The 1153433-nt window shown below is 38.6% G+C and overlaps 5 protein-coding genes and 9 long non-coding RNA genes across 64 annotated transcripts in view; 7 read left to right on the forward strand and 7 right to left on the reverse strand.

The window, feature by feature from the left end:
• Nucleotides 1-22132: 22132 nt before the first annotated feature.
• LOC121069108 lies at nucleotides 22133-119801 on the reverse strand. 6 transcript variants are annotated; one of them, XR_005819268.1, is made up of 12 exons: nucleotides 119644-119801; nucleotides 118499-118564; nucleotides 118317-118405; nucleotides 113832-113948; nucleotides 112920-113056; nucleotides 102010-102050; nucleotides 96991-97069; nucleotides 89915-90096; nucleotides 75336-75619; nucleotides 62208-62289; nucleotides 51597-51669; nucleotides 22133-22227 (listed from the first exon to the last, which is right to left on the reverse strand). It is a non-coding gene; the product is annotated as an uncharacterized LOC121069108 (long non-coding RNA). The 6 variants fall into 6 exon arrangements; XR_005819269.1 differs by lacking the exon at nucleotides 75336-75619 and adding an exon at nucleotides 106107-106376; XR_005819265.1 differs by lacking the exon at nucleotides 75336-75619 and having other exon boundaries at nucleotides 22137-22227.
• A 5318-nt stretch (nucleotides 119802-125119) lies between these two features.
• Nucleotides 125120-140553, reverse strand: LOC121069109. Its single transcript, XR_005819271.1, has 5 exons — nucleotides 140410-140553; nucleotides 137875-138026; nucleotides 135323-135392; nucleotides 132709-132765; nucleotides 125120-132289 (listed from the first exon to the last, which is right to left on the reverse strand). It is a non-coding gene; the product is annotated as an uncharacterized LOC121069109 (long non-coding RNA).
• Nucleotides 140554-147318: 6765 nt separating this feature from the next.
• On the reverse strand, nucleotides 147319-419741 carry LOC121069112. 6 transcript variants are annotated; one of them, XR_005819277.1, is made up of 15 exons: nucleotides 417000-419741; nucleotides 237307-237374; nucleotides 186379-186484; nucleotides 185423-185469; nucleotides 169458-169700; nucleotides 164393-164489; nucleotides 161823-161964; nucleotides 160329-160414; nucleotides 159395-159577; nucleotides 158783-158865; nucleotides 158061-158191; nucleotides 157408-157517; nucleotides 151213-151349; nucleotides 150807-150976; nucleotides 147319-147386 (listed from the first exon to the last, which is right to left on the reverse strand). It is a non-coding gene; the product is annotated as an uncharacterized LOC121069112 (long non-coding RNA). The 6 variants fall into 6 exon arrangements; XR_005819273.1 differs by having other exon boundaries at nucleotides 160329-160428; XR_005819274.1 differs by lacking the exon at nucleotides 417000-419741 and adding an exon at nucleotides 351522-353179 and having other exon boundaries at nucleotides 160329-160428.
• NDST4 (N-deacetylase and N-sulfotransferase 4) lies at nucleotides 342019-497915 on the forward strand. Of its 4 annotated transcripts, none has more exons than XM_040554868.1 (16): nucleotides 342183-342272; nucleotides 387373-387435; nucleotides 395315-396075; nucleotides 412668-413911; nucleotides 442350-442437; nucleotides 447553-447707; nucleotides 457249-457434; nucleotides 459196-459324; nucleotides 484079-484261; nucleotides 486042-486138; nucleotides 487542-487665; nucleotides 489280-489454; nucleotides 490628-490798; nucleotides 492960-493069; nucleotides 497310-497412; nucleotides 497672-497915. In XM_040554868.1, the coding sequence occupies exons 4-16, from the start codon at nucleotides 412931-412933 to the stop codon at nucleotides 497789-497791; spliced, it is 2622 nt and encodes an 873-aa protein (XP_040410802.1). In that variant the 5' UTR covers nucleotides 342183-342272; nucleotides 387373-387435; nucleotides 395315-396075; nucleotides 412668-412930; the 3' UTR covers nucleotides 497792-497915. The 4 variants fall into 4 exon arrangements, with proteins under 4 accessions (XP_040410803.1, XP_040410802.1, XP_040410804.1 ...); XM_040554870.1 differs by having other exon boundaries at nucleotides 412738-413911; XM_040554869.1 differs by lacking the exon at nucleotides 387373-387435 and having other exon boundaries at nucleotides 342019-342272.
• A 5033-nt stretch (nucleotides 497916-502948) lies between these two features.
• On the reverse strand, nucleotides 502949-521894 carry LOC121069111. The gene is made up of 3 exons (XR_005819272.1): nucleotides 521799-521894; nucleotides 507986-508112; nucleotides 502949-507077 (listed from the first exon to the last, which is right to left on the reverse strand). It is a non-coding gene; the product is annotated as an uncharacterized LOC121069111 (long non-coding RNA).
• Nucleotides 521895-561076: 39182 nt separating this feature from the next.
• Nucleotides 561077-608247, reverse strand: UGT8 (UDP glycosyltransferase 8). 7 transcript variants are annotated; one of them, XM_040555865.1, is made up of 7 exons: nucleotides 608189-608247; nucleotides 603439-603934; nucleotides 585109-585932; nucleotides 567577-567719; nucleotides 565347-565423; nucleotides 563635-563854; nucleotides 561077-562024 (listed from the first exon to the last, which is right to left on the reverse strand). In XM_040555865.1, the coding sequence occupies exons 1-7, from the start codon at nucleotides 608225-608227 to the stop codon at nucleotides 561661-561663; spliced, it is 2163 nt and encodes a 720-aa protein (XP_040411799.1). In that variant the 5' UTR covers nucleotides 608228-608247; the 3' UTR covers nucleotides 561077-561660. The 7 variants fall into 7 exon arrangements, with proteins under 7 accessions (XP_040411799.1, XP_040411803.1, XP_040411800.1 ...); XM_040555869.1 differs by lacking the exons at nucleotides 603439-603934; nucleotides 608189-608247 and adding exons at nucleotides 595431-595552; nucleotides 595843-595922; XM_040555866.1 differs by lacking the exons at nucleotides 603439-603934; nucleotides 608189-608247 and adding exons at nucleotides 589210-589278; nucleotides 595843-595905.
• A 140009-nt stretch (nucleotides 608248-748256) lies between these two features.
• Nucleotides 748257-779048, reverse strand: LOC121069027. 2 transcript variants are annotated; one of them, XR_005819208.1, is made up of 3 exons: nucleotides 770834-779048; nucleotides 767808-767880; nucleotides 748257-748438 (listed from the first exon to the last, which is right to left on the reverse strand). It is a non-coding gene; the product is annotated as an uncharacterized LOC121069027 (long non-coding RNA). The 2 variants fall into 2 exon arrangements; XR_005819207.1 differs by lacking the exon at nucleotides 748257-748438 and adding an exon at nucleotides 760367-760763.
• On the forward strand, nucleotides 766220-823092 carry ARSJ (arylsulfatase family member J). Of its 3 annotated transcripts, XR_005819197.1 has the most exons (5): nucleotides 769880-770524; nucleotides 806883-812222; nucleotides 816565-817404; nucleotides 819481-819604; nucleotides 822584-823092. XR_005819197.1 is itself a non-coding variant. In XM_040554655.1 (3 exons), the coding sequence occupies exons 2-3, from the start codon at nucleotides 770148-770150 to the stop codon at nucleotides 808282-808284; spliced, it is 1779 nt and encodes a 592-aa protein (XP_040410589.1). In that variant the 5' UTR covers nucleotides 766220-766294; nucleotides 770139-770147; the 3' UTR covers nucleotides 808285-810898. The 3 variants fall into 3 exon arrangements, 2 of the variants coding, with proteins under 2 accessions (XP_040410589.1, XP_040410588.1); XM_040554655.1 differs by lacking the exons at nucleotides 816565-817404; nucleotides 819481-819604; nucleotides 822584-823092 and adding an exon at nucleotides 766220-766294 and having other exon boundaries at nucleotides 770139-770524; nucleotides 806883-810898; XM_040554654.1 differs by lacking the exons at nucleotides 816565-817404; nucleotides 819481-819604; nucleotides 822584-823092 and adding an exon at nucleotides 769435-769551 and having other exon boundaries at nucleotides 770139-770524; nucleotides 806883-810898.
• Nucleotides 823093-832421: 9329 nt separating this feature from the next.
• LOC121069023 lies at nucleotides 832422-860617 on the forward strand. Its single transcript, XR_005819198.1, has 9 exons — nucleotides 832422-832451; nucleotides 832569-832632; nucleotides 833592-833671; nucleotides 835160-835299; nucleotides 844760-844857; nucleotides 846633-846718; nucleotides 851002-851154; nucleotides 856786-856882; nucleotides 858661-860617. It is a non-coding gene; the product is annotated as an uncharacterized LOC121069023 (long non-coding RNA).
• A 1152-nt stretch (nucleotides 860618-861769) lies between these two features.
• Nucleotides 861770-1029509, forward strand: CAMK2D (calcium/calmodulin dependent protein kinase II delta). 28 transcript variants are annotated; one of them, XM_040554666.1, is made up of 21 exons: nucleotides 861770-862309; nucleotides 862828-862922; nucleotides 926993-927052; nucleotides 959045-959099; nucleotides 968109-968174; nucleotides 971909-971981; nucleotides 976722-976824; nucleotides 982484-982567; nucleotides 983540-983634; nucleotides 985221-985343; nucleotides 986425-986508; nucleotides 987369-987411; nucleotides 991374-991408; nucleotides 992950-992982; nucleotides 997286-997345; nucleotides 998943-998984; nucleotides 1001515-1001563; nucleotides 1019745-1019820; nucleotides 1021003-1021097; nucleotides 1022282-1022510; nucleotides 1026887-1026942. In XM_040554666.1, the coding sequence occupies exons 1-21, from the start codon at nucleotides 862242-862244 to the stop codon at nucleotides 1026891-1026893; spliced, it is 1575 nt and encodes a 524-aa protein (XP_040410600.1). In that variant the 5' UTR covers nucleotides 861770-862241; the 3' UTR covers nucleotides 1026894-1026942. The 28 variants fall into 28 exon arrangements, with proteins under 28 accessions (XP_040410600.1, XP_040410597.1, XP_040410603.1 ...); XM_040554663.1 differs by having other exon boundaries at nucleotides 861771-862309; nucleotides 991371-991408; XM_040554667.1 differs by lacking the exons at nucleotides 971909-971981; nucleotides 1026887-1026942 and adding exons at nucleotides 970802-970874; nucleotides 1027456-1029509 and having other exon boundaries at nucleotides 861775-862309; nucleotides 991371-991408.
• LOC121069030 lies at nucleotides 862930-864800 on the forward strand. Its single transcript, XR_005819210.1, has 2 exons — nucleotides 862930-864531; nucleotides 864562-864800. It is a non-coding gene; the product is annotated as an uncharacterized LOC121069030 (long non-coding RNA).
• An 860-nt stretch (nucleotides 1029510-1030369) lies between the features above and the next one.
• LOC121069024 lies at nucleotides 1030370-1094734 on the forward strand. 2 transcript variants are annotated; one of them, XR_005819200.1, is made up of 5 exons: nucleotides 1030370-1030516; nucleotides 1030704-1030768; nucleotides 1032385-1032508; nucleotides 1091913-1092035; nucleotides 1094173-1094734. It is a non-coding gene; the product is annotated as an uncharacterized LOC121069024 (long non-coding RNA). The 2 variants fall into 2 exon arrangements; XR_005819199.1 differs by lacking the exon at nucleotides 1094173-1094734 and having other exon boundaries at nucleotides 1030371-1030516; nucleotides 1091913-1094031.
• Nucleotides 1054424-1153433, reverse strand: part of ANK2 (ankyrin 2) — a 166016-nt gene continuing 67006 nt past the window's right edge. Inside the window, 37 exon segments of the mRNA XM_040554653.1 lie at nucleotides 1054424-1056697; nucleotides 1059581-1059763; nucleotides 1061188-1061352; nucleotides 1062530-1062613; nucleotides 1063049-1063141; nucleotides 1064904-1065189; nucleotides 1067205-1067487; nucleotides 1069775-1069921; nucleotides 1070383-1070514; nucleotides 1072644-1072718; nucleotides 1077887-1079872; nucleotides 1082278-1082299; nucleotides 1084299-1084331; nucleotides 1084992-1085114; nucleotides 1087442-1087483; nucleotides 1087485-1087568; nucleotides 1090076-1090304; nucleotides 1094792-1094888; nucleotides 1096682-1096886; nucleotides 1097787-1097998; nucleotides 1098916-1099070; nucleotides 1102087-1102311; nucleotides 1113357-1113460; nucleotides 1114077-1114179; nucleotides 1118870-1119014; nucleotides 1132413-1132485; nucleotides 1137914-1138012; nucleotides 1140577-1140675; nucleotides 1142805-1142903; nucleotides 1143010-1143108; nucleotides 1144562-1144759; nucleotides 1146139-1146237; nucleotides 1146749-1146847; nucleotides 1148822-1149019; nucleotides 1150128-1150226; nucleotides 1152751-1152849; nucleotides 1153021-1153119. Coding sequence (XP_040410587.1) covers nucleotides 1056683-1056697; nucleotides 1059581-1059763; nucleotides 1061188-1061352; nucleotides 1062530-1062613; nucleotides 1063049-1063141; nucleotides 1064904-1065189; nucleotides 1067205-1067487; nucleotides 1069775-1069921; nucleotides 1070383-1070514; nucleotides 1072644-1072718; nucleotides 1077887-1079872; nucleotides 1082278-1082299; nucleotides 1084299-1084331; nucleotides 1084992-1085114; nucleotides 1087442-1087483; nucleotides 1087485-1087568; nucleotides 1090076-1090304; nucleotides 1094792-1094888; nucleotides 1096682-1096886; nucleotides 1097787-1097998; nucleotides 1098916-1099070; nucleotides 1102087-1102311; nucleotides 1113357-1113460; nucleotides 1114077-1114179; nucleotides 1118870-1119014; nucleotides 1132413-1132485; nucleotides 1137914-1138012; nucleotides 1140577-1140675; nucleotides 1142805-1142903; nucleotides 1143010-1143108; nucleotides 1144562-1144759; nucleotides 1146139-1146237; nucleotides 1146749-1146847; nucleotides 1148822-1149019; nucleotides 1150128-1150226; nucleotides 1152751-1152849; nucleotides 1153021-1153119 — 6588 coding nt within the window. The 3' untranslated portion in view covers nucleotides 1054424-1056682.
• Nucleotides 1099078-1109087, forward strand: LOC121069028. Its single transcript, XR_005819209.1, has 3 exons — nucleotides 1099078-1100167; nucleotides 1103436-1103504; nucleotides 1104443-1109087. It is a non-coding gene; the product is annotated as an uncharacterized LOC121069028 (long non-coding RNA).

Consider the following 1153433-nt stretch of genomic DNA (forward strand, 5'->3'; position numbering starts at 1 on the left):
GAAAGCAGCAGTGTAGTGAGTTGGTAGAGAATGAGTGAAACTGCTATGAAATTATTATTTTTCTGAAGGATACATCTTGCCTTGTGTCCTGGTTTCAGTTAGGACAGAGTTAATTTTCCTTCTAGTAGAGCAAGGACCCAAGAGCACCGGGTGGGACCAAACTACATTTCATGGTTTCTGGAGTCTCACATCATGGTTTGTAGCAACATTGCTCTGAGCATCCTGGGTTGTTTCTACCTTAATCTTTGGGAGAAGTTCTTTAATCAGATGCTTACTTTTAAGAAATTTCACTAAAGAAATATTTTTCAGTTCTTTTTCTGGATGAAAGTGTTTCTGATTTTCCATTTTAAAGAAAGATTTGCCATTAAAGATAGCAAAACTGTACAGATAGTTGTATGAAAGAATAGTATATTTTGTTATAAGCTAAATTTGTTTTGCTGTGTGGCCTACTCACCTCACCCTTTATCTCCTTTGCAAATTTTGACAGAAATTCAGATATTCCAGACATGTATCATGATTACTTCAGTCTCTGGATGCATTGGGATTCTTGGTATCAGATACTGCACTTCTGTAACTCTATTTTTTAATGAAATATGAGGAGATATTCTTTCAAAATAACATCTATTTGTATTTTATATATATATAATTTATTTATAATCATATAATTTATTATATAATAAATGTGTTGGAGAGCTGTGCTTCTTATTCAACTGAAGAATTATATTACTCCTATGCCTATAACTTGTTTTTTAAATGAAGTTTTACTAGCATGCTCTGCAAGTAAACATTTCATAGCATAAGAAGGCTTCTTTTGTCCTTTTAGGTTACTATGGAACCGATGTTGCTTTAAGTCACATTTGTTATTAGCCATGTGATTTTCTTTTCAGTTGGAATCACCACAAACAGCTTGAACCTTTCAAACTACCTAAATTATTGGTTAATAATAACTAAATTTGACAATACCCAATAGGAAGAATCTATAACTTTGAATATATGTTTTATACAGGTATATTTAAAGAAATCTAACTTTATTTAGTTCATATTTTAGCTCCATAAACTAAGTATATCCAATAACCACTTTGTATGAATTTTGTGGTACTGCATAAACCATTCTTTCCTCATTGTCATTGTAGATGCACCAATATGAAAAAAACAAGACACAAATTAAGTGTTCTTTGAAACAAAATACAGCTCAAGCTCATATCCACATTTTGAGTTTAGAGCTCTTTTCTTTCTAAAATGTTCAGTATGCAAAGCTTAATATGGCTTTAAAATGCTGTGATCTCAGTAGTGGTGCTCAAGGGTCAAAAATGGATGAAGGTCTTTCAAAATGTGAAATGCTAAATTTCCAATCAATACATCCATCCAGTCTAGACCGGGAGTATGTTCCATTCTGAACTAACAGTCATATTCAGATTTCATCTGTGCATTTTGTTTTTGCTGATGGAGCTGCTGTGTGGCTCTTACTGGCAGGCTAATTGCAGGTGTTCATGCAGAGTTACTGTGCAGGATAAGCAAGTGCTCAACTTCACACATGTTTGTAAGGTCCCAGACAGCACAGTTTGCTGTCTGTCTGAATTACATTTAAGTAGATTAAAGATGCCTTTAGTTTATAACTATCACATTTTTAATAAATGTGCAGAGCTGAGGCAACAGAAAAAGTTGTGGCCAGTCTAGGGTCTTAGTTTGGGGGGCTTTTTGCTTTCTCTGCAAAACGATTCATAATGATTTATTATTATTATTAAAATCTTTTTCTTGTTTGGTTTGATGCAGACTAAAGGGAGTTTTAGAGATTTATTTTTCAGCATGTAAAAGAAATGGATTAAGTGGATCTAAGAGTTGAGTGACTGCCAGCAGTAGAAGTGGAAATGGTGTCATCACAAACCAAGTAGCAATGTTGTAAAGAGAGAAAAATGTGTATTTTTCATGTCAATTGGTCCATTTCAAGCTAATGTTAATGTACCCCCTTTTGTGAAAAAGAATTAGTTTTCTTTGTGTTTTTAGGCATTATTTGAGTTTGAGTTGACAACAATACAAATCTCTGGAACATTATCTTGAAGAGTAGATGTGTGTACTGGGAAGTGAGCAGGCTTCCCTAATGCTTCAGGACAGATGAAAGCAATGCTATTAAGCTCCTTACCATTCAGAGTGTCATTCATCCATCATCAGCAATTTTAAGGTGTAAGATAGATGTTGTCATTTCAGTAATTACATTAGCATAGTTATTCTTTTATACATTAGCCAAATTCATCATTTAGTTTACTTAGAAAAGTAGGTTAGGGATTAGCCTTTGGTATAAATACTCATGAACAAAACCAATGGTTGCTACATTTGATTTTGTTTATTAACTCAACTGACTGTGTACTTCCTGGTGCAATTTTTATTCTGTTAATTTCAAAATTCTTTACATTCTGCATGCTATGTGCCCTGTGTGCAACACCTCACCCTGTTTGGACCGCATCCGTTGTCCATCTTTAATTCTAAACTGTGCCGTCTTTCTTCTCTCCACCCGCAGTTTCCAAGCTAAGATGTTGTTGGCATATGGAAGGGCACAAGCATCAGATTTGCTGATTGTATTGTAATGGTAAACTGAATGTCCCATCCTTTTCACAACAGGTGCAGTTTTCCTCTCTCCTGTGTCCATCCCTCCCCTTGCCCATAAAAGAAGCAGGTGTCCAGATGAACAACTTAATTTCTGATACAATTTCAAAACAGACTTTCATAGTCCTCCTAAAACACAGCCCTGTCAGGTATGTTGAAACAGGGAAATAAAGTGAGCTTAAATTGAAAAGCAGACCTCAGAACAGGCCAGTCTCAAGAGCCAGGATACACGCCAGGGCAATGAGCCTCATCCATCCTCTTTATCAGGACCAATTTAAAATCTGTGGCAGGGAGGCCATAATAAAACATCTTGATGGTGTTTGGCTGGACCTGGCTTCAGTGGATTGTCCAGCCTGAATGACCCACTGATGCTCAGTGCCCTCGGTGTGAAGACAGAAAGAGGCGCTGCAGGGCAGAGCTCTGGAGGATAAAATCTTGTCCACTTCATCCATCAGTTGGATCCAGCTAGACCCAAGTCTAAAACTGCTTTGACACATTGAGTTTAACTTTCAAAGTCTTTGACTCACATTTGATTTTCTACATCTTTAGATGTGGCTATTAAAACAAAACAAACAAAAAAAACAACACAACTGCCTCACAAAGTGAGGCAACAGACAATATGTTAGATTATATGCATAGGGCAATTTGAAGATGAAAAGTACAGAAGAAATGCTAACCACTATTAATGTTAGTCCATATGGGAATGAAACAGTGATAAATACATGATAGATGTCCTAGACATCTGAAAGACACTTTGTGTAGAAAGTTTAATACCCCCTGAATGCTGCAGAAATCAGCTTTCAGTAGTTCAGAGAGCTCTGGCTCTTTGTTTCATTTTTATCCCCTCAGTAGTAAGTGACAACAAGCTGAAGTATTATTCTAATAATCTTATACTTCTTGTTTATCGTTGTTTATTAAAAGGGCTTCCGGATAAATGTTCAATACTTTTTTTTTTTTTTTAATGCCCCTACAAATATATATCATGAAATTATGGATGCACTAAAAAGATGGCCCATTTAAAAGTTTTGAAGACCATCTGAAATGGCATCATATGCTGGAAAATAGTATATATGCTGTATGCAACAAAAACAAATCTCATTTTTCGTTTGAAGGAGAATGGCAAAATAATAAATCATGACTGGTGACATTTCCCCATGCTACCACGTATTTGTAACACACTTATTTAAAGGCTGCGTTGGCCATATCCATTCATCTTTCCTCCTGGGTCAATTATGCTGTTTGCATTCAAATCAATCCCTTAATCAAGCCCGTTGATAATTGCAGCAGTGCAAGGGAGATATTTATCATAAAAATGTAATGAAGGCACTTTGTTCCAGTGCAGCAGAGTCTAATATTGTGCTGCCACAGTGGGCCATTTATGCATATGCCTGTAGTTTATTTTCCTAATCATCAGTCTCAGACACAGGAGTGCTTGGATCTCACTGATGGGGTTAGATGAGCATGGCATTTGCTTTAAAACCACTGTCTTTAGGGTTTGCTATGATGTCTCTTGGCATTGCTAACTAGGGGAAAATTCTACCATTGTGTAGAAGTCTCTACCCTTCCGAAGAGAAGCAATCAGAATGAGACTTTGTATGTGCTCTTTACCACATAGCATGGAAGTGAGAAAAAAGATGGTCTCATGAGTGCAATTCAGACCTGGGCAGAGAATTAGCCCATTAGGTCTGTGTGGGCTTTCTAAAATTTAAATTATGTCCTTGCTCGTGGAAGTTTGTTGTGCTCAGACAGGCAAAAGTATCATCTGATCAGTGTCCGTAAAACATGCTGGAACTGCTGATACTTGTTTTCTGTTATCACAGAAAAAATACCGATTGAAATTAAAAAACAGTATTGTTGAACAAAGGCTATATTGCCACTGACTTGAAGAACTGTCTCATTTTCAAAAACTTGCTTCTCAGTCCAAGGGATGCTCTGGGTAGAGTTACTAGTGAGAACATTGTTGTATGCATGATGGTGTGAGAATGTAGAGGCAGGGTTTGTGAAGAAAGATAATATCTCTTATTAGATTAAAATATATAGCCAGGAAAAGCCCAGGCATGTTATCTGGATCATTAATAGATTTCTAATCTGAAATGGAATCTTTCATCTGAAGATAGTACTTACCTATTTCCATTCATTTATATGAAAGATGAAGTGAACCCAGGTTTTTCCTTTTTGGTAAAACCATTGTTAAATCTTGCTGGTTTTGGTTTTAGTTTTTAACAAACATCTGCAATAGCTACTTCTTGGTTAACATGTTATGAAGTTCTAACAAAAATATGCTTATAATTGGTCTTGAACAACAAAAACTTGTTGCTTTAATAAAGCCCAGGTAATTTGGATTTAGTGAGCTGAAGCAGGCAGAATGACAAAGCCAACATGCCTTTGCCATTTTCTGACTCCTCCATTTTTTTCCCCAATGTGTGGTGCATCCAATGCAGACGGCTAGGTCCAAGGGGTTCAAAACAGAGCCTGTACTTTTGTGACAGCTCTCACCCAATTTGCTGACTACATGGTGCAATGCAAGAATAGAATGAGTTGGAGGGTGCCTTTCTCCCAGTCTCAGATGAATGACAGCAGTCACTCCTTCCTCCAGAAGAGATGACAGATGACATATAAAATATCTTCTAGTCTGTGGTGCTCACCTTTTCTTCTCTCTTTTGTAAGAAATCTAGTTAAACAGGGCTTGATTTGGTTGTATCCTCTTCCAGTTACCAAATTGTAAGTAAGTTCAGCCAGTAAATTTTGGTATCTTTTAAGGGAATCCAGCAATGTTCTTCAATATTTCAGCTGCTAGCTAATGGCATTATGCATTTAGATTCCTCAGTATACTTTCAAAATATTCCCCTGCAGCTTTAATACTAAACAATGTACATCTTTTGTATATAAATTGTACTCTCTAATTAAAAACTTTCATGTAGATAACTACAGTTCTGGGGAAAAAACATTTTCATTGGGGAAAAATGTTTTCATTGTAGAAGAACAAGTAGCCCAGTTCTACAAATACAATAAAGTTCCTCAAAATAATGTTATGTGTAACATCAGAACACATGTTTAAATGGATGTGATACATCTGAGTTTACAGAAATTAAATCAAAAGAAATGAACATAGAAACAATTTATTTCTGATGATTCAGTTTATTAGCAAGTATTTCTTTGTGCAGCCAAGCCTCTAATAGAGGTGTATTGAAGTTTTTGTACATCACTTAGTAAGGGTTCTTTGAACTGCCATTCAACTCAAAAATGCTCTGCAACTGCCTCAGTTCCAATTGCACATTTTATTTCAATTCATCAGGCTTCACACACACACACATCCTTCACAAGCCTTTTATTCTCTGGGGATCCTACACAATCTACAAAAATTCCCATTTTATTGCCCTGGTAATAGTGTTTTTGAGGCTTCAGATTGGTTAGAAACATCCCAAGTTAAATACTTGCCAAGCGCTTAAACTTCAATACAGTAGTTAAAACAGTACTGATGAAAGGATCCTTGCTTTTTTTCTGTTTCAGAGTAAAACTGAAATTCTGCTTAATTTAGAGTTTACTGGCACTTATCTAGGTTTACTCATTAGGTTTACATGAGTAGCCCAAATTTAAATACATTTCCAGATTAGATATACATGGAAGATCTCTGCTTGTATTAGGTCAAATAAAGGGAGTAGTTAACCTACTATCATGTATCTTTATGGGAAACAGAAGACAGACACGAATTCCCCTGACAACATTTTATGACAATTATTATATCAAGTAGAAAAACTGAAAGTTGATGGGACAACTGAGCCTGGCTTTTCTAATCAACTGGGACAACTCAGTGCTGTTTTTACGGCATTTTTCTGCTAGTTTTTATGCTATAAACCAAGTAATGAGTGATGATATATCACCAGCAAAGAACACTTGCACAAAAGCAAGAGCTGTGGATGGGACTGCAGTATCTAAGCTGCAACCTAGTGACCTAATATCAGCATGTTTGTTAAGTGGAACACAAGCCAACTCTAATAACAGGTTGGGACTGTGGTTGCCTTAAATTTAAATCTAGCTCTACATTTTAGAAAAGTACCAGGAAAAATAAATAAATAAAGAAAAAGATATATATATAGCTGCCTATAATAAATCTCCCTGTAGTGTCAAATACACTTAACAGATCTGCCATCAGGGTTGGAAAGCAGTGTGGTTTCCTTGGTTCAAGTGAGCAGAAGCACTGTGCTTTCCTTGCTCAAAGCTGCTCCTTCCTCTTCCTCCTCATCTTCCTCATGCATTTTCCAGACACTGCCTTGGCCCTGCAGCCCTTTCCTCCTAAGCAGCACTAGCAATGTGCTAATTAGCTGGGGCATTATGGGACATTCATGACTGCATTCCCTATAGAGATATAAAATGCTCTATGAGTTAATAAGAGATGACTCTTAACACAGCTCATTAATTCAGGGTCGGGTATTATGTGAGCACATCTCCAGTCTCACATCTCCCAGGCTGCTTAGACCTCGCTTCCACACTGCTGCAAAAGCCTTTGTAAGGTGCATCCTCTACTCTTGAAATTAACCCCAAGTTAGCTGAAAAAAAAACCAATGTGCATGTATGTCTCATGCTCGAATCTGTGGCATTTTTCTGGATGCTGTGAGATACACTAACCCCAAGGTATCTCATAGATTATTTGGCCAGGAGTTCGGTTATCCTACCAGAAATTACAAGTATTGAAGTCACTTGTGAATAATTGTGCATTTGACAACAGTTTTGGAGCTGTCATGGCACTACTACTTCGGGGAGAATAAAAGTTTGCTTTCAGCTGGATAATCGGTATCTTTCAAATATTAGTGAGTTGAATTGTTTGTTCTTTGGAATATCCATTTTTAAGATCGTTGAGCAGAGAAAATAACTGGGAGTCATGAATTCCTACCTTCAGGACTTTGTTATTGTCAACATGTAATGCATTAGTGGGTATTGGCCCAGAAGGCATTGGGAATAATAACGTTGTTTTGAGTCACTATTGACATCCCTTTTGTAGTGAAACTCCTAAAATAATTTGAGAATAATTTGAGCTACTTTGATTTCTGAAATACAGTCATGTGCTATTTACGCAAAATAAAAACCATACCAGCAAATGATGCTTGAGTGTGGAAAAGAAATCAAGACAAAAGACAATGGCATGTGGTTTGATTCACAGCAACCATAAGGCATATTATGCCAGGGGCTGGCTTTGTTGGACTCAAATATGAGAACCTTTGCTGCCTGAAGTGAGTGATAAGAAAAAGCCAGGTAAAAATGATAACCAGTGCTAGAATATTTTTTACATAAGGAAATATGCACTGGCTTTGATTTTTTGAGCCCCATGGCACTGAGCTGTATAAGGAGAATCGTTGTCACTGCTTTGTCACAGTCTGCTTCTCCACATAAAACTTTCCTGCAGATTTCAGCTTTTTGCACAGCAGTGTTCAAGGTGGTGCTTGCACACACGTGTGCCCTCACCATCAACAGGGTATGAGGTGTGGCTCTCTGAGCTGGATTTGCTGCATTTGGTTTAGGGTAGTGATCTTTCAAGGAGCCTAAAATGGTCTCAGTCGCAGATCTATGGCTGAGAGTCAAGCTGTGGTATTTGGTGCCTCTGAATGGAGCCTAGCACCATAAATAGGATGGATGGAGACAAAGGAGCTACCTGTGGAATAAAGCTCATTTTTTTATAATCTGCTACCAGTTCATAAGAAACCGATAGCTGTTGTGACTTTTTTTTTCTTTTAGTTTACTTGATTTGTTATGAATATTAGAATGGAATGCAAAGTATTATAAATGGTGGAGAAATGTGTATACTAATTTTACTTCATACTTCTCATCCAAGTAACGCAAGCAGGACTAATAATAATAGAATGCAGGAGCTTCGTGTTCTCCTATTATGTTAATCTCTCACATTTTTGTGGGCCACAAATCAAGCATTTTCAGTACCTTTCATAGAACAATGTACACAGCTGAACAAAACCACATGGACTGTAGGAATTTAAAAAGAGGTTATATGCTACCACTAATAGGCTACCCATTTCAAAATAATTTATTCTTTATAACCAGTCTATTGCTTTTTTTTTTTCCCCTTGTGTACCGTGAGAATTAACAATTTTGGTTTATTCTGTCTACCACCAATAGAATAAAGCAATTTTCGCAATACAATTTTTGAAATATGTTAAGAATGTGAGTAGGTTAAAGTTACTTAAGTTTAGGTAACTTATTGCGCACGTACTCAAATACTGCTAAACAAAAATGAAGGGTGTTTCTCAATTCAGGAAAGTGCAGTAAACAAAAGGGAGTTGTCTCTTTCAGGAACATCTCACTCCACTGTTCTCAGTTCATGTTTAATCCAGGAGAAACTGTGACTTTATACCTTAGTATGTACGTACTCATCAGTTATCCATTTCACACCTGGGATTAAAATCTGCCCATGCTATAAATAGCCTGTGCACTGTGCACTCCTACAAAGCCATGGTAGGTGTTTTGCAAAAACAAGCACTGAGCTACCGAGCAAAGGCAAGAGCTCCAGCTTCCTGGCCTGTCAGAGGAAGGCAGAGCTAAGGCCTTCATCTGCAGCATTTAAACTGGAAATTAATGCTTCCAAAATGATGCAGATACCCCACATTTTTTGTTAGAAGTTAGACAAAAGCTTGCAGAAAATACGCATTTCTTCATCTGAATTCAAAGGTCTTATGTTTGCTTTATGAAATCTCTCAGTTACACACTGTTAGAAAGTGGGCGAGCAGAAGAGGAATATGACTGCATGCTTGATCTAAGTTCCTACACTTCTGTATTATCTCTTACTGGGGACAGGATCCTGGACAGACTTTCCCTGTGATTTAGTACAAGCAGTCATTCTTAAATTCACAGGAGCAAGAGTGGAGCCTTTTACCTGTCCGAGCCCCTCTCAGATCTCCCAGATGCTCTTGGAGTCCCCAGAAAGCAAGCCTTCCCTTCACCTCCCCACTCACCAATATATGGTTTGAATATATAACTTGAAACAGGTTAACATCAGTAAGTTTTCAGTTAAGAAGTTTAATTGTACTTCTTTTTGGTGTTGCTGCTCTTAAGATATTTACGTACCTACATTTAGACAAAGTCTTCTATTTTAAGGTATTAGCAGGGCATTACTTTTAAAGCGAAGTCCTTCTCTCTATATTAGAAGAAACAATTTCGGTGATATTTTTCCAAAAAAAGAAATCAACAGTTACTTATAACTCTGTGGCTGACAGTGTAGGTCACGTTCCCCCATTTCAGTCAAAATCATAAGTCCTATTGTCTTAAAATTGCACAGTTTATAAAATAACAACCTTTGAGATTCAAGAGCAAGCAATCCCTACTGACATGAACAAAAGGAATGTAAGGGGACTGGGAAGGGTTTTTCTGAAAGAATGAGTAAATATAACAGATACAGAGAAAACAAAGAGTTGTACAATATCTTGATTTTTTATTTATTTATATGAAGGGACCTTTGTTATAGGTAGGCAAAGCGTGGCACTGAGATGTTTCTCAGCTATGCTCCCAGAAGTTAGACCTGACAGCAATTTTACTATTCAGATTTGTGATCCATTTAGCACCCTGAGGTTTACACGAGGAGTGGGTTACACAGGACGGGCAGCTGTCTGCTTTGCTGTGTTTTCCCATGTCAGATCACAGCCTGTCTGTGCAGGAGGTGATGGCTGGGTCTTCTTTCAGGTACTCACACGCAGTCTTCCCAGGGGTAGTGCTATTGCAGAGTGGCCAACTCGCTCTGAAATCAGTGTTTCACATACTGCATTGTTGTTTTTTCATGGGGGGAGCCTTGTTTTTTCTGTTTACCTGAGGTATTAGTTACTTCCCTGATGATTAGGAGGGTTATTAGAAAACTTTTCAGTAAATGTTAACTATCAGAAATAATTAATATCAAGCACAGTCGACAGCACCTGGGGGAAAATGAACTCAAAAATACTATGTAACACAATGGGTAAAGACCTTCCTTGGATAATGAACAGGGGACAAGCAATTCATGCTGCAGTAGCTGTGGGTCTTTGTTTTAAGAAAGTGGAAGATAAGGTTACCATGTCTTTTAGGTGACTTGGGTGGCTTTTGTGTTTCTCAGTATAATAGGTCAACCTTCCAAAAACGCTGACTAAGTAGTCTTTTGTCTATAGAAAATATAACCTAACATATTCAAATGGAATAACCCGATTTTTCCATGTTTCTTGTTTCCAAAGAATCTAGCAATAGGAATATTTATACTAAATGCCCACCAATACAAAGCAAAAAGTTAGATGGCCTTTAAAATAAAATCAATTCATGCTGGGTATGTTGTTAGTCAGTTCAGAGGATGGATTTCTGTATTTATGTGTGAGGAAATCACATGAGGCTGTGGCCAGACGTTGTGTTGTCTCCTTTAAGGATTTTCTATTTCACCATGGAAGACCTTGGTTTTGATTTAACAGGGACACTCTGCAGAGAAGGCATTTGGTGAGTTCATCTGCCCCCTGTTGCTTGATTCCTCCTGACATAGTGCATGTCAGAGATGAACGTGCACACATTTACAGCGACAATTTTGGCACCACCTTCTGAAGGGTGAAGGCACCGCCACCTGCCCACCTCTCACTCTAGCACTGGATCTCAAGCCCTGTTGTAACGTGTGGTAAGGCAAGGGGACTTGCTTCCGTTCCCAGAACCAGTGTGATGTGCTGTTGGTGCAACTGTGTAACCATGTATGCAACCAGTCAAGGAGTTTGTGTCGGCCTGTACTATGCAGATCCCTGTGCTGCATAGCTGTGATTCATTGGCATTGTATGAATAAGCTTCAGGGACTCCTCAGCCCAGAAGAGATCACATAGTTAATTTAATGGAAGTCTCACGTGCCCCATAAATGCGCATATTTGTAGGCACAGGCACTGGCACAGTTCTGAAGAGTTTTTTAATACACTCAGATGAAAGCGGAGTTAAATGACCGCACTGAGAGCTGCTCTCCCATACATAGTATTGTCCATTTGTTCTGCATTTTTGACTTGATATTGAAATTTACAAGAAGCCCAGGTGTGCCATTGCAGAACATGCACTAAAAACCAATGATTTTTATGCAGGATGTGATTCTCTTTGCATTAGCTCTGTACAGATGTCATCCAGGGAAATACCAGCTAAGATATTGATGTGTTGGAAAATAGGTTTATCTCCAATCATAGCAAGCATAGATCTGATTCATTCAGCAATACAGCAGAAATACTTTTAATGGAGGCCCTGTAATGTATAGGTATTTAGACCATCCCAATACAGCAGAGATGCAATCAGCATTATAAGGTACCTGACTAGAGAAAATGCATTGCTATTCATGGTTATTTCAATTTCTTAGCATTCCTTGTCAGTGCAGTAGCAAGGGATCACTTCCATAGCAAAAGATAGTGTGGCTGTAGCATGGGGGTAGTTGAATTCACAAAACTTGGCTTTTTTTCCCTTTTTTACTTTATTTTTTTATAGCAAACACATTATCTTGAAGGGAGTGATGGGTGGATAATAAAAAGCAATGCAGATGTGGATTATTTTGCTGAGACTGGATTAACAAGGAAGTTAAATCTCTCTGCTTTTCAGAATGTCACTTTCCTCATCAGTCCATGGGAAGCACAGTGCTCCTGAGGAGGAGTTAGTTCATTGCTCCTTTCAAACCACATGTGCTGCACTGATGGAGGTGGCCATGTAGCAGTGGTGCCAAGAAGTTTCAGTGGAGTCATCCTGCCAAACACACAGACAAGCCATTTATCTTCTCTCTTTTGGAGAAACTTCATTTACAGCATGGGGAAAATAAACTGGCAACTGTTTAGAGAAGCCTGATATTATGACACTGTGAGGATGTGTTTTTGCTTAGTTTGAATCCTTGCCTGTGCAAATGTTAGATTATTTGCAGTAGATGTGTTCTAAGCCCCTTTTTGGCTAAAACTGGGGATATGTAAGTTTGCATAAAGCCATTCATTCATATTCTGAAATTATATGTTCTGGTAGGTTTTGCTTCAATATTTATTTTTGCTGTAAATATTTCATTGAAAAAAAGCCAGACCCAAAGAAGTCCTTGGCTGTTGCTGAGTGCTGTGCTCAGCAGCGGAGTTGTGTTTCCTGCTAGCTTGTCTTCCTGGTTCAATGAGGCACCCAAAACTGGGGTCTGGGCTGCAGAGACCACCTGCCTTCACTTTACCAGCTTTGAAACAATAGCATAGGCCTAATTTTGTCTGATATGGAGCTCTTCCAAGAAGCAGTAGGACAATAAGCATAGAAGAAATGGCAGAAGACAGGAGGAACTGATAACCCTTGGGTAGGTGGTGCCACCATTGCTCCGTGCTGTTTTCTTTAGAGATGTGGGCACATGTAGTACTCAGGAAAGTAAAGAACAGTAATCAAAACTCCTGCTGATGTGAATGGGGTCAGGAGCTTGCCTGCATGCCCTCAAGTGGGGAGGGCAAGGTCCAGATGGGACCAGGGCCTGAGGATGGCCTGAGTGGTCCCACGGGACCTTCTTGCCCAAACAAACAAGGCCACATTTGAACCATGGCTCTGGAGGCCTGAAGCATGGGGATGTTTCCTGCTGCCCCTGTGGCAAGGTGTCCTGGTGCTCCCTGGCTGCCTGGTGTGGTGAAGCCAGAGAGCTGGCAGGTGCAGCAGCAGGGCTGTGAGATGGCAGCACTGCTCACACCTGCTCTGAGTGGGAGCCAAACCCTCCTCCCAGTCTCAATTTGTTCCCAGTAAAATCCCCTGACTGCTAAATTTCTCTGGAGCAACAGTGACATCTTGTGGGTTCGTTTTAAGTGAGCTTCATAGGGAAATGGTTTGTCTCCTCTGCCTCTGCTTGCGCGGAAACCCAGTGGTCTGAATTCAAGTGACATCCTCAGCCATCTGCTCAGTGCATCACTAGACCTGACAGCAAAGCAACTGATGGAAGGCAGAGCTGCTCATAAAGTATTATGCCAAGGGCTTGCTAGGATTCAGTTAGCAGGATCATATTATTTGGAAATAGCATTTTAATGGGAAACTAACTTGCAAGTAGATATTGCACATATTTCATTCAGAGGACACATAGAAAGCTTAGTTCTACATGGACAACAAGAGACTGAAGAATTTGTTAACGTTTTTGAAGATGATGGTATCCTGTATTTAATTTGCAAGAATGCAATTAGATTAATGTTGTTTCAGGTCTCCATCCCCATCGTGGTAATGCTTCTTCTTGTTTTGGCTTTCATAGCTGAGCATAACTTCTGCTACTGTGTTTGCCAATTTGCACCAGTCTGCTTGTAGGGCTTTATTTGATTCAGACCTTTTTTTTTTTTTTTTTTTTTTTTTCAATCCTGGCATATTGAATTTGTTGCTTTGGAGGATTTTTCATTCCAACAGGGCTTCAGTTATTCTCTGATTCCCACAGGGCTCCATTCTGAGTCCTACTGTGATTTGCATTTGTAGACTTCCAATGGGTAAACAATATAGTATCTCAAACTCTGTTCTGTCACATATTTCTGATGGCACTCAGCTCCTGCTGGTCTTGTGAAAAAGACTGATGCTTTGCATAATATTCTGTATGCCATTCAATTATGGACATCTTCACATTAAAAAACAAAACAAACAAACAAAAAAAAACCACTGTAATCGAAAGAAGAGTGATCAGCTATTAATTAGCTGTCCAGTGCACAGGACTCATGTTGATAGTAATGGTTCCCCTTGGTTATGGTTTTATTCATCCATAGAAAAACATGCCATAATAGATATTAAAATTTCATTTTAAAACGATACTGCCAGCTTAAAAAATTGAAATTATTTTTCTAATTCCTTATTTTTAATAGAATAGCTTTAAATAACAAGGTCTGTATTTGTTTAAACTATTTATTTCCAGCAAACCGAAAGGTAACATCTTTGTATGTGTGCCAGCACATATTAGTGCACATATGACTTGAACAACTGCCTAAGGAAGCTGTTATTGAACATACAACATACTTAGGCAACCTTTAGGAATGGACAAGGCATCTAAAGATGGACCTCCTGAGCTGATGTTGAGGTCCTTTCCACCTGTCTCCTCTCATTATGTGCCTACACATACCTGAACATGTCCACATGTTTCTGTACATGCATACAAACAACTTTTCTTTCTCTCTAATGAAGTTCTGAAAATGAATGTTAACAGTACACGTCTTCTTCCTCATCTCCTTGTACCCTCCTCTTTTTAAAATCTAGATCTGTAATTCCCTCATGGGATCCGTTCAGTCAGCCTTGTACAGGCCGGGAACCATACAGAAAATTATAAAAAGTAAGTGGATGACACAAAATAAACTAGAGGGGTGAAAACATAAGTTTTTGTTTGTTTGTTTGTTTGTTCGTTTGTTTTTTCTAAACTCTTTCCACAAGACTATTACATGAAAATGGCACAGGAGTAGCAGTTAGAATCATCTTTTCAACTGGAAATATGATTTTGAAGTTATGCTGTGTGTTGAAAATATACTCACAGGCAGTATTTTGGAACATATGAACTATCATCATAGGTCAAACAAAAAGTAACCCAGGTCAGATTCTTGTTCAAAACTGTCAGGTAATGGTAAAGCTGGAAGACACAGTTCAAATGCAGACTAATCCTTGCTTTTTCTGTACCTTCAGAGCTTCTTGTCAAGTTTAGGGAGCCTGGTATTGCATTTTAAACTAGTTAATGAAGTTAACCTGTATACAGCTACTTGCAAACACAGAAGGGTGCCAGCGTGAGGCCCCGGTGCTGTCAGGCTCTGACTTCACCTTATGCAGGTGTCTCAGGTGCAAGGTGGGGGTTCATTCATTGTAGGTGTTGTGCTTGGATCACTTTGCTTCCCAGCAGTGAGATTTCCTTAACAACTCCTCCCTTGTCATAAACACATCCTACTGGCCTGGACTGAGGGCTTTCCTGGTGCACCTACCTGAGGGAATGTAAACCTCATACTGAGAGCTTTCTGTGGAGGCTGACCAATATGCTGCTTTTTGCCCATGCCAGCAAAGAGCTAACCATGGTTTTCAATACTATCACACACCACCTTTTCTTGTAGAAGCAGCAACATCTACAAGGGTTCTCTTGTTGGAATCATAGCTTTAAAAGCGACTAATCATGAGAGAGAGCCCACAACCCAATAACCTACTAATCGTCTAAAACAGTAATTCATCACAATGCCATTTAGCTAGAAATGTTATAAATCATGTGCCTTCCCTGTACCTCTAACGATGTCTATAGCAGAAGGGTGGTTTTTAATCTATTAAAAAGAAATTAAGGGAGATAACAATCCAGCAATCCATCAGTTTCAGAACTACATTCTTCTGGACACTAAACATCAATTAATTAAATAATATATGTGCAGTTTGTCATTGCTATATTTTTTCAGTGCAATTGATGTTTCCCTTTTATAAATTCTAAGGATTGTGAGTTCTGTTCTTCTAGTGATATGTGCATGTTAACAGGGCAAAGAGATGCATACCAGAGCTAAATATACTGCTACATTATCGCTTCTCATTTATTCTACTTTCTTTGAAAGAAATTGATTTTCACCACGATTCATTTTGCAGTACAACTCAACTACTGTGTATTTTTTTCCCCCTCAGGTTCTTAAGGCCTTGTTATTTTTTTTATCCAACAGTTTTCCTATTTGTGCTTTTGCATACTTACTAAATCAGAAATATAATTGTATTGCTGGTGTTGGTTGTGGAAGTACCTTTAATATATTGGATATTCTCCATAGAAAAGTAGCTACAGACTGTATGGGTGATATCCAGGAGTTACCGATTTGCAGAAAAACAAACAAACAAACAAACAAACAAACAAAAAATCTTTGGTAGCTTTGTGCTCATTAACACTCGTATTTTGTGAGTTCCAAAGACAGAAACCATTTCTGAAAAGTCTTGAAGTATATTTAGATCTTGCGCTTTTTTTTCCTTCAATAGTTAAGTGTGCCATTTAGGAGAACATTTTTCCATAGGAGAGCAAAGGTGGTTTCTTCAGAAGTGCTGCCAGTGCCGGAGCTGTCTGGTGTGTAGCTCTGTCTATGCAGTAGGAGTTGATCATCTCCTCCACTCTGTGAAGTGATATTATCTGCCTTCATGGCTCGTCCTCCTTTTAAGATGTGATCTAAGAAATGTCTTTAATTAACATCCAACAAAATTATGAGGAAAAACTTTGCCCAATATATTTGCAGTTTGTTTTGCAGGTTGGTCCAGCTGGCAAGGGATATTTGTCACGTCAAACTTTACCTATGTTTGGGATGATTAACAGGCTTTGATTTTTTAGTGATTTCTTATGACTTGGAAGCCAACAGGAAAAATCAGATATAAACTTTTCTAAATTTGGGAGTTTGCAATTACAGCGTTGTGATTTAAGCTGGTTTCAAGTACATGTATCTTCAACCAGCATCACACTATTACTGGCCTTCCCAGTTTCAAACCATTTGAAATTTATTTTGCTGAGACACCTTTAACATATTTTGCTCTGGAATTCAACTAAGTTTGGGATTTTCCCTGTGTAGCTGAGAAAACAACACCTACATTGAAAATGCAATGCATTAAAATATCTCCTGGTATTTTAAAAAATGAGCATAGAGGCTGACAGTTATGTCCTGGAGACCTTCTTAGGGCTCCTTAATAATTTGCTGTATTTTCAAGAAATGCAAAGTGCTTGACAGCTTGTGAAGAATGACATTTAACAAAACAGTCTCTACTCACCAGTGGAGAACTGATGAGTTTCTGAAACGCAAATGGTGATTACTTCTAACTACAGACTTTGAGAAACTGGAAACAGTCACTCTTTTCATGTCATTTCCTAAAATATGACATTGATTTTAAACTTTAGATAAGTAACTGAGAGACAAAAATTTCCTATTATATACTTAAATATGTCTTACTGCCCTTTTTCGATTAAAGGCAGAACTAAGCTGCTTTTCTTCCCAAATGGCTGCTCTGCCAAGAGGGCAGTAGCAGCTATGTTTTATTTAACTGAAGCTCAGCTACTTAACTGAAGATGTGGGAAGTCCCTAAGCACAATAAGCAAAGATGGGCTAAAAAAGATGAAGATTACCTTCCTCCCAATAATTTCTGTAGACATAATATCTGGAAAATCAGAAATATTTTTCAACAATTATGGCCACAATATTTTCTCAGAGGCAAATGCCTGTAATTTTGCTGTGTTCAAAAGGAAAAGAGTGTGTCAAGTTGCTAGATTTTCTTGGGGCGTGGAGGGGTGAAGTTGAGGTTTTGGTGTTCTTTTCATTTTTAAATAATGATGTGCCATTTAAATAATGGGAAGTATGAGGTACTGCTCTGTATTTTTCCATGTGTGCCAGCTGGTATTTGTTTCTGAGAGTGGAGGGGGAAAGATGTTTCTTTAGTCTAGCATTGACTGCAGTGTTATAAATTGGGAGAAATACAGCCTCATTATAGCCATGAATGAAAGCAGACATTTACTGTACCTGCGAATGGTGGGTGTTCTCTCACTAACAGAAACAAGTGGCAATCTTTTTCACAGTTGTCTCATCTTCTCTTCTGAAAGTGCTTTCTTGGGAAATTAAAAGTGAAAAGTAGTCTAGATTGATGCATCTTTGGCATTTACAATAGAAAGACACTGAGTGGGACAAACCCTCTGCACCATCTCTGGTGATTTATTCCTCTGCATCTTGACCATACAAAAATTACGAGAAGTGTCCTACTGCAGGATCATCTGCCTCTGGCACCGTTTTCTTCACCTAACAAGTCATCAGGCACGGGTGCTCATAGTGTAGGCAGGGCCCCAGAGCTGGCTTCTGTTAGAAGACATGGCTGTCTGACCCCCTTAATGAGAACTATTTCTTTGTTTTCATTTAAATCAGAAAGAATAACAACAAAACATTTTTTTTCCTCATGGCCTGATGGTCTTTGAAGTTGAAAACGATTTCTCGTCTTTGTTTCCAGCAAGTAAAAAGTATTAAGATGCATTCAGACAGCTTATGGACATTATTTCCTATGTGATAAGTTGATATGTGTTTGCTGTGGGGATCGAGTTTTGCTTTTGGGAGAAGCAGAATCAGTTTAAAGACAAAGACATAAAGGAGATGACATCTCTTGTGTGCATGCTGAGTCTTTCCTGCTTAGGTGGTGGGACCACAGAGGTTAAGCATGGTGCTGGTTGGTGAGGATGGATGAAGATCACTGTCCTTAAGGTCTGCAAGCAGTCCTGTGGGTTTTGGTAGCACAGCTTGCAGAGCAGGGCAGAACTCAAGAAAAGCTTTGAAGATACAAGACAGTGAGGCCTAGAAGAAATAGCTGTTATTAGTTTATTCATATTTTGTGTAAGAGGCATTTGAATCAAGATGATAAGCTGGAAAGGGGGAAAAAAAAGTGTGAAAGAGTGAGATCAGAGAGATCAGAAGAGATTTAGGAGAGGGACATGAATTTTGGATTCTTTTAATTTTATTTTTTGTAAAAGAAAGAGCTGATCAGCTTTCAGGGAGAAAACATGAAATGCTTACCGAGAGGATGCTCTATGGCTTGCTAGCCATAGTACAAAACAGAAATTTGAAAAATGGTTTGCGTTTGTCAAACACATGATGCTTTTGGTGCTGTGTTACTGATTTAAAGACATAAAGGAAATGAGGTGAAGTACTAAGATTGCTGATTCTCGTTCACATGCAGTCTGATGCCCTGCAGTCAGTGACTTATAGATGAAAAACACTGCTGTGATTTATGCAGGTCTTTCATATGGAAATAATAAAGATCAGGCAATATTTCCAACACTTGCAATAACTTTGGGAGTTGTCCACAGAAGTGTTTTTTGTTTCTGGCATGTAATTAGTCCAGCAGTTCAGTGTATCTTCCACTGTGTGGTTTAGGAGTTGAATTCATCCTACAATTCCACGCAGACATTTCAGGGGCAGAAACACATATTTCATCGGACAGTTCAAGTTTCATCCACTGAGTTTTCTGCAATATTTGATTTGGTCTCTTTTCCAGTGATCACTTTTTATCATTTCCATTGCAGTACTGAATAAGTATTATGAAGATAGTAAATGTACCAGTGGCACAAAAGGGTTCAAAAGTAATTGAAATGAACTTTATGTACTTGTGAATATGACTGCATGATCAACTTTCTGGTTATTTTATTATTGTGGGTTTCTTATAGTGCAGTGCTAGTTAGCTGTGCTGGCTTCCTATTACCGCAGTGAGTTTAATGAGAGACCATGCAAAGTGTGCTTTTAATCTGAGTCACTCCTTTAAGTAAATTTTCTGTTAAAAATTTCCTAGATTTAAAAAAAAATGTTGAAGATTAAGTATGATGCCAAAGGTAACATTTTGCTGAGCTGTAATATGAGCTAAAGTCTTAAAAACTAAAATATCTATAGTGAAATTTATGTCTAATATAATTGCCTTTATAAGCTTCGCATAGAACATGAACTTAGATCAACATCTTTAAACTTCCATATCTTCAGAGAAGGCAGACAGAAATGATTATCTGCATAGTTTATTTGAAAAGGATGCAATAATTCTTATCAAATTTTCTCCCCCTTTCGTATCGCTCATTCTTCATTTAAGAAGCATTAAGAAAGCGAAAAATTTGTTCTCATCTTCATTCAGTGCATTAAAGTCCATTAAGTGGACCATAAGTCTACAACTTCCTCATGAGGGGGAGTGGAGGGACAGGGGACCTATTCTCCGTAAACACCAGTGATAGGACCCGCGGGAATGGTGTTAAGCTGAAGCAGGGGAAGTTTAGGCTGGACATCAGGAAGAGGTTCTTCACCGAGAGGGTGGTCGCAACTGGAACAGGCTCCCCAGTGAAGTAGTCACTGCACCAAGCCTGTCTGAATTTATGAAGCGATTGGACTGTGCACTTAGTCACATGGTCTAAAATTTTGGGTAGACCTGTGCGGCGCCAGGAGTTGGACTTGATGATCCTTATGGGTCCCTTCCAACTCGGGATATTCTATGATTCTATGATTCTATAAGTGCAGGCATGTCTTAGGCTGAAGTTCTAAAAACTGTTTGCCTTCATTTCTGAGTCCTTATGCTAACCATAACTGCAGGAAGTTTTTCTTTGACTCCTGCTCAAAGATTATCACATAATCGAGCTGCATTTGTTCATCTCACAGAATCTTGGTTTTTGTTACAATGACTTCAGAGTTCAAAACCTCCTCTAATTTGCTATGATTTGTATACGAGGTTCCCTTCAGAGGCTGAATTCTGCTATCAGGGGCCCTAAGCAGTGTCAAGCTGCATTAGCAGCAGAGTAAAGCAGCTGCTTTTGCAAATACTGGGTGATCACTAGTCATCACACTATACAGCAAAAAGGAAGAACCAGGAAAGCTGGAAGAACAGGAGCAGTTAAAAGCTCCAACCAGAAGTACCTCTGAAGCATGAAGAGCTCAGAGCAAGAGAAATGGGGCTTTGGGGCATGTGTGTTTTTGGGGGAGTTGAGAGTTTCAGAGAGCAAACTGAGCCACTGCGCTGTGGACTGGCTGTGTTTGTGGACCCCTCCCAGATATCCTAGACAGTGTTAGATCCATGGCTAAGCATCTAATAGCACACAGAAAGAGCTGCAGAAAATGTATTATGTGTATTATTTCATTAAAAGCATCAGTTTGTTTTACTCTTTAGAGAAAAACACAAGAAATAGAGCTCTATCTTCACTGAATCCAGCGGCAAAATATTCATTGGCCTCATCGTGAGCAGCTCCAACTCCTTTTTCTTCAGATACTGAATCACACCAGGAGAACATCTAGCAACTATGTGGCTGATATATGTTGCAGAGAAAGTTGTTTCAATTTCTGGGGTAAGCACCTAGCCCTCTCCTGCAAGAAGCTGAGTGATGCCGTCTGTCAGGAGCAGACCCTGGGTAAGCACACTCGGTGCTGGTAAGAGCCCGAAGTCTCTTTCGATGTCAGTAATTTGTGTAATGCATTGCCTCATGCTGCCACTTCGACTAAGTAATGCATTATGTATATCTTGAGGTATGGTGGTTAGTGTAATATTTATGCATATAGGTATCTGTGAGAGTCGCCTTGAGTACAGCACAGCATGCACAGAACAGATAAACACCGTCAGTGCCTGCAATGACTGCGGCACACTTACAGCTACTTTTCTGCAATCCAGCATCTAGACTTCATGTAGAAAAGGTATAAATGGTGTACGTTCACTCATAATTTGGTTTCCCAATGAATCCTCCAGTAAGGGAAAAAAAAAAAAAAAAAGAAAAAAAAAAGGTAATGGGGGATGTCATCTAAAATACATGCTTCTAGACTTCAGCAGCAATAAGTATGCTAATGACGACTGTGATCATTTGAACCACTCAAACTCTCCTCACCTGCTAGGAGGAAGCAAGAAGAATCATAAAGTAGCAGACAACACCAGTGCTGATAATGGTGCTCCCACATAATGAGCGCTGAGTGCAGTTCTGGTCTTCCAGCTTTACCATTCTGTGGGAATAAGGCATTGATAGGTGTGACAAGGGTACCAGAAGTGTGGTAAACATCCACATAAGCAAAGAGTAAATAGACTACAACTTTTTAACTCTGCAAAAGTGAGGAAGAGCATATGTGTAGGAATGGTAGAGGGAGGAGGGCTATAATGGACTTACACAGTTCTCCAAGTGTCACAGAAATTTAACATGGGCTCCTTTTCTTCACCTTTCATTACATGAACCTTGGAGGCAGCAAAATAAATGGTCAGATGAATCTTTCAAAACAAGCCAAAACATGCAATGCCTTTTCTCATATGTAACATAATGGTAAATTCTTTGCCACAGGAATTTCTGGATGCCAAAATTATATGTGGTTAAAAATTAGTTAGAGAGATGAACTTGTGAAAGCAAAGAATGCATCAAATAATAATAATAATAATAATAATAATAATAATAATAATAATAAAGGAAAGCAAAAAAAATACATAAAAAAAATACAAAAGACACCAAGTCCACCTCAAGCTTAAGATGTCCACCTCCAACTTGCAGGCTGGGACAGTATTTGGAAAAAAATACATGGCAACCTTCATACCTTCCTCCCTGAACGTGTTACCCACCATGGCTGGGACAGGACATACCCAAGGGGTATCCCAGCCTTGGTCTGGCCTGGTGCTGCTGCCTGCGTGCTCTTGCTTTACTTACTACATGTGGCCATAGAGCTGAGGGTCAGCTGAAGCCTATGGGCCTGGAGCGGGGTTGAACCCTTCTCTTGCCAGCAGCTGAGCTATCAGAGGGGTTCCCTTGGGCAGTGAGAGCCAGAGCTCGATGGGTCCTCATGTGGGCAGGGACAGGCACAGCAGCTTGGTCACTGTCTTCACTGGGGTGTTTAATTCCAGGAATCTTCTCTAAAATACACACTGATCATTAGTAGGATGCAGAGATGCTGTTGCTGCAGGGTTCGTAAGGAGGGTGAGCATTCAAGCCCTTCCGAAACTCACCTAGAGTGACAAAGCACACCAAGGCACTGAACGGCATGCCAGCGTATCGATTTCGAGCTGAAGTATCTCCATCGCTCCTTCAGCTCCTGAGGCTTTTTGTGAAGCCTTCCGTTCAGATAATAAAGAGGTCCAACCCTCTTGAGCTTATAAAACCTGATGATTTCATGGTACGAGTCAAATCTAGCTTAAGGCTCAGCGTTGCTCTTCCAACTTCATTATTGTTATATATTTTGGTGTGTGTGTAAACTATCCAATTTTCAGCTATGTTATTCTCCAGGTGGAATCAATACTGGCTTTATCTTGTTTAGCAGAACAAGGGTCCGCATTTCTGATGAGAATGAAGCAAACAGAGACTTGCCTTTTTCTTTTGGAAAATGAAAGCAAGGCAGGTTTGCCTTTAGAAGTGAGGGTTCTGAGTTTATAGCAACTCCCTGTCCTGAGGTTGCTGCCTTTTTTTTATTTTTATTTTTTTTTCACATAAAGCAGTATTGGTTCTTGCTGCATAGTAGAGGAAAGAGAAGAGGATCATTGGACAAAAGCTGGGTGGCTTCTTGCCTTGTTCTGCTGCCTGCCATCTATACCAATACCTTACCACAGCACCTCAACATGCTACTGATGGGAAGAATCCTACTGCCTCATCTGTAGTTTGTAAACACCTTGCTCCCATTTGGCAAGGCAGACATCATGAAAATTATCCCACACAGATCAACAGATTTACTCATGTAATTAATGACCCACAACAGGAAGAAGCAAATTCAGATAATTCTGGCCCCAAATAATTATTGCTATCTACTTGTTAAACATGTAATTTTCAATTTCATTTAGTTCTTTTCTTACTGCTGGCATTATCCTAGCAACCATCTTGCTGCAACAATTTTCCCTTACTTCTGCTGTCTGTGCTACAATCATTCACAGTCGGATGGGGCCCCGTTAGGCACTGACATTCACATCACATAATTTTCACTAACAAGGAACAGAGGTAGCTCCGTAGCCATCTATGCCATGCCAGTGGTGCATCTCTCATCGTCTTCCCTGCTCTTTCCTAAACCACAACAGCACTGTTATTAACTCTGACAAATAAAGAGGCAGGAGTATAATTGTTGATGATGGTGGGCAAGAAAAGGCTTTTCACTCTTTCAGAAGAGGTCATTTTCCACACAGAAGTACGAATTCCCACCAGTTCCCCAGGGACTATTGAAGGCAGATGCAATGACCACATTTTGTGGCTTAGGCCTGCAGGAATATGCTGCTCCTGACATGATTATTGCTTATCAGAGCACTATTAAAGATTCAGAGAGCTTGGGAAGCTTTAAAAGGGGGCCATTAAACACTGCCAGTCACCGGGCTTCCCAAGCCTGAACACCGTTATGCCAGCTGATGGTGGCGGGGCTCCAGCACGTACCTGCAGCAGCACTGGCAGCAGAGAGGGAGCAGTGCCGAAGTGGGCCACAGAGGTGGAACCCACCACGCACTGAGGTCAGTGGAGGTCTTCCTATGGATGTCATAGGATGGGGACTTAAGCAAGATAATTATTTATTTATTTATACCATGAAACACTATGCTGCTTTTTTCTTCCCCCTTTTCACATCTGCTTTTTCTTATTTTTCTCCGCGTTTTCAGGCTTGCTTCTGATGGCAGCACACGTGCAGTGTCCTCCTCCGGGCTGTGCAGGGCAGGACCCTGGCTCCTTGCTGCCCCAGGACCGCTGCTGCTCCCCAGCACCCTCAGTGCATCACGGGTAAACACGGGGGGATCTGGGCTCCTCAGTGACCCAAAATAAGCCACCAGGCAAGGGGCTGCACCAACCAGCACAGGGACTGACATCCTGAGCGCACTCCCAGCACACCAGTGGTGTAGTTTGCTTGGAAAATCTGTCAGGCAAAATTTGTTAGTTTTTTTGCAGCTCTGATTTCTCTATCCCCGAGAGTGTCTTTGCTAAGAGAAAGCATTGATTTTTGCCATCCAACACACACACACGTATGAATATGATTCATTCCTCCCCATTCCTCAAAATAACTTCTGTGAGTTGTTATCCCTGCTAAAATGAGCCTTTTCACAGGTCTGTATTTCCACCTAGTACACACACAGTAAAATTACCAGAAGTGAAATAAACTTTCTTTGACTTGGAGAAAATTTTATGCTGTTGTAGAGGACTCTTCTCAAAAAAATTAGCAGTTAGCTTTATATTACATTCATTTATATGTAAACTTAGCACCATATTTATTTGGTGTAAATAAGGGATCAACTAAATCAAGATAAACTGTTGAACCAAAGGTCCACTTCATAGCATTATACTATACTAAAGTAAAAAGTATCTATCAAAGGCTAGATTGTACCACACTGGCTAAAATTTGAGGGCTTATTCAGTGGTAAAACAGTTTCTTTGCCGTAAGGTTTTCCCATGTGGCTACTCATTCAACTTTGGTTAATAGATTAAAACAAGAAGAGCATTTTGGTAGATGTTTTTAAGATGCACAAATTTATTGAATGCAATTTATTGATGTACATATTAAATTGACAAACACAAGTGTATACTAAATAAGTAGGGATTCTATAAACGGAAACAAAATTATAGGTAAAATTAAACACAGCAAGACTTACTAAGGAAATACTTGTCTATTTGACTGGGTTAAAAACAGCAGGTATAATTAAGATTACATTGTCTCCACCTATCTGGAGCTATGTCAGGTTTATGACAATACACCATCCACATGCTATTCTCCCATTTTTCATCATTTTCACTACTTCACATTGAAGAAACTGCATAATCACATGAAATGACGAGTGGCTGGCCCTCAACAGGAGACCAAGCTTATTTTCTGAGGCTGGATCAACTGGTACTGTGTTGATTGTAGCAATTTTTTTTCCATGTGTATTTAAAGTATTTCTGTGAGAAAATTCTGCAGCCTCTTTATCTAGACCAAATGTCTCATCATCCTTACCATTACAGAATTTTCTCTACTATGTAACTTGCTGTATTTTGTCTTCGCTATCCAGATAATTAAAAATTGACATTTGCTGTCTTCTTTGCAGCTGTCCTTTATGTATTTTGAGATTTTTGCTGTTTTTCTCTAGACTACAAAAATGTGAATTCACAAGCTTCCTAGTAGGCTGTGTTTCTCAGATATTTGCTAATATTTCTTTGGGCATTCTCCATTCAGCTACAGATTTCCTTGAAGAAGGATGCCCAAAACAGAACGGACTTCCCTTCAGTTGATGCTAGAAATGTTGGATATAGTAGAATTATTCACTATAGATTACAAGCAACATTACAGAATAACTTGGCTTAACATTTGCTTTTGCACTAATAGAAAATATTCATCTTGACTACCTATTCTTTTCTGAAGATGCAGTCTACTTTCTTAATGTCTACCCTGCATTTATGCACTTCACCTCTGCTGCCTACTTTTCCAACTGAGCATTGTATCTATAGATTTGTATACAATATCATACAATATTAATTTTCCATACCATTTCTCCAAGGTGTGAAACTGTTCTTTGTATAGGTCAACAGGATCATTTGACATCTAATCTTGTAGCTAAGTGTTTTATATGAATTACCTTAATGCTTCTTTTCTCCCTTTCAGGCTCTGTGAATGACGTGTGAAATGGCTGAAAGAGCAAAGACACCTAACCACAGCTCAAAAATTTCACCAGCTTGTTTTCAGGGTTCATCAGGCAAACCAGCCAATACTTTCTAAAAACTTGGTAGTCAGATGATTTGAAATAATCAGCGCTAAGTACTCTTTGATCTATTTCTTCTGTGGTTGAGATCTTGTCTTGGAGATCTTTTGTCTTTTTCACTGTGTTAACAATTTGATTTGAAATGGCATTCTGATACAAAAACATTCAATAATTTGACCATCTGTTGATAAATTGTTGCCAGGTTTTCTTTATAACAAATTTCCTATTCCAACAAGCCCAGTGCTTGTGTGATTTTGACCATTCACAAAAAGCTTTCTATCTGCCATAACTACCTTCTATAGAACTCTGTTTTTGTTGGTGGTGGTTTGTTTTCTTTTTCTTTTCTGTTTTTTGTTTTTCTGTTTTTTCCTTTTTTAATGAATCCCCAGCTATGTTATGATTCAAAAGCTTTGGAAAGTTTGAATCATAGAGGAGGAAGTCTTTGTGATGTACATTTCTTATGCACATCATCCAAATATATATATATGTATATGTTTTACATGTATATATATATATATATTTATTTTATTTTTTGCATGGGTTGATGTCCTCTGCCAAAGCTTTTATATAAGCAACCCAAAATTTGCTTAGTTTTGGAATGTTTAATTTTTATTTATGTTTTCGCATTGTAAAACTCAGTGAAGAAAATACATAATTTCATACATAATCTTATACACCATTCATCAATCAAATGAAAGTGCACAACTTTTTAAAGGACTATTAAATTCCACAAAAGGTGAACAGATTAAAAGTACTGGATTTTTTAACTTGTACTTAAAGAAATTGTCATTATTCATGTGAAATTCAAAGTTATGTACGCAAAACAACTCATACATACATATACTTCCTCAACTTTGTTCAAATTTACAAATCTTCATCCGCTAGTAACTAATTACTTTGTCCATAATTGCGGATTGTTAGACACTTACTTAATTACCTTACTGGTAAATTAAGAGCTGACATTAGGATTACTATGCAAAAAGAAATGTTTAAGTAGGAAAAAAAAAACTTCAGACGAGAGACAGTATTTCTGTAGACATGACAATAAGATCCTGACATATCAGGAAATCCAACATTAGTCAGAAAAAAAAAAAAAGTGAAACACAAGGAGATAGGGAATGTGTCTGGGTAGGCTACAACTGTAGCTATATGGTACACTGGCTGCAATCTCTCACTCTCCTTTCTGTCTATAAGTAAAACTTATGATGTAACAGGAAAAATTGCAGAAGGTTGAGGAGCCTGAGTTCCACACAAAATAGGCGATGCACTCTTTTCTTTTTTTCATTGGGAAAACAGGTTGTTTTACAAAGTGAACTATCAATTGTTTAGACATGGGAATTGCAAGCAAAGGAATGAAACAGGGAGGTACCAGCTGAGAATCTGGCCAGCAGGACCACTGGAAGCCCTACACAAACATAATAGAAAATAAAGATAAATAAAAATCCAAAGCTTGCATTTTCTCCTAATGGAGAAATAAATAAAATCTGCTGTAAAGTATAATGAGCTTTTTCTGAACAATTAATGTATATTAAAGCTGTTCTGATAGAGCAAAAATTCAGTGGCAAAGATCATTATGGACATGGGCTACTGAAGAAAGCCTATAAAATTGTTTCTTATACTACACAGAGACTTGAGTTATCATTCTGTCTTATCACAATATGTCTTATTCTTTCAGTTGAGTTAAATCTGCAAATGAGTCAACCTATAGAGATTTAATATTTTTAAAGAGACACTCATGTATGGCAGATGCCTTAAGGTGTTTGTTCCGTTAGTCTGGGTTTACTATCCTTAAAAAAAATAAAAAAATAAAAATTAAAAAAAAAAAAAGAAAGAAAAAAAACTCACTTGATGAGGAAATCATTTTCAGAGAGAAGGATTTTTCTTCAGCTTAAAATCTGAAATGCTGAAATGCTAAAATGCTAAAATTGATTATACAAAAATGAAGAGGCAAGCAAGTCATGAGTAAGGGATGAAAACAATGTCTGCAAACATGCTCTACTCCAACTATTAGTTTATATTAGGAAAAAGTAAAGCTAAATATTCTGTTAGTCAGCTAATTAGAATTATTGATTATATTGTTGTGTTTTTTTTTTGTGAGAAATCTGAAGAAATAAGTTGAAGGAGGAAACATTTTGAAAGCTGCAATCGTAAGGGTATATCTTTTTTCACCAAGCAATGAAGAGGTAAAAAGCTTAAGAGTGTACAAAAGAAAAACAAATCATAGCACACAAGTTTTAATTGCTAAAAAGTTATGGTCAAAGTCTGGCCAACTCTGAGATGGGCTTGTCTGAGCAGGCACTGGTAGTAAAATATCCAGAGGGTGGACGATAAATACAGTGTGAATGAAAGGGAACGCAGTGGTGCTGCTTTTTGCAGTCTGCCGATTGGAAGCACTAGAAGTTATGGTGTGTGAAGACAGCTGGGAAGATGAGTAGGAAGCTGAAGATTTAGGCAGCATACACACTATTTTTTATATATGTGTCTATAAATTCAAAAAAAAGTGCAAATGAATGTAGCCAACAGTCCTCACTTTGCATCCTGAAATCCTGAAACCTGACGTCCTGCGACCTTCAATTTCTACTCATCGTTTCTGACCTATCCCGTGCTGACATTGTGGGAGGAGAGCCATCAGGCCCACCTGGCTGCCAGAGACCTTTGTGGTGCAAGCCAAAGAGCTACAGAGCCCTCCCCAGGACAGGCGCATGCCAGATGGCCTGGCGGCCATCCTGCGCCGCCAATGGGCAGCCCCGCATCTGGGGCCATGTATTCAAGTGACAGGACATATTTCATTTAGCTTCTCTAGTGGGCATTGGGAAGGGATGCAGTCATAAAGGATGAGTAATGTGTTCAGAAGAAAAGGCAAAGATCTTTGTTTGTCGTGACTTCTTCCTACAAAAGAAAAGTTTTCTGGCTACAGACATGGAGAAGAAAAAAAGAAAAAGACCCTATATTCTAATTTATTTTTAAAATGCTGCAATTATCACAAAATAGAAAAACATGGACCTAGGTTACTGCATTTACGGTGGCTCAGGATAGTAATCCAGGTAAATATGAAATAAGTAGGTTATTTCTCCAGCTATTATTCTGAACTCTGATGTCAGATTTTGATTGCAGGTACGTGAGTAATGACTGAAACAGTTTGAAAAGGCAAAAGCTGTGTATCACTGAATAAGCGGAATAGAGCTACAGTGATCTTCACCTCACCACTGCAATATAATGAGGGTGAATTCATTTTTCTGCTTGATAGACATTTTCTGATCAGGAAGCCACATCCTACATCTCCTATGCTTGGCACAGCTTAAGAGCAGTGGCAGATAGGCAAAGAAATTGGGAGCAGTTATATTATATTACTCTTGCAATATATTCTATATTACTCTTGCAGTATAACGTTCACTAAGGAAGCATAATCAATGGCAGAAGCTGAAATTATTTGTCAGTAGCTCAGACCCTCACAGGAGCCGTGAATTTGGGTACAGATGAAAATCAATTCCTATGTCCTTTGTATTCAATTACAGGAATAAATAACTATACCTGAGCTGAGGGTTGACCCCCTCCAGGACTGGGGATCATATTTTATTACTGGAGAGAGGTTTGTCTTTGGAGGACTAGTTGGTTAGATAAGGATCTTGCTGATAAAACATGATTGGTGCCTGCAAGACAGCCATTCAATTTTCAGATCTGTCATTGAATTTCAGTGTGGTTTTGAACCAGTTCTTTATAAGCCTCATCAATAAAATGCTTGTTCATCCAAAGTAGGAAACGGTAAATGATCTTTCAGCAAATTTGGAAGATGGACGCTGTTATCTAGATAGACCATGTCAGGCATCACATTGTTCCATTCAGTTGTGACTGGTGATGTTATGAAATAAAGCCTCATCACTGCTATTTCAATATCTTATCATCTTACTCGAGATATTTTAAAAATAATATTCTGTAAGATAGTTTTAAAAAGCATGTACTTATCAAATACCATCTAATACAGTAATATCAGATTATATTTGTTCCAGCCAGTTTCTCTAGGAGAACACTGTGAGAAACAGTGTCAAAAGCCTTACTGAAGTACAGGTAACCACATCCACAGCCTTCCCCCCATCCACTGAATGCATCACCTTGTCGTAGAAGGAGATGAGGTTCATCAAGCAGGACCTGTCTTTCATAAACCCATGCTGACTGGGCCTGATTGCCTGGTTGCCCTGTAGGTGCCGTGTGATGGCACTCAACCTGCTCCATGAGTTTCCCCAGCACCAAAGTCAGATTGACAGGCCTTCAGTTTCCCAGATCCTCCTTCTAGCCCTTCTTGTAGAGGTAAACTAAAAACTGAAATATAGGAGGTTCTGTCCAAACGTAGGAAAAATCTTTTTTCTGTGTGGGTGACTCACCACTGGCACAGGTTGCCCAGAGAAGTTGTAGAGACTCCATCCTTGGAGTTATTCAAAACCCAGGAGTTGGTCCCGTGCAACTGCTCTAGGTGGCCCTGCTTAAGCAGAGGGTTTGGACAAGATGAACTCCAGAGGCCTCTTCCAACCTTAGGTATTCTGTGATTCTGTGAATACATATCTGTAATCTATCAAAAGCTGAGACTGGGTCCATATCTTTGTAGATGGAACTCAAGAGCAAAGGAGTAAATCTGTTTATTTTAGTACTGATAACATGGAAGAAAAGGATAGCAAGATAATCTGGAAACTCTGTTTCATGTACTTACTTTATAAACTAAATGTATATGTAAACTCACAAAACAACCCTCAGTCCCAAAGCTGGAGACATCCAAGGTTAAAGCGAAAAACTGTAGAAAGTCAGACTTGCTCCCTACTGCCAGCTGAGTGATTTGTCTACACCAGTCACAGTTTTATTGTTAGCCCTTTCTTCACAAGAACATTAAAATCACCAAAATGTATTTAAGTAAAGCAGGTATTTGATGGTGTTCGTCACTGATGCTGCTAGGGGGAAGAGGTCTTCTAAGGGGCCATACAGATCAGTGAACTCTCACTCTACAGTCTTGGTAATGCTGTATTGCATCTATTTTCTGTGAGCTTCTGATCCATTTTGACAACTTCTTACATATTCCTGTCTTAAAGGTCAAACCTGTTTCTCACCAGCGATAACTGACAAATGAAAATATCGGTGTTTTAGAAAAATGACATCCATAATAGGTTAATCTCATCTTTATCAACTGAACTTGATAGGATGCTCTTGAAAAGTGATTGGGGATATTCACCATAAGCATTTCTGAGTCTGTGAAAAGCTCAGTTTAAGCTTTCTTTATAACAGACTGTAAAACCGATCAATGTGGTATCTGAAAAATAGTGGTGGATCAAGGCAGATGCCAAGTTTTAAGTCACTTAGGATTACTCTATCAATGGCCTTGACTGCATAATTGAATCAGCAGAGGTGCCCTCCAGAACAGAACAATTTTTAAAAGGTTTTACTGTCAAAATTGCTAAAAATAAATAAATAAATAAATAAATAAGAAATTGTATTTTTCTGATATGTGTTTCTAGATCTGAATAACAGACAAAAGAATTTTAAATTATCTTGGGAAAAAAAATAAACTCGTTATATTTCATCTATGTCTGTAGGAGTATTGCAGGTTTAGGTGGTGTGTCTGTGTAGTAAAATTAATATGGCTACAAAGACTGAGATCAAGGATGATCGGGATAAGGAACAAGACAACTAAATGGGCTAAGACTCTTGACCAGGAACATCTCTAAGAATAATACTTCACTGTTTCCCACAGTTTAAGAACTAAGCATCACTAAATGAAATAAGCTTTTGTGTATGAAAATGCATTTCTTTTATGCTGAGTAGGAAACAGTCCATCAGTAGGGTTTGTCCCTGTGAATGAGTACTGGAGTGGGAGGAGTGAAACCCAAATCAAACGGGATTTCTCTCCAAATTTGAATGTGCTTTTAGAGGTTCCAGAAATAGCAGTATTTCAGAGCTGTATCTACTCATGGTATAATCTTACCCACATTTGAAAAAATGACTAAACATGAGCTCAGTTAGAAATGTCCCCATGTCTTTTCAGCAAAGAGGAAAAGCTAGAAACACCACAAAACACAAAAGTAAATGCCTACACATACAATGATACAGTTCACCAATATCTATGTTGACTATGTCTCCATTGCTCTGTAGAAGTGATCTTGAAGGTAACTTCAAAAGGACAGGTAATATTTCTGTAACAAACCGGGTTTGGGCTGCCTGCATAGATAATACGGTGCTGAATCTTGGTAATGTTGTGCACTTTAGGCCGTTCAAATTCCAGGCCAGCATAGGAGTGATGTAACACATCATGCTGTGCTAAATATATTTGCTTTTGCTTTGAAATCTGAAAAAGAAAATACAGGATTAAAAACAAAACAAAACCAAACCAAACACCTCTGTAAAGGATCAAACTAAAAATGATATATAAAAAAGGTATGTCACTTCATAAATAGTATTCAAGAAAACAAATGGTAACCTGAAAATATTCTTTGTGAATGAAGTTCAAAAAGTGTTACTGTCAGAGATGCATCCTGCTGCTGCAAAAAGCTGCAAAAAGTCATTGTAAATGCTGTAAAAATGTTGAATACAATTTATAGATTCACTTTTTTATTATGTTAAGATGACACTAACATGGTGCCATGATTATTAATTATAACAGTGTAAAAACCATCTGTGACTTGGCTTCTCTTTATTGATAGAAAAGATGTGCTGAACATACGGATAGCCTTATTCACCACTATACTACTACAGCTTTAAATTGATATAATATTACAGCAGCATGAATATGAAGTACCACAGTTGGAAGTCAGTCCTCTGGTCTGCGTTATTCCAGGACAATAAGCAGATGACATATGGGTAACAGCATTATGTTCTCTAGGAGAGATGGTAAAATGTAAAATAAGAAACACCATCTTCCAAGCAGTTCCACAGAGATTAATCTAAAAGGTGTGATCCTTGCCCACTAAATATGACAAAAGCAAATGGTTGTACTTCAAGTCACCCTCCTGGTAACAAGGCAGTATTAACACTCTAAAGTGAATTCCTGTCCTTGTCTAAGTCAATTGCAAAATGTTTGTGTGTGTATTTTGACTTGGATGGGAAAATGAATTCAACCTCCAAGTACTATTCTGTGCCATCCATACCAATTGCTGATGGTACGCATTTCCACGTTGCTTAGAGAAGAGCCAAAGCTAAAAACTTGAGCAGCAGACCTTAATCTGACTTTTTAAATAGGCTTCATAATCTCTTCCTTCTTTATTTTTTAAGGTTTGGAGGAAATCCTAATTGTGTTTGGTTTTACATAAGCAGAACTAATCAAAAATAGGTTTGCATTATTCCAGATCTATTTAGGCCACTTTCAGTCCTTGTCTAGCTCATAAAAATCTCCAATGACTTTTTTTTTTTTTTTTCTCCTTGCTGGTAAAAATAATGAAAGGACAGAGAGAGATTTTGTGAGTAGACTTCATTGAAGGCCAATTGCAAAATGCCCTGCTATCACCCTGGAAAAATGAGGGAGAATATTGCCCAACAGATAGAAGACTGAACTGATGAAGATGACTTGTGAGGAATATATAATGAATTATTGTATATAGATACCAAGTGAATATTAAGGATTGAACTCAAAGATTCATTATACAGAATTTCCATAAACATAGGAAGAAGCATTTTCTAATATTAGAGATTGTTAGTATTGTTATTATTATTGCTGCTATCGTTATAGCTTTCACCTCAGGGCACAGGTCAGAAACAACAACAATTTCTACAAGGTTATCAGGTTGCTGAATGTTTCCTTTTCTCCTCAGTGATATACAGGAGTCCCACTTCTGGTCAAAATAGATTTATTGGAAACTACGAAGCATAAAAATAATGAGACTAATTTTCATAAGGACATCTTTCCCTTGTGAATGCAATGTGCAATCACAGCAGAGCAGTGGAGGCAACTCACCACTTGTGCTTCCAAATCAAAAAGTGTTGACCGAGCTAAACAACACCCTGGTTAGATTTGTGTCATCCTTGCTCAGGAAAGAGGAATTCAAACTAGGATACTTGTAGAGAAAGGATTTTACGTAGAAAAGAAAGTCTGTCATTCTGAAAGATGGCATGTTTGGTAGAGGAAGTCTAAAAACAGATATACATATTTTGGTGTGTTGTAGGAGGACGTATGTGAGATAAAAGAAAACCCTGGCAAATGAAATACAATTTGTCCAGAAAATTATGAAAATGGTTTGCTTTTGTCTCTGTCTTTCTTACACTCTGATTTCTGTGATGATGGAAAATATTTTAACTGGATCTTGAGAAGTTCCTGGTGGGTCTGGATTGACACTAGTGCACCAGGGTCCTAGTGCTTTGGTCACCCAGAAGCTGCTATCCTTTTCTATATGCTCAGAAACACAACTATTGGCAAAGGTTGTGTAGTTTAACTGGCCATGTACCTGCTCAGGTATGTGCACATGACTGACTTTTGTTCTAGAGGGAACCTGGGACATGGTCCCAATAAAAAGCTTTTTGTCTATTAGAAATTTCAGTACAATATAGTTCTGAAAGACTTTTAAAAGGAACCAATCTCTTCCTTTCTTTCTCTCGGGGACCTAAATGAGTCCCAGTTTTTAGCAAGAAAGGGATTACAACAAGCTACACGCTTTCTCCCTTTACTGGATTCCCAGCTGTAGAAAGAATTAATCAATGAGGTGAAATAATTGTTTAAAATTACTGCAAATGAATCTTGATCACAACCTCAAAACTGAGAATCATGATCATTATATTTGCATTCTCATGAATGTACATGAAGTTATTGTTGTGTACCAGAGTATATATTTGTGTATTAACTTTATCAAATGTAAGTGTTTGTGATATTTCAGTGAGCATGAAATGTAGTTACTTGGTTGCACCTGTTCATAATAATTGGATTCAATATTCATGAATGATTTTCCAGCAACCATGTGCATGAGCAACGATCATTAAGACAGGCTTCCAGCTCCCCAAATGTTGTACTGCAAGTGATCTGTGAGGTCTCTGAAAACAATGGTGTATAAAATATCATCTGACACTTTGAAATGTATGCACAGGTGATTGCTTGTCTTGGCCAGGATAATAAATCCGTGTTTGTTTACAGATGGGAATTCACCTTCATGTAGCAATTAGGAATGATGGTAAATGAAAAGGATGCTATTTAAAGTAAAAACATCATGCTAAATCTAACAACTGTTAAGTGAGCAGAACCAGGAACAGCCTAAAAAAGACTGAGGATTAAAACACAACATTAATTGTGGCAAGGCCAGAAAAAAGTTAAAAAAGCAAAAATCCAACTAAGCAGAAGAAAACATAAATTGGGATCATAAAAAGATTAATTAATTAATCCTGAAAATCAGTGTGACAAAGTCTTTTCTCTTGTCCTTCCACCTCTGATTAGGATAGCATCTTTCTAGTAGGGATCTTCTAGACTAAAGTATGCATCTAATACACCATATAACCAATGGGCAGTTAGCCCAGTGTTTAAAAGATACATTGGACTTGCTGCAAATGAACAGATGATGTCCAGAAAGGCTATTTCTGAAACAGTGTACAAACAACTTGCAGCAGATTTGTATGGGCAAGGCAACCAAGTCACACATTTCCAGACTGAGAGCTCATGTGGTTTCTCTGAGTAAAATGCCAGAACTCATTGCAGATAACATTTTGTGTCAGAAGTAAAAGAGGAAGCAATGAGGTGCCTCTAAAGGTAGGCTAGCTCTTGCAAGGTCAACGGCATGTTGTACAGGTACGCAAAACTTACGTTTTCACCTTGCACTGTTAACTGATTGTCTGGATATGTCTACATTTTTCCACCAACCTTTAAATGTCCTCTGAATCAGAAACGATCTGACATCAGATGGCAATTCCCAATGAGGTATACAGTTTGAAAGATCATATACACAGTTGTTTTTTGGCTCAGCTCTGCTTTACTCTAACTTCGCATTGCTGGGATTTCACTAAAATAAGCAGACATATCAGGAAGATCTACAATGACACACAAGTTCATCCAAGACCAGTGAAAAGGAGGAATAAGATGCTTTAAATCCCATCCCCTTCCTGACGGATTACTATTTCCTCTTGTGCTAAGGGCAAAGAAAGCTTAAGTGATGATTTCTATTTTGGTGGCATTTTACAGCGATATACATTTTCTACAGTTGAGGCCTTGAAAAAGAATAGCACCATTTTAAAATCTGATAAAGAACAAAGCAATTAGCAGTCAGCTCCTTGGATAAGCAATTGGTCAGTATAAGCCTGTACATCAAGGAAAGCCAGGGACTTTTACAGCTTCTTAGGACAGCTAAGAGCAACTCTGCTGGGATTATGCAAAATATCTGATGCAATAGCAATCAATTACTTGCGGATGGAGGACGCTCTAGAAATGGAAATAATATGTAATAAGCAAATAATCTTTACATTGGCAATTTTTTTTTTCTCATTCCCCTGCATTAATATGATTTTCCCTTAAAATGTGTAGTAAGACTACATAGAAATGAACCTCACAGAAACCAGACTAAATTTATGCTAGATAAGTAACTATGGAAAATTGTCAGTTTATCTGGAAAAAACAAATAGACCAAAAAAAAAAAAGTTATCAAGAAAAATATCCAAGTTTAGTTTTCTACTTAAGTGCCTATATACTGCCTCATGGAAAATATGCAGTCTATTTTTTGTCCCTCATTATCTATATTTTTTGCTCACAAATAGAAGTACTGACAAAATAGATTTTCTTAAAGAATACAGCTCTTTATTGATCCTGAATTCTGAAAACTCAGGAGTTTTGGAGCTATGACTTACCTCTGATTCGGTATTCATCATTTAGAAAGCTACTCATGAATTGTATCATCTTGTTTCACAGCCTCAGCTCTCAAAATTATGAACTTTAGATCATACTATTTATTGCAGAAAGAACAGAATGTAATTTATTTTGCCATTATCTATTTGATAAAAATGTTTCCTGGGATAATGTCATGAGAAAAGATTACAGCAAGCTTTAGCATGAAAAGCAGAACAGGTTAGAGCTAGGTTGCAGCAACGAGATTAGAGTGAGACAAAATAAAAGATGATAAAAATAGAAGACCATATAGATAAATACAGAGATTTTTGCAATGGAAAGCTAAATATACAAAGATCACATATTGTTTTTAATTTATCATTTTCATCTCCTTCTGCTTTTGAATATAGTTAGTAACATAATATTAGCCTAGAGTTTTAAGGAATAAAATGTCAGCAGGCACTATCAATCTTATTTTTATGTAATTGTATAAAAAAAATAATTAAATGAAAACAACATTTTTTATATTTGTTTTGAAGCCTGCAGATATTGTGGTAACTTTGCATAATACATATTGGTATTGGTTGTGGTGGTATTTAAACCTTAAATGAATATTAAACCCAGTGACTTACTATGGCTTAAGAGCACAGAATAAGTTCCCAGACTCACTGACAGCACTGCTGGCTGCCCGTGTGGCTCTGTACCATGAGACCAGCTCCAGCCTTCACGTGTTCTCTCACATCTGTCTCCTCCTCATCGCGAAGCCTGCTGCAGAGGAAAGCTGCCACCAGATGAATTTCACGTGTGAATACAAGCCAGCAACACTGAGCTTTGGCCCCTTGCCCAGCCATTCCTCTGACTTTGGCCAAAGGAAGAGAAACAAATTCTGCGGTGGGTGGTTGATTGCAGAGGTGGCAAGAGGACCAGACAAGAAGCTGTTTTGCTCCAGCTGATCCAGCAGCACACCCACATTTCTGCTGTTTCTTCTGTGTTTTCCATTTTAAACTAAGGGGACTCTTGAACGACTTGCAGAAGCAGAGGCTACAGAGTTTGAAGTAACCTTTAATGTTGACAGAAGGTTTTTCAGGCTGTCCTTCAGTCATGCACATGGTGGAGCTTACAGACCCATCATCGTGAACCTGCTTATCGTGAAAATTCAGCTCTGGAGTGTATCGGTGCTACCGGTACCAAGTAACAAGACAAGAGGAAATGGCCTTAAGTTGTGCCAGGGAAGGCTTAGGTTGGATATTAGGAAAAAATTCTTTACTGAAAGGGTTGTGAAGTATTGGAACAAGATGTCCAGGGAAGTAGTTCAGTCACCATCCCTGGAGGTCTTCAAAAAACACGTAGATGTGGTACTTAGCGACATGTTTTAATGGTGGACTTGACAGTGCTAAGTTAAAGATTGGGCTAGAGGACCCTAGAGGTCTTTTCCAACCTAAATGACTCTGTGATTCTATTGGATTGTGCTGTAAATGTACAGTCAGTATCAGGTGGGAGCACAATGCCAGGACAGTTAAAAGGAGGAGGTGCTAATTTGGGATTTGAGCTCTAGGGATCTGGTCTGAGATCACATACAGCACTGCCATATTTCTAGCCCACATTTCAAAGGCACAAACATACCATCATGCTATATAATAGAAAACAAAAGCTTTCCAGATACATGCAGCTGTCCTTGCACAGGTCATCATCTGTCTCACACAGATGTGTTAGGTCTGGTATTTCAGGAGATGACTTTATTGTGGTACAGGCAATCTGTGCATTTGCTTGAGAAGTGGCTGCATGAGTGGCTGGGCAGAAGCAAGCCCTGCCAGGCACCTGGAAACCTTGGAGGAGCCTAAAAACATCCCCCAGTTCCCCAAGACTGTCTCTGACTGAGAAATGAAGGCATGCCCACAGATGTTTGCCCAGAGATCAGTAGGTCAGGAGCTGCTACCATTGCCACCACCACCTCTACCATACTCACCGATGGCACCCAGACAAACAAAGTTTGTGAGTATCTTTTAGCGTCTTGCTTTCTGAAATAACGTGATGTAAGCATATGATCCTCCATGTTCCTGTTGCCTATGTCTATTTCACTATCTGTGTTGCCTGGAACAATCTATCTGTTACTCTTTGTCAAGAACTATCTGTAACTCTTTGTCAAGAAATATCAAGGAAACCCCAAGAGGTTGTTGTGGTTATGTTTACTATCATTGTCAGAACTGTTTGAGGGACAATGTGATGCTGTCAGCTGCCTTTTGAGCAAGTTTCCATAAATGGATGACTGGCTTTCTTTTTTCTCATCTGCACTCTAGTCGTGGCTAGCATATTTGCAGGTCTTTGTTTTAAAAAGGTTGCTGACATTTTCTGTGAAAAATGGAGCTACTGCACTCCATTTTATTTTCCTGGAAAGCTTGGAAGAAGGGAAGATTTTTTCTGAAAATAATCTGTTTATTTGTTTTTAGTTATGTAAACCTTGTTTGTATGAAGCATAGCTCCACACATTGTGTGTTTTTGCCTTTTTTTTTTTTTTTTTTTACAATAATATTCTAAGCAGCAGGGAAAATTGCTCTGCAGCTCTCTAAGAGCGGTGAAATATCACATTACTTTTGCTCATTGTTCCTTTTAATTTCTAGAGGTTTTGCTAAAAACATTAAAGATCAAAATTATTTTCCATAATTGATTGACAGCATATTTTTATCTGGAGGAGGCTATCAGGATCTATAAGTTATATGCACTTTGGCATTTGTTCAAGTTTCTTTAAATACCACTAGCACTTTTTGAATTTTCTTATCTGTAGGCATCAAGATAAATTAAATGCAACCCTTCCCACTACCTCATACAGAAATTCAAATGCTGATTTCAAGCAGTAAACATCTGATCTTTTTTAGATGTTGAAAATCACAGCCCCTCTTAAAACTGTTCCATCTGAGTTATTTTGAACTTCTTCTCTGGCACTTCATCTCACACTGGTTCACATAAGTCTCGCGCTTCTCAATGTATTGGAAACAATAAATTCAATGTGACTTTGTGAGAAAATTTGATAGAATGATTATAGCATGCCAGCTCAAAACTCAGGAATGAAACAATCAGTTTTCATCACACTAGCACTTGCTTAAGGAAGACATTCACACATAGGAAAACTTTAGCTACCATAATATAACATAGTGAATATTACTAAAAAAGCACAAGGGAGAATATTTAAAGTTTCTAACACAGCAATGTTTACATTAGAGGTGGGCTTGAGCTACAAACAACAGATTCAGATTTTGCTTTCATCTATAAACTTGCAAAAATTTAAAAACATGAACTTAAATCACAATTCCAAACAGCATATGTGGTGGAAAAATAAATCCCATTGAGAAAATATAGTTATTCTATAGTCTTTGTTGGGTGCAATTCTGGACTAACCAACATTTTAGTGAAATTGTAGGAATTATAATTTAACTTATCAATTTCAAATAATGTTTTATTGCATAGTTCCACTTATATGAAAACTATAAGCTCTGAATTTCTCCTTAGTTTTCTATGCATGCTGAATGTTTTGAAGATTCTAAAATTAAATGAAATGTAGGCTGCTAGCACTTGGCAGACCCTTAAGCTGGGAAAAACGTGGAAAGAACAGACTGGTTAACTCAAGCAGAAATTGCCCTAACGGGAAGACATCTGATTCTTCAAGGTTTTAAAAGCAGCTCTCTCAGTGGATAGCTCCAAGACAGACTCATTGCAAGTGCCACAGGACAATTCAGAGGAACAGAGTGATCTGAAAACCACTAAATGGGAGGGAAAGGTAAAAACATTGTGCAGGAAGGGACTCATGCATTACACAGGTTGAACCAATGCCAAGACTTCCTTCAAAGGAAGGCAGAAATAGAAATATACGGCTCATGTTCAAATGAAGAAAAACACGTTTTAGGTGGATGAAGATTAGTAGAAGTGAGACTGCCTTAAAACCAGTGAGAGTTGAGGAAAATAGGGAAATCTTACTGATTTTTTTTTAATCTGCAGAAAGGTGATTTGCTACATTGACAGCAACGGAGGAGAACTACAGCTCCTTCTCTGAGTTAGGCTATCCAGAGCACCAGTAAAACCTTGGCCTCTGTCATGCAGAGGGAGAAGTTTGTAGCATTCAGGGAGAAGAAATCTGCAGGGAAACGGCGTCCTCCATCCCCCGTATGTGTGGGGTGAAATAGAGATGCTGGTCGTTCACATCCAGCTCTGCTCTGCAGCAGTAAAAGGCAGCAGGGCATATGCTCTTTGGGTTTTTGATTCACATTCAATTCATCATTTGAGTCTCATTCAATGCTATCTCAGAAAACCACTACACAGAGGAGCGTTGTCACACTGCTTCTACGTTTGCACGTATTCTACAGAAGAGCTGTGACTCTGTGCCCCGCTGTGCCTTTTTGCCTCTTTTGAAAACCAATTGCAGAGGACACTATTCTCAGGTGAATAGCGTACTTTTGGAAACTTCAGTTTTAACTAGTGAAAAATGTTTTAGTACTTTTGTGGTCATCTTCAAGTGGATGAGTGGAATGGTGTGGCATTCCACTGCTTCTGCTGTGACAGGGCATGAAGACAGTGCTTTCAATTTTGACTATATTCTATACAGCTTACTTAATGGGTAGCCTTAAATGTGTTGTGGCCACATAAAATACCACTATCAGCTTTTCCTTCAATCCAGATTAATAATAGTCTAACACATGGAAGCATGCCAAGTTCATTTGCAGGAGACATTTTCAAACGTTGCTGAAAAAAATACATTAAAAAAAAATAATCCCATGATGGAAGATACACATACAAATTCTGTGGGAACAGTACTCTGAAAATGTGCACATGTATCTTTTCAGCTCATAAAGGAGATAAAAGAGCCAGCAATCTCTTGTGTTTACTCTGCCAATATTTAATATAGGTGATAGCTTCCATTCTTCTTCCCTTATTAAATGCTATCCTTAATCTCAATCTGAATTATTGGTGTACACTCTAAAACAGGATGAATTCAGGACTCCTGATAGTGATGGACGACTGTAGTGCTTCAGGTCTGGGTGCCTAGCATGACACTGCTGTAGAAAGATCCATTTTCCCATTTGTCAAGCACTTAAGCTTTGTAAATATTTTGCAAGTATATGTGATTTATTCTCCTAAAATATGTGCCAAATAACCACTGTTTTTGTTGTTGTTGTTTGTTTTTTTCTCTTTTAAAAGATAATGTTAAATAGGGTTAAAAAAATACCTTTCCAACTCCTCCCATGTTTTTTTGTCTTTTTTTTTTTTTCCCCTTTTATATTATTCTTAGGTGTGTGATATTTCCATCTCAATATCACAGTGACATAAGGATCTGCTTTGGCTGCTTGCTTTGTGCTGTTTTATTTAATGTGTTTAGAATGACCTTCTACCTCCATTAAATTATATATGATCTAGTTTCTTGGCAGGGCCATTTATGATCATTTGTCTTAGATTTTATGTATTGCTTTTCATTGTCCACCTCAGAAATTGTCTTACTTGCACTGAATAAAAACTGACAAGAAGTGATGGAGTATGTTGCTAGAAACCCTTTGGAGAGTCTAGAAATGTTAGTTTATGAGCCTTGAGCTCCTTCAGAATCAATAACTGCATTACAGCAGGGTCAGTCCTGCCCCAGGGGACCCAGGACAGCCCTCGTCCTGCCCCCTGCCCATGCCTGATCCCCATGAGACCCAGCTCGGCAGCCCTCAGCAGGGCGACTCCTCACTGCCCAGCCAAGCTGGCTTGATGGCAGCTTTGTGGTGCTGCAGCAGTTTCTAAAGAGCAGCTTGTGCAGGACTTTTGCTCTGCCAGTTACTGTAGAATTCCCTACAGGGAGCGCATGGGACATCTAGTTTATTTTCTTAACTTGTCTTTGGCTATTATGCTCTCATTAAAAGAAAGAAAACACCACTCCCATCCCCTCCCAAGCTTTACTAACCTGACTTTCCAAGGATGACAATGCTTCCAGAACTGGAAAGAGAGAGGAGGCCATGAAAACCAATGGAAGATGTCTCAGAAGTGAGAAGCTAGCATTTTAAAAGGCGCGATGAAGAAGAACGGGAGAGTGAGGTCTTCAGCAAATGCACCAGCTACTGAAAACTGGGGTAGCCTTGTGCCAAATCTCTGTAATCGCCCTCTGTCCACACCGGGGGAACATTTCCTGAGTGTATGAGGTGAGTGAGCGGCATGGAATAGGTAGCTGATAGTGACTCTTGCTATCCCCTTCTCTAAATGACAGAGACTCTTCATTACACAACTTATGTGTATTGCAAGTGTATTGCAAGGGCATAGCACAGCTAATGTTCGGACTCAAATGTTTGTAGGTCTATTTTGATGCTAGCTTACAAAAATCCAGCATATCAACAGGAGGTTTGCGTGTCCTGTAGCGGTATGACTGGGGAGCCCAGAGCCTTAACAGACACACGACACCTCTTTAAAACCTACAGGATAAGGAACAGCAGGCTCAGTGGGGTCCATTTCACATGTGTTAACAGCCTGAACGTGCCTCCCAATGACATAGGCTCTTTCTGGATGCCTGCAGAGTCATCTCTGTGCACACAGAGTAGTGTGCAACAAACACAGTGCAGTTTCTTAACTTGGGTGCATTTGGGAACCTCAACACCATTGTATTTTTTCTTGTCTTTTCTAGTATTACCCATCACATTCATTTATTGGATATATAGGGTTTTCAAAAATCTGTCTTTGCATTTTTGTAGTATCTTGAAAAACCTCACTGACTTTTGCTGCTTCACACTTATTTCACTGTGCATTTCTATGACTGACAGATCTTTGCATTATGTTCAATAGGGACCATTTGTAAAGCACACGTGAAAATGGGTAAGTGGTGCTTTTCGCTTTCAGTGTGTCGGCTTTAGCTTTTATTCTCAGCAGGCTGAGTGAGACCAAATACAATGCTTCTGCATAAACAGATGAAGTATGCACTGAGGCCATATTAAGTAAGCCTTGTTACTGCCACTCATTGCTCTTCAATGGGGCCATGCAAGACAAACACAAGTTTCAGTCAAAGGGCAAAAGTATTAAATAAATAAGTTCAGATTCGCTTTTTCTGCTTCAGGAGAGAGTTTGTAATAAATTGTATCAATAAGGGTTTTCATGGTTTTGGGAACACTTGGCTTCAGGGTGCGTGAGAGCTCTTTGATTTCTGTGTTAATTTAGTTGTCTTCAGAGATTAGAAAGACTGAAGGAACAACTGTTTTAAGATTACTGTGACTATCCAATTTCTGGCAGAGGCCACTAAGGTTTTGTTTGTTTGTTTGTTTTAAATCTTAATAATTTCATTTATGACAAATGATGCAGCAGAAAACATTTTTCTCCTACAGGTTTATCAGTTTATTAAGCAATTGAGTCTGATATTTCACTTTGTTCATCTTTGCCCCTACTGCAAATAGGAGACAAAATAAGGAATTTGTTCCTTTAGGGTACTTGGCGAATGTCCTAACACATTAGCACAACCATGTTAGATAAATCCAAAAGTAAGTCTGAGGCTCATCTAATTTTTCAAGGATCAATGAAAAATGTGTGAGTGTCATTTCTCATAGACAGTTATATTTGTTTGCTGCTGTCCTACCCTAGGCGTCCTTTTATTATTTTTAACTCATGTGAAAGCAAAAATGAGTATGTCCAGAAAATAAACACAATACAGTGAAGAGAAACTCAAAAGGTTGTGAACTGAGACAAAATCTGGAACACTGGCTGTTCAATTATATAGAATTAATGTAAACATGAATAACAGTTTACCTAAGTATTTTTTATGCCACATTAGCTTTTCTGTAGGACAAAAAAGTATTCTCTGGTGTTTGAAATGCAAATATTTCTAATGTACATCTATGTATATTCCCTGCTAACCATAATTAATGACAGGTTCGGTGTTGTTATTGTTGTTTTGTTTTGTTTTTCTCTCTTTGCCAGGAATGACTGTGCAGTCTTCATTTATATTATTTGGCCGTGTGGCCAAAGCCCAACTCGTGTGGCCAAAGCCCAACTAGAGTTGAAGCTGGCCAAGTCTGTGGGAGACAATAAAAACGGTTTTTATAGATATGTGAACAGAAAAAGGAGAACCAAAGAAAGCATAGGTCCGCTACTTGATGGGGAAGGTCTCCTCACAGGCAATTACATAGGCAAAGCAGAGACGTTTAATGCCTTCTTCGCCTCTGTCTTCAACACTGCTGATGGGCTTTGGGACCCAGGGTGCCCTGAGCTGGAGGACTGTGACGGTGAGAATGATAAACTCCCAACCGACCCTGAACGTGTGTGGGATTTGCTGCTCCACCTGGATCCATACAAGTCCATGGGTCCGGATGGGATTCATTCCAGGGTGCTTAAAGAGCTGGCTGATGTCATCGCGGGACCTCTCTCAATTATTTTTCAATGATCTTGGGAATCTGGAGAGGTCCCAATAGACTGGAAGCTGGCAAATGTTGTGCCAATTTTCAAGAAGCATAAGAAAGAAGACCCTAGCAATTACAGGCCTGTCAGTCTCACGTCAGTGCCTGGTAAAATTATGGAGAAGATGATTCTTGAAGTTATTGAGGCACACCTGGGGGACAATGCACTCATTTGTCCCAGCCAACATGGGTTCATGAGGGGTAGGTCCTGCCTAACAAATTTGATTTCCTTTTATGATAAGATCACCCATCTACTTGATCAAGGGAAACCAGCTGATGTGATCTTTTTGGACTTCAGCAAAGCTTTTGACATGGTTTCCAATAGGATCCTACTGGACAAAATGTCCAGCGTACAACTAAACAAAACATCATACGATGGGTGAGCAATTGGCTGACGGGCAGGCCTCAAAGGGTTATGGTAAATGGGGCCACATCAGGCTGGTGGATGGTCACTAGTGGGGTCCCTCAAGGCTCCATTTTAGGGCCAGTCCTCTTCAATGTCTTTATAAACAATTTGTATGTAGGACTAGAAGGTGTTTTGAGCAAATTTGCTGACACCAAACTTGGAGGAGTTGTAGACTCGGCTGAAGGTGGAAAGGCCTTGCAGAGAGATCTGGACAGATTGGAGAGCTGGGCGATCACCAACCACATGAACTTTAACAAAAGCAAGTGCTGGGTCCTGCACCTGGGACGGGGCAACCCTGGCTATACGTACAGACTGAGCGATGAGACGCTGGAGAGCAGCCCCGCAGAGAGGGATCTGGGGGTTGTGGTTGACAGCAAGTTGGATATGAGCCAGCAGTGTGCCCTGGCAGCCAGGAGGGCCAACCATATCCTGGGGTGCATCAAGCACAGCATTGCTAGTCGGTCGAGGGAAGTGATTGTCCCACTCTACTCTGCACTGGTGCGGCCTCACCTCGAGTACTATGTGCAGTTCTGGGCACCCACAGTACAAAAAGGATGTAAAACTGTTGGAGAGTGTCCAGAGGAGGGTAACGAAGATGGTGAAGGGCCTAGAGGGGAAGACATATGAGGAGCGGCTGAGGTCACTTGGCCTGTTCAGCCTGGAGATGAGGAGGCTAAGGGGGGACCTCATCGCAGTCTACAGCTTCCTCACGAGGGGGAGTGGAGGGGCAGGCGCTGACCTATTCTCCGTAATCACCAGTGACAGGACCCGTGGGAACAGTGTTAAGCTGAGGCAGGAGAGGTTTAGGCTGGACATCAGGAAGAGGTTCTTCACCGAGAGGGTGGTCGCACACTGGAACAGGCTCCCCAGTGAAGTAGTCACTGCACCAAGCCTGTCTGAATTTATGAAGCGATTGGACTGTGCACTTAGTCACATGGTCTAAAATTTTGGGTAGACCTGTGCGGCGCCAGGAGTTGGACTTGATGATCCTTATGGGTCCCTTCCAACTCGGGATATTCTATGATTCTATGATTATTTCTGAAAGAGCTTGACCCAGATAACGAGAACTGACTCTTCCTCTCCTTATTCAAAGCCAAATTGTCCTCACTTCACCACGGAAATTTCTGATTCAGCACAGAAATATGGGTAAGCATAAGAGGTGTCTGACATCCAGGAAATCTAGTCATATGCTTTATATTTATGCAGGGAAAGAGAAAGGGTATTTTTATATATCAACTATAAGAGACCCTCAGGTGGATTTGTTGTTGTTGTCATCCCAGTTGACATAACTGATCTGAGTAGGTTTAATGTAAATATCTCTGAATATCCCACTGTATGTACACATTAAAATATTTTCCCTTTAGAGCAATCTGGCCTTTTACCAACCTCCCAACAGCCATGAAAATAAACTGCAGTGCAAATTATGCTAAAAGAATCAAAGGGTGAGAGTAAAATTCCTATCTGCAGAACTCTTAATTTGTGCTTGCAGCCATCTGGCATTGTCCCTTGGGACAGTGACCTTCCTCTCTTCTCACTCTCTCCGTATTTAATTCATTTACCTCTTCGGTTGCCACACTGGCATATGAATGCTATCTTTCATCTTTCTTCCTTTCTTCCTTCCTTCCTCCCTTCCTTTTTCTTTCCTTCCTTCCTCCCTCCCTTCTTTTTCTTTTTTTCTCTCTCTCCTTCTGTAAGTGTATGGCTCCTTTTAGGAGACTGCAGCTCTACTAATGGAAACACAACATGGTCTTGTTTACTAAACACTCAGTGTGGACATGAACTTTGAGCTCCAAGGAACAGTAAGGGATAGGAGTGGAGAAAGAAACAGAGTTGCCCTCAGAAGCGTCTTCAAGCACCTTTATTCAGTATGTTCCCATGGTCACCTGTGCCCAAATCCCAGGTCTTCACACACTGCAGAAATAGTTTCCCTTCAGCTCAAATGGCCATAACATCTACAACGCATATTCTGTCTATGGTTGAAATCATAATTTTTGTAATCTGAATAGTGTCTCCCCAGTGAGCCTTATCTGAGAAAATGAAAAGTTATGTCTCCTTTTCCCCTTGGGTGAGGCAAACAAAACCAGAGCTTTACCAGCAGAGGCTGGAGCACAGGCAGCACAGTGCCCACCTGGAGGGCACGGATGTTAGACTAGAGCATACGTCTTTCCACCTCGCTGAGCAATACATCAAAGCTAACTGACGTACTGAAGTTACTCACGAAAAACTAAACTACCTTGTCCATTTCTAAATATACTTTGAATGGAAAAAGTCTATCTGACAACTGCATTCTAAACGTCACAGTAACAGAAGGAAAGTTGGCTCCCACTTTTTCTGCTTTTATTATTTGGCTCAACTGCTACATTTGTTCCAGTCCCTACCTTACTGTGGGGAACATGCATTTGGTCAATTATAAGCCATGGAGTCATCAGTCCCTGTATCAAGAAAATATTAGAAAAATGCTATTGTCAGTCCCAAGCATGAAGATTTAAATTGTGAAACCGATGTGACTAAATGCAGTCTCACATGCAACAGGGCTATAAATGTCCTTCAGGAGGTAGCTCATCAGTGGTTCACAAGCTACAAATAGCCCCGGTGCCCTCCACAAATATTTACCAACATCAGCAAATTAATCACCATTTGTCATTTTACACTTCAAGAAGACAAATGTCCTCTCTGGCAGCTCTAAAAATCCAGGACACACCTGCCCAAGTACTGGAGCTCCATAATTGTCCAGACTTTTTCTGCAGCTTTCACCTGACACTAAGCAAGGTGTGTCTTTGTCCTGTGTCACTAAGGGGAAGGGAGCAAGCAATCTCCCCACTCAACCATCCACACATAGGCACACCAGTGCGATTATTCAGTCCCTCGTGATCCTGCCCTTTCACATTTGAAGTAGCTTATTGATATTACTTTTGATGTTTCTTTGGCATAAGCATGTTTTTTTGTCCCCATTGTTCTTTCAGACCAACCACATATACATGCCTGGGATGATGCAAGCGCTGAATTGGTCAATAAACTAATAGTAAACAAAATAATATAACAAACATACGCTGTAAGTCAGGTGTCCGGGCAGTGAAAATCAGTATGGCTCCATTAAAGTTAAAGGGATTTCTGACTTCTGATAACTTGTTTATGCCAATTGGAAGTTAAATCTTTGCCCAAATAATGTAATAAATAAAAGTAAAAATCCTTCTTATACACTAAAACTGTAGACACCCTCCATATGCAGGTCATGATCTTGGACTGACAAGACTATACTAGGTGAAAGCGTGACCCTACTGAAGTCAGTAGGGTAGCTTGCTTTCTCTGGAATCATTATCTGAAATTCAGTTTTCTTCATTCTTAACTATGCAGACCTAGTATAACATGAAGATGTTACAGATGGCTTTAATGGAATCATGTGCTACATGACTGAATATTTTATATCATGAGTCAATCTCAAAGTAAGCACCCAGGAAACATTTTCCTTAAAATTTAGGGGTATTGCATGAAAACTAACCTAATGGATTCAACAGAAAAGCTCTAGCTGACTTGACTGGAGATCAGTTTTGCCCTATTTAATTTAATTCAATACTGCAGCTGTAATAGGAAAAGGTTAAAGTCTTTAGATGAACTTCATCCTGATTTTCACTCATTAAAAGCTGAAGTCTGCAAGCAAAACTCAGGACTTGCCACAAAGGTAGGAAACAAACCAGAAAATGTTTTGAGATGCTGCAAAGCCAACAGTGGTCCAAAGATGATGTTCCAAGGGCAGTAATGTTGGCTTGTATCCTTGGAAAAAAGGTATAAAGAAATTAACTTTGTGTCTTTGCATTCTCATTTACTCTACTGTTTGTTGATCCTTTGTGTCCTTCTGAACTTGGGTAGAGAATGATTAAAGGGACTTTAAAAAGAGTGCTGTAACTGTTATGATGCAATTAATTTACTTGTGTTACACATCCAGGCATTTTCAGTGTGAGAAAATATATGTCCAAAGGAATAAACTGTTTTGATCTGAAGAAGATACACATATAGTTAATCAAAATGTTTGTGCATACTTTGGCCAGTCTGCTTTCTGAGTGCTTGCTAAATCTAGACTAATTTAACAGCAATATACTCAGATCTGCTCAGGCATATTTATGTAAATATATAAAGTATATACACACGCATAAAATAATCTATAACAAAACCCACTGATTTGGATTTTCATATGGTTAGAAGACCAAATGGAGAGTGTATGAGAACGCAAATGTTTCTGTTAATGCTCTTATGCATCAATGCAGCATTTCAATGCATTTTAATTTATGGAAGACATTTATATGGAACTATCATTAATTCCTGTGAGTCATGGACTTGGTTGTTTTGCCTTTACCCAAGTAAACCCATTCCTAATATACACTACAGTTTTGTTTTGCCATAAACATACATGCCCACTAAGTGCTGCATAGGAAGATGTATCCCTGCTATGATTCTCAAGGCATAAACCCCAGGACAAATGAAACTGCATTAATTATAGGAGAGGAGTGTACATTAATTATTCCTCAGTAGGACTGCAGGCAGGGGGATATGTATGCAGCTGGCTGGTTCACCGTGCCCAGTGCAAGTAGTGTCCATTGGGGCACTGGCTGCAGGGCTGCACTGCAGCTGGTGGAAGGCTCCCCTTTGGACCCACAAAAGGAGGGTTGCCCCCTCAAACTGCAGCAAAGTACCAGGGGCTCAAACACATTCACATGCATGTTAACAGGATAAGTAATTTCCTTCCTAAGGAGACTCACGTATCCTTGTGAGTCAAAGCAAACAGACAATTTCTGTGTGCACAAAACAATTAAGTGGATAAGACACTGGTCACTACCACTGGAGTCCAGTTTTACATTTAATCAAAGTGCTAATTGAAATTGCTTTCGTAGTGGTCATGTAATCCTCATTAGGAGATATGCTGTATTACAAACCTGCCACATACAATCTGGCAAGTGACAAGATCTGTAAAATCAAGGCCCAACACACAGCTAATATACAAAAAGAATTACTTCTGACCACAAGAGTTTGGAGGTGACTTATCAGTCAAGCAGTGCTTGTAGTTTTGCATCAATAAACAAATTAATAGCCTCAAATCATAGATTATTACCCATGTTTCATTTTTTGATGGAAAATATTGCAGTATACTAGTTTTAAATGGTATAGTGTGCTTATCATTATGCAATGCAACTTGTAAGGCCCTAGATAAACAGAACTGACCTCAATATTATATTAGGGAAAAATAACTATATTTTGATGTCACATGCATCTTAGATACCTAACAGTGAAACTATTCACAAAAGAACCAGAGATAGTTGCCATTACTATCAATACATAACATAAAATATGAGAATATATGCACATACATCACCTCTGACAATATCTGAAGGTCAGATCTTGGAAGGACTCCCATGATGTGTCCCTTGAGGATTTATAGAAGCATGCTGAAAGAAAACACAAGCCAAAATACATTTTATGCAAAAGGAAAAAGGAATGCAACTCAAGTCATTATTCAAGCTGAACCCTGTCTACTATCTGTTTTAGATCTTAAGATTGGCAAAGCACCATTTCTGCAATAGTCCTCTTTCTGCATAATCTGACGTGGTGTTTTGGGGCTGGCTGGAAACTATTCATTCTGGGTTTTGATTAAATGACCATACAATGTGCAAGGCAGTAGAGAATTCATCCCAAGACCTCTGAGTTATTTCTGGTCTGCTAGAAGCTGACATTACACTGACAACCATCTCATATTTGCTTTACACTTACAGGCTTTCACAGTTTCTCATCTTAGGGACACAGCCCAGAGGAAGGCTTTTTTTTTTTTTTTTTTTTTTTTTTTCTAGTTTATGTACTTTGTTGATTTGTGAAAGCAGATCTTAGGATGCTTGATATCTTTTGGCTTTGTAGTACAGGCAGTTTTTCTACTAGTATCAGCTCTTCTAAAGCCTGAAAAATAGACTTTTCCTTCCTTACTTGCTAACTTAATGTAGGTTGCCTTGCTGCTACTCACCTGGACTGCATTTCTGTCAGATAGAAAGGGATAAGGAGGTAGGGAAGAAAAGAAGAAAAAAATCCCAAAGCTGCTACTGTTTCTCATTCTGGATACTTCTACCACCCAAATAAACTAACTAACTAAATACCCATGACTCTCATTATGGGAATATCTGAAATCTGAGGTTCATCTAAGCTCCACTGAAAGAATTAGGAATAAAGATTTTCATTTGATACAATTTCAGAAATGAGACAAAGGCTGAGACTATTTGAACCAAATTGCTTTGAGCTTCCTATGGTAAACAGATGCTAATTCATCAAATGACATGCAAAAATTTCACTCAGCTATACTTCTTTATTTTACCCTTTAGTCAATAAAGAACTGCATGCTTCAAATTCTTTTCTGAAGATTTTTTTTCCTTATTTTAAAGTCAACAGAAATATGCTGCAACCTACAACTGCTTAAGAGAAGTTATTACATCAAGTGAATGACATAAGTACAAGGGCAGAGTGAGAAAAAGGCAAATCAAAGCATTTAATCTACAACTTGTCACCTTTTACAAATTGTCTTGAAAAAATGCTAATCATCACACTGGCTTGTAATTCACTTGTCTCTCACTTTCTGCCCCATTAAACAGCATTATGTCCCTTAAAGTCTTTTCTAGTTTTTCACACTTTTCACTCTTTTTTTCCTTTTGCCTGTTATAATACCACTCCTCTTGCTCCATCATTCTCCCTGACAGATTCTTCTCCCTTTAGCTTTGGCAGAACACTGCTTTTTATTGTAGTTTCCGTGATCTGTTTTGGTGCTCAGTGTCAGCTTGTTTCTGAAAAGACATATCTGCTTGTAAGTGAGGATCTCCACTTGTCGCATTCCTAATGTACATGATTTAAACTCCTTCTGTGTAATGACTGGAATGCAGATCTTTCCTCTCCTGATGAAGTGCCTTAACCACTAGGCTACTGAATCTCCCTGGATGAATTCATTTTTATTTACTCCATTAAAAGGACAATAGTTTTGATAGAATAAATTGAGGACCCCATACTCTGTCCACCACTGAGTAGAAAATCTGCTGGTGTCCTCCGAGCTGAGGGGAATTGATCTTGCCATGTGCTGAAAAAGTTTTTCAGTGTTTAGATAAGTTAAAGAGGGACTTCTTCTTTCATAGGAAAGGGATACTAAGCACCCAGATTCAGGATGCGATTCAAAGTCCTGACCCCCAGGGACAGAAATCAGTTCAGATCAACCCATATGTCCTGGTTTCAGTTAGGACAGAGTTAATTTTCCTCCTAGTAGCTGGCAGGGTGCTATGTTTTGGATTAGGATGAGAAAAGCGCTGATAACATGCTGATGTTTTAATTGTTGTAGAGCAGTGCTTACACCAAGCCAAGGACTTTTCAGCCTCTCTCTGTCCTGCTAGCGAGCAGGCTAGGGATGCAGCAGAAGCTGGGAGGGGACAGACCCAGGACAGCTGACCCAAACTGGCCAAAGGGGTATTCCATACCATCTGATGTCATGCTGAACAATATATAGGGGTGGCTAGCCGGGGGGGGGGGGGTGGCCGGCTGCTCGGGGATAGGCTGGGCATCGGTCAACGGGTGGTGAGCAATTGCATTGTGCATCACTTATTTCGTACACATTATTACTATTAATACTATTATTATTATTATTATTGTTGTTATTCTTTTCCCTGTCTTAATAAACTGTCTTTATCTCAACTCACAGGCTTCACTTTCCCGTTTCTCTCCCCCATCCCGGAGAGGGAGGGGGGAGGGTGAGCGAACGGCTGTGTGGTGTTTGACTGCCAGCCGGGCTAAACCACAACAGCCCATTTGGCGCCCAACGTGGGGCACGAAGGGTTGAGATATCGACAGATTTGACCAGAGTGTGTTAAACTAAAATTGGTATAAGCATTCGACCTGCTTAATAGTTGCTAGTCACAATGTTGATTGCCTTAATCTCAAGTCTGCTGTGCCTGTTTCCCAAATTGAGTTTTATAGCAAGTTACTTTCTGTATGTGCTCCCTGTCGTGCTGTTTACCCTTTCCGGGCCCTGGTTTAAGATTGTTATGGTACTGTGTGGTGTAACGATGGCTTATGAAATGATGAAGTATCTGGTCATGACTCTAACCTGGTATTTGTACTCAGCACTGTCGTCGACTCTATACTTCGGAAACCATATCTCAGAAACTATTAGCAATTACACCTATTGCCTTTTTTCATCAGGGAGTCAGTCTCTGGAGGGGACAGGGGAAGATATTTTTTCCTACCTGTTCACTCTCCCTTCCTCCTTCACCACCCTCTTATCCCCCGAGCTAGTTACGGTAGCTCTCCAAGATGTTGAATATCCTTGGGATACTCAGACCAGCATGTTCTTGTTGTTATGTCTCCTGAATGCGCTTCAGGTTTTGTTTAAGGTTAAACAACTACTTAGGAATCTCATCCGGAGATCTGTCTTGAGGCGGGATATTTGCGAGTGGCAGGGAGTGTGGGAGGATATGGGCAGGTTTCTAGGGCAGTGGGCACCTCCAGTGTTTTGGACATTCACCCCTGAACAACTGCAAAATCCTAAAAAACTGGTAGAATGCTTGAAAAAAAGGTGTCATGACTCTGGCAGTTCCAAAGTGACACAAATCACTGTGGCGTGCTGGGGTCTGGCTTGTGCCTATCGAGCTGCAATTGATGCTACTATCAACCTAGTGACAGACCCTGCGGCCGTTCCAGTCCCGGCTCCTGCAGCCACTCCAGCTCCAGCTCCCGCAGCCGTCCCAGCTCCAGCTCCCGCAGCCGTTCCGGCTCCAGCTCCCGCAGCCGTTCCGGCTCCAGCTCCCGCAGCTGTCCCGGCTCCAGCTCCCGCAGCCGTTCCAGCTCCCGCAGCCGTTCCAGCTCCCGCAGCCGTCCCGGCTCCAGCTCCCGCAGCCGTTCCGGCTCCAGCTCCCGCAGCCGTTCCAGCTCCAGCTCCTGCAGCTGTCCCGGCTCCAGCTCCCGCAGCCGTTCCAGCTCCCGCAGCCGTTCCAGCTCCCGCAGCCGTCCCGGCTCCAGCTCCCGCAGCCGTTCCGGCTCCAGCTCCCGCAGCTGTCCCGGCTCCAGCTCCCGCAGCCATTCCAGCTCCCGCAGCCGTTCCAGCTCCCGCAGCCGTCCCGGCTCCAGCTCCCGCAGCCGTTCTGGCTCCAGCTCCCGCAGCTGTCCCGGCTCCAGCTCCCGCAGCCGTTCCAGCTCCCGCAGCCGTTCCGGCTCCAGCTCCCGCAGCCATTCCGGCTCCAGCTCCCGCAGCCATTCCCACTCCTGTGGCTGGGTCAGAGAAACGAACTGTAGCAGTGCAAGTTGCCCCTGCAGAGGGTACTCCAACCCCTGTAGCAGACCCTGTGGCTGGGTCAGAGAAACGAACTGTAGCAGTGCAAGTTGCCCCTGCAGAGGGTACTCCAACCCCTGTGGCAGACCCTGTGGCTGGGTCGGAGAAACGAACTGTAGCAGTGCAAGTTGACCCTGCAGAGGGTATTCCAATCCCTGTGGCAGACCCTGTGGCTGGGTCGGAGAGGCGAGCTGTAGCAGTGCAAGTTGCCCCTGTAGAAAAGGTGAAAAAGTGGTATAGAGACGCAGGTCGTTTAGAACGCAGAAAGTCTTCTGCTAAGTCTGGGTCTGGAGAAGACGAGGCTGGGCCATCAAGTGTGCAGGAGGATGAAGATGAGGATGAGGATGTCAGTAAGTCAACAGTAACTACCCGAACCCTATACCAGCGTGAGCTACGAGATGTGCGAAAAGATTTTGGTCGCTGTATAGGTGAACAGCTTGTCACCTGGCTGCTCCGGTGCTGGGACACTGGAGCCAATGGTGTGAAATTAGAGGGCAGGGAAGCCAAGCGGTTGGGATCCCTTGCTAGAGATGCAAGCATTGACAAAGCAATTGGAGATGGAGCACGATCTCACAGCCTCTGGAGGCGTCTCCTGTTAGCTGTGAAGGGAAGGTATCCCTACAAGGAAGAACTTGTATGTGTACCAGTCAAGTGGACCACCATGGAGAAGGGAATTCAGTACCTGAGGGAATTAGCCGTACGGGAAGTAATTTATAAGGACTTAAACGATGCACAAACATCCACAGATCCAGATGAAGTCCAGTGTACTCGACCCATATGGCGGAAGTTTGTACGGAATGCACCATCAACATGGGCCAGCACATTGGCAATAATAACCTGGAAAAACGGTGAAGATCCCACAGTGGGTGACATGGCTAAACAACTCCGGGAGTACGAAGGAAATCTCTCCTCTTCCCTACAGGCCTGCGTCTCGGCTGTGGAGAAACTCTCTGAAGAGTTCCACCAACTTAAAGAGAATTTATCTTCCCCCCCACCTGAACAAACCAGTGGCCACCAACTAAAAGAGAATACTTTGGAGAAACTTATTGAAGAGGTCCACCAACTTAAAGAGAGTGTATTTTCTTCCCCACCTGTACAAACCAGCGTCTCAGCTATTAGGGGTAAACGTGCATCCGTGCAAAGAAGACAATGTGGTGGGTACACACCCCGCACCACCCTGTGGTTTTACCTACGTGACCATGGAGAGGACATGAGAAAATGGGATGGAAAATCTACTGAGACCCTAGAGGCACGGGTACGTGAGTTGCAAAAGAAAACAATCGGGAGAAAGGGGTTCTCTGAAAAGTTTGCTGCTCCAACTTCTAGCAGGCAGTCTTTTAAACACAGAAATGAAGATTCTGACCAGGACTAGAGGGGCCCTGCCTCCAGCCAGGGGGAGGAAAGGGACAACCGAGTTTATTGGACTGTGTGGATTCGATGGCCTGGCACGTCTGACGCACAGAAGTATAAGGCTCTAGTAGACACCGGTGCACAATGTACTCTAATGCCATCCAGCTGTAAAGGGCCAGAGCCCATCTGTATTTATGGCGTGACAGGGGGATCCCAGCAGTTAACTGTATTGGAAGCTGAAGTGAGTCTAACCGGAAATGAGTGGCAAAAGCACCGTATTGTGACTGGCCCGGATGCTCCGTGCATCCTTGGCATAGACTATCTTAGAAGAGGATATTTCAAGGACCCAAAAGGGTTCCGCTGGGCTTTTGGCATAGCTGCCTTAGAGACAGAGGACATTAAACAGTTGTCTACCTTGCCCGGTCTCTCAGAGGACCCTTCTGTTGTGGGGTTGCTGAGGGTTGAAGAACAGCAAGTGCCAATCGCTACCACAACTGTGCACCGGCGGCAATATCGCACCAACCGAGACTCCCTGATTCCCATCCACGAGCTAATTCGTCAACTGGAGAGCCAAGGAGTGATCAGCAAGACCCATTCACCTTTTAATAGTCCCATATGGCCAGTGCGAAAGTCCAATGGTGAGTGGAGACTAACAGTGGACTATCGTGGCCTGAACGAAGTCACGCCACCACTGAGTGCTGCAGTGCCGGACATGCTAGAACTCCAGTACGAACTGGAATCAAAGGCAGCCAAGTGGTATGCCACAATTGATATTGCTAATGCATTTTTCTCCATCCCTCTAGCAGCAGAGTGCAGGCCACAGTTTGCTTTCACTTGGAGGGGAGTCCAATATACTTGGAATCGGCTGCCCCAGGGGTGGAAACATAGCCCTACCATTTGCCATGGTCTGATCCAGTCTGCGCTGGAGCAGGGGGAGGCTCCTGAACACCTGCAGTACATCGATGACATCATTGTGTGGGGTGACACTGCAGAGGAAGTTTTCGAGAAAGGGAAGAAAATAGTCCAAATCCTTCTGAAGGCCGGTTTTGCCATAAAACAAAATAAAGTTAAAGGACCTGCACGAGAGATCCAGTTTTTAGGAATAAAATGGCAAGATGGACGTCGTCAAATTCCAATGGATGTGATCAACAAAATAACAGCTATGTCTCCACCAACTAGCAAGAAGGAAACACAAACTTTCCTAGGTGTCGTGGGGTTTTGGAGAATGCATATTCCAAATTACAGTCTGATTGTAAACCCGCTCTACCAAGTAACTCGTAAGAAGAATGCTTTTGAATGGGGCCCTGAGCAACGACAAGCCTTTGAACAAATTAAACAAGAAATAGTTCATGCAGTAGCCCTTGGGCCAGTCCGAACAGGACCAGATGTAAAGAATGTGCTCTACACCGCAGCCGGGGAGAATGGCCCCACCTGGAGCCTCTGGCAGAAAGAACCTGGGGAAACTCGAGGTCGACCCCTGGGGTTTTGGAGTCGGGGATACAGAGGATCTGAGGCCCGCTATACTCCAACCGAAAAGGAGATATTGGCAGCATATGAGGGAGTTCGATCTGCTTCGGAAGTGGTCGGTACTGAAGCGCAGCTCCTCCTGGCACCCCGACTGCCGGTACTGGGTTGGATGTTCAGAGGAAGGGTCCCCTCTACACATCATGCAACTGATGCTACATGGAGCAAGTGGGTTGCACTGATTACTCAGCGGGCTCGAATAGGAAACCCCAGTCGCCCAGGAATCCTGGAAGTGATTATGGACTGGCCAGAAGGCAAGTACTTTGGGATATCGTCAGAGGAGGAGGTAGTCCGTGCTGAAGAAGCCCCACTGTACAACAAGCTACCAGAAAATGAGAAGAAATATGCCCTGTTCACTGATGGGTCCTGTCGTATTGTGGGAAAGCATCGGAGATGGAAAGCTGCTGTATGGAGTCCTACACGACGAGTTGCAGAAGCTGCTGAGGGAGAAGGTGAATCGAGTCAGTTTGCAGAAGTGAAAGCCGTTCAGCTGGCCTTAGATATTGCTGAACGAGAAAAGTGGCCAGTTCTCTATCTCTATACTGATTCATGGATGGTAGCAAATGCCCTGTGGGGGTGGCTACAACAATGGAAGCAGAACAACTGGGAACGCCGGGGCAAACCCATCTGGGCTGCTGCATTGTGGCAAGATATTGCTGCCCGGGTAGAGAACCTGGTTGTAAAGGTACGCCATGTAGATGCTCATGTGCCCAAGAATCGGGCTACTGAAGAACATCAAAACAACCAGCAGGTGGATCAGGCTGCTAAGATTGAAGTGGCTCAGGTGGACCTGGACTGGCAACATAAAGGTGAATTATTTATAGCCCGATGGGCCCATGACACCTCAGGCCATCAAGGTAGAGATGCAACATACAGATGGGCTCGTGACTGAGGGGTGGACCTGACCATGGACACTATAGCACAGGTTATTCATGATTGTGAAACATGTGCTGCAATTAAACAAGCCAAACGGTCAAAGCCTCTCTGGTATGGAGGACGATGGCTGAAATACAAATATGGAGAGGCCTGGCAGATTGATTACATCACACTCCCCCAAACCCGCAACGGCAAGCGCCACGTACTTACAATGGTGGAAGCAACCACCGGATGGCTGGAAACATATCCTGTGCCCCATGCCACCGCCCGGAACACTATCCTGGGCCTTGAAAAGCAAGTCCTATGGCGACATGGCACCCCAGAAAGAATTGAGTCAGACAATGGGACTCATTTCCGAAACAACCTTATAGACACTTGGGCCAAAGAACATGGTATTGAGTGGGTGTATCACATCCCTTATCATGCACCAGCCTCCGGGAAAGTTGAACGATACAATGGACTGTTAAAGACTACACTGAAAGCAATGGGTGCTGGGACATTCAAAAATTGGGAAACACATCTGGCAAAGGCCACCTGGTTAGTCAATACTAGAGGATCTGCCAACCGAGCTGGACCTGCCCAATCAAACCTGTTACGCACTGTAGAAGGGGATAAAGTTCCTGTAGTGCACGTAAGAAACATGCTGGGTAAGACAGTCTGGGCTACTCCCGCCTCAGGAAAAGGCAAGCCCATTCGTGGGATTGCTTTTGCTCGGGGACCTGGATGCACTTGGTGGGTAATGCAAGAGAATGGGGAGGTCCGGTGTGTACCTCAAGGGGACCTAATACTGGGTGAGAATAGCCCATGAGTTGAATTATAATATGTTAATTATCATATAACACTGTATGTCATCGCTACCATGGTTGCTATATATCATAGATGAAAATGGTGATTAATTAGAAAGTATTGGAAAGAGTGTAACCTGAGCATGACATAAATGGTATGGAATAAGGGGTGGATATCTGTCCTGGTTTCAGTTAGGACAGAGTTAATTTTCCTCCTAGTAGCTGGCAGGGTGCTATGTTTTGGATTAGAATGAGAAGAGCGCTGATAACATGCTGATGTTTTAATTGTTGTAGAGCAGTGCTTACACCAAGCCAAGGACTTTTCAGCCTCTCTCTGTCCTGCTAGCGAGCAGGCTAGGGATGCAGCAGAAGCTGGGAGGGGACAGACCCAGGACAGCTGACCCAAACTGGCCAAAGGGGTATTCCATACCATCTGATGTCATGCTGAACAATATATAGGGGTGGCTAGCCGGGGTGGAGGTGTGGCCGGCTGCTCGGGGATAGGCTGGGCATCGGTCAACGGGTGGTGAGCAATTGCATTGTGCATCACTTATTTCGTACACATTATTACTATTAATACTATTATTATTATTATTGTTGTTGTTATTCTTTTCCCTGTCTTAATAAACTGTCTTTATCTCAACTCACAGGCTTCACTTTCCCGTTTCTCTCCCCCATCCCGGAGAGGGAGGGGGGAGGGTGAGCGAACGGCTGTGTGGTGTTTGACTGCCAGCCGGGCTAAACCACAACAGAAATTCTGAAAATCTGGTGTGGAGATGCACTCTGGCAGCATTTTAGACATGGCTGAGGGCATTTCTGATTGGTTAAGTTAGGTGTTTCCCTAATTTATGTTGTATGAACATTTCCCTTTAAAATGCATGAAGAAACACAGGTGCTTAGCTCCCACAGATGTATCCTACTAAGCCAGGGGATGCAGTACCTAAAACTTGATGTCTGAATCTGAACTCATGTTTGCAGGCTGAGACCTGCATTTAAGCACTACCACACTTTGGAAGCCATCTATGCAGGGCACAAGCTGACAGGCACCATCTTTACCACCTTTCTGGTGGGGAGGGGAGTCTCCTGGTGGTCTGGATAGCAGATGGGAGGATAGCAGGATGTGGTTAGTGGACCAGCCCTAATGGATTGTGTCGCTGTCTTGGGAATACAGCTGTAAACCAAAGGAATAAGGACACATGCATCCACTTCCATAGTAATTTTAGATGTTGACAAAGTAAGGTGATGTGGAGGCAGGGGGAGGAAATGACACAAGGGGAGATTTCTATGGGGTAGGGACTGCTGACAATTGTTTCAATATGCAGATCTACTGTAGGGAAGTGCAGTTCCTTCATTCCGTTTCTAACAGCCTTCCCTTGCTTTTGCAGGTACATCAGAGAAAAAAAAAAAAAAAAAGATAGGAAAAGGCTATTCCTATTAAACCTTGTTTAGATCTGGTGGAGAACGCTTATTATCAAAACATTTTCTTCTTTGGAAAGTCTGAAAACATACAACACAAAAAGTGGCTGTTATTTACCTCTAAATGTGGCAAAACAGTTAAAATAAAGGGTAAAATCCTGTCTGCTCTTTTTATTGCATTAAAAAAAAAAAAAGTATGACAAGATAAAATGTTCAGGCACCAGATGAAAACAGACAGAACCAATAAAATCAGAACTAAAGATGGTGTTTTATTGTGCTCTGGTGGATGGGTGAATTATATCTCTGAAACATATTTCACCAGCTTACTGTGTAAAGGTTTGATGGTAAGTAACCCACTTTGCAATTGCTGCTTAGAGTTTGCTGAATAGTGCAAGATGGTGTAAGAGTAATAATAATCTGCTTAAAATTCTTCCAGTGACCATATAAAAGCCAATATTGAGGTCTTTAATAGTGCTTTAATGACTGAATAAAGAATTGTATCACATTAACGATGATACTAGGACACAGTATGCCATCAGTAAAATAAGCCACGTCAGCCTTTTCTAAGTGCAGATAAATGAGTGACAGAGGAAAAGGTCAAGAATATTATGTAGAATAAGAGATTTTGGGCATAAGATCATTGGATCATTTAGACTCACCACCTATATAACACAGTAAATAATCTCACCCAGTGGCCCTGGAATCCATCCAAGTATCTTGTGTTAAGTACAGGCATATCTAGCAAGGCACCAAGTCCTGATCTGAAGTCACTGGAAGACAGAAAATGTAAGCCCTTCTTTTGATATGGTGTTTCAGTGGTAAAATAAATATATTGTTGTCACATTCTGAACTAATTCAGAAATTTTTGAAGATCCCCATGCCTGTCTGTAGGTGATTAAATACTTCAGAGAATATACCAGAATAACTTTACATGTCTAGACCTTATTGAAAAGCAACAGCTATAGGAAACATGAATGCTAATGGTTAAAAAGAAGCAATTGGCTTGTCCTTTATGAGTTCACTCTTCAACTGGTAAAACAACATCTCTGGGAGGACAACCTGCCAAAAAAAAAGAGAGAGAGAGAGAAGGAAAACAAATTTTGAACTGATATGAATGTTTTAAGAAAATCATCATCTCATAGTCTTACAGGGAGTAATAATGAGAGACTAAGGAAAGTCAAAAAAAAAAAAAAAAAAGAGGAGAAGATCACGCTTTACAGACTGGAGACTAATAGAGCATACTTAGCTACAAAGTTTAGCTGCAACTTCCAGCAGTTTAATTTCCTTAATTTCCTTTCCCTTCCCATGCAGGAAAAAAAAAAAAAAAAAGAAAAAAAGAAAAGTGTAGGTGTTAGCCCAGCAAAAAGAGCTGTCTTGCAAGGTTAATATAGCCATGCAGAAATAGCCATGCACCATGGATTGAACCAAGGGCCAAGCAGTCTCTTCTCTCCTTACCCAAAGAGTGTTGAGGCCTGAAAGATATGGAGGACACATTGTCCAAAGCAGGCAATCAAGACCTTTGAGGTTTCTATGCTCCCACTTTTCTGGTCTTAGAACTAGAGGTTTCAAAATTTATGGCTTCCACAATATAGAAAGAAAATATATTGTTAAGTGCTACTGAATAGCTGCTTAACTAGCTCCTGCAAGCAATTGCAGGAGCACACAACAAATAAGCTGTCTCTTACATACATAGTATACAACAAACAAGCTGTTCCTTACAAGAATGCAGAGACTGGAAGCACAGATAATGCATTGTGCATGATTGAGGAACAAGATTCATAAAGTCCTCTCTAAATAGCCGCGAAGAAATCCTGACCTTCACTGGATTTTATGATAAAACCTAAATGTTTCATGAGTTAGGATTATTTTTCTGGATTTTTTTCATGCAGATCTTCTAACACAGGTGTTGGCAACCTCTCAGAGAAGCAGGAAGTTATCAATAAGGGGAAAAAATTGCTGTTTTGGATCCCTTGGCCACTGGGTGAGGCAAGGGGTACAAGTTCCCACTGAACTACAAACAACAGTGTAGCCTTGCAGCTGTGATCCACACTCTTCTTCAGCATCATCACATGAAGGTGCTTTCCATCCATTATACAGAGTTCTCCATTTCAAAATCCAAGATAAGTTCTTTGCAAGAAGAATTTGCAAAGGAAATAAAATGTGGTATTATTTGTATAAGTCACCAAATACCCTATACTTAAATACCTGAGTAAATGCATATTTACTTATTTACATATATATTACTTATTTACATAAATACATATTTACTTATAGCAACATACAAAACTGAAAATAATATGTTGAGAATTCAAGACAAAAATTAAGAACATTAGGAAGCCATTCAGCTTAGGAGTTCTGGAGACCTTTTGTATGTACAAACTGCAAGCATACACACACAACCAAAGTGAAGGCCACATTGAAATCTGTATCTTTCAAAGAACTAATATCACAGTATTTCCTTCTTTTTATAGCCCTTCAGGGCTCATCAAGCACACAGAGAGCAAACCAGGCACAGAAGAAAGGCCTGTGCATTGTTGCATCTTCTCCTTCCCAGTAAAAAAGAAAAAAAAAAAAAACAGTTGGAAAAATGGACTTGCTCAGTTCTGGACCTGTGGAGATTTGCAGGGAGAAAAAGGGAATTACAAATAGGCTGAGTGCCAGTAACAAATACCTTCCTGATGGAAAACATCCCGGATCCCAAGTTTTCACCCAGTATCGCTACTTCCTCACTTGCAGCTAATGAGGTTTCCCCTTGCACAAAGATCTCCCAGGGATACAGGATACGAAAAGGGCGGATGTAGTAAACTCTCAGCTCTGCCCACATTTGACAGGTTTCCAGGTGTGTTTTGCTCCCCTCTGCTTCCTCTAATATAGAGTAGCATATGTCCACTTGTTAAATCCCAACAGGATTTCCAATGACTGTGGTTACTAGAGTCATTTAATAACGATAGATGTCATGGGGAAAAGTGAGGTAGTTATGGTGTCTGTGTGTTTAATTTTCAGAGAACTAATTAAGAGTCCCTGGAAAATGGTTTTCTGAATTATTACTAAATTGAGAGAAAAAAAAAAAAGAAAAAAAAAAAACACAACTGGAAAACATAATGATTAGAATCACTCCTGTGATGCTTGGATCCATTCAGAACCAAAAAAAAAAAAAAAAGAAAACTATCACAAGAAGAAAGCCTGGGAGACTGGGATATGCTGTGACACATTTCTGAATTATGCATCAGAGAAATGCATATGACAAAAGACCATGAACCACATTGTTATATCACAGATTCTAAAATTAAAGTTTTTCCTTCTATTAATTTAAAAACATTTTTACTTAAAAAAAAAAAAAAGTTTTCAGTTTGGTTAATGACAACAGAAATACAAACTGCACACATCACTGCTCTCCCCTTACTGCAGATTTAGAGGTATGCACAGAAAAGAAGTCTGAGGGAAAAAGTCATCACACACACTTAAACTTTCAGCTTTTGTTCAGAAACATGCTACAGGACCACACCAAGGACATCAGTGGAAATATGCCTGTCTTTGCTTGAAGCCAAGAAGCTATCAAGTAGCTTCTTTCAATGTAAACATTAAGTGGCCTTTTGATGCAGCTTATATTTTGTTAAGGGGGGGAAAAAAAAAAAAAGGAACAGTAATATAAACTGCACATACACATACCTATTGTAAAGGCATTCCAGATCAACATGGAGGAAGGAAAAATTAGAAATACAAAATACCAGAAGAGAATTATCATGAAGGACAGCTGTGCTAAACTATGAAATTGTATAGCAGGAGGATGCCCTATCTACAAATGCCCAGACATTACTGAATGGCAGATTTTTTTATTTTTTTTTGTAAGAACAGAAACACAACCAACCACTTAGAAATTGCCCCGTGCACTGACTGTAGTCATTGGTCCTTCTCAAAAGAATATATGACCTTTAAATAGAGGTAAATGTTTATTATCACATTACCGTGTCCTATCCACTGTAATGCATCTGTTAATCACTTCAAACACTTCTAGATTATGACAACAATTTTTTGTTTTAAGGAAGCACTTGTTTCCTAATAGTTGTTTTATTAAAAAGTTTGATTTGGGGGGGCTTCTTTATACTTATGTCATCACACAATAACTTATCATCATAGATAAGACTTAAGGACATCAAAAGACATATATAAAAGATTTAAGAAGAATTAGAACAGTTCAGCATAATCCAGTAATCAAGTCTTCAAGTCCTACTTGAAGTTTATGTCTGTTGACATTTAATCTACATGATTTGATCTAACATGAAATCTTGGCTTCTCTACACCAGAAAAACAGCTTATAGGTATATGTTTTACCCGTGGTTCATGGGAAGGACTTAAATTTTGATTGTGTTTAATATCAATGTGTTAGAGCCACCTTTTAACTCAGGGACTGTATTTTATTGCTGAAAAAAAGATGCAACTAATGCAATTAGTTATTCATTGCCCACCCCAGATTTTTAGAGATATACATTTAAGTAAATTGTATTTCACTGCTTTTTTACTTATTTATAATCAAAGAGTAAAGGAAGGCTTATTATAAATATGGTTAAGTAGTAGATTTAAAAGAGATAATTAAAATGTTGATTTTTTGCATGTGTTTGCTCATAGATTGGAGGTAGTATATCATCAATAACTTCAATTCAGCATTCTGTTCATTGATTCTTTCCAAATATCCCACCTTCTGATGTTTATTATAGCAGTCAGAATGTCTCAGTCAATCTCTAAACCTGAGACAAGGAGTAAATATCCATTTTCACCATTGTAAGAAGTACCTGGCATCTTTCCTATTTGTCTGAGCACTGAAAACTTAGAAACTTTTGATAAATTTCCAATTCTTCTTGGGTATAATTGAAATTGAAATTAACTTCTTTGGTTTCACTAATTATTCACAGATGCAAGGCTCTCCATTTGCAGGACTCTCAAATAAGTGTGGAACTCAGGTTTGGTGGAAAATAGTTCATTCGATATATAAAACAATATTTAGGATTGAAACAGAACATTAATCTCCTTATGTATGTGGAACTATCAGACAAAAAAAAAATGACTGAGGTCTCCTGAAACAATAAATTTTGACCATTTGGAAACAGCTCTGATTCTTGATTTGAGAAATTTTGAAACAAAAATGTACATAGATGTTTTGGCAATTCTGAAGATAATATTCAGATGCTTTTCAAATAAATGTATGTGTAAAAAAGTCAAAGATTTTTTTTAGTACTTTAAGAGCATTTTTCATTAACACTCTTTTCAATTTCTTTTTTAAACTTCAGCTCAACTGAAGCAGTTATGAACACTACCAAGAGGGCAAAATGATATATTTTCTGTGTCTATAAATAACACTATATTCAATAATGCAATCCCTAGAAGTCTCAGAGTACAGACATTTTTTCCTCAAATATTCATATAAAAACATAAGAAAATATTTGACTACATATATTTGAACTATTGTCCAACTCCTGCATTTAACAGCCAGACACAATATTTTGAGACTTTATACCTCCATTTTTATCAGGAAAGCTCTTTTGACCTCTCTGCTGTCTTATATACTTGTGTCCAAATGGTGTCAAAATATGAAACACTGTTCAGAGAGGTTTGGGTGAGCAGACATTTTTGCAAATGTGCGGCCAGACCTTTTCTGGTGCAGATATGCAGGGAGAAAGGAGGATGCATGGACTTTCCAGCCCTGCTATGCTGGCAGTCCAGGTCAGCCACAAAGGGATATAAATGTACGAGAACGCAGCTGCGCTGAATGCTGGTCCCATGGAAGAAATCCACACTAACATTTTGGAAAGGAATTGCAGCACCTTGGGATGGAGCAAGGCATTAGTAACCAGGCACAAAGGACATACTTTGTCAGTGCTGATATTGGCTTGGCCGGTGCCAAAAATAAACTTTCATACATATTTTTAGTAGCTGTCATTAGGATATCTTAAACCTTGGTAGCTTGTTGTGATTAGATATATGAAGTCTTCTCTCTCATCTCTTTTATATGTATAACTATACTGACATTGCGATATTATTCCTGAGAAATACATGGAGAAGTGAGAAAAGAACCATGCCCCCTGAGTGAAATTCCAATTTAAGTGTAGGCTTGTGTATAGCCACTTATTCATATGAATTATATGGAAGTTGTGGATACTCCGGGTGTAAATCCAAGTGGAACTGCACTACTAATCTATTAATGTGTTGCACTCTTATGAGAAGAAAAAACAAACTCAGAGATCTTACAGCCTTATAAAAGTGTTCCCATTGTGGCATAATCTTTTAGAAAAAAAAATGAATCATACCCCATCTTTTTGTATATTGACCTGTAAGATACTGGCAGCAAATCAATAGGGTACAAATGAAAAATAATAATGCAATAACAATGCTGTGTATTATCTTGGACCCCAGATGAAAATTTGTAAAATAATCAATATGATAAAGATTCACTGTTGTTACTCTTTTACAAAGAAATGACAAAATAACATAGTAATTTCAAAAGGTGGCTGGAAAAAAAATCAAACTCATCTGACAAAAAAAGAAAAGATAAACCCAAATATAAAACATTTCCTCATTTGTCTGCTTCCTTTCCCCAGACTTCCATTAATTTGAACTGGATTAAAAGGGAGCAAATTTATTTTTGTTTGGAGAAAAAATGAATAAGATAAAGAGATATCCACATTAACTATCCCAACAAACTCACTCATCTACATGCAAGAAGGATATGAAAACTGGTGGTTTCCATGAATACTTATGTGAGCTTATTTTGTTTACAATTTAAGTGTTATCTGCTATTCTGCTGCAAACAAGCTTGATAGCTCCAAAAAATCCCAGCAGAACACTTGTTAATCAGAACAAGCTCAGGAACTGGTTATCATGATGGCATCAATGCCTTGCGTACCGAATGCTGTTTTGTCCAATATCTGCAAATCTTGTCTGGATCTCAATGTCAGGAAGGACTGTCCCCCTCCCTTGACAAAAACTAAGCAAATATGACCTACTGCAATATTTTATTTATTTATTTATTTATGGAGATTTGAAACTGTATACAAAGTCAGTCAAACTCCAAAAATAACTCATACCAAAAAGAGGTGGGCAGATTTTCAGACTTCAAGAAATCAAGCATTTCAGCATTTACTGCAATAATTTTGGGGTTTTGTTTGTTGTTTTTTTTCCTTTGTTTTTGTGGTTTTTGTGGTTGCATTTTTTCCCCTATTTTAACCATTGAATACTTGGCAACCATATTCATAACTTACAAGAAGATAAAGAATGCTACCATAAAATAGTTTTTACATGGGGAAATTAAAAAATAATTGCACTTTATTTTGAAATATCTGTACATTGAGATATCAGTCAGTGCAAATGAGAGATGAAATTGACCCTTTTGTCTATGAATTACTGAGATGTTTAGAAAAGAAATAAGATATAACTACAAATGATTGTTCAATATTAAATGTATTTTAGGGACACATTTATTGCTTATGTGTTTCACGCAATTGTTAAAGAACCAAATTTTAGAAAGCACAAGTGTTACAGACTAATAGCGTGAAATCCTACCTCTACTAAAGTGAAGAGAACTTGTAAGAAAACATTGAAACAAATAGGAACCTCCTAGTTATTAAGAAAAACAGGATCCAAGACCAGGTTCTGCCTCATCCTTTGGTTTAGCTACAGGTTGGTTCTTGGGCATTTGGGAAGGATCCCTTTTGGTGAACGTCCACTTCAGGTGGACTATATAATAGTTTAGTGCCGTTTCATCAGTCATAGATGCAATATTAACCTGTAAAGGTCTTATTGCTGACCAGTCAGAAGGAATGATGAGAGTGAGAATATGCAAAGCTTTTCATTGCTTTATTCCTTTCTCTACTCACCCAAAGCTTCAAGTGTCTTGCACAGTGCATATTCTGAAGTTATGTTTTCTTGTAATGAATTCTAAGATATTTCTGCCAGTGAGAAGATTTTTTTATTTTTTTTTTTTTTAGTAAATGAAGGTCTACCTCTTACCTCTGCAAGGAAGATTATTGTACATACTAAATTTTAAAATATTTAAGCATTATTTGGCTTAGAAAATTAAAATTAGTAAAATTAGTGCATAAAATTGGGATATGTAATTGCTAATGAAAACTTTGTTTGATCTTGGTATGTATTTTCAGTGATGTTAATATATAATTGTACATATTTATATTCTTTATGGTGAGAGATCTGTCTCATAGAATGTGTGTGGTGGTTGATACTTAGAAAATGAATGGAGAAGGTGCTTTCAGAAGAAGCTTGTCCTATAACCTTAAAAACTTCTCATTTACAGAGTGGTCATGGTGAAGGAGAGAGAAACTTATGAGTAGAAAAAGGTCTGCCTGATGTTGTTACCCCAGGCTGAGTGAGAGGCTGGGTAGCTCTGTCTTCAAGACTATAGTGTGACAGATGTGAATGGCACTGATAGCACAGCCTTGATGTTAAAATACAGTAAGTTCTTTACTGCACCAAGACTTTAAGGATTAAAATATTCAAAGGTTAATTTAAAAATATGTATACGTCTACATGACTGCAGTAAAAAATTATTCTAGGAAATGACTCTGAGATGTCTTGTGTTTTAACTGTCATGACTATTTCTTGCCCTGTGATGGACCTACAGAAATTGCTAAAAACTTTATATGAACTGAGTGAAACTTAGGAAGGCAGAGGCAGGATTACAGCAACACTTCATGATTAAAAAAGACTAGCCATAAGCTTCCCTAAATGAAAGCTAGAATTAGTAAATTCATTTTCTGTGCATTTCCACAGTTGTGGTACAGAATGGAAAATTCAGGGCAGGAAAAGGAAGGAAGTGGAAACCAGGAGAAGAGGGAGAAGAGCAGGCGTGCAGCCTGGCCGTGCCGAGGAAGCACAGGGCTTGTCATGGCAGGGCTGCAGCAGCATTCAGAGGTGGCAACACAGCCTGGCACTGCAGGCACTTAGCGAGAGCACTGGAGGACGATGGACACAAGGCACAGGGAGAGACAGTCAGGTTTAGGAGGGTTATCTGAACCTCTGAATTCATCCACTTGATCACCCTGTGGTACACACTGATATACACAGGAGTAAAGGACATTACTGCATCTGTAGTTCAAAACAAACATACCCACGCATTGTTATTTCACACATATCATGTGCGATACGACACTGAGGTCTAGGAGGAAGTAATTTTTAATGTCAGCTTCACAGCTGGTAGATGCACAAGTCAACAGTCAATACTAAGGCCATGAACTACAAGGCAACTGATTAAGTGTTAATCACTGATGTTAGGTATTTATCCCTATAGGTTTGCATGATGCTTTTTAGATGAGCAGAAACATAAAGACCGCACCTTTAGGATTTTAAAATTAACAAGAGACATAAAAATCGGGCAATGAAGGGAGAGGGAATGAAGACAAAACTGAAAGAGAAGTGTTAGCTTACATGAGGGCACCATGTATGTGAAACAGTCTTGGCTGTTCCAGCTTTTTTTCTTGCAAGTACAAGGCAAACAGTTGACTCAGGTGTTATTCATAGTATCTACCCCAGCTACCTAATTATGCAATATTTTTATAAATAAAAGCAGGAAAAAATTGTGGCTACTTGTACTAAGAACTATGTAAAATAACTTGCACAATCAATGCAACATGGCAAAAAGCAGTTACCCTTCGATCTCACTTCTATTTTCATTCTGGATTAGTAAGTGAAGAGCAAAACTAAAATGCCTTTCTTGAAAGGCAGCCAAAAGCTGCAGTTTTTAAATTTCAGTTCATGCTCAGAGCTTTAGCACAATTTCATATGAATAAGTTGTTAGCTTAGAGATTTACACAATTGCTTAAAGGTGCATTTAAAATCATTTATCTCCATATGGGTGCATTGCTGTAGGAATTTTAAAAGTTATTTCAATATTAATCCATAGTTCACGGTTCAGAGAACAGATCAGAGATCCTCATGCAGCTCCAGCCCCAAGACAGGCCACCACCTATGTGGTGACAAGTGACAGTACGCTGTTTCTCCCATTAAAATCCCATGCGTTTAATTTTCTATGACCTTGAAATAAAGGGTGAAATTCTCACCAGCTCTATAGATTTTTAATTCCAGTGGCAGATCATTCCATGGAGATGTTGAAAATTATTGCTAGAAGACTACATCTGTCAGGGTACAGTATGAGTCTCCCATCTTAATTCTGTTTTTTAGAAATCCATGTTTTCAATTTTTTAATACATATTTTTTTAAAGAACCTGCATCTCCAAATGTAAATGACATTTTTTGAAAACTAGAACCACCTCCAAGCTGCAAAATCTCATTTAGCCATTGGACATCTTGAAAAAAAAGTCAAAATTCTTCACGGAAATAAGGCGAGTTTTTTTTCTGACAGCTACAATTACCAACTGTTTGTAACATTTAAGGAAAGAAATATACAGGCCTATTTTATAGATGTGCCAAACTAATTTTTGCATTTATTCAGTCTTTCTGCCCCCTCTTTGTTGTTGTTGTTTCTGAAGGGATGATAAGCATGAAAAGGAAATACCTTATTTTGAGAATACCCTTGGCTATATTTCTGTGAAGTCAGAAGAACCAAACCCACACCACTATGAGGAAAACACTTTGACATCTAAGAGTAGTATACTGTTTCCATAGCCTGCTGTACAACAACCTGTTTAATAAAAGTAACCAGATGTCCATCTGGTTAACTTATGGTAGTATGGAAACAACTAACAGAATCTCTTGATCCACCTCTTGCATGGGATGCTGGTGCAAGTTCTGTGCCCTCCCACCGTCATGCTCTGCCTGAGCCTACCAGCTGCAAAAGTGAAACCTGGTGTCCAGCCCATAGTCCTGTCGGTTTGGACAAGTCTTTGGCAGAGCCCCCAGAGGGCTTCCCCACGTGGCCGTGGTGCTGCAGGTCTTCATCACCCTGTCTGGCACTGGTTGCCACAAAATATGAAAAAGGAAGCAGAATTAGTGTCCATTTCCCTTTCTGTTTGTATAAATCCCTCCTGGCAGTGAGAAAGATTCAGCATTGATGGGTTTTGCCTGAGGACTTGCAACTGTGCAAGAAAAAGGACAGGCTGCAGGCTAGATAAGGAAAAAGCTTATAGTAGAAATGAAACAGTTTTAATTTTAAAAAGCCCGGAAAATATGTCTCAAATATTTTTTTCTACAGTCATGCCAAGTTATTGCCTTGCTATGCCAAATCAGAGCCATATACATTCCAAGACCAAGAAACCAGCTCTCTTCATCTGCTATAAAACTAAACAATATTCTGTTTTCTGTTTCCAAGTAGCCTGCTATACCACACAAAATATTTTTTATTTCTTTTCTTTCTTTCTTCTTTTTTTTTTTTTTTTAGCCATTTAAATCTTCTTTATGACTCATGTCTGGTAAAAGGTAAGAACACCTAAGCTCACTGAAGCTGGAAGAACCAAACTGCCATAAGTGAAAAGAAATGCAATTAATATTGAAATCTTTCATATGATGCGCCTAATTTCTACAGCTGAGGTATCCCTGACTACTTCAACAGTCTGGCATAATGATTTAAGTCAAGTGGAACAGTATCTTAATTTTGATTTTTTGTGCTCAGTTGTTAATTTAGAAGCCTACTTAGACATAATGTGAAGCAAAACTGATAATTCAAAAAAAAAAAAAAGGCATAAAAACCAAGGAAAGTTAGAAAAAAATACATGTCAAAGTCAGCTTTGTATGAAAGATTTGGAAGTGGTCCTTAGCCTTCTCAATTTTTGGAGAAGTCTCAAGAACATAAGGGGAAATAAGTCATGCATAAACAAAAAATACTGTCTGCTCTAGTTCAGCAGTAGTGAAGGAAATGTTTCTTTGCTTCATGGTGTGCCTTCCTTTCCTTTTTGATTATTTACTGATAAAGTGATAAAGTCTGCAGATATGGAAAGACCACACAATGATCTGCTAGGCCAAATCACTTTGCAGCTAGAACTTAAACTACCATCTGTCCTAAAAGTAAATGCCTTTTTTTTTTTTTTTTTTTTTTACCTAATTATTCTGTGTCAGGATAAAATAAATTTAAAAAAAAAGAGAGAGAGAGAGTAAGAGAGTATTTTTAAACTGAATTTTCTGACTTCTATGCTTAGAAATAATGACTTATATCCTCTATGTAGAAGAGGAACTTTATTAATGTTTCAGACATTATAATTGTGGAGAGCTTGCAATGGTTATAGTTTATTTGGCATTGAAATCCAGTAACAATGGTGTTAAGCTGTATACCAGGGACACTGTCATAATAAGTCACATACAGCTTTGAAAATATTTTCCTAAGGTGGCAGGATATGCTTCTGCATTGCAAGAATCATTCATCAAATTTTGCATGCATCAATAACACACTGATCAGTATGAATGAGATTTAGAATTAGAATATGTGATGGATCTCCTATGGAGAACTGGAAGCTTCAAGTTGAGCCACAGAGTAGGCAAGTTCATCTGCAATAGTCCATCTGCCTCAAAATTCTGACATTATTAAGAAAAATGTCCTTATTTAGATAGGGAAACGGGAGAGGGAAGGAAAAATGTTTCCTGAAAAAAATTTACATTTTGTCCTCAGCCCTACTTAAGCACCACTACTGCAGCCTAGTGCTGGACAGATAAAAGTAGTATATAAAAATTATAGTCTGAAATTAAGACCCTGAAGAAAGAGCTAAAGGCTGTACCTCCTTTCATTTAATTTATTCACAGATTTATTCATAACAAAGACACTTGATCCCTAATGCAAACCAGCAGGGAACATTATTTATCTTTAAATCTTTAAGATGACTTCAAGGCTAGTGTACTGCAAATTGAAAATTTTGCCATTTGTGGAGTGGGTTGAGAACAGCTGGATTAAATTTCTTTCTTTAGATATCAACAGAAGTTTAGGGACGTGGTATACTTGCAATTCCTTTGAATGATTCCATGCTCATATTTCCTCTCTTTAATAAAAGAAAGCTCACAGTACACAATGAAGAATAACAGAAATCCGATCACACAGTATTGGGTCTATGATATTTCTGATTATGTTTGATGCACCTGAAGTCAGTACTGCATTACGGCAGACATGGATAAAACAATAGCTTATTACATGGATAAAGCAGCAGAAGTTGCTGTTTATGGGCAATTTTATTTCACAAATACATGTTCATCGCCAAAATAAAAAAGCCTCTGAATACCTCCATAGTTACTATATTACACATTTTACATTCTTCTAATAAACTGTAATTAATTACAATGAAAATTGCCTCTAAAGTGTTTGATCACTGCTTTCAGGAAAATTGGACAAGGGGTTGTTCTCACTATTTTGTTAAGCTCAGAAAAATGCACTTTAACAAAGTTATTTTATGCTTTAGACCTTTTGACCTTCTTCTAGTAGGCTTCTATCATTCCCTCTCATTGTATTTCTGGGCTGAGGTCACAGCTGATTTAGCAATGTTAAAACATACGATGTATATAGGCCTGAAACATAAGCAGTCTGTACTTAAAATAAGTTTACTTTTTAAAGCTGCAGGAATGCACAACCAAACTAGCTGTAACAGCCTTTTCAATAACCTTTCCACAGAAAAATTAAATTAAAAACACCAATTGGGAAGAATTCCAGCTTCAAAAAATTTGCTTCTAATCAAGGAGCTAGACATTGTTTGACTGGTTCTGGCACCTTGCCCTCTCCAGGGTAAGCCCTGGCAGTTTCTACAATAATGAGTCCACTGCCCTCTCACAAGATTTCATCAAACAGCCCACAGAAACACAAGTCCAGCTAATGGCTATATCATGCCCTCACCGTTTCACAAAGAGGCAAGTAACCACTCAGGACAAGAAGAAAACATACCTTTGGGTGCACAGCTCTCGACCACACCATCTTGCTACAGAGCTGTTTCCTCTGTTCATCTGGCAATGCTCTGGCACCAACCTGTGGATGCAAAGACCCAGAAAACCACATCCTGACCCACGACCTTCTTGCACCAATGCTGTGTTGCTCTGTCTGGCATTGTTGCTGATGGATGGCTTCACTGTGCTGCGTGCCACCTGGTTGTCATCTTCAGCATGAAGAGTTTGCTCCTCCAGCTTCTCTTAAGACTGGTAGTTATCCTTTTGATATCCCTAAACCACTGTCTTTCACAAACATAAAGAGAAAAGGTTTGTACCCTCCAGGCACAGTTATTGCTGGGCCCAGGTCTTGATACAAATTATCTTGCTCCCTTTGCTCATTATGAAGCTTCCCACCAGGATCATTTTCCATGCTATTTGCCTCCCTATTTTTCCCTTTGCTGACTCCAGCTTCTCTACTGCATTAAAAGTTATTTGTCTTTACTTTCAAGGTTCACTGTAATTTACACCCTACTTACAACCTCTGATTAGTGCACAGCACCAGTTCAAGCACCCGTGTACTACACTATTAAATGCAGCTGACTATTTATTTCCCATACTTTGGTTTTCCTCTGTGTCTTTGGCAGAGGGGACTAGACAGATGGTCGTAAAGTCCTGTGCTAAGGCAGTAAACCCCTTGGAGATGACACAATCTTTTGTCACAGGCCTGAGAAGTGATTTGTACAAAGTACCCCCAGTCCTTCCAAACTACTGTTGCACAAATAAATAACAGTGAAATAAAGGAGACTAATGAACATGAAATATGTAAATATATTCTTAATAGCACTATTATACATAAAATATTAACCCAGTGACATTATGCATTGACAAATGAAAGAAATATGGACCACAGGGATAAAAATGGAAGTTGACAGAGGTTGTAAAATGTGTCTCTAACCACAAGGGAGACTGCACTGTGAAAGCACCTAATCTCCATAGTATATTAAGCTATTAGTCTGTTTAAGGCAATCATGGTCTGACTCACAACTGCTTGAGCCAACAGGAGTCCTTCTATTAATTTCCAAGTGATTTGGAAGAGGTCACAATGATTTATGCATTCATTCCCCTTTAAGATTTTTGAAAATGACGGAAAAAAAGACAAACCAAGATGTTTTCTCCAAATGTTTGGTAGCTGTCAGTTTTATAGGACTATGAGAGTAGAATTCAAATTAACACACTTGATATAGTGTATCAAGCCGAGGCTTTCTGAGCTACTAATATAAAAGATAAATTCTCAAACACCAGACACAGGTGACAAGATAAGAAGCCCAGCACATCTTGTATAAGATATAAATAGATCCATCTGTCAGCGGTTACTTTATAAGTGAATTGCTCTCAATTATGTTAGGAACAGCGTTTAATGAAATATGATTTTAAAATACTACATAGAGAAAGAAATCCTGCAAAGTAAATTCCCGATATAATGAAAATTGAGAAGAGTGATAGATTCTGTTATTATAATTGCAAACAGAATGGATGATTTTGATAGAGGTGACAGTAGAACAGCTTTTGGGCTATCATTTGGCTAGGACAGCAATCTTCTAATCATATGTTCAGCCTGTCTTCAGAGGTCATTTTCAAGGTGCATGTTCAGATGAGAAATAGCAGTGTTATATGACAATTTCACCAATGGCTGCAAAGAAATGTTCATTACGTTGCCTTCTTGCCACTGGAGAAGGGACCAGTCATGTATCAAATGGTAGAACAGGTGTCAGTAAGAAACTGAAGTTTAGGTATTCTGAATTCAATCCTTCATTCAACCCACATTCGGCTCTTTCTCTTATGACAGGAAGTCAATGAACCCATATTAAGTGGCAGGCAAACATTTTTTCTCCAAATCTCTTTTGTGTTTTTTTTGTTGTTGGTGGTGGGTTTTTTTGTTTGTTTGTTTGTTTTTCCTTCAGCACTTTTTATTTCAGTCATCACAAGAGAACAGCTGGGAGAGAGCCCCAATTTAGAAGGGAAGCTGCAGATAAGCCTGGCTTTGAGAGCAGTACAGATCCCAAACAATCAAGAGCAATTATATTATTGTGGAAAATCTATCATGCCTTCACAAATCAAGAAGCTTAATCTGAGATTAGAAATGTCTAGTTCATCTAGACCGTATTGATGAACAATACCTATAGGTTGGAATTAAGGTTGCTTACATGCCTCATCCATGACCTTCCACATCATAGCAGGCATATTTGCAGATACATTTTAACTTATATTAATTAGGAACTTTCTAGGATTATTTCTGGGGAATAATTAGAACATGTATAATGTATTTGACCCCAAGGTAATTATACTCTCCAAGTTAGTTTAATTCCCATATCCTTTTTTGTCTTGGTGTAACAGAGCCACAGAATGAACAGGTAGCCCCATCCCAGCTGAATATATATCTGAGAGACTGTGATGTATTTTTGTAGGCTACCTTTTCAAATTTATCCCATTACCTGGCTGATGGAAGCATGCCACATTTTTCTGAAATGCAGGTGTCAGGCTTAGAGACAGAATTCAATAATGGTGAATTTAAAGTTACTAGAAATACCATGGCTTTCACAAGTACTCAAATATTGAATTAATTACTACATCAGTTTGAGATCAGCTGAATTATAAGTAGTATTTCATTGACGGATTTTTGTTGGAAATTCACATTTACATATTATATTCACCAGTAAATTAGGCTTCTAGACATAGAAGTTATTGCTGTTATTCAATGAAATGTTTTCTACTTTGTTTTTTGTTCTTGGGAATGCTGTACACCAAACGATATATTTCCCATATGAAATAGCTTTCCTGAAACATCTGCTGCCAGAAAGTTTGTCTGGAACTTGCAATGATGGATGAATTTTTGACAGGTAATTGCAATTCAGATCAGATGCAGACAGATTTAATACCTAGAAGCTCCCAGTTTATTAAAATCACCATTGATTTATTTAAGCACCCCCTCTCTTTTCACCACCATTCAGAAATTAATCACTTGGGTATGGTGTTCAGGGCCCATACAGCTGCTCATAATATGAAATACATCAGTTTAGCCTAACTTTATCTCTCTCTCAGCACTTCTGAAGAATCTATCACCACAGTATCTAGTCACCACCAAAACGGACACGTACAATTAGCGTAAGTCTTTCATGAAAGCTGAAAGAAATACTAGAATTCATATTAGTTACATGGCTTCAACTCTTCAGGCTTATTAAAGCAAATTCAGTATCACCACTATCCATTATCCCTATGAAGATGATGTTTATGTTTTTCTTACAGAAGCTGAAAGTATCAAAAGACATTACTGGTTAGGTTCCAGAAACTACTGCTTTTTACTGTTGGTAAAAAAAAATAATAAATAAATAAAAATCATTACTGAATAATATGTATGCCATATATATATATATACACACATATACATATTTACACACACACAGAGAGCTTATTTAGATTCTTCTAGATCATGAATGAATTTGTGCAACTGACATAATTATGGTAACAATGGCAAAATGAAAGAAGGACTGCATCCAATCATGAGCTATACAGGGCTCAAAAGCCACATTAATGCCCCTCTGTTAGATGAAGTGAGATGGTTTGTACTTGTTTTCCTAGACCACCATACTGAATCCTCCCCTGCCCCCCAATAATGGCTAATCAAAGATTTTCAAGCTGCATTAATACTTTCTTCTTTTTGAAATTCATGTCTAACTTCCAGCACTACAGTGTTTTAGCTTTTCTAAAGATGAGGTAAAAGACATCCGGCTACTCTCCCCTGTCCATTATTCCAGTCATTTTGTCATAGAAAAATCCAGGTCAGGCAAGGATTTACCCATGCTAAATCCATGCTGACTCGTCCCAGCCATCTCCTCCTTCATGTGCCCTTAAATGCATTCCCAGATGACTTGTTTCATAGTTCCCAGGGACTGAAGTGAGATTGACTAGATTATAGTTCCCCCAAGTTTGTCTTTTTTAGAGTGGCCTTTTCTGAAGATGGAAGACAGTTTGCCGGCCATTCTACCCTTTGGTGCTTACTTTACAGCTTTAGTAGTTGATCTATCCAGTCTCTCAAAGTAACTATACCTCCTTCATTTTAATTCCATGTGGAACCAAACAAGGATGAATCTTAGCTGTTTCATTTGAAGACAATATCAGTTCAGTGCACTCAGAAAGTACAGCATACAATGGCTGGACCCCATGGGGCATAGATGTCTGTATTATCTAGAGATGTACATCATAAAAACTGGTTCAGACTGCACCAGCTTTATAGAAAGAAAAGTTTCATTAATCTCAGATTCTAGATGGAAAGAAGAGATCACACCCAGATATTAGATTAAATTAAATTAACATTGATTTGAATAATGCTATTGGCATACAGTGCTTCCACTGGTTCAAAGTGAAGTAAGCAAAGAGACAGACTTCATTTCATTGCAGATATTTTACTCAGTTCTAGTTGTTCCCAGACAGACTACCATCAAGCCTTTGGTAAGGATGAGTTTTTAATTTTCCTTGCAATTCACACCTGTTCTGATAAAGGATTAGCCATGCATGAATATGCATGAATAGTAGCCATATGACCTTCAGCTATTTTACTCATACCTTTCCCAGACTAAACAGAATTAGGTAAGTGTGCGACATGTTTGGAAAAGAGCCACAGAAAGTTGAAGATGCTGGGGTAAAATAAGCATATCAATTTCAGGTAGTTAAAACATCTCTATTTGATTTTACCCAGAAGTGGCATTACAATTATTCCAGAATAGCTGCTGAAGTGACTCCAAGAGAGGAATGGTGGAAGGTAATGGGTGACATCCTCCCTTGAATGTAAGCTAAAAATACAAAAATGCCAGTCAGCATCTGGTCAGGTATCCCAAGAGTCTCCCTCCAGGAGTAGGCACAAATAGATGTTTGTCAAAGGACAAGTACGAACAGAGTAAATGCATGAAACTCCCGCCAAGTGCTATTCCCCTCTCCAGTTACTTCCAGCTCAGAGTGACGTCCCCAGTCATATGTAATTTTGTGCATTTACCGTCACGGGTAAGTATGGTTTGGCTCATTCTGGACATTAAGTGCCTTCACCAATTTGTTTGTAATTTAAAGACTATTTTGGATGCTGGTCTTGTCCTAAACCATTGAATATTTATTATTCCATATGCCAGTAACTGCGCTTCATGAGTAGACCTAAAGGCATGCCTACTTTTGTACAGATATAGGAATCTTTGGCTGAAAACAATAAAGAGGCTTGTTTTAACACTGACTTTTAAACTGGCTTAACTGTTTTGGTGAGGGGAATGTCCTCTGCACATATGTTCTTATTGTATATGCAATAAAAATTATCAAAACATTCATGCCTCTAGTCTACCCCATAGTCTTAAAAGAATAACCACTTTTAAATTTAAAAAAAAAAATGCATTCTGAAATTTAGGGTTAGTCTGTGTTTCTTCAATCACAATAATTTAGCCAGATTTTTAGTGCACTTATACAGTATATGATTTCTTCAATAGACTATTTGTTGTGCCCACCTTATGGAAAGAAGTGAGTTTAGGCACACCTCATCAGTCTTAGAGTTATGTTACCTTTTGCACCTTTTTTCTCAATCAGTGGTGACAATGTGTGTGTATGTTTTATATATTTCTTATGCAGAGAAAGAACAGTCTTTTTCTATATCACTCTTCACATCTAGGAAGCCATTACTTGTTTTATATGATGCCTTTCTCCTTCTACCCCTGTCTCTCCTGAAGACCTATTCTGTCTCATCAAATGTATATAACTGGCTGAGATTTCTCCATCTGAGCTCATAGGCTTTCATTAGCTAATTATTACTCTCATAGGAGTCCTTTCTTCTATATATAAATTTTCAACCTTTTTAGCTCTTTTCTAGTCTAAGCAAAATTAAACAAATGAGTTCAGTGTTTGGTAGTTTTTAGAGCTAAAATGGAATGGTAAGAGGCACAGAATAATCAGAGGTCTAGAAAATATGAATTATAAGGAATGACTGAAATAAACAAAGTCATTTAATTCAGATTAGCAAATAGTGAGAAAGACATATGACAGCATGCTCCCTGACATGCAAACGTATAAAGTAGCTCTACAGAAAGAGGAAAACAGTTACTTATGCCCATGGTGGACAGGAAAAATGCATTATAAGGGCTTAAATTCCAGTGAAGGAACTTTAGGCTAGACATTTTGAAAAATCCCATAGTAATGATGCAGATCATAATTAAGTAGACAAGGCACAATGTTACGTTTTAAGTGCTGGTACAGAATAAAGCACTTGTGAGTCGTGTGCTTCAGATTAGCTACTGCTATGTGGATAAATACATCTGACTGAAATGAAGTTTTGGTGGCACATGGCCAAAGGGAGAAATCCCTAGCACTTTTGGAAAAAGCACTTTCATTCTTCTCCAGGTATCTACATAAATTTTACCGGATGACTGACCCTGTCAGAAATGCAGAGGTACATACACCTGTACAAAACCAGTACTTGCCCCATGTGGTTACTTCTAATTCAGTCAATCTAGAGCAAAGAGGTGGCTAGAAAATATATATCTGCACCAGATCCTTTCTCCAAGTCCTCGGTTTAATAGTTTGAGCCTCATGGTTTGCAATTCCTTACAATTAACCCACTTGCACATGCCATTAGAGGAGAAGGAAATATAGTTTTGTAAGCTGTGATCAATCTCAAGTTACTGGAAGAAGTGAGTAAGGAGTAATGTTTTTACCAATATTCATTTACCCTTTAATTACTTAGGATGCTGCAAAGAAATTCTTTGTCTGCTAAGATTTTTCTGCTCATCCATCTTTTAATGATTTTAAATATAATATGCAGATTCTCTTTATGAAATTGATTCTTCAAAAAATTCTTCTTCAAAAAAATGATTCTTCTTTTATGATATACATAACATATAATGCATTTGTTGGTATGACAAATATGTATGTTGGCTGATTAAAGAAGATGTATGACCACCTGAAAAAAAAGGAAAATGAAATTATTCTGAGGAACAAAACAGCTAAGTATAAAAACAAAAGTAAATGAAATGTGTGTATTGAATAACTATCTATTTTTTTCTAAATGTGAAACCTTCATTATTAATTTCTAACATACTTCGTATGCAACCTCAATATCTAATGACACGTATATACTACTACATATATGAAATGTGCCTACATTTCATGTGAATTTAGTTAAGTTGTTCAGTTTTTTTTTTCTCCTTTTCTTTATGCTTTGCTTCTTACTTACCAGTACTTCCTCCTAAGAAAGATAAGAAATACCAGATCTGTTCAATTTTGCTTTAAACGGTGGATCTCCTGTCAACTTGGAATATGTTCAGTCATATAAATAAAATAAAATAAAATCAGCAAAAGAAAATGGAAGCTTGAACAGTCAGATCAGAAATCCTGGTCATCCTCTAGCACTCTGATGGCAATCCCGGGATTCACATATCCTTCTGTTTCTAGACAATTTTCAGACAGATCATATGAGGGATGTTAACCCACTGCCTGAAAGAATCAAAAGGAAGGAACATGGGTTGAAACGCAGGAGAAACTCCTTCTGATGAAAAACACCTCTACAGGTGGTAAAGAGCTGGGTTCTCCCCATGGGCAAATGGGATCATTTCAGGGCACCAGGATGCAACTACATGTTGGAGCTGGACCATGGCAATAACTGAATTGTGGTGATCAAATTTCCTATTAGAAAGGGAATAAAACAAAACTCAGCCAGGCCAGCTCCTACTGCACAGAATCAGTTATTGCAGCAGGGACATAACATAAGTTTGGCCATGATTAATACAATATTAAAAGCAAATTTTAATCTTTTGTCTTCCCTAAATGTTGTTTGTAATATAAGACAAAAGGTAAAGGTAGCAAATGGCCTGCAAAGAGTTAAAAATGGACAGTCAGCAAATCTAAGTCCATAAGCCAACTGATGAAAAGCTACATTTTCATCATAGGTTCAAAGCTTTCATACAGAAAATGTGTGGCTCCTTGCATAGCACGGTGTGTGAATTTTTAGCTTTTTTTTTTTTAGTTCACATAAGAATCTGTCAATCTAAGGAACACTTTTTGAGAAAAAGCAGTTTGGCTTCAAACATTCAACAAGTGATAAATGAGGCTTTTCAAAAATAGAAATGCCTACATGTGTTGATAAGACAATATGTGAATGCTGATGGATAAATATAATCTGCCCAAGAAGGCTAAATTTCAGCTTGTCCTCACATGTAAGTTATTTGCATTTCTACAATGTGTTGATTTTTATATGCCTTATGGACAAGAAAATGAAAATCTTAAAAAACAGCTTTTCCCTATTTATATTTTTTAAAATTACTCATTTGTTCTGTCAGGTTCAGAGACTCGCAGCAATTGACGCTGTATGAATAAAAAGATCAGGGACCAAATCATCAAGCATATAAATTTCTCTAGTCCTTTTGCAAAAATAAGAACAAATTATGCATTAGGTTCAGGGACACAACCCTACGAGATGAGGGCACTGAAAACTGCACATTTCCCTGGGACATGATGGTTCCAAACTCATTCTCATAAGTTTCAGCTTTGTTAAAATAAGAGATACATAAGGCTGGCACTTCTCAGTCTTTGTATTCATCCTTTTCAACAGTTAAGCACTGGCTGGCACCTTATCTTTAGTCATCATCCTTATCAAACCCCTCATGAATTATATTGTTTTCTACTGTGGTTCACACACAATATGGCTGGGCAATGGGCACACCACATCTGCATCCAACTTGTGGGTCCAAAGAACACCTCTGCCTGTGAGGTCCTGGTCTGCCATCAGTGACAGCCTGCCAGGACCTCCCACAAATGCCATAGGTCCCAGATCCAGCACTCACCCCCATACAAGAGCTAGAAATCACACTGTAGTCCCACAGATCAGAGTAGCTGAAGAAGAACCATTTTCAATGAATCTCAGGTAACACATTCACATGAAAATATTTTAAGATTGTGAGATGATTGATATGCTCTAAGAGAAATGCTTGTTTCTCTCATGTTTTGTCTCTGCTGATTTTCTCTAATGTTATACTCAAAGCACAAACTGTCTAAGGTGTTCACCATACTGTTGGTCCACATACACACAGTGCAAGGGAGGAGGAAAACCTCATTTGTTACGGGGATCAGTGGATACTAATGACATGGAAGTAACAGATGGCATTCTTTTGCTATTCTTTCCCTATTAGATTGCTTAGAGCTACTCTGAAAAACCACCTGAGGACTAAAGAACTTCCTGATGAGGCAGAGAGCAAGCTGTTAAGTTACCATTTCTCTCAAGAGCTGCACACAAGTCTCTACTATGAATATCCATGATCATATTAATTTTAACATACAATTACAAATTGAAATTATGTATTATTTTAACCTTTCTAATCTCCTGACTTTACATTTTCCCTACTTTGCTTACTTACTCTGGCTTTTCAGACGAGTAGTCTTTGTCCGACCTCTCCCCTGACCATGTGCAGAGGTCACCTTTTCTGCCTACGCTGCCCTTTGTAGCTGGAGATTACTTCCCCTTAATTTGATCCACCATGTCTATCTTGTAAAGTTCACATTCAGCAAACCTGTTTTAATTTAAAACCATGACAGATGGTTTTCCTGCACAGTTGTTTACTCATGACTTCATTCATATTTCGACCCTTTTCTCTCTGGCTCTCAGATGTGAGTGATCCTTAGGATCAAATCCACTTAGATATAGTTTAAAGCAGCTTCTAATGTCAACCAAACCAAACCAAACAAACAGAAAAAAAAAAACAACAAGAACCACCACGAAAAAACAGACAGGCAAAGAAAAAGGAAATTAAGTTCTTGCATGACTGTCCCTAAAACAATCAAGGACACACAGGAATAATAATTTCTCTCATATTGGGAATTTGTGGATCAACTGTAATTATTTTCTAGATATTTACATGCTCCTTAGCAGTGAGGACAAAGGATCTGTGGTTCCAGTTAAACAAAACTCTGTATGCTATACAAACTATTTTAGGTCCTTTATTTTATTTCATAAATTGGCTGTCTTAGCTCATCTACTCCAAGAATATTGTGTCTTTTCAATATGCCCTGTTGACAGTAATATAATTCATCAGCATCCGTTCCCTATGTCACAGTTATGGTCTCAGTTCAGTAAAACATTTAAGACATGCCTGAATCCTAGAGAAGCAGAGAATAAAAGTTCATATGATGCACAATTACAGACTTAAATTTAAGTGGCATGCTTTATTTTTTGCCACTAAAAATCAAAAGAGTTAAAAGAATGAAATACCAAGCTATAAGGCACTGAGAGAATGCTGTAGGTTTACATGTAACCCCAAGTATTCTTTGTAATCAGTGTGTAATGAATACTTACTTACCCATGCAGTTCAGAAGAAAAAGCACCGTTTGTCACTTACACTGGAACTGATCCTAAGTAGTGATCTAGTGTACAGGTGGAAGTTCAGCTAGAAGGTTCTTTAATTTTCTTTAAAAATCGACAATGTAAAGCATATAGCTTTAAAATTTGATGACTGATTGTATCACAGTGTTTTCTTATTAAAGTGTATATTATTATAATAAAAAGATCATGTACCTTTGATAAAACATGGCATTCTTTATGATTACATATATAAATATATCTATAAAGAGAAATATTTGGAGAACAGTAAAAATGATTTAAAAGCTGTAGGCTGAAAATAAATCCCTCTGATGTCATGCTCTCTCATGATGTCCTTTGCTCTGCTATTGTTTATGCTGTTATTTTGAACAGAATAGTTCACACCACCCCCTTGCTTCCCCACCCCCAAAATAAATGGGAAAACTAATGAACTTCAGATAAACCTCTTTAACATTATAGGAGATGAGAAGGCATAAGGTCTGTTTCTCTGGTATTGTGTGAATAACACAGGCCAGTTAGTCAGCCATTTATTCTTTACAATTTAAAGCTTTCAACTAAAAAGTTCTATCCTCTAAAAATACATCTATATTTAATATGAAGTGACAAGATTTTGTTGATAAAAACACAAGCAGGAAAAGGAATCACTTTTCAATGAAATCATCAGAGATAGATTCTAATCCATCAAAAGTAATAACTTTTGTCCTTTTCACAGGAAATCAGCTCTTTGATTCCATAAGAAACTTTGCTAAAGCTTTTAAGAAGGCGTAAAACTGAGGTTAAGGATTGTGCAAAGGTTTTTGGCAATACCTGCCTTCAAGGTAGAGGCATTTGTAAGGTCAGTGAGAAGAGTGACTGTGACGAAGAGACAGCAGAGTGTAAAATTACAGAACTGCAAGCTTTGGTATATTGATATATGAACACTGGAATGTTTCAGGATGAAATTCCTGAGCCTTCTGTCTTACAACAAGTATTTAAATAATTGATATAGCACTGCACTTGAACTCCATTGTGCACCAGTATGGCACAATCAGAGCATTACATTCTTTCACATAATTAACAACAGAAATCCAGAATCTGATAAGTTTTATTGTTTTGGGTTTTGGCTTCATATTTTCTAAAGGTTGCTGATCACCCAGCTGGTTCTGATGTACATTTTTGCATGAAGATGTTCAAGTATTTACTACATCACTAATGGCCTTTGGCATTAAGTCCTGAGAAAAATTTAAGCATATATTTAAGATGAATGCTTTGTCTGACAAAGGAGAAAACTAAAGCAAGGAAGGCAAATAATATTTTTATATCCCTAATTCTATTCTCAATATTACTTCTCTTACAATTCTGACTTAACTGCCAAGTGCTTTTTTTTTTCAAGTGGAATTAAATAGTTTAACAAGCCTTCTTACTGAGAAGATGCTTTGTTTTCTGTTAAGAAGTATGTTGTATGATATTACAGAAGATTTACAAAAAATAGGATAACTAATAAAAACTCATTACGAAAGTGACAGGATTGGAAGGGAGGAGGATGGGTCATTTCTCATAAGTGATACATTACTGATTCTAACAATGTTAAAAAAATCAATAGTTTCCTTATTTTTGCCTTCATCCTAGGCTGATAGATTAATATCACTGTCATTGTACCACCTGTGCTTCCATTTCAGAACCGATTCTGAAGAACACCCTGTTTCCCTTTTAATTTATTCCCACTTACATGCCATCACCCAGCAGAGATCAATACAGGGGTAACAAATGTACCTACATACATCTGTACCCTTCTGCTGAGATTCAGTGAAGAGATAGGCTGAACACATAAGATAATCATGAAAACAATTCAATGTATGTGTGATTTAGCAAAGTATATAGAAGCGGATAATTTGCTACTTGTACAGAGTTCTTTGGTTGCTCAAACGCCTAGTAATGCAACAGAAGTTAGGAGCTGGGTTAGCTCAGATGGAGGTACTGTTGGAGTGTAATAGAGGTTCAGTATCGTGACTTTTGGTTTAATATATGAAATGTACTGTAGATCACCACAATGTGAATACTAATACAGTATCTGGTGAAAAAACACTCTTATTTCTGTATTTCCTCAGTGCCAGGTCTCATTTTACACACTACAATAACAAATACCTACCCAGTTGTGAGTAACCCACAGTCTATGAACGAGATTCTGCTGACCATTCCCCTACTGCTACAGACTAAAGCCCTTTAAAAACTTAGACTACAAAATATCAGCAACTGTGGAAAATCTTTGATTACCTTGATACAGTTTATACATCTGTGTTTTCAACAAAGGTCTGACTTTCTCCCAACTCTCAATCCACTGGTAGCAAAGGAGGTGTTTTAAAGACCCTGTATACAGAAGTCCTAATCCTGGGATGGTATTGCCTATGTTCACAAGCCAGGTACTACAGGAATTAGTGAAGTAAGCAACCATGGAATAGTATTTATAATAAGAACAAAAAAAACCTAAAAAGGTAATATGGCTTGAAGTGTGATTTTAGGGGAAAAAAAATTAACAAGCAGGTAAATCTACTGCTATTAGAAAGATTAGAAACAGACTAGAAAAATGCCATAAAGTGGAACATACTACGTCATTTTAGCTCCCTCCCCCCAGATCTATCCCTGTCCTTTTAAGTTCAGCAGCATCTTAGATTTGGAAAACTAGGAGAAAAAACTATACCCAAAGTTTCTCCGAAACAGAGAAACTATACCTGAAGTACAGAGACGAATCTGAAAGAGGACCATATATTTCCTGTGACTATTTAAAGAAGAAGGGAATGAAGCAGAGAACTTTGGTTGATGGCATGTGGAGTACAAGTAAAGGGTTGAGGGCAAGCATGGATTCAGCACTACTTGATATGGAAAAGACACATATGTTTTCCCTTTTAAAAAAGATCCTGTAAACCCAGACATTAATTTTCCCTTCTCACTATAACCTTGTTCACCAGGCAAGTATTACTTCTCTAATAAAAATTTATACATGCTAAATCTCTAGTGAATGCAGTTAAATATCATGCATTGCAATTAATGCACCACCCCCCACTCAGTAATGTCACTGAAACCAAACTTCAGCATTTTATTAATGCAATTTAAATAAGCAATCAACAGCATATGGTAATGCTAAATCTAGGAGATGAGTCACCACATAAAAATACTTTTTTTCCCCACACAGAGGAAAAAGACTAAGCACATTTTAAAGGATCAAAATACGAGAATAACTTAACCATCAAGTTTAAACAAAGTCTAAATACATTTGAGATGCATAGCTAACAAGATAAGGCCAACAGCTGATTCACAGTACTGCATATGGGGAAACCCTCCAAAACAGGGATACTGTCAAAGAACTAACTAAAGGGATTGGATCTTTCCTTTATATACCAGTCTGACTGTAAGGCACTGCACAGTCATACCACTTGCAGAAGTTCGTGGAGACACTGAGGGTTAGAGGTATCCTTCAAAGCATATCCCCATTGAATCGAAAAGGGAAAAAATGGTATCAAGTTTGTGTTTGTTGTTGTTTTTTTTTTTTTTTTGAGATGTAGTTTAGTCTTTCCATTTTGTGCCCTCACACCCCAGGACAACCATCCTTCTTTCCCTGCTCTGCAAGCAGGAACCTTGGCAGAAACCCCTCTGTGACTGGAGCAGAGGGTCAGGCCGTGCTCATGGGGGACAAACTCTCACAGGCCACTGTTTCAACACCACATCTCTTCCCCCTACTCTCTGGGTCCTCAGTCACTTTTGTGTAGCAGAAAACTACTTACAATCTAACTCTAATAAATTAAAAGGAACGTTTTTAGCACAGTCCCAGATGTTTTCTGTTCCAATTAAATAGGATGAACAACTGAAGATCTCCAGCAAGTTGCTTAACTAAGCAGGGGGTCGAGAAAGGACCAAGGTGGTTTGACTGTGTGACTTTTTCCTCTTGCTATGTTACTTTTCACTTTGAGAAGGGCTGCTGCAGCTACCAAAAGGATGAAGAAAAGAAAGCATAATGGGCAAAATACTGGGAGCTTGTGAATTAGACAGAATTAACACTGACTTTCCCAGTCATTAGAGAATGATTATCAAACTGGGGTGGGGAGGAGCTCAAAGGAAACTCCCTGTTGCTATCAACCTGTCAAAGCAGTGAAGATAGCCGCAAAATGTTGTTAAATTTTGGTATTAAAAATTAATATTAGGACAAAAATAGCAAATAATGGACATTTTACCTCTTTCCAAGGTTTCTGTGCTGTGGGAGCAGATTCATGGTTTGGTCTTCTCCTGCAGGCTGTTTATGTGCACCAGTAACTCCCAGGTTTCCCCCACTGCCCTACTGGGATGCGAGGGGACTGTGCCCTCCTCATCAGGACTGCCTCCGTCTGATCTGTCAGCACTTGGCTGTGCCCTGGTGCTGGAGAAGGCAAATGGCTGTTAGGGCAATATAATAAGCCTGAGCATCCATCCCTTACATCCTTGAAATCCTTACATCAGCTCGGAACATAAAAGATTTAAACACAGAAATAATATGCCAGAGTTAGAAGCAAATGAGTAATAGGATACCCTTAATGAAAACAATCAGTAGTAAATCAGAGAGCTAGGTAGACATTTATATGATATGTATGCCAGAGAAAGATTTTTGTATAGGGGAATCTGAAATTAAAAAAAAAAAAAAATATATTCATCATCATTACTAAGTATTTTCACAGCAGTTTAAGGAGGAAAAAAAAAAAAAGCAAAAAGCCCCAGAAGAAAGTTCTTAATGAAGGATAAGGATTATCAGCTCCTAGACTTACTGATGGATTTGAGATGAAGCAAATATTGCTTTTCTCCCTTTCTTACATCACTCCATCACAGCTATGGTTTGCAATTTTATTTTTTTTTCTGTCATGGTATGATATCTCATCATAACCAGGCTTTGCTAATACAAAGGTATTGTATGATAATGAACAGGTATTCTACAGGCCTTATTTCTTCAGAAAATATTTTCTTTTCTCTTGTCAATTCTCAAATAGGGAGAATTCTAACTTGTCCAGGTTGGTCACTGAAGTCCTTTCCCCGACCATTTAACACAGATTCAGTTCCTGAGTAACAGCATAAATATGGTATTTTATGAGATAAATTACCATACATATTACATATATTTAATTTATGGTAAATTACCATACATACGGTAATTTATGAGTCTCCAGTAAGTTATTCTTCATCAGTTTTTTTTCCACATTTGTAAATAGAGAACCAGCAATAGTATCAAAAAAGACCAGAATAAAACCAAGTTCTACTAAGGACAAACTAGAAAACTTGCTGCTATTAAAACTCAACAGCAGCTCCTCAGCACTGAGCCAGGGGGCAGGGGATGGGAAGAATGAGGCAAGCTGCATATCTTTGCGCTTAACAACTACCAGAGTCGGTTTGTTGGTGAGAGTGAAAACAAAACCAGTGTATCTCCAATGCTGATCCTACAGGCGTGGAAAGCAGATCACAGTCCCATCCTAGAACGGTAAACTGTGATGTCTCCAGGTAAATCCCATCAATTTTTCTCTCAAAAAAAATAAAATACTGGTGGCTGAAGGTCTTGACTGAAGTCTAGAAGATGAAAACAAAAGCCTTTTCCTTGTCCTTGCTATTTTTAAATTGCACAATTTGTCTTCACTTTGTACAATAACTGCTACGCAGCCTGGGTAGACTAAACCAGTCACTTCAAACCGCCTATATATTGAATCAGTGTAACCTGCACGCAGGTAGGGCTGCTGCTTTTTCTCCCCTTTCCTTTCCAAAATGCTCAGATATCCAACAGCTGATGTTATTAAAAAAAAAAAAAGAAAAAAAAAGTGCCAAATCCTGGTGCATCTATAATCATTATAATCCTACAGAACTATTTCCAAAGCTTCTACAACAATGCCTGAGTTCAAGGTGGAGCAACCTAAGCAAAAACCCACCCTCTTCAGACGCTAAAACCTACACACATTTGATAAATAGGGATTTTGTTCCAATTTACAGGTTCAGAGCCTGGATGATTAAAGAAGAGAAAGCTCAGCGAATAATCAGCACTAATTATACTAATGCTGCTACTGTAATTAATCAGTTTTGCAATCTGCAAAATTGAGATAAAGAGCTATGAGATCTAGAGATGAAAAATTGCTATATAGGAACTGGGGACCATCATTATCCAAAATAGCACATTAGCACCAATTGCTCTTGGGGCTGGTTTGTCTTTTGACCTCTTTCTCCTGGTTGTTAGAGGGAAAAAGCAGCTCCACTCTCCTGTGCTTCTTGGCCTGTGGCCATGAGAACAGCCGGGGAAGCCTCTCCCTCCTTTTTTCCTCCTATTTAGACATGTCCATGACCCCATCTGATCTCAAAGCCATCATGCAAGGCTCTCATCCACACAACAAGTCTTGTCTCTCCATGCCTCCTTTTCTTTCTAATATATATGCCCATCTATCAACTATCTTAAGTGTTCCCTCTCCTGTTCTTTATGCTGTATGGGGTATATCACGCTCCAGGAAAGATATTTCTGTCCCCTGGTTTCGTGCTTCAGATAACCATGAAATGTCCTAGCAAGAGAAGGGATAAAACTGGAAAAGCAAAAAGATAGGTCAGTCTGTAATGAGAATATCCCTCCCAAAAAGAGACAACACCGTAAGGACAATTATAGCCAAGTCCATTGTGAAGTGACAATTACGGACATTACAACCAGAAGGTTCGACCCCACAAACACGTGCAGGCCTTTCATATGGCACCAAGTGGAACTACAGCAAGGAGAGATGCTTGTGTGTTTTACCTAAAGTTTGTACTGATTTTTATGTTAAAGTCTGTAAATTGCAGATTGGGGGAGATTTTTGATAGTGGGAAATAGGATAACACTGAAGTTCTCCAACCACTAAGACTGGCACTCAGAAGTTCATTCCAAATAAGTAATAATTTTGTTAAAATTTTATAAATCCGTATTACTCAATTACTGTTATTCCATGCTTGTGACAGTATTACCTGTGGACTGCAAACACTTCAAATGTCTGTAGTGACCTAAAACGACAAATAATAACAACCTAGTGCAGGCATTATTACCTGCACCTATGCACTCTAATAACTATGTGACAGACTGTAGTAGTTTATGAAGCCATTTTTCAAGAACATATAAAGTTTCCTTGCATTATACACTAGTAAAATAAACTTTAAAAATAATTTGACAGCAACATGAAAATGATAAATCATATGGACAGAAATTCACAGATGTAATTTCATCAAACATGTTGTCCTTGAGTCCCGCAGTTGTGCTTATAGAACAAATGCTTTCAAATAATCTGTGATTTTGCAGATCAGCTGTCAAGTGATGTTTGGCATAATGGATGAGTAAATAAAAAGTGTTCATCTTGATTGTGTTGCAGCATTAATTTGATGTTGTCCTGGCCCCGTGAGTTAAGGAGTATCCTTAGCACTAGTTCAAAGTAGTGTTTGTGATTTAATTTAATATTTACGTCTTTGCTAAGCTGCAAGAGATTTTTCCTATAAATAAAGACAGTGACAATGAATCTTATATTACAGCTGTAAATTTTTGTACCAGGCTACAACGTTAGTGATGCAAAGGCTGGTGCTTTTGGTTTTTGTCTTTTTTTGTGTGTGTATTTTTTTTCCCCCATGATAAATATATCAATGTCTGTCTGCAAACCCTGGCGGAAATATGGTTTCAATTTTTTTCTTAAAAGCATGGATCAATCATTGTTGCCCTTGCCTATTCTTTTCTGTCAAATGGTTCAAAGATATTGGAGTATCTGCAAAAAGTTTGAGAAGCACTTTGGCTACACATCTTACAATCCTACTGTACAACATTTAACTTCGGTGTAGATCTTCCTTGCTTTCTTTTAGGTATAAAAAGATCTGATTGACACTTAAAAATGAATGTGATTAATGATAATCCAACATATTCAACAGATAGTATTCAGCAATGTAACTGCCTTTCTCGCCTGCAGAATACCTTGTGATCAGGAGTTGACAGCTCTCTGTGCCTTTGGGCTCTAGGTTTTATATTCCACACCCCTAGAAGAAAGTACCAAATCTCCTACCGGTAGATCTCCTACTGGGGGGAAGGAGGGAACTATGGGTTTAAGTAATACATCAGCTTCTTTTTCCACTTAAATTGATGAAAATTTTGTGCTTGGGACTACAGTGCCAATAGGAACATTTTGCAAAAAAAACTCCAGAATCTTTCCATTTTACTGCACTGCCTAGAAGCAAATTTTCTGTGCTTAACAAATATATTTGGTCTTTTGTTAAATGGGTACCTCTCCCTTACGGAAGGGAGGAAGGGAGGGGAAAAAAGGAATTTGAGACAAAGGAGACCTGGAAAGTCATTAAGAATTAAATACTTAAATCTTTGATGCTGTAGTTGGTTTATGACCACCAGTAATGAAGGACAGCCAACATCTTTTCCGATATTGTATTCATAAATGTCTTATCAGAGTTATATTAACCCCTGCAGACAGATTCCAATGTGCTTTTCTTTAAACTCCAAAAGTTTGTGACTCACTGCAAGGAAATTGCAGAGGAGAGGAAGACAGGGGGAGTGAGCTTCCCCTGATGTGAAGTTTGCTACTTTAGCTTTTTTGTCAGTGACACATTCGCATCTAAAACATAATGTGTGGCTTTGATCCTTTTCTCTCTGATGATCTGTTCAGTTAGCAACGTAGTCACGAAAATGTGTCACTAGTGTCCTGTTAATGCTCACCTCATGGAAGAAGTATTCTTGGAATGAAAGCATCTAAGGTGTTCCTTAATCTACCTTGCAGGAAAGTCTTTATTTTATGGCCGACACCACATACACCAAAAAATTGCAATATTGCTGGTCACTGAATAAAAATCTTATGCTACAGTATTGCATAGCTAAAGCCAGCATAATATCACTGCATCAGCGATTACCTGAACTGTCTCAAAGATACCAGAAATAGATAAAACCTGCTTGCAAAGCAGTTATTTTCAATATTTGCTTGAACAAGTAAATATCACCTTTTTATCAAGCAAAAGCCAGACTGATATGTCAATGAAATTTCTTTGGGCTATTTTCTGGGTAGAAACTGAGTGCCTATGTCGCAAAATGATCTAAAAAGTGTATCTGTACTGCAAACGAAGCACATTCACCCCTAAGGAAAGAACCACATCGTGTGGAGCCTGGGTAAATCAATGTGCTGTCTGGCAGAGGAGAAACACACCCTCTGGGAGAAAGGACCCCCATGTGCCAGGCCCAGGACAGCAGACAGCCTCACGCACCATCTGCCTACTGGCCATCAGCTGAGGCAACTACTGCACCAGATTCGGCTGTACAGTCACACCAGAGACAAGCCTCTCAGTATGAGAAAAACAGCCTTAACAGTGACAAATTGCGGACTCTGAGCTTGAGCAGTTCTACAAAAATCAGTGGATTTCCATCTCAACGTAAGTGTGCATATGCATTATCCCTAACTGAAATTATGCTCACATATAATATCTTTCTTGATCACATCATGTGGAGTTTCATCAAGAGAAGCCTGTACGAGACTCAAGCTAATAAACAACAAGGCTTACAAAGAGAGGACACAGTGCTTCCTGCAAATAAGAAATTATTGTGGTTGCTTAAATGAGTTGTCTGTGATACACTACAGTGAAGAAATTCTTGTAAGGAAGATTATAATTCTCAAAACTAATTTGTTTAAATAGCCTTGTGATGCACAGAGACACAACAACAAAGAGCAAGCCTCACAGAAAGCACTGAGGGTTTCTGGCAGGGTTATACCACACAAGAGTCCAAAGGAGTAGGGGCCAAGGAAGAGCTGGGCAGTCATTTCCACTAGGAAACAGGACTCTTTGCTAACGCCTTCTCCAATATTGGACAGGAGAGGCTGACACAGAGCCAGGTGCCAGGCTCAAGTGGAGAGTGGTAGCTATTGTACCCCAACAGATCCTGATTTACCTTTCCTCTGTGCTCCCAAGCCACAGGCTCTAGCTATAGCTGAGGACTTACATCTAACAACACAAAACTACATATCATCTTTCTTAGCTGCATTGCAGGGTACCACAGCAGTCATTTACATTATTGCATGGGGACTTATTTTGGTTCCTTGTGCATCCTTGTCCCCACAGCAATTGTGAGTATTTCGGGCACCCCCAATCGCTTATTTTGGCTCAGCAAGCAGAGGGAAATGTTAATGTAAAACATTGTAAAACAACATCAGCAAGTTGCACAAGGCAAACACAAGCACCACAGCAAATGAAGTCTCTGCAGGAGTTTCAGCGTGCCAGCAGTGAAGAGGCTCTGGACAGGACAGGCTTTTGGTAGCCTACAGCTCTTGCACAGTCCAAGCTGCCTTGATTCATGCTGCAGGAGCAGCGACAGCTGCTAACATCTATCACAGGTGCTTGGATTTATTTTAAATATTAAAAAAAAAAAAAAGCCACAGGTGGCTGCAATCATCAGTTAATGGGACAGCAAGAGCCTCATCTGCAGTCCTTCATGGACCTCTATCCATAGGATTCCTGGCTGTGCAACATGAGAGGGGGCAGCTCCTGCTGCTTTGAGCAGCTGGTACAGCCATACACAAAAATGTTTGCATGGCCAAATCATAACTTTTTACTCTTCACTGAGGGTGCCACTGTTGGGACACTTGCTGCAATAAAACCAAAGTAAAGCTAGTAAAGCTAGGAAGAAGAAATTGCAAGGGTTTTAGAGGAATTCCTTAAGTTAATTTTGTTTTACTCAGCATCAGTCTCAAAATGGTAATATGCATTTGTTAAATGTAGCACAACTTGAAAAATGTAAGTATGGAAATTCTCAGACTACCAGCTCCAGGTTGTTCAGGGCATATTTCCAAAACAACATAGATTAGCAAATAACAAACTAAAAAATCATTGTCTATCTGTGGGTATTTCATGAATGATAAGATAAATTAATGGCACGAGTTTCTTATTGCGAATTGCTTGCCTGCTACTAGCTGCTGCATAGCAGATGTTCACACCTGAACCCACTGTTTTTCACATATTGCCTTCATCCAGTGGGCTAACAATATAAATGAGCAACAACAGTACAGTAAACCATAGCTGAAATATTAGTTAATTAGTGGTTAATTAGTGGTTACCGTAAAAGCATTATGTGGCACTGAATATAGCCAGAGAATTAAGACAGCTTTGGAAATCCACACAGATATATCTTATTCTGTGCAAAAGACAAAATGAATACTAAATGAATAAAATTTAAGATGCAATAATTTTCAGATTGCCTATATTTTTTGATACTATGAAAAATGGGAGATAATATTCCATATTAATACACATCATATACCTATTATTTTAGGCAGGGTGTTTTCCAAAGGAGTCTCCAAGTCTCTGCCCAGCCCATTTGCAGGAACTGAATTCCCCACCTGCAGGAGAGAAGCATTATATGAATGAAGTCCTTAGAATGGTTTTTACAAATAAACCCAATTTTGAATACTGAAAAAAGGAAAAGAAAGGTAATAGTTGCACATATATTTCCAAATGCTCTCAGAGAACAAATGCATATATGCAAGTAGAACATTATGTTAATGCATAAATATAAATGGCAGTACACAGATATAATGAAAATTACTGTTGATATCCCCAAGTGGCTATGATTCAGTGAGATGTCTGTATTGAGATGTGAGCCAGGGGAGATGACAGGCACTGGCAGACGAATCGCACAAGTATCAGGGGCTGGTTAATGGCCACAAGCCCGTACTGGTAAAGGTCCAGCATGAGGCCATCACAGTTACAGCCCATCCTCTCTCCTTGGGATGATTCGCTCTTTTCTGTGAGAGGTACAGCTACAGGAAACACACAGACAGGTTACCAAATGAGGAAGACTTGTGGGCGTCATTTATCATTTCTTCCCTAAATCCACGTCCTTGACTGCAAAGCAAAGCAAGTCTATGCAAACACCAAACAGTACTGATGCTTCCTGGACAGCGCTTGAGTAAAGCTCCTTTTAGCACTAAAACATCTTCATTCAAAAGATCAAGTCATGACAAGAAATTCATTATACATGTAATGCTTAAATAACTTGCATTCCCTCTGGAAATAGAATGGCTTGGGGGATAGTCACTTTGCACAGATTTTCAAAGGGTGTTTCACAGAATGTAAGACAAGTGATCATAATTTGAATACTGGCAACACTTGTTCTTACAAACAAGATCTTATAGACAAGTTAAAAAAAATCCCAGCAACAAACACATACTTTCAACATAAAAACTGATTTCTTACCAGACAAAACATAAATACATCTTAAAAGACTTTCAGTGATACACACAAAATAGAAAGTTTTAACTAGAAGAAATATGTCATAAAGAAAATAACTGCTAATTACATGACTACAACTATAAGGAATAGAGAAAAAAAAAAGTTATCAGTTTATATATTCATTGACTTAAAATCTGTCCTCAGTTAGACCTGAAAGAATCACAAATGCTATATGGGTCCAATGAGGGTAGATTTTAGATCACAAATTTCGTTGTTTTTTTTTTCTTCCTAGCAACTTAATAATCATGAAATTATATAACAAATCTGTAAACCAATTACCAAATGTCAGAAGGTGCCCTGATTAAAACACACACATCCCCTGGAATGTGCCATATTCACAGATTAGCCATGTGTTATTTATAGCTCTTCAAGACACAATAATGAAGAAAGTAGTAATGAAATCTGAAAGCCTGAATATCTCCCTTATGTTTGAAAGCAGACCCCATGAGACCCATCTGTAGTCCAAACTGGGAAAAATAAAATCCTTTCTGAAGCAAACAAAAAGGCCTACAAAGAACCACTATCATCTTCATAATTTCATATTTGGTGTTTCGACTTTAAAATGATTTAAGCTGCAAGTTAAAATCCTACTATCCTCCTTGCTCCCATATATTTCTTTTATCAAGATGATTCTTTGAAATTCTTAATTTTATTGGCCCTTAAAGTGATGACAAAGGACACCTTCATACCTACTTCTATCAATGCAAGACAGATCTTGTATGCATACCAATTCCTGCCTCAAGTTCCCCCAGTTACAACACTCAGAGTTTCGAGACAAAAATCCCATCACTCCCACTTCACCTCTCTCTCAGAAATCCCAGAAAAATCTCAGAAAACCTTCACGAAATCCCACTGTCACGCAGATCTGTTTCTACCTCCACTGGTGGGGTCTTATTGATCCCAGCCCAGGTCCTTATCAAGGCATATTTACACCTACCTTGTAAGATACTTGCTTCCTTCCTCAGGGAGATACACCTGATTCAACATGCCATTTTTAACATCCATATGTTGACATTTGTAAAGCCTTCGCAGTTTCATCTCTGCCTTCCTCACTTCCCACTCTCTCCAATACCGACCTTATATTTTTGTCCTATACTTATTTTGCTCATTACTGATCATAACTGTTGTTCAGCTTTGCATTTAAGTTTTTCTTCTGTCATACATCAGTATTTTTTCCTCTTATGATCATATATACACATACTATATCATATGCAGAAAAGACTTTTGGAAACATATGGTAGTTACTGCACTCAAATATTTTACATTCATCCAATTAGATTCAGTCGACCTGTAGTATTGCAAGATGTGATTAATTCATCATGTTGTAACATGAGTGCATAAGCACAAAACGAGGATAAATGAAGGAGACTGTCTCTATTTTGGCACATGAAACAAATCCACCAAGAACATATGGTGGTTTTGTCTTTTTCTTTTCATGATGGATGCAAACACCACAAAACTGCCAAAAACATTTGAATGTATATCAGAATATTTAAAATACATTTCTAATGCTTCAATGGTAAAATAATCAGCATCGCTATTTTTCAACCCCTCAACTCAACATCTGCGCCTCCCTCGGGGCCTTTCAAAAAGAGCCTCCCCCCATCCAAATTCCAACAAGAAAATGAACAGCAACACACGTCCCACCCAAAACTCAGCAAGAACACACTGGTTTTTGCTTTCCGTGTCCCTGTCCTCCTTCTCCTTTTGATTTTTTTTTTCCTCCCTCTCCCCTTGCATTTGTTAGTTATTTTTCTGTGTTGTTAGAGAAGTTATTTCAGGCAGTCAAAAAGCTCTCTGAGGTATCTGAAGGGGCGAAAATCATGCTGGAAGCCAGGAGTTGCATCTTTATATTACTTTTGCAGACCTGACTCTTAGCCAGAGGGTTAGCAGAGGGGCATGTGTTGCCAGAACATGTTTTGAATTTAAATAAAATTACATTGACTCTTTCTGGGCTGCTGCAGTAGCACAGCGACCTCAGGAACTGTTTCTACCTATACACTGTGCCCAATGATAAACTGTATTAAGGTTTGATTTACTTGATATGAAATTTATCTGTATGTAAAAGATATAGAAAATAGAATCAAGTCTATAAATAATAAAATAGCTCACATCTTCCTTAACCTCCCTTTACTGCAGTTCTTTTTACCTGTTCTTTATTATTCTGCCTTTTGAAGAGCTCTGAGAAGTACTGAAGTACTTTTGAAGTATTTGTGATTAATACAAGCTTCTGACCTTTGCTTTTGGAGACAAATGCGAAACTTTACCACACATGGCAAAATAACAAACAGCAACACCACCACACACACACCCCCCCCAATATTTATTTTTCAGTTTGCTTAAACCAGAAGAACCAATATAGGCACCTACTAGGTGACTTCCACGGGAAAAAGACTCCAAAATATGTTTCCCACTAGCTGAGCTCAAAGCCTTTGGGTGTTGGATTTTAGAGGCTCAGGAACTTTTTAAGCAAAAAGGAGACAAGCCACTGCTCCGTTTTGGTCCACATAGCACATAATTCATGGGTGCTTTCAGCTTGTAATTATTGTTCCTTACTGATGATCGTGTCCTAGCAAAAACAACCAGTCAGAGCTAGCTACTTGGCAGCTGCATTCATAGGCCCCTAAATGGGACAGAATTTGCTTGGATCAGGTATGGGTTGGCTACTTGGGGTTTTGGTCATGGGGGAGATCTGCTAGGGCTGTCACTTGATCCACTGCCAAATCCGGATTTTTCCTGCCATGCCTTATCCTTTCTAGTTTCAGAGCTGCCAGCTGGAGGGCTCCCAGTTCTCCCTTTCGGAGACCTTTGTGCAAGCTAATGCTGTCAAAAAGAGCTGTGTTTCCTGCATTTCCCTGCCTGCTCCCTGAGACTGATTTATTTTCACGCCTTAAGAGCTGACAGTGCAATCTGCACAGAAACCCAAGCCTGGCTCTGTCAGTTCTGCTACCTGGAAGAAACTTGTGTCAACTGCAAATGCACTGTCCTGCTGCAGAAAGCTTCCTGACCATCTCTGGGACTGAGGGGTTACATCCACTTTGTGGTTATGTCCTGGCCAAGCACTTCTGAAAATCCTTCATGTTGCAGAGTGCCACCTGATGCCCTGTTTATTTTAAAGCTTGATGTTATTTTCAGCAAGGGACAGAAGACTCATTCCAAGAGGGATCCCACTTTCCAGGAAATCCCCCTATGCCTTTTCTGGCCTGCGGTGCCACTGTGAAGACATACAGTAATTGCATCCTGATGGCCCGCTCTGTGCTGCGTGCAGTTGTGCCCTGAACAGCCCTGCCTGCATCAAAACAGCACAAATTTCTCCCCCTAGAATGCCAGTGAATTCATTGATGCAGGGATGATAAGAATTCAAAGTAATACAGCCGGGCACCTACTCTTGACTTGAGACTGCCTTTGGCATCATTCAACATCGTGGTGTCGACAGAGAAAGGAAGTCTATCTATTCGTTGAGAGGTCAAAGTTCAAGTATCTTAACTTTAAAATTTAAATTATCATTGTAAAACCATACTTTTACTATTTTGTTCATTTCAGAATGTAATTACCTTCTCTTTCCAAGACTGAACAGAGATGCTAGGTGGTAAAGATTGTGTTTTGTTAGCAGAAGCAGACTCTATAAGCTATTGTGTTGTTAATTTTGCAGTTATCTTGGCTTCCTTAATATCATTTAGCTATTTCTTTTCTTTACGGCTACCTTATTCTGCTTGATTCTGTTTCACTTTGAACCAACATTGATGCTGAGGATTTAATGCATTTTCTATCATACTGTGCAAAATGCTGATGGAATCTTTGTGCAGACTCTTTGGTGACATAAAAAGGTTATTATTATCCTCCCCTTTGTCCTGTATCTCTACAAAACTATGCACATGCTTTGTGGCCACTCACTTTGCACAGGAGCATGAAGAAATCATTTTGTTTTATTCACTATAAAAGAACATTTTTAAAGACGTGTCTTTATAATTGTCCTTTTTAAAATTTGTGCATGCATAATACATTGCTTTTAAATGGGACTTGAATGAATTGCACCAATTATACATACCTCAACACTCAGGTTGCTTCTTAGCTCAGAGGTGAAACCATCTATGGTGAAATCAAAAAGACTTTATTAGATTTCAATGTAGAAGGAAAAGAATTTCATTCACCGAGGGCTGTGATGAGAGAGCCCCATCTGCAGTCTGTACCAGTCATTCAGTTACCCAATTTCTAGCATTTTCAATAATGCTAAACCCACCCAGACTTTTTCTTGCCTCAATCCAACTAATCCTTGATCTACAAAAGGCAGAGAAGAGTGAGCTTCCTTCACTCCCCGCCTCCTGACAATTTTCATACTTCCATTAATTCAAACTGCTTTCTATCTGCTATCCTGACTTGTCAATGATCTATTGCAAGGATCAGCACCTATCTAAATTAAATGGTGATTGACTAAAAGTATTCAGAAATATTATTATGTAAGTACCAGGTTCACTGTGTATATTATTCCAGCCAGCCAGCTATTCAGCCATCCCCTGATTTACACACAAACAGCAGCTGGATATTAAGACAGTTGTGATACCCGTATATTGACCATATGCTCACTTTTAGGAGCAGAAGAGAAACTTGTCTTTGAAACAGGATTAAATGAAAATAATTAAATAAAACAGCAGAAGGCTAAAAATCCAGCCTAGTGAGTCTATTTACTTATTATGCTCTGTATTTCTACAAATTCACTTTGTAGTCAGGACACATAGGGTTTGAATAATTTTCTGCCATTACATTTTTCATGCTGCTAAAGGTAACATGGTGATGATTTTCAATAAACATAAATCTGCTCTTTTCTCCAAAGGTCTATGTACACTCTGAATGCATTTGTGTCATCAGGTTTCCACCGGGGAAATGAAAAAAGTAACAACCCACGTTCCTGAAAATCCATGGAGCCAAGCCTGCTATCTCTATGGAAAACTATATGACAGACTAAAAAAAAAAAAAAAAAAAGGAAAGAAAAAAGAAAGAAAGAAACAAAAATAACAACAACAACAAAAACACTAATGTGTTCTTAAGTACATCCGATACAAATTGGCAAGTACACAAAAGAGGACTTTCTGGGACTGGGGCTTTCTTCTGTCTCTAGTTACCATTCTTCTGAGCATGGTCATACCAGTTTTGCAGGGAACTCTTCTCAGAGAGCTTTTTGGACTTTCTCAGGCCAAAATTTAGAAGATGACTAATAATTCAAAATGAATCAAAACAACCACAAATAGGTCCTATTGAAGAAGTCAAATGTACATAAGAAGGACTCCTTAATTAGATTCTCTTTATGGATAATAATTTCTATTCCCCCTCTTTTGAATGTGAATTCTGTGTTTGGGTGTGAGTAGGCTGAGAAGTGTAAATGCATAATAGATCTGCTGAAGCTGGGAGGTACACTTGTAATGAGGAACAACACTTTTATAAGTTACATACAAATGTTACACTTAAAAATCTAATAAAAGGCCAAACAGATCACTCTCAGCACCAGCACTGCCCATTAATGTGTTAGGACTCCTTCAGAGAGCAAAGCCATGGCACAAAGTACACAGGATGACCATTTTTACATGAGGCCTTGATGGTACAGTCAGAAATATTTGTTATATTCACTATGAGTGTTTGAAAAAAAAAAAACTTTTTCTTGAGCCTTTAGATTATGTGTTTGGAAAGACCAACTTTTCCTTCCAGCTGCAACCCAAAAGAACAACAAAATCATTTCTGAAGAAAAATAACATCTATACAACCTCTTCACTGCCTTTTTATTTTGTATATTCTTTCAGGCACTGACAACACCTGCAAGTGAAGCAAGCAGAAATTACCTTTCTGAAGTAAAAATCTGCCTCATTGATCAAAACCGTATTTTCACTTGTTCATATATTGTACACTGTCAGCTTAATACTTTGGTAAATATTCCAATTTAAAAGCATCTGGATACTACAGAAAAGTATATTTAAAAAATGCACACAATGATGAAAGATATTAGTAACACTGAGACATGCTTTTAAGAGCACCCAGGCCCTTTAACGCTCCTGGCTTCAGGTGCCATTACTACCTTAGAAGAAATTCTCTCTGATATCAGTAAAAGAGGACTTGGCATCCCAATTCTTTAAATAAGATCACTGAACAGCACTGTCACTTTCACTTCACCGAGACTGAATCAGGAGAAAATCCCATATAGAAGAATCTCTTTGGAAAAAGTCAACCCAGAAGTTTGTAAAATATCAGCTGTAACAGCTACAGGCAATATTTATATCAAAGATGATCAATATGTCTATTAAAGATGAGCTGTAAACAAATCAGGATCTTACATTTAATTATATTTAGATCTGCATACCTACATATATAGGGGAAAATGCTTACTCAAAGGAATTTTTTCCTTAACTCCAGTGGAGGCAGGATTCCCCACTGAATGCTTTAATTTTCAGGATATCAAGTGAAAACAAATCACCAGAAATTACAATACTTATTTTCAGCGCAGTTTAAAAATAATTACAGGCAGACCAATAGTCCAAATGACATGCTCACACTAAGAAAAGGCTGAGAAAAATTATGCAAAGCTTTGTAACCCGAAGGGTGAAAAATTAAACATGCATAGGGTGAGGTCTATATCAAATATGAAGCAATCTACATTTTCTATTAAAGCCATTGTGCAATTGGCCATTTTACAAAGGTCTCAATTGAAAACCATGTGAAAATGAATGGTTTTCACTCAGATGATCCTCAGCACTCAAATAAGAAAGAAGGAGAAAGCACAAATAAGAAAGAAGGAGAACTTGAAAAAAAAAACACTAGCACGAAACCATAGGACATAAAAGAAACAAATTAAACAGCTCTAGAAAACACTGTCAATTGCTATGACTAGAGGGAGATTCAACAATGAAGATTTTCATTATAATTTCTGCACTATATTACTTTTTTATATAAACAGCATATCAGTTAGATTTGTCAACACTGGTTCAATATGCTGAAAGCCTTAATATTCTATTATGTGACATTTGGTATTTCTGTCATTCTTCAGTTTTAATAAAAAGTAATAGAGATGTTTAGTAAAGACTTCCTTTTTACATGGTTGATTTGAAAGCTGATTAGCACATTTACATCTGCGAAAAAAATCCAGTGTCTTTTGAATTCCTATTTCTGGGTTCCTTTGTGGTCGGTTTAATTAAATTTGTTGATACAATGCTTGATGAATAAAGGAGAAGAGGAAAAAAAAAATCTTTAATAGTTTAGGTTAGGTTTGTCAAAGGCAATTAATAGCTAGCATCCGTTAAACTAAGGAAGGAATCAGCTGAATCATTTTATAGGGTGTGGTTTTATTTTTATTTTTTTAATGTTATCTTTAAAATTGTAATGCTCCATTTAATAGGAATAGTCAGGGGAGAAAAAGGACCTGTCATTATGCAATATGGCTTCTCTTCTTCGCCCCCAAAGGAAGATTCAAAAAGTTGTTGAGAAGCTCAAAAACAGGAGTTCACAGTTTAAAAGGCTGCTGACAACCTCTTATGGTGCTCTGCTGCAGAAGCTATGATTTCAAGAGTGAGCAAAGTGGCTCATAAATGCTTCTGATAGCCGAAAATTAGGAGACGAAGAGAACACTTCAGAATATTTAAGCGTGGTAGGTATGATTACAGCAATCAAAACGCTATCCCATTTTGCTACAGTTTATCTTGAACAGCAAGGTTAAAAAAAAAAAAAAGTAAAAATTAAAAAATCCTGTATGATCCTAAAACGTGCAGTATACATAAGCATTAGAAAAAGTCCTGATAGAAGTGTAAATGGGCAATTGACCCAAAAGGCAACATGGTTTTTATCTTGTTTTGTACTATCAACCAAAGATTCCTGCTGCTTCTCCAGGAGGCGTCACCCCTATGGTATGGTCTGAAGTAATTCATTGTCAGATTGGTATTGTGGAATGACACGTTTCTGACAAAATACATATGCCCAAAAAAGTACCTCATCCTTAATTATAACACTGGGGCCACTGCAAAAATGTTTGCATATATAATTCATTGACCAACAACTTGGTATACATCATTACATAACCTACAAAAGAGCATGGCAACATTTGCAGTAAGATGTGAATTTGGTCTCACAACCGTGAATATAACCTCTGTTCCAAAGAATAAACATTACCATGCATTTACGTATACTATATAAGTAGTAGTTTTTCTCTTTTGACCACTTGGATGTTTTCTCCTCAACCTGCACTGACTTCCCATGTAGTTTCAGGGGAGATGTTTGTTCTCTTGATCCTTGACTGCCGATTGCTCCACAGTCTGTGACCAAGGTTCATACAGAGGGCTCCAGGGTGAAGTCAGCACTAAACACAGTGTTTTCTTGGCTCTCCTCCTCACTGCAGATGCAACATCTCCGAGGATCATCACATAAACCTTCCCATCTTCCCTATCAAGTGCAAAACAGCTCCATAAATACACAGTGACACACACATTTAAAACTCAAATCGAGCCATCCTACCACAAGAAGATCTACCCTTTCAGCGGAGTACAAGAGAATAAACAACAGATGATAAATGTTAGGTCATGCTCGCCTTTAGCCAACATAACTCCATGCTGCCGCTAAGCACGAATCCTCTCTTTCTTCCGTCAGCTGAATCAGCAAGCTCACCTCAATTCATCAGGAAGCTGCACTACTGCTAATGGACAAAGAAGGGGTTCAACAATATAAAAAGGGAGTGATATATTAAGAAAGAAGAGAAAACACACAAAAAAAATAGTACTAATAGTAGTACTAAGCACAGGTCAAAAATGCAAATAAACAAAATACATTCATATATCTTTAATCTTAACACTTAGGGAGAAGTTCAGCATGAGTATCCACATGCCTTGTTCGTTATTCTGTAAATTGAAAGGAAACAAAACTAAAATAAAGTCTTCCAGTAAATAATTAAAAAAAACCTGTGGACCCAGAAGTGAAATGAAAAAAATGAAATGCAAGTTAAATGAAAATCAGTCCTGTGAGGTTAAGAAGCAACTAAATGTTGTTCTCAACTTCTGCCGGGAACTGAAGGTAAATCAGCATAGGCATGTGAAGCTCTCAACTGAAGGTCTGTACTCCAAAGCACAGAAGTTAATTGGCAGCCAGCTTCTTTGCAATAGATTTAGAGATTTTAAAACCCAAAGGGATCGACAGATTTGACCTCCATTTAACAGAGGCCAGAAAATGTCATGCAGTAATTCTTGCATCAAATCCAAAAAGTTTTGGGCTAAAGTAGAATATATATTTGGCTAAGTATCCAGACCCAGCTTCCAAGATTTAAAGAGATTGAGTGTTCATTGACAACCTTTTCAAAACTGATCTACCTGCCCTTATTGCTAAGAAGGTTTGCCTAATATCCAGTTTCAATAGCTCTTTCTTCAACAGTGGTAGCCACAGCCATTCATCCCCAGCTTTTTATTACACTCTTCTTTTTAAAGAAGTAAAAAATAAATCATATTTTCAAAAGTATTTTCATAAATAATGCCATCAAATTAAACTAAAAAAAAAGAGAAAAAGAAAACAGGTACTCAACAGTGCCTATAATATGGTTTCAGGGTGCTTCTGATTACAACTGCCTGGGAGAATTGGTGGTAGATTTTACATTAAAATATCCATTAAGCACAGAGTGCATTAATAATTGCTTTAACCACCTTTCATAAAATAACCATCATTGCTATTCTTTGTCTTCTCCTCTGCTTAGACAGTATTCAGGAACATGCTGTTAGTTGTTATTTTGCACAGTAACCATCACAGTCAAAGGAAAAACATACATTAGGTAAGCAAGCAGCCCAGCAGGAGTTGCCAAACTCTTCAGATTTCCTGCATTCAGAATCACTCAAATCACTTACTGAACCTGTATTAGGAATAAAACTGCTTTCTTCCATCTTTGCCCTTACAGTGGACCTGCAAAGTTTCTAGCAGCTGCACTGAAGCCACTCAGCTGGAGCCTAAAGTGTACAGCATACAACAGCCCCAGGTGTTCGCTATGTCCATAGTATTGCCTGTGATACAAGAAAATTATTATTTTTTTCTTTTTTAGCTAGGCTTTCAAGGAAGTCCCTGCTGGCTTCTGCCTTGCATGCTGAGCTTCCCATTCCCTGCCAGGCTGATGAGCTCTTGGGCCCAGGTTCTCCCTTGCAATAATCTAATGTTATCAACAGCAGACAGGGAATCAAAATCCTGCACTTGTGTCATCATCAGGAAATCAAGATTCACCGATGCGAAAGTTTAGGAGCTTACATTTTCAAAAACATATATGTATGGTTTATTTATTTCATAGGACTGAATACAAACACAATGCAAAAACAGCGGGGCTTCTTTAATGCCTGAGCAAGTATTCCTACCCAATGAAGTACTCACCAAGCAAATAAAATAACTGCAGCAATTTCAGGAACAGCAGTAATGATTTGGGAACTAAGTGGAAATTTGTTTATGGCAATACCATAAGCAAGTATCAGCCCTACCACCCACTCCCATCCTTTCCAAAGAAAAAAAAAATGTCATGGTCATATATGGTTGTATTAGAGAGAGAGTTCTCTGCTGCCTTCTATTGATTAAAATGCACCCAGGTGCTGATATGTTGTGTGGAGCATAGAGACCAAATGCCTGCCTCTACAGCTGCGAAACTGAGCTTTTGAATTTTTTCTGAATTAAAAAATTTCCTTTTGTAACGACAAAAAAAGTCTGGACTAACATCAGTACAGGAAAAGAAAACAGAAGGAAAGAACCACTTCTTGCTACTTTACTTTTTCTCCTGTCAGAGGGAATATGGTTATTGTAGGAGTTCCTCCAGAGGGAATGGGATCCCCTGAGAGAGTGGTGCTCACCCAGAGGCCACGCAGACCCGTGCCCATGGCAGGAGAAGCCATCAGCCTGGATTTTATGGCACAGCTTTTTGTTTGCGGTTTGGTGACTTCGGCTGTTATAGCTGCCTATTGCAATTTCTGAAAGTAAGTGAAACGCTTACTTAACTGTAATTCATACAACTATTTAATTTGAAAGAAAACATAGTTGTGCAAGTACACCAAGTGCATGAATTCAACTATGTTTATTTACATTTAACATATGTTGTACTAAATTATCCATAGTGGACAGGAATAGTTGCTACATTCAGGCTACTTATTTACAGTCCATGAAGTAAATATAGCTCCTGAACTAATGGCTCAACATTCAAAAGCCACAGCTTATCATTACATAACTACAAACATAACTAACCAAATATACTGACTTAAAGTAGTGGGAAAAATTCCTGTTTTTCTCATCTATAGGAAGAAGCTCAACATACTAGTAATAGACACAATGAGGATCTAAGTCAGAGGTAGAAGGAAAACCCACTGTCCTGGGAGAGAAAGCAGTCTGCGCAGCGTAGTCCCAAAACGGGAGCTGCAGAGTGTCTTCTGCGCTCGATTTCATAGAAATGGGTCTTGGGATAGTGAATTGATGCATTGGACCACTCTGCTGGCTAGTCAGTGTGGGGTCTTAATGAGCAACCAGCAACTTTATTCCAAGAGTATCTTATAGAAAAATGCCATCGGCCAAGCACAGCAGTGGCTGGTCAGCAGCTACTTCCATGCTGCCATCGCAGCTGCACGTTGGAAACCCTGCCGACACAGTCATTATAGACCTATGCCTGAAGATCTGTTTTTCTCCAGGAGCAAAGGGAAATACCATTTAGTGAGACATAAGGAATGCCTGTTAACCTGAACTGTACGTTTGTGAACAGTGCCTACCGGGAATAACGGACTCATGATTTTCAACGATCTGGCAGCAATTCTGGGTTGCTGTGAAAAAACAAAACAAAACAAAAAAAAACTTCTGAAGTGAGTAGCAGGTAGCAGGATCAGGTCAAGGGGCAAATACCGCCCCTCATATGTCACTTTGGCTCCAGGAAGACAATGTAATGTATTTGTTTTGGAAGCACCCTGTCTGATGCAAAGGTCTCTGTATTGGCCAAGTCAGTAACAAAAGACTGAGAGAGAAAAAGATGCATGAAAGCAAGTGACTTTACCTCAAGCGAGGAAAAATGTATGTGTGTACTTTCCTACCATCACACAGCATCTATTTCTTACTTTAGGCTACTGCATCTCTAAATACTTCCTTCAGAGTCCTTCCTGATGTACTCCTCTAAGTGTCAGTGTGTCTTTGCTCATATACACTATGCCTATGACATGGTATTTCAAATCAATATAATATTCAGCTGTGTTGAACTCAAAATAATTTGAATGGTTTTTATTAATAAATAGAAAACAATAAACCACAAAACTTTCGTTTTACTTTTGCACTAGGATGATATTGACTGCAATAATCAGCCTCTTTACTTAAAGCCTGTAATGAACTTTGAGTCCTTGAAGCATAAGAATTGAAATATGTAAGAAAAAAACATCCAGGACTAGAGGCTTGTAAGAGGATGTATTTTTAAAAATCTGTTTGTTAAGAATAGATTTTCTTTTCCCTTTATATTCATTTTATAATATTCTGATATATTTTATAATATTTATATTATATATAGTTATATATATAATTATATATATAATTATATATATATGTTATATCTGTATATAGTACATATATATAGTTATATACTGATACAGTTTATAATATTCTGATATATTTTCTTCGCAAGTGGTCACAAATCAATCTAGACTACCAATACCACTACCAGGACCACTAAAGTACTTATTCTAACATCCCTCTCTTATTTCTCCAGTTTCCAGAGTTTTGCCCTATATCTGCAGAGAGATGTATTACTCCTGCATTATACAATGCAGATAAAATACAGAAAAGTAACTGATGTGTTTTAAGGTAGGCAGCCAATGAATCCTACAGTAACCTAAGGAGCTACACACCAATACCTGAAATTAAGTATAAACAATTTTTTTTTCCTTGCTGAAAGCTGATATGTTATGAGCAGTTGTTCCTCTCTGTTAGACATGACTCTTCCTACTCCCCAGTTCAGAAGAAAAAATATTTAAATGGCAATAGCAGTAAATGTCAAACAAATGAGGAATAATGAATATTTCTTACTGCCTGCATACTTACACAGGTAAAAACGCTTCATAAGTATTTGTGTAAATTGAAGCATATATGCTTGAAATTTTGCAATTAAAAAAAAAAAAAGAGAGAGAGAGAAGTGGCAACACTGTTGAACCAAACAGTTCTTAAAATAACTGCTTTCAAAAGACTCTTGGAAATGTCACTGAAAGTTTTACTGATATTTTCTGCCAATGGTACTGACACTACCAATTGAACACAAGGAGAAAAATAACCACTTCACACCTTTGACTGAGTCTAATATTTTCTATAGGAGAAACCAAAGCTGCATGAATATGGCTTATTTATGCAGCCATCCAATAAGACTCCTTTTGACAATTATTACTAATAACCCCACAAAAATTAGAATTATGCCTCACCAAAATTCCTCTGGGTATGTGGCAGCTGTATTGAGTCCAACAATTTCAGTAAGAGAGGAGCCTGGAGAAAGAAAAGGAAGGAAAAAAAAAAGCCTTTGTAACCTGGACAATTTTGTATTCCATCTTCTTTTCACCTGAGGTAGGCAGTAAAGGAGTACAGTTGTCTGAAACTCCTCCATGGCCCAAAGCAAAGCATTTGGGCCTTTGCACCTAAGGAGCGCTGTGACACTGGTGCCTGTCTTGCGGGGAGCTGCAGGTCTGGACTGTGCTGGCATGAGGAGTGACTGCAATCTCAGGCCTATTGGTGCTAGCAGTTCTCTTTTGCAAATAAATAACCTGAGCTGACCAAAACCCTTCAAAAATGAGGAAATAAAAAATAAGTATAAACCGTGTCTTCCCTCCTCCTGTTCCTTCTTTCAGTTAAAATAAACCACTGCTGAAGAAGTTTGAAGTTCTTATAAATAAAAAGTGTTATGAGGAAAACATAAACTCTATATAAGTGAACTTAAAACTTACTTTTTGGCAGGGTGAAGTTGCCCCCAAAATGTTAGTGTATTTGTCTGAACAGCTTTCCAGCACAGCTTGAAAAATCACACTTGAAAAAAATAAACACAACATATTATCCCCTCTGAAGATTTAAAGTTGACAAAAAATACTTTTTCCTCTGAAAGAAGCAAAGCAAACTGAAGGCCTATGCACAGAAAATTCTTGATCAACTCTGTTTAATAGAAAGTCTGGGAGATGTTAAACCATTGCTGTGTAGCTACAGAGATTGTACCCAGGACCTTTCACACAGACCTAACGACCCAAATATTCAAGTCTTTTCAGCATCATTCCTGGAATGACAGGAAAAAGATCACAGAACTCTTGGCACCTGTATCATGAGGAAATATTTCAAGACCATTGAACAATAATTAAATGAACATAGCAGTCACTCAGGGGATTGGGATCCCCTCTGTGCAGGCCACCAGCATACGGTCAAACCCCACTGCATGGGCTGTTATATAAAAGTATATAAAATCTACTTTTATGGTATGATCAATATTATTTTTCCTCTCTTGTATGCTCCTTTTCTTTGTAAGTGCTTTCCAGTACAGTTTTCTTACAAATATAACCATGTTACTGACTCTTTCTTTTATTCTAATAAAGCTGTCTTGGCCTAGTTCAGTTTATGCAAGACATCTATCTAGCTAAAGCTGTCTCTCTAATCCCAGCAAGTATTTTATCTCACTGATTATTTTCTCAATACACAATGTAATTTTCACAAGGCACAGAGACGCAGTAATACAAGATTCTATGTCTCCTTCCCTCAAAAACATTAAATTTGGTCCTTCCTTTTGATATTCTCTCAGTCGATAAAACGGGAATCAAAAATTCATTTAACTTCTCTCTTAACTTGCTCTCTCCCTCCTCCTTGAGGAAGCATACAGCATGTGGTATGCTTGCTAGCCTTTGGACTTTGTAAAGTCAAAAGCCTTCAGGCTCAACAGAAATCTGGATGAAGCAAGAAACCGCGGCTGCGATTCTCTGAGGCAGTTACCTGTGCGGCCACTTCTGCTGCAGGGACAAAGCATTTTTCCCATCCTGATTTTGCCTTCAAGGTCTCCCCCTGGTTTTCTTGTCCTTAGCAGTTCACCCTCTCAGGACACTAGGAGCTTTTGCTCATGCTTCTGTTCCCTGTTTAAAGAGAGTTTTCTGAATTTCTCTGCCAAAAACAAAAACAAAGCCAACTTTTCCGATGTGATAAGGAATAGAAGCATAGCTAGATGGGACAACCTTCTGGCTAGAACCATCCAAATCTCCTCTCGTTATATCCATCACAATTTCTAGCATTTTTCTGACTACCCTTACCCAGCACCTGCAGGCAGAAAAGTCCACATTTCCAACCCATTTTAACTGAAAACAGCTCAAACAGAATAAACAAGTGGGGAAGGAAGCTTTCAAAATACCGTCTTCTGTCATTTCCTCATTGGAAAACAGGGGCAGTGTGTGTGCAATTGCAAGAAAATCTTCATTTTAGAAATTACCATGCTCACTCAGTTCTGCAGAATACCAAGAGCTTCTCAGTTTGCACATTAAAAAGTAGCATTTGCTATATTGCCCTCTGGATTTTGAATTTCAGTTTTTTGGAGCAGCTCAGTTACAAGCTAACTTTGTGTCTGTCTATCACAAAAGTTTCTCTTGGCTGCAGATGAAGTACAGTGAGCAGCAGTGTTTTTCATTTTCTGCTTTAGCAACTTCTACAGTTTTAGTAGTTTTTAAAAAGTTGTTTTTGCATTTTTCTTTTTGTTTTAGCAGTGAAAATTACTTTTTATCTCCTGACTGTGTACCGTTTGACCTACTGACCTCATTAGTTTAACGGAGCAAGGCCTCAAATATGAAGTTAACAGGCATTTAGATGAAGTTTTTTGGTGTGTAGGCTACAAGCTGACAAATTCTAAGTAAAACATACCTTTTTAAAAAAATAATTACTTCTTTGATTCAGTTTTCTTCCAGGGCTCTCTGAAAGATCTCTTTCGAACCTCTTCATGGTTTTGTACAGCTCTTTAAGGTATGTCTGCAGAATGAGCTGTAGTTTATAGGTAATGAAATTATACGAAAAAATACATATATATACATAGATGATTCTGTGATAGTGCATGAACATTTCCTAAAAAGGACTTTTCAGAATATCAACATATTTTCACTGAAGTAGATCACCCAGCATCAGCAGTGGAAGAATTTTACTAGAGAAACTATATCGGAAGAATAACACCTAATCACCAACACTAAACAATTATATTCATTGCCAACCCATAGGACTGGTTTAAATAACAAGGCATATCGAGCAAATACGCAACTCCACGGAGCCAAATCAGAAATCATGACTCTACCTTTATGCAGTCTCACCTCTGAATATGCATTTTTTTTTTTTTTATTTTTTTATTTTTTTAATATAATTCTCAGAAATTCAGGGGATTTGTGTTTTATCCAGACTGATTAGCATTTAGTGTTTGACTGTCCTAAGAACTACCTCAGTCATATAACCATTCAATGTTGCTGCACCTTCTCATAGCTGTAGACCTGGAGGACATTGAGAAAATGTTTCTGTGCATATAATTTCATAGCAAATACACAACCTTCTACATTATCTCATCTTGAGGTGGAAATACCAGTGAGGCAGCATTTTCTTAATTAACTCTATTTTAATCCTGGTATCACACTGATCCTTGAGGAAGGGAAATCTTTTGCACTGACTTCAGCAGCAGCAGGAGAATTGGAGTACCTATGTGTGATTTTAATGAAATTGAGAGATACTGACTGCAATTTTTCAAGTAAAGAATTAGGGTCTCCTTTTAAAAACAAGTATTAGAGATTAGTATTCTTTTCTTTTCTTTTTTTCAAAATCATAAAGCTTTTTACAATGAAATTTAATGAAGTAGGCTCATTTCCTACCATTTCCTACTATTTCCTGTAATACATTTTAATAAAAGAAAATATAAGCTAGTAAAGTTGCTCATGTAAGCATTCAGGATTTAAGGAATTATTTAAACAATGAGTGCATGAAGTTATTAACTTTCTTGGGGAACTAAAAACATGATGAATCAAAACCAGCAGACATTTCAAGTTTGAAGGACTGATTCTGTACATGCAACTGAAACATAATGAAAACAACACACAATTGCAATGCATCTACAGAAAATTTGACCAGACTTCTAGGCAATTAAAACACCTTTTTAACAGCTCTTTTTTTTTTGGTAAAATCATACACCAGTTACATACTGGTAACAGCACTGACTCAGCAAGATTATATTCTACTACTTATCTTCAAGTAAAGGAACAGTCTAGTGAAATTTCAGATTTTTATGTTTTATTCCTTTGCAATATTCTGCTGAACTGGGGACATTAATAGGAATAGTATGGATAAAGTAAAATTTTGGTCATGCATGGCATATTCCATAAAAACAATAGCAAAAAGAAAAAAAAAAAAAGGAAAAAAAATGATACCAGACTAATCTGCATACCAGTTATCTGCCTATGTCAGGTATTTAACTGTAAATTTTATAATAGTAAAGGCTTAGAAGGTTTAGAACATGTTTTATCTGAGAAAGGTCAAAAGAAGGTTCTTTGTTTAAAGCAGCTGGAGTCCTGGTACCATGACATTAAATGTAACATTGAAAGGATAAAACAATTACCATATATTCTAAAAATAAAAATAATAAAAGAAAAAGAAACAGCAGAAATGAGAACAATGAGAGGTATTTTTTTGAAAACTCTGAAGTACCCTACTACTTAAGGTAGCCCTTCCTGGTGCCTTTTCATGTGTCATAGATTTTGTGTGTCCCTATCAACTCATTTTCCATCACTATCATGCTTATCTTATTACTGCCAATCCGTCATCATCAATTAGGAACTCAGGAGATCTTCAGATTCCTTCAAAGTGGTCACTTGACCATTAGGTATCAAAACATCATTACCAAACCACCTTTTCATTTTGTATACATCTATTCATTTATGTATATTACCACCTACCAGATTTAATTTAATTTTATTTTTTTAAGACTTTACTAATCTGTTCAACTACTGAGTCATCTAGACATTCATGAATATAACATGTTCATTATAGTGCTGGTGCTATCATAAGTTGTCTGTGTACTACTTATACAAGAACACACACAGGTACATCTGCATAGAGTTGACTAAAAGTTCCTATGCAACTGACTATTAAACAACATGGTAAAAACTGTGCAACTGCTCAATAGTATTGTATTTAACAACAGTTCATTTGCAACTGCTTAGTAACTGAAATGTAAATACTTGAGGTTTAAAATAAAGTTCATATCTACCTCAGAAGTGCTGGGCCCAATCGGGAAATCTGACTGGGCATGTTCTCTTTAAAAGTCTTATGAAGTTGCATCTTTTTTATTCTTATTTGCTATTGTAAATTTAAGATAAAGCAATAACTGTAGTGATTATTCATTGTTACCTTAAGTTTGGCAGGAGCAGAGAAAAGCAGATCAAAACTGCAGAGCTTTAGTCATAATTAATGTGCAGAAAATGGTTAGAAAATTGTCTTCACTTTTTCTGAACATTTTCACAAACATTTTCATACATTATTTTTTCTATTTTGCCTCTTGATGAAAGATCTTTCTGAATAACTAATTTCAAAAATTTTTCAACCCATTCTACTGAATAAAAGACAGATGTGCCCGAACAGCAGAAAACCTGGGCATCATCTAGAGTTTAATGAGTGCCTTTCTGTTCTTAATGCTTGTGAAAGCTCTATTAGGGACTGACAGAAATTATTATTTTGAATGAGCCCTAAGTTCCCACCACTGTTGTGCCCTCTCTCTGACAGCATCCTAGAATATATGCTTAAAAGGATGCAGGATTAGGGCTCAGTGAAGAAGTTACCTTCTTCATCCCAGCAGTGCTGCTGTCATTGTATTTCTCTGCTAGCAGCAGGAAGAGCTGCCACCACAAAGCACCTATGATTATAGTCACTTTCTAAAATGGTAATTTCCTTATCAAGAAATAACTCCCTCTCTCTGTATAAAAACCCTTTATTATTGCTCAGGAACAGAACTGTGTTCTGAAAAGATTACCCAAACACATTAGGAGACTGTTGTTAAAGGAACCTACGCACTACTTTTGGTCCACCTACTCTGCTAGCAGTAACTAATATTGTACTCTTCTGAAATAGGTCACCAAAATCAACCAAACAAACGACACAACAACAAGACAAGGAAAAAATTGTCACAAAGAAAAAAGAAAATTTCTCAGCTGATCATTGTATCCCTCACCTGCCTGCTGAGACTTTTTTGCCAGTTTTAATGCAGGCACAAAAGGCAGGCTTGAAGCAGAAATGTTTCTTTCAGAAGGAGATTTACACAGGAGACCTGAATGCAGTGGGGAAAGCCAAAATACATACAAAAATACAAGTCTGTTACATGCAGGTTGTATATTGACTCTCCTTTTTTTTTTTTTTTAACGTGTTTTCTTTCTGCTTCTCCTCTGTCCATAAAATAATTTGTTTCCTTAATTCTTCCTCTGTCTCACATAGCACTTTCCATCCTCTAAGACAACAGCTTTATTTGTTTTCATATGCTTTTACCTGGCTGTCTTCTCACTTTCTCCCCATCTCTATTCCTTTTCTCTACCCTTGCTGCAATTCACTTCTCTTCCTTGTCCCTCACCTCAGCATTATCTTCTGTCTGCTTATACCTCTGGTTCTAATTTTAAATACTTTTTTCCTGTCTAATCTTTGAAATCTTCCCTTTTACTTATTCTTTCCTCTATGTATATCTCCCTTAAATTATCATATATAAGACACCTTCACCTGCTGGGAAGCAAGAGCTTTAAATCAAGTAGTCACAGTACAGGAAAAGGCAGAAGGAGCAGGTGGAGCTGAACATTTACTTGCAGACCCTGAGACTGGTTTTATCTCAGATAAAAGGGAAGATATCATTCACTCTTGTGCCTCCTTCATCACTGTTGGCCTCATTACTGTCAGAAACATGATAAGATAGTTGTACACAAGACCTGAAATGAGCATACCAAATAATTTGCCCATTCCATGGGTCATTACATTTAGCAAATAATCTAATTTCCATATGCTTGTGTTTGTCTTGTACTGGCAACAGATTTTTTATGAATCGAACTTTTTTCATGTATTCTATTAAGACATTTTCCCATTTTTTTGTACAGCCCTGTGACAATGGTGATAGAGCAGTAAAGTGGTGCTTTTCTGTAGGAAAACCAGCATAGCTTATTTTCTAGTGATAGTTGCTAAGTGACTCTGCTTAATGGAAAATTGTCACCTCAAAATGTATAACGGTAGGAGGGCAAGTATTCGGATTGCTATTCCTTGAGCGAAGTGCAACAAGAAAGCACAAGGATCCAGACTGTTATCAAACACCTTAGTTAAATACAAGAAATATCATACACACGTACAAACCTGAGGCTTCGTTCATTTCATTACATCTCTGTTGCACAGAATTTGTCTTCCATTTGAATTCACGGGCATATCAGGACCTAACAAATCCTCTGATAAGAGTTCAAAAAAACAAGTTCAATAAACATAAGAGATACAACAGTAATCCTTCAGCACACCAAAAACTGGAAATGAAAAATGCATACCTTCATAAAGAGCATGAGATGCTGAGAGTACATGTTGCTAAGTTATGAAATAGAAACCACTGGTACCTGGAATGAAAATAAATATGTTGCTAGGAAAGTCTGATGTAAATAAAATAAAATATAAAATAAAAATAAAATAAATCCCTTTAATAATGAATCCAGAACTGTACATTTCAACACTAATAGTAACCATGTCCAGGTACCTCCCAGCAAATATTTCAAGCATAATTTACTTCTTAGCAGTAATTGAGCTCAGGGCAGTGCACCTTACCCATTGCCATTACTGAGATTCCCTGTGGTTTACAGCTAGCTAAAGGTAATCTTTTCTTTAGCTCATAAAACAACTGCTAACGGCCTGGGGTTAGGAAGCAACCTTCCTTATGGGTAAATTTTTCCAAGTTGTCCACTGTGAGCTTAATTAAAACAGAATGGTGACCGCCATGTTAACCACAAATAAGTCAGTCAAGTCCTAAAACAAAGCCATTTCATTCTTTCATTTCCTAATTTCATTTTTATTCTGATAAATCTGTCCAGCAGAGTGAATGATACATGTAGGCTTACACCAAATCTATAACTGGTACACCAAAGCTGTAATTCTCCTTGAGGAAGGTGACAGCATCACAAAACAACCTGCTGATGCAGACAGGCCTGGCAGGATATCACAGCCACAAAACGGAGCTGTTGCCTTAGTGCAAGCACCTGGAAACTTGGTTGTGGAAAGGAATCAGGATGCTGGACTTACAATAGGAATCAGACAGGAACATTTGTCTGCTAATTCACAGGGCAGTGTGCCTAAACACTCCAAACAGCCAGCCTCTTTTCACCTCTGCCTGCTTTTTCTAGTGCCTTTTTGCTTTACTATTTAGTACCTTGCTACTATTTCAGACCTTTTTTGCTTTTAATCTTTTACCCTGAAGCCTGATAGCTTGATTCTATCAAACATTTCCAGCCCAAACACTGTGAACTTTTCATGCTCTTTTTATCTTACCTTGATCTCTGATGTCTCTTCCAAAGCAAATGTAATGAGAGAATAACACAGAAATAAAGATAATCTTAAATAAATCAATAAAAGGCTTTCCTAGTAACCTCATCACAGAACTGCATGCACCTCAAAGCTCTGTAACCATCACCTTCCAGTCACTTACAAGTCACACCAATAGACAGCACCAGGATGTAGTCAGGATCTGGCACACAGGGAAATGTCAGGGACAGCCTTCCCAAAACTCTCATTTTCAGTCTGGACAGACCAAGCTTCAGAAGTGTTAATGTGCACCCGCATAGCATGGTGCTGCATTGCCTGTTAGCTGCTATAGAACAGGAACCCAAAAAAGTATGTTTCTGTTAGCACAGTTTTATATCCAATTTAAGTAGTTCTGCTTTTTAATGTATTACCTACCTCAAGCAGAAACTTTTGTACTAAATCCACCTCTAAGGCTCTTCCATTTTCTATTGGATGGAGAGAGGAAGAATTACAAATCAGAAATGTAAATCTGCAATAATATGAACACAGATCTATTGGTGAGATTATAATGTCGGCCTGTATATAAGGACAGGGGTTTTGTACATGACAGCTCAGGGAGGGTGACGGTGAACAGCGGGATAAAGGGTGATTTATACTTCTCTACTAAAAGTTTGGCTAGTGCCAGAGTGAAAAAGGACTGGTGAAACGAGTACTTAACTCTTAAACAGATATTCTGGGAATAGCTTGCTCTGAAGTACATGAGGAAAACTTCTGTCCCGTATTGAAAAGAACTAGGTTCTGTTGGGCCACTAAAAGGCACCCCACACCAGCATTCTGGCATTAGATATGATAAAAGAGGTTTCCCACAAAACTGGGAAAATAATGACTGAAAAGAAGTACAGAAATACAACTTTTTTTTTTTTTTTTAAGCATACTTCATTGAGTAATAATGGATGGTTTGCAAGCACACAATTATTTTTTTCTTAGCTTTCACTGGGCTACCTATACCTATAAACAAAATCCATGAGGAGGAAAAAGTATAAAGAGGAATAAATACAAATTAGTGTTTTGTTTTGTTTTTTTCTCCCCATATCACACACATTTGACTGGAAGGAAAGATTTTAGTTCATCTGCACAGAGCTAATAGAAAGCTCTTTTGCTGTCTGGTCTAGTGCCAACACAGTCACAAAGCACAAGCAGTTCATGCTCCCCCAAACCATCTCTACCTTACAGGGCGGGAATAGTATAAGGAAGCTACCTGTAAATCATACACTGAGATCACCTTCCATTCAGCATTTACCTTCACACTATATAAATCTACTCCTGACTATTCTAGAAAATGAAACAAAACAAAACCAAACAAAACAATAAATTACACCATCAACAAAAAAACCTTCTTCTTCCTGACTGAATATTAAGCATATTTTACCTCCTATATTCCTATTCTCTGTACAGCAATATGTCATTCCTTATATATGTCAGGGATTTGGGCCAACACATACTTCAGGCTTTTGCCTGCAGTAGCAGGTAATACACAGACTCAGCTCTTGGCCAAATCTTCCACACTGAACAAATTTGACAGGGGAACCACTGATGCAGAATGAATGTAAATCAAGATGCCAGTTTATTTTCCAGTCAGTTCTGTACATAACTAGAATCTAATCCAGTTATGGTAAATATTCAAAATCTAGATGCAACAGTGAAACATATGTAAATTGCTACTGTGATTACTTTTTTTAAATAAACGAGAATCCAGCAAATCCATCTCGTTTCATTATTCTCTGCAGCAGAGAAGAAAATTCAGTTGCCAAGAGCACATTAAAGATAATACCGGTAATACATAGCTTACAAAGGCATTCTGTTTCTTAAAAAATAAGGTCCCTGGATGCTATAGAAATCAATAAATTATTGCGCAGGCCATATGCAATGTACCTCCACTCAAAGTAGATTATCTGCTCACGTTAAAAAATAAATAAAAAATGAAACCATGCCACTTCAAATCTGAGTACACCACTGTTGGTGCATTTTATACTTTTAATGAAATTTTAGAAGCAATTACTGATGACTATGCAGAAGGCCTGTCTACTGCCAGAGATGTCGGTTTACATAAATGCCTAGTGGGGAAACCAATATTAATGGCTTAAGCTTCTCTGTACCCTGGAGCTACGTTTGGTTGTGAAGACAGGATAAGCGGTAATGCCAGGCTCGCTGCCCTGCTCTCCTGCCAGCTTGTGACGCAGCCTTCAGAAGAGCACCGTAAACAGACATGAGTGCCTGCCTGCCTCTGCTGTCAGGGCTTTTAAAAGCAAACTTGTTGACCAGAGAATGAAAGCTAAATGGTTGTCTAGCCAAAATTACACTATACTGCCAAAGGCATTTTTAATACAGGAAGTGCTGAGAGCTCACTTTTCTTTTTTATATGCCCTTGCAGATTGAGTCAAGTGTCAAAACAATTTATGCATTCAAATGGAAATATGGTACATGCACTAAATAAAGCCATATTAAGAATCACAGTCATTTTTGTGTATTATTTACTTACATTGGCTTTCATGCAAAAAATTATGCAGTTAGATTTAGGAGAAGACCAAAAGCAGAAGTTTGCTCTCAGAGAATTTAATAAAAACTGTAAAAAGTATTTTATGCTAACATAAGTTAGTAGCCTTTTCATTCCAGAAGAAAAATAAAATAGAATAAAATAGATGATTGTTTAACTGAGAGGCGTGAATTTAAAATTTTTCCAGCCTTTTTTTTTATTTGTAATTTTATGACACTTTATGAGCCACTCAGTATTGTGTTAGAGAAAGTGAGGGTAAGTCTAGAAATCTAAATGCTTCTGAAAGCAAAGCAAGGACAATACAGTGTAGCTCCTGAGCCTTTCTCACAGAAAAACCCTGTTACACTGAAAACAAAACCGGAATTGTGAAACCCTCATTAATATATACACATACAGAGCATTTGTCCAATGCATTTTTCTTTACCTTCCTCACTTAAATCTTCTTCAGTTCTTATTGAAAACCCATAGAAGCCGAAGAAAATATTCTCAGTAGCTCCACTGCCCTTCCGCAGGCTCCTAACATTCTAATTTCATTTAGGATCCTTACAGAGTGCATTGTTAAACAATGCAGATTACTAACAGTTGAGTTAACATTTAAGAAAATGAGAAATTACTCTGATGACAGACTGTTAAATATGTAGAGCAAATAACAACACTCACCTTTTTCAGTTGCATGTTTATCAGAAGCGGAATATACATCTTGGGAGAAAGGAGCCTCTTTGTTTTGAGAAGTGGTACCCAAATACAATATTTGTGACCATTGTTGTTTGGACTTCTGGTCAGCCTCCTTGTTTGTGTAGCAAACTTCATCTAATTTCAACAAGCATAAATTGAAAAGCTACGGGGTTTAAACCATTTCCCAGATATGATATGTCTACCAGGCAGCAACAGCTGGGCAATAAACTTATAGCCATAAATGTTTCTGAAAGCAACAAGTTCATGGCCAAAGCCATAACTACAGTTACATCAACTGATGTCCAAAATGCAATCTAGCTGCATGGTTCCTTTTAACACAAAACAATATCTTACATTGTGAGGTACTTACCAGCAGCCTGCAGGTTAAATAAGACAGGTTAAGGTCAGGTGGGATGACTCCAAAAGGATCCATCGAGTCAGTCTGAGATTTGTGGCCTTCTCTGAGCCTTCAGGGCTCTCTGATTTCATCCCCCTTCTATCAAACACTCTCAATATCGCTTTAGATTGGATATTGAAATCACTTAGCTGCAATAAAGAAGAGGAGTGCTGCAGAATTGAATCCCATTTTGCTCGGCACATATCTCTAAACTATTACCAGTGTGAAATGAAATCTAATGTCTCCCTTAGCAATCCCATCTTCTTTGTCCTCTTGTTTTTCTAGGAGTGTTATGATACACTAAATCCATTTGGACACCCAATAGTACACGGGTTGTACCACAGACTTCAAGAAGAGATTTCCAAATTTATGCAGTCACTGTGTCAGGTTGCTTTTCAGCCATTGTGCACTCAGAGAAATCCATTAATAAAGGTAGAAAGAGACAATGCAAACACCTTAGACAAACTCACATAAAATGATGAGAAGTGAGAGAATGGTAAAGTTTAGTAAAACAAGTTAATCTAATCTCCAGAACACTCATACTAGTCTGACTTTATGAGAAGACAGACATAACTCTCTGCTGTCATTTCACTGGGTTAATTTAGATTGCTATTTCACAGACTGTTAGAAGGAAGTAACCTCAGTTAAGCTGAATATATAAACCCAACACACTCTTTCCCTTTGTGTTGTTAGGAGTTACTTTCTCTCTCCCCATCAGATTCTTTTTTGCTGAAATCTGACTTACTAATAAAATGGTAAGAATGAAGCTATGGTTACCTGTGACCCACATCCTCTTCTTTTCCCTATTTAAATAATATGGTAGTAGAAAACTGAAAATGTGACTGTATCTCTGCAGTTTCATCTAATGCCCTCATTAAGGAAGCGAGCTGTACAACAGTACAAACATTACACAGAAAATACAACCAGTTGAAATTCAAACTCCTTGACTTTCATGGGGAAAACAAGGCAAATGCTATGGGTTGAGCTATCTGAGATGAATCTTTTTCTCAGTACTGCTAAACGCTCCCTGATTTTCATAGTCTTTCCTTTCTGTCATTCATAATATCCCTTCTTTCTCTCCAATCACATCTTCTATTCCACAGAACTGGAAGTTTTGCTGAAATAATGTACAAGGCAGGTGACTGATCTGCAGAACTGACTATCTAAATGATGAATTTGCAGTGCAAGTGAGCATATAACACGCCCCAAGAAGGAGTTTTTGGGGAGGATTACTGTGTTGTCAATTACCAAGAACAGATGTAGCTGGTGGAGCTTGGGCAGAAAGCTCATCTGATAGCTCTTGGCCAAGTTAAGATGATGGCTAGTCAACAAAATACGATGCCTAAGAGACTGTGAAACTAAACCCTCTGGAAACATGTCCAAAGAATAAACTAAGTGTAAGGCAATACTGTACTAATAAATCAGCTTAGCCTCTTAACAGTAACGGAGTCAGATATGCATATAACAATTCTGTTTAAAACATCTGAGGAGCTTGTCAAAGCTATTCTATTATTATTATATACATAATTACTTGTATTAAAAAATAGATTGTCAGCTTCCAGTTTTCCTCAAATTTAATAAATGCTATTACTCTTTGTATTAATGAAGAGAGCAGTCTCTTTAGATAGCTGCATGTCACAGTGTCTTCTTGGATAGCATTTTTAACTCCTCACAATTATTTCTGGAATATACTAGTTCCAATAATGTCATGAAGACAGAATCTAGCACAGTGAGTCTTTGATGCAGCTATCCAGAGTTACAGCTTGTTGTCCGTTATGATACCAGTCTGAGTGGTTATAAAGTAAAAGTGGCAAAATAAAAATTAAACAGTGTTGGAAGGGCAATTTGCTAAATATCTCTCCTGGCTATCTTGGGCAGTCAATAGGAATGATATATAAAATAAACTGGATACAAAAATAACAAAACGTGAGCTAAAGATATTTGCTATTTAAAATATGTATCTACTCCACTGAAAAAAAAAAGCAGAGTAAATTTATTGCCAATTACAACATAATTAACTAGTTCAGTAGCAGTAGGATTAATATGTGGGTTTTCTGTATGTGACTTTCAAATAAATCATGTCAATCAGTACTGGACCAGAATATGATGCTGTTGCTTGCATTAAGTAGCATCTTACAGTGTGAAGTAAAATACCATTCAGCATGAACAAAATTACCACAATTTATGTATTCATTCATGTTCCAAGTTCAGAAATTGTACTTCCAACATTTTTTTTCCTGATCTATAAAATATAATTGCAGTTTAAATGAAAGCAAATAACCTGGTTGAGCATAAATATTTTGGCTGTGGAAAATGAATAACTACACAACAGTGTATTCAATTTCCCCTACTTTTACCATCACCTGGCATAACAATTTAAGCAAAGACATACATTAATGTGGCAAGTTGAACGTACTGGCCAATATGACACTGAATATCCAGCATCATCAGCAGTCAGGAATAAAGCTGCAACCATACTGGAGAAATCCCAATTATAAACCTGAGAAAGTAACAGACTATAGTACCTCTTGTAGAGGCACCCATCTCAGACACAGGAGCCCTTACTCTGACATTTTTCAGCCTGGACTTCACATTCTGTTCTGCATATCCAGGATGACAACTGAGTTTTCCTCTTTCCTAAGATAGCTTACCTCTTTCCATAATCTCTAAACAAACAAGAAAATCAAGAAAATGAAAACGAGTGCCAACCACATATTAAAAAGAATTCTTGTTTTTTAGCCCCAATATAGATTGCAGGATATAAAGTGAATGTTTGTTCTTACTTTTCCTTGATTAGATTTGGATTACTAGTATTAATAATGACGGCAATTTGCAGTTATTTTCTTAAAAGAAAATTTCATACAAAAGCCATTCATCCCTCTTCAGTTCTTTTTCCAAACACACTGGAAACAAAGAAATAAAACCGCCTGGGCTTCCTCAGATGGATGAACAGATGGTTGGGAGGACAGGCAGAAGAGTGCCCTTTCGAAGTGTAGGGTTACACTGGTTCTGTCCCTTCTCCTGGGCCATATTTACCAGTGACATGTTCTAACAGCGTCTTTTTTTCCCCCTCTCTCTTTTATTCACATATGCATATTTGGGTGAAAATCCACTGCTGTCATCTATATGAACTGTAATATCCCCACTGCAAACAAAAGTGAAAAGCTTCTTAAATTCAAAAAATATTATATTGTTTCACCAGGTACAAAGGGTTATGCCAACACTAAAAGCAATGGCGATTTATGCTTCCCCAGTCAAGGCTCTTACTATTTGTGTTTCAAAGCCTAGGCTTGTGGTAGACAACCAATTTATATAATTTACAAGTTATGTCAGTTATAACAGCATCTTGATTTAAAATAAAATAAAATAAAATAAGATAATAAAATAAAATAAAATATCAGAAGGTATTGCCCCTTAAAGTAGCTTTTACATTTAAATATAAAACAAGACTATTAGCATGGCTATTAGACCATAATAAAGGATGTTCATAATTTATCTCCTAATTATTTTCCCACCGTCATACTGTGGCAGTGCAATTCCCTTTTCAACCGCAAACCATGTTCATGACATAATATAATGCAATAAAATTGACACAAATAAAAGCAATGGATCATATTATTCTGTGGGATTGCATCAGAAGACAATGCAACTGCAGAGAATGTGTAATTCAGTGAGTCCCTTTCATTTCTTTGGAAGATCACATTGCCAGAGATAAATTAGAAAACAAACAGCAATAAACTATAAAAATACAGAATACATGTTTTCTATAAAATGTCAAGTGAACTTCTCTTTACATATTAAACAAGTTATCACTGGCACTTGTTGCCTGGGTCAGTATCAACTGCAATTTAGTACAAGAGTCTTTTCATGCAATTAATCTAATATGGTAAAAAATCATCATTAACAATAATATTGGGTGGGCCATCATTAGCCACCTGCTGAAGACACAAATTGTAACAAAAGACACAGCAGGACACGTTACAGAAGAACTTTTGTAAATGCTAAGAAAATTTCTGTGACAGGCATCCCAAGTAGGGCCTGCCATTGCCTAGCAAAAAGAATTTTTTTTAGAGGTGGCCCCATATGAGTTGCAGTCTGGTTAGGTAACATGGAATGGGGCATCAAAGTTTCCAGAAAAGTTCGGCTTATTTTTATGTGTCACTTTTCCTGAATAAATTACTGATATAAAAAAAATATATAATAATAATAATAAAATCAAACAATTTAAAAATCCAGAACATATAAGCATTAAAAAATAGAAATTTAGGCAAACTATAACCATTAAGCAGCCATATACGCATTTAACCTACTCTCAGTGTACAATTTATATGTCAGAATGCATTTTCTTATAATGGAGAACTAACTGACAAATAGTTCATTATGACCCTACAATAACTACTCACGAATCCACAAAAAGAGTTTACTTAGTTCAGACCATTCTTTACACTGCATGCACGGTACTTTTTACTTAGTGCAATGCTTTTTCTACATAAAATTGCACTGACGTAAAGCTGTTGAATTGGAAATAACAATAAAGGTCTTAGTTTTGTTGGCTGTATTTTGTACTTATGTGACAGGCATTTGTCTGCTTAGGTAACAGAGAACTGTTGAGTGAATTCAGTAGCATAAATACTGTTTGTTAGGGAAAAAAAAGGTCTTCTGGTCCAGAGAAGGGACCAGAACTTCAATATTCTATTGAAGGTAAGAATGTGGAAGAAAAAAAAAAGAATTAAAATTTATGACGTTATTGAAATTTTCCTCATCCTACACATACAATTATGATGCAATACTTTGTTCTACGCTCACATGTTGACAACTTCACTTTGTTCTAATCTGAATACTTTCACATCTATCTGAGAAAGTAATATCCACATGGGAATTGGCTTAAAGCAATGAAGGAAACTTTTACCAAATGTTCTCCAAGAAAAGCTGGTGTTTTGAATATATCTGGGAGACAGACACAGCACTGATCCAGATATTTTATTTACTACATGGTGCAGTCTACAGAGACAATCCGGATGTTTAGCAGTACTTCGAAGGCTCTAGTATCCATGCGGAATTTTGTTATTTATTTGGAAAACATTGTATTAAAAAAAAAAAAACAAACACAAAACCAACACATCAGCAACATTTGTTCTATTATAGCAAAAGCACAACCTAGAGTTTTCAAGACAGAGGGTTTAAAAAGAACTCAGAGAGTTCATCTTTAAAAATCACAGTCTTTCTTAATGTAAAATGGGCTGGGCTGCTGTAGCCAGACTACTCCTGAATAACAGCAGGTCAAAATAGCAGCAAGAATAATATCACCAGGCCTATCACAAAAGAGGTTGTCAGATATGGACTAGGAATAAAGAGCATAATCTTGCATGTTCAAGAATAACTCACACATATTAAGATGAGGAATATGGGGTTGGATTTTATGTTTTTACAATTTTTTTTTAAGCGTGAAGAAAATCACTCTGGATATTAAAACTGTGGATTTATTTTTCAACAGGCTGAAGATACCTGCAGTTTTAAAAGGTCTGTGGGGTTGGTTGTTCATTAGTCTTCAGCCATGTTTTAAATAGACAAAAGCCCAATTATTGGCATTTTAAATTGGTCTAAGATGCCATCAGCATATAAAGATAAAAACTCCCAATATGTTACTGATTGGCCACTGTCCAGCAGTTACACTATTTGCAATGACGCTAGAAAAACAATCTTCTTTACACTTATACTATCTGCATTTTTTCGCCTTCAATCTAGAAACCGATTACTGTTTGCTATAAACCATTAGCCTAGGCTGTCTAGCATAAACACCAGGGTGAGAAGGAAGCTCACAGAATTACCAGTGTCTCTGGTGCACTGAATTGTCTGGAAAAATAAAAAATATATATATAAAAAAAATGAAAGTGACATCCAGGATCTCTTTAGTTTCTGTTATTTACGTCTAAAATATAGATCCCATTAGATAAAATAACATTTCTATTCCAGGCAGAATGAAATCTTAAAACTGATGACATGAAGCTAGGAAACAATAACTGAAATACAACTTCCAAGTGCCAGCCTGCAAATAAAGTCATAATATCTGCAGACGATACAGGGCTTTTGTGAATGCTGTAAAGGAATAGACAATTTGAGCTGCTGTTTGCAAATGAAACTGGCTGTAGTCTTCTCTTAAGAAGTCAAATAAAGCATGCTGACTGAGCCAGTCAAACCCACCCAACTGCATACACTTACAGCTAACTAGTAGTTCTTGCCGAACTCAAGCTGCAGCACTGGCCATCATTGCTGTTGCAACATCTCTGCTCTCTGTAGTGTTTATGATACAGCTTGCAGCATGGAAAACCTGAGAAAGGTTGGGTAGGTGTTGTGGAAGGGAGGAGGAACAGCTGCTTTGCTATTGGTTTATCATTACACTGTTATAACTACAGACCCATCTGTACTGGCTATCCAAACAGTGCTTTTCAGTCCCCTGAACTGACAGCTCAAGTTATGGATTTATGGCTAGCACCTCTCTCCATAGGGACTATATACCACACCACTCTATTTTAAGTGTGATATAATGGAAAATGGAGCAGGGATTTCAAATGGCCTTTAGCTATTAACCTCAAAAAGCAGCTTTACAAATATTGTGTTTATTACTCTAATTTCTAATAGTTTCCAAAAGGATAACTCCTGGGACTGCAAGAGCTCATTGGCTTCACATATGTACATCCTTCTCTGAGGTCAAACGGAAATCTTTCATAAGTGCACAGTTGAGAGAAGAATTACCTAATGAAGTGCTCTTGCCTGAGCATATCCAGCTCAGACAGCACTTCCTCACAAACATAAAAGCAGCTTTTAATGTGAAAACCTGTTTTTGTTTGAAACTAGGAGATGTTTATGGGAAATTCTGTCTCTAGGCTCTGAGACATGCACATGCATAAATGCACAGAGTATTGTTCACATTTACATCATCGTGATCCCAAGGGAGAAAAGGGCTGAAAAAGAGATCTGTTTTTACAAAGGGGCTGAAATGAAATTATCCAAGTTAGAATATTTTACTAACAGTGACAGCTAAAGGTACTTGCTGAGGTACACTTTGTTGAAATCCAGTCTGTTGATAGTCTCTTCAAGAATCAAGGCACAAATGTCAAAAGCACACATTTCATAGTGAGTATTGCAGAAGTGTCCACTGAACTTGGTTAACTGATGAGAAAAGGGGGCATTATATGATCATGTTTCCCTTGGGAACCAGAGAGAAAGGGTGATGGAGAAGTGACATAGCTAGTGCAATGTCCACAGTAAACAGTTTGGTGATAAGTTCAGTCACATGATAATTCTACTGCATATGAGAACATTAAGTAAGAATTCAACTTAAAATCTCAACTGAAATTTCAGGTTTGACTCATTCAACTTACAAAGTGATTTTCCAGACGATATCTTAGAGGTGGCAAGCAGTAAGAACTCACATAGAAAGGAGAACTGAGCAGGACAGGGGATCAGGGCAGTCAGGCTAGACTTGTTGGGTAAATAGGTTGGGACAAAGATAAGGAATTTAAAGTTTGGAAACCTGGACTGAGAGTAACAAGGGCCAGGGGAACAAAGAAACAAAATTAGAAACAAAGAGTGTTTCAAGGACAGGGCGTGATACGTGACTAAAATTTTTGCAATATTATCCATCTCATTCAGTGCTGGAATGGTCCTGCTCTGAAATTCCTGCCAGGTGGAAGGAAGTTTTCTATAAAACCCCAATTTCACATGTACAAGGGGTTGGAAGCTATGTAGGGCATAGGAGAGGAAACCTGCTCTGCCACAGATGACTCATGTGATGGTAAAATACATATTTAAAAAATAGAAATAAAAATAAAAGCACAAAGGACTACTACTTATATATTTCTCATCTTCTGGGAACCTGACATGATATTCTAAAGTCTGACTGACAGATCCTCAAAACCAAAATTTAATAGCATAGCAAACCACTAAGATCTGTTCTTCCACCTTCCTTCATACCATGAGGCACAGAATTCCATCCCTTCACTTCTGTATAAGCTTTGAACATCATCTGATTGTACGAACAAAATCCATAATTTCTGACTGTAAAACTGTCAGCCTTCACCTTCAGTGACCAGATTGGACTGCCTACAAATGTTCAGAAAATTATCTAGGAAAGATCCAGTTGAGAAATGCTTAAAAATGTGAAGTTGTATTTCTGGAAGCTTTTGTTTCTTATTGAGCTCCTGGGAATATGTGAGGTATAAATAGGCAAACACATTATCTTCTGTATCTTTTTCCTATTACAGAACAGGAAAAAAATAACAGTAGCAACACTCTCAGAAAATGTGACAAAATAGAAGATTCATACATGGTTGTCTATGCTTAAACCACTAGGGAGTGAGATATAAAGACAAAAAAAGACATCAAGTCACTATTATTTTTAGGAAAAAAAAAAAAAAAAAGCTCTTCAAAACTGTCTGTTAAGCAATGCTGTTTGGGAATGCTTCCCTTGCTTTTCTAATTGCTTCCCCATTGGGAGGAGGGTGGAATGCATGTGTTGATTTTACTTAAATCTCCTTTTAAAAGGGCTGTTTAACTTTTAAGTAACACTGAAACACAAATAACCTCACTCGATTTATATACAAACTTCTCTGACAAGCCAAATATCTCCCCTTGGCAATAGCTGAAGCAACAGAGCCTGTGTCTGAGGCATTTCAGCTGTTCTCCTGCTGGTTCAGCACCACTTGGACTCTTTACATTCTACGGTTACTGAGGATATGGTTACTATAATAAAGTCATGGAGAAAAATCACTACAGTGGTTCAGCCCTAACATCCTTCTTAATATTTTGCTTCTCAATAGTTTTTTTCACAGAAAACACTTAAAAAAAAATATGGACCCTAATTCTGCATTGAAGCATTACAACTCCCTGCACATAGGCTCACAATTTTTGTGAATTTATTTTATAGCCTTCTCTGTGGTTGCATAGTTGCCTCTTCAAACCACTAATTCTGTTTCTCTTCAGCTTTAAGTAGTGAGCACTGTACTAAGGGCTGCCTGTTCTCTGGGAATCCCATCTGCAGAGAGAACAAAATAACTTTACTCACTTCTAGAGCAGATCTATGCAACCTCCGAAGAGTTCCCGGCTTGATTTGAAGACAGAAGTGCCTTTCCATCGTTCTTCCCATTGCTCAGGAGCTGGAGTGTTTGCCAAGCAGGAGAGTCAAAGATGTATCAAGAGTTTTCCCTGAACAGCAAAAGTGGAGAGACAGCATATGAGAAAAAACTAGCACAACTCTCTGCTCTATTAGCTGCCACACTTACTTAGGAAACATTTAGTTCAATATTTAATCTATAGGTTCTTTTAGTAACTTGCTGAATAGGAAGGAAGGAAGGAAGGAAGGAAGGGAGGGAGGGAGGGAGGGAGGGAGGGAATCAGCAGTCTCTATATAGTTAACCAGCATTTCCCATCACCAATACCATTCATCATGAGCCTTGAGAAATCAAATTTTTTCATTCTCTCTCACTCATGTTTAGTATTTCTATGTAAAATACAGCGTATTGAAAAGGAGAGACTAGGATATACTTTTTTTGTCAAGTAGCTCAATGAGTAGAGTACTATTTTGAGTGACAGGAACTCTCTTTTTCCTTAGCTAAGCTACACACCAGTATTAAAGCTATTCAGTGAAGCAGGGGGAAAACTTCACCCTTTCTCTGCAGAGTCTGAAAAAAAGAAAGAAAACAAAAATGTATAAGGAAAAGGGCTTAGACAAGTACAACAGAAAAAGTCTGGAGAGAAGAGTCCTGTCTGTGCACTATTTTTCTTCTCTCCTTGCCCAAATTCTTAAGGGGCTTCTTAAGGCCCTGAGCATTCCTCTATGTTATATATAGGGCCTAGATACTATATATCTTTGAACATCAGGCTGTTGATCCCACTAAGGTGGAAGTACCAGGTGTTGGCTTTGGACAGACTAAATCCTTTTACTGTGGCCTGAGCCCCTAATCTCAAGCACGTTCCTTCAGGGATTTAGGGACCCATAGTTCATAATCTCTAACTCACAGCTATGATCAAGCCTACAGGTACTAAAAGGTTCTGTGGCACCATTCGTAAGCATAACACCTTCTTACCTCACTTTTCAATGGCCTGCCCTGCAGAAATGTAAAGGCTGTAGGTGTCACGGTCTCTCTGAGAGCAGCACAAGCAGGCCCCCCTCCCCGTGAAGTGCTTTGCTACTGCAGGCAACATTTCCTCAGCAGTGCTATCAAAAGAAGCAGCTGCCATTGTCATTGCCTATCATCAGCTTTAACAAATACTAGGGAACCACTGCCAGGACTAATCCCTCTTCTGACTGAAACAGATGTCGTAACACGTACAATGAGTCTTCTCCTTGAGCAGCTTTCTCTACGTATCTCTATTTTTTTGCTACAGAAGCCATGTCAACACAAGCAAGGGATCGTGCGGAAGAATGAATAGGCTCTGATTTATGCATATCATATCAGACAGCATTTCAGAGGTTCCTTCTGGGTCAGCATGCTCCATTATTCCCCAAATGTCACAAAAAGGTATTTAAATCAACAAGCTGGAGAGCATAGATTAACAAGCACAGGAACACTCGGATATCAGAGCAGTCACTGACATGATGATAAATACTGTACATCCGTGTCTCCACTGGCCCTCTCTGTGATAATGGTTGGGATGTGTACAAGCAAGCTTGTTCAGGGTAGGAGCTGTGGATGCCAGCAGGGTCTACCTTGCACACAAACATTTTGATGACCATTTCCATGTTGGTTCATGCTGCTGATACCAACCATCAGGCAATTTCCACCCAACAGCCCTCACATGCAACGGTGGTGAAGCCACTGGCAGCCACAGCAGGGCTCTGAGGTCTCTTCAGCTCCAAGGCTACCAGTGCAGCCCCTTCACCACTAGGCACAGTGTGACATCACATGAGCCCTGGTCCCTAGATGTCCCCTCCTTTGGGGCACCTCCTCTCCAACCCTGCTGGAGGCTGATTCAACTCACTGACTTGACAGAAAAGCCACCCAGCAGTAGAGAACAAACAAGCAAACAACTACAACAACAAAATAGTGAATATTTTTCCTCACTAATGAGCTCACCTTGGACAAATCACAGAAGAATTGTGATGCTCAGAAACTTCACCTCCTGCTTCCCCACCTCTCCCTTCCATTTTAAGCAGTGTAATTCCTCAAGCTCATCCTTCAGAGCTGTGCCCTGTGCACCTCTTGGCTCTCATACTGCACTGGCAATGGCCCTTGAGTCTGCGTGGGGCAGCTGTTGTTTTTAGTTGTTTCTGGTGGATACAGACTGCATTGAACTTCCTGCTGTCAAACAGCATCACTGCTCACTCACAGTCCTCCACAAATCCCTAGTACATGTAACTCTTGGCTCCATCATCACATTAACCCAGGGCTTTCTTTCAAGTCATGCAATATTTTAAAATGACAATAACAACAATAAAAGCACTTCCAGAGAACACAAAAGTTCAAAGCTCTGTTACAACAGAAGGCTGATAGCAATATTTATGAAGAAATTGGCTGTTGTGCCTCTAGCTTAAAATGCAGGATATCACTGACAGTTTGGGCTTCTGTGTGTTCCCACTATCCCATCCAAATTCTTGGTAGGGGTTGAATTTAATGAATAAAGGCACCTGTGGGGCAATCAGGAGCATATCAGAGCAGGTAAACCAGGAGGCTACTGAGCATCCACTGGGCACTGGCTCCAGCCAGCAGCCTCCTCCATACCTCATTGGGGCTGAGTCCCTCCCCATGCACTGTAGATCCCGTCACCTTCCAGCACCAACCTGCCAGCTGGCATCCATGCTGCCACAGCCATGGTAGGAGTGCTCACGTTTATTCTACTTCTACGCATCAGGCTTATCATTGTTAACTGCTGTCACTAACCGATTAGATGCTAAGCGTTTCCAAAAATACAAGTTTAGGGGGTGAAAATTCTCTGTCAGGTGAAATCTGGTATCTTGAAAAAAAAAAAAAATGATGCATGTGCACATGCAGGCATTTCAGAATTTTTAAATATTAGCACCAACGATTATTTCAGCTTCAATTCTTACATTTTTCAGTTTTAATTAATTATTTAGAGTTCAGACTGTTCAAAGACTTTATTTTTATATTTACTTTTTAACTGTCGCACTTTTTCTCACAGCTTTGAAGATAACTTAAAATTTACTAAGAATGTATCAAGGGAATCAGTGCTCGTACCAACTCGCATATTCACTCATCCAGCAGTAATTTAGTAACTTACAAATGCCATTGAGATGCCCTCATTAGAGTCTTCTCCTGAATCATTGCTCAGGTAACCCTTTTACATTTTTCTAAAGAAAAAAGAAAAAGGATTTTTTTTTTTTGCATGCTTTTCAGAACAAAGGGACTTTAAATGTACAGGTGATATCTTCACAGGATTATAGGCAGTCCTGGCATCTTGGATATTCAGCCAGGATAGGAGTGACTTGCTCTCTTTGTAAATAGGAGTGAGCTGCTCACCAAAATTAAAAGTCTTCCCTGGGTGCTTGTTCTGAATCCTCATACTGACACTTGTATGAAATCCTAAAGTGCTTGCTGATGTAAAAGGAAACACAGAATTAGACTTTACAACTGGTTGTAAGGCCTCAGCCAAAATCTACATTTTTCAACTGATTTGCTATCATTTAAAGGAAGAAAAAAAATCAAACCCTCAAGTGTCCATCCTTACTATTTTGAAAACATGATTTTTGATGTATATAGCTTCCTGATCAGGCTACCTTATATATATGTATTTTCATTTATTGAGAAGAAACCCCTACCATCTCTCTTACCTGTACGCAGACCATGTGGTCACGTCTACACGGCTGTGACGCAGTTCTTGAGCTCCCTTTCCATTTTCAGGCAAGCTAAATTTGCAGCCACATCAACAGCTTACGCCCTAGTAAACCTATCTACTAGTAGATAATATTCCAGTACTAACACAACAATTACACCTACTGATATATAGTATATTACAGTATACCTACATCAATACCTGCTATTCAGACCTGTCTCTGCTGAGAAGTCAGGAAGAAAGATCCCCACAACACCACCTTCTCAACTTTATTAAATACTTCAAGTTACCAGTCCTGAGAAAAATTTATTTGCATTGATAAAGATCATTCACAACACAGACATATTGGAGAGCTCAGTGTGCCTCCACAGGTGCTCTGGAAGATTTATGAGGACAATGAGCTTCCAGTTCTCAGGTTCCTCAAAAGATTTACAGGTCAGGATGGTTAGAAAGAACAGTGAACTGTGTGTCTTCAGAGATATGGTGTGTATGCCCGTAGAGAACAGATTTTGCAAGCAAATAAATTTTACATTTTTAAGCTTCATTCTCAATAGGTGGATTCTGAGAAAATAGTTGTCAGGAGTGCTCAATCAAAATACAGAAAGAGAAGTGCTGACAGTCCACTGGAAAGGTTTTGGAGGTAATTAGGGTGGTTTTCAGGGTGAGCAGCTGGGAGTTGACAGAATAGGTCCTCCTCCTCCTCCCAGGAAGGAGAGGCCCCCAAAGGCAAGAAGGTCAGGGTTGCAGCTTCACCACTTGTACATCCTCCTGGATATTAAAATAAGGAGTGCTGAGTCTTTGGCCTGAAGGTCTGGCTCACTCCTCCCAAAGGTCCATAAATCAACCTCTAGGACTGAGGCTCTTTGCCAGTGAGAAAATATTATTTATGGATTGGAGACATGTTTCATGTACACAGGGAGGCTGAGAGCAGATTAAGCTGTCCACATGGACATAGATATTCTGCAGAAGGAAGTTGCTTGCATAAAGCAAGTCTTTGGGTACTCAGTGACTTCACAGTCCAGCTTTTTGTTACGTGTCTGAACACAGACTGAAAAGTTTGGTTCAAGTGCTCACACTTTTGCAAATATTGTCTTTCTTCTAGGTTTCTTTACCATTGGATCATCCAAACACATTGCCCTTAACAAATCTACCAAAATTGCTGTTGAGGGTTGAAGCCACAAAGACGAGGTAGCCACAAACAGATTTTAATTAAAAATAGAAAATAACATGAAAGGTATATATAAAAATTTAATTCAGTACATATTTGATACTCTGTTTTTACTCTAATAAAAAGGCAAATGTAATTTTTCACGAATCATTGTTCACACACAAAAAAAAACCTCTCTATGCTATTATGCACTGACTGCAAATGGTGTATTTAAATATTCCCTACAGTAATACTGGGGGAGAATTGACAGAAAAATCCTCAGTTCTCTCCTCTTCCTCATTCAGCAAATCAGGTGGAATATTTTGAACAAAATTCAGAAAGTATTTTCACATGTAGAATAGTTCAGCAGTTAAGATTGTGGTTTTATGCAGTTCTGACTCTTCTCAAATTCTCTGCCTATGCCTTGGCACAAATAAATCAAACTCTTAAGCTGCTGCAATAATCTCTAAGAAACAAAACAGATGGAAAAAATAATGGGAGAGGGTACCTCAGTAGGATTTTGCCAACACAAACCTCATGTCTCTGTTCTCTACCTAATTTTTAGACTTGCAGCTGCCAAACCAAAATAAAAATAGTGGGGTTTTATTTGTTTGTTTTAAATATGTGGTATATTTTATAAATAGCACACATTATATATATATATATATACACATATATATATACATATATATATTTAAAAAGTGGTACCACTCTGCCCAGGGAAAAAGTACTTAAAGCAGCAAAATACTTAAATACTCTTCACTAGATTTTGGAAGAGACCTCAGGAAAGAAAGAAGGCAATATGTACAGACAGGTACACAGACAACCTGTCTTGAATACAGACATCACCGACGTTTATATCTGCAGCCACGGTATCCACCAGCTTGATGCAAAGGGAACGGCAGATGATGCTGAGCTGTCCCTGAGTTGTTCCTATCCATGGTCAGTGCTGGTATGATCTCCTGGGGATCCTCCCTCAGCTAGGGAAAACACATCATCTCCCTCCTGGGTGCGGAAGCAAGGTCTGATCTGATAATGATGGAAAGAACAGCACTGATCAGGCACGGAGCTGCTTGAAAGGAGTCCTGTAGCAGCACCAATCATAATTTTTTTATTTCCTTTTATTGTCTTTTTCCCCCCTCTCATTTTCATCCTCATTAAACCCCTTGCTACATCCCAGTTACACAATCTAACCTCTTTGGCCCTAGTTTTGCTCTCCTAATATCTTGTTGTTGTTATTTACTGTATGATTATCTTGCTAACCCTCCCATTGCAATTTTCTATCCCCCTGTGTTTATTATTTATAAAGACTTGGCCATTTCTCACACCATTATATTGTTGTTGCAGCTATAAAACAGTTAGCCTGGACAGCATGGAAACTGCTTTCTCTCTGATTTCAAGAAAGTTCAACAGCATTTTTTGTGTGTGTGTGTGTGTTCGCGCAACTACATGGCCAGGGTAGGCTACCCTCTTGGGCATTATTCGCTTTTGATATCAGGAATTTCTCATGCTGTTGTCCTGAACTACACGTTCTGGACAGGTTGCCTGTCTGTGCATCTCAACGCGGCTGTGGCTCATCCTTTTCTACTTATGTACTTATGGACCTTCTTGATTTTGTGCAAACAGCCAAGCAATTTTGCTAAGGATGGTATTTCACTGGCATTCACTCTGTTGTAGCATGAGTAAAGTTGGCTCTCAAAGCTGCCCCCAGCAGAACATTGCTAATTCCAACCAATTTTAGTTTTATGGGAGGCTCAATAATGTGTCTGCAAGGTGGTGGTTTTTGTGTTTGTTTTTTTTTTCAGTGAGAAACCTGAGAAGAAATAGTCACAATTATCAAATTTCACATTTAAATACATTTAAAATAACCTGCACACTACTGAGTTTTCTTGACTGATACTGAATGATAATCTCTTACAGGAAAACCACATCATTTTTAGGATTTTTTTTCCCCAAAATCAATTAATGAAACACAACTGAAAGCACATCTTAAAAATTGTTGAGAACAGGCTCTTTCTTCTTTATATAACTCTAATGTGTACTATGGACTTGCAGTGAAATCTATCTACTTTGATCATTGTCCATTCTCTGAATGAAATTTAAAAATATAAAACATACACAAGGATCCTCATGCAACCTTAGAGCTATAAACTTAAATTCCATCAAAAACATATAAATAAAGATGTGCACATACTACGTTGAAAGAAATACATTTTGAGGAATCTATCTTTACTAAGATGAAGAAAAAGCCCTAGAAAACTATACTACTAAATATGGCAGTATTTACGCATATGTTTGTGTGCACAGTCATGCAGCTTAAAAGCACACATAGCTTAGGGGCTTTTTGGTTACTTGCTTTTAATCTGTTCCAAAGTGTGGTCCTCAAATTGTGTTTTCTGTAATTGATTTTAGCTGAGCTATAATTCACTAAATTTGTAAACCTTAAATCTTCTTGATCTTTGGTTGATTTTTTGGAGACAGATATTAAAATAAACTTCAAATCATACTAGTAACCACTGCAAGAATTAAGCTAAATTTTTTAGTGTTAAGAAAAATGTAACAGTTTTCTTTTTTAAGTGGAACAGCTACAAAACCCCCTGTGTACATTTGTCATTTTTATTTCAATACCAATAACCAGGTTTTTATGACCTCATTCAAGAAACCCACAAGAATCTAACTGTTCTTTTTATATTGTGTTTGTGCCCTTTACATCATCTTCTACTTTTAATAACTAATGACAATAGGTAATTACTTAACAGATGGTAAAAGCATTTTAATTGCTTTTATGGACTACTGAGCTTTGCTGTATTTGGGGAGCATTAACTTCTGTGACTTTTCATCTTCCTCAGCTCATTCCAAGTTTGTTCAGCCATCATTAAATATTGAAGGATCTTGGCTTTTTTTTCTCGAGCACCACTGAACAGGAGGTTAGCAACATGAGGCTTCAGACTGCTGTTATTTCAGATACATGACTTTTGTGAGGCCACTCTTGACACTGAGGAAGCATCACCCTTCCCTTTTCTCTTTGGGTCTGATCACCACATCAGCCCATGCAGCCTAGGGCCCCTGACCTTTAGTTAAGAGATAACATCTCTCTCTCTTTCCTGTAGCAACATACTATCAGATCATTAAGAGGAGGCGAGGGGAAAAAAATGTCATACCTCAAAGCTAAATGGACTGAAGTCTCATTAACATCTTACATTGCATTAACACTATCTCCTGAGTAACACAGACAAGAGAAATTTCCAAATCAGAAGGGGATGAGGAGGGAAATTCATAGTAGAATAATAGAAAAAATGAAAAAATGAAAAAATAGAAAAAATAGAAAAAATGAGGAGGGAAATTCATAGTCAACACAAACACAGTCACTAACCCTCTTTAGACCTACCTTGCACTTTGAATAAATTGCACGTTAACCACAGTAAATGCTGGCCTAATTAGTCAAGCTACGCTATACACCACCACCAATTCCGCTGAATGCGTCTTCAGTTCCAATAGCTGTTTGTCTGGGATTGTATATGAATGTGTACGACAAGCTGTGGTAAAAGACAAAAAACTGACTCAAATTTACTGTGTCACAAATTAGCAAAGAGTATGTCTAGAAACAAATAATTCAATTTTATGATTTCAGCTGAAATAAACTATATGGCTTTTGCATTTTGCATGAGACTGTGATATCTGAAATGAATAAAAAAGGATGATTTCATCAAATATAGGATCAACAGCCATTCTGTTATATAACTAAGGTTACAACTGATTAAACTGTATATTTTTTATTGTATATAAAGAGTTGCACAGAGAATACTGGATAGACCATACATGAATTCTGGTTAAGTGTGCCCAGAAGTGTGATTCATTATTAAAAATAAAAGTTTATATCTGATTTGCTACTTGAAATAAAACAGGTACATAATATGAATAAAATAAATGGATTATAAGGTAGAGGTAGTGAAATTTTTATTTGAAGTGTAAAATGTAAAGGTTTGATTGCTCTTTGGGAAAAATTCATAGTCAGGCAAGCATAGAGAGAGGTTGCAGGCTCCCTCTCTCCTTTTGCTGAGGGATGACCATTTCTCTCCTTCGTACATTGGTGAGTATTTATGCTAAGGTAGCCATCAATGACTAAATGAGATTCAGTAGCATTGCCATCTCTGACAACATTTGGTCAGTGGTCCAATACTAAAGTAACAGCTCCTGGAGTTATAAAAGACATTTTGTCTCATAATAAAAAGTACATTTCCAACCCCACCAATCCTTGGAGAGAAGATGGAAAAAAATGTAGAATAAAAACACTCAAGAAGTGGAATGCAGAAGAAATCAATGTTAATGATTTTTTAATATATCAACATTTATCAAGACCCAAATTCTACTTTTGAAAGCCTACCTACCTGCCTGCCAGGAATACATTTCCTCAGATTTTTACAGCAACAGCATCTTTCCACAAACATTTATACCATTGACCTCCAAGACTCTGTGAGTGCACCTTGCAGTCAGCCTCATCCAGCGAGTCCTCAAACCAAACTGGCCTTGTCAGAGCAAGAGGCGTGACCTGCTTATTTTCGACTGTATACCTCTGAGCTGCTCAGAGCACAGATATAAACTACCCATTTGTATGCATTGAATCTGAAAACCTCCTGTAACTTTGCAATTTTATTTTTCATTGAGAAGAAAATGATAGTTATTTGCCCAATGAAAACCCAAACATGACCTGCAACTTGCATTTTTTTCAATAATCTCTAGTACATTTATTAAACTGCTGTTCTGAGTGTATTATGTTCAAACACAGAGCGAATACTTATAATTATCACCATAAAAAAGGACTCAGTAGGTATTAATTTCTGATATACTAAGCACTTTCTTTGCAATTCTGTTGTCATCTGGCATCATTGTCCCATAAATTTAGAGTGTTGCCTGGAACAGTTCTGCCTTGTTTTGTAACATGGCTCTTTATGATTTAGCAAGCTTAAACAGATATAGCTGATTGTATAGCCATTTGTGCTCACTACATTATGAAGATATGAAATACAATCTAAAAACTTTTAAAATACATCTCTGCACAGATTATTAAATTGTTTTGAACAAGCAAAATCCTAGATAAAGGATTTCTAAATTAGCCTAGGATTTACATGAGCTTGTAACAGGTGGGGGGAAAAACGCACAAAACACAGTAAGTCTTAGCAGGTGCTATATGAATAAAGCCAGAGAAAGGACAGAATGAGGAATAATCACACATTGGGGAGACACTAGTAATTACTACGCCTGACTTTGAGTAGTTTTTCTTTTCTACTACCTAACTTTGGATCTTCACATGCTGCACAGGATTCTGTCCTCAAAAGGATTCTGGGATTTGTTTTTTTTTGTTTGTTTGTTTGTTTATTTGCTTTTTTCTGAAGACAGATAAAATTCCACAGAATACAACAGACTGGTGTGCATGATTACTGCAAGATTTTCAAAACAGAATTCACTGCTCTTTAGAAACAGGTAAAAATAGATGCCAAAGAACCAGCTGTTTCTGCAGAGAGAGGAAAGCTGTGCTCGCAGACTCACAGCTAATGGCACCCAGTGTGTGTGTCTCTCTCCCTGGCCTGCCAAACCCTTCCTCCAATGTTGCCCATTTCACCATCTTCTTTCACTGTCACTCCACACCAAGTCACTCCAAAAAGCCTCCACATGTGGAGGATTGTGTGGTGAAGACAGCTAAACCCTCCTCCACACAGACCAGCATCCAAGCAGGGCTTTGGACAGATGAGCGAAGCCTACCTTTCACAGCTCCAGGAAGCACTCCTGCCCAAAAAATGAGGAGAAGTAGAGTATGTCCCTCAAAAACTCTTCTGGGCTGTTTTTCATTTCTCTTCCTCTTTTCTGTAAACAGTATCAGAAAGAAATACTTTTACATTTTAATATGTCAGTGAATTAAGTGAAATTATATCATGATACACTGCCTAAATGAAAGGTATATATAATATATAGCATTTCCTCTTGCAGTCTGACAAAAGAAATGGATTTCCTTTTAAATACCATTTTTTGAAAGCTGAAACAGAAAACAGATCCTCTGCCTGCCTGAAAAAGCACAAAAGGCACATTACTGGAAAACTGAGCTCTCTTCCTCAGCAATGAACTGTAACATGCTTGTACGTACTTAGAAAAGCTGACAGGAAACAACACATTTGCATTAGGCTTTACATATTTCTTTTCTTTTCTTCTTTTTTTTTTTTTTTTTTTTTCCTGCAAACCTATGTTCTTTGAAGTCCTCCAAGAGCCACTAAAAGCAAGCACTTTGCAGGAGGCTCCCTGAACCTTAGAGAATTAAAGCTGTGAATGGACTATCACCTTAGTTACACTACATGATTTCCAGTCCCGGCAAGTGCACTAAGCTCATTCAGAGCAAACCACAGATTTATTGTAATTCTGAGAGCCCCAGGTTGGAGCCATTTCTGAGACAAAGCACAGTCAACAATCCTGAAACATTTTAGGCTTTCCATCCTTGATAAAAGTAAAACATACCTAGGAAGGGGAAACAAAGAAGTACCTATGGTTTAATTAAGGGCTGAAAAGCCACAGGTATCTTCTGATATTTGAACTAATCACAGTACTAAATTTTAAGTTACTACAATTTTTTCTGTGTTGCACACGCCTCTGGCAGAAGGCACGTGGATGAATGCGTTTTCAAGGCTTGAGGCTAACATGTTCCTGTCTTTATCTTATTGATATCATTATCCATTATTGATGGAAACAATAATATTGAAACTACCTTTACAGCCTCTGGGTACTCCAGGACAAAACTACAGCAAAACTCCCTCAGTGTTAAAACAATCACATCAGCAGGATATTTGTACTTTTAATTACAAAGAATATTTATTTTCAGAAAGCAAACTAACTATATATGCTTTACTAAAGGTGATAGCAGGTCAGTCTGGGAAAAGTAAAAAAAAAAAATGCACTGAAAAAAAACATTTGTAGATCATATGCATTCGCATCACCTGTTCTGTTTAAACTATTTAAAGCACTACCATGAGTCATGTCTGGTAGAGAAAATGAGATGGACGCTGGCCATGCTTGTGCATCCTTTTCCCCATTAGGTGTCTGTTTTGTTGTTTTCCTTCCAGGGACGTCTGGGAAAGGAGAGAAAGGAGACCTCACCTGTCCAGCTTCAAAGAGAAGCTGATTTGCATCTGAGATCTCTGGGTCATGGGCACTCTGAAGTTTGCTAGTGCAGGAGTACTCACAGAGAGCAGAAATCGTCCCTGGGCATCATCTGTATCTTAAGGGAGAAGGAAAATTCAGTACTCCCATAGATCCTGGAGTATTTATTCTGAGGTTTCTAATGCTGAGCGCATTTCCCATTTGAATAGGGTACATGTGGGCCTGGTTTATCACCTCACCAGTTTAGCAGAAACTAGCTTAAGTGATTTAACAGTGATCATAGTACAAGAATGGCTATTCCCACCATCAGTAGAATAACTCACAAACTCAATAGATATTATTAAGACTTTGACCTGTTGGCCCTGCTTTAGCCAATGCAAGGAAACACAAGTTACCACAAAACAGATACTTGCAAAACCCATCTTGTGGTTCGTTCTTATGCTGCAAGGATATTTCTGGAGTGTGTCCTGACGCAGTTCAACTTTTTGGCTGGCTGAACAGGGGACAGAGCAACATACCTATTTGTACAGCTTGATGGGGGAAATAAAAGCAGGAGAGCAAAGGGGCACACAGTGATCAGCTGTCTATCAGGGACAGCAGCTGCTGAGTATTAGCTTTTGCTCAGAGCTGAGCTCAGAGCATCTGGCAGCTGAGGGGAGCAAGAGCACAGTCCAGCTCCCACGCCAGCCTGCTCTGTCCAGACATCCTGCAGGGAGGGGTTGGGGGAGATCTGGGCAGAGCCTCAAAACTCCCAGGTACTCCCAGGTGCAACACCTTGTTGCACAAGGGAGCTCATTCGCTACTAATAGCGTATCTGGGAATAATTTCTGTTCTACTGATCAGTTTGATCTATAACAAGCTCTACGTACATTTTCTTTAATCTAATAGGTTTGCTTGCCTAACTGATACTTCCATGGAGAAGTATTTATTCTGTAGAGAATACAGAATTCTCTAGAAAAGTACCAAGCAGTAATGCAGTAGTACTGCAAAAGTTTGCAAATCCAAAGCTCTAACAGAGGATCTGATAAGTCTGGGAAATAAACTTCATAGCATTTACTCATCATCCCAAAAATCATCACAAAATAGAGGCTGTGAATCTTCTGCAGACTAACAGGCTAGGGAGAAGGAAAAATGTTGGTAGTAATATCTATGTTTTTTCTATATTCTTATTTATTTGTTTACTATCTTGTCTCCAACCTAGTAGAAGGAAAAATAATTAGAAAGAGGAAAAAAATAGATTAAATCAAAATTTGGTCATTAGCTAGCAGCTGAGATTCCTACAGTCTGGTGCTTATACCTACATGATGCATTCAGGAGCTCTATCGTACATCCACCATCTGTAATTCCAAACATAAAAGAACAGCATGAGTTGAAATAGATGTTACTGAAATAAAGATAACTCAGGGTATTATGAGTTTACCCTCTTTTCTTCCTCTGTGTAATTTTATATGTGTATAATGACCAGTGAAAAAGTGTAGGAGCAGGTGGGTATTTCTTCTTATTTTTTAAAACTTTAAAAAGTACTTTTAAAAGGTACAAAAGCATTGTGACTGTGTCTATACCGACACCACCTTGATCCCTGAGTTACATACACTTGCATTTACACCTTAAGCAAGCAATCCTTTTTAATCTTGATGATGTGAAATAGCAAGCATTTTGGAATGAAATGATAGTTTTTACTTTTAAACATAGGCTTACATGTAATATTATACCCCATAGACTCAATCTGTACAATTAGAATTATCTATCTGATGAAAAGGCAATCAGTTTTCCACTGGCAGTATTCTGGTCTAAAATTATTTGCTGATGTAATACATATTTTGGAGAAATTGCTCAACTGGGGATGAGAAGTTCTTACCATAGGAAAAGGTACCTGTAACCCCGTTACTGAAAAAAACAGTGATCTCTGAAAAACAGATCAGACAATTTTCTTTAAAGCTCAGCTGTTATGCAGTTTGTTTGTTTTTAATCCTTGGAAATCCATCTTCTCCTCTAGCAGCTTGGCAATTCTTGCTCTCTACATTAAGTTAGAAGAGATTTTCTTATTCATACAAAGTGCCCGTGGGAAAAAATCCTGCTTAATTCTCCACAACATATCTTTGAGTACAAACTTTCAGAGTCACTCTGTGTTGCTTTGAAAAATGGAAATGATGTTCTGGTTACAGCTTACAGACGGGTGTTGCTTGAGAAAGAATTTATAAGAAGATAAAGATGAATCTTATTAAGCCAAATCTCTTCATTTCCGCCCTTACACTTCAGTATGTTTTGAATGTGATTTCAAGAAAGATCATAAATGAGTCTGGACTTTCAAAGCACTGAGAAAGACACATGTGCCCCTTAAAGCCTCTTCCATTACTAAAATGTTTTTAGATCTGGGAATACAAACTGTGGCTAGTTCTAGGGTGCAAGCAGAGGAAGGGGTACCTGGAAACAGCCAAAGGGATTTAGAAGTGCATGCTGCTGGTAATATGAGTATTATTTGCCCCATTAAACAATGGCTGCATTTTCTTTGAGCAACATTACTGTTACACAGCTGGCTATAATGTTCAGTTTAGGAAAATGAACTGCTGTGTGGCTGACAGATTTTTGACTCAAATAATGGATTATGATTTGGGGGAGGCAATGGATAACATTATTCACCCATTTGCTTAAGGTTCTTTTTCATCATAAAAATTGCAGCTCATGTAATGTAACCGCACTATATGATTTTGTAGATATGCAAGTAACACTCACTTTTGGATTAAAATTGCATCCTTTTAAATGGCATGCAGAAGCATGTAGACATCTATTTTAGTGGTTTTAGCTTGTAAAAGAAAGAGATCAGAATGGAAAGTGTAAAAATCATTAAATAAGTAGATATGTATGCGATACAGGTGCATTGTAGCTTACCTGGAAACTGGGGTGGACAAGATCATACAGTCCTAACTTTCCACTGCTTGGCTAAGACAAATGCTGTTTGTACTGCTTCTTAAACATACTATCAGTAAACCTAGCCAAAGTATCTTGAATTTTAATAACATTTCAAAGTCATTGTGTTGTTGCGATAACCATCAATCATACTGATCAACAGACCCTGTTTCCTTATATTCTTGTCTGTATCCATTTTTGGTCTCTTTCCATATAGTTGCATTAAACAGGGAAACCTGGGAGTTACCTTTTAGTTCCAGGTGTGTGTAAGCTGTAACACAATCAGGTCTGGCAGTGCTTCACACTTTTCAAAGCCTGCAATAGTAACAACAGTACATTAACAAATGACAGTTTTAAAATGATACAGCAACAAGCATGTCACTTAAAAATAGATTTTTTTTTATTATTTTTTAAAGTGCCAATTCCTATCCAGAAGAGCTTACCTAACAAAAATCTTCTGTTTTGGAGTGTGCAGCACAGCTTTGCTAATAAAAGGCTCTCAGAGCTTAGATAATACTGACTATAAACTTCCAGCATTTTACAGTCCTCTGACCTGAGCTAGCAATCTGAAAATACTGATTTGCAAATTACCAGGCAATGCATTTCCCCAACTGCTAACAGAAATGCATATCACAAAAATATATCTGTCAGAATGTTTCTTACTGTAGCACTACTTAAACACTAGCAGAAAGAGAGAAGAAAGAAAACTGCATTATACAAATAATAATAATAATTAAATAATCATGATTAAGATTAAAAAGGTGAGTTTGTAAAAAAGCACAGAATATTTCCATAGACCCAAGAATTCAGATGATACAGCGCTCAGAAATTTTCTGCCAGAGCTCTATATTCTTTACCTTTAAGAAATTTTGATACGTCAACAGCCATATGCTTTAGTTTACTGGACTGTGCTGATTTTAGTAACATTTTGCTTTTGATGAGAAAAATCTAGGAGATCTAAAAACCTACGTGATGTTTCAAAATGAGTTTTCACTTAAAATGTATACATTTTAATGTGTATATATATAATGTATATATATATATAATATATATAATATATATAATATACATTTAAATGTATATGCATACACCATTGGATTAAAAAAATCCCATTGGATTAAAAAAAATGATTTTATCAAATTTTCTCCAGCAATACCATGATGAATTGTAAATTCTGTACTACAGAAATATAAGTATGGGAGGAGAAAAATAAACTTGCAATGAAGATCAAGGCTTCACTACTGTTTGGCAAATATATTTTTTTCCACTGGCCACTCAGCATCATTGCAGAATTTTCTCTTTTTGTCAGGATATAGGAACCACATTAAATATATGAATATATAAGATACATTCATCTAAATATTCTTGATTCTGCTTCAATGAATAAGAAATGGTTAAATGACCTCTTGAGGTAATTTCTAACTACAAATATGCTTTCTAGAGTAAATGAATACTGCAGAGTCCCCCTTTATAACAAAAGGACATATCTTATAACAAAAGGACATATCTTCAAGTACGTTTGTGCCCTTTGAAAAGATGATAGCACCTAATAGAATGCTTAGTAGTATGTAGAGCATTGTTTCCTAATTCATATTCATCTTGATAAGAGTAAGTTACCTGATCCATGCAGGCATTTTTGAAAAATAGACTAAATACATGAGTATCTTGGAAATCTCCCCAAATTTTGGAGTTACTAGTTAAATGGGCAAGCTCTTTAGACATACTCCATTAAAACAACGGAGATTACAGAGTAATTTGGGATCTTGCTTCCATATTAACTAGAGTTAATAAAACAGCCATTTTCAAAAACAGTATGCTACTTTGTTATAAAGTTGTATTTACCGGGGGCAATATAATATATGGATTGACATTAGGAAAATATTTGGGAAAATTCCAAAAGAAGTAAATTATCTTGGAATGCAGAACTTCCTGACTCGGAATTATGGTGCAGGTATTGGTAATCTGTTTCTAGAGTGAATAATCATAACCATTCCATGAGTAACAAGTCTCCAAATAGGTTCCAGTGAAATATTCATAGAATTGAACTGATCCTTCCGATCCCTTGTTGAACCTGTAGATTCTTTTATTTTATGTCTTCCAGCATATTAGGTGCTGTTTTAAGCAACTTGGTATCTATACTTCTGAGAATGAAAGAAACGAGGGAAATCGCACTTTGACCCTGATTTATGAAAGAACTTGTCTTATTTTTAACCCGTAAAGAGTACATTCATCTTTTCTTATAGAAAAAGCCAGTTATGAAAATTTTCCAGGTAAGTTTTTTTTTAGATGAGAATTCAGCTACTGCCATCTATTGATACATTGTGAAGTGTCACTGGAAGGGCAGATCTTCACTGTATCTTTTCTAAGAGTACTGTAAAATATCAGGGGTGAGAAGAGGACACTGAAAGAATGTTTCTCTTTCACAGCAGTGGAACAGTGATTTGGGGAGGTAAGAAAATATCAGTAGTAATTTGAGGGCTAGGTAAAGGCATGAGCTGCTTTTATTTTAGAAGTAAATCTTCCAACATGAAGGACAACTTCCACATACATAAGGGAGGTATGTCACCAAATGACTTATCTAACAAACATGTCTGAGATGCATGGTTGCATTGTCCTCATTAGTTCATACTCAGGTGTGTTGGCCTATGTTCGGCTCTTTAATAACAGCCCCATCTCACTGAACATGTTCATTCCCAAAGCCTTTGGAAAACAGCCTGTGTTTCCAACCATCTGTGGGAGGAATGCACTGACCTCAATTAACTAACCGAAATCAAGCCAGTTTTATAAATGAACAAGACCAAAGACATAAATGCACTGAATCAGAAAAAGAAGTGAGTTCTGACTTTCAGCAAAGCCTGGAGTATATGATAGAGAGAGAACCACGAACTTCGTGAAACTGCCACAACAGCTGAGGAACGCAGTTCAGTCAGAGCAAGCGCATGGGAGTGAAGGGGAAAGCAGGGAAGGGTCTGAGGTGGAATCTAGTAATTTCGTGCTATTGCCTACCACAGCAAACCCTTCAACACTTATTTTTCTCTCTCTTGTGCTGAACAGCAATAGCACTCATTAACTCCTCTTTTCTAAGAAGCAAGGTCTGACATCTATATAATACACCTAAGGGCTTTTTGAATATTATTGCTCTCCCTTTCTCAAATGAATAACAAGGCCATTTGCAGGTTTTCATAAGCATTTCTTTTCTCACTGCCTCTTTCCTCTTCAGTTGATCACACACAAATAAGATTTTTGCCCTTCAGAAAACAAGCTTGGCTTATCTGTACAGAAATCTGCTTTGTTAATTTGTTTTCAGCTGAGTATACAAAATATCTGCTGCACACTTCCTGCATTTTGTCAACATCTTGCTAATTACTTAAACGACACAGTTTTCTTCATTTCTTTTTTTTTTTTTTTAATGAGACATGTTGGAAAGAGGGAGAGTCTGTCTTCAGTTACTCATTTCATTTATTCAAATTACAGCTTTCCAATCCAATACTGCAGAAAAAATACTCCAGGGTAAATTTGGAAGTCTGTTTCATTATGATCCCTTAAGTATAATGTAATTAGAACCATGCCATGAATAACAGTTTAGAAGCAATTATTTTATGACTAGGTGAATTTCTACCTCACAGCAAATATTTCTCACATTTCTGTCTGCTAGACATTTTAACTGGTGTTAAGAAGATTAGAGAGATCAAATAGACATTTATAATCATGAAAGGAAACCAATAGCAACCTTACTCTTTGTTTGAGGAAGCAGAACAGGGGGAGTTGAGGGCTTGGGCCAGCTGTAGGTTCTGCAACACAAGCTGCAACTTAACAGAGGCCTGATGCAAAGATTCTTTAAGACTTGCTGTATCCACTGGATCAGATCCTTCAAAAGTTGTGGATCCTCTATTTGTGACCAGTGTCTTGGAAGAAACAACACAGGCACAGGTTGAATGTAAGGTTGGGGGGCTAGTCAGAGAGAAGGGAATTAGAAAGGTGGAAATACACCAGCCCCATAGTGGTGTGGTTTAGCACAGAAATATGATAAACACTGAGAAAATGGAAGGCAATTAGCCCGCAAAACAGTTAATTGCTCTACTATCAAAAGGCAAGAATGGAGATTATAAAGCTGAGCCAGCTTCAAGCTCATTATCCTCACTCTCTGTCTGAGTTACAGCTCCCAAAGAGCCCAGGCTTTCTTGTGTGGATTCAGGGCAGTCCTGTTGCAAGAGACCAGATACAGTGGCAAGCTTCCAGGATTGCTATAGATTTCAGGACAGCTGATTTCCTGATGAACTGTTGGGAAAAAAAAAAAAAAAAAAAAAAGGACAATCAGAACTGTACTGTTTTTTTTAGAAATTATAGAAATTATATCATTTAAATATTATAGACTAAACACATATAAATAACCTCTTTAGCCACTGAGAGGGATTCTGCCCTTCCTAATTAGGATTGTGCAGTTTAACATCCATTCTTTACCATACCATGTGAAAAGTTACAAACAAAAAGTGCATTACTAGTTGCTTCTTCACTTCAACACTATACAAGAATAATAAACCTTTTAGTCTTCAACATGAAAATGTAGCTCCACACAACATCTGTGGTGGAATTGTCATTTTAAGGCCTTGAAGCTCACCAAGAATGTGTCCTTCCTTTCTTTACTATTATACTTATTTACCCTTAAAAATAAAAGTTACATTAATTATTATTGTAACAGTTTGCACATAATCTCCTAAAAATAAATACCCATGTAATGAGCCTGAAATGATATGGTAATTTCTTAATTCAAAATAATTACATGGCTATTTGTGCCCTCTAAAATAAGATATCACTTATTCAGCCCAAACAAATTGCTATTTGCCCAGGTTTTGAACTCTGGTAAACAGTAGCACAACAGTCAGCTGAATACAAATCCTGAAAAATTTTTTATGTTAGATGCTTACTTACACAGAAACAGAAACAAATATTTGTCAAGGCAACAAGCAGACTTTAGTACAACCAAGGGAAAAACAAAAGAAAGGCCTTGAAAACAGGACTGAAAACGCAGCCAAGTCAGAGTGCTACAAAGGCACCAGCTGGCACAAAGTCACCTAGGTGCCTGCTATAAAGGCTTACAAACTTGAAAAATGAAAGATAAAAGAGTGGAATTTGTTTGATTTATTTTGGCTTGTTTGCATCTAAGTTAACTGCATATCTTCCTATATCACCTGCAGACACAGATAGGAAAGCCACCAGAGAGGTGGAAACTGGAAGGAAAGAAGGTACAAGGGAAGAGAGACATTTAAGCTATTGATTCCTCTAAATCAATAAAAAGTCTTCCACTGGTTTTAATGGAGGCTGGAGAAGGCCTAGATTTTGGAGCACTAATAAAGGATTAAAAGTCACCTTGTTCTAAATGGCAATAGAATGCTTCTCATTTACTTTAATAACATATGCTACAGCCACAGGCACTCATGACTATTGACTGCTAAATGGTAATTCTCTGCTTTCTCAGTCTGGAAGAATAACAGATAATGAAGGACTTGCAAATGGATTGGTGCTGCTCCATATGAAGACAGAGCCCTTCAAAACCCAGAGTGGACATCAAGTACTTCCCAGACATGCATGAATGTGCTCCATGCATTTACTACGTGAGTAAATGAAATTGTGCACTACTTTTCATCTGTGATGATTAAATATTTGGGCCTGCAGTGAAAATTAAATCCACACTTGATTTTGTATTTCTATGCTGCACAGCTACTCTTATTTCTCTTTTTGTTTAAACACACTGGACTGAGTATTATACCTGTATTTGTTCTTGGAGTTACTGATTTCGCTCACAGAAGTGGTATGCAAGATATCACTTGATATGCAGTGATATGCAGAAGTATATGCAAGATCTGGCATGCTGTTTCCTGCTTCCAGAAAAATTTGAGAATCAGATGAAAACTGAACCATCCCAATTGCATACATCATGGGTGAGAAACAAAACTCAGTAATCAAAGTTTCTACTTAAAATCGTAGGCAACACAGAATAATCTAAAGAAACAATATTTTCAGAGAGTGATAGATTATAAAGAAGATATAATACAGGCTTTGTTTTTGCAAATGTTTTCAACTTAGAACAGGGCACTTCAGGCTACTTTGTACTCTTTCATGCAAGGTCAACTTAATTCAAACTTGATTTTTGCTAAGGTTGCCTTGATATTTTGCATACCAATATTGTTTTAGGTGCTCTTGATACTTGCATATTTTCATGAGAATATTGCTGAGTCCCTTAGCTAAAGCTCTCTACAGTTTTCTAGATGGATTCTTTCAAAACACCACAAGGAAAAGAGGAAAAGTAAAAATATAAAAAAAAAAAAAAGAAAACAAACCCAAAAAAAAAAAAAAAAGAGGTTTGGGTCCTTTCTTTAGCTGTCAATTAACATATTCCTTGTTGTTCAGGAGTAAATGGCATTGAATTTAGTAGCTTGTGATAGCACAGCACTAAATAGCCCCAGCATTGTTACTTGTAAACAGCAGCAAAAATTGCCCATGACTTCTTTGGTCAGTCCCACTTTTTTACGATACAAGATTTTTAACAACTTGGCTACATTTAACATGCTCTGACTGGTAGCTCTGATGGGAGTTACATCACTGGGTTTAGCATCCAACACCCCAGTACTAGCAGTACATGTGTCAGAACAAAACAGAATATCCCAAGTTGGAAGGCATCCACAAAGATCAAGTACAACTCCTGACTCTACATAGGACTATCTAAAAATTAAACCATATCTGAGAGCATTGTCTAAAGGATTCTTGAACTCCAGCAGGCTTAGAGCCATGACCAATTCTGAGGGGAGCCCAACCATACTCGTGGTGAAGAACCTTTTCCTAATACCCAGCCTGAACCTCCCATGACTCAGGTCCATGCAGTTCCCTCAGGTCTTGTCCCTATCAGCAGAGAAGGGCCTGCCCGTCTGCTCCCCTCGTGAGGGAGCTGCAGGCCGCCATGAGGCCTCCTCTCAGTCTCCTCTTCCCTGGTCTGAACAAACCAAGGGACCTCAGCTGTTCCTCATACAAATTGCCCTCTAGGTCCTTTACCATCTTTGTTGCCCTGCTTTGGACACACACTAATAATTTTATACCCTTCTTATATTGTGGCACCCAAAACTGCACACACTGCTTGAGGTGAATGCAGGTGCCTTTGCCTGTTTTGAGTGATGACATCCAAATTATCTTGAACATATCAGCTGAAACTTCAGCTTTTATTCTAATGTAAGTGTTGTTACATTGTCTTGAATAAATGTATTTTACCCATCTCAGTGATATTGCTTGTTTCAGCTTGTTTGGTTTTAATTCAGGCCTGAGCTGCTCCATAATCATTTGTTCATGTTTATGAGATTGCACATTGTTGACTAATAGCTTCATTTTGCTGAGTTTCCATTTATTACTGTCACAGTTACAGCTGGTTTTGAATTTTTGTAACTTGCCTATCCTAGCATGAATCTAATTTCATTGACGTTTAACACTGATCCTGAGGGCTCCTCTTTGACTGTTTGTCACCCAAAGATCAAATACTTTTGCTGCTGACTTTTAAAATCAATTACAATATCGCAGGATTTGGCTGAGAGGATAACCCAAAGTGAAAGGCAGTGAGTCTTAAGAGAGAGAGTTTCCCAATGCATTAAATAAGATTGATTTTCTATGTGCAGAAACAAAAAGAAAAAAAAAAAAGAAAAAAGAAAAAAAAAGAGCAAAGTCTTTTCTGTGATACATGGAAAACATGCATAAATCCATATTGCTGTTCCTGAATGTTAGGATCTGCTATAATAGAGGACAATCTGGCAAAGTGCTGGAGGGACACTGTTACAAAACACATTCATGTCTTCTTAAGGTAGCCTTTCCTCTTTCTTTAAACCCTTCAGTTTTTCCTGTGACACATTCTATCTTCGGTTAAATTAACAAAACAAAACAAAAAGTTAAATAAATCCTATTAAAAAATCCCTTTAACTTAATAGAAATTAAAAATCTAATTAAACTGCAATTTATCATTTCCACAACAACATTTCACAGAATCACGGAATGGCCAAGGTTGGAAGGGACCTCTGAATATCGTCTACTCCAACCCCTCTGCCGAGCAGGATCACCTACAGTACATTGTGCAAGATGACATCTGGGTGGGTTTTGAGTATCTCCAGAGAAGGATACTCCACAACTTCTCTGGGCAACCCATTCCAGTGTTCTGTCACCCAATATTTCCCTCTCTGTTTCCCAGATTTCACAGTTTCATTAATTGAATCTGAACTAAATCTCCAAGTTTAATAAAAAAAATTGAGGCAAACTGAAGTACTGCACTATGTATTTACTTATTTATTTATTTTGTGATTAGATAAATGCCTTCACTTTCCAAGTCATTTTCTTATCTATATAACTGACAAATACAGATTAATGGAATCCTTGAAAAAATATACAATAACTTAACGGAACTGGCAAACATTTTCTTGAAAATACCCTTTCACACTATGAACAATAATTCTACTTCAAATTCACAGAAAGAATGTACATTTGCTTCACACTTTGAATTAGGTTGAAAAACATTTTAAGGTACTGAATTTGAAAATTGTTAGAAAAATTATTCACCTATGGATAAGCAGAAGGGTCACTAAAAACACATTTAAAACTGACGTATTTTAAAAGCTTATTTCTGCAGCATACTGAATAATCACAGAAAATAGGCATAAAAAAGTAAGGCCTTTTGTCTAGCAATTCTTAGTAACGAGTTGCTCTTATGTGATCGATAATAGAGAAGAAGCTAGGGGAAAGACAGAGCCAGAAGGTAGAAAACAGTGATGGAGAAGCAACACACAGGAAGACAGAAGAGCTGCAAATAGAAATCTCATAGAAGTTAAGGAGAAGACCAGATGGGTTGGCAGAAAAAGCTACTCATAGAAGCCCAAGATAATATAATTGCTTAATTGGCTAGCATGTCTGAGCAAGGAACTGCAGGATTGCCCTTTACTTGTCTTTCCAGGCCACAGATCGCTTTAAGAAGCTTCTTTTTAGCCCTTCTGCTTTTCAGTTACTCCTTCCCCCAGTTGCGAACCTTCCCATAAATGAGAAATAGTCATTACAGAAGCAATCCAGCAGTCCTGAGACACAGAGGGTGACCTTTCCTGGTGCATAAATTGACATCAAATACAATTTCAGAACTTTAAGGAAATAATTTCACCTAAAAATTATGTTTGGAAATATTTTCCAAATGTCAGTTTTTTTTCTTCAGAAAACTGGGTCTTGCATTTGTTTTGTTGTTGTTGTTTTAAATCCGAATTGCAACAATTTATTGTATTAAACAGGACAATGTCTTTTGCTCAAAAATAAATGAAATTCAACTGCATTTTCTTAGAATATTGCCTGCTAGGAATTTGGACATTTCTGCACAAGCAAGCAAGAGTTTCAAGTTACAGCAGATGATTTAGTCATGAAGGTCATGATCTAGGTATATATATCTAGGTATTTCAGTCACTTCATCCTGGGAGGAGTATTTCTCAGCACCACAAAGAAAACTGGAGGCCAGGCAACAATGGCAATACAATATGTCTGCATGCTGATCAGCTCACAAACAAAAGAAAATGAACCACTTCAGTTCCAGGAATGCAATGCTTGATTTCAATCGAAAATGCCAAAACAAAATATGTCAACATCTCTAAATGAATGTTCTTTGAAATCTCCATATTCTGCAGGCAGGCTTTAAAACTCCACATTCTCTCAAATAAAAGCAAACACTGAAATATCCTTGGGAAGGAAAATATGCAATTTCTTCTAATCTACTTGTTTCTATTCCCCATTTTCAGAACTCATCCTAAATAATGGAGGCTCTTAGCAGGGAGGTCAGAGAACGTTACAAAATGTTTAAGAGATAATCTGAGCTCCACAGTAAGAGTAGGAAAGACATGAATCTAGGGAACCCTACCAGAGCAATGAAAATCAAAATTTTATTTGGGGTAGAATCTTTGTAACTGAAATCTAAACAGAAATAAACGCATATATAATGTAACTGTTCATGCACACACAAACACTAAAAGCAAATTCACAAAGATGTCCTGCTGTCAGAACTCAGCATTAATTTACTTTCCAATTCCAGTCAATTTGTTATCACAAATGCCCTCAATTAAAATGTTTTATCTGATACAGGGTGAACTAAAACAATCTTTTTATTCTGATGATAGAGATGCACTTAGCAGCATATAAAATAGTGATTTAATGGGTACTTAATGGCCTGAAGCTTTAAATGAATAAATCATAAATTAAAGCGTTTGTAGCCTTTTATGCTTTCCCATTTGGATCCTAAAAATACAATTTGCATTCATTATGTAGGACTGATATACAGTACCTTGCTTCCCAGTGACATTGAGCTGCATCACAATATTTGTTCCCACAGCATGCTTGATGCTGTTGCCTTCTGAAGAGCTTTTAATGTAAGGTCTAGGTCACAGCCCTTCCCTGTGGAAGATGGACAGAATGATTTCAAACTTCTCTGGGAAACTCTGAATTTGCTGAAGCACCTAGTTTCTGAGCAATCACTGACAATAAATCCATTTCTTCCCCTTCAGTGCACTTCATAATTTCAAACGAGGCAGTAGGGGGTGGATTTTCAAAACATCAAGTGAAATCTGAGCACAGAGCTTTGATAGGTAAATAATAGCCTTGCATGTGCCAGTTTCTTTCAGTGACCATTTTTCTTTTTTGTGACACTACCTGAAAGAAATACCTTACAAAAAATAAACCAAAAAAAAAAACAAAACTTTTCTTTCCTAAATATTTTGCCTGTGTTTTAAAGTGCTTTTCTATATGTTTTTCATATCTGAATACTCACTGTAGTAAACCAGGCAGTCTCAAACTACAACACCTTTGTCACAGAAAACAAACCAGGAAAAAAAATTAAAAAAAAATGAAAATTAAGCAGGAATCTATGTAAGTTCTTAAGCACAGCTATACCTGTATTCTAAACTGAATTCAACATGTCCTTAGACTCTACTTCAATACCTGACAGCTGTTAGTTTATGTCCTGGTCCTTCTTCCTGTGATAGGAAAGGTGACACCACGCTCCGCACCGTCCACAGCCACAGCTAGATAGAAAAGATCCATGGGAGGTAACCATGACAGTCTTTTACATGCTGTTTGGAAAGGGGAGGAAAAAAAGTCACAACAGATTTCCCTCTAAATTTTATTCAAGGTATTTATAAAATAAAAAGTGTCTTGCCAAAGCACATACACCTAACATTGCTCAGTAGTTGCTACCAGCTTTCAACACAGCACCTGCCTTAAAGGCAGCAAAACCAGGAGTTCACAGGTTCACACCACTTAATTTTCGACTTTGCCCTGGCAGATTTATGCTGTTTTGTGCAGAGAGGGTACACAGTGCTGCTCCACAGGCAACTTACATATGGGACTGTGAAAAAAACAGGGTAGAGGGAAGGAGGAAACTGACTGTCCTGTATCACTTTGCCCCTGCACGTGCAAAGCATGAAGCTTGCCTCTTGCTGGCCTTTCCTCAAAACCCCCAGTAACAAAGACTCTCTTCCCATCATTTCTGTCTATTAGATTGCTCTTAAATCTGTCTAAATAGGAAGACAGTTCTGGTAGTAACTAAGGAGTTTTTTTTTGTTTTGTTCTAACCAGTAATTATACCTCATGTAATGCTCATTTTATTATTTTTTTTTTTTGTTAAGAGTTCTCCCTGGACAGATGGAATCAGAGTCAATCACCTTGTTGAGGAGTCATTCTTATACACAAATACTGCTGCTGCTTGAATCCTGCACATTATTCAGTCTCCCTTCTTCCTGAGTCACTGTGGCTTTCAGTATATCAGTAATTTGGTGATTTAAAACAAACAAACAAAAAAACCCAAAGCACACACACATTCACGTATATATATTTAGAGATTCATTTTGTGTTAGAAATATTCTTTCTTATAAGAATATTTACCTAAATAAAAATAATTTCTAAACAGAAATGTTCCAGGCTAAAAATATCAAAATCAGAAGAACTTCATTGTTTACTCAATATGTTTTGAAGTTCCAAAATAGAATTTGTATTTTTTTCTAAAATAAGTAATGCAATTAATTTTAATACTACAGAAAGAATTTTAATACTACTACCAAAAACTTGTTCTAACAATTCAATCAATTTCCTATTTTTTCACTTCTGAATTACTTCCAAACATTCTGTTTTATCTTTCTGTTTATCACTGCTATCTGTTGACAAGGCATTTTCAGATGTTTTTGATGGTTACACATAAATGGGGATTAGGGGATTTGTTGACCCATAATGTGGTGTGCTTCCATTTTTTCCTCGTGTACTGTATTATTAGTATTTACCTCATTTTTATATACACTGTCATCTCTGGGTCATTTCAGTCATTACTGCTTTCTGTGCAGTTTCCTCCCTGTAAAAATCTAGGTTTGCAATAATTCTCCCGACTGATTAGTTTTGAAAGCACCATGTTGCATTTCCTCTTGTTCTCTCTCATGTCCATTTTCAGCTTCTTCTATACTGCAAGCCTAAGAGGATTATATAATAACAATGTTAGTATCTCAAATGATATCTGAGAGCTTACATCCTCGTATTTATTTATTATGATATCTATCATAGAATCATAAAGGTTGGAAAAAACCTACATCCAAGATCATCTGGTCCAACCATCCCCCTACCACCGATATTACCCACTAAACCATGTCCCTAAGTACCACATCCAACCTTTCCTTAAACACCCCCAGGGACACATTGACTATCATTAGCCAATGAACTTCTTTTTTCCCCCATAAGTAGCATGGGCTATTTTATTTTTTCCAAAACTTTATTGCTTTTTTTTTTTTTTTTTTTTTACAAAAATAACCTTTTAGTATCATATAAGTGAATATGTGAACTTTATCATAAAAAATGTGTTTAAGAAAAAAGACATAAAATTAAGAAAAGGGTAGAAAAATTTAAGTGATATTTCTAAGTGCACTGAGTCTTTCAAAAATAGATTTCCAGTTCTGTTCTTTAATGTGTATGATACAGTCAAATCTACACTGACTTTTTCATCTTCTTCAGGATTATATTCATTTTATAAATGTGATTTATTATTATTTTTAATTGCTGGAAGATGCCTACTCCTTGTCCAGCTGCCTTTGGGATTGCCAGTACAATTTGTAGTGTAAATAGTTAAAAAAGCAGAGCAGTATCATAGTCTGCATTCTACAAATCTTCCAAAATTGAAATTTGATTAAAACAAACAAACAAAAAACAACTTGTAAACCATTATCAGACCTTCAGAAATCAATCTGCTTACAGTCTTCATATTTTTGTCATCTTTCAGTGACTTTGGATGCTTTGAAGAATGGTTCTATGATTGCCTGCAAAGAAAGGACTTAAAAATATTGCATAAAAAATAAGTGCTCTCATCTTCCTTAATACAAATTCATTATAAATGGTTTATTAAATGCTCTGACTAGTCATTACATACTTTTGCTGAATTTATATATGACAAGTACAGGAACAGACCTAATTAGAATCATGACAGTCTGAACTATTATTGGGGTGCTATCATATGCCAGCTGTGTAATATATATATATTTTTATTAATAAAGGTTAATGTTTAACAAACTTTTTATAATTAGAAAAGCTAACTGCATCTTTTGTGATTTGCATCTCTATTGCCAGAGCAGTTTCCAGATGATATCCATAATGCATCCTTCTTTATGGATGGAGCCCTTTCTTCTTATTGTTATGTAGTCTACCAAAGCACCGAACACACCTTCTGGTAGCTACTAATATTAGAAGGTGCTTCCTATGTTAGCTCTTTACAAAGAGAGGAGTAGGACAAAAATTACAGGGAGTGGTCTCCAATCTCCCATCTGTAATGCTTGGAGATTCACACGATAGAGAAACAAACACTTCAAATCACTTGAGAGCAGATTTCCTACCTATCGCACCATTCTGAGGAATTTACAAAGATGATATAACCCAATAACATTTTTTTTCTCCTGCTATAGTGACACAAATATTTCTGAATTAAAATAATGTAGTAGCACCCTAATGCACAAGTTATGTTTCACTCAGAAGTGAATTATATAATTTATTTATAATTTATATAATTATATTTAATAAATATAAAATTTAGAATTTTATTATGATTTATATACTATACAATCTACAGCAATATTGTGAATTGTATAATGAGTGTTTTATGAGAAATCAAGATTACGAGGCACCTTGTCTAAATATTTTAGAACTGCTGTGTTATAACACAGAGGATTAGCTCTAACAGCCCCCAAAAGTTGCTTCAGCAATGTTTATGAGTTATCAGTGAGTTTTCCTCCAGAACTGCTACTTTCATTGTTACTTTCCTCTCCTTGTTTCTAACTATTCTGCCCTTATTCTATTCTACCTTTATTATCCCTTCTTGACTCTAAATTTGGATTATCTCAAGATCCATGTTATATAAGAACTTATTTTAGGCACTGACACATTTAAAAGGTGTTCAGCTTTTTTGATGCATGGCTTTTCTGCATGAAAGTATTGCTGTTATCACAGTAAATGATCCTTAGATTGAGTAGTGCCATAGTGACTGAAGAAAGTCAAAGTCCAGCTAACATGCAAACAGCCCCATTTATTGATTTACAAGAATATGACTTGAATAGTGTTTCTGAATGATTTATTTTGCACACTAAATATTAATATATTTAGAATAGTTTAAAAGGACTGTTTTTATCTCCCACATTACTCATGAGCTAACAGGAAACTAATTAAGTAAATTCTTACCTTAACTTTAGACCAGGATATTTCCAAAAAGAGAGTTCAGCCTGCTCTCAAGAGAATCTGACTTGTTAGACTTGACCTTGTTCCAGCATGGAGTCAGACCATGCCTGGGAAGTCCTCCCTGGTTCCACAAGGCAGACACAAGCTGCAAAATCCAGGCTTCAGTGGTATTTTGGCAACAAATCTAAAAACCAAGAAAGGTTTGTGTAAGAAGGCTATTCCATTTGAATCTTCAATATTGCTATTTAATTGATTTTTTTTCTGCCAAATGCTGTCTCTTCCATGCAAATCCTTTTGCAGTTTCTTCTAGATATTGACCCAAATAGGAAAAAGAATATTCTAGGAAGGCTTCAGACACATGAAGGTAGAAAGGCAATGAATACTTTCAAACCTTACCAGGAATAATTAATATAAACATAAGTAGGAAACAGCAATGTAAAATTTTAAGCAAGAGCCATAGCAACATTCTGGATTTGTGAAGAGGTATTGAAATGCAAAAGATACTAAACCATTTCAGCTTTTACCTAGTCACATGAAAAAAAAATCATCTTCTAATCATTTATTTCGTCAGTATTCTGTATTTTGGAAATGTAGAACTATACAATATAGTCCATCAAGATGTTGTTTTGATACTTACGGTAACATCAAACCTCCACTAGAGGAATGGAGAAAAAAAAGATTGGCAGTGATCAAAATACTCATCGTTCAATGTATCAAAGAGATATCACTGAGAACAGATTACAGTATGGTTGTACATACATTATAAATTTCTATAGTATAAGGAAAAATTATTGAATAGATTATAATTCTTAGAGTTGTTTTTTTTTTTTTTTTTACTTTAAATTTTATTTTAATCACTTATATTGTGCAATTTGGATAGGCAATTGAATACAATGCATCAAGAAGGTTGCACAGGTATTTGTGAGTAAAAATACATACATACCTATACATTTATCAATGGGTACAAGAGAGAACCATGACGACGTCTGCAACTTGCTCCCTTTCATTTTTTATTCCCTTATCTAACAGTGATGTAAATACACCTACAGCATCATCCATAAACATACACTACTTATATTGACAGAACACCACACATGGGTGGATTTCTTTCAGCTTGCCCTTGGACAACCAAAGACAAGTTTCTCTATCAAAGCAAAAATGTCCAACTTGGAAAGACTGCCTAATATAGAAAACTACAGAGCAAACACCCAGTCTCTTACCCTCACTACGAAAAGAAGATCCTAGTAGCTCTACATCAGAAGCTTTACATTTAGTTTAAAAGCTGATATGAAATTCTTATATTGTTCTGCTTTTAGTTCTGTTACACGTGATGTTATCATTATCTTTTTCCAAGGGAAAATATTTGTGCGTACACTAAGTAGTTCATTAAAAGCATATAGAAGTCATGAGTTATCCTGAATATCAGCAAGGATCAATCCAATAATTTACAAATGTCAGTCATATAAATTAACTTCCACTCAAAACAAAAAGCTAATGATATAACCTTTTAAAATCAGATATAAGTACTATCCAAAATATTTCGTGAATGCTTACGAATAATAACTACTGAAAAAGTGATCAGTATATATATTGTTCATATGCAGTGAAAAGTCAATAAATAAAATTCCTCCTCAAAATTCTGCACGTGTTTCAGTCTTCAGTAAGGTTTAGTATACTAACTTTTTTTTTAATACTTGAAAAAATTTTCTAAGGTATCTAAGGATTTTGACTGACAATTGCTGACACTGATATTAAGATGAACTTTTGGCCTTGATTTTTAATAATTGCTAATCCCATGGCTTCTGTAAAGGGGGTCCTCAGTTATTATGAATTAAGCGTACAGAAACTGAAGCATCTTTTAAGATTTATGTATAATCCATTAAAAAGGATCAATCACAGTGTGTTAGGTGTCTATGCTTTAACAACCCTTTAAAGGAGGCACATATTTATTTCAGTGCTTTCTGCTTTTCCCTTTAGTATTGTGAAATGAACAGAAAACTTAAGTAAAATCTTCATTTCAAAACGTATAGATTACCTTTTTAAACACAGAAAAAAGTATTTAATTCTGCTTCCATTTGTCTGTACAGAGTAACTAAGCTTAGAGATAGTGACAAAATAAATTCATGTCAGTGACAATTAAAATAGATCAGTAAGGAAAGACAATTGTGCCCTGGATCCTTCTGCTGGAGCAGAATGTATTAACTAAATGAATTTAAAATGTATTTATTTTTTCTGTGTATAGTAGCTGTACTGAATGACTCCGTGACTTTTTCTTCTTTTATACACATGAACAATTAGTCATCTGAATATAAAGTTGCCCCAAAGTTTTGTTACTGTTTTTGTTGGTGTATTATCAGAAAGACAACCATTTTAAGAGGCAGAATTCTTAAAAACAAAACAGACAAAAAAAACCTGCACTTAGAGCAAAAGTAAGAATAAGGAAAGAAACTAGCAAGAGATGCACTAAACAGAATTTGATTTATTTCATGAGTTAATACAATCAGATAAAGTATTTGGGATCAGACTAAGTACCTTCTTCGAGAAGCCTGCACAGTATGCACTTTCATTTATACCTGGTCATGTTATAAAATGGCATCCGACAACCATTAGGCTCCATTTTTCATAAATATTATTGATAGCTTCTTTCTTGAATGATTACCTCCCGTGAACCTGGAATGAATAAAAATGGTGAGACATGCAGATAAAGCATGACTGAAATTTTTCATGAGACTTACATAAAACAGGTGATTAGCAGTGAAAAGATGCATTTAATAGAAGTTATAGTAATGTTTCTTTATTCATGAGATGGTCCAAGTCCTTGAACTTCCACAGAAACCTCTGAAGCTCTGGCAGTCTGCACCAGCTATAGCTGTACTCTTTAGCACCAATTCAGCAAGCACTTTGCTGTTCAGTAACACACTGACTGGCATTGGTAAACTGGGAAAAGTGCTGTGCAGCTTCCTGACGTAATTTCAGTAACTGGCCAGAGTTCTCTTATGTTTATTCCTGTCAATCACAATTATCTGTTTTTAAATCTATTTTTTCTATGGATTCCTAAAATTAATGAGGATTCCATAACCAGATATCAATGTCTGACTCAGACATCTGTTTGTCCTAAAGGAAGGGGGGGAAAAATTTTTAAAAAATTCAGCATTGCAGTTTTCTTTCTTCTCTTTATACACTATGTTGAAAATAATTTTGCCATTCCTGTATCTGAAGACAGTCGCAAAACTCCACGCAAAATAATTATTTCAAAGTAAGTAGTAAAGCACTACTTCTAAAATAGTTCTAAAAAATGTTAGATGTTAACTTTTTTTTTTTCCTCAGAGAATGGTAACCTTATTTTTAAAACTTAAAAATGGGGAAAATAAATAATATGCATACCTTTATCCTTTCCCATTTTAGGGGCAGTTCTCCTGCTGCACTGCACTAATTACATAAACTTAGACAAATAAAAAATCTCAAATTTCATTACATATTTTTGCATGAATAACACTGCCAAAGAAATGTTTCCTTAACAGTGAGTTAATTGATGTGGCAATTTTGCTAGTGAATATCAAGTATGATCAAGTATGGATCAGGACATGGCAGTAAAAGAAACAAGTTAAAAATAGGAGAAAATTATTTCACTAATGTGTGTATATCCTTCTTTAGAAGTCATAATTAAACAAGGCATTATCCTTTTTTAAAATGTATTGATTATTTTTTAATGAGTGGTATGAGTTTTAATTAAATACTTAATTCAGGTCACAAAGGCCTAAACATTTTTTTTTTCAAGTTAATTTTTTGATCCAGCAACATAAGAATTTTGCGAGGCTAATAGATGGGCTTATGCCACTGAATTCCTTAACGAATTGAATCTAATCCACCTACAGCAAGTCATATGTTATTCATGACAAAACATACTTAGCACAGAGTTTTTAGACCTGAGAAATATATATTTTAAAATTAATCCTCCATAACTAAACACCAATACTAAAAAACAAAGCAAAACAAAAACAATACAATACAATACTTTACAATACAATACAAAGTTTTTCAAATGGACTTCTACCATTCTACCCTTTCGCAAATCAGTTGTTTGGCTGTTTTGTTCTATTTTGGCTCAAAATGCCTGCCATCTTGGTGAAATAGTTTACAATTCCATCATCAGGATAGAGCTGTTCACTTCACAGGCCTCAATCCCAAACCATTAATGTCAATGAAGGGTTTTTATTGATTGTAGTGGATGGCAGAACAAGCGGTACCCAGGATTTGTTCGAATTGCATTTGATGTGCTCTGTCTTTTTTCCTTTAGCTACTTGTGTAATCGCAGTCATATAAAGTTTAGCCTAATTTATTACTGATTTAGAAGTGGATTTTTCAAAGAATTGCCTAAAAAGTGTTCTTTCAGATACCTAACTATTTCTAAGAATCAAAAATTTCTCTGGTTTTGTTGCTTTTTCAGACCATCAGATCTCTCGTGCCTTCACAGAATGGCTCTAAGTAGAAGCTTGTGGCAATTTGAAGGTCTTATACTGCAGGGAGGTGAAGTTAAGATAAATTAAGGAGTGTATTTATGACTTCTGTTGTTCCAATTTACTAGGAAAAGTCAATGAATTAAAGTCAACTGATACATACAGATAATCTTACCCTAAAAGTTCAACCAACTACCTTTTGAACCAATATACACTCACACTGTATGAGCAATAACACTATGATCAGCAGCAGAGGATTTTAGTTCAACCTGTAAATAATACATTTCCTTGTTCAGGTGACATCAAGGCTTGTGTCATTCTTCCCTTCTTCTTGCCTTTGAATCACGTTACTAGTTAACATAAGGCAATTACAGTGCAGCAGCAGGTACGCTCACAGGTGAAGAGCAGCCAGAAGAACAAAGCAGACAAGTTTTCCTTCAGTTGGTCTCCTTATGTGAGCAATGTAGATACCAACGTTTTTCCTTGTCACCTACAAAACCAAAATGTTAGCAAGACATTGCACACAGAAAATGATTTTTAGCTTTCCCAGTGAGTAAATTAATTGCAATTGCACTTTAAAAATTAATGGGAAATGAATGAGATTATTTTGGATCCTGCTGTTGCCTGCATAAAGACAATACTGTCAGTGGTAGACATGGGCAACTGCATATTGTACCCCAGGGCGCCAAGGCTTTGCAGTAACAAACAATTATGCATTCCTGCCCACTCTGAACCTGTGATAATACCTCTTCCAAAGCTATTAAATATGCATGTGTCCAGAGTGAGTCCTGCATGCTTGGGTATGACAGATGAGAGCCAAAGGTTTTTTGCCTTTTTTTTGGTGGACAGGGTTATTCTAAGTAGCTATTTCCCTCACTCACACCTCATCATAAAGATTGGTTTTCTCAAGTTGGACTCAAGAAGGATTTATTGGCTTGAAAGTGCTCTCACCAGTGACACCAAAATGAATTTTTAAAGTACACATTCTCACAGGTACAAAGGGTGGATGAGAGTTGCTCATGAAAAAGTGGCACGCTTTTGGAGGTAGTCAACAGGAGGACTTTTCTGTATTTTTCCATTCTACTTGCATCCAAAACCAGATGTTTCTGCCTGTGGTCTGCTATCAGATCCTTTTCACCTGGATGCTTTAGGAAGGAAGAATTATGTTGACTTCGTAATTCACCTCAGATTTTTCAGTCCTAATCTTATCTTGTTTGATGTTGCCTTTACTGCCCTGAAACTTCATGGTATGATGCCTGAAAAAGCTCCTCCTGCATTGGTAACTTGCCAAATAGTCATACAGTCATAACATCCCACACACCTCCACACCTGTTTTTCTCTGTTATTTATTTCCAATTTATTCATCCAAGCTTTTTCTAGGCTTAAATTAAACTGGCTGCTCTACAACTTCATTGTGCTTCTTATTTATAACTTCCACCCACTAAGCAATATTCCCTGATAAGTCAGAAGACTATCAATCTGTTCTATTTTCTTTTCTTCCCATTTTTCACCTTTTGTTTCTCCCCTTTTCCTGATATTTGTAAGTATTGCAGCAATCTCTGTAGCTAGGTTTATACTTTGTCTGGTTCACATCACATAGAATATTTTGATTGTTTTACATGCAAAATAAATAGTTTCTACTTGAACTCGGTATTTCCAGAAGATGACATTGTTTTAATTATTATGAAAAACATTTTGCCTGGAAAATATGTTATCTATCGTTATAAGACTATCTGCTAATTCTAGCCACATTCATCAACACATTTGGTTCAGAAAAAAATTCAAATGAAAGGGAATAGACTAGAATGCTGTAACCCTCTCATACCCTACTGCTCTCTGGCTAAAGCACTTCATGCTGAACATCAGAAATCTGCATTGCAGGTTCCAGTCTGTGAGGATTTTTACCTACTGCGATCCACCTGCCAGTGACGTTTTCCGCTCATCAGACTGGTAGGCATGCTAAGGCATCATATTGGAGATCTTTTACTTTTTTTCAGTATTTAAATGTCCGCTAAACATAAACCATTTAAGAGGGATAGGAATATCAATTTGTTCCTACAAAAGTTTTGAAAGTTTGCCCCTTCAGTTGTATCTTCAACCATTTTTCTTTCAAACTTCTTAAAATACAATACTCCAGTTGGGCCAAAAATAATAATATTCTAAATAAAAAAATAATTGTAGTGAAGGTGTGTATTTTCTTTCAGCCAAACAAAAACATGCAGAAAAAAAAAATTAAGGCTTGTATTTTCCTTTGATGAAATGGCCAACAACAACAACCACCAAAACACTCTCTGAATCATGCTTAATAAAGATGCTTTAGGTTTTGTATTTAGTAGCCAAAGGAATAAATCACTTTTGAGCAGCAGTATACACTAGCAAAAGAAACATTGTTGTATCCTTAATTATCCCATGTCAACTATCCTCATTATTTTCTTTTTGCATGTGCATTAAAATTTAAATTTAGTTTTATGTTAAAATATAATTTTGTATTTAATTTTAAGAAAATCATAGCTGGAAGTTTTGTGAGAACAGATAAACTGAGCATTTTGATTAACAGAATATTTTGGCTTTGCTTTCATTCCATCTTTTGTGTCTTGCCATTTCTTTTTTCTTCCAGTGTTAACAAATGTATATGTGTGTGCCTGCATACACACAGAGCTGGGAGATTTTGTGTTGAAAAGTTCTACACACAACAGGGGGGCTTGCCAGAGGTTAAACCTCAGCTTCCAATTCTGATATTGATCTGGAGATTGAGTAAATTATGTTACCTTGAACTAGAACTCCTTGGATTTAAAATGTGAATTGGTTCATCCCTCCTACCTTTTTGTTTGTTTGTTTTTACTTAAACATATGTTATGACTTGTAAACACAAGAGTTTCCCTCTGTTTTATGGAGAGAAAAAAATGGAAGCAATGGTTAAAGCTGAAATCTTTCAGCATTTCCTGCTTTATATTTTGAGATGAGTCCTAGGCATTTTGGCATAAGTTTTTTTTAAAGCTTTCAGAATTCCTTTGGTTTCTTTGTATCCATTTAATTGCATATGGCAATACTGTATGACATAACTGTGGAAAAACCACAAAAATAGTGTTTGTTTTTAAGAGACTGGCTAACCCCAAAATCTCCGCCATAAATGCTTAACACTGCCAAAGTGCCCCAGAGCAGGACACTGCTGGTAGCTCACCTGTCCCTGATTTCAGTTGCAATGAAAGGAGATCATTTCATCTCACTGACATGGTATGGACTTGCCCAGGCACTTCCCCATCAGGTACTGAATGAAAGTCCCAGATCCATTTCCTATAGCATGCTGCAAAGCCTGCCAGGAGCAATAGCTTTCTGTGGAGCACCTGAATCAGGCGCTCAGGTGGAAAGCTTTCAACTGCTGCTTGGCCCCTTCAGCCATCCAATCCACCAGTCCAGAGTTTCTCTGAAACAGAAGAAAACACATGCACTATTAAAAATTGGAAGTGTCTGTCTGAAAAAAAATAAAAATGTATTATGCTGCATTCTCTACAAGGCTTGAAAATAAAGTGTTGCAATAATGAAATATTAATACTTAAAGCAGTGAACCAAAACCTCAGAACATAATACATCACACTACAATTTAATCACTAAAACTTACCATTCTGCGCTTTTGGACTAAATGTGCTAACATAGAAAAGGGAAATGGTAAGGACTACATTTTTACCTCCCAGTATCAAAAATAGAATTGTTTTTAATTAAACTTTGATTTATATATGATAAAGAGTGATTTTTTAATCATTATCGTTCACCTTTCATGCAAAATTTACTTATTGTGTAAGGCAAGCTTAACAGAAACTTGTAAAATAAAATTTAAAAATAGGTGCTATTTCTTCAGAAAGATCTTCAGGTACTATTGTAATTTTCTGTAGCATTCATAAGATTTCAAAAGACACCTCCTTGCCTGGATATGCTACCTCCAAACTTAGGACAACACAGCAAAAGCTGTGGAAGGAGTGACAGAGCAGGGCACTCTGGTTAGAGCCACCAAAGCTGGAGGCATTTCTCTTACTTTTCTGTGTAGACACCTGGACCTTTGCTCATGCAGACAGAGGAAATTAATCCAGCAGATCCTCAGAAGCAGTGTTGAAGTTTGGTTTACAAGTGTACACCGTAAGAGAGGATTATTGTCATTTCAAATCATGTTTCATTCTCATCTCAGCAGTATGATTCCTTGCTAGTTTCCACCTTCCAGAAATAGTGAACTAGAGGTAAGACATAGACAACAGCTGCAGCCACCCAAAACACAAAATACTAACAACAGCAAAGATGTGCTAAGTGGGAGAGACTGATGAAGAGAAGAGTAACTGAGGGAACAGGAGTTTCTGTCTTGATAAAGAATGTCTTACTCAGTACTAAATGGAAAAGAAAAAGTAACCTCAAATGACTGGCAGCCACCAGATTCAACAACAGCAAGTGCATGGGAATTTCACAGCAACTTGAGATAACGGTTAGCACCCACAGCATCTTGTGGCTCTCAGCAATGCCACGTAGATTAGACACTTCAAACATTCTTTCAAGGTGGAAGTTTTCATTTTTCTATTCCCTTTGGGAAACCCAAAAGAAAGAAGAAAATCTCATAGCACAAGTATACCAAACCAACAGATATGAAAACAAAGCAAAGTGAAGCTCTGAGGAAAGCATATGAGTAGAACATTAGCAGCAGCATGACATATTTGACAGTCTTGAGAGCATTGTTTATGATAGAAGCCAGAAAGTTCACAAGTAATGAGGAAGGTATGCCTGGCAAGATGAAATGGCAAAAGTGACAGAGGCAAATGGAGAACAGCAACAGGATTATGCAAAAGAGACCGTGATTAAGATTCAAAGAGATAGAGAGAGATTATGGTAGATGATGACCTGATTCAGCATAATAGGGATAAAATAATCATCATACATGAATAATCTGAATTTTAAAAAAAAAAAAAAAGAGAAATGTCAGCAATATGCACCCAAAAAAAAATAAAATAAAAGGGGTGGCAGAAATATAGAGAATACTTCAAATGCAGCCTTTTTGAAGGTAATAGCTGTTGTTAGAACTGTCATCTATAAACCAGTCAAAAGACAGATGTACTTGAAATGTCTTGCCCAATAAAGATCCCACATGTCACTCAAAACGATCTGACTATTTATTACAGAATTTGTAATGGTAACATGAAAGAAGGCATGGTACGATACAACAGACAGATGGACTGCTTGCTACATATGTCATTTAATACCAATCAGTGACTAGAATTTATTAACACACTTTCTGCTTTAATGGATTGAACAAGCTTAAAAACATTCAAAGCAGTAGATAGTAGGTGATGATTAAAATGCAAGGCACATGGTTTCAAAAAGTAAAATAATCTCCAGATAATAGGTAGTATAATCTACTAAAAAATAAACAAAAATTGAGTGAGGTCTACTTTGAAGAATAAAGGTTGTTTCACTGCCAGTGAAACATCTTCATAGGAAGATGAACTGAATACCAGCATTATATTTATATTACTGTTTGCTTTTTCTTCACCTGAGTCTGCTTGTTCCCTTAAATTTTAGGTATGCTTCTTGCAAAATACCTGATGCAAACAGGGAAGAATGAATCCACCCAGGAATGCCCTCACAGAGGGAACGCCCAGCTGCTGGAGATACCGCAGCTATCACAGTTTTTCCCAAGTACCAGCTAGCACATCTTTATCTTTCCATTGGTGCAGCCTGCAAATTATCTGCCAAAGCAACTCTAATTCAGCACCACTGCGTATTATATATAATGCTTGTAGGATGAATTCACCAAACAGTATTTATTATACTGAAAAAGACTAGAGACTTTTCCTCATTCCCTCTTTTATCATAGCCCTTCATCCAGTTTAGAGCAGCCAGCTCTGGTGAATACTTATTTTTGGCTTTTCCAGTGAGTTATCTGTAAGGCAAGTTATTTATGTAAAAGCAGAACAGAACTTCTCTAGAAAAAAAAGTTATTCATTCTTATTTAATCTCTTAACAGAGCAACATGTTAACAACTTCAGGATGGGAAAAATGCAGAAAAAAGAATACAATGACCTTGCTGTATAAATTTAATTCTAAAATAGGGAAATCCAAGTATAATGACTGTCAATTGTTATCATGAATGAAGAAATATACATAATACATTTTTATAACCGTTTAAACTATTTTGAGTTACTGTGAATAAGAATCCAGACTTCCCTGAAAATCTCATATTATCATAAATGTCCAGTGGCAGAAATTCTGAAGAATTTACTAGTGAAACTAAAGACTGTTTGGTGTCAAAAAGTATACTTGTATTTAATGGATTTTGGAAGACAATTGCCTTATGCTGCTTTGCAAAGTGCAACTCTGTTCTGTAGGTTGGTTCCATGATTTTAGATGAAATATATTCCTGGTTTGTTTTTATATTAGTGCTCTGTCTTCCCAGCTACAGCAATAGGAAAGATCACAATTATGCTATGAAATTAATCACATAACAAAACAAATATTGATCACTCTCTCACTCCGGGGGCAGACTAGCATTATCTTACCACTATCCTGAATACTGTTTTTTGACAATGGAGAGAATATTCTAAAAAAAAAAGAAAGAGGACTTTTTTCTCCTCTGCTTCTTTCCCTATTTTTTCATAGTTTTTTAATAAATCCTTTCAGCAACGTTTACATAACAATACTCTTAAAAACTAAAAAGATGAAAACAAATAGTTTCAACCACATTCCAGCAGGATGCTTGAGAATGAAAAACTTCAGACTTTTGTAATTTACCATGAGAAGATACTTTTCTTATTGTACTGACAATGTCAGAAGATGTAATTTTTGTCATCTCTGTAAAATTACTTATCCACTTACTTTTGTGCACACAAACAAATGTCCCTGAAAGAGACACCAACTTCATGCATATCCTCAACCCTTTGAAAAATGTGTGCACGTGTGTGTTTATTTATCTCCCTCCAGTTCACATAAGCTGAGGATCTGGCTTTTTTCTTCAAACCCAGTTGCTTAGCAACTCATGGAAAGATAGAGCATTTTTAGAAAATAAGTCCTAGTCGTTTAACAGAGTTTTAAGATTTTAAATTGTGTGTGTTTTTTTGTTTTGTTTTGTTTTGTTTTAATTCCTGAGACTTAGTTACACAAATTTTGAGAAAATCATACTCCCACTGAAATCAAGGGAAGATCTTTCACTTATTTTGAAAGGTAGAATTTTTTGTTTGTTGCTTTTCCTGTTTCTTTTTGTTTTAAAGCCAGCATTGATCATGATATAGTACTATTTCCCATAGCGTGAAAGGTGCTGAATGTGTTCACAGGCTTCAATTATGCCTTCTCTGAAAATGATTCTTTCATGAGTGCTTATGAGAAATGACAAATTACATTCATAATATGCCATGTCACTGGAGTACTAATCAAATTAGACTTACTACCTTTGCAATCACAGGTGGGTCTTCATGTTTTATATCTGAACACAATATGAGTCAAGTTCGCTTGCCAGAACACTGCTCCCATCCTCATAAAAGTATATGACAGATATAACAAGCATTTTGGGAGTAGGCAGGTGCAGTACAATACAGACACAGGAAGTCTAATGAAAATATAAACCAGACTGTTTTCCTCACTAAAAGCTGTATTTCTATTAGCAATTCAGAAAAATATCAACGGCAATCAATTAAGAGTGATTTGGAGAAGACATTCTGCAGGTGTATGAGATTAATTATAATCACATTAGTTTACCGATGTGCTAATTCTGTGTATTTATTTAGATGGCATAGCATGGCTTGCCTCTAACATTAATGTCTGGTTTTTATTTCCTACTGTGTGGAATGAGAAAGACAAAATGCTACAAAAATTTGTTTTGCCTAATGAAAAGGCTTGTGCTCTAGTGCTTACAAATTGTGATTCAAAAACCAGGATTGAAAGTAGTCTGAGAAATACATCATTTACCATTTGATTAAAACAGTTAAATAAGTCCCGAACTGTTAAGAATAATAAGTAGGTTCTCAGCACATGATTTCTAATCCAATTATTTTTAAGAACTCCTAGAAATATAGCTAAGCATTATCACCTTTGCCCCCAAATCATTGCAGTAACACAGCAAATGAATAATTCAGGCAAATAGTATTAGCAATTAAATTATAACTTTCCCAAGAGAATACACTATCATGCATCATTGAATAAAACGATATCCAAAAAATAAATTTCATAACCATCTCACCAGGTAAACACTTTGGAATAAGGTGTTACACATAGAGATAAATGTGATAATATAGGACTCAAATATTTGAAACTCATTGAATACAAAATACATTATGGCTTCTAACAGTGCCAGTTGAACTGTGCCACCTGAAATAATGTTTTATAAATTTTCAATGTTTTGCAAACATTAAAAAATTTTAGCCTCAATCTGTCAGTTTCATTTTCTTTTGCCTAATGGGTCTCACTTTTCACCTTTATGGTTACTGTTTTAGAGTAGTGCTAAGCAGAATCTAATACAAACCATCCTAGCAGATCCTCATTTACATATTTTGGTTAATTTAGCTATTTTTAGCTCAAGGAAATGTTTTTTGTTAAACTGAGACATTCACACACTGAATGTCATATCCGTTTTGCTAGGAATTTTCACCAAAGGATAAGGAGAAAAGGAAGAAAAAGCAATCTATATTCTATATAGATTATATATATATATATATATATATTCTATACATATTCTATATTCTGAGCAAAATACGTATTTTCAGAATCATGCAAATTTTATCATTTGTGTCCAGTGAACTATAGAACAGTTAAGTATCAGTTAACAGTAAGTTAAGATCATCTACATCCAACAGGATGGTGATAAAAGATACAAGAGAATTTGAGGGAAATTATGAAATGATGGATTTTCTTGGGGTTAATTCTGTTTTCCCTAGTGAACCTGATAGTTGCAAAGGGAAACTTTCTTCATGAGACAAGCATTTGAGAATGTTGTCAGAAGGATATTTCTACAAGGAAAGAGTTGTTTTTTTGAAGGCAAGAGTAGAGGCTACACCAATAGAATGACTCACAATTTCAATTTAAGATTAAGCCTGCATTGACAGTGTCCGGAATCTCTCTCTCTCTCTTTTTTTTTTTTTTTTTTTTTGTCTTTTGCACAAGGAACAGTAACCTGAAGAGAGAAGACCAATTTAGAATGGAAGTCAGCTATCGCAGATAGATGGAGCAGCCCCTTAGTCATAACTAGATCACATCTTGCAGATGGTTTAGTCACAGCTATAACTAATTAGGGACACGGGCCCTTGGAGCAGCAATAGCATATATGCTTATCTTAGAGGGCAGAAAAGAAGAAGACTTCGTGTGAAGAATCCCATAAAAATATGCTATCACTATACCATTTTGATCCATAAAAAATATCTTGCTCAACTCACAATTTTACTTATTTAATTTAAATTAGTTTCTGGGAAAAAAAAAAAAAAAAAAAAAAAAAAAAAAAGCTTTCACTATCTTTTTTAAAAACTTTCACTTTTTTTGCTCCTTGACAAATAATATGTATGTGGGTATTAGATCCATGTAGAAGAGATCAAAATGAGGCCTATTGTATTGATCCAAACTGACCTGGAAAAGTTGCATGACCTGGATACACACATGGCTCAACAAGTGTTGATGATGAAAAAAAAATTGACTATTCTTTGTATGATTATTAAAAATTACTGTTTTGCAATAATTTAAGAATAAAAGGGTCAGATCAGAGCAAGGACATCATCATTTAAAAATGTAATGTGATCTTCAATAGAATTAAAAACTGTAATTAAATAAAGTCACTCAGTGATATACACTCTGCCCCTCTGACCGCTTGGAAGTGTACCAAGTTGTGGCTCAATTTGTCAGTTGGAAACTCTGTTATACATTTACTTAGCTTACATCATTTAGAAAATAAATGTAATGAGCTATAGTAATTCACTAGTGGTTTCAAAACCTAGACTGCTTTCAAAATCTGAACAGAAACTTCTGTGATAGTCTACAAAGATTCCAACTGAACTACTGGATACTAGAAATCTAGCTGTTAACAGTCTTCAGCATGTCATTGAGATCATCATTTAGGCATTAGTTGGTTCATGCAGTCATGTCTCAGCATCATTCCCTGGTTTGCTGTTAAAATACACAGATCAGTTGGATCTCCAGAAATCATGCTTAGGGAGCCTAAATTTATTTCTTACTCCCCAAAACAATTCTGTCACTTCCAAGCCTTTCTCTGAATTCTCAAGAACTAAAATTTCCCATAAAATATCCACAAGGACCATAATGATTTTAACAGTTCCACCAATTTCGAGTTTGGTGAAAGAAATAGATGACCAGTTTATTCAGGCACCGTGAAAGGCTTGTCCTGTCTCCTTTCTAAGGCCATATCAGCTATGAGGCCAGAATGTGGCCCATGACTGTAGAGAATTGCTTTCCTCCAAGTCCCCCCAAATACTCTACTGTTCTAGATATCCATGAAAAGTCAAGTTGCCAGTCCCAAAATCTTCCAAGCCAAGTCTTTGTAAAATTCAGGTATGTCCAACTTTCAGGTTCTAAAATATGTCTTTTCAGTATCTAATGCTCTTATACTCTTCAGTATCTATGTCTCTTCATCAGGTTACACAAATGCACAAATTCGTATGTGAACAAATGCAGAATTTGGCTTTTCCTCAGGTACTAACCAAGAACATTTTTTGATATTTCTTGTTGTTTCAAATTATTAATACCATCTTTCTAACCCATCACAGATCAATATTACTGGTCAAGATTATGTACGTTTCTAATGGACTGAGAAAAAAACAAACCTCTCCATCTTACTCAACGCACCCCTAGTTGTTCATTCTTCGTAACGCTCCTGTTGTTTCCTGTTGGTATTTCTTCACCCAGACCCCTTTGAGAAAGATAGGCTGGGCCTTACAGTATTTCACTCGTTATCTAGCTATTATAAGCAAGCTATAACAAATTCAAAACTCATCAGGGAAGTTCTACAAGTGTGAGAAATTACTGATAACATGAGTTTAAACAAAAAGTTCCCATACACTAGACACTTTTAGAGTCAGGAAAATTTAATTTCTAATTTTTTGAAATCCCAAGGTTTTTAGAATATGTGCTGATTGGGGCATTTAATCAGATCAGAGTAACTACCTACTTTTCTCTGTTGTCTCTTCCCCATTTCATAGGTAAATAGTTCAGAGACTCTTTTCACCATATCTGATTCTGGCTTTTTTCTGCGTGTTGTGACACAATTTCCTTCTCTCTCCCTTCCTGTCACTTCCATCCTCCTTGATGTAACCATCCATCAAGCATCTACTCAACACTTTTTTGAGCATGAATGTTGCCTCTTTGTATTCCTTCAGAATGTGATCCTTCCTTGTGGCATAGCATCTGAATCCTATTTCAAGTACAAAATTATTACTTTCCTCATAGGGTTATTCTACAACAATCACTGTCACATCCACCTTCTCCAAGTACTTATCATTTTTATTACAATTGTGAGGAAAGGTTGCATAATTATCCCTTTCCAAGGCACGATGACTAATATGGGCTAGAGCAAGCTCTGTAACAAGCACTTCAACATCACGTGATTTTGAGACATATATTATTTGATCAGATGCAGATGAATTTTCTAGTAAGATACAAAACATGCCTAATATGAATAGATTTTCCAACTACTTCACATCCCTGCTCAAAAAAAAATGCAGAAACATTTAAAAATCTCCAATATATGTTCTCATTTCTCAGGTAGATGAATCATTACAAATTATCCTTTTCTCACTTTAAACCATCATTTCTTGGTAAAGATGGCCTATGTCAAACTGAAGTACCCCACATAGATGTTTTAAGTCCATTTAACACTGATGAAGTTAAACAACTGAAAATTTCAATGTTAAACCACCTGAATAGATGCTGTTCCCATTATTTCTTTTAACTACTTTATAGAAATAGTGCAGTGAACTGAAAAAATGTGTAGGTGACCCATTTTTTTTCAGGTAGCTGAAGAATTAAAAAGATTTTGAATAAATCCACAGTGATCTAACTAGGCAGAAGACATGAGAATATGAACAAAGAGTATGAGCACTGTATATGAGTCAATGCATATGAACAATCAATAGCAACTGTTAGAGTTTCCCCCTGAATTTATAGCAAATAAAAATATCAACTCAAAAAACAAAAACAAACTAAAAACCTTGAAAGTCTAGTAAAAAAACATTAGCCATTCTCTGCAGAGGAAAAAACAACTGTGCCCAGAAATTGTTTCATAAACCAGTGCATCAGCCATTAAGTTATTTTTCTCATTTCCATAATTCTTTACGCACTTTTAGGAGCGGTCATCTGAATTGGTACTGGCTGATCATGAATAATTTCTAATACCTGATTCCAGACAGGGATTAATTCTATAATCAGGTCAGTTTTTCTGAATTTGAATTCATGAATAGTTCTTTTTGTTGATGTGTTGTTGGTTGTTTTTGTTTGTTTGTTTTGTTTTAAAATAAACTAGAATGAAATTAATGGCTGTCAATTTACTCATATGCTATTCCTTGGCTTCATTTTCTTATTAAAGATGTCAACTACTATTTCAACACTTGTCAGAGAAATAGCAAGTTCTTGGGAAAATGTATGTAAATCTTTATATATTCCAGGCTGACGAAGCACCAGCAAGATGAAAAGTTGTAGAGACAATGCTGTTACCAGCCTTCTGGTGCTTCATCAGATGTGCCACTTAATAAATTAAAAATTAAAAAGTATTTTTTGCAAAAATACAGGTCTTCCATGTTATTACTTTCATAACAACAAAAGTCACAGTGTTTCTCAAAGAGCAGTGGTCTTTTTGAGTGTAGCTAAAAAGACAGCCACCTTTTCAGTTCACTTTTCAAGCAGAAAGGGATTAATCATGTTTGTATTAACATTTGACTTCCAGTGCCACGCGCTCTATCTCCTGCATGCTAAACACAGTGGTATATATTGTCTTAGCTGATCTGCTGTTAGAGAGGAACAGGGAGACCTGTTTCTGCACACCTTTACTTGCTTCCCTCCCTGTCTGAGGGGTGCACATTGTAATGGGCTGGGCTTGAAAAGACCTAAACTGGGCTTAAAAGACCCTCCCTGAACAGGAGGACGAGATGAATCAGTAAACCAGTTCCACATCCTACACCGTATGGAGGAGTTTCCTGCTCCATAGGAGAGTTTGTTGACTTTTATTTATTTAAAGAAAACAGAGCCCAGGGTTGCTAGAAAGCTGCAGCAGAGTGGCTGATATGCAGACACAGTTGTTGATCTATCATAGCCAAATTACTTCCATTAATAAGTGATTTCTATCAGCAGACAACCTACACAGTAGATATGGATATATTACTGAATGCAGAATAGAAAACTCCTGAGTTTTTAGCATCTGCATCATTTTCCACACTTGCATAACTTTCCGCTTATTTAAACAGTACTGCTAGAAATCCATTGTATAGTTGAAGATGAAATGCTTTGCTGATTTTTAAAAGATCCTCTTAATGCTTCATGGTGTTATACATACACACACACAAAAAAAAAAAAGAGGTCACAAGCTAAGTATTTTTTTTCCTATGTATGAAAAACTGTTCCCTAGCCTTTGTTAAAATTTCATTTGCATAACAGTTTGTAATCACCAACTGGACCGAAAACTCCTACCTCCGTTTTGGCCATTTTTGGATGTTTTCTGAACCTAAACTCTTCCTGCAGCCACTTAAGTTCAGGGGAAGTTTTGACTGCTCCCAGAGCACCCTTCTGGTCACATCCCAGGAGCTCTGGCTCCCAAGACAAACTCTCAGAGGACACTCCATCATTGTGTGTTGCTAAAAATACATACCCAACAAGGCATCCTTCCTACAACACATACCACAGGTCCCAAGTAACTCCTTTATATTTCTAGAGAAATTCAGAGATGAGACAAAGTGAAGTCTCTGAGAAATTTTGACATATGACTGATTCAACATACTATGATAAATTTACTGTTTAATACTTAATATTTTTCTAAGGTTTATGAGGTATTCCAGAAATGGGTAACTGCAAACTCCATGTCTTGTCATGGATCTTAGCAGTCATATGCTCAAGGCAGTGTATGCCAGCTTCTGTTACACTACCTAACCTGAAGAAATACAGCATGCTAATACAGAAGTTAAACCTCACGCTTTAAAGATAGTGAACCAAGAGGTAGCCAAGTACCCAGAAGACAAGGTCTGCTACGTTTCTAGACTTGAGTCCTCCTCAGAATGTCTTGAACTGAGAACAGTTGCCTTGTGAATCTAGTAAGGATAAAAGAAAGACAGACTTAGAAATAGTTGTCAGTTTTTTTTCTGGATGAAATTTCCGAGGTGGCTTCTTAGGAGAGTATTTGGACTGTTCCAATAGCTTATGGTAGTAATGTTGATCTTTTCTATAACTTAAGCAAACTAGGAACCAGCTATTACTTTTCCATCCTTGTTCTCCTCTTTTGCAGCACATGAAACTTACTGGGAGTTCACTGCCAGCACTATGTTAGATGCACCTGTGCTGGCGGGGAGAGGAACTGCAGCACAGTAGGTCAGTGAAGCTGAGACTGGCAGGAGACCTTTCTGCCCTACACTGTTGTGTTTGAACGCCAGAAGTAAATCTGGGCATACCTTCAGGATTGCTGTGCCTCTACACAGGGATTTCCTTTCACAGGGAAAAAAGAACAGCTGGAACTATTAAAAATAAGGCAATACATATAAAGTCTTCACCAGCAACCTGGGCTGAAGAACAAAAGAGCTGTATAATTTAGCAGATGTGATATTTTCTCCAGGCAAACGCAGCAGTTCCTTGGAGGGCAGGTATGTGCAGGCAGTTTTCCCTCCCTAGTGCCACAAAAGCAATGAAAGAATATCAGTATATCAAAGAAAGAACAGCTGAATAGTGTTTACTTTAAATCTCTTTCCTAGGTTTAACAACCACATCTTTGCACTGAAGCTTTATGGCACTAAATTTCCTGAATTTTTCTTTTCTTCTTTTTCTCTCTTTTTTTTTTCCCCTCCATTTCAGAGAAAATGAAATGTGCCCTGGAAGGTCTAACAAATTTACAATATTGTTAACATTTAAATTTGTAGTTGAAAAACTACTGGAATCCAGTAGAAAAGAAAAAAAAAAGTTACATGTCAGGTACTTCCTTCCTACTTTTTTGGCGGGTGTATATGAACAATTCCATTGAAATGAGTGGGGTGTGCAGTGGCTGACAGGATCAGCATGAGATCTCAGACGTGGTGTAAGACAGCATGCAACACTTTTTGGTGACTCGTAAGGAGGACTGAAGGAGACTCACGCTTCTCACTGACTGTTTCTTTCATATTCCATCTTTTTTTTTTTCAAAGCTGAGAAATTTCCCACTACCAATGTTTAGCTCTTCAGTCTCTGACCACTGTTTTCTGAAAAGTTCTGCTCCTTTTTTTCCATCACCCCTGCCTACACATCATAAACTACAAATGACTGCATTTCTGTTTCATGATCTTTCTTGTGTTTTGTCTTCAAGTGTGTAGACACGTTGCCAGGTTAGGTGAAGGGTGCAAGGAGAGAGATTTGTGTAAAGGGTGACTTTAGCAGTCCTAATAAGCAAAGAAGCCCACTAAGTGAGAAATCAAGCATAAAATCAGAAATGTTTTTCTTAAGTCTTAGGTATTGCTCACTTCAACGATTATAAATACTGATAAGCAGCTTTCCTAATCAATAACTATTTCATGTGCTCTTTTATGCCCCCTCCCCCTCCCCCCCCATTTTATTTGTTTTGTAGCACTGTGGTGAATTACTGACATTTTTATATTCACGTTATATTTTTCTCAGAAAGTATCTATAAGCAAAAATAAATAAAATTTAGAAAGATTTTAAAGTCTTCTATTGAGATGTCAAGAATGCAACTTCTACTTTCAGTCCTGCTGTATTAGCCATTCAGATGACATCATAACAGAAGTCTCATTAGGTACATGTGTCTAGCAAAAAGTAAATCAATATTATATCATACGGCAAATAGCTAATGTGAAAATACGATAAACTATTTTAAATTTTAAATAAACTATATTCCCAAGTTTAAAAGTTATTCTAAAATATAAATCTAAATTTGTTTATTTTTTAATTTAACTTGAAGTCTGCACACAGATCAATTGCTCACAGAACAATCTCCATTACAAAGACATTCTGCCCAAGTTCCCAGAAAGAGCTGATTTATGTCAAAGGCTTCTAACAGATGATGTCATTGAAGAAACAAATTTAAATTTATTTGAAAATGAAACAACCTTGCAAACATCTTTACATTTAATCATATAAGTCTTATTCTCCTGCCTAGGTTCCAAACACCCATGAGGATCAAGAGCATTATAAGAAACACTTTGCCCAAACAAATTATTCTGTTAAAAACATGGAAGAACACCAGATGTTCAAAAAGAACTGGGTAAAGATTTAAGAATAAGAAAGGATGATGAATATGGACCATGAAATAAAGCATTAACCAATGTGATGAGCATCTGCTGAGTAATAAATCTAGTCTTTGTATGGTTCTCTTCCCAAAGTTAGTTTAACAGGAAACTTTTCCAGCTTAATGAAAATATTGCCAAATAAGAAAATGTTGGTCATTTTAACAATGATATTTTATTTGTTAGCACAAATAATCACATTAATAAATATACATTATTTATCTGTGGAATAGAATCACTTTTACCAATTAATAAATAAGCCACAGTTTTTATTTATGTGTAATCCAGATGGGGAGCCATAATTGACTCACCTCACGAGAAAACTGGAAAGCTAAGGCTAACCATTATGTGTTAGTATTAATGTGTGTGTGGAAGCAACAGCTATAATTTAAGATTATGTACATCCCTTTCCTAAATTCTTTAAGTTTTTAACATTTGAAATGATGATATCAGGATTGGTTTCTGAGGGAAGATAAGTATTTGTTGAGAGAATGAGTAAAAATGGTATCATGCAATCTCCATGTGAAGAGTGAAACAGAGAAAGAAGATAAGGCTTTTTCTATATGCTGTAGAGATGGTGTTGTGAACTTCTTCCAAAGACAATTGCAACTGAAACAGCTGGGCTGGAGAGCACAAATTTGGCATGAAAGGGCTCCTTACTGAGTGCCTATTGCCTTTGAACAGTCTTCTGAACTTTTTATTGGTTTATGCAGAGACAAAACACTTGAAAAACTATATGCCACATGTGCATTCAGTACATTTTGTCACAGTTTTTTACACTATTTAATATGTGCAGCTAGGGAAGGGTATATTTGCACCATCTTGGCTTAGGCACAGAAAACTTTATGAATGACAAATGTAACCTGCTCAGCATTTTACAATATGTTTATTTCAGTATAATGCAAAGGAAGTTTGGATGGGGAAGAATTAAAATTTGATCATCTCATCTTGGAAAGGAAGCAAAGTCTGGGCTGCTTCTTCCTCAGTTCACCACATAACTTCTCACAAGGAAAGCAAAGCCATATGGCACATGCTCTTCTAGTTGTGTTGTATATTAAATAGGGAATAGTTAATACTTCCCTTTTGTTCTTGTTGTTTTTGTTTGTTTTGTTTTTAATGAAAAGCTATATTCTTCAAGTAACTTGGAAAGTATTTTCAAATAAATGGTGGATTAATTTTAGCTTAAATGCCCTCTTTTAGTATAATAGCAGCCAAGATTTGCCCTGTCAGTCTTTGCTGTATCAAAGCATGGCTTCATCAGGGAGGCCCAGCCAAAATGCCCCAACTGACCTGCCTGATTAGCCAGCTGAACTCTTCACATATGATTTCAGAGTAAGGGAGTAAAACTCCAGTTTGAAAAACCATATAACCATTCTTTAAGGTTCACAGCTGAGAGAAAGTAGTCACAACTACCTTTTGAAATAATGATTATTTTCTTGGTGTGTGTTTATCTGTGATCTGGTTTCTGGATTGAATAAGGGGAGGAGGGGGACTTACTTGCCACCTTGCTCTGACCAGCATCAGGTATATGTGGAAATAGGCTGGTCTGGGAAATTTCAGGTGGATTTCAGATGGACATTCCCTTTTGGATCTGTTTTCAATTGTTTGGGCTTTATTTCATTTCTGTCTGCCTAAATGAGTATGAGTTCGATTTGCTTTTGCAACACACAGTCTGTATTTCCATACTGTTATTTTAAAACAGCTTTTATCTGCAAATAGCTACACCCTGAAGTGAGTCTGTGAAGGATGATGCCTGAGAAGTGTACATGTTCAGTTCCTCTCCTATCATCTGTAGTCTAAGCACAGGTTTTACTAAATCTTTGCCCTGAGCAAACTCTTCCATCCTCGCCTTTTAATAACAGATCCAAAATTCTGACTTAATTAAACCAGAATACATGGCTGCACATCTTTCACCTTAATCCCTTTGTTCATTCATTATTTAATTTCCCCCTTTCTTATTAATTTTTATCTACGCTCTGTAGGTGAATAGACCTGTTTGTTCATCTCTCACTGAACTGTAGATCACCAGCTGTTACATTCCTTGTAACAGTTGCATTGGATTTGGAAAATCATTTTTCATTATTTCGTCTTAGCTTTTGGAAAACATCCACATCATGTAAATGTCTCAGTGTCTTGGGAAAAAAAAATAAAAAATAATCTCCACAAATACAGAATTAAGCTGCAGTATTGTTCTAGGTCAGGCTTCACATATTTTGTATCAATCAGCAACAACAAAACACATGTATCTGCTACACTCTGCACAGCTGCACAGTACTTATGGTGCAATACCGATCTTTTCAGCTCTACCAAAATTGATTTTACATTAAAAGGGAGGGGGGAAGATTCAACATACTCTTGCTAAAAAACACTCAGCTAGAAGTTGTGCAGTATACTGCAGGAAGGCAAAAAAAAAAAAAAAAAATCTGCTACCACTGGCACATAAAAAAAAAACTGTTACCCTTTCTTTTATCAGTATTAGTTACTCTTTCTTTTACCAGTACTAGTATGCTGATAACCAAGACTGTTGGTTATCAGGGTTTTATCTATCTGTGAGCAACACAGGAGTTCCCAGCTCCTGCTAAGAACATCTTTGCAGAGCCAACTCTGCAAGGCAATGGTCCTCAGGTCCTCATGAGATTGTACCCAAGTGAGAAAGAAACGTGTCTCACTATATGAAAGCCTAACACCACTTAAAAAACTATTCATTACACCTTACCCTTTAGGACACAGTGTCATTAGGCTTGAACGAATTCCTCACAGAACCTGCAATGAAATGAAAAAAGATATTTTGTTAGAAACATTCTCTGAAAGGAAAACTTATCAAAATACACCATATGCATAACACAGATATGGATTGTTTTCAGTCCTAGATGAAATCATATGTCCAAATTCATTAGAAGGTCCCTTTCTCCCCTTTACCATCTATTCTTCATATGCTTTATCTATTTCAGCCACAGTAATGACAGCAGAAGTATATTTCTAAAAGATGAAATATTTAAACTTCCATCTTCCTAGAAATGTTTTAGCTCAATTAAAAGTCTGCTGGTACAAATGACAAACTTGCCAAGCTGGAGTATTCTTTTAAACAGAGTGTTGCAAAGAATGCCCCCTTTAAAAATCAATTATATTTAAATGAAAAAGACCAACATATACATTAATATAGAAGTGTCCCATTGTTCTATATGCAACTACAACATTATAAGGCACTTCTGCTGTTATGCAATAATAGTAATAATAATAATAATAATAATAGTACCCTTATCAGAACAAAAAAATCATCTAAGGAGGTTTTACTAAAACAGTGGAGAGGTCACGTGCCAAAAACTCTTTGCTTAAATGTCAATATCTCCAGACGATTAAGAAAAGTTGTTTAGTGCTATATCCATCATCATTCTACACCATTAATATGTTCTCCCTTTATACCTACTACAATCACCTGAAGGGAGAGATTGTAAACTGTTTAGAACCAATTTTCTGTGACACAGTTAACAAAGAAAGCAAGTCCCTTCATTACCTACTCTCCAACAAAAAGTCTTAAATTAAGTAGAAAATCTAAAACATGATGTACCTGCATGATTTTAAAAGACTAAAAAAAAGGCCAGCCAAACAGCCTGAAACACAGCAGCATATAGGCAGAAATGGAGATTCAGTCCATAGCGGTGTCACAGTTACCTGTAGAAATTTTGTACAAGCAGGATGCAGAGGTCTAAGCAGAGCACCATGCAGTCAATATTCAAGGCAAATCTATGATGTTTAAGTAAAAGCTTCTGTTTCAGAACTGTATAGAAAAGATAAAAATGCAGTGAAAAATGACATTTGAATGCAGTCTCTTAGCTATTTCCTTTTCCTTCCTCTCCTAAAACCATTTCTGGCCCAGCTTTAGGTATTTTAGTCTTTTGAGAATACTTTCAAGCAAAATCATTTTTTTTTTTTTTCTTCTATGAAGTACTTTACAAGCAAAAGCAGAAAAACACTGGTTAATGAATACAATCTCTCTCCACATTTCCAAGAAGTACTAAATTATGTTTTAAAAAGCTAAAAAAAATTTACTTAAGTGATATTGCTCTTCACAATGTTCACCTGAGTGTCCCATCTCCTTTTAATATTTATTTTTCGAGTTCTATGAAACACATTTTATTGAAGTGATTTTAATTAAAGTTCTTCAAAGCATTGCTACTTCTTAAAAGAGTGTAAATACCACGTTATTTATAAATACATTCTATTATCCCTGTTAGACTTCAACAATGTAATCTTGCACAAAGATGGTAAATTGTTTGTGTGGGTACAGGCTGGGTCCATCTTCACTGCATAAAACTCCACAGGAGCTGAAATGTTTGGATGTTGGTATCACAAGATTTAAGACATTGTGTCATAAGGGCGCCCATGGAGAGGGGAAATGCTGTCTCTGCAGAGCTGTGCCATCAGGCTCCTCCAGATCTAGGAAGAGGGAGATTTGAAGGGATGCAGAAGAGCTTTGCAAAACAGGGGCAAACTTCCAGGTCCTGTTGAATTGTTAAATCTCCACTTTGACATTATCAGTTCTGAGTCTGTTGTATCCAGGTTAATAAAGTTGGTTCTTTTTGGTTTTGTAAAAAAAAAAATAATAAAAAAAATAAAAAAATGTGATTTTCACAATGAAAATAGATTCTTCTCACATGGGAACCTAAAAGATGTACTTCTATTTATTCATTCTAGCATAATTATGCAATTTAAAATGTCAGGTGCTATATATGTTAATTCTCAAATGACAGAAACAGAGCAGAGTAGCAGCTTAGGGTAGGCATCATCCACATTCACTAATTCTTTTCTCCCTTAATCTAGAGTTTCACCATAATTTCTGTTGTTAAAGTTTTATACAAATCAAACTAAGGAAAATGACAGTCTGTGTTGACAAAACCAGAGGAACAAAAACAATTAATGGTGACTTTTACAGCTGGAGCTCTGAATGTGCTTTTATAGTATTCATGAATAAACAGAAGAATCATCTTATTGAATATTAATATTCATAAGAGTGGGACTAAACAGCATCAACTTCTTCCTACTGACTATTGCCTTCATCTAGAAGATTAATTAAATTATGTTCTGTACGGGCAGTGATTTCGTTTCAGATGTCATTTGTAAAGGAACAGTCTCTTTATCCAAATGTTATCTTTAAGCAATAAATTCAGTAGCATTACTGCAGGCGACATTACTCATATTACTTTAATGGATTTGAGAGCCTGATAATTCTTAACAAGCTTAATACACAGGCAAATTATTTAAATCAAGATTTTTTTAATATTAAAATATGCTGATTTGTGTTGGAAAATGAAGCTGGTACAGATCATGAACCAGAAAAAAAAATGGATTCCCTACACTGTTTCAAAATGAGAAAAAAGCTGATAACTAATATTTCATCAGAAATATTAATTTATTAAATGAAATACTTCACATTTTGAGCAAGTTTCTGGACTGCAGTCTTACATCTTCAGGCTGATGGATGAATTGAAGCCAAGTTTCATATTTCTTAAACAAGCATTTGTATCAGTGCTGGCCTTACAGACAAAGTGCAGTGGCACTATCACCTTATTTCTGTTTGGTAAGCAAAAGCCTTTGCTTATGTGATTTAAAGAATGAATGTTTCAAACCATTCAGTAACTATTTTTCAACAACTTGAAAAAAAAAATACAACTTCATTTATGTTTTTTATCAAATGCTTTGTTTGAAGCATGTTCTCAAAGTAACCTTCTCCATACAGGTTTTCTTAAATTGAAGTGTAAATTTGCACATTCTTATGCCAAATGCTGAACTAATCCTTCCTAACCTCCTCCTCTTCCTTTCCTCCAATTATTCATACATCCCTACTAAGGACAGGGCAACTCTCAGGGTCCAGGAACCACTCTATGCAGAAACCAATCTTCAGATAAGTCAATGCCCCAAATTATTAGGCGATAAACACATACAAAAAAATCTTCATTTCATCCTTACGCAAAACAAGAAACTCTCAAAGCCTCTGAAAATGTTCGTTACCTGGGAAAATCATTTATTTTCTTCTTCTGGTATAAGCGCTGGGATGAAACCTTGCTGTTCTCCAAAGGTAAGAATTACCTTAGGACAACAACATCTCTGAGGTTTAGACCCCTTAGGAACACTGGAAAGGTAATTTAACCTTTCTAATGTGGAAAAAATCTTGCAGTGAAGAGTGGAAATTATTTCTATTTTGCTAGATTGACAAATTTACAAACCAAATATTTTGTTTTATGTCATTTGAAACTCATATCGCTTAAGTAGCTCATCTTTCCCCCTGTGAAGATCAAACAGGTATCAACCTGTTTGTTGATTTATCCTATTTGGGACTAAATGGAGACTCAAGTAGTATTTTAGATTGTGAGGCTGCTGCATCTTTAATCTTTGTATTAGTAAACGTGGTAAGACAATCTATAACATGTTCCATTTCAAGATTAAATACTTTCCAAAATCTTTAAATAACCCAGATACAGATGTATAAATCTAATAATTGCTTCTAGCTTACAATTCTAATTCTAACAAAGTAATAGCTGATATTTTTTCAGCTCTAACACAGAGAGATTCCAGGTCAGCAGGAAAATAGCAGAATACTAGATGGCACTTCCAATGTGATTTATTTAACCTCAGATTATCCCTCCTGTTCAGACTCCAGGGGAGGAGGACCTGCAGAGTAAGACTAAACACCCAAAGCTGTCACTTGTGCTATTGAAGCACTTTGGCCCATAAATATATTTTTATCTCTCTCCTCTTTATCTCATCTTAGTAAGCAAACCTCTCAAGGAATGCATTTCCTCTTACTAGACACGGTCAGAAAGTAAAATAAGGCCTTGACTTCAGCTTTGCATCTCTAGGCCATGTTGGAATTAGCCACTATCTCCCACTTCACATAGGCTTACAGTGGTTTTAAAGGTTTGTAAGCAAGCCAACTCATGTAACATTTCCTTCATTTGAACAGAGAATAAAACTTGGCAACTATTAACTTTATCTCACTGAAGCAAAATTCTAATTTATTTTGACCCCTGAACACTTTGCCTTATCTTTTTTTCCCCTTTTTTTTTTTTTTTTGAAAAGAGAGAGAGAGAGAATTAAAAAAATATCTAAGTTAGTACAGTGCCCCAGTGTTGGAGAAGCAATGAATTGTTGGTTGGTTTTATAGAATTCTACATTTTTTTATTGCTAACTTCATCTGGAATTTTATAAAGTAGCAATGATCCACAATGAGAGACAAAGGAAATGAAAAATAGTGCCAGATATATATAGATATAACAGCAATTATTTTGATTTTAGTATCAGCTTTCAGTATCTAACATTCACCCTACAAAATATTAATTTTTTCAGCACTGTATACAAATAAAGCTTTTTTATGCTTTTCTTAACCATGATGGTATTAAAGATTACAATATGAAACTACTTTTTTCAAGGATTATGTGTTCTTTTAGGTTAGTGGGGAAAAAAAAAGATGGATAGCTAAAGCTGAAATTCTACTTAATTCTTGGAAACTCCAGAATTTTTATTTATTTCTGTGACATAATGATTTGTCATTGGTAGCTGAAGTACGTTCCTTTTTTTAAATTTTATTCCGATTTATCTCTGTGTTTGCGAAACAGTGTATTGGACGCACACCTTGGTTGCATTTTTTTAAAATTTTTAAAATGTATTTTAATATATGCTTCACTGACTAAAAAGCAAGCTTTAAGTATGAAAGATGTCCATGAATATATGGACATATTTTTAATCCTTCAAAAATTGTTTATATAGAGAAAAAATACGCTACTTTTGCTTAGTACTTTGCAATATCCCCTGATGTGATTTTAGTGCTCAAACTTATTCTGAACTGATTTCTAGGCTTAAATATTCTTTTCAAGTCAAATCAACATAGCAAAGTTTATTAATATATCATATTTTTCCTCTGAGAATTTATCTCAGAATAATGTTGTGTTCTATTATGGATAATTAAAGTGGCTCTAAAATATTATTTATATTAAGGGAAAAGTTAATTTACTGTGAATTTTTAACTGAAAACCAATTGGCCTGAAAACCAATTTCTGTTTAAAAAATCTTCATCTTATTAGAATTCAAAGTCTAATTAAAAAATTGCTAACCCAAGACAATAATCCAAGATACAAGATTCATTGTGGAACTATGAAATTTGACTGGAATGTTTTGTTGAGCTGGAACATTTTGATGTGCTAGCTTTTTGGCATTGATTTTACTTTATATGCAAGTCATGTCTTTATTTCATAGTTTCTGTTATATCTTATCATTAATAAAAGCTTACCAGCCCTTTGAAACAATCCAAAACATGAAGATTTTGAATTAAAAAAAATATAAATAAATACAAAAATGGGGAAAAAAAAACATTTCTACAGCGCATCTTTCAGGAAAAAAAAAAAATACTTTTGACAGACACCATGTTAACATTATTATTGTAAATTTTAGCAAAAACAGTTTACTGAACTATTTTCTAGTTCTCACAGTCCTTAGTAGCAATGGTATTGAAGACTTGGTATCTGTTATATGTGAAAACAGCCTGGTTCCTGTTGTTTAAACCAAATCAGGATTGAAGTGGTTCATTGACTTAGTAACGACTTGCAATTAACCTGCATTCAGGATCAATATCAACAATACTACGTACAAACCCGAATTCCGGACACTTGCAAAAAGCAAACAAACACCATCCACACCCTCCTGAACCTCACTACAGCTCATCCCACAGCCGCATAGCCCAGCACCAGCACACGTGTGCCCCGTGCCTGCAGGCTGGTGGGACAGACCTGCACACCCCAGGTATGGGTCCCAACATACTCATGGTGTTCCTTTAGGGCAATGCCATGTCCAGCCCCCACTATGGTCACAGTATGGGTGGGGTGATGCCTCGTGGTGTCACATGGGGTTTGGGTCCCTGCCATTTCTGCTCCAAGGAAATTTGCCTTCTTCTTTTGACTTAAGAAATGATCCGAAGTGTAGGATGGCAAATACATCAGTATCAGAATGAATGGATGCATTTGAATCAACGTAAAATGAAAGTCTTGTTGATCGGGAATGCCATGGATTTCATTTTCATATCTCAAGAGAAAGAAACCTTGAAGTCCTGTGGCAGCAATGTGCTGAATTACAGACACGTTCCTAGTGATGCAGGATTGCAGGAACAATCTCCTCTAGGCATTCTGTGTAGGTCTATCATGTATGAGGCATTTGTAGTTTTCTGTACACAAATAAATTCCACTGATCTGGTTGCAGTGTCATAATAATTACTAATACAAAAAAAAAAGTGCACACTGTAGTATTGATCAGAAAATCTGTCAAGGGTGACAGAGGAAGAAGAAAAACTCAAATCAGAGTCCCTTTAACCTCTGGAAATGCTTTTCACTCTTTCTAAGAAGCTCATTAGATGTAAGAGTACTTGGTCTTTGCCTTAGACAGATTTAGTATTCGTTTCCACTGTTCATAACCTGTATGTGTTACATGGGAGATAACACAGCTTCAGTATTTGACATTCTTTGTTCTTTTAGCCTGCACAGAAATATGTTTATATATATGTAACTTTAGTTGGACTTGTGCATAGCACAGTCAAAATAAATTTCCCAAAATGTTCAGAACTGGACTGGTCAATCCATTAAATGGCTTTTCTCAATAATCCAAACAAATTTAAATTTCATAATGTTTTAAAAATAAGTTTTGTAATATTCCATATATGTATTCTGCCCGTTTCTCATTATGGTAAAATGATTTTTTTTTAAATCCAATATAGGCTAGAAGGAAACCTACTGCTTGAGTTTTCTGGATTTGGTGCAGAACACAGTTGCCAAAGTCCCTTGGAAAGTACAGCACATTTTCAACACATTAAAGATGATCTAAAAGTTGTCAGTTATTGAACACTAATGCTGATAAGTGGAAAAACAGTCTGATTAGCACTTGATACAAAATCACTCCCAGCACCCTATCAATTAGCATTTATGCGCTGTCACTGAGTTCTGCAGATATTTTGTTTGACAGGCTGAATATTGAATATGAAAAATCTAATTTTTTTACCATCTTAAAACTTATTAATACAACTTAGATTATCTGTACGGCTCTAACCATTTCTTGACTACTTTCTCATGAAATCTAATGATGCTTGAGACACTTTTAAAAATTATTTTGCATTAAAAAACAAATAATTTTCTAGTAGTACTTGGCAATGTCCTCATCAGTGTGGCATTTATTTGTATTTTGGAGGAAAAATCTTAAGCACAGCTTAAAAATAAAACAAAAAGATGAGCAAAAAGTGATTGAATGTCACATTTTCTCTTTTATTCCTTAGGAAAGCAATCGTATCAACCTGCACAAACTTGTGGTGTATTGGTGTGTTTCTCTACAGATTGCAAGATCCTACTTTTCCGTTTCAGAGGAAAACTAGAACTCAGACAATGTTGACTCTAAATTGTTTTGAAAAAATCAAAGTTCAAGAATAAATTCTGTGCATGACTTCAAATATAATTCATTAAACACAAGGCAGGATATCATACAATCACACAACGTTAATGACTTTGGTTCTGAGTTAATAATTCTTAGGTTAATTCAGAAAATTGCCAATGCCAGAGGATAAGCAAACAGTGGCCATAGAAGAGCACTGAGCCACAGGTGTCACAATTTCCACCCTTAAGATGACTGTAGCCCTCTGAATTCAAACTCTGGAGTCAACATCCAGGTTCACTCCAGTCAAGAAGAGGAAGAGATGAAAAAAAATCAATGCAAAATGAGCTCTCTGTCTAGTAAACTTCACAAGTTCTGACGATAGAAAAACAAACAAAAACAAACAAATAAACAAAACACAACACCTGAAATCCCTCCTGTCTCTGAATAAAGGCACATTGATCAGAAGCAGTCACCACCATAAGGCATATAAATAAAGAGGCATTCAGGTAGAAACACGCCTGAAACCTAGCTGGAGAAATCCCAGTTCTCTGCCACCCCTAAGGATGCCTGAATGCACCAGACCCTGCTCTCATCACTTCGCAGACACTAAGCAGCAAGAACACTTGATTGACCAGAGGAAAAATAAAGACTGTGATTGAATTTCCCAAAGGTAAAAGTACTTATACCTCTCCTGGTTAAATACTCACAGCACCCATTCTTCACCTTTCAAAGGCTTCCAAAACACAATATGTGAAGTGTTCTCAGGAGACTCTCTTACAGCACTGTCCTACTCAGCATGGGGTTTCTCAATGATTCTTCCACCAATGACTCTGGAAGCAGGTAGCTGAAAATTATGGATTTCCAAACTCAGATCCAGGAATTAAGGGTTAGGTGTTAAACCTCAAATCCTGGTTACAGGCCAAGCTTACAGAGGAGATGAGCCCTTCAGGTTGGCCACGTGAAGGTACAATGATAGGTGTCTCCAGGTGACCACTGTACCTCCAGCCCCTGCTGACCGGCTGCCACATTCACCTCACTGAATGTTTGGATGGATATTTGCAGCTAATCCAAAACAGAGATTGAAACAGATTTTCACTGTTTGGGTAAGGCCTACTTTCATCCCAGTATCTAAGATAACGCAGAAGTTTTCATTGGACTGATAAACTCTGAAATAGACAGCACTCATAACTAGAAACACTTTTTTCCTTACCTGCCCTTCTTTCAGGACATTTTTGCCCCAAACAGACATTCATTCAGACCACTACAGATAATGATAACCACCTGATATAGTAGCCAAGGCGTATAATAGAATAGCTCTGTACAGTATCGCAAAATTTGACAATAACCAGACACACCCCTGGAAACACAAGGGTCTACAAGCAAACATTTTCCTCACTCAAAAAGTCCAGGCCCCAACATTTCTTTTTTTATTTTTTTTTCCTGGGCTCCAGCTTTTTCTCAGCTTTACTCTTTCTTTGTACCCAGATTTAATTTAATTTGTCTTACCATTGTCAGTGCTGTTGTAGCTCTATTAGTTTATCGGTTTAGCCACTCCATCAAAGAAAGTAAATGAAAAAATTGTAATTAAATGGTTTCAGTATCTGGATTCTATTTCTTTTCCAACTAGTTCTGGGCAACGAGACCTCACACCTGTGCACGAGAGCTGTCATGATATGATCTAATAAATCATTGTGTTTTTTAAAATATTTTAAGGACCAAGATAATCATTCAATCAATTAAGCATTAAAAAAAAAAAAAGTACAAACATACAAATTTTAATTTTTACTTTGTACTTCTACAACTTAAGCCATTCGTACACAGTTGTGTTCAAAAATTTTTCATACCCATCAGTTGAAGAACAGGTTTCAATGTATCAGCATTTTTTTTGTTTGTTTTTAAGATTACAACTAGTAACAGCGATTTTTTACTATATTAAAAGGTAGCATTGTAAAGCATAATTGCACTGATATTTTAATCACTGTATCAACACATGACAACACCAAATTTTGGCTCAGGTTAAAAAGACAGAGAATGGATCGTCATTGTAATTTGCTTTTACAAATTGCTTTAATATCCTCTTAAACTAAATGAAAGCTGTAATTTTCTGTGTATTCCTCTTTAAAGCCCTGGAAATGCTCCTAACATCCTGAATGATGTACCATAGAATCATAGAATATCCCAAGTTGGAAGGGGCCCATAAGGATCATCAAGTCCAACTCCTGGCACCGCACAGGTCTACCCAAAAGTTTAGACCATGTGACTAAGTGCACAGTCCATTCGCTTCTTAAATTCAGACAGGCTTGGTGCAGTGACTACTCCACTGGGGAGCCTGTTCCAGTGTGCAACCAATAAGCACAGTGTAAGCCTATAAGCATCTGTGAGCCTATAAGCATCTGTCGCGTGTGATCTACAGAATCAGCAAATGGATGAATACGAGTCACATTATACTTTAAGTGAAAGCTGGAAATTTCTACTCTAAAACTATTGCTTCATGATGTTATAAATCATATCATTTCAATAACCATGTAACTGGATCTCAGAAGCTAACACAATTAAGGCATGGCCTACCGAAAATATCAAACAGGTAACAAAAAGGCACAATGGTCTTATTTTTGACTGAAATTTTTTCTGATGCATGCGGGGGGACAACTCCAGGAAAATATCTTGGTCTTGACATAGGTTGTAACTACCTGGATTTTCCATATTCGTACTAGTACAACATGGCATCTAATAACAAGGGAGAAACTTCAGTGGGCTCTTATTTTTCTGACGTACAAAGTTTGTACTTTAGATGTGTTGTTCAAAGCTGTAGTACCATTGTCTGCAATTTTAACATACTGTGAGCCAGTGCTCTTACCTTTGGTTCAGCAGCAATTGAGACATTCACAGTACATCAGACTTTCGCAGTATTTGGAGGATTGCTGTTTCTGTTCAGATTGGCAACTTCACCCATACTGTTTTCCACATACTGTAATCTGTGGATTTGCACCACATTTCTCACAGTATTTGAAGAATGATCAGGGTGCCCAGGTATTCCAAATAAATTAATCAAAAGATATTGGCTAGTAAATTAGTAGTAAAACTCATTGAAGTGGGCTCTGTTTCAATTCATCTACTGAGGCTGCCACCTATGGATAGCACAGCAGGTTTTAACCAATTTCCTTATTTAAAAGCTGATCTCTCTCTTTTGTTAGGGAACTGAAACAAGTATATTGTGGAGCAATCTAAAATTGCCTTAGAATTCAGCTCTAGCTGAAGGTGAAATTGATGTGGGTGAAGTTGAAAAGGATATTTTTGTTCATGTATTTGGTATGGAAGTCTCAAGCATTAGTCCAGCCCTTGAGACAACCAATGCAATATGGGATGTTATGGAGACATATATATGGCATTTGGCTTACGGAGAAAGTCTGCTGCATTTAGGACACTCACAAAGTGTGTTTTCTTTTGAGTAATGAGGAATTCTAGGATGATTTCTATGAGTCCTAATAGATTTTCTGTGAAAGTAGCATGAATGTGACAGATCTGCCATCATCAGTCTCAGTGACAAGGTAAAGGTTCCTAAAGTGATGGATGGTAAATTAGGTTGTTCTGCATTTCTTTGATCCTTTTAACAAGGGGTTTGATGCTATGGTTGAGTCATTTTTAAGACCATATGGAATCACTCAATTTACACCTGCCACAAACCTTGACACCTAAACTGTTTTCCCTAAGAAGCAAACATTTGTGCAGTACTGAAATTCTATCTTTCTTTTGAAGTTAATGAAAATAGAATGGCAGAAAAATACTTTAAAAGGCTATGCTCAATTGTTTACTATTGGCTTGTAAAAGAAAATTATCAAATATAACATTCAAGATTAGTACAAAAAAAAAACACAGTATAAATAAACATTCTCCATTCCTTTTCTTGCTGCAGTTCCAAGCTTAATATTGCGTGGATAATTATAGAAACAGATTGGGTTTCTTTCAGTAACACAGTCTATAGGCGTATTATGCTTATATAGGAGGCCACAATATGATCTTCTGCTACAAATTCTGGCTATTGGTTTTGAAAAATACAAAATAATATTCAGTTTATACAGCACACAGAATTATGTATTAAAACATAGTATAGCCTAACAAATGAATCAGATTCAGTTCAAGTAAGATTTAAAACAGGATCTACATTTATATCAAATACTGTAAAGGAGTTGTGTATTTGATAACTTAGACCAAGCTAAAAGATGAAATTATGTACCTAAATAGTAAAACAATTTTAACACAGAGTTGTATTTTGTGTTTTATACATCCATTTATTCTCCTTGTGCAAACTTACTTTTTTATTATGGACACTTTTACAACCTTTACATCCATACTTGCAAGTCAAACCTTTGTAATTTGCAAAGGGTCAAATCTTCATTTTGCAAGCTGACAGCAGGAAGGACGTGTGCATATGGCAAAGCAACTTTCACGTGAGAGCTTGTGAAGGCAGATGCCAAGTATCACTCCAGGATGAAGAGAAAACACACCAGTTTACAATTAGAGTGGATATTATGGTACTTTTCCCTTAATCTTATGAAGTGCAACTTTAAGATATACAAATATTGTCATTTCTTCTTCCAAGACAGATTTGTTCCTTAATATAAGTAATTATATCCCCAACCTTTAATAAAATCATGTGCTGTATTTTCCAGATTTCATATGGTAATACATTCTAGAGAATTTTTGCATACTTAAAATGAATAAAAGATGTGAAGGCAAATTAATGTCATATCTCACCAAAACAACGAAAAATAAAACTATAAAATGAACAGTGGGAACTCTGCTGTAAATGGATAAGGATAAATCACTTAAGGAGAGGAAAGGAGAGGAGAGGAGAGGAAAAGGGTAAATTGCTAAGATAACATGTTGAACATTTCCTGGAGATCTTAGCAGAAAAATTATTAAAATACCAAATTAATTTTCCTGGCACTTTCATTAATATCTTTAAGTTTCTTTAACCCTTCCACTTCCTTAATCTTTTGTTTCTGATGCATATCACTTTTTGTGTCAGTGCAGCAGAAAGGTGTCGATGCCTGTGGTGACCACCAACAAATTTGATATTTTTCAACAAATCTCAAAGGATGACAGAAGACAAAAATACAGAATGATATATTCACCTATTCTTTTTTCCAGGTCAGAATAGAGAGAGATAAGCCTGTATTTTTAGCCTCAGTAGTATCATTGGCTTTTCTTGTCTCTCCATCTTGATGCCACACATACTCAAAGAATGATTCAGAATGAGCCAAGACAACAAATATTAAATAGATTTTTCATTCATGACTATTTTACCTGTTCTATTGAAACAAGGATTACTCAGGAAGATGTTGGGTAAAGATCAGGAGTCTAGATATAACAAAATACAATACTTATTTGAAAACAAAAGGCACATGGAAAAATCTATTACAAGTTTACTTACAGAAACCTTAATCCTGAAAATATTTCATCAGGTCTTAGTGCATCTACGCTCATGGCACATCTATTCAATTCACTGAATGCAAAATCCTCCCAAACCCAAATGTTCATCCCAGTCATGGCAAAAGTTTCCAGGTGGGCTAGTTCAGTGGATAACCACGTATAGTCCAGTATCTTGGAAGCAGCAGAGCTGTGTGAGGGAGGAACCGTGCTTTAGCCATTCAGCCTTGCTGCCCACCACCCTCATCCACCCTTGCATGGCTGTACACTGCCAATTTAGGACTTGCAAAACATGCCCATCTAAGAAGGATTAGTCAAAGTGTTTAAAATATAGAATACGTTTAACTGGTTGTAAAGAAGGCAGTCTTAAATGCTGAGACAATAATCTTTTCAGTTGGTGGAACATTTTCAGTTAACTGGATATGCATTGAGCATATTTTTTATTATTATTTTTAACTGTAGAGTTAGGATTTTCATATATCAAAATTTACTTTTGAACCTTTTTATTCCATTTTTCTCAGATGTGTTTTGGTAGTGTCACATACTAGATACTCTAACTCTCAAGTTGGAACAAGCACCCTGGTTCATTACAGAGACTCTGGTACAGATGCCAAAGGATCAGACATCCAACTTCATAGAATTAAATGCTTAATCATTCAATCATTTGCTTTTGGATACATCAGTCTATCAAATAGCATCTATTACTGTTTAATTTATCTTCCCACCAAATCTGCACCTATCTATGCATTCTTTGTCTGACTATAAATAGAAAGTAACAGGAAATTGCTATATTCTATGGTCAGGCTCAAAAACTAGAATCATAGAATATCCCGAGTTGGAAGGGACCCATAAGGATCATCAAGTCCAACTCCTGGCACCGCACAGGTCTACCCAAAATTTTAGACCATGTGACTAAGTGCACAGTCCAATCGCTTCATAAATTCAGACAGGCTTGGTGCAGTGACTACTTCACTGGGGAGCCTGTTCCAGTGTGCGACCACCCTCTCAGTGAAGAACCTCTTCCTGATGTCCAGCCTAAACCTCTCCTGCCTCAGCTTAACACTGTTCCCACGGGTCCTGTCACTGGTGATTACGGAGAATAGGTCAGCGCCTGCCCCTCCACTCCCCCTCGCAAGGAAGTTGTAGACCACGATGAGGTCCCCCCTCAGCCTCCTCATCTCCAGGCTGAACAGGCCAAGTGACCTCAGCCGCTCCTCATATGTCTTCCCCTCTAGGCCCTTTACCATCTTCATTGCCCTCCTCTGGACACTCTCCAACAGTTTTACATCCTTTTTGTACTGTGGTGCCCAGAACTGCACATAGTACTCGAGGTGAGGCCGCACCAGTGCAGAGTAGAGCGGGACAATCACTTCCCTCGACCGACTAGCGATGCCGTGCTTGATACATCTCAGGATACAGTTGGCCCTCCTGGTTGCCAGGGCACACTGCTGGCTCACATTCAACTTGCTGTCAACCACAACCCCCAGATCCCTCTCTGCGGGGCTGCTCTCCAGCGTCTTGTAGCCCAGTCTGTACGTATAGCCAGGGTTGCCCCGTCCCAGGGGCAACTACTGGGCATAAGCAGGGCAACTACCAGGGCATAAGACAACTACTTGTCTTATTGGTGGCTGTTACTATGATATAGGCAATACAATATATTAAATACTTTTTTTTTTTAACCAAATGATTTGTAATAGGTTATTTTTCCATTTGTTACCTGAGATCTTAATCACTTAGCCCTCACAGCCAAGGTGACTTCTATTATATGGGACGCACTTCTATTTTGACAGAAGCATTTGTAATATTTGTAACTACGGTGACAGTGGGTTTTCTATACATTTTTTTGAAGAGAACAAATCTATATCCTAAAAATAGAATAAATTTTAAAACTTCTAATTGTGGCCATTGATAAAATAGAAGAATGATATTGATAATATGATTAGCCTCAAATGTTTTGTACAGCAAAGCAATTAAAATAGTTTATATCCATCTAAGAAATTCCTTGTCTGCTTCCTATATGTCAACTGGAGGCTGTTAATAGATACATGAAATGGAAACAGTGCACAAATTATAAAGCTTTATTACCAACTGAGGTAAAATCATGAACATTTTGTGAAGGCAACAACATTACATTTCATCTTAACCTCTTGAGTGTGTCTGTCACAAAAATATACCTTTAATCTTTGTGGACTGATTCATTTTAAATAATCAGTAACCAAAACCCCAAAGATATGCTGATAACATAGGGACTTTTATGAATATGCACTTTGGGACCTAAACACAGATATATGGGCAAGCTCATAAGATATCCAAAGTAGTTGGATGATCTGAATGACAATGTTCTTCTGGATAGCTTTGCAAACAACTAAATTTAAATTATTTTTTTCAAGAGCATATTCATTTAAATTCAGATTTGGTTTTAAATAAATTATTTCCTCTGCAAAAAAGAACAAAAATCCTCATCCTATTTGTGTTTTCCATGTGCCTTGGACTTTAGAAAGATAGAAGCCTAAAATTTAAATCCTCAGATCTTGAATGCCTCCCTTGAGTCAATAGGAAGTACTGTGGATGCTTATGGCCTTTCCAAGCTAAAACTGAAAATTTAGGAAATGTTTAAACAGAGCACAGGAACAAAATGTTAGGTTTTTAATTTTGTCAATTTAAAATTTAAAATTTTAATTTTAGTTTAACATTATTTTATTTTATTTTTGCTTGCTTGCTTTCCCTTGGCTTTAACAGGATGATGGATCTTCTGATCACCTATATTCATTAAATAATTAGATGTTAATATATTTATATTATATATACTATATGTATATTTATAATATATGTATATATATTAAATAAGTGGCTCTATCTTTGAGTTACTTCAGTGAGGTCACATTACTGATATTATTATTTGCTTTCTGTGTGTGTTACAGACACACAAGCAACTGGGTTTTCAGGAAGATGCTACACTTTCATCTGAATTTAAATGGAGCCTGAGTTGTGAAGACAAAATATTTCACCCAGAAACCTGCTACTAATTAGAAACAATTTTATCTTGGAAGAAAGAAAAATAAGAATTGGTCTGGATACAAGCTGAAAGTGTTTTTGTTGTTGTTGTTTGTTTTGTTTTGTTTTTCTACATTAGCTTTAATACATATTGGAAAAATGCACTGGAAACAACTGCACTGTTGCTGACCTCATGCATCCACATTCCATTATAAGAGTTTAACATATGGAAATCTGAAAAATCACAGCAATTTTTTGAAACTTTTTTTGAAAGAAAAGCTGTGCAGAAAGAAAAGAAAAACAATAGGAGATTACTATTTCTTCATAAACGTTTGAAGATACTTCCTGGCTGGGTCATCAATCATTTGACTAATAGTCTTGTGGTATGGTATATTGTTAATGAAATGCTAATAGTTTGCTGCTTTGCCCTGTGGGTATCCGTGCACTGGGACTAATATAATATTGATCTGAGGAGGTAGTAATGCAATTGGCTACACAGATTTCCTCTGAAAATCATTTCTGGGAAGTCCAGCAATTATAAGCAGTTCTTGTACAATTATAATAATTACTTAGAGCTCCTTTTACCCCTCGGACATTTGTAAACATTTCATATCCCTAATTGTAACGGGAACAGTTTTAATTACTATAGCAAAAATGTCTTTGGCACATCTTTGTTCCCCTAATTGAATTACTAGCCTTGCAGATATGCAAAAAGATGGAAAATCTAAGTTCCTAGGTAGAGTCTTGTCTATAGACTTAGCAAGAGGAGCGTCATCATAGATCCTCTTAAACACCAGTACCTTACATTCTCTGAGGACGTGGAAGTTATTTCTCTACATATACACTCTCAACCTTGGCAATGCCATGATCTTTGTTACCTGCCACATACTTCTTTCCTAATGAGTCACTCAGATTCAGCACATCCCAGCCGATATCACTTCTAGGACTGATTTGAATGTATTTATTCAGAGACTGCATTCTCACAAAACACACCACCATCTAGCCAATAATCTAGGATAACTCGCCTAAAACGTAGAAGACCCAAGCCATGTCTCATCACCGACTTTGGACTTGAAATCTGTCATTTCTTGAGGAAGTACTCTAATCAGTCTGGAGATGATTACTCTGATATGGACAGAACATGCCAACGTTCTTTGTTAATGACAGGAAACGTGGATTTAAATCCCCTGCAGACAAAAACTGCTATCAAGAGAAATGAAATCATTTCCATTTTCCACACTGGAATAGAAAATGCAGAACCATCTTTCCTACCAGTCTTTTAGTTCTCCCGTTTGCTATTCAGCTTTCTTGAAGATAACATTAACATGATTGCTTATAACTAACTCTCCAAATGTGAGAAACTCAGGGTCACTGGAGCAGGGAATCAAGACCATTAAAACAGGTCATATTACAAACATTATATGAAACAACTGAAACTCAGTGTCACAAATCTAGGAGTTACTAGGAGAGGGGACAGGGCTAATTTTCATAAAACCAGTCTTACATGAGTAAGAACGCTCAGTAACGTTTCCCACCCAAGATTGTACAAGTGCTACTGACCTCTTTCCAGGTAATGAGAGCTGATACAAAGGCAGTGCTCTGCCTTAATGTAATATCTTCTCAGAACTGCATCTTTCTGCACACTGTTTCTCAGACACCCGATATTACTTGGCTGTGACAAGGTTGGCTTACTTAATAAAATGCTATTGTTATTCAAATGACTCCCCTTTCTGTTCCATGCAAGTGCACACTAACGAGACCTCCTATAGCATTGTGCTATCAAATTGGAAGTTTACATGGGTGAGAAGACTCGGTTTGTGTCCATGTCAGTTGGTATTTGTCACCCATTTCCATTCTGCATATCGATCATTCCATTTTTACCACCCAGCTAAAGAGATACGAAGCCAGCAGGTTTTGAGAATGAATTGCAATGCTGCCATTTTTTTTTCTTTTGTCCTTCAGCCTCAGCTTTTGAGTAATCAGAAAGCTTTTGTATCTAAAGACCAATTTCAGAAGCAATATAAAATTTTATGTAACAATGTTCTCTGAAATCAGACATGGAAGATGCCATTGAATAACCGAGATGATGGCTGATCTAAGCAAAAGTGTTCAATACCAGCTGCCTTTACTATGTCTGACCTGTGGTTCATCTTTACATCATCTCATTCCTCCTGTATGTTAGGTGGGAAAACAACTTAGAAAGGAAAAGTGTTTGCTAAATATAGTCGTAAATAAGCTTTAGATCAAAGAGGAAACTCACTTTTAAAAATACATTAACATAAACTATTAATGATCTTAGAGGAGGAGAGCTCACAAAAGTAAGACTAAGAAAGAACTCTTTTGTCTCTTTACATCCATGAACAGACGACTGAAATACAAGATATTTTCACTGAATTGCCTCTGCAATTCAGAAAATTGAAAACTCAGACATTATCATTGTCATACTAAAAGGAAAAGGTTATTCAACTTTGAATAGGTTTCCTTAAGCTTGCTGTAAAGATATACTTCGGACCTTCTTGTGCTTTGGACTTCAGCTTCACATATTTTCCTAAATATTGTATCAATGACATACAAAATGCATTTTGTTGGTTTTAACACAGAGACCTAGGGATGCAACCTTCTAATCAACATATTTTATGATCTTTGTTGTTTTGCCAGTAAATAACCGTTAGGCTAAAACTGCTTAGCAGAATGTGTCTGACTTGTAACATGAATTTTACAGAGAAGTATGCTAGGGAAATCAGGGAGAATTAAAACAATTATCAGTCTTAGACATGGCTCCTCAAACTATATCACACCCATCTTATCAGTATTTCTTGCTCTGATTTAGTGAGGAACTTCTGCATGCACATAACTTGAAACACTACAGCAGTGCTATTGAAGCCAATGGAATTATTTCTACATTTAAAGCTAAGAAAATGCTGAAGTGTGTGAGGCAAGAAGTATCAATACCTACAACGTGATTTAGTTTATTTTATACATAAAAATAAAGATAAGGAGAAATACAGCACAATTACTATCTTGGTAGAAAAGAAAGGACTCCTTTCCCTTATCATTTCCATATGAAAATCCAAGCTGCCTAGTCATCTTCTATTTTCTGCATAAACAAGAGGCCATATGAATGCATTTACAGAACAGTGAATTACCTATCATCCATTTAACATGCAGAAATGTTTGTTCAAGTGTAGACATGCACAAGCACTGAATTTCTGCACACAGCAAAATGGAAGACATTACCATTGAAATGCCCAAAAGAGCAGAATCTTTTGAAAAGTCACTGTTAAAATGTCTCCCCTTCAATAACATCACTGAGTAATTTTACAAGATTTTTGAAATCTAATTTCACCATTCTTGAAAAACCTTAATTTCAAGCATTGGTTTCATTATGGGAAGAAAAACTGGCTTATACAAGAAACAACTGTAAATTTAGCAAATATATGTTTAAACAGTTCCACATAAATAAAAAATGTTCTGCTCCCACCAAATTGTGACTACTCTGAAGCTAGGTCTTCCACTATCATCCTCTTTTTGAGTGTATCTTTGGTGTTTGCACAAGAAACAGAAGGAAGGGGTATGATGCAAAGAAAAAATCCTAAGCAAAAGGTGTGTGTCAGTCACTAAAATATGGGTCTAAAAGACACCTAGAACATCAGCAATAATGCACTGAAAGAATCATATTCAACTTTTCCTAGCAGACCAAACACTTTCCATTCTCCAAAAGATTAAATATGTCTGGAGCTGCGGCCAGGCTAGGCTTTTTGCAATGGCATAAAACTGCAGTTGTCCTTATTTCTCTTTATACTTCATTTTATTACAGCTAAAATATTTATTTGCATGGAAAGGTGACTCTTGCCTTGTTTCTGCATTTGAAGGATACTAAAACTACTGCAGCATTATATTTTGTGGCAAGTAGTAGGACTGTGAATATTAAAAAGTACTATCTGCAGACACACTGCACTTCTTAAGATTAAATTATAAGGTCTATCAAATCTCATGGCTAAGGGCACTGACTATTATTATTATGCATTTATGTAGATCCATAAATGTACCCTATGCTTCAAGAGACTTGCAGATATTCTTGCCCGAAAAAGGTGACCATGCTAAAAGAACGATTGCAATCAGAGATAGGACACATTTCCCATGTGCCACAAATGCTTTTTGCATACATTATGAACTTACTTCACCTTGCTAAGAAGCATTGGGCTTTAATTCCTGTTGGAGTAAGGTTACAAGATTAGATGCCCCACTGGACTTTACTGGCATTTTAATCATTTATGAAGCAGAAAAAAAAAAATAGTAGAGAAGACACTGCAGTGCATGATTTTTTTGTTTCTACATCCAGGGAAGAGTGTTAACCCCTGCCTTATCAAACAACAGCTGAGTTCTCTATTGCATTCTCTTATGGGAAATCTTTTCTCCACTTTGCTTCACCTACGTTTTATAGTCTGCACACCGTGTCATTTCTTGTGGCCTGGGATTCTTTTAGAGTTCTGAAATCCTTCTGCAGCAATAACAGCTTTTTCATAATTGCTTTCAGAAATACACTTTCCAAACGTTAACTTTCTGCCTGGAAGCTCAAGGGCAGATGGCTACAAGATGGCCAAGAATTCATGGACAGCTGTGTCAGGTAGAGTACTCTCAGTCTGGAGAGTTTTCTCTGCCCGGCTATGTTGGTCCAGGGCCATTAATCATGCCATCATTCCTGAAATCCCTCAGGTACAACTTGAGCTCCAGCCCCCTACAGACTTCTCGGGCTTTCTAAACCCTAAGTACTTGGGGAGTACTGGCAGTCCAGATGTACCAAGAATCAACAATCTGGAAGTCCCAGACTTAATCTAGGTTTACCACTTTATCTCCAGCAAGAAGGCTGGAAGCACTAGGAAAATATGAAATCACACATTTGGAAACCATAGGACCTGAAGTTTTGACCCCATGACTGATCTCTGAGGCATTGGTGGTAGATGGTAACTGAACTGATCTTTTCAGTTCCATTAGATTCCAATGGATTATGAATGATTTGGCAAGTGAATGTGTTATTTATATTTAAAATATTTATGGGTTTGGGAAAACATGGAAAATGGTTTCTTGTAGCCTAAGACTAACACAAAAGTTGGCTTTGTGCACTTAAAATTATGTCCTTCAGATTCATAAGTTCCACAGATAGTCCTGTTTATATTCTAAATACTCTGAAAATTTTCCACCTGCTCCTTTCAAAGAGCATTTTAACCAGAAGAAAATGGAGTGCCTAGTCTTTTAGGCTATTCAGAATTGGTTCTATCCCTACAGAATTGTCAATAATAAACAACAAGTTTCACATTTGCAATAATAGCCAAAACTTACAAAACACTCAGTCTATAGTTAATTATAAGAATCCTACTTAGTTGCTTCAGCAACTCAGTGTTTGTAAAGTTGGTTACCTACCTTTTCAAACCATCTGGCACTGGCAATTCTTAGAGCTGCATATTTCTTGCTCTTTCAGAAAGCCTATGAACATTGTCCAGAGCAACTGCTTTAGTCAACCTGTCCCCTCTCTAGCCAAGATGGGAAAGGGACCCAGCACAGTCTCACAGCACCACACAAACAGTTGTGAACAGAAGGCAGTAGAATATCACATACAGAATATCACATACATTATTTTCTTCATTGCTCCTGTCAAAGCTACTTAATTTCTAACGATGTACATGCAGTTTGACCTCCACAATCTTTTTTTTGTTGTTGTTGTTTAGCATTCAGAAGACATACAAGGTGACTTTTTTTGTCATACAATTAGATGCTAATGGTACAGTCTTGCTACATTCACAATTACTAATTATTTTTTCCTTGAGCATCATTTGAAGAGGACACATAGTACACAAGATGGTGGAATACAGCATGGAGTGCCCAGACTAAGATATTCTCCTGATATGAAATGCAAGATTCAAGGAAACATTTTTGGAAACCTCTCCTTCCCTGCCCCACCTTTTCTCCCTTGTTTCTCTATTATACCATATCAGAGTATCTAAACAAAATTAGTTGCTTTTACAACAGCACGAAGCTGGCATGCCGTAATGGAGATTCAGATCCTCACTCTTTCCAATAAGTTGAAAAGGTTAAATGCACCTTTCAAGATCTAATTAGCTCAGCCATTTAGTGCAAGGCAAATTTTCACTTACCCAAGTGAATATTTTATAGGGTTCTGGCTGCAGGCCACTCAGAGGTTTTAGATCAGTGGAGGCATCTCACATTAACAAACTGGCATTATTCTTTAGAAGGAGTGCTTACATGGGATGCTCCACTTGCTGAGATTTACTCTAGAGATGACCTTTCAACAGAGGAGAATCCAAGTCACTCCTTTTCCTACTTCTTCATTTCATATCCAAAAAATCTTATGAGGTAGGTGCCTCATCCGGGAACAAAGAAACAGCCCCAGCTGGTGCTTTGTCACTTACCAGCGTCCTAAGCACGCTGACTCTGAGGAAAGTTTGGCTCTCCTGACAGCTCTATGCCCAACGACAACTTTCAGAACTAAAGGAATTTGTCTTAAATTTCACCTTCTGCAGGTGTTGATCCCTGTGTGCCACTGCAGGAGTCTGAAAAGATGCACCAGAACCCTGGGTCAGAGGCCAAACTTCTCTTGAGAAGTTGCCAACCGGCCAAGCAAGAGCAAGTTATGGGAGTCCTCCTTGGCAGTGCATGAGAATCAAAACACAGCCTACAAACTAACTTCATTAAACTGTTAGGCTTCTGTTCGCATGGCTGGGTGCAGCTGCAGGATAATGCTCTTGGGTTCCCCCCCCCAATATTTTCCTTTTTATAAAAACAATGCCATGGGGCTGTTTCTTATTTTATTCAGAGATGCACTAATGTGAAGCAAGCGCTCAGTCTGATCAAAAATTGCTTCTAGTTATCCATAGCTTAGCAATATACACTTAATCGCATATCTTCTTCCCCTGGCTGATAATTCCTTTATGATAGTTAAGGAATAGCTGCACCCACATCTCTGCTTTTTCTCTGTTTACTTTTGTATATATTTTGTTGTTGTTATATAATATATATATGTAAATATATAGTATAATATATATAAAACTCAAGCTGTCAGGAACAAACACGCATATCTGATGTCTGACAAAAAAAAATGTTCTGTTGTAGTTTTTTTGTTTTCATTTGCTTTTAAGAAAATATTTAAAGGAATGACTTCCTGAAATGAATTCCTCGTGATTCCGCAAAAATGTTCCCATTATCACAGGAAAATACTGCACCTTCTGGTACTAATGTTTCATTAACACATTTCCCTCACAAAAATCACTTCCTCAACATCTTTAGGACAAGAGTTGTAAGTGCAGCTTTTTGAATGCAGCATCTTGAAGACAGAGCAAGGAATCATATTGTAAGATTACTTGCCCTAAGGCCATCTATCACTGAAGTCAGTGATATAAGGTATTTATAAAATTACACTTCTAATACCCAAGACACTGTAAGAAGGAATCAAACTCACCCATATCATAAACTTGTTTGAAACTTTAAAAAAAATCACTCCATCCAAGCCTCATGGTTGCTTTAAACTTTGAAGATGACAGTTATTCTGTTAAGACATGACATTATTTCTACTACTTTCTTGATTTCCCATTACACTACACGAGCAAACAGGAACTGGGGCAAGACAACCATCACTGTCAATGTCCTATTAAAAGGCCAATAAACAATGAAGTAATTATGGCAAAGATCCTCTGCCTCCAGGGATTCATTCTTTCTCCCCTGCAGTCTCTCCTGATCTCAGATGTCAGTGTCAAAAAGTCCTTTCCAAACAGCTTCTCAAGTGCACTGTAACCAACCCAGCAAACATCTAGGCCTGTATAATTTTGTGGCTCTTTGGAGCCAGAACTAAATATATTTTCTTCCCATGACTGTGTGAATACCTACACAGAATTTACAGCTTGCCTCTCCCTCAAACCTAGAAGTCAACTAGCGGAAACCTTAAACCAGAGTTTCTAGCTCTGGTCTGCTTCACAGTCTGGGACTATTTCAACACCAAATGCAAGATCCAAGCTGCCTGTCTGATCCTCAGGAGCTAACCTTAAGGATTAGACATCCTTTAAGAAACACCACAGGTTCCAGGAGGAAGGCTGAGCTGCCAAGACCTAATTCTAAAATACATCTTCGTTTCTTATGCTCCACAGGCAGCTGAATTATAAACATTCTACTGCTAAGCTCAGGGCTAGAGCAAGAATTGAGAATGCATAATAAAAAAATATAAATAGGAGCAAGACAGAAACCTGCAGAGAAAAAACAAGCAAGCTTTGATGTCAGGGTTTCCTAGAGCTCAGAGAAGCTTATTTGTTAAAGTCACAGCAGTAACTGATAGCACATCTTGCAGCATGCAAGCAAAGAGTGTCCGCATGCCTGGGGACAGGGAGCTGGGGCAGGTTCTCATTACACCCCTTCTGTGTCTCTCTCCTTCAGTCACACCCGGGATGCATCTCAGCGAGACCATTCAACAGTAAAAGTAGCATCTATGCATGAAGATGACTGAATTTCCTGACAGCTTAGTGTTTTATTTCCAGCTGAATAAGGCTGTATACCTCAAAAGTACCAGTCAATTTCTCCCCGGTTTGCAAACTCTTACACTTGAATGCAATCTGCCCCCTCCCAGTTTTAAATGCAGAGCCATCACAGGCATTTTTCCTGCAGAAGCAAGTCAGAATATGCTTCTTCATTACTGAGACAGAGCACTAGACCATTAAGTGAGAAAAAAAAAAAAAAAAAAAAAAGATGCAAGGATTACTTTGCTGAACTTAAAGCCTTGCCAAATACTTCACCGCCATTCTGACATGTAAAGTTTGGTGAAAGATTTTTTTAAGCCTCAGAAAAAAAATTTTGTTTCAACAAACCGGTAGGGATAGCACACAAGTGTATTTTTTAGTTATTATTTTAAAAGTTTACCTCAAGTATGTATTTAAGCTTGTGACCTTTAAACTTTCTTGACATGCAAGTTCAGTAATTTATGGCATGGGGATATTTGGCATGAAATGAAAATGGCCACAGATTTAATTAAAATGTAAGTTATTGTTAGCAAGAAAGGTCATGCTAAGAAAATGTAATTTCAGGAGTATATTAGCAACAACACTCCAGTGTTATTTGCATCTAAAATATATATTTTGTACTTGACATTTAAAAAGGAAATTGGAACTGTTTATAATGGATGCTTGAACGCTTTTGTGTTCTTGTGCTGCTTTTGTTCACATTTTTGTATAATTGGTTGGATCTCACATACAACAGTAGTTACATTTTATGCTCTATGCCTGAATGACTAACTGATCTGGGAATCAGTTCACAAAAGCTGATATAGGTTGGAATCAAAAGCATACTGCAGCATATTCCTTACATGGCTACAGCTTCAAATGAGCACAGATCTTGATAAGAATTCCTCATTTGGGGATAGTTAATTGCCCACCTTACTTAGGATCATTTTTTTCTTGTTCTTCAAGCAGAGAAATTTTAATGGTGACGAAGACTCCTGGCTCCATTCTGTTTATATGGCACTTCAGAAGTGCCTGTGTGAAGGAGGCAGTTTTTCCTTCGAGAGAGTTAATGTTTTATGATCTGCTAATAAAAGTAATGGTGTGTCATACCAATCAGTCTAACTTCAGGGAAAGTGGGAGGTGAAGGAAAAATGCTTTGACTTAATTGAAAGCATTTGTTTCAAATAAATCAATACAGTGGGTTCTCATCTGAAAAAAAAAAAAAAAAAGACTAAATATAATGACACTGTTGTTGACTACAAAGGGGTGCCTTCATGCTCAAAGAGGTTTTCACTGATTTCTGTACTCAGTCTTGCAAAGCAACATCATTGTGGATGATCTTGTAGATGCATCTTCTACTTCATCAGAAGTCACTGCCCTTGAACATGCTACAGATGCATCCAGATATTGCTGCATACATAACTTAGAGACAGGAAAATGGCAAGCAGCTACTGAGATTCTGTTTTTGCCTCCATAACGCATGCAGCTAATAGTAGTCCTTTAAAGTCTTTGCAAACTCAGTGCTGAATGCTTGGCTGGAAATAACACATTGTTTTGGGGGCATTTACGTGTAAATTAAATAAACATAATAGTAAAGAAATCTTACCTGGCACTCTATAACTCCACTCCTAGGCAGTCTCAGCTCTTCACAGGAGGAATGACTTAGTCACAGAGATCTGAAGTATTAGGCATGCTGGGATGGGATACAAAGTTATCACAGCGGAAATACGCACAGAAGTTACACAAACTGCCTGTAAGAACAGCTGGTGAAGTTAAAAATGAAATTGTGCATTAGCGCTTACCTTTTCCACCACCACAGCACATGCTGCTGTTGTGAAGACTACGAAGAAAACCAGACAGCAGTTTGAAGCAAGCTTTGCAGCATCAGGTGAAAAGAGTCAGCTGACCAGGAAAATGGATACTGAGGTGCCCAGGGATCCCTGATCACAGCATTACAGAACAATTTGCTCTGCAGGCTTGGACCTCTCTTAATGCCTTGGAAGCTACTTGAGAAAACCACTCCAGACAGTTTGGAGATCCTTGCATTTGCTGAAGCCTTTACAGCTTTAAGAAGTACAGCAAGGTCATGTGCAGTATTTCACTGAATTTGGAGTTTCTATATCTAGATTAAGGTGATTTTTTTTGTATTTATTTATTAAATTTAACAAAATCACAGAAAATTTTTGTAGGAAAAAGAATAGATCGTATTCTCTACTGTATGACAAGCACCTCTAAATAGCTGCTAGCAGACTTTTTTTTTTTTTCTTAATTGCAAACCCCCTTGTATTCTTGCCAGCAGGTAAACTTTTATTTCAAACTTGTTTAACACCAACTAAGTAGTTTTGGAGACAGAAGAGGCATGTATGTGATTGAAACAGAAGAACAGGCTGTGTGGTTGTGCATGGTTCTGTAACACATGATGGTTTATAAACCTGAGCGAGCACTAGCTATTAATCCGATGATAAAATAGATACATAACAATCCCCCCATCAATGCCTGTCACCATTTGTCTAAAACAGTTCAGTAATACATGACAGTAATCAATACATAGGTTGTAGTCTGAGTTCATGCTGAGCAAGGGGATACTTAACACTTACTATGAATGTTCTTGGATAATTTTCTGTTGTTGATTGGGCAAAAGGATTTATTGGTATGCTGGGGCCCAACAGTTGGCATCTGCTTCAGGCTGTGATATTGTACCTGTACTCCCAGCTCCCTGTCAAACAATCACCACAGCAAGCTGGTCCCCAAAAAGGAGGAGACACATGACTTTAGCTTGCAACATCACTATTTGCAATCCAGTTGGCTCCAAAATTACTAAACAGAGCCTCACCATCCCTAAGGGGACCAGGATGCTCTCTTCCGTCAGCCACGGAGCTCTGTACATGCCCCGATCAGGTTTTCCAGAGGCAGTAAGACCAGCTCTTGTCTCTCCTGTAATCCCTCATTTGCACGTACAGTCCCAGACAGAGGTTTAACATGCTCTGACCAGGCACACACACACACAAAAGTAAGTGATTTGACAGGGTAGGGATCTATACTCTAATGATAGTGACACCTGTCATCAGGAAAGAGTGCATCTGCCAAAAGTTCAACTTGTAAAATCAGAAACTAAAGCAAAAGAACAAAGTTCATAGAAGCCCCAGCAGATCCAAAATGTCAATGCAGGGTGTTTTCTGTGTAATTTAAGCCAAGTTACCAAAATTGGCAGGCTGATTTGTGCTCTACAGCAACTATTAGTATAAAGGCACAGTAATTACTCTGAATGTTTTGCAAATACAGTTTTAGAGATCAATCTTTTTTTATGCATTGGTGCATTCTAAATAGACACACTTAAATGTCAGTCTATGAAAGGGAAGAAGTCATCAGCAGCCATAGAAAGAGAGCTGTTACCTATCCAGGTGGTCTCGCAGCCAGTCACAAAGACAGTGAATTATGGTGGCAAATCCTGGACAGATCTTTCCAGAACTGCATAAATTCCCCCCACTGGCTGGTGAATTGCCCTGGTAATTAATGGCACGATTTTCTTTTAATCTTGTTTAATCTATTCAGTATGTAGCTTGGTTAGCTTCTATTTTAAAAGAATTTATGGTAATACTAAGTCGAAGACTCGACAGAAATCTAAACATAGTGCACTGCAGTTACCAGCTATGTTGGTGATGGCCAAACCAAACTCCTTTGACAACCTGTATGTTCTACAATATGAAATTACTCATTAGCAGTCATGTTGCCTTTTAATTCTTTAGTAACTGATTCCAGTAATGTTGTGGTTTTTTTCCTATGATTGATTTTATATTCACTTGGATTATCATTACGCCAGCTATCCTGCCATTACCCATTTCATCCTATCTGTCTTCTTAAAATACTGACAGAACATTAGCTTCTAATATCCAGAGGATACACCTTCCATGGTCTATCCTCCCTGGGGTAAGGTCTTGAAAACATTTTCTGAATAAGCTGAGGGGAGGGGGGGATCTTTTCTATTTAGATCAATCACTGTAGCAATATAAAGTGGAAGTAACCCAATTCTGTTCCTAATAATGAAATTTCACTAACTGCTGTTCTCTTAGTCATCTTCTCTCACAGACAGTTTTCTGAAGTATGATTTTATTTTTCCCAAATAAATCTTTTTGGTCTAACATAAATAATCTCCTTTCCTAAATACATTTAATCTTGGGCAAAATGGGTAAAAGAAAAAGCTGGGAAGTACTAATTCCAGCTACAGATATGCCTGAATGTCAGATCAAGTCTGCTTTGAAACTGACTAGATGAGTATTACATAGCTAAGAAGAAAATAAGATAAACACAGTTCACAAAAAAGTACTTAATTTTACAGATGGGGCGGGGGGGGAGGGCGTACTTTTCATACACACTTTCATAAGCCAAAGTGCTTAAATTTCACAATAACAATAAGAAAATCTGAATTACTTTAAGTAGATATCAACATAAATATCAGAAAATTAGTGTTAATAGGATATTCTTATGCCATGGAAGATAAAGCCTTATACATTGAATATTCATTCTAAGGGAAGTGCATCCTGCTTACTGTAAAATATATCTTCTAAAGAGAAAAAATATAAACTGTGCATAATAGAGAAACAGAAAAATACCACATCAGTATTTTGTTTAGCACTAACTACTAAGTTATCAATGAAATAGAGGATTTTGTATGAAAGAAAAGACCTCTGAATTTTGTCAACAGTCCTAAGGGTATAATGATTTAGGAGTGATTGATGGTGCGTGACACTGGAACATGTAAGAAATTCATACTTAAACAAAGACAGAACTGTGTTGGAATAGTGTCCATGAACATGGAAATTACTTCCTGCCCTGGTATGTGCACATATAGTATTTCAGCTTCCTTTACAGGAAGAAAAAAGGGGGCTTAATAGACTTACTGTAGGCTATTTATACTGCTTGTTACGGGGATCAGTGCTGCAGGTGCATAATTGCCTAAAACAATCACTTCCGAATGAAATAAGGCAGTTTTATTGCTTACCTCCCTTCTTCCCTTGCCTCAACAGAAACCCTGCTTTACTTTTGTCCCAATAGGAGAAAAACTGCTGCCAGGAACTAAGATGGGACTGAACTGATTAACTGATTAGCATCCTAGAGAAGAAGGTTAGAAAGTGAATTTTTTATTATGGAGCAATTGCCATTGGAAAGTAATCTTATTTATTAACTGCACTTTTATCTTCCCTGGAGGGTTCCTTGACATAAGATAATGGAATTTGCTCACTTTATACTGTTTAAAACTATAATCATATCCAGAAAAGAAAGCATTTACTGTGTCATTAAGCCAAGGTAAGGAGGACTGACTTGAAGGGTTCTTGATGTCTTGCAAACCTTTTTTATCATTTCAATTAACATTGCCAAATGTTCTGCTTTATGTCGCAGACATAAATGTAGTTTTAAAGGCTTTCTAGGTGTGCTTATACCCTAATTAATTTTAGCAACCGAGATTAGTAGCAGGAGTGAGACTATGCATAGAAAGCAAAAGAATAGCTTTTAAAATGCAAGGCCATGACAACCAGTTGTTACCAGCTACCCAGGGAAAGCTGTGTGCAGTATGCTGCCTACACAATTTGTTTACTGTTACCAAACATCAGTTTAGAAGTTTTGTTGCCTCTCCTCCCTGTCCTTTAACAAAGAAAAAAAAAAGACCACCACCTTTAACAAAGAAAAAAAGAAGACCCCCCACAAAACGATGTTTCTGTTCCCTTATTCCATATGAAAAGTGAATGATGCTGTATCAAAGATTCCTCTACATAACAATGAATTGATAATCTTTTTCTATGTAGCAGAATCACTCTGAGCAGGATTTAGGGTGCTTGCTTGTTTGTTCATCATTCTGCCTCTGCGTGAGAAGATTTAGTACTGAGCTGAATCAACCGGAGTGCATACAGAGCACTCCCAATTTCCTTATCATAAAAAAGGATTGCCTCACTTGGATATTTCTGATCTTTAGGGCAGATTTTCTATCCTTTTGCCCTTCTGCATTCTTAGGAAATCCAGAAAACAATGTTGTATTCCATCCTGCCCTCGTATACCACCAGCAAACAGCAGAATGTTCTGCATATAGTACATTTGTGGTGGTTGGACTTGACGACCTTAAGGGTCTTTTCCAACCTAAATGACTCCATGTTTTACAGATTTGGTGATTTGGATGCAAGCTCAGTCTGAGGCGGGAAGATTGGTTGATCTTAATGTATTGGCAAGCCCTAGCTTCAGGCTAAGAATAAAAACAATATTTCTCAAGTCGTGCGTTATTACTTTTCGTTTGTTTCTTATTGATTAGCTGTCAAAAGTAAGAACTTGTTTTTTAAAACAAGGCAGCTGTGGTGGTCTGCCCCCACCCCCTTTTTTTTTTTTTTTTTAAACTTTATAAAACAGACTACATAACAACAAAGGCTAAGGTAAAACTAAACATCATGCACTATGGCATGCATAAAATCTGCGCTCACACTAATCTTGTAAAATACAGCACTAATTCATTTTTCCCAGTTCAACACTCAGTCCAGTCTCAGGAAGTATTTTCCAAAGCTCTTGTGAAAATTGCACAAAGTGAAAAGCTTATCTTTTAATTTTTTATTTTTTTTTTACAAAATAGGAAATGCATTACTTATTGAAAGAAAGGAAAGCATTGTTTAAAAAAAAAAGGGAATAAGCTTGTTTCTTCTATACTGTCTAATGAAGTTATCCAGACATTTGAAACACTCCTTGTATCTCAAAACAAAATCCCTGTCCATTTAGCTCTAACCCTAACGTCTAGGTAAAGTAGGAATTTCTGCAGCTAGCAATGAAAGACGACATGACTTTTGGCTGAAAGGGGGCTGAAATGATTCTCAGAGATGAGAGCAGTCTTCTGAGAGAGTTCTAGCCATGTAGCCAGGAATAAAGGAAAAAGTGAGAAGCAGATGAATAAAGCCTTATTTCACCAGGGCCATCACACTTGTAGTCTAGTACAGTATCTTTCCCAATTGCAAGTTTTCTAACCCAAAGCATCCTTCTGCTTCCCTCTTCCTCTCTGCTTCATGAGCCATGCATCATTCCCACACATCAGCCTTCTCCTCCACGTGCCAGAACAGATATATATTTTTTTCCTCTACATATGCTTTGCTGTAGTTAAACACAGTAAATTTGCAACAAAGAACAAATGTTTATAGTAGTTCTGAATTTTCCTGTACTGTTTCACGTAGTGTTCTATTTTCCCAACAACAGACAATATTACAGAATTGCTGTTTCCTGTCACCTCTTTCCCAGGCTGCAAAACGCGTCCTCTGGCTTGAATGTGGTAGGCACTGAGTCAAGAACATAATTTTGCTTATTTGTTTGTTTTTCTTTGTTTTTTTCTTGCTGAAGTAAATCTCCCCCTTTTTAATTGAAGTACAGTAGGTGGAAAGTTCTTTTTCAGAAGAGTAGATTTCTGATGAATCTATCTTTTTAGAGTAGTAAAACAATTTCTTGATCATTAAAAGCATAGTGATGTCCCTCAAAATGCAACCAGTAACAGATACAGGCCAATCAATTTCAAGAAGGTACTTCGTAGTATTGAAAAAGGGTCTTTGGCTTTTTCCACCTCTTTTCAATATCTAAGACAGCAATAAATATCACCATTGATTAACTACATAAAGTGTATTTGAAATATGAATATGGATGTAACAGTTAATAAAAGTAATAAAAGAGCAATAGCTTTCTATTTCATGTGGCAACCATGAAAGAACATAGAAAGATGCATCAGAAAATAATTGGAATATGACACTTTGCCAAAGAGAGCCTTTTTTTTTTTTATTATTACTGCAAGCTTCTGTAAGTTACTAGTTTTGTAGGGCCTTCAGAGATATAAAATATCAGAATTAGATTTATCAAGCTAAGATGACAGCTTAATACTACTTTCCATAAGAATTAATCAAGAAACTTCAGTATAAATCAACACAGAAAATGATCTTTTAATTATTAAAGCCACCTTAGACATAAACTGTTTCTGAAATGTTATTTTTCATCTCCTTTACCTCTGGAAATCAATAAATGAGTTGAGAAACAGCTGTAGGTTGTGAAATAAGCTCCCTATTTGACATAGGATTTTTTGTGGGGCAAACAGAAATAAGATGTTGGCACTGGGCCTAACTTATGATTGAACTGTAACAGAGAAAATGCTGATACTTTTTTCTTTTTTTTTTTTTTTTTAAAGGATACATAAATATCCCAGATTTCTCTGACACTAATACACAGTAGAGAAGATGCAGGCAGTTTGGTTGGTTTCCTTATTGTTTAAGTCAATGGCCATCACATAATTTTTTTTTCCCTTAACCTTTAAATAAATGTTGGAAAATTAGTGGGAAATAAATTGATTTGGAATCCTATTCCCAGGACAACAAGTGTCAAGCTGGGAGAATAGACTTTATGCAATTTATGTATAAAAGGAATGTGCTTTAGAAGTAACCTTGGGCTGACTCCAATGACTCTGCAGGAATTATGCAGTAACCTAACTGTTTATATTTTCATTTGCCATACCATGACGGGAAAAATAACATTAGTTTACCCATACATTTCTGGCAGATGCCACTATGTACAGTATGTTAAGTTTAACAGTAGAAGAAATCCCTGTCCTACACTTCTATAACACATGCTCCAGCAGCTGGCAATAGCAGGTATGTCACAAGAAGTCCTTCAGCTCAGCCAGCTAGCACTGACCACATTACCAACCACCCAGACCAGCCCAAGGAGGGACACAGCAGAGGTGACACTGTGGCTTTGCAGAGGACTTCAGTTGCTACTTCAGTGAAGGTTTAAATGGGCTTCCACAGCCTGTTAATATTATAAGCCATTTTACCTTCACAGAGCAAGATCAAAGGTGGTGACAATTGGTTCTAATTGTGTTATCGAGTAAAGAAATTTCTATACTAGTTCCATCCCTGAACGGCAGTTCTCCAGCCTTCCTACAGCTGCAATGGAAGTGCAAGCCGTGCCAAAAATGCCTAGTGTCTTGAGGCCTAAAGGAGGAAAATAGGTGAAATCAGCTGGGTGGTGAATAGTCTTCATGTAAAGCACACTGGGAAATTTATACATTAAACCAAGTCAGGAGAGCTTAAAACACAACAGAGACTGAATTAGAGAGGCAGCGGTAGTTTATTCTAGATTCTACTCTGTGTAGATTTTCTGACCATTCATTTTGTAACTTACCTTTCTATCCTAAGCATATCTCCTTTCTTAAATTGACTCAGCAAGGAAACGTCAGTTAATTGACACAAGACATTTTTTCACATTTGTCTACTGGTGACAGAGTTCACTATTTTGACTGCAGTAAAAGACAAACTAAGCTCATAACTTAAGACAGTTTTTAAACATTCAAGTTTTACCCAGTGCAAATTGTAGTTTAAGAACAGATTTCCTTCTCTTAAATTAACTTAGGATCTGTCAGATTTTTGAAAGACTGATATAATCAATACTATTTTTTTATACGCTTGAAAAAACGGTTAGATGAAAAAAAGAAAATCCTAACAAGAGAAGAAAAAAGCAAAAATAACCTTAGGTAAATTACAGGAATTCAAAGGGGAACAAGTACAAAAACGATTGGTGATTTAATTTGTAGGTAAGAGAAAGTCTAAAGTTAATTTTCAAAACGTATTTCAATGAATATTTCACTGAATATCATCCTGTTGTAAGCTGTGCATCAAGAATCATTTTATCAGTGTTGTAAATCCTGTGATGCATTCACAGCATACTCATATCTTCATAGTTTATCAAGGTTCAAACAACACATCTTGTACCCTAACTGGTAGGGACAGTTTTTCTGTATTCAGCAGAAAACACTAAAGTAGAAAAATGTTAGGGAAGTTAAAGAAAAGCTAGTTTTGCAGAGTTCAAGAGTATTAACTCTATTTAAAAAAAAAAAAAAAAAAAAAGGCAATATGATCGGTGAATTTATGAGAGCTCAGTAATCTCAGGTAAGGCTGCAGACTGCTGACTGCAGTAGTAAATGGGACTATTTCCTGCAAACTACATGGGAACCGATTTCATGAAGCCATCTGGTTCAAGAAAAGGAAAATGCATAGCTGCAAAATCAGTAGTGAGAGACAGAAAGCTCAGAGTGGCACTAGTTCTGTGGCTACCTTTTGGTCCCAGCTGAAGGTTAATCTATCCCATCTCCCAAAGTCCATTAAAACCAGCCATTTTCATTCCCTGGCAAAACAAATGCAAGCCCACAAAGATCCACCCATCTTTGCCCATACACGCATACAGAGACACATAATTTCTTCTGGTTCTGCTCTTCATCCAGTGCAGGTAGCCAGCAAAGTTACGGCTCCTATAACTGCACTTTCTGCACAGAGAATAATTCATTAACAAGGGTGCCTTACTTCAGCACGCAGAGAAATTTTTCAGAACACAACTGGTGTTTGTCATATGCTCCAACTGTGTGAAGTTTTCTGAAATAAACTTCTCTAGGCTCCAGTCCTGACAGTTAATAATTTAGAAACGTGTGCAGTGGATCAATTTTAGCAGGAGAGCTTGAGAAAGTCCCCTGCGACATACTGCATCTCACAGGGAAGCCCGATGGCAATAACAGGTTTCGGAGGCTGCCAGGACACAGGTACAAATGAGAACATCCCAAGCGTATGCCAAACCTCATCACAGTCTTTGATGTACAAACAACTTTCCCCTGGACTCACAGTGTGATCGGGGGTAAAAGCTGTCCTTAAAACTTGTCACGTTCCCCTGTAAGCATAGCTTAGCAAGTCTGAATACTTGAGCTGCATTATTATCTGCTGAAAAAGGTGAATTTTTTAAACAACTCACCCACCACATCCTGTGGTGATGCACACTTGTACAAGACTCAGGCTGGACTATTTTTGTGCTGGTTTACCAATCCTTTCCAACTCTGCAACACAAACATATTTGCAACAATGAACTTGACAGTGATGCAGTTATTCTTTGATTCTTCAAATGACTTTGGAAAGTTTTCAGTTGAGTGTATTTATTTATTTATTTATTTATTGTCCCACTACTTCACTCTGAAAAACCTACTGACCTCTCTACAGTTCTTTGGATTTTTTTTCTTTTTTTTTCCCCCCCCTCTGGTAGGTTACAGGTAATTCCTTTTGCTTTGCAATTTCAACTCTGTCTCCCCCTGAGTAAAAGAAAAGACTCCATCCTACCTGCAATCAAAGACAATGTTTTTCATACATACAAAGCATTTGCAAGCACTACATTGTAATGGACAATGAATGATGGACGGATACATAATACTCATTCTACCCTTTGTTCTCTATGTTCTGCAGGTTGTGCTATTAACTGTCATTTATCAAACACATAAAGAGTACGTTTTCTTTCTCTGCATGTACAAGAAACAGCAGTTACACTACTTAAGGCTTTTTTTTCCAGGTTAGAACATTTTACTGTACCTTTCCCACAATTTGTGCTTAGATATTTTTTTTAATAATAGTAACGTAATGACAATTAAAAAAAAAAAACCAACTGATCAGCCAAAATCTTGTCTATAAACCTAAATGCAATTCCCACCAGTTTGCCTTATGTTTCTCTCTGGCACCAGCTTGTTATTCATTACATACAGAATCTGACTCAAATCAAAGACTGGCTCTTGGTATCCTCCACCTCCTTTTAGGAAAAAAAATAAAAACTGGCCCAGTAATTTCCCCATAAAGGGCATTTTTGCTGTTTGTGCTTTCCTCACAAGGAAAATTCGAGATACTAGGAAGTTTGTAAAAACAGATTTGTAATTCATTTAAGAGCTATCAGGTTTGATCCTGCACACCCAGCAACAATTTTGACAGATAAATTTTGAAATCTGCCAGGGAGTTACAAGGATAGCCATTCTGCATAACACCACAAAACAGCTACTGTTTAATATATATATACATATACATCTGTCAGTCAAAGCAAATCATGCTTTGTTTCCATGAACTCAAGAAATTTTGTGAAGGTCAATGCTACTCTGTGTAATGAGGTTACCTGTTACACTGTTATATTGACTCCAGCCACTTCAGGAGTAATTCACTTCCTTTTTCTATTTCTGTAGAGCTGTTAAATTAAAAACCATGACCTGTTCATTGAAAGAAAATCAGTGAGAAGGATAGTGCTGCTCATCTTCCTACCTGAAGAGGTTCCCCATCCCACTGCACTGAGGGCAAGGTATTACGCACTCTTTTTTTTATTTCAGGTCCACACATGGATCAAGGCAACAAGTAACGACCAGCAGATTACAGACTTGACAAGAATGGTAAGAGCCTTTATAAATGAATTTAAGTATGTTCTGCAGACTGAGGGCAAAAGTTTTGTTCAATTTTCCAACTCTTAACAGCTAGCATGAAGAGAACTGTGTTTGTACAGGAAGGAACCAGTAACCATGCAAATGAAGCTGCTGCCAGGTGTTCAGTGCTCGGAGAAAAATCCCTTCCTTTGCAGCCCCTCTCTCACCAAGGATCTGCAAATGACAGTAATGCTGCATACTTGTTTTGGCTTTCCTTGGGGATAGAAACAGTCTTTGCTAATACTAAATCACTAGGTTTCTCTGTACTGACGGGAGGCAGGTTGGCCAGTTATAGTAATTACTGTGTGTGTTTTCCAGATGGGTAAACTGATTCATAGAGGTCCTTGACTTATCCAAGTCCTTACCATGATGCAGGCGCAAAGACTGGGGAAAATTCAAATGCTACTGTCACACAATGCTCTTCATTCTAACAAACAAACAAACAAAACAGCCTTACAAGGGATCTTTCTTCCACCCCCTCCTTGCAAATGAAAGTTAGATTAACCGTGGAGTGAAAACACTAACTGATCTTTCTCAAGAGCTTTTTTCTATCCATAGAAAGCAAAAGGTGGTGCACGTTAATATTGTGTCATTAACATGCTCCTTAGGTACAGTGGAAATACCATATGCATTTGGAAAAGAACCAGCAAAAAAGATGAGTGACATTTCTGAGAAGAGACAAAGAAGATGGCTCCTCTTCCTAACAGTAAAGAATTTTTGGGCAAATTCAGACTGAAATATAGAAGAGCAAAAGCCACAAGCCAGAGTGGAAAACGACAGCTATGCTACCATTCTCCCAAGCTTGCCTTGAACACCCAACTCAAGAAGTTAGACTAATATTAAACTAAAATTCCTGTTGTTGGAAATTGATTGTTATAATTACTATTTCAAGAGTTTAGCCTACCTAGGCTAAATGGTTAAGTAAACTGCAAACAAAACACCAAAATGAATTGCAAAATCAAATCCACCAGTATTCAGGACAGAAGCCTTACTAAGATGAAATCTATTACATCAACATTTGTCTCCGTTAATTGCCTTCAAACACATTGACTCCTACAGCCCAGATTTTGATTTCTTATGGAAATATTTCTACAGTGTATCTGTGACCCAGCAGGTAAAATCTGGTCACATCTCCTCTGATTCACTACAGTTAGTAATGTGATGTTGGATTTCATTGCAGGTCATACTGACAAAAAGACAATTTTTATCTTTATTTCCCATTCACCTTTCCCTTATTTTGTTTCAGCAGTCATAAAAAAAACAAGCGTGAGGGTTACAAAAAGACCAGAAGGGTTTTCTGACTAGAAACTGATGTGCCATGTACTAAGAGCACACGATCTGCAGGCTCTCAGGTAAAGACACTCAGCCAGAAATAAAAGAGAAACTAATTAGAAAGTGAATCGGGGACCCTTTCATGCAATTAGCATTTTTCTTCTGCTGTACAGAGCAAACTTAAAGACCTGTCTGAACACTGCACAGCGTCCACGCTGCAGTTCTGCACACAAAGCTTCCCATTGGACAAAATATTTTTGTCTTGTTTCCTGCTGAGAAATTCATTCATCTTCTGACCATATTAATCATTTTAAAGTATATTTTTCTTGTATCCTGCTCAAAACAATTACAGATACAAGACTATCTTAAAGAAACGTGTTTCAATTGACACGTGGGAAAAAATACATATTGGATCTTGCTCATCAAATGGGTAACCCAACACACCAGGCCACAAATACAATGAATGGAAGTTATCTAATCAAAGCTTCCAACCTGTCAAGAACAAATTATTTGGCCACGATTAATTTAATTCATGAAAAAAATATATTTTGCTCAACAGTGTTATTCGTGAACTTACAGCTTGGCCTTAACTACCTCACCTGGAATATGCCTTAAAATCCATTCCCTGCATAGGCAGGCCTAGGAGTTTAATTCAGGTGGTAATATAACCTCTGATCTGCTGTTATTTGATTATTCAGACAGAAGAGGAAAATACAAGACAAAGAAATGAAAACTATTGTCCCTTTCCTTTTCACTCCTCCCCAAGGTATATTTTTGTCAAGTTTATCATTGCAATAAAAATATTACATCTGCAGTTTAGCACTCTCAAGTAACTAAATTATGCTATCTCAATAAATGAAAAATCCAGAATCAGTATTTCTGGGGTTAACAACAGAGACATTAACTTTAAACAGTTTCTGAGAATATTCTTCATTGCCTCCATCTTTGCTGTAGTCCATCATCTGATTTGCTGCAGAGAAGATCAGTGCAGAAGGAAAACAAGGTGGAGCACAGAGCTAGCCAAAAGAAACTGTTTTAAAAAAAAAAAAAAATCATTCATGGTGTTTTCTCTTTAACTTTCCCTCATCATGTTTTCCCTAAAGTTTGCCCACCTGGATTTGGGTAGAGTAAGTGAAGCACGCAACACCTAACACCAACAAAACGATGCTAATTTTTGATTAATGTCAGAGACATTATTTGAAAAGGCACATTAAACCTTGAAGGCAATTGAAAGAAGCAAAGGCTTTTTAGCTGGTTTTAAAACGTGGTTTTTAGTTTACCTGTTGTTCTTTGTTTGAGAGGAGCTGTTTCTGTGCACCACAGTATGGATGCTAGGTACCAGTTTTCCCTACCCCCTCACACTTTTGAATCCTCCTCCTCACCCACTCCACGGCCGCTCCTCAGAAGTGCAGGAGTTGAGATCGCACCATAACAGCATCGGTGTCATTCCTTTTGCACTGTCACTTTCAGCCATCAGGTTCTTCCTGATCCGTTGTCGCAATCTGTAAGCATTACTGTATTTGAAATTACTCTTCTGTCTATAGCTTTATAGCTTTAAGCGCTTATTAATATGCTAAATCTAAAATCAGATATTACCTTGCTTGCGATCCCAAGTACTAAAAACTGAAATATGCCTCTACCACCATAAAGCTGCTTCTGAACAATGCGAGCTTTTTTTCCCAGCCACTGCAATCTGGCATCCAATGATCTCTGCAAGTTGCACATTTAATTAGAGTGAGAAACTCGTTAAGGTATCTGGAATATTAAGATGATAGCATTGTTCTAAATAGCACTGTGCACAATCGAATATGGCAGATGGCACAGACTGCTGACACCTGTGCTGGTTTTGCTATCTTGCTGACAGATACAAACAGTCAGCAGTATAACTGTAAGATACATAATCATTAAAAAGGATCTGAAAAGAAAATGCCCATCAAATCTTCAGTTTTTGGATGACTGTTCATAAAGAAGCATTTTGTATTCAGTCACAGAATTTGAGACAAGAGATGCACAGGTTGTGGTTTTGCTTTTTATTTCTTTAAATGCCACTTCGATTTTTATGCATCAGTTCTACCTAGGAACCAAACATTTTCTTACTTCTTCGGAAGTGACAATGTAGTGCTATTGGGGTCATGGGAAACTTCATTCCTCTTCACCTGCATGCTCAGGTGACATATTCACTTTTGCTCCTCATTAGTCCAGACTCAGGGAGTATATTCAATGCTCTGAGGAATCTGATTAAAAATGGACATGCTTTAAGGTGCCTCGGCTTGCAACTACTTTACTGATAATGCTGATGTGATGGGAGTTCTTATTTCTCCCCAGAAAATTGTGAGATTTTAGTTTTTAAAAAGTTATGCAATACCCAAAAAACTCAACAACAGTTAATTGGTAAATCTCACGGTGAAATGGCATACCTTAAATCATACCAAGGATAGAGAAAAATGACTTAAGATGTAAGATTTCTTATTTGCTTTGGCTTGAGACTGATGGTGGCAGGTAAGAGATGACTCAGCAGTCACTAGATCTCGCAAAGTGAGTGGTCTGTTTTTTTGGTATGCTTTTTGGAAGAAAAAAAAAAGGTATCTTGTTTGCACACATCAGTACTACTAACAGACAATGACAGAAAAAGAGATAGAGAGAAGAAAGGTTATATTTCATGTTCTAGTCAGCTTCTAAGAAGCACTACCAACAAGCATTACTCCAAACACCTAGCCCCAAAAACTTGTCTTCAAGTCTCAGTTTCGAAAAATACCACACTTCCTTTTGGTTTGCTTTTATTTAATGCCATAGAAAAGCAACAGTTGGTACTACACCTACTTGCAAAGACTTGGTACAATTCAGAATTGACTGCTTCCATGACTGTGCTAGATTTCACATGTTGGTGTGCTGTTTATCAAGGTACCTGAAGAGCTACCATTCGAAAGAGTGAGGCAAGTCTAATCTCTGATTCCTGCAGTACATTTTCTATCATCCTGTTCATTATTGCAGAAAAGAAATAGAACACTAATGTTATGGTCATGGAGAACTTTGTTTATTGAAGAGTTTCTTCCCTGAAGCACTCGTCTTATCAAAATTACAATCTATGTTCTAGCTTTTAAAACCTACGCACATATTTTGACCCAGAATTTTTCAACAAGCTTGGGTTGTTGCAGGTAGCTTTGTCAGAAAGCAAACTGCTAGTTTTAATACTAAAGTGTATACGGTTTCATTTTTCATTATTGAAATAGGCTTGGATGCATTCCACTGATCAATGCTGAAAATTAATTTCTTGTAGTTCCTGGCATAAATATGTCTCATCAGCACTGACTTTTTGTACCATAACCCCAAAAGGGCAAAGCATGCCAACCGATGCATGCTGACAGATTTGCAATTATTGGCAACTAATGTAATACCATCATGTTTTGTGAATGCCTACATTTTCAGAAAACCATTAATATATATATATATCTGAACAGGCCATTACCTCTTGTGGTGTTAATGCCACATTATCCACTTCTTTAGCTTGATCTTTCAACTTCAGGTCAGAGTTTAGGCTTACCAGACAACAACCTTTCTGTTATTAAGTATTCTTTCACACCAAGAAAGAAACCTTCTCTGCCCTATTTTTCAGAGAAACTGTCCTTTAGTGAAGAATACTCTTACAGAGGACACAGCAACATACTTATGAGAAAATTAAAGGTATCTTTTTCTTCCAGGAGAAGAAATGAAACAGCCCACAGTACAGCAAAACATTAGACTTAAGAAAAATAAAATGCTATAAAAATATAAAATTACCTTTCTTATACTGGTTTTAATTTTTTGTAACTGCAATACCTATTTATTAATAGCCAATAGAGATTGTCCAGTTATCTTAATATATACGTAATGTTAATCTTGCAACTCAGTTTGCATGATACTCTGTTAGTGAAGCATGAGTATCCATTCCCTATCTGAAGACTTGTTAAATAGATAAGAATTAATTCGATTTTATTGGAGGTGTACAAAAAATGTTAAATATAACACATGAAATGCTTATGAGTTCCAGGAAGATTTTCCTAAATTTAATGAAAAAAAATAGATGAGCTTAAGGTTTGGTCTCTTACAACAACTCTCTCGCTCCTCTTATTTAAGCAAAACAGACAAAAGACAAGTCTAATTACACTTTGGCTCAAGCTTTTCTCACAAACTTTCCTGAACATAAAGTATTATTTATTTTGATCAGTTGCACAGGGGGAAGTTGCCAAGAAGCTTAGTGAAATCAGGAAATCCTAAGCTCTTCCCAAAGTTTCACATTAACTTTTATACCTGAAGAAAAAGTGGAGAGTCTCAAAGATTGCCAAAGAGTAAATACATGAAGAGAAGAAACTTTCTTCTTCAGAACCAACAGCACTGAGGATAGCAGTTCACAATTAGTGTTCTTCTGAAAATAGTTTCAATGCATATGCTCCACTTAGATTAGGCAGTTCTTAGCATGAACTTGTGCTGATCTATCTGATACAACCAAACACCGATGAGATTTTTCCTGCTGGAGTAGATTTGTCAGTTTTGCAAAATGCATGTCTCCTAAGGAAGTAAGGTCCTTATATCAATGTTGTGAAAACACAGATCAAGGAGGAAAAGCAAGCCTAAGAAAGGTGGTTCTTCAAATATTAACAGGTTTGGTTTCAATCTGCACCTTAGCACCTGGGTGCATCATAATTATATATTTCTTCCATTTTCTTATCAATTTGATGTTACGCACTTTATTTAGGGACGTTGAGTCTCACGGCACAAAACAATTTCATTCTTAGGAATAGTAGATGAATGAGTTGTCTCTTCTGCTACAGTCTACCCTCCAATCTCAGTTCCTTAATCCTGGATAGATTACTTTTGGTGGTTTTACCTGCATGGCGCTGCATTTATCATTGTTACAGAGAGCCTTTTGCAGCTGATTACGTTTAAAGAGCAGAATGAATCAGGGAAGATTTTTTTTCCCCATTTTGCAAGCAGTTCCATCAAACTACTAAAACAAATCCAGACAAGCAACTGTCTAATATCAGTGTTTCTCAGTTGTAGATACACACATTGGAGAAAAATCACTGGTGATTAAAGAGACTGTGATGAAATGGGCAGAAAAACCTGCCCTACAAGAGAGAATAAAAAAAAAAAACATTGTTTCGATATACATTAAAGGAAGATAAAGGCATGAAACAACAGAATTCACTGTCATCAAGCACTAGATGTGCATTCTCCATCTCCATAACGTGCAGTTATTTTCTTTTTCACAAATAGATTCTATTCTGAATTAGGACTACTCTGGTAGCTTTCAATTTAAAGACTGCAGCCATATGCTTTAAAGAAGAATTTCAAGAACAAGAATGTCTAATTTAACCTGGCTTTATTTTGGAGTACCACTTGGTCCATTAAAGCCTCTTAAACTCATCCCATTTTTAAAAATAATAAAGTCAAACTGGCCAGAATAGTAACATGGAATCCCTTTTTATGAGAATTACGTTAATTATTAGCTAGCCTTCACATGGAGCTGATTGCTGAAAATGATGGTTTTTTGACATTTTTGAAGTGAGGGCAAAAAAGGACAGTATGCTATTAGCCTCCTCCTCTGTCATATTTCTCCTATATACATATTTCCATTATAAAACACATTTTTATTCCAGGTGGGTAGACTGGACAATTAATCCCCAGGCATCTGCAATGGATCTCAATTTGACAGCAGGACATATGTTTATGTTAGTTTTTGGAATATGAATGTTCTCTGGATAGCCAATTCCATTCTCACACCTTCAGCATGAGATTCAGCAAAAGATTATATTTAAGCTTAGCTTAACAGAAAGCTTCTAGCACTGTATTTTGGAGTTTCTACCTGGTCTTTCTAGTCTCTTGCCAACTACTCACATCACAACCGACAAAATTCTGAAGACTATGGAAATGTTTTGGTAAGAGTTATGAGCACAAGTCTTGAAATTCAGATGACCAGGAAGTATTGTGATTTCCTCCCCTCCTTGACTCCTTTTATCCTCCCCCCTTTTTTTTTTTTATTTTCTTTTTTTAATAATTTACCTTTTGCCAAGAGTGAGTAGAGGTACAAAATTGTTTTAGGAACGTACTATTTCAGATCAGATTTATTCAGATGGATACATCCCTCTCACTTCCTGTCAGAAGATGAAGGCTCTCCCATCAATGATTTCTTCATGGAAATATAATGGGGTAGATGTCATTATTTGTTGCACCACAAAGTCACTGCAGGACTTGACATACCTTCTCCTCCTGCCCTTAAAGCAAGTTTTGCTGTTTTAACATGTTTTTGCCAGGATGACAATGAGGTACAAAATGCAAACAGGTGAAGATAGGCAAACAATTAAGCTATTTTAATGTACTTGCTGATAAAGATGACTCCACTGCGTTAGGTATATGTTTACTGTCACATCAGCAAAATTCAAGCAAAGAAAGCCACAAGATTTACTTCAGCAGATATAATTTTCATTTCCAAAGATTTATGGTTTCATGAGTATAATGTCTTCAGTTTATGCTTTTAAAACTACCAGAGCTTTAAAAAGAACTTCGCAGATTACCTGCATCAACTTGAAAGCAGACTGGGATAGCTTACTTCAAAAATGAAACTCAAGAATACTTCCCTCTGCATTACCCCCATACCTGTACAATTCACCCTGCTATTAAAATAATTTGCTTCAATTTGGCATTTTTATGGCTTTTTTTTCTGTTTTTGTTGTTTTAATAGATAATTGATTTTTGTTGTCTTCTTTAATTTCTTAATTTCTCAAGGAATTATTTAATCTGCCCAACATGCAAGAGCTCTCCCCCTACAAATCTATGAAGCAAGCTGTATCTTCTCTTAAAAAATGAAGTAGAAGCAATATAGAATGCTGAGGGAGAAACACTTTCTCCCAGTTATGTAAAACATGTTTTCAGTAGTCTCATAGTATTGGTCGGCTTGGAATTTAAAATAATAATTTTTCAAGGGCACCTGTTTTGGGGAAAATTTAAGTTCCTTTCCTGTCACTGTTTCCAATATCATACTGGCTTTGGTATTAATAAAAGGCAACATTTACTTTGGTATAGCAAGTATATAGACCTCTTAGACCTGTATTTTTTACATCAGGTTATAGATTTTGATAGGTTACACATTCTTAGATTGGGCTATAATATTCTAAATCATACTTTCAAGGTTACCAATAGCAGTACTCAAGACACCATCCATTTTCATCAGTTTGTACTTTGATTTTCCGATTAGGAAAGCACTGACATGGCACTACAGTAGCAAAATACAAGGGAAATCGTTAATCAAGAATTAGAAGCAATGTCAGATCTGGCTTCTGTCTTACATCATTACATTCCTGACGTATTTCCTTTCCCACATCACCTGTCTCTGAATCTAGCAGTACCTACCATTACTGGAACACCACAACATATGCAGCTGATAAGGTGGTTTTTTTTTTTTTTTTTTTTTTTTATGGTAATGCATTTGAACCAAAGTAAATTACATGGTTCATTTACCATCTGTTCACTTGTTAAATAATTTAGTCCAAATCCTTTCACGTTTTAATTTTTGTCAGAGTGATGCAGTGGCTGGCTATTCTTTCCTTTTGGGAGATTTTAAACTGAGTCATAGAACTAAGTGGTGTGCAATGCTGAACTCCTACAGGCAAGGTTTCCTGCATGATGCACACACGCGTTGACACCCTTTATGTATCTGATTGTCACTGGTAAATTAGCATCTTTGCAAAATTATTTGTTTACTCCTGAGAAAGCAGAGGGGGGAAAGGTTGAAAATCTTTAATGCAGTTTCAGAGCACAAATTTATTTCCTGGATGATTTCAAATCGTCCAAGCCACCAGCCAAATACATAGTTTGTGTAGACTGAAAATATTTTGTGCATTTACAGACTGAGTGTATCACTGTAACTCACATACAGTACATATATGTACTGTGCATTTATTTTTTATAGCTAAAATAAATATATGTAGCTCCCCCTTTTTTTTTTTTTAAGTGCCTGCTCAACACAAAAATCAGCCTGAAACTGCTGAGACATTCTGTAGCTTTTGAAATTCATTTTCCATATTAAAAAAAAATTACTCCCTTTTCAGTTATTTCAGATTTAACTAATGAGTTATATCACCACATTTATTTCTGCTTTATTCTTAGATGCAGGATATTAATAGCTCAGTAACAAGCAGTAAACATCCATTGTGACAAAATTTAAGTAATTCATACAGGGATAGAGCACAAAGTGGGCTGTAACCAGATTTTGGGGAGGTGTGAGTGAGAGAAGCTTTTCCCAACCTGTAAAGAACAGATGAGTGTTTTGCATGTGAAATTAAATTGCATAACTTAGTGAGGTTTATTATTAGCAATAGGACTGCTTTAATTTTTCTGCCAAATAATTTTTTTGGGAGGGAGGGAGAATGACACAAACAAACAAAAAAAAGTAAAGGAATACAGCCTGAGATTCAGACACTGCAATGTATTTAAATTAAATTACTATGCAAACCTAAAAACCAAATCTAGCATCCTTTAATCTTTTGATATCAGACAAGTGCGTCAGAGACTTAAACCAGGATGTCCTCTAATCACTTCTTTGCCCAGCTTCCCATCCAACTGCCTTAAAAATCTGGTCCTGTCTCTGATATACCACGGAAATACACTTAAACTCCAAAAAGAAAATTGGTCTCTCACAGCATGTAAAAGAAGAGGCAAGAGACTACAGAAGCATTGGCTGGAGATGAAACGAAACCCAACTTACAGATAAAAGCTGTTTATAAGACTATCAAGGGAACGGCAGATGTGAGCATTGGGAAAGAATTACTCCTGTCCATTACTCCTTGTGAAAATGAGTGTAAAACTCTACCTTGCACAATTCCTTCAGTGTGCAGTGTCAGCTTTTCCCTTAAAATAAATAAATAAATAAATAAATAAAGGAAAATCACCCCCCCAAAGTTAGGTCAAATAAAGTGTAAGATACAACGGAAGAGTTCAAAGGTTGAGAAAATTCACTGATGTGCATTTTCACTGAAACGTTTCGTTAGGGAAAATGAGACAAAAGGAAAGTCTGACAGTAAAGTTGCTTCATCTAACAAAAATCACAAAATATTGTTTATAAGCATTATGGTTTAACCATCCTTGACCAGAAGGTGTACTATACCAACAGCATTTAGGATCTAACTAAAGTGAAAGTAGAAGTTGGTTTGCATTCATCAGTCAAACCAGTTTAGCTTGCACGTACAAAAATGCCTGTGCAATAACAAATGTGATACCTTATGAGCTGTTACTTTCATATATCCTATGGATGTAGTTTAGAAGCCTAGACCAAAATTCAAGATTAAGAGGTAAGGGACCTATTCCTATTCCTGCCCTCTGGTCTGCCTCAAGAGTCTGAGGGAAGAACAGCATGTCCAGAGACTTCAGCTGTAGCCTCACCTCCCGGTTACCACTTCCCTCTGTCACGCCACCAAAGACCACAGCTGGCAATTTAAAATAACCAGAAACCGGTGTCCATGCACCTTAAAAAAATGCGGTACAAAGTGAAGTGGTCCAAAGCTGCTGCAGATGAAGTGAATCGCTCCTGTAGGAAAGGGGAACATTTGTGGAGGCAGCTTGGTAAGCAGCCAAAGGTTGGGGAGGGGCACGGCAAGGGAAAAGGCAGCCCAGCACTGCTTCCCAGCCAGAAACCCTGGCATTCAGAGCACTGCATTTATTTTGTATCTCTGCTCCCCTTTTTCATCTTTTGTCTTACCCATTGTAATGTGCTGCTACAGAGGTTTGTGTGTTGATGTTTGTTTGTTTTTCTTTTTACAATTATTTTTTATTGCAGGTGCCAGATGTATTGGAAGTCTGATTTTAATCAGACCTTCAAGGCATAGTTATACAAATAATTGCATCCTCCCAGATATCGGGAACATATTTGAAATCAAGGCATCACACTGTGCTTGAAAGCAGGTCTGCAATTCACTAATTCTCCTCTGAAACATCAAGCATCAGAACTTCACCGAATCAGCTAACGCGATTAAAATCCCTTGTGTGCAAAGAGAAGCAAGAGTTCTTCTGACAAGTTTTTCTTTCATTCTTTGTATCATTTTCCTTTCTATGGCTCCTTGGCAATTTTCCTTTAGCCAAGAAAGGTCCTGTCACTCAGATATGCCCATGGGACTTGATACAACTTGCACCGATTAAAAAGAAAAAAAATGGCGTTCCTGGAATTTCAAAGGTTAGATAAGACACCTAATACGAATCAGTAGATCCAAGTTGAAGTGATTTCTTTTTATTAAGAGACAGGTGACCCCTCCAGGACGTTAAAAAGTCACAAATAACAAAGCTCTATTGGATGGATTTCTAGAAATTTTCATATTGAAAGATTTTATAGTTAAATCAACTTCTGTATGTAGACATTTAGGTGAAAATACTTATACCTAAGCTATTTGGAATACAGTTTCAATGTCTTTAAAAATAATTTAAAAACAAAACAAAGAAAAACAAATCTCTGGCACTACGATACATTCACACAAGTTAATTTCCTCCCAGATTTTAACATTCATTCCACACCAACTATTTATTTCTTGAACTGAAAGCAGAAACAAATGGATAAAACTATTAGATATTTCCTATAGAAAAAACAAAGGGCCTAGAACCCTCTTGCTAGAAATATATAGTACAAAGTTTGCCCTTTCCCCATTATTGTGCACTGATGGAACCAATTCAGGTTTTCAAGTTTTTGTCCAAATGTCACCTAGTATTTTGTTGACTATACAGCTATTTTCTTAACACTATAAAAACAAACAAATAATAACAACAAAAACAGCTTTGTTCACATGAGCTCAGAAAGATGCTTCAGAGCATCCCACCAGGCTGTGCACTGAGAGCTCCAGGGGAATGTGCCTGTGGGACACATCATCTCTCAGACAGGAGAGGGAGAAGACTGGGAACTCAAGAGCTAAATTAAATCTGCTCATTAGCAAACGACATGGATCTCACATAATACTGGAAGTAAAAATTTGCCAAACTCTGATCCAGTAAGGTGTTGCAATACAGTTTTAGAAATTCGTGTTTCCATTGATGTTTGCAAGATTATTTGCATTGTATCAGGGTCATAAATCCAGCTCTACCTATCAACGGGTAAACTTGTACTGCATCTGATACCAAGAATAAAGAGTTTAAATGGACAACCCAAGGCCACAGCAACAGTTTGGACTTCTCCAAGGACACCTGCTAAATTTTATCCAAGCAGCTTACCCATTTCACTCACATTACAATTTCTCTGCTCTCTCCTCCATTTTAGTGTCCTCCTTCTCTTTCACATGTGGTGCACAGGGCCACCCAACCACAACCAAAACTCCATTTCTGAACCTGGAAATTCCCATTTTCCTTAATCCCTCAAGGAAGAAGCAATTTTCCTCCCTGTCCTCCCCGTCCTCCCCCTCCCCTGAATGTAAGGGAAGGACAGGAGATGGGCCAGCTTCCCCATGGTGGAGGCTGCATTTGAGCCAAACATCAGCTTCACTTCTGTGGATGGCACCCAGGGAAGCAGCAGCAGAGGGTGGTGCATGGAAGAAACCAGGTTATCCAGGTTATACCATTTGGAAACATGCCATATTAAGCAGCAGTCATCTTTGCCTTTTACTGAGCACAACTCTGCTCTACTTGATAATACAGATGGGAGCGCTAATTTGGACTGGCGTTATTGAAACAAAACCTTATGTCCATTATTTTGCACAATTAGTGCTACTCTCCTTTGCTCTAGCAGCTATGTTACTAGTCTCTTTTCCCAGAAGGTCCACCGCCCTTAGTAGGACCAACAAATTTTTAGTGTATTAAATGGAGTAAATGTACTAAAAATGAATAATTTAAGATCAGTTATTCTGGTTAAAACATAATGGACAATAAGTAGTGGCTTACTTCTGTTTACTTGATATTGATGTGGATGTCCCCAGAAATGAAATCACAGTCTAAGTAAATGTAGAAACAATAACAAATGCCTTCTACCACTCCCATCCTTCATTAGTTCCTGGGTGAAAGAACTGTCTGAGCATTTTAAGCTTATAAACTTGATGTACACAGAGGGACTTCAAAAGGAAGAATCCCTACTGACTGATGTACAAACACTGAAAAGTTCAGCAGTGCTAGAAGCCAACCATCAATTTCCCTCCCCTGCAGCACTTTCCTGGGTCTCCCCAAACATCCACAACAAAGGGGAAATTGCAAGACGCACAGCTTCAAATTTAGAGACTACCCTGTTATCTGGCAATGTATGCACAATTGGTCTGGACTAACAACTGACGAATTTAGTCCTGCTCCACTGAAGATCAATTATCCTCGCAAGAACATGCCCATCTAACAAAATCTTAAAAAATAAGAAAAACCTTTCTTGATAGGTACAGGGAGCCATTTCTGTGGAAAGAACACAGTGAAAGCAACTGAAGGCATCAAGCATCAGACAGATGACTGAAGTATGCATTTGAGATGTGGGAGAGTTATTTCAGCTTCCTGTTCTTCCTGAATCAAAACAGGCCATGGGGGAAAGAGCCCTGCACATACACTCCCCTTCTCTCCCCTAACTTTATTTTAACAAAAACGTTGCCAGAAACTTAAAAAAATAAGAATAAAAAAATGCATTGTTTAATCTCAAACACTTCTGCCTGCTTTTACTAACCACTATAGTAGTATCTTCCTGTGGAGCTTCATATTTATAAGCCTGGTTCACTTCCTTCTGATTTTTTTTGGTAAAATTTCCTTCCTTGCTATAGCCTACATCTCTTAAGAGAAGTGACATTTAACACACAGGCAGGACATTTTGGGTTGCCTTTGCCATAAAGGATTTTAGAAGTGGAACTCTCAATTGTTTTTATTTTAAAGGATGTTTATTCTTAAGTAAAAATCAATTATTTATGTATGAACCCTTAAAGGAACATTCACAATAGCTTAACTCCAGTACATGCAATCTGAGCACTTCAATATTTATATTAGCTATTAAGAACAGACAATATCTCCGCCATTTTATATTGGTGCACTTGCACAGTAGTCAAGATGCTTTAATAAACTGTTTTATCTAGTAATCTTGTAGGTTCAGAATTAGAATGAAAATTATGTACCTAGTAAAGTGTGTAATAAGACATTTATGTTTTAGTTTTTTTAAGGCATATATTCCACTGAGTTAAATATTCTATTTTTCCATGGAGATGGTGATTCATAGCTATCAAGAAAAATGTTTGTTATGAGCACTACAGTGTATGAAGTGTCATAGCATCTATGATTATTTTCAAGTCTAATCCTAATCCTTTTCCTGTACTTCCTAGTCATAACATTATTTGCAGACTTGAGGATGCTCCATTTTATAGCACACACCAGTCTCTCCATATCTTAGGTCTTTATTTTCCGGATAAATTTGCTCCCTCAATGCTTTCTCGTAATGAGGGAAAGGAATGTATTTCTTAGAAACAATGGAAATACATTCTGATTGAGCTGCAGTAACCACATGGACACATGAAGATAAAACGACAATCCAGTGACTCTTGAAATAGAACATATTTACCTCATATTTAATTATTAGCATCAAGCTTTTAAGAAGTAAAAGCATCTGCATATGGAGTATTGTGCGAACTACTCAGTTTCTTAGGTATTTGTAGGAAAATATTTTGTAGGAATACAAAATGCCTGTGTTTTTCACCAAGCTCTGTTTACTCATTGTGCTCAAGAAATCATGAGTTTGCAAAGTGGTTTACAAAAACAAAACAACTATATTTTTACCTTCTTTTATGTGTGTGCACGCAACTATCCTCCCTCCTTTCCATATCAGAAGTTCCCTCTTACATTACCTGAAAAACATGCAAGAACCAGCAGGATTAAAAACCTCAGCAGAAGCTTCACATAGGCACTACCTCAGGAGTTCCAGAGAATTTCAATGAAAACAGCTAAAATTAGAGGTCTAAGCCAATTATTAGGTAAAATTTTAGAGCATCTGAAGAGACCACCGTATTTGACCATGCATACACATACAAAAGGAAAATCTTGTTACATTGAGCAGAGAAAGAAACAAACAGGAAAGATTAATTAAATTACAATTACCAACACTGCAAAGATGGTATCTATTCCCAAAATGTTATTAGCTCCTTGCCGTTAGCTAGGATTGATACTGCTCTCAGGAAGCAGAAGAATGGATAGTATTTGAAGTCAGGGGTTATGAGAGGACAGTAGCTAAAGTCATTTCCCTAAACAGTCAGCAAAATAGATTTTTACCAGAGGTAAAAGATTTCAGAGTTTAAGAGATTTAGCAGAATTCATAAGCAAGTTCATGGTACAGATAAGGGACCTGCTAGGAGACAGAAAACAATTTTAGATAATTCCTTTTCACCTGCCAGGAAGAAAAAGCCTATAAAAAGAAAATATTGTACAGCTTTAAAAGGTATTGTTAGATTATATCGTGGTTAACCATCAGCCATTTTCACATCTTATTCTCAACAAAACATGCAATCAAACCAAATAGACTGTTCCATTTTCGCACAATTGCCAGCCCTTGATAACTCCATGCTTGCATATTTATTCAAATGACTGTATCATACCCCACATCTCCTTTTTGCCCAACTCCTAGCTATCTGCCAGTCTGGAACCACATACACCAGAAACCTTTCTTTCAGGTGGTCTGTTTAGCATAATTCATTTACAAGGCACTATCTATTTTTAATTCATGTTATTTGGTTGCTTTTGGGTAAACCAGATGGAAAGCTCTGAACCCCAAAATTTGTCTCCAATCTTACCTAATAAAAGCTTTTATCATTCTCCACAAAAGTTCCCTCTGCTACAAGTTTAGAAAACAAAACCCACAGCAACACTACTACTGCATCACTACATGTATTAACAGCACTTTCCCCGTAACTGTAGCTTCTCAATAAACAAAGTACATTTAAGTCAAATCAGGGTCTTCAGTATTCTTCTGTCAAAACCACAGTATTTTCTGTAGGTCAGATATGAGGGTAACTGCACACTGATCTTGCAACCTTTCTCAATTTCTGAACAGTAACAAATAGACTATTTCTAATCTTGTTATGAAGTGTAGGGTCATAAAACTCTTGATTGTATTGCTCTGAAAATTCACCTTAGGCCTGAGGCACTAATCCACTAAGTATATTAGATTAGGTTTCCCTTTTGCAATTGTTCATTTATAGTTTTAACACCACTCACAGAGCAGGACCCTGAAATTCATGTTTAATTGCTTATGTATAGGGTTTCTTTTTTGGTGTGACATGAATCAATTTTGCCATCGTAATGTCAGCAAAGAGAAAATTTCCATTACATTCATTTATAGGCAAACCTTATTTTCTGAGACTATAAACCACTGACATTTAAGTCTATTAAATAGCATTGATTTAGACAAGATAAAGTAATAGATGTACCATACTACATAGGTGACATTAGTTGAACTCTATTTAGGTAGAAAATTTAAAGAGGAAAAGACACAATGTCCTATTTTATCTTCCCATTTTAACTGTTTTAATTAGCTGGGTGGAACAACTTGCCTATCTACCTGGTATAAAACAGTTTATTTCAACTAAATCTCCCGAATAGGTTAGGTATTACACTGATGACATATTGGTCTTTCCAGAAGTCTCTGCTGATACAAATTATCTCGCTGCTTAATTGTGGGCCTCTTAACAAGAAGCAGAAGTATTGAAATCACAGGTCAACAAAAGAATAAGCAATCAGGCATGTATATGACATCTAAAAGACCTAGAGAGCAGTCCTATTGGATGTCATAACCACAGACCAACAATACAAACAATTTCAATTACGCAATCCTTACTCAATGCGTAAATATAATTTCTAATAGTTTAATTTTCTTTTTTCCCCCCAGAGAAGTTATTTTCTAGGGCCTGCCTCAATTACTTTCACGTACTCATGACAAAGAAACACCTATAACATTTTAGCTTTCAAAAGTTCACGTTTACTGAAAGCAGTTTATCTGTAATAGACTTTAAGACTATATGATTTGTACGTCTCCTACAAACTGTATTTAATGTCTTAAAATGCTAAAAAGATTAACAATGGAAGCCAATAAAGATATGTTATTAAAGCTCAAACATTTGATGACAAGAAACTTCATATATTAAATATTCTTTTGAATACAAAAATACTTTGTATTCAAACAAAATGTCAACTGAAAACAAACCTGCAGAAATGAACTGACACTTCTATCATATTGAATACATTCCCTTTAAATTATCTAGTGTTGCATAACCACTTGAAGTGCTGGACTTATCCAGATGCAAATCATGGGTAATTGAGCTATGTGCATGCATGTACTGGCAAAGTGGCTTCTCTGCATTTCTAGTTTCCACGAAAAATATCTGACAAGTTTCAATTAATATTTTCAACAGGAACAAAGTAAGAAAACAATCCCAACCAGCTTTAGTTACAAGACAGCAAAAGCAAAATTTTGGTCATAAATTGCAATTACGGGAAACTGATGATAAATGTTTAAAGGTACTTTGTAAAGACAGATATATCTCCACATGTTAACACCAAGGATGCTTCAGAATTTGCTTAGAAAACTCATAGAACAAAAGGTTAGGAAGACAAAATATGAAAGTGGTTACTTACCAAAAACAGGAAGGAAAGTAACAGTGAAAATTTATGATAGCGTAAATTTAGGAGTTTAATAGACTGCATTTTTATTTTCCCAAGGCTCAGTAAAAATCAGTATTAGGTCTCAAGGAGAGAAGAATAAAGCTTTTAATACCACATTTCTCTGGAGAAAAGAAAATTACACAGGTAGCTCAAACTTGGGCAGAAAGCACTCAAAACTAGATTAAAAGTTGTTTTTTTACAATTTAGTCTGAAGTCAAGTTACAGCATCTTAAATAGCACCAAAAAATGCCAAATTTAAATATTTCATTTTATTTGGGATTCAGGATGTGTTTCAATCACTGTAAATACAGAAATGCTAATTACTGTCAGACTTTTGAACGAGGATAGTATACAACAATATGCTCTCTCTGTGATGTAACTGTTGAGTTTTGAAACTCTGAGGCAACGCTGGTGAGGTTTTTTGAAATTTTATCCTTTGATTTTTATTTTAGTAAATCAAATTCCAGTTTGGAATTACTAAGCTCTGTGCCATTTCTAGAAAGTCTGGAAGAGTGCTGGGAGTGCCAAAATACTCTGTACAATAATAAAAAGGCCAGTTGGAATAGATTTTAAATTATTAGGCAGGTGAAGGAAGAACCTCTTCATGACAGGTTGATATTGATATTCTTTAAAATTATTAGTCTCTGGAAGTTCTAGTAAGCATAGGTATTAAAACTATTGTTACAAAAATGAAACTGAGAAAGTATGTCCTATCTACTGAGAAAGTATGCCCTATTTTCTACCCTTATCCCACTGTCTCCCAAGGGATGTGTAGTTGGTTTCAAGCTACTGGAATACCCAACTGGAAAGAGCAATGTTGTTAGTCAGATCTTAAGTACACACCCTTTTAAAAATCCTATGCTAAAAATACAAATGGATATTCAGAGATAACCATGATGCAAGTATGGGGATGATAGAGAAAGAAATAAAAACCAGAAATTAACCTAAATTATCAACACCAAAAATAAATAAATAAATAAAAAACACAACAATGTTTAAAGAGAGGTGTATTAAAAGCAAAGAAAGAAGTCATAGAATGCCAAATGAGTTTTCAATTTTGAGGTGTTGCTATTTCATATCAGAGGCACTTATAGGTAGATTGCCTCTCTACACGTTGTTCTCAACATCCCAGTCCTAGAAAGGTATCAGCTGGCTTGGAAGTCTTCAAACAATAACATATAAATAGCATGTTGGAGCTTTACGAGAGTTTATGAACTATACACAGGATTGATAAATGCAACAAACAGTGAGAATAATAATGATGTTCAGAAAGATTTAAAGTGTATAAAGAAAAAAATGAGACAAATTGTCAAGGAAATGATGGCCATGAACTACAGCAATGGCATGAAGATGGGTTAAAGGAAAAAATTAAACAGAGTATCAAGAGAAAAAAAAACACAGAAAACTGTTTTCTAAGAGAAAACATGGAAACTTCATCATTTCAATCACTTAAAAACAGTATGGGTAAAGCATATGAGCATATACGTCTGCAAGAATCACAGAGTGGCACCAAATCATAACTGCAACAGGTGACTTGATGGGCTCTTTTCCATTCAGGGTCCTCAGCCAATACAAAATCAACACAACAGATAAATTGAAAGGGCCCAACCTGGACTTTTTTGGAAAGTGAGGGTCAAGTTTGAGATCTTCCTTAGAAAAAGAACACGGAGAGAGAAGGTGAAGTTTAGTGCTTTGGTGACAGAGCTCCTGCAGCTTTAGATAAAATTGAATACAAATATAGAAATTCTCCATATAAACTTTTAAATGGAATCTCAAATTTGGGATTAAGACATACTAAGCTTTTACCCAATTTTCTGCTAAAGGAGATCTTTTTGAGCTCAGGCACGTTAAAATGGAGATATCTACTTCTATCACAAACTAATTTGAGCCAGCATTTTCAGCTCTGTCTAGCACAGAGCTTAGATAGCCCAGACAATTTTTATAACAGGTTCCAAGCTAGAGCAGTATGATTGCTCTTGGTGAGATTTATGGAAAGTCATTACTGATTAGTATTACTGATTGACAATGATTAGTACTCCTGTAACGATAAGTCTTATTCTACAGTATGTGGTTACAAAATATCAATTAGAGTGAGGGAATGGGTGGTTTTAAACATCTCCTTGTTCATTTCTGGAGGAAGAAGTAAAGCTATATCACTCACTACTAGCATCCTGAAAAGCTGAAAGGAACATTTTGTGAAACTTCATTGCTTCCATAAAATACCTTTTTTTTTTTTTAAACACACTTTTTCACTTTTAGGCATCTACATAAGCATGTAAACCGCTTACATGAGTTAACTGCTCTAGATTAAAATTGCTATGCTAACTGCAAATATTTTCTGAATTTAGAAATGCTGCACATTCACATCAAACGTGAAATTATACATCATGTTGGAAATCATACCAGTTATAGACAGAGGCTAGCTAACAGATCACCTCCAGTATTTCCTCACTCTTCAGTAAATGCCATTAACAACAAAACCATTTCTTCCCAGTCCCCCTCTGGTTCACTTAAGCACACCTTATGTACTCTATGTGACAGCTGTTTGGTAGGGATGTGCCCCCCAAGAACAGCTTGTGGATATGGCAAAATACACTTTATCTAGTTTTGGATCTCAGTGGAAGAAGTAACTTAAAATTCAAGTGATCCTGAGCAATCTCCACAGGCAAATACATAGTAATACAGGGACTTAGTTAAAAATACTGTGTGTTTAGGAACACTACATAGGTTGAAGATATCCAAGACATATTTTCCTGAGAAGTTCTAAATTTTTAATAAATGTATCATATCAGTTTTGGAACAATCCATGTTTTTTAAAACAACATGAAAGAACATTTGCAAATTTACTTTTTGTTGAGGACAGGAAAACAAAATGTTGTTTAGTAACAAGTCATTTCACCTACTACTTCCAAGGCAGAACACCTATGCATGTAAATAGAAAAGAGTAAGCTAATAGCCCAGGAACTTCTAAAATAAAGATCTAAACTTTTCTTCTAGACTTTTAATCTGCCAAAACTTTCCCTCAAAAAAAAAAAAAATTGTGGTAAATGTATGACTTCACAAGTTAAAACAAATGCAAAATTCTTCATTCTTCATCCTCTCAGAGCAGAACTACAGACCCACAGTCTGCATACTGTTATTCACGTTGTACATCCATTTGAGTTTGAAAAGTGCAATGCTAGCAAAAATAATCTAATCAGGATTTATTCTGCATTGATTTTATTTTTTGTAAGGTCATATGCCATGTTTTGTGAACACTGCTCTAATTCTATCATGCAGAGAAATAATTTTCTTGGTCCCCAAAAGAACTTCAGTGCAAGGACACCAACAGGGCAACTGCACCTACTTGCTGTCTTTCTTAAAGGAAGTTATTAGTCAAAAGAGCAGATTTTTTTCAAATACTACTCATATTATCCTAGTCACATTCCCAATGTATTTGCACTTTTCTAACTCCTTCACTTGTTCTGAAGCACATAATTTGCTTTTACAGCTGAAAGTTTACTTACAAGTACTTTGCATATCCTTACCCAGGCCTTGTTTATTGCTTTCTGTTCTCTCTAGGGCCACCTCTAAATTCCCATACACAAGAGCACCAGACAGGTGTTCAGATTCCGCTACAAGCAGTATGAGTAGAAGCCCCTTAAAAGTAGAGTATGGTAAAAGAACTTGTGTGTTTCTATATATAAAATCATGCACATTGGGATTGGGAGCATAACTGAATTATCACAGCTTTTAGCAAAATTTGTAACGGAAACAGCCTGGGTAATTCAGAAAGTCTGCTCATGATGCAGTCCATTTAAAGAAAAATCAAGATTAAAGAAAATGAGACTGACTGATTAAACAGAAAATTGAGTATATGTGTCCAAACGTCCAAAGGTGATAGAGTGATAGAATGGGTAAAAGAGACTGGATTTTATTTTTTCTAAGGCCTAGTGAAAAAATAATCTGAGAATGGTGCCCAAAGCACACTTTCTCTAAGACATAGGGAACCATTAAAATTACAAGGCAATGATGTACAAGAAAAAACATTAATATATATATTAGCTCAGTTAAACTAGATATGTGACAGAGATGTGCAAGTGTCCCAGCTGCTAGGATGTTTGTTCGGAGGCTAAAGCAGAACATACTCCAAATGCTTGTGAGCAGAGTAACATCTCTGGATGTTCAGATGTCAATTTTAGAAACTTGGGGTCCAAAACTGCAGTGAATGCACATGCTCCACTGAAACCATGAGCTGAGGCTCACATTTAATTCTTTCAATATTGTGTTCTTTTTTTTCCTCCCATGATGGCTCAGACATGCAAAAAGGTTAAATATATGTATATATATTTGATTATGCCCAAGCATTTACAATTTAACTGAAACTTCTGTATGGTTCAACAAAATTTGACTTAATGGCAACACCATCCATCTTTATTTTCCCATTTCAGCTGGTGCTGTCAAACATTTCACAACCTTTTCTGTATGTGTCATATGTCACTTTTTTCATCTGTATACCAAAATACATATTTAATTTTGTAAAGCATCATTATAATTCCTTTTGGTTTTAACCTAGTCACCACTGGTGACTAGTCACCACGTACGAATCTCAAAACATATTTCCCTGCTGCCCAATAAAGTAGGTCCCTAATCAAAAGATCCCTAAATAGAAATCTTCAAAACAGAAAAGGCAGACAATGTGAGCAGAAACACTATCTCATGGCTTGAAACAAAGAAATTTTAGACTGTGCTTTAAGTTGTTGACAACTCTGTCAAAGGACAGATTTCAAAAACTTTAGAGAAGAGTTAATGCCAGACCAGCAGTGCACATTCCTGTCCCTGTGTTCAGGAGTTCAAATATTACTTTCTTGTATGCTCATGATTGTGGTTCCATTAGCTTTTCTTAGAATTTTAACACTGTTAAGAATACAGTAAGTTCACTTTCAAAGGAATGTCCTTTATTTTTTCTTTTAATACCTCATGGTAGCACCTATTAAGTCTGTGCCTCACTTAACTGATGTAAGAAAAAGAAAAACCTTTACTCCTCTCGTGAGTTTGGTTTGCAACAACGGTTAGTCTTTTGTACTTATCCTTGCAATCTTCAGTATTACATGGATGCACATTTACTGTATAGTCTTTGTTATGATTTAACTGCCTGCACATATGCAACCTCAGAAATGCTACTTTCCAAAAACAAAACTTTCTCATTCTGAAAGCAGGGGAGAAAAAGCCTCTAATGGGCTCCCAAGATACTCATGTAATTGAATTAATACCTATACCTAAGCTACATGAGATATAGTAAGTGGGAGCCAATACCACCCAGACGGAGTGGTATTGAAACTAAACTGAGAGCCAGACACTTCCAGAAAACTCTGCAGCAACCTGCATCACATTTCTGGTGGCCAAAGGCTCACTGCTTGCAGAAAGCGATGTTTTAACACTTCCCTAACTTGCAAATCCTTTCAGAGTCTGATCCTGTACTAGAAAAGGCTTTCTCAACCCCAGGATTACAAATTAACGTCAAGGAAAGCTTTAAAAGAGAGTAGAAGAGACTTTTTTTGTGTGTGTTTTGCTTTGTTTTTTGTTTTTAATGATCTTTTTTTTAAGCCATAGTCATAATCCACAGGAACAGGATATATTGCTAGTAATGAATAAGCTCTCTAAAGAGTTAAGAAATCATTTTTCATGTAATAATAATATAATTTTGTTTTCAAATCATCTTTTCTCTTCAAGAAAGAAAATGTTTAAGATTGGGCCACGATTTCCAAATCTTTTTCATGATTATCCCCACCATGTATCCCCTTAGCACATGGTACCATCATAGTGGTTCATGATGATAAAATAAAAACCTTCAGCCTGCCTGCAGCAGATCCATTCACTGCCGTCCCCTTAAGAGCAGGTTTTTGAAAACATTCCCTTGCACTTTCATCATGGATCCTAACCTCAATTCTACTGGAATCACAAGAGACCAAATTAATTTAGAGTGCCCATAAGACAAGACCATTTGTGTCTAGATCCTACCTCTGGATGTGTGTTGGTTCTAAAAGCACAGTGGATTTCAAGCCGCCTCCTATTATTTTCCAGAGGGCAGACAGAGTTATTTCCCTCCTCTTCCAACTTGTCACAAACTTTTCTTCCATGTTATGGGAAGAAATGGCCTAGCTTACTATCATCAGATTCCAATAATGTTAAATGTGAACCCATTGTTCACATATCCCTGTTCATAAGCAAAGGAAAATATCAAGCAATGGCCATCAAAGGAGACTCAAGTAATTGTAAATAATGTCCAAGATATACTTTTCAAAATAAGAAAAGTGTTTGCATCTGCTTAAGTTTCCACCACCACCACCCCCCTCCCAGCAAACATCACATTTTCCAAAGTCAATTTTGACAGATAACTAATTTAATGATTTCCCTTGGCTGTAACATCCAGGTACTTAGTTTGATTGCTTTCTCATCTATCAGAAAAAAAATGTTACTTTGATTTTACGACATTCTATACCCAGAAATAAAAAATAATAAAAAACTACATTATTCTTAAATAACTTCTGTATTATTTTTCTGATCTGATTACATATTTGGGTGAATCAGTAAAGCTTTTTGCAAACAACTTACAGACTGCACACATATGGGATGTTTTTGTGGAAGTGATGCCAGGTATGTCCATACGCTGCACCGCAATAGCAAATATATCATGTACTCTGAGTATCTGGCTTCCAGGACCGTGAGATTATTGATTTTTTCATTCCATATTATAGATGCGGTAACAGATCTGGATTTCATTTTGTGTATGATGCTTTAGAAAACCTAGAACAGCTTCGTCCCATAGGCATTGACTGTGCCAAGCATTCAAGCAGCCCTTATCCTCATTTTGAGGAATCAGGACTTTAATGAAAGTCTTCCTTAAAAGCAATGTTATTTTAGAGCACAGAATATATTATTTCCTAATTTCCATTCATTCAATGTATCTTCTTCAAATAATTAGATGTATGCAGCTCGTTACCACCAAATGAAATCACCATTGTAACTCCTCAGATGCTGGTAGTTTGGACTCCAGCAAAGCTAGAGTCCTGCCCTGAACATCTTTATCTCAGGAATTTATGTAGCCCTTATCATCATACCATCCATAAACGATCAGATGGTTTCATCTTTACAACGTGCTGTGAAGCAGGGAAGTAAAACTTCTGCTTCATGGCTGGATTAGAACATGATAAATTCTGTTAAGTGATTTACCCCAGGTTACGAGAGACGAACAACCACAGTAGAAATCGATCCCCTGGCTCCCATTCTGGTGTGAGCTGCTATTAGAATCATATTTTGCCTTCTCAGCCAGTTTCAGCTCTATTTTCCTAGCCATGAATAGGTCATCGATCTGAAGAATAACCCACATACTGCAAGCTCTTATCACTTCTTCAGAGTACATCCACAGATCAAAGTCACTGACTGCTGAAATTCATAGGTCCTGCCAAGCCACTGATACCCTCATCTCTACCAGGCTTCAGATATTCTTCATTATCGTCTTCTGGACTGTCCTTTGCTCCCTGACGCCTACAAACATTTTCATGCTCTAAACTAGGCATGCTCCTTTCCAGTTGCTCCTTAATTACTGACTGCTTTAGCCCTTACCATTCTATCCTTATAAATACTAATACAACTCTAAATAGGTCTTTTTGACTATGTGTAAACAAAAGTCAAGGACCTCATCTGGCAGGGCTTCCGAGAATTACAATAAAATTCGTTAAGTTGTCATCAACAAATTTGCCCTCAGACATTTCAGCAATAGTCCGCAACAGAGACTTTTGTACCTACTGTTTTTTTTTGTTGTTGTTATTTTGTTTTGTTTTCATTTCTAGTTCAACTGGTAGGATCTTTTGTTACTGGTAGGTAACTTTTGTTCCTGGACCAACTGCTGAGTGGAATATCAGCCTGTGGACTGCATAACAAATTCATTGGCAACATCTTGATTTTCTATAGGATGCTGACAATTAAAAACAGTACCACTGAAATCTGTATACAAATATTTTGGAGGCCAGAAATCATACTTTAGGAACCCCAGATTGAAAACTGAAGAGACCCAGATGAAAAGTCCTGCTTATACATACTGATATGTGACTTTTTTCTCTAAAACTTGAGTGACAGATGCCTCTGTGTAGCAATTAAATGTTTCTTCTTCTCACGTACTACTGTTCAAACAAAATATTTAACTATAAAATATATTCCTAGCAGGGATGACATTAAGCAAGAAACAATAACTCTCTTGGTTACTCACTAAACTTGCAGCCTGGTAACCTCCAGTTCAATGGTTGTAACTAGATTAGTTATATCTAGTTCTCAAAAAAAACATGGATCTTACACAATTGCCTTCCAAAATACTTTTTCACTTTATTACACTGATATTTTAGTTATACTGCGATAGGCAAACAAAATTTGGAAACAAAAATACATCATAATAATCTGTAAATACACCATTCCAGTCAACAGACTGCTATTCACTTGATTCTGTAAACAGCACTAATTACCATCAGATAATTAAATAACGTAATATTCCTTTAGCAACTGTACTAAAATGGTCTTAGGAGACTGAGTATACACAAACGCAAGATGATGTATTTTAGACTGGTTTCCTGTCCTGGGATATTCTTGGAAGGATAAATGTCATGAGCCCTAGACATTCAAAACCAAGAGACTAAAAAATAAAAAGGCATAGAGTAGAAACTAAAAAGAGAGAATGTCTCTAAAATATTCAATTCTTCAGTTCAACTGATTTTTTTTTCTTATCCCTTGGTGAGAATTCCCCTTCCTGGGGGATTAGACAACTTTTATTCACCAAAAACTGAGTCATGAAATCAGTGGGGCTCACTTTGGAAAATGGGATTCCTTGTGTGAATATCACCTTCCTTAATATGCTCACTAAAGAAAATTTCTAGCTGTTTTCTTTCTTTCTTCCAAATACATTAATGCATCACCCTGATCTTCATTTATTTGCACTCTTTGCACCCTTTGCACACTTCCAGAACTTCAAGCTGTTCTATGCAAAGCAGATGCTTATTTTCTTAAGTACCTGTTTCTATTAACAAATGTTTATGAAAAATAATTTTCATTGTTTCTGTTTAAAAATACAAAATTTGTTATTTGGTGAGTAAGGTTACTCATTGCTTCTTATCTTAAATAAGGACAGAAAATGGACCTGGAGACATGAATTCATGAATTGTTCCTATGGGATGCTCAGAATTCTCTATAACCCAGCTCTGTCTATTAAAAAAAAAAAAGCAAAAAATATTTTTGTATTTATTATGTAAAGTGCACAAAGTTGTTATTTATTTCTACCACGCTCCTCAAAATGTAGGAGTTATTTAAACCTAAGTCTTTACTTTCTAAAAAATATCTTAAACTATTCTACAAATCAGAAATCTTATAAGCCAATACCATTATTGTTCTTATTCCAAAATTACTTAAATTTCAAAGTATGAAATGCTACCAATTGTAACAAATTATGTATTTCTTTTAAAGAACAAATTTCACTTGGTGAGAAGACTATTTTTATATATATGCCTACCTAGTAGGCATATATAGATGCCTACCTAGATATAATAGATATATATAGATATATATATAGATAGATAGATATAGATATATATATATTGATATATAGATGCCTACCTAGATATAATATGCCTACCTAGTTAAAATAAGACTTTAAGTTAAAATACATGGAATTTTCTCAAGTAGTTTATTTCTCAACTGAATTATTTTCATAATTAGCAGCAACAGTGAAAATGGAGGTAGCAGCAACAGTGAAAATGGAGGTAAAGAAAACCAAAGGAATGTACTTATTTGCTCTGGTTTTGTTTGTATTTTTTTGAATCACATAAGTTTTTAAGATGTATTCAAAACAATGAGAAAAATGACTTTAGCAAAGAAGCTACAGTATTCATTACCATCAAAGGAACAGCAAAAACATCGGTCTGAACTGTTTGATTCCTCACAGAGTTAGAGGTTATTTCCTGACTAGCTGCTAACACTGTAATGGAGGTCTTTGGGTCCACAGGGCTGGACAGAAGCAAACCGTTGCAACTATTTTTAGTGCTGGGCTCACAGTACTATTAATCACAGATCCAGCCAGGAGCATTTGCTGCTGCCAGTTCAAGTCTATTGGCAAGACACCTGGGCAGATCATCAACAGCAGTGCCTGGTCAAGTGCAGAGTGGTTCAAAACCGCAGCTCTGACAAAACTTCTCTCCAGTGCTTACACCGCACTTCTAAAAATGATTCTAACGTAGAGCTCTAATAATTACACCACTGAAAAAAAACAGGGAGTAATAGTATTTTTTTTTTTTCCCCTGTGTGTATAGTGTCTTTTATAAATGGCTCCAGTTTTCAATGTAGACAGCTGGATGTTATTATAATACAAATAATATCCCCAATAATTAATACAACTTGCTAAAGCATAAAACTTCATTTGAGACATCAATTGCATCATTGGATGCAACAATGAATAGGTTAAAATAACAGAAACATATGGGCAGATATTAGCTGCAGAAACTTATCAGTGACCTCATATACAATACAATGATCCAAACTATTCGCTATAATTGTGGTCTGGAAACTATTGGCACTTTTAACATTAAGTTGCATCCGGTTTTCCTACAATAAGCATTAACCATCAAGATAATGCAAGAACAGATCCTATTTCATCAGTGTCATTGAAACACAGTTGAAATGTAAAGATTAATTCCAGAATCATGGTACAGAAGCAAGATAAATTCTATTTTCCATGTTTGTCACACAAAGGGTGACAAAACACCAGCAAAGAAGAAATGAGACAGAACATCATTTCTTCGGTCAGATATGGTCATTACAAAGAAAACCAATCATGGTGCTAGGAAATGGAAGTACTCTACAGATTAAAGACATGCATTTAACAGACCTTCTGGCTACTTTTAACAACAACAAAAAATCCTCTGCAAAACAACATAAACTGGTTTTGGAATGTAAGATCAAAAGAAATACCAGATGATCTCCCACCATTTTTGTTGTTGCAATACTCTGAAGAAGCATAGAAACAACTTGTTTCCTTGCCAGAAACACACTTTTTTGCTTTGTTTTGTTTTTCCTGAAATAACACATTTCTCTGTTGAACATCTCAGGAACACCAAGCAGAACGTGCCTTTGGCAACACACAGGGGTTGGGGAAGGCTAGTATCTACATCCTGTATCAACACCTCGTCCTGTACTATCACCAGGATGCTGCAAACTTGCTCTCATTGCTGGGACAACCCACGATTAACATTAAAAAGCTGTTAATATACAGCTGTTGGCAAAAAGCTCTTCTCTGAACGCAGAAGTGACTCAATTAGACAGCCTTAAGAATCCTTACAAACTACTTAATCACACCAGTAGTAGACCAACAAGTGTTAGGCCTGAATTAAACCAAATTCTGGCCTGAAATACAAAGGTTTTCCCATGTGCATTCAAATTTGAAATTGCAGAAACTTAATTTATAAGTATTTCACCTATAGTCTTTAGTCCAAAGAGTTAAGAAATTTCTTTAATGAAAGATTTTCTCCAGAACAATGCACAGATACTACTTGATTTGGTCAGGCATTTGTGTACAAACAATCCTTTAAACAGATGTGATTTTCCTGATCAAAACCAAACAAAAAAACAGCCAAGTACTGCAGCTCCTGGAGAAAGCTGAACACGTAAGTTAGTGCCTATATAGATAATTTCTTTTTCTGAAGTACTGAAATTTATATAATACTAGGACAAAGTTATATTTTTTCCAAAACAATTTAGTACATCACCCCCCCCCCCCCCCCCATCATTCTCACAGAGCATGCCAAAAATCAACAGTCTTCACCTCTTCACAGTCCTCCTATCCCATCTAAAAGGTTGAGAGACAAAGACTCTTTTTATATGCTCTGGAAGACCACCTAAACTGCAAGCGGACACAAGCTTGTTCTGACTGTGCTCTGCATGCTCGCTGATTGCTCCTGCTCATACCAGCATTGATCAGAAACCACACCACAGCAGCCAGTGCCCCAGCAGCCCCAAACTGATCACTTCTCCTCATAGACAAAGTAAGTCTCCACTAGAAAGCAATAAAATACACTCATTGTATTTTCAAAGTTTTAAAAAATAATAATAATTAAAAAGCCAAATTCCAATCCAACATCAGATCTATCCCTGTGTGATAAGGTTTGACTTCATTTTCCCTCTGTAACGAAGGATTCAGAATTGAACTACCTGACCACCAAAACACAGACTTAATGTTTCTAAGCTTGAAGTCAACCAGTGACAAAGTAGCAACTAATAGACTATAAAATCATAAGGCAGAATGACAGATTTACATCTCAAATTTATACTATTTTTTCTTCCCAGAAACATTTGTTGAATAGATATGAATTTAAGTTTATATTTAAAGCCCTACTTGTAAGAAATGATGCCTTCAAAGATCTGTCCCCCATGATCCTTTAGTCCTACATTAGTGAGAATAATGAAAATTTTCATCCCAGTTCTTGTCTTTGAAAAAGTTAGCCCTGATATAGCAGGAACCCACAGACTGCTTCAAAGTCTATCCTAATGTCAGGCAATATTCTCTGCTGGTATAAATTAACGCAAGTCTCAGTGACAGTTTCTTAAATTACATCAGCCACTAATCTATTCTGCTGACTTCCTTACCTCAAAATGTGTGTTATACTTTTTTGGAGGGAATACCAGATCCACTGCACAACTAAATTAGATGCAGAAAGTGCAACTTGATGATTCAGAAAGTGATGGAGAGGGTAAGCACATCAAGGTGATACACCATCTGTTCCCCAGATTCAACTGGATATGGCACTCACTGCCATGTCTGCTTTACCCCGGCTGAGAACTTCAAGAGTCCACAGCCAACAAGCCAATTTGTTCATTCCCCCCTTGATATCAAAGAAATAGATCATCTCACAGGATACCAGTTGCCCGTGAACTTTCCATTTTGTTGTTTTAACAAATTCAAGAATAAACCAAGTGGCACGGCACCTAGGTGCTTCAGCAAGAAGTGGATATTTACTCCAGCCTAGAATAATTTTCACTTATGTAAAAGCTGCAGACAAAGCAACAACAACCACCCCCACTGAAGTCAATGGTAATTTACCAATAACCAATAATATCCATCAAGTTTCATCCATAATATTTTAATCGTGTCTGGAAGGGGGGGGGGGGGGGGACTGGCCATTTGAATGGATTGAAGCAGAGGGTAGAATTGTGTTAATGATGCTTATGAAGATTATAATAATTCAAACAACAAACTGCTGAAATAAGTGCATTTTTAATTTTATGATTACATGCCAGATATGTAAAAATTATACAAAGGCACTGGAAAAACCCAGTCTATAATAACATTTAACATAATTTTATTACATTCCATTTGTTTATAGCCATAAGTCAAAAAGAACCTTTTCCCGTCTGTTAGGTAACAAGGATTATTTGTTTAATCTAAGTACTTTTGCAATCATTTGCTATAATTCAACAACTTATCACCCCCATTCAACTGTGACCTAAGCCACTGCTGAAAACATGAGATGAAGACAGCCACCTAAACCGTCTATTAATAGAAACCTTTACTGCATTTTGTCCCTACCAAACAATTTATACCAGCAGGTGGCACCAAAAGACCCAACTTCAAAAACACGTTTTGATGCTTGAGATTAGTGTTCAATCTTTTAACACTCAACAATAAATCTGAGGATCATTATCTTGCATATAAATACACATGAAAAACGTGTTTTAGTGCAGATCATATAGCTGAAAACATCTGACATTGCAAATCCTGACCTGCTACACTGAAGAAGTTTTCATGTGCATGTTAATTGTTCACATAATGATAAAATAATGAAATACATATTTTTTATGTATAGATGTCTAAAAATCATTTTCAAAAATCATCCTAGAAAAATTCATCTGATACCTGAGGTTATAAAAGTGTTTTGATGACAGTTTTTAAGATTGAAGTTCTGCAAGTATCTTAACAACTGCTTCCAAGAAGTTTATGAATCTGTCCAGAGACTGTAGATACTTCCAGTCCCTCATCTTCTATATGTACGCTCCTCTATTTACTGTTCTCCCAGTGTACAGAAGACTTGGATTTAATTTCTTCCTTTAACAACATTTTATGCAAGAAGGTGTTATAACCAATAACTTAGATTAACTTATGTTTCATCAATTAAAGTGTCATCCTTTTTTTTTTTTTTTTTTTTTGTAAAAGGCTACAATTCACAAGAGGACAACTCAGAACAGAGAAACCTGAACAAAGAAACGAGACAGCAATGCCAAGTAACTAAACCTCAAGAAAGCACAATATTTGAGGCAAACAAATCTATCATCAGCATTTATGTTGCCTAATTTCATAGCTCCCTGTTCGCCTTTTTGACTTTCTTTGAATTCTATTTATAGGCATCCACTGTTTTCATCTTCTGGAAAGGAGCCCAGAAGACCAACACTGTCCAGTAACTTCTGTTATGAAGACCATGATAAAACTGAGTGAGATGCTACCTAAAACACTACGTGAATCTGACAAAGAACTCTATATGAACGTGCCAACCAAAACGCCGTCCTCTGGGATTACATTTAGGGTTGTCCTAAAGCTGCCTTACAAATAATGATTTTTAAGTCTAAGAACATAGATAAAAACTAAAGCAAAGCAAGGGAAAAAAAAAAGAGTAATTATTTTGATGAATGAAATCAAGAGAATAAAAAATTAAGGATTGGAAGACCCGTCCTGAAAGTTGTTTATCATTTATAATTCATATAATTCATATTGTTTAGCGTCAACAAATACGATTTAGTAATCGCAATTTTAGATGCTGATTCAGCACACAATTGGCAAAAAGTAGAAAGATATTTCCCATTTTTCCCCACAACCTGGTAAAAATGAGGTGTTATTAGACCACATTATTTTTAAGTAGTATTACTATTAGATAACCACCAAACATTTTTACATAGAGTATAAACCTAAAACACAAAAGGTCTATTAAAGGCTCTGAGAAAATCATCCAATTTATAAAATTTTCTAAAAACAATTGCTAAACAGACAATTACAGAAAATAAGACTACGTTCTCTGTGTTGTAGAATCACTAATTTCATTTTAAACAACAGCAGATAATCTCTCCAATATATGCTACATACACTGTTACATGTAGTAGTATACAAATATGCTGCTATTACTTAAAATCACATCTAGGAATAATGTGACTAAATGTGACTTTCCTCAGACGAGATTTTCCCTTTGGCTGTGTAATCTCACCAGTTTTCTGGTGAAAACATCTAATTCATACTGATTGATGTTTATTTTCCCCATTTTCTCCACTCAAAAATTACACTACTTTATTTTCAACTTTCCCCCCTCTCAGCTATTAGGTTTCCTGTACACATAACATATAACATACTCCTCTCAAAGAAAGAATAACCCGCACCAGCATTTCTGCTAACTACTTTTCTTAAATTAATCAAATCCACTTGGAATTTCCCTCAAATTTATTTCAGTACATGATCTAAGTCTTAACTAAATGGACTGTGTTGTTTCCAGTGTTTCCACGTGTAAGATTTTGCAACTTTGGCATTCTTCCAGCTGGGTCACCGTTCTGTTTCCATCTATCATCTATACCAAACTTTTATGCTAAGTGTCTATGGTTATCATGAAGACCAGTCATATTTATGGAATGTTTTTCTTCCTTTGTCATTAAAAAGAATGTCTCTTTTTTTTCTTTCTTTTTTTTTTCTTTTTTGTAGAAAAAGAAATTTACAATAAATGAAGTTTGTTACAATAGTTACAGAAGGAGAGAAAAAGAACACTGCCTTCAAAATATATTCAGAAAAGAAATAATCAAAAACCGTCAAACCCACAAAGGAAATACAAAACTTTATTCAAAGATGCTTTTGTTTTTTCAGACAAATGTAACTGCCACTTTGAATTTCCTCTAGCTCAAAGAGCTTCGGAGAGAAAAAAAAAATCTGAAAAAATATGTTTTGCAAGAATTTACATATTTTTATTGAATTAAAAATCAGTTCAATTTTAAATTGATCTTCCATGTCACCTTTTCATATAGTGCAGTGTTTCATAAGAAATTTGTTTCTCTTGCAAGAAAAAAAATAGAACTGACAGAGTGACTTAAACTGCAAAATCCATCAGTCAAAATGCCCTCTCCTGTCAGCGACTCAACTTTTCTATCACTGTAATATAAGTAACTGTCACACTGAGGAATAAATAACAAAAACTACATTCACAGAGTTATTTAGATACCTCAGAAATAAGATCCTTTGTAATATGATATGAACTTTTATATGGAACTGCATAGAGGTCACAAGTGAAAATAGACTTTCAGTCCCACATAAAGGTCATATTCCAATAACATAATAGTAACTAGAAAGAGGCCAGAATTCTGAAATTTGGATATGAACCATGCTTAAATGAACGGCTGTTGAAAGTTGAAACAGTTCAACCAGAGAAGGTTGCGACAACATACTCTAACTTCTATAACCCCAAAACTCCTCCAGTTGTCATACAACATATTCAGAATATGCATTTAGATATATCTATTGAAAAAATTGTAAAATGGCTTGCACTTGTATATTTTGACTTACTGTAGTAAAGCACAAAGCAGAACTGAAAAGCTGTATGAAAATGATTCCCAAATTCAAGTATTATGCAACACAGCCCTATACAAAAATAAATGATCTCATTGTGCATTATTTATTTTTTTCTCCATACAGTTAAACTGACAACAAAATTTGGTTTTGTATGCTCTCATTAGAAAAATCTCTTACACCATTGCAATCTGTCTTCACTTCCAGCAGCAGCATTTTCTCCATTTTTTTCTGATAGAGTTGCATTCTGCAGAATAACATATCAGTTTACTTGTTGCAATAGATGATTGTGAAGCATGATAGAATAGAACAGTGGCATCAATCAAAATGCTGTTGTCCTAACAATTCCTTACTCCTACACTTCTAGCCATTTCACTAATCGTGGAAGGCACTGTGGTCTAGTAATGAGGGGCTCTGGTTTGAAAACTGAAAGAACTAGGTCACAAGATCTAGTTCTGTCCCTAGCATACTATGTGATTCTGTGCAAGTCACTTTATCCTTTTCCTTTCCAACCCCTGTCTATTTAGATTGAAAGTGCTTTGCATCACTGTCTCTCAGTATTGATATATTCTTAACTCTGTTGAATCCCATAGCAAATATCTTAACATGGCCTTCAGCAGAGCCAAATTTTTCATACTGCATTGATACAGCGCTTAGCACAAAGAAATCCCTACAACACCACACCTGGGGTTAACATAAAATATGGCTGCTGCAGTTAAAAAAAAAACAGTACTGTATTTAAGAAATGACTTAGTTTGGAAAATGACTTAGTTTGGAAAAAAATAAGAACACAGCTTTTAGTAGCAGCTAAAGCACTGCTCTTTCAGTAAAGGCTGGTGACTGCATCAATGAAACATAGCTGCCAAGATTGTCAACTTCAGCAGTACTGCAAGTTTGGATTTAATGATGGCGTTTTGGCCAAAACTATTTTTCTGGAGGTGAAAGTGCTTATCTGCAGTTTTAGCAAAGGGACTTTTCACTGTAGGCGGGAAAAAAAAAAAAAAGTCAGGGAGCTGTATGGTAGATGTGACAGCAAACTACATCCAGTGACCAAAACCTAAATCACTGTTTTTGATCTAGGACATCTGCAAAACCAAACTCTTCCTTATGTCTTTCTACACCTTTGGTTGCAACAGCAGAACTCATAATTAAGGTCAGAACATTTCAATATATTAAGACTTTAAGCAACCAGAGCAATTCCATCATGTCAGTCTTCAATTCTAGAAAAAAAAATCAAAAATTGACATAAACCAACTCCACAGTAAATGGTACACACTGGTAGAAATGGCTTATTTGAATACTACTGGTTGTACTCTCATTTCTAAAGATGTGAAAAAGTTAATTCTGAAGCTGTTCCTCAGAAAGAAGATTTGTTTCCTCAGGAAAAGAAAATCCATCAGTCCTCTGAAGCTACTGAAACAAAGCTAGCTGAATAGGATTAAAATGTCTTTTTTTCTATTTTTTATTTTGAAGTGGATATTTCAAAGAAAATATTTTAATGAATTGTTCTAGTTTTGACAACATTTGCATTCCCCAAAAGAAAGTGCCTGTCAAAATTTTCCAGTTGCCACTATTTCATAGTTTTTGGTAAATTCTATGTATAGGTCAGGGTGTTCTCAGCAAAGTTATTTTAACTGAATGTCCTTCCCTGATTAGATAGGCAGAATCAAAATACAATGCTGTTGTTTGAAATTAGTATAATGCAATCAGCTGAAAACCAACCTAATCTATATTTTCAATTGGAATATCTATAGCACATATTTTGTGATGAGATACCTATACAGAAAAGACACTTAAAAAAAATACAAGGTTCTGTAAAACTTCTATTCTTATTTTTAATATTTACACCCCATAACACCTAAAAAGAGTCCTTTTGAGACTGGTGTCTGTAGGTATGTCAGAACTCAAAGCAAAGGTACAAGCAGGGAACAAGCAACCAAAAGGAAAAAAATTTTGAGAGCAAGAAGGATTCTTGGAAAAAGATGCAGCTGATGGGGAGGATTTCCCTTCTTTCACCCACCTCACATATTCTGGCAAGGCAAATTTGTGTTGAGAAAATCCTCTACTATACCTTGAAAACACTGTTCTTGGAAAGCACTGAGTGGATGGTAAAACTACTAGTCAACCACTGAAGTCACAGCCAGAGACATGTATGGTTTTCCCTGACAAGAAGCAAACCCCCAGACCACACCGAGCTATCGATAAGCCAAAAGGAGGAGATAGGAACATAAAAACTCTGGTGTGGAGATCAGTATCCTGAATTTTAATTTTCCTTCGCTATAGTGTGCTTTTGACTTCTGAAGCTGTTGTCACAGGCCTCCAGAGGTAAAGGGCATAGTTTTTTAGGTATATGTTTTGTTAATGAATATGTACAGAGAGAGGTATATTTTGACCTTCCCTTGCCAATCTACTTCTAGCATGCATATATACAGAGTGGTTTCTCTTCTCAGATCATCATGGAATAGACTGAAACCCTTGATCCAACTGTCATTTTACCTGTGCGGTCCTTCACTTATTGCCATTCTGCAGTACTTCAACCAATATGAAGAGTCTAGCAAGTATAGAAGATCTCTGATCCTGACTATAACAACAAGGAATATCAGTTAATGGTTAAAACTGTCCCCATCCTCATTTTTCTTTCAGAATGAAGCTGTAGAGGAAGAATCAAAGTCTCAGGGATGCTAGACTTGAAGGAAAGACATGGGATGTAATTTTTTATTTCCTACAAAGATGTGGAAGGAGTTTATTTTCAAAAAGCAGAAAATAATTGGTTTTCAGAATAAACAAACTTATGAAAGCATTCATTTTTTAAAATAAAACTATCTTTAAAGATTTTCAAAAGATGAGTTATGCATTGAAATGGCAATCTGAAATACTACTTTAAAAGAAATGATCAACATTACATACTTATATGACCAACAGCAGACATTAGCAAGGAGAATAAAATGTATTCTGAAATAACTCACAGAAATTAACCATACATTTTTTAATTTTCAGATTATAGTACTGGAGTTTTTTTCAACAATTCATGTTTCAATTTCAAAATTTGCATGTTTTAAAAATATTAATGCTTTTGCATAAATGGTGTTGTTTCCTCTTTTTTCCTAGCTTCAGAAAACTTCTCTAATCAAGCCTCTTTAGCATGCCCATACATTTTACAGGAAAATTAAACTTTTATCTAGAAGATCTTAGTTTTCTTGGACATAAAGGGAACAGGGCATTTAATTATTTTTAATGAACTATGCAGAACTAGAGACAGTTTTAAAATAGTGGAATGGTCTACTAACTAGAGTAGTTGAATCCTGTTTAAGCTATAGATTCTACATGAGCCAAATTATTTGCACTTGACTCAGCTTGCAGTTTATAGAGAACAAACTTTTGAGAAAAGCATTCTTTCCTTCAGCATGAACTAAATTTAAAAAGTTGAATTTAATTTGCAAGGATAGCAGATAAATTTATAGCAGGTTTAAAATTTGAGCTTAAATTCACATCCAATTTTATACAAATTCATAGAGCTGAAAGTGCTGTTTGACCATAGTCACAAACGAGAATGGAAACATCAAAATGTATTTATAGAATTAGTAGGTTGCTGCACAGAAGCATTATTGGCACACACATGTACTGCATATTAGAAATTTGCACTTTGTCATACAATTAAGGTACACCTTTGGTGAGGATTTCTAACTTCATAATCAGCTGTCATCTGTAAAAAGATGTATGCAGTATTTACTGAGATTAATGTTTCTCTGTCCTTAGTTTAGCCTGATGAATAGTGCTAGTCATACTTCAGAAATTTAAGCAATACCTTAAGCCCATGCACTTGGCACTAATTTAGAGCAGAGGCATCACGTGAGTTTAATTAAAGCCTCTCCCATCCAATTCGCTAATCAATGAGCTACAGCAGATGTGGACAATGGAGCAAGGATTTCAGTGCTTCTGCAATATTCATAGTAGCAGAGTTTATCATTAGTATATGAAATCATAGCTTCATACTCAGTGTATTCATTGAACTAAAATCATTTAGCACTTCCCTCCTCCCTCTGTCTGCTTTTACTCCTGCTTCCTAAAGAAAGACAGGACCAGGAGAGACAGAAGTAACTTCCTACAGTTCTTCTCAACAGCTGCTTCATTCATAAGGAAAATGTAATTTAGGTGGCTCCATATGAAAACTATTTAGCAGTTTTGAAAAAAATAGATGGAGATGGACATAGCTTAATTCAGCCTCAACTACTTGGCTTTAATCCATATACTATATCATAGAGTCAAAAAGGTCTAGCACATTGGTGATAAAAGTGTTGATACATGGAGATTGTCCGCACCTTATTAAACTCAGACATTTTGCCAGACTCAGTAAGAGTAGGCTCATAAACCACACATAGTAACAGAGCAGGTTTAATTTTTTTTTTTTTTTTTTTTTTTTTACAGACACTTCCTTGGCTGCAGATGTCAAAATCTTAAGCTTGTGCTTTCTTTTTTTTTTTTTTTTTTGCATTCGTTCATTACTGAAGTATGAATGAATGCTCATTACACTAAATTTCATGTCTGGTATTCCACTGATTTTTAAAAAATCTATCAATTTAATATTAGGCTATTAAAGCATTCCTGTGTCATAATATAATGGTTATGTTATATGCACAGTTTCAGGCTAGCCACTAAAAGCTCAAGATTGCAAGCCATCATAATTGCAAAGCAAATAAACAATTGCAAATAGGCAAGGCACTTTAAAATAGAATGATTGGAAAGAAGTTGACCCACTCACACTCATTCAAACAAATGTTAATTTTCTTTAGAAAATAAGAAATTTTCCTTTTCAAAGGTATAACTTTTCACTCCCTACACATACTATTTTGTCCTATGGAATTTTAAAAATACAAAGGATTTCAGAGTTTGTAAGATACTTGTAGTATAAGGAAAAATTTAGCTTGAGATTTAGATAGAAGTTTCAAGTTATCAGAAAGTTTAGGACTTGATGTCCTCTCTACCTCAGTTGTCTAACCACACATTATCTCTCACTGTGCTGCACTGAACTGTGTCAGAGTGTAACAGCATGAAACTAATGAAGCAGTCATCGGGGTATCCCTTTTGCTTTGCTCTGATTTAGGTAAGGTCTGAGACAGATAAGGAAAAGGGTGGCTATTAATATCTGAAGCACACAGAATTCCAGTGAATAGCCACGCCAAGGCACAGCTGAATGTGTCCTACGTCTCAGATCTTCCCAGATTTCACTGATCTGCCCACTGTCTCCCTCCATGAAACAGAACTAAGAACATTTGACATTTCAAATTCCCAAGCCAGAGGAATGTATTAAATTCTGGACAAAATTTCACCCTTTGGAGATTTACATCCCTTCCCTGTTGGAGAAGAAACGATGTAACGAAGAATAAGTTGGAGCGGTTTACATCAGGCATTTTCAATATATAAAAACTTTAACTACAGACTGCTAAAAGGAGGCTCCAGATAAACACAAGTACAGAAAACATCAAACTTCCATTTCAAATGTTTAAATTCAGTGTTGACTTTTTTTTTCTTATATTTAAGGTAGCCATTCACCATTTGGCTCTAATTCAACTACCTCCTAAATCAATAGAAAGACTTCCCCCTTTTAATGTGTTTTAGAGATAATCCTTATAAGAGCATTTGTTAGGATCACTTAGGCACTTAAATGCTGTTGGTTTCTCTGGCAGCTACATAATTGCACGCATATAAGAACCTGAGACATGACAACTAAGGAATAAGCACAAATTGCTTATTTATTTTATAGAAAATTAATGCCTTGATCCAAGCAAGCAGTCAACTTTCTGACAGAAGAGTACTCTCTTCAAATGAAACACTAACACACTCTTACAAATACAATTAGTTTCAGAGATCAATGACAGCCTGTGATTTTGCATTTTCTTCTTAAACCAAATGACTGCTGTACACGAACTGTGACCAAATGACGTTTCTCCACTCATCCAGGGCTGAGGATCAAGCCCATTTCTCAAACTCTTCCAACCCCCAGCAATCATCTCTAGAAGTAGAAAAAATAACTGCTGCAGCATACCATACCCCTGCTGAGCTGTACCACACAACAGGCAGACATGGGGTCACAATCCTTTACTCTAAGAAAGCTAACAGGTAAGATGAAGACCAGTCTGGCTGCTAGTCTCATCCAGTTCAATTTCAGAAGGTTGTGCAGCTATCAACAGAGAACAGAGCAAAATAATGAATCAGCATATTCCAACTCCTTAGCACAGTTTTGAAAACAAGTGACAACTATCGTAGCATGGAAAGATAGAGTTTGTACCTACTGAAACTACTGCTAGTAGTTTGTCACACAGATAGATAGATCAAGCAGTGTCCATTGTGCACCTGAAGTTAATAGGTGAGTGAAAGAGCACAACAACCACAACTTTTTACAGTTTCAGAGACTTTCAGAGATGGCAGCATCAGCTGTTGTCTGGTCACTTATATATCCCAGCATCTTGAATGTCACAAGTGAATTTAATTACAGCCAATAAGTTCCCTTTATTAAAAGTTAATGCTTCAGAAAGGAATCCAGTTGGAGGCCGGTTACTAGTGGAGTCCCCCAGGGCTCAGTACTGGGGCCAGTCCTCTTCAATATCTTTATCGATGACCTGGACGAGGGGATCGAGTGCACTCTCAGTAAGTTTGCAGATGACACCAAGTTAGGTGCATGTGTCGATCTGCTCGAGGGAAGGAAGGCTCTGCAGGAGGATCTGGATAGGCTGGACCGATGGGCTGAGGCCAACTGTATGAAGTTCAACAAGGCCAAGTGCCGGGTCCTGCACCTGGGGCGCAACAACCCCAAGCAGAGCTACAGGCTGGGAGATGAGTGGTTGGAAAGCTGCCTGGCAGAGAAGGACCTGGGAGTATTGGCTGATAGTCAGCTGAATATGAGCCAGCACTATGCTCAGGTGGCCAAGAAGGCCAACAGCATCCTGACTTGTATAAGCAGCAGTGTGGCCAGCAGGTCTAGGGAGGTGATTGTCCCCCTGTACTCGGCTCTGGTGAGGCCGCACCTCGAGTACTGTGTTCAGTTTTGGGCCCCTCGCTACAAGAAGGACATGGAGGTGCTCAAGAGAGTCCAGAGAAGGGCAAGGAAGCTGGTGAGGGGTCTGCAGAACAAGTCTTACGAGGAGCAGCTGAGGGAACTGGGATTGTTCAGCCTGGAGAAGAAGAGGCTCAGAGGCGACCTTATCTCACTCACAGGTACCTTAAAGGAGGCTGTAGCAAGGTGGGGGTTGGTCTATTCTCCCATGTACCTGGTGACAGGACAAGGGGGAATGGGCTAAAGTTGCGCCAGGGGAGGTTTAGGTTGGATATTAGGAAGAACTTCTTTATGAAAAGGGTTGTTAGGCATTGGAATAGGCTGCCCAGGGAAGTGGTTGAGTCACCATCCCTGGAGGTCTTTAAAAGATGTCTAGATGTACAGCTTAGTGATATGGTTTAGTGAAGGACTTGTTAGTGTTAGGTCAGAGGTTGGACTAGGTGATCTTGGAGATCTCTTCCAACCTAGATGATTCTGTGAATCCAAAGCTTGTCTAGAAAGCAAAGGCAGGTCCCTTCTACTTTCTCAGGTAGTTTTTCTTCCTCCCCACCCCCACCCCCCTTCCTGTGATTTCTGATGTTAACCACTAGCTATTTTTAGAAGTCGTTCAGTTTTAAAATGTTATGTTTCTCCAGCTGAAATAGGTGCACTGAATTTATAAATACTTAGGTCATAACTAAAGAGCTCTCTACAGCCTATTATTTCTCTTTTACACTGTAAGCAAGTAATCTCCCATTTACTAATTTTGCAATTAAAAAAATTAAGTTGCTTAGTCTGAGCCTTTTTTTTTTCCATCATGATGGCTTACTTCTGCATTGTCTGCAGTTTTTCAAAAAAAATTTTTTTTTAAAGTAGTCTCCTGATACTGGTAAAGTATTGCAGCATTAGTATAAGCTGTGCTGTACTCAGAGGTAGAATAACGTTATCGCCTGTCTCCAGCTACTTTCCTGCTTTCAACCTCGTGGTAACTTTGCCACAACACTGCATCAAGTGCTCACTACAAATTGGTGCCTTGTACCTCTTTTGGACCTAGTTTACTTTTCAAGACACTGTCCTTTGTGCTGTACATACAGCTTTCATACCTTTTAAGTTATCAGCATTTATTTATATGTACTTTGAGATGAATGATGAAACAGTTGACTAGCACCAGACATAATATCTGTTCCTTTGGAGCTCAGTGATGTTTCGTCATTGACTTTATGAAGGCTGTCAAATAGCTAATTCTTAATTCATTTAACATCAGCTGTAATTATATTGGTTTGTGCAATTTTATTAATGAAATGCCATGCGATACCACCAATAACTTTACAAAATCTAATTTTATTATTTCATGCACCTAACTTAATTAAGCAAATATAGAATCTTTTCAGATTTTTGGTATTACATTGCTATTCTTCAATCTTCTTCAACTGAATTCCTCATGAGCTTTTTTTATTTTGTTTAGGATAGACACAACATGACTGATCTATATATAGTTGCTTTGACCTCACTTATCCTCTTTCTTCAGATATTCCTGAGTTTTTAAGTTGTTATAACTCACACTAAAAGAATGTCAGCTGATGGAGTTTTCTCTCAACTTGGAGGGAAATTTTAAAATTTCAGCTCTTTTAAAAATCCTGGACCCACTATATTAATTTAAGAATGTGAAGCATACTCCTTTGGGGTGGAAAGTATCACAGCACATTGATGAAATGCAATGACATGCTCCTCCTCCTCCTTTTTGAATAAATTTGCATTCAACCCTTTGAAAATCTTTTTATTAACACTTTTCTCCCCCCAGCCGCAAGCCTGGGCAAGTTAGGAAAAGTAACCCTTTCTGAAACCACCATGCTAAGAGCCATTGAAAAATAGTGTATACAATGGTATTTTGTAAGGATTTTCTGTCTGCCTCCTGAAGTCATTTTCCTGCATTCTCACTGTGAAACAGAGGTGAGGGTGGCAGAGGGGAAGACTGCTTCAGTTTGTTTTTCTGCACATTGTTATTTTTTTGGATTTGATTCATTTTAAGGAGATCTACTTTGGTAGGTGAGATTGTTTTTATTTTATTTTTTTATGCTTAGTTGGTCAAAACATTTCAGAGTAAAGAAATAACATGAATAAGAATAAAACTTGTGCTGAACCTTAAAAAATATTTTCCCTTTCAAACAATTTCAAAACAAAAAAAAGCTAATGATATCCAAAACACTAAACACAAAAAGAGAAGCTTCAAACAGCAGCCATACTTTATAGCATTTTAATAGACTACTGTAGATGCAGTAACACTAAAATATTGTAATTCTTGAGCCAACCAATATTATGCCATTAAAGTTATTTATTCTTTTATCTGAAGTTGTTCTGCTGACTTATACCTTTGACATATAAGCCATTACAATGCCAATTGCAATGTCTCCATGTTATGATGTTATAGTAATTACAGTCTCGTACATTTCAATTTTTTTTATGCTAATCTTGGTTGTTTCACACAGCCCCTCTTACTGATGTTAACTGCACTGTCTCAGACATTTCCACTGGTAGTAACCATCCCAGCAATACATAACTGCAGTTTATTGGCAAGAACTTATACTTAGGCCTGCTATTTACATCAAAATTAATCCAAATCATGTTAGTTATATGAAGAAAATGATATTGTCAGTAATTGCACTCTAAATACAATTTAACATTTGAATTATTATTATTTGAGTGCATAGTAAATGGGGGGGAGTTGGTGAAAAAAATCACATTCCAAATTTTCGTCCTGCAACACATCTCCTCATCCAAACAAAATCATTTGAAGTATGACTTACTCTTCAGACTTTAAGTTTTCTAAAGCATTACATTAGAAATGTAACATTACATTACACGCGGTTAGGACTGCAACTACATGAGAAATATTCTCATCAGTTTTCCCTGCCTTTATGCTGCATGACAGACCTGAATGTTCATCTGTTTTTCAAAATGTTTAAAATAAAGTTTAGATCAAAGTAGCCTAGAATACCTTCAAAGATCATGAAAGCTCACAAGGAGCAGGCAAAACCCCAGACATTGTGTCCTCAGAAGATAGAGGGAAGAGATGTTTCACAGCTGAAAGAATGAGATCCTTCTTGACTCCCCGAGGGATCCCTGCATGGTACACATACAGCAGCACCCTACTTGTCTGGGCTAGTCAACAGACATACAGGGAACGTACCTTGCCCTGAAGTCTTCCACTCACTGCTCTCCTGCATCCTGGCTTCATTATTGAAGGAAGCAGATGCATGCTATGAGAGAGAAAAAAAATGCTTTTATTCCCTAAAGCCATATAATTTTCAAATATAAAAGGACAAATCCCACTGTCTGAAAAATCCAAAAACATCCACTTATGTCAATAAATGGCCACTCATGAGCATGAGAAGTCAAAATAAAATGCAGTGAAGTGAGTTAAGTATAGAATGAGAGCCTGTGATTCCCCTTCTGGTCTGAGTCAAACTCTTTGTGCCATTTTCACATACCAACTTTCAATATTTCAAAACGACACATCAATAAAAATTAGGGTTATTCATTTTGCCAGTTATCACCAATATTCAAATTATTGACCTACAAATACAATAAAATAAATGCAAGAAAATTAGTATGTCACTTTGGTTAACCAAAATGCTACTGCTATGCTCCTTCAAAGCCATTTATCTGAATTGTCAGCTAATTTTATAGAATGACAAAAAAACTGATTCATTTATAGGTTATCTGGAGTTTAAAAACATAGTTTCTTTTGGTGACAAAAAATGCAAGGTTAAAAAAAAAGTCAACTCTGTGAAAGAGCTATAATATCCCAATAGATGGTTTTATAGGATTTCTTAAAGTTCCTAATGAATATCCTCCTACCTTATCCTTTATAACTAGGAATCAAACTTTAAGAAGAGATTAGACAAAATTTAAAAATTAATTGGCTGTTTACTATGATTACTACCTAAGAAAGAAAGAAAGAAGTGTAGTTTTCTTTTATGTGCCTTCAACTCAAGGAATAAGCAAGGTATTGAGCGTTAGATCAGATGACTCCAGGACTCCTGTAAACTTTAGGACACCTCACTGAGACCAAATCTAAATTTAAGAAAGCTAATTTTCCTTTTTTTTTTTTGGAAAAAAAAAAGCACCCCTTATTGCCTTACACAAAAAAAAAAGAAAAAAACACCACATCCTTGGGCTCCTAACAGGTAGGACAACTTCTGGCGCAATATTAGTCTTGTCTTTTCAAGGAACAGGCACTTCTGACCTGTCTGCTTTTCCTTCATGCTGGCTCAGAGGAAACCCTAAAAAAATTGTAGAAGACACTACTATACTTTTAGTTGGTGAAATAAGATTACATCATCTTGTAAATGACTCTGCAGGTGCTTTTCTTCCTGCAGCTTTTTTTCCAGGAAATTTCATCCATATTCTCAATCCAATTTTATGGATGTTTTATTAAATACAAAACTAGATAAGAATCGAGCAAATTAGAAGTGTGCAATTCCAACCGTCCCTTAAGGAATTTTATAGGCTGGGTGTAATTTAGTATTTAAACCCAATAGAGAAGACATCTTGCAGCCCAGAGTTATCAAAATGTGCACAAAAGGAACAAAACAAACATTGTGGAGCCCAGCAGCAAGACAGTTATCTGTAGAAGATGTCTAACAAATTCAAAAAAATATGTAAGAGATAGAAATGTACTATTTAGGAGGGAGGTATTAATTATCTAAATCAAAAATTGTTTTCATAAAGAATTCAGTCCAGAGAGAGTTCCTAAATAATAGTATGACCAGACTATTGCCAGGGGACTTTACATTCACAGTAGTTAACCATCTGAAAACAAAAACACAGAACGCTGGCAGTTGTTCAAACCTATAACTACTTATAGTTCTTATATTTCTGTCTTTGAATTTGTACACCTGAGGTCTAGTTAAGAAGACAGCCCATTTAAATAGGGAAAACTCTTCACTCTTCCTGCAGACTGTCTACTTTAGACAACCACACTATTTTCCTATTCCTATTACCACATCCTTTTCCATCGAGGACAGGAAAATTACATCCTCCAGGTTTTTCTGCTGCAGTGATCTCTGGAGAATATCTGAAAATTGATACCCATTTCTGTTACATGCTGCACACAGAACTTTACCCACCTTGCTATTTTTCATGTCCCCATTATTCACTAATCCCGTAACTAGGAAAGGGGCTCCAGCATCACAAACTGCTCCAAGCCCCTTGAAACCACCAGTTTATCATGAACAGAAAGGTGCTCTGGGCAAGCTGCACTCTTCCTTTTTCTCCATTAGACAACTACAGGCAACTCCATTTCTCTTGACTTCTTTCCCTGTGAGGACAGATGAAGGCCTGGCATTCGTCAAATTTCTCAGCCCCCTGTGCTCTCAGGTGGCCCTACAATTTGACTGCCGGTATTCAGGGGCATCAGATCCCCTCCCCACCATCATCTCCTGCAAAACAACTTCACCTGAACTGAAATCCCACAAATTAAATTGTAAAGAATTTTAATTTTTAAGATGTTTCTGAAAATATCAATTTTAATTTCTTGTAACACAGACTGTAAGACTTTCACTAATTCCTCAATACAATTAATATAACTCATCACTAGTGCCCCAACTTTTTACCTCACACTTTCAACAACTCCTGATGTTTCATAAAAAAACTGTATCTTGTTTATTTTTCCTCAAATAGCAACAATAAAGATACAGAAACCATGGCAAGAAAAAAAGGAAAAAAAATGAAGAAAACCAGCACCACTGGGAGAAGTATCTTATAAATCATAAGTATATATAAGGAGTCCCATCAGGTCTGCAACCAACTATTCAAAAGATATTACAGATAAATTCTCTATGTCATAAGCATCATTCATTCCAAAATTCCGCACTTTTTCATTATTTTTTTTTTCTCTGAAAATGGACTGTTTTCTGTTTCAGGAGACAAATATTCTGTTCTTCATGATTCTAGTGGGAGATGAGAGAAGACTAAAACTTGTTATATTTCAGATATGTCAGCCTACATCTAGAAGGTACTGAATCCAAACTATTCAAAAGAGCTATAAAACAGTCAGGAATATTGTCTCAAATTAATCCTCAGCATTTTATTTTGTTCTATGGAAATGGTATAGCATTTTTATTTAATATTTTCTTCATTATTAGCTGTAAAGCATAGAAATAAATTAATTTCACACGCGTGATTTACTATTGGATGCTATACCAATTATTTTTCTTCAGGAAATGCATTATTTGAGTACCCTGACTGTGTTCATACCACTAATAACATCGCATATGTGCTCACATTCAGTATAGAACTAGTGCTATCACTGGGGGTAATGTAAAATCAACTGTTTAAACCTGAATGTGTGGCCTAAATTACCAACTTCATTACCATCTTCTAAAGGACGCTCATCTCTTTCATTTACAGTCTTGGAGGAGAGATTAGGAATGTAATTTTCACCTTATAAGCATGCAGTAAGATTAAAGTAATGTTAAACACGTTCCAAATGAGATGTATATGAATGGCAGTGAGCAAATCCATTGTTCTTCATTAATGATTAAACTGACAAAAAAATAATAATTCTATTGCATTTAAAGTAAACTCAAGCATATTGCTATTGGCCTACAAAAGAAGATGTCGCACAGTTTTATTCCCTCTTTTTAGTTTTGTACAACTTGGTTTAGAGACTGGTCCATAAAACACTGTGGGATAACCTGTAAGTACAGGGTTGGCTTTTTTTGCTTGCTTTTCACCTTCCCCACAAGTAGGAAAGAACTATTTTACAGACTTATTTTCCAGACTCAGGAAAAAGACAGATCTCAGATACATTCCTTACAGCCTATGTAGACCAAAACTGTTTTCTACTGTCTGCCTTTATCTAGTACTATTTTGTTTACTTTATGATTATTATTCAGAAAGTGTAAAATGAGCTTTTCTAAAAATCAGAGTATTTGCAGTGGCTGGAGTAATTTGTCCTTAAGTAAATTAGACTAATAAAGCAGTTTAGTAGTTCAGCAGGTTTATTATCTGTATATATTTAAGCCATGCTGAATATGAAAACAAGCTCAGACTTCTCCTTTCCTCTACTCTGCTTACAAAGTCATTTATATCCTTCTGACAAGCAACTAAGAATTTTTTCCCCACCCTAACAATGTAGCTATTTTCTGGCAGTTCTCTGAAATGGAGAAGTAATCAATTTCTGTTAATTTGATAAATATAATCAAATCAGTCAAGCATTAAAAAATGGGACAAAATGCATCACTCTAAATGCAAGGCCTTGAAAGCTCATTTAGTCTGGGCACTCTGCCCATAACCAAACTGCTGAAGGACTTAATTCCATGCCCTCGATAATGATATTTTCCTTCGAAATAGGACTTTATGAAAGTGCATATGTTGCAAAATAGTTGTAACTTTGTTCTGAATCATGCAATTAGAACCTTAGGACTATTTTTTCAAATGCTCAGTTTAGCATCATCTATATTTTCAGCTTGATTCAGAATCAAAAAAGCTAATATTGATTCTGAATGGTTTATATCATTAACATGACAGTCCTCTGTGTTAGGGATGTTTAAACTGGAGTAACAATAAAAAGGCTAAGTAATTATTTAATTGGAAGCACATGGTAAATAATGGGATAGACATTAAATGTCCTAATTATAGCTATTGCCAGAATCTTAAAGATAAAAACATACTGTAAAGAGTTTCTGATTATGGTTGTGCCTGATTTTAAGAGCTACTAATAATCTATGTGGGATTACCCTCATTTAGTGGTACACCAGACATGTTTACAAACATGCAAACCAAAACACTAAAGTTCAGCAGAAAAGAACCTGCTACCGAAAGATTCAGATTCCCACTGAGTCAAGTACAGCAAAGTAATTTTTTCTTCAAAGACAAGTGATGGCATCTAACCTGATCAAGAGACATTTGCATCCCCAGGGACAAGGAAAAAATAGTTCAAGACAAGACAATTGGCAAGACCGTCTCCTAAGAAAAATATAAATTTGGTAGAAAAACATGAAATCTGCTTCTACCTCCAGGAGAACTTCTAAAAAGAGATTAGCTATGAAAGGCATCATCTCTGTCGTGTGCAACTGCTGGTATGAGGCACACAGAAAGTGTCTGAGATGACATGTCAGGAAGCCACAGCACAGTGCAACCTCGCCAGCCTAATCTTAGTGTAAACTGATTATGTTCTTTCATCTCTTCATGGATCTTTTTCTACAAAAACTCTGAATAATGTTGAGTATTCTGGAAGCATCAAATAAACATCTTTTGCATTACAAACTGGCCTGAGTTAAAAGCAATTACAATGTGAGTTGATAGCTGAACTTATGACACTAAAAAGCATGGCTTATCTATAACTCAGGACACTGCAATACCATAACAAGTACTCACGTCTTCAGCAGTGCTGAAGGCAACAACCACTGGTCCTTTGAAGCTTCAAGTTCAGGTAGCAAGGTGATTATCCAAGACTTCAGGAGGGAAAGGAGCAACAAGCAGAAACCAAGATGACTTTGGCACTTAATGAAATAGTCACTGAGGACTCCCCATGAGTTTGTAGTGTTAATTCATGCCTTAAACACAAGCTTATAGTTCCTTCTTATGATTATAAACATTCACGCTTCCAAATGACATGAGAAAAAAAGTTTCTAACCTCCTCTGTGACATAACCTAATGGCTCTTCGGCATAGTGCAACGAATAACACTAATTCTAACCCAATGACTTGTCTACTGCTGGAAATACTAGAGACAAAAGTAAAGACTAGGTTTCCCTCATTTGGCCAAATAAAGACATATGAACCATTTCCTCCCTTGAACAGTTTACAGCACAAAAATAAACAAGAGAGACAGGTGTCTGCAAAAGCATACCAAATAGCATCACGTTGATAAATGCCACATTTCTCATGATTTAAATGTACACGTCTTCAGCGCATATTTCTGGGAAATGCACTCACAAATCAAGGAAGGAGATGCTCAGATGATCCCCTAGAGGGAAATGGAGGAGGGGAAAATGGAAAGGATAGCACTAGGGAATGTGAGGGAAAGTGAAAACAGGTGGCTCTAAGGACTGAAGCAGGAAGTCATTCCAAAGATCTTTCAGTTAGCATCACAAAAGTTGGTCTGAACTTTTTCTGCTTCAAACTCCATGCACAACTCCACTGATCTTCCACAACGGCAGTGATAAACCCAGTCTCATTTAGAGCCAGAATGCCGATTATGGAGTGTGGCAAATCAGGAGTTTATATAGCAAATTTAGAAAAAAAGATTCAATACCTTAAACTGGTGGTTGCCAGTAGTTAATTAGCTATCATGATTGATTTAGGTGGTTTCAAAAGAAAATACATCATCTGTGATGACTAACTCCACATTTCTAAGAGTATCCCCATTTAGCAGGAAAATGTCTTAAACGTACTTTATAACCAGATAACTGCAGTCTTTGAAGAATACATGACTATTCACTGTACCTCTATTGACTTACAATGAAGTTATCTGGAAGAGTGATATGTCCCCCCCAAAATGGACGGTGGAACCATAGCAAGAGCTGTAAGAAACTGATCAAATAAGATGTTGAGATATAAGCACTCAAATCTCAAGAATAATGTCTTCTGGAAATACACCATCTAGAAATATATAACACTTCACTGTTTGAATTTCAGCATAAAAACACAAATTCTCTGCTAAAAAATGAAATGTAAACCAGTGAAGACACAAACTGTTGCTGTACAAAATTATTCATCAAAACCAAAGAAAATTATGTTCTGTGGGAAAATTTTCTTGTAGCCTAGAAAGACAGAACCTAGAGTAGGTACAAAACTTTGGTACCAAGTTCTTTGAGGCAAAACTGAACAAGAAATCCTTTTGATATCCCTTTATGCTGCCTAGTGTATTGATGGGCTTCTGTTAACAGCTTCAAATAGTGATGCATCAATAATGGTCTTTTTATATGCATTAACATATTTGTAGAGGTCTTGTAATTATCTTTGACTGATCTGAGGGAAGCTGATTTTTCCAGAGGAAATCACATTCTTAAGGATACAACAGAATAATCTAAATATTAAAACTAGCATCTGGTATTAAGGAAGTACTAGTAGATTGGTACACTTACTGGCACAATATCCCTCCTTAGTTTACAAAATATTTTGTTCTTAGTCAAGAGGATAAATACAGGCAAAAGAAAAGTAACATATGGGAAAAACCTCCTCCAGTCCTGCTAAAGAAATGGGCTGTTTTGGACACTGTTTTGGACAATCTCAAGACAATACAAAGAGGGCAACCATAACACAAACAAATTCAATGTAAATATAAAATCATCTCTGTCAGGGGTATGCTATAAATTTAGTCAAAACAGCCTTGGAGAAATCAACTTTTTGTCAGTCAATACAGGACAGTTTTGGATTGCCATTTGATCATCGTACAGTTACAGAAACTAAAATCATCACCTATAGTCTAAACTGTCAGGGAAGCTGAGTTAATCATCTGCTTACTGCTGCCCAGGGTCCACGTCTTTGCTAGCAGTTACTCAGGCAGTGCTTTAAAAAAAAAAGATAGGAAGGCATTGCAGAAGGACCAAGCTTCAAGATTGACTTTGCAGGTCCCGCATATGATGAAAAAGAAATATCAAAATAGGAAGAGCAGCTTTCAAGTAAATGACATGTTAGTTTTGACTTTCAGATACTTACTTTGGAGACCCATTTTATGAATTGCATTACTTTACCATCTTCAAAGAATGGCATATTGAGTTCTCATGCAAGTCTTCCATAGCAATAACATACTGAACAAGTCAGTTTCCAGGAAAACTTAATTTTTTCTTACACATTTACAGCTGTAGTTACCCACTTAAAACTTAAGAATGAAAAACATCCTGGGAAGTTAAACGCGTATATTTGGTACAGAATAAGTACTACGAGCAAAAAAAATGAGAAACTAGGAGAAAAAAAAAGGAGCGTTCATACCTATGAAATGCAGTACATTTTCTATAGCAGAACAAAGTTGTCATTTTAGAAAGATTTCTCTGAGCTGTACATGGATAAACATAAGACAGAAAAAGCAAAATTAGGCAGCAAAGGTTCTCTTATATGCGGATGACATTACTTAAGGTACCATATATTAAGCTATGATAGCTTTGCCAGGAGTCAAGTACACAAAATGGAAAAGACTTAGTAGCAATTTACCAAAAGTCATGTTCCACACATTTTGAATAGTTTGTTTTGGTGTTTGTTTATATTATTATAGTATGTTTATTCTCCATATCTCCGGCATAACAATATACGACAAGCCAGGTCTTAAATGCCCAGGAACCACATATTTTAATATTGTGAAAGAGTTTGTGGGAAAGGTGCTTGTGTTACGCTATTGTACATAAACTTTGAAGCAAAGTGCATTTTGAGTGTTAACCGTAACACATTGATAGGACAGTACTCAACTCCTTTAAGGAACATACTTCAACTCCACACTAGTTCCTAAAGTTTTAGTGCATAGAGTAAAGGATTAATGAGAGCAAAGGTAATTCTTCTTGCAGTTTCTTCTCTCATAAAAGAGAGTTTCCCAATCGGCTAAAATATTTTGAACCCATTTCTGCCAGAATTCCTCCTGGACAGTCTTCTCTTCATTCTCAGCCTCTCAGAGCAGCTGTGCCCACACAGCAGATCTGAGCAAGGCATCAGGCATTTCCCAAGGGGAGCCAGGTTCCCCTCACCATCCTAGAAAAATTAAAAAAAAAAAACCACAATCACAGTAAAGCTAACCATCCTACTCCTCTTGAACACTGCTAAATCGAACCTTTCTTCCTCTACATCCCTTGCCATCATCTCTTCCAAGATTAAAACACGCTTCTCTTATTAATCAAACCATATAGCAAACATGGTTTAAACTCCTTCACTGAAAAAGTACAAAACATATATGTAACTTACAGTTCTCCACCTAGACTTTCACAATGCATGTACATAATATCTATACAGATTCTATTTTGAAGTCAAAACTACCAAACTCAAAAAAAAATCAAAATCCTCTTCCCAGCCTCATTATGTTCGATAAGCATTCTACAAACATTATTGTTAAGGAAAGCCATACGAAATAGCACTGATTTTGACCTCAGCTTGCTGTGTTGTAACCTAAGAATGATGTTCCAGGACTTCACAACTACTCTCTTTTCTCAGTCTTTCCTGTATAAAATAAGGACAAGGGAAGATTTTAGAGGATGCGTTTGGGGAAAAGTCTCAGCTACATTAATTCAAAGGTTGTCCAATTTTAATTACAGTATTTGAAATGAGATAACAGTACCGTAGAGAGAAACTCTACCCATGTGTCAAACATGTTTATAATTCACCACAATATCCTTCCATCCTGCTGTTCAGCTTACAGTAATTTTTCATTTGCCAGTCAGTAATACCACCTTAATCACCTACTATCTTTGAATGTTTCCCCTAAGAATTGTATGCTTCGTATTATTAGCTCTCATGTACAGAACCATAATAACAGTTTCATATCTTTAATTTTCTAGCAAGGTAAAAGTATTTGAAAGTGTAAAATTTTACAGTAAATTCAGGGAATTGGAAGTTTAGAAGTAAAGCCTCTAACACATCAAAAAATGAAAGAATTGAGATTTTTTTCTTAGTCAATGGTGTGCCCATATCTCTGCTGGTGCTGTTTGGAAGAGCACAAGCTGACTCCTTATAAACATGTTCAAGCAAGGCAGCTATTAGGAGCATCTGGCACTCTGACATATGCTCAGGGTAATATACAAGTTTGAGAGACAAAGGGCAAGAAAAATGTGAAAAGAAAGGAAAAGAAAGGCCCATTCAATCACATTATGCTTTTTTAACAGCTCTTGCAGATTAATTCAACCACTTTTAGGTGAACTTTTTAGGTGAACTTTTCTTAGAACAGAAAAGTTTGGTTGGAAGGGACCTAACAAGGATCATCTGCTTCAACAGCCTGACTTCTTCAGGACTAACCAAAAGTTAAAGCACATTATAGAGCACATTACCATCGTCCAAACATCTGTTGAACACTGACAGGCATGGGGCAACCACCACCTCTTTAGGAAGCCTGTTTCCAATAAAGTTTCCAACATATTACAATTTTCAAGCATTATCATTTTAAGCCTGTGAAATGACTCAGATTTACAGAACCTTTTCACTAACATTACCGTGACTGGACAGTCTCAAATGTATTATATTTGGAAAAAAAATTATATCTATATAAATTTCACTGATTTTTATGGAATGTCAAGTTTGTAAGTGTTGCATTGTTAAATGACTGCACTTTACTTATTAAGTGAAAGAATAAAGGTCACTCTAGTTCTTGTTTAAGAAGGAATGTTAGACAAAAGTTTCACGAGATATAAATCTGAAAAATATAAACCTATGGTATTTTTGTGTGATTCTAGTATTGCCCACTTTCCATTGCATTCTCCTGTTAAGTACTGCAGCACAACCACATTTTATTACTTTACCACTCACACTTCAGGCTACTGAATTCCCTCCTACCAAAAAGCACTTCAGTCTGCTTTATCATTTTGAATCACTGTTTGGAAATATTTTGTGATATATGATGCACTGCATATAATTTCTGAAATATGATACTTCTGTTTTTATGTTACTTGCTGGATTTTCTCTTTTCTTTAGTACTGCAGCTTGCTTCAGATTTCTAAAATTACTGCCTCAGTCCTGGAAACAGAACTGCTGATCTTTACTCCAACAATTGCAGTGTTTCTCTAAACCTTCAAAAATCAATGTAAAGATTCGATTTCAAAGGATGTTGCATTAATTCCTAACACTTACTAGGCTTGTTATGCTACTCATACATAAAGCGAAAATAATGAAAGGATTAGACCTTGTCTCTACTATTTTTTCCTTTATTAATAATCTTTATTATACAGACTTATGTAGTCTGAAGTACAGGTGGGAGAGACACATCCTATTTAATTCTTATTAAGTCTTTCTATTAACTTAACTTCTATTATTAACTTTGCCACTGAAGTCAGTGGCAGATTCACTTAACCACAATAAGCATTGGTTTGTTTGTCCCTGATTATCAAAGGCCATTAGTTCAATTGCATCATTTCATTCAAAAGGCTCTATTTGCTTTATTTGTGCTGCAAAATCTTGCTGGCCCCAGTTCTTTATTTAAAGGTTGTTTTTCCGAAGTGGACCTTGTTCCATTTATTATTTCTCAAGGTGTGAGAGTACAGTTTAAATATTTACTTTTAATAACATGAATCACTAACCATATTAAAATACTCTTGACAAGTTGTTCAAAGGGCAATTTTACTTGAAATGAGATATTGAAAATGTGTTTCTGCAGAAATACAGCAAGTACACATTTTTAAATTATTAGTTCCAAACACATTTAGCTACAACACCTGAAATTCACTAAGACACACAGTGAATGATGTACTATTTCCAGCTTAACCAAATACCCTGTAATGCATCTGTTCATATTTTTGAAATACTTGAGCAACCTTAGCATTTCAAAACACAGTGTTAATTCTCCTTCATAGGAAATGTAAACATATTTTTCATTAAACTAATGAAGGCAGTACTTAAGTTTGATGGATTGCCAAAATGCCAACACCAGCATCGAAATAAAATCGTTTGTCAGTGGCATGACACTATGGCATGTCTATTATTAGACGTGATAAATTGATAGGAAGTCCTGTGGTTACATCCAAAGTCCCCGTAAAGATTATAGAAACACCATATGGCCCTCTCCTTCAAGTCACGTTAGGGGTTGCATTGTTTGATTAATGTTTGCTTATTATAAATAGACCTTTATCAGGCAAAGTCAACTGAACCTGAGAATCGAAGCATACCTACTTCTTCCTTAAATGTCACTATGATCATTTGGCAAATTACAACTGCCTGGAATTATTCCAATGGTTACACCACAAGAAAAGGCCAGCATTTAACAAACGTTAGGAGAATCAGAACAGCATTGACAGATTTGATTTTCTGTACACAGAACAGGAAATAATTGACTTTTAAAGTAAATCAAAACCTTAGTGAAATATTGATTCTTTTTAATGTAAATTACCATCATTGGTTTTCAAAAGGATGCATGTTTCAGAAGGATCATCTGTGAAATTCTACGCACTCTCACTTTCTATAAGGAACTTTTTAAAAATACTTAAAGACCATTGCCTTGAACCTGCTCTGAAGTATCTGAGAAACTAAATTGCATTGCCTAACTACCCAACTCACAGCCAATCACAGTCACATTCTTAATCAAGCAAAATTTCACTGGAACCAGGAGAAAGAAAACGGTAACATTTCTGAAGTTGGAAGCCTCCCTGAAGAAATACGCTATCTTGCTATATGCACAGAAGTACACCAGCAAACATTCTTGCAGGTACCCCACTTCTTTCCAAGTTGCCACTACCAGGTTACTCAATACCTGGGTTTCCTGAGGCATCCCCACCCACAGCTGATCAGTTGATACTACTCAAAAGCTCATTTTACCATTAGCTACCTACAGGAACAGTATTTGTCTCCCCAGATTTGCAATAATTTAGTTAGAATAATTTTCTGTTAGAAATCGGTCTTAGCTGCTTCTAAAGAAGCACTCTTAATATTACCATGCACATGAGCAGATCAGCCATTTTACGCCCTCTTACTGGCCCTTCCCAGCAAAATTTCATTATTCTGTTGCAGATGACTTCACAGTTCCCACTCTCCCCCTGGAGCTCATGTGTCCTACACTTTAGACCACCAGATTTGCAACTGTATAAAATGGAAATTTAGCAACAGTGACTGTCCAAAAAAGGCTATCATGATGAGCAGTACCCACTCAAATGAAAGTTTTGGAGTTGCATAGCAAAAAAAAGTATTTGCCCTCCCAATTAAAAGCCAAAAATCCACTTTCTCACCAAAAAAAAAAAAAAAAACAAAAACAAACAAGGAAACATTTGGTTAGCGTTAACTAGTATTTCCATAAGTTTTTGATGAAAAACTTAGGGGCATTTTTAATCAGTTTCATTGATTTGATTTACTTGATTATGACTTTTTCCCCTTAAATTCTGTTGGTATATGTTTAGTCCTAAAACTGAATATTAGAGATAAAACATGTCTGGTACACAGTAAAAATGAATATCTCCTTTGTAAAAATCTGATCCCAAATCCACCAGGAAATAATTCTGGATGGTTTGGGATCATTTTCTAACATAGGTCATTGGAAATCCATCATCACTTAAAACCTTTGACATGTAGATGGCAAAGTACTGCATTACTGTCCTTCAGGCCACCTAAAGGAACTTGCTTTCACAGTGACAATAAATTTATTGTATTAGAAAATGAGAGTGTTAACGTATAAAATTTGAAAGTTTATAAGAACATGCTTCTACAGGAGCTTGGAATAACCATAGGACTTACTACTAAAGGAAATAAAAATGAGTACCACTCACACTTGGAAAGCTAAATGCCAAATCCAATTTTCAATTTCATTTCCTATTAACAGTTGATAACACAGTAATGATCATATTTTTGTGCACTGGGTGCAATTTCAACCCAAAGTCTGAAGTTTTCCTTTCACCACTTACATAATAAGTAAATCCCTATGGCAGAAGCTGAGCAAGAGGAAATACATTTCTTCTGCGATAGTAGATAAACTGCTGAAAGAGGAGGAGGAAGAGTTACCTAAATGGAATTCATCAACTATAGTAATTTTGAGTGCTCAAGCATACAGTTTGAGCCCCAGATCAAGAACACAAATTCTTGAAGATGTGAGTAGAAGATGAAAAAATCATTACTACAGTTTGTGCCTACAGTACATGGGTTTATTAATGAATAGATACCTTGTTATAAGTCGAAATATTGAGCTATTGATTGACCTAAGAAATTCATATCAAATTAAGAGTTCCCATTTGGACTGAATGGCACTGATTGCACTTCCCTGTGAATATACTTTATCCAGACACATACAAAGACATATAAAAGAAATCCTGTATAGTTTATGAGGAACCAGTTTGAGGAATAGTTCAACAAAAGCCAGGTCACAGTAACAATTTGTAACTGCAGAAATGTGTGGCATGCCAGTGCAAAAGATCCTAGCTTTGTACAAACATATAGCACCATGAAGAGAGACAAAATTATCTACATAATTTAAAAAACAAATTGCATTCTAACTTTTAAATCCTCCCTTAAGTGATTAAAATATATTAAGTGGAAAACAGACTGATCTGAACAGAAAAAAAAGTTAACAGAACTCTGCTGATTTACTCATAACATCCCAAATATTTTCACCTGCTTTATAACAACATACTTAGTATAAATATTTCTTGTTTTGTAGGATGATGTTATTAAATAAGATTGGTATTGATAGCTCTCTATATAGCAAGTTATTATAGGTGAGCTATAGTGACAGTTTTTGTTAAGATTGACTGTCATTATAAACTGTCTTTATTCAGTTGATTAAAACTGTCTGAATCTGACTTCTCTACATTTCTCCACATTTTTCTGTTTCAGGTTAATTTTTTTGAAAGAATTTAAGCACGACTCTTGAACATGTACACTTCCTTTTACCTGCTCCCAGAAAAGAAAAAAACTCATCTTTAAATGAGTCCATATAGGAGTTATGTTTTTTGATTTTGTCTTAATTATCATTTCTAAAACAAGGAACACTGATATCACCTCATTTACATGGATTTTGTGCAACTTAAACTATATCTGTAAGAACTTATAGGAATATACGGAGCTACATCATACAGTCAATGACAAAGGTGGGAACAAATTGAAAAAAAGACTTGTCAGCCACATTTACAAGTCCAACCATCTTTCTGAAAATTTGCGTTAACACCTTGTCAGAAATGTAACATTGAAATAACTTGAAAAAAAAAATAGTCTTCCCTGCAGAAAAGGCTGTTATTTACAGATATCAAAGGAAGTTAGAAAAGAAGACATCAAATCATAGAATTTAATTCATTTATAAGTGTGATTGTTTTTCATCTTTTTGCACACTATATGATTCAGTGTAATTCCATACAAATTTTTGCAATATGTTGACAGTCAAAATGTGCATAACAACATGCACCTGTACGAAACTCTACATGCAGAATTCACTTAAAATATGCAAAATTTGTAAGTGAAGCAAGAAGTATCAGACACTCTATGAATGTTATAGAACACAGATTCTGCTCACAGTTCTGCAACCTACCCTTTGGGCCAACTAAGGCTTTTATAATGCAAGTCTAAAAAATATAGGTATACGCTGCTCTTTAAAGTATTCGTTGGGAGTTCTTAGCTAAGATCCTTATGTGTAAACATTCTGAAGTAGTAAAATTTTCTGCGGCCAACAGTGTTAAATTTGTTTATTGCGATATCATTTGCTTGAATAATGAATATCTCCACTCTAAATAGGTCCCCACTGTCCGTTAGCAAACATCACAACTACACTTGGGAAGGAGATTGCAAGTGATGGAACCCTTAGAAGCCTTCATCTATCCTTGCATGCAAAAGACCCATAGAGTAATATTCCCTGGCTGCAGTGAGTAAAAAGGAAGATCTTGAATTAAATTCAAACGTAACTAATGATAAGAGATAAGTGAATTTTAGCCTATGGTATTTGCTTTTCCCCCTTTTAAGCTTTCCCAGGAAAGATTACATAGAGCTGCATAGCTAAACTCTCACAAGTCACCACTGAGCAAAAGATGTTATGCATTTGCAGTAAACAAACTCAGATTGGGTGGTAGGATTCCAGTTCACAGATAGACCTCTATTTGTCAATTACCCCGAGGATATCTATGCAAAACCCTGATGGTTTACACAAGTGGTACCAGTGAAAACAATGACTTTCTTGCATGAGTAATGGAGCAGGATTTAGCCTGTGTAGCCATATTACTAGTTTTTGGTTGTTTTTTTTTTTTTTTTTTTTTTTTTTAAGAGGAAGTAGAGGACCCCACAAGCAGTGCTCCAGTGACTTCACTCTGTGGATCAGTACATCAAAGGTTGATACTTTGTGGTTATTTAGACCATTTGGTTGGTGACAGAAATATTCTGTAGAACTCCAGGACAACGGCTCAAGTTTAGAATTAGATCCCACATTACACCTGTTTTTGCAAAGAATGATGGAAAACACATACGGAGCTGCACGCTCTGGTGACCAGAAAATGGGGCATTTACAGGGAAATAAAACAGTAACAAAACCTGAGCCCAAATGTACTGACATCTATTAAATAAAAAAAACAGAACCTATGACATTCCTAATGTGCTGAACATCCATTTAAACTGAATTATGCATATTCATGCTAGCAATAAAAGAAATCACTCAGAGGTTAATCATTTAAAAGCAGGCATCACTGGATTGCTGAGTCTTATGCCTCTGATAGTCCACATGGTAAAGGGTAAAAAGCCAACTTGTCTGCTACAAAAGTTAGTCAATTTTTCCCCATCTGTTTTCTATATAAAAAAGAAATAATATTGCTTTTTAAGCAGAACATTTGTGAACATTTTCTTGCATATAGCTCAAGGTCTGAAAGCAAAAGTATAGATAAGGAAGAGTCTAGCAGGTATATAACTTGCAGACCAGAGTCCAATTCCTTGAAAATCGGAAGTTAACTGAAAAATCAATGATGCTTTCATGTAGAGATTTTGGGAAATATCATCTGATATTCATTTGCCTCTTAAGCTACATTGAAAATTACTATCTGTCTCCCTTTATCTTGGCTTAAGGGCAGGGGGCAGATAAGTGGAAAAATCTGTATTTTGCTTTTCAAGTCCATGAAGAATTTAGGAGTCTGCTCATGTACCGTAGTTGTAGGGAAGAGATAGATAGAGAAATGAGAAGAGGATATTAATATTTCCTTCCACACCAGCAGAAACTTGCAACTCTTGAAAAACAGGAAACAGAGCCCTATCCTTAACGTAATAGCAACTTCAATAAAGCACATACTGGGCATTTACTGAAAACTTCTGATATGCATGAATACTCATGACAATTCAGCTCTCCTGCTGTCTGACATCCATTTTGCCTGAGGGAGACATTGCTAGATGCAAAACACATTTTTTCAGACCTTTATGGTAGAGAGAATGGTAAAGCCTGTTCAGACCTGTGCCCTTCTCCATCAGAATGTCTCTACAAACACCAATTGGACAGAAAAAATGAGAGCATATAATATATTGTTACTATTTGATAGATGTACACTGGTTTAAAACAAATGGATGTGTGGTCTCAGGAAATTTCCATTTGGCAAGAACCCAAGCTGTAGAAAGCCACGACCACAACAAGTGCTAAGTAGTAGCATTCTCAGCAAGAGACAAAAGGCTAGGGAGATTGCAAACCCTTCAGGCTATGGCAGATATGTAGTAGCTGAGCAGCACAGTCAAGAGCACACTCGTTATCAGTATATATACATTTTAATTACTTAAAAAGGGAGCTTTTATTTTTCTCATGCCTTATTTGCAGTTTTGTTTTCAGTGTTGTACATGCTACATACTTCCCATAAAACCCCTTGTAGGATTTTCAGGATACCCTACAGATGCAGTCCCGCTGGAGGTGGTTTCTAAAAAGCCACGTTAGCACGAACATTACTGTACAAAACCTCCCTAGGAGCTCAGTGTTCAGATGCAGTGAACTCATAAGAAAGGGAAGTGAAGATTAGAGAGAAGATCTAACCCCAAGTTCAAAATTAGAGCTGGAATGGTCTAATGCACAATATTAAGAAATTGCTATGACCCCAAGTTTTAGGAGTGGGAGGCTGATTCCACTACAAACAGAATGATAAAGGCAGAAAGAGGCAAATGAAATGACTGACCGCTGTGCATGAGGTGACCTTGTGCACCTGTAGCTGCAGTTGCTATTGTACAAGAAACTTTAGAAATATATAAAAGAGACAGATATGTTGGAAAGACATTAGAGTTTGCTGTTTGTCACAGAACAGGTATTAATTCTAACTGAATTACAGGTGTGGAGACAGCATTGCCAGTTACCTACCAGAGTCATTTAGACATTAATATGTCTTTATTTTTATGCTTGAAATAAGTTTTTAATAAAACTAAGGATAGTCTTGGTACTGAATAGCTCTTTCCATGAAAAAAATGCATTTTGGTTGCAAGGACTGTTTGCTAGCAATAATAAGTTTCGTCTTTGCAATAGAACATTTTGTGAGTAACGTGAACAAATAATGTGCACGTGCAAGTCCCTTCAACAAGAACTAACCCTAAATACAGATGGAACCCTAAATTCAGATGGACTGAAAATAAGGTGCATTAGTATCACTAAGTTTTCCACGCTGGCTGTTGACACTTGAAGAGAAGTTTCTACCCACTTAGTGATAGGTGCCCATAGCATAACAAATAGAGAAGTGTAAAAAGTCCAGTGTACTCCCATATTGGGCAGATTATGGTGAGGCAGATCAGCTAGATTGTAATTTCCTGTAACACTGAATACTTTATCATCCACATGGATCACACATCAGTCTGAAATTACCCTCTTTATAGGGTAGGAATTAAATCACCTAAATACTTTAAAACAAAAGGTGATAGTGACCTCACAAAATGCGTTGGAATTACAGCAAGTGTCTTTATAAATACATACTCAAAACAGATTTGCTACTTTACACCAGAGATGCATTTTGTCCAACTTTAATGAGAAATGTCTTGAATTGCATCCTACCTGAATAGAGCTATGACATGAAAACCTAGAACCACAGAAAAAGCCCATTCCTAAATAGGGGCAGACTGTAATAGATATGTTTTGATCTTTGTAAAACTAATATCTGAAATTAAAAAAAAAGTGAAGAAAAATTGTGGAATAATAATAATAACAAGAAATGAAAGATTGTACAAGCAATAACGACCAAGTTAAATGATTATTTTAAGAGAATTGTTAAGCAAGCCTCCTGAAGCTCAAAAAAAGCGTATTAAACTTATGTCATCAGGGTTTTTTGTTCTTTGTTTTTAAACATGGCACATCAAGTAAAAATAAAAGATGCTTTATCTTTGGTCATTGTCCCAGATGGAAAACAACTAGTCAGCAGACTGATTATATGAACGGTTCATATATGAAAAAAGATTTTATACATACATGAAAATCAGATTTTTATTTTCTTTTAAGTTCTTTACTACTGTTTTTAGATCTGAGCAATTCTACCCAAAACTAGTTCTGAATTTTGAAATGTAGGAAAAGATTGTTGTTCTTTTACAAATGAATCTATAACACATAAGCTGATTGACAACTACAAACAACAAAAGAACAGTTACATTACTATATCTGAGGTGAGAGGGATCAACGCAGAAGGATGGGAGTGAATGCTTGTGGTGGTTTTACTCTGAGCAGCTGAGCTCCACCACAGGTGCTCTCTCACTCCCCTTCCTCAAAGGGAAAGAGGGAGAAAATATGATGCAAAGGGCTCAAAGGTTAACATAAGCATGGGGGAATCACTCAACAATTATCATCGCAGTCAAAAGAGACTAAGCATAGGGAGATTAATATAATTTATTACATATTACTAACAAACTAGACCAGTGAGAAACTAAACACACCCCTGCTCCTGCGTGGGCTCCTCTCCATGGGCTGCAGCTCCAGCCCGGGGCCTGCTCTTGTGGGGGCTCCTCCACAGGCTGCAGCATGGAGATCTGCTCCATGTGGGACCCATGGGCTGCAGGGGGACAGCCTGCTCCACCAGGGGCCTCTCCACAGGCCGCAGGAGAACTACTGCTCTGGTGCCTGGCCTACTTCCTGCCCTTCTCCTTCACTGATTTTGGGGGTTGCAGGGCTGGTTCTCACTCCTTGCTCTCCCAGCTGCTGTTGCTCAGTTTTTTTTCCTCCCCTTTCTTCAATCTGCTCTCCCAGAGGCCCAACCAACATCACACACTGGCTCAGCTCTGGCCAGCAGCGGGTCCCTTTGGAGCCAGCTGAAACTGGCCCTTTTCTAACAAGGGGCAGCTGCTGGGCTCTGCTCACAGAGGCCACCACTGCAGTCCCCCACTACCAAAACCTTGCCATATAAACCCAATACAATGAAGTATTATGGAAGCTAGTCTGGATCTCAGATTTAATGAGGCAGCAATTGGAGTCTTGTGTCCTTCCCAAATAACTCATGTAGGTACCACAAGCATCTCATCACTTGGGCGCAAGTACCTAACAATCAACCCATCATTTAGAAACAAAAAATGTTTTCCAGGAGAGTTACGCTAAGGCCATGGGTAGCAACATTATCAAAAAAAACATCTAAAAAGATTTTTTATAGAATCATAAAACTGTTTGGTTTGGAAGGGACCTTAAAACCTATCTAGTTCCAACCCCCCTGCCATGAATAGGGACACCTCCCACTAGACCAGGTTGACTCAAAGCCCCATCCAACTTGGCCTTAAACACCTCCAGGGATGGGGCATCCACAGCTTCTCTGGACAACCTGTACCAGTGCCTCACCACCCTCTGAGTGAGGCATTTCTTCCTTACCTAATCTAACCTCACCCTCTTTTAGTTTAAAACCATTACTCATTGTCCTGTCACTCCACTCCCTGACAACAAGTCCCTCCCCAGCTTTCCTGTAGGCCCCCATTAGGTACTGGAAGGCTGCCATAAGGTCTCCCTGGAGCCTTCTCTTCTCCAGGCTGAACAACCCCAACTTCCTCAGGCTGTCCTCATAGGAGAGGTGCTCCATCTTCGTTGCCTTCCTCTGGGCTCACTCTAACTGGTATGTGTCCTTCTTGTGCTGGGAGTCCCAAAGCTGAATGCGGCACTTCAGGTAGGGTCTCATAGAGCAAAGTCAAGGGGAACAATCAGCTCTCAACTAGCTGTCCACACTTCCTTTGATGCAGTTTAGTAAGATTTTTAGTTTAGCAAGATTGCTGGTGTTATATTTACAAGCTGCAGTAGGGAATATTGAGATCTGAAGTATAGCCCCTACTTTAAAGAAGGGCAGCGAGAGAACACACTGGAAAAACGTGATAGCATAGTTTGTGCAATGAAAGTGGGAAAACTGCCTGCTTAGTAGCTAGACAACAACAAATAAAGTTTTAAGGTTTTTTGTTGTTGTTGTTTTTAACCCATGACACCACCACCACCCCCCACAAGCAAGTCTAGATGCATTTTCTAGGCTGCACAGTGTAGCTCATCCTAAAACACAACAAGCTGTATTTGTTTTAAGCTATGACAACTGTCATTGAAGCAGAGGCACAAGAATAGATACTGCAGCATTTCCCACCTTTGGAAGTTGATGGGCTACTACTTCAAATGGATTCAATTTATCTGTCAGAACAGGATATATATATTTAACATTATTTGGGAAATTGTAACCTGATATTTTATCACCTCTGCCAGATGTTGTCTGCCACAGATTCATCCTGTATTTTGGACTGATAAGAGAAAAATACTACAGCAGATTTGTAAAATCTCAATAACCTAATAATGACCTCAATAACCTAACTGCTACTCCTGTATTAGAAGAATATAGAGAGAATATAGGGAGAGGGGACTGTTGAAGTGGCAAACGCAGGAAAATAAAAGCTGAAAATTAGAATTCCTATCTTACAGTTTTTGATGAAAAAGTGTTCAATACTATTCTTTCAAAAAAAAAAACACTGAAATTTCCATAAAGATAACGCTATTTGTTGACAATGTATAAAATCACACTACATTTCTAAAACACTAGTTTCTTACAGCTTTGCACACTTATCCAGAAACCTCACACAGGAGGCTGAAAACAGTTTCAATATTATTATTTCTCAATACCTTGTATTTGTATACTTTTTTTTTAAAAAAAGTTCAAAACCTCCAAGTTTTGAGTTTACTATACATTAGCATTTCCATTTCAAAAAAGTGTGCAAATTACATTCCCGTGCTTAGTCCCCATGGTGATCTAAGTACCCACTTACAACTCAGCAGGCATCAGCTCTCCAGCTCCAGGTAACTGAGTTGGAAGAATTTTGCTTTAGGTGACTTAGTGATTCTCAGACTTCGGGTACGCAAGCCCAACTTCCAATACATTTATATTTATGGTGTATTTCCAATTTAGTTGTATTAAACCACTTACAGATAATCCTCAACACCTATGACATTTGTTTATACCCATAAATTAGCTTGAAGAAATATCATGTTACTAGGAGAGCTCTTATGATACCAAAAAAATATGGTCAAATGATTCTCCCGTATGCCATTACTCACAGGATTTTGTTTGCTTCCTTCTATCATATTGCCCACTCTGAAGAGCTGATTCTCAGCTAAATGAATAGCAACATCATCCTTTGTTGAGAACCTGGTGTATGAAGGTATATATCTATACAGATAACCAAGGCCTGAAGTATCGAAATGTCTCTTCCATAAGAGATTAACTACAATGGAGATTTTTTTCTTTGTTTTAAAGAGCATGCACTTGTTACATAAAGCAGTGATGCAGTTAAAGAAAGAAATCTTTAAAAAAAGGTAGATTTAAATTTGTGCTTTTATAATAGCAGACTGAAAGAAATAATACATAAATAGATTTGAGAACACCTATGCTCCTCACTTCCATCCAGTAATAGACCCTGTGTACTGGCTGAGACAGGCATCCCACGTATCTGTAATAGGTGATAAAACACATCTTCTAAAGCACAATGTTAAAGTTTCATACATGATCCTTAGAAACATGTCCTAATATCCTTTTTTTTTTTTTGAGAAGACCATTACCTTTACTTTGGTTAGCTTTAAAATTACTGTAAAAACAGTAATGTTTTTCAAAAGTAGAATAATCTTTGAATCAGCACTTGACCACTGACCCTGAATTTTGAGTGGCATTTGTCAAGCTGTTTTTTTGCTGCATATCACAAATGAGCAGTACAGATGTCAATGGGCATAATTACTAACAAGGGCAATTTCTGTCTCTGTTCCAGGACATATGTCTCTAAGTGGCTAGTTGCCAATATCATAGCACAGTTGAGGATCTTCTGTTGCCACTTACACTATGCAGCAATCAGCTGCATGACCAGCACACACAGCTGTAAATGGGTGAAGTGTGGATAGCATATGACAACAAGGAGAGAAGCATTAGGACTCTCAGTAGGATGCTGTACTCCCATCAGCCTCTCAAATCATCCTACTTTTATACTCTGAGGTTGTTACCCCCCTTCTCCTTCCATCCAGAAGAGGAACATTGCCTTGAATAAAATGATTGCTCCCAGTCACCAGTAAGATCTACATGGAAAGACATTAGCTGCATTCAACCATGTGCAAATGAGTATCATGCAAGGTCTAGTTGCAGGTGCACCTGGAAATAGTCCTTAAAGCTGGGGAGCCTATTTACAGAAATGCAGTAGGGTACAAAACCATTTACAGGGATTGTCTCTTCACATTTTTGTCTCTTTGCTGTTTAGCCACAAAGTGTTCCAGTTAAGGTGAGGCAACCCTGTCAAAGTGATGTATATATTACAGGAGAGTTCATCCATTAGAAAAAAATACATAAATGAGGCATCATGATTAGTGAGAGCAAAAAAATCAATGACTTCTATTTGTCTACTAGCTTTTAAGATGTGTGGGTTTTTTTGGCCTTTTTTAGAAGCATGCTAAATTCAACAAGATTTTCTGCCAGGAAACTGGACACAAAGCTGTAATGCTGATGTATGGCTGGGCTTTTTGTATGACAAGTCCAGCCAGCAACAGTAGGCAGACAAAGGGAACTGCAAGTTATTTCACTGAAGCTTTGAAGCAAAAGTAAAGTTATGGCTAAGAGGACATGGGGCACCATGACCCCGGTTATCCATTTGCCAGGACAAAACCAAGTAGGATGCAACTTTCTGAAAACACCTCATGATAGATTCACCTCCTGGTCACATTAATAGAGTTTTACTATTTATTTCTGTGGGAACTATTAGGTTAATACAGAGCATTTTGAATAATTCTTTCCTTCCTGGATAAAGGAACATTTATCTCAATAAGAACCTCTGAATCTAGTTTTTAAAAAAGACCTTTCAAAGGAACATACATCTGGAGTTCAAAAAACAATTCTCTACTTCTGTGCACAAGAGTTTAAAAGAAAGTGGAGTTTAAAAGAAAGTGTAAAGACTTTTATGAAGCTTTCTTCTGTTTTGTGCTTTTGTTTTATCTGTCTTTTCAGCAAATGAATTGTCCTCCTCACCCTATTTCCTTTTCAGACTGTTTTGAAGATTTTGATTACACCATGACATGATTTGTCAAATATAAAAAAACTACTTCAGAGCACAAATGAAACAAACTTAATATCTAATTTACACTCCCAACTATTTGATTGAAAAAATTTACTAAGTCATTTTATGTACCCCTTATTTTCTAACCTGAGAAATCAAACTGTTGAATCATAGGAATAGAGTTCTTAGGAACAGTTCTTAGGAAACTAACTAAATTTTTTAAAATAAATATTTTAAAAATAGAGCAAACCTTTACATGAGCTTATTACTGCTTTTTCTGAAGCTTTTGGTCAACTGTAACGTTCCAAGTCTTATTACAGTGAGATTTTACAACTTTGTTGAAAATAAGTAGTTCCTGTGGGTTTATTTTTTACACTCAATAGCCATAGGCCATAAGAGAGGGAAAAATATTTTCCAACTGCAAGATAACGTGGGAAAAAGTGAGATTCATATTTCAATTTAATCTTTTAAATGATTCCTCTTTAGTATTCATATTTTGTTCCTGCATAAATAATGGAGGTACTGTGCTCAGTATCCAAAGTTCTTTAGATGCAAAATTATAAGTTCTTTGTAAGTTCTGTACTTAATTAACAAGTGCTTTAAAAAGCTGAATTACTATTAGAAACTTGCACTGAAGATCAAAGGAAAGGATATACATAACCAACATCATTTAAATCAGCTCTGGATCCACTTAAGTCTAGGACTCAGAGCTGTGGATATGGAGAAAAATTCTCCTGAAACTGGTTATAAATCAGGTTGTGTTACTAGTGGTTGACTGTAGGTACGTCACACATTCTTATTTATTGGTCTGGTCTCATAACATCTCAAAACAAAGTCAGAATTACAGTAATGACTGACCATGCTGCCATGGCAGGTAGATATATTGCTGCACGGCCAGATATAATACGGCCTCAAACATCTTGCCAGCCTACATATTCTGCTTTAAGGCAGCCACTTTTTTTGTTTGTTTCCTAAACACACACATGAAGAGGGAAGGCAAATTATTAGAATATTCAGCAGAAAATATTGCAAAGAGGCAATTCATTTACATGGAAGCAGAGAGAACAGCAAAAGCTTTGGAGTGGGACAGCCATAACAAGTATGGAAAGATAATAACATGAGATGGAAAGAAGAGAGTTAGACTATAAAATACCTCATGCATATTGGAAGAGGAAAATCTTCTTTTGGTGTTTGGCTGTCAGTGAAATCAAAAACTCAGAGCTATATAACCTATAATAAGATGGGCCATTTTTTTTTTTATGGCTTTGCCGACAGGTATAGCAGATCCAAATCTTTCCTTACAAAAAAGTTAAGAGTTTTACAGCCATGCTCTCCTCATTCTCCCTCTTTTTGCTTTGTCACTTTTTTTCTTCCCTTTGTTCAGTTAGTGCAGAATAGTACCCATAACTCATATCCCTCCCCAACAGTCAGAAATCTCAAATGATGAAGCAACAAGTGTCAGATGCCAAAGTTTTCTACAGATTTATAGAGGAGTGATGTTCTTTCAAGAGGAGGTCATTCTGTCATATTCTGGACTAAACTAATTATCTGACTTCAATCCATCCTTGAGATTTCATGCTTTATTATAATGTTTATAGAAGAATTGTTTTTTTCATTTCCAAGGACAGACTGTGGGGTATGTAGTCAACGACCAGAACTGTCATACTTAGATTTCTCATCAGAACTTGCTTTTATTAGACTTTCTACATTAAGCAAGCAGGTCAAAACCTGCCTTCTAGAAAAGATGACTAGAGATAATCCTATGGAAGATTGTATTTAGTAAGAAGCCAACACTAAAAATGTACATTTCACTACAGATGTAGAAATCAGTTGTTCACCCTGCAAGTATTTTGTAAGTTAGGTTTTTAGACTTGAGTACTGTTTCTCAGGCTATGGAGCATGGTCACATGGAGTTTGTGGATGAGCGGCAGCCTGTGAAACAATGACAGTGTGTTTTTCTCAGTAGATGCATTCCCACAGGCTGGCAACACAACGTGAAAAATAAGACTAATAAGGATAGTTTAGGTTACATGTATTGTGTTACAGGTGAAACAAAAAAATGTGTAATCTGTAAATACAAGATTGAGGAACATGACTGAATAATGTTGAAAATTTTCTCAATTATTAATTTATGCAAAGTGAAGCAATACAGACACATTGTGAAATAAAAAAAAAGAGCAACCTAGTGACAACAATCACATGCAATGCATTGGAAGTACCTGACCCACATAGTGCACTTTGTTAATTCAAAATGAATCATCAGCAAGATAAACTAATGGGAATGTTGTTACAAGCTACTATCAGCCCTTGGGTCAAGGTTTCTGACTACATTACAGATATTTCAAACATTTGCAGCTAGAAGGTGAAAAATGCATTCCCATAGTCTGTATCAAGTCAACCGCTTTGTCCCTTTCTTGAATGCAGACCCCCCTACTTGTCTAACACAGCCCAGCAATTATTTGCCCAGTTCAGAGATCCATGAAAAGCTTCAGAACTATATATTTCTAGTGAAGACAATGTCTGTCAAAAAAATCAAAATCTACACGTGCTAATTAATCTATTATAGCATCTATAATAGCCCCTTTACCACAGTATTTGAACAATTTTGAATTAAACTAAAACTGTAACTTTAAGAGTATCACTCAATTCCCCCCAGGTAATAATATAGCTTCATAAAAGAAATTTTCATCTGTCTCAGACTTTTATAACATGCTTAAACCAAAGTGATAACTACAATACGAGCTAGATAAATGTATATAGAGCATATTTTGAAAACTTAGCAAGATGGTCATTACATTAGGGTGTAACCCAGGTAATTCCAAAAGTTACAGTTAAGTACTATGTAGTTTAACCAATGAATTAAATTGGAGAACAATTTGTTACGTCTAAGAACTCACTTGTAATCTGTCAAGTCTAGGAAGGAACTGATATTGATCACAATCTTAAAATCCATTTTATACTACTCCTACCCTTGTGTGGTGGGGCAGCATGTACATCATTCCTGATCTGTACAGCTATAAAACATTTGCTGCTGATAAGTAACTGATAATCTAAACTGTGATTTAGTTAATGAAAAATGCTGGGAAGGGGAGAGAAAAAGAGTGTGGTGGAACACTTACTTCCAGCTGCTAAAGAGATCAACTTCCATGTGATTTTGCCATATGTATAAGACTGCATAAGTAAGCATTATTGTGGGGCTTTTAAAAGGGTGACAAAAAAAAAGGTGGTTTTGAAAAGGAGAATTAGAAAGTTTTTATTTAGGGGATGGTTAATTTATGCAAGCATTTCAGACACCAATATCACTGAAAATAGAAAGTAAGCAGAGCAAAAAGAAAAATCGTTAGTATTTGAAGAAGGAACAGTCACTGTGTGAGAAATCTGAGCTTGGATACTGAAAAGTTCTCTTTAAATATGCAGAAGGAAATATTAGCTTACAAAAAAATGATTTAATAAACTTTGTCTTTACTACAGTCATCATTGTGATGTCTTAGAAAAACATATCTATTTTCAATAAGCTCTGAAACAATAGAAGTAGCTACGCACATGAAATAGGCTGATCAATAACTGATCAAAAGCTAGGAGCTCGAAGTGACTAACTTGAAAATGTACATGAATGAGAAAGGACAGAGCTAGATACAATTCCCCTGTCGGCCAGAACATGACTGTACAAGGTGCAAAAGTGTTGCTGAGTGCAACCTGGGCTCTGGGAGTAGCAACACTACTACTGACTTCAGTGGAGGATTTTTCTGATATGAACACAGTTGGTAAATAAAAATATTTTAAGACATTTTAATTATGCACAAATGGCATCATTAACAGTTACAGGTTAGTCTGTTTGTGCTATGACTCAAGTCAAATGTAAGTCATTTACTAGTAATAGGTATTCACAACTATATCTTTTACATGGTGCTTGTTTGTTATCTGAGGACCCCAGTATCTCAGGAACTACTATTTTAACTATGATGTTAAATATGAACAATATTCCTATCTTAAAAGGTATCTTGTAAGTAAAATATTACCCTGTTAGAAATGGCACACTTAGGAGCAGAGCTTTCATCACAGGAAACAAAGTACTTCACCCAGAAACCTGAAACAAATGCTTCTTATGTAGTCTCATAATACAAAAGATTGGTTGATCTGTTTTGTGAACTACGCCGTTTGTAACATGTAACAGTTTGACTCTTCGGAAGAAAACAGCAGCAAAATAAGCCTTTGATTTCTTTTAAGAATTGGATTGCAGTATATTTGCAGTTCTTCACTGTCCAATACATCTCAACTGCTTTAATGCTAAAAATGAGTAAATTCCAGTAGAAACAGAAATTAATCAGTTATAGGTGGGTGGCAGTCTATTAATACATCTAAAAGATGAATCCTCCAGTTGAGCTTCTGTATTTCCATACTATTGCTAAAGAGAGGGCTACACAGACTAAACTGTATAACTGCAATATTGTACCCTTAATTGCAACAGCAATGAGCAACAAGAACTACCTGCTAAATTGAAAAGATTGATAAATTTTTTTTCATGTATACAACAGTGACAAATGCAATTATTCAGATCTAAAATGGACTATCACTATTGTAACATTTGATCACAATGCTTCTTCCTTTTGCAAAGAGTTTGTAGTGATAGGATAGAAACCAGTTAACCATAAAATTTCTGTTTTTATTCAAATATTATGCCATTAGAATTTGTTATGATACATTCTAATGTAAGTTTACCTAACAAATATAAACGTGTATGAAAGCAAACAATGCAATGGAATGAATTAAATCACTGGAGGGTTATTCTATATTTTATATTGGTATGAAAAATATAGACAAGAAAAAAACACAGATGCTAAACAAAACTCAGAAAGAAATGATAAAGGCCATTGCACAGTGATGTAGGCTGTGAATCTGACTTCAAATTGGTAGGAGACTTATTCAATTATCATACTGTTCAAAGTGAAGCTAAGAATAGCTGTAGAAAGATAATTACATTCTCATGGTTTAGTGCTGCCATTTGATTATTTGAAATGTCCTTTAGACTTTCAAAACTGTTGCAATATAAGAACAAAAACACTTATCTCGTGTTCAAGTCAAAAGAGCTTTTCAAATATTACGTGCTGTATAGTTTAAAATTTATGTAACAGTTAAAGATCTTATTGAGCTGGAAAATAGACTTATTTTCCAATTTGTTCTTCAGTTATTTTCCAGTTGGGTAATAAAAACCTACTTTAAATCTGATAGTGAGTAAAAAGCAGTTGATTGTTCACAAGTTTCCAGTGGTACAAGTTGACAGTAATATTCAATATACAAAGCCCTGAAAGTTGATTTGAGATTTTAACTGTAAATTCACACACTTAATTGCAATATTTTCCTGTAGTTTATTTGACAACCATATTGTTATATATTTACATGTGTGCATAAATTAGAAGATGAAATAGGTTTAAGAAAAAGAAAAAAAGTGAAGTCCACATATTAGGATAATTAGATGCCTAAAGAAAAAGGAAGGAACTTCAGCTCCCTGTAAATAAGCATTAATTACTTCACTGATATATAGGCAGCATCACATTACAAAATAGGCAAATAGTTTGTCCTTTGCATGCAATTTTGATAAACTCAAAAATGTAACAGCTACAAGCAGTGCAAAATCTCTTGAAATATTTCATTTGAAAAGCAGGACATTTCAGAGAGGCATCAATTTTGACAAAGCAAAGAAGGTATCTGAGGTCCAAGGTGAACTGCCTGGTTACTCCTGACTAGAAAGACCCCAATTGAAAATCTGACCTTTCAGACTAGTAACAGATCTTTCAAGAACTCCATTTCAGAAAAAATATCTAAATGTTTTGATTTCGTTCATGCAGCACACTTTTGAAAGATAGTTGATGTTCAACATCAGCAGCAGTTTTAACAAGGACTTTAAAAAAAACTTTCCAAACAGCTACAAAATAATAAGATTGCATTTTTAAATATCTGCAAAGTTATCCTATATAGTTATCTTAAAAATAGGTTTAAAGAATAATTGTCCTCTAAATTGTAGAGACACTCAGTCCTATAAATAGAAAAAAATATATATTTTTCTAATCAGTTACCTAATTGGATAATTGATAAAAGCCATAAAAAGGTAAATAAAATTTAAAAGTCTAGCCATTGTTTTCATACAGTGGTCAAATCATTCTCAGTGTTATCTTATGTGAGCTTTTAACAACCTTCATTTTAGCTCTAGGAACAAGCAAATTGATAAGATGCACTGGAACTTGAAAAATATTGTTGAAAGTATTCCAGCCTTTCACTACCTATTCAATTCTTCAGACATTTCAAGCTTACCCTCCTGTAAGAAGTTAATTGCAATACAGTTTTGTATCTCTGCATATGGTCTATTCATAATCCAGCAATACAGTTGTGGTCACTGGCATGCTGCAGTTCTTTATACCCAGGAAGAGGCTTGCAAATATTCGTTGGAGGGATTCCATTATTGCAACAAAATGAGGTAAAGCCCACCTACCCACGATTAAAGCACCATACAAATCTATGCAGACCACCAGTGCACTATTGGAATTTCACCCCTTGTCAACCCTTGGGGGGGGGGGGGCGAGGGGGGGAGCATATTTCCAATATCAGTGAGTTTCTGAAAGTTTCTGAAACAATGAGGGTCTATTAAGTAATCCAGATTTGAGCTATACTTGGAAGCTTCCACAAGATAGCTATTCAAATAAAAGATGAACCAGGACTTGTATTTATTTTTGAAGTTTAAAAAGTCTGTACTGGTCTTTAAGCAGCTTTTAGACAGAAGAAAATAACACTACTACAATAGTAGGTCTTTACTATTAACCAGATGATGCCAGTATTTTACATAGTTCTAAACAATCTAGAAATTTTAATACAACTTCATTTCCTCAATGAGGATTTGAAGTATTATCAGCCGACAGAATGCATGGCCTTAAGCACACTTTCCGAGCACAGGGATTCAAGCAAAAAAGTTACTGCAAATACTTATAGAAATGGAGAACAGGCTACTAGGGGAGAAAAATATTTATGAATAGATGGAAGAGTTTGAAATTACTGTTACTTATCACATTTTTCTCAGGTGCCTTCACTATTTTCAAGATCAAATTTCAAGAGGCATTTTTTTCCCTGCTTCCTAAGTTTTAATTTGTTACATAAAATATTACTGGACACATAAGACGAGTTAGAGATATTAAGACAGATATTTGAATGCTAATGGTATTTCTGGATCCAATGCACTGGTCTCCTATAATAAGTGATGCAAATATATAGATGCAGGTATATGTGTATATTATGTGTACGCTAATGTACATATCTATTTGTGTAGAAACATACAAATATATCTTTAATATACTTATGTATATATGCAATTATATAAAAACTTCTCAGGAGGAACATCATTCCATCCATAGCTAATTTATTAAGAAAGAAATAACTGTGGGACATGAGTAAACAGCATAAATATTTATCCAATAATTACTATAGTCAAAGTGATACTACTCGATAAAGCACTGTCCCTTTGAAAGTAAGCTTTCATTGTTCTTCAAGTGAGCTCCCATACACTGGAATTAATTTGAAGCAAACATGAACCATTTTAGACTATCACAGTGGAAGAATAAGGTGATCACACATTGATCAGGAACCCACCTACAGCTCTAGCGCTATTGCTTAAATGTCATTGTGCAAATTAGCTGAGATTCATTAACAAGCATGTTTTCCACCTATATGGAACAATTAAATATGATACTATTAACAGCATCAGTTAAGGCAGAGAAAGTAATGATCTAATCGAATACTTGAGGAAGCTAATGGTTTTGCTTTCCCTTTATAATGGATTGTACTCTGTATTCATGTACTATAAAACCAGACATGGGATCAATATTTTCTTCTGCTTAGAAAGCCTCCTTGCCTAGGGCATAGCAGATATCTGATTTAACACTCATTGCTCAGGCTTTCTTCTCTTTATCAAGGAATAATAAATACATCATGGGAAAAAAAAAAAAGTACTTTTTAAAGAGGCATAATTTCCCCATCATTGCATTTTAAGAAAGTTTTAAGTAACTTCCTCAGCTTTTATTCCATAGAAGTCTATTTATCACATGTTCCAATTCTCAGTAAGTGAAGGAGAATCTCCTAATCAGCTCAGCTACAGAAACACATCCCATATTTGGAGCCTTGTGCTTTCAGAAGGGCATTTTAGAGACCGCTGAATCACTAATGTGGGAGTGTGGCCGTGGGGGTCGACAAGCCCCATGATTGGTGATAACATCGGGCTCTTAACGATGAGGCCATCAGGAATGTAAAGAGTTTAGAGGGAACAAAGAAGGGTGATTCAGGAGACGCCTTGCCGTCTCGGGTTGCTTGTTCTCCAGCCGTTAAGGCATGGAAGTTGCTGGGTGTTTGTGGTTGCCGGGCAAAGTTGTTGACCAATGAATAGTTAGTGGAAAAGGACTGCTGTGGGGGAATGGTATAAGAAGGGAGCCTGTCCTCAATATGGGGATGCAACATAGGATAAGGAAGTTATGTCATCAGTAAAGTAGCAGCAGTTACTGATCCTAAAAGAACCCTGGTGTCTGTGTGGTAATTACACCACAAATAACAGTTTGCATATTTACAATTAAATCAACAGTGAGAAAAAAATACTTTGGATTGTCTCATTGTTTTTCTTGGTTCAAGTGAAGCTCACTGTGGTGGAAAAAGTAAGCTTTATTTTGTATTATCAGTTACTACGATTGTGTTGCATATAGCATGTCACATTACAAAACACAGGAAAATGCCAGGCATCTTGTCATTTCCTATAAACTTGGCAGGAACAACTTCATAGAACAAGAGAAGCATATCCACAAAGATTATCCAAGTCTTTCAGGAAACTTTTTTTTTTGAGGAATACTGAAGGAATACTCCCATTTCTTTGTCATTTAAGTCCCGATTAGTATGATACATATGATACTGAACAGCTGAAGTCTAGAGAATCTAATATATGACAAAATATACATACATACACAAACACACAGTGGCACGCACTGACTATGAAACAAACTTACCTCTAAACTTGAACAGGAAACAAAACAAGACCTTCAGACTTTCAGGTTACTTGATAAAACAGGTCTCCTGGGATAGTTTACTTAGATGTGTATAGCCTTTGGATTTTTTCCTTTAAGTTCCATTTTTGCATATGATCATTTCTTTGTAACTGTACATTCTTAAAAGGTAAAATAGATTTTAAAACTCAGTATTTTCAATAGCGTTTTTTCCAAAACATCATAGAAATATTGACTTAACATCTCTAAGACTTTTTGAACATGAAAGTAATCAATCCCTATTTTTGATGCAAAGTGCAGAACAAATAAATCCTCAAAAGCATTCAGACCCCTACTATGCAATTTTTAAACCCTAGTTCAAAATGAGATGCCTTCAATGCGTTATCCAGCCACTTGGGCTATGTATTATCAATGTCCTAACACTGCTTTTTCCATACCTGCCCAAATCTGCCATCAATATGGGTCTGGCTTAAGCTGGTAACATTTCACAGAGCTCGTTCAGAAGGTAGAGACTGGATGTAAGCCGTAGTCATAAGCAATCTCCACAGGAGATTGCTCCCACTAGGTGGGAACTAGGTTTTCCTGGACACTCTGTACTGCTTTTTTTGAAACCAGGATGTCGTACAGTAAGGAATGAAAGACCAGGGCTCAGAGAACAAGAGAGGAACAACAAATGTATCCTCATTTTCAAAGGAAGACATCTGGGATTTGTTTTTGTTCCAACTGGTCGTAACTTTAATTTAGCAATTCTCTAATATAAATATGTGTAGATAGTGCTGGAAACATAACCAGTACCTTCCCTCCAGCTATGTGTATTCTTACTGCATTCTCCTTCGTATTTTTTTTCTAACATTCTGTCTAGTGGATCTTTTATTCTCCTGTGGCTTCAAGAACAGGAAAGAATAAATTAAAACATCCACTACTTAGCTTTCTGGTTGTAGTATTTTTTTTTTTAAGAAACACTGCATGAAAGTTTGTACCCCCTTAAAGTGCAGATGTGTGGAGAACTCATTTGTAGGCACCTTATTTTTCACAGGCAGTGAAGAAAACTACTTTAGATGTCTGAAAAAAATGAGGTTTCCATATCACTTCAGTTTATCACCTTTGCTCAACTGTTTTGAAGCGATGTGTTCACTGCTGTGTAGGAAGCATACACTTAATTAGAACAGAACTCCCACTTCTAAGGTAATGCCTCTAAATCTTTTCCTTTTCAAATCAGAAAGGGTAGTACTTATTCTAGGCCACCAGCCAGTCCTTTTAAAAATATACCTTACACTTGATTGGCAGACATCATATTGTTAGCAATGTTTGTGGTTCCTTTTTCTTTCAAAAAACAGATTTGCGATCAAGACTATGAACCTCTATTGGGGCAGAGAGATAAACCCATATTTTCAATTTATAGCGATATTAATTTTGTATATTACTGTTCATTACCCTGTTAATAAATGTTATATAGTTACGTGCTCCAAGACATAGGATAATATGAAAGCCTAGGAAATACCTATATTATGTTGTGTTTCCCTCCCTTCTGTTTTTTTTTTTTTTTTTAAATCTTGTCCATTAAGTTGGTCTTTTATCCTAGCCAGGATTCTACTAGTTTCAATAAGAGTTTTTCCTTCATAACAAAACATGGATAGGATACAATGAAATCTGAAATGCTTACACTTCTCTACTCCCACCTAGAAGCAATCTGACATGCAAAACTGAATAGCTTACTGAAAACAGGTATGTGCAGACTTGCGCTGATACATCATTGACCAAAAGCTGAAAGAAATATTAAGTTACTGCTCAAGGTATGCAACGGTAAATTATTTTCAACCATTGCTCACATCACAAAATGACTTCTCAGCAGCTAACAGCAATACATGAAGCTCAGCTGAGTTTTTCATTGCATATACACTGGTTTTGATAAAGTCTGTCCAGCAGTCAATGTGAAAACCCATGTTACACTATTAAGTCTTTGTGTCTTTATAAGACACCTCTCTTACAACAGTTCAGATGTGTCTTACAATACTGCCAGTACTCAGTGTTCTTACTCTCTTGAACTACAGGTTCTATTAAATGTTACTGTAAACCACTTTGCTCTTTCAGCTGTTTATTTCTTAATATTTCAAAATACACCAAGTGTCATTTTGTTGAATGTAGCTAGAAAAATATGCACTGAGCCTATTTCTTTTTTATATGAACCAAGTCCATATTTGACACTTAAACATGCTTGCTTCAACACATTCACTATCTTAGAGCATTCTAGACTAAATTCAGATCAAATTCAGATCAACATTTTGATACATTAAATTTGTGCCACTTCACTTCCTACTCCCCGTGACCTAATTTTCACCTTGCCCAAGGTGTACGTACAGCTTCAGCATAGGTGGTACTCCTTTTCCCCTCAGTTGAAGGTGCTACACATCACATTCAAAAATTCTACATCCCACGTGCTAGTTACATCTCCCATTTAATGCATTTGTTTTCCATTGTTTAAAAAGGTGCACTGCAAATTACACATTACCCAAAAAAGTATGTTTTCATTCTATTTTCTTTTAATCTTTAAACAATGAAAGAAATCTTTTTCTCCAATTGAAACTTGGGGAAAAAAAAGTTTTAAAAGGTTCATATCTTTGGAATCAACTATTTCTTGACACAATTGGGATAACTTCAGTGTCTCTCTTCACCTCCTCATATAAACATATTTCTGCTCTGATTGATATAAGCTATAAGAAAAGAGATTCCCTAGATATCTGTATTACCCAGAGTTAAAAAACATAAATGGCTATATAGTAAGCACTGAGTGCAAGAGAAAGCCTGGAAGCTTCAGTAAGGCTAGAGATGTGGAAGATGGAGGCTCTCCTTCAGCCCATTGTTCCTGTTAGGCATCTCATCCCAGAAACTGATATATCACCAAGCTTCCTCTGTATGGTGCTACTACTTTGTAGCTCCTCCAAAATTAACTAGCAGTAGTTTTAAATACTATCCCCCAATAAATCTATTCCCCTACGTCTAACCAGAGATCAAAGAGCATGCACCCTGGACACAGAGAAGTCTTGTTATGTTGCCCAGTGCCCAATGGGGAGCTTTTTCCGTATGAAAAAGTGCAAGAAGTAATCCGGCCTCACTGCACAGCCCAACAGAGATCAGAAGTTGTTTTTACCATTCACATTAAGGCTGCATACGCACCAAGTTACTCAATTTTAATAGAATTGAAAATTGATGAATCCTACAAGTGACCTAAAAATAGTGCATCTGAATATATGAAAGATACTTAAAAAATCAGAATACACACACAAAAAAAGTGGCTGTGCAGGAAGAGAGCCTATGAGGAGAATAAAACAGTGTGAGGAATGGGTATCTTTGAATAAGGACTAAATCAGATCTGGGATCAGAATTTAATCAAGCCTCAGATGATGATTACAAGAAGATCTGAAGTTCACTACTGACAAGGCAGCAGAATGCACCCAGCCCAGAACAAAGCTTAAGGGGCACGGCTGAGAATTCAAAACATGCAGACAGGGTGCTAGCTTCAGAGGTCAACAATGAGTGAAATAATAACAGAATTCATCTCTATGTGAACCATGACAACTGACAGAAGCCAAGACAAGGCTAGTATAAGGACAGAAGACAGGGAAAAAATGCTGTAGATTGTATCACTTTCCCAGTTATCTCAGGCATCACAATGAACATCTCTGGACAAAAAAGCGCTTCATCTCAAACAGAGTCCTAATCAAAGTAATGGGCAATATAGCCACAAGAGAAAAATGGACTCCATGCTAAGCTTATCTGCTAGAGAAATGTCCAGAGCTTAGAAACAGTACATAATTTTATAATTTTTAAATATACTGACTTAGCTCAGACAAAAGAATTCCATAGAGGATTACAAGGAACAAGAGGTAGCTAGAATAACATTTCCAACCCTGAAATCAATGCAAAGGGGAGCTCTCAAACCCAAAAAGCATCAGTATGCACCAGGATACTGAATGTATCGCAGAAAAATGTAACTGCTTCAGCGTCAAGTAGAAGTCACATTTCAGAAAGGGACAATAGATACCTCCTACTGATTACTGAAAAACAGATTATCAAGAAAGAATCCATATCTATAACAGAAAACCTAAGGTATGGTAGGAGTTGAACTTAGTTTTGAAAAAGTGAGTCAAAACGAAAGGAGTACTGGTCTCAGACAGCTACATTTAACAGAAAGGATACCTGCATTAGCAAAGGAAGTAGCTAAAGAAAATTAAGCAAATAATAGAAAACGTTATATTTAGCACTGAAGTTAGAGTAGCACTAATGAAGAAGAGCTTTTTAAAAACTGCTTATTCTGCATTTCACAGAGAAATCAGAGCAAGCATGCTTGCAATAGTCTAAACTGATGCTTAAAGTATGAAATTTGTTCCAAATGAGACAATCACTGAAGACAAATACAATTTGCTTTAACATACTGCTTGTTCCTCAGGGTGACAGCATCGTGGGTATCTGTAACATGAGTTTATTGCAAACATCTGCAGTACCCAGAAGGGACCGTTCACACTCCAGTGAGGTATAAGCATATGGAGGAGCAGAAAACAGCTTCTTTAGCTTCCAGGTGGGAGGCTCAAAGACACGCTAAGGAGGGCCCTCAGACAAGCCTTGTACAGTCACAGCTGGATCAAAACAGATGAGTCCCACAGCATGCATCTTGGATCTGGGAGGGATGTGGTGCCTCCCAGCAACACACTGATAACACAGGGGAGTCTGAGCTGTTTCAGGGTCTGAATGTTGTCAGTGAGCTCAGACAGTGGTTGTAAATATTCTAAAATGTGTTATACAATGCCATTTATTCACTGTTATGTTAAAAGTTTGACTGGAAAACTGTTCATTTGAGACTACCATTGTACAATTCAGAGACTTTTGGAGCAAACACTGAACAAAGCAGATCTCTCAAGTACATAGTCCCAGCATGATGCCTAAACTCTTCAGCCATACATCTTTTCCAGATATGCAATGCAATACACACTTGAAATGTATATTGTCAAAGCATCCCCTTCAAACGTCTCCCATTCCTACTCTCAGCTGAGAAGACCCTGCACTTCTGCACCACAGGATTTCTTCTGAGGAACTCCCAGCTGCAGAGAAGCACACCCTCTCCACCAGACTGAAAAGTATTCACCTCATTGTTATGTTAAACCAAGAGGTTTAGCAAGTGACTTATCAGCAATGCAAATATCTTCTATCACAGTAAGACATGAATCAAGAAACTTAACTGTGAAGGTATTTCCATGTATAGAAATTCCACAGGTATTACACGACCCGGAGATTCTATTTCTGTGGTGAAGAATGGCTAACAAAGTATTCGTCACTCTAGAGCAGGTTGGCAATACCTTTTCAAATATAAATGTCTATTTACTTACATTTCTATTACAAACATACAGTAATCACAGGAAAATGCATACTGCTTCAACTGTTGCTTTTTTAGTACATAGATACATATTACTTACTAAGATTGACTTGCATTGACTTGCTACTCTCTCCAGTCAGTAACAAAATATAAATTGTAATACTACTTCAAGAAGTGTCCTGGTTCATTGCTGAATGCTCATTACATTTGTTTCCCTCTCTCCAGAGAATTATTTTTTTTAGTTCTAATTAATCAAAGCAAACCTTTAGAGCTTCTCTCACTACAAATATTTGCAGAGATTTAGAGCTCCTCTGAGATCTGGACTCCCTAAGCTCTGTACAGTCTTTAGACAGGTGCATTACTTATGGATGATCCAAGAACTGTTTAAAAGTGACTGACTCTCTTACACTAGAAAACAAGGTGCCTGTTACTTCTGTAGGAAGCACAGGCATTCATGCACAAGGAAAAACATCAGATGAAAAGCCTGGCCCTGTGACCTCAGTTATCACATTTCTATTTTGCACATTCTAGGAATGGATACTTGCAACACTACATACAATTTTAAAGAACATGTTTCTGTGTCAGTGCAGTGAACTCTCCAGTATTTGAATGAGACAAGAGGTACAAGCAGAACTGTTTTACTGCCATCTAGGTCTTACCATAGCTGCCCAAGTTCAAACCTTAGACCTTCAAAGCCAGTCTCTGCCCAGCTACTTTCTGAAGTTCTTCAGCATGTAAGGTCTTTTCCAGTAGGTTCCCACAGCCTACCAGTTTCTGTAGCCTCTAAACTCAGGATTATCTTCCTTCCAGGGTTTGTATTCTCTGCCTATGCATTACCTGCAGACTAAACATCAGTCTTGGTCTCCAGACGTGTGCCATATTAAGTCACTAAGAACAAAGGAGTTTTTTTGGTTTTTTTTTTTGCTTCTTGCCTACAGCCTTCATTCTTTGCCTCCAGTACAACAGTATACAAACTACAAACACACCCAACCACATCACTGAAATGTCCATTTGTTTTTTCTGCTGAGGAAACCTTAGTTCACCTCTCACTCTGCAGACACAAGGTGAAACAAAAGTTTGGCCTGCTTTTCTGCTGACACTACCCGTTTAGCCGGAAACAATCTGACATTGACCGTGTCAGATAGAGTAAGACATCCAAGACAACATGCTAAGAAGCTAGGATGTTTGGTTGGGAGATGGTAGAGGACATTTCCTACCCCTGAAATGCCAGAGTGAAGCATTTGACCACAAAACTCCAGGACAACCATGGGCTGAGACAGTTTTCCCCTTCAGTGCTTGCTTGGATAAATGCTGATGATATAAAATTGCCTAACTCTAGAAGGGTTCTCAGTGTTATGAAGCCTGACAAGTGCTCAACTCAAGAGGTTTCAGAAGTTTGCTCAATATTTTCTATAGAGTGCTTCCTCCTCTGTACAGGAGTCTTTATGGTTGGTAGGGAGCTAGTAGAAATAGGTTTAGCTAACAGCAAGTGAACTGGAAAAGAACGTAGGTAAGTCTGCACACACACACACACAAAAGATGGCAACCCCAGTATAAACCAAACAGTTTCCACATTATATACTATAATAATTGCATCCTAGAGCTTCCTATTTTAGGTCTCACGCAAGAGAAAAAAATATTTAAAAGTAGAATCTTGAAAACCCTTTTCAAACACTGATAACCTCCAAAGAGAGTGTCTACTTCAAACTTTTGTTGAGGCCTTTGGAAATAATTTTGAGCACCTGTGAAGATAGGAACTAGCACACCAGACTACTACTAAAGTCAGTTGTATGACAGCATATAACTAACCGCTCACTTTGATCACTCATCTCTTGCTCAGCAATAGCCAGTGAACTAATATTAGCAAACCCCTTACATTAAGTTTATATTCTTCTAAATATGAACACATCAGATATTTCAAGGTAGAAGAATAACCAGAGTGAAGGCTACTCTGCTTCTCTGGATATCCTCCACCTGCGTTATGCTGATGTACACTTGGCACTGTTTGATAACTCAAACAGGACGCATACAAAGGCAGTGCCCAACACGAGCTGTTCCTAGTACACCATCACCTGTGTGGAATATGCAGCAGAATACTGTTTCTCCTAACATTGACATCATAATTCTTAAGAAGCCAAAAATGTGAACAAGCTGCATTCAAAATATACTCAACTACGAAAATATTTTGAAATAATTCTGGCTCTCTCTTTCTAAAGAGAGGATCATTTAAGTATTTGCAGCTGTTTTCAGATTTGCAAAAAAAATCTTTCCCTCAGAGCAATTAAACACTTAAATTACTTGCATCAAAGCTTATCCTTAGACTAGTAAAAGCCCTCAGACTCAATGTGCATTAAGAACACTTACTTGAGAAAGTTGTAGGTTAATCAGGTGTAATAATGAAACAGCCACTGGCAACACGGATGTCATTCCCATTTCAGAAATCACTTTTTTGTTTGTTTTAAAACCTAAAAGTATTACTAGTACAGAACTTGCCACAAAAGAAGTGGAAAGGCAAATAGAATACCTCTTAGATACAAAAGTAAATGTATATAAGAATATAAATAAATGCTGATTCTGCAATACATCACACTGGATTACTATTTTTGATAAAATCTTTGTGCATAAGAGCACATCATCTTTTGAGACAGAGCAGTGTTCTGTAACCATCATCCTCACTGTATCCCAGCATAATATAAATACATCAAAGTTTTATGAGCAAAAGATGCACCTGTATCCAGCACAATGCATTCCAGAATGTTATGCATTTTCAGGGAATAGCCAAAGCTACTTCAAATACTTCCTTCTGACTTGCTGACAAGGATAAGCACAAAGCATTTCCAGCTAAGATCACACTAAGCCTCTCGCAGCAAACGTCCTTAAGGGAGGTGAAGAGTATCGAGGCTACTGTCATTACACAGGACTGTGTAAATAACAAAATAGCCTACTTGAATTAAAAAAATTAAGTCACTACACTAGCAGAGACAGTAACACTAAGAGAGGACAAAGTAAACTGGAGGGAAAGCCAGGGAAATTCAAACATGAAGAGGGGAATTAAACTGAGAAATTATCACAGAATCATCTAGGTTGGAAGAGACCTCCAAGATCATCTAGTCCAACCTCTGTCCTAACACTAACAAGACCTCCACTAAACCATATCACTAAGGACTACATCTAAACGTCTCTTAAAGACCTCCAAGGATGGCGACTCAACCACTTGCCTGGGCAGTCCATTCCAATGCCTAACAACCCTTTCAGTAAAGAAGTTCTTCCTAATATCCAACCTAAACCTCCCCTGGCACAACTTTAGCCCATTCCCCCTCGTCCTGTCACCAGGTACATGGGAGAATAGACCAACACCCACCTCTCTACAGCCTCCTTTCAGGTACCTAGAGAGAGCGATGAGGTCTCCCCTGAGCCTCCTCTTCTCCAGGCTGAACAACCCCAGTTCCCTCAGCCGCTACTCGTAAGACTTGTTCTCCAGACCCCACACCAGCTTCCTTGCCCTTCTCTGGACTCTCTCAAGCACCTTCATGTCTCCTTCTTGTAGCGAGGGGCCCAAAACTGAACACAGTACTCGAGGTGCGGCCTCACCAGAGCCAAGTACAGGGGGACAATCACCTCCCTAGACCTGCTGGCCACACTGCTTCTTATACAAGCCAGGATGCTGTTGGCCTTCTTGGCCACCTGAGCATAGTGCTGGCTCATATTCAGCCGACTATCAACCAGTATTCCCAGGTCCTTCTCAGCCTGGCAGCTTTCCAACCACTCATCTCCCAGCCTGTAGCTCTGCTTGGGGTTGTTGCGCCCCAGGTGCAGGACCCGGCACTTGGCCTTGTTGAACTTCATACAGTTGACCTCAGCCCATCGGTCCAGCCTATCCAGATCCTCCTGCAGAGCCTTCCTTCCCTCGAGCAGATCGACACACGCACCTAACTTGGTGTCATCTGCAAACTTACTGAGGGTGCACTCGATCCCCTCGTCCAGGTCATCGATAAAGATATTAAAGAGGACCGGCCCCAGCACTGAGCCCTGGGGGACTCCACTAGTAACCGGCCTCCAAGTGGATGTGGCTCCATTCACCACAACTCTTTGGGCCTGGCCATCCAGCCAGTTTTTAACCCAACAAAGAGTACGCCAGTCCAAGCCACGAGCAGCCAGTTTCTTGAGGAGAATGCTGTGGGAAACGGTGTCAAAAGCCTTACTGAAGTCAAGGTAGACCACATCCACAGCCTTCCCCTCATCCACCAGGCGCGTCACTTGGTCATAGAAGGAGATCAGGTTCGTCAAGCAGGACCTACCTTTCATAAACCCATGCTGACTGGGCCTGATCGCCTATTATTGCACAAGGTCTTAAAATCTGAAGACAGTGAAATTCAGAAAAACATCTATAGAAGATTATAGCTATTCATTTAAATTTGCTTGCTGTAACAGAAGTCACAGCCAGGAGATTGTTCAAAAGGAGGGAAAAAAACTCAACATATGAAGTTGCTCACAGGTAAGTTAAGAGAAAAGAGCAATCTTATACAAGTGGTTCTCAGGTAACGCTACAGACGCAATTCAAGCAACATAGGGTTACCAGGAGGTTATATAAAGAACTTAATTTCTAAGTTGTCACAGAAGGCACATTTAAGTGCAGACTACTTGAAAGAGGAAAAAGTTTAGAAGGAAAAGAAGCCAGCTGGCGTTTGGGAGCCCAAGCAGCGTTTCCAGAGCATGAGAAACAAACATCCGTATTTAACATTTGAGGTTATTCCATACAGAATTCATTGAAGTATAATGGAAACAGAATAGAGCAGAGATTACAAATACATTTTTGCTTACAGATATAAATAACCACGCAAGACCCCTTCCCCTCAAATCCACTTTTTCCAAATGGAGCAAAACTTTCTTGGGTTAGTGTTCACTGTATCAAGACAATCCCCAGATTGGGTGTTCCTGACATACTAAGTCTACGCTGCAGGTGAATACTGTTAAGGTCCATTTAATTTTCAGCTTTCTAAAGTATATGATAGCTAATTCTAAGCAGAATAGTCTAGTTTAAGAAGTCCTGAAAAAATAAATTCTGTATTCCAATGGATTTTTGCTATGTCAGAGAATCAAGTCTACAGGTCAATGTCAGTAAAAATTTAGAAGTACTAGCAAACAATTTTTAAGATCTGATCACGTGTGTACACCCACATGAAATTTTTATTTCTCTTCCCCGTTTTCAAAATATTACTTTATGAAGAGGTCACTAATCACGAGTACTGCTACAACCAGCTTTTGCTGCATAGTACTGACATTGGGCCATTTGTAAAGAATTACATAAGCAGACTGCTGGTCTAAGCTTATCTATTTCTACCTACAACCAAAGAAGGTAAAATGCATGACATGCTTTGCTACATAATACTTGTTCACTAGTTTAAGGAGTCTTCAGAAGCTATAGAGAGATACAGATGGAATTGCTGTGTGACTCAGAGAAACCTGTAGTAGGCTGCCACACAAGCATAGTGTGCAATTTAAACTAGAAACAAGCCAAGGGGGAAGGAAAGAAGTAGAACTGCAGCCTGTACCTCCTCCCAAACCACATTTTCTAGCAACCAGTATAATCCCATCCAACCAGTGAGCTACTGCAGCAAGACTTCTTCAGGGCACACATGCAGCTAACAGAGCACTGAAACAGCCAAATGTTAAGATGGTTTCATGACAAAAATATTTGCTCCTTAACTCTAATGATATCTGCAAACATTTCATAATGATAGCGATTGTTTCATTTTTCCATTCTCTTAACGCTCCTACTCTTTAGAACCAAATATTTTACATCTCCTGAAGCTTATTCACCCTTCATCTGTCATACTGGGCAGAACTAACCAGGATTTTTAGTCATTTGGAGAAAAGCAAACCGAGAAATGGTCATAAAACCAAAGTAATCCTTACTTAGGTTCCCCAGCTTTTCCTCATCTTTAGCAACACACTGAACATTCAAGCAGTAAGTTATACAGCCTAATACCTAAAAAAGCAGCTTGCCCAGCAACACCAAGTCATCTTCTACCTATTACCCACCCTGGGAGTCCCTCTACACACTGCTGTCTTTTTCTTTTAGCTAGATAAACATCAAAAAGTAGAAAACAGAGGAGGACTGCTATCTGTCTCTATTTAGGACCCTTTAAGACAGGAAAGCAGAGATATTTGGATAAACCTTTTAAAAAGAGTTAGTTAATTATGAAAAAAGCTTTATCTACTGATAGGATAAAAATGAGTGTTAATAACAACAGAGCAGTAATGGTTTTTCCTCCTTCAAAATGACACAAGATCATTTATTCTCTAAATTCACGTTCACTAAATACGCGTGCTTAGGCACACCTATAGAATTTGTCCTAGCTTTCTAATGATTTTGCTGAAAAGCATGGGTCTGTCATGGTGAATGCGATCATAGTGCTGTCTTCCCCAGTCTGTCCTCCACCCTGTTTATTTTGGGTGAAGAACTGTTACTAACCTTGGAGAGCTGGTGAATCAGGAGCCATGTAGTGACAGCTGCCCTGAGAATAGGGGTCCTGCAGCAAAACCCTACCAGCAAGGACACAATAATCAACACATTGATTCCTAATGACAGGCCTTACTGCAAAGTACAGCTAAGTAATAATTACCAACAGGCATTAACTCTTTTCAAGTGTCCTCTTGGCATGCATCCACTTCACTGCCTCTAGGGTTTTCTTTATAATAGAGGATTTGGGGTGTTTTAAGTGTTAGGTTTAAACCTACCCTTGAACGCAAACAGAAACATACGGTCTAAAACTAAACAAAATCCCCTTTTTCCTATTACCTACTAGCCTTTTGTCCTCTTATTCTTTCTCCTTTATCCTCTGCTTCTGAAAGTTAAGGACATTATAGCATTCCCAATCAATACATCAATGTGACAGACACATCAGAAAGAGGATTTTGTAGTGAAATATTTCTTGACTGTCTTTAGGTCCACAGAGGCAGTCAGAATCTCTGGAAACCATGAAAATGGTTTTTAGACCATAGCACTAGAAAATCCTCCTTCTGTCCCATTCAGGGCATTTAGGGGACAGATGTTTTTTGTTCTGCTGCCATCATGTTACCATGAGCACACTAGCTATGGACAGTATGCTTTACTTGTATGTTAGCTTGTCCACAAATACTGCCATCGTTACTGAAAAATGAGAAACAGCCACGCTAGTATTTTGCGCTTCATTCTCAAAGGACAAATAAACACAAATTAAAAACAAAACATTCCAAGACAGTTCGCATTAATTATGAGATGTGTTGGAATTATTGTGAAGATATGTTATTTAAATACATATATATTGATGGTGCTTATGTTTATTCATTAGAGCACTGTTACCAAAACAAGCCACCTCTATTTGCTAAGGCTTCCAGTAAAGGATCAGCAAAAATGAGAAATGTCCCATGATTAAATATTCCATAAGTGAAAGTTTTGTATCCTCTTGGCTTTACTACCATCCCTCCCCTCAAAGTCACTCAGACTCCTTTTTAAACATCAGATGCCTCCAGATTGAGGAGCATCATATGTTCCACCAAACAACAATTACTTCGCTTGTCCTTAGCTGCGACAAGATGCCTTCTTGCTCTCTCACATTTGAGAAGGGCATAGTAGAGGAGTGAGATCAGATATATAACACGTGTTGGAGTTTCGCCCTCTGAAGACCTCCTGCTGTAGAGACGAGTCCATCACTCCACCTGCTACAAACCTGGGAAATAATGGAATTAATACCTCAGGCTGACTGGAGGGGAGGCAGAGGAAGTTTGCTGATTTTGTAAGTGCAGCAGAGGTGCAACGATATCAACACTTCCAGGTGTGCACTTGAACCAGCATACTGAATCCCATAGGAACCACAAGGCTGCACTATTAACTGCTTTATTGTGAATAAGAAACAAAAATGTCTTACCTACAGAAAGATTTTTTTGTAGGTGCGCCCAAATATATAATATATAGGTAGTGCTTCAAAGTTGTTTGCTTTTTCATGCAGTGAATGTAAATTCAGTGCGTCTGTATGCATTTCAAGGACTGCAGACTACACCCTTCAAGATGAAGGAAATTGAAGATAAATAGGTTCATCATCCTCCACAGACAATTATATTAAGTGAGTTACAGCTTCAATCCTGATGCAACTGAATGCGTTGCCCCTTATCGTAAACAAACTTTTTCCCCCAACGTATCTACCACAGATATAGAATCTAGTTTCAATAAACTGCTTGTTATTAACTGCTTTGTTAGGTTTCTTAGTAAGCTCACATTTACTTTCTGGTTGACAGCAATTTCTACTTAACTATTGTGTGCTCATGTTGCATGAGGGAAAGCCATTCTATAAATCCACGTATAAAATTATTATAAACATTTGAATTTTAATAGTGACCCATTAAAACTATAAATAGCTTCAAAAACTGTATATGGTTATAAAGAGTAGAGAAGTATTTGGGAACTTTTTTTTCCCCCTACAGTTTTTTCCTCCAGTTTCATTTCTGCCTCATCTTGTGACCATTTAACTTCAACAGGGAAAGAAAACAACCATTACCCACAGTGGCATCCGCCATCAGCAGCACCACATCACCCCCCAGCATGCTACAGGGCAGCTTGCACCAGTGACCTGCTGCACCAGGCAGGAGGACCTGAGGCCATTTCATCACCTCCCCAGATCCCTGGTGTCAACTTTTAGCAGTCTGTCCAGCCATTCCTCACAAAGATGTGGAAACCACTTTTTGCAGCACAGCATCCTTTCTGCACCAGCATCATTAGGAGCTCAGCATCAGCCTTTGGCAAGCTGCTGGCAGCCCATTGACTCGTGCCCGAGAGGAGCACATCTGTTCTTCTCACAGTTTGTCTACAGCTGTGCTGTTCCTTGCACAGCCACCTTCTGCTGCTTGGTTCAGACCACAATTACCCCTCAAATGCTACAGACTTTCCACATACACTACCTTTGAAAAGAGATGCTGCTGCTAAACTGTGAGTATGGTACAAAATAGAAGTGTATATATATGTTTAAAACTACTACCAGAAGTTACCAGTTTGCCTTATGCTAACAAGATAATCAGTTCCTTGAGCTACCTACATAAATGCCAATATTTAAAACAACCTTAGATTAGTAGAGAATGTTTCACAGTCAGCCATTCATCTCACATTCTCACCTTACAGACTGGGACATTTCTGTTTAACACAGAAAATAGACAGTGAAAATATGTAGGAAGCATTTATTTACTGCTGTGCAATGCCTTATATATTTTGAACCTCAAATTCAAAAAAGCTTTGGAACAGGACAAATGCAACAACAAAAATTAAACTGCTCACTGATCCTCTCCAGAGATGCTCTAGATAATTGGTAATAAAGATGAAATAGGACCTAGTAGATAGCTTTCTAAAAGGATGCTTAACAAGGTGTCAAGGTGTTTGTAGAAACTGCTATTTCTTTTGGTGACAAATGTAAATGACAGAATAAGAATATCTGAAGGAGAAAAAAATACTTGATTGAACTTCAGATTTTGCTCAAGCAAGTGCTATCAAGGATTTTCACATCACAAATTGTATTAGCTTAGCTGAATCAAAAGAAAGGTTTGAGACACTGGCATAAAATCTGAACAACACTTTCAGACTTGAAACCATTTCTTAGAAGTGATATATTTTGCTGCTGCTGAAGTGTCTTAACACCCAGGTCAGCTTTAACAGCAGTAACAACATTCAAAAATAAATGTGGAAGAGATATTGCGGATATATTGCGGAGATATTGTGGAAGAGCAATCAAAATGAGACACATCTGACCTCAGCCTGCTTTACAAGCTGTAGCAAAGAAGTAATTGTACAAAGCAATCAGTAGATTGCAGGATCTTTTCCAATCTTTCTAAAAATACAGTTTCTAAAGAGAAGGTTACCATTACCCTATCACAACTTCATTTCTTGCTGCTGGTTTGCATTGTAGGAGACAACAGGAAGCACAAGGTAGCACATGCTATTTCAGCACATTTTCACCACCTGCTTCTTTCTTTCCAAAAGATTCATCTTCAGCAGAGTACAGCGATATCTCATTCCCAGAAGAAACTGGGCTTCTGCTTAGATGTAGTCTTCAAGCCTGCCCTGTACTTATCTAATATGGAGGCGCACACAAAAGCAGGACAGGTATCTTACAAAACAGGGTACTAGATTTGGATTTAAAAAAAAACAACATGCAAGTTCATATGCTGACTCAGCTTTGGGTTTCTTCAAACCAAGAGCACAATGTGTCATAGCTTTGCCTGCAGAGCAGAGGCTGGGCCTCTCCTTGACCTCATTACTGCTGGTGTGAGAATGTAATAAATACCCCAGGGGCTATAAAATTATCAGGGGGGCAGGAGGGATAGGGGGACACCAGCAGCCACCTGGGAACAGTACCTCAAGTCAGTAATACTGTTATTTAAAGCACTTCAGGATTAGACATGTAACAACAGTTTTTTGAAGAGTAAGCCCACAACACCCAGGTTTAAGCTGTAGTTCTATTACTACTTATTTTGAGTCATTTACCTTTTGATATTCTCAGTTCTTTTAAAATGCTTTGACTAATAGAAGTTTTAAGCTTTTGTTTTCCTGAAGTAGAATGGGAAAATATTTGAAAACATGAAATTTAATAGAATGGGTAAGCTATTTCTTAGCACTGTATAATATGGCTGTTTTGAAGAACTTATATTTTAATGTTTTCAAAACAATCCATATATACTACTTCAATACATGTGACAAACGTTGGTGAGACATTTTAATCCTCTGTACCACAACTTAGTGGGGAAAAAAACTGTTCTTCCTCAATACTGCATTGTTGGAGCCTAGAACTCCCTATATGACTGTAGGAGGTCTTTAAACAATATTTCTTCATTTCATTTCTTCCGGTGTGAAACTCTAGAAAGATTTTATCCACTTGTGTTCACCTTCTGAATGTTGTATTTTCTGGTAGTTCCAGAAGCTTTTTGTGCACCTGGATCTTGATCCAGTGGGAAATCAGGTAATAGTTACACAGTTCTCTCACATATAAGCTTCAAGGTCAAAATTGTAGAGATTTATTGCATGCTACCTTTCTGCTACTGTTATCACACTTCTGTCATCAAAGATGAGGGATTTTTTTTTCTCCACTTGTTAAACTGTATAGTTTATTTATTCTGGCTATTTTCACTAATGGCATGTTGAATTAAAACATGAAAATCAGGCTTTACCTTATTTAAAGCTTCTGGTCAGAAGACCGTCTGCCCCCTTCTTTCTAGGCTGACTGCTCTGTACAAGTAGTAGTTTCCACAAAATGAGTGGTTTCCTCCTTAATTTTTAAGTGGCTAGAAAATATGGAAAGACCATTCCTCCACTGTAGCATACTGTCCTGGTTTCAGTTAGGACAGAGTTAATTTTCCTCCTAGTAGCTGGCAGGGTGCTATGTTTTGGATTAGAATGAGAAGAGCACTGATAACATGCTGATGTTTTAATTGTTGTAGAGCAGTGCTTACACCAAGCCAAGGACTTTTCAGCCTCTCTCTGTCCTGCTAGCGAGCAGGCTAGGGATGCAGCAGGAGCTGGGAGGGGACAGACCCAGGACAGCTGACCCAAACTGGCCAAAGGGGTATTCCATACCATCTGACGTCATGCTGAACAATATATAGGGGTGGCTAGCCGGGGTGGAGGGGGGGGCCGGCTGCTCAGGGATAGGCTGGGCATCTGTCAACGGGTGGTGAGCAATTGCATTGTGCATCACTTATTTCGTACACATTATTACTATTAATACTATTATTATTATTATTATTATTGTTGTTGTTGTTATTCTTTTCCCTGTCTTAATAAACTGTCTTTATCTCAACTCACAGACTTCACTTTCCCGTTTCTCTCCCCCATCCCGGAGAGGGAGGGGGGAGGGTGAGCGAACAGCTGTGTGGTGTTTGACTGCCAGCCGGGCTAAACCACAACACATACTTGCAAGCTTTATTTTGCTTTTATATCAGAGAAAATACCATGGTTTTCTGAGTATAGCCCACAGCTTGAGTATCCTGTACTTCTGTGAAAGCCCTTGAAAACTGAAGATCTCGAGGATGGGCTCTCAAAGACAGGAAGTCCAGACTGAAGAAAAAAGGAAGAACTAGTAAAACTAAGGAGGATGAATACAAGGTACTGGGGAAGAGGAATGAAGCTATGAAAGATCAGACATAGGAAGTGTAAAAGCAGGTCTCTTGAACTAAGACTTCATATATTTGTTGTATAAATAACCTTTACTACAGCTCTATTGCAATTTCTTTTCCCAGTGATACATGTAAAGATACATGAAAATGCACAATATTAGGCTACACAAAGTTATACAGGATGTGTCTGTGCTGGTTTTCCTTTCTGTTCAGCCTAATTAGCTCTGATACGCTATTGGAGTGCCCCAAAAAGCCTTGGCCATGGCTTATAACAGATGCGTAGTGTAGCCCTATCTTTTCTAACTTTTTTTTTATCCATTTGAGACTAAAGGTAATGCAGTTTGAAGACTTCCAAATTCACAAGGCTATAAAAAAACATTGCTGTAACCATACTGCAAGAATACCAAGAAGTTAGACAATGTTTAGCTTTATGAGGATTTGAAGAGAACATGTGAAAAAGAAGTTTCAGTTTTGGTAAGAAGTACCCAAGAGGTAAAATCTCACCTATGTTATGAGCGAAATATCTGATCTCACTGGCAACAGTAAGGAAAGAAGCTAATGCCATAGGCAGTTGAATGTTGGGGAAAATTAAGTCTTCCTTTGAGGTCTTGGTAAGTTTTGTGGCATAATTCTTATCCTGAAGTTTATTTGCATCTCAAACCTACAACCCAACTTCAATGGCTTCTTTCCAATAAGTATTCCATTTTCTACACAAACCTTTCAGCAACCATGTAGGGCACACCTGAGACCTATAGCTTCTGCAAATCACTTCCCGATTTCCAAAAAGGCTTTTTTTTTTTTTGCTCCTGCCATCTTCTGCACTGAGATCTGTAATTGAACCTCATGGCAAAATCCCGCAGAACTGTGTAATTCCTTAAAAGCACACCTTAAAATTTATTCTTTGTTGTGATGCTGCCCACTGATCCCTAAAACAATTAGATTAGTACAAACAGTACATCATTCCTCCTTCCCCCTTTCATGCTTGCACTGTAGCACCTTAGGTGTAGAAACCATGTTTTGTTCGCTGTAAAGAACACCAGAAGCTAACAAGAAAGGTACACATTTTTCCGTGGAAAAAGATTTGTCTGAGATGCTCACTAATTTTTCATTCCTCTTATTGGAAAGTAATGACTGTCAGTAACATGAAGACATATTTCATCTAAAAAAAACTGAAAGTGAAGGTTTTGTCGTAAAGGGTAAGATGATGAAACTAGAGTTTATGACCATAGGATTTGTTTTTGACCACGACTTTTTTTTTTAATTGGAATAGAGTTTATACCTGATTACAGCTGCTAAAAGACCCCGAGCAGAATTTGACATGAAGTGCAAGTCACCCTCTACTAATTGGAGTCAGTGAGAAATGCTCAAACACTCATGAACATGTCTGAGAATTAAAAACAGTTCAAAAGGTCCCCAGCACAGGAAGACAAGGCCTCAGTTCAGCCAACCCAGGAACAGCACGCACGCATACACACACACACCCCTTGCAGCAAGAGTGAACCAGATGTAACTCCTACCCACCAGAGATGACTTGCAGATGTTTAAAAAAAAGTGGTTTATGACAAAACAAGACCTCAGTGTAAAACCGAGGGAGCTGCCAATCCTTCAGGAAAAAAAATATTGTGCATCTTTGCCCTTATAACACTAAGACCATTTGTGAATATTGTTACGGTGACAGTCACAGCTCCACAGAACTGTCTCCCAAGCTGGCAGACATGGCGAAAGACAAGAAGTGACATCATCCCCAGCCTCCCAGGGGAATTGACAAAAGCATGAGGAGAAACAGAAATGCAGGGAGCACTGATTTAGAGCTCTGCCATGATCAAAACGAAGCTAATCATTGTATTGCTGCCTGACAGCAGTGATGCTGAAGTCTCAGGGGAGTGTGCACACCCTGCTGCTATGTACTAATAATCTAATCGCTTACTGCCCATGCATCGCAATGATACCTTGGAAATTTTACTCAAGTATTGTTATTCTGTACACTGCTCATATGTTTTTAAAACATTGAGGTGTTGATGTTTTTGTTGTTGTTTGGCCTTGGGAGGAAGATGTAGGGAACCATGTCTTTAGGAACCTCTCCAGTGTACAGCAGCATTGCATCGTATGGAAATTCGCTTTGTGTCATGCTGAGCATTTACATCAGGACACAAAGCCATTCTCATTTAGAGAAAAAAGAGCTGTGGGCAAAGGCCAAACAAAAGCTTGCTTTCTGAATTAGAGAAGAAAAGAAATTTGACATAGCAGTTCTCATTGGCCACATGGGCAGCATTAAAGTTGGCACTTCTATTCAAATGTACCTAACCCAGACAAGAGGTCACACTTCAGCATGGAGATGTGTAACTAGCTATCACCCAAAACAGAACCTCAAGATGCTGGCAAACAAGTACACTGGTGCACACAGTTTCATAGCCGCACTGAAAACTTGGAGCAATTACCTGGCCCCAAACCCGTATAAAATTGGCTAATAGAAACAAGTGCTTCTATGATATATCTGTTTTAAGCAAGGAAATTACATACAAAATTAACACAAGTGTTCACCTACTGAAAATCTTAGAACACACAACTAAAATTATGTAGAGCTTACCAAGTGTTCAAGTTTCAGTTCATTTAAGTCTTTGAGTACCTTGATATAAAAATAGCCTGGTATAAGTTTATAAATCATTTTTATTCCAGTGTTGAAAGCAGGAAATAGGTCATTAAAGCTTTTTTTTTTAAAAAAAGCTCATTATTTGTCTTTTCTTGGTTACAGCATTGGTATTATCCTCTGTGTCATGTCTCACAATAGTCCTATTGGTTCAGTATTCTGTGCCTCTAAACTGCTTCTGTTCCCTCCCTCAGTACCTTTACATCTAGTATACTGTCTCAGAACCACATTGTAGAAATGCAGATGTTTGAAGGATAATGCTTTGGATGTTCAGCAGAGGAAAAAAGTGACCAGAAATAGTCAGTGACCAGAAATAGAAATAAGACTAAACATGACAGGGAAAAAAAAGTGAAAAAAAAACTTGCAGTATAATTTTAAAACATCAACGTAATGGAAAGGAAAAACTATTTGAGAGAGAGTAGCAGAATGAGGAAAACAGGAGTATTCAGAGAGCTGAGGGCCAAGAGACATTTAAAAAAATACAAGCTCAATCTCACTTTTTCTCCTATTGTAAAGCTAACCACTCTTGCCTGTAGCACTGTGTAGGACTACTCTAGCAGAGAACTATCATCTTTTGGAGTCAAAAAAGGGTCAAACAGTACCATTTTAGTTCCTTCCAACACTAGGGAAAGATATACACACAGCTACTTTTTTGGTCAAAGTTCGGCAGAAAATCTGAGATGGCACCTGGAGCTATTCAGCTAGCAGTGATGCTAAATATTCGATGAACTTGGAAGAGAGAAAAGGCAGAGAATAGGAGGGGCTACTACACAGCCTACAAATTCCAGCACACAAAAAAAAGGAAAGGATGTGAGATTTTTGTCAGATCAAGCTGATAAATGGAGGTTATACATGTGCAAGTGGATTTTTGAGTCAGTGTCTGATGAGAAAATACTTAACAGGATGCTGGGCTTTTCCGCTTGAGGCAGGAGTGGTCCTTCCCTCAGTTCCCTTCTTCATCTTCAGTCTCTGTCCAGTGACTTCCCCTCCCTTCACCCATTGCTGTCTGCACACACATTTTTGTGCCCGACAGTGGTTGTTACAGGAGATGTAATTTATTCCCAGGACTGGGAGCATTTCCCAGTCCGTGGATTAAAGCACACACTTCTCATCACCCCCACTGCAGCAGAGAGCACCCAAGGCTCTTCCACTGCAGCCTGCTTTCCTCAGAGGGGAAGCAGGTTTTGGTGAAGGTAGGAGGTGTGGTACATCTCCTGCAGGAACCCACTTAACAGATATGACCAGAGCAGGCTGGAGCAGCAGTCACCCAGCCTCCCTTCCTCATTCTCAAGACGTAGTGTACAGAGTATTCCCCCACCCACCAAGAAATTAAAGCAAATATCCCACATTAAAAAGATCAATGCATCTTTTGTGGCTTAAAGAGTAACTTATTAATGGACTTACACTGGGCTTTGTGATAGTTTTGTTTTAATGTCTATTTTGTTTGGTATTAGTCACTGATGATCAACCATTATTTCCAAACATATTGAGCTGAGAATCAAATTCTACCTGCTCTAGTACATCTAAATTATTTCAGGTTTAATTTGTTCACAGGGACTTGTTGACTTATATGACTAGAGACTCCAGAATTCCAACCTGGCTTTTTGAAGAGCAACAAAAATATTTGATAGACATTCCTTGGAAAGGCCATGTTTCACTAAAGTCATTTCCATTTATGTTCTGTACAAGATGCTATCTCATGAGTATAACCAAGAAATTAACAGGTAAAATCCAGGCAGAATACGTGCATCCAGAACCATCCATATTTCACCAAACAGCAGAATTCACAGAGATGTGGATAAGCTGCTTATCTCTACTATGGTAGTTTCCAGGTAAAAACCTATGCAAGACCCCAACTTTTTGAGGAGCCATTTGCTTCTGCATGTGAACCAAACTTCTGATATGAATTGAGATTTGAGAGAAGGTGGTGTCTTAGGCTTATGAAAGTTGTGCAAACAGAAGTTAGTCTTAGAACCTCATTAGAGCATGATCTCAACTCATCTGCAAACATATCAACATACAGTATCCAACTGTTTTTGCATCATAAAACGTGCAGGGAAAGTCATTGCATTTTTGTTTGTACAGCAATTTTTTTTTTTCCTGAGAGTCCTAGTATATTAATCTACATAATAAATATAGCTTGGTGAATGGCAGATATCCAAAATACCTCTTCCACAGAGTAAAAAAGTCCAAGGAATTAAGTGAGAGTTGATTATGAAGAGAAAGTATTAAGATTACTTTTTTCCAGAGAAGATAGACACATTTATTGGTCAAGTCAGGTTTTTCTTTTAAGAAAGCGTGTACTCTCAGTAAAGTTCTTTTCTTCCTTCAACAGGAAAATATTTTCTTATACACACTTGGGAGTTACTTGTTTTATTTCTACATCTGCTGACTGCAGCTGAAAACAGAATTTAAAAATTTGGACTGAATTACTAAAGAGATTGTTGATTCTAATCATTGATAAATTAAGGTAAAATAAGAACCAACATTACTATAAAACCTGACTCCACAAATACTTCCTCATAAAAATGTCTTACAGGTAGGTCTGGCTAAATGCGTCGTTTGCCTATTTTGAATATTTATTCTCAACTAAGATGCACATCATCTGCTAAAGCATCTTGTAACTTGAAATTTTCATTTGATAGTTATTCCCACCTCCACTATTAAATCTAATAAAATTTTGAAGAACAAGGTTTGCAAAGCTTCTTATGTCTTTCTGCTACCAGCCAGAACAGTGCTGGAACACTTCACATTACGTAGATCATATTTGTCTGAAGTGATATCATACCTATAGTCTGCCACAGGCTCAAAAGTAGTCTGTGCCTCAGGTACTGTTTTATGCCTTTGCTTTTGTTACTACATCCTTTTAAGTCTTCAAAAGGGAAATGAAGTTATCCTATACAGAAGAAACTCCATACAGAAGAAACTTCAGTTGTTAGGGCCTGAATTTTCACTGAAACCAAAAGACAGGTATCTTACTGACTTGAAGGAAGAGGCTTTAATCTATCCTGGCTTGTTTACTAATGAAGGAGTGTGAAAGAGATGCGTGTCCTTGTAGCTGAAGAGGAGGTGAAGGAACAGCTAGTGCAAGGAACACAAAAATCAGTTGCGCCAGACTAATACGTGTTTGTATCTGAGCTTGGAGACTGCAACCATCTTCAAACTTCCAGATCTAGAGGAACGTTTTGGCTGCAGCCTAAAAGCCATGTGTATATAAGCTCCCCCAAGCCAGCCAATCTTCTTCCCATAACCTGCCAGAAAACAGCAATGTAGGCATGTAACCAAATTAAAGCCAAAACTTTCAGCCCAGTCCTTGACCTGAATAGCGAGTGAGGATCTGGATCCTGGCATTTATACGTGATAGCTTATATGCAGCCAAAGTAAGTAGGTCATGGGGCTAGATTTTGAAAAGTCCAGCATAAAGAAGAGATCTCAGAAAAGCAAATTTAATTAGCATTAATGTCAAGAAAAGAATATAGCAATCAGAATTACTTTATCTGTCATGACTAGACAGATGAAAATCTATGATAGCAATTTTGCCTTTAAGGTCATTTTCTTTTTTCTTTTATTTTATTTTTGTAAATAAATATAGTTATATTTCAGCTCAAGGCATATTTAAACAGTTATGTGGGAAGACCAATGAGCACTTTTATTTCTTAAAGGTTTGGACTGTCTCCTGTCAAAAGCACACACATTTTGTGATTTCATTTCTGTTAATAGAATGGACATCAGCTCGTGGCCTAAGTCACAGGAACAGGTAGAATTGGCAGCAAGCTGACTGGTGCCAAAGTCACAGCTCTGAGCGATACAACTGACAGCACAGGCTGAATATCCCGGAAAGAGTAAACAGTGGAATATGGCTGCATACTGAGAACAATAGAAATGCGTGAGATTCAGTAAATCATATGCTGCTAACAGCTTCAGTTTTTCATAGCAAAAAGCCAGGATACTAACTGGAGTCTTAAGCATATAAAATGGAGACTGATAGAGCAGCATATTTGAATAGCAAAGGCAAAAAAATCATCATACTTCCTATAACTAGTTATGATTACTCATTATACAAACGTGCCTTGAAGAGTCACATTACCACAGGGTTATTACACCCCATAACTACTGACCCCTGGGTCACAAATTAAAATCAACCAGATCTACAACTCTATTTAAATTATAATACACCTCTCATTTCATGGAGGAATCTCATCATAAAGATCATAATTGCAAATTGCCCACCACACACATTAGGCAGAAGTTGGATTTATTTTAATTTAAAAAGTAGCATTTTGTATACCCTACCAGCATACTATAAGGGTGATTACAACATTTTGGAAAGTTCTAGTTTTAGTTCATCATCAACATTTCTGTTATGGAATAACAAGCTACTCATCTGAATTAATATTCTTGATGCATTTTAAGATTATATTCTGAGAAAAGACAAAGCAAAACATACCAGAAGCAAAACTACATTTATCCTTGCTACCGTAGAACATCAGAGCACATTTAGGAGCCTACTGCTAAAAATGGATTTGACAAAAAAGATATCAGAAATCAGGTTAGGGGCTGTTAAAGTTTATACTGCAGGAGAAGTAACATGTGCAAGGTAAAGTGTTCCAAAGTACCTTACACATTTAAAGCACTACTCTAACTTCTTGTTTTACCTCTCCAGTGTATGCCACACAATATAGATGACAATAACTGTGTGCAAGCTGCAATCAGGATTGTTTTCCCTGCTGAGATTCATCATTTCCTTTCATAACCTGGTTTCTAGTGCAAAGAAAACCAGAGCACCCACTGGGTAACCAGAGCGTTGGGACTCCAGCAGAGAAAACAGAGAACACCTGCCTCTGAGGTTTAAATGGGATACTGTGGCCTAAAGTTGCCATTGTGATACTGACACATCCAAGTCAGATGATTCCGGTGGGGAATCCAGGAGTGAACTGTTATGTCAAGCAGATTTATGTACCGGCAATTTGTTTTATTACTGCTTTTCCTGGACTTTACTAGAGGAATATTTATTCAAGAAAGGATTCATTCAATAAAGATTCATTTGACTATTTATCTTAAGAGTTTGTTTGTTTTTTTAAATACAGCTTCTGAGTATCTCTGTATATTTAATAGCTCACAATGATTTGAACACTGCTGTCCACAAGACTTAGCAATAATACAGCATCCTTCTTTTTTTGTCCCACAGGAAATTAAAATGTTTTACTAACTTTATGTGCAAGTATCACTTAATCCACTGAAATGCAGTCCACGACCACTGAAAAGTATTAAAACTAAGGCTAGAATTGGAGACTAGGGATAAAAACAAGAGAATGCTGTCCTTGTTTAGAACCCATAGGATTTGTTAAAGGACAAAATCTAACTATGGACAAGCAACTCAAAAAAAGCATAAAAATAAGCAATAAAATTTAAACAGCGTAACCTAGACCCAGTCTCAAAACTTTTCAAGTGAATCAGTGCCTATCAACTTCTGTAGATTCTACATTTAATTTTTAAAGATCCTATGAGAGACTTTTTGCTAACGATGCCCATTAACATATCAAAGCACAAAAATATATATATTTTTAAAACATTTAAATATACAGGAAGCTTTTTCGTCATCTATATTCTACCAACAAAGAAAAATACTTATGCAATACAGCAGTTCTTCCCCTCAGTGTATTCTATTCATCTTATTTAAATCAATGATAATATCTCAAGGAAGAGTCACATCCTTGAGTAAATACCCATGATATAAAATCAGTGTGATGTATGATTTCAACATTCTGCAGAAGTCATAAAATGCTTGGCCTATGTTTCCATACGTAAGTTCAGTTCAATTATCTAGTCAAAGTTCTGTTCCCAAACTGTTGAAGTAATTCTGAATGAAACAATGAACCATTACTTAATCCTTTTTGGAACTTTTTATGAATTGCTCATGTATTGTCTTGGAAAAGTGTACAGAATAAGTCTGAGAGCAAAACTTCCTGATTTTGGAATGCTAGTAAATCACTGAGCAGTCACAGTATTTAAAATAAAAGAATGTCAAGAGAAACAGAATTCCCCAAATCTCAAACCATTTCTACACCTCCAAAAGCATTGTCCCTAATCAGACTGTAGTAACACCTTCCCCGAGATAAATAAATAAAAGATTATGAACTCTTTGCACGAGTGATCATTGAAAAGCAAAACCAGACAGAACTGATCAATAGGGACAAACTGAAAAATAAAGCAACACACTGTTCCTCATGATGGACAGCTGGTGTTTGTGGAAGAGACACTACCAGAATTTGTGGAACTTGAAGTAAGTGTTTGAAAGAATGAGACTTACAGATGTTTTTGGCAATTTGTCTCATCTAGCAATTTTGAGCAAGATGGGAAAAAAACATGCAGAAGTGGATATTTGCAGAGAATAGACCTAGGGCAGAGTTCAGCCTGAGTAGATGACAATATGAAAGGTGGAAAGGTCATCTCTGTGTGAAGTTAGAATATTTGATATGAAAGAAAACCTACAAAGGAATACAAAAAGAATGCAAAAATGGTCAAGACAACAACAGTAAACAATCTTCTGGCAGTATTTTCCAGTCATTCATAAATTTGTTACAAAAATAGGGACATTAAGTTTTGGATGCCTGGTCAGGGAGCAATGTAGCAGAGCACACATCTTAGAGACAGTCTGCAGAAAGAATCTGTAATGGTTAAAGGCACATACACAAGCTAAGTTAAAACAATATAAAAGTACTTGACAACTGATGTTATACATGCCTGAATCACAAACAGCTGAAGAGAAGAAAGCAAGTGGAGCTGTCCCTTAGACAAAGAGGGCAGAGGCAGAGTAATGTGTCATTTTGAGCTTGAGCTAACAACAAAGGTACAGCCAGTGGGATATATCAGGATCTTATAAGACAACAGTTCTGAAAGAGCTATATCTAATGTGTGTTTGCAAGAGGACAATTACACGTACAACAAATAATGCATGCTTTTCAAGCAAACGTTATTACCTAATACATTTCATGAGCACATTAGGGTGATTCACAAACACTTCTGAAATATTTGCAGTAAGATCCAGCCCTGCCTTAAGTGCTGGCAAAAGGCCAAAATGGCGACTGAGGTCAACCCCATGCTTGTAAAGAACACATTTACAGCAACTCTTCAAGGGTTTCCAGAGCCGTGGATTGCAACTCCTTCGATAGGCAGCTACACCTGTCTATGAAAACATCACATTTGAAGAGATCTAAAGGACCTGAGTTCTGCATTTCCCTTCCAGACAGTTCTCTCCCTCTTACCTCTGGCTAAGACAGAAATAAGGAAGCAAGGGCACAGATGTCTTATTTCTAGGCCCTCTGCATAAAGTACTCTCCCCAGAGATATAGTCCCCAAGACACCAGATCTTCTCTCACATTATGCAAATTCAGTAAATGCCAAACATTCTATGAGCTGTGGTAGACAATTTCATCTGAAAGAAATTTTACTCAGAAAGAGTAGTCAGGCACTGGAACAGGTTGCCCAGGGAAGTGGTGGTATCACCGTCATAGAATCACAGAATCGTCTAGGTTGGAAGAGACCTCCAAGATCATCTAGTCCAACCTCTGTCCTAACACTAACAAGACCTCCACTAAACCATATCACTAAGGACTACATCTAAACGTCTCTTAAAGACCTCCAAGGATGGCGACTCAACCACTTGCCTGGGCAGTCCATTCCAATGCCTAACAACCCTTTCAGTAAAGAAGTTCTTCCTAATATCCAACCTAAACCTCCCCTGGCACAACTTTAGCCCATTCCCCCTCGTCCTGTCACCAGGTACATGGGAGAATAGACCAACACCCACCTCTCTACAGCCTCCTTTCAGGTACCTAGAGAGAGCGATGAGGTCTCCCCTGAGCCTCCTCTTCTCCAGGCTGAACAACCCCAGTTCCCTCAGCCGCTACTCGTAAGACTTGTTCTCCAGACCCCACACCAGCTTCCTTGCCCTTCTCTGGACTCTCTCAAGCACCTTCATGTCTCCTTCTTGTAGCGAGGGGCCCAAAACTGAACACAGTACTCGAGGTGCGGCCTCACCAGAGCCAAGTACAGGGGGACAATCACCTCCCTAGACCTGCTGGCCACACTGCTTCTTATACAAGCCAGGATGCTGTTGGCCTTCTTGGCCACCTGAGCATAGTGCTGGCTCATATTCAGCCGACTATCAACCAGTATTCCCAGGTCCTTCTCAGCCTGGCAGCTTTCCAACCACTCATCTCCCAGCCTGTAGCTCTGCTTGGGGTTGTTGCGCCCCAGGTGCAGGACCCGGCACTTGGCCTTGTTGAACTTCATACAGTTGACCTCAGCCCATCGGTCCAGCCTATCCAGATCCTCCTGCAGAGCCTTCCTTCCCTCGAGCAGATCGACACACGCACCTAACTTGGTGTCATCTGCAAACTTACTGAGGGTGCACTCGATCCCCTCGTCCAGGTCATCGATAAAGATATTAAAGAGGACCGGCCCCAGCACTGAGCCCTGGGGGACTCCACTAGTAACCGGCCTCCAAGTGGATGTGGCTCCATTCACCACAACTCTTTGGGCCTGGCCATCCAGCCAGTTTTTAACCCAACAAAGAGTACGCCAGTCCAAGCCACGAGCAGCCAGTTTCTTGAGGAGAATGCTGTGGGAAACGGTGTCAAAAGCCTTACTGAAGTCAAGGTAGACCACATCCACAGCCTTCCCCTCATCCACCAGGCGCGTCACTTGGTCATAGAAGGAGATCAGGTTCGTCAAGCAGGACCTACCTTTCATAAACCCATGCTGACTGGGCCTGATCGCCTGGTTGCCCTTCAAGTGCCGCGTGACGACATACAAGATAATCTGCTCCATGAGCTTCCCTGGCACTGAGGTCAAACTAACAGGCCTATAGTTCCCTGGGTCTACCCTCCGTCCCTTCTTGAAGATGGGCGTCACATTTGCTAGCCGCCAGTCGACTGGGACCTCTCCTGATAGCCAGGACCGCCAATAAATGATGGAAAGAATGATGGAATGCCTGGGGGCATTCAAGAAAAGGTGTTCAAGGACATGGTTTAGTGGGTGACATTGGTGGCAGGGGGATGGTTCGACTAGATGATGTTGAATGTCTCTTCCAACCTTAACTATTCTATGATTCTATTCATTGACCTCAGAAGCTGTTTTCATGGGGACGTCAAAGCAGCACACTCTCCATGCAGCAAGTAACTAAAGATTCTCAAGGATGTATTTTCATAAGCTCAAAGCATCCTGATAACCAGTGTTGATTATGGTGATCTATGTTTTTTTTTGTTTCCTGCAGTCTGAAACCCTTCCACAAACTTTGCCTGTAAACTCGAATGTGTTCGGTTTCTAACTATGAAGACCTGTGAATGCTAGGCAAAACATGCAGCCAGTTGAATGTACTGTTTGTCTATTTCCATATTTATATAAAAGGCAAGTATCTCATTCGTCTTTGCTCTACAAAAGCACCAGAAAACCATACACTCCCATCAAAACAAGGCGCAGCAAACCATAGACAGAAACTATTGTAAACCACAATAACATTTCCTTCTAGTATTTATTGGGGTTGAACTTAAACACATACCTAACATACAAGTCTATTTTCTCCCTCATTAAGAGCACCCATAATTTCTTTCTCAGAAGATTTTGTTCCAATCTGAGATAAAATATGTTTCCCTTCTTATTTTCCTCCAGTGTATTGCTCAACAACAAGACTACACAAGACCCAGATCTCTTCAAAAGTATCGAGCAGACAAGTATTCAAGCTCTACAGCTGAAGGAATAATCAGGCAATTCTTAGAATGCTTAAAAGTTTGTGGTGTGTTTTTGTTTGTTTTTGTTTGTTTTCCAGTTCTTCAAATTCACATTTTCAAGGTAGTGATTCTAAGTAAATTTGATTAAGAGTTGTCAGAATTTTTCTAAGTCATTTAATTAGATACCAACACATGAATTTAGGTGTTTAAGTTAAATGCTTCAGCTGAACATGCAAACCAGATTTTCTAGGTGTTTTTTTATGCAAGTATTCAATATAAACAAGCCCATAAATATAGACTAAAGTTGGTTTTGTTCATAGATTTTATCCACATTGTATAATTGAGCTGTGGGATAACTGAGGTAGAGTTTCAAGAATAAAAGTTAAGAAACAGTTTTGTTTTGCCACATTTTTGCTTTCCCCTTTCTGCCCCCTACACACTATATCAACTTATAAAACAAATATAGCAACTTTAGAATTTAAGATATTTTGCTGTTTCTAACTCTAATGAGAAAAGTGAAACTTAACAGTATTCATGATAAAAAAAATCTCATCAGTAACAAGCAGGCCATCAAATTCAGTCTCATTTTCTCGAGAGAACTTGCAGTGAGCTGTTTCATTATAATGAAATTGTTTTGTCAGCACACTGCTTAAAAGAGCAATGGGCCTACACTGTACAAAAATACGGACATTGCTTACTCCAACTCATTAAAAAGGAATTCAGAGGAATCTTATAACTGATCCTCTCAAAGCGTTCAGTACCATAAAATGCATCAAAACTCCTGAAATCTCCTTAGTAAATGATTTCACAAGATAAAATGTGAGTACAAGGCATTCAGTCAGATCAAGTCAAGATGAAGAGCCTTTAAAACTACTTTTTAAAAATTTGTAATTCAATGAAAGCCTAATTAAAGGTATTTTATCTTTCTGTGAAATGTATATTATTCAATTTAATGATCTAAGCTTACCTAACACTACTGTAACAGAAATGTATTTTTAAAATGGTCACAGCTGTCTTTTGCTTTCAACCTCCTCCTCAAACCATCATGTGTTTTTGATTGAACACTAAACTGTAATTTCATCTATGAATAATGGAGAAGAGAGTATGCTCCCTTCACTATTACAAACAAGCAGGCTTCAACAAGTACAACTTGATCAGAGAAATATAATTGTTCAAACTTTGTTTAAATCAAGTAAAGTGCATCAAGTTTGGTGTCCTTAACACATTTTTCTGAGTTAAATATTGATTCATTGGTTCATTACTCAGATTCACCAAGTATGGCATAGTGGAGAATCTGAACAACTATATCAAAAATGGTGGTCAAGATCTATCCCTAACCTACACACACAGGTTCTCTAAGCTAAGAAAAAAAATAAGTATGCATCATTTTCTCTTAGTCCAAGATTTCTGCATTGTACATGTTTGAACTCAACTCACTGGTCAATACAAGGGAACTACTTCCTGAAGAGTCAGGGTTTCCCCCACACCTCCCTGCTGGTCCAGTTACAGCCCTTAGGTGTTTGGTTTTTTTTTTTGTTATCATATATAATAACCACAGAGAGTAACAGTAATATCACAGCTTGAGTGAGAAGCCAAGTAATCCAGAGAAATCCCAATCATATTCAGGAGTTGAAGCCCAGGTATTTATTAGTCCTCTTGTAAAACATGCAGATGTTCTTAACATCTTCCCCACTTATTCTGCTTGCAGTATTCTCCTTGATAATTGTCTGTTCTCCTGGATAATCGTCTGTCAGCTAGTACTTCTATTACCTATTCTGCAATGTCACTTAACCTATAAGATGTATAAAGGTCAGTGATATTATCTTTTTCTTCCTGAAAGACAAGCCAAGGTTATAGAAGAGCAATGTGCCTCCTCCAGAGCCACCTAGTACAAAATCAGGTCTCACAGGTCCCATGGACTGCTTTACCTGCAACCTATTTTATACATCAGATATACATAAAGTAGGTCTGTGGGTTTAGAGAGATAAAAAGAGTCATCTTTGACTCATGTAATTTTCAGATTAAATGGAGCGTATGAATTAAATGGAATACTTAAAAACGTTTTCAGCATGTAATATGGAGCAGTGATTTTAAACCCTTACAATTAGAAAAAAATACAGAAAATGCTGAGTTTGTACTCAGTTATACATAGATTCAGCTGAAGATTTGATCTATGTTTCAACAAGGCACAATAATGCATACACTTAAAAATTTCTTAAAAATATTTCACATCTTCATTTCAAATACCAACTTTTTTTTTTAAATTACTATAACTTGTCTTGAATATTCAGAAGCACATACCTTTTTGGTTCCCTCCACTTATCTTGATCTTCTTCAAATCTGACTGAAAATGCCACTTAAAGTATAAGCAGGCCATGTCCTTAGAGCATTCACTGTTCATTCACAGCTTGAATTTAAAACTAGCCTTCTCACTTGCAAAATTTTAATTCAATTAACACTTTTGCTTGCATATAGAACTGCTAATGAATTAACTTTTTATAAGCATCCTTTATAAAGTTAACAACTTGTGAATAAGAGAATAGAAAAACAAAAATAGAACAGGATCATCATAATTTCTTAAATTGAAATTTCTAAATATACACGTACTTTTCTCCCTTCAGATTCATGACTCATTTGTTTTGATGCATGGTTTAGGAATATTTTGAGGGGAATGTTTTAATTTGTTTTCAAGTCTTATGTCTGTAACAGGACTTCAACAGCATGAAAGTTGCACTGTACAAAACACATCTCTACAAGAAACTGAGCATGTTGGCCACTGACCAAGACTAAAGCATTTTCTGACTCCGAGCCTGGATAGCACTTCAGCTCCTGCAGTGAAATAACAGCTCACCCTGAGAACATCCACAGGGCTGCTGGTGTACCTGGGAGAAGGTCACCTCTCTCCAATACGCCAGCGCTGATGAACTTGATGGAACCACCAGGTTGGAACATATACAGGACCATTACATAAACTTTTCTCTACGGTACCAGTACCCATATAGAGCCCACCTCCATTATGAATTTCACTTTGTGCTGTTTCTCTCCCCAGATAACTGCTGCCTAAAGTGACAGGTGGGTCTAAAACGCGTTCACCTATGACTTGAAAATCTTTGAACTCTTCTCCTGGAACTGTTTTTAAAGAAGCAAGCAAAGGTGGATTGAGTAAGTCAAGTAAAGTCTGAAAATTGTTGCTATCAAGGAAAAGCAATAAAATTCAAGCAGGAAGTGATGTACTGCAAATACTTCAGCGCTGTGAGAATTTTTTCCAGCATATCTACGAAAACGCTGTTATATAAGTACCAAAATAGTTTTGGAATATGCTGGTTCCAACTAATCACTCAAATGAAAATTCAAGATGCAGAACTCTGATTTAAATATTTTCAGTTTTCCTATTTTCTCATTCCAATTTCCCTTGTTTCATTTATCTAATACTTTTTTATGCATTGATATGAATTATTTAATAGCAGTGAAAAATGTTTTCCAAAGCTCATTTTTATTACTTCAGCCTTTCCTTGAAATATTTTGAGATGTTGATTCCTCAGCATACTTCAGACTGAAAATACTAAATTGCTTGAAATTTTGCCTTTTATTTTTCCAGCTCACAAAACAAGAAAATTATCAACAAAAGCAACAGAAACATTTCCTCAACCTGCAAAGAGTAAAGAAAAATCAGTCTAGAAAGAACCAATTTCAAAACAGAACCCATATGCATTGTGAAAATACTGGATTAGGGATGTATAGACATCCAAGAGGTCACATTAGCTGAAACTAAAATGAAAGTCAATATCTTGCATTTATATTAGCTTTGATACCAAGTAGCCCCTTGTACTATATTAAGCTAAGAGACTCATCTATAAAGCACTTCTTGATGTAATATTATAGAATAGATATTATCCTGTAGAATCCAATGATTTGACCTTACATAGCTTACTGCTTTAATGAAGCACTATCACCATCTGCGGTGAAAACTCACCTCACTTCCTTTAACACACCAGCCTGATTTACATTTCTGTTGTTGTTGGTTTTGCTAGAGCTGTGCAAGAATGTCAGAATCTGACCTCCTCTGAACCTTCCCATTGAGGGACAACGTGGGATTTTTTTCTTACTGCCACTTTCATCTAAGAGTGGAAGAAATGACCACCAGGGATGCCAGTTTGATGGCAGGTCCTGGAATGATTTGAGATAGGAAGCTCCATTTCTGAGATGAAAAGGCAGTTTCTACTTAATGGCTCAGCCCAACTACAGGAAGAGCATTATTAGTACAATAAAAATCACAAATAGCTGACAGCTACATTCCTAAGTCTGAATGCTGTTTGTGGCTTTGGAGTTAAAAGTATTTGTGGAGCCAAAAGAAACCTAGCGTCTTTTGACTTTGTCACTGGTATACTACCTTCTGTTCTGGGAAAATGTATTAGTAAGAACATATTTGACTGTAAATGGGTACACAAAGGATGCATTTCCCTTTCTGTCATTTAAAAGGTTTTAAAAGACATCTACATCACGAGTGTCATCTTAAGAGTAACTAATATACCTGCTGCCATATCCTGGCAATTTACAACATCCCAAAGTTGTGCACACGTCTTTTTCCCAAAAAGGTCTTGAAAATAACACTTTCATTGTGCTAAGAAAGTAGCATATGCAGGCTTCCTTCCCTAGAACTTTAGCTCAAGTTGATCTGGGGCACCTGAAATTCCTGTTAGATCCCTCACTGATGAGAATTGCTGAATTAAGCTGTTCCCTTCAATTGTCACAGGAGTACCTTATTCCATCTCCAGCTTTGATTGTCCCCTTAAAGTACATGACAGAAATATTTGCTATGCACATCAAGCAAGATGATGAAAGTGTAAATCATAGATCTAGGGTGATTATCCAAAAATCAAAATGCTGAGAAATGAAGCATAATATCAGTTAAAGTGTCACTAAAACAGAGTTATGAGTATAGTCAGGTAAAATACTTGATAATTGCTTATAATTTTCCGTGTTTTGAAAACAATTTCCTGGCCAGATGTTTTCACACTGTATTAGATGTTTCACTCCCTGTCAAGTGTTGTACATTTTCTCTAGTTTATGATTCAAGGTGTTAATCATATTCAGTCTTTCAAGATGATTACCTGGTAACATTAACATACAAATGTACAGTGATTATCTCCACTTTTCAGAATTCTTTGCATTTTGCACAAGAAAAAAATAGTAAAAGAAATAAATCAGTCTCTTTCAACTTGCAGGATGCCTATTTCAAAAATGAAATTATCATGAATTCAGAGTCTATGAAAATTAAGTATTAATCAAAGTATAGAAAACTTTCACCTCAGCGTGAAAGTAGCAAGTGTCATCTTAAAATAGGCGAGAGTTTATAGGCATAACTATCTTATACACATTCCTCAGTCTCCAGTGTTTTCATAATATCATATTGAGAAGACCTGCAAAGTACTGAGTATCTGCAAGCATTTGAGGGATTCAAAGCAGCTTTCAGTATATTATCATAAAAAAATAGGACACTACTTCAGAACGGAGAAGAAATTGTTATCAAATCTGCAGTTAAAAAAATAGCAAAGTTGTGTCAAGTCCAACACCACCTGAATCAAAAAAAAATAAAAAAGAAGGATATTTACTGCTTTTATTAAATTCCTTTGTATAAGGAGAATACATCTACAGTTTACTGATTTAACAGAAGTACCGTAAGTCTAAATTTGTTCCTACCAGCACTAATACATAGTCATTTTTGTAGTCTGAATTGGTTACGTCCTACTGCAAAAAGAAAATGGGGGGCATTGTAGCAACAGTACTGTGCAGTGCTGTTGCTATGGACATGCTTATGCAAGATTTTCATAAAATTGATTGATATTTGGAGGGTGCTAGAGAGGACAGACAAGCCATCTGAACTATTTTCACTTCTAAAGATTTTCATACAGCAAAGAGCCCAGGTTGCAGATGCCCATGTCTCCTCTGTGCATGTTGATGCTGGGGTGCTATCTCAAAAGCACTCTCAGGCCAGGCATTCTAGCTATAGTACCTGTCATTGTCCCAGGACATGACATGGGTACCAAAGTGCCTCATTAACCACCTCCTGCCCCCTTCCTCTTAGTAAGGGGATATATAGACTATAACTCCCCTTTATTCTCAGCAAGAAAAGAATCAGTGGTGGACACAAAAGACCACAATCCTGTGCCAGGCACAAATACCTGACCTAGATTTATACAAGCCCCACTGAAAATAATGTGGACTAATGCCTGGGCTAACTTCTTGCTTTGTCCTTGCTTTGCTTTTCTTTTTTTTTTAATTTGTCAAATATTTCATCATATAGCTTTCAAGGTTGGACAACTTAAAATCTCTCTCAGATTAATTTTAATCACTTCATTTCAATTTGTTTTTATTTATTCATTCTCTGCTTTTATAGTTGATAATCCCCTGGCCATTTTGACCACTCTGCAGTTCTAGCACTGAAAATATTATTTTCATCGAATACAGGAGAAAAACCTGAAGGGAAACATCAATATGTTGACATTTTGCTTTGTTTTTCTGTCACTAAAATCATAAATATTTCTACTAAAGACCAATAAATAGATTCTCCTATCAGGCAGGAACCAGGATCATCTATTTCAGAGTTTGGTAAGTATTATCAGAACACCAGTATTAGAAAAAAGAATTGATAAATCATCAAAAGCAGCAAATGAAGGGAAATGTTTCTTTAGGTTTATAAGAAAATATATGTAGGAAATTTGTATTAATTTTGAGTTTCAGCATTTTGCCAGGATTTTATTACTTTTGTCCACATTTCATTATGAAGACTGTTCACGCGCTCTTCCTCATTTTTAGTTGTTCATAAGTAGTCTCAAATAGTGTCTTTCTTTGTAAACAATGCAAAGTTGATTGCTAAGTCAGACTTCAAGCTCCAATGTAGCTGATGACTCCAACATTCTCACAGAGCACCAACAGAATCACCAGTGCAGTTCAAGTCAAACCTGTGCCTAAATCACTGTTAATTCAATTCTTCAATTCCAGGTCGATTCCAATAAATACTAAGGGTAAAGTCCTAGCAGTTTTGAAGCCATACCTTTGGTATTATTTTGCTTGAGAACCAGGTTTCACAATAAATTTTGCAGTTCAGAACTCCATTAAATATGGAATATGCTACTGGAAAAAAAAACATCCCACGGAGATAGGAAAAAGCCAAAACAATGAATCCTACATTTTATGTAAGCTAGGGACTAAAGAATTACAAACTTCATCAGGGTGAGGTCTGTGCAGAATAGGAACAGCAGAGGATTTATGTTTAACACACACTGTGATGATTGTGTGTCATCTTCAACCCCATGCTTCTAAAACACTTTTTCATCATTCATATTAATGTATAGAATAAATATACACCAAAGTAAAATTATCTACTCAGATGTTTTAAGTGCAAAGCTCAATTTTTAAAAGTTCATCTAAGAAATACTCATTAAACTAGGCTAAGAAATATTCATTAAGTAAGTAACATTAAAAATTCCAAGATACTACAGAAAAAACCTACTGCTTACTGGAAATTCTTAAATAAAATTAATAAAATTTCTTATCATCATAGTTTGGTATTTTTTCCTCTCAGTGTTGTTGCCAGCATGAAGAATGGACAATGTTGGTCTCAGATATATTTCAATATATTAAAGCAGATCTTAATATGTCCTGTGAGCATCCCCAATGAGAATAAGTTTATCTGTACTTTTTCTGTAGTTGGACACAGGTGTTAGGATCTGCAATAAGCAGACTTCAGAGAAATACTTAAATAGCCACAGACAGTATTACTGCTTGGGAGAAAGATGTTCCACTGCCTCCAAGAGATGAACATTTGCAGACTAGTTTATGCAATAAATACACATGGCCATATGCAGAAGCAACACCAAGCTTTGCCCCACTGATTCACCAAAATCCCTCCACGCTTAAGCAAAGTTGTTTATTTCTGATGCCTTATCAGATCACAGCACAGTCCCTCTGCATAAGGCTTTTTAAACCATGTGCTGGCTAGTGGTGTAGTCGATATATTTATGATCTTAAAAGGCTGCATTTTCAAGGAAAGATACTAGCCTTTGCATGGATATAAGAATTACAATGCTTGTAAATAGAAAGAATTTAGCAGAACAAAATGTATTATTTTTAAACAAACAAGCCCGTTACTATCTTTAATAAAATTTGTTTGCTGGTCTTCAGTGAGATACTTCAACTGGCATTGAAGACAGAAAACTTTCAATGACTTTAAGTCATTATTCAAGATGTTTTTCCTGTTTGCTAGTTGCCAAAAGTTACTGATATAGGGAAAAAAAGTGAAGTAAGATGAGTGTTACTTATGGAGAAGTTAGCATTCTCATTCAGCATTAGCTAAGAAAAAACAAATGCAACTGTTCAAAAATAATGGATGAATTTTGTTTATTTTTATTATAGTACATGATTAATGAGCTGTCAGAGTTAAGGCATTCATTGACATGTTTCTGTAAGCTTGTTTAGGTAATAAGCCTTAAGAGATGAATGAAGCATGTCCTGCCAGATTTGCTGTGATGATTTCTTTGTTATATCTAGGGGACATAAAAGATCTCAGCTTGTTTAAAAAAATTCTTCTCATTAATCAAATCCTGCCTTATGCTGTGGAAGTGCCATTTTGAAGAGAAGCACAAGTGAACACCACAGAAGTGTTCAAATAAATTATGTAGGTTCAGTTATGTTGATTTCCCCAGGTGATAGGAATTTAGTTGCCAAAGATGTACCCCGAGAGACCAGTTCTCTGGGGATTAACAAAGCACATTATGCAATAACCTTTATACCAGGTTAATTGACCTAAAAACAGAAAGCATAGAAATACTTGCATTAGTCTGATTAGTTACTTTTCATGATCCTTGCAAACAGCAAGAGAACAGTCTACTCTGGACACAAGATATCCTACCGATCATGCTTTCGTGTGGTCTCACGTAGGAAAGAGTAGCTGAAGACAGTTTAGCATCACTCCTCAAGAACTTCCTGAGAGGGGAAAAAAACAGCTTTCTCAGGTGCAGTTTCTCCTTTGTAAAGAAGGATGATTGTGGTCAGCCATGAATTTATTTAGTTTGTGAGATTTCTGTAACAAGGAGTGAAAATCTAATGGTCACAAGAAAATATTTTTCAAAAGGTGTTCTGCAGTGTACTTCAAGTACTTTAAAAGAATCTTTTCTTTATATATATATATATATATATATATATATATATAAAAACATTCACTGAATTGAGCTCTGAACTGGACTCCTGAGTTTACTTGCATCTCACTGTATATAGCAAATTACTCTCTCCACACCTGAAGAAGCATCTAGGTTTGTTCAGATATTCAGTGCCTGAAAAAATCAGGTAAGACTTTTGAAAGCAATGGGCATGCATTTCAGACAGAAAACAGCAAGAACTGGATAAATATGGCAAGTATCCTGCTTCACCAAGCAGCCAAAAAATAAAAAGAGAAAGCAGTCTGTGCTAAGCGAGGGTCATCCCTCTGGTTTAAAAAAAAAAAAGGGCAAAATTGTGGCTTTCCTGACTCCTGAGATATTGCATCTAAAGCCACAGGGAAAGAAGACACTGCCTAATGCTGTTGTATATCCTGAGTTATTTGATGAACTCCCAAAACATGGTACCTGCTGATATTAGGAAATTATTTGGATGGCTTTAAACAATTGGGGAGCTTGACGGTGCTAAGAATTGTACCCTAATGGTTGCTCCAGCACTACTGAAAAAAAGTGAAAACAGTGCAGAAGAGAAGCTGTCACAGCTTCTTTAATGACAGCCTTGGGTTATTCATCACTAACACCAGTATCAAATGAAATCACTGATTAGAACTGAAGTCCTATCTCCTTCTAGGTTTCTTTTCAGTGCTGTCAGGAACAGAGGTTTCTATTGTCTGAAGAAAAAGGATAGCTTACAATACAAGCTGTAAGATTTCATATCACTGTCACATGGAATAAATTTATTGGGAGCCATTTCTGGACTGTCATATCAGTAGGAATTTGCCAGGAAACAGTTTTCCATCTTTGCTTCTGACAATTTTCCTTTCCATGCTCCTGTTCCTTAGATGAAATCATTTGTCCATCTTATTTTGTACTGTAATATTTTGACAGATCTAAAGGGTTTTGGCTAGTAACTAGATTTACTAGTTTTCAAATACAAAAATACACAGACTTGTCTCTTTGCATCTCCTCTCTCATTTGCAAAGCATTAAAAAAAGACCAACAATAATGAAGATAATTTTCAGTTCCCTATGAAGGAGCAACATGAAATAATGATTCTCTCACTGAGTTCTTAAACACCCAGATCACTTGATTCAGGTTTTTGTTTTGTTTTTGTTTTGGAGTTGTTTTTTTTTTGTTGGTGGTGGTGGTTGGTTGTTTAAAGCAAGGAATATAACCTGAATGATCCGTTTGCACAAATAGGCTTTCAAAACTGAAACAGTTATTGTAAGGTCATCTGCAGTGAATCCTGAAGAAAGATCACAAGGAATTGAAGTGTTTATAGGGCATAGGACCAACATAACTGGGTGCAAAGGCTACAGTTCTTTTCTTGACCGAAGTCTAGGCCAGGAATAGAAAATTTAAATCTAACTTAACTGCTATTTCTGCAACATAACCACCATATAATGATGCTTATTAAAAGCAAAGTCCATCTATATAAATTGAAGGAGAATATTTATAATTTATAAGGTAATAGAGGACAGTGGAATATCTTGTCTTTCATTTTTAAGCTAGTAATGCTCATCCTTGCCAATTAGAAGTGCTGCATAATAGGTACAGTACAGTTCATAATTTAGATATGTATTTACTTGCATTGTAATAAGTTTACTGCAAGAATTAAGTTCAATATTATTGGATAATTAATGTGACATTGACAAAATAGTCATTGTATGCTTGCATACCTTACTTAGCAAAAACATGATGTATGTCTCCTCCCAATGACCAGATGTGCAATAAATCACAGCAATGATTTAATTCTGTGAAAGAGGAGTTAAGAATTGACAGCACTAAGTCAGATAATGTCATGCAATTTTTCTGAACTGACCCTACACACATGCACAGTGGCAACACCTACACCAGACAAGGTGTCTTCAGTTCTGAAATTGAGAAACCAAGGACCTCTGAGAATAAAAGGCTGTAAAAAAAAATCAGCCTCTCCTTTACTCAGGCATTTTGGCTGAATCCTTATATGCAAATACACTCACTAATATCACCTGTATTTGCAATGGGTGACTTTCATTTTCTGGCAGGGGAGAAGTAATGCTTTGTAGTCTGTGGAAGAAAATATGACTTGGCACAGCTTTTTCTAAAAATGTTGCCTGTTATGTGAAAAATCTCATCAAATATAAAGGTCTTTTATTGAAGTCAGGCCTCTTAAAACACCTGTCATGCATGGACATGTACTCAAAGCCTCATAAAGGAAGACCAATTTTATTTTTACTATTTAGTTATTAAAGATGAGGAAAACTTGTACTGATTGGGTTAAATATTTGTACAAATGAAGCTGCTCCCAACTTAATAGCTTTGATAAAGTTAGTCTCAAGAACAAGACCAGATTTGTTCGCTGAAAGATTAGGTGAAAAGAAGCTGCAACAAAAAAGCCACCAGTATCAATTCTCAGCTTTTACAAATCTACTGTACATACAGTTCATGCATTAGACTATCAGAATTAGAATAAATGAAAGCTGCAGATAGACTACCACAATTTTTTCCTACATTCATATGTGCCAAATGATCAGAGACTCTCACTAAAAGGGAAGTTTTAGCCTGCTCCTTTGAGAACCATTTTGACTGATGAAGGGATGCTCAGGTCCAAAGACTTCTGAGAGGAGAAACCCAAGGGCCCCCTTCTGGCTGGGAGCCCCACTGAGCACACCAAGGCAGCAGTTGCTAGTCACAAGCAGCTCAGGCTAGTTTTGCATATCCTACTACATAATAAAAATTTGTAAATCATGTACTCGAGGGCTTACATTGCTGCATTATAGCTACATTAGGGTGCAGAAGCAGATAATAAGATGATATCAAACAGACTGGGATGTATTTACTTATGCCAGTAAACCATGTCTGGAATACCAGAGTGCTGTATCAAATTGACTGGAAGGATCACACTTTTTGCTTTGAGCAAGATCATTTGAAGTCTGTTCATAAGAAAGCAAAAGCCTTAGAGCACTTGTGGTTGCTGTGCTCCACTCAGCTTCAACTCTGCTGTACACAACCACATGCTATCCAGAAGGGCTGTGTGTATGTAACTTTTTTACCCTTTGGTATAACCTTTTTTTAAAGAAACAGTTTAGCTTATCACATGTTGTACTTCAACTAACAAAAAACCACCAAAACCTCAAGTTTTGTTTCTGGTCCTGTGTGCCTGGGTACAGGAAACCCACGTTTTGGAGCCAAACAGGAAGCAGTGTCATACAACACAATGAGCTGCGCAGCACCACACACCTTGGATAATTAAGTAGCTGACAGTAATTGAAAATAACCCTGCTTCTTGCACAGTAAGTACCTTGTATTACTGGTTGATGTATTGTAGCTACTGACACATGACAGAATAATTTGTCTTTTATTCAACTCCAACACTGAATTATTGGAACTTTGAGTTGTCTGTGGCCTAGAGGGAGACATTGTGCCTGAGTTTCATTTGCTGTTATTGAAGGCAAGAGGTTTATAAAAGTTAATGAAATACAGCTAGCTAAGAGACTGCAGTGGGTCTGAATCTCAGAAGAAACAGATGCCTATCATTATTACACAGGGCAGCAAAAATTCATCAGTCTTTCCAATCTATGATACAATAGATAATATTTAACATTTTTATTGCAACTTCTGCCTTTGAAGTCATCTGATTAACTGCATGAGTTGTTAAGTTTCTGCTCTTTATATTGTAAGGCATGCATAGCAATCTTACAGTATAAGCAGGTTCTCTGAAATGAAGATAATAGAACTGAGGTTTTCAACATCCTCATGCCTGAAGAGACTGTCCCAGCTACAATTAGGACAATTCATAATTCTCAGTTAGTTTAGAGATGTGTCCTACACCATACAGTTGGTAGGGAGATACAGTCTTTACCTGACTACACAAAGTGCAAAACGTTCCAGGGAAAAGAAAACTTTGACACTTAAAAATATAATCCTGTATAAAACAAGGAAACTTGTATAATCCTAGCATTGAATGAAAACCATTTTGACAGAAAAAACCAACATTACTTCATAGCTCTGTAAGTGTTGAGCCATCAGTAAAGGACTGAACACCTGTTTACATGGCTTGGTTGTGCAGTTTTAAAGTAAATCTCACTAATACTTTGAGAAAAATCAGGATGCTTTCTGGGATATACGAAGATTAAAACGTCACTGAAAGCATCAAATTTTTGAAGATGCACTATTACTGATAATGGCTAGATAACTTTCCCTTACTACTAAGGAAGATGATTCTGTAGCAAACTATCCGTGAATGTCTGCATAAACAAGTCTGATTATTTTTCTTTAAACAGTAAGATTTTCTACCAGCATAACTTTGTTGTTCAAGCTTTTTTCTTTTAAATGAAACAAAGAAAATCACTGACCTTGAAACATTCCCTCCCATTACAGCAGTTCCTCTAGCTTTAATGTAAGCCTCCAATGTTACTGCTGCTTTGGAAGCAGCTTACACTGCACATTGCAGCCACTGCTATTCAGGCTGCTCAACTGGTTGCTGAGCTGGGGATGGGAAGATCAGAAGGGCTCCAAGGTAGTTTTTTCTTCTCCCTGTCTTTCATAGGAAACCGTGAAACCTGTCTGTATGATATGTAAACTGCTGCTTGCACAACTCAGCACCGTCTGAAGTCTCAGGGAAGATCTTTTCCTATAGTGCACAACACCAAGCTGGTTTTCTTCTCCTGAACTTCATCTCCTTCAGTCTTCCTCATGCACTACCTCCTCTACACTCATCACAGGAGAGCTGCTGCTGCAACAAAACCCAATCCTTTCTCCATTCCCTGCAGACAGGCTACCAATTTTCTAGCATACAGGCAAGAAGTTGCATGTTACAGTAACTCTTGCTGCAGTTCCTTAACTTTGTGGAAGAGCGGATATACGCATCCCTGATGGGAAGATGGAGTGAACAATAAAAGAATAACTGAGTGTTAGAACTAAACGAAGGTGAGAGGAAGGGAGAGAGTGTGTGAGAGAGAGGGGAAGGAAGTGACTGTGCAACACCTCAGGTGAAGTTTTCCTGTTGCTTTTGATTTCTGTTAAGTTATGAGCAAAACTCCTCTACAGTTAAAGAGAGATCCCTTAAAACACTGCAGAGTAAAACCCATATAACCCTTTTCTCATTTATCCCCTGGTGAGCTCTTAATTCTTCTGCAGGCTGATACTACTGTCATAGCCAGTAAGAAAACTTTGGCTACCTTTCTACCCTTGTGTCCAATTGCAATAGTTTAAGATCCTCAGACGCATTTATGGCTCTGTTTCTACCTTCAACTTTTCTCCAGCATTCAAAGCAGCAAGATCTCAAGCACTGTGGGTTTTAATTTGGGGGCTACTGTTTGTCATAGCAGGCATACTCCCACCCTTAAAATTTGGAGGCTGCTCTCCACCTGACAGCATTAGGCCTTAAGTCAGTATGAAAATTTTCATTACAAAGAACATCCAAGGCAAAAGCTTTTTATAACTTGCAAGATTTCCAACAAGTTAACTGCACATTAAGTGCAGAAGTGATTTTAACTGAAAATTTACTTCACTTAGGAGCAAATAAATGAAGAATAACTTCACTTAGTATTTAATGTTCTATGAACTATTTTTTCATAGTTATGCTGCACTGCAGATTCCCTTGGTACACAGAAGCTACGCTTTCCTCTGTTAAAGTGAAATCTTATTCCCTCCAAGGGAATACAACTTTTCCCCAAAATAAGCAGGATTAGATATAATCCTGCAATCATACCACCAAGAGTTAATAATTCATATTAAGTACAGTTGTTGGAAAGTTTTGTCAGTGTCTATTTATAAAAGACTAAACACCATATAAATCCATGAAAATGATTGTATTAAACATTTAATACTCTATACTTCATACTCACAGTGCTGTATGCATATTTGCCTAAGAACAAGTGTTCTGCCTGAAGATACTTGCTGGTTCTGCACTGGTGGAGCAATGTGACTAGGGAGTCAAAGAGGTTTCTGAAATAATGCTTCTTCTCAGAGTTTATAGCTTTGTTCTCAGTTGCTCATCCTTCAATCCTTTGACAAACACGCCTATAAACTGTCTGTTTGCTGCCTTCTAATCTTGTCCAAGGGTTTTGTTAGATTTTGTTTTGCTTCTGCCATCTCAGTTTTGGCATACTTGTCCCAGGTGTCTAGGTTCTCCTTCATCACATTTCCCCTCCCACCCCAGTCTATGGAAAAAGATGGTCCTCATGCATTGTGAATACTAATAGCGAGCTCTGAAATCACCGAGACTCCTCCTGTATATTTCTTAGGTGTGGAAACCTTTCTGTAGTTGTACAGAGTTTTGTACACTCTTAATGCTTTCAAAAATTTTGTAGGTTAGAACATGCTCGAAGCTGATGTGATGTTCAAAATTATTTTTCTGCTAAGCCAAGCACAAAGAAACATTGAACAATGCTTTTATGCTTTTCACGTTATTGAAAAATGCTAGTAGTGTTCAATCAGCAAGATTTACCTCTCAGAACAATAACTTCAAAAAATCTTCCTGCAACGCAGGACACCCTCCCAACGCACACTGCAACTGCGGTATAGAAACGTGCTTTCTTCAATGATGAAGTAATCTGTTGATTTTCTTTGGAGGACAACTACTTCCAACAAAAAAGGGGGGGGTTAGAAAGTTTAGAATGAGACAAGCAGGTTTAAATTCAAACTCAGATGTTTAGTTTGGTGAACAAATTTTTGTAAAGCCAAAGTAGGGTAGTTTCTGAAGAAAATAAAATGCTTCAGGTGCTCCTAACAAATACACATGATTGTATCTTTAGCAATATGCTCAAAGAATTTCACTCATTCACCTCAGGGAAAGGGAACAGAGGTTTTTCTGTTCTGAAGGTTACATCAAAGTCATGACATACACATTTGAATCAACCAGACACTAAACACTGAATCAACTGTAGTTTCTGAGCTGTGCACAAGGAAATGTTAATCCTATTCTGATTTAATTTCAAATGCTACATTAGTATGCAGCGGTGGACATCAACAGCAAAACCAGAGCAAACCTTACAGGGCAAGATCACAAAAGGGGCAATAACAAAGATGCTTTTATTTGCCCACCCCTATGTTCGGAGCTGCCAAGAAATTTGCCTGTTTGCACCCCTTCCTGCTCCTCTCATCATGTGCTGTTTACCTCTCAGATATTTATTTCTGTATATAACAATGAATGTGTTCGGGTTTTAGCCTGAACCCTTGCTACCACCTGTGGCTAACGCTGACTGACACTTCTCAGTGCTTGCTGTTGATGATAGTTTTGCAAAAGCTAAGCTGGTTGGAGTGCAATAGTCCATGCCAGACAAATGCCTCAGGCCAGTATTTCTCCTAGAAGTTCCTGCTAGAACAGCCTGTCATTTTCAAGAAAGATTAACTACATTTTCCTCCTCACCTTCTTTCCCTCTTCTCCCCCTCCCTAGAAGGGCTTGTTTCTTCCATACAGAAAAGCAAATACCTATTTTTGTTCAGCTATAGTTGGATTTCCATACACATGCACTGGAGTCTGATAGTGTGTGATAAAGGCTACAGATGAAACTAGTTTTTATGTCTACAAACGTTCACCTAAATTCAGAAAAGCGGAGAGATTTTTCTGTTTCTTCCTTTAGAGGCTTTAAGCCTACTTCCATTAATTTCCCAGAACACTAAGCTTTTTCAAGAAAATCCATCTCCATAGAACATATGACATCAATATCATTTGCAATTGATCGTCCCAGAGAAAAGATGAGGATCTAGTAGAATAAAATTGTGTGATCAGCATTGTCAGACAGAGCTGCATTTAATTGAACAGGTTATATACCAGTTGATGCTTCCCAGCTAGATATGGGTTCCAGTTTTTCAGGATGTGATCAGTCCTGAAAGAAAATTTGTTGTGTGGAAAACAGTTGGAGTAAAGCTGCAAAACAATGGATACTGACAGTTCACTGCTCTTTTCTTCTCATTTCTGCTTTCTCCTCTCACCCTTTCCCTGCCCTCACACCCCCACTCATCCCACCCGAGTCAAGCACAGGCCAAGCCACACCTCTTAACTCTTGTTGAGGAATATGCTGGCTCCATATAGCACTTCAGTGTCTCCTTCCATTTTCAGAAAATGGAGAGGAACCAACATTTTAAAAAGCATAAGAACTCCCAAGAAAACATACCATCACCCTGAAGCCAAAACATCTTTTGCTACATTTGACTAAAGTTTTTCAAGGTAGAACACAGCCCTGGATAAACCAAATGTTTATTTCTTTCCCACGTAGGCAGATACCTCATCTTAACTTGCATTTTAGAACTGGAAAGTGTTCAGGAAAGAAACCATCTAGGCAAATAACTGAGAAACTTGAAGATTAGAACAATCTGTTTCCAGTTTCTTTAGAAACTCCCCACAATTGTTTACTGTAGATTTTCCTTCTGGTTCACGCTGAAGCTAGAGTAAGATAAAAGCTAACTGATCATAGCTACCTAAAGAAAAAAATAAATGAAGAACTTGGTGTTTGGAACAACATATAGGCAAAATCTCTGAACCTAATGGTCTCTAAAAGTAACAAAGGTGAAGCTAGGTCAGAAATCAAACTGCCAGTAACATTTTTCCTGGTTAGAACTTGCATGCAACCTCTGTAGAGGTTCTTATTGCACTGGTTTTTGAATGTTTCCACACCAGGTCTGTGAGGCAGACATTAGCCTTATAGCTTTTCTGTACTTTGCTCATCAATTATCTAAGAAATAGCTTTCCTACTTTCGTGATTAAGCTTTCTCAAAGCATCTGGCTTTTCAGTTTTCAGAAAGGCTAAAACCAATCCTTTTGCCTTCTTTATTGACTTTTTTTTTAAACACATCTCATGCATATACCGTAGTTTTACAGTTATCTTTGATAACCCCTTCTACCACTACACATTCATGCCTGGAACATCTTTTATTCATAATTTAATGCAGCCAGCCTCACTGGAAGCTGTTACCTCTTATCTAGCTGGTAACAAACAAGATACAAAGGTCCCCTTAAGACTAATGTAGGCTTATATATTCATTTGCACATGGGAGGGCTAGCAGGTGACTTCGCCTGAGGGCCAGCAATGCAGGAGTTAGCTGCTATCCTGCCACTGAGAAAAAGACAGCCAGGTTTGGTCCTACTGCAGACTCTACTACAGCTACAATAGCCAGTAGCAGTTCTGCAGGAGAAAATAAAGGGTTCAAGACCCGGTGGCTATCCTATACATACTTCAGATTGCTCAAAATGCATTTGGTCAGGCATTACCATAGACTTTCTATAGACATGACAAGCTGGAGGAATCTAGCTGGTAAGTTACGATACAAATTTCATCAAGAAGGCATTTTAGAATAATCTCTAGGCTATCCCTGTTTATTGCAAACACTGGAACAGATGCATTATCTGTTTAATCTGACTAACAAGTCCTCCACTACCTTCCTCCCAGCTCTCCTGTACCAGATGCATGGTTTGAAAGAGGAGCCCCCAGTTTCCTTCTGGAAGGGGCTGTGGGGGTTCCTCCAGCTCTGAGGCAGATAAGCATGGGAGGCGACAGAGCCGCACCATACAGCCCATCAGTGTCAGCATGCAGCAACAAACTGCTTGGTGTTCTTGGAAGCCTCTCCTGCTTCACTTCTGGCCTCAGGTAGGGCTCCTGAAGCTGGCCAGAACTGAGAAGGAGGCATACCAGGGACAAAAAACAACCTTTTATTCTCTGCTTGGTGTACAGGGCTTAGTATTTCCCCCTAGAAACACACTGCACAGCCCGACTCTGACCTTGCGGTACAGTACCGCCACAACTGAGGTCTTTATCCAATTGTTTAAGCACAGGTTCTGACACCAGCCCAGTATTATCAGGCAATACACTTCAGCCTGTCACAGCATATACTTGATTTTTCAGGCATTTTAGACATTTTTAAAAAAATGTGTTTGTCCTTTAATAGTTTATTATTTGCTTTTGTGTTAGCCACAACATTTAAAATACTATTTATTGGGCAAATATTAATGGAAACGAGGAACTCGTAGGAAATAGTTAACATAACAAAACAGGTAAAGGTGCAGACAGAGCTAACTAGCCCACCACTGACCAGAATTTGCTTTCTGAAGATGAAGCAACTTAAAAAAAATCATGCAGCAAACATGCTTGGAAATAGAAGACTTTAGATAAAGCAAACTTCTACTAGCTCCCAGACAGAGGAATACAAAGTAGCTCAGACACTTACAGAGAAGTCTTGAAGAATACAGTTCTCTTCAGCTGCTCAAGTCCTACACCTGATTTAACTGAAGGGGATTTTTCTACGCATTAAATTTTCAGTTACTATAGCTTTTAGACTGCATGTTACATGGGAGCTCTCTCATGAAAGACACTCTGTACAGCATCATGTACATTTATTTTTTATATTAAGCCATTGACAATCACTGATGCATGAGTTTCTAGCCAAATTCACTAGGTGCCAATGAAGCAAGCCTCCCTGCACACAGAAACAATAGGTGTTTTTTGTTCCTCAAGGGCAATCAAGGAAAATATCTTAGGTTCAACCTTACTTAAGATGGGAAGCACACGAAGTTGTATGACATGCCTTTCTCCATTACCGTTATCATTCAGGCAACGTGGTGAAAGAGCTGTCAGCTCCCATCAGTAGATTATTTCCTTTCCAGAGAGAAACAGCCTGCTGCAGTCCGCTCAAGTGGTCTCCTCTCACCAGGCTAAAGAAAGCAGGGGCCAGGAGGAGGCAGAAAAGTGTCTTCCAGCAGTTTTCCTGGGTAGGGATTCTGAACATTTTATCACTGCCTATAATTGGGTCAGTTCAGTCAATACTTTATATTCTGGCTCTCAAAATTGTATCCAAAAGGGAGAAATATGTTTTCTTTATCTAAAGATTCATTTTGCTGTATCAAACCTGAGGCCTTGTCCCAACTGTACATAAATCTTAGAGCACAACGCATGGTTTGTAATAGGATCTGACCAGGGGAAAGCAAAGCTGCTTTGAATGAGACCTGGTAAATTCAAGAGGCTGCAAGCAAGCCTGTGCAGCCCAAATCTTAAAGGGTTCTCCCCAGTGTCTTTTGAGCTGATTTAGAAGCCTGACTCCCCAACGCGTATGTACAAAGAAGGTTAGAAGCCTTTACATCACAGGAGATTGCATTACAAAATGCAGGGCACAAACACTTCAAGGCTCCCAGATAGGTTTTTTTGACATGAAAGTTTCTTGTACTAAAGTACATTAAAACCTCACTGTACATTCTTGCATTATTTTTTCCCCTACCATACACCCAGTGACTCAGCCTATTACATTTACACTGTAGTGTAATTATGTAACATTAGCTTTTCTCAGAAAAAGAAATAGTTATAGCCACCAAACAAAACAAAAAGTTCTTCCTCACTAGCAATACCAAAGCCTATTTTCGTCTCTGATTACAGAGATTAGTTCTCGTTTCCTTTTTCCCCCACTGGTTGTTGTTATGGCATTTGACCTAATTCTCAGAAGATAGACCTGAGGCAACAACAACAACAAAGTATTCATAAGCAGGAGTACTTAAGCAGACACATATATGCCCATATACAGAAAACACAAGCTCCTGTAAGTAAATTACAAAAATATTAGCCTTAAAGATAGACATGCACCAAACAGCAATGGACAGGCAGAAGCCAAATATGATGTTACTCAGTTGAGACAGGCGCAGTTTGATGTTCATATGCAGGTAACACACAAGCAGGCATTTTATACAGAGTAATTTAGAAGACACCACAGAAAAAAAATAAAGAATACAGCCCCAAGCAGCTTCAGAATTACCTAAAATCATAAAAGCTTAAAAGCGATGTAACTAAGGGTTCCTAAGTTATTTCTTATCACAAGCCTTATCCTTTTTCTAATGCATATTTGTTTTTGTTTGTATGAAAATCACTTTAAAAAAAAAATTTCAGTATAACCATTCAGGTTTACACGATAGCAAATGAGGTGACACTAATAAAGAAACCAGAATAAGGTAACCCTCAATCACTTCAGATAAACAAAAAACCCACAGAAGTCTTCTCAGACACCTCCTTCAAGCATACTCAAACACCTACTGGTTACACACTTCAGGGACCATAGTTATCTTGGAAAAAAGAAGGCCATTTGCCCCATTACTGGAGGTTATACAGGAAGCCTGTACTAACCAGGGGACAGAGGGAGAAGCAAGCAGTCTGCTCAAACATACAAATTAACCTCTCCCTCTCAATAAGATCAGTACCTCATACTCCTCCGTTAGATGCATTTCTAAGATAACCAAATACTCTGAAGAGACTCATTGAGAAAGGAGGAACCTGTGGCTTCAGCACAGCACCTGCTTTGGCTTACAGGGAAGCTCACAGACAGATGAGGCACTACCAGGGCAGACATCTCCAAGAGAAGCTGACTTGCTGTCCCCTCAGCCAGGCCCCTGGGTAGCTCTGAAAGCCCCTAAGCTGCAGCAGCACAGGGCTGCACCCAGCCAGCTCACGACCCCAGCACATGCAGCAGAGAGGGAACCCATAGCACCCTACAGCAATCCATAACATCTCTTTCAGGCAAATTATCAAAAATTCTAACCTACTAGACCAACAAAACACCCATACCTTTAGCACTGTGGAACAGGCTGCTTCACCCTTGCTTCTCCTCCAATCATCTCACACCTCATTCCCTCTAAGAAAGCTATTCCTACATAACACCTAGGTTTTTGTAAGAGCTGCTCCTAATTGTCTGATATCCTACAGTTGGGGCAGATAATGAGCTCCCACTGCTGGGACAAGTAGCAAGGCACCTCAGCAGCCCAGGTTGCTGCTACTGCTCCTCTACAGGGAGAAAAAAATCCCACCACCTATGTGTGATAAGGGCTGCACTACTGGCATTTCAAACAATACCTTAGGTTCCCCTCTTCCAAAATGATTTGATCTGGAACAGTCAATGTGCGAAGTCTTCTGTGAGTGTGTAGGTGGAACCTTGATCTTTACAACATCTTTTATGTCAATAAATGCTGCTCTGTGCCTGCCCTGAAGGACTATTTTGCAGGGACTAACAGCCCCGGTGCTGAATGCTGATGGTTGCATGAGGATTGCCAGGGCTGAGTTCATCTGGTCTCTGCACACCAGGCACTATCTTTGATAAGATTTGTGCAGACCACCCAGCTCACCTTTCAGCCTGTTTTTCTGTATAGCTCAGAGTGTGTGACTCTGTGCTGCAAAGCACCTAAGCCGTACGAGCAGAATACTCTGATAAAATATTAACAAGAATGAAATAGTCAAAACGCTTCTCACACTATCCTCTAGTTGAGGACTTGCATCTAAATGTTTGATGTCACAAGGGGATATTTCTCGCTCTGTAAATGTGTATAACTCTTGTAACACTAAATGAGAATACGCTCCATAGTGTCACGCTGACAAATTCATCAACTGTCCATCAGCACAAAAAGGAACTGACTCACAAGACCAAACCAGAATGCAAATATTAGAAATTTCTAGCTGCTAGGAAAGAATAAACATCACAGAGAGAATCCCTCTGCCACAACCTGTTCTTCTATGAGAGCTCACTCAGGATGTAGTGCAAAGTCACAAAACTTCCAGTTTTTGTAAGCAACTTGCCATTTTTGTGTGTGGCAAAATTCCACAGATTTATTCATTTATTTAGGTTAAAACAGGAAAGAAAGGGAGGATCAGATAAGTGCTCAAATGCCTGTCACACACACACACACAAAAAGGAGGGACTAGTAGCATGTAAGGATTTTAATTGGTCCCTGAAGTTAAAGGTTTACCAACATGAATCATGTTACAGACATAACAGATGCCAAAAAATTTTGAGCCTGTAAAGTTGCAAAAATTATTGGTAAATATACAGTAGTGTGGCCAGCTTTATAAAAATGTTTTAAAACTAAAAAGGGCAATAACATATGAAGAGAAGCAACATGGGGATAGGGAAAAAAAAGAAAGAAGAAAAAAAAAAAGAGCTATTTAAGACGATAGGAATACTGACTACCTTGAGGAACCGTTTATCTGATCTCTCACTTTCTGATACCCAAATCAAAATCCTGATGACCTGTACCTGTTTGCTGGTACCCATTTTTTTTTCTATATAATCTTTAAAGTTATTTGGTATCTATAGCCCTCTTTAATATGCTTTGTATTCTGAAAAACAGCATCAAAGTTTATATTTACTGTTGTCCTCAACTGAAGTGACTTTCATCATCCCCTAGATCCTTCCTGAAATGTTTAGATTTGTTTATTTTGTGAAGATTATATATAAGAAGTGCACTTTCTCCTCTAATGGGGCAGGTAGATTTTTAATCCAATTTTTCCACTGATACCTCTCTTTGAAATATTTAGTGCTAGAAACATCATTTCCTGGGTTATACTGATTATTTTTCTGTAGGTAAGTTTTCTGTCACTCCTAAAACTTTATCATAATTTCTTGCCAGCTCCTAAAAACAGGCATTTTTATACTGCCTTTGTTAGTCATGACAAACTTTAGTCTTGAATTTGTCAGAGTGGGGTACATATCTGGGTACCTGACTTTGTCCAGTCACCTGCGTCTCAAGCATCACAAGCATCATTATGGACTTGTGCAAAGACACCGACCCAAGCAGAACCTGGGAGCCAGATCCATTTTGACAAAACCCCCAAATGACCTGGCTGTCAGGGCCTGGCATCTCAATCTGAGGGAACAGCTTTGCCAGAAAGATGCCCCATGCTAGCCCACAGGTTCCCTTTACTTACAACAATGTTCCTCTTTTTCTGTGACTTCCCCCATATCGAGGGTGTTTACAAATTCACCCTGTCTGTAATACAAATTGTCTTTCAAGCACTCCATCTTTGTGAATTATCTGGCTTTGTGGGCACACTGACACTGGCTGAGTCTTTGAGAACTTAGTCTTGTATCTTAGGCAATACCATCTTTCAAACTGTTTCAGATTCATTAAATAAATTCCAGCCATAGATTTAAAATTATATTTCTTAGATCTTTATATCATAATGTCATTAGTAATAACAATATTTCAAATCTCACCTCTTACAACCTTATCTATATAAGCTCAAAATAACAATAATCTCTAATTAATGTGTAATAACTAGTAGCTGATTGCAAAAGGATTGATAATTCACTCTGAGAAACACTAAAAGCCTTTATGCAGCTAAAAGCATCATAGCTTTAATAAAGATTTGCAGTATTTGCACCCTGCAGAACTTGGCAAGTTGTGGCATGTTTTCTACTCTGTGTTTTGCAGTGCTTTGCACAAGGAGGAAAAAGGAAAATTATTGCCTCATTCTGTAAATTCCATCTTGAAAATCTATAATAGAAAGAATAAAAAGGATTAAATAGGAAAAAAAAAAATGAGAGAACTGTGTTGTGTGAAGGTAAGAAAAATTAGATCCAGTTTTACAGGAAAGATTTACCAAACTTTCAATCAATTCTTTTCACGGCAGTTACCAGCATAGTTTTTATGAACATTTTTAAGATTAGTTTTCATCACAAGGACTGGACCATTTCTTTAGAGATAAAGCTGATGGGATTAAGAATAAATCCACTACTTTGAATAATGCTTCATATAATGAATTATATGAGTTGAGACTGAGTAACCTCTGTTAGAGGTAAATTTAGCACAGGAAATACTGCCTACCCACTTTGCAGAATCAAGTTCAGTTACATTAATTTTAATGCGTTACAGCAGAAAACATCAGACTTGGCTTTTCCAGCAAAACATGAAAAGAAGATTGCACGTAATGAATGTAAGTCAAGTTAATTCTAGTGTTGAGAACTAGCTTTTTGTCGGTATGATGTGCAAGAGTTAGATTTCAGCCTGCACCGCATTGGGTATTCATGTATGCAAGGAAACACTCCATTAGTCAGCTCCCAGTAAGCCTCTTGTTTATTCCTGTGTTATAGTGTTTTTAACAGCAAATTTCTAAGTACAGTTTTCTTTTGGTCTTCAGAACACCACAGTCTGCAAGTGCAACAGGAGTTTAGGGGATAACAGTAATCGGTGGAAAAGGTCCACCAAATGTAAATCCACATTTGTCATATAGTTGGCATTGAAACCTCATTTAGGTGCCTCATTTATAGGATGTGACAATTTCAGCATCTTAAGAGTTCATTTACATTACCATTATGTACCTCAGAAATTTTTTAATTAGCCTTCATACTAAGGTAAATTGCTTAATCAACTTTGACTCAAATTATTTACAGTTTTAATAGATGGCAACATGTGGCTCCTCTGTCCTGAAATACAAGGAGAGGTCTAGCATACGTGAAAGTGATTTAAGTGATTTTGTTAAATTTATACAAGTCTATAGGTCTCAGGTATGGCTTTAAGATTTTCTTCATCTAATTTTATATTGCTTCTTCCCATTTTACTGTGTCACTGAGCTCAATGAAAGTGGTTCTGTTTTGCTCATGTCATTTCAGGCTGAGCACAAAATGTAGTGAAACGCGTGTAAATAGAGGATTTTGCCCCTTTTTCATGACTCGAAGCTTAACTCATAAACAGCAGTAAGAAAAAGCGTACTGAGTTCTTGCCTTATTTAATTCCCCAAGTGGCTCCTCTATTGTTCAATTAATTTTTTTTGTAATTGCAGAACCTGGTAAATGACTTAAATTTAGGCTCTTTGACCAGATTTTGTGCTCTTAAATTTAGATCACTGACTTGTTAAATACATTCCTTTCCATACATCCAGGAACTGACTAGCTGTTAATCTCTTTGACATGATAATTATGCCTGCCATTGAGTTTACAGCTTGTACTTTGAACAGAGCACGTCAGAGTGATACCTACTCAGAGACCTTTTTGTAAACCAAGGATATAGTTTAGGTCTATGATATTACCGGTATATGAACCACTGATTAAGTACTGCCATGTCTTGGCACACTGGAGGCCACTGACTTGTCTTTAGCAGTGGCAACAGAAGTATGCCAAGCTATAAGTCTGTGGCACGGCATAGCCACAAATCACTTCCATGTTCCTGAAGATGCTGAAGGATTTAGCATGAAGCTGCTTGATCAGACTGACTCTTTCCTCAGGTTTCTTTCAGTCAAATAATGCCTTGCACACTCAGCATACTATGCCTTTCAGTACATAACCCTTGTAAAAATATCCCTTTACCTTCATTTTCAACAAGTTAATGGAAAGTGGCATGGAAGAGATCAGGGTTTTAATTTTGTGCCAGTGTTGATCAATGTGGATATGCATATACATTTGCTGTTGAACTCAGCAAAACAGAGATGGAGTTTTCACCCTTAACACTGATAAATTGTATCATGGTGGTAAATAGGATGCACTGCATAAATTGACTCCCTCTTGCACATCTAGGAACCTAGGGGAATCCTCCACACAGAAGGTGCTCATAAATATTAGAGGAAGTATTCTCCATTAGAGTATCACGCTAAGTGGTACTCCTGCTGCTGAAACAATGGTGCTTTTAGCTTTTTTATTGATGTTTTGCTCAGAGGTTTCCCACTTTGTAACCCATGTCCTTTGTCATTCACCAATACTTTGTTGTATGAAATAACCACAAGATCCTGGGGGATATAAATCAATCGCACAGGTCTTTTTCCCTTCTATCTTGCTACTTTTCTAATGGGATTGTCTCATTTGGACTCCTGAGTCCAGGTAGGCACAAGAAACTTCAAGTAATTTCAAACCAGAAGCTGTAAAATCTTCCAACAAACCTACTTATTTAAGAATATGCATCAATTACTACCACCTAAGAGAAGATAAAGGAGGGAATAAAAGGAAAATATACAGGATGATCCTATTTCTTGGACAAATAGAATAGTAAGTGTATGTTTATTTTTCCCAAAGGAAAAAGATATCAGAAAAAAAAAAAAAAAAAACAGATTTTTTTACCTTTTCACTCAGAAGAACTACATAGGAGGAGATTTCAGTTTCAGAGGACTGCTACTGTTCTACTGAAAAAAAAAAAAAAGTTCAAGAGCCATCACTCTATGTCTCTGAGCAATGTATCCTAGTGCCAGGCTCTACTAAAAATAAATAAATAAATAAAACACAAATATGAGATAGTAAACTCTGAACTTCAGCTATAGAGGAAACAGAAATGGCTTCCACAACACAGCAATTCTGTTCTATGGGTATTAATGTAGATGACAAGCAAAAGCAACATTTAAAAGTTCAGAACTGAACTTTTCTTGCCAAAAGTATATTACCTGTGAGAGTAATTCAACACATTTTCAAAACATTATCCTGGTCTCCACAGTGGGGGGGGAGGGGGATGGGGGAACACGAAAACTAGCAGTATATTCTCAGCCCACGGGACAAAATTTACATTTTCAAATGTAAACTCCAGCCAGTACTGGGACTGTCTGGCATAAAAGCATATTATCTGGCTGTAATGCAAGGTGACTTCATCGTCATGCAAACCATTAATATTTAATTTAGGCATGTATGGTGAGCAAATATGTAAGTGTATTAATCCTTTGCAATCTTCTGATGTATACAGCAGCTGTGAGATTTGATTTGAATTGATTTTGCTGCTGACTCTGGTGACCTCCAATAAAAAAATTTGTTGCATTCACCGCAAAGTGATTTATGATGGCAGGACTCTCTATTACATAAATACTTTCCAATGCATTAGTCAGAAATCCACTATCTTACTTCATTAAACCAACAAAAATAATCAATTCTTATCTGATTTACAGTTTTCTTATACAAGGAAAAAAGATGCTACTTTTATGCCAAATGGAGTTAAAATGTAATATGAAATGTCTCTACCTCAGTGTGTAAGTGCCACTAATCAAAATCAGAGTCCACGTTCAAGATTTTAGCTCTGATCAAATTCTGGGTTGCACATTACAAGAATTAAATGCAGTACTTTAGCACTTACAACTAAACATGCATATGCATGTTTTGATAATAAATGGTGCTGAGCATTAACACTGTGCCATTTTGAAGTTAAATAGCCACCTAGTTTAAACTGAAGGCATTGCTTAAATACAAGCATTTTACAAATGTCATTAGGAGACAAAGTCATTACTAGCAATACATTAGTAACATACATTTTATGTCAAAACATCCTGAAGCACTTTACCGTCTGTATGCATATGCCTGTGAATGCTAATATGTGCATGCTAATATTATACACAGGAATTGCTTCAATCATTAGAGAAACCCAGATATAACATTTGGTTTCTATACATACAGAGACAGAAAAACACATCTGCAGAAACAATGCACTTTGTTATTTAAAATGATAGATTCACTACTGAATCTATGGCTGCTTATTACAATGCAGAGACAATAGTAAGGGTTCTCAACCAACTACTACATGGATAATTCATCGATAATTCTGCCAGAATGCCCAGTTCACAACAGACTACTATCTTCTCAGCCTAGTTTCAAAAGGCAGAAAGAGCAGGACACATGATATTGTTTCATCCTCAAATTCTAAAGGTTTTTGAAACTTCAAGTGAGACTGTGACACTGACAATCAAAACTATGATTCAGAAGCACCTCAGATTTTTGCTGTCTAAACCCAGAGGGATGTAAGCCACTCTTTGTTACCTCCAAGGCTCTAAAATACCTAAGTGCAATCCTTACAGTTCCTCTGGTCCTGACAAGACAGAACAGCTCTCTGTCTAACTCAGATCTAATCCAGAAGTTAAGCACTTGTCTCTACAAAGCAAACCTGATCTAACATGCAGCCTGAACTTCATTTTGCTGGAGAATTTTGAGAAGTCATTATTTAATCCATAATACCATTATTTAATCCATAACATACAATGTTCAGTTCTTGGTGCAAAAGGCAAGAAGCTATGATTTTCCTCTCCCACATATGTATTCCAGTCACTAAACAAAGAACACATTTTCTTTGCCTGTAGCCTCCCTCTGGTCCATTTACTTGGATAATAATTTTGAATTAAAACTTCAAGGGATCGTCTGGTCATTTTTTATGGTGACATGACTTCCACATTCACTCATGTTTAAAGTGTGGGGGAAAATGAAGGTCTTAAGAATCTCAAGCAGAAAATGAAAATGATTGTCTTCTGTGCCTGAGTGATTTATTTACTGGGCTATTGGAAAGAGGTGAGTAGGAAAGAGATAGATCCCTAAATTCTCCTCTTCCTTTGGCAGCTATGCCTTACAAAGAAAGGAGTGAAGTCATCTCAGTCCTTCAGTTTCATGAATGGAAGTGGCACTTTCTTGAGGAGTGCCTTGAATATGACAAAACTCACTATCTCTTGTACTTTGGATAGCTCTCAGTAGCTATGCGCTGGCCAGTCTTACCTCAGGGGACTTCTTCCTCGGCATGCTGGCTGTGCTAAATTCCTGCCTAAGGGAAGAACACCATGTTACTGCAGTACTGAGCTCATGCTCACATTGTTCTGAGATATAAAGCACAGGCCAGTCTTCACTGTAACCTTGCAGTGTCTAGGAAGCCTAGACAACCTGCATAGGCTCTGAATGCTAATGCAAGGGCCCACTACCCAAACATAAGGCATTGTGGAGTCCAAGCCCTTTTTAAGATTCAGTGCAAAGATGAATGATTAATAGCAAACCCAAGCCATGCTTGAGATTCTGCTGATACACATATGTCCCTGATCCTCCTGTACTGAGATGTAGTAACAGGTCTTGCCTGCTGCTGTAAGGATGTACATTTCTGTAACACTATCTGCATATATGCGGAGTACAGCTGGTAAAATCATGTCTAAGCCAAGGACAGTAGGCTGCTTCTGACTGTCTGCATACCTGTATCAGGCCCAGCAGGAATCACCTGCTTGACTTTCAGCAACAATGTTCAGCTATCAACATTTGAGCTAAGGGACCAGCTCACGTAACTATCAGTTTCTGGCATTCCTGTTCTTTGTTGGCACAGGTTATATACATCAGTGGGAGACTATTATCAACACACTGCTAGCATAACATAATTTGCTAGATGAGCTATTTTTGAGCAGTTGGGACTGGCAACACTTTGATTTCTGTGGTGTCTTTTTTCTGTAATGAACTGCAGGACTCTCTATAGATACCTGAAATATCATGGGACAGACACAGGAATGAATCTGTCCATCTTTCAGACCCTTGAGCTACATCAGTAACTCTACCAGCTGCCAGGAACTAACAAGCCCCCCCTCTCCCTCTGAAGCAAAACATCTGATCTTGATCACAAACTCTATGCCTCACACCACTAACAGAAAATTCAGGAAATATTAGACAGCTGGGGAAGGGGAAAGCACTCTGAGGTACCTGAGGTATTTAAGAACTCTGCCTTCAGTTTCTATTCTCCCTGTCGATGATGCAGCAACAGGAGGGAAAGGATAAAAATATTTGTATCAAAGGATTTTTCTTTTCAGAAAAATGTATATTATTGCTTTTACTAAAGGAATTGAAAGTGTTTTCAGTTCTTCTAGAGATTTCAAGCATATGCACACCTACTATACCTATGGACTTTTTCCATTTGGTATATTTTCACCAAATGGTGAAATGTTGATATACCTTTCAAGAGTTCCTAATATATTGATGTTTCTGGAATTAGAGTTTCTTTTATGCAGAGATAAAGTTCCTTTCTGATGTTCCCTAATTCCAAGGTACCTACAGAATTCCATTGGAATATGCTATGAAACCATCTTCATAAAGATAGTTACAAAAAACTACAGATGAATACAGGGAAAGAAAGGGAAAGAGAGGGAGAGCACAAAACCAGAGTCCCTTATAATAAAATCTCTCTCTTAGGCAAAGAGATTATTTAGCCTGATGCACTGTCAAAAGATTTTCCTGTAAGACTGGCTCATTATTTTTATGTTAACTTCATATATAATAGAAGGTATAATACATAGGCCAGAATTCCTCATTTACTCTCTTCTAATGTGTGTCTCTGTCATTTTGACTGACTTCGAGCCATACATACATACATACAGAGTATGCATTCCTCAATGCCATACAGCAGGTGTTAAGATGGGACAATAATACTCTCTTGATTACAAGGCATTTGAGGAGTGGACCAGGTAAAAGCACAGTTTGTAAGGGCTGGCATCTGCAGAAATATCAAGTCAGGACAGGAAATTAGTTTTACTTTAGCATCCCCAAATTTCCAATTTAAACCTAGTGCTGAATACTTAAAATGAAGAGCAATGACACAAATAGTCCCCAGGACTCTTTAGGCAAAGGCTGACCAGCTGTTTCAAACATAGCTGCTCAAGGGCCATTAAGATGGTAAAGAAAAAGGAAGTTTTTTAACTCCTGCAAAACGATTTGATTGTTGCTCATCTGGCTTTATTTTTCACTGATGATAATCTGTACTTGGGAGTAATAAGTGCTGCATGAGCTAAGTGCACTTGACTGCCTTTGTAATGGCAGTGTTGAGTGGGAATTGGATAGACTTGGGTTAGAAAAATCCCGATTTGACAGAGTCCATTTTTTTTCTATGCATGTGTTACAAAATGGGAGTTGCAAAATAATAATAATCTTCAAAATATCTTGTTGGCTATAGAAAGAGTAAGAGTTTGTGCATGTTTTAAGTAGGAGGAAGGCTCACTTTCAAAGGTCTCACCCATCTCACTACTGATAACTCAGGAATAGCTATCTTTAGGTATCTTTAACCCTGTCTAACCTATTCAGGGTAATTAAATGACTTAACATGTACTTAAAACACCCTAGCAAAACATTGCAATAAAAAGCATTGTAATGAAGTTTGACGTCATTTTCAAAAGAAGCAAGGATTCACTGTGGAACTATATGGGTAGCTTACACTAGCATGTGTAGTACTATTAGAGAGAAAGAAATGGTGTTTTGAAATCATAACCCACATGTCTTTTTCAAAGCAAATAGTCAGGTACAAAGCAAACTACGTTTCTAGGTACTGCCTGCAGATGTTACTTTCAAATGCCTTTTCCCCACCTTTTCTATTTTCCACAAATGATTTTGGTTTCAGAATGAAGTGAGCCCATTTATTTATTAGTTTCAGGCTTATCACATGAAATTAAACATGAGAATGCTCAGTAATTACAAATCACCTCGCCCTGGAAAATGGGATAATGACAGAGTCCTTGAAATCAATGAAGGTTAAATCTGTGTGCATATAACAACGTTTCTATAAACCCCAGATAAGATGCTGATTAGGATATAATATCAGCTACATAACAATTAAAAGTTATATTTAAACCTGAAGGAAGGGTTTATTTTGAGCATTGCATGACCTCACAAATGTATCCAGCAAACAACCCCCCTAACTTGATGCCAAAGATAACAAATACTTTGTTCAAACTTGTCTTATGTCCACAGTCCTCACAGCTAATCATTCAGGGACATTAACTACATGTGAGGTGTTACTGAAATAACAGTCTGTAGAAAACTGACAGGCCCAAAGTTTTTTTGTTGTTGTTGTTTTGTTTTGTTTTGTTTTGTTTTCTGATAGGAATGTGTAAAAGAACATTACATCAGCTAATACACAGACAAAAGTTTCCAATATAATAGCTGCGGATTGTACCTAGGTCAATTTTGAGACTACTGGTTATTATTATATACGTAGATTTTTTCTTCCCTTGTCCTGTCTGACGGATATGCTGCCTAACACCTTTTTAACAACCAAAGACCACTTCAAAATTTAGATGGGGAAACCCCATCTGGTACCAAAAAACCTGATTTACATTATCTCCAGTAGTGAAAAAGTATGGAGAAAGATTCCTATTCTCCAGAGAATCAGGTAATGCTTCTTTCCTACCAAAGCATAACTATCCACATCAGATTTAGACTGTTAACCTATATTCTATATAGAAGTAATTAGTAGGACTTCTATCTAGAGAATAACGTGATATAAAAAGTAGTCACAAGGACTACTTTTTCTCACAAAAGTCACAAAGCTCACAACAACAAAAGAGCCACCGATTTTACAGATTTTGCTTCCCAGCGTTAGGAATGGATTGTCTTTTTGCAATGAAGAAGCATGTGCTTTACTTTGAGCATATGGAAAGTCTCATGTGTTCCTTACCAAATATCATAAGGCTTCCCCAGACTATAACTAAGGATCACAGAATCACAGAATTGAAGAGGTTCGAAGGGACCTCGAAAGATCATCAGGTCCAACCCCCCTGCCAAAGCAGGCTCCTTAGAGCAGGCTGCCCAGGTAGGCGTCCAGACGTGCCTTGAATATCTCCAGAGAGGGAGACTCCACAACCTCTCTGGGCAGCCTGTTCCAGTGCTCTGTCACCCTCACCGTGAAGAAGTTCTTTCGCATGCTGGTGCGGAACTTCCCGTGCTCTACCTTGTGGCCATTGCCCCTTGTCCTGTCCCCACAAACCACTGAGGAGAGGTTGGCCAAATCCCTCTGTCTCCCACACCTCAGGTATTTATACACATTGATAAGATCCCCTCTCAGTCTTCTCTTCTCCAGGCTGAACAGACCCAGGTCTCGCAGCCTTTCCTCATAGGGAAGATGCTCCAGGCCCCGTATCATCTTTGTGGCCCTCCGCTGGACTCTTTCCAGGAGTTCCCTGTCTTTTTTGTACCGCGGAGCCCAGAACTGGACACAGTACTCTAGGTGAGGCCTGACCAGGGCAGAGTAGAGGGGGAGGATCACCTCCCTTGACCTGCTGGCCACGCTCCTTTTAATGCACGCCAGGATCCCATTGGCCCTCTCGGCCATGAGGGCACATTGCCGCTCATGGTCAACCTGTCGTCCACCAGGACCCCCAGGTCCTTCTCCTCAGAGCTCCTCTCCAGCAGGTCGTCCCCCAGCCTGTACTGATACATCCGGTTGTTCCTTTCCAGGTGCAGAACTCTACACTTGCTCTTATTAAACCTCATTTGGTTTCTTCCTGCCCATCTCTTCAGCCGGTCCAGGTCTCGCTGAATGGCAGCACAACCTTCTGGCGTGTCAGTCACTCCTCCCAGCTTCATGTCATCAGCATACTTACTGAGGGCAGACACTATTCCCTCATCAAGGTCGTCGACGAAGATGTTGAACAAAACCGGACCCAGCACCGACCCCTGGGGAACACCGCTAGTCACAGGTCTCCAGCTGGACTCTGCGCCACCAATCACCACCCTCTGAGCTCGGCCAGTCAGCCAGTTCTCAACCCACCTAACTGTCCACTCCTCTCTCCCACACTTTCTCAGCTTTGCTATCAGGATGTCATGGGAGACAGTATCGAAAGCCTTGCTAAAGTCAAGGTAGATGACATCCACTGATCTGCCCCCATCTACCCAACTGGTGATGTCATCATAGAAGGCAACGAGGTTGGTCGAGCACGACTTCCCCTTGGTAAATCCATGCTGACTACTCCTCATAACATTCTTCTCTTCCAATTGCTTGGAGATGACATTCGGAACGAGCTGTTCCAACACCTTTCCAGGGACAGAAGTGAGACTGACTGGCCTGTAGTTTCCCGGATCCTCCTTCTTGCCCTTCTTGAAGACTGGAGTGACATTGGCTAACCTCCAATCTTCAGGCACCTCTCCTGTTCTCCAGGACCTTTCAAAGATGATAGAGAGTGGTTCGGCTATCACTTCTGCCAACTCCCTTATGACACGTGGATGCATCCCATCAGGACCCATGGATTTGTGTGCGTTGAGCCCACTCAGGCGCTCCCCAACTACCCTCGGGTCAACCACGGGGGAGCCCTCCATTTCCCAGCCCCTTTCTCCCCGCACCAGGGTCGAGGAGTCCCGAGGGGGAGTCCTTGAAGCAAAGACTGAAGCAAAGAAAGCATTCAGTATCTCCGCCTTCTTGGCATCTCCCATTACCAGGACACCCCCCTCGTACAGCAAGGGACCTACATTATCCCTAGGTTTCCTTTTACTCTTTACATACTTAAAAAAAAAACCCTTCTTATTATCTTTTATCTCTTTTGCAAGCCTCATCTCTAGGTGGGCTTTAGCCTTCCTCGTTGTGTCCCTGCAGGCCCTGACAACACTTCTATACTCTTCCCAAGAGGACAGGCCCTTTTTCCACATTTCACAGACCTTCCTCTTCCTTTTGATCTTATCGATTAGCTCCTTGCTCATCCACGCAGGTTTCCTGCCCCCCTTCCCCGATTTCCTACACCGATCCTGAGCTTGGAAGAAGTGCTGTAAGCTCAGGTTATGCCTGATATGATATGCCTGAGACTTTCCCAAATACTCAGAAGAACGTTATTTTTCCCCACAAGTTTGTAGACAATTAGTAGCATACATGAGGACGGTAGCAGCTTTCTTGCACCTGTAGCGCCCGAGCTTTGCATGGCTATATTTTTGTCAGTGCATGAAAATAATACACTCCATGTAGCCTGCTTAACTTTAGCTTGACCAGTAGTAGTTTTATTCTAAATAATAGTTTTATTCTAAATTACTCTGGAAGTATGCAAAGTACCTGATGTCAGGCTGTTTTCATGAACAGTCCAAAATGTCCAAACTAAGAGAAAGTTAGTCAGTGACCTGCCAAATCATCTAAGTCCTTCACCTTCACACTGTTGAACACACTAGACTTTCCACATGCTTAAATTAAAGCACATGCTTTTCTGAATCAAAAGCTGACTTGAATTATGCCTGGCCTTTTTACTTTTGTTTTAAAACCGTCTATTTTCCCAGGGGCTTACTGAGGCAGTAAATTGTCCATATGAAGAATGCTGCTTTTAGTAATCACAGATTACTTCTCTTTTTGTTACTTTAAACAGCTCTAAAGACAACCTTCATCTGAAGTGCCTCTATTTTATTTTATTTGTTCAAGTCAGACCCAAAAGAGTTAATAGTTGTAGTTAAGAAAATCTGTTGTTCTTGCCAATTATAACAATATCAGTTCTACATTTTCCTGAACAACAGAATGTTTTTAGGAGTTTTCCACATCTGGAGCCAACCTATCTAGGTAAGAAAAACAAAAACCAATGAAGTTGAGCTCTTTGTGCTTTCCTGGAAAGTATTATATTATTTACCTGCCCTTCATCTGTTCCTTTCAATCAGTGGTCCCTTCTTTGTGTTTCCTTTTAGCATTAAGGACACAATTTCTGCACATAGAGTGTGAAGCTAGTACGTAGTGGTGGCAGCTTTTTGTTAGTCTGTGGGTATGATTCCACTGCAGTAGAGAGGTCACTTCAGATTCTCCTGCAAAGCTATACTTCTAAATATCCTATAAGATCTTCCCCTTTGGCATTAAGAAGGATCCAAGTTTTACATAACATGCATGGATAAGCAGAAACTATTCTTGACCCTTTCCTCATGAACTCCCATTACTAATAATCATGACACTTGGAAATATAGTGTTTAAAGTTCTGGTTTTAACAAAAGTTTTGTATTTATTCTATGATTTTGTTTTCATATAAGAAAGCATGTATCAGACCTTCTATGTTTTGATCTCTCAAGCAATAAGATTCTCCAAAATGATATGCACAACTTCCCATTTGCCACTGAGCAACAGTGTTCATACAGGCAGTACCTAAAACAATGTAAACCTAAACTCTAATTTCTCTGCTTGTATTCCTGCAATTAAACCTTAATTGTGCCTTTGAAATGTTCAGAAATATCAAATTTGTTTAAACGTAACTTATAATTGGCTAAAGATTTGCAGGGAGGTGGAGTTACTTTAGTGCACTTCAGGACCTTCTAGCAACAGGATTTTTTCCACAAGATCTGTTTTTCTGGTCAACAAATGGAATGTGAAATGTTGAGGAAAAAACTCTGGCATTCTCCAAACAATGAATTTTTAGACATTTAAAATCAGACCTACCTTCCATCACATCCACACAGCACTGTCAGCATGTAAATGAATAGGAAGAAGAGTTTTGAATCCTTCTGAGAAGTCAAAATCCACAGATTTGACTCGATGTTCCTTTATCTTAGTTCTCTTTAGTGTTTAAATTTACTTTCATGAAGAATCTGTTAACTATAGAATTTGATATATTATGTTTCACTTGCAGCTGCTTTCAACTTTCACAGTCAATGTCCCGATCTATATGATCTATTTTTGTGGTTGTGATTCATTTCTATGACTGAAAAGAAAATCACCAGAGAATTGTATCATATTGCTCCATCTCTTCATGAACAAAGATAGTGCTGTTCTAAAATGTTCAAAAGCTAAGAAGACCAATGTTTTCAGCTTAAATGGCCTATATTGGTCAGTCCAGGACTTCCACCTGGCAATGAGATGACACTGCCCAGTTATCAAGGCAATGAACGTTACCAACTCGCTCACTCCTCACCCTGTCAACCACACTACCCACAGCATGGAGCTGGCCCTGAGCCCCACAGCCACCCCCTGGCATGGAGGGAGGTGCCCAAGCCCTGAATCAGAAATAGGCAGGAGAAAAACATTCTAATGCCCAGGGAAAACTTTAAGTTTTGAGCAATAAATTCAGCAAACAGACAAGTATCCTGACAGAAAGACATCCTTTCAAAAGACATCCAATTGAGCAGAGTAAGCTGTGTATTCTGAGGTTTTATAAAGTTTTCCTGTAATTTTTATGGGTTTACATTTTCCTGAAACTTAAACATTCATTAATTACACAAATGAAGCATGATTCTGATTCAAATAAATGAAGAGATAATCAAGGAAGAATCCTCCACAAATAAAGATTTTAAACTGAGCAGCTGAATTTTAAGCTAAAATATCTACCTCGGGGTAAGTAAAATAGAGCTCCTGGAAGTCAGGCTGATGGGGCAGTGGGTCCAGGCAGTAAGGTTACAGTTCTGGTTGTTACAGGAATCAAAAAGACCATTGGGTTATTTAGAAGGTATTTCAACTGCTTTTGAGCTCACCTAAGAGTACCGAGCTATTTTCACAAATAAACTAAACCAGCATTAAACCTCTAAGAGAAAATACTTGACATTTCTCCATCCTAACAAAAAAGTCTCGGCATTACCTTTGCAAATTAGATAACATTTGCAAATTAAACAATATAGCAAGTGATTTCTATGTAAACTTGGCAGAACTTTTACTTCTGAGGGCAAGTCAGCAATAGAAACACCAACCAACAGAAAGGCTGAGTCAATAGCCTTCAACGTTACAGATGTATAAATTACCAAAGCTGTTAGCTGCACACATAGTATAGACTAATCTTTATGAAAAATGCTACATGATAATCTTTCCATCTCGGTGTAACTCTATTTTATGCCTTTTTTATGATGTCTAAGCCAGGGCTCATCTGTGCTTCTGAAGTGAATGTAACTCAACACTTGCATCTAAGCACAGGGAAACTTTCTACATTGTGCATGCTTCTACATCAGTGACTAAATAACCGAATTTTCATTTCTCAGACATACTGTATGGAAGGTTATGTTGTTTAAACAACAGCTTTAGACCCAGACAGATAAAATCAAAACAAAACACATTTGTTATTTTTTTCTGTTAACCTTAGTATCTGGGTAATAAAAAGATTCATTTTCTCAAATGAGTCAAAGCAGCAGGCTTGTTCCATGTGGGTAACTTTCTGCTTTTGTTGGGTGGTAAGTTGGCAGCATCAATTGTACTCATGTTTCTGTCAGCACCCACATTAAATATGTTTCTTTATGGAAGAAATCACATTCCAGCCTACTCTGGAAAACTAAATATACATCTTTCATCACATCCAGACTGAAATCCAGCTACCACCTGGATTCGTGTAGGGTTTACCTAGTTAAATGCTCAGAACATTTCTTCTCCAAATATCAAATTAAAAATTAACCAAAATATATATTTAGGCATAGCAGCCAGTAAACCACAGACACTTTCCCCTTTTGCTTCTATCTTTCTACTTTCTTGTAGTGTTAGAGCACATTCCCCTACTCCAAATTAGAATTTGGTATAGGCCATGCTCTTTTAGTATTGCTTTAAGCAGAGTTTACTTCCACTTGTTTTACGTGGTTACAATGCCCTAATGCTACTGCAGCCTCCTGCACTATTTTCAATGTTCTGCAATACTTAGAAATGGATACATGCATTTCAACAGGATCAGAATAGGATCTCCATGTCTACTGTCTGGAGAACTCGGGACTAGAGTTCTGGCTGAGGGTTAAATCACCAGGTGTCCATACAGCTCCTGTTCAGGCTTATGGCCTCATTCCAGGGACAAATGAAGTGGCTTTCTGGGCAGGGGACCTCAGGGAAGAGACTCTGGTTCATACTTGAACTCTGCCCCTCAAACCTTTGTGGATATACTTGGATACAGCCAGCTCTACAAACCTGAAACTAAACTTCAGCTGCCAGACCAGATTTAGATGCAGCCGCATGGTTTGTGCAGAAAGGTGTTCAAAAATTTAGATCTGCCTAAGATAATAAGTGGGCTTACTTTCTCCAGAAATCTAGACAGGAACCTTCCTTACCAAGAAATTTTCAGTACTGCCTTGTTCATTCCTTCCCTGGGTAGGAAATTGAAGGGGGAATCCATCTACCAGTGCCACATCCTTTCTCTTCTAGATATGAGTGATGTCAGTAATCACGCTTCCAGAAATACAGATTTTTTTTCATTTTTAATTATTCATATGCTTCAGAATGAGTCTCATTTCTAATTTTACTCAGAAGGTCTGACTGTTCTTATTTTTCATACTTTTCATTACTACAACTAGAACATAAACATCACAAAACTAACTCAAGCAGCATTTTGGGGAGGGTACTATTTTTTCGTCTGGTAAATAATGCAATTCTTCTAAAAACATGGTTTCTGCTGAAATAGAATGACATTGCAACTGTGTCACCTAATCACTTTGAAAAACACTGCATATCTTCCTTTAGAGTGCAGTCATGGGTCTATGGATCTTCAAGCAACAGGAACCATTATGACAAAATTGTATTAGCTCCTGTATAACATATTAATTTGGCACTGAGATCAATAGCTTCAGTAAAGTGCACCGTTGCAAATATCTGAATCAGACATTAAACAGTGGGGAAGTTACTTTATCCATCTGTGAGCGAGTCAAAAGAATGATTGTTTGGAATCTTACAAGTATATTCAATACTTTGCATTTGAATTTTGCAAGCCCCAGATTCCAGTCACAGTTCTTGTTATGGCTTTGTGTCTTTTATTGAAGAACACGGTGGGGTCAGATTTCTTCTTTTTCTATGGGTAACTAGTTACACTTGGGCTTTGCTTTGGGAGCTTTATGAAGAAAATGTCATGATGAAAGGAAATGCATTGTCTATTCAATTCACATTTTGGTTATCTGCATTTGTGTGAGGCAACTGGTGTTAACACAGTAGAATTCTCTAGCATTTGCTTGGGCCATACCATAAAAATCATGAAAACAGGAGTGGTGGACTAAAGAAAGGTGTCCTCATTCACTCTCTTTCAGTTTTCTCCTTTAGAAATTCAGACTACTAGCTCTTTTTCATTTAAGTGCTTGGAGAAATTCTTGACATCAGAAAATTTGAGCCAGTATTATCATATTAATTTACAGACTTTTAAAATCTCATGCTAAAAACAATTGAAGTGAGTGGCTTTCTTGCACTGCAATTAGTCTGCAATTAGCCATGACCCAAGGATGTCAGTGTTAGCTTTGCTCAGCTTGCTGGCAAAGGTCAGGCAACAGTGTTGCTAATGGAGATCTACCAACAGCACATAATGCTGGTGACTGTGGATAAAACATCATGGCAGGATTGTTTTCCTTATCTCTTTTTTTAGATTTCTGTAAGATTCCAGTGACATTCTTTCTTACCCTCAGTACTCTTCTGATGATGAGTTACAGAAGGAATCCATTTGACCCGACTACTCAAGGTACGCTAACGAAAGTAGCGTACCTTTCAACATAAATTACTGATCTGCCAAGTTGTATGTTTCAGCTTCAGTAAAATAACTCCAGGTACCATATATACCAATACAGCTTTCTGAGGTCTATTTTTTACATTTTGCAATAAGCTATTACTAATTTTTATTCGTCTGTATTCAAGATTTCTAGTTCATTGCAGATGCCATTCATTCTTCAGCTTGAGCAAAGTTATCTCCTTTATCTGATATAACCACAACTATTAACCACAGTTATGTGAAAACTCCCAAAGCAACTCCCAAAGCAAAATATTGCTACATATGGTTGTTGTTTTGCTGTTGTATTTTTCTTTTCTTTTATTTTTTTTTCTTTTTTCTTTTCTTTTCTTTTCTTTTCTTTTATTTTCTTTTCTTTTCTTCTTTTCTTTTCTTTTCTTTTCTTTTCTTTTCTTTTCTTTTCTTTTCTTTTCTTTTCTTTTCTTTTCTTTTCTTTTCTTTTCTTTTCTTTTCTTTTCTTTTTTCTTTTCCTTTCCTTCCTTTCTTTTCTTTCTTTTCTTTTCTTTTCTTTTCTTTTCTTTTCTTTTCTTTTCTTTTCTTTTCTTTTCTTTTCTTTTCTTTTCTTTTCTTTTCTTTTCTTTTCTTTTCTTTTCATTACTATTATTATTTTTTTTTAGAGATGACACTATCAAAATTATTTCATTCAGTCCAGGCAAAGCAATGACAGAATCGAAACTAAGGCATATATTCTGTTCTCATAAAGCCCTAAAACAGTATTAAAATTCTAGCTGAAGGGCAAAATTAAGCACATGCTTAACTTTAAATATTTAAGCAGACTTGTTTTGCTGAATTGAGGTCTAAAGCTCCCTAGTTATAATGGACAACAGAATTTAAACTCAAAAATACTGTGAATGAGCTAATGCAGAGATCAATGGTAAAACCTAATGGGAAGCAAGAACATTTGAAGTTTCATTTTTTCTTTTGTTTTCTTTGAATATAATTATGCCCCTTTAGTACGGTTTTTCTTCAGTCCTCTACACCTACTACATCATAATTGTAAATCTACATTTTTGAACACTAATTAAGAACATATTCACAACAAGAATAGTGGATGGGTAGACAGACCAAATGTGTTCAAGCACGAGAGTGTAAATTAATACCCAATAAAAAAAATAATGAAAAAGAGGGAGAAAAGGAAATGGAGAGGAAAAAATAGTTTGCTATGTGCCAATAAATAAAGTTGAGTGGAAAATGACACTCTCAGATGTATACCTATAGTCTTTCCTGTAAGCATTACACCAACTTTAATACCACATGATTGAATATTATATATATATTCCCTGACATTTTGAAAATTTTATATAAGCATCTAGGAAAAAAATTAACAAGTACTCTGCACTTCATCCATAAAAGTGCTGTAGCATTAGTTTTTGCAGAATAATAGGGTATTAAAGTATCCCTGGAAATGCCTGTTTACCTGCTAAATGGATGTGCACAATCCTAAGTGTAGATACAAATCCTCCAGGATCAGCTTTTCAGGTGTCATTTTAGGTGACTTTGATTTTATTCATGTCCACAGATCTTTGTATTCAGGTGCATTGATTTGTTAACATGGGATCAGACTGCTGGAACAGGTGTTTATTAATGTTTGGTAAAACAAAATATAAAATTATGAAGAAGAAATGTGCTATCACTTCTCAGAAAATAAAGAACAAACACATTTGATATTTGATTTCAAGTCTTTTCTTAGCCTGTTCAAAAGTACAACATACCATATTTTAGACATGCATGTAATCCAGAGGATTTCAGTTCAATCTTTGTATCACTTGAAATTTAGAGGTTAAAAAAAAAAAAAAAAGAAAAAAAAAAACACCATTTTGTTAAATTCTAAGTGCCTGAGAAAATACTTTAAAGAAACAATCACATATAATGTAGAAAAAGTGACTGCTCGTTTGAACTCAACCAGGGCAAGTGTCAGACACTGTAAAAACATTATTCTTACGTTAAATGTGTTTGAAGTCTCCAAAACAATTTTGTAGTGACTGTCACAAATTTATTTGCCATAACAAGATGAAATGGAAGGCCAATATTTAGTGGATTGTATTTGAGGCCAGAGGAGACAATCAATATGACCACAGAGTAATTTTTATCCATTTTTAGAGACCTTTATATAAGAGAGTAATTATGGAAGCTGAAAACACACATGCAAAGGAGACTATGCTGTAAAGGGTGTTAAAATGTGCCCTGCGAAAGCACTGAAGGTTTGGATTAACAGCTTGACTGAATGCTGGAGCTGTGAGCTATCATGGAACCCTTCCACCTCATTCTTTAAGTATAAGGTTGGTCAAAAATACCAGTACAGCTTAAATTACAAAATCAGCAGAGTTGCAGCTGTGTCCCTGCCTGGAATTAAAGCTAGAGTTGCCCTTATATAGAAGCAGTTTTATTTTGCTCCCATTATCTGCTAGAAAAATTTACAAGTAAATTCCCTCTAGGCCAATGATATCTATAGGTTGAGTGGGGTAATAGATCTTAACGTGTACTACTCTAAATAAACAGTCCAGTAATGAGTTTCCCAAGGAAAGCCAAATGTAACAGAAGAGACCCCTATAATGAAAACATAACCTTTCTCAGTGACACTCAGCATTATCCTCACTGCAAGGATACGTTCACATTCATTTTACAGAATCTGAGACAGTTTGCAGCAAGTGATGTTTCTGAGTTCCAGAAGTTGTGATTCCTAATTTGTGAAACGTTGTAGATGCCTTTCAAAATGCTGAGTGTCCGCTTCTACAAAACCTGTTACTTTGAAAGAGCTTTAAGTTGAGGAATCAAAACCGTAATTGTCTTGAAACTTGAGGCATCTCTATGTTACTTAACTTCTAATGGAGAATGACAAAGATGAGGTTTTGCAATCTTAACTAACAAGTACCTTTTTTCACAGATATATTGGGAGTAATTTTTTTTTTTTATATGCTCAGCCTGCCTGTGGGGAGCATGTGACTCATAAAAACTAGCAAAACTAACAAACAAATTTGACTTACTTCATATGTGAGCTGTACCAAGCACAGCTGCAAGTTACACAACTGATAAAACACATTATGGATCTTAGTATTTCCAGGCTCTTTGCAGAAGACAGTGGGGATCTCTATTTGAAGTTAGATAGTTGGTATTCAGCATTATTTGTGGATAAAATGTATAATTCCTTGGATTTCAGATTATTCATAAGCAACCAGTACTCAACATGAAGAACATTTTGATTAAACATTTGGTGCTCTCAATATGGGTTGCTTCCTGATTGTATGCAGAAAATCAGTGCCGATGCTCGCATTCACAATCCCAAATTTAATTGCTGTAACAGTTCTGCAATTGTTGCTTAAAATGGTTCTGTTTTGACTAATGTTCATTGCCTAGCTCGTACTCCCACAGGATGAACTAACTCATTTGGCCCAAATATGAAACAGCTCAGTGATGGAGGGCGAGGAAGATGAAATATCCTCCATCAATTTAGAAGACAGGTTTATACAGGAAAAGTGCAAGGGTCACATTCACCAGGGCTGGCACAGGAAATCACATCTGACAACTGCAAGGACAGGTTCATCCCAGAGAGGCAATTCACCTGTAACTGTAATCCTCTCCTTTCCCTTTCACACTGGTTTCCCACTTGTGAGCGCATGCTGTGCTCAGATGAAGGAACACACCAAATTGATGTGTCCTCTGGCAGCTTTCAGTGCGACTGCTCCCTCTGACATCTGGGACAGCAGCAGCTTCCCAGATTAATGTTTTTCAATGTTGTTTCTACTTTTTTCCTTTCTACCTTTCCTTCCATTTTGAAACTTTCAGGATGCATGCGATTGCAGGTAGCTGACAGAAAGGCGAAATATCCCACCAAATAGTGTTGTGGTATGGCAGTAAACCACCATTCTCTCATCCATAATTCTTCAACTATGCAAGTAAAGTAGAATAATTTAGAATCCTGATCTTTTCTTTTTCTTTTTCTCCTCTCCCTCCTTTGTGCTTTAGTGATAGGTGAAAGGCTAATTTATCCTCGAGAGTGGTCTGTGTCCACCCCAGCTATTCCATTTCAATAAATAACCTTGCTGTGAGTACGTTTTAATTAGTGATTTCATACATGGAATTGCACAGCTATAATACAGTAGGCATGAGGGCCTACTGAAATGGTAGAAAAAAGGCATAATTATTTTGAAAAGCTCTGTTGGAATAATGCAGGTAAAAAATTCCCCTGCTGGTGCCTGTTTTCTGTGCCCAATATATCATTAGTACTTCACACTCGCTCTGTGTTTATAAAAGGTTAGATGCTTGGGTCTCAGGTTGTACAGGATGCCCCACAGTCCTGGAGACTTGATCATTCCTTATTTGCTGCTCCTTGCTGAGACGATTGTAGTGAAGACAAGATTTTGACTTCATTCAAAATTAGACCGAGTTATCATAAAGAAAAATAGGAACAACACCGTGAGATTCAGAAGGATTTTCATAACTTGATGGGCCTGGCCTGGGCACATTTCCTGTGGTGTGGAGTAATGTAAAATAGGCCTAGGAACAAAAACTCAAACCCTTTCCATATGTGTTACTGTTGAAGGCAGGTTGACAGAGGAAGAAGTCTGAGGAGCAGTGAAAGAAAAACCTGTGAGGACTGTAAGCTCATTTCAGCACTGAGTCAGAACCAGCAAACAAGATGCTGTGCTTCATGCCTAGAGGGATGCAATACAGAATTAAGGGTGGGGGGGACGACACAATGTGTAACATGATTAAATCAGGCATTAGTTACATTTGCTAGGACTGCTGCTCCATAAATATGGCCGTTGTTCTCAGGACACGCACCATGGCACAGAACAAAAGGATGATAAAGGCCAAATGGATTTTTAAACACTGCATTAGGCTGCATTTGATGTGTGAGTTCCCTTGAAGGGCCTTTTTTTTTTTTTTTTTTGCAAAATTATCATGTTGAGAAAACTGCCAGAAATTCACTGGCACGTCTATGAAAACAAGAAAGTGTTCTTAAAATGTAGGCAATTTACACCTACTTGCAGAGACCACAGTTATGAAACACGCACATGTAAGCTGTCATATCTGCCCCCTTCAACTCCCTTGTCATGTCACTGTGGACATTTTGGCAAGTTTTCTGACCTGCACCGAGCCTGAATGAGTAAGCTGCGTTCAGCTGTCGTATGCGCTAGAATCTCAGCCAGGCTTTCAGCCCAGGGAAGAGCACTCTGGAAGCCGAGGCCAGTGGGCAGAGCAGCAGACTGCAGCCCAGTCCTCAGGCTCTGCTCAGCGATGGGCTTTGAGTGGCAGCTGCCACTTTATGTAGCGTGGTAGCATCGCGTATAATGCAGCTAACTGTGGTAATGTTTTAGCCGATGGCATGGTTGTTCTGTCACAGAGATGCTGTGTTGATAGCTTTAGCGAAGTACCTAACAATAGTCAATGACGAGAGAAAAGCTTATGGCCTCAAAACAAATTCAGAGGAAAAGTGGCGAAGTGGGAGAGATGATACTCCATTTGAAATTTTACTAGTTCAGAAAATAAGACTTTTAAAACCTTGTAAAATTAGAGATTACAAAGACAGTTTACCGAATCTGCCATGACTTTAAATGTTCATCTCCCCAAAAAGGCTTGACAATGTCTCTGCTTACGCATCCTGTTGCAATGCAGACTTGGCAGCTGCTCTATTTGTCCCTCATTTGTATTCCTTTGTTGCACGATTGACCATTTCTTCAATTTCTTAAATCTTAAGCATCAGCATCTCCAAAGGAGAGGAGTCTGCCTTCCAGGGAGAAGGAATTGACTTGTATGTAGCTTCCTCAGGCCAGCACACCAGCATCCCTCCCTGTGGCAACATTTCACTGCTAATTCATTACCTATACATTGCTCTTTCTTCAAGAGCAGCACACAAGTAGTAGTCTTGTTTCCAGGGAAACCTCAAGGTATAATTATAAAGAGAGGTTGTCATGAGATCACCTGCCCACATTCATTAACACTAAAGGTTTGGGGAGAGGGAGGATGTGGGAATGGAGAGGTCAGAAGACAGTTAGGTCACCTGGAAAACAGCAACCTTACAACCTGGGGTCGAGAACAGGGGAAAGGGCAAATGTGAAAAAGGAGTTCCAAGTATGGGTGTTTAGTTAGTTATGGAAGAAATTAAGTCTGAGATGTATTTGTCTGGGTTTTTCTACAGGACACTTGGGAAGAAATCTGAGAAAGCTGCATAAACTTGAAAGGAATGTATAACAGAGTAATAAGCCAGCACAGAGTTTAATGAGTACAGAGAAGTGGAAGAGAGAAGATACAAAGGCCACTATGTAAGGACCCCACAAATTTTGTGGTGTATGCATTCTTGACTATCTATGCTTTAAAGAGGGGAGAAATATTTTGGTGTTACAAAATGGAGCAGTGTGTCTGGTATGTGCTGTGCAGATAAAGCTTACAAAATGCTGTGTATCATTGAGGAAAACAAAGCACAAAAGAAAGTTCTTTTGGGAAAAATAAAGGCTGAAATCAAGAAATAAACAGAAAATAACATTTATCCACACCTGCTGCCTTGCAGTTGCTGGAAATTGAACATCTTGGATGTGTCTATCTGCACTGGACACATAATTGCTGTTCAGTGTTCTCAGGGAAAGTCTGGAAAGTGTGGAGTGATCAAAATCCCTGGGGCATACCCTCCCTTTTCATAAAGGACAGTCAATGAAGCAGTGACCACTTAGATCACCTGATGGTATGTCTCCCCTAGTAACCAAACCTCTACTTTTTCCAGATATGGCACTCTTAAAAGTAAAAAGGAGGAAAATCGTCCATTCCATTTATATTGCTGAAATCTGTCCATTCCACTTATTTTGCTAAAGTCTGGATTAGAACATATGCTTTTTAACCCCCGGGAAAAATTTTTCCTGTGAACATCTAGGTAAAGGATTCACCCTTGGGAAGTGTGTGTACTCCACAAAGCTGTGCAAGGAAGGGCTGAGGGACGCACTGCCCTTTTTTTCCACCTCCCACTCCCTTCCTCATTTGGCTCACTTATTGGGAGTAACAGAGAGAGGCCAGCTTTTATTTCTGCCTGACTTTTTCAAGGTTCTCCAGAGGTGACCAAATGACCAAGACTGCACACCAATCTTAGTTCAAAGCACACTCTGATCCTACATAAAATTACTCCTCTCCTCCTTGCACTGTATGAATGGAATAAGTAGATGATGGTCCTATGTGATTGAAGGCAAGAAAATCAGATTGGTGAGGCTACACTTTTTGGGTCTCCAGATCCGGATGCAGAAGATGAATGCAGCCTCTGCCTTAGCCAAATGCAACAGGAACTTTTTTGCATATTTTTGATGTGTAATCTTATCAGCAGACAGCTTTTTCTTTTCAGTACAATAAATCCTTGTAATTCTACCGTACAGAAATCTGACAGTACAGAAAGTAATCTTTATGATTGCTAAAAGTCTGTGCACAGCATATATTACAGCTTACAATAATTATTTATTACTGGTGCTACCATTACAGAGTGTTTAATGCGCTCATGGCCAGTGGGCAGAAAATAAGCAATCCCTAGTGACAACAGCAAGAACGCACTTCTTCAAGTAGCAAGTAACTTTTGAAAGTTCTTGTCAGGCTGTAATATTTTTCCCCTCCATGCAAGAGTATGAAATAAAAACTTTGGTTATATAAATCAGAGAAGGGTGAGCTCACTCCTGTGCCAAGAGTGAGCTGAATGAATCCTGTAGATGTTAAAGCTGAAAGGGACTCCTAGATCATCTTGTTCTGCCTCCCTTCCCATTGCTATTAAAAACCGCTGGTGTCACGGGAGCAGAATCTTAAATAGCAAGTATGGAAAAGAAATACTGGGCTCTCCCCTCTGGCTGCTCATCAGTGCATTATTGTTTTCTACAGAATATTTACTACAGCTTTCTTTTTCTATACCTTTCTACTTTGTCACGTAACATATCTAATATTCACATGACCACCTCTGCAGTTATGGTTCCACAACAACTTTCTCTAGATAAATTATTCCATTGTAGGACTGACCTTAACTTTTTTTCCTAATGTGTAAGATGAATTTTATTTTTTCTAGTTACAGTCCATTACACCTTTTAAGTACTCAATAATTCCTCGCTATCTTTACCATTAGTAGAGTTACATATTTATAGACAAGTACAACCTTTCCTTATTGCTTCAATAAGGGGGTATGGAATTGACAGCCATATGATAAATAGTAAATTCACTTGATAAAACAAGGAGTCGTGTGGGAGACAACCTGCAAAGGCACAAAGAGGAATCAGCGATCCCAAGTGCAAGCATGGGGGGTATACACACAGGTGTGTAAAAAAGGCAGAAAAAAGGGAAAGGATTTTCAGCATGACAATTTCCCCCTGAGGAATGGTTCTTTAAAGGCGGTTTGAGAGAAGCAAGATGTATTTGTCAGTATGCAATTTGCTTTATTTTCTCTTCACAGAAACAATCAATCCGGGGATGAAATAAGGTATATGAGGACTACCTCTTTGCTATTTGGCACTGCATAGTAATGCTTCATGTTTTCTCTATTTAGCTGCACAAGCATTAAACAATAAGGTTTCCTCTGCTCCCCTGTGTTAGGGCCTGAGCCCGCGGTTATGTCCTGGTGTGCTCTGAGAGCAGGTGGATGTGATCCATCAGAGTGCCACCAGCACTGGAGCTGCGCCATGCTTCATGACCCGGCTGAACTGGGCACAGAGATGCACCAGGGCTGGATATGAGCTTTGTCCCCTGCACTCTAAGTCCTTGCCAGCCCCAGCACCTCAGCCTGTTGCTATCCTCGCCCCCACATCTACAATTCATCATCTCATAAGCAATTCCCCCTCCTTCTGTTTTACTATTCGTTTTATTTTCCCTAAATGGGTTATTGGAATGTGTCCTTGAAAGGAATCTATCATTACAATTTCATGCTCATAGCTGACTCTATTTCCTGGTTTTCCAAAGGGTGCTCTTTCCTTTTCTTTCCCATATTTCTTATCTCACCAATATGCTTATTAAAGCTTTTGAATATCTTTAGACCATTTGCCTAGCATTGACTTCCCGCTTTCTGAATGCCAGAGTACTTGCCTAGCGCTCTTGTGATATATCATCTGAATGCAGGCTATTTTTTCCTATTATGCAAATTTTATTTTTACTGAGAGTTAAATCTGTTTTCATGTATATTAAAGTGCATGACAGCTATTATTGTTATCAGTAGCTGCAACTTGCTTATATCCTGAAACAAGTAATGCTAATACTGGTGGTATATGCTTAGTAAAAATATATATATATATATAAAATAATAATATAATACTTTAAAAGCATTGGAAAAATAGAAATGGTCCAGTGGGCTGGCAAGCGAATGGTGAGATGATTCCTCAAACTGACTAATGTAAATATTGCTGAATCTCAGGTTTTACATGCTATAAAAACTTTACAGGATGGTCTCACATTTGTTTTCAATTCAGGTCTGGTTTTCGTTTTTGGTTTTGTTTTTCAAAAAAAAGGCTTTTTTTTTTTTTTTGCTACAGTTCAAAGTGCCATAAAGTAGGTGCAGAGACAGTAGCATAGCAACCACAAAAAAAGTAAGTTTAAACACTGAGAAAATTAGCTTTTTGCTTTCTAACAGCAGGGCTTTCATGTTCATACCTTCTTGCTGGGTTTGAAACACCTGTTTTTATTTCAGCTGACTGTTTGCTCATTCTTTCAGCACAGGAAGCTGTGTGGCAGTTCTGAATTACAATTAAGTACGCCTGTTTTCTGGGGATATTCTTTGGTCATCTGCAAACAGTAGGCAGAATTTTGAACGATGAGGAAGTCATTTTGCTTTTAAAAGAAATCAGCATTTCCTTGAAATAGAAGTGTTTTTTGATATGATACAGAATTGATTACTGTGATGGGCACAGAAATAAGCTTATTTTTGGCTGCTGACTCGGGAAAATTTTAGTGATCACATTAAAGAAATCCAAGCAATAATCCCTGTGATTTTTTAAATCCCTTGTTAGGCTGTTTGTCCTGTCTGCATAAGAAAGTGGACCCTGTCGACAGCTGAGGTACTGAGAGAGTTCAATGTTTTGGCATGTTGCTGGCTTTGCCCGTTACCCCAAACTGAGTGCAATGCTGTGACTCACCTTGGATTTGCATCTTTGTTTACAAGTTCTTGGTGCCTGGAAAAGTGGATGTGAAATGCTGACTTTAATAGCATCCCCTTCTAGTAACATCTACTCTGTGCAAGCCTACATGGCCACATAACAAGAAAAGCAGTGTAGAACAAGTCAATGAAGATGACTTTTTACCATTTTCTTTTTTTGAATCTTAGTTTAGTAAATCTTAAATACTTTTGCATTCTCTATTACATTTTTAATTAGGGTAAGCTTTCCTGCTGATATATTAACTGTAACAGTCATGCAAGACCTTTGAATTGTAGAGTATACCACACCAGGTGCACCCTCTGACTGTGTTTTACCCTGAAACTAAACAATTTCTACCAAAGCAGAATCTCACTATGCCCACTCCAGTTAATGACAAGTGATCTTTTCACCCAATCTGCCTTCCAAGCTGTGAGCCTCCCAAACATACTCTAGAAGGCCCCTAAACATATACTGGAAAAAAACAGTTTCAAATATGCCTCTTCAGATTTTACAATTGTGTTGGCTTGTTTCCAATACATTTAAAGTATCTTGATGTTTCTGTTCTCAAATTGTGTGATTTTTGGCCTCCTCTATGCTCCTTGTTAATGAGGGCATGTGAAAGGCTGAAGGGACTTGTTCATGGAAGCTGGATCTCTGTCAGACATATTGCAGTGCCCATAAAAGACAAAGATCAGGATAAAAAGGAAGGAAATGACTGAATAGCCCTCCCGATCATTAACGTGATGGCTTCCTGTGTCTATGACCTGGATGTCTTCCAACCACCAGCATTTTGAATGAGTGGCTGAACAGCTGCCAGCTTGCTATGCTTGACCCCGTGCGATTTCCCCACCACCCGTGGAGCCCCATTTGGGGTGAGGGGTGCCCAGAGTTTCTCTCGGGCCGTCACACCCTAATGTCTCCCTCCACTGCTGCCTCTGCACAGCCCAGCTTACCGGTCCGGCAAAAGCTGTGGGGAACGAATGGTTTTCATCCTCTGGCAGGACAGAGAACTTTTGGAATGGCCCAAAATGAGCTTCTGACCTCAGACTCACATGGAATAAACATAATTCTCTACTTACACCATAAATACAAATATTAGGCTTTCCCTCCTTTTTTTTTTCCAGCCCTGATTTTCCATGAACAGCAAGTCAAAATGAGGAGAGAGGGAGAGGGGGAAACACCTTAAAACTTAAATGAATCTTTTGCATGACTAAGATTCTAGGACACATTTTGCCATATATTTTTCCCATTTCTAACTCAATCTCTCTTTCTTTTTGCCTCTTCCAACTCTAATTCTGTTGGCAGCATTTCAGTTGTTGTGGAAGTAGTGCTGTAATACCTCACACCAAGCTGTGCAAGATTATGGAGCTATAAAATGGACCTAAAATTCTTACGTCAATGTTATGGTGGGGATATCCAAAGCCCAGAAGTTACACAGATTGGTTGTAGTCAAGCAGAGCAGAGCTCTGAAGAAAATACTACTATCCTTACTCCATGCCTCACTCATGCCTAATGGAAGGTAGACCCACTGCCATAATTAGTGCTCTTCTTTATGACTTACTTACACAATTTTTCAAAACATGTTATTACACGTCTTTATTTTCCATGAAGAGTTTGTATTGGAATATCTTTACTAACGACTTATTTGCAGTAAAATAATGACAACAATTAAAACAACAGCATTGTTGAAGAATTATTGATTATTGAATAATGTGCTGCTAAATAGTGAAGTGTTAATTTTTTTTTCAAAAGTGTATTAGAGACAGTTCTATAGTTAAAGCTGGAGTTTCCTAATGTAAGATTTATTTTTTATTTATTTTTCAAATTAAATCTATCTTGGAAAGAACGTATGCTTTGTTTAGCTGGAATTTAGTAAAATCCAACTTCTGTCAGAAAGAGAACAATTTCATACATTTATTTAGCCTTTGGGATTTTCTCAGATCATCACATTTTCTAGATAACTCTTAGAAGAGGGAAAAAGGAAAGAGGTTCATAAAGTGACTACAGCACAACCCAAAGCAGGAAGGGAAAGATTGACTTGACTCCATTAAAGCAGAATCTGAAACCAAAAAACAGCTGACCCTTTTTGATCCATTTCACGTTTAGCCAGCCAGGAGTAAGGAAAGAAAGAAAATGGAAATTGAGAGATTTTGTACGTAAAGAAGTTGTTCTTTTTCTCCCACATGACGAGAGCTACCTTTTACTTCGTGGTAAGGTGTATTTCTGTCAATGTCATGTCCAAATCCATTGCAATTGGATGCAGTTCCATTATTGTGACTGTTTTTGAAATGACAGGCCTGAATTTAGCCCTAAATAGAATAGAAATCATACTTGCAAAGCAAATATTAAGCTTCCTTCTTTCTCATATCCCCCTTTCAGTAGTCTATGTGACCACAAAGACACATCATTCTAGAAAGCATCAACCATACTTACTGGAGTACATTTTTGAATTGTAATTTTTAATCTAAAGTATTCTTGTATTTCCCAATAGAGAAAGAAAGATTGGAAATACTAATTTTTTCTATTGCATCTATAAGAGTTGAAAACAAGGATGGTATTTAAACAGAGATTGACAATAGTTCTGCCAGGGACATATAAAATATTCATCTCCAAGATGTGATGCAACATTCATAGAATCATAGAATGGCTCGGGTTGGAAGGGACCATAAAGATCATTTAACTCCAATCCCCCTGCCATAGGCAGGGATGCCACCCACTAGGAAGGTTGGCCAAGGCCCCATCCAGCCTGGCCTTGAACACCTCCAGGGATGGGACATCCACAGCTTCTCTGGGCAACCTGTGCCAGTGCCTCACTACCCTTACAGTGAAGAATTTCCTCCTAATGTCTAGTCTAAATCTATCCTCTCTTAGTTTAAGGCCATTCCCCCTTGTCCTGTCATTCACTATCTGAGCAAAGAGTCCTTCTCCATCTTTTTTATAAGACCTCTTTAAGTACTGAAAGGCTGCAATGAGGTCTCCCTGGAGCCTTCTCTTCTTCAGACTGAACATTCCCAGCTCTCTCAGCCTTTCTTCATAGGAAAGGTGCTCCAGCCCTCCAGTCACCCTCTTTGCCCTCCTTTGGACTCACTCCACATCGTTCTTGTGCTGGAGGCCCCAAACGTGGTCCAGGTGGGGCCTCAAGAGGGCAGAATAGAGAAGGAACATACAGAAATATTTCACTGCTATACTACACTAAGCAAGGATAATATAGATGTATGGACACAAATGCCACCAGGTGTCATTAAGTCACTTTTAAATAAGCACTGAACATGCAAATTAATGAGACAGGAGTTGCACAGAAGTGCAGGAAAATGCTGTCTAAGAATGAATTAGCTAAGAGCTGAAAACTGTAATTTAGAGAACATGGAACCTTCTATTAACCGCAAGTTTCCTGTAACTCTTCTCCTTTGTTGAATCTACCTGCTCTCAGAGCCTGACTACTACAGAGAGCTACAGCCTGCTCCTTCCAACTCTTTCCAGATTCCTAAAGCAGTGGGGGGAGAGAAAATGAGCCACATGGCCCTGTGCAGGTGCTGGCTGCTGGCACAGGCTCCCATGGCAGCAGAGGGTAAGCCCCTATAGCTGCATCTTGACCCCCGGACAGAGATGTAGATGAAGAAGTTAACATACAGGAAAAAAGATTCTTGTATTCATATGCCAAAATATTTGATAACTTAGATTCAAGTTCTAGATAAACAGTTTTTGTCACTCCTGATAGCACCTCTGGGGTGTCTCCATGCCAGCTATTGGGAACAGGATTAATCTTCACATTTAACATTAGAGAAGAAAAGGATTCTTTGGAATTTAGAGCTGTTATATAAATACAAAGAAAGAATAAGAATATAGAAATAAGAAAAAAATAATACATTACCCTTTCATTATTTATAGAGTTCTACAGGAGACATTTTGTAAGCTGTTTTATTATTTGTTGCTAGCACTAAATACCATTAGTATTTACTGAACAGAGTCTCCCTTATAACTTTTCCTTGAACTAGTTATGAGATTTTGTCACTTTCTCTGGTGGAAGTTACCTCAGAGCTGCTGCCTTCCCTGCGTTTGACAGTAGACTGCTCTTGCACCTGGTAGTTCCTCTGTATCCCAATATCACTTGGCGTGCCCAACATGAGCCCACACCATCCCCAGCTCTGCCTCTGTACAGTCAATTCTAATGCTATAATTTGCATTCAGTCTGCACCCTCCATTCACTTTCTCCGCTGCCTCCTCCTCCTCACAGCCCAGTACTTGGCCATCAGGGGCCATTGCAACTCACGACAGGCATCAGGATTCCTGATTTTTTCTTTCCTATGCTCTCACAAAGAAGGTCAGATGCTTCACCTTGCTGACAAAGTCAGATAATTCTGGAGAAAAGTAGCAAATAGCTGTTTTCATAGCTGTAACGAGCTATCGTATCCAATGAGATCATAGCAGATATACCTAAAATACACTTTATGTTTTCCCTTGTTTTGTTGTGGTTCTTTGGCAGATGGAAAGAGCTTTTCACATCCCTGTAGGAGCACTGAAACATATGCAATGGGCCAAAGAACTACTTTTGTATCTGTCCCCACTGGTTGCTTTCCTTTCCTATTCCTTGAAGGTTTCTGAGATAGCAGCAGTGAGAAATGCTGCTGTAAGCCTCCTTGGACCACTTAGGATGGCAAACAGTTGCTGAAACAAGCAGTGCCACCAACTGAAGCCTCACTGAGTGAACTATGGCGTGAGAACATTTACAGTGATTGTTGTCAGTACCACTACTGGAATAGATAAAAAAAAAAAAAAAAAAAAAAAAGGTAAAAGAAATAACAACTACAAGCTAGGTGAGATAATCTGAGGAAAAACACACATTTTTCTCTAGAGCAATTTGAAGTAGCCCCAAATTCTGATACCTCTGTTACATCTGAGAAACATCTTTTCCTTGAAGTCCTTTTTGAGGGCATATCTGTGCTAGGACCGCAGGGTGTGTTTCCCCTGCAGCAGCTCAGCTGCATGGTACACTCATGCTGAGTCGAGACCCAAGGGTCCACCTTCCTCAGCACACACCCTGAGCTTAGCTGGAAGCAGCTCATGAGCAGGGGTGAGGAAGCAAGGTAGCAAAAAAAGAGGCTTTTCCATCTGGATGATCAAAGGACCTCCAGGTGAGGTATACTCACCTCAGGTATTCAACTCAGCCAGTGGCACTGCTCCTAGAAGGAGCTGCATGGTAATATTCAGAAAAATACAGAAACCTGGTCCTAAGTGACCTACGCACATTTCAAAGAAGACAGCTCATTCTCTAAGACCAGCCAAATGCAATGAATTGCAAGAATAGACTCCTAAGTCTTAAGCAAATATTTTTCATTAGGCAAGCTTCATTTTTAATGGAGGTGTGAAAGTAAACAGTGTACTATTCAGAAAAATAATTATTAGTGTTTAATTCAGGGGGCCTTCGCCAGTACTAATGTTGGTCAAAATCAGGGAATTTATGCTTCTTGAGATTTAATCACTGTCATCTCTAATCTGACTTAAATCTTTTAAGGACATTTGTAAAGGATTTTTCCCCAGATGAATTTTAGTGTCATTGTTTGAAACAGCATTACCCAAAACACTGGTGACACAGTTCTTTCCAACTGTAGAGATGTAGCTGCAAGGCTCCTGCTCCCCTGGAAGGGGTACTCACCTCCATCATTATCCGTGAACTCATACCCAGCATAGACAATGTGAACAACTTACAGGCAGCTTCTCAGTCATACTCAAACTCAGGTGAATAAGGGTAGGAAAGAAAGTTAATATATGCAGTTATTTTAAGGGGGCATGGATCTTTCCATGCTTCAACTTTTGAGGAAGCTGAGAAAGACTGCAAACGAGGGCCTCGTACTGAAACACATCAAAACCAGAAAACCACAAGAGAAAATTAAAACATGATGATGCATTCACAGGAAAAATGTACCAGATACAAGAGGAATGCAGACAATTTCATTGTACTCAAGTCACATCTATTTAAAACTCCTGTTCCCAGGACTGACAACACAAACCTGTGTGCATTTTCATATGGGTTTGCTCAACCAACTTGAAGAGAGTATTACTACAATTCAGTTACTGAAGAGAAAATTGTAAGCCAAAATGTGATGGTTTATACTTTCTAACCTACAATTAGGTAATCTACAAAATTAATTTCCTTCACCTTTAATGAGGTTCTGTTATGTGGTTTTGTATGCATTATTGTGTGCATTAGTCATAGCCTGACTGAAGGGAAATGCAGCATCAAATTTATTTTAATAGCATTTTCCTTAAAGTATATTAACACAGATGAATTGGCAGATCCCTAATACACCGCTTAAACCTATCTTTTATACAATATTGCCCTCTATGGGAGTATAATATGTAACAGATTTGAATGAAGCATGCTGCTGTTCTTTTGTCTTTTTACATTTTTAGTATAATATCTACTTTCTTTAAATGCTTTTCTTTTTACCATAAAAGCTTTATCTATCAGGAAAAACAATCTATTACCCTCTTATCATTTAATCTATTTCATTCAAGCCTACATACCATATGGTAATAAATATATCTATTAGTTTTGGTTTTTTTTATATATGGTAATTTCAGTTCAGTCTCACTGCTGAAAGTGTATATGCCTTTCTGCTATTAAAAACAAAAACAAACAAACAAAACACCAGAATGCACATAATGAAGTATTTGCATCAGTTGCATAAACAGGCAAACAACATTTTGGATATTATTTCTAGAGCACCCCGAAGTTTGCAGAGAGCAAAGATATAACTCCAGAACATCATTACAGAGAAAAGCAGGTAAGTTCAAATGTAACCCATTGAGCATGAGTGGTACAATAAGAGAAGGAATGAGGCATGAGAAAGAAGTATAATGGTTAAGTCAAGTATCAAGAGCTTATTCACTTGGAGTGCTCTCAGTTTTGATTACTCCATATGTGTTTTCCTTTGATCATTTTAATTAAGTCACCTTTATTTTCTTCCCATGAAAACAGAAATATTTTTAAAAGGAATCTGAATCGAAAAACAATTGTTTAAAGAACAATGATTATTGTGCACCGTTCTCACCACACTATACTTCATCTTCTCAAAAAAAAACATCCCTTCTGCTGCCCTCCTGATTTAGGAGAGCAGTGCTGAAAGTCTATAAATAATTCCTACCTCAAGAATAATGAATCTATAGCCATTAGACATTAAAAACATTTTTTTAACTTATTAACTCTGTTCTCCGTACAGACATTGCAGAGATTTCACATTTCTAAAGAAAGTCTGTGCAATATAAATATAAAATCATGATCTTGATTTCCTTTGTCAGATTAAAATTTCTTGATGTATGTTAGCCTTCCTTTTGTAGAAGTCAGCTTTGTATGTTGTATTAAATGTTAAGGCACAGCACAGTTGCACCAGTCTAAAAACAGACCTTAGAGGAAATACTTCCATCTTCCTGTTTTAGCACAGTTTCATGGTTTGGGGTGGCTTCTGTGATCTGACGCAGTTCGGTATATCATGTTGTGGCCCTCGAGGGAGATGAAGAGAGCACTCCCAGTGTACTGGCATAAGCCAGACTGGAGGTGCTAGGGAGCTCCTGTTTGATAAGGGCATGAGCCTGGCATGATCATTTGGCACCAAGATCCCTATACAGTTTTTAAAGTTATGATACTGAAACCCTCCTGTAATGCACAGCTAGCAGTTCCTGCGACACAAACACACTGGACCCAGATTACTTATTTTCCTTACTCAAGTAATACCAACAAAGTTAACAGTGGTACTCATCTAAGGGAGGCAAATATGCTTGAACACTTAAAGACCAGCACAATTTCCTCATATTTTTTTGCCAGCTTTAAAATATAAAGCTGCACAGCACATTCCGGAGACCTTTCAAGTACAGAACATCCATGCACCCAATAATCACCAGGAATAAATCAATTTACTTAAGAGAGGGAAGACCAAGACCCTTGGAATACCAGGGACTTGCCTCAGAGTGGTAATGATTTGCAGAGAAAGGCACAGAAGAGAACAGAAACTGATTTACAAAGGCTCTGGTCAATATCCCACACCAGCTGGGGCATTACCAGCAGTAGCTCGTAAGCATAAGGCTCCTCCTATAGGACTAGATGAAGCAGGAAACAAATGAACATGGGATTTCTAAAATAAAAGAAATTTCCTAAGAGGTGAAACAAAATACTCTGTACAACAGGATCCAGTTATTACAGTAATGCCAGAATACCAGTTCTAAAGTACTTTAGTAACAGATTTTTTCACTTTGAGTTTATTACTTTTAAATTAGGGTATATAAAAAAAAACTATGCTTGTGAGAGGTAACCTAGGAAAAAGTCATCCTTAGAATGTAATGGAAGCTTGATATCTAGATCACAAAGACAGAAGAGTAAAAAGAGAAAGATAAATGCCCTTTGTAGTTTTTCCTTTGAAAGTATCATTCCTAGTTTCACCTTTTATTCAGAAGTGGATTAGAGTATTTAAAGAGCCTCTGCAGACATGTTAAAGGGGACTCCCATTGGAGCTATGGTCTAATTAAGCTACTTTACGAACCCTTCCACAGTTTAAATAACTCCAAAAAAATCACTTAATACCTTAAGCCAAGAGTTCGAGCTTCTTAATTTTTAATAATCATGGAAGAAATGCTTAGTTTCAGGATTTGTATGCTGTCATTTAGTTTTCTGGATGATGTTCTTCTACGTGATAGTGGCTTTGACAACAGCTGTTTTGGATTTCTCTTTATTAGAAACCACGTGCCTCTAGGCAGCTTATGTGCTGTTTGTTCTCTTGCGTGAGCTGTTAGCCATTGGATCTTCAAAGAATTTATTTCAAGTATTGACTTGCTGATTTATCCAACAGAAAATAATGCACTTCAGTGATACAACCCCTTTCCCCTCTCTCTCTACTTAGAAATCTACCAAGGCTCAGATATGCAGCTGGCATATGACAACCAAATGATGATAGTATACAGGGATAACTGTTCTCATGGTCTCAAGGGCTGCAACAGTGCAGCAAGAATGAATTACTTCTTTCTTTCCCAAAATATTTCTGTAATTTCTTATATAATTGCTCCTTAAAATGAAAGGGGAGAGGAAAGAAGGATCCACATTACTCCCCAGTGGCTGAGCCACAGACCTTTCCTTCAAGCACATCATGGTTCCTTCACTTAATTTCATTATTTTCAAAAATAGCCTTGCTAAGTTTGGACTGGGATAAAGCAGAAGACCTTAAAGGACCTTAGCAAAAGAGTGGCCTAGCAGGGAAGAGTCCTTCCACACGAACAGCATTGCCCAATCTCTTGGCTTGGTTTCTTCCATCCCTGGACACATTCAAATTACACATTTTTCACCTGTTCCTCATTTGTGACATTTGCTCTGCAAGTCACGGTGGCTTGTTTCTCTTTTATAGAAATCCTAAATCAGTGCAAATCTTTGCGGTTTGTCCATGACAGAGGTAACCCTTTGAGTAGGGACTTCTGCTGTTAGACTCACTTCACTCCTTCCAGGAGGCTCCTCTCTTTGGAGACTATCAGAAAGCAGTAAATAAGTCTGCTGAAGTCTACACTGCAGAAGAGAACGCTACGCAGCCTTCTTGGGAGGAGTTCCTCGAGCTGCTGTAAAGTAATGCTGAACAGAATGTGTTACTCATTAAAATAAGCCACTTTATCAACCTGAACTTGTGTTGCCATTGGGTACTGGAGAACAGCAACGAGCTGACGCACACCAGGATGACAACACTTCTGCTGTCTGCATTTCCTCGGCTGCAGGACTGGGGAAGAGAGAAACTATGTGGTCACTTCTGGCCCACAGTTTCATGAAAGGCAACCCTCATCATTCACATAGGAGAAAGTAATACAGTAAATGATCCTTTGTACTTCCACAGAAAAGGGAAACAGGAGCGCTATCGCAGTTTCTAGATCAGCAAATGCCCACATTTGCTACAGTTTGCAGTGTGGTGGAGGCAGCTGCAGAAGCACTGAACTTTTCTGCGTGAGGCAGTCAGTGGGTGATGAACTGGCCCTGCTTTTAGTCTAGTGTTTGTGAAGATTTACAAACAGCAATTGGCTTGCTGATTAGTGGGGAGGTCACAAGCACAGTCTTCATTAAAGCACACCAAAGGAGAAAAGGCTGTGGTGTTACAGGTGCAAACACAAATCACGAGGGGACTGAGCAGAACAGAAACACTCTTTAGCCCTCCAGTCTCTGCCGCTGCATGAACACATGGTCTCCTTTCTTTCTGACTTCCAGGCCTACCCCATTCACTTCACTGGAGCTTTCTACCAACCTGAGGCCCAAGCTGAACCTAGGAAAGACCATGTACAGAAGGCAGTGGGAAAGAGCCCAAAAGATTTTAAGGATGTGCAAAGACATGCTTCTCTCTCACACGATGCGAGCGATTCTCTCAATGTCAAAGTGAGCTGATAACTCAGGGAGTGGTAATGCAGATCAGGCTTCGGGCAGAGCAGAACAAATTCATTTTTTTGCTTTGATAGTATCTTGATCACAGTACTTAAAAGACCAGAGTTTATATTTTTGTAGTTGAGTAAGACCTTACGACATAAAATAGCAATGTAATTAGGGAGATGCAGAACAGCTCTAATGCTACATGCTAATGAATGTATGTTAGTTTAACAGATATTTCAATATTAGTTTATATCAACACACACTCTGAAACTAATACACCCAAAGCCTTACAGGAACTAAACCACACTAGGATATTGACATTATTTCACAAAGATATGAAAGGTTAAAATAAAGGTCATTATAAAACTGGTATGTGCTGATTTACCTTTATCATTTGCAGAAGAAATGTGTCCAAACATCAACAGGGGAGGATAATAGAAGCTGTATTGCTGGAAAAAGCCAGCAGTCAGGGAACCCAGTTCGTATTTTTGCATATCTGCTTTATTTTGCTTGTAAGACTTAGCAGTACTTTTGCTGTAGATGTTGTTTCAAATCAGTGCTTCATGCTTAAGTGGACTACTTGCAGCATGATCTCCACTGCCATGCGGGAAATAAGAATAACCCACAACAAGGCAGGCACTTCCAGGAGAAGACAGGAATGCCTTAGCTGAGTTGTGATGCATGAAACTCAGCTCCAAGTGTATCTATATTTCATCCTTACATCGCTGAGTGTATAAAACCTCTAACACCTTTTGGGTGAGAGCCAAAATATTCAGATTTTTTTAAAAACAACAAATTACACATCAAAACCAACCAAACAAAAAATGACAGATTTTTCTTGATGAAATGTATGCTTGAATATTAAAAAAAATAAAATAAAAAATTCAGCTATGCCTTTATGTTTCTTGCACTTTTGATGTGAGTGTAATTAAGTTCTGCATATCTTGAGAAACTGCTGGAGAATTAGAGACTAATCTGTAACTCTCATAAGTTGTCATAGTTCCTCTGAAATCAACGGATGTTCTGACAGTTCACACCAGCTGAGGAACTGCTCTGTGTTTTTAATAAAAGCCACACTGTTGTTCAATTATAGGGAAGTTTAAGACATCTCCACAGCTCAAGGAAAAGCCGGTCCTTTGAGCCATAGTCAATTTTTGTTTCTTTAAACTCATTATGAACTCAAGTGTCAAAAGCCATCTTTCTTTCAATAAAGACTATACGGATGCCTTTAGCTGAAAGAGACATTCATATGTATTGCAGCCAACTTCATTCTGAAGTGAGGCCTTTGTGCTGCAAGGCAGTTTTGGAGAGGAGAAGTAGGGAATACCTATTAAAGTGGCACCAGAGCACGGTAATAACAGGTGAGAAAACTGGGGGCAATCAGAGAAAACAGAAGTTCTGCATAACAGCAACACAACACCAGCCCAAATAGTTCTGTGAACATTTTATATCACCCCAGAAAGGTGAACAAGAGAGATACCATATAGTATATACTAATTTGGAAAGTATTTGCATGCTCTGTATCACATTTCTAAGCACAGAAGTGAAAGAATCGTATTTTCTTCCTTATAATGCACTATGAAGGTAACTACCCTAAAAATAGGTACATAGCCATTGTAGTGATAGTCCAGTACTTCGGCTAGCTATGAACACCAGTCTGGATTTAGGCACCTAAACAGGAGAAGGATGCTGAATTTTCAGCAGTTGCCCTTACTGTAAATGCAGATGCCCCTTAAAAAAGAAAAAAAAAAAAAAAAAGATTCAAAGTCTTCTTGACATCCACAAAGCTATGCAGAAAGTCAGAAAGTCTATGTGAAATCACTAAGCTTAGAAAAGTAAAACATTTGTATGTCTTGTAATGTGTGCAAGGTCCAAAATTTTCGGACAGAACAAAGCCACACTTCCACTAGGAGCTGAAGTTAAAAAAAACTCATGCGTGCACACACACACACACAAAACACCACAGTTCTAAAAGCAAAAAGGCACGTTTCTGAAAGGTAATACTGGTTTGGGGCAAAATTCTAATAGGTTTCATCTACAACTTTTGAACTACTGAGATAGGAGGGCTAGGCAATTAAGTTAGCTACCTATACATGGGGGAAATAAATCACACAATAATTAACTAATACAGAATTTCCATCAGCTAATGCAGAATCTGTGCTGCAGGTAAGATACAGAGAAACGCATATCCTGTGGCAAAGATTTCAGCATAATACGGTATCTCATTGATATGGTACTTCATTAATAGAATTTACCTCATTTTGCTCTGTCTCCACCCATATTTCATTTCTGTTTCTTGCTGGCCTATTTTTTTTTTGGGGGGGGATATTTTTCCCTAAAGCAGAACTTGAAAATGATATCATGATTGGTAGGACATCCTAGGGAACAACACCGGAGCACATTTGTATCTGAGCAAGACAAGTTTGCCTCTCAGTACTACCCCAAGGAGAGAGAAGTGAAAATGCAAGTTGTACACTGCCTTTTTCCCAAGAGTTGGTGTGCTTTTCTGGCTGCACAAAGAGTGGGAGCAATTCTGCCAGCTGATTTCTGTACATTGCTAATAAGGGCAAACCCTGGCATGAAACTGCAGTAAGTCACCTGATGGTCCACTTAAAACAAATCTCTAACGAAGCAAATGGATACTGAGGCAGCGCAAATCACCAGCCACGCTTCTTCATGTAGAATTCATCTAGTGGTGCACCCTATTAAGCCAAGGCTTTAAGTTCAAAGAGTGACTTTAGCATCTGAATTAAAATACGCTGCCAACGGGATGCATAACCACTTGGCTGTTGGCCTGCCCTGGGAGCATCTGCGGCAGCAGCCCCGCTGGCACGCCATGGCTTCAAAGGGGCAGACCGCTGCTCCCGCCACACCTGGCAGCAGCTGGCAGCCATCCTGCCATGCATCTGTGCCCACAGCAAAGCCTGGCCACTCACGGAGATGCCTCTGATGCTCTGAGCACACCTGAGAGCCCAGCAGCAAGAGGAATAAACATCACCAGGCTTTCTTCTCATGCAACTGTGGCAGTGGGATTAGTAATAGGAATTTCCCACTTTTCTGTGGGTTTCACCCCATTGCACCACAACTCCTTATGCTGGCAAAAGAATCCCTAACTTGAATCGGAGATCTTGGTTTACTGCCTGGCTGAAGTTTCAGTGTTCACACAGGATACAAGAAGGCACCTGCTCACCAGCCAGGTCCCATAGGAACCCAACCCCTGACCTTCCCAACAATAATTTGGAAAATAAATCACAAATCCAGAGTCAGCCATAGGTGTGAGGAATTTTAAAAAGACCCCAGTGAGTGCTTTGTAATTAGAAATTGCAGGAAATGACTCAGACATACTTTGAATTTTAATTTTCCCTCAGTTTCTAGTTTAGCCATAAGGAATAAATTAGTCCACAGTCAGGAGTATCTACCATCTTTGAAACTTGGATATTCACACCGAGTAAATAGTTCTTCATGCAGAAGGTCCCAGCTGAAGGATGTAAATGGTAAAATTCATGGAACACCATTTATTTACACTATTTTGGAAACATGAAAGGTTGAGCTGACCCTCCTATGATTCAAATCTGAGTTTACAGCATCATTCATCATCTCAGAATGGGTTTGTTCCAGTCTCCTTGAACAAAACTATTTTCTCCTCACATTTGTCGCACAGAACTGGCTGAATTTCAATTCTGAGGTGTACCATACAAAGAACAGCTCTGGAGTGAAAGGTGTCAAGCTGGCAAAAATTGAAAATTAGGTTGGTATCAAATCTAATTTCTTTTAACATAGGAAGTGTTCAGGTTTTCCTCTATAATATAATTTCACCCTAGAAAGTTGCATAACAATCCTGTGTCTTGGCTGGGGGTGTAGGTTTAAGCTTTAGCTGGAAGAGATAAAGTATTTTAACAAGAAATTATGCAACAAACAGGTGGAATTTGCATTGCATACATTAGGAAAAAATGCTTTGCAGCTTCAAGTGCCACTAGTTTGCTGGAATCCACCCAAAGGTAGTATCAGTGAGATCATTTGTAACCAGCTTGCTGGGTGACCTTTCCTTGATTTTGGTCATGCTACACTGTTGCATGAAAAACAACCATTGTTGTGCCAGGTGATCTTATCAGTGACCCAGCGAGAGTATGAACCAAGAAGCCTTGTGGTACTGTGATTTTCTGGAGCCTCCTTTAGCATTTGGGGATGGGGTGGGGGTGCTGGGGGTTCCCTTCACACACTTGCCTGGAGCACTCCCTGTCCTTCCAGCAAAATGACTTTCAACTTTTCCTTTTTCCCAGGCTGTCAGCTGCAAGCTCCGGCTGTGAAATCGGAAGCGGCGAGCGGCATTTTCCTCCTGCATTTTGGGCGGGAGGAGAGGTGGTCCAACTGCACAATGACAGATTATGCAAATCCTCCCGGAGCATCTAATCAATCACGCCGGTGCGAGAGGGACGCAGCTCATCTCCGAATTAGCCTCCGTCGCGGCAGCCTTGCGTGAAGCCTCCCCCCCGCCGGCGTGACATCAGAGCAGCTCCGAGTCCTTGAAAGTCTCGGGGTTGATTAGCGGGAGGAATTGGCTGCTTCTGCCAATCACCGCCCTGCGAAGCCGCCTCGATACTCGTGTAGATATGAGGGCGAAGGAGGCTGACTACAGCAAACAGGAGGCGCGGCGGCAGCAGTGGCACCGGCAATAGTAACAGGAGCAGCTGGAATTCGGGTGATTAAAGAGTTCTCGCAGCCTTTTTGCTGTACTCCGGCTGCTCCCTGGTGTAATCCCCACGTCCGAGAAGGAAGCTGCGTTTTAACAGTGCGCTGAGCAGAGGTTTGAATCGTTCCAGCTGGCTGCTTGTTTGGAAGAGGACAGCCTGTGTATAAATGAGATGTGACTGTGCCGGCAGAGTTCAATTTCTGGGGCTGGAGCAAGAGGAGCCTTCCCGGGATGCTGCTCAGACAGCTGCTATCAATTGCAAACTCTCTCTAGCTTACCTGGAGCCATGGGAGGAGATTTGAATAGCAGATGTCTCTTTCCTGCACACTAGGAAAGGAAATTCTTCTCTAGGTAAGCTATTCTTCATCTTCTGCACGTATTGCTACGTTAGCCTGTACTTCTAGGTGCATGTTGGTGCTACTGTACAGACAGTACATGTACTCAGATTCAAGAGAACAGCTCTTGAACAGGTATGATACCTACAAAGTGTAAAATAGTCTTCCTAGAACCTATTTGTGTACAGCAAGTACTTCAGAAAGCTGCCTACAGCCTGGCATTCAAAGGATTTTTTCCAAAGTTTGAGATCTTTGCCCTGTTTGCATGCAAGTGCCCTGGATGTAAATAGATGGATGTACACTGAGGGGAAATAGTTGTCTGCCAAAATATGTGAAAGAGCACCAAAGTTAGTAGCACTGGAAGTCAGGTGACAGGGAAAAAGAAAAATAAGGTTGTAGTTCTTTAGTCTGCTCCATACAGTCTGCTTTTGTTTGCTACCATCTAGCAGTCAAAGTTAAGCAAAACAAGTGCATTAAAATGACAATGTGAAAGCTTACTATGGGTAGGTAGTAAACATGCACTATTTAAAGTAAGAGTAACTGTACTGTGAGGAAGCCAAGACATGGAGGTCTGCTCTGTTCCAGTAGTTTGGTTTCCAAACAACATCCATCAGCAATGTTTTTTAAAACAGCATGATCATTCGTGGCATGGAAGCAGGGAATATGTCAGGCAGAAAGAGGTAAAGCAAAGAAATCAGCATTTATTCCTGAGATTACTACAGTCAGACCACAGAGGCAACCCGGCGCTTTTATCTTACAGCTGACACACCGACTCCAAGTCATTGCTGCTGGGAATAAACATTAAAAGGAGAATTGTTTAGAGCTGGCTAAGTAAGTCTCTCTCTACAAGCACTACCCTAATGTAACCATACATACATACAGAAGCCATGATCCTTAATTCTCTTTTCCCTGGGGAATTTACCTTTTTTTTTTTTTTTAAGCCAACTTTTGCAGCTCCTAATCCCATTGATCAGACTCTCCCTCACCGTTTATAAACGTTTCAGAATTTGGCCTATCCTGTGTAGCAGCTTATTCTGCCTTTTCTACTTCATTAGTCCAAAGGTTATCAGAGCCAAAGAAAAATAGCATTCAGTAATTTTCATCCAGTTTCTTCAGCATTGTTTAAATGATGATTCTTCTGCTAAAAGATGTTCAACTTGGGGAAGAATATCAGAGTCTCCTTGATCATAAAGTTTACACAGTTGGCAATGCTGCCAGGTGCTTCCCTGTCTTGCCCTATCATGTCTGCATACTTTCATCATGCACATTTTACCATCAGCCAAGCTGCACTGTCTGATTTGCTTTCTGAAATGCTGCTCTAAAGAAGAGCGCAGGGGAAAACGCCAAGTCGCATTTAACTAAGGAAATTCTTGGCTTTCAGTTTTCTTCTGAACCTTATCAATCCAAATAATATGACGAGCTCAATTAGATTAGATGTGCCTAATGGCATTGCTCCATGCAGAAGTTTAAGACTGCATTTTAGTTTTTTTGTGCCATTTCCTCAGAGCAGGGCCATTTTTGATTCATAATAAATGCCTTGTATCTGAAAGCCTCAGAAATGAAAGCAGGAGTAGCTTGATTTCTTGTTGACACCACTGTTTTCTGTGAGGCTAGAGAGATGATGCTCTATCTTCCTCTTTATCGGAGTAGATCTTATCAGAAGTATTAGCTTTAAGCATAGAGCATTATGCTTGAGTCACTGGCCACTTGCGTGTATATATAAGTATATAGACACTTCTGCCTGAACACCTTGTTAACTCACACTATAAAGTTCTGAAAGTCATATTAAAACTTTATGGATGTCTAGAGGCTGTGATAGCTGTTACATTGCTCTTTGTAGTGGCACTGATCACACTTAGCTGTTTTGGCAGCATGCAGGAAATCATGAGCTCTGGAGTTCAACTATCATTCAGTATGAGTGGGGGGACAGGAAATATGCTAATAGTAAAGATTATTTTTTGAAGCCTTACCGTACAGGAATTCTTAGATAGCTTAAGGAAAACATGGCCACATATTACAAACTCTGGGCAATATTGATCAAAGAAAATGCTGATGAGTTACCAGCAAGTCATGAATGTTTTCAGATAAACAGAAAAAAAAGTGACATTTAACCTTATCCACCAGAAATAAATGTTTCTCATTTTATTTTTCCACAAGCAATAAAAGAGGAAATCTTTTAAGCAAAAAAATAATAAAATCATTCTGTTCCAAATCTGATTTAGCCCACAAACAATTTTGATTTGCAAGCCCTTATGTCTATAGGGCTGGCTGAGATTCAGCTGCACGTATACACAGATGTTTGCTTTGCAAAGCTTTAATAATGCTTCAGCATTTTAGGCACATCCGCTCTCCATACCTGTAAAGGGACCTTTCCAAGCAAAACACTAGACTATAAGCAGCAAAGCACGTCAGGCTGGGGTCTGGGTGACCGAAGGAAAAGGTAACTCTGCGTTGTGCAGAAAGATGTGATTTCCTCAGCCTGTGGAGTCATATCAGGAACAGAGCACGGAGCTAAAGATGAGCTGAGGGCTCTCCACACTTCCCAAGGTGAGGGGAGCCCTGTTGTGAAACAGCCTGCAAGGACCGAGGAGTAGAGTGTAAGGTGGCGGCCGAACAGATCCCTTCTTCTCAGGCCTGGGAGGAAGTTGAGGACCAGAGCAGATGGAGCAGAGCAAGGAGCCAGCACCCAGGGGCTGCACTACAGGAGGAGGAGGAGGAGGAGGAGGGTGGTCTCTGTGCTAGAGTTTGCTTGGAGCATTAAAGTGTCTTGTCTCACATTTCAAGAAAGGCAGAAGAATAGTCATATCACAGCAACAAGGCTCTTTTCTCCCTGTTGAGATGTTAAAGTTATGCCCTTCATGGAGTGGAAGCCAAGCAGAAGAACGCAAGATAAAAAATAAGGAACTTATTTTATCTATGTCAACATTTAAATTTAAAAAATTGTTTGAACTATAAAAAAATCAGCTGCTGGAAGAAAATGAAAGCTATGCACGTCAATCCAAAACATTTATTACAACTACTGTCAGTAATAATAATTACAATGAAATCACAGATTCTTCTGAAATTAACAGTTGCTATAGAAAATGAATAATATTTTACCTAAACAGTAATGCTACCGGAATCACATGGTAACAGCACAACAGTGTAGAAACCATGTCAGTACTGGATGAAGAAAACACATTGGCACCAGAAGTAATATATTGTGATAAGATGTTTTAAACTTGATCTGCAAGGAGCAAAGAAGTATTAAAACCCATTTCCTTCTCTCTGGCTACAGGAAGGGTCACAGCTGCTTTCCCCAAGTGCAGGCAATTGGAGGAAATTAATCCTCCCTCCAATGCTGCAGGGATGTCTTTTGGGGAACTAGAGCAAATAGAGAAGTCAGAGCAGGGTGGGCTTCTTTTATGAAAAAAAAAAATAGCAAGAAGAAAGGGGCTTCCTCTTCTTACTTGGGAGATGAAATAAAAGCTGTACTCAACTTACTTGCTTGACTAGGAGAAAGCCTGCTGAATTTCTGGTTTATTTCTCGTGACCTAAGTAAGTCTTCCTTTTACCTCCTTCACATCTCACGGTGTTTGTCATACAAGTTTCTTCCCTCCCTCAAAGCCTGCTACAACAAGGTATTCTGAAGTCTGAAGGGCAGCCCCAATACCGACAGTGTAATGTAGACAGCAGCTTAAAAATGTTTACATATAGCTGCTGAAGCATTTGTCCCAGACCACAGTATAGCCAAACTTAGTGAGCACATGCTTTTGCATCCAGCTGGGCCACCAGCAAGGTTAGTGTTAGAGAATTTCAGGCAGGACAATTGTGCGACTTTGGCCCTAAGTGGTCACAAGATGAGACGAGCATCAGCCACCCAGTTGCACCTGCAGCTATAGAGTTTTACTAATGGCTGGGTTTTAATCTCCCATGCTCATATATCATCAGAGAGACACAGCAGATAGCGAAGGGATTCTTCCCTGAGCGAAACTGCATGAGACATATCCTCCTGAAGGACTACCCACGGCTCCAGATTTCAACCTGCACTCCGCCAGGCTGTCACTGAAAGGACTGCATTTAGCTTTTAGTGTATAACTAAGTGTTCTGCTAAATAATTAATAGCAGCTGCTGGTCATAAAAGAGGCTACTGTTTGGAAAGTTAAAACAGTCTGTCATGAAATACGCACCCACCTATGTTCTAGTTTAGGGGATGCTTTATCCACCATCCTTTCCCTGTACGTGGGACCCATGTTTTGTGAAAAGGACAGAGCTTGAGCTCCAGAGCTTCAGGGTATTCTTTGAATTAATTTATTTTTCCTCATTCAGACATTTATCACCCCCTAAACCACAGAGGAGAAGGCAGGTGGTCAGTGTTTCATAGAATTTTTTAGACATAATAGGAAAATGTAGTAGTGTCTGGGTTTCTGGGTGAGATACAGGAATTAAACTTACTGGTTGCTTTTGATTTGAAAGCCCTCAGTTTTGTGGTTTTTTATTTTTTAATAAAAACATAGGACCATCTACCTTGATATTTGTGCCAGGCTACCTACATTCTGCTTACCTAAATCACTGGTATAATGAGCTAGGGCATTTTAATTCATTATTAGTTTGTTGTGATATTTTAAATGGTTTCACTGTTCTGCCCAATACGATTGCACTGTCAATGGTGGGACCAAAAGTGTGCACAGTTTGCAATCCCTTACTGCACAAGGCACTGTAAAAGCCAATAAATACCATCAGCAGCTAAGGGTCCAGGTGCATTTTGAGTTGATATAGCAACCTTTCCTCCATCCTAGGGTCTAACTTGTTGCTGACTAAAGCAGTGATTCCAGAACGTCTACTAACAATACCATCTGAGTCTTGTTTCCCCATATCTCACTGTTTCTAAATTACCTGTAGGGGTGCATGTAGTTCAATTTGTACCAGAAAAAAATCACAATTAAAGATCAGGGTATCTCCATGGTATGCGCTGTCTGCAAAGCAAGCATTGTGTGCATCAAAATACTGTGTCCAGGCCCCAGCTTAAACTCAGACACTAACAAGACTAACTCCTTATCAGGTCTGGAGATAGGGACATCTACATGCCAGCATGAGTCAGCAGCAGTCCTTCCACATATTCAGATTTTTAACTAAAAGCAGCTCAGAAAGCACTTTCTCCTTCATGGAAAATATTTTTTTTCATGCAAAACTTACGTTCAGGACATGATTTTGTTGGCTCAAAAGTCCCTTTCATAAGGGAAGTCCCTTTCAAAGTGCCAGGCTGGATTTCTTCTTTCAAGATGCATCCTGGATATACATACTGGAAAGCCCAATCCATAAAAGAAAATAGATAAAGAAACAGAACTGTAATCCTAGCCTGGTGCTGTGGCAGTATATTCAGGTAGAAAGATTTACATTACTGGATTTTCTGTTGTTGTTGAATTGTCTTTTTCTCCTCCAAAAATAAGTTAATGACTCAGTAGTTTGATAAGCAGAGATTTTTCACAAAACAGGTTAGTCAAAGCCTCTGTATTCTATCAAATAACTCTAATGGTATTAGTTCTAGTTCCAGTTTGTGAGCTTAGTGTGACTCAACAAAAAAATCCCTTGAATTCCCAAGTAGGACCCTTATCCTACCGGTGGCATTTCTAAATTCATCTTTATCTAGACAAAACAAAGAATAGCTTGTTTGAAAGAAGACATTTGTTTCTGTTTCAAACCAGAAGAAAAACAGTATCTATAGGTTACAGATGACAACAGAAATCTCAAAAGAGCTCTTCCACTTGACTGAAGGTGGCTTCTCTCAGAAGTACCACCAAACAATGAAAGAAACCGGGAAATTAAGTCAGGGTACAAATAATAATACGGTAAAGGAAGCAAGCACTGTAATTCATTGGCACTTACACATGAAAGTACAAATTCTGCCCTGGTTTTCCTAAATGAACTGTCTGTAATAATCACGCTATATACATTTGAAACAGACATGAATCATCTTAGAAAATTTTGCAAGCTAATAGGTGGGAAAGCTGAAGTACTGAAAAAGCCCCAGAGGGCAATACATGATACCGGTGGCAAAGACAGAATTCAACACTTCAGCTTCCAAGTCTTGTCCTCTCACCATGTTTTCCTTCTTCATATGCAAACACCACCTATGCAATCATTTCAAGGTTTTTTTTGAAGTTGAATCTGTATTAACATCTTCCATAAGACTTCCTTGGACTATCTTGTCTGCTTGGCAATGTCTGAATTACTTAAGTACATTGAAGCAAAAAATAGTCTGTTGGGCATTGTAATACTTTTAGTATGTGAAGTTTCTCTATCTAGATTAGTTTTACTGGCAACAGTAATAAGTGCAGCCATAACTGGTTCGCAAAAAAAGCTGATCTCTCAACTTCAAAAGAGTTTAAAAAGCTTAAAAGAACCAAAATCTTCTGACTCTTGGTTACCCACATTAGCCTGCACGCCAGTGCCAATGGCTTAGATGATGCTCTCATCCACACATTTGCTCTCAGAGGCTGCCGGGACCAGATCCAGACTTTCAGCCATCTGGGAGGTGCAAGGAGGGTCCCTGGCTACACATATCCTTGCACTACTACTTCAGTGATCTTCCAGGAAAGATTTGCTTTTGCTCTAGCTCACTGACCATGCTACCTATTTTCTACCAAATCCTCTCAATAATAACAAAACCCTTCAGCCAGCAAGGAGAAAGATGGGGAGAGGGAACTCCAATAGAATTTATGTAAAGAATAAATATAGGCAAGCTGTTATTAATGTAACTGGAGATTGAAAACTCCCTCTACCTGCCCGGAACCTGGCTTGAATAAACTTAGAATAAACCACTGTTTAAATTTCACATGGTAAACTTGCTGCTCTAAGGATTTATGTACAAAGTCTTTGTTATCTGGGTTTAAATAGACTTCCTTTGCAGTGAGTAACAGATCATTACTATGTGACAGCAGTAGTCTTCCTAAAATAAGTTAGCGGCCTCCCTGTACCTAGCACAGATGTGACCACATCAGACTTTCTCAAAACTAGTGCCTGTGACAGCATACAGGCACCACAAAACGTTTAGTGAAATCTTGTCATTGATACGAGGGTCAAGACATTTTAATTGTCTATATGAAAGACAATGTTTCTAGGTCCCATTACAGCAATAAGAAAACAGAAAACGTGGGAAAGCATTAAGTATGAAAAAAATATATAAAGGCTAAAAACTTCATATTCTAGTAAGCTAGTCAGAGCCTGTGACTACACCAAGTAGCCAAAGTGACTCTTTCTTTGTTAAGAAGGGAAATTTTGACCTATTTTGTGGAGGAAGCCTCCAAAAACTAAAGTTTCAATAGCTATACAGCAAATTTATAATCTTTGGCAAATTTTCAAAATACAGATCTGCAGTTACTTCGAATATTATAGAATTATAGAAAAATATTTTAAAAAATATTGTTTATGTCTTAACTTTCATAACTTATCAAACAAACTGTGCAGAGTTTGATTATTACATTGATTGACTTTAAGGAGTTCTAGTTAGGCAGCCATTATATTGCACAAATATTGTGTCTCGGCTGAATTCAAAGCACAAATCATTCTGTTGAAACTGCATTGCTAATTGACAGCCTTATAAAAGTAGACAACGGTAACAGAATAGATGGACCGTAATAAAACATCTGATACAATATCTCGCAAAAGTTTTATATGAAAACTTAAATGAATTCAAATTGGCTTTCATCGAGGCATTAAACTATGAATTGAAAAAGCGATGAAGAGCCGTTAACCAAGCGAGATCAGATTTGCTGCATCAGGTCAGGAGAAATGTTTTGCAGGCTGTCTTAGGGAAACACTTAAAGCCTGCTGTTATTCATCAGCTTCATTCAGAAGGTCCAGAGCAATCACAGGATGTTCATTACACCTGTATTCTCTATTAATCCCACTGGAAAGCAAAGAATCAACTCCCAGGACTTGATCCTCTAGGTCACACACAATTTTGGAGCATAGAAATATCAGCTCCATTTTCAACCACAACTTTCTGCCATGACATTTTGGCTCTGCCATCGTGGCTTAAGCAGTAAGCTTCTGACATTCAGTCTGTATCTCAAAATCTTCGTTTTCACCCTTGGCAGTACAGTTACTTTTCTACAGATCTCACATGGGTTGTTAAAGACAAACTATCAGTTGAAAGATAGCATTATGCAAGAGCAAGTGGCTATTGTTTCCAGCTCAGCCATGGGTCTGCCAAATGACCTTGGATAAGTCAGGCCTGTACCCAAGAATAATGATATTTTTGTTTTGAATTTTTGGTAAATTACTGGTGAGAAGGGATACACATTATTACCACTAATCAAGCAAGACCAATAGATGTCAGAGAAGTCAAGGAGAATTATTTTTCTTTTTTTTTTTTTTAAATGAGGTCTTACCACATATCTAAGGTTTTCAGATGGATAACATCAAAATACTATGTATATTTTGGTATATTATGATATAGTGATATATTATTATATCAATGTGACATTTTTAGAACTGAACAAAATGTGTACCTGGTCATTAAGACATACTTATTGCAATGGTGATCAGCGCTACTCTGTCAAGAAACAGGAAACATAGGTTCCCGCCCTTCATACCCTATGGTTCTCCAAAGACCATAATTATATCACTGATTTCTAGGAGCTTTCATACCAGACACTCATGAAAAATAGAGTTTAAAGAAACATTACAACCACATATGTTCTAAAACAGGTCACTGAAACATCACATATAGGATATTCATGTGCATTTCTGGGTGGTCCAAACTGTTAGACTGCTGGAAGTTAATGAGTCAGGGCCAAGGCTGAACACAGGGCAACATTTGCCAGAAGTGAGGTTGGGGTAAGTCTTGGAATAGCAATTCCTAGCAGGAGTTAAGCAACATGAGGTGTTACACATGGGCTGGAGAATCAAAGGAGACAAAAATTCTATGAGGGAAGATTTGCCAAAAGAACAATCCATCCTAGCATCCTTATAGTCTCACTAGTCCACATTTGTAAAAGTGTCCCACTGATTCACATAGAATATCTTTGTGGGGGTCTCATTAGCAGAGGTTATTGATAATTTTTAGACCGGTAGCTTTAAGAAAAAACACTTGGCAAGTCAGCAACTTCAGATCATACATTAATGAGAACAAAATATGTCTGTTTTTATGTTGTTATGACACTACAGCTACCGTATATGTTGAAGAAGGTGGAACTTGGGGCGAGTCAGCAGTGGCTATCTGCACAACTTCAAAAGCATAAAAGGAAGGAGTAGAGATGATGATTATTACCAGGCTCTCTCTAATCACAATTCGCCTACTTAGTAAAAAGATAAGTAAAGTACCAAAATAAATAAAATCTCTCAATTAATATGCTTCAAATCACACTCAACAACACTAAGCATGATAAAAATAAACCAACTTTGGTGGTCCTAGAGTGAGACCAAATGTTAGCTTTGTATGATTAGTTTGCATCTGTCAGATGTTATCTACTTTATCAAGACAAGAGTTTAGAGACTCCCTAAGCATTTCTTTATACCACATTTCCCAGCTACCATGTATATGTGGTAAGAGGTGTTTGCATATGTGCACACGTGAGAATATGTATGTGTAAAACTATCTTCAAATAGGCTTACAGCTGCCCTTCAGCCAGGGAGCATTTTTTTCTTCAAAGCTTCAAGTTCTGAATTCACCCAATAAAGTTTAAATAAAGTTTAAAGCCAAAGAACCTTGGGAGTCAGAAGGGTCAAATAGCTGCTTTCCAAGTATTCTTTCATGCATAAGATCATGCTAGCTTTCACTCAGTGCATATGCTGAGGTATTTCAAGATCTTTGCTTTGCGTTCACTGATTATCCACTTCAACCTCTGGCCGTCATTTTGCTTTCTGGAATCACACAATATTATAGGTGCGCTATAATTAGAATAGTTCAATTGGAAGGGACCTATGAAGATCATCAAGTCCAACTGGCTGACCACTTCAGGGCTACCCAAAAGTTAAAGTATATTACTAAGGAAGCCTGTTCCAGTGTTTGGCCACCCTCAGGGTAAAAACACTTTTCCTAAGTTTGGTGCAGCTTTGTGCCATTCCCATGCCTCCTACCATCGGTTACCAAGAAGAGATCAGCACCTCTGTCTCCATGTCCCCTCCTCAGGAAGTTGCAGAGAGCAGTGAGGTTGCCTCTCATCCTCCTTTTTTCCAGACTAGACAACCCAACTGTCCTCAGCCTCTCCTCACAGGACATGCCTTCCAGCTTTTTTTCTTTTTTTTTTTAAAACCAGCTTTGTTGCCCTCCTCTGGACACTTTCGAATATCTTAGCATCCTTTTTATGTTGTGAAGCCCAGAACTGCACAAAATACTCAAGGTGAGGCAACTTCAAAGCTATATATAGTGGGAAAACCACCTCTTTTGACCATCTGGCTATGCTGTGTTTAATGCACCCCCAAATTGTGATTTGCCCTCTTGGCTTCTAGGGTACACTGCTGATTCATAGAGCCTACTGTCAACTATCACCCTCAAGGAGAGCAGCTCTCCACACAGCTGCTCTCCAGCCACTCATCTCCCAGTCTTTAACTGTGTCCAGCATTACTCCCTCCCAGGTGCAGAACTTGGCATTTACACTTGTAAACTGGGAATATCATGAAATATTACATTCAACATCTTGGAAGTTGAAGTCTCCCTACAGGATGAAGGCAACTGATCCTCCTAAAATTATTATAAAACCCAAAATTCTGGCAGAGGCACAAGTCTCGGAGCCAGGCAGTAATTACCTGGGCTCACCTGGTTCTTTCCCTGTCTCTTCCCATTACAGTGAGAACTGAGGAAAATACTACCTGTGCTAGTGAATCCTTTAGCCATCTTCCCAGTGTTTTGAAATCTTTGACTAACCTCAGACTTCTTGTCATGACATCATTGTCTCACACATAAAAGATCAGGAGTAGGTAATAATCTAAAGGCTGTACTAAGCTCAAAATCTTACTTGTTGACTTCTCCAATCCAAGCCCTGGGGAGGTAGCAACGTTCTCTGTGAAGAGGGCCTGGTTTGCAGAAGGGACCCTCCATTCCCTTCAGGAGGGAGTCACCTGAGAATGTAATTTGCTGCTGTTTCTTCACAGTGCTGGTCTTGTTGCTTTACTTGCTATGAGGAGGGGAGGAGGGAGCCTGTTGATTTGGGCCTTGGTAGGAGAACTTGCATGGATACCTCTTCTTACACCTCTTCACACCCCTCATCTACCACACCCAGAGCCTCATATCTGTTCTGTAATGGAAGCTGAGTGAACAAACAGGGGCTCCTTTTACAGGTCTGTGTAGTACTAGTTTCCTTCCTCTCCTTGGTGCCCCTCCAGATGCTGCCTTTATCCTGATGCAGATCAGACACCAGACCTGCCTTAGTCAAGTCCACGTCAGGCCACCTTGTGCATATCAGCGAGGGCAGAGCACCACTGTGCACCAAGCACACTCTTGGACTCCCAGATACTTCACAGTCTCTCCACCTCTTCCTGAGATGGACCACCGTCTCAGGGACTACCACCAGGCACACCCCACAGTCCAAGGCCGCAGACCAAGCCTGCAGGCAAGCAGAGCAGACTGCAGCCAGCTGACTGGTAGAGCACGTGTCCCTTCTCACGTGCCAACCACCAAATCCTACCTAAGGCCTTCTTCCACACCACTTCTGCCATTTTAGCTGGCTCCGCCCAGCCCCTGCATGGCCCTCTCAGCAGACTAGCCACCAGAGGCCTACGCACGCAGCACATGCGGCCTGAGGGAACCTGGGCCCAGAAACATCCTGAGGTACCCCTGAGACCTTGAGAGCCTCACTGTCTTAATAGACTGATCAAATACTTCTGAAAATAATGAAAAAAACTTACAGATGATTTTGAATTGAAACCAAACAAAAGAGATGAAGGTGCTAGGTAGGGCAGCCTCTCTACTCAGAGATTATCAGAGTTAGAACAAAGTCAGAACTGCACCACCTTTTGCCACCTGAGCTGTCCCTACCTCAGGTGAAAACATTTTGTACAGACTTATGATAAGCCAAGAGCAGCCAGCATCAACTCATGTGTGAGCTAATAGGTCACAGAAAACATGTTGTAACTTGATTAAGCTTGAAAAATTATCTTTCAAGAACCCAAGTTTCATGAACTTAGCAAGAAGTCTCTTGGAAATCCAAGAAAAAAGTCTCTCTCCACAGTGAACAGAAACCCTACATTTTGCTAATGGTCAACAAGAGTCATTTTTCACTCAAATCAGTTTTCTTGTTTCTGTGTTGAATGAGCAGTCACATGTAAGGAGTAGTAAGTCGGTATCATGGATCATTAGGCTGCTAACAAATGGCAGCAGTCGTATAAGCTTGGAAAGGAAGGAAAGGAAGAAAGGGTTTACATTAATTTTTTAGCCTAAAGGGAAGTTTTATATATAGAAAATAAAAACATAATGACTTCTGATTTATACTGGAATACGATGAGAGGAGATCCCAGCCTGTTTCCAGATGAGTTATCCACAGAGCGTTGCACGCAGCATTGCACTGTCACAGAGAGGCAGCCAGAAATTACCATACTGCATTGAGTGCACTGCTCCTCTACATAGGCCTGTAGTCAGAAACACACTTTTAACCTGTTACAGATGTGAAGCCTATTCAATCGATCAACAGCATGGATAAAAACAACCGTTTATTTGGTGTTAACCAAGATTTCTGCTTTTCATAAGCCAACTAGATCCTTAGCCTAGCTACAAGGACAGGATACAAGCTGATAGCCCTGTGAGGCAGTGCTCTCCCTGCCCTTTGCCCAGGCTGACAGCCCGAGCATCAGATACCTGCTGCTGTCCTCATGCCTGCACCAGGCCACTCATGTATCGCATCTCTCTCCTGATGATGCAAGGCAGCAACCCTCATTCTTAATCCAGTTGTTTTTATTCATCCAAGCAATAACTTCATTACTACAGTGATCCCTCATTAGCAATTAATAGCTAACTGCTTTTGCAGTATGTAGCTGCATTCCGCAATGTCTGTGTTTCCCTATCGACTAGTTGCACCCAGTTTGGTCAAGATGCTTATTAAAAATCACGGTGCACTTTGAGAAGGTCCATATTCAGAAACTGGGCCATGAGAGAGTAAGCTTTAATTTCTGATGCAGTGCTAGCACGTGGTGTTAATAAGAGGTTGTTTCTTTTCACTACAGTGCTACCATTTTTCAGTTCTTGAGCCCTGATCTCTCAATCATCTTCAATATCAATATGCTTTAATCAAATGCATTTGTATGGGGAAGCAGCAAGTACTATTTAGAAAAGAGGAGGAGATTTTTTAAAAACTTCTGTTTTCCTTTGGCTGCCTTAATTTAAAAAAATTACTCTTCCTGCACATGGCTATGGCATCACAATAGAATTGTACCATTTCTGTACAACAGAAATGTCTAGGATGTCTGCGAAACACAAGCCAGAAATCCGCTAAAGGGCCAAGTCTGGATGATTGTAACCTGAATTCCGTGATCAAGTGTATCCGGCTCTAGACTTTGCCCCTGAAGAGCCAGTGAGTTCTGACCGGTGACCTCAAACACCAGTTTCTAGAATGAAACTACATTAGCAATGATAATTATGAAAGATGGCCTATTTTCATGTTTTCAAATTAATACAGCACAGATATACTCTAAAGAAGTTTGAATTTCTGAGTGAATATAAAGCTGTTGAACTTTATGGGGGAGAGTTTCAAAGGCACAAACAGCACTTAACTTCCAATTATGCCTTGGAAAATGTCCCACTAATGGCTAATATAGCTGATTTATTTTCATAAACTTTAATTACTTCACACTTTTTTTTTACTGAACAATATAATCACTTCAACTGAGCAGTTCAAACACAATGCACAATTTAAAAGGGGATCTGCTCCAATTCCAGGTTCCCATGTGCAAGTTCAAATTTCTTATCAATCTTAATATTGCACACCTAGATAATTGTGAATACTTGTTCTTGCTATAACATCGACATTGAACAGATGTACTCTTCTATATAACTAGATACTACTAACTATTCTAGTTAAGTAGGAGATATTTTTAGCAATGATATTTGTATTAACTAATGTAGGATAAACGTTTGTCTAGCATAAAGTCAGGGGCTTTTCATATTTTAGCAATAAAAGCAATAGTAACAGTGAAGAACTGGTTCAAATGACAGCTTGCCATGCTAGCACACAAGAGATCCAGCAAGACAGAACAGTGAGGAAAAATGTGCAATTTTAGGTCTCCTCGCATGCAATTCCTCTTGTGGTACAGCTGTTGACTGAGACATTCAATGCGATTTAGCAGAAGATTTCTTAGAACAGAAATCCTGTTTATTTTTACTATATTTATTAAACATAAGAACATAAGTGTCTTAATTACAATGTTTTATGTGCCTCAATGATTTCTGAGACCCTTCTGGAAATAGTATGAACACAGGGCTGTTTGCTCTGTGAGTTGAGGTGAAAGCAGGTGCTGTCTGGCAAAAAGCAAGAAAATATTGCCCTCTAGTGATGAAAGGAGAAGATGCAAAGTCCGGGGACAGGGAGGGGTTAATTATTGTTTCAAGATACCCGCATCTCTCATGCTAAGAAAACCAAAGCTTGTTGCAATTAGCTGTTTTGTGGGGAGATTACACACCCAGCAAGGCTGTCCTTCCCACAGAGAGCAGTTCTCCTGATCTGATAAACCCTCAGTCAGGCTGAGTGACTCATCAATGTCACTGAAACTGAAGCATGGCCTCACAGAGAATGCTTCACTTGATCTGGTTTTATCTTTTTATAAAATCTTAATTGGAGGTTTAATAAGAAGTGAGATCCTGACAAGTATACACAGACGGGCAGGATGAGGGAAGCACTAAAGGGATTGGGGGTGGGGGGGATATACGGCAATTCTCTTACAATTATCAGAATGGTTTTAACTTCCTAGTGATTGCTGCATTTCTTTTATGTTTTTCCCTTCACATATAAGATATTACTAAATACAGGGCCCTTTTCTTGCTTCTGCTCACTTCTTATTTCTCTCCATATATAAGCTATCCACCTTGCTCACCTTTTTTGCTAATTGCCACATGACACACACAGCAGTGTCACGGACAGAACAGAGATATGAATCTCCTAGCAAGCTTCTGACTGACAAAGGTAAAGCAGATAAAAACTGAATTCTGGCAAAGTCACAACTGGTCTCAGCAACAACTCCCTTTGCTTAAACAGCCAGAGAAGGAGCAAGTCTCTCACAAACAGTTCTTAATTCACAATTACTTCAGCAATTGTTCATTGCTCGATCAACTCTCCAAAGCAGTATAGTTCTAATACTAGGAGAGCAGTATATATATACACATTTAGAGCACCAGTAAAGCTTTTTGCTTTTATTTTTTAAATCCTGAACTGACACAACCAAGAGTTTCCTTAGATTTTATGACTCTGGCATAGAGTTCTAACTGGTAGACAAGTTTCCTCAATACCTTTCTTGCAAATTTTTTATAGTTTTTCATGTAAAGATTGAGTAGTTTTCAGAATAAAAGTTCAAAATTATAACTCAAGTTAATAGACAAGATGTCAACTGACAAGTGTATGCTGTGAAAAAGTTTCTTCCTCCTTGCAGTTCAAAAATCATCCATTGTTTACAGTCTCACATTCTTCCAATAGGTAAACAATATAAATAATTCAGACAGATGTTAATTCTTTTTAAAATCCACAGAGCAGCATGGGCTATTTGTTTAGTTAGCTTTAATTGCCTCTGAGTTGCGTGGTTCATTGTTAGCATTGGGAATTCTTTGTGAATTTAGGTAGGGCTACCAAGAAGCACACAAGTGCTTCTGAGCTGGCCAGGCAGTCCAGTTTGAGCCACACAGTAAAATACTTCAGCCACACAGTACAGCAGGGACAGGCCAAAGCCCCCATCCTTTAGTGAGAGTTGCCTTGATTCAGTGCACACGTTTATGTGCCCACCCAGCAGTCACAGAACAAATACCTCATGGCTCAGCAACTCCAACACTACTCATGCCCCATACAATCCTCCATTCATCCCTGGGAGAACAGAAAACGGAGCATGCACTGCTGCACCCTGCAGTTTTAGTAACCTACTCATTCTCTTGGAAAATCCATATGCAATTTTAATTATTGACAGTCTTTAAATGGGCAGTAAAATACTGGCCACCCCAGTTACAGAATAGAAACTGGGGAGAAAGAAGTCCTCTAAAGGTTTCTCATGTCTTTTTCTTTGCCTTGATTAGTTTCACAGTCAAAACCAGAATTTGATAGTCCTTTGCAAATACTTAGCCATAAAATTATGAGTTTGACATAGAACTTGGACCAATATTTAACCAACATTGTTTTGTCCTCATTTTGTCCTACAATCATTAGTCAACCCCACTTACAATAGCAATAACGCATTGTAGCCAAGAAATGGCCATAAATAAAAATACCCCTGTCCTCAAAAAGTTATGTTTAGACTTTATTTTATTTATTTATTTTCTCCCTAAGAAAATGGGAGAACTCTGATGTATTAAGATAAAACACATTAAGAAAGCACACAACACTTGAAGTGTTCATAAACCTCCCTCTCAACTCATATTACTGATATCACTGTTTATTAACATGCATTTTTAATTGCTTTATGGATTTTATTTACTTTTTTTTTAACTTGTTGTTGCAGATAATGTTGAGAGTCATCTTCGCTGATTATTGGCAACTGCTGTATTCTGAGAAAGCCTCTTTCAATTTAGCTTTACAGATCCTTTGACTTCCCACTCCAACAGCTTCATAACCTCCCCAACAGCTTCATAAATGTACTGCAATGGTCACATGAACATCTCAGGAGGGGAATCAGCACCTCTGCATCTCCTCATTATTATGGCACTTTAGGAAGAGAAAACCAAAAAGCGACAAGTCCAACAGAAGTTGAAAGTCCCACAAAAGATGAATCTAATAGTGAGGCTCCACAGAAGTTTCAGAACACTTGTTATTCTCCTGGCTACTTTCTGCTTAGCAAGTATCATCATTTCCGCCTATTACTTGTACACCAGCTACAAGCAGGAGATGGCCCTTGCAGAAACCACTGGAGAAGCAGACTGTGAAGATCTCAAGGTTCTACCATACAGATCCATTGAGCTGAAAACAGCTAAGCCAATTGATCCATCTAAAACTGATCCCACTGTCCTCCTGTTTGTGGAAAGCCAGTACTCCCAGCTGGGACAAGATATCATAGCCATCCTTGAGTCCAGCAGATTTCAATACCACATGGTCATCGCGCCTGCCAAGGGGGATATTCCCCCTCTCACAGAGGATGGAAGAGGAAAATACACAATTGTTGTATATGAGAATATATTAAAGTATGTATCCATGGACTCGTGGAACAGAGAGCTTCTGGAAAAATACTGTGTGGAGTACAGTGTTAGCATAATTGGTTTTCATAAAGCCAATGAAAACAGCTCCCCAAGTACAAAACTGAAAGGCTTGCCGTTACATCTTTACAATAACATAGCCCTCAAAGACTGTGTTGTAAACCCTCAGTCTCCCCTTCTGCGCATTACCAAAGCACCAAGGGTTGAGAAAGGCCCACTGCCTGGTGAAGACTGGACAGTTTTCCAGTTCAACCATTCCACCTACCAACCTGTGCTTTTAACTGAACTGCAGACCTCCCGACCACCTCCCATGGCATTGCCGAAGGCTGCTCTGTATGCAACCGTCATCCAGGACTTGGGGCTTCATGATGGGATTCAAAGAGTTCTTTTTGGAAACAACCTGACCTTCTGGTTACACAAGCTGATCTTTATTGATGCCATCTCTTTCCTGTCAGGGAAGAAGCTCACGCTGTCCTTGGATAGGTACATTCTGGTTGACATAGATGACATCTTTGTTGGGAAGGAGGGGACGAGGATGAACGTAAATGATGTGAAGGTAAGGCAAAAGCTGGGGGATACTATACCAGATGCAAGTATGTTCAATTGGGCATTCAAAAAGAGGCAAAGAGTGACAAACATGGGAGTCCCATTTTCTTTTAAAGGCTGAAAGTGCACAAATGTAGCCAGCAGAAACAGAAACCATAACCTGAGGTTACTTTAAAGGTCTGGTTACCCACATGCATACAGAGATGGATTCGAGTGTGTTGAATCCATAGAGGTGGCCTCATACAATAACATATGTAGTGAATATATTGGCTGCCTCTTCCTCGTCTAAATTCTGCTCAAGGACTTCGCCCTGAGCACCTGGATTCAAAAAAAAAAGCAACCTTCCAATACCTAACATAACAGATCTCTTTTTTTTTTTTCCTTAACCAAAATAAAAGGATCTCTGTTTCTGGAGCATATTTGCTGCTGAGAACTCTGAATTGTTAGATAACACCACATTTTACACCATGTTTTTATTTTTTCCCTTTGAACATACAGGCATATGCATCTATTTGTACATATGGTATATAATTCAATTTATAGGCATTTTCTGTATTCTGTAATTATTTCTAAAAATTAAACAGAACAATAGAAATGTGTTCATTTTTTGAACTCTCCTATAACTATGTTAAATAGAATTTAAAAACGAATGGAAAAGTTGGCCACAGTTTGACTTACAATCTTTAGCAGGGAAGTTTTCTTTAGCAGATAAATATTTCAAGTTACTAGTGACAGTATGAAAGTATGGCCTACACCTCAGCAAATGACCTAAATATCTGATAAGGTGGGTTGCTCACAGACTATTGTTTGGAGGTGCTTTTAAACTTCTTTTCATAGTCTGTGGTATCCAGGGACTCCATTATATATGTTCAGAGTAATTCTCAAATGTGTGTGCACTGTAGAAAGACACAGACTTAAAGTGGTAAATAGACAGAAGTCAATAGCATGAAAGTTACTTTCTTTCAGTTTTCCAGGTGGGGGAATCACACAGATTAACTGAGGCTCCTAAACATGCAATATTACATTCTCTAGCTTTTATTCTAGGGTTTTGCTGTAAATACCCTAATGCTTTCATGAGCAATAAGTAAGCCTTTTGGTTTTAAACCTAAATTTCTATTTTGTTTCTTAATTATTATTTCCATTGGTATGAGTTTTATATTTGTCTGCCTATTCATCTGAATCACTAAGAGATATTGAAATGCCCAACAAAAGAAATAGTCTCATATAGATGAAACGTTTTTGCACATCAGAAAAGTTCAGGTAATTCTGTTAGCCAAACCAGGTGTATGAGAGCTCATCAGGGTTGTTTCTAGCACCCAGACACTCCAAGTGTCTGCATTAGATATTCCTGGTGTCTTGAGATCTGAGCGCTATGCACAAGCTCTGTGACCAAGTGCCCTCTCAGCAGAAATATATGATAAAACACTCTGACAAAGGCGCTGTCTAAAAGAGGAAATTAACGGAAAAGGCAATTGTGGAACAAGTTTTTCAGCAGGAGCTTTCTGCACGCACATTTTTGAGAGCCTTTTTCTGATCTGGTTTGCTCCACTACAGAAGTCTATCATTCTACATTGGTTAAAGAGTCCCTATTACTAGAATAAAAGCGTCCACACAGTCACTTGAAAATTCAAATCATAACTTTGACTGGAATAATCTCCAAGCCCCAAAACATTTCCTTTTTTATCCAGCAATCAACAACATTAGACAAACCTCTCCACCTGTGCTTGGCAGAGGAGCCGTGCTCCATTGTTCGTTATAGGAGATACAAGAGAAAATATCCAGGAACTTGAGTAGGATCTGGACATCAGAACCCTGGCTGCTAAAAGCATTAGGCATCAATTTTGTATGCTGCACAGATTTTCCCATCTGAAAACTGGGCAGTTCACAGCACTGAATACCTTAACATGCGAAAGCATCTGCTAAGCTTCAGACTTTTCCTGAAAAAAATAATAATAATAAAAAAAAGCAGCAGTGTGGTGAGACCCCCTCTTCATCACAAAGAAGAAATCACGCAACAAACACCACCCATGGTGAGAACTCTACAGGCACACACTCAGAACCAACTTTCCCATCAGGCAGTCTTTTTGGGAAGCAGGATGGGGGATTGTCTGTCATAGATGATGTTCCCATGTAAAGCCATCCTGCAGCTTGACCATCCATTGGTCCATTCTGCACATAAAACTATGGTTTTCAGTTCCAATCAGTTACCAGGATTTGTTTCTCAGGGTGTTTCACAGGTACTTGCTATGCATTTTAGTCTGTACTTACAGACTGGTCATTCCCAGAATACATTAACATTCAAAGCAGGATGCTTGCTAATGAATGTAACACCAAAAAAAATCAGAGTGTACTTTGGTTAGTTTACAGTAAAAGATAATTACAGTGAGTTAGAGAACAATCACTCAAGTCACTTGGGAAAGGAGGCAATTAAGAACCAGAGGGCCTGGCTTCTCCCCTCAAGGCAGAGCAGCCTCCTTGGTTGAAAGGCAAAATAGCAGAGGGAGACAACATTTAGGAGGCTGATATTTAAGTGATGTCAAAGTATTGCCCTGCACTGTGAAGCAGCTGCTGTGACCAGCTGCTCAAAGGGGGTTGCGTTTTCACAGCAGGTTAGAGGCTGCCACGAAAGGCATGAGAGGTGACACATGGAGGCACCAAGGGATATAGGGGCGGGTTGTGCTTGACCTGCATGTGTATCACAGGGGCAAAGGCATGAATGGCTCTGATAGCTAAAGGATTAGTATAGACTCAGTATGTTGTTCAACAAGAACATAGCAAAATTTGAACCACTTCCTCTTTTTTTCTGAGCTGCATATTACAGGTAGATTTAGCACAAAAATCATAGCTGATATTAATATCATGCACATCAAAACTCATTTCAATCCCAGCCCCTGTAATGCATGTTTAAACTGTTAGCATCTCCAACACAGAATGGTTTTTATACAATGCTAAGAACAGAATAGAGAAAAAACATATGAAACAATGTTTACAACGAAACAACTTCTCAGCACAGTACAATTCGCTGAATTATGCCACATCACTACTTCTCCAGTTCCTTTATTTCTTAGGATTTGTCACTACAACTATCATAGATTCACCTTGTGCAGTCATATGGGACTCTCGTAGGCTTTTCTGAGGTGCCACACACACTTGTGTTGCTTTGGGAATGCTTTTATACATTCCACATTCCCAGGTGCATGCAAGAAAACCGCAAACAAACAGCAGCGCACTTCCCGAACTGTGTTAAAATTACAACTAAATAACATCTCTCTGTTCAAGCTCTTAGGCATTTCCTGCCAGTGGCCAACTGTATAATAACTGCCAGCCCGAAGAATACATGACTAGAAATGAGTTTTCCGATAACAGTATTCGTACGTAGCAATAAAAAGACAAGTAACACTGTTCCGGTGTAATTACTTCCTGCAACTCAAATGTTTTTATCCCCTCACAAAGCCTTTCCTCAATTAGGTGCTTCAAGGTTATATATAGTTTTATAAAGGGTGGCATCACTAGAGAAACAGAGATTAGAGAACAGAGTTATTATGGGCTCTGTTTACCACAAAAGATCTCCTAGTCCCTTGTATTATAGAAGTTGTGCAAGGTCATATCTAGCTAAGTAATTAAACATGAACTCAGCAGAGCCACAAAAAGCTATTTTCCCAAGCTTTGCAAAGATCTATCTTGAGACTAGTGAGCCCCCGCAAATGAATTCCTCCCTTTCCCTCCTGCCAGTATATTATCCCTCTGCTTGATTTTAGAAGGAAAAAAATCAAGAACTCCTCAGTTACCGTGAAGCATTACTGAATTCATGTACATGCAAATTATGCTGGTTCCTGGCCACACAAGCCCAAGACCATTGACATCAGCGATTTAGCAAAAACAACTAGAAATACCCATTTTTGCTGGGTCTGGGTTCTTTCAAAGAGAAAGAATACAGAACTTTTATCCTTAAAGTTCTCTTCTAACTGGGCACAAACCAGCAGCATACTTAAACAGGCAGTAAGAACTTGCTAAGGTATTTCCTTTGTTATTTTTCTAGTATGAGCTAGCATGGTATTTAGTCACCCAGAAGAGCCCAATGCAGTGACCAGGACTTTTCCAGTACCCTCCACGACTACACTTTCTTTTCTGGGAGCAATTATTAGCTCAAAACAAACAAAAAACAATCAAGCAAACATCCCTACATTTCAAAACAAAACAAACAAACAAACAAACAAAAAAAATAGCAATCCTCAGCCTTTTACTTTCTGTCCTCTCCTAACTCCAGGACTAGCAAGGCAGAACAGCCGCCCTTCTATAGCCTTCTTCCAGGTGGACCCTCTCAGGAGCCACCTGCTTCCCTCTCTTCTCCCACTCTCCCAGCTGGAGTCAGTAATCAAAGAGAAGTTGCTCGTCCCAGCACCATCGTGTCACAAAGCCCCTTTCTCTAAAGCCACGTTTCCTTTTTTTGTATTCCCTTTAATTGCTGCACAAGGATCATTCTTGTGCTGTCTGAGATATAATAAAGTGATGAAGCAATGCTTGGGAATGTGCTGTGTGTTACTACAGACTGCGGGCTCTCCTTTTCCTTGCAGCATCGGATAGCCCGTCTGCATTCTCCCCCATTCTCCTGCTCTAACCTTCAGTCCACTCACTGCAGTTGAGAAAAGAATTGCATTAGTCTCTGACACCTCCTCACTTTCACAAGTCTGCAGTTTGTCTTTGACCTTCATCATCATTAAAAAGCCTTGAACACTTAAAGGGTGTGATTTCTTGCTCATTTTGGTATTTTAAAGACAAGAATTCATGTTGGAGTCCCATCTTCTCTGATAATTCCAAATTAAAAGAGTATTGGCTCAGCAGGAGCCTGCACTCAGTAACTGAATCTCTCCAGCGTATGCTTTTTCTGATCTTTCTGCAAGGCAAATTGCTTTCAGGTAGAATAATTAGAAATAACTGGGCCACATCACCAGGCATGGCAGAACAATATTCAGTACAGAGACGCAGGTGGGCACAGGACGTGTAAAACTCTGTGCAGCACATCCGTGCAAGGTCTCAACACTCTTTGAAGGAAGGAATTTAATAAACCGTTGTGGACCAGTGCTTGGTTTCTGCTTCAGTTCTGCTGGGATCCCTTACTTCTCATGCCGTTTGGGGTTGGTAGCAAAGCCCCAGTCCAGGCACGTGGATAAGGAAGCTCTGCTTAACAAAGGGCAATAGCACAGTTCTGTGTCCCTTTGCAGAATATGGCATCTAGTGTTGCAGAATGCCCAAATTTTCATAGAAATTCTCCAGCAGTGGTTAAGACCAGACAAAAAAGGCAGAGGATTGCACCATATACCTGGATTTCTAACTCAGGTTTCTAAAGAGTTTCTCTGGATACCCTCCTCTGCTGCACCCTTCTGGTACTCACACACAACAGTGGAGAGATGATGATGGAAGTTACGGCAGCCCAACATCTCAGCCTCCCTCCATTTCATTCCAGATGTACTCGCTATCAATCCCCAGTGCTTCAGCAAAACTTGAAACTGATGTTGTAGATAGGAGCTGGAAACAAATTGTTTTTATTTTTATTATTGTTAATTTATCTGCTGCTTTTTCTTTCAGCAGAAGTCGAAGCATCACTTCCTTTCTGATACTGAGATACAATAGTCATCCTGTAGCCTTTTTATAATAGTAAACTCCTGCCAATAAAGTAACCACATCAATGGGCAATACAGGGAGAAACTGAAAACAGAGCATGTACGAGCATTGGAAGTTAGAGTAGACAGCCAAGCATTTGTCATTATAGTTTAAGTGTTACCATCATGTCACTTTAAAACACTTTTGAAAATGGCAGTGAAGAACATAATGAACAGAAATTCAGGAGTTTCCAGTTTGGGATGATTTTAAAGACTTTAAAAATGACTTTAAAATGCAGCTGAGAATGCATTATAAGAAAAATGTAATAATCAGACAATCTTTTTTTTAAAATGGGAGTGTCTACTCTATTCTACTTCAGGAGAGATGACAGATCATTCAATATTTTCCTTGTTTGTGTCTCTTGAATCACCCTGTTCTTTCTGCAATAATTTGAGTGTTGAATACCGCTGAAGTGCCTTGTCTAGATACATCACACAAAGCATTTTAGACTTCAACTCTTGTATTTTTTTTTGTTTCAGTAAAGCCTGCTCTTTCATTCACAATTTCAGCACTGATGTAGTGAAAAAACACGATTCCTTTGCCGTCAGCAAAACATTTATTTTTCTCCTTGGCAGCCTGGAGGACTGTCTGTCTGTCTGAGCACCTTACCTGAATTATAATAGACTTGGGGTTCTCTCATCTTACAGGTTTCCTACTGATGATATCGTAAGCCTTGAGTGCTTGATACAGTCTTGCCAGAAGACAAATTCTGGGGACTAATTTTCTAGTTTGTTCATTTTGTTAGTTTAGAAAATTACATTCCTTCCATGTGTCCCACACATTACCTTTATCGTGCAGTCTAAGAAATATTTTCCTAAACATTTCAAAAAACTCACTTTGTGTTCTCCTCTCCCAGTGAACAGACTGGTTTTTCTGCAGTGCAATTTAATATTATTTGTCAAAGGACCACAGAATTATTAAAAATCTGGGTGTCTGTTGTTTTTTTTCAAGTAAAAATTTAATATTTCACAAAGAAAGAAAACAAATTAAAAATCTAGAGAAAAATAATCCTTCATTTTTTCAGCTTTTAATCAACTCTAAGACCTAGATAGATCTTACGCTTCAAAAGACAAACAATTCTGAATTTAAAACAACAAACAAACCAACCAACACAGAATAATACCTTTTAAAATACAGAAAGGGCAGACGTTTTTTTTGAGTTGTTGGTCTAGTGCAATATCTAATGCTCACAGCCTGTGTCTAGCATTACTGCCTTGTGACATACTCTTTTTATCTACACTTCTGCTGATTTTCTGGGTTTACACTGATTTCCTGAATACCTCCACGAAAATAATTCTGAAGTCATAAGATGTGTTGTACTGGAATATATTTTAAAAATGTATGTGGTTATCTATATTTTATTTGGCTTCATTTAATTTCATTTAACTCCATTTCATAGCATTTAGGGAATTTGTAGGAGCCAAAAAGCACGTCTGCTTTATATCAACCTCTCAAGTCACCTACATTAACCTGTGTTTTAAAACTATGCATATTACTTTAAAAGGTGCACTAACAATTGTTCCTGTATAGCAAAATAACACTCTAAGAAATGATGGAATACCTTTCAAGAAAGGCTAGCCAACACAGACTTAAAGAGCAGTCATAATTATTGCCTTAAAAGCATTTGATGCAGCAAAAAGCATGTTACCATGAATGCCATATATATATATTGCAGTTACTTTAGTGGCAGTGTTACTTAAACTTTAAATGTGTTTTTGTCATCCGAATGGGAGCAGAAGAAATGACATTTAGAGCAAAAGCTCAGTTTAGTATCATTAGCATTATACAAATAATTTGAAAACAACAATGTTCAGTAAAAGAGTGAAGGGATGGGATGGAAGGATGGACAAACAGGTGAGAGAATAGAGAAAATCTCAAAGAGAAAATGAGAACTTTGAAACTAAAAATATTTAGCAATAACTAACTGGTCATTTTCTGACCACTTCTGTATCATAACATGGTATGAAAACAATTCTTCATCTATGCCTGGTTTCAAATTCTTAGGTAAGTATATATGTGTGTATATATATATATATATATATATATATATATGCACATATGCATACACCCACACAAATTAAATTTGTGGTCTTTTTCTGGTCTACGAATGTGGTCATAGGCCCCTTAAATTAATACTTTTACTTCTAATGCTGTAAGTCTCCACCTGTCCTCTTATCATACAGACAGAAGAGTGTAAGTGCTTTTAGATAAAAGATACCAAATTACAAAAGGCAGAATAAGAGACTAGCAAGAGCTGCACCTCTGAAGTCCAAAATTAAATTCTAGTAAGTGGAGACTTAATTATAACTCCTGAAGATATAGATCACATGCCAGCATGTGGAACTTCAAAACTGATAAGTCATAAGCAGATTCTGATAGCAGATAATAGGATAACCTTCAAACTAAATCTTCAGCTTCCTTTCAGAAAAAAAATGCCAGTGGTCAAAATTTAGGATACGAGCACTGCTTTCAGTGAGCTGCATCTATGAGAAGGCTGAGGCTTTCTCCAAAGGGCTGGACACTTTTCATAAGGGTTTCCTTTTCCTCTGGACATATGCAGAGTCCAAATAATTTCACAGAGACATGAGAACAAATGACCTGCTGGCTCCATTGTTCAACATGAGTCATGCATAGCCTGGAATCGTTAGAGTGAATCATATATTGCTTTCAGCAGAGTTTGTTGGAGAATAGTGCTTTGCATACAAATACATCGATTCATCTGGAAAAATTCACTTTGCAAGAAACCATTTCAGTTAGGAAATTTCATGAGGTCCATGTGTAGCTACTTTAGAAATAAACAAAAAATGAGCAATTTCACTGAACATTTGAAATAGTGACAATTTGGTATAGCTGTTTCACTGCTGAAGGGGATTTCTGTGCAACAGACAGTTTATTGTTTTTATTTGTTTTTTTGCAATGATCATAAGCATACACACATGCACAAATACTCAAATGTAATGAAAAATTCATCCTGCATTTTATGTTTATGTCACCAAATATTCTGTGTCCATGTGGTTTGGCCAAGCTAAAGAAGAGAAAGTCTTGCAAAGCATTCAGGGTTTGGCATGAAAGTATGAGCTATGATAAAACACTATGTGATGTGTTGTGATTTTCCATCAGATGCAGACTAGCTAGACCTGAGTGTCAGTTTTTGATCCATAAGCATTGGCGTGGCAACTCTCAGGCATCAAATTTCGTCTCTCAGTCTCTCTCTTTGTATCAGAACCTGGGGCAATGCAGTATCACTAGGGTTTTCAAAGGATGATGGTAAGAAGCTGCCGACGGTTTACTCTTCAGCTGCACATCTCCTGAATAAGGCTAATGCCTGTCTGCACCACATCGGCAGTACTGAACGGTGATCCATTCATCTCTATGCTCAGGTGCACAGTATGGTTTCAGCTGAATCTAGTCCTTTTTTTTTTTTTTTTTTTTGTCATTACCAAGATATACAGCAGGATGTACCAGAAATAGGTAGAAGATTGCCTTATTCTCCATCACCATGGCCAATGCCACAGGCACCTGGCACTGCCTGTGACTGTGCTAAGAGTGCAGACCAGTGCTCACAGCCCTAAATATAAAGCTCTTTTTCATGTGCCTCATTTGCTTTCATATTTCAATTGGGAATATTCCTACCAAGATTCAGGCCAGTGCTTATGTTATGTGGGGCTACAGATTTGCAGTACTCATGAAACTTTGTCCATGCACACAAGAAGTCATAACCTGGTGAAAATGCACTGTAGTGCTGGGAAGTTCCTGAAAAATCTTCCCCTTCCACAGCCCTCAGAGCCTCCATGCTTAGGAGTTTTGTACGATCATTTTGTTTCTTTGCTGTGTGATGCATGCATGCCTGGAAGGACCTGCTGGGGGCTGGATGTTAACACGTCTCAGAAGCAAACCCCCACTTTGATGTACAGGGCACCTCTGACTCCCTTTGTAGAGATCACTGTTTGTTGCATGGCTACTTTGAATCCCATCAGAGAGAGATTCTCATTTCTTTCATGTGGTTTTGCTGCCAGGGCAGATTACTCATTCGCCAGGTCTGGAGAGCTCCTGTTTTTATTTACTGCTGCACACATGCTAGAAGCAACAAGATTCTTCATCAAATCCCCCTGCTTCTTTATTGCCAGCCTATTCTCAGTTCAGTAGTAGGATGCCAATATCAGTTTTAACTTACCCTTCTTTTTCATTTTCTGGCCTTTATGTCTTATCCATACATTTATTAGTGCTGCTATCTACATGTCTCTTTTACAGCACCCGCTCCAAATGCACAGCGGTACCCTTCTGAAGTGATGCAGATGCATGTAGCATAGCTCTGTATCCAACTGTAATCATTTTCTGCAAGCAGCAAACACAATTACTGCAGCAATACAGACGGTGAGATGAATAAAACTCCTGGCCCAAATGCATGAAGCAATACTTTTCCAGAGATTTGCTTCCATATAAGAAGTAAAACTTAAAAATAAAAAAGTAAAGTTAAAAGTAAAGTTATTTGAGGTCTACTATCCATACAGCAGCAGCATCCAAAGAGGGTGGCAGCCTTTTCTTCTGGAAACATTGTCCTAATGAACTAATAGTTTCTTCATACATTTAGTCTTCTTGCTGTGCCAGAATACACGCAGTCCTAAATCAAGGTTTCTAAGTGTTTATGAGATTTATCAGCATATGATCTTACAGTATAAATGCCTTGTCAGATATTAAAATCATATTTCTTTCACATTCTTACTTTTTCTATTGAATATGACATTGTAAAAGAACCTCACTAGTTCTACAACATTTAGATAAAAATGATTTTTTCATTGCTATTAATACATTTATTCAAAAAAAAAATACAAAAGAATTTTTTGGTCTCATGGGGGATTTATTAAATCACTAAATAGCCTTACATATGGTATTATAAGGTGCCATTTCATGTGGACAAAAAGTCCTAGACTTATAGTGGATATATTAAATATGACAAGTGATAATTTAAATAGTTACAATGTTTTATACAGAATATTTTATAAAGGTTAAGACTTTCTCTCAAGAAACGCCAGGATGAAAAGAGAACAAAATATTTTTAACTTTTTTTTTCTTTAACTTAATTGAACTTCGTTTTCAAAATTAACAAGAAAATGAAACAATTTTCTCAAAACCAATATATCAGTAAAACACTCCAGATTTTCCTGAACAGTTATTTTGTTCACTAGGACTTGAATTATTGCAAACACACTGCATGGATTAACGTTTTCTGTTCTAACACTCCAGCATTTATCATTGATTATTATGGCATACAATAAAGGGTTCTTTCCCTTCCAGTTAAGGTTGGCACAGAAAGACAACCAAGGCAATGTGGTGTCCTTCCCACCTGGGAGCTTCTTTAACAGAGTGATGTTGCTTCTTCAGAAGCTGCAGTTTTTCTTACCCAGGTCTGCTGTTCAAGTCCAAGGAGCACCCAAGAGTTGTTCTGTGGATGTGTTTGGCCAGTTCAGTTTGGGAAGGAAAGCAGTATCAAGAAACTGAAATTCTTGAAGTTGAGAGGAACTTTTAGTCTTTTTGTTGATGCGATTTTTGTGAGACAGGATCTTCTGAATCCAGAAGTCCTTTAAAAATATAAAAATCTTCTTTTGGTTTAATTAGCAGTAAGATTTACCACAAACTAGCAAAGGTTGGAATATTCTGTGCATTGCTGTGGTCACCAAATTCGAGTGACAAGGGCATTAACCCACCTCTGGCTCATTTTAGGTTTAAAGATTAGAATTTTAGTTTTCCTTCTTTCCAATTTGATTACCCATTTATTCTTGGACTAAATGGGTGAAAAATCCTTCTGAAACTGTTGAGTGGCAAAGCAGAGGAAAACTAAGTTTTTATTCTTGTTACTTGTCTGTTTGAACTTCACCAGTGAAATGGCTTCCCATGGCAAAATATTGATTATTAAATGCAGAACGTTCCACAGGAATGTGATTTAAACAAAACAGCATTCTGCAAACTCATCCGCTCTGGCAGGCTGAAGGGAAAGTGGACAGTTTGAAGAATATTTTAAAAAATAAATAAATAATCCAAAAGATCATAATTAAATGTAGCTTTGGAATTGCTGTTCTTCCAGAAATTAAAAAATGAAAATAATCCACACCCTGTTGAGAGACCTTTTTTAATATGAGAATATCCCAGAAGATGGGTATTTCAGTTTTGTACTGCCCTCTTCATTTTATGTAAAAGCCAGAATTATTACTCTTTTACATAACATATTAAATGCAAAATGTCAACATTTAGGCAATTTTAAAAAGTTGTGTCAATATTATAGTTGAATTGCACTGATTGAATCAGATTGAATCAAAGTCATAGGCTTCAAGGACATATGTTTTCAACCCCAAAATATCAGACCTTCAAGTATGGGTTATATAAAGAATGTTTGAATTCACATTTTTGACAGCATACAGTATTTGCTTGCCTTCCCTGAAACTCTTGAAATATTGGCTCTTAAAACTGTCAGTGATTCTTGAAAGCACAAGTGCTTTTTTGGTTGAGGTCCAATTGTTTTAGAAGGGTAAATCTCAGTATAATTTTCCATTCCCTGGGTTTTTTAAACTCTGCAGAGGTCTGTAGGTCTGAACATTTCCCTGCTCATTAATAGTGTAGACATAAAGCTAGGCTTGGGATCATTTTAGTTAACAGAAATTTTGATATTGATACCAATATCAAGAGAGTTTGGCCTCAAACCTCTTCTGTGCAGAAGCAGCTCTGGCCACGATCCCAGGGCATGGAGGGGCCGGGTGGTCCCAGCTGGCCACCCCAGGGGTGCCCGAGTGCTCCACTCACGCCCTCTCCGCTAGCTGTAAGCAAGCGTCAAATAGCTCTACATCCAGAAGACAAGCCAGACGTACTGCCTCTGCCTGGTTTATTGCTGTGAATGTACAAGGATGAGAGAAATGCAGGAATCACAGATGAAAAAGGGGCTGTAGGATCATAAGGGGAGCAGGTTTTACCAGGGGAAAAGCAGCCTGGTAAAGAAAAGAAGAATATGGGAGAGAGGCTCAAGGGATGAGGATCAAAGCAGACCCTGGATCAGGGCTTCCTGTAGCATAGAATCCCTAGGGGAGACTGAAGATCTCCTTTGTAATAATCTTCACTGTAGATTTGTCAACAAATTATCACAAATATTTGGAAATGAATGGACTATGCATGAATCAATAAGAACTAATCTATATTTATCTATAATTAATATAGATTAAATACTCTATACAATTATTAATTTGGGATGTTTAATGAAGCTCCAGACATATGTGGTACTGAAGCTATACTCTACATGGTTAATAATAAAAGCAGATTTCTTTTTTCAAAAATAGGTTAGCCGCAGAATGTGAATTCTTTAATATAAAAGCTCTGCATGTGTCTTCCTAGTAACATAGCCCAAGATTTATGTGTATCATAAACAAATATGTCTGTGGTATTATAAAGTGTAATTCCACTGTATTTGTTATTAGGAAAGGGAATAAGGTTTCCCATATGCTTTCACTATTATTTCTCTTCTAACTGGGAACATGGTGCCAGTACATTATCAGGAAATAAAAGCTACCCATCACTGTTGTAAATATCATGAGGTAGGTTGTTACGGAGCTGGTCTGTTAGACTGGAGGGGCTTTACTCTCCACCTTCAGGCAGCAGGTCCATTTCTAAGCTGAGGAATAAGAGGCAAAGCCTTGGACTAGTGACACGTTGTGATTTGGTTTACCTAATATAAGGCAACATTTTGAGTCGACGATACACACATTGACTTCACAAATGTAATAAGATGCTGGAGGGAAGTTTAGAAATTTCCAGAGATCTTGGCTGAGTCGAGGTTGTAAAATTACCTACACACAAGCTACCCTTTTTCTCTTCTTCCGAGATGTTCCTAAAGGGTAAAGAGAAAATTCCCTTTTGCTCCCTTGTGTGTTGATAAGTTGATATTATACGCCACACTAAGCCATAGGGGAAAAAAAAAGAAACTGTCCTTTAGAAAGGGGAAGTTTATTTACTGTTTTACTGTTACTGTTATGGTTTACGTTTGCGGGGAGTGGGCACAGCCAACAAGCCCTGTATGTTGCAGAGGGCATTCCTTCAAAGTCAAATAAAAGTCAATCTGTGACATAAGGGTACAAGAGGACAGTGCAGTGCTGTTTTGAAACACCCTTTAGTGCTCAGCAGGCTGGAGTAAATCACTTGAAACCATTTAAGTGGATAAATGTGTTGGGGAACATTTGGGCTGAATCATGTACTTTCATAACTACTTGTCCTTTCTTTCCTCTACTGTTGTATTGGACAATATTCTGTGCAATGCCAGTGTCAAGCTTGTGAACATGAAAAAGCTACAGCTCACCATGATATATACAGACACTAATGCACACAAAAAGGCTAGAAAAGTCTCAGCCTTCTAATTAATTAAAACCAATCTTCTAATACTTTTCTGCCATTAAGCTGATGACAAAACAGCCAATACTCCTTACATAGATATAGTCTGGTTTTACTGATTTCACTGACTGTTTGCTGGACCTATGGCCTCAAAAAGCAAAGGCTTTGTCATGCTGAGCACCAGGAGAGGAGAAAGGGGGCAAAGAAGGGGAAGTGTAGAGCCCATAGAAGAGCTTAGAATAAGGAAGATATTACACAATGGAAAAATACCACCTATCTTTCAGCTATTTCTCATCTCACAGTTGTAAATCGTTTCAGTAGTTGAAAGTACACTTTGTCAAACAATCCCATTTGGGTAGCAGAGCATTAGCCAAATGAAACCTATCAGAACAATCCAGTATTTATGATTTTTAAGCAGCTATTCCCATATAAAATAAAATTATGGCACTCCCCCACAGCTAGGAGAGTAATAGAACCTCTCCAGAAATGAGTGGAAATTTAGTGTTAACACCTATAATTAAAAGGTATATACTTTACTGAACATATTTTTCTCAGTTTAACAAACCTAAGTTGCATGGATTCATATTTTACGTTGCAAGTAGCTATACAGTTTTCAATGCGAATATTTAGAGAGAAAAGTGCTACCTATAATGACTAAGATTAAAAGCAACAAGATTTAAAAGGTAACTGGCTCAGTAATGCCACTTTCATCCTACCGCCTAAGTGCATGAGAATGGCTTTGAAATAGGAATATTTTAAAACAAAAGACAAACAAACAAAAACCCTGTCCTTTCTGTGTATCTTTTGTTTTCTGAAATAATACTTACTATGCAAGTACTTAATATTCTGGTGAGCTTTCTTCACTGTTCCTAAGTGTTAGAAACTTATTCACCATGAAGACTGACAGCTGATGTTCTCACTTATGTGAAAATAGAAATATATATATATATATAGTAAGACTTATGAAAGGATAACAAACTCTAGCAACTGAGATGTTCACTATATTATCATTGTCATCAGACATTATTATGCTTGGAAGACATACTCTCCTTCTAGAGTATGGTCTGAATCTTTCACCAAAAATTATGACCTGTGGAAGAATATATATAACATGGGAATAAGTTCCCTTGCAAATGAAAAGTTGGGGAAAACAATAAGAAATTCAAAATTATTTTCCAATTCAAATATAGACCTCTTCCACAGCCAAGAAAACATATAGTAAAAGACATCAATAAACAACCTCTGATTAAAACATGCTTGCTAGAAATGTTTGCTCTTCCTTCCAAATAATTCACTTTGTGTACTTACGGCATAGCACGCTATTCTTCCTGTGTAATTTAGCAAAGCAAGGGCTGAAGAGCTCAAACAGAGAACAAGCATACCTTTCTAACAGGAAATATTTCAAAAATGCACAATGCTTGGGGAAATCCAATGCATTCCAACAGCAAAAAAGGTTGCTTGTCAGAAGCAGATTTAGGAGCCCTGGGGATAAATCATCCCTGTCAAGAATGATTTAGCAGTACCTAGAAAGGGATGAGCTCCATCAGACACTAGGAAATTCATCCAAATCCTCTTCTGCTCTCAGGTGGCTGAAATTCCCTGCCAGACCTACCCACCAACAGCCGCTGCCCTTGCTCAGGGTCACCTTCAGAGCCCCGTAAGCCAGACGGGATCTGTCCCTAGCTCAGGGAGCTTGGGATGGGCCAGCTTGCCACGAGCACCTACATGAGGTTAAACTGGGAAGGCCAGGGGGGCTGCTGGGATAATTTGGTGTGACGTCCTAAGTATCACAGGGCATAGGATCTCATCCAGGAGCTTGGGTATCCAACTTCATCTGCAAAAACCACCGGAAACCTGGACCTGTCTGCTGTCCCTGGATCTGCCTTTGGTTTTGCAGCCAGAGGGAAGGGCTTGCTGTTAGCAGAAGATTCCTTCCTCAGGGGTCACTAGAAGTGCTAAGAAAATTCTTCATACTCTGAGACAATTACCTGATACCACTTGAATTTCTCAATAAAATGAGGCTTTTTTCCAAATCTCCAATCAAGTCTGATCTGAAAAAGGGCAGTAGTACTTGAGTTTTTGCTCTGGGTACGATTTTTCTCCTTTTGGAAATGGCGTGATAATACTTTTTAACTATACATCTATGACCTGATGCATTTACTCTGGCTATTAGTTTATAGAGATTTGTTCTCCATTTTACCTAAAATTACTTGCTTTTATGATGAAGTAACCTACTGGAACCTCTGAAATGGCTCATTTCAAATTTGTCAGCCTCATTTGATGATCTGGCTTGATTTTATTGGAGAACATATTGCCCTTTGATGTAACCATTTGAGAGAAGTGAGTAGAATAACATTACCAGAATGTGAGAGGAAAAAAAGAAGATTAGCAAACTTATGATGGGCATTGCCATTTTGCATTGAATCTTTCAGCTTCCTTTGCTGGACAACCTACTGTGCTGTCTTCAAGTACTGGGAAAGATAATAAAGCAAAGTTAAGCTGGAGGATTTTATGGATTGGAGGGGTTTTGAAGCCATCTTCAAAGACAAAACAGGCTTAATTTCCCTCTACTCTAAGTTTGAAACCTGTAGGACATGGAGCGGGCAGCAAGAGTCTGACTTCTGGTTAAACAAATGACTGTGGTTTAAAGCAAAAACATTTGCCATGCAATTCCCTTTCCATTTTACAGAAACTTCCAGTTCCTGTTAAGAAACACAATCAAACACTGAAGTGAGCTCCCTTGATAATGCAAGATAGCATCATGAAGAAGGCAGAAGGGTCAAAAAAGTTAAGCTCTGCTAGAGAAGTAGGAAACATCTCAGAAGTATTAAGAAGCAACACTTAATCCTTGTGATTCTTAAAGCACATCCTTGCCTGTCAAGATTTTGTGAACTGCATTTCTCAGAATGACCAATGAAAGCACAGAAGTCTCCACAGCCCAGCCAGGGAAGGCTGGTTGAGAGGAATTTCCTAATGAGCCTTCTTTTTGTTAGATAATAAAGAAAATGTGGCATTAACACAGATTTATGTGAGCCTACTCCATTGCAGGGAGTCCGGTTCTAGCACAGCTACATTTTCTACATGCTGCATCCAGATGTTTAACTCCAAACCACTGAAGATAAAAGGGGACCTATAAAACTAGCATGATGATTAACTCTAATATGGGTTTCCTTAAAATAGAAGCTTTACTAGATCATTGGAAGAAAATGCAAAGGAGACTGTGTGGTACATGGATTTCACTTGTATCTCTGTCAAGAAATATTGCAAAATGTTTAGATACTACTTCCCCAATTTTAAGGCATTATTTCCTTTGTCCAAAAAGAATACCAGAAAACAATATTATCACTTTGCTGAAATATATGGTCTTACTTACAGTACAAGCAAGTATGACTTCTACATGTTCAGGTTCCATCTTCCTCTCCCCAAGAACAGCACAGTGAAATAGATGGACAAGGCTAGATTGGAAAGGGACAATGACTGCCATCTGTCGTCTTGCTCCCACCTATCTCCAAAGCTTCTGGGACCACCTCTGTGTTTATGGAGTCCACAGGGACTTCGGCATTTGTAGCTGCTGGCAAAAGTGCTGTGCCTGCCCGGCAGCTGCTCTGTGCTAAAATTGGTGCTCTTCAATATCCTATTGATTTAGACTCCCTGGTTTCTGATTTTTAGAGAGTGGGGTGGCAATGGAAAGGCTTGCAAAGGGGAAAAGATAGGAAGTGAGGGACACAGCTGGTGTATAGGTGCGAGAAGCAATGTGAAAGGACAGAGGAGCAAGTGGACAATTTGAAATTCCAGTTACCTACTTCAGAAGAGGTTATAGGGAAAAACAGCAACGAATGATGAGAAAGGCAATGAAATTGAAAAGTTCTGCATGCTGAGAATATGATTTTATAAATATCTTGTCACAGACAAAAGGTGCCCAAGAGAGCCATGATTCTGCTCCGTCCTTCTACATTTGGATATTTTGGACATTGCCATTTTTTACCACTGACAGCAGGAACAGAAAAATTAGTAGCTGCTGTGGTTTCCTTGTTACCCCTCCCAGACAGAAAGTTTTAGAAGCCTTGATTTAAACATATGAAGGCACCCCCTTGGAAGCCACTGATTATATCCATCATCACACAAACACACCCATTCTGAAAACTGAAGGACAGACCTGAATTTTGAATATATCACCTATGTTCCAATCTCTCTTATGACTGAATGTGTGTTAAAAATAATAATTCCACCACAAAGCATCTACATCAGTTTGGTTTTAAGCAGTAAATTTAAAGTATAAATTTGAGATAGGAGGTGGGAGTTCAGAATTTAGAGATAAATGTCCGTGATGAGAATTTGAAGGAATTTTTATTTTTACGACAAGGTTACCCCAGAAAATGATTTCCAATGGCAGTAAAAGAGCAAAAAAACACTCTGATTAAACCTCAGTACATCCAAATCCATAAATTAAAGAAGACAAATAAGGTGGCCTCCATTATTCCAGCTCTTAAATATTTTAAAACCAAGTGCCCACCAACAAGTTTTTGTTGTTGTTGTTGGTTTTGGTTGGGTTTTGTGTTGTTTTTGTTTTTGTTTTTTAATAAAGAAGCAATTCTGAACAACCAAGAAACAAGTGAAAGCTAACATAGAATTAAAAGTAAATGTAGTTGTTAATGTTACTTACCCATTATTATGTATTTGTATTGTGACAAAGATGGAGAGACTTTGGTTGTTGTTGTTGTTTTGGTTTGTTTTTTTGGCATGGCCTAACCATTACTTGAGATGAAATTGTAAATAACAATCTCTGTGTTTTGCTGTTAGTGATGTGTGGCACAATGACTGACACTGATACAGTTTGCTGCAATACAGATCACTGAACATGAATATTTTATTAACATACTATTTTAATTTTGATGTTGTCCCTTAAAGCTTTGAGATGGTTTCCCGTTCAATTTTTTTTTTTTTTTTTTGTGATCAATCAAAGCTAGATGGTAGATCCATCCACAAGACATGCAGACCCTTATGGCCGAGGGAAAAGGAACCAGCAGAGAAAGCCGCACACTCAGCCTATCCTTCTGACTACCGCATCTCATCTAAGAGCTGCCTTTACTGACTCTGCTTGGGGACAACCACACTATTGCAGCTGAAAAGATTAAAAAAAGAGTTATAATGGAGAAAGCAGTCGTTTTGCTGTATTTTACGGTGTGGCCTGCATCAACAGGAGGAGGTAATGTTGATGGATGTCACACAGATTCACCAGTTTCTTCAAAAAAAAAAAAAAAGAGCTATTGCTACAGCCATTAAATTCTGGTTCAAATGATAAACAAGCAGTTGCAATGTTGCTAGTGTTGATATTGCTGTCACATTACAAACACAGCAGAAGGGCCATGCCCTAGCAAGACAATTGTACCTGGCTGTTCAGAAATACCTACCACAGTTTTCCTTTTAATGGGCAGGTGGCCTGGGAGAGGATAGGAGAGCTATATAAATTAAAGTAAGCATTCCTATCGTGCTGTTTGTTTTAGAAACTGAGTCAAAAATCCTTCATCTACAGCTGGCAGATTACCTTCTCCTGATTCCAAGCCTGAACGGCCTTCCTCCAAGAGATTTCTTTTGATGAAATTGCTTAAGCTTTTGAAAAATTAGAACTGATAAGAAATAAGCTCTCAAGCCCTGTACTGCACAGCTGAAAGTGCCACAGGCTATTGCATGCAACCTGCAAGGAGGGATCTTTGTCTGCAGCAGGGCTATTGCCATGAGGCTGCCCCATCCCTATGACCACAGGGAATACCCACTCTTGGTTTGGGCACAGGCTGGATTTTCTCCTTCTAAGATTTGTCAGCAGGCCTGATTAGTATTGCTAAAAAGTCCTTCAGCATCAGTAATGATTTATGTTAGAAACCCTCAGTGATTTCCCAAATGGTCTGTAAATCTTTTCTGCAGATAACACCGACACAGGACAGTAATCACTGGCAATAGGTAATGCCTGCAGCCATGCCCTGCTCCTACAGCACCTGCAGCTGGTCCCCATGCCTAATCCCTTCGATCTTCCTCAACCAGGTCCTGCTGGAGAGCTAGAAGGAACTGCATTAACTCACCAATATGATCCTGGTTAAAATAAACCCCACTTTTCATTAATGCTCTTCATTTTGAATTGACACTTCCATGGCATCATCGTTTCTAGAGCACCTAACCAAAAGCTGCTTTCTGAATTCTCAAGCAATGTTATTAGGCAGATAGCCACAAGTAGCTGGTCAATTTGGTGCAATATCACCCCATTCATCTCATTCAGCTGAAACTAGCCGAACCTTTACTGGAACAGATGCAGTCCTCTGTGCTGAATGAAATGCAATTAGACTCCTGATTGTTTTCTGACTTTGGGACAGAGTAATGAAATAGTAGCAGAAGCAGATCAAATTGGGCATTGCACTCAAAAAGGAAAAATAAATTCTTCTGTTTGCAATAAACATATTACATATAAGTGCAAAATATGACTTTTTTCTTGCTTCAAATAAACCCACATATCCTCCCAGACCTCACACTAAGACAGCTACTCAAGGGAAATGCTGAACAGACTCAAGTAATAGCTCTATAATAAAAAATAGATCTGCAGACAGAGCTGGCTGTGTTCAGCATCATCAGAGCCCTTCCTATTAATTATTTATATAGCACTATAGATTAGCATAGTATTTCACAGAAATAAATATGAATAAAAAAGAAAGAAGTCCCATCTCACTAACACAGGGCAATGGCTGAAGCTTGGCTCACCTTGTTAGGAGTGGTGAGTGGTCTTCACCAGGTAGTTGGAATTACATAATTTGTATGTCACATTATATAAAAAATGTCATAAAAGAAAAGAAAGTCTTGGAGGAAATGGGAAAGGAAAGGAAAGACAGTCTGAGTCTTGGAGGAAATGGGAAAGGAAAGGAAAGACAGTCTGTGAGGGTTGAGAGTTGCCCATTGATCCAGGCCTGGTTAACATCTGTTCAAATCAGTTTTGGCACAGGGTAAATAGTATGAGTGATTTTAAAATCCCAGTAAGGATTTGACTAACTTTAACCCGTATACTCGTTTTAAGATCTGACAAGTCAATAATGTAAATTCTTTATAATCTCTACACTATAGCATTAATGAATTTTCTATTAAAATTCTGTTAAAAACCTGTGAAGTGGGCTGAAATCCTCAGCACACAAAAATCAATGAACACTTTACTGGGATTATAAATGCATCACTGTGTTGTGTTTTAATATTGTCCCCTTTACAGCAGAAATTTGTGCTTCAGACCAAAAAGATAAAATTGAAGAACCCAGAATCCTGCTCTTGCACTGATGCTGTCAGTGAAGTTAGGCTGCTCATCACCTCTTTTAAATTCAGTTTTTCTATCAGAAAAATAGTGACTAGCTACTTCCACTAGCCTTATGATGGTTACTGGGATTTACAATTTCATAGTAGTGCTATGAAGATTGCATTGGCTTTGAAGATTGCCAAGACTACCTCGGGCACTGTCAGATGTTTTCTTAGCATAGATTTCAGGGAGGAAACAAGAGCAGGAAGAGGCAATCAAACATCCCATCCTGAGAACATCTGCTTCCAGTGGAAAGAAATGCTGCTTTGCTTGCTTGCTTGCTTGCTTTTTTTTTTTTTTTTCTACACATCTACAGCTGGAAAGCAAAACTACTACTTTGTAGTCCTCCGACTTTCCACAGACCACCAGCAAATTGCTGCACAGAACAGCTTGGGAATGAACCTCAGAGCTGTATAACTGCAAAAGCATTAAAGACAGATGTTAGGAACAGAAATGTATAAATGCATTAAAAGACTTCTTGGTATTAACAAGTATCTACCAAAGAACCTTTAGAAAACTGTCTTGAAGTGAAAAATACAGGGGAAAGCTTCATCGAATCTTAAAATAATTTGGGACGGAAGCGATTTATGGAGATGATTTATTCTAAACCCCTGCTCAAAGCAGAGGTAACTTGACAGACAGATCAGTCCATGCAGGGTCTTGTCCATGCCTGATTTTTGTATCTCAAAGGACAGAAATTCCCCAGCCTCTCTGGGCAATCTGTCTCAGACAAAAACACTATTACTAAGCAGTGTATATAAACAACATACGTAGGAAGACTTACTCTAACATAATATCTACACTTAAATATTTGCATATATTTTGTATCTGCAGTATATACAAATAAATAATAATGTATATATAGGCAGCATATATATATCTTATGCCCACACACACGAAAGAGAGAAAAAAATGCAGCAGTGGCACTACTACCCAGCACTAGATTCCATTCCCAAATGAATGATGACTTTGAGTAATGGAAAGTTAGCCCATTTTTGACAAGATTCTCAGTCATATCCTTCAGATGGCGATGGGGCAATGCAACCTTGGCCGTGTAGTCCTGGGATGCCTGCCACTGGCACATCCTCCCACATCAGAAGTGCTTCCCAGAATGGTTCTGGGGAAATGAAACAATTCAGGATGACAGCAAATTATAGATACATTGAAAAGCAGAAATACCTAACTCTCCCTCCTTCATTTGATCTCCTTCCAAACTGTGGGAAGTACTACATCCTTTTTCACCCATCCTCCACATTGTGGAAAGACTTTGTAGTAATTTGGGATTAGACTCCTCCACAGCTCAAGTTAGTGGAGTGCCCCACAGGATGGGGACCCTGACCACAGAGGTCCCTGCCATAGAGGTGGGAACTCCAGTTTCTAAGATCTTGAGTTTTGCTGTTTTAAAAAAAAACATTCATTATACTGTCTCTGGAAGGCCACTTGCATGCCCAGGACCCTGAATGATATGTTGGGCTTCCTACTACCCAGTGGGCTAATGCAAGTCTTGGGCCCATCCTACGCTTCTCCTGACGTTCTCAGACACCTTCAGCAATTTCTGGGAGGGGCCCTGAAACATCTGCAAAAGTAAGGAATTTTGGTTCATTTTTGTGGAAAATATGTTTAGAGATGATATAAGGACATTTTGACTATTTTAGGTTTCATCCTAAACAATGTCTGTTTCACAAAATGTTAGGATTTTCCTCCAAAAACAAATTTTAGGTTTTCACCAGCTGTTCACACAGACACTAGTCTCTTCCTTAACAAATGCTCTTCATATCCCTAACACCACTAGCTGTGGGGTGAGCAACTTCACAAACAAGAGGTGCACCTGTAGGGTGGTGACTGGGTATAAAATGCTAGCCAAAGGTTAAGGGCTGCATCTTAATTCCTTTAATTAATCCATTATTTGGTTTCACTAAAATTTCCACCCTGTGTTTTCCAAGAAGGGGTTCACCTATCCCTTTACCTGCATATGCACACACATATGCAGAAGTTGCACATATCTGTCTCACTATAAACAGCCCTCAGCACTGACTACATTTGCCTCACTTTCCCCAATAAGTATGAGATTAGATTTTGTTGGCTCAATTAATATGGCATCTGTCCTCCGCACCCTATAAACCATCATACATGCAACAAGGGCTTATGTTCTCACAGTAGTATTGTTCCACAGATCTTTGGGTTAGGAGTAAAGCCTCTGTAATTACTTTGGACAACTTTTTTTTTTTTTTTTTTTTTTAACCATATCTTGGGAACACTCGCTACCATGCTTTAGTGTTGTTTTCACTTAGCTTAGTTAGATTTGGAGTTCTGGTCCCCCAAGAAACACCTTCTACCTCAGCCTGGCCTGCCCATGCTTGGCATCAAAATCAGAAAAAGTCATTCTTTTACCTTCTCTAAGGATTTGATAACCTCTTCACTTTCCTTAGCCAGAGGTGTTTTGACCTTTAATTAAAAGGAAAATTTGTTGTCTTCCATTCAGAAGGCAGCAAATAATGAACTCATTAAAATGAGGTTAGTGTTCAGGCCTTAGAGCAATAAGAGCTGAAGTCTCATTAGCAGCTAACAATCCAGAACATAGCACATAAATAAACCTAATATGGCAGAGCAAAATGCCTTGGTGCATTAAATTTGAGCAGAATCAAATGTTTACAGTCAATGATGTCTGGGGCATGAAGTTTTAATGTACTTAATAAAGGAAAGCAAATTGCTTCCTATTAGCCATGAAATGTTACTGCAGAAATCGCCCCAAAAAGTTTATTATGTAAATGAAGGATAGAGTTATAATTAACAAGGACATAGCAGGAAAATATCACTTCTGCTTAATAGATATACCAATTATGAAGAATAAAGACACGACAACTTCAAATCTACAAAAGGTAATTATATGGATTAATGTAAGATACTGCTGAATGTAAATGCAATATAAAGAAGAAACTGTATCTTATAGATGTCACAGAGAGAGGCCTTATTGACAAAACAAAGAATCAATTAATAAAATGAAAGCCACAAGTTTTGAGAGATTCCTGGCAATTAAGTTTTTGTATTTGAAAGAACAACTTGGAATACTTAAGAAGAAAAAAAAAAAGCTATTTGCTTAACCTGGGACTGAGACATACCAGCTTGTCCATGTGCAAACATGCTCTGTAGTTCTTTTCTTGGGAAATGGTAATTATTTACCATGGTTAATTTAACTGTTCAACAAAACAGCAATGGTGAGTTACAGCTATTGATTTACTGCAACTCTATGCATTCAATGGCAAAATGCTAATTGCATTTTCACAAGCAAATAGCCATCCTCTACTTACAACTCTTTTAAACCCCGGTACTTGGAGCAGAGGGAATAATCCCACTGACTCTGAGGAAAAGATGTATATTGGCAGATAAGAATTAAATACTGTGGGAAATGGAAATATCCAGGCAAAATCTTCTCTACAAGATAAGATTTGTCATGCTTTTTTTCCCACATTCCTCTCTATGAATCTCTCTTCTCCCCCCAGAAAATTGTCAGAGTCCCAAGATCACCACATGAGGGGACAGGGATGGGGACGGGTGAGCCTCTGGGGAAGGAGAGCTGCCAAGGCGAGCCGGGGGTGGCATGGCAGGACCCAGGCAGAGTGTGAATAGCTGTATTTGCACCTGGTCTTGGGTGTGATTTCCAGCTGTTAAAATTCAATAATCCTTCTACATCCTGCAAAACCCTTCTGTAAGTGCATTTAGAATACAATAAATACCCTCTACATCTCGAGTCCCGGAAAGGTTTCTAGCACCGGATGACAGGGACACACAGATCCTCCAGGCTGCACCATCCAGGAACCCCAGAGACGCCGTTCCTGCCCACGCAACAGCTATCCTTGCTTCAGCATTACAAACAAACAGGCAAACAAGCAGACAAACAAACAACCTATGAATGTGCAGGAAGGCTTATGAAAGAAAGTTGTCTGCTCTTTTCCAGCCACAGCACTTTTCTATGCTGTGTGCTGTTAAGGGCTGTACTCGCAGGAGACAAAGTTTTCATTATTTACTCTAGAAAATTACCAGTGAGAGTGGTGTGTCAGTAATTAGCAATATTGTTTGAAAATATATATTAATTAAAGTAGGCATGATAGACCCTAATTACCTAAATGGTTACTGGTTTTGATATTAAGGATATGGAAGAAATTTCCCCTTCTCTACAGACAGGCAAGCAGTGACAAGATGTTTGGACTCAGTTGACAATATCTTCTTAGAATTAAAATGGGGTGAGGTCATGAAAATGAAGTTTAGCCACATATCATCTAAGTTAATATGCGTATATGGAAATTGCAATAAAACCAAGACTTCAGGAGCAAGCCAAATCCAGTCTGAGTGACAGGTTTGCCCTTTAGACAAAGAAAAATTCTTGACACACTGCAGGTTACAGGATTTACATCTTAATCCTAACTCTGTGTTTTTAATGAGACCTCGCTGGGATGGAAGGCTTCTGCCTATCTTCCAGTTTTGTGATCTTATTGAGACGTGAGTGTGAGGGAAATTGGAGAGAAAAAATAAAGTGATATGATGTTTGTTTCACATACTTTCTTGTACTATATGTTAAGTGATAATAATTTCTCAAGGTGATCTTTCTTCAAAGGAAAATTGAATTGATTTTGCTTAGCCCATCAGTCTTTCTCAGCATATATAAAATGCTCTACATAGCTTGGAAAATTATGTTCTAAAATATAATGACTCAGATTCTATGCTTATGACCTTAATGTTGTCAGTTTAGTGCCAGTTTTTATCAGCTGGGGATTTTCCTCAATGTTTTAACTAGCAGTGGTGTAAATGTCCAAGGTTTTATGTTTTGGTGACTATTTAGTTGTTATGTAGCATGCAGATAGACTGACGTGAAATTGTCACAGGAGTGAAATAATCAATTTATTAAATACCTTGCAATACAAGCTGGAAACCATACCACTATCTTAATATGCAATGCTCAAGCATATAACTTACCACCGTTAGATTGCTTTATCCTTTCCTTTACCAATGTATGCAGCTATCACTGATAACCACTGTTGTTTTACATCTTCCTTAACACCCAACAAATGTTTCTATTTAAACAAACAAACAAGGAAGGAAGGAAGGCCACTTTCTGGCTATCTTTTATATTACACTCCTGAGCTGCCTGGCACCCAAATGATGCCATTACAGAAGGTAACTCTTAGCAAATGAAGATTTCTAGGAGACTTGTATTCCAACATGCATGGTGTCTAAGTGTACATTGTAATTAGCATGTGGTCAGTACTTTTAGGAAATTAATGGCCTACAATGAATGCTGACGTAGCTGCAGTGCAAAGGAAATATGAGAAATTGTGCCACCACAGACCTGTTTTGTTTAGCTCCAGTCTGGATTAACATTGCATAGGCCACCTATCTGCAGATCAGCCTCTTAACCCACTGATTTACATTTACAGTGGACTGATTATACTTTTGGTCACAAGTCACTCGTTTGTTCTTTTCTTTCTTTCTTCCTTTCTTTCCTTCCTTTCCTTCCTTTTCCTTCTTTCTTTTTCTTTCTCTTTTTCTTTTTCTTTCTTTCTCTTTCTTTCTCTTTCTTTCTTTTTTCTTTTTTCTCTTTCTTTCTTCTTTCTTTTTTTTTTTCTTTCTTTTTTTCTTTCTTTCTTTCTTTTTCTTTTTCTCTTTCTTTCTTCCTTTCTTTTCCTTTGTCTTTTGCTTTTCCCTTTTCTTTTCCCTTCTCTTTTCCCTTCTCTTTTCCTTTTCTTTTCTCTTTTCTTTTCTTTTTCCTTTCCTTTCCTTTCCTTTCCTTTCCTTTCCTTTCCTTTCCTTTCTTTCCTTCCTTTCCTTTCCTTTCCTTTCCTTCTTTCCTTTCCTTTCCTTCCTTTCCTTTTTTCTTCCTTTCTTTCTCTCCTTATACCAGTAGGTTGAGCAAAAAAATGATGCTATTTTCCTGTAATGTTAAGTGAAATTCCTAATGAACATATGAAATGTAATCTTTTCAAACGAAAGGAAACATTAGGTGGACTTGGACTGTGTGTAAACCACTGCGTTCACTTTGTCTTTGAACTGTGCAAGAACATGAACATTCAATCAATAGAAATATTATTAATAGATAATGGGAAAAGATCTCAAGAGCCACATAATGGAGACATGGAAAATTGATGAAAATAGAGCTTATAACCCATTCAACATTGGCAAGACCAATAGGGAGATAAATGCACTATCCATCTTGCATATGTAGCACGTCCAGATTATGTGGGCTGGTGATTCAAAGCAGACATCTGAGCAGCAAGGACTATCTTTAGAAGCAGTTCAGAGCTGACAACCTAACAATAGAGGTAGATAGCTCATGCAGACTGAACCACTATCTTCTTCTCTGTTGGTTGGAAATATGTCCATGAAAAACTGGGTAGGTGATGAAGACCTTTTCCTCTGTTTTGTTTAGACTAGTCTTATCTTTTTTGTGAAGAGAATAAAAATAATCAGGGATTTAATTTCAGACATGAGAAAAATGGACGTTACTTCTACCATAGGTTGAAATTGGAGTTTCACACTTAATCCTGAATTAGGTCTTAAGAAACAATCAAAAATATTTCTGCAGGTAAGTAAATCCTAATGCCTCCACATCTGGATGTCAAGCAGTATTCCTAATTTTACTTTGTAGTTTAAGCACATTTTATCAAGCCTCATTAATAATCCAAAATAAGTGTGACTTAGAGATTTAGTATATTGCAGACTCTCAATTGGCTGGATTCAAGTCCTGCCATAGATCATAGCAAATAACATGTAGTATCTTTGTCCATGTTATAAAACCATCATGTACTTCAGTACTTAGATACTATTACTAGCATTGCTAGATCATCAAACTCTGATGCAGAAAATTTTAGGCTAACTGTAACAGTCTAGGAGGGAAGGAAGGAAGGAAGGAAGGAAGGAAGGAAGGAAGGAAGGAAGGAAGGAAGGAAGGGAAAAAATAAGAATGACCCTAAAATAAAATGTGAAACATTTAATAAGATCTTCTTTGTTGTATCTCCTCAGCTGGACACAATTTTTAAAATGAGGCATACAAAAAATTAATATTCATTTTTCTAAATGCATGTTAATTTCTTATTTATTTCAGGCTTTACTAGAGACTCAAAATTTACTGCGCACTCAGGTTGCAAATTTTACCTTCAACCTTGGATTTTCAGGAAAATTTTACCACACAGGTAAGAAGGAACTTCATGCTCTCAGGTAGCTACAAATAAATAGGTGACAGGATTTTAAACCTAGCTTTAAACATGCCCTTTTTAAATAAAACAATAAGTCAGTGGTGCAGTTGGCAATCTGTGCTCCAGTATTTTAGCATCCAGGGTCTCATTCACTGCCCACTGGAACAATGGTAGGCTGTGGATGAGGTTCTTAGGAATATGTAGATGTCATTGGTGCTTTTCTGAAACACGTGTGGTAGTAAACCTTAGGGTTATAAAGGAAGCAAAGGAGCTGCTAAGATCTCCATAATTCTGCACAATGAAGGACAGCAGAGAAGACATACTAGGGTTTTACCACTATGGTAGGTATGATGAAATATAAAACACTGAAAAAAACATGTCTCATAACCTCTAAAGAGGCAGAAGTACTTTAATGGGATAAATATGATTTTGCTAAGACTAAAGGTAATCTAGCTCAGCAGTCTGCAATTGGGAGGGATGACAAAGGTAGAATCATTCGATTCAGAAATTCATTCTTATTGCAAGAAAAAGGAAAACAGGATGAAAAGAAATTTGTATTAAATGGATATTGAAACCCTGCTACCTTTGTACTGCACGCAATAAAAAGTTGCACACAAGCACCATGTCTCTGTGGAGATTAGGTGGTTTTACATCTCCTATTTATGACTCCTTTCTCTCTGTTGGTCCATTTCTCCACAGTGTAATGTCCTCCCTTTGGTTTTTTTCTCCTCTCTCCCTTCACCTTCTCCCTAGGACTTTGGTGCAGCTCCACTCAAGCTTCCTTCTGCTGTTGCTGAGCCACATTGCTCCCTAGTACTGCCAAGGCAAAAAAAAAAAAAAAAAAGACATTTTTTTTGCAGACTCACTGCAATGGAAACATCTACTGTCCTTCTCCTTTCCAAGCCTCGTACTGTACCCTTCCCACCTTTGAAGACCAACTCCAAAATTCTCAGCTGTCAACACATTCAGCCACATCTAATGACACTCCTTGCGTGAGTGATGCTAGGGAGGCCAAGAAGCTTATTTAAAGGAGAGGTGGAGGCACTGGAGCAGCAAGAAGATGAGAGAAGTTTAAAAGCTAAGAATGACACAGTCCAAGCTCTAACAGGTCACAAGGTAGCTGCAAAATAGGGCAGCCAGGTGAATGTCTCCCACTGCAGGGTAGGTACAGCAATACTCCTTTTTTTCACCAGTATTTGAATGCGATCCACGTGAGCCCATCCACCTCTTATGTCTCCATTTCACTACGAATTAGAAGAGTACAAAAGACCCTGGGAGAGGGGGAGATGAGTAATCTTTTGAAGGATAAGTAGAGAGAAGGAAACCAAAATTATTTATTAGTATCACTGTTGCTCTCAGGCACCACTGAAAGTCCAGGATGTTTTCCCCTCATGCAGACACATAATGCTAGGCAACTGCTGCCCAGGAAACCTTACAGACTAAAGATGTAGGTTGCAGAGTCTGAGAAAAATGAGAGGTAGAGAGAGATGGAATTACTTGCCCGGAGTCATATAACAAGCCAGTGGCAGACCTGTGATTAGAGAGCAACTTCGGAGACAGACCTTCAGTATTCTGCTCACTTCATCTTGACCTGCCTGTATAGTTATTCCTTCTGGAGATTAATTGGACATACACGTAATACAGCAAAATAAACAAAAATAGCCCAAGGCTCTGAGCCACTCTAAAGCAGGAAAGCAGGACGCTGCTCTATTGTGGCCATCTACAGAGTAAAGCTGGCATCAGTCTTTTCAGTGTCCACCACGGAGAAAGACAATTCAAGGAAGGGAGGAGGTGGGAAAGGAAATAATTTATTACAAATATTACAACATCCTGAGCAGTGGCTGGCACAAAATATGCAGCCTTCCTACCAAATCAACCCCCTGACCTTCCCATAGATTTTTTCTTTGTCAGTCCCAATGGCTTCCATATGCCATTACTGTTTCTTAGTGAAGCCTGTTCCTACCAGTCCACAGGTTTGCTTGCCCAGCTGATATAACACTGACCAATTTCAGATTTACTGCTGCTGTAGAGAGAGAAAATAGGCAAATGTGCAAGTGTGTGTGTGCTCCGAAGGATCTCAAGGCTTACCAAAATAGCACAAAACTACTTAATGAGTTGAAGCATGCCATTGCCTCCATTAAGGGACATGCTGCTCTCTGTACTCAGTGAAGCATCTGAGATTTTAAGTGAGCACTTCATTTACAAGTCAGTGGCAGCATTTTGTCATATCAGCTTAGCGTAACGATTCCAAAGTATTCTCCATGCAATATACACTTTATTGACTCATTATAAATAAAACATGTAAAGGTATTCTTTAATTACTGTAAATGTAGCTTGTTTACCCAGAGAGGCTTTTAGTATCAGGTATTCAACATGCTTTATTAGCGCACTGAGATTGCTGTGCCTTATTGACTTCCTTAATGTGTGATTTTGCTCTCCTTTCCAAAACTTGGATCATTTTAAAACTACAGGAGGGAGATGAGCATGGGAATGTGTTGGCAGATTAAACAGTTATACATTTTCATCAAAAGATGTTGCTGACATCTGTACTACAAATACCAATCCTAGTTGGTATGCCTTCATACCGGTACAACTGAAACATTAGCGTCACTGCTCCTCATCTTAATGCCACCAATGTTTTCTTCTGTAGCACAGGTAAACTAAGCACTGTAGACATGACACTGATAGCAAAAAAAGAAAAAGAAAAAAAAAAAAAGAATAGAACCTCTTGGTTATACTGTTTTAGCAAACATCTTCCTCTTGTTTATGCTGTGGCAATAGAAATTAAGATGTTCGCAGGATTTGCATTATTTGTATTTAAGATTTCTAATATTATTGATAGCAACTCCAAACTTAGTTTCAGTTTTGAGCTCAAGAGACCTCTAAGCTACAGTTGTAGCTTTAAAATGTAGTATTATTTATTATGTGCAATCAAACTTTGAATTATTACCTACCTCTGCAAAGTGCATACTGTCTCTCAAAGTAGATATATGTTCACCTCCTTGATTGTAGACCTGTTGCAATTTTCAGATTTCATATAAAAATTAAGACAGGAAGTCACACAGAGAATACTGATTATACAAGAAATTAAAACTTCACAATTCCTTGTTTTGCTTTCAATACTTTGAATAAAGGATTGGGAAAAAATATTCAAACAATATAAGCACTTAATAAATGTTCCATTAAACCCTTGAATTTTTTAAATACATCTACTTAAGAATTTATAAAAATTAAAAAACATTTTTTTAAAGGCTTGTGAAGAAAATTATCCTCCAAAAAGTGAAATCTCCATGAAGTGTTAAACTTCAAACCTTTCTGTTCCAGTTCTGCCATTACAGGGGGCTTTTGTTTGTATAAACCTGAAAGTGTTATGCTTTACTTTGTTTTACCTTTGCTATAATAATATAATAATAATAAAGAAAAACATAAATTGCAAATTTTGATGAATTGTATCTAAATTCACAAATAAATTAGTAGGGAAAAATGTGATATTAGAATAATTTATTTCAAAAACCAAACTCTACTTTAAACGATAAGATATTAAATTATCCATTGACCTAAATCCTATGTCAAATGATCATAGTTCTTTATATACTTGAAATATGCACATTTTTTTTCTCTTCATCCCTACCTTCAGTTTTCTAGCTTTGGGTTACCAAAGTGCTCTTCAATGGCTACACAGATTCTTACCCTTTTCTCTTCTTCCTGTTTTGAAACCCTACATTAAGTTTCTCCCCTCTGATCACATTTCCCCGGGTGGGTGCAAGTGAACCACATACCCCAAGAAACAAGAGAGCAGTCATTCAACAGATGCACCGTACAGAAGTTTTGCATGATGGAACAGACAGGGCAGCCATCGGTCCTTTCTTCTCAGTAAGGAATTACCTAGAAAACAAGGTTGTTTTCTCTTTTCCAGAAGCACTCCCATTCATGGGAGCAACTTTATGCATTCTTAGAACTTGCAGAGTACTACAGAGGGGAGTAAATTGATTCAGTGACACTGGGAGAAGTAATGCTCTCCTTGTGTAGCACCGTTCTTCAAAATGCATTTGCACATGTGAAAAAGAAAGAGCTGAAGTTCGTGCACATCTCTATGTGTTCCTGCTTCATACCACAGAAGTAAACAGTGACTTCTATGGAATATTTTCTTCCAGTGAGTTTTGCAAACATTGAAAGGCTTGTAAAAAGAAAGCTATGTTTGCCTCAGTAGACTGATGTTGACAATTATTTCTTTGGAGCTAAATAAAGGTATTTAAATTAAAATGATAAAGGAGCAAGACAGGAGGCTGCAATAAACTGAATATCGTTCAGTAATTTGAGGGTGAAGTTAGTGAAATGTAAATTTGCCTTCCCAATTTGAAAAAGCACTGGAGACATATGCTGCAGATGGTGGAAGTAGCACTGTATAATTTCTCAAATGGAAGGTTTGCTTTGTTATAACCACACATGTTTGCTTCTGCCTGAAGCAGATACTCTTCACTAACACAGGAATTTTTATTCTTTTTACTTAGAGATTAAATGTGGCAATAATGGAACACTGAACCATAGGAAGCAATGTATAGAACCCTTTTGCAATTAGTTACTTGTTTTTTACCTAATCGTATTTGAAACTATTGCAAACTTCTTTCACATTTTACCAGAAATGATCAGATTTCAGTTTGCTGAGGTTTACGGGGTAGCTGTTAGTGAAATTGGGTTTTAGCAGGACTCTGGTACACAGCACTCTGCAATGCCATCCCGGCCAGCTACAGCTGTGCAGTACCCACCAGGACCAAGGCAGGTGGGTACAAGTCCATCCAATCCTCCATCTTCATGGGAGCCTGAACTAAAAACTTGTGTATTACATAGAACAACAATCCGCCCTTAAAATTAAATTCCTGTTAGAATTACTATCAATTATCAGAGCATCAGGAATAGAGAGTCTGCTAGCACACATAGTATTTCTTATTCCTCCTGTGATATGCTATATCTTGTCCGTAGCATGGTGAGAAATCAGAGCCAAAGACATCAGGTTCTATAGCAGCTTCTGTCTTGAGGGGAAAAACAAATAATATTTATAATAGTATGGGCATTTTCTGCTGTTACTTTTCTATTCCTTTTTTTCTTTTGCAGGGACTGAAGAGGAAGATGAAGGCGATGACCTGCTGTTGAGATCTGTGGATGAGTTTTGGTGGTTTCCCCATATGTGGAGTCACATGCAGCCTCATCTTTTCCACAACGAGTCGTCACTGGTGGAGCAGATGATCCTCAACAAAGAATTTGCACTAGTGAGTAAAAGTTACCAGAAGTTTCACCTAGGATACCTTTATATATAACTTGGAAAGCATAGTTATAATGTTTATTTAGCATATATTAATGTTTATTAAGCTTATATTGTATGTATGCTTACATAGGTATAGAAATAAGGCTGCAAGATTGGAAAGCCAGCCCCAAAAAGCCTTCCATGACTCAAACTTGGGCTGAATTTTGCCATAGCCTTTTTCTCTGGCACAGGCTTTCTGGAGAGGAAGCAGCCCATCAACCAAGCAACCTTGCAAGAACATAGGGAAGAGAAGCAGTGAAATCTCAGCAGATGCCAGTGGCCTTTTGAGCTTTAGGAAGGGGATTATAGACAGGTTATCAGCTTCCTGAAGTCTGGTGCAAACATCTTCAGAGGTGAGGGAGAAAGTTCCAGTGAACTTTGTGAAACGTTATATATGGTTTGTGAGAAATCTTGAAGCTAATGAGGTAAATAAGTGAAGCTGCTGGATTTCAGAGTGCTTTTTTTAGATGATCTGTTTGAAATTACGCTTTTTACATAGCTAACCTGTTACTAATGTTTATAGATAATGATGTTTCATTTTTGCTTGTTTGTGTTGTTAACTTACAAGAGCCATCGTTCTAGCACTGCCCAGAGGTCAGAGTGCTTGTACTCAGAGGTCATGTGGAAACCATTTAGGGTCCATTCAGGGTAATTCTACTGGGTTATGCAGCATGACAAAGAAAGCTAAAGTCTGTAAATGCTCTCTTTGGAAAAGACACTGTGGTCCTTGACAAGGCACAGGAATGCCAAGTAACCAGTGCTACTCAAAAGAGCAGATCAACACGGTGTGGTTTTCTCTACTGCTTAGGGAACAGAGATCTCAGCCCTTCACAGCTCAGAAAGGCCAGCCAGCAGCTGCCCCTTACCCCCATCCCTCACATAAGCCAAGATGGATCAGGAAACCAAGCAAAGGCAGATGCCTAAACAAGCAGTTGGAAGAAATTTATTCCCTTGTTTATGAAAATATTTTCCTAACAACCTTTAAAGCACATTCATTAAAAATGGCTTAACTGTTTTCTCTTCTCTCCAGACTTCCCCCCTTCCCATCTCCTTCTTCGTAGGGTATTAGCACAGAGGTATTTTGGATGACTTTTCCTTTCCACAGGTCTGTGTTACTGTCAGTTTTCATTCCTGGCATGGCCTGTTCATTCTTTTTGTGTGACCTGGGCAAGCTGCTGCAAAGAGTCCTAAGGGAACTAAATATAGCTGAGATTTTAAATGCAAGAGTAATTTTTAAATAATCTGTATCTCAAATACACATCGTCCGTTCATCATTAAACCTATGGGGAAATACTACTATTTTCAGGCAATGCGATGCCTTTTAGGTCAAACCACCTTTAGGAGTAAAATCTATAGTGTAGTCTGAAAAGAGGGCTTGTAAGACAGTGTTTGCAATTTCAGCTACAGAAAGATAAAGCCCATCTCCCTATCATCACTGAAGGGTAGAGTCTCCTTAGGGTGCCTATAAATAAGGGGCTGATGTCAGAGAACGGCTGCTGTTATTACAGCTTTATTTCCTGCTAACATTTGGACAGGGGTTGTACCAACCTCTCAACCTTGAATCGATACGAGCTGTGCAATTTACTTATGAGAACAATTCTTTTCAAAAAGCTTCCTTTGAAGTCCACTCTGTGGGAGAAATTTGTCTTCCTGATAACATAGGTCCCAGCCATGACTCTGGAACAGTTTTGTACTCTCCCCTTCTTTCTCATCCTCATGTCTTATTTGGGAAAGGAGTTCCCTTTTCTACAGCTGCACTTCCATAAGTCTTCCAAAATCAGTGCAAGCTCCTTTTTATTATTCTTTTACTTCACAGCACAGATCCAAATTTAGATTACGGGTTCAGAACAGTACACAGAAAGTCTGCTTGGTGTTATACATCTTATTTGTGCTCTATTATCTTTATTTAGCATTATACTCAGGGGAACACAGCTTGATGTTCATACCATTTTCTCTTGCATTTCCTATTTATTGACTGTATCTCCCCACCTCCTGTTTTAGCTGCAAGTAGAGAAAACACTTTATCAGTTTGTGCAAGGAAAGTTGCAATAATTACTTGGAAGTATGATCACATTCATTCTTCACCTGATGTATTTATTTGTTCATTTTTTAAACACAGTAAGAAGGTAATGGGGTCTTCAAGATGGGAGAACAAATCATTATACCTGAAAAAGAACAGTCAAGATTGATTTAACATTAAAAAAACAAACAAAAAAAAAACCACCACAGAACAACAACAAAAAAATCTGTTCATTAAGACCTGTCAGCTCCTCCTGGCGTTTTCATTTTAGAAGAAACACATCACACTGACTGGAAACCTGGACTTTAAGGGCCTGGACTTTAAGATCCAAATCTCATCACAGTCAGCAGTTTCTCCGTGCAAGGGAGTATGAGGCTCGGGAGAGATGTTGTTCACCGGGAGAAAACATTTTATAAAAGGAATGTTCTTCTATGAGTGCTGGGGATTAAAGTAAGCTTAACAAACACAAGCCAGTTTATCTGAAACACAGTATTTCATGGATATTATCATATGGAGCTACAAATGTACATAAGCACAATTTTTACTGGCTCTTGCATTTACACTAGGCATAATCTTCAGGTTGCAGAAGCTTGAGTATACATACAGCCTGCTGAATACAGGCAAGAAATGTAGGTGTTAGAGCTGGCAACTGGGTAAAACACTCTTTTCCATTTTACACTGATATGTCTATTCCTCAAAGTGATGCTCTATAAATTGGGGGGTTATAACTGAAGCCTGCCTCAAACAGGTACATCACAAAACACATGTAGAAAGTCAGATATCTAAACAGTTTGTATACATCCAACTAGTTGCCAATTAGGTATCCAATTGCCTTGATTTGCCTTGATTTCAGTTATACCTCTGTGGAGCTAGGGCTTAATAAAATCAACAGTCTTTAAAGGATTCCCTTACTTGTGAACTGCTTGCTAATTAAAGGAGACCACCTCTAATAAAAGCACTCTGAATGTTATGTGTCACAGAGACATACACCATTCCTGCTGTTCCACACCTAGCTGGTGAGAGGAAGACATTTTCTGAGATCTTTTGTAAATGCTATTGCCCCACTGCTCTTCACCTGACAGGAAGCACGGGAAGTTTTGCTTACCTGGAACAGTGTCCTTGTAAAAAAATCCTTGTCCATGCGTGTCTGAGCAGTGGTCCTGCAGCTGCCACCACCCATAGCTGCGTCTCCACTGCCCTTGCTGCCACATCTCATCTCAAGCACTCGCAATATCCTCAGCCTCAGAGGAGCATGCAACACCAGCAGAACATGCTATAAGAACAGGGAATAATGACAGGAAACAAACGCCTGGTAGGCTTTCAGGCAACCTCCCAGGGTGCTGCTATTTCAGAGGACATTTCACTTGTGTGGGGAGGAAGGCAGCCTGAAGCCTTCGTACTCCCCTATTAATTCAGTATGTTCGTACCTTCATTCTTCTCTCACTTCTTCTAGACAAAGAGCAAAGTCGCTTTCTGTAGATTTCTGTCTTCATCTCTGTTACCCATCAGTGCAGATTTACAACAGAAAGCCTAAACCATTAGACACTTCAAAACACAAGAGCTTTAACTCTGGTAAAGTAATTTGCAAACTACCCAGAACTTTGCTATCCTAATGTGTTAATACTTCTGTAAATGTGGATGGTATATCCACAGCTAAAGGAAAATTACATTTATTTTGATTATAAGTTTGTTTTGACATAATTTTTGTTGTTGTTTTGTTGTTGTTGTTTCTTCTTCTATTAGAGGAACCCAAAAGCCTTTACAGATACTAATGGATTAAGCCCTGGATTAAGCTTTGCAAACTGATAGCATCTCAAGTACTATTATTCTTGTATTTTTATAGGCTATGCAATTGATACAGAGCTAAACAATTGTGCAAGCAGAAGTCTCTTGTAGCACATTCAGAAAATAAAACAAATCAAGTTCTGATTTTCACTGCCATCCTTTAATCACAAGATATTCTTCCTCCCCCTCTTCTGCATCTTTATCTTAGAAAAGGTAGAATATTTTTAATGCAAAGCCTGTAGCTCTTTATTTTGTCCCTTGATTTGTTTGCTCAGTAATTATCTTCTGTGCTCATTTGTGAGCACATACACCCAAAGCATGGTAGAGATACAGCAAAAATTATCATCAGCTGTAAAAACGGAGCTATGATCTGATATGAACAAGTGAGATACACATACACAAACAAATCAATTCAGAGAGATACATATACAAAACAAACAAATCCATTTAGACCCTCTCTAGTATCCCTCCTTGGATTCAATTTCCTGTTTCTAAACCAACCAGATTCACATTAGCACTTCCTCAGCCTAAAACTCTTGAACTGCCCAAACCACAAAGAAACCATGGGCTTTTAATATACCAATTAAATAACAAGAATAAAAACACCCGTGACCACATATGAAATGCAAAGCTCCTACATGTGATGAAAGAGTCTAATTTGTCCCATTATTAATATCTGTAGTTAATACTAGGAATTAGAGATGCTCACTAGAGATTGCCTCTAAAAATATTCTAAAAGTGTTCTGCATATATAGGATAATGTTTCCCTGTACAAACAGGATGAGATTTATTCTGCCTAAGGTTCTTCCTGAATTGTCGATCTTCATTAGTGTTTTTATCCATATCAGGAGCATGCTTTGGAACAAATCACTAGAGCTCCTCTCCTTTCTCAGCTTTTGTTAGTACCACACACAGACAAGGAGCAGGCTTGGAACAGGAGTTGTGGTGGTACCTGGCAGACTGCTGTGCTGTCCCTTCCCACGTGGCTGCCAGTTCTGTATCTGACAGCAACAGCAGAGATCCCGCTTTGCTTAGACCCGACAGACACCCTACAGCCACTTGCCAAGTGAGCACACAACAGAGATGCAAAACAAGTACCAACATACAGAGCTAGTAAGAGGTTTGTCACACTTTATTGCAAAAATACTGGGGTAGAACTAGGAGCCAGGATTCAGTTTGATAAATCCACAATTCTAAACTGACCTAATCCTGTGACAGTAATCCATGGCAAAATATGTTTGTCCACAGCATGCTCCTCCACCATGTAAAATAAAAACAAGCTCTGCGCTCTCACAGCTAGTGCTCCAGCAGGCCACTGACCCCAGACAGTTTTGTTATAGTTATAGTCACTCAAACCTGACATACCCTTCCATAAAACTAAGAAAAATATTTTAGCTTTGCACAACTTAAAACCCCGTCTCTTGATAATAATCACCTTTTGTTTGGTGAATCATTTTGTCTAGCTAGAGAGCTTTTAAACAAGATTTTAACAGTTTAGAATTGAACTGAAATTAAAAGATGAAATGTTTATTCAATAAAAAATTATCCACAAACATAAACAATGAGAACAGAAATCATGTGTCCATTAAGGCTAGAATACCACACATTTTTATGATTGCTGACAAGCACATAGTGAAATCATTTATCAAATAAAAGAAACTAAGTATTTTAAACCTACATAGTAACATATAATCTCTTACAGAGAATCTCACCCATCTGCAGCAATATTAGAAATATATCCCAGTGCTAGGAATATGCAAAGCTTATGTAAATCTTAACTTTGGAAGATAGCATCTTATGAAGTCCTACATTTATTCTATCATCTAGTGTTGAACAAAGTCAAAAATTTTAGCAAACTTGCCTGAGGTTATATTAACTTTTTCACCTAAGAATTCTTTACATCAAAGAGAATCCTGCAGTTCCATTTACTGTATGAAAAGATCTACAGTAGACATAAGATTTACTGAATTAAAAGGTTAGTGTGGGGGGCTTTTCTATTCTCTCCCCAGTAATGTCCAGTACCAGATGTTTCTGTAAAACAAATCAATGGTGGTCTTTAAAAAAATGAATGTCAGTTGTCTTATAGCACGTTTTTTGTTTTTGTTTAATTTTAGTTCTTATTGTGCTTCAACAAGGAAAAGTAATATTTGGCAGAATCAAAAACTGTGTCTCTTTCTCAAAAAAACATCCTGCTAATATAAATAGCCAATTTTCCTGGCACTGTTTTTTTGTGTGTGTTTTGCTTTGTTTTTTTAATTAAAATTTCCAACATCTACTCACAGAAAAAAGGCTATAGGAACTCAAACTTACATTTTGAAACTACACCTACCCCTGGAAAGCAGTGCTAATTCTGCATCACCTGTCATCCATTCTTCAGCAGAGACTTTTCCAAATGCAGAACAAGTACACGCAGCACATGCTGACGTGGCGAATACAGCTTATTTCTGTACAAATAGGAAGGTCAAAAGTCTTCACTTGCTTGAACAGAGATGATAATTGAGAGAGATAAGCAGCCTTGGCAGATTGCTTCAGCCTTTCAGATCACCTGTGGAAGTACCTGTCTTGCCAATGGGCTCTGGGTAAGGAAACTTTGAAGTGTGTGCATACAAGCCAGGCTGCACTGGCAGGACTGTGAATTTCCAATTCCCAGTGCTCTGGCTTGGGTGCATCAGCGTGAGTATGAGACGATGGCTCTCTGGGCTCTGCCACATGAATCAGCTGCTGCTGGGGATGGGCTGGCCACATGCAGGCATCAGAGGAAAAGTTGGGCTGGAATTAATCTAATCCATACACCATGTCCTCACTGGTGTCCAAAGGACATGAGGTGTGCTCCTGGAGAGCATCTTCTGGTCAGGTCTAGACCTTAAAACAAGGCAGGTCACGTGCTCTCAGAGCACTCTGTGATGCAAACCAAGACATGGGAAGAAGTAGAGACGACCGAGGGAATTTTTGCCAAAATTGCAGCAACTATTTTAATAATATTCTCCCCTATCTCCCAGGTTGTAACAGTGATTCTCCTTTAATATTGAACTCATCCAGGCATCACTGCATCTTCAGCTTACGCTGTCACTTAAATTACAGTTGGAACTCAATGCACAAGAGAAATAGGAAAGCAAATTTAACCTGTACAAAAATAATGGCTGTGGTCCCAGCTAAAGCATGCTCAAGAATGTGATACTGTTCTTCTCAGTGCCAGAAAGGTCCAGAAGTTTTCCAAACTATGCAAATAAATGCACAAGGTCTTGAATGTAAAAATAACCTGATGAAATCTTGTAGGAAATTGTTCCTTAGAATAGACAAAATAAATACTCACTAATGGCATCTCCCATTTTGTGTGACAGTTTGGATCAAGTCCTTCTTGGAGTCAAATGTATGTTCCCTTTTAACACATTAGTTCTCAATCCTAAACTAAATTCAATAACAAAATAAGCAAAAGGAAACAGAGCAACAGAAATCAGTAAAAGAGGATATATATTTAATTTACCCAAGTAAATCGAACATGGAACTGGTCAAAGAAAATCTGATTATGCCTTAGTTTTTCCTTCTTAAAGTTGTATTGGGTGTCTGAGTGACTGACAAGTATTTATGTGATGAACTAAGTAGTGCCCAGGTTTATTCAGAGGCTAATTAGCTTTTTATTTTGAGAACTTACAATATGCTGCCTTATTTTATTTGTGAATGGTAAATTACCATTTCACCATTCTGTTCCTATGGCAATACCAGCTGCAAATAGTAAGTAGATAAATAGGATTTTGCATGTATTCATCCAGACACCTACTGTCGGACATATTCACAGCAGTAGTCATTAGCTATATCTCAAGACAGTCTTGCTTTACATTTGTGTATACTCCCTAACAGGTTTTGGTGAAGGTTGGCAGATTCAAGTCAATACACTATATCCAACTGTAAGCATCATACACTCAGGCATCCTGTTAATAAATAGCCAGACTTTTCAAAATCCCTTAGATATAACTTATTCCTTTATACATGTTTAAAGAAAAGAGAAAAAAAGGAGTTGACACTTCTTGTACAGCTACTCATCATCTCACCCTTAAACTGACTAATGTCTTTCAGGTATGTAACACTAATAAGCAGAAATTATACTTTTCTCTCAGTAAATTACAGAAGAATGAGTTTGGGTTTCTTTTCACATGCCCCTCCTCTCCCCATCATCTGGTAACCTAAGATATTTACTAATAAGCAATGGATAATTTTAAGTGGTTGCATTATGTGGTGTATGAACAAGTGTTCCTCATAGGGTTAATTTAATTTTGTCAATGACCCAAAAGCCTTTCTTTGCAAAGTACTTGAAGATGCCCAGCAGAATCTGCCACTGCCAGAGTTAAAGTAATTAGATAAAGTTATTAGATAACATGGGCAAAAGGAAGGACAAACAGATTATCTCATTTTTAACCATTTTCAGCTGTATTAGTTATATATGAGCATAAAATGTCTGATGTAGCTGTTCTCCTGGAAGGAGAAGGGAGTGATTTTAGTGAGCCATAGGATAGCAAAAGAGAGGAAGTTTTGCAACATTGAGAGCTGAGGCCACGGACACTGTCCCACACCGTGTGGTACTGGGAGTAAAACAGATGCAGTAAACACCCAGAGCACAGAAAGTGATCCAGCAAGAGCCACAGCAGTGCGACAGCCTACAGATCTGGAGATCCCATGGGAGAGCTGAAAAGGGCTTGGAAGTTGAAGGGTCTGAAGGGGCAATGGAGAAGTGGCAGAACATATCCTTTCTTCCTGGCTGGTGACAAAATTCTGGGTGCACTTCTGAACATCACTCAGACCAACAAAGTTAATGACCTGATCAAATAATTTGATCTCTTAAAAACATCCTAGTCTTTAGAGGTGGTTAACTGACCCCATCAGATGGGGTTTTCAGACAGCCCGTGTGAATGGGAGAGATTAGGAGCAGAACAAAGGCAGGAGCTATTCGTGAGTGAAAGCACATGCCCAGCACACCAGTACACTCACATTCAAGTGACTTTCTTAATTCCTTCTGCCTGCATATAATCTCCTCACTGTTCCATCAGAATATACTTTCAAGATAGCCTATAGATTATATCCATGAAAATGCACATATTTCCTCATAGAAACTGAACTGAATAAATATGTATGAAACAAAAGATGTCTATCAGTCCAGCATTTTTGCTACTACCCTAATGCCATGGGAAAATATAAGCAGATTCAGAAGCTATAGGGGATATTTGTTTTTTGTTTGGTTGGTTAGTTGGTTTTGAATCAGCAAGGTATTTTGCTCTTACTCTGGTAATAGGAAACAAAAAATAAATGCCACAGCAACAAGTTTTTCTGCTTACTGCTCTAATGCCATTTGATCACTTACTAAATAACTAGCATCAGCTTCCTGGATTACCTTTAAAAAGAACCAAAATAATAGGACATCTTAAAATGCACGCAATATGTAATCAACAGATAGGCAAACCTATTCCATATAACAGTAACACAATGTAATCCAAAAGGATTATTTATCATTCTGCAGTTATCAAACTGTAATTCCAGTTCCCTCCATCTCTCCCCCGTTTTTAGCGTGTGCTACATACAAATAGATGCAAGGCTGTCCAAGGACAACAGCTTCTCTGATCCTGAGATCTGCAGGGGAAAAAAAGAACTTTGAATAATTGCGTGTTCTTTTTCTGCTCCTAAATATATCCCTCCCTCTGCTGTTTTGCAGGAGCATGGCATACCAACTGACATGGGGTACGCAGTGGCTCCGCATCACTCCGGGGTCTACCCAGTTCACATCCAGCTATATGAGGCCTGGAAGAAGGTCTGGCACATCCGAGTGACCAGCACAGAAGAATATCCACACCTGAAGCCTGCACGGTACAGACGGGGCTTCATCCACAATGGCATCATGGTACACTACATTTCCATGCTTCATAGCAATACTACTTTAAGTGACTCAAAAGTATGCTATTTTTACCAAATGCTTCAAGTTTTACAGCAATCATTAAAATTCTCTGTGATCGAGGACTTGTAAAGATGCCAAAAGAGTGCATTTGTTATGCAGCCAGTTTAAAAAAGTCACACAAACTCAGGCAACTGCATATGTAATCCTCAGAAACTAAGTGTATTTGTAGCCCAATCAACTATCAACCATCAACCGAAGTATAAACGCATATTTTGAAATTCATTAAACTGCTTAAGACCTATGTTTCAAGGTCTGGTTCATCTTTATGCATGAAAGGATTAGAAACCTACCACTTGGGAAGATGAACAGGTGGAAGTAATCTCCTCCAGCAAGCATGGCACTCCTCTGGGGCCAAGGTTTCTTTTAGGAGCTGCGCTCCTAAAGCTCCCAAGAACCAGCGACCAGACATGTGCCTGACTCTTCCACACCATGCATTGGGGTGAGAAGAGAGAGGGCTCCTCATCTGCATACTTCACCTGCTCAAAGGGCAGGAAAATGTGCAGAATTATTTAACCCATCCTACCAGCCAGCGGCTTGGAGGAAAAACGTTAGGATGGACCTGATCGTGTGACTGAAATAGGTGACAGGAAACTGCAAAATTATATATGCATAAACTAAGAAATATTTGAAAGCCAGGTTCTGGGACCAAACAAAAGCCCCAGCTGATGCAGATATTGCCTGTGCATATAAAGTCTCATTTAGGGGATCAACATTTTGACAAAAGAAATATGTCTTAATCAAAAACAACAAGTTACTGCACAGAGTCCAATTACGATCAGAATAGACTCAAATTCAGCAATACATTTACACTTATTAAAACGGTTTGCTGAATGCAGACTTTGTTGCTTTAACCGAATAGAAAAGAAAATCAAAAACAGTGACTGCAGGGAAACAAAAGGCCTTGCCCAGGTGAATTGTGTCTCTGCATATATTAGGCAGTATTTGTAAGCCTTAACATTTGTTGTCTACTTGCTGCACCAGAGCCTTTCAATTGTAACTGGCTAATAATGTAACTAAAACATCTAGTTTTCCAAGATCCGTTTATTTCCCCACATCTGCTAGCTTGCAGGTTTCTGACACACAGCCCCCTGATTGATGATGGGATGGAGACCTGACCTCAGGCTAGTCTCATATAAGCGCTCCACCAGTCCTGAACACGTTTCACAAGCAGGAATCAGGGCTTCACTCATTTTCACACAATATGTAGTATAGTATGTAATGTTGGACTGAGGAAAATGTAAAGCCACAGCTCATTTGGGGTCCATAGCCTTGAACAAATTCAGTTCAATGTGTCAAGAACTTTAAGATTAATTGCCTGCAATAGTGAAGATGGCCAGGAAGCACTATTTATCCTTTAATAAACTAACCTTGCTAAGGGAAGAAGAGAGGTTTAGCTCTTTCTTCCTCTTCCAAATGCCAGGAAACAAGCCCTTAATTATTACTGGATGAGCTGGCTAAAGCAGTCTGCATGAAAGCTCAGAGCATGTGATGCAGCTTTGCAGCTGTGATCTGGAAATCACATCTGCAGGACTGCCTTTGCTTACAGTGAGAGCATAGAAGGTGCACAAGAGGCCATAAACACGCCAGGTTACAGAGTGGGAAAGGCTGCAGCTTTGTTCGAGTTGCTGGAGGGATGACAGTGAACGTGCTGGGGTAAATTTGCAGAAATACATTAATATCACAATGGTGCTGTTGTTTTGTTCTCAGGTGCTCCCTCGACAGACCTGTGGCCTTTTCACTCATACTATTTTTTACAAGGAATATCCTGGGGGTCCTCAGGAGCTGGACAAAAGTATCCGAGGAGGTGAACTCTTTCTCACCATTCTCCTGAATCCAGTAGGTACCTTCTTTTGCAGTTTTTGGATGCATTGGGTAATAAGGAGGAGGGAGGGAGGAAGGGAAGGACACTAGTTTTCTTTGACCTTGTTTGGGAAATAAAAAAAAAAAAAACAAGACCATTTACTCAGAAGTAACAAGCAGTTTAAGAGGAAGTAAGCAAAAACCGTCTTTTGCAAATTTCTGACTGCATGCAACAAGTTGCTGGAAAATGTATTCGTTTCATTTTCAAACTGTTTCCCACCCTGAAGCTGACTCATTGTGAGAGGAAAGAGCACTGACATGTCTAACTGAGACTGAAAGAAAACAGTGATAGCAGAGAAAGCTGTGTCACCTTATTCTGCTTTCTTCCTCCCTGCTCCCCCAACTGTGGCTCTGCACACTCCTAATAGAGCTCGATGGAAACCCAAGGGCTCAGGGCTGATATCATTCCCTTACCACCAACTCTTAAAAATAGGTCTTGTGTAGCTAAATAATACCTCCAGGCAGTATATAGCCTTCTAATGCCTATTCATCACCTAACAGTTACAGAAAAAAATGAAATGGGTTGAACGTTACTAATGAGGCAAGTGCACACAGGTAAGAACGTCACAAAAAAGACTTGCAGAACAGCACCAGGAGCAGTGTTACCTAAGAACATTTGTTTTGTTCAGTGCTGCATTTCTTTTTCTCTGTCAAGAATACATGAACCATAACCTAATACATATGGATGTAAATGTATATGTGCACAAACAGTCTATATAAGTATACATATACACACACATATGGTTTGATCAAGAGTGCCACAGGCTTTCTTAAGGATGATTTGCATAGCTATTGCTCAATTTGTCTCTCAATAAAACAGCCTGAACCATACCACACAAATATACACATGCACACACAGGTAAAACAACACAATGCAGGTAGGTACACAGGTGTGACTGTGATCTAACCAAGGATCAAGGAGGAAAGCTGCATGTCTGCAAATGCTGTATTTTGAAACATCTCAGTCCCCTTGCCTATAAACAACAGCTGGTGCCATTTGAGACAGTAGCCTAGAGGTGAGAGGATGAAGGATGAGAACAAAAACCATACCAATTATTTTTTGTTATTGTCCTTCTTTCCTCCTGTTCCACTCAAGGTATACTACTCACAAGATAAATGTCTTGTGTCTTGGTAGGTGGCCTAATTTTCAGTGGTTTCAAATTGCAGTACTCATTAACTTCTTTGTAGAGTTAAAGAAACTTCAGTTGAAACTAACTCTCAAATCCAGGTCACTTATTTAGAGACCTAAATATAGATTTTGGTATTCTATAATTAGATGCTTGTGTGTGAAAATTTTGGCTGGGGAGCTAAGTTGGCTGAGTCAAAGCAATTCAGTGGTCATAAAGAAATGGGACACTGATATCAGGATTTTTCCTATACCATACATGTGACAGCTAATTGGGGAATAAAAAACTGTTCTTTGTCCTCTCTCCATTTACCTCTGACTGGCTTTTCTCCCCATAGTTTCCTGAAGTGTAATTTGACTGATCACTGTCTTGAGATGCTGCTGGGATTTATCCTGAGCTTTATCATACTTTGATCATCACCTGCGCATCTTTCATTTATCTGAAGATTTCCCCAGATTTAGGCAGTTGAGCCCTCAGCAGCAAAGTGCTTCCTCTCTCCAAGAACAGGGATGCTCAGAGAATCCCCATTTCCTCAGTCAATCGCCCATTCCACATCCAAGTTTTTGAGTATGCTCAGGCCACCCTGACTTCTACAAAATCACCTCTTCCTTAATTTCAGGTATTTCTTTTTTGCTGACAGCAAATAAGCAAGGAGCTACAAGCTCACAGTTGCTCATTACAAATTTCAGCCTTTGGATCTTTCAAAGCAATTGTTTCTAAATGTTCTTTCAAGAAACTGATTGAGGCTGTGGAGAAGAGTAGCTGTTCAATTAGTCTAAGAATTTTACTAAATATTTACCCTACCCCTCATTTTTCCTACAGTTTAGCCTTCATGAAGTATTATTGGACTGGATGAAACAGATAGGCCTATCCCACCATTTTATCATGCTCTCCTCAATTTGTTATTCTGGGGTCCTCCAGAGCATGACCAACCTCACAGGTGCTGGATCATCTCCTTCCTCCTGTCAGGTTTCCCCCAGTTGGTCTTCACCCAGAAAGGACCAAACCTATCCCTAGAGGGGTCCCTCAGGATGCATGGGCACACACATTTCCCCACTTGTTACACTGCACATAAAACACAGAAAACTTGAGAAAAGCAGTTCTACCCTCTGCCTATTACAGGTAGTGAAGTTTCAGAGGTGATGCAGCAGAGATGAGACTTTTCCTAGGAAGGCGGTATGCAATGGCAGGCAAAGCATCCCAGATTTAATCATGCATCAGTGACATTCATGACAGATTTAAATAGACTATCTTCCAAAGAAAAGGTGGGGGAAAAGGTTTTCTTCGATTTTCTTCAGTACATGAGCTTATTTTGACCAAGCTATGTTCCAATAACTTTAGAGTGCAATATATATTATTGGGTGACATTTGAAAAGAACAGCTTTATATCTATACTGTTAATGTTTGATTTTCCCCCCTATACTTTTATGATTTTCTATCTTTATCTCATCAAAACTGATATTTTACTGAGCTGAGCCACACAAGTGAAATACTGACATGCACTTCCCCAACTCTAAGGTAAGCATGAATCTGCTCCAATATAATGCTTTTTCAGACAGGAAGAAATATAATTTAATCATGTGTGAGCTGAAGTAAGATATACCACGAAACCCCACCATCATTCAAGTCAGGTTGGTACACTACCCTATGAAATATGTGCTGACAACAGTACAAAAAACAAATTTAATAAATAAAAAAATTAAAAAATCCAGTCCTATCTCAGAAAGCTACTAGTGTGAGTAGGAAAAAAATCACCTATGTTCATGCACCCATCTTTTTTTAAATACCAAATCTGGACAGCACACAAATGAACAAATGGGGAGGCCTGGCTTTTATTCAAAGTAAGAGAGAAAGAATACAGATCAGTATCATAAAATCTATAGCACCTTCTGAAAAGGATCAAGAGTGTCTATTCCAAACTCAGTTGAATAAAAAATACACTTTGAACGTGATGTGTTCTCCAAACCACTGACAGTACGTATTGGAGTAGCAGTGAGAGACTTCCCAGTGTATAGCCTTGAAGCTTTTCACACGCCTATGCTCATTAATAAGCTTTCTTAACGTTCGGATATCAAACTATGCATTTGTGGGGTTTACCAAGAGCAGTATGGTGTAAACCAACGAGTGCTATCCAAATGGGTTATAGAAAAAACAACTGTTTGAAATGCAAAGGCTTTATCAAAATCTTTTTTTTTTTTTTTTTTTACTTTATTTAATGATGTGCCTAATCTAGTTCATGAGTAGAAACCATTCCATAAAATAAAATTCATAACCAGAACACACTGCCCCCTAATGTAAGCTGCTTCACGTATTGCTGTAGTTACCCTTCTTCAAGTTTTGCAAGGAAAGGAATTGTCTGTAGCATTGTTTATTTTTGCACTAGTGATGTTGGTTAACATTTGCTTTACCCTTAAAACAACAGCCCAGACCTGGTGTGGAGGAGATTTGCAGAAACAGAGTAACTGCTGTAATTCTACTGCCACTTGGTTCCACAAGTCTCCTGCTCGCTGGGGCCTGGTCTCAACTGCATGTGCAACTGCCACTGGCAGCGTTGTGAATTATGGGCACACAGAAAGGGGAGAGGGGAACCCCTCCTCATGAAGAATGAGCTTTTCAGCAGAATGAGGATACAATAAAACTCCTTTTCTGCTTTCTGAAGTGAATGTGTGCATGTGCACTCTCATAGTATTGCCAGGCTACCGTGACAACTAAAGCTACATACCAGCAATAAGCATTATCACCATAAAATCATATTTCAATCCAAGAATGGTCCTGGGTTAGAAAAGTCTTAACGCAGCTAGTTATCTGCCCAGTTCCGTGTGGAGGTGTCCACCTCTGTGGCCCAGTTTGGCCCAGTTTGAAAAGGACAGGAGGGAAAAAAAAAAAAAAAAAAGACCTGGTTTCACAGAATCCTTTCTACAGTTACAGCAGACAATCCTTTTATTATTTTATGAGGTGTCTTCTTGATCAAGTAGGCTAGAAGTTACAAAAGGGTTTCTGAGCAAGTTTGCTTGTGGTTGTTGCATTTCTGTCTGGCTTTTGTTCCCTTCAGCAGTTTTTACATTATTATTTCTTGTAGATGAGCCTAACACAATAGTTGGGCAAAATTTCCAGGAGTTTTCCTCATAAAAACAAACAAATCCCGCTTATAAAAAACTGCTTATATACTTTTTAAACAAAGTTAAACTTGACCAGTGCAGTTCAATGACATTTTCCCAAAGCAGCTATTGTAGGGGCTCAAAGTGACAGAGCACACTTCTCTTCATGGTCAAAGCTCAGGTATCTGCTACTTTTTTCCAGAATTTTTGAGAGCTCCTATTTAAGGCCTAGCTTCTTTCTCGATGACCTATCTTTGAATATAAAGTATCAAGCATGCACTGAAATATAGAGGAGGGCTGTATGGATTTACAGCAAATTATAACAAAGAGGCAACAGGATTAAAAATCCTGGAAACCTAATGACTGCTTCAGTGCTTTCAGATAACCTTGCTACCAAGTTCACTTTTGAGTCGTGGTGTTGCACAAGGCCTCCTTGCTCCTGGCTTCTCTTTTGGAGAGCCATGAAACCTCTTTCATTTTGCCTCATTAGACAGACCTGCAGGTGAAACTGTTGCTTGTAAGCAGACTAATAACACCAATACATAAGAGCAAACAGCTGCAGTATGGTTTGACCCCTCTTTCCCTTCACAGCACCGATTCATCACCTTCCCTGCTCACCTTACTAACCCAACAGCTGCCCCTTTGCACCAAGCAGTACCACATATATTACCTGAGAGTAAGAGCACAGAGGGCAAGAGCACAGCTGAAAACACTTCGTTTCATGCCCACAGTCATTCTGAGGCAAGACTTCCAGAAGTGAAAAGCCATACTTTACTCTCCAGTTAACAGAATTATTACAGGTTTTCCCCACTCGCTTTTAGACAGTCTTTTTCAGACTGTTTCAAATTTCAGAAATAATTGCGGTGCCTTGATTAAAATGAGCACACCACTACCTTTTGCAGTGGCTTACAGTTATTTAGCTGTCTAAAAACAAACTAAGTCAGCTATTTCTGGCCTCCTAGCTTACCGTGTCAGGGGCAAAGAAACAGAAACCTGAATGTGTGCGAACAAGTAGTGGTATAAGCTATTCTGAAGAGAGACAGATGCACAATAAGGGGATGAATGAAGTTTAGCATGAATAGCAGCCCAGGCACAACAGAACCAAGTCAACATCAGCACCAGCTGCCAGGAGGACTGTCTGCTTTTCAGCTGCTGGACCATTGGCCTAAAGTCTTCTTTGTATTGACATCCATACAGACAGGATAACACAGGGAAATCTCTTTCCTTAGGCTATTATAACATCCACTTATAATCTCATTCCCCCTAACAAGTGCAAGTAAGAACACTACTTAAATAATCAAGTTTTGATTAAATACTTTTTCAATTACTTTGAATACTGGAGCACATTTCAAAAATAATTAAATGCAGGATAGCAAATTAACTAAATAGGAATAATGCATCAGATGGGAAGATTTTATTTATAACTAAGTTGGAGTTCCATTGCAACTCCTTTGATTATAATAGTGAACAATAGCCTATGTAGATTGCAGCATGACTTCTTCTTTGACTGTATGTTCCATATATATTTCATAGGAGATGTCACAAAGTGGCTTTGGAAGGGGGATGGTGGGAGATAATTTTTGTATGAGTTAAAGAACCTGCAACTAAATCTTGAAACGGGCAAGAAAGAACTTTATATCTGCTTCCCTTTCCCAACATTAAAGCACCACCAACGAAGGTTACTGCACATTCTCTTTATTTCACTCCTGAAGTTTGACAAGCATGGGAATTACAGAAACCCTATCCATTACTCCAGATCCATCTAGCAATTTCAGCAAATGTATAACAAACATATATTAAGCTCATATACCAAAAATGTTTGCACTTTTATAAAGAAATGCTACATAGATGGTTAAATTAGAAAATGCCCAAGTGACATTGCATTAGAATAGTTTGTTGAGAGATTGTCAAAGGGATCTTCTGATGGATTTTTTTAAATGGCTTCTACTGAATACTCTGTGGCTCAGAGATATATTTTCATTCTCTAATTTATGAATCCTAGAGATGAGTCACGTCTGGCAGAGATGATTTAGTGGTATGCAGAGGAGGGATAAATTCCACCAACACAGACAGAAATCAAACCAACTTTCCTTTGAGTTTTAATGAGGGTTACAAGAATCCCAGCTGGACCTTTCCAGGACCCAGCTAATGCGGAAGGCTGCTCGAGTCTAGAGTTTGGGGTATTTATTCTTTGCATAAACACTTCAAAGCAAGGCTCATTAAAGTTAGTGGAAAAAGTCTAAGTGAACAGACTGGGTTTGAAATAAACCTAAATAGGGCTACTTTTTCAAAAGGTTTCCATCTTGCTCCTCTCTGAACAGTTTCGTTCATTTGGAGGCTCAGAACAATAACAAGGAGCTTCAAATATATTTATAAATAAGAAACGCACATACAGTTTGGGATGGAAAATGAGACATTACTGTGGCTGTTGGAGTTTCCCTTTACCATTTCATACAAAAAAAAGCAATGAAATATTCAAATAGAATATTTTTTCTCCCTTGCCAGACCAAAGCTAGCAGTTCAATCAGTGTTATGTTATTATTTCCAATGTTATTTACTTTGTGGTTTGACAGCAACATCAAAAATCAGTTATTCACAAACTTTTAATTAGGACAGGAGTGCAGCATCAGCATTTCCATGCCAGTAGTGAAAAAACAGCAAAACCACCCCAATCAATAGAAATAAGCAAGGGAGAAGAAAAAGAAAGAGGCAATTAAAACATCAATTGGTCAAACAGAAATTTTACAAAACTGCTTTTGTACCTAATCTCATTTTGATAGCAAAATTAAAACATCTCAGTACTAAGAATTAAAATTATTGTCACTGTGCTGTGACAGCACACGTCTGTATTAACTGCAGACAAATCATGAAACAAAGAAGTACACTGCTACTCAGTCACAAAAGTGTTACCCACCCCAGCCCATTCCTGCACAGACTGGCAGTTTTCTTCCCAGAAATGAAAGCTCTGGCAGCTCATTTCTAGTCTCTTTCCCCTTGTCTCTTGCAAACTTTTCCAGTGGGAACCAAAGGCCTCAGGAGAGTGCATGACACACAGAGGATTTGCAGCCAGCGTTAAAGGGCAAAAAGCAAGCACAGCATCCCAAGTCAAAGAGCATCAGAACCATTAGGAAGTGTTTGTTTCAGCCCACTAATTCTGGGTTTTCTTTAAAGCACTATATGAGAGGAATACCATGGCTTTAACATCTGAATCTAACACTAACCAGCTACTTAAATATGACAGAAAATTATCTGGTCTCACGTTCTGAGCAGCATCGAAGCAACCTGATCCCTTGTGAAAAAAAATTAAGTTTACTGCAGGTGTACAGCATTCCACAGCTTCAACAGAAAAAAACAAAGTTAATTGGTTTTGTGGTGTATTTTTTGGTGGTAGTGGTTGTTTTTTTGGGGGGAGGGACATTTTTTAAACCATTTTGAACAAACTGTGACATTTCCTTTTCTCTCTTCCTAAATCTTGCCAGTTCCTTAGAACCATCTTGCGGTGCTTTGAGGTGCTTTCAAAGCACTTTTTTTTTAAATGTATGCTTCATTGCTTTATGTAATTATAAAAAAAAAAAAAAGAAAAGAAAATGTAAGGGAGATTTTATTTCCGAGTGTTCAATATTTCAGTCATTTTCAGACAGCATTTCTTTTTATTCTACTTCTCATTATTTACTGTTTAATTCCCCCTTAGAATAAGTTTCTCCCTTCCCAGTATATACTTGTAAAATCCCCCTCCCTCCTTTGTTACCAGCACTGCACCACACTGCTTTTCTGTCTTTTTTAAAATCACTTCCCTTCAAATGTTAACTGTGTGTGCACTTCTCTCTCTGACATCCTTGGTACAGAGAGAAGACAAGTTAACTGGTGTTAAATTCAACCTGCATTAGGGTACCTTGTTTGGAAAGAGAGCTTTACTATGAAATCTGTGATGTGCTAGTTGAAGCGATACATTTCTAAGGCACATTTACAGTCATTTCTATCATCTGCTAACATGAACAAACGCAGAGATGCAGCGAGCAAATGACATGAACAGCGCAAACCTGCTTTGCTCCAAAATGTAAACCACGAAAATATGTAATTAAAAAACTTCATAACATCCACTTCCCAAACCAGAATACTTTCAGCCCCAAAAAGCAGGTTTCTCACAAAACAGTTTAAGGAATTCCATTGGAGTTTAAATTTAAGCAGGTTTTTCCACATCCAAATGTCAGCCTCAAAACTAAGTGGGTTCAGTCCGTGTTCTCTGACCATTGCCTTTCATTCAGTCTCCTGAGAAATGCTCTGACATATTTAAAGCACGCTCTTACAAATTGTTCTATATATCACAGCTGCAGTATCCAGAAGGTCTTCCAGTATCTGTTTTCTAGTTCATCTCCTTTACTCCCCTGCTTCACAGACAATAAAGAACAGTCATAAACATTTAACAGCCAAGATAAGCTAATAAATACAGCCCTAAATATTATCACCATTACAAACAAGAGCAAGAGAGTCATTTCTCCTAAAAAATGTCTTTAAACCGGAGAGCTTTTTATTAAGCCAGCAAGAAGCAGCACAAAAGGCACCTCAGTCAAACACCAAAGCAAGAATAAGTGTATCGGGCTTTGAGAAGACCCAGCAAGACCCACTTGCTCAATTGAGTGGTCAGTTAATTGGATTTACTTGCCAGTCTGGTTCTCATTATTTGTTGACCTCAAAAATCTGATGGATAACCCCTAAGACTGCCACTCCCTTTACTGCAGCATCCTTCCTAATTTCTGCTTAGTTATAGCCCTGTTTCAGGTCCAAAGCCACTATCTCCATCTGAGAGGCGCCATCAATCTAACTCTGAAACAGAAGAAATAGTTGCAGATCTTGTTGTATGCAAGGACAAAGCTTCTCAAAAAGTATGAGTCAACATCTGCACATATGGCTACATTCAAGAAGCAGAAAAGCTTGCAGAAAACAAAACATAAAATGGGACCCCCACCATCTCAAGGCTTTCCTATCTCTGCCTGGTCATGGCTGAATGCAACGAAATAAGATTTTCTGTAGCCTGAACCAGGAATGTCAGATATCCCTTAGAGAGAGGTAGTTAAATCAAAGTTAAATCTGCACCAAGGAGCAGACTGTTCCTTATATCCAGTGTCTTAGTCCACAAGATACTTCTCTTTTTCTATTCTTCCTCACCTTTTTTCCCCTATTACAGAGGTGAACTTGGCTGGGCTAACCCTTCTTTTTGCTTGTTATTGCAAGGTATTTTAATTCAGTCTTTTGCCATCTCCTTTCCAAAGCTCCGCCATAAAAAATTTGCATAGGCCATTCCTGCATTCCCTATTTATATATATGTATAAACATTTAACATATGTATATACACACACACTTTGATCTAGATTTATATCTGTATCACCACAGAGTACCCAGAGACACAAGCATACCCTGCACAAAATGCTTTTGTCCTAAAAAAAAAAAATCAACCAAATAAGACATATCTGCAACTGACAGACTAAGCCATTTTTAAGGTTGAAAAAAATAAAAGTAGTAGAAAAAGGAAAATGTGAAAGTTTTAACACTTAAGATTCTCTTCCTATCTCAATCAAACATCCCTAAGAAGCTTCATTCTGAGATGAAATGTAGTCTTTCAAGAAGATTAGCTTCTTCCATGAAAATTTGGTTGTCAAGAGTGAAATCAGACCTGTGATTGAAAGGTAACTTTGAACTCAACTCAGGAGAAGCTGCAGACGCACCCTAGATAAGGTATATTATTATTCTAGCTTTGCCTCTTTGCAGTGTGCGATCTTGTTTTGTTCAAATTCTTTGTGTCATGGGATGCTTTTAATTTTGAAGGCCACTTAAATGCGTTTACATTTTTAAACTCATCGTAACTAAAGGGTTATTGTTCATTTCCAGTCTGTTAGATCTAGATTCTACATGTCCCACATGTACCATACTTAGAACATTTTGTTCTTGTTTCCTACTCTCATCACAAAACAGATGAGAATCACACGTTATTGTTTCAGAATATTAAAAGTAAATGCAGAGAGGGGTTCATTCATACCTTCCACAAGAGATCTGGGAATGTTATTATGAAACATCTTGAGTGTTAATATTATTTTCTTTTTATTTGCTTTGTTTCTTTGAGCATAGCTGCAGAAAGAGTAAAATAAAATAACCTTGGGCTTTGTAGGAAATGCACTGCAATCCAAAAGTAATTCGTAATGCAGTTCTAATAAGGGCCCTGTGAATAGAGGACCTCAGCATGTTTCAGGAACAGGAGAAAGAAAATCCCCACCACCACAAAAATGTCAATACTTACTGAGTCATTATTAGCAGGCTACTGCATATAGTGACAGGTGTGTCCCTCTCCAACATGAGAAGAGTTATGTTAATTCTACCAGAGCAAAAGGGAGCTTTATTATTAACCAGATATGCCAGAATTTCTTTTAATGGTCTCAATTGTATCAAACCAAATTAAAAAAAAATAGCTGGTCCTATTCTTCTTTGTATAGAGGCCCACTGTCCTGCTTGGGCAATGTAAGGAACCATTTTACCACATGTATGTGGTCGATAGAGTGAAGCACAAGAGTGACCAGACACTTGTCCTTGTACAGAGGACCACGAGGTTCCTGTCCCATGGGCATCTCAGCTGGAGCTGTCTGTACAGGCAGCGTAATTGCAGTCAGCAACTTTTGCCTGAGGAAGTGGGCAGTATCTCTTCTTTATTCACAAAAACGCTTGTTTCCTATGCACATTCGGCATCGTAAACATATCCTGTTTTCCTCCTGCCACAGCTTGTATTGAGGTTCAATACAACCAACATACATTTGTACTGAAAGAGAGCAAGCTACAAAAATGCCTGTATCTACCCTACAGTCACCCCTTCTCCAAAAGGATATTTTCTTCTGTAACTAGTAGCCCAGTAGGTACTAATAACACAATAGATATATAATAAACAAACATAAAAGTTTAAGCCACTTTTATCATCCAACTCTTGGTGTATGATTACATCCACTTCAACCTTGCTCAGGCCTTTAAATCTATTTTCCCCTTTATAAGTGTTTCTTTCTTCCTTCATCCCACACTGCCACACCAGCTGCAAAGAGCTGGTGTAGGAAAATATTATCCCATGGAAACTCAAGCCTTCAGCAGCATATTTAGAAACTAATTAGCTTAAAACTCAGAGCGCGAAGAAAATGTTTCTAGGATAACACATGATCTTTCTTTTTCTTCTTTCTTTCATGACATTTTCCTTCTCTATGGAAGTTGATACTCCACACCATACGTTTTGGTACTACTTTATCAGAATTACTTCCCAGCAAGCTAGGTGATGGCAGAAATAGTAATAAATGACTGTGTGTCAACAAGAGGGTTATTGGGCAAAAAGAAAAAGAATCTGTTGCCTTCAAGCACGCACCATATGATAATTTATTAAAGTGTCAGGAGCAAACCTTTAAGGTAAGAATGAGCTGACTCAGAATTCTCTGATTATTGAAAATGAATCCTTAATAGAAGTAAATGGACAAGAACAAAATTTCCTTGCTGTGTTTGCCATTCAAAATTAATTGGAAAGTGGCTGATTTGAGAATATTATATCCTCTAGTGAACTGAAAATGCTGTATTTTTTTCCTCTGAAACCAAGAGTGGAGAATTAAATTAACTCTGAGGTTTGTTTGCTCAGAGTAGGCCACCAAAATGGATTAATTAATCATCATTTATGAATACTCTGTAACACACAGCAGTCAGCTCTTCATAAAACTGCAAGAATAGCAACATGACAGCAGAAGAGTTATAAAAACAAATGATAAATTTCCTGCATCTCCCATCTATATCAACACGCCTGGCATTTCTCTCTTTGCTGTTTGAAAGAAAGTATCCTGGTGAAAACACTCAGTGTTTATAAGAGGCCTCAGTTTAAATGGGATGATTTATAGTTGCTCCACAACCGTGCACTACGCAGAGTCCTGGGTAGTAATTTTCTTTGCTCAGAGATTTTTTGCTTTCCTCTACCTGGAGACTATGGGGTGCCTCATTAATGATAATAGAGTAATTCCTTCATTCAAAACACAATTTGGAGAAAATCTTATTTAAACATCTACTAAAAGAACTGTCAGAGAAACAGTCATATTTATGGGCATTTAATCAAATTAATGATAAATTTGGCTGTTATTTGCCATTAGCAGATACACAAGCATATTCCTCCCAAAGTTCAGCTGGCTCAGAGGATTATGTTTTAACTTATTGGTTGGAAAGGTAAACAGAAAAACATCTGAAAATCCAGTTTAAAAAAAAAAAAGTACTGTCACTAGGTCAAGCTACTGAACTTACTGAAGTCCTGCTGTATCTAATAGGGCTAATTGCATCTTTGCCACTGTATTGAATTGTGATCTGGGAAATAGTGAGCTTCCTTCCTCAGGTTCTAAAACTGCCATGTGCCAAACATACAGGTAATGCATTACGTACCTGCAGTGCCCATGCACATGCCTTTTTTTTTTTTCTCACGGCAGTCCATCTGCCAACATTAAAAATATCCACAGTTACTCAAGATGTAGTTTCATTCTGCCTAGAAACATCCACCCCTAGAAACTGTCAGAGTAGTCGGGACATCTCCAGGGAACAGGATGACAAAATTTAACCACAGGTCATTGCGGATGAGATAAATTTGAAGGAGCATGCCCAGATGACACAAAGTGCATATGTGGAGAGATCAGAGTCAAGCATGTGCATTGGCCTGTGCACACCGCTTGGCTCAAATGCAACGTTCATAAATATTTATTACCACTTATTAGTTATTTGGCAGCCTGGCCACTGCTGGCTCCCCTCGCTGAATGGCATCCAGTTATTTACACAGATTCCTGAGTGGCAGAGTCTCCTCTTCTTATCCAGGAATCATAACCACGCAGGTGTTACATGGGTAGAGCAAACACGCTCAATTATATATCATATCCTTTGGGAACTACATAACTGAGGTTTCACATTGCTTAAAACATAAGCGTTGCATTTAGATTTCCTTGAAGTAATGAAAGAGATGTTTATTTCCATTAAAAAGTCAAACAGGAATAAATTTTCTGACTATTTTCTACTCACACAAGTAAGAGGCCCCCTAGGATATTTTGGAAATTCTAGAAAAATAATTAGTTTTGTTGCAAAGATATTAAATCTGCACTAAAACATGATCTCTCTTGGATTGTAATATCCACAAGCTACTAAAATATGTCATTATTTAATTAGGTATCAGACATTTAAGAACAACCATATGCAAATAGAGGGCAAAGCTGACCCTCTTCTAGAAATAAGGCTAAGCAGTGGGAAATATGGTAAGGTTAGAAGAAAAAGCCTAATGGCTGGTCCCTGGGCTAGGTGATGCTTATGGCTTCAGTCTGAGCACTGCAGTATCATCCGTATATATGGGTCACGCTATGCACAAGTGTTCAAAGTTGATCCAAGTATATGCATCCATATCAAACTCACCACTTAATGTGGGTTTTAATCTCTCTCAATAGACCTCACCTGGGTGTCCCTTGTACTCTATAGCTCTGCTTCATGTTGCAGAGCAGAATTTATGACATAAGGCTATGTGCAGTTCTTTCACCTAGGCTATGCAAGTTAGGAAACAAAAACACGGACTTCAGGTACACAAGGAGACCACAGTCCAGGATGAGGGACTGCCCACCCTACCTCCCTATTCCACAGGGTTAGGTAGGGCTGCCCCCACCATCTGCCTAACCAACTCTTTGCTGAGGCTTCTGAAGGCTAATCAAGGTACTATCAGTTGAGAGCAATCAGTTTCATCAGCTGAAACAGTCAACCTTCATACGCCAGGCTTTCCTCCATCCACAGCCCATGTCAGACTACTCTGCCCCACGAAAAACAGTATTGACCCATGGCCTCTTTCCCCTTCCCTTATAGCATAACTAATTACAATTATTCTGCATTTTTAACCATGTTGTGGTAAATACAAGGCTTATAAGAGCACTATGTAGGTATTGTGGAGGACCTTGGACTAGCCCAGTGTGGTCATTCACCTGCTGAATCAAACCAGACCTTCTATTGTGACAGCGGTAATATCAGGACAGTATATGTATCGTCAATAACAGTAAGGAAGAGCTATTATTACTCCAGTGCAGTAATAGGGAGAACTTCACAAGTTGCTGTAGATAAAGCCAGTCAGAGCAGAATATAGCTTGGTACCCTAAACTGTTGCCAAAGAATATTCAAATTAATTGGCACAAAATAATTGAACCTATACTGATTTTGATCTGCAAAGGATTATAGCTAAGAAGGTTGACAACCTCAACCAGCATTATGCAGTTGCTTGATAGAAGTTAACAAAGAACACGCACTGTACACAGTCAAGGAAATGCATTACTGAGAGCTACCTCCTTATACAAACTCTTTGATCATCGTTGAAATCTGGAGACTAAAACAATGTGAGCCTTCTCAGAGCTGCTTCTTTAATGATACTTTCATTTTCTTTCAGAAAGTTTGTGTACAGATCTGACTTGAGACAATAATACACAAATCCTTTTTCATCTGGTCTGTTTTTGTAATTTGAAGTTGTGTTTATTCTTGAGCCTAAACTGAATAGATTTTTTTTTTTTCTGAGAGGGAAAGTTTAAGTATTTTCAATGAGAACACAAATACCAACAAAACAAATCCCTATATCATGACTTTCACATAAAATGTGTTTTTTTTTGTTTGTTTGTTTTTGTTTTTTAATAACAGGATTGAATTGCTCTAGATTTTGCAAAGACCTCACAGGGCCCACAGGTGCAACTTATAGCATGGTGTTTGTGCAGAATCCATTGAGCTTTGCCCACAATTAGATGTACTGCTGATCTCTTATACAAGTGTGCTGAATGAACAGACATAAAAAATCCATTTAAGTTTTCCGCCCTAATGCAGCTTTACACTGATAGCATAAAGTCAAAAGCAACTTTTTTTTTTCCAGGCTGTGAGTGTACACCCTTAAAAGTAGTAAAAAGACAATTACAGGACTGACAAAAAATCTAATTAATGGAGTGGAACCACCTAGTTTTCTTCATCAAGGACCAGAGGCATCAGGCATATCAAAGATGTATATAACATGGGAAACTGTTGCTATATTGAAATGTGGTCATGATTAACCTTTAAGAAGTGAGACTTGGATAGATATTAGAAAAAAATAAGAAAGAATAATAGCAACTTTATTCACACAGTGAAAGGAACAACGCACAGGAGTTTTCTGTCAATAATAAAGAATTTATGTATAATCATACCCACTAAATAATAGAAAAGTAGAAAGCTTTCCCAGGTAAAAGACAATTTTGCTTTTTGAGTAAAGAATGTTAGAATAAGATACACACTACAGCATTGGTATCGTTCTCTCAAAGCCATGTAACACCACTGATCAACAATGGCTTCCCCTCCCAGCACTGGGAGCACTTTGGGTGGAATACAACCACTGTAAAGTGTATATATATAGGAAGTAATGCCATTCAACATTTTTGTTTCCCCTTCAATCAAAGTCAAAAATGTTTCTTCCCAAACATTGCTTTTGCTGCTTTCTTTAGAGATATCATATTTGGAAAATATTTGATTATCCTGTCAAAAATGCTAGAATATAAAAAGATGTGCAGAGTGGGAAGAGTAAAAGTAAAAAAGGTGATTTTCAGACATATAGATGACTTTACTTAGTAGCAGGAGGGTCATGAATATGAATACTGCTGAATTATAGAGAAACAATTTGTCATTATTAAAATCAGTGCTTTGTCAACACAAAAATCTCAGCTCTAGCTTCCTTTTTGTGCTACTGCACAAACAGCTGCATTAAGGGCCCAAGCATTCTGGGATTCATCATCAGTCAATGGGGCTCTGGCTCATAAGGTACAAGAAAAGTCTGCAATTCATAATAGGAGGCTGTCAGGATGTGAAATACATTGAACACTTGAAATTGAACGAGGTATTTCTGTGGTCAGCCTAGCATAGAGCTACTTGGTATTAGTAAATGGACACTTGACAGTTTTGCATTTCTCAGCCATGACATGCCATTTACACATTCAGAAATACAACATGCTGCCATCTAGATCCAATTATGAGAGTTTGCTCTTGGAGCAACTGTATAGCATTTTCCAAGCGCAATGAAAAAAGAATAGCAAAATTCATTTTTTCTGGGAAATATTCATGCAAGAGGAACAGAAGAGCAGTAAATATGCTACCAACTTTCTACAATAATGGGATGCTTGCACCATACATTTCCCAACATGTGCAACGTTGAACTATAACCCTCGTTTATTTTACATGAATTCACTCCTTCCTTCTCACTAAATTTCATTTAAGAGGTGCAGAAGCAAGAGAAAAGGCTGTTAAACTAAGAGCAAAACAAGTTCCTCTTAGAGGAGGGAGGATACATGTGTGAGACCTGCCTCTGTGCCTGGGCTTGCTAGCAAAGGGTCAGTGCAGGGGATGACCTGGAGGAAGGGACTAAGATTTCTTCTGCTTTTTTTCAAACAGATGAGATAGGATGAGGTAGAGCACATTATTTATAAATAACTTTTGTCATCGACTTTCCCTGCAAACAGGAGATTGATGGCTAGGCACAGTTTCAAATATCAATGTGAAGGTATCAGCCAGTATTTGATTCCCACTACGCTGTACCAGGGAGGTTGGTGGAGTACACTTCAGCTGGACGCTGGAGCACTAACAGCCCTTTTCCCAGGAATCTCTGTTCTAGTACACAGGCGCGTTATTTGCAAGCAGAAACCAGAAGCTTTGTGATAATTTCATAATTTTTAATTAGCTAAGATAGCAATGATATTGTCAGCTATGGAACACAAGGCTTCTGGGATACACACAGGAAGCAACCGTATTTAATATCAGTTCCTATACAAATAACATAGCTGCACATTTCAGTCATGCTGGAGGGATTTACACTAGCTGAGGGTGGAATTTACCCTCAGTCTCCTAAAGATGCAGCTTTGAAGTGAAGCACCAGACATTCCTGCACTCAAAGTTGCATGTGAACAAAATCCTGTAGTAAACAAATGCAAGCACACAGAGGATGAAGCTCCAAAAGCAACAGGGCCCTGTTTTAGGAAGTCAGTTCACTTTGATACTCAGTATATTTGTGTTCCTGATGTCACATGCGCAAAGGAATTGAAGCCCCTGAAAATGTAGCTAATGGGATTTTCATAGCTACCTGGCTGCTGGTAGCATGATGTGGATCAACCAGCCAGGCTAAAAATCCCACTAGAGTTCAGCTTGTTTTTTGCCAAATTTTCTTTAAAATTATGTCTACGCTTCAGGTTCTACAGTGGTCTACAGTTCTCTGGGATGATCCTCCCAAAAAGGCAAATATAAATTGCTGGTTTAGAGTAGACTAGCATCCTAGTGCCCTCTAGAGACAGAGAGGCAACCTTTGCCCAAAAAACTGCTGGCAGGAAAGCAGGACAAAGATGTGAGCTCTACAGTAGTTTCCCAATGAGATACTGATTTTTTTCTGGCATTGCAATAACACAGAGTCACAACCCAGGAGCTTGGAGACAAGTCTGAACACAAGCTGAGGTGACAGAATTGTGTAGTCAAAGCTGTACAGTTACCAATATACCTGAGGTCATATCTACAGTTGTAGAAACACAAATTCCCATGTCCAAGTACACTATAGTAAACAGACCTTCCTCTGATATTTTAGGAGATGGCACTTAGCTACACAGTGCTTAGCAAAAGCACATTGTTAATGGAGAGTTAAAAGGTACAATTTCTAGACCTAATCATCATTATACCCTGCGATATAAACTGGAAGATTTTACCCAGCAATTCAAATACATAACACAATATTACTGTGAGCATGCATATTGGTAAGACTTCATTAGCTTTACAAAGTGTTTCTATTGGGTTATTTGACAACTGTTCTCATTCTGCATATTACTAAACAAAGCAACTGTTAAAATTAACAAAAAAATCAGTCTATTCATGTTAATCAGGTATGTTATAACATAGTTGTGACTCCTTTTAGTTAAGACTGTGCTGAGTTTTGCACTTCCTGAAGGAAATAAACATCCATATTATTCTTGAATAGGTACATGGGGCTGTGCTTCTGGAGAAAGAGAGTTAACTGAGCAGAGAATGCAGTTTCTGGGTACTTCAAGTAGATAAAGCAAAGGTTGATATTCCAATAATTTTGGAAACAAGCCTTTTACCCTACTAGCAAATCCAGATATTATTTTACATTTACATGGATACATAAGGAAGCACCAGATTTTTACAGGTAGCAGGAGCCCCCTCCCACCCTGCTTGCTTATCCTCATTTCTTTAACATACCATGCCAGCACCTCCCATCAGCCAGACACCAAGGGGCCCCAGGATTATCCACTACACATTTCTAGACCTGACCCTGCCAGAGTGCCCTGGTGCAGCAGGAGAAGGCCCAGGGAAGCCTGCTGCAGGGAAGGATGCTTGGCATCACCCACCAGTGGCTGGTGTTGGGTGAGCCACTATGGAAAGCCTTGCCTGCCAAATCCAGCTGTGCATGAAGCCCCCAGCCCCCTTTCACTAGCCCCAGAAGTTTGCACCCTGCATTAATTACCCTCTGCTTGGGGGTGTTGTCTTTTTAATTAGCCTGGCAAGCTTTCAAAGGGAAGAAAAATGGGTCATCATCTGACTGTGCTTTGAAATACAACAGGAGCTGCCTGTTCCCTGCCGGAGCAGCCGCCCCAGCCCTGCTGCCTGGGGAGCTGCTGACAGCTTCTCTGCTCTGGAGGAGCTGTTTGCATACTCAGCTGTCTTGGGTCACAACAGTTCAGGTTTGTTAATAACACACTAACCAAATATTATGACTTACAAGCAGAGAAGCTGGTAAATATACAGATGTAGGATGTAGCTTCTGTTGGATCCTGTCAGATAGAGATGTAAAAAATCCTTTCCCCTCTGTCCATCCAACCTAATGGAAAAAAATATGATTTACCTACCAGAACGGCATATTACCGGAACAACTGGTCTGAGAAATTTATGACCACTGTTGTCCTCTCACCTCTTTCTTGTAGAGAAGATAAAAGTTACAGACAATTGTGCACCTACTTGAAATGTTAACAGAGTAGGCAAAAGAAACAAGGAGAAAGAAAGGCTGTTACAACAGTAAAATTGGAATTTCCAGCTGGTGGACTACACCTCTCCATTCATTCCCATTTTATATAGGTATAAATAAGATGCTCCCGGAAGTGCCGAATGGCTCACCCCACACAGGGTACCAACCCCGCTACAGTATCCTATGGCCACTGGTGCAACACATGCTGTGCCAGCTCCAGCCACTCTGATGGGGCCACCTGGTCCTGCACTGATTTGAACAGTTGCAGTGCTGAGCAACAAAAAGCAGGATTAAAGATCGAATATTTTGCATAAACACATTTACAGAAATATACATAGGGCAGTTCATGCCAATGACTTCAGCCCTTAAAGATCTGTTGCTCTTCGGGGAGAGGATTTCATGTTAACTCATCTCCCTAAATGAGGAACAGGCTTAAGAAGAGAAATCCCATTGACTTTACAATGCTGACTCCAGGTATTTGTCACTAGATGGGTAAAATCCCTTTATACAGAGAAGTCTACCCATTCAAATTGAACCTAACAGCAATTCTCTTCTTCAGAGGAGACAGTGCTTGCCTTTCTGTCCAGCAGATATGGAGGTGAATCAAAGGTTATCTGGTTTCCTTTTCCTAATCTTTCATTAGCACACTGATTAATTCTCTGCAAATGACACCATCCCTTCATGCCTCAGTTTTGTCACCACCAAAATGTAAGTCTCCAAATTCCCCTTTTCTATACAAGTCTTTGAAAACCATAGCTTTCAGCTAAAAAGCTGTAGATGTTTCTTATCTGCATACAATAAAATGGGGGATTAAGAAAATAAAATGAATGTTTCTGTAACAAAAGGGCCTGACAAAAGAGGAGGCAAAGTGATTTTGAGAAAAAATGTATTATAGAGTATGAGAGAGAAGCAGCAAGTGAGATCAGGATCAGAGGGTGAATGGCAGAAAGAAAAAAGCAAAAAGTTTCCTGCCTACACCTTTAGCATTCTCTCCCCTTTAGGCCTCAAAATATTATTGATCAGTTACAGAGGGAGAAGGGAATTGCCAAAGCTAATGAGATACTGCATCCGTACGAACTGCAGCATTGTCTGAACGCTGCTCTCCTACAAAGTGTCTGTGTTCTAGCTCCTTGGTAAGGCAACATAACCAGCAAAGTGATTCACAACCAACCCTGTTTCACATATCTCTTTGACTATAGACTGTATACTAATAGTAAGGGATTGTATTCAGCATCTCTGCACATTTATTAACACACATTGCTTATACTTGTTTAACCCTAAGAGCAACGCAGTGCAGCCAGGGCCCTTTCTGTAGCCTCAGGAATCTGAAGCCATTGATTGCCTTTGCACTGCTGCACAAGCAGCGTCCTGCCTCCCTCCTAAAAGCACTACCCCGCCTTGACAAAGTGCTGGCTGCTAGTTATTGTCAGGCTGTGTTGTATCTTGCTTTTTGTCACGGGAAGTATAGAAACATGGTCTTCTCTCTTTTATTCCCCAATTTTGCTTGCAGCGCTACAGGAAGGGACATTCATTGGTTTTCAGTGGTTTCCTCACTCCTGCCCATTAGGCTGATTCCCTTCTGTGTTGATCAAAACAGCACAGCAAAGCAGTGCAGCCGTGTTGTGCATCATAGTGCCAGCCCCAAGGCATGCAGCAACATTATGCTTGCTCAGCACATTTCTAGGCTATATATTGAAGCATCAGCAGGAAAACAGACTTGTGTCCATCCAAGCTCTAAACATGAACAGTTAAAACCCATCAAGTCTTTTCTCTCAAAAGATTTGGAGGCAGATGGCAAAGAATTAGATACAGTTTTATCAGTGTATAAAACATCACATTTGCTTTCTTCACTTTAAACAAGATCAAAGGAGCAAAAGAAGTTGAGAGCTAAGATCCTTTGACTCTATAAAGAGCGATCAACCGGGTCTTTTGGACTGGAGAGAAGCCTAATGAAACTCTTGAAATAAACTGATACCTATCCCCAATAAGTACATTTTTACATAAAAAGTCTTGCCCAAATTCAAGTGTAAATAAGCAAAAAGAGCAAGTAGATTTATTTATAACATAAATCTGCCTATGTTATTTGCTGCAATAATATTAAATTGCTACAATAATGTTGTCATTGACAGGTGCTTTGGTACTTAACAAAAAATGGAAAACACTTAGAGACAAGATGATCTTCTCTATCGACATTTCCTACAAGTGTTTTCCTTCTCATCATTTCTAAATAGTTTGTAGGAAGCACTTAACACATTTTTAGGAGCTGGGCTCTAGATCTGAAAGGGTTTGCATGCATTCTTGGAGGGGAGACATATTCAAAAAAGGACAGTAGACTGGAAACCCAAAGAAAAGAAGAAAACTACCTTGTTTATAGGTTTCTTGGGTACAACATATGGACATGCATAAAGTCTAAAACAATTTTAATGTTCAGTTTTGTTAAACTTTTTCACTCGTAAAATGCATAGGCACTGAAATCCACCAAGTAAGGCAGATGAAAAAAAATCTTGTACAGTTGCCAATCTTTGCTCAAAGGAGGCTCAGAACAGAATAAAAGTGAAGAATAAATTACCTTGTGTGGAATAAAATAGGCACAGCGCAAACATGCCGCAGATGGGCCATAAGGGACAATTTCTCCTAAGCTCCATCCATCTTCACCTTATAGAAGTACTAAAAGCCTCATAAATAATCTAACAAACTAATGGACATGTTTTTAAATATTGTGGGCTGATGCTTAAAGAAGCACCAGGGTGGCAGAACAAGATGGTGAATGAAAGTGGAAAGCTTGTGGCTTTTTGTTGTGTGGTTATTCTGAAAAGTAGAACAGCATGGTGAAGGGTGAGCTTAACTTTCAGGTGGTACCAGTGGTTTGTTTCAGAAAGCTCTTAGCAATCAGGAGGACCATCCACATGGATTACTGGTAACAGCCCTCCTGAGAGGCACCTGGGCACTTGGCAGCCATTTTAAGCAGGACAACCCTAGTTTTGAGGCCTACCACCTCCCAGCAGTTCAGCTGCTGGGGTGCCCAGCTGCCACCCTGCTGAGACACGCAATTCCAGGACAAACTCAGAGACCTGGGTGCCAATACAGCCCATACACTTCGGCATCTCCAGCATGCCTAGTTTGTGCTTCAGACCTCAAAAAAAAAAAAAAAAAAAAAACCAGCCTAAAAACCCTTGACCCTGCCTAGGTCATGTACAAGACGCTACTCAAACTACTCCCAGCTTCACTCCAGACAGAGACAAAAAGTTCACTGACCTGAGCACTCTGAATCTGCTGACAACCAAACACCCCCCACTGCCACCCTGGAAGATAGCTGGAACCTTCTCTCCTGCACTTTATAAGCTCACACCCGCTACCAACAGCCCTCAGCTGTGCTGTCAGTTCCCCTTCCTGATCATGCAAGAGGAGACTCACCTGGCCATAGATATCCAGCTGTAAAGCAAGCACTTTACTTGTGAAACAGGAGTCCTCACTGCTGATGACTAACCTCTTCATATTCAGGTGCTTCAGAACCTAAAAACTCCAAAAGATGCAACCCCCCCCCATCCCTGCCTGCAGACTTGCATCCTGACTAGGTTATGCAGGTAACCTAAGGGGTTTAGCAGGCTGGCTATTTCTCATGCTAGTCTTCAGCCGTTGAGCACTGAGCCTATGTTCCTCTTCTGAGTCAAGTCCAACCTGAAGTCAAATGGAGCCATGTCTGTCGTCTTGCAGAGTACACGTGAGCTGGCCATATAAAACGAGAACACAAAACCTGAACATGAGGGGAATCTGACCTTTCACAGGCTAACACCTGTTGTTCAGCGTTTTTACTTCTCATCATTAGGGGTCTGGCTCAGGCCACGTTTTGCTCTCAGGCTTCAGGAGTTCCATGAAAGGGCATTTCCATAAAAGTCATCCATAAATACATCCTATATGGAGATAGTTTAAACTTCATGTGAAGGAGGACTTCACGTGTAAGGACAGTGAAGACACTGCACTTGTATAGATTCGTCATCTGTCCTATGAAATTCGCAGCTGCAGCAGCTGCACAACACTTAGGGAAAAGTGAAACTCTTATGGACTCTGAATGCATTACCAAGAGTGATCACTGAATGCAGAAAGCCAGTATCAAAAGTGATCACTGAACGCACAAGGCTTTATTTCATTTATTTTTTATTTATTTATTTATTTATTTTCCCAAAATTCCTGCATTGAGGTACAATGGCAAAATCCTAAATTTCTCACCACTGTATTCTGGAGTTTGCTGTAATTGTCATTATAATTTGTTTTTTACTTCACATTAAAGACTCCTTGAAGCATGGTGTTGTTAAGAAGCTCACTGCCTGACATGCCTTTTTTTTAATTGCTGTAGTCACATTAGTTAGTACTTTCTGTGATCTTCTGGATATTATTGATTGTCAGCTTCAGAGCTGTTGCTGGAAATATATGTATATATATATATACTTTAGTTATCACTATGATGTAATATCTCCATAACAGTGTAACTAAATTCCACTTTCACTATGCATCCTATCTGAGGCCAATGCACTGATCAAAACAGACAAATAACAATGCCCTGTTTTACAGCATCTGCAGAAAGCTAAATAATGACAACCTACAGGTAAAACAGACCTTTGCAGTGCTGAAACTGAGTTTGATCACCTTGTCTAAAGAAAATACTGAGAAATATCTTCTGCACATTATTCTTACAAATTCTTCTCTTTATCCCTCAGAAATAAATGATGAGATCTACAAAGCAGCAGATATAAAGTTCTCCATGTAAAGGAGAACCATAATAAGACTGGTAAAAAGACAGAAGTTTTATTGCCTTTGAGGAGAAATCAGTGACACTGATATTCAGCTATCATCCTCCATAAAGGCTTGAAAGTTTTATATTCCAGATTTTTTTTATCTTCCATTTTAAACAAACTGGTCAGCCCTGAATTTGGAGGAGACAGCATATTAGTCAGATTTTTGTGTTAATCCTGTAAATAGCAGCTCTGGAATTAATCCTTGCCTGCCCATCTGAGGAAGAAGGCTGGTGCTCTGGGAAGCAACACAGTGCTGCCCGCCCCCCCCATCTGAGCTCGTGGCATAAACCCACACCCCATAGCGCAGGGATAAGGAAGCAAACAGGGCCATGCAAGAAACTATTTCTGTGTGGTTTGTCAAAAGAAATCAAACCAGAAGAATAAAGAATCTCCTAATGTATCTCCTGAATGCCAGTCAGTGGAGAGCCCATGAGTGAGTACCATCCGCTGAGATGAGAAGGGGTAATTTAAAGACATGGTGCACATATGGCAAAGTCTAGGCTTGAAGCTGGCAGACGGATTAGCAAGTAGGACCAGCTCAACCTTCTCCTCTTTTATTGTTTTGGGGTGGGGGAAATAGGGATTGGCCAAGATCCTGAGAGCCCCATGATTGCCCTTCCAGGCAGATGCTGCCATCCCCTGATGTCCTGTGACTAAAAGGTTTCTCTTCTCTCCTAGATCAGCATCTTCATGACCCATTTGTCTAATTATGGGAACGACCGCCTGGGGCTATACACCTTTGCGAACCTGGCCAGCTTTGTGAAGAGCTCGACAAACCTGAAACTGCAGACACTGCCCCCACTCCAGCTGGCACACAAGTACTTTGAGCTCTTCCCTGAGCAGACGGACCCTCTTTGGCAGGTAACGTCACAGCCTCCGATTGCACTGTTTGTTGGAATAAGGATCTTCTCCTGAAAAAAAAACTTAAATTAAGAAGCCTGCTTCACATTAAAATGTTTTATTTCTTCCAGTATGCCTGTTTAGGTTATTTAAATTCTCTTGAAAGACCACTTCTTTCGACTAGAAATGGGTTAGCTTCCACTCGCCCCAAATCAGGCACGTTTAAAAGCAACTAACTGCCATACACTTGAGAGAAAGCTTTCCTCCTCTCCTCTCTTCTCAACTCCCCTCCCTTCTGTAGGTTTGCTGATGCATCACGCTGTGTTAACTAATCATGGCACGCTACCAGCAAGATGAGCACAGGCAGCTCGTAGCAAGTGCTACCCCAGGGCAAACAGCACAGACCCCTTGTACCCATCGATGGGGAGTCACCAGTGTTGCATCACTGCCGCTTCAAGGATCTCACACCACCTGGACCCCCTTCACTAAAGCAGCAAGGAGAAGGGATGGTGGAGCGGTCAGTGCTGCAGAATAGGCTGCTATTTTAAGAAAGGAGAAGGGTTTCTGCACAGCCCACCAGTGGCCATTTTCTGTCTCTGTTGTAAATGCACAACAGTGCTGCTTGCAATCTTGGCACTGTAATTTCCTAATCATTGTTGTATATGTCTGGCTCTTCTCTTATTCAGAATATGATGTGCATGAAAAGCACTGTGCTTTTAGCTATGCAGGCTTGAATCCAGAGTGACACCATGGAGATCCATGCAGTTATTTCAGGCTTACACTGGTACAAAGGAGCAAAAAATTTCCCTAGTATTGTTGGCCCAGATGCAAAAGAAGTATAAATCGATAATATTCCCATTGAGTTTAGTGGAGCTGCAGCAATTCACATCACTTAATGATTGTCTCCATTATATTTTGCTAACTTTATTCACTAGTAAACTGTATCTTCTGTTACTAGGCAATACCATGCAAAAGCAGGATCCATACGCTAACTGCTTTAAAGAACCGTCAGTCCTAACCTTTCCTATGGGGTCTTTTGTTCACACATTTTTATTTTGCATTCACGGGTAGTAGAAAGATAAGGAGATCAGTAATATCCCACATTTCTATTTCATCCTTCTTTTTGGGTTTTTATGTAAATTAAAATTGGCACTAAAAGTACTATGTATCTGAAACCATTTTGTCACTTTGGAAAGTAATGCCTTCAAGGTATTCAAACAGAGGTTTCCATTCTAACGTCAAATGAAAACTTGATTAAATCAAAGTGTTAATCTTTTTTTTTTTCATTTTCTTATTTTTTTCACTTATGACTGAACTTAATCCTCAGTCATGCAAAACCATTATACTTTAGTCAAAGGGACCACATGCCTGCATACCTACATGCCTATAGACTCCAAGTTGATGAAGATGGCTGGACTAACAGAGAGAAGGAAATGCAGTAGTCACAGAGGGTGTGGATTTTGACATGGATCCTTCCCTTCCAGTATTTGCAAAGCTGTTTAGCTTTACTGACTTCTCTGAGACCCCTGTAAGGATCAGTCCTGGAAGATATTGAGGGGCTTGGTGTCTGAGTACCTGAACGCTCAAGTACCTGCCACAATGGGTGGCTTCTATGGATCCCTACCAGTGACCTCAATATTTGGCAGGAATAAACTCTTATGGGGAAATATGGGATTTTACTATTTTGTGTAAGACACTGGTGTTAGTGCATAAGGTATAGATCCTACAAAGTCTCACATGCATACAAAACATTTAGGACATCCCTGGCATGATGTACACAGATGTCTTTTTTCACCTTCAGAATCCATGTGACGATAAACGACACAGGGATATTTGGTCCAGGGACAAAACATGTGACCATCTACCCAAATTTCTTGTGATTGGACCCCAGAAAACAGGTAAGAAGTAATGAAAGCTGGGACCGTGCCGGCTTGCTGCTCCAATGCTTTCCAGGGCTGGCTCTTGCTGTCAGTGAAGGTGCTGAAATCCCGGAACCCCCAAGGATGCGACAATCGGCAATTCTGGCAGCCCCGTCCCGGCGATGAGCAGCCTGTGTGTACACCTGCCTTGCACACTGACTGCTGAAGGGCGGCCGTAGAAGAGAATAACACACAGAATTGCACCATGTGGTTGGTGGCTTCAATTAGAGTACTTTTGCACTTTCAAAGCCAGCTGACACAAGCCTTGGGGAGCGAAAGCTGGAAAGGCCCCAGCACTGGTACATGATAGCTATATACAGCTACTGTCACTTCTGGATTCAGCCCACCACAGGACAACACAGGAGAAAGCAATGCGAACTTCCACCATAAAGAAACATGCTGTCAGGGTGCCCTGAGTTAAGTTTGTTATTAAGTTATTTGACAAATTACGTCCCCACCGTTTGAGACCCTAATTGACAGTCAACACATTTACCACCTTTCAGGCCTCTGGGGGTCTCAGGGCATTATTTAAATTAAGCCACACATTCCCACTCCCAAGGTAGCTATTACTGTTGTTGACGTATTGCAGAAAGTGGATGTTGAGGCAGGGAAATAAATGACTAATCCAAGATTATATAGAAATTCTGTGACAGTGACAAAGAGACAGCAGGTCTTGATTCATAGTCCAATGATAGCTTGCGTAGCATAAAATCATTGAAGAGCAATTTGAAAGACACATTCTCCTGAAATTTCATTTAACAATATATAACATTTTCAGTTGTTTCTTAACAAACAAATAACAACAAAAAGTTATTGTTCCTGGAATTTTAAAGCACACTTATTACATGCAGGTTTTTTGGCAGATAGACGATATAGACAAAATACACAATGTCACTTGAAAGACTTGAACGAGTTTTTCTTCCTCAACAACCCCAGGAAACCCAGGAAAAATACACAGAGGATAGAAGTGTGGTTCTGGGAGCAACAGAAATATAATTCCACAATTAGTACTTTTGAAATATTTGTGCATGTAAATAATTTAAAAATAAACCAGCCCAAATTCCATCACTGGATAAATAAATAGGCAAGCATGCAAGCAATGTCAGCACCAGCAGTATCATGCCTGCCCCAGAAAGCAGAATTCAGAGTCTGGAAATGGGAAAAATTTAATGAGCACAGAAGAAATCTGCACATACTCCCCACTCCCTCTAAAAACACCTTGTGCCTTCCATCAATAGGAAATTTTCTTATAAAAAGGTAGTCTTTCTAATTTTCCTGTATATTTCAGTGTGAATTGATTTAGAAGTACTTTCTTAAATGAAAAAAAAAAAAAGTTAATGGTGTTTTTTTCTGTTTCTTAATGCTATTTCTTTGTGTTGTAGGAACAACAGCACTTTATTTATTTCTTCTGATGCATCCTTCCATCATCAGTAATCTCCCTAGTCCAAAAACTTTTGAAGAAGTTCAGTTCTTCAATGGAAACAACTATCACAAGGGTATTGACTGGTAAGAAGAATAACAAAAAAGAAGTGTCCATTATTAATGCACTTTAAAACACAATGAAACAATTACAGAAGCATGTGTGACATCTACATAATTATTGGATGAATTTGTTATGCTTGGCATTATCAGAGAGAATGAGAAACTAATTTGTAACGATGGGACATTTAATCAAGTCCTTAGATATTACAGTCACAAATTCTCTTTTTCTTTTTTTTTTCCACAAATGAATACAATAGCAAGCTCAGTTTCAATGTCTGTCTTAATAATGAACAGCATCTCTGTCTTTTCATAGCTGCATCAATTTTGAAGGGGCTGAATTACACTCCTTTTCTTCAAACGGTGCTTTTCATGAAATAAGGTTCAGCTTCTCATGAGAAAAAAAGGCCTCCATAAAAAATTCAGCTGATACTCCTATTACAATTTTTAAACATTGCTTTAACTATTTTTGCTTAAGAAAAACATTTTGTAAGGCTTTTGTTTCCCCAGGGAATGACACTCTTCATCTTTGTATGAAAACTGAAATACAAGACAAACATCACACTACGTAGAAACAGATTAATCTTTTTCAAGGTGTCATGAAAAAGGAGGAGAAAGAAATGCTTCTCATTTATTTTTCATACTGCTTAAGGAAAGAGCTTGCAGATAGCTACCATGGAGTATATGGTGTACTACACAAGGAGAAGGAGCAGGTGGAGCAGGGCTGGGAGAGCAGGGCTTGCCCCACCAGCGTGGCAGTGGCTGGGGCAGCAGGGAGCCTCATGAACCAGCCATTCTTCCCCAAAAATGCTGTGAGAGTGCAAGCTTCCATCAAGGTACTTCTCTCTTCCATGGTGGTGACGGGGGTTCTCCTCTGCAGCCCTGTGCACACAACACAGTGGAAGAGGCTGGCTTTGCTGAGACCCCTTCTGCCACATTTCGCTGAGACTGGCCTGTAGGCTCAGAGGTTAGTAGGGTTGTGTGCACAGGGTGAGGTCCCACATACTTTACTTCCATAGAAAGTACACAAAAACAGCTAGCCACACCAAAACTGGAAGCTCACAGAGTGCTCAGCCAAACTAAAGGGACCAAAAAATGCCTCCAAAACAATTTTATTTTACGCTTCATTTGAATTCTTCACACTTTTGATTGAACTTCCTATATTATACATTTTTACTTCCAATCAATTTTCAGTGGAAAAGACTATTCAAAGACAAAATTAAAATCTTGCTTCCTGAAAATGTCTAAGAGAAAAGACCTGTCAGTTCCAAGATGAAATATTCCAACAATGTTAAAATTAAATAGTTGACATTTTGAAGCTTTGCCCATTTTTTTTCTGCAGTTAAAACTGAACTCACTCCAAACTGGTGAGATCTCCCTCTGACACTGAACTTATTAGCAAAAATCCCATCCATCAAAGGAAAAACCTAATTACCTGACTTCATGGAGGCTTTAGCTATTACCAGTACTATCTGAGAGCCAAGTTCTCTTCCCCCTATTCCAGTTCTGGAGTGAGCTGAGAAATTTAATTTTGCTTCTTGTGAATTACGGCTGAAAATCCACCTTTTCACCTACAATGAAATGGGATGCGGACGATCATTTATGACACTGCTTGTTCTAATTAGTTTCTTTGCCTCCCAGGTACATGGATTTCTTCCCCACTCCTTCCAACATCACCACTAACATCCTCTTTGAGAAAAGTGCCAACTATTTCCATTCTGAGGAAGCGCCTAAACGAGCTGCTTCCCTCATTCCCAAGGCCAAGATCATCACCATCCTCATTGACCCATCTGATCGGGCGTACTCCTGGTACCAGGTACGGACCTTGCCTTAAAGAAACGAACAGTGAAATCAACAGCAGGGGATGATGCCCAGCATCAGTGGGAATTTGTGCCCTTGAGAAAGAACGGGATTTATTGCAAAGCGTTTGCACTGTGTAGAAGTGGAAGGATGCTGAATGCCATCTTTTGCAGTTGGCACCTGTGACACCAGTGTCATAAATGATGAAACTTCTCAGCACAGAGCTGCCACTAGCTGTAAACAAACAGTTTAATCTCAATTACAGTTGACACTGCGTGGAGGAAAAGTGATGCTCCCTACCCAGGGAGATGCACTGGGGAAAATAAGCATGGCCTAGCTAGAAAATCAGAGCTTTTTATGCTGAGAATCTGGTACCTCATCCAGTCCTCCAGTTTCCAGGCTAAGCAACATGCAGTAGTGTACAAATGTATGCAATGCCTTCTAAAGTTTCCAAGGAGTTAAAATGAGCTGTGTCTGTGGAGTAGGGTTTGTTATTGTTTTGTTTTTGTTTATGTTTTTCTCTCCTTGGAAACAAAAAAAAGTCTGTCAGTTTTCCTAGGAAACTCTAGGAGGCCCTTTCATGCCTTTTACTGAGTCCACACCTCTCCATAAGCAAGTCTGTATGCTGTTTTTTAAAGAGTCATTTAAGCATGCAAAATATGGTGTAGTTATACAAATGACAGAAATACTAAAAGCTGTGTTAAAAAGGACACAAATGAATAATCTTACCATAAGCATAAAGTACACCATTTCTGATATTGTTATCAAGAGTTCTACAAGAAATAAAACATGGCTTAGGACTGCAATTTGCTCCCTTTTAAATATCTCATTTGCACCTTTACGAATGCCAAAGCAAGATGCAGAGCAGAAAAACATTGCGTCTGCTTTGGCAGAGCTTGCCTCCTCAGCTCTCTTCGTGCCCAGGGCTCCAGCATGAGGCAGGCGGAGATGCAGAGCGGGGCAGCCGCAGCCTTCATCCCTCGGCGCGTTGCGAATTCTGGGCTAAGGACAGGCTGGTCGTGGCCACGTGAGAGGAGAGTTACAGGGTGTATTGGAAAGGAGGCCGTTAGGAGACATGTTTTCCCTCTTCATGGGAGTTAGAAGTACCAGAGCAATTTGTTATTTTTCTCTTTGATCATGGCTTAATCTTCAGGGTCACTGTGACATGTGTCTAAATATCTCCCATTAGCATCAGCGATCCCATGAGGACCCTGCTGCCCTGAAATTCAATTTTTATGAAGTCATAACGTCAGGCCACTGGGCACCCTCAGAGATAAGGACTCTCCAGAAGAGGTGCCTGACACCCGGATGGTATGCTGTCCACATCGAACGATGGCTAACTCACTACCCAGCTTCACAGGTAATTTCCAACCTGTTATTTCAACAAGCTCATCAGCCCTCAGAGGGTCCCAAAATGAGTACGGCCTCATCATTAGAGGTGACAGGATACTTCCCACTGGAACTCTTAGCCATTAGGAAGAACAGATTTGTCAAGATCAGAGCATTTACCAGAAATGCGTTGATTTTTTCTGTCTTCTGACAGATAAAATGCAACAGGAAAACTATGACCTGTGGCCACATGGGCTTGCTGGGGGGCTTAAGATCTTCCCTCCAGGATTTTCAAGGCTTCTGGGTCTCAAGAAACAAGCAGATGGATGCAGCATGAGATGATGTGGGAAGGTTTGACAAATTCATTTAGAAAATGCCAAGGCTTTTTCTAAAAAGAAATTTCATTCCCTCTCCCACTCACTCCCTTTCATAGAAAATTTCACATTTGTTTGATTCTGATAGGGGATTAGCCCTTCTCAGTGTTAGAGCAGAAATTCTTTCTCTTGCCCCATCTTCCTTCAGATGTTTTATCAAATTGTGTTTTATAATGTTTTCCATGAAATTTTTGAGTAAAGAGGCCTAAACAATATTCCTATTACTAAAAAAAAAAAATTGTTTCCAGATATAAACCTAAAACAAATGCTTTAGTACTACAAAATATATGCAGGGGCACTCTTTACCTGTGTATATGCCCCACTGCACAGATTATATGTCTGTCTGTTGTAAGAAAATTTGTAAAAGGGTTTTTAGTGAATAAGCACAATGCACAAGTATCCCCAAAGCTTGCTTCATGTGGGACAAGATTTTGCTGTATGGAGGTAGAACTGAGCATTGCTTATCTTTTCAGGGACTGAGGAAAAAAAAAAGGAAAAAACAAGAAATACAAGCTCTGTCTGTTTGTAATCCTCAGTTTTCCTTTTATACAGTCTCAGCTGTACTACAAAAAGGAGAAGCAGGTCAATCCCATTTCCAGTAACAAGCAGAAAGTCTCAGTCATTTACCTCCTTCTTTCATCTCTGGCCATCCTTCTCTTTCCTCAATGGGAAAGGAGTACTGCCCAAAGCAGCACAGCTTGCAGCAAGGGTGTCCCCAGGAGCTAACAGGGCACATCTCCTCCATCTCCTCTCCACGTCCCAGCTTGTTGCTCCGAGGAGAACAGGCTGTCCTGGGAAACTCAGAGCATGCAAAGGGTGCCTAGCATCCCATGCCCCACTACCTGCGCTCCTTATCCGCCCTCACACTGGGCTGCTGCAACCTCTCATGAAGATTTCTCTCAGTCTGCTGCAGCAGCGAAGAGCAAATGCATTCCTCTTATTAAACATGCAGGGGCACATTGACATATTTCTTGTAAAACCGGTAACCACTCATGTTTAATAGTTGTAGTGATTAATTTTACAAGATACACAACAAAATGCACTCATTCTTAATAAGGTGCGCAGAAAGTGCACTCACGGTGCTTACTAATGGGCACTCAGTAATGTGCATTCACTCGGCCTGTGCACTCAAAAACTTAATAATTCATAATAAGCCTTCACGATAAATATAAAACACATCCATCCAGAATAGTTATTAGCAATGCCGCCTGGTACTCCAGGAGACTTTTGATACAAACTCTTAACATTTGCTTGTGGAGGTCAATGTACCTTTACATCACATCAATCTTTAATTTAAAAAAAAAAAAAAGAAAAAAAAAAAGCCCTTTGCTAACAATTTTGCAAGTCTGTACAGTTGACAGGCTGGTGGTAATTCTGAATTAAATTGCCACAATATCACTTTTGAACCTTTAATTGTATAGCTTCTGAGCATTTAATTCGAAGACATACATGAGTTTTTTTATCATTTTCATATTCCATGCCAGATTTTCTGTGGACACACTGTAAATCTTTGCAATGTTTTTACATTCCTTCCTTATCTCTTTTACTCAGAATTCTCTGGGAATCAGGTTCGGCTTGTGAGATTTAACTCTTTCATCTGAACAACAGCACACACAGAGTTAGAGGGTGCCCACCTATACACATTGAACAGAATAAAGTACAAAAGCAAATCTAAAAAAAGTTCACCCATACGATTGTTATTAATGCTGTGCAAAATCAAATGTTAATGTCACAAGTAAGGTCACAAAAGGGAAATAATGTCATTATTTAGTTAACCTTAGTCCTGTTTCTAAATGGCTGGCATATTTGTTCCTACAGTTGCTAATTATTGATGGACAGCAGCTAAGAAGCGACCCAGCTACTGTGATGGATGAAGTGCAGAAGTTTCTTGGAGTCTCTCCTCATTACAATTACTCTGAAGCTCTAACGTGAGTCTGTTCCTTTAACATCTGCCCTATGGAAACACAGTGTACATCCCCTCCTACCAAGATCAGTTGATCATTAATTACAAACAAAACAAAAGACACAAGAAAAACAATTTTGCAAAGCCTGGGTTTTGTTTACAGTTATGTTTAATACACATCCAGTCTCCCCTTAACTTGCATGCATATAATACACTACAGAACTTAATTGCATGACTGTATGCATTTCCACATGCAAATTCTACATCACACAACATACAGAGCAAATGACTGCTCAATAGTTTGTATTAGACACAGAATAAGGCCCATGTTCATGTAAAAACATATCTGCTAAGTTTGGGTGTTCAACCAGAGATGCCCAAGACATGTTTTCTATGGGCACCTTGTTCTGCTCTCCTAGCTGCTGCACTGGTTAAAATGTGGGTTCAATCAACATGAATTGTTCATGTAAGAGCTCAGCATGCATTTGCAAATTTCACTGTTGAACCTTAGGACAGTCTCCAGAAGCAGAAGACCACCTAGTGCCAGCTGTGAAAAGATTAGTTTTAACATTTTTGTCACATTTATGGAGAAGCCTAACGACAGAGATTAAGAGAGAAGTATTCAGTACGATAGGATTAATTTGCTTGCACGGTTTCTCTGTTTGTTTGCTTTTAAGGGAGACCAAATATACCATTCCCTAATCCTATTTTCACGAGTGGTTGGGCCAGTTTTGCTGCCTTCTTACCTGGTAGCAGCCAGGCACATGGCATGGACAAGTTCAGTCTGTATGCTTACGGTTTGGTGCAATTACAAGCCAGCACTGGGAGATACATAGCCTGGAAGTGCCAGGCACAAGCAAAGCTCCTGGGGCATGGGGGGAAGCTCAGATTTACCTGTGAAGCTGGAAACCCTCAGACCGAGCAAGCAGCCTTGTTCATGGGCTGGGGTGCCAGTGCTGAGACTGTAGTGCTCTGCAGGAGCCCAAATCAAGGTCCCCAGCACAAAGTGAAAGCCTTTTGATTGACTTCCCACGGCCTCTGCTTCGGATCTAGCAAAGGCAGCTGTGATGAGCCCGGATCATATTTCTCATTCTTGCCACCAGGAGGATAAGGCTTTCCCCATGAAAGAGGATTAATGGTCTGTGTGGCACCCTCTTTGAGGTATTTCAATTCCCTGCAGGAAGACAGCCTCTGCAGAGGCAGGAGTGGGCTGAATTTATCTCTCCCCTCCTAGTCTGGCAGAAAATTGTAAGAAGCTTTTGCACGGACCCTCTTCGTATAAGAAGCATCTTGTCATCATGGCCAGAGCTGTGAGGAGCTGTGCTGGGGGTGGTGCTGGGACTCAGTGGGATGAGGAGCCTCGTGCCACAGTGGAGGCTGCTCCCAACCGGTGCACAAGCACAGAGCACCAGCCCAGCCTCCAGCCCACGGCAGAGCCCCACAGCCATGGCAGGGGGTGGTACATAGGAAAGGCTGTGCCTCGCCTTCCTGTAGGCTGATGTCAGGAAAACTGCTGGAAAACGAGGCCACTGAGCCTCCTCCTACCCCACATTGCCTCCTCTCCATCTACGTCTTCAATGTCTCCTCCACTGGGCAGGTTATACTTACATAGCAGGTATAAGCTGTGAGTTGAGTGCTTGCTATTGTCTGAGTCTCAAGAATGTTGCTGTGCCAAAGTCTTTTTCTAGAGGAGAAATTTTGGATTTCAGAGTGTTATTTTTTAAGTCATTGGTTTCTGAAGTGGAGGAAATACAGGAGGAATTCACAGCTGAACTACTGGTGTTTGAACAACTGCTGCTGCACATCTGCAGTGCCTTCTGCTATGCTTTTAAAAATACACACCCACATCCATATATCTTCCTTTCTTTAACTAAATTAAAGTCAGTGGAGTCACATAACAGGAAAAATTTGGCTTCTCGTATGTGTTTGGACAGAAAAAAAATGTATTGTAAACAGATCTATAAAATTATGCAGTCACTGTTTAGAGACATCGAGAATGCAAATGTGTTGTGGAAGCCTCCATATCTGTATGGATTTAGGATGGAAGAGAAAAATGCAATAATCAATGTAGTGGCTTATCCTAGGACTGTCAAAGTAAAAAGGACTGCGTGGGATCGTTCTTCATCATTACTGTCTAATAACTGCATACCACAGATTTTTGAAGTCATCACAAAGCAGCCTAAGGACCTAGTCCTGCAAATGCTAGTGAGCAATAAGTTCATCACCCCGAGTAATTAGGTGAACGTCTTACAGGAGAGTAACATTAACGCAGGCACAAGGAAGGGGCTGACCAGAGCACCAGCCACTTGTCAAGCCATGGAAAGAGCAGAGGTGGGAAGTGCACGTCATGCCAGGTTAGCAAGAGGGGCAGCAGAGACAAGCAATTAGATGACTTCCACACACTGCTAAGCAGGACCTGCACTTCTTGTTCGAATAGTAAAAAACAAGGGGGAAAATCAACTGATATTGAAAGGCTTTTACACATAACAGCATTGATATGAATACACTGGGATACCCAGACAAAGTGCTAGGAGAGGGAAACAAGCAAGCAGTGTTCACGTTCTTCTATTCTGCCCAATTATGTTTACAGGAGTCCTGAGACCTTGAAATACCTGAACACAATGGGTTGAATTCAGCCTGGGATGTTTTTTCCTTTATCCTGAAAAGCTTTCTCTCCTGCTCTCCGAATTTGCACCTTTTAATAATGTTCAATATGCTCATTCTGAGGCAGAAATATTGTTTGGGGCATAGTTTAGCAGTTTTCCTTTTACACGGCACACTACATTACTTCTCCTCTTGGGAAATCAGTGGAAGCCAGCTAAACTACTTCAGTATGCAATGAGCAGATGGAAAAGGCCAAAGTAGAAATGAGACTATCATCAATATATCCATTTAATCAATGATTTATTTATTTTTAATTGATACAGCTCCTGAAACAATTTAGGAAACAAGGGTCAGGCCTGCAATAGTAGGCTGGGCAAGAAAAAATAAATAAATATGAAGAAGGTTCACCCTTCTCCAGAAATTAGTTCAATTCTGCAGAGCAGCACATCACAGGTGCACCCATGTCATACAGACAGACCCAGGGCAGAAAGGTAGTCTGTAACTAATTAACTCCATGTTCCAGCCAATTATACTTCATCCTTTTCAAACATCTGCTGAGTAGCAGAAACACAGACCTTCTCAATGTTTTATGCGTGCTGCAAGTCCCACAGCAATAAATTCAAAACTTAACACTGCATGTTGTTCGTTCCTTAGTGAATGTGTTTTAATGCCTTAATCTAAAATCCCTATATCTTTGAATTTTAGACATCAAAATCAAATTGCATAATTCAGATAAGATTGCTAAGACAGAGTTTATGTTTTAATGTCTTCTTTGGAATGAAAATGATATCTAGATTTAATGATATGGCACAACCAGCTTCTCAGGTGCTGTTAAGCTATCAACAAACAACCAGCAGTTCTTTCAGAAGACCTAAGCACTGCTTATTTCACTCAGAAATCAACATAAAGCATTTCAATATTATATTTCTCATAGTATCTTTGTCCTGCAACAATCACACTCTATTTTCTATATAAATATACTTAAGGATTGAGTCTGTGTCTGTCAAAGCCAGCAAATAGATCAGATTGCCCCTTTTAACCTCTCTCCCATTAACAGTACTGACCTCCAATGTAATCAGCTTCTGCTGGCCATGTGGAGAGCTCTCCTTGAGCACAGTGATAATGTTCTTGAGGATACAGCGCGCATACTTCCAGGAAAAGGCCTGGCCAGTAATTTTCCAACAAAAGGTTCTTTGTTCAAGTGTCAATTGATCAAAACCTAAGCATCCTGCTTGGACACACAGAGCAGTCTGTCACGGATAAAATCTCTAATCAAAACCAGACGACAAAATGTGAGTGACGGTCTGGAAAGGAACCATGTAAGGTCCTTGAGGCTGTGGTTTAGGACCGTGACTGGCGTCCTATAGAGCAACACTTGAAACATGTACTCTATATGCTGGGTTATAGTAGAATAAAAAGTAGATAGCATAGGTAAAGTCCAGTGTGAAAAACTTGTTGCCTTGAGCCTCTCCTAAGGTGAATTTGTGGACAATATTAAATTCCCAGAGCTTTCCCAAGAGAGAAAAGCAGTTTCCCACCCTGTTCTCAGTATTTCCGTCATCCAGAGATGTGGCCAGCCATAGTTGTTGACTAACTCTGATGGTTTTGTAGCTAGGAGATTCTTCTGTAGTAAAATATTCATGCAATATAATCCTTTATAGGTTTGACCCTCAGAAGGGCTTTTGGTGCCAGTTATTGGAAGGAGGGAAAACAAAGTGCCTGGGAAAAAGCAAAGGTCGAAAATACCCACCCATGGACCAAGAGGTAAAGGCTTTGCAGAGATTTAAGTTAAGATTCTGTTTTAATATGCATGCTGTGTTTGACTCCTAAAATATAAATATTTTTATTATTTCACTGGCTTGCTATATTTAAAAACCAGAAGCTTTTAATGTGCTTTGAATGAGAGGAGACTGCCCCCTAGAAGAGCCTCTGCCTTGGAGCGGAGTGCAGCTGCCAGGCAGCAAAACCTGGGGTGGGGTGGGCTTCCTTGTTTGACTGTTTGTGTTGTTTTCACTCCTCCCAGTCCCGAGCTTTCCTGTCGAGCTACTACCGAGACCACAACGTGGAACTGTCCAAGCTGCTGCACAGGCTGGGACAACCCCTGCCCTCCTGGCTGAGACAGGAGCTGCAGAAAGTCAGATAGCACACAACGGCAGGGGACCAGCTAAGGACAATTTCCTTCACCGTGAAACCCCTTGCTTCTCCGACTCACCTGTGATCATCAGTAGAGGACCTCATGAATAACGCTATTTCTATTAAAAACAAAAACAAAAGAATAAAAAAACCCCGACAACTGTTTATATGCACGTGCTGACAGTTACTAGCATCGATCCCTTTTGTCAGCTTCCAGGAAATAATACGGAGCTACGTGGCATTACTCTTTATCCAGACCCGGATTCGTGCATAGTCTAGTTCCTCTGTTCACCGGAAAGTACCAGAAACTGTATGTAGGACAGATTGACTTCAGTGTATATGACAAATTGCAGTCTGTCAGGACACGAGCAAAGGATGGGAACATCTTGCTGGACTGTGAGGTTGGTCATCTGTTGGTGTTTTTCTCCTGTTTATTTCTCTGTTTTTTTCCCCCAGCCATGCAAGGTGTCCTATCATTTTATAGGGAAATTCAGCACTTTGCAGTCAGGGTCCCTAATGGTTATGATATATGCAATATTAACCTATTATCATTGTTTTCACCACAGAATCAGGTGGGCTAAGTTCTTGCCTAATCTACTCCCCTGGGATTCCTGTAATAACTGCCGATAGTCTGTGGTCTTTCTTTTGTTGCTTTTTTTCCCCTTCACAACAAGATGTATCCCAATTTACTGAAGTTGTGTGGGTGGTTGAGGTGCAACACGGTGAGGTGGCTCTCCTCCTAGATCTCAATGAAATCCATTCACTTTCATCTTGGCAGGACTACTTTGCCACCTAGTTGCGTTTTTCATCATACCTACTCAGTTCCTATAGCAGCTGTGACAGACCTCTGAGATGTGAAGTCATAGTACACATTTTCTTTTCAAAACACCATGGGACTCCTTAAAATACTATCAAAACCTTTTAAAAGCTGAACAGGCCATTAGAGCAGCATACTGACAATAACCTAATGTTGACAATTTTGTTTCTAACTGGAAAGCAATGTTTTTGCTCTGAAGCCTTCAAAAGAAGAGAATGGGTTAGTCATTTAGGGTCTGAAAGCTATTACAGAGAAAAAAAAAAAAAGTTTTAATGACCAAAGCTATTTATTAAGGCTTTGAAAAAAACTACAAAGCCTGCTGAAGAACAGACTCTTTCTATAGACTTTAACGGAGTTGAATGCACAAGCATATCCACTGTGTGTCTTATACACATATACGATGAATATGTTTTCATGCCTGTGTATCTACACATTGTGCATCTAGATCAAATATACACTTAGTTTTAAGTATCCAGTTTTTGTGCCCATAGATAAATGAAAGAGTTGGTTATCAAAAATATGATATTATGAACTGTATTTACTTCTCAGACCCGTGTGGGCAGGGTTGACAAGGCTGGGCAGAAATTCACCATGAAATTTAAGCTGGGTGAACAAATATCATTTAGGCATTTTAGCCCTGTAACACTTTTTGTCCAGAAAACAAAAGCTGTGCTACATGTTATTTATGCACCACAAAATGGCGTAAATTTCAGTTTTCAGACTTCCCTGTCTTAGTTCCTAGGTGCAGGCCATTTCAGGTGCTGCAGAGGCTTTGAGCTTTCTCTCTCCACAAATTTGATACTTATGTCTTAGCTCTGGAAACAGAACAGGACATCGAGGCTGCACTATGAATTCAGAGTCAGAGCTACCCCTTGGGGCAGCACAAATTAATGCACATCACGGACAATGGTATTAAAGGGCATTTTAATAAATTAATTTAGGCTTAAATCCAGTTGATACATGTAGATGTCTATCTTAGCACTGTCAAACTCCTAAGTCATGAGACTGTCCACCAAGGTCATGACACTAGCTCATTTTGGATTGACAACTCCAATGCTTCCTGGAGTTATCCTGGACCCACCCTGCTCTGGAAAGTGGTGGCACTTCCCCACAAGTGTCCTCTGGCACCACATGTCACCACAGTGTTTCTTCTCACCCGGCCTTCACCACTTTCCTCCACCACTGCCCATCAGTACGCGCCTAGTTCCTTCTTCCTCCCATGCCTTTTCAGCCCTCTTCTCACTAGCACTGCCCTCCATGGTCCCGCACACGCAGCCCATGGGGTTGCATAGAGAAGAGGCTGAGGTGCAACTAGCACTGAGTTCCCGTGCAGCCCCTTGTGCTCCTGCTCCCCATCTCAGCCCTCACTCTTTCTGCAGGAGGACTCACAGCAGGGGTGGGAGTGGCACAATGTCAGGTATCTCCTGCTGCTGCAGGAGCACGACACATCCAATGCCACCAGTCCAATGCCTACGTGCACAGGGACACGCATCAATCTATAGGAAAGCCTGAAAGACAAATGTTACCCAATCTCATATTTTCTTTTAAATACTGAAATGAGATTTATCTCATATAAATGAGTCATCTACTTTATTTTATAGGTGATGGAGGGAAATAGCACTTCTAGGACCCAATTCTTCTCATCTCAAAGTAGATTTCTTAAATGAATGAGATTATTCTTGGCTGTTCTTCTTTATTGATTAATAAAGGTCAGGAGACAACTTGTTCAGAGGTAGGGCCCACCTGAAAAGGAGGTGGCATTTTATCTCACAGCTACAGCTGCTGGACATTAGAAGCAGAGACTGGGAGGTTTGAGAGAAGGATATGATTTTGTTTTGTCTTGTTAAAGTTTTGGGTTTTTTTAGAAAAAGTACATTTTTTGTACATTATATTTTGTAGGGAGAACTCTTCAAAATGATCTAGGGTAATGTAGATGCCAAATAAAAGGAACCTTACATGTATCTTTTTTTTTATTAATAAAGTCAGTTACATACTCTGATGCAAATTCATGCTCTTTTAACTTTTAGCACTGATAATGCCAAAGACAACTAGTTTGATGAGAGCTTTGAATAAGTAAGGATCAGTTATACAAAAATAACTAAATCAACTCTTTGATAAATTTTAGCTGTTAAATGCATTAAAAGTGGCTCATCCTTAATTAAAAGATGAGTTCATAACTACTTGATTAAAAGCTAAAACTGTTTCAGGATTTCTTCAAGGAAATGAGGCAAATACCGTAAAATCTGGAAAAAAATCTTTCTTGTTTTTAGCTTTTCATTTGGAAAAAAAAAAATAAGTCTTCCCAACACTCAGCTCTGTAATAGCATCATGTCCTTAAAACACTCTGGACATTTTTATACCTCATTGTTACTTTTCAAGTTTGAATGGGCATCGCATTACCCAGAGATCTCATGTTCCATTGAAAACTGACATTTGAAGTGACTTCATTATGTGTCATATAAAGATGAAATAACAGTATTTCAAAGTTTCAATCCTTCCACTCGTAATAGGACCCATCAACACAGAATTTCTCCAGATCAGCATATTATAGAAGAGCCTTTGTGAGCTAGCTATAAATGATCTCGATTTCTTTTATGCTTTTGATATCGCTGACCATGTAATTGTTGGGATTCTTAAAGACCAGCAAAACAAATGCAATAAAAATGAAACATTTATTCACGGCAAGGGGGCTGTAGCTGTGAAAGATAATGACGGGGCTTCTTTCCTATTCATAAGCTACAGGATTCATCTCCACAATACTTCCACATGGTGCAGGCTGTAAATCAAGAGGGGTTTTACATACTGAGGGCCTACAGCTGCAGTTACCTCCCCTTCCCCTGCAAATACTGATTCCTGTGTAGATTTGAGGTAGTGTTGCAACACTAAAGGCCTGACCTCCTGCCCTGTGAGACCACTGGGAGTCTTCCCATTAACTCTAGTAGGCCCTTGCTGACCCCAGGGCCTGGTTTTGTAAAGCACAGTCTGTGTGGTTCAAGTTTCACCTAGCTTTATCACTGCTGGAAATCCATCAATAGCTTTATTTCTATTATTGATTGGCAATTTCTTCCCACCCCTCCATCTCAGTCAGTGCTGCACCATGGCTGGGGCTCTCGGGCCTACTGCCATGTGTGCCGGTCGGCAGCCATCAGCTGTGCTTTGTCCCCACCTCCAGCACTGCGTGGGGCTGCACTGTCTTCAATCTCATCATGCTGCGGGGGTCTCCACCTGCCCTGGTCTCCTGCACCTCTGGCCCCAAGAAATATGAAATTGCACAAGCTGACACAGGTGTCAGAGTCTACATACAGCAGCAGGCTTGATGATTAAAACAGGACTTCGGCCCTCAAAAAAAACAAGCCTGTGTAATCGAGGTTCTCTTTATGTATTGACCTCTCAAGGTCTAGAGGAAAAAAAAGAAAGAAAGTTGCCAGATTAACTGCTTATAGATGTTTTTTAATAAAAACAAATTTTCTTTCTGATATGGGATCAGACTGCCAAGCGTCCCCCAAACAAATTAAGATGGCAGCAATATAAATTCTTGGGGGAGGAAAACGTGGTGTAATGAAAGCACTGATGGGTCCAGGCTCTCTGATGTGATAATAAGGCAACAGGGACATGCCCTGAATACAAAGGCAAAGGCTGAATATTTTCCTTCCTCCTTCCCCCTCCTCCTCTTTCTTCTCATTTGCGTTAAATTTTGAGCCAGCACAGCGCATCTGAAGAGTATGTGACAGGCAGATCCTGTTAGGTGGTGGAACATTATTCATCTCCCGAACCATCCGCCAAGAATAAATAGGGCATGGGGTGCTGCTTTCGGAGCTTGGCCACCTTACACATCAACTCCCAACTAGTCATGTAGTTTCCATCAGTAGCAAATTATGTTTATAATGGGTTTAAAATTTATGTTTATAATAGGTGTGTAAGCATGTGACAGCTGTGCAAAACAGGTACAACACGGGTATATAAATCAGCAGAGGTTAAGTGTCCAATTTTATTGTATTTAAGTAAGATTAAGTTCACCACTGTTGTCAGGAGGAGGTATGTTTGCACACACAATTTAGAACTATAGTCCAAGAGCTAAAATGATGAAGCTCTCTTTCTCACCACTACTTTCTTTCTGAAAGAGCTAAAATCTCATAGTCACCTTGCTATACTTGTCCTCATCAGTATCAGATCATGAAAATTAGCTCTAAAAGTTAGCCTGTCCATCATTATATAGCACATCTCTCCATAAATATGCCAGGAACTGTTGCTTGAAGGGTTTTTGTTTGTTTGTTTTAAAGATGGGAATTTTCCTGCACAAAACCTTTTCTTATATTGCCCTTGTTTTCTCTTTTTTTTTTTTCCAGTTCATCCTTTAGTGTGACTGCAAAGGTGTGGACCTGTCTATGGATTTGACTCCTCCATCACTGTCCTATCTAGAAAAGCTACCAAAAATAAACAAGGATTTGCAAATGACAGATTCTGAAGTGTTCAGTGTTCCAATGACTCGATAACTTTTGTAAGATTTAGTATAACTTCTGTAGTATTTCAAAACAAAAGACATCTTCTTGATAGAGCTGAAGAAAAACTTCACTGTCTTGCCCAAGCTGTTTATTTTTTTCCTTTTTTTTTCCCCCCTCTTATCTGACGACAGCAAATCCAGTTGAACAAATTCTTGGTGTTGAAGAAAAATCAAAATACATTTTGATTACTCCAAGTATTTTTAGTTGGGGGGTGGTGAGGGAGGTCAAAGTCTGTATTTGCTGGAATTGTTTTAAATAATTGATGTGCATACACCTTATTATTGGTTCTTCTCACCTCTGCAGAATAAACACTTCTGATGGTGTATTACAAAGGGAGCATTTCTTTCCTTACATCCTGTCTCCCGTTTTCTGCGCCAAAATCTGCTCTTCGGTAACCTCTGCAGCATATTTCACATTGCACACTGACTCAGCATCCCCTGCCTCAGCAAGTCCTCTGCATGGCAGATCCTTTGGGACATACAGTGCCATCAGCCCCATCCTTTGCCTCCCTTCCTGTCCCCCAGCTCCCAGGCAGGCAACATTAATCCAAGCAAGCCTGCTGCACACACGTTTGTTACACTGCAGAGCACGCATCTATGGGCCTGCCCTCCATGAGAGGTGTGGATATTCAGCTCTGTAGGTAAAACAACCCCATGGAAGTTCTTCCCCTAATTATCACACCAGGCTTCTTCACTGCTTTGCTTGAGGAGTCTTAAAAGGGCCTGATTTCAGCTGATGTAAATTGCCTCCAAGGTGTCTCCAACTGTGCACTCAGAATTACAAGATACTGAAGGTTTTTTTTCCCTTAAAATATCATAATGCTTCTACTTTTTATTATAAAATATTCATTTGTTTTACAGATCTATGTCAGAAAGAGGTTTAATCATATCACAGGCAAGAATTCTTAGTGCAAACCTTACAGAATAGCAAACTACGCCTTGCTAGAGCTTTTACCGTTAAGCAAATTAGAAATGACATTACAGACATCTTAATACCAGTTTTGGCTTCTTTCCGGATCTGTTTGATGCTTTCAGACAAGGGAGACATGGTAGGCAAAATTTTCAAAATATTTTCAGGCTTCAAGTCTGCTTTTCAAAAACGACTTTTAGGCCCTCAGAAACCAAGAAGTGATTGGCTTTCTATCATAATTATTTGTTATCAATTGAGTCAGACAGCTAGGCTCTTTTAAAAGCTCTCACAGACATTTTGCCTGTCTGCTTCTTTAGATCCCAAATGCCTTTATACATCTAAATGAAGAGATTACTGAACAAATGTAGCCAGTTTTTCCTGTCACTCACAGATCCCTGTCCTTTCCTGGCCATGTTTCATTTTTCCTCTGTATTCCCAGGCTGGAAAAGGAAGCCATGTGGAAATAACCAATGAAACCCACCAATAAACCTGAACAACACTTAAATCTTCACCTAAAAGAGAAACCTTATTTAATATAAGGATAGCAGAGTTCTCCCCATCCCCAGCCCCCCTCAGAAAACAACCAACCAACCAACACAAAACAAAAAAACATTACTATATAGAGGAGTTCTTCATAAGAATTTACCATTTCTATTACATTCATTATGCCTTGCATTTTCCCTTCTAGCTTCTGGAATCAGATTATTCCCTCCCAGACAAACAGAAGCCTGGAAGCACTAAATAAAGTTCTGATGTCATCCATTTGTAGAAGGGACTCTTTCTGTATGCAGGTCGTGAGAAGAGAGGAAGACCACTTTTTCATGTATGTAAATATCCAAATTCCAGTTAGAAAATGATTTATAGAATTACAGAAATGAATTATACATGTAATTTATACTCAAGTTCCCATTCATGAAGAATTAACTATTTCCAAGGGAAACTGGATTGATATTTGCATTTCAGTCAGCTGCAGCTGTTCAGCGAGGAGAAAAAGAAAGACATTTAAAATATCTAAATAAACCCATAACTTCCACTTTTCATTTACAAAGCCATTTTTCCTGATACAGCTAAGTCTAATCAAACATGGGCTAGTTTTATAGTACTCCTATTTCTTCTGTAAGAGGACTGTGACATGTTAATATACAAATCTGTTTTCACCACAGAAGGTCAACTAGCTTTATGAGCTGGTAGTTAGAATTATCCTTGTGGGTTTTTTTAGAGGTTATTTTCAGCCAGAGGAAGGTCAGCAGTGGGTGGAGTGGGATTCCTTAATCTGTCTAACTTGCAATTCCATAAAAAATCTATGGGGGTTCAAAAACACACCCCATAATTTGGGAGATAATTGCACGCCATTCAATTGACTTTGTACTTACTACTTTTCTAACTCTGGCGTACGCTCTGCTGTCTTGCAGAACTTATCTGTAAGCCACATTCCCTGTTGAGTAATTTAACTTCCCTTCATAGTATGATCTGAATTACAAGAAAAAGCTGGATATCTGAGAAAATGAGTTCTTACAGAACTTACTGCGAGACAGACATTTATTTATAGAGATTTTCTTTAATATTTTTTGTTTCTGTGTTTGCCTAGGCCAGGGAATCATCTCAGTATTAATCTGCGTGCCGTCCAAAGACGCACAGTTCCCAGTAACATCAATGACAATTTGATGTTCTCATGAAGGAGAGAACAAACCCACCAATAGAAAGTGTTGTTTAATGACACCGTAGTTACAGCACATCTTCCTGCAGAGCTTTGTGTAATCACACCAAGTAAGCAAAGAAAAATTGTTCTGCGACGTGAAGTGCTTAAAATTTCATAAGCAATCCTGTTTAAATAAAAAGCAAAAATCACCTTTCAGTTACCCCATCTTGACTAAGGGCTGGAGTAACCTCATGATTTTATTGATATGAAATTCCCCCTGCAATACATAGCCGGAGAGAAGTTGAGTTCAAGATCCAGAGCCAAACTCACTACTGCTCACTGCTAGGTAGGGAACCCATGCCTACCAGTGGCTCGAGGCACATCTCAAACCACACACCACAAACTCAGGGGTTAGAGGTTCTACAGTTACTGCTGTGGATATATTCAGAAGTCTATGTCTGTTATCCCCCCTCACGGTACCCAGATGAAAAGTCACCAGAGCAGTTGCTTGCCACTCATCTAAATCCATGGACTGAACTTGGATTCCCTCCTGAGAGGCACTGGGACCTCTGATCTGCTCCACAGGACTGAGAAGGAGGTTGAAAGCCTCCAAAGTTACAACATCGACTGTTATGAGAGATTTCTATACTGCACCTGGCAGTAAAACTTGGCATGAACTGAAGCAAGGGCTTTTTATACGGAAAAATAAAAATGTGTATTGAAAGAGTCTGCTTATATTTGTTTACTGTGTGGATATACAGGCCTCATGAATATCATATTTAAGGAGAAAGTTTTCTGTCATAGCTATTTGCTGTTCTCTCTCCTCCTAAAAGTATGCCTTCCCTGCTGTACTGCAGCCTGCTTCCACTCCGGTTTTCTTCCCTACCCACTCTCCTCAGGGCTGCCTCTCACCACCAATATCTACTATTTTACCTGTAAATCCAATAGCAACTGAGTTCGTGTCTGTGCTAATGTCTTATGCTCCTGGCCTTCATAGAGGAAAAAGATCACAACTCACAAGTAGGCAACATCTTTCATTTAATAAACTATATACACTTTAATTACTTTTAAATATCCTAGTTAACTAAAATACCACACATCAGGAGCATGATGAGGCTTTCCATACTTTTGCTATTTCTCAGGTGCCCAGCCCTAATTCAGGGAAGCCACCTAGTTATAAAGCAAGACAGAGTTGGATGGCACCATGTGTAAATCTGCCATCATTAAGTTGGGAGTTGTAGTTAAATTTTAAATTGTCATCTTAAGCATGAAGAACATTTTTATGTATCCCGGTTCATCCTCTGCAGACTTCAGTTATTTCCAGTAACTGCCACACTGAACACACTAAAACTCGTCAGCTGCTTGGAAGAGAGAGTTGATCCTGGAGATTTAATTCCCTTCAATCTTCTTAAAAGATACTATCCAACACCTGAAGATAAAAACATTGCCAACTTAGGGAGATACAGGGAGGCAATCTGAAGCAGCTGAGATGCTCAGAATGGACAACACCTTTGCATAACACTAAAACTCATATTTCCAAAGGTTAGATGCATGGCCAGGAAGCCACCTCTTTTCTTTCCATTGGTGTTAGAAGATCTGGCTGAAGAAGAGGTATTTCACAGCTTTCCTAGACTGCTGTCAGAAGCTATACTGAAAGTGCTATAATATAGACCATGTTGTAGTGGTCTTTCTAAAGTCCATTTCGCAGGAAGCATTTTTTCCCCATGCACATATGGGACAAGCTGAGACGGAAAATTCTGACAGACACGTTTCATTGTGGTGACATCTTGCATCAGCGCTTTTGCTTTGGCAAGGAAAACATCTGTATAACGAAGAATTTTTATGACCAGGGGAGCCTGCTAGGAGCTGTAGTTTTTAGCACAGATCCTAAATCACCATTTCTGTAGTGCTGAAGATTTTTATCTTTTTTTCCAGCATGGCTCTATATTTTTCATAAACCCCAAGAACTTTTGTTAAGTCTCTGCACATCCACTTAATGGAGCCAACTACTAATCAGGCAACAAGGTGACTTGTCCAACAGGAGAAATCATCCAAAATGAACGAACCTCCCCAATAACAGACACAAAATCCTACTTTTGTGAAGCATTCAGCCCTTGGAGATTTCACCACAGGGCTGCCCTCGGCACAGAGAACACAGCCACCACTGCCTCTGCCTGACCATGAAGACAAGGCTGCAACCTCAGTCATGACATCCAGGCCGAGCCCATGGGAGAAGTGTAGGCAGCAGCCAAGCACCATCGCACAGGAAGAAAAGGATGGCGGCTGAGCTCACCCTCATGCTACACCCTGTGAACCCCAAAATGAACATCTTCACACCTCGGACTGGCTCAGATGGCAACAGTGATCCCCTGGGACCTCCCAATGCAGAGAGGTTGAAGAGTCATTTCAGTTGGTCTCCCACTACAATGTCACTGTTGAAACAACGTTGAGTCAAGAAGCGTGTCTAGAACAGAAATGTAAATCAGAAAAATCATCTGAAAAATATTTGGTGATTTGTGAAAAAGAAAAAAAGCATTTTCTAAAGGGAAATCCTCAAGGAATATAAATGTGTGTTCTCTCAGAGTCTGTGGCTATGTTAATAAAACTTGTCCAAACATCTCACTGGCGTTACACTTCTGACTTGTCTGAAAACTATAGCAATTAGAAATTGTCAGAAAACTACATGCTGTGAAATTTCTCACCCTTCTCTCTGCAGTCACATTGTCGATACACCTAAAGGCACTCAGGATTTGCAATCCATTTAAGACAGATATCGGCACCAGCCATGGATGGACATATCACAAGGGTCTTCATTTGTCTTAGACACCACAAAGACCCCCTCGCATGTGGACCTGTCCATGCCATTTCCACTCAGTCATTATTCATCCTTTTTAAATGAAAAAATGATTTTTGTCCCCTTCAGAAATACCACCCTGAGGAATAAAGCTCTAAGGAGAATGAAGCATTTACCCAAAGCCCACTCTTTACTCTGTATTTTCATGTCTTCCATAAGACATTGATCAAATACTGAGTACTAAAGTAGAAATATCCTTTGCAGACTTGTCTTTCCCATCGACCTATAACACTCGCACATTAAGCACATTTTTATTTTACTCATTAAAGAAGAATAATTCTGGACACTTAACAGTGACACAATGAAGACATAAAATTCTGTAGTGTGCAATAAAACCACTTTCATAAATGCTCAACCCTGAGTACATCCATTTTCTGGCTTTCTCCCAGCGATCAGTTTTGCACTCTTGCACTTTTGATTACCAAACTTAGAGCCAAATTAAAATTATTCATTTGTCCACAGATAATTCCACTTCATTTTGGCTGCCTTTTACATTTGCCACCTGTTGTTATCTTAATTATTCCTTTATAGCTTTCTTGTTTTACCAATAAAAGACAAGTTGAACTCGGGGGCAGACGCCAATCCTGTCTCTGTGTAATAAACAACACAAGGAAATGCTACTGTTTTGCATGTCTGGATTACAGAAATCTCTCCCACAGTGGCCAAATTCCTAGCAGACAGTCCTACCTGCAGAGGCCAAGCACTGCAGAACACCTTCTCACAGCTGAGTAAGAAAGCTAGGAGATTCAGTTTGAACTAGTCGCTTCCTTTGCCACATTGCTAATGATAATCATCATAGTTTAAGGTGTGTTAACAAAGAGACCGTAATGATAGCAAGAACTATTTGAAAAACATAATGAGAAGGAAATGACTAACATATCCTGGAACAGAAAGCCCTTATGTAGAGAAGATTCAGTCTATGGTAAAGAAAAAAAAGTCTTGAATCCCAGAAAAATCTCACACTAAAACGAACCCCCACAATTGCTATGTAAAAGCCCACTTACAGACCTGTTATGCGTGGTGTTTCCCAAATTAATTTAAAAAAAAATCAAAATCATATTCAAGTCCACCCTCACAGCAAGTCTATCCTTTGTGAACTTCATTAGAGGGTTAAGAGTGTGCCTCATTCAACAAAAGCAGAGGCAAGATATTATTTCAGCAGGTGAGAGCAGGAGACAATTCATGACAGTGGGAAGTACCAGCCTTTAAAGGGAATTTAGTGGCAGTCAAATTAGATGTCCTACCTTAAGAGGGACTCTTGCAGGGACTAGATCAGAGGAGCAATTGCCGTTTTAAATACTCGCTATTATTCAATAGCGGTGCTTAAGGAGGGAACTAATTTCAGACGCGAGACAGCCTGATGGAAGCAAAACCAGGTGGGCCCAATGTCACCCAGGATCTCCCTTGCTACGGGAGCTGCTGGGGACCACCAGCATACAATGCCCCACAAGGAGGGAGCAGCAGCCAGAACAGCCCTGGGGGTGTTGACCCAGCTAACAGCTCACAGCAGTTGATTTTGGAGATTCACTGGGAAAGACAAAGCTTGTTTTCTCCAGCAAGCTTCATCCTTTCTAGTGTGAAACCTGTGCTACGTATGCCACTCTTCAATTAGCTCAATGAATCGCACCATCACTCACCAGCTTCCAAAAATAAGCAAAGCCTGTGGGAATCCAAATCTGATTTCAGAAATGTTTCTCTGAAGCCGGAATCATTCTGAGTATAAAAGCATAATCCTATTAGAGTGGCAGAGTTTAAACTCTCTCTTTAGCCGCCAGAACAAATATTATGGCTGGTGTAATGATCAGATCCCTGCCATGCAGCGGTCAGACCTGGTTAAAAATGCCTTGCAGGAGCCTGCTGGATATAGCTGTGGATACAGCTGGGGTGGAAGAGGACCATGGTCAGATCTGCATTTGCAGAATGGAAGAAGAAAACAGGGATCAAAGGAAAAAGCTGTGGTAATCACAAAATACCAATTCACCACGTTCAGGAATAAGGAGTGTAATGCCCTAAAATCCGTTGGCTGATTCCAAGAAGCTGGGATGACTCACGGGTCTTGAGTCACAGGCCACGTAGAAAAATCCATTCAGCTGAATAAAGCTGAATAGAATAAAACTGAAAAATATGGTGATTAGAACTGAAAATAACTGCATGTACTTGGAAAACCAAGTTTCTCAACAGCATGAGCTAAAAGTTATCAGATAGTAAGTTAGAAATGAGTAACACAGATCTCAGAGAGCATTGTGTCCCAATGCAGCTGCAAACACAAAATGCAAAGATATATACAATGCCAAAAAGTACATTTTCTTTGCTTTGTTTCCTTGCAACATTTCTCAGTGGTGCACAATGCACAAACCACACTTTAATTGTGAAATTAGCATCCTAGAATGCTATAGCATACAGCTCTGACAACAATTGCTTGAAAATACTTGACCTGAACTACTTACTATGCTGTATTAGCTACCATTTTTCTCAAGACAGCAGTCTACACATTTTAGTATGGGTTTGTGATATAAATGCATACAACCTCTCTTAAATCTGCATGCTCTCTCTCATACGTTCACACACATTGAATATCAGGTGGACAAAACCACTGTAAACAGTGCATTTACGAGACATGCAAATGAGGTATCTTTACCAACCTCGTCTTCATTTAACGCCATGGATTTCAGAGCATTTCTGTGCAAAGTATTATTTTAAAAACAATAAACAATATTGTCCATAAAGCATTGAATCTATGTAGGCAGCAGGCAAGATTCTTCCCTGCTGTAACTCGACTGGACTGCAATGGAGTCACACAATACACAAATTTGAGCCAGTGTTTCCGAAAAGGTGATTTTCTTGTCCACTGAGGCATTCTGCATTCATCAGAAATAGAAAATACTGCATTTTTCCAACCCAAACCATTCTTTGATTTCCTCCACCCCAGCATGGAGAGCTCTCTGTAACATAAGGCTGGTTTGGACACAGCATTTCTTCCACTTGTCCAAAGATTTTTCTTCTCCCCATTCCTGCAGCATTCCTGCTTCACACAAAGCCCAGCAGCCAGCAGAGGGGCAGGGAGAGCAGATCCGCCCTCCTCTCTTGGGCACCCAGCTCTCAGAAAAGGGTCAAGTGCTGCTCCTTCTTCCATTTCTGCTAATGAAGCTACTCCCACAGCAAAAAGAGGGTCAAAAGCATAAACTCATCACTAATCATAAAATGCTACTATTAAAAGAAAAAGGAGAGTTGGGGGAAGCTTTGCCAAGACGTTAGAATTTAGCCAGATTTAGTTAGAAATTAGCACAGTATTCAAGTTTCTTTCTTTTTACCTCTAAATATCTCACAAATGTTTAACAGCAGATTTCCAGAATAACCTTTCACTTTTTTAGACTTGTTATGATTATTTCTTTACATAAGGGAAGAATGGAAACTAGTGTATATGCATGTATTTTTGCTCTCTGAAAACAAAAACAGGGAGCCAAAAAAACAAGATGGTCCTTTTGCATGTGAGAGAGCAGCTCCAGACTTCCTAAACTTTTGAAAAGCTGGTTACCCTTTAGGTACCTACAATACAACCATGCAAATTTGGGAATTTCAACCACTGGAATTTGAGAAAGACACTTCTGGAGCAGGTCATGGACTACTAAAAAGGTAAAATGAAAATCACCTGTGCCTCATGACATGGGCTCTGAGAAGACAGCTTTTGGGCTGTTTGATTGTGTCCAAATTATTGTATCATAGAATGGTTTGGGTTGGAAGAGACCTTAAAGACCATCTAATTTCAACCCCTTCCACACCTTCTACTAGACCAGGTTGCTCAGAGCCCTGTCCAACCTGTCCTTGAATGCTTCCAGGGACGGGGCATCCACAGCTTCTCTGGGCAACCTGTTCCAGTGCCTCACCACCCTCTGTGTGAGGAATTTCTTCCTTATCTAATCTAACCCCACCCTCTTTTAGCTTAAAACCATTACTCCTTGTCCTATCCCTACACTCCCTGAAGGACACCCTCCCCAGCTTTCCTGTAGGCCCCCTTTAGGTACTGGAGCACCTGAGGAGCACCACTCATTAGGGATCTCCACTTGGACATTCAGCCTTTGACCACAACTGTCTGAGTGCAACTGTACGGCCAACTCCTCACCCACCGACTGGTCCATCCATCAAATCCATGTGTCTCCAGTTTAGAGACAAGGATATCATGCAGGGCAGTGCCAAATGCTTTGCACGAGTCCAGGTAGCTGATGTCAGTTGCTTTTTCCCTATCCACCAATGCTATAACCCCATTGTAGAAGGCCACCAAATTTTTCAGGCACAATCTGCCCTTAGTGAAGCCATGTTGGCTGTCATCAGTTGCCTCCTTATCTTCCATGTGCCTTTGCATAGTTTCCAGGAGGATCTGCTCAGTGATCTTGCCAGGCACTGAGGTGAGACTAACTGGCCTGTAGTTCCCTAGATCTTCCTTTTTCCCTTTTTAAAAATGGAGGTTATGTTTCCTCTCTTCCAGTCAGTGGGAACTTCATTGGATTGCCACAACTTCACACATGTGATGTATATTGGCTTAGCAACTACATCCACCAGTTTCCTCAGGACAGATGTATCTCATTAGTCCCATAGACTAACATACCATGGACAGTATACCATTGCTGGCTGTTACTTTCATACTGAGCAATATGAAATAGATGAGGTTTATGGGGAGAAAATGAGGAAACAAGACTGCCTTGATTGATATTAGTTCAATGACAGTGTGCTGTATGTTAGGAGATCTGCCAGAGGAAACCCTGATTCCTTGGCCAACATGAGCCCATATGGAGATGGATATGGTCCCATGTTTGGAGAGCCATCAGCCATCCACCCCACAATGGGGACCATGACCAGCAAAGAACAGTGCATCACCATCAGCTTCCCTAGAAGGGATAACCAGGAGGACCAGGCTCTGCCATCCAAGCACCCTGCCTGTCTCTGGGTCTTGCTGGTTGGTGTCAACTCCCCCATATTTTCTGAGCCCTCAGGTATGTTCTCCAACCAAAAGTCAGAGTAAAAACAGGTCAAATGATGTACAGCACTGGATTTTAAACTACTTTGGACGGTGGCACCACCTGGCACAGGTCTCCTTTTCCAACCTTCTGGCAATGCAGATGGGACCACTCTCTTGGCAGATATCACAATATTAGAATATAAGTTCACCTGCCAGGAGCCCTGCAGGTGCTGAGTTTGAGAGGTTAAAAATAAGATTCCTCCAGATGCAAAGCTCCCTTGTGTGTCAGCCTTAATTTCCCTACCAGCCTAGTAGCAAAGGAGGCACCTTTAATTAAGTGCAAGACAAGTATGGAAGACTGAGTTCAAGAAACAAGGAGGAATAGGATTATTATAATCCAATGAGACATAATTAAATGCAGAAATAAAAGGCTCTTAGTGGCACAGAACTTGTTAGAGTCTTCAAGCAGATATTTGCACTTTAATCCGACACACTGCAGCTTCTTCAAAAAAAAGAAAGCTTTTTCAAGAAGGAATGAAACAATTACAAATTCATTTGTAAATCATTAAAAAAAAAAAAAGCAAAGTGAGCAAAAATCCATAAATTAACATTACAGCAAAAGCCTGTTCCTCACTGAAAAAAAAATAAAAATCTGACAGCTCTGATGAGATGATGATATTATTTCTAAATCTATATTCTTTAGTGGCTTAATATTAATCTCAACTTACCAGCATTAGAAAACAGAAGAAAAAGAGCACAACTTTGCCTAAATTCATTCATCTCTAGTTACTAATCACCCTGATTGGCCTACTGTACTCGGTGAAATGTAGGCTCCCAGATCTCATTCAGATCTTTCTTTAAGTCAAGAGTATCTCACTGACAGTGGATCAGACCCACCATGATACCTCCTCAGGCCAGCTCTACCTTCCCGCATCCAGAGTTCCAGGACTTCTGTGTGCAAGTGCTAACAGACCCCCATCCCAAAGGCTCCCATCCCACCCTGCTTCCGCAGCCTACACATACTTATAGGATTTGCAGTCAGTCTTAAAACACATTTAAACAGCGGAAAAGACGGGTTCTTGCATGTGTTTCTGTACCACCATGTTGTGCAATACCAGCTAGAGCACAACATAATTTTGTAGGTTTACAATACAATTGACTTCCCATCTTACTGACCACCCCTGCAATGGATTCCAAATTTTGTCTCCTTTTCTGCTTCCTGAAGGCTGCTGTTACCATCACAGTGAAAGTCAGAACAGGTCAGACTCAGAGTAAGAATGTCTTCAATAAGACATGCATGAAGCCATCTCACAGTCAGTCACAAAAATTCATCTCACGTACCTACAGATTTGTGATACAGTTATCAGCTAACAGAACCAGGTAGCCAAAATAAAAAAGGAATAGCTAATGCTGCATAGTACAGAGATAAGGTGAAGGTTATTGTATGGACTAGGGGGATTAAATTTAAATATTATTTCCTCACGTTCACATTTTATTGTCTACTATTACACTTTGAAGAAACACAGTTATGATCTTTTTCCTCAGACTACCCTGATTGTAAAGTTTAATTGTGGCTACTGCTAGAAAGAGATTAATGAATATATGGTCCAAAATGGATCATAACAAAAATATGAATGTCTTGAAAAAGGTAGTTTCTAACTTTATGCTTTTCCGGGCAGAAACAGCTCCCATGATACATCAGCTGCTTTTATTCCCTGATAACAGACAATTTATTTTTAGTAGCTGAAGTGGCTGGATTGGGGAATACAAAGATGCCATGAAAGAGCAACACTTTGCACTGGGAACAGTGATGATAAAGTTTCAGGGAGGCCTCTATGATGCAAGATAACGTTATTTCAAGTAGGCTGTGCTGCGGACCCAAGTTCTATTGGGATCTAACCATCCTGACAAAACAATACACATTTTTAAATCCTTTTTTGCAGGGGGTGAGGGAAGAAGTAAAGGTTGAAGCCAGACTGCTGTTCATTTATTGCCAAAAGCTGTCACTTGTACAGAGCACAAAGCAAATGAGAGCTTCTTCATTCAGATGTGCAAGGAAGATTCTCCAATGAAGGGGGGAAATGTTTGTCATTCCACAGAATTAAACAAAGCTTCAGTTTTAGCCATGCTGTCATTTAAAGTGCGATGGCTCAAATTCCCCCTGCTGTCATGGACATGATGTGGATGCCATTACCACACATATGTGCATATATGTGCTTTTTGATCATGCATCTAAAACTGCATGAAGCAGCCCAGTGTCCCCTGAGCCAGAAATCCCACCGCATTCATTCCACCAGCCTCGGATGAGGCCCTAGGCCAAGACAGTGCCACAAAGAGCTTTGCTTCTGCAAAGACAAATCGAGGGACCACCTGCAAAGGTGAGAATTTCGGGCATAAAACAATAGGAAATTCTACATTCATGAACTTGCAGGTACGTTTTGTGCCTAAGCTCCACCTTTTTTTTTTATTTTTTTTTTTTTGGCCCAACAGCCTCTCCCCTGCTCATGGTGGAGAGCAGAAGCGGCCATCTTATGGCAGCAGTGGAGCGTCTCAGCAGCGTCCCTGTCAGGGCACCAGCCTTCCCACTTCCCGCCCAGGCCCCAAAGGGACGGTCACCTCCACACCCCTCAGGTGGCCCCAGTACCCCTTGCTGCCCACAGGCCCCCCTGCCTCCTGCAGGAAGATCAGGCCCCTCAATACACAGACTTTTTTGCTTCAGAGCCACACCCGACCATCCCCAGCTGGTGCTCAGAGCTGTTGTACACAGGGCTAGAGAGGGCAATTTGACATGCGGTCACCATGTGCTTGTCTCCGTGTCCACAGGGAGAAGGGTTGAAATGAATATGAGAAGAGTAATCAACAGTAATTCTTCAGGAGTCTATCATTAAATTCATCGTTAAAGAGTCCGCAGCTACCTGCCTGCCCAGACACCAGCAGCGAGTTGTGCACACCGCATAATGGCATTTTGATAGACTGCCTTTCCTGCAGCCTTCCCAAGATTGGATTGCATAATTTACACCACCAGCACAGCATCGCCTCTCTGTTATTTGAGCAGCGAAACCCTTGTCCCTCTGTGATTAGACTGTGATTAATTGGATGCTTGCCTGCGGAGTCCAGGTATGCCGATGGGGCCGATTGCCAAGCGCCTGGGACATGGCACAGAGCTTGCTGTCCCCAGCTAGCCAGCCTGAGTGTCTGTGCTGATTCATCCTCCCTCACATACAGTGAGGAAAAAACAACCACCCTTTTTATGTTGCATTTAGGATATAAAGAAGGGGAGGTGATGTCCCTGAGGCAGCTGAGCCCCCTACCCAGGGACACCCTCTGTATCCTACACATCTCCCTCCCTCACCACACATATAGCCATTTACTTCAGAGCCAGACACCAACATCACTCAATATAAGACTGTCACATTTATGAGAGAAGAAAATAATACATATTTTAAAAGCAGAAAGGAGAACAACACACTATCTCCAGGCAGGCTGCACAGAACAGGTCTCAAGCCTGGTGCAGAGCACTTCCTTACCCCTGGCTGGTTCCAGCTTTTCCTTTTAATCCCACAGTTCAACTCTGCCAGACGAAGCGATGCATTCAGCCTCATCAGCAACAGTGCAGGTTTCTGGACCCCTCGTAACACTTTACAGTTTCCAGTGTACACATGTAGAAAAACAAAATAAGGCAATTTCACCAAGTATCAGAAAACCACACACTCAACAGACAGGTTTGTTGTTAGACACTCACAGAAAACACTACTGGCAGCAGCTATTCACCCTATGGAAACGTAGAACACCCCCCCCCCCCTTTTTTTTTTTCCCACTAGCAAACATCATTTTGCTTTCACCAATGCCTTTGCATTTTCTAGCCACATGCCACCCTTTTGGTGAGAATTCTCAGCCTCTTAGCTAGGCAAGGCTATTTTTTTCTTCTTCTTCAAGTCATAAGTCTAATCATTAACAAACATTTATGGTGCTGAGACACCAGGGATACGACAGGGGCATGAGAGCAGCTCTGTCCGCAGATCTTGCCTCAAGGTGGAGGTGCGAGGGCAGGGATGCTCTGGCTGAGTGCTCGCCACAAGCCCAGCCAGGATTGCAGGAGCATGAAGTGAAGCATAAGGACATTGCTGCTACACCTTTGGAAGGCACTGCGTGTGCTGTTACTTCCTTAGATGATGAATGTGGCTGACTTCAGCCAGAAGCACACACTGGCTCAGATCTCCCATTGCCACAGGATGATGCCCTGAAGTTCACTAACCCATCATAGACACGGTTATTTTTTCTGAGCCTAATTTTCACGATAGGGGCAAAAACTTTAGCAGATGCAGCTCAGCGAAAAGCCATGTAGCCATACACATGTCCATTGGGAACTTCTCAGTGACAGGCAATATTTTACAGAGAACCAGGAACCGGGGCACAAAGCTTCAGCTCTTCCCTTTGTAATGCCTTGCCAGGCAAGTCACCTGCTTCTCCACGCTTCACCTCCAGGCTAACCTGATTTACTATCTTTATTGCTGCAGAGCTACGATCACCGGACATGAATTCCTTTTTGACAAGCAAAGACCAAAAAGCACATCAAAGAGAGATGGCCTCTTTTCCAAAGAACACCTGGTTTCTAAGACTTGGCTTGTTAATCGGAAGGTGCACAAAACCAGCCGGCTCATGAACCCTGGGTAGTGCAGGTAATTCAAATGATGAAACAAAGTTTTCTTTCTTCTCCAGAAGCAATTATTTACACAAGAATAAAAAAATAACCTCATTCAGTTTAATGAAACAGCTAAGAAAATGTTAACAAAACAATCAAATCATGAGCTGTATATGCACAAGCATCACTGCACTGTTTTCACTCAGTTTCCAACATATGCACTGGAACAGCAGAAAAAGGAGGCAACGTTGACTGTAGTTTGTTTTATAAAAAGATGCTATGGCATGCTCTGAATCTTTAAAGATCATATGGGAATTCTTCCTGGACAAGCAAGGGAGCAAGAACAAGCTTTGTTTTATAGATGTGCCTTAGCAAGCCCACTCATTTTCTTTTCCTTCTCTAAAAATGCACAGAGGTGAAGGACTTGATGCTGTGCTCGCACTTTGCTCTGATGACTGCTTTCCTCTTTGGACATCTCACTCAACAGCAAGGGGAAGCAACTGGTATGTGGCTCAGCTACAAGTAACACTGAGACTCAAGGAGGTCTTGTTTGTGCAGAGCAATGCAACACTTCAGTGTCCACCTTGCCCCCTTGACAAAATGAACCATAATGAATATGTTTTGTTAAAGGTTATCAAGCTCAAAATATTCCACTTCTTTCATTTGTGCCCTGGTACCTCCTTTACTCATCACAGATCTTCTCCAAAATGCAAGAGGCACTTGCTGATGGAAACAATTCAAGCTTCTGCAGTGTAATTCAGGAGATAAACTGGAGACAAGTGTCCTTGAGCAGGTGGCCTCACTGCTCGCCTACTTCTGCAATATGCAGAGCACATCCGGCAAGCCAGTGCTCTTAGAGCCCCTGCATCTTGAGTGGGAAAAATTCTTCCAAATAGAGGTCTAGTGTTTGCAGAAATAAGGTTAGATAGCAGCACTACAGAAATCTGTGGTACACAGCTCCCATTTTCCATAGCAATGAGGGGGTAATTAAATTTGTTTTTTCTTTTTTCCCCAATATTTCAATACTGAAGCAAATATTGATGAGATTAGTCAAAAAAAGAATAAAAATAAAATCAGAAGTCATCTTTTCAAGATGTTTTTCCTCTTTTGGCATTCTTTCCCTTTTAGCTATCATTCTTGATTTCTCTCCTCCCAAGAGAGAAGAGAGGACAAAAGTAAAATAGGGCACATTAGACTCCCTGCCTCTCTAAACAAAACCCAACCAACATCCCCAAGCTCCTGCCACCTTTTCCCAGAGGAATAGAAAAGAGAAACAGGGCATTTCTTCCTCTCCCATGTCTCCCACGTGCTCCTGATGGAGCTGAGAGCAGCCGGAGGCACCAGCACCGTGTGTCCAGAGGCCAGCCAAGCATCCCGGGAGCTGCCCAGCAGCGTCACCCTTCACAGCCCGAAGGCTCACACCAAAAACTTGCAGCCTCAAAGCTGTTGCTGATTTTTTTTGGCAGGCAGAAGGGGTGAGCTCTTGGGGGCATGTGAAAACCCTGCTTTTGGTTTCACGCTGCCTGAATGTGAATGGCATGCGTCCGTGTCCCTGGGTGGTGCCACCACGGGCACAACCAGCCTGTCACAGCTCAGTTACGGGTTGAGGGTTTAACAGGCTCCCCGACAGAAAGGTAATCTGCAGGAATTTATCGTCATCCTTAGCAGCTGGCGATCAATATACCTGAAGAAGTGTTTTGTATTGATCTCTAAGCTCGTGTATCCTTGTGCTGGCATCAAGACTATATACAAGGATCCAGGGTGGTGTATAAACAGAAAATAAAAGGCAATATGTCTGTTGCGATGTATTGATTAACTCGCTATAAAACTGTTTTGGAAGAGTTATATCTAGGTGCCTGTCCCTTATTTATGTCAAAGGCGTGGTACTTGGGTTGGAAGCACCTTTGATACAGAGATTTTGTATTTATGGAAGACACAGCTTGGGAATAAATAGTATGGCTTGTTTCAGAAAAATCTGTTTGATATCCAGTCAGCTTTCTCTAGCTTTGTTTGGAGGGTGAGATATATTCTGTCTCTGACTGTAGGAAAAAAAAATCTCTTCTCCCCACAAAATAATACTGACGGTTTTGCACTGAAGTACTTGGTTCAACTGTGAATATATAGATGTTAACTGGATATTTTTCCTTCAAAATATGTGTAAGATGAAGCATACATCAGAGCCCTTGGAAATGGGTGCACTGGTCTGTGCTGGAGAAGACTCTACCACAAAAACAGCGCAGCATGCAAGCACCTAGTGCAAGAAAAAAAATCCATGCTGTTATGTTCATCATGAAGTATTGCTTTTACTGAGTGTTTTGCTCAGAAGATTTCACTACATGCCCGCGCTGCTGCCCAAGCACACTGTTTACCCCCATTATTTATGGGAAGCATCTGCTGCTGTTTTCCAAGGGCTTGCAAGCTTTCTGTACATGTTGTATCCCACTCCGCCTTCAGCCAACACATATATAAAAGCTTCCCTAGCCAGAGGCAACTGGAAGCGGATGTCATCTTCTTCCTCTGGGTGTCTTAATGATAAATATCTACCCATATGATACAAGTGATGCTAGTACGAATGTAAAGCCAACCAAAAAGCTTTGCTCCTTTTCAAATCTATGGGATGACAATTCAGTTAGCCAAGTCTTAATCATTTCAGAGGATGCCTGCAGCACACCACAGCAGTTACAGCTTTGTTGCAATAGACCAGAACAGCTGCTGGGGGTAACATGGTGGCAGAAGTGTCTTCCACTAAAATAAATCCATTAGTCTCCCCATTAAAATACCCCTGGAGACAGTCCCATGGCTTCACACAGCTGCTGGTGGTACGGACGCATAGATGTGGTCAGAAAGGAAAGCACCACTCTGGCCATCAAGGTATTTCAAAGCTGATCCTTCACCAGGCAGGCCCTTTCCTATTAGAGATGGAAAACCAGCAGGAATTCACCTGTAGCTATGTACTGTTACACAAAAGAGCATGAAAACAGCATCAGAAGAGTAGATGGATCTATTTGCCTTTCAGTGGTTTATGAAAAACAGAAGCCAAAAATACTCAGAAAAGAGGAATCTTATTTCATTCCACCTTCCTGGACTTAGGCCTTCAAAAGCTGGTTCAGCTTGCTAACAAGGCGGTCATCTTATCACATACAAACTGGCCTTGGCCTTTGCTCTACTCTCTCCACCTTTAAGAGCTTAAATATTCTCACAGTAGGCAAGAACTATGGCTTCTTTCCTCGTTTAATTTATTAAGGTTCAAATGCATTTTCCTCCCCCTCCCCCCTTCACTGCTTAGGCGTACTAGTGACAACTTTATCCTCTAGCAGCAGATTTTACCTCACGAAGGCCTTCAGCAGTTTTTGAGACTACCCGAGCACACCAGGAGCCATGTTCACATGCACATGGGTTCACACTAGCCTCACACTTAGCAGTATAGCTCCTAAATCCACATGAAGCTAATCCTCTTGATAATTGAGCCTCTTTGTTGTTGTTCAATCCTTGCTACACCTTCCACTAGTGCACCTGCCTCAGTTTCCACTATAAACACCCTTGAAACAGAGCTCCAGCCTCCTAATTCTATATAGCACTTGACCTTCCTAAACTAGCCACAGCAACCTTCAGAAACAGCCATCTCTTTCAAATAAAAACTGTATTCCCCCCCGCCACACACTCTCCATATTATATATACAAAAAATAACATAGCATTTACCTTTCTACTGCATACAGCAACCAGCCCTGGTGAAGACAACATGCTCTCCCCCTTCCAGCCCAGGGAATGAACCATCAGGGTGGTGTCACAGGATAATAAAAGCTTTCAGGTGCTATAGTCAGCTAACTTTCTCCTTGTTATAGGCACACATTGTTTTTTTTTAAGCTGTGTTCACCTGTGAGAGGTGGGGAAGAAGTACACAGGGGATCTCAGAGCACGGCATTTCTATACATTTTTTTTTTAATCTATATTAGAAGGGAGCAGGGCAGAGCAGTTATGTGCACAGTTTATGACCTAAAAGCTTGTCATGGGCAGGCTCCATGTGTGAGAGGTGGTGGTTCACAGACTTGTGCTACAGGTTCCTCCAGCCTCCAAAGCCTCCTCCACGTTCTCCCTGAAAGCCACTTCCCTACAGCTGTAGACTGTATGAAGATCTGGGAAGTGTAACTAATTTAACATTAAAACCCAGCAAAGTAACTCAATACACTGAAGCAATTACAGGTCAGTCTGTGTTATTCATTCTCATAAAGAATACAGAACATTTTCCAAAGTGCCACAGGAGAGTGGCACAGGATTTAGGTCCAGTCCATGTAGAAACGCAAAGCCATGCCAACAAGGTGCCACATCAGAGAGCAGCTCTGTGCAGGACACCTAACCAGTGATGTATAATTCAGCAGAGCTCCAAATAGCTATTCAGTGTGGCATTTATGGGTAGAAATATCACAGTGGAGCTTACTGGATTTATTGAGTGCAGCATTTATTGTATTCATTGAATTTCCTGGTTTTATATGGGACTCCTAGTAAAAATTTCATTCCAGCTCTTACATATTAACATATCCAGAATTACCTAGCGTGGGTTTTCAGCAATACAGGGGTGTGATGGACAACACCACTCACATTTAGAGCAACGCAATGGAAAACAATAATACGGATATTACAAATAGCTTAATGTGGGAGCAATATGCAGTGCAGAACAGAAAAAAGTACTAAAATGTCACTGAGCCTCCTCACAGGTGATCAGAGGAGCAGCAGCAGGACCACATGGGTTTATACTAGCAGAGATCGGTCCAGTCCCACTCTTTTAAGCCTCCTGCAGGGATGCTTAGCAGCATCCCTGGATGGTCTGTTCCCTGCCTTATTGCCCTTATTGCCCCATGGCTCTGACCTGGCCTGCTAGCCCCTGCTCCACCAGCTCCAGTTTCTCAATGGACTGAGCTCATGATTCCTTACTGCTGTCCAGCATCTGTGGAAAACAGCTGATTTTGTTTCAATTTTATTATAGTCTTTTGCATAGCACTATCCCTTCCAGCTTTTTTCTCTCTCCCTGCCCTTTGCTCCTTCCCTGACAAAATCAATTCATTTTCTCCAATCTTTCCCTCACCATCATTTCTAAATCTTTCTAAACTTGATTTCCAGCCACTCATGCTGAGGACAAACTGATGGGACAACCCGTGGACACCAGCTTTAAGTTTCAAGAGTATGGCTCCATGCTATCTCCTTCATACACGTGTTATCACTGGTCCGGGCACTTCCAATGTTTTTCACCAACACCCCTGTGACATCCCTCAGCAGCGATGTTGTTCGTAGCCATTCTTAATGTGATTCAGGGCTGATATCCAGCCAGGACATTGAATTAAAGCTGCAAAGGGTTTATCTCCAGACATCAGGTCAAAGAGAGCACAGCAGCCTGTAGAGGCAGTCCGTTCCAGTGAACAGGGGATGCAAAGAGGGAAAGAAAACCAGCCCCACCACCAATGTCCTGGGTGGCAGAGTGAGTCCCTTGGTGTTTTGCTCCTCTTTCCCCCCAGAACATCTATCTAGAATTTCTGGGGACAGGAACTCTCTGATGTGTGTTTTACAGGGCCTGAAGTAGCCAGGTCACAGTCCCAGTGCCCAGGGCAAACAACACTATTAATGACAGAATTGGATTCCTAAAATCCATCATATATTTGCAGCACTCATACCAAGCACCACGGGGAAGGGTGGAGTGAGGGTGTAACTTCAAGCTTAAGAAGAGTGGGCAACACCTGATCTGCCTTGTAGTTAACACTTGCTATCACATGGTTATTTTCATTTGTTCAAGGCCATGGCTTGGTGGCCTCAAGTCAGTGATGGAGATGGACTGAGGCTCTGCTGGAAGGAAGCACGGGTGCCACCGACAGCCAGACAAATGCCCAGCCCTTTCAGTATGATGGGTGCATAATGCATCCCTGTATGTTTTACAGGAAAACATAGGCACAAAGCACTGAGCAGTTCGCAGCTTTCTGCTTCCTGCGGCTGCTAGCTCCCGCAGCATCCCCCTTCACATCGATCCCACCTTGTTCCAGGTGCTGCCAGCAGAAAAACCACTATTTGAGGTTCAAATAAGCACATGGGTTCAAATAAGGCTTTGGTGCATGGCAGGGGATGATCATAGTACCTAAAGTTGACTTTGACAGCATTTGATCAAATGCTTTTTCCACGTGCACCGAGCACTGCAGTGATATATAGTAGGGATGCGTGCTTGTTTTCCAAATGTTTTCCTGTCTGTTCTTATCTCCTTGAATTTCTCGGAATCCTCCTTGAATACACAGTGCTGTTTCTCTGTATTTAAAGGTTTTTTCCACTCATCTTTCTGATGACTGATCTATCCCTGTGTGCAGCAGAGACCTGGAAACCCCCTTGGAGGCTGCCAGCTACTCCCATTGGGCTGGGTGGCAGCCCATTGCCATACCTCTAGCCTAGCCGGGAGGAGGAATCACCTCCGTATGGTCTGAGCTCCTATAAGCTGAGCAGCCAGCTCCACGTCCTGAGCTCCCTGCTCACCCCGCAGAGCAGCATGCCACCAGCAGCTCCGCTGGCTGCTCCCACAGCATCATCCAGCATCCACCAGTTACACCAGTAAAACCTTCTAGCACTTCCAATCACCTTGGGATCAACCTCCAGACACTCGACTTGGGTTAAGCCTTTACTTCAGGGTCTGGAACTGACACAAGAAAACATGAACTGCAGCAATGTTAATCATTTTGCTTGTTATTTTAAAACACAATAAAGTACACAGCAAATATAAAGCCATGGCATTGTTTTCATGGCTGTGAAAGAAGCCCCGGTCACAATGTTTGCATGTGTCTTGTCTGATATTTGAAATTTCCAGCCTTATTAATTTTAAATATCACATATGCATCACTTTCAGCAGATAGAGAGGAGAAGAAAGAATATTCTCAGCATAACCTGTGCATTAGAGGAATCTGAATGCTGAGACAAAGCTAATACCCTCATTTGGGTATTCAATCCTTAATAAAAAGGAGATCAACATAATAAACATAGCACTGTCACTTTCTGGGGTGCTAACAATTTATTTTCCATGTGGAATTTATCCACTAGCTTTCTTTAAAAGCTGGTGGTGTCACTTTGCAGTTTCACTATAAATATCAGCAAAGTTTGTTTTCCCTGCTTGCATAAGCTTTGTTACACTTCAGGAGAAAAAAAAAACTCAACCCATATAAAACATTTCTCTGTAAGGTAAGTCCATAACAAACTTTTTTGCATGTACATGTGTGTGAGTATAAAACTTAGATTAACGCACCACTTTACATCTTTAAAGCAGATTGTGAACCTGAACTTGAAGTCACACGATACTTTCAATATGAAATAAATGTGTCTTACTATCCCAACATTTCTAATTGCAGATTTGAGATACCAAGGGGCATACCTTTGAATCTGGAGTCACAAAACCCAAAACCAAAGTAAATGAATGAAAAAATATAGCTTCTAGAAGAGCCTTTGCAAAATGAGCCTTTACAAAATGAAGTATGCGGTGCTTTGGAAGTAAAACCTTTTGTCACTCGTGACAATGTGAATAGCAGCTTTACAGGGAGGGTATAATCACAGCAGAAATGCGCATTGCCTTCATCATTATTACTGAGAAGATATCCTTCCTAATCCAGCTAGCATAGCCATAGCCTTAGTTATATTCTTTTTTACTGCTGGAGCCAGTGGACTGGCACGTAGAGCCGGCACTTCTCTTTAGAAAATTGCTTGCAATCTTGCTGGGCTCTCACATTAGCACAGAAACTTTCCACGACAGGTGTTTTTCCAAAACTCCTTTGCAGATGGGAGGAAGGATATTTGAAATAAATGCTGTAGCCATCCTAACACCAAAACTATTAATTGCCTTTGCACATATCGACCCCTTAGTTAAATGAAAGGGCTGACGTCCCTGCTGCGGCACTTCAGTGCTGTCCCTCCGCCAGCATGAGAGCCAGGGCACCTTGCTTAAAGCTGCCCTTCTCATTCAAGGTCTGTCCACTCCCCATTTCCACTCCTAGCCCCATGTCCTACTCCTGAGCTCTGCCCAGAGCCTGTGCTTCTACAGCTCAACCACCCCGCAGCCCTGTTGTGCGCTACAGAGAGAGCTGCACAAAGCAAAACGCCTGAAAAATGAAATCCCTGCTTGATATTCAAAATGAATCAACCCATTTCGACTCTTGATTTCTTACCCATTCACAACGAATAATAATAGCCCTTGTCAAACAGAAGTTGTTAGTGTATAAAGGCAGAATTACTTGTGAGGGAACTCGCATACTGTTGTGATACTTCAGGTAGCGTGGTGCCGTGTCGTGTGTTCGAGTACACACACCACAGGGAAGCTGCTGGGGAAATGACTCCGCTGGCAGCAAATGCACACAGCCACCCACTTACGGGCCCCTGCTCCTTCAGAGCACTGAAGTTGTCAGGTCACAACCCATGCAACGAAATCCTACAACCGCATATACACGTCAGGAAACCACCCACAATTGCTCAATCACTCTTGATGCCAAACTTCTCCAGTTCTCATGCTGGACTTGCTAACTTCCGTTATTTTTTAACATGCAGTGCATCTATGCAGAATAAACACACATCACATATAGTTTGAATGCTTAGTGCACTGAAAACTAGAGTTTTGGAAACTTCTGGTTTTGCAAGATTTATAAGTATGGAGTATTTCCACCTTTCCTCTGACTGTAAACAGCACAGCATTTTGTGGCACGTCCAGCAGGAAGCTCCCAGTGCAAAAATAGGCCTGCGGATGAGCAAACGTAAACAGTGCCAACCTGGATTTGGGCAAAGACAAGAAGATGGGGCGGCAGTGCCATTACTCCTCATACCCAATTCGTGTCCAGCTGTTGCTCTAGCTGCTCTGGCTGACAAAAGCACTGAATGAATTCATACATTTTCAAATCATTCTGGAAAATTGCCCTCACACTGGTAGTTTGCATTGCAAATGGCGCTGAGAAATGTGGAGCATACATTATTATTAGGTGCCTGACACACCTCCGATTATCCAGAAGGTGCTAAACAGCTTCTGCCTTTCACACCTTCCGATTCATTTAAAAGAGACTTTGATAAATTGCAAGCAGGTGCAAACCCACAAACTAGTGTGTACTGGATGATGAAGCACAGGCCTTGATAAATCCAGTTCCTCTGGGCCAGGAAATGCATGCGGAGTTAAAAAAAATCACTGAAACCACACTGAGGACAGTTTCACAATAAATATCGGGACCAGGGGCCCCATGACTACCCAAGACAGCCACTCCATGCTAAACACAGGAAAAGGGCACCAAGTAATAACAACAGTTTTTTTAAAACTGGCCTTTCTAAAGCAATTGGCACTGCTGTTGTCCCCGAGCCTGAACAGCAGCATCCTCAGGTATTGCTTGGGCTCCCACAGCCCAACTTCTCCTGCTCTGGCTGCTGGTAAGTGCTCGCAGCAGCTTGCTCAGTTCCCAATTGCAGGGACAAGTGGTGATAACAAAACCAGAACAACACAGCGTCTGGTCCATATAGCAGGCTGGCCAGCCAAAACCGATCCCGGGAATATATGCTGCGGTATGCATGCACTCCAGGCTCCATAGCCACTGCAGGCTTCTAACATTTGTTAATCATTTATGTACTACTTACACACGCGTTAATATCAAGTTTCATCATGAGGTTAATAGCAACAATCTGTTCTTGCTTTGAGACTGCGGGGATGTGCTCAGCGAAATCAATTTGAAGGGCAGGAAAAACGTGCCCAAACATTTCCTGCTGAAAGACAGCTCTCTTTGTAGGAAGGTCAATTCTCCGGGGCAATGCTGGAGAAGATAGCTCTCTCTTTTATGCCCTTTAAAAAAATTCCACTAGTTGGAAGGCCATAAAATCTTGAAACTTATTTAACACAAGCCTCTTCCTGGATGATATGGCATTAAATTGGTGAACTTAGATAGTTAATGACTCTTAATACACATCCTGAGGACTACAAGTGTATCTATGTACTCATTATCTGTCCACAAATAGAGCAACAAAATCTTGCTTTGTTTTACTGGTGGTTTGCGGTTAATAAGTAAATATATAACTCAGAGAGCTTACGAGGGCAAAAGATGGCTCTGATCTAGAAACGTTTGCACAGGGAATTGCACATCATGAGCCCAATGTGCTCATTTTCTACAGCTTTCTATCAGAAAATTCCCAGTCATTTCCGGCAAGCCAAATCAGTACAATAGAGCATCTCCACTCGATCTAATATTGAGTTACCACACTTGTGCTTGGGTTAATTTGGAGTACCACACCTGGCCATACCAAAACCCAGCTATTAAAACACCCTTTGCATCAGGCTCATTTGTTTAACTGCTGCCTTTCCCCATGTCTCTGTGCAAACTGGCACCTGACTGTCGTGGCCAGAAGGAAGGGAAGCAGCACGGTCTTCTTGCTTGTCTCCACCACCAAGTGATGCTTCACAACTTCTGTAAGTTGCCTGTGCGGCAGCTTTCTCACCTGGAAAATGGATATATGGCTTCAAAGTGGCTGGAAAAATTCTCTATATGAAATTCAGGGAGTTGTTGTGGATAGGAGCTGCAATCTGAAAGAGATTCTTGTAGCTCACTTCTGCCTCTGGTTTTGCCAGGGTTACCAGCAGCATGGGAGTGGTCTGTGTTTGCCAAACAAGGTTTCCCAAATGTGCAAGCCCTCTTCTTTGCTCTCCTGTAAATTATTCACAGGTCAGTATCCAAACCTCCCGAGCTTGGAAATTTTGGGGACGTATACACGTACAATGGGACATGCTGAGACACTAACCTGTAGTGTGGGTTTGTAGCAAGAGAGACATAGTGAGGAGCTGATCACAGCCTCTCTCTCCCCTCTGTATGTGTGAGAGGCTCTCAGGTGCACACATCCTCAACCACCAGCACCAAAAGCTATCACCAAAAACCTCAGCTCTCAGGGGGGAGAGGCCAGGTAGTAAACAGTCAAGGGTAGGAGAGACAGGACGGTCCACACCTGCTCCAAATCTTCATCCAAATTACTGCTCAAAGGAGGTAAGGGTTAGTGTATAAAGGAAAAAAAAATGGACATTCACCGGTAAGGCACAAATACAAGCTCACATCTGCTGACTCACACCAGCCTCCCGCGTGTGCAGGCCCTGATAACTGGCCTGTGACCAGCGCTATAAGAACGGGCGACTAACAGACCATTTTCTCTGGCAAAATGATTGCACAGGGTCACTCTGGGGCTTCTCTTGGGAAGTTTCCAAAGGCAGTTCAGGAAGGCACTGAACTGGGAAATCTGCTGGTGTTGAGATCATTGCCACGAGGAGCATACTGATGAGCCCACTCATGGAGCCTGGCCTACTCTTCCTGCCGCGTTGCATAAAGCCGCAGAGCTTGGTCATCCTGGTCTTCCCCTGGCGTGCCTGTACTGATTTTGTAGAAGCTGCTTTGCATTTACACTGACTAAGCTGAAATCAGAATCGGGACCTGGATTTGGGGTGGTCATTTAACCCACAGGTTGGAAACACTGGGCAGGCAGAGACCGAGACCTGCTTCTTGTGGATTCTGTGCAAGGAGCACAGCAGCAGAAAATCTCACCCTGGGAGTTTATGATCTCTAAATACTTCAAATTAAATTCTTGAATATAGACTCTTTTTTTTCATTCCTTAAGATCAAAGCTGTCATAAAACGTGTAACATTGTGATGCCTGTATACTCATAAGCTGTCAAAGAGAGAGCCTGACTTTATTTTTTACATATTAATTGTATGCTGCCAGATAGGAGACTTTGCTCTTGTAGGGCCACCTACTAGTGTCATTATAAAATGTCTTGTACTGAGCCAAAAAATGCGATAAACTGTACAATGACTCTATAAAGCCATATAGAGGGTGTTTATGCAGAGTCAGGCTGTGGTGATCCTCCTTCTGCTCTGTTTACTCACCCCTACGATGGGATTTTTAGATGTATGGTATCCTCTGCAATACCAAAATGATCAGATGCCATTTCCAATATCTGCAATATTGGTGCCAGGCTGTCTGCTTTGGTTTGCTGTGTTTGCACCCCCGCAGGCTCCTCTGCTCTGCACTGGGGAAGGGCAAGGATGGACCTTCAGCACCCCTCTCTGGCTTCCTCCTCAGCAGGACTGAGCTACTGCCTGTGTGGCAAGGAGAGCAGCCTGGGGAGAAATAAATTCCTGCTCTACAGCTCTGCTGTGCTGCAGTCTTTGTGGTGGGGTGAGCCCCCCAGGCTCCGGGGGTAAGCCCATTTCCCCTTCCCTCCCCAGGCTGGCTGGGTATCCGTGAATGAAAGGAGAGGAAAGAGGACCCCTACGCACAGCCTCCTGAAACCCTGCAGTGCTTACCCAAAAATATCCATGAAGACTGCATTTCTTAGTGATACTGCAGTGCCTTTTGCCATCAGGGCTAGGGAGGGGGTGGATGGTGCCTTGTCTCTGGACTGCCTGTTTCTTGGTGTCCGGCCTCAGACAGCCTGCATGCACCCAGGTGCGGTGGGACAGAGCCTGACATGGCCCCAAGTCTCACCCTGGTAAGAAGTTTGATGTTGTTTGTCCAAAGAAGCATAAATAACAGTGGCTTTCAGCGGCGCTGGTTAAACAGACTGAATCTGTGAGTCATCTGTATGAAGCTGTCATCAGAACATCACCCGCTCCGCCTCAGCTTCTGGCTTCTGCGGGCTTAACATAAACACATAATCTGCTATTAAAGCACCTCTTTTGTCTTCCAGCAGAGTTGGCCAAAACTAAAATGAGCATTTACAACACTCCTCCTCTTCCTAAAATTGCTCAGTGAGAACTTCATGGGGTTTGTTTGCTCACTGATCGAGCCAAAATTTAAGAGGGGCTCTGGAAACAAAGTCACCTTTGTGGCACTTGTCAACGGAGTTTTAATACTGTTTCGATCCTGATGGCTGTCAAGATAAAAGGAGGAGTCCTTTCATATCATACAATGGATGTAACTTAGTAAGTGGTCAACAAAATTGCCATGAGCAAAGAAGAACTCTGTTGTTTCTTTTTTTTGCCTTTCCCCTGTGGTTGAATTATGAGTTTCACATCCTTCGCAATTCCCGGTATCAATCCTTGTCTGTGGCAAGGGTGCCTACAGAGCACACACGAGTGTGCTGGGGAGACACCATATCTCCCCCGTCCCCTGCAGCAGCCTGCAGGTGAAGTGAGCTGATTGTCCTCTGCCGCTGAGTCCTCGTCCAGACACCTTGTGGAAAGAAAATAGCAGGGACTGAACATGCATTTGCAGCATTGAACATGCATTACTCTTTTAAAAGAAAAAAGATAGCCCTCCAGTAAAGAGTTCATTTGGAAAACAGGTTTTGTGAGCAGAATTTTGCCTTTAATTTGGAGAGGAAACTGGGGGGTTGCAAGATAACCAGGTATTTAGTACTCCTTACATTTGCAGGGCCCATCCTCTTCTGTCGACGATGACTTCTAGGAAGAACCCTGCTGCCCACAGTTTTAGAGAGTCACACTTTCTTTTGAGGTCAGTGGGCCTTAAGCACGAGTAGTTTGACTTTGGCCATATATTTTCAAATCAATCTTTTTTCTATGCACAGTCAGCCATATAAGTTTTATCTCCATTTTGCAAAACTTAGGTTTTTAAGGACATGAGTAGCTTAAAGCAAGAGAATATGTGACAGTGGAATATTCCTGACCTTAAATTTTGGGCAGATGGTTAAATGTCTACCTGAATCATGCTCTCATGGAAAATAAAGATGACTTTCTGAAAAAAAAAAAAAAAAAAGAAAAAAAAAAGTTATGTGTTTTGCACTGTTATTTTCCTTGTAATTAATTCTCTTTCTTCTTTTATATATTTGTGTAATACAAAATTACAATGTCTGGTGTCCTCTGAGGAAAATGTCATGACCTGTTTTTTTAGCGTCATCTGCAATCTTCCACTCTTAAAAATGAAAAATAAAACCCTTCTTAGACTTATTATTAACAAGAAGAAATGTGCTGACAGTTTAGCAGTACACGTGAATTATAGGAGTGATAGGATGAAGACAAGCACTGGGAGATTTACAGCCGAAACAGAACCGTCCACACAGCCCTGGGGCTCCCTGCTTCGATCCTGATCCAAACACCATCTGCCTTTGCCATTCCCTGGGAGAACGGCTTAGCAGCAGCTATATTCATAAATATTCTGCCACCTCATAAAACACTCCCTAAAAAAAAAAATAAAAAAGAGAGAGAGAGAGAGAGAGGTTTCTTAATTCCTAACCGAGTTTCCTTAATTTTAGGGATTTCAGAATCCTGATTTAAATTACTGAAAGCTTATTTTAGCCAAAGTCTCTACCAACAGAGCCACCCACTGAAGAGTACCCTATACATTTCATAGTAACATTCCAGTAAGGGAAATTTATGCAGGTCTGAATCTAACTAAACCAAAAGCCTGAACTAATCAAGAGGAGCAAACGTACTTTATTTTGTGATGGGCAAAAGCTGGCCATTGCTATTTGAAGTTAAAGGACAAGACTCTCAGATCTATGCAGCACAGCTGCCCGGGTGGGTAGATATTAAGAGAGATGGGCACACTGTTCCCTGAATAAACCTAGTTACCTTGGCTTGTGGTAAACAGGCCTATTATCATCACTTCCACAGAGAAATGCTTTGTTTCTTATTTAGGTCATTGCATCCTGCTTGTCAAACAGCCACTGCCTGCATGGCAAACACCACACGGTGCCATCCAAACTAGGCACTTGGTGCCACAGCCAGCCCCAGGCACGCTGGTGCTCCAGCACACGCAGGAAGAAGCAAACACCACCCTTTAATGAAACTGGTTGTAAAGCCACTTGACAATCCCAGATCGGTGGCACTGAGGGAGAGGCTGAGCTGCACCCGTTCCCACACACTTTGGTTAATGCGCAGGATCTGCTGCAGCAGCCAAAGCAATTCGTGGCCATTAACAGGAACACCAGCTACAGGATTGCAAAAAGACCCCCAGCCCTGTGCTCACGCCCCAGAGCCCAGCAGACACTGGGAGAGAGGGAGCTGGCTTTCAGATGGCTGCTGCTGACAAACCACCTCCTCCTCCTCCTCCTCCTGCAGGGACCAGCTTCCTCCCCATCCCCAGCACTTCTTGCACCTTCACTCACTGCTCTGCTGACTTTGGCGTATGCTAATTGCATCCTGTTGGGATCACAGATGATCATCATTCAATGTAATTTGCAGCTAGGCCAATTTTTAAATTATTTTGGGAACTATATTACTTTGTTCTGTAAATGTTTACCCGTTAACTATCAGATGTGTGAGCTTCTCAGCATACTGCAAGAGAAATCTGCATATGAATGAAAGGGAAGTAGATATGGTCTCTGGTATACAGATACACATAGAATTGCAAAAGCTTTGGATCCAAACACTTGGAAGACATTATGTTGTTTTCTCTGATTTATCTTGTGTTGTTCTAGCTGCAGAGCCTAAAACCTCAAATAACTTCATAATTTTTGATGTCCAGCTTTTATGAATTCCAAGGAACATTTGTGGGAACATTTCCAACTCGGCCTCTAATTTGAAGATTACTCGAAACACATTGAGTATTTTCCTTCTACAGACAGAACAGCCCCTCCAGGAGGATGTGGAAATAAATAGCAGTGAGGGACCCAAACTCAAAAGCTTCAGTCATCAGGTAAAGACAGAGCCATGTTTTCTCCCCTTTACAGTATGTGTTGTGAAATGAAGACTTCTGCAACAGAGGTAAGTGCATGAGAGATATGAAAGTATTTATCATTTTATGTAAGGGGCTTCAGTGACTGCACTGGTAAAATTACTCTCCCAGCAGAAAATGGTCTCATACGGAGGCACATAAATAGTATCAGTGCAGGCTGCATGATCAGATGAGGTGTCAATCCTTGTTGGCACTCCTCCATTAATTTAAGATACATTTTTAAATTCTTCTCGAGGAGAAGCATGTAGTCCTTTGCCTCCTTTGTTCCCCTAGCTTTTGTTTTCCATCATTGTTAGAGTGATTCATAGTAAGGGATCAACCAAAACTAAACTGAGGCTATTCACAGGCTAACCAAAGGCTTTACGGAGCCATGCAATCCCAAGGAGAGCAGCAACAGGTGCTCAGAATTACAGGCCCACAGATTTAACATGCTTTGTTCCCTTGCTATGGTTTCAGAGGAAATCCTTGTGGGCTAGCAGTAAGGGGAACAAAACCCACAGCCATGCCAATTCCCAGTCATCCTCAGGATTTCACGAACAAAGCAGGAGAGTCCCCCAAGTAGTGCAAACAGTGCTCTCGTTGGCCATTAGTACAGAGGCAATTTCAGTCCCATCATCTCTGAAGGACAGGGCTTCTCTGGCGTCCATGGGAGCAGAGGTCCCACTCCAGAGGAGGAAGAAGTACTTGGGACTGTGTGGGGATGAGAATACATCTGACAAGCAGAATCTGGGCCATGTAGCAAGACAGAGTGTGGGGCTTGTTCCCCTTTATTGTTTTTCATAGCCACCCAGGAGAATTATCTGTTATTTTTTTTCAGGGGATTAATATCTGAAATGGGTTAATTCTACAGTACGTGCCCTGCCTATGAAGCATAACAGGAAATCCTCCTATATTTAGGTGATGCATATCATTTTTTTTCCTTCTTTTTATTCTTCTTCTAACTGTTAGGGTATTAAATCTATACAGATGATAATTTCCCAGAAACTCTAAAGAAATTATATCCATGCATTTTCCACAGACTGATAAAATAACCCCAAAGAAGAAATCCACTGAGATTTCAGTAGCATAGAAAAATACAGTTTAAACCTAACAAGGGTCCCCAAATCTTCCCTGGTGTCTGATCAGCCATGGTTCAGCCACCACGGAACATCTTCAGAGCAAGAGTCCAGCAACAGTAGAAAACAAGATGATAGCTTCAAAGCCATAACGTTAAGGAGGTGCCCAGCCAGCTCCTGCTCATAGAAACATGGCAGTCTACAGAGAATAGGAAAGCAAACCCCATATGATATCTGTTTTCCATTGCACTGTATTTTGGGAAGAAATTCAGTGCTGGAGAGAGCTGAGCCCACCATCCTGCTCATATGTCCAGCAGGGCAGGGCAGCAGGAAGCACAGGGGCCTTCCTTCTCCATGGCTCTGCAGATTGCCCTTCGTGAAGCCAGAGGTTGTCCCTCGATGGCTGCGCTAGGCTGAACTCTCTGTAACCCACATTCAAGCCTCTGGTGGCAAACACCTCTCTATGCCACAACAGGGTGAATCGGTTTTTTGGCAAAAGATTTCTTTATATTATTTTGTTGTTTTTTTTTTTTTTTTTCCCCGTGTGACTAATCTGCAAAAGGTTTTCGTTTCCTAATTCCCATGAGTTACTTGATGACAAGCAGATTTGTTTCTCCGAGCACATCTATTGTCCATTGACTGAGTTTTCTGCAGATACCACAAATTCTGCTGGGCCTCGCAGCTTGCACAGCACAACCACTCCTCCCTGCCTGTGGGATTTTCTAGATTCAACAAGACAAACTAATATAACTTCATGTTTAAAAAGAAAATTTAAATACTGAATAGTTACCCATGTGTTTTATCATAAAGCCCTCTGTCATGATAATGTGCTTCAGACAATGAATAAAAAGGTTATCCATTCTTTTCACCAAAGTTAGAATATTTTTCAAAATATGTGGTTTTAAACATATTTTCTGCAGTGCAGATATAAGCCTACTCAGTCATATGCTTCTTTACGATTGCATTCAAATACAAAGATTGATTCCGATTTAATCCTTATGGCACACAAGCAAAGTAAAGGGGAAAAAAAAAGAAACCTACGTTAAGCTCTTATTATCACTGGATTTGAATGTGTTCTTTATATATCTAATGAGCAATGTAGAATCATTTTAACTGAAATTTTTGCATCTGCTGTACTGGGCACCAACAGGAATTAATTTTGCAAATATTTATACTTGTTATTTTGCAACTAGTATGTGTTCTGTAATTATCCGTAAATTAATTTCTGTAAATATTTATTTGTGCAAATAGTGATTTGGCTGTCCAATAGAAAAAAAAAAAGTGGCTTTTTTCTATTCGGGCAGCCACACTTAAAAATAAATAAATAAATAAATAAATGTATCTTTCTTAAGAGCTGGAGGCAGCCATTTGCCCTCTTCTGCTGGGGTCTCAGCCCCAGGTCTGGTCAGAGCGTGTCCCACACGCTCAGTTCAAGTGAGACAGCATCCCCCAGCTGGTGATTTCACAGGTTCACCCCCCTGTTCCCATTTATCTCAAAAACACGCAAGTGAAAAACCTAACACTTGCTCTTCAGAAGCATATGTTCTCTTTTGTTAGCTCCAAGAAAGATGTCAAGAGCTTGGATTGTGAGCTGGTTGCGAGTGTCTTCAGCTAGTTCAGATGGAAGACTTCTGGTTAAGGAGCATAACACATGTGTAAGGACAGGAATACTTGCTCACTCTAAGGTCTCGTTAGGGATTTATCCAAGGAAACACGATAGCCTTTTGGTGCTTGGTATGCCTACAGCAGTTCTGAGCACTTCTGCAGGTATTTGCCAGGCTTCTGCCATGTGAAGTGATTTCTGCAATTAGGGCAGTCTTGCTTACATGCCCCCAGTTCACTATAGAAGAATAATTTGACAGGGCTTCATTATACCACCTGTGGGGCCCTTGACAACTAAACATGCTATAAAGTGAAAACAGTAGGAAATGTCCTGCAGACTGTATCTCTTGTTCGTTTTGCATTTTTCATTTACCTGGCATGCTGCGTGGCGGTAGCCCTTTGCAATAACAAAGACAGTCGTCTTTCTATCACCGTTCTGTCAGCTGTCTCTGGAGAATCAAGAATCAGATGAAAAGTACAGCCTTCACTACCCAGTATTGGCATTGCCCTCCTTTTGTCTGACAGCAAATCCCCAGATCTTCCATATGGGTTTATTATCCATATCAGAAACGTCTCCATTTTGCAGGCAATGATTCAAGAGAGCAGGATGCATGCAGTGGCACTCCGGCAGACAGTGGCAGGCTGGGAAATGAACCGTGAGGAGCGGGTCAATGCACTTAGTATGTGTGTCCTCGTTTACATATATGAATTTTGATTCATGTTTTTGTGCATTTAATTTCTCTGTAAATAAAGCCACTGACAAAACTCACTCACCAGATGTCACTCCCTACTGTCAATCAGATACTCCACAGTTTAAATCCCAGCAGTGACCAATGTTTCATTTTTTTGCATGTTTGTTTTTTAAGAAAAGAACTAAAAACTCACATAAATCTTAGTCTTAAACAAACTTGGAGGTTTTGCTTTGTGCCCAACCCTTCCCTCCTAGCCCCCACCTTGCTCAAGTTTATTCTTCACCATTATACTCTACTCCCTCCCCTCCATCTCATCTCTCACCGTTTGGTCTTTATAATAAAATAAAAAAATAAATAAATACTAGTTTTATTACTGTCCGAAAGCAAAAAAGTTGCTATAAATGCCATCCAATTGCCTCTTGTCCAAAATCCACCACCAAAACCTGGATTAAAGCTAACACAACTCTGCTGACCCTCACAAGGGAAAACATGCTGGGGATTTTCTTATTGCTCCACCATTTAAACATACTCTGCTAGGTGAAGTGGCAGAGCTTCCTTAAATTGGGGCTCGATCCTACAAGAACCAGCATTGAGGTCCTATTCTAAGAAGAAGAAACACAAATGTGAGCCAAGGCACAAGGCATGTAGATATTCCCAGTAAGGCTGTGGGGACTGCTCATGTGTTGGAGTATTCAGGGGGTCAATATCCCCTGCTTTGGGTGGCTGAGTGACTTCATTTAAGGTTTTAAGCTCACAGACACCTATGGTAGATTGGTGTACACATTTATAGACTGTTTTCTAACTGACCTTGAGCTCTATCATCCTTAGATGGTGGTGCCAGGAGTATGACATGAAGGAGGAGACGGCAAGGGAGAGGAACATGCACCTCCCCACATTTTTATCTGTCCTCGCTAATAAAGGCAATCCCCACCAGCCCTTTATTGGCCGAGTCCTCCACTGACCTGCACACATAATTTTGAGCTTTGGGCCCTTGCTGATGTCCTTCAGCTGGACAGGCAGAGCTGGGTACCTGGGCAGGGGTGGCCGGCAGCCAGTGAGTCCCAATGTCCCTGCTCTCCTAAGAACGGACATAAAAGGTGGCAGTGGGCCTGAAGAAATGTCACTGCCACCGCTACCAGCCCTCAGGCTGCATGTTTAGACCCACAGCCATGGTTGTACAAACATCTTCTCCTGGCCAAGGTGCAGCAAAGGGCTGTGACCTGTGGGTCTGCGGTGCCACAAGTCACGTGTTAGAGGCTCCAAGCAAAACACCACCCAAACTCCCACAGAGCCTGAAGTACCTCTTTCTAGACTATGTCTGCAAGAACACATCTCCTGCAGCAGACTGCCCCAAATGGACCATGAGATCACCAGACCCCTGGAGGTGCTCACCCAGCAGCTGCAGGACATGCAAAAGCACAAAGAAAATAGCTGCAATGTGCAAAATTGTGGTCATCTTGGGAGACCTGCCAAATTGCTGGGGCTCGGAGCTCCAGATTCATCCATCATGAAGACCTTGGCTACAAGGTAGATTCTGTGTCAGATAAAATCTATCCATTGACATTTTATTTTAGAAAGTGCCGTCTATCCAGAGTAAATGAACCTTTTCTTTATAATCTATTTGGTTCATCTCCAAGATGTGGCAGAACACCTTGTACATGGGGATATTACCAAAAACATCTTCCGTGTCAAAGCTTTCTTATTCCCTCCTGAGCTTCTGCTGTGAACACTACAAGGTCCCATTTCATGAGAAACATGAAATCTCTGGTTCACATTTGTATTTAATTATACATCAACTGTCTTTCTGACTTCTTCTTTTGTATGAGAAGAGTGATTGAAATTACTCCTGTAATGGAGAAGTGCAGTCTATTTACTTCTTTGTTGTAATCAGGAATTTGACAAAATATTTTTTCAAAGCCTTCAGCCAGTAAAATTATTTAAGCCATCAAGGTTTTGGCCAGGCAGTGTAAGGCAGACTATTTTCCTCGCTTAGAGTAATGGCCGGAAAACCCTCCCTGCATCATTATTTATTATACACCTCATTTACTTTGATGCAATGTTAATACTAGACCAAAGTTCAAAGCCTGTGCAAGTCACATTTTCCTACACAGGGAAAGCAAATTTTGCTCGGCTGAAGCATCAGGGAAGGTACAATACAACCCTGGCAGGAACAGATAGTGCGTGGACAAGCTTGAGGTGTTCCCCCGGGATGGTTTCTGTCCTCCCACATCCACACGGGTGTCCCCACTGCCATGCATGTGGCTCTTTCCAAGCATCACCCAAACAGACGGGGAGCCCTTGCAGAAGGCTTAAAAAAAAAAAAGGGGGGGGGGGGGGGCGGGGGCGGGGCAGAGAACAAGAAAATGGACACAAAATGACTACAAGTGCCGGAAGCCCTTGTAAGCAGGGGCCACCAGGTGGCAGTAATCGCCCTGGTCCATGTGCGACTGCGTGCCTAGGAAGCTGTTAAAGCACCGACTGCTGGGAGCTGGCAGAAGAAGCACTGACCATAACAGCCTTGTTTCCTGTTTGCTTTCCCCAGTTTTCTGCTACTGATTGCTATCACTAGACAGGGCTGGGCAGAAATGTTGCCAGGCCTAGCTTGACAAGGTTTAGCTTTCTGTGTATACCAAGAGCCAGAAAACAGCAGAATTACATTATTTTAATATATGCGACTAACTTCTCCAAACTGTGATCTACCCTATTTATCTCTGTCCACTTTCATTCTGTACAGGCTCTCCCCTTGCCTTCCTTCATTGAAAACTTTGGGTATTGATTTATCTGTTAACCAAACTATAGGTCATGAGCAACGTGGAGCAGGATTGTTTTTGTTTTGTTTGCTTGTAGAATAAATAGAAAAAAAAATAGATTGTTTTCTCATTAATATAGTAAGATAATAATGAAAAGACTTGAAACTCACCTGTGCAGAGGCAAGCTACAGACATGCAGCACATTTACAGGCAAAAGACTCGGTAATGTTTGAGACTGGGACAAGCAACTGCCTCTAGCAGAAAACTGAGGAGGGTGGAGTCCCTCCTCTCATCATCACAGAAATGGAGAAAGAGAGCTTGAAAAGATTGCAAGAAGTCTCCCAGTCCATCTTTTTGCCCCAAACCAAGGTGAGTTGCACCTACAGCATTGCAGAAAGGTGCCTTGAATAGTCTATTACTGACACCAGAGCCCTGCAAGCCCCTGCAGTTCCTTGACGTTATGCAGCTTTCCTAGCTGGAATCTTTCCTGCTGCAAGTTCAGCCCATCATTCCTTGTCTGATCCCCATGGTTCACCCCGGGGGGTACCCCACGTACAGGTAAAAGGCAATACACTGCTGCATTTCCAGCTTCTCCACCACTCACAAAGAGCAGTGAACCCACCTCTTTTCCCATGTGGAAAGTTTTGTCAGACCTTACATCATGCAACAGCAAAAGACTAAGGCCAAGAAAGGAGATAAAATGCTCCACAGCAAGACAAGGAGCAAATCTTGAAACCAATCTATCAGAACAACTTGAGAAAATGGGGCACAATTCAATCTAACATCGCACATGTAGGATTACGCTGAGCTATGAGATTTGACGTGTTGAGGAACATTTTCTGCCTTGTATTTAAGAACAGCATATTTCATACATTTATCCTTCCTGAAGATGAAAAAGATGCAGTATTCTATATGTCATTTGGATAACATCTGTATTTCTTGAGGGCTTTTCTAAAGCAATACCAGACTTCTGTGCTCTTTAACCTCCTTCCTATAGCTTTTTTTTGTTTGTTTGTTGGCTTTTTGTCTTTGTCACAGAGGATTTCTTATCTATTTGGGTGTCTTCATAAATCGAGCATGTACACAGCAATGGAACTCCAAGAAATGAAAGGCAAAATAACAAGGCTGCAAAACCATATGCTTAATTTCACAGTCCAGTTCCTCAGTATGGAAGATAGAAATGTCTCCCTCCTGCATCCTCCAGCCTCACAGGCCTCTCTTGTATTGCAATTTATACCCATCAAGCACTTGACACGCACTTTTACAGACTAAGCTTTCAGCCTGAAGCCTATTAAAATGCCAACTGACAATACAAGATTTATTAAAAGTTTAAAAAAAAAAAGTCACCAATTGCCTGGCCCCACATAGATTCATTGCAGGTAGCAAAAGTTTAGTAGCTGAGACTTAATACACACAGATACACACCTACGCCCTTCTGAAGATTGACTTTGCTTCAGAAGGGTCAGGATTTCACTTTTGTCATTCAGGACCATCTCCGCCGAGGTCAGCAGGACATTGCCATGGCAGGAGAATTAGGCCCTGCATTTTTTCAAAGCTTTACATCCTCTCCCAAACACAGCGATGGACCTGCATGTTTGCAACTTGTGTCTTTGCATCGCACTGTTGCTTTTCCAATATGCTGTGTGGGTTTTTTTTGAGTTAGAAACTAGCCCCTGGAACTTCAGGCTGTCCCTAGGATGTGTTTTAATCTTCTTTGCAATAATTTTCCCTTCGTAAGTAGTCACGTAGCACAGTCTGATATGGGTAAACATCTCACTGTATTAATGAAGTTTGAAACAAAAAGCATTGCTAGAACAAAGGCATGCGACTGCAAATAAAATGAGGAGGAAACATGTCCTGGGGGGAAACTCATCTGCCACATGAATCGTCTCACAATAAACTGCACCGATATGGCAGGATGGTTTGTATATGGGTTAAATCAAAATAAGAACTTGGAATTAAAACCCTTCGTTCCTCTGATGGTCTGATTCATTTCTGCTGATAAAAGACCTGAGGTGCTGTTTAAGCTATAAAACCTGCAGTATCTTCCCCCCACTTTGTGGATTTAAATGCATCTGAAATCTCAGAAGAATGATTAATCATGGCAGCTTCTCTGCATTTTGCCTCAGAAAGAGGATCTCTCTAAATCCTGGCTGTTGAGATCCAGGCGTGGAGCACAGACTGCTGCCCAAAACTGACAAAGCCCCCAAACGTAGCAGCCCCAGCTCTGGTTCAGCCAAATCCTGCAGCAGCACCACCAGCCAGCCGCCTGCAGCAGCAGCCACCTTGCTTCGCCTAGAATGCAGCCCGCAGAGACAGCACAAACTCTGCCCCCCATTAGCACCAGCTTAATCTGGCTTAACACTAGACTCACTAAACTATGGCAGAGGTTTTCCCCTGGTATAAAATAACAGAGCTTGAGGAGGGCATCTGTCAGAAATAAAACATTCCCAGGTACTTTATAATGAGCAAGATCCGGCCAAACATATTTTCTCTTGAGCCTTTGAAGTATTGCTCACTTTTTTTTTCCCTTTTTTAAACTATTGCAAAATCCTTTTGGGTTGATGATGAATGTCACAGAAAAGCAATTCAGCAATGCCACCGATGCTCTGAACAACCTTCAAAAGCACCTTGAGGAGGTCAGTGTATTAATTTATCAGGAGCAAAATATTATTTGCAATATACATTGACTTTCACTCCACAGCTCATTTGCATCTTTCCTGAGTAAGGGCATACGGAAGAAATACACTAAAGTCTTGAAACAGCAACTGTCCTTCAGTGCTTAGCACGTGATTTTACAATGTACTCGATACAATTTACTTTTGCATCCGACAGCAAGGGAAAATACTTAGAGAAAATGTGCTCATTTCTCAGCTAGGAAGCTGAGGAATTCCTCAACACACACACAAAAAGATGAAGGTGGCAATACAGCTTAAAAACATGCACCTTTGAGAGTGAGGATCCAGCATAATTAAGGGGAAAGATGCAACCTTTGGTACCTTAACACCGACCCTCAAAGGAGGCAGCACCACACCTAGCTGTTCTTCCTAAGGCTGACAGAAACTGAGAACTTGCATTTGTGCATGTGTGCATGGAGTGACTCCCCTGTCCAAAAGAAATCTCTGCCTGGCTAAGTTTCTGTAGCACATTTCTTTGTCATGAGTAACCCCATTCGTGACTGCATTTACATCCAGATCTTCTTTTCTTCATATTTAAAATTGAAAGCCCTGCAGAGCTGTAGTAGATTAGCAAAACAAGGCCCCATCCTCAGCACAATACAAGGGCTGCAATTTCATCCCTGAGCTTTGGCTGCTCCATTTGAATTGTGCTTTTGTGCTTTATGGCATCAACAGAAACAACCCCCCTGAATTGCTGCCTTGTATTCGGTTTCAGACAGCACTCGGTATTATCCGGCCTTTAGCAAAACGGCATCTGTGAGCGTATCCCCAGTGCACTGGGAGGGAAAGCCTGGGTGGGGCTGGAGGAGAGAGAAATGTTTTCTTTTTATTTTTGCAGGACTGGAGTCAGAGTTATTTAGACCTCAAACTTGCACGTCAGCAGCCGCATCACTCGTCAGAAGCCACAACAAGATCAGGTACATCTCAGGTCAATGGTGTCTGACACAAGGGGCTGCACGCTGATGCCAGCCGATTATTTTGGATGAAGCAGACTGGAAATGGGAGTGATACTGTAAGTTTATGCTTCAGAAGGATGGTTGTGATTCATCCCTCTGGCCTGGAAGTTCACCCTGAGCTGTGATTACTCAGGAGCAAGTCTCGGTGAGGATTTCTCACAAGAGAAAAGGCTCCTTTGCTCTTTGGAGACGTGGCACCATCCCAGAAAACAGCAAGACCTGAAAACCACAGCTGGAGCCTGCAAGGTTTACAATCTCTTGGAAAAGAGGATTATTGCATATTCTGCTACAAATAAATATTATCCTTGTCTTTCACCAGCCTTCAACTCCAAAGTCAGGCATATTAGCTGTGATGATTTTTGCATCTGAGAGCAAAGGCCTAATTCTGCACTCTGAGACTTGTAAAACCCAGTTAATTTCACTATGTGAAATTAGTGAGAAAACTAATCCCCTGTACCACAGCGGTCCATTGGCAGAAAGGTGATAATACACGGACACAATGAACACAGAGAGCTCCACTTTAATAATTGCAGTTGTTCATTTGTATGATCTATACTGAATTTTATATTTATTTTACAAGCATATCAGCTCTACAGAAAACATTACTGGCCCCAAGTAAGCAGAACGAAGCACTCCCCATACGCTGACCACAAGGACATCTCATCTGCCAGCAGCAAAACCAAAGCAGGGCCGTCCGTACACACACATCCCGCACTGGGACCCCTAAAATCTGCAGTGCACTGCTCTGCAGTGGGGGGCTCCAGCTTGGGGGGCAGGGGGTGAGCAAGAAGAGAGCAGGACATTGGCAAAGGGCTATGTAAACTGTAGGGACAGGGACAGGGACAGGGATAGGGATAGCGATAGCAATAGGGATAGGGATACCTTACTGCAGCAGTGCTCAAATCCCAGCTGAACTATCTAATAATAATATATAGTAAAGGACATATAATTACATCTAATAAAACTTCCTGCAAATGAGGAAATTCCAGCCTTTGGGGAGATGCTAGCAATGTAGTTTTTCTCCACATCATTATTATTTTTTTAATTTTTTATTCATTTTATTTAATTAAAGTGTGCATTTTTGTTTTTATTTTTTGCATTTAACTTTTAAATTATTTATTGATCGATTATGCTATTTTTCTATTGCATTTCGTTCCGGTGCGTTTTCCAGCCTTGTGCAGCCGGGGGGGCAGCAGAGGGGCCGGCCCCTTCCTTCCCTGCGCCCTCCCGCGGCGGCGACGCCAGATGGCAGCGCAGCCCCGGCCACGGCCGCACACGGTAGTGAAAAAAACAACAACAACAACAACAAAAAAAAAGAGAGAGAAAGAAAAGAAGAAGAAAAAAAGCCATAAACTGGCAATTCAAGAAAAAAAGATTGCAATCGTTTGAAAGAAGTAACAGAGAGAAGCAAAAGTTCCACTAGGAAATACATATGGGGACTGTTTCGACACCAAAAGCTTTGTTTCTAATTTATTTCCAGCCCCAGAAATGCCCAGAAATAGAGAGGGGAAGGAGAGGGGTCCCAGGGCTCCCCATGGCCATCCTGCTCCAGGATGAAACCAAGAAGCATTCCCCTCTCCTAACCGCAACTAGAATCCTGTCCTGCACCTGCACACTAAAATTAGAAAATTAGCAATTTAAGCATTCTCCTGGCTAACTTCTATCCCTCTATTTTTGCCTCAACATCATTCTTCGACTAAAACACCTCCCCAAGCCCTTTTGTGCTGCGCCGCTGCAGAGCCACAGCTCCTCCTCGCCTTTGTGCCGCAGTTAGGCTGGGCCAGCTTTGTTCCATCCCAGGAGCTAGCCTCTCCTTTCCTGAGACTGATACTTCCTCATAAACAACTTCAGTGTCAACAAATTCGCTTCTGCCGTTTCTTGCAAGTTCCCTGCCATGGCAGCTCCGGAGAGCTGAGGCTGGGAGAGAGGAGCTGAGGCTCCGGAGAGAGAGGCCGGGAGCAGAGGGCCGGGCACAGGCCTTGCAACCAGGCCCCATGGTCACTGCCTTTGGGATGTGGCTGTCTAAAAAATGCCTACACTCCACACGGGTAACAGAGAAATTGTGCTGAGGAGCCTCATATCGCTCCTTTCGGGGTTGGTTTTTCCCAAGCAGTCTGTGTGGGCAGGACATCAGTGGGAGGAGGGCAGGCAAAGGGACAGAGGGTCATGGCCGCCCCTGGAGCAAGGGTTTTGTCAACACATGGAGCAAAGAGCAAACGGCACGCAGGTGACATATACGGCTGCGTGAAGCAACGCAACCTTGACCCAGATGGAGGTCAGGCCTCTTCAGCTTTAATAGTGACTATATTACGGCCCATCTCATCTTTATAGAAAAGCTTTCTTGAGACCTCAGTAACCTCACCTGCCATAAATACCTCAGATACCGTAACTCCCCAGCAACTGCCCCTGGACCACGTGGCCCAGTCCACCGCTGGTTGCTGGGGATTTCAGGGCTCATTTCCTGACAGCTCCTTCCTCATGTAATTCCAGCAAAGCCAAAGATTATATCTCGTGCATTGCTGCTAATATCCTTCTTGCGGAGCTGGATATTTGCTGAGTACTTGCTTGGCTACTGATCTCATCTGAAGTTTGTTAAGCAAAGAGCCAAGTGCAAGCTGTGGCAATCTAACCACAAAACCCAAGCAGCACAAAAGATGCACTCATTATTCAACACCTCATTGCACAACCTAACAAAAAGGCAGCACCCTTTTCCCCTTTTCCCACCCGTGTAACCTCTCTGTGTGTTTTGTTTTTTTTTTCAACATACGTATTTCACAACATTGGTGCTGGGGAGGTAGAGGTGAACTTCCAGTTAGCAGGGACTTTTCTGGGAGGCTGCTGTTTCTCCATATTTCTTATAGAGACCACAGTGAAGCCAAGTATGAGGAAGAAAACACAAATAAAGGCAGCAAGGAGAGGGAGAGGGCAGCAATGCTCCAGTATTTGTAGTCATATCTGCGTTCAGCTAAACTGAATAGGGCTGAATTGGACCCCAGACTCTACTTGGCACTGGAGCAAAGTTTTAGACTACGCCTGTGAGAATTACTACGGAGAAGAAGGAAAGTATTTCTGTTTTGTTTTGTGGGGGTTTTCCATTTAACTGGAAACACACACAAATTAAATAAGCAGTACACCAGTTCACTTTGCGTGACTGGTATCTCTAACTTGATAATGATCTCTCTAGCGCAACACGTGACATACCTGTTTGTGGCCCTGCATTGGGTAGGGACTGGACAAAATGTTCTTGCAGATCCAAGCAATCTTGTTCAAGCAATCCCAGCTTGAAAATGGATTGTACTGAAAACCACACAGATATGGGAAGCTTAAAAGACCTGTATATTCACATACATATCTTCACTGTAAACTGAAGATGGACCTACAACTTTGTCTTCATTTAATCAGAATCATGGTGATTCATGTAACTTGGTCTAGCATATTGTTTAAATTGATAGTTTATGGTCAGAGGGTTAAAAGCTTAGGAAATGACATTGCTGACATAAAAAACTACCCTCCTGAAGCCTGTCAGCCTGAACAATGATATTTTCCTTTTAACTTGACCTGACCAGCAGGGTAGCCTCCAGTTACACTCACATGCTGTCCACACTTACAGCTCTGTTATTCCCCACTCCCATACAGTGATTTTTCCAATGCTCCCAACAATCAGAAGAAAAGGGGTGTCTCCTCCCAGCAGCTCTGGGTTTTTGGCAGAGCTAGACCAAACCCTCCAACTCCTCTCCATCTAAGCACATGCAGCACTGCAGTCTCAGCACCCAGACCGTCCTCACCATGCACCTGGTCCCCAAGGGCCGCTGCATGGCACAGCGCATCTGCCTCCTCCAACGTCACCCTTGACTAGGTGGCTGCTAACAACTCTGCGGAAAAAACAGAGCAGTGCAGGGGTGTTGTTAGCACATTGGAAAATAACATAACAAAATTAGTGAGTTGATAATTCCCAGAAATGGTGCATCATGCAAGGTATTGCATAGAAAGATCACGTTTTAATAAGGGTGGGACAGCAAGCTGATATGTTGTAGGCACATGCAAAAACAAAGATGTTGCACAGAATAGTGCAGGTCTAAAACTCAATAAATAGCTCAAAAATGGCAGTCAGGAACACCCTTGGCAATATTTAGATCACAGCTAAAAGCAAAAGTGAGTGATATGGCTGAGAGAGGGGGATCCATGAGGACCCCCTGCACAGAACATAAAAGTACCCAAGATCAACTGGTGTATGGTAGAAATAGCCCCTTCTGACCTGGAGTAGAATGTGAAAAATTTTTCATGCTGCTGAAGATTGCATCCTGAGATAGCTTGGCCAGAGAAGGGTCACAATGTGTGCTTTTTTGGGAAGACAGGTATCTGAAGAAGGGCTGGAAGGACATCACAGAAGCATGAGGCAGACAAAGGCACTCACTGCCATGGTGGGACAGCCCTAAACCTGAACTCCCGTTAGCCATCACAGACATGCTCCTCACACCATAAGATGGAAGAGGGGGAGGAAAGAAGAAAGGAAAGAAAGGAGAAGGAAAAGGTCACATGCTTGCTCTTCCCCCTGAGAGTTATTTCTGTTCTCTTACAGCAACAGCAGCATTGCACTTATACCAAGGTGTGCCCACAGCTGGACATGTGTTGGCTTATATTACACAACTGAAAGTGTCAAAATTACCCACCAGCTTAGCCCTTTCCTCCCACACCCAGTAGAACAGGACTGCCCAGAAGCTGTCCTTGTGAAAAGACCTGGTGAAGAAGTTTGGGTACATGCCCAAAGAAGACAGGTTTCTCTCCAGAAGATACAGTAGTAACTTTGTCTTTCCTTTCATCCCTGAGGGGACATGCCTGCTAGGGAGCCTCAGCTGCCCCCCAACACCATTTCTCTGTCCCAGCTATGAAGCCCCTTCAAAATACTTTCCAGGACAGCAGGTTGTATAGGCTATGTTCACCCAAGTAAGTTTCCTGATGGGCAAAGGTGGAAAGGGTGAACTATAGCCAGAATCCAGGTGGATCATGCTTTCTCCTCGATTAACACTCTTGGGTCCATCTCCTACATGAGCCCTCAGGTCTCCAGGCTGATGAAGGTGCAGGGTGCAGTATTTCTACAAAGGGGCTGCTGGCCAAGACCAGTGCTGTGCAATTAGAGTGTTTCCCTGCAGCTGGTTTCCAGCAGCTACAGCTGATGTTACCAACACAGCCCTGGGTTGTCTGCTTTTCATCTTTTGCTCATTAAAAAAAAAAAAAAAAAAAAAAAAAGCAAGAAGCCATGGGGACATGGGGAAGGTTGATCAACATTTTGAGAAAAACAAGTGCACACTTGACCTACTCACTCACAAGACATTGACGTCTGGCCACCGTGACCTGTCTGGGTGCTGTGATGAAAGGAAAGCAGCACCAGTCATAGCTAAGCAGCTGCTCCTTGCCCTGAAGTTGCCCAGAGGTCACCAGTGGGGTGGCTGACAGCTCTGCCAGAATACGCCCACAAGAGGAGACAACATTGCCCTGACTCCTTTGCTGTGATCTGAGAAGATACTTGCTGGAGGCCAGCAACTGTTGGTGGGACCCTTCCCCACCCAAAGTAACCTGGCAGACATCAGAGGAAGAAGAGACTTGGCCTCTCCCATGGACCTGCCCCAAGACCATCCCAGAGCTACCCATCAGCACCTGACATAACCCATAGCAAGAAATGTAACTCTTCTGGCATCAGTCCCCATCCATCACAGATGTACTGCTCCATATCAACTGCAATAAAATGCAGAATAGCTGCCTCCATCCCACCACCCAAGGAAGAAAAAAATGGATCCCAACCCCAACTTTCCCTTCTTTAGTACCTTTTCCTTTGCAAGTGAAATCTCAAGAGACTCTGCAAAACCATTCTTTTATCTCCTTTTACTTTTTTTTTTTTGTTTTGTAATAAGACTATATTTATTTAATGTCACCTCTCAGTCTGTTGAGTATCACTGTCATGTTGATCATGTTACTAATAGTTAAGCATCCTTCCCAGCACTTGGCAAGCCTGGCAGACCCCCATCTTTAGCACGTTCCCCCTTGCCTCCCCAGCTGTTGCAAGTGAATGGTTACAATAAGCCTCAGCTGAAGGTCCTGGAGAACCTCCTCTTCTCAAACCAGCTGGGCATGGTGCTTTGCCTCTCCTGTGAAACTCCTGTCTGGCCTGGCTCTGTGTCTCCAGGTACATAAACTGTTTAACAGAGACTCTCCAAATTTTCTCAGGACCCTGAAAGCCAAGAATCTGAGGATTGGGTAATTATGAATGAAGCTGGTGGCAAAGAAGTTGGTCACAGGACTGGGAATAACCTGTCCTAAAGAAAGCTGCAGAAATACAGGGAGCAGGTATCCATATGCCTAACAAAGCTAGATATAAGGCAGGAGGGGCAACATTTTTGACTCCTGAAACCTTTTAATTCTTTTGCCGGAATTGTTCCTAGAACTTCTCCAGGTAAAGGCAAGCCTCACCTCTTTAAAAGATCCTCACTGATCATTGAGGACAACTTGTTTATGACTTAAAGAGTTGTCTTATAATATTACTTTAGCCTTCTTAACTAAAAGCTTTTTTTATTCATGAACTTAAAAACATCTTACAGCAATCCCATGAATAGGCTAAAATGTTTCCTGTTGTTGGCTTGAGGTGCTCTTCCCTTAATACCCACTAACTACATTCTTTTCTTATAGAAATCAAAGAAAAAAAATAAGGAAGCTGATGAGTCTTTCAGGAACCTAAGTGCCATGCACAGGTGTGGATTCATTTGCCTTTTTGGCAAAAGCATCATCATAAGGTCCTTCATTACATGCCATACCTTACACATTGCATTCTTTACTGCTCCATCTGTTATACTAATACACATTTTGTAAGACTGTTCTGAAAAAGGAAACAAACAGGGAAATGACCTAGGTTTTGTTTCTGCAGGGTTATTTTAACCTGAATCTTTTCACTGGTTTTGCTTATGGTGCAGCTCCACCAAAAAAAAAAAAAAAAAAGAGAGCATGCTGTAGTTCATGGCTGGTGGCAAGGATTCCTTTAAAAAGAACATAAAAAGCTCTTGCACCTGAGTGATGTGCTCCAAGAAACAAAAAGTTGCTGTCTTTGCTGTTGCCTGTGATCAATCACATTACAAATTCTGTATGATTTTGTCTTTTTTAAAAAAATCAATACATTAGCTTTTTTCCAGTAAAGTAATGCAGAATTTTAATGCATGTCTTCTCTGATAATAGACAGACTTGTTATCTTCAGTGTCACCAAAAGACCCAACATCATGCCTTCTTCTGTATCATCAGACAGAAGCTACAGAGCTAAAAGCAGCAGAAAGTAAGGGCAAAATAAACTTTTCTTCCACCAGGACACTTACAGGCTAGGCTCATAGCATTGAAAGGCATTATCTGCAGTGAAACCAAACAACCAAACTTACAGTCTTAGATCTGAGCTTGTCCCCAGAGCAACAGCCCCCCTTGACTGGAAAGCCAACCAAGCCCAGAAAAGATGCAAGCAGTACGTAGGATCTACATAAGCTTTCTGTACACACAGAGTTAGGGTGGGGCTGCTGGGACAGCTTCTGGCATAGTTACTTCGCCACCAGGAGTGTTACCCAGGAAAACAGTGCCAGGAGGACTGTGAAATGGCAAGAGGCCTTGGTAAAGTGGTAGATCAATGCTTAATATACACAAAAATTATACACACAAAAAATCTAGTTAGAAAAATTGTTGCAGCATAAAGGGAAGATACAGAAGCATGTAGAAAGACGGGCATAAAGGCAACATTGAGACTAGAAAAACAGGACACGTCAGAGAAGAACCTCATAAATATAGGCAAATGTTTTAATTCCCTGTAGAGCTCCATGTTTTCTATGCATTTGTCTTCTTTATAAAGAGTTTTCTTGGTGGGCATCTGCTGGAGTTCAAAATCTTCTTGCTCTAAATCTCACAGGAGTCAAAGAAGAGAATTTATTCAAAGCCTGTATCTGAGATTATCACATATCTGATATTTAGCTTCAAGAAGTAAACAAGTTGTTTGTGTTTTGAATGAGGAAAACATTTTCTTCCTATGAAGCTCTCAGAGGAATTCAGTAAATCTTTGCACAATGAATTTTGAAAATGTCCATAGAAGTTTAGTGGTCCTATGAGAAGTACAGATAACAGAGGGAAAAAAAAAGGGGGGGGCGGGAGAGGGGAGCTCTATAAAAGCATCTGAGCATCTAAAGTGGAGATCTATCACCTCTTTCCTCACTTTATAATGGCCTAATATTTAGCCCAAACTTGCCAAAACAAGTCTGATTAATGATCTTTAAAGCCTGATGCACCACCACTGCAGATCCAGCCTGTCACTGAGACTTTGAAGACCAAAGCTAGTGATTTCTCTTCTAAGTAAGCGATATCTGAGCCACCAGGAAAAAGGACAAAGCTTTGTAGGAACAAAGGGGAAAGTTGCTTCCCAATTTTACCTAGCTATTGCTTTTCTTATGTCTTGAACAGAGAGGGACGTCTGCCACCTTTTAACGTAAGCAAAATTCTAAGTGTTATTACCAGACATGTTGCCTACAACATCGATGGCTCTTGCTAAAGCTGTGTTAAAAGGCAACACGGCAGTAGCTCAAATTAATTGCATATTATGCAATGCAGCATTTTAATTTCTTGAATCATTTTTAAATGTGCGGCTCTTAAATTTTACTGGGTTCTTTGTCATTGGGAAAGGTACACGGGTGAGTTCAATTTTGCCTTCCTGTACCACTATTTTAATACCTCAGGTTTATAACGTTACAGTTTTGTTGACGCAGTGGTTACTGCAGCTTCATGCTGGTGCAATACAGATCAGGTACTAAGCTTTTTTTCTACCTTTTATTTTTCCTCAGGCTGAATGATTTCCATTCCTCTCTTTATTTGTTCATTCCCTGAACTGTCTTTTGTCCATTTTATCTGTTTAAAGTGGCCCAAAACCAAGGGCTCAGAGAAACTTATCATCAGTTTACTTGTGCTTGTTTACCCCTGAGCACAGGGCTGATACATACATTAAGATGTATGAGTGCTGAAGCTTCTTTTATTCGCTGCTTGCGGCTTATTTCGAACTAGCCCCTGGTTCAAAGTTTCCTTTCTCATACTTCACCTTTGTGCCCAAATTACTAAGCTGGATCAGCAGTTCCTATATGACCTTTGCCATTTCTAGTTTTGAACAATTGATGCAATTGTGCATTTTCTTGTAACACCAGTACAGATAAAGGCATAAAACACTGCTTATATCTCTCCCAGGTTAATTATTACACAGCCCAATCAGAGCAACACCGCACAAGAAAAAGTGAGATAAGGAATCCTCCCTGGTTTCTAAAGAACTGACAGTTCATACCCACACACCTGCTTTCCTAATCTCAGCTTCACCCCTCTGCTTTCCATGGTGAAATATTTCTCAAAAAGGAGGAAAATAGCTGTACCTATCTATTTAGCTACATTATCTCACAGTCCGCCCAAGTAATTTCCCAGTTTTATGAGAGGTAGTAAGATTATTATTATTATTATTATTATTATTATTATTATTATTATTATTATTATTATTATTATTATTTGGAACACAATAGAAACATAGATGATAAGATTTTGAGCATTAGCTTGTCCTAGATGATTTTTAAACATGCAGGAACGTAGTAAAGTATTTATTTCCATGGAACCCAGACAATGAATTATCTAAACTTTTGATAAAATCTGGTTTTGTGACTCAGTATGCAATTACCTGTCACAAGCAAAATGAGACAAATTGTTTTCACTGCCTCCGAGAAGAAGCACACTAGAGTAACTCCCTCTCCATCCCCGTGTCATCGCTGTTGGTAGGGAGAGCTCACCCAAGGCCGAGGAGCGCAGCCCTTCGACAGCTGCCAGGAAAGCAGCAGGACACCAAGTAGCTCAGAGCTTCCCAGCTCCAGCCCGACCGCCTCCCTCATCTGAGGGCTGCAGTCCAGCTCCTCCCATGAGGAACATCAGTCCTCTGGGAGGCGGGGATGCAAGGTCAGGCCCAGCAGAGCTGTGTCAGACACGGCCTGGGAGGAATGACTTTGCCACTTGGGCTCTCCACATCAACTTGCCCTCAGGACTTCCACAAGTCAGTTCTGTCAGTGTTGAAATTGCCCTTTCCGAACCAGGCCGCACTTTCTGGCCGTCGCCATTTTAACCCCAACGAGCCTACTTCCCCCACCAGCCCACCCCCTCCTCACTGGAATTGAGGCTGTGAACCTGCTCAGCAAAATACCAACAGCCTTTGGGAAAGATGGACCTCCAAAAAAGAACTGAGTTTGATCATAATGAAAATATGTATTCATATCTTCAACTGACAGAAGCCCTTGAACTTCCAGGCAAGTTTAAAAATGAGCAACAACAAATCATTTGGATTTGTTAACTAGAGGCCTTCTCCTTTCCTCCAGCTCTGTGTCTGCTTGCTAGAGGATGGATTTATGGCTTGGAGTTGTACTAAACTGAGCACTCTGAAATAGACAACCATATCAACCAGGGATTTTCAGTGCGGGATCGCAAAACACAGCAAAATATACAACTAAAGTATGTGTGGTGTTCCTCTAGCTATGAAGACAGAAGCAAAGGAAAGCACTCCTATGTCAGAGGATCTTTTCTCCCCATTTGCATCAAGTTGAACTGGAGAGTCAAATCTGGCTGGAATAAAAATGTCTGTATGGCGATTTTTTTTTTTAAGACCATCTTAATTTATACTGAATTTTGATTACATTTTCTCTCCCATGCATGAAAGAAAAAGGAAGAAGAAAGGTGGCAGGAATTCTGCATCTCCAGAAAACTGGCAGTACTGCGACTACTGTGTAGTTGGGACATTCCCTTTGGAATGGTTTGCTTCTCTAGTAGATGACTTGACATTTAAAATTGTTCCAGTAACATTCTAGTAAAACTATAAGGAGCGACATAATCAAGCCAGATGCTCTACAGTTCAAACTAAGTTCAAACTAAAAAAAAGAAATCAAACTAAAAAAAAAACACTCCTATAAACCAACATCCAAAATTATTTCTTTTTCCCTATCAAGCAGTGTTATCAAGGAAAGGTCTCCAAATCTACCCTAGAGCCATGCCCCATAGAAGGCAGAGCTTTGAAAGATTTTTTTTTAGCTGTTTCTGGCATATGGTGAGATAGGGTAGTACTGGAAACAAGGACTTACTTTTGGACTTTTGAACAAGACCTTTGGACTGCTGAATGTTGGCCGTATGTCCTATAAAAATAAGAGGGACCCAAGGCAAGAGCAAAAGGCTAGGAACCAAATTTGAGGTACATCGCAAAAATGAAAGTGGAAGTTAATTCACAGACCTAATAGATGGCAGGACAGAATCAGACAAATCTTACAGGGCGTTGAAGACACTACATGAATGCTCGTTATAATGAGTTAACAATAACATCAAACTGTTACAGAAGAGATGGCTCTCAGCACCTAGGCATCAGTGTGAAAATCATCAAGTTTAAAGATACCAGTGAGATTGCACAGGACAACTGACTGCCAAAACTGTGCAAACTCATTTGCAAAAAGTAACAACGCTAACCCTAACTCTTACCTGCTTCCAGTTCTTGTGCCTAAACATACATTACATCATTAGCAACATATAATCATACTGACATTTAATATAAAAGAAGTATTTTTAAGAGAGCACTTTTAAACTCATTGAAAGTCACTGTTTGTGGTTTAAACAGCAATTTGACAAACTTTATCCTTCAATCCAAATTTCCCAAAATCATGCTGAAATGTACGGCGCTGTTCTTCTAACAAGCAATTCCTGAATTGCCTCACGATGGTATTGCAAGAAAGCTCAGAACAGAGGTTTTGGTATTCCTCATCTCTCAGTTTTTTAAGTTTTATTTGAAACCTAGATAATATAAGCCAAAGGCATCATCTTTGCCATAAGGAGCACATGAAGATAAGAGTAACTTTCAGCAAATACATTCCTAGTTTTCCTTAACCACTGTTCAAACTTCCAGCCCTCAATGAATGTGAAATACCATCTTTTCTAACAGTTTTTGTTTCATTACACAGTAACTAAAATCATCCAGACAAAGATGCGTGCCAGAAACCTATTTTGATTACTTTACAATGATGTAAATCAAATTTAGCAGCTTTGTTTAAAACAGGCAAAAAACGTAGAGGGATCAGTTTCATATAACTGAAATGCGTAGTTTTCATTAGGATAAACTAACCCTCAACTCATCTCTGGTATTTGCCAAAGTGATCAAGGACAGAAGGCTATCTCAGAAGATTGTTTTTTGTTTGTTTATATAAAGACTGTTTTCTCTGTTTAGTGCATAACAAACAACATTGATCAAAGAGGCTAGTAAACCCTCATATTTAGTGTCATGATTTGCTATGCAGCCTGGAGCCGCATATATATTTTTACCGTGCCTTTTTAACATTCCCTAAACACTGACTGATTTAAATTCTGGCTGAGAGCTGATACCAATCTCTCCTGGATTTTAGTCTTGAAAAACAAAAACATTTGCTTGCTATGGCAAAGAGTGATTTTTTTTCCATTTGCCCACAATACAGATTTGGAATATGTACCAAAAAATACAGGTAGGTTTGTGGCTGTTTTTTGATTGGGGCAGTAGGTATGTGTAGCACGTACAGCTTTCATCAGGTGACCACATGCTGGCATTGACAATATTGAACTCCTCTTCACACAGGAATGTGCTGGAATACAATTTCTGCATTTCGTGAGTAAAATAATTATCCCAATGAAAGGAAGGAGTTAGGGTGTTCCTGATTATAGCCAAGTCTCTCCTACCACTGCTGCTGGAGTAAATAATGTATTATTTGAGTATTTTACAGCTCTGTAATGGAATAATTCACAGAAAACAAACATGACATTTCTCTGAGGAAGATCCCTCCTACCCTCTTCGTCCCCTCAGACAATCTTCATCTCCATCCTTCCATCCTATTTGTGAATTCTAAAAAATTGAGCAGTGTTTTTCAAGAAGCAAGTGCAATAGGGCAGTAGCTCTCACCTTCGTTCTGTGACACGAATATACCTTGACTACATAGAGCAGTGATTAAAGAGCAGTGATGTGACTTCAGAGACTCTTGTCCCACGTTTCCATAATTGAATCTCCTCCTGAAAGGTGCTGCCTTCTTTCTTGGAAATAGGAGAATATTTCCACTCCAGGGAATCCCAAAATATTTGGGAGCACTACCACCCATTTTTCTTTTTTTTTTTTTTTTTTTTGGTTGCAAGTATGCAGACCTTGTATCCCAATGCACAGGGTATTTCTTGTATAGAACTGGATTTGCCATATCCATCAGCTTTGTCTTTGACCCCTCCCCTTTTCGTTCCTTCCCCCCCAAACAAAAACACATGTCAAACAAGTAATGTGATCTCCCTGCAGGAAAAAATACAGTAGCATTATGTTGAAAATTGCCCTGTGAATGAAAGAACAATCATACCTCTTGTATTTACTGGCCACTAGCCATCTCTAGCATTGTGCAGCAAGAAGATGAGAGTCATTTGTCAAGACACCAAAAACACCTGAAATTTACTAAACATGTTCATGTCTTCCAAAAGCCACCAGAGAAAATTAAGCACAGCTCACCTTTGTAACAGAATCAAATGCCTCTCTTCTGTTCCTTACTAATGCAGCTGGGCACATGTGAGTGGGTTTATTTATATATGAAATTTAGTACAGGTACCCGCACAAATTAACATGAATAATTTAGCACCCTGGCAATAACAGGGTTATAATTTTGCTTAAATGTGTGTATGCGTGCACACAGTAGAATTTTAATTGTCTGCTACAGGTGTACAGATCAGGCTGACTAGAGCGAACACTGTGCCCTCACCAAGCCATAGAATAAAACCAGAAAGCAATCAGCTGCATGAAAAGTAGTATCTTTCAATAACATCAAAAAGATTAACACAGAATAGTATTAAAAACTTGGCCTTGCAAGTGCTCTGGGGAGTAAGAAATAAATGGCGGCACATTTATTGATTTTCCTTAAACTCTGAATACATAACCATCTCCAGAACCTATTTCTGTAGGTGATAATTAAACTGTCCTGCTTCTATGGCTGCTTTATTCTTTAATAGTTGAGCTATCCAAAGGAAATAAGAAAGAATATCAAAGCCTATGGTGAGTGCCCAAGTCTCAAGCACTTCTGAAAACCTTTATGGAAGTGCCCCACATCTGCTACACCAGTTGTGGCTACTTCTTGGCTGCTGATTTTGCTCATAGATTTTTTCTTTTTATTGCTTGTTCCAATTACCTTATCCCACAGATACAAAGCACCTATTTGGGAGAGCAGTTAAACCCACTGACAAAGCTGCATGAGGGCTATACATTACACAGCTCCGCTGTGCTGCACAGGGGCTTTAGCACACCTGCCCCAGGAACAGCTCAGAAGCAACTTATTTTGCACCAGTTTTACTCTCCTGTCAGACATGTCTTGTGGCAGTGCTCCTCCCAAACCATTGCCATTAACCATTTATTTCTCCTAATACAGATACTCGTATTACTGCAGGGGTGAAGTGAAAAATAACTACAGCATCAGATCATACTCTGACTTACAAGAAAGGAAATTTGAACTAAACAGGTATTTTTATAGTTCAGGTTGATCAGACTGACCTGTAAGTTTGGTAATAAGACTAATATTGTGGTAATTTCCTCTTCATGCAACTGAACTGAAATTGTTTCTGAATAGTCAAGTGACACGCTTGGTGGATGAGGGGAAGGCTGTGGATGTGGTCTACCTTGACTTCAGTAAGGCTTTTGACACTGTTTCCCACAACATTCTCCTCAAGAAACTGGCTGCTCGTGGCTTGGACTGGCGTACGCTTCGTTGGGTTAAAAACTGGCTGGATGGCCAGGCCCAAAGAGTTGTGGTGAATGGAGACAAATCCAGTTGGAGGCCGGTTACTAGTGGAGTCCCCCAGGGCTCAGTACTGGGGCCAGTCCTCTTCAATATCTTTATCGATAACCTGGATGAGGGGATCGAGTGCACCCTCAGTAAGTTTGCAGATGACACCAAGTTAGGTGCGTGTGTCGATCTGCTCGAGGGAAGGAAGGCTCTGCAGGAGGATCTGGATAGGATGGACCGATGGGCTGAGGCCAACTGTATGAAGTTCAACAAGGCCAAGTGCCGGGTCCTGCACCTGGGGCGCAACAACCCCAAGCAGAGCTACAGGCTGGGAGATGAGTGGTTGGAAAGCTGCCTGGCAGAGAAGGACCTGGGAATACTGGTTGATAGGCAGCTGAATATGAGCCAGCAGTGTGCTCAGGTGGCCAAGAAGGCCAACAGCATCCTGGCTTGTATAAGAAGCAGTGTGGCCAGCAGGTCTAGGGAGGTGATTGTCCCCCTGTACTCGGCTCTGGTGAGGCCGCACCTCGAGTACTGTGTTCAGTTTTGGGCCCCTCGCTACAAGGAGACATGAAGGTGCTTGAGAGAGTCCAGAGAAGGGCAACGAGGCTGGTGTGGGGTCTGGAGAACAAGTCTTACAAGTAGCGGCTGAGGGAACTGGGGTTGTTCAGCCTGGAGAAGAGGAGGCTCAGGGGAGACCTCATCGCTCTCTATAGGTACCTGAAAGGAGGCTGTAGAGAGGTGGGGGTTGGTCTATTCTCCCATGTGCCTGGTGACAGGACGAGGGGGAATGGGCTAGAGTTGCACCAGGGAAGGTTTAGGTTGGATATTAGGAAGAACTTCTTTACTGAAAGGGTTGTTAGGCATTGGAATGGACTGCCCAGGCAAGTGGTTGAGTCGCCATCCTTGGAGGTCTTTAAGAGACGTTTAGATGTAGTCCTTAGTGATATGGTTTAGTGGAGGTCTTGTTAGTGTTAGGACAGAGGTTGGACTAGATGATCTTGGAGGTCTCTTCCAACCTAGACGATTCTGTGATTTTAGTCTCTATAAACGCATCTATCACTGGTTTTGGTTATGCTTTCTAAGAAACAAATATAACATGTACAGAAAAATAACAAACATTCACAAACTAAAACATTTAAACTGACCTAAAAAAGTCTGATTAAGCACTCAGTCTTTCCAGTGATTCAACGATCCTGTAGGAAATAGATCTATGTTCACAAAATATAATGTTTTTATTTCAAAGACATGTCATGCATCATTGCATATACTGAAAACATTAAATTTGTGCATCTTAATAGCCAGTCACATACCCTGAGTGTGTGTGTGTGTGTGTATTTCAAAATAAACAACACTCATTTGAATAAAAAATATACTTCCAACAACAGATTTTCTCTATTAAATCCATGTTTATTGCTTAAGTTTTATCACAGTGGAGATTAAATTATGCTTAATCATCCGGTCAGTGCTTTTGTACCTTCTTCAATACCAAAAAAAAAAAACATTTAAACCAAGTCATTCATACACTCGAAGTCTTATTACCATCCCACCATTCATCGCCTCTGTGTACTCCTTTAGTTGCCACAAACTGTAAGATTGTAAAAAGGTATAGCTAATAGACTTATTTGTAACACCATTTTCTTCAAGTATGCAGAAAGCAGTACAAGTAGCCGTACTGCATATTAGAAACATATCCGTACGGTTATTTATTGCTATAGGATAGAGGCTCCTGATGGAATGGTAGTGAAATATTGCATCACCGTGTATGAAGATGATCTCAGCACTCTGTTAGCATCGCAACTTTTCCCATGTTAGTGAACAACACTAAGTAAAATGGATTTCCTTCTTTCCTCTTCCAGGCATGGGATTTTAAACTACAAATAAATAAAGCATACACTCACAACGTGTGTAGTGCAAATTCCAAGTAAACAGAATGACATGGAAATAAATGCATAGTTGCCAACTCTGGTTCGGCAGGGCCGTGATAATTTTTTTTATTTATCTTTTTTAACACCCAGCCTCCCCGCCCTCGGTTCGCACCGCACCACTGCAGGAGTCCCTGTGTCAGCTAGAATGATTGAAAGAGATTGTTGCAGAGAGGGGCTGGCCGGAGCAGGGGATGGGAGAGATGGCCACCACAAACCCCGTGCTCGCTGGGCTGGGCTTGGCCTCGCGCCTCCTGCCCAGCCTCAAGCCAGAGGCCGTTGGGCAGCCTCCCACCCTGCGGTCGCAGAAGGGACATTGGCAACTACGGGAAACATGGATTGCACGGCCCAGACTAAGAGAAGGTAATAGTTTTCCAGATACAACCATTCAAAGAGAACATCTACAACATTGTGATTTAGAAAAAAAAGTAATAATAATGAGAATTAATAGGAAAGACATTCAACTTGTAGTGTTTTCCTGTTTGCTCGTTTGTTTCCTAAACCTCACGCGGTGGTTTGATTCTGCACTGCTCTGGGCCATTACAAAACATTCTGCGTTAAGCACAGGGTGGATTTTTTTTTGGTTTCATTTTTTTTCTTAATTATGCATATCTACTTCCCACACATCCAGATTTTAAACTGAAATAAAACTCCCTAATATTTTCATGGCATAAATTACATATGCAGAGAAAGGCAACAAATACAATTTTGTATTAATTAAGAATTAAGACTTATTGTAGGCTTGCTCAGTACCCTCATCTCTGAAGTACTGGTAGTGAGCAGGAGAGTCATGCAGCTTATCAGAAAAGATAGTACACATCTTTACCATTTTTTTTCAGTGCTCATTTTAAGATTTATTTATTTTTTTAATATCTGTGTTCTCATTCTGCAACTTACTATTTCTTGCAAAAGCATCGGGAATTTTTTTTTTTTTTAAAAAAACAGCATTCTTATACATGTTGAGCCTTCAACAAATGAAACACAGCTAGCACTAAGTTCTCTCTGCTAAAAGATGGATATATTAAAATAATAAAAAAATAAAAGGAAAAAAACTCTGCAAATAAAAAGAAACCTTTCCTCATTTGGGACACATATTTAGCTTTTAAAAACTGAAAATTCATAAATACAATCATCATATAACTTTAGAGAATTAAGGCTTCTAAAAACTTCAGTGCCAAAATAACCTCTCTGCATCAGTATTAAGAATAAAGTATCTTCTATTTTAGGTTGTGCTTGCTTTTTTTTTTTTTTAAAAAAAGACTTTACTTAGTTCCATAGAATTTTGTCACGTAATATTACATACTGTAGGGGAGTGTTAGAACTGCTTATTGATGTTTTAAGTAGTTGTTAGACTAAGTTACAGCAATAAAATTTGATTACTGGTCTGATTCATTACTACTTTACATGGGATGGTTGGATCATTTCACCTTTTTTTCATGCTTCATGTGGCCATTTCTTCTATACTTGCCATTTGGTATCCCATTCTGGTAATGTCCATTAACAGTGCTATGTTCATCATTTGACCAAAGATGTTTGCTTTTTTTGCAGATAAATTTTGTTAGCCTGGCCAAAACATAATAAAATAAGGCAGCACCCACTAGTACAACAAAGGCAATATCCAGTAAGAAATACTGATAGAAAGAGATGCTGTAAACAGCGGCACGTAGATGTTGCGCTCCGTTGTGACGGAGGATATAGTTAATCCAGTACACAGTCCGGTTAACAGGATGACCGGGTTGGTCTTTGTGAATTTCAGACAGCCTCTGGGCCCGTTGCCTGTAGCTGTGTGAAAGAAACAAAGAAAATGGAACAAGGTAAAAAGCACAGCCAGCGCTCTGAGCAATGCAAGCCTGTAAACACGTAAATATACTCTAGAGGCCAAAGCATGTCGTTTACTGCAGGACTCTCACAACAACCCACATTCAGAGGAATATACACAAGGAATGACCTCTCTGCATCAGTCTTTACAGCTCATAGACAAAGAATTACTAAAAATACAGACCCATGAATGAGCCAGGTTGAAATCCACCCTTCTGCAACAGGCCTGTAGAAGTGATGAAGAACCAAACTGACCTGCTGACAGACAGGAATCCTGTCTAATCTCAGATGAACGTATTTGCCCTTCCCACTCAAAGTGGCAACATACCCTAACACACCGCTTCCTAGTGCTATTGTGCAACTGTATTAATAAGGAAACAGAACAAAGTGAGAATCTTGGTTTGGGTCTAGAATTCCTCTTAGGTCTTGAGTTCAGCATAAAACTGATTTTTCATAATGGGCTGCCGCCAGAAGCTGATCACATCAAATTCCTTCCCTTCCCACTGCTGCAGGGTCGACGAGTTATTTGTGCAGGACTTGCCTTTATACTAGGGGTAATTATACAAGAAAAAGCCAAGGCAACTGATGCTACCAAGATGACTTCAGCAACACTCCCCTTCACTGAGATTCTACTGCTAACGAGCTCATTTCATACAGATTTCTCCTTTTCCAAGGCAAGTGCTGCTTAAAAACTTTGCTCCCATGAGAGCAAGAAACATTGTCTTCACTATACTCTAAAAATGTCTATTAATTTAATACAAGAAGCAAACAGCTAAAACAACACTTTTTTAAATCCAGAGATAGTCTGTATTTAAAAGAGTGTAAATTGACTGTCCTCATACTTTAGTATTACTGAGCAAATTGATTTGACGGGATTAAAAATAGTTACAAAACCCAGTTCATGAGCTTGTATTTATTCCACCTGAATGACAAAGAAAAGTTACAGGAAGGCTGGAGCCCTCATTCATAATAATTTGTTGCAATGATAGTGTTCTAACAAATGGCCCCCATGACCCCAACACATATTACTGGCCAGAAGACAAAGAGTTTTGGGTTTTGGTTTTGTCTTTTTTTTTTTTTTTTTTTTTTAAGTCATGGGACTTTAGAATAGCCACTTTTTTGAGTACCTCTACATTTCAGCTACAAACCAAACACGTGACCTGACAATCATATAGGTATATTTTCCCACAAGCCTCCCTAGGGAGCATAACAGACAAATACATTATTGTGGCATAAATCAAGACACAAAAAGAGGTGTTGGTCTACAACAAGAAGCTAGTCAGGCCAGGTGTGTTTCTATAACCTTGCTGTCCTTCCCATGGCATCTGTCACAACCACAGAAAAGCAAGACAACTGAGTTTTGGTATGCTGATTAGTGAGCTTGGCATCTATACAGGAACACATTCAGTTAAGTAATCTTGTGAAATGGGGACAACTATCCAAAGACTTGCCCAAGCTGTACACACTATTAAGTCCCAACACAAACTTTTCCCCTTGCATGAAGGCTCTGCATATACATATCTAACCCATAACAGTAACTTACAACAAAAGCAAGAAAATCACTCATTCCATACCTGGGATCATTAATAACTTTTACTAGTGCTTCATACAATTCACTCTCAGTGACAGTCTTCCAGTTCAACAATATTCCCATGCCTTTGGCCTGCACTCGGGTCATAGTATCGTAATGGTCTCCAAAAAGGGGAATTCCCACCACTGGGACCCCATGGTACATGGTTTCAAAAATGCTGTTCAAACCGCCATGACTAAGAAAAGCTTTAATGTTAGGGTGACCTGAAAATAGAAGAGGCATGAAGAAAAGAAACTTTTACATCTCCTTAAGGTCAAGTTTTCGAAGAAAATGGTACAACACATTTATCACTGGGTTCCTATGACTCCAATTCAGGAAGGTAGAATGAATCCAATTTGTTCTGAAGTTCCCCTCCACTTAAACTCACTCTGCAGAAATTTTGCATGCATTAGATTATTTCCTTATATACAAATCGAGAGGAAATGGCCAAGGCAAAAAAAAATTCTCATGTATACAAGTTGTGTAAAATTACTAACGGATTAACTAATACACTGTCTACTCCTGAGTAACTGCAGTTGGTGACTACAACTGTTATTTACCTATTTAGCATTACAAATGAACCAGGGAGAGAGCATTTTTCCTCATCGTTCATATGAAATACAAGCTATTTAATGACAGGACAACTCATGTTGCATTCTCTCTAAAGCTTCACATGCCTTACTTGAGGCTAGCAAGATACGACAATAATGACAGCAAAATACTACTACTACGCAATGGAAAAATGAGACTGCTTCAGAGCAATTTAGTAACCAAAACAAATCTACCTGGTTTAGAAGTCATTTGCCTAATCACTACATTATGATAAATACTCTGATTGACATGCACGTACATTAACGCGCACACATTCTTAATGCATTCATCAGCACTCATCGTAGTACAGGAGTTATTTTGCAAACACAAATAGGCATCCCAGAGACAACACTAAGCATTCTGCAGTCCCTAGGATCCAAAATATTCAGCTACATTTCAACAAAGGAAGAAGGGAAAGAAAAAGTAAATACATACACACTAACAAAGTTTACCAAAAGATGAAAGAATATCAAGCTTTAGCTCTGCATCTGAGAACTCAGAATATCTCAGGATAGTTAAACAGAAAGGTTATTATTAGCTTGCAACACATTCCAAATTACTCTTAAATATTTCATTGGAGAAATATATATATTTTTTTCTAATTAATATCAATAATAAACGTATATCAGTATGTTCAGAGTCTGAAGACTTCTTTTGGTGTGAACAAATTTTCAATGTCTGGTTTGATGATTCTTTCATGAAGAGACCAGTGAAGACCATACCACACTTTTTCATAACCGAGAAATTAGTAGTTACAGTCATCAGTTACCTAAAACAGCAGATTCTAGAGAACTCCTACTTATCCTTTATGATTATTTTTTATTTTGAACTGCATAGATTGCGTACAAGATTATGCCTAGCAAATGCTTCTATTATTAAGCTAAATAGGCTTTGGAATAACTATGCTTTTGCTACTCAATTGACCAAAGAAAAAAATGAAGTTGATACCAGGTAAAGAGAAGTAACATATGAAAGGTGTTTCATTTCATCATCTTGTGTGAATTCTGTATTCTTGCTCTGTGACTTGTATTACAATGACTATTTCAGTAGAATGTTGTTGGTTGTTGGAAGAGCAAACTGAACTTGAGTGAAAATAATCAAAGTGTCATCGTTACAGATACTCACCAAGAAGGTCGTTTTGTGGTAACCATTCTATAAGTTTTGTATTGTTGCCTAGATTTCTTGGTTTGTTTCCTGAAAACCTAAAACAATAAAATCAAATTGAAGCTAAGTTATCAAAACCTCGAAAATTGATAAACTCTAAGCAGAGAATCAAACCAAATGATCCATGAGAGCTGAGCACATTTCTAGTTACACAGAGATACCGTTTACTTACCATTAAAATAGCCTCAACCAAAATACTATATAATTAATAACTAATAACTTGAAAATGTTTTTTCATCATTCCATTTCCTTACAGCCTGGTTCAAAATTCAATGTTTTCTGTTTACATAATGGCAATGCAGTTATTTCTAAAAATGTATACAACTTACCATGGTGACTGACAGAAGGTTTTATAACCTCTCTGTGGCTCCAAGTTCGTTACTTTACTAACAACACTGATTAGCACTACATAACTCCACTGAGAACATCCCATCAGCACAAAAATAAGCCCTATTATCATTAACACAAGGCACTCCCTTTCAGTTAGCCTGTTTCTTATAGCTTTTAAGAATCGACACCATCTCATTTTAAGAGAAATTAATACTACATGGAAAGGAAAGGGTGACAGCTCAGTTTATGAGGCAAGAAGCTATTGGTAAAAAAAATTGAGATTAGACTAAGGTGCATTTCTATTACTTGCTCACCTGCCTGAAATCTAATGGAAATGTCTTGGTCACCTAAGGTTGTTGGAAAAGTTTTATGAACAGAATACATCCTCAAACTGATTTACACATCATATACAGTTTATATGTAAATTAAATATATTCTAAACAAAATAAAGAGGGGGAAATAAATTAACAGTGACTAGAGAATTTTTTAGTTTGACAGCTCCATCAGAAGACTTAAAAATTCTCCTGGTTATTAGACAGCATTAGAACTATAACTTCATAGAGAATCACCTACAAATTCCCAATTACTTGAACCATATAAAATATATAAACTATTTAGAAAGACATATGTTAGAAAAAGGCAAATTCCTGACCTTATGTAAAAGCAAATAAACCACATTACTGGTTTTGGCTCTAACTAGTATCACATAAGCAGAAGAATATAAAGAACTGCAAAGATTTCCTTGATTTGGCATCCTGACTTCAGAGTTACAAACAGTACTACCTTTCCTATTCTCAGGAATGCCTAGTACAAAAACAACCTGCTTCCAACACAGATCCTAGATGAACAATCTGAAGAGCAGAAGAAACACTGAGTGAAATTGGACTAAATTTCATATTTAGGTGTCCAATTATGGATCTCAAATTCCCACCGATCTGACAGAAAGCCACTTGCTCAGCTCTCCCAAAGGCCATGTCTTGCACCTAGTCCCAGAGACATCTTCCCATCGCATGAATCATGCTGGAAAGAAACAGCATCAAGTTTCTTTATCCAAAAAGCCCCTCAACAGACAATAGATGATAAAAACAGAAGAGATGGGAGAACTGGGGGAAAAATGTTGCACAGACTGCTAATACAACTCTGAAAGTTCAGCAAGAACAGCAGACAAACCATTGACCTGATGAAGTGTTACTTGGAAGCCAATGGCTCACATGTATTCCTCCGAATTACACTCCAGAGTGATGTTACACGTGAAACAGCTGGCTAAGGACAGTTGATCCTGCATTTCTACATTAAGTTTAAGGAGCTGCTCAAGATGTTTTTACAGCCAAAAAATCTTACCGATTCTTACTTCTGCAGATTTTTCTTCCTCTGATTTCTCACAGAGAAAGACAAATAAAAGGAGCAATTTTGAAAGTCCCTGTTTTCAGAGGATGGGGGGGAGGAAAAGAAAGTAGGAAGGTTGGCAGAGGGAGCAAGCCTTGAATCCTTCCTTCCTAAGATTGTATCAGCAGAATGTCATTCTCACTCCCTACAGGGCTTTCTTTATCAGAAGTGATGAGAGCATGTCACAAATGTTATAACCTCAGAAACTCTTTTTGCTGTCCCCAGTCCTTCTAGGATACGAACTCAGCACAGGCGTATATAACCTATGCCTTATCCTGCCACAAAATTGTTGCTCTTTCTTGTTACCAGGGGAATACAGCATTTCTATATAGACCATCTTTCAAAAGAGTCAGGTCCTCTGTGCCACCCAGACTGCCTGAATTTCAGATTCTGCCTCAGATACAACTCTAAAGATGGCACCATAGGAAGTGACTGTGCTTCAAATTACCCCAAGTACATCTGTCATCACACTTACCTCCAAATAACTCTCTGAGGCAGTCTTCCCAGCGCATCTGCTAACTTATTTGCTATGTCTTCTGACAGATATTTCACTCCAGCTCCAAACGAGACAAGGACAAAGCCATTTTCATTAGCACCATTCACCCATGTCTGGAGATCCTGTTAAAGCAAAATTTGTATTGAGCACTGTAGAAGCACAGGTGTTTTATCAACTAAACAAACAGAAACATTAAATAAGCATTGCTTAGCACAATCATTTGTTGGTCCCTGGTTACTTCATAAGGCAAGTTTCAAAAGTCAAACATTTTGGAAATTACAAAGTACAATGACTCAGAATACAAGGTATAGGCTATGAACATCAAAATTCTGCCAGGTTTGTTTTAGCTTCCATATTAACAACTAACTTCGGAGACAATTTCTTACCAGTTGACATACAAGTAAAAAAAAAAAAGAAAAACACTCTGCATTTTAACACAGCAAAATATAAATAGATCTTGTAGTATCAGCCTGGGTGCAAAACACAGTAAAAACATGAAGTCAGGGACTCAATTGTTTGACCTCTGTCCTTAAAGACAGCGAGAGGTTATTTTTTAATTTATAGAAAAATAATAGAACACAACTTGACAGAACCCAGGGCCTTCAAAAGGCACCTGCAGGCATCACAGTGCTCCAGCCCCTGGCCCGAAGAGAGGAAAAGCAAGCAAGAGAGGACTGCAGCAGTGTTGGTGGCAGCCTTCTGGGTGATGAATGGATCCCATGGAGCACTGTCGCCTCCACCTACGCATCAGCTCAGAAGCAAGTTACAATGCCCATCTGGCACGAGGGCAGAGGTTTGAAGTGGCAAGGAGCAGCCATGGCCTGGCACATCCAAGTGACCTTGGTCACCGCAGAAATTACAGGTGAAATTTTCCCTGGGTTTGAAGCAACCAACAAGCCATAGAGGTAGCCTGAACTGGCACAAGACACTTCAGGGCTGGTATGCTTACCCACAATCCAGCCCAAATCCTGCTGGGCACCTGAAGGGCCCGGGGTTTTGCTGCACTAAAACCACGCTGCGCTGGTCCAGGCACAGGTAATTCACCCGCAGCTACTGCTTCAGGCTAGCACAGTTAAGTTACACAGGAAACGACAAAATCTGAACCCCGGGGCTGACTTTGTGGAAGCAGGGTTTATGTAACTGATGAAAATGCAAACCAGCAGATGCGACTACCTAACACCACGGGGACAGCAGAGCTCTGCAGAGTCAGAGGAAAAACCATCTTAGTGTAGTAGATGGAGCAGAGCTGCAAGCTAAACAAGTCTCCAACACAAGAACAATGACATTGGGCTTCAGGAAAAAAAAGAAGGGGGGGTGCAAAAAAAGGTCCAGTGTACCCTTTGCTTGTCAAAACCAATTCAATTTCTATTTCTAACAGAACTGTTCACAGTGGAAACTAAAAAAATTATACCACTGACCTACAGATATGTCAGTCTGACAAAGAATATATCTTATTTTTCCCAGGATATGGTTTAATCCTAGTCTCATCCAAACTAAACATAAGCCTGCTCAGCACCAGTAAAGCAATAGGAAATGAGTAAAAGGAAAATTAAGCACTTGGTTCACAATGTGCCTCTTGTCCCGGTAATAAATAGTGGGCCAGACAGTAATAGGGCAACACTGCACTGTCGTATCTGGGTGCGAAACCACGAAAACTAGCAGGTGCAACAAAACTGCACATCAGACTGGGATTGTACACTAGCCCAGTTATGCAGTGAAAAAAGGGATTTGCATTTTCTCTAGAATCCATGGTTCTTCATTTTTCTTCATCCTCTTCCAGTGCCCCTTCTTTTCTATTTTTTTTCCGTTGTCCGCAGAGGGAGGGGGAAGAAGGGAAGGAGAGGGAGGGAAGTGTCTGTGACCTGCCTCAAAGCTGAATCATTTATTATCAGCTACGCTTCTGGCACAGAAGTTTCCAACCGGTTTTGTGATTTAAAGTTTGTCCTTGAATTTTACTTAAGGACCTAAGGCATGCTCCAAAGGTAATTATATTATAGTCGCGTAACGGTTCAACTACTTACATCTTGAGCTATTTCCTATCTGTTCTTTAAAGCTAAAAAAAATCCACTTTTGCGGACTCCAAGATAAACTTTTCTGAAAAGCAATTGCCTACTATGCTCTAAAAGACATATCTGTGCCTGTTTGTAATATTTCATCAAGTTATATTCCAGGAGTTGAAGTCACCTATTATGAGGTGGACTGTTTTAGGCTCGCTTGTCTCCCAGCCCCTGCGTACCCTGCATTCCCTTTGCTAGGAACCCTTTGGTAGGCAGGTTGCAATTTATTTCCTAGGATGTGCTTTTAGTATGACTAATCTTTTGAGCTGGAGTTCCTTGTGGCATTGAAAATATAAGACAAAATACAAATTAGATCTGCTGATAAGCTCCCCAGCTACTATCAGCTTAAATTTAAACCGGTCCTTCCTTTGGAAAGCAGCAATGCACATACAAAGCCCACATAAATTTGCTGTGATGATGCATTGCAAGCCCCCCGGTCTCGTAAAGCCCTAAAACCTGGTGTCCCCTGGCACCCCAGAAGTGCCCCACAGCATGCCAAAGATAACCTTGGTGTTTCTGAAGGTGCGGAGTTCTGCCTGGGACAGACGATGAGCCCGCAGGGAGCTGGCAGACGAGGGTTAGCAGAGCAGCACGGACTGCAGGGTCTACGAGGAAGAAGTGTGCGGTTTGCTTCGGACAACTGGAAGGAATCTCTTGAGGTTCCTTGGTCTTCACAGGGGACTTAACACACACCGATACCTGCTGAAACCTGGAGGTAACTCCTGTGCCTTGCTGACAACTTCCTGACAGGCTCAAGAAGCCAGTGAGGGGAGACACTCCATCAGACCTCATCCTTACAGACAAGGAGGAACTGGACAGGAGCGTGAAGGTCAGGGCAGCCTCGGCTGCAGTGACTGTGAGATGGAGTTAGCTGTTCAGGACACTGAGAGGACAAGGAAGGCAATAACAGGATCTCCTGGACTTCAAGAGAGCCAGCTTTGGCCTCTTCAGGAAGCTGCCTGGAAAAAAAAAAGTGAGATACAGCCCTGGAGAGAAGAGGGGTTCAGGAGACCTAGTTGATAGTCAAGCATCACCCCTTCCGAGCTCAAGTCCAGCTGGAAATGTGTTTGCTTTAAAAAGATAAAAACACAGTACCCAGCACTACTGCTCAAGTATTTCTCATTCAGCATCAGAAATTCCTATCATTACTTACGCTTGGTCAGACATGGGGTTTCTACTAGGGATCAGCCCATTCCAGCTCAGATATGGCTCCCAAGGCCACCGCTTCTGCTCCTTTGTGCCTAATTAGAAATTCCTTTGTGCCTAATTAGAAATTCCAGGAGACTCCACAACTGTGATCCACTCATATAATTAGAATTATATGTCATTACGCATACAGCGAGGACATGTGAAGTATTTCCTTGTAATGGCATTTCTAAAACAGCATTTGAAAAGCCCCATGTCTGTAACACAGCTAATAGAATTACAATTCTCAGTACTTAATAAGTATTGAATAATGTAGGAAGAAAAAAAGACTACGCCGTACCGTGGCATTAGAGTCACCCTACAAACAGGCTTTTGCATTTTATTACTGTGCAACAGTAATAAAGCAACCTGCTTTATGTTATTATGACTCACTTCATGGTCAAATTTTTGTAACCCTTCCCTTTGAAACACATCTCTGGTTCAACAGGACATAGCATGCAATAAATATATAAACATTACGAAAACAGTCTTTCCACTGAGAAACTTAAAATCATGTCAGGCAAGACAAGAACCTGCCATCAGGCTCCAACAGAACAAGTGTTTACTGCTTTAAGTAAGCTTATAAAAATTAACAGAATTGGTTAATTTTGTGTGAATTGCAGCATTTTGAAGGGACAGGTGAAACGGGCTTTGCCATGCTTTGAGCTGGGCAGGTGCGGACCAACTCGGATCCTACAGGGGTGTAACTGATAAATGCAAGCACAACTGGCAGGGGACTCAGCTCAGAGGAACAGCCTACATGGCTACAGTGGGCTTCCAGACCAGAGGAGCATGATGCATGCCTGCTCGACCCAAATCAAAAGCACAGGAATTTGAATTTGTCCTCAGGTTTTCTTCTACAACACAGAATTTTACAGGGGCAAAACTGCTCTGCGGCATCCTACAAAGGATCCAAAGACTTTCAACTCAGTTTGTCGTACTTTGACATCAACTGAAAGAATCTTCTTTCACTCAGATTTGTTCAAGTTTTCCTTAAGCTTTAATTCATGCTGCTAGCAAGAGGAATTGCTTGTCTGCCTTCTGATATGTAGCCCCTTTCCAAGCTGCTTCCCCAGAGGGGTGCTGGAAATCAGCACGGTGCAGGAGCTGCAGAAAATGAACCGCAGACTTGCCAGAACAAGGGTTCTCCTTGCATATATTTGTATAATTTCTGGCAGAACACAGCATTAATTAAATGGGATCACTAAGCATTGCTAAAACTGCAAGAGTCAGGTAAAAAGGAGGAAATGAAGGATGAGGGAACTGATATCCCCTCCTGGTAAAGCCACCAGAGTTAGTGACCTGAAGGATTCTCTTTCTCGCAGGTTCCTTTAACTCTCTATAACTATTTCTCAAGACAGTTTTCACTACAGATTTTCTAAGATAAAGTTCTAGCAGAACTGAATCCAAGTGAGTGGTGTTTGTAGATCTTTGGTTGCAAAATAAATCTGCATGTCCTGCTACATTAGCTGGGCGGTAGTACAAAGGCTCAGTATTTTCTTCCCCTTTGTGTGCCCTACACGGTATGGAAGCGATACAGTAGATAAAAAGCAGATTCTGATCTTGGCACATGGAAGAGGCCATTCTCATTACTATAGCTACGTACTTAATTTGTGCAGATACGTTCTTCATATTTACTTTATGAAGCATGCAGCAGGAACTATGATGAAGGATTAGCAGCCCAAAACTTTTGTTTTTCTCTAATCTTGCAAAACCTGAGTCACAGAAGAAAACACAGTGATGCAACAGGACTTCTTTTTTGCCTAAAATTTCAACATATCTAGCCACTCTAGTCTGTAGTCACCTTCCTACCTGTTACTGACTTAGACCACATTAGCCCTAGCGTTCCAACTACGTGTCAAGAAATCTCCCACATCAGAACAGAAACCAGAGAAACCAGCTTGGCGCTCAGCTGGAGAGAAAAAGGCACATATTGAGTTAGGTTCCAGTTATTGAGCTCGGGAGACAGGTAGCCTCAAAAAAAAAGCACTTTCACTAGAAAACAACTGAAATCACCACTCCAACTGGCACTGTATGAACTCCTAAAACTGTCTATGAAACTAAAAGCTTGCATAGAGATCAAGGCTTACCCAGTACGAATTTAGCTAAATCCACTTACATTTTTGTCCTCCAGCACACGCTGTCTTCCTGATTCAATTACACACCATATGAAAACTGAGCCAGAATGAGTCATTAGACCCACCTTTGTTTAAGAAAAATAAAGCGTTCCTTGTTTGGGCAGCATTTTACACTTCTCATTTGCAGCATGAAAGCTACTTCAATTTGCCCAGTTTAAATGACGTTCAGATTTGCTGTAAATTCAGCATGATTTTTTTTCAATGCAAGGAAAAGATGATTAAGAACTGAAATTACAACTTCTGAGGTCTAAACCGACAGTAAAGGTCTGGGGCAGGGGGTTATTACATAAAGAGCTGTATTATTGAGCCTTCTTCAACCTTTTCTTCCGACTTCAGCTGAACACAGATGCACCTTCGGCTTTTACAGTTAATTCAAGCTTTACGTAGATGTGGTAAAGACAAACTAACTTTTCCAGTGACTGTTGTAGGGTCCTTGCCCATTTTTTTTCTTCAGATAGAAGTATTTTCCGGTTTTGTTGCATAGAAGGAAAACCTCTTGCCTCAGTTACTTTACATCCTAGCACAGCCAGCAATTGCAGACATTTCCTTCACTGAGGCTACCCTGCACACTTGAAAAACCAGACACTAAAAAGCACAGACTTGGTTTCCCCCCCTTCCAAAATAGGAATCAAAACCTAAATAGCTGAAACCCCAAAATCGTGAAGTACCTGACAGCAAGGTTCTCAGAAAAAGGTAGTCAATTCTGAATTGAGCTTCCAAAAACTTAAATCAGGCACTTATGCAACTTCCAGCTGAAGATTTTTTTTTTTTTAGTAAAGTTACACAGAAGAGAAGCTGATGTTAATGAAGTGTTAACTTAGACACACAGGTGCATTCTGGGATTCCCCTGAAATTTTATGAAAAGCACAGCTGAAAAGCCTAAAATTGGGGAGAGATTCACCAAACCCCCTTGAGTGAGGGAGGTTGTTCCCCCAGGCTTTCTCAGCAGAGGCTGGCCCGAAGGAGAACTGGGGTTACCTGCCTCAGCACCTCTCTTCCTCTCGTCCATCCCCACCTCTTTGCTAGAGGCAGCATGAGCAAGCAAGAGGTCAGCCCCCATGAAGAACCAAAAACCTGTTAAGTCATCTACTGTAGCAGCTGCCCAGTTTCTGGGGAGACTTTTGAACTAAATTTTCTAACTGAATCTTGGTTTTCATCCAATTATAGCTTTATATATTATAACCCCAACAAAACATCATCATCTAGTAAATCCATTCATTACTTACTATTTTAACTGAAGTGACTAAAATCCATGCATGCTAAGGTATGAAACATTTAACAGCGTCCCACTTATAATGCTGGGGCAAACCCTGTCAGGTCCTTGTCTACTTTCATGTTAATGTCCATGCACATACATACTCTTTGGGTAAACTACTACAGAAGTAAAGGACTGAAATAATAAACTTTCTTTTGAAACTACCTACCAGTTGAGTCATATCCCTAGTTTCACATACACTGACTGCCTGATCCTGGCAGGCCGAGTCCCAAGGAGGTACCAACTCATGTTCAACACCACCCCACACCAGGTGTGCTTTCTGATCCCTTTTAAGGTGGTAGCTAAACACGCTCGTGGGTTTCACAAAGGGAACGGCACTTACACAGCCCAGGCAAAAGCAGCCAGTCACAGTGCCTTCCTGCTCCTCCCTTCTCTAGGAAGGGAGCTGACAGGGACTGGCTGGCCTCATGCCCGATTCATCCCTTCAGAAGTCCCACGTTTACCTTCAGAGCACTCCTCGAGCTCATCACATGCACTGCGCACAGGCTGCTTCTTTTTCAGCATTGGCAATATTTATTGCAGTCAGAGCTTAGCACAGGCACAGATACTACGACCTTGCCATGTTCTCTTTTCTGAGTTCAGCTGCCTGTGTGCAACCATCCCTGTACGACATGACGTTATGAAGAGTGAAGGGTTTTGCATGTACATTGCTCTTTTCCTTAAAGCCTCCCTGTGCTTGTATAGGGAGAATAAGCACTTATTGATCTATGCTGTTCTATAGGCAGGACAGGGGATGGGGGAATAAATAAAATAAAAATCTTTTTACCATTCTCAGACAGGAATGTTATTGTGCCAAGCCCACTATGCGAGCTTTGTTCTGTTTGGTTTTCTGATTAGCTATTCTTAGCAGGCTTAGCTGCTAAATGCACAGCTGTGACTATAGAGTGAGGACCCAGCTGGCAGTAACCAGCAGTGCCTAATACTGAGCTTTGCTTCAGATAAACAAAGTATACAAATACAAACATAACCGGGTTTAATATCTGAAGCTTCCCCTGTTCAGCTGCTCGATTCAAATGTGTGATAGCACAAGTGTCTGTTCTTTGAATATGGTTGCGAACCACCACTCTCCAGCGGGGAGCACAGGCATGCTATACAGCTCCTGCTGCAAAACACTGCTCAGGGTAGACAAAACCAGATCTATTTGAAAATAAATAAATAAAATAGCCACATGAAGTGATCTTTAGAAGCAAGATACTGAGAAATGAACAGAAAGGTACACAGAATGTTTTTTGGTGGCCTAACTTTTTTAGCATCTTCTAAATAGCATTATTCTCTCATGTGAGGTATTTAAATATTATCTTAATACATTTTAACTTCATTTCAAATTTTATTTTAAAACATTGCTTCAGCACAGGCAGTTAAAGGCCATTAATATGCAATTGTATGACCTTTAATATCACTGAGCAAACAGGGTCCTATCATATTACCTGAAAGCTATAAAAATAACATCTGCCCACAGCAAAGCCAGAGCAACACCATCACTTTGGGCAAAGTTTGACATTTGTATTGACTTGCCATGAGCTTGCAAGTCAGCTATACCTGATGGCAATATCTGCTGTGACAAGCAAAGGACATGAGACACAGCCATGAGCTTCTGCCTGCAGTGAGCAGAGGACAGCCTGCACCTCCCTGACTCAACACCGCCAGCTGCCTGCTGGCTCAGCCAAACCCTCTGCATCGGCTCATCCGCACGACATGATGAAGGTTATTTTTTGACCAACAGCCTTCCTGCATTTTAAAAGCAATGACCGCACAGCAAGCGTGCTGGCTCCACTGTATCAGGACAGCATTTGTATTATCAGGCACCAGTTAGTGAACACCAGCCTTGCTGCTCCCAACCAGGACATGATCCTTCCCACCCCACCACTTGCCTCTCAATTAATTGCATCTCAATTCACTGCAGATTATTTGTTCTCCTTCCTCAGGTACAAGCTGCTGTCGATCACCCACTTCTCTATGGGGATCTTGTAACTAAACTTACTGTTTCTGGTCTGTCCCCTCCCTTCTCTCCCTTGATTCTTCATGCTGTATGAATTCAAACTGAAATTTTAAAAATGAAACAAAGGGTCACTTTTTTTTTTTAAAACTCTCAACAAGCTATGTATCCCCTCTTCCCCAGATACACTGACATTGGCTGACCTGCATCACATACCATTAAGCAGCTGATCAACTTCCATCTATTAATGAGACCCAGTGTAAGCAAAAGTCCCTCCAGTTGATTTTAACATTATTTGTTCATATCAGCAATGAATAAGGCAATCCCCAAACCAATAATTTACGCATAAAAAATGCATATCCAGATTATAGCAGACTAAATTCCTCTATTTTATTGCTGGTTAAAGCCATCTGTAAACCACACTAACGCACTCAGCCACAAAGCAAATGTAACATTTGAGCTGTTTTCTACGAGGTCTCCAAGCAGTGGTGAGTGTGCTGTTGGCACAAATCACCCAAGAATGCTGTTGATAACAAAGTGCTTCTTTAATAATATTAGGCACAGATTCAGCCTTGCTGAGAAACAGATCCAGTGTTTTCTACCGTTTCTCACTAATTATTTGGTATACACCATATGTTTGCCTCATCAAAAATGCATTGAAAAAAATGTTTTTAAAACCTCGTGAAACTTTTCAATGTCTGGAGGGTTGCATTTTATTGTCCCTGACCTTTGCCCATTTACAGTCCAATACCAGAAGAATGTTTAAGTCCTTTTAACTTTGAAAAAGAATGAATTTCAGACTCCAAACACAGGTACAAAACACAGCACCACAAGCCTGTCTTTTGTCCTGCATCTCAGCCCTCTCTAGAGTTACAGGTGTATCCAGTGAAGCCTCCAAGAACGCGGTCTACCCAAAACTAGAGGTCAACCAGAAAACTGCTGCGCAAGTGCTTCCCTGATGCCACACTCTTCATCAAAAATCCATTACTCACCGGACCTTTGGCAAACACCCTGGAAAAGCAACCTTGCTTTGCAAAGGAATGGAAGGCAATTGAAAACAAGAAGCTTGCCCTTCAAGAGAGGTTAAGATGGTTGCATACTGGTAAAGGGTACAATAAAGGTATTCTCACCTCCAGCATTCAAATCAAAAATACTGTTGGCACTATCACAGAAGCACTAATCTCTTCAAAAATAAAATCTGCACATTCCTTAGCACACAGCCCCCTCATATAACTTGTAAGCATGCCCAGACAGACTTAGGTTTATTAAACGCAAACCAACATTTTGTCAATCCTACCATTTCAGTAGTTGCATATATAGCAGAAAGAACAAGTTAAACTCCGTGGGGATTATTTTGTTGGTTGTTTTTAGAAAGACAGCTTTAAGTACAGAGAAATGCTTCTACTTACACCACCTTTACACTTTCCACCTCCAGAACGCTCGGTCAAATTGAACTTCCAGAACTACAGTAACAAGAAAATTGAAGAGAAGATGAATTTTAAACCTGGACCTCTGTGTTACAGCTACTGTCCTATAACCTCTTCCATAAATCCAAATTATAAAGTCATTTAGGCAGGTAATTTTGTCCTTCACTGCTCCAGTACAACACCTGTACTCTGTGGATGGCAGGAGATCTAACTAACCAGCAGCTTTGATTTGGATAATGACAAATTGTTACTCATTTCTTGTTCACGTTGAAAAGCTTTCCTCTCTCCTCCCTTCTCTGTTTATTAAAATACGTATGTGTATTTACACACACATATGATATATTATATAAAACACATGTTTTTAACAGGACAGTCATGACCTCTTCTTTAACAGGCATAAAAACAGCTGGCTTCTGAGTCCGTGCTGAAGCCATCATCTCTAGCCTTTCATAAATCCTCGCCAAGTCTCTCCATGCACATGGACACCCCAGCGGGTACACCCATGGGGCCATAAACTGGGGCAGCTCCTGGGTCCCCCCCACGTCCACCTCCCAAGCCCAGGATTGTTTGTGGCAGGCACAGAGCACAGCCTGAGGAAACCCGGTCAGGCACAACCAAGCTGCAGAAACTGGCAGCAAAGCAGCAGGGGCAGTTAATGTTTGATTGCAGAGGTTAGCAATGACAAAACTTCATTTTGACATGTTTTTGTGACCCAAAACGATTCTGATTTGGGTGAGGTACAAATCAATGCTTTGTCATCTTTAGTCAGGGACTGCTTATCCTGCCCCTGGCTAAGCAAGGTCATTTGGACAGTCTTCCCCAAAAGTGGGGGAGTTGTCCAAGGAGAATTATTTGCAGCTTTGGTTCATCTCCCTGGAGAAAGGAGGAAGAGAGTTCACTGACAGGATTACTCAGCCAGGTAATGAAAGCCTTAATTATTTCAGGACATTTGTCCATTGTTCAGTAAATTTACTATACAATGAAAAAGGTTACTGTACACCAAGTTTTAGTCAAACATTAATCGGTTCCCCTAAGCTACGACTCCCTCAAAGGCAAGTTTGTAATGAGAACAGCATTATTTGGCAGACAGATGCTTTGTTAGAAGCTTAAGAGGTGTTATCAATTTTCCTAGCACTCTTCAAAAGGTCAGAGAAAAGGCACTTGAAACCACATTGCTGAAGAGGTTGTGTACTACCTACTCTCAGCTGCTAAAAACATTGGGGCAATGAAACCATGGGTGACAGTGGTGGGGACTTCTCCTCCCTCACCCATCCCGTCCTATTCTTCCTCACAAGTCACCGATCCCTTCCAGGTGACCCTGCCACACTCAGACACTTCACTGCTGTGAAGGATGGCTGCCACCTAAAGCTATAACCAGCAACAGGATCAATAAACACCCAAGCAGCGTATCAGCCAAACACAAGGTATCCACTCTACCTAAATAACCTTTAAGCAACTAGGACATCTGACAAGAAAAGTTGGCTTGATTACAATTTTTTTTTTTAAATCAATAACATTATTAATTAGGCTTGCTGCTCTTGAATGTCAGCCCTGAACACATCCCTAACTATTCAAACACTGTTCAAGCTGATACATGTACCAAATACAAGAGAAAAAAACATGCATTTGGAAATAAGATCTTACCTTTTGTTTCTCCATGATATTAGAAATTATAGTATGCCGGAGAGACAATCATGGAAATAAAACTAGCTCATTATTTGTCCTACATACAGCTTAGCCTTAAAAACTTGCAACTGACACTCACCATTAAAGCACTGAAGATTAGCAAAGTGAATTAATTTTGTTGATTTGTGCACTTCAACATGAAAATGAGTAAGACCATTCTAAAATCAGAAAACCTGTTTACAGTAATAGCTTATATTAACTTTTTTAAAAAAATGAAGGAAATAGTAAAATACCTTCTGCTGCTTTTAATTTTCATCATTTGACCTATACAACACCCACACCAAACCTTGAATTCTCCATTCCCAGTACATGCAATGATTTAGCTAAAAAAACAACACATTATATGACTATCCACAAACCAAGACAACTTGCTTTTTGATGCAAGCACAGGACTGCTGAAGGCCAGGAATGAGGAATTCCATTCCCAACCTCTTGAAGAGGTTCAGTGTTTGCCCCTCAGAGTGCGGGACACCAGCTTATACACTCAGAGGACCTCCTTCCAAAGTTTTACTGGAGATACCGACCTGACTTCTGAAATCATCACGGCACCCTCTTCCCGCTCTCTTACTGTCTAGGTACATGCTGAGTCACATTTCTTCCCAAATTTGAAATGCAACACTACAGCTGGAATAGATGTGGTTCATCAACCCAGCAATACTGCGACATTTAAGACTGGAGATGACAGTGAAAAAAGGCAATTTTTATTTCTGATGACTGGACCTAAGGAGCTCAGATTATGTACTTCCTTGTGTAGCAAAAGATCAACTGTCAGTGGTGATGAAGCTGTATGTGGAAATATATTTAAGGTACAGAATACATGATTATATGGTACAGTACAGAATTCACACAGTGGCCCACAATCTTTATCATCCTCTTAAGACTTTTTGCCTCCCCAGCTGATACATCACGTGCATTTTAAAAGAGCTGTAGAATTGATTCACATTGTCAGATATTTATTGTCAAAAGTAGCTCCATAAGAACTATTTTCCCAGTCCTTTAAAACGAAAAATAAAAAAATGGTACTAGCAATGTGCTAAAATCTAATGCTACAGTTTGCAAGAGCAAGCTGTAAAGAAATTGTCCTTAATGTGAATGAAATAAAAATCTGATCTAAGAAATGTCTCCTTATTCTTCCACCAAACTGTAAAGACAAGTCAACTAACACCAGTCTAAACAGACAACTGTCTGCAAGACTGAAAAAAACTTTTTAATAAAGACATTTCAAAGCCACCAATTTGTTACCTAGATCTAGATGAATACAGTGGCAAGATTAGATAAGAGATCTACAGGGAGGAGCAAATAAATTACTCTAATTACTATTTGATGACAACTATGGCTGAAAGGATAGCTTTTACTTCTGAAATGTGAGCATCCTCCTTTGCAGCGTAAATTTACTCAGGTAGAAGAGAATTAAAAAACAAACTGACGTTTGTTTCTCTTTTCATAGCAATAATAAGTGGCATTCAGTCCAAAAGATGTGCCTCAAGATCAGCACTGAAGGAAAGCAGGATATTACAAAAGTAGCTTTTAAAGCCTCTTAACTGTGCAGGTATGAAGAAAGAAAAGCCCAATTTGCATGTCAGACAGTATGCATGATTTTACTTTCGGTGATGTGTTTGACAAATGCTAATACAGATGATCTCACATACAACTGTATCCAAACTGTGGGATCCAATCTATATCCCAACACACCCATATAGACAACTGTTTGATCTAAACAAGTCTTTCAAAATAATGTTTACCTTCTTTTCTTGCAGCACAGTTCCCTCCTCATTTTCAGTGCCCTTTGCTCCTCCCTGACTACGCAGTTGGTATTTCCTGACGCTGCTGCTTAGAAGAGCCATCGGGTTTCTACCCTTATTCAAGGAGGTATCTTATCAGGCTGATTAATGCCTAACTACCTAACAACCTACTCACAAGATACCAATGCCACAGTAGAGGTTTCCCCATTGTTTCTTAAAACATGCGTTACTTCAAAACTCCAGTTTCACCCAGCTTAACAGGAGCCCTCTGGAGAAGTGTTACAAGGAGGTGGCGGAGGAGCCTTTTTCTTTCTAGCTGCCATTGCCAGCTAACCAGAAAATACAGGTAACACCATACACTTAGTATTTTAAGTCAGCGATGACCTTAGAGATTGATACTTAGAGTCTGTCTCCAGCTTTTGGCCTTTTATGGCAAGCCTACCCCTCTAAACAATTCAAAATGCAGTATTTCTGCAGTTACCTGTACAAACCCTGGACTCTTTGCCATACATATGTAAGTTTCTATTAATTTATGGGTAACAAGAGCAGCCACATGAACTGTCTTCTCATCTTCCACAGAGCACAGCACTCATGCAAGAAGCACTGCTGAAATCCATGCACTTTTACCAGTGAGAACAGCTCTGTAGCCACCACAGAAGACGACCTCTAACTATAGGGAGCATTGTGCCTAACCCAAGCTTAATCTACCTGCAGCAAAGACCAGAAGAACAGAGGAGGAAGTGTCACTGTTGTAAATTTCAGTCACCTCGTGCCAGAGCACCTCTCTGTTGAGGGCCAGCCTAACCCGCTATACAGGTTAAGCTTCCAGTTTAGCATCCTCCAAAATACATCTAGCTTATGTACACCAAGAGTACTCCACAAACAGAGCCAGCATGGAGTACACAGGAGCAGCTGGGGGATTTACAAAACCCTTCCACAGCCTTGAGTCAAAAATATTAGCACAGATTAAACAGAGCAAAGCAAGAGTCAGGTCTCCCCCTCTCTGTTACACAAACAGCGGGCTGCCACCACAGCCAGCAGCTGCCCCATGCCTCCTCCAGCAGACCACGCCTTCACCAAGCAGCCACCTCCAGCCCTCCTGAGGCAGGCCCTGGCCTCTGGGCAGCCCCCAATCCTCCTGAGGCCAGCAGCCACGGCCTCTGGGCAGGGGCAGCCCTGTCACCCAGTGCTCCTTCCATCCCAGCCACCACTGCTGAGGCAGCTCCGTGGCCGCCTCACCCTCAGGCACGAGGCAGAAAGCTGCAGAAGCCATTTCAGTGAGGGCTCCAGCCCCAGGACAGGGCAGCAGCTGAAAGCAGTCACGGCACCAGCCATCCACTTTTCATCTGCCAGAGTACAGTGACAGATCTGAATTTTATCTAGAAAATAAATCCGATTGCCCAATTTACCTACAATATGTGCCACAGGAAGTGGAATTATGCATAGCAGCATAGACGTGGATAAGCGATAAGAGAGAAATGCTCTCACTTTCATATTTAATCAAAGCCCACACTTAATATGAGAATGAATTGCCCAGTAGAACTGAAAAGGCAGCAAAAAATGTCTCAGTTCACAAATAATCACAGTTTGCTTTTGTGTTTGTTTTTCTTTCTTTAACCCCACTGCAATAAATATTTGCCAATACATACGCTACCTATAGGTCTACCTCAAGGTCACTGGCAGCCTGATTACACTGAAGACTATACTTACGGTTCCATCTTCTCCCATCACAACATTTCATAGCAACATTCATGGTTCCAGAGCAAATTTAGGAAGTATACAGAAGCAATTTAAGAAGGTTTAAAAACATATATACATGTATATGTTTGTATGTGTGTATAGACGTGTATGTATATAAACATGCATTTTTATACAAACATTGGTATAACCCTATAGTAAAACAGCAAAGTAAAACTGTTCTTTTCATATTCTTCTATCTCATTTTATAGAAAATTTCTGCTTGCTTTGGGGACAGTTAATTTTTCTACCCTGAAGACCAATCCAAAGAGACCATAAAAGACAACGATGACATAGCACCCAAATTTATCATGCAACAAAACAGACAGTTTTCTTCTTACAGAAAAATAAAATATCAGTTTGGAAAATGAACAGCTGAAATTCAATCCAGTCAGAAAGGCCGTCCTGGAGAGAGCATGGTTGAACTTTGTTTAGACAGCACAAGACCACCTTTAGTCTGCTATCTCAGGATGTCTGTGTGCTGACTAGTTAGACACCTTCTAAACACATATCTATACATTAAGGAAGAGCTTGTTAAAGAAGCACTGTTTTGGTCACTAATACAAGTAACAGGCTACTTGTTATGGGGACCCATCAAATGAAAACCATGCAAAATATGATGTTCCCTAACCTGAATTTGTTCTCCAAAAAACAACAATAGAAGACAATTGTATCCTCCTCCTGTTGCAATACAAAGAGATATGGGTAGAGACAGTGCCCTAAATGGAGGCCTAGAATTATCCTAAAGCAGCAGACCTTTCAAAAATGGCTCCAAGTAGGAATCTGCAGCAGCCATCTTACTCCCAAATCCCCATTTGAGAGTTCACCTTTTTTTAATCACCTTCAAAAAAAATTTATATATATATATTTTTATATACATATATATAAATCATGCCTATCACCATATTGATAAACACTCTTTGGAACCACTCTGATGGCTTGGGTAAGAACAGGAGAACAGTGCTGTTAGTACCTCAGCACTTCTGTTTCCAGCAAATTAGAAAAAAAGCCAGAAGACTTAGCTCACCTGCAAGTTAGGCTACCTACAGGAATGCCCTAATCTGTGCCAAAACTACACAAAGTCTGCCCATTTCTGAATTTCTGGGAAGATGCATTGGATCGTAGCATACTATCAGACAAGCTCCTGCATGTTCAGAAAGCTCAGCAAGTGCTCAAACACAATGGAAGCTGAGCAGGGAAAAAAAAGATAAGGGAATTGGTAGTGTTCCAGATCCTGCAGCAGAACTGTCTGATGCTTTCCTAAGCTGGTGAAAAAAGGTACTGCTAAGTCAGAACAGGAAGCGTAAAGAAGAGAAAACGAGCCCTCCAAGACCAATCGTCGGGGGAAAAACAGATGAAAAGTAGGCCTGAAAGTTCTCATGCAAAAAGCAAAGGCCGAATTAGTCATTTTTCGGAAGCAAATCAGTGAGTGGTGCAGATCTACCTACCTATTGCCCAGCCAGAAGTGTCTATTATTAATCAACTCCAAATCAAGATCTATTTGTTTATGTACAGATAAATAGTAAGTGCAAATGACATGATCTTCTGTGAAATTTTGTTCTGCCTGTCACACTCACTATTGTGTTGCTGAACAAAGGCATTCTCAGCTATCAGGTATCAAGACCACATGGTACACTGTATTAATCAAGCTTAATTATTAATCTGTGCAGCCAGGATTTCTGGAATCTATCCATCCACTATTACTATTTCAGTCTGAAGTTCATTACCTGATGGCAAATAAGAATACTGTAAGATTTTTTTTTTTTTTATCTGAATATAGCACTGGTGCCTCCTAAGTCAACTCACATCATCTCCATTTGTTCAACTTTATAGTTTCTTCACACATCTATACAGCTAGTTTTAAAGACATTTTTACCTATCAAACCAAAGGAAGCAAACTTTCCATAAAAACACTAATACCATGAAATTAAAGATGGTATAACTTATTAAGGGGCTTATTTAAGCGTAAGTTTCTTCACCTGTTCATTCTTCTATTTCAACCCACACTTGGTTAGAATTTAGAAGTAATTTTCAAGTTAGTGTGTACTGAGTTTTCCTTTCCTCTATTATTAAGCACTTAACTCCAAAGAAAAATACCTCCTGCAATTACAAAAGACTAATTTTGATGAGCTCGCATCTCAGTTTCTCCCCCCGCCCCAAGCCACTTCCAACTACTTCAGGGGTATATTTCCTCTGAGAAACAACAAAATGAGCTTTAAAACATCAAGATACTGATCCCTTTTAAAATTCATTGCTTAGAACCGCCACTCATCATATGAGGTAAACCAGATACCACAGGAATTACTGTAAAGCTCAGCAAACCTTACTTCTGGCAGCGGGCTGGCCGGTTTGGTTAGGATTCCTCCCACATAAACAACATTTGGTAGCGTGGGTCTTGGAAACTCCAGTGCTACATCAGTACAAAGCATCCACAGGCTGGATCCATGAACCAAGTCATACATGGACCTTTCTGGCATAACCTTATATTTCTGCATTATCCTTTCATATTTTGGCAGAACCAAAAAGCTGACTCCGAATCTTGAAATAAGATACACAACAGTATTTTTAATCCTCTCAAATAAGTTCATGTGATCTGTGAGTAGCGAGTTAAACTCTGGAACGTAAGAGAGGGGAGCTGGAGCACCCACTTCTGCTGGATACCACAGGCCAGTGGAAAAGACGGCGTACTTAACCCCTAAAAGGTGAGCTATAACAAATCCACACATCTCATTGGGATCTACCAGGAGCAGGTCAAATTTTTCCTGTTTCAGGGTACGCATGAGGTTTTGGTTGCCAACAATCATGTCACAGTTCTTGGAATAGTGGTCCAGGATATCGAACAGTTCCAGGGCCGTCAGTCTCCCAGAGAAGATACTCCTCATCTTGGACTGGAGAAAGTCATCCGAGGTGCTGCTGTTAAAGATCCCTGGGTAGCGCTGAAATCTATAGTGATTAGATGGAGGAATCTCTCTGCCCTCAGAGAGGAGAAACACTGTCTGGTGACCTTGGTCATGCAAGGCTGAGGCCAGAGTCTTAAAAATATAAAGATGGCTTTCAAACATAATTGGCGGCACAACAACGATTTTGGCAGCCCTTGCTATCCCAACAGTGCTCCACAGGAGGATGAAAGCTGGAGTGTACGGCTTCATAGCTGAAACAAAAAATAGGAGCATTACATCAACAGAAAACAGGTTGGTACATTACCTGGGAATTAGGGGAAAAAAAGTTATGTAATATAACTCAGTAGATCCATGAAAGCTAATCACATCTCCCTATCTCGAAAATATCTTTGCAACAGTCAAGGGAGAAGAACAGAGCCGCTAGGCTTCAGAATACATTTGGTAGTGCTCTTTTTCCAGCAAGGTCTGCTTTTTTCCCCCTTCCTCCCTTTCCATCTTGAACAGAGAGTAGATGAGACTTATTCCAGCACAGACATCAACAGGGCACCTGCACTACATGGCAGGAGAACCGACACAGACAATGAGGTTGGTACCCTCCACAGATACTGCGCACGTTGCTTCTGAATTATATACGCCATCCAACAGCTACAAGATCTTGTAGTCAGCTCAGAAAGCCAGATCCTGCTACGTTTGGGATTATATTTAAAATCACAACTGCATTACTGTCATCATAATATACCGAGCGAATTAAGTATTCCTGAAAGACACCACACGCGAAGACCCAAAGGCTAGAATTCCTCATTTATTCACACATCAGATCCAAAGGATGAATGTGTCATTTATTATTCCTTTCAGCATAGGATATAACACTTTTACAGATACATTTCAGTCTCACACCCTCAACTGGAACTTCTAATATGACAATTCTTACTTTTTAGTTTGTGTTCACTGTACTGAGACTGACACCCCCCTACTGTTGACATGGTTATGAGCACTTCTGCTGCAAGTGCTTCTGATGGGCGCCCACAGCCTTCGGGCTTCCATTCTGATTTAAGGATGGCATTTTCTGCTGTTTTATTTTCATATAAGCTAATAAGAATTAAGAAGATAGGTTTTTCCTCTAAAAGGACATGGAAATTCAGGCAATGTTTTTCTTTGTTAGTATAACACTGATCGGCCACATTGGGAGGGAAAATCGAAATCTGGCAGGGAAATGTTACCAATAAGAACCAACATGACTACTTTAATCTCTCAAAAATTGCACTCTGTGTATGAGAACAAATGAAATAAAGGGAATTATACCACATACACGAACATCCACATCAACCTCCACTGAAGCACTTCTACAAGTGCTGGACTCTCCAGCTGCTTTGATCGGCACTTGCACAGATACTCAGGCATGAACTCTAGTCTACACCAAAAACAACAACGTCACTTTAAAGGCAGTTCTTGACAGTAGCAGGCTTCAAGGGAATGGGAAAAGAATTTTCCTTGTGTTTTGGTGAATAAAGCCAGATGAAAACAAGGCATATGAAAAGCATGGAGAGGGCATGTCAGAATGCCCCTCAGTCACATTAACCCTCTTAGTACAGGGAATCAAGGACAAGCCAACAATCTGCTCTTTTCTCATGCCAAACCAAATCTATGTGGAAACAGGAGTCTGTTACGGTGTCCTTTAGAAATAAGCAGTACAAAAACTGATAATGCTACTACTCAGGCCTTGTTATCTCCTTACAGTGTTCTCCTGTAACCCTCCTACAGATTACTTAGGGTTTTTTTGTTTTGTTTTTGTAATGTTAGGTGGGTTACCAGCTCACCAAAAGAGCACCTGAACTGTATTGCTACAATCTAACGCGGGTCTTTCTGAATTATGTCCCATTTTTTTCCTACTCCAGATTCTGCAGCTTGCTTGACTTTGAAGCTTTTATAAGCATGCAGAGTTTAACTTAAAGCTGCAAAATTACAACAAGTTACACAGATTATTTAAATCACATTTCTCGTGTAAGAAGTCTTCTTAACGCACTTGAAATCTGTTCCACGCTTGTCTTCAGAGAGCATTAGCCACCACCTAGGAGATTACTGACCTGCGCTTATGAAAATCCTACCAACTTACTACCACCAGCAGCCATGTGCCTGTGCACACAGGTACACACAAAAAAGTTCACACAGGCAAAGAGACTTTTGTTCCTCCTTTTGCTGTGAAAAAGCCCACACCAGGAAGAGCCACAGTAAAATCTTATGGTACCCATGAGCAGGTAGTAAAGAACTGAAGCACGGAAAATTCACTGAGATCCCCCCAACACAACGCATCCATGGGCTGAAGTCCCACTCTGGGAAGAACTTGGAGAAGCTTTGCTATTTCTAGGCACAAAGCTCAATTTTACCAAGAAAACGCTTCAGGGGAAGAGAGGGGAAATTACTTGCTGCAAATATTACCAGTGGCTTTTAAAATCTTTACTACACTACATTCTTGTCTGACACTGGATGAGCTCGAGTTGTTTGCTAAGCTGCCTCAATTAGGGTGTCAGAGGTGACCCGAAAACACCTCCTCCCCTGCAAACAGCAGTAATTAAATCAAATGTAACAATAGCCCTATTCATTCTCCAAAGTTCAAAAAAGCATTCTTTCTACATGAGAAACAGCTTGCCTCTCCATTTTTTTCTTAAGAACTATTAAAGCTTTGACAAAAAATGAACGATGACACTAATGCTGAGAAAAGACAGAGTCTAGTACTGCGTGGCTTCATTACTTCTCATTGGTTACACTTCCAGCACAAATGCCGGACCTCACAGACCGCTTAAAGCATTAAATTGCCTTTTGGGTCCAGGCCTTGGCTTTCACTGGAGGCTTTCTAAAAGAAACAGCACCCCATGAGGCTCAGCTGCCCCCACGGGAGCTCCCAACTGAAGGATGTGACTACCCAGGCCCCCCCTAATTACCTCACTGATCACCTTGTTTCATTCCCACCTGTGGGGCTGACAGATTTTACACAGCAGCAGGGGGCTGCGTAGGGGAAGGATGAGCCCATCCCAGTGCACAGCTCACTGCGGGCACAGACACACCATGCTCAGCTATCGCCATCAATGCTGCTGGAGGAGAGCATGCACTACGTAAGCTTGGTTTTAAATAAAAATGGTTTATCAATGAAATACGAAAGAAAGCGATTAGTCAAACTTGGAAAAAAACATTACTGATTACATCTCCTCACGCTATAAGCATTCCCGTGGTATAAGTTACTGCTTCTGTCAACAACGGGGATGTTACAAAACCATAAATGGATTGAGAAACACAGAAACAGTTAATGTTTCTGAGATCACTGTAAATCAGAGGTATCAGAAGCCTACGGGCATGCCGTGATCCAACCAGCTGCCAGATGCAAGAGCCCCATGCTGTACTTTGATCTCCTGACCTGACGCGGGCTCTGAGCACAGCACGTCTTAGTGAGCATGCAGGTACAATCCTTAGCCCTAAGGCGTATTTTCCACTGCTTCATCTCTGCACATGCCACCAAAAGCCACCCAGAATTACCTCTGCACTTCCTTAGGATGCTTACAGTATCACACCACCTCTTCTGATCCCCGCTCTCACTGCACAGCACTGCTTTAAATGAGAACACATCGAATAACTTAATCTTTATGAGCCTCCCATAAAGCACGAGCTAGCTAACATAGAAATCTGTCAATATAATTACAAGCAGTTATGAAACATTAGTTTTTCCTCTCCTGCTGTGTATCGATGATAACAGATGACACTCCTCTCTAGAAGCCTCACAGCACCTTCACTACTCAGAACTGATACAAAATGCTGTTATGGAGTTCCCCTTTTCAACACGAGCATCTTCCACAGGGACAGGAAAATATACGTACAGGGCCTGCCAAACCACAGAGGTAATAAACACATGACACTGTTAGAGAGATGCCCACTAAGGGACATTTTTTACTGGAAGCAATGGCATTGACCTTATATTGCACTCAACCAAAGTCTCCACCTGTGGTGGGAGCCCCCATGATAAGGCCTCGTAACTTCATCCCTTGGCCAGCCCCAGCCTGGGAGCTTGCAAGGTCTGCATCAAGCACAAGCAAGGCCAATATGCAACAGCACTCAGTTCACCAACTAACCATGCTCCCAATTCCCATTTTGCAGACCAGGTAGCAGACACTGAGTGAGGTATCACTGGCAACAACACACAACTCTGTGCATTCACAGCTCCCTGCCATCAGCCAGGAGTTCTCTGGAGACCTGAGGTACTTCCGGCATGACACAGAGAGCTGCTGATGCCCATCTCGATGGGAATTTCCAACCCAGCTCACCTCTGAGAGCCACAAGGCTCATTTCGATGCCAGCCCATCGAAACTGGAGCATGGGGACTCCCCCTGCAATCCATCATCCACAAACTCCCAGAATAAGCCATCGGCGAAGTATCTAAAAGGGATCAGCATCCAGCACCACTGTGTCCTGCTGCTGGATCCTAGGGATCCTATGAAAAGGAAATGTCAAGTGTCTGTACAGCAGGAAGGCAAAAAAAGCCAAAGCCAGAGGATGACATTTCTCCATCATACTTAATAATATAAAAAACATTTTCTACCTCTGTCCTAAATCTTTCTGCCTAGAATTTGCCTGCACAGAATAAGATTTCCTTCTAGTGGCATATAATAGGCTTTTATAGCAGAAGGCATAAACATAAGGAGGAACAAAATCCATTTTTAATTTTTTTTTTTTCAAATACTTAAGACAATTACCACCGAATTGAAACCATTTACTCCTCTAAGCCAAAAAGCAAGAACAGGTACGGAGGAAAAGGAGGTGTAAGGAGCAGCTTTATACAAGTAAATGCAACTGCTGTCTGTAAAGAGTTCAGCTCTTGGAAGAAGTTAAAGAAACACCAAGAAGTTAAACATTAAACCTATCCCAATGGCTTCTCAAAGTTAATGGCTTGCATGTCGTTTTTCAAATGAAAGAGAAAGTATAAGTTTTAATGTGGGCTGCAGAAAACCAAGCACCTACACAGAGGACTGTTGAAAGGATGTTTCCAGCTGATTAAGAGTTCTAATTCCTGGTTTATTTTTACTTTAACAGAACATGTTACTATTCACCCAGAAAGACAAAGCGGGACTGAGAACAGGAAATGTGACTGTGCAGATAAGGAGTCCGCATTTTATTCGTGAAGGCCCTATACAGGAAAATTTGGAAACACAGAAAGAAATGGAGTGATGTTTAAGTTTATATGAATTATACAAAAAAGTCTTAATGCTTAAATTAGAATTTTAAAACTTAACTAATACTACGTTTGTATTTCAATCCTAAAAAATATTTTTAAATAATCCATATTCATAATTTATGCAACAGTCAGTTATAGCACTGAAATACATACCGAAGATAAGATTTACTGCCAACCCTTAACAATATGCTAACCACCCTGTAATTAAAACCCGGACTTTTTTCTCTGGTTTCTTCCGCTGGCTGCCTACCTGCCTATTTCTGAATCTCCCATTTTCAAGCCAGCAATACTGTTTTCAGTGTTGTTTTTTTTTTTTCTCTCCTAGAGCAGTCAGTTCTAGAAGCCAAAGCAGCTCTCAAGCACCTTGGCACTCAGCACAGCTGGAACTCAAACTGTGAGAATAGTTACCACGACTCAAAAAAGCAAGCAGTACTTACACATAGTAGTAAAGCAGTACTTTTTAGTCACTAATAACATAACTCTCCTCACTTCTAAAGAAGCAAATGAAGTTTACAGACATGGAGTTGCGTGACAAGAATGACTTTTTCAAGTCCTTTCCTTCCTTTCAGCCTTTCTTTAGATTTGCTACAGTTGGCTGAGTTTACCTGGGCAGTTTGGTCAGAAGATTGGGACCTAGAAAGGTGCCCTTCATACCAAACAACAGCACTGCGCTGACAGCAAAGGAGCAATCTTTCCAGCCACTGATCACTCTCATCTTACCCGAAGGTTTCCAATTTCTCATTACAATTTAACAGATACCAGTATGCATTAAAAAAAGCAGACTTACCAACTAGATTTTCACCTCTGCAAGCCCAAGTGCAAATGCTGATTAGCACTGAAATGACTAGCTGCAAGTGGGAAGCTAATGAGGTGTGTCACAGAAGTATAATTACCAAAAAGGGGGAAATTTGAGATTTACATGCATTTCAGCAAACAGCACTCACTGCAAACTGCTAACAGAGTCCTGGTAACACAGATTTATCACCTGAGCCTTGCTCGCAGTATTGTCCTCTCTCTCTACTATCAATTAGTTATATAAAACTCAGTGTTTCAGAAAGGAGAATAAAAACCTTACTTTTAGAGCTGTCAACTCATGAATGACCTGATCTGGCTCGAAGAAAAGGCAGGAAAACAGAAAGCTTTTCTGGACAAAGAAATGAGGTGTATTTATCAGTGAATAAACTGAAATATAAGTTGCAAATCTGATGCAGTTTCCACATCAGGATACACCAGGGCACTGCAGAGCAGGGTGCTTTCCATCACTGAGTCAGATTTGACATCAGCTAACCCACCGGCTCACATCTCCACCTGGGGGCAAGAAACCAGAACCGTAAGCAGGACAGCGTCACCTCAGCAGTCAGTCCCACCTTACAGTGCCCATCACAGGTATCAACACACACAACATGGTTTTTAGATAGTGTGCCTTCTAGCTGTAGTAAAAACGTGTTGTTGATAGCACGGTGCACTAAAGGCTGCCCTAGGCTGTGGCTGGAAGCCCACAGGTTACTAAGAGCACCAGAAGCTCCCCGTAAAGCACTGGCAGCTACTGACTGTTGGTTACTACTGCTCTTCATAAAACTGAAGCATTAAAGAGGAGAAAGAAAGAGTACAGGTTATCTTGGGCAGTGGAGCGTGAGCCAGGCCAAAAAACAGGTTGTTACCTGAAGCGTTACCCACGTTACCCAATTTATTGGAGCCCCGGTGCTGTGCTGCCTGTTCAAAATCCCATCAACATCCACCTATTTTATGTGCAAATCTGTTTGCTTTCACTGTTATTAAACACAGTTTCACAGATAAAACATGGTATCCAGCCTTCATAGGCTTGTAAACATTTCGGTTAAACAAATAGAGAGCCAAGCCCTACAGAGCTAGTTGCATGACCAAAGGCCCTGTAAGCAAAGCATTTTATCAAGCCCAAGATAGCAAGGAATGACTAACAAAAACCATTTACACTTAAGTGTAAAGCTGAAAGAGGAAGAAGATATTCCAAAACAAATAAATGGTTCTCTAACACTACTTACAGGATGATTCAGTAATAAAATATATGCAACCAAAGCAAGCCTCAGTTCTATCAACCACAAGCAAATAGTTGGTATTAACAACAAAAATACAAAATATATATACACACACACAAGCATGAATGCAGTGCATTACTTATACCAGGGAACAAATAAAATAAATGAACAAATTAAAAGTGAACAAATAAAAGAACAGGTCTTCCTTTCTATTTGTGATGTCCTCCAATACATCACTTGAAAAAAAAATAAAATTTCAAGTTCCCCTCAAAACATTATCTTTAACGTTTAATACCAGCCCACTTCAGTATTTCTTGTCAAGCACTGGTATACAGAAATGCCACAGTTTGAAGAAATTCACTGACCAAATCATATGTAATAGCACATTCAGAAGAGGATCAAATCATCACAGACACACAAAGTTTTTTAATTAAAGTGACATAGCAGATAAGGGTAAGACAAGACCCTGTTCTTCAATCTGAAAGTCCAAGTTGACTCCTAAACCTTTAAAGCTGACAATTGCAAAACACACAACCTATAATCCCACTTCCTGTACGTATTCTGTAGGTAATAGGAAGTATTATGCCATAATCCTTTAGGAGCATTAAAGGAAATCAGGCCCCTAAACTGACTTCAGGCAGCACACTGTAGTTTAAGATTAGGAAGTAACTGCTACTAAACACCCCATGTGCTCTCAGAGATGAAAGCATCAGAAATTTGTGTACATACAGAGCCTTGGAACAGCAAAATACATTGTCTAGGAATAGATTCTGATAACAAGGAATGCAGAACCTTCGGATTTATATTCTTCAGTTTTTCCTATCATAGATCTTGCAACAAATCACTGAGGTAGTGCATGCTGATTGTTACTTTGTGTTGCGATGTTTTAGAGAAGTACTGAAATTTGGCTTGTAACTACAGGCTCCTGTTTCAACCAAATGAATAAATTAAGATGTTATTGGAAATTATTAGAAAGAAATGGTGTGCACACGAACAGGTACAGGCTTTTGCATTTACTTTGTGCAGTTTACTGCATTCTTTTACCCAGTGACTGAAGCATTTCCATGACTACAGGAGTGCCACATCTACAGCTGAGAGGAACATTTACAGACATGATGACATTGCTGTAAGCATCCATCACAGACCCACTGTGTCACTTATGCAAACAGCAAAGCAGTTATGAAGGAGTCCACAAGCTATGCAATTTATGAAGCCCTTTTCAGTAAGGGTTCGTTATTTGTGTAACAGGTTTTATTAAACACAGGGTTTTACCTAAGCTTTTTGAGAGCTGTGCAAAAAAAAAGATTTAAATAAAAAATGTCACTCAAAAGGTGACATTCAAAAATATAGGTTTTAGAGTTAGCAGGCAAAACACTGAATAGACATGCTAGTAGGTAGATTTTATTAAAAAGACTACTTTGGAATAGAACTCGTACATAAGACAATGCCTTATTAAGATGAACATAGAGAAACAGTGACTGAGGTCTAACGTTCCTGCTAGCACTTCACCACTGGCTTTCTGAAATAACTGCTGTAATTAGAAACTTTGTGGCCATGAAAAGTAATCCTAAACATCTGAAAAGGCTGATTATCTCTAAAAAGATAATCTTTATTACTCTATGAATATATTAGAAATTCCTACAAGACTGGTAAATTATTAACAGTAATATATTCAATCTTTTAAACAAAGTCACTTATAAACCACAGCAAGACCCACACACCTCAGCATGATAATGCTGCAATATTGACAGCATTGGTCACGAAGAGATTTACCTCAGGATAAATGATTCACAGAACGGTTGTGGTTGGAAGGGACAGAGGCACCCTCCCAAATAACTGCATGAAAATGAGCTCCATAAAGATTTTGCACCCTCTGAAACACTCACGTTTCTAGAGCTAGCCGACAAGCTAGCTAAAAACAATTCACAACAACTGAAGAATAGATTTTAATAACTCCAATGAGAGCAAAGAGGGCAAGAGCAGCAAGTGGTCTTTTGTTCTGCTGTGTGCCGAGCCATTTACACAGGGGACCTGAAGCCCACCGAGGGGCCGTGGCTGAAAGGGGACATGCAGAGACATCAGTAGTGCAGCTCGTTGTTTTGAGCCCGGAAAGCCCAGCACGTGTGGCATGGCAGCAGAGCTGACGTGCTGCCCTGGGCCTCAGGACAAGAAGGAAGCACAGCACAGAAACCTGAGGAAGCAGCAGGCTGCTCCAACACCCCTGCGCCTTCATCCGCAGACGGCTCAGGTTCCGCTGCAGTAACGCCCCGTATTATGCAGGTCTTTCCTGTGCTGTCTGGGGTTACTTCACCCTCAGCTCCTGTGCTGCCTACACACAGCGCAAGTCACCTACTTTAAAGTGCAACACCTATATTCCTTGTGAATGAATCTGTCCCTAAAAAGTGAGTGCTCTCCCAATGGCATGGTCCTGGTGTAGCTTATTGCAACACATGCAACACTGTGCCACCAGGAACTGCAGCTGTAAGTCAGGGAGGAAAACAAAGAAATCCTTTTACCTGCGGAGAGAGAAGAGAAAAGGATGCCTCCACCAATGGGCCAAGCATTTCACTAGGAGGGAGGAAAAGTCACCCAAAAATCCTTCCCTTTCTCACTGGCACAAGCTGAAATACTGGTTTCACTAAGCATCAAAAAAGAAAGAGGAGGGTGAATAAAACCTACCTAATTTTAAACACTTATCAGTGCCAAGATTCTTCTTCGGTAAAATGACTCTTTAAAGAATAGGGTGGAAGAAACTGCAGTGCACAGCACTGTTGCAAACCTGATGTGACAAAGCCTCTGTAGGCTATCACAGGATCATCTAGGTTGGAAGAGACCTCAGGTAAGCGTAAAGTCTGCCTCAAACAAACCTCACGATCTGAATCGATATATTCCTTCTAAACAAAGGTTTTATGGGGATTTTATTCCAACCTTGATAAACCTTTGGAGGAGCAGGGGGATGCTTCATCTTTCACTACAGCTAGCTTCAGCTTGGTACAAGCTCTCCCTCTCCCTGGTCACGCCATCACATGACACCTAGAAGCACTGAGTAATTCTTTGTTCTGTTTGTGACTTCATCCTATAGCAAATAACTACATTTTAATAAGCCACACAAACAGAATCACAAGGGAAACCATGGTGCATTTGTTACTGCAGTGGGAAATAAAACTTTATTCAAAGTTAAAATAGTTTATTAAAAATGTTTTCCTCTTATTCAGCTCAATTAATCACATCGCTCGATATCATATGCAGCAACAACTTGTACTCCAACGAGATCCAGCTTGGACAGTCTGTTTAGCACTAGGTTGCTTTGAAACATTAGCATCGACAGGCAGGTTTTTGTTACTACTTTATCTTCTGCTTTCAGATATGTGCATGTTTTGTGGTGTCTGCTTTGAACCAACTCCTAGTATGAATTGGTTGTTAAAATAAAGAGAAAAATTATGCACACAACTGCTTTTCTCCTACTGAATACAATGCTCACGGCCCCTGATCTTAAAAGCCTATCAGAATGACAGAAGACAAAAATCATCTCAGGAACCTTCTTAAGAGGTACAGACTGCACTCCAGCAAGAGTTAAGAAAAGACTCAAGCTTATGCAGCTACTGCATAAGCAATTTTAAATACACAGAAGCTTCCTGCCAGTTTCTAGTATCAGCAGTGGACTAAAATTGTATTATAACTTCAGAAAGGAAACGGTCTGAAGATAAGGTTTGGGTTTTTTTTTTCCCCTCTTAAAAAATAAGATTGAGATGATCTAAGAATTAATTTGTTAATTTACAAATATTAAAGAAAAATGGAACTTGGACAACTCAGAGTCAAGATAAAGATGACTTGCAGCTCTAAGAACAAGATTCACAGAGGTCAATCTGGGTGTAAAACCAAAACAAATCAAGAAACCATCCAGATGCACACCAAGTGCTGTACAAGTGCTCGTGCACCTACCCCTACCCAGTAAAATTCCACCTTCAGGAAGATGTGATCATCTTAATCCACTTCTGGAAAGCAACTAGGACTTTTTGAACGTTACTACTGTGTAATAAGGAATAGTTGATGGTGGTTTATAACAAACATGCTCTCTTAACTACAGCCCTATTGTTGCAGTAACTTGATAGTCTACAGTAAGTTAAAAATTATGGTAACAATGCAAGATTGACCATTCCATAAAAAAGTGAGATTACAATAATTTGGAGTCTTCTAATCTTCTTGAGTGCTTTCATGAAAATAAAGCAAACTAAGAAGCTAAGCAATTGCCAAAGTATCACAAGGGAGAGTAATTAATGATATATCACTACAACGGCTAAAGATTGTAACTTAAAGCTGCCATATTTCTAAGGTAGACATAGCATACAGGAGAGTAGGATCCCTTTTACAAGATCCTCAAGCTTTAAATGAAAATTCTCATAGTCAAATGTGGGTGAGTTTCCATGCAAGCCCTCAAGATTTATACTAATAGCTCATTTACAGACTTCTAGACCCCACAAGCAATGGATGCCCCAAACACTAGGCTGGCCTATCCAGTCATGTTACTAAAATCACCTCAAATTTTCCATCCCCAGATCTCTAAAATGAAGAATTTCTGTAAACAAAACTTCCCACGAGTATTATATGCTCAATTTCATGTGAGAGACTTCTGTGCCCAAGTAACACCATATATAAAGGCACAGCTCTGAAGGTTCAGTTTCTTTGACCTCGCTGAAATATTCCAGGGACAGGCAATAACAATCTTTCAATGACCAGCAAGGTTTAATCAAGGGTCTAATTCTAGAACAAATCTTTCTTTGTATTTATATGGTGTACACATTTTATTTGGACCGCTGTGACCTCCAATTTCCCTCAGCTGTAACAGGCTTAGTGGAAGGGAGCCCTAGAAGGAAACAGAAGAGATTCATATCTCATTTTACAGCAAGGTACAGAATAGCAGCAAGATTTATGTGGCCTGTAGCTCACTTCAGAGTATCAATGCAGCACACTCAGTGCATGAAGAACTGATGCACCTCTTATCCCACATGAGTATTTGCAGCCAGCACCACCTGTGGCCCACAAGCAATAAACAGAATTTCAGCTGATGCCCTAAGACCACCAGGAATACACACAGATGTGACTTGGCAACCATGCAGCAACCTGAGAGGTACAATGGTTTAAAAAAAATAAATAATGCTGTGATCAGAGTATGCACTTGTTTCTATCTTACCAATCCACTTTGTCAGATGTTCCCATTTAGCTTCCTAGCCAAACTCCTTAGCTTTCTGTTTGCTCTTACTGGGGGGAACAGCAGCCACAAACTGCAGCTTAACAAGTCCCAGTATGACACTGGAAAAGGTTACCGGAGAGCATGTGGGATTTCCATCCTTGGATCTGTTCAGGACTTGGATAAAAAACAGCCACAGCTGACCCAATCTTATGCTGCCAACAATCCTGCATTGAGTGGAAATTTGTGTAAGAGCCTCCAGAGATGCTTCTAGCCAACAGTTCTGTAATTCTGTGCACCTGCTGACTCGGCAGGCACCACAGTTGGTTGAGCCTTTCCTTCCCCCAAGGGAAATTCCTGCAAATGCATTGCAATCTGCAGCACATGCTCTATCCTCAGTACTGCCGATGCCAAACTTCACCTGCGAGATCTTCACTGGCAGCAACCAAGAATGCACTTCAAGGTACTGCCACTAAGGTCCAAGTTTAAGTCTCAGCACACCCATGCTATACAAAAAGTCGTTTTCAGCACTTGCTTACATTATGATAAGTTGGCAAAACTGGCTTCCCAAGCAAATGTACAGAATAAACATTTAACTACTTGCATACAGCATCTACATTCTCTAATGACTATCCCATAATAAAGTTCTGAATCTTGTTAGTCTGAAACAGAACAAACTACTTCTGCAGTGCAGTAACAGCGGGTAAGAAGATGGGAAAACAGAGTTAAGTACTCATTTGAAGGAATATTTCACTATATAGTTTCCAATCACATGAAACATTAGTGTATTTGGCACATCTCCTATGTTTGCCTTGTTATTCCTTGCATCTTTTTCCCATGTTTCATCTTAGACAACAGTATTTAATTAACTGTGGTGGGGGTAGGAGGTACTTTTTTTTTCCCATGAAACAAAAGAGTCAAATGAATAACTATATCTGCAGTCTCAGCGAGTTCAAAGAAAGGTGTAGCTGAGAGGAGAAACGCACAAGTGCGTTCAGAAGAGTACATTCCCTCTCCAGGTGCTGCAACTTGCAGACAGCGCATGCAGCCACGCTGCTGAGTTGTCAGGTGCTGCGGGCTTTGCAGCTCTACTGCCCATTCCTCCTCAAAAGCAAGCTGTGCACCTCCTCACTGCTAAATTCTTGTAATGTTCAGAGCACTACTCCAGCCAAAATCCCTGTTCCTAATCCACATTTCATTCAGACAAATATGCTTCTTTCACAGCATTAGCTAGGAAGTATCTGACTTTCCTCTGAACTTGAAATCTCTCATTTTAAACATTAAATCGGGGGGTAACACAGAAGTACTGAAACCAAAGTTAAGTACAAGTAAGTAGTAATGCAACTCCTGGCCATGCTTTTGTTGAAAATCGTTACAACCCTTTTTCAAACACCCAGACTTTATGAATCAGTGTACTTGGCATTAAATTACAAAACCTTATTCATGTGACTTATGTGAAAGTCAAATGACTTCCAGGTTGGGGAACAAAACACCAAATTCAGCAGATGTGAAGGCACTGATTAAAATGCAGCTACAACCTAGTCCTTGAACCAGGGATTTAATGTTTGAAGGTTGCTACAGCTATGCAGTCAACTCCCATGTGTAACAGAAGTATGAAATGTCAACTTCCAAAAGACTGCTGTCAATGTATAGGTGAAAACAATTTTTCTAATTGTTTTAAATTGTCTTAAATTAAGGAACTCTACCTTTTACATTCACATTGCTACCTCCCCTTAACGAGAGGGCTTTACCCCACCAAGAAAATTTCATCAGTTTTTGTTCTTTTACAAAGCATGTTGTTTCAACAGGGCTCATTTCCAACTCAGTTGAGAACCTGAAGCTGGCTATTAAATTCCTGACTTCCCAGTGAATTCTCCCTTCAGTTGTTGAGCAGGAGGGAAAACACTCTAAAATCACTCGCTTCTCATGAAGCTGAACCATCCATTCACAGAAGGAAAGCAAAGCACAGAGCAAAGAGGAAAGCTGTACTTGTTTCACTATAGGAATAAAGTTATGTGCATGACAACTGTGCTACTTATGAGAAATTGTAGTAAGGAGTCAGGTTATTGCAACTCTGACCCATAATATTTAGAAAACAAGTATCTACACTGTCTTTCAACTCCTCTTTAACCCCTAAATCATAACTGTTACATTTACAGTTTTTTTTTTTTAACGTAAGTTTTGGGGTATTTTTTCCCCATTTAGGATTACTTCCCATAGAGAGAACTTTTTTGAACTGAGCTAGTAGCTATGCCTGTTGTAAAAAGTGTTAAATACTATTTCCAAGAGCCCAATATTCAAGCAAGGATGTTGCGTGTGTCCTTTAACCCCAGACACAGTCAATTATGTGCATTCCAACAGCTAAACAAGTATATTATTTCATAAAAACATAGGTAAGAACGCCAACATATTCAGGGGTTGAGAACACATAGCATCGTATGTTAAAACATATAAAAATTTTAAAAGCTTCCAAAGGGACTCACTACTTTTCCACTACGCTGGATCCAAGTAAAGAACTGCAATAACAACCTTCCATGTAATTAGAAAAAAGAAAGTACATGATTTAGGAGCAAGAATTCTATTAAATTATGCTACTATATTTTACTTCCTGGAAAACTGGCAGAAGAGCCCTCTAAAATGCCCATTCATAAACAACACTGTGATCTGTATCAGAATGTCAGTTTTAAGCCCAAGATACTTTCCAAAAAAAATACCTATGCTAAAAATTCTTAAAAGAATAAAACTCCAAGCAAGAGAGAGTGAATGATTTCAAATGCTTATGTATCAGCATTTGTCAGCCATTTCTAGTCTCTTCTTAAATATCACTAATACTGAAACTGCAATAAAAGCATTTCTGTTAAGTTAGGAGCTGCAGAAAACAGATATTTTCTTTAGTAACCATCTCTTCAATATGACCTTACAACAAAGGTCTCAATAGCTTTTAAAGTTGTACTGTGATTTTTCTAGTAAATAAGTGATAAGGGACTCGTTCAAGATAAAAAATAAACTGATGCGAGTTCTTGGTACTAGTCTAAAGCAAGACGCCTGACAAAAACAGTGATGTGGAAAGATGCACCTCAAGGAGCCCAAAGTGGAAAACACAAAGGAAGTTAGATGTGGGCAATAAAATACTCAGCTGTTCAAGTCGGAAGTAACTCAGTTCATGCTCAGGAAGGTCAATGAGAAAATAAAGTCAGAAAATGATTTTATTACAGTTATTAGTATAATTGCAGAAGGCACTTGAAGTGGTAGGAGCGTTCCAGCAGAGCACGTCCTCTGCACAAGCCTCAACAGGCCTGTACCATAAAAGGCCATACATAAACTGATGCACGGTGGCATCGTTTTGGGGATATACGGCTTGCCACAGCGCCTTCTTACTCAATGTCTGCACATGTGGTAACACACCACAGGGAGAAGACACAAATTTGATTATTTGTTTTTCTAGTCCTGGGAATAAAATATATTTCTAGAAATCAATCAAGTCACTCTGCATCAAATGACATTTGGCAGAAAATTCCCTTAATTTTTCTTTACAAACTAATTTATGTGGCTACAATTCCATAGCACCCCCAGCATTCATTTCCTAGCTCAAACACAACTCATCCAGGTATCCATTAAGACACCATTCCAAATGGTCGACCAGGCTTAGAGCATAACCTCTCAAGTCTTTTAGATATGATAAATATGGCACCAAAGTCTCACAGACTACATTCAATTTCTCGAAACAGGAACTAATTTACTTAAGTGCATTACAGGGAACCAATCCAGAGTTACAGCAGCATCCTACCTGACCTTAGACCAAGCCCAAATCCAGTGGCAACTCCACTGAACTGCAACAACAGCCCGCAGCCACACTCCAGGCCGAGCTGCCACCAGCACGCAGAGCTGACCCAGTGCCCTCTGCCCTGTGTGGCACAGGTGAGCCCAGCCCCACACACAACCAGGAGGCCAGGACGTCTCCGAGGCTCTCTTCCACCTGCAGGTCTCTCGGTCCACATCCTATTTCAGAACAACCCAACTGAGCTCAGGGTGCTTTAAGAATATAAAAACTAAGGGGTGTTAATGGAGTACCCTAATGTGATTAGACATGTTACAGTGGACTCAGACTCACCTTAGAGTCCCTATACTTAATAGACATATGACACAGTGAAATGGATTTCTTGTTTCAAGCATATGACTTCTCTTGCACGAAGGTCAAGAACAAAATGCAAGCAATGCATGCTCACTCCCCAGTATTTCACAGATAACTCTTTCAACAAAGACAGCTCACAATGGCATGAAAGCTATTCGGAAGAATTTAAGACCCTAGCACAAACTTGTTAGTAGTTCTGGAAAAAAAACACATCACTGCAGTACCCAGTCTGGATCAATGACTGGAGCAAGGGAACAACAACAACGAAATGTGAAGTAAAGGTTAATTGCATACAGTGTTGTGTCAGTGCTATAAAACTAGCTCAGCTAAAATACGTTAAGTGACCTTGGGTGATAATTGCTTGGAAAACCAGGCAGGCAGTTTCCAACAGGAAGCATAACTCAGGCCATTTTTAGAATAAACATATAGAAACAACCGATATTATGTGAATTACTTTGAAAACTGAGTGTCCTAGTCACAGCATGAAGAGCAAGAATACTACTTTCAAGGTGTTTGCTTTGCAGGAAAGACCTTTAAGATTATCTTCTACTAAACTTATCCACTGCTGCTCTTCCTAGGCAATCCCAAAGAGCACACAAAACAGTTTTTTTTTTTGTTTTATGATTTCCTATTGTTCCACAGTCATACTACAATGAGTGCGTAAACAAGCCATAAAAGATACCATTTAATACCTGTCCAAACACCGTGACTTTTATTGATGTACTCCCTTCACCGCTTAACTCCTTTCCTCTTAAACCCCACAGAGGTGACGGGGCAGGACATCACCCGGCACCCACCCGGAGCAGGGCAGCCCAGGCCACTCGTGGTGAGGTCTCCCGACCCCAAACACTTGCGGTGCCCTCCCCCTTTAGCCCCCAAAACTTCTCCCGGGCGTCTCCCCGGGCTGAGGAAGCCGGCGACCCCTCCTCGCCGCCTTTGGGACGCTCGCCAGGCGCCTCCGGGTTGCTGGGGCTGCCTCCTCCTCTCCTCACAGCGCCAGCTCGGGCTCACCTCAGGGACGAGGGGGAGGACAAGCCCCTCCTCGCCCCAAAACGACGCCCCTCGGCACCCCACCAAGGGCATGGCGCTCCCCGCTCCCCCTCCCCGGGGGCCGCCGTATGGCCGCTGCTCCCTTCCCCTGCGGCTCCTCTCCATCCCACTCCCTGCCCACCCGGCACCCCGGGGTGCTGCCCGGCTCCCTCACCGCTCTCTCCTCGGGGCCGTTTCTCCTCGTCGCTGCCTCCGTTAACGCCGCTGCCCCCCGCTCGGGGCTCCGCTCGCCGCCCTTCAGCCCAGGCCCTGCTCCCTGCGGAGCCCCTCCGCTTCGGCTCCGCTGCACCTGCGGCGGGGCCGGGAGGAGGAGAGGGCACCCCCGCTCCGTCCTCCCTCAACTTCTCATCCCTTCCCTCCGCCTCGCCGCCCCGGCTCTGCCCTCGACCCTCCCAGAGCCGGCGGCGGCCCCTGGGCCAGACGAGCGGAAGCTCCCCCCTGGCCGGCACCGGCGAGCCGCTGTCCGGGTCCCCGGGCGCCCTGCCGCCCCATGCACTGCTCCAGCACCCCAGACGGTGGGCAGGGGCTCCCGGCGGGGCAGGTGCCCTGGGCACGCCTCTGGCGGGTGGGACCGGGGCTGGGCTCCACCAATCGGCCCCACTGCGGCGGGAGGAGGAGGAGGAGGAAGAGGAGGAAGGAGCGGCCCAGGTAGCTCCCCGCAGCCTACGGGGACTCCTCACCGCCTCGCGGGGCTACCGGGTCCTGCCCCAACGCCTAGCTCCCTTCGTGGTGGTAGTGTAAAAACAAGAGGCACAAACGCTCACGACCTCCTAATTTTTGTCTTCCCGGTTCGGTAGAGCTAATTACGGTTACTTAATCGATCCTAGCTGCCTTGAGTGATGCAGGGTCCCTTATCCTGCCGAAAATGTCGTGAGGTTCCTACTACTTGTGACCCCTGCTTGCAGAAAGCTGACTAAAAGGGCATAGAGCACTTCTAGTCCCTCTCCTCTATCATCCTCAAAGAGACCTTACAGCAGGCTGCCAGCTACGACCTGGCAAAACTTAAATACTATTGGTAATTCTCCAATAATTATTTTTGTATGTGTCTGTGGCTTTATTTTAACTCACATGCCTAAAAAAACGGTAATTATCACAGCTGACAGAACAAAATTCTGTGAGAGAACAGGACACACACCCCCACCCACCACACACCTTTTAAAAACAAATTTTTCCTCATGATCGAGTTGTAAGTTCAGAAGTGTTTTTTGGGGGCCTGCTGAGGTAAATGCTTCTTCCTGTTGAAGTTCTTATAATGACCTTCAAGGGAAAAGAAGTTTCAGGTAGCCTTTCTGATGTGACTGAAGATCAAGTTGCTCCTTTAATAAAAGTGGAGGTTTAAGTCCTCTCAGACAAAGCAAGAAAGTTAATGAAATTTATAATCCATCTTTAGGTAAGGTGAAAGAATGCCATGATAAGAAAACTCAAGCTTTAAATTGATCTCCATTCTAGTAAAGACGGCTTGCAAAAGGAAATGAAAGGTTAGTTTATTTAAATTAATCCCATGTATTTGGGACATAGAGCTTCCTACGATATTCATCATGGCACATCTTAAGAGCTCTTGCATTTCCCACATATAAAACCAATCATTAAAGTTACTCAAATCTCATGCCCCATATGACATCTAGTCAAGATTAAATCAGGTGTTAGGCTTTAGTGGGTGATACCCAGATCCTAAAAGCTAATAGTGGCATTTAGCTTTGAGGTAGGTGTTGAGGAGCCCCTACAAATCAGGTTCTGAAGTTAAATGCTCCAGAATTAAGTGTACAGAGCCATTATTGTACTGAAAGTTTTCTTTACTTCCAGGCAAAATAAAATTCAAACTGTAATGCTAGTTGAAGGCAGAAGGTAATAGTTGAATAAGTTCAGCTTCTCTGAATGTCTGAACTACTATCTTATTCTAGTGATAATTGACTTAGTAAAATCCAAATTAAACAAATCCACTTTTAGGTTAACAATGGGCTTAAGACTAGATTTGAACCAAATGTAAATTTTGTTCAGGCTTCCCTGAAACGTATTCATATTTCCTGCGTGTTTCTGAGTGTTCTTCTCATTTCTTCATTAGCAACTTTAATAAAGCTGTTCTGGCTGTGGAAATAGAAATGCCCAAAAGTAGCTATTGGTGAAGTTATCTGGGGAATTTTAATAAAGTTACTTATCTGACCTTGGTAAAAAATCATTTAAGAGACTTTTCATGGAATTTCTTACTGAAAATGTCTCACAGTGATGGTAACATTTTGAATTTAATTACTACATACTATTTAATACTAACTAAAGAGAGAATGTTGCTTCTAGAGTTCAGATCTTGAAGAGTGCTGTTTTCTGTTTGCAGAACTATGTTGTCTTTCTGCTAGAGTTTATGTCATACTCATAAAAATATAGAAATACTGCATTAATTCCAGATTTGTTTTTCTTCAAATCTGGTTAATTAAACTGGACAATGCATGTACATTAAATAGAAGATTATGTCTCATGATTTTCTCCTGATTTGCACTGCTCTCTTGGTAAAAGAGAGAGTAATTTCCTAGATTCCTGGATTGTGATGATTAACATATAATTCTTTAGCTATTTTTTCCTAGTGTCTCGATTGTTTTGACTATAAATGCATACTTTAAGGATTTCTACAGGGCAAAATAGAAGTATAACCTTTCTTGTAACTTATGTAAGATAGCGTTAGCTAATTTTGGTTGTTAATTGGTATGAGATCATAAGTAGCCAAACTAATTTATTTAAATAAGGTTTTTAGTTCTATTGCCTTACCAAATTGCCAGATGGACCTAATTATCTAAAATGTATATTATCTAATTTAATTGCAGTGTTGCCAGACAACCACCTCTTCCAGATCTAGTTGCCACATCTTGTGACGTTGTTTGTAGATACACATAAACCCAATAAAGGTGTACAGAAGGTCTGCCTTTACTGTAGGCAACTCTTGGCCTTATTATTTCACATAATTGACACTATCACAAAAGTGGTGTTTATTCTATTGGTATAGGTCACTACCATAACCATATGTTATAGCTCTGAATGGTGGTTTCTAACGGACAATAACTATTGTTTTATCATGCTGCATTTTGTGGATTTTGTAAGTATGAAATGGTAATTTCTAGTTGACTAATAGATATCTGGGTAGCAGCAGAACGTGGGGCTTCTCTGTCATTTTTTCACTTAGAGGAGAAACCTGTGGCGCAGTTGCAGTTGTCTCTGTGCAGCCTGTACGTTTACAAAATATAAGTTCTGTTTCCTTGAACAGTAATTTCAATAAAGGAAGAAGGAATCATTTATAAACAAAGTTAGGTAAGATCTCGTCTTTGACTACTGCTTGTCTGGCAGTACTGTAACTTTCTGAGGAGTCTTTTCTCCTGAGTGTTTATTTGTTAACCGTAAGGTCAGAACGCTTTCATGTAGGAAAGTGTTAAAATTATTAATGCTGCTTCACTGTTGTTATAAAGTACATACTATGGTTAGAGAAGGTACAGGGTAGAGTGCTTAAAGTGTGTAAGGGGGTAGAGCAGCTGCCTTATGAGTAGGGACTAAAGAAGCTGGCACTCTGTGTAGAAAGGAAAAAGCTGAGAGGTAGGATATGGTCAAGATTTATCAAACGGTGAAAGAAGTAGAGAAGATAGATACACAGCTCTTATTCACTAGATCCTGTAATCTAAGAACCGGGTGATGCTCACTGCAGCAATTACCAAAACACACCAAAGAGATGAAAGGAGCAGTTGAACTTGGTTATTTATTAACAACGGAAATTGTGGAGGCACACTTTTTCAGTATGTTTGGAAAGGGGGTAAGCATCTTTATGGCTACGAGTCCATAAATGACTATTACAGGGTAGGGTTGCACCTGTAACTGTGGCAGTACAATCAGTGTTTGACCTAGGGAAGAGAGAAGAATTGATTACAGGAAGTGGCTGGGCTCTCACGTTCTCTCTAAAGGTTTTTTTTTTTTCTCACTGGTAGAAACTGAGTGGTGGCCTAGAGGTGCTTGGTTCACCCATAGTGTATTTCTTGTGTTGAGAACTCATCTCAAAGGCATGTGAACTCATGAGTTGAGTTTTTTATTTGCCTTTTTTTTTTTCCACTAGCTTTGTATCAACTTCAACAGAGATTAAAAAAATTGAAAAATGAGATTTGAAAAATCTAAGGATTCTTTTGTTTTTCTTGTTGGTAGTAAATGGAAGTGAGTGTGTTTCTACAAGGTTTAAGCTCTAGAAAATTAAATTGTGTACTTATTTTTGAGCACTTCGAAGTATTAAGTTAGTATAGATGTTACCCTGAAATGTAATATTCAGGTAGGAAGGCTAGATGTGTAGGTATTTGTTGATTGCTTTTTTTTGTTGTTAACTATTGTGATATTTTGTTCATTTGTTTTACATTTAGCCACAATTCACTGAAATCAGTTCAAAGCCTGTGTAACTCTGTATATTGTTCTCATGTTGTAATGCTATTTCGACATCGCACGCTTGAGTTCTTCTTTAATAGTGCAATAACCACTTATGCTTTTTTTAAAAAGGTAGAAATACCAAGATTTGGTGTTTGTGTTTGTATTTCGACTAAGTTGTCTTCTTTCAATGATGCTTCTTCTGAAATTGAATTTAAGTATATAAAAAATCTGCACTTGAAAAGTCAGGCCCGAAGTTTTATTTATTATTATTGTTTCTGTCCATAAACTTCTATGTTGAGTTACGATGCCTTCTTTAACTCTTTGGGAAGTGAAATGGGAGCCAAAAATTGAAAAGTTATCACTATCATTCAAATGAAGTTTCAAATGACAAATTATTGTTACATCTTTTACCAAGCTAATTCATATAAACTCACAAACCATCTGTATGGCTTTAAATATTGTATTTTTAGCTGTAGTTAGAAATGCTTTATTATTTACAAATGTAACTCTATTTTTCAGGTTTCCAAACTGTGTGTGCAAGTAACACCATTTACAGCCATTGTTATCCTGTTTAAAGAAGATAAGAACTATAATTTTACTTCGTTAAGCTTGAGGAAGAGAACAAATAACAGACACTAGTGATAGCCTTTTGACATTTTAAAATATCAAAAGGTATTACAAAATTAAACATTCAAAGTCTATTGTTACCCTGTGAGGCTTACTTAGTCTACTTAGTTTGTTAAAGATGAAGAAGAGGTTACAAAATGCTACGACTACTACAATTAAAAAAAATAATTTTCTAAATACTTAGGAAAGCATGGAGGTGGTACTAATTTTTAATCCTAACAGATGCAGGCTGCTTTTTCAGAACCAAATAAGATTGTTCTGGTTTGTTAGCTACATATTGTAATAAGTAATGAGTTAAAAATCTGACTGCAAACAAGGTGAATCAATTCAAAAAAATGCCTGAATGTGCTTTGGTTTTATACTACTTTGATACGCGATTTTAGGAAGTACTGGCTAGGCTTGCAGATAGAGTTATAACTTAAAATCTCACATGACGATAAGCTGTGGTGCTGTGGTTGATGTTATCTTTATTTTATAAGCAGAAAAGGCTAGTAGTGTCTGACCAAAAATAAATAAGGTACCTAATAGTGCCCAGAGGTTCTACTAAAACATCTTGCTGTTTGAGAAGAAAAAAAGGCAACAAACAAATGTATTACTCCAACAGTATTTTATTTGATTCTTGTAATATTTCCCACTAATAAGAGCATTGTCTTACTACACCTAGTAAAAAAAACACCAGACCCAAAAACCTTTGTGAATCTAATTTGTTGTCTTTACCTCACCTGAAAGGCAGGAGTAACGAAGAGACCTAGCATGTCCCTTAGTAAGGACTCAAGGAAATAGTTAACCGAACTGAGATCCAGCTGGTCATTCGATACTGGGGTAATTGACAGGGGCGTGGTATGGTGTGTTTGTGTGTTCAGTTTTCTGTTTTATAAATGGGTGTTCATAGTCTTAATTGTAGAGTGGCAAAAGACTGACAAAACAAATACTTACTCATATGGGGTTCTACATTTCCTCTTAGTCTCATGAAGGTGAGTAGATTTTTTTTTTTTTGGTTCAGTTTTGAGAGGGTAAGATAAGATAAATAAACTATATTGGTCTCAGTGTTACATCTTTGTTGTCAAAGGTCACATTTGGCAGTAGTCTAAAAAATATGCTAAACAGTGTTTCAGCCTCCAGAGAAGAGTTCAGGTCCTTCCTTCCAAGAACACACCTTCTATCACCTAGTACAGTGCTCTAGCTGCACTCATTCTCCTTGGTTAACTAATAATGACTAATTTTTTGCACCTTTTCCATATGTCATAACAATACTGTTTTTATGATGAGCTTGATAAGTCTATGAAAGACATTGTAGGACAGAGTTCCTGCAGTAGTAGGGTAAGAGTCTCAACCTAGGAGGTCACTTTCAGTCCCAAATTGTTGACTAGAGACTTATAAAACGTGAGAGAGGGAAAAAAAAAAAAAAGAATAGGACTCTTCAGCCTTCTTGTTAGGTAGGACATTTGTATGGGGTACATGGCAAAGACCCTGAGTTCAAGCTTCAATGCCAGGTGACTGTTTAATATAAATACTCTGTCTTGTTTACACAGAAAGCTAGGAGAGGTAGGGGGGACAGTGATTCAGCAACTGATATAAAATAAAACAACAATGCAATGAATCAAAAGGGCTAGGGTAATGAAATATGGCCACTGATTCAAGTCCACAAAGCATGAAGAATATATGAAGTTTTAAGAGCCATAGGTATATCTCAGCAGCTCTGCAGTGCTTTAGTAAGTCAGCAACTTCTAGTATTAAATTCCTTGTGGCATCTGTATACCTTCACTAGCAATGCCTGTTAATGTTGTTATAAGCCTTGCATTGGATGTGATGGGAAACATACCAAAATCACTCTGTGTACCAGCAACACACCAAAAAGAAGTTTACCAATGTTTGAGTAGCCACCACCAACTCCCAATGTCACGTATTCTAAACAAATTCTTCCCTTGTATACCTGTGTTTCAGCCTGCAAACACCAGTACACTCTCACAGAATGCTGTACTGAAGTTATCACCATCCATTTTAAAACTCGGCAGAGGAAATTTTTGTATTTCATCTAGAGAACTAGAAAGGCATTCTTTTTTGTTCTTCAGTTTCTAAAGTATCTTCGCTGAATTTTCTTGTCCCTATTTCATTTTTGCATGTTCCAGTACGTGCTTTGAACTACTTGCCATCTTCCTTGCTTTTAAGCAGCCCTGGTAACAAAAGCATTCTGTCAGGTTCTCTTCTGAGTGCTGCAGAAGCCTTTTTCCATCTTACACCTATTTTCAATCTCCCTTTTTTCAACACATCTACGTGCTACAAGCATCATAGTGTGTTTCCTTTCTTCCATTCACAACTAAGAAATGTATCCATACTCTGCAATTCCACAATCAAAATCTATTTGAGGTGCCAGTCAACTAAGGTTCTCTCTTGTTTTTATTAACTAGCCATTCTGGAATACAGGCTGTGCAATTTTATACTGCCTCTTCTGTTATAAGTGGCTTTACAATTTCTTATAAAAACACCCTGTAATTATTCCAATATTAATTCTGTGTTTCTTTATCAGTTTTTAAAAGTACATCTGCTGACATTTCCTAAAGTATTTTTTTTTCCTGTTCTTCCACCTATTCTATGTTATCACTGGGCTGAAAACAAGCAGAAAGCTTGTAGACCTGAATGTGTGGAATGATTCACTTAGGGCAGGTGATGTGCTTTGGAACAAGTCAAAATTCATTTTCTCCCCAAACTACTCTTACTAGTTAAGTTTGTAGTGTGGCCTTCTCTCATTTTTAGGAGGGGTGCTAAATACCTGAAGAAGGATGGGAAATAAACTTCCAAGAAGATCAATTCTTGATTTCCTTTTCTCCCAAAATCAGAGAAAAGAACAGTCTTAGCAGAGTAGACTTCCAACAACCCATGAAAAAAATTGAAAATTTTAATTACATATTTAACATATCTATAGATACTGGAAATCTGTTTCCAGTGCTAGCATACTTACTATTTTTCTTTTAGACCAGTGGTATGAAATGAGTAATCATTGATATGTGTATTTGACTATGTTTTTCAGATGAATAACCCATGCACTAACTTTTGAACTTACTTCATGTATTTAATAATATAGATTAAATTCTCAACAGCGTTTGGGAAAAGGCTGTGTAAAATAAGAGTGTCAATCAGAACAAGGAATTTATTTTTAAATGGGATTTATGTGTCGCCAATGCTGATATTCTGTAGAAACAATTTCTAGAAAATCTACTGTAAACAATTGCAGGAATTAACTAATATTTTACATTATTGAAATACACATTATCCCTCCTTTTTGAATAAGCATTTTGTTTGCTTTTGTTTTCTAGGTATCTTTCCTCCCTTTCTCCTTCTGGAGGGGGAAGTTTGTTTTGTATTAATCATCACAGTTATTTTCTTTGTCTTTCTACAAATATATTGTAAAACATAGTTCTCTGAATACGGAGCTATTTAGCTTGTATCTTGTCCGTATCTATGAACAACGGAGAATGTTGTTAATCACTTTTAACAAGCATAACTGTAAATCTACGCTGATTACTACTAAAGATTTTCTTGAAACTACAGCTTTTCCTAAAACTTTATAGTTGAACGTTGCTGTAATAATGTTATCAAGAATCTTAGGTGCTGTTTGTTACCTCAGTTTTCCTTTTGATAAACTTTCTTGACTAATGCAATTTGCTTTTGTTTGTTTTTCCCCTAAAAAAAGTCACAAGCTTACATTTTCTGTTCCTTACTTAGGGAATAAGATGAACTGTATTCATTGATTTGAATGCAGCAAATACTTAGATTTTACATCTGAAGTACTTAATATCCAGAACAAGGAAATCTGAGCTCTATTTCCTTTTGCTTGAAATCAGATGAGGAAGGAGAATAATTTTCTACCCAACACTGTCATCTCTGCTTAGAAACAGTTAATAATCATGTAACCCCATCAGTGCTTATGAGCTACCAAGGAAACTGAAGTTGGACAGGATTAGTAGAACGAATAGATAACTGCTGACAGAGGCATGTTGGCCCAGATTTGTGATGGAGGGAGAGCAGATGAAGCATTTCTTTATACAGAAATCTTCTAGCTCCTTTGCAGTCATGCGTTGATGCTGTCTTACAATGATACATTCCATGTGTTGTCCTGCTCATATGAATGATCTTCTGCATGACCCTGGATGAACCTTTGGTGATTTAATTAAAGCTATTATCTGTGACTGTGTACATTTATATTAAAGTTTTCTTGGGAGCATTGAATAATATATTGAACATTTTGCTACAGAAAATTGATTCTTCTTAGTTTTGTTCCAAGGCTGTGTAAATTATATGCAAGTGGATCAAGATATTTGGAGTAGTGATCTGTTACACTGTGACTTTTCCCATTATCCTATTAATCTATTAGGACAGAAAGAAACTTGGATGATTATCTTCTGAAATTTTTGGATCTATGTTCTTTATTTTTCTATGAACGGGGAAGTGTACCAAAATCCACTATAGAAATGTTCTACATCTTGGTTTGATTATTTGGAAGCCATGATGAATCTTCCTTCTGCAGAAGAGAAGTCTGGTGCTTAATGTTGACCCAGTAGGAGTTTTAGAATGAAGTCTGGAGATTCTGTGTATCCACAGTAGCTATGACCAGTAACAGAGTGATCCTTGGTCATGAGAATCAGAATAAATTAAGTTGAAAGGAATGTCAGGATATCATCTAGTCCAGCCCCCACTGAAAGCAGATCGTACTAGTTTTGGGTGCTCAGGGCTTGTCCACATGAATTTTGAGCACTTCCAAGGATGGAGGTTTCACAACCCATCTGTGAAGCTTTTTCCAGTGTTCAACCACCCTCATGGCAGCAATTTTTTTCCAGATAACTAGCCAGAATTTTCCTGTGGTGATGATCTTCATGTCCATTGTCTCTCATGTCGTCGCTTCATCTCCAAAAAGAATCTGGCTCAGTCTTCTTTATACCATCCCATTAGGTAGACATCAGCCTTTTCTCATCAAGGCTGAACAAGCCCAGTTCTCACATGTCATGTGAACACAGACTATAAACTGAATTCTGCCTCTAGGAAGATGAACCAAAGAGTCAATGATTTATAACCATCTGTAGATATGTTGCTTGCTGCTGTGTTTTGTACCAGTAGAAGGAAACCTTTTAAGGTTGTTTTCATTCATAGGTTCAAGATACAAGACGTTAGACTAGCTATCCATCCGTATTCTTTCCATCTTTGTTGAAGTGTGGATTTTGGGTCATAAACACAAATACCTCTCTCCATCTACCCAAATCTTGGGCCTCTTTTACAAATTTGGGTTTATGTTGAACTGAAACAGTTACCATAAGGACAGTATCTTGAGAACAAATTTAATTCATATGTTCATGGCTCAGATCAGTTCTTGAAATCTGCAAAGGCTGGAGTGAAGACAGAAGTAGTTCCTCTCTTTGATTTGTTTCATCTCTGTGAAACGGCTGAGAAGGCACTCTTGAAGGAACTCATTCCAATACAGGCAATTTGAGAGGTGGAATATAAAAAAAAAAAAAAAAAAGATGGGATTGGTGGAAATAAAGGCATTGGTAACAGTAGGGCATGACTGGAAGTTAAGGACAGATCATGAAAATAAAAGAGCAAACTGTAATTACTGTGTGATGGGCAAATGGTCACAGAAATCACTATGTACATCTTAACAAGCTCAGGGTTTTGTGGATCTAAGTCATTGAGGAACAGGAAATTACTTCTTTTTCTTTTAACTCCACAGTAATTTATTTGTGGGCAAGATAAGAGGAAAAATAATACAAATATTGCAAGAGAGGAGTCATGGAAACCATTGAGTTGCATTTCTGTGGAGTAGTGGGGGGAAATCATTGGTAGAAAGGGGAGGAGAAATTTGCATTTCAGCCACTGTTTTGAATAATGAAATATTTATTCCCTAGGAGAAGAAAAACGGAAACAATAGAGCTGTGTTTATAGTAAAATGGTCATTTGTCCAGACTCTGATTTGTGGTTCATCAATACCTCTTTGTGAGAGGTACTTCCCTGAAATATGCCTTTGTTTCAAATGGAATGCATCCAGGGGCGTATAGTGCAAGGAGTCTCAGTTGGACAGCTTAAACAAACAATAAGACAGTGCAAGGGCTGAAATTAAAATGTGTATATACTTTTTTCTGTGCCATGTTCTATTCATTACCTGATTAAAGCACAAACCAAAACACTATGTCCTGAAGCTTCTAACCAGATGAGTTACAGCTACGTTATTTTTTTTTAAAGCAAAATGCAACATCTTTCAAAAGGCAATTACCACACTTGTCATTCTGATTGTTTGACTAGGTTCTAAATGATGAAAATAAACTGCAAAGCTCTTTCTATTTTGTATGTTCACAAGGACAAACACCAGTTTTTTTGTCTTTTCCCAGACCACTGAGCCCAGCAATCCAGGGTTATACTTAGAGGTGGTAACAGAGATGACTTCAGGGCACTTTCAGTGCAATACATCTATGTTCTCGACAGGGCATCTGCTTGCCCAGAGGCTGCAATAGTTTTTCTTCTTTCCATGCCCCAGTATTATTTGTTGGGAGCAATTAAGAACTAGGAATCTTGTATTAATACACTTTTGTTGGTCGTGTCCCTGTTGTGATGGCAGTGTGTTTTAAGGCTTCCTTTCTCTGTCACAGAAACACAGTGTGGCCTAGTCATAGCAGAAGATTTTGATCACAAGGAGACCTAGGAATAGGGATCTGTTTCTGCTTCAGTGCTTTTTTTCTGCAGTAAATCTTTTCCCTTCCATTTGCTAAACATAAGGGTCAAGAACATTTCCGCAGATTCCTTGCCAGCCTAGTGTACATTTGGAAACCAATTGGCTGCATCCTACCTCTCTGTTTCTTACTTTTGCCAAATGCTTGAGTCAAAAGGACGGTCACCAAGAAGTATAAAAGATGACTGCTGTATTATAGTCAGAGATGATGCTCTACCAGTGGAATTGCATAGTGCTGCTCTAGAGGCAGATTAGTCTGCAGAGAGGCTAGATGAGGCAGAGCTCTGCCACCTGTTTGGTGGTGCTGCAGGTGTTTTTTTTTTCTTTTTTGTTTTTCCCATCAGTAAAGTGATTTACATATATTTTTGATACAACAGAGTTCTACCAAAGCAGTAAACAGCATGCAAGGATACTGTGATCTCCACAGCAAAACGACATGTACCAGAAGGCTGGCTTCCAAGGAGCAAGGTGAACACAGTTGAGAAGCAGGGTGCAAAGCAAGGACAAGGATAGTAGGCAGGGGAGAGACAGTTTCTGCCACCTGTTGTAAGAGCAGCAATTGCCATAGTATCAAGGGATAGATATGACTAAGAACCAGAAAGTGAGGAACTACAGGAATAAAATTATAGAGAACATAAGTGAAGGCAGAGAATTAGGAGCATCTGAATACCACAGTGCATGGAGAGTTGAGGGTGATTTTGGTTCATGGCAAGGTTGGCAATAGTTTCTTTGTTGTACCCATATGATAGCTTGGTTTCAATAGCATGAGCATCTTTAAGTCTGCACAAATAATTGACTTGTTCTGGTCACAGAACAAAACATAAATTCAGCCCAATGAAATGAACAATATTTTGGCTACTGAAATAGTACTAGTGAAAAGTATTGCAGTTACTTTCAACAAAATGAAAGAAATTATAATAAAATTTAGCTGTTCATAAACATTCACAACCACAGGGATAAGCAGATGGTGTCACACCTTACTCTCTGGCATGGATCAAATCCTTCCTCTCACCAATGGGTCTTTAAAAATCTCTCTCTCACTCCCAGGGTAATGCTACCTGTCCTTCGCATCATCACAGTATTAAAGAATACTAGTGTTGTCTTTCAATATCATTCGAAATATCAAGGAAAAGCAATGTTTTCTGATCATCAGCAAGTATGGACATACATAAGTGCAACATCTTAGCAGATAAATCATGAAAGGCTTGTCCTGCAATATGGTGGTTTCTGCTTGCTGGAACATTTAGAGAGGAAAATTAAGCTTGAGCCTCTTTAAATAGAAAGAGGTTTGAAATGCAGTATTATTATTTTTAACTAAGGAAAATGGCATATAATTAAAAAGATTATGAATAAAATAAGAGCTTTAAAATAGTTGATTCTAGAAGTATTTTCAGCCTAATTCACATTCAGTTTTGAGCTAATAGATACGTTTTGGGGTGAATAAATTCACAATGAAACAAAAAAGTTGCAGTGTTCTAATTATTGTGCTGCATGCAATACATCTAAAACGTTGGGAGCCAAACATTCCTCAGTTTTATGCTTACATATTACAGCTATTTGTTGCAACAAAGGCGTAATGTTAAGATGGTAATTTAGACATAGGATTCATTGTTAGCATTAAAGCCTCACTGAGGTCTGCAAAAATGCTGTAAAATTATATTGCTGTATAAACTTCCAAGCACAGATGTGGGAAAAAAAGGATGAAAGACAGCTGTAGGTATCTCATTCTGTTTGAGTGAGGTGCAGTACTGGTGAAGTTACTTGTCTTTAAAGCATACAGCAAGAGAAACATTACTAACAGGCCACTTTATATCTGCTGTGGGATAAAGATCCTGTAAATGTTTTTCTTAAGTTATAAAAGAGGGTGTATCCTCACAGCATGAAACCTTGAGCTATCACAAGATCTTAATTCTTGTCTTACCCGTCAGAAAGGATCTGCTGGAGTTCATTTGCTTCTTTTCTGCCAGAACAGATGGCACAGAGGCAAAAGGTGCTGGAATAAGTGAGGTCAAGTCAGCAGAGCAGTCAGGTAATTGTAAAGACACTGTTTCATTATGTGACAAGTAAGGACGTGATACTGATAGTGACTCAGAAATTGTTTTGTAATCCATGTTGTACTGCAAGTGTTGATTGGAAATAACCCTCAAAAACTTGACTCCAAATTGTAATTAGGTGTGAAATATCATACAAACCTTAAGGTATCTGTGAAACGGTATGCAAGTGGTATTAGTGTGGCTATTGTGTAGAGAATAGCAACTGAATTTTAGACAGGAGTTGCTGAAATGCTTGTAAGTCGCATAGTAAACATGAAATCAAACACACCTTACCCTGTGACTTCTGATGTATAATGTGTGGTTATAGCTTATGTTGATCAAATTATGCATTTAAGGAGTTACACAATTAGTGTAATCAGTAAGAAAGCATTGTCATCTGTTTCTTAAGCATCGTTGATGAGCTTCTCACAAAGTGAGTGTCCCACATCTACGTAGCTGGAAACATTTACATAGATACCTTCCATACATTGTATGCCAAATGAGTGAGTATGGTGCCTAGCACAAGTAGAGGTCGCCATTTGGGGTGCTCTGCATGTAATAATTGACTCTACTTTTAAATGATTGCGAGTTTTGCTGGGTCACTAAACTCTCTAAGTGCAGGAAATTGAATCTTAAATTACTCTGGCGTTCTTGATCATTAACGTTGCTTGCCTTATGGGGAGTCTAAAAAAGGAGTGTTCGTATGAGAACAGACCACTTTTGGACTAGGGTCTCTAAGGCTCCTTATCCCAGAGGCAAAAACCTGGAAAACTTCTGGTCCCAGGCTTTGAGTAGAAGTATGAATGAAAATCTTTGTTCAGTTTGTCCTCGAGAAGTCAGTCACATCTCCATTCACTGTAGGTTTCAAAATAAATTTTAAATTATTTATATACTATCGCAAAATACTTTGTTTAAAGGGAATTAATTTTTCCAGTGCTAAAACTTCTGAACATCCCCAGCAAGTCTTCTCATGTATAGGCCTTAATGTTGCAGTCTCATACTGGCTTCTGTTTACTTCAAGACTGCCGTGTAGTTCCACTAGTTCTGAGCAAACTTTACAACTGCATTAACAGACGAGAAGATACGTGTGTGTGTGTGTATATGTATATTCTGTATATAGGCCAGTTAACCAGTCACACAAGCTTTGTCTAGTACAGAGGATTTGTCACTCCTAGTTAAGGGCTGACAGTGGCATCAGAATTGTTTCCCAAGAAGGGCATTAAAGCTTGTCAATTCTGTTATAGCTGTGGTAAAAAGTGATCACGAAGGTCTGTGGAAATTGTGGTGACTTTAAAGGGTGTATTTATTGTGTGTAGAGAGGAACTGTACAATAGGTATTTTTTTTCTCTCACCAGACTTAGGCAACAAAATTCAGGCAGACTGGGTTTATGTTATTTCTCATGTCCTTTTGGTAATGGTTGGCCAAGCACGTGTCCTTGAGGAAGCCTCAGAGAATGGTTCTTGATCATTAATGTATGTTTGCCAGAAAGTACAGCTATCCAGGAAATTTTCTTTGGCTCAGAGTACAACAAACAGTTTCTTGGTGCTGTACGTGATGTGATTTACTCGTCAAGAAAAGATTCCACTCAGCAGAGCCAAGATGTCTTTAAGCAGGTGACTTATTTTCAAAGGCATACTTAAACGAGCAAGGAGAGGACCATTTTGGCTGAGAAGGAGGATAGGATTGATAAGATGAAACAGCCTGTCTTCATCTCTTTTGTGTATGCAATACATAGCACCAGCCCCATTTGACTGATGGCAATAGCAACATAGATTACATCCCGCTGTGTCTGATACCATGGCAGTATATGGCATGATAGGAAACAGAGAATGAAAATCCGTGTACTGAAATACAGGGAAGACAAAAGCATGGTAAGCAAAAAAACTGTTGTAGAAATGCATTATACCCAGAACATTGCTGAAGCAGGAACAATGCAAGTAAAATTACATGAATCTTGAGAGGAAAAAAAAAAGTCATACAAATTCCTATTCCAAAATAGCAATATGTAGTAGATGAAACATTTAGTAAAATAGTTAAACAACTAGAAAAATGTCTGCATAAGGTTGGAAGTTATACTGTTTTTTTTAACAGCTGCATCTAAAGGCCAGAGTTATGTCCTGCTGCAATATCAAACTAATGTTAGGAAATAATTATATGCCAGCTATATGAAACAAGAAACTACAGTTAAGGCTCTGACTTTTCTGTTATAGACTAATCCCTTGGAGTTTAGTGGTTGTGTTTACCTCTCAAATTTCGACTAATTTGGGGTCTGCAACAATACCAATTAGCGCTGAAAATCAAGGAACTGTGTGCTATCCTGCTCTTCATGCGCTGCTGTTGTGAAAAAAGCTAAAACTTAAAAAGCCCTACTCTGTAAAGTACTATTATTATTTGTACTAGCTAACATTTCATACAGTTGCAGATTCTAATAAGGTTAAAGACCAAATAAAAAGCAAATCAATCATTTAAGGTTTAAGAGACTTGTGATTTATGATCCTCTATTAGGGCATTGCATTAAGAAGTTAGTTAATTCTTCTGTGCCATCAAGGCAGAGGTGGAGGAATGAGTGTTGATGTCTTATTTGTGTTTGCAAGTCAGTCCTTTCATTTTGTGCAATTTCTTATTTTGGCTGGGTTGACTTTCATCACTGAGGTAGAGTTTGAAATACCTGACTGATGCTTGTGCCACAGCGTGGTGGTTGGTGAATAACCTAATTTCCCAATCATAGTTGTAGTGATGCTTTCTTTTTTAAAAAACATTTTGGTGAAATTAGGATGAGAATTTAACCATGGAATGAAGAAACTGGCAGTGACTTGTTCTTTGTGAGATACTGGGAGGACTTCAGTGAGGCTTAAATATAAGAGGCTTAACTCTGTCTCTCTCCACAGGGATAAACTTCCTGTTTGTGTGCATAGTTTTAAACATCTCCTTCTAAGAGAGAAGGGAAGGGTTGTAGATATGTGACCCTGCGTAATGAATCCTGCAGTAACAAGCTCATGTGGAGGGACCCATGCTGAGTTTAGATTTCCTGTATGATGTTCAAAGGGCATCAGGAGCTGGGTACTGCACAACTCTCTCTGGTTTTCAAATGACCCTCCAGCCCATCTAGTCTACCAAACATCCGTACAGAGAAACTGCCTGTGAAGCCCACTAAAGATCCGAATAAATATTTCAATTCTTCTTTCACTGGTATAAGAACAGATGCTTGGTAAACACAATTCCCTTCTTAATCTTCATGCTTGACTCACTCTTAGGCAAAAAGCCATGCAGTTTTAATCTATTTACAGTGGCGGGACTGAATTCTCCCCCAACCATGCCTGTAAATGTCAGTGCACTGATATTTAGATGTATATCTACCTAAAGCATCATCAATTGAAGAGACATTAGCTTTTCCCTATATGCGGACCACTGGATTCATGAGTACAATTTGGAAATCATTTGTACGTGTGACTAGGAATGGTGAGGGCTTGGAGAGTTGAAGAAAACAAAAATTGACCACTTCTACTGTGCATGACTACTTAGGAAGAAGGTTTCTTAATAGCATATACATCATTTCTTTCCAGCAATAGTTTCCTGGAGGATGGGAGGTGAGGTATAGATTATGTGTCGAAGTCAATATACAAATGTCACAAATTACTGTGGTGCAGCCATGATTGTCTAAGTATTCTATAAGGAGATAAAGATTTTTTTTCTCCAAAAAATATTACTGCTTTGTATAGTTTCCCTGGAAAGATTAGGAACTTCATGGACACAACGTTGGCTGCTCTGCCTTTTGAGATACACCTCGAAGAGATGGTATAAGTGAACTGTGGACCACAGATGAAGCAGTGTGTTCCAAAAGGGATATATTAGAAAAAAGCAAAAGAGGGGAATTTCGGTTCCGAACAAGAATGCACTGCCTCTTATTGTATAACTTTACATAGTTTGGGTCAGGTAATATTACTATTGGACTTTATTTCATTGCATGCACAAAGTCAAACTCTTTTCTCTGTCAAATCTGTGCTATTCCATTAATAGATGAGCAGGAAGATCTGTAGCAAAGTGAATGTTTGTAAGTGCTAAACCCAGCTCAGATGCGTGGTAAGGCTCATCATGGGATGAGTGTGAATCCTCATTAAGGTACAACTCGCCTGTTAATAACAATGCATCTCAAAGAATGCTGTGTGTTGAACATACGTGCAATAAAACGTTACAGAACAAAATATTGGGGGGCATTTAAATCATACTGGAAAATGTGGTATCTTTAACAGCATTTTATATCAAATGAAGCATCAAAGGTATAACTAATGACAAAATGTGGTAAGATCAGGGCAAATCAACTCTGTCTCTCTACCTATCTGCTTTCACTCTCATAAACCAAAGTTTTTACAGGTCCATCTTAGCCAGGTAGAGAAGTCAGGTTAAAAAACTGCTTTGTCTCACCACAAGTGTATAAAACAGCTGAATGAAAGTGGTTCTGTAAATAGAAGTAAAACAACAGATGAGCACAGCCTTCAAATTACTGGGCTACAAAGGAGTAAATGAACAAAGATTTTATTACGGAGATTATTGTTGAATTCAGTCTATAAATTTTTTTACTCTTGCTGACTTAAGAGAAATATGAAAATACATGGCAATTTGCAAGAAATTTATTAACTTCTGTAAGCTGAGATTCATAATAAATTAATATGGGTATAATGTGAATGAGAATCCCTAGCATTACATATTCCTAGTGTATATCCATTGATATTGCGCTTTGCTATAAATGTTTTTAAAAAGCATTGGAGTTGGAATCTTAATTATGTATTGAGTTAGGATGTACTTACTAAAGTCTGTCGAGCTTGAGGCTGCCTGAATTTTCCACAACAGAAAATTGATCCTAACAATGAGTAAGTCAAGGTAATTAGAGTAACATGATAAATCTGGCTAGTTACAGCAGTGACTGTCTTCCCAGCATGCTGCTGTTTGCTTAGTCATTGCAATTCTAAGAGAAGTCCATGATCCGTATCAGGATTTTCCAGCTGAAATCCTGTATCATAAGTACATTGTTCATGACACTGGATTAACAGCACTGGCTTTATACTGTCTTTTTGGTTCACCTCCCTACAAAATGTAGTCTGTGAAATAATTTTAGAAACTTCTCTGCAATATGTATTTGAAAGGATTTCACATTAGAATTGTAGTTAACCATTTTTAAAAAGTTTTACTGCAATGCAATCATAGCATGAGGAAGTCTTAGTGAATTTGATAGAAGTCATGTAATTTGTGTTGCTTACGCCATGTACTTTTGCATATATTGTCTTTTGTGTATTTAAGTGGTCAATAAAATCAACACATTTGTAATTTAAGTTCAAAGGGCTCCCGTGAGTCATAACTCAGGAGATCTAGTTCCAGTTGCTTCATTTGTCAGATTTTTGTGACCTCATTCACATTACTCGATCTTTTGTTGCCTCAATGGAATGGCTTTGAAATTAACATCAAACCCTTACTTCTTCCTCAAGCTTTTTCCACCCATCTTTGAGGCCTAAAGGGTAACTAATTCTAAATGTCCCTTGTAGCGGGTTGGGAAGGAATAGCATAGATTTTGCAGCATCATTCAGAAAAAGCTACTGGGAGAAAAATGCAAAGGTTTCACATTGAAAATAAAGGTTGTCTTGTCACCTTGATGTGAATAGCAATTCTTCTCAGTGTGTGACAGCAAGATCCCCCAGACAGTCAAACCTACATAACCTTTGTGAATGGACTCTTTCAACTTTGGAAGATAGTTCTAGCTATGCAACCACTTCATATGCTGTTTATTTATGTTTGAATGGCATTTGTTTGTGCACACCATAAGGTGACCAAAGCTAAAATCCAGAGTTCTGGGTTTCTTATTTTTAATGGAAGAAACTTCATGTTATAACATCTTTGACTTAGTTGAACTATGTAGTTAAGGAGTAATTTGTTTTTATCGTAGCATAAAATCTGGGTCAGCAATGTAGTAAAATATTTTTTGAGTCAAATCAGAGAATGGTTATATGCTGTGGTATTAAAAAACTTCTTGGTGCTAGAATGCTTTAAGGAAAATTGGCACTGTTCTTTTTGCACAGTTCCTCTGCACGGACAAGCCTCTCTGACCTTGTAGTAGCTTTCCCCAATGTGTTAATGATTCAAGAACTGTAACATTGCAGGATCAAATTAGTTATGCTTTAATGCCTTTGGAGGTACTTTGGTTCTGTCCCAGGCTCTCCCAGACCTGCCGCTCTGACATAGCTATGCTAAATTGATGCATTAGCGTTAAGGAGGTGTGACTTAGAAATGTGTTATGCGTAGTTAAATTGTACTAGACTAGGGACTTCCAGTTAAATTATCCAAACTTCTCATTAAATTATCTATCTTTTCAGAATCCCTGTGTAATCAGTAGTTTGTCCCAGCTGCATAGTTTGACCTCTTAATCTCTAAGGGCAGAATCCCAAATTCCTCAGCAGATGCTATGCAGCAAGAAACCTGGGACTGTATTCCGGCTCTGGCTGCAGGGACATGCTCTGGCCACATCCCTGCGAGCATCAGGGCAGGCCTGGGGGCACACCAGCCCTGTGCATCACCCTGCTCCCTGTTGGATGAAGTTTGAGGAAGGGGAACAGGGAGGCAGTTCTAGAGGACACTGATGGGGAGAGCAGCACTACAAGGTTTTTGAGAGCAGTGATCAACCTGCTCCACAGCTTAGATGTATTCAAAGACAGGTAGTATGTGTGGAAAACCTGGCTGTTCACATTCTCTACATGAATCTTGAAGTGCTGCTGGGCCCCTTCAATATCTAGCTCAAAATCTAGATACAGGTTTGACCTTTTCTTAATATGTTTGTATTTTAATCATAGCACAGTCTCTTCTGATCGGATCTTTGTATCTTTACAAGAGAGATACTTTTTTTTTTTAATGCTTTATTGCATGAGCAAATTAAATTGCTCTTTGATGAAGAAGGCGGATGTCAGGGCAATGCCACTAAGAACTTCGTTGCTGTTTTCCGTGGAGCTCCGGATGCTTTCCCTTTCACAAACTTAGTGTGAACTCTACCACTTTTTCTTCCTGTTAATGTAAACTGCACGCATTGTCTAGGCCTCTTTAAAGAATAATCAGAAGAAACCTAATGATCTGGCTTGCTCCCTGTGGAATTCAGAACTGAATTCTAAAAAATGGCCCATTATATATATATATATATTGTTTTTATTTTGATGTGTTGCTGTTTTGATTCATTCTTAGATTAGATTAAAGCCCTTTATTGTATCTGTCCCTTGTTTCTGACTTACTATGTCATTGAACACGGTGAGCTCCATGTTAGATACCAGGAAGTTACACTTTTCAAGGTTTTACAAACAGCAGACTCACTGTAATGTCATTCATTAACCAGCCATATGAGCTGTTTTATGGGAAAGCCCACCTTTCCATTGCTGTACTGCTCCTCCCCAGCAGGACTTTGAGAACCCTTGACTATGCCCTAGCTATGGCTGAATAGAATGGTGTTGTTTATGCCTGGTTAAATAAAAGGCTATTAAGGAAAAACACAACTATAAGTACATTTAGAATCAGACAATCATGTTTATGAACATAACCCAAATATTGACATATCATTGAGACCTTAAAGATGTAGCTTTAAGGTTGGTGATACAAAGAAATAACAAAAATGTATTATATAAATTTTTAATCCATTGGCAATGTATTTTTATGTAATTTACATACTTGCTGCTGTGATCTATGACAGCATCCAAATAGCACCCCTAATGGCATTATAGGTAACATGCTGTCTGTTTTTTAATGCAAGTCACAGGTATGTGCTCTAAGGATTCACTCAACATTTCCTTTCAAGTCAGAATCTATGCAGATTTCTTACCTTTGAAGAGGATGCTCTCAACCTTTCCTCTAAAGTTAGTTCAAATTTCTTTACTTCTCAAATGCATCTTTTGCAGCTTGACAGTATAGTTACTATTTCACTAAAGGATAATACAGAGAGTTGCAGTGTTCTTCTGTGTTTCTGCCAATTTCCTTTTATATATATATATAATATATATATATATAAAATATATAAAATCTTGTATTTGATTATTCTAAATCTATTTTATAGTGACTGCAGTGGTAATAATATGGATAAAACATTCTGTTAAATGTATTAATCGGTAAAGGAAAGCTGAAATTTCATTCATCTCCACAGGAAATAATGGGTATTGTTATGATTAGAAACCCCCCCCAAAAAGCCCCATTTAGCCAGGCATTTGTAGATAATGAAGACTATTGTTTAGTTTCATTAGTGCAATGTTTGTATAAAGACTATTGTGGTACTGCTGCCACGGGTGCCTGGTTTTGTACTCACATGCTTCTTATATAGTACATTTATCTGTTACATGCTACAAATTTGGGAAGCTCCTAGAACTAATTTTGCACTTTCGTTAAGTAAAGTACCCACATTCCCACAGATCCAAAGCTGCAAGTGCCTCGGTCTCTTCTCAGAAAGAAAAGCTTATAGCAATGTCTGCAATATTGTGGCAGTAAAGGCATTTTCTTTTTTTCCTTAAAGGAGTGGTAATGAGATATCATTCAGCTGATCTAATAAACTTGTTCTTTGGAACAGCTGCCAACCAGCAGCCCTGTAGAAGACTTTCAAATGAATGTGAATACAGACAAGATGTTTAAAAGTTTTATAGGTACCCTTAGAAATTGAGAGGATCAGCAATCAGAATAATGAGATTAAATACTCTAAGTATTGCAAATTCTTTTTGTTTCTCGGGAGCTCCCGAAGGAGTCACTGGTGTAAGCAAAAGTAATGATATGGTTGGGGGAAGCAATTTAAACCACCAGCTGCTTTCTTTGTGATGGCTTGTTAGCTACACTATAATTTTTTTTTTTTATGAAGAGCCTTTATGACAGGAAAAATTATGTCCTGATGCTTTCATTCGTATTTTATTTAAATTGCCTCTCTTGCAGAGTATTTAGTATCTGTCTCCTTGGTTTTACTCTAGTGAGTAAACCCACAAAAGAACATTTGCTCCTAGACAGAAATGAAGAGTCAGTTTAGCAGCAGAGGATCAAAGAGCGAGCTGTTAAATCCTCCTCCAATTTCCACTTCTGTAGTCATACCGAATCATAAAACAGCCCAGGTTGAAAGAGACCTCCAAACATTGTCTGGCCTGGCCTTTCATGGAACATGGAGCTTAGACAAGATTATCTTAGCACCGTGTCCAGTTGCATCTTAAAGCCTCCACTAATGGGAACTCCACAACGTCCCTGGGGAGGCTGTTCCAGGGATAGCTCTCACTGTTAAAAAAATGTTTCTTATATCAAGATGAAACCTTGCCCAGCCCAACTAGTTCCCGTTGCCCCTTTTCCTGTCAATGCCTCTCGTGAAGAGAGCGACTCAGCCCACTTTGCAGCTGCCCTTTAAGGATTGGAAAACTGGTGAGGTTCCCCCTGAGCTTTCTCGTCTCCAGGGTGATCCCTGTGTCATTTTACAGCTCTGTCTCTGGCCTTGCAAAGTGTTTTTCAGTTAACTCTATAGTAGGGGAAAGCAGCTAGGAATGTTTTAATATTATATCTTACATATCTGTGCATATAGAGAAAAACAAAAGTCTGTTTCTTGCAATATTTGGAGTCAGAGATTCATGGCTAAATCCAAATGCTTCTTTGTGCTCCAATGTCACAAGATGAACTCGAGGGGCTACCACTGCCCCCTGTGCTTACCCTTCTCAAAGGCACCAAGTGAGTGTAGTTCCTCATACTCTGCTGTGAGAAACTCTCTGAAAGTCCATGGCAATGAAGCAGCAGGGAACAACGTATTCCAGCTTTAGCCACCTACAGAGCCTGGAACTGCATGCTTCAACAGCACTGTTATGGCTGTCACAAAGGTTTTGAAAACCCAATTCCAGTATTGTCATTCCAAATACTCTAGATGCAACAAAGGAAGATATGCACAATAAAGATTATTTGCAAAACAGGTTGACTACATGCTGTCAAATCATAAAAATATTTGTCAGACGAGTATAGAACAGGAAAAAGAAACATTCTCTCCTATTTCTCCCCAATAAATTAAATTCTCATGAGGTATTAATGACCAGACCCCTTTGTAATTAACGTTCTGTGTACATTTAGGACAAAGTTTGCTAACTTGCCTGTATACTTCTTAAAAGAAGAACAGGCTTGAGATAGTAATTTGGAAGAAAAGTAGTGATTGGGGAATAGGTCTAGATTTTGCAAGGAATCCTCCAAACCATAAAGAAATCTTATTTAAAATGACTAAGTTGTGGTTTAGGATAACAAGAGAGATTATCACCTTCCTAACCAGCTCAGAAAATTCATTTAAGGGTACTTAGTTTACTATTTTCCTCTGAAATCTGATAGTGACCTGAATTCTGGTAAAGCTCCTTCTTTTTAGAAAAAATAGCTTTGCTACTGCTGTGAAATAGCCAATGTGCTGGACCTTGCCTTTGAAAAGCCAATCACATTCTCTGCATGCTTAGATTTGCCACTGAATTAATCTTACCTACTTCTAAACCCTCAGCATATCCAGTTTCAGAGCCCTTCATTGCTGCTGCTGCCGCCGTGCTGGCGAATGGACCAGGCAGAGAGAGGGCACCAGTGTCTTCTGGCTGTTGTGTTCCTCAGAGCCTGCTGCTGAGAGGCCACAAGCAGAGTTTCGGTCCATGGTTTAAGCTATAACTAAGATGAATCCTTGACTCTAAAGATAGGTAGGTAAAAGGAGGAGGAAAGATGTTGTAAGGAAAAGTGACCTCTGTTTAACTCAGCAAGGCTTTTAATAATCTTTATAAATGTTACAGCACTTTCAGAGACAACTGCCTTATTCAGACGCGGTTTTTACCTTTTGAAGTAAGCAAAATAGAACTGTAGTTTCAAAGGTGTACGCTGTATTTGACTATTCATAATCTCTACTTCCATGGATGTTGCCACCGTAAAGATGAGTGAGTCCCTAGGGGATGTTCTCTTATCTTTTACGTTTGTTCTTAGCAAATTATTGCAGCTATAGCATGTGGCTCTTCAACTTTTCAGGTCTAGTTTGGGGATATCACAGTTCGGAAATCAGCTGTAAAGATTAACAAGTAGATATTGATAATGAGACGTTTATGTTACTTCCACTCATGTTGTTAAGAACTTTGGCATTCCTCTGACATTAGCAGCCCAGAGCTTGCCGTGCTTTGCTGCTTTTTCATTCCTCCCTGCAAAGTAATCAATAGCCTGACCTGGTTACCTTGCAAATCCTGTCGTGTCACATTAGCCTCCTCGGATCCATATGTATGCATGTGGACTTGCTCACAGGATTAAGGATTCTGGGTTTGGCCAGAAGTTTTCTCACTAATCCGTGCTCCTTTGTCTAACACCTAGCAACCAGATAAGCTGTAGCAGAAACGCCCCAAAGAGCTGTGAGTTTGTGCAGTCGCAAAGGTTTTACAGAAACTGAGAACCCAGGCTGATAGACTTAGATCAATATAAGCAAAGCCAAAGGTTTGCGTTAGTGGGATTATTCCTGTGGAAAGGTGTTTCTTGGTGGAGCTCGGCCTTATGTAGCAGGGGTGTGTTAAAGCATGGCTGATCAGAACTGAGATGATGTGCTGTATGGCCTAAATTGTGACCAATATTAGTAAGATGTTGTATGCAGGTGGTGGAATTGGGCACTTTAGTTTACTTCTTAGCAAGTCAGAGGGGATTACTGAAATACTGACTGCCTTTCATTTCAGTGCAGTTTGGCTGAGAAGTTGAATGTGCTTTTGGCTTGCACTGTTTTGCTCTTACACCTGTAATTGCCAAGGATCTTTTTTTTTCTTTTTTTTTTTTTTTCCGTGGCCCTAAAAAATCAAAACAAATCGTTGTATTGATCTGATGAGCAGGACAGTCATGTCTAGGAGAACAAGCTGTACTTAAATGTTTGATGCCTGAACAATGTTCAGGGGTGGAGGGGGCACATTAAAAAGGAAGAGGCAGACTTCTGTATGAAATGAAGCTTCCAGAACTGACAGGGCATGCTGCCAACCCGAGGCAAGCTGTGTATGTAGGGTCTGCCTATGTGTCTGTCCTTTTGTATTTCCAGATCGTTCACGTTGTAGATCTGCTGGAGCAACAGCGGTAAGACTGCAGAGGTGGTTTGAAGCAAAGAAGAAATGAAGAGAATTCTAAAGATGATTAATCCTAGCAAAACTAGAAGTGTTTCAACTTACCTAGTTTTCTGTTGGAAGCTTTTTGCTTTTACTGGTTAAGTTTGGGTTATTTATATTTCCACTTAGTGCATGGAAATTCATGAATAGAGACACGTTCAAAGTGAGATATAAGATCACACTTTAAAATGAGTAACAACTTACTGTACACTTGATGATCATCATCAGCAACTAAGCTATCAGTCAAAATCCAAAGTACAATTCATGATTTTGTATAGGACAGCCATGTGTCTCTGATCTTATAATAGACTTGTAAACCTTTATTGATTAGCATAGAAGTTTCCATGTATTTATCCAAAATATGAGTGTTTATAATGAAAAATGATACACTTAAGTGTAATTTTCTCTATTTCTACAGTTGTATCTGTGTAGCACATCCAGTTTCAATGAACCTGACAGTCTGCAACCACCATTCAGATCATGCTGAGTTGACTCAGTTTCAGTTACAAACGTTGCTGGTGCAGTAAAAAGGGCAGGCAGCTGTTAGCTGCCTTTTAGAACAAGGAGCCTGGTGAAAATAATAGATCTAGTTGACTGTATCAACAGGAGCATTGCTGTTAGGACAACTGCAACTCTTCTGGCTGTGTTTACTCTAAGGACTTTAGCACGAGGCTAACTCATGTTACACTGAAATAGGCATTGAATTCTCATGCCAAGTCAAACAGCAGATTTCAGGTTTGAATGCAAAAATTTTTGCTTCAGGAGAACAGTTTATTGTGTATTTTTTTCTAAAACGTTTTAGATTGTTTTCGTTATGTCATGTTTGTTTAGTAGGTCTGGGGTGGTTAAGGGATGCCCTTTGGAATTTTGACTGTTCCAAAAAAGAACCAGCAGTTGAATGAGGGGGGAAGGCAAACAATAAGACAGATTCACAAAGAAACTGAGACTACAGAGAGAGTTCAACACTGTGACTGAGTGCTTAGGGACAGGTATCTATTACAATTTGAGATTGCCGAGGATATTAAAATCATTCATGTAGAGCTGGCAGATGGCACGACCTAGAAGAGGTCTCTGCTTTCCTACAGTGAAATCTGGAAGCTGGGCAGGAGTTCCTAAAATAGCTTTAGGTTGTCTAATTGAATTATAGCAATAATATCCATTGGTTTCAATGAGAGATGGATATCCAAATGTTTAGGGGCACTGGGCTTCATTTCTGGCTGTGTCCTGTTATGCACACGCTTCCAGAGTTTTGTTCCAGCTCTGGAATGCTCTTATAGTATGTTACATTATGGTCCTACAAAACAAACCCGTATAAATGATCACAATTTCAGTTTGCATCCATGGGAATAAGCTTGGGCCCTATCTGAGGTATTTATTATTAATTAGCTAGGGGAAATAAAGAGAAAATGGGCTTAGGTGGAATATGTTGAACATCGCTTGCAAGATTGCTGTTTGATCCCAGATGGGACTATTAGAATACGCTTTATTTTCCTCCAGTGTGAGGAGCTATTCACCTTAATTTAAGATCCAGAAAGCTTCCTTAATATTGAATAGTTATTGTAAAAACAGCATTAGCCAAGTTAATATAGATGTAGCTGCACTTTTGTTCCAAGCACAACGGATCAGTGTAGGATAGTGAAAAAATACTATGCATAGAGAATTCTTAAGTCAAGTCCTACTTGTTTCCAAATGGTCCACGTTTTAAAGAAAAAAAATCGTTCTGCAGGTTTAGTCATGCATGCACCCTGGAAGTGCTGTCACAGCAGGAAGAGCCTAATTTGAACAGCTCGAGTAGCATGATTGCTCACAGCATTGCAGCAGACTGTAGGTCAGTCCTCTCAAGGTCTCACAAAAGCATTTTGTTTGTTTATTTTCTTCCAGGGAATTATGAAGTGTAAGCTAGTTTTTCTATGTTGTCTAAGCCAATAGTATCCAGAAAGCTTAGAAAACTGATTTTAAAATGCCTGTTGTCTTAAAGTCCTTTAAAAACTACAAAAATTGTGAACCAGAGCCTTCCAAAGCTCACTAATGGGAACATGGGGATATTCTAAAAATAATGAAAGAATACAAAAATTTATTATAAGTACTCACCCTTCTTTCAGCTAAATCACTTCTGACTAGCAGTTTTATCCAGCAATTTTATTTCTGCCTAGACCAAGACTCCAGTCTGCTTTCTTTACTAGCCAGCGTAACATGTAATATCTGTACATCAGAAATGCTGAAAATAGTGCCACTAGGCTCAAATAGACAGCAATTGATGAATGAGAGAGGAGAAAAAAGTTTGCATTAGTTTCTGACAGCTGTAGTTACGCTTGTTAATTTCCAGTCAAGTTTTACAATGCATAAAGTCATGTTTGCATGCAGATGAGATGCTTCCTTCATCCCCCATTGCTGAGGAGTGTACACCAGCACTTCCAGTGCTTATAGAGGCTGGCTGTGGGACTGGGGGAGGAAGTCAGTGGAAGAAGCACATGAGTAATAAAAGATTACTGTTCTTATCTGTTCTAAAACAGATATCAGTGTTAAGTGTCTCTTAGGATCCTACACTGCAGCCACTGGGCTTCCTTCCTGAAATGGGATTTTTTCTGTTTTAAATTATAGTTTTTTTGTCTTAGTTCAACATCAGGTACATGAGATAGGTGAAAATTGCAGAAATAATTAAATGCAACTATGTCAGTGATTAATGAATAAATTACTGTATCAGCAATGATCACAATTATGTAGTATTAAGCATGTGTGAAGTCACAAGGTTGATAATTAAATGGAAATTGTTTTCTGTGTAATTAAATGGGCAACATTAATTTTAATAAGTAAAATTTGAACCCTAAAATAGTCAGAAGCATTTTTTCCACCACTTTGATTACACAACTTAACAAAGCATTATTATTTTGCTTCTGGAAGATGTCTGAATATGTAAATGACAGCAAATTACAGCTTAATTATTTAGCATTAGAAAAGCAATGGTCTGATTTAGGTCATCTCTTTACTTTGGCTTTAAATACAAATATGTTATTTGAATAATAACAAGATGATCTAGGTTATGTTTATAAGATATAAGGAATTGTAGTACAATCAAGATGCAAGTGTACAGAATACATAAGCCATGTAAACTTTTCCTCTAGAACTTAATCTGTTTTTTTTTTGTTGGTGGTGGTGATTTTGTTTCTTTTTGTTTTTAAATACCTTCTTGATACTAATTTTCTTCCATAGCATGTCTCACAGGCGTGCATGTTGTTAGTACGCTCATTTCAGTAATGGCAGATGCAGCTCTTTCTGTCTCTTAAAAACTTGCTTTCGTTGCAGTGCCAGCACTGCTTTACCATCCTATATATATTCCTACTGTATTTCCATGCCTCTCAGTCCTTATAGAGAGTGTCCTGCAGAAATCTGAATAGCCCGTGAGGGTGGAAACAGCGGGCATCCTCTCAGGTTTTTCTTTCTGTTAAACATATGATGTAGATAACCTGTTCTGTCCTTGTATTATGCATGCATTATCTTTGCAGGCAATGGAAGAAGCAAGTAGCAACAAAGACCCAAACACTGTGCTGTCAGCACTCCACAGAAAATATGAATTAAGCTATTACGCAGTAATATATTTCTAAATTACCATTCTGAAGTCTACATTTCTAAGTCCAGTCTGTTCCATTTAGCCCACCTGGAACTGAGGTTGCTGGGAATAGGAGTTAGCTCTGTAGTTAAAATTAACGCCCTGGCATTTTAACTTTTTCTGCTCCTCAGATAGGAAAGGAAATCTATCATTCAAAACAGGCTGTATAAATAATATTCTATATACAAGTACTTATCTATTTTATACATATAATATTACAGATAACAATAGATAACACATAAAATATCATAGAATGCAGGTTTAAAAAAAACTCTGGAGGAAATTAAGATGGATATTTTACACTTCTGAAAGGAAAACGGTAATCCTCGTGGCATCACACGCTTAACCAGCCATAGATATAAGTACAGATTTTTTTTTTGTAAGTCATAGTTTAGTAAACAAAAATATTTTGTATTCTCTTTTTGATGAAAAATCAGCCTCACGGTATTTCATCTGCCACCCTAAATAGGTGTTTAGCTTTTTTATTTTTTTGTTATTTGGGACTTTTTCCTTGCTATAGTATTTGATCAGAGACTGGGGAATGGATGGGAGTCAGTAATATTGGTTTTCACCTAAGCCTCAGTTAGGTCTAGGTTTGTGTTGAATCTTTTTGTTACATCAGCTTAAGACAGGATTGTCTTCTGTTATCTTCAATTCTTAAATTATTAGAACTTCAGGCTTGTTTGTATTTTTCTGCCTCGTATTCAATCCAAGCTAATTCATATTCTTTATTGATCAGATAGAGGCCATAACTATAATTAAAAATATGGAGCTGTTTTCTAGCAACAGTGCTTTTAGAGCATAAGTGTTAATTAAATCCAGTTCAGGTGTGCTCAGCATCACAGCAGCAACACAATCACAGCAATTCCTGGCCACAATCTCTACTCAGCCTGTTGCTAGTGTAGCCACACCTATGTTAATAGGGAGTTGAATAGTTCTCAGCTGTATTCGTAGTTAACGATGGCTTGCAAATACTGTTTTTAATTGTTACCTCAGTAAAACCAGCCAGCAGTAAAAACCCAAGATTTGCTCTTCAAGGACCATGGTAAGTAGAACCAGCAGTGAAGCTTCTGTAACTCAGAATTGCTTTGAGGAATACAAAAGCTGGCCAGGGAAGCCAACGTACAGAAAGGAGTAGTAATCAGCTCACTCTGTCTTTAGTTGGTGGTTGTGTCCTTTCATTAAAAGTGAGCAGCTTGAACATTTAATGTGTCTGAAAGGCATATTTGCTGAAGATGTTTGATTATACCATTACACCTTAAAGAAATGCATTTGGAGATGACTTCTGGCATTGACATAAGGGTGATCTGAAAAGCTTTAATAACTTTCTTCTAAGCAGCTTTAAAGCCATGACAATCAATCAACAGGAAGACCACATTCATCTTTAACATAGGTCTGTATATAGTACTTAGGAAAGGAGACTTTGTTGTTGTTGTTGTTTTTTAAAAGCAGGTAACTGCTTGCCTTCATTATGGTTATATACCAAGTAACACAAGCAACTGACCTGAAAGGAGGCAATATTGACAAATTTCAGATACTTGCTTAAAGGCGAAAGGAGGATCCAGGAAAAGCCATAGATTCTGACCAGGACTGGATGGACCTGGAAAAGAGGAAGCCTAAAAGCAGTGAAAGATAGCTACGTGCTTTTCCTCAGAAGTTGGTATTAGGAGTAACAGAGAAAGGCAGGTTTTCTGATATGTGGCTGTTCTGGTAGAATGTGTGCTATGTGCAGTTCTAATCCGATTTGATTGATTTCTAATCAATCTCATTTCAGTCCTCCTTCATTCACACATAACTTTGACCTGCATAGCTCCAGAATAGTTCATTAACTGAGGAACCATTACATATGTGCCTTGTCCCTGTGATCTGGAGAATCTCTTATTGCACTGTTGGTTATAAACGTACTGCAAATGATTTACTGATACTAAATCTGTTAGTTTCTTTTTCCCCCATTGTGTTTGTCACCACCATACGATTATGAAAAAGAGGAGTTTTATGAAGCGTGGCAAGTCAGCAATACTCATTTATCTGTAGTATAAACATGTCAAGCACTGAATAGTGTGTGTGAAAAACGAGAAAATCTGAGAGGCTGGTCCATCCTGATACCAATGCTGTTGGATTACTGTCTAATCAAACACTTGGACATAGACTAGGATTGTGGTTTCTGCTCCTCATATGTTGTAGGGTGGAAAAACAGCAACATGGGGTTTTGGTAGAACTCGGTGGTTATATTTCTTCGTTCCTTCCCCCTGCCAACTTCCTGCCACCCCTAACTCCTCCCAGAACAGTAAGGGGAAGACATCACTCTTTTAAAAATAAATATGCCGAGCATGGAGGCAAAGGGTGAGGCAATGGAAATCGGCACTGGTAGGAGGCTGCCTGGGAAGACGTTCTAATATCTCCTGTTGGCTGTCAGGAGAGTGGTCCTTGTTGCTTCCTTGATAAATAATTGCTTACTGAAAATATGTATTTCTCCATGAATAACAGCTGGTTTATTACCAGGTAACCTGATATATTAAGAGCTGAGTACTCCTTTCTTTTTCTCTAGTTTGTGAAAAGCACCTCCTCCTCCTAAGTTACTTGTTATTTTAGAGAAGCTGATATGTCTCACTCTGCTATGGTTCTACTCTGAAACTGAAGCCATTTCCAGCATTTTTTTTGCTTGCAACAGTATGTAAAGTTTTTAAAGAAATATTTATTTTTGAAGACTCAGGGGAAGAAAAGAGAGAATTTAATGATCAACTTCGCTCTCATTAGGAAATACCATAAAACTCATTAATGACACAAGCCGTACCATCTCTATTTGTCTTTCTACTCTATTTTGCTTTATTTCCATGCAGTATCCTAAAACCATAAATAAAGTTTTTTTTCCTGAAGAGTTTTTGGAAATGGCATGCATGATGAGATTTTTGTTGTATTAGATTTGACAGTTCTATAGACAGTCAAAGAGACAGTCAAGTGGAAATCTATTATGGCCTAAAAAATATTTTGAAGGCAGAAGAGGAACACTTTATTGACAGATATTAACATCTAGAAAAAATGTGAGTTCTTGTTTTTAACGCATTTGACTGACTGGAAGTACTGACATGTTAATGCCTCGCCACTTTTATTCAACCAGAAAAAGGTCATGAAGGAAGGATTCGAGTAGTTTTATTTTAAAGAGCCAAAGCTAAAAGGGGAACAACAAATATGTGTATTCCCATTTTGATTAAATCTATCCCAGTGCCAAGAGCTTCACCAAGGCAAGTGTGCTACTTGTAATCTATTGCCGTGTAATTTTTGAGACGTGTATGTGATGAGAGTTTGGAGTCATTTGCGGGGGGGGGGGGGGGGGTGGTAATTTCTTCCTCCAGAAGTTCAAGATTTAGAAAGTACGCTAAGTGAAAGCAGCATAGAACAAAGTGCTTTGATACTGCACTGTTTTTTTTTTTTTTTTTTGTCTAACAACAAAGCAACACATTCATTGTGTATAATGAATTTCACAGTTCTGGAAAAGCTCATTGTTTATTCATGAAGGAAGGTCAGTAAGGCCTGGCTAATCCAAGTATTTTTATTTTTTTTATTTCTTTTCTAAAAGGGATGATTCTTGCCTCATGAAACAGAAAGATTCATAGGAAAATGTGAGTGGCTTGCAGAAGGGAAAATGAATGGGAGATGCAAAGTGGGTTATGTGTTTAGAGGAATTTTAAATCAGACCAGGTTGTATCTTTTCAATTGCATTTTTTGTTCTTCATGACCACTGACACTGATATCACTTGCATTTTAATTCTTTTATCTGCTTTTTAACTAGCCTCTGATTCTACCAAATCGTTTAGATACAGGCCTTTTGTTTTGCAGCTGACAGGGATGGGTCCAGTGACAAAAACCTGTAATTTGAATCTTCCAGGCAAGGATTCTGGTATAGAAACTGGCAAGGCCCCAGCAGGATGTGAAAACCAGAAAGACTGGAAAAGTGTGTTAACAAATGTTCAAAATATTGGTGGGTGAAGAGGGAAAAAATTACACAGCAGGGGGTGGTTCATGTGTTTTACCATTTCAAATTGGGAGAGCTGGTTCTTGAAGCTTTTCTCTGGAAGCGTGACCTTGAGGCTACACAGATGTTATCTGCATTGTTTTAATGAGCGAGGAGCACTGATTCCGTCAAGTAGGAAGAAGAAAGAGGTGTATGCAGGAGATGCTGTGGCCTCCCAGCCACTTTGCACACTGTTTCCTGGGCTGTGACTCTTGTGACAGGTGCACATACATCAAGTGCAAATTAAAGGGCAATAATTTCTCTAGCAGCCTGCCTTGGACTGCCTGTGAGTTGTCTTTTTCTAACCAAGTTGTTTCTTACATTGTATTCTGGCCTTGAAAAAATTAAAGAGCCTAATAGATAGCTGAAATAATTTAATTAGAAGCAAAAAAGGGTCAGAATTCCCTCTAATCCTACTGAAATGAGAATAAAATGCCAAAATAAAGGAAATTTCAGCTCCCCAGCATTTCATCCTATCCTGACAAGGTTCCACTGCACAAAGACAAAATTTTCCCTCCTCAATTATTAAAATCCACTTAAGCAGCAATTCACAAGCAATATGGTACATTATCTGGTTCTAAGAACATGCTGCAAGACTTCAATGTTAAAGGAAGACTCGCCAATAAATGCTGATTTATTTTTTAAGGCAGCACTGAAGCCTTTTTCTTATTGACGTTGTTAGTGCAGCTGCCTCTGTTTTGATTTAGAGTTATTGTTCAGTGTAGCTGAGAGAGTGAACTGAGACACTGACAGCGCAGGAGTATGCCTCAGCAGCGGAGATATCAAGTGAGCTATTTGAGCTGGTTATCAATTGTTAATTGTCTACTGATCCTTAAACTAGATACCTAAACTGAAAAGACCACTATCAGCGACAGATGCAAATTATATGGATCCTGTAGGTGTGCCGGCCCTACAATATAAGTGGGATACTAAATTTTTTATTGCCTAATTGAGCTTTCATATCTAGGCAGTTCTAGCGTGGGCCTCTGAACCCAATGTTGTTCTAATTTCATCTGTAACTAGGAGATATCACTTGACTTTGAAGGTGCATTAACGGCTGCGTATTGGTCAGTTGTCCATAGACATATTTATCTCTGGATTTCCTATGTCAAACGCACTTCCTCGAGGATAGCCCAATCCAAAAATTGATTTATTTGGTGAATACCGTGAGAGCAGTCTGTGCTGCTGTGGCTTGTCAGTGTTTCTCTTGAACAGCCTGCCCATCCTTCTGCACGATTCTCAATTTTGCATGTGGTGGTGGGTTTAGAACTTGCTGCTGGTACATCTCCAACCAGGTACTGCCTACCATTTTTCTGATGTAGTATTTTATTTTCCAGGAGAAGGCTTAACATCTTCAATCTGCAGAAGGAAATGAAAGAAATAGGTCCCATCTGAATATCGCCCTTTGCAAGCAGTAGTCATTACAACCCCAAAAGCTGAAAAGATTTTTGTCTCTTTGGAGGCTCTGTGACCGTAGTTTAATGTCAAGTCTGACACTTCCTCACGCTTCTTGGGCATTTCTTTCCTGGGTGTTCCTTGAGCCCCAAAATCAGCCCTGCTTGCCTTGTAGTTACAGAGTTAGTTACAGAAGTTTTCTTCAGTCCCTGCAGAGTGTAATAACTGAAAATCTTCAAGGATCTTCAGAAAACATGGCAAGTCAGCCATATAACTATCTTTCAGTTTCTGTAGCTTGTAAATGATTTGGATGGGGTAGAGAAGCAGAGCAGACACCTGCAGACTTGAGTCAAATTTGGGCTTTAAGGTAGAGTGAAGCAGGTCTGGGCAGGGCTTCTCTACAGTAATTCTGTGGCTGTCTGTGTGGTGTGTGTGGAGCAGAAGAAAACATTTACTTCATGTCCCCTTCTATAACAGCCAAAATTATTCATCTCCTTACAAGGGTCTGTAGCCCAAATGCCCAAGTAATGGTGATAATAATTGGGAAACACACTTTGCTAAAGAGATGGAGAGCTGGTAGATCTTTCCCTAAACGGGAAATTCTAGGTGCAATTTCAGGTATATTATTATTAATACTTAAGACAAAACAGTGCCTCTGTTGCTCATAGAGGTTGCCAGTACTGTTGTGGTTGAGGTGGTGGTTGTTTGGTGAAGGAGTTATCCGTATTCAATACAATATGGGTACTGTCATTAATGTTCAAACTCTTCAGAATGTCACCTGCATCAAGGGCAGTCCTTGACTTGTGTCTGTGTAAACTTTCCTTGGTTATTGAGTATGCCAGAGAGGAGATGTAATGCTGGAAACACATAATGTAACCTTATGTCATGAAGAGAGGTAATGTTACCCTGAAGTGAAGCTGTTTTTTTTTTTTTTTCTGTTGTTGTTTGTTTGTTTTTAATAAAAATCTGGGCATTTATCTACCTGTATGCCAGATTTTCTGGGACATTGGCATGCCAAAGTAGGAACTGTGACAGCTTAGAAGAAGAATGGGAGTGAAGACAACACCCACTGCAAGGGATGGATCAGGAGATGATCTGTGTTAGGGTGGAGTAAACTTGGGGAGTCTGAGTCAGTCTCAGGCATCAATGGGTGGGCCACTTTCCACCCTTGGACATAATTCTTCTGCTACAAAGGGTGGTGGCTCTTCAGCAGTTCCTGAGGCGAAGACATCAAATTGCGTGTCTTTTTGTTCCCCCCCCTCCATTCATTCTCTCAAACGATCTCTGAATTGTTGCCCAAAAATTTGGTGCTGTCACCTCAACTGTCCCACAGTAGTCTGTCAAATATGAGCCCAAATGGTTTATTAGTGACACTGTTGTGTTTGTGTTACACAGATAGCTGAGGACAGAACAATAAATCTGTAAATCCTTCCGGGTGCAGCAGTGCTTTTCCTCAAGTCACAGCACACGCTGCTGTTTCCTGCAACACGGTGTCCTGACTGAGAAGCATACTTTCCTCATGGCATGTTAAAAGTGTGTAGAAATACATAAGTACCATGGCCTGAATACAATAGCAATCTGACATAAGCTGTGGGATGTTTTTTGTTTTTGTTTTATTTTAATTAGTTAATTAGAGAAATCCTGGATGAAACACGGTGTATCTCACATGTGTTGGGCCAGAGGTAGTACGTTTTTTTTTTGGTCTGCTCTTCTGCAGCTGAGGTATAGATGTGTTCAGTACTCTGGATGTTACCAGCTGCTAGCAATTTGTTACAGCTTCATGCTGATAAGATTTTTGGTGCTATCTCCCACTAGGTTAATACTGTTTCTCTATTCAATTATACCTAGTATCATAAACTGTATTATCTGTGGGGGGTTCGGTTTGGTTATTTTTCATTTCAAATTGTGATTCTGTGTTCATATTACAGAAGACTGTTCTGGCTTTGGCACAAGAATGTTTTGCAGTGCCTGAGATTCCAAGTGCCAACCTCATCTGTCTTCTGCATTGCCTCTACCAGTCTTGCATAATGGCACTGCAGCAGTTTCAGCCATTTCCTTGTTGTTCTTTGATTCAGTGTATCCACGAGTCGTCTTTTGGAGACAAACCTTGGTTAGATAATTAGGCACTTAATCTTCATGCTTATGTTTTGAGATAAGGCATTTAGCTAGTGAAGGGAAGTTGCATTTTTGCTTGTTTGCATGTTCTGTATTAACTGACTTGGCCGTGTTTTCAGCTTGGCCAAAGACATCCTTGAATCCTTGGAGGATAAACCAAAATTCAACAAAGACCTTCTGGCTGTGGTAGCTTCGTTCAGCAGGGACACAACCAATGATTCTAATGTCTTGTTTCTTATGCATCTGTTACTGCTTTCTCCCTCTCTAATGCCCATGTTTAGTCAGTGCATGGCTTTACATCCTCTTGTCTGTTTAGGGAATTACTAGAGAGCTTTTACTGCTTTAAAGAATTCATAAAATCTGGTAAGCTCTTCTTTTCTGACCCATACCCATTTGTATCTTCGGTCAGAAGTGGGACCTTCAGTATGAAGCTTATTTGTTAGGCCCACCCTGTAATACGCTTTCAAGGGGGATTCTATCAGGTGTAGTGTTCGTTGTTTCCTTGGACTTCCTTTGTAACTGCTACAGTTAATATCTGTGGTGTCCTTTATTATTTTTTCGTTCAGTGTTCCAAACTCTGTACAGTCTGCACTGTCCTTTTATGTTTTTTTATCTTTGTTAATTAGATTACTGAGGCTCTTCCCTCATCAGAATGGGCAGATATTTCTCACCAATTAGGATTTTAAAATAAGCAGACATCTTTCACAAGCCTTACACAGATGCCCCTGTGGTTTAAGATAGTTTGCTAAGAGCCCTTTAAAATATAGTAGTAGTTTTTTCTTATTAACAAAAGCTGCAAACTGTTTCTTTTGAGGAGGGATAAGTGCCAATCTGCTAATTGCCTTCCCTGCTCCTTTGATCTTCCTGACCAGTTTTTGTAGGAACATTGCAGGACTTCTCTGAATTCAGAAATAAAAGGAGGCATCTTCTAATCGGCCTTAATACTCTGCGTAGTTCTCTTTCCCTGAAGAAGCCAGTTCATAGCTCAGCTGAACAAATGTGTTTAAAAACACAATCTGGGTCATCTAAACAATAAAGCAGCTGGATGTCAGGCAGTAAGTTTCCTTCCAGTTTACTTTCAAAGACACAATTAAGAAAACAGACTTCAGCATGTATATTTAGGGTGTGTGTGGGAGATTTTGTTACTCACTGAATAGTATATCCTGTTCTGGTTATACCCTTGGTGATGAGGATACAGGCCATCAATAGGTTCCGCTAAGACATTGTTGACCTGCTTGCATTGGCATGGGAGTATGCAATAAAGATGAAGTTGCAAAGTTGCTGACAGATACACCTCCTACCATTCACCTGATCTGAAGAGACACTGAATCAACAGAATAAAGATCTCAGGGCTAGCTCACTGCAAACAGCTACGCCCTTCAGAATGATACCTTTGTTCCTCAGTGATCATTCAAGTGCTTTAGAAAAATGATAGCCTGAGCATTAAAATAGCACAAAGCATCCAAGCCCTCGAGGAGGTGGAAAAAAAAAAAAAAACAGGTTACCATAAAATGATACAAAATTGGTTTCTTCTTTTGTCTTTGATTTCACAGTGTTTTCATTTATTTACTTATTTATTTTTAATTGAGAAGGCTGTTTGTTCTCTGGCTGCAGCATTTTAACTGCTTATGGTTCGTTTTGTATATAAAATCTAAATCCATGCAAATGCAAATCCTTTCTCTTCTGCAACTGCAGAAACACAGTCCAATTCAGATTTCATCAGTAATTATAAATGAAAACATGAGAGCTTATATCTCATAAGTTGGTCCTCTTAAATCCCTGTTTGGTCCAAGTGCCCAAGAATTTAAATAGTGAAATAAGTGCACAGATAGGAATCTATTTCTATTATGTTTAGTGTCTTTGAGCCTATTACTCATGTAAATGATGCATAAGTTTAAAAAAAAAAAAAAATCTAGTTCTGCAAATCAAATAATTGTAATGATTATAGTCCAATAATAGTTTTGTTAGCAATTTTTTATTCAAACCCATTCACTAAATTTTCATGCACAATTGTTTTCCAGATGAGTTTGGATGTTTGTTTTATTTACAATGTGCTGTAAATCCCAAATTATAAACGTGAACTTAAATTTTCTTAGGTTCTGCCTCTTTCTTTCTATTTTTTCATGAATGCACCTTCTTACAGGTGAAAGGCAATTCTAGGATTAACATTTTGCAATCTAATGAGAGGTAACACTGCTATGTGGTGTCTTCTCTAGAAACAGGGAACGCAAGTTTGACAAGTAAACAGTTGTTTTGCAAAATTCCTAAGTGACCGGCAATGAATGTTCTGAATGCAGCTGAGAAAAACTGGGTGCAACTTCCTTTGAAAATAATTATCATCTGCTTTTTAATAGGCTATAGTTATCCAGTGCCGTAACAGTTGCCGCATAATGGGTATTGCTGAGTGATAAGTTACAATGACATTCTTTTATGATTATGTAATCTATGTGTATTATATATATCATATCAATATTCCACATCCTAAGGAATGCTTCAACAGTGGCATTTAATATAGTTTTAAATGGGATTTACCAGTTTGACATTTCTTGTATTTTATAAAAGGGAGCACTACTGAGATCGGAAGTGTGGAGTGGTTAATTCCCCCGGACGTGTCACTGAGATGTGTATCTAGTACTACACGTTAACATATGTTTCTATGCTGGTCCCTAACACTAAGCATTCCTCTTCTTTGTCGTGTCCAGAAAGAGTTGGCTCCTTCTAGCTCCTTGCTTGGGTATTATTTAATGCACTAAAAATTGTGAAATATGATTATTTGGGTAATGCTATCAGCATACAAAAGTCTTTTTGATAGCTAATAGATTGAAGTAATTTGACATTTCCCATTCTGTGCAATCAGCATATCTCTAGCAGAGTTAATACGTCCCCTCCAGTACGAGTACTGGGGCATGGTTTTAAAGAGTGGTGTGGCACTTAAGTAAATCTTTTTGACAACAAGCATTTCTACTTGCTACTCTTTCTGCAGGATTCAGTCTATAAATCAGACTTTAACAGAAAAATTGATGCAAGAATAAGAGTAGTGTTCCTTGCTGTAGGCATCAGTCTGATGAGTTGTGAGTTATTTAGGCACGTAGTGTTTACGTGTATACTGTATGATGTTGGTAATGGGTTTTAAGTTGGAATGCAGTTTGTATGGTTGCCTTGACTGAAGTCCTGTTTCTATCATTAAATTATCCAGTGGAACAAATGAAATGCTGGGATCTATTGTTGCTGTTCTGCTTTCTCTTATGATAACACATCTTTGAGATTTTTCTAGCTGATAACTAGATTTTGCTTTCGTAAAAACTGGGCAGTGGGTCGTCTTAGACTGTACCTCAGACAGAATACTAGGTAATTTGTGGTGGTGTTTTTTCTGTCTTGCAGTATTTTGAGATTAATTTAAAGTTTATCCCTGCTATTTTGTTACGCTACCTTGAGATTTCATTTGTTAAGTGTCCACACATTTCTGTTCATTCCCTCAATAACTTTTCAGGCTTCTAAGCCATAGTCATAGGGAGCAGTGCTTTTCTGCATGGCTCAGTGTCTGAAGTGAGGCACCATAAGAATATGGCTTTTGTAATTAAGTCACCAGACTCCCATGATTCCTCATCTTGCATTTTGTCTAGGTTACTTTCAAACAGTTATGTGACACAGGGAAGATGCATGGCTGGTGCCCGTGTCCAGTTGTGACTGCAGATGAAACTTTGGTGCATTTGAAGCAGCAACAAGCAGGTGTGGTGCTGCCATTTCGTAGAGCTTTTGGTACCTAATAATACGAAAAAGGAGAAACAAGATGATGGTAACTTTCTACTTCTGTGTGGAGAGTAATTTTCAGGAAGGGCTGTGGTTTTTGTGACTTGAAAAGTTCAGGCATGTGCTGGTGTAAGTTAGCAGCGTAGAAATGGAGTAACACAGACTGATGTAACTTTTTGGTGTTCAACTCTCCTGGCTGGTTCTTTTGCCTTTATTGGGTTAATTTTTCATTACTGTTGACGAAAGTTGGACATGAAACTGTAAGCCAGAGCAGGTTTCCTAGGACCTTCTGTACTGGACAGTGCAATAGACCTGTGCATCATGCAACATATTTGTGTTTTTGCCATCTTCACAATGCCAATGTTGAGAAAGGGCTCAAAGAGGCAGACTGCAGGAGAATGACTGGAATTCAGCTGGGTAAATGAAAGTGGCCAGAGACGTTTGGGGTCAGTGATGGCTGTCAATTTGATAGAGCAGGAAGAGAAGTTGTACGCTGTGAGTCTCTGGAACCTGTTTTGAGCGTAGTGATGAGAAAGAGGGGGTTAAATGGTAAGGGGAAAGAGGCTTTTGGATCCATACAGTCTGGTAGCAGACAGAAGCGGGGGGCTAGTGGTGTAAAAGTATTTTAACTTTCTCCTTATAAATGTGAATACAACACATAACACTAACTGGCAGGCCTCTCTGCAGGGGCATTTCCTAGTTGGCTGCTGACCTTCCTTCACAGCAGCTTTTGCAACTATCGAAACATAGCGACTGAAGCCCTTTTGAAATCTCCTGTTTAGAAGCAATGTCACTAAAGGGTTTCTTAATGGATGTGAGTTTTTGCTGTGACCTTCACAGCTGTGTGAGTAAACAACACTTGCAACTTTCTTATGCTGAAGGATGGCACCACAAACAGAGGGAGCCTGTTCGATGTCTTGACCTCCAGTACTACAGGTAGAGCTCCTTTCATTGGCTTGTCATTAGAAGCAGCTTAGGATACATCAGGTGTTGTTAAAATGCACGAGCAGGAAGAATACAAGAAATTATCCTATGAAACAGCATCAGGCAAAACAGAATATCCAGGTGGTGATCTTCCAAAAGCTGAGAATTGTGCATTTTTTGTATGAAAAAAAAAAAAAGTGGGATCTAGGGTATTTGGGAAATCTTAATTAATTTTGTTAATTTGATCTGAAATCAAACATCAATGGCATTGTTTTGACTAAGGCACAACCATCACAGCACCCACTGCAAACCTGTTACAAATACTGGATAGACTATGCCATTCTGTATTGCCACTGTGAAGCGCTCTCGGGGAGTGCTTAGTGTTTCATTTTCCAAAAACTTCTGCAACTTGCATTTCTTCCATATATTTTCAATGCATCTACTAGCTTTATGTTTTTAGGTTTATTCACCAAAGCATTGCCAACTTCTATCTGTAGCTTCAGCACAGAGGAATGTACTTCTGGATGCTGCTTTCAGTAGAGCTGGAAATGTGAGCCTTGAATGAGTAGTCACAACTTTCCAACTTCATGTCTGGTTTTTCTTCCTTCGTTTCATTATTTTTGTGCCAAAAAGGTTGCTTAATCACCTTAGGTGAATGCTGTAATTTAAGGCAAGCTTCTCCTCAATTTAATGTTAGTCAAATGTTAAATATTTTAACAATCTCTTTGGCTTCTGTGTGCTTTGCTGGGGAAAAAGATCTTTTGTGTTTTCTGTCCACTTGTGCTTTGTACTGTTCAGTACTGATTTAGTTTCCAAAAAATGACTTCATTGAAATTGGTTTTCCATTCTTTTCTTCATCTAAGCTACATTTAAATAAACTCTGTGCAGTCATTTATTGAAGATGGTGCTATTCGTCTGTGTAGTAAGAGAGAAATGCTTATGCAAAAAATCTATATCTGTGTCCTGCCTAGTGTCCAATAAATATACATAGATCATAAGTATCAATTTCAGAAAAACAAGATAGTGCCATCTATTGTTAAAACTGCATGGTGCTTTGCATTCTAAAATGCTTTGTAGCACGTTATGGCATTTCTTCTCCCTACCAGTTTGCTCTGAAATTTTCCATCCATCTTTCCCTGCCTGTGGCTAATGACATTATAATTTTGGCCATGGTATCAAGGGCATTTGAAAAGAAAGATGAAAAGGAAGATGAAGAAAGAGGAAGAATACACTGTTTCCTAGTGTTAAATAAACATTAAAGATCAGTTGAGCTTTACTGTCTCTATTCTGAGAAGCAGGAGTTTGGTGTTTGATAGAGGAATAGTGTATTGAAGGAGCAGATCTCAGAAGCATCAGAGATCTGTACATGCTTAGTAGAGACTTGTTAGAGTTTGGAAGTTAAATTCTGCTAAAATTGTGTGTGTGCTGTGTATACCATAGCACAGTATTGCAATCTTTAAGAAACTCTCCTGCAGTTTAATCTCCTAATAGGTGGAAGAGATTGTGGCGCTGATTGTTCCTGGAGCTGAGAACCCCAGGAATCAGTTTCTGCCTGTAAATGTAGACTGTACTGTAGTGTATGCATACAAGGGAGCAAAATTTAAGTTTAGCGCTCTGTAATTCATCTTTGACTTTGCAAATTTAATATTCTTTTACCTACTTTCTGGTAGTAATTCATGTCTATTCTCAGGAATGTACCACTTCTACTCTATCACTAGTATACTGGAGAAAGTGATTGAGAGAAAATGACAGTTCATGAAAACCAGCAGGTACTCAAAAGAGGAAAAAGGTTAAAAAAAAAAAAAAAAGATTAAAAAAAGTCTGAGATCTTTCACTGTTATTATCAGTATCAGTCACTTTCTTGCTGGCACTTTGTAGCACAATTAATATCAGGACATTAGTGCCAGAAGCTCTCTTTTCCAAATGGAGAAACGAAAGGAAATTGAGTGGGCATGTCACAGAATTTGTTGTCATTTTTGAGGTAAGGTTTACCTCTACTGAAGTGTTGCTAAGGAAAATTTTCTTTATGGGGTGTGCCCCAACATAATGGGTGACAGTGACCATTCTATTGTTCTTCTCCCTGTCCTGCCCAGAGCTTTCAGTACTGTTCCCTGCAGGCTTGTGTACAGTGTGACGTTCCAAATCCCAACTAATCCAATTACAAGTAAAAATATAAAAAGTTAAATATATATGTCTAAGGGTGATTAACTATACTTGCTTTTATGGGTGGGGATTTGAATTGAGCCTTTCTGTTCCTCAGTTGATATACAGAACAGAACAGGTTTGTCTGTTTTGAAGTCAGGAGCATCTTCCAAACATTTATAGTGAAAGTACACAAAACATATAGCAACATGGTTTCTACAGGCAGAACAAAAGATGAGTCAGTAGGAATAATCCATTCATAATGTTAGTTTCCTAGTATAAATGAAATGCTGTATTAACTGCACATGAATTTTATCACAATCACATGGATAGATTTTCTGCTATATCTTCAGAATTTGCAGGTGATGTCAATCTGTAAGCTATGTCTGCACTACAAGCATAGTTTGGTGTCACCCTACGAGCTTCTGTAGCCTGTGCTACATAGGAGGTCACACTGTACTTTTTTTCTCCTCCAAACCCATGAGTAAGGAAGGGAATACTAATTAAGGTAGAGAGGAATACTAATTAAGGTAAGAATTTTATGTACCAGAAACTCTGAGATGCTAAGAGTTAGTAAGGAACATTGGGAAGTCAGCCAAATTCACAACTTAGGTGGGTACTTTGAGAGGAAATATGGGATTTGCAGGTATCTGATTCCATTTATCTAGTAAGATATCACAGTATATAAGAACTGTATCATTTACCTGTTTGCTTTATTTTTTGTTGAATTAAATACAATTTTATTTTAAAAAAACAACAACAACAACAAAACCCTGGTTCAATAACTTATGCAAATATAAGTGATGCTGCAAGCCAAGAGGAAAAAGGAAATGAAATGTGGAGGTCTAAATAGTGTAACAGTGGCTGAAAGTAACTCGGGGCATGTCTGTACCAGCTGCAGAGGAGCGGACGCTGGTCTTGCATACTAGCCAGATGCAAACAGGCTGCAGCCTGGAAGCTGGCTCTGTTGCATCAGGAAGCTTATCCTGCCGTCATGGCAGTGTGAAGCTGGGCTCCACAAACTGCATCCTGCACTGCTTTAACTGGGTGGCTGCACAGAGAAAAGTGTCTGCTAGCTCATGCTGATTCCTTGCTGTGTCACAAGAGTGGATGCTGAAATCCCTGGGTTCCTCAGTCAGCCACACAGCTAGGTAGGACCCGTGTTAGGGTAGGACTTTATCATACAGCCAAAATGAGCTTTATTTTGTGCCTATTAAAGATTGGAAATCTTTCTACTTCCTTCCTCCCCTATTTAAGTATCTAATATACTTACAGTGCTGAAAGATTGCACTCATCCTTAAACATGTCCGGTTCTGTAATTCTGAGGAAAAAACAAATACCATTTGCATTGATTTGACCTTCAAAAGCATTTGCGAGCCACAGATTTTATTCAGACTCTACATGCTTATTTGCTGTTTATTACATAATTGGGACTCATATGGTTAGCTTTATACAATCATCACCTGAAAACATACATGCATAATTATTTTCTTTTTATTTTTTCTTTTTTAGCTAACGAAATAATTGGAATTGTTCCTCTGAGTGGTGTGTGGCCCTCTTTTGTATCCCCCTATTACTACCGTACATTGTATTCTGTTACACTATTGTATCCAGTTGAACTTGATGGAATACATTATGCAAATCTGTGCCTGCTTCTTGTGTATCAGCAAGAGAGATCTCCGAAATGTAAGCACTACTGCAGAGTTACTGATTAAAGTCAGACGCAGTTGAATGCTAGCACAGCCCATCCTTTGTGAGGGGAAAGGGTGATGTGGATAATACAGAGCCTTAATTGCTAACTTATCCTTAACAATGCAGAACGATTAAAATTTGCTGCTTCTAAAGAGCTATCAGCAGTTTTCAGTGACCAACATAGGTAATGCTCTCTGAGAGTAGGTAATAAATACATAGTGATGCTGAAGGGGGAGGAGAAAAACAACTAACAGTGTCAGAGGGACAGACAGAGACTGTGGGGAAAGCAGTATGATAGAAAAGTAGAGAAAACCTTACCATACTACCTTGATCTTGTGTTCAGTTTCCTATCAGTGGACAAGGACAAAATGTAAGGATGGGTGTCATTAGGCAGAGAATAATACAACTGCAAGGTCAGAGAATGAGACTCAGAGAAGAGGTGTCAGGCCTCCCTGGGAGTACAGTAAAGGAAAGAGTTGTCTTAGGAAAGGGGAAAGGCAAAGCCAGGGTTGTGCAATGCACTAGAGCTGAAATAATTGTTGGCTAGGATAGGCCTGCTTGATTTCAGCTGAACTGTGTCTCAAGGAAGACAACAGGACTCAGACTATGTGCACAGCTGTGCTTGCCTGAAACTCTGTTAGAGCTGTCTGTGACGGCTGTTATCTGGGAGAGGGGACTGGGGGAAGGGGGATGATGATAATGAAAACTAATCCATGCTTTCCATTTACAGACAGGTAAATCACAATTCTTCTGCTTTAGAATTCTTTGCCCAAGCTTGATGTTGCAGGTTTGAGGACCTTGAAGTAAGAGATGTTATAACTGGATGCTGTTACAAGCCACAGCTTCACTTGATTTTAGGAGAACATGGCTCCCAGGTCAGCCATGAGCATATTGAGCTGTGGTATATCGCTTCTTGTGTAGTATCATAAATACTTCAGGTGCTGTTGTCTTTGCAGATATTCAAGTAATGTATGCAGTCTAAAATCTGGCCAGGCAAAGTAAAACACTTTGGTTGCTGCAGCACATCATAGTGTTTGTGCTTGATTGTAATCAAACACTTTGTTTCAGTCTTGTAGTTCCTACCCTCCTTGAGGTCATGGTAAGATAATCTGCAAAGGAGCTAGATTGTTCTTCATCATGCACCTCCATACAGACTTCACCTAGTAGTGTAAAAAGAAGAAAATAAGAGATTTCATAGAATGGTTTGGGTTGGAAGACACCTTAAGCGTCACCCGGTTCCAACCCCCTTGCCATAGGCAGGGACACCTCCCACCAGACCAGGTTGCTCTCAGCCCTATGCAACCTGGCCTAGAACACCTCCAGGGATGGGGCATCCACAGCTTCTCTGGGCAACCTATGCCAGTGCCTCACCACCCCTGAGTGAAGAATTTCTTCCTTATATCTAATCTAAATCTACCTTTTTTTTTCGTTTAAAGCCATTCCCCCTTGCCCTATCACTCCACTTCCTGACAAAGAGTCCCTCCCCAGCTTTCTTGTAGGCCTGCCTTTTGGTACCGGAAGGCTGCCATAAGGTCTCCGTGGAGCCTTCTCTTCTCCAGGCTGAATTTGTGACTTCTAGGGTCTAGCTACCTTCCTTGTCCCAGACTGAGCAGTGAGTCTGAGTCAAACCTGCGTTCTGAAGGCCACTGAGAGTACCATTCTGTGGGGGCTTGGTAAAGTTCAAGGATCCAAATATGAAGGTTATATCTCTCTCAGGTGGTGATAAATTTTGAGATGACTTTCAAAATGAATTCAGGATTCTAAAAATAATAATAATAATAAAATGACAGTTTGAGATTCTTACTGATGTTTTGGGGTGATTTCTTAGCTACTACACAGATTAAAAAGATGTCAAAAGGCCCTAAATGTATCATACTGAAAATGATCTGGAGAAATACTCTGTAAGCCTTGCATGTTTTGTTTGCGTATTCATTTTTTGTGTATTGTGAGATACTAGCTAAGTGTTAACTAGCACTAATTAAAAAAGGAATAATTTTTGGTTTATTAACTTCTTGAACTCTTTAACAGAAATAAAATCCAGTGTTTGCACGGCTAGAGTAGAGTGTATTCTTAAGAAATGTACTGGGAGTGTGTACCTCATTATAAACTTGCTCGTCATTCAGCTTGAAGTCTTTTTCTGGGACAGCATGCCATGTTTTCTGAGATTTTACAAAATAGAAAGTACAATGCCAGAGTTCATGATTATGAAACTAAATTGCGTGTCAAAGTAGACATGGAGGTGACAGCGTTGAAAAGGGACAAACACAAATCAGTAGGCAAAGCTGTGGGTAGGTCATATTCGTAAACAGTTAAATCACATTCATACACCAAACAAAATGTAGGACAATTCTTAATATTGTATAATTGCGTTCTCAGTTTGAACCCTTCAGAGTTGTCTTGGGCCATGAACAAATGTTGTGTTCAGGCAAACAAATTCATTGGAAATTCTTTTCCTCCCTAGCTCATTAACTACTGTCAACAATTGCGACAAGTTGGTTGATTAACACCTACCTAAGTGGTTAGCCAAAAATAGTGGGAGCGGGGAGCTGTACAAAAAAGGTATGATAAACTTGATGCCCTGTGTGGGCCAGATATTGTCATTCACAGCAATCATCATCTGCTGTGCCAAAAGGTTTCCTTGGCTTTTGACCAAAAGCTGCTGAAATCAGTCTCCTGTGCTTTTTCTTTAGTGGGGCTCATCTGCTTGCTTTGCTGAGCAGCTGTAGTACCAAGGAGACCCTTAATGCTCCGAATGTGGATAGTGCTTTCATTTTTATTTTATATTTTCTTCTAGTGTTTATCCGTAAGGTAGCCAATGTGTAAGCACAAACTTCTCAAGAATATGCAAATCTTATCAGGATGTAAATTAAGTGCTTGTGAGGAAGAATTGATTTCTTTCTGCTTGTCTTATCTGTTTCCTTGTGTATTAGGGAAGGTTTATTACGGCTTCAGAATCTCATTTCACAAGGAGGTAACGTGCCTGAGAAAGGACAGAACTCTTTGGCATTCACATTGCAGCGCTGTCCTCATTCTGCAGAATCTGTTTCCTTGAGCACAAACCGGTGCTGTCACTTAATGCAAAATGACACGGAGTGTCCGTGCCGGGTATGTGTTGCAAACAACCCAAAGGTCCCGGGGCGCATTCTGTTCTGCAGAGCCCGCCGGGTTGCCACAGAATCAGAACAACAGAGCATGGTTCTGACGTTAAAAATTGACCAGTGGTCTCAATAACACCATTGTCAAACCAAATATGTTTGGGGAAAGCTGGCAATGTCATTTTTGCCCTGAGGAGTGGATTTTATATCCCCTCAGAAAGAAGTTTTAGATGTAAGCCCCCGCACTGAGGCCATAACCACCACGCTGTGGATGTAAGGGTGCCATCCCCATTGCTATTCTGATTCCACACAGATCCTATCCCTAGGAAAAAGATATCAGTCCTGAATGTGTGGGGAACTCGGGCCAAGATCTCAAATAGTTTCAGACTGATTGCATTTGCATTTCTACACGCATGCGTGTGTGTGTGTGTGCGCGCACACAGGCTTTTGCTTGGATGCCCATCATTCTTCTGCAGTTCATTGCAGTAGGCTGTAGGTGATGCTGACCCTCGGAGGCCTGAAGAATGTCTTAGCAGCAAGCATTCCCTCCGAGCCAGTCAGAGTGGGCATTTATAGGAATGTGTGCAGACCTCCTCCTCCACTTCGTCTTCCAGAGAATACACAATGTCTGTACTGGGGATAACTTGCATACTTAGGCACAGCTTGCCTTTTTGTAAAGGGACTGATTATATTTCCAAAATTTGTCATTCTTTTAAGAACATGAGCATATATGTTGTTTGATGTTTTGACAGGCTTTGAATATCGAGTCTTCACAACTGTTGGTGACAGTATTTTTTTTAAAACATTTTAAAATGCCTTTTAGTGTTAGTTGCCAGAAATGGCTGCCCACTGCAGCATGTAGGCTGCATTTTTGTAACTCAAAAAAAAAGAGAAAGGGAAAGTATTGACCATAGCTGTAGGAGTAAAGCTCTAAGCTATTTAGTAATAACTGTTCATGAAAGATTTCTTTTGTTTACTAAAACAAATGTTATGTATCATGGAGTTAGAGCTAACTGTTTAGGTCTACCGTACGAAAAACGAGTAGGTGTCCTGGCAAAGAGCTCTGTGTCGGTGTCCAGATTGGAGCAAATGAACTCCAAAAAATGTGAGTAGGCCACATGGTTATCTGAGGATTTTTTTTTTCATTTTTCTTAGTCCTTATATGTTGCTCTGTTGGCAGTGTCATGTGATAAGTTGTTCTTCTGTCAGCAGGATGAAATTTTCTGAACAGCTGACTTAATCACGCATTTATTAGTTTGTTTGCTTCTTGAAGATGAGAGGATTAAGAAATTGTGGTGATAAGCACAGCAAGAGAGTCTGAATGGATAAAATGGTGGGGGGAAAGGGAAGCAAAGGGTAAAGATAGATATTCCTGCCTGTTCCCCTGGAAAAACCTTACCTCAGCAGTCTGTACACATACAATTCTATAGCAAATTTGAAGTTTCCTTTAGGACATCTGCCAATCTGCATATTTTACTGTGGTTTCTGCAGCTGCATGGTTAATGTATTGCTGGATATAACCTTTGCTGTCACCCTAGCTGTCATTGTCTCATGGGGCTGGGGGGTATCTGTTGTCTTCTTTCTTTTACTAAGCCACTTACCCAATTTATTGCTAATGTCCCTTGACTGAAACCACCTGTGTCTTAAAAAAATACCTGAAGGAGGGATAGAAAGAAATAGAGATGCTCAGTGATGTTCCTCAGCATGCTGTGTAGGGACCTCTAAATGGTGACACAGGGACCCAGCAGTGTCACATACTGAATTGTGGTTTCTGTTGAACTGCTCATATTCTGGTACTCCACTGCATTCCCAGACAAGGGCCAAGGCTTAACTAGCTGTGACTCGTTCTGAGTTCAAACAGCTCCATTGTTAAGGTAGTTTTGATAGGAACAAATACAAGATTTAGATCAGGTATTTTTTCTGATCTTTGGTGTTTTGACGACCTTGCTTAACAGTCTGGTAAGGTCATCCGCTGCTTCTGCTGCATTGTGATGAACAGTACAACTTCCAATAACAAATCCCTTATTAAAGTAGATGTTAAGGAAATAAATACAGTTGTGCTAACACTAGAGCAAACAATGGTTTGAAGTAAAATGCCACAGTTATGTTAAACGGTTTGTAATTCAGAATGCTATCACCCCTAGTTGGGAAGTCAATTTTACTGCAAATATTTTTTGAAGAAGCCAAATCATAACTTCAGATATAAGTAGAGAGTGACTGAATAACAACCTATCACCCAGGATGGATGTCCAAGTAAGAATTAAAAAGATCACGGGACAGTGTTGGTGCTCTCAATCTTCTTATTTTTTCCCTGGCTATAACTTGTAATGGTACTAGCAGCTCAAGGAGGAGACGAGGCCATTCCCTAGTGGCACTGTGCGGCACCCGCTGTGCTCAGGTACCCAGCTCAGACACCTGCCTGTTCCTTCTGGCACGACCTGGCCGGGAGAGCTGTTGGTGTGTTTGTTCGCGTGGAGGTCACAGCGCAGAGTACGTAAGGAGGTCAGATTACAACACACTGGGGATGCAGGCAGGGTGTGCATCCAGTATCTGGAATCTGTGAGCCCTACCAAATTCCCTAATCTGGGTGATGTCATAGGAAAGGAATGACACCCCTCAAATACGTCACAGCTCAAGAAAACAAATTACTATACATTTAATGCAGCATATGTTACTGACTAAGATCTTCCGATGAAGACTTAACCTGCATGTTTTTTCCTCTGGAAAAAGCTGCTGGAATTGCCAGAAATTTGCACGTGTCCTGTGGGTGTGTTTGTGTGTACCACAGACAGGGATGCAGACCAACAAGTAATGGGTGGGGTGTTAGAAAGGTTGGTGACACTCGCAGATGTCAGAAGGCAACGTGTCACAGGCCAGCCTGAGAATGGGGACAAATCATGCCCACCCAAGAAAAAAAAGAAGAGTGATTTATGAATGCGTTAGAGAGCAGTAAAAGGAGCTAATACAGCGACATGATTCTCTGGTAGTGTTACAAAATGTGTAATGAGCTATCCCAGGACTTGAGAAGCACTGTTATGTAGGAGGGAAAATTTTGGCCTGCAGCTATACCCCGGAAAATCATCATTCACTATTCCTGAAACAATACTGTTGAAGGAAGATTAGATCCTAAACCCTAAACTGCTGGGGGGGGGGGGAGAAAAAAACTTGGAGAAGCTCATTTTGTATACTATTTTCCCTTTTGTCTGCTTATTCTCTTATTTTAGGTCTGTGTTTTTTTTTTTTCTTTGTATTTCTAGAAGGAAGAAGAATGTGTGAATATCGTATTAATCTCTAGTAATATTGTTGAATATATGCCAGTTTATACAGTATTTAAGAACAGGTTTGAACACGAACCTTGAACGTTTGAGTTAGCTTTTTAAAATATAGTCTGCCACTCTAGATATAAAAGAGCATGTTTGTGTTGTCTCAAATGCACACATATTCTTTAGAAATGGCATTGAGTTATCTAGATATTCTTGCAAATCCTAGGATTTCCTTTACTCTATTTTTTTACACATTTCTAAATCATATCAAATGTAGTTCCATCAGCTTATCAGAACTACTGACAAGCTTCACTTTGTTAGGAAAGGGCACGCAAAATGCAAACTAATTAAACATTGTGCTAGTTATGTCTGACTGCTGGAAAATGAGTGTGTATTTGTGCCATATATGTGTTATGTATTTTTTAGTCATCAGCACTTTTGTAGTCCTGTAGCTGGGATGTCAATTTAGGGTGTAAAGGAACAAATCACATTGCTTCTGTCATTTTGTTTTATGAGGGGGGCTGTTCATGTAAAAAGGTAGATTTGAGAAGTTTCAAACCAGTAGTTCTGAAAGGGTTCAGTTTGCACAAAGGTTTTAACAAGTTGAAAAACAATTTCCTCATTTTTGAGAACTGTTGTGTGTCGTACATTGTTTCACAAAGAGGAGCAGACTCAGCATCATCCAAGATGAGGTCTGCTATCATTACAGTAGATGACAGCCTTGAACTTGCTGAGCTTCTGTTAACCAAGCAGCTCTCTATCTAAAAAGCAGTGTCCAATTGTTTATCTACTTCCTGCCCCTATTCAGCCTGAATCTTGGAAAATGTTCCGCATATGGGTAATCTGTAATCCTTACCCAGGAGTTCTCATGTCAGTGCAGACTGGGAGCTATTCTTGCATTGTTCTGAATTAATGTTTTGTGAAGCAAAACTTAGGTGTCGTGGAGTGTAATGGTCAAAACTAGCCATTCTTCTCTCTTCCATTCCTGGAGAAAACGATGTAACCATTTGTATTAGAAAAACTGGATAAACTCCGTGCCGTAGATTTCAGTGCTATATATACTTGTCTTGGTAAACACTAGGTATGATATTTGTTTTGTAGTAAAGTGAATGTGATATCAGCAACCATATCCTTCGTTATGTTAAACGTTTACACAGGAGATGCTCCTGCTGAGGAGCTGTTTAACCACTTGAAGCTTCAGTGATCAAAGTTAGGTTTGGTGTGCAGTGCTATAGCTCCCAGCGCTCTTTTCCTTGTCTCCTTCCATTTCATCCTGCCTTAGTGATATATAACTCCCTGTTTAAACAAAACAAAAATGATGACAAAGAACAAACCACACACACAAAAAAATCCCCAAACTTAAAATGATCATATCACATTTGTTTAGTAGCAGAAGTAGGAAATTGGTGTACAAAGAACTTTTTAAAGTTTCCTTCATTTGGCACATTCTTTACACGTACAAATTATTGATTTACTATTATTAAGGGTAAACTCAGATGTATTCCTTGCACGGTCTCAACTCACATAAGTGCCCTGGGGTAAGGATGGTTGATTATAGGAAAATGTTGAAAGAAATGTCAAATGCTATGAAAAGTATCTCAGACTGATACAGAGTTATTGGAAGTGCTTCTGGTACCTATAGGAAACCCCTAGAATCCACTTTCAGACATAATCAGACAATGTTCATTCCAAGATTACTTTAGAATAAAATAATTTTTTGATCCTGCTCCCAAAGAAGAGGGTAGACTTGGTTTATTTGGACTTACTTGCATTATTCTTTTGAATCTATAGAATACAACAGCTGTTTATTAAAGTTGAACCTTAAAGGAAGGGCTGGTTCAACTCTTTGTCTTGATTTCCAGAGTGAATTTGCTTGCAGACAGTTTACATCCTCTCACAATTGCTTTAATAGGGCTCTGATGTTTAAACAGTGTTTCTCTGGTGTTTACTGTAATGTGTGTCAGCAGAAATGCATTGTTTTCAATAACGAACAAGAAAAAATAAAATTGTACTGATAAAGCAAATCAGCAATATGAAAATACAAAGTGAGACAGTTCATAGAGAAGACTAGCGACAGTGACTCTGTTGCAGTTTCTACTTCCAGCACCTCTCCTTTAGCCAGTTACTGATCACCCGATATTTCTTCTAATCTTAATCTAAAATAATTATTTGTAATAGAGTATAACATCAAAGTCTGAGTTAAGCTGAATTAGGCTTACTGCATGCACTTGATTTCCTTTGATATTATCAAATGAACAATTCTGCTTTATATATGCTACATTTACCAGGTTCTAGTTGTATCATGCTCCCACTGCATTGAGAGTGTTAAAAGGCTTTACCAGAGTTTTATGGCAATTTGATGATTAATTTCTTTCAAATGGTTAATTATGAAATACTGGAGTCAATCAAGAAAAATGATTTTCTTTTTTTTTCCAACTTTCTGTTGATTTTGTTTGCTTTGTTAGTTCCTAGAAAATTTCTCCCATATTTACATCTGTCCTTCGTACCCAGAATTAGTATGGTAACATCTCAAAGACTAAAAATATTTACAAGTACTAATGAATCCATGCTCACTGCACTTCTGAGAGGCCACAAATAGTGTTTCATTCTTTCCAGACCACTGTCACCAGCACATACAGTAAGTGCTGAAGTGACAGCTTCAATCCAAGTATTTACTTTGCTTCACACTACTGTCTTTATGGCAGTTGACAGGTTCACAACATGAAATAGTGTCCATTTTCATCTGAAAATAAACAGTAAGCAGACTTTAATGTGCAGTTATCCTGAGGATACAATCTTCAATGCTTATGTTTGCATATTAGAGAAGCATCTGAATCTATAACATCGGTATAAAGGGACACTGCCATACATTACAATAGTCCCCAAGTTTGACTTACTGTGGAGTATTTAAATATTTTCTTTCTCCTTTGATTATCTATTTGGGCAGTTAATTAAGCAATTTAGAAATGGGAAGTGTAAGAAAAATGTAAATTGGTTTTGCAATAATCTGACAAAACTATGTGTTATGTGTGGTTATACAGTTAGCCAGATTTCATTTTAAAAGGTCAGGAATGACCCTAGTTTCACAATGACTCAGAAAGAAGAAAGAAAATTAAGTTACTTTAAAAAAAAATTTGACAGTGTGCATTAGAGACAGGGATGGGCTATATGTTGTCCAGTTGTAGAAGATAACGCAGAAAATAGTTGACAAACTTGCCTGTGTTTTTAGAGTATAAGAGGAGGGGGAAGAAATTAACGCATACATAGTTATATAATTTTTAATCGTAATGTATACTTGTTATAAAATATGCATCCACTTGTCTGTTTTCTTCTATAATGGCTGTGATGTGGATTTCTAAGGGGTTTTGCGTTTTTAATCGCCTATTTTACATTACTTGTTGATTTCAACTGATCCATAAAACTAGATTCAAAATGACACTTGTCTGAGATACTTTTTGCATAGTATTTTCCCATTAATCAAAGTATTAATTTGTAAATGGGGATGATGGAAAGAGGTGCAGTGCATCCTGAGTTGTGCAAGTATGAGAAAATACATTTGGGACTCAAAGTCTGGGCTTATGCATTTACCTCAAAATAGCATGATGGAAGTGTGTTTATGGATGTTTCTGTTCTATCTTTCCATTTTATGCAAGACAAGATAGCATTTAAGAAAAAGAAATAAAAAGCAGTATCTTTAATAAATTTTAAAGTTCAAAGAAATGATGGGACAGATCCTGGCATCCAAACTTAATTGAATTTTCTTCCTTTTAATTCATCAAATGGAGAGCACAAAAATAAAATAAAAAAATCTTTTCACTCTAATATATAGGCTTCCTTTGATTGCACTGGGAGCAAAGTTGTCTCCCTCACTCTACCCTCATGTTAGGCAGGGTTGAGGGGTGTGCAGAAATACAAAGCCAAAAGGCTGGACTTCTGTCCCCAGCATGCCAGAGTGATGTAAGCCAGCATTTCATAGCACTCTGTTTTTGAACTGTGGTGGGACTCTTAATTGTTTCATCGGGTCGTTGTCCTTCTTTTTGACCAGATTATAAAATTAAGTCTTACAAAAACTTGTAATAAAATTTAATCTAGGCTTCATATGTAATTAGTTGAAAACCACTTCAAATTTTCCTATGTGAGCTATTATTTCTACAGCACTCTTGTACCATCACATTATTCAGGCTACTCATGTAGAAGATACGGATTTAGCAGCCCTACCCTGCTTTAGATTTTCAGCTCTGATAAGTGATTGCTCCTTTTGTATTTTCTTGTAAATAACCAAGCACACACAGAGAATTCTGGCTGAGTAGGCTAGCATGGTACAAAGTATACTTCTGGGATTTCACCAAGTTACAAATGTCAACATCACAAATATTCCACACCCCCAGACCACATAAAAGAAAGCTTGTTTGTGAGCGTAAGTGGATCTATTTTACAATCTGTTTCTTGGAATATTTTAGATATTCTGTGTTTTAGAAATAATGAGCAAGTTAAAATACTTGAGGGTACTAAGTCTTCCAGTAAACTTCTGCTCTGTTAGTAATGAGGATAATTAGCTTCAAAGGAACAGAGAATGAGGTCTGGCTCCTTTGTTCACTGATTATCTAAGATAGGTGTGTCCTCCAAATTAATTTTGAGTGACATTGAAGCTCTGTTTCCCCTCAAGAGTGCATGAGAAAAAATGCTTAGAATTTGTTATCATAGTTGCTTTTAGGTAGCTTTCTGCATATGTCGGATAGGTGTTACAACAGGTTTGACAGTACTTAAATTGAGCCATATATATTTCAATGCACAAGGGTATTTATTACCCTAACTGTCAGTGACCTCTTGTTACAGAACACTGCAACATCCAGCAGTATGGGCCGCCTTTGAAAAGAGGGATCAAAATCCTCTGCATTTCAAAAAGAACTTTAATGTAGCACCAGTCATGTGAGGTAGTAAGTGATGAAAAAGGGTTTTGTTTGTTGTTTTTTTTTTGGCTATCAAATTAGCTTTAGAGATCTGTCAGTGCACTATTTTTATTTTTTTGTTTGTTTTTTGTGTGTGTGTGTGTTTTTGTGTTTGTTTCTGATTTGAAGAACAGGGGAGGAAAAATAAGCTGAGAATCATTACTGGTGTGATTAGAAATTTGCATGTCCTAGCAGCTTTCTTTTGAGGCTGTCTTTTAAAATTTATAGTATTTGGGGGGATAGTCCAACAAGCATACATGAATTCATTAACAATTAAGATGTTCTTTCAGCGTTGATACATTTCTAGAAGAAAGAGGGAGCCCAGCACTCTGGGTATATTTTCACGTGGTGTTTTCTCCACTTCCTCTACCTTTACACCTTCCCTCATATGATAGCCATGCCGTTAAGTGATGACTTTGAGCAGTTTGAACCTTTCTGAAGGCTGAACACAGCCTCCATAGTCTGTAATGTTTGCAGGGGCTAATGTTTCCATCCAATAAAGCTGTCATTAACACTGAATGGTCAGAACTAGTTTCCACAGGTCGTAGTCAATACTTGAATCTTGTATGAATTGGTGCTCTTGTCAATGCCATGGGTACAGCTGCAGGAAGAGCCAGGTCAGGTAATTTTTCTTATCCTGAAAGTTAACCAGATGTGGGGAAAAAAAAAAGTGTTCATTATTCAGCTGGGGGCCATGGTGTGATGAAGATCACCAGGAGAAGATGAATATCTCCACAGGTGAGGAGAAGGTGAGCAGCAGAGTGGAATTAAATCACACTGAATTGCTCATAAAATTGCATGGAAGAAAAACAAAGAAATGAATAAAAGGTAAAAACAGTTCTAAATTTTTCTGCATCATTTTGTTAAAGGGAAATGGCTTCTTTACCCCCTGCTCATCTTCCCCCAAATGAAACATTTTGAGCTGGAATGAATTGGGTTATTCTTAACTAAGAAATCCTGATATGAAAATAATCTTGACCTTTATTTGTAGAACTGCTTTGATGTTTTTTTTTTTCTTTAGGTGGTACATGTAAATAGGGAGTGTAGAACCGTCAATAAAGCTAAACCATACTAATACTCCTTAAGAAGGATTACAGTAAAGATGTAATGAAGAATTAAGTCCTTACATTGAATTTTTTGTTAAAACACTTGGTACAAAATCTGTGATTTTATACTACTATACTACACTTTCTTGTAGTAGTCATTTCCATGACCAGAATCTGCCACTGTAACAGTTGAGGTTAGTTTAGTAATTAAATAGAAAAAGAAACAAGGCTTGGATATAGTTTGCATTATTTGAGTGATCTTTTATCAGCTTATTAGTCCTACCTTAAATATTTTAGGTATCCCTTGAAAATAAAGTCATGAGAATCAGTAATATGCTTAAAAAATAAAGCTGTATATGCTAATGTAGTGTGACATCCACTAAATCATTTTATTAACGTCTCTGTTAGAAGGAGGTTACGTTTTATAAGTTATTTAGGAGCACAGGTTGTCATTTGTATTGCAGTGACACCCAAAAATCAGAACTGGGATCCTAGCATGCAAGTTCTTGTACATGGCGAGACATTGCCCCTGCCACACGGTACCTCCCATCTAATTAAACATGATTTATGATTATGACACATTATAGATTGATTTGATGAGATTGAGGATAAGAGTAATTGACAGTGAAATCAAGTTAGGTTACCCCTGTGCACAGAGCAAAAGGCTATAATTATCATAACTCCTAGCAAATACAGGCCAGAGGAATGTCCACCCCACCACCCAAGAAGCAGGGAACCTGCCTGTATGCTGAAAGTCTGCCAGCTGACCAGGGCAGAATTTATTGCTCTTCCAAGCTTCTTGTTTCTCAGGTTGAGATTCCATACTATTACGCCAGGGGAGAAATGTCATAGTGCAGAACAGTACATCCAGTGGCTTGCCACAACTGGCACTAGAAGATCTCAAGTGGGGCTCTTGCTGTGAAGCTATGAATGAAGCAAGTCTATCAATGGGGAAGGAGGAGGAGTTAAGAGATTGAGATTAAGGCTTCAAATTCCAGACTGGCAAAAATGTTATTAAAATTATTATTGCACTTTCAGAGTTCAAAACATCTACATGAATTAAGCCTTATTTTCGCACACTTATTTTTTTTTCTCACAATGTTTTTGTATATATGAACTTCAAAAGAGCAGATGTAAGTTAATGGTGCTGTGCATCTCCTTTAAAATGACTGTTGAATTCCACTTATTTCTACTCAATTAGTGATGGTGAAGAACAGAGTGTTTCCAACAAGTCTGAGAAAGTGGAGCCACCTGCTTGACAGGAAGGGTGCTACAGTGCCTCTGATATTTTTGTACATCCTTGTGCTTTCGTGGAAAATGTCCTACAGAAACAGCTGGTTTCCTATCAATTCCTGTAGTATTGGAATTGGTGATTACAGAGGCAGTGTAGGTAGTACCCTTAAGATGAGTTTTGGCTACTACATCCCAAACGTGTGCCAGAAGAAAAAGTGACTTTGATATCTGAAACTTAGAAAGGAAATAAAATCTTAAGTAACCTTAAAGATAGCAATTAGTTTCTGTATAGATAACACTGCAATGCATGTGAAAGAAGGACATTCTCTAAAATACAAAAGGCGATAAAGGGATTCATTAATGTTCATCAGCTCTTGATGGCCAAATAGCTGTAGACATCAGATAATAACCCATGGAGACTGTTAGCTTTGTGCCATTTCCCATATCTGGCTTTACAGTCTTTAATGGCAGAACAAATTTCTGTACTGCACTCCTTCCTTCTGTCTCTTCTAAATCTACCCTTGAGTACTCCTGTTGAAATTCATTCAGAACAAATTCCTTTTTTATATCTTAAGTGATTTTTTTTTTCCTAAGCAGCTGCAGCATGGGATTTTTATTCTGTGGTATCCACAGACACCTTTGCTTGTCAGGTAGAGCCATACTTTCAGGCTGATTTCAGCAGGGGCTGTTTTGAGCTGCAAGCAGTAAGGCAGGGCCAGAAATCACCAGTGTTGAAAGGGAGTTGAAACTGTCTTCTGTATTAGTGATAACTGCTAGTTGGGGATATACTTGTGATGACCCATGATAGTCGTTCTTACAACTGGTCACTTATTATGCAAGTGTGATGAGCAATTGTTCACGTAAGTGCAGAAAGAGAGATGGTATCTCATGTTATGGACGAGATAGGCACGAAGTTGCAGGTCTCCTGATGCCACACATCAGTCCTTACAAGTCCTTACAAGACCTTGAAGTTAAGGCAATTGCAACTCGTGGAGGACCTCTGGAGAGCAAAAGTAGTATGTTGTCCATTCTCTGCAGAGAGGAAGTGAGTCATGTCTCCTTGTTCTGTGTTTGTACAATACATGGAACAGTAAGTCAGGATGCACAGTACTACCGTGATAAGAAATTCGTGGCATTGAAGGGCTTTTTTGTATTTACGTGGCAGTTGAGCCTCTTTGTCTAAACCCGATTTTTATACTTCATGCATTTATGCACATTTTAAAATTGTTTTCAATTGTGTCTGAGCTTGTAAGCAGCCTTTCCCTTTGCTTTATATTGTGACTGTCCAAGATTTTGGATGCTACCCTTCTTTCATTGGTACTTGAAACACATCCTTCATGTATTGATAAAATGTACAATATCTTAAGATAAATGCCTGAGGCTTTCAGTGAAATTACAACTTATATTAACCATTATTATCTAACTGTAGTTAGCATTTAATCATCGACCCTTGGGGGTTAGGAAGGATACATCTCTGCAGAATGCCACGGAATACTATCTTCTGCATTGGGTATACAATCAAGACTGTTTATATTTGTTTTGCAAACAGTCACAGTTTACACTTGACTTTCTTTGTCTGACCTTCCTCAAAGCCCTAAGTAACACTAGTAGTCTTGCAACAAGTTGCCAGAACAAATAACTACCTAATGGCATAACCCAGCTCTGAAAGGTTTGGCTGAATATGGCTGCCAGATGTGAAAGCTTTTTTTGCTCTCTCTTCCCTCTGGCACATTTAAAAGTAGGAATAAAACATTCAGGGAAGGATGAATGAGCACAAATGTAGGGGCATTGGTTTTATATGGTGAGTGGTTATTATGTAGTTTTCTCCTTGAAAAATAAGCAGATTAATCTTCACACGCCATCTTAATCTTCACGTGCAGTCTTCATGGTCGTGCATTTTTTAAGTGTAAATTTAGAACCTTCCAAATCACCCAAGCTTGTGGATTGTGTCATTGGAAATAGTGTTTTGTTCTGTTGTCAGCTATAAATTGAAGCCAGAGGTCAGTGATGACCTACCATGCGTGGTTGGACTGGTTACTCCTTAGGGGATGGTCTGAGTCTACGGGTCACCAACCTCATTAAGCATTAAGAGGAATCACATCATCTAAACAAGAAAGCCAACAGATCACTCGATTCCTCAGCAAGGAGAAAACCACTGTTAGAAGTTTAAAGAGGTTTATTCATTTAAGCATTGTGTGTTCAAGCAAGTCCCCCCATGTCCTTTTAGCTGCCGTGGCACAGAAATGGTGCTTCTTTCCAGGTATGCTCCTGTCCCAGGTATTCCTCTACGGACTGCCCTGTGCTGCTAACACCCTCTGGTGGCTGCAAGGCTCTCCGATGGGAACAGTCTGCAATGTGCATTGTCTTGCTTTTTGATAGCTTTTTTGATTTTGATATTATAAAACAAAATTATTTGTAAAAATAAGAGGAAAATCTCGAATTTTTTCATTTTGTAAAAATTAAAAATAAGTAGAAGTATCAGAACTTGTTTAGCCTATTGGGCCATAATGGTCAGATGAGATAAGGTATCTTTTCTTATATTTCTTGAAGAGGTTGACTTCTCTTGAATCACCTATTACTAAGATCAGAGCCATCTCTTATGTGCTTTCTTACACAATTAAAGCCTTCAAATACAAAATAAATTTCACCCAAAGTCCTTATTGTGAAAACTCTTTTTTTTCCATCAACATCTGCCCAAAGTGTCAGATAAGCATCTGTGTACTGTCAGCGTCAAAGTCTGTATCGAGTTCTTTGGATATATTGAAGTTTGTGCTGCTGGACAGACGCCGATTTGGGGATGAAATGGAATTTTTTCCCAAATAGGCCCAGATTTCAGAGATTGTTCACATTCTGCTGTAGTTCTCCCTAGCATTAAACTAGCCCGTATGGACTTTTTGCTACAAGAGTTAGATATCTTTCAGAACTTGCTCCAGATGATGCGGAGCCAGTCTGGGTATCTCAGTACGTGATTGCAGTCAGTCAGAATTGTGGAAAGTGGACACTAGTTTCAATGGTATGTAAATAAAGGGTAATGATCCCTTCTGGTATCAAAATCTACCGAACGCTATGAAACAGAAGACAACAGCAGGACCTCAAAGTCAGATTTTAGTTTACCTATCACCAATGTATATCCAGCATTAGTCTACCCACTTGACTTTAATTTCATCCAAATGTAGAGCACATGATTTAAAAAGTTTCTTAGAAACAGGTTAAGTAATTAAAGGAAAACTGTTTTGCCTGCTTATACCAATATCATAAATTGATTTAAAAAGAAGAAAAGAAAAAAAAGTTGGCTTTCCCATAAGAAGCAACTCCTTTGAAAAGTTTTCATAAATAACTCTTGATTTTATTGACATTTTCTAGGATATTTTGTTACGAGCTTTCATGTGCACCTGATTACAACATTACTCAAACCACATATTGAAAAGGCTGCAGGCATTTCGTAACTATTTTAACATTTTGAAAATGTATGTCTAGATAAATATATTTCATTCAAAATAGAGAAGAGACAAAAATAAATAGAAGAAAGTATCCTGCTTAAAGAATTATTTCTAATTTCAATGTTTTATATTCAGCACATTCTATTATTTACGTACTTCAATAGCTATTCCACCTGAAGATGTCAGTATTTTACAATTGTTGAATTAGTGAAATAGGTTAATTTTCAGGCTTTATTCTTTTACGTATATTCTTGTCAAATAAAGGCCTATTGCTTTATTAATTTTAATATGTTATTGAGAGAAATTAGTACTGTTTAAATGGTTTCTTTGATTGCACTTCCTATATTTATTCCAGTTTTGTTAATTATTTATTTTGCTGTAGAATAATACTTTTGATATCTAAGATACTTTAATATACACTTCAGCTTTAAAAAGCACAACTGAGGATTATTTAGCACCTGCTAAATGCCTTTGATGATCTACAAAATGCATAAAACCTGAAGAAGCTGGAAAAGGAGAAGCAAATCTAGAAGGCTGTTATCAAGTATGTTATGACAGCTGTCAGGTTCCAGAAGATTGTCAGCTACCTAATAACTTGTTCCTTTGCTGAAACATCTGATGGTAAAGGTGACCATGATATATTGATGGGGAAACTGGAGAGCAAAGACAATCTTTTCTTCTTCTATTTAGGCCTTATTTCAGAAGAAGCTTATTTTCATCTAGTGGTTGGTGGTTTTTTTTTTGTTGTTGTTTTTTCCTGCTTGTGGTTCAGGGTACAAATAATGTAATTGCCATTCCTGGATAGCCTAGCTTTTAAAACAGAGAGAGAAATCATTATAACCTGACATTGTACATAGACATTGTGGCTACTCAAATTCACAGCAGTGGGAAAGGTGGAATAATCACGGTGAAGTCCTAAGTCGGGTCTGCTAAACTAAAGGAGAATTTTTTAATTACTTGATTCAGTGTCCAGGTGCTCTGTTTTACAAACAGTGCTGGTTTTAAGGGTATTATATCAATAATTTAAGGGTATTGTATCAATATGTGGAGCACCTAGTTGTTACCAGGTATGTCATCTATTTTTTTATATCCATTTAGCTGATAACTGCAACATTCTTATAAGGATATCAAATAATGAAGTAAGCAAATAATGAAGTGAGCATTATCATCCCCATCTTATGAGTGAGAAAACTGAAAATCAAAATAACAGATTTAGCTGTTAGTATGAGGGCTTCCATTTATTTTCCTCCAGAACTCAACGGTGCTCTTTTTCTATAGTGTCATGCTGTTTATTTGCTGAAGATTGCACATGGAACAGCCAGATGAAGAAAAAATCAGATGTCACAAGTAAATTATTTTTTTTATCAAGCATATAGTTTGACCAAAGACATGCTGAAAGGTCTAAAAACAAAATCAAATATTTGGGACAAGTTTGCTGAATTTGTATTACTTACGAGATGACTTTTTTGATGCCATATATATACTGAAGTTATTTAAGGTATTAGCAGAGACTTTTTCCTTACTGACCCTTCCTTTTCAGTTAGGTAAATATCCAATAATACTCTTGCTGATCCAAGTGTACTAGCAATGTCCAGTAGATGACACTCCAGCAACACAGATAATGTCAAATCATAATTAATTTAGATACTGTTTTTATATAATTACAGGAAATAGTAAAATAGTGCTGTTAAATCAAAAATGAATATTTTAATTGATAAAATAGATTTTATGTATTTTTCACTGAACTATAGTTGCTCATGCACAACTATTTTCTATTAAATGCATCACTACCTGTTACAATAAAGATTATAAAAATATTCTTTCCACTACTCACTTTAGTAGTTGAGAATTTAAAGAAAATGCTAAATTTTGTGAGAGGCCTTCAAAGAAGAGAATTGTATTTGTTTACCATAATAAACTTTTATAGCAATTTCTAAAAGAGAGGTTCATCAAATGGATGAATCACTCAAGGAGAAAATCCCAAATGAGAAATGTAGGATAGAGAACCAACAGGGATCTTCTGAATTGCACTGTTAAATTCATCTCCTTGTGTGCAATATAGCTGCATAAGCCTGTGCATACAGTTTGCTGGGATCCATACCTAAGCCGGTTGACTTCTTTATCCCCCACGCTCCTATGAATTACTGTAAAAGCTTAATTCAGTTTCACATATTGAATAACTTAAACTTTTTTCATTTCCAGCCTCAATGTAATATTACCATTAAAAAACTATTTTTCCTTGTGTGTGCTTGGTTTTACAGTCTCCATGCTGCTTCCTGTTGTTTACGTAGTGAGTTATTCCCTTAAAGTGGTCGTGTTTCTTCTCAACTTTGTTTGGGAAATCAAAACCAACTGCAACCCATATAGAGTCCCCTTCTTTTTAGTTTCCCTTTACAGTATAAAAAGAGTGGCTTTTTCATGGTTTGCTATTGGAAGCGTTTGCAGAACCAGAGTTAATACATCATTGACCCCAGAATGCTGTATCAGGTGCAAGAAATAAATTAAGGGTTGCAGCTGTGTAACAGGAACATAAATGCAGGATTGAATGTAAGAGAAAATAAGACATCTGCTATTCAAATACAAGCTGATTCCAAAATGTATCTGCGATAGAAGAGGATAGCATCCCATTCCTCAAGTACCATACGTATGCTGAAGTTTTGATCCCTGCGATTTAACTGGAATTTTCCAAGAAAATCCCAGATACACTGTGCTTACTCCCAAAGACATAATTGCTTTAAATCTTGCATATGCCATAGCTAAAAGATTTCCATGTCAGCACTAAAGCCCATTTTTTTTTTCTACTTGATGCTTTACTACCAGATTTTGTAAACATATGCAGTGGGACTATGAGAGTAAGGAGACCTAGCTGCTGTTTCAATAGAAAAAGCAGAAAAAAATGCACTTCCTAAATGTTCACAGTTCTGGTCTCAGAGACCAGATTTTACTAGTACTTGAACATTTTTGAAATTACTCTAGATTTACACCAATAAAATAGTGAAAGAAGTTGTCCAGATTATATATCTACTGTTGTTGGAGTGTAAAGGAGTAAAAACAATATGCACATTTATTAATGTATATGTGCCTTGATGTAAACTCTGATTCAAGCACGTTGAAGCAAACATGATTCTTCCCATTCAGTTCCAAGGGTATCGGAATAAGCTTTTTATTTTGTTTTTTGTTTTTCTTCAGTATACATTAAGAAATTGTAATGAGATACAGTGAAGAAGATTCATCGTTTGTGAGGAAAAAACCTGGACAAGTGCCAATGAAGTTGAGTCATGTAAGACTCATGAGTTGGCTAAGTGTTTTATGACATTGTTCATTTTCTTTGGTCAGTGTTCATATCCCTTGTTACCCTTTTTCAAGTGCTTCATGTAGGTTGTTTTTCCAAACAGTGGTCTGGGAGAAGAAAACATGTTTAGGAAAGGAAAAAGGACCTGGGTGGCAATTAAAATATATGGCAGCTGCTTCCTGGGTTTAGATAGTGGTTTTGATTACTTTACCTGTTTGTGATAATTAGGTCCACATGAGCTTCTGCTTACAGAGTTGACTGAAGAACCCAAATGCCTGTTTTACAGAACTGCTACAGTTTGAAAGAGAAGAAAATCCCAATTCAAGATGAAAAGCCAGAAAGTATAATATTTTTGTAGTACCAAAAATCCCTCACAGGATTTTGTTTTGCTTCATGAAATCCCTGGAATCTCAACAGTTCCTCGAGCTGTTCAGATTCAGCTTTGCAGGGCTAGGTAGTGTGGAATAAAATGTTTCCTAAAATAAGGTTTCCTAAAATAAGCTTGCAAAATACCAAGTCAGAGGTTAATGTCCTTTTGTAGAAGATAGGAGCAGCTTTAGCAAAGATCATTTGGGGTTGGTGGTATTTTGGATTGTTTTTTATTTTAAGCTGTATCATACAGGCAGAAAAGCTTGGCTTTTATGTGCCAAATGTTATATTAAAAATAAAAACATAACGATCCTTACTATACACTTAGTGAGAGTAGAGGTTTACCTCATTGTAGTTCCCTAAACTTCCCTTTCTTAGTATGGCCAAACCCAGTTTGCACAAGCTACTTGGTAGCTTTCACCTCAGGTATCCATCCTTAATCAACAGCCAAAATGTATTCAATGCAAACCTTTGAGCTTTCAAAATGTTTCCCTATGCTGTAGTTGCAGTGTTTTAGAAAAAAATATTCTGGTGTATTAATTGTGTAGACTGTAGTTTCACCCCCTTACTTTGTTAGACTACTTCAATATCTAAGTGACAGCCAAAATAACAGTGGGAAACAGGGGATTTAGAAAGATAGCTCACTTCTGAATTCACTTCACATCAGAGAGGAATGTTCCATCTATTCCTAAAAGAGAGAGAGCCTTTATAGGCTAGCTATGGTTTCTCAGCCCCTAAAACTGTGACAGCTTTAAAGTCTAGGCAAATATCAGCAGGGCTCACCAAACAAGTACAAGTGCCTTTATCTTTATCTCAGGTGTGGAAAGCTCAAAATTTTTATCTGGGAAGCCTGTGGATGTTGTTTGAGGCTACTGCAAACTGTGAGGTAATATAGTGAGGAAATTTATAATTTATCTAGCGCACAAGATCATGTCAGGTATATCTCAGGGTAAATAAGAGGTCCATGGCCATGTAGATTAAATACAATTATTCATGTATGTGTGACAGAGTCTTACTTATGCATAGCAGTATCTCTGAAGAAACATTATAAATATTAAAATAAAGTCCTGTTGTTTTTTTTGGTTAGTTGGTTGTTGGTTTTTTTTGTATCAGGATTCAGTGTTTGGGGTATAGAGAGATCTGCTGGCACAGTGAGAACTCACAATTGCATTATATGACACTACTAATAGATTTTGCTGCTATGGAATGGCCTTAATTTACTAGCCCCTTTGATTCTTACACACAGGACTGCTTCTGAAAATTATTATTTCTCAATTAATTTGTTCTCTCTCTGCTCCCCAGCTGTCCTGGATGCAGCTCCATCCCCTTTGTTCATCTGGTTTGGGAGTTTCTTTTGAAATGCTAATGGTACATACTCCATGCCTCTGCTCTTCCCCTGTCTCCCTTCCCTTGGTACCTCGGTGCCTACCAAAGAAACAGTAAGTGTGCAGGTAGCATCACTTGTACGGTCGAACGTGTCTGTCGAAAGTCACTGTGACCAGGAAAGCTCATCAAGAATTCCTGTCATGTCAAAGCCCTGAGGGATGAGGTTCGTGTCAGTTACTGAGCAGAGATTATGTGAAAATGTACCTTCCTAGAACATCCCCAAGCCTTAATGAGAGGAAGGACTCATTCTCAAACAAGTCAAGATGCTGCCAAGTTCAAGGAAAGTCAAATTCAGCTCTTTATTTGAGCTTCTCGGCTCCTATTTCAGACTTTGCTTTGCTGCTGGTCATGATCTCTATAACACCTCACAGGATGTATACGTTCCTACCTAAAATCTGCACATGCTGATTTTGCATAAGGATCAAACTTCTGTAAAATAGGTTCTACTCAATCATAGGCTGAGGTGGAGAAGTCAAATAGTGAATCTTGGAAGCTTTCTTTGCCCCAAGTCCTAAGGCAGGACAGGAAACAGAACTAGCCAAACTTCTCAGTGGAGAAAAAAAAAAGATGATGATTTGCTAGAGTAAAAGCATGATCAATTGGCAGTGTGCTGTCTTGAGAGCCTGGTTATGTTGCTTTCTCAGTACTCAGCATATGTTAAAAAAAAAAAAAAAAGTTTTTATGGAAGAAAACATTCAAAATTGGTTTGAATTATGGATTTTGAATTTTTGATGTTCTGAGTAACCCTCTTGGCAAAGCATTCTTCACGCAATGCAAATCTGTGTGGAGTAGGTCATATGTGAAAGTATATTCAAGGATGTACGAGTCATCCCCAACCCACATTTGGTTTCCGAACAGAAGAAAATTGAAAACACTGATTGGAACATCTGAACAGACTGCTTTTAAATGCCTGTTTGCAGGAAGGCAGAAGCAAGAATTTTGTGTATTATGGTTTTAGGCCTGTTTGCAGACAGGAATAAGGTTGGCAAGAGTTTAAGACTCATGAACATTGTTGTCATTATTTCCAGTTTTAAGGTAAAACAGCAGCTAGCAGAACTGACCACCTTATTGTCAAAGCTATGTTGGTCTCTTAGGCAGTCTACTGTTTGTTTTTTTTCTTCACAGTGTGCTGGTAATTTTTATTTTTATTTTTATTTAATAGAAGTATTCTTCCTACATAGAAAAACCATTCAAAACTCTCTTTCAGATGGTATGTGTTATTTCTTCCTTGTAATGTGTGAAATTGAGGAGCTCTTTTGAAATCATCAGTGTGAAGAGAAGTAACACTATAGCTAGAGTCTTAAACATAGGAAGATCTGTTTATTGGACAAAGGATGTGTGCAGTCAGGTTTCCAACATGAGGACTCTCCCCTTCTGTCATTAAAACTTACTTGACTTCTGTAGAAATAAGCCTGTTGAATTCAAACACTGTTGTTTGCCCAGTGATTCTGGCTGAGGTGAACAAAGATCTTCACAGTCATAACAGAATAATTTCTTTCTCTTTAATTAGAGAGGAAGCTTAACAATAGAAGAAAATGTGTGCAGTATGAAATAGCAGCTGGGATAAATCTGATAGTTTAAATACAATTTTTTGAAAGGATTAGAGTTTAAAGAATGTGTACAGGAATGGTTTTGGATTGATTTTACTTTCTGCAACGACTTCACACTCAATACAAATGAATTTTTCTGATGACCATGTTCTGCTCACTAATGAGATGTAAACAAGATCCACAACAGTTCATGTACACAAAAACCATGAAGAAATGCTGTCTTGTGGGGTTGTTTAGTCTGGAGGAGTCTCAGGGGAGACCTTATTGCTCTCCACAACTACCTGAAAGGAAGGTGTGGGGAGATGGGGGTCAGCCTCTTCTCACAGATAACTAGTGATAGGACTAGAGGGAATGGCCTCAAGTTGTGCTAAGGGAGGTTCAGGCTGGAAATTAGGAGACGTTTCTTCTCAGAAAGAGTGGTTAGGTATAGGGATGGGTTGCCCAGGGAGGTGGTGGCATCACTGTCCCTGGGGGTGTTCAAGGAAGGGTTGGACATAGTGCTTAGGAACAGGATTTAGTGGGTGACATTGGTGGTAGGGGGATGGTTGGACCAGATGATCTTGGAGGTCTTTTCCAACCCATATGATTCTATACATAGATATGATATAAATATAATATATTGAATTTATAAAGTCATGTGTGTTGCTTGCTAGTGACCACTGACACATGAGATGGTGGAGGCTGTGAAGGTGAGGTGAATTTTCTTTACTGCCATTGGCATAACGGTTTGTGTGCTCGCATGAAATGTGAAAGAGTCATGTTTAAAAATCTGCTATGCCCAATTTGCAACAGAGTTTTGGATTCAAATATGCTTGAAGTATTTTAAGGAAGCTTCCTATTAAACAGTAACATTTTGTACAAGTAATCAGTTATGGATAGGAAAGGAAGGGAAAACAGAACTGAATATTTTAATGCTGCAGTCATGTATGAACAGCTTGACTTATGTCATTGATCTGGTTTATATTCTATTTTTTGTAACATTCTCTAGCTTCATGAGCTTTTTCCAGTACAGCCTGTTTGCCTGAGGTATGTATATATCACCTCACCTTCCAGTCAAGCAGATCCTCCTGTGAATATTCCAAGCGATTTGAGACAGGAGGGGAGAGGTTTGCAGACTGCTGAAAAAGCACTGACACTAAAGACATGCCTAATTCCATGAAAGGCTCAGAGATAAAATGCCTGTGTGAAGGCAGGCATTACTTGCTATCACTGAATTAACTGCTTACTTGACTTTGAAGGGTAGGACCTAACTCCACCTCTTCTCCTTGGCATTTCTTTTCCACTCCATTCTCAGCTGATGGATTTTCCTTAGGCATGACCAGAGAGTCTGGAAGTTCAACGTGGGTAGCGTTAGGGCTGGGAATGACACACAAGCAGCCAGATAACCAAATCCCACTGCCCCTGGTGTCTTCTCTGTAGTCTTACTCTCAATTCCTACACATCAGACAGCTGTAAAAGAATTCAGTTTATAACATTGGGTTTGTTGGTTGTTAGGCCTTTTTTTTTTTTTTTTTTTTTTTTTTACACCTTTGTATTTCTGTTTCACTGGAACAGGCTGCCCAGGGAGGTTGTGGAGTCTTCTTCTCTGGAGATATTCAAGGCCCGTCTGGACGCCTACCTGGGTAGCCTGCTCTAAGGAACCTGCTTTGGCAGGGGGGTTGGACATGATGATCTCTCGAGGTCCCTTCCAACCCCTACAATTCTGTGATTCTGTATTGTGTAGAAGAGCTTTCCTTCGACGAGCTTTTTTTCTAGTTCCTGAGTAACATTCAACCCAGTCTTCTAAAATCATGTCAGATTGTTGAAACTGTGATTGAAAAATAACCTTTCTGCCTAATAGTTTCCACAGTTCTGCTTTCTTTGTTTGTTTTCCAGTGTCTATATAAAGAAGGTTATATTTATGAGTGACTGGGGGAAAATTGTTTGCCTATTAAAACTATATGCATGACTGAAAATGGTAGTAATTTTCAGTCTGGGAAAGAGAGGTCCTTCTGCATTTGTGCTTTCTCTCATCATCCAAGGTCATCTGTGTATTCTACCAGTGGTAAAAGTGTTTGTGTCCTGACTACTTAACATGGGTGCATTTGGTCCTCGTGGGTGTCTTAAGCTTATGCAGTCTTGAAGGCAATCTAGTGAAGCCAGTTAATTATTTTCTGAACAAAAAAATAATAATTTAAAAAAAAAGAGAATGCTGGAATTCCAAATTGCACAATTAATTGAAGTCAACTAAAACATTAGGGTTTTGCAAGCGTCGCTAGGACTGCAGACCTTGCCTGTTTTAGATGTTTTCTTTCCTCAGAGACTCTTTACGTGTCCTCTTTTCCACAGCATAACATTCAAGGTTATTCTGTTCACCCTATCAAAACTCCATCCTTGACTTAACTATAAAATAAAAAAAAATCCTTTCTATACCAGTTCCAATGAATGGGATGAAGTTCCTCATGTTCTTTGTGTCACTGCCCCTCAAATCTTTACTTTGTCCTTTGATGTTAGTTGAAGACAGGCAGTTAGTAGTGGTTTTGTAGATCATCAGGAGAGATGGCTTATTTTGATTCAGTTTAAAAAGTTTAAACCCTTCTGTTTAAATAATTGCAGAAACCCTACAAATCACTCAGAATAATTACTTATATATAGCTAATTAATATAGAAACATCTGGTTATAGGGAGAAATTAACTTCCATTTTTCCTTTATATTCAGTTACATTATTATTATAATATCTTGAGCTGTCAGCACTTACTCTCATCTGCTGATGCCAAGGGCTTTAGATTCTAAATGGACCTCTGTAGAAAGAAGGTTGTGGAAAATAGCAAGTATTGAATTTAGTGAGGGGTCATTTGCCAAGTATGTGGGTTTCCACTTTTTAGTTCTTCAGTGTAGACATACCACTTCTAACTGTATTGCTTCTCATTCACTTTCAGAAATAAATCTACTCAGAATCCTCCAGTAAACAGAACCATTGGGGATGCTTGATCTGACAAGAAATAGCATGAAACTGTTGTGAGAAAATGCACTGCATGTTTAATGTTGACACAGATGCCTGTATTACACCTTTCAAGAACACTTATGTCTGCTTGAACATCTCAACCTTAGCGAGTTTATTCGCTCTAGTGTTAATAAGGAGAAGATATACCACAAACCTTTTTTCTTAGGGATAGAGGAAAAGAAGTGAGAAACCATACGAGAAATTATTTAAGGGTGAAGTATACTGGCAGATAATTCTAAGTGGGTGCATACTAGCTACTGTTTTTCTTCTCCTTGCCGTCAGAGAAACAGTTCTCATTTTGAACCTTTTACCTGGCAGCTACAGTAAAGCGTATGATCATCATTTAAGTGATCATTTCCTCACTCTTGCAAATAGAATTAAGCTTCTATGCCCAGTTCAAGGTATTTTAGTCCTGTCAGTCAAACACACATAGAGTACTATTCAACAGAATGTACACAAAATATTTAATTTGATATGGTTTTGAAAGAATTTGTTAAACCTTTCACTTTCTCTTATATGAACGGTAATTAATTTCAAATTACCAGTACAGAAAACTGAAATGTAAAAGAGAGTTGGGTGTTTTGTTTTGATTTATCCCAAACTCCATGGATATATGGCAATATTACTGTTTTACCATATATAGAGAGAGTGGATATAAATTGGCAAATCTTTTATTTCAAGTTGAATTTCTACCTACAACAGCAGTGAATCAGGTCTGCTTTCCATTGTAATGGCTTCTGAGGTTTAGAGCAAAACAAACTTGAAAAGCACCAGAATTTGAGATTGTTAGGTAAAGCTTACAGATAGTATTTCTATGTGATCCACAAGGGCCAATTCTGTCAGCATACCTTGACCAAGAGTGCATCTTCTGTACATTGCAGAACAGATCTATCATATATATTTGAAAATTATTTTCAGAGTTCCTGTTTCTGTCTTTTGAAATATTTGTTTGCTCCTGTATTCTTCAGCTGTTTCCCTGTGCCTCATTGTGGTAGTACTGTAAGCCTTCATTTTGCATTTGATCACTGCAGAGAATGGAGGGCATCTGGTACATCCGACTGGAGGGAAAACAACAACAAACAACACATGAAAGGCAAGCATGCTAGCTGGCTTTTGAACCTTTTACATATTAGGAGGCTGTTTTTAAAAATCCACTGATGCTAATAGGACTGACTCTACTAATCTTACTGGGTTTTGAACTAGACTTCAGTATCTTTTCTTATATTAGCCAGTAGAAAAAAAGAAAGCTGTATTTTTTAATGTGCTGCCAGCAGATGTCTCACACATTTTCTTACAAAAGAAGGATTAATGATTTAACTCACTTTGATCATGTAGTTCCAAGAAAGTGAAAGTAGATGAAATGTTTTTCATTATGTTTTGGACGTATCTTCAGTAGCTTCAGCACCAACTATTTTGAGTCCTTGTGTAAGAAACAATTTTACATATTTCAGGGGTTCTTTCAGTGTTTTCATGCTCAACATGAAACTTAGTGTGCCTGAGAAAGTATTTATCCTTTTTTATTCTGAGAGTCTAACTCTTCACGTTGATTTCAGTTTGTATTTCAGGCTGTGAGAAGTGTCCTAAATCTCATTTATTATTTATTTTTATGCCCTTCACACTGGTCATGCAAAGGGACTCCAAAATGGCCTGGAAATTACCATTTATAACAAATGTAAAGAGTTTGGCAGTGTGCTGTTGATGCAAATGAGGTTGGCTGTGCTCCTCCATAATAACCACTGGCATTAATTACTCCTCCTGCTATCAGAGGAACACTCAGAATCACATTGTATTTTACGCTGTTTGGCATTATACAGAAATCGCTACTAAAAGCCTCGGAGATCCTGTTCTGCTGTGCCACATCAGCCATTTTCCCAGGCTTAGCATTCATGCTGTATGAGTGAAGTCTGTGCAGACTGCAATCTATTTAGTTCGCTTAGCCATGAAGCCAGGGAACGATTCATAAAAATATCCCTGCAAAATCCTTATTAGCCTGTTTAGTCTGATTTCAGAGATGTAATGCAGCAGTAGCAGTAGACCAAATAAGAGAAAGGGCTATATCTGTTCATTTGAGGTACAAGAGTGATTATACAAAATTGAGAGGTATTTTCATTTTCTATAGAAATGAGAGATCTGCCTCCAGAAAAAGAAAAGCCGTTAAGGTGCTTTTGTGCTGTAGTAGTTGCAGGAGGGAGGCAGAGTTGTTCTTCTGCATTCAGACGCAATAAGCCTCCTGTATACCTGCAAAAACCAAGCTGTGTAACATAACCCAGCTGTCTTTATTCACGTGAATGCAGGTGCCACAATAATAATGATTACTCTGAATATATTACATTCGCTTGTTATTCCATATAAAGAGGGAAGGTAAATGGGAGCGTGCAATGAAAATGACATCCCCAACAGTCTGAGAGTTGCATGTAGATAGGCAGACAGATAATACCTTTAAAGGCATATCACAACTGACTAATCACTTTAGTCTTATTTCATACATCCCAAATTGAGTCCAATGTTTGTAATAAAGGAAAAAGAAAAGCCTGGGTCAGGGAGAAAAAAAAAAAGAAGAAAATGAGAGGGAGGAGGGAAATAAAACCATGTGCAGAAAAAAAAAAAGTGAGAATGGTGAGAATGTAGCTCTGTTGGTTTGCTTGTATATTAGTGTCCTTCTGTCTGTCCTCTTGTGTCTCTATTTACACAGTAAATTCTGTATTGTGAGCTTGATAAGTAAAAACAATTTGACCTGAAGCAAACAGAAGGCAAATAGACTATAGGCTGTCACTCTTTGCTAAGCATGCTTGCCTTCTACAACAAGAACAATTTAAAAGCAGCACAAAAGCTTACAGGAGCAGTAAAGAAAATGGTAAAAATGCAGACAATAGGTCTTATATATTGCTCAAGGGCAGCAGGGAGCAGTATAAATTCAATATATAGTTCAGCCATCACCTCTCAATGACCACAAGAGAAATCCTAGGTGTTTGTCTCATTCTTGTCTCATAATGCTATTTTTTACATGTGCTACCAATATAATAAATCAGTTGGGGATTAAGTTTTTAGGACCTAAGACTTCGACACTGAGCTTTAAATCTTAGCTATTGTAAATATCTGCTTCTGGATGGAAGCATGCTGAGCTGCCTTAAAATGCAAACATTTGGGAATGTAGCAACATCAACAGTTTGGAGAATAATTGTCCTTGCAATATTCTGGCTGGCTTTATAGGCAGCTGGATTGAAAGATTATATGAAGACAGAGGAATAATGTGCAACTTAAACCCTTTCCTTCATTCTGCAGCAAATTCGTAGATATTTTATTCAAATGGAAGTAATAGTTTCAAAACTCATTCAAGTCTGTATCTGACAAATCCTACAGAGGTCTCTCTCACCCCTATTGTAATTTTCCATCATTGTTTAATGTGTAGGTTATAAATAATTGTTACGTGCTTTGTACTTCCCATTTTAATTTGGTATTCTTATCTACAATACAGCAGCGTTGATGAATTCCTATTAATCGAATAAATCCCTTAAAAATCTAAATATTTTCAGTTGAAAGATTAAAAATCAAAATAAAACTGTAGGTTTGTGTGTCTCCAGTTAAAATACTTCTGTAGTCACCTCTCCTATATGGGATGTGAGCAGTGCAAGAATGTAGTTGTTTTTGCCAGTGGCAGGTGCTGTCACAAGCTAGGGTACTGGCTCACCGGTGTCAATTAAACTAGAGAAAAGGAAGCATACGGTGTATAATGGCCTAATACAGCCCTTTGAATTTTATTCTGCTTTAATATGGGTTATGCACTTAGCTTGCATTTTGTGGTTTGGCATCTAAGTCTCTCGCACCATGTTAGAAGAACTGCCCTGCCCTCAGTGGTATGAGAGCTATGCTTGTGGAGCAGACACACCACATTTTCTGCCCAGCATGTTTTCTAATAAATTTACTTCGGGAGAAGTAATTCATCATAAATACAGCCTCAGGTTTGTATGCATAAAGTCAAATATTTTTATCTTATTCTAGCATTTCTTTACTGCTCTAACTGCCCTCCTTTCATGGGTGCAGCATACCTGAAAGCAGAACCTGACCTACAGACGTCTCTGTTGCTCACGTCTCTGCTTGCAGCCAGGTTCCATCTGGGCTTTAGCTAGGCCTGGACATTAGGTCTCAAGTAATGAATCAATGACAAAAGCAATAACTTTGAACCATTGAAATTTATTGGAATGATTGCTAGCTTTCGAAAAATGTGCTGAAATCTCTGGATTTGGAACAGGGTAAGGATTATGGCAACAAGCAGGATATAGTGGCAGAACAATCCACAAACAGATTTTTTTTTTTAAGCTATATATCCAGGATCTCCATGTCTGAGGTAGTGGTAGACACTTAGCTGACCAGAGTGACTGAGAAGTGATCAGGAAGCCAGACCTACGGACTGTACGTGCTAAGGTTCATAGCAATGCAGTCAGTGTGGCTCTGCACACTGCCTTTTTTCCTCTGGCACATGGGTGCAGTGCTCAGAGCCCTGCCAGTCTTAAAAAAAAAAAAAAAAAAGGAAGAAAAAAAAAACAGGCTCCTGTGTGAAGGGCTGGCACCCTGGGAAGGGAATGTGGCACGAGCACACCTCTCTCTGTGCCGATTCAGCATCAAGGGGACTGCAGCTACTTGATCTGATTTAAGCCTTTGTTTGGCTCAGCCATTTTGCAGATGCACTGAAAAAAAACCACAGGTATTTGTAATCCAATGGTAAAAAACTAAATGAAACAAGCTAAGAATGGATTGCATGCTGTCTTCCACCTATTCCCCAAATAACCGTGCACCAATACTGATGTAAGCTGATGCTGCCTGCGCTCAGAGCATGGTACAGTCACGTTTGGCATGCATTACACCTGGAAGTGCCATCCCAGCTATCGCGGCCCCCTGCCGACACAGCTCAGCCTGGGTCAGCTCCGTGCCTCCTCGGTGCAGCTACAGAGCTCCTGGCGGGGGCTGGAGCCAGGGAAAACAACACCAGACAGGCTTACGACAGACCTAGCATGCGGTTTGCTTTGTAAATCAAAAGAAATTAAACAGTTCTGTCAAACAGAATTGCACTTCTGCTAATGATACTTTATTATGTTCTGCAAAAGAGATGAGACTCTGATAGGCTCTAATTAGGGGAGAAGGAAATATAATTTCTGCATGCCTTCTTCATTGTACTTCTGCACAGATGTTTTCTAGGGTGGTTTCTAGGTAACTGCTGAAATCATAATATAACTGTTGGATACTGATTACCTATATTGTTTAATTATCCTTTGTTTATATATCACCAAGGGCATATGCTATACTATGAAAATATGATTATAAAATATATGATGAGAAGAGGTGATGTCATATCCCTCACAGAAGATAAACAAGCTTAACATTTGTCTTTCGAATAGGTTTGGATACTGCCTTTACCTTTCACATACTTCCAGAGGCAGAATTTTGTTGTTGAAATGCAATTGTTATCGAAGTACTGTGTATAAGGCCAATAATGTAGATTTCCTCAATATTACAAATCCTTGCACTTTCGGCTCTAATTCAACATCCCCTCCCTCCCTTTATTTGAAAATCCATCATGGAAATTATTTTACTGAAGGAAATGGAAGGGAAAGAATCTGAGCAAAGTAACATTTTTGCAGAACATTTATAATAAAAATGCACTCAAGTTTTATGACAAGATTTTTAAAGGCACAAATACTGTTATGTTGATAACACCATTAATTTAGCAAGGAATCCTAAGAATCTGTTAGGCTTCTAGTTTCTCCTATAGGCTTTCCATTATATGAGGACAGTTAAAATTACAATTTATCATTTAAAAAGAAATACTTTTCAACTGTGGTATTTAAAAACACTTTCCCTTCTCAGTCTTCCCAAACTCTTTTGTTACCTTGATGACGATCTCTATGGTATTTCTTGCTTTAAAAATCCCATCAAAATATATCAATTCAAAAAAAAGATTTTTAATAGACTTCCTCCAGGGGATTTCCTTGAAGATAAAAGTAGAAAATGATATCTTTGTTCTAATCAGGAACAACAGTTTGAAGTAAAACTTTTAATAATAAATAAAAATCAAATTTGATATATTAATGACTTGTGGGACTTATAAAATCATGTATTTTTCATAAAAGCAGACTAGAGAATCTATTTGCTACTCAAAAGAAGAAGGTGAGAAATAAGATAATTGTTGAAACACTCATAATTCTTACTGATTCAAGTATTGCATAAATATGTAAACATTGAATGTAATAGATATTTAAGCTGACAAAAACTTAAAAAACTGATGAACTGGGGAACTGTTTTGAAGACAAGCTTTTTAGCCAGCGTTGCTCTGCAGTGGCAGAGCAAATATCTGTATGTAGCAGTTATCGCATCCAGAAGTCCCTGAACATGTAGCGTCAGAGCTCTCTTCAGCTACTACAGTAGTTGGTGGTATGTACCTTCAGAAACACCCTTGAGATAAATTCATGCCAAACCTCAGCTGGTCTCATAACAACATGACTTTACCATTTGCCTAAAAAATTGAGCAAACACCAGGGGTGGTCAGGTCTACAAAATCGTGCATTTACGACAATGTTCCTCTCCGTTTTATTTAAAAACTTAATAAATTACTTTAAGTGTCAAGATGAAGGTGTTCTGGAACTTTGTCTTTTCAGAAATGCAGAATGATATTACAAGCTTTCTGTCATGTTACTATTATAGGAGAGAGTATGAAATAGATTTTTTTTTTTAAGTAGTCCTGAATCTAGGCAATTCACATGCAGCAGTTTTGAAGCAGTTGGCTGCAGATCCGTCCATGCTGTTAACATTTATGTGAATAGGTCTTGCAACACTTAGAATGTTTCAGAGGAATCTTTAGGTAAGGAAAAAGAACTTACAGATAAATCTAAAGCTGTCAGCCCTATATAGATTATAGAATTATTGATATGGAATTTCATAAAAGAGAGAAAAAATAATACAAGGACTTGGGGAAGTAGTTCTGACCAAACTAACTTGGTATCTTCATGTGTAGGAAGAATTTTGTTGACAAAAGATAACAGTGGTAGAGTAATATGCCGAGAAACCACATGTAATTTTTATGTTTAAGAAAGTGCGATATAGAATTAATATGAATTTTATTAAAATGATTTTATATTATTTCAAATAACTGCTAAGTTTGAAATTTGAATGAGGAACGATCACCAAAACTATACGGTGCTAGTTTCTCTGGGTTCAACGATTGTCCCTGCAATTGTGTTGCGGGTACTTACATGCTTATAGAACACCAGAACAGAAAATATATTTTATCTGAACAGTGATAGAAATACTGTAATTTGGGGTTGTTGTTTTGTTTGTTTGTTTGTTGTTTGCTTTGTTTTTGTTGTTGTTTGAAAAATCTGAGCCAAAATAGTTATTTCATGGAGGAAGAATAATTTTAAAACAAAACAAACAAATTTTTTAAATGAAACATGTTTGGGGAAAAATCAAGATAATATACCTAGAGATACTGCATAAAGAGTGAGGGAAGAGCTGATTTTTACCATTTTTATCTATTTATAGAACTTCTCTTTCAACTCTAGATACAGTAAGTCTGTACATAGGAGGTGGGGAGCAGGGAAGCTGGAGGTATGGTTGACTTGTTCGGTTGCCTTTAGTGAATAATTCTTCTGATTAAATCCTGCACTTTGAGTCCTTCATTTCAGTCTGTGTAGGAGATGTAACTACTAAAATATTCTCTATTTCAAATTTTTCTGGGCTTGCCTTGTGTGTCATAATTAAAACTAACATTATTTTTGAATGCATTAACGTGTCTGTAGGCCATTTTACAAGTCCCTATTTGTTTTAAAATGCTTATATTGCTATGAAAATTAACATTACAAGCTTCTGCTTTATTTTTTTATTAGGCAAACTCCAGATACCAGCTAACATTTATTGACAAAATCTGAATGTATCTCTAGTAACTGTATTTTCATCAGGTCTGAAAGAGCAGTCTTCAAGTCTGTGCTGAATATTAAGCAAAGAAAGTACTTTTTGTTTGTTTTGGTACAACAGCTCCACTGAAACATCAGGTCTTTTCTGTGTAACTATTAGCAATCTTTTCTTATATTTGAGATGGTGGTAAACATCAGGATTAATAAATCTGAGATACTAGAAATTTTTATCCACTTTAAATTGTTCCAGGCAACAAAATATGAGTATGTTTTTAAAAGCATTTGTAAAAATTAAAGGCAACTTAGTTATCCTAATTGCAAAGACCCGGTTATTTTGCCCCAAAGTAGGTAGGATTATGAGATGGTTATAATTTGACATGGTAGAAATTAAATCTCGTTTATGGATGATTTTTTTTTTTAAGTCATTTTATAAGCGTTAGGGGAAAAATGCTTTTGTTGGGGGATCAGAGAATTGTGATGAGAAAGTTTTATCACCAGGGCTGGTAACGGTAAATTTATGGGGGCTTTGGGAGAACCAGAGAGTGCGCCGTTCTCTCCTGGTGACCACAAGTTGGACTGACTGAATCACTCCTTGTTTTATTCTAATAGCATTCTGGAGGCTTGACATGTCTGGCAATTTCCTTAGCTGCTTTCGCTCTACAGTAATACATTTATTTTTATATCTTCAGTGTCTCCTCAGATATAAGGACCAGTGTTTTCAAAGTGATTTTTGAGTTTTAGTTTCTCCCCACTAACAGTGTGCAGGACCACCTCTGTCTTAACCAGAAGCTCTGGTTGCCTGAGATTGCTGAAAATTGTCTTGTCTCCTGGCCAAGGCTTATGGTGCTGGAGAATAAAGATCTAGAACTTTTTCCTATACTCTGCATTGAAACCTGTTTTGGATGTCTTCTTGGTAACTACTAGTAAGTTAAAATATTAATTTAGAGGGTGTTAAAAGATTTCAAAATTTAATATCCAGACTAACAAAGATGAAAAATATTTCTGCTACACATGATCATAATTAGCTTTTCAAAGTATAACATAGATCAATGGCTGATTCTTACCAATAATTGAAGAATTAGTTGAAGGCTGAAAAACAAGAACAAAAATGGATGTTTCAGAATGAAAACAAAGCTCAGGATTCAGAAACATCCTTGTTCAGGTATGGACAGTGTGTGATTAGAGGTAGTCCCATTAGGTGTGGTCTTGCTAATAAAATTAGCAATTAGGAGGTATCTGCCAAGCAGTTCATACATTAGGCAGTAGACAATGCTGTCATTTATCTCACCCTTAAAGCCCAGTCATCATTTTATATTTTTTATTAGTCTCACATTTCAAACTATGACAAGTTTAAAAACTGAAGCAAATACATTCAAAGCTTTTTGTGTAACAACTTAGACCCAGTAAATGGAATTAGCATGGAGAACGTTAGCACTTAAGCAAAATAAAACAATTTGATCCATGTTGATTTATGAGCTTGTCATCAACTAATATAGAAAACTGCAGTGATTGTAAATCATAGGGTGCTATGTATAAATTGAATTTCAGAACTAATTTTTGAATTGTCCCCCTATCAAAAAAAGAGAGTGAAAAGAAAGGGAAATGCAAAAGGTAATAATAATATATTTTGGATATGGTAGTGCTAACATAAAATGCTGCTGCTTTTCAGATGTCATTAACAAAAATGAAGACATTTTAGATAGTGCCCACATCACCGGTGCATCCATTTTAGTTAACACGGATTAACATTTCTACATGCTCATACAGACAGCTAAGGAAAGAGTCCACTCGATTCTTGAGCAAACTGCAGGTTTCCAAAATCATGGTGCCAGCAATGTTTGTGGTCCTGCCATGCATAGGGAAAGGTTGTTGAGACTGTTTGAAGCTTCTCACGAACTCTTCATGACCATCTACATTCCTAGCAATCTTTACCGTACGTAATCTTGAAACACAACCTTTTCTGTCTATCATCCTTTTAATTATAGCCACAAAGGTATAAAAGCTGTTGTTGAGGTGTGAAGCCATAAAAGGGACTTTAATGGCCATGTCCTGATGTCCTGTTTTCAATTTCTTTACACCAGGTTTGCCAACAACTTTCTCAAAAAGCCTTCATTGTAAAATGCACAAACTTTGTTTCAGCCCCAAAATTCAGGTTTTTCTTCCCTGAAATTGGATACAATGAAAAAAAAAAAAAGGGGGGGGGGGAGGGGGGGAGACGGGGGAACAGAAGAAAGTTAGAAAGAAAAATGCCTTCCAATCCACCCCGAACAGATGGCATTCTCAGATGAATCCATTATTTGTAGAGTTTTCTAGACTCTTTCAGAAGACTAAATTCCTATACAGTATTCATGTTTCTTTAAAAACTAATTTAAAAGCAAAATTTTAATGCTTGACGACTTCTTTCTTTTTGTGAGAGTGCTGCCAGCGTGCTTTGTTTCTTTTTTCCAGTGGTTGGTTTTGCCAGTCTATGACTTCTTATACCATTGTTCTGCAAGTGAAATATGTTTCAGCATTGCCTCTTAAACTCATCAGCTTGTTATGTTAGCCATAAGATAAAGTGGAATAAATTCAACTGTGTTGGACTTATAAGCAAATAGGTGGCTTTCAAATAATTGTTGGATCTTTGTGTCAGCTCTTTTGCCTAATCTCTTTTTGAAGCTTTTAGTACTGCCATTCACTGGAGAATGACAGGAATTCCTGTGGGATTTATTGGCAGCAGCCAGCTGCTGTTGTCTGGTGGTAAAGCTGTGATCTGTCACAGGTAAAGTGATTTAACAAATCGTGTCATGCAGTGGATGTGTTATTTGGGGGCTGTCCATAAAAGCAAAAATCAAATCTTATGATTTCTTAATTGTTTGATTATTGGATCTTTTATAAAGGTGTGTGATGCCTTCTTGAGACAAGGCATGCTTCTCTAAACAGTTTGTATTTTCTTTGGCTAATAAAGTATTAGGTTACACTACTTATAGGCAGATGTACTGATTACTATCAATCACTGCTGACATTATATTCAGGAGTTTTCACAAATATCTTACTAAAACATAGGCTGTAATCCTGTATGTATTTTTCCATATCAAACAACACAATACCTCTGTGTGCGATAAATTCAGTGCTGTTACCAACAGAGCTAAATTCATGTTTCATGAACTGAATATTCATGCTTTAATGTGGTTTCTGATAACTTGTGAGGTGCTGCAGAACTTTTCATGCCTAAGATGTAATATTCCACATTAAAATGTAGGGTGTGCTTCAGCTAAACAGTCAAAAGCGGTCACAAGAACCATATATATATGTATCTATGCACACAGAGACAGTGCCATTTTTTTATTATTATTATTAACGAGGTGGTAAACCACTAAATTTGATGTTAGAAGGTAACCATTCTGAGCACCAGGGTGTTCTCACAAATTAGTTTTATAGTGTTTCAACTTTTCAAAGCCTCACTGGGAATAATACTGATCAATATTTAGAATCATGTCCCCATGTTGAATTTATGTTGTTGAATGTGGTTTTCATGTTGAATGATGTGCGTGCTTAATAGGAAACTCATGGAAACTCTATAGAAAGATCTGACTGACTCACCTTGGGGTCAGTTGTTCTGAAGGAAAAAAATGAGTATTTCTTGGAGTGTTCAGTCAGTCCTGCACTGGCTGTATAATCATGTCTACACAAAAACATCACAGAATCAGTACATTCTAATACAGGCAAATAAGTTTTTACTGAAAAAAAAAAAAAGTTTTCTCAAGGCAAAAAAATGGAAGTCAACCATTTATTGAATCATAGAAAATGATTCTAAATTGATTGTTGTTGCCAAGTTGACAATAAAGAGGAAGCTGGACAAAGTCATGATATGGAAAGTTTTCTATTAAATTCTCACTCCAGATCCGCTCAGAATATGTAATATTTCAATTCATGTCTGAAGCTCACATTCTAATCTTACCACTGGAAATTTTGCCTTGTCTGCCTTTGTAGGGTAGATACAGAGCTGCACAAAGAATAGTTTAGAACTTCCTGCGCATGTCTAGCTCCCAAAAGAAATCCTCTACTTGAACCTAATTACTGATTTCTGTTATCAAATGAAGATTAGAATTATTTGAATCTCAATTCAGTTTCTTTTTGCTGTTTTTAAAAGTATAAAAAAGCGTGCTACATGTGTAGTCTTATTCTATCAGGAGAAAAATCTCTCCGATTATGCACATGCACAGAGAGTTTCAATTTTTAAATTCCATTTCTACTGGGCAAAATATGCACATTGTGTCTTTTCTTCATGGAGTGCAGACATTTACTTTATAAAATCAAAATGTTGAGGACTAAGTCAAAGTTCTGGCTGAAATGGTTGCATATCCTGCTGCTTTCAGCTGATTGACTTCTCTGCCACAGATGAAAAAAGCAGCATACGCACATATCTCCCAACTTTAGACAAAATTGAAGGAACACTTTATGTTAGGTAAATTATGTCATTGCCACCCTACAGTATGGAGATTGCTGAAATGGTTTTGGAAGACTTTACTTAGGAGGAAGCACAGTTACTTTAAAGGCTGGGATGTGAAAACAGTTTGTGATCAGGGGAGAATTCCCATTCATCTAGAGGGAAATACCAGGCATTTCTGGCCTATAACACTGTAAACATGCCTTACAATAGCTTATCTTTGAAAATGCTTGTCCTGCCATATCCTATTACTAGTAAATGATATACAGAAAATTTTGCTGTGGTAACTCCCCTGTGCTGTTCTTTTGGCATTGGGGAATGCCTGGATACTGGTAGAGGACTGCCCTTTCGTTTAATTTTTTTTTCCGCTCCTGTGATTTGTCAAAGTTTGACCATTTTCAATTCACTGAGTAACATATATCCGCTCAGCTTGTTTTTTTATAGGCAACAGGGGATTTATTGGCAATGAGAAGGACATTCAACTGGTTGGAAATTGCTGATAATTAAGGATGAAAAGTAGGGAAGGATCTATTTTAATAGGTAGATTATTAATACTGTTTATTTTAAGGGATTTATCCCTTTACTTGTGAGTTGCATATGTCTAGAATAAAAAAGAACTCAAAAAAATCTTGCATTACTCAGCTTTTATTTGTATTTATATATTTAAATTTGACATCACAGTTCTTGTACTGAAATCCTTCCTCAGATAACAGGGATTTTCTGCATGTCTAAGCAAGAATGCCAATGCAAGCAGTTAGAATAGCCAGATGGAAGAATTTTAGCTAACCTAGGAATATCATATTTAGCAGCTGTAGAAATCAAGTGATATGATGTTGCCCAGGAGGTATGCAGATAAATGTCTAATCCTAACACACGTCAACGCAATGCATGCATGTCCTAAAAAACACTGATTTTTATTGCCTGAGTTCAAAGATAGGCTTCATTGTCAATGTGAGGTTTCTCTTTTCTGTAGAAACGGTTACAGAAAAACTTCGAAAAGGAGGAGAAATATGTGCATCTAATGCAAATCACTATATAAGCGAACCATATAAGATAAAAATTAATGTGGAGATATCTATCACAACTTGTAATTATGCTTTTTCAGAATCTTTTTGGCAACACTGTACAAAAAAATGGATGCTCTCTTTATTTCTTACATGGCACTGCAGTTCTCTTCACTTATGGAATTCATTTGATACTATGAATTATATGGTGTCAGATACGGTACAGTTTGGGATATAAAAGATTTTCATTATGTGATAGGGGGAGAGAGTTAGAAAGAGATCAAGAAAAAAATGATGAAAGGGTAAATGCTCAAAGCTTGCCAGAGGAAATAGAAAAATAAAATGTTTTTTCTTGTAGTATTAAAAAAAGACCATTTAGTAAAATGGTACATTGGGAGCTCCTCAGCTTATTCCTCAATAAGAGATCTCATTAAGTCAAACAAATTGTTCTTAAATGCTCTGTGCATGAGATCAGATTTCTCAAGAAATTTTGAGATATGACTGCAATAGTTTATATTTTTATGAAGTATAATAAAATATGAAAAGTATTTTAATGGATTGTTTTAGTATTTAAAAGCTATCAATTAAAAATAAGTGAAATTTTAAGGAAAAGGTATCAAGATCAAACTGTTCCCTGTTGAAGCATAGTTTTTAATAGCATGCGTGTAATTGTGTTAAGTGGCATTCAGCAAAAGTTCCAAGTGCAATTCAGTACCATCCTTATTGACTGAAAATCAAATGAGATGTAAATTTTTAAACTCTCTATGAAATAAATAGGTAAATAACGTTGGTCTAAGAATCCTCTTATGAGTTTGGCATCTGGGAGACCCCAATCAGTTATTTCCTCTGACTTGCTGTGAGCCTAGGGTACCTTTTGGTGGTCTTCTGCAGAAACCCAAGCTTACTCACTTTCAGGACTTTTGGCCATGACTACTCTAAGTAATTTTATCAACCTAGTATTCTGCTCAATATACATGTGCTCTCCAGTGATGCAGTTCTAGGGACTATATAGTTTCCAGTTTCAAGTAGTTTATGTCTGGCTGGTTTGTTGCTTAGAAAGTGTGAACTCAGATTCATCTGCAGTAAAGTTTGTAAGCAGACACTTAGCTTCCCTATACATCTCATTTTCTGTATATTACTATTAAGGATAGTAACGCTTTCCTTTCCCACTACTGTGTTGTACAGATAAGCACGTTATTTGTGCAGCACAGGGGAAAAGACATCATAAACATTCATTTATCAATTTGCTAAAACACATCCAAGGAGATTATGCAGAATATAGATGCATTTCTAAAAGCCTAGGGCTTTTTAATTAATTCATCTAATCTGTTAACAAAATAGAGCTAATTTATTATTTATTAAATTCTTAGAGCATATGTCAGTTCAGCAATTTTGTAAACATGAAGGATACAAAATACTTTTTCCACTCAAGGATACCAATTTAAAGTAAATAAAACTTTTTAAAATGTCCCTGTGTTCTTTCAAGTGCAGTAATATTTAATCTAGTTACCACAAGATCCCAGAACCACAGAATATCCTGGAATACATGGGACCCACAAGAACCATCGAGTCCAACTCCTGGCTTCACACAGAACCACTCCAAAACCAAACCCTGTGTCTGAGAGCATTGTCCAAAGGCCTCTTGAACTCCATCAGGCTTAGTGCCATGCCCACTGCCCTGGGCAGCCTGTCCCAGTGTCCGACCACACCCTGGGTGCAGAACCTTTCCCTAACACCCAGCCTGACCTTCCCCTGTCCCAGCTCCATGCCGTTCCCTCGGGTCCTGTCGCTGTCCCCAGAGAGCAGAGCTCAGCGCCTGCCCCTCCACTCCCCTCGTGAGGGAGCTGCAGGCCGCCATGAGGCCGCTCCTCAGCCTCCTCTGCTCTGGGCTGAACAAACCAAGGGACCTCAGCTGCTCCTCACACATCTTCCTTTCCAGACCCTTCACCATCTTAGTTGCCATCCTTTGACACTCTCGAATAGATTTATGTCCTTCTGATACTGTGGCACCCAAAACCGCACACAGTGCCTGAGGTGAGGCCGCACCAGCACAGAGTAGAGTAGAATACAAGATACCAGAAGACAAGCAGGTACATATTTTTCAGTGAAATTTTATATTCTAGACCTAATCTCACTGAATTCAGTGGTAATACTGATGCTGACTTCAGGGGGAGCAGGTCTTCATTCTAAAAGTATTTATAGTATGATAGCTTTATGCACGTGAATAGCATACTTAACTCAAAACTGGTTTCGTGTTTATCCTATATAAAAATACTTGGGTTCTGCTTAAAAGATCTGGCCTTTGAATTACACACTCCTTAGTATCGGAGGGCATGACTTTTGTGTTTTTTTATCAGCACAAAGCACTCAGCTTGATGCTAGTTTCCACTAACAAGTGGAAACACTTCAAAATGTATTTGGGGTAGAAATAGCATTTGCATTTCCTGCAAAACTTGAACTTCAGTCTTTTCTGTTGATTGATTTGTATTGTTATAGACTACTTACACTTGTCAATCCTGTTTTTGAAATAAGAATGGTAATACACTAAAAGAATATTTTACAGGGCTATGCAGTGTTGTTGTTTTTTTTCTTTTAAAAATGCTGCTAATTCTCTTTTCTTACTGTGCTGTGAGTCACCTACAAGTAGCAGATTTAAGTATGAAAACTCCAGAAAAATGTAATTGCTCTTTCTGTTACAACTCTTTCTCCACTCCTATCTCTTCCAGCAGAAACTTTCAACCCCAAATATATAAAGTTAAAGGATTTATTGAAGGCCCTGCTTCTATGAGGTTATAGACAGAACACCATTTTTGTTAGATTTTGTCTGTCTCTACAGTCATATTCTGTATTAGTTTCTTAAGTGACATTTTGGTAGCTGATTTGCACAATCTCTTGGTTTTCATGTATCATATGCTTGTTTCATCAGTGATAAAATATTTTAGCCTGTCCATAAATAATTTTAACTGTTTAACTACTTTCTGGAAACCATACTGTGCTTTTCAAAGATGGATGTTTCACCCCAAAAGATTGTGTTTTATCCAGAATTCACAGCAGGTCAGTAGTAAAGCTAGGATTAGAACAAAATTAAAACAAATATTGAACTGTTTCCTAACACTGATTTTGTTCAAATAAATACCACACTTCTGTCAGTTGCCCTCAGGGTTTTTTGTAACTACCTGTCCTTGTCATCACTAAGTTTAATGGTAATTAAACCACTGATATTTGTTCATGTCCCCATAGTGCTTTGTGTTTGACATTTTCTGAAAGTAAAAGTGTGCAAAATACTTCTCCTGACTGATGACATGAAAACCCAAGATTTGTCTTCGTGTTGTTGGCTGAATACAACCTCACAGGATCTCCCATAAAAATTATTGTTAAATTTCAGGAAACAGATAGGGAATTACTTTGAACTGTTTTAAAGCTGAGAAGGACTGGAAAGAGGGAAAAATCCACTGGAGTAATGTCATTAATTATACTCAGAAAAATACAGCTGGTACATAGAAGCAGGGAAAATCAGTAAAAACTGATAATCAGAGTTCTGTTGAACTTCTTTAAGTAAGAATACAGTAAGTACCTTGAAAGCAAAGGTTTTTTTAAATAAATAGTTCAGAAGCGTATAAATTTGTAAGAGGAAAGTAGCTAAAATAGTAGAAAACATCCTAAAATGGAAGAGATTTTTTGTATTTGACCACAATCTGTTCCATAACACACATTTTGGTTCTCTTGTGTAATCCTTAACTTCCCAGTGTTTTGAAACTGCTGATTTAATACAGTGAATGTAAATGGAAAGGAAACTTTTGGCTTGAGCAAGTAAGAAAGAGAAGCCTACACAAAACAGACAGCTTATAGCCTGCCAGCCAGCAAAACAGGCTGCAAAAATCCATTTCAAAGTAAAGATGCCATTAGATAACAATGTTTGACTAAAGCAAATAAATCAGTCCCTGAAGTTACAATAGGTAAAGAAATGATAAACATTTTGCCCTATAAAAAAAAAAAATCAAAATGCTTTGAGAATATTTTTAGTGTGAGCAAAGTGCCGGTCATTTAAGAAGATTCAGACAACCTCCTCCTCTCCTCTGCTCCTTTGCTGCTTAGCTTCGAACTTGCATGGGCTGCCTATGAGAGAGCCTTGTCACTGACTGTCAGGGGTGCTGCAAGTTTATTTATAGCTTTTAGCATAGTGTTTATAGTTAGTTTCTTACCCGTCCTTCTCTTTTGATATATTTAGTTCACTGCCTTGTGTTTTTAAAGTTGGATATTCAGTAGAGCTGCTTTTATTAAGGAAAGAAAATTTAGTTTCATGCACATACAGACTGGTGCCATATTCATCCAGAGCTCAGTTTCACTATAAAAACGCCTGTGGTAGCTCATATAAATATGTAGTTCTAGACCGAGAATAAAGCAGCATGCAAGAAGAAAATACATTTGTCACTGTATGGTTTGCTGATGCATGTTTTGATCTGTTTCTCTTGACTTTCAGCTTTATCTTTGTGCTCACAAACATCAACTCCATTAATCTTTCCTTAGCACATGAATTAGGAGAAGACGTTTTCAGCCATGGCCTGCGTATTTAAAGTGGTGTGATTAGGTCTGTAAGAACTCATCTATAATTTACACAAGGCAGCTGGCCAGACTCAGAGCTGAATGTAGTGTTTGGTGAGGAATACACTCAAAATATATATAAAGGAACATATATCTCATCTTCTTGTCAAGTGTTGCAAAAAATGCTTGACATGTTCACCAATCAGTTTTAACAAGCCATCCAAATCGGTCTGCAGTAAGCCCTGTGTTCATGCTGTAATTTGTGGCTTATTATATGTAGTGATTCATTCCAAGTTGCTACGTTTTCAAAGGCCAGCCTAGTTAAGTACTTGTGTGTTTTCTGACTGGTTTTATCTCTCTGCATCAAGAGTTTCACTAGCAAATACTATTCGCAAAGCTAAGATGACAGTAACAGTGACGCTATTGGATAAGTAAGGTTTGTTTGCCAATCTATGAAAATATTTTCAAAAGATACCTGTCCAGAATAGCTGAAGGTAGGTCTCCATTTCTTTGTGGACTTCTATATGTTCTGATGGTTTCAAGGTTAATTTTGAACGCACCTGTCATGCTTCAGATGATAAAATTTGTAAGATCATCTTGTTTGAAAAGGTAAGACCTGCAGTCCTCCCTCACATGAGCATTTATTTTCACTGTTCCTTCTGTGTAGACATAGTAACTTCAGCAGTTTGGGAGTTACCTCGATGAAATCAGGGTTCAGAATGTTGCTGCCCAGTCTGTGGTGCATGAAAGTAGAAACTTGCCTAAAAATACTTTAATCAAGGTGGATAAAATCTGCCTTTGAAAACATCACCCTAGGTAAATTTTAGCTGTATATACAGTAGTTGCCATCTGAAAAATAATCACTTATCAACTGTAGTGCAAAATATTTGGGATTTTCTGGCACATTCCTTGGAAAGAGAAGCACCTGTCTCTGAAGCAATTGCTTCATTTGATCTTGTTACTTTTAACACACTCTTCTAATCTATTTTTCCATTCCCCCCAAACTCCTGTCTTTAGCTTTTGCAGTGTCCTGAAGATCCTTTTCTCCCTCATCTGTGTTTAAGTCCAGCTGCACTACTTGAAATGTTTATATCTAAATAAAATTCTCACATTAGTGGCATCTTTCTGTAGTAGATCTCTTGGAAAAAAATTAAAAAAAAAAAAAAAAAACTTTGCATGCAAGTGAACTTGCTCTGCATGACACTGAGTTGCTGATGTAATCCAACAGCCATTGCCTGGTAATCTGTGGGTGAAAACCCCAGCAAGCCTCAGCTTTAGCACGAAACGTTATCATGCATTCAGCATCCCTTTTCTTTTTAATTGAAGCCGAATCATACACAATTAAAGGTAGTGTATAGGAAGCGTGTTCATGTCTATATATCATTTTAATACTGATTTGAATGTGCATTTTAGTGTTTCTGATTGAATGCTGTCAGTCTAAATGCAGATTTTTTTTCTTCCAGTCCATAAGAAAGGATAAGTGGACGAATTAATCCTTTGATGCTATTACAGACATGACAACATTTCTGTTCATTGTAGTGTGTTCAAGTTAGCTCTTTGAGAAATACTCATTTTCAGTTGTAATGCAAGATTTTACAGCTATGAAATACATTTTCAGTAAAGTCCATCTCTAGCCTGGTCCACCTGTCTATGGCCTTGTCTCTTGTTTGAAAGAAATAGCAATTGCACGCAGTTGCTGTCTGTATGGTTTTGTGTCCGAGACACCAAGACACATTGCAAGGTTCCAAGATGGGTGATTATAACCAACCGAAGTATTCCAACACTTACTTTTAAATATGAGCAATTTTGAAACCAATGAGAATCTAACATCAATGGCACGAATCTTTTGTTTTTACACACTGATGAAATTCCATTTAAAATGAATGATTCTTCTTCGCTTATGCCAAAAAATGATTTGATCCAAAGTAAATTCTACTTGTACTAAAAATCTAGATTTTAACTTCCAACTTATATTGACCTTTGAGACAATTACATCTTTCTTATTCCCAGCTGGAGTTTATTATTTCTGGTAAATGATTTTTCTCAAAGATAAGAGTGTGATGTGGTTTGGTTTTGCTTACGCTAATATTTCTTAAACTGTCAAAGTGACCACAGAGTGCTGGAGGTTATAAGAATCAGTAAGCCAAGCTGTTACTCCTAATATTGTACCAAACACTAAAGTTTTATGAGGATTTGTTCCTGAATGCCTGCAGCTGTTTTTCACAGGTAAAACCATGATTTAGTCATTAACCTGCTGTTTGTGTGTGGCAGTTGTTAATAAACGCAAAAGAAGCTGAAATAATGGGAAGCATCTGTTAAATTGGCAGAGCAAGGAGCTCTACAGGAGGACACTGTCCTCATTTCACCCTTCATACCCGTGCATCAAAAAAAACAATTGCAAGATGAGAACCAGTGTTACAGAACCTCCATGAAGTGACATAGGGGCACGAGTGTTTGATCTGGGGATGGCATTATAATAATTATCTCATAGGTACGTGCTTGATTTAATTGGAACTGCGACACATTTGGCTTCTCAATGTGGACTTTGATCAAAATGGCTGCAGCATTGGGTTCTTCCCAACAGCTTGTAACTAGCAGAGTAAACCGAAATGGCTAACAGAGAGCTACATGTAGTGTACTTGAGGCAGCAAGCATAGAGCACGTGAGAAAAGTGGCAGGCAGCAAAAGCCAAGTTACAAAAGGCTTGTGCTGGCTATGAACCACTCATAAAAGGGAAGAGTATGTGTTGCACTAGAGAAGCTGTCTAGAAAGTGCTGCAAAGCAAACCACATGGATGGATTATGACTGGGAAACGAGCAGGAAGAAACAGGTATGTGTTGCGTGGTACTGGTGAGAAAAGGGCCGTAGTCCTGTGAGTCCCCATGTCTCATTCTCCTGCCTTGCCCCCCTAAGAGGCAGAACAAGAAGTCTTCTGTAAGGTATATTTCTAGGTAAGGTTTGGATTTCTCACATCTGACCACTAGTATTTCAGACCATCCAGTAAACCAAGAAGAGACCAAGCAGCAGGCATGGGAATGATCACAACCTTTCACCTTTTCCTTTACCAGGAAAAATGTTATTAAGCAGAGAGGAGTGGTTTCCTGCTAATCATACACTGCTGTAAAACTTTCCAGCAGTCTTTCTTGTCAAGACAAAATGAAACAGCTGAATGGTAAAAGAAGGCAATTCAGAGTATTAAGTGCTGAGACATAGGACCAAGCCTCCAGATTTCCTCATGCTGAGAGCAGAGGCACCTCAGATATCACCAGCTAAAGCCCAGTCACCAGACATTGATCTGGTTTCCTGTACCTTCTCATAGAAAGGACCATTCAAACACAAAAGGGAAAGACCTGTCATCTAGGCTAACCGAGAACCTTCTTCTGGTAGCCTCTCCTTTATGGTCTCCTTTTAAGAAAACCCTGTAAGCATATTTCCTCTATGAAACAATGAGAGCAGGGGGTGGAAATCAGGAAAAATCTGTTCATTTTCCACTGTTGTGTACCTGTTACTGTGAGCCCTCTAAAGCCAAAGACACTCTGGGTAGCAGTCAGCAGTCCTGTATTTGATGGCCTCCTTTGAAAAAAAACAACGCTCAAGCCAGAGTTCTGTGCTCCTGAAAGTGCCAAAATCTGGCTTGGTCTCAGTTCCCAGTGCTGCTGCAGGCATCGCTGTGTTGTCACTGGCGAATGAGTGAGTACACTGCGTACTTTCATGGGGTCTCGTTCCTTTTCAGTTGATCAAATAGGTGTTTTGACCCTGGTTTGCAATGGTGTATATTTAAGCTCAGTATATTTGTCTGGATTACTCTTTATTAAGAATCAGGGGACTACTAGGGCCGAATTGTGACAGATTGGATGGCTATTTATTAACATGCCCAGCGCAGTAATTTTTACAATCCTGACCTCAATGTGACTGTTCTTTTTGCTGTCAGCAAGTAAAATTGAAGTAGTATTTAATTCCTAGCAAAGGCCATAAGGTGAAATTAACATCTGTGGGGTTCTCTCCACAGGATGCTGTTGTAGCAAACAGATGGCAAAGCCCCAAATTTGCCATGAAAAAAAAAAAAAAAAGCCTGTTTTATTTTTTAAAAAGCAATGAGCTGAATTAATTTCTCGTGGTCTCCAGACAGGGCTGCAAGCAACTGTGTGGCTAGAATTGTATGCATTTGTTATCACTTTTGGGGTACAGAGTAGGCCAGAGACTTGCAGTTCTGTGAGGATTCTCAGGTACCTTTGTAGCTTCCTTTGGTAGCACTTCAGCACTTGGGATTGGGTTTCTCATTTTTTCAGTGTCGTCTTTTTTTTATGGAAGAGTTGATGGAAAGGGATCATTCTTAACTTCCTCCCTGGCCCTATTTTCTGGCTATCAAAAAGTCTCTAAATCCTAAGGGGAACTAATGGAGGTGTAGTGGGAACTAACAACTTTTATTACAGATTTGCATATCTGTTCTGCAGTAACCCACTGCAGTTCTAGCCCTTCCTCCTTGTTTTCTGCCAGTTTTCAGGGGGAGGTATGCGTAACAGCACTGTCCTGTGACTCTCTGAGTGCTGAATAGTTTAGGAATTTTAATTAATAAGCCATTTACTGGCGAGTGTTATAGATTACAAACTTCACAGATGTGTGGACAACGCTTTTTCCTACCTTAGTCAAAGGAGATTTACCTGTTGAAGTCTTCATGAGATTTATCAAGTGCTTCAACATTTGTCATCTCTTTCCTACCACACTGTGCCTCTTTCCCTCTTACTCTTGTACCTCCTGTTGCTCTATTCTTTACATTATCCCTTTTTTTCCTGGGTTTACTTAAGTTGTTCTTCATCTACTCAAGTTTCTTCACTTCTACTTTGCAGTTCCTTGGGGATCGTTGTTACTTCAGTTCCTACACAAGCTTGCCAGCTGAGTTTGGACAAAAAACTCATACTTTGGATAGAAGTAGCCCAGCTTACAGTACCATACAAGTGTCACTGTAAATCAGTCATCTGAATATTTCATGACTAGTTTGAGTTCCAGCCCAAGCACTTGACTTGCAGTCATGAGTGCCTCTCTCAAGTAACTAGATCTATTCACATACCAAATCAAAGGTCTGCCGCCTTTTTTTTCCCTTAAGCATGCTCCTGTTTGATGAACCACTACACACGTGTTGCTTTTACCATATAGGATTTAAGAACGATGTAAGTGTGAACACTACCATGGCTTAGAAGAACACAACAAGATTTGAGCATAATGTAAGTTGTAAAAACTAATTGAAAAGATAATGTAGAATAATAAGGAAGCATTGGTCTATTCATACATATTGCACACATTTAAATAAATATAGAAACTATTCTTCTGAGAAAGGCACTCTTTTGGACTACTTAAAAGCAAATATTTATTTTCTGCTTCCTGTTTAAAGTGTGCAGTATAAGGATGAAATTACATTGGAAACAAAGCTGTTGTTTCATCATTACTGCATGAATAAAACGAAGATCATAGGAGACAAAACTCATACAAGTAAGGGCTTAATTTGACCACACAAAGAACAGCTATTTTCAGTTTGGTTTGTATATGCTATATAGTATATTGAATACTTGAGACAAGATGTAGATTACAGATTAGCTAATATGCATGCAGTAGGCTGCACAAGGATATAGCATAGCATAAACATGATGTGGTATTTATTAAATGTATCTACAATGGTATTTTTGCTCCGTATGAATTTGGATAAGCTTCTAAACATTGACATGTTTACATAATATCCGACCAAAAGTGTTGGAAGGAGAGAGCTTTTCATTACGCCACAGAAAGGGCAGAACAAACAACTATAATTAAGATTTCTGTCTCTCAGGTTTAATTGCTTTCTGAAGTTTCACCTTTGAGTCTCAGATGTTCCATTCTGCCTGCAACTGCCTGCATTTTTATTTTGCCTGGAAAGTCTGAGCAAAGGCAATTCAGCTGTTCCTGAATCTGGTGAAATTGAGTGGTAAAAAAAATCTCTATACCAAAGTAAAAAATTTATGTATATGATTTGTATGCATTTGTATTTATACAGAGGGTGACTTTTTAAACACTTTTACAGCCAAAACTGCTGGGAGCTGAAACTTGAAATATGGCTTGGAAATTGCCATCACCAAGAAGAAAGGCTTTGGCGTTCTCTAGAGAAAATTGGTTTTCGTCAGACTGAGTTATGGGCATTTCAAATTGAATATTGAGAAAGCAATATTGAATATTGAGGCTTTGCAGGAGCTTTTCAAACAGGCTCACAAACTGAGCAGATAAGAATAGCTTACACCGACGGTTGTCTCAAAGAGCTCCTTAAAGGAACTCTTTGCTCAGCAAAAGGCTCATTGGTCCACCAGGCTCTGGCACTAAGGTGCATGTAGATGAACGGATAGCATTTAACCTAGTTGTGGTCAAACTTTAAGTTGACAGCAGCCATCTCTGATGGAAAGCTTTAGGTTTTTGGCCTCTGGTCTTTTTTGCTGAAGGTTGGAAGTTTGTTATAGGAGCTAAAAGAGAAGTTTTGTCCTGTTCTCTAGGGACAGTTGCCTTTGACTGCAAGAGACCGGAATTTGCTACTCCCGAGAGCTTAGGGGAAAACCAGGACCTTCTCTGCTGGTGCATCCCCCCAGATGAATAGGAATCACAGCCTTTTGTAGGCTGAAACCTTTTTGTGCTTCCCACCGCAGAAACTCATCTTCAAGTATTTTATAAATGACAAGGAAAATCCATACTGACAGCTGTCGGTTCTTTTCTGAACAGACATCACAAACTTCTTTTTCCTCTGGTACATCAGCATAGCAGTGTTTATGCTACTTTGTCAATCAGTGCTTCAGCCTTAAATCCAGTATAAACGTGCACCAAGAGCCAGTGAATTCACCATGACTAAAATCAATTTTGCTCTGCCCTTTTTTCTTTTCCTTGTTTAGACTTCGATTTAAATACATTGAGTAAAATCCAGATCCTGATGCAGTCACAGGTAAAATTCCCTCTTTATGTCAAGGGAATTAGAATTATAGCTACTGCATTAGCATTGTAAGACAATATGATTCAGGAGCCAGTAATGAAACAAGATAAATTAAATTTTCTCCTTAAATTATCATAAGAGCTTACTATTTGGTATAAATAATTGAGAAATGTTGATTATCACCCACTGTACTTTCTTTATTTAAAGAGGAGAAACAATAATGTTAGAGATATGAAAGGGAACAATTCTGACCACAAGAGTGATAAACGTTCTGATTTTTTCCCCTCAGTTGGAAGGACCCACGTAGATAGAAAAAGAAGGTACATGTATTTTTGACAACTCGGTATTCTGTTATTCTAGCAGGTTCTCAGGAACAACAAACTTTAACAGGTACCACCTTGAATTTGACAAATCTTTCATGAAAGTCATTATTATCTGCTAATTTTTATAGCAGTCATACACCCACATCCAAGAACCATCTGTTCTGCATAAACTTTTTCTAGCTGTTTGATGAAGGCAGATCTTCAATCAAACTAGATGTTCAGGTAGTTTTCAAAAGCAGAATGCATCACAAGAAAAACAAAGAGCTAAGATACTCTTATTTTTTAACTCCTAAATAGTTTCCTGCTTAAATAGGTAAATAGACATTAGGATAAATATAAAGCATCCCTTTAAGCTGTGCTCAGAGTAAAAGCATTGAGAGAGCAAAGGAGACAGTGAAGTGCCTGTCAGGAGACAGTAAAGTGGAGCACATAGGGGATGTTTGCTGAATAAAAGTGACTAGAGCTCTGAATTATAAAAAATAAAATTAAAAAAAAAAATGGAATAGCAAAACTCATGATATATGTGAACCAAAGGTCAATTCCTCTAAAGCGATAAAGTTCCATCAGATAAGAAAGAGGAGGAAATTGTTTAAGTAGGACATTTCAGCTTTGTCAGAGTGTGGTAATACTATAAGGCATGCATAACTGTCTGTTCCACATTTACCGTATTTGTAGGATTTTATATCTTTTTATATGTTTACAATGTAGGCATCTTTGATCAGCCATTATGTGTAAACTGTAGGGCAGGAGTTCTCCTGTGTTCTTATCTCTGCTTTTACCTTACACTGGGGTTTGAGCAAAAGCATACCACGGCTCTGCTCAGCCCCGCAGGCTCAGGTTTCCTTCCCATGGGAACTAAATTGTGTGTGGACGGGCAAGAGAAGGAAACAGCATGTGCTGAGCCTCCAGCAGGACACTGATCTCTGTGCAATTGGAGCTGGGGCTTGGAGGGTAGACCTAATCCCATTTCTTAGACCAAGATGTTTCACTCTCGGTAAACAATCTTTTTCATTCGTGTGTTTAAAAATTGGCCTTCAACTTAAATACCAGGAAGCAGAACGTTTTAGGTGACTGTTGGTTAACAAAAAAAAAAAAAACTTTTCAGTCTTTAGCCGAACTGAAGAGTAAAGCCCTGCATTCACTTGTAGCTTTCCTTCCTGCAGCCAGATACTGACCCTCACTAAACCCACGGGACCTTAGTATGAGAGTGCAATATCTTGAAATCCATATGTTCAAAACCAGAACCCAGCTCCGTAAAGTAGAAATTTATTCACCTTCTAGTGGGGACTAAAATTTTGAAGCTCAGCTACAGTTTAATGCAATTCTTTGCGTTCCTATTTTATGTTGTGTGATTTGGTCGTTTGGCTGTAACCTGTGTAAATGTAACTGCTCGTGTCACTCCATTCAATGGTAGCAAGGGAATAGCGTGACAATTAATACCAAGTTGTGGTCAGATTTGCTTTTAAAAGTTTAATATCAACTATATCACTCTCAAGTTGTTTCAAACACTGAAAAAATAGTCTTTAAAGAATACTGTTCTGAAACATGCAGGTGCTGTGTGCAAGTAGATGAGTCAGATTGATCTCACAAACAAATGTTACTAAGCTCAAGCATTGTACTGCAGTTCCAGCCTGAGCTCCGTCCTGCTTTTCTGAGCAGAAATGAAGCATACTGAGTTGTGCAGGGTGTCTGTGCATTGAAAGATCATCCCTAACGAGGTGCTGCCCCTAGGGAATCCCAAATTCATTTTGCCAGCCCCAAGACTCTAAAACTCTCTGTGAATTGTGGTCGGTAGGTGCTTTCCTAGTGTAATTTTATCTATTTAACAGGTCTCTGCAGTGGTATGGCATAGTCCTATAAATCAGAGGCAGAATCACTCCACCTCCATTAAATAAAGACCAGACATTCAAATGTTAGCCTGCAACAGATAAAAAAAACAGACCAAAAAAAAAAAAAAAAAGGCAGCACTCCATCCATTTTCAGGATAAATCTACTGTGATGATCAAAATAGATAATCGGAGCAAAACTGAGCAGGCTTTGTGAAGGAGCACCGCTTGGTAGCATGCCAAGAAATCCCTTCACAACAGCAGCAGGAGCTGGCACACCCAGGGCGCTGCGCTTCTGCCGTTCTCCAGAGCTCATAAAGTGTGGAATTTGAGGACCTGTCAGACAGACGGCTTCGGAGAGGTCCCAGGGAATTGTGCAGCAGATAAATCACTCCCTGCTAACGTCTGCATGGTGGTTTGCGACTTTGACAGGAAAAGAGAGCGTTCTCTAATAAATGCTACAGGGTTGTAGAGTTTGTCTAAGTTCAGGATAACTTTACTGCTTTCATCTCTGCTACCACTCAGAACAAACAGCTCTGTGCATATTACCATTAGGAGCACTAGAAATTAGGGAATACTATCCATGCACCAAGTTTCTCTGTAATTACACCCGAAGAGTCTCCCTGATTCACACCTTCTGGTCCTTATTTCCTCGCGAATAGTTCAGTGTCTGTCTGGTTCACTGTCTGGTATCTGCTGATATCAGAAACAATTGTTGAATCAACTGCAAACAGAAAAAAAAAATGTACTCTTGATGTCTATTAAGAAATTTTTGCTGCCTGATTTCTGTCTGAAAATTACCAGGAGAGCATCATATTTTGACTGCTGGGTTTTATTTGGAGTAAAATAGCGATAAAACCACAGGTCAGAAATCAGTGTTGCATTCTGCCCAGGTGTCAGCTGAACAAAAAGATGGTGTTGATGCTATAAGCAAGCAGCCCAGAGTGCTGGGAGAAAACTGGGGAGGAATTGCAGTGTCTTCTTTCAAAGGATGTGGGTTTCTGGCCAGTCACGGTCCCTGACAGAGCCAACAGTTCCGTGGTTGTCTCTTGCCCAAAAATTGGAGAAGTGCAGATCTCTCAGTTTGTTATCCTGTAGCTACGTTTTTCTGTCAGTCTTCAGCAAATTGCCACAGTTCCTCATGAAACTGATTCATTTTGCTCAAACAGCTCATAGCTATACCTGCCAGAGGATTTGCAGGTGAACAAACAAGATTTCCAAATAAAGTTGCCTTACAATTAGTTTTCTGGCTTCCCACTTTATCAGAAAAGTCTGTCATTAGAGTATTTCACTTGTTCAGGATCAGTTTATCAGCAAAGTGCTCATAGCAACAATGTTCTTTGTGCTTTCTTTTGCACCAGCATAGCAAAAACCACACTCAGAAAGAAAGACATTAAATTTGAAAAAAAAAATGGAAGAGAGGCACAGTTTTGATGGTGCATCAAAACCTACAAACAGCTTTTGGGTAAGGCAGGTGTTGGACTCCTTCTGCCCCTCTGTACAGATGGGAGCAGAAGGCTGGTTGTGACTTGTGAAATGTTGTTCCTCTTGCCTATTCCTCAATGTTATGAGAACAAAGATACCGGGACAGAAACTGGCATGCTGAGACTGGAAAGCAGAGAGGAAAATATTTCAGAACAGACCTGTGCTGCTGGAATCCCAGGTGAGTGTGTGCACTCTGCAGATGTTTGTAAGCACGAGAGCTTCTGCCAAAGGCCTGCATCTAAAGAAAGAATTGCAGATCCCTATTGCATAACTTTTGGGTGCAGTGTATTCAGCCACCCAGTTTGTATGAATTAACAAACACTTGCAAATGAGTTTGTGAACTGCAGAGCAAACAAATTAGGTTTGTCCTTCATCTTGTTTGGGTAGTTTTTTGCTTTTCTCTACTAAGAAAGATTTTTTTATCCTAGTTGCTTTCTTATTTTGTTACTGTTGTCTTTAATGCTATTTTTTGTTGATTTTGCTGCTTTTTTTTTTTTTTTTCCTCTGAAATGATCCAAGGGAGAAAATGACACCATGATTCTCATCTTCTTTTACTGCCTTGGTGGTTTATTTGGCCTCCCTTAAATCCAGAATTTGTGTCCTCTGTACTGTTTAGCCAGTTACCTAAAATCCAGTGGCTCACAGAGAATGTCTTGTCTCTGCTACCCTGTTGCTTCTAGTTGTGTTCATTGATACATTCTAGATATTCTTCAACATGTTTTTGTCAACGTGATAAAAACATAGCTTATATTTGAGGATGTTTTATAACTGGCTACTGCTTTCAGCTAAAAGACTGACTCTCTTGCCCCTCTTTTGAAGGCCTAAAAAATATTGTAGATCCAAATGGCTTGGCACACAGCCCCACATTTTTGTTCTGTTGCGCATAGTGTTCTGGGTGGCAGAAAGAGAAATGTTGACTGGTAGAATTCTTTCCATCTAAATCTTTCTTTTTTCAGGGCTTGCCCTTCTTGTTATTCTGCAGTCATGATTTCTGTTACAGTCTAGACTAGCTGTAATATATCTCAGTGGAAGTAATCCTTTTTAAAGTCCAATAATAAACTTAATAAATTAGCTTTGAGAGTATTCCTCTATGCATTTCTGGGATCTGCAAACACTCTTCTGCAAGTAGCATAAAAGAACTTCCCTGCTACATTTTCTCTACTTTTTATATCCTTTGGGTATTTGCCAAGCTCTTTGGTGCATAGCTTAAAATAAAACTCACAAAACCCACAAGACATCTTTGCAACATCTTTGGCTCTGTTTGCACCAACCATTAGGGGCATAAAGAGCTATGAGGGATGAATTATGCTTCTGTACGTATATTCCTATCACAAAGAGAGTTTATACACTTGAAATTTCATGGAAGCCCCGCTGCTAGCTGGTCCGTAGTGGCTTTTTTTAATGCCATCAGTTTGGCTAGGCTTTGGATGCTTTGGCCTTTTGTAAGTTCTGCAGCACATAGTTCTGACTAAATTTGGATTCTCAAAGGGATCTGACGAACAGACAAAAGGGTTTTTCGTATACCAGGCTCTGATATTTGAAATTTCTGGTATTTGAAACAAGCTTCTTGGATAATTTGAATAATTCTCTATTTACGATATCTTAATTTAAGGTACCAACAAGTCTGAGTTTCTGTCATTGTGTAAAAACATTTTCCTTGGAGTTCCCTAGTAAACCACAGATTTTGTTTCTGACCCTTGAATTAATTTGCCTTAGCTGCAGCACCAAAAGCTAATGTGTGCTTCTCTGTTGTGTTAGAATAATTTTTACAAGGTTGGAAGTTGTCATTCTACAGTATAAGTTTTCTTAAGCCCACTTTGTTGTGATATATTTTCCATTGTAATAATAAGACATACTCTTCAAATCTTTCTAAGGTTTCCTCAGCATCAGTTTGGTTTAAAACTTCTCCCCTTCTGAGTTGCTGTAGCATTCTATCCCATAGTCTTTGCTTTACGTATTTCCATAGAAATTATTTTAGAGCATCAGCTTTTACTGCTCTCTTTCTGCTTCTCGTGTTGAGACATGAATATATGAATCTTATGCCATGTTACAAGGTTTGGGGAATCATTTTGTGACCTGTGATCTTTAGCCATTTGTGAAGGAGACATTCACCAAGACTTTCTGGATTAATTCATCTAATCATTTTGTGATGGTGGAAAATTCTTCCTCTCATACATAAGGTATTCTAACTTCATGAAATGCCCATAGAAGCCATCTCACATGTTATTATTTTGTTATTCCTTTCAGAAACTGTTCTTCTTTAGCTGAGTTACTTTAATTCATACCTCTGTCCTGCTGCTTCATTTATGAAGTCCTTCACTGCCTGAACACCACACCCTGCTCCCCAGAAAACATCACATCCACTGTACAAGCAGCCCAGGCCCAGCAGCGGTCTCCTCTCGAATGACATCAGTAATATCTCGCAGAAGGATGCCACCTGAGCCCCTGGCAACAACTGAAGCGAGCTTCATCTCATAAAAATGCTCTGGATTAGCTAGTTGCTAGGCAGGCCTGTACTGTTTTTTTTTTCATGTATGCTGTGAAACTTCAAACAACCGGAGTCACATCTTCTTCCTCTTAACCATTGGGTCACACGTGACATGCTGCCTCAGCTAGCATTGCTAACAGTGTGAAATACGGGCAGAAAATTGAGGGTTTAGACAGAATTATAGATTTTAAGGGCAGAAGAGATACTCTACGTCTTGCTTAACTCAGAGCATAGCATTTTTGCCTGGTGATTCCTGCCATGAGTAATGCTTTCTGCTGGGTGAGGAAGCTAGCGGCTGTCAACAGTTTGATTTTAAATACTTATGCTATCATTTTATATCTAGCACCTAATTTCCACTTTCTCTGATTTCTCCTTCATTAGTGTATGCAGGAGAAAGAAGGGTATTTCTTCAGGTGCAGATAAATGTAGGAAGTAATGTTCTAAAAGTAGAAAAGCCCTAGACACAGCTTCATGCAGTTAATGCCAGTTGCATAACAGCAGAGAGTTGTGCTGCAGGATGATGGAGATCTGTGCAAGCCATGGACGCTCACAGAGCCTACTGCACAGAAAAACTGTGATAATTTGTCTTCATGAAGGAAACTAAATCAAGGTTCAGTTTCTTTCTTTATCTTGCAGGCTAGTGTTTCACTGATTTTGTTGTTGTCGTTGCTGCTGACAGGGAAAAATGCATTATGATGAAGTAAGCACATAGCCACTGTCCAGGCCTTTGTATATCCATAGAATGCACCACCTTCAAGAGTAACTTTTGAAACTGTAGTAAACCATCACATGCCTATATCTAAATGACAGGACTGACACTTAGGATGTGTGTTTTGTCCCAGCTTGGAGTACTTTCTAGCATCCTTCCTAAAGACATACATTGTAAACATTAGGCTTGTATTAATACCCTCAGAACAATGTGCCCTCCCTGCAGGTCCACATGCTTTCAGCTCTTTTAAGCTTTATTAGCTCCTTTGAAGCAAATATGCAGAAATGGATTTTGAAACTTAGATACTTAAAAACAGTTTAGGTAAGTAAAAATTGCTTGTGGGAGCAATTGAGTAGGTTGTAAAATTGTCCCATTAATAGTAAAAAAAATTGAAGGAACAAACTATTACAAAGAGAGACAGGACTTTTTTAAAACTCATGAATTTAATGTTTGCTTCTGCAATTTGTTAGCTAGAACTTGCCTAAAAATGAACAGCAGTGATCCTATACAAAATATTAACCTGGCAATGTAGACACACAGTCAGTTGTGAGAAGAATGAGTTGTGTGGCATGGGTTCACCTAAACTGATTCCTGGTGCAACGGCGGGGAGAAGTGCCCCTGCAGTTCATGCAGTACAGACAAGTGAACCCTGCCCAGGTACGTGGCTTCTGAAGCAGAGTACCTGAAGGGCCTGATGTGATATATATTCAAATCAGTGAGAAGCTTTCTATATGAAGTATGTAAGATCACAACTGATTTACATTAAATGCTTAGTTGACATGCTTAGTTTCTCATTTTACCAGAAACTCCTTTCCAGGCAACGGCAAGGCAGAAAGTGGGTTCTGTAAAACATTGCTTAAAGATGAAGAAACTCCATGTCAGGCAAATGCATTCAGGCAGAACTCTGAATAAATCAGTACGGTGAGCAAGGCGGGAAGAAAGGTTTCACGTGCAGAGCTCCTGCACTGGGATATCCCCGCGAGACATCCCTAATCTCTACATGAACCGTTCTTTGTGGATAAGACAAAATATTTTTGGAGTTTAACATACCACTACTGCTAACATGTCTTTAAAGCATACGCATAGTCTGAGCTGAGTCAAAGGTTTTGCCCTGCACTGCTTCTGCTTGTTGTCTCTGTGCATCCTCAATATTGTGAGGATTAGGTATAAAAGCAGTTGAGGGATTGAACTGATATTGAATTCTGTCACATGGTTGCACTGTTATTAGACGTGAAAGTCCATATATGCTACAAGAATTGGCCAAGAAATAAGGCATGAAGCATTCTTACTTATCTTGTTTATCTTAGTTATCTCATCTTGTTTCTCCTATTATATAGGACATACACCACAAAACACTTAAGGAACTGGCAAGCTAAATTTTGGAACTGTCCTAAGGCAGAGTTTCTTCTAGTGGAAGATTTAGAAATTTGGAAGTCTGTCTACAATAAAGAGTGGGGCAAAATGCTAGCATTTCAGAATTCTTCATGAAGAAAAAAGTTCAGTATTTTAAAAATAAAAATATTTTCTTCTTACGGTGACATTTCAACCAGATTTCTGCTTTCTCATGAAACAAAATGAAGGTGAAATTCATGTGTTTTCACGTTTTGACTTCAGCAGATCTGCATATTCAAATAAAACATGCTTCCGGTGCTGTTTTTTTTTCCAACAAACTGTATGAAATGACTTTTCCTTCTCAGATGGTTTAACCCAGCCCTGTGACATTATGTATTTTTCCTTTTTTACATCTAAATATGAGTGAACTTTTATACATCACGTTTTCCTATTACAGGCACAGGGGCCAGGTTTCTCTGTAAGAAAGTCAAGGTCAGTTTTCGCTTGTGGAGGCCTGTCAAGGTTGCATGCCTCAGTTTTCTACAAGAGGTCAAAATCCATCTGAGGAAAAGCCTCATCCGCAGAGGGAGGTTGGCCACCCATCAGCGTCCAAGACCTGAGAGTCACGAAGCAATTGCAGTGGCCTCAGACCACACGCACAGACACATGGCATCTGCATCTACATTTCTTTATGGAGTTCCAGGCTGTCTGGTCAGTCTTTGTGCAAGTTCCAGCCCAAAGCACCTTGAAGCAGAGGGGATGATTTGGCTCTCCACCTTTCCATTTTCTGATCCTTCCACAGAGCAATGTGTATCTTTGGCTCTTGTCTCCGGTCCCCACAGACCAGGCATCAGCCAGCTGGAAGCACAAGTAGAAACTCTAATATAACTCAACTAGTAGGATTTTTAGGTTGTTATTAAACAGCTGTCCAAATACCGTGCAAGAGTTTTTTAGAAGGATTCTTTCTCTCAGGTTATAGTGAAGATTTTCAGGCAGGTTCTTAATCTCATGTTTTTATTTAAGAACAGGTTTCTATTGAAATAATATTTAATTCTGTATTCTTGAGAAGGATTTGGGTTTATTGTTGTGTGGCTGTAAATGGGAAGTGAGTTTGGGTCATTATGTGGCATATTGTGGTTTATTTGGTAGAGATTGGCGCAAAAGTCGCAAGTCCTATAAAGAGAAAATTTCATGCTTCTGCAAAATGTTAGCTGTCCTTTAAAATGATGTAACGATTTTTATCTCTGCAAGGAAAGGTAATTATCTAAGGAAAATTCAGGCTCTTCAGACAAGTCCTTCAGCCCCCAGCCATTTTGATGGTCCTCTGCTGAGTGCACTGCTGTCAACCTTCTCCCCAGTCTTCATGACATTTCAAGGGTGACAGCAAGCAGCCTTGCAAGGACACTGTCCAGCTCTCTCAGCACCCCTGGTACAGCCTGTCTGATCCCATGGACTTGTGTGGGTGACAACTTTGCCTCGCCTTATGGTGAAGAGCGAGGCAAAGAAGGCGCAGAGCAGGCAATGGCCCAGCTGAAGTGCATCTACACTAATGCACGCAGCATGGGCAACAAACAAGAGGAGCTGGAAGCCATCGTGCAGCAGGCAGGCTATGACTTGGTTGCCATCACGGAAACGTGGTGGGACCACTCCCATGACTGGAGCGCTGCAATGCCTGGCTATAGGCTCTTCAGAAGGGACAGGCAGCCCAGAAGGGGTGGTGGTGTGGCTCTCTATATTAGAGTGTTTTGATGTTGTGGAACTCGAGGCTGAGACTGGGAATGATAAGGTTGAGTCCCTATGGGTTAGGATCGGCGGGAAGGCCAACAAGGCAAGCATCCTGGTGGGGATCTGTTACAGACCGACAAACCAGGATGAGGAGACAGATGAGGAATTCTACAGGTAGCTGGCAACAGTTGTGAAATCGTCAGCTCTTGTCCTCGTGGGGGGCTTCAACTTCCCAGACACATCCTGGACATGCAATACAGCTCAGAGGAAGCAGTCTAGGAGGTTTCTGGAGAGCGTGGAAGATAGCTTCCTGATGCAGCTGGTTAGAGAGCCTACCACGGGAGGTGCCCCGCTGGACCTTCAGTTCACAAACAGTGATGGACTGGTGGGAGATGTGGTGGTCGGGAGCTGTCTTGGGCAGAGTGACCACGAAATGGTTCAGTTCTCTATTCTTGGCGAAGTCAGGAGGGGGACCAGTAAAACCGCTGTCTTGGACTTCCGGAGGGCTGACTTTGAGCTGTTCAGGACACTGGTTGGCAGAGTCCCTTGGGAGGAGGTTCTGAAGGGCAGAGGAGTCCAGGAAGGCTGGGCACTCTTCAAGAAGGAAATCTTAATGGCTCAGGAGCGGTCTGTCCCCACGTGCCCAAAGACGAGCTGGAGTGGAAGAAGACCGGCCTGGCTGAACAGAGAGTTGTGGCTAAAGCTTAGGAAAAAAAAAAGAGGGTTTATGATCTTTGGAAAAGAGGGCAGGCCACTCAGAAGGATTATAAGGATGTTGTAAGGATGAGTAGGGACAAAATTAGAAAGGCCAAAGCTCATCTGGAGCTCAATCTGGCTACTGCTGTTAAAGACAACAGAAAATGTTTCATAAATACATTAACACAAAAAGAAGGACAAAGGAGAATCTCCATCCTTTACTGGATGCGGGGGGAAACTTAGTGACGAGAGATGAGGAAAAGGCTGAGGTGCTTAATGCCTTCTTTGCCTCAGTCTTTAGCGGCAAGACCAGTTGTTCTCTGGGTACCCAGTACCCTGAGCTGGTGGAAGGGGATGGGGAGCAGGATGTTGCCCTCACAATCCACGAGGAAATGGTTGGCGACCTGCTACAGCACTTGGATGTACGCAAGTCGACGGGGCCAGATGGGATCCACCCGAGGGTGCTGAGAGAACTGGCAGAAGAGCTGGCCAAGCCACTTTCCGTCATTTATCAGCAGTCCTGGCTATCAGGGGAGGTCCCAGTCGACTGGCGGCTGGCAAATGTGACGCCCATCTACAAGAAGGGCTGGAAGTTAGACCAAGGAAACTATAGGCCTGTTAGTTTGACCTCAGTGCCAGGGAAGCTCATGGAGCAGATTATCTTGAGCGTCATCACGCGGCACTTGAAGGGCAACCAGGCGATCAGGCCCAGTCAGCATGGGTTTATGAAAGGCAGGTCCTGCTTGACGAACCTGGTCTCCTTCTATGACCAAGTGACGCGCTTGGTGGATGAGGGGAAGGCTGTGGATGTGGTCTACCTTGACTTCAGTAAGGCTTTTGACACCGTTTCCCACAGCATTCTCCTTGAGAAACTGGCTGCTCTTGGCTTGGACTGGCGTACGCTTTGTTGGGTTAAAAACTGGCTGGGTAGCCGGGCCCAAAGAGTCATGATGAATGAAGTTAAATCCAGTTGGAGGCCGGTCGCTAGTGGAGTCCCCCAGGGCTCAGTACTGGGGCCAGTCCTCTTTAATATCTTTATCGATGACCTGGATGAGGGGATCGAGTGCACCCTCAGTAAGTTTGCAGATGACACCAAGTTAGGTGCGTGTGTCGATCTGCTCGAGGGCAGGAAGGCTCTGCAGGAGGATCTGGATAGGATGGACCGATGGGCTGAGGCCAACTGTATGAAGTTCAACAAGGCCAAGTGCCGGGTCCTGCATTTGGGGCACAACAACCCCAAGCAGTGCTACAGGCTGGGAGATGAGTGGTTGGAAAGCTGCCTGGCAGAGAAGGACCTGGGAATACTGGTTGATAGCCGGCTGAATATGAGCGAGCAGTGTGCTCAGGTGGCCAAGAAGGCCAACAGCATCCTGGCTTGTATAAGAAGCAGTGTGGCCAGCAGGTCTAGGGAGGTGATTGTCCCCCTGTACTCGGCTCTGGTGAGGCCGCACCTCGAATACTGTGTTCAGTTTTGGGCTCCTCACTACAAGAAGGACATGGAGGTGCTCGAGAGAGTCCAGAGAAGGGCAACGAAGCTGGTGTGGGGTCTGGAGAACAAGTCTTACAAGGAGCAGCTGAGGGAGCTGGGATTGTTCAGCCTAGAAAAGAGAAGACTCAGGGGTGACCTTATCACACTCTACAGGTACCTGAAAGGAGGCTGTAGAGAGGTGGGTGTTGGTCTATTCTCCCATGTGCCTGGTGACAGGACAAGGGTGAATGGGCTAGAGTTGCACCAGGGAAGGTTTAGGTTGGATATTAGGAAGAACTTCTTTACTGAAAGGGTTGTTAGGCATTGGAATAGGCTGCCCAGGGAAGTGGTTGAGTCACCATCCCTGGAGGTCTTTAAGAGATGTTTAGATGTAGAGCTTAGTGACATGGTTTAGTGGAGGACTTGTTAGTGTTAGGACAGAGGTTGGACTCGGTGATCTTGGAGGTCTCTTCCAACCTGGATTATTCTGTGATTCTGTGATTCTTCAGCCTTTTCCTACTGATGGAGCAGTAGGATCTCTCATTGTTGTCTTTGATGTCCCTCCTGAGTCTAAACTTCAGATGAGCTTTGGCTTTCCTAACACGATCCCTACATGTCCTAGGCAGTGTTTCTGCATTTCCATCGTGTCTTTGGTAGTGAACGTTCAGCTGTGCATCGCCCCTTGGTGGCCCATGCAGTGCCAGTACCAAGTTATTTCTGACACCTTCCAGAAGTCTGGACTGCTTGTGCTCTGCCATTCTGCTCTTCCAGCAGATCTCATGGAGGTTAAAGTCCTCCTTGAGAGCTGTGGCCTGCAATACAGAATCTTCAGGTTTATTTAAAGAAGACTTCATCCGCTTCCTAACCCCACTTGGGTGGTCCATAACAATTTCTCACCATGATGTCCCCTTTGCTGGCCCGCCTTCTGATCATGACCCACAAGCTCTTAACCAGACTGCCACCTGTCCCATAGTAGAGCCCCATCTGTCCAAGCTGCTCCTTCACGTGGAGGGCCTGGCCATCCCAGGGAGCTTCTCCGTCTCCATCACAGCACTCCACTCGTGTGAGCTGCCCCACTGCATCTCTGTCACCTCAACAACGTCAGTTGTGTCACCAGATGCAGAGCTCTGCTTCCCGCTGCTGGTTTCCCAGCCTCATGTTCGTGTGTATGTACAGTCCTCAGTCCTTGCCCTGCCTTCTTGTTTCTGACGTCTCTTTTGTACCTGTCTTATGCCTTCTTTTCTTATAGCTCTTTATATCTAACTCATTTCAGTTCTGAAAGTCGCTGCTAGTTATCGTCAAAATTTGTAGCTTCAGACCTCTCTGGAGTAAGGTGTGAAATGGTCTGGGGAATGAAGGTTTGTGTGATTCCAGTTTTGTATTGATGAAAAAGGTTATTACAAGAAAAAAGGTTGTGATTTTGCTTTTTATCAAAATGCCTTTTTATTAGAAAAATATAAATAGTCCTGCCTTATTAGGGTGAATTTTAATGAGTATGAATTATGTAACAAAGAGCCTGCATCCTTTCTATTTTGTTATGCCAGCACTACCTGTTCATACTGATGTTTCTTTTATTTAAAAATTCCCTAGCTATTATCTCTCTCAGAAGACACAAAACCAGAACAAGAGGTCAGACTGTAGTTGCAGTGTGTGTGTAGGAAGCATATCATGTTTACCTTACCTTTTATAGTTCTCTCTAAAAACAATACCGAGGAAAGTGACAGTTGTACCAAAAATAGAAGAAAATTTGTACCAGAACAGATTGGTTAATTGTATTTAAAGCACACCATCAGCTGGGGTTGATGCTAAATAAGACAAAGAAAGTCCTAGGCATAAATAGTACTTAGTGTTTTGTGGATATAGTTATCATTAAGCAGGAAAGTTAAAAGTAGAAATGTGAATTTCCAAAAGACTAAGAATATCCCAAACATTACCCACTAGTTCTGCCTCTTGGTGTGCTTTTTTCCTAGAAAAAAAAAAAAAAAGAAAAGAAAACAACAAAACACAAGTGCCTGCTGGAAAGCATTCAAAGCTGAGTCCTTTTACTTTTAACAAAATATGACACTGCCTCTTACTTCTAATTGAAGCTGTCTGGCGTGCACACCATATACCAAGCCCGCAGCAGATCATTAGCAGAGGGGAGCGTGAAGAGGTTTCTGAATGAGAAAGCTGGGGCTGGGTTCGTCCTGCACACCTTAGGGGTGTCACAGCAGTGTCACCTGCTGCAGCAGTTGTTGCCTCAGATATCTCAGTCTTTCTCCCTGGAACACCTCGTTCTGTGGTGCTAAGGAAATTGCTGCTCTTTCTCCCGTGTATCAAAATAATAGCCTGCTTTGCTCTGCCCTCCTTTCAGTTGCTAAGAAAGTCATCTGTTCGAAGCTAAAGTTACTGCATCTGGTTTGTAAAATGTCTAGAAACTTCTTGGCATACCGAAGCATTTTGAAAGAACATATTACCCCTTCTACAGGGCCTCAGCACAGCTCTTGGTTAATGGTGGCTTGTCAGTTTGAACGTTAGCTCTTCCTCTGAATTATATGAACGTGGCCCCTGTCAAAGAAAATGAGAAAGATAATTGCTATCTATATTTTTGTTGTTTTACTTCTTTACATTTAGTGCAACCTAGATGCAGGTCTTTTTCCTCATTATAATTTATAACAGCGCATTGCAAGAAGGGGGAGGTCACAAACAGAAAAGGACAATGCCACTGCAGAAGGACATACGACCTGCCAGCATGGGATAGGCAAGCATAGCCGGGGTGGCTGTGAGGGTGTCTCCACTTTGCAGTGGAAAATACACAGTAAGTACTTGCAGGGACATTTTTTAATAGGGACTGGCTAAGTTGGTTAGTCTCCAGAAGTTTAACCCAGTATATCTACAACTATCAGAGCTGGTTTTCTTTTTCTTTTTTTTTTTTTTTTTTTCAATCCTAAATATTGCAGCATAGACTCCACCTTGGTGACTGCTTTGAAAACAACACAAAAAAATACCCCCTAAGAAGAATGGGCAGCCTGGCACAAATGCTTAGCGTTGTGTCTTGTGGGAGCCACTAAAATTAGCTGCACAGCGGGGAGAAAGTAGACCTCTAGAGCAAAATCTTTTTAAAATTAAAAGGAAAACACGACATGTATTTTTAGCAGTAAGGCACTTTTTGCAATGTCTGCTCTTTCCCACTTTGTTGCTCTATGTGTGTGTTTCTATGAAGTTTTTACTTTGGTGTTTGGCAGGACTAGAAATATTCTCTGCTAGTGTAAATAATATGGTTCTATGAACTGCTGTCTTTTACACCCACTGAGGATCTGGTCCATTTTTTTGAAGATATGTATGGGTATATTAAAGTGACTAATCTTTAAAAAATGTTCTGTTCAACCATTGCCCACCCTTCCGCTCCTCGACTACAGACGTGCACTTCTGAGACTTGTTTTCAGTTCAGTTTGGAATAATAAACTGAATGTGCAAATGCATTCTATCCTTCTGACCTGTTCCAGCTGCAAAGATTTCCCATACCTCTTACCCCCTCCCCTTTTTGAGCTGTGATTTAATTTTATTATTTTTTTATCATATCCCTTTTGCTATCCGTTTTCCAGCTGCAAATTCCCAATGTTATATTCAGTGTTTTCACCATATGTTTAAAATAAAGAGTCATCCCTTCCCACCCCTTTGGAGAACAGAGTCAACCAATAAGGATGTGGGGGAAGACTTGCTAAATATTGAAAGGCACGGAGGGGAAAGGAGGGCATTCACAAAGATTCCCCTGTTTCTTCTCTCAAGCAGTGCTTGCTCATTGCAGCTGAGCATGTTAGGAAGTTATTCCCATGGGGCTGTGCTTTCAACAGTCATAATTTACATTATGCCAGCCCTTTTCCTTCCCACATGTGCATACATAAAGGAGAATATTTTATCTCTTGCATCTTGCAATATAGACATCAGCAACTTGTCTGAGCAAACAGAAAGACGACGTTTCTTGGCATACACTGCTTTTCCATGTTAAAAAAGTGAAAAATCACTGCATTTACTTACACCTTCCCCCTCGCTCTCAGCATATGGACGCTACTCAGAGAATTAAAACCAAAAATCACATTTTTGGAGGTACTGAGAAACCCCAGGGGTAGCTGATGTCATTGGGTGATGTGGTTAATGGCTGCCTTTTAAATGAGGACTCCTATATCTAGAAAAGTCAAACTACTGGCTCATGTATCTGAGCTCCATCAGCAGTATGTTATGTACTCCTAAGAGCTGTCAGGTGGGAGGAATCAAGGTGTCTGGGATGAGAGCAGCCCCTCTCAGCCCAGCCTTTCTCCTGCAGAATGGCACAGGCTTCTCCGGGATGGTGCAGCCAGATCACAAGCATCCATGGGCCATATAACTTCACCGGTCCCTTTGGCTCATTTACTGCCGTTTCTAGGAACTGAGATTATCCAGCCAGCCCAGTGCCTCACACAGGAACTGCATTTTAGATTGCTTCTGCAGAAATCCTGCAGAAAATCCTGCAGGATTGCTCCTCCTGGTCACTGTCATATGCAGTGAATCGGTGGTGTGCTCTATTGTTCCTAGATTTCCAAGCCAAATTCACAAGATCTTTTTGTCCCACAAGCATCACAACAGGCACTTCAGGATTTTAGACAGTGTGTGGTAGAGCTAGCTATAAGGGAATTGTGAGTGAAAGATCACCCTCTTTATCTCCAAGTGTGTGCTTTACCATTGTCAGAAGTGCTGATCTATTGCTTTTGCTGCAGTCTTTATATTCCCATCTCTATTTCTGGATGAGTTCCGATTAAAGTTATTCTGAAGGACATATCTCAGAAAGGATTCTGCAGCAGCTAAAGTCACATAGGGATTTTACCATGTATGGAAAACCTCAGCATCAGCAGAAAGCAGCCCTCCTTCAATATCCCCCCTGGCCTTTTCAACACAGGAGTTCAGAATTCCTAATACAGAATATACCAGTTAATGAACCCAAATAATACGTATGGCCTGGGGACAGTTGTCCTAGAAGACTGGGCACCCCATACATCAGCAATGGTAGAAACAGTAAGCCTGATGTTTTTGCAGCTCATGATTAAATGGAATAAAATTATTTCTTTTTGCACCTTTAAAAAGATACATCCTGCTGTTGTCTATAATGTCTGGACGTAGTGGATCTGATCCTGTATCAGAGATGTCCCTGATGAATTGCCGTCAAGAGCTACCCATAGTACTTTCCTGGCACAAGTGTGAAAACTTTGTCTTTCTCTTCCCCAGCTGCAGCTAGGGTGATGGAAGAGAATTCCTCAGGTCCGTGCCAGAGTCCATCAGCTGGAGAAGAACGCACCATTACCCAGAGTTAAAGACTAGAAGTATGTAGCATGAACCTCTGCCACAGCTGTGATCCACAGAGATGTTTTATTTAACATTCGATTGTTGGAAAAGACATGACAAGGCTCTCTTGGAAAGGTCCACACACCTTTGAAGCTCACGTCACGTTGTTGGGTGACAGCTGGCTGAGATTGCCAATGCTCAATCCAGCACAGTGCAAGGCAGATTTTTATTCCTAGTCCATACGCAGCGAAGAGCAGAGGTTAACTGAGATTCTGGGAAGAACAGCTTTAGAAGTTCAGACATTTCAGATATTATTAGGGCAATACTATAAGTGACTCACTGCCAGTGTCTGCATGAAGCATATTTTCAAGAGCTTGTCAGTCTAGAGAGGGGAACGGGATTTATGTGCACTTGTTATAAGGAAACAGTGAACTTATCAGCAGGGCACCAGTATATTTACTTCATAGCAAGTAATCTCTGGAAAAAGCTAATCTGTGCATGCTGTAAAGTAGAAAAGAGCTATAGCTAGTTTATAATGTAGCCGTATTCTTCTGCAGAGCTTACAGATATTATTGAAATAGAAATAGCATTTCCTTGGTTTTGTGAAATGAGGACTTAAAAATCATTTCAAAGATAAGAAAAAGTTACATCAGTCCTTTTATAGCGGGAACGATTCTTCCAAGTCTTTGTAGTTACACCAATGTATAATTTGGACCAAGAATAATGAATTAGTGTCTCATAAAATACAAATAAACAAGAAAAAAAGGGCAGAAGATGTTGATAATTGTAGTAAAATTATGTTTTATGTCTCTCTGGCTTTCCTCTGCAGTCTCAAGTTATGAAAAAACAAATTAAGCCTTAATGTAGAATCAGTGATTTTGATGAGGCTGAATTAGGCTTTTAAGTGAGGAGAAAAGATGGATCATAAGTGATCCATTCGACTTTCTTGGCTTAAAGAAACTGGTAAATTATGTTTATATAAGAAGTCCGGAAATAGTTTTCTGGGTTTTAATTTTTATATTGTGTATTTACTTAGGAAGTGTAATGACGAGAACTACTATTCCAGAACACTGACAGCAACTCCTTTGGGTGACTGGGGAAGTGGAAGAAAGTTTATCATTTGAATCATTTAACTCGGCCCTCACGGACAATTACTGGGCTAGCTGGGTAACAGAAAGCAGACTGCCAGATAAGACTTAGGCAAATGTTACAGGTTGTAAGCTCAAAGCCTCTGTTGAATTGTTAGGGTAACTCTTAGCTGTGGGGAGAAATGGATGCTGAGCGTACATGGTGAAACCCTGTAAACCCTATCTGAGCTCAGCGGAGCCAAAGTAGCATAAACAGGAATACAGTTTGATTCAGCCTGACGTTTATCTAAAGGACAGTGCATTGTTCTTCATCTCCTGTTAACCTGGAGATGTCAATTTTGGTCTACAGCTTAGTAAAGCAGTGAAAAATCACTATCAGCTGTGAATCTGGCCCAAAGTCTGCTAAAGAGATCTAAAGGTATTGCAAACAGCTGTGTTTCTAGAGCTATAATGGGCGGTGAGGTGGGAAGGCGTACTTGCATCTTTGAGGTCATATATAAAGTTGTCTAAGTCAAGCAATTGCTCTGGAAGAGTTGGAAGATATGCAGATACAGTTCTGGTAAGAATGTAGATATTCTTATCTATATATATCATCTAAATATTTTTGTATCTACATATATCATCTAAATATATATAATACATATATTATCTATGTATATATCATCTAAATATCATACTGTATTTGTAATATAGCAGTAAAACAAAGGGCAATTACATAAGCACTACCTTTTCCTTTGTTTAAGTCCTACAAAAATATACAAGTAAACTATTAACAGTTGAAGGTTGTCTGAATTATGATACCTTGCCTCTGACTTCTATGTGTGTTTTTTGGTTTTGTTTTTTTTTGAACTGTAGGAACTCTATTTTTGGTCGCTGTCTGACCAAAACCCTGGGCAGTAATAATGTCCCTCATTATTAGGCATTGAATTGCCAAAAGCAGTGTTAAAGAAAGAACTGGTTGACAGGAACAAGATTTGCTTTCTCTTAGTACGTTTTTTTTTCGTCCTTGAAGCTCTAGAAAGGGGAAGCAATTTCACTTTTATTGAAATAAATGACAGTTCCCATTCATTTCAGTTGCCTATGATTATGCTGTGTCTCAATAAGATCAGAGGACGCTTGATGCTTTTCATCTGCATGCTGTGGGTGTGTTGTCTCAGCTAGTAAAGTCTTGCAAGGGGTAGGGCCTTGCTTCATACGTAACCCTGGTGAAATAACCAAGACTACTGCAGAGTAAAGCACAATTCAACACATAAAGGAATGTCAGAAGTAGACCACTAACCCTCCTCAATGTAATGGTTCTGTGCTATTAAAGGTCAGGGGGATGATGACCCTGAGGACCACAAAGGTCTTTGTGCACAGCAAAGTGTTTTCTTTATGGACTTATTCGCTTAAGCTATGGAATAAAAATATTCTCTGCATTTCAGTGGAAGCAGAATTGAATTTATATCCTGAAAAACAGAGTACGCAGTAAATTCTGAGCCACCAGAGTGTAGTTTGGTGAGTGTGATGGCACGTATTAACCACATGCAATGCCTAGTTTGCAAACTGAAAATGCTACTATGTGCACCAGAGCTTTCTGCCAGTCTCATTTACATTTTATTGAAACAATTAGAGAATAATTCACTTTTCTCATTTGCCAAAAACCCAGCTAAAGCAGTACATTCCACCATGTACAGTTAGTAAAAAAGATTTGGGTTATTTGAAAGCAGGACAAGACAGTTTCAAAGCCAAAGAGGCTTCCCAAGAAAATAGCAGCCTTTCGATTCCTGCCAGGGCCACCATCCATCAGCAGCGTCAAGATGAATAAAAACAGTGCATCTTTCCAGAAAGGCTCTGTAAGGGGGAGTGAAATTGAGGGAACGGTAATTGTGGCACGGTTTAAAGCAGTTCTGGCCACTGGAGGGCTCCTGTATTTTTCGAGCTGGTTGAGAGGCTGGGTCGTGCCTTTTGCTGCGGTGCAGGTTACGACAAAAGCTCTCAAACAGCTGTCAATAATGGTGAAGCCATCTCCTGTTATATAGAACAAGCAGAAAAGAAAATAGAGTAATTCCTCACAGCGTGACAGCATTAGCACTTCCTCTACCTGCAAAAATTAGCTTCTAAAAGGTAAAAAGTCCTGTTGTCTCCTCCCTTCATTGACTCTAATGTCGTTACAGTGAGCCTCTGTAGCCTGCAGTGGGAAGAGGTTTCAGACATGGGAATGTGTTGCTGGGGAATTGGATGAAAGGTAACTCCAGCAATACATTCTAGCTCCACACCTTCTCTTTAGTGAGAATTTAAGCATCGGCACCACTTGTGCATTGTGCTGAGGATCGCTCAGCCTGCTGGGCAGCCAGTGAGTGGAAAGGCATCTGTTTTGTGCGGCCTTGGGGGACGTATAAAAATGAGTCTGCATTGAATGCTTTTGTCCATTTTTTTACCAACAAAGATTAGAAGTGATTCCTTAGCTCCATAATGAATAATTATCATAATGAATAATTACCATGTATGAAGGTATTAGCACAGTGACATATAAATTAAATTAAATGTTTTGGAAATGGGATATGAAGTAAAAGGCTTGGAGCAGAGCATTTTCAAGAACTTTTGGCTACAGTCCCCTTTCCAAGTTAGGGCACTTAACATAATGAGGTCTTGAATGCATTACTAGCAGCAGCAGGTCTGCACAGACACAGCAAAAGACCTGAGCTGTGCAGCTCAGGGCTGCTTCCCCAGTGGCTCCTACGATCCCCAGGAAACTGTGGTGGGACTAATTTTTTTGTTGTTGTTTAAAAAGTCCTTTCATGCCATGTCTTATAAAGCAGAGGGGTCAAGAACTGAACTGCAGCCTCTGAGCAAAGACGTGGCAGGTATGTGGCTCATGAGTTATTCTGTAGCTGGCTGGATGTAATTAAAAAGAAGAGCACACACACGATTGTTATGAGGGTCTCCGAACAGCTTTAGTGATGGGAACTATTGAATATCAAAATAATAAGCACTTTGTAGCTCTGATGGAGACAGTCTTCTGTTATTATAAATTTGCATTGCGAACCTGTAGGAGCTGTGGCTATAAATCAGGATCAGTTGCGTTACATGCTGTAGAGACTTTGAATAGCAAGACATTCACAAAGAATTTTGCTGTCAGGCCAGGAGATAATAAATATAACGTTGTGTATGAAGAAGCAGTAAGACAATAATGACTGCTCTGAGAAAGGATTTGACACAGATACACTAGAAACTTCATTACCGTGGGCTATCTAAATAAATGTGGGCAGGTTTTCCACTTACTGCTGTTTACTTTTTCTTATTCCTTGGTAAATCTGAAAATTCGGAGATTTTAGCATTGACTAGATGTTTGTTCATAATTGGGACTTTCATTTGAACTCTTTATCTTATTGTAGGTTATTTGGTTAAAATTTTACTGAGAGCTTGTCATGTGAAATTTATCAGCGGTTTTCCAAAAGGCTAAGTGAGGTATGTGATGTGTTCTGCATTTTCTGTACTTTCTTGAATATAATCAGGAAGATTAGTTTAACAGCATCTTCCTCTGCTGAAGCAGCATTGCTTAGAGGATGACTGTACATTCACTCTATCTTCCCTCATCCCTCAGGATGTTATAATTTTTAATGTTATAAATATCAGGATAATGACTCAATGGTCTATTAGGTTTTCTTAAACGTTGTAAAGCACAGCATGATCAGAAGCTTCTTTGAACTTACCACTCCACTGATTTTTTTTTAAAACAAACCACAGCCAAGTCTCACTCTCGAATGCATTACAGAAGCGCCATAGATTTAGTTGATGAAAATCACAAGATCTAAGTTTACACAGACATCTCAGTCTTTCTCCCCACAGACTGCAAAGTGACAGGCTTATGGAACCACTCCCAACAGAGGAAACAGGCCACTGTCTTCGTTGCTTCTTTTTCCAAGTTAATTTTCCAGTATAGTGTCAGAAATCAGCGCCTTTGTAAGTTCATTTCAGTTGTTTTTGAGATTGTCCAATTTCTAAATTGAGAGAGTCTTTGAGTAGAAGCAGAAAAGGACTTGTTCCTGCAATTATAAGATTTTAGGGCAGGTGTGTAGATTGACCTGTGCACTTGAGGTCTGTCCAGTTCCCACTTAGGCCATCCAAGTCCTAAAATACATGACCATATTCATGTTTTTCTGCTACAGTGCTCTGAAAGCACCTGAATCTCTAAGTGATGCTCTGTACATTAGCATTGCTAATGACCGAACAGGTCTGCAAATTGCTCCATCTTGACAGGAAATTATCTGATCTCCTGTGGGGTCTGCCTGAATGGTTCAACCCAGTAGATGCAGGCAGCATGAGACTGCCATCATATTTTGTGTGAGGAAGCCTATTTTACATGAGGTATGTGTTGGAAGGACTGACATCCAAGTCTCTTCCCTACCAAATGAAATCCCTAACTGGTATTTTATAGAGTCTCTACAATATTTCTCAAAATGAGACTTCAACAAGAGCCTACAGCTGAGTTCATAGCCTGGTTGAGATACATGATAAAGGCTTTATCATACAATTCAAGTGATCTCTCCAGCATCTGAATAAAATCTGATGGCTGCATTAAAAAACAAACCAGTTCCCTCTCCTTCTGCCTTTAAAAGGAAGGGCCAGTCCCTTGGCCATTTTTGAGAGAAAAAGCCAAGACTTGCCTTAGTAGGGCTTTGAAGGCCGTGAACCTCAAATGAAGGAGAAGTCAGCCTACCATAAAATACCTAACTTTTTATAAGGTAAAAGCCCCTTAGCTACTGCCTTTGGTGCCCTGTGAGCTGGTATGGTGGCAGCCTTTGGCAGCCCTTACCTCTGGGCACTGAGCAGGAGGAAATACAGGTGCTCAGGTAAGGACTCTGAGCTCTGTTCAGAGCTTGCCTTAAATTCAGGTGTTGTAACAATAGGACATGAATTACCTAAATCTCCAACATTCCTTATAGTGTTTCGAAACACTTTATCAAAAAGACCAAAAAAGTAGATGATTATGAGAGGATCTCATATCTGGGACTGTACTTTAATTTTCTGAAAACACTGAAAATATTAATTGCCTCTAAGCTCTCTTAGGACAGAAAAAAAAAATACTGATTTCTCTTGTAAATGTTGGCATCATTGTAATAAAAATGGTAACTTATCTGTGTGCTTTTTAAAGAAGCAAGAAACCAAATTGGGTTTGGAAGGAAAGAACGTATTCAGAAAGACGATGGCAAACAAATACTTCTGGCTCCTTGAAGAGAGATCCTCTGGTGGGGACTTAAGAGTTTGTCCTGGAAAACCTAGGCCAATAAAGAAGGAACAGATGGAGATTATTGAGATTAATGACCCAGAGAAAAAAGCAAATGTGGAATTTCATTGAACAGGAATGGCCCATACATGAAAAGTGGTAAATCTAAAATGATTTTCATGCTAAAGATGTTTGGAGAATCCCAGGGATGTTCTTAGTGAGGGCTGCAGCAGCAGTGGCAGAGTAAGCGAGAAGAGTGGCTAAAACAGAACGCTCCCAGAAGCTCCTTCTGTAACTCTGAAAAAAATACTTACCCCTTCTTGGCTTTTTTCTTGTCAGTGATCTGTGCGTGGGGAAAATGCAAAAGCATTATAAGTCTTTATTCATAAATATTAGTAAAGTACTTTCCATTCCCTGAACTGAAGGTGTTAGAATTAGAAAAGATTAAGAGGAGAGGGCTTCCTCTTTTTTCAGTGTGCAGTGCTCAGCCATTAAAAGAATAAGGATTCAATGTATTTAAGATACATCAAAAAATGATGCTGTGAACAAATGTATCCCAATCCAGTCCTTATGGGATCTAAGGTTTGAGGGGTAGTGCTGTGATCAAGTTTTCTGTTTGGGCCCAAGACTTGCATGGTGAATAGAGAGAAGCACCACAGGACTGGGGTGCAGAGCTAAATGCTAAGAGCATTGGGAAGGAGCTGAATGTTGCGTTATTAAGCACACACAGGGTAGCAAGAAATGGAAATAGCTATGGGTGAATCAGCAGTGGGTGGTGCCTTGCACTTAGGAAAGTGGTGTCACCTGTTAGGCTTGCAGCCACTATGTTTCAGAAAGATTTTTTTTATTATTTTTTGGTTTTCATAAACACCCTGCAATGGTGAAACTCCGCTTTCTGTTGCTGATGGATATAGTGAAATTTAATCTGCACTCTGTGACTTTACCCGTTTGGCAGAGGAACCACTTCAGCTACAGAGGAAGTATCAGTAGGAAATTGTGAAGTATTTATTTGAGTCTGTACTATGAGAGTGTTTCCTGAACCACAGCTGTAGGCACAGGCTTAGGGTTTGCACTGGTGAGAGGGAAATGGAGTTCTCCTGATGGAAATAAATTAATTGAATCTATATGAAACAGAATTCCCCCTGTTATGCTTCCCATTCCAGTTATCCTCTTGCTATGGGTCATTTATTATTGCTGCCATACTTTATTGAAAAGGGTATTTTATACAGGGAAAGGTTTAAAAGTTTAAAAAAAAAAAAAAAAAACTTGGGTTGTGGAGCGCAATATTAAAGTATTTATAGTGAATGGACTATAATAAGAGTAAATAATAAAAGAAAGTGATATAATTCCTGAGAGAACCACTATAAACAGTAAAAAGTAGCTCTGTGGTGCTCAGGAATGTACCATGAAATCAGAGCATCACAAGGCTGGAAGTAACTTCAGGATATCCTTTAGGCCATTCCCTTCTCCTCCCTGCCTCCCCTGCTCCAGGACGTATCAGCTGTGTTTTTGTCACTCCTGATGCCTGTGTCTAGTGCTTTCTTAAAGTTTTCCAGTGGGGATAACCCATGATGTCCCGTACCAACCTTGTCATTGCAGGGCTTTTTGTAACGTGAAGATTTTCGTAGATCTTCCTTCATCCAGTTCAATCCTATTTTTACTTGTCTTATCCACTATATATGGGAAGAAAGAGAATTGCTCCCATTTTCCAGCACTTCAGTTCATTCTTTTCTCATGGGCCCTGTCTTACAGACCTGTTACCATTTCTACTGGTTTCTTCTCAGCTTTTTGCAGTTGTTCAAGTTTTTACTGCAATGCAGAATCAAAACTGAACCTAGAGCTCTAGTGGAGGTCTTACCAGTGTTAAAATCAAAGATATTTATATGTATCTCCCGAATGCTATGACATGATAGCACAAGTTTTTCTTGAATTTAAATACTCTTCATGATCCCAGATCTTTTTCTGTTCTCCATCCTGTATTTTTAGGCTAAAAATTTCTGTATCAATTATGTTTCTTGCACTAGTCCCTACTGATTCACATAGAAGAGGAGGGTAGGTGCTTTCACTCCAGTCTGAAGATTGTGCTTTGTTTGAATTCTGTCCTCTTAGCATATGTCAGTCAGATTCATGTCATCTTCATAAACACATGGTCCATCTTTTATTTGTTCATAAGAATACCTTGTCAGAAATGTTAAAATCTTTCGCAAATTCTTCTCTTCCAACAGGACTTGTTACTTTGCTCTACGAGTAAATTGCATGGGCTTGGCATGATTTGTCCCTGACAAATTCATGCTGGCTTTCGTCAGTTCTTCCTTTTGGCCACAGTCCCTGGTTATCCATTCTGAGATTTGGGTTTCTTTTTCCTAGTAAAATACGTCATTCATTTTTATTTGGAAGTTCTGTTTGCTTCTCCTCTTATTTATGCCTGTCTTAAATAGAGCCACTTTTTATTTGCATCAGTGTAGAGGAAAACCAAACTACAGAAATACAGACCTCTGTATGTACTCTGGCAGGAGTGTTGGGTGGTCTCCCAGAGCTCTTAAAGGTGAAAGAAAGAGTAACAGAAGCATCTGATAGGAAGTAAACTTCAAGGCATTTTAAAGAAGAAAATACATCTTCTGTCCAGCGGAACACTACAGAAATAAATATAAAGGAAGACTGGAATTTCATGTACAAGTTAGAGCCTTGTGGCCCACATAACTAGCACATCAATCCTCAATAAGTTTCCCTCACTTTATCAATTCCTGACGTGCAAACACCACATCCTCTTACAAATCAGAGATGGTACACCTGAAATTTAATAACCCTTTTATAAGTAGAGTGGTTTTTCTCCTTACTCTGCAGTTTTATTGCATTTTTTTAATGTTTGTGTTTTCCTTGTATCTGGCAGAACTGTCATGGCACTATGATTTTGCATGATTTCCAGAATGACCTTGTTTTTGTAGACATGCTACTGTTGCCTGATCTGACTATAGACTTTAGGATGACGTGCATTGTTTTCTTCATGGGAATGATAAAATGTAATGTGTGTCATCAAATCTCTAAAATCTGTGCAGCTTGATGTATTGTGCTCATAAAAAGATGAGACCACCTCTCCAAATATACCAGTTGGTTTATAAGGGTAACAGGAATTATGCGTGTATCCCTTCCTGAACTAGAAAAGAGAAACACAAAATCAAAAGGCTTTTGTAATGCATTGTGTCTGCAATATGAGCTTAGTTTTGGGAGTATAAAGATTTGAAGTTTGCTTATTTTATGGCCTCTGTAATCACATAGGAAACTGCTACTTGTTTATGTGCTAGCATGATTCCTATTGTCAGGTAGGCAGTTTCTTCTCAATTCCGAATGAAAGAACATCTTGTTCTTTCTGTTACAGTGGTACAGTACCCACATGCTCATTTCCTAGATGCTCATTATAATTTACAAAACAAAGATCCCTGTTTCGGATAGCTAGCTTTCATTTAATATAAATAGAAAGAGCCAAAGCTGTCAAAATTCATTCTTTGGGCAACCTCCCACAGCTGTGCCAAAGGAAAAAGTAAGGGCTTAAAACCCACCAAGGAGGTAATAATAATGAGAAATCAGAACTTTTTGAAACATTTAACATTCTTGTGAGGAACCACATACAAAATGCGTAAGTTTATATATTCAGAATAATTTCTCAGTGACTTCAAGTAGAAGAGAGAACACAAAGAGTTGCAGCATAAATGTAATGATGGTATGGGCAATGAGTCTGTATTAATGAGTAAGTGGAGAAAATTTGGGGGGTCTGTTCATATGTATGTGCGGTGTTCAGAAATTGATACCTGCTTTGCCTTACTGCCTGATCTATGCTGCTGCCTTTGGCCAGTTATTTAAACTTATCCTGATCAGGTTGATAGCCTAGGTAGAGATGTAGCACTGGAGTGAAATGCTTGCTGGTTTCTGGTCTGACCCCAGATAAAGTCACCCGAAGGAAGCCATACTCTATTCAAGCTGGAAATTACAGCCATAGTGGGTAAGTTTGTTGCTACCCTTACCTTTCTGCAGTTGCCTGCAATTTTACAGCCAGAGGCCTTGCATACTAGGGTTTGTTTGTCAAACAAAGCACGTACACAATAACCAAGGGTGTGGATTTACTATGTGTAATTATTGTATATTAAAATCTTGGTGCATATTTTCGTTGTGCAATAACGTGAAGCAAACAGTGTTCGTACCGCGTGTCCGTGCCATGCGCGCGCGGTGTTGATGCTGTAAATGCATGCCAGCGCTCATTACCTGCTGGACTAATTTCCTGTGGAGATTAGAGCTTAGTCTCCCCCAGGAGTGATGTGTGTTGGGAGCACGAAAGCAGATCAGCAGTTTCAGAGAGCGAGGATAAGGGGAAATACAGAACCTCCATTGTTTTTATTGAATCCTTTTGGAGATCGTTTTTGAACAGACAGCCAGATCAAATAAGCAAAGGCCAAAGGTAAACATTTGGTTACAGAAATGGCTTTATTCGCACAAGGGTCTTTCCAAAACAGATTTTTGACTCGCAAGGCTCTTACTTTCCTCTTAACCATTTTCCTCAGTTAATGGAGTAAGGGACCCACACTGCAGCTGGCAGCCCGGATCCCAGCAGCAAACAAACTGTCTACTGCAACCAAGGTGCCTGTTTTCAAGACCCCTTCACACAGACCTCCCTCAGTAAAAGCTGCCCATGCCAGGCACTATGCAGAAAGTAACCTTCTCCTTTCCCCATCTTCACCAGACCGCCTGCCAGGACTTACCTCACCCATGCAGCCTGCTCTTGGTTCTGTCTCTGCATGTTTGGGCTGCCTGGGTTCATTTATTATGCTTTTTCCTATGTAGGCACATGCAAACAGGCTTTAAAACTCAGGCCATGCTGCTACAAGGCCGGCCATGAACCAGCTCCAGCCAGCAAAATGTATGGCCACATCTTGTGCCACTCAAGTTGTTGTTCTCTGCCTGTCTCTCATGTTTATCTGCGTAGATATGGCGATGCAGCTATGGCCTTGGTTCTCCCTCCGTAAAGTGGAGAGAGTAACGTGAGCCATTTTTGGTTGAGGTTAGTGAATATGCTAATGAACAGCAAGATATAACAACTAGTTATTACAATTATCATCATTATTTTGTTGACCTTTTAAATATAGCAGACAGCGCCCGCTGGTAGTGAGAGGGAATTAGGGTGAGGGAGATTTAATAGTCCTGAACGACCTAATGAAAAGCCTTATCTGGCCAGTGCCTGCTTTCAGTAGCTCAGGATTTCTACCTGTTCATGTGTGAAAATGATCCTAATACAGTTTTCCACACGTTTCAGTAAGATGTTTATATGTGCTTTCCTGATGTCTCAGTACATCACCCGGGAATGACAACACTTCCTTACCTGTACAGAGTAGAGGTAGATAGTAATATCTATCCTTCGTAATATAGTTACTTTCCATCTCTTGCGAAGTCTGTCATTTTGTGATATATAACCCAGCCAATAATACTGGGCAGCATGTATAAAATATGTATGTTGATCTGTATCAATTATAATATGTACACTTATCTGGAATCTACCTCCTTTGTGATCTGAGGAGATACAAGATCTATTTTAGGCTCTGTATTATTTCAGTGTATTGAAGAGCAGAGTAGATAACCAGTGGTGTGTTTTTTCTTTCCTTCCGAAGTAACTGCTGTATGAAGTGCTGTCTCTACTCAGTCCAGAGACTGCTGTTTCAAGGAAGAGTGAGGTAATCTCTTCCTATTATCTGTAAATTATTTGGTCATGTTCTGCCAAACCTGATCTGGCAGAAGGTAGGGCTTTTCTATCTTCGTGTTTTATGAACCTCTGAGTAAACTGTTGAAGATACTTTGGTATAACATAAACATTTACAATACTATAAAGAATATTTCCTTTTATTTTCCTCTCCCTTTGTCTCAACCCTGCAAATACGCTGTATTGCATAGATTGGCTGGAAACAATTAAGCATATTGTTTGCTTCAGTCATTCAGGCTTTGTTTTTAGTGTTGGCTTTTAATGAGGAAGGTTCTCCTAGTAGGTGACTTGTCTGTTTTAACTACTAAACATAAATACTGGATAAAAACCCTGAACCCGAGGAGAAAAAAAAAAAACTTTTTAACTTTTAATATAACCTGTTGTTCTTCCTAGCACAAACATTAATATTTGTCACAGTTGGCTAACAAAGCAAGTGGAAACAATTTGACCTGCCAGTTCTCAAATGAAACAGACTTCTAACATACCCAGTGGCCCTAAGCTCCCCCTCTCCTTGTAAAAGAGTTCAGTTATGTCCCAGATAATGAGGTCTCACCCACTGGTGCCAGTATTACACTTCAAGTGAATTTATAGAACAGAATTCTATAAAAGAAATCCGACTGGATAACAGGACATGGTACCTTTATAGGCTGAATCATTTTATCCCCTAGGGTTTTCTTTCTTCTTTGGATTTTGTTTTTGACAGCCTTTAAATCTGTTGATGCAGTGTCTTGCAGAAACACTAATGAAACCTGGTTCCAATAAACAAATGCAATGACAAGAGTAAACTTCCAACTTCAGTGCTCAAGCAAGGTAATTGTTTGCTTCAGTGCAAGATGCAAAGTGTGGCTTACCAAGAAGAGACGGTTATCAGGCAAAGTGACATTTTCATCAGTGATTTGGAAGCAAACGTTGAGTCACTGCTGATCAAATAGACCAATGATATCAAGACTGGTGGAATGGAAAATGATGACAGGGACAGGACAGTCATACAGTGCTATCTGAAACATTTGGAAGCTGGATCTATGTATACAAAATGTGACTAAATGCAGCCAGACGCAATGCTGCTCATCCAGCAGCAAGAAACATTGGTCACTAATTTCTACAGAATTAGGGATTATCCTAACATTTCTAAAAAGTAGTAGGTAGAAGTTAGGAAGCAGTTTTACTTCATAGCTATCACCATGCCTTTCATTTACATTTTATTTGGATTTGGTTATGTGTGACCTGCTCTGTGTTTGCAAAGTTCCTAATAGATCTCAGACACAATGTATTTAAAAGGGTTATGTCCAAAATGTTTTGCTACAAGACCACAGTCTGTAAGTTTGGGTCCTTACATTAGACTGGTGTTCAAATAAATACATTTTAACAGGTTTCATATACATTCTGCTTCAGGAAACACAATAAATAAATTACAAGTTGGTTAAGATCTGCTGTTGCATCATTTGTAGGGACTTCCATTAAAGATTTTTAATGGCTTATTGTTGTATGTCAGGCAGCAATCAGTGGGTGGTATAGGACCTAGTCCTAATTAATTAGCAGATCACAATAAGCAGTGATTATACGCTTACGGTAAAAAATGAATATTCTTGTCTGGTATTTGGAGGTTTAGAGTTTAGTAATGAGTTTGTAAATGTGAAATCAATTTTCTGTAAATTACCATCTTAATCACATGAAGTCACTAAAGAACTAAAATGTTTCCAGTAGTATTCATAAATGAGCTAAATAGCCCATAATGTAAAATTGCTGATTCTTTGTGGCATTCGTACTATCAAAAAGGCCAAATACAACAGCTTCACACAGCAGGCAGGCTATTTTAATGTAACTGCCTAAGAAGGAGGAGTAGAAAGATGGAGCTTCTCTTCTGTGAGAGTTTGCTCTGTCACCTGGACCTAACAGGTGCATCAGGTTCTCCATCCCTAAAGCTGGAACAACCCTGACTATTGTTTTAAGATTACCCATGAAAAATAAGTTTAGAAAAGAAATACATGCAATCTGAGGGATGTCCAGACTTCTATTTCTTCGCTCTCCAGGTCAGGTAATCTTCCTAGCCTAATGATAAGGTGATATTTGTGGTGTGCAATATAATCCTAACAGCTCACATTGCCAAAGCCTGTTCTACCTTCAAATCCTCCACTCTGGGAAGAGAGTTGGGAGTCCTAATCAGCACAGGGTGAACCCAGTGTGCACCAACTTCCTTGCTCTGCCTCTGGAATTAGGAATAGAGGAAAACACTACCTCTCCTCAGTGGTCACGGACACGGCACAGGTCAGCAAAGATGCAAAAGGACTAGGAAAGTGAGCCCAGAAGCTCCACAGCATTTCAGCCAGATGTGGGCAGCCACAACGATTAAATCCCTGGCAGTGGTTTGCCCAGTTCCTTAATTCTGATGTGGGGACACCGACTTCCTCTGCGGTCTCAAGCAAGGAGATAAGATCAACTAGCTGAAAGTGAAATACGTCTGCCTTCCAGTTCAGGAGATGAGGTGAAATACCAGAGTTTCTGCTAAACACTGGAAATTGATTTGAGATGAAGACTGTTGAATATCTCTGGTTGGAAGCTAAAGTTTTAGTTTATAATTTTTTCCCTTTTACTCTTTTGTTATGGAATACTCTCAGTGACTTATTGTCTCCCACTGTTTGCTTTTTCCCTCACACTAAATACACATTTTAATCTGTCAGAAGCTAGTTTTGCTGGCTAGAATGAAAATTGGAAGAGAACTGTGAATACCTAGCAACTGGAGTGATTTCTTGAAAGTCTTATCTAAGGCAGAAGATGCAATTTGTATGGCTTTCAGCTAGTGCCCTATCTCTCTTTAGCCAAAAAAAAAAAAATCATCCTAGGCTTAGGGATAATTCTCAGTAAAACCTTTATGAATGTTTATCAAATGTCCCTTTCCTATGAAATTGTATTAACAAGCTGATGAAGCATGGACTAGATAGGGGGTCAGTGAGGTGGACTGAAAACTGGCTGAACTGCTGTGCTCAGAGGGAGCTGGGCCTGCTCAACTGGAGAGGAGAAGGCTCAGAGGGATCCTGTCAATGAGTACAGAAACCTGAAGGGGGGAGTAAAGAAAACAGGCCAGACTCTGCTCAGTGGTGCCCAGTGACAAGGCAAGAGGCAGCGGGCACAAACTGAAATACAGGGAATTCCATTTAAACATAAAAATGCACACTTTTACTCTGAAGACTGTCAAACATTGAAGCAGGTTGTGCAGAGGTTGTGGAGTCTCCTTGCTTGTCTGGATGCTCGACCAAACCGGACTGGATGCAGCCCTGAGCAACCTGCTCCAGCGGACGCTGCTTTGAGCAGCAGAGGTTGGACTACACAACCCCACAGGTCCCTTCTGTCCCCAGCTATTCAAATTCTGATTTAGCTTCTGCAAGCTGCATATTTTCATTCACCAAAAAAAGGTAATAGAAATATTCATCTAGTTAAAAAACAGTAGCTTTTAGATTTCTTCATAATGATCTTACCTGCATTTCTGATGTAGAAATCCCCAGAATCAGCTCGTTCCCAGCTTGTCTCTCTCTGTACCATTATATGGCAGGACTGCCTGTCTGAGGCTATATTGGCCCCATGCAGAAGGGTGTTTGATACCGTTTTGTGACACTGAAAGTCTCTCCCAATTTCACATATTCATAGGATGATTCTTTCATGTATTCATTATTTCATCATACTCTTTCATGTAAAGTTAAGGAAGGATTATAGCTGAGGCTGTTCTCTTTTAAAATCATTGATCTTAGAAGGTCTCACAAAACGCTTTAATCTCCTTTACAATTTTTTTCCTCTATTTCATTTACCCTGTACTTCATCATTTTCCTTTCTCTGCCACCGTTCACACAAACAGTAGTTTTTCTTCCTGCCTTCTCACAACAGGATCTGCTGCATTTAGAACACCATTTCTTCTTCAATACAGCCCCACTGGTTATAACGAAAAGGCTGGTTAATATCAGTGCTTTAGTGATGTTTTTATCTGAATGCTCTCTCAGAAAGGAATGTACAAATTTTCTAGTAAAGTGTCCATTACAGAAAGACCCAAGCTGGATTAGGGCCCAAGCGTTCATCCTTTAAAAACAGTTCAGATGCTTGGCTCATGAACTGGAAAATAACTAGGGTTGTAAGAAACATGTTTTCATCAAAGTTCCATGATACAAACAAAAAAAAAATCTCAAGGAAGACTATATCATATTTAAAAATATGAACAAGGATATACTGTAAAGAACAGGGCAAATCCTGTGAGAGTTTCATAAATATTCACTGCAGTAAAAACAGAAATTTGGTTTATATTGCTCATTGCTTGTAGCAATGCATTTCTCAAAATTCTTAACTTACATGCTTGATTGCCAGACATTCATGAGCAACAGGTAGGCATACACAGTTTATATTTCTTTGAGGATATATTTGTCTAAGAATGAGTCAATAACGAAGACAGTTTAAAAACAAAATGAAGCAAAAGGATGCTTTTAAATGTATATATATATTAAATATATAAATAAGTTTGAGTTTCAAAATCTTTCAGAAAGGCACAGCTCAGTCTGAGTAACAGCTCCAGACACAGTGTTATTTGACTTGGATGATCCAAGCAAATTCCATCTTTTGCTTATCTTCTGACACATTTCTACCTAGGAGTTTACTCTGCTCATGAATATGTAGTTGATAAAAGAGATCTGGTTATACAGATCTGACATTTTTTGTGCTTGAACTTACTTGCTAGTTAGAACAAGTGAAACGTGAAGCTTGTCACAATTTGTAATGCAAACAGTGCCATTGTGAAATTATAGCAAAATACTTCTACCTCATGAATTCAGGATTTGAGCCAAAATAATTTTCCTATGCTCTTCCTTTTGATTTTGAAACAAACATATTATTTACCCTTTTGAAAATCTCCCAGTGGTAAGGGAGATTGGATTTGCTTGGATGTGGAGCAATTGGAGCAATTTGCTGTGACAAAGTCAGGGACTTAGTAACTTGTGAAAAGCGTGGTTTGTTTTTTCCTGACTGTCTTGCCACTGTGAACATTTCAGAAATATTCTTACCATTGAGTTCTGGCTTTCACTTTCCCAGTTTTTAAAACCATCACTCAAAACATATCCCATTCTTGCCACTGCAGGAATCTAAATGCCTGTGGATTTAAAGTATGATGACTATAGAATATTGTAACTAAATGTTAAGCATTTCTTTTCAAAAATAAAAATAATTAGACTTTTTTTTCCTCTTTTTTCCTCATTTGACATAGCAGTGAGCCCTTTTATTAAAGCAGAAATGAAAGACCAGCTTCAATTCTACCCTTGACAGTTTTGCCACATATTCTGCCCTCCAAACTTGATGCTATGTATCTTGTGCTCAAATTACTCAATAAAAACTTGGGACAATTTTTTTTATGCTGTATCAGAAACAAAATATGATTGCAAGGCAAGCAAATTCCTGCAAAAATCTGTCTGCAAAAGCACAATGCCTTGTGGTTTGTTACGAAATATTTCAAAAGCTGCCTTCTTCCAAACACACCACATCAAGGCTTTACTCACAAGCCATCCAAGTACTTCATTTTGGCTAGGCCCACCATATTCTGGGTAACAGTCCCTGGGCTCCTAGGCAATGAGAGCAGCCTGAATTCTTGGGGAAAGGAGAATTTCAAAACAGTTGTTCAAGTATGAGCTAAAATGTGTGATGTCCCCATTGAAGAAACAGCCTTTGCTTTTCGGTGCTGGCATTGCATTGTGTTTAGTGAAGTCAATAGTTATTTTGACCAGTGAAGTATCTGGTTTATTATTCTTTCAAAAAATTTCAGAGTAATCTCATTACCCTTTGAAGTACTAATGAATGTGCACTTGGTAAAAACATAATAACACCATTTTGTGTAAACTAGGCAAAAGGTGAAAATAAAAACTGCAAATAAGAAAATGTAGAAAGAGGTAGGTTAAACAAGACATCGGTGTTTATTCATATCCTGTGTTCCTCTCACTGAATTGATGTTTGCTGGCCAAGAGTGAATAGCAGAGGTGCTTCTCAGAGGCATTTAGGCATTTCTCTGACTGATTTCAGCTGAGGCTGAAACGCTATGAGAGGTTGGTGAGCTCATCTAACCCTTGCAGCAGAACTTACCCTGAGGGCCTGCCCTCACCCCTGCACAGCCCAGCTCTGCCCCTCACACTGCCTCTTGGGTCTCAACTGGCCAGCAGAGAAAGTGCCTGGGATGAGGTGGGACTATGCAGCTGGCAGCACGAAAGCCATTTGTGGGGGCAGGAATTGTCAGGCTGCTGTCAGTCTTCCTCAGCCATTTCAGGGACCTTTCCTGAACTGCTTGAAGTGGAACACCTAAACACTTGAAGCAATTTGGCTCCGTATCAGTAGCATAAACTCATCTCTTTCTTCTTACTTTATTTTATTATTTTTTAAGTGAAGAAACAGCTTGGCTGAGCTTTCTGGTTGCTACACAATTGTCCAGGCTTAGCCCTCAGCTTTTTACCACCCAGACAAATCCCAAAAAAGTTACACCCGTTTTGTCTTTTTCCTCTCTTTCTTCTAACAAATCCTCCGCTGGATGCACAGTGGCAAAGCTCAGATCTGAACAGAAAAGCCTCAGCCTGGTCAATGCCGCCAGGGAAAGGTGGTTTGGGAGGTACTTGCAGGTTCACTGTAATTTTCAAAGGGCTGTATGGGACTGACATTTTTGTTCAACTCACAGACAATAAATCCTTTTTTGTAATATTTTACTGGAGAATCAACTTCAAGGGAAGAGAGCTACCCAAATGACATTAATGTCTGTTTAATTTCTGTACCCTGATTTTTTTTTAGAAACTTGAGTCTCAGAATGAGAGACTCTTTTACTGAACAATTTGTTGCTGCTTTTAATAAGAATCCCGTTGCCAACATTCATCTTTGTTATTCTTATTAGTTCATTAATCCAGTCATTTATTTACCAGGACATTTCTGGAATCTTTCAGAGCGATTAAAAGTTTCCATAATAATTTGCGCAACACCATTTTTTCCCTTTGTTTCAACAGATGGGCTTCTGCTCTCTGTGATGAGAAGCACCTTGGTAGAGGAGCAGCAGCAAAAGTTTAGGCCAGCTATGAAAGTACTGCAGGGTGAATAAATATGAATAAAGGATGCACCCCAAATGGGCTCAACGAGATGGATGTAGCTCATGGCATTTGTGGAACCAAAAGCTTTTGTAGGTTTTCACTTCGTAGTTGCAGTTCACAAGTGCAAGTGTAGCTCTTAACATAGACATCTTATTAGAGTTTTCCCATCAAGGTCTAAAACCTGAACAGATCTTTGATGCCTGCAAAGTGGGGGCCACTTTGAAAGGCTCACTCAGCTCTGTGTCTGAACTTCCCATTGCTTTTTGCACCGTTAGGGAGCGTGCAAGCTACTTCTTGCTCCAGACACAATTGTCAAATGATTCTGTTTGCTCTGAGATATGATTCCACGTAAATTACCCTGAGCAATAAGTACATCTCAGGCACTAGTAGCAGCCATCCCTTGAGACTAAAAAGCTGTCTGTATCCATATAATAAAATTAGGGTAATAACCAGCATGGTCCTTCATATTTACTTGCTTTACCGTAGACCTGATTCACAGGAGTATCTAAGATTGCTCCCAATTTCATTCCTTATATTACTTCTCCTAAGATTATTCCCAACTTCTTTCCTTATATTACTTCTGTGCGTAGGTAGACAAGTGTAACAGGCTTTGTGATGCAACCTCCAGAAACTGCATTTCTGTCCATAGAATGATTTTGCATATATTGGAAGCGGTAGTTGATATAGTGTTATTCTACAAGAGACATAACTGGATATCATCTGAAAAGGCCAGTAAAAAATGCAGGTTCATTTGAATGCACTTTATTGTAAGATTTGCTTTAAAAAGTGAAAAAATTCATTGCACAGAAATTATGTTTCACAGTAAAACTCACATTTAGTATATACACTATTTAGGACAGGCATTGAATTAAAAATGGCCAAGAGTAGGAAGTAATGTGAAAAATGGAAATATGAGCTACATGTGTTTTAAAAGAGACTTCATTTTTATATCTTATTACTACAAGAGTTGAATAGCATTTTCTGTTGCTATAAGCACGACCATACTAATTGAAGACTTAAATGCTGTTCTATGTTTTCTGTAATATTTTGTATGCTCATTTTATATATGTGGATGGACTTTATATAACATATATGTGTACACTTCTAATAATAAACAGGTTGTGATATTCCTAGGAGTAAGCAAGACCCTATCTAATAACAAAGTAGATCATCTGTAATTCTCTTGCATTTCACCTCTTCCCTTAATAATATATTTAAGAAGTTTCTTCTAAGTTAAGCAGTCAGTGAAGCGTTAAACCTAAAACCAGAAATTGTGTCTAAAATCCGGCTTCTTAGCAACTCAAAACAACTACTTTCAAAATAAGAAAAACAACACTGAGTCATTTATTTTTCAGTATAAGATCATCTCAGCAAATCAAATATCTTTGTATTTTAGAAAGTTAATAAAGCACACTTTGAAGTAGGAGTGAGATACAGAAACTTGAAAAAAACATATATCTGGTATATGGTTTTCTTTTTCAGCGAATCAACCACCTACAGTAACCTTCTAGGATGTTTCTGAAGGATTTCTTTGCTACTGGAAGTAAAAACAAAAGAAAAAAAAAAAGCAACCAACCAACAAAGAAACAAACAAACAAAAAAACCCGCCACCATTCATAGAATCATAGAATCATAGAATATCCCGAGTTGGAAGGGACCCACAAGGTCCCTCCTCAAGTCCAACTCCCTCAAGTCCTGATAAGGAGAGAACTAAAGGATGTTTTAAAATGATTAAGATGAAATGAGACCTGTAAGCTTGGTGGTTTTCCCAGAAAAAAAAACAAACAAACAAACAATATATATATATATATTTTGTATTCTGCTTTATTTCTTTCACTTTGCTATATTATATTCTGCTTTATTTCTTTCACTCAGCTTGGCATGTTTTCAGGAGTATTTCTGTATGCAGGTACTATCCAGCCTATAGCAATAACACAGAGCAGGAAAGTGAGCGCATTATGCTGTTCTTCAAAATTTAAGAAATCATGCACATATTAGAAAGCACTATGAGACATTTGGTCTTTAGAAAAATAAGCATTGCTATGATTAATGAACTTCAGTTCTTGGAGACGACATATAAGTCTGATCTCTCAGAAGCCTCAAATCAAAAGCAAGACCATATCATTTTGATTTTTAGCGTTATTAACCTGGGTTCCTATATTTAACTGCATCCTCATGCCTTGGTAAACTACAGCTACCTTTCTGATTGTTAAATGACAGAAAGGGAACTAAGGAAGTAGAAATTCCATGAAATAAACCTATGCTGGAAATGCTGCTGAATTTTGCTTAACTGGAAGATGAGCCTGACTCTTCTATAAAAGGAAGGAAATGGCTTTAGGCTCATATTCCAACTTGTGCTGGAGGAATCTCTAAAGGCTTGGAGTTTTTAACTGGATAAACAGACAGATATTCACATGCAAGCAACTATCTTTTGCACCTGCCAAAATGTAGTGGAAATCCTGTGACAACAGGTTTTTTGGCAAAAGTTGATATTTTTGCTTCCAGGCATGACCGGATCTAAAAAGTGCAGAGGTGCAGAAAAATATAAAAAAAAAAAAAAAGAGAGGAAAAAGGCAGTATAGTTCTTGAAGCTGAGAAAATTCTGCTTCTTGCTTTTTGTGATTGTTTAGATTGGTTTATGTTTCATCTTGGACCATTTTGAGTATCTTTGTTGTTGCTTTTAAGTAAGATGGTCTTCCACAACCTGTATGCTTGTTCACCTTGTCATCCCCAGGCCACCTAGTTGTCCACATTCAGCTCCAAAACAGCAGAAAAGCACCTCATGAAATGGACTTTTGGCATGATATCTAAAAGGAAAAAAGAAGCTTTTGCGGAAGTGTAGCTCCTGAGGAAAAAAAATAGAAGTACAAATAAATAAGATGTCAAACAGCTTTTGTACATTCAGGGTTTGGGGAAAACGAGGGAAAGTTCCCTCACCGGGAGGGTTTCTGAGAGCGTCACTAATATGATGGTAAGAACTTGTGAACTTCCATTGCTTTCAGTGAAGTTCCATGGACTTACACCAGCATGGTTTACCAGAGCATTGATTTTCAAAACCCAACTTTCTACAGTTACTTTCTTTGTATTACCCTATGTATGAAAGAAAAAGAATACATATCTCTATTTTATCTTAGAAATACGTTTTTTGAACAATTCTATTTTGTTCTTAAATCGTTTTGTAGTTACCAAAGAGATTAGGGAATGGCACAAGAGGAGTGCTAGTCTTTGAGGCAAATGTGTGCCTGGGTAGATTTTTGGAAAACATCTGTTTAACTTTCTGATTGATACATTTGTAGAACAGAGAGTTATCCACTGTGCTTGCAGTGAATTTGTGCCCTATAGTGTCATCAACATAACACAGCCATGATTTGTGCTGTTACTACTTTAGCTGAGAGATAAGTCATGCAGTGTTTGTGGTAACTTTCTGTTGTTGTTCTTATTGTTTTAGGAGTAAAAACATTTGTGAACACTCTTGTATATACAATTCCAGAGCCTCAATTACTACAGTATTTGTCTGGATTTATTTTGGCACTTGTTTTAATGTGCTGGTCTACAGCATTTGTTTATTTGCTTAAGTCTTGTCCTAAATTTCTGAAAGAAACACTCAATTTCCATTCAGTCACTCAGTTGCTTTCCTGAAAACTGATACCGTTGTTGATTCTGGGAATATGGTGAAAATGAAATCTCTATGTTTGCATGTATTTCTTTATTTCTATTGTCACCCAAAGTCACTGTAGCAAGTAAATCTCAGATGGGCTCTGAGTATCCAGCGTCTGTCAGAACGTTGCAGTGGCACATCCTAGACTCTGCTGCAATGAATTCTCTAAGAGGAGACAAAGATGATTTTACAGTCAAAAAAAAAAAAAAAAGATTTATTAAAAATAAAGATAGAACTGATTGTAAATAGGTCTTTAATACAAACTCAACAGAAACAAAAATAGTTTATACACAAGTCTTTTCCATCCCTTACTAGGTAGGTCCTAGCTTGTAGGCTTGATTTTGGTTGCCTCAGAAAACTTCTGACTGGCAACAGTATGTCCAGAGGCCTCCAGGAGCTTCTCCAGCAATTTTTTGCTTCCCGTTGTGTCTCATTTACCTCATGGCTTCTTGAATCTCGTCCTCTCAAGCCTGCTCAGTTAGTCCACCACAGTAAGGAGCAGTTTCACACTCTCAGAAAAAAAACACCTGACCCTGTCATTTCCTCAAGGAATATTTGTGAGCATAAAGGAAGAATTTAAAAAACAAGTTCTTTAATTAAAAAAAAAAAAAAAGACCCCACCAAAATGTTTGTACATTCTGTTTCATAAGAAACAAAGAAACAGGTTTTGTAAAGGCAGACTAAAAAATGACGGAAGCTCAGAAGTAATGCCCACGTTTCCTACAATACTGCAGAAATACAGCTGCTGCAGGGTTGCAGTGTTCCTGTTTTTACAACTGTCAAGAAGCCTAGAGATGTTTGCTGAGATCCTGAGAGTAATAGTCATGTTAGAGAATTTCCAATGAATTAATTTCTGGTTGATATCACACAGCATCCCACTCAAAAGACAGGTGAAGGAGGACATTTCCTCTTTCTCTGGCACGACATCACCTGTTATTACTTTTCTTCAGGAAAGTTTTACTGCTTTCAAGTTACATTTCCTTCACAGCACATGTCTGAAGGAGCTCTGCCTCAGGGAAGAGCAAAATTATTTCCTTCTATATCCGGTGATACTGGCTAACATCTATATTACGTGCTATTTTGTACCGTGTTTTATAATCTGCTCTGATTTGCCACTCAAAACCTTTTTCTTCAAGATGCATCTAAAGAGCTCCTGATCATTTTCATCTTTTCTTTACCACAATTTTGCTTGAAACCATTCCTAATTTCTTCAGCAAGAGAGGAAAATATGATGGCATAGTTCTCATCACTGAACTCAAAGCTGTGTCAGCCTTTCCATTATATAAACTCCTATTTTGAAGAGTTTCAAATTCAGCTATTACACAGTCTAGGCTGGAAACTGGCAGATTAAGGCTTTGCGTGAGATGTGTTTCTGTTAATAAAAATACAAAAAACTGCATTTAGTTGCCTTTGTGCTTCATTAGTCCTTGAGAGACCTGTCAAGTAACATGTAGAATGCTCTTTATGTGCTTGCAAGATCAATTTTCCAAGATGCTATGTGCTTTTAGCTCTCGGTTTGCCACAACTGCTCAGTTAGTTCTTCAGTATTTTCTAAAATGTTTTGTTCTCCTGTTTTTGTTTGTTTGTTTTTTATTTTTACTGTGTAGACACTCCTATAACATGACTAAGAATGCTTTCTTTCCTTTCAGTAGCACGTGCACATTAAGAATGTGCATTCCTATTCCCTTCTATTTCCATGCTATTTTTTAATACAACAGTTCAAGATTCTTTGTATTGAATCATAAGTAGTACAGTTCTTGCTTTGATAGCTAATTGCCACAGAGAAGGGGGACAAACATTTAACTGACTCCATTGTTTTTATGGCCAAGAGCTCTTATTGCACCCTATTCTACTGCCAAATTTTACCTATAAGCTCCTTCATCAGAATCAATAGGATATGGTCCAGTTGTTCTGGTAGATCAAAAATCAGTTCAGGTCAGACACTCAGGGAAATCTTTCCTGTTCTCTGACAGAAGAATAATTGTGATTACTTTGGAAGGAAATAGAAGAAAAGGGAAGGTGTACTTCCTGGCAAAATGTGATTACTGATAATCCTTGTTTTCAGAGTTACAGGAGAAAATATATCTATTCTTCTGTGTTGGACTTCTGTGTCAGTTAGATGATGTCAAATTTGAAAAAAGTTCTTAAAACACGACCTTTATTATTTTACTCATTATTTAATACCTTCTGTTGGTATATCCATGTTAAGGGAGAGGTATTTTACCACAGGTAAGCACTGAAACCCTTGTAGACAAAGGAAACAAACTGTGAAATTAACCCAGCGAAATGGGCGAAGTGCCAAAGGAGGCTAGGTCGCAATTCAATAAGCATTTAAGCATATGCTTAAGTTTATCCCTTTCCACCAAAGGACTTGTATAGGCTTAACTTTAAGTATGTGCTTACATCCCATTGAAATCACATGATTAAGTGCTTTGGTGCATGTAAATTACTCAAAATCATAGCAGGACAACTAATGGAGATAATATTTTGAAAGAGCAGAAGATGTGTATTAATAATAGATTACAGGTAAATACTTGCTGGCCCAATAGAATTCCTCTATTGTATGCCTTTATACCGTAACTGGTTTTTAATGACAAAACCCTACATTCTTCAAGCGCCCATTGATTTCAGGTCTTTCCTCACTTCCTTTCATATTTCAAAGGCGGATTTTCCTTCCTTCCTCCTTTCCTCCCTCCCTTCCATTTTTAGGGGTGAACTTGGCTGTGAACACATTGACTTTGATCTTCAGATACTGAATTCCAGAACTTTTGACCTGACAAAATAGCCAAAATAATTGGACTTAGATTTTTTATCAGGAGAAACAAACATATTAACCTCCTTTTGTGTCAATATAACCAGGGAGCTTTCTTTCATTTTATTATAAATCTCGGCTGTGATAAAGCTTCACTTCTTAATTGTAAACTATAATTTTTTCCAGTACAATGCTTCTGCTATTTTTAGGCTCAAAGTTCTCTATTTCTTTCTTTCTTTTGCTAACCCACATTTTCTCCCTGGCAGTCTCTCTGTGTTCTACTGTACTTCAAACAATTTGGCAACTAAATGAGTGTTTGAGGCTGATTTAATTCCATTAGCATGAGATGCCAATTAGATGTTTGTAGAAAGACTTTGCTGAATGCTATTTCTTGAATAGCTGAATGAGGCACGCTGGCCCGCAGTTATTCAATCCCAGCCAGACTAACAATAATGTAAACTGAATCTCTTTCTGCATGGAGTCACGCCGCACCAAGAATAAACAGTTGATTCACTTTAATTCAAATGGTCTCTTGTTTTAATCATTAAAATAAGATAAGCTCTCAAGAAACATTCTCATTTGGTTGTACTTTGCCTTGATTCATTTTTATATGAAGCCTTGGCAGACTGACCGATTTTGAAGATGAAAATTGGATAACTTGGAGCAAGGAATTGGGAGCCAGGCTCCTTGAATTCTTTTCCAGCTAAGCTATTCACTCAGAAATAATATATCAAAAACTGTGTTTATCCAAGTTAGACAGAGATAATGAGCAAGCACAGTTCTCATGAAAGCCAAAAAGATAGACTTTCTAGTCAATTTCTACTTTTTATGCAAAGAATTTCAAGAATAGGATTGAAAGTGAGGTCTAACCTCCATCCAGGCTGTCAAATGATAATGCTGTGATTGCAATAATGGCTTTTCTCCTAGTAATTCCCAGTACATTGCAAACCCCCAACTCTATAGCCCAAAGGGCTAGAGAGTGTTCAACAGTTTTAAAATTCAACTTTCATTTAGGACCCTGGGCATGAATTTCCAAACCTCTCTGTAGGCGCATATTTATGAAATCTTCTGCCCCAAGCAATGATAATGGTGCTGTTATTGAAGTAAGTCAGGGCAGCCTCTCCATAGTTTCACGATATTGATGTAGCTCAAGTTTAATTATTGATAGGGCCATAAAGGTGGTTGGAGGCTTATTGAAATTAATGAATTAGAAAGCATTTTGGTAACTAGTATGAAAACTAAGGATGCCTGAAGATTTTATGTACTGTGTTAGATATTATTGTTACTGTTATTCTTCAATCATGGGAAGTTTGTCTTTGTAATTCTGGTGAAAGAAAAAGAGATTTGCACAGTGGTGCAAAGCAGAGCAAGGTACGATTACATAAATAGCAATGGCTTTTGTCAGTCCTTTGCTCTACTGCAGTTATACCGCTTCAAGTAAGAGTTTCTCATCTGTGATCTTCTGGCAATATCCTGCAAAGAGCCATACTATTGTATTTCACAGTCTGTTACTATGGAAACAAAAATATTTTTAGTAGTGCCTTTCAGCTGAAAATCTCCGTATTTCTAACGAACGCTGACTGAGCTGCACAGCACCTGTGGGGCAGGTTAGTGCTCCACGAGTGGGAGTGATAAGGCAGCAAAAGCTAAATGACTGCTCTAAGCCACAGATAACACTCCACTCGGAGTGGGGTTCATATCTCTTGGCTTCATCCTTTGCTCTAACTGCCCTTGTGGAGCACTTTTTTCTCCATGAACGTGAGCTAATGTACAATTCAGTAGAAGATTTCATGAGCTAAAAAGATAAACTGGATTTAAGTAATAATGCATTTTATTTCGAATTACTTCAGTTATTTTATTAAAAGTATTTTTAGGTATGTTAAATGATTTTTTTTGTTTCGGTCTGCATTGACTATTCGCTTCTGTTTACAGAAATGTGAAAACAGAGGATGTCTTCTAATGAGAGAAAAGAAATCATTTAAGGTATGTTATTAGTGGATTGGTCTGCTATCCTTTTTCCATTTTCTTAATCAGAATAACTTCACTTTTGTTGATAGTCTCTTTTTTCTTTCTACTTCTAGTCCAACCTATGTAATAAGTGCTTGCAGAAAAAAAAAAAAAAGTTTTTTCAGTTCCCTCTATACAATAACTGGTATTCTTGGTACAGCTAGGGTGCACCACAAAACACACACCAGTACAATCACTGTTAATGTGCAATTTTGTCACCAGTTGCAGCAGCTCACACAGACTAACCTATTTTCTTATTTGTGAACAGTCTATCCAAAACAAGGCTTAGCTGATCTGTGATTGAGAAACTTGTGTTGATGCTATTTCTTCTATTATTAGGGAATATACCTCATTTTCAAAACGAGTTCTTGCAATACTACCTTAATTCTTGTTTCCAGAAAGAGCTGCCTGAATTTTCTCAAAAACAGAAATAACTGTGCTATAGAAGCCACTTAACACTCTTAGGAAAATGACTCCTGAAAACACTCCCAAAACTCCAGCTATGTAGCTGCACAACGGGTGAAATACGGGTGAAATATGAATCCAAAACATAGCAAAAAGCAATTACAAAACAGCATTTTGGCTAGAATCCATAAAATCTGTTAGCTATTCTGCAGTGATACGGCTATCATCCCAGAGCTGACTTAAAAAAGGAAATTGAAAAGATACTAAGGACTGGGAAAGTGATAATTTTATCTGGAATGTCATGGCCAAATTCTGAGGACAGCATTTAAATGTCTGTAGAGGGAGGAAAAAAAGCCCTTCAAAATGACCTCACCCAGAAGAAATCCAACTGCCATATGTCCACTTGGCCTGCACTCAGTGCCATAAAGACACTAAGATACATGCAAGGAGGAGAGGGGGTGGTTTCTCCTTTTTAGAGAAAGAAGTATGATGAAATAGCTGTCAATTTGCATCTTGTTTTGTTTATGCTGACTTTTAATCTGCTCCAGAGGCTTGGCGAGATGTAAAACGCAGTAATTTTAACATGAAAAATAGACGTCCTACAGGAACAGCTTACTGTTTCCCCTCTGCCAACCTGACACTATTTAATATCTAGCAAACAAAGACCAAGGCATATATGCACTTTTATAAACCTGGAAAGCAGGGGCAAAACAGTTTAACGATCCCCAAATAGTGGATTAGGTAATAGTTTTTCCACTGCTTTTGTGATCACCATTAATGAGCTATAGGACTGTCACTTGTGATGTAATTAATTTTTGTTTCAGTTTAAATCTAGCTACTATGAAAACAATGATAAGTGGAATGCAAATTGAGTCCCAGAGTATTTCTCTCATATGGGAGAGGCCCCTGTTCTCATACCCTTTTAAAATTGAAATGGCTTATTCAAAAGCGGTGCAGCTGAGGGGCTTCCACCCAAAACACATCAACACTTAATTAAATTGTGGTGCTATCTGAGAAAAGAGGTGCAGCGATTTCAGTGGCTGACAGCTGAATTTACACACATTGATTTCTATTAGCTGAGGCCATGGTTTCACAATGCCCAGAGTTTGGCAGTGATTGGGTTTCGTGGCATCGTGCCCTCACGCCGTGGTTCACTACTCCCAGCTTCTGCCAACACAATCTAATTTGTCTGCAGGCTCTTTTCATGATATAGATGAGCTTAGCTGATTTAAAATCTGTATTTCCTTCCCCAAAACTTCTCTAAGACAATTCACAGCACAACCTTTTGAACCGTCAGAGGAAAGCTGCGCTAGAACCTGGAGTCAAAAAACAAGTGCTGGGGGAAAGCTGGGAACCGTCGCCAAGCTAATTGTAACGTGAGAATGCAACCTGGGACTGCAAATATCGATTTGCTTTCCAAATGAGATCATGCTCGAAGTTGCCTGCTAGGTCATCGGGGGACTTTCTGTGCCCTGTTCTATCATTGAACCTGGCTGTCAATGTTCCTCTAAAAAAAGCCAAAAAAAAAACACAAACCACCCCACACAATAGAAACACCATTTTCTTTACTTAATCTTAGGATGTTCCAAGGCTTGTTTTACTGTACTAGATGAATAGTTTCCTTTGAATTCACTGCTTCATTTCCTTCCCTCATGTCGGTTGATACTGGAGTGATGATAAAACATTGTTTGGGATTTTTTTTTCCAAAGATTTTAGGTTTGGGGAGGTGGTTTGTAAGTAGAGATGAAATAATTCAAGATTTTCAACTTTGTGATCAAAGATAACCCTGAGAAAAATCCACAGATGTGTCCAGTTTAGACTTCTGGGCAAGTGATGGGACAATGCCACCTAACACTTCGGTACTGACACTAGTGTGGGCCACAGTAAAATTTAGAGCAGTGTCAGACCTCAGCAGATCCTCTTGACTGAAACAGCCTTTGCAGGATGCCCCAATACCCAAGGGTTGCTGGCTTATAGAACTGCAGTAAGCTTTTCTCCTATGATACAAAAGGCAGTAAGGAGAGACTGTAGTTCTGTTGTTCCAGGTTTATGCTGTCCTAGTTGGGGAGAGCTTCAGAATCTGTTGATAAATCAGATTTTCAGATGTGAGCACAGAAGGGGCTGATGGGGTTAAAAAAGAACTTATTTCTGTTGTGGTCGTCTTGGAGCAGGCTGTCACAATTATGCTGTCAGGTAAATGCCGTAGGTTAGGCCTCCTGTCTTACAGTATTGTTGCTGAAAATGGAGGAAGAGATGTGCTTATCCGAATGCGATCCAGGAGCTCGGGGCTGGAACAGGACATGGATTGCACTCCCTCCTCTGCCTGAGGACAGCTGAGCCTTGGTGTAATTTAAAGGCAAGTGACAAAAGTGAGCTCAGGAGAAAGGGGAGGGTCTCATGCCCTCACCACGAAGCCGATCGTTTTCTGCAGGTCCTTTCTGAGTGCTCGAGTCCTCCTGCTTTGCAAAGGAGTCACAGGCACCTCAGGGACCTGAGCTTAAATAAGGCCTGTGGGCTGCAAAGTTAGGTTACAGTACTTTTGGCTTGTTTGTTTCCTATGCTAACGTCTGTGTATTCTCATTTAGGAAAGATACTGATTTTGTTGATGATGTTTGTTGGGTTTTGTGTGTTGTGTTGTTGTTGGTTTTTTTAATAGTAGTGGTATTTCATTTTATAAAATTAACTCATTTTACATCTTGTTTTGAAACAAGAAAGATACAATGAAAACCTAATTCATTAATTTTAAAAATAATAGCATCTTTGATTTTAATAGGATTATTTTCATTCTTCTTCCCTCAGAGAACAAAATATATTGTTGTGCTTTGTTGTTTTTCTTGCATAAAATATTCCTCTAACATGTTGTATCAAACAGGATAAGCAGCCAGATCTGCCCTTTGGACTCTCTTGCTGACAATGCTCTTCTCAGTCCTGGGTTTAAAGAAACAAAACAAACAATCAAACAAATATTTCCTTAGCACTTGCAGGTCACGTTAAAGCAGCGTAGTAGTACAATATCTGCATCTGTGTTCTCACTCCTTCACAGTTTTCACTCACGTTTACCAGGGGTCTGGAATGAAAGAAATCTGTGTAGGAGCTCCTCAAGCGGTGTTTGCAAAGTGAGGTAGACCCTTCGTGTCCTCAGTTTAATAAGGTTTTGCATAACAGAATACATGCGGCATTCATCTCTGCACTTTGTGAGTGTCATATATTTAATAGTTTCAATGAACAAGGAGCTCTCAGGAGCAGGGGTAGATTTGTGATTTCTCTCCTACAGAGAAATAGGTGTTGTTAATGCTACCTAGGAGGAGAGACTTTTTGAAAGCTTGGTGATGGAGCTGTTCAGTATGAGGGCCTTTGCAGAGTGAAGTAAGAAGGAAATTTGAAGTCTATGGGAAGAAATTATGTCAGGAGGGCTAACCCTACAAAGTACATGGGAGTTATTGCAGTTGAAAGGAGAATTTGCTGTTTCTGGATGGTGCCCAAGGAACCTTCCAGCTTCTCTCTCTACTTGTTTCTGGAGATCTCATCGCTCCTGTTGAGGTTCCCTTTCCAGCAGTTACCTCGGTCCCCTTCCTTATGTGTGCTTTGAAGCTTTAACTTGGGCCCAATCGTGGTTTTAAATGTACAGAACTGGCAGGACTACCTCAGCCTTTTTTCCAAAAAGATCTGATTGCTGGTAAGTTTGTTAAAAGGAAAGGGCAATTGGGTCTTAAGTGGCCGAGACCCCTTTTCCCAAATGGAACAGAGGGCTTCCAAAACCACAGCTCAGGACATGCCTTGCCAGCTCAGAGCGATGGAACGACTTTATGGTTGTTCCAGAGCAGTATGGCAACCCTAATAAAATAAAAAAAGGAATGAGCCTTCTTCAAAAAAATCTCTTTCAGGTCAGTGATTCCCATAGCGTAGCCCACCCATGACAAATTGCAAGTTTGTAAGGCTCATTGGAACCCACTGGGTCTCATGCAGTGTATTAAATATCCATAAAAGAGGGACACGGTGGGGGGAATGCTTGACATCTATGAATTCAGTCTATTCCACTTGCTTTTGCTTCCCCTTGAAAATGGAAAGCAATTACTTGTGTTTCTAGCAGAATCCCCAAACAGTTTTTAACAAATGCCAGTACCAGCCAGTACCACTAATTCTCCTCTAGAGGCCCAGAAAACTTTGCAATTCTGTATTCATTTACTAATTCATCTGGCAAAGTAAAAAGCTCTCATTGTTTCCATAAAATGAACTGTATCAGCTCAGAAATCCCTTTCCTTTATAATTGATCTGCTTTTTCTCCCTATGTAGCCATTAAGCCTGGTTTTTACCTTTGCCTTAGTACTTCCTTAGCATCTGAGCATTCTTCTGGTTCTTTTCTCTCATTAGCCACAAATTTTCCATAAATTCTGTCTGGGTCCCAAGCTATTCTCTTAGTCTATGAATATAACTTCCCATTGGAGAAACTTTGCCATTTTTTTCTTCTTTTTGGTTTGCACACCTGTTCTCCTTCTCTCATGTTTGAGCATCAGGACGTGTGCCAAATTGGCTCTTTTTTCACGATGCTGCCAATTACTTCCAATCATTATTTTAGTCTTAAAATATTTAGAGACTAGGAAATACCTAGGATTGCTCCCACATGTGGTTGGGTTTTGTTTTGATTTGATTTTTTTATGGTATCTGTGATGAACAAAATGGTTCACCCAGGCTAACAGCAACACTTCCTAGCTCGTACAGTTGTAATATCTCATTGCTTGCCACCAAACAAGAAGTCTGTATCAGAGCTCAGAAGCAAGCTCCTAAATCCCAACCCAGTCCTTCAGTTGCATCCTTTCTTCTAGTAGCATTGGCTGAAGAAACTGTAAAAGGAGAAGAGAAAGAGGGGAAAACATGACTGCTTTTTAAAGGACACGACTCCCTTTTCCTTTTTTTTTTTTTTAACATTCCTTTCTTTCTCACCTTTGCCAAATATGGTCTCCAAGCCCATGACTGTGTTTGGGAAAGCAGAAAGACATCATGCTGAAATGATCTGGGCCTGCCAGAAAAGAGAACTAAGAATGAAGCCAGCGACTATCCAGTGTTTACTTCTGACTGTGTTATACAACTTCACATCTGTAAGGAAGCAGAGGAAAGTGTGACATGATCTGTTTTAATTAGGCAGCACCGGTTGGATCTTTTCTCCTATTACTTGTTTTTCTTTTTATTATTTTTTTTTTCTGAGAGATCTTTGTTGCTTAATGAGGGCTGGTATTAATTTTTGTGATTCAGATGTAGATTCTCAATTCTCTTTTACCTCATCCTCTTCTATATTGTAAAATATCCAAGGACCCGACCCATTTCTAACCCGTCAGCAATTAGGTGGGAACCCTAAAAGTCATGGTCTCTGCTTCTGCCAACAGCTGTGTGCATCTTTTACGTGCTTCCCACAAGCCGTGGGACTCTTTATGGTAGCAATTTTGAGCACATGTGTACACCTTCATAGGACATGGGGAACAGTCGATGTAGGACAAAGGAAATCACACAGAACATAGGCTCCATTTTGTGATGCTCCCAGCTCCCGTTAGGAGCCAGCGGGGAGAGGGTGCTCCCACATGCCTCGCGGCAGCTCTTGTACGCTGTGAAAATCCTTACCATGCTGACAGACTTATCCTAGGGTTACTGATGTACCGAATTACGTGACCTTGCTAGGTTCCTGCAAATCAGAAATGTGTTTTCTGATTACATCAGTATTTCTGCATTCCCACTCTTTGTAAAAGGGGCACTGAAGAGGTTGCATTTGTGTGTTATATTGCATGTAAGGTTTCTTCTGTACCGGCAAGAATTTCCACAGAATTGCATGTATAGCATTCACAGCCTATGTTAATGATGATTCTAAAGTTGCTTTTCTTCACTGAGTTAGACATATCCATAGTACCTTTACTAGACATATCCATAGTACCTTTGCCAGTTCAAATATGATGAAAACTGTTTCATCATTCAAAGCCAATTCTCCTGACATTACTCGCTGCAGTAATTCCCAAATAATTAGTTTGCCATACTAACTAATGGATCTGTGACGTATCTCAGTCATAAACCACATAATGCATCATAAGAACATAAAACACTGTTGCTTGAGAAATGCAAAAGCACAAATCAAACTGTCCAAGTTCAGCAAGCAGTTAGCAGCAAACTTATCCTTTTTTTCATATCGTGCTATGGAGTTTTAATTCCATTTTCTAGGGAAATCTAGTTCTTAAAAGTTTTACTTGGTAATCTAGAAGGACTCTCTTTAGTGCAGCCTCATTATTTAGCCATATAGAGTTCAGTGAAAAAAAATATATTAGCAAAATCATGATGTTTTGTATATAATTGTACTTATCATAGAGTTTTTGCTTCTCCAGAGGTATCATAAAAAAAAAAAGCTACCTGGCTGTTGTTAACTACATTGTTTTGCCAACACATTTCTATCAGACCTTGCTTAAGTAGATTTCCTAGTTTTTCATTTCAAAGTGCTTATTTGTTTCTAATAAGCAGTTATTTATATGCATACTTATTTTCCTCTCTTTACAAAAAGGAGTATCTATGCTTAAAAGCAGGAACGTGGGTGGTTTTTTTCCCCCAGTTTTACCTTTTGGCTGACTTTCTTCTATCCCGGCATAAAAAAACTTCCTAGGGTGTCGTTCAGCCTGTACAGGGTTGTACATAGTGCTCACAGTGTTTAGTGAATCTTATGTGCATAGGAAATTAACTGTTGGAAAATAAATCATCCTGAACTGATTCCAAAAGCATTTAGCAAGTGTGTATGTGTGTGTGTTTGTGCTTGTTTTTTGCCTATGTGAATTTAGTTTTCATATCCATGAACTGGTGCTCAATTACCATAGAAACAGCAATGTTCATACATATACTAAAATCACTTCAGTACATGATATTAGAGCAATTTGTATCAGTGTTCAATTACATTTTCTTTTTGAAGAATTGCTATAACAGAAGAAATATGTCCTTGAGCAAATCTCTGATCAGTGCAATAACAAAAAAGCAGACAGATTGCTGGAAGCACAATGTGTCATGCAGTAATTTCCAAAGAGCTAACCATATTAACAGAGAAAATACTGGTACCAGTTTTACTTTAACTAGTTAAGTTTTACTGAGTGCTACTGTCCCTTCCTGCTGTCCTTAACTTTGTCTGATTACAGAACCATCTGCAGTTTGAAACTGGGTTTATGGGTCACCCTTCTTACAGGTGAACAGGTGGCAAAAACAAACAAACAAAAAACCACTACATTTAAAATGCAAAATATGGGGAAAATACCATAAATATAAAACATATTTGGCAGTGACCTCACTGGACTCTCCAAAAGGCAAAATAATCTGGATCTGTGAGACTACCTTAACAGTTCTGAAAGCAAGCAGAGTAACATCAGTCTCGGTGAAATCCCACTGGGAAAGTCATCTTCCTAGCTGATACTGTGCTACAGCCAATGATAAATTGGGTTGTGGTGGTGGTGGTAGGCATTTTTCCCCAAACTTAGGAATTCTTACTGCTGTTTCTGTGCGTCAGGAAGACAGACTGTTCATAAAATTGTCCAAAATGTTGTTGCCTGACAAAACCTTCATCAAATCCATCACTCTGTATTCATAATACACAGCTTTACACATCATAGCTATTTTAGATTTGCTCTTCTTAATTGTGTTGGGCAAATTACAGGTTTCCAGGCGCCTAATTAGTGATTAATGGCTCTCTACAAGGTGTAGAAGCAACTCAAAGAGAATTTGTGGCGTGAAATGTTTGAGGTCCCATCACGTCTAATGTCCAAACCTATCTAGGATTGTTTTCTTGCTAAACTAGTCCAACTCGCCATGTCGGCACAACCTGTTTGATGTAACTGACTACATAGGAGGAAAAGCAGAGATGGTGTCTCTACTGCAGACAATTAGGAATGGGTTACACCAGGATATCTTGGCAGTTTTCAGATGTCAGTATACATCTAAACAGTCTTGGAGCAATCTTAATCAAAATAAGGTCATTTCAACTTGGCCTACAAGTAACCTCACAGGGATTTTAGCTAATCTATTTTAACATTCCCACTGCAGCGACCTCTGATTGAATTTTCTTGTGTATCCCTAAGCAGGCAGCCCGCTGTGTGATATATTGGAATTCCACGGTTCAATGATCTGTGGAAACCATTGGCAACAAGCAGGTGAATAGAAAGCCTTGTAGTTCAGAAATCATGGGAGTTACACATGCAAACCTTCAGCAACTCTGTGTTAAGTGATATAAGAGTCTCCACTGACCGTGTATTACATGTTACCATGAGTTAGACCCAACGTTGCACACTTAAATGTTTTTACCCCCAATATTTTACCCAAGGGAGTCTTTTTCTGAGTATTATGCTGTACATTGGAAACAGGAGACTTGGATCAAGGCTCCAGATCAAAGTTTGATCAGTACAATACCTTCCACTTGAGAATTAATATGTCCACAGTATTAGTCATACAATATGGAAAGTAACTCAAATTTCCTATTTCATGCCACCGAGCATATTCAAGTTACGGTATCCATGGAATTAAGGCCTGTAACGAAGGGTTATTTGTTTGGTGTATTTGAAATGAGCCATCTAAGAACAGAAGTGAGGGTTTGGTACATATTGTTAATAAGTCTGAGGGGTCTGCTCTAACCAAGAGATTAGTCTGGTTCTCTGTAAACCAAGACATTGAAATGAATGTCTCCAGCAGGATGGTTAAAACTAGACAAGAGAGCAATAGGACAATGACGTTGGTTGCAAGATGTGCTGTTCTGGAAGAGACCCCCTAGGTTTTCAGATCCAGGTTTCTGCCATAACAAGCAATTGCGTTTTCAAGTCACATTTATGCAGTTGCCAAGTCAATCTTAAATCCGTAGCAGTCAGCACAGTAAGCAAATGCAGGGCTCTTTGCTTTTCAGTAAGCAAGTTGTGTGTTTTGCCTAAGTACAGACCGTGACTTTAACAGATGACTTTGAGTATCCAAATAAATATTTTTAAGATCTAATTTAACACAGGTTTTGATCTATGCATTCTGCTAGTAAAATCAAAATATATTTTGGGGCAAGTATATATTCAATTATCTATGTTTACGCTTTACCTTGTTTAGCTCAGCGACAGGTCACCTGGCAAATCATACAGCGTTTCTTCTGTTTATTCGTTGATTGTTCTAAACCTAAGATCTTGCTTCTGTGTAAAAGAGATGTTTTTATCTGTTTTTATCATTAATACTGGCTTTGGATCCAATACCTTGGATTTTGCTTCTGATAAGCATCTCTTTTAACAAAACTCCACAGACGGGAATGCAAACAGAAGGTGAAGTACAGCTAAGTGCTGTGCTCCTAGCTCTTATAATTTTATCACAATCTGAAAACTTGCTTATGGACTCAAAACCGATTGTGAGAGAAGGAAAAATGAATAGAGGTTATTCATGGTAAAATAATATTTTTTTTCTTTTTTTTTTCTAAAAAAGAAAAAGTTAAAAAAATGCATTTAAAAAATAACTTAAAAATCAGAAAGCAGATAGGATTCAAAACACATTAGATAAATATATTTTAAAATTCCATTAAAATTAGATGCCTGACCCATGATCTGAAGGCACAGAGCTTTGGTGATATTATAAATGTCCATGAATACGTATATTATTGTTTACATTGGCGATAATATTAGATGGAATTTCCCATAGCCATGGAAAGCTTGTAGATTAATATCTCTTTTTCTAAAGCCAAGAGGGATACAGCTTTAATGCGATTATAAGTGTACATTTCTACTTGTCAGACAAAAAGGCTCCATGTTCCTTCCTGATTCTTGATATTTCTTGATATTTCACACAATTCTATTGCCAAAAATACAATTTATGTTTTTAATTTGTGAAGGTTCTGTAGTGGAAGTTTAGACAGCACCTGCCATTCCTATGTCCACACATCTCAGTTTTTATGGTAGTATGAGTTACTGGTCTTACAGAGTGAATGAAAGAACCTGTGGAATAACAAGCATCAAAAATCAATGGAAGCCACTGTTGTTATCCATATCTTTTTGTATATATTCATGTGCAAATACATATAGCATATATATTGTGTGTGTACCTACACAAACTTTGACCTACCATCAGCTGGAAAATATTTAAGACTTAAGAATAAATTTTAACAAACATATGTAGTTAAGGCATATTCCCAGGGAAGAAATGTAACTTGCGGATGAAATAGCTTAGGACTTTTTTCGGTTGATACTGAAACTGCTGATGCTCAGCTGAGGAAATGACAGTTCCTCAGGTCTCTTCCTCTGATGCATGCAGTGACGGTTTCCATTTCACAGCATTTATGAGGCCTGTCACTGGGGAACTGAGGAAATAACCAAAAAGGTAAAGTTCACTGCAAGTAGTGGCAATGGTTTTAACAACTTCAGGATCACGACACTACAGTGGCTTGTGTTATTCCAGGGGCTTTATCCACAGCTCACCAGAGAGGGGACCATTTCCACAGACCTCAGTGGGTTCTGCTTCAGACTTTTTCTAGGCTACGCTAATCAACCATTCCTTAGCCAAAATATGTTCCTAGTATCTGTAGGACTGTGCAGCAGAGTGTCTTCAGTTGCACACTGTGAAGGAAACAATTTCTTTCTGGGACTGCATCTGGGAAGCTACCTGCAGCTGTCCGTGTGCTTGCATCTGCTCACACAAAGATGTTGGTACAAAATTTCAACTCATCTCCAATCTGTGGCAGAAAGCCAAATATTTGTTGTGAACTCTATGGGAATGGCAAAGCAATAAGAGATACCTGTTCTATCTTGTGAGGACTTCTACAGAGCAACCATTTCTTTTTCTGTTAGAAACGTATACAGACTTCTAACAACAATGTGTGCTTTGAATGCTCTGCCCATTACTTTTCTGCACAGGATAGATATTTGCTTCCCTACATAACATGCAGCACCGCAAAACTCATTAGGTAGCATGAAAGTATTACTGTTCAGTGTATGAAAAGATTTGTCCCTGGTGGAGCTAAGCTTAATGACACTGTCAGTAGCACAGTGCTGGCAATGAAGTATCTGCATGGGTAATTCATCCCAAATGGGAAGGCAAGGAGACATGAGGTTTTCATTTCAATTACTCCCTATCTGTTGGTGGAGGAAATGCTGACCCACCTGGGAGAGCAACTTGATTTTATTGCAGGACTGCATCTATCTAAAGTCCTCTCCCAGAAGCCGGCCTGTGTATAAATGAGTCTTGTGCAGTGCTGCTTGCTCGGAAAGAGGATGAAGGAAGGAGCGGTTAATGGGGGCAGATACGAGCTGATCTGTGATGAGGTTACAGGGCAAGGTAACAGACCCTATTGACAAATCTTAACTCTGTTTTTATAGTAAAGGAAATCTTTCTTTCAGTGTGATCTTCCTGAAACAGGATTTAAGCTTCCTCTTTCCCCACAGTGTTTGATCACTTGTGGAGACATTTCCAAATGCTTGAGTGTAATTGGAAAGACAGCCTGATGGGGCTCATTGCACATGCTTGGCAGGAATTGGGAGTGGGGGAGTTGCCTGGAAGAGAGAACCTATGAGAGTGGTTTCATCCACGAGCATGGGACAATGCTGGGGTTAGACGTAATTAATCCAAGCAGGGCTGTGTGTACTATTACCAATGCTGAATACTGAAGAAGTGTTCTTAGGAAGTTCTTAGGTTATGACATGTCCAGTTTGGGAAAGCAGGGGATGGCAGGGTGGTATGTTTTCATCAATTCTGGCAATCATCCAAGCCCAGCTGAAATCCTGTTTAATATCTGGAGCTGTTAGTAACTTTCAGAATGCCCACGAATTCCCAGAGGATGTTATAGAAACCCCCGACCTGTGAAATTTAAGCTCATTGTTATTACTTGCACTGCAATAGTGCCTTGAGGCTCTAATTTGCATGACATGCTCCTATACAGCATTTCAGCTGGAACTTATTGCCCTCTGTAGAATCGACGAGGTCACATTTTATGCTTTTTAATTACGAGTGGAACTTAATCAGCGATTTTTGATTGTCCTAGTGTTGAGAACACTGCTTCCTCCAGACCTTACCTTTCTGCGTGATCTTAGAGTGAATTTTCTAAATATGAACAGGTTTAAAATATAATATGATTAATGAGTTCTTTTTCTGTGTTATCTTTTGGTTCCTAAGCAACACTTATTTCTACCAAATTAGTGATTTCTTGATGTTCTGTGACATAAAATATACAGGAGTTCTGCTGAATGCCTTAATCGATCTGTAGTGTTGTATACAGGTTTTAAGAATTCCAGACTTGGATCTAAATCAATCCAAAAGTTGTTAGATATCACTTACATGTACAGCTGCTGTAATTAATGTCGGAGTATTGGTGGTTTCATCCTAACTCCTGGTGGAAAAGGTGCCTGCATAAAAGAAAGCTCACGCAACCATTATTCACAACAAGTGATTTACTCAGCAACACCAGGCCAGATAAAAGAGTAATTTTGGAAATGACTTTTCTGTCCAGCTAGGCGTCCTTTCCCACCAGGCAATACATTAGGGTCCCACAAGGCCTCATATCTGCACGGCAACTTTAATGAAGTTTATCCATGGCATATGTATCTCCAGTTATACTACGTATGTGTCCTACACAGTTGGTTGAATAATCATAAGAAAGGTAGGTAGCAGTGTGTCACCCTAGTGGAAGAACTGGCCAGAAAAGAAAACCCTTTATGTACACTGTATGTACACTAGTTCAAATGCTGCAAGTGGTGACCAGGTCAGACACCCGTACCAGGTTGTAGGTTTGGTGCAGATCAGATCGTGAAGGCATGTTCTCCAATTCAGGCCTTATACACGTTACTTCAGTGGTATTACAGAAGAAGTTTCAAGTGGCATTGCTGTTGTCCCAGCTACAGCATTTCCATGGATAGATGAAGAGGTTGTTTCTACTACAGAGCACTCCTGCTGCTTTCTAAGGAGCAACAGAACCCACTTTATAAAAATGTGAATAATAATCTGAAGAAATTCACACAAAACAGCATACATTTTCAAATCCACAATAACTAACATTTCTCTTGACATGTACTATGCTAGCGTATGCTTAGATAATTTACCAAACTTTCACAGAATGCTATTTTATTTAAATATCGAAGAGAGATCTGTAACGCATTTCCCCTTAAAAGCCATGATATTTTTTCTTCTGTCATGTTCTGTCTCTTATGGTGTTTTTTGCATATACGTATAAGCAGACAGTGAATACAAATAGTTGCTTCATGGGTGGGGCAGCATCAAATTCAGAAAAGAAATAACATAGAGAAGTGAATGAGTGACACTGATTGACAACTGGAATAGTGCACCCGGCTTGTAATGGATACTCTAGTCTTTAAATTAAGTCTGAGCCCCTTTCTAAAGCATGCGCTCAGATGGTTGTAAGGGCATAAAGTCAGGAAAGTTCTGTAGTCTGTTACATGAGCTCCTATGTAGAAGATCATGGTGGGGTCTTCTAGCTTTAGAGTCTACAAATAACTTTGTTAAGTCAAACTATGCGTGCTTTGAAAATCCCACTGCTTAAACTCACGGTAAGCAAATATGAAAATTCTTACAGTATGTACTTGTATATATCCAAGGAGTATCACTAGAATGTACTATATCTCTTTTGCTATCAAATAAACAGTATTAATCGTGTATTCACATCTTAGCAATATAACAAGGGGATGTGTTCAGAAAAAAAAATAATATTTTTTTTTTATTAGCAGGCTGTTTAATAGAACTTAGAATATGGAATGATTTCAGTATGAGGAGAGACTAAATAAACTTGGACTTTTCAATAGTCTTCTCTTCAAGACTGGAAAGTATCATTATTTATATAATCCTGAATCTTGTGGGAAAGATGTATACTGAACTGTCATTCATTCTTTCAAGCAATATAAGAAAAAGGGACGCTTTGCAGCAGGCGGTGGTTTTAAAGTAAATAGAAGGGGATATTTCTCACAGCACATTAACCAAACCATGACACACATGCCAAGAGTGGCTGTAAGATCAAGTCTATGAGCAGGTTTGATGCAAAACTATATTATTTCCAATTTGGTCATTGGTTGTGATGCAACTTCTAGCTCAGGAAATCCCCAAACTGCTGATTGCTAGAACAAACCCGCTTCCTAGGCAAGAGACATTTCGTACTGACTCTGGGTAGAGGAGGAATATGCCAGATTCCTTGTTTTGTATTATATTTTGTATATATTATATTTTATATATATTTTGTGTATTTTAGCTTCATTGTTTTTTCCAGTACATACAGAAGGAATGCAGTTAGCAGTTTTCTGATAGGACCGGTTAGTTCTGCTTTCAAATTTAGCCCTATTGTTTGCTGTGTGAATAGCTCCAATTGCTGAAATATGTAGGTGACATTTATGATTTATTTCCTAACGCTTTCCAACAGTACTGACATTCTAGTAGCTAATAATTCTGAACTAGAAACCAGATGAACTAAGTGGCCTGCTTAAAGCCACAGGAGTAAGGTGTTGGGGTATCTGTTTTCTGCTGTTGTTGGGTTTTCTATCTTTTTTTTTTTTTTGAGGAAAAAAAAAAAGGATATTAGCAACCCAAGAGCATTTTCCTGTAAAATCTATGATCTTTTTATGATTTCTGCATTGACTTTCCTCCCTAAATTTATAGTTAGTGATGTCAGTATAATGATGTTGAAATAAGTAAGCAAAATCCCAGAAAAAATGCATCAGTTGCCCATTTATCTTAATTTCATTCAGTGGCTTAACGCAGGCCCCCACAATCCTACTGAGACACAACTCTTTGGCAAGAATGTGGCGAGCTGATTGCTCTACCTACAGCTGATGAAAAGCGACGAGATAAGTGACAAGAAAGTTAAGCACTGCACACAACTTCCTTGTTTTTTCTTATCTATTACCAGCAATTTAATTATATCAAACAGAAGTGTCAATACTGAGCCAAAACCAAAACAAACAAATAGACCACAAAAAACAAAACAAAACAAAACCTGCGGCTTAGGGAAAAAAATCCGAAAAATCTGAATGAGAAGTATATTGTTGGTTTTAGCTCTCTACCTTTGTACACTGAACTGATGGTCAAAATGCCAGATAGATGTTTTCATTTGAGAAATCGCTGTGGCCCGTAATCAATCTTGTGTATCCCAAAGATAATACTCTGAAGGATTGCAAGACCTAGCGAGTTTAGATAACATTGTCCTGATGATCCATATGAATCCTAAGCTGGGACACTGCTGCCAGGAGCGAAAGAGGTGTTTGCTTGCTTGCTTGTGTTTTCTCCGCTTGTAACAACTCTATTAAAAGAATTGAGAATTGGATGAAAGGAAGCACTTGGTCAAGTATTGCTCATGCAAGTAGTACGTTGTAAGAGCAGAAGCCCAGAAACTGTTCTGTCATGCTTTGTTAGCATACTGAGGGTTTTTTTTGCTTAATCTTCCATGCCATGTACATAAAATAAAAATACTTCAATACTATTGTTTAGAAGACATTCCCCCCATATATACTCACCCTACTATAAGTATGGAAACAGGTGTACTGATTTAAAAAATATACATATATATATATATGCCAAATTGACTCTGAATTTTTTAGATTTGCATGGGAAACAAAGAACCAGTCTGCTGTTCTGCAGAGCAATTTGCCAGACCAAAAAGCCCATAAGAGCAACTGGAGTGTCAGTATTATGAAATAGGAAGGCAGGTGATTTCAGACTGGTGTGAAGCTGTGAGAGCTATGGTTATGAGAATGCAAGCCTAAAGAAAAGAAGAGTTATTATTGCTTTAAGCTTTTCAAAGTGGCATACTGTACATTCCAGGCAGGTATTACTGGTTGACAATACATTCTGTTAGCACAAAATGAATGTAAACAGAGGCAACTGCTTATGCTTTGGTCTGCTGTTTAATTTTGTTTTGTCAGTCAATTAATTTTCCAGTCTTACCCTCCTAGAATCAAGGAATTCAGCATGAATCAACCCAACTACTTTGGGCTTTTTTTTTTTCACAGTACAAAATGAGGCCCAGCACAACCCTGATAGTTCCAACTGGATCTTTAAAATCTAGTTTTCCACATTATTTTCTCACAGTCAGGGAGTGTGTGGGGGGGGAACACACCAAAAATTAAATGTATGAAATACAAACTTTCAAGCACACATATATGTAATACCAGTGTCTCAAGTTCCTTGCTCTGTCATATGGAGCTTCAGGATCTTCCAAGACATCTGTGTAACTGTTGTCAGACCTTGTCAGGCCACTAGGTAATGCTCTGCCGTGTCTGTTAATGACGACGGTCTTGGACACATTCGTGACAATTTAGTGCATGTTACCTTTCTTATGGTATTTTGAGAAGACCGCCCATTTCTCGGTATAAAACTGCACTCTGCAATCCCTTCCTGTGAAGTGTCCTTCTCATGAAATATTTATTTGCAGATCCTGAATCTCCTGCCATTCCTAGCTTTTTTGTTTGTCCCTGTGATTAGTTTTTAAGCATCCACACTTCTTCAGTGACACCAGAATAAGTTTCTAACAGTGTATGTTTCAGTTCGGGTCCAATTGTTTTAATTTTCCACTGAATAAGATGTCAGTGCTGGGCAATTTGTGTTGCACTGGGGCTTTTGTGAGATACAGCGCTATTATATTCAATCAGATTTTTATTAGAAATGCTCTTTTGGGGTTTTGTAAGGCATAAGAAGGATAATTATGTAGGGATAGTGGGAGTGGTAAAGGCATAAGAGAAATAAAACTTAAACATGTGCATGTTTTGCTCTAAGCCAACTTTTCCAGTAGGTGATCTGTAACCAAGAGCCGTCTATAAGTTTATGAGCTTTGCTTGAATATTAGAATTCAATTGACCAACCCCATCATTCTGCATCACTTATGAAACTTTAAAAGCATTATCTGTGAAATACAGTTTCCACTGCCATTTCCCTGCTCTAGTTGTGCTAAAAAATTGCAGCCTCTGACTTCGCGTATTCTGACCGTGGTGCACCTTCCCAGGCTTCAGCAATACAAAGCACAATGTGTTCCTTTCCTCCAATACCATTCCATTTGTGCGTGCCCCTCCTGTGACTTTTTTGACTGGTTCATCAATTTGAGCTAACTGGGAAAGAGGGAAAGAACGCCTTAAGTTCTGTGAGTTTGGGGGGGCACCCAGGTACGGGAAGGAAGGAAAGTGGGGAGAGCCATTCCCACAGCAGCAGCTGGTGGACAAGCGATACTTGCACGCTGGTGTGTCAATCAGCGTGCACAAAATTCCAGGCTCACCACAGTAAATGCTGCCCCGTGGGTATATCAAAGACTGCGGAGATGAAGCTGGAGAAGAAAGAGAAAGGAAAAAGAAGAAACCAAAGACGAAAGGTTATACCAGCACTGTGCAAACAAAATGATCCGGTTGGTTCAATGAGCATCACTCTGCTTAGTACAAAAGAACACCAGAAGAAAACACACTGCAATAGCATGCACTTGGAAATCAGAAATTGCGACGAATATTGGCCAAATCGGACACTATTACAGTGACAGACTTATCTTTGATCTTTTTAACCTTTATCTTTGATAAATCTTTCCAATTGCCCTCCAGGTGAGAACAGGACACTAGCTATAGGAAGCACTTAACATGTGTATGCACATATATTTGTTAAAACTATGTTGTAATCTCCCTTGTGGTTAGATACAGCTGGTCAAACTATGGGACCTGAAAATTTATTTTATTTGACCTGAAGCTTGTATTTTATATTGTAGTGAGTCATCCAAATGCAATTTCTAGTATTTAACAACTATTTAAAACATCCCAAGCCTTACAAGCACTTCATTAGCATTCTTCCTTCTGCAGCCCATGCACCATTCCAAGTTAAAAGCATCCCTCCCCCTTAAAGCTCGCCTTAGAAAGGGACAGTTTTTTTGCAGCTGTGCACCCATACCCTTGAAATCAGATACTTCACGCGAGGCCAAAAGCAATACTTAGAATTATGTTTTGCTACAGTTGTATGCTTCTGACCAACCTGTATTTTTAGCTTTACTGTTGTCTGAAGAAAAAAGGAAAAAAAAAAGAAAAAAAAAAAGGACTTTTTTGTGAATGGCAGGCAGTTGGTAAAGTACTTGCAGCAGGTTATGCCATTACTCCCCATAAACTATAAAATATTTAATTTACAAAGGGGAAGATTTCTCTTCCACTGCAAAACTGTAGTTATTTTGAAAAGATCCTCCTATTTGAATTTTCTAGATTTATGTTGCCTAGTCCCAGTTCTCTTGTTCTGGCCTTTTTAATTGCTCAAATATTAAGACAAGTTTTAAACAAGACAGATGACCTTGTGTATAAAAACGCATGATCTGGGAACAAATGAGACTGCTCCTGCTGTAGTATTTGTGGCAAGGAAACCATACTGAAGACTACAGCTGCTCTCTGAGAAAGAGATTTTAAAAACAGCGGGCCAAAGCTTCAAAGCAGTAACATGCTGATGGCTATGGCCTTGAAATGTGCACTGTGACCTATTCAGATCATTTGCTCTTCAGAAACTCACTAAAGCCAGAAAAATGTCCACACCCCTCACTCGCTAACATCCAGACTAGCCTTTGAAAATAATTAAAATTATTAAAAGAGAGTTTAGGTCCACATTTGTATCTGAGACTAAGGGGGGGGGGCTTAACTGAGGACTGGCACTGTTGCAGCAGAAGCCCCTCAACACCGCTTACATCCAGTGGTAAACCGAAGGCTTTCCCTGTCCAAGGACACTTCCCATGGACTTCAGCATGATGATGACAGTATCCAAGGCCAAAGCAGAGACATGCCACATTAATCTTTCAAATATAGTCTCAGGAAGACTGAAGGAAGCCCCATGGCAGGTAACAGGCATTACCACAAAGCTCCAGAGGTGACAAAAGGCAAGTCGTGTTAGGGCCGTCGTGAAGAGAAAACAGACAGGCCAAAAAGCTAGAACACAAGAGAAGGACGCAGTCTCCTGGGAAGGGGGTTGTGTCACAAGGAAAAGCCTCTGGATTTTTTTCTGGAGTAAAAAAGTAAAAAGTAAAAAAGTATTTTTCTTTTTCTGGAGTAAAAGGCCTGGAGCTAGAAGGTAATGATGTTTTGATGCAGCCAGTGCTCCAAGGCAGCCACAACTCTGCTACCAAAGCTGGCCCCTTCCCTACGCCCCTCTGCAGATGAGAGAGAAGGGAAGGGGGATGTAGGGACAGCACAGTGACATGGCACTGGGGCAGCAGTCCCCTTGGGGCCAGGATCGGCGAGGGCTCCCCAAGGGATCCAGCAGGGCAGGATCTTGCCACCATGTCCTGTCGCATCACCCCAGCCAGGGAACAGGGCAGGCCAGGGACAACCTCGGGCCCAGGCGCCGCTGTGGGGATGGGGACAGCAGAGGGCAAGACGCTGGCCCGCAGGTGGGAGTCAGGAGCAGGTCCAGTGAGGGGAACTGGGGTCAGATATGGACCCAGGATGGCCAGATGGGCCAACAGCAGGGCCAGGGGATGAGATCAGGCCAGGATGTCTGCAGGCCCAGACCAGCGGGCTTCATGGCCACACACAGCTGTGACAGACCACCAAACTGGGTCCGTAAAGCTCACTTGCTTTTTAGTCCTGAGGGGTGCCTGGGGTGGGACTCAGAAAAACATGCTCCTCCACTGCCTGTCCAAAATAAAGTATTTTGGGGCAGAAAAACTACATTTTGCTCTTGCAACCAAGAAGCCCTTGCTGTGAAAGGATGGTGTAAATGCATAAATGCAACAAATGCTGCTGCTTTGCAGACCAGGCTTCATAACTGGTAAGAAAATGTAACTACCAAGCAGTGGTGCATAGCCCCTTCCAGCTGAGAGGCCCTGCATCATCTCTAATGTCTTTGAGAACTGTGTGACACTTTTCCGTGAGGACTTTTCCTGGCATCTGCCACTAAACTATCCCTTTTCCTAAAGTACTCCAGGCAATGTATCATCTGGTTGGTGTTTCCAGAAGCAGTTGTTTCAGTAGGACTGTACGAATTTAAAGAGTTTGGTTCTGTTTCATTTGGTATAATGAGCCCTGCGTAACTAGGAAATAGGGATCTCCAGGAAGGCAACTACCAGCTCTCAAGTGTTGTTGTTTCAGTCATTACGGGGACTGCTGTGAGAGGTATATCTAAGGTCAGGTCCTAAATTTCCAGAGAAACTTCATTGGGATCAGCTGAGTAACTGCACATTTACATCACTGAAGGCAGCTGAGATCAGAATCTGGACCTCTGCCTATGAAATGCGGCAGGGAATTGAGGAAAATCTGTGTTAAATATAGACAAAGTTAACAGCAAAGTTCTGGTTATGTCATCATAAACCAGGGAGTGAGCCACGGTGGAATCTGATAATTCACAAGTAGCACATCTGTGAATTAATTATGAGGTTCCACCAATGAAGGCAAAGGGAATGATCTAAGTGCCGTGACTCACCAAGTTTTTACTCGTGTTTATAATATGCTGTTTCCAGCGATGAGCCCTGGCAAAAGCACAGCATCCACCTGGGAAGCAGCACGCAGTGAAGTCTTGCTTTTCTCCTTTTATCTTAGCCAGGTATACTGAGGACATGGTGTACAAAAAAAATGAATTATCAGGAAAAAACAGGGTAAAAGGAAATGCATGGTTACAGTTCCTGCTCTGGCAAATAGGAGGAATATTATCTGCGTGTAGGCCAAAGTCTGCTTTGCTCTTACTATAGTTGTAGTTGTTAAGCTAAAAATAACAGTTCAGAAAGCTGTTCTTTAAACAGACAAAGTTTTCTGGCCTCAGGCATAACCAGGAAGAGCAGTGGAATGCACATCCTGAACTGCAGCCTGTCTTGTTACTGACAGCTTTGGCTGGAAGGTAAGAAGAAACACGTAGCCTCCGACAGGTAAGGATTACTCTTCTAAGGTTGAACCAAGCATTGAAAGAGCAGTTAGAACGTTATCTAAATAGAAGCGTCAGCACTTGGATCTATTTTTTCCTACAAACTGTCCTCCCAAGACCGGATTTGCCGTTATTCCTGCGTCTCTTGAGCTCTGAGCGAGATTCCCTCTGAGGATGTGTTTGGGCCTGAGGACTGAGGGATCGCATCCTTCAGGCTCGGCGTGCTGCTCTCACTGGAGCAACGTGCTGGCCGCCTCTTGTACCAGCTGGCAAACAGGGCTAGGTATGGCAGGGAAAGAGAATACAACGTGGCTTATCTTCTCTTCTGGACAACATCTTTATCTGCATTGTCCAAGGCATATCTCATTTTAAGACAGACTTTTTTCATTTCCCAAAAAACTCTTAGGTGCCCTGTTCCCTGCACGTGACCTGGTCCTACAGCGAGCAGCTCCGTAGCATGGAGAGAGAGGAGGGAAAGGAGGGGAGCTGTGACTCACAGATGTCCCTCTGAGTCACAGCCCCACGGGGACATTACGCAGAGCCCACACCCGGACTAATCCTTTGCTGTCCCCACTAGTGCCACCTCCACTCTCTGTCGTGATTGCCTTTGAAGGAACAGTCTCCTTTAATTTTCAGCTGCAGTTAACTTTATAAAGCCGCTATCTTCTTCGGCTTATACTTGTATGTCAAATATATATGGCTTGGAAAGGTTAGATGGCAGCCTGATCTGAAAGAAGCAGAAAAGGGCATGCTTAACAGCCCCAACCTTGACTGAAGATAACGGCAGACGAGCCTTCAGCTAAAGTCATCCTCCCTGTGCATGTTTAATTGAGTTAATTTTATGGTCTCAATACACACAGAGACTGCATAACAAGTGCTAAAAATATATCATTTCCTAATGGTATAATAAATTCAATTTTAACTGCTGTATATTTGGATTAATGTATTCACTGCGCTCAAGTTTAACTATCTATGAAGCTTCTGTATTTTTCCCTAAGGGAAAAACACTTCCTACAGCTTTCACAACTTGCCTGTTCCTTTCACTGAGCATCCTGAATGGGCTGTATAAACCACGCTTGCAGCTCCTGAGTGTCTACAAATATTTTCTTAAGTGGAATATTAATAGCACATTATCTTCCAAGGCCTCTTTACTTCAAGGTCAGTGGAGTATTTTGCTGGCATAACCCCGCTTTTGTTTTTGCAAAAGGAGGGGGTGAGTTGTCAGGCTGGTAAAGAAAAGAAGGCCGAGCTTAGGGATGTCTGACGGAGGTTGTCCTCGCATGTTTTCATCTGCACTTGGGTGATGACTAACAGGGTTTGGTATGGCTAACAGGCACTGCCATAAGGCAGTCTTCTCATACGCGTGTCTTTAGGGAGATAAACTCTGTTGCGTCTGCATAATGATCTTTTTTTTTTTTTCCTACCATAGAAGCAATCTGAATTCCAAACTCTTTTATTTGCTTCTGTAGTTCTGCCCACTGATGCTCACCTGGTCAGGAGTGATCCTCTTTAGCCAGCCGCCTGCCAATCTTTTATTTTGGATGCGTCAGAAATGTTTGATTCTATGAGGAAATCGTATATGGATAGTTACAAATAATTATATGGATGGTATAATGTATGGATTGTATAATATCTTGTTAATAAGTGTGCTGTGATATCTAGTGTTTAATAATTTTAAAAACACAAAAATTAAAAATTAACACAAAGTATCTTTAATTAAGAGAAAATATGAACACTTTTTATCAGATATTTAGTGTGATGCTCATACGTCTATCGGCATCCATGGTGCTATTATGGCTTTTATAAAGAGGACGTCGTATTTTGTTTGCCATTTGGCAGTGGACCGGTTAAAGTCAAAACAGCATTGCTAATCCAATTTGCGTTTTACCATTTATAGTTTTAGGTTTCTATATGCATTCTTTTGGTCTTGCATATGTGGGGAAAAGCAGGAGTTTAAAAAAAAATGAATAGAGAATTTTTTTAAAGGGAATTTCCTTGGAGTATATTGAAGGTTTTAAGCTTTCTTCAGTTTAAGGTTTTGGGGGCTATTTTTTTGGAGCTTGAGTTAACATGCTGTAAAGTTACTTTGATTTCAGAAGAAAGCATTCCACCTCAGGACTTAAACTTGGTAGGCTTTACAATGCAGATGTAGATTTATCAGTACCCCTTCCCAGTGTAGACAAGACCTTGAACAGCACATTAAGATCACCACTTTTACTTCCACGTTCTCCCTGCTGCAGAGTTGTCGAGTGCAGCAGGACGCTCAGTTCCTTCTGAATAACTCTTTTGCACCAGGAATTTTAGAGTGGGGACATTTCCGTTCACATTAGGTTGCACAAAACCGGTTAGATTCACCCCCAATTAGAGTTCCCTTAAGACAGACTTCTTTTTTCTCTCCAGAACAAGGGCAACAAGTGCAGTTATGAACTGCACTTCATTTGTGGAGACATCTAGGCAGGCAAAATCCAGACACTTGCATTAGACGATGTTATTAAAGGTAATTAAAGAATATACACCAACATTCGACACCTCATTACAATGTCATGCTGCCCCTTAGGATATGGTAATGCTGATTTAGGTATTCTTCATTTGAGAAGCTATTTCAGCTGTTGCCCAAGCGAGCACCGCACTCATATTCCAAAGTATGAGTTTTGGGACGCTCCTGTGCTCTGCAGAAGACTGTTCGAGGAGACATTGCTTTGAGCTGTGGGGAGCAGAGTGAACTTTTAAGGGCATACCAAACTTTCCCTGCCAGAATCTGTCAGTTTTGAGAAATGAAAGGTGGAAGCGTTTCTCTGGGAGGAAGAGCAGCCAGCTCGTGTGCCAGCAGGGACGAGCCGGAGCTCCTCAGATGCAGCAGTGACAGGCTTTGGTCTAAGCGGCTGCTTAAGAGTTAAAGCTTCATAAAATCCAGTTTGAGTAAAAGTTGTTCCTGTCACGATGACTCATGTTAGACAGGTCAGACCTGCACATTTACTTCAGTTTAGCGTAATCATGCATGAATGTAGTTTCTGCTTGCTTCAGTGTCTTTCGGGACTAGGGTGAAGTTGTATTTTGCAACTGAAGCACATTCATACCTCAATTCAAATAAAAAAAAAAAAAAAAAAAAAAAAAAAAAAAAACAAAAAACCACGATAGCACTTTGAGAAGGCACATTCCTCGCATTTGCCACAGCCTTACCAGAACTGGAGGGCTTGGGATTTGGGACCGGTTTGCGGCTGAAAACAAACCCGGTACCTTCATACCTTCCAGATGTTTGTGGCGATTTCAGAAACGCTTTAAAGAATTTTTTTTTTTTTGGGGGGGGGGGGGGCGCAAAGCGTTAGCTTTGGGAAGCAGCAGGGGGCTGGGGGCCGATGGCGGCGGCGGGGAGAGGGGATAAGGAAGGAGGGGAGGCAGGACGAAGCCGCCGAGGGGGCCGGCCGGGGGAAGGCCGGGCAGGCGATGGGACTGCGGGGGGGACCAGGGGAGAGGCGGGCAGGGGAGGGAGCGGCCCGGCAGCGCCGGAGGGGGCGGGCGGAGGGCGCCGTGAGGCCGCGGGGCCCGGCCCGGCCCGGCCCGGCTCGGCTCGGCCCGACATGGGCACCGGCAAGGGGCCGGAGGCGGGCCGAGGGTGCTGTGACCCCCGGCGCGGCCCTGCCCACCCGGCCGCCACCGGCAGCGGGCAGGGCGGCCGGACTTGGCGAAGTTGGCGGCGGCCGCGCTGAGCCCGGCTCCCCTTCGCTACCCCGCCTCGGAGAGAGGCTGCTGTTTTTTTTTTTTTTTTTTTCTGATTTTTTTTATTATTATTTTTCGCTTCCGTCTCTCGCTCTTGCTTCAGCCAAGGTGAATGGCCCGCGGTGGGCGCGGCTGTGGCGGGCGGCTGTGCAGCGGGAAGATGCTGGCCGTGGGGGTGCTGGCCGGGCTGTCGGTGCTCAGCCTGCTCACCTACGGCTACCTGGCCTGGGACAGCCTCGGACTCGGCCCCGGAGGGACGGAGGCAGCGGGGAGCCGGCCGGGAGAGGAGCCGGGGGCCGGAGCCCCCAGCTCGCAGCCCCACATCGTCTTCATCCTGGCTGACGATCAGGGATTCAGAGACGTAGGGTACCACGGATCCGAGATCAGGACGCCCACTCTGGACAAGCTAGCTGCCGAAGGGGTTAAGCTGGAGAACTATTATGTTCAGCCTATGTGCACACCGTCCAGAAGCCAATTTATCACTGGAAAGTAAGTTTACTACTTCGTCATTCAGCTCACCAGCTCAAATGCCAGCCCTCGTGAACAGAAAACTGGGGTCGCACCCGGTCAGGTACTCCTCTGTTTTACCCCGTAGACAGAAAGGTGCCTTCCCGATTCACTTAAAAACCTCCAGCAAAACGGACTTTCTAATGTGTTTGAAGTAGCGAAATAGAAACTCGCACTCTGCGAGCCAATAAGAGTTCAGCACTGTGAGCTACCCCTGCAGAGTGTTATAGGACATTTACATTTACTGCATTGCTAACATACGTGCTCGTTGTCAAGTAGTGTTGCTCTTACTGGGAAGTGATCGTCTTGGGCTTTTCTGTGCGATTCCAGCGTGACTTACAGGAGGGGTCCATGTTAGGGAAAGCGTTACGCTTTCTCCTGCACATCGCAGCCTGCACGCTGGGTCACTGGGCACGCTGAACCTTGCCTTAACACGAGTTTCCTTTTGGGGGTTTTATTGAATTCATGGGATGGTTCCTCTGCCCCTCAGGTGTGGATGAGGGCAGGGAATCCAAATTCTTCCTTGGGGTCGTCTGAGCTGCCCTATCACTCTTGTCATGATGCGGTTGCCGCTTTGCAGACAATTAGAAACTTTTCTCTTAAGCCACTGAATTAGATGCCTCACTAAAGTGGTAAAAGCAGCAGGTGGGTATTGTGTGTTTTGCCGTCTCAGGTAAATTGTGTGTTACTGTGATCTGTTAAGTAGACAACCAGTTATCTAACCTAAGGGACTTTTTACATGTGGACATTAATCAGAATTAAGGAGGGGGGACAACGACATGCATTTGAGCTGTAGGAATGGTTCCCAAATAACTCCAAATGTGGACACGTTTGCTCTGGAAGAAGAATGCCTTGTTTCTGTTCAGCCTAACTCACTCTGACAGGAACAGGGAACTCTTAAAAGAACAAAAACAAAATGAGAGGAAAAAAGTTATTTAGTTTATTTTCTCATTTCTTTAAATATAAACAGGAACAAAGCAATGTTAATACTGCTGGTAACAGAAACACATGTTTAAATAAAACAAGCAACTGGCCTGGTGTCTTGCATCTCCATATGGTAGGGCTGGAGATAATTCCTGGTCTCGGTCTAGTTCCCGGACTTGCTGAACCAGGGAGATTTGCACTGAGGGCTGACACGTTATCTAGAGCAAGACTTCCATGCTTTTGTTTTTTACCCCCATTACGTGGACTGTACCTTAGAAGAGAAGTTATTCTGAGACACCTATTCGCTCATTCACAAGAACATACTTGCCCTGCAGCAACTAAAATAACGTCTTATGGGGGAAATTAATGTCAGGATACTGTTTAATGCATCTTGGTTGTCTTTAAAGCCATGCAGCAGTTGGGAGCGAGGACCAGCGCCAGCAGCATGTAGTCAGCCAGCTTTCTGAGGACCGCGGTTTGGGAACCAGTGCGTTAGGAAGGGAATGTCATGCTGCACAACAATGACTCACTCGGCGGTCAGAGGAATGGGACGACCGGGTTCCAGGGCAGCCAGGGTACTGTGTTGGCTCTTGGAGGCTGCAGAGGTTGTCTAAGGGCTAAAAAGAATAAAAGCAGAGTATGGAATAACAGTAATTCAGTATAATTATTTTAATCCTTCATTAAATAGAATTTAGTGTGTAAATATATGCTAACAGTCGGTAGGAACCCGTCTCTTTTCATCAGCTCATCAGGCGGAAATAATTCTGAAAATCTGCCTGCTTTGGTTTTGGAACCTTTTATAGGAAAAAAGAAATTTGCTTATACTTCATTTTTATTTTCTTCGTCTGCTGATCTGAAACCCTGAGAACACTTTTTTTCATCTTGTTCTACTTTGTGGAAAAAGGAGCAGCGGAGAGAAAGGACAGCCTTGCACGACTGAGAAATAAGGGAGGAAATGGCGAGGGGTTAATAGGTTTGGGCAGAGCATTAACAAGGCAGGTCCAGAAGGATGCTGTTATCTCTTCTTGCTGAAGATAAATGCTGGTGATAGCGACTCTGAATGCTTTCTTAGTAGAGGTACCTTAATTAAAATGCCAGGACCCAGAAATTTGTAATCCAGGAGAAGTGCTGTTATTTCTTAAATTCCAGAATGTGTTAGTTCAAGGCTGAAGTCCACTGGAGGCCCACCTGGATGCTGTAGGCCTCCCAATACACATACAGTGCCTGGTGTGTTCCAAACGTTACCCGACTGATCTGTAAAAAACAGAGGGACTTGTGTAAACCGGAGCCATTGGGGAGCACTGACGCACCTTGCTAAGTGGAAGTTAGACATCAGGCAGAGAGACTTTGAGTGCTCCAAATTCTTTGTAGGTCTCCAGCAGTCCCTCTAAGGCTTTTGCTAGTAAAGAGACCCTTCTTCTGGTAGCTTTGCTAAGCTAGTGAGCAAGCATGGGAAGAAGGTTAAAGAAGCAGAGTTAGCTCTTTCTTTATTTTTTCCTTTCGTGCCATAGCACAGCACCGCAGCTGGAGAGTCTGTCTTGCTACCCATTTCTGCTTCTCTCTGTTTACTCATATCCAGGGCTTGAGGCCTTGGCCTAATTTAATTTCTTGCTTCCCACCAGTATCTCCCCCCCCACCTCAAAAGCTTTTAGGCTATCAGCAGGACTAACTTGCACAGCTTTTTATTTTGGGCTGTATTTAGGGGCATGGGGAGGGGGTTGCAGCTGAGCCGTGTCTTGGGAGCAGAGAAGAAAGGCGCAAGCCAGTGGGCCGAGTGCCACGTGTGATGTGCTCTCCCAGCAGGCTGCGCTGGGGCCAAGGCAGGGAGGTGAGGGAGGGAGGCTCTCGGGAAGCAGCTCAGCCCTTGCTCGGCAGCTGCAGCATGACCTGGGCGAGAGGCTGCTCCAGCATGTGCTTCTCCTTGTCCCTGAGCCCTGCTGCTGGCTCGAGAATTTGGTGACCAGTGCATCCTGAGCACTTCTCGTTGTTGTCGCTTGGTGCTGGTGTGAGCAGGGCAGTGGGCTGCGTATGCTCCAGATGTTATTGACCAGCTGATAAACTGAAGGCAAGTCTGGCTTTGTTTTCCTCTCAAAGGCTGTGAGTGAACATAAGTCCTCCAGACCAGTTCAGTTACATGATACAGTATTCTTTTTTGTTTGCTCCTCAAAAGTAATAGACATGACTCAATAAAGAGAGTAATTCCAGCAGAATATCTCAGGATGCCTAGCTTTAAACTAGTGCTGAGATGCACTGAGTGCGCTGAGTTAGGCATGAACAAATCTGTGTGTGTATGCGCGCGTACATCAGCTCTGATGGAGTATCAATATGATCCACAGGGACAGGAGTCAGGTACAGAAGACAGCTAAACTAAAAGACTTCTTATTAACTCATCCTTGTCTTTCAAAAGAAATGAAAAAGAAATACATGTCCATTAATATTATTTATTGGAATTTACATAGAAGAACACAAAAGGTAATGACTCAGACTTCGAGTCTACCAAGCTCAGTTCCAGTTCACAAGTGGCCACAGTTGGATGGGAGCAAAAAGGTGCAAGAATGCACAAGGACATTTGGTCTGTGCCCAGCAGTCTGCTGGTGAAGCACGTCTTGAGTTAGCTGCTGTATCTCTGTGCTTAATGGCCTTGGTGACTTTTCACTGCTGTAGTCTATGTTTGGCCATAGAGTTTAAAGTGATCTTGATTTATTGAGCACTAAAGGATTATATAACATAGAAAGAAAATTTAAGAAAATTTAAGATTATGAGTGAAGTTTTTTGTATGCATGTGTGTTAGGGAGTTGACTGAGATGAGATAGAAAGCATAAGATCAATCTGTTACGGTCGGATGTGGTATTGCTTATTTAGATAATTTGTTAAGTTATATTATCATGAACAGTCATCTCCTTTTTAAATGAAAGATTACTAAAACTTAGTCAGTGTGGACAGTTTCCCAGAGCTTTTAAAGAAATTTTGAAAGATTATAACCAAAAGGAGAAGTTCTCTTTTGAGTAGGTGAGACAAAAAGGCCATAAGCTTAGGTGAACATCTGTTGAGGTAGCTGACCCAGTTCTGTGGAGGGTATTATACAATGTAGTTGTATTCATGGAATGATACTTAATTTAGCAAAGGAATTTGAAAAACAAGACAGATGAGAAAAGAAGGAGTCTAGTCATAATATGCCATACGTTATTTTTTTAGCATTATATAGGCAGCAGACAACTACTTTGTCTTCTAGGTCCCTGGTTTTCTGGTGACCATCAGGCTTGTAACCTTAGGACCATTATATGCACTGGAATCCTTTTGGGCCACAGGAAGGCTCCTGACATACCCAAGAGCAGGGATCTGTGTTGTTAGAAACTGATGCACAGCCAGGGTTACAGATCACTAAGGAATCTTAACTCCCTTTTACTCCCTTCCATGGGTATTTATGAATCATGGAAGCCCTACGCTAGTTTCAAGAATGAGCTCTGCAGGATGGATGGAATGTGGGGTTGGAAGATGTTGAGATCTGTGGAAGGTCTGGAGAAATAAATCCTTTTTCCCCTTGGGATAAAGTGAAATATTGAGAATTTGCACATCCAAAGCCAACACAAATAGATTGTAATAATTTTATATAAGTTAGAGAACTATATGAATATTACACATTTATAAATATATATAGTTTGTTAGTATGCGTACTCTTGTAGGCATGCCTGTGTAGCTATACGTAGTTCACCATTGAAAAGGACAATGTCTCTGCAAACTAAGAGTTATTTTGACAGACAGAAATAGAATAGAGGAAAGTTTAAAACGTTTTGAATCAAAAGCAGTACAGCGGACTTGCAGCAGACAGAAATACTGTGTCCTGAGGGTTCAGCTTTTTGGTAAGCCTTCTCTTCCCTTGCCTCCTGGGTGCACAGGGGTCTTCTCAGCTGTTTGGTTGCTCTGAGAAAGATCCCGTACAATGATGGGTGACTGGGAAGTTCTCTTCTGTGCTCAGAGGTGAAATGGAGGGTCTCAGAGACCTGCATTCTGTCCCCTTTGGTGCCCTCTGTAAACCCTAAACCAGCAGGGCATTGCTGACTTGTCAAGCAGAGGAAGGACCAGGTACTTCCATCCTTGGCCCATGGCCATGGCACGGTGGCGTGGTCCCATCACAGAGTTCCTGGTCGTTTCTACCTCCTGTGCTGTCTAGGGGGAGCCTGGTAGCAGCCCACTGTGGAAGCTGGTCCCTCTAGTGGCCTACCACCTCTCCTCCAGAGAAGGCCAAGGCCTCTTATGGTGGGGAAGGAGAAGGGCTCTCTGACACTTGCAGGCCTCCCTCCCTGACGCCTTCCCTCCACCTCCCAATGCATGCATTTAGCTGACGATCTGGTTGTGCAGAGAGAAATCTAATGTTATAAGCACATTCAGAAGAAGTTTGTTGTTCTAGAGGAAAAAATACTGGGAGTAGTACTTTGTAGCTAACAAGGTATGAAGGATTGCAGTCCTTAGGACCAGTCCTAAGCATCGAGAGATGGCCTGATACTGAGTCTTCTCTGAAGTAAGGAGATTTGGCAGTCTTTGGTCCTCGGTTTAATTATGATTAGTGTTTTCATTAGGAACCTAGATGATAAAATAAAATATGCTGATTAAATATGCAGCTAAGAAGGAAATGCCAACATTAAGAGACTGCAATAATACTGAAAATCATCTTGACAAATTAGAGAAATAATCTGAAAAAAAAAGTGGAATTAAATTCAGGAGTGATAAATGGAAGATGCTGTGTTGGAGCAGGAGTAATAACTTCAAAAGCAGAGGATGGTCAACAACTGTGCTGATAGCGGTACTTTAGAAGAGTAGTTGGGATTATGGGGAATCATGCACTGAATATAAAGTCAGCAATGTTGTGTGGTTACAAAAAAGGCAGGCATCATATCAGCTTGTATAAACAGGGGAGTCTGGTGGATCTGTGAAGCAGCCCTTCTGCTCCATAGCTCGTGCCCAAACTTGGGCATTGCTCTCCTAGAGCAGTGTGCGTAATTGGATCGAGGCCATGGATGGGTGATCAGATATATCAAAAAGATAACTGTGGAGAAAAGATCAGAAGTGGAGTTGTTTAGTCTAAAGAAGGGAAGAATGAGAAGGGATGGGATAAGTCTTCAGTGATTTAAGATCAAGACTTGAAGGCAAAGAGAAAGGGGATAATGTGTTTTCAGTGTCATGGTGGATGGTACAAGAAATAAGGGGCTTTCCTGAGGAAGAAAAAAAATTCAGGTTAGATAATAGGGGAAACTTTCAAATGGTAATGATTGTGAAACCCTGAATAGCTTGCTTTGGGAAATTGCTGAGTTTCTTCATTGGCATTCATAAAGAACAGACAAGACAAATATGTCAGGAATGACATAATGTAGTTGAATTTGTCTTGAGGAAAGGGTTGAACTGGAAGGCTTCTCTTCCAGCTCATATTCTTCTGTGGCTCCTTTGAAGAACATATTAAATACAGAAGGCGTTCTGAAGGAGAGTGTTCATAAAATACTTTTAAACATTTACACTACAATTATTTCAGTGTTTGTTCTGAGAGAAAGTAGTCTTTGTGAAAGTTTTGGTTCATTTTTCTCCCAGAAATTCCTTTTTTTTCCTATTCTCTTTTTCTCTGAAAATTTTCAAGATTTTTTCCCCCTAGGCCTTCATAACTCTCTCGGTATGCAGTTACTTATTTCTGCTAACTTCTTACAGGACAATTTGTGGGACTGCTGCCAAAGATGTTGAGGTATCTTTTTCCATGTTCTTGTTATACATCTTGCACTTGGGATGACATTGTCCATATATATGCAGCATACACAGAGACTGAATAAATAATTAAATGTGAGGACTTCCTTTTCTTGTTTCATTCCCCCTCTGTGCTCTCCTGAGATATTTCTGCAGAAAATTAGATCCAGTTAGTGAAATGCTCTGTAGTCTGAAACTGTAAGTTAAACTATAAGCCTGTTCATATCAGTTTAATTACTAATGTGCTATAAAAAGGAACATATGGAGGAAAGAGTTGGAAAGGAAACTACTTACAAACAGTAAAGATAAAAAAAAATAACATGGAGGGAGTAACAAAGTTTAGTACAGGTTGTGATAACTTCACCTTGCATCACTTTCTGGCAACATCTCTTACATTTCTTTTCGGAGTAATGCTTGCTAGTTTTGGTCCGCTGTGTATAAGACAAACACAGTGTTCATTATCTGACGTGTATCATTAACTAGATAATGGCAATAGAGCAACATTTTTCATTGTCCAATATGTGCATAGTGCAGTAAGTTAAAGAAACATAGTTGGAAATAAATCTACAAAACCTTTGATTGTCAGTTAGCAGAACTCTGAGAAGGATGAATTGAAATTTTAACCTTTTTTTTTTACTGGAAAAAAGAAATATTGAAAGGAAAATTTAGGCTTACAATAATTAGGGATTTTTGCTCATCCAGTGTTGTTCCTGATAGTTTGTTTTGTAATCGATGGTGCATATTGTTGCCGTTAATAGTAAGTTGATTGAATGGCAGTGGTGGACTGCTGTTATATCAGCTCTCACTTCTGAATGTTACATTTCCTTTATGAGACTGGTTAAATAAATCAATACGGGAAACTGAGCTGGATTTCTTGGAATAAAGCTGCGTCATAAAAAAATGGGTTTACTTTTCATGTTAAAGGGTTTAGACTTCATCATAATACCCAAATAATATTTCCAAGACTCCCACTACCAGGTGGGACTGAAAATTTCAACAAATTAAATTCCAATTTTTAATTAAAATGCTTTCTGTTTGATAGAAAGCTTTGTCAGATTTATGAGCTAAAGAAGAGAAATATCTGCCTACTTTTTGTATTTGTGACACTTTCCTGGTGGTAATGTCAAACCCAGCGGGTTGCTTTTGTAATTGTGTGCATCTTAGTTCTGGTTTTGAGTTTTTCTGCACTTCTGGATTTTAATCAATTTTCTATTTCATTTGTTGTATCAGAGCCTTTGAACACATTAAAACAATATTGTTTTAAGGTAGTGGAGATATTTAATCTTATAAAATGTTTGATCGTTTCTGACTCTTTCAAATGTGCGTCTAATTTTTGTTCTCATGATACATCTATCAAAGCAGTCCTCATAAAACTGAGCACATTCTTGTAGCAATATCTCATACCCTTAGAGTAATATTTCATTAATATGTGCACAAGCACATAAAATACATACAGAAATGCGATCAATGAAAAATATAAACATTTGTTTTGTGTTACCACATGTCAAGGAAGATGAGTAGTTGAAAACTAAGCCATCAGATTTATGGAACTTGTGGTTACCTTTTGAATTCTTTTTTTTTCCATTTGACAAATTAATATAGTAATCTAGTTCATACTTCGGGGAGTTGATTTTTTTTTTTCATGTGCTGTAGCAATTGGTGTGAATTCATTTTTATATGAGAAGTTTATAATTTGTTGTGGAATCGGGTAATTTCCAGAAGAAGCTAAAATATGATGTTTCATAATGGATACAGCTTGACCCAAGCAATTGGCTCTTAATTGCATGATACATCACACTGCTTTTTTCATCTTTTACTCCAGACCAGTACAGTTTCTTGTGGTGTGGGTAGGTAGCACTTCTCATTAACTTCTCATTGTAATTCTGTGAGACTTGCCAATGCTCCCCTGCAGTTTTTGCCTCGATTTGTATTGCTCCATAGTCAGGTTTTCTGCCATGGGGTGAGTTTGCTTAGTTTTAGAATGCATGTTTAAGAAGGAATGAGGTAATTTCACCAACCTGACATTATTAGATTAATATAAATAGTAAAAGATAAATATTGTGACTGTAGGAGATCCTGTGTGGGATGTGTTTATTTTTTCTGTCAGTAGTCGTTTTATAATGGCTACCCAATTTATTAGTTTTCGTACTGGAAACCCAGAAGATCTATTTGGTGACCTCAGCTTGTCTCTGTAAATCTAAATTGGTAGACTGAAATGCAATTTGAACAGTTAAGAAAGAAGTCAAGATAACACTAATGGTTAACAAAGTTGAAATATTAATATAGAAGATGTTTTAACCATTGAGGTTTGACTAAAATGGCTTTTGACTTTTTGTGGTCTGTGATGAAGTAGAGAAGTTTTAAAGAGGGAACTTTATTGTACCTGCTGGCGCATAATAAGAAATAAGTGAAAAATGTTTCATGATTCCAGTTCAACTGCACTTGTAACACGTTAATGAACTGTGTCAGCTATCACCTGCGCGTTGACTCAGGCTGTTGTCACCACGCTATCAAGCACTAGGTTGGGGGGGAAAAAAAAAAGCACTGCTAGAGTTAGTAAACAAATCTGGGATAATTAAATGCTTTTTAATATGAGATTGTGTTCCCAAATGCATATATGAAGAGACTGTATTAGATAATAAGCATGAAAGTAGACGTTACTAATATCAACAGTGTGCTGTAGCCAAACCTGTGTCTAATTTTTCTTGCACTTGAACACCTGATTAAATAAGACTTCCTTCCGTGCATGGCATCATTCTCACTGCTGTGGCATGTGAAATTTGTAGGTGGTTGCTCATGATCCACAGATCAAGTGCATCTCACACCTGCGTAGGGCTGTCAAAGGAAGCGGGGAGGCTGCTGAGCTGATGACACCAGCAAGTGTGGCCTGGGGGGTCCTTGCCTGCAGAGGAGGGGGAAATGGGAGAAAGTGCTCAGAGTTCATCACAGTTGTCATCTGAGGCACCAAAAGTGCATTCCCACCCCACATGGTGGAGGAAAAAGCAACGCAGTACCTGCTTTAAAAGGCATTAGTAAGTAAGAGGAATGTATTTGGTTGTTAAGATTTACAAGGTAAATGTAGAAGTGTTCATTCCAATATGTGGAAGCTTTAAAAGACATTAAAAGCAGTACAAAAGAAGGTCCCACAAATCTTAACTTGCTTAAAGTCACAAACCTCCGCAGATACCAGAGAATCAGAGCTGAACTCCCTTCTGCCTTGGTTTGCTTATGGCACTATGTGAAAGACAGTCTTTGCAATGCATCTTGTTAGGTTATTAGTTTCCAGCTTCTTTTGTACACATTGCATGTTCGGATTATCATTTTGTGCAGAGATGAAGATGGTAAGATACTTCAAAATGTGTTTAATTAATGCCATCAGGTTCTGTTCCTCAAGTATTAGTTGCATTATGGCACAGTGTGATGGCATGTGCGCAGTTTTCATGGTGCTTAGTGGAAAATAGAAATTTTTCATTTTCAAACATACAAATACTGAAAAGAATCAACATACTTCTTCTAATATTTAAAAATACTTGATTTTTCATACTAAAGTTTGGGTGGAGCAAATGACCTCCACAAGTTACTTCCAATCTAAAGGATTTTATGGCTCTGATATGTCACAGCAAACATCCCCTGGGGGTAGTGTGGAGGGAGAGAAAGAAAAAGGACCTACTTCAGTGTTACTTCTACCTTTATAGAAGTGCTCCTGGTGAAAAAAAAAATTGTCTGGAGTGTTTGATCTGTGGCTCTCATAACCAGCCTGAGCCCTCTCTGTCCTGAGTCAGCATTATCATAGCCCTGTTAAAGTCTTGTTTAAGAACACAGCATACTGGTAAGGATATAATAGCACTAAATTTAGCATTATATCTGAAAGTCTGAACAGTTGCCCGTACTTTTACCAGACCTATGCAGGAAGTATATACATTATAAAACCCAGAGAGGCTTGCATGTGTCAGGTATATACTTCATTGGAGCTGCTTTACAATTTGTAAGATTTATTTCTGTCATCTTTCTTCTTAACCTTGTTGTTGCTGTTACAATATGGAATGCATTTCAAAGGGAACACAAAGATAACATTTTGTTCATTCTTAATTTTGCAACTGAACAGTTGTGGCCCTTTTACATTGCAGAACATACAAGGCCTCATTTAAGATGAAAAAGAATGGGCCTCTGTGATAAACTCGTGACTATTTGGCCATCTTGGTCATATGATGTGTATATGCTGTAAATGATGCAGTCTGATGGAAAGATTAAGAGCTTAGGTAATACTGTTTGGCACTGTTATAGCCTTGTTGAGTCTTTACTGTGTCACAAATTACATTTTACAACCTTTGGCAGTAATATCTTTCTGACAGTGAAACGTCTCGTAGCATCTCTCAGGGTTTTAAGCTTCGCAGTTGATTTCGATATTTTGTATGTTTTTGCCATCTGAGACAATTACCTGGCTTATGTTTGGGGTTTCCATTGTTAGCAACTTCTGTTTCCTTGTTCTCTGTCTCAGTGTGAAATGTGGGCACTGCTTTACCTGGTGGTGGTGAGGCTGTGTGGGGCTGAGTTGGTCGCAGGCCCAGCACTGGCTCTTCAGCCTCCATGTGGAGGAGTCCCGTCTTGCCATAGATGCTCGCAGTAGAAATGCTTCCACTGACTTTGGGCTCAGATCTTTCTGCACAGTACGTTGTATTTCTACCATGCAAAACGTTGGCTTTTTTCAGCCCAGAAAATGTAGCTCAAGTAGTGTGTTAATGGCTTCTGTACTAACCCCAAGGCTCTTATCTGTGTTGTCAGTAGAAGGCAAGCGGCTTTCTTTAGCATCCTTTTGATGCTCTGCCTGCTGCTGTTAAATGTGACCTTGAAGTGTACCAGAGTTTAAATGGTCTGAATTCATGCCAACTGTTGTCTCCTGTACTGCTTTTGTTAACTAGACATGATCTTTGGCAATAAATTGATTTAAAGGTTTTGTTTGTCAAGATGTAGCTTTTCTGTGCAAGTCCGTATAGTGCTTTTGACTCTGAAAAGCTGTCATATGAAGACGGCACTTTATCATTCAACAAGTATTCTCTGTGTAACTGAGTCATATCTGCTCACTTCAGTAGCAGAAATATATGGTTTGCTACCATTAACCGTGGTGAGTCAATGTAGGTAAGGCAAAATTAAGTTTGTGGTTTATTTTGTTTTGTTTTTCTTCATGTCCAAGTCACAGTCTGAGGCACCTTAAAAAAAACAAACAAAAAAAAAAACAGAGTAGTGCATTTCTGTGTGAAATAATTTCACGTCATAGGGGGTTTTATTATTATTACGGCATTTTGAGTTCTTAGAAAGCTATTGGTCTTCATAATAAATGTATTTAGGGTCAGAACTGGATACAGGGGGAAAAGATGTAAGCCGTTCGTCAGGATGAGTCTTACTTGGTGGCCTTGGATCTGTTGCCTGTGTTTGTGTGTTGGGAAGCCCTCCCTGTGAGGTGAGGGTGCTGCTCATGTAAGGGGACAAACAGTGCACAGTGCCTCTTGCTGCCCTGTTAACTAGGAAAAAGCTGCTAAGTGGTTTGTGTTTTTCTCAGGATGTGTGCATATGTTTAAGAAAATAAGGTGAGAGTAGCATAGGCATGATGGTAGGGATGCTTGTGGGTGAAGGGATATTTTTTCTGATTAACAGTGAATGCAGCTAGGTTGATGGCAATTGTAAATTAAGAACAAGTATCTGCATTTCTGCATTGGAATAATTGATTTAAGCCATTATAGGGAGCATACAAGTGGGAAAAAAAAAAACGTTTTGAATGTTTTCAAATTCAGGTTTTCATGCCAAGCATTAATTTTCGTATTCATAATGCAATGCTTAGTGTGAGAAAAACAGTGATAGTTGAAGATAATATGGCTGGCACTATGAAAAGCATTTTTTTTTTTTGTTCAAGTTCACCCCACAGGGAGTAATCAAGCCATTGCAAATACTTCAGGCATCTTACATGTAAATAAAAACACCAAAGTTGGGATGCTATGTAGCCCGATATATCTATATAGTCAGTGGAGTTAAACAGACATCTCTGAGGAGGTGATTAAAAACACCTTAGTTAAATACTTAAAGTATATGACTGCTCCCCCAGCGTGTAGAAGTGCTGAATTAAATTTTCTGAGCTTTGCCATGCACGCTTTCTGATAGCTAGAGAAAGAAGTAACAAATGAAAAGCCATATTACAAAGTTAGGCTGGATAAAATGCTTCCAAGAAGGGCAATGGCAAGTTTATTTACTGGGGCTAGGGGAGAAGTGGAATAGTGTTTAGAGCATACTATAAGGATTACCACATCTGTTCTGGTCTAAATCTTCTCTTGAATTGCCTTTTTGCCAACAGGCAGACAGCACAACTTGTCGAAGCTTCAATTTGCACATCTGCATCAGTGAACCTTCTTAGGACATTGCTGTTACAGGTTTGGAGCGGGGGAGGTTTCTAAAATTTAGTCAACTTTTGTTAACTTGACCCAGTTGCCAATTCCTTCTGCAGTCTCCCGTCGTTCTAGGGGAAGAGCACATCCGTGGTAGTACTGGCTCTCTGCACCATTTTCCTCCCATCCTCCAGGATGCCTCTTTGACCTTTTTCACACTATCCCCCAAAAATATTTGAAAAGGAAAAAAAACACACAACCATAACACCACAACTTGAGCCTTTCAGGTTGTCTCAGAATCAGCTTTCAACCTCTGCAGCCTCCCAGACATCTTCCAGACTTTCCTGGACATGGGCCCACCAGGTTGTGCTTTTGGAGTCTTCTGTCTGCTTCCAAGGCCAATCAATTCAGCTGCCCAGACTTAATCCATTTTCTTCATTTCCCTCTTATCCTGTCTCCGGCACCAGGCTAAGGGGAAGCCAAACCACCTCTACAAAAGCATACAGCTTTTGTATCTGTAGGGCAAGAATATTTATATTTGCCTTATCAGAGTATTTTGAGGTTGGATTTATTTTCGTTGATGACAGCAGTAAATATGCATTAAGGAGTAGCATAGATAATAGTCCTTGCACAGTTCTGAAAATATTTTTGAAACAATTTAAAAGCCTTCTGTCAAAGGAGATTTTCTAATAAATTATTGATATTTAGCCTGTGTACCCTTCTTTCAGTGTGGTATTTTAAAACTGGAAGAAAAAAGGTGATCCTAACAGGGAGGAGAGGGAACTTCACAAAGGTTGTGCTAATCCTACAAATGTTTTAAAAAGAAAACAAACCTAAGGCACTTGGAAACAGTTCAGGGGGTTCTAACTAGATATGACACGATATGTGTGATATGAAATATAGGCAAGTTTATTCACCTTTTAAGTTCACCCTTCTTTTTTTTCAAATCAAATGTGCCTCACTGATTTCCAGCAAGCCCTGGAATTTAGTTCTGTGCTACTGCCTGCTGTTCGTCTTAGCAGTGTAGGGAACTGTGTTGCACTTTGGTTTGCAATCTGATACGAGAACAAGGTGTTTCCAGCAACGCAGAAGTTGAGCGTACATCTGCAGCGTCCCGGATTGAGCCCCTCTTGGCGACAGCTGGCTTCGCTGGACCAGGATGCTGGAGGTGCTGCCAGTGTTCCAGCAGCGGGGAGGAACCTGCCCTCTTTGTGCTAAAGGAACAGATGAAACATCGTGCTGCACAGATTGTTTTTCTCAGCTGTGCTCAGTGGATCCGGTTGCTTTTGGTGCACAGCAAAGCGAACTAACTCTGAGAGAGTCTCAGCTGGACTGGCTGGCGTAGGCACAGCTCTTGGTACTTCTGTATGGCTCCTGAACTGAAGCAGGATTGCTTCTAGCCAGCTGGGAATGGAGAGAGCAAACTGGCTTTTGCTTCTTCTTATCCATACGGATACCTCTAGAAAACAGGGATTTAAGAAATGTTAATAAATTACCTAGCCCATCCTCCTTTAGGAAAATGTAACAAAGATGTTACTGAAATGTGTGGAAATATCTTGTCCCTAAAAACCTTCAACAAAGTTGAAGTTTCCCCAGGCAGACTTAATTATAATTTCGGTTATATAGTTTTTCTGTTGCCTTGCTTCTGTCTTTCTGCAGTTTAAGCCTGTGATCTCTTGCTGATCCCCAGGTGAAGAACATCCTTTGCTACAAAAAGGTGATGAATCTCCTGTATGTCCAAAGTCTGTCTCATATTTCTGCTCAGCCCTTCTCTAGCCTGAGTAAAATCAGTTCTTGCCATCTTTTGGCATAGATCTTGGTTTGTATACTGCCGAAGACTCTTAGTGTTCTCTTCTGAACTCTTTATCTTTGGGCCCATTATTCATCAAAAGTGACACCCAGACCAGGACACAGTGTTCCAGTTGAAGTTTGACCAGCACTGCCTCTGGTTAGAATATTTTGTTCTAAATCCCAAAGTTTCTAAAATATTTTCACTGTTGAGTAATTGGAGGCAGTACATCAACTCCTTTGCTGGCATGAGTTTACCTCATCAGAAAACCTGGCCAAAGCATCTGTGTATCAAAGAGTGTATGACTCTTCTTCCACTGCTGATGGGTAGAAAATGTCACAAGAACAACAGATCCTGTGCTATTTCTACCCGTTCAGCTGCGATCTGTGAATTAAAAGATGATGATTATCCCCATGGGTTTGTTCCCAGAAGAACACCCACACCCTGGTACAGTGCTGAGCACAGTGCTCTCAAGCCACCCCAATCCATAAGAGGAAAACAGCCAGGTTTGAGGCATATCCCCTTTCTGGCCCGAATGTTTGGATATGAAGCAAGTTAATCTCCTTTTCCTCTAGCAGACCCGAAAAACCTTTGTCAGCTGTTGTATTTCCTGACTTTGAACAGGGTGTCATGTTTTACTTCACCAGTCACTTTTATGCATCCTAATAAGAGGATGCTTTTTTTTTTTTTTTTTTCTTTTTCCTACAACATCAGATCTTTGCTGACTCATCTTCAGATTGGGTTATCGGTAAGCCCCAGATCTTTTTTTGCAAGAAAAAATGTTCTTCTGTTTGTGCACTTGGTTATTTGTATATAAAAGCACTGCTTTGCAGTTGTCTTTGAATTGCCATCAGTTTTAGTTCAGGCTATTCCTCCGATTTGCATTCATTTTGAATTTTGACTCTCCTCTCCAAAGGGCAATGCGGGAGCTCTACTGGCACATATTAGCAGTCTGCATGGCTAATGAAATTTACTATGTATAAATTTCACCTTAAAAAGGTATTCATAGCCCACATGAAAATAAACAATGTACAAGTAACAAACCTAATTTCTTTTGCTTACTCCTCAAGGATGTAGTTTAAGAACGAAAAAGTCTGTAGCTTAAACATATTTATTCCAAATTTTTCATCTCAGAACTTGAAACTAAATTTCCTGAATATATTTTTTGGATTAGTTAAGGACATTGTATTGGCATTTTATGTCATCTTTTCAGCCACAGGTTTTCCAAGTCTTGTGTGTTTGTTTTAGATTTGATTCTTTTTTTTTTTTTTCTGCTCTCCCTTCCTCCTCTTTCTGGTTCATAATAAACCCAATGATTTTGGCAGGACAGTGTCAGAAGAACCATGTAAATATATCCTGATATACTAGGGTATTACTGGATGTAATTGTTTGTATTGCAGATCAAGGTGATCATAAATCATACGCAAGGCCGCAGAGCTAATATGCAGACACAGCTCCTGACAATATTCAACAATACAAGTACACTTGTACTCTTTACTCTTTAATATTCTCATTACTTCAGTTGCTCTGCTGTGGAAAGAACAATTTCATGAATTAATGGAAAGAGGAGTTTCTCCTCTGCCATATGACAACACTTTCTTAAAAGACCTCCAGAAACTTTTGGTTCTTTTGAAGTAGACATACGGTGTTTAACAGCAAGGATTTTTTTTTTTCCTACAAAATGACTGCTGGGGCCTCATTAGGTATTAAAAATGAGAGGTGGCCAATTGGGCCTGCGCCAGGTGTTTCCTCTGCTATGGCTAATACCTGCTTTTGTTAGCACATGACCTTTATTTTCATTTGAATCACATTCAGCAAAATGGAATTGTCACCTATTATCAAGGAATTGGATTTTAGCTTCAGGATTTTTGCTTTCAACCATACATCTTCTTAATTGTCCTCTTCCTCCCAAGAACAAGAATTATGATGAAGAAGGCAGGAAAAGTGATGCCTTACTAGGTTGGAATCATCAAGATTAATTCATTAAAATTGAAATTGGCAGTTTCTTCATTTAAACTAGCATTTCTGGAAGAGGGCTACAACTGTTGCTCAGACAGTATTTCCTGGTTTTTGCATATCAGTGTTTGTCTTTTTCTCATTAGTAACAAACAGCCTTGTGAATCGGCCAGATTCTGTGCACAGTACTGTACTTTGGTAAAATTCAGTGAGTATTACTTGTTATTCTCAGAAGAGAGTACTGAAGATTTTAAAACTTCAGTATTAAAAACAAGTGCTATAAAAGTACGCAGACTTTTAAGAAGGCTTCCTAGAAGAAGATGCACTATGGTAAAAAATATATTACTCTTAAGAAGAAATACTGTCATTTTCCTTCTGTGATGTTAGAGCAGTCTGTAGAGTAAATGTCTCTTGGCATTCCTGATGTATTGCCTGACCTAATTTTTGTAAAGTGCTACTACTGTATTAGGAATCATCATCCAAATGAAAATGATGGCAGAAGAGTTCTAGTTTTAAAATGATTTATATCAAATGATTGTGTATGTAATTGGAAGTAGTTTTTAAAAGAGCTATCTTGTGTCCAATTTAAAAAGGAAAATAATGGCATACTGAAAGCCAAGTAAAGTTTTGGTATCTAGAAAAAGATTAGCAAGGGAGACATAGAAGTTTGCGTTTTTCTCTGCCACCATTCTTTTATGGAAAATAAATTTGCTGTCTCACTTGAACTTTCAATCTGCTGGCATCAAAGGTAAATGGCCAAAAAAAAAAAAAAAGGTACCAAAAAACCGCACCCTTGTCTAGCCTAATTCCCTTGGCTTTCATGCGGGAAATTTTGAATTTAGCAAATGGAACAAGTGTGTCCTGAATCTGCTCTGTTTGGTAGCAGTTGATAACTGGTGTCAAAACAGTCCTGCGTAATTGGAATTGAATTCTGCATGTTTCTGAAGGAAACGCGTGCAAATATCACCATGCCACAACAGTGTCTGAAACAGTTGGTGCTGATACAACACTGGCCAGGCAGGCGTGGAATTAAAATATTTCCCCTCAGCCGTCTGCTCTAGGCTTATCAGCTGCTGGTGTCATACAGAAAACTGGGTCTGCCTATGGTGTGCTGATCCAAACTAAAAATATATTCCCGTATAAACAGTTTTCTTCTCAAAGGAACTTTTCACCAGTTTGGGCTTTAACAACCGGGCTTGAATTGTGGTCAGCTTGTCTCACCTCAAAACTTCCAATGCATCCAAATCTCCTGCCCTTTGAAATTAATAATTTAGCGTCAATTGCCTTGACAGGAATGGAAATACTCTGGGTTTACAACAGCCCAGTGTAGAGTAGCTGGTGACTTCATATTGGGAAGTATTCAAACTTTGAGTCTAAATGAACTAGACACAGAGCGTAAATTTAACTACACATCCATTAAAAACATGCTAAAATATTTTATGCAAGTGGCCCAAACACTGCAGACTTCATATCATAATTTTCAGTTATTTTAGGAACCATTACCGAAGGAAAGAGATCACATGGAAAGGAACTCCAGAGAAGTTTACCATAAATATAAATCAGTGTAAACAAGGACTTATTTTAGTGGTTCTTGCATTTCTTAAATGTAATATTAAAAAAAATAAATGAAAATATGTTTGATTCTCAGCCAAAAACAACCAATGACTGTAGTTCATCCCCCCAGCCCGTGTTGGGTGTATGGGTCACACTGTGTCGATGCTTGTCAGTCAAATAGGAACATGAGCTTCGTGTTTTCCTCTACATTCTCGTTCTGTTGAGGTGAAGCTCAGCCAGTGTCAGGGACTAGGAATGCAACATGCTCAGCCCATGCTGCCTCCTGTCATGGCAACGTCCTCTCCATGCAAGTAGAAGGATAAAAAGGCGATATAAAGACATTTAGGAGGCAATTACATTTTCTACACTCATCATAACTCCTCAGATGCTCATGACAGACTTAAGAAGCTGGTAAAGAGCCAGAGATACAGTGCAATATGTTGATAATGTCAAGTGTGGGTCCATCTCTTGCGTGGCACACGCAGGAAACAAAGAATGCAAATGACCTTAGCCAGAGGTAAAACTTCATCCATCTCCAGAGGTGAAATCCTGATGATCTGATCTGCTACTTTTCTGAATGGTTGGTAGCTGCGCTCTTCATACTAATTGGGGTGCAATTCGGAAATGTCATCTACCAATTAGTGTATTGTTAATTTGTCTCTGTTTTGTTAGATAGATGAACCTAAATCAAAAGTTTAATACAGACACATGATTTTGCTGTGGTTAATGAAGAAGGTATGACTTGGTAAAATGGAAGTAATTCGTTCAAAATGTCATTCTGTGAAAGCCATAATTTGATACACCGTTTGGCAAAAACAGTGTGGATTTCCTTAAATTAGTTGTTTAGGTACAGGAATCTAAATAAACCCAGACAGCCCACTGAAGTAAGTGGTAGGCGCTTGAAGGCAGGGAGTAGGCAAAAACCGGAGAAAGGGGCGCAGGCACGGAAGGTGAATGTAGCTTCATTGTGTGTGCCTGCCCGACTTGTGTCCCCTGTTGGGACTGAAGGGCCTGGTGAAAAAGTGGAGTGTTATGGGTTCATGTCGTTGGCGTACCAGAAAACATGACAGAGAGAGAACAGATTGCTTTCCTTCACCAAAACAGATAATTTAACCTATTTGCGATGTATGACATGCTCCGTTATGGCTTGAGAAAGAAATGTTCACAGGCTGTGTGTGTTTGCTGATACCACTTGCTTCTGAGTTTGCACCTCATCAAGGCATTATTGAAGGAAGTGAGGGAGGAAAGAAACCACGTCCTAATCCAAGTAGGTGGACGACGATTTAGGAGCCAGCAAGGCCAGAGCAAAGCAACTCTGTCAGCTGGGCACCCGGTGGGCAGCATGGTGCCACCCGCAGCCTACGCAGGCCGAAGGCACTGGGGCCGCTGGCAGGATGGCCAGTGGGACACCTGGGTAAGATACTTTGGTCTTGCTGAAGTTTTTGTCCCCTCTCTGAAGTCAGAGGTCACTGCACCGGTGCTAGAGGGAGCAAAAGGGAGCCTAATTTTGTCTTTGCAAGATCAGACCACGGCCTGGGCTTTTCGCTTAAGCTGTTTTTGAAAGGTTTCTGCTAGGACCAAGGCAAATTTTCTCTAGGGTGGCAATCTTTGAGAGGGCAGCCTCACGGAGTAACATCTCAAGAGGACACCACTGTTTGTTAAACAGTCAGAGTCCTATGTACAAAGTCCTACAGAGTGCCAACATGAACTTCTTAGGAAGTTTGAGACGAATCAGTAGACTCCATATTCCCCAAGTCCGTATTTTGCTTCTTTAGCTGCTGGTTTGCTTGACGATGGAAAAGTGCAATGTGCAGACATAGTGCTACATTTTTTTGTTTCTTCTCTAGAAAATAAACTATCTGCAGGTAATAAAAGGCCATCAAACGCTATTTAAACAAGCAGCTGAAAACATGGCCATAATTGGGAAGAATTTTGAAGTAGGAGTTATTGAGTCAGGGGAAGTGGAATTCTGTAAGCACATTCCTGAGGGAGTGAGTGGGAGAAATCATTTTTTCTGGTGAGAGGGTGAAAGACCGTATATGCATTTTTGGGTTTTATTAAAAGGTACAGTATGCATCGCATGTTTCCACTTGTACAGCAAGCTCATTTAAATCTTACTTTTCCATTCCTAAGCTAATCAAGAGCTCCTTAATAGTCACGCACATAGAATTTTTAATGTTGTTAGATTGTTGTTTTGTTTTTCCTGCCTCAGTAACACACCTTGGAAATTATAGATTCAAGGGAGAATGAGAATTTTCATTTATTTTTTCATCCCAAGGGGATACAGAAAAAAAATCAACAAGAGAAGCAAAAGAAAAACTGGTAGAGTAGCAAAATGCAGTACTTTTTGCTTTGTTATTTTCAGGATTCTGACTACTAGAATATCTGCATCTATATTAGAGGTTGCATGAGTGTCTGAACTGTGCCTTAGTTAGTCAAACTGCTATTTTGACATTTCTGTTTATGTCCTTCCGTTGTAGTTTAGCTGGAGGTATTTTTCTCATCTTCCTTCCTCTGAGATTTCAAAAGTGTCCCATCTCACACTGATGCATGAGACCAAGAGAAAAACAAGTTTCAGGTGATAGTGTTTTTTCCTTTTTTTCTTCCTTTTTTTTCTTTTCTTTTTTCCTTAAGGCAGAAGGCATAACAAACCCTTAACTTCCAATGATAAAGGACCTAGTTTTGAGACTGTGCTCAGAATCAGGAGCTTGAATGCAGGAACATCACTGTATCTGTCTGATGTCCCTTGTAAGTCCTGCAGCTGTCGGAATAATGACATCTGTGAAGGATGCACTGAATTCCTGAAACCTGGCAAGAGAGCTAAATAGGTGAACTCAGGCAAAGCAGTGACATCTATGCAGGGAAAAAAAAAAAAAAAAAAGCAAAGCTTTGATTCCAACATTTCTAAATGTAGCTGATGCAAAGAACATGTATATGCTCAGCAGGAATACTGATGAGAGATTTTCTGGAGCAAATGAAATAAAAAGTAGGTTTCATCATAACAAAGTACTTTAAATTGTAGTGAAGCTACAGTCTTAATTTTGAGTCCAACTGCAAAACAGTTTGAACTGTACAATTTAAGATCTCATACAAGGAATGCAGGTAATCTCAGAAGAAAAGCAGATATTTCCTTGTCAAACCAATCACAGTAGCTTAGATTCTAGAATTGCAATTGACTGTAATTTCAAGCATAGGCTTTTTTATTCATCTAATGGGAATAAGAATGGAGACAGATGGGAAAAAGCAGAGGAAAAATACCTATTTTTTATGAATCTGAAAAGTTTGAGATATTCTAGAAAGTGTAGTTAATGCAGACTTACTTAACTAAGTTGGACTGAGGTACTTTGATAGACTGTATAAAATGCCCTGCATTGGATATTTTTTTTTTCATCATGCTACAAAACCTTGTGCACTTTGTGAAGCAATGAATTTTAGCCTGGAATAGCCTCAGAGCAGCCTGTGTATCACTGGCACCAATAATTCCAGGTGTGCAATAAGATGTGTGGACATATACAGCCATGTTTTTATTTGTATGGTGGAAATCAGGATTTACATTAATCCACACTGGAAGAGAAGATATCCTTCCCTTACTCCTTTACTATTTGTATCTTTGGGAGTGGCTAACTTAATACGAAGAATGAGTTCAATTTGTGCAACTTCTTGATATTAAGTGAAAATGTATTGTCCTTCCAGTTGACCTGTAGCACTGGCAACAAAGAGAATGAGTTGGTTTTTGTTCGTTTGATAGACAAGGATGATAAATTTCTCATAGCACTTGTGATGCAACTTGAAAGAGACAAATGAGAATCAGTCAGTGGGTCAGAGAAACACAGTTCAAAGACCATTAGTGCATAAAATATTTAGATACTGCTATGAAAATAAAGGGGGAAAGGGAGCCAAATACATACCAAAGAACTGAAGAGCCAGCATAAAACTTTCTTTCACAGTACATAACCAAACCTAACTTAAATAGTTCAAGTGAAAGTGGCTATTCTGCAACCATCCCAGGATGTGTACCTTTTCTGAATATAATTCACTTCTTTGCTATTCTTTTGTTCCTAGGCTGATGCATCCTTTCCAAGCCATACTCAATGTGACTAAGTGCAGAAAACTAGTTTGCCACAAGATTTTTTTTCTGTATTTATCATTCTAATAGGCAGTCTGCAAATGGAAAGGGGGCAGAAGGGAAGCAACAGAAATCCCATCCAGAAAACAAAACAAAACAAAAACAAAACTGTAACAAAACTTAACTTCCAGGAAATATGCCCTGAAATCAGAGGTCCACTCTGATTCTAATGTAGTTTCCATGGATTTCTTATCTCTACCTTTTTTCTGTCAACTCCTTTCCTCCCCTTGTGGTGCAGCAGTTGTCATTCTTACAAACAACAGTGGTACCATGTGGAGCCCTCAGATGAGCATCAGTGTTGCTGCTCTGTGTTGCATCAGAAAGATAGGAGAAACTTTGTTTTCCCAGAGTTACTGTCAAAATATGTGTTTAGCCCATACACTTCGGTAAGCTAGGAGTGAGCTAAAGCTTTCCAGACCTTTTGTTGCTGTCCCTTTTTGTTGCTTCTGACTCTTTAGCCACATCTCTTGCATTTTGATTTTGAGCTTGCATAAATGAATGTGGTTTTGAAAAGCAGTTGTTTGGTTTTAACACCAATACTAGCTAAGAAGTTGGTCCTACAATTTATAGAGCACTGCTCAAGAAAAAACAGGCAGATTGCAAAACTGTTCAGGAATTTTACATCAGATTGCCAGCATTTGAAATATATTATGTGCTGAATATTCAACAAGTCAACTGGGACAGCTAATGAAGAGCTGGTGCTTTTAGGCAGCATGGTTAAGTGGCAGGGGCAGATTCACAGAACAAATTGAAAATGTGTTTAATAGTAAGCATCCACTCTTGTGAGAAACCTAGCTAAGTGCTCCTCGGTAATCTTTACTCTTTGCAAAGTTGGCAATGACGTATTGATGTACACAAATGGAACTGAACAGATGTGCTCTTCTGTTATTACGCTGCTTTACCAATATCTTCATGTTCTTCTGAAACAAAGATAGCTCTGCAGTATTGCCACAACTCCTCAGATCTGTGTGGTATTACACACTCGTAATGCAGACAATACTATACACTGACAGCAAGTCACTGTGCACATGTTCAGTTTGCTCACTTTCTCCTCCTTTAACACCCTTGGCTTTGGGAGAAAAAAGAAATGTTTTGTCTTCTTTTACATGGCAGATACGAAGGAGACCTTGTTTTTCTTTCTTCTCTTCCCTTTCCAATTCCCATATTCCTTTCCCTACAGGGTGGTGAATGTTAAGAAGAACAGACTCTAAGTGGTGATGCTTCATGTTTGGCATTGCAGTATTTTGTTAATTTTGACGCTATTGCCATGACTGTAAGCCACTGAAACCCATGGCTTCAAAAGTTTGACAGGATATCAGTGACAAGTTATTGCCACTGGTTGAGTAATGTTCCACTAATACCACTAATGAAACAGGTGCTAATATCACTCTATGAAACAAGTGTTTTCATATGGGGGGAAGAAAGCTCCTCGGAAGGCAGGCACACAACACGGATAGCATTGATACCCGGCTTCCATGAACGTACTAGGATTTGATTGTTTAATGTGTTGAAAGCATACTGCCAAAACTTTGTACACATCCCATTTCCACCTCGTTTGTGCTCCTGTCACTCCATTACACGAGTCATTCTTGAAGTAATTTTGTCTGGGATCAAAATCACCTACTAGCATCTTAAATCAGGCATGGTTTCATAAAAATATTAATGTTGCATAGCAATTATTTTATGGCTGCTTTGCCTGTTTTTAGTCACAGTTGCTCTCGGTGTAGAGACGTGGTTTCTCATCGCTGTTGGACTAGCACCGCGTGGGTACCTGCTTCCACTCCCGCCCAGTCTGATGCTCCACTTATTTCCTGGCCTAACACATGCAGCCTCGGTTTCTGTTAGGCTGTTGGACACTTGCACAACACAAAAAGGAAAGCAGGATGTTACGGAGGAGGCACCTAAGTGAGAAGTTGCTGACTGTTAGAAAATACGAGAGAGTGCAGCAGTGACATTCAAGACAGCACTACTTCTTTCGCTCAGCGAGTACAGGAGGAAAAGAAAGAGGCATTTGTCCGCAGCACTTCATTAAGCAGTGGCAGGGAGGCTTACCCCACGGCTGTGCTGTTAACCTCAGCCCCCTGTTAACTGCAGCTTGTTCTGTCCCGTTGTGTAGCAGGATGATGGGAGAGAATTTCGTGGCACCCCATGCCCTGGCACCTTGCAGCCATCACGTGTGTAGGCTGCCAGCAATCCCTGGTTTCACTGCAGCTCCTGCTCTGCCTTATATTTTCCTAGCCTTTGACAAAGCTGGGCAGAAGTGCAAAGATAGAAACTGGAATCTGTTGGGTACAAAAGCGGAAAGCAGCCCGATGAAGTGCCAAGCTCCAGGCTTTACACTGTCTTGTCATGATCTGAGGCAACTGTGCAAGCTCACTCTTAGGGGTGTTTTTATGTTTTCTTCTGTTGTAAGGGGTGGGTTGCCATGAGCTGCATGGTACCTGCTGAAGTTGTGCTGCTCCTTCTCAGTCCCAACAGAGCTGTTCAGAGCTGTTTTGGAGCTCTAAAGAGAGAAGGAAACTGGTGACCACATTTAAGAATATGCGGAGGAAGAGTTCAGTCTGCCTTCACGCTTTCATTGCTTCCCAGAAATCTGAAAATCCCTTAAGTAAGAAAGAAACTGTGTTTGAATACAGACCTTTGACTTTGCTTTATATGCCATATTATACAGTATGAAATATCTGTTAGTTAAAAATTGTCATATAAATGACTGACAGCACTGTAACACTGCTCCCCACTCCTTCCTTCTTGTTACAGAAGCACACCTACATCTACATCCATTCGTTCAGATAATGGCAGCAGAAGCATTTGATTTCCATGTTCTGTCTCCCCTGTGAATAAACAAAGATGTTTCATTTCCCGGTGTTGTCAATCAGGAGCTTTTCATCTGGGACCCAGGTTGATAAAATACTTCAGTATCTTAACACATTATTTCTTAGAGAACTGCACATGCTGCCTTCAATACCAGCCATTGTCTTAAGCAAAAATGGACTTGCATGTTGTGGTCAGCTCTAAAAAATGGATTTTAATGCAATATTTCTCAAGTGAATCAGAAAGTAGGAAAGAAAGTCCAGTAGCAGTGACAAGAGTCTGAATTGCATGAGGAGGTAGGATCTGGTTCAGTAGCCAGCAATACATGGCAGTGCGTGTAGGTAACTACCAGTAATCATTTTAAATAAGTAGATGCTTGTAAGTGCTGTGTTTTAACAAATCCCGTTAATTTTAGCATCAGGGTGATGCTCCTTCGCATCCTTCCATCGAATCTCAGAGTGGCTTGGGTTGGAAGCGACCTTAAGGTTCATCTAGTTCCAGTCCCACTGCCATAGGCATGCTTTCCACTGAAGACTAAAAAGCCCATTTTGAAAGTCAGCGATTGTCCCGCTGCTGCATTGTACAAGGTTCACGGTACCATCCCTGCTTAAAGAGATGAGAAACACAAAAGACTAAGAAACTAACATGAGAGTGTCAGGAGAACAGAAGAATTAGAATTCATTTGCAATGCTCAGGCTAAAAACTAGGCAGAACCCAGAAGAAGGCATGTGTCTCTTGGCTCCCGGCCCTCTCTTGCAAGTCAAGGTTATTCCTTTCGCTAATGATTCAGTGCCCCTGCTGTTGCCAGTGAATGTCACTACAGCGAACTATCTATGTTGTTGAAGAGTCAAAATGCATTTTTGTTCAATCCAGATAAAACTGTACTTCATGCCGTCAGGGCTGTAGCTTTTCTTGGGAAATGAGTTCAGTTCTAGCAGAAGTTCTGGCATGGCATGAAATGATTGCTGGCGTGCATCTGTCCCAGGATACCTGCAGAGACAACATCAGATGGCATCTCTATCTTGCTGACAAGAATGTGGCTGGTGTTAAAGATCTTGAATGGGAGGTGTCTGGGTGGGCACTGCAGGATGTGTAAAACTTAATGTTCCTTAAGTGGAATAAGTGGATTGCACGCTCCTTTTTTTAAATTTTTTAATGTCCAGTTTTGGATAACAATTTATCATTTCCTAATGTATTCAGCAGTATTAATTACAAATGTTTAGAAATGTGTAGTTAAGCCTTAGATATAAATGCTCAGCTCTATCACATTGCTCTAGGTGGATATCCTGCTGTGTTGAATGCTGTGATATGTGGGAGGTGAAGGAAAAGATTACCATTTTCTTTTGATGCAAACGTACATGTTTTGTGATAATGTTATATGATAGGCTGCATTAGGCAGAACACAAGATAGTAAAGTTGGGATGACACAAGCAGTCATCTAAGAGTATTTCTTAATCAGCATTCACAATGAATATGCAATAGAAAAGGGGTTTCATTCATTAATTCAGGGACTCATTTTGATATCTTGATGACACTGAGCAAAAAAAAAAAATTCAATTGAAATTAATGAAACTGATCTTTCTGTTTAAGTAGCTACGTATTGATACAGGGGGCTAGAATCTGATCTTTATTTCCCATAATAGGTGCCTTGAGACATTTCATAGAGCAGGATAAGAATATTCTAAATACTAAAAAGACATTGTGGCATTACTGCTTGATTAGTATACTCTCAATAATAATTCATCTCTAATTTAAAGTCTTAAAGACTAATCTAAGGTTTTGGAAGAAACTTAATGGCCTATGTTGTACTGAAGCTCAATAAAGCAATGAAACTGTGACATTCTCCAATGTCACGCTCAGAAATGGCAAGTTTATGTAGTTGTTCAATGGTTAATAGAAACGGTATTTCCACGCAGATTGGATATAGTTTGAAGGTATGTAAAGTACTTGAGATGTCTCTGAATCTTTGAAAATAATCCTGATTTTTGCAGTGTCATAATGTCCTTTAATTATAGAGCAATTATTTCTCTCAAATGCTATCATATAAAAATGATATGGTCACTATTAAGCTCTGTTTTATATCTTGTCATTTTGTTCTCAGTCATACTTTCTATCAATTCAAGGTCATTTTACAGCACTTAGATTGATATAGACTCTAAGGGATATATGAATAATAAGGACAATATTAGTTCAGAAATAGTAAAAAATGCTCAAAATGTGTACTTTAATTATCTTTAAGAAAATAACTGGCTGCTACCTTAAGTAACGCTGTCAATATGCCATTTTTATCAAACAGTGGTTCTTATGAAAGGCGAGTATATAATGGATACCTTTCATGTTCCTTAGGTGCATTCACCGAATAAATTCTTCTTATAAAAAGATGAACTAATTTTCCTGAACTGTCACAGAATTGTAAGTTTCAACCTTGACATTTTTAGCTTAAAAATATTTCACACAGGTACGTGGTAATTATTTTTGTTCTAGTCGTGGAAAGAGGCCTACGATATTATCAATTAATGTATTCTTTTAGGCAGAATGCTTCAAGGAGACACTGAAATGCTGAAAATTACCCTACCTGCAGGAATGACTAGTCCAGGATATTAATAGTATCCATGATGGCATTGTCTCAGAAGCACAGTGGTGAACATGCAGGTTAAAATAAAGGCCACTTCACATGCTCAGGAGGATGGGGACTGTAGCCCAGACCAGCCTTTTCCAGCTGCTGTGTGCCATGTCCCTGTTCTGACATGCTGGTCTTGCTCCAGCCTCATGCCGTGCTTGCAACAAGCTCTGGAGACCATTTTATTTAAGTACCCGAGGGGGGGATTCCTCTGCCCTCCAGTTTATGGCTTTTAGACTCCATTTATGTCATATTTCTCTGCTTTCCCTCCTGGAAAAATGGCTGGAGCAAGTCTGAGGATTTCGTCTTAGACTCCCTTCATACTTGCTTGCCTTAACTTCAGAGAAATACGCGGGGACAGCCTGTTTATGTGAATTTCTGTTCTCGTGAGAGCAGGTCCAGTGTGCTCCAGGACTCAAAACATTGCGTTTCTTCCCCGTGTAACGTGCTGGTTAGCTGTAAAATCCAAAAGGGTCTATTTTTGCTAAGAGCCCAGAATTTGGTGGAAATGTCTGGATTTGTGGCTGGCATGCAAAGCATTTAGTCAGATTGTTTTCTTTTCATGTCACTTACATGTAGACATGAAACCAAGAGCGTTGAGTATGCTATCACACATTTTTTCCTTTTCTCTAAATGAATAACGTTCAGTGATAAAGTTGGAAACATTGTGCTCTGTTTCCACAGCTGCAGCAGGCGCCGAGCAAAGAAAACAATAGCTGCACACACACATATGCATTCCAGCTGCTTCTTACTCCCACATTCTCCTTTATCCTTTTTGTCCTCCCATTCGAACAGATAAATTGTCTCAATGACAGGAAAGGTTAGTAGCGGATATGCTGCGAGTTTAATAATGTTTTGTAAAAAATAGGAATTAGTGTATGAAAATACTAATTACATGGGGTGATTTCAAGTTGAAGCTTCTGCTTGAGTTTCATTATACCCTTTTTATTTTTTCCCTGCACAAAATGCCCCTTCCAAGCAGGGAGAGTAACCCCAAGGAAATGCAGAAAGGTCTCTGTTTCTTTTCTCTCCCGGCTTAGTTCTGTAGTCAGCTGTTTTTCCCTTAGCATCCCTGGAGACAATAGTTTCTTTCCTGCTGTTCCCAAGCTCTGCCCCGTTCCTGGGGTGACAGTTGCGTCAGCAGGAGGTGGGGAAGATGAAGAAGCCAGTGCATATCCTTGAGATGCACAATTGGTCGGAGCAGAGAGCCACAAAGAGCACAATTTTCGGGCTTGATTCCCTAGCTTTCGAGCAGCAGGGTCAGCTGCTGTCCTGGGGCCCCAAGGAGCTCACTCCGAGCCCCTCTGATTCTTGCTCTCGATAAATGTTTATTTTTGTTAATGTAGCTCTGGGTGGCATTTCTAGGTGCTGGACGATAAAAATATGTTCACAGTGTAAGCGGTATAGTTGTGTAAGGACATTATTCAGATGACCGAATGCCAGGGCTTGCGTGAGCTCAGAATTTCCAGATGATGCTGAGGTGGAGTTAATGCATCAGGTTCCAAATGCCATTTGGTTAAACAACCTGTATGTAGGTCCCTGAAAAAAGGTAACTGGAGGGAGCAAAAACTGTAAAATCATTAGTCCATGAATAAATCAATAGTTTTATTTTTATTTTTCATACATTTGATGGAAAAGCCCTAGCTGGTTTTTGTTTTGTTTTGTTTTGTTTTGTTTTGTTTTGTTTTTAAAAAAAAGAAGCTTGAAAGTAGAGCAAGATTCAGAATCTTTCAAGTGAAATATTTGCAGTAACCCTGCCAGAGTGATAAAAAAGTAAATAATTTCAGTTAGACTCTTTATGTAAACACTTGGTTTAGAAGTGGATATTTTTCTGCTCTGATCTATAAGCACAAAAATTCAAGGAATACAGCTGAATATGAAATGAACGTGTGCATATGTCTGCGTGTGAAAACTTTGGTTTTGTATTCTGTGGGCCAATACAGTGGAAGTCTGCAAGCGTCTAGATTTTGCATTTGCATCTCTGATCCCTCTACATTCATAGCCCTCTACCCTCAGAGAAATTCTAAAAATCTTGAAGCTATAAGCTAGAAGGTAAAAATGGTTAAATGGCAGATAGATGCATTTATGCAGATGTTTACTTTGGAAAATGGACGGTCTTTGCCTCCCTCAAATTTCTAGAAAATTAAACAGCATTGGCAGGCTCTGGGCACGGTACTCAGCATGTAGCTTGCTGCCACAGAGCTCCTCTGAACCCTCCAACCATAACTCATCGTCCTAGTGAAGAACTGTCTCCATACTCTAGAAGTAAGTCTTTGTTCCTACTTCCGCCATAAAGTCACACGCCCACCATCTCAGAACAGTAACCCTTTAGCTATCCTACCATTTCCCTGTATCAATACAAGTAATTAATACCAAATTCAAGCTCCTGGGAAGATACTGTGGATATGCAGAATGTCTTAGCCACACTTGTAAGCAGATAGAAAATAGGCAACATAAGCCACCACATCCTTTCTATCCTTAATTTGTATTGTTCATCACAACGGTACATTTTATGACAGATCATGTTCTCAGATATAAGGCATTTCCTTCACTCCTTAGTGTTGTTCACAGTTTTAAGCAGGACAAAATGCTGCATGGCTGATTTGTGAGTTATTTCCATACCATACATATAGCATCACTCATGTTCATGGCACAAACTTTGATTGCTTACTTTGGTCCTGTTTCAGCCAACTACCTGACTGAAATCACACTCAGATTTAAACTCTACGTTGAACTGAAGCCTTAGCTGTAGCTTTACTTTGGAAGCAAGTATCCAGAACCTTCTGCATAAAATCCCGCACTTTTTCCTGCGCTGCTGCAGTAGCTGCTGTTATTGAAAGACAAACTAACTTCTATGGTACAGGCTCAAGGGTCCTCAAGATTGTTTCTGAGAAGACTGTCTTGCATGAAAACCAAAGCTTTTATGCTAGCATTTACAAAAGGTATAACATGGATTAGGACACATGGTCCATCAGTACTGAAGAGAGGGAGGATGTGACTGACAGATTTTAGTTAACCTGGTCTCATCTAACACAGATATTCAAACTTGCTACCATGAAAAATGCTGAGATGCCTGCTGCCTGCTTTTTCTCTCATGAGAGCATGATAAGTGGAAATCAGCAAAGGCAAGACTTGTTGCCCACCTCCAGGTTAGGAAAAGACTGGAAATAGAAATCATGAAAATTTAGAAACCATTTTGTTTATAACTAATTATACTTAATACCAAATGAGAAAGAAGCACTGTGGCTACCGGCTATGGCTTTCATCTTCGTCAATCTGAAGGGACTATGAAGTGCTACTGACGACTTTGCAGCAATTTGTGGCAGGCTGTTATAGGTTTATTTGCATCTCATTTAAATCAGCTTAGCTCTTTCTCTCTGCTCCGGTATCTCCTGTATCAACCTGCCCCTTTTCCAACTTTGCTCTCTGGTTTAACTCTCAAAAACCTGAGCGGGTTCAACATAAACAATTTTTTTTTTTTAATGGCAAATATTTTTGATGCAAAGTCATATTTTTGTGTGGTTCTTTCATGTTGGTCTGTGTCTGGTCAGGAACTGTGCACATCTCTGCCATGCAAGGAAATGCATAAAGATCAATAATTAATTAATTAACGTAGCATGCATACCTCAGCACTATCCCTCTCCCTTTTTTAAAAAAAAAATCTTTTCTAAATCCTAGCCTAGAATTTCTTATTTTAAAAATTGATAAAATTTGTTCAACATTTCCCGAGATATGCAAGCATACTAAAAATACATTTCCCACATGTTGTAACTAGAATTGTGCTAGCAAAAGTTCCTGAAATTAGCGACTTCACACTGTGCTTTGTCAATCTTCAGTGAGCCTTAAAAGAATCTCGGTTTGAAGACAATTAATCCAGTATTTTAAAATTATGAAAGCTTCAAATTAATGGTTTTGTGCATGCACATTACAAGATTAGAAACATCTGAGCTTCTTTCTCAGAGGAGAACCCACCCTGAAGTTAAGGGGAAAGTATTGAATAGAAAACTCCTTAGGGAGATGTCTTTAAGGAAAACTAGTTTGGCTTACGCATGTTTAAGACTGCATAAGCACCATGGGGATGAGGCATGCCAGGAGAATCTTTTTCCTATACTGACTTTAGGTCTTGCTTGCTGCTTCGGGGAGTAGTAGTGAAAATGTGCAAAGATCAGTGTCATTGATCCGCTTCTTCAGTTTGCTCTTCAGATGAGAACTGGGAAAGTAATTTAGCTTTACGAAGGACATCGGAAGTGGGAAATTAGGTCTCCAAACGTTAACGTGTTCCTCAAGCTCAGGTCAAATTGACTTTAGTGTCTCCATGGTGATTTGCATCCACAAAGACTCTGACACCCGAATACCCAGTTAACCTTTAACAACTTAGTGGCCAGTGCACCTTGAGACTGGGGGTAGGAGTAACGTCAAAACCTCTGGCCGAGCTTTGTGTCCTTGTAGGCTGAAACAGGAAGGGAAATCATGTTGAAAAACAACATTGAACTGAGGATGGAGGATTTATTTGTTCATTTATTTATTTTAAGAAACCTCCAAAATATTTCTTTCGGCATCCAAGAGCCAAAAGGACCCATGAAGTCACCGTAACACTCTCTCTGGGAATCCGTTGCTTTAAAGTTTCCACTACAAACAAGTAAACAGAGCGGTGTAACATTCAGCTAGCAAAAAGCAGCTGCCTTAACTGGAACAGTTAAAACAGTGTTTTTCCTGTAAACAGCTTCCACACTAATAAAATAGAAACGAGAGGACAAAATGTGCATTGAAGAGCCATCTAATAGAGACAGCCATAATCTAGATCCTGGAGGTGTAAGGAGAAAGGGAGAACAGTATATGTGCATCAGGTATTCACAAGCCCTGAACACCTATCCTTTATACAGAATACTCACATCCTTTTACCTATAAAGGTATATGGACAGTAAATACTGTCCATGAAGGTCAAAGTCTGAAAAGCTATACAATTGGATTCGTTGGTCTGTCAGCATTTGTTTATAGTGACCTGCTTACTAGTGTTGTAATTGCAGTGATGAGCTCCAGACAATTCATTATCAGAATTTGCTTTCTGCATTTGGGATTAAATCTGTATTCTGAAGAATTAGCTGGTTTGGGGTGGAAAGCCACGGAATCTCTAAAACGTATTTCACAGCAATTTGGTGGCAGTTGGTGAGCTCATACTTTCATCTTCTCAGAGAACTCCCCCCAAATCAACATCTGCCTCTTATTTCCTTTATGTTTTGCTGTGATCATTTTTTTCTCTTACATAGTCTAAATACAGTTTAAAGCAGTAATGTTGAGAGACTTTCCTGTTGCTATTAATGCCATTTACTTCCATACAATCACAGTCTTTTGCTCAGATTGCTTTGTTTTCCCATGAAACATCTGTAAGTCCTTTGAAAATAAAATACTTTCACTGAAAAAAGTAATATCAGCACATCATGGATCAATTACGAAGGCATGTGGCACAGAAAAGTAAGCAAATCCTGGCCATTTTTGTGATAGGGAAGAATATCCTGATAATTACAGGTTGCTATTTCTTTGAAACATTTCTGCAGTTGGAATATTTTGGCTTAAAATTGATTATTTTGCAGATCCCTTTTTACATGTGTGAATATACATATACAATCTATATGTATGAGTGCATGTATGTATGTTCAGGAGCATAGCTATGCCATAAATAGCAGCCACATACACATGTGGGAAACATACCAAAGGCACACGAAATCAGACAGAACAGAATTTGAGCAGGGCTGTGTATGTGTGTTGTAGCCAGCATATTGAACGACTTACTGAAGGGACTGCTGCAACAAGATGCACTGCTGTATTTCAGGTATTTTACTGAGAAGAATATGTATAAACTGATGCTAATCCGTAATATTTTTTGGTTCAGTATTGGTCAGATTGCCAGTGTAGGAATTTACTGCTTGGATACATAATTGAAAAGCCTTAGCTGGGGAATCCACGTGTGGGTTATGAATTCTTTACGAGAATTAACTTTGTATGAATACCCTATTTGCTGTGTAAGCTTGGTCAAGAGGCAGCTTGGTCTGCAACGTGTTGTTCTGTTGTCCATTCCCTCCAAGTTCAGCTTCTGCATCGAGGAGGATGGAGGGGTCTCCATTACCTCAATATCACTGCAGAGAAAATTCCGACTTCCAGCAAAATTAGTTCAACTGGATAGAAACTGCCCTACAGGGACTGGGTGCTGATCTCAAGACAGAAAAGGCTGTCAAGGTTCAGGAAGGCAGGAGCTATTCACTAGAACAGCAGGCTGCGAGCAAGGACTTTTTCAGTCAGATCAGATCAGGGGAATTTACAGAAGGAGTGTGACAAGGCAGGGGGAAAGACAAGGGGAAGGAAATTAAATGTCTTCTGAGCACAGTCCCCTGAAGACTCTCAAAGGAGTGAACTGAATTGTGGGGCACTGCCACTAGTCAGTGTGGTTTCCTTATTGTAATTTACCTGTTCTAAAGAGTAATGTTATACTTGAATCGTGGGAAAGATGTGGGTATTTGTGTGTGCGTGATATTTCTTTTATGAAAGCAAAGAGTAGAGCTCAGAAACCCATAATTTTGGGAGTACACTGTAACTACTGCAGTCTCTCCTGTGTCAGCACCAGCCCTTGAGTTCTGGGACAATTGGATGGTGGGGCTTCAGATCCCCAAACTGGCCACAGATAGAAACAACGCCCTGAAAAAGTGCCAGGGAGACAAAGGGAAGCAATGCTGCAATGTACAGAGTACAGGCTAGCTTAAAGCAGGAGTGCAGCACCCAGAGCTTCTGCGATTAATTAGTTAGACTGGAACTTCTGGGTCTGTGAAAATAAAGTGCAAGAATAAAATGGAAGTTACACAATTATTACAGATTGGCAGGCATTAAAGACATCTATGTTGCCTACTAAGATTTTGTCCAGGAAGACATTGTAGGAAAGCAGACTTTAAGTTATTTATGGACAGGCAGAGCCTGATGTTTTTAATTTTCTAGATAGCTCAGGAGGCCAGTCAGATTGGCAATACAAGCAAAATGTGTCAGGAAGTCCCAACTACAAAATAATAAAAAAGTATTTTTGAGGAAGATTCCCAGTAATGAGGCACCTAGCCGTTCGACTCATGGCTGAGAATTTAGTCTGTTCTACACTCAGGGAGAAGCCTTCTTTGGTTTACAATGTGCTGTTACATTGGATTTTTAGTGACAAAGTGGTATAAACTGATTTGTGCTTGATTTTTGATACTTGCTACTGCCCATGCTGAATTCATTTTCTAATCATATGGATGCAATATGTATTCTTTACACATAGACTGTACTGCAGGATTTATTATCCTATCCTTTAAATATACTGCTGTTGCATGTTCAAAGTCCAGTGTATTTACATGCTGCAGATATGTTTACCACTAGCAAATTAGGAGGTGTTGTAAAAATTGTATATATCCACATAATTTCCTATAATCATTATGAAATGGTGACATGAGAAAGCTTTCTGTTGGGAAAAATGGTACCTCAAAAAATGGTACCTCAAAATATATCCTGTTTATATATTTTGACTAATTCAGTTCACGAAGGGGAACGTTTCAGAGACATGTTAGTTAGGCAGAGACAGAAAATGAGTTCTGAGCAAAATTATGCTTTCTTTTGAATGGTCATGAACGTCTTTCAATGCACATGCACCTTTAGTTTTGGCTAGAGTGCTTGCCCTACACACATACTTAGGCCTCTCACTCAGGAGGTAAATGCCTGCGCATGGGACTGTAGGTGTTCCACACTCCATGGGAGCAGAGCCAGGCCCCGTAACGTACATGCTGACGGCTGGCTCCGTTGTTATATTAGTAATATCTCTGCTAAGTCATAGCCCATATGCGTTTTGCATGATGGATGATCAGAAATCAGATCATCAGGGTCTCAGTGCTGCGCATGCTGTGAGGGCTGGTCCCAAGTCAGGGCTGCGCTACTTGTTCGTGCCCAGAAGAAGTCATGCAATCATTCTGCTTTCTAGGTTTTGTATTATGCATAAGGAATACTGGAAATGTCGGTGAGTTTGACTGCTAGCTTTAAAATAGTAATGCCTAACTAATGGCTCGCAGGCAGCACGTTGCATCTGAGATCCCCTGACATTGCTCACGCTACAAGGAAAATAAAGTGCTAAAAATGAGGCCAGAAGGGAGGGGAGTATGTGATGCTGCTGTGTCATGTTACTCCTTCGGTATTGTTGCCCAGTGGCCAGAGAAGGAGGGGAGCTACTCTTTGTGGAGTAGAACAGATGCCGTTCTCCTGTTTCGACAGATTTAACAGTACAGCCTTGTGAGTTTTTGATAGATGCACTTTGAAATATTTCAAATGAAAGTTGCTTCATGTTCAGGAGTTTTTTTCTGTTAGTTACGCGTATGGGTGTCCATGGGTAAGAGCCTGAGAGTTTCCTTTTTCCCTCTGCCTGATGCATGTGTCTGTCTCCTGCCTGCCTGCAGGTACCAAATACACACCGGCCTTCAGCACTCCATCATCCGGCCAACGCAGCCCAACTGCTTGCCTCTGGATAACGTCACGCTACCTCAGAAGCTGAAGGAGGTTGGTTATTCAACGCACATGGTTGGCAAGTGGCACCTGGGGTTTTATCGCAGAGAATGCATGCCCACACAGAGAGGATTTGACACGTTCTTTGGCTCGCTCTTAGGCAGTGGTGACTATTACACTCACTTCAAATGTGACAGCCCTGGGATATGTGGCTATGACCTGTACGAGAATGATAATGCAGCTTGGGATCATGACAATGGCATCTACTCAACGCAGATGTACACACAAAAAGTACAACAAATCTTGGCGTCTCATAATCCCAGGAAACCTATATTCTTATATATTGCTTACCAAGCTGTTCATTCGCCTCTTCAGGCACCAGGCAAGTATTTTGAGCATTATCGATCAATAAATAACATAAACAGGAGAAGATATGCTGCAATGCTAGCTTGTTTGGATGAAGCCATAAACAATGTAACCCTTGCTTTAAAGAAGTATGGTTACTATGACAATAGCATTATCATATATTCCTCAGATAATGGTGGGCAGCCAATGGCGGGAGGAAGTAACTGGCCTCTGCGAGGGAGCAAAGGGACCTACTGGGAAGGAGGCATCCGTGCTGTTGGCTTTGTCCATAGCCCCCTTCTGAAAAACAAAGGGTCCGTGTGTAAGGAGCTGGTGCACATCACAGACTGGTTCCCCACTTTGATCACGCTGGCAGAAGGACAGATCGATGAAGACATCCAGCTGGATGGCTATGATATATGGGAAACCATTAGTGAAGGCAGACGTTCTCCACGGGTAGACATCTTACACAACATCGACCCAATTTACACCAAAGCCAAAAACGGGTCCTGGGCAGCTGGCTATGGGATCTGGAACACCGCGATTCAGTCCGCCATCCGAGTGAATCACTGGAAACTACTGACAGGAAATCCTGGATATAGCGACTGGGTACCTCCACAGGCCTTCAGTAATGTGGGCCCCAACCGCTGGCATAACGAACGCGTCTCTTGGTCAGCTGGCAAAACTGTGTGGCTTTTCAACATAACTGCTGATCCATATGAACGGGTGGACCTCTCTGCACGATATCCAGATGTAGTGAAGCAGTTGTTGCGGAGGCTTTCACAGTTTAATAAGACTGCAGTTCCCGTTCGATACCCACCTAAGGACCCTCGGAGTAACCCAAAGCTGAATGGAGGAGTCTGGGGTCCATGGTTTAAGGAGGACGAAAAGAAAAAGAAGTCAGATAAAAGTAAAAGTGCGAACAAGCAGAAGAAGAATAAGAACAAGAAAAAAGCAAATCGGAAAAAAGGGCAATCATTACATTGCCGTTCACGTCTTGCTGGTGGATAGACTCAAGCACATGGTCTTTTGCCAAGTCTAAGTCAGTTTGGCCCAACTTTCTTGAACTTCTCACAGAGTATCCAGAAATGCCAGCTCTGCACTATGGATGGAAGCTGTCATCTTTTCATTTGTTCTCAAATTTCACCAGCACAAGATACCTTGACACTGTGCCTTGAGTATGTATGAACATCCACACGACAAACTTTCTCCTCTACAGGAAGAGTGGTGCTCACCCATCACAGCTACATTCCAGATAACAACACAGATAACTTCAGAAATCCCATTTTTGATGGACAAATGGTGGTTCCTTGCATAAATTAGTCGGAACTTTTGGAGACTAGGGAGAGGTTAAAATGGCAGATGATTTCAAACCGACCGATGATTCATAGGGAGAAAGGAAAAACAAAACTTGAGAACCTCTGTAGGTCAGAGAGTGTTAGTCACCAACCTATGACATTTTTTGGTACAGCACAGCAAAAACATGAAGCCATCCGAATAACTTTGGGGGGGGGGGGGGTTGGGGAGAGGAGCCTGATGGGAGGAAAGCTGCTTTAAATTAGACTGTGTCTGTCATAGATAAACCAGAAATACTTTTTAAATTCCCGAAATGTGCTAAGCTCACCCCATTTGTAGTAAAACCAGAAGGCTGTTATTCAGCACACATGAGCAGCTAGCACATGCTGTGTATAATTTATTATAGGCATAGGCAAAAGCACCAAAAAAATCACCAAAGTGAATGTAATATTTAAACACTTTAAGATAGCTATACTACAGTACATAAAAGACGTAATTTATTTTACAGCACAATACTTTTTTGTCTTCCATTGCAACTTTAATTAGTGGGTGATGCAAGGTAGCCCTCTGGGTGCTAGGGTTGTTTGTTTGTTTGTTTCCTTTGATTTTTAATTTTATTTTCACTCTATCATTCAGAGTTTTATTTAACAGATCCACATCCTCAGAGTACTGTAAAACAAGAAAATACTGTAGACACTGCTAGGATGAGAAAGGAGAATGATTCAGGTACATCATTTCATTATGTATTTGCCTCCAATTACTTTGAATGTAACAAAGTGATTATTTGATTAAGTAGTCACGTGAATATTGTTCAGTTTCTGTACAGAAGCTAGGCCATCTTTATGTTTTTGGGGAGAATTCTACTTTAAACTTCTTATTTATATATCTATTAAAATAGTTTATTTTTATGGCATTCAGAAAAGTAGTCTGTCTTTTTTTTTTTTTTTTGCATTGAAGATAGCAATTCTGTTCTTGTTTATTTTAAATTAATTCAATAAGCTTTTTTATTATTATTGTTGCTGCAGGGCTGATTTTGTGACATTTCCCTTCTGAAACAGCATTTTTCCTTCTACTATGTATATAATTAGAGGCCTTGTTCACCTTTAGTCTTTCCCAAGGTATCTGCGTGGATGGTTAATGGATATACCAATTTCATATTCTTGATAATCTGTGATAATTGATACAATACATAGGCACATTCAAGTTTCAAGATGAATTACATTAAATAAATTTGATGATTCATTTGCTAACTAGCTAGAACATAGTTTGGTAAATTTAAAATAATCATGCTTCCCAACTATATCTCATTTGAATCAGGAATCACATTTATATAGATTGATTATGGTTGAAAAATTAAAACATTTCTAAAATAATTGCACACTAAAATCTAAATCATGTCCAACACTCAAAAAAAAACCAACAGACTTTTTTGAAAAGAAACTAACTGCAGACATTACCAAAAACTGGTAAACTGCAAATTTGCAGCTACTAAGCAGAATAAAGCTGTCATTTGCAAACACTTAGAAACAAGTTAGTCAGATTTTAGAGTTACTTTTATAGTGAATACACTCAGAAGGTAATAAGAATGGGCTTCTTGAGTAGTTACCTGTAAATAATCGTAAAAGGATAATGTGTATCTGCAGAAGTGTTTAATATTGTCACTACTCTTTTTCATACTGTGTGGTCGTAAGAAGAATAATTAATTTTCTGAGAAGTCTGTCTAGCTTTACTTGAGATCCAGAATATTCAATGAGTGAGCAGGAACTCAACTGTTCTCTAATTTGTCACTTCTTTTAAATGTACCATTAATGTCTTTAAAAGAAATGATAAAAACATCCTGAGATACTATATTCCAAAGTGGCACGTATAAAATACATGTCTTTGAGAGAAAACTTTCTTTTTTTTTTTTTTTTTTGTCTTTGAAAAAAGACTAAGACTTTAACAAGTAGTCTGGATCAGTTATCAGTGCACAAATGTATATACCAGTTGGACAAATGTAGAGACACTTTTTATGATGTACCTTTCTAGTTTGGGAAAGAATCTACGTTTCCGTAATAAACATTAGCAGAGAAGTCAAGGAAGCAGGAACTGGTTTTGAAACAGTATGCTGTCCGGTTTACATTTTAACATACAAGTCACTATGTTTATGTTTGAAATATGCCTGTGTTGAACACTGAGTTCAGAGTCAGAAAGAAATAGTAACGTTTCTGACTTTCTGAGGTCATTTGGAAAGGGATGAAATTAGATGTGTAAGCTAAATTATATATAAAAAAGGACTAAGATATTTTGATATATTTTGGCATAATAGAAATAAAGGCATTGTAATGAAGTGTTGTGCTCACAGAATCTATGATCACCTTTTTCCATGAAATGTTTCATGGTTCTTTTATTGGTCTGAAGCAACCGGAGGGCATTATTCTCTGACAATGTTTTATTCTGTAAAAATTTCGTGTGTGTTTTTTGTTGTGTTGTTGTTGTTGTTGTTGTTTGTTTGTTTGTTTGCTTGTTTTTTTCCCCTCAGGCAAAATGTGAGTCCTTGAAAGCAATCAGTGCAAAGCAGAACAGTGGATCAGTGTCACAGTCTTGCATGACTATATATTAAATATATGTGCCACAAGTGTAAGTGTTTGTAGAGCACACAGTGGGAGTACATTTTCTAAGGCTGCAGTGGCTGTCAGTTAGGTTGATTCCCTTAAAATCAATTCTCTGATCTGGTATAGGGCAATGGTTGGATTTACAGTGGGATAGAAAATATGTACAGTAGGGAAGCCTTCCTGAATCTTTTGCTGAAAAGATCCTGATGTGAAAATACCACATTCCCATTTTCCTGTCTACTTTCACTCATTAGTTCTCTTTGCACTCCAGCAGTACAATGGTCTTGAGTTTTTGGTGATACTACAGAGCTCTCAAACCCAGCTTTCTGTTTGCAGAGTAGTTCATTCACCCACAGCAGTATTTCACAGGCTATTTACACTTCAGGATGTGTTACTGTCCAATCCCTGGGAAGGCAGGACAGGTACCTCATAAGAAGGTCTGAGTTCAAAGAAGGCCACCAGACTTACTGAAACCACAGGCCTATACTCTGAATATATATACTTATAACCGTCAGTCCTCCTAATTGCTGAACAGATATACTGAGGCATTTAACCATTTGCTCAGGATGATTTATTGTGCAAGGTATCTTGAAAACAACCTGATATTTGGTGTAAGTCACAGTAGCTGGTCTCTCTACCCATGTTTTGAAGAGATCTAGAAAAAGTCTTGGGGGGAAGGGGGGGAGGAAGGACAGGGAAGATCTTTTATTATTTTTAAATTGTCTTGACCCTTCTATTTAACAATTGCTATTATGGATACAAGAAAAAGGCAGCACTGAAAGTAGCTCTCTGTTCTGATCTTAGTGACAGTTACACCTTTGGAAGGACCCACCTGAGCAGGGAGACAATACTACTTGCTTTTCCATGTGTTGTTGAAAGCTGTGATCCTGGATGATCATTTCTACACCAAAGCAGCCTGAAGAGTGAGAAGCTTAACTGCAGGGCAGAGAGGAAGAAAGAAAAACTTGAAACAAAACAAAACAGAAGAACGAAAGCCTTTCCTTGTGATCCGTGCACCCTGAACATAGTATATCATGCCAAATTTCTTTTTAAAGTCCCGTAAGCGTGAAAAATATTTGTGTTATCCTTGTCAGGATTTCTCAATCTTATTCTAAAGCTCTTTGAAATATTTTTCAAATGCTTAAATAATTTTAATTATTAATATAAGCTTAAATAAGTTTCCAAGAAAAGGCAGAGAATGCACATTCCCACAAAAAAAAGAGCATAAGATTTAATTTAGCAGTTAGCTAACACAAGCTTCAGTGCAGTGTTCCATTTCTGTTCAGCAAAGTACTCAATAAAGTACATCATTTCATTTCTGAGGAACGTATTTCAAGGTCTTGATGAAGTGAAGGAGTCATGTAAAAGACAGGTCAGTGTGAAAAGAGAAAAATGTTCCCTTTCTCTGAATTATGCTTGTTTTTGCCTCTGCCAAACAAGTTAATAGTAGATACAAATGTAGTTTAGAGCATGAAAGAAGATCGAATTAAGTGCCTAGATTTGGAGTTGCAGCAAAGGTATATTCCACAATGCAGTTACGAGCTATTTCGTAAATTCCATGTGTTTGAATTATAATCAGAGCAATGTTGCTAAGGTTTAGCTTGTGACCACAGTAGAATAACTGATTAATGACTGTTAATTGTGAGTTTCCAAAATGAGAATAGGGTCCTGAAATGTCATACCAACACAGCTTGAGAAATATGTTTTTAAAATTCCTAATAAACATCAGTCTCAGTAAAAGTCAAGTATTTAATCACCTAAAATTACTGCAGGCCGTGATGTTTGTTGACATTCCCAAGATTTGCCTAAAAAAATCACTTTTGAGAGTTACTTGACAAGGCCACAATTATTCCTCTTTTAAATGCAGCTTTGCTTCTGCTAATTAAGGTTATCTACCACAGAACTGCATGCAAGAGAAAATCAAAGGGCCCTAAAAGTAGGAAAAGTATCTAGCATGCAGTTTGGAAAAGGACATAACTAGTATCAGAATATAGTATTTGCCGAAATCCAATGCAATAGAGTAATTCATTCATTTTAGATAACAAAGATGTGTTTTTATTTTCTAAGGTGGTTAGAGAAGAAGGGAAAACATGGCCCTGTGAGAAAATGAAGATACCTAGCTGTGACTAGTATGGTACATAGAATGAAGAAATTGCAAGTTGTTTAAAAGGATCATTCTGGGAGGGTAAACTGAATGTCATTATAGAAACACTTAATCTATCATCATCCATTCATATGTGTGTGTATGTGTGTGTGCGTGTTTTCCTAAAACAAACAACTTTCAGAGCTCTGAGTACTGGCAAAACTTTAAGGCCAAGGGTGTAACTAGTGATCTCGTATCTTTGGGCAACCTTCTTAAGTACTTCCGTGACAGCATACCTTTTCTTATTGATGGGTTCCAGTTTTATTTCGGTTTTCATTAGCAGATTTCATTACATTTTATCAATTTGGATGGATTGAATAGAATTAGTTTTGATAAAGAGAATATTGGAGCTTTTTTGTTGGTACGGTTTGTCCTTACCAGATTTCTTAGGCTGTCAAGTAATCACTAAGCAATCTCTTACCCAGACTGATTTCTAGTATACTCAAATAATTGATCTCTTATTATTATGTGGGTAGCTACTGAGGATTTGAAAATTACATTTACATCATCTCCATTCTGTTCTGGTAGCAGAGGAAGTTATCCCTCACAGGCATGGGGATAAAATAAATGTAAACCTCCAAAAAGAAGGGTTTGCAGGGGTATGGAAGGAGCACACAGCCCCAGCCTTCAGCATCATGACTTCAGCAACACACAGCCTTACAGCTGCTCTCTTTGACATTTTTCTCTCTGTGATTTCTTTGAGATTTTAACTGCCTCTAGATTTTTTGTGTTCCCTTTGAAAAGGAAAAGGCTAAATGATTAATTTTGCTTTCAACATCAGATGTGAAAGTCAGCCTGGCACCCTCCTGTGTCAAACGGCAGCACAGGAAGAACAAGAAGCGCCTGGTTTGCATCAGCTCCCTCAGTTCTTCTGTGAAGGAGGAACATGCCATGCTGCTTCCACTCCCACCACTCTCCTCAGCCTCAGGTCATGCTACCGAGTCATTAACATTAAAGTCATTAAGCTTTTTAGTGTGTGAGTATGCCAAGCTCCAATAATTATCCCCAGATAACAAGCAAGTCTAAATGAAGCAATGATTGCTGGTCAGTCTTTAAGCACTGCCTCCTAAAAGCACAAGATCAGGTGATTCCAAAATACCGGAAGTCAGGCAGGCGGGGCAGAAGGTCAGCCTGGCTGACCAGGGAACTTCTACTGGAGCTTCGGCGAAAAAAGAAAGTGTACTGCTGCTGGAAGAAGGGTCAGGCGACAAGGAAGGAATATAGGGATGTTGTTCGTGTTTGTAGGGAGAAAATTCGCGGGGCCAAAGCCCAACTAGAGTTGAAGCTGGCCATGTCTGTGGGAGACAATAAAAAAGGTTTTTTTAGATATGTTAACAGAAAAAGGAGAACCAAGGAAAACATAGGTCCGCTACTAGATGGGGGGGGTCTCCTCACAGACAATGACATAGGCAAAGCAGAGACGTTTAATGCCTTCTTCACCTCTGTCTTCAATGCCAGTGATGGACTTCGGGACCCTGGGTGCTCTGAGCTGGAGGACCATGACGGTGGGAATGACAGACTCCCTACCGACCATGAACGTGTGCGGGATTTGCTGCTCCACCTGGATCCATACAAGTCCATGGGTCCGGATGGGATCCATCCCAGGGTGCTTAAAGAGCTGGCTGATGTCATCGCGGGACCTCTCTTAATTATTTTTCAACGATCTTGGGAATCTGGAGAGGTCCTGGTAGACTGGAAGCTGGCAAATGTTGTGCCAATTTTCAAGAAGGGTAAGAAAGAAGACCCTAGCAATTACAGGCCTGTCAGTCTCACGTCAGTGCCTGGTAAAATTATGGAGAAGATGATTCTTGAAGTTATTGAGGCACACCTGGGGGACAATGCAGTCACTGGTCCCAGCCAACATGGGTTCATGAGGGGTAGGTTCTGCCTAACAAATTTGATTTCTTTTTATGATAAGATCACCCATCTAGTCGATCAAGGGAAACCAGCTGATGTGATCTTTTTGGACTTCAGCAAGGCTTTTGACATGGTTTCCCATAGGATCCTACTGGACAAAATGTCCAGCATACAACTTAATAAAACCATGAACCATGCTCATACGATGGGTGAGCAATTGGCTGATGGGCAGGGCTCAAAGGGTTGTGGTAAATGGGGCCACATCTGGCTGGTGGATGGTCACTAGTGGGGTCCCTCAAGGCTCCATTTTAGGGCCAGTCCTCTTCAATGTCTTTATAAATGATTTAGATGTAGGACTAGAAGGTGTTTTGAGCAAATTTGCCGACGACACCAAACTTGGAGGAGTTGTTGACTTGGATGAGGGTGGAAAGGCCTTGCAGAGAGATCTGGACAGATTGGAGAGCTGGGCGATCACCAACCACATGAAGTTTAACAAAAGCAAGTGCCGGGTCCTGCACCTGGGATGGGGCAACCCTGGCTATACGTACAGACTGGGCGACGAGACGCTGGAGAGCAGCCCCGCAGAGAGGGATCTGGGGGTTGTGGTTGACAGCAAGTTGAATATGAGCCAGCAGTGTGCCCTGGCAGCCAGGAGGGCCAACCATATCCTGGGATGCATCAAGCACGGCATCGCTAGTCGGTCGAGGGAAGTGATTGTCCCACTCTACTCTGCGCTGGTGCGGCCTCACCTCGAGTACTGTGTGCAGTTCTGGGCACCACAGTACAAAAAGGACATTAAACTGTTGGAGAGTGTCCAGAGGAGGGCAATGAAGATGGTGAAGGGCCTAGAGGGGAAGACATATGAGGAGCAGCTGAGGGCACTGGGCCTGTTCAGCCTGGAGAAGAGGAGGCTGAGGGGGGACCTCATTGCAGTCTACAGCTTCCTCACGAGGGGGAGTGGAGAGGCAGGGGACCTGTTCTCCGTTATCACCAGTGACAGGACCCGTGGGAACGGTGTCAAGCTGAGGTGGGGGAAGTTTATGCTGGACGTCAGGAAGAGGTTCTTCACCGAGATGGTGGTTGCACACTGGAACAGGCTCCCCAGGGACGTAGTCACTGCACCAAGCCTGTCTGAATTTAAGAAGAGATTGGACTGTGCACTTAGTCACATGGTCTAAATTTTTGGGCAGACCTGTGCGGTGCCAAGAGTTGACTTGATGATCCTTATGGGTCCCTTCCAACTCGGGATATTCTATGATTCTGTGATTCTATGATTCTATGATTCTATAAGCAGTAGATGTTCTGGTTCCTGTACTTTCTTTCCAATCACTTTCTTCTACATGCTGACTAAACTTGTGGGATGGTTACATCAAAATCAATGGAAGATTTTCTCTATTGCAGATCCGACTGGATGAGATCCCACTGACATCTGTTTCCTTCTCCTCCATGCCTACAAAGACCAGCATGAGGACTTGTACTTGAAGACAGTCCTTAAAGTCCAGATAAAATCATGTCTTTCTCAGATATGTCATGGCTGTTCCTCAGAAGTACTCAGGCTTATATGGTAGACTTATTAAATACAGCGTCTTGCTAAAGACACAAGCATGCTGGGTAGCCATTTCCTATACTTTAATTCCCATTTCATTACTCAAACCTAGTAAATTCTGTTTAACTAGAAGATAACGGTTACTTGGCTAAACTTCAAAAAAAACATCCAGTTCTGACTTAAAGCAGAAAAACATGACTAATCTATTAATTCCCATTGTAAATCTCTTGGAATATTTAATATCCGAGTTAAAAATATGTATACCTTCTTCCTAATTTCATTTTTTTGTCTGGCTACAGATTCCTGCCTTTTGATGCCTTTATCCCCAAGACTAAGTAGTCCTTTGGCACCTGGTGTTTTATTATTGTACATCTGTATTCCAATCTTTTTTTTTTTTTTTAAAGCTGAACAGATGGGGTCCTTAGAGACTACGCATTGTGTAGCACTTTCTCCAGTTCCTGAATAGAAACCGAGGCTTTTTTTACACAGCTTGTCCAGTTTTTCAGTAGGCTAGGAAAAATGTGGACATCAGAAGTGGATACAGTATTCCAGTATTAATTTCATTCAAGTGATATGAAGGAAGAAATACCACCTCCTCAGAAGTAAGGAGTACTCCTCTGCCTCTGACAAAGTACATGTCCTCTGTGACTCTCAAACTGATTTGACGGTTGTCACCACCCCAGCCATTCTTCCTGGTACACCTTCATTTCTCGTTACATACATTCTGTGCTTCAGTCCAGGGGTTTCAGTAAAACACATTTTGTTGAAGAAGCTGAATTTATCAAGTAATCCGCAGCACTTTGTGGTTGCCCTATCCCCCTTGTTGTATACCAACCATTCTACCAGCCTTCGTGTCACCTGCAAATCTTGTCTGCAGTCGCCTTGCATGGGCTGGACCCAATACAGCTTCCTATGAAAGCATCACTCTTCTCCTTCTAATGATGATTTCTCACTGTCTGCTACTTTGGAGGCCTACCAGGTAGCCATTGCTAGTGCAGTTTGGTGTATGCTCTGCACCATCTAACTTATTTTAACCTGTTGATTGCTTGGTTCAAATAGCAAAATAGTTTGGCATCTAGGAATTTGGAAAGCCCAAATCTTCTGTGATGGACGGTAGCAGCAATGTTCAAACTCTGCCCTGCAGGCAGCACTGAGCCTAGAGCATCCCCTGCTGCTTCAGTCTTGGGATGGCACTCCCAGCCTGCCCGGAACGGGCTGCATGCTTGGTGTTTACTTTTCTCGTTCACCGTGAGGCAATCTCGTACTCATTAGGTGTTGTTTATTCTTACGCTGAAAAAATTAAAAGCCTGTTTGAAACTGTTCTGAAAAAAGGGATTGTGATGTTTTCTCCCAATTTCATTCTTTTTTTCAACTTCTGTAGCTGTTTTCTAAAAGCCCACTGTGCAAAACAGAAGGTGAAACTGTATTAAATAAAGAGGATATAAAATAAGCTCTCTCTTTATATTTTATATCCCAGAGTACCCTACCAGCAGCCATGCCTGTAATTCAGGAAAGATATGGAGACCCTACTCTAAGGAGTAAATTTTCAGAAATTACTTTTTCGCATTTCATGATTCTATGAAATGGGGTACTCACTGTTTAACTCACACTTATTTAGATCAGATATATTATATTTACTCAGATATACCCTTCAGGGTAACATGCATAATGAATGTTTTAACAGTTGTGTTCTCCAAACTGAATGTGTTGAAGATAATGTAGGTGAGTAATCAATGCAACAAAATAGCTACTTCCCATCACTGTGGACATATATTTGTTCTGATTTTCCTGATCCTGACTATGATGTGCTGGTTTATCATTGCTGGATAGTGAAACTTGCTTCATCTCACTGAAACACTACTGTGATACGCATACCTAGTTATTTCTTCCACTGTTTTCCTTCACTGTGTGTATTCTTGGTTTTGAGCAGTTTCTGTATGTTTACTAAATCTGCCCTCGTCATTTGCAGTGGTGGGCATTATTTTTGTCCCTGTTTCACATACAGAAAATGAGACATAGGTTGTTTCAAGGTGACAGAGGAAGTCATTGGCAAGGTCTGGCAAAAGCCCAGATGTCCTGAATTGGAGCCTAATGTTTAAACCATAAGGTCAGCATTCCTCACACACTTTATCAGGTGTGCTCTGCTGGAATTTTGTAGCAGCAGTAGTTAAATCAGAGTGCAGCAGTACCATGGTAGCCTCTTGATTGCCTAAGTAAGCTGCTATATATTGAATTTGGAGATGAAGAGCACTAGCTAATGCTCTCATCAGTAGCCCAACAGTCTGGGGAGGTGAGGGTTACATTCTAAAAGCTGCTTCTACCTTTGCTTTCCGTTTTACTGGGAGGAGCCAGGGGTAGAGGAATATGGAGGTTCACTTAATAATTTGCATCCTAAAATCTTCTAATTCCATACAACAAGATGAGTAATATTTTCCCTTGGATAATGTCAAATATATTTGTAGAATTGTCTTCTAATTCCATAACTTATTCAGCCTGTAATTGCCTTGTGATATTATTCCCCCCAAACCGTTAATTTTATTATTTGTTCACCAAGTATGTTCTGAAAACATAAACAAAAGTACAGTTGCAAGGGCATCAGTACTGACAGAAAACATAAACAGCTTTAATAATGAACATTGTGCGGGTCTGAGAGGTTGCAGTTCTGTTGTTTGTAGGTCTAGGTGAGATGCTTACTGGCTTAAATGGGCATTTCATAAATTATGGGGGTTGATGAGACAGCATTAAACCAAAATTACTATTTATTTGTTTAGGGAGTGCAGCTGGAAGAAAAACACTGTTGGTGTAATGTTGCCAACAATCTCTCTTATTCCCAGAGATAAAGACGCATTGATGACTCTCTTCCAAATTCTCTCCTGAGATAGAAACCTTCCCCAGGTATGAAAGCACGTTTCTAGTACTGCTGTTGAGATTTATCAATCTGTACTGTGTCATGATATTATGACTCAATTTACTTTAAAGAAACAAAGAAAATCGTACTTTTTAATGTATATTAAATGTACTGCATTATTCAACATTACTTTAGCTATCTACTATTTGTTACAGTCACGGTAGGTTTTTCCTGATTCCCTCATCCCTTAAGCTCTCATTCTTGTCTATTATTGTATGTGTCTTATTTGTCTTTCTCTTCACTCACAATCTTAAATTATTTTCAGTATTTCCATTAAAAACAGTAATGCTGTTTGTAATTCCAATCTGCACTGGTCCTGTAAGCATGTTTCTCTTTTAAAGCAATGCAGTTATTTCCTGGTCTGTAATACGCAATAAACAGGTTACCCTGTGCAACTAGATGGAAGATTAAATCTGTGCTTTTGTTAGCTAGTTGAAGCACAAGCTTTTGCTAAATTATCCAGAATGCCTTTGCCTGACCATCTGTTTCAAACGGAAATGAATCTTTGGCTTTAATTATAAATCTCTTATGAATATTATTTTTCTTCTTTTCTAACCCAGTCTGCCCTTTTGGAGATTGCTTGAAATCTCCCTGCGTTGTATGAAAGGTGGTTGGGATTGCCTGAGTGGCTGATAGTGTGATTTCATTTTTTTTTTTATTAGCCTTCCTGTTAATAACTTTAAATCTATTTATGCACTTGCTGCAAGTTGAAGCAAAAATCCATGTTACCAAACTGTGTTTACAAATTTGTTACAAGATACCATGTTATGAAACAGCCTAAGTATAAACGTGTTAAACCATATGGAAAATCCCCCACAATCTTGCTAAATTGTTCCAATGTTTAATCACCCAGATCATTAAAAGTGTGCACCCTCTTTCTAATCTGTTTTTCTAACTTCACCTGTCTGGTCCTCATATCATACTATATTTTTTAACATGTTCCCCATGAAGGTGTGTGTAGATTGAGACTGAACACAAAGAGCTCCTACTTCAGGTGCTGTTCTCCAATGAAAAGGATCTCAGTTGTTAAAGTGTGTGAGGATCTCAGTAAGTGTGTAAGGGTCTCAGTAAGGATCTGTTGTTAAAGTGTGTTGTAGGTATTTTTTCAAAGAAAGACTGAAGTCATGCTTTTATTTTAAATTAAATGAGTGCGTAGGTGGGGGAGGAAACAGAGGACTCTGGGCAGGGGTGTCAGGGAGAGTCCTTACTCTTTGCCTCGATCTTGTAAGGAGCAGTAAGGGGAGCTCTCCTTTCCCTTCCTCTGGGTAGAATGGCTTCCCTTTCATTCACATTGTCAGCTAACCATTCTCCAGTTAGTTTCTCCTGGCTGGGTTGGCCAACATGCCTGTCACATCCAGTACATACTATTCTCTTCCGCCTACCCAGGCTGAATCATAATACTGCCCTAACTTGCATCTTCCGTGGTGCAGTGTAGCAACTACTTTTTATGACCAAGACAGAAAAGAAAAACAAGCCGAGTTACACTTCTTGGCACATTTTCCAGCTTCGCTTGAGAATTTGGCCCCAGCTAGTCAGTAAGAAGACCTTGAGCAAGCAGAAGAATTGTTTTCCTGCCAAGCTGTCTTCCTGAGCAGAGGCCAACTTGTAGCAACTCAGTGTGCAGACGAGTCAGTGAAAAATGGACTTAGGTAAACACTGTTAACTGATGTTACAGAAATTTCTGCAGTTTCTCCAGAGACAGCTGCATTTATTTCTTCATACAAGAACCACAGAAGTGGGGAGGTGTATGAACACTCCTAATTGAAATCCTAGGCTATGACATATCCTAGGTCTTCTCGTAACTTTTACCCCTTCAGATTTCAGTTCTTGTCCATCTTCATCATCAGCTATTTGTGCATGACATCACAACACAGGCCTACACATAGCACTGCTTATGGAAAAAATATAAATAAGTAGTTCATTCTCTTCAAAGAAAATCTAATTTAGAAAGTGGCAGGTTCCCTTTTTATCTTCTTGAAGGCATTTTCTCTCCAGAATGACCTGAGTAACTTTTACCAAAACATACTTTATTCATATGGTCCAAAATTCTCACATTAAAACCATATTTTTTGAAAATAAAGATTTAAAAAAAAAAAAGAGAGAAATATTTCTTGTTTTGTATAGCTAGCTTTCACTCTACAGAAACTGATCCAGACAAAGCATACACAGGATACTTGCTTTAAATAAATACATTTGCTTTTTAGGAGAGAAATTTCTCCACTCTTACCGTGTGGTCAGTTAGCCTGTAGTTGTTAGGCCCATTCTAAATGTACATTTTGTACCACTGTAATTTGTTGATGGGATTTTGCACCAATGTATTTAAACCAATACATCTCCATGATCATTGCTATTCCATGCAGAATATAAACGTATATACTAACATGGGTTCATTTGGTCGCCCTCATAGGGAGAATTGTCTTACTTTACATTATGCTTGGCAGAAGGTAGAGAATCCTTCCTGCACACTTTGGAAGTGCTTGACCATAACACTTCTTCAATTGTGTTTGAACTGTGTTGATCTGCTTGCCATGTGATTTCACAAGGTGATCTGTATACTCCTTCTCTCTCAGCAGAGCACCCAGACCTTGGATGCCATGGCCTCGAAGTGTGTCATCTTAACGCTCACTGCCACTGTTAAATTAGCGTGGTTTTATTTTTCTCGTATGCTGTCCTTTTACTAAGTGTTTGCACAGAAAGTAAATCCGCACTAAATGTTTCACACAGCTTTTAAAGGAGTCCTGAGAAGGTTTAGCTGTTACTTTACAAAATGACAGAGGCAAATGTCTTCACACTCCTCCCTTCTCCTCCCACTACCATTTCTGTACTATATTCAGTGAGTGAAAATGATTCACTATGATTCATTCTCATTCCCTCCCAAACTGTGTTCTTCCCTGAAAAGTACAGTATTTCTTTTCATATTCTCTATGAATACTGAGGCTGTGACTTCTTTCTCTTGTGTTTCTCAGAGAGAAGTTTACCAGTAGCTCCTGTAAAGAAGAGGCACCTGAGGAGCATGAGAGAAAAGCTGGTATTATATCTGGAACCAGCTCTGTGTACCTCTGGGAGAATAATGTCAGCTCTTGGCAAAAACAGGCATGTTCCTAAAATTGTTCATCTGGACCTTACTGTTTCTAGGATATGAAATGCAGAATAGGATAAGAGAAGCAAGAGATGGAGGCTATCTACAGAATTTTCTTCGTTTCCCTGCAAGCGAAGGCTATGGCTTTACACACTTGGCCTCTGAAAAGTATATGTCAGTTGCTGGACAGATTAATTGCTTTGTGTGAAGCAAGAGAAATGTTGATGCTTCATCCAGTTTTTCGTTTGTGTTTGAAGGAAGACCTCCAAGCAACAAAAGCATTCATCTGGACTTTTACACCAGTAGATGACTGTTGAACGCGTATTCTCTGTCACTCTCTATGTGTGTATTTAGTACTAGGCAATAAAAGATAAGCTGAGAGACTTGCAAGCATTATCATATGATACGAGAATCACTTTTTTAAGCAAACTGGTCCTGGAATTTGGGCATCTTTACTTTTCTATTCATAAATCTACTAAGTCTTCTAAGGCCTCCGAGTGTTTATCACTCGCATTAGGTCCTCTCTATACATATGGTCCTTAGAAAATGAAGCTCTGAGTATTTGTTTCAGGTTCCAGCTGCTCCACTTTTTGTTGTGAAAAGTGTGCTCAGACTCATTAAATCTGCAGGGTTTGGAAGCTGTCCTTGTGGTTACACCACAGACAATATTGCATGCGAGACCCAAGTGCTGTAACACTTTGGCATGAGGCACAGTGCATGCAAGAATGTAGCAGCAGTCCCAGAAATGACTCTAACACATCTCCTGTTTTTCAGCTGCAGACAAAAAGGTGCTTTTTAGAAAAGTCAGAAGCTAAACAGATGTCCTCGGAGAAGCTGAAGATGGAAATATTTCTCAAGTGAACAATTTCACTTGCAACATGGGGACTGCTTTGGTAGGTTTCTTGAGTGACCAGCAACTTTTCTACAGGTCATGGGGTGCAGAGCTGCCTTGCTATTTTCTGCCCTGAGTTACGTGGGTAAAACATGATACAGGGCTTGATGCTGAATGTTTAAACACATAGAGGATGAAGTCCTATGGGCTACATTTCTCTAGGCCAAGAGGGGACTGTCCTTTTATGAACACGCATAAGTCAGCTATGCTACTGCGCCACTTCAGTTGCTTCCAACTATAAGCAGAAATCCAGAGGCTGTTTGAAATTCATGAACCAGATGCTTATGAACCTTTTTTCAGAGAAGTCAAGTTGCAAGTGCCAGTAAATAGCAGATAAAGTAGAAGCAACTTCTGTGCCACTGTTGATGGATGGCAGGGAAAAGCAGAAGGAAATATTAAGTAAGAAATTATTAGTTGGTGAAGGGGGGGAAAAAAGAAGGAATCTTTTCATTTCCTTTAAGCTTGCTCGTTTCTTGAATTTAACACAGCTAACCTGAAATATATATTTTTTTAAACTCTGCTTCTCATTTGCTTTTGCATTGCTTTCATCTTGAGTGCGAAATTCCAAGTTACTGTGAAAAAGCTGCCCTAGGAATATTCTTGGCAATACTGCAAGCAGAAAGTACAGGAAACCTCACAAGAGAGTTTGTTCCAGCAACACTGCCATCCACGTTTCACAGCTGCAAGGACATTCAAAGTAAAGCTAAACACCTTCCTTTCCCTTACACAAAATCTTGCTGAAGTAAAAGTACCCAGGACCAGAAAAGTTTAATTAAGCTATGGCACAATCACAATCTGCTGAAATAAAAGGGGGAAAAAAGTCATCCATGAAAAAACTTTCCCAAACTAAACTGGGGCCAAGATAGTATAACCCAGTTACTGCATGTCACGCTGGCCAGCAGGCAAAGCAGGAAAGCAAAGGGGAAAGATTTTTATAGGCACACATTTCTCTGCCATTTCTTGTAGCCACTTTTGGCAAATATCAGTAAGTGAAGAAGAGCCGGTGCAGTAATGACTGTTGGAAAGAGGAAGGCAGCATTGTCTCTCATTGGCCTCAAGCGCTGTTTCATACCACCACTTCAGTTCTGTTGTGTCAGTGATGTTTTTTAGGATGCGCTGTTTATAACTGATCATGGGGTAACTTTCTGAAAACGTATATAAGTGAAGAAACAGAGGGTATATGTTTATGGGGTGGTTAACCCTTCAATACTCTTACAGGAGGCATCAGTTAGCTGCTAAGTGTTACTGCACAGGTATATTGAATTCAACAGGCAATAGATGAAGTCTGTCTCTGGTTCAAGATCTTAACTATCAGCTTAAGCTCTATGTCCCATCTAAAACATCTGTGAGACAGAAGGGGTCCTGACACCCCATTTTGACCTGGGGAATATTCCAGAGAAGACACCACAGAGGACACGTAAGACTGTATTGTGAAGACCTGGCTTCAAGCCCTCTTGAACAGGCCAAGCCATGTTGATTCTGCCATTAAAATACAGAAACCTTCAGTGCTGAAACAGTATTAGAGTTTAAAGGGAATAAATGTGATTCAGAGCTTCATTAGCTGATTTTACATTGTGTTTAACTGCTGTCTTCCTTGAATGACACAGAAACTCAGCTTTGGCTTTTATGTAGTGTGCTAGTTTTCAATACGCTCCTCAGGCTTTCCCCAAAGGAAAGATAATACTGCCAAAGATATATGGAGAAATACATTGGTATAGTTGCTTTTCTGTTTGTTTTTAATGTAAAGTTTTGCTTCAATCATGCTGTGTAACTAACACTTTTAAGTTAATTATTTTTAGAATTATTTTGCTTTTAAGCAGTAGATGTCTTACTTATTTCTTGATATTACTGAATTTTTCTCAGTTATTTATTGGAATTGACAAATCTTTGTTTCTAGTCCTGGCAAATGTAATAACCACGTTACCCTGAATTTGCTATTCAACCCACTTGTGTTCATTTAGGGAAAATTATCCAAGAGGTCTGCTACAGTTAAAAAAAATCTGTATAGCATCATGAATGTGTATATGTGTGAACAGTGAGACATATCAGGAAATATTTTATCAGTCATTTTTAGGTAGAACTCCAACTTATTATTTTGTAAAATATAATACTGGAATAATTATTTGGGACCGATGTCACCAGTCAAATTAAGTGCTGAGTAAAACTTCTGTGAAAATGCAGAGATCTGGCTCAATAAATTAGATTGCTTTAGTACTAACAAGAAAAAAAAAGCTATAAATGGACAAATTCTAGGCTGGTGAATTCACTGTAAGTAAAATGTAATTTCTAAGTAAGAATGACTGCTGATGGGCTAGAGTCTAACTGGCACAGTGTTCAGAAACAAAAAGCTGGCCTCAGTGTTAACAGTAAATCAAGTATAGAAATATGATTTTGGTACAGCTCTGTTCCAACTTTTGAGAATAAAACACTGACTCCAACAAGGCATCCTGGAGCCTGCCTTTGCTTTGTGATGCCTCTGCTCCAGTTTGGTTCAGAGGGAAGTTAACTAAGAGCAGTGAATCTAACTAAGCTAGGTCAAAGGATTGTGTCAAACTCTGTAGTAAGTATAAATGGAAGAAAAGTGAACTAATATGCTTCTAAGACAGCGTGTGCAAATATTTTAAACCTAAGAAAAAGTATAAATGTGTTCTTGAGGTGTTACAAGAATAGGAGATACAATTTTCTTGCAAAGAATGAATTTCAAACAGAAAATGGTAATCATGTAAAAGGGGGAGATATTAAATTCTTGATTGCACTAAATAATCCTCTTTAAGAAATTTCCTGATTATCATGACCTTTTCTTTTTCTCACTTAGCTGATATGTGTGTGATGAGTTACTAGTTGAATTGGGTGTTTAAAAAATTAATTAATTAATTAATTAATTAAACAACCAAAAAAAAAAAAAAAAAACAAAACAGAAAAACAGCCCAAATCTTTCAGAATGGCTTAAGAGTGAAAACAGATGACAGAAGACAGCTATGCTAGAGAAAACAATACTCATGATTAAAGAAATATTATATAGCAAGCTATATAGGGCACTGGGGAAAACGGGAAGAGGGAGTATACATTTTTTCCAGTTGTTACATTATCTTCACACAGTCACACATGTTTGCAGTAAAGTTGACTCATGAAAAAAAAAGGACCCTGTAAAAATGTCCGTGTTCAAAGAAAATCATTTCTTGTACACTGCATGCATACACACAAATCACTAACAGTCAACGTTTGTTGTTAATAGTAGTTTTCCTTACATTTTCTGTTTGTTTGTTGTTTTTTTTTTTATGCAAACATAAGTATGAAATCTTTGAATTATGCCATATTGGTCAAACAGTTAGAAAGTAGTATTCTGTGCAGTTATATTTTACATAACTGGGCTGATACGGTAAGGAAAATAAGTAGAGGTATGTGTTAGGGGGGAAAAGGAACATATGCAATGTTTTATGCCCTTCTCATATTCATTTAAATTCAAAACTCAATTCTACTCTTTGTGTACATCTGTGCCAGGTGCTTCAAAACAAGATGCAAGAACGTACCTATAACTTTTATGCTGTCTCTTGCCGTAGTTTCCAATAGTTACGTATTGGCCTAAATCACTGTACATGGCACTTAATTGATAAGAAGTCAGTAATCTTGGTGTCTTTATAAATATCATGTCCCTCCTTGTAAGTTTTGTTGCTGGATTTAGTGATTTCTGGTAACATCGAGTTTCACAGTTTAGTTACTATGGGGAGGTATTTTTGTGTCGGTTTTGATTTTCGCCCCTTTAGTTTAACAGAATATCATAGAATCATAGAATAGATTCTATGATTCTATGATATTTGTAGAATCATAGAATCATAGAATACCCCGAGTTGGAAGGGACCCATAAGGATCATCAAGTCCAACTCTTGGCACCGCACAGGTCTGCCCAAAGTTTAGACCATGTGACTAAGTGCACAGTCCAATCGCTTTTTAAATTCAGACAGGCTTGGTGCAGTGACTACGTCCCTGGGGAGCCTCTTCCAGTGTGCAACCACCGTCTTGGTGAAGAACCTCTTCCTGACGTCCAGCATAAACTTCCCCCGCCTCAGCTTGACACCGTTCCCACGGGTCCTGTCACTGGTGATAACGGAGAACAGGTCCCCTGCCTCTCCACTCCCCCTCGTGAGGAAGCTGTAGACTGCAATGAGGTCCCCCCTCAGCCTCCTCTTCTCCAGGCTGAACAGGCCCAGTGCCCTCAGCTGCTCCTCATATGTCTTCCCCTCTAGGCCCTCACCATCTTCATTGCCCTCCTCTGGACACTCTCCAACAGTTTAATGTCCTTTTTGTACTGTGGTGCCCAGAACTGCACACAGTACTCGAGGTGAGGCCGCACCAGCGCAGAGTAGAGCGGGACAATCACTTCCCTCGACCGACTAGCGATGCCGTGCTTGATGCATCCCAGGATATGGTTGGCCCTCCTGGCTGCCAGGGCACACTGCTGGCTCATATTCAACTTGCTGTCAACCACAACCCCCAGATCCCTCTCTGCGGGGCTGCTCTCCAGCGTCTCGTCGCCCAGTCTGTACGTATAGCCAGGGTTGCCCCATCCCAGGTGCAGGACCCGGCACTTGCTTTTGTTAAACTTCATGTGGTTGGTGATCGCCCAGCTCTCCAATCTGTCCAGATCTCTCTGCAAGGCCTTTCCACCCTCATCCGAGTCAACAACTCCTCCAAGTTTGGTGTCGTCGGCAAATTTGCTCAAAACACCTTCTAGTCCTACATCTAAATCATTTATAAAGACATTGAAGAGGACTGGCCCTAAAATGGAGCCTTGAGGGACCCCACTAGTGACCATCCACCAGCCAGATGTGGCCCCATTTACCACAACCCTTTGAGCCCTGCCCATCAGCCAATTGCTCACCCATCGTATGAGCATGGTTCATGGTTTTATTAAGTTGTATGCTGGACATTTTGTCCAGTAGGATCCTATGGGAAACCATGTCAAAAGCCTTGCTGAAGTCCAAAAAGATCACATCAGCTGGTTTCCCTTGATCGACTAGATGGGTGATCTTATCATAAAAAGAAATCAAATTTGTTAGGCAGAACCTACCCCTCATGAACCCATGTTGGCTGGGACCAGTGACTGCATTGTCCCCCAGGTGTGCCTCAATAACTTCAAGAATCATCTTCTCCATAATTTTACCAGGCACTGACGTGAGACTGACAGGCCTGTAATTGCTAGGGTCTTCTTTCTTACCCTTCTTGAAAATTGGCACAACATTTGCCAGCTTCCAGTCTACCAGGACCTCTCCAGATTCCCAAGATCGTTGAAAAATAATTAAGAGAGGTCCCGCGATGACATCAGCCAGCTCTTTAAGCACCCTGGGATGGATCCCATCCGGACCCATGGACTTGTATGGATCCAGGTGGAGCAGCAAATCCCGCACACGTTCATGGTCAGTAGGGAGTCTGTCATTCCCACCGTCATGGTCCTCCAGCTCAGAGCACCCAGGGTCCCGAAGTCCATCATTGGCATTGAAGACAGAGGTGAAGAAGGCATTAAACGTCTCTGCTTTGCCTATGTCATTGTCTGTGAGGAGACCCCCCCCATCTAGTAGCGGACCTATGTTTTCTTTGGTTCTCCTTTTTCTGTTAACATATCTAAAAAAACCTTTTTTATTGTCTCCCACAGACATGGCCAGCTTCAACTCTAGTTGGGCTTTGGCCCCGCGAATTTTCTCCCTACAAACACGAACAACATCCCTATATTCCTTCCTCGTCGCCTGACCCTCCTTCTAGTAGCCATACACTTTCTTTTTCCGCCTAAGCTCCAGTAGAAGACTGGCGTTATTATGTGCAATGTCCAAGGGAATGAGTTGTAATAGGTGAAAGTTACCAAATATTTATATCCACTGCATATGGAAGACATATTCTAATATTGTTGCATATATTTTATCTAATCAAGAGTGTGTTTGTTTTTTTTTTTTTCCTGGAAGGTATAGGAATTTAAGTTGGGAGTGGTGATGGTTTTCAAAGGAGTCATTAATTCATAGTATAAGAAGTATTTGAACAAGTTGGCCTATCCAGTTGAAATGCTGAGAAACTGGTAGGCAGGTAAGAGATGTAGAGACATCCAGAAATTTTTCCTTTTCCTACATTACTAAAAGGTGGCAAGGCTTCTGGTTAATAGGTACAGCAGGGTCAAAATGCAGTTTTACATCTTCGGAAGGTTCCATTATGCTTTCCTACAGCAAGACCTCAGCATTACACAAGAGCAGGCTCTTCCTGCCGGCTCTGAAAGACATTTTACCTGCTGCAAACATGAAAACCATTCACAATAAACAGAACTACAAATGAGTTCTGCAGACTTTGGATTAGGTACAAAATGCTGCAGTTTGCAATGGTTATCCGTACACTTAAACACAGAGGGCAAAGAGTTCTCTTCAGCTTCACTGAGAAACTCTTATCTATAAAAAACTCCAAAAATCTCCATTATTGCTCAGAAAGTGCCAGTATGGACTAATAAAACAAGTGTGGTTTTTTTTTCATACCTTGGCTGGAATCGCCATAGTGACTGTCAGTATGCAAACCTATTTTCCCCGTGGAGTTTGGAGAGTAAGAGTTAAGAGAGCTCAAATCCTGTATTATTTTGGGCAGCTGTAAAGGAAAGTATTTTGCATTTTGTCAAGTGAAATTATCTGAGCATATATTGAAACTGAAAGAGTTCATGAAAACAAAGTGATCTATCTTGAAACTATCATAGTTGTTCACAAGCTTTAATATTTCCCTTAATTTGATCAAGGAGGGAGGGAAATTATTATTAAACAAATGTATTAAAAAATTAGTTGACTGTAGTTCCAGGGTTTTTTAGGAAATAGATTATTGTACATTTTCAATGAACCTGAAACAATTTACTTCTAGAGAGTAAATCAAAGCCTTGTTTAATTCATGTAGTGATTTGAATATAAGGGGTGCAGGATTTTCTATCAAGTTTCAGTGGAACAGCTATTGAGTTTATGCACACTGTCAAGGGTTATTAGGCTTTCTGGTTTTCATAGTATTGGAAGCTGAGTTGTTGAAGCCTAAAGCTAAAGGGAACTTACGCACATAGCTTGACAGACAATGGTCAAAAATAATGCAAAAAGAGAGTAAATGAAAGAGATTACATAATACCCAGAATGTCATAAATTACAATCTTTGAGAGGAGATGAGGTGAGTTAAATGATGTATTGCTTTGATTTCTACATGTAAACTGAAACGTATTTACATACTGCTTTTACTGAGACTTAAACATATGGGCATCTTCAGTAGAGTTAGAGGCCAAGAATGTTGTCTAGAGCCACAGTATGAGTGTGCCGCATTCAGCACTACAAAACATAATGCTTTTGCTTCCAGCACAGAGTGATCCTGGAGATTTACTTGTTCCAGTTTTACCACAGCTGAAGTTTTCTTTTGATTCTTGTAATAAGGAACATGGGAATGATGTTTATCTTCTGAACAAGACAGGGCAAATGATAAGAAAGAACATCCATTCTGTCAGGTGGTGGCTATGGAAATGCTATCCTACCTGAAATATCACTAATCTATGTTTTATGACTCAGTGTTCAATTTATCCCTGTCCCAGGCAGAGAGTCAGTTTCATTCTTTCTACCAGAGGCTGACAAGATGATTCGCATTTCTTATGCTTTTACTTTATCACTTCTACAAACAGGAAGCGAATTTCAGCAGCTGGTATGGCTGTTACAGTCATTCTATTATTCCCATCAAAAAGAAAGGAGACAAGGGAGGAGGGAGTGTCTGAGGAAAAAAAGAAAAAGAAAAATAACTTTGAAGCCACAGAGGAAATAATTATACATTTCTGAGTACAGCAATTTAAATGTATCATAAACAGGGTCAAATAACACTATATGTAAAAAAAAAAAAATAAATCCGAATAAGATGTGCACTTCTTGTTCTGTAATTTTATGGTTTAATCCATCTGGCTTTTTCTGGGAAGTACCCCATAAGCGATGGTTATTACTAGTGACAGCTGTCATTTTGTTGGTAGTTCTTCCCAAATTGCTCAAGGCGATCAGATAAACAAGCTTGCTTGCCTACTCTTACCAGTTATTACTTGTTCTGTTGTGTGTTTTTCTTTTTGTCAGAACTCCCATCTCTGACCAACACACTCAAGTATTAAATTAGGAAATTCAGACACAGTTTGTGAAATCTTTAGAGACAATGGAGTATTGACTCATTCATATTTTCTACTTTCAAATATATGCATTAATGAGATGTAAACTCTCTTAAATATCATCATTATTTTTATCCAGAAGCCTATGTAACAATTCTGTAGAAAGATCCCCCTGTCAAATAGGGAATGGCTACAGACCATTTATCTACCATTTATCTACTTTATCTACCTAATCTGCCTGCAGCAGAGGGAAAGTGGTGATACTTAACATTTCTTTCATCTGTTACTTTGAAAAATAAGAAGTAGTAGTTAATTATTTTAATAGCAATTCCCCTTTGCCAGGTTCATTAGATTATGCTATCCCTCCGTAAAGAAAAAAAAAAAAAAAAAAGTATCAGTCTGGTAGAAAAATGCATTGCTTTTACCAAATGACTCATTTATATTTCATTGTTTTAAGAGGTTTCCTCTGTACCTATTTAATATATAATGTATATATCTAGAGCATTATTGAAATAGAAAACTTGAAAAATGTTGACTGCAAACTTTTAGTTTCAGATAAAGATAAACTGCTTTAATCAGAAAGGAATTAACAGCTCACTCTTAGCACAAGCTGATCAGATTTTTACAAATCATGAGTAATTGCATAAATGCTAACATCTGTTAACAAAAAGCAAGTATTTGGAAATGCTTGCAAACAGGATTGTAGCAGTGGATTCACTTGTGTTCTTGCAAGTGAGTCTTATGTGTTATATAGAACAGAGAATGTGCCTGTGTATTTCTTCCATACTTCTAATGCTTGACAGCAAAAGACTTAACTGACTACATCTTGGTTGTTTCTTTACACTTTAGCTTGTTCAGAGACCAGCCTGCTTCAAACTTACTGTTTGCACAGAGGATGGATACATCTAACAAAGTAAGTGTAGCTATAGCAGCTCACAAGATATTGACTCAGAATAGAGTCTCATGTGGTAATTGATATGAAAACTAAACATTAGACTTGTAAGCATCGGTGAAGTATGCAGAAGCCATCAAAATTAACTGTTCTTGAGTGTATACTGTTGAAAAGCTAAATCTCTTCGGGGAAGGATTTGTGCAAGTGCAGTATTCTTCAGGGAACCATACAAATCTGCATTGCAATAGCCTGTTTCCTGAGGTTTCCTTAGGGATCAGAAAGAGTTTATACAAAAGTTGTGTTTCTTGTAGCTGTACTGCCTATACCAGCTGCACAAAATTCCTTCCTGAATGACTACATTCCAAAGAAGTAATTGCAGAAAATTCTCAGATTCTTATTTTCATTTCCTTTAGTAGTTCTGTAGAGACAACTTTTCTTTAATAAGTAACCAACCACTGCACATGTAACGACAGAAAATGATGTGAATGTGTCTGCATATTTATTCTTTACGCTGAGGATGCATGCTGTATGCTACTTAATTGCAAGAATGTATGTGATTTTTATGAGAAGTACTAAGAAGAGCATCATAAGATTGATTTAATTTGTGCATGTGTTTGGTGGAATGCACAAAGGGAAACACTGGAAGCCTTCAGTACAAGCAAGAGCTTGTTCTATGAGGAGGGACTGGATACCTAAGACTAGAGAGACCAGAGATTTAGTTTCTCCTATTATCTTTTCTAGGGTTGTTGCTTGGGTATGTGGTACCCTTACCAACATAGAAAAAATGTCTTTTCTTTCAAAGCAACAGCATGATGAAAGAAAGCAAAACCTGACCTCGTTTGTTGGCAGCACTGTCGAGATGAACTGCAGCTCTGACCTATTTCTCCAGCAGTACAATTATTTGCTGTAATGGTACCACTTTACTTTTCAAATCCGGGATTACAGTACTGGGAGATTTAGAGAAGTTACTCTCTCTCTAGTTGCAGGCCTTGTTACTTCGGGGGCAAGCTAGTGTGAAGAGTGAATGGATGGAAGGAGTAAAGACAAAGCACATGATCAGGTCATTGTAATGTCTTTATAATTTTCATGTGAATGCATTTTTTTAATTTATATGTATGTGTACACACATACCATTTTGTTTATTTATATACTCATTATCTCTATATACAAATGTGTATGTATATATATAGAGAGACAATATACTTGTATATACATGTGTAGCAACACAAAATGTACTAAACTGAGCTCATGTGGTGAGGGATTTGGGTTTTGTTCATTTGTTTGGCAGATATGAGATATGATCAGCCTCTACACAACATGGGAGCTGTAAGAAATCAGGTTCGTACATATTCAGGACTCAGCCTGTCTGTGACAGGAGTTGACACAGCTGCCTTACAGTCAGTTTAATACCTGTTTAAACCAACAGAAGGAACCTGAATTACATTAGGAACTGGTGTTTATAATCTGATAATTATCTCTTCTTTTGTTTTAATAGTAGTGTATCCAATCTTACAAAACAAACTTGTTTTCTCTGAGTTTCCTATCTATCTGTGTCACCAAAATGAATAGAAAATGTTCTTATCAAGTCAATTTTCCTTAGTAAGTTCTCAATCTTCAGACCATATTCATCTTCTTTGTTTTTTCACTTGGGATACTGTTCACAGTGTTCACAGCAACACTGAGCTGGTAACAAACATTGAGTACTGCCAAGCCCAGTCATGCAGAAATCGTGAATTAGGATCTCAAAAGCATATGATTAGCTTGAAAACCATGTTTTCAGGAAAAAAATGAAAAAAAAAAAACTTTTCATTTAGCCTCTGCTTTTTAGTACAATTTAAGCTTTGTCCCAACTCAGAAACGCTGATAGAATACTTAACACAACCATTCTTATACAATCATACACAAACTGTTATAAACTTAACTATCCAGTCTCACCAATATAATGCATAATTCAGTCAGGCAATTAATTTCGCAAAGGTTAGACTTATTTTATGTGATCATCTTATTTTTGTCTGCTTTCAGTTTAATGGAAAAGTGTTCCCTTTTTTAGACACAGATCTACTCAGTGCAGGGTGATCAAATAAAATGGTTGTTCAGTGCTTGTTTTTGCCCCGTTGCCTTTCATCCCTGTCAGGATGATGCTAGGAGCATCATCCACGGAATACATGAATTTTAAAGAGAGAAAGCCTTTCAAGGGTTGCAGAAGGCTGAGTTCAAGCAAGGATAAGAAGGCAAACTATAACTTGAGTTCCTCTTAGTGAGGGGTCTCATTCGTTTTTTGATTCCAATCTGAAGTCATTAAGTTTTGCTGCAAGGGGAATGGTACTCAATGCAGTTTTGAGGAAGACATCTATGGTTCCATCCCTGGAGGGCTGACATGCAGGCTAAGCATCTGCTGGCATCAGCTAAATATGCAGGGGAGAATAAAAGTATTTGGAGGAGCATTAGGATGAGTTTTGGCCGAGGCAGCTAAGAAAGATGAAATATTGCTGCTGTTATTTGAATTACTTAAAGAAATTTAAATTGTCTCCTGTCCTTTTCCATCAAGGTGGCAAAGAAGAGATTCAGATTCTGCTAATGGAAAATTTTGGAACAGAAGTGAATGGGAAATATTGCCACAGTTTGCTCAAAAATGAGACAGAACACTTTCATTATTCCTCAGGGACTTCTATTCAGAACATGCAAAAGGTGGGTATATTTAAAGTGACAATATAGTTTTCTTATAAAAGTGAAAAAGTACACTAAAATCTCCAACACTAAGTTTAATAATAAAACAAACATTTTCCTTGTTCTCTGAACAAAACAACTGAGAAAATACATCAGAAGAGGTAAATAAATAAAGAAAAATATATTCAGTGTTGGCTCTCACCTCTCCAGGGAATTTCAATTACTCTTTGAATCTTGCGGATCTTAGCATATAATACTGTGCATTTATTAGATAGGAGTTTTCTATCATTTTCTTCTTTTGTGTACAAACAGCCTTTTTGTGGTAGCAAGTAATACACATTATGATAACAAACAGTAATAAATATGTAAATGATTATATACAGTGGAAGACATCATAATCAATTACTTTTTTCCCCAATAAAATAGTTACTTTCAAAGTCAAGACTACTTTTAAATGTCCAATATTTAGTAATTATTCAATATGTATTCAAGGAAAAGTCCTAATAATGTCATTAGAGATGTTGATAGAGACAAGATTGCAAAGTTTATCCTAACAGTTTTATGATGGATAACAGTTTCAATGAGAAGAAATACACATTTAACCCCATCATCCAGTTAGACGAAGTCGGAGGCCTCATCAGACACACTCAGAATAAAACAGATCATAGTGTTAGCCACCCTACAGAGTCTGAGTCCAACTGAATACACTGTATTTCACACGGTGTACTCCTTGCATGAATTCACAGAGGAAGACACAAATACCAAATCAGAGGTTGAAGTGAAGGTTATTGTAACATCTTTCCAAGTTCCAGTCCCTCAGAATTGTCACCCATTTCCAAATTATACAGGGCTTCTTCTGAGCTAAATTTCATCCTCAAATCTATCATTTCATGTATATATCATTTCATGTAGACTGTATTTTTCAAGTGTGTTATCCTTGGTATACCTTCTATCACCTGTAATGTATTAATTTAACAAAAAGAGAAAGATGAAAATATATGTATCCATTAATAGAAATGCAATATAAGTACTAAGTATCTAGCAAATGATGCAATGTTAAATAGTAGGTAATGTTTCTAGACTATACATAAAATTCTGCATTATGAAGTGTATTCCATGGATCTTTTTTCATCAGTTTACACCATCTTCCTAGAACAGAACACTTTGCTACAAGAAAATCATAACAATAGTAATTGCTTGCTTAAAAATAATCTAAATGCATTTTTTACAATGTAGCTTAATTTATTTTTCATGCTTAAAAACTTAGAAGAACCTACTAATTTTATTTTGACATCACTGTCTTAAAGGCAAAAGCAGATTAATTTTATAAAACAGTAAACAGTTTGTCAATTTTGAATAGATTTCAGAGTATGAAATTTTAACCAAAATAGGGGGAAAAAATGCTGCTAACTATAGAACTGGTCAGGTTTTAATTGTCAAATACTGACTAAAACCAAATATGTTTAAAAACTGAAGCATGTGTCCAGTCCTCCCCTTTTCTATTTTTTTTCCTGCTAGCTCAAATGGTAGATTTTAAAGGAGGGGAAATAAAATTGTGTTCACCATCTGTTATCTGACATTTGGAAAAAAAAAAATCATTGTTTGACCAGTAATGAGATGGTTAGCAGCATTTGGGTCCCTAATTTGCAAAGCTGGTACACTTTTAAAGGCATAGTAGATAATGCCCTATATAGAAATGGCCACATCACCCAAAATACAGAACATCATCCAAGCATTAAAATACAAAACAGATGGAGGAAACATTTCAAGGGAATATATGGGGGGGGGGGGAGTGTTGTGAAATATAAGGAAAGAAAACTCTGCCAAGCTCAACAGGACTATTGAAAGCATTAATAACCCAAGGATTATCTTTTTCAAAACTAAATAAAAGATGCAGCTATGAAGAAGGATGTTCTCCTAACACAAGCATCTAAACAGGAAATAGCATTTACCAACATGGGATTATCCCTGGGAGATGAAATTTGAAAGGATTTCCCATCCTAGTTGCATCAACTTGCTAAGGATCCCGTTAAGAAAAAATACCCTGCAGCTGGCTTGACAATTTCAGACAACTGTCAGACAATTTAGTTACAGAGTAACTAAAATGAAAAAATAAACACATACTTACAAAAAAAAACAGATGTTCTATATTACGGGAGACTTCATATTAATGAATCATATGCATTATATAGGAAAAGGATAAAAATAAAAGGCCAAGAGAGAGATCACAAGTGGGCTAGGCATTGTGAAAACCTCGGGTATTAAACAGCTCCTGCCTCAAAGAGTTTAAGCTGTAAATAGAAATTAGGTGGGGAAGGTGGCAGAGTGCCAAGTCAAGAACCATGTTGTAGCAGTAAAATCAATGGGCAGTCCTGATTACTTCCTTTGCTGCAAGGTGGTTTACCTGGGAGGGGATTATGCAGCGAAATAGAACAAAATGAGAAAGTCTGAACAGCCTGGGATCACCACAGAGGAATGATGGTATGCGTGGAGTAGGAGTGATGAGTAAGGACTGTGGGAGCTGCAGAGCAAGGCTGAAGGCAGCTGATCTTCCCAAGATGGAGAGAGTTCAGTCACGGCTACAGAAAGTTCACTCAACATCCCCAAGTCTTGGCTTTTCCAAGCGTGTGGCTGCTCCAGGGGCTGGGCCCTCTGGCCTCACTCACATTCAGGTTTTTACAGAGGCTGCATGATGATGAAGAAGGAAGATGCTATCTGGGTCCTACGTGGTGTGAATGGTGTGTTAATCAGATGATGTTTAGAGGGTTTTGCAGTGCTGTGATATATCAGAAGATGATAGCTAGATGGACAGGTAAATGGATGGATATATGCGTATGCGTATTCTTTTTTAGCAGAAATAGAAACAGTAATCTTGTCTGTGACTTCAACAAATGTAAACAACATTTGGATAGGAAATCTTTGAATAATTTCTGTTGATATTTCTGCTTCATTTGCTGTTTTTAAGAGATTAACGATATGCCTCAAAGTTGTTGACTTAGAGTCTGAGTGCATACTCTGAAGATAACACTTTGAAGTCTGTGAAACTTGCTTCTAAGTCCATACTTTCCACATGTCTAAGCCACATGTGAATGCACCTTGGTGTCTTTCTCTGCTGTGCTGTGGGTGTGCAAACATACCCTCCTTACTAGATCAGTAGTTCGCTAATTGTCAGCACCTTATAAATAGGCTTTCACAATAAAGACACTTTTATATTACACAGACCAAAACATTTTTTACATGTGTAAGAGTTAAATAGGCATCTGAACATAAGAAGTGACTGTCTTTCTGTTATTGAAAATGAGATGGTCTGTACAGTACATGAGCCCAAAAGGTGGTTGTTCTTTAGACATTCAAAGCTGATAAAGTGGGAGGGAGAAAAAGAGAAAACTTTACCCTCAAGGCTGTGTTAAGAGGGGAGCAGGATTCAGTGACTGACAGAAACGGCTGTACAAGGGGGGATCCCTTCTTCAAGACCACCACCTCATTCTCCACGTCTGATAGAATATTTTGTAAAGGGGGAGTCTTAGTTGTTTGGCTCTGGGCAGAGAAAATGTAGTGCATAAGCTGTGTAAATTCATAAATAGTTCAGAGAAGAGCTGTGCTTTGCTTAATCACAGTATTCTAACTGTCTCTTGCTCTGAAAGGATAATTTTCGACATTTTTTTTCTTTTTTTTCATTCGTTCTTGGCTGGGGCTGTCCTCTTTCCTTCCTCACTACAGATTTTATTTGCTTGCTCACGGGGGGAAAGGCAATAGGTAAGAAAAGCCTAATTGAGGCCAGATTAATGCAGTTCCACAGGGAGACTAAGGAAAAGATTTATTCTCTCCTTCCTTTCCACAAATGTCTTATTAGGGGCTCAGCCTTGCCTTACATATGCACTTTTATTCATATACTTCCTTCTTGTCTTCTGGGAGAAGCCTATCTCATGTAATTTACAGACTTGGCTTCCTTGTTTGTATTTATGTTAATAGTAAAATGCATTGAACACTCCACATATTCGTCTTATTCTCAGATGAGAGTGAAGGGGGTTTATCTATGTTGAAAAATATGTCCATTTGGCTTGCCGCAACTAGGAGTTACTGTAAAGAAAATGTTGAAATTGGAGCCTCTGAGCTGGCAAAAAATGTAAAGGTTTGAAAGAGTGGGATCCAGTGGAGTTGCTGAAATAAAGTGTCAAGTTCAGAAGAAGTGGGCAGCCTTGTGATCCTGCTCTGTGATTTTCTTTCCTCTAGCTGTCTCTCACCTTGGGCTCGCAACTTCAGCTAATGCTGAAAAACATTAGCAGGTGATGGAGGAAGGAAATAAATTTTTTAAATAATTTTGATGAAAGGCTGGGAGAGGAGACGTGGAGAATATATGAGTCCTATTTAATTTATACGTGATTGACTCAGGCAAGAGGAAGGAGCTTGGGCCAAACACTGCGTGCATCACTTAGTTGCTAACCTTGTACTTAAGACTCTGGTATAACAGAAGATCCTTTACAGTTCATTTGGGAAGGGACCAGCTTTAAAGGTCACCCCATGGCATCAATGTAAAATTTCCCATTGTCAGCAGGACAGACTCTTACATCAACCCAGAAAGGGAAAGAAGGATATATTATTTAAAGAAGCAGCCTTACTTTCAAGGAACTGAAAGTGGCAATATTTATATTGCTTTATCATCGCTTTCATTTCTTTCAAAGCCAGACCACTTTTTAACCCGCAGTTTTCTTTTTCAGCCAAAGCTTGTGGTTTTGGGTGCATCTTATAGAAGGTTTTTTATTAAGTTCTCAATTATCAGTCTCTTTATTCATTTTAATTCTTACATCTCCTTTTGCATAGAACTGGTTTTGGATTCTAAAACTGTCTCTTCAACACCAACTAAGACATACCATCTTTTAGTATTATAAATGGGTTTTTGAGTTGGGGGGCTCTTCTATAATTTGTAGAAATTCCAAGGCTATTTCAGTACTAGAGGTCTGAGGTTACCATTCAGTTTATAGCTGGGTACTTACTCCTGATCTTAGTGCTCAAGGATGTACTTGTAGCAGAAACTAGCGATGAATTCCTCTTTGTACTTCCATTTGTAGAGCTTTGGTCAAGACAGTAAGTGTCTAGTTTGTCAGCTCCTCAGAAAGGGATTAGCTACATTTTTTTCATAGTGTACTGAACTTCCCTTTTACCACCTTGATTCTTCATCCAACTACTGATAACCAGTTCACTTCAAAAAAAACAACCAAACAACAACAACAAAAAACTTTACACCAGATGTGATACTAGCTAATCTGGGTGCATGCTAATCAACACAAAATTCTGATTGTTTTTATTTTTCTGCTGCAACAGAATTAAAGTGTGTCTTCACTTCTGCTAAGTGACTCCTCAATATTTTCCCTGTCATCTTGACTCCTGCTAAGTGATTTTTGATATTTTTTATTCCTGTTTCTGCTTTTCCATTCTGTGTTGGCTTAAGAGTCTCCTTACCAGTCTACCCTTCGTTCACAATAGCATGGGAGCTATCCAAGATGTCCTAGAACTTTTTAAACAGACAACAGTGCACTTTTGGATCTTTTCTTTTCCTGTGGGACAGAAAGGGTTTCTATTAGGATCCTTTAAATATTCTTTTCTTCCATGTCCTTCTGGATTATCTGAAATTGTACTTGGTCATACATGCCAACAGGCACTGTTAGCAATAGAGATTTGCCTCTTAGCTCCAGAAACAAAGCACTCCTAATATACCCCCATCAAGTCCTAGTTCAGTGGAGACCATTCATAGTCCTGCTGGTTTATTTTCTACTCTGGAATCTAAAATTAATCTCAGGTTATTGTAAGACGTGCTTAGCTCTCAGGCTGGCCTGGGGCCGCCCATATAAATCTGGTCCACCAGCTCAGCCTTCTGAGATACTTTCTGCACAGCCTAGAGCCCAGTCAAGACAACAGACTTGCCCTGTGCATTTTTTCATTCCCTTCAAAAACCCTATTAGTCAGTCTGTTTGCTATGGGCTGATTTTTTTTTTTGATTTTTTTTTTTTTTATAATTTGGTTGATTCCCTACATGAGTACGTTGATCACATTGAATACCTTTTGAGGAAAACAAATGAGATGGTAAATTGGGAGTCACTTCTGAACAATGATGTTCATTTTAAATACAGAAATTCTGCTGCTGCAAGGAATTAGCGATTATTTTCAGCTCATGAGTAGTATTTGAAAACTATTTCCACTGATCCATATCCAAATATAAAGGTGGCATTTCTCCTCGCTGTCTTAGATCAGTGCACAGACTTTATCTTAGTCTTCCCTAAGCCATCCAACCTCTAAAACTTAATGGAGAGTCACAATCAGGTAGTTGGCGGGTCACAAATACCAGCTTGGGGGTGGGGGTTGTCATGACTGCGAGTAAGGAATTTTAGTGCTCAACAGATCGCTAAGAGACGTTTTAACCTTAGCAATTATTTTTCTGAAGGTCAATGACATCATGAAAAGAGCCAGAAACTTATTTCTTTGGGCAATTAGACGCAGAGATTGCTCTTGACCTTGATATTTATAGGGTCCCAACCATCAAGGGGCTTACAGCTAGAGGTTATATGGGTCTCCAGAGCAATCCTGCCAAAAGTTCGGAAAAGTTCCAAAACAGCAATAATCCATGATTTCATTGTGCATAGCTAATTGTTTTTCCTGAAAGATACTCTCACATGTTTGGCAGTTAGCTTTGTAACAAAGAGATAGCAAGGGCTGTAAATCCCCAAACGGCTATTATCGTGCAATCAAACTTCGTAACTCATATGTATCTCCCCTGGAAATACAGTAATATGCTGTTAAAATCAGAAAAAAAAATAGGATTTGGGGCCATAGTATTTTATTACGAGCTGTACAGTGGAAACTTGAGACCCTATTTTTAAGAAATGATTAGTTAGAAAATATATCAGTCCGATACATATCAGTATATATAATGTACTCTTTCCAATTTCACTCAGTGAAGTGATCTGATAGTTCATGCCTAACTAAAAAAAAAAAAAAGAAAAAACACCCCATACCACTTAGATTTTATTTTTCCAAACAAAATGGCAGACAGAAATAAAATTGCCCTCCTAAATAATAATTATAAGTATGATTAGATATGTAATTATAAATAATATGTAGAATCTGATTTAACCATACTTGAAAAAGAGAAAATCAAATCCAAGCAGCTGTCAGGCCGATTTGAGGACAACAGGGAAATGGAAAGCTATTTTCCGATCAGAGACTAAAGACAAAGACTGAAAAAGAACGCAACCGCACTTTCAACACAGCAGTGATATTAAACAGCATTTAGGGACAAGCATAATGGAAATTAAAGGACAACAGAGGAACAGAACAAATGGCTCCAAGGTGAAAATGAATACATATAGGCTGGATATTAAGCAAAGGTTTCTAACCATTAATGTTGTATTGGCAGTAGAATTTCAATCTAATTAGCAAAGGAGGAAAGGTGAGGACTGGCCATATGATAAAAGGCTAAATGGCTCAAGAGCAGCCTTCTGGTCCTACATTAAATTTCTGTGTGTTGCATGCCTTGTTGAAATACAAGGCCTGTAGATATACTTACCTGCAGAGGAATCAGATAAAAAATTGGAAAGATAGTAAGTAGCTCATAAATTTCTTGCAGAGATTTCCAGTTTGCTCAGATGTTGTTATCCATGGTACAATTTCAGATTCAATCCATTCTGTGTGTTTTTATGAACCTGATCAAAAAGAAACAAACTAGCTGTTATTCAGTTAAGAAAGTGTCTTTCTAACTTAATGAAAAATGGGATAGTAAGCAAGTAGAGACTGTTGTTGATAGCAGGAAATAGAACCACTTTTGTTCTGCATGGTATGTGCTCTCACCAGCCTGTTTCCCATTTGCTCTCTCAGAGGCCATTAATTTGGAGGCATAACTAAGCTGGTTCATCTGTGCCTTTTAGATGGCAAGCCATCTTTTTGTTTTAGTCCACTATAGATTATCATAATCAATTTATTCATGCTTTTTCAGATTCAAATGTGTTAGAGATCACCAATTTTTTACTCCCCAAAAAAAGCATTTTAAAAATTCTGTCAAGCCTACTTGGATGATTCTCTGCTGAGAAAGCTTTTCTGAATCTTTGCAATGAACATAAAACTCACAATCTGAAAACAGTCCTTTATGAAAATATATAGTGGTCTCATAAACATGTTTTTCTTTACAGCAATACCTACAGTATTTTTTCAATTATTTCAGATATTTATCGTCAAAAAAGACTAAACCTTTTCCTGGCTCATTAGGAAATGGAGCCCAGGTTTTTTTTTACACTGTTCAGGTTTTATTTTTTAAACTAAAATTGTTGGCCAGAAGCTTAACATGCCAATCATGTTTTGGCTGTGGATCTGTTGCAGAGGTTATCTGTTTCCTATGTGATTAACCTTGCAGGTTATATACCACAGGATTGCATATTAACTGGATTGTTTTTCTCTGATCCAGGATTTCCAACAGGAGCCCATTCATTCCCTGCAGCTACCTTTCTAAATGAGCTCTTTCAGTTTTAATGATGAGCAGGTAGTTTTCGAGCTATCAGCAGATAATGTCTCCGGAAGGCTTGGCTGGAAAGCCAGCAATTAATCACAGGCAGGACTCAACCCAGGTTCCCCTAAAAAGCTAGCTTCTCAGTGGCAAAGCCATTACCTGCTGGTAACGTTTAAATTCTCTGGTCACAGCTATTAAATCCAAAGAGATCATTAGATCCCTGTGCCTGACTCCCTCCATAAAGCAGACCACTGCATGTCACGCAGTTACCTCTGAACTAGGCCTCACAAGTTGTCTTAGAAGCATCAAAAGGTAAACAGTCAGTTCTTGAGCAGGTTGATCATTAGAAAAACTGGGCAGTACTGCTGCCTTGAATCTCCCTGGTTCTTGATATTCCATTCACTGTCTTATGTTAATCTATATATTCAATTTGATCTAAGATTTTAACAGACACGCACAGAGCTATAATGCCCATAACTTCAATTGTAGCATTTGCTTGTAAATTATTTACTTAAGGCATATCCCTTCCTTCTATAGAAATATGAGATGGATAATTGCCATTGGAGCAGTTCAGTTATAAAATGTATTCATCCACCTTAGAAAAATCTGAAAGGTAAAGCAAATGTATTGGAAAATAATAGGGACTAATGTTCAACCCTACTTGTTAAGAAAACACACTGAGACAAAGCACCAAAGTCTCAACTGAGGTCTTCCCCTTCTTATTATTAGCATGTGTCTTTTTCACATCAGAAACTTGTGTTTCTGTGAGCTTCCAAAAACGTCTGTAATTGGTAAAGCCAGCACCATTACTGATACGTGGTATTTCTAATCTTTTTTTTTTTTCTTTGAGAAGAAATGAGGAAACCTTGAAAATGACTGCAAGAAGAGCAGAGAACTGTGTAGAACTATTTTGCTTTAATCATCTAGAAAATGTTTTTTCCTTATATCAGAGTTTTCAGGGTCAAATAATACCTTATTATTTTTCAGCTGAGATTGAGAAGGTGAAAGCAACAATACAACTGGAGTCCTCTTTCCACATTCTGGCAATCTTTACGTCATGGATGAACTTATTTTACAGATTGTGGGTGAGTTTTTTCACAAGCTATTGTTGTTTATACTTACAGAGATTTTAAATTATAAATGCAGATGAGAGGGGTACTTCAATGCTCAGGAAGCAGCCTTTCTAAACACTTTGGCAGGGCTGTTGAAATAAATACAAAGCTTTTATATTTCAGAGTCTCATGGGGCATATTAATCCTTCACTTGCAGGTTTGTCAGATGAAAAGCTGCTTGAATAGTTTGATATTTTTTAATTGTCTCTGAAATACCATCAGTGCAGTACACATAGCAAATAAAGCCAGCTTCAAGACACCAAAAAGCTTACATGGTACATCTTTCATTTGCAAAATACCCAGTTGAGCTGCTACTGCTCAGAGAAGTGCTGTTTGAGACTGAGGAACAGCCCATCGCTTGCAGTTTCCACTAACAAGCCCATTCATGATGACTGGCAAACAAGATCACTTGTTCTGGAAATAAGAAGCTTGTCTAGGAGGGTGTGCCAGACAATTAGGTGCACATATATGATGGCCCCTACAGGATACGTAAATTAGTGTGTTTTACCAAACTGGCAGCTATAACACCGACTAAAGTTACCTGCATATCAAGAGGCTGGTAAACTATCTAATGAACTATTTGTGAGTGCTTTCAATGCTTTCCTTTAAAGAGGCATCTTCTAAGATACATATAGCTCATGGTGAATGGGAAAATGTCACAGACTGATCCTTCTTCTTTCTTCCCATTCCCTCTTGGCGATTTATATGTGCAATATATAATGTGTACTGATATAAAAGTCGGCTGTGCATGTGGTTAGGGGGTGGCACGTGAATCGAGAAAGCAGCCAGGCTCTGTGTTCCCATACCCGCCTGGCATTTCCTTCTGCCACTGAGAGAGACAAACCACTGGGCTGGACGGACCATTGGTGTGATGCTGCAGGGCTTTTCTGATGTTCTTATGCTAGTTTGATCCTACAAATCCTTACTTATAAAGTAATCTTCTCTCATATAAATAGCTTTGAGCACTCAGGCAATATATGGTTCTTTATCTGAGCATCACAGACATGCTTTTGATAAAACGAAATGGGTCACAGTCATTTTTCTGTAAGTCTTTCATTTGACAGATCTACACTGAAGGTGAATCTGCTTCATGGGCTTTAACTGGGAAGCCTGCTTTTCTGAGCCAAGTGCTTTGCCAGGCATTTTTAAAGCTTATCATGCCAAGGCATTCTACACAAAAATGACTCTCCTTTTTCAACAAAATGGGGGAAAATGGCAGCCTAATTTAATTATCTCTTTTGAAACTCAGACAGGAGTCAGAGTTGATCAGATTGTTCCAGTTCTGAATGGCTGGCTGAGTTTTGAAAATTTATTATTCAAATCTTTGTTTTCACTTAGATTAGCTTCTCCCTCCCCCCTTTTTAACTGAAATTCATCAAAAACATGGCAGTATATTTTAGAGTATCTCAGCCAGGGTGGTATTTTCAGAAAGAAACCTTGACAGCAATTTTCTTCCCAGTTCTGAAGTCAAGGAGACATAAATATGTACAGCGTGCAAGAAGTCATGCACTGCAACACTGTTAGTTCTTTTCTGTAACGATCAGGGAAGTAATTTCATGCCACAAGGAAGTTTTACCTCCATTAGATACCAACAAACACCATTGCAGTAATGGCAATATCAGATTGTCAGATTGCCATTTGTACAGAATTCATTTTTAATACATTCGAGTTGTTGTACCTTCAGTCTGAAGGTACAAAAAGTGCTGTAGGTTTTAAATTCTTACCATTTTTTTCCACTTTCCCACCAGACATACAAAAGATCCACAACTTGCTCCATGAAGAGTTAGCCATAAATGTGAAAGGTGAATAGGCCACATATTCACCATCATTGTAGGTAAGTCACTTGGGAATCTCATGTATTCTGTAAGTGTATAAATATGTTGTGAATTTCACTGAAATAGATGTTTGATATGTGAACATATAAAATTAATACGTTGTCATGACAGCAAGAGAAATACAATAAAAATAGAGTATTATTACACTTGTGCAGAACACTAAAGAGATGATGTAAGGCATTTTACATTTTCATGTTTCAGTTTTACATTTTATATTGCATATTAACTTTAAGTAGTTGACAGTAAGAGAGAGAGGAAAGCAATAATATATAGATTGGAGTAAGAAATAAAATGAAAGACCAAGGAAAAAACATTGTTAGCAATTTACAGTATATGGTTTAATATTCCCGTGAAAGAATCTGTGTGTACATTGTGTTTTGACTAACTCACGTGGGTGACGGGAGAATTCTCTTTTTTTTTTTTTTCCTTCAGTGAGAATACATATAGGATAAGTAAAGAGGGACTAAAGAACTCCACTAACAAGAAATGCATAAACGAAAACCTTAATCAATATTCACTCATGCCCATTAATTATGCACTCATTTTGTACTAGTGAAAGTAGATCCTTAATTTTTGAACAACTTGTGCATAGGAAGAAGGTACAGAAGGGACTGTTCTGTACCCATAGGCAGCATCTGATGGGGAGTGTGATACAATAGAAAGCTGGAGAGCGTGACTGAGAGACACAAAACCTCAAACAGTCTGAAATTCAGGAGCAGGGGAGATACCCAAGGAGAGGATAATACAAACCTCAGGAGAAGAAATAATTTTAGAAGCATGTAATGAGCTAAATCTGCCCCATCTTTATATTAGATGGGGGCATCTGGTATAAGAGGAAATTTCTGTGATGTAGAGTGAAAGGTTGTCAAGGCATGGAAAAACCTCTTCATAAATTCAGTGCTTCCATGTTAGGATTCGGGAACAGAGGAATTTAAGATCAAACCAGCTCACATGCTGCAACTCTTAAAGTAGCTTTTTTTTTTTTTTTTTAATAGAAATCATTTTTGAACTCTCAGAATGTCTTTTATACAAAATATTCTGGTTCAGATTCTGTGGTCAGAAGCTCAAGCAGCTTTTTAAGATCAAAAATCCAGCCTATTTTTTTCAAAGGAGTTCAGATTCCGCTCTATATGTGTCTGTGCTCAAGTGGATGCAGCATGACAAATGTCCGCCCAGAAATAGCTGACACTATAAAGTAGCTGAAAAAGAAGACAATGAAAACAAACTTTATATTATGGGGCAGGATTCTAGTTGAACCACTGTAAAACACCCTCATCACTGGAGAATTAGGTACGTTCTGCCAGTTAAGGTAAACGTTAAATGTAATACCACATTATAGATGCTATTCCTAGGAATAACACTTGAGAGAATTCCTGGCTTCAGACCACCTCAGTCTTAGCTCTGTCTCTGGTATCCTTCTGCATGAGATGTACATAAAATATATATACATATTAGGCTCGCATGCTTCAAGCCCTGATTAAAAGATCCTACGGACATGAATGTTAGACCAGTGCTTAATGGCTAATCAATGCTCAAGGTTGCATTCGGTTTACAAATAAACCCAGCCTCCCCACTCTCAATTGTTCTCCTGGCCTGTCACATAAAACAGTTGGGACTAAAACTCCTAAAGTACTGGTACTTCAACAGACAAATTGCACTGGTTCTGAAAATCTCCTGGGAATCCGGAAAGGTAAACAGCTTTTTAATACACAGCAGCCTGGCAGCTAATAAACAGTGCATTATTCTGCATCTCATAAATCTCCATGAAGTTCATTTATTCTCTTCAGAGAATGAATAACTAATATGAAGCCTCCTCTTGCCAGTTATTGTCACGCTACACAAAATGATTTAGATGTGGAAGCTGCTATTAATAGCATTGAATGAGCTACTAATTGGATGGTTATGTAATGGCATTGTTATAAAACCTAGTTTGGGTTTGACACCTTCTGTTTTCTAAAAACAACATTAAAAACCCAAACAAATCCCTGGTTAGCAGTACATAACACAAAACAAAGACTAAATAATTACCAGTCTTTCAAAACTCAAATGGGATTAAAAAGGAAAAAAAAAAGAAATCAATTCACTTATCTGAATTCTAGTAGAAATGAGCTGGAAGTGAATCACTCAACTGATCTGCTGTTCAAAGGGATACTTTAAAGTAACTTTCTGTAATACCTGCCCTGCAAATCCTGACAAAGAATTCAAAGTGGGCCTGTTTCTGTGACTTGTGAAATCTCAGAAATTTTTTTCTATTGAAAAATGGCCTTTGAATAAGATCTAGTAAGTACAGCATGTAATTTAAGGAGAAAGAACTACCAGAAAGTATCTCTGTGACACACACAGATAAAAATAATGTACTAGCATTAGGCATGGATCCGTACATTATTATTATTTTTTTTTAATACAGATGTACCTATACAGTCTGACATTTTTAAAGTATAAAAAAAGGGAGAGAGAAACAAATGGGGATGGCATTTTCTTCCCTGCCGCATGGAGGGACAGAAAATTGCAGTCCATTAGGAGAGAAGCTTTTATCCAGGGTGGCACTTTGCAGTCCTTCAATTCTTGGTTGTTCTGAAGGCTGGAGCATCACTAATGCAATGTGCAGCACCAGGACCTTCTGATGATGAAACCCAACTACTGGCCTCTTGTGAGGATATTTTCCTTTTGATACATCAAACATGGTAGCATACCAGAGCCCATAAGAAGAATCTCTGTGAAGGCTCATAGTTATATGTATATAATTATATTGAAAGAGATGAAAATTTGTGGTCAACCCTGCACAGCTCTAATGTCTTTTAGTTTAATTTTTGACCGTGAAATTACCTCTCAGCATGCACTGTGGCAGCTATTGTTAGCTGATCACTGTTACCTACAACCTTTTGTTCCTGAGGTAAAGCAAGCCTGTCACGCCAGAACCGCTTCCTTAATGAATCAATCAGCTCGGGATTCTTGCACAAGCAATCAAATGAACATTTCACGTGTCTATCTACATACACGTCCTCATTTTTTTGCAGAGAAATGCAATGGGTTGCTTCCTATTGAGTCACCTCTTCAACTTCAGGAAGTTAAAAGAGTGGTAGTAGCAGTGTAGGAGGAAAGGTGGGTGTAGTGGTGGCAACGTGACCTGCACGTAAAGGACTTTAGCCCCTGAAAGAGGCAGTGGGTACAGGAGCATACCTTATGCTGCAGGAGACCAGGCACAGCTGACATAGAGCTAGATATCTATGTACCATCAATCGGTTCACCTCTGTCATCTGCAGCCATTCTACGACTGGTAGGATATTTTGGGTTGTGCTCTTTTTTATTGCTTTTTATCTGGCAAGCGAGGCTCTACTCAGCCATGCTGACTCCATGTTATTGTCAGCTCTGTGTCATTTTGCATTGCCTGGATGATGATATAAACCCTGATTTATCCAGCATATATGAGGAAGGGTTTACATACATAAAGGAAAACATTATTTCAATTCTCACATTGTTAAAGCACACAGAGGAAGCAGCCAAAGGGCTTACAGAGATCCTATTTGATGCACAATGTACCAGCACCGCTGTAATTATGGCAAGCATGCCTAAAAAGCTGTGATAACTTAGGAATCAGGAGCTGTTGAAAGGAACAAGACGTTATAGAAACCAAACAGGAATTTGGGTGGTCCAGATGTCTTCCACATGTATCCCGTTAATTATCAAGAACTAGAATCTCTTATCCATTACGTGCATGTAAATACAGAGTATTAATTTCAGTAGAATATTTGGGTCACAGTGTGGCAAATAGTACCAGAATCTTCTCCTATAATCTTGTATCAGCTTGCTTTCCCACTCCTATGCATCAGATGAATTAAATTTCCTTTTAGATGCACTCTTTTCAGCGATAGTATAGTTTGTCTGTGTTGTTACTGCTCTTTCATGATTTTGCTTGTGTGAGAAGGAAGAGGTATGTAGCAGTTCCTCAGAGCAGCAATGCTCATATTTCTGTTGCGGTAGTACCAAAGGGTTCAAACAGAATGCAAACTTTCTTCATCACCCATTCACTATAGAACAGAGTTCGTCAGAGATACAAGATTAATTCACAATCCTATAATTTCTCAATTCTTGATAATCCTGAATTTATACTGGTATAAATTAATGCTTTAAAAATACTTCAAAAACTTTAAAATAATTTAAATACTGTGTAAATCTTTACATGCTATTTACATTTTAAATACCTTAAAATATTTGCACGTTACCTTTAAATGACGTTTTAAAAATTCCTATATCTGACATGCATTTTTTCCCTCTGAAATAGTGGTTTTCCACCATTTGCATTGCTTATCTTTCTCCAAGATTAATGCCACCTGCATTGAGCAATGATGATAGTACGTCTAGCTACAAACAGCTCTCTGTATATACAGCTGATCGATGTTTTTCCTGGTGTATGACAAACCGAGCTCTCTCATTGGTAAGTGCATATAATTGCTGCCTATCTGTTGTCTATTGATGTCTATTGCCACTTCCTGCTTGGTTTATATACTTTATTTCATGTGCTGGATCATATTTTAAGCGATTCCTGGAATGTTATGCCAATGACCAAATTCATGTGAGAAAAGAGAATTGAGAACTAGAACCTTTGGACGAGTAATTTTCACTGATAATTTTGGAGCCAGACTACTTGTTTGCATAGAGAAATAGGTTATGTGTTTGTGAGATCATTTTGGTGATATTTTGGGAACCCGTTTTACAGCGTTAAAACAAAAAAAAACAAACTAAAACCCACCCTGCTCCTAGGCCTTCTGGTATTGCCAGGAAAAGGAAGAAACACTTAGCAAGGTCGTGAATACAGAGCAACTAAGGCTGGAAGGGAAAAGCTTTCCGGGGTGATTAAGCTCTTTTCTCCTTTGTGGTGCTTGGGCTTGGAAGGAGGAACCACAGAGGAAAAACAAAGAGCTGAAAGAAAGAACATTTTCCAATGGAGAAATTGAGAAGCTACTTCTCTGTAGGATATCATCCAGGAAATACCATTTTTTTGTTTTCCTTTAGTGATTTTTTTAAATAAATGGAAAGACTTCCCTGCAATTCTGAATCAGAAAGGTTTGTCGGATAGAAGTCGGGATAGGGAAGCAGATAGCTACAGCTTTGTCAAAAGTAGCACAGGGTCAAGTAGCACCAGGAGCTGTGTTTAACACATTGAGAAGAAAAAAGAAGCAGACAAAAAAAAAAAAGACAGCTGATTAATTCTGGTGATCAATGCATAAAATCTGTATTTACAGACAAAATGACTAGTAAAGGTATACATAAAGCCTATGCAAAAATTGCAGATGTCTAATCATTAGTTGGGGTATGAATCACTCTATATTTCATAATAATTGCTTGAAAAATATTTACTTGAGCCAAAGCTTAAATATCATTAAGGGGATGAATCTAATTCAGCAGGTTTCTATGCCCTCAATTGGCCGTCAGTTTTGCTTGAAATATATAAAATGATAGCAGCCCATACATCATTTTTCACAGTTCCAAGAGAAAAAACTGCTCCAAGTGTGAAAAGTTCCTGCTGGTTTGTGCAATATAGTTGGTGCTAATATACTGAAAGAGAGATAATGCTGTAATGCTGATAAAGACCCAGGCTAAGTTAAAGATCCTTCCTGTAAAACAGTATTTTCCAAAGCTGTTTGCAACAACTTTGTTTGCTGGAATGTCTGAAACAAGGGATGTCGATCCCACCCAGACCCAGTGAGCTCTAGACTCAGCTTCTCAGATCGCGCTCTGCATGTGTGCGCCCTCAAAGAGTGGCTGTAGGAGCTAATTATTTATTATTTGTTCTTTCCAAATGGGCATCCAATAAAGCTGCCTATCAATCCTAATTGTGATGGAGACTTATGTATGCCATTCCCTTCCGTCTGACAGGAGCGATGCGAAGGTCACGGCTTGTTTTGCTCCAGTCGGTGAATGGCCATTACATAAGAGTTGCTTCAGTCACTGTCAGCACGGACTATATTTGGACGACTGTAACCCAAAGGCCTGTCTTCCTTCACTCGCTCTGTAAGCCACCCAGTTGCTCATCCATTCTTATTCTGAATAATGATGATGAGCAGAATAATTACTGAAATTGCTGGGTTTGCACCGTGCCTGAAAATGCACTCATTTGGTCAAACGTCTCACGTCTCGCTGTGAAATTCCTCTCTCCCATGCAAACAAGGGAATGCTGCAGGGCTGGGCTGCTGGACGCACTTGCCCATGAGTGACCCAAATGGGAGCAATATGCAGCCACTTGGCACACTAGGGCCGACGTATGGCTGGAGAGAATGCAGGCAGCTAAGTTAAAGGACTGATGGGATCATCTTCAATTTGCTCTGTAAACAGAGAATAATAAAGATCAAAGATCGTTACAGTAGCCTTTTGTGCCATATAAACAGCGAGAACAAATATCATGTTACATACAGCTGATACGTAGTGGTCTCATTCCCAGCTGCGCCCTTATCAAGATGGCTACGACAATAGATGTTCTGTGGAGCTGGAGATAACAGTAAGGAAATGTTGGGAAGTGCTGGCACTCTTGCAAATGATTATAACAAAACCAAAAGGAAATAAGAAAGAGTTTCTTGTACTACTGATTTACATTTTGCAAAGTAACTCTACTTGGAAAGGAAACCCAAACTTCCCTTATTCAAATAGTTTTGTTCCAGTGAACTGCCACAGACAATTTGCACTTAATTCAAGGAATCACTTTTACTTGATATTTTCTGGCCAGTAAATAAGTGTATATTTGTTGCTCTGAGTATTCTTAAGCATGCTGAGTGCAATGTGCAAAGACATAAGAAATAGCATTCTGACAAAGTTAAATGGCTAGCTGTTTGGAAATTGTATGTACCATTATTCTTATTCATTTTTCTCTTACTATTAGCACTCCCTGCTGTCTAGGTCACTAAACCAGTTACTCCATTCTTTCTCCACTTATATTTAACCCCCCCACAAGACTTTGAACTGTGTTCTTCTCAAAAGTCAGCCTTTCCAGTCAATGTTGTCTCAACACTAGCCTATGCACTGGTTGTTTCAAGATGCCCCCTGTTCTGACCAAATCTTTTCTCCCCTCTTCCATTCAGTCTGTCCAAACTGTTGCCATCAAAATATTTTCCATTTCTCACCTCTCTGAGAATGTTGTCCTGCTTCTAAAATCTCAACATTGACCTATGTCCACCCTAAAATTCAAACATGTTTCTTTTCTCAGCTCTGAATGACTTCATTGCTACTTGGATCTGACCTCATTTCCTCTCGGAAAGCCATTTAGTCTCTGATGTTGGGAGTGTCTGTGGCAGGGAGCAGGGGCTGTTATAATTAATTTCCTTCTTTAACTTTCTTCATTAACAGGGTGCTCTGAATCTAAACGTACTGTAGATGAAATTACTTTCAGCCACCTCCCTCATTTGTTTTGAAAGTGCCTGGAAGTATTTACAGAACAATCACCAAAAAGCATTCAGAGTGAAGATTCAACACTACTTAAATGACTGCACACAATTTCTACCAAATGAAATGTCTTGAACTATATTCTACGTCCTTGAACCTCTGTTCCTGGTTAGCCCAGCCTAGGGGTTGCCCTCCGTTGTGATAACTGGCAGTAATACCAACGGGCACTTATTTGGGTGACTTAGGAATAACTGAAGAGCATCATCTTCTTACCATTCCTTTTCACTCTCCTCCCATTCAACATCTTGTGGAGCTGCAGCATCTTGTGGATCAACAGAGTGCAATTAATTCATAATCTTGGAGATACTGAGGTTGTCACAGTCTGCTTTTCCAGATGCATATATTTCTTTTGAAATTATATGACAAGATAACATGAAAATAAGACCTCTTACCACACCAGAAAAAAAAAAAAAAAGCATGTATTTCTCAGAGTCTATTACCATTGAACCAAAAGTAAGAACCCCCTGGGAACTCTGGAGGCAGATACATTTACCCTGAGTCCTGCCGACAACTGATCACACAGGCCTCAAGGCTGATGCTAAAATTTCCAGAAACATTTGGAAAGCAACTACAGAAATCAAACAAACTGAACCCTCGAAGAGCAGTAACAGGAAGCTACAGAAGCACATCTAAGCCAGCACTCACTTGTCAGCATGGCTTTTCTGCTCCCTTTCAAGCTTCCACTGGATGTGCTGTGTTCTCCAGCACAGCACCTCCAAAATTGCTGGGCATTTTGTTCACACTTCGGAGGCCTGAAGCCTCCTGCAACTCTGCAAGGTAGATTGCAATGACCTGCAGCAGTGTCTCACTGAAATGATTGATCTACTTGTATTGGTCATCTCTGGTTTCCCCAAAGTGGTTTTATTATTTGTACACGTGAAATGAGCATTGTCAGCAGAAGCTTTATACAGACAATCTAGAGTCTTATACAGGGAGAATTTCATGAGCCATTTTCCAAAAATAAGTGTAGGGAGGTTACACGCTCTGACCAGATGCGTTTTGTTGTTTCTTGTTCTTTACCTTTCCGTGGAGGTGCTTTGTCAACCTGATGGATCTCCCTGACATCTTCCCAGAGCTGGCTCTTCTACACGGTAGACCTCTTTACCACTCCTTCTCAAAGAGGAATGGGGAGGAATTTAATAAGGTCTGGGTTTATCTTTGTTTCAGGGAAATTTGTAACAGATACTTCTGTATTTGTCACATGTATGTTTCAGACCAGAGCATTTTTTTGTTAATGTTGGAAGCTCTCAGCAAAGTCTGAAAGTTATTATATATAAACTATAATGTTAGCCAGCTGATTGGGACAAAAATCCAGGCCACTTAAGCAGCATCTTGGAATCATTCAAATTTAATTCTTGAAATTAACATCAAAGCTATTTTTGATGTCTGAAAAAAATTATTTTATTTCTTTTTTGTGCTTATCCGTTCCTCACTGTACCCTCTAACAACACCATAATAGTGTGCATATGTGTGCACACACACCCTGATATATCCTTATTGGGATATCAGCTCCTAGATCTTGTATGTAGCACATATGTGTAAGCAGTCTGCAGTCTAGTGAGGTCTCGCATAAGTCGGTCCGGGTGCTTTTGTGGCTCTCGTGCCCAGAAGAGAAGTGCGGTCTGGAGAAATCCTTTCTGTCTTCTGCTACTAAATGACTTTTGAGATTCAGCAGTAATCTTGGCAGACTGGAAGTTAGCCTGGCTGCTTAAGAATATTTATAGCTCAACATGTCCAGGCTGTTATCTTTACCATGCTCACCAGGTGATCCACTGAAAACAGGGAAAAGAAACCTATTAAATTTAGTAGGTATTAGGCTAAGTCCTTATTCAATTCAGAAGGGAAAGGTGATTTGCCTACAGAGGAATGTAACTGATGATGAAAATAATAATCCAGCTGCTAAATGGCTCAGTTCTGAGATGTATCCCTTCCTCTTTTACAAAAATATATTGTAACTATGCAGCAATGTTCATGAGCATTACAGCTTAGAATACCTTTACTGAAGCATTCTGGACCCTGTCTATAAATCACTGGTCTTTTCTAGTTAGATCTGAGGATTCAAAATGTTCCTGCTTAGAGCAGTGGTGTTTGCTGACTTTGTCACTTGATCTGAATTCCTGACTTGGCATCCTGTTGACACAGTCTCAGTCATTAAGTGTATGATAAAACAACCTTCTGCATGCTCTCCTGTGTTCTGCTCTTCCCTCTCACCTTCCAGTCCTTGCTCTGTTGACTAATTCATCCACAGCTTGTAGCATCCTTTTTTTTTTTTTTTTCCCAAGTATCTATCATTCAAATCAATGCCATGCAATTCAGTGGCAAAAGGTATAATTCTTGGAGCATTGCTGTCTGCTGTTTGCTTGTAAGAAAAGCAGTATAAATAATATTTTATTTGCTAGCTGTTTGTAAAAAATACTCAGCTCAAAATGGAAGTGAATTTAAGAGAAACAACCCTCTTTGAAAGCATTATTTTAAAGGAACATTTTTAATTAAAAATACCCTCAAAAAAAGAAAAACATTAGTTAAAATTCTGAGATGAAACGTATCTTATTAGAGCATTTTTTTCCTTTTCTGATGGAAAGAAATTAAAACATTTCATTTTTGCTAAGCCTGTGTTTTTTGTCCTTGACAGAGAAAGGAGGAGGAGAAGAAGGAGAAGAAGAGGAGGAGGAAGAAAAAAACATTAATTTTTCACCTAGTTCTCCCTTTAGTGCTTCTAGGGGTAGAAGGTAAATGGCCAGCAATGTCTCCTAATCCGTCAGAAGTAATGCTTTTTTAGGCCAGAGAAAAGTCTTGGTCCCCTGCATACCAAGAGCATGACAGAATCACCGAGCTATCAAATCAGTTATTCTGCCAACATCTTTCTGGTTCACTGAAGAGTAAATTAATCCTATGCAAGAACACTCCAGCAGGAGAATAAGAGAGAGCATGCACGCTGCCATAATCAGGTAGTAAGGTACTTGCCAGGAGTGTAAATAATGGGTAAATAATTAATTTTCTTTCGGGAACCTTCAAGGATCTACTTCCCTGAGTGCTTACGCACACATGGTGGAACAGCAGCAGCAAGGGGTTGAGCAAGAGAGCTTCCCCTGGAAAGAAAACAAGCCCTAGATCAGGTCTCTCAGTGGCTCCATCTCGGCTCTTTACAACTCGCTGGAGACCTGGGATGTGTAGGACTGGCCCTCAGCTTCTGGACTCAGCGCTTGGGGCTTTTGACCAGCAGGCATTTGGGTGGGAGCTGCTCCTAGGTGAATCCACTAGGTGAATACATGAGGACACAGCTTGGACCCTCATCAGTGCATGGAAATGATAGTGTGTAGGCTGCAATGAGTGAGCTTGCCATACAGACCAGGTGACGTTACCAGTGGTACTGCCCGCTGAAAACATTATTTAGGGAAGTGCAACAGCTCCAAAGAGGAAACAAGGGAGGTACAGCATGTGGCACGACATAATTTAGTGCTGACCTGACATCTGTTGCCTCTGGTTCACTCCGGTCTACTGGACTTGAGGCCAGTCTCACGGCAGAAAGAGCAACTGAATGTCCCAGTTGCTGCGTGCCTCCTGTTCCAAATCAGTCTTTCTGCAGCATGTAAAAGCACTGAGGTCCATGATTACAAAACAGCTTCATGTGCAATCTCTTATTAAGGGGTCGTTACGGAAAGCTGAGCCTTGGCTTTGAGCTGAAACCCCAGAGCAGAGCTCTTTGGGAAGAAACTGCATTTTCTTCCGATGGGGAGCTCTCTCTCCCCTTCAGCTGCCTCAGAGCACATCTCCCAGCATTGTCTGCAATTAGTCATGGAGGGAAAGCAGGATGATTTCATACCCAGATGCAAAGGTGAAAAGGCAGCAGTGCACCCTTTTCAGAGTTGGTAGAAACGGTTCTTCAATAGCTAATGGAATACAAAACTATTGCAATGAGCTGCAAACCCAAGTACCTTACCCTGTGTGATTTCTTACTATTGATCCTTTCTTCTGTTCTTACACCTGTTTACGTGCATTTGTGTAACCTTTTGATTAACCTCTCTCCATTTTTCCCACTGTCTTTGCATATTCATTTTCCTGTCCACTTTCACATCGATTATTTTAGTTCCTGACTCTAACAACTGTTTTACTTTCTTTCAATTTCCTTTTACTTAGCCCTTCCTTAAGAAAACAAGCAAACAAAAGAAAACCCAACCTTTTCTCTCTCTACTCCCTGTCTTCTTCCTTTTGTTATGTTTCTGTGATTCTCCACTCCTATTATAAAACTCATTTACTCTCTTTCTTCTCATCTCTCGCTACACAAGCAATGTAACTCCATCAGCCTCAGCTCCCCTGGTCTGATTTCCCCTTTCTCTCTGCTGTCTAACATCTTTCCCTTCCTCTCTCTCACAAGCAGCACTTTCTCTTCCTTTTTTGTTTCTAATTCAGTACCTCTCCTCTGACTTTCCCACTGTGCTCCTACCCACTGCCTCTCCCTGCTGATCACGTTAGCGGAAATGTTTAGCTTTGCTGCTTTGTTCCACAGATCTCAGCTTCCTTCACCTCCTCCTCCCTCGTGAGATGCAGCCCACAAGCACCTTCTTGGTCCTCTCAGATGGGTGTCACACATTATCAACGCAAGCCTCTCTAGAATGGTGCAAAGCAACGATACTTTTCATGTGCTAGTAAGGAGGTGATTGCTCACTAATCAGCGACTTCTGTCAGTCTGGATCACACTTCAGTTCAACAAGATACGGATACTCTATTGATCAAATTACAGTTCTTCAGCTTTACTGCAATAATGTACCTGTAACTGCTTCAGTGTTTTCAGTCTGTCGCCCAAGGCAGTAAAGTAAAGTAAAGCCTTGCCACAAGAATACATGAAACCTTGGGAAGGACCAAGGGCTGCTAGCAGTTCACAATCATCTGGTCATAAAACAGGTATTTCTCTAAACCTAAGATTAGTGAGGTTTTGAGCCCATTTTCTGTCTAGATCTCTGCTGTAAATGGCTGCTGAATTTGTTCACGAACTATATATACAATATTTCTAGCGCTGCTCATAATGAGCAGGCTACAGAAATGACCTTTCAAAAGCTCTCTGACTCCTTCAAAACATAAGCAAATTGAAAATCTGTATTTGCAAGATCGGAAATAAAATGAAAACCTCACTTTGGCTGTCTAAAAATGAAGCCATATAAAGGAAAGACCTTGCTGAATAGCATACTTTAAAAATAAATACAATTTCCTTTGCTACCATATATGTTGTTTCAGATTCTGAAGTTAAATAACATTTAACTGAAGCTATAACATTTTGTTAAACTTAGAAACTTTAGAGGAACAGCTATTCAGTTTCTTATAGACTTCAACTATTTACAGTTCTCTCTTTTTTTTTTTTTTTTTTTTTTTTTTTTTCTGGAGAAGAGAAACACACTCTGGGATTTTTTAAAGCCTTTTTTGGTTCATTATTGAGATCTGACTTTCTGCATCCATGAGATTAACCACAGATTAACTGTTTCTGTGGTCTCAATGGAAACCTGAACCTTGAACCAGGGTTTGGAATTTAACCTAGAGGGCCAGGTTCTTGGCTGCCATTGTGGAGGCTTTGGCCTGCTCACGAATAATTTGGAGAATTTATGGAGTACTTAAATGGCAGCTACAAGCTCCAGTTCTACCTCAGCTCAAGAGTGAGCTGCATTTGAGAGAGGATTGTTGCAACAAGAAGAAAGCCTACCCACGGAGTGTTTCCAAGCTATTCATCATTTCCCTAGGTATCTGTCCCTATGGAAAATCTCCAAGTCCTATGACACTGATCTTGTAAACAATTATTTTCTTTCCTGAATTCCTATAATAAATTTCATGCTTGATATTTCTGTTAGGACTCCTTGGCCTCCTCCTTTTTTTTTTTTTTCTTTTTTTCCCAGATTGGGAAGGTGGGAAAAAATATAAATGGAATTTTTGTTTGAATCTCACTTGGGACCATGCATTCTTGTAATGTCATTGCTAAACAAAACAGTGGCAAGAAAAGAAAGTGAATGGACTTTAATAATTTCTACTGAATGTTTTTTGATAACTTAAATGTATGGCACAGTCATAAGAAATACTTTGACCAAATGCTTGTTGTCAGAATGCACTATTACAAAAAAATGAGATAGGACAGGGGAATATGTTTAATTTTTGCATGTCTACAAATACAGAGATAAGCAACCTGCCAGACATGCCCCTGTAATGTAAATACTTACAATCGTCAGACAACTCAGGGGTTTAAGTACTGCTGATTGTGTTATTTATGCAGATTTATACAAAATTATGCACAACTCGTGTTATAATTTTGTTAGAGGAGACTAGGAAATAGTCTACTGTTCTGTATGCTTTTTTTATGCACATTCCCTTCACTGATGTGAGAGTAGTTTCATTCTTGCTCCAATGTAAATTGCTGGTCTGAATTGAAACATCCTCTGGTCTTTTTGCTCTCACATTGCTGCACATAACGGTCCCATGGAGAGGAACCGGGCAGTAAATGTTTTGTGCGTGCTCAAATGTCTCAAAGCCTCCCTCCATGGCCCCCTTTACACCATGAAAGCCGGCTATTTCTGTGAGGTACGGCTGCCTCGCTGGGAGGAAAACCGCCCTCACGCGCAGGCTCATGCACTCACGTTGCGTGCACATTAGCTCAGGGAAGAGCTGGCGGATTTTTAACGCTTCCTATGAGGTCTCGATTCTGAGATCTCGGGAACTTGGGAGAGACCTGCGTGGATTTATTTCATGGCTCTATTTCCAATGTGGGGCTTCTCGCGCATCAACACAAGGATTTCGGTGCTCTAGACACGTGCTACAGGCTGCGTTTCATAGCGCAGCTCTGGCTGTAATGCGAGCTGACATATTCGGTGCTTTGAATGTTTAAAGCGCTGTGCAGATGTTAATTTAATTCGTTACTTAGCTCGCCACCGCTGAGGATATCGGAAAGGAATACCCACAAAATGGTATGAGTTGTGCAAAACGGGGGAAATAATCACTGGCAGAGGCTAGACCAGAGACACAATCAGGGTTATTAATTTCTGCATTGGTGGCACATGCAAAAGTAGCTATATTTGGAGGGTGTTTTGTTAAAGTGGTAAAAATTTGAAAGTCGGGAGATGGGATTTGGGGCTAGAAGGTTATAGTTCGAAGAGGCGTTTCTTCACCCGCCATCGTTACTTCAGCATTAAATATTTTAGAAAAGGAAACCGTCAGGATAAGATGAACACCAACATGCACACATATCACTTCAAAAAAACCACCTCGTGTGTAAAAGCTTTATTCCCCAGCATGTATTTCGGGAACGTGAGGAGAATTACACCCCCGGGCTTCGAAACGGCGCACATCGGGGACACCCCGGGGGCTCGCTCTCGTCAGGGATCCCCACTGGCGCCCTTGAGGCGACGCGAGGCGGCGGCCGTTGAGCGGCGCCGTCCCGCACGTGCCGCGCGGCGCCCGGCGCCCTCCCCGCCCCAACCGCCGCCTCCCCCGCCCTGCCGGTGCGGCGGCCGTGAGGCGGGGCGGTGCTTGACGTCAGGCGGCCGCGGCGGAGCGGGCCGCAGGTGCATCCGTTTCCTCAGGGCGCGCAGCGCCGCCCGCCGCTGTGCAGGAGTCCCCCGCCCCCCCCTCCCGCTCTTCCCCGCTTCGCCATCACCACAGCGTCCCCGACGGGACCGCGGCTCACGGGGGGGGAGAATCGGCGGCGAGGCGGCAGCAGAGAGCCGCGACGGGGCGGGCACAGGCGGCGGGCTCAGGTCGCTAGGGGGAGGCACGGCACCGGGAGAGCGGGACGGCGGCGCCGCCGCTTCCCGCAGCCCCGGTTTTGCTTTCCGTTTCGGGGTGCCTCCTCTGCATGGATATATTTTTTATTTATTTATTCTTTTCCTAGGGGGTGGGAGAGAGGGGAGGGGAGAGCCGCGGCGGGAGGACGAGCCGGCGGGCGGCGGGGAGAGCGCCGAGGCAGCCCCGTCACGGGGAGGAGGAGGAGGAGGAGGAGGAGAAGCCGGCGGAGCCTCGCCTCGCCTCGCCTCGCCCAGCCCAGCCCTGCCCCAGCGCGCAGCCCCTCCGCCGCCCCTGGCCGCCGGAGGCACCGGCGGCCGGCCGCCCGCCCTCATGATGGCCTCAACCGCCACCTGCACCAGGTTCACCGACGAGTACCAGCTCTTCGAGGAGCTCGGGAAGTAAGCACGGGGAAACGGGGGGCACGGCGGGTAAGGCGGCCGGGAGCCCCGGGGGGTGCCTCGGGGTACGCCCCGCTCCTCCTCGGCCGTCGGTTGAGGGCTGCGGGGGCCATTAACGAGCGGCGGGGGGCCGCCAGCGCCATGTTGGCGGCCGGCTGGGGGGGGGGGGAGACGGGGGAGGACCGTGGTGGGGGACCGGGACCTGCACCGGGATGGGGACGGGGACGGGGACCGGCACCGGGCAGCCCCCGCTGTGTGGCGGCCCCGCCGGCTGTGGACGTGGCTGCCGCCCCGCCGCGCCTCTCCGACCCGAGTTTGCCGTTGTGGTGAATAAAATCGATATCAAGCGACGCCTCAAAACGCCTCCCTTCTCTGTCTTTTCTTATTTATTTCTTATTTTTTTTAATTTTCGGCGTCACACCACTCGCTGAAATCTGTGAGAACGCTTCTGCCATCGTATCCGCAGGGAGCCCTCCTCTTCGGTGCCGCTGACACTTTGTCTGCTTCTTGGTTTGCAGAGGGGCGTTCTCGGTCGTGAGGAGATGTATGAAAATTACGACAGGACAAGAGTATGCTGCCAAAATCATCAACACCAAAAAGCTCTCGGCTAGGGGTGGGTATATTTTAACCGAGCGTTTATGGTGCCTCCTCCCCGTTTTGTGCATTCTTGTGGGAAGCGCTAAAACCGAACCAAATCATGATAATTAAAGTTATTAATTTTCATAACATGCCTTTTTTCATCCCCTGTAAGACTGTGGTTTGGCTTTTAATATTAAACGTTTTGTGGATTGACGCTGGAGGTGTGCGGTTGTTGCTGTAAAGTGTTTAATGGAAAGCTGTACAAATTCTCAAGCAATTGAAAGTAATGCACTCCTTCCTTTTTTTTATATGTAAATAGCTTGAACATCAGTCTGGAAGCATTTTGCGAACTGACTTTTTTTGGGGGGGAAATAATAAGTTTCCATTACAGCTTTTATTTTAAATGTATGTCAAAGCTCTACTGAATTCAGTGCTTCCATTGCATTTAAACATGAAAATCAAGGCCTATCTGAATCCAGGAGGAAAAGTGTAATCTACTACCATGTACTAAACTTTGTGATGAGATGCTATAGGAAGGAAATCACCATTTTATGAAATAACCCTTTGTGAACCCAACTCATTCTGATTAAGTGATACAATGTTTTACTGTTACAACCCAACAGTAATGCCTGCTACACCACATGTTTGTACTTTCCCCATAACGTGTATGTTTCCTATATATTTTCAGTGTCAGTGCATAAGTCTTTGTGATATACTTGGGGAATTACATGTGTATTGTGGGTTGTTGCTGTTGAAAGCAAGCCTCAGTTGTGATATGTCAATTCCTTGTTAAATCCACGTCAAAGTGATTGTACCAGGATGTCAGGGATTATGGATTATTCTCTGTTAACGTTATCTATGTTTTGATATGAATTTGTGGTGTGGTAAAGAACATGGAAGTGAATAAGCAAGCAATGGCACCGTGTAAACCTATGTTTATGGTCTGGTTTGCTTTTGACACAAAGGAGTCATTGCAGGTAAACAGCAGCCTGAATTAATTCATTAGATTTACACATAAAGTACCACCTATGACACTGTGGCATGTGCTGGTAACAGCATGCGCAGGGGATCTTTCAGCATCACGTTAATGCTCTTATTTTCAGCTGACGAAAGGGATGAGAAAACTTCCTTTTTACCTTTTGCTGAATTTTAGTCTTCAGATTTGTTTTCTGTTATTTTTCAAACTTAAATTGAGAATACTTCTTTGTAGAGTTACAGATTTTAAAGGAGAGAGGTTAAGAAAGTACTGATATTTGAGATCAGGTATTTTCAGAGTTTTGCTTGAAACAAATTAACCTTTTTCTTTTGTCAGAACAATAGCATGATTTGTTGAATTTTGATGCTTAAAATATATCTCTGTGGTCTGTATGATTTTATAGATCAAGGTCTCTTTCAATATGAGAAGCTGTAGCAAGATAAGCCCCAGATTACTCATGTGCCGTAGTTTTTGTGTCTAGTGGGATAAAATCTTGAAAGCTAGGCTAAATTAATATAAATGTTAAGTCTACCTTTGAATTCATCATTTGGAACGTACTACTTCTCAAGTTTCAATTTTTGTACTTCTCTGACTGTTCAGGCAGGACAAAGTTGGTCCTTGGTGTAATCCATTCATGAGTGGAAGCAAGTTGGTGAGAATTTAGCTGGTAAGATGGAATGAGGCACAACTCAAGCAGAGATTTTTCTACAGGTTTAACGTGTAAGCCCGTAAAGGAAGGGGTTATACTTTAAAGATTGATAACTGGACTGTGAAATATCCTTTCCTCTCTGAACACGTGATGCCAAGTCCATGAATACAGTGAATCCATTCCCATCTTTGTTTCACATATTTCTGGAATCTTTTTTTTTTTTAATATAATTATTCATTTACTTTGTTGAGACATCTGCTAAGCACCTTTTGAAGAACAAGCTTCGTGCAGAAGTCTTCAGATTCCTAGTAGGCAGTTCTTCAGTTGCAGAAGGTGATCACTTACAGTGCAAAAACTCCCAACATTAATAAGCCTCTAACTGTGATACCTTGCCACAGCTGGTAACAGCTATGCAGCTTTCAACTTATGTTACATTTCACCTACTATCTAAATTGTAAGTTTCATTCTGTTCCCATCTGAATTGCTTTACGATGAGGTAGCAGTTCATTTTCGTTTCATACTTCTTAGTCGAAATACAGATTATAATGTAAATCTAAACAGTTCATTGGGTGAGCTTCATCTGTGAATGGAGTTGGAGGTTCTTAGCTTGAAAATGTGCATCCAGTGTACAGGCCTGGTTCTGTGAAACTCCTCGGAGCACAATGCAAAGTTTGAGCCTTCTCGCTTGCAAGATTGAAGAAAAGCCATTTCAATGTGTGATACGGGGGAGTCAAGACTAGGGAAAACTTCATGTGGTTTTGAGATTAAAAATGATTTAATGGGAGAAAGCCCAGTCATAAAAATATATTTTTCCCTAATACTCCTTCACCCCAGCCACAAATGTTCTTAGAGATCTAGTTGTATCCTTCCACTAGTAGTCCTCCTAAACAGGAACTGAGCTCATCGTAGACTTATGCCAGTGAAGGTGTGTTCTCTTCTGTTTCCTTGCATACCTACAGGGAAACTTCAGAGTAATTGCATACAGAGGTGCAGGCTTTCGTTTTAATTTGAAGGGAAAAGGAAGCTATGCCCCCTGTTTTTGCAGAAGTAACTTCTGTGCTTTTAAATTGATGATCAGTTACTTACACCTGCTGTGTTCTGAGTTTTTCTTTACATTTGCTGAGTCAACTTAAGTATTAAATTCATGTTAGAATATCAACAGCTAGTTTTGTATCAATAGGGTATGTTCAAGACAAGATTGCATGATTTAATTATGCTGCTGATTTTGAAAAGTGTGTTTGGGGAAGTTACGTAGCATATGTTGTTTAGCCTGGAGAAGAGGAGGCTCAGGGGAGACCTCATCGCTCTCTATAGGTACCTTAAAGGAGGCTGTAGAGAGGTGGGGGTTGGTCTATTCTCCCATGTGCCTGGTGACAGGACGAGGGGGAATGGGCTAAAGTTGTGCCAGGGGAGGTTTAGGTTGGATATTAGGAAGAACTTCTTTACTGAAAGGGTTGTTAGGCATTGGAATGGGCTGCCCAGGGAAGTGGTTGAGTCGCCATCCCTGGAGGTCTTTAAAAGACGTTTAGATGTAGTCCTTAGTGATATGGTTTAGTGGAGGTCTTGTTAGTGTTAGGACAGAGGTTGGACTAGATGATCTTGGAGGTCTCTTCCAACCTAGACGATTCTGTGATTCTGTGATATCTTTGTAAAATTAAGTGCAGTAGCGAGCAAGCACACAGAAAACTTGGAATAGGGTGAAGAATGTATGCCGGTTCTGGGTTTGTTATCGTTTTGGCTGATGAAGTCATGGGAATTATCTTATGACTCAGTTTCTTAATTGTGTTGTTTTAGGCTTCTTTTTGCTTTCTACACAAGAAAAACAGCAATGTAGATAAAAGTGAACTGCGAGGTGACTTTTTCCCTATGTGGACAAAATGCAAAATAATACTCTTATTTTTTGTTATTATCTGTACACCTTTTATCTTTTTTTTGAGAGAGTGTCTTTTGGCTTTGATCCAAATAAATTTCATGAACAGACCCATTTTCTTAACATGTTTGAATCTCTTCTTCTGACTGGAAAAAAAATTCCCAAAGTGTTTGTTTCTCTAATCAGACTTGAAAAGGTCAGTTACTAATGTATTTTGAGTGGCTGTAATTTTGCCACTGCTCGTCTTCAGATTTGCTTTGTAGTGGCCAAAAGCCCCGTGCCTTTGATGGCAATCTGATGGCATCTGTGAGAAGTGGGTGATTTTCTTTTCTAGGGTGCTTCTGTAAATACTGCTTAGACACACCAGCTCTTGGATGGCTGCAGCAGAAATGTGAGCCACTTTGTTGATGGACATACGCATTAGTAAGAGCAGTGTAGGAATCAGCCAGAGGTTATCCCTTTTTGTCCGCTGCTCTCCTGATCTTTCAGGGACCAGTCTTTCCATTAGCTCCAGTGAGCTTTTGAGCTATAAGCCTTGGAGGCTTTGCTGGTTATTTATGGTTATTCCTTCTTGGTAGGAAACTTCCCAAATCGTTTCAGCATCTTCTTGTTAGTCAAAGAAGAGAGTGTTTGCTTTAAGCTGGTGGCTGCGTATGCAAGGCGTAGCCGAAGGTGACCTCCTTTGTGACAATTTGTGACCAAAAAAAAAAACAGTGACAATTGCACTTCCTTGCAACAAGCTCTCATGGGTGAGGAGGCTGAAGACCACACACACACGGTCCCCTTTGTTTCGGAAGAGTATTTTAGTGGCAGTACTGACTAATTTTGCTGTAGGAAGAGTATTTCGGTGTCTAAAGCAGTCCAAGTAGAGCACCTCATGATCCCTAAAGAGATTTAAAATACATGGGGGAAGTGAATGGCATATGAAATACACAGGGTAGTATTTTTCAGCATGTTTTTTTGTGATACAGAGAGAAAAACGTTTTTGTTGTGTCAGTAGACTAACATTTCATGGAGTCAGTCAGGTACTGTGTTAGGCAGTGCCAGATCTTGTACAGAAGGCAAGATGTATTAAGGAGAAGGCAAGATGTATTAAGGCTGCCTGTGCTCTACAGCAGAAGAAGGTAGTTTTGCATAAGCCAGCAAAGATTCCTAATCTAGCTAAAGATCTTAATCTCTGAAGCATTTACCTGTGCAAGTTTATTATAACACATGTATTTTTTTTAATGCTAATTTCCGTTCTGAAGTACACTTGAAGTTATTCCCACACATACAGTACGCTCCTTGAGGGTATTTGGTTGCCTGTGAAGCACATTTCAGCTTTGTGAGAGCAAGAATTCCAGTCTGTCAGGTTAATTGCATGTCAAGTAGCTGTATGGTCGCTTTCCTCCACATATTAAAAGTACGTTTTACATGCTTTTCCATAGTATCTAAGTCTTACCTACTGATGCTGTTGCCTTTTGTTAGTGCTGGTGCTCTTTCCATCTTTCAGCTTAGTCACCACGTTCTTTTCAGTCTGACATAGATCTTTTGACTTAATGTGGATACATTTATGTGTTTACCTGCAAGTATTTGTTTCAATTGTGGATTACAGTAATGTACCAGTCTAGTGGCTCTCTTGTTGTTAAACAGGTATTCTGTTTTAAAGGTCTGGAGCTTTTGCTATTTCTTGCTTTTAGTGGAAATCTGAAGAGCTTTCAAATACTGATACAAATGAGGACTTGGAATTAATTGTGATGAGTGTTAGTTGGTAGAAAATTATTCTAACAGTTTACTCTAGATTTCAAATTAATTTTTTCTGGTAGTTGATAGATAAATTACCCATAGCAAATATATAATTTCTATAATATCAATTCTCTTTTTCTTTGCAAAGCATTCATTTTCTCTCTCTCAGGAAAGGAGATTCTTTTTATAGCTCATACGCTGATGGGCTTTAAATAAATTGCATTAGAACTTAAAGATGCATGTATCGCTCTTGTTAACCTTACAGCTTGTTGCTGCTGTTCATACTGGGAGGTATGTACTCAAAAAGGTGAAAACTGCAGTGTGTACTTTAAAAGACTCCCAGGTGTAGGGAGGTGGGGTGAGAGGGGGGGAGTTCTAGTACGCTATAGTGCTGTTCTCCTCGCACACGTTACAGAAATGTCCTCAACATGCAGCTTTGCAATTTGAAGTGAAACTCTAAAAACAATGTTTACAGATCACTTTCACGCGTTTCAATTTTTAGGTTAGCTATTGACTGCAATGGAAACATGATACAAACCCAATATGTAAAATAACTCGGGGGGAAGCAGAGGGAGTTAAAGGCATTGGCATCATCTATCAAGAGTTTGACCAAGCTCAATAGGGAAGAAAAAAAGGAGAGTTTTTTCTGTTCCAACTCACAAGATTATTAAACATGCCTATAATTATGAATCAGCTGAATGCATCTGCCCTCTTGGGAGCTTCCCATTTTCTTTCATTGTGTTTCATCACTGCTTTGGCCTGGACCCTCTCTCTGCTTTTAGATCTCTTCCACTGAAATGTTAATAACGAAGGATTTCTCTGGAATTTATTTGGCTACCTCTTTCATCCCATTTTCTGTTAAAAGTTGTCAATTCTGGCACTGACGTGTGCCTCTACTTTGTATGTTCATTTACTGCAAACTAAAGATTTAACTGCGTGTCTGAATAGCTGCACTTTCAGAACTGCTTCTCGTTCCTTTTGTTAGGAGATGGAGGAGAGCTAGACATAGGGGGAAAATATGGACTGAATGCCTTCACTCAGCTACCGTACCTCCGTTCAGATTTTGAAACCTGAGTAGTTCTGGGGTGTGGGGTTTTTTCATCTTTTTTTTTTTCTCCTTTCTCCTGGTCTGAGAGAAACTGTATTCTCTGGAAGTGTTTTGTGACTTTTCTCCAAATTGTACTTCCAAATTAAATATTTTGGTCAAAGATGAAAACGAGGAAATAAGCAGAATGGTAAACACTTCACCTTTATTGTTCTGTTTGTTTGCAAATAAGATTGTACGTAGAAAACGTTGGTTTATGTGTACTGCAATTGGAAACCACAGGTCAGCTGAGGTATTTAAGTGACTTACATCTGTCGTTATTGACAGCAACTTAGAAATATGCTGGTTTCTGGAAGATCTGAGACAGAATTTCAAATATTTTGCTTTAGAAATGTAAATACTGCCAAGATACTGCTTTTCATGTCAGTGTCCTTCATTTGACCTCTTTAGAAACGTAGGCCACAGTGTTTCAGTGGGTTTATCTATGTCAGGGTACAGCTTCCTCCTTCAGATAAGTTTATTGCACATTTGTCAAACGCTTTGTAAGGATAATGTGGGGATTTTAAAATGTTATCTGAAAAGCATAACTTACCTGTTGATTGAAAAATTTAATAGAGAACAAAAAACAAACTTAAAGATAGGAGCTCCTTTTGTTAAATTGTTTATTAAAAAGAATTATGCCTTGAATTTGAAGAAACATCTGCTATGTCTTGGAGAGACACAGGAATCCAATCTGTCTGTTTATTCCTCTATGTGTAGAGTTCTGTGTATGTCTTCATGTGCATGTTTGTGCAAACTCCTTCACTGTTTAATCCTAGCATTATGAGAAATGTCTTGTGCATGGTTATTGGAGAGAGTGGAGAATCTGTGTGATGTGGTTTTGGTATTTTCTTCCAGGAGAGGTAGTTGTGCTGTTATCCAGTATAGTTCTCTGTTATCAGCTTGTAAAATTCACTGAGTTTCGGTTGTTTGAATTGTAAAACTTCTCTTAAAGTTTTGCAGCCCCATTAATTTCCGTTGCACTTGATTGGAAGCTGCTGGGTTTATGCTGCTCAAGTGAGAATTTACTCAGTTTCTTTTGAATATGTTGCTTCTATACATGCCACAGGTTAAAAACATGAGCTATAGCCAAGAGTAATACACAGCAGGAAGAGAAGGAATTTAATCAAATTTGCAAATATATCTTATACCTGATTTAGCTTTTATCCTGATCCAGGGCCTCTTTAGTGGAATTTGAGAAGCATAAATTGTGCTACAGCATGTATTTCTTTTTGTAATTAGGTTTTTAAAGTCTGGAGAATGGCAGTTAATATGCCGAACAAGCTATCACAGATCAGTCCGTGCAGCTGTTTGTTTAGGTTGGTTGTATTTAATAGAAAGTAACTTTTCCTGTCTAATGATTTCACGTAGGGTTTATTACATGAATTCCTGACCTGCTGTAAGTAGCAAGTATTTCACAGGAAGCTGGGAGAATAAGGTATGCAGGCTTAAAAAAAATAATTAAAAAGTAACAATATATTTAATAATGGGAACGTGCTGCTGTGGATATTTGTTGGTCAGGATGAAACATTTCATCTTGTTATAGGAGGCGTCTTTTTATGCTTACAACTCTTTATTTTTACAACTACCCAAGAGTTTATATACTGCTACAAGAAGCTAACATCTTTGTGATGCTTTCCAAGAGAAATGTCTGGCATCCATAAAAACAGAATTAATTTATGTTTTGGCAGTCTCTTTCACCTTGAATGTAGAGCACGCTTGTTGAAAAAGTTAATGACTTGCCATGTGGTTTCTTTTGATCAGTTACAGCCAAATCAGTCAATTGGGTTGTCAGGGGGACAGCCTTCCCCTCATCCCAAATGCTCTCTTCGTGTCACTTTTTATTCTGCCAACACGTGGTTGGCAGGGCAGTTGAAAGGATGGCTGCAGTTACGTACAAGCAAATAAGTGTAGAACTATACATCCTTAGTCAGAGATTTTTAGATGCAAAATTGAAAATTTCAGCACCTGATCTATAAGCAAAAAAAAAAAAAAGATGGGGTGAACTGAATACTTGCTGGATTGAGAGAGCACGTGTGTGAATTTTGGCAGGTGCGAGATAGACTGAAGAATATATCAAACCCTGATAGGAAAGTTGGTTCAGGGTTGTTTTGTGTGTTGGCTGCAGGCAGTGTTCAGAACAACTCATCCAGCCTGGTGGCCAGCAGCTCTCCTTACCTTGGAGACCATTAAAGACACACACCTAGATTTGTACAGCATTAGGGGCAGTGCTCTGTGTCATGTGGCAGAAGGTGGTTTTCTCCTTGTTTTCCTGTCCCTGTGCTGCAAAGAACAGCGTACCTTGTCCAGGGAGGAAGATTAACAGCCCTCAGTGTAAGTGGAAAGGATAACACACCTCTGCTGCAAAGTTTCATCATCTCAACACGTGAGAGGAAGAGAAACATAAACCTGCAGTGTTCAAAGCTCGTGTTTGTAGCAAGAAATCTATTGCATGTGTTTTCAGAACTTTGTTCCTGATTTAATTATAGTCAGGAACTGCTTCTGCTTACTTGTAAATTTTCCGCAATGTGAATGCAAGTGTTGCAGCAACAGTCACGTTGCATATTCATGTAGCTGCATGAACAGATGGGGTTCCTACATAATATCCATATTTGACATTCTGATGGGATTTGCCAAGCCTAAGCTTTCATTTAAATTTTAACCTCTTGAAGAGAGAGGTTTGTGATTTAATCAGTCAAGGGAGGCCTTGAAGTTATTTGTATTGCGTAGCAGATTTCAAGCCAGTGATTAGGTATGGTTTTGATTTGGGAGACTCGCTGTAAGAATGGTTTTAACAGGCTGTTGCTCACTAGAATAAATAGTCACCAAATTCAGAGGTTTCTTGCAAACCCATATTCATTTGGCTGATTATATTCATATCCTTCAGTACGTGAAGACAGATTTTATATTCAATTAAAACATCAAGCAGCATTGTCAGAGTTCTGTTGCTGTGGTGCTGCATTGCAGGGAAGACTTTGAACTACAGGGCAGATGACCTTGCCTTTCTCTTGGGGCAGCTCCGGGTGCTGCTGAATGTTGGTTTTTAAAACTGGGTTAAAGACTTTTTTTCCCACCTTCTTTTATAGAAAGATGTCAAAAATATTAAGCGCTTCCAAGATGTAAAGAGATTGCAGAAAACAGCCCTCAAAACTATATGCTCCGGTTATTTATGAAACACTAGAGCCTAGAAAATATAAATATCATATTCTTGGTGCTTTTTGTACAGTGTATACTGCTTTTAAAATTAAAAACTGAAACTCAGGTGTAAGGTAGATTGATTAGTACATGCCTTCTTTATGCAGCATGGACAGCTATGAAATAGTGATTAGGATTGCATTGATGTATGCACATGGGATTCAATGCCCTTCTGATCATGACATAAGAAAGCATTTTTTCCAAGGCTCTTTTTAGTATCACTATCCCAAAAGGGAAGGGGGAAAAAAAGTTTTTTCTGTTAAATTTCTGCATCTTTCCACAGTGCTCTTGCTGATACTCCTCATTTATAATTAGTAAATTTTAGCACGTTAAGAACATTTCTTGTTGCTCACTCCAGAAGGAAGGGAAAAGGAAGAAAAAAAAAAGCCAGTGGTACAGGGGTGTGTACTTTAGATGCAGAGAAAGATCCAGCAGAACTTGGCAGACCTTATGTGTACCCAGGCAGCTTGTTTGCTGTAGGAAAATGTTTCATGCTAAAAGACTTACTAACTAATGTAATTTTACTTGTAATGAGGGTAAGAATAGATGTCTTCAAATTTTTGTTTATTTGTGGCTAATATGATTTATCTATCTAAATTAAGTAATAAATTGCTTTCAATGTCATGTTAATCAAAACATGTATGCTAATGAGATTCATTTTCCCAGAGTAGAAGATGCTTATGTGTGTTCCATCCGTCTTCCTAGGAGATGTGCATTAACCTTTCACATTTTTGGGGGGTCAGGTTGGTAACCCAGCTAGCCTTGTGTACGAATAGTGGTAAGCTCAATAGGTATCAGAGATGGTTTGGGGAAGACGTCAGGGGCATGGACAAGGACCTACAAAACGAGTGTTTTTCTAATCTGTAACAGGCAGAGGGAGGCTTTTTAGTTGTTAGATCTCAACAGCTTTCACACTCCTTCAAGTACAGAATAGTGGAAAAAACATCTATTTTATCCACTATAAATATGATTGATTTTTCTCCATCCCCAACTGTCTTTTTGCTTAAACTGAATGAGGCTGGAAGAAAGTTTTGAATGGTAGGAATTGGTCATTTAGCAATACTCCAAATGAAAGTCCCACTTTTTTTTTTCAGATTTTTTTTTATTGGTGGTCTGTTTTTGTTTTCCCTGTTCCAAGTGACAGATTGAGTCTAGCTAAAACAGATACCTTGTACTTTCAAAGCACTTTTTTCCACAGACTTCTACAGGATAAGAAAACATGAGCATCAGACCACATGGGGCTGGAAAAAAAACAAGGAATAGAATTGAAGTGATATCTGAAGTGAAGTTGAGTCTTTCAGCAGAGTAAACCATCTCATTAAGTAATCAAGCTCTGTCTCAACTGGGGAGCTGAGGGGCTTATTCCTTTTTGCTTTGCTGAAGAGATAATTTAGTACTTCTAACTTTCAGTTAGAAGTCTTTTATAGCTCAAATGTATTCGTGGATGGTGTTTGTTGTCTGTGCCTATATTGTCCTTCAGAGAATTCTTCATCTTTCATCTGTGTATTTCTGAAGGGCTCTCTTGTTTCCATTCTTTCTTTCCTTAACAGCCGCTTTGCTTTAGCTTCCTGCTGTAGGATAGACTTGCCATTTCCGGAGCCATTCTTTTTACATGTGCTCTGTTCTACGCTAACTTCTGTGTACGGATATTTGGAACAGGGGGTTGGAGTTGACTTCGTGTATGTATTCAGGTGAGGTCTCATGAGTGGCTTGAGTAATCGCCTGTATCTCCATGGGAGAATCTTGTCTGGTAAATGCCAGGACTTGTGTTCACAGATGCATTTGGCAGATGTACCTTGGTGGTGCTTTGCGTCATTCTCCTGGTTTAGGGATTCCTTGTCGTTCATCTCTTTTCCCCTGAAGCTGATGAGCGCTCCCCATAATAGCACAATGTTTAGTCCCCAGAATACGAACTGATGGTCTGAGCTTCTTGCTATTGAATTTTCTCCCACTTCTTATGATTTCAGTCTTTGGATTAATCCAGTTCCTACTGTGTGTTATTGTGGTACTTCTTTTTGCAGTTGTTGTGCTTGTTCACCTTAGTAATGGAGCATACAGAATGTTAAGGTGGATTCAGAGATTTGTATTTGTAGGAACTTTTTTAGCAATTTCACTTCAGTGTTCCCTTTCATCACCATGCTTTCTGTCACCCCTTTTACCAGTTACCAAGAGTTGCTTTGAAATTGGTGGGAAATCTCCTTTTTCACTAATCCCTAGATTTCACATTTTCTTTTTTCTACATTTTAAGGAATTGACCCTTGCAGGAGTCATTGATTCTTGCTTGGAAAATCCACAGAATGTTTTAAATGGCTTCCTGTACACAACAGGTAACTGATATGCATTGATGTAGGTAGATGCTTTAAAAAAAAAAAAAAAAAATTATGCTATTTCTCAAGATCATGAGTATTTGAGAGCTAGGTCAAAAACTAGTTCTTTCCATCACAGAAATGTTATTCAGTTTCTGACACAATAGCTTTCTACAGGCTGCCATTACTTTCACCTCTGTGCAAGGTCGAGTGGAAACTGCTATGAAAATAGCTACATGAAATGAAGCTAAATTGGGAATAGTTTTTGTTGAGCGTTGACTTCTGTTTCTGCAACCACAGATGCTCATCTGTTTAACATAACAGCTGAAGAACATGAAGACAAACTCTGTAAATATACTTAAGACAGCATAGTTTTTATTTTTTAAAGAAAAAAGTTGTCTTGATTCACACCCTAAATTGAAACTTAATTTCAAAGTGTTGCTAATTGTTGAATGGTTCAGTCAATAAAATGTAGTGTGTAAAAAATGCCTAATTAGCCCAGTGTGGATTTTAAGGTGTGGGGTTTTGGTGGGATTTTTTCCTTTTTTTTTTTTTTGAGTGCATTGCATGTCCATTATTTTCTTAGAAGTAACACTGCTGGAGTGTTCGCTCAGAGCGGGGCTGGCAGAGATTGGGCCAAGTGAGGCACCTCACTGCCCTCTACTTCCCATGGGAGCTGGCCGCTTAGTGTCAGTTCCAGCTCTAGCATAAAATATACCTAGAGCTTCTGACAAGTGAGCTAGTTAGCTGGTTATAAAAGTTTGAACTGTGGTGGTGATTTTTTTTTTTTGAACAGAAATGTTTATTGTAATTGTATCAAGGCTCTGCAATTTGATCTTGTAAGTAAGGTAGTTTTATGTAAATGAACCAGGGTGTGTGTTTAGCAATAGAGATCAACGTGAGACTAACATAATATTGTTAACGTGTAAGCATTCATGACATCGGTGCTTGGGTTGCATATGTCACATTTACTTTCCTATACAGAAAAAGTCTTTTTATTAAAAGCTATGAAACAAGTTTTCAAACAAAAAAATATTTAGTAATAACAAACTTGAAGGCTTCACATAAAGTGATATTAAAGTGATACGCTGTTTGCTTTTTTTTAAGCTTGAATAACTTTTATTTTTAATATGGGATGTATGTATTTAAATGGATGGAGTATTAAGCTTACTTGCTTTTGTAAATATTTATAGGTCAATTGATTTCAGTTTCTAGTAGTAGAAGAGTGATTCCCTTGACATTGGGTTTGTTGTCTAATAAATCTAATAATAATGATGCTAGACATTAAAAAGCAAAACAACCAACTCCCATTATTTTCGGTAAAATGTTTTGATTAGTCTGTTGAGATTCTCACTGTCCCAGATGATCCTTATAGAGGAGGAGGAAGGGAAAGAGATCTGTACAAAGACTAATGTTTCCTTGTAGGACATGTTACAAGCTACAGGACGTAGTTTTACGGATGGGGAAAAAAGGAGAGTAGCTTGATTGCAGTATCGAAATACAAAACAGAGCTGTGAAACAAGCCTATGGTGATTTAGAATTAGCACTGAGTCCTTTAGTAACCAAGTAATTGTTAATATTACCAGACCTTGAGAGCAAAACAGTGAATTGAACCAGATCCATATTCTTTACATCTCTTAAGTATTGAGCAGACCATGCAAATTCTGCGTATAAAACAGGACTGTGGGAATGTGAGCAAAGCTATATACCTAATTTCATTATATGTGAAAGTCTTAGTAACTCACTGAAGGTCAGTTATCTAAAATTGACCTAACTGAATCCAGTATTTCATAGCACAGTTACTGAATAATCTGGGCTGTGACTGGAAGGAAAAAAGTTTCTTTTTGGTTGTATTAGTGTATTTTCAGCATAAGAATATATACAACACCTACCAATTTACTCAAAACAGCCCCCAAAATCAAGGGAGGTGTGTAAAACAAACCAACCTGCAGAAATTGTTTATTAAGCAGGCTTTGTCAACTCCTTTGGGAATTCTACTGCTAGTTTTTACCCAGAAGGTTCACTAGGTTTTCATGCCACTGATACGTAGCTATATAAAACTATCCATGTGAATTTTAGATATTTGCAGAATAAACGTGCATTTGCATTTGATGTTTTAGGTAGGTCTTTGATGGTATTTTTTTTCCATGTTCTTAATGTAATGATTGTTTCTGTGCCAAGAAGAGAGTGTATGAAGGAATGCTGAAGAAGCTGTGCATGTGGCATTGGTCTAAGAACCTCAATAGACGATGTTTAAGGTAACGTGTTTTATTTTGCAACTGTGGCAGCCTTAACTGCATGCAGTCAGGAAATTGCACTCATGGGCAATAATTTTCTTCAAGTGCTGTAACCTGATCATGTTTAGTCTAGTACCTGTATCCTTAGCAACTTCTGGTGAGGTAATAAAAGGATACAGATAGTTTCAGATTCTGTGCTATTCATACATCCTTCTCGGGCAAACTTATTCTACTGATTTTGTTAAGGTGTTAAATAGCTCCTAGTTTGAGAACCATGGTTTGCAGGTATCCCATGCTTGAAAAGGCTTATAAAGTAGTCCTCTGAGCTTGGCATTTCCAGGTTTGGTGTTTTGTTGTTATGGTTTTTGTTTGGTTTTGGATTGAAATTGTTACTAAACCTCTATGAGGTGGGGCCCTTATAACCTCATTACAAGGTAATCTGATTACTTTATACCCTGTCTTTTTCCTGTTTTTCCTTGAAGTATTTTCCTTTTCTGTGTTAGAAAAGATCTTGTAGTTAGTGTCAGAAAAGCCTTATTTAAAATAAATGTTTACGTGAATTTTACATGCTTAGGTTTGGATATATTTCAATTCTTGCATATGTTATGACTAAAATAATTTCAGGTACAGCATTTAAGCACCTTAAACGTGCAGTTAGTAACACTGCAAATTGTATGCTTATACCAGAACTCTTACAGTTGTAGAACTAACTACCAGTGTGTTTCTGAATTTAGATTTACTGTGTTTTTATTTAACACTCATTCCTTGAACTCAAGTCTGCGCTAATACTGTAAAGTTAGCCTTAGCATGTGCCAGTGTTTTCTGAAGGTCAGTTTTCTTTCATGGTCACATTTGCCCATTCTTAACAGAAATCCATGCTGCTTAAATTTTAATTCTTCTTTCTGTATTTGTTTTAACCTATCCCTGATTATATCAAAACAGTATGTGTGGCCAACTGGGATCTGTTGGTGTCCTGAGGGCTCTTCTGTTTTACAGTGTGTGAGTATGGGCTACGTTTCAGATAGATGAGGCCTTGTTAAAAGGGAGCATTGGCATGATGGGTAGTGATCACCAAGAGAGAAAATCTTTGTGTTTTTTTTTTTATGGAATTGAGTATCTGGGGGTGGGGGGGAAGCAGGTCATTTTATCTGGAAAATGTGATGGTTATTTAACCTGTTTCTTTGGCAATTTTGCTTTTTCAAGAAGAGAAAATATTATTCTAGCATCCCATTATCTGGTCATTCTAGCATGTGAGCTAAAGAAAACTGCACTGAGGAGAAAAAACATCTGCTGCTTGTATTCTGTAGTAAGCTATTGAAGGTTTATCTTGAAAGATCTCACATCAAATATAAAGCAGAATAAGACTTTGTAATATTATATAACTTTCACTTGTATGTTTACGGTGATACCTTTACCTTATTAGAATGGGAAGACTTTTCAGGTTTTTGTGAGACTTCCTCTGAGACAGCTGAATAAGGTGGTTTGTCACTACTTCATATTAAATAAAGTAATATTCTGAGGTGTATTGCTGAGTGCTGAGAATTGCAAATGCACTTGAAGTTTTCCTTAATGACTAAGCTTATTTGCTTAATATAAAAATGAAAGGCTGCGCAGGAGTGAGCGATGTTGTCAAACCTGTCATCAGGTTCTCAGATGTACTTGTAACGTTCTTCCTTTAATTGACTTGGAAATCTGAAAAGGTTGATGATAAAAGGGGAAAAGCCGTTTTTAAAGATGGTGAAAAAATTTAGCTCTGTGCAAAGGCCTAAGCAATTAGTTACAGATTTGTTGCCTGCTTATAGCATTTTATTGGGCTCTGAAATGCTGTGTGTAATTGAAACATCAACCTTTGTCACTTTATTTAGTTTTAGCCAAAAAAAGAAAAGCAACCAAACCAAGAATACTGAAAAGTTTACAACCCTTTGAGAGTATTTGGAGGTTTAACTAAAAAAACAAATCTTCCAGTCATTTGTTTGGTCACAGTCTGTTGTCATTACCTGGAAATCACTGTTTTCCTTCTCAAAAGGAAAACAAAACAAAACAAAAAACCTCACACCCCAGGAATAAGGAAGTCTAAAATGGCAAGCATTAGTGTTTTGACAAATAGCAAGCAGTGATCCTTCCTTATAGCAGTTTGGTGACAACAGGTTTTGGGAAGAATGTGCCTTAGTGTGTTTGAAAATCAAAGAATTCAGAAATTGTAGTTTTTTGAAATCCTCTGTCTTTCTCTGCTGCAGAGGTGGTAGTTGGAAAGCTGGTGTGCAGCTGTTTAGTAAGAACTTTTAATGTCCTGATAATCATCTGTGGCAGAAGCCTGTGAACCTGTGGGAGAAGAGCAAGGTGGAAATCTGAGAGGAACCCCTGATGAGCAGCACCTTTATCTGATGGTTGCATTACAAGTTTCAGCACAATCCCCCAGTCTGTCAGGGCCCAGGGTAGGGCAGTGCAGTTGTTTACTGTGATGGCAGCTTTTTGCTGCGTTGATCACCGCTGTCATGGCCAACACTTGCTAATGCATTGATGTTGTGCTCTCGTGGTGGGCTGCTTGATGAAAACTTAATGATACATAATTCCTCCTCTGAGTTGCATTTTCCTGATTCATTTTCTCAGTAGAATTAACTCTAAAGAATAACTTGTTAAACTGTTCAATTTATGCAGTAGCACAGTGCCAAGGACAGATGGGGAAGCGATGGTATTAAAATGGCAGATGGCTGTCTTGTACCCTCTGCCAAAGAAATTACAATGAAAGATCAAATATTTCCTTTAACTTCTGATTTCTGATGCTTCTTTTAGGAAATAGCATGTTTTATTTTTCAGTCTTGTGTGCTTCTACAGTGACCACCCCTTAAACATCAGGAGCTAAATCAGAGAATTGTTCCTGGGAAGACTACAAAGATTCGAAGTACGGTGGGCTGATTTAAGAACTGTCTTCTGTCTCTTTATGATGAGCAAATGATTCAAATAATGTCAGTAATTCTGTTGGTATGTTTGTAACTCTGCATCCTGGGCCAAAACAAGCAGAGGATTTTGAGGGTGATACCTTCAACCAGCCTAGGCTGAAATTCAGGGAGAGTTCGAGTTGGTCAGGACTTGTGGATGAAATCTGTACTGTGATGTTGGCAGGCAACGATCTGTAAAATAGCCATTTCTGTCCCTTTCTAAAAATGTGCATCTAATAATTGATTGTGCTGTTTTTTTCAAATTTGGAATGTCGTTGCACTAGCAGTGATCACTAAAAGTAGTCTTAGTGTTTTATTCCCACTAACATAGGAGCCGATAGGAAAACAGCATTGCTGCCACTCATCTAGGCAATGTAGAGCCAAATGAAAATAGCGTTAGTTGTTCTGATTAGTAGAGCTTCAGTGATTCTAGTAAGTGGATGATGGAAAGAGCTTCCAGAAGGTCTACTCAGAACTCCCTTGTCATTTTCCTTTACACCTAGTGCTAAGTACAGTTTGTCTTGCATGGGTAATGTGGGCTCTGAGAATAGTTCCACAAGTAGCCTTGTCAGGTAACCGTTTGGTTCTTACAAAACCAACTTGATGCATTTAAAATAACACTTGAAACTCTGTAATATGCTTCCATGATCTAGTAATTGCAATGGAGGTTTCACCTAGATCTTGTTTACACTTGGAAATGGACAGCAACACCTTTTTTGCTATCCTAAAGAGGGAGAAAGTTCTTTTGCAGACTATATTTATGTATTTAGAAGCTGGTTCACCTTCCTGGGGTGGAGATTTTTGCCAGTGTATAAAGCTTTCTCTTTATGAGGTATGTTCTTTGAGTAAATCTCCAATGTCTTATATTCTAGTGTAAATCACACAGCTCTGTTAGATGGACGATTGTTGCGGTGGTGTTCTTTGTTCTCGTTGAGGTCATGTTGGTAGATTTGAAATAAGACATCTGATTTATTTTATGTAGTGATCAAATTAGAAGTAATTGTCCCCAGGGACACCTCTTCACCAAAATCTGATCTAGATAGCCAGTTATTTAGAGATCACAGAATTGCTATACACTCTCTAATTCTTGAACTGCACTAGGTTTTACTTGTTTTTTCCCTACCAGTCTGTCTGACTGTCTGATTAATAATTCGGAGAGCTTTCCAATGAGGAGTTTTAATTTTGAAGTGAAGAGGCAGAGCTGGTATCTTCCCATTTCTAGAATTCTATCAATATGGTAATCTACCATGCTGAAAGGGGCACTTTATTTTTATTTATTTTTTTTATTTTCTACTGTAGTGGTAGCTTGGAAAGGAGACTTGCTTCAGAAGAAGGTACACATGGTCAATTTACCACAGACTTTGGGCATAGTGCTTTTAGTATTAGTGAAATGTTAAATTGCATGGTATTTTTTGAAAATCAAACTAAGTTGGTAAAACTGTGTCATTTAGGAACGTTCAGATCCTGGTTCAGCATGATAATTAACTACATATCTTGAAACCTGTGAATAATCTGTGGGACTAAACATAGCTGAAGTCTGCTTGTGTTTACATACTGTGCTAAATCATGATTTCAAATCCATTTCAAACCCAGAAACAGTGATCATCTTGGTTTGCTCAGTGATTGCTTAGTTCTAAAAAAAAAAAAAAAAAAAAAAAAATGTATACTAGTAGCACAGGTAATTAGTGTACGTGATTGATTTGACAGATAATGCCAGACTGTAGCTTGTTTAACTTGAAATGTAATGTTCATTTATATTTTCACATGTTAAATATATGGAACAATTACCAAGATAATTTAGCCTGATATTTTGTTTGCTATAAAAAACAAGGAGCAAAGAAAGGGTGCAGTTTATTATGATAAAACTGAGCATCTCTATATTTTTAAATTATACTGCAAATCTCATTAGAATGTGGTACATGTGAAAAGCAACGCGGACATTTGCTATTGTGAAGAGGGGAGGAAGAGAAATGAAATTTCCATCTGTGGATCTTAACGCAGTTAGTTGTCATATCAGCATGCTGTTGTGTGAACAATTTGTGCAAGCTGTAAACTGAATGTTGGTTTGCTTTAATCATTTTCTCATTCAAATTGTAGGGGTCTGTCTTTCCTCTCCTTTTGGAAGATAGATAGGGGGGGAAATTGCAGGCAACACTCATAAAGCAGACTAAAAGATTTTTTAACAGTTGTGTATTGTTTAACAGAATAATGAGCAAGATATGTTTGGCATCTTGTTGTACTGTTTGTCTATGGCTGCTGTTTGTCTTCAGCTGTAAATATTTCTACAGCTTCAAGTGTAATCATGCTGAGGATGTTCTACAGTGATATGACCAGAAGAATTTTCATGTGGCACAAACACGACGATCTCTATAAGCTTTTCGTATAAACTATTATATAAAATCCATCAAAAACTTAAAAGCGCTGAGCTATAGTACAGAATGTCTTGCTTTGATGTAGCATCTCTTTGAGTTTTCATGACCTGCAGAAGGAAAATGTAGGCGTACCTTTCAGTGTAAGTTTTTTTTTTTTAAACCAAATGATTTAAGAGGTTTATTTGAAGAAGTGAATTAGTTCTGAGGTTAGTGTCATGTTATCTGGACACACATTACTTCTTGGTCTTGTTTTTACATGCCATAGTAAAACATTCTGTAAATAGAATAATTTTTGTGCCACTAGTTGACTAAAACTAGCCTAGAACAATATTCAGCATTTTAAGACCCAGAGGTTGGAATGTCTGAAATAGTATTAAAAGAAATTCCTGTTGAAAATAATAAATATTTTTTTATGGGATGGGCGGGGGGGGGGTAATGGTGATGAAAGCTTGTTTTGCTTTTTATCCTTGTTTTGTTCACATTTGGCATAGTATATTTAAAATGATTGATCATCTGAGCATAAAACTACTACAGTATACAACATTGTTCCTGACATTTTTTTCTTTTTTTGAGAGAGAGTCAGGGAAGGATATTATGCATCTTAACTGCTGTAAAGTACTCCTGTGAGAAAGGAGCCATCCTCTTGTCAGGGATGGCATATTCTTGTTCGCAGTGAGATCTGGAAGTGACGCAGCTGCTGTTGGTGAAGGTGTCATGTACAGGAGATTACCAAATTTAGCTTGTCTTAATGAAAGTCTGAAATAGGACGCTTGCCATGTTTCTGAATTTTCAGATCTGCTGATGCAGTGGTGCCACATGTTCTTCATGAACTCCAGATCTTGTAATGCATATTCACCTTTCCCGGTGTCTTTGCACATTTCTGAAAGGGATTATCTCTGTCTGATAAGCTCCTTAGTTGCTCTGCACAGGCCTCTTCCTTCACAGCTATTCCCTCAAGATATTTATAGGTACAGCATTAACAACGTATGCCTTCTTAGAGGGTTGGAATGGATATTTAGGTAGGCTTTTACAGGCTTATTTGGCTGCTAAAGAAATTCAGCTTTTGGGTTTCTTTTTGCATTTTGCAAGATGTTTGTATACAGACTTAATGAAGTGTGTGTTTGTGGGCAGTGGCCCTGCTAGTTTTTGTCTGCATTTCTGCGTTCCTCTTGAGACAGAAGTGGCTTGTGAATGTGAAGATCATGCATCAGGAGAGAAGAGCGATTAGAGGGAGGAGGATGGAAGAAGAGCGTTTGTTTTGGTTTTATGCTTTTTGTTGTTGTTTTTAAACCTACAATGTTGGAAATCTGAAAGCGTGTCAGCTGTTTCAATTTCCTTACGATGCTTTCCCGTGATATGGACTTAACCCACAAGGGATAGAAAGTGTCCTTGTGTGGCACAGAATTACCCACAAGTACACATTCATTCCAGGTGGCAGATTATAACATGGAAAGGACTTTTTTCTGCTATAGTTACCTTGTGTATGTTTATATGTACCATCTCTTTGAGGGAAAAAAAAAGAAACTATTTGAAAAGATGGCTGCATTCAAATGAAATAGTGCTTTCTGGATGGACAGTAAACAAACAAACAAACAAAAAAAACCCATACATAAAAGAACGATAAGCCCTGAAAAGACTACTTACCTGAAACGCAGAAATGATCACTATTATCACTTAAGTTTTCATTGAGAAGTGTCTCTCATGTAGCTTATGATCATTTTTACGTTAAATATTCAGGCTTCTGTTCCCTCCATGCTTAAGCATGCCTGTAAGCTATCATTAGTTACTGCATAGATGCACACATCTGAAGAGAAGGTTCTGCAGCTATTATTTCTGTGCATAAACAGCTTAGCAATGCCTAAAGAACTATTAATATGAGGTTATTTTAAAAATATATATCATAGCTCTTTGTACGTTTCTGGCAAAGCTAGGAAATGCATTGTCTTTTTTCCAAAAGCAAAGTATCATTGCCGTTTAACTCATTTTTAAAAACAGTAGTGTAAGAGAGTGATGCTACCTAGTAAATTATTTTCTAAGTTTTTAGATTTCGAATATGCAGTTTCTTTATGCAGCTCTTCCCTGTTACGGAAGTGGCCTTGGTCTCAGTTATTTATCATAGAATGACAGAGTATCACCAGGCAGTGGAATAATTTCAAAGAATGATTAGCAAGTCTGGAAAAAATAATTCTGTGCAGTACCTTAACAAATTTCAATATGGATAAGACAGAGGAGTTTATTTTGGGGTGTGATTAGGTGAAATAGAATTAGATGAAGCACAGTGAAATGTTCTGAGTGAGTTCTGATGTGGAAGGGGAAGAGGGGGGTTCCTCGTTGGGGGCAGGGGAGTGATGGGTGACAAAACCAAAAATAACAGTTCCTCTAGAAGAAAATGGCAATTGAGAAACTTCCTCAAGAGACTTTGATATCTTTGGCCCAAATTCTGAACCGAAGTGTTGCTGACCTGGAGACAAATAAGTGGGAAACACTGTAGTTCTCATGTACCATGAAGGAACTGAGGTTGTTTCTGTAGAGCAATATGCATTTCTGTTCAGGCAGAATAAGTTACTGACTCCTTTTAAACTTGTAGGAGAAGCTGCTGTATTTTTCGATTAATATCATGGGCTATTTTTTATATTCATATTTTTTTTTCTGTATGTTAGAGAAAATTTTACTTAGACCAAAGGAACTGAATAATATCTCTGCATAGTCTGTCCTTTACTTAGAGTTAAGCCATTGACTTTTCTTTTCCTACTCCATGGATAGGTTATCCTTATAGATTGTAATGAAGCATCAGCCAAATACAAAGCAAACTTAAGGAGGGGAGTAACATTTTTAAGTATTGATGTGGAAAGGAATGTAAATATTTTTTGAATTTGCAGTATAATTATTGAACTGTGTGATTCTGATATCCAGTGATCTGAGGATCCAATATATTCACTACAGCTAGGTGGCTGATGTAGCTTTGTATTTTATTTTTTTTTTGTCTACTGGAGGCCTTTTTTCTTGATTTGAATAAACCAAATTTGCACCTTTATATTTTCCAGGCTTTTTTATGCTACTGCTACCATGCCTGTTCACTACTAGTGGCTGTTCAGGTTGAATGGCAAGATAAATGCCATTAACAGTATTAAAAAAAAAAAAAAAAGCCCCCGTCTCTGCAAAAGTTTAGTCAAATGCAGGCAAAATTATTAAGCTATTCATGATAGTTCATAAGCAATAATTACGTTTTTATTTAAGGATTATTTTTTTTTTTCTTTTGGGGTATGATCATAATGTGATTTTTCTCAACAAAGCTACCTTAACAAGGCTTCTAGACATAATGAAATACTCTGAACATGCCCCCTTTACTGGCTGTTTACTGATGTGCTAGTCTCTAGAGTTCTCTAATGAGCCAAAGAATTCTAACACTGAGTGAATGTGTTAGATCTGCTGTTCTGATCAGTGGTTAACTTCATCTTTTAAGATTCCCTTTCTTGGCCTCCTCTTGGCTGTAAGTTTGTTAGCTGTTTTTGTTGTTTATTTGGTTGGTTGGTTGTTTAGCTTAAAATCCTCCATTTTTTAACTTGATCTGAATCCTTGGGTGACTTAACTTCCTTTTAAGATTTCCCAGTGAAATCTTTTCTGATGATCATTTAATAGAATACGACAGTAAGATACCCTCTTCCTTTAGATGTGTAGATTCTCTCTCTCTCTCCCAAATCTCCCAGACTGGGAGAAGAAAGTATGTTCTATTTTAATGGGGTATCAGAACAGTTTCTGAAAGCCCATGTTGTAGAAACACAGGTTTTCAGAACTCCATACTGAAATGAATTTTCATTCCCCAAGATCAGTGTAGCAAACAGACTATTTGTACCAAAGACTTGTTAGATGGGTTTGTGCCTGCTGAAACCCAAATTAGAGTGGCCCAGCCTGTTGAAAACTAAATGTGGCCATTTTCTGAACATCCATTTCAGAGTACTCTGTGCTGAAGCCCTGCCTGGTTCACGAATAATTTGATAATAGATGGAAAGTTTTATAAATGCATTGGTATGCAGTGTTTAATTGCTATCAGAATATACGTTATACTTTACAATAGTTTTTAATCTGTTAAATTCGCTGTATTTTTAGAATCATTAGAAAAGAGATAAAGGAGTAAAAGCTCACTGTTACTGATGAATAAACTATTTTATTCGGTTTCAAATATCTTCTGCAACCAATTAGACCTTTTGAACTGTCACATTTGATCCATATGGAGAAATATGGACACATGACCGTTAACTGCAGATAAGTTAAATTGAGATATGAGTGGGCAATTAAAAATGTATCTTTAAATAGAAGTGCTATCTGTACAGTACCCAGCCCATTAAGCAAACTGTCAGACTGTAGCCTGGAATTATTTTTGCTGAGGGGAAATTGGAAATTTAAATTATTGAGGGAGTTTCATAGTGGAAAAAAATAAAAGTGGCAATAAGGAGGATGGAAGATATGGGCTTGAAAAAGGTAAGCATGTATCAGTGCAATTTCACGTGTTTATTGAAGTAATTTAGAAATGAAAGGCTGAATTTAGAATTTCCTGTGAGAGATGGTTGACATTATCTCATGTTATTATACTCTGAAGAAATTCTTAAGGATGAGGGAGAACTTCTATTAGTTTTACACCAGTTTAATGGGGAACAATGACTTCGCACTACTCACATGCCGCACCAGATTTGCAGCATCAGCATCTTCTGTGCAGTAAATTCGGTAGTGTTTTTGGAATGTTTCGTGACATTGGGTAGCTTAGCTAACTAAGCAGTAGGGAGGTATAGCTGTATCCTGTGTAGTGTTGCAGTGGTTCAGAGACAGTGCTTGGAAATTAGAAGCAGGGGGAGGATGTTATTTTACCTGAATTGCTACATAGGATCTGGTGAAATCAGACGTATTCAGGGTGAGACTGTATTTCCTGTATAACTCTGCAAGTTGAAGGGTTTTTCTCCTGTTAGGTGCAGAAGCTCGGTTTGGTTAGTTTTGTGGAGCTTCGTTGTGTGTGTTTTTTTTTTTTTTTTTCCTAGCGGGATACCTGATTCAAAATAATGTTGACTTACTGTGGTTTTTAAAGTGTTGATCTAATTTATTGTGGTCTTCTATCGAAATCATGAGAAAATGTGATGACTGGCTTTATAGACTGATGTGTTTACTGGTAACTTGGTACAGTGTGTTTCTATTTAAAAAAAAAAAAAAAAAGCCTCTGCTTTGCTTTCCAAAGCTATTCTAATGTGTTACATATACTAATGGTTCTTTTTTTAGCTGTAGTTTAACGGAGTAAAACCAACGTTAATAAAGCCATCGCTTATTACTGGCACCTAAGCACACACTGACATAAAGCTGTCCCAAGCTCTGGTGGTACTGAGTGAAGTGATCTCTTACGTGTATGCTGCTCCAGCTGTTGTACAGCAGGGCATAGTGAATTCAACTAGGTTGTTGCTATGACCACTTGGATATGTCACCATATGGATTCATATACCAGAAGAGCTTAGATTGTCCTGAAGGATAATGATTTTACTCCACTGAAAAAAAAAGTGTAGGAGGAAATCTCAATAAAGGTTTACACAAAGATTTTAGAGTCCTCTTTGGTAGTAGTAAGCAAAGCCGTATGTGCAGAACTTAAAGCTATTTGAAGATTTGACCCATTGATCTTGCTTTGCACTAGGTTAGGATGGACAATTAATTGGCGGTAGAAACCTGATCAACTTCCAGTTGCTTAACAACGTCAAAGCAAACAATAACTGCCATGTGTTTTCCCTAAGCTTGTTTGTATTTAAAATAGCCATGAACATGTCAAGTGGGGACATGAATAAAATGCTGTGTCCAGATAAACTACTTAAATAATTAAATTGAAATGTAAGTACTCATTTGTTTCATTGGATGATGCTGCATTTGTGTAAATCTATTAATTTGTTTTTTTGTACAGCTGTTTCATTTACACAGGGACCAAAAGGTGAACTGGTGTTTCTTTGTGGTAGCATCTTGTTTATGTACAGAAAATAAATAGATCAGAAGCTGAAAGGCTGGTGCAATGCCAAAGGTGCCCAAACTTGTCGGCTTTTGAATATCTCCTAATAGGATGGGAATGACAAAGAAAACCAGTTGTTTAATAATGTCTAGTTACATACAGACTTCAGAGTATTGCGTAATCAAATCGAAGATCATTTGGCTTAGAATAAATTAGAAGTGTTAATTTTGCAAATAAGGCAAATATTAGGCAATGCAATGGGATTAGTGGGTCACAGACAGCTTTGGATGGGTATATCCAAATTAATTAAGACACCTGGATGTGCCCTTTAAATAAAGGAAAAAGAGAAACTAATTGCAAAAGCAAGCAGAGAGCCTGTGTGGCTGAAACCTTTGACAGAAATTGAAATTTGTATACCCTTGTTGATGCCTTGCGTTACCTACGAACTGTAGTACAGCAAAGTAATACAGTTACTATGCTTCAGCTAGATGGCTCTGGGCACCAGCCAGCAACTTGCACCCAGTTCTATGTTGGAATGAGTTTCAGGCATGTCCTGGCATGCAGGCAGCTCATTAGTGCCCAGTTGCTGTTTTCTCTTCCAGAACTATTGATGAAGTAAAACTATGAACCTCTGAAATGATAGCCCTAAAAATTTCTGATGTTTACTATATCGTTAAATAGTTGACAAAAATAATTTTGTGACTTTGGAAGCAGTAAGCATTTTAAATTTGCTGTTTAGACGGAGTAAATGAGTCCAGAGAATCAAATACTGACAAAGCATATTTAAGACAGTATGTGCATAAACTTGTATCTGTATTTACTCATTTACTTTTTAAGTCTACAAGGCAATAGAATAGTAGGACTGTTTATAGCATTCATCCAAGTCCATTCTAAAATTACAAGTGCTGGACAAACTAATTATCGAGGAATGTCCTTTGTATGTCTTTAAGTGATCAAGTCTGATACAAAGTACTGCATTGTAATCCAAACAATACATAGATGTCTGGTTTTGAAGTTTTCTGATACTTCACCAGTGTTACAAATGTTTCTGCTGCTGTAATAAAAAATGAAAAAGGGGCAGTATGGAGACCTGAATTTAAATGTTAGTTCTAATCTGTCAGTTAACCAAGAAATGGTTGGCTTGCCTTGACAGCAAAATCTATGTAACTTGCAAACTAGCAACTTTGACAGAATCGGTGTCTCCAAATGAATGCTTTGCTGGGTTCTACTTTCTTAGTATAGTTAAGTGCTTTAGCACTGCATAAACTTAAGTTCATTATTCACTATAGTGTTGTAGATCACTCTAGATAATCTCTGTAGTGGCATACAAATGTACATCCATACTGTAATTGTTCAGAATGGTGTTAGCCAGATTAAGTATTTTTCTGAAATGCTGAGAAACACTGGTTCATTTAGCTTAACTGATGAGTGGCAGTTTAATGCCTATAGATATCCTATTTATCCTAGTAATATATTTGTTATGTTATTGTGAAGGATTCATCTCTTTAGTTTGTTAGCAGTTGTAACGACTAATTTTTCATATAGCCTGAAAGTATCTTCAGGTAAAATTAAAAGGTCAGCAGTGTTGTGTTTTTTTTTTTTTCTCGTGTATGTATTTGAAGGCTTCCCAAAGGAAGGATCTTACACTAAGAGTTACTTCACATAGCGACTAAATAGTAGTGATCAGTCTTTAGAACTGGTATGTTACTTCTAAAAGTTGAGCAAAACTTATTGCATGTTTTTCTAAGGAATGATACTGATGTGGATCAGTCCAGAAAGTGGCTGCATGAGGCAAAGAATTGAACCATTCTAACAGAAGAACCATGTCTTTTACGCACTGAGAAAGGAGTCTTTTTTATGACTCTGTAGCTTTTGTCTGGAAAATTTCAGTATGTTGAATGCTTTTTGGCCTAGTTCAGGTCAAAATAACTTGTTTTCACATACTACTTTCCATGGACCTTGTCTGCAAAGTGGTCCACTGCCAACGTTGCACAACTGTTTTGCTCTATCATGCATTTGTTAACAGAGAAGTTCATTTTATGTTGCAGTTACTTGTCTTTTCAGCTCCTGATTGTTGGCTTGCCTTCCTCCCCTCCTTGTTTAGTAGTTCATTTTCATCTTCTGCCAGAATAAAGTGATTTTTTAATAGGTTTGGTTATTACATATGTAAAAATCTGTCTGCAAATTACAGTTGACTAGGATTTATGGCTTTTTTATTTTTATTGGATTACCTTATTTTACCATAAATAAATGACTGAAAACTGTTTTGTTACAGCTGAATATACGTCTTACTGCTTTCTAAATGAAATCAGACACCACAGTTCAAGTTACTGTATTACTCTACAGTGGTAATCCCTTAAGTAATAAAGTTTGGATTAAAGCAGTTATTGAAGGTTAGCTCTACTGATTTTTTTTTATTCAATACAATGGTTTAAGATCGATTTGTGGCAGTTAAGATTGTTTTATATAATAATATATGCTATGGCATTAAGTAAGAGTCTCATCTGCTATACTAACGCTTCTAGGGATTATTAGAATTGTTACTGGACAGTTCTGACTTAAGTTCATGGTTTATACCTGATAGTTAGCCAGTGAGCTCTTCATCTGCCTCTCACCCCTCTGAAATGTAGGAAGCCCTTCAGTTATGTGACAGTCTTCCAAAGTGCAGGCTTATGTTGAACCGAAGTCTGCTGTATGTGTAGATGTTGGTAACAGTTCATGTGTTCTGTGTTATCCTTTAGGTTAACCTAGGAAATCTGTCACTTTTTTCGAGTGGCTTTGTATATGAACATTAATGAGGTGAAAGAGAGAACTTCCCTGCCATTGTGGCTGGAGAAACAATATACTTGTACACATATATACAGACATGCTTCTCATTCCTGAAACTCTAAGGCTGTACAGTTCCATTTTATTTATACCTAATTTGAAATATATGCGATATAGTTAGGAAGATCATCAGAATGGATAGCTTATTTATGTCAAACTTCCTCTTGTAAGGAGCCTTCTTAAGACAAGCTATCAATTTTCCTGTCAAGTAGTTGAATTACTTGAGTTTCAAGATGCATCAACCGTGAGGCAGTCCAGAAGGTTTTTTCCCCTCTGCTTTCTTAACTTCAGTTAAATTTTATAATTACTTAAAGAGGTTTTATTGCTCTAGTGAGATGATAGCATGCAAGGTGTGGAGAGAAATTTACATGATAAATAAACTTGTTTCTTGCTTCAGCTCAAGATCTTGAGGGTGCAACCTGTCATAAATTTGCTGATGATTTTTTTTTTGAGAAGGTGTTTATTTATTGAAAGCGTGATAAGTTTCTGGTTTAAAATGAATTTGTATTTTCGAGGGGCGGTTTATGGCTGAGGCATTCTATACATCTGAAAGACAGTGGTCTTTCTCACATTGTCTTGTGGTACCTGGTGTGGGAGTAAGGGTGAGGTGAGGAGAATGGACCCCTTCCTTTTCCTTGGCAAAAAAAGCCTGTGGTTCCTCCTAGGCATATTTTTGTAGGCATGTCTTACAGCTTTAACATTTAAAAAAAAAAAAAAAGGGGGGGGGGTGGGGTGGGGGGAGCTTTTCCCCAGCCCATGCTTCTCTCTTATCTGCACGTCTGTGCCTGTGTGCCTGTGTTCTTAGCTGAATCTTTTTTGTGCATTTCTTTATATTTCTTTAGTGACCTGGTAACTACTGTAAGTATTACCTGAGAATTCTGCCTAAGTTTACTGAGCTTCAAGTGTCAATGTAACAGCTGTCAGCTGAAGCTTTTAAATGTAATAAATCTGCAGTGATGCTGGCAGCAGGAGAGTAAGACTGTCTGCAAGAGAGTGGCCAAATGCCCTTCGCTTTTTCCTTGTCAGTACAGCCAGATAAGAACTTGTGTATCAGCCATGGTGCAGTGCTGGAAGTTTCCTCTGTACACGTTGGGTGTGTTAATTCTCAGGAAGGGAAGAATGGCTGGGTCAAGCAGCTGCGAGGCACGCAGATGGAAGGAGGCAGAGGTCTGATGTAGTTCCTTAGAAATATTTGATCGGTACTCGTGATCGAGCTTGGTGCACTAAGTCAATTGGTCATGTGGTGCCTTTGTCCTGGAGGTGCTTCAGATCACTCTTTGGTGACTTAATGTGGTCAGCAGGATGGTAAACACTACTGAATAACAGCTATGTAGAAATGAGAAAGAGCTACAAGTAATTTTTCAAATGGAATACTTTAACTGGGGATTTGAAAGATGCTGCATTAAAGTAATGTGTCTGTTTGGACCTTATCTCACCTTTTAGCATCTCTTATTTTTTTTAGAACAGCCATTCTTAGTGGCTCACTGATTAGGTTATTGAAATGGAGACTTGGATTCATATCTCATTCTGAGTGTGTTTGAAGTTGAGATTTATTTGATTAGTATTAGCTATGAATAAGGCATGTTACTCCATGTTATTTAACGGGGGCAATGATACCTCTTCGACGCTTTTCATTACTGTGTTCCACTGCAGGGAATTATATTCAGAATTTCCTGTCTTTTATTTTGTTACGTGCATCTATCATAAAAATACTGGCCTAATTCCTTACGTTGCAAAGAGTCAATTACACAGAATGTAGTTTGCAGGCAGAAATATAAGTAATGGCTCGTTTTTATTTGCTGAAATTCTATTGTTGGTAATGATTTCATCTTTATAACTTGATTTTTTAAATTCTAGAATGAGATTGGATTCCAGAAATTTGTAAATTCTGATACAAAGACCACATGGATATAGAAGCCAAGTGAATGCCAGTTATTTCCTTTCCATTGTTTTTATAAAGTCCTTCTCAAAGTAGGATCAAATCAATAAAGTAAAATATGCCATAATTATAACCAGGTAGATTAGTATCCTAGTTATATCCAACATTTATCTGGTTATATCCAACATAAATAATTAGTCCATTGAATGCTTTATTTCCTGGATGAAATCTGGAATGTATTAATTGGACCTTTGACTTTTGAGTTATAAAGTCAGACCTAAAATCCAAATTTAGGTTTATAAATATGTGACTTTGTTTCTTTGGTGCCGAGTTTCCACGTTTTTATCAGCAGGCTTGAAAAATCTGTAAGATGTGGCTGTGGTATTTGTGCAAATTGAAAGCATACAGGAATGTATGAATAGGCACCTGACCAGTGTGAACTTTAAAGATAAAAATCTGCTGTACATAAAGGTACAATGCTGTAACTACGTGCCATCTTTTATAGACCTCTAACTTGAGAAGAAGAGACTCTAAATGCCTACTTACTCTTACGACAAAAAGGTGATGTATTGCAAGTTTTGAAGTGATATGTTCTATTTACTAACACCTATAAATTAACCTTGAATTATGTGAGTCACAGCATATGCGAGCATTTCCATGCCTAGGCAGGTGTCCTTGTGAAGGTACTGTCAGCATGCCTGTATGAAGCCACAAACTTACACTTGTTTTGTGAACCTCCATTGACTGTAATGTATATTATAGGCTTTTCATACTGTGTTTTTAATTACCTCATGGACTAAACTCTTCAGCATGCTCAAATTACATAGAAAATGCTGAGAGAGAGAACAGTTCTGTTCTGGAATCGAGTGAATATGGTAAAGAATATGGGGAACCCCCAAAAAACAGAAAAAAGCAGCCTCCCTTCCACCTCTGCTTTTTCTTCCTTAATTTTGGATGGTAGACATCAAGGAATAGAACACTTTTTTTGGAAAAAACTTGATTTTGTGAATGAAAATATTGAATCTTAGTTAGAGATTTATTCAGCAGGAGAGCAAACGTTAACAGCAGTTTGAGATACAAAAAGTTGGATGGAGTGGGAGGAAGGAAACAAGGGTATCCTAAGAGTGGAAAGCAGTGCTACCTAAGGATGCTGTAGCTGGTGAGAATTTTGTGAGCAGTTGGGATTTTTTCTTAAATCTCTTATTGATTTCTAAAGTAGCGGGTGTGGGGTTTCAAAGACCATTTGCAAAATATCTAACTAACTTGTCTAAAATGATAAACCAGAGAATGTATCAAGGTTCTTGAAATTAGACTCAAGTGTCGTATTTTGGTACTTCCCTTGCTGTAAATGATACTTGGTCTCTGCCCTGGGAACTCAAATGTGTTTTCTGTATCAGAATACTCAGCAAGGACTGTGACCATTGATTTCCCTTGATTCGCTTTTGGTTTGATTTGCTTGGCACTTCAAGCTGCGAGTGTTTAGTCCTGCTGAAGTGTTTTAGTGCTTTTGTTTCAGCCTTCTAGTGTATTAAAATGTTCCTGTGGGCATATAGTTACTGAAAACATGGGCTTCATTAACACTTTTTTTGCTTTGCTTTTTGACAAAGCAATCACACATTTAAGTAATGCACTACTTGCAGCCAAGCTGCTACTTCTCATAATCCATTGAAGATACTAAGTGGATAAAAATAAACATCTCCCTTAATCTTAAAGGATGAGGTGCTAAAATGGCACATACTGGATGGCAGCTTCTTTAAACACTTGTTGCTTACACCTGAAGCTGTAAAATAGCTCTTCTCAGGAGCACTGCTTCTGAATTCAGGCTTACAGAGCACTGTAATTTAGAAATTGCACATTTTGTTGCAGAACTCACACGTTCGTGAATACTGCAGTCAGGTGTTTGTAGTATGGAAACTCCAATTTTAGGAGTGCTGCAATTCATGAAACATATACCAAAAGTCCATGTTTAGGGAAGGACACTTATTTTATTGCAAAACAATGAAAGACAAGGAGGAAAGAAACCTCATGGCATTACCAAAACTGCATTTACACCAGGGTTGCTTAAAATGCCCTTGAATCTATGTGCTAGTTTTGAGCCTTTTGTAAAGGACCACTCAGTGCCATAGGCAGTCTTTGGTAGTTTGTCACTGAAATTGTTCAGCCTTGCAATTGCTTTTTCTATTTTTTAAAGTTCTTTGCTTAATTTCTTATAGATTCTTTTCCCTAAGGGAAAAGTGTTTAAATTTCTAATGGTCAGGTCTTTATAATAAGATTATATGGTGCTATGTATGTCTATTATGCTGCAAAAACACTGCTGTGAGGCTGGGGGGAATATGCATGTTTAAGATTTGTTTTTTTATAAATATAAAAATAAACATATATAATCCTAGGTTTTTCCCTTCCCTTTCCCTTCCCTTTTGCAGTTTAAAGAAATTGTCTGAACTTTATTATGCATAATTTATTTTTGAGGTGTCTCTGCAATATTTGAGGAAGAGGCACATTCCCGGTTATACGTAACAAGTGTATCATGTTAGAGTACTGATGACTAACTCCAAAAGGGCTGGTTCAGCCTTGTGGCTGTGAAGACAAGAAAACCAATTTTAATAAAGCAGGGAAACTTGCTGTACCAGATGGTTGAAACAGAGTTATGCTGTTCTTTCAGTCCAGCTAAGTGGATTTGTGGAATTTGCTCTCAGTGAACCTTAAGTTGTAGGATGGGTTTAGTAACAAGTTGTCAGACTGGCAGTAGATAACAGCAGCTTATCTCTTTCATTGCAGACAATTTACAGTATTTAAGCTTACACAGATAAAAGTCAATTTCACAGTTGATGCAGAATCTGTAAAGCCTGAAGATACATTTTTTTTTTTTAGACTGTACCAGCTCTAGCTTAAGATGCACAGGTTAAGTACAAGACATTTAATGGTTACCACTTCAGCGTTGCAGTCAAGCACTCCTTAGATTTGTTTATGTTCCCTGTGCTCTTCACATATCTCTGGTGTTCTTTGCCTTATCCTGTTTCTGACATTCAAGTTTGCACTTCACCTCTGTTCAGTCATTTTGTCTTTGCACATTCCCCATCTCTAGCTGTTTCATGCCTGTCTTACTGTACTGCTTTAAAATACACTTAAATGGGACAGACTTCCCAGGGTTGACTTCTTTCTTTTTTCTACAGCAATTGATATTACAAGTACAAATTACTAGATATCGGTATCCATTACTTTGAGACTAGAGACCTAAAAGTTGTATTACCGTTTTTTTGTTTTGTTTTTTTTTGTTCTCCTCCAGGGGAAAAATAACATCTTTTCTTACCACATTCAAAGTGGTAAGAAAAGATAAAGACAAATTGCTTGTTCTGCCTCTTACTGCCTTGAGAGAGTAATTGCCTCTATGTAACAGAAGTCTTATTTTTTCTGGGTTGAAAATGGTTCGTGTTTTTTGTTTTGTATTTAGAACTGAAACTTAGAAACAGTTACAGGATTTGTTTTCTGTTTTGCGTTACCCTAAATTTCCCCAGAGAGTTGAGGAAGGGAAAAGTGTAAATTAATACTTAATTGTAATGAGCAAGAAAGAAAGGATATTACTCGGCTTGCCTCTTTTGAGGTCATCTGAATGCTAAATGTACTATTTGTGAACCAAGGAAACTCTGTTGTAGAAATTAGAGATACCACCAAACTGGAATTTTACTAATAGTTAAATCTTAGTACTATATTGTGCTTCTGGCTTAAAATATTTATATATAATTTTGATTAAGCGTTCTGTAGCGCTGTTAGGCTGTTGACTTATAGTTCTCTTTGCATCCACATCTTCTGCCTACTGAAAGACTATTGATAAAAAAAAAAAAGTCTTCTTTTCTTGTCATTAAAATGGCAATAATAGCAGTGACCTGTAGAGGAGGATTGATTTATTTGTTTTCAAATGATAAAGGAAATATTTCCTCTCTTTATTGGTACAGGAAGAAGAAAGAACCAGTATGTTTTGCGAATGGAGCACACTTACCTTGTTATGCAGTTTTTCCAAAAGTTAACATGAGTTGTTTTTATTGCCTAATTTCCTATCCGTTATCTTGCTTCCTATCACCAATACTTTCAGTGACTATATAGAAAATTGACTTTAAAAAATCAGTGTGTAGAAGAGTATATTTACTTAAAGTATACGCCTTTATTATTGTAATTTGAACAAGCCTTTTAACTAGCCTGAAGCAAGCGCTGCTGTTGTCTTTATGTAGCTTTTCCAATGTATCTTAAAGCACTGTGTCTCTTGAGTCAGATCTGAATTTGCTTCGTCTATGTACTTATGTATTTTTTTATCCTTTGTGTAGGATTGTTTACCAATATAGAACAGGGATTTCTAAATGCACAAAAGTGGATGTATGCCCAAATCCTGCACTTGGGAGAGGGAGGCCATAGGAATGGGATACAGAATTGTGCTTTGCTTTTTATAAACCTGTTCCATGTTGAGGATTAAGAGGAAAATTCAAATCTTGCATCTGAAACCTGTCACTTCACATAAGAGTTTTGCTGTCTGTCTTGCTCACTGTTTGCTGATACTATGGTAATATTTTCACACTTCATCTTGAGAAACTGGGATCCAAATGAGAAGCATCTTTCTCCTTTTGAGAGAGATTTTTTCCAGTACTTTATTTTGTAAAGAAATTATAAATGATTTACGTTGATTGTGGCTTCTTTCTCATGTAGAACATCAAACTTTTCACACAGAAAGCAAGGCGGTTTGGTTGCACGTGCATTGTACAACAGAACACTTCATGGTAGATATACAGGGACCCTACTGTTTTGCACTGAAAACCACCAGACTGAAGCTTGACTTCTGTACACTTAAATCCGAGTTGCTGCAAAACTGCAAAGTGACCTTTTCACTAGATTTTGTGTTCTTCGTGTTCTGTATGGACTGTGGTTTTCTTGGCCTGTAAAGATTGATAGACAGTGATAGGAAACACAACAGTATCTCTGAAAGCCTGGGAAAAGTATTTCTGCTCTTACATGACCCTACAAAGATGAAGCCTTACCATTAGTAAGTAACTTCTGTTAGTGACAATACCTAAATATTTTGCATGCTGGCATAGTTTCTCTTGCAGCCGAGTTGAAACAGTCCCAGTGTGATTGGAAACTTGATGGGCTGGGTGTGTGATTGGTTGCTACTGGTGCTACTTTTTTAAACTTAAGGTAGAGTCTGAAGAGGAGACCTCAGCACCTCTGCAGGCAGCTTGTTGCGTGGCCTGCTTGGCCTCTGTCTGAGTCACAGCTAAGTTAATCCTTTGAAACTGCAGTTCCCATCTTATATATTGAAGGCTTCAGCTGCAGCCTCCAGCACTTCGTGGTCCTATTCATCAAATTCTCAAATGCGTCTAGAAAGTGACAAGCCTGTGTAGTGATGCCTTGGTAGAAAGTTCTGCTTAAGCGACAGGGAAGACACAACCTATCCTGGTCACTAGCCACATGACTTTGCTTCTCTAACCAGGTACTGAAAGAAGACTGACCTGAGTAATTATGTGACAGAGATCTATTTGTTAAGGACTAACACTGGGGAGTTCCCTTCAGTGCAGAAGTCTCAAACAGAGAGCAGTTCAGAGCATCTAAAACTAGCTTTCTGCTGTGAAATGCTGACTTCTGTCAATATTTTTGGTAGGAGGAGTTCATTTAGATCGATCTTTTTAGCTGAAGTTGGCCTTTGTGAGTGCATTTCTTCCTTTGATTGATACCAATCAGGTCTTCCTATAATGCAGTCTGGCCTGTTGCTGAAAGTTGTGTAGCTATAGTAAGGTTGTTCTCCTTACAGGCTGTTCAACTAGATCAAGGTCAACTCTTGGTTAGTGATATTTCAAAAATAAGCTTCCTCGTGTTATGTAACTTGCAAAAGGAGTGTAAACATCTATTGCTTTTGCAATGCTTTTAGTGGATAAAGCTTTTATCTGTTGCTCTCATCATGTTACCTGAATTGGGTATTGAGCTAAACACAATTCACGTTTGTCGTCTTATCTGGAGATTTGCCTGTAGTTTGGTCTTTGTTTAACCAAGCTGCTTCCTGGGGCTCGTGAATCTTACAGGCTTGTGTGTTGGGGGCTGGCTTGGCTGGGAACAGCGGGGTAAGGAATGAGGATCACAGAATCATAGGATAGCTCAGGTTGGAAGGGACCTCAAAGCCCATCCAGTTCCAACTCCCCTGCCATGGACAGGGATGCCACCCACCAGATCAGGTTGCCCAGGGCCTCGTCCAACCTGGCTCTGAACACCTCCAGGGAGGGAACATCCACAGCTTCTCTGGGCATGACTGGATGACTGTGTCCAAAGCCTTGAATGAAATGTGCTACTGGCTAATCCTTAGGAAGAAATTAGTACTGTTATTTCTCATCATCTGTGATGTCCAATACTTTTGTTCCAGAATGAGATACTTGCTAGTAATAGGAGAGTCAGTTTTCTGCCTCTGGATTTGCAGAGGTCTAAAGAAGGTCTTGCAGAAAATTCACTTCTTTTCCTCTTTGGTTTATATCTTCCTGCCAGCCTCTAGCTCTGGCAGTATAAACCCAGTGCACTATCACCCTGCATGTCAGGTGTGACAATCATTAACACTGTTCATGTACATGCAAAGCGCAGAAGTTAAGGGATGTATGTGTGAGAAAAAGTCTTCCCCCCTCAGTCATTAAAGTGGTTTAGCTAGCTCTCAAGTCATACATTTTAGTAGAAAAGACGTAGCAGATAGATTTCCTGTCTTCTCAGCATGGTGTGTTTCAAAGTTAAGTGAAACAAAGCATGACAATGTCAGTGGCTTCAGCTGACTTGCTGATCCTTCAGCTGCCACTCACCTGTATAAAGACTGGAGGCATGATCTAGGGCATGGAGCAGAAGGTGTGACTGCCTTCTGTGTGTTTCTGTAAATCACCTTCTGCGTTTAGGTATATACCGTGGATTGGAATGTATTAATTAATCCTTTGGTAGCACAGAACATTAAAACTAGCAGAACCCTGGTCTTTTTTTTTTTAAAGGCTAGACTGCCTTGGTACACAGCCTTGTAAAAGCAACTTTTGTTAATTTGGGATTTAATATTATTTTATTTTTTCCTTTTAATTCTTTCATATTTTGATTGCATTGTAGATAAAGCGTTTAGTTTATTGGTTTGTTTTTTATTCTCAATAAGAATGTGTTTTTTTTTTTAGTTTTTATGTATTCCTATTGATAATGTCTAAATGTTTTTCTTTTCATAGACAAAGATAGTACTGTTTTTTCAGTATTTTTTTCTTAGGGGTTAGTGCCTGCTGAAGAAACTGTATGCATATATGTGAAGCCTCAAAGTACTTTTAGGTGTAACTTTTGTTTTAGCAGCCATCTGACAATCTTATGTGACAGCGACACCGGATTTGGTCACAACATGATATACAAGATTGCATAGAGACAACAGACACAAGGAATCTTTTTTTGCAAGAAAAAAATCTTCATGTTGACTCCTCTGGGCTTGGTAAAATGTTGTCTTATTCCCATATGCCTACAAATTGTACAGGTCACCAAATCTTCACTAGTATCTTTAGACTATGTTTTAGAAACAAGTAGCCATTGAGAAGGTTGTCAAGAGAATTAAAGCAGAAACTAAACCAATGAAGATAGCTGAACGAAACATTGGTTCAAAACATCCAATTAAAAATAAAAGGCAGCAGGAGGGTTTTTACAAACCCTGTGGGAGGAAAAAGTAAAGGCAGGCTGTGTTCAATAAATCTTTTAGGCTACCCTATAATATATGGAAACAGTTTACTTAGTGCATGTGTGTTTCTTTTACACGGTACTACTGCTGCTTCGATTGATCCTTTATGAAAAGGAAAAAAAAAAAGCAGCTCAATTTCTGGCTGCATGTAACTAGGTCCGTTGAGGAGGGAGGCAACAGAATAGATAACTTTCAGTGTCTCTTTCAGTATTATTTGTATGTGCTACCTCTGGAGCCAGCCTGTGGTTCTGAACTGTGTCTTCTGGCAGCAGGCAGAGATATTGATATTGTTATGGTAAAAGCCAGATTGTGGGATGTTTGAGTGAATTTTAATTAGATGTGAAACAACAACGGGAGCCAAGTTCTTGTAGCATGACTCATAATTTACATGCTGTAGACCAGTTCCATCAGTGAGAGTTCTCCCAGAATAACGACAGAAGTGACTGGCCTTCTGCCAAGGAAGGTTGTGAGGATCTGCCTTCGTATTTTTATCGAGGTGCCTGTTAGGTCTTCTCTGAGGAAGAGCTCCTCTAAATTCTTAATGTTTAAAAAAAAAAAAAAAATGTTGATCCTTGTTCAGGATTAAATTCAGGAATGTGCAGATACAAGTGGACAGTGTTGGGGAAGAGATAACTGTTTCTAGTATTTCCTGCAGTCATCATAATTTTGGCTCTCTGTCATACCTGCAGGCCATGGTTCAATTCCTGGTGTTTGTCTTTCATAGTGCAGGTTTTACTTACAATATTGTAAGAAATGGGTGGCTGAAGACTGGAGACAACTGTATTCATGCATGATATGTAATAACTTTGCAAACAATTCAGCATTGATACAATTTATGAATCAGACTTGTGCAAGTAGGCAATTCAGAGTAATATTTTCCATGGCATGATGGCGATTCTGCTGCACAGCGTAAGGGAGTTTGTCTCGCTCCTTGTTCTGTACAGAAGTGAAAGGGTGGTGCAAGGAAGCTATTTAGCACTTCCTGATTGTGAAGCTGCTTGAGCTCTAGAGTGCTCTAAAGACAGACAGCTAAGTAAAAGTGCATTCATGCAAGACTAGTGCAGCACAGCATACTAATGCTCCCTCAGTTTAATACTTTCTTGTCATTGATACATTCATTTAAGTGGAAAATTTGGGGCAAAGATGGAAACAGAGACCTCTCTTTTTAAAAAGGATTTTTTCTGCTTATTTGCAGTCTGCCATTTATGTTACCTAAATCCAGAGGAAAAATCTGGTCAGCTATATTCATGGTAGATGTTGTCGTGCGTCATATTCAGCAGGGCGATACAGTTCCCAGAGATCGGTATCTGTCCACGCTGTTCTTCAGAGGGTTACAAGTTTTTCTGCTATCAGCGTAATCCTGGTCTCCTTGGCAGTGAGGCTCTTGTCCTGCTGGACATCCTGTTTAGCTAGCAGATAGTTGCCTGTTGCATGTAGTTACCTAACCAAGCAGGAAATGGTATGATGTGTAAAGGTGTGGAGTGGTTACAGTTAATTTGGGAATCTCAGAGCAGTAAATTCATCGCAGGTAAGTCAGGGGGTTACTAATAAAATAAAAACTACTTGAACAGGAAACTTCCTTGCATTGTTAAGCACAGAAAGATGCATGGGAAACTTCTGCTAGGGTGCACAACTGGAATCTTGACATATCAGCAGGTGAGAGGGCTTTAGGTATGCATATGTTCTTATTAGGTCCCAAGGTGCCATTAAGTGGGTAGTTATCTTTTGAAATTGCTGTTGAAGAGAGCTTGGTTTAATATCAATGTAGACTTTGGAACCCTCTCTAGAAAATGGCAGTTCACAGAATGAATATTGTGATCGTTTTTGAAATGTTTGCATTTGAAGACACTGAAGCCAAATGTTTGTAATAAGCAGCTGGTAGGCTACCCAGCATCTAGGTTTTCTTCGCACTGAAGGCTTGCAGAATCACACTGAAGTCACAGAAGGGTTGAGGTTGGAAGGCAACTCTGGAGGTGCCTTCATCTTCTCCAACCCCCCTGCTCAAGCAGGGCCACCCAGAGCAGGCTGACCAGGAGCACGTCAGGGTGGCTTTTGAACATGTTCAAGAAGGGAGACTCCACAACCTCTCTGGGCAGCCTGTGCTCTGTCACCTGCACAGTAAAGAAGTGCTTCCTAATGGCCAGAGGGGACCTCCCATGTTTTAGTTTGTGCCCGTAACCTCTTGTCCTGTCACCAGGAAGCACTGAGAAGATCTGGGCACTGTTGTCTTTTCACCCTCCCTTTCAACGTTTGTTCACGTTGATAAGATCCCCTGTAGGCCTTCTCTTCTCCAGGACTTCAGTTTGTCATCATCAGCAACAAAAAGGTTTTGCCTTTTGCTTTGTTTCTCTTAAGCCCTATGGTGATTTTTTTTTTGTGGAATACTGGGAAAAGTCCAGCTTAAATAGTGCCTTTATACTAATTGGTAGAGAGCTGTGAATGCGTTTGATCTAAAGAGGACAGTAAATCCTCTTCTCCTTTGGGAGTGCCCTTGTTGTTAATAGCTGAAATACCAAAGCAAAAAAGTGAAATCATTCACAAAGACCTTTTAAAATTTGGTAGATGTTAAAAATACTCTTGAAAATAAAGGCAGATCAGATTCATGAGGTGTCTTCAGTGCCAGTTTCTAAAGCACCACAAGCATTAAGCAAGAGGTAAGGGCTTGGTGCCTTGGTCCTTGCTTGGACTTTTTAAATTCTGCCACTGTGCAGATAGGGAGGCACCTGGTTGTCCCTCTATTCAGGGGTGGCTTATGTAGTGATTTTTGTGAGTTAGCAATGATGCATTAAGTCACCTTTCTTTCTGGCCCAAACTTCCTTGGCTGGACCTCAGTGGCTTGCGTTACTCTGACAGGCAGAGATCTGTCAAAAGTGGTGTTTAGCTGGCATTGTGGTCTGCCTGCAGCTGCAGTCTTGCACAGAGCTTGTTTACGTCTTCTTCAGAAGGCAAGCAATGGATCCTAGGTGTCTTAAACTAAGTAAGAAGAAAAGTTGCTGAGTGCTTTCCACTGTGTGAGAAGACAGCAGAGGCACATTGCAAGTGATTTCATCTTAGGAAAAAGCTGTTGAGAAAACCTCTAGTAATAAAGAAAGCAAATTTTAAATGAAATGGCACCGATCCGTTTTTGTAGTTGACTTCAGCAAAACTCCTGGTATGATCCAGTGGTAATTTGTCTTGGAGTAGGACTGATTTTGAAGAAATCCATATGAAATTTTTCTTATCCACTGAGCTTTCTGTATCATCCTGGTAGTCTTGTGTACATCTTGGTTCAGTGGCAACTCTGACCTTAGCTGTATCTTCAGCCGTTTGCTGTTATGAATGCTTTCCAGTTAAGAAATGTTAAAATATGCCTATCTATCCTCATTCTAGGGGTGTTGGTGGTGATGATAAAACATAAAAAGATGTGTGCGAGTGAAAAGGGGAAGAGGAAAGATGGAAAACAAAATTTGTAAAACGTATTTCTTCTAAAGAGGAGAGCAACACAAGCATCTTGCCACTCTGAGTTATGACATGATTGTCTGTAAGGGAACTTGGAAAAACATGCATCTTTCAGGGCACATTTGAAGATTGCAGCCTGGATCATAGTGTTTATCTCCTTCCTCCATGGTGCTCATTAGAAGTATTAGAAAAAAAAAATCCATTAAAAACTCTTCAAGAAAAAAAAAGATTGTTTTATAAGCTACCTTCCTGTCACAGGCTTGTTCTCTGAAAGACTGTAAGGCAGCTGAAAAAAATACTGCAACAGGTTTCTGTGCCCTCAGAACTGGAAAAAGTCCAGCTGTGTGACGGGTGGTGAAAGGTACTAAAATGCACACTTGGTTTTGAAATTGATGAGCCATATTGGGAAGAAGCAGAAATTGCTGAGATTTGCCTTTGTGCGTTACCAACACTTTGTGTGTCAGTTCTCGTGGACGTTTTCAAAGCAAAGTGAAAGTGCTATGATCCTGTTTCTGTACTTAACTACAAAGCCTTTCCATCTCACAGAGCTGTTCAGTACGTGTACTGGATGTGAGCTTTTGGAATTAACAGAAGTGGCTATGAGCTAATACAGTATATGGGTAATGAAGTTCTGTTTTATAAAATCTCCTCAGTGCTTCACCAGCAATTTAATTAGAACTGGCAGTTTTAATTAAATAACACAACTGGAAGCTGTGTTATTTCCCCCCTTCAGTTCCCTTACCTTGGTTTCAGAAGAGAGAGGTTTTTGTCTGTAGTAGATACAGTTAGTGGAGAAGTATGTAGATAAAGTAGAATGCTCAGCAATACCATGGAAACCACACCGAGTTTGTTTTTTAGTAATAGTTGTACATAATATTTATAATGAAGTATTTCCACTAAATAACTTTCTCAGATATGTGGCAGATGCTAGAAAAAAAGGTGATAATGAGAGTCTGATCCTTGGAGGGAACAGAATTTGAACTACATGTCAGATTTTTTTGTTGAAAATAAGCTGTATCCAGGGTGGTTTTTCACACAGTAAATATAAAATCTTCCATTTGACTTTGAGTTGCATTTTGTTGTTATTTAGGTGGGGTTTAGGCTTCTGAGGATCATGGGTGTTGGCTATCACAGCACAGGGCTCTAGCAAAAGAACGAAAGGCATGCTTGCATCAACGACCAAGGTTTGGCAATAGAACACCTCAAATACGCTCTCTTTGATCAGATTAATAACACTGCTGACTTAAAGTGATGGCGTGGATATTTTGAACTCGTGTTGCTATAAATATTCTATTAGATCCTTATTCTCTCTAAATCAGCAGGCTAATCCAATGATTTCCCAATTATATTGATTACTTTCTTGTCTTCTGTAATGTCAGTCAAATACTGTGTGATGGTTCCCACTTAAAATATCCCAGTTTTGCCCTTTCAGACAGCTAATATTAGTCACCGTGCCAGCATTTTCATTCTGTTGAACATTAGAATATCTTCCCTAGTGTCTTTCTTTGCAGGAACAAGGGATAAAAATTCATGATATAGAATGGCCTGTTGTCTGAGTTTACTGTCCCTGAAAGCTGTGATATCAGAAAGCTGCATGTAGCTTTATAAGACTGATCATATCTTTAATATGATCATTTAATATTGTTAATATGTTGAAGTTGTACCAGTGATTAATCTGGCACTGTGAGAAACTGAAATGTGTCAAGCAATCTTTTATATTGTAGGGTGTACTTTTTCTTCTGACTGCTTTTCCTTACAGTTCTGTTTCTCTCATGCTCCCTGTAGTCCAGGATCTTTTTTTTTTCCAGAGGCAAAGAATGATTTACTTAACTTGCTCCTTTTGCCAACAGGGAGGAGAGAACCCAATTTTTATAGTGTTTCCCAAGAAGCTCAGTAGATGGGGAAGGCTAGCAGTTTGGGGGATTAATACAACAGGTACAAATACCCAAGTTTTAGTTAGCAGTGGGAAATGCTTCAGTCCCTTTACGCAGGTTCTGTGCACCCAATGACTGTTAAAGAGGATAGCTTGTCTCATGGGACTTCCTGCAGTAGATGGCTGTGTCTGATACAGAATTTCCATATACTTACAGTTATTTTGATTATCTTTTGGATATAATGTATGGCACAGAATCCAGAAGCTAATGAAAGCACACAATAAATTAAGAGAGCTTGTTTACACATAAAACCTGAGAAATTTGTCAAAAGCAAAAGTTGAAATACCTGATAACGTTTTAGTTTAGCTTTATTTGTGACTGTTGTTCTTGAAATCCTGTTTATTAAATCCTCAGCTTATTTAAAAAAAATCTCAGACATGTCTGGAAGCATCTTAATTAACTATCTGTAGAAAGAGTGGAAATCGTGGCAACTGTTGAATTTAGGTATGAATTTCTTACTGAAATCAGTGGGACTTAGGAGGCAAAACACTTGAAGGATTTGGGCCTTTATGCTCTGTTTTAGGTATTAGAGACTTTTGTGTTTTTATGGTTAGGTCACCTGTGGTAGATTTGAATTGTTGTTTAAAATTGAGAAAGGATATGAGATCTATTCAAACTCAGGGATGAAATTCTAGGTTAGGACAAATCAACCTGTTAACCTTCAATAAAGGGTTTACTGGTTAGTATTGACTGAAATTACTGTGGTGATACTTTAACAGTAATAACAGTAGCCCTCTGAGTTTTATTCTGTTTGAGAAAGAACACAAACCAAGTCTTGTTTAAAAAAAAATAAAAAAAAAAAAAACTTTTACAAACTTAGTGAATTGAATTAAAAGAAAATGATTTTAAAAATGTCACGGTGATTGACTTTGAACCTAGGACCATACTCTTGTAGCTTGGAGGTTATCGCATCAGAATCCTGATACCAAGATTACTGCAATATAAAGCTTCACTTGATGAAAACCTATTCATGCACATGGTATTTGAAGAGAAGAATTTTTATTCCTATGAACAAAGACCATGTTTTGGCAGAGCAGCAGAAAAATTAATATGGTGGGTTAGTCCTAAGCCACTTATTTTATAATAAGTTAGTGGAAGGAAGATAGTAAAATTATTATTTAATGTGGAGCCATTTGTTGAGTTGATTGTTATTACTATTTTAGCTTTTTTTGTGGGCCACGTAGAAATAGATACCTTTTTTTGCTTATGACCTACTAGTCAGTAAATGCCAAGGTTAAGTCATTAGGATATTTTTATTAATGCAGTAGTATTTTCAGCCCTATAATACTAGTACAGCCTACTGTTTTGTTTTTGAAGACATTTTCCTGTAAGCATGTGTTTAAGTATTCGTAGCATTTCTTTTTGTTATGAAAAGCTGAGGCTTTGATGTGCTTAATAAATTTCCTCTGAGTCATAGCAATAGTTGCCAAACCATTATTTTTGTTCTTTTCGGACTTCATGCTAGTTCTACAGTTGTTTTCTTCAAAGGGGTTAAAGTCCATGTGCCTTTATTAAGATAAATGTCAGTGATTTCAAGTGGATCTGCATAAAGGAAGCCCTTAATCTCTGGTGGAATAAGTCATGTGTAATGTTTAGTTTTAAAGTAACAGTGACTACAGGAGATGTTGACCTTTTCAGCACAGTGGAATTTCTGCTTTTGACTCTAGTCTTTTTCCCGTTCTATTAAATATCAAGTATTCTGGCATACATAAGCTACTGGTGAGCTGAACATCCACGCTGCTCTTCATCTGTAAAAACAAAAATGTTTCTCCCTCACAATTAATGCAATTATCTTGTTCTAGAAATGATGTCATGGCAAAAGATGATCATTGATACACTTTCTAAAAATAAACATTTCAAAAGTGGGAACTTACAGTTCAATAGGTGTTCTTTGCAGCAGCTTCAAAATCAGTAACTTACTCATGTCGTAACTTACTCATGTCTGTCCAAGGCAAGTGGGTATCCTAGGCAGTTATCATGTCCCAGTGTCTTACATGTAGTAATTATATTAAAACTAGGTACTATCGGTCAGTAGCTCATGATTTATTTCAAGTTTAAAAAAATTCATTTGCTGCCATAGTTTATGTATTGCTGTGTCTGACAGGGCTTATAGAAAGCAGCACTTACTACTTTTTACTATTAGACAGTATTGTTTTACCAACATTCAGAAGGAAGGTGAATAGTCTCCTTACATTGCTATCTGTGTTCTTGGGTCGGTGAGTGCTTCACTGAGAATTCAATATGCCATCATGCTTGCAGAGCTTCTGGCTGAATTTTGGAGTAAATGACTCTGAAAGTAGTGGTGAGACTAGTCATCCCGCATCCCATATCCCTGGGAAGTAATAAGACCTTATCATGTTTGTAAGTTTGTATATTGAATCTTCACTTCTTAAAGCAAGTCTTTGCTTGTGTGATCAGTGATTCCAACTATTTTTCTCAGCTGTGATGAAATCAGTCCAATAAAATGCTACAATATTTTACATATCTGTATGACACTCAAAATGTAAGTTAATGTAGAACATTAGCAATATGTTTGAGCAGGATGTTAGACTTAAAATAAAACAAACCCACAAGCCTGAGTATGCTAACCATAGTTTTTTTTTTCCACCTTTCCGTTACCAGGATGAAGTAATGCCTGAGAACATCCCTTACAGTGACTGAAATTATTTAGCCTACCCATCCCAAATTCATGTTCACACCTCATCTTTATTTCTGTGTATAATTTGGGAAGGCACAGCATTTTGAGTCAGTTGAGTGATTACTCAGCAGCAGCATACCGCAAACACACATTGTTCTCATTCCTAAAATAGGCAAAGGGAAATTTGCTTTTCTTATTGAGTTTTCTTCCCACTTCTCTCCCCTTAAGAGTTCAGAACCATTAAAAAAATCACCTGAACTTCCTTCCCTTCAGATTACTAATTTTTCAAATACTGTCTGGAAGAAGTACTCAGAGTTACTGCACATTAGAACTTCTTTTCCTTCAGCTGGGCCTTTTCTATGAGACGATATGTTTAAGTGTTTCATGCAAATGGAGAAAAAAAAAAAACACAACAAAAGACATATCCAAGTCCAGTGACAAAAAAGAAACCAAACACATTCATCTGAGCCTCAGTATATTTTTATTTTTATTGGTTTTAAGCAAGCTCTTGAGATGCTGGTTGGGGTCTGGAGGGAGTGGAAAATAGTTCTTTGCTTTGCAAAATTTAAACTATCTTACCTTCACATACTAAACTAAATCAGAATAATGTTTAGTATTAGCTATGCTATTTTTGTGGCAACAGTTACAGGAAGCATGTATGCAGTGATGAAAATCCAGAATGCTAGCTCACTTTCAAATATTGTATAGGTGTGCTCAGAAGCATGAGAATTCACCATAAGCAGCAGTTAACTCAAAAATCTCGAAACTCTGGATCTCGAAAATTTGGGATTCACTACTTCATGTTCTACTATAAGCTAGTATGGAAATAGAAGCTAGATACTTGAAGATGCTTTCAAAATTTTAGTCATCAAGCACGTACCTGTTCAGAGTTTATAATGCCATTAGCGTGGATTCGATGAGTTGTACTATTCCTTTTTAAGATGGGGTCTGTAGGACTGGAGTTCAGCAAGGCATTTAAGTATGTATGTAAGCCCATCTCTCTCCAGTGAAGTATTTGAGGGCAAGCAGATGCTGTGGTGCTTGGTAGACTGACTTGTTGAAACACAGGACTGGAAAAGAAAACCTTTTGTTCTTGATATAGTTTTTTCACCATCAAACGGCTGTATTTTATAAGTTTTCTAATAAGTTTACCAAGTTGCATTTTAAAAGCAGGCAGTTAGTAAGCTGTTTGCCAGGTTTGAAGCATCCTCTGCGTGGAATGAAGCTGTCATCTCTACTAACTATACATGCCAACTCATTTGTGCTGCATATACTCCTTTCAGTTCAGACGTTTCTGACTGATTGAGGAAACCAAATTGTGAAGTCTGTGAACACATCACCTAGCTTTTGCAATTATTAGCACAAAGGGATATGAAGAAAGGCTTTCAGACAGTCTTCATAGAACTAAAGTGCTGATTCAGCAGCATTTGCACGTACAAATGATTTCAGTATTAGTTTTAGAAGCTCAGTCTACGAGGCATTCAGAATTTTCTTTGCATTACTCGCCTTTAATATAGTTTTCCACACCTGTCAAATTGTGTGATGCAGAAACACCGTAAGCAAACTAAAACTCCAGTTGTTGAGCTGTTAGATATTCCTCTGTAAAATCTGAAAAAATTGAAGATGCCACTTGGCTGAAATGCATTGCACTAAAGCAGTCTCAGCACTTTTGCTCTGATTAGCTGCTCGCTCAGCTTTAACTCCTGCTGAGACTAAGTGAAGTAAGCTTTCATATTCTGTAATACAGCTTGTGTTTAATGCCTCAACTACTTGGATATGAATCATCATTGGGAAGCTTAAAAAAATCTGAACAAACCAGCAGTAAAATAAAAGGGCAAATTGAGCAATACTGCGTATGCACACACATTTATCAGCATAAATTCAAAAATTAGAGGTAGAGGGAATGCAGTGTAAAAATGAGAACCAAAAGTGAATGGAGGGCAGTGAAGTAAAGGAGGAGTGCCCATCGTGCAAGCTGAAGGATGTCCATTTGCTTACAGATGGAAGAGGAGAATGCAGAGAACAAAGGGACACAAGAACAAAATTAGAAGAGCTTTCAAAAACAAGAATATAAACTTCATACAGGAAGTGACAAGTCAACGAAGGGACTCTGGGAGGGCCTGGTGGCAAAAATTATGGAGAACAGCTGGTTTAAGCTGCCAGATAATCAGAGAGGAGAGTTCTGGGAGGCCACAGTTTGAAATAATAATGTTCCAGACAGAAGTGGGAATCTGAGGCTAAGGCAAGAGAAGAATCAGAAGTCTCAGAAGAATTATTTATTATTTTCTTATTCTTCTGTTTCTTATTGTTCTACTTTTAAAAATGTGCAGGTCCTGTATGTAGAGTTGTTGCCAAAAATAAATTTTGGTCCTAAAGGGGAACAGGTAAAATGATTTGGCTGACTATGGGTTGTAAGACTTTGCAAGTTTGAGTCACAAAGGCAAATATACTGCTGTAGGGGCAGAAGAGTAGTAAGGAGAAGATTTCGGATGAAAGGCGCATTCAGGTTTTCCTGTTAGGGCAAATGTAGGTCTCACATGAAGATATGTTAGGGAGGTGGTAGAGGATGCAGCCCTGAACAGAAGATCAGAATAAGGGAGGTGATACAGAGCAGAGGTGATGGGACACACTAAGAGTTAAATGTCAGGTGAAAATTGGTTGACAAAGAGTTGTAGGTATCCAGGAGATCAGCTGTGCACTTACTGGCTCTTAGTGCCGTTCTGTTTACATTGGCACTGAAGAGGTTTACAGCATATTACTCAATTTCAGTAGATATACTGTTTTATATAGTATATATAAAAACTGTATGTAACTATGCAATAAATATGTACGTATATAAAAAACATAAAGACTTATCTCCTCAGACATGAACAAGGTACTTAACCCAGAGAGAGGCGGAACACATTCAAAGGATAACTGCATGTTCTCTAGGAACTGTTGTTTAAAGTGCTTTCAGTTCTGCCAGTATGGCTTGCTGGGATAGTGCAGCCATTTCAAAGTTCTGCTGATTTTTTGCAAGCTTCTTGCATTTTTGAGTCTCTTCTCTCAGAAGGAGAGGAGTGAGTAAATCGCCAGCTGGCTGTTTATATAGTAATTTACTGTGGATTTAAAAGGGAAAAAAAAAATATTAGGACTTATTAGCTTCAAGTCAGCACTGTGTGAATGCTCGCTTTTAAGAAGCATTTAAAGGTTTCAGATATTAGAGTAAAATCCAGTTTGAATTACTAACCCCTTTCTCTTGATCTGTTTGGCTTGTTTAATGATTTTAGACATTGTTAAACAAAAATTATATATGGAAAAAAATATCTTTTCAGCTCAGTGCTTTGTTATTGCTACATGTTCTCTTCTTTTGTGGTCTCAGTTTACAGAAAATCATCTGCTCCTTGGTTTCAGCAGCGGTGCTGGAAACAGGAGAAACAAAGGAATATCCTACACTTTTTTGGGTCATATTTGTCATAGATATTGCGGCTAAAGTATCTTGATAAAGCGGCCTGAAAACACTTGTACCATCTCTAGCTGTGTAGCCCATGCTCTGTAGGTAGGAATGAAGGCTCAGTGTCTATCTATCGAATTTCAACACACTATGAACGCTAAAATATTAAAATAGAAAGTGGGTGGGAAGTGGAAGAAAGCCCTACAGGAACATTAGCCAACTGAAAACTGCTATTGTTGGCAGTCTTCGCAGCTGAGCACAAATGTGCCTTTTGTTTTCTTTATGCCCCGGGGCAGAATTGTGAAGATCAACAGGTGTGGGTTTTATTCATTATTTTACAAAGTGTCTTGGATTAGTACATTTTGCTTTTCCTTGATATTCAGAAGCCTGATTGAATTGAAGTATATACATGAGCATAGCCACAGAAATAACTGGAGGCATACTCTGTGCCCTAATTTCTGGACTGCTGATGCTTTTGACCAATGACCTAAGAAAAGAATTGGCTCTGCTTTTGTTGTTGTCTTATCCATTATGGACCTGGGTATCTATGGAAAAGATGCCTTTATAACAATGAACACCTGGCATGTGCTTCTGTTTAGGAAACCTTAGGAGGGGTGGGCCAGTTCAGACACTCTTAGAGTCTGTAATCATTTATTATAAGAATGTCCCACTTTATTAGTTATAAGTGGTAGGAGGAGAGCAGTAAGTACCGTTTCTCATGTAGTGAATACTAAGGCATCCAATTTGAAATGCTGCTTTGGGGAATTAAAAGACCATATTTCTTAGCATTTGCCTTTTCGAAGAAAAGCGGAGGGGGGTAAGTGAGGTCTGTCTGTAAGCTTTTCTGTAGCATGCACTCAATAATGCAGAATTGAAAGGGCTGCACGATGTACTGCTACATGAATAAAGGTGGTGCTTGTTTTCTCTTATATGCTGAAAATGACTTGCAAAGTGCTGTAAGTTATTTTTCATAAGAACCAGCTCAGTCAGGGGCTTGGTAATGTTGTTGGTCTCTGTTAATGACTTCATCTTACAGAATGAACAGTTCTCAGAAATAGAAACTGGACTGCTTCCAGAGCCTTTATACTTCTTCATCAAATACATTTTTTTAAACTCCTTGCAGTTATGTTGTGTGTAAACCACATTCCTAGACTTAAAGCAAAGCACTGTTGTAACACCATTCCTCTTGCACAATATACATTTAAACCACAAATATTTACATTTCCCAATACCTAGAATGCTTTATTGTGCTCTATATGTTTGTTAGAGAAGCTGACAAAATCAGGGTGGTGGTGGGAGACACTGTATTGCTTTGTTAACCCATGTCCCTCCACTGCATTACAAAGAGTAGGTTTGCATACCTGGCAGACAAAAATGTGTAGAAAGGTTATGGCTACTGTTGCAGGTCACTCAGCCATGACATTTGGCAACATTTGGATAACCATGAGCTATAAAAACTTTCTTTGGTTCTTCTGTGGTTAGAATGGAATAGTTCAAGTGTAACAGCCAGACCCCTTCGGGGCTAACCAGAAGGTAACACCCATTATGGAGGGCACCGTCCAAGTACCTCTCCTCCCAGGATATGCCTTCCAGCCCTTTTACCAGCTTTGTTGCCCTCCCCTGGGACACATTCAAGTATCTTAACATCCTTTTCATACTCTGGAGCCCAGAACTGCACACAGTGCTCAACTTGAGGCCACACTAATGCTACGTACAGCAGGAGAATCGCCCATTTTGACCAGCTGGCCACGATGTGCTCAATGCACCCAGTTTTTCCCACAGAAGTTTTTGCAGCTGTTTTTTGGCCTAGGAGTTACACACATGGGAAGGGGGTTTCTTGTAATCTTAACACTTCAGTTTTACACATTTTTACTACATGCAGCACATTTATTATTTCCCAAGGGAGAGCTCTGTTAACTTTTATCTCCGTCAATATCACTGTGTTGATATTGTAGCAGCATCATCCATAGACTGGTTCCAGCCAGTCCTTTTTGTTCCCCAAAAATCAGATGGGAAGGCCTGTTTGGACAAAGTGTGTTCCTGTCAAAGATTATGGTCTGCCTGCTGTTCCCCTGTATGGCCGATGGGATGAGAGCAGGATTGTGGGAAGTCTGCCTTTTGCTGGGCCTTTTCTGGTGTAGATGGATGATGCACTTAGCCCAAGCTGTGGAACCAAACCCGAAGCTATTTAAGAAGGATATATTCTTTTTGAATAATTAAATAATAAAAATAAAATACAGAGGACCTGTGTAAAGCAGAAGTCCTGGTCTGAAGTCTGCTGCAGTTCTAGATGTGCTTGTGGTCTTGGTGGGGCACCTTTAGAGCTGTGTCCTCATTACATTGCTTGGAAATGGGTTTTATTGCACAATGCACAAGTTGGTAGGAAGAGTCTCAGCCCATTCTTTGCATACCTCCTCCTTGCATGGATTGAAAAAAAAATCTGTTTCCATATAGCAATCCTGTGATAAAGAGGAGGAACAAAAAGAAGAGGGCTTGTTGCTCAGGGAAACATTCACGGATCTAAGCTGTTTTGAGTTCCAAACCCCAAATCTTGCAAATAACCCGCAAGTAGTGAGTTAGGGTCACATCTGAAGCAGGGTATAAGCAGACCTCAGGTGCCTCACGCCTATGTTGTGCTTGTGAAACTTGCTGTTTAACAGGAACCTGCCTAAATTTTCCCAGGATTAAGTATGTCTCTGCATAGCCCAGCACTGCTGAACTGTTGGGTTGTTAGCTGGTAACTGAACTGTCTAGGAAAGGTGGAACAGGTCTTACCTTCCTAGCAAAGGGCTTCATCTCTTAAGCAGACTCAGAGCTGTCGGACACTTGACTCACTATCAGCTCAAAGCCCTTAAACACCTTTTGTTTCACAAAATAGTCTTTTGATCTTTCTCTGGAAGATAACAAGGGCTTAATCTGGTGAGCTCTTAGGTGCCTAGAGGTCACGTTCTGTGACAATGCAGCTTTGGGCACTTGAGCCTCAGGACGTAGGCTAGGCTCTGGCAGCTATTCTCCTCTGACTGTGAATATGGAGGGTATAATGTATCAAAAAGGTGGCTGAAAAATGCACAGTTGATTGAGGAAGCTGGCTAGCAGGTGAGCAGCACAGAGCCCAGCAGTGGGTTCCCAGTGCTGTCTGCACCTTGGATGTCTTGGCTCGATGGTGTGGGGATGTGAGGCAGGCAGCCCAGCTTGCTTCCAAGAGCTGGTAGCTAGCTGTGCTGAAAGGGCACCTGCAAACCCCACATGCTTGTACTCATCTCCTGCCCGCTGTGAGCAAGTCCCAGAACTGAGCTGCCTTCTGCCAGCGGAGTCGTCTGAGCCAGCTTGGCAAGAGGACAGGTGAGCACCTGGGCTGGCACAGCAGATGAGAGAAGGAGCATCTGCCAGCTATGGTGGAACTGTTTCTTCTGGTGATGGCTGGCTGCTAGATTAAGTTATTTATCCTAGAAAACATAGAGAGGCATCTCTATTTACTGAGAATCAGGATCCCCTGAAACACCTTGTGCTCTTTCCCGGATTGGAATGAAGAACAGAAGCACAGAATGGTCATTGTTGTTTTCTGTTGCCTAGTCCGAGTGCCTAGAAGCTAGACTGCTGTGTAGTACTTAATAAAGGACAAGCACAGTCCTTTGTTAGATTTGGTTGCAGCAACACAGCAACACTACCCTTTTTCTTTTTTTCTTTCTGCTTGCATGCAGATAAAATTCTGTGAATTTATGCTGGTAAGGGTGTTCTTACTTAGTTTGAGGTTTGCAGCATTGCATTTAAAAACAAAACATTGTTTAATACTTCATGCCTTTGTAACTTCGTAAAGGGATAAATGCAAATGTTCTCAAAGAAGAGCCTGTTCCTTCTGTCAGCCACCCAAGTGAAGCTTGTTTACAATATTTCTGTCCACATAAGTGGTGTTATTCACTGTGTGTAGGTGCTGTCAATGCGTTTGCACTAGCTAAGTGCTTTGTTAGCTTCTGGGTGGAGAATGAAATCTTGGTTTAGTTCCTCAAAATCCAAAGTGCCTTGAGACCTCCTTGTTTAATTGCCCTTGTTTCTTCTTGTGTGGTATTAGAGAAGCTGGAGTCATCGCTGGTGTTCTGTGCTGGCCTTCTCTCAGCATGAAGTAAAGCAGGTGCTGGTGGTGTGCTGCTCAAGAGACCTTGACCATTGTCACTCGTGATTCTTCGTGGTTAAAAGTAACCTAATTTACCTCCCCTGGGAATGGAGCTGTGCTGATTAACATGCTCCAAGATTGTGGCACTCAAGTTTTGCCAAACTCTTTTCTTTAGCAGAACATACTAGGTAAAGGTTTTGTACCTTCATTGAAGATACCAGTTTTAAACAGGAAACTTCTGTTTTAAATTCCAATAGAAATCAAAATACGTAAGATGAGAGAGATTTTAATGCATCATAAGGTTTCCTTTTAATAGGGCCTTTTTTTTTCTTCTTGTTAAGGAGAAAGAGTGAGCAAGTTACAATCTTTTTCATCAAAATAATCCTGATACGAGAAAGAAAGTACAGCTGTGTCCTCATGCATCCAGCATCAGAATTTCTGTGATAGTCTTGTGATTTCTATGTGAGAATGTAACAGGGCCAAGATGTTTTGGGGTAGGCTTTAAGCTTTTAATGCTGTGGTGGAATCTGAAGAGAGTCTGTTGGGACTTAGAGCTCTTTTAATTTTGCTGTATAAAGAAAAATGTAGAAACCTGAAAAATGAACTGTACTGCTCTAGGTAAGAAGCAGCTTGTGAAGACCATCCTCACAAAGACTGAGCAAGCTGAGCTGTATTAGAAAACATATGTTGACTCGCACTGAATAATACTATTTCCAGTCAATACTGGAAAAAAATACATAACTGACTGGCAACGGAAGGAGACAGATATAAAAGAGTACTGGGGAAGTGCACTTCAATTGTTCGCTCTGGATACAAGCTTTAATAGTAAATAAACAATAGAAAACCCACAATATTTACTACAGGTGGTTGTTAGGAAGAAACAGCTTTGGAGAAGTTTGTTCAATTTTAGATAGCTGTGTTGATAGGAGGTGAGCCGTGGACACATTCCTACCATTGTGATAAGCTCAATATGGGTGTCTGTGCAGGATCAGTGATTTGTGTTAAAAGTCATGGTACGATATTAGAAGAGATATATGCTGAAGACATAAATTATATCCCTCGTAAACTGTAAAATAAGGCTTAAACCAAGAAACAGTTTTCTTCTCTATATGTAAGTTTTTGTAAGAAAGTAGGCTTTAATATTTCTTAATTTGTTTGTTATTTTATTTGCCTACTTAATACGAACTCTATATAAATGGTCTTATTTTCTGATCTAGACATCATAAGTTGTAATATGAGATTTTGGACTGTTAGACTATCTGATTTTAGTGAGAGAAGTTACAGATTGAAGTTTCATATGAAATTAGTTCAAGTCTTACATTCATACAGTCCTTCAGTGGTCCAAATTTTGTGTATCTGTATTCTGTTTGCTTCAGGTTTCAGAGTCTTTCATGAGTTATGGTAAATGCTGAAACTTTTGTAGTTTGGTGCATGCCATTTTTTTTTATTTATTATTATTTTTATTTTTATTTCCCTTGGCTGCATGTCACAGGTAGCTGGCTGGAAGGTTGGGAAATTTTGTTCATCGGTAAAGCTTCATTATTCTCATTGCTATCTTCTTTCTATTTGTATCAGTGTTTCACAGACAATGGTCTTTTTCTAATCTTGATGACTACTGTTGCTGTGATAGATACCATTGGTCATAAACGGAGAATTGCTTTCATAAAATAATACTGAATTCATAGAAATTTCTTCTGCCTTTCTTGTGCTGCTTTATGAGCTTCTTATTTGTATGTTTCATTTAATTTTCTTACTGCCTCTTATATAGACAGTGTAGGAGACATTTTTGTAATCAAGTATAGGCAACTACATGACAGCAAAGGAACTAAGTATATAAATCTGTTCTTATCTGCTTCCATTTTATTATATGTTTGGCATTAAAACTTGGCTTTCTCTTACAGATAATCATTTTTCCCTTTTCATACTGACAAGTGTACACGGTTTTAGCTGACAATTTATATACTGTTAAAATGTGAGGAATTAACTTTTTGTTTTTAGTAAGTGACCTTTTATTGAATTTCATTTTCAGTGCATTTTTTTTCAGAGATTTTCCTGTGGTATTATTGTAGCATAAACCTTTTGTTAGTCACTATCAAAAACTTTTTTAGGATTTTTAGGGTTTTGCTGTCTGCTAGGCCATTTCTCTGGTTACACTGATCGTGGCAGGACGCTTCTTTCCTCTTCAGCTCTCTGTGCAGTGGCACACCTTCTAAGCTTCAGATGTCTGCGAGATGAGTGCTTGGAGTGTTTCAGTTTGACCTGCCCTTTGACATTCGCCTTCAGATCAACCGTAATTGAAACCTGGCTGAAAACAGTGTAACAGAAATAGATATTTATGTAAAGCATTCAGTTAGAAGTGCTTGTAAATAAACTGAGTGGAGGAGGGAAGGAACACTATTTCCTGAAACACGTAGAAGAAACATGTGGGCTTGAAAAGCAGGTCTCCTTCTTGGGTACCCCACAGTGGTAAATTGGCATTTGGTTCTCCCCACAAAAACTTACGTACTTCAGACTTACTCAGACTGTTTCTGATTCTCTTCTAGCAATTCTAAGGATTCAGTTATTTCTGTGGAAGTGCAGCTGTCATCTTCGGGACCTTAACATCCACTTAAGTCCCAAACTGAAGGAGTTTTAACCTCTCTTTCTGCTGCCTCATGGCAAAATGTGCATTTTAGGAGGTATCTCAATTCACTTAGCATTGCTTTTATAGCAGATATATCAGAGTAGTAGTTGTTAAAAGCAGCTAAATGCAGTAAATGCAGCTTGTCTTAGTATCACGTATGTGACACCAGACCCCACCTAACTGGCAGCAGCCAATATACTAGTTAAGTTTGGGGTGAAAATCTGTAAATAATGTAATGCAGTCATTCATAATAATAACAATGTAGCCCTCATATATTCCATTGCATCCAGCAGCATATATGAGCATGATGATTTTATTGTAATTTATGACAAGAGCTGGCTTGATTTATTAATAAGCAGTTGTTATTAAAACATGCACTAGGAATTTACCCTAATGGTCATACCTAGCAAATGTTCGGCTCTGGTATTTGTCATTAGAGCACACTGTTATGTCTGTAAAGAAAAGCTGCACGTTAACCCTGCCTCAGCATGGTGAGTAACTTCAGAAATCCTCTTACTAGTACAAGAGTACAATTCACTTTGTCAATTACCTTCTTGTTTTGTGGCACAGTCTGAAGCAGCCTGCACGTGCACAGCTCCTCTGACTTGGAACGCTGTGTGTGTGCAAAGCAGGGCCTGTCCTTGCTTTGATGGGCAAGCTGAAAATGTTAGAAACACTTGTATTCACTGGGTGATTTTAATTGGCAGACCTTACAATATGAAGTTTTAGCTCTAAGAAATTGTATTATTTTTAGAAGGCAAAAGTATATTTTTCAGAGGAAGGTACTAGGTGAAACATGAGAGTTAGCAATATGAAGTTCAGTAGGCAAAAAGAATTTAGGTATGTCATTGAATAAACGCAAGGAGTATGTTGTTCAGTGGCTGTGATTCCAAAGTATTTCACTAGATGAACATGTGCAGCTACAATTTGGTTGTTGCATTTTTTTTCTTTGTTTTGTTTTTTAAAAAAGGCTTGTAAACTCTTGGTGATATCAAGAGTTTTGCAGGATCAGACTCTTGTTTTCATTTAAACAAAAGAGCTCCCTCTAGTTTGTGCTGTCATTTGAGAGTTTTGTTTCTCATAATAAATTGTGCAGTTTACTTGTTCTTCTTTAATTTACTCTCAGTCCACCAGCATGGGAAAAACATTTGTATAAAGTTCATCATGCATGCTGTGAGTTACACTCAAGGTTGTCTTACTCAGGTAGTACCTGACAGCTCTCTGTAGCTTCACAATGCTCTCAGCTGTAGTATGGTAACTGTCCTACATAAAAAGAATGTACTAATCAAATGAGTTTTATTTAATTAAATGACCAATGAAAATGTTTAGTGTATGTGAGAAACTAATCATATACAGTGTCAATTCAGAAGCCATGGTATAGCAACTATAGCAAAGAAACTTTAAACTCTATATTCAAAGTCAGAGAGGAAGTAATTCCTTTTATTGTATGTTATCCTATGTTATCCCTGAAGAGTTGACATAGAATGTATTTAGCACTTCATAGAAGACTCAAACACTTTCCAGCTTTCTAGCTATGCTGGCTAATTCTGTAAATGTAAATTGAGAGAATACAGAACAACATTTTAAAGTAGTGCTAGTGACAGACTGGAGATACAACATCTTGTGCCAAATGACTAACAGTCCCTTGGAGTTTGTTTGTTTTTCCTAAGGCAAAGATCATATTTCCAGCTTTCTTCTAAAACAAGCTTGGTTTACTTTGCATTTCAGATAGTTTTCCCTCTGTGCTGTGTATAATATTGCAGTTGATCAGCCCATGATTAAGTTACAGCCCAAGCTGATGGGCAGCAAGATGCTGTAATGTGTGCTTGGGTCTCAAACCTGCTGCAACTGAATTTAAAAATCTTAGCATAAAACCTTGGTGGAAGAGTGTATGTTTCTAAAAGAACTTTGAGCTTACCATGCTGACTTTTAAAAATCTTTTCTATATTTTGGACTTCCAAAATATTAAATTACATTTTGACTTTTTATTATTATTATTAACAAAATCAACATAAAAAGAAAGTTAAGCTAACAATTTTTCTCTTGGAATCTGTGTAGGCTTTCAGGCCTCACAGAGAATTATGACTATAAAGAGTATAAAAACTATATGAATTGTTAACATATGTAGAAGTGATTCAATTGTTCTTATTGTTAAAATTGAGTGAAAATAGTGGGAAGTACAAGTTATCTAGAAAAAATAATGAAGTTCCCTTTCATGTTTTTTCCTCCAGTTTTAAAAAGTTTTATAAGCCTTTAGTGCTAACTACTTTAAAGAAAGAAATCACTTTTAATATTTTGTTGTAAATCTGTTATCATCGTTCATTTAAACACGTATATCTAACTACAAGTCAGGCTTATTTTATTTTTGTTTGGTTTAGTTCATTTCATTTTATTTCATTTTATTTTAGCATCTGATGCTGAATTATTGACCCTAAGAGTTGTCATCCATAACAACTTTTTCTAAACTTGTCTATTTCTTATTATTTTTGGAGCTAACCTTGGCATGCAATTATTGTGATGCATGATAATTTTATGGAAGGTTTAAAGCACCATATTTCAATTTTAGCATATTTCAAAAATTCCAAACAGTTTTATTTTCCAAAGCAGGTATTTGCAGAAATTTGTGAAGTTGATAGTAGTTGTGCCGCAGCAAATCTTGCAATTTAATTTCAAATACTTTATTTAAAAGTGTACAATTATTGTAGAGAAAACAAGCTGAATTATGCTCTACTTTTCTGTTGGGCTTCAAAAAGTCTCACAAACTTTTAGGAAAAAATGTTGTATTAAAATAATGTTCTTATGTGTGTAACTTGAAGGAAAACTACTAGCTTTTTATGTGCTTTGTTTATTTTTTTAAATAGGATAAACAACAACAACAAAAACCCCACAAGAATAGCATCCCTTACAGAGAGGAAAATGTACAGAAGAGCTCCTTCCTTAAATAATTGATATTTAAACATAGAATCATAGAATATCCCGAGTTGGAAAGGACCCACAAGGGTCATCGAGTCCAACACACGCTTAAGCTGCATGTTATTTGCTTTCAGAGGTTTTTTGTTTGTTTGTTTTTGGATTATTATTTCATTCATATTGCAGGATAGCGTTTATTTTTCTATCAAACAGATGACAAAATTTCTTGTCAACATATCAAGTTAGATTTGCAATGTAGAAACCAAATACTTGCATTTCTATGAGCAAAAATATTGCTGTATTTCTGTACTTAAAAAATATATAATCCTGACTATAGAGGCTGACATTTTTTACATTATGGCTGGTTTACCCCGTTAGTCTAGAGAGGATGGCTAGAGCAGCAGAAGTCAGTGTTTGCCTTGCCTTAGTCTCTCGTACTGAATCAATGCCTACTTGATCACTATTTGACTTTGGAAATCTTAACTTTTCAGAGAATGCAAAAGTAAATACTGTGCCTTTATAGTTAGTTTTATTCAATATATTTCTCTATTATGTCCTCACATTTTCTTTTTATTTTGTTACAATAGCGTTCCTTTTAAGAGTTACATGGCAGCCATGTCCAGGATATTTTGATGTTTCCTTAGCATTCTTACCAAATCAACTTATCCTGTCTTTTTACTCTTGCACACAGTCATTCTCTGTTTTAGATTCCCACCTGATTCATGAAAAGCTGCCGCACAAACGCTACTTGTAAAAATGATGTCTTGGAGCAATCTGATTATGGTTACTGCCTGCTTTCCCCTTTTATTTATTTATTTATTTTGTTTTTCTTTACGCTTCAGGTTCTGTGTTGGTTGAGCCGCCGGCCAGTTTGTATTTGAAAACTGATGCTCAGTTCCTCTTGGAAGAGTGCTTTGGCATTTCCATCCTCGCTTCCCTCCTGCTGTAGCTGCATGGCAGTGCTTGTGGCACAGATCCAGATTTGCTTGTTTTTAATGCAAGAAGTGTAGTGGGTACTCACAGCATGTCCCTCCTTCCCCTTACTTCTTGAAGTCTTCTATGGACTGTTTGTCCTACCTTAAAGTTTGTTGCAGTAGCTGAATAGCTATAATTTTTACAGGACTTCTTGCACTAAAAGTCATCGCTGTTTGTCATTGACCTCTCTGTTGATGTAATTAATTGTGCTTACTGATGTCTTTATTAAGTATGCCTTAAATGCTTGGATGAAGTGAATCACCCAAAAAAATAGTGTTCATTAATTAAGGACAATTACCTGATGTTAAGCTGTCAGGATCTGTCAGGAAAGCACTCTTAATGTATCTCTTACATTATTATTTGATATGATTTAATAGCTTGCTTTCCAAATGCATGTAAAATAGGCCTGTCTGCTTCACTTCACATAGATTTGTGGGAGCTTATCTTTAAGGAGCTGGTTCTGAATGTTTCAGACCCCGTTCTGAATGTTTCAGACCCTGAGTTGTCTGCCAAGCACCTCTCCCTTGTAAGGATGCCTATTACACCTGAGACAGCTCCAGCAGGAGAAGGTTAGGATTTTCCTGCCCAGCTTGTGCCTCTGTCCCCACACACTCTGAAACGCTGTAGTCAGGAGACATCCTGCTGAGTGCATTGAGGAAGTGTTTGTTTTCTGTCCGACTTCCATACAGGCTGTGCTCTTCAGGCTGTACTCTGTCACTTTCTAGAGGTCAGTTGGTTACAGTTATTTATGTTCAGAGTTCCAGGCTTACGCTTTACTGTATTATGACACCTGGGTCTACGTGGATAAGCCTTTAGTATCCTGTCTGAGTTTTTAAGAACATCTGTAGTAAGTAGTAAGTGCTGCAGGCAGGCATAGGAGTTGAATTGTTGTTTGGTAATGATTCAAAAAGAAAAGAAAAAAAAAGTCCAAAGTTCATCAGTAAATTAATCTTAGATATATTCTTCTAGACATCTTTTTTCTTTCTTTCTTTTTTTTTTTTTAATAAACTCTACAGAATCCCAGAGGACTGGAATAGTTACTATTTGTCTTTTTATTTATGTCATAATCACACTTAAGAGGTCGTGCCTGAGATCAGGAGGTAGTTGTTCTGTGTGTTTTGCAAGCCTCGCTGGGCTGGCTACAGGAACAGGGACCATCAATGGCAGGAGAAACAGCACTCAGGATCCTAGCCCAGGCCTTAGCATTCAGTGCTGTTCCACCAGCCAGGATATATATAAGGAACTTCCTGGCACCAGCCTGCCGGGAAGATAGCTAGGTTGTGGTCACTGCTCCCGTCGCTGCTTGTGGACTTCATGCAGGGGCTGTTGATGCGTTCTGCATGAAGCAATCCTGGCAGCAGGGAGCTGGTGCCTGCCCACTCCACGCTAAGCACCCAGAATTGCTGTTATGCACCTGCTGCGCCGTCTGCCCCACTGCTGCTGCTTCTCTCATCCTGAGTCTATCTGTCCTGCTGACGAGCTGTGGGTAGAGCACCTCTCTAGTGGGCAGTCTGAAGCCAAAGTGATCTCCAGGAAAGTAAAGTTGCAATTTCGTAAGAGGTTTTTTTGGCAGCAGCACAGGCCACTGGCCACCCTTGCTGTTGCACTGCGCTGTCCTGGCTCAGTTATGCTGGCACAACCATCTGTGTCACCATGCTGTGAATTTGGTTTTCTCACTTTTGGGGTAACTGCCCTGATTCTGTGTTTTTGTTAAATTCTCTGAAAGGTGGAGTACCTAATGCTTGATTTTAAAGAGTAGGTATGTTTTCCACACAGCCCAGACTGCCTGTTTGTAAAAGCTGCCTGCAAATCTTCCTCAGCCCTCACATAATTCAGAAAGGAGAGCTTTGGGATTGTGCACAGCTTCATCTGGGGACAGTATGACTCTGCACAGAAGAGGAAGGTGAAAGGAAGAGTGCCAAGGCAATTTGTGGAGTCGAGCACCAGCTCAGAGGAGGATTTCAGGACTGCACTATTGTTATGCAGGCACCTAAGGTGTATTTTATGGTGTATTTTTCTTGAACCTTATTTGACTCTTTTCCAACAGACTCCAATGTCAGACTGGTATCAGAGGGACTATGATGTCTTTGAAAGATAACTTAATAACACTGTTGGTGTTCTGAGGAAGAACAGATGCCATAATAGACCTTAATATAACAAGAGTTGCGTTACAAAATCAGATAATTTATTCATTCTTGCTGTGGTATTGTGATACCTAATGTTCTTTTGTAGATTAAGCTTTTTTATTTTCTGAATGCTAGTTTTTCAACTCAGGAATTATTGGTTGGACTAAAGTTTTTATGGGGTGCAAGAAAAGCTAAGAATTTCCCCTTTCAGTTGTTAGGAGTGTTCTCAAATGTAATGCAGATAGTTAGGATTGCAGAGATAGCACGACCCAGATTACTTGCATAACATCTGAAGTTTGAGCTCCTGTGAAGGGTGGGTTATTGTAGCGTACTTGGATATCCAAGTGGAGCTGGTTAAAATAATAGCAGTACAGCCTCATCTCCAAGAACATTTTACAGTTTATTTCTCCTCTAATTTTGAAAAACTATTTTTAGCTAATATTATGAAATTGAATGTATGCTGTTCTTCTGCCTCTTGACAAAAGCTTAGCATTCTTAGCATCCCTAGAAATTGTGCTGCAGAAAATGAGGATGAATGGACTAGAAGTCGGTTGGAATTACAGAATTACAGTAGGCAGTAGCTGGCTGTTTTAATTATCTCAAAATTGCATATTTTATTGCCTGAGTTACCTCTGCCAGTTTGGGGCTAGGGAGGTTGTTACTGATTACAGAGTCAGGAAATAATTGTCTCAATTGGTCCTACCAAACTCATGTATATAATTCTTAAAAACTAAGATCCTAAAATGCTGCTTTGCTCTTTTTTTTTTTTTTTTTTTTTTTTTTTTTTTTTTTTGAGTCTGTTGAGTGTGTTGGCTTTTGATTGTGATATTGTTATGGAAGGTAACAAAATGAACCAATTTTTACAAGGCAAACTGAAGTATGTTAATAAGATACAAAAATTAATCAGAGTTAGAAAGCGTTGTGTGTTTTATTTCACTTAGCCCAAGGACTCTAGCCTCATATATAATGCAGAAGTTATAGGTGTAGAGGTGATCTTCCTTGTATCGGAACAAAGAGTAAAGTATTTCTTCATACCATATTTAAAGTATTTCAGGTTAGCAGTCCATACTCAGGTAATCACGTTCTGATCAGTGGTTCCAATGTGTTCTGTCTTTCTGTCTTCATTCCCCATCCATATTGCCCAAAGAAACCTTTTTGTCTATTAGCTTGTGTTGCAAACTGTAGATTCCTTTGTGTGTCTGTGATCTTTACTGCCTGACACTAGACATTATAATATACCTGAAAACCTCCATCTATTTCCAGTGTAAATAATTATGCACCTTCCCAACACTCATATTTATTATATAGAACAAATACTATATTACTTAATGTTAACCAAAATGCAGCAGCAGTAGTATTATAAATGGTGGTATTTGGAGCAAATACAACAAAAGTGTGCTACAAAAAAAAAGAAAAAAAAAAGAAAGCAACTTAAGTAAAATGGACTTCAACATAAATTTTGTCTCCAGAAGTGTCGTTTAGGCCTCAGTGGTGTACAAGGAAAGTTCAGACCTAGAGCCTGCTGCTTCTGCTCAAAGTTTGAAAAGAATCAAATGGCAGAGGGATTGGAGGGACCAAGAAATGATAGACCTGGACCTAAGTGTTCAGGATATGTTCAGGTTAATGAATAATCGGCCTGTGAGAGAGATTAGTCCTGCTGGAAAAATAGTAATTGCTGGTCATTAGTTACTGGAAGTTCCTGTAGCATGGTACTGCATGAGAAAGTGCCGTAGCAGGAGTGCTGGCATGTTGTCACAGTGATTGCCCCTTGTTGAACTGTGTACCTAGTACAGCCGGTATCATTAAAGCAGTTAACAGGTAGGATTTAAGATAGCACTAGAGATTCAGGTTGTCCTTATTTTGATTAATGCTGCAACATGGTTTATTGCCTGATAATTATAGGTCATGGCATGAATATTTCCTGTTCTCCCCATTACATTGGCAGCTTGATTTTTCTACTGGAACGGTGCCTGCAGTACTCCATCGAAGAAGTGGTTGGATGCAGTAACCTAATTTCAGTATTGCACACAGATTCAGTGTAAAGTCTTAAAGGATCTAAATAAAGGAAGTATTTTTTTAAAGAGTGTATCAAATAATGTACTTTTTCTTCATAAAGCAAATATGCCAAATTGTGTTCATCTTCATACTAAAAGCAACTTTCTGCTTTCTTTTGTTGCAGATCACCAGAAACTGGAAAGAGAAGCTAGAATCTGTCGTCTCTTGAAGCATCCCAATATTGGTAGGAACATTTAATTGCTTTATACAGTAGACACCAGATTAGAAAATTGAGTGGAAAATACAAAATAACAAATACAAATAGCAGCTCAGAGAAATCAAACGGTAATATCTTCAGGCAAGACAATTTCTTTATACTCTGGTGCTCCACCATAATTCTGTGAGATGTAATATCCCAACAGGTCACCTAGAGCAGTGTGTACTGTTCTCATCTTCTCTGAGCTATTGCTCTGCCATCAATGAGCTGTCTGCGCCAGGTGTTTGGAGTTTTTTTGAGCAGTGTGTAGGAGGAGTTATTTCCAGTACTGCTTATGACTTTTTGAGACCTGCAGAATTTCATGTAACAGCATATGTTGCAAAAAGAGACAGACCAATGTCAGTAAAATTAGTGTTGTTTTTACTGAGGTGCTTATTTTATCCTGTTTTATTTTGTGTATGAGATTCCGTTCTGCTGTAGAAAAGATAGGTAGATGCAGAAAGCTCCCCTCCTTTTATTTCTAGAACTGTATGTTCCCTACTCCAACATTCATGGAAAGCATTAAAAAATGTGGCTTTTCTTTTTCTTTTTTTTCTGTGTTTTCTGTTTCCTTGTTTTTAAAAACAAGTAGAAAAAGATAAGTACTTCGATCTTTAAGTAGTTGGAGCTGTTTTTTTCAGACACTGAATTAAATGCCAAGGGTGTTTCTGTTACAAGAATATATGCCATACCCAAGGTGTCTGCATATCGTGTCCATCTTGTTTTTCTATGCCCATGCACAGTTTTGAAAGTTGTCATCAGAAAAACTAGTAATCTCACTGTTTTAAATAAACACATATATTTGGTACAGAAGCACTTGGCAGTCTGCTTGCTTTTTCTTCTGGTTAGTTTTTCTCCTTTTCATTTTTAGCTAATGTAAGTTAGTCGTTGTGACCTTTTTAGACTAATCTAATTGTTTTATGTCTGGGAAAGAAACAGCTCTTTCCTTTTAATAATAATTGTAAATGGAAAACAAACAAACCACAGTTCAAAATGAAATACTGAATCTTTGAAAAAGCTCTCTTAGGCAGTCTCAAAGGCTTAGAGGTTTCACATGCAAATTTGGTTAAACAGGAAGAGTAGAGTTACGGGCATTATTTTATCCCAGCCAAAATTTGTGCATTGTGAAGTGATAGAAGACGAGGGAAGAGGTGCAGTTGTTGAAAGCTGTGGTTATGTGTACAGTGCTAATCTTTCTTTAGAGTAGTTCACCTGTGCCTTGCTGTAATTATTGTTAGAGTACGTTTGTGAATTTGAACCTCCCAGGGAAGAAGAATAAGAACCAGTAATAAACTGATGAAGTGGAAGAGCTGAAGTACACAGAAGAACTCTGTTAAAACAAATATCTAAATGTTTTCATGTGATCATATTTCTTAGCTTTGTTGAGTAATTCAAACCAATATTAGGGTCCAGATCCTCTTTGGCAAACCAGCTATTCCATATACGGTGTTTATATGTTTGTGAATGTATGATCAGAAATGCAAGCAGACAATTGCAACTTTGCTGACAGATGGGTACAGTTACGTAAATCAGCACAAATTCCATGCTTTGTTACCAAGGTGTACAACTGAGCCAGAGGATTATAAAGCAAAATCTTTTACCCCCGTCTGGGAAAAAATGGCATGTCCTAGACCTGATAGAAACTTTTCATGATACGGAAATAACAGGCCAGGAGTTTGACAGCAGGCACAAAATTCTGTCCTTGTTCAATTTCTACTATCAATTATTCCGCCAACCCTGCCAGTGTATCTGCCTGAAAAAGATTTTTCCAATAAACTTTGCTGCAAAAGTTCCTTGTTTGCATAATTGCAGTAGTGAAGGCCACTTTGTTTCTTGTTTTTGTGTTGGAGGAAAATGGTAAATGTGTTCTGAAAAGGAGAAACTGTTTTTAAAACTTTGCAAAGGTAATGATTTTAGGCCTGTGAAGTCATAGGTAAGCTACTGAGCTGAAGAGGTTCCCGTTGGGTGCCTAGCTGGCTGTCCAGGCTCAGCCAGGCGCCTTTCCTCTCCTTCTGGCTTCCCCCTGCACCCTGAGACGTTCCCATGCGGGCTTTTTCCAGCCCTGGCCAAGGTTTGCTCTCATCCCTTGCCATCACTCCTGCAGTCATGCCCTGAGCCAGCCAGCTGTAACCCTGAAATCCTTGCAGTGCATGCTGCCCATTCACCAAGCTCAACCTCTTATTCTCGCATTGCTATCACGTGCCTTTTCTGAAGCAGTGATCTTTGATGGGTAGTAATACTACATCGTACTAGGACGTACTAATAGTGAAAAGGGAAGTGTACAGAGAAAGGTAATTCAGCTGTAGTCACAGATTACAGTGTTTTGTACGTGTCAGAATGGTAAAGATTAACCCTTGTAAACAAATTTTATTATGTATGATAAAGAGTATGTGCTTAAAAATATTAACAAGTCCATGAATATAAAATTCTGAATTTATCTGTATTTTTTCGTGAGTTGACTACCACTCAGTAATTTCTAATAGCCCAGAAAATAACAGATGTTTTGAAAAAGGAACTTGTCAAGTTAACATAAATATGTATGATTTAAGAAATAGTTCTAAAAACATTTTTTCAAATGCAATCTTTATAAGAAAGCAGAAATGTAGTTTAATTGATTGGACAATTTCTCAAAGACAATCTCAGTGCTTTTCTTTATCTTCTGCCAGTGTAGATTTTTAGTTACTTGTCTTTATGAACATTGCACATTCATTGCTGAATGGCAGTTTTCTGAAGTTAGAATTCAGTAAAACTTTCTCTTTTCTTTCAGGCTTCTTCCTATTTATTCTTCCTAGTTAGCTTGATTAAATCTCACTTCTAAAAGTGACTTGGTTTAAAGGTGTCAGTTTTAGCCTAGCTTTATTTCTAAAATAATACATATATAATATTATTCCTTTCTAGAGTACTTTATGGCCTCTTCAGTTAATTATCTTTTGTGTCTTGAGACTGCCACCAGATACTTCAGGGTAAAAAACCCTTTCAAGTTACCTTTTTGATACTTTCCCTCCAGTCAGAGTAAAGCAGCAAAGCTGTAATGAATCAGTTTTAGATTTCAGTCTGTAAGTAAACACATTATAGCTTTTATGTGAGCAAGTTTTTTTTTTCTTTTCTTTAGAGGAATGGAGTTTGAAAAACAATCTAAACCACTGGAACTATTTTCCATTTGTCTTATCAGAGAAAACAGAATATGGTCAAAAAAAGAAAAATTACAGATCACTGTTTTTGTAGTTCCAGGGCAGGTGTCCAATTAGTACATAATTAGTAGAAAAATTTAGCATTTAGTTATTTCATCAGGACAAGAAAGAATTCAGGACTAAACTTTTTAACAATCAACGTACCTATTTTTAGCTTCACAAGAATACCATTTTTATACCTATTTCGTATCTGACTTGGTTTTTGTTTGTTTGCTTGTTTTGTTTTTGGTGAGTGCCATTATGCTGTTAAGAAATCTTAGGATGACATTTTAAAAAGTCTTTCAATTTTAATCTGTATTCATATACACTTAAGAAGTTCTGGTATTGGCAGAGGAGTCTTAAAATTAGTCATGAATGTTTTGATTTTTTTTAAATGTAGATATGGAACCAAAGATCTGGAAGAGCATAGCATATGAGGAAAGAATTAGGGGAAGACCAAATCAGAATTCTTTCTTTCAAAGGGATAGAACTCTGAAATTAAGGAGGCATGAAAATATTTTCATCTCATTTCTTGATTTGAATCTCTGAAAATAATTTCTGTGAATTACTAAGCACAAAATTGAGAAGAAATGATTATATTTTCTACTGCCTTTATGGAAGTATTTGAGACCTAAGATTATCGTTTCAGGAATTGACATTGAAGGTTCACAGATGAAGCATTTAAGTATCTATTGAGGGAGCTAAATTCTTCATCTGAATTATCTATTAGGAAATTCCACTAGAAGAATGATTTTGAACTAAGGTAAGATAGCAACTTCTGAACTCATGTATGAGAAATCCAAAGTACTGGTGATTACCCTCACTAGTCAGGTGTCAGGAAAGAAAGGTAATTAAATCAAAATCCAGATATCTAGCCCTTTTAAGTTCTTGCAAATTAAAGAAATCCATCATAAGTCATTATGATACAGAGATGTTGTATTGCTTGATATGGATACATTATATTTACAGTTAGCTAAGCATATCGAAACATACAGTCATTTGAAAAACACTTTTTGGGTGCAGCACATTTTTTTAAGACGTAGATTTTTCCAAGTGCACTTGATATCCTTTTAATGAAGTCACAAATCTGGCTCATAGCATCAACTGCCATCTGTAAGGCATCTGTTTTACTTCTGTAGTATGTGCTCTTTTTTGTTGTTGTTAAGGAAGATCAGCATATTTTTTATTAGCAGTACTAGAAAAACTGATAACCACAATGAAAGTGTAAAATGTTAGTTATGTGATGGGATTTTCTGTAGAGGAGTTCTAAAGAAGTCTGGTTCAATATTTTTATCGACAGATTGAAACAAAAAATGGCATCAGGTTGGTGTTTTGGGACTAAGGAGCTGTAGAGTCACAAATTTAAGAAAGACTGTTGGTCTTAAAAGATGAGTGCCTGCATCTTGGAAAATAGTGACTTCGAAAAGCCTGTGATGACAGGAAATAACTACTTGAACACAGATCTCATTGAGACGCTTTAAAACAAGGGAAATACCATTCTCAGATGCATGGAAATAACAGTCAGAGACAGGAAACTAGTATTTATTTGGTATCTGCCGACAGAAGTCACTTCTAGAGTACTTGAGGCTGGCTTTAACATCCAGATGTCAGTAGGTATGATCTACGTAAAGGAGGTGATTTAAGGTCTAAAAGTATAACCAGGCAATGTTATTTATTAAGGAAAAAAAAAAGAAACATGACTGTAAGTTATGAAGTTAAGCACAGAGTTAGTTTTCTGGCAGTGAAAGTAATCAACCGTGAGAATTACTTATGGATATGGTGTTTTCCGATTTGAAGTGTGGATGATTTATTTTTTTTTAAGCCTTGTACTGACAAGTGTTGATGCATATACTCCTGGTATTCAGAACTGAGTTCAGGCCATTATTTTTGGAAACCTGAGTATTGTTGAAGAAATACTGAAAGGTAATGATTCTTTGTCTTAAGCACCTAGGGAGTTGGACAATCCTTACTGGTTGTGTTTATATCTGACACAGAAGTGTCATGGAAACTTTCCGTGTAGAAGATGTTTTCATTTCATGTGCAAGTGTAGCTCCAGAATATCTCTGAAAGCAGAGTATCTCTGTCCAGATACTGCTTTGCATGTAACTAATTCAGTTAGTTTTTCGGGATCTTTTTGGTTTACTCACTTTTTGCTCCATGATTTCTTCTCTATTCAATTATCTAGTCATAATGCCTAATGAATGGTGTAGGAAAAATGCCTAAAAGAAAAGTGGTAAGAAATGGTATTTTCTATTCTCTTTTTTTCACATCTCCAACATTTCAGACTTGATGTATCCATGAAGTTTTACAGACTTCATGTGTACATGAAGTTTTATTTAGAAAATACAGAACTGCCTCATCATTTTCACCTATAATTATTTCTTAGCAATACTTATTGCTTATTTTCTGATTTCTGCCTCTGCCTGCCTCAGCTCTTTGTATTGGAGTGATTGTAGTAAAAAGTCAGCCACTGACTTGTGTTTTAAAGAACATAATGTTTGTTTCATCTTGTATATCTATTTTTTTTTGGATAAGTGTGAAATTATAAACAATAACTATTTCAGCATATAACTTGTTACTTGTTTGACAAATAAGTTTTATCCCTTTTGCTTCTTTATAGAAAACTTTTTTATTTGTTACTCAGAAATACTTCAGAAATATATCAATGATGTCCGCAGCAACACTAAAATTCTGCTTCCTTCATAGCCCATGTATTTTTTTCTCATACTATACTAATAAACAGACAAAAATAAGAAGTGAGATCAAGTATCTTTCTTTTGTGTAATACTACTCTGTTCCAACAGAGTAGTATTAGTTTCTGTTCATAACTGCCAGTCCAGACTCCAGTACTCTCAGGGAGAATTAAAATGATGCAAATACACTGGCTGAACTTCAGGCCTTGTGAGGAAACTCTGAGTCCTTTCCTCCTGATCAGTCGTTGGTAATACTGGTATTTTCTTCTTCTAGCAGTAACCTTGAATTCCAGCCTCCTCCTTTTCTAATATTTCTTGAGTGATTTAAACTGCTTCCTCTATCACATTGTGGTAGGAAATTTTGGGCAAACAGCTCAAGCTCCTTTAGTAACAAAGCTCCAACAGTTTGTGCTGGACTGCAGTAGTTTGCACAGTTGTCTCATTTTCTATGTTGCTGATTTCTCAGATTCTTACCATAACAAGATTACTGCAACATCACCATGTATACATTTTCTTTACTTACTGCAGCTGATTAACATAATTGAGTTTAAAATGGAAGACATAAATGTTGGTTAAGCTTTCTCTTTGGAGAACCTAGCACTTTGTATGATTACATGTCAAGCTATATTAAAAATTTACCTCTATTACCAAACAAATTCCCACAGAGGATTTCTGTCATCTTAAGCAACTATTATTTTTACATCTGTTACATTCTCTAGTGCTTCCAATTTAATAATTTAGAAATTTGTAAGGAAAAAGTGAAAGGAAATTAATCATCTCTTCACCATGAAATCCATTGCCACTGACATGATTTCCAGCTTTACCTTCTTTTGTTAAACTTTGATTTGTTGGTCCTCTTTTAACTTTGTCAAATTGTATTTTAGCAGCCTGTGATTTGTAGTCTAGTAATCTATGTATTTTTGTGGGTTTAACACTGCTACACCATCTTATTGTGACTCCTTTTGATGTTGATTTAGAGCTTGCTGTTGTGATTCTGGTTTATGAGGTACCAACAATTGATAAAAACAGTATTAGCCCAACGATGCAGGTCCCGCCCAGTCTGAAAAATTGCTGAGTCAAACGTGTTTTTTTTTTTTATTTCCTGGTCGAGTTTGTTGTTGCAGGGTTTAAGCTGAACTGAGTAGTGTTTTCCTAAATCAGACTTCCCACTTTTCTCCCTGTACCTGCTGCAAAGGCTACTGCTACCTTTACGTTCCCACTTGTCAAAAGCTATACACGGCGAAAGTTGGAACAGTTTGTGCAGTGTAATAGGATCACTGTGAATAACCAGAACCTTTGGGTTTTCATATGGTGGTGCCAACACATCTGGCTTCACTAGTGCACATTATTCCTTCCCTTTCTGCTGCCACCGCCTCCCCCCGCAGATGTATAAGATATGGCAAGCAGGCAGGATCCGCTAACCAGCTACATCAGGCTCAGGTCAGACTGATGAACCTTCATTTCTTCCCGAAAGGCCACAGCAGATTTTACTGACATGTGGCAGCCCTTCGGGTGATAAATGAAGTCCTCCTGGCAACAAGACAGGTTGTCCCTGAATGGCTTTATAAGCCAGGATATTTAGAGGTAAGTAGGACTGCCAAGCAGAAACTGTGCCGTGTCAGCCCTAATAGGCCTGAGCCAGTCGTGCGCGGGTCTGTTTGCATAGCCGCCATCAGACTGGAGCTGTGGCACTGCTCACTACCATGAGTTGCTGTGCTTGAGGACAGAATAGCAGAAGTTGTCTCATTTTTAAAGAATGAGAGCTGGACCAGCATATGGGAGTGTGGAGCAGCATCTTTCCAAGGGAAGGTGGCTTTGCAACAGGTCAAGAGGCAGGCTAGCTCCAGGACAGCCTGTGACACCAGGCAAAAACAAATCTCTGAGCTGACTTCATAAATGTGTTGGTGTCTGTTTGCAGTCCTCTCTGGTTTCCGTACTTCGAGTTGGGAACATCCCATAAACTGCTGAGGAAACTGGTAGCACCCAGACTTGGTGCTATTCCTCATCAAACTATTAACACTTGCGTTCGGCTTAGTTATTCAGAAGTGCAGCTTTAGGAAAAAGCCTTCCCTTTGGTGATTTCTCATCTCTTTCCACAGTAACACAGAACATCAGCATAGAATTTGTGAAATTCTGGGAGAATTCGTGGGGGAAAAATAAGAAACTTCATGTTATCTTGTCCATTTTAGACAAAGGGTAATTAAAGATACGTGGGTTTTCTGTCCCACTTATGTGAGTCCTTTATGTTTTACTCACCACGTTTGTGCATGGGATTTCACATAAATTCACAATAGTGTTTCTTTTCAGATTCTTGATATACAACAGATGTGGATTCAGTAAATCCTTTCTGAATTTCATTTGATGTACCATGGCAAAGTTGAGAGTAGCTCAGCTGGCATTGGTTAAGTTACTGTATAAACCCAATGTGGAATAAGAATCAGGCCTGTTCAGGTTTGGTGGATGTACTTCTTCAGCACAATATTTTTCTGAGCTTAATTTCAGTTTTCACTCCTTACGTAAAAAAACACACACAGAAAACCATCAAAAAACAAGCTTTAAAGGTAGTAACGCAATTCTTTGATGCAGTGAAAAACAAACAAATACTCAACTACATGAATTTATGCTCAATAAATATGGTCCTCCCTCAGTAATATATTAACTATATACAGAAACCAGAAATTTATGGGTCTGATATATAGATCTCACTTTCTTTAATAACATTTACTGCTATGATGAGATAATTATTTCGACAATTTAAAATCTCTTCCTTTGAATTGAATTATTAAATTTGTAATCTCCTTGATGAATAAGGTGAACCACAGTACTTGAGAGAATTAAAACATCAAGAAACCAAATAAACCAGTGATATTACATGATTTCATACTTAATGCAAAAGCCTATTTAATGAATATTGTAAAATAACAGATTCAGAGCTTAAACTCAAAAAGTGGTTACAGGTTGTAGTCAAACAGTGAAGTGCAACAATGGAATATAGCAGCTGTTTTTGTGATAGCTAGTAGTGTCATTAAATGCACTGTAATGAGAATGAAGCAGGCAGGAAGGCACAAGGGGGCTTTTTAATCTATTTTTTTTTCATTGCACCTGACTTTTCTGCAGTCTTCATTCTGAGAAATTTTTGCTATTTCTATGCATTTGATTTCTCTGATTGTTGAAGTAGTTGGGGACGCATAGGTGATGTTTAAGGTGAAGAGACTGAAGATTTTCACCACTGATATTGTAGGAATTTTGTGGGGGAAGGGGCTGTGTGGTATCTGTTTACTTTCTGTAGACCTTTTGGTGCCACTAAAAGAGAGTGAAATGTCAAAAAAGAAAAAAAATCATAGCTTAATTATTTAAATTTACTGCCAGTCAGGGAATCAGTAATTTCCAATATGTAACATCAAGTATCAGATAATGTGGTCTGTCTGTGTGCCAAAGCAAAGAACTCTAAAGGCAAATTTATTAGGTGTTATACCTTTTGTCCCTGTTTCAGTTACAACATAATCCTTTTATTCTGTTAAAAGTGGCGTGGAGACTTTTGGTTTTACTCTTCTGGGTTACTGTGGAGCATAAAAATGTATTTTAGCATAGGTGATAACATTACTATGCCACACTAGGCTATTCTTTCCTTTAAATGGAGGGTGAGATTATTCTAGCTCAAGTGAAACATTGCTGGTTGCAACGTCCCTGCTGACTGTAGCAACATCCATAATATACTGAGGAAATAAGGTTTCACTAAGATATGACACAAAAGTTGTCATTTTTTTGCCACAGAAAGTATATGCATTATTTGTGCCAAAATGGGTAGTGATAAAGTATAAATCAAGCGTGAGCCAGACCTTGAAGGATTTTCCTAGCCTGCTTATAGCTGGTTTTGTACATTTTCTTAAACACATGAAAATTCTTTTCATGCTGTGTCTAGCAGCTTCTAAATAAGCTTTCTTTCCATACAGTCAGTTATGCTTGTGTAGCCAGGCATTTTAAATGTAAAATAGAGTAATCCACAGAAAGGGGAAGCAGAATTTTAATATCTCATTTGAGGAACCTGCTGCAAGGGGTCAGTGCTAGGATAGACACTGCATTTGTATTTTGATTTGGGTTTTTTTGCTTATGTCTGCGCATGCTTTCTAGCTCAAAGAGTTTCATAATTGCGCTGCTGACTTCAAGAACCATATAAATAAACCAGATTAAAATAAATTACTCTCTTTTTACAGATTAAGTTTTGAAAACTTACATTTTTTGTTTGAAAGCTTGGTTTGTTATGAATCTGCAACCACGTGTTATACATATGCAGAGACATCATGACTCCCAGCTAAACCACAAATATGTAATTTTCCTCTGGACCCTTTCCTCCAAAAACATAGATCTCTACTAAAGCTTAAATATTCTTTTCTTTCAGTAAAGCGAGCAGATATTTTTGGAGCATTTTTAGGGGATATTATAAGTTCTACTCCCTTTACTTTGTGCAGATAATGTTGTTGTTGATGGTTTAGTTGGTAAATGCTACACTGGTTCTCAGGTTGATATCCAAATGCTGGGAAAAAAATCTTGTGAACCTCCTACTTGAGTTGGAAAACAAACTGAAAAAAGGTTAGAGTGTATTCACTAGCATGGCTGTATGTCACTGTTTGGATGGCTTTAGTGCAGCCCTCATGAGAGGTAGGATTGTTGTCAGGTAGTTTCCATTACAAACCCAGCTACAGTCCTGAAATCTGTGGCTGTGGGCTGAACCCAGTGGGACATGTCTGTCTTGGCCTGCTCACTTTTCCAGGAAAAAAAAAAAAGAGAGAGAGAATTAACAGTCAGGCAACATTTGTTTCCCAAGCAGCCAAAATCAGCCCATTTAGAGGATTTTGTATCCTAACCCAAAGGCGGTAAGTTGTCACCATTGCCAGCAGGGAGGCTGGGGGAAGCAATCAGTATGTACCTGCTTGTGGAGAAGGGCTCGGAGGAGAAAGCATTTGCCTGTTTGTACCACTTCTGAGCTGTGTCCCATCTTTATCCCTCCCTGCTGCTGTCACAACTTTGGCTCCCTGGGATGTGGGGAAAAGCGTCATTTTAGAGGTGGGAGAAGAAAGAAAAAGAGAGAAAAAGCAGGAAGGGTGCCATGGCTGGTAGGGAGGAGGAGGCACTTGAGTGAGGGAATGGCTGAAAGCTGGGGATGTGAGCTGGAACTGGAGAGAGGCTGAAGGAAGGTCTCCTGATTTTCAACAAAGGATTGTTCTGGCTGAAGTGATCATAAATCAAGAGCTGTGCTCTGGGAGCTTGCTGTGATGCTGAAGAATGATTTTGCTCCTCTTCCAAAGATGGTGCAAACACAAGGAGCTTATTAGGAGAGGCAATCCCAGGGGCTACTACATCTTCCTAGACATTTGCTTTAGTTACATATCCCACTCCCTGACAAGTATCATAGATCATGGAATCATGTGAGTTGAAAGGGATCTCTGGAGGTTATCCAGTCCCAACCCCCTCCTCAAGCCATGTTAAGTAAAATCAGGTTATGCAGGCTGCTGAGCTTGGAGCATCTCCCGTGAAAGAGGTTGCACAGTTGCTCTGGGCCCTGCTCCAGTGTTTGACCACCTTCCTGTCAACATAAATAAATAAATAAATAAAAGTGTAAGTATGCCCAGCTGGGGTTTTTCCATATTCCAGCCTGCATCTGTTGCCTCTTGCCTTGCCATTTGCGTCCTGGAGAAGACTGCCTCTGTCTTTGCAACAGCCTCCCTGCTGGCAGCAGTGAGACGCGTAGCATCTGACCTGGCCCCTCCTCGTGTGCTGCCTGCAGCCCCCTCATTATCTTGGTGGCCATCTGCTGGAGAGTGCAGGGGAGAAATCATAGCTAGAAAGAAATTAAGCTGTCCTTGTAAGTTTTTACAGTGGGCTGACACAAGAAGTTAATTTCATGAGTTACTTCAGATGCACAAGATACCATGTAAATCCATGTGTCAGGTTTGTATGCTTTTAATTCTAGATCTGAGCATTTCATTAGAGTGTTTTTAGGATGCTTTCCTGGATGAGATTTAGGGCTATTTTTCCAATAAATCAGATATTTTAAAGTTGGCAGAACTATATTTATACAGTAAATGAACAGGAGCAAAGTGTTGGCAATGTTGCATTCCCTGAAATCTTGCCTGCTGATCAGTGAACAAGGTACTGGAAAGAAAAGTGGATATTCTTGAATACAGCTGCAACCCTGTAAAATGTTTTTACTCCCTTTAAAAAAAAAAACACATCCGCTTTCATGTTTAAATATTGTGACATAATTTGTTAACGAAAGTGGAATTTGAGTAAAAACTGTAAACATGGCCTGACTCTTTGGAATGCAGTTTTTAATTAGTTCCAAGTCGTGCATTTGGAAGTACATTTTATAGGTTGAACTTTGGTGTTGTGTCTTGTGCAGAAATTTTCTTGAATATTGAGGTCAGCACACAGGAAAACTGGTTACTTAATAAAAATGTAAAATTTGACATAGGAGATAATGAGTAATGTACAGTGAAACTGTGCACTGCTGTGACAGTGGGAGGCTGGCCAAACATTGGTCTTTGACTCTTCTCTATTTAGCAGTGTAGACCTAGGGCGTTTTCTCTATTTATGCAAATGCACTTTAGGAGTAGTGGCAGTACAAATTATCTCTGTGTCTTGTCCTGGAGAAATCCTAAGAGAAGAAAAGTCATAGCACAATTTATTTCCTTGCTCAGATTGCTGTATCTGTGGTGATTTTAGTGATGAGGGCAGCCACCTCAGTTAGACTGCTGGCCAGAACCCCTTACAAAATCTGAAAGCTTCTAGATTTTGAAGAGTTTCTTGTTTACTTCTGTGTTTCCCTGAGAGGAGTTCTCTTGTAAACTACTTGCCACACCAAGATTTATTTATTTATTTTTAAATAACTGTAGGTCTGTCCTCACCAGGACCCCAGGCAGCCTGCTTAGCCTATTATGTCTGAAACTCTGCTGGGATGTTGCCTTCTGTTGTCCCCCTGCATGGCAGCAGTGTGCCAGTGGTTGGTGCCAGTCTGGCTAACCTCACCCCTTGTGCTCAGTGGCTGCAGGGACAGAATTGGTCGGTCCAGATTATGACAGCTGTCCCCCAACCATCCCCTGTCATGGTCTAGCTTGTAGCACGTTTCAGATGTCCTTTAGGATTTTCCTCATTCCTTCAAATGTTTGCGTTAAAACGGTCACAAATTCACTTTTCATCCTGATGGGAGGCTGTCATGTTGCTCTGCTCCAGGAATTACGTGTCAAAGCCATGGCATACCAGAAGATGTTACTGGGACTGGTGTCTCAGCTTTTAATATGCTGCAACCTAACACAGAGAGCACAGAGACTGAACGCTTTTTCCCCTCTAATACCACTGTGCAACATCACTGGCATTAGATAAATATCTTATAATTGCTCAGTTCAGCCTGTTTTTGCAGATTTCTGCACTGGAGACTTTTACTCCTACCGAACTGCTGATGCAGGATTTTTTCCAGTTGGTGCGGGTTTAATGATACCTCTATCCTCCCAGTCACCTTCCAAACTTGGAAGTTCTATTTTTAGTGGCTTCAGCAGTGTGTTAGTATTCTTATGGAGTGCCCATGCGAATGTGCTTCTAATTTTAGTTTGTCCTCTAGATATCTGTCTTCTTTAAATACATCCACCTTCTCATTACAGTCACCCTGGGCCAAGCATGGCACTCTGCTCCTGGTGCATGTAAATTGAAGATGTTCTGGTATAGTACTGTAATGAAATCCATAGCTCTACTCTTGTGCTGCACAGCAGTGAATAGCAGTCATATGTATCAGCAGTAGTATAGTCCAAGCAATGGTTATTTAATGAATTTATTTGTGCATTTATTTAGCAGGTGACCCTGAGAGTTACTTAACCGTATTCCATCACTACTTGGTGTAATCTCAATAGTGTTATTGCTGCTGCTATGTTGAATATGGCTATGCAGTCTAGCTGGGATAGATTGGTTGATGAACTAAAGACGTAATTGTAGCTGACTGGCTTGCAGCTATCTTCTGTAGCATATATATTGTGGGAGTTGCTGGATGTGCTAAACAGACTGCCCAATAAGGGGATTATTTAAAGAGGTGTTCCAACTGCAACTAGTAGTCTGGTTTTATGAGTGCAGACTAGCTTCCTGCTCTATATTGCAGCTTCTCTTCCATCCAAGTCTGTGTGGGTTTCCACAGAGCTAATTACCATCTTACAAATAGTCCTGTGGGACAGGACAAACTGTCTAATTTCCATTTATTGTGAGACTGTGATTAAAAGACAATGGCAGTTTTTCATCATAAGCCTCAAGTTTGTCATCTATTAAGTTAATATGCATTCCGTGCCTTTTGTAAAACAAAACCCTTTCAATCATTTGGAATGATCATTTACTTGTAAACTTGCATGTTATGAAAATCATAGTAATTTATAGTTGTCCTCTGTTCTGGTAGCATGGCTTACTGTGATGGTTAATTGATAGAGGGGGAAACAATGTGCACTCGGAAATTAATGCAAACACTTTTGAGCCCAGCCCTTTAGATGGAGATGGAGTAGGATTATTAGGGAAATGTTCTGTCTTGATATGGTACTTTGCATTTCTCTGTCTCGTGCTCTGTCAAGTTATTGAAAGTTTCAACTGCTTATATGTCATCTTGATTAGTTGTAGAAGCATTTGGTTATCTAGGTTACTGGAAAGTTTTGTTCACTACCATTTGACATTGTATAGAGGTCTGCACCATCATACTGATAGCTAGAAACATGAGACCAGTTACAGTAACCTTGCTTTTCCCTTGAGACTTTTCAGATCATGTGCTTTTTCAGATTGGTAGTGAGTGTAAGAAACAGATTTATTTTGCGTGTTCACTGCAAACTATGGCATAGTGTAAAGATGCCTAGTCTTGTTTTTTGTTTCTGCTGGTGTCAAAGAGCAGGTTAAGTCAGTCATGCTGTTAGAATTAAATTAATACAGGTGCACACACCAGCTTTTTTTAAGTTAGTTTGGGTATCTCTACACTATGTTATCATTTGCAGGACAGACATACCCTACGAAGCATTCTATAACTATAACAATTACAAATGAAAATATTTATCTGTAATTGTTGTGCACTTAATTATAACCTGCTAAGAGAGGGAGAAGTAGCAGTGGAAATCCTTCTGCACCGTCATTAATCTTTGGAAATATCTTGATCAAGCCAGTGTTAGCTAGACTTTCTGGGCTGTGAACTACGTGGGAAGCTCTAGCCCTGCCACTTGCTCAGAGGAGGTAAGTTGTTTCACCTTCTGTAACCTACTGCCATTTTGCATGTTAATAGCACGATACTTGGTGTTTTATCTGTTTATATAGGAGAACTCAATGGTATAGCTATATTTTAATATTCAGAAAAGTAGTATGAGCCTATTTCCTCCCTGACTGCTGGGCATTCAGGGAGTTCTTTATTGTGTAGTAGCCAGTATATTGTCATGAGAAGCTAATCACGTCCTAATAAAACCTGTGTAATTTTTGTTTTCCACAACACTTATAGATTCATCAGGAAACTGATAAAAGAAAAAATGTAGTCACTAGCTTTCCCCTGTCGCCACCAAAAATGTGTTGCATAAGATAGGAGTCATGTGAAGTCTGAGGACTTCTGTAGACCACAAACCACAAGGAGTCAATCTTTGGGTTTGTCATATTACTCTCATTCAGGATATTTGGGACTGTTTGTGAAAGTTGTTACCAGGAACATGTGATTGTAATTATGCACACGTTACAGTTCTCTTGTGTCCATTTTAGGTCTTTTTCCTCAAAGCTTATAACACAGAATAGAAAAACTGTTGGACCCAATCCTATGAAGGTTGCTATAGCCTTGTTTTCATGCAGTGGTATAAAAACAACTATCAGATAAAATGACAGAGGATAATTTTACAGTGGTACTGTGTAAACATTAGAAAATAATAAGTTCATCCCCTAAAATAAAGATTGTGTAATGATAATAGGGCAAAGAGATGTTTCCTTTTGCTTGTGCAGCTTAGCTGATACAAGTCAGTTGGAAAACAATATTTTCATTCACATTTTGTTAATGAAAAGGTCTTTTTCTAGAAATGTTTAGACAGGCTTCATCATCTACAAAGAAAAAGTATAGTCAGTAAGTAAGGAAGTTTCCAAACTATATTGGTGAAGCAGTGCACAGAACTGAAAGATTGGTGAAGTGACTACATTATTATATAGCAAAATCACTACATAATAATTGCAAAAATCTGAAACGGTGGGAGTGTTTTGTGTTTGCGTTTGGTCCTTTGCTCACAAGTCATGTAGGAATGGTTGTAATGGATCAAGTCAAAAGCCAGCCTAGTTGGTGTCTCCAGTAGTACCTGTGGAGGCCTAACACATAGTAGCAGTATCTTCCCCAAATGCTTCCCTAGTCTCCAGCAGTTGCAGGTCAAGAGCTTTCTAAACAAGTGAAAGTTTTTATGTATTTTAGTAACACTGCAGATCACTTCCATGAAGTTGACTTTATTGTCCTTGACCTAATTTGTTGCTGAAATGGGTCCATGGCCTGCAAGCAGTGCCCCTGCCACATACAGCATTTTCTGATCTCCAAGTACTGTTGCTCGTTAGAATAATATTTAGCAATATATGCCAGAAACAGTTTAGAGATAATGTTGACTTGGTGTCTTAGCTTTTTTACTTATGGATTTAGTTTATATATCACCATTTTTACTGCCATATTCTGATATTAAATATTGCAATTAAAAGTGCCTAGAGTCTGTCCTAGTGCCTGGAGTAGAAGATAAGTGATTTGGTTGTCTCGTTGTCAAACTAAATAAATAGTCATTAAATTCCAGGTGCCCTCAAAAGGTGGTACTTATTGTGGTTAAATGAATCAGTGTGCACTCTTGGTGGTTACTCTGCATAAATATGTGTAGGTCTTCAAAAAATGAGCTCAGATGTGTTTGACTCTAATGTTTATAACCACTAAAAAGAGTAACAACCTTTATAACGTAATTAATGTCTTTTAAACTTCTCTGACTTACAGAAAAGATAATGATACCATCATGCATGATCTTCACTGCAAATCTAGAATATTTCAAGGTCATGCTGATTTCTGTTGCCCACGAAGATGATGACTAAATGCATTTAATCGTACAGTATGGTCTGGTAATAGAAGTTGCATTTGGTTTAACACTATCATACTTCCCGTATTAGCACAACAGTACCTAATGTTAAAGTTATTCTGTAGGGAGTAGAATTTTAGCTCTGTCTGCTTACAAAAGTTGCTCCAACTTAAGCAAAAACTGATTTATTTTTAAACTGATGTAGTTAGTTTTTGTGGCCATCTTTTGACTCTTTTTTCTCTGTTGTGTAAACTGGGAAATTGTTTTGGTTTAAATTAATTGATGTCTTGTTTTAGGCTGAATTAAAAGAATATAAACTTTGTTTTTCTGCCAACATAACATAAACTAGAGCATTTTTCTTTTGTAGACAAAGGTCTTAATAAGCAATATTGTAATACTCTCTCTACAGTCTTCAGTAAGAAATAAGTAAAAATAAATTTTCTTCGTATATTCTGTTGACATCTTCCCGTGGAGTGGGATGCCAAGAATTCCCCAAGACAGCCTTATTTGAAAATAAGTTAAAGCTCTAAAGGCAAAAGAGAAAATACAGCAAACAAACTAAATCCTTTTTATGTCAGAAGTTTTGGACTTCTCTGAGAATTAAATGGAATGAGGCTATTCAATTTATATTCCCCCTGAAGTGTAACTGGTGTTAAATAAAGTCCCACTTAATCCTTCTTCTACCTGCCAGTCAGCCAGCCTTTATACAGCATTTAATGTTCCCTACTGAGTTGTGCAAGAGAGATGCACAGCTCTGTGTGCCTTAGAAATGCCTGACCTCTGCACTCTTCTCTCACTTGGTGGCTGTAACACACAACCTCTGAGCAGAGGGCTGGGGATGCTCCTGGCTGGCAAGCACGAGGGTCTGCCCTCTGCCTCTTCCCTCAGGCTGGGAAAACGGTAGGATTAAAATACATTGAAGTGTCTTTTGGCTCTACATGGTCTATATTTCGTCATAAAAGGAATAGTAAAGTTTTCATTTTAAAGGTTATATATCCAGTTTGAGGCTAAAATGAACTTTATAGTTAAAAGTTAGTTTTTCAGGAAATAAACATGACGATAATGGTGATAATTTTGAAATATGTATCTATATATTGAATAAGTACTTTCAGCCTATTTTGTGCGTAGTGTTTAACATATATTAACACATATGTAAGGCCAAAGTCTAGACGTATTTTGCAACCCATCTCCACAATAGCCAAGAGCAAGAGGAGCCTATCTAGCACACTGTGCTGTTACCTGCTTTACACATAAAATCTCAAAAGTAATTTGTACCCAAGAATTAGACAGGCTCCCTATTCACAGTGGTGTGTGGGCTGTCTGTTGCTTCCTCTTGAATATTTGTCTTGACTGAAGGGGAGAAGGATCCCAGCATATTGTCATTTCAGAGATCAGTCAGGGAGCTGTTTCATGTAAGTGTTAGGCTGTAGTTCCCATGTGGTTTTCCTTTCTCTTCTCATACACAGCAATCAAGTTGCAAGCGCACAGTCTGTGCCTGGAAATGGTTTATTCCAGAACATTTGCTCCAGCATTTCCTTGCTGATGGAAAGGGCTGCTGCTTCATGGCCAGCATGGGGACCAACAGAGGGGGGGCACTGGAAGTTGAAGGAGACAATCCCTGTCGGCCTGCATTCTCTCTTCACTAATACAGCGTGTTTTAGCAACAAAATTCAGGACATGGTACTCAGTTACTTCCCTGAGGAAAAGAAGGGTTTTCAGCCTTCCTCATGCCAAATAATCAGATAGACTCAATCAGCCTGGTACAACCTTATAATAAACTCTTTCAAGCCAGCAGTAGCTTGACTGTCCAGGTAAGGCCTCAAAGAGGCTTCATTGCCAGCTGGGCTGGTAGGCCACACACTGAAGTAAGTGTTACACCTTGCAGTACAGGGGGAGCAGCCTGCAATTTTGAAGGAATTTGTGGTGTTTGTTTGTTTGTTTGTTTTCCCTCTCCAAAAAGTATGTTCTTCTTTAGGAAATATTACACATAATGGAAAGTTTCCACGGTTAAGCAGAGACATGTTTCCATGAGGTACTTTTGTTACAGCTGGAAATGAAATCTACCTGGATTCCTTGATCAAAAGTGTTAGGAATTTGTTTGCATAGGGATAATTAGTTTTCCTCATTTACTTTTAAAAAAAATGATTTTCAGAGGAGTTTTTATTGAGAGCAGCCCTGAGGAGAAGGACCTGGGGATGTTGGTTGGATGGAGGCAGCAGTGTGCACTTGCAGCCCAGAAAGCCAATCGTATCCTAGGCCACATCAAAAGCAGTGTGGCCAGCAGGTTGAGGGAGGCGATTCTCCCTCTCTGCTCTCCTGAGACCCCACCTGGAGCCCTGTGGTCAGCTCTGGGGCCCCCAGCACAAGAAGGACAGGGACCTGTTGGACTGAGTTCAGAGGAGGGCCATGAAGATGATTAGAGGGCTGGAGGACCTCTCCTACAAAGGCAAGCTGAGAGAGTTGAGGTTGTTCAGCCTGGAGAAGAGAAGGCTCCAGGGAGACCTTACAGAGGCCTCACAGTACCTAAAGGGGCCTACAGGAAAGCTGGGGAGGGACTATTTGTCAGGGAGTGGAGTGGAATAATAAAGGAGTAATGGTTTTAAACTAAAAGAGGGTTGATTTAGATTAGTTACAAGGAAGAAATTCCTCACTCAGAGCATGGTGAGGCACTGGAACAAGGTTTCCCAGAGAAGCTGTGGATGCCCCATCCCTGGAAATGTTCAAGGCCAGGCTGGATGGGGCTTTGAACAACCTGGTCTGGTGGGAGGTGTTCCTGCCTATGGCAGGGGGGTTGGAATTAGATGGTCTTTAAGGTCCCTTCCAACCCAAACCATTCTGTGATTCTATGATAATGTTTAGGACGCAACATAAATGTGACATAAAAATGCATCTGTGTGTGCATCATGATCTCATCACTGTGGGATATTAAGAAGTAGGATTATTCAGCTATAGGTCTTTGCAAATTTGGTTATACAGAAATTAGAGGAGGAAATTAGAGGATTACCATCTTTGTAAAGGCAATGGGTCAAACTGCAATTGTATACATGGTCTTCTGATGGACTTCAGGGGGGTTTGAAATAGGTGAGCATCTGAGCCGTCATCTCCCTTGGTTCATTACAGAGCTACAACATTGTGTAACGGCGTGAGAGAGACAGGGATGAGGGATGTTAGCAGTTGTCAGAGGTCTGCGTTAACTCCAGTGTCCACCGGAACCTAGTCATTCTTTGGGATGGTAGAATATAAAAGTGCAAAATGAAAAATAAGTTTGTATACAAAATTCCTAGTTTTCAAAAGATGTGGTCCATATGGATAGAACTTCTGCAAATGTTTACATGTGTTACCTTATTTATACATTTAGTACAGATTTTTTTTATGTTCAGGTTCTTAAAGTGGTTAAGTACTTTGATATAATGAGGTATAATGCTTTCTGTGACTGATTTTATCGTGGATGGAGGGAAATGAAATCTTTAATAATTAAAGTTCTCATACCATTAAATAACAAAAGACCAGCTTTCTCTTTATGACATTACGTGATCACAAAAAAAATAATTTTTTTTGTGACTGGAATTTGTTTACAAACATCTTTACCAAAGTTTATTGATCATATTCCTCCAAAATGATCAGGAAGTTTTTCTAAAAGGATTCAATTTTTTTTTTCAATTTCATTTTTTTCTCCATAATATATCTGCATTGCATAGAAAATCCCTGTTTTGTCAAAAATCTGAAAATACTTCCTTCAACAAAATTTATGTTTGTATTTTAAATCAGTAGTTGATTTTTTTTCTTTTCTGTAGGCCAAAAATTATTCTTTAGTATTTTCTATTGATAAAATGAAAAAATCTATGTACACTGGGGGAAAGAAATGGGCAGGAATGTCAAGTTTTCAGTCAGCCTTTGGAGAGAGGGAGGTGTGTAATGCTTATTGTAGCATCACTAATTCAGTTAGAGTACATTTGCATGCAGTTTCTGACAGTGAGACAGTGATTTACAGCGAATTTAATATATCGATCAGACTATAGAGCATGTTCTTCAACCTTGCTGTATTTTCAGAGCATTACAAAATACATGCAGTATAATGATCTGGAAGATAATCATGGGGAAAACAGCTTCATGCTGTAGTTATCTCCAGCTGCTAGAATGGTGTATTTTAAGTTTTAAAATTCTTTCAACCCTTCTTCTCCTAAAGCATTGAGACTAAAAAACTATGACAGTGAATATAAATACTTTATTTTCAGTGTTCCCTCTGGTCAAATCAATAGTTTAGATTAATTACAAATATTCATTTTTAGGATAGTTATGTAGGAGTAATCACCAAAGTTGCATACAAGTTGCTCAGTTATTAAGATATATACATATATGTATCAGACATATATATCAGTAACAATTATCTTTTATCTTTCCTTACTTTGAAAGGTTAGCATAGTTCTAATCAGCTTTCAAATTAAGTATTTTTTTTAAGTTAGCTTGAATACAGCTGTCATCCTCTTGGTTTTACTTGACCCATCTTGAAATACATACAAATCATGGCAAAACCGATGAAGAACAAGTGATTCTTTCCTTTAGAAATGCAGAACTGCTGCTTTTATTCATGTGCTTTCTGATTTTTATATGTATTGCAACATTTAGAACCAATTTTATTTTTCATGTATTTCTCATAAACTGTTAAGGTTGAAAAAAGCTAAAAATGAAAAGTTTTAGAAAATTTAGCTACAGTAATTGTTGCTACTGACTGAAATAACTTGGCCTAGGTTTTCTGAAAGCGTTATTAAAGGTGCCTTAAATACAATGCTAATTGCTTTGAAAACATTGTCTAAAGCTGCTTGGTTTATGCTTTGCTCTCTTATGAGAGGTTCTGGTAGAATAGGTGACATTTCTTTCCTGTGTCACATCCTGACTCATGCCACAGGATTACCATTTTCTGCTTTTCTTTTTGTTTAAAATAGTGAAAGTAAGTGGCTTTGTTTTCATAAGCTGATGCCTTTAAATACCTTGGGGCCTAGTTGTCATGAAAGGGAAGCATTTAAAAAACAAACAAACATTCTTCTCTGAGTGATCATTATATAAATTGTTTATATTCCTATGTTTAATGTGTTTTAAAAGAGGAAATCCAAGAAGAGGGCTGCGTTCTGCCCAATGATTACAACCCCTCAATGTCCAATTTTGTTGCATTGTAGGTCCTGCATATTATCTGTCTTAGGTTTTGTTTTCTTGCAGTGCATCCACAGTCTAGTTGAAAGCTTTCTTCTGCCACATTTATACTTGGCAAATGTATTTATCGAAAAGATACAGAACTGTATGTTTCCAGCAGGAGTCAACAGACTTTTTACTTTTCTAATCGAGATGTTAGATTTGGTACATTGCGCAGATTTCATTCAGTTTTTCATTTGATCTGTTATATCATCCCAGTTTCTTGAATTGCTGAAATCCTGTATGTTGCTTTTCATAAGGAATCTTGGCAACTGATGAGCTTTGCAACCATTGTGACAGTTTCAGGATAACTGGTCTATTAAGCAGACTTGCTTTAACATGAGAACTAGGCCCTTCTTTTAGAAAAAATAAATTACGTTTCCTCCATTAAACTACGGTGGGTGGTTTTCAGAACCTGTTCATTTTACTTAATATTGCATCTCTGTGTCACAGCTTGTCCTTTTATAAGTTAACACTCCATGAAATTCTTGTATAGATTGTCATAATTCCTCTTCTTACATCTTTTAATGAGTGCTAAAATAGTTAAAAAATGTTAATGCTTAAAGCATCAACACTGGCAGCTGAGACATCCGTTTGCTCTTAGCAAAAATGTGTCAGGCTTGCTTTTAATCCATGCAGCTATCCTCATAAGGCTTACTCTGATGACATTTGTAAGGCTCTTTGTTGTGTTGTAAAAATCTTGTTAAACTTACAAAATCAGGGATTTAACTGCAAAGAGGAATTAGCTTAACCTGAAATACAGGATTTATAGTAAATGAAATGATTTTATACTAAATGAAAACATAAAGATACATGTGTACATTTTCATACTGTTCTTTTTTTTTTCTTTTTAATAACTACATGCTATTTTTCTATTTTTTTTCAGTGATTAAAGGTGTGTAATCTAGCTGTTCCTGTGTGTGTGTGTACACATAACTGCATTATGATGCACTGAAAAGCAACAAAAATCTATCGGTTAAAGAAAAACGTGTCAGGGTTATTACAAGTGCTCTCCATGGAGACTGCTAATACAGCATAAATTTCAGAATGCCTGTTCACATTTTTTTTTAATCAGTTAGTTTTATTTGGAATGTTTAATTCTTACCAGATAGATTTCTGATTTTTTTGGGGCTGTATCAGCTTCTGTCTTTTCTTTTTTTTAGTACTCAGTGTGCTGAACCAGGCATGGAAGCTAGAGCTGGAGGGTCTGTCTGTGCTTGCACATCACTGGCTATGACTTGAGAAGCTGCTTTATTTTTTTTTAGAGAGTTAAGATCAGTAGCTCAGTGGGCCTCTTCCAGTCCCAAAACATTCTTTTTCTAAAACATTCTTTTTTTTTCTCTCCCTGACATTTCCCACAACGTGTGTACCTTACAGTGCACTGATGACCTGTTTAACCTGTGAGTCTTTATCCAGCAGGAATGAAGTAAGAGCTTCCTTTTTTTACCATGCCAAAAGAGTTCGCAATTGAAGGCCATCTGCTTTGACATCAGTACCTCAATTTACTTTCACTTCAAAAATTGGCCATTTATCTCCTCTGAGAAATATTTTTTTATTTTCTGTATAGCAAAAATCTTTTACCAAAGGTAAAGGTCAGACAAACTGACTTCTAAGCACACATTAGACTTAATGAAGGCATTGAATGTAAGTATTTCTGGCATTTAGTCAGCATACAGAAGTTTATTGTGTGAGGACCTTGGTGGGAGGGCTTTGGTTTCAAATGAGTGTTTGTAGAATATATGGCATTTTGTTTACACTGGATAACACTTGATGTTAAAATGCTTGGGGGACAAACGCAGTCTTTCCAAACATTAAATTGCCTGATTATTTTTCCCATGAATTTTTATTATGTCAGTATAAATGCAGGTTAATATTTTTTTTTCTTCAAGTTGCTGACCCTAAATAGCCATGAACTTGCACTGTAATAAAAAGTTATCTTTTGAGTTAATTTGGAAGCTATATAATTTTCATTCACTGTTGCTGAATATAGAGCTGTTAATAGATCACGCAGCACTGCTGGTTTGCAAAAAGCCGTTCAATGATAGTAAGAATTACAGTATACCACTTGTGTATTTAACAGCAGGGGGGGGAATTATTTTCTTAGATACAGACGTATTACTCTGTTTAACATCTTTCAGAAATCAGCTGCCCTTGAGATTTGCTACTATACTAATCTTACCAGATTAGCCTCTAAATATTTCAGATTATTAGGTAATGGCTTTTATTAATATTTGCAAAGTTCTTTTTACTGTAACTGAGAGGCTTTATTGTAGAGGGCCCCCAGGCTCTCATGGTCTCAGGAGAATAATACTTCACATGATGAAGTGCAAGTGTAAGGAGCAATCCCGTCTTTAACAGTACTGCCCGAATTTCTGGCTGTGTGAGCTCTTGAGAGGTGAGTGAGGGAAAGAGGACACTTGGCTGCACACGGAGGAGCAGTGCCCATCACCCCTGGCAAGAGCCAAGTGCTCCGTGACTTTGGCATCCTTCATCCTGTGCCTGAGCAGACGATAGAGGACCAGTATTCCACGTGCTGTTGACTGTTTCACTCCACACAGGGTGCATCTTTGCACAGCCTCGTCTGTGGTCATCTTTCAGCTCACAGACACCTGACTGGGACACTGGGCTTTGGTCAGCCAGTGGCAGCCTGGGTCATTATCCAGCTTTCCTACTAGGTTTCACTGATATTTACAAATGGTTGTTTTCAGAGCAGAAGGGAAGCTGATGGGGTATGGTGGACAAACAGGAGCTGTAGCCATAGCAGTATAATTACAGCACAGACTTAAGCATGTTTGTTTTGTTATTGAGCTTAGTGTCCAGAGGCTACAGTTGTGACTGTACATAAGATCTCCATAAAGATTTTTAATGCACTTTTGGAGTTGAGCATTGGAGTAAAGCACATCTGTGCCTTTATTTCACTCTTTGTGCAGGAAGACGGAAACTTGAGGAATCCATCTGCATATTTCAACAAATACGACATTGACATTTGTTTTTGTGTCTTTCAAACCCATTTTAAACTTGTACTGCTGATGAATGAATCCCATAACTTACTAAAAGTGCAGTAGTTAAAGACATCCAGCTTCACAGAGTTACTCGATTGACGCTTCTGGGAATCCATAGATCTTAATCTTTTAGCACCAAAGGGAAAATGAATGTCTTTAACTACATTACCATTAAATAGATTGTCTCTTTCCATGCCCTGTTAATAAACACAACAAGTGGGCTTGCAAGGTCTTTAATGAGTGGCAGTTTGACACTTCCATGCACAATCATGCAGCTGCTGTGCTGTCCATGGACCATCACTTCTGTTTTGTTGAGTCTTCTCAAATATTTTGTCTCAGTGAACTGAGCTAATTCAGATACAAATTTTATGAAAATTGTCACTTCAGCAGTTTTTCAAAAATAAATATCTTAGGCGATAGCTTTTAGATATGATTAACTATCTTCACCCAAAGGAATTTTTATATGACTTTGTATGTTTGACTTATTACTTTATCTGGAAGAATTTGATTTTCATTGCAAAAAGTGTTATTTTAAACAGTTATTTATAAACAGTGTTATTTTATATTTTTTTCTTTGAATGCAGAAATCTAGAAAGGGCACGATTAAGTTGTTTGTTGGCATTATAGCAAGCAGTGTTCTGTAAAACAGACAGAAAATATTATAGTTGAGCAAAAAAGTCCTGCAAAGGAGATCATTTTTATTTTACAATACGGTTGGACCTTGCCCAATCTAATGGGTAAGTACAAAACTAATAAAGCCAATAGAAGTTCTCCCTTAAATTAATATAATGATTATCGTAGAGTGACAAATGGAAACTGCTTCAGATGAAAATTAGTGCAGAAACCGCAGGGAAATATTCCTGATCTTTTGTAGGTTTGTAGTATTTCTCCAATAGAAAGAGCTGTGTGCTTTCTCAGTTCCTATCAGGTATTTCAAGTAGTTGGCTGAGGAGCAACAACTCTGTTGTTAGAGGTTTGTTAAATATCTTCTCTGTAACCCATTGGAGGAGAGTGACCATAGTGCTGCAGCAGGTAGGAGAAAGAGGTAGGAGGAAAAGGAATATATATATACATATATATATATATATATTCATATATATATAATATATATTTTTATATATATAATGTCCTTTCAACCATATAATGTGGCTGTTCATGACAGCACTTGTGAAACCCGCAGGGATTATCCAACTCCAGCTGATAATGATTAGATGTAACTAATCTTTTCAAAAAAGATAAATGGGACCGTTTTCTACTGTTGAATGCTTTTAGTGGCTCTGGAGGAATAGGAATTGCAGTGTGGGTTACTGATGGGAGTTCTTATATCAGATGAATAATCTTTGTGATTACTGCCTCTTGGTTTGTCGTGCCTGAATCCTGCTTGATATGTGTGTGCAAAGAACTGTATATGTTTGAAATGAATACACGAATGCTTTTTGTAATGAATCACTTCTTAAACTTTGTGAATAGCTTCTCAAACTGTCACCACAACATCCTTTGTCTTTTCCACTGCAAAGCTGACTTGCAGACTGCTTGCAGACAGGAGGCAGAGCCAAGGTCTGGGCCATGCTGCATTTGCCTCTGTGCTGTTGTGCACCCTCTACTCCAGCTTGTCAGGCTGGCATATCTTCACCATGGATTTTTCTCCATTGCCCGTGCTTATTTGGGATTTTCACTTAGCAGATTTACTGGCATAAAGCTGTATTTGAACTGACCAAAGAATCCAACATAAGCGCTTGCCAAAAGACAGTTTTGATCTTTTCTGGCTGCCTCAGGCTGTTTTCCTTTTCAGAGACAATGACAGGCATGTGATCCTGATTCAGAAAAGGATTTGTCCTGTCTCTCTTGTGTGAGTCAGGCATTTGTGAGGAAAGAAAGAAAGAATGTGGTCTTTGAAGAATATATCTCCACGGACATGTTAGGCTGCAGTTTGGCTATTAAGAAATAAGCCTCACTTGCCTGAGAAAAACATTGTCCATAATCTCAAACCCCAGTCCTTTTCTAGTTGGGAGGGAGCTACACTAGAGGAAGAAGCCCTCTTTTAGACAAGGGCATGACCAAGTGAGAGCACCTCCTGTTTTAGGCAGGCTGTGAAGCTCCGGAAGCCCCTTCCTGTAGTGCCATATTGGTCTGCTTAGTTAGAGGGTTATGACAGGTGCCTCTATCCAAGATAACACTTCTACTCCTGATAGTTTTGATATGCTGGGTGCTGCTGGGCAAGGTGTTCATCTCCTCTGACATAGGAATAAGCTATGGCTCTTTATGGTGCTGCTCCTAGCTATATGTAATAGCTCTAATAGTACGTCTACTTCAGTCTGTATATATATGAAGTATTTATTGCAGGTTTAGATATAGGTATTCCTAGCAATACAAGTGGTAGATGCAATTATCCGCAAAGAGAGAGAGAGAGAGAGATAGAAAGAGAAAGGGATTTGCATTGCTGTGAAACAAAGGCAATGAAATGCAGCTTGTGCTTCTCCTATGACTTTGTTGCTTCAGGATCACAGTTTTAAAACTGTGCCTTAATGAGCATAGGGCCACATTGACTTCATTCTTACCTAGGAGATGACTTTCTCATAAATGCACATACGAAATAATTCTGTGTTAAAAAATACAGTGATAATTAAGGAATACAGTCTTTGCTTCAGCTGGTTGCCAGAAAACCTGCTGTAGCAGTGGAAGGGAGTGAACTGTGAGAACACAGTACATATGTGTATTAAATGAATATGTGCTGCTGACTATTCTGCAGCTGCAAGCTCAAGCTCATAGGCAGCAAACATCTCACCTAGCGAGAAGTATTTGGTAGCTCTGAATATCCGTACATGATACGGGAAATCTAATATGAAGGCTTCATGTCTGTCTGAGTAGAATGTTTTTACTGAGCAAGGAGGAGAGGATTGCTACTTCAGCTCAAAAAGCATTCACAGAAAAACTATGCTTTGAGTTCTTATCTTTTTCAGGAACAGGCAGTTGCTATCAAAATATCATTTTTTTGTATGTCGAAGTCTTAAGAAGTTTAAAACTTTCTCATAGAGGTATATGCAAAATGTTGTAGCTACACTCAAAAGTTCAGTGGTTTAGGGTGATGTTGCATCTCTGTGATGTAACCAAGGGTCCGTACTAAATGCCATTGCTAATTTCTGCGCACTCGGTCATCACTAGTATCTTTGATGCTACTGTATGAAGTAGTGTACTCTAAACCAGATGTTTTTGTGGTCTCTATTCTGAGCTAGAAGTTTCAGGATACTGTTCTAGGCTAGTACTCGGTGTCTCGTCCCACATTTGGTTTGCTTTAAATAGCAGACATTTGGGGATATTGAAATTTGAACTCAAAGAACCCAACTCAAAATAAAGGTCAAGAAAAAAAAAGACACAAATAAATAACGTGATGAGTGGTATTCCCTAGAGTTATTTGGAAATGCACTAGTACAAAGATACAAAGATCTGGACGATTTCTATTTCTTGCTGCTGCATCACTGTTATCATCTGATTAGCTGTATTACACTTTTGGTGTGCTCCAGGTTTTCAATCCATTACATTTTAAACTACTTGACATTTACACTATTTGATGCTGATATACTAATCTATATATCCCTTTAATGTCTATAAATATGTTTTATCATAGCAGCAATGTACCGTCTTGGTCTTTTTTGCTCAAGGCTTGCACATTGTAAAAACTAAGACAAATCTAGAATATAGAACCAGCCAAAACCACAAATTCTGATTTAGACCTACTTGGCTTTTCTGAATCATCACGAGCTCTGGGCAGAGAGTCAGCCAAACTGGTTTTCTCATCAGTGTTGTGTAAACACAAGATGTTTCCCTGGGCTAAATAGTATTAAGTAAAGAAGTCATGTTTATTTGAATTTTTTTTAAAATGTCACACGTTGTGTGAAAAATGAATAATATATAAAGCTACCTTCTAGGGAAATCAGCTCAGTTTTGAACACAAAGTAGTTTAGAGTACCCTTATTTTTTTATTTGGTTCTGTAAGTGTTTTGGAGCAGGGTAGACAAAGCTTCTTTGCATTGCAGGAGAATTAGCTTTGGGAATTGCAGTTTCTTTTCAAGTTACTAAAAGAAACCACACACGTTAGTTCATAGCTCTACCATGCTATGATTTCAATTTTTAAAATTGGAAGTGAAGGTTCTGCAACTGACTAGTGCATTCCTGGAGAAAACTTAAGATGCATACGTGTATGTAGAAGTGGCACAAGGTTTTAATCATGAGAATGCTGTAAGTTTGTAAATGCCAATGACTGCTTCCTTGACATCCCATCTTTTTGCTTCTGGCACCTCCTCTCTTGCGCCTTAAATCTTTCAGGAAATCACCCTTCATGGTGATTTAATGAGAGTCAGTTACCTTGTTGAGCTGTCATATCCCCAAGCACTCATTTCTTTTCTCTTCTTGATGGTCCTTGCTGTCTGTAGGTCTGGCCGAGCACCAGCAGCCAGGCAGTGTGTGTGTAGTCTCTTCATTCTGGTCTTTTAACTGTGCTGTTGGCTGCCACCATGGATATTCAGTATTGACTGATAGGCATCGATCTGCCAGTAGATTCATCTCCTTGCAGCTCTTCACCACTCATGTCGTTGAAGGGGATGAGAGTTAAGAAGATTAGAGGGAAATATAGATAACACACAATAGGAATTGGGTGGGAATATAGCATATTCCCTTTTTGACCCTGTTTGGCAGTGTCAGTTAAGAGACAGAAGCTAGTGATGGAATCAGAAATGTATGATGCAGCCGAGTATTACTATTTTTTTTTAGCAGAAACGAAGTCTTCTTTACCAAAGTCTGCCAGCTTTTCAATTAGAGCTTGCTTTCTTCTCAGACTGATGCAGTTGTAAGTCTATAGGCTTTAGCTTCCTGATTGTCATCCATATTCCCATGTTCCTGTTTCCAACTGGCATATCCCTTACCACAGTACACGTCAGCTGAATAGCAAGTAAATTCTATTCTCATATAATTTTTTTCTCTGAGCATCTCCACATGCATCTAGTTTTAGTTTGAAGATTTTATTTATTTTAGCTACCTGCTTTCATAAATGAAATGAAATGCTTTCATTAATGACCTAACTAAACCTGTAAGAGTGAGCTTGCCGTTCTCAAAATTTCTTCTCTTTTTACATGGATCCTTTCTTGGTCTTCCATGCACAGACATCCCACGAGGAAAACACACTGCTGTTTGGTATAAGGTCTGAATGAGTTTGTGGAATAGGTATTGTATGGATTCTGTCATATAAAAATATTTGTGTACTCAGAATATGATTTATATTTTCACAGCTGTGCTGTTATTTTGCTTAAGGAGTCTTAATAGGAAATGTGGACTTGAATTGTTTTACCTAAAGAGTAGTCTCAAGAGTATGGTATGGCTATTGTTGTTACTCAGTTGATCTTATTTGATAGGGAAGGGATAAGCAGGTGTTTTGGTGCCTTTTTTTAAAGGTACTCTAAGAGTCACACCAAGGTGTTTCATTTTCTTTACGTACAATTGTGGTGTATTACTACAAAAAAGAGTGTGTTTCAAGAGAACAGAAAGCTGGTTTTCCAAGGAAGGATGTACTGTATTTCTGTGTAGTTGTTTTGACTGCATTACAGTGAAATTAGAATCATGGAATCATTAGGGTTAGAAAAGACATGCAAGAACATCTGGACCAACCATTCCCCTACTACCAATGTCACCCACTAAACCCTGTCCCTAAGCACCATGTCCAACTTTTCCTTAAACGCTCCCAGGGACAGTGATGTCACCACCTCCCTGGGCAACCCATCCCAATGCCTGACTGCTCTTTCTGAGAAGAAATGTCTCCTCATTTCCAACCTAAACCTCCCCTGGCACAACTTGAGGCCATTCCCTCTCTTTCTATTGCTAGCTATCTGCAAGATTAGTTACTGTTTGGGCAGTTAACATGTTTAAATGTTTGAAATTACTATTTCTTCTAGACTAAAATTTCAGGCATGTAATTAAAAGTGAGACTAAGGAAAAAGAGAGACCAAAAAAAGCAAATTGGGCACTATATGCAGTGGTTTTATTTTTAATTGAAATTTCTTTTTAATGGTTAGTTAAAGAATCTAGAGCTATGAACTGAATGTGCAGTTTTGTTTTCCATTTTTTAATATAGTCAAACATTTTAGCAAACAGCAAAGATGATGCTTTCTCTTTCAAAATCAGCATCTATTGTCTGATTACAGAATTTGTTATCATAGCCCTTGAAGTTTGTTATTCTGCTGAAATCTATGGTTAATTGAGGCTTTTTTTTTTTTTCCATTTTGTTTTGTTTACAACTTCTAGGATGTGGTGCTGCTGGCAAAACAGTTGTATGACATTAAGAATACCGTTCTAAGATAATCCAAGTCCAGTGACTGGATACTCCTTTGTATGCTATTTAAAAGATTGATTGGAGGCTCTGCCTAGGAAAGAGGGAGTCGAATAATATTAATACAATATTTTTAGACAAAGTCTGTCTGTGCTTTTAGTATTTGTTTAGCTATGATTCAGCACGAAGGGCAAAGGCAAAGTGCAGTGTGTGTATATCCTATCCTATACAAGTAGGAGGTGATAGGAAATGACTGCAGCATTCCTCTGTGGTGTAAGAAAAGCAGAGCGCCTTTAAAAGTAACTGTACAATGACCTGCACATTACAGTCTTTGTACAGTGATATTGCTTAACTCACCTTATGAAGAAGACACTTCTTAGGGTGGAGAATTTAAAACCAAACAGCCAAAAAAAAAAAAAAAAAAGAGAGAACACAGACATAGATGCAATACCAGATCTACAGTCTCAAAAAATCAAAGTGAGACATTAAAGACATGAAAAAGGTGACTGTTTTTTATCTTTTTCTCCCTTTCAATAGTGCGGCTTCATGACAGCATATCAGAAGAAGGATTCCATTACTTAGTCTTTGACTTGTAAGTATGTCTTTTGCGTATGTTTAGCATGTTGGGAATGTGGTATTCAAAACACTTAGATGTAAATACAACCTCACAGGGTTAATGCATGAATTTGGTGCAAGGAAATGGACAAATAAATGTAAATAGAGCTAGCAGGACAGTAACATATTTGGTCATTTGCATATATAAAAGCTAATTTTTAAGGGTCACTGTAAGAATTCCACATTAAAGAATTATTCAAAGTAGGGATACTGTTGAATTGGATTTTAATATAAAATGTAGGTGCGTAAGTGTTGTGGCTTAACCCAGTCGGCAGCTAAACACCACACAGCCGTTCGCTCACCCTCCCCCCTCCCTCTCTGGGATGGGGGAGAGAAACAGGAAAGTGAAGCCTGTGAGTTGAGATAAAGACAGTTTATTAAGACAGGAAAATAATAATAACAATAACAATAATAATAATAATAGTACTGCTACTAATAACGTGTACAAAACAAGTGATGCACCATGCAATTGCTCACCACCCGTTGACCGATGCCCAGCCTATCCCCGAGCAGCCGGCCCCCCCCACCCCGGCTAGCCACCCCTATATATTGTTCAGCGTGATGTCAGATGGTATGGAATACCCCTTTGGCCAGTTTGGGTCAGCTGTCCTGGGTCTGTCCCCTCCCAGATCCTGCTGCATCCCTAGCCTGCTTGCTGGCAGGACAGAGCGAGAAGCCGAAAAGTCCTTGGCTTGGTGTAAGCACTGCTCTACAGCAATTAAAACATCAGCATGTTATCAGCGCTCTTCTCATCCTAATCCAAAACATAGCACCCTGCCAGCTACTAGGAGGAAAATTAACTCTGTCCTAACTAAGACCAGGACAGTAGGTAAAAGTTGCATGCTATCTGCCAAAGCTAAACCAACATACAATTCAGAAAAAGGAATTCACTGCAAGCTGGTTGTCTGATAAAGGAAACATAAACAAATGTGGAGGAGTAGCAAATCCTCAGTGCTACATTGACAGGTAAGCCTGATTTCACTAGAATGAAAAAGATCATACGAATTTTATTGGTGATTTATGGTTTACTGATATGTAGGATTAGTTTCATTTTGACTCTTTTCAGAATACAAAATGCCGAAAGCATGCCGAAAGGAGTTGTCTTTCTCATTTTGCTCTATGAATTTGAATCCTGTGAGCTGTTGGAGCATGTGTGTGTGGGAAGGGGATGGTTACGGAAAGGGTTAGGTGGGGACAAAACCTTGTTTCTTCCAGATAATGCTGTTTAGTAAAACAACATGACAACATGAACATAGATATAGCAGACTCTTAACTTTGGAGCAAAAACACTAATATTCTTCACAATTCCCTGTGACAGGCAAACTTTTCCATTCACATGAAAAACTACTGCTTTTGGTTCTGCATATGAGCAGACATGAATGGTTGGTAATTTTCTTGCAAAACTGACATATTTAGGTAAAACAATTTGTTTCAATTGCATATTTTTCCATGGCAGTTTATGGATGTGACAAATTCCCACCTCCTCCTGCCCCCGCTAAGAACTTTCTTACGCCCGATACATTTTTGCTGGTTAGAAAGAGAATACATTATTGCCCTAGAACTGTGAAAGAGCTCACTTCCAAGCATGCAAACAAAAGTACATTCAGTTTAGGTAAGTTAGAACCCAGATCTTCCGCAATCAGTTGCATGCTTTCACATTCAGGTTACCTTCTGTTTTATTTGCTGACTTTTAAATCCCTGGGGACTTTTTCTAGACTAGATTTTAGACTAGCAATACAAAAATATATAAACACATGGTCAGTCTGCAGTGACGGCGTTTAGGGTTCAGTACTCTGATCTGAACTGGGCACAACAGGAACTTATATCTGATTTGTATATATCCCAGGCAAGTGTTCTGACTGTTGGCTTAACAGCAGCTCTAGGGCACAGTATGCATACATGTTCTCTGACATACCTATTTTTTTTGTTGTTTTGTTTTTCTTTTAAATTAAGGGCTACAAAGGAAATCTTTCTGTGTGGAATTGCTGAAATGTTCTTAATCCTGAACACTTCCAATAAATGCATGTAGAATTGCTAGTTCTGGGGACAACATCGCTTTTATAAACTGATGGTGTTTTAATTTTGTGCCATATTATTGTACCATTAGAAACTGACCTACTGTAATTGCACTAGTGCATTTTTTACCTTAAATTGAATATCTAATGTCTGCTATATCTCAGGAGATTATGATTGCAATATGAACTAGAAGGAATTTGAACATCAGAGTTGTAGATATCAGTATCTATATCTGGGTACTTACAGAGTAAATAGAAGCATGTGTTCAGCAATAGGAAATAATATATAACCCAAAGGTACTGTCTTGCCAAAAATAGATTGCGTACCAAGCATTCTGCACTGGACTGGAACTTCCTCTATTTCAGTGTCACTTCCATTCAGGAGAAACATACAAACAGACTCATACATCTGTTGTTCCTCCAGAGCAGTCTGCACATTTTTGTTTTTCAGTTTCTTCAAATACAGAAATAAGGAGGGCTTCAACATATATGTACAGATTTTTACTTTTTTTTGTCAAAATTATTTTGCAAAAAAAAGAAAATGTCTAAATGGTAAATGTGGTAACTGTACTGACAGATACTTATCTTTGGTAGATAAGTATCCTAATTAGTAAGGATGGCTTTTCACAGTTTATTTTGCATTCAGGCTAAGAAATTACCGCTTTAAATAAGAAATTCCGGCTTTAATACTCACTAATACTATCGATTAGTGAAACTTCACCTTTAATGCCGTTATAAATGTGGTTTAGTGGCTTGTTTAAAAGAAGTACATAAAAGAGCAGCCACAAAAAAGGTGCCATATAGACTTCTTTAATATGAAGACCAAGTAACGTGCTTTCATTTTTTTTCCAACTAAAGCTCGACTGTGGTGTAACACTATCACTCCACCCACGCATATCATCGTGTTTTTTATCTTAATGATTTCTTTCAGACTGTGTGGGATTCAGTGCTACTGTTTCTTCAGAAATTTCCCTTAAACTGCGTCCCACATAAAGTGCAGAGGAAGAGTTCTTTTTCTTGAATAGAAAAAGATGATCATTGTCACATTCTATTTTGAATTTCTAATAATCTCTTTTTACTAAATGTCATAGAGATGTCTGCAATCTGAAGGAGAAACCTGTTGCTTTGCTTCTATACCTCAGTGATAGTTATGCTTTCATATGGAGAGAGAAAAGTGATTAATGTTCCCTGCTACAGGCTTGCGTTTAGGTGAAGAGTTCTAATGCCAAAATGGAAAGGTGGAAGTCTTAAACTCCACATGGAATTTGGACATTTAACATTGAATGAAGTGCTTTCTGCTAGAAGGAATGTTTCTTTTATAGAGGTGTTCCTGTAAGAAGCACTGCATATGGGAGAATTATCTACACTGAAGCTGACGTGCCATATATATGTAATTACGCTTCAGTTGCTGACTCACTGGCCCCGGACATACAATTGAAATACGTAAATGGCCGTTTAGTTCTGGAGTATGGGGGTTAATTTGTACTTTACTAGGCAAAGCAGTGATTATCAGTGTCTCCTTGGTGTCACTGCCAAGGAAGAGAGTCATCTTACTGATCTACTGACATAATCTTCCCTACTTTAAATAAATAAAATTTCCTAAATTTCCTAAATTTCCTAAAATTCCCTTCCCTAAATAAATAAATAAATTAGCCTTCTGCAATACTTCGCACAAGCAAAGGGCTCACACCTGTTATGTTTCTCCCACAAGACACAGTGATTTCTGAATAATGAGGTGTGCACAGTAAGACTGGCAATGAACACCGTAAAGTTTCTAATTCCTCTTCCCTTACTGGTTAAAGCAACTGTAGTTAAGATTTTCATCTCTTTATCAACCTGTTTCAGTTGCTAAGCACGCGTGAGATTGTTTTCAATATTAATGATGTTATGTGAGTTCAAATTCAATCAATTCTGTCAGTATTAATTGCTGTATCTGAATGGAAACAGCTGTAGCCCTTGAAGACTCTTTTGTGCAAATCCGTGAGATTCTCTTTGCTCAGTGTCTCCCATTTGAATGCACTTGTTGACACACAACAATTGGTACATTTAGAATCCTGGCGTCGCTGCTGAATTCCAAGTGGAGGGACTGTAATGTGTAGAAGGAAAATAAATACCCAAAAAAGCCTAGTTGCAGAACAATCTGCCTACAGTAAGTGTCTGAACCTTTGTGTCCTTTTCAGGAGGAGAAAGGTCAGAAATAAATGTTAAAAAAATATATTAACACTGTCATTTTTGTAGGACCGTTTCCTCCCACCTTCATTATGCTGTTTATGAAATATGAAATGTAAGCCAAGAGGAAAGAAGGTTAATGTGATCATCAGCAGATCACATTATTTTTTCACATAAATTTTTTTTAGCTAGCTTTGCTAATTTGGGTTTTCATTTTCTCATATTCAAAAAATTTCCTTACAAATTGAATGTAGTACATGAAGTAAATATTTTTGTTTATATTGTTACGAATGTTTCCAACAAAAAAAAAAAAAGTGGCATTTAATATTCTAAGCGCAGTAGTTTTTTTTTTAATTGATTGTAGAAAGTGATGTCAAAAAGTCTGTGTTTTAATATCCCTCTTTGGAAATTAAAGAGAAATAACATCCTTTGTACGTGGAATCCTTCTGCTTGCCTCTCTGTGGCTTTTCTGAAAGATATTCCTGGAGAGACTTGTTATTTCTACATGGGGTTTGTAATTCTTTTGTTTAAACAACCCCATGTGCTTTATTTGCTGCTTTTTTAGCATGCTTTTCAAGAAAATTACACAAGAACAAGAATAATTAGTGAGAGCCCGTGGCTTTTAATTTGTACCCTGAAAGTCACTAGAGCCCATATCATGAAGAGTCCCATCATGAGCTAGGAGCTCACTGAAGTCAACAATATATCTGTATCGGAAGGGCACTGGGATCCATATACTTCCTCTTTTAATCTTGTGGGGAGAAAGTAGCTTGGCAGCTGTTCCTGTAGCTTGCTAGTTAGTGCAGGATCAAAACTGGTTGGTTTTTGTTTGGTTGGTTTGGTTTGGTTTGATTGTTTTAACCTTCTGGTTTACATTCTTCATTTATGTTGTGTACAGTCTGGATACACTAGAAGATCTAACTGTACTGGGAGCTGGCTTCTAATTTAAGGACATAGACTAGAATCTATTTGTGATTTTTTTTTTTTCCTGAATGGTACAATATATCAGTTATTTTAGCTTAAAAAAGAAAATGTTTAACCGAAGCAGCGGTCAAATGATAAATTACAAAAGGCTATTAAAATAGGATTTACTTTAATTTCAGAGATCAACCTTAAGTATTTCTGATGATCAGCAACACCCCCAAAAGTTCTCATTTCAGCACGCCTCTCTCTATAAGGCAATTCGATGCTCCTGCTAGTCACAGAGCAGTGCCTCTGAGCCCTGCATTCACCAAAGAGTACATGATTCTTTGATTTATTTGATGGCCTTCACTAAGCAAGGAAAACCTCATAACTAAGGATCTCTTGTATTTGTGTATTTGTATTCATGCTAGCTATCTCAGGTCGTTCCCTAGTCATCATGTTCCAGAACTGTGGGTAGAGGGAAAAAATCAACCTAGCGAAAAGATGGCTAATAATGAGTAGAATGCTTTGAAACCACTTTGGTATTAAACTAGGGAGAATAAAAAGAAAGTTATTGGTAATGGCTCTGTTCCTTATTTATAAAATTAGTAAATAACATAGGTTGGTAAGGATCCCTCGAGGCTATCTGGTCTAACCCCCTTCTTGAACCAGGTCCAACTGAATCAGGTTGCTCAGGGATTTGTCGAGGCTGTAACACCTTTGGGGATGGCTGTACCTATTTAACATTTCTGTTGTTCCAGTTTGTCTGTTGCCTTTCATGCTGTCTCTGTGTGCCCACCCATTAGGGAGTTGTAGACAGCAGTGAGATCTCTCCCGAGCCTTCCCATTTTAGTGGTGAATAAACCCGGTTCTCTCAGCCTCTCCCTGAACATCATGTGCTACAACTCTAACCGCCTTGGTTGCTCTCCATTATACTCAGTTCCGAACGTCAGTATTGGAAAGGGCAGAAGGGCAGACTTGTGTGATCTCATGAGTGCCCAGTGGAAGGGAAGAATCACTTCCCCCAGCCTGCTGGCTGTCCTATACTGGGACACAGTTGACCTTTTTATGCTGCAAGGGCAAGTTGCTTGCTCACGTTCAGCGAGCAAAGGTTACTAACACTGCTGTGAATAATTTCTCAGGCAGAGGCTCAGAAGATACACACGTGTTATGGCTTCTCTTAGTCCCCTGCACTACCTGCCTTTGTTACAGCCTTCTTTACGTTATCTGTCTTTTAAGAATTATTCCTAATGTATCCTTCAGAGTGACAGCATTGGAAATACTGAATACTTGTTTGCTTGTCAGTGAAATTCATCTGCTCTGTTCTTGTTTTTATTTTTTCATCTTTTAACAGTGGTTAGCAATGCTAAGCAAATGTTTAGTGTCAGCAACTAAGAGTGCATTTTTCTTTTTTTTTTTTTTTTTTTTTTGTCCTTGAGAAGAACATGCATCAGTTTGGTGTTCTCTCCCACTGAAACGCACTTTGATGACAAAAGCTTTTTCTTGGCTTGGATCAAAAATGAGTGTTTTAGGGAAGAATAAGATCAAAGGATGCTTTGTTTTTTCATACATCACAAAGTTAGAATTAATCCCCTTTACCAGAACCGTAGTAGAAAACATACATGCAAAAAAGAGGTATCAAAGACTGTCAAAATACGCGTCAATTAAGCATTTTGTGTTACAACAATGTAAGTGAGTTTCTGGAAGGCAGAAGGCAAAGAGAGAGAAAGTATGAATTAGGCAACCTGCTATTTTACCTCCTACAGATTTTATTGCAGACTTTTGCACAAAATAGAGTTGTTACCTGAAAGTAGTTATTTTCCAAAGTCAGTAAGTTATGAACTCAGAAAAAGGATGATATAGCACAAATGTAAATGGAAACACACACACACACAAAAAAAAATTGTTTTTCTCAAAGCAGAAAGGGGTTATGTTACTGGTTACTGATCATTTCTGTCATCATCTAAGTGACTGAATAACTGAGATCTATGAGGAATTGTTGTTAGTATAGTGAATTAGAAATGAATGTTTTGGTTTCGAAGATTCCAAGTATCCTCATTTTTAATTTCCTAATTGTATTAAACTTAATTGTATTCAGTACAGATATTCACTGTAGTATAGATTTTTAAGCATCTTAATATTTAAGCATCTCATAACCTACTCCAGCTTTTAACTTTGGGACTTCATTGTGATTATATTGTGTAATATGAAAGCTCACTACCTTCATAAACAGTAACGAAATATGACCATTGATTCCCCAATCTAGGAGTTACTGATGTTGGCATATCAGTAGGATCAAGGTTTTGGAAAGCAGGAATCAGGCTGACTCGTGTTATGTTTGGAGGTGCTCTGTTTAGGCTGTGCCCAGGGGTACTCCACATTGTGTGCATTTTCAAGCTTTGTATCAGTTTGCAACAGTTCAGCACAACACTTTAAATATATGAAGATTTTAATTTAGCTATGAAAGTATACCAGTGTGTTCCATAAAAGAGAAATGTTAGAATATACTACTAGGAAGATCCTCCTGTTTCTTTGAGTTCATTCTCTTGTTGACACAGGCAGACAAAGTTTGTTGTTGTTTTGTGTTCTTTTAGACATGATTTTATTTGCAAGCTCATCGATCTTCATCTTAACAATTGAGCATCTGTCTCTGTTACTTTACTAAAAACGTCTTCCTTACACCAGTTTTATAATTGTTACAAACCCTCTCCTGATTTTAAGCATATATTTATACACAGATGCTGTATGTTCATTTATTATTGTATCAATATTGTCCCTTACAACTCTCCTCTATGGAGAGCATGGTTTATGATTTTTGTCTTTAGTGTTTATTTTTAGCCCCCTTAAATACTGTTTTGCCAAGCTAAACTGACTTCGCTTCTGCAAGAAGGTAAGATGAGTAAGTGAATGGATAGCCTAGTATCAGTTTTCTCCTCATTATGGCTGTTTCAATCCCCATTTTGAACACAAGTGACCAGAACTGTGTACAACATACGAGGAGAGGTTTTACAGCTGTATGTAAGGACATCACTGTTACCCTATTTCAAATGCAGTCCAAGACTGTGGCAGCATCCTGCTGGTGATTCATTATGGACTGTCATCTTTTGATAATAACAACACAGTTTTTTTTTCTTTTTAGCTACTTCCTTCTATCAAACTATTGGTTGTACTGTGAGATCCTAAGTATGCAAGCACACACAGTTGCTTCTGTTACTTATCCTCTGGCTCATGCACTTCTTCCTGTGCGCTGTTAATGCCTCTTAATTTACTGTAAGTGGCAATTTCACTAAAGTATTCCTGCATTCTTAGATAACTGAAAATATTTTAGGAAAAAAAAAATCTGCCATCTGATTAAGGTACATCTCTTCTACTGATAAGGTCCCTCCAACTCAGTAATACTCCTTCTACCAAAAGCATAGAAAGCAAACCAATCTGGCACATGGGTATACCTCTGTTGTGTTCTGACTTACCCTTTAAAGATCCTTTTCCCTTTTTAGCATTAGTGTATTCTCCTTTTATGTATAATTTATGTTGCAATTCTCAAATTGTTCTGAACTTCAGCCACAATTTTCCTTGCCAGTCAGTTCCTGTTTATTCATGTAGTTGTACTACGTACTCTTGACATCCTTAACTGATGTATGTCATCCTGCCAAATAAGCTGCTGCACTTCACTGTTATTTTCCAGTTATGATTGCTCTTCCACTGCCTACATTTTATTCATATAATAATTTGAATTGACAAACCTACTGCTTTAGTTCCTTCACCGTGCTGGTCAAGACCTCTTTCATTTCTGTACAAATATTTCAGTTATTCCTTTCTGACTTCTCCCTGTCAAGCTGCATTTAAGATGTGTATTTTCACTTCTGAAATCTCCTTTCCCATCTTGCTTTTTCTAACAGAGTCACTGGAGGTGAATTGTTTGAAGATATAGTTGCAAGAGAATATTACAGTGAAGCAGATGCCAGGTAAGTCTTTTAATTTTCTGATGTTGCCTTTCATTTTCCATTCATTTCTGATGTTGCCTTTCATATTCCAGCATAGGTACTTAAATCATGGTGTTTGGCATCAGTTAGATTAGCAGTCTATGAGACTCTTGGATTTCTCCTTGAGTTCTCTTAGTCTTTGAAAGAGGCACAGTTTGGGGTTTTGAGCTCAAGACTGTGTGGTGATGAACTCTATGACATCTTGATGTCTGCAGATCTGAAGAAGCTAAAATTGGATCTAAATTTGATAAATCTGTGGAAACTAGTGATGTTGATTAAAAACTCTATCCAGTTTTCCTCTCTGCAAACTGGACATATAATTGCAGCAATCTTATCTAGGGATTCTTGTATTTACTGATCAAAATTTGAAATATATATTGGTCCTGACAGAAATTTTACATTAAATACCATTTTTGTTCTGGGTCCAGAAGTGCTAATTTCCTCTTCATAATTAAACACTTTTTGTTGTGTTTCATCAATAAGCAATTATACTGTGCAGCTCATAGTCTGAGCTCAAATTTGAAATCTCTAGTAATTTGCTGCAAGTGCTTGTTGGAAAAACTTGAAGAATAAATTGAAGATTATCATAATTTGCATGCTGGCATAAAATATCAGGGGCATTTTTCCATCTCAGAATCTGTTTGCCTTCATACAATAATAAATCTTAAACATTGTGGTCAGTTGCTTTCCTAACACTACACTCTTCAGAGAAACTTTATCTCAGAGTAAATTTAAAGAATTTGTCATGTTTTTGTACATTCATAGTCACACACCACCATTGATACACATTTAGCATGTATAATTTTCAGTTATTTCTTTATATTTGGAATTAATTGGCAGATGACTGGAAAGCATTAAGTGTCCCTAACAACACTGGTAAAATAATAATGAACAAAGAAGAAGAAGTTAATCTAAATATTAGGAAGCTTCCACGATTTATTACTCTAACTCATTTCTGGCGGAATGGTAGGAATGTCATTTCTGTAAGCATTTAACTGTAGAATAACACATGGCAAAACATGCTGTAGAAGAGCAAACAAGATCAGTAGTTTAGGTGGGGTGGAAGGAGACGAGCTATGTTTTTTTTAAAAAAAAAAAAAAAAAAAGCAGGGATTTTTGCCTGCTGTGATTCAGTCACAATTTCTAGTATTGATGCCAAAGGCCAGATGGTGTCACTGTGTTTTAAGATTATTGTGATTTAAAAGCAAAAACTGCATTTTTTTTTTTCTGTTCTAGTGTTATTGCATATTGGAAGTTGCTGTGCATATATATAATATATATATATGATATATATATGCATTTATATATTCAATAGAACTCGACCAAATAAGTGAAATTTCTAGTTATTATGCATCTCTATTTTTATATATTTATATATATATAGATGTGTGTGTATACATATATCTATATATATAGTGCATACATGTCTGTATATGTGTGAGTGTATGTATCCCTTCAGAAATAGTTAATGGACTTTAAAGATGCATATCCTAGGATTTTAATACTGGTCTGCTCCTGCAAGCCCTTACTCATGCAAGTAGTATTTACTCACATGAGCAGCTAGTTCGGTGAGTTGTGAACTACTCGCATAAGAAACGGTTTTCAGGTTTGGGCTCCAGTTACTGATTTATCACCATTCCTTCTCAATTCCATGGCCAAAACATTTTGGACGAGCAGAATCAAATCCTTGGCCCATGACTACTATATATTACTTCACTATATATCACTGACTTCTGCCACAAGGATATCTTTAAAAAGGAAACCGAAAACATTTGTAAACTCTTGTGGTGCCGAAAAACATCTGAAAAAGTTCCAGTGCTATAAAAGATGAATATTCTAGTTGTGCTTTTTGGCATGGTACACTGGTCAAAACTTGCAAACCAGGGCATGGAAAAATAGGTGCTAATTCAATTATTTAAAGAGCCAAAAGAAAGCATTTGTCTCCATTTTTAATGTGGATTTCCATTCCATGTGTGACTCTTTACTAAACTATTGCTCAGCAGTACTTTAACTGAAATTGCATGCCACCTTTTTGAATGACTTGGCTTTATTCTGCTAATAGTTTTTAAGAAACCATTAGATTCACAATGATAAATGTTTTGCTTTTCCTTAGCTTTTGATTTTTTTCATCTGTTTTCTGTATATCATTTTACTTTTGAACATTTTCTTGTTTCAGCACTTGTAATGTTAACTTCATTGTAAAAATGTTCAAAAAAATATGAGAGATCACCAAATAATTTATTGTCTCCAGTTTATTTTTTTGTATTGCAGTTTTTGGAAGCTGGAAGAAGCTTCCATACTGCTGAATGAAAATGCAATCTAATGATTCTGTTTAATAGGTGTCTTATGTCCATGTTTAAATGTCTTTTTTTTTTTTTTTGGTTTGTGATTTTTTATTTTTATTTTAATTTTTGGCTGTGTTAGAGCTGGAAATATCTCAGTTTTTAACACTGTTTTGTTCCAGTCCAACGTACAATCAAGACTTGTCAGGAGATGTACAATTGTTTTTGTTCTTTATAATTTTTTTAAGTTTTGTTTTATTTTGTATTTGATGTGATTATGTGCCTTTAAAATGTTCTCCCTTCCATTCTGCCCTTGTATCTTTGCAGTCATTGTATACAGCAGATTCTAGAAAGTGTTAATCATTGTCATCTAAATGGCATAGTTCACAGAGACCTGAAGGTCAGTATCTGGTGCCCATCAATTGGATAAGAGTTTTGTGGTTGTTTTTCTGCTGGGTAGGGGCAGAGGGCGGGTTGTCTGCGCTGTTCCCTTGCCTATCCTGCTCACCCTCCAAACAGCTAGACGAACACAAATAATTAATGCATGACGCCTCTTTCCAGTCTGCAAGTCTACAGGCCTAATATACATCATGGCAAAAGGGGGAATGGTTGCCAAAACGCTGTCTCTTTTCCACGGCTCTGGATTTATCCCATGCTGTCGAACACATCTGGTATTTTATTAAGGGTGTCCGTGTATCGCTGTGCACGCACATGGAGGTGAACTTTGGCTGTGATGTATGTCAGCTTGCAGATTTACACACCACTTCTGTTCTGAGCCCTGGGTTGCAGTAGCACAACAGCCGGTCGCACACTGCTGCGTTAGAGTATGACGAACCCTCAGGCAAGTGATGCTAATTGCTGACTAAATTGGACCTCGAGAAGTTAATAATTTACCCCAAACACCTCGCTTCCAGTGGTTTTTTACCTCAGTGGCCGCTACAATTTCTGACGCCTCTGAGAGAGCTCGCAGAAAGCGGAGGCAGAACGACTAAAGATATCAAATCTTTAACGCGACCTCGACAGATTTTGATTGGCCGAATTTGTAAGCTTTGCCGAAGACTTTCCTTTAAAATGGTCCTTTTTATTAAAAAAAAATAATAAAAAAATAAAAAATAAAAAAGAGGTCAGAGGAAGCCAACCGAGGCAGGTCCCCGGGGCCGGCAGGGTGCCTGAGGCCGTCGTGCTCTGAGGGGCGGCGGGGCAGGACGGGGGGCAGCGGCGCGGCGGGGGGAAAGCGGCGCCCCCCGCCCGGCCCCGGCCCCGGCCCCGGCCCCGGCCCCGGCCCCGGCCCCGGCCCCGGCCCCGGCCCCGGCCCCGGCCCCGGCCCCGGCCCCGGCCCCGGCCCCGCCGCCTCCGTGCCGGCGCCCGGCTGCGGGCGTGCGGACGGCGAGTGCACGCTTGGAACTAACACGCGCCCCTGGTGTTTGCATGCAGTCATTGCATTCAGCAGATCCTGGAGGCTGTGCTCCACTGCCATCAGATGGGCGTAGTCCATCGCGACCTCAAGGTGAGTGCTGCTGCCCCGCCGAGCCCTCCCCAGCCGGGGGCTCTGCCTGTCCCCGCCCCGGCGGCGCTCCGCCGTGCCTCAGCGCAGAGCAGCAAACCCTAACGAGCAGCCGCGATCGGCGGACGTGTAAACGGTGTTCTTGCCCTTTTTTTTTTTTTTTTGGTTTTGTTGCCTTTCATTTATTGGTTCGCTTCACCTCCGAACGAGAACGAGCCTCTAGCGTTTGCTGGAGAAACTCCGCTAAAGGCTTACCAGTACCTCGCTGTCCAGATCTGGGCTGTGAAGCTCAGCCGTCTGAGCCTGCTGTCATCAGTTGTCAGGACCAGGGGAAACAGTAGTCACTTTCCATGCCTTTGGTGTATTCGCTGAATACACGGTGTTCCTTTCTGTCATCCAGAGATTTTGGGGCAGGGTATGGAGGGGGGAACTTTAACTCTCTCGTCAGCATGATTGGAGCGCTTCTGGGACACATGCTGGTGTTTGCACATCACATGTTTCAGTGAGGAAAGGCCTGCTGCTGCAAGATTGCTGTCACAAGACCTCTCTCTCCTCCGGATGACTGGGCTGTCAAACATGTTCAGAAAGCTGGAATTTCTACAGCATTCTCCCCGTGATGGTCCTGAGAAGTCAAGTTCCTCCCAGACGAACACTGGTGACAGAAGCTTCAGACAGAAAGCTCCTGTGCTGAGAAGAGCATCACCTTTTTCTTAGCTGTGTACTCTTGCCTCCTGTGTTTAAAGCATGTTGGCATGCAAAGAAACAGTTAAACATCCTTTTCTTTTACTGGGAAGCTCAGAGAGGCAAGTTTGTCTCTCAAAGCTAGTAGTAAACTAGCCTCATGGATAAGGGAGAGGACTTTGGGCACTTGGGCTTCAAGATCTTAAGTAAAAGAAGACTTTCTTCTGAAAGCAAATGGAAATGCACTATCTGAAATACCAGATCCTTTACAAAGGCAGAAGAAAAATGGCTTGAGAGCTAAGGCAGTGAAACACACACTAATTCTTTCTGGCACAGCTTCTCTGTCTCTTTATTTTTCTTCCAGAATGAGTTATAGGGAGCAGGAATTTCCTTCCAGGACAGGCGTTTTCTGGTGGTTAGTATTAATTTTTGGAGTCAGAATGCTGTCTTCTTTCTTGCCCTCCTTCACTCCCCAAAAAATAACTGTTACAGTCATTGCTTGAATTTATAAAAGTATGTGTCATGTATGATCATAAAGGGTTACACTTGGACAGCTTAGAGAGTGTGTTGGATTTCAGAGAGACATACAAAATCTTGAACCTGTTTTGCAATTCTGGATTTCCCCAGGTCACGGTTGTACAAAATGAGAATGACGAATCTCTATCCAGTCTGTAACTCTTGCATGGCAGGGAGCTGGATAACACGTACCAAGTCTAAATGAAAAGACATCAGATTTGTCCAGCTGCTCTGAGGGTTTCCTGTCCTCACTGCACATGCAGTATTATGCTTTTAGCATGAAAAGGAATAAAAAAAACTTGATTGTAGCCTTGTAAACTGACTTTCAGGCTACACAATAAGGAATGCTTTCTAGTAAGTTTCATACAATCACAAAAAATAACTTTTTCTTCGGAAATCTATTAAATGCAGCTGTTGCCTGCTCCAAACCGTGTGTGGATTTCTTATTCTGGCAAATCCGGGATGAATGGGAAACAGTGTGAGAAAAACTGTTTCTGCCAAGCTGTAGTACCCAGTTGCATTTCTGAAAGTGAAAACTTCAGGAAACACAAAACCATCCTTCTTCACTTACTACTTTCTGGCAAAAGAAAAATAAAAGAAGAGTGAAATGAAAGACTGTGGTAAAATTGCAGCAGAACTCTGTACAGAAAAGAAGATGCAAAGGCCCAAGAGCAGAACTACAATATGCAAAAGATGGTTATGGCCTGGCATGGATCTTTTAACTGCAAAACTCTATGGATTTTTTTCCAGTAATGCAGACCACAATTTGATGGCATGCTTGGGGATGTGGGCGGGCAACAAGAGGAGGAGATTTGAACAGTTGAACAATCTGCTTTTATTTAACTGACCTTTAAGTGTAATTTAGTAGCAAATGGGAGCTTTTGCAACCTCTTATGATCTGCAAAACTGTGTGTTGCTGCTCTTCTTGAAATCCTTGTGCAAGTCAGAATGGTGGTGGATCCTAGATCCAGAAAAAACTGACCTGTTAGTGGCAGCCTATCTTTAACAGATGGTGGAAGTGCACTTCTGTGTAGGAACTTCAGCTCTTGGCAATCAGCAGCATGGCTGCTTTTTTAAACTCTGTGCTTGCGACCCTCTTGCATTCCCCATGGAAGTTAAATTAAAAAACAAAAACAAAACCCCTAATTTTATTGCAGGGAAAAATACACAGAAATATATTACTTGATCTCTAAGAACAAAGATGTTTGGAAAAACAAAGTGTAAATCATGTTAATTTATTTGCAAGTAATTTCAATAGTTAACGTTGCCATTCTACATGCTTGACTGTAGCCAGTCTCCCAATAGTACGAGGTGACACTATTGAATCCAAAGTAGAATCTTGAACGTCCCAGACTGGGCTATTAATGTTTTCCAAGTAATTGCAGTCATTCTAAGTTCATGCATGATAATTATCTGGTATGCCTTTTGTCGTCCAGAAGTGACAGCTGCGTGTTGTTTAAGGGCATAGTCTACACAACACTGTCCAAAAGGCTGTTGTCTTTGGCTTAGGAAAAAATCAGTAAATCTGCTTCATCTTCTGTTGAAACATATTCATCTCTGATGGTGGCGTTTCTCTAGAGCACTTTGGCAGATTAAAGATGTGTAGTGGAATTAAAAAAAAAAAAAAGAAGAAAAGAAAAGAAAAACAGCAAGAGAAAACACAGAACTACTATTTTGGATGGAGTCGTTTTGCTAAGTGCTTGGTAGAGCAGTACTGCTGTTTCAACCAAGAGGGTGAGGCATTTCACTGCTGTTGGATTGCCGAAGGTCACAACAAATAAGATCATCCATTGTTGTAAGAGGTTTACATAAGTAGTGCATTCCAGGAAATAATTACTGTAAACTTCTCTCACCCCAGTAGAAAACATGTAAGAACATATGTGGCTGTATGTTGAAGTTAGTGTGATAAAACAGCAGGCAATGTGAAATTGCTTAAATCAGTATTGATAAACCTAGAGAAAAGTCCTGAGCTATTTGGTCAATGTCTGGTTAGGTAACATCCCTGAAGTGGCTACTGATAATTGAAATGAATATAAAGATCATATTTGATTCCCAGAAACCTTAGTCTTGGTTTTGAAAAATTTGGAAATAGGAGATTAATCGTGTAATTGTTGATGAAAGGGTTTTAATGTGATTTTTTTCTGTGATATAGCAACTGTGGGCTGAGTGAGAGATGGTGTTTGTAAATTGCTGAAAAAATGTTCCTTTACAGTTCAGTGGGAAGGAAAAAAAGCACCTGTAAACTAAAGATTTTTGTCAAGGCCAGTTTTGTTGTTAATTAATAGAAGCGTTGGTTGATGTCTTGATTATGCTCAAGCATATTTGACACAAATGTATTAAAGATAGCCTTTCCTCAAAGAAGCTTATAATCTTATGTGTTCCCAAGATCAGTACCTGCATGGGATTGACTGTAATCACATAAATATTCCCTTGGAAGCATATATGATTGCTGCTGAGCTTAAAATGAAGTATGTATTTAAGAATTTGCAAGATTGGTTCCCCAGTGCCAGACTGGATATAGTGAATTCCCTTGTGATAGAGCACTACAAAAACTGCTTCTGGAAAAGTCACAGCAATACCCTTGAATGAAAGGTCTTGATTAATGTATAACAAAACCTTTTTTTAAAAATAATGGATTAGGGAAAAAAAAAAAAGAAAAAAAAAGAAATGTCGAGAAAATACTATAGAGGTCAATTTTCTGAAATCATCTGTTGCATTCTGCAGTATTTTGTAGGTTTAAAAACTAAGGCTTCATAGAATAAAGTTGTCTTTGGATAATTCACATTTGAGGTATTTGCTAAAAGAGGTTAAAAGGATACATTATGAACACTAGAATGAACACCATTGTTAATGTTCAAATCCTTTACTTTTGATTCTGTAGGTATACTGTAGCATTTGATTTCAGATGTTACCATGTACTCTAAAAAAGCAAAGTGGGAACTTTTGCAGTCTTGTATTGTTATTTGTGGTAGGTTCTCTGCAAGCACAAATGTGGGCGTGATGTTTTTGCAGAAAGATTTTCACTGCAAATACACCTGCCCTCTAAATACAAATATGAAAATATGGCTGCTATTGCTATGCTGTCATGCAAAGCATGTTTATGTTCCGCAGCTGTAGATGCCTGATCCTGCTAACTGCGTAGGTCAGACTACTAATCAAAGAATATGTGTCTTTGGGGGATTTCAGCAGCGTTTTTCCAGTAGTGAGCTGTTAGGACTCTCTGAATTGTCCTATTAAAGAAAAAGGTATCATGATGCCATATGGCCATTCTGGCCTATATAATTCTCTGATAGATGTGCCCATTCGTCTTGCTATCATATGGGGTCATGAAGGCTGTTTACAGGCCTGGTGGTTCTTCCCAGTAGGAATGGAAAGTACAATTTTTGTAATTCTATGGAGAAAATGCATGGTGTTTTTTTCATTTTCCACTGCTTTAAGTATTTGTTCTTTTCCAGACTACCTTAACTAAAGCCAAAAGGGAAAAACTGTTTAATATATGTTTACTCATCTTTTCATCTCAATTTTTTTTTCTCTTTCTGAATAAAGCCTGAGAACTTACTTTTAGCTAGCAAATCCAAGGGAGCAGCAGTAAAACTGGCAGACTTTGGGTTGGCTATAGAAGTCCAAGGAGAACAACAGGCTTGGTTTGGTAAGTAAATATTTTTTATTTCTTACCATTTATTCAGTGTTGCCATTCAACCTTCCAAACCTCCCAGTTCTCACTTTAGTGTAAAGTCTGTAGCTGTGTGACTACTTGATTTGTAGCTTTAAGGGAGGGGTATTTTGTTCATAGTTCAATCAGCTGGCTAAACTTTAGATCTTTTTCTCCAGGAAGAATATTACCTGTAATTCTCACCAAATCAAACAGAGCTTGGCAGCAGACCTCATATGTTTAAAAAGCCAAAAACAAAAACAAAAAAACTACAGAAGTGACCCATAGCTACATTTCCAAATCTAAGAGCTCACTTAGACAAGAAGAAGCACTGCTTATTAACCTCTTCTTCATTGGCAAAGCTAATTCACCATCCTAAATGACACAAAATAAATTGGCAGAAGTATCTTCCGTTGGCACAGCTTTGTTCATACTAGAGATTTTGCAAGCACAGCAGTACTTTGTAAGGGATAGGATGCAGAGCAAATTTTTTTTTATTCATGCTTCTAGTGAATATATCTTTACAAAAGGCCCTTTTGCGTGTAATCTAAATGCTTTTGATATTCATTGACCCTGAAACTTAGGTTTCCTGACTCTGGGCTTGTCCCAGCTTTTGTCTGCCTGTAAGTTTAACTAAGACATAGGTATACAAAAGTCCCTTCTTCTTGACTTTCTTTTTCATATCTTCATATCTGTTTCTAAATATATATTCATATATATATTCATAGATGAAGGAAATACAAGTGTCAAGGTTGGGAAAGGAATGGCTGGTTTCCATCCCTCTGGAATGGTCTGGTGTTCTGGTGACTGATGAGTAACACTGCAAGCTAATACAGCTGCCCAATGATCAAAACATGTTGTCTGAACAGCTGTCTGTCAGTTGGAAATAATTGAAAAAATTATTATGAAGCATTTTGAAATTTGACTTGAATGAAAAAAAGAAACACACATGCGGTTTGTGAGTACCTGAAACTGTCAACCGTCATCCACATCCAAATCTTGCTGTGACAGTACAAATTATCTGCCCCAGCTGTTTATATTGTGGTCCTAGAGGTGACTGCCCCTTCAGACCTGCTAGTAAAGCTGTTCATGAAACTGTTCTTTGACACACGAAGTTGAAAATAACCTGGCTTATAAGAATGTTCAATAACTAATATAGAAGCATCTCATAGGGCAGATCATGGAGACCATGAATCCAGGAGGCAAGAGAGTGGTTAAACGTGTTTGGAACCTGGTGCAGCAGTCTGGAAAAGGTTTTCTGCCTGTAGCTTACAAATATATTTTGAAGCTGAGACTGGAGTTTCTCAGCCATTTTGGTGATTTTGAAAACTTTATCTTCATCTGGGATGGATCAAAAGCATGCTTACTTGATAGTGAAGGTCACAGAGGTGTATCAGAATGTGGAAACAAACTGTGTGTGCATGCAGCCACCAAAAGAGTACACATTCCATGCTTCAGATCAGCTCACAGAACATTGGAAAGGGAGGGTTTATGCCCTCCTGGAGATAGCAACTCACGTGTACACCAGATCTCTGGAATCGATACCTGGAGTAGTGTCCTGTACAGTGCTTCACTTCAGGGTATGAAAAAAGGATGGGGGATAGTGCATTTCTCTCTAGTCCCACTAAAATATTCCTTTTTGTTAATGATTAAAAAAAACTCTTATTACAGATTGTTAGAGTTAACAGGTGCCCAAAGGAAAAATGCAGGAAAAAATTAATACTGATCATTTTAAATAATAAGACACATAAATATAATGCTTCTGTCTCAAATACCACCCCCTTTGAACAGATATGGAGCACAAGTCAGAAGTCAATGTAAATCCAAGGAATGAAAAAATGTATGCATTTGTAGCAGCTACATATTCTCACTTACAGCAGCCAGGAAGTGCAGCTTAAAATTGAACAAAGCGTTTGGGAGCTTGCTTGCAAAGCTTAGAATAAAAGCACAAAGGATTTTGTGCATGCGGTGTGTTAAGACATTGAGTTTGAAATCTAGGATATATCTGCGTGCGGATGCACAGGCAGTACCATTGGACATATGTTGGTAGCTTTATAAGCTAGCCTGTTGTTTTAAATCCCAGCCTTTATATAAATGGATTTCAATAATCCAGAAAAGACAGTGGAGATTGCTCTTGCACATTAACAAAACAGAGTAGTGCAAAAGGAGTTGAATAGAAATAAAACAAAATGCAAGTGATGTGTTAAAATGACTAAAACATCAGGAAAGCAGGAAGCTGCTCAAGGAAAATATCAGTAGAATGAACTTGACTTCAGGGCTATTTTCTCCAGATGGTATGTCTGTATGGATGCAGACAATGCACGAGACTGCAACTCCCTGTAAAATCTTGCACTTTATTTTTTTGGTCAGTCGTTGCTTGTGGAGTGCTTGTTTCAGACTCGTAGCATCCTGAGGACTGCCATGCTGAACTTGGTAGAAAGGAGAGTGAGCAGATTGTCTTCAAAATACATATATGTAAGGAACAGAGAGGCTGTAAGGAACAGAGAGGCTGGCAGCAAGATGATGGAAGGAAGTAGTCTGATGTGGCTCTTTTAAAATTTGCAATATTTGATAAAACGAGTTGGTTCTGTACCTGTTTTGGAACTTCCTCTGCAAAAGTTTTCCATAATGGTCTGTGTGCCTGCCTTCATCTTCTCATGACTGCTTTAGCAAGGCAAAAACATGATGTGCTCAGTGTTTTGAACTTTCTCTTGCTTCTTTCCAGAATATTTTTCTGCTTTCCAGTGGATTCTGCAGCACTTAGTGACTCATGGCATGCTCTGATTCTAATTATAGCTCTGCATCAGTATTTCTCTCTTTCTCTCCTTTTTTTTTTTCTCTCTTTTTGTGCGTGTGTATTCCTCTGGTGTGATGGTTACCTTTCTGCTTCAACCATGGATGTGCACCAGCAGGAAACAAGCCATAAGTCTGTGCGTTTGGATACTACAGGGATATTTTCCCAGTTTGCATGTTATAAAGCAAACCTGCTTCTTGCCTGTTTGGAGGAACTGTTACTCTGTTTAGCAGAAACTCCCCACCCTCCTACCAGGTGTTGAATGTGATGGGAAGGTGTCTGAGAGGCTCCACTCTCTGTCTGGGACAGACTTGCTGCGACTCACTCAGTGGAAGGGCTGCAGTTTACTCACTGGTATTTAGATTTAGTCCTAGTTACACCTTGTAGTAAACTAAGTCCAGCCTTGTAGATAGGACTAAAATACACACCATTTAATTCATTTGAGCAGCTCCTCTGAATTTTTTTGGTAGTTGCATTAAATTTAGGTTATATACAGTTACTCTTTCGATCCAGCTGTGCAGAAAAGAAAGATACTGCCCTTTATGTGCTCTCAGGTGCTTGCTCTTGCCCCTTGCTGCCTCCTTTTCCATGTCTTCTCACCAGGCTGTTCATTTGAACGTTTATTCTGGTGTCAAAGGGAGTTAACGTTAGCAAAGATAGACAGCCTAAACTGTTTAAACTAGCATGGTTTATTCTGCCAATTTATTTTGTAATCCTTGCATGAATGGCACTAAGAGGCCATAACTCTAGCAAGGTGATGAAAGCATAGGACAGGTCTTCGAGCAGTAATCTCTTCTGCTGGTGTTTAAGATACATCTCCTTGTATTAATTTTAGTTTATGTAATGGGATTATAGTTAACCTTTGGTGCAGCTTTGACCTGAGACATGCTCACCATTTATGAAGTTAAATATATGTGTAATCTTCGCGTAAGAAGGTTTTGAGACCGTAAGCTATTTAAGGTTGAATAACATGCTATCTCATGTATGCATGCACCACCAAACAGCACAAGGCACCCTGGGCCTCTGAAATACTTACATTGTGTGACAATAGGAATACATGGTGATACAGTGTTTTCTAGGTTACTGTACAGTCACAAAAAGTTTCCAGCTTTGCAAGTGGTTTTTTGTTTGTTTGTTTTTAGCTAAATTACTCCTATTAGCAATAGTTTTCTGAAAAATGCAGTCATATTTATTTCTGACATGTTGTTTCTGATATGTGTAGACCCATTCTGTGTCCTTGTTGAGAGACAAAGTTAGCTAAGTTTCATATTTATTTTCACTATGAAGTTTAGTTTCAAGTGAGGTGTAATTATGTTTATGGAGCTGTGGTAAGGTTGAAAGTCAATACAATTTTACAACTTAAATTAATACAAAAATATTAATGTACAGCACTACGCCCAAGAAAAAATATGAAACCACTCTATTTAAAGCTACTTAGAGCATATATTTATTAGCTTCTCAAAGGAGCTTAAACTATGTTTCCTGTATGATAGGACTCTAACAATTCATGGCTCTCATATCAGGAGACTGAGAAACACAAGCTTATTTTTCATAAAAATATTTTAGATAAATTCTCAGTAGAATACACAGAATGTGTTGCTCCATTTCCTCCTCCCACCCCAAAATGATTGCCAGCTGCAGGGCAAAGGCTTCGTTTTTCTGTAACTGTCCACTTTACATGTTATCACTGTCTTTCATGAGTTCCATTGCTTATCTTTCATTCAGCACAAATTTTTAGGAATACAATGTGGTATTTCAAAAATAAGATGTGGTCCTTCATTAAAGCCACAAAATACCTTTCAAGAATTTTCAAGCATTTATTTCAGGCAAAGAAAGACCAGATACACTGACAGAAATGGTACAGAATGTTACTGGTCTTTTAAGTTTTTACCAAGTCTACGTTTACACTTACATTTTTTATTTCTATTAAGAGAAGACAGCACTGCTGTCAATGAAAAAGGAAGGAAGAACATATAAATTTTAAAGGCTAGATGACTTCAGAGATGCTTTTGTGAACCTCTGTAAGGAGGTTTTCACAAGTGGCATGACTTCAAGGAAATGAGTGTTGCAATGGAAACATCTTATTAGGAGAAGCTATGCGAAATAGGAACAGCAAAGGCTGTAAGAAACATAGAATCATTATGGTTGGAAAAGACCTCCAAGATCATCTAGTCCAACCATTCCCCCAACCACCAAAAGAAGGCTGAAACCCAAGTTGGTTGTCTTCATACTGAGCAATAGCAAGTTGTGCTCTCCCAAAGGCATAATTTTTATAGTTTGGGGCTAGTTTAAAATAGACTAGATTAGGCTAGTGATTAAAAACAAACAAAAGCAAACCTCAGCGTTCACAGTTTTGGGCCTGCGTGGCATGCATTTTCTGTTTTTCAGTTAGTATCTCCAAGGGGATCACTCAGAGTTTCCCACACTCCCTCTGCTCCACTAACTTTTTTGACTTTGACCCCAAGCAGATGTATTTGCGCTTTACTACTGGACGTCTTGCTACAGCTCACAGTAACGGACAAGTCACAAAGGAAATGTTGTCAGCTATCCTGAAGCGCCTCTGGAAGCCTTCTAGTGTTGCACTGTCACCAGACCCCTGACACCACTGTTGAGTCTGGAGTGCTAGTGCAGATGGGTCACTCCACCAGATCTGGTGGCAGAAAGGGAATGGGCCAGGTCTGCATAACCATTCCTATTACTGTTCCTTCTAGGTGATACGCCATAGAAAGGAAACTTTAAAATTAAGTGGTTGGTGCTGGATGATTTGGGAAAGTCCTGTGTGTTGTGGGCTGACATTAAAATCACTTGCTTTTTGCGTTGCACGTACGGTTTTTTGAGAGTATTTCCCTTGCCTTATGACAGGCTTTGCTGGCACTCCAGGATACCTTTCTCCAGAGGTCTTACGAAAAGATCCCTATGGAAAACCTGTGGATATGTGGGCATGTGGTAAGGCATTATTCTGAAAGATGACATTTAGTGCACTGTAAAGTACTTTGAGGGAGAAAAGATATCCAGAATACCTTGTATTCAGCATCAGAAAATAGGTATTAGTTAAAATTTGATACTAATTGTTAGATGAAATGATTAGATATTTTGTTATTCTACCAGCTTTGTTTATTTTTGGATATTATTTGTGAAGATATGTTATCACTGCATTCTTTACAATGTCTGCACAACAGATTTTTAAAATACTAGCATGCACACAATGCCTAACAAGTTACAAAACATAACGATTCATACATATGGTCTAAAAACTGATGTGACCAAGATACCCTAACTGCAGTTTTAAACTCTGAAGCTAAAGTTTTTGTTAAATGGAGTACAGACCAATTACTTTATCATCCAGTTCTTGAAACATTGTAATTTATGATACCAGCAAAGGGATAGCTACCTACCTAAGAACAAATGGTACCTTTCCTTCTTTTACTTCTACCCACACTTATTCGGTTGTATGTTTCTTTAGTCATAGTGAATCATCTCTGTAAAACTAGCAGGTGGACTTTTTAATTTCCTATCAAACATATTTATAGAGATAAACTGAGTTGCTGAAATTTTCTTTGCATGAGATTAGTTAAAACAGAATCTTACAGCAGTACAATACTTGATAACACCAGAGGTTAAAAAGAGGCATTTTTATAGAACAACAATCATCATTGAAAAGTGCAAATCTGTTTCTCCAGTTAACTAGACATTCTCAGTGTGTCAGATCTGATTTTGTGTCAGATTCATTCTTACCCACACTCTATCGGAGGTTATCATGTGAACCCCGCATTTACTCTTATCTGCAGCAGTGTTTTTCAGGAGCTGGGGTGCTCCTATTGAGCTGTTTCTTACATGGTTGCCAGGTGCAAAATGATTTTTTGTTGTTTGTTTGTTTGTTTTTCTTGAAATCACTTAATACTACTATGATTTCTACAGGTGTCATTCTGTATATCCTCCTGGTGGGATATCCTCCTTTCTGGGATGAAGACCAGCACAGACTCTACCAGCAGATCAAGGCTGGTGCTTATGATGTATGTGCCGTATTCTGTCTTCTAAATTATTTATTATCGCTCCTCTAAGTAGGAGCTTTCTAGAGTGAAAAGTGAAACTAGATTTATACTGTAATTTTTATTTTTATTTTTCGTACTGGCTATCGTTATGAGCCACTCAGTATAGTAAATGTCACTTTAGTAACATGAACATTATAAGGATGGGAATATCTATACTAAAATAGTTTCAGTTTCCCTATGGCTCCAAGCTTTCATTGTCTGGTCCTTGTATAAATCATAAAAGTTTATGTTATCCTGACAAGCCTGTTAAGACCTCTGCGCTTCTGATAAATATTTCTGAACTCCTAAAGACCTGTTGTTTTCCTTATGGTTTATCACTTCAACCAATTAGTTATTTTAAATTGTTTCTAAGAAGTCTTAAGTCCTAAAGACTTAAAGAAGTCTTAAGTCCTAAGTACTCTTGTATCACCCACTTCTGCAAATATGAGTTGCTCAAAAATAATAGTTTCATTAACTGTATGTGTATTCCAACAATAAGCATTATGACTGTTGATAAGCATCAGCTGATGATTTGGTGACATTATGAATTTTGCAACATCATCCATTTATATTAAATTAAACAGACAGAAGGCCATTGGTGTTCATCTTTAAGTCATTTGTGAATGATGAAGAGGAAAAGAGTGAACCTTCTAATTTTCAAAAGCTCTTAATTGAATCTAGTCTTGGAGAGTACTCACTGAAAGGTGATTGTTATGCTAGATATGTTATGCCTTTTAGTGGAAATGAATTTAGGGTCTGTCTAGTTTTCTTCCAACCAAACAAGGAATTATACAGTAATAAACAGGGTGACAGTGGGGAAATACGATTTCAGCTGAGAGGGCAAGAAATGAGTAAGTGCAGAGACTGAACTATACATCTGTGTTGCATATAACATAGTAAATACTTGTGAATACTGCATCTAGATTACAATTTGATACAAATTCCAATGGCCTAAGAATAAACATTTTTTTAGTACTGGGAAACAAAATGCTCAAGGTTGAGGTCTGTTCACAAAGGTATTTTAAGATGTACATATTTTTTATTCGATTTCCATTTGGGCAGATAGTTTGAGTACATATTTGTAAATATTTTGCTGAGCAGGGAGGTGGTAAATCTAATTAGAGTTCTGAATTTATACGCTATATACAGTTAGCATTAATACTGACATTGAAATAAAGCAAACAAGGAGTTTGAATAATAACGATTAATATTTTTGTCTTTATTAATAGTGAAATTAGTCTGCATTAGATTCAATATGGCCATATTCCTCTCAGTTGACTGTAGTCTGTTAATCTGTGTTAGTTTATCCTATGAATATCAGTTGGCATCGTGTTATTGTAAATATATAAATACTTTGCGTCTGAACCAAATCAATAAGAAGTCAAAACAGTAAATGACAAAAGCATTACTTATAAATCTGGCTAATGCAATCTTTTATAATTGTGGAAAAACATTTTTTTCATTAGAACTAGACAGTAATATTACAGAACTAATATCAATAAATATATTTAGGTAAAATTGTGTAGCGATCATGCAAGATAATATACATGTACATTTTTTTTCTTAAGTTTCCCTCACCAGAATGGGATACAGTGACTCCTGAGGCAAAAGACCTTATCAATAAAATGCTCACTATCAACCCAGCGAAACGTATCACAGCATCAGAAGCACTAAAGCATCCATGGATCTGTGTAAGTAACTTCTGCACATTTAACAGAGTAACTTGATAGACAAATCAACTCATGGTATACTTCAGCATACAGTGGAGGTATTCAGAGGATAGTTTTTGTCCTTGTTTGTGCTGTTCTTTCGCAGCTATTTAAGTAGTAGAGTGCACAATTGTGATTATGCTTATACAGTCAATAGTTTCGTACATTGAGGTCTCAGCCTGGAATAAGAAATTTTGTAGAAGCTAACTTCTTTGCCTTGAATTTGTAATGCAGATGGTCACTACCATAATTAGAAAGTTATTTTAAATTCTGCAGGAAAAAAAATGTACAAGAAAGTAACTTTCAGTTGCATAATGCTTTGCATCGTTTTCTTATAACCATTACAATGAACATGAAATTTAAAGGCAGGAAGCTAATGGACTTTTTGTAAGTCAATTTACTGTTAACAGAGGTAGACTGTGTTACTGGATTCAGGACCACTTTCCAATTCTCAGTATATTTTACACTTTGACACTTCACAGGCAGTCTGGGCTGATAGTTTGAAAGTCACAGTGAGGTGTACAGCTGGTTGCCAAGCCTTTATTCATTCCAGTAGGCTGCATTACCTTGCCTGTAAGATTGCGATGCAGATTAAGTTGGGTTACAGAGAAAATGTAGGTACTGCTGAATTTTCTCTGAAATATTTCCTGCTTCTGTACCTCACCTAATATCATTAATGTTAAAGAAAATCAACCCTCTTGTTTTAAAACATATTTTCAGGAACTATAATTTAGTATATTATTTTGAGTATGTTTATACTGTGTAACCCAAGTTCTAAGATTTAGTGTTCTTCTTAGTCCTTATTAAGGAAACTGTGAAAAAATGATTTATTTCAAGAGGACGTTACACATAGGAAAGACTGGGTAAAAAGAGACCTTGAGGTTTTTGTTGATTTGGAAATTTACCAGATATGTCAAAGCCTGCAGAAAGCAATATTCACGTAGGGTAGAAATTGAACGCTCAACCTGGGACCACATGAGTCAGAATATGTATGTTGTAGAGTAAATAAAAAGCTACATGTCTGTCTGAGTGCACTAAAATAAGTCTTTTCTTCTTCCCTTAGCAACGTTCTACTGTTGCCTCTATGATGCACAGACAAGAGACTGTAGATTGCTTGAAGAAATTCAATGCAAGACGAAAACTAAAGGTAAGAATGAAAACTTCTGCAAGGATGAGTAGATAATTTTGGAAAGACAAAAGTGTAATTTGACTTGTGGTCCGTGTATAAAATAAATGGACCCCAAGGGAATTTTTCTTGAATATTCCTATCATGAACTATTGGATAGATGAGCAGCTTTTGAGTGTGAGGTTCTTAACTTTTAATGAAAGAGAATAGAACATATTTTCATGTGAGCCGTGATACTAAGCATTAAGAAGTATGCAATGCTGGAATTGATATATCCTTTTGCAAATCTAATTGTCTTTCTAACCAATTACAAAGAAATGTTTTAAGAAAGAAAATTTAAAATTAGTATTGCATAGTTTTGTTGGATTCAAAATCACATCAATCACCTTCATTTATACACATTAAAAATATTTTTTGAAGGAAAATGACTTAGGTTGTTCTTCTAGGTTATCATGTATTTTCTCCTGACCAGACAGCGTAACTTTGCAAATGTGAGCTTTTCTAATTAGCACATTACAAATAATAAACTCGTCTTCCTACCAAAAAAAATAAAAGAATCTAAGCAAGTGAGTGAAGTCTGTTTTATATTCAGCAATGTATTATGCTGTGCCTGTGAATACTCATGTTTTGGGCATTATATACTCACAGTCTGTAACTATGTGAGATTACCAGGATGGCTAGTAGATGCGTAATTAAAATTAGATTATAATTTATGCTCTCACACCATCATGAATGACAGTTAATGCTCAGACAATCCATTCTTTCAGGGTTAATTAAGCAGTTTATGTAATGCATGCTTGTTTACTTTTTTTCCTGTTGTGTTCACATTCAATATTTTAAACAAGTGTGTTGCTAATTTGAGAATATGTATGTATACACAGGGGGCCATTTTGACAACTATGCTGGCTACCAGAAATTTCTCAGGTATGTTCATTGAGTTCCAGATTCATAGAGTTTTTATATTTTGATGTCTGCAATAACTAAGGTGTAATTAGGATTTATTAGTACACAAAGATCTTTGTTATTAAGGAACATATAAACATGATCTATCTCACATTTTTTTTTCCTTTGCAGAAACAAGCAAGAGAATTTAAGCTATTTGGGCTAAATAGAATCACTTGTAGCAGACATCAGTGGTGTAATTTTTCAGTAGAATGTGGGTTCCTTCTTTTTACATGTTTAGTGCTATCTGTTGAAAGACAGATGGAATTTTCCTGTCTTATTTTGGTGGAGGAAAATCGAAAATAATACATATAATTCCCTATGAGTAAGTATGGTCAAACAACAGTCAAGAAGTCACTTTTCTATATGTGAAATCTCATTCGAGAACTTTATTGCATCTTGCATTTAAAAAACAAACAAATAAAAAAACAACGTCCATTCCTTATTGCTTTGCTAAGAAGTAAGAAATGTACTAAAATTGGTCCATCTTTTCCCTGTCTTCTGTTGCCTAGTTTGTTATAATGAGATGTTTCCTCTTTATGAAATAATTTTGTAGTGAGTGTACATGGAGATTTAGATCTTTATATTAAATAAATTTTAATAGCAAAAACTAGAATATGTTTGCTGTTAGTAGAGTTAGAATTGTCCTCAGTAGCAGTATGGCTGGAACTATGATGCTATGCTGAATTTTTCGTTTTGCCATTTGAGATCCTAAGGGCAGAGTTGAAAAGAATGCCAAATTTAAAAATCAGTAATATTACGTATCCTCCTACTCTGGTGATGTAACTGTTGGAGCGTAACTTAATTTATAGACAAAAACATGATAGTGCTTTGGGCATGTTTTGAATAATAATAAGCTCTGAATAATCCAAAATAAATAATCATGAATGCAAAAACAATTTGTTCAATTTGCATAGTACTTGAAATACACGTTCTTTCTTAGTTAGGTTCCTATATTTGATATATACATTCAACACAGATTACATTTATGTAAATTTCATTGGGTTAAGGCTTAATGAATTGCCAACATCTTTCAGTTCATTTTCAAGGTGGGAATGCTGTTGGCTGCATATTTTGTAAAACTTAGTTATTTTTAAATATCAAACAAGTACATCATTTTTCATCACTTTTCATACCTGTCACTGTCTGTATATGTAAGAGTCAGTTCCAACTTTCATGAAGGAAAAATGCTGAAGTCATTTTAAAATGTGATTTTGGCATGAAAAGCAAACAGGGTTTTGGCTTTTTTTTCTTGAATTTTTTCACCTTTCATCTCTGTTTTACACCATAATGACCCCATAGTATCCGTTGATGGCATTTTATTTTTCAAGTTGTTTATTCATTGTATTTCATTGCAAAGCATGCTTTTGAAGGTCATTTGTCCATAACAATGTGGTTATAAAAGTGTTTTATTTTCCTTTTTCTTTCTTCCTTTTATGTGGAATGTATATTTCTTGTGAGGTAAGACCCTCAGCACGTGAAAGGAACATCTTTTTTCTCTTCAAAATTGCTGTTTGCCTTAAATCACTTTAATTTCTTCATGTTGTCACAACGCCATTTCTCTTTAGTCTGCTTTCTGGCTTATTAGCACTGCCTTAGGTTTTATTTATAGCTATTGCTTGTAGTTGCAAGAAATCTTTCATTGTGGGCTTAATTTAGAATATGCTAATTGCTTCGCTACTGCAAATTATTTAAATATTTGATTTGTATGCAGTATCTGTGCTTAGAGAAAGATGAATTAAAATATAAAATGAAAATAAAAATAAAAAAGCATTCCAAGCCAAAAACAACAATTGCAAAGGCAGCTGAGTATGAAATATGTACTATAACATAAAATACTGCATAATAATCCATACCAGGCACATTTTAAAGGACATGCTGGCAGTGCCATAAACACAATACTTGTAGTTACTGCTTTTGGTGCCTTCATTTTACTGGCTTTTATTTAATTTTTTACATATAACATGTAATGTTGGTTAAGCATTGAAAGAACTCAGAAGTTTTATGCATAACTGTAGTCAAAGAACCTAGTTTGTTATGAACAGCAGCCTATAAGAGTTAATGTATGTTTTCCCATAATTTTATAAGCTATAATGGTATAAAACAGGCTTCGAAAGCAATGAACTTCTGGGTTTTTTGGCCATAGGTTGTAGAAATATCTCCTCCCCTTTGCTTTCCCTAAATGAATTTCTGGAGTGCCTGGAATGTAAGATCTAAGGCTGTGTTGTATCAGGTCCTTCAAGCACACATTACAGCAGTATGTATCCTATCCCCCCAAATTTTTGTAAGGCACTTTATTTTAAATATTAATTCACATGCTTCTGTAAGTAAAAAAAAATATACACTGTTCTTGTTGCATAATGCAGGCAAATATATTACTCTTAATTTTAGTTGGAAATCACGGCCCTTGTGAGAGTTTTAACAGCAGTCTTTGCTGATGTCTGTAGTTTATAAAATGCATTTGGAGGGGTGATGTATCCATGAAATTATAAACGGTAATCTGGCTTCATCATCCAGTTCTTTTTTTTTTTTTTTTTTAATGTAAACAGCACAGTAATGGACATCAGTTATTTCTGTACAATTTCTGAGGTGGTCTTACATTTTCTGTACCCTGTACAGAGCTAAATGAGCGCTTAATGCAGATGGAGCCAGTGAGTAAGCCACAAATACACAAATGAACTTCAACTTTAAGCCAGATAACTCATTAACTCCAAAATCCTCAACTAGTTGGAGCAACCTCAGTCTACGAAAGCTCCAATTATTTCTTTTTGTTTGGCTGGTTTGGGGTTTATTTTGTTTTGTTTTAATGGAACGATACCAGTAATGATGGGAGCTTGTATAAGGTCTGCCTCCCTTTGGTAATGCCAGCTTGTTAGCTGGAGCATTTCTCTTTCAAAAAAGCTTCCTACTTCTGAGTAAAACAGCATATATAGAACAGCACTTTCAATCTAAGCTGTGATATACTTTTCAGTAGGAAGATTGGATCATAAACACCAATAAAACAAAAAACCACAAGGCTTGTTTTGTAATTTATTATTCTTCAAGTCTTTGGCAGTGAGTCATCAAGCATTTGCACTTTAATGAATAGTATATTTGAATTTAGTAGGTCTTCCAGCATGTTTTTCTGCTGTAACGCTTGCAGGTTCTGGGCTGTGGTGTGCTTTCTTGCACATTAGCCCTCCAAATTGAGTAATTTGGAATAATTTGGCATGGTTCTTCGTGCTAGTTTAAGAGGTGGGATATAAAGCCTAAGAAAATTATGGCAAGTGAGATTTTGCCCACAACTTACTTTGAAGAAATTTGATCAGTATGCAACATGATTGAAAAGTGGCAGGCGGGTTTTTCTCATTGGAAGCAAAGCTGCCATTCCTTATTATTAACTCCTAAGAAGCACTCCTCCAAAACAAAACTTCACTAGCAGATTGTTCTTTCATATTTGTGATTTCCCTGACCTATCACACAAGGAGACTAATACTGCCCTGGTGGGAAGTCCCCAACAAACCATGCTTAGAGGTGATGTTTTAAAAATCAGTTTGCTTTTCATTAAATGGAATAGGCAGTCATGTACCTCACTGTGCTTTTAAGATACTTTACTGATGTGATATAGGTTACTTCTGTGGCACTCTTATATTAATAACATCATTAAGATACCAGCTGCAACTGTTTCCTGTATGCCACCCAGAAAAGTTCCTAACAACTAGGTTTTGTATTTTATGGTTAACCATCAGCTTTAATCAGTGGAAGAAGAGATGTATGATAATCTGAGGTATTTGTAATTTCTTAAACATTATCAACATTTAATTCCTGTACTCAGAGCAACAAAAGGAGGAAATAGAAATCGAAAATGTATGTGCAGCAGGGAGGCAGTGGGGGTTTGTTGAACAGCTGATTGACCTCAGTGGTGACCATCTGACACTGAAATTACTTGTCTCATTTTACAGCAGCCAAGAGTTTACTGAAAAAGCCGGATGGAGTTAAGGTAGGTTAAACACATGCTTTAAAATACATATTCTTAGTCACCACCTACGTGTAACTTTTGGCAATTCTTAGATTTGAGTATTGTTATTTCTTTTCATGATAAAATGTGATAATAAGTGCTTCTTATTATGTATTTGAAATCATGAATATTAGTAGGTGAAACTTAAAAAAATGAAAAAATATTTGAAAAACAAGCATTTTAATAAGTAGAAAATAGAAAACTGCTGGAGAAAATGTTTTATTGATATTTCAGTGAAGGATGATTGTGTGACTCAATATTATTAATTAGTTTATAAATATAAATGATGGTTTGGTGGTGGCCACATTAGATAGCTAGGTATCAGTGCTTGTCTGCAGCTCTATTGCCTCCATATTTCCCCTTGACTTTTCATTAGATTCCTTGGAAGACCAAAAGTTTTTTCTGGTAGGCTTGGCTCCACATGAGGTATATCCTGCCAGATATACTTGCTATACTTGGCAGAACTCGAGGGGTTTAGTATCTCAACAAATCAGCTCATCTTGACAAATAGATCTTGCTAAGAAGGGAACATTTTGGCAGCTTTCATACATGATTTAGAGCTCCTATTCTCATGTCACCAGATCCTGCAGGAGGAGAGATGCTTCACAAATGAGTGTTCTGGATAAATACTTTGAAAAACAGCCCCCCCCAAATTATATATATATATATATATATATAATATATATATATATGTCACTCAGTAATGAAAAATATTTTATTTATTTTCTCTGAGGACTCCTGAAGACTAAAATAAGTGCTTAAAGCTTTCATTATATGATTCAAAAGAGATCCTTCTGCTCTGTGTTTTCTCTCAGGAGTGTGTCCTAGATCTGAATTTTAATTTATTATTCAGTCTTAACTTTTTACTTCAACAAAACATTGTATGCTTAAACACCAGATTCGTAGTATATTTGTCCTCGTTCTCCCAAATATGTACACTTTTCCTATAAAAACATCTTGACACTGGCAACATAAAGTGAGTACACTATGATTTCAGTGCTTCTCACTTAGAAGCAGTAGATACCTTAGCTATATGGAGAAGCACGCAGTCTGTACTACTCAGTCATTTCTGTGGAAAATCCTTAACATGATTATTGTGGAATATATCGATTTTATGTACTTAACAGATATTCCTTTATAAATATCATTCCTCCTACAGGTCTACAATGGTATTTGTTATATCTCAATTGTTATTATAAAACTGCAAACAATTGTTGCCAAAATTTTGCCTAAATTACACTTGCTGGGACATGATATTTTGGTTTTCAGCACGCTATATATCTGCTTTTTGTCTGCATGGTCATGTGGAGCAAAGGGAGTAAATTTACATCTGGGGAAGTCTATTTTGGTCATTTCTTTTATAGTTACTATATTCTCCATAGCATTTTTCCACTTCTTCCTACAGCTTAAGTTTTTTCCTATTAAAAAGAGAAAAAAATATATACTGTACTCCATGCATTGATACTTTAAATCCAACCAGTCACATTTTCTTCTTTTCCTTTCTCTCTGACTGGTCAATTCAGAAAAGGAAGTCCAGTTCGAGTGTTCAGATGATGGTGAGGATCTTTATCTGACAGATTTTTCCTACGGTGAAACGTTCACACCTAGAAATCAAACAGTTGCATTCAGTTTTGTTAACATACTGCAAGAAACTGCAAGACTTTACAGTACAATCGTGTGAATTTTAAGCCTGCAGTTGCTATATGAATTGTTCTGCAGTTCTTTCAAGCAAGATTTTTATTTTTTTTACCTGGGGACATACAAAACCAAACAAAAAGTAGATGTAACATTGGCCAATGCAGCTGTCCTTAGTAAATAAAAACAGTAACAAAATAGTAATCTTATAACAGCCTTCCATTAATTTTTAAAATCTCTTTGCATTTAAAGCTAATAGTATTACTATCATAAAATGTAACACAAACTACCTTGTGCACAATGAAATAGTATTGATTTAATTGAGCAACTATAGATCAGGGTGCCATGCTAAATGCTTAGGAATCAGAAAAACAATTTCACAGTCTGTCCTTACTACAGCCTCCCAACTAACTTCCTTCACGGCTCCGAGTTTCATCACAAAGTGTCCCAACTGACAGTCAGTCTCTTTTCTTACTCCTCAGCCTACTCTATAGCCACGTATTCATTTGGCCTCTGTGGTCCCAACAGACCAGCAACTTACTGTACCCTGTTGGATATGGTTTTGAATATGAATTTTGCGATATTCGTGATGACGTGCTGTGATGTCCCAGCCAGCTTCTGCTGCTGCTGTGGGTAGAGGGATGGCAAATGCTCCTCATCCACACCTTTCACTGGGAAGTGCAACTCTCCTTGAAAAGCAAGAAGGTGCTGGTCAGGTGTGGGCAGGCATGTATTTATGTAGGAAAATAGTCGTCTGTTTGGGTGAACAAATATTTTCAGTGACAGAGGATCAGTGCTAACAGTGCCCAAATGAGGATTACTGGAAAAGCATGGTGAAGATATTTCTAGTAGCCCAAATGCAATGTGCTTTAACTTTTCGTTACCAAAGTATAATGTGCAAGATTAAATCCCAAGATGCAGGTTTTGTTTCTTAAAATATTTTTATAATATTTTGACAAAAGACCTGTGATGATTCTACAGTCATGTCCAGATGTTTGGAGCATTTGTGTGTGTCCAGCCTGCACCATGATCAGACCTAAAAGAATGGCTCTTGACAAGTGGTGTGCTAGTATAAAAGTTTTCCTTCTTCACAACAAACAGAAGATCACCACTTTGGTATAACTGAGCTTTAGAATAATTGTTTAACATGATTTTTTCCCTTTTGAACCATTTCCCTCTTCTATTAAAATACATGCAAAATACATAACGTGTGTTAACATGAACAAAAAAAACACAAGTTATGTGCTCTGTGGGAGAGAGAAGGTATAAGGCTTATTGCTGATTTCTCTCTAAGTTTGAAAGTTCAGCATAAATAATATACAGAAGTATATTATAGTATAAAAGTACACAGAAGAAATAATTTTGAATTGCTATCTCTTTCTGCTCTTACTAATGAATGCTATATTCTCATTATGTTACTAAGAAGTTTTGAATACATTTCCTGCAGTTTTCAGCAGTAGCTGTAATGGATATTGTTTATTTTTATAGGACTTTCACCAAGGGAGTATGGACCCAAGCCTGCTCTCCTTACTCAGGCAAAATTGGAATTGGAATTTGATTAACCCGTTTTCATTATGTATTCAACAACAAGCTTTTGTTTGGCATATCACTTTTTTCTTTCTTTCTTTTTTTTTTTTTTTTTTAAGCTACAGGAATAGAACTGTATGAAATCTGGTGAAATATTCATTTCTTTACTCACGTTTTTGCTAATGTGTATCTGTGCCTTTTGTTAGGTGCTTTTTGTTCATAGTTTTTTGATGACTAGGCTGTCACCAAAATAAGAACTTTTAGTTATATAACTGGATACATGATTTTTCTCCTGTTTTAGAAGATTTAGTATGCCATCAAGCAGCGTTGTATGTATTCTTGATGTTCCATAATTCTGCTATAGAGAACTTCCTTTTACTGAAGTAGCTGGGTGTTTTTTAAGGTTTTTCCTGAGTAAGGAGTTCAGGTTTTGCCAATTTCACAGTCCCATAAATATCTAAGCAAGTTAGTTGGTATATAAAATACTCACTAATATGTATGTCTTCTTGGAATGAAATTATGCACCAAGGTATTTTTTCTCTCCCTATCTTGAGTTCAGATACCCCTGTAACTTATGGCTGAAATATCACTGAGTGTGTAGCAGCGAATAGATGAATGAAACTTAATTTGGCAATAACTAAGCTAATTGGGACCATAAAATAAACACTTGGAACTCAATAATAACTCATTTTCTCTTAATAGCTATTTCTGTAGAAAGATCATTGTTTAAAAAATAAAAAAATAAAAGTGTTTCTTGTTCACAGTGCTCTACAGCAGGACATTGATCTTAAAGAAAATTATTTTCATCTTATATGGGAGAATGGGTCCTATCACAAATATTACTAGATTACATTTAGTATCAAAACATTCCCTGACTTTTTTTTTTTTAAGTCAGTTAAATGTTTGTTAGGGTAAGGAAGTTTGCAACCTGTAATTAAGTAATGCAAACCCTGCTGACATTTCTAGAATCTAGACATGCCCTCTGTAAGTCTTCAGGTTAGCTGCAGGCTTAGTTCCTGCTACCAATAAATCACCTGCCACACCTCTACCAAAGTAAAATAATCATGAAAAATTGTCAAGGATATTAAGTTCAGCGACTTTCCCCAGTGGTGCTAATTTCCAAAGGCTTGAATTTCACGAAACGTTGGCACAGACCGAACTTGAAATGCTTCACAGCCTGCACCACTGAGAAGCTGAATACTTCATCTGAGGCTACGATCATTGGGAAGTTTAAATTAGAAGTCAGATGTTTACGGTACAGCTGTTTGTGGTCTACTGTTCTAGGACTTACTCATTCCTTATGCTCTTTTGTATTTATTACTTAGCACATCTTAATTTTCTAATTGGTTTTAGAAAGGCTTTTGTTTTAGAAGAAAAAATACTTTACAAGCTGACCCCAAAATTGCTAGAGTTCTTCTTTAAATGATGAAGTTATTTAAATTTTTACAAAAATTCAATAATGAAACAATTTTGAACTTCTGTTCATTTTGCAAGTATATTATTAAGCACTGTGACTAAAAGGTTCAGTAGAAGTTCATTTTTGATCAAAGTCTCTCCAGACTCTATATCTATGCACCCAGTTCTGCATGCTGCTTTGGATTGCTCTTGTTAAAATTAGACATGACCAAAATGTACATGAAAATATTTCCTAATAATTGTTAAAGAAAAATGACATATTTCGAACTAATTTTTCCCTATACTTTAATCTTGCTTTCTAGTGCATGTAAAAAGTGGCTTGGTACATGACTTTTAGTATTTCTGTTCTTTTCATACCATGGTATTTATGAAAGCTGAATTTAAAAAATGGATTTAAAGAATCAGATAACTTCAAACTCACTGCTAAGCAACTTATTTGAACTAAGAGATTATATAAGTAAAGTCCAAAAATTTTGTAAAGGCGTGGTACTGTGCGAAGCTTAAGAATTAGCGTGGTGGCCTACGTGTAAATTAAGCAGATACGCAGTGATTTGTGTATTAAGATTACAGATGCTGTAGTGTGAAACCTTACACTTTCAGTTCAGAGTACCAAATTGAAAGGCTGATACTCAGTTACTGCAGGATTATTGAAATCACAAAAAAAAAAAAAAATCACAACTGGCAATTGTTTTGTAGTAAGTGACACCAAAAAAAGCTAAAGGGGCACCAGTCTCTTTCCAGCATCAGTTATATTTATTCAGGTCTGTTCCCAGAAGACAGTAGAACAAATGTGTAGATATATGAAGAGCTATGAATAACCAACTATTATTTACACCAGTGATTGGTAATTAGAAACTAAGTACAATTGAGTGCAATTATTTAATACTGTTGCATGACAAGAAATCACAATGGCTATTTAGTACTCTCTTCAAACCCATAATAATTCTTTTTTCTTTTTATATGTGTTTAGCTGCTATTTAAAGGCTTTCTGTTCTTTTAAGTGTCACAGCTGAAGTCATCTATACCTCATACAGAACTTCTTATAGTGCATCTGAAAACCGGTAGTTAGCATGTTTGGAGGAGCTGCAGCTAGCTATCAGATCTATTGTTAGTGTTCTTCCAAGTTCATAAGTTCATCTTTCTGTGATTCTTTATTTCCATATCTATATCTATATATAGATATCTATATCTGTATATAGATGTTCTATACAGAGAGATATAGATACATTGCCTACCAAGAGTTCTAAGGCCTGTCTGTTTCTATTTTCTGCATACCTACAGATAAACAACAAAACGAACGTGGTAACCAGCCCCAAGGAAAATATTCCTACCCCGGCGCTGGTATACCTGGAATCTTCCTTCTCATGCTATCTTGAAGTTTTTGACTGTCTTCTGTTTGTTATTCCCTCTTTTTTTTTTTTTTCATGCTTTTACACTGTTTGCTTTCTAAGAACAGGTTTTTGAAAAAACTTTTGTTTGAATTGTTTTTTTTGTGCGTGAGGAAGTCCATTGTTACAGCGTGTTTATTAATAGAAAACATTACATGGAAGCTGGATGCGGTAGAGTCATAGCATTTGTAACTGTAGTTGGATTTTTTTGCATGCTGTGCCAGAAAGTGAGTAGAATGTGCTTTATGTTGCTCTTAGCTCTTTGCCTGATGATTGAATCTTTTTAATGCTAACCTTTTTGGGGAAAAAGAAAAAAAACACTTATTTTCTCTGCTTTTGTCTTAGTATAAGTATTGATATCAAGGAGAGCTAACAGGATTATTGCTAGGCAACCATAAAATAGACCTTATTCAGATTTTCATTCCATATTTGCTGAGACTCAGCAGGACTTTGCAAGTCTTCCCAAGGATCGAGAGGCATGAAGTCCTAAACATTTTCACTTACTTCTCTTGCATTAAAGCTGCAGGAAACATTACTCATTAATAAGCTCTGCTAGGCACATATTACTAATCAGTGCCGTTCATGAATGTTTCTGTTGCAATCTTGCTTTTATTAGTACCTCCTATTTCTTAGGCATATATGTGGCTCACAAATATGAATGCCAGTGTGTAAGTACCTAATTTTGTGAGGCATTGTGTCCCATATGCATGCATGCATCACTTAGGAAATGTGGATAATTCTTACACACATTGGGAGAGATTTTTCATCTTCAATTTTTGGGCAACTGGTACTGAAGCATACATTGCTAAGTAATTTCAAGGACCAGTTAACAGGTAGCAGGTTTCATATATGAGCATATGGTGGTCTATGTTTCCAGACATAGTCACAAAGGACGATGGTCAGTGCTGAAAGCATGCTGGCTAACTGCCATTTCAATGATTATTTAATCTGTTTTATTATTAGTTTCCCCAAATCCTTTAAAAAATAAAATACACTTAAAAATGATGCAAATATCTCTCACTTATCCTGTGCGGCTCTGCCTGGGCAGCAATTGGTAACAATCTACACATTCCTAAACACAGTAGTGTTTATAGGTACTTAGCTTATCCTTAATTTTTATCAATCCATCTGTACTTTTATTGATCATTGTTGTGGTAATACTAATACAAGCAAACATGCTTAAAGAAAAGAGGTCATTTCTGGCCTTCTTGTCTGGCCTGGCTCAGACAAGAAAAGGAGCAAAGCCTTTAGAGTGTGACCTTGTGAAAAAGAGAGCCTCTGCAGGTCTCCGGAGCTTCAAAGCCCTGTATACATTGGTCATGAATAAGGTCTTTGCATGCTGCTGCATTAGGTGAGATGGTCTTTTTTTGCTGGCTTGCTGTTGAGGAAATATTTATTAGAGGCATCCAGTTTCATCCTCTGGCAATACTTACCATTTGTTCTAGCTCTTGTCACTGTTCAGCATTTGTGAGCTGGCTCTTCTTGCACTCCCTCACACTAATGAGAATGTATTTACCAAGAACTCTTTCTCTTATTTTGTTCTTGCTCAGGAGCCCCAAACTACAGTAATCCACAACCCTGATGGAAATAAGGTATTCAGAAAGAATCAATTCCATCTTTCCTTTCCAAACCACACATTTCATCCACTATTCCACAACAGAGTAGGGCCGTTTCAGGAATTTATGGAGCAAAATCTCATTTCTGCATTTGTTACACCTGGTGTCTCTTGAGCCCGTTCCATCTGTGTTCATCTGCTGCATGTGTTCTGCTGGTTGCTGTGCGTCTCAAACTCTTGAGGGAGTCGGCAGCAATTGGCAGAGCTCAGTACCCCATGCAGCCAGTCTCAGGGAGCATTGTGTACTAATTGTTCCAGCCAAAAATTCTCCATTCTAAGTTTAAAAAAAAACAAAAGAATGCTGTTGTCAGAGTGTGGTGAGGTTATAATGACAAGTTTTTTTAGCAGTTGTCACCTTAGATAAAGACATAATTTCAGTTTATCCCATCTGCTGTTTCTCAGCATGCTTATATACCATGTTTTGCACAGGACTTTGGTTTTCTTCCATAACATCATTAAGCAGTTTCAAAAAAATTAACATTTCAAGTGATCCAGAGGTCTTTTTATTTTTATACATTTTCTTCATGCTGTTTTCCTTTTCTTGCATATTGTGGTGTTTGTGTTTGGCAGCTGGTTCCTAAAACATGTTTTGTTTGTTTGTTTTTTTCATGCATGGACTTGAAAAGGGACAGGAAATATCATCATTTCCATATTACACATGTTCCTAGGTTTTCTGCAAAGAATTTACTCTTCAACAAAAATTTCCCTGTTTACAGTGCTGACTTAAACATTTGTCATTTCATTCATCTAGTCTAACTACTTGTGATTATTTTATGAGAGAAGGATTGAATCTGAGTGAAAAAATAACGCATGCAGGCATTTCTGAAGCATGAACGTGCTGATGGTGTGTATTGTGCTTGTGTTCTCCATTCCTTTATGTATCTCTGTAGAACTTTGAGCTCTTATTTTCATGCTACTACTTTTTCAGCTCCCCAGGTTTTAACTCAAAGGCAGCAAACAGCCTGTTTGAATTCTAATCTAAGCTTTGTTGCTGAAGTCCAATAAAGACCAAAAAAAACCACAAATACAATATTGGCATGACTACATCTACTTGACTGTATTATATAATTATAGCAATTAAGATACTCAATGTCCCAAAAGGTCACAGCAGACAAGCAAATCACTTAAGGCGGAGAGTTACTCCTAAATTTGTCTGAAAAACTGATCATCATAGTATGGCAACTGGAGTGGATGCTTCAATATTACAGGCTACATCTGCCGTGTGAGCTTGTGCATGGTGTTTACAACTTGTTTTCGTGTGGGGTTTTTGTTTACTTATAAGTACCTAATATTTGAAGTGAAAGAGCATGATACATCTGTGTAGAGTGAAACATCTAACACCCGCCAGTACCAGAAAAGCATGGTGATTTGTTTGGTTTTGTTTGTGTGCGAGTTGATTCATGTAGTTTTATTTATGGATGCACATCTGTTTTGTTTTTTAAGGTCCAAGTAATGCATTAACTGTTTGAACATTCTTTTGACTCAGCCTTATGAGGAGATGGTAAATAAAGGGCACTGTCAAATTTAGATTTTATTATTTAATTGTAAAACCCTTTTAAAAGTTAAATACAATACCACCTCCAGATTCCATCTCTCAGTAAAAATTAGCCCAATTAATCCCTTTGCTATAGAGCTGAGAGTTAAAAACAAAAAATACTGATCTACTTTTCAAAAAAATATACAGATAAAAAATCAAGTTTAAAAGCTAGAAGGCTTTCAAAAAATATTTACTTATTAGATTTGACAGTGCCCTGTTGATTTTTCCTGTAATATTTCATGTTTCTGGTAATTTATGAAAGACTGAGATGCAGAATTCTTGCCATTTTAACGGTGTGGTGGTTTAAGTATAAACTTTCTGATAGACAAGTCATTCCTCTGGATGGTTGCTTGAGGAATACTGCTACAAAGATGCCTCGGTTTGTCGAAGTTGTTATAAACTTACCAATTCGATGTCTGCTTTGATTCTTTTTTAATCACAAAAGCAACATAAAAATGACAGAAATTTATCCAAATTCCTAAAATCACCGGGAGACTTAATTTTAATGCATATTGTGTAAGAGAGTGGAGAAACAATTGAGAATTGCAGAGTGAAGAAGTCTGCATATTTAAAAATTGGACTGGAATGACTTTACACAGTTGGTTAATCACTGGTTAATCAGTTAAAATGGCAAGCTCTCCTCCTACTTGGCTGAGGTAATTCATACAACATTTCAGATGGACTTTGTACAGTTGGATGATTAAGAAAAATGTTGCCTTTACATTCCTGTGAAGTAAATGCATTAGACAGCAGGAAATGTATTTATGTTCCCTTTTGTAGTGAGCGACAATGTTTGGCATCAGTTTCAGGTCGGAAATGTCTCAACTGGTTTGTGACCATTTGTTTGTGAATTACATCCCACCCTGCTTCAAGGCTTTGCATGATACCTGTAACTAACTGTAATTTTCAAAGGCACGCAAATAAGACTTGGCTTGTTTTATACATTCTGCTTATATTTATTTCTCAACAGGAATCAACAGAGAGTTCCAATACAACCATTGAAGACGAAGATGTGAAAGGTATGATTTTCAGCTTGAAACATTTGGAGAAGCAATAACATGAGTTATGTGAAAGTATTTCAATAGGTTGTTAAACACAAAAACTCCTAACGAATTGTAAGAGAGACTATTTTCCTTTTTTAAATGAAATGATTTTTACAGTCTTCTGTACTATTTTTGACATGTTTCAGACTTACCATTGGGTTTTTACTTCCCAAGATGTCATTTGTCAGAATGTTTTGGAATGAAGAACATGAAATTACTGCTTATTAGCTAAGATACTAGTTCCAGTAATAATAGTAGTAGAGTAAAAATGCATCAGCACTTTACAAGTCTTACTGAGTTTGTGTACTTTTTGCATACTTTTTTTTTTTTGAGGTCAGCATTTTAATTTTTATTCTGTTCAGATGCCAGTGGTTTTTATGTTTCTAGTTTGTTCTGGCCATACAGTTATTTTAACCTTTTGTTCTTCAAAATCTAAAATCAACAACTTTTTCTATATAATTAATTCTAATTCTGTAAATTCACAGATACTGGTTTTGTTTCTTATTTTTTCTCTCTAAATATTATACTGTGATGTTACTCATACTTGTTTTAATAACATTTTCTTTTGAAACTGGGTATTGGGTTTGCGTGTCACTGGTTCACAGAAATGGTGGTCGTCTTTCAGCCCTAAAGAAAAATGGTATATGTAAAAGTGAAATGCAAGTCAAAGGTGACAGTAAAAATAAAATATAGAGAATGGAAAAGAGAATTCTTAGATAATCATTATATTATGTGCATTGCTTGATTTTGTAAGTAGTATAATTCCTGTAGGAGTCTTAGAAAGCTACACCTTAAAACACAGGCCTAAGTCTGCTGACGAGCTTCATTGGCCTCAGAGAAGTATGGGAGCATGTAAGAATTTAGAAGACGTTCAATCATAAAGTAGTTAAAATTATATCAAAACCATCTGGTGCTCAGTTTCTGGTTGGCAGAACAGGTCTTATCCATGTTTGATAAAGAAATACTGGCATTGCCAGGGTAATAAATTGATAGTGTACTGTTTTAGAACTACGTGGCAGTTGCTAATCAAACATTTAACAAGGAATACAAGATAGGATAATTTCTTTAGTAATGCACACCACTGTCTGAGCAACAGTTCAGATGAGCATTGTTTACCTGGCAATATTGTGCATGCTTGCTGTCCTAAGCAAAGAATTTCTGTGGTTATTCAGGAAATGGCACATTTACACAGTTTGTAAAGGCAAACAAATTCCGATTCCACTCCTTTTGTGTGCTATCAAATAATATCCAGGGTTCATATAGCATATATTTTATTATGCAGAGCATATTCTTACGTTTCAAATATTATCATTGCAGAAGAATCAATAACAGAAAAAATAATTTTAAGAACTCATGTAATCTTGAGGAGATGTAAGTCCATATTCTGTTCCTGCAAATGTAGTGTAGCAAGGGGTCAGGAATAGCAACATGATTATAAATGCTAATCCTTTCCTTATGCCCCATAATGGAAGAGCAAAATAAATGCAAGGATCCTATCCCCTGGGCAAAACTTACTCTGCTATCCAGAATTTAATTATGTGTTTACTAATTGCCTTCTCTTTCTCATACGCTCTGGAAAGGGTGACATTTCATGTATCCTTATTGATCCCTTAGTTATATTCCACTATTAGTATAAGGAAACTCATGTTGGCAGAGAAATAAGTTCATATTCTGTACAAACTTGTGACTTAAACTCGTTTTATATTAGTGAGGGTTTCTGCACAAATATAAGACCAACAAACATATCTATGAAAATTAATTGGATAAACAGGAAAGGACAACCTTTCTAGGTAACAGTGTGTGTGGTGCAGGATGTTCATAAGCTTTTTTATTTTCAGAATTCTTATGACCTTTGCAAATCCTGATGTACCATTTTATGGATTGGTTATATACAATATGTAGTTTATACTTATTTTATTGACACATAATTATCTTTGTTATGTCAGTGGTTCATTTGTATTGGCAATATCTCTGTAAAAATGAACCAAGTGACCCTGAACACCACTTAGGTATCCAAAATATAGCAGATAACATTTGCATTGGGAAAAAAAAAAAAAGAAGAAAGAAAGAGGCACAACAAAATACCATGTTGTATGGCTGTTTTTGAAGTACTTGAAACTTTGAAAATGAAGTTTATTTGGTGTTAGCTTTACCAGTATTTCACATCCTGAAGTCTGTTCTGATAAATTTCTTGCTTTCTGAACTTTTATAGTCCTAATGCTCACAGAATGGTTGAGGTTAGAAGGGGTCTATGGAGGCCATGCGGTCTAACCCCCCTGCTTACACAGGACCATGTCTAGGTGGCTTTTGAAGAGCTCCAAGGAGATCACTGCAACTTCTCTGGGCAACCTGCACCAGTGCTCTGTCACCCACACAGTGAAGAAGCATTTCCTGAAGGTCAGAGGGGACCTCCTTTGTTTCAGTTTGTGCCCCTTGCATCTTGTCCTGTCAGTGGGCACCACTGAAAAGGGCCTGGCTCAGTCCTCTTTGCATCCTCCCTTCAGCTCTTTGTATGCATTGGTAAGATCCCCCCTAGGCCTTCTCTTCTCCAGGCTGAGCAGTCCCAGCTCTCGCAGGCTTTCTGCATATAAACAGGGAAAATCCTTGGAGTTTAGCAAAAATTTGGAATTGCTCTGTGAAACTGTAGTCTCCTGGTGTAGAAGCTGTCCAAGGAGTACAGCATGAAGCACTGCGTTGAAAATGCAGGCTTTGTTACACTGTATGTGAGATTTATTGGTCCTTTACATCATGGCAGCTTAGCTCTGTCTTGCATGGGAGAGCAGAGCAAGGCCGTGGCAGCCCCGTGTCTTGTTTCTTCTGCTACTCTTAGCACCGCTTCTGGAAAGGCTGAGGAGCCCACCTGGTGTGTGGGTTAATATCTGCAGTGCTCAGTACTGCAATGAATTTCTCTCCTCTTACATAGTTGGCGTTGGCGTCCCAGTGGTGGAGGATTTTTATCCACTGCTTGTAGCAATGCAGCTGTAAACTGTGACTTACGTTACTGTATAAGCTGGATTTAGCTCTAATTAAGTCACTGATGTTGCCTTTTTGTTCTCAGAGTTTTAGCGAATCATTTTGTCTCCACTTGAACAAAGTCTTGGGCATGTTAACAGCCAATACCCACTCATTTTAAATAACAGCCTAGTGATAGCAGTTTGAGTTAATGCAAAGTGACGGCTTGGAGAACAATTACAGGTATCTGCAGCTGATGCAGAGGATAATACAGTGTAATTTACCTTTATTCATAAGACTTTGTATTTCTTCCTTCCAACCACCATGTGTAGTTTAGCAACTAACCTCATTAAATGAATAATTTAATTATAGGGCCTCTTCTTGGTGATATAACTTGATGCTATAACCATAGGATTTTTATCTATAAAATTTTGTTTGAAGCTTACCATGCAGAATTATGTCTGAGAAATACAATTAAAAGAAAAACAACAATTAAAATATTTTGCCTAATTCTTCTACTAGATTCTGTAATATCATAGTTAAAGAGTAGGCTGGATGGCTATGATGTGCTTTGTTTCCAAAACAGGAAAAAAAAAAAAATGATCTACTAGTAATCACAGGTCTGAGAGACAAGATAATTGGATGTGTCCTTTTCTTTACTGCATCTTAGTGAGAGATGTAAAATGAGGTAAAGAAGTTTTCTGGTATTTATAGCTTCCTAACCCATTACTGTATAGTAGTGACACAAAGGGCATAAAGCAGATGAGCCAGTAAGAGGATTTGATGCTGTACTCCAGAAAGAGTGTTGCGTTGTACATTTTCTGGAGACTGCAGGAGGAGGAGCTACATGTTACCATGCTTGCAAAAGGGGAGGCAGAGTAGTGTGCTGTTGCTCTTCACCTGCTTTGGTGGTAAGGTGGGATGCTTTCTCCTCACCGAGAATGACAGCTTGATCTGTAACATCTGAGATGATCACAGTCACTTCGTGCAATGATGCAGCTCTTTCAGTATCAAATTCATGGCGTAAAGCTTGGCAGTACCACTACCCTGTTCACCAGACACTGGGAGCTTGATTTATTCCACCTTACAGGGATTTCATTGTCCATTTATTTAAAAGACAAATATAATCTTCCTGTCATTAACTGCTTGCAAGCTTGCTTGTTTTTCACTTTTGGGTGTTCTCTCACACTTCTAATCTTTCCAACTGAGGTTGCTTTTCATAATGTTTTATTAGGAGTTAAAGCTAGTAGTACCCCAAGAGTCCTTCTAGAGTGATTCAGGCAATAGGCAGTCTTGAAACCCTGACAGCTATAAGCTCAAACCTTATGTTTAGCAGGGCACTGAGGAAAGATATTGTTCTCCTACACCAAAATTGACTTATGGACATAGGTTTTCTTGGACATCAGTGGAGAAGACTGCAGCTGGAGATAAGACACTGATAGGGATGAATGGATCTCAGAAGCAGGAGAGGGAATTCTCAAATTAGTGACTGTCTGGCTCCTTACACAGATGTTCAAGATGATACTTGTCACCAAATTTGAGATCTAGAAGGAATGTTCCCCACCTTAGGTGACAAAGGATCTTAAAAAGTCCTTTTGCTTTTCTCCGCAGCATGGCGTACAACAAGTACTTCCTGCAAAGGAGAAAGGTAATTGGGGGTGCCATTCTGTAATTGAAAAGTAAAATTAGCATGTTTCATGGTATTACAGTATGACCTACACCTTGCAGAGAATGGCTTTTCTTTACTAGGGTGTATTCCTCCTCCTGTTATTCTAATGTTGTGCATAGGCTGCACACACAGGTGCAAGGTTCCTCCCTTTGTGTGTGTTACTGGTCCACACACATTTAAAACATTCAGCTCTGTATCAAGTGATTTTCTTATTTTTTTATTGATGTGACTCTTTAAAAGCAGCATTAAAATTGTGTGAATCATATGAGTCTGTGTGGCATAGATTATGTCCAGGACAGTCATGTTTTTCTGTGCCCTGTGGGAGTGTGTGTGCATATGTATGCCTGTACAAATATTATAAATGTTACAATTAAATAAGAAATGTATCAAATTAAACAAAAAAATAAATAAGTATCCTAAATCAGCTATCACAAATTTGTCTTTAGGAACGGATTCCTACCTCTCACATCTTTCAGGGAAAGTATACAGTATTCTCCTCTCAAGTCAGGATCTTACCCTATTTTTAAATTTGAAGGCAGGTATATTTACTTTGAAGACAGTGAAATCAGTCTGGTTTTTCATGTTATGTTTCACACAGAAATTTACTTTCAAAACAGCATTGAGAATCTTCATGTCTGTATCTTTTTTTTTTTTTACTTACATATGTACTTACATCTTTTAGAAACAGAACATTTCTTTCACTAGAAACATTACTTGGCAAGCAATGGTGAGTTTTAATAATTCAAGGAATAAGCTAATTCTAGAATTCGAGCCTGAAGTTACTTGAAACCATAGTTCAGATTCCTTGCTCACATAAATTTCAGACATCAGCCACTGATCGCATGCTTTATATGCATGACAGTGATCACCGCTAAAGATAGGGATAGGAGTAGACAGAAAAAGCATATTGAAAAATGAACTGTAATCAATGCCTTCTTCCAGGATTCTTCTCCTTCCTGTACTAATGAAATCGGAACTCTTTGGCAGCAACTCTTTGATGTAAGATTGATATGTTTTTTTCAGTCACACTGTAAAATACCATTGTTATTTTTGCCAGCAACGCACACAAACTTTTGCAAAGATGAGTTGTTTAATTTATCATGGTCAGGAAATCTAGACTTCTCGTGGTATTATTTTGCCCCTGGAAATGAATTAATGAAAATACCAGTAGAATTGATGATTCCCAATGGGCAGAATTGCTGAGCTGTTGGGCACTTTACAGATCAGATAAATTCTGGCTAATCTGTGCTGCTTAATACATCTGTAAGGTACACAGTTTCAAAACATTAACCGTGTAGGAGGTACGTATTTTCATATATTTTGCTAATTTATTTCATTTTACAGCTTTTGTTTTTGTGTTTGCATTTTTGTGTGTTTTTTTAACCATAGAAAGAAACCAGTGTAAACTGTTTAGAACATGCTTTCATGAGGCAAAACCTTTAAGATTCTAAGAAAGGTTGAGGTTTTTTTCTTAAGCTCTTCTGAAACCGTGTATATGTCAGTACTGGACAGAGGGCTAAAGCTGCGCTGGCATCTGAACAGAGTCATTTATGGCTACGACCTTTACTACTGTTCGTTGACACCCATGCTTCCTCCCAAAAGTACATCACTGACATTGTTTGTGTGCTCAAAGATTTTGTTGCCTGTAATTATATTATCACTGTTTTTATTTTGGCCTTCTCTTTCTCTTCCTTTACATCTGCTTGACCCTCATACAGCTCTCACAAAGGAGGGTGACATGGAGAGGCTATGTTCCACCCACCACTCCTCCTCTTCCATTGCTTCTTCATCTCAGTGGTCACCATCCTTGCCATGCCCCAGCGGCTGCTCCTGCTGCCAGTGTCTGCTGAGGATTCTGATCATACTCTACCTCTTCATCTTTGTTTGTTCATATGTTGTGTTTCTTTCCATCAATTCAGCGGGCAAGTCCACGAAAAACGCAAACTCACAGAGTCATTCGCTTGAGTCTGAGCTCTCCCACTCCACTCCTTCCTCTGTACTGTGTAAGTTCAGACTCATCTGCTCAGATGATCTCTTTTGTCTCACCTTCTTTTCCCTCCCCATCATCTAAGAGTAGCACAAAAAATGACAGTTTTTTTGTGATGTCTGATCTGAGAATTACGCTTTTTTATTTTATGAAAGTGTCAGGGTGTCAGGCTTTTTTTTTTTTTTAACCTTTTCATTTATTGGCCAGGTTTTATTACTTGTAAAAATGAAAAATAAAATTAAAAAATATATAAAAAAACATCAGCAATAACAGCAGTATAAATAGGTATGTGTTTCAGAAAATTATATCTTGCGGAGGTTCTCTCTGCAGTAGTTCTCAGCTTAGAGATGTTACTCTTCAACTCTGGCTTGAATCCTGAATAGGGCTTCCAGATTAATTATCTGTTATGTTTATGAATGTCATCAAGTTACGTTATTTAGCATCACCATTGATAAACCAACCTTAAAGCTTCTGGAACAGCTGTTAACTTGCAGTATTAATCCATGGCAACTGAAATGTTGCATGCTTTTTTTAAGAAGAGATCTGTGATGATTTGTGACCAATAAACTGTAAAGGAAATTGTTAGAGTGAAGAGAATACCTTTGAACAGCTTAAATATGAGAGAAAATGGCATAGTATTAGTAGCTCATATACTGGTAAAACAGAAAAGACATCTGTGTAGATGCATTTCATGTTTATAAATTAATTCAGAATTTTTTTACCATGGAGTTAGCTTGTGAGTTGAAATGGGGAATGATTTCCTAAGAATGTACATTCTGCTTGCCAGATTCTGATCTTGCATCCTGTAAGGGTAATTTCTCTGAAACTAGGAATGGGCAAATGCACTGGTAACGGTGACGTCTAAATGGGAATTTGAGTGGAATTTTTCCTAGGTACTACTAATGCAGGTGAGAGGGGAATCAGTCCTGTAGATAATGGGTTGTCCCAGGTCACAACTGTTGACAAGTGAGACTAAAATATTAGTTTTATTCTTAGGGAGGAACAGGATATTTAGATATTGGCAACCTGGAACCCTGTTGACACTGAGAGCAGAGCACTGCTGCACAATGGAAAAGCTCTTCTTAATTCTTTAGATAACTGTTTTGACAAGTGGGAATTAAGTTATTTTTTCTGTAGTTGTAAAAATAGTTCTAAATGAGAGATTGGCTGTTTCATGACAGAAAAGGAAGTTAATGGTGTATCTGTCAATGTGACAGTAGACTAAGATACAGAGGCTTTCTTGCACGGAGGGTAGAAGAAGCTGTTCTACCTGTATACTATGCTTCAGCAGGGCACGTTATGTTAGCAACGTGACTGTATTCAAATGTGAACTACCAGTGCTGGCAGTGCCACTGCACAGAACCTTGAAAATGGGAGGAATGAATAGGAAAATCACGTATATAACCTGCAAAGCTATCAGTAACACGTCATAAGACTTTTGTTCCATCTGCAGTGGATATCCCAAGAAAATCCATTATGTACCCAACATTTTCAGATTTGAATTACAGCTGCCTCACATTTCCTGCTTCATTAGGTAGTTAATAGTGCTAAAACCATTGTTAATGTTTAAATGTAGATGTTCATACTAGTTTTGTTACCAAATTTAGGTAACAATCTAGGTGTGGTGTATTAATAGCATAGTATATATCATCACGTCTTAAGAAAGTGGACAATCTGGCATTTATTCTGTTCATTCTGTGACTTCAGAAACATGCACACTTCTTATCCACTTTGTTCCGTAAAATAAACTTCTCCAAAATCACTATGAAAAGGTGCAGATAGAATTCAATTTAAGGAGTACAGCAGCAGTCAGATTAAACAACAATCTGCTGCTTTGCTATGAGGCAGGAAAAGTATTAGGTGAAACTATTCTGGTAAAGCCGCTTGGTGGAAACATAATGGTACTACTACAGCTGGTACTTAGCCTACCAGCTGTTTTGTTTAAATCATTCACAGTTAAGAAATTCAGAGCTTGCCAAAGTTCTAGAAGGCAAAACAGCAGAAATTAACCTAGTATCTGAATATGCACCAGACTTGCTTATATTTTTTCCTTCTTAAGCTTCAAACTAACTTTGTCCCAATAACCATCATATTTAACTTAGTTAAATAACTAGCTTCAGTGACCAAACAAATTGTAAAGTCCCTGTAACCTCACCTGTCCTCAAGTAAGTTTTTAAAATGTCAGGTTCTGTTGTAATATGATTTTATAAATGGCCATGATAGTCTGTGTTTTCTGTAGCTGTACATTTAATAGGAATCTGCAGTCCTGTGTCCTGAGAAAGTTCAGGGAACGGAAAGATTATTGTCTACCAAGAATAGGATTAATTCAAGAAAAGTAAAAAGAACTTAAATAGGTGCTGAGAGAAGGCATCAGTAACGTGATTAGGGTAAAAACTGCTCGTGTGACTAACAGAAGACACATTTGAGTTAAAATAATTTTGAAATGGAATTTTCTTGGGGTAGCTCTAATGATCTGTTTTAGAATACTGGGAACATAAATAAAAAAGAACTATTGGGGTGTGTACATTTGGCAGATTTACACTCAACAGAAAAAAAGATTGGAAAATAGTGTCTATAAACATCTGCATTCATGTCGTAATGCATAACTTTCACTAGCAGTGAACAATAGTAAAAAATCAGTGGAAGTAGTACTACCCTGGTATTAATACTGCTCTGTAGATGTTTGGGGTGAACAACATGGGAGTTACAGAAAGAATGATACAGGCTCAAGCAGTTATGATTTTTAAATGCCATCACAGGAGTATTCAGGTCAGTGGCTGTTTTCAAAGGCAAATTTGAGAATTTAAAAGGAAAAAGTTATACAGTGAAGTCAGAGTAGAAGACAGGACTGGGGGCATCAAAGGCATGTGCAATTTCTTTATGACAAAAGTGTCTGGAAAATGAGGAGGGCTTCAAAGTTTACCTGGATGAATCATACCTGACCTTTGTTTCATGACAACACAGTGGTAAGAAAGTGGGAGCTAAAATAGACTACAGTGTTATCTCTGTGTATTACAGAACTGAATTCACTCTGTGTTTGTTGCAAAGTAACAATTACTATAATTGCACACATATAATTAAAAAAATAGAAAAATATTGATTTCTTAGCTGCTTAAACTTCATAGGTTTTAATCGGCTGTCACAGACATCAGAAAGAGATGAGGTAAATGTGGTGTGATGAGGAAGGATTATCATGTAATTAAAAGAAAGTCCTGGAAAGTAATACATCTAATAGCTGCTTGGAGTATTCAGGAATATAATTTTAAAGAGAACATAGTTTTCCTATGAGTAAAATAGCCAAATACCACATTTCATAGAATTATTGTTCAGAAATTATTATTATTACCACAACACATCTCATAGCTTTTAAAACTTACTTAAATATTTAAAAGGAAGAAGATACAGAATTGAGGATTATTATTGATTTTTCCATTGTAAAAAACTAGTGAAAAACAAAAAGATTTCTGACTGTATTAGGGTAATTAGTTAGAAGTATAATTTAAATTAAAAAGTTCACAGTGTCAAAGCTTATTAATGTTTCAGTTATCAAGACTTCAAATGTTATTTCTTGAGTTGGGAGCCATGATTAATTGAGTTGGGTTCCATGATTAATTTAACATGTTGTGAAACTGTAGTGCAGTATCTTGTAACTGCACTTGATACAGCTTTGTTCTGGGACTGTAAATGGTTTGTCAATAAAAATAAACATTTCCAACATATGACACAGTGCAAGTATTAGAGAGCATCTTTAGAAATAATTAACTACATATAAATAAAAGGAAGCTACTTACTGCATATAAGATTTAAATAGTCAATACATTTATTTTGTTTGATCTTTTTTGTCAGTGTAAACTAGAAAAATGATTTGCGGGGATGATTTTTCAGAATTTTGCTTCCATGCCTAATGAATTAAATTTTCATTAGGCAAATAGTAGGCTTGAAGGGTTTTCAGAAGGTAGTAGACAGTCAGTAGCCTTAAAAACCCTTCCAAACCATCCACCTATGTCATCAACGGTTGAATCAGAGTGAATCATTAGAATCAACAGGCACTAGGAATGAGGTGTTACTCACAAGATGACAACTCAAATATTGTATTCAAAATCAAAGTTTAAGGTATTTTGGACTACAAGAGGTGGGCTGAGGTGTAAACTCTGATCTTACATGCACTAAATTTTGATAGAGTTGTTGAAAAATAAAGCCCCTGAAGCATGCTTGTCATTGAAGGATCTAGGTGTTTTTCATGTACATTTAAGATTCAATCTGTCGTTTGTCGCATATTTGCTTTTTTTCCTTCACAGAAATTTAGTTTCTTGGATTATTTGTGGAATAAATTATATGAGAAATTATCAGCAGAGAATTCTCAAGCGTTGGTGTGAATAGAATGATTCTGTACAACATTTGGTGACACTTGTTGTGTTCCTCTCTGCTTCTAGGGTAGCAGTGCACGATGTAAAGTTGAGTGATGTATCTGGTACATCCATATAACCAGAGTTCATTATACAACACGAAGAAAATCTGTAGTCTCTTCCATTGACCACCCCCCCCCAAATTTTGCTCATCTTCAGAGTATAGAAATAGTATTAGCAGCTGTATGCTTTTCATCTGATTGCTGTTTGCTGGTACCATATTCTGATAAGAAATTAAGGTAGGTCCTTATTGTGTTAATCAGTTTCAGAAAGCCAAGGTTACCTTGGTAAGGACTGTTCTGTATTAAAATGGTAGCATAATGGGTAGGATTTGTTTCCGCAGGTTTGGACATCTACAGTGTAGTTATTTATATGGGAGCTAGTTGTCTAGACTCCCTTTATAGTCAATGCAAATAGGTCAGATGAGTCACACTTATCTTAGACATCTATTTTAGGGTAAAATGGATTGTGCCCTGAAAGTGCTTTTTTCTTTCCGTTGACTATAAGGGAGGGGAGTTGGGAGAACAAAATTGCTTGTCTGTATTTGTACTTGTCCAAAATGTTGTGAGGTTAATGCAATATGATGTGTAAAAAGATATGCAGCTAAGAGTACTGAGTTGAAAAGTTTGAATGATTTTATCCTTGAGAAACAACATGTGGGCAAGAAGCAGAATCATTTTAATCATCTCCAAGTTCACATGCTAACTTATAAACCAGCTACCTCATTCTTTTGAAAAGGTACTTTCCTCAACGGGGATTTCATCACTATCAGTTTCAAAGAAAACTTTTAGTAAGGAGCATGCAGTTCCCTGATTTGGGTGTTAATGGAAAGATGGGGGTGATTGGTCTTTGCTATGGATTTCACAGGCCCTCTTGCAGGTGCTGTCTGCACTGTGCTTATTTGATAAGAAGCTGTCTTCTGAAAGACCAAAAATATATGAGCTTTATTTTTATGCTTTGCCTGTATAATGGCTGTTCCTAGGGTTATTCTGTGTTAAAAGAAATATGCCAAGGAACAACAAAACCTGAGTATTCCTGTAAAATCAGTGGGGGTTAATTAATAACCATTCCAATACTGTAATTAGGTAGTCAATCATGTAGAGTATTAATGAAAGTAGAAAGTAACTCCATTATCTGAATGAAGCATAAAGACTTGAAAAAATATTTTTTCAGAACAAACATACTGGTGTTAATTTTGAACAATTTCATGGGTAAAATGGTCATCAGTTACCAAGGTTTCTTTTCCATGTTTCACAAAACATGTAGTTTCTGGTATATGTATTTTGAAGACTTCATTTGCACACATGTACTGCTCACTGCTATTCTACACCTTCTCTCCACAATTAAAATACCAAAAATATTTGTTATTCGTGTGTGATTCTTGTAGAGTGAATTTACTGACATTGCTTGGGGCTACAGGAAGGGAAAAAAGCCCCATAGTTTTCTTCAAGAATAAGGTTTTGCTTTTGTTTTTTAAACTTTTTTGTTCTGTGGTACTTTATTTCACAAGCTAGGGGATTGCACTGGGGATTAAGGCATTTATAGTGTTAGATGCTTTTTGAGTAAATGTTGTTTATACTTATTTTGTGTTTTTTAGATATTGGTGTTAATGGTGTTCTTTAATTATGAAAGATTATCCCTACCCTGTAGTTGAGTGAGAGAAAAAATAGTTAAACACGCCTAAAGGTTCATAACCTATTTAAAGTCAATTTATGTACAACAGCACTGCTGCAGAAATAGTTTTAGTCAATGTTAGAATATGTTCTCTTCTGTTCTTTTCCTATTATTTGATCTTTTTATAACTGTTCTTCATAATATTTTTGTTTGAACTGCCTTTGTATTAGTCATGTACCTACTCATTTGCCAAAGCAGGGGTCATACTTTTTTTTTTGAACCATTAATACCTTATGACTTTAACACACTATCCCTACAGGGGTAAAGGTTATATTTAGAGAGTAGGTCCATGGTCTTTTCTTTAATGGATTTACTTCACCCATATTCTGAGCAAAGGATATAAAAGCTACCAACCTTTCCACAGAAGTTTGCCATTTTATGCTAGCTTTCTGCTACACTATCTGCAGTCTTTTTTGTCATTAGTTTTTAGGGAAATGGCTCTGCACCTTCTGACTCCTTTTAACAACGTGTTTCCTCACACCTCGGTTATTTTAAAAACATTGAATTTATTTTTGCTAAGTAATCCTTCACTTACAGAGATTGTGTAGTTTTACGTCATAGAAAACCATTGCCAGACACTATAGAACCCTTATATAACATAAGGCTAAATACGGCCCTTGAAGCACTCTGAACATGTGATGATATTTTAAAGGGAAAGAATAATTAAGCACTTTTCCTTAAAAAGCACCATTTAAAACCATGGTCATTGCACCTGAACTAAAGGATTATTTTTATGGCTTAGGAAATGCAACACTAGACTGGTGATTTCATTATTCTTATAGAATACTTCCTTTCCTTGGGTCCTTTGATGCAGTTCACTAACAGCATGGATGAGCTTATATCTTTGCATCTAGTAAGTGAGTTTGACCCAAAGCATATCACTCTGTGGAAATAGCCATTTGAAAACTACCCCTGTAGTAACTATGCTTACATATAGTTCATTTCAGATTTCATTTTGCCTCTTTTGTTTTAAAAAGGTGCAGTGAGAGTTGTAATTGTGCTGCTGGGGTTCTTGTTTATTTCTGTTGACACCAATCTGTCCTTAGCATGGAATTAGTGCTAGCAAATATTACGGTCTTGTCCTGTATACAAAGTCAGTGCTACCTGAGGTATAACTGAAATAGGGGATTCTTTAAATAAAAATCTGAACATGCAGAAAAAGTTGTAGGACTCTATGGAATTGTAACACACGCAGCTTATAATGCCAGCGAAGCCATGCCTTTTGGTTTTGTCTGATTATGTCATCGCACTGAGAGAGCATACTGATCTCTGACCTGCTTTAACCTAAGTTGAGGTACTTTAATTAGGGAATTTGTACTGCACATTAAAAAGTATAGTAGAATCAAATCACCACTGTACATCAAACAACATAGTTCTCCTAGAATTCAAAACAAGCAAAGTTTATTAGATTTAAAAAAAATAATGATCAAATGAAAACAGTGATTGTGAGTGACAGTTATTTGGCAGATGGGAGCTGGCCAGATGCCCGTTCCCTGCTGCCTTGTTTGTTCGCTTGTCCTTGACTAGTTTGTTGCATGTTTAGATGGGAAAAAAATGGAGGTTTGAAAAAGCATACATTACACAGAGTCCATCAATTTTATACGGAAAATTTGGTAATTTTCTTCCCACTTTAATAGGTGGTAATTATTTCTGTCCTACCAATATCCATTTCACCTCTGTTCATCTCCAGTGCCCTCCAGTTTCTTCCCTTGCACTAAGAAAAAAAGCATTTGATTTGCTTCACATGTTCACCAAGCAACAGCTGAATTTTCTTCCTCCTCCTCTCTTCGTGGTTTTCAGTCTCCTTCCAATTTTCTGCTCGTAGTATTCCAGTTCTCCCCATTTCCCTGCCCTTCCTGTCTCTCTCTTCTTTCCTCCCAGGCTAAACTTCAGCTTCCTAAACAACATATTTATAGGCTAAAATACATTTGCTCTGTATTTGTACTGTCTCTCTCTGCCCACTCACATACCTACGCAAAAAGTATAAAATTTCATATTGCCGCCTTCTTGGCCATCTTTTTCTTGTAATGTTCATTCTTGCTTTCAAATCAGAAATGCCGAGAATGAGGGGGATTTTGCACAGAGGGCAAATCCTATTGGAACTCCAGTTTTTGAATTACACTGCCCCTTTGGTTTTTAGTCACTTTCTGCCTATGAGATTGCATAGCATACCACTGAATAAGAAGAAATCTGATTTTCTTGGGCTGCTTATATACAACTGTAATCGTCTGTGTGTTACTGAAAGGAAAGAGTAGCATAGTTGCTTTCGCATAGACTTTCATGTGGTGGTTGGAATTTTGTAGAAAGCTTGAGAGATGAGTTGGAAGGCAAATGACTTGGCAGCATTGTTCTGCTTCTGACAGTCCCCATTGTGAACTGCAAAGTTTTCCACAAGTACTGGAAGAATTGACGCTAGTGCTGGAGTCGGTTGGTGGTTGATTTGAGCCAGTGATGCTGCGTTTAATCTCATTTACTTACTTTGCCAGCGTGTAGAGCTTCCTGTTGGATGTTCTTCATACTCCATGGATCAGTCAGCAGACTAAGCTCTACTAACTGTTAGTACTGCCCAGAGAAACTGCGCTGGAACCTATTCTGTAATATTAGGTGGCTTCTATAAGAAAGCCTCATGAAATTGTATTCCACTGCAATTTAATTTTGGGAGAAACAACAGAATAAAAGCAATTTGGCAATATGGTTCCATTTTTCCTTTCTTGGGTTGATATTGAATTAAATCTTGTAATTCAGTACATCAAATATATGTTGTAAAATACATTTTTATTGACCCAAAATATTTTTAAATGTGTGTTTGCAAAGATTTCTCTGCACATTCAGATTGAAATCAAGTCTCAAAATCTCAAAAGGTCACAGCAAGGAACTTCTGTCATTCATGGAGTCATAGGATCATTAAGGTTGCATTCACGTGGCTTTAACTCTTACTACCAAAGGCACAAGCAGGTGTGCTAGTGAATGAAGTTATGTAACTAAATCGAGTTGTTACACACCATTTATCTAAAAAATAAAAAATAAAAATAATCAGCCTCAGTTTATTTCACAGAATGCTGTCTATATATTCAGATGTTCCCTGTTGTTTGCTGTTCCCTGTCAGAGCATGTGTAGTATGCAAGTTAACTGGGGACTTGTCATGATAACACTTGGAAAAGAAATGATTGAGGTTAGTCAAAAAGGAAATATTGCCAATTGTCACTAGCCAAGTGAAGTGAAATCACAAGATGGCCATCTGGTTTTGTCTCTTGCATGTGGAAACTACAGTACCTTTACAAACACTTTCATTGCTTACACTGGTCTAACAGTTACCCAATAACATGATCTCAGAATTGTGTAGCAGCTCATCAGAAATTTTACCTCATTTTCCACTGTCTGATTTAATAATGTGTGATTTTCTAATCTCTGATTGGAATGTGTTACCAGGTTATTTAATCAGATCCTTTAGTTGAGTTACATGCATATGAGATGTAGCATGTAAAACTAGTGATTTCCCCCCTGCATGCAGTCTGCATGTTCTGGCTTTCATTTTGTCAGCCTCTCTGAACACTGCACCATTATTTCTTAGTCAACCATCCTACCACTTGGCTTGTGCTGACAATGCAACACAACGTCCACAGTTTCTTCTGTGTTGTTTGAGCGTAAGACAGTAGAGCCATTGCTGATCTACAGTCAAAAAGATCTCTTCATTAAAATTCTTTGTTGTTTCCACAATATTTGTGAAAAAATAAGGGGATTTGTACACTAAATATGCTTACCCAGCATGCTGTCTGGTAATCAAAAACTACTCACAAAAAGTCTTACTGGACATTTATATCCAGTTATTCTCCATTACTTCATTCCTTTCTGGTTTCTTTTTGATGCTTTCTATCTGAAAGCATTAGGTGTGCACTTAAATGCAGAATGGCAGAGCATAAAAGAAATGATGAGGGTCTAACATCATGGTGCCAGTTCTTGCAGTACAGCACTGGAGATTTACATTCTGCATATGCTCCCCCACATTTTCTTTTTGAAGAAGAATGAGAACTGCCTCAGCACTTTGGACTTAACAAGTGTGTGTGTGAATTGTCTAATCCATGTGTAGGAGTGTGCAGGACAATTAAAGCTATTGCTTGTATGAGATCTACTAAAGTCTGGTTGCCAACATTTTAATTTTCTTTTTATTTCAAGCTTAGTCTTCCAAATTGATTTTCTGAGGTTTAATGAATAGTTGAACATATGTTAAATCCTTGAAAATGTACCAGTAAAATCTCTCTCCCTTACCTCCTTAGCATTAAACTCATAAAAATCTGTATTGAGAGCAGTGCCACTCTGGTTGAAATTTATCAGTGTAAGGTTGAAGTTTTCAAATTACGAATGTAAAGTACAAAATTATAAATCTCATTTCCTAGGAAAAAAAAAAAAACAAACTTTAAGTCAGTTTTCAAAGTGTAGTCAATGAGGTTTTCCATCTTCTGAAAGTATCAGTACTTAGCCCTCGTAGAGTAACTGGTGTTACCAATGATCATACCATGTGCAGGATTCAGGATTTTTTTTTATTATTTTTTTTTACTGTGCACTGTTGTAGTGTAAGTCCTATCAACATTAGCAAATGACCTGTGATCTTTTCTTTACTGATGGATCAAGGAGAAACTGTTTCACATACTTTTGCCTTTGAAATCGAGGCGTTTGCAAACTGTTGGAAGTTTGAATATTCTTACTGGAAAAATATGTATTCTGCTTGTTGTTAATAATGTTTTATTCTTCTGTTCCTATTTAGCTTTTATTAGTATTAGTTAGTAGTTGTACTGTAATAGTCCCAAATGATCTGATTGAGGTTTGTTGTAATGTAAATGTTACACATTTTGCAAGCAAAAGATAGTCACAGTCACAGAAGTCAAGAGCTGAGAGACACTGTATTGTAATTAGACTTGCGTGGGTGTGTAGGCATTATATGTAATCCACGAGCTTTGCACCAGGGGATCTTGATTATAGGCTTAGGGTCTGAATTCCTCTTTGGCCAAATGTGTACATTTAAGCAAAGTGAACACCAGGTGTTACAAAGATTTCTGAAAATCATTATATGCTTACCAGCTAAAGGCCCCATCTGCAAGTAAAACATTAGACCATCACTTGTAAAGCAATCATCAGCTTCCTTTAATCCAAAGAAAAGAGCTGGAGATTTGGGTTTGGTTTGGTTTTGTTTTTCAAACAGAAGATCCTTCAGTGACAGAAAGAAGACTAAATCCATGATAGGAAAGGAGATTGATCCTTACTGTTTAATTTCTTTGTGAATGCTGAAGGCAAAATAATGTATAGTAGTAATATAACATAGTGCCCTTTGATCATAGACAAGGAAGAGAAAAGGCAGTTGTACCAGCTGAAGAATGACAATACCTTTGTTACAGCTGTTGTTCTGACAGCTTTTCAGCTGTCACCTTCCACTTTACTTTCCATTTTAAGGGTTGTGTTTGTATCTCTCTCTAGCTCGTAAGCAGGAGATTATCAAGGTTACTGAGCAGTTGATTGAAGCTATCAACAATGGGGACTTTGAAGCTTACACGTAAGTTTTCTCATTTTGGAGAGACGGAGGAGAGTGGATGTATCTCAAAGTACGTTTCAAAATGTATTTGTAAATAAACAAATACAAGTGTGTGTGTTTGTATTTATGTATTGCTGAAGATTATTCTCAAATACCCTCAAGAAACATAGGAGTTGTTCGTTGCCACCTTGTCTTAGCTTTACACTAGCCTGGATGCCAGTTTCAGAGGAGGTGCTAGTGTAAATCTGAGGTACTGCTATGCCGAGACAGGATCATCATACTGACACAAAATATGCAGTAGCCTATCTTGGTATATGAAAGTAAAGTCACGTTTTTGATATCCAATCCAGAAAACACAGTGGAAACCTATTTTAACAGAAAAATTGCAGTGTTTGTAGAGACTGATAGTAGCTAGAATCCCATGTGCACTTTAAGGCATGAAGGACCATGTAGGATTCAGGCTCCACCAGTCTCTACTGAGCACTGTGCATTTCTGTGCAAGAATTTGCTGAGGGAAAGTTGACTGATTTCTCTCTTGGCTTTTCTGTGCAAAGGCACAATTTCATCACTGCTTCCCCACTCCTCCTAAGTCAAAAAAGAAGCAGAGGAAAACACTTCTCAGCATTGCATTTGGTCTCCTGTGTTTCTCTGGGTGGATTCTGCCCTGTTGAAGCACAAGCCACGCAGGTCAACAGTGACACTGCTCTTCCCATTTAAAGATTTGCCAACGCATTGGTGTGATCACACTAAAACCTGTGTTGTACAAATGTCAAGTAGAAACTTATTTTGAATTCTTGTCTAAGTTTTATTAGATTAAAAACATATAAAATCTTACCTAAACAATGGTGTGAGACATGAAAAATAATTTTTGGATTGTGCTGAGGCAGTTTCCAGAGTCACAAGTGAAAACTTGTGATAAATTGTCATAGGATTGTCTTGTGTGGCTATATTTGGCAATCTTTCTTTTGGTCAAATGGCGACTGATGTGAAATCTAGTAGCCCTGACGTAAGCTTGCCAAATTTACTGATTTAGGTGAAACCAGAACTCCGTTAATGCTCCCTGTTTAAATTATGTTCTTTTCCAGTACAATGTTATATGTAAGTAAGTTTTCAATAAGAATAAAGGAAACATTTAGAAAGTTCAGTCCAGCATTGTGCTACGTAACTGCATGTGTTTATTACGGAATTTCCTCTTTTCCACAGAAAAATCTGTGATCCAGGCCTTACGTCTTTTGAACCTGAAGCTTTGGGTAATCTAGTAGAAGGGATGGACTTTCACCGTTTTTACTTTGAAAATGGTAAACATTCCATTTTCATCTCTGTATATCTTCATCTGTCCCTTGTGAATGTATTTCTCCAGTCTAAGCAGCATTTTTGTTTAGGAGTTGATTGATTGCAGGGGAAGGAGACTTTTTTTCATTTGGAGTTTGGCTATGTATGATTTTTTTGTTTGTTTCTGCTGCACTCATTCATACGTCATATAGCACCTTGGAAAGTTGAAGAAAATTTAGGTATTTGGAGAGAAAATTAAGGTGTATAAAATAAATATGTAATAAAATAGTAACATAAATAATTCTTATAAGTTTTTTTCCGTTACAAAAAAGAGTACATCATGCTATGCTGCAAGTATACTTAAAAGGAAAATCATTAAATCGTGACTAGAGTGTGAGTGCAAGTAACAATCAACACTTACAGTGAGTTTATAACAACTGCTACTACATGCTGTTTTGGGGAAGATGTTGCTCAGTCTATACTGCTGAGGATCTGATCAGCAGATTATCTGAATGAGACAATGGCCTTGCCTTCTGTGGCCATGCACACTGAAATACCTGGTGGCAGCTTGCACCTCATCCCAGAGTCTCCAAACACTTGTATAGAACATGTCACCTGGAGGATGATTGTACTGAAATATGACCAGGAACCCAATTGGACATTTTCAATGAAGATAGCAGATTAGAAATAGGACGTCAAATTACTCAGTTGTTTTTGTAAGCAGGTTTTAAAAAGGTATTAAAAAAGGTAGCAGTTATTGCTACAAGTGTTAAGAAACTAATTATTGAGGTTCTTCCAACAAACTTATTGCCAGATCAAAGAGGAGGAAGTTACATATAATAGTATATCAATCACTATAAAATGCTGCTATTTAGGGTGCCCTAGAATTGGTCACGGTCAAATAATTGTGTATGGATGGTTACGGAGACTTGTCTGGCCCCTGCTTGGATAAATAAGACATACTCTAAAACATTTGATTGTTTCTCATACAGGAAAGAGGACAGCATACTTCATGCTGTGACTGTGCCCATTTCTACAAATGTATTTTAGCTAGTTGTCAGTAATGATTAACAGTAAACAGAGATTATTGCCTTGTACCTGCTAAGCTTGATGGTTTGATTTTGTATGATGGGGTGAGATGAGTTACTCTGGCTTACATAGAGAAAATTTAATTTGTCTTGTTTGTGTGTTGTGTATATTTGTTTCCTAGCATTATCCAAAAGTAATAAGCCAATCCACACCATTATCCTCAATCCTCATGTCCACCTTGTGGGTGACGATGCTGCTTGCATTGCATATATACGGCTCACGCAGTACATGGATGGAAGTGGGATGCCAAAGACAATGCAGTCAGAGGAAACGCGGGTGTGGCACCGTCGTGACGGGAAATGGCAGAATGTTCACTTTCACCGTTCAGGGTCACCAACAGTACCCATCAAGTAAGAAACAATTCAGACCACAAGCTTAAACTATGTATATCAGACCAGATAGTCTAATAGCTGCTTTTGGCCTTAAAACTATGAAACTGTCCTCTTGATAGTGTAATTTTTTGTGGTTATTTATGCAGTGTGCATTATATTCAGTAGTGTGCCTGTAGTATTTGTGCAAATATTTTTTTTAAAATAATGCCTTGTTGTTGTTATTTTCAACCGTGATGCCCACAGATCCAGCTCTGTCCCTGAGCTGAGAGGTTGAAGAGAAAAATGATTTAATATAGATAAGGCCTGACACAAGTCGTGCAAAATAGGACTGTAAAACTTGAAATAGGATTTTAGGAAGACCTGGAGGAAAAAAAAAATGATACATAGAGGTGTTAGAGCTGACAGGAAAATTTCAAGAAAAACAGTGTCTGTTTTCTGAAAAACTGAAATTTGAATAACATTTTCTGTGATTCCCAACCACCTCTACTCACTCAGACCCAGCTATGTTCTTTGCAAGTTGATTTTGAGCCAGTTTATGTATTTCCTTTACAAATTAAGTTGCACAAGTACCTATCACTGTCTTACCTCTTTTCCTACACTCCTTTTGCTTGACTGCTGAACAGTCATTGTCTGATAGTTACTAAACCTGTGTGGGTAAGCCTGAAATCTCTCTTGTCATCATTTATCTGTTTTCTTTCATTCAGACATCTCTGATTGCCCTCTCATACCCTCAGAATCATGCTGTGACTCAGTGAGCACAAAGCAGAATTCCTTGAGCCAGATTTCAGCAGTGTAAATTACAGCACACTCACAGTTGCAGTAATGAAAGTCACAGTTTCTTCAAGAGGTTCTGCTCAAGTCCTTTTCCTTTTTTCTGCTTTCAGTCTTCACTAATCTACCCTGTCTCTCGGAGCCCAAGCTTGTAGACTTCTTTAAGTAGACACACTTATATTAGACCATTTCCCAGTTAGGTAGCACTGACGTAGGTATTAGCTTGCTCAGGTGCAAGCCTTCTGTATAAGATGTAATTACATTTATATGGGGTGTCTTAATGCGGATAATGGCTGAATTTGCCAGTGTGGATGATAAGAGCTTAGATTTCATCTTTCTAACCTGAGTTTGTCCCATAATTTATTTCTTGCAACATAATCCTCCTAAATGAAATAATATTCAGTTAAGTAAGGAACACAAAATCATAGACTATCCCAAGTTGGAAGGGACCCACAATGATCATTGAGTCCAACTTATGGCTCCACACAGGACTACCTAAATATGATAGAACAAAGTATTAAACTTCATCGAGGATGAAATGTGTGTATACACACACACACACACACACATATATATATATATATATATATATATATATATATATATTTAGGAAGAAGGTAATTTGGTTACCTAGCAATAGCTATTGTATTTTATTTAAAAATGGGAAACCAATGAGAGCAGGAACCATGTCGTCCTGTTTTTCACATCCCAGCTGCACTGCCAGTGTTTAAACAGATAATATTGATAGAGTAGTTACGTTTTCCTGAAATGAAGTATTACAGATTTTTTTTTTATGTTTTAATAACGGACCTTTTTCTCAAGGGATCTGACCTGGATATATGTAGAGCCAGAAAGCATAAGTTAAATGGGTTCACCTTTTCTGGTGCACCCTGGACAGTAAGTGTCTATAGTAAGTGTCTGTCTACAGTAAGTCTGTAAGTGACTGACAGGAATTGGACTAGGGTATTATTTAATCTCCAAGATTAAAGAGAGCATTTGGAAGGTGGGGGAGGTATCTTTTTTTTTTTTTTTTAACTTTCTTAACCTAAACATATTGATAAGAGATAACAATTAAGAGAAAAGAACAAGGTAACTTACCACACTTATCCTTAGACGCCAGAAACAGAGGGCAACAAAATACCCATCGTATTGCTATTTTCATGGAAGATTATGGAATTTGCTTAACAATTCCTTAACAATAATATTTCTAATAATACTTTATGGAGCTATACTTTATATCTGCATATTCTGCAGCTTGTCCTGTTTGTGTTACAGTGTTTTAACAGGAGCCTCAGTACTTGTTCATGTAACGTATAGCATGTATGATGGGCTGCTGCATCCTGTGACATGTACTGCTCCTGCAAGCACTCACCAAAGTTTGTTTCTCTGCAATATAAAGGGCATGTGCAGTGCATCTGGCTGCTGCAGAGTCTGCAAAATGCAAATCTCATGGGAATACGGTTGCCCATACAAATCTGAGATACTCCTCACAGAAGCTGTGACAGTATTTCAGACTCAAGTACTGCCTGTTCTTTATAGCTGCTCATGCTGTCCAAGAATAAGGATTTCTGGGACTGCTAAGGATGCAAGGGGTTGGAAAAGAAGCTGAGACATGATTTTTTTGAGCCTGCACAGTTGTGTCTATGTCTGTGGGTGTTCTGAACGTGTTCTGACGGTCAGACAGGAAGTTTTAGGATTGTGAGAATGTATTCAAAACGAAAAGGCCACAAAAGAGACGTAATGGCTCAACACCTTAGGGCATGACTAAGGCTTAAGGAGAGATGCTCCGAGATTGTCGTATAGCCTTAGAAAGATCCTATGTAGTGCTGGCAGCAATGTCGTATAAATCCTTTACCTAACTCCCATCTTAAATTCAGAGAGGTGTTTGGTTTTTTTTTCAACTTGCTAATTATTACTGTCCTAAAATACCATTTCTCTGCTGGTTACTTTCCAGCCTTAAATTTTAGTCATATGCAATGTATTCCTGATTATTCTAATGTCATCATTGTTCTCCTACACTGGGTAGATAGATATGCAGACGAGATATTTTATATAAAGGGTGATCAGATCACTTCTCACCTCCTATTTTCATAGGGTAAATAAACAATGCTGCCTTGGTTAGCTTTGTTTGATAGGATCTCTGTTTTCCAAGCTACCTTGATAGCTCTCCAACATGTCTTTTCTGGTTTGAGGTTTGGCTTTGCACTAGCTTGAGTCCTTCTGAAATACTGCATATAATTGTGGTCAAGGCTTTTATTTAACTTCACAATTTCTCTCTTTACCCTGCTGAAAGTGCCACGGCTCCTGTCTTCTGGCATGATTTTGCACTTTTGTTGTTTACATTATATTAGCAGATGTGCCAATCTTCTAAGACAGCCATGTATTTATCCGCAACTGTTATTTCCAACTAATGACTATATAGAAACTTTTCCTGAGCATTTAGCTTTGTACTTCCTGTTATTACACGTACTGTTTCTGAATTACCCAGACCTTAAGCTCATTTGGTTTTTCTCATACGAGACTCCTGTTTTCCTCCATATTTATAATGCCTTCCACCTATGTCTAAATGTATTACATGAGGTCAGTCCTGTTGCTTTTGCTTTGTCATTGACAAAGATTACTGAATCTCCTCAGCTCCCCTTTCAGCCCAAGTGCTATCATTTTTCTTTTAGTTGATTTACTCTGTATTCTTTCTTTAATTCCCATCTTCTCAAGTTTATCTGGTAGATTCCCACATAGCATCATGTCAGAACTTGCCATCCTGACTGTCTTGTCGACTGTCTTGAACTTCACATTTACTTTTACCTGTCACACCAGCAGCTCTGTTTTGGAAAACTACATAAGAAATTTAATTACAATATTGTTCCTGATGATCTGTCCTTTCTTTTCTTGCGTTTGAAATTTATGCAGTCTACAACTGTTTATTTAATTATTACCAATACCCAGTAGTTAATAATGGCACTTCTGTCATAAAAAAAAAAATCTTACGCACAATTTCCAGTCAAGAATTTCAAATCTAATAAACTTGCAAAGGCAATTACAGCACTGATCTGCTTTTGCAAATAGTATCTTAGATTATGTCAAATCAGTTGCTCTGTGGACAGTAGCTTACTTGTTTTCAGAACTACAGTAATGAGTACATAAATCTAAGGACAGTACTGAGCTCTCTGGTAGCCATAGCTATATGGAGATATTTCTTGTAGCAGATAATTGACTTGGAGAAGAATACGAGCACAAAAGTATATTTAGTTTATGTATAAATTCTATTTGTAGTTTTTGCTGTGAGACAGTCCAAACAAGTTTGGGTTTCTGTCTTGCCCATTGTTTTTCTCTGTTTGAGTGGTCCGACTGGGGGTAGGAAATCCGTCTTTGTATTCAGTGTTCTTAAGAATTTGTGCTAGCGTGTGTGCAGAACTGTGTCTGCATAGACACAAAGAGTGAACCTGCATAGACAGTCAAAGAGCTGTTGGGCCTGAAACTGACTCCTAAACCTAAATTCAAACCTGTGATTCTCAGGCCTATATTTACTCACTTTATCACACACTGCACTTTCTTATACTATCATAAGTTAAATACCAAACAGCAAGAAACTTGAGTAAAGAGTTTGTTCTGTGTTTGTACAGTGCCTAGCACAGCGGGATCCTAATCATGACTTCAGCCCCCAGATGCTACGGTAATACAAACGATATTATAAGCTCAATTAGTTAACTACTTTCTTACATGTTCCTGAACTTTCTTTTTTTCTTTACATGTGGCTCTAGCATGTCTTGCATGTAAATGACATCTGACTCTTCTTTGTTACTCAGTTCAATTTTTGTGTGAGAATCTCACTCTGTGGCCGTGACTGTAATGTACATGCTAAGGAAGTAAGTTTAACTGGAACAGAGATTCATATTTGAATTTTGCCCTCGCTCCTTTGAGAAGGTGATTAATTTCTACTTTGGCACCATCTCTGGCATGTTGTAAAGATTGAAATGATATGTAAAGTGGTTTGAAAAATAAAAGAATGCTTTGCTTGAGCATTTGGGCTTTTTTTCCCCTTTTTTCCTTTGGTTTTCTTCACAGTATTGTATTAAATGATCTGTAGAAGGATTTTTTTTAATAGTATCGGTTAACACTTAAGCATATATTGTTAACTGGTGGTGATGTTACTGTAGTAATGGCAATCTTTTTTTTTTCTCCTTCCTTCTAGCTAAAAATATCAGCGGCGCCGCTCTTGCATTATCTGTACCCAACGCACCTGGTTGATTACCATCTTGGCCATCCTGTTCTCTTCATGCATGTTTCTGAGTGCATGAAGTTGTGAAGGTTCTTCACGTAACACATTTGTGATGCACCATTTTGCTGTGTATTCCATCTGTACACTGTTAACATTTAAATGAAGGTGATGTTCCATGCAAATAGAAAATAGCAAGGCATAAAAGACAAAAAAAAAAAAAAAACAGTTGATGTACAGCAGTAGATACAGGATACATTTGTCATCTTTTCTCCATTTATGTCAAGTTTTGACAGACAACTTTAAAACCTATCCTGTTTGTAAAAAAGGAAAAGAAACAAAAAATACATTTTACCCTCTTTTGTTTTTTTAAGAACTGTTTTTTGACTCCTCCTTTTCCCCTGAGTCCCTGGATTTTGCTTTCGTTCTGGTAGGAATGGTTAGGATTTCCGCTGGCAGCTCTGTTACAGCATGTAGATGGACAAAATCACTGATAAATGTGGAAGTGCTAATATCTTGGCTCTGTCCTAGCTGAAGCCTTCTTAGTTTATTAGTCTGTGTAAACTGGAAAAATCTCATCATTTGCTGGCTTGGCCACTTCAGAATTAACTGTCAATGTTCTGGCTAGTCAGCAGGTTTTTTTCTTTTGAAGTCTTTACCTTTGCTTTCTTACTATGCTAAATGAAAATTTATATTGGATAATTAAGCAGAATTAAAAATTGCAAGGAACTAAGTGATGATTGAGAGGCAGGTTTTGAGGATTAACATGAAAGTATAAAGAAAAATAGATTTTTATCACTTTTTGGATATATTGTAAATTTATTAAGGAGTCTTTAAAACATTTTAAAATTTTGTTTAAGCTATAGACCACTTCAGTGGTTAATATACTCTAGAAGTATTAGGCCTTAAAAGCTTAGTATGAAGAGTTTATTTACTTTCCAACGTTGCTGTTGCTTCTCTGGAAATGTATTATGACTACACCAGTTTTCTAGTAACTGTAACACTTTTACCACAGATTTGTTTCTCCTTCCTCTTCCCCCTCAATCTGCTCTTTGTTTATTAAAATCATCAGGCAGCATACAGTATCAAGGACAACAATCTCTGCAGCATTACCAGCTTGTTTTGGCTCTTTATCCCTGGCTGCAAATGTCTGTACACTGTGAAGGGAATGCACTCAATGTCAGTTCAGAACACAAACTTTGTGACAGGGACTATTTTCGCTTCCTTTACACGGCTATGAACTACATCCTTGCAAGCATTTAGATTTGTTCCCTTCCATTTTTAATAGAAAAATGCAGGGATTGGTTATTTCTTTCTCATTTGTTTTATTACCAACAGGGCTAACTGTTTTCTGCAGCACTGTATCATGCATGGTATCTCAATCAATGTTCTTTTTAGCAGTGGAAAATTTACAACTCGACAGCCTGAAGTTTATAAAATGGGAAAGCTTCCTAATTTGTATAATTTCACCTTTCTGTGTTGATTACTAATCAAAAGCAGTTCTTAAACATTTTGATGTTGTTACTAGTGGATGTATGGTAGATGGATTTAAGCTTCTCTGATAATTATTACGTGATTTTAAACAATATATATTTAAAATAAGCATCTACAATAAATGTGTTGAGCCATATTAACCTGCCAATGGGATCTGTGAAAAAAAAGTAATGGCCTCATTTTTTTCTCATTAATTTCTTTTTTTTCTTTTTTTCTTTTTTTCTTTTTTTCTTTTTTTTTTTTGTGAAGCGGCTATAAGTGGCATAACTGTATTTAAAATTAACAAATTAGTTGTAGGGTGGTTTTTTTATACTTCTAACATAGCATGTGGTGTTGGCGTATTACCGTAGATCAAGTTTGTCTTCCACACCAAGATGGAAATTGTGATTTGTTCTCTCCACCACAGTTGAATTATACACTTCTCTTCTGTCATTTGGAACACTGCAGTTTACCGTGGGACACAGTGTACATATTTCTTGCCATAATGGTAAATGATTGATATATTTAAGGATTAATAAATTTGTGATTTCTGCTGACATTGTGCTTGCGTTTTAATTTCAGAGTTAATTGTGGTTTTGCACTGGGAAATGTGGAGCATCTGTTTGAATTAAGAAGTCAGAGACACAGATACAGTCTCTTACAAGCCAGATTTGCAATTTGAAAATACAAATGTTTGCTCTCATGATTTGTCTTTTGATTAGTTCTTAACTTCCTCTTCTGAGGACCCAGTTATACACTGTTTACATAGTACTTTGTTGATGATTTTGCATGTACCTTGTGTTTGTAGGTCCATATTTAGAAGTGTTTTGGGTAGTTGCACATTTCTGTAGCTTTCTTACTGTTTTGTATGCTCACTGTGTAACACAAGATGCCATAAAAGAGCAGTTATTGTATGCCTACAATTGGAGACCTTAAAATGCAGTAAAGACCATAAATAATTAGGATTTCAAGTAATGTATTAGTTTAGAAGCTTTCATATGTTTCAGTATCAGCCTGTTGTGATTTTTAGGCTCCTTAAACCTATCCTGAGTCACAACTGAGAACAGCCCTTTTCTACCAGGAGAAAAGAGAGACAGAAGGGGTGGAGGAGAGGACACAACTTCCAGCTTCCCTGGGTTGTGAAACATAGAGCTGGATCGTTTTTCTGGCTCTGTGCCTAGGGCAGCATAGTTGTGAGCCAGCCCTGTGGCAGTGGCTTTAATGTGACAGTCATCCAGGAGTAGTGCTTGTCGAAGGAGTGGGAGAGTATTCCAGTGTAGGGGAAATTCCAGTGCTTCCTTTTTGGTGGCATTTTGCTATGTATCTGTAAAAATAAATAAATAAAGTTATAGGAGACCTCAGAGGTTTGGAACATTTCAGTAAACCTCAGAGGAAGTAAAAGTGGTTTAGTCTGGGTGATTTTATATTTTTTCATATCAGTTCTACCTACTTTGTTTACTCTTTTTTTCCACTAAATGCTGTTCCAGAAATCAGACTGACTTCCATTTTAACTGCGTGCCTGCAGTAAGCTGTTTGACAGCAGTGGATTCACTACTAATTTCAGGTACGTAGCTAAGAAGAAGTGTGAAAAGCATAATAAATAGGAGAGGGGTAGTCGGAATAAATTTGCTAAATGTCAGATTGAGGATTTGGGGAGAATTGATTTTTGTATTGTTCTGGATATCCTTTATAGCACAAGAGTTTTAATATGCTGCCCCCTAGTGGTTTTCTTAACAATGTTTCCTATTTAGGAGAGCACAAGGAGATACTATTTGTTCTGAACAGAAAGGAACTCAATGCTTCCATGCAATGTAATGTGAGTAAGGAATACACAGTATTTCAGATGTTAAAAATGCCTGTTTGCTTGATCTTGAATTTACCCTTTATACATTCCTGAAGGAATCAGATTGATTCCATTTCCTGAAAATGGGCTCCCAGGACACAGTTAAGAAAATATAGTCCTTATACATATATAGTCATATAGTCCGTATAGTCCTGTAGTCATATATGAAACCCAGAGTTCATTGTTTTGAAGATAAACGTTACCATTTCTTCAGTGAGGTATTAATCTTTTGTAATGTATCATCTCCGTAGAAAGCGTCCTTGCAGCAAATTTATTAATATTCTTTGGGGGGGGGGTCTTTCTTTTTAAATTTGCACAGTCATAATTCGTATGTAACTCATGTTAGGAAAAGACCATTAGTTAACAAAATAACTTTATTAGCTGGAGAACTGATCCAAATTTCTTAAGGAGACTCAGCTTCTTTCTTCCTAATAAATAAAATACAGAGAGAAGGAGCTGTGGATGAAATTCAGAAAGGATGCAGCAGATTAAAGGTCCATTGCTGCAAAGTCCACCTGCTAAATGTTTGTAAAGATAGCCACTGTAGCAGAGGCCTTACATGCCTGTACCAGGAGTATAGGGAAGTTGTGACGTCCATGAGAGGGGAGACTTGTCTATACTGAGGACTATCTATGCCTAATATGAAAGGAATCCAGTGTATAGCAAACTAGAAGCCTTTCCTCTTTCCCCTCCCTCTCTTACACTCTTACCTATGGCAGAGCAGAACAAATGGGAGTGTTGCAGGATCCGCTTCCAAGATAGCATGCATGTAAAGTGAGGAGAAAGCAGCAATTCTGCATGCCTGTCTGCTCCAGAACAGCAGTGCAAGGCTGCTTATTTTCAGCATACTCCTGTCCAGGCTCTGAGCCCAGGGAAAAGGCACCACAGAGAGTAAGTTTGGGGAAGAGGAGAACATCTCATCACCGTGTGTGAGAGGAAGAGAACCCAGTGCAAAGAAGACAAGTTGAGAGAAAACAGGATTTACAGGGTGAAGAGATGGGAGAGCAGTTTATCCATATTTAAAGAAATGTCACATTCTTTCTTTAAAGATGTTGCCAGAACCCAGCTATGGGGCTGGACCATCTTAGGAACTAACAGGGAATTTTGATTATAATGCCCTTTATGATTATAATGCCCTCTAATTAGTTAAGAGTTAGATAGTTGAGTGTGGCAAATGGTTGGGACAAACTGTCTTTCCTAGGAGGTTAAAATAGCAAGCGCTGAGTCTGTGTAGCCACTGAATATCCTATGAAAAGTTGCATTAAATCACAGAATCTGATGCACCTTTCGTCAGTGAAAGGCTCTTGGAGCCTAGGTCTTATATTTTCTGTTCCCTGAACTCAGCCCATAGCAGAAAGTCACTGCCTCGGGTCAGGTCAGAAAAAACAGCAGCCAGTGTCACTAAGTTCCCCGCTCACTATCAGGTATTGCCTTGTGTCCTAGCAAGCCAGCGCAGAAGGAAATGGGAGCAAAGTTGTAATAAACAGCCCACTGCATTGAGAGAGAGTTTGTGGCAAACAAAACAACCCTGAGCTGGGAAGGAAGAGTTCATTCCACTCTTTCACCACTCCTTTTCCCACCCTTCTCAGGCATTCAGGGTTGGCTTTCTGAGAAGACAGCTGCCCAGGACCGAGGCAGTGGCAGTCACAGATCACTGAAGTAACACACGTAGTCAAGGGACCATGCTAGCAAACAACCAGCCTTAGAGTGGAGGTAAGAGCACATGTTCCTGTGCCCAATGGCTCTTTTTGTAAGTGAAGTTACTGCTGAATATTGGTACTTAAACAAAAGTGAAACCCTCAGTAAGGATGGAGAAAGAGACTATTCCCAGGCACACACCTCTGCGATGTTAAAGCAAGGCACTAACTTAAACACGATACAAAACTGTTGTCATATCCTGTGTCCTGGACTGGGGTAAGTACAAGAGCAAGAGACAAAAAGTTCAGCTCCAGGACCTCATGGTAGAATTAAGAATGCCTTATAGTATCACTGAAGAAAAAGTATATTAACACATTGGTGAAGGAAGATGTTCCTGGTCTACTGAGCTCTTGCCTCCCTTGCACAGCAGTTATTTTGGGGGATTACCTAGGACAAAGCAACTGCAGAGATCAGATTTTGATGGCTTATAGACATTGTGATTTTACCTTAGCTGCTGGTGATAGTACCTACATGGCCATTGTATACTACTGCCTCATTTTTAGTCGACAACTTGTTGATGTATGCATGCGCTTCCTGTGACGACCTTGTGAACCTGGCAGCCACTACCTCAGGATGATCTCAGGATGCTCTGCTAGGTGGCAGATCTGCTAAAAGTTTTGCGGCAATCCCAGTATAAGCAAAAAGGCAGGAACCCCAAAGACTGGTGTAGGAAGCATGGAAGACTGTAGGAAGACATGTAGGAAGACTGATGACTGTGCAATGGTCACCTGCAAAGTGACAGAGGATATTAATGGGCAAGGAGTGTTGCTCTAGTGGGTGTTGCAGAAACTCTGAATTGTGGCTTGAGTGAAAGAGAATGAACTGAGATTCATAAAACCCCAGTATAAGGGGTAGTAGACGCGGGGTGATATTTGGCATTTGCATTCTCCTTGGTGCTGTCCCTGCAACTTGCCCTTCAACTTATCTGTCAACACTGTCCTGGTTTGACACTGTCACTGCCCTGACTACTCATGACTCCTCCTTTCTTATGATACCCGATTAATCCACCTGCCTCTTAACCATCATAGTATCCTTTGATAACAGGATTCCCTTCCAGCAGCTCTCTTTGCTAAGCCCCTTTGCAATTGAGCTGTATTTCTTTCCATTGTCAGAAAATTTGTCTTAAACTCAGTTTTCACCCTCTCGCTGTACTTCTTGTGCCGCCCTGTTTGTTTTCTGATGCTTGTAGGTGATGCCTCTGTCTCACTAACCTGAAACAGGGATTCATGAACATGAGGAGCTTACCATGTTTTCAGCATGCTTACTTGGTTAAGTTCCTGGGCCAAAATGGGCATCTGAATATCTGCTGTCTGGCCTGAGCTAGAGTTTTAGCATGAGCTGTGAGCGTGGCTACTATGCTATTCAACTGTGAGTGCTTCTGGGCATACACTGAAACAAAATTTTGTCTGTCTCGGACTCATCAAAAACCATGAAATGTAAGTGCCACTGTAGGTGGGATAACAGCCAAGCAGCAATTTTGCAATCACAAGTTGGAATACACCTCCTCTTCCTGAATCAGTTTCCAGAGGCATTGCTAAGAGATGAAGCTTTTTATGTTTATTTTTCACTGGGTATGAATTCCTGTTAGAATGGTTGCTTGGCAGAGCAGTTTGACCTCCACCTGGAGCAGAGCAGCTTTTCCTTGGGATGCAGTTCATGGACTGCCATTTCACATTGTTGCTAGTGCCTAAATGCTCAAGTTCGTTTCAGAGGTCAAGTCTCCAGAATCACCGTGGTGTACTCAAATGTTGATGCTCATGTTGTACATGTGTTGTTGTTATTTTTCTACCTGTTCCCTAGGGACAATACTATTTTACAAGGTGCCTCCTCTCCCCACCTCAGATACTTATTCATGCTTTTGATCACAGTTAAAAGCCAATTTTTTTCAAAGAGTGTATTTTAACCCACTGGATAATGTCGTGGTCTAATGGTCGTTATACTGATCTGGTTTCTCAAGGTTATTGGACAAGAAACTGCATCAGCATAACAAAGGGGAATAAAATAAAATAAGCTTTGGGTGGGAAAGGGGTAGGATTCTTAAACCAGTTTTACCACTGGAGAAGATGTTTGTGCAATTATTAAGTAATTGAATGCAGTGTATTTACCAACATACCAGTTTGCATTCAAGAGTCCAGAACAGGTGAACAATTTAACAAATTAACTGTGTATATTTGCATATCTTCATGTAAAGGTGATGAAAATAGAGATGGAGTGACTCCTCCCTCAGTTATTTACTCTCATCAAATCCAAGTTGTTGTTTCCCACGAGTAGGTTAATTCTTGTTTCCTACTGGTAATTGTGAACAAAAAGTTTTATATTACTTCCCACATTTTTTTTAGTGGTTTGTTGTGTGGTGGTTTTTTTTTTTCCTAATCATCCCTACAGTACACATTAAAAAGACTTTCCCTTACCAACAGTCATTCTGTGAATGTGTTTCATGCTGGACTATAAAGCCCTTTCTGGGGCGCTCCGGGTGCTTTCATATTTTTACCTGGCAGTTGAGAAGGATCAATAGCTCTATGGTAGGTTTCTTCAAATTCACCTGGACTGTTTTTATAAGAGAGTGACAAGTTTGGTGCAAACAGTTGAGAGGTGACTGTTACCTTTTCCAGTATGGGTGAGCATACATGACCCACAGAAGTGGAGTACTCCAGTTGTGTAGCATTATGTGTATTTATTCTGCTAGATTACTTTCAGCAACAGAATGGGGCACAGGGGAAGTGAAGGGAGAAATAGCTGGAATTTTGAAGTGGTTTCTTGAGAAGTCATGTTCAATCAAAGCCCAAAGATGGTAGTCATTTTATGTTAATGTTTCTCAGTTTCTACTATGCAATGATTTTTTACCATTCATTTTTGATTTTAAGTACAGTATAATATTGGCATATTGTACATGTCACACTGTAGTGAGTCCAATAGCTGGTGGCCCATTTGTGTTATGTACAGTATTTACTGCAAGCAGGTCATCATCGGTAGAAGTGGAATCAAGAGCTGGCTATAACATAAGCTCACAGAAAACTTTACTGATCTTTTAAAAACTACTTCATAGTAGGAAAAACAGGGCTAAGCTTACAAATAGAAGTTCAACGTTACAGTATATAGTTGTGACAGTTCAGATGATTATGTAGTGGACTTAATAGTAAAAATATAGATGAGCTTTTTCTTTGGGAGAAACTAAACCAATATTTTTCTAATCTAAGAACGTGAGGTTTTGGACTGGCTCAAAAAACAGTCACTGGATGTCTCGTGAGGATGGAAGGAGTATAGCACTCATCTCTTTTTTGAAAGCTTAATGTGATCCTACTCAAGGGCCATGGCAACAAGAAAAGGTGAGGATAAAACACAACAGTAGATCTGAGAGCAGAAGCCAGCATTCATTCCTCTCAGGGAGTGCCCAATCAACTGGATTACCAGCTGTCATTGAGCAGAAGAGATCCAGCAGCCCTATGGACATTGTATAGCGATGCTAGTAGCCCACGAGTGCTCAGCTGTCCATTTTGTCAAGAGTGATTTGCCTCTACACAAGCAAAAACAAATGTTAGGCTCCTGGGACATTCCCAGATTAAAAGTGTGACACTGATCGCCCACAGGAAACTAAACTCTACTACAAGCCATAATTAAGCACATACATCCTTTTTTTTATCTCTGGAACCAAGTATATTTTGCTTTAATTATCCCCCAAAATGCTAAGTGCTTCCAAGGTGGTGCTGTATTATTTTTACAACCTTTATGGAACTGAATATCTTCGGAATTTGCCATTCCACTGAACACGTATGACTGTATCTCCCTTTTTTAAACATTTATTCATAATGGTAAAATGACGGTTTAAAAACACTGCTGGGAAAAGCGTGGTTCATGCTGCACAGCCTTCATGTGCAGCATCCTAAGTGCTGACAGTAAGATGGTTATAACAGGATTGAGTGACACAATGGGAGGAAAGAAAAGTGACCAACCAAATTTTGGAGAAGCTCCAAAATCAGCAGTTTTCTTACTCATTCACAGACAATGGCACTGGGTTCCAGTTCTTGCAGGAAAACAGCAACATTTAATAAGGTCAGCCAAACCGTATTCTGAGCAGAGGGGGACGATAGCCTGGCCGCTCAGGAGGGCTCCTTAGATCAGCAAAGCAAACGTTTTTCCTCAGATACCTTACCTAAAACCAGGGAAAAACCATCTTTGCATACATCAGTCTCTGGGTTTCTCTTTCCCTTTCTTTTGCATGCGCACAAGAGAGGGGGTGAAGACAGACACTTTATATCAGCAGCTCTGAAATGGTACATTTTGGACTACAAATAGAATCCCTGAACAAAACTTAGTAGAAAGTAAAACATGGACCCTGGGCTGTGCCAAAACTTGCCTGTCCTGTTCATCGTAGCAAAAACAATTATGGAAAATGCATTGCTTTGCCTTCATGGATGAATTGTTTCACATGTGGATACCTGAACTCCAAGCACCTCTTTAAAAAGGAAAACGGCATGTATGTGTAAAAAGCAGTCTTTAAAACTCGGTATATTATCAGATACCATCAAATGCCATCAAACTCCTATATTGCCAAATGAAGATAAAATCACTTCGTAGATCTTATCAGAAGCTATAAAAGTGCTTGTTCTTTTTCAAGTTGTTTAAACCAATATTTTACCAAGAGAGGTAGGCTTAAGGAACCTTATTTTTCTTTTACAGTGATATGTGGATATTCTTTTGGCTTTGATCAAAAGTAAATATTTTAAATAATTAACATTTTAGTAAATTAAGAGGATGTTTTATTAAATGAATTGGGAAATTGTTTGGAAAGCAAATTAGTTACAGATAATCTGTTTGTTCTAGGTGAATAATTGACAGTTTAGCTTTCTTTTGTGTCCTAGAAGCTGCCTGAACACATTAATTTACAAAACCTCCACAGACAGCACTCCCTAAATCTAATCTTACTGAAAAGAATTGTTCTAAACAGAAGTTTGAATTCAGCAGGGTATCCCTACACATAATAATAGACATTAGTAGCATGCCTGATCTGTTTGTAGGCTAATTTCTGATTCTCTGGTTGGCCTTGGGGTTGTCTGTATGGTGTAAATGTGTACACTTCTAACTCTGACATGGCAATTTCCATGCCTTCCTTGCTATTCTTTGTACTGGTAGTTTTGGCAAATCTGTGGACTAAGGGGTTCTTTGAAAGTTGACCAAAATAGTTCTTTAAAGGCTTAAATTCATTCTGTTCCTTGGGGTGAAGGGAAGAAGAAGAAGAAGAAGAAGAAAGAAAAAAGTCTCACAATCTAACTTTCTTTGTTGGGATGGTTTTCTTGCTGATTTCATGTGTCAGAACAATGACTACTCCTGTGCTATATAAATATATATTTTTATATATGCATGTTTTAAGAATTCTGGACTAGTAACAAGTTTCCAGAACCTGAGAGGGACCCTGCTTGACCTCTCATTCCATTGATCACCTGCAGGAACTTTCTTTATATCTCCTGGTCACAACCTCAACATTTTTACAACATGATCAAGGAAGTTTCTGAGTGCAGTTTGAGGCATCTGAAATCATCAGCAATGCCTGGATCAGGTTTGGGGCCCACCTGAATGGTAGAGGTCTCCTGCATGCTGGTAGTCAACAGCAAAAACAAAACAAAACAAAAGCCAAACAAACCTATGTGTACAGCAAGTAGTCATGTGAAGAAAACTATTCTAAGGAGCAGGGCTAGATTTTCTTTTAAACTATCCTAACTACCTATTGCAGTGATTAAAATGGAAGAAGAGGAGAGGAAAATTTACTATGTGACCTATTCATCCTTCAGTAGAAGTGTTTAGCTGTTAAAACGTCTTGATGCTCCAAGAACTGCAGGCATGGCAGACTGATGTGTGCCAGCCCATAGTAAGAACCAGTTATGTGAAATGCCCCTCAAAGCCATCACAGCAGTTTGAAATGGATCTGTGAATTCATCACCTCAGTTCATTTAGTATGAAAATCCTCTTTCATCAAACCTGATTTTTGCATGCGTATATTTGGAGACATGCAAGTGTTGACACATCATTCTCTGACCTGTTTTCAGAAGCACTGTTTCAGTCTCTGTTGGAACCAAACCACATATATAAATAGTTAAATATTCTGTGACTGGGACAGACCTAAATACAGGAGCACACTGATTTTTGGGCCTGGGTGTAGAGCACTTTGACTGTGATTTGGAAGACATGAGTAGGAGATTTTGCTCTTCTTCATTCAGGCCAGGAATCTGAGCGTAAGTGTCCCTGGTGCAATGTCAGTGCCATAACCACTAAGTGAATATTTAAGACAGCCTTTCTCTGTTTTCTTACTGAAAAATAAGTGGGGATGGATCTAGTTTTTGTTTCAGTGCAGCTCAAAAACCCGTCATAATCTCCCTAATGAGAACAGCAGAATGGATCCCTTTCCTCTGGACACGTGTCAACTGAAGGTGCCACAAAGGCTGAAAAATGCAATGAGAATTAACACAAAGCTAAGGGCAGGAAACATTACAAGTCACTTACATAGATGGATGTGTTTGGTGGTTTCAATACACGAACAGATACAAATAACATAGAGGCTTTCTGTGTAAAAGTTCTCAGTTAATGCTTCACTGATCTCTTCTTTGTAATGGGTTTCTCAAGATTAGGACCCTCAGGTACACTTAAGAGGCAACATGGGAGAATACTTACTGTCTTCTCTGTAGTTACATAGGGGATCTTTGTGTTTGAGTCTTACTGAATTCACATATTTCTGTATTTGCTGTTTCCCACCTCTTTGATACCTAAGACCAGCTTTTCACACACAATAAGGCAGAGCTACTTTACATCCTTCAAGTCTTATGCTGGCTTCCAAAAGGAAGTAAGGGAGATTGAGAGAATGGAAGTGCCAGAGGGCTGAGGAGTGTACTGCTTTCATAAAAGGGCTTTAGCAGTTCACACCACTTATCTCTGAGGACAAGTAGCTGGCAGAAAGATCTAAGTATTTTGATGGCAAGAGGAGAAAGCAGTCTGAGGCTTCTCTTAGATTCTTTCACTTCTCTGTCAATACACTGCTACTGCTCCCTGCTCCTCTGCTCAGATGCTTATCTCTTCCCTCTGCTCCCCTAGTGCTCATTCCCTGCCTTCCTCCCATTTCCTCCCATTCCTTCTTGTCATTACATGCGACTTCTTCCAAATCATCTCATCCTCTTCCCACAAGAAACCCTGAGGTTATTACCACATAGCATTTATTGTGCTGAAAACATTGTGATGACATGTGCCACTCCTCAAAATGAGTCATTTACTTTTATGTCTGAAACTGTACTCCCTCCATTCTCCTTATTTCTTCCACTGATGACTTATCCTTTTGTCTCTTCCTTTTATGTGAGACCAGTTCCTGGGGCACAGTCAGTAACAGGAACAAAAGGCAGTATTACTACGTGTAGTATTGCTGGTGCTGTGGTGTTTGATTGGGAGGCTTTTAAGAACATTAGCTAATTAATCCTTACCGTGTTGCTGTCAGTAAGTGGGCATCACCTACCTGGTTTTATGGCTAAAAAACCCAACAGTATGTAATTTACCCAAGACCACAAATTTGATGGATGATGAGAGTTTGTAGGTACAAGGGTAAGTTTCATCCCCTGAATGACAGTGATTACAGGCTCCGTATGAAGGATTTATGGCCAGAATTATAAGGAGAGCTTAGAGGAGAGCCACACAGCTCCTCGCTGCATTGCGCCGAGCACATCGTGGTTTGTAGCATTTGCTCAGTTTCCAAATTCTTGTCACAGAAAGCTTTCTGCTTTCCCAGTAAGTGGGGAAGAGGCAGTATCCCCAGGATCTTCCCTCTGAAGAGCAAGGTTTATGAAGAGCTAGTTTAAGGTTTATGAAGAACTGAAGAGCCAGTCCTGAAGGATGAAATTGTGCAGCAGTTCCCAAATCTGAGAAAGCCCCATTGCACCAGATTGGTCTGAGGGCAATGTTTGAACTGAATGCAGCAGCAAAGCACGGCTGGTCTTGACAGCACATGCTAATACCCTGTGAGGTTTGAAGGTCATACTAGTTAATCATATTAGATAAAACCAAATTCGTGCATCTGTCAGCAGTTCAAAGCCAATGCATCTGCAAAACATTAGCAGTATTTTTACTTCATACGTCTTCAAAAAAAGGGGTAGGTGGGTGGGGAGGGGGGGACCCATGCACACCAAAAATTCCTCCCAGAAAACCCCCAAAACAAAGTTAGTATTTTTTTATTTTTATTTCTTTTTGTCACTGGTACTGACCTACAAAAGCAAAAAGGACCTCATCTGATTTTTAGATACCAAATAAATCTTTCTGAGCTGGCAGTTAAACAAATGGAGGAGATTTGAGATGGTGATGACTGATGGAGAAGTAATTACGAGGTTTCAGTTTTACAGTGAGTTGGTTAAAATGTAATGCTACATTGCACATACACGTACAAAGTCTGAAGCAGAACAAAAGGTTGTCTATTACATATTTTTGCAAAAGTCACTTTTCAAAAAGTTCTTGAATAATTTATTTTGAGTTTTTCAAGCTTGCTGTTTCCAGGAGTCTTCTTTGTTTCCACTGAAATGAATGTACTGATACTTTAAAAAAATGCTTCAATTTGAAAATATTCAGTGAGCTCCTACAGCGAACGATCATCCTTGTCATCAGTTCCCCTGACATCATTAAAAAAAAAAAAAATCTCTGTAAAAAGGCAAGACAAAGGAAACCAGATAATGGCAGCAGTCTGTTTGCAGATAAGGGCTGACAAAGGAATGAGAACTATTTAATGGCCAGCCCAAGATAGCTCTACTACCAGTGGCCTGTGCGAGTAGATGATGCCAAATTTTCCAGATATCTCTCCAGGTACCTGACCTCAAAACATCTGTATTGCTACCCAGGACATTGCTGTGAGATTCTGTCATTTGGCCATTGTTACAGAGATCATCCCCTTTCCTCTGGCTGAAAATTCTTGATGCAGTCCAGACACTAAGACAGTAGAGGTGACCAGCCAAGTAAGAGGGTTTTTTTGATCTGTATTTGTATGATTGAAAGGGGTAGCTAGGGTTGGTAAATCAAACAAACAAACAAACAAACAAAAATTTCATTTATTTTTTCATTGGTTTCCATTCCTAATTCAAGAACTTGTGAAAGACCTGGAGAACATCCATCTCTATAGACTGACACGTTTGAGCATCTTATTTCAGTGACCTTCCTCTGGTCAGCTTGACAAATAACTAAGTGATAACAGGGGGCAGGAATTTGTTACCTCTGTTAAAAAGAAGGAGCGGTTTTACTTTGGACCCCATCCAAAACTGCCTAAGGTAATTTCGATCGTTGACATTTTGTGTCTGAGCATAATGTGTTTGTAGTTTCAGTAGCTTCTGCAATTTTTTTTTTTTTTTAATGTTGCTAGACTAGTGCCTCAAGGTATGCATATAAATATATTGCATACCAGCATGTGGCAACCTACAGGTGAAAAAATCTATTGATAGATGTGAAAGTTGAGGCTGTATCAGGAATTGTAACAAACAGGTAAAATGCATGCTATAGCTAATGGAAAGGGGAGGTGAGAGAAGTGCTCCAAATGAGTGATGTAGAGACTTGGTACAGTAAGGGACATTCCTGGATTCTGCTCTGATGCCACCCTTGGTACATATTTTGGGCTATATATGCAGTGATCTTTTCTGAACAAAAATTTCTGTTGAGTACTAAAGTCTGATAGCGAAATGATGCTGAAGATGCTTGCAGACTTTGGTTAAGAGCTTAAACTTTCGTGACGGATTTAGAGGTCCTGTTGGTATCTAAATGGGTCTCAATTTCCATATGCAATTTTACCAGTCTCCTCCTACGTAAATGTTTCTGCATCCCACAGGATCAGTCATTTTCCTGGTTCTGTAACATATTTCTTTGTAAGTGTTGTCCCTACACAGGACTCTCTCTCTTCAGCACTGAAATACTATCTGTCTGGGAGACTAGCCAGAGAACCTGGACAGCGTTCAATATTCAAATGACTTAAGGTCCAGAGTCTGCTTCTGTTTTTCTAATGCCTTTGAGTTGTCAGGCAGGCCCATAACTGCCACCACTGTGAGAAGTATATTTCAGATTCTCTGTTGCAGGGAGCTCAGAGAAAAGGTGCAGAGATTCTCAAAATCAATTTTTTTTCAGTATGTTTTGTGTAAATACACTAAAACCACTGCTGTATGCTATTCAGCTGTGACACTTGGATAATGAAATAAGCAGGCCAGAGAAATTAAGAGCAGAAATAAAGACCTCTAGGCAACAATGTAATATAATACAGAAAAGATATAACTTAATTGGAAATGTCCAGCTGGCACTAATGGCTCATTTGTTTAGACTCATGTTTTTGGACTGTCTGGCTTTTGGTGAGATGAGAGCAGGGAAAATCATGCCTGCCTGCCAATGGCTATCATTAAAAGCACTATTAAATAGAGCTATTGGTCTGCAGCTAAGGAGGCACTCAAAGCCTTCTTGATAATCAGAAATGGTTTTCGGAAACTGTCAAGTACCTGAGAAGACAATGCCCAGCTTCCTGCAGCTCAGCTTGGCTGCTGGAGGTGGTGTAAACAGAGCGGGAGCATCACCGCTCATTGCTAGGAGAAGCAGCTCTGTGCTGCGTGGGGGAGAGTCCTCGATGAGCAAGCTAAATGAACAGAATATGAAGTAGAACATAGAACCTTGCTGTGCCTGAAAATGCACCTTGAAATTTAATCTCCATACTGTTTTTATTGTATGTGATGGGTTTAAAATTATTTTTATTTTTTTTAAGAAAAAACACATAGGACTGTTTTTCCATAGATTGTACCATATATATTATGTTAAATGCCAGTGTGCTGGTGGAAAATAGACTGAGTATTGCTGAATTTGACCAGCCCAAATACAGAGCTATGAAAAGTGCTGGTGGAAAGGTGAGAGCAGTACGAAGAGGTGGGTACTTGCCATTTAGCTGGGAGTGGGCTCCAACACATGCCAGCACACTGTCTGTCTGGGTGGTCCTGTTTTGGGGACGGAAAGACCCTGCCAACCTTCACCTCTCACCCTGGTCCTCTGGACCACAGAAACAGGCGTAACTCTTTTGGTGTGATCAAGAACAGCAGTTTTGCTTTATGGTCCTGCTCCACCTGCTGTGATCAGGCACAGGCTGCCTGACAGGTAGCCCTAGCTAGCCCTGTTCATATGACTGCATTATCCTGCTTCACATTTCTTGACCCTCCTTTCTGCCATCCTTGTTCCAAACTTTCTCTGCTCCAGTCCCCCCCAAATAAATAATCTGTCCCTGATTACTTTTTCCCCTGATGTACTCAGTTTTACTAGATACATACCCACACTGGGTATTTCTGATACTGTTATCTAAGGGATATAAGAACAACACCATCACCCTTAGAGGACATTACTGATGTGGTTAGCTGCCGAGGCCAGCATTACTGAGGCAATGCTGGCCTCACAAGGCTTTGCTTTGCCTGAGGTCCCCAGTGCTCCCCTGTGGTTATCTGGGAGGGCCTAATTCTCCCCGAAGCCCCTGTGAAATGCGGGCACCCCTGATGGCACTGTCTGTAACTTCTCTCAGCTCCTCACTTACTGATCTTTCTCATCCAGTAATTTCTCATGTCCAGTGCTTTTCCAGATGCTGTTCAGTTAGCGTAACCTCATGCCAGGGGCTAGTCGATGGCTTAGTCATTTGCCTGAAGCCATAACAGAGAGACCATGTGTTAGGTGGCTGGGTGCCTGGTTAGGGATTACTGACTTTCCTTGCTGGCAAATCCGTGGCACAGTGCTTGCAGCTGTGCACATTGAGCAACAGGGAGGCCAGCCTTCTGTGCGGGGTGGGTTAACTTGCTAAAGGTTGGAGTGAATCACCCAAAGCTCTTGAAAGCAAAACACAAAGATGGAGTAAATATGTCCTGCGGCACCAGTTAGAAATGACTCAGTATATAAGTAAAGAATATTGTGCTATTTAAGAAGTAATAACAGTGGCACTTTCTTATCAATAAATATGTCCCCTGCTTGTACTCAGCTACATTTTCAAGCTTAATTGGCTGCAATATCTTCATATATATGTGCATTTGGTGGTTTGTGTTGTTCTTTATTTTATTTTTTTATTTTTATTTTTATTTCCCTGTACCGTTTCAAAGAGCAGGTGTAGCTGCACCTTGTGCTAAGTGACTGTGTGCACCTGGAGCAGAGAGCGGTGGTTATGGCTCCAGCTGCTCCTCGTTCCCCATTAGGGGCCAATTACCGCACAGCCCTCTCAACATGTAGCTGAAGCTGGACTCTGCTAAAAAGTTAGAGAGCTTCTTAGCTAGTGTGTGCTGTTACTAGAGGAAAAATATCACAGTGAGGAGAATGGAAATCTTCAGGAGTCCATTTTCATCTTTGTGCAGATGAGCAGATTTTCCTGGGAGCTGTTTACAAATGGTGAGTACTGACTGGGGGAATCCAGTTGTGCACAGCTGAGCTACAGTAGCTGATGAGCAGAAAATAGCATATTTTCTGTAGGCAGTGTGTGATTTAGGAGGGGGAAGGAGGCTGCCATATGGAGGTGAAGATGTGGATGTGTTGTTGAGAGCTGTTATTCTGTTGATTCGGAGTCTTGCTAGGGAAAGCAGTGGTCTAGTCCTGCCAGAGAGATTATTTCACTAAAAAAAAACTTAGATGAAAGGCTATATGTGCACTTATAAGGCATTAGTCTTAAGCCTTATTCAGCAAAGAAAACGATCTGAAAGTAAAACACCAGAAAGTGTGGTTTGGTTTGTTCTACTGCTTGTGCTGTTAGTAAGAGGCTTTCATTTTAAGAGTGTCTTCTAAGCATAGAAAATGGAGCATCTGTTTGCCAGGCAAGCTTCCTCCTGTGCAAGCCAACATCTGCACTTGATATTCAGCTGGCATAGACAAAGCTTTGTTTAAATGATGTGTTTCATTTTTTGAAAACCTTCAAGTATGTACAAGCCACACTATGAGAGCAGTTTATTTAAATGTACTGATTTCTTTTCAAAGGCTTAGCTAGATGCACTTTCATAACAAATGTGCTACTGCTTGTGTTTGTTGTTTGTGAAAGTGCTGTTTATAAGTATAATTTTTATGATTATTGAGACTTCTACTGGACACATGCCAGGACTGTAATGTCTCAGTTTTCAAGGATCTTCAGAGTTGCACACACTGTAACCCAACTGCTATATTTATTTTGTTTTGTTATGTGATTCATGTGAGGTGCTGATTGGAGCAAGTGTTCACACAGCTCAAAGAAGTGGTGTAAATGCCCTGTCAGCCACGGATTATTCCCGTATGTTACACATGCTCTTCTTCATACTGGTCAAACTACATGGGGAACAAGAGTGTGAAAATCTTTCTTCATTTGTCACCAGACTGTTGAATAAACCTTGGCATGCCCTTTATCAAAAATAATTTACTGCATAAATGTCTTTCTTCGCAATCTTTTTCATGGATTGATAAATATGGAAATCACTTGCTTACTGAAATTCTGCTTATTTGAATTTCAGCTTGTGTCTCAATTTTGTAATGTTCACTTAACGCTCCTCCCTACTGGCAGTGTATATCATGCCTGGGAATGTCAGTCCCTGTTATTCTGGTACCACTGTGGAGAGAGGGAACCACAGCTTAGTGTCATCAGTAACTGCAAATGCTATCTCTGAGTGTCTTTAACTAGCTTTCTCTGATGTACGCTTGAACCAGATATGCTTGTCCAGATTTCATTCTTTGAACAAATAACTACTTGTGTAAATATTCTCTAAATGCAGATTTAGAGCACTGCTGGGTAATGGGATTGAGTTAAACAGGTGATGTGAAGTCTGCTCTCCCCTCTTCCTGAATTATTGTGAGAAGTATTTAGCCATAGTTTTTGAAAGCAATCCAGAAAGAGTGCTTACAAAGGAGAGACAGTGCAATCTGCAAAAAAAGTGTACGGAAAAACAAGTTACAGAAACCTGAACCAAAAACTGAGAGGTACTACCTGGTATTGCTGTCCTGGAGTGGGAGGTATTCACGATGGAGGAATCAAGGCTGAACACTGTTGCTTGTCAAAGGTTGTTCAGGGTCTGCACTGGGGAGAGGCAAAACCTTTCCTTTAAGGACCATGCAGAATTCACAGCTCTGATAATGACTGCGGGTTTAGGTCATGTTTAAGTGTGCATTAAGTAGATAAATCACGTTGCACAATTTCCACCATTCAAATACTACAAAAGTCATGCCTCTCCTTCTGTATGGAAGCAACTCAAAAGATGACACACATTTTTGCTTATATCAGTCTATTTGCAGCATTGTAACTGGGTTTGACTTTATTCAGTGTTTCATGGAAAAGGTTTTTAAAAAAATATTTTTTAAAACTGTGTGCCCCTAAGCATTAATTTCAGAGTTGGGAGGCAGGGATAGGAGGGGGAAGCCTCACTATGTGTGTTAATGATACGGGGGGAGAGATGCTTGATTTGTACTTCAATTTGACTTTCCCAATTAAAAATGATTGTGGACAGAACATTTCTCATCTTCTAGATACTTTAAGAATTCAGGAAGGCAGTGCAAAATGCTTTCTGAGTTTAATGAGCTTTTTGTAGTAGTTTCATCTTACTGTAGGCTTAAAGAAAATCCCTGTGATGTGTGAACTGTAGTTCAACCTTTCTGGAACTTTAACTGGGCTTTTCTACCATCATCATCATCACGTGCATACACACACTTGTCATTTGTGAGAAGGAATAGTGATTTTTTTTTTTTTTTGGTAATCTGTACTACCTTCTAGGGCCTTCCCAAAGTTTGCTTTCCTTCATGAAGTTAGGAATGCTCTTTTTCTATGACCAGAAAGAAAGCTAGCTACTGAGCTATTCAGTGGGTTGTGGACCCTCCTTCCCAGAGGGCCTTCCTGCGTGCATACACGTTGATAAAATCCTCCTGAACTCGCTCTTCTCCTCTTCCTTCTTGCCATAGAAGGCTATCAAGCTGGTCAAGCGTGATTTCCCCTTCCAAAATCTACGCTGGCTGCTCCAAGTCACCTTCTTGTCCTTAATGTCTGGATTATTGCTCCAGGATTATTTGTTCCATTACCTTCCCAAGGACTGAGGTGAAGCTAATCAGCCTGTGCTTCCTCAGATCATCCTCCTTGCCTTCTTGAAAACAGGGGTGGCACTTGCTATTTTCCAGTCTTTGGGAACATCCACTCATCACCATGGCCTTTTCAAATATAATCAGCCAATTCTTTGTGTTTATTTTCCATTCTATTGGAGTTTGAATTTGTGAAGTACTTGGTTATTGTAGAAAGCCAGAGAAAATGCGACAACAAAGAAATGTCTTTGCAATACTTGAGCCTTGGTCTAAACTCATGGGTGAAACCAGGATTACAGAATTATATCTGCTCGTTATTTCGCTTCCTAAGGAAACAAGGCTAAACTGAGGACCACTGATAGATGCAGGGTACAACATGGATGGTACTCACAACTTCATTAGTTTGTGAGGAGGAGAGGGAAATATAGTATAAAAGCAGAGATTTTTATACCAGAATACTCAATAAGCACCTGCCTTCCTATTCCGTTGATTTAATTTAAAGCAGATCAGGAATGAAAATAATCTATTCTGAGTCACCAAAAGGACTCAGGGTAAAGAATGACAGTAAAATGGTCAGAAAAGAGATGTGCTTAGAGGTGGTGCCTGTGTGCGAGCGCAGAATTTTGCAGCACTTGCATAATGGAAATGTTTTTAAAAGTTGAAATAAAGAACGTCTGGTCTTAAGCTTGCAGCAATATATTGTGACACTGATAATGTGTTTCCAGTTTTCCTCACTTATTGTGGGTTATCTGCATGCCCTTCTCTGGAGAGAGTGCTTCACCCCCAAGATGTGGAAGTACAAATAGGAACTCTTCCCTCTGCTGCCTGAAGGGGCTGGTGCTTCTCTTGTAATGAGGCAGGTAGGCTAGCTCCACAGCAAAGGCAAATCTGCATGCTCAGAGGGAGAAATAAAAGGACAAATGTAGTAATAAAAAGGACAGTGGGTATCAGTTTTGAGAAAGTTCTCAGTTATTTGAGCTTTAGAACCACTGAAAGAATCAAGAGATGTTAGAAAGTAACTGACTTCTGTTTCTAAATGTGGTTAATATCTTCACTAACTGCAGGAAATGTGGCCTAATGGAGGGGTTGGGGGGGAACTTCTCAAGTGTACAGTTGAATTCTGTAGGCTTGGGCTAAGCCCCATCTTGGGGGAACAACCTTGTCTCTTACATTTAAAAACTTCTTTGGGCTTAATCATCTGACTTGTACATTGTAGGCCAAATATATTTGACTTGTTTGTTTTAATTGCTCTCTTAATTGACTGGGGCGGGGGGGGGGGGGAACCTTCCTGGCTGTAAGTGAAATAAATTGGACTATTTTTGTGTTTTACAGATGAGGAAGAAAGTATTTTACATTAAAACACCCACACAAACAAACAAACAAACAACTTGTTTTGCTCTAGTGTGTCTGGAAGTTGTGGTTGCACAGTGTGTGTATATCCTGTGGCTGTTATTCCTACAATCGGGTAAATGACAGCAATATGTGGGTGTCAAAGTACAGCATTTGCTTTAATGTTCTGTAGGGAAATGTGCATGCTCTGGATGCTGACTGCAATCCATCTGCTTTGGTACCCTTACAAAATGAGCAATGAGGGGATATAAATGCAGTTTGAGCAAATACACCTAAATATTCTCAAAATATTCTTATATCCTTGTTGAAACCTTATTTTGCATGGGTTTTACTGTTGCTACTAAAGGAAGAAAACTGTGTATGTGTTTAGATAGAATATATTTTTAAATATAAAAGAATTTTAAAACTTTGAATAAGTGGTAGGAGGTTTTTGCAAATACCAGCATTCAAAAAATTGTGGGGTCTTAGCTGTGGTTATTTTATTAAAAAGTGGTGTCTTGCTGCACTCTGGTGGCTATTTAATAAAAAAGTCTCGTGCGATGCCAGCTACTGTTTAGCAAAAGCTCAGCGAAGGCCTATTGTGTCTGGCCTCAGAAAGATTCAACTGGCTTTTGTAAATTTTACTTTATTTTCCCCATTTTTGGATGTAGCACTTGTGTGGCTCTCTTCTGGACTTCTCAGTGCCCCTTCAGTGACTGCACCCTGTTGGGCAGCACTAAGGGGAAGATGCGTTCCTCCAGGTGCTCCTAATGCTCTTCTGTGTCTGTTTGGTTTGATGTGCCTGGACTCTTTTTTTGTTTTAGTTTGATTTTTGGGTGGGTTTTTGTTGTTAATTGCTCAGACCTGATCAGTGTAGGGTGTGTTTTTTCATTTTTTTTATTTTTTTTAATGCAAAATACAGATGGTTGGCAAATGAGAAAAACACTGAGACTGACTCCATTTATTTGCATTATTTCAAGTAATAATGCTTCTTTAAATCTCTTGGATTCAAATATTTCTTTGTATCTTTTTCCCTTCATGTTGACATTGCTCTGACTGGGAGAGTTTAGATAGCATACTGTAGAGTAGGGAGGACTGTGTGCAGTCTGTGTCTTTATGCATACCTGATATGAATGACTGAAAAAACAGTACCATGTCAACACAGTTATTTGTTGATCCACTAAAGCTAGAGGACACCTATGGTTCATGTGTTTCTTTCTATAGCATCTTAAAATATACCTTAAAAACTAACAGACTTATCTGACTGGTGGGGAAATACACTGTTTGGACACAACAGATGAGAAAAGGAGGTGACGTCCTGAGCCACCACAGATACTGCAGTGGGATTTTTCTCCCCTGAACACTTGCTACTGCTGTTTTAGTTACTTTGGTTATTGCTTCCATGCTCTCTCCTCCCATCCTGCACTGGTCACTTGACTCCAAGGTAGCTCTTCCCACATCCTCTCCAAAACTCCTGCTACTGTTGAAGTAAATGATATAAGCCTTGTGTCCTTTTAGCTTTCTCAAAACTGGGAGGAGGAAGATAACTTCTCCCTCATGCTCTTTGTCCATGAGGGGCTTCTGGAGCCAAGATCAAACCTTGGCCATCCAGCGATGTTTCCTTGTCAGTCTTAGCCTGGGTGCCAGTTGTCGCCTCAGGTCAGTGGAGCTTTACTGGCCAAGTGATATCTCTGTTGTGTGAAAGAAGCAAGTAAAGATAAAAATACACTTGAGTCCAGTCTGTATTGAATAAGGGGGAGGGAGGTGCTGTCTGGGGCCTGCATTCACTGCTGTGAAGCACTGCTCCTGGATCTCTGTTACTCTGATCTTCCTTCTGTCACACACAGCTGTCTTCTCACATGGCCAGGACAGTTGTAGCACAGCTTATAACATCAGCAAGCATTTTTCTGTAACGTTCTGGTCATCGTGTCCCGCTGTACTGATGTTCATGCACAGCTATTACAGCCTGACCCAGAACAATGCTGCCTAGCAAGCCCTGCTTGACGCTCACCAGCAAGCTGCCTTCCTCCTGCATAAAATGGCTGCAGAAATGAGCAGGTGAGAGTGGGAGGCTTGGTGTGGGTGGCCTGATGTCTCTCCTACTGAGAGAGCTGCATTTTATCACCTGGCACAGGCAGAAAGCTAGAAAGGGGTCATCAGCAGCTTGTAGCTCACTTCCATTCAGTTCATGTGAAATGATAGTCCCTGTCCCATTAACAAAGTTGGGATGAAGGATTCGCTGCTGCTCAGTTGCCTCTTTCTGAGGTCAGGAACAACTGGGGGATGCAGTGGCTAGGGGATGGATGTTGTCTCGTACCGTTCAACCAAGTAGTCAGTATCTGGTTTCTCGGAGGTGCAAAGGGAAGCTCGAAAGAGTGTCTGAGGAAAGCTTGATCTTCAGCACTACTGGAGCCTTTTATAGACACCTTTTTATTTTTTATTGTGACAGCTCCTGCTGTGAAGTTGTGTAGACATAAAAATGTGAGGCTGAAATTGTAGTGTTACAAAGAGGAAGAGAGAATCCTTGTGGTCAGTCATTTGCTAAAACATAAAGAGCAAAGTAGAAACAGAAGTTTGATATATTCCTGTGGGTCTTTGTTTCAATATCCTTATCTGTATTTATTAATGCTTTTTGATATAAAGGATAGTCCTTGTTGGATCTTTACCCTTCAGGTATGTAGAAGTAGAGCTTCACCAGCCAAATTTAATGTTTTTCACTTGCATCATCTGAGAGGTCTGCATTTATTACGTTAGTTCAGTAAAAGCCATTGTGTTGCACTACAAATCTGGCTGCTTTTGAGCACGCCATGTGTTCTGATGCATTGTAGCTGGTAGTGGATGCTTCAATTATGTATGTTTAAATAGCATGCCATTTTTAGATTCATACACCATTATTACATGTTCTGGTGTGTTCTGTTTTATCTTTGAGCACAGCAACAGCTACGCTTGGGCTCATGTAAGGTAACTTGGATATTGATTTTGTAAGTAGAGAAAGTCAGCATAAGAATCATCAAGAAGAGTGTAAGACTAACCAAGGGAGAAGTTGATCTGATGGAATGGGATTGAAAAGCATTCAGATGGGCAGGGGTGTCAGTCACTGAACTGAAAAAGCATGAAGCTTATGGCTTCAGTGGACACTCAGTGACTTAGAAACGTTGTGTTAACTACAATGGAATAAATGGTTTCAGGTTTGTTGTGGTGCAGGTGTTTTTGTGTGTGTGTTGTTATTTGTTTTCTTTATTTTATGTGTGTTTGGTGGCTGTCGTGTGGGTGTATTTGCTTGGTTTTTAACAGCTAAACACAAATCAGTTATGGGTACAGCCCTGGGTCTTGATAGCCATGTAGCATGCGTGCAGAGTGAGTGATATTCCTAGTATCCTTGCAGTGCTTCAGTAATACATTCCAAAATAGATCCTTTTACTCCTCCTTTCTGTAGGGTCCTCATTAAAGCAAACAGCATTTGACAGTCCCTTAAATGGCATGAGTTGCTCTCCTGCTTACAGGAGCAGGAAGCAGAAGTGGCAGGAAAAGCTGAAGTAGAGTGTACCTATTGCTGCTGTCTCTGCTGAAAAGAAGAGGGTTAGATCTTGGAAGACAAAATAGATCTGTGCAAGGGACTGAAAAAGGATGGCAAAGGTTGAGGATATAGCTTCTTTTTCTGGCATTGATGTGTCACTGGCAAAAAAAAAAAAAAAAGGAAAAAAAAAAAAGGCAACAAATGGTGTCCTCTTTATTGGCTATTTTGAGCCCTGACAAATGTTCTGGCTTTGGGCTCTTCTGAAATTCTGCTTTCTATGCTAGCATGGATGCAGCAACAGCAAAATTCATAGCTAAGGTGTGGGGCGTGTACTTTGGAGAAGGTATTAAGGTATACAGCTGAAGAAGCCGTCTCTATTTATTTCCTCAGGGAAATATGTAATTCAGTTAAATTGCTCCCTACCAAAGGCCTGAAATTATATACTATGGTCCATGGAGTGTATACTTCGTACTTGGAAAAAACTTACTGCTTATGCATGTACATGATGAGTTGTTAGCTGTAAATTCAGTCTTGCTGGCTCTTCTGGCTCATTTAATTCTCTGAATCGTAAATAAAGGGGCCGTAGCTTGTGTGACTCAAAAAGCACCCATAGGTCGTGCCGGTGGGCTCTACTTCCTTACCCCAGTTTTATGGAATATGTCAACTAAAAATCTCCCTGGACAGATGCAGGAGATGCTAGGTAAATAAGTGAGTTTATCCCCATTTTGCTGAAGTGCTAGAACCTATTCAATACAGGGCAACAGCCATCACAGGCGCTGTGTTCTGTATGTGGTTGCTTGCATCAGGGTGATCAGAGATACAAAAATTACTTAGGGCACTTTAACATGGTCTGAGATACACACTGTCTTCTTTCAGGGTTTGCTAGAGAGGGGAGTAAGGGAATGGTAACAAGAGCTGTGCCAATAGTGTTCATCTTCTTTGATCAGATTTACAGAGCTTTACAGTCTGACTAAAGAAACATGATAATATGAACTGTCTTAGTAAATAAATATTCGCTTTTAATGGTAGGCTGCAGATACTATATTTTTCATATACGGAAATGAACCTTCTCTATTTTTCAAAGTGGAGGGGAGGAAGATGGAGTTGATCTGAATTGTTGCTGCCACTCAGTAGTCTACAACAAGCACTAAATTAGAACTTGGATTTAATGACTTCACTTTCTTTTTCTAAAGAAACATAAATGAGCTTATAACAGGTTTGTACGTTCAGGTATTATTGAGCAGAACTGGCCGAAGTCTTTCAGAAAAATAGCATTTGTATTGCAAAGTGCTAGTACAGTAAAGCTGAAGCTGGTCAGGCTAGGATTTAAGAACGTTGTAATACTAACAGCTTACATCTGCTGTGTGTCCTATTTCCCCACTACCTACTACATGGCCTGCAGTAACTGACCAAGGTATTGAGACCAAGTACATTGAGACACGCAACCTGGGCCACTTGTGTTAGCAGACATGAAGTGGAGCTGTGGGCAATTGCAGGCCACCCTGAAACCCACCCCAGTGTTCATGGATGAACATCACCGCAGCCTTTGTGCTGCTTATGCTTGCAGTAATAGAGTTGGTACAGATTTATAGTGCTGTCTCTGAACTGGCAACAAAACAGCCTCTTTTCTGTATTTTCTGTGCATTGCAAGGATGTAAGATGTGATAGAGATTTTCCTCCCTACAGTGTCTGTGCTTGAGAGAGAGCGACTCACTAGTTGTTGTAGTAGTACATGTGGGCATTGAAGACATAACTGATTATAACAAATGGTCCAGGCTATATTTGAAGGAAAATCTTGCACTTTCAGGCCCGATGGAATAATTAGAAAACAGAGAGAGCTACCCTTTGAAAAAATATTAACAATGATTTAAAAAAAACAAACACTACATCTAACCCTTAATAAGGACTGACGTGTACTCATTGCTGAACAGCAGAATTAAAAAGATCATGAAGAGTGCAGTATGGAGGAATTATAATTGTGATAGTTCAGTTAAGGTCCCCAAGTGGGTGCTGTTCCTTTTATGTTGCACTGACAGTAAAAGAGAGTGAGCCATCATTGCTACATTTAACACTTGTACATTTTTATTTAGTTAAATCAGCCATTGTACACATTGCAGCTATGTATTGTTAGTGTTTTTTTTTAATTTTTAACTAATACATGCCCTCATAGATATATTCAATTAGTGTTATCACCATGGGAACAAGATGCTGATTCGTCAACTTAAAATTCACTTCTTCTCACAGTATTCAAGTTCTTTGATAACACAGCAAAAAATCAAAATAAGAGGTGAATAACCATTATGTTGTTACACAGAACATCATCTGCACCGCAAATAACACAACAGAAATGCATTTCTTTAGAGCCCCATTCTTGTAGATCATCCTGTGCTGTCTTTGACAATAAGAAAGCCATGATGTATTGTGAAATGTCTCATCATGGGTCTCGTTCATTTTGGCTACCAAAACACTTTTTTTTTTTCTGCCTGCTAAAAAAAAATGTTAGCATGGCACCTCGGGTTGCTTTGCCTGCTGGAAGCCAGAACTCCCAAGATGTTTTCATGCTTTTGGCATCATTATCTTAATGAGAAGTGCCCTTGTTCTGAGCACTGAGTGAGTCATAAAAAACAACCAAGCAAACTATAATCACAGAAGGCCTGATAAACTTGGAAAACTCTTACCCCCTACAGTAGAGGATTTGTTTTTAATCTGTTCTTGAGTATACTATTTAAAAAAGAAAAACAAATAGCTGTTTAAAAACATTTAGTGTGTTTGTTTGTGTGCGTGTTACATATGCTAAAACACTATAGAGTGCCCGCCACTAAATATTAAGGTATAGAATACCAAAAATGTCAGCTCTTTGTTTCCTTTTTTTTTTGAAAATAAAAGTGCAGATATGCTATCGTGGTTTTCAGAGGGTTGGTTTAGAAATATATATATTATAGATAGGTAACAAAATAGGAACAGAAACTGGCTTTCAAGGATTGTGAGCTTTCTCTTTAAAAAAAACGCTTGATTGGAGGATAAAAACTGCTCGCTCAGTGCTAAGAGGGCCAACAAGCTGACATGATTACAGGAGGGTTTGGTTTTGACCTTCAAATGCCACATGTATTTGTCGGATAAGAGGCAATCTTGATAAAATATGGTGAATTAATTATTCTCTTTGTATAGTGGTTAAGTCTTTCTCCCATAGTTATCTACAGTGCAGTGGCCAGCAGGACAGTGTGGTTTGCTAAAGCAGTGATGAAAACAAGAAACTACTGTAGTTATAATTGTTTAATACACCCTGGCACATGTCGAGATCTAAAAGATTTTAATACCGTATGCAAATGTGCCATAGATATAGCTGCTAGCAAGTTGGTTACCTAATCGGGTATTTTTAATTTTTTTTTTTCTTTTTCTGGAAATCTTTAAGTGGCTGTCCAAAGGTCTTAAAAGTATCAATGGCCACAGTCAGCTGTTACTTCAGGAGAACAGCTGAATTTCCAGGTTTTTAGCCTGACTCTTAGAGCCTTTAACTATGATAGATCCCTAAACTGGAAGTCTTATGGATGCAGTGGATCTGCAGTGCTTCCTCCTCAGTCAGTCTGTGTTCGTAGTGTTAACATTATTTTAATAATTGCTGTTCAGCAGTGTCAATAGACCTTGTAATCCATGATGCTAATTGTATTCAGAGGCAGTGTGTTTTCTGCAGTCTTGTAAGTCCAAATACTCTTGCTATATACAGTTTACATGTTAACTCCCTTTTTTCATGATGCATGTACATAGTCACTTGAAGAGGCCTGTAGATGAAGTTGGCTTGACAAATGCAGTTTCATGAAGCTAGTGCAGAAGCAAAGGACCAGCAAAAAGTGGCAATGCTGACAAATTCCCAGTACAGCACAAAGACGACGGTTCGGTGGATAAATCATCCTGAATGAAGGATGCTATCTTTGGTCACAAATTAGCTTACAGGGTTAAAAAAAAAAAAAAAAAAAAAAAAAAAAAACGAAATCAAATACGGGGGAAAAAATGAATTCACTGCATCTGCACAAGTAGAAATGGCAGTAGTGTCTTCCAGTGATTATGTAGATAACAATGTCTACACCTAGAGAAGATGGACGTTGCATACTGGATGGATGGTTATGTGGTGGTGTTGAGGGGTGGCAGCTTCTCATTTAGCATCCTGTTTCCAGTCCTCTTTGCAGAAGTGTCTAAGAAGCTGCTGGAGGTCGTGTTGGAGGTCATCCTGTGGTAGTGCTTCTGGTGTGTCATCCAGTTCTTCTATATGAACGTGTTTTCCATACTGATCCTTCATCACAGTCCTCTTCTGTGTGCTGGCTTTACTCAGCGTTGTCCTAAAGAAAAAGAATGAGAAATCTTTCTTAGAGAGCCCACAGCTCTGAAGGCTTTAAAAGATGCTCCTCCCCAGATGGAATTTTAAGGTTTTTAAATTTTATTTAAAGTAAAACGAGAAGAATTGTAAGCTGGCAGTTTAAGCCAGCTACTAAGGTCAGATATTCTTTATTCACTCTGTATTGAATGTAACACTACCATTTAACTGGCTTTCATAATGTAAACTAGTGGCAGTTCATCTCCTCATGCTTATTAAGCATACAGTTTTAGATGCTCAGCAAAAACGTGCTCTAACATGCGCATGCAACACACTTTGAAATTCACACAGGACCTTCCTAATTGCTGTATTTAACTTCAACACTCAAAGTTGTCCTGTAGAACACTGACATAAGATTCCTTCATGGTACTTTTTTTAAAAAGCTTTCTTAAGCTAATAGCTTCTTCAACACTTGCTTCTGGGCAAGCCTGCCTTAAGACAGTCAGTAAAACTGTATTCGCTGACACTTAAGTTGATGTGTGTGAGAGAGAGAAAATAGTATACATATTTGACTTATATTTATATCCATATATCCTCTCATCAATTTTGATAGTGATCATTTGAATATTGAGTCAACTAGTATGAAAAAATATTTTTGAAGTATTCTTGATTAATGTTGTTAACTGTAAATCATACTACTATTATTTTGTATCGCCTCCAAGGAAATCAATCAGGCAGTGATACACCTTTATACTGAGTCTAGCTAGGATGGAGTTAACTTTCTTCACAGCAACAGCCTGTGTGGTGCTCTGTTTTGGCTTTGTGCCCACAACTGTGTTGGTAACAGACCAATGCTTTGGCTACTGCTGAACAACAGTGCTTGCATAGTGTTGGGACTTTGTTTTTGTTTTTCGTTTTTGTCCCCCCTGACTCTGCCCTCCTCATGGGTGTACTGGGGCTGGGCAAGAAATTGGATGTAGACACAGCCAGAACAGCTGACCCAAACTAGCCAGAGGGATGGTGTATGTTGTATAGCATCATGCTAAGCAATAAAAACTGACGTAGAGGAAGAAATGGGTGTGCGGGAGTGTCTGTCTGTCTTTCAAGGTGACCACTGCTCAGAGACTGGCTGGGCATCAGTCTGCTTGTGGGAGGTGGTGAATGATTCTTTGCATCATCCTTTCTTCACTTATTAAGTTGTCTTTATTCAACCCTGTCCCAAGGAGAGCAGGGAAGGAGAAATAGCAAGCAGTTGTGCCCTACTTGGCTGCTAGCCCACATCACCCTTATTGACCGAGTCTTTTCAACTAACTATAGACCTTTCCAGTGCGTATATCCCTTCCTGCAACAGAATGTTAGTAGTAATGATTAGTACTTTTGTAATGAAGCTTTAGATACTGCCAGTGGTTTCACTTTACACATTTAAATCCGCTTATGTTCATAATGAGTTTGTTAATTCTTTTCTAGTAACAGTTCACTGACATGCCAAGCCAAACCTTTTAATAATTGATCCATCCTCTTTCATGATTTCTTTCTCTACTAAAGCAGGGAGTTGGACTTTCATTTGGTTACCTGTATAGCTCAATGCCTCAAATTAAAACATAAACTTCCAATTAAAACATAAGAACAGAAACCTAGGACAGAAGGTAATTGCTCTTCATACCTTAATACTTGATATAAATGAAGCTGAATGGTGAGAAAATGATGAATAGACAAACAATAGAGAAGCATCTGCCTGCCATTTGCATCCTTACAACCCTTCCCCAAACATACGGGTTAGTCACAGTTTTTTGGGTAGGATAGTGTCATTGTGCTAAGAATAGTACTGAAGCAGTCTTCGTACTTTCAAGTTTGAAGCAGCCCAAATCAAGGCCCTAGAGCACCATGGTTGCAGAACTCATCCTTTGTGTCTATTTACAACAGCTGCTACAGCAACCCTTTTCCTGTCACAGGAAATAGTCTCTTTTATAGCTGTCCCACCTGTCAGTTTGAGTTGCCTGTTCTCTGTAACTAGACAGGCATACATAGAAATAAATGGGTGATACCTCTGAAATGAAAGAATCAGCGAATTGGAGCCTGGCAAGTTCTTCCAAAGAGTATCTACTGTTACTAATACTTATAGAAAACAAAAAAGGCAGCGTTTTTATTCCTTGTTGGCTGGATGTGGTCTTCTCTGTGTTATCTTCTGCAAACTTCTCAACTTACTTTTTGTTTTAACTAGAAAGATAAAGTGGCAGCTGCGAAGTGGGAAAGTGTGTTATTTCCCAAGCCATTTTTGAACCTCTATCACAGTATGTGACAGCTTTTGCTGGTTGTTTTGTTACTGTCAGGAAAGAGGGATCTGGCTGCTGGGACTGTATTTGTAATTGGAAATTTGGCATCTTGGTGTAAGCGCTTTTAGCTCCTGCTGTCTTCCTGCAGTATTCCTTTTCTATTACTGAAATGTCTAAACTGATCAGAAAAAGCATAAAAACAGGAAAGGTATTAATTAGCTTGATAGCTATTTCTTCCTTTCAAGAGGAAAAGGAGTAATTGCTGTGATACATCTGCCTACCGAGAGAGTAGACTTAACTGTTTCAATTTCTAAAATTAGGTCCATGAGGGGCACTGTATGAATGACCTTCTTTACGAGTAACCACACACACGACTTCTATAAACTTTACTTAAATCCTCTGCCTTATTATATTTTTTTAATCTTAAAAAGTTTCATAGTTAATTCTGTAATGGTAGCTTCTTCCCCTATGCATACTTAGTATATTAATATGTTCATAACATGGCCAAGTATAACAACAGAGGTTTATATTTGGTAGTTGAGTTTAATGCTCCACCAGCAAAATTTTCAGTAGAGTTTGTCTCCAGGTATGTTGTGACACTTGTTTTAATTGTTACTTTAAAAAGGCATTTTTACCTCTTCAAAGTCCTCTTTGGCTGACGGAAGATCAGTAGCTAAGCTAGCATCTCCTAGGTGTTTTTCTGTTCTCTCTCCTTGCACTACAGTTGTCTTTATGACTTTGCTGACCTTGCGGCCTTCCACTGGTTCAGACTGGAAATTGGAGGCACTGGGCAAAACACCAGGTTCAGACAAAGTCACCTGGAAGGTTAGAAAACAGATTTATATTGGATACAAATTACATAGCAAATGTTCTATGATTCTTTTTTAATCATTGCCACAGAAAACAAGGAATGTCTCACTTCCTATGCGTACACATCAAAATAGTGAGTGTACATTTTATTATCTGCTTTACAGCTCCAGAACAAGACCTTGTAAATATGTACCATTCAGACAGCAGGAACAGCCCTGGAAAACTTGTTCTGCTGAGAAGCTTTATGCTACAAGGGTGGAAACTGCTGCTGGAACCTGAACTAGCTTGAGGGTAGCAGGGATGCTGCCACCCTCTGCCACACCACAGGCTGCCATACTGGCCCATGTGTTCCAAGGCTGCTGGAATTATAGGAAGTAACAAGTGGGCCTCTTGCAGTGAATCTCTGCTGTATTCAGCAGGTAGTATGAATTAGTGGTATCCATTCATACTATAAAATTCAGATAGTCTTCTGAGGGGTGAGACATACTTTAAAATCCAAGAAACTCTTACAGGAACAACAGACTAGAATTTTAGAATACCACATGAAAGAGACAAACACAATTCTAATTGGCAAAATACAAATTCAGTGTATACGGGCTCCATGTGATATGGAGTAGTTCTGGTATGGTCAGCTAACTTAAAAAAAAAAAAAAAAAAAGGCTTTGTTTTTATGTTCCCTTACACTCCTAGGGAATTAATTCTGATGATCAATTCTGGTGAGAGAGAACAGCAATCGTGTTCTTAGCATTTTGAATGACTGTTAGTTAAATGTTGCTTCCAATTGTAGTACTGCTGAAAGGAATCCCTATTTATTGGTTCCTGCCTCTCTGTCGCTACCTTAATTGAGCTGATACAAATGTCTATAGGGCTGCATTGTGATCTAAGGCAGGAAAAGACAAACTGAGAAGAACTTACCTTTTCAGGTTGTTTTTTCTTTCTTAATTACCTGGCTCTATAGTTTGCATGAAGGTAACACTTTTGTTTAGCATCTTCAAATCAAAGAATTCATGAGTACTTTAAACGTAATACAACTATATAGTTCTAGAATGGCTTAGCGTAGAAATCTGGAGAACATCAAATCATTTCATTATAACATTCGCCAACTTCCTTATTAGAGTATGAGGTATAATAACAAAGACATATTTGCCATTTATCTATATGACATCTTGGTACGTACTGCTTTCTTTATGAATTTAGTACTTCTCATGAATCACAATCTGTATCCTGACATGTTTTCAGAGACAACTGCCTCTTCTCCCACCCCCTACTTTTCTTTGTCTTTTTTGGAGGCCTTTCCATCTGTAAGGAAACTCTTCAAAGGATCATTCAAAAATGAATCTTATACATCTTATTGCCATAAGATGTAGCTATTAGGTACACTGGTGGGCGTACTGCAGCTTTGTACCCTCACAAGGAAAGTGGATGATCTGACCTCTGACTGTTCACTGTCACTCTTCAGCACAACCCGTTTTACAACTTTGGAATAGCCATCTCCTTCTTCAACAGTGACAGGTTTTTGTGGTGTTCCTTGCATTATGATGTCTTCTTTTTCTGTGCCATCTGGAGAAACATATCGCCGGATGATCTTTCTAGTGACCTGAAGGAATGAAATAGAGCTTTGTCCCAAAATAATTAACAATTCCTTCTTATTCTCTATACAGAACTTTCTACTCAAAGGGCATCTTTCCTACACAGAAAAACCTACATAGATGGTTCAGCATTTTAGTCTTTAACACACATTCTCACAAATACCTATAGTAAAGCTGCACATTGATGCACTGGCCCTGCTTTGTTTATCCCACAGCAAAGCTTCCATACACTTACTTCACAAATGGAGTGAAGATATATACAGATATGAGAATGACTGTCTAAAATGGTAGTTACTATTAGAAGAAGCAGTATAGCCTCTTAGAGAGAAAACAGTTTACAACAGCATAACTGCTAAAAGTCATTTTTAGACTGGCTTTTTCAAAAGTATTAACTAATTAAAAGGCTTCTGAAAGTAAGAGGTTATCAACTTTGCTACCGAGTACTTAGAACTAGATCTGCAGAGGGACTTGGTCATTACACTATTATTGCTTGTGGTACTAACACTGCTGCCCTAGTGAGCTAGAATTAACCCACTTAAGAGACCTAATCTGGTGCTTAAGCTTTCTAGGCAGTGGCAAGCCAAACGCAGAGCAGCAGAAGGGCTCAAGATGAGATAAATCTGTCAGAAGGATGGCTACGCATCTTTCTGTGGACACATTTCCATATGCTTTCACAGCTCCTTCTGACAAGACATTCTGTGCCATAAAAACTGAACTGTATGTACAGCTACAGAAATTCAGGAACCTGCTTGGGCACAGCTGAGTGAAGATTTCAAGGACCTAAAGTCTGGATTTAGGTGATTTATGGATCTAGCCCCCCATTAGTTTCATTAATATGAGTACGCTTATACTCTTAACTATTTATTAAAACAAAACAAAACAAAAAAAAAACACCAGCAGTTCCTCAGAAATGGTCAGGTCTATGTAGAATTCATGCAGGTCTATGTAGAATTTTCAATGGATTTATGTGGGAAAGTTAAACAATATGTCATGTTAAGTTATAAAAAAATATAAAACAGAATAATCCAAATCTTCACATTTTGGAGTCTCTCACGAACAGAAATTCTGGTTTCTTCTATGTTCAATTTTTAAAAATCATGCCCCTTTACAAAATAAAATTGGGCATGTATGTGGATTTATTTATTCTTCCTTTAAAGGATAGTAAGAAGGTAGCAAGGGGTGTACCTTCTTTACCACTGTCTGGCCATGTTCATCTGTATATTGCTCTTCTGTGACTGTTTCTGGTGGCATTTCAGGCATGCTATCAGCCTGTATGACAAAGAACATAATTTAAGGAAGCAATGTCTTAATGTAGGTAATTATTTTTTTTAAATAAGCAACTTTTAAAATCAGTTAGAATAAAATTGAGAAATGTTAGAAAGAAATCGTTCTGCACTTGAATACCTAAAGACGTGCAAAGGAAAGTTACATAATGGACAGGCAAACGTGTTAGTTGACTGTGCTGCATATTGTCCTCCTCTTACTGAGGTGTTTAATGGGATGTAGAGTTGTGTTAGCAGTATTACTACAATCCTCTTTTCAAGAAGAGGTATTAGAATGGTTTATCTAATGACCACGCATTATTCAGGAGCGTTGCAGCTTCAGGTGCAATACCAGCCACGTGGTTCTCTCAGCATCACTCCTGAAGCTATTACACCAGACATTAGACACCGCTGGCTCATGCAATCATTCAACACTCAGTACCTGAATAATCACCCGGCGACGAATGACCCTGGTAGTTACCATCTCGTCCTCGTCCGAGCTGGTCTCCAGCTCGCCTAACTCCTCTGCTAGCTCCTATTGAAAGCGTTGAAGCAGTGCTCTGTTGTATGCAGTGCTAGCACTACTTACAGGCTCTGTCTTGTTTTTATCTAAAACCATCGTCTCTTCTGAAAACTTGCGCTTTCAGGATTTTGCCTCTTACCTGACTTCAATCTGTAAAACACTTATGTGGGGGCAGGGGGGAAGCTTTGGCCACTTGACTGTATATTAGTTGTTCATTAGCATGTTGAAAGAAGATCAGTCTTTGTGATATTAATTCTATAAGATGGTCTTAGTTGTTTCAGTGCTCTTAAGGTTGCCAGAGACAAGCCTGAAATATGTTGTATGACATGGCTGAGATGAACCAGACAGTATTACTAACACCAACTCTGGCATTCATATGTATTGCATATGTTTTCTGCATTGCACAGAAAATTGTATGAAAGTCTTTTAGTCCTCCATACTAAGAAGTGCATAGCATAGCATACAGACAGTAGGACTGAACAGCTTTAACTAGAGGTGAATGTACCAACAATCTCAGCACTGGAAAGAAAGGTCAATAAAAGTTAGTTTAAGTGTTGAGGTTCTCCTGCCCAGGGAAGAATTCAAAATTTAAATGAAGAGGTCAGAAGGCAAAGAGAAGCTGAAAAGAACTACTTGGAAAACATCTACAATATAAAAGCATAAGGGGGAAAATAAATAAAGTCGGTGGGGTGGGGTGGGTTTGGGGGAGATGAGGATTATTGTAGTGATTAAGTAGTACATTATGCTTGACAGCAGCCGTTGTATTGAGTCCTATCATAGCTAAGCTTTCAACATCACATTTATCCTATGCATTTTATATTCAGCATTCTTCTGAGATCCCAGAAGCAGATCTGTGAGACATCACTCTAGAGGTGGTACATTTGGCAACATAAACAGTGAAGAAAGAAGAGTCTGTTCCTAGGTGAATGTCAAAACAGGAAACCAATTCTGCTTAAGAACTGTTCTTTCTCTGCTCTGACTTCACTGATGAAACTAATTTCCTGCTCAATTATGCCTTCTGTTCTGACTTAAAACAGGCAAAAAAAGCTGTTTATTCTTAAACCTAATCTGCCGAGTACCTTAAATTCCCCTGAAAGCCATGTAGTTGCTCTCCTTTATTCCCTCTGGACTTCTCACCAAATATGCAAGAAGGTTCCTTTGCCTTACACAGCCAAATGACCTACCTCACATACATTTTGCTCTCCTCTTCCATCTCCTGTCTCCATTTCTCTTTACTGCTTGCATGCTACATAAACACCATTCTCAAGTTTTCTTCCAGTGCATCTTTAGTCTTCTGCAATGTACATCCTGCTGCCTTTTTTTTCCATCTCACTAAGTTTACAACATTTTTCATGTCATTCTTCATGATGCTCTGGGCCAGTCTTGTCTTCTTGAGCTTTTAACACTGTAATTCTGCCTTTTGTACATCTATTTTTCAGCATTCACTTGTACATGGTTTGCTTCTGCATCTGTTACTTATACCAAGTAACTCTTTCCCACATGCATGGACATAACTGCCACAGACCAAAGGACAAGTAAGGGTAGCAAAACCAGAATTACAGTTTATAGACTTTAGGATCTTGGTTTTGCTTCTGCTATCAAAACCTCTACACAAATGACTATAGCTTGCCCTCAGAACCACAGAGGAAAGGGAAAATGGCTCAGTTGCAGATGAAGATTAATCAGGCTCATAGAAAATATTCCCATCTTAAGAATGACAGGACATAAAGCTTGTCCACTGTGTGAATTACTTTGAGGAAAAGTTGGTATTTACCTTTTCCAAAGATTCCTCCTCGTAGCCACTTCCAAGCTTTTCTAGCTGTTCATCAGTTGACTCCACTATCACTAGACTAGTTCTCCTTGGAGAGACGTCATCCTGATGGAGCTCAGGCTCCTCGGGCTCTTGGATGATGGGAGATTCACCACTCTGCGAAGATGATGGGGAACGTGGGCATGATTTTTCTCTCTCTTCCTTTGCCACGCTGAAGCATGCAGATTTTTCACTTGCTGCCTTTCCAGTTTCTGGTGCTGCAGACTGCTCTGTTCCTGGAGTTGTGACACTGTCAATTACAGGTTCAAGAGTTTTATCAGATAACTGTAGTCCAACTCTGCTGCCAGGGTGACTAAAAAGGGTCACTTCAGACTTATGGTGATTGTATTAACATTAACCGTTTCACTGCCTAGAATCACCTGTTGAGGCTTGCTTTTCTCTTTTCATACATATATGTGTGTGTGTATATATGTATGAAAAGAGAAAATATATATATATATATTTTCTATATATATATACACACACACACGTAGAGAAAAAATATATATATATTTTCTATATATATATATACACACACACATGTAAAAACAGTGAGCCTGCAAGAATTACAGCTTTAACTTTTAAAACTTCTTAGATATTTTGGAGCTAGCATCTACACGCATTTTGTTTTTCCTCTTGTCCTAAAAATTAACAGAGGAAATTGCTAAGTCTTACTAGTTGTGAGTCCAGATTCCTTTCTACATAACCAATCCCATGACTAGATAACAGTAATAGATTAACTTGCATGTGTATGCGTTGTTTTTTTTCCTGGTATAAGTTGTGTTTTGACAATTTATTGTGCTCCCCTAACTATTGACCTCCACACAACTGTGTTCCAAAGAAAGAAAACATTTAATTGTAGTACAAGTTAAACAGCATTGATCTGGCCTTTTTTCCCTTTCAGTGGGCTATATGCATTATTGTAGAATTTCTCTTCTCATAAAAGCTTCCTTTTCTTATAAAGCTACTTACATCTAGCCCAGTTTTCATCCTAGTTCAAACTAGACGTGAAGTACAGCCATTTTCCCCTGTCATTACTACTCTCATTTTAGCATTGGCAATACTGTCTCAATATTTTTTGTCTTTGGCGAAAACAGTAGTTTTAAGGAATCCATGCTCTGACTGCACAATACACACAAATAGCTTATTGACATTTCTATCAGCTGTCAGTATTTGCAGATAAGTTATTTCTCTTCCGTAACCTTAATAATACCTGTGATAGTCCGCTCTGTGTGTATGTGTTTGTTGGTTTTATTGTACTGGACTTTGTTATTTCTGTACAGAATTGTGCCACTTCTGCAGCTAAAAACACACCATTAAAAATTACCCTCTATTCCTCAAAAGCATTTGTTTCCTTCCTTATGCAAATCACTAGGAAGTACTGGTATTTTTGCATATCAGTGCAACCTAGGCCTACCTTGGATGCTTGTTTCTGTCTCCCACCCTCTCTTCAGGTTGTAAAACCTCCCTGTTCAGAGCTGCATCTCCACATCAAAGCTAATTGCTCCTAGGAAAATGACCTATTTGGAAGGGAATCCTCCCTATTTTGCTAGCCCATGAACACCTGAATCAACCCTGCAAAGAGTTGTCACTGTGGATGCAAGGTTAGTGATGGGTGGGAAGAAAGAAACTTGATCCTTTTCAGGTCCTTTTCCAAATGAAACCAACTCCACTGACAGCCCTGAATCAGAATTCAAAGCTATGCTATACAAGTCCTTTAAGTCTGTACTTCATCATGTGGTGTTCCTTTAAGTACTTTTGCCTTGTCTGTACAAAACCCTCTCTGTTCCTTCCGCCATCTGAAACTGGCTTGTAAAAATCTAGTTGCAAATATGTAGTTAGGAGTTTTGCAAGTAATGATTAAGTTAGGAAAAATTTGCCTCAATTTAAAAAGCCATCCTCAAGTTGAAGAAAGGGCCCTCTAGTGTTAATTCCATCAAGTTTATATGTTAGATGGCAAGTAATGTTAAAAAATACAGTTTGACAGAAGAAAGCCCGCGTTATCCCTCTTTTCTTTCATACATATTGAACTAGATTATTACTGTATGTTCACAGTGGAAGATTGACTTTCCCTCCCAGTCTTTAAGGCTTCCACCACATTGATTAAGAAGTCAAGCCTACAGAAGGAACTCATGAACTACTATGCAGAATTGAAGGAGAATTCTAGTGAGTACATCTGTTTCAAAGAAAACTGTAAAATCCTCTTATTACAGAGAAGAGAGAATCTATTCCACATAGGTCTCATTTTGGTCTTGTGACACTTACAAATACTCATGTTGTGAAGCAGATGTTTTTTCTGGCACATCCTGGGGTTTCCCTGAGAATTCAGATTCTACTTGTTCCTTGTGTGCTTGTCTCAGGAGCTCAGCCATTGACAGTTCTGCCTCACTCCTGGGAGTGCTGTCCTGGAAAGGAGAGAAACTAACAGATACGTCTTCCTCGGAGACAATAGGAGGGTGTTCAGTTGGGTCACTGTCTTTAGATATTCTGTGCTGTTGTTCTTGCTTATGTCTTGAACTGAACAGTTCCTCTTGTAGTGCAGAAAACCCTTTGAAAACAGAAATGAGAAATATCATTACAAGTCTCATTAGAATGCAGAAAGTCACTTCAATTCTCCACGTGTGTTTATAATCCCTGGAAGGAATAAATTACCTGAAATTTTTAGACAGCTTGAGTGGGAGAGCATATAAACTCTCTAAGCAGTAGAAGGAACACTGGATTATCACTACAACTGCCAAATAATTAATCTTGACAGTAATAGGCAAAATAAAATCTGCCCAGAAATCTACCTACACCAATTAATCTCAAACCTTCCCAAAGTATGAAAGATTTGCAACAGTGTTTTTTTGTTTGTTTGTTTGTTTTCCAGCAAACTGGAACCCATTTTAGTGACTTTTCCCCCCATCCCTGATGTAGCTGCTTATGGAAAAAATAATTACACAGGTCCATAGCTTGTGTAGTTATAAATACTATACAAGTATGGGAAAAGAAATTCATACATACCTAGGTGCAAAGGCTAGCTAATTCGTATGCATCAAAATAATTCTTAAAAACAAACAACCCTTCTCTCCCTCTCCCCCAAACACATTCTCAAAGCATAGGTTCTAATCCTGCAGAAGATGTAAAATAACATGTGCATTTGTATTCCACAGGCTACAAGTCGTAAGCTTTTGTTTTTCTTCACTAACCCCATTCAGTAGAAACCTGCTGAACTCCAAAGAACAGCTTGGTGGAAAACATAACTATTTGTTCTGAATTTGAGCAAGATATGGAGGTTAACAAACTGATCCGTTGTTGTATTTGAATGCTAATTACAGCAAACATAAACTATTCCTACATCATCTACATAAATACGGGATGTTTGTGACTGTCTTAATACTTTACCAAGCTACTAGTTCAATACTAAGTTAAGGGTGTAAAAGTATCGCTTCCAAAAAAACAAGAGAATTTTACTTCACATAATTTGGAGGTCTTTCTTTAATGTACAACTATTGATCTACTCTGAACTTCTATTCAGCATCATAGCAGAATTACAAGTAATATCCTGGATACCTGAATCTAAACGCTTTTACGAAGCACTGACCAGTTTTCCTTTTACAAATCTTGATCAAATTCTAATGTAACCTTATCTTTTATGAAAGCAGATGTGTGAGCAAAAAATAAACTGTACATAAGGATGAGGGGATCGAGTGCACCCTCAGTTAGTTTGCAGGTGACACCAAGTTAGGTGCGTGTGTCGATCTGCTCGAGGGCAGGAAGGCTCTGCAGGAGGATCTGGATAGGCTGGAGCGATGGGCTGAGGTCAACTGTATGAAGTTCAACAAGGCCAAGTGCCGGGTCCTGCACCTGGGGCGCAACAACCCCAAGCAGAGCTACAGGCTGGGAGATGAGTGGTTGGAAAGCTGCCTGGCAGAGAAGGACCTGGGAGTACTGGTTGATAGTCGGCTGAATACGAGCCAGCAGTGTGCTCAGGTGGCCAGGAAGGCCAACAGCATCCTGGCTTGTATAAGAAACAGTGTGGCCAGCAGGGCTGGGGAAGTGATTGTCCCCCTGTACTCGGCTCTGGTGAGGCTGCACCTTGAGTACTGTGTTCAGTTTTGGGCCCCTCACTACAAGAAGGACATGGAGGTGCTCGAGAGAGTCCAGAGAAGGGCAACGAAGCTAGTGAGGGGTCTGGAGAACAAGTCTTATGAGGAGCAGCTGAGGGAACTGGGATTGCTCAGTCTGGAGAAGAGGAGGCTCAGGAGAGACCTCATCGCTCTCTACAGGTACCTTAAAGGAGGCTGTAGCGAGGTAGGGATTGGTCTATTCTCCCACGTGCCTGGTGACAGGACGAGGGGGAATGGGCTAGAGTTGCGCCAGGAGAGGTTTAGGTTGGATATTAGGAAGAACTTCTTTACTGAAAGGGTTGTTAGGCATTGGAATGGGCTGCCCAGGGAAGTGGTTGAGTCACCATCCCTGGAGGTCTTTAGGAGATGTTTAGATGTTGAACTTAGTGATATGGTTTAGTGGAGGACTTGTTAGTGTTAGGTCAGAGGTTGGACTCTGTGATCTTGGAGGTCTCTTCCAACCTAGATGATTCCGTGATTCTGGAAGTATTAGCAGCAGTTTCTGGCAACATTCCTTTACTTGCTTTATAAGAATCTGCTAATGCAGAGATTTTTGACCTAGAGACCTGTGCACTGTCATGCTTGCCTTCATCCATCTTATCTGTGCTTTCAAAATCAGGTTCTAGTGCTCAGTCCTAAGAATTAACAGCCAAACATTTCAGAACAGGAGCTAGATCATAGATGAGATAACCTGAGCAGCCTGTGACTGTATCAGGAGATGTTTACCTTCACTATGGTCCAATCCTATTGTTTGTTCAATTTCCGCATACGTGCGAGTTCCGTGGACTTGCATGGAGTCTATGCCGCTGGTCTCCATTAGGTGAACAATATCCATTCGGTTGATTTTTGTAAGACACTGGGTAAGATTTGTATCTGCGGCATTAAAATGACACCATGTAGCTGAATTAAGAACTTCACATGCTCTCCTTTCTATTTTCAATATGAATTATGTATGTAGGATACTGATTTAGAAGCATGGCTATGTAAGATTTACTTAAGGGCCACACACAAAAATTACCTCTAATCTAGTCTTTCCTTTCACAAATTGGTTTAGTTCCCCCAAGTATTTTTTTAGTTTAGGAAAAGAAACTTCAGTATTTTTCCACTCTTGCTTTGCTATAAGGTGTTCTCCAAATGAACAATATTAAACTATTCCCTCTTACAGAATCCTACGATACACCACATTATACGGACAAGCTTAAAAATAGAACCCAACCTATAGCCATTCTTCCTATTGCCTAAATTTTAAACATATTTTCTTTTTTGGATTATAACACACATTGGTCCACTTGTATATTGGAGACAGTGTAGATGTACTATAACTGGTAATGAACCTGTTGCATGTTTCCCATCCCTTTCAAGCCAGTACTTGAGGAGTGCATGGCTCTGGTCTTGAAGTGAATTAGGATTTTCAATCCTGATTTGATGAATTTGCTCTTCTGTGAAATCCAGTTCTCTTGCTAGCTCTGAAAAAGAAATCATTTTCTGTAAATATGTCTTTTATTTTTTTTCCCCACCTTACATCTATTTTACAGTCGTCTGCATAAAAATAGATTACAAACTTTTCTGACACCCATTTCTCTTTGTTTCCATGTACCTTGTTATGTTTAGAGACACTGTTAAGCAAGAGGTTCAAGACAAAGTCAGAATTGCATTATGCCTAGAAGTGATGGGTCTATGCGAGCTTTTCTGTGTGCACCATTTCTCAGAGATACAACCCTACTGACAAAACCATGACAGAGTACCATGCTCTGTCAAAAGCACCATGCTCACCAAATCCAGTGAAAGAATTGATTTTGAATAATGGCATTTTGCACGGCTAGATTAAAGCGTAATCATATTACTCCCATGGACTTGTTTCATCAAAAGAAAAGTAAATGCCTATGAATCACAGCCGAGAACCAAAAACCAAAATGTGAAGCTAATAACCAGTATCTTTCTGACATAGCATAGGCTCAGACTGCAGTCCAGAAAAGAGAAATGTCTTTAACAGTCTGTAGCCCATCTATTATACCCAGAATGAAGGTCAGCTTTCTCCCACCAAACTAAGACATGACTGTAGGTAGAAACAGGTAATCAAATGATTTAAAGCCATGGAGAAATTAAGAGATTCCTACTATTACTCCTGTTCTCCAGACTTCTGCTTCTCTCACAAAGAAGGATTCATACTCTATTCCGCTGTAATTATAACTATGGTGGATGATGGAGGGTGCCACGTTTTAATGGAGAGGGGAACCCTAGTCCCCAGGCCCCAGATACACTTATTTCCAAACTGGCTTGTATACTGGTGCAACTGTAAACTTGAACAAATACACAATAACATTATATCAGATTGAAGTTCTAGGTAGTCAAGTAAATTTGAACAAAAACCAACCACTGTTTTATCCCTCAAAGTAACATTTGACACAGCAATTTTTACCATAATCAATCTTTATCGTAACACAAAACAGGAATACTTTTGCAGGTGTATTTCTCTGTCCTCTCCAAAATTCTGTAAAATACAGAATTGTCTGTTTTGATGAGTATCCATTTTTTCTAGTTTTGTTTTCAGATCAGTCTAGTCATTTCTATTAATTAAAAAAAAAAAAAAAAAAAGAAGAAAATCAGCATATTCCTAATCTGTTACATTGCATAAATCCAAGTCCTACTGACTTCAAAGATAATCCATCTTGGGAAAAGTGACATATGCTTCCAGTGTCCTCTATAGACTGAAATAGAGAAATATTGAAATAGAGGACAGGAAAGGAGGAGATGAGTAAAATGTACAAAAATGTCAGTGATATTTTGTTATTCTCTGAAGATGCTTATAAAAACAGTATAGAGCGCAACCTTAATTACCAAGTAGTTAACACTTTTTTTTTTTTAATGCAATTCTTCTTTAACCACTAGAACCCCACTTACTTTCATCAGTGTGGTACTGCTCTAGGGTTAGATACAAAAAAGCATAGACCTGATTTAAATTTTTGTTGGATGGCACAGCTTAACATAGCATAGAGATTTCTCCATAGCTCTTTCCTTGTAAATGCTTTTGGGATGATTTTCAGTGACACAGATCTGCATTTCATTCTCTGCTACTTTAACTTTTCCCCCGGAACGTTAATTGTGCTGTCTTGAAGTGATTGTTACAAATATGACCCTTTTCATTTCTTTTTCCTCTGCACATAGAAAAGAAAGAAAATAGCTTCCATAAAAAAGAAGCTGATGTAACCTTTCCCCATAGCGGTCTTCCAGCTCAGGATTTCCAGAACACAAGTGATGTTCGTTCATCTATATTCTAGTCAGTTTATGTTCTAGAGTCATTGCACTTTCCAAGAAAGTGTAAGGTAACGTATGCCAACTCTTTGTCACTTTCTCATCCTAGGAGCTTTCCCTCTGGAGATACCACAACAAATACAGAGGAGTTACCTCTTCATCTTAGTTCTTACCTAACAGGCTAGAGGAATCTTAGTAATCAGCAAACAATCTAGTTCCTATAAGCTACTGAAGTATTTCTATGAAACAGCTTTAGAGAATGAGGAAATCATCTGAAAGAAACACGAAAACATTTAGGAATGCTCGCCTTGTTTCTCACTAGAATAGATAACATGCATTTTACCTGTCCAACTGAATCCAAGGTGATCAGCAATGTGGGCCAGTCTTTCCTCTGTCCTTTCCTGATCATCCTGTTGATCTAAAGGTCAAAGAGAACAGCCACAAGTTGTCTTTTACAAATCAAAAAGCATTTCCATAGGTGATAAAGACCTAGAAGGGATAGCATTTTTTTCTGACTGCTCTAATCTAAACATGGACAGGCTGCTACAACTGGGTAGTTATAGTAAGGATTGCAAATCTCCAGGTCTTACAAAAAAGAAGAAAAAGGTAGCTTGATTTTTCAAAAGTACAGATCTGTCTACCTTTCCCATTTGAAAATCAGGCTTTAATGTAAAAATCTAAATAAGGAGTGAAGTGCCTACTCTACTATTTTATCCAAGCATTTTATTCTAAAACTTCATTCTAACATTAAGGTGAAGACTAACTAAGTTAAGAGCTATAATTTTCCATGCCTCCTTAGTAAATGCCAAGGTTGCAAAATTCATCTGGACTGGTGCTTCTAATTGCTTTCTTTCTGTGGTAGCGAAACTTTTGTTCAAACAGTCCATATGGCATTTCATGTTATGGTTTGCATTTGGAAAATATTAATTTAAATGTCTTTGACTCTTTCAACTAGGGAGTGATACAAAAGACTTACATTGAAGGCAAGGAAAAATCAGACATTCATTCACCAGTCTTTGTTTATTTCAGAAACAGTGAGACTCACTGTTTCTCCCATCCCCAAGGCTAATTTGAGGATGTCAGAATTTGAGTTTTGATTTTCCCTGAATGAACACATGGATTGCAAAATCCCACATTCAGAAAATTGCTTAAAGTTGGTGAAATATGGTTTCATTGTAGCTACTGGATTTCCATCACAGTTACCCAATGGCAATATGCAACTAAGCGAGGGGAAGACCAAACACCAGACAACTTTTACTTAAGTTTCTGGTGACACAGAATTTTCATGAGAGAGAAATGGCCAAAAAAAGGAATAAGACAAACTTGATTCTTCAAAGCTTCCGTATGTTTCTTTGGGTAAAAACAAAAGAGAAGATGGATTTGCCTGTTCTAGTTTCAATTGATGCAAAAAAAAAATCATTACTAATAAAAATAGGGGCAGGGAAAGCCAAAAGTCAAAATGTATATGACCTGAAGGATCAGTTTAATGGTAAATACATATTTTTAGAAGTGTTTTTGTTTAAGGTAACACTTCCCATAAGTACACATGGCTTGCAATCTTGAGATTATTTCACAGACAAGAAAAATACAGACAACACAAAAAACAAACACAGCTTATAGAGGGAAAAATCCCAACACAACTAACCACCAAAAGCTTAAAAGAAAATACCACACGTTACACACATATATACAAACTTACATATACACACGCACACCAAAGAAAACAAGAAACAAAAAGTTTAATTTATGACATGCGTCGCACAGGGAATCCCAGTCGTTGGCAAATACCTTCAGCATGGTCATGGATATTGTCATCAGGGATACGTTCAATCTGAGTCTCTACAGACTCATCCCAAATGGGTCTGGTGTCAAAGATGTCTTCAGGAACTGACTGCTGAGTCTCAATGGATGGCACATTTTCAATAACTGAAACTTCTAGGGCACTACTGCTTTCGTCATCTGAAACTAATTCTTGTTCTCTCTCTGACTGTGTGAGTCTTTCCACTAACTTAGAAGCTTCATCACTAATTTCTTCAAAGAATTCTATGGAGTTTTTGTAAAGGTCAAAAAAATGTTCCTTACTTTCTTTTGTAGGACTAAAAGCACTGTGGGAGGCTGTAGTGCTCCTGCTTTTAACTGGCAACCGTGATGAAAATACCTTGAGTCTTCCTGTTGTTGCCTCCTCTGAATCTAGCTCAACCTTCATCTCCCTTTCCCTCTCCCTGGCCTCTGCTTCTGCCTCTGCGTAACTCCTAGCTTTTATTGAGCGTTTAGTCTTTGGGTCCATGAAAACACTTGCATCAGATTCAGATTTACTTCGGTTATCTTGTTTCATAGGTAGTTTGCTTGTCGTGTCAAGAGCTTTGGGTGACTCTAGCTTGTGGACAGATGTGTCTGTAGATGTATACTGTTGTTCAGCTCTTTGGAGCGCTGCTTTGACAGGAATTTTAGACTTTGGTTTTGCTTGGTCATCTTTTCCTTCACACTGCAGACTGTCGAGAAAGCCATCAGTGGGAAGGCTCTCGTCTTCTGATTGTTGCAATGACTGTGATGCAGCAGCAGCTGTTCTTACAGGAATTTTGGATTTGCTTTCACAAGAAGGCACTCTCTCCATTAAAGCAGTAGGGATTTCAATCACAGATCTCTGTTCCTCTGGTGAAGAGTCTGGGGACTCATCATCCTGTTCAGAACAAACAAATCTAGTGACTTTGGAAAAATCTAACTCGTCTTCTACCACAGACTGCTCAGGAGACATAGGGCAAGGCACCTGACTGCTATCAACCATGTCAGTCTCCGCTCTGGAGAAGGGCTCAGCTTCAGAGGCAGCAGTTTCTTTCTTTGGTGATTTTGAAGAAGCTGAAATACCCATTTTAATTGGAATTCTGGATTTAAGCTCTGCTTTTGCAGTGCCTATACTGACACCTTCACCACTCGTTTCTTCTGATTTATCACAAGACTCAGATGGTGAGGGTGAACCTTTCAGTGTATCTTTTCCTTGTATATCTGAGCCCTCTGATTCTGAAGGGGGAAATGGATCTGGTAAGCTCTCTGGCTTAGAAGATTCCACTTCTGCTGCTTCTTTCATTTCTTCACATAAAGAAACTTCTTCCTGAGGCTGCTGCCCCATTTGGAAGAAGTGAAAACTTTCATCTGGATAGTTCCTTTTGGTCATGTCAATGGCTCCACTTCTAGTCATTTCAAACAACTTTCCTTCCTGAAAAAGAAAAGGATTTTGTTCACTAAGTGGTGTCCCTTCTTCCGTGGGTGTTCTGGCTGGTGTTGTATCAGGTGTTGTGCCTTGGGATCGCCTGTCTACCATCAAACCAAATATCTTTTGTTCCTCTTCTTTCACCCGAGCTTCAAAAGCTTCATCATCTTCACGTATTTCACTCCACATGTCAGAATCCACATCAGTTTTGGTGATGACAACTTGACTGATCAATTTTTCTGTTTCATCTCTTATATCATCAAAGGTGGATTCAGTTAACTTTGTGGAATCTGATACTGAAGACCCTGGTGAGATTTTCTGAAATAAATCCTCTGGTTTTGGTTCTATTTCCATATATACTTCCTCTGAAGACTGATATTCGCTACCCGTGTCTCTGCTAAGCAAAATGGTACCACTCTGATCTTGTTCTTCTTCAATAGAATAGTCTTCCCTAGACAGCAGACTTTGACCAGATCCTACCTTAACTTCACAGTCAGTAAAAAATTGTTCAGAGGACACATTTTCATAAGGGCTTACTATATGAGGCGCACTACTTTCAGCAGCACCCACAACACAACTTTCAAGTTCCACCCTTTCAGTGGTGAGGGATGAATACTCTGGCAAGGGTTCCTCAATACGAATATCTCCTTGAGGTGTTTCAAAATCTGTATCTACTTCTGCCAAATCACTCCCCAAACCAGAATGGTCAGTGGGATCACCTTCAGTCAGTTTGCCATCTTGTGGCACAGAGTACTCAGTGGTACTGTGTCCACAAGAATCGTCATCTACTTTCTCAAACACCGCTCCTTTAGCAATGAGATCTGAGCGTGTTAACAGTGTGGTGCTTTTGATACCACTTTTGTTACTATCATATTGCTCTAGTGTTGTTGAAGACTCAACATGAACTTCTCTGTGAGACCTGTCACCAAAAGAATGGCACAGAGCACCCTGCAATTGCGTGACTGGGGCATTAGGACTAACTGTCTCACTGTCATCTGTGCTATCACATCTTGATTTGTCAGTTTCTGCTGGTGCACAACCATCAGAATGGCAAGTGCCAGATTCTCGTGTGGAAGCCTTACAGCCGTCCCCAAGGATATATGGTTCCTCTTTGTCATCTTCTGTTGGTTTATCCTGTTCTGCTTTAATGGCACCTATCCTGGAAGAACATTGTTTTGAATCAATAGGTTGAAAACCTGCTTCTTCAGGGCTAGAACTGGAGTCAATACTGGATGGTAATGGTGAAGGTGGTTGCACTCGGATCGTGGGCTCCATTAAGAAACCTGAGTCAGCTTCTTTTTTAAGCTGGGTCAATTCTGGCTCGCTTTCTGAAGAGGAAGAACTCTTTCTAGATTCAGCTGAAGACATCACCACTGTAGGTATATCTTTTTCTTCAACAGCTGTTGACTCTGGTTCTTCAGCTTCACATGCAACTTCTGAATCAGCAACTGCAGAAGATTCATCTTGCTTACAATCCTTTTTGTAATCTCGTTTCTGCTTTGCTTCTTGTTCTAATTCATCAAACATTTTGATTTTGGTTACCATTTTAAACATCTCCTCTTCAGGGGTAAATCTTTTCTTTGGTTCACTTTCAGAATCATCCTCTGGTTCTTCACTGACTTCAGGTATCATGGCCGACTTTCGTATATTTGACAGTGCCTGTGAGTCTGCTGTTTTAGGTGTGATTTCATAGCTAATTTCTTCAGAACTGGGAGTTTCTGGTGAAAGAGGACTTTTCCCTGAACTCTCCATGAGAGATGTTTGCTCTAGACTGTCATCATCAGCACTCCCCTCAGGGTCACGAAGAATCCTGGAACGCACCGATGCCAGCTCTGGACAGGTTTCTCCTTTGCTAAGAACAGACTGAAGAGGACCCTGCCCCAAAATGCCAGCTTTCACTTTTTGTTCTACAGGGCTACTTTCAAGGGAATCACGGCAGGGAGACTCTTTCATAGGACTGGGCTCCAAAGAATCAGGCGTTTTGTGTGATGAGTTATCTTCTAGCACTGGGCTTGCTTCCAATGAGTCTTTATGACTTATAGCCAAAGAGTCATCTGCAACTGGGCTAAAGCTTTCACTATCATGGCTAGCAAGTGAGAGTTCCAATTTCTGGGGACTTCTAACCACAACACGGCGTTCACAGGTTATATCTTTTTCTTTCTCTAAAGCAGTGTCATGTGTTTCAGAAGATTTAGTTAAGTGTGCAGTGGTTCTGGATTCTTTATCCCTGCTAATATCTTTCATTATGGAAGCTGAGCTACTTTCTTTAAGTTTATCGGCCTCTTCTTCAGAGGCTTTAGGTACAAGCTCTTCTGATACATGGTCAGAATGAGACTTACAAGTCTCAGTTACAGCGTCTAGCTGTTTTTCAGTAATACCTTTTTCATCTTCCTTTGGAGAGAGTTCCTTCGGAGAACATGTTTCTGCAGTTCTGTGTGCTCTAGCTGCTCCTTTAGCTTCTTCAATTTTCCCATCAGTTTTCTTTGGTGAGAAGGAAAGGCTTTCAGGGCTCGTTTCTGGAGTCTCTGCCAGCCCCTCATGCTTATAACTTTCCTCAGAGCTGATCTGAGGAGTTCCATCGAGTAGGCTACCTGGAGAATCAGCCACACCTTCATGTTTAAGGCTCTCTGAGCTCCCATCAAAAGCAGCACTTTGCAGAGAAAGAGCAGGAAGGAATCCATCTTTTACATACTCTGTGGGGAAAGCAACGTTGAAAGGACTGGTCAGTACTTGCTCCAAGTTAAGCTCGCCTTCCTCTGTCGCTGAAAGATGTCGGAATTGTTGATATTTGTCATTATCCTCAAGTTCTTCTTTAATGACATCAGAAAAGTCTGTTGAGGTTTTTCTGTCAGGGCTGATCTGAAAGTCAGTATCTGCTTGGTCATCAGAAGTCCTGCCCTTCACAACTGCTGAATCTTTGGCACTTTGATCAACAAATACTGGAGAGAGAGGCTCAGCTGTTGTTTTTTTGCAGCTCTGCTGTTTTACCTGATCTTTACTTACAGCTTTCTTGGTAATTTCAACAGTAGAAATTTGCATTCTTCCTTTTTTTGATTGTGGCTCTTTCTCTGCTTTTACTGTAGTGCTTTGTTTGTCCTTTGGTTTGTCTGTCTTGTGGCTTGTTACTCGCTTTGTTTCACTTTGTGAAGAAACTGTTTTTTTCCGAGTTGTTTCCTTCTCAGGGGGCTGTTGCTTTTGTTTGACAGATTTGTGCTCAAAGAGTCCAGATATATTCTTGGATGGGTCTTGACCCGACTGGAAGGCTTTCATCAGCTCACGAACTGACATGGTCTCTTCAAGTCTCTCAGTCTTAGAAGAAGGTGAAACAGGAGGTTGTGCTTTGTGTGCAACTGGCTTTTTGACTGGTACTGTTTTTTTAGAAGCCTTTTCTGCAGTGCCTTCTCTTGTTTGAATTCTGACAGGTAGTTTTGAACGTACTTTTTGTTCATCTTCCACTCTTTTCTGAAGAGCTTTAACTTTATCTTTTATTGAGCCAATAGGAGTTTCCTCTATGACAGGGGATACAGCTTTAGCCTCAGGAGCAGCTGCCAGTGTTAAGCCTTGATCCTCCTCATGTAGTGACTCATCTGAACTGCTCTTCATTAGTCCTGATTTTTCTTCTTTGCTTTGCACCTTGCTTTCCTTTTGTTTTTGCTTATCTCTCAGTTTAGTTCTAACTGGCTTTTTAATTTCTAAGGCTGGCTTGTGTTGCTCCTGAGGGCTTAGTGTCTCAATTGTTGGAGATTCTTGTCCTCCTTTTTCAGAATCCCTGCTTATTACTACAGCTTCAAATCTCTCTTCTACTAAGTCTTCTTGTAAGGCTTGCGGTTGTACCTCATGAAGAGAAACGTATGTTTTTAAATCCTCACTAAGGTAATCTACCATTCCTGTCATGTCTTTCTTCTCTGTCTCTTTTGTCTCTTTGTCTATCCCAACTTCCACAGAGGTAGGTTCAGTGACTTCTAAAGGAGCATTTCTTCTGGCCTCTTCAATTTCTTCATCGCTGACAATGACCCATTCTTCTTCTACAAATTCTTGTCTGGAAAGGGACTTCTGCATAGCATGCTCTTCTCTGGTGTAGGACCCACCCCTAAGAATTTCATTTACTTTTTCTAAGTCTTCTTTCACCCTTTCAACTATTTCAAAAGGCTCTCCTGGCTCTTCTTCAGTGGGTTTTCCAAGATCTTTCACTTTAATTGAGCCTGATTTATCAGAAGAGTCAGTTGTCAAGATGGCAGTCATTTTGATCAAATCTTGTTTCATCTCAGACACTTCAGACAACAAGTCTGGACTGGCTAGTACAGGGACTTCATTAACCAGATGGCTTTTCAGGATAGATGTTTCTGTAGATTCTGTCTCGTCATCTTTGATGCGAATGAAAAACATTGAAAGTAAAATGGAAATCAAAAATAGAGATTGGAAAATGTAATCAGGACTGAAAATGACAGTCTTTGGTTGCAGTGGTAGGAAGGTCTACAAAATGGACCAGGAATGGTGGATCCACAAGATCTGAGGGTACAAGTGCAAAGCAAAGCTAACACAAAAAAAAAAAAAACTGAAAAGGAAAATGGCAGGAAATAACTTGCTTAACTTTACCAATATAGCACAACCACACATACATTACCAAAGCTGTAACAAACCAAATCAGGACACCATTAAAAAATAAAACAAAACAAACCCACCAACAACAAAATTTAAAATTAAAAACAGAAGAAACACAGTGAAGTTACACAAAGATAGGCATCTCAAGATTGTTCAGATGTTACAGATCAATGTTCAAATAAAAATAAACAAGAAAAGAGGGGGAAAGCATCAGAACTGACTGAAAGTCGATTTCCTCTAAGAGAAAGCCAGCGTTAGCAAACTGTCAGAATAACATTGGATTGTTTTTTTTTTTTTTTAAATGACCAAAATAAAAGTTATAAGTAATTCTGCAATAATCTAAAATATGATCAAATATGTAGAGATCTGAATCAGCTGCAAACCGGCATTTCATCTAAGGGGATTTCACACCTAAACAATGAAACAAACATTCTTTTGTTTTAAGAGGCATGGTCCTTTCCTTGGAACATCCTCATTGACAACTAATGAATTGACTGAGGAAAGAGAAGACAGAAGAAAAGGAGAGATAATAAGAAAAAACTGTGAATCAACTTAGAAGTGATTTCAAAGTTTTAAAAAATGTAATGTATGGCAACCAAAAATCAGACAATCACACTAGACACATACATACAATTTATGTAAGGCAAGTTATTTCCATGCAAAGCAAAGGTGTTGCAAATGCTTCTGTGAATGTAACCTCAGTTAAAAAACAAGAGCTTTAAAATTAATCATATAAATTAAAGATACATGAAGTTATTGTGAAACATACTGTGGTGAAATATTTGTCCAATCTGTACAATCAGTAAACAGTATAGTGGATGCTATGCCATTACTGCCTACTGGGAATATTTAATTTCAGAAAGGACTACTAGCAAATGTATTTTGAACAGAGTTAAACACTGGAGGAATTAAGTTAGTTACGAGCTGAAAGCAAGGCTTAGAAATTGTACGGAATTGTACATTTTTCTTTTAGAGGTAGCATATCATGTAAAACTTGGTATATTTCTGCACTCTGGTCTAAAAGTCAAAGTAGTAATGCAAATAAGGGGAAGCTAGGCAATACATAATTATCTGCATTTCTTTGTAAAAATATCCATGGGGTAACTGAAATTCCATTCTGCTGACTGTACTACAGCGTGTCTTTCCCACCTTGATGAAATTGGTCCTCCTGGTATAAATAATAATGAATTAGAGCAGAAATTGGATATTGGTAATGTTGTTTATCATGGTGAATGCTACTTCCCAGCAGGTTACTGGCTGTTTTGTCACACTAATGTCCTTCTTTCGTTCTCTTGCTGAAGCATTTCTGATTTAGACAAAAGGAGATTACAGGGGAATGGCCATCCATTTGATCTTCAGGACTTTGGTGCTGTTGTCTTTCCAGTTCTAACATGTACACAGTATTAGACAGCAAAATGCAATGTAGGATAAAGGCAAGAAATGGCACTTTAAACTGTAAACAAAAGTCATTCTTTTCCTAAATAGATTTAAGAGCTGTTTTCAAATGCAGTGATCTCTTATTAGAGACATACTTCATATTAAATATATATTGTTTGATTTACATCTTCATTAAAGGAGATCTTTGGCACTATGAACCACTCACCCTCAGATTCTAATAATAATGGATTGATTCTGTATATATGGAGGGTTTATATGGTACACCAAGCTTACAGTTACATTTCCAGTCATATTTCACCACAGTAAAGGGCGGGAGGGGACGGTTAAACAGTCTGATTACTTTGGACAGTATCACTTTTTTGCATGCTTATATTTCATGAGTTTAATGAAATATATCAGGATATTAATCATGTTTTTGCTAAAAAGGATACTGTCATTTATCTCAAATGGCAACAATGTGTATCAACAAATGGACAAAAAATGGAGGGATGAGCATTCATACAAGCAAAATAGCAATAGCGGGATCACTAGGGATGTCAAAGGAAAGTAAATGCTTAGAAAAACTGTTTTAAATTGTATTACTTGTTAATTTATATGTTAAAATGTATTTAATTGGATAACTTTTGATATTACATTGTTTTCTATTACATTTTTAAAGTACTGATGTTATTAGCAATAGCTGTTAAAGCTTAGCTCTCTTTCATGCTTATCTTTATTTTTAACAAGCTTTCACACAAACTTCATTACAGTATTAAAAAATAAGTCTTACTTTTTTCTGAAGTCATATCAACCTGGAAGAGAAAAAAAGGGGAAAATTAAAAAGTTGCAATACAATAAATATATACTCATTCACTAGTAATACTGTTTGAGTCAAATCCACTAAGTATATCAAGAAACACAGACACACTGACTTAAACAGAACCAAGAATGTATTTATGATAATGGTATGCATAATTTAACATATTTAGTGTTTCTAATAACAGAAAAATGTTTACTTTGCTATAGTTATAGTCTAGCACATGAAAAATCTTGCAATGTATTTTATATCAATGGGACTAGCAGCACAGAGGGCCCAAACTTTTGCATTATTGGGTGTGTTGTCACATCGTTCCTAATTCGTTTCTTTTCATTAAAGGGAAAAGTCCAATACGGTCATCTGAAAGCATATGCCCCACATGGATGGCACCTACCATGCTTTAGTCCCAATTTCCTTGTGTATATTCATTCTGAGATCACAGTTTGCATCTTGTCTCTGCTTTTGTGATGATGAAAAGCAGGTGCGAAAAGGACAGCAGACTTACTACTGCCTAGGATTTGATGCTAATATTATCCATTGATACCTCTGAAAGGAAGCAGTGATAGCCCTCAGAAGCCATCTTTTTGATTGATTTATTTTTTTCAGAGCATATAGATTAAAAGGGACATATAAGTTGTTTTCTTTCAAAAGAAAACATAGTCTTTGCTGAGAAAAACATGAAAAAAAAAATCAATGCCAGACTGAAAATTCAAGGAGCGAACTTTTCAAGTTGCCCTGTCGTTTGACTCTTTTTTTCAGTTCTGCTAGCATGATCATTTGTCCACATAAGGAAAAGACTTTTGATAGGCAAACCTGGATGTGCAAAAGTACGCAGACAAAGTTAGAAGTAGCACTACACACTTAATTTTCTCTGCCAAACTTGTGGTAATAGGATGACTGAGAGGAATGAAAATCAGTTATGCAGTACTGTTGATAAATACAACATACAAGGTAAGTGAAAGCCCGCCAGATATACTTTAGTGAGTATTGAAAAAGCCCACTTTTGTTTAAAAGTATTCTTTACCAAAATAAATGCTATTTATTGTCTCAGGTAAGATCTTGCTAATTCTTGCTTTTCCAGACATGGAAAACGAATGTAAGTAAACCATTGGCAAGACTTACATGGTCATACACGCTTTGTAATCACTTAGGCTTTAATGTTATTAAACTTCACACTTAGCATAATTTAATTTCCCTTATTTTACGTTCCTCCAAATCAATCTGGAATTATGTCAGCACACTAAATATTATTATTAACATAATGAATTTTTAATTTGCTTTAAAAATGCAAAGATGTCTTTAGCCACCAATGACCTTGTCGTTTTGTGGTTTAGCATCTTACAGGAAAGTATAAGAACTCATAAATGTTTGGAAAAATAATTTTCTAATATCTTCTACCTGGTTTTTACAGAGTACAGATTTGTTAAAAACAGCTTTTTGGGACTTCACTGGAAATGCATAAACAGCATTATAGAGGCTAAAATAATTAGTTTTGTTCTTTCATGATGAAATTGAATCATCATCTGATAATGTTTCTGTTTAATATATATAATGGGAATTAGCTTCTGACAATAGATAGATACCAGGTTAAACAAAAATGTTCCAGATCCACAGCTAATAACATTTGCACCCCTACGTTATTTTTAGGATTTGGGATAACTGTCAGAATCAGAAAATCAACACCACTTCCCATTTTTTTGTGTGCTGAGGAGAATATAAATTAACTAAATCCATTTGCATGACCTACTCTAGACAGAGTAATTTTAAAAATGTTTATAAACTGCTTTGAAAAGAAAATGTACTATTATACATCTCTAAAATCAGTGGAGCTGAATCAATAAAACTTTACTTTTATCTACGGGAAAGTTAAACTCAGTAAATTCCAGAAGTGTTCCTGTGGAAGATCCTTTTAAATCACTACAGATTTAATCTTTTACGTTGTATCTATTAGTTGTATTTTAGCAGTATGCGTAAGCAATGACATGAAACATTACCTCTTCTTCTTGTTCTTGGTCTGATTCTGATTCCTTTCAGTTCCAAAATGCCATGCAAGAAGGGGAAAACAGAGCAGGCAAAATAAACAATTTTTAGAAGAAAAGAGTAGCAAAAAATAACTTCATACAACACTTAACAGAAGACTATGCAGTATGTTTCTGCAATTGATTTCTTGTGTGAAAGGTGGCAGAACTCTGTATTGCCATTGCAAAATACAAAATGCTACAGCATCAAGCAAATTACACACAGAAACATTGCTTCTGGATGTTAGACTTCATGATCCTTATTTGTCCTAAAACTTGTCATTTATGCATGCTTTTGCACCTGTAAGTTGGCATGAATAAATATTTAAAATAGTTTTAAAAGTTACTCATTTAGATTGAAATATCTTGAGACATCTTATTTATAAATTATACAAAAATGCTACAATAAAATCGTATTACATGCTGAAAACACTGAAGAAAAAAATGAAAAACACAGACAACATTTTGGTCAAACAGCCTAATGCATTACTAAAAGGCATAGAGCTCCTAAACTGACAAGGACAGTAAAAAGTCCTACTTACCACACAATGGCAAAAAATGGCTCTTTAAAATACCTGACTATAAAGCTTTACCTATATTTTTTTCCTCCTACTCATTTCTTGGTTGTTACAATGCTGATTACAATAGATCAGTATCATTTCACAGTACCTTTGTGTAAACAGGTAAAGTGATGTTTAAATTACATATGGCTTGATGAACAAGACCTCTTGTAGATTTGGGCTCCTTCATGAATGATAACCGTCCACAGGGTTCTTGAGTGGTATCTCGCACCTGGTTGAGGAAGCATATAGACATAGCATCTGTTATTTTGCTATTTTCCCATTTAAACTACTTGCACCACTCAAAGTTATTCAGCAGAAAGAGGCTAGATGTGGGAGAAAAAATAATGTAGGCAAAAATAATATGTTTTGTTGTTATTTTCCCACTTGTTTGCAAATGTATATATGGATGTATTTGTGTGTTAAAGCAAGAGAAAACGCACCTACATACAGGCTTAGACATTAGAAACTTATTTACAGAAGTCGGTGGTAATGCTGTAATCATCTTAAAAGAACAGACACATTCTGTTACGATAAGGTTTCTGTGATAACTTACAATACCTGTTTTTCACTGAAACAATCCCCAAACTTTGTAGTAATAACAAAGACTCACTTTCTATTAGGTTATAAAATAAACCATATGGCAAGCATGCGTATTTATGCTGATATTAGCGATAAAGTTTTGCTCAAAATTTTAGTATTAAATATTGTGTTTGTTCATTTGGCTACTCTTTCGGCTGAGAAGCTGAAAATAGTGAAAGATTACACTTAATTTCTGCTTTTGCAAAATGTTCTCTCAAATGTATTGATAAATCCTGTTCTTACACTGAAGACATTTGCTGGAATACATTTCTAGGTGTGACTGTGACAATCTACAAATGATACTACAGCATGTTATACTCTAACATTTTGCAATGAATCAGAAAAACCTCTGTTTCACAGCTGGCAGCAGAAACAAGTGTAAGCACTTAGAACTTAAGATAATGGTGATGCCGTTCTAGCTTTTGTATGTAATGTCAGGAGGACTAAACATAATGTCACAGGAGAAATACAACAAAGCATTACCTCATTCTTCATCTTCTGAACAGATAAAGATGATACAACTGGATACATGGGCATTAATGTTATCAGACTGAAAATACTAGATGCAAAGCCAGATGTTTTTGAACACATTTTGGAAAATCCACTATAGAGAAAAATATGCAAAGCCAAAGATAGGTGCTGGCATAGATAGAGTTCTAAATTTAAAAAAGCTTTAAAAATAGCACTGAGGAGGAGGAGGAAGAGAGTTTAAAAGTTGTCTAGAAACACAGAGTAAATTTAATGAAATGAGTGGGTGGATTTTCTTTTCTTCACTTCTTGGAAGTTTCTATTCATAAAGTATTTCTCTAAAACTGTTTTACATAATGGCTCTGTTGTAGCCAGGATGAGCCAGCAGAAGGAAAACAGTTTGTTGGAAGATATTTGCAGAGCCCTCTGAATCTCTCCATCCAGAAAAGAAGGTGGTGGTGGTTCAGAGGCAGCAGCCCCCTCTGCTGCTAGCACAGACCCCACTTCTTCACATCTGCTCCCTACGCATCTCGTGAAAGAAGCAAGTGAGCTCTGTGGCCCATGGTGTTTACATTGCTGGTTCCAAAGCTAGGGACAACGCATTAGTTCATTTTTGCTGAACGTGTTTTTTGTTTTGGCTTTCGTGTAACAGACTTTTCTACTCACATAAAAGATTTTACAGTAGAATACTAGCATAATCATAGAATATCCCGAGTTGGAAGGGACCCATAAAGATGGGGTATATATTCTTATATGCTATACATAAGCATATATATATATATATATATATATATATATATATATATATGCATAATATATGCTATGGGGATAAAACTAGGTTACAGTTGGACTTTATCAAAATTAATTACTTCATTTTTCCTTAGTTTTACTGTACTTTTTGAAAACAATCTTTTAAGTTAACCTTAGGATCACAGACTCAGGGTTGGAAAAGACCTTCAACATCACCTGGTCCAACCATCCCCCTACCACCAATGTCACCCATTAAACCATGTCCCTAAGCACCACGTCCAACCTTTCCTTCTTTGTTAACTTTTGAGTGAGGATAAATTAACTTCATCCAGAAACGAGAATTTTCCAGAACACTACAAACAAATAAGCTATAATGTGGAAAGTCATCGTAACCTTAGCTACAACTCAAAATATCTAAAAAGGACCCATGCTTTTCTTACTGAGCTCCCAAGCAAGTTTTCCATAGCTACTGCAAAGTATGATTAGTTGAAGAACACTTACATCTGTGTTCACAGCCCTATCCATATTGACAAATGTAGGGTAAAATGTGTAGAGACAGATAATTGTATTTAGAGCAAATTTTTAATAAATTTCAGATAGCTATTTCCATAGATTTGGTAGGTTTTAACTACCCAAGTCAATGTTTAATCCATGATGGTAAAAGAAAAAAAATCTGACCATTCAGTCTGCTAATTTTATCACAAACTCATAATTAGACAAAAATAAAATTATTATCCATAGCTCATATATTAACATTACCTTAACGAACAGGGGAAGTCTGTTTTCTTTGAAGGCAAAAAAAACTGAATATATGATGTTGCCCACTCTTTGTTAATGGCACCAAATTGCCAAAACAGTCAACATAGATGGGTTTTCCTTCTAATACCTATTGGAAATGAAAAAGAAACAAAGCAATAATTAACCACAGTCATGGACTAGGATTCTTCAGCATGAATCTACAGTAGTTTAGATCAATTTCTTACATTTCTAGGACTTGACTTGTCAGCATTTGCAAGGTTTGTTATAAACAGTCACCTAAAATCTGTGGAAACATTTCAGACTATTAAATTCCAACTGGAATATATTGTTAATTCGGTAACAATACCGTGACACTATAAATGACAAAATGAGCATTCAATGTCATGAATCTGTGCAAATTATCATTTCTTAATATATTTTTTATTTTTAATTGGATTAAATTTTAGCATACTTCACTAACCTGGGCTCATCACAATAGCCAAAAAAAAACATTTTCTTCAGCATTCAAAGCAGAAATCCTAGATTTGAATGGTAGGATAATAAGCCTGTTTGTAAATATCATGAAGTTGCACAGGACCTTCCTAAACAATGCAAAAACTTTCTAAATTAGACTACCTATGAGTTTAATCAACTTGCAACATCCTGTTGCAGCAGGTAAAGACAGTATATGTTAGTAGATTTCACTTTGTCTGGATTTGGGAAGGTCTAGAGCTTTTGGAAGTCAGGCCTGAAGCAACCAAAATGCCTATATAATGATACTGCTTACATCTTTGGATTGCTATTTGTGTGGCCCCTCCACATGTTTAAATCTCATCTTACCAATTTTGGAGCCGTTCCCTTCAAATCACCAGTACATTAATATCTCCTCATTCGTTCCCAGAAATTCAGCCTTACCATTCAATTTTATGAGCCCATATTTTATCTAGGTGCTCTGCACAACAAATGCCTGTCAGAGCTTCAGGAACAGTGAGGACAAATATTTTTAGAGGTGGGGTTCAGTCATGGAAAAAAACCACCATACTAAGACCATACTACTAAGCAGAAGAATATGCCATTCACGTACTTAATGCATTTACAATTTGTCATTTCTTCTGAGGAAGCTGACAGATACATAGGAAAAAAAAAGGCAGGCAGTTTGTTGGATCCCATATAGAAAAACCTTTGCCTGTTCTGCAACAGACATGATTTTTTTTGTAAAGCACAGTAACCTCTTTGTAGCAAATACGCTGATAAAATGTGACTACTGTTGACTGCCTTTTTGGTTAGTAATATGCATTTATGGAGTTATCAGAAGTTGACAATTCCTATCCTTTATTTCTTTGATTTTCTCCCCTTTTCTCATAACACCCAGTTAGTATCGGGGCTCAGGAAATGTAACTGTTTAGGAAAGCACACCACTCCAAAACTCACCTTTACATAGATATTCCTCTAAGAGGAAGTTACTGGAATAACTAAGAAATTCAAGTTATCTCCCAACAGTTTGTTACGGAGCTAATTAAAACTTAAGTAATCAACGCTGACCATCAGAGAAAAAACCTCAATGTACTTGGACTAAACTCAGGACTAGCCTACATCCATAGAACTTAGTTTTGAGCTACCTGAGGCAAAAAGTCCATTTAAAATACCTATCAGCTATACCTACCAGCTCACTTTTAAAGTGACTTACTTCAGTCTTGGGTCCTGTGCACCTAAAACCCTAATCAAGCTCTATGGCTATGCACAGTTCTTACAAGCTATAGCTTTTTTTTTTTTTTTTTTTTTTTTTAAGTAAAAGCCATACAAAACGCCTCTCCTCCTTCTCGTACAACTAGCAACCTCAAAATGTTGGTGTTGCTTCCCCACATAAAAGTAGATTTCATAATAGTTAGTTGGAAGATGCTGCTCTAATTTTCAATCCTTGAATTAAAGAAATACTGGCCCTGACACCAGAGAAAAGCAGGACAAAGAACAAGAAACTGCTGGACTAAATGGTAATGCCCGACTTCATTTTACTACACAATTTCCTAGCATAAAATCAGTCCAGTTTCTAAGTGTAACTGTTTAACGGGTCCACCATAAAAAGGCAACTTGGGAAACCAAATTCTTTCAATGCAGTTTTGTCGTATAGATCTCCTAAGTAAGTCTTAAGTCTATAACAGAGAGCTCAGACTGAACCAGCTCACTCCCATATTTACTCTACCCTTGCATCCAGTTTAATGTTCCAGCTACCTCTTTTTTTTATTTGCTGAGGACTTCCCTGAGAACACACTGGATGTCCCCTTAAAATGCCAGTGATGCTATGGAGAAAGCAAAAAATGCAGTTTTGCCAAAGGGAATCCCTTTCTAACATCAGCTAACCAGATGACCAAAAGACTCAAATGTAGACAACTGAATATAGATAACCTTCCAACTAGCCCTGTGGACTATCAGGTCAGCAATGGCCCACTGCAAATAGGATTTGGTCACTCATATCTGGCAGTTCCTGTTACCTTGCATCTGCCAAAAGGCAAAGCTTGCATCTTATCATGATGCGTGATACTGCATTTGTTGGCCTTTTTACTTTTCACTCCCTTTAGCAGGCAGTAGGCAGAAAACAGTAGCTTAAAAGCAGACATTAGAAAATGGAGAAAAGTGTTTAAGATTCTTGTACAGTACCTCTACATCTCTGCTTCTGGCAACTTCAGCAAAATTTTCTTGTTGTTCTAGAGTTTTATCCACCTTGTCGTCTGTCATGCAAAAACATCTTAACCGTGCTTCAATGGGATCATGTGATTTGGCAAATACCACAAATTTGGCCATGTAGGGAACACAGATAATCTCTCTGTATACTTGGGAAGCAAAAGTAACAGATTCTTGTGTCTGTCGACAGTCTATCAACCAAAATCTGTAAATTAAAATGAAAAGTTGGATAATCAATGCAAAGATTTAAACACCAAAATTACATATTTTCCACGTTTGTGGCATTAGCTGGCAACCAGACCAATTGAATAAAAGAAAAATAGTTACCATTTGGGAAGAATAGCTTAGGAGTGCTGGCGGCAGCCCTCCTCTGCTTTAGGAGCATGAAGCAAAATCAACAGCAAAAGCATTTGTACCAGAACTTACGCTCCAAAATACCAGATGTAGACTTTTCGTAGGATCTCCTGCTGCACAAATGCCAGGCCGTTGTTCATGTTTCTGATATGATCTCACTCACTTGGAAGCTTATTTGCTTCCAGTTACATGACTGGCTTTTAAACACTCTGAAGATTTAAATGCATGAACCTGCTTGTATTCTTATGTTTATAAAATATATTACATTTAAAAATATGTTTATAACAGTTAAACAATTATAGATGTCTTACTGAGATCTGGGGATTTATCACAGTATCCAATAAATATTTCTGTTCCTTTATTCAAAAGTAGGCTATGGCCTCAACTTTGTTTTCATTGGAATTTATTCTTTCTAGTAAGAATATGTGATCAACTTTTTGGCTTCTTTTACCAAGAACTGAATCTTTTCTAGACTAAGCTTGGTGGTCTCTGCTTTCCATCACTTTCAACAGTTTCTGGTGATATGTTTGAAATGGTGATTGATCATATCATCGGGTCTAGAGACACCCAAAAAGTCTCTGAATTTGTCTTTACTTACTTATCCGGTCATTCCTTGATTTCTAAGCAGAAAGTAAGTAGGAAAGGGTGTACTCCAAGTGTACAGTTCAGATATCCCCTTAAATGTAAGTTTGCAATAGGTGCCTTTCATCCAGAGAAATAAATACACTACCTTTTGGCAGCTGGTTGCTGCTAAACATCTGATGATGCACAATAGACTCATGTCTCATAAAAAATCTTAGTAAAATTGCTTACATCTAACTAGTCAAATGCCAATCCTGTCTTGTCTCTTCCAGGCTATAACTGCATTGTTAAACTACAGAGTAAGCAATTTCAGCCTTTTATTTTTAGCTCCCTTATATTTTCCTAGATATTGTATAATTTCCTGTTAAGCACTGGATATGTCAGTATGCTGCACCTGGGTGTTACTGATTTGTGTACAATTTTTTATTCCCAGCAGGGATGTGGTGAAAGTTTCCTGAATTTTTAATGATGAGGAACAGGAGACTGAAGTGGTTTTGGCATGAGTAGCTAATGCTTCAGTCTGTTCTAGAACCTCCACCTCTCACAGCTGAAATGTTAACATGTTTTGCCTAAAACATTTGCTTTTTTCCTACTAGGTAGCCTAAAATGTCCTACTGATTCAAAATCAGAAATGCTTCTTATGTGAATTCAGTCAGAGACTTAACTTTGATTTTGTGCAGTTTTTTGGGGCATATTGAAGAACGGGGATATATACACATATTTCTATACTTGAGCGATATGTATTTTGAAGACCCCCAAAGCAGGTACATCCAAATCTGATTGCTACTACACCCTTGCTTCACAGAGGCTGTGATCACCACTGACTCACTTTGTATCATGGTTTCTAACATTCAATTTAATGATGATTTCTTTCTAGAATACACATTGTATCTTCTATGCTGATGGCTCCCTGTCTGTGACTCTGCACCACAAGTCATACGTGAAGGTATTCAAAGCAACAGGCAAATACTACTAGAATAAATAACTGCGTCTCCATAGGGTGAGTACTTCCTACTGCTACTACATGTGAATCGCAACAAACCACCTCAATACATACTTGCAAATGTACAAAGTTATCAAAGACATACACCGTGGATGTGCAATTCATGTCTGGAACTTCAGCCTCCAGAACAGCTCCCCTCCTCTTCACTGAAAGCTACAGGAACTTTATCCTTTCTTTGGGCCATTCAGGCCAGGACGGCATTGCCCAGTAATAAAAAAAATGACAGAATTTCCTTATACCCTTCTAAAGACAACTGAATTGTTCTTTTGTAAAGATAACAACTTTCACTTAAAATAAGCTTTATAATCTATAATTTTAATACTTTTATTTTCTAGTCACAAAACATACCAGCAGAAATGTACCAAACATTTTGCAATGAGTAACATGTATTGCCTTCTTTCTCAGATATCACTTCATTTAGTTTCTCTCTGGAGCTGATGACATTTCATTTAAATAAAATTATTTGTGTGGGTGGAAAGTATGGCCGAGTTTGACACCCGTACGATGGAGAAGGAAGTCATGAGAGGTCAAAGACACCTCAGAAGCTGCAGAAGCTGATATAATCTACAGGGGGCTTATTACTTACTGTAGATTACATGGTATTATAACCCACAACACATACCTTTCAAGTGTGATTTTTCTGGTCTTACTCATCCTTCAGTTGAATAATAGTGAGTATCATTCTGTGCTTATCTTTGGAACATTTAACAAACAGGCTAGTTGAAAAACAGAGGCTGATGACGTTTGAAGAGAGAAAGCATGTTTGATATATAAAGGTTGTGCATACTGATACTTTACTTTTAGCGTGTGGAAGAATTATACACTGCTGGCCTCAAACTGGAGAGGCTATATCCTCTGAGAAATCACCATATGCTCAAATGATTTTCTTCCATACACCAGGGACTAAAAAGCCAAAACAGATACTAAACTAAAAAAAAAAAATGCAGCTCAGGAAACGGAAAACATCCATTCCTCAAAGTCTGCAGTTTAATTCACATGTATTTTAGACAAAAGTATCTGTTTCTCAAGCTCATTTTAGACAGAATTAGTCTTATGAATGGGAAAATAGTTGCGCATCTAACAATTTAATTAAACATAAGTTATTGTGGATAGCAAACAGTCAGGCATCAGCTGATTCTCAGCAGAGCAGAAGGCTAAAAGGGCACATGCACTTTTAGACCAGGGTACAAATGAAGAAATTCAAGTTAAATTGTCCTTCAGCAAAGATGGTAATTCTCTGACTGTAAATACATGAAAAAATCCCATTTTCTAACTTTAACAGCATTTAAAATCATGTTTGGGTTAAGTACTCTGTTGAACACTTAGCTAGATAACAAAGAAGAGGTGAAACTCATTAAAATCTCTCAATGTGACCCAGCTTACTTAATTGCAATAGTAATCAATTGAAATGCCATCATGGGGATTAGGAAATATCCACCGCTAATATTTATACTGGGCCGTAGTTCTATAAACTGTCACCCTCATTCTGCCTATAGTTCACGTGCAGTCCTGCTGGGGACTTCACAGTTTTAGAGATTTTGACCTCTCAGACTTTGCATCCAGTCTCCACACTTGGCTCCTAAATTAATCTTTAACTTCTCCCTTTAAACGAACACTGCAGGTAGCAAATGAGAGCTAAAACTCACTTGAACATCTCCCTCTAGTGGTCATTGTTAGTAAAGAAAAAGGAACTGAAAAACAGGAAATGCACATGAGCAAAGCATTCAACTTCATTGGAAGACAGCTCTAAAGTGGCAAAGTATCAAAAAATAATATTCTATTTCTCCTAATGGACTGCTGGAGCTGAACTCATTTTAACATTGAATAAAAGGTTTGATTAAACATTCTAATCTAATAGTAATAACTCTTAGTTATACAGTTATATATAGTAATAACTCTCCCTCTAATGTTTGCACTGAAGGAAATTCATTGAATTTCATGGCTTAGTCACATTTCCAAACTTGTCCAAGATTTTTATAATTGTTTATGAGACTATGAGCCCTAAATTTAAAACTTTCCAGGTCTTGGCCTGCATCCTCTGTCACAGAGATTGAGATTTTTGTGCATTTCTGTGATATAAATCATCAACAGAATAGAAACGAATATATTTTTTAAACAAAAATCTGTTTGGCAGTTACCAGAAAGACAGCAGTTCAATCTCATCACAAGAACAGATGGTTAGAAGAGATTCTACATGATCACAATTTGGTACGCCTACAGATCTTTCAGCTTGATTTCTCATTTGTTGGATATTCTGAAAGTAACATATTTTATAAGATGTATAATGAGCTACCCAAATAAGGGATTTCCATGGAAATTTTCATATTTCTGCATCTGAGGAGTAGGGGTAATCAAAATGAAACCAGGTTTTTCTAATTACCTGAAAATTGAACTGTCCCTCAGATTACTATTTCAGAAAAATGAATACATCGTTAATTAATTTCTGGGAACACGGCAGGCACTGACTGCAGAGGAGTAATGGCTGAGATGGAAATGACAAAAGCATAAATTTCATTCAGTTGGTAAGGGTTTTACTGCTTACAGCTCTCACACATCCTCTGTCTGGGCTAGGAGGCTCAGAGCTTCCAAAATACCTGGCCAATGGATTCACAGCACAAACAAAACATCTATGTTCCTTCCACCATTAACTAGAATAGTTTAAAGGAAACACTTGCAAACAAAATTCATACAGGGAAAAAAAGGACAGGCACTTGAAAGTAACACTGTAAAACTTGTGGTTTTTTTATAGGTACCTGGCAGACACGTTTGTCGTGAAGGAAACACATTCATTAACAAATGTGAGTGGTGTTGTTCCAGTGATGTCTTCCCATTGGGCAGGGGTGGTTCCTCCTGAAATGACAGTAATTTTAAAAGAATTACAAACAGGCAATTTTCCAATCTTCTTGCTTCTAAGTAATATTTTACATTCTTCTGAACTGTTGTTACACAACTAGCAATTATCTCAGACATGCCTTCTCCTTTGGTCCATGTTATTCCACTAATGCTAATAAGATAGTGGGTTTCCCCTGATAAAAGAAATCATCCACATACAAATGATTTTCAAATGACGAGTGGCTGTAGCACAGGTTTAGAAATGGTAAAGAGGCTAGAATTTTAGGAGGAAAAGTGTTTTTTTTCTGTAGTATTCATGTATGCATGGCAAAATTAGCCCAGATACAGTGCAGTGAAATCAGTATTGTTACTTGGGAGACAATAATATTGTTACTAATAGTAACAACTATGATTTGTGATTTTTATAATCTAATTCCTTTTCAAATAATTCAGAAAGACTCTAGTCCAGTATGTACATAACCAGGAAATTTCTTTTGCACATTCCAATGAAAGTCTATCAAGCAATCTGTGTCTGACAGCTCCCGGGAAGATCCCGCAGTTGAAATTTGCACTTCTGTATCTCGCTGTACAATTGATAGACTTCTGGATACCTATCAGCCTGTTAAATGTTTCGGCCTTCTTTGACTCTGATGTTGCCGGCTTCCTATTTGACCTATGCCACTGAAAGTCTGCCAGCCTGCAGATGTTCTAGGAAGAATGATGGGGACTTAGACTATGTTTTCAAGTTTTTCAGTATCTTTCCTTGCCTCACCTTTTGGTGAGGAATGTCACGCTAATTTCCAGTTACCTTAAAATCAGAATGAGCTTACAGAAAACAGAAATTCCAACGGCAGTTACAGCTATTTATAAAATGTAAGAATTAAAAGAAAAACTATGGGTAATCAGCCAGTAAGAATGTCTGTCCCCCCTCTCATATACAGCTGACTAGTTAGATATCCATATGACCATACAGCAGAGTCTTTACACAAACCTTAGCACAAGTTGTATACACTGAGGAACACTAGTTTCCAGGAAATAACCTCCTTTCTCCTGTTGGTGAAGCATTCTTGTAACCAAGTTCATGTTTAAAGTTTTTGGGAGAATCCTTACTGATTTACTGTTTATCCACGGCATTTATTCAAATTCCTCTTTAATATAGGAGACTATTCTTTATTTAAATAATCGTTTCACTTTCTTGGCAATGCAAATACTTCTTTGTTGACCAGATGTCATCTCTGGTATTCCAGCAGTTAATGAATACCTTTGTATCAAATTGTAAAAGCACCTGTTCGCTGTAATGACTCACTAGCACATCTTGGTGCATAATGTATCTTACATGGGGATGATATTTGAAATCAGTTTGAAAATTGACAAAGATACTTGATGGTGACTTTTAAGCAGAATGAAAGCATGCAGCTAATTACTGCCTGTTGCCTGAAACCAAATATGGCCTTAATCACTTTGGAGTTACAGTAAGTTTAAAGTGCTTAACCCCAATATTTTTTCTATGAAGCATACTTCAACCTTATGTCTATATTGCACTTACTCTGCTAGGCAGAGGTTATGTTGGTACTCAAGAAACAGAAACTCTAAGTGAAATGCCAACACCCCACCACCAAAATCTACAATTATTGTAACATATCTCTTGTTAGCCCAAGTGACAAATGATATTTCTGATATAAATGAATTGATTGGAAAGCAGTTTTAGTTTTCAACAAACTTTCCATATGTGTAATCAGTTTAATTTATTTAGGCCATGATGACTGACAATGTCAGGATGCACATAAAACGCTTTAGTATTTGTATCCTACCTGTTATGCTGCACAGTAACCTTAAAGTGGGAGCGTCACCTCCATAACCATTCATGATCCCATCACTGGAGGCTTTAGGGACAGGAATTGTCATCGTGATGGGTTTATGGAACTTCCTTCTTCTGGGCTCCAGCGTGACTATAGGACTGAAGGTAGCCTTGTTGCCCAAAATCTTCTTTATAAGTTCAGTATGCATAGGTTGAGCCTTTCCAAAGCAAAAGACAGTAACAGAATAGTTACTTGTAAATAGAGTATGTAAAGAACTGGGTCTGTATATTGCTAGAAATACTAAAGCTCTTCCATTAAGTGGCACAATTTCTCAGGAAAATCTGCAGACAAAAGACTGACTGCCAGTGAGAAGGGGAGATCTCCCCTTTTCAACTGTATCTCACTCCTCCCTCCTCTTCCTATTGCCTTTCCTGGTGCTCGACAGCATTAACTTAATACACTTAACCAAAAGTTAATGATTCCTTTGTGTTTTTTTTTGCATACGTGGTTTTGTGTTGTTGTAGTGGGTTTTTTTGTTGTTGTTGTTGGTTTTTTGTTTTGTTTTGTTTCTCCTGAGAACAAACTCTGGGCTGTTTTAGTAAGCTATTCAGCTATTTACAGAGGATTTCAACAATCACAGTAGCCTGACCAAGGTAAGTGTTGGAAGCATTCGGCAGGTTCAGCAGGAGGCAGGAGGAGGGAAGACAGAAGGACTTACACCTCTTTCAGTTGTGAACTGTTAGGCTGGTTTACTTCATGATGACAAACTGTCCATTTGACCTACCTATCACTGCATTTTGAATTGCTTTGAAGCCTTTCATAAAAACTATTAAACAAATTGTTCTATGATCTACACTAATATCATCATCATCAAAATGAGGTGCTTCTTCCAAGAACATACAGTTAACAGACAAGAATCTGAATAAACTGGAATGCCCAAACCTTTACCACTTACTACTTGCTTTGGCTTTTGCATTGATTTTTATTATTTGTAGTAGGAGCATTCTGAGCAACAACATACAACATGATAAGCTGAATATGCTGGTTTTCCAGTATAACTCTGAAGGAAAAAGAAAAAAGAAAAAAAAAAAGATGCCTTCTAACTGTTTCATTGTACCTGGAGGCCAACACGAATTCGTTTGGTTAGAGCCCCTTCTGGGAAGACTGCCTGCACTTGTGGTACCACCGTGCTGCTAAGCACACCTCCCTCGGGTCCAATAAGGTTGCTGTCCTGTTTGATCCGGGATACCACTGCAAAGTACTGAGGAAAATCTCGGGTGATGATGCGGCAGATGCGTTTCTTCTCAAGTTCCTCTGGCGTGTCAAGGACTGAGGCAAAAGAGAAGATGGTCATCAAACAAAATTTTCATAGAAGCAATGCCGTGAAATTCAAAATGCATTCCAGCTTTTCACAGTTTAACCACAACTTACAGACGCATTTTGTCTAGAAATTACTGGGTAACATGAAACATCTCAACACTTTAAGCTTGGCTAAAACAAAGAAATCAAGAAAGACAGACACAGACAGACTCAGCAACTAAGTGAAGGAAGCTTAAGACATCAAACTGAAGTCAATAACTTGCCCAAAATCAGTAGGCAAACAAGCTAAGGGATTGGACCAAGCCCCCTTCTACTTCACATTTACGTTATCATTTGGAGTAGCATCAAGGAAACAAAACCTCAAATCAAAAAAGTATCGGAGTTCGTTTTGAAGTATGCAGCTTGGCTACTTTATTTTTTTTTAAAAGCCAACAAAATTTATAACAAATTCTGCAGATCCTAGACAGCCCAAGTCCATTCTGTTTTCTCAGAAAATGAGTATCCATGACTGACATTTCCTCCCACACATGTAACTGCTTGGAAAGGATTAGCATGATAATTGTCTTGTTTTGGAAAGATGATGTTTATCATGGAAACTTTTTGTTTAATACTGTGAAAAGAAGCAGGAAAAAAAAAAGTTTAGCATCTATTCTCAACTTAATGACAGTAGATTTTGTTTTGTCCCACCACTCAGTAGACCATGCAAGGGAAGTAAGCACAAGTACACAGTGCTTCTGCTGGCCTGTGTACTAAGAAAATTATATGCTCCAGTATGACTGAAGTAAAGAAGTATCTGGAGAATGTGTCAGAAGTTCTCAAGGTGGACTAAACATGATGTGCTAAACAGAAAAAAATGGTAAAATGTTATTGGCCCCAGTTATAGGAGTACTGCAGGAGCAAAGAAAGGAATATATCACGCTTGATACCTTCATCCATTCCATTCAAGATTTCATTCAGTTCATCCTCAGTGTATTCACAGAAATGTTCCTTCCAGCTGTCCCCATTCTCACTGCGCAGGATCACCAGCTCTCTCTCTTTCCCACGCAGAGCAGCAAAATGGGGAATCTCCACAATCACAGGCCTGGCACAGCAACACAGGGCATTAAATGCACACAGGAGAAAGGAAGAAACAGGATTAACAGCGACTCTACTCAGCCTGCTACAAAGTGACCTGGGATTCCACCTATTCTCTGGAATACTTTGGCATAATCCTAAACTAGTAGGTCACTAACACACATTCGATTTTTACAGGGACACAGTAAATGCTGAAAGACAGATTTAAAAAGTGCATTCACCTCTTTCCACAGTGTGAATGGTATTTGGTAAGATAATAGGGCTTAAGTAGACGTTTGAGAATTGTTTTGCAAATTCATTTAAAAACGCATGCTCGATTTAATTGTCACTACTGTCTGGGTTAACCTGCGCAACTTCATTTCAAAGAGAATCTACTGTAATGCACATCAATGGTAGAACAAATTCTGATCTCACTTATACTAGTGCAAATCAGAGTAATTTCATTGCAATCAGCGGGCAATTGTGGCCTGTGCCAATTTTACTTCATGGTAGTTCTATATATTCCAATGAATTTATTCTGATTTTACACTCTAGGAGAGATAAAGGAGGTCTGAGAAGAACATCTGGGTTTCTATTTATGTATAGGAGATAAGAATTTGCCTTGTCTTACAAGCAGATGTAAATATATGTATCAATGTATGTGTGCATATATATATATATGTATAAATATACACACATGTGTACATACAATATATCTATATTTATATACACATAGAAATGCGTACTCTTGGAAACAGGAGAGAAAAAAAAAATATATATATATATATTTGTACACACACTTCTCTAATTAGAATACTCATGCAGGTTACCATATAAATAGTAAATGTCACGTGTTCTATTATACTGGTGGTATCCAACATGTATCTAATTGATTATTTAGTCCTTGATACAAAAAAAAGTCTTAAATTTTACAGTAGATTCCTTTTTTTTTTTTTTTTTTCTCCCAATCCAGGTTGCTTTGCTACAGACATCAAGCACATAACCAGGAAGATCTCATGCCAAAACAAAAATGAAGGCCACAGTACTTTAAGAAAAAGATACAGACATACCACCAAAACAAAACCACATACCACAAGAGTTGAAAAATGGTCCACTAAGGGTTAGGTATACAAAATTTCAAATCATGAAAAGGGACAATATCATGGGCATAATGACACAAAAAAATCATATTGCAGAAGGAGGAGAAGAATGGGGAGGTCAGCATCCATCAATTTGTTTCAAGTGTCTCCTACCCAAGGAATTTGGTCCCAGGAGGCCCCAGCTGAAGGATTCGGCTGACCAAGCTTTCTCCCTCATTAAGTGGGGGAGGAGCCGTAGGCAGATGAAGTTTACTGAGTACATCCAAAGCAGCAGTGAAAGAAAGAACATAAATAAACTTTATGTATTTTTTTTTTTTTGCCAGAATGCCAGTGCCATTGTCTGGTCCACAGAGTGGAATTAGGCTGTACACTGAATAAGGTTCCACCCTATCGATGACAATTTGGTGATCAAAATTAACAAAGTGAGTTTCATTAATGTAGGATCTCTTCTTGCTCTAGGAAGACAATGGGAATTTTAGCAGTGAACTCAACGGGAACAGGACTTGTACCTCAGAATGCATCTCTGCAATCAGTACAGTCATTTTCTGATTTCACTGCCAGTACAACACCTAGGAAAATGCTCACAGGAAAGGTATACCTCTTCTGAGCTCTGAGAAAGAATAACACCGATATATCCTAGTCTTTCAGATGAGACGTGCTCATTAGATAGAGAAACCATTGATAAGAAAGTAGGAGAGATACTCAAGGTCATATTCCGTGTGGGAAGACTGAATGTGACAGCACAATATTTCTGTTTTTAAGTTCTTCTTCATTTCTTTTGACTTCTTTCTACCTCTCTTAAAAACTGACCAAGGAGCAAAATGAGTAAGTGGTACAAAGTATCTGATTAGCCAGCTGGCTTGCTGTTATTTGTGATATTAAGAGGTATCCTATCTGTCAAAAGGAATGGTTGGCTTGCTCTTCACATCACATTGGCAGTGCTTCAGAATTGCTCTTGCTTTCTTACCAGATTAGAGCAGCAGTGAGGGAGCCAAACCATGCCTTAGGTACGTTCTCCATTCAAGCCATATATAAAAGCAGTGTGCAGTTAAAAACCACTAACCAACTTTTTTCTCTCCCTGAACTCAATACTTCAGAAAAAGCACTAACAATGAGAGTGACTCTATGACTGCCTGTTATGATAGCATTTTCAAGCAACTGATTTGTTCTGAAATTAAACTATTGCAGTTTACAGGGTCACTTTTTTCAATTTCTGAATGAAGGTATTTACAGTCATAGAAGGGGTTCCTTCAGTCATCCACTTTTGGATGCCACAGTTGACAGGGAGAAGAGTTGGTAAAACTCATTAAAAAAAGGGGGATAACTGCTGCTTTCAGCTGAAAACTGCTAAAACAAGGTCAGCAGCAGACACAAATCTGATCTTTCTAAGGGTTTTGCAGCATAGGACAAAACAAATGGCCCAAAATTCTGGGGTTGTCCTATTGCTTAACTTAGCAATTTCGACCCCAGAAAAATCATAAGCACTGTGCTGTCCTTAGTCCAAATTACTGATAACACAACACAAGCGTCTCAAATAAGCAGCTATAACTTGTGTTGTATATTTAGCAGGCTTTACGTTTGGGCTTTAGATCAGTGCTGTGCTATTCACACCTTATATGCAGACTATTTAAATATAGTATGAATGGCCTTTTCTGGCTGCAAAGGGATTTTCTCACTATAATATCACAACACTGAGTAATAACGACATCCAAGGAAGCACATTAACCTTAGTGCTAGTGGTTAAAAATATCGGTTTTCAAAGGAAAAGGCATAAAAGCTTTATGAATTGCTAACAAATGATTTGGATTTCACGCAACCAGTCTGTTACTTTGTTACAAGCATCTTTTTCTGTTCAAATCTCCAAAAAGGAACCATTTCAGTGCAACTTGCAAACAGACGGAAACATACCGAATGCTTTCCTTTAGGCCCCATGGCACCCCTTACCCAAGAAACTGAGCACCAGACGGTCCAACTTCAATCAGGCGGCTGGCCAGACCTTCACCTTCCACCATGGGAGGCATGGTGGCCAGTCGGTGGCGTTTCACCAGCCGGCAGGTCACGCGTGTTGGAGCAGTGCATTTCCGTGGAGGAATAATAATTCGTAGTCCATTATGTCTGCAACCTCGCATGGCACCCCCACGAGCATCCACCATGAAACTAACTAGGAAGCTGGAAAATCAGGGGAAAAAAATTAGATAGAGAAGCAGATCGACGTTCCTTTGGTTATGTTTCACAGATGTAACAAACTACAAATAGACATACAGCTCTTTCTCAAGATGTATGATTAGAAAAAGCCTTTCTCCCATGTGAAGCATTACAGAATCACAGAATCATCTAGGTTGGAAGAGACCTCCAAGATCACCGAGTCCAACCTCTGACCTAACACTAACAAGTCAATCATTTATTAATTAAACTGACAACTGCCATCTAAGAGTTCTTCACAGAACCAGTTTTACTTTACAGTGCTGCTGTTGGTAGAAATACCAGCAGTCACTCGTAGATGTGTGTGTGTTTGTGTGCACACAATATACATATTGAACAAAGTTAACTGCAAATATCTCTACTCTGTACCTGTGAGCATCTCTAATGTTAAGTTGGCACTCTTCAAATATTTTACAAAACTAATATATCTTAAAATGATTTACAACTCAATGATATAAAGCCAATTCTGATTGAAGGGGTGGGTTTTTGTTTTGTTTTGTTTTGTTTTAGGTTATGTATGTAATTTTCTAGTTATTTGATAAACATTTTTTTTTAAAAAAAGCTCTCAGATTAAAAAAAAACATTTCATTCTTGAGCGTGTGGACACAGCTCTTACTAAATCACTGAAGCTATCACCAATTTATGTCAAAAATCTCCCTCTTTAATATTAATCTCTCAAAGAACTTTTCCCTTCATAATAAGACCGTTGAAAGAAATGTTTTAAGGCAGAAAAAAAAAAACACTACAAAAAAGTGGTTGTTTCACACTAGGGTTAGAGACTTCACTTTTTTCCTTACCCTTTGCAACAGATTATGAAAAAATAGGTTAGGAAATTACAAATGGATTAGGAGAAAATAATGGTGGGTAAGTAGAACCAATAGAAATCCTTGATTTATTAAAGAAATCTTTCATGCCATTAAAGAAAGATTTTTTTGTTTTTATTTTTATTTTTTTTAAAAGACAAGCTGATAACCCAACATGTCATCATAGTTTGAAGACAAATTTTGGATTTGGGTGAGCTGACAATAGCTACAGTCATTATATAAGAGGTTTACTTATGGATTTTTGTCTTTCTGTGTTATTTTGCACAGCAGTGCAATGTCCCAGTGGAAAACTTACAGATGCAGAAAACCAGCTACAGGGAACTCTCCTAGCACAAGGTAAATTATTTTATGTATATCTTATTTATATCTTTTTATTTAAAAGGGAGAAAAACATTTCACAGAATTTCTTATAGGCTGAACTTTTTATAGTTCCCTATATAGCCAACAGGTAGCTTTGGAAAGATTTGCTCCAGAGATTAGGGATATTCTTGGAAAAGGTACAGAACTATTTCAATTTTTTTACTGGTTTATGACTTAAGATCATGCCTGATGTGGGATGGGAATGTCAGGTTGCTGGAAGTGAAAATAAGTGCAGATGATACAGAACGGAATCAGGCCTACTTCTAGCCACTAAAATAGAATCATCACAGGGGGAGTCGCAGAAATGCTACTGAAGGACCTGCAATAGAGAAAAGCCCTTATAATGTGAGTTACAAATACAGGTATTTTTCCACTGTCCCCTTGACCGTTCTGTGCAACAAACATTGCGTCCGTTCAATACCCACACAGCTACAAGTAATTCCACATGCTGTAAAACACAACACTCAACACACCGTGCAAGTCAGAAAAATGGATGAGGGAGCCACAAGCGCCAGTCAGAAGCACACCATGCACCAGGGATGCCAGTCTTTCTCACACATGCAGTCTCCTACTCTACTGCCATTCATATACCTCTAGGTTTTGTTTAGTGTAAAAGTCTGGGTAGTACAACCATTATCTCATTCCTTAGAGGTTGGTGTTTCTGTGGTTTTAACAGGGGGGAAAAGAAAGAAAATGAAAACATTTTACAGCTTTGATTCTCTGGGGATGAATTTAGAAAAAATGGGAGCTTCCTTCACAAAATACATACTATACATTTTAAAGCACAGAGGAAAGGAGAGCTTTAAGAGATACTAAATGCTCAATTGTTGCAATAATGCTCTGTGGCTTACATTGCAATTTTCCTTTAACTGTATTAAGTAGTGTTATCAAAGTGTTTCTGAATTATGTTTCAGAGAATTGGTCCAAGCCTCTGTTATGATGCGTGCTTTAGAGGCAGTTAATAACACCGTGTTCTCGAAGAAGAGTTTCACATTTCGGTGCAAACACTGTGAGCAACAGAACTACTACCCCCATAATTACCACAAGCTGATGAGTGCACTTACTGAATAAAATTAGCAATCACATTTTTCATTGTGTAAGCTGTCACGAATACAATGTTTATGATTCATTTATTTTTCATTGTTGACGTAATACTCAAGATTGCATACTTTAACAGGATCATCTTCTTTTCTGCCCATCACTGAAAATACTAGTGCTAGTTCATCTGCCTGTCTTATATCCACCTTAGCTTATCTCCCTGTGTGTCTCAGCAGTGCCAAGAACACCGTCAACTGCTAGAATACATACACACAAAAGGTAAGGGTCCAAATCAAAAAATCTCTCTTCTGACCACAATAATGGGTACTGTTGCTTTTAATATGGTGCTTTTTCTCTGTACGGTAATTCCTTTCAGACTAACTCAAAGATAAACAGAGTGCCTTCTCAGAAAGCACACATTACACAATTCAGATAATCACCCCTGTGGTGTAGAGCCACCGTAAAAGCAGAATCAGGGGTAATCTTTGATTTTGACCATCTGTAAGAACCTGTATCTCACCTGACACACACAGTAACCCTGTGTTCCCACAGCTGCAATTTGCAGAATCTAATACAGACCAACTAAAAATTTAACATGGCATTTCTCTCTAGTACACACTCGAGGTAAAGTGATAGCAGTGTGTGTTCAGGCGTTAATTAAAGTTGTAACTGTTTCTTTCATTTTAAATTTACTGAAGGTGTCTTACAGCCAAAACATGTCAGAGCAAGGTCTGTCAGTCATCTATCACTGACACCAACCAGCGCTCCAAAGAGTACAACAACAGGCAAAGGTAAGTATCATTGAAAGGTGGACACAACAATAGGACATTATCATTCACTGTAGAAACAGCTGTTTCTATCATAAAGATCTAATTTATTAACTAAATAACAAGATAAAATATGGAAAACAAGGAGTGTTCATTACAGTATACACCAAAAAATAAACCTGTTCCATCTCCCTGAAACAGCCTCCCAGGTGAAATGAGAGATTTCTGAAGGGTTCTCTGACTTCTGGATAAGTGTGAAATGCTAGATAGCAAATTCAGGCAAACATAGTGTAGTACGAGGGTAGCAGAGAAAGAATAGTGCCAGTTATCATACTAAGTATGGAGGAGCTAGTTCACAAAAAGAAGCTATACACTACTGAGAAATTTAAGAACTAATTTTGGAGAACTAGGAAGAGCTAGCATTAACCTGGTACAAAAAGAAAGAAACCAAAGGGGAAAAAGTTCCCAGCTCTATGAGCTGTAGCATAAAGAGTCTGTAAGGACAGTACATAGATGCAGGATTTCTAGAGCTGATATGGAGTATGGAAATATGTTAATTTTCACCACACCATCCTATTTATTTCCCAATCTTTTGCCACATTTGTTTTCTCATCCACTTATTTAATCTAATTACTTTTATCCCTTTCTTTAAATCAGCACAATTCATATTGGTTTGGGTATTTATATGGAATAGAGTCGATAAAATAATTTATAACAAACTATTTTCTGAAACATAGAAGCCTCCTTTACTGCTTTTTTGCTATAAAACAGAGCTACAAGATGGTGACATTACTCTTCCAGGACTACAAAATCTTTGATTTTCTGAAGGACTGTGTATATCGATATATAACTAATTCATACAGAACTAAGGGATATTATAAAACTTGCTTTCTGAAGCATGCCCTTAGGAAAGTGAAAAAATTGTTTGACTAATATAAAGGAAATTTAAAAATCAGATTAATTATTTGTTGCCACACATACATATACAAAATTTCTCTTCTCCCTAACATTTCTTTTACCAGAAGTGAAGTGACAAGACTAAAGCAGGAGGAGATTGTACTCAAAAGAGCGAACAAAACTCGCAGGAATATTTGGCAGATTAAGCCACCACTGGAATCACGGGTACTTTGTCATTGTAAATTCCTATGGTCAAAAAGAAAATGATACATACTACTTGTATGTGAATAGCCCTAACATATATATCATCTAATAGCTACAGACTGGGGAAGCATCCCTCTTTAGCACTAACTTTGGATTATTTTGGCAACCCACTGCAAGAAATTAAATTTTAACTTAAGCGATGATTCAAAATCAAAGGAAATTAAAGCTTAAGGTGGCAAAGTCAAAACTTGTGTGGCGGGGTGACAAGGGCAACAATGAGACAAGCTTTGTCAGTACTAGGAGCCAGGACAGCCTTTGAGTAAGTTTCCTTTTCTGACAGTTTTAAAGGTTGAGTTAGAAATGATGCACAACACAAACACGTGACATTGACGTTTATAGTCTTGCAAACTGGACTGATATTGAGCTTTCCTGAGACTTAGCAAAGCGGCAGTGAAATTACAAGGGCTTTTTATAGCAAAATCAATTAAACAGATTAGTTTATGGGAAAACATTGCCTTCTCTCTTTTAAGAAAATGAAGACAAAATCAGGATTTAAAAAATAACAACAAAAGCAATTCTTTCCCAGAAATAAATTACAGACTGCAGACGACTCTAAACATGTTTCTTTTAAACACATGGTCAGCAGTTAGACAAAGCATCATCTATTCTCTAATTTAGCCATACCTACTCATAAATCATGGAGGCCATTTCATTCTCTTTAATTTTAGAGCAATTATAAGCTACGCACTCACCATATGAAAGGTTACTATATCAAGCAACATCAGCTACAGCATCGCCCTGGTTAAGGACACATAAAAGTTCCCTACATCCTTCAGGCTGATTCCCTGCCTTCTACAGAGAGCAGAGCAAACACCAATGGGTTTTCTCATGGCTCCATTTGAACAAAACACAAACAAACTATGCACTGAATTCATCCACCTTCCAAGGACATAAAAAGTTGTGATTTCCAATAAATTTCTGGATTTCAAATGTGATCCTGTGTTATTCCCTTTGCTGTTTTTATTCATATGGAATTAACATAGTCTTATCCTATATCTATGCTCATTTAAAAGGTAATAGCAGGATTAACAAACAAAAAAAGGATGTGTCAGCACTGGGGCACAAAAGAAGAGAGTTGCTGTGTGACCTGTAAAGAACTGCTGTTATGTAAATAGCTTTGCAGAAGAGTCACGCTTCCAGGTAGCTGTGAACGCAAGCAGTTGGCACTCAAACGCACTTCTCGTTCTGCAGAATCATTTGGAGAGCCATGCAAACCTAGCAACGTGAAGTGCCTTTCTAGAACAGGCAATAGCTCTTTTAACACACAAATCAGAATAGGCAAAATCAATACACCGTTTTTGTGGTTAGTTCAGATGTGATTATCCTTTTAAACTAGCTAGGCAGGCACACATGCTCTCATCAAATAGCAAGGAATGATCAAAAAGCTGCAGCTGGAGCACATCCATTGTAGACACATTTGAGAACATTTATGTGTGTGTTATCTTAATTTTATAAAAGCAACTGGGAAACAAGGAGATAGCAGCATTCAGTGTAAGTCGCAGCGTGAAGAAGCAGAAACAATCAGGGTGCTTCGGCCATTGCAAAGTGTTCAGCTGGAGAACGAAACTGATAGAACATCGGAAATGAAGAAAAAAGGCCTTGATCCAGCTCCCACTGAAGTCAACAGCAAGTCATTCAACTACCTCAAGGTGATTTTGATCAGGCTGCAACTATGCCATACATAAACAGGGCAAAATACACATTCGAGGAGGACAAAAAACATGATCCAAAAAACATGATCCTACGCAAGAATCCACTAGAAATAATAACTGATGGCCGCATTCTCTTCACTGCATTAGTCAGCTACAGAGAGATTGAGTAGCATCCCCTAAAAATATGCTTTTGTAGTTTGGGTTTTTACTTAGCCGCTTAACCATTTTGCACTGCTGAATATTTTAGAAATTTTATGATTTTTTGTGGTTATGTTAAAGGAGATGAAGTATCGTGCCAATAAACACCTAGTGTGCTAAGTGAATACATTTTCCTTTGGGAAGGTCCCGCTTCAGGTGCTCTGTGCAGGATGCAACGTGCCAGTGATAGAAACAAGGTCACACAGAACATGCACTTGGTACGAAAAATTAAATATATGGGGTCAAGTTTCATTTTTTTAATACAGTGCTGTTATTCTGCTAGTTCCAATACGGTGGCACTATTTTGAAAATATGGTCTAGGGAGTGAGTCTGCAACACTGTTTATAGTGACAGATGAGAGAAAAGGTCCCTTTTTTCTGTAAAATGGCAGTAACTGTAAAATGGCAGTTGAAACTAGACCTATTTACAGTGGTTTGTGTTGCATTTTTTTATTGTTTTTTCCTTCCTTTTTAGTAACATTAAACCACTTTACTGATAGAGAAAAAATAATGTTAATTAAATCAAGGGTTAAAACAAGCTAAGAATGTATAGGTTTGTTAAGATTGTTTGCAGTGGACCTATAAGGAAGAGCAATAGGTCCATGCCTAACTGTTATTGCTAGTCAGTCAGAGTAGATTTTTTTTTCTCTTGGCCAGTGTGCACTATCAAAACACTAAAGCATCCTTAAGTGAAGTAAGAGAGGAGGATAAATAAGGCGGGTGAGAAGTGCAATATATTAAAGAAAGAAATTATGCAGAAGTTCACCTGCTGTTGTCATGATCAAGACATGGAGAAGAGCATCTGCAATAGAATAGATGATTTAACATCAAGAAAGAAAAGGAATGGAAAAAAAAAAAAGAATGAGTTAAATGAAATACTGAAAAAATAAAATAGATCTCTAAATTAAACATATGAATGTATACATATATATGCGTATTCATTACATGCAAGAAGGTAGAAGTGGGTATGGAAAATAAGCCTACATAAGTATCTTTGGTTACACATTGTTACCACTACTACAGCAGTAAAGATAAAGTGATAGCTTTCTCTACATACATTCTCAAACTGGAAGTCAGATACAAAAAATGTACAATTTGATTCTAAGCCTTTCAGAAACAAACGACAGGTTGCTTAGTTTAGTTATCCATACATAAATTTGGACAATGATGTATCGAAAGGATGTATCACAGGTCATTCCAGACTATTTCTGATAACTCAAGAAATCATTATTTTCTTCCAATTTCCTATCAATGTATTCTGCCCTCCACTTTCTTCCATTTCAACATGTTTCTTGTCCTCCTTTTGTTCTGTACGGCAGAATGACAGATTTTAAACTTTCATTTTGAGCTGTTTAGGCTCTCAGTAATGTGTCATGGCCAGTTAGTTTTCTGGTGTTGCTTGTTATCTGTATTTTCATTGCCTTTTTCTTCCATTGACATGAACAGAGATTTACTATTAATGAACCCAAACTGCCGTTTTACCTTATTGTGGCTTCCTGAATAAGGCTAGAACACAATTTGAAATCATTTAGACTTTCAGATTTTAGAAATGACTATCAGCTGGTAGCTGCCAGGTCCTGTTTCCATAACTATTTCTAGTAAATGAACGTCACATTGGGGAAAACAATATTATGGATTCAAAATACGACACTTGAAATACATTTTGTTTACCTTGTTAGCAAGGATCCAGTCTCCTTTTTTGCAGACAGACAGCTAAGAATGATAATTCACATTATTTGTCACAGTTCAGCTGCCAACTCCCTTGTCCTTCTCCCTTTTTCCTTGATGGAAGCAAAAACTTCCAGAAAGGAAAATTCACTAACAGCCCAACTGTTTGTCAGATGCAAATACTGATACACTTGGAACATCTATTAGTCAGATATGTTAATCTCTTCTTCATCAAATTAAATAAATGAAAACAGTATTTTTCATTAAATAGGAGTTTTACTGCAAGCAAATTAGTTGGAAAAACTGTAGAGCTGCTATGTTTCTTGCTCTGGACACAAAAGCAAGCTAATATCTGAGCATCAACTCAAAGCTCCTTGCTCTCAGTGCCATGTTTCTGCCAGTATGACAAATCTGCCTTTCTTCTTATCTACCATACCCTTAGATATTTCTCAGGAAAATTCTTAGAATATAATCTACTGAACTAAATTGAGAGAGTTTGTTCACCATATCGCCAGAACCCAGGTATGAGAATGACATAATTTTGCACATAATTTATACTTTAAAATCTTGCAGTCAGCCTTATCTTTACCATTCACACTTAACCACTATGTGTGATAGAGACATAAGAATATCATACTGGCAAGCAAGCCCTAAATGCTGCAAGTGAAAAGAAGTCATTCAGTTCGGTGCTTGTTTTGCCTTCCAACTTAATGAAAATACCGTGTGTTCTTCCACAATAGGATATTGTGAGGCATAAGACTAAAGCTGTGAAACATATTTACATTGATGTAGATGTTAGTTCTGTCTTTCCTAACACTTCAGCACGAAATCATATATAATATCCCCTAATATTACCAGCAGTGATAAAACTCTACCTTATTGGATATTTAGCATCCAAACTTCCTGGTATATTGACAAATCCTTACTTTTGCTGTATACGTAAGACCAGTTAATTTTATTAGCAGAAGCAAATCTGATTTGCTGAAAGGAAGTTTAAATGCAGGAATTTGTACTTAAGCCAATGTATGGAACTAATCAAAAATAGGTAATCGTGTAAAAATGACCAGGAGCTGTTTATGTTGAGATTATGGGCACCAAGAGTGTTACATTTAATGAGATAATTATTTTCTTGGTTTTGAAATGGCTGCCAAAGACTCTGACCAAAGATTTTGTCTTTTATGCCATACTCATGAAATTATTAACCTATTGAAACAACAGCTACATTTAAATTTTAAAAGGATGGTTGAAACATTTTCCCTTTCTGAAATGTCACACCTAGGAGAAGTTTTGGTTAGTTATGGAAAGGTTGAAATATATTCCTGTAAGATACCACACCCAGAGAACAGTTCTCCATACATTTAGCCTTTTGACTGGGGATGTCACACCGTGATCCACAGAAACACTTCCCTACTATAGGAGATAAATAAGAACTCTACAACGTGGCGTTTGCCACTGAAGTAGTGCAGGGAGAGAAGAGTGTCGATTTTTTCTCAGACTGCACAGAATACAAAATGAAGATCATCTGTGCCAAATAAATTGCTGTCCAATACTTTGCTGATGTATTACTTCATGAAAAACATGGTCTAAATTCAATATATTTTTGCTTAAAGCTACTAACAATGTTTATATAGCATTTCTCCTCAAGCACTAGGATTCTTCTTTTATGGCAGATAATAAGAAGATAAGAAGATAAAAATAGATTTAGGCAATGTATTTTCCTAAAAAAAGAGATGTAAACAAGATGCACCCCAACAGTTTATGGTAACTCAGCCAAATCTAAACAAGATAAAAATGAAGTGTTGTACAGTCTTTTCCAAAGGCTAATTGTTATTATAGATTTCTTTATAACAATATTTAGCAGCAGGTTAGTTAGGATATATAAAAAGCACATAATTTGTGTTGTGATAAATGTCACTATTTCATACAAGGCTCTACAGAGAGTTGCTTCTCTTAAATAAATCAGGTATTTTTATCCTACCGATAGCATCCTGGTCATCCAAAAAAATCTAAACCACTAATATTACTTTTTTGAATTAGAAATAAATTCTGCTCTTCTAAAAGTATTTACTTCATCCTCTGCAATAACCAGAAAGACCTACCTTTGTGTAACTGAAAAGTCACACATCCTTTGGAAAAAGTCTGTAAACTATTTAGGGTTAGAATAAACCACTAAAACAATTTTAAAGCTTATATCTTGACACAGATATTAACATATATATCCTGTACAAGTTAAGCATGTTCATTTCATTTGTTAGTTTTTGAACTCAAGAAAAGCAAATTCAAACAATACTGTCCATAGCTAAAAATCCTGCTACCACCTAACTTCGCATATAAGCCACAAACGAGTCAAATTGCAATGGCAGTTATGACAATATTGTTCCTCTTTCTGACCAGGACTGCCTGTCATTCCACATGAGACACCAGTGTTATTTTTGAAAGACACAGACTGTAATATTGTTGCAAACTCATTTGAGATTAACAAAAAATCTTTCATTTAGCGATGTGCAGCCATTCTGCAAACAACATAGCTCCACGGAAATGAAATGCTTTTGTATGACGTTTATTACTAACTCATCTGCACATGCCTCGTCGAACCTGATGGCAGGACACAAGTGTAGAACTCAGTGTAAATAATAAAATTACTTCAAACGCAGTAAGCAAGAGCGCTTAAATGCATGCACAGATTTTGAGGCCAACCATGACAAGCTTTATTAGTAAGAATTTGGCTGGGCCTGCATTTCATCTGGTCTTACTCCATTCGAATGACTTTGCCTGAATGCAAATGCTTACAGAAAGTCAAATGTGAGAATATATGAACATTATGGCCAAATGTGTGTAAAGCACATCATGTTTGGGTTGCTTGTCTATTACAGGCTTCGTGTAATTTAAAATCCTTGTGTTTTTTCTTTATTAGTAATTCTGACAAACACTAGAGTCGGTGCTTGCATAATCTACTTCACTAGCACAGGAAGTACTTGCCATCTGAACTCCTGAGGCCCTTGGCTTTAATTATTACTAACTTTAAAAATGACTTTTTTCCATAAAATTTATACAGATAAAGTGTGTATGCATCTTATTATCTTCTTTCTCTTGAACCTGACTGAAAGCTACCTGGCATCAGTTCACTGACTTTCAGTGGATAGTCTTGGTACTTAGATTTACTCGATTATCAGAACTTAACTGATTGTAGTAATTTATTGACAGCTCTAGGAGAAAATGAATTTAAAAAATAACTCCTAGTTAAGAATTAGTTGAAGCTGCTGCTACTGCTGGTATTCTCCTTCTCCCTCTTTTTTTTTTCTTCTTTTTTTTTAAAAAAGAGATAATGCTAATTGATACACTCACCCTGAATGAATAGGGCTGGAAGAAAGAGCCACATTGTCCAAGTTTTCAGGGCCCCAGCTTAAGCGATATGAATTCTTCTCAACTTCTTTGGCCAGAGTTGTTACCTTTGTAAGCAAAAAAACCCTGCTTTTTACTACAATAAAACCAATTAATCAACCAAACAATAAGAAGATGCATTTTGCATAGTACTGCCTAAAGCGTTTACACTCTTCAAAAAGAAAACGAATGATAATAGCATAAGCATATTAGAAACATTACTTACTTTAACGTTTTACACTTGCCCAAAGTAATCATATCTGTTAGTGCTCACACTGAAATGAATGACGTGATTTATCAAAGCGACTTCCTAATCATTATTTTTTTAACTTATAGGCATGCCTCACAATATTATCTTTGAGGACAATGCCCTCCAGTTCGTTAGATCACCTGAATATTTGGCCCAGTGGCTATTAGTATCATTCAAAAATAAGTTAAAATGGAAATTGTTATAAAGATAGATCCTGTACTACATTCACTCAGCACAGCCATTTATCTTGGAATAGAGTTTCATATTGCATATAGTACAATATGCCATTAAATACTAACTGAAATTAAAGAGATTTATATTACGATAGATAAGCAGCATGCACTACACGGTATCATTACTACAATCTAAACAGCAATCTTTTTATATTTCCATATTTGTCCAACTGGTGAGTGAAGTAAAGAGACTGTGCTTACCTGCTGGCTGGGAATTACAACCGTGTCATCGATCATGGCACTGTCCCTCAGGTAGGAGGCATGGCTCAGCGTGTGAGACCTGTCTGAACTGAAGGACCGCAGGCTGGTAGGTTGGTAGGATGCCATAGCAATGGATCAGCAGTACAGATGATGTTGTAAAGGTGTGATGAGAGAACGAGTGGGAGAATGAAAAAAAGCGTGCTATTAGCAATATCATGCAGCTTCCAGGGGGAGTATGTAATAGTCATGGGGGGGAAAAACAGCTTTACAAATCCGTTATGCCACCTTTCTGACCAAGGGCCATTAAGTCTTTTGGCTGACTTTTGTTTGCCCCAAACGCAGAACCTAGAGATTAGTCTAGGCGACAGTTTATATTCACAAATGGCTTTCTGGCATGATCATTTCCGTATTACAAGGAGCATGAATTCCTTTTAAGTAAGGCTCTTTGGAGGAGTTTTCTCACCTGCTTCAAAATGCAAACAACTTACTACAGAAAACAGAATGCTAACACCTGAAGAAAAGCTGAAATGACTCTTGCCTACTCTCTCCCATTAAAACTGTAAATGCGTAAAGCTTGATCTTGTCCCCTGGAAGGTACACACAGCAAGGTGAATTGTGGCCGGCCACAAGCTCCTGTGCGAGACAAGGTTCTTCCTCCGTATGCCAACAGCATCTCTAGAGCAGCAGTCCAAATGTCAGCACTGTTTTCTCCGTGAGTACACACAGCTCTACAGAGCATTGGTTGCTGTAGCAATGAGGGATGCAAGGCAGTAAATAAGCTGCTTCCAAGCACAGGCTCAGAATTTAACTGCAGCATCCGGTAGCAAAAAGCCAAAAAGAAAAGTAAGACACCACAGAAGGACATATTGAGGTAAATGGGGTTCCTGCTACCAAATCTCACGAGTTTTGTCCTTTATAAGTATTTACTAGCAGCAGTATTACAATAGTGACCTTTAAAAACAGATCAGCCACCTTCAGATGTTGTACATGCTCTCTGTGATGTTGTTCTGTACCCTGAGGAACGTAGCACATGTAACTGAAGGAAGCAGTTTTATTTTCATGGCTTACGCACCCATGAGTAGTACTCATAATGACTAACACACTGGATCAGAACAGTAAGCCATTTATCATGCAGATTTTTTAAGGATAATTAATTTTTCAGCAGTTGGCAATAAAAATATCATCATTATGTTGTGGACATGAGATTCAAGTACTTTAAATGCAGATCTTAATGGAAATCAGATTTTAGTATCTGATTCAGACCAATCAGCCTTTTTAAACAATAGCTAAATTCACTTAATTTTTGATCCATTTTTAAAAGCAAATGATAACCTTATTAATAGAAATATGTAACACTGAAGAATGATCAATGCCATTGTTATGCCTATTTAGCATAACAGATGGATTGCACAAAACTGAAAGCAAAGATAAGTATTACACAAGTATCAATGTTAGAAAAGTCTTGAGAAAAACAAAAGAAAACCACCACCAAGTAATCCCTCTTACATGTCATGAAATGTCTTTCACCCAGACATGTAAGGCTGATATTTAGAGTATTATTGGGATTGCTCACTTCTGGAATAAAATTCTGATTCCATTAAAACAAACAACAAAACTTATTTTGATTTCAAGTAGTTCACCCTGTCTTCATATAATAATTTCAGAAAAAAATTATGACAGGAACTCCTGACAGAAGGGTACTCTGGTTAAACATTTAGGGTGAAATAAGTAGGCAGAGTACATGTAGCTTACTCATAACAACAGTACTTCGGTGACCATTTGTTCTTTGGGTGAAAAGTGAGCTCCAGTAGCAGACCCCATTTGCCATCATTACACTTTATTGATTTTAATACTCAACACCTTTAGAACTGCTTTGCTGTGCCATGCAATGCTTGCAAGAAGTTCACCATCCAGGTTGTAGGTTCTGCCATTCAGCTAATGTCATGTTCTGGACAGGGACTAAATGACAGGAAGTATGTACTAGATTTGACTGTTCTACTGTATGGTGATGTTGTCCGTACTCTCCTGCAAGTACCTGACATTACTAGCACCACCACGGCCAGTACGTATCCAGCATGTGGCACAACTGTGTGAGCTCCAGTACACACCCAATGCACTCAGAGTATGGACTTCTTCAATAGACAAGGTATGCACAAGCATGACTAAGGTCTGTACCAAATTACTTTAATTTTTTACTATACTTTATTTCAAAACTAGTTCAGATGATGCTGCCCCTGTTCTGTGCACTGTACCAGCTACATGGAGAGCTACAGTAGTTCAAGTCTGTGCTTCTGAGATTTAGGAACAGAGACACTGACTGAAATAACAGCCCAGTTATGGAACTGTAGTGCTGTTGGACGGAACCAATTGTTTATTATTTTTTATTATTAAAATACGACCCTGAGTAACCGGTAACACTACTGTCTAAGTGCAGATTCTTTCCAAATCTGGCTGATAAATCTCAGCCCCAGGGCTTGTGATCAATAGCACTCTCCTCTGCCAGACACTGAACTGTGGAACCCAGCACCTCCGCAAAGCTCCTAACAGAAGAGTGTGTCTTGCCCGTGTTAGGTAATGCACAGGCATGCAACATCCACCTGTCCTAAATGCTGCACAAACCCCAGAAAAGCAGCAAAATCTAGCCAAGTTTCTAATCTGGTTGAATAGAAGACCACATTGCAGTACACATCCACTTGCCAGCCTAGTCAGAGATCTAGCAATCTCTAGTCCAGGTGAGTGCATCTGTCGCTGTGGGAAGCATAAGGTGTTTCACAAACCTGGGAAAAGAGCTGGTATCATTGAAAACTGTATAAATTGGCCTTGAAAACATTTCACTGTTCAGACTGAAAGCCTTCCTCTCAGCAGTCATGAGCCAGAGAGGTGGAAGGAACACACAGAAGAGTCTTTTCAGACACTGGTGATCCAATGTGGCCTGAATCAGTTCTTTTTCTCCATATTCAGAAGGAGAATCCATCTCATGTAGTCAATTCTATTAATTTTTTTATTCTACCACTGTTTCTCCACATAAAAATGAAAACAGCTCACTTTCCCAGCAGCACGATGACAGGAGGACTGCTACCAGTTGTGATCAATCTCGTGCAGCTTCAGAGAAGTTTCTCTGGGACAGTAGCTATGTCATACTGTGACCTTCCTAGACAGACAGTACTGTGGTACCTTTATTTACCTCTGCATACCATACTCATTTAAGACTACAACCAACTCCAACAACGTGTTTTGTTTGGTTCTTAAGGTCAACATTCCAGCACCACAGCAGGCCTCCAAAATGGATGAACAGAGACAAGTGCCATGAAAAGATATAGAGATGACGTTTTCATGCTATGTAATACCTACCTGGGCATGGTGCTATGAAAGCATATGAAAAAGAATGAAGGGGAGAGAGAAATAAAATAAATAGGGAAGATGGTTACAAAAGAAAAAAATATATATGTTTTTAAATCAAATTGTTTAATGCATAAAATTATGTGAGCATAGGCTGCTAACATTATTTTGCTTTGTTGAATTTCTTGAAAAACCAACATCAGTGTGATGCAATGAAAATCACAAGGAAAACCACAATAATGCAAACAGTCTGTGAAAATTCTTACAACGAGTAACCTGATGGTGACAGAAAATGACACATGGAGTTAGAAAATGCCCTTTTTTTTCATTTGTTCTGCCTTTATCATTTTGCTTCATTTCAATATAACCATGTGTGATAAATAATGTAAAATCACTTTCATAAAACACAAAATAGGACACATCAATTATATGCCTGTGAAAATCCACTGAAATCCATTGACAGTGTTTAAAAGTTAAATTATTCTAAACGAGAGCAAAAACTGACTTAACACTTGCCAGAACAATCATTTCCATGCAACATCTTAAAACAAAAACAAAAAAACAACCCATCGTTGTTACCATTGAAAACGCATAATAAAAGGGTTTGATTTTTAAGCACTCTGATGCAGTTCATAAACATCTTCTGAGACTCGAAAGCAACACAGTCACTTTGTTTTCAGTAGATTCACTGGAGCTGTCTAAAAACCAACAAAGACTCCAAGTTTGTAAGACCTCAGTGATGAGAGATTTACACATGCTGTGAGGCAAACTAAGCTGTTTCCTGACATCTTTTGTTCCAGGAGCAATTCACAGCCTACTGAAGTAAACAGAACAGATCCAACTGATTCCACTGAGCCTCAGAAATGCTGCCAGAATAACAATCAAGACTGGAAAACAAAGTTTTCAAATACTTTCACACTACAAATACTTTCTGTTGCCAAGATCCCAAGGTTTTTGTTGTTGTTTTTTTTGTTTGTTTGTTTGTTTTTAATGAATCTTAGTTCCCCATGAACTACTCCAAAAAGTCAGCTCACCTATTGCTAAAAGACCCTGTCCACCCACCCATTCCCTCACTCATGGCAGGAGATCAGGATGATTCATGAGCCCTTTCCATACACAGCTAGACTCTTCTTCCTTTGCCTGACCACAAAGACAATAAAGCAAGCCATGCTTTTTCAAGAATCAAGTAAGAATCAGGAACAATTTCTTCTCTAGATTCTGAGTACAGTATTAGTGCCAGATGTATTAGTTTCTGGACTGGTTAGGAGATATTCCTCCTGACCACACCTTCTCCTACAAAGTGGCTACTGGCACACTGACCTATCTAATGAAGAAATCTTAACAAGTGCATCCCATGTCTCCCTTGATTTAGAGACACTGAGAAAGGAATTTCAAACACTTGCAACAAAACGTGTGTAGAACTGCCATAAGAAAACACATGTCCAGGCAAATACCTGTCAGATCGCCCTCCTTCCAAGCTGTACCTCAGGTAGTTCATACCATCTAAGAACTGGCTGCTTGGTAAAGAGTCATCTCCGAGTTCTTTGAGGTCTTCTGGCCTAAGGTACTCTCCTCCATCTCCTGTCATTGTATCATCACCTTTAAACCAAACACAGAAGGGACAGAGATAAGCGCACACACGTTTGATTTCATTTGCACATTGGGATCTAACAGCTGAATGGCACTATTACAGGAAGGCATTTCCCACTCAAGAAACACTGCAATCCACAAGCAATTAATGTATTTAATGAAGCTTGCACATCAAGCAGGATTAAAGGAAATTAAAATAAATGAAGTTGAATAAACAATTGTATTTAATCTATTTTTTGCTGTTGCACATACTGTCAAGGGGCAAATTTCTTTGCTATTCTGTAAAGCATGGTCTGTCCCTCACTTCATCTTTTTTCGCTCTCTAGTCACAGGTATGTTGTATCACAACCGGGAAGTTTATGATTAAATATTGCCATATATTTGACTGCATGTTATGTGTTTTCACCTGAAAAAGTGTTTTCTCTAGACTTATGCCTGACAGTTGCAAATCCTAATTCAAACTCTCCATTGTCCAAATACCTCTTCATATGAGGACAACTCACCCAAGTTCCAACATCATTCTGTGATATTCAAAAGATTATTATTTCTAAAACATGGCCATATCCGGAATCTGGAAATAAATTCACATGTGTAGATGACATTGATCGTTAATCCAAAAGTAATTCATAATGAATCAAAGCCTAAATGATAATTGGTTATTTGATACAGTAACCTTTTTGCACATATAACTTGAATTTTCAGGTTCAAAATGATTTTCCCGAGGAATTCTGTCTATATGAAGTCATTGTTTGCTTTTCCTGGCAGACAAACAACACAGCTTAAATTGCCATGCAGCATGTAGATGTTTCTCTTCATTCCTATTTGCAAGATAGTTTCTCTCCACAGTTTATTCACAGAGACATTATGTATTTCAGCCACTTTTGCACTGGTTAGCGTGAACCTGCCAGCAGCCTGGTGTGGCCCACAAAAGCACACAACAGGACCCCAGGCTGGCCATCAATGTGTTCAGTTTTTCTCATTTTCTCAGCTGCATTGGCAAGTGTGAAGAACCTGAAGCTCCTGTTCAGTTATGTGAAGAAGACTGCAGCTGTCATACAGGAACAGTATTCAGCAGCTACACGTCCCAGCTGCAGGAATTCACCCTGATATGCTCAGAAACACAAAGGATTGCAAGGGTTAGACAAGTGGTATCTGCGCTGTTAGAAACAGAATTCATTGGGCATCAGGACAGTTGTCTCCTGTGTGATCTAAAGACCTAACAAAGCAAGGTTGCAAAAAACAATTAATGCTACTGCTGCTATTTCTAGTAGAGCACCCTTTTTTTTTTTCCCTGCAAAATCTTAGCACAACGAAGTACATGAGTGGTGCTCACTCCTAAAGGAAGAAAACTTGGTATTTGTTTTCATAAAACAAATCAAGTTAGTTTTTCTATCTTGATGTTTCAGCTAATAAATAAATCATTTTTAATTTTTTCACCTAAAAACATGTAAGCTTTGGGATTTTAAAGATTTTTTTGTGTGTACACAAGTATTATATATAAAAGTGAGCCCTAAGTCTTCGCAGTATAGAGACAACAGCTCTTGAAAATTCCATCTGCCCACATTAAGACGGAGAAACTGGGCACAGTTTCACAGAAGACAATGAAATGCATTTAATCATTGCATGTTTCCTGCCTTCTGACAGATGATGCCTCCTGTTTCCTGGGAATGTCAAATTATAAAGCAGAGGGCTTAGTGAAAACTTGAAAGATATTAAGGCAATGATGTTAATCAAACAATAAAAGGAATATCAAGTTATATTGTGAATAACTAGATACTAGTAATCACACTGGACATTCCAGCTATAATAGAAACAAAGGCAAAATCTTCACCACTTCCATCACACCCACATCCTTTAAAAAATACAAAATCAAATCTCTACTCTTATTTCAACTTTGACTTCTCATCTAAGAGTTGTCAATAATGGGTCTAAGTAACACTGGTAGTTTTGTATGATGTGAACATCTGTAAACAGTAGTAGGAGTATACATGAATCATAGAATGGCTCGGGTTGGAAGGGACCTTAAAGACCATCCAGTTCTAACCCCTGCCATGGGCAGGGACACATCTTACTAGGTCAGGTTGCCCAGGGCCTCATCCAACCTGGCCTTGAACACCTCCAGGGATGGGGCATCCACAGTTTCTCTGGGCAACCTGTGCCAGGGCCTCACCACTCTCTGAGTGAGGAATTTCCTCCTAACCTCTGATATAAATCTCCCTTCTTATAGTTTAAAACTATTCCCCCTTGTCCTGTCATTATATGACCAAGCAAAATTTGCTCTCCATCTTTTTTATAAGCCCCCTTAAGTACTGAAAAGCCACAATAAGGTCTCCCTGGAGCCTTCTCTTCTCCAAGTTAAACATCTCCAACTCTCTCAGCCTTTCTTAGCAATGTCTTCAGAACATTTATCTGTTGGTAATGCAGCTTACTTGCTAGTATAGTAGTCTTGAGTGAGGGAACCAGAAGTTAATATCACTCCCCACCAAACCCTGTGCCCTTCCTTCTTCACTGAATGAAACCAGAACTCCTAAAAAAAAATGCATGGCCTAGTATATGAAGAAAAAAATGTGTTTAAGTATAAATGATTGTGCAGCAGCATAACTCTTCATACAACTGTGCTTACCTGAGAGTCTTAATGTCAGGTCTGCAGGGCAATTGCACACATACAACGGGAATTATTTTAAGTCTGTGTAAGAAGCACTCATTCATCCTGCCAGTAACACTGCGTTGTCATTAAAATATCTCAGTGTTGTCATTAAAATATCTCACACAGCTCTACTTCTGAATCTCGGCCAACTCATTGTGCTGGAATTTGTACAAAAACATACACAGACTTGTTATCTGCTAAGAAGAAATTACACATTCAGCTGACCATGAGCTTCTTTACACAGCACATTTTACTGGATGACAGTTTTGTAGCAGTACAAGAAATGACCCCTTTTAATCACGCTGGAAATGCTTCATTCACGTTCCCCACCAAATTAATGGCAGTCATGTTTTCTCCACTTACTAAGCAGTTCATGACACATATAGCCCTTTACATTGATCTTACAAGATTTCCTGTGCAAAATTTTCCAATTTTCCTTTTGGAAATTGGAAAAATTGGAAAATTTTCAATTTTCAAAATTTTCCAATTTCCATTTTCATCACTGCCACTGCTCATCTCTCAAATATCTCTAAAGATTTTGTCCAAATCTGAATTTCTGAATAATGTCATCTCCTTTAGGGAGTTACGAACAGAAGGAGAATACACAGAAGGAAGTACCAATCAGCTGGACTCTTCTAAAAGAAACACTGGGGTTTTACTGGAAAGGACACTTGAACAACAGAAGTCAAACAAAAAATCTCCAAACCTAGGAATCTATATTTAGTATTTAAACAAAAAATGGCAAATATTTGAGTTCCTGCACTTGTTGCTGCTATTATTTTTATTTTGCAGAGTGCAAATAGTTCCCAATACAACGGGTAGCTTTCCCATAACACACAAAGTGTCACAGTCCCACTGCACGCTCACCAGTGATCCAGTTCGTCCACTAATCTGCTTCCAGTGGTCAAACTAATGCCTTGGAACAAAATGCAAGCACCCCACACCCCCACAATCATACATTTTGTACAGGTTTGTGACATGCAGGATTCTTTCGTTTCTCCTCAGAAGGCGAGAGGAAAAGGAGAGAAGTCACTTGAAGCAAGAGGATGGAAACAAAGGGTGGGACTGGCAAGGGTCAGGTTGCAGGAGAAGGGGTCATGGGGACAGCTTAAGTTGTCCATAAGATTCCAGGCCTATTTCTTGGAAAAAAAGGGAGGAGGAGATGTGGAACTGGTAAAAAAAAAAGGTGCTAAACATTTCTATGAGTTGTTGGCTGCCTTCAAAACCTATTAAATTGAGTGGCCTCTTCTGCAGAAGGGGGATGCAGCACTTTGCAGCACTGGATCCAAGGTGAGTAAAGACAGGGAAAGAAGAGAAGAAAACAGGATGTAGAGGTGGAAAAAAAGAGACAGTAAATCTGAGAATCAAAACCTGAAAATTCAATAAGCTTTAGGACTTAACCACTATGCTTAAGGCGAGGAAGGCCCAGTAAAGAAACCAGTAATGGGCAAGTGAAAACTACATTAAATGGTTGCTCTGTTAGTCTTAAATCTTTGTCTTAACCAAGCCAACCAAAGGCATAACTACTTTAAGCAGCAAAGCACAGCATGGACGTTCTTGTGCTGGTGAATCCATGTGTACCAGAGTACAGAGCGGTGCAAACACACCGGCTCAGAAGCACGACAGCCACGGCGATTCATGGCTGTATGTGAGCAAATGAGCTATCCCACAGCAGTAGCCCCTAAGCCAGCAGCAAGGTCATGCAGCTCACCCGAGTGGTATCCCCACACAATCCTGCACCGTGATGTGCAACCAAGATGGGGGAAGTTTTCCCCTCTGCTCTGTTTTGTGCTGTAGATGTACCCAAAAAAACTGACCAGCTAGTCCTCTGAGGATCCCGAACCTTTAAGACGCTGCTGCCACAGAAACTGAACTAAAAGAGCCGCAGTGGTATCATACTGCTGACCTTCAGGCAGCTTCGATGGAGCCTCACACCACCATGAAACATAAGGCACACGGTTCAGCCTCTGAGGAGCAATCAGCACTGCGTGTGGCTAGTGATTGTGCAGTTAGGCAGGCAGGCACACAAACAACACACCCAGCATGAACGAGAACCTTCCCTTCACCAGCCCTTTCAAAATTCAGCTGCCTGGAGGTTTTTCTCTTCGCCTAGATTAGGGAGCTGAGTAAATAACATTGCCAGTCACCGTAAGAGCTACACAGAGCTGTTTTCAGAGATTGCATTAAATAGACTCAAACAGCCAGCTCACAAAAATCCACAACTAATCAAATTTTCGCTCAAGTCAGCAACGTTGTATGATAACTCTTACCAGTCTTTTGTTTTGTTTTTCCATTTATGCTAATCACATATTATTTCTGTGTACCAAGAACCCACGCTATCCAAATGTAGACATTAGTAACTGAGATCCACTGCTAAGATGTCTCTTAGCAGGAAGGGAAGCACCCAGGCAGATCTTTAATATCTGACTGGCCACTCGAAAAGTAAGTACTTGTCTTACTCTGAACAAGGAGTACAGAAAAAAATAAAATAAGTTTGATGCTGATGATTACACGTGTTTCAACACAGGTATTGAGCATCATAAATCATTTAATGGACTCTTAAGAGAAATAGACTGCATGCTGAGACCACAGACCTGCTCCTTCAGTGATGGTTTGGCTGAACATAGGGGATTTTATCAAACCATCCAAGCTGGAGACCCATGCTGATAGGTCCAGTCCCTTTCTTCTAGTTCAGTGGTTATTTCCTACCTATATAACTGATTAAATTAAGCAGCAATTGGGAACCACTCCAAGATCTTTCAACAAAAACATGCTTAAATGCAAAATAACGTTGAAGAGACAGTAGCTTTGGGGGCACGCAGCCACGTGCAAATCTCACCTTAGCAAGTCAGTATCGGCCAACTGGAGAAGTGCTTGATTAATGTTTCTAAAAGAGAATAGCTTCCCCCCCTAAAAATATCCTCCTTACTGTCACATGCAAATGCTTGATCAGATAAGCAGTTTTAAATTTTATACCACCGCACTCTGGATATACATCTACAGCATCAACTCTTTCGGGGAAGCAGTGACAAAGGCTGTTCCCTCAGAGCTCTCCTGCTATTTAAGTGAATTGCAACAGACAATTTCTGCAGGAGAATTCCTTTGGAACTGTTTCTAACAAAACATACAGAAAATGTAGGAAAAGGTTAAAAAACAAAAGAAGGAGGGCTGTGATAGAAACTGCCAGAAATTGCCTTTAAGAGATGTTTTTAAAGCCAGATACAGCCATGTGAGTTTGCCAAAATTACCGTTTTCTCTGCTACATGCAGATAAGTCTACAGCTCCCCACATACGTGCTGCTTCTTAAAAGTAACAGATGGAGAAGGGACAGCTATGGTAAGCATGATTTTTTACTGCAATATTTATGTCCTGATGTAAGCATCTCAAAAGAAATGCATAACACAGAGTTCCTCTGACACTTCCCTTGGCCACCTCCAGTTCCCTGAAGTCGACCCTCTATTTAATGGCTCCCCCACACTAGGAGTTTCCCCGAAATACAAGAGGTAATAGCAGTGCTATTTATAAAGTTGCTAAGTTGGATCTAGGTAACAAAGAAGAAAAGCACTACCTTTCTAGAACTGGAACAGGACAAGCTACTCCTGCCTCTCTAAGCCACAGAAACCTTGGAAAGTCACACATATTAACTGGCACGCTGACAAGTCTGAGGTGTGGTGCGGCTACCATGGGATGTACAGTCAACCTGGGACTTGAATGAGTTCCTTGTATGGCTTCAAGAGGAGCAATAAAGCAGATCCCACTGAGATTTCTGAGCAGGAAATGTCATTAAAAGAACATATTGGGGAAGGTGATGGAGAACTGATTCAGCTTTTTGTTCCCCACCAGAATGATGCTTTATTCTCATGGAAGAAGAAAATTCACTTTAAATCAGGTAAGTGTTATCTATGAAATAAGAAATTCCCTCACAATATGAAACACTTACATGGGGCACTAAGCAAGGAAAGTTTGCTCTAGCTGTACGGACATCTGTGACTCAGAACAAACCTTCACCAAGATTCTGCACTTGTTAAAAGTGAAAACGATGGGGAAATGGTCTTTTCCTTCTTACCAAGGATACCAGTTACTTACTAATTTTGCCTTTATGAAATTCACATGGCAAGTACCTCTCTTTCACGTAGCACTTTTTATAAGATTTATAAAATGTTATATACTGACACACAAGTCACAGCTGTGTTGTTCCAGAGGGAACAACTGCCCGAGATACCTGCTGTGCAAGGAATGGGTAATGTTCCTCTGACTGGGACAATCTTCAGCTAATTAAGGTTAATGCAAATGCAAAAGCAGACTTTTTTTTAACCAGCCAGGGGTAGGAATAACATCTAGTAGCTTTAAAGACATCTTCCAATCAGATGGGTATGACTAGTCAAAAATACATTTCTCCTTTTTAACATGCTGATTTGATTTGCTTGAATGAACAATCTGTTGTAGCTCCCCATGTTTCAGATTTTTTCAGATTCAGAGATTTCAATCTCTGCAGAAAATAATGCAAGGCTCAACATTGCTCATAAAGTAACAATTTAGGACAGAACGTATAAGTAAATACAGTAGTGTCTCCTGGTCATGCACATGCATTATTCCTTCTTTGCACAAACAAATGTGTTTGTACTTTTGATCATGCCTACGGATTTCACTGACATCATTTATTATTGCTAATCTGGTCAATTCTATTTTTTGTCAACAACACTGAAGCAAATGAAGAACATCAGTTTCTTTAAAACTTGCCAAAATTTTTGCAGCCTACCCACAATCTCCTATTTTTCAGTACTAAAATGTTGACAAGTGAGCAATCTTTAGCAGATTCTACCCCAATAAAAATAGGTCTAATTTCTTTGTAATGACAATACCAGATATAAAAAAAGAAATGAAAGCTATATTCTGTCTGAAAGATTTCAGTGGAAAAATTCAAGTAAGCCTTTGTTATATTTTTTTCTTTACAGATCCTAGCAACAACGTCAATAAAGCTATAAGAGAAAAATTGAGCAGCTAACCATTAGACTGAGAACCTTTTGCATTAACAGGACACAGACAAAAAAAAAAAGGCTACCATTCTTCAGATTTGCTGTGGCATTGGCATATCTGACACTTTTAAGAATTTCTTTTTTAAATCCTCCTTTTGCTCAGGCAAAAAGATAAAGTATAACTAATTTCAGAGAACCAACTCCCATCATCATGGATGACCTTGTTAAAATGATCCAGCTGTAAATGTAAACCATCTGTAAAACAAATCTTTTAGGGCATCTAAAGCATAAAAATTAATAAAAAATTTGGGATTGATATAGGCATATTTTCTGTGCAGGTTCTCGTAAGTAAAGTTTTAAGAATTAACACTCACTCACTTCCTATTTCTTTGTGAGCACGTTTCTTTCCCTTTTTCAGTTGAATTTTCAATACATAGCTTTTGATTTACTTCTGTAAATCAACTGTCTTTGGGTATATTTTATACCACTAGTTATAAGATGCTTAATTTAGAGTGTGAATTAATTCAGTGGTGTTATTCTGAATTTACAGTGTTTTAACGTGCACTGACAGCACCTTATGGAATTCTTACCAGGAACAGTTGCTGGCTTCAACTTTAAATTCCAGGTTTTATTAGGCAAATTACTCCTTAAGTCTTCCACTAATTAAGCCACTATTTCATTGGAATGATGTGCATATACAACATAAATGAATTCTGCCCAGATTTAATTGCTCGTTTCTCACGCATATGACAGTAACATTAATGTACTCGCTGTTACATTTTAGCATTGTTTACTGCTGTTAGAGGTACTATTGTGGAATTCAGTATTTTTATCAATGTGCAAGCTGCATTTACTACAAACAGAAAATGTTCTCTTTGACAAAATAATATTTTGGGGCATCAGAGCACATTATCATTTTATAATAACAATATTCATAATACTAATGAGGTAGTCCGTTAGTTCCAGACAAGCAGTTATGAAGACAGGTAGACAGGTGCATGCAGCATTTTCTTCCATGGTCCCAAAGGGCCAGGCAAAGCAACTTATTATTCCATTCAACAACTGGCCCAAGACAATTACACTGACTTTCACAGGGTCACTCAGGAATCACCAGTGGTATAGAAATAAATTCCTGAACCCTACAGGACTGTATATCTGCAAAGCAGTAACTTCTCAGTCCATGGCCTGACTCCATTGATCATGTATATCTGAACCAGACTTAATGAGCAACTTTGGAAGTTCTGTTCATTGACACTTTGTCTAGAATGAAAAAAAAAAAAAAAGGTCTATTCTGGAAAAAACTTTTAATCCATAAAATGGATATTTTTTAAAATCATAAATCTGATGTAAATGGGAATGGATTAGCTGTAGACTGTTTTTTTAGAATCTAAGATCACATTTTTGTTGTCCTTAGGCAGCGCAATAGTATACAGATATGTCACTGTCACTGATGCACAGCCATGAAGGGATAGCAAACCCCACTGTTATGCAGATACTGTTACTGTGGATATGTTTAGATGATGCAGTATCGCAATTTTGATCAAGCTTGACAACTAAAAGGGGGAAAAAGGAGCAACTCTGTGAGAGGAAAAATGCAACAATCTGACCCAGGGTCACTACCATATATAGGTACTAGTATATATTTGTTTTTTTTTAATTACTTAAGGACATGCAATGATGCTGTTTCCATTTTTATGAACATTTCAACAAATTCAATGTCCTACTGTCTTTCTTTTTAAGATGACTTTATGGCCTTTAGATTTTTTTCAAGAAATACAAATTAAAAAAAAAAAAACAACCCTGTGTTTCAACCAGGCATTGGGGTGAATCTCCACCAACTTTTAGACAAGCACTCCTCATGATAAGGATGCTTTTTCTTTGGATATTGTGATGCCATCTGATTTTTGAGACTCCATTGACTATTTGCACGTGACAGTTTGCTTGACTTTTGTCTAACCCTTCTTTGCAATGAAAATGTCAGCACTAATGACTGTGCAGTGTGAACTGACCTTTATGATAGCCATCTCAGGGGCATGCTGCCACTACAATGGTGTCTCACCTTCTGCTTCACCTTTTCTATTCCCTTCTGCCTGCAAAAGTAGTCTGGTTGAAAAACAGCTTGTAAAAACAAAGATTCATTTTTGGATACATTAGTTCTCAGGGTTGGTTCACCACATGGTGCAACGTTTGTGCTGACATAACGCAGGATATGGAAACGTGTGGTTTAGACCTATGACAACTTCTTGCAGCGGCCAGAACTTATTCTCAGAGAGACAGTGAAGCTTATAAAAGGTATATGGGTTGAAAACAGTTGAAGATAGAGGTCCAAACAGACATAAGTGAGAGCTCTTTGATAACCTCTTTTACTGACTGGTCTGTATAGAGAGCTACACTTGCTGTTCTGTCTCAGATGGGATTCGCAAAGGTAAATCATCAGCAGTCTGTACAGTTCTTTAGCCACAAAAATAATGTAAGAAATGAGTACAGATGAACAGCAACATATTCCTCAATACGATATTAACATATGAGAGAAAAAAATAGTCTAGATTTCATAGTGTGTCTGCACTGACTTAGTCCTAACAGAAACATCTGCCCGTGCTTAACTTCACTAATTCTGTAGATTTCACTCAAATTTTAAAAGATACTTTGCAGTACTTGCCCATTACTGCTGCAAGGACACCTCAAGTGCAAATTGCTTCTTTTGTGACAACAGCTTTAACAGAACTAAAACTTGTCACAATACAGACAAATGGCAAAATCAGATACGATGATAAAAAATGCACATTTTTATAGTATGACTGTATGCACACAAGGCATTTCTGCTGGCTTGGATATGTATCTCAGGAATCACATCACTTAACATCTATGCCTGTGGGAATCTGTAGTGTAATCCCGAGCAGCACATTCTTCACCTTTTTTTTTTTTTTTTCCGATATCAGACCATTACCTTCTGAACATTGATTTAACAATGTATGACTATCCTTAAACACTCTTCATGGTTGGCAGTACTACAAGCAAAGAAAGCAGCAGTAAGAAACACATGTGCATGTGTGTATTTATGTGGTATATAAAAAAACTGCTAAATAAAACTGCACAGTCACAGAGCAGGAAAGGCTCATTACTGCCACAGAGTATCTCACGTATTTAGAACCACATAATAGGCCTAGAGCAGATGAAGTAGGATTTTTAAGATATGCTAAAAGGTAAAGAATTCTAAATAATGCTAGTGCTAAACATGAAAATTAAAGAATTACTTACCTACCAAGCCAAAATATTTGATAGACCATACGGTCCTTTACTTTATACTGCTAAGACTGGATTTTAGGAGTAAGAATACTGTATTATTATTGTAACAGTATACTAATTATGCAAGATAACTGTTTTCCAGGCAAAATGCAAAATACTTAACCACCAGGGATGAACAGGCTCCACCATGGAACCTCAAGGATTTATTTGCTCCAGTAGTTTTGTTGTGTTTAACTTTATCATTATATGCTTACAGCTGGCAGGTTTACCATGTCACATTAATTTATTTCAGAACATACTGTGTCACTTTAAAGCTGCCAAGAACACAGTATTAGAGAAACCTTATTGCAAGCCACTTATAAAGACTACACAATCACTAAAGGTTCATCTTCCGTATTAAAAAGTTCTCCACTCTTTCTGCCCCCAGCTACTTTATGTTCCTGTAATAAATACCATCCACGTTAGCCATTTTTTCAACATCCTCAATATTTTGCCTCTAGAAACTGTTTCCACAGGGACAATGGCATGAGGTGCTTTACTTGTGGCCAACCTGCTTAGCAACCTGCAGCAGGATCAAAGACAGAGGCACTGTTGGTGTGAGTGCTCAGTACAGCCCTGAGAGGCAACATGCCCGAGTACCTATATCATATTGGTTGGCTATTGACAAACAGTAGGTGTCAGATGGTAACAGGAAGCAGAGAATGTTAATTCAATGCACCAGAGAGCATTAGTCATGCTGGATGGCCACAGTAAGTTCTGCCAACTAATTAGAGATACAGGTAACAAATCTTGGACTTTCTGGCTTCCCTTATTCCTCCCACCTTTCAGGACACACAAGCCCAGCCACACTTTATAAGTAATGAGAAAGAGCAGTGTTAGGCACCCAGCTTAAGCAAATTTGTGTTGCTTCCACACAAAAATAAAACAAACAAACCAAGTAAAGCAAAAAGAGAAAGTCTGTAAATCTTACTCCATGAATTTCTGCTAACAGCACCTCTGCCACTATATACTTCCCCATCACTGAAGCGTTCATCATCAGAGTGTTTAAAGGCTGTTCAGCATACAAATTGATTTGAGAAAAAGAAATACCCTAAATATTAATCCTGTAGAAGCAGATAAACATACTATGCTTTGCAGATTTAAAGATGGCTAAACGATAGTTCACAAGAATGGGAGAAAATGAAACAAAATGAACATAAGGCTACAGGTAATATAAAGGTCTTTTGTCATCATAATTATACAAGCAGTTGGATGTTTTTCAAACAGAGAAAATACAGCATTAATACGCCTGACACAAAGAACTTAAATGATCATTTTGCATCAGAAAATAGCTTATTTTGAATATAAAATAAATAAACAGAACAAATAAACACTTGTTTGCTTTGACTTGCAGCTTTGCAAGCATTTTAAAAAAATAGTATCTGGAGCCTAAACAAAGTATTTTCCCAAGTGTAACTCATTTATCAGCATAATTTGCAAAGTAATACAAGCAGTTTAGGAATATGAATGTGAGTAACTTCCAGAACAATTTAAAACCACAAGTGCATTTGTGTTCCTTGTAAAAAGAAAAAAAAAGAAAAAGAAAAAATGGAAAAAAGAAAATAAAAAAGAACTTGCGTTCCTAAATCCCTTGGATTTTTTGAAACTACAACCTCTCTACAAATTATTTATACAAAAGAATAGTAACCATAAAATATGACATATGTAAGATACTGTAGTATTAATTAACACTTCTGATTATCAAAAAGGACTTAGAAAATTTTTGCAAGTACATGTATATATATTAGTTGCCCCAGTGATTAAAATTTGTAAGATGCCATTCAAGAGCTTTTAGAAAGGGATTTTTTTTTAAGCTATTTCCTTAACTCTCTGCTGTTTAAAACCACAGTGCTTTATCAGTCCCTACAGAAGTCCACAGAAATTTTCTTGGGACTTAGCTAAGCGATACAACATATGCCTCTCATCTGTGCACACAATAAAGTCTGGGACCAAAGTGCCAAAGTTATTAGCATGTTGTTACTTTATGTCATGCTGTATGCATCTGTGATTTGCGTGTGCCAAATACTCCCTCTACGGAACAGTGTCCTCACCTTCCACCTTATGCATCTTCTTACGTGAATGTTTCCAATTAAGCAGAACTCCTAGATATGTGTATCTGAAATAAGTGGCTGTGATCCAAAAATTTTACTGCTCAAATTCATCTTTATGGGAGGGTCAATTCCAGCTTTGGGACTGCTTTACATTTAAATTTTGAAATGTCAAGTTGGGAAATGTTTGCATTTGCTGATTTGGTTCAGATAAGATAGTAAGCTTTTATTTATTTTTTTTTTCTTAAAAAAGAAGTTGTGTTTTGGTTTGGGTCAATTTTTGGCATACTTATTCAAATGCCATAATGATTACATCATTAAAAAAATGCTATTACACAGATCATCATTTCAAGCACTGCAAAACGAAGATGTAGAAGTACGGAAGCAGCTATCCTAAACCTGTATTACAGGTGGCATAGGTGATATGGAATAGGAACTTAAAGTTGCTCACCTTCCTCATCTGAAACATCCAGAATCTCAGTCATTGTTTCAGGTACATTTAGCTTGTGCTTCTCTGTTACAGTCTGCAAAGACAGAATCATCAATCCTCAAATTAAACACCAAAAGAGGCAGCAAAGTTTATAACAGAATATTTTCAACAGCAGCAGAAGTGAGGATCTGTTGAGACATTTCATAATGTGATTCCCCTTTCCCTAACTATATTTTTCAACATTACTTCAGAAGCTCCTGTTCTCAGTGCTGTATAGGGTGACATTTACTCTGGCTGAGAAGTACTACAACACACACACACAAAGATAATGAGCTAGTCAGAAGAGAAAAAAAAAAAAGAAAGAATAGCAAGTTCACAGCAAATTTATTTATAAATGGTGCATGCAGAACAATTCGGTCCAGTGTTTCCAAGATGATTTTAAAATGAATTAGGTAATGTCTACAGAAGAGATTCACAAAGTTGCATGTGGCATATGGAAATTATTAAATCGTAAAGCATTTGGAAATGAAGTTATGAATGATGTGAAATTTTGAAACTAAAAAAAGATGTGAAGGATCTACACAGATCACTAGAAACATTTCTTTCTCCTCCACTCCCCCCAGAACTGACTACACTGCATATTAATGGTATCCCTTTAATAAATCATTTGTATTCCCCCATATCACGTATACATCAGAACAATGTTATTTGGAGATTCTGATTTTGTGGTACAGGGCAAGCATGGACCAAGTACAGCTCAAAAGACACTAAGTGCAAGAGCACAGAGCAGGAGAATGCTGGAAGATTTTTTTTATATGTGATTTTATCTGCATAAATGACTTCCAGGAGGAAACACGAGATGCCTAGGGGTGCTGAATTAAGAATGGAGGATATCCTTTTGGCATCCAGATAGACATCAGAAAAGTAGATAACACAATGAGAGAAGCTGCAAGAAGTGCAAGGTGTGAGAAAGCTGTCTGAAGTAAGCTCTTCAGTGTTCCAATACAAGAGACAAAATGTCAGGGACTTAAACAAGAGCAGTGATTATAACAGCATTAGTCACAACAGAAAAATAAATATTTCCCTGGCTCCACCCAGCTCTGTACAGTCAGCTGAACTGAGGAGCTGTGGAGGGGAGTGAACTCGTCACCCCTTGAGGCATGTGGCAGCAGATGTGCCCCTTTGGCGTGGAGGGGAATGTCAGGAGACCGTGGGTGTTGTGAAACTCCCACTGAGGTAGTACTTCACTCCCCATTGTGGATGGTATCTATCAAGCATAAATTAACATTATACGCAGAAGCAGTGAAAGAGCATACAATCTGAGTGCTAATTAATGTCAGCCAAATCCCCAGGACTTTACGCAACGTGCTTTTGGGAAAATGCCCATTGATATCAAGCAGCGAAGTCAATAGCCGTTACCATCGCACAAAACCTACCAGGTATTTTCCAGATTCTGCCTCATATTTCTACTTTTCTAACAAGCTGACAAAGATGGCATTCTTAATTACTCTAAGATACTGCACTTGCAAAACTAACAAAGTTAGCAATAGAGTAATTACTTTGGAAATTTGTTTAAAGAGCCTGCTTTACATTTTTGAAAATTTGTTTAACTGTGACAGCAGTTCTCAATTCTCCTGAGGTACAGGGAAAGGACAATGACATTTGTTTCAAATGGTAATCCCAATTAGGTCTCCTAAACTTACTTTTAACCATGATTCAGGAAATCAGTTATTTCTGCTGCAGTGCTTTTCGTAACACATGTGCTGTGTTGAAAAAAATCGTTTATATTCACTGGATGCCTCCACCAATATGTTTGACTTTTCCCCCTGCATCCCTACAGTTTATCACAGATACAAATGCAGTAGGGTGACAAAGCCAGCTGTGACAGATGGAGAGCATGCTATTGTTCAGGTGACATTGACCTTGTCTCTTCAACAATACAGCAATGAGTTAACAAATGCATCCTACACTAAAAAATAATAATAATAAAAAAATATCACTGGCACCATGCTAAAGAAATAAACCCAAGTGAAGGGGGCTGTGCATTTTTCAAGTGAAATACCAAAGTGTACATAAGTACCAATTTACTGGCATCCTAATTGCCATTATAATAATATTTACACAAATTGCAACACAGATTTGCTATTGCCAGTTTGTAGGTTCCCCAGGTAAAATAACAGAAAAGTCAGGAAAACAAAGGCAGAAGGAGATGATCAAGTTCTGAAGAAAGGGGAAAGAAGTGAACTGCCTAGGAGTCACAAATGCTAGTTTTTGCATGTTTGTTGTATTACCAAAATTTATTTAAGAAAACTTGTTTCCCCAGTTTGGCTTATGTACAAAACCCATTGACTTAGAAGAACAGAGAAGTGAAAGGATGCTACAATACACAGATCCACAAGCTACAGGTGTAGAGTATCTTCCCCACAGCCTGTCAGGTATATTGTGTATTGTCTTTGTATTCACTTAGATCTGCTTACCCTAGTACATAAGGTTCATTTATCACAGCATCAATTTATTCATAAATTAGACTTGTACTTCTCCTGTATAATAACAACCTCAGGCACTATTATTTATTTACAAAGAAGTAATGATACTGTATTTATTTCCTGATTTTCCCTTCAGTATAAGAAAACTTTTACATAATTTAACAATTGAAACACAGTTTGGAAAAATGAATCAATGTGTGTGTATATGTGTGTGTGCATGTGTGACTGTATTTCAGAAGAAAAACTCTGTAATACCATCTCTGGAACACTGAACTCAGTAAGAATCATTAATGCTACATCAATTCCCAACAGAAGCTGGGAATTATTTTGTTGTTGTTGTTTTAAACAAAATCTTTTTATGTATTAGATTTTTTTAATTGATAGGCACATTAAAAATGACAAATACAAAATTTGAAATCCTTATCCAGTTCCATGAATGGCCCACTCACTATTGTTTATGCCACTGAGAACTCTATTCTGGACTTCACTTTAAGCTTCTGTATTGAAAACTTTCTTTGCAGGGCCAGAATTTCATGTGTTCACACAGAATAATTCAGATGGATTTATATAAACCTGCATGCACTTTCAGCAATTGCTTACTCAACAGCAGTACAGCATAAAAAAATCACAAGGCTCCTCGTGCATTAATTTGTCTAAAAGAAAACTATGCCTATTTGTATAAATAACCCCAAACTCTATTGCACAGTAAACCTTTGAAAGTCTTTGTTCTGTTTTACTTCCATTTCATCTCTAAACAGAGTAAAAATATGTGCACCTTACTCTATTGTTTTGTATTCATGTGGCTCCACTAACAACTATACTTGTATAAGTAAGAGGAAAATTTGTTCAAAGTTAGACCAAAGGCTTTGGCACTGGAGATTTTTTCCTCATCTCAAATGGCAGTGACTTGAATATTAATAAAGCATCAGCCCCTCTAACATCCTCCATGCATCACTCTGCTACAACCTCAGAGAATGAACTAGCTATGGTGACAGTACCTTTTTTCAATGCTAAATGCTGGTTTGGCAATACCAACCTCATAATTTGGAGAACTTTATTGCAGGGAGTGCCTGTGAGTGCCTGCTATTTATCCCTCCTTTTTAGCACTTGTTCAAAATTGTATTTAATGAACAGTAACTACCATCATCATCAACAACAACAGAGGTTTACATTCTGTATATCCCTAAGGTAAAAGATTCAGACAAATTCATATCTGAAAAATCTGCTGAGTTCACTGAGGGTTCCCACCTGGCTTTTAAAAATAGTGGTTTGTACGCAGACACAGTGCAAGATTTCAGATTTCTCTCATATGCAAGTATTAGAGTTCAGCTATGCAAGTAAGTTTCAGTGTTTGATTCAGTCCTAAACCTCAAGCATCTGGTATCTGGTTGAAAAGTCCACTACTCTCAAAGTTTAAAGAAACATTTAACCAAAGTAAATAACTCACAGGTGTCTTTTCACAGTTGGATCCTTATTATTACTAAACATATTATACGTATATATGACAAGGTACAAGGTTCTACAGCGCTATGCAATGTACGATAGAAAGGAAGTTACAACTTATGTCAGGCCTGAATAGAAAAAGGGTGACAGGACACAGCAAAGAACAGACTAAGAACAGCAAAGGTGTCATTTGAGAACAAAAAAATATATACTTTAGAAAACAGAGCTAATGTTTCTTGAAAAATTTTATCTAGCTTTTATATTTTTTTAAATCTCTAGATATGTATGTGCTTATGCTTGTATGTGTGTGATGTGCTAGATGGTCAAATCAGAAAGTGAAAGAAGTATCAACAAAAACCTACAGTCCTTATGAAAAGACTTCTGGAATTGTGTTGGAATTCCTTGTCCAAACCTGACTCAGTCTGATTTTTGCAGGTCTTTAATAAATTATGGCTCACTCTATTTGTAACCCTATGCCATGCTACTTTTATTCCATCTTCCTCAGTTAATAACAAGGAGACTTGCCATGAGCATGCAGCAAAATCAAATTTTCCCATTTCTTTAAACAAGAGTGCATTCCTTCGCCTTCCCCTAGCCCCCTCCCTAATTGAGTAGTGGCATCCATTAAGCAATCTGTGAGCTCCTAAATGACATCTAGATCTGATAGGTTTTCTAGACTTCTAATCTTACTTGCATTTGAAAAAAAAAAAAAAAAAAAAAAAAAAAGGCATGATCCTACAACAAGGTTCCAAGATAAAATGCAGTAATGGAAATTTATAGTAAAATTGATTTCTTTAATGATGCACTATTTTTGATGTTGTCCCTTCCTAACTTCTAAAAAAAGTTGTAGATGGGAGGTAAAATTACAAGGAGAGAAAGCCTTCCCCTCTCAGTTTGTCAAAATACGTGTTTTTTCCTGGCTTAAAGCAACAGTATCACCTTGCTGATGGACCCTGAAAAATACAGATTACCAAGAGTGAGAGGACTGAACACATAAGGAAAAATTCTTCCGTATTTTGGAAAAACAGGATCCATTTGAACTGAAAGTGCCTTGAGTGAAAAAAATGATTGATGCGATTCAGAGCCATCTAGTGAGCATCATTAAGCTTGGCACCAGTCCACAGCTGGTAGAGTCCAAATGCTAAGAAGCCTGCTGTGGTGCGCTGCAATGGTTGAGCCCCAGCAGGTGTTAAAAGAAATGCGGAAATGTAAGAAGAGACTGAAGGAGAAAGGTAAAAAGACAAATAGAGAAGCAGGGCAGGATCTATACAACAACTCACAAACTTCTGGGAAGTTTGGATTTGTAGCTCAGACCCATCTCCAGACAAAAAGTTTTACTCTGCCCCTCAGTAGTTGTTTTTCCCTCTGTATGCACATAAAATTTGTTAACTGGCTCAGTAAAACCTGATGTATTGCACACACTTCTACATGCTTAAAAAATATATTGAAAGCACTTTTGCAAAACTCTAACAGAAAAGGGGGGCTTAAACCAGAAAATAAAAAGAAAAGAGGTACATGGGGAATCTGAGGGAAGAAAAGAAAGACAACATTCTGAATAAAGAAGAGAAACATTTTAATGCATCTGCAACTCACAGTTGTGGTGGTAGTAATCTCCTCCGTTACAACCTTCAGCGTATCGACCACTGAGATATATCCCAGACGCCTAGCAATAGCTAAGGCAGTGTTACCATTCTGGAGAGAAAAAGAGAGAAGAGGAGAGAGAGAGAAATGAGAGGGAGGATTGTGATGTGAACCAATGAGATCACTCTCAACACTGCATGAGCCAGCATTTCCATCCAAAACAAGGCGCAGCCTAGGAAAATCACTGTTTTTTTTATCGTTACATCTGACTTGGTCTTTGTAACTTCTTTAAGACTATAGCTCTGATTACCATGGTAACACAACACACTTACATCTGCCTGCTATTCTAAATAAATAAAAAAAAAAGTGCTGTATGTTTTAACCCTTTGGTGGTCAAATTCCACTACACAGTATGTCTCATCTGCAGAAGTTCATGCTTCATTTTGCATAAACTGATTTATATTAAAGATATTCTTCTTTTAAATGTATTTTTAAATCTTACAGTTTTAATTCCAGTTGAAACTGTAAGATCTTTATCTGGTGCAGCTCCTCTTCGAGGAATACAAGATTACAGCTATATTCTCCACATACACTTTAATTCCTCCTTACAACAAAAATGTATGTACAAAAAGTACACAAAAGCTGCTGATGGTAACAAACACAAAAACAAGCCTATATAAGGCTTGGGTGTTGGGAATTATTTTCCATGTAAATACATTTACTTGCAGTTTAAATGACCATGATATACAGATGTGCCATTCAGGAAATGCATATTACAATGGTAATTTAGTAATTGTTTAGGCATATTTATCTCCAGTTTATCACCTGGAACATTAAAATAGATTGGGAGATAAGTACTATTAACTCAATTTTATGAACATAGATTGTAACCTTTCATTTTAAATGAACAGTAATTAAGATTGCCATCTGTCTCGCTGCATTTGAAATTCCACTCAAACTGCCTCAAAATAGGGTCCATGGCAATTTATTTCGAGGAGCTCTTCCATTGTAGCATAAGGCCAGCCACAAGAGGAAGCAAAATTAATGAACCTTTTCATGAAAAAAAAAAAAAAGAAAAAAGAAAAAGAAGCATCAGAAACTTGCTAAATCATCCATAACTCTTTTGAGGGCATAACTTCCCTGCAGAACTGACCGACATGACTGGCAGCCTGCTCTGAGTGACCTGGCTCTTTCTCTGCGATGTGGCAGTCCGTGGGCACTGCGCCACTCAACTTGGGGAGGGGGCAGAGAGACATATTCCATGATTCTCCATGAAGAGCTGCACACTGAACTATTTTACACTACTTTGCACTGAACTGAAGAACAACATGCTGGCCTACTAGGGGAATCGTGGAAAGCCGCTGTATGGCTCTTCACACTGTAATGGTTTCTCTTGTGATACCACTGCACTATGCGCAGGGTGTCGGCCTGAGGGTTTCTCTTCCTTAGGTATCAGCTTTAGTTACCCATCATTTCAGTTCTTCTGCATTAGCCTAGCTCAGCAGCCCTGAAGCAATGCAGGGTTTGTGGATTAGCAGCACAAAATGAATAGATAAGCATCTTTACAACACAAATAGTGTGATTGTTACTGTCACTTGCACATTAACTGCCCATATCCCACTCCCATAACCCCATGTCAGCTGTCTCATGTTGAAATTCAATTACGTCAACTTAAAGGTTGCAGTATGTGGACAAGAACCGAGCTAGTATCTGAAAAAGCATGCAAACTGTGCAGTGCAGACACATTCCTGAGACTCTGCTTGGATTTGGGTAAGAGTTGGCATGACAGACCCAACTTGAGGACTGAATTCAAGTAAAGAAACCTTTGGCTGAATGTGTCCAGCAGAACCTTCAGGCCCAGAAGCTGACTAAAGATTTCTTGTTGATGATACACATATACTGGTATCTTGGATGCATGGTTTGGATACTGGTGCCTTGAATCACGGCACATAAACTGCTATCTTAGCTAACTTCACAGAAGATTATCCCATGTGATTGTTCCAGGACCAAACAGGTCCCCAGTGCCAGTTTAAGCATGCACAATACACATACATGGTAGCCGGAGCAACTTTGGGAAAGACCACAGGTTTTGGACTTTCTGGCTGCATTTTAAAGATTGCCCAAGTAGAGGTGACTAACAACAACATCAACATGAAATAGAACAGTTGCATTCCCAGCTGACCATGGAAAAGGAGCTGTGCAAGAGGTTACTCATGGTCTTTGAAGAGGTATTAACACCCATGAACTTAGTAAGAACCTAAAACAGAGAACCAGTGGACAGAGGGACAGAAATCTGGATGCAAATCTTCCAAGAAACGCAGGTTCAGATTTCCCTTTATTTTTTATGGAAAAATCTTTCTCAAGATACCATTTTACAGACAGAAGAATTGATGGAGAGGGCAACCGAACAAGCACAGCACAACTAGGTGTGGCTTGTCTGACACTGCAGCTCAGAAATCAGTTTCTTCATGTCATATACAGCTTAGTGCACACTGAGTTATATCTGAACTACCTTAAGAGTATAAGGAAAAGGAGAGGAAGTTACATTTACACATCTAACAACCAGCTGTATGAGGAATACTCGCACCAAAACAAAGACTTGCTATTAAGCCTTAAGAAAGGAAAGGAAAGAACTATCTAGGGAAACATATTCCACAGACACTTCACAGACTTACAGTGGTGATGGCGTTGGGCTTGGCCCCGTGTTGGAGAAGAACATTGATGATGTGAGTGTGGCCTTGCTGAGCAGCTTGGTGGAGAGGGGTGTACCCATTCTGTTGTCCACAGTGGTCACCATAAAAGCAAACAAAGAACAACAGTAACAACCAGCAGCAATTAGATTAGACACTTTGGTTTGCTTAATTCTGCTCCTTTTGAGACATTTCAAAAAGAAATTAGGCCATCAATTGACCCAAAGATGATAAATCTATAGTAATAATAACAGTCTTTCCCCAGATTAATGAAAACTTAAAGAAAATATTTTTATTCATCTATCATCTTACATCACACAATAAAAGCCAATTTCTGGATAGGAACAGTGAGGAACAGCAAATTAAAGTGGTATGCTAAAGACACAGAATCATAGCTGAAGCAGAGAACTTTTCTCCTTCTCTCACCTTTTTGCTTTCTGTAGAAGCCTTAAGATTTGCCTTTAAAATATTTGATACAATTTAAGAATATGTAATTTTTTAACAGCAGTGATTTCATGCCATTTGCTTTTAAAAAGACTAACAACATATACCTGTTAAAAATGTCAATCATTTTAGCTTTACTTTCACTTCAAAAAGGCCTGGCCAAGCCATAATTACACTGAAAAACACGTACACAATGTCTGTATTAAACATATACAGTTAAGCATGTTTGTTATCTGCTCCAGTGATTCAATTCTGTTGTTATACAATACAGGAACACAGCCAAAGTGTACTTTGGCTAGTTGATCTGAGATGGTATTATGTAAATCCAGTCAGGCAGTTCATTTACAAAATTATTTGCAATTGGTTTGAAAGCAAGCAGAAAATAAACTGGGAGAAAATACCAAGTTGATGTCACTGTACACTTAGGTAAAGCCTGAGGGCAGGCCCTGAACACACTCTGAGAATCATCTCTTTCGCAACTCAACAGATGCAAGTAATGCTATGTACAACTAATTAAACAGTGATAGTTTAGAACTGTTACAGTTCTTACATGTACAGTAATGCATGCATGAACTACTAAGAAATCAAAGGAGGATTTTCCTGTAGGTTGTAGTGCAAAGTATAGTTATTATCTTAACTTAAATATCAGTGCAGTCCTTTAAAAACAGAGTTCAGTAATACTATTTTTCACCGGAGATGGCATAAAACATCCTGCAGGCACGAGAGCTTACTTATTCTTCAACATGCCTACCCTGAATCCAGCCAGGATTGATTTGCTCTTTAAACCAAGTGCACAGTACTGGTTGACAGACTGCCCATATTCTTATTGGTCCCTTGACATGAGATTTTGGAGAAACACTGCCCCTTACCGTCATATAAACTCGCTGACTAATGAAATTATTCTAAATAAGTGAAATACCTGGGAGAACTAGCGTCAGAACTTGTTCCAGTGCCCCTGTACACATTGAGTGGGACCTAATACTAAAGATACAAGTATGTATGCCCCTTTAGTTAGCTTCTAAATACCTCAGCTTGAATATTTTGCAGTCACCAGAAAGTCTGTTTTTTGTTTCATATACTCTGGGGATATGCACATCTGGCTACACAAGCCATCACATTTGTTTGTTAGGCACACCAGCCTATATTTAAAGAAATTGCTGAAATTAGTGGATTACATTCAGTCTGGCAATTTGGTCCACTTCAGTAGAACTGTTCAATAACAGGGGACCCAGCTCCCTTTCAAAACAAAACAAAATGTCACCAGTAAGCTGCATTCTCCCACTGCTGCTGCTTCCTCTCCCAAAGTCATGCCACCCATGCTTTAGTTGGCAGTAATTCTTCCCACTCTACCAACAGACTGGAGAGAACATGGCATCACCCTCAAAGTCTTTGAATTATTATTTATCAGTTTGGCAAGACACAGGTATTACACTGGTGTAAACCATGTGTGAATGCGATCAGAAACAAGCCTGCACTTGTTAGTTGCATATGAAAATAAAACAAAAAAACACCAGCACCAAAAAAAATAATCCCCTGACACACCCAAAGAGTTACTTGACTTTTCTTTTGTGAACACTACACAAGGAGATGTAGCAGACAGAATGCATTCCAATACAAATCACATTTCAGTACAAATCGACAGATATGGACGCCTACCATCCAATAACTGTAGTTTCATAGTGAGAAAGGCACCTACTGGTATGTATCAGCAGCGTTTGGTTGACAAGTTCGTAATAAAGAGCAAAAGAAAGCAATGAAAAATTCTTTACCTTTGTTTTAGCATTAACATTTGCTCCCTGCTTGAGAAGAAAATTCACCATTTTGATGTTTCCATAGTGACATGCGACGATTAAAGGTGTGTAACCGAGCTACAACAAGAGAACAAGGAAATAAAACTGCAAGCTCAGTGGAACATTCCTCTACAACGATAGCATCCCTTGGCACACTGGAGACAGTAGTCACTCCATGATTTACCTTTGTCTGAGCATCTTGGTTTGCACCATGTTTTGTGAGTATTTCGGCAACATTCACTTTATCCTCTTGAGCTGCAAGGTGTAAGGATGTCAGCCCGGTCTGGAGATAGAATATATAAAATAAATAAATAAATAGAGATAAAAATAAAATCTTCTTTACATGAGAAATCGGGCCTTTCTCACTTTTGCATCTTTAAAAAAATTAAGAAACTAGACCCTAGCTATAGCTTAGAAATATGGGTTTAAACAAAGTAGAGTTGATGTTTCTTCTGTTCCGGCTGACAAAGCTCCACAGCAATTACATCACCAGAACCACAGCGTAAATGTTTCAGGCATCAGTGATCACATTCATATTTTATACAATAATGTCACTGGAGAAGCTGTTATTAACGGAGAAGCCCATTAATAAATTAGGGCAGGAAGCACACTCACTGGGCTTCCCACTCCTCAGACGGGAAAGGGAACCTTGACAACTGCAGGCACAAGTCAGAATGAAGAAAGGAACTCCAAAAACAGATCCCATTCAAAGACACCAAGGATGCAACCTTGACTAAAAGCTCTCTGTGATCACGCAAACAGTGCTTGCCCATGAACAAGGAAGAGAACAAATTTTGAAAGAGAAATGAAAACAGCCTTGTTTTTAATTGTTTATATAGCATATTACACTAATTCCAGATAATGAGAGACTTGAGCCTTCCATACTGAATTGTACAAACAAAAGTTGCAGGCTTCTGACCTTAGGTGTGTAAGATTTACATATATGTGCATGGATAAATCTGGTGACCTATGAAGACCTACAGTAATAGGTTTTTGAGGAGGCAGCTAGTTTTCTATATAGGGCTCATCATGTACAACCATAGAAAATCCAAAAGACTGGAAAGGTCCTCCAGAGCATTTTTTCTACTCAGTACTCCACTGATACTGTTGTTTTGTTATTTGCCAGAGGCTGCCAATTTCTTCCACTCAGAAGGAAGGCTGAAGGGTAAAATATATGAGGAAAAGAGCCTTTGCTGGCATGAGCACTAAATTCTTTTGGACTGTAGCTCTCAGGTTTCTGTTATACGTTACTAAATCAGCCCATGGGCCCACAACCTCCTGAATTTTACATTCCTCATCTTTTGCATCTAATGTAAAACTCTAGCAGCATATGTGAAACAGCTCAGCAATGGCAAGGTTGCAACACCACAAAAATGCTGCAGTCCTGCCTTCTTGAATGCTTTGGAAAACGGTTTCTGCTGTAAGCCCTCTACCAGAGTCAGGTGTTGCACCATTTTCCTCCGATTATGGCAAACAGCTGCAGCTCCTCCTGTGGGCTACCCGGTACAGCTATTAATTACATGATATAAGTTAACTGGTCAATCTATCTGCCATGGCTTGGTTTCCTCTCCACACTTCTACTGTTCACCCACCCGTCATCACTTCTGCAGGCTCACGAATACACATATAAAGAAGTGAAGCAAACAATTTCTAATAACATTACATCATTCTCATGCTGCACTTTGTATCTTAGTGGATACTCCCACCATAGTACTTCATCTCCAGTTGTGAGTTACCTTTGTTGCCACATGGATATTGGATCCTTTCTCCAAAAGCAAGGTCACCATGTCAGTGTGACCTTCTTGGGAGGCCAAATGAAGTGGGGTCACTCCCTGTTTGGTCAAAATGTTGGTCTCAGCCCCGTAGTTCAGTAGAGTGGTAGCTATCTGCATCTGATTTTTCTTGGCAGCAATGTGCAGAGGGGTGTATCCATTCTAACAGATGTCAGGAAACAAAATGAGAATAAAGTTAACAGCCACGTAAGCCTAGGAAGTCAGACACCTTTGAACTATGTTATTTGCTGTTACCCCAAATCACTAGAGATGGGAGTCCATTATATCTTCAGTGCCAGACATGTCCCACATGGCCCTGCTGTTTTGCTGCTGTGGCTGTCTGTTATTTTCTCCATACAAACTAGAACAAAGCAGGCACTCGCTAGGCAGACAGGACCTGATACCTTCAAATTATCCTGAGTTTCACACCTATATTTTTAATAACCTATATTGTAAATATTCGCTTCTGACTGATGGGTGACATTCCCTGGGATGAATGATGGGTGCACACTCTTCATTACGTTATGTGTGGTTTGGGATTGTGTGGGTAGAGGTGTGTTTGCATATGGAATTTTGATACATGTCAGTCGTGACTCTGGTTGGAAACAGGAATAGGGATGAATGTTCCTCTGATCAAATTAACCATTCAAGCAAAGCAGAAAGGTGCTGATGGTATTTTTTGGCAACAAGGCAACTTCCCACCTTTAATTGCTTTACAGAGCACCAAGTGGGAAAATTCTGGCTCACAGCAAACAGTCTCTGTTGGAGGTGTTCTCTCGGTTGGTCTGTGTCTTCTTAAAAGGGAGCTTTCCCAAGCTATCCTACTGCAACTGAAACTTTCCCAGCGTAAACAACAGTTCTCCTATCATCACTTCAAGGACTGGCTCTATTTTTTAGCAGCATGTAAAAAGCAGTCTCATACAGAGTAGAACATGCTGAAACCGGTACCAGTTCTCTTGTTATTCTCCCTTTTTGTTAGCCTGGGCCTAGCACAGTGATATCATAACAATATTCCTAATCCCAGAATGAATTCTGCTTATGTGTGGTCAGAATATACACATGGTTTCTAATATTACACAATCCTAAAGTGAGTTCCAACTATGACTAAAGCTTGCAAATATAAAAATGGGCAGAGAGAGGCATGCATATGCATACGCATATCTATTTCTTCTTTTTCAGGGAAGGTCTCAAAGAAGAACAATTTGGGCAGGGTGTCAGCCATCTAGTTGGAAGCAGGGCCAGCCTCCCAGGTTGCTTAGGGACAGCCTAGTCACATTTTGACCACCTCCAAGGATCCCTGGGGCAAACTGCTCCAACACTGAGCCCTCCACCCCTTGGAGGCTTTTTTTTTTTTTTTTATTTACCTCGAACTGCAATTTCCCTCATGCCTGATGACACCCGGTGCCGCCTCCAGCTTTCCACAGTGGATGGGGAAAAGCGGCGGGAAGGAGGGAAGGGAGGATGGAGGCTGGGCTGAGGACAGCAGACCCACAGCCGTTGGGGTGGCCATTGGGGTGGCTGTTTGGGTGGCCGGAGCTCACCTTGGCGGTCGCGTGGGGTGAGGCGCCCTTCTCCAGCAGCAGCAGAGCCACCTTCTGGTTGTCGTAATGGGCCGCCACGTGGAGGGGCGTGAGGCCGTTCTGTAAGGGCGGTTAGCGAGCGTTAGCGGGGCATGGGGCAGCAGGGGGGGGTTAACGTTAGCGATGGTGACCAGAAACCACAGGCGGTGGGCTAGGCTGTTCGATATGGGGGGAAAAGCAGCTGAGGGTGAACACGGGCAGCCCTCAGAGAATCCGTTCCCGCAGCACAGGGAAACCTGGCATCGCCCCCGTGTTGTTTTTTTTTAATTAGGATTTTTACAGTTTAGACAGCCTAGAGGAATCGGTGTTTCTTGAGCCACAGAAACATGTTTGTCCTCACAGCCGTGCACAGTGTACCCTCCTGTGAGGAACCTAAACCCAACGGGCAGCAGCACTGCCTCCAAAGCTAATGCCCATAATCATCAGCCTCAGGAGAATGTGATCTTAATAAAGCTAACACGACCATCTGAAAGCAGCTGCAGGCTTCCTCCGCATGCATATTTCACACAGTTAGACCCTAAGTAAGAATCCAAACCACTGCTGATTATTGTTTTCTTTCTCTGGTGAGTACCTTGCCAGCTGAATCGGGAGAGGCGCGACGTTGCAGAAGGAGTTTTGCCACTTCCAGGCTTCCATATTTGGCCGCCACATGTAAGGGTGTGAATCCCTTCTGAAAAATTTCAGGAGACAAAAGAAAGCATTTGTGTTAAAAATCATGTTGACATCTCCCTTTCAAGAACCACGTCATTAAACAAGTCGTTCTTCAACCTATATTCTAGCTGCTAGAATCAGTCACCATATCTAGAAATAGCATCATCTCTTAGGAGCAGTTTAGAAGCATGAAATACAAAAAATTTCATTATTCTGTCCAAAGTACATGGCGACAGTGTGTCAGACATTTTATCTGATACAGATTCTACTAGCAACATACACTGTGTGGGCAATGAAAGCACTTGTACAAATTTCTATTCCAAACCAGCTGCATTTTCCAGTTTCATGATGACAGCTTTAGAAATATTTCTTGTGCCAATTGTTGCCAGTAACAATGAAACACCAACTAAATTCAGCGAGACAAGCTCCAAACTTTGTATTTCTTCTTTAGAGAGTTTGTAGAAAAATGATTTTCTTTTTTTTTTTTTTTTTTTTAATCTATATAGTCACCATCCTCTGCTGCAGCCTCTGAACTTCAGCTAAGAAAAGTCATGCCTGACTCAATGGTAGTGCTTTTGGAAACATGTGGCAAGACAAAAATCTTGCCTTTTGGAAAGAGTCCTTTTCTATTTGTTCTAGAATGCTTGTCAGTAAAGCACAAACATAAGGTCTGTGTCAAGCTAACATGCTGTTTGCCTACTCATTTAATTTCAAATATCATGTTGATAAGGAAAACTCATGAATGCAAGACAGTAGGTGGCAGACCGCACCGCTGCCCTGACTGTAATTCCAGGGAACTACATTGACCTATTTGCCTGACACATAAGTGATGTATAATGATTATTATCATCATCAACTTGTTCCATTAATCCCACCACAACAAAAGTTTACGTCAGGGAATCAAAAACATTTCCAGCTCATGAATCATGGGTTTGTACAAAGATTATCTAGAGGGCTACATCTTTCCCTCGTAATTATGTTTCTGCAGTACTAAAGCAACTGTCATAAAGCCGTATGGAAAACTGGGAAAGTATTAAATGTATTTTTAGCCGTTTTAATGTGATTTAACAGACGGATAAAAGGAGAACAGCAAGCATTCCCAGTAATCCATGGATCATAATTTCGGATTGCTACAAGTTTGGACTTGCAAACCCTGGAAGACACCCCATGATTCAAAAAAATGTTTTGAGCTACAACTGTAATATCAGGGGTACTTCTTTAGTCCTAAAACAATGGTAAGAATCATTTATTCACATGTGATAAATTTGGAAAAGTTATCTTGGCACATAATTCTATTCACAGTATCTATTTTCTTACATGTTCATCAATGTTAGGAATGTATTGGTAACCATTTTTGTTTAAGAAAACAGTAATATTCCACAGATTATTTCTTTTGTCGGTCTAGAAAAATGGCCTATTGTGTCATATGCTATCTCTTTTATAGAAATACTGAAAATAGATTCAGAATTAGATGAGACTGGGTAGATGCTGAATTGTATAAACATGCATTTAGGAACATTCCTTTCAGCTAGTACAGACCAGAATTATTTTACTATTTAAATAAACAAGTTTTTGAAAAGCAAGCAGGCCTGTTCGTTAGAAAAAAAAAAATAAAATTGCTTCCTCCTCCCAAATCTGCATTTTATACTCTGAAAATTTTTGGAAAAAATCCCTACTTGTAACACAATGGGATAAAAATAAACGAGAACTTCGGATACATTTAAATCTGTTGTGGCAATGTATTTTTCATGACCTGCATTTAGGTCCTGTGGGAACCAAACTCACAACTTCAGATTACAGCAAAATATGTCAAAATTTGATTAATTTCTGATGTTACTTCAGTCTACTGGATTACTGTGGATTAAATAAGAACAAAAAAAGACCCAAACTAGCTTTATTTCTCAGAGAGAAAGTACATTCTTCATGAAACAGACTTGCACAGGAATGCACTGCCTGTGCTACTAGAATACAGACACAAAGCATTTTGTCTTACTTTGGTGGACATGGAGTGTGAGGCCCCTGCCTCTAGGAGAACTGATGCAACATCAACTTGTCCCTCTCTGGCAGAGATGTGCAGTGGAGTGTATCCATTAGTCGTTGCAGCATCAGGGTGGGCCATGTGCTGTAGCAGAAGCTGGACAATCTCCGTTTTACCCAAGCGAGAGGCAATGTGCAGTGGAGTCTGTTCTTCCTACAACTCAAATTGAGTAGATAATTAGTGCAGGTAGAACTATCCTGAACACAATATTGTGTTTGATCCCAATGGATGTCTCTATGCATTGGTCTTGCAAAAATCTTAAGAACTGATAATACAAAGAAGGCAGTAAAGGAGGGCTTGCCGGTTAATTCTGGGGATGAGCTTCAGCAATGTCTTATCAGAATAGAAAGAGAGGAACTATGAAGAAAAACATTTTTCTCCTTTTCTTGATAATACGACACATAGCTTCCATCACTTGCTTTCCTTTGTGTTCTTATTTGTTGTACACCAACTACCCTGCTCTTCAAATGGTCCCCTTGGTTTCAGAATCTGGCATTAACTGCTACCAGAACCTCTGATGCTTGGATTTAGGACACTGCTGTGCATCTTCTTAGTTCGATGGAACAGCTATTGTTGGTCTCAGCCAGGTATATTGTACAGGGCTTGGCTAGAACTGGAGTTAATTTTCTTCACAGCAGCACATAAAGTGCCGTGTGTTAGATTTGTGACCAAAACAGTGTTAATAGTACACTGGTGTTTTAGGTATTGCTGAAAAGTGCTTACACAGTGTCAAGGCCTTCTCTGCTGGGAGGTGACACAGCCAGGAGAGCTGACCTGAATTGACCAGAGTAATCCATACCATGTAACGTCATGCTCAGCAATAAAACTGGGTGGTAAGTTTTTCCGAAGGAGCTGTTGCTTGGAGACTGGCTGGGCAGCAGTCTGCTTGTGGGAGGTGGTGAGTGATTGCCTTTCCATCCATCACTTGTAGGGGGAGGGCTTGTTTTGTTCCAGTTTTTTGGTTTTGTTTTTTCTTTCTCCTTCACTTACTAACCTGTCAAGCCAGAAGTTTTTCTGACTTTTGACCTTCTGATTGTACCCCCCATTCCCTAGCAGGGGGAGAGAGCAAGTGACTGAGATACCAGCCCGTGTCAACCCACCGCACACATTCTATATATTACTGGTTTTGGAACTGTTTCAGGTGTGCTTAGTGTTGAACCCACAGCTCAAATAAAAATGAAATTGCTCCTCCTTTGCTCCCCTGCTTCTGCTATGTTTTTGAGTAAGAGAAAGCAAAAAAAGTTGTAAGCAGAACACCTACCCTGGCTCGGGCATCAACCAGCGCCCCGTTTCTGAGGAGACAACGAACTACTTCCACCTGCCCAGCACGTGCTGCCATGTGCAGCGCCGTTTCTCCACGCTGTAGAAAAGCAAAAAAGTGTCAGTGTCCCAAACTTCTGTGAAGAAACAGAGCTCTGATGGTGCAAACTCTGCCCACGCTTTAGCTCGTGTAGAGACCTGCGTTTCTGCCCACTGAGAACCTGTCTTCAGAGCCAACGACAGGCAGTTAAGAACAGTGTGTGCATACATGTCACCAGGTTGTGGTTTGCAAACTCGGTGATCCTGGACAAACATAATAACACTACAGAGGGTTAGGATAAAAGTCCTGGTTTATAGAATATTCTGCCTTATAGAGTCCCCTGGTCACATACATTCCTCAGCTTTCTACACACGGATGCATCAGCTTGTGTACCATACAGGAGATATGAGTGTATTGAGCCCGTCTCTCTCGAGGGACAGCGAGGCACACAAGCCTCAAGATGGAAGGGAATTCTTTTTCCAAATGGTCTCTTCCTGCATGCTGTGTGTAGCTGACAGCTTTAAAAGTCCTTGCAGTGGCTGTGCACAACTGAGCCAGCACACAAAATGTGTAAAATCTGTGCTCAGCAGCCCAGCTCTGTCTGCAGGCTATGGAATAAATGTCATTCCAAGCCTTTTGCAGCCCACAGAATTTGAAGGAGTGTATGAAACTTTGGAAAGCTAACTGGAGTGATGTGGAATTTCAGATCTGAACAACAAAGTACAGATGATACATTCAAAGCATTTACTTTTTGCATAGATTTGCACAGGAACACTGAAAGTGACTGCTCCTTGACGATAGAGTTTCAAGATAATTTTTCACAGTTCAACATTCTTTGAGCTTACTGTCATAAAGTGGACTAAAACAGTCCCTGTGCAGCTCATCTACGTCTGGTACATTAGGTACCGGAGCAGTTCTGCAATCAAGAGCTCTGTATTTACCTGTTATATTATGATAACACAGCAGGACTGAACGCTTCTATGTGTTAATGAGTTCCTTCTCGTTACTATAGAACTGGAGTGTATTTTATGACTGTCAAGGTAAAATATAATTGCCAAAGCAAACACTCTTGTCAAGATCTTTTGCATCAGAAATCATGTCTTCTTGTCCTTCTGTCTACATGTAGCAAAAGAAGCAACCTGAGTTTAGCTTGTTATGAATTTCTAATTAAAGCAAACTCTCTTCACCCTGAGTTCATTTATTTAGTCACTTTAAAATTAACATTGTATTACCCGCTCTGATTACTAAGTAGGCAACAAACAAAATCCCAAAGCCCCTGTTACAAACCTCAATATAGAATTTCATCTATATAAATTTTATTACCTGAAGAATGAACTGCTTAAAATTTGAACAAATTTTACATTTCTCACCCTCTAAAGATCAGATTTCTATAAAGACCCTTTTGTACTTGAATTAGCAAAGCAATTTAGCTTTTGAAAACAGTTAGTAAACCAACAGGGAACTTCAGCTTACGAAGTAAAAGCCAAGACACCTGTGTAGCACAAATTGTGAAGCATTAAACTTTGCGCGTAAGTATCCAGTAATACCACCACAATACATTTAATTGCTTCCACAAGAATTTCTTGTTGGATTCCATATCATCAATAAAGTTTTTATGTAAGAATTGCTTCTATAAAAAAGTAGAAAGCAGTAAGAGGTTTTATCAAGAAGAGTCTGTTCTAACAATTCAGGCAAACATCTCAGCATGCTGAGTGCTGTCACTGGGTTCCATTTAAGATTTTTCTAACCGATGGGAAAAACTGCCAAGTCCAGCATACCTGAATTAATTTGTTGTTGTTGTTGTTTTCTTGCTGGGAACACTTACTTATAACATTATTTGCTGGTAAAGAGCTGCTTTCAAAGTGCGGACAGTCAGAAGTTAAATATTTGTTTATACTGACAAATAAAAACAGTAAGATATCTATGAAATATAACTCAGGAAACTATCGTGTTCTTTTTATTATTATTATTCTTGGTAACTAGGCTATTGGTACACAAACACCATTTCTATGGTAAGTCAGGTTCTGCATTTTGTTACCTCCCAAAGGTCACATTTTCTAGGTTTAGATATGTTCTTTCAAAAGGCACTGGGTCCTGGAATTTCCTGTATAAAAGCAACATCTTGAGTTTAACATTTTTGTTTAATTGTTAGGTTTAAGCATCTCATATCCTTTCAATAACACAAATGGCACAATTTCATGACAGCCAGCAAGACTGTGCAAGCAGAAACTAGAGCCATTTGGATATAAATTTCATCATTCTGAACTAAAACACAGTCTTCCCTGTGACTTGGCTTATATTCACAGCTTTGAAAGTATTTGGTGAGGTTTGTCTGTTTTTAAGGGAAACTTTTACTTATTCAGGCATTGCTGAAGAGTACATGAAACCACAGGTGGCTTACAATGCCTATACGATAGTTATTTTCCCCTCAATGCTGTGCTAAAAGGTGCTAGGATAATTTGTCCTAACATGCAATAACGTAATGAAATATCATTCAAATGTGACCTTTGGTTGAACTGCATGGTAGGCCAGACCCCTCTGAAGGAGGCATCACACAGATGATTCTAGTCAAAGCCATACTCACAATGTTAGTGACATCGGGAGAGGCTCCGTTCTGCAGCAGAAGGAGGACTATGTTCAAGTGGCCCATAAATGCAGCCACATGTATTGGTGTGAGGCCCGACTGCGAAACAAAGCAAGAGCAGTTTTACTCCTCTGCACGGGCGTAGGGAAGGGGCTTCTTCGTTTAATTAAAACATAAGTGAAAGTGAGGCATGACAGGAAAGAGAAAAAAAGGAAGCAAAAAAGGAGAGAGAGAAGGAATGTTTCTTCAGGGTATGAAACATTTTTCTACCTCTGTTATAGCCTGGATTGAAGCCCCATATTTCACCAGGAGTTCCATGACTTTGATGCGATTTTTCTTGCAGGCAATGTGCAGTGGAGTAAAACCATTCTGTGCAAAAGACAGTCATGTTAGTTAAAAACATGCAACTACACTTTCCACACAGCTCCATGCTGGCGCGCTAGGAGCAGAAGGGTTAGAGTACCGGAAGCAATTTTTCTTTAAGCACAAGAGGTTATGAATTACAGACATCTCCCAGTAGTTTGAGGCAGAACAAAGCAGTGCTGCTGCTTTCTTCTCAGGCAATGGAGAGAAACTGAACTTCCACCTCTGAAAACCAAATACAGAGATGCCTGTTCTGACTTGCAGGTACGTGTGCGCATGCGTGTATGTATGTATGTGGTTCTGAAGGCTGCACATGTGTA

This window comes from Cygnus olor, chromosome 4 (assembly GCF_009769625.2).
Source record: "Cygnus olor isolate bCygOlo1 chromosome 4, bCygOlo1.pri.v2, whole genome shotgun sequence".
Lineage (NCBI taxonomy): Eukaryota > Metazoa > Chordata > Aves > Anseriformes > Anatidae > Cygnus > Cygnus olor.

Coding starts and splice junctions, on each gene's coding strand:
- UGT8 (XM_040555865.1), bottom strand. CDS start 608,227: ATGGCTGTAAATGGTGTTACTTGCACACACAGTTTGGAA. Junction 603,935..608,188: donor CTTGCACACACAGTTTGGAA/ACCTGAAAAATA, acceptor CTGCGGGGAGCT/ACCTGGGCCGCTCCTTCCTC. Junction 585,933..603,438: donor ACGGCCCCGAGGAGAGAGCG/GTGAGGGAGCCG, acceptor TTTTTGTTTCAG/CTATGAAGCCGTACACTCCA.
- CAMK2D (XM_040554663.1), top strand. CDS start 862,242: ATGATGGCCTCAACCGCCACCTGCACCAGGTTCACCGACGAGTACCAG. Junction 983,635..985,220: donor TCAAGGCTGGTGCTTATGAT/GTATGTGCCGTA, acceptor TTTTTTCTTAAG/TTTCCCTCACCAGAATGGGA. Junction 986,509..987,368: donor ATGCAAGACGAAAACTAAAG/GTAAGAATGAAA, acceptor ATGTATACACAG/GGGGCCATTTTGACAACTAT.
- NDST4 (XM_040554869.1), top strand. CDS start 412,931: ATGAATCTAATAGTGAGGCTCCACAGAAGTTTCAGAACACTTGTTATT. Junction 413,912..442,349: donor TGAACGTAAATGATGTGAAG/GTAAGGCAAAAG, acceptor TATTTATTTCAG/GCTTTACTAGAGACTCAAAA. Junction 493,070..497,309: donor AATTACTCTGAAGCTCTAAC/GTGAGTCTGTTC, acceptor AATCCTTTATAG/GTTTGACCCTCAGAAGGGCT.
- ARSJ (XM_040554655.1), top strand. CDS start 770,148: ATGGCCCGCGGTGGGCGCGGCTGTGGCGGGCGGCTGTGCAGCGGGAAG. Junction 770,525..806,882: donor AGCCAATTTATCACTGGAAA/GTAAGTTTACTA, acceptor GCCTGCCTGCAG/GTACCAAATACACACCGGCC.